Raw genomic sequence first — 1,026,236 nt, 5'->3', positions numbered from 1 at the left:
TGGCATACGGAGCTCCATCGCAGTCTTTAACACTGGTAGCAAGCCGCGACAGCGTGGACGTGAACCGTATGTGCAGTTGACGGACTTTGAGCGAGGGCGTATAGTGGGCATGCGGGAGGCCGGGTGGACGTACCGCCGAATTGCTCAACACGTGGGGCGTGAGGTCTTCACAGTACATCGATGTTGTCGCCAGTGGTCGGCGGAAGGTGCACGTGCCCATCGATCTGGGACCGGACCGCAGCGACGCACGGATGCCCGCCAAGACAGTAGGATCCTACGCAGTGCCGTAGGGGACCGCACCGCCACTTCCCAGCAAATTAGGGACACTTTTGCTCCTGGGGTATCGGCGAGGACCATTCGCAACCGTCTCCATGAAGCTGGGCTACGGTCCCGCACACCGTTAGGCCGTCTTCCGCTCACGCCCCAACCGAGGCACACAGGGCCAACACCCGGCATCATGGTGTGGGGAGCGATCTCCTACACTGGCCGTACACCTCTGGTGATCGTCGAGGGGACACTGAATAGTGCACGGTACATCCAAACCGTCATCGAACCCATCGTTCTACCATTCCTAGACCGGCAAGGGAACTTGCTGTTCCAACAGTACAATGCACGTCCGCATGTATCCCGTGCCACCCAACGTGCTCTAGAAGGTGTAAGTTAACTACTCTGGCCAGCAAGATCTCCGGATCTGTCCCCCATTGAGCATGTTTGGGACTGGATGAAGCGTCGTCTCATGCGGTCTGCACGTCCAGCACGAACGCTGGTCCAACTGAGGCGCCAGGTAGAAATGTCATGGCAAGCCGTTCCACAGGACTACATCCAGCATCTCTACGATCGTCTCCATGGGAGAATAGCAGCCTGCATTGCTGCGAAAGGTGGATATACACTGTACTAGTGCCGACATTGTGCATGCTCTGTTGCCTGTGTCTATGTGCCTGTGCTTCTGTCAGTGTGATCATGTGATGTATCTGACCCCAGGAATGTGTCAATAAAGTTTCCCCTTCCTGGGACAATGAATTCACGGTGTTCTTATTTCAATTTCCAGGAGTGTAGATGCAATCGACTCTGAAACCAACGTAGCACAACACAACATAAAATTTGCACTTGAAAATGGCAAACATACATTTAATCTCTTCAGGAAACCAGCAGCCAAAGACATAGTAATACTTTCCACAACTAATCAACCCCACAACCAGAAGCTTGCTGCTCTAAAATGTATGTTATATAGATCAAACAGGATCCCGCTCAACAAGAGAAACTATGGAAAAGAAATGAATACAATCATACAAATAGCTAGGAACAATGGGTATAACACACATGTAGTACACAGACTCAATTAAAGAATAAAAACACAAACACAAAGCAAACACGACATTTACAGAATACAAGACTCGCTAGTTTTAAACTCACAAACACACTCAACACACACACAAAATGCCAACATCACACAGAAAAGCAGCAGATGGAACACTATAACTTACAAAAATAAATTAACACACAGAGTGGCAAAACAGGGCTTCCAATTAGCAAATAAAACTGTGCAAACCCTCCAATCAAACTTAAGTCAACCAACGTGACATGCAGGAAATTTAAAACACCGTACAAAGAAAGTATCAGCTGTTGCAAGTACGAAACTAACCCTTCCACATTTGCACAACACTTGAAACACCATCCTACTAACATGGAACAAGATATAAAAATAATAAGAATAATCAACCATGACAAATACCTTCTACAGATGCAAGGAAACTTCCACATCTAGTAAGCCATTGCTGAAAATAAACATGTGATAAATGTGCAAACACACATCTGTACAGTCTCCCTACGACACTTAATAAAAGAAATTCTAAGATGAAAATCATCCCTCTTGCACACGCAGCCAATTTAAAACAGATACACATCTTTATCCATTTCTCTCTCTCTCTCTCTCTCTCTCTCTCTCTCTCTCTGTCTTTCTCCAACAGGTCATAGATATCTCAAAAATCAACACTACACTCGAAAATTCGCAATAACATTGGATCTTTGTCAATAACATCCGACAATCGGCAACACAAACCCAAACATGGTGGTGGTGGTTAGTGTTTAAAGTCGCGTCGACAACGAGGACATTAGAGACGGAGCGCAAGCTCGGGTTAGGGAAGGATTGGGAAGGAAATCGGCCATGCCATTTCAAAGAAACCATCCCGGCATTTGCCTGAAACGATTTAGGGAAATCACGGAAAACCTAAATCAGGATGGCTGAAGACGGGATTGAACCGTCGTCCTCCCGAAACCCAAACATAGCATCAAAAAAAAAAAAAAAAAGTGTTTAGTTCCAAGTGCTGTGAAGTGTGGAAAACAAAAAAACCCAAATGGCAATAATAAGAAGAAGAACAGCGCCAAACCCAGCACTAAAACACAACACGTAGAAAATCATCCACGTAGCCTGTAATTAGAATACAAAATACTACTACACCACAGACAAACCGATCATCAGAACTTTTTATAACCTGTATACAAATTGTCCAAAAATGTAAACTAAAAAGGAAAAATATGTACATTCTCCAAACCACTGAAGAGGACTTGCAGAGAATAAAGGGGAAACGGGTATGGCGTGAAAATTGTGTTTCCTTCAGTTGTATTTAGTCAGTCAAAAGTAAAAATTACCGATGTACCGTACCATCATATTATTCCCCGCTCTTTTGGCTGCGGCCGTGGTGGCCGAGCGGTTCTATGCACTTCAGTCTGGACGCGCGCAACCGCTACGCTCGCAGGTTCGAATCCTGCATCGGGCATGGATGTGTGTGATGTCCTTACATTAGTTACGTTTAAGTAGTTCTACGGGATGTAAAGTCCCATAGTGCTCAGAGCCATTTGAACCATTTTTTGAACTTTGGGCTATGAAACCATGTTTAACATAATCTCCTTTCAATGCATCGGCCGTACGCCACCTTATTGGGAGGGCGTGTACGCTTACATGGTACTGCTGGTCTAAGTCGAAGCCAACGTCTTTTTGTATCAGTAACGCCATTATCATCCACGTACTCCCTCCCGCGGAATGCATCCTTAATTGGGCCAAACAGATGGAAGTCAGAAAGTGCGAGATTCGGGCTGTATGGTACCTGAATGTGAACAGCCCAGTGAGGTTTTTTGAGTTCCTCTCAGGCGCGCAATCTTGTGTGTGGCCTTGAGCTATCATGCACAAGAAGTGAGTTTGCATTTTTGTTGCCACGAACGTGTTGAAATCCAACATTGCAGGAGTCACAGCTGCGTGTGCCAGGCCGGCATGAGGCAGATCCGACAGGTTCGCGCTACCGCGCGATGATGTCAGACGCCTCGCCCAACGAAGCGCCGTGCCTTTTTTCACTGCCAGGTGTCCACAGACATTCCGCAAGCATGTATGAATATCTGCAATGCTCTGCTTTTCCGCCGAAAGAAATTCAGTGACAGCTATCTGCTTGACACGCACTTCCAGGCGCCATTTGATTTGTTATACATAGCGCTGCCACCTGTCGCAACTTCAAGAAACTACAAAGGCTGAAGCGGGAATATTCCACCATGTCCAGCAACAAATTCTACTTTTTTCATCCGAAATTTACCTAGCAAGGAAATGTGTTCCATTACGTCCCTCGAGGATCATGTAAACAGACACAAACATCGTTAACTTCGTTTGTTAGTAATCTGAGGTTCCGAAGCGCAGTAATAAGGTTATTCAGACAAGATTCTTCTGTGTGTGACCTTACATTTACCTGGACCGCTTCTAATGCAGTCTTTCTGAATGAGATATTTAACCTAAAAAATATGCACACATATAATCATTGGAATTTTGCAATTGCGGCGTAAAACTTTGAAATTCGGGTCAGAGCTGGCCACAACGTTCCACTGTAGTGGCGACCTGCCAGAGCTCATAAGTTTATGTGAGGAGTAAGGCATGTTAACTATGCCACACTGGCATCAAATTTCACTATCGTTCTGCGCAACGTCACCTTGGTCGTGTCACACGATGGGGAGGTCGTCACATCCCCCTCTTATCCACATTTCACGACTATTTCTGACGCTTCTGTGGTGCGGGCTAGAGCAGAGACGCCCAGCGTTTAAATGTCGCGATTTTCGTATGGATGGCCAAGGAAAACATTTCGGACACACCGCCTTTCAGAATCGACTCGAAAAGGCCTCAGGGGCTGGTATAAAGGACCTCAATGAACCCATCCCTTTCCTCTCCCTCACATTTCGTTGTCGAAAACAACAGTTCGCAGTGTGATGAGCAAGACGACGATGTTCTTGTCGACGCTTCACACTGCAGACAATCCACGGACGATTCAGCACTTCTCTAACGGCACCGTGGGCCACCAACCCCACTGAACGTAATCGCACCACTTTTGAGTGCAATGCAACAGCGGGTTTTGCTCTGATGTACAGGATGGACCCACTGTTCAAAACCATTCGACTAAATTCGAACGCGATCCGAAGTAGCAAATGATGCTTTGGGTTTTCAGCCGTCTTGTTTTGCGGCCGCCTTTAGCGTGACCAGAGAGTGGTGCGCCATTGACACATGTATAAGTAAAACTGCAAAAGGGCCCATCTGAGCTCCTCTCCCCCCCCCCCCTCCGTGTCACAGTTCCACAACACCTTCGATTCCACCCGCCCGCCTACGATGAGCAGTTTAAAACTGTATTTGTACAGAGACACATAATGACGGGAATCTTAGGAGCCTTCAGGCAGGTAACCCCCTTGACACCCTCCGCTTCTGTGTGCCTACTCTCAGGCGCAAGAGCAGCAAATTTGGTGCCAGTCTGGCATCGTGAACTCACCTTACACCTCTTATGAATTTCAGAACCTTGGTCTTTTTTCCGCTTGTGACGACACCTTGCGTCCCCAGGACCCAGTATGGCGTCGTAGGGCGCCACGCTTTTGCATCATTAAAGAGTGAGGTTGTACCACTGAGCCAAATTTCAAACTTCTAGTCGCAATGCGACACAATTAGGACGTTTCGAAAAAGTGACCCTATAACTGTATTGCGCAGTGTATTTGAAGAAGCCAAGGCTCACAAAGAGGTGTAGCGCTACAGAAGAAGAACAACATGTACATGAAAAGTATTCTCAAAACATAGTTTGATTATGTTGCGTGCTTATTGTAAATCGATCGGTAGGTGCGCAGAGCTTTGTGATTTTGGTTTTGCTGCTTTTAACTAACGACAATGGAGTGAATAAAATAACTGGAATCCCTTGCGAAAAGACGACTTCGTCCCTTAGTAGTTTATCTAAACATGAATATCTGAGTCACTCACAGTATCAGTCAACAGACAACGGTAGCTAATGAACAACCGAAGCTTCGCCAGTCACTGCATTGGGACACTTAATTTGAACTGAATCCAGAATGAATTTTCACTCTGCAACAGACCATGTGGTAAACTGAAACTTCCTGGCTGATTGAAATTGTGTGCCACGCCGGGACTCGAACATAAATCGTACACTGTGTGATCAAAAGTACCCGGACACCTGGCTGAGACTGACTTAAAGTTCGTGGCGCCCTCCAACGTTAATGCTGCAATTCAATATGGCGTTGGCCTACCCTTAGCCTTCATGACAGCTTCCACTCTCGCAGGCACACGTTCGATCAGATGCTGGATGGTTTCTCAGGGAATGACAGCCCAATCTTCACGAAATGCTGCACTGAGGAGGGGTATCGATGTCGGTCGGTGAGACCTGAGACGAAGTCGACGATGCGAAACATCCCAAAGGTTTCCAGAATGAGATTTTCACTCTGCAGCGGAGTGTGCGTTGATATGAAACTTCCTGGCAGATTAAAACTGTGTGCCGGACCGAGACTCGAACTCGGGACCTTTGCTTTTCGCGGGCAGGTGCTTTACCAACTGAGCTACCCAAGCACGACTCACACCCCGTCCTCACAGTGAAACGTCCTCATAGAAAAATTGTACATGACTGTGCTTAAACTGACACACAATATTTTTCAGTAATCCCTACAAGAGAATGGCCCTGACTAACATTAACCTATACGTTTCACAAATCACTTACCTCACAAAAATCTTCGTTACTCGAACTATTGCAATACAGAGAGCGCCACTACTGCTAGCTAACTAAAAGATTCAAACTACGGAAGGCACTAATTACTTATAGGCATAGTTAGCGAATGAAAGATTTTGATAGAGAACAAACATTGTATTTACCTCAATAGTGATCAAAAGTCAATGTATATAGCAGTTCATGACATCCAGTATTACAGATTTCAAAACTCCGCCATCTCTCTCCCCACATCCACCACTGCTGGTGGCTCACCTCCAACTGCGCAACGCTACGCGCTGTTAACATCCAGCTGCCCAACACTACAATGGCAGACAACAATGCAAACTAGCTGCAGACTGCACACAGCACAGCCAGTGATTTTCAGAGCGCTACGTGCCGTTACCAATACAAAAAACCTAAACAGCCTACTTACATAGCCCACATGCTCCCCACAAAAAATTTTAAAAATTGTTTTGGGCACTGGCCAATAATGATTTGATAAAATTTTTCATAAGTATGATTACAATAACAAAGAAATGAAATGCACACACTTATCGATACAATGTTGGTCAAAAGCTAAAATGTTCTCACAGTCCATAAAGACAGTTCTGATCATTCATCACAGCATCACAGAAAAATTGCAGTGCTTTTTTTTCCTCAAAGTCTGAGCAGTAAAAGAAAATGCACACGGAAGTAGTGGATTTCCATGCAGTCTTGAAGAAGTAGTGTTGTCCTTCCAACGGAAAGACAGTGATGACTCTTGACATGCAGACAGGTAATGGGTCACAACAGAGCAAACCCACAGCAGAGTCAGTCGAAGTTGAAGACTATTGGTAGGTAGGTCATCACAGAGACCCACTGTAGTCCTGGTAGAGAGTATGGTATTGGTGGGCCACCAAAGGTGCAGAGCCACTGTAGACCTTGTAGAGACGGCCAACAGCCATCTGTTGCGACTGAGCAGGTGCACAATCACCCTCGAAGAGTCTTGCGGAGAATATAGTAAGTCCATAAACCACCACTTGTGCATTCACAAAGTTTTTGGAATTGTCCTTAGAACCAGCAATGCTGTTAACCAGTCCCTTGCTGTATTATCAACACACATGCAAACACTGTCAGTCCCTACTTCTCACATATTGTCCATATACTATGACCAATAGAATTTTGTGCAGTGAAATGTAACTTACAAGTTACTTAATTTGATGAACTGGTGTCAATTACAATTTTATAAAATAAGAATACAATAACAAAGGGACAAAATACATCATTAAAGAACATAACAATACAGATAACATTTGTAGTAATAGGGGCTTCTAAAAGAATAGAAATAAACATATACATCAGTGTTATAGGAATTATGACATAAGCAAATTCATAAAAGATCAGAATAACTTTTGAAACATCAACTTCACACGTGAGCATTGAAACAAAACAGAACAAATAATGGCTAAACATCATTATGAAGTAAAAAACATATCATCAGAAAAATTCTACAACGTAACTCTCATCAGATAAACACATAAAGACAGGAAGAACACAAATACCCAAGGGTACACAAACACATAGTGGGATAACACAAGAGGAAAGGGCAGGGTTTGTTTTCAGGGTAACATTTGGTACTGCAGTCCAACCCAAAACTTCATTCCATAGATCTTACGTCTTATTTCAACATTTGTTTCCACCAAAAAAATCCTGTCCAAGCATGCTTTCTGTATTTATATGTGCACATATTTGTTACCTCATTATTTATTTTCCAGTATCTTACCTCATCATTTATTTCCAAGAAAATCCTACCTATACCTGCTTTCCGTACATTTTTCGTATAACCTCTCAGTGTATTTCTTCCAATTCATCGCAACTCATTCTTTTATATAGGCTACCCCCTCTTAAGCTAACTTAAATCTACTGAGCTCAGATGCTAAACTAAGGGACGAGGTAATGCAGCAGCACAAAACAAATTAACACAAACAGCAGTGACCAAAAAAAAATGGAAATTGGTAAAGCAATTGCAATATTACAACTAATATAAGGCACTGTGCAACAAACAAGAAAAATAAATCCCTAGTAAAACTGGCTTAACAGAGTAATACGAAGTCAAATTCAGTAACACTATGCCTGACAAACAGCAGCAGCAAATGCAATAACTTATATCTAAACATGACAAACCTCAACCAGAAAAAATAGTACACTAAAGACAACAATGCAGATAAGGGAAATGTATATTCACATCTTAATGTCTATATGATTAAAGTGGTGCACCACAAAAACTTATTGTAAAAAAAATATTACAATGTACTTCAAAAGAAAATTCTGTATGCAATGCCTGCCAAGGGAAATGTCTTTTTGAGATCCTTCGTTTTTTAAGTTCATCATAAAGTTATTATTTACTGGATCTGTAGGCATAAAATATTTATTTTAGTACATCCGTTAAATTTTATAGTAACCAATGCTGCAGTGCAGCTAGAAACTAGATATTAAACAAAATAGGCAAAGCAAGGAGTGAAACGTCATTCGCTAGCCATATGGCGTTTCATAGTGCAGTAAACAATCTTTCAACTAGCAAGACAATAGACATGAAACGTTTCTCATCATTTCATTTCAGTAAATATCATAAATTAAGAATTCTACAGTGTAATCATGTTTGCAAGTTTGAGTGTGTCGAATTTACGATGCTTTCTACAAATAAATATCAATAGCGAGGATAATGGCCCTTTTTTTCCACCTGTGCCTCTGAAAGGCACACACTACTGGCTTTTTTCGAGGCGATTGTTGCGCAGCTGGGTGCCCACGACGCATTACGTGAAGGTGATCACTTAAGTTTCCAACCGAAATATTTACGACACCAGTTTTCACTACAGTGACAGTCTCATATAAAAAAAAATTCACAGGTCGAGAATTTGCGTTACAAATGTGTAGAAACAAAATCCTATAAATATAACAGTGTCCAAAAAATTTCGCCAGCATAGTGATACATTCACAAATATCCACACATTTCATAACTCTTAAAGTACGATTCTCGGTTTCCAACATCCTTTTTCACAAACCAGAGTCCCTAACCACTACTTATTATTCCTTGCTTTATTACACATATACATATTCCTAGACACTTCTTCAATATTTCATCATAATAAATACATAGCATAATCAGATTCCTCATATAGCATCAGCTTATTGATCACAAACATAAAGCAAGAGCGTAAAATACATCGTCATGATAACATTAGAAAACCTCAGCCAAATCTCAAAATCGTTGTAGTTTCCTCCAGTTATTTCAAAAGCTAAAAAAAAAATTCTCTGCTCATGTCAAAAGCTTCATCAACCTCGAATGTACTTTAAAAATCATGATCCCATACCAAATACATCATTGAAAGCTCTCATAGTATCACAATGGTTTCGAAAAATATGAAGGGTTCACACATCACAGACAAAATACAATTTCATAAGTGTAAAGTTATCTATCTGTGTAATTGCGTAAACATCTGACACTGACGTAGTAAAAAAACATGTTCGTTTCTCTGTTAAATAATCAGATAGCTGTGTAATTCTGTATTAGAGAAATATGGTACCGATGTGTAAAATTGTATAAGCAAATACCATATTAGCTAGGGCTCCTTGTGCTTGCCAGACACATGGTACACAAAGTAGGCGTGTACCCCCCTGAGTATTAATGTAATTATATCCTCAAGTGTTACAGATTACAGCCATGGAATGAAATGTATCACGGAAAACCTTTGTATCATTGTACTTCAAATATCTTTAAAAATAAATGTTTTAAGTACAAAATTAATCACTCAAATACGTGTACTGTAGCGATAAACTGTGCGTCTTGTTGTAAGATAATCTCTGTGGAAGTGTCGTAGTTATCGTCCTCCGAAAGCTAAGTTCTGCAGAAGTCAATGTACTTAACCTCATGATAAACAAAAGTGAAATGCTTTGCGAATAGATATCTTATTTCTTATGCTTATTGCCGTGATGAAGAAAGTTCTGTGCTGTAACGTTTTGTTGTGCTACGGAAAAGGCTGTCTCATTGTAGCTATACTACAAAAGTTACTACTAAAACATGTTTTACTTTCCAGAATAATTCAGAAAAACTGTGCAGATATAAAACAGAAACACCGCAAAAGCAACATTGTAAAGTGTGTCACACATTAGTATCGTCGTGATATAATCGTGTAGCTATCAAAGAAACCAAATTCTAAATCATCTTTAATCTCACATAAAGTACTTCAAATAATGAATGTCTTTTCAACTAAACCAAAATGTTGCATTAAAATCTCATTAACAGTATATGTTCTAAGTATGTAAGCCTTATATTCGTTACTTAATCGTGCAACTATCAACCAAGAATGTACAAATAACAACACTGTGTCGTCTGTTCACTATAACAATGCATTTGTAATTTTTGTTTAAAAATGTTCCCTACGTTCTAGATTGGAAAGTTAACTTCAAAACATTGTTGCATGTTAACAGTTTCTCAGTGTGACAAAGCATACTAGTAGTGTGAAGTGAAAAATGTGATGGCAAAGACAAAGTTAAGAAGCAGATTATCTCTCAATAAACGGTTTTACATGTAAAATGTGGTGCAAGACTTTACTCTTCCTACTATGCAAAAGCTCGAGCTTCAACGGAATTATCATGTCGTATACGCCGGTAAAGAATGCTAAAATTTTTCTCAAGGCTAGCGTCTAACGTTATTTTTCTCGGAGCCAGCGGGCGCACGTGGCTGCCTGCGGTGCGAGTCATTGTCTGTCTCTTTGTTGGCGCGCGCCGTTATTGGGATTAGGAGACCTAACTTGTACCAATTCACCTTGCCGAGAGGGCCCTGCTCTGTTTGATTCCCGCCAGCTCTGCTGCAATTCAGGTCTGTCGTTACGATCATATCGTCTGTCGTCATGTCGGTAGTTCCTGTAGTTTCTTTCTTGTCGGTTAAGTGGTGGAGAATTTCTCCCTGAATCGTAACTGCGTGCTGGACCGTTGCGTCTGACGTTATTCTGTCTCCCTTGATAATAATTGTTTTGGTTCCCATATTGTCTGTTTCTCTGATTGTCTCTGTGATAGTCACTACCGCGGAGAGGTGACCTTTCCCTGTAATTATTACTACTCTGCCAACGGTTGTCATACAGGTGGTGTCTGTTTTGGTCACGATTTGTATTGTGAGAATAGCCTTGTCGTGTCTAGTTATTATTTCTTTCATCGCGGAATTGCGACGGATGTGACCTGTAATTGTTGTGTTCCTGTTTTAGCGTTTCGCGATTGTCAGTGTCAATTTCTAATTCTTGTAAGAGTCCCTGAAAAGCTTCAATGTCGTCTTTGCATCGGCCTGCCAAAATAATATCCCGTAAATGTTCAGGCAATTTGTTGCAATGCGGATGAGTTCTGAGGGGCTGTATGGGTTTGACAGGTACTGATTCTTGTGCAAAATATTTCACAAGACTGGAAAATTCAGATTGTTCGAAATGTTTCATCATTATGATGCCACTTTTTACTCGGTCTTGTGTGGCTTGAGACCAATATGCTGAGAGGAAGGCATGGTTAAATTCTTCTTCACTGTGGCAATCGTGAATGACCGATCGCATTCTTACAGCTGGTTCATTCTCTAAGTAGCCACACATAAATTCTAATCTGTGCTCTAATGACCAGTTGGGGGGGGGGGGGGGGGACAATGAGAGATTTGATGAAGCCACGCTTGTGGATGAATGTCGTTGCCAGAATTCTTAAATGTTTTGAATTTACGTGTAGTAATGAACAGCTTATAGTCACAATCATCATGTCGGCGAGTCGCATGTCGGTCATTGTTACAACCTTTCGGCGGTTCCATCTCAAAATTCGGTGTACCTTGCCAATTTCTTTCATAATCTCCGAAGTGCCCTGTGTTATTATTTTGTGGCTGTTCCGTATTTATATGTCCCTCTTCCCGTATTGGAGCGCGAGTGTCCTCTGAAATACGTAATTCTTGTATTACCTGTGTCAGCTGATCTTGTACTTCCCGGATTTCTCTTTGGTGTTGCTTATTAATTTGTTTGAATTTCCTAATTTGTTCGCACTCTTCTGTGTCATAAAAGACTACCGGTTTTGTGTCATTCAGATTATCATCTACCTTCGTAGATAAATTATTTAGCTGATCCGAAAGTTCAGCTACTTTCTCTGATAATGAACAGATTTCCTCCATGTGTCTTTCTGAACCAATTTTCAGAGTATCTACTGTGTCCTTTAAGTTTTCCTGAGTTTTTGCAAGTTACGTAACCGAATCGGTAGATGCAACTGAGTCAATTTTGGCTTGCAAGGTCTCATGATTTTCATGAACAATAGTTTGCAGTTCTTTTATGGCTGATTCGTGATTCTGTAATGCATTTTCATGCCGCGAAAAAATAGGTTGAAAATGCTCACAAATTTGTGTTTTTTCGTTATTACAGACTTTTTGACATTTCGATTCGATTTTATGTAAGTCAGCAGTTAAATCTTCACGTGTTTGTTCAAGCTTATCTTCCGCTGAGTCTAACTTTTGAAGCTGTTGTTCAATTTTGTCTAACTGTTGCTGTGTTTGTCTCTGGTGTTGTTCCAATGTGTCTAACTTTTGAAGATTTTGTTCCATTTGTTTCTGATTTTGTTCAAGCGTTTTGTCTAACTTTTGTAGCCTTTGTCCCATTTGTTGCATTAACTGTAACAACAGTGCACTGGTGTCTGAAACATGTTCCTCAGTGCTATTCGGCAGTGCATTTGAACCGGCAATATTCGCATTTTGAAAAGCAGAAAATGTGTCCTGATTTATTTGAGAAAACGGTAAGGACGCAAAATCTGAATCTACAGTATTTGCAAGATTGTGTCCTGTCATTTCGGTATCCTGAGGCGAGCTGTTGCCGACCGATCGATCGATAATGCTTCCCTGTTCACTAATTGTTTCACTGCCTACTCCATTATTTGCAGCCCGCTCCATTTCCCTATGCACTATTATCAAATTACTACTTCGAACATGAGTTAATTCATTACATGGTGGCGCTAACACACTACTTTCGTCTTCACCGTCATTTCTCAGTTTACTTTGGAACCTAGTAGTACGTTTTCTACACGCCATTATTATCACAATATTTCACACAACAACACAGAAAACCACAATTTGAAGTGCAAAATAAGAGAACACATTAACGTAGCACTGAAAATAATATTTAGTTAATTGCATGCGCAGCTGTGAAATACTTGGTGCAAATCTAAATGCAAGCCACAACTGTTTTACTGTACAACAATGAAAAACTACAACTACAGAGGAAATTCTCTCTACAATTACGCGCTAGCAATAAACAAAGGCTACACTAACTACACAAACTACAAGAAAAAAATCAGAAGATTCCAGAGAGGTATCCTCGGCTAAGGGTCGACATATGAAACGTCCCCTTAGAAAAATTATACAAGAGAGTGCTTCAACTGACACACAATATTTTTTATCGCAACGCAATCTGACTTTCAGTAATCCCTACAAAAGAATGGCCCTGACTAACATTAACCTATACGTTTCGCAAATCACTTACCTCACAAAAATCTTCGTTACTCGAACTACTGCAATACAGAGAGCGCCACTACTGCCAGCTAACTAAAAGATTCAAACTACGAAAGGCACTAACTACTGATAGGCATAGTTAGCAAATGAAAGATTTTGATAAAGAACAAACAATGTATTTACCTCAATAGTGATCAAAAGTCAATGTATATAGCAGTTCATGACATCCAGTCTTACAGATTTCAAAACTCGGCCATCTCTCTCACACATCCACCACTGCTGGCGGCTCACCTCCAACCGCGCAACCGCTACGCGCTGTTAACATCCAGCTGCCCAACACTACAATGGTAGACAACAATGCAAACTAGCCACAGACTGCACACAGCACAGCCAGTGATTTTCAGAGCGCTACGTGGCGTTAAAAATATAAAAAACCTAAACAGCCTACTTACAAGAGCTTTACTTCTGCAAAGGTCCCGTGTTCGAGTCTCGGTCTGGCACACAGTTTTAATCTGTCAGGAAGTTTCATCCCAAAGGTGTTCTATAGGCTTCAGGTCAGGACTCTGTGCAGGCCATTCCATTACAGGGATGGTATTGTCGTGTAACCACTCCACCACAGCCCGTACATTACGAACAGGTGCTCGATAGTGTTGAAAGATGCATTCACCCTCACCAAATTGCTCTTCAACAGTGGGAAGCAAGAAGGTGTTTAAAACATATATGTTGGCTTATGATATGATAGTGCCACTCGAAACAACACCATGAAAAACACGACCACACCATAGCACTACCACCTACGAATTTTAATGTTCGCACTACACACACTGTGACATTCGCCATACCCATACCCTGCCATCGCATCGCCACGTTGTTTACCGTGATTCGTCACTCCACACAACGTTTTCCGACTGTTCAATCGCCCAATGCTTACGCTCCTTACACCAAGCGAGGCGTCGTTTGGCATTTACCGGCGTGGTAAAGATGGGCTAAAACTTACAGACGCGCGAAATTTGGCAAGTACTTCGATGCGAGATGCCTTTAATAGGTTCCACAACGAAACATTGTCTCGAAATTTGGTAGAAAATCCGAAGAAATTCTGGTCGTATGTAAAGTACACAAGCGGCAAGACGCAGTCAATACCTTCGCTGCGCAGTGCCGATGGTACTGTTATCGACGACTGTGCCGCTAAAGCGGAGTTATTGAACGTAGTTTTCCGAAATTCCTTCACCACGGAAGACGAATGGAATATTCCAGAATTTGAAACACGAACATCTGCTAGCATGAGTTTCTTAGAAGTAGATACCTTAGGGGTTGCGAAGCAAGTCAAATCGCTTGATACGGGCAAGTCTTCAGGTCCAGATTGTATACCGATTAGGTTCCTTTCAGATTACGCTGATACTATAGCTCCCTACTTAGCACTCATATACAACCGCTCGCTCACCGATAGATCTGTGCCTACAGATTGGAAAATTGCGCAGGTCGCACCAGTGTTCAAGAAGGGTAGTAGGAGTAATCCATTTAACTACAGACCTATATCATTGACGTCGGTCTGCAGTAGGGTTTTGGAGCATATACTGTATTCAAACATTATGAATCACCTCGAAGGGAACGATCTATTGACACGTAATCAGCATGGTTTCAGAAAGCATCGCTCTTGTGCAACGCAGGTAGCTCTTTATTCGCACGAAGTAATGGCCGCTATCGACAGGGGATCTCAAGTTGATTGCGTATTTCTAGATTTCCGGAAGGCTTTTGACACCGTTCCTCATAAGCGACTTATAATCAAGGTGCGGAGCTATGGGGTATCGTCTCAGTTGTGCGACTGGATTCGTGATTTCCTGTCAGGAAGGTCGCTGTTCGTAGTAATAGACCGCAAATCATCGAGTAAAACTGAAGTGATATCAGGTGTTCCCCAGGGAAGCGTCCTGGGACCTCTGCTGTTCCTGATCTATATAAATGACCTGGGTGACAATCTGAGCAATTCTCTTAGGTTGTTCACAGATGATGCTGTAATTTTCCATCTAGTAAGGTCATCCGAAGACCAGCATCAGTTGCAAAGCGATTTAGAAAAGATTGCTGTAAGGTGTGGCAGGTGGCAGTTGACACTAAATAACGAAAAGTGTGAAGTGATCCACATGAGTTCCAAAAGTAATCCATTGGAATTTGATTACTTGATAAAAAGTACAATTCTCAAGGCTGTCAGTTCAACTAAGTACCTCGGTGTTAAAATTACGAGCAACTTCAGTTGGAAAGACCACATAGATAATGTTGTGGGGAAGGTGAGCCAAAGGTTGTGTTCCATTGGCAGGACACTTAGAAGATGCAACAAGTCCACTAAAGAGACAGCTTACACTACATTCGTTCATCCTCTGTTAGAATATTGCAGTGCGGTGTGGGATCCTTACCAGGTGGGATTGACGGAGGACATCAAAAGGGTGCAAAAAAAGGCAGCTCATTTTGTATTATCACATAATAGGGGAGAGAGTGTGGCAGATGTGATATGAGAATTCGGATGGAAGTCATTAAAGCAAAGACGTTTTTCAGTGCGGCGAGACCTATTTACGAAATTTCAGGCACCAACTTTCTCTCCCGAATGCGAAAATATTTTGTTGAGCCCAACCTACATAGGCAGGAATGATCATCAAAATAAAATAAGAGAAATCAGAGCTCGAACAGAAAGGTTTAGGTGTTCGTTTTTCCCGCTCGCTGTTCGGGAGTGGAATAGTAGAGAGATAGTATGATTGTGGTTCGATGAACCCTCTGCCAAGCACTTAAATGTGAATTGCAGAGTAGTCATGTAGCTGTAGATGTGTGTGGCTTACGAGCAGCCGCCCGACCATGAAATCCAAGTTTTCTCACCCCCCGCCTAACTGTCATAGTGCTTGCAGTGGATCCTGATGCGGTTTGGAAGTCCTGTGTTATGATGTGGACAGATGTATGCCTATTACACAGTACGGTCCTCTTAAACTGTCAGCGATCTTTGTCAGTCAACAGACGAGGTCGGCCTGTTTATGCTGTATGTGTGCCTTCACGTTTCCAATTCACTATCACAGTGGAATTCGGGATGTTTTGGAGTGTGGAAATCTCGCATACAGACGTATGACACAAGTGACAAACTGACCACGTTCGAAATCCGTGAATTCCGCATCTTTTACGATGTCTAATGACTACAGAAGTCGCTGATATGGAGTACCTGTCAGTGGTGGCAGCACAATGCACCAGGGACATGAAAGGGGAGCAGTGGTTGGGAAGGGAGTGAGACAGGGTTTTAGCCTCTCCCCGATGTTATTCAATCTGTATATTGAGGAAGCATTAAAGGACACAAAAGAAAAATTCAGAGTACGTATTAAAATCCATGGAGAAGAAATAAAAACTTTAAGGTTACCCGATGACATTGTAATTCTGTCAGAGACAGCAAAGGACTTGGAAGAGCAGTTGAACGGAATGGACAGTGTCTTGAAGGGAGGATATAAGATGAACATCAACAAAAGCAAAACGAGGATAATGTTATGTAGTCGAATTAAGTCGGCTGATGCTGAGGGTATTAGATTAGGAAATGAGACACTTAAAGTAGTAAGGAGTTTTGCTATTTGGGGAGCAAAATAACTGATGATGGTCGAAATAGAGAGGATATAAAATGTAGACTGACAATGGCAAGGAAAGCGTTTCTGAAGAAGAGAAATTTGTTAACATCGAGTATAGATTTAATGGTCAGGAAGTCGTTTCTGAAAGTATTTGTATGGAGCGTAGCCATGTATGTAAGTGACACATGGACGATAAATAGTTTAGACAAGAAGAGAATAGAAGCTTTCGAAATGTGGTGCTACAGAAGAATGCTGAAGACTATATGGGTAGATCACAAAACTAATGAGGAGATATTGAATAGAATTGGGGAGAAGAGGAGTTTGTGGCACAACTTGAGTAGAAGAAGGGTTCAGTTGGTAGGACATGTTCTGAGGCATCAAGGGATCACCAATTTAGTATTGGAGGGCAGCGTGGAGGCTAAAAATCGTAGAGGCAGACCAAGAGATGAATACACTAAACAGATTCAGAAGGATGTAGGCTGCAGTACGTATTGGGAGATGAAGAAGCTTGCACAGGATAGAGTAGCATGGAGAGCTGCATCAAACCAGTCTCAGGACTGAAGACCACAACAACAGCATGTAGATATGCCGCATCTGAGCACCAGCAAATTGAGAATCACTGGAAAATCCTTTGTTAGTTGTGTGATTTGTTCTAATAAAATAATGAGAAACATCATGAAACTTCCTGGCAGATTAAAACTGTGTACCCGACCGAGACTCGAACTCGGGACCTTTGCCTTTCGCGGGCAAGTGCTCTACCAACTGAGCTCCCGAAGCACGACTCAGGTCCGGTACTCACAGCTTTACTTCTGCCAGTACCTCGTCTCCTACCTTCCAAACTTTACAGAAGCTCTTCTGCGAAACTTGCAGAACTAGCACTCCTGAAAGAAAGGATATTGCGGAGACATGGCTTAGCCACAGCCTGGGGGATGTTTCCAGAATGAGATTTTCACTCTGCAGCGGAGTGTGCGCTGATATGAAACTTCCTGGCAGATTAAAACTGTGTGCACTTGCCCGCGAAAGGCAAAGGTCCCGAGTTCGAGTCGCGGTCGGGCACACAGTTTTAATCTGCCAGGAAGTTTCATATCAGCGCACACTCCGCTGCAGAGTGAAAATCTCATTCTGGAAACATCCCCCAGGCTGTGGCTAAGCCGTGTCTCCGCAATATCCTTTCTTTCAGGAGTGCTAGTTCTGCAAGTTTCGCAGAAGAGCTTCTGTAAAGTTTGGAAGGTAGGAGACGGGGTACTGGCAGAAGTAAAGCTGTGAGTACCGGACCTGAGTCGTGCTTCGGGAGCTCAGTTGGTAGAGCACTTGCCCGCGAAAGGCAAAGGTCCCGAGTTCGAGTCTCGGTCGGGCTCACAGTTTTAATCTGCCAGGAAGTTTCATATCAGCGCACACTCCGCTGCAGAGTGAAAATCTAATTCTGGAGAAACATCATATTCTTGACAAAAAAATTATTGTAACCTGCGTATTATGAGAAAAGGCTATTTGAAGACAGCGACACACTGAAGATTCCACCCAAAACGCGTGGTCCTTGGTACAATTTGTTAAAATTAAATTTCAGTTAGTAACGTAATTATGTACGATTATCATTTATACCACGGGTAATACAATATGAATAGATACAAAGAACTTGTGGTTGGAAGAGTGTAATGAATAGCGTCTTGATACATTAAAGAGTTTTTGTTGCGGTGGTGGTTCCCGTCTTAACACTTACAAATTTTTTTCGTAACATTCGAGTTTTTATTAGGTTCTGATACTCTATTATTAGTTTAATATAAGTAAATGCTATAATATTTGATGTTATGGAAATATAAATTCACCTTTTTGAGGGGTGACTTTGTTCGATTGGCTTAATCTACAGGACAGCTTTGCTCCTTTTTCTTTTACGCTTCGTAATGCACATGTTGCAAATATTCTGCTACTTGGTAGGAACAGTGATCAAGTAGGGCTGACCTTGCGGTTTTACTAAAATGTGGAAATGATGAAATAATGTTTATCTTATGCGGAGAAGTATTCCAAATTTTTACCGCAGTATTCGCAATGGAACTTTTATAAGTCTGTGTCCTTATTGATTGGACACGGTAATTTTCTTTTCGTGGACGATGGAGGAAATGTGCATTTTAATAGAGCTAACGCGGGAATTTTACGCGCGCCCATTGAGTAAACAGTGTGATTTACGAACTAGAAACATCCCTCAACTGTCGCTGGAGCGCGTTGCAATCGCGTATACCACGCTGGGGCCCACGTACCGTATGCACAAGTCTCATCTTTCCTGAGAGTTCAGCAGCAAGTTGAACTTGACACGCTCAACATTAACGTTCGACAGCACGGTCCGTGCGCCGATGGCTTAAGGCAACACTTGTACGAGAGTGGGTTTCTTTTGAACCGTCATAGCCTCACATTTCGCTGCAGAGTGAAAGATCCGTTCTGGAAAGTTGCGTTGCCTGCCTCACAAAACGACGGAAATTAGCTGATCGCGTCCTGATGAAACGTGCAGAGAGTGGAACAAGGCCCGCTGAACGGCTGGCCCTGTGATGTCGCTGGAGCGTGGCCCGCATACAGCCGTCGCCGCCGGTGACTAATTCCGGCGGTGAGTCCGACAAAATACGAGCGGCGCTCCGGAAGTCCATTCCGAGGCAGCAACAAGTTGGCCGCCGCCCAGACCACCCCACACCCGGGCTGCGCCGCTGCGGACGTAATTGGCGGAGGCCCAGCGAGCGGCCATTCCCTGGCGACGCGACCAAAACTAATTGCAATTTCCGCTGGTCGCGCTTAATTACGACGCCACAGCTGCGGCCAGCCCCAGAAGCGGCTGCCGAACCCCCCGGTCACACCTACTGTCTCTCTGTACAGCCCTCATGTCCGACCAATCACGGATTCGTCTCAATAGAGTTCCACACGAAAGGAATACCCACATTTTACTTTTATTCGGGTCTGAAGCATCAATATAGAGAATTCCTTGTTCACAGGAACGCATTTGATACAATTCCGCATGATCGTTAAATGCCCAAAATACAAGTTTATCAAGCATAGTGAAATGCCGAAGATGCATATCCTCCTATTTCCATCTACTGCACTGTAAATTTTTTTCCTTATTTTGTTACCTGAAGATATAACATTTCTGTGTCTTTGTATATTGTAATTGTTCTACTATTTGTATATATATGCATTTATGTCGATGTATAATAGGTTTGTTTTGCGAATATTATTTGTATTTATACGCTGGGCCTGGCCTAGGGAAAACTATGCTATCCAACGAATACATCGATAGGTCGTGTGGAGAACCGAAGTGTTTAGGATCTTTGGGAGTGTTAACTCCGTCGTGTGGAGCGCGGGCAGAGCAGAGAGAGTCTGGCTGGAGTACTACAGTGGAGCAGGTGTGTTTGTGTGACGCTCCCGCGAGTTGCCGCGCTTTCGGGGTTTGGCAGCTTGTAATTGCGTTCGACTTGTCATATTAGTTTCTGACATGGTGTCGGGGACGGGATCGTTAGCTGGCACACATCAAGAGCCCGTTTCGGCTGGAGACCGTGTCAAGAACGCGCGCCAACATCCAGCTTCTGCAACAGCAACGGCCGACAATGAGTGACTGTCGCCACCTCCTCGATCGACGACTTCAAACCTTCAATCAACCAACAAGGAAGACTGGTAGAACTGTATGGCAGACCTCAGCTTGACAAACTGTTAAATTTTTCTCACAAAATTACAGCAACGTAGCATGAACCTTTGTTGCTCATTGTCCCAATTGCATTACCAAGCAGGGTCCCTTCCTTTTCCGGAATGAACCCGAGTGTCGTTGAAATTCAAACGCCACCATTAAAGTAATATGATATGATTTCACTGCTTTAATTTCAAAGTTCAGTTAAGGAATTCACAGCTGGCTACAATATTTAGATTACACAAGCACAAATTAAGAGTGCGAGTTTTGTTGCCGTATTTTAGCTTACCTGTGACTGCAGCTCATCTTGGTACGTACTAAATTATACTATTGTTAATTGTTCAGAATCATTTAATTCAAGTTCAAAGTTAAATCTCTTATTTCTAAATTGCGTAGATTCAAGTAGCTTTTGAAATGGTTATTGAGGTAGCCCAAAACTAACCGTATTTTACTGAATTTCGATGTGCTTCAGAAACAAAGCTCACTATTAATTTCAGTCACTAAATTAACTTTCAATTTTCCGGTTTTATTAATTCTTTTGCTAAATTAAGTCAGAAGGTAGCGAAATTTATTACTTCTGACAAACTTTCAGTTTTCACACTACATGTGTCAACCTTCAGTAGCCACGCTTCTAGTGCTAATGATATGTGTAATAACCTTTCTTTTTCAGTTACTATAGCAATTGTCCATAGGACTGGCGACCATAATTCCCCCAAATCTCAAATATCTAATTACCGATAGTTAATTGTTAACGTAACTGCCGCACATTTACTTCCTTGATTACCTTTACCCCTTTTCAAAATTAATTTCCACCAGATTCATTTGCATTTTTCCTTTCATTTAGATGTAACCCTTTCCTCCCTCTTTACCGACAGGTTAACTTCGGTGACGATTGCTTACCCAAATTTCCATTAGGTACAAGTGGTTTAATTTTTCACTGTCATTAAGGTCGATAAGTGAGGAGGAGGTTACAATAGGACCACAATTAAGACCTGATTCAAGACTTCTTTGCACAAAGTAATATATCCGCCGTCCGCGGATAGGAAAATCTCGGAGTGTGAGTTATAGGGTTTTTATTTAAACTAAAGTCTTTCTTCAAAATTTACAATATCCATGAGGTAGGACTGATCCTCCAAGCCTACCAATAACTAAATGAGAGATTCTTCCAAACATAAACTGTCTGTAGTAACCATACAACTCCACCAAACCGAGCCCGGAGCGTCTCGTGGAGAGCGGCGCGGAGTCCACGTGGCCGTCACCTGAGTCCGAGGACGAGTAGAGGCGCTGCAAGGAGGCTCCGGTACGCTGGCGGCGGCGGACGATGACGCGGCGGCTACGATGACACCCGTGGACTCGCTCGGCGTCAACTGCCTCTCCAGGTTCTTTTTTTCTTCTCCTTTATTGAATTTCAGCTTAGTACGCTGTTCTACAGCCTACAGACTTTTTTTTAAATATGGAAGAAGAAAAGAAACAATAAAAACAGGCGATAAAACGGTGACTTAAAGTGTAAAATGGCGGAAAATCGTGGGAAGTTAAAACAGAAAGCAAAGGGGTTGGCAATGTTAATAAAATACACAGGAATCAGACAAGTAACGTAGTAGACATATAATATAAAAAAAAACATGGCGCCAGTCTGGTTTCTGTTCGCAAGTGATAAAAAATCACACCCAGTGACAGTATGACGACCGTTCGCAACACTTCCCAAAAAACACACAACACGGAACACTCACTGTAAAACACTGCACGAAAATGTCGGCTCAAAGATGACACTCCCTAGCGAAGCCAAGGGCAGATGTCGGGAGGGGGGGGGGGGCGACCTGGAGGAGGGGGAAAACAAGGAGGGAGGAGAGGAAAAAACGAAAAAGGGGGGGACGAAAGGATGTAGACGACGCATAAGAGGGGTGGGGAGGGGTCTCTCCAGGCTCCTGCACCAGCCTAAATACTGCTTGGCGCGTGGATACGGCTGGCTCTGTTTGCAGTCACGTGTCGAGCGGAAGGAAAGAGGTCCGCGGCTGTAGCGACCTCTTGCGGCGCCGTGGACGCCTCCTGAAGGTCTTTGGAAAGCGTCTGTGTTTCCGGGACGACCGGCCAGGCTGACCCCTACTCGGTCCGGGGTCCGCTGCATCGGTCTGCTTCGCGGGAAGCGAGAGTTGCAGGCGCTTAGTCTGGATACAGTACAAAGAACTCAACACGCCTCTCTTACCGGAACGAAACTGTAAGGTAACAATGTACGCGGCTTTCCGGAAAGTAAGGTCCGATCAGTCGCTAAACAGAAGCCACAGTGAAAGTCCAAAATGTATCCGCTGGGTTAGCCGAGAGCGCTAACGCGCTGCTTCCTGGACTCGGGTAGGCGCGCCGGCGCCTGACCGAATCCGCCCGGCGGCTTAACAACGGAGGGTGGTGTGCCGGCCAGCCTGGATGTCGTTTTGAGGCGGTTTTCCACATCCCACTAGGTGAATACCGGGCTGGTCCCCATGTCCCGCCTCAGTTATACGGCTCGCAGACATCTGAACGCATTTGCACTATTCCATGGCTTATACTAGCCACAGACAGTTGGGGTACACTAATTCTGTCCTGGGGGGGGGGGGGGGGGGGGGGGTACGGGTTGGCGGCCGGAAGGGCATCCAGCCACCCCTTCAATTAACCTTGCCAAATCCGATTAACCGTGCCGATCCTGGGTCATTGCGGGAAAAAGGCACAATCACAAGACAAGTGAAACTCAAAAATTTGTTATTTGAAACAGTTTGCTACAGCTTCAGGCTTTCTCGTACCATTGTACCAACTTTCCTATGTCTTCGTGCTCTCCACCACTTCTCTACGCTGGAGACCAGTCTGTCGTCTGTGCCAAAATGTTGTCTTCATAGGCATCGATTTATGTGACGAGAGATGAACGTCAGAGGGAGCCAAGTCCGGGTTGTATGGAGAGTGATCATACACTTACGATCGAAAACTCTGAAAAAGCGTTGCCATTGCCCTTGCAGTGTGTGGCCAAGAATTGTCATGAAGAAGGAAATGCACGAGACATACGTTATCTGGGTTGCATGAAATCAAGCCAAATTTCTCAGCGGGCACCCATACTTCGCGGGAGACAATACTGTTCTAGGCATCTTTAAGTGTTCACTGTGTGTTCAGGATTGAAAAGAGTGCCGTGACGTGATCGGTTGGGATACTAGAGACACTGCCCAACACTGCTTTGTAAAGGTTCACAGGATTTTCAATGTCGTTTCCATCTCGCGACTATCGGACCTTACTAGTAAAAGATATTTCAGGAGTAACCTTGTCGGCAGCTTGGAAGCAAGTTGATGAACGTGCGTTATTATCCGTAACGATCACAAACCTTGTTATGAATCATGTCACATCTTTTGTAATGTCCAGGGAATCATATTAAATCGCCGTGTGGTGTGGCCGAGCGGTTCTAGACGCTTCAGTCCGGAACCGCGTGACCGCTAGGGTCGCAGTTTCGAATCCTGCCTCGGGCATGGATGCGTGTGATGTCCTTAGGTTAGTTAAATTTAAGTAATTATAAGTTCTATGGGACTGATGACCTCAGATGTTAAGTCCCATAGTGCTCAGAGCCATTTGAACAATAATTACTCTGAAGTCACGGCGACTTCAAGTGGCTAAATGGCTCTGAGCACTATAGGACTTAAACCTAACTAACCTAAGGACATCACACACATCCATGCCCGAGGCAGGATTCGAACCTGCGACCGTAGCAGTCACGCGGTTCCGGACTGAAGGGCGAAGAACCGCAAGGCCACATAAGGCCGGCTGTAATTATTGTCTTCGAACAAAATTGTCAATTTTGTTCGTCTCACTGCGTACTTCTTCCAGTTACCTTCTGTACTACACTGTAGCAGTTTTTTCTATATATTCCCCAAGTTCCATTGATTTATGTTAGTTGGCAGCAACACATACTTCCTTCCATAAGTTTTGCACAACAGTGCACTATTGCACACGCTAATGGTGACAGATCACTGGAATGAGCAACTAACGTTAAATGCATCTGTAGCGAGCTACATTAGATGACCACAAAACAAAAGGAGGGACTAGCTTGAGATTCATTGTAAAAACTGTAAGGAAAAGTACTCATCCACGAATCAAGTGGTTCACAAAATTGTTCGACCGATTCTTGAGTACTGCTAATCAGTCTGACATCCTTACGATGATTAATTAATAGAAGAAATAGAGGAAATCGAACGAAGAGCGGCGCGTTTTGTCACGAGATCGTTTAGTCCACGAGAATGTCACTGAGATGCCTAACAAACTAAAGTGGCAGACGGTACAGGAGAAGCGTCACAGAGATTTTGCTTTTGAAGTTTCGAGAATATAAATTCGGAGAAGAATTGGGGAAAGTGTTAATTCCTCTTACATACACCATGCGAAATGGCCACAACGAAAAAAGTATGACAAATCTGTGTTATTACGGAAATCACCAAAAATCATTTTTTCCACGCGCGATTCGCGAATAGAACAGGCATGGCGGGAAAAAATAGTGGTAGCTCCACAAGAACACCCTATCACACACTGCAAGGGAAAGATTCCCCTAACAAAATATAGTGAAAGAGTATATTGTGAGGGTTTCACGCGTCTTACGCATGAATTTAATTTGTGAACTACCTTGAGTTTTTTATGTTTTTCAAATTCATTTAACGTATTGTCAAATCATTGATTTTAGCCTATCGATCAATACTATCGTGGTGAGCGTGTATTTTCTTACTTAGTAGATTCCTGGAACACAATTTAACCACAGATCGTGTCTCTGATATGGGCGGTAACTCAAAATGGTGCAAATGGCTCTGAGCACTATGGAACTTAACATCTGAGGTCATCAGTCCCTTAGAACTTAGAACTACTTAAACCTAACTAACCTAAGGACATCACACACATCCATGCCCGAGGCAGGATTCGAACCTGTGACCGTAGCGGTCTCGCGGTTCCAGACTGACGCGCCTAGAACCGCTCGTCTACATCGGCTGGCCTGGGCGGTAACTTCGTCTCGCTGATGTCACTACGTGAATTAAGTGTATTATCCACTATCAATGTAATTATTCTATTATTTTCATATGTGGTAATTACTTCGGTTGTCATCCGCAGCGTAGATTGCCCGCCTCGTAACTTTGCTTCTGCATATATTTATAATTTTATAGTTTCAATAATATTACAGTTATGACTGCAGATTTTAATAAATTAAAAAATATTATCATACAGCAATCGACTGCGTATCAGTTGATGGAAACTGCGCCAAGCTGTAAAGCAGCTTCTACGTAAGCACATTTGTACAAACAAAAGTAATAAGAATAATTTTTAACTTCTCTTTTAATAGCTAATTTACAATAATTTTAAAAGAAGGTGTTTAGAGATCTTTTATCGACAAGTAACAGGAATAGTGCTGTAATCAAAGGCATAAATAACTTTAAGTAAGAAGCACATGAATACACTAGCGACAGCTGTCGGTGCTAATTGTTAATTTTCCAGGCAGTCCTGTCAGTCTAGCAGAGTCCTGGCTGCAGTACTGTGCATTATGGGGCACGAGGATTTGGCAAATTAGTCTGTGTATTGTGGTTTACACCTTGGCTTGCCGATGCATCGCTCATCTCGTCCCTCAACATACATGGCAATGGTTTAGAAAGAGTTCTTGTTCAGCTGGTGTAGGAGACCCGTAATAATCTTTTATCGAGTTATGTTGTAACACGGTTTTGCTGTTGCAATGCACCTGCTGTTAACCTGAATTTTATTTCTCTATAATTTTAAATTATATGACTACCTTCACAGATCAGTAGATCCTCTTACCGAAACCGGTTATCGACAATACAGTTTGTTTAAAAGCTTTGGCTAAGAACTTCGTCTTCTGTCAAGTAACGTCAACGTCAGTTCTTAATCACAGTCCTCGAGTCGCTGTAGCACGACTCTGGCGTTGTAACAGTGTCAGTTATCTTGTTGGAAGATTCCATGGCTTATAGGGAAGATAAACAGGTGGTTCACAATAACGTTTAATAGTCCACAGTTGCCATCGTGCCTTTGATTACTACCACAGATTGCATGGAAGACCAGGAGAATCTCTGTCAGGCATAAACTGCCACCTCTGGCCTTCATCCGCCTCGAAGTGCATGATTCGAGCAGCCTGGATGGCGGCTTAACTGGACACGAACATCGATCTGCTAGAACATGAATCGCGATTCATCCGACCAAGCGACAATCTAGATGACCACGCACGTGACCATTGCGATTCTGTAATTGACGATGTCAATGAGTTATCGTGGGAGCAAGTAGGAGACTTCTGCTGCAATGTGTTTCACGATGTGCACTGAAGTGTACACTGCGAAACACTTCCGGCTGCATTTACACTGTACTCTGCCGTCACAGCTAACCAGACCGCCGCCTGTCATCCGTTACAGAGCGGCCAAGCCTCCTATCCGCACGTTCTGTGATGAAGCATGGACGTACATGATCTTTTCTCCTTCCCGTGATTTTATTGTCTTTCAACCATTTTCCATTGATGATGGGTAACAACAGCACTCACCGACCATCTTCGCCGTTTCTGTGATTCTTGTTCCCTTGCGCCGGCTCGTAGAAATTGAAGTCTCTTCTGTCTGTGGATTTCTGCACTTGCAGCTTCTGTCATCGCTAGAATAACTGCCAACTCGTCTCTCCTCCGCTTGCATAATTTCCTGAATGTATCGGGCACGCGATACAACCACGTGACATTCGACCTCGCGGACGGCAGTGCTCATAAATTTGTGGCTTATCAGTCCACATCTCTCTTTCCTTTCGAGCTATAGTTCAGGATTTCTTGGGTAGTCCTTCATCCCTCTCTCTATTCACAAGCTGTCTCCACATCTCTCTTTATTCAGATATTTCCTAATCTACACTATGTACAATCAACATTTCGAACATCTTCACTCTTTATGCAACACTTCACTCTCCTCCAGAATCTCGTGTCTGCTACAGTGGCGGATACAGAGAAACCTCATGGAGGGGGCGCTAAAGATATCTTTAACTACTTCCACTTTTACCATAATACGAAAAAAATCAAGTAACATGCAAAGTTTAAGGAAGCTTCATTTAAACTGATTATACACATTGTTTTTGTTGTGGTCTTTAGTCCAGAGACTAGTTTGATGCAGTTTACCATGCTACTTTATCCTGTGCAAGCTTCTTCATCTCTCAGTACCTACTGCAACCTACATCCCTCTGAATCTGTTTAATGTATTCATCTCTTGGTCTCCCTCTACGATTTTTACTCTCCACGCTGCCCTCCTGTACTAAATTGATGATTCCTTGATGCCTCAGAACATGTCCTAGCCACCGATCCCTTCTTCTAGCCAAGTTCTGCCACAAATATCTCTTCTCCCCAATTCTATTCAATACCTCCTCATTAGTTATGTGAGCTATCCATCTAATCTTCAGCATTCTTCTGTAGCACCACATTTCGAAAGCTTCTATTCTCTTCTTTTCTAAACTATTTATCGTCACGTTTCACTTCCACATGGCTACACTCCATACAAATACTTTCTGAAACGACTTCCTGACGCTTAAATCTATACATAATGTTAAAAAATTTCTCTTCTTCAGAAACGCTTTCCTTTCCATTGCCAGTCTACATTTTATATCCTCTCTACTTCGACCATCATCAGTTATTTTGCTCCCTAAATAGCAAAACTCCTTTACTACTTTAAGCGTCTCATTTTCTAATCTAATTCCCGCAGCATCACCCTATTTCATTTGACTGCATTCCGTTATCCTCGTTTCTCTTTTCTTGAAGTTCATCTTTTATCCTCCTTTCAAGACACTATCCATTCCGTTCAACTGCTCTTCCAGGTTCGTTGCTGTCTTTGACAGAATTACAATGTCATCGGCGATCCTCAAAGTTTTTATTTCTTCTCCATGGATTTTAATTCTTTTGTTTCCATTACTACTTGCTCAATTATACACATATGCAAGACAATGCCATCTTACCATATAAAAAAGTTACAATTGTGGTTCTATTCCTTAAATGATGAATTCTATGCCTCTATTCGTCCTGGCAAATTGGTTAAATACGTCGTCAGTAGGACAATCAATGCCAGGGTAAGTGTTCAACAGAGCTAAGTCATTAAGTCGATCCTCCTTCATTGTCGACCTCGGCCATGTCTTTGTACGCCATGATGTTGAAGTACTTCTTTCTACTGTAGCAGCAGATGCAGGTAGAGAAGCAAATATTTTGTACAGCGTGTGCAAAGTAGGATAGTCAGATCTAGGACAAACAGAGAACGCTAGCACAAAAGAATCACGATCATTAAATGCATTTATGCTCCTTTGCTTGTATAGAAGATCTCTCCCATTAGTCTCTTTTGAATCACAAAACAGTAGAATATTCGCGACTTTTCTCGAACAAATGCCAGAGATCACTAGAGTGGTCGCAAATTTTCTCGTAGATACGTGTTAGCTTCAGTATCTATGTGTCAGACAGAAATGTATAAAATATCATGACGCTGACGCGCGTGCTACATAGGAAAGTACAACTACTCGATAACTCGATTCAGTCGAGTCGACTGACGAAAGAAACAAACCAACAGGATGCGAGCTGATTGCCAGGGGCAGCGCGGGTGGCAGCCTCACAACGGGGGAGCAGGGGGGGGGGGGGGGGGGCTCGTCCCCCCTCCCCCCTCAAATGTATCCGCCACTGTCTTGCTCTCATCGTTTTTTTAATATAGAACTAGTTGATTACATGGCGTTGCCCAGGTACGTATTTATTCCAGTCTTCTGCCAGCCCACTCCACCCCCCCTCCCCGTCCCTCTCTTCCTTCCCCCATTCTCAACCCATCTCTTCATGCCGTTCTCCCTGTCCATTTGCTCTTCTCGCCTCTCTCTGACCACCTGCCACTGCTTTCTCTCTGTCCATCCCTCCTTCCTGCCTCTAAGTCCCCCTCTCTAAGTTCATGTCCGTTTTCACTTCTGTAGGTTCATGTCCTTACCCCCTCCCCTCTTCCCTTGCTCGGTCCACTTGGTCCTTCCCCTCTTTCTGTCCACTTTCTCTTCACTCCCTATCCGGGTCCATCTCGTCCTTCCCCCTGCCTGTCCACCTCCTCCTCCCCACCTTCTCCCACCAAGTTATCACCCCAACCACAATAGCAGGCTGTTGGTACTTATCCTCGCAGTATATATTTCCAGATAGTAAGTAACGGTTGAAATCAATCCAGGAGCTTAGGAGGAGCTTTTTTCCCAGGATTTTGCCAATGTATGCACATGTCGCATGTATTTGACATGTGACACATAAATTTGTACACATATTTCGCCCGTACTTGTAGCGAATTTTAACTTCCTGTTTCATTTTTACGCAGCTCATTGTTTATTATGCCAAAACCCCTGAACAATATCTCTTACAATGATATAATTTTGTATACACATTTAACAGCATATGTGTATACTTTCTGGGAAACTAGTTGCAGATAGAGTTAGTGGCAGAGAAGAAATAAATTTAAAAGTCATGCATGATGCAGCTGATTCTCACTTATGTCCTGAAGTTTTACTTCTTATTTATTTACCTATTTTCGAGTTCCATGGATCCTTGACGCCAGTGTATCGTTAGAATGTAGAACGTGTCAGATTATTACAATAATAACCGTATGTAAATGATCATGAGACTTTCATTCCAGACATACCTAAACAGGTTCAAGTAGTTGAAGTTTTCAAATAACAACATAGATTATAATAGAAATGATGGTTACACAAACAAATTATAAGGCATACACTGTAATTCATATAAAACGCACTGACAACAATTGATATACTGTACTACAAAGAAATTTCTTATACGAATGCTTAAAGTCAAATAAAATTTCACTGATTATTACACATTGTCAAATAATTCCTGGGAAGAGTGGAAGGAACTATTGAAAAGGTAACGTTTCAGCTGTTTTTTAAAGTTAATTTTATCCCCAATGACTGATTTAACATGAACTGCAAGTTTATTGTACACTTTTATGCTTGAATTATGGACTCCTTTCTGTACAATTCTGAGATTTTTTCTATCTTTGTGAAGAACTTGTTTACTTCTTGTGTCATGATCATGATATGACATTCATTATTTGTCCTGTACTTTGCCTGATTATTGCTCACAAAGTGCTTTCTCAATAATAATCAGACAATATGCTGGAAAAAATGTATTGGTGAGGACCCCCATTTGTTTGAATAAATTTTATGCAAGTGTATCTAGAGCCTCAGTAGCGTTTGAAGCTGCAGGAAAGTTCTTCCTGGATGCGGGACGTGGAATACACCTGTAGCAGAGTAAGTGGTCCACGGTCAAGTGCTCCACGGTTTGCGTCTTCACAGTCGTATTTGATAGTGACCACTTTACAGCCCTGTTTGTTGAGGTTACATCGGGGTATTCGAACTCCAGAGAGTAAGCCACTGAGACCATATCATGTATGAGGAATAGTCATAAAGATTCGGTTATTACCTCGAAAAAATGAAGTTCCTTACTTTTTAGGGTTCCGTAACTCACTCGAAGAAAACGGAACCCTTACAGGATCGTCTTGTTGTCCGTTTGTCTGTTGTCTGTCTGTCTGTTTGTTTGTCTGTCCGGCTCTTAAAAACCCCAATTCTCAGGAAAGGATAAACATGTCAACTTGAAATCGGTGTCACATTCTAAGGTCTACGGAGTAAAAAATTGAAGTTTCTAATTCAAAGCAATCAAGAGGTAAATACATTTACGTCACATATTCCCAAACTCACTCATCAAAACCTATAAGGTACTTCCTTTTGACTAGAATCATCATCTTTGGCAAGAATCAGACCTACTAGGTCAATGTGAAAAGTGGCCGTCCTACTTGCTGCTATAATTCTGAGTGCGTTATGAGCCACAAATATGAGTTAATTTATAAATTTGTGAGATGTTCCCAAGCCTTGTAATATCACTTCAACATTGCCTTTATAATTATACAGTCGGGAACTATTATATGTTCGAGAAGAGAGATGTTGGTCACAGAGGTCAGCGTTACTTTGGCAAAATAGAGTTAGAGTGTGCTAGCAGCTACTGTGTGGTAATGCACTTGGTTTGAAGTGGAATGAATCTGAGCTGCCCAGGAGTGGAGGCTCCATTATTTGGAGCAAATTTAGCAATATGATGTTTAAAGAGAGATATTAAGCAGAAGGATTATAGATTTGTAAGTATCAGAGAAGGTAACATTTAAAGGTAATCTGGTTTGATATATTTGTAACTACTTAGTATGAAGATCGTTATAACAGTGCTGATGGTTTAGATTATGTAAGGTTTTTTGTAGTGAAGTTACATGATTCTGTCTTTCACTGCAATGATAAAAGCTAAAGAGAAATTTTACTAATTAGTTGCTTTGTGAGAAGTGTGGACAGTTGCATTATTGCTTTGACTTAATGAAGCTCAGCTAAAACATGAAGTGTCGATTAAGGTTTTTTTTTGTCGCTGAGATTAGTACCCGATTTTTCATTTGCATTCATGATTACGTTTCACTGCACGCGCGCACTGCACATCCTGAGTTGTGTACTTAGTAACATTTTTGAGTACTGATGAAATCCCGTGTCGCATTACACATCGCGAGTACGGTGAGTGAGACATAATTTTAACAGTCAGATCATTATTTTATAAACATAAAAGACAAGGTTGCAGCGCAGATGAGCGGACCATTACGCACAGGTAAACCACAAATTTCGTTATCATTGGAGTTCATATTCAGACTCGGGCACAGTAACTGTCAGAGTGCATTTACGAGAATAATAACAGAGTAAATTCAGAGGTTTAGCGCGAGTGAAATATTTTATGAAAGTGCTACACTGTGCTTTGAAACAGATTTAACAGGTAAGGTCAGATGTGTTTTATTCGGTGATGATTTGTTTTGCAATTACGATAATACTTCTGATAAAGTAATTGTTTTCTAAACTAACAAATATTCGCAACGTTCAGGGCCAGCATTCAACTAAATCAATGTGTTACAGAGTGAGAAAGCGTACGAAAATTTTATTGAGAACAGATTTATTTCTCGCAGAGTAATTCTTTGATCTTCCAATTATTGTAGATTTCACATCATGTAGCCTGAGCGTCTCATATTTCCACCTCAAATACTATTCAGATATTTTCAGTCAACATTTCTCATTTATTCAGATTTGCTTATTTTACCGCCTGACTTTAGAATTATACGAGTATTAGAACATTTTAAAGGATACTTTCAAATGCAATCTAAATGTATAGCTGTTCATGTCACACATTTTCATAATCGCAATCTCAATCTTCAAACCTATAGGGTAATCCCCGTTGGCCTTGATTAATGACATTTGGCGGGATGAAAGGCTTCGCAGTACAAGTAAAGCGAAAAATCCGAAACTGATAATTTTTAATGATACCACACGTAAAAAAATATTATTTGTCTTTTGCTGTCGATGTACAAACTGAAAATTAAAACATGCTCGGAAGTATTAGAATTCCAAGGAGGAGCGATAACACATCACCGCGAAAGAGAGAATCTTTCGGATTTTGGCTTCATATTGATGTGAAAATTACCGAACTATCAGTTTAATAAGTTACAGCTGCAAAATACGAACACAAATTCTTTACAGACGAATGGAAAAACTAGTAGAAGCTGACCTTGGTGAAAATCAGTTTGCATTCCGTAGAAATGCTGGAACACGTGAGGCAATACTGACCTTACGGCTCATCTTAGAAGAAAGATTAAGGAAAGGCAAATCTACGTTTCTAGCATTTCTAGACTTAGAGAAAGCTTTTGACAATGTTGAATGGAATACTCTCTTTCAGATTCTGAAGGTGGCAGGGGTAAAATACAGGGAGCGAAAGGCTATATGCAATTTGTACACAAACCAGATGGTAGTTATAAGGGTCGAGGGACATAAAAGGGAAGCAGTGGTTGGGAAGGGAGTGAGACAGGGTTGTAGCCTCTCCCCGATGTTATTCAATCTGTATATTGAGCAAGCAGTAAAGGAAAAAAAGAAAAATTTGGAGTAGGTATTAAAATCAATGGAGAAGAAATAAAAAAACTTTGAGGTTTGCCGCCGCCCTGGATTAGCCGAGCGGTCCTGGGCGCTGCAGTCATGTTCTGCGCGGAAGGTCGCGGCGGAGGTTCGAGTTCTCCCTCGGGCATGGATGTGTGTGATTGTTCTTAGGATAATTTAGGTTAAGTAGTGTGTAAGCTTAGGGGCTGATGACCTTAGCAGTTAAGTCCCATAAGATTTCACATACATTAGAAGATTTTTTTGAGGTTCGCCGATGACATTGTAATTCTGTCAGAGACAGCAAAGGACCTGCAAAGTCCGCTGAACGGAATGGATAGTGTCTTGAAAGGAGGATATAAGATGAACATCAGTAAAATCAAAACGAGGATTATGGAATGCAGTCAAATTAAGTCGGGTGATGCTAAGGGAATTAGATTAGGAAATGAGACACTTAAAGTAGTAAAGGAGTTTTGCTATTTGGGGAGCAAAATAACAGATGATGGTCGAAGTAGAGAGGATATAAAATGTAGATTGCCTATGGCAAGGAAAGCGTTTCTGAAGAAGAGAAATTTGTTAACATTGAGTATAGATTTAAGTGTCAGGAAGTCGTTTCTGAAAGTATTTGTATGGAATGTAGCCATGTATGGAAGTGAAACTAGTTTGGACAAGAAGAGAATAGTAGATTTCGTAATGTGGTGCTACAGAAGAATGCTGAAGATTAAGTGGGTAGATCACATAACTAATGAGGAGGTATTGAAGAGAATTGGGGAGAAGAGGAGTTTGCTGCACAACTTGACTAGGAGAAGGGATCGGTTGGTAGGTCATGTTCTGAGGCATCAAGGGATCACCAATTTAGTATTGGAGGGCAGCGTGGAGGGTAAAAACCGTAGAGGGAGACCAAGAGATGAATACACTAAGCAGATTCAGAGGGATGTAGGTTGCAGTAGGTACTGGGAGATGAAGAAGCTTGCACAGGATAGAGCAGCATGGAGAGCTGCATCAAACCAGTCTCAGGACTGAAGACCACAACAACAACATCTGTCCTTGTAATTCCAAGACATCCGAGAATGTTTTAATTTTAACTTTGAAGTTCGATAACAAATTTTTGTATATAAATATTGCAAATGCATGCATTCAATCCTGGTGCACGTCGAAATTTCCCCTGCTCCGTACCTTAACACGTTACTGGATGAACCACAACGCAATGGTGCAGCCCGTTGATAAAGTGAAGTATTGTGCGGTAATTAGTTTACTGAATTTGAAGTTGAAAACGGAGCAAAATCCCATGTTACGTTGGTGGAAGAGTAACAACAGTACATCCCTGCCTAGTTGGTGCAGTCGCTACCCTGTGTGGTCAAACAAGACTGAATGACGAATATGAAATAGTAGACCATCTCACCGTTGAGATCTGGTCACACAGGAGAAGTAGAGGCCCTGGTACTTGAAGATTCTCGTGTCACAACTTAGGCAATAGTAGAGAAACTGAAAACCAATCATGGTTAAGTTTCCAACATTTTGCACGAATTTTTTAACACGACAAAGGTCGCTGTCGCTAAATTACGTGACTGCACACTATCATTCAGAAACCTCTCCAAACTGAAAAAAATGGTTCAAATGGCTCTGAGCACTATGGAACTTAACATCTGAGGTCATCAGTCCCCTAGAACGTTGAACTATTTACACCTAACTAACCTAAGGACATCTCACACATCCATGCCCGAGGCAGGATTCGAACCTGCGACCGTAGCAGTCGCGCGGTTCCGGACTGAAGCGCCTAGAACCGCTTGGCCACCGCAGCCGGCCCTCAAAACTGAGCCAGAAGAGGAAATTTAGCATTGTCTGCCAAACACAGAGAACTTCGTTATCCCAGTAATTACCACTGTGTAGAGGTGGGTGCACCTCTGTGACTTCGAGGTAAAAGATCGAAAGTGGAAGTATGAGGACTCTCTACCAAGGAAAAGCGCCAAGACCCAACCATCATCGAGCAAGGTGATGGTGGGCGTTTTTTGGTACTATCATGGTGTGGTTCTAACGAAATATGCAATTATCAAGCTGTAATAACTTTGACCGTTGACTAGGGTGAAGACTCTGCCAATTGAATGCACGGCGGCAAAAGAATGGTGCTGCAGGCTGGTCTGGGGGCTTATACTACACTACTGGCCATTAAAATTGCTACACCACGAAGAAGACGTGCTACAGACGCTAAATTTAACCGACAGGAAGAAGATTAGCTTTTCATAGCATTCACACAACGTTGAATCCCGTTGGCGACACCTACAACGTACTGACACGAGGAAAGTTTCCAACCGATTTCTCATACACAAACAGCAGTTGACTGGCGTTACCTGGTGAAACGTTGTTGTGATGCCTCGTGTAAGGAGGACAAATGCGTACCATCAATTTCCGACTTTGATAAAGGTCGTATTGTAGCCTATCGCGATTGCGATTTATCGTATCGCCACATTACTGCTCGCGCTGATCGAGATCCAATGACTGTTAGCAGAATATGGAATCGGTGGGTTCAGGAGGGTAATACGGAACGCCGTGCTAGATCCCAACGGCCTCGTATCACTAGCAGTCGAGATGACAGGCATCTTATCCACTTGGCTGTAACGGATAGTGCACCCACGTCTCGATCCGAATCAGCAGAAGGCGACGTTTGCAAGACAACCATCTGCAGAAACGGTTCGACGACGTTTGCATCAGCACGGACTATCAGCTCGGAGAGCATGGCTGCGGTTAGCCTTGACGCTACATCACAGGCAGGAGCGCCGGCGATGGTGTACACAACGACGAACCTGGGTGCACGAGTGGCAAAACGTCATTTTTTCGGATGCATACAGGTTCTCTTTACAGCATCATGATGGTCGCATCCACGTTTGGTGACATCGCGGTGAACGCACATTGGAAGCGTGTATTCGTCATCGCCATACTGGTGTATCTCCCGGCGTGATGGTATGGGGTGCCACTGGTTACACGTCTCGGTCACCATTTGTTCGCATTGACGGCACATTGAACAGTGGACGTTACATTTCAGATTTGTTACGACCCGTGGCTCTACCCTTCATTCGATCCCTGCCAAACCCTACATTTCAGCAGGTTAATGCACGACCGCATGTTGCAGGTCCTATACGCACCTTTCTGGATACAGAAAATGTTCGACTGCTGTCCTGGCCAGCCCATTCTCCAGATCTCTCACCAGCTGAAAACGTCTGGTCAATCGTGGCCGAGCAACTGTCTCGTCACAATACGCCAGTCACTGCTCTTTATGAACTGTGGTATCGTGTTGAAGCTGCTTCGGCAGCTGTACCTTTACACGTCATCCAAGCTCTGTTTGACTCAATGCCCAGGCGTATCGAGGCCGTTATTACGGTCAGAGGTGGTTGTTCTGGGTACTGATTTCTCAGGATCTATGCACCCAAATTGCGTGAAAATGCAGTCACATGTCAATTCTAGTATAATATACTTATCCAATGAATACCCTTTTATCATCTGCATTTCTTCTTGGTGTAGCAATTTTAATGGCCAGTAGTGTATATAGGAGTCAAGTCCCAGAGTCCTACAGTCGTCAGGAGAGAGACGGGTGGGTTGCGGTGATGAAGGTCTAGTTACACACGAGATCGGCAAGAAAACATCATTGACAATATCGCGTTTATTAGGAAGCTACACTGGGCTGTCTTCCAAAGCCCCGCGCCTCAGTCGGGCTGGCAGAACACCGCCTCGTGAGCAGCACAAAGTTGGCATGCTTTCAATTTGCAACAAGGCCAGTGCCATGAAGCGCCAGGTTGGGGCTGCTAAGCCACAGACTGGACGGGGGACTGTGGTCGCCATCAGCTTCCAGCTCTACATATCGGTCTCCAAACTGCTTACATTGACGTCGAAGGTTTGCACTCAGCAGTTATGTCCTAGGTCCACCTAAGGTATTCACTGGCTTGCAGGAGGCGGTTGTCCGCACCTGCTTAGGGCACAGGAGCCGGCAACATCGTTGTCTGCCACAGTAGCTGGATCTACATCTACATCTACATCCATACTGCGCAAGCCACCTGATGGTGTGTGGCGGAGGGTACCTTGACTACCTCTATCGGTTCTCCCTTCTATTCCAATCTCTTATTGTTCCTAGAAAGAAGGATTGTCGGTATGCCTCTGTGTGGGCTCCAATCCCTCTGATTTTATCCTCATGGTCTCTCCTCGAGATATACGTAGGAGGGAGCAACATACTGCTTGACTCCTCGGTTAAGGTATGTTCTCGAAACTTCAACAAAAGCCCGTACCGAGCTACTGAGCGTCTCTGCTGCAGAGTCTTCCACTGTAGTTTATCTATCATCTCCGGAACGCTTTCGCGATTACTAAATGATCCTGTAACGAAGCGCGCTGCTCTCCGTTGGATCTTCTCTATCTCTTCTATCAACCCTATCTGGTACAGATCCCACGCTGCTGAGCAGTATTCAAGCAGTGGGCGAACAAGCGTACTGCAACCTACTTCCTTTGTTTTCGTGTGGCATTTCCTTAGGATTCTTCCAATGAATCTCAGTCTGGCATCTGCTTTACCGACAATCATCTTTATGTGATCATTCCATTTTAAATCACTCCTAATGCGTACTCCCAGATAATTTATGGAATTAACTGCTTCCAGTTGCTGACCTGCTATTTTGTAGCTAAATGATAAGGGATCTATCTTTCTATGTATTCACAGCACATTACACTTGTCTACATTGAGATTCAATTGTCATTCCCTGTACCATGCGTCAATTCGCTGTAGATCCTCCTGCATTTCAGTACAATTTTCCATTGTTACAACCTCTCGATACACCACAGCATCATTCGCAAAAAGCTTCAGTGAACTTCCGATGCCATCCACAAGGTCATTTATGTATACTGTGGATAGCAACGGTCCTACGACACTAACCTGCGACACACCTGAAATCACTCTTACCTCGGAAGACTTCTCTCCATTGAGAATGACATGCTGCAATGTAGTGCCACCCTTCATCAAGGTCATGCAGGTCAAGCCTCCAGCGCCGGCCGCTGTGGCCGAGCGGTTCTAGGCGCTTCAGTCTAGAACCGCACTGCTGCAACGGTCGCAGGTTCGAATCCTGCCTCGGGCATGGATGTGTGTGATGTCCTTAGATTAGTTAGGTTTAAGTAGTTCGAAGTCTAGGGGACTGATGACCTCACATCTGCACCATAGTGCTTAGAGGCATTTGAACTAAGTCTCCAAAGGCCTTCATCGTGATGGTGACTTCCCTGCCCCATCAATGTTTCTTCAGCAATTGGCACCGCAGCTAGCAGCAACAGTGTCCCTCCAGCCGAACTCGCGGTTCTATAGACATCGAAGACAGCTAGGTGTACCGAGGGTCGAACTCTATATCCTGAATGCTCACTCTTCAGCTACAGCTGACATAAGGGATAACACTACATGCTGGACAGTCGGCAATCGGCACTCAGCAATCAGACATTTGTTATGAAGGGTGGATATTTACGTTGGTGCTTCCAGTGCACTCTGCGTGTGGCGATGGCCATGACATCATGTACCCTGGTTTTTCCTCTGTTAGCTCTCCTAGTGACTTCAGACTTCCGCAACAATTTGCATATTCGATCATGTAATACACTTCACGCCTATTTGACATTTTTTGCATGCTGTCTTCATGGTGTTGCAAAGTTTAATAGCCAGCAGTCTATTTTTTAATGTATTAACTTACATTCAGATAAAATGCAAAATTAATTTCTAGCACAATTTCAGTTCGCTAACTAAAGCATATTATACACTTTGATCTTGTAAACCACTATCTTTTGCCTCAATTATGCTCCAAACAAACAGAAAGGGTACGAAAAAGCACGTCTTTATTAGAACATTAATACGAATAGATTCATATACTCATCTGTAGACTTTCTGTGTATACAAAGCACTCACACGGCATCAGACAAAAAAGTAACTCATTTTAATCATACCTGCAAACGTTCAGCACTCCATGTAAAACGCACAGTATGCTCCCAGAAATGCAGAAGTGAACCGCAGGTATCAGTGACTACGATCGTCACTAGACAGAGGAGCTTATTCGGGTTGCCTTTAAAAAAATAATGTGTCTTTCACTGAAACAGTCACAGATCTGATATGTTTATTGGGGTTGCCTTTTGCATTCTAGATCGGCTAGGTGGTGGAGCAGAGGCACTATACGGGGAGAACGTCCCGTAGGTAGTTATACTCCACATGAAACCTCCAAAAGTAGGTAGTTATACTCCACGTGAAACCTCCAAAAGTAGGAAAACGGCACCGATATCTCAGTAAGCGCGACCGGAGGGTCAAGGGAATAAGGTACCAGAGCCATCAGTAAGCCCTGGGGCTGGTCGGGCATCGTCTACAAAGCTTGACATGCATACTAACGTTCAAAACCATCGTACAATATGCATTAGATGAGTATATGCCAAGCAAAATCGTAAGAGATGGAAAAGGGCCACCGTGGTACAACAACCGAGTTAGAAAACTGCTACGGAGGCAAAGGGAACTTCACAGCAAACATAAACATACACAAAGCCTTGCATACAAACAAAAATTACACGAAGCGAAATGTACTGTGAGGAGGGCTATGGTAAAGGCATTCAACGAATTCGAAAGTAAAGTTCTATGTACTGACTTGGCGCAAAATCCTAAGAAAGTTTGGTCTTATGCCAAAGCGATAGGTGGATAAAAATTAAATGTCGACACCTCTGTGACCAAAATGGTGCTGAAACAGAGGATGACAGACTAAAGGCCGAAATACCAAATACCTTTTTGCAAAGCTGTTTCACAGAGGAAGACTGCAGTGTAATTCCTTCTCTAGATTGTCGCACAGACGACAAAATGATTGATATCGAAATAGATGACAGAGGGGATACCAGTTCGATTTTACACAGAGTACGCGAAGGAACTTGCCCCACAGATCTGCAGAAGAGATTGGAAAAGGGCACAGGTCATCCCCATTTTCAAGAAGGGACGTCGAACAGATGTGCAGAACAATAGACCTATATCTCTAACGTCGATCAATTGTAGAATTTTGGAACACATATTATGTTCGAGTATAATGACTTTTCTGGAGACTAGAAATCTACTCTGTAGGAATCAGCATGGGTTTCGAAAAAGACGGTGGTGTGAAACGCAGCTCGCGCTATTCGTCCACGAGACTCAGAGGGCCATAGACACGGGTTCACAGGTAGATGCCGTGTTTCTTGACTTCCGCAAGGCGTTCTATACAGTTCCCCACAGTCGTTTAATGAACAAAGTAAGAGCATATGGACTATCAGACCAATTGTGTGATTGGGTTGAAGAATTCCTGGATAACAGAACGCAGCATGTCATTCTCAATGGAGAGAAGTCTTCCGTAGTAAGAGTGATTTCAGGTGTGCCGCAGGGGAGTGTCGTAGAACCGTTGCTATTCACAATATATATAAGTGATCTTGTGGATAACTTCCGAAGTTCACTGAGGCTTTTTGCAGATGATGCTGTAGTATATCGAGAGGTTGTAACAATGGAAAATTGTACTTAAATGCAGGAGGAACTGCAACGAATTGACGCATGGTGCAGGGAATGGCAATGAATCACAATGTAGACAAGTGTAATGAGGTGCTAATACATAGAAAGAAAGATTCTTTATCATTTAGCTACAGTATAGCAGGTCAGAAACTGGAAGCACATAATTCCATAAATTATCTGGGAGTACGCATTAGGAGTGATTTAAAATGGAATGATCACATAAAGATGATTGTCGGTAAATCAGATGCCAGACTGAGATTCATTGGAAGAATCCTAAGGAAATGCAGTCCGAAAACAAAGGAACTAGGTTACAGTGCACTTGTTCGCCCACCGCTTGAATACTGTTCAGCAGTGTGGGATCCGTACCAGATACGGTTGATAGAAGAGATAGAGAAGATCCAACGGAGAGCAGCGCGCTTCGTTACGGGATCATTTGGTAAACGCGAAAGCGTTACGGAGATGATAGATGTACTCCAGTGAAAGAGTCTGCAAGAGAGACGCTCAGTAGCTCAGTACGGACTTTCTTTGAAGTTTCGAGAACATACCTTCACCGAGGAGTGAAGCAGTATATTGCTCCCTCCTACGTATATCTCGCGAAGATATCATGAGGATAAGATCAAAGAGATTAGAGCCCACAAAGAGGCATACTGGCAATCTTTATTTCCACGAACTGTACGAGACTGGAATAAAAGGGGTACTCAAGGTAGCTTCCGCCACAGAGTATGGATGTAGATGTAGATGTAGAAGGAGGTGGTCTACGAGTCTGTCGACACAGACTCGCTGATGTGCGTTCGGGCAGCAAACGTGGCTGACCACAGGGCAATCAAGGTCGCCGTGGCCGTCCACATTGTCGACGCGTTAGGAGGCACCTTCCGCTGGAAGGAAGAAGACGACCAAGGCACTCCTATGGGGGTTACCTCGGTGCTGTGACGAGGCAGCGGTCCGGGAAGGGCTGCTGCGAACGAGGTTTGGTAATGCAACCGCAAGGTTGCACGGCCGGACTAACAAGAAGAGGGTGCCGCTCTACGCCGTGACAGTGCAAACGGCCGACGGCGAGAGCGACCTCTTCGGCTTTCGGAAGTTGCTCGGCTTCCCGATTACGACAGAAGCTGTCCCGACCTCCACGGACCCCCAGCCCCAGTGCTCGAGGTGCTAGGGCGAGGGCCGCAACGCGGCGCGGTGCGTCAAGTGCTGTGGAGCACGACAATCGCGCCTCCGACTGCGATAGCAACTTTCTGCCGACTCGCGCCCGGTGTGGCAGCCCGCACGTCACCAGCTGGCGCGGTTGCACGGCTTTCTCAAGCTGCAGCCGTGTCGGAGGCGGCGAGGCGGTCGCGGCCGCAAAAAACGCAGAGAAGAGAAGATGAGGACGGCAACGACGCAGGGCGCTGACCAGCCCGGCCCAGCTGAGGGACAGCGCTGTAGCAGCTCCACCTGCCAGGAGAGGGGACGACCGTCCGCAGGCGGGCGGGCAGGATGCACGAAAAGAGCTGTGGCCTCGACCATGGCACCGCCTTGAAGGAGGCCACTGCAGCCGCCGTGGCTGCAGTAAAGGAAGAGGCCTCCGTGCAGCAGAGGGTGTACGAACCCCCACGAACGCTCCTGGAAACTCGCAGAAGGGCGTTCGTGTGCCTCCCCCGCCGGCCGCACCAGCAGCGCCTCAGAGGAAGGGTGCCGAAAAGACGACCGCCGCCCCAACGGTATCGGCAACGACGCCGACCGCCGTCGGGCCAGCCCAGCCAAAAGGGCAGCCTACATGCGAGAGAGAACGGCCTGCAGCTCTACGATGATACTACGGCGCAGTACGCCGATCAAGCAGAGCTGCTGCAGGAGCAGCTGCGGCAGAACTGCCCCACGGACTAACAGCGAGCTGCCGCCGTTCAGAACCAGCCTGATGAAGCTGTGCCAAGTCACCAACGACACGGTACAGCTGAGGGCGTAACGCAACGCACTGCGTTGCCGCATCGGACTCCTTTCATTATGACGACCGTGGCACTGACACGCTATCTTCTTGCACGATACCCGCCATTAACATAACCCATCCTTGCATAAACTGTCGCAGTCAGCAAGACATCTGCTATTGCTCTTACTACCCGACGTAACCACCGCAGAGGTCCACCCCCCCCCCCCCCCCTTGGCTTGCGTTGGCACTTTTTTCCCCTCTGTCCTTCAAACCGCTACCCTTTGTTCGACTTTCGACGCAATCTATCTCCATACGAGCGCGTATAAATGGTCAACCTTAACCAGACGTACGAAAACATCGCATTACCCACATCCAGCGACTCCTTACATTAATGAACACTAACTCTTATGCAGAGATGGCAGTAGACCTTTTGACTGAATATGCCAGTGTGGGCGTGGAGGGGCTCCACCTAAAAAAAAAAAAAAAAAAAAAAAAACCTCCGGTCCTGGTGACCTAGTGGGTTCCCCTTGTCCTATGGCATCCAACACTTCTTCTTCAGTCACCGGTTGTAGCAGTTCCTGTTGGAGTTCCGGAGTAACCGTTGCGTGCGTCAAACCAGCGACAGTAGTAATGATTTCTGGATCATATCTATTCTCCGCGTACAGGTGAGAATAATGGGTAAAGTGTGCATTGCTTATGTCTCATTGCTTGAAGTGAAGGAGGCCATCTTCTATCGCCACCTCGTAGATCAATGTCCTGTGTCTGCACTTCCTTTCCGTAGCTATGTGGTACATGGAGGGTCGTTCGTTAGCGATTCCGAACGTTTGTCGTGTACAAATGATGGTCCCTCCCAGATGTTTACCGAACCATAGTTAGTTTGAATATTATCACTCACGCTGGGCAGTTGTCTTGTATGCTGTGTGAAGCACTAAGAAAGAAATAATCTTCTCTATGGAATCTAGTTACAGATTTTGAATTCTTTCCCCGAGAGACAAAGCACACATTAGAGTTGTATTATGTTTGATTTGGAAACAGATGAATAACGAAAAGAACACTAAAACTAGACGACCCCACATGGTCTCGCACAATCAGTTGGACAAGATAACTAATAGATTTTCTATTAACTAGGTAAATTAAAATGGTTTTTACCTCAATCTCACTGAAATCAAAAGATAAGACGCCTAAGAAAGATAGTAGTCGCACGCTGTGATTCCCCAGTCAGTAATTAAAGTGTAACCTAGATAGTGATCACGTCTTGGCATCAAAGCTGATAAAAGTTAGGTCTTAACGAATGCAGAAATCACGTTCCACAATACACGACAAACATCTTTTGTCAGAACGAATTTCTTAGGAGGAGTTTACCAAATCATGTCACATTCCAGAGACTTGGTGGCTGTCTTTGTGAAACACACATATAAATTTTCCTTTGTGGGTGGATGGGTGCAGGTGGGTGGCACCTGTAGTGAGTGGTGTGGAGGGGGGGGGGGCATATCAAGCATTTGTTGTAAGATAAAGTGTTTATTGAAGGAAACACAGACAGGCATTCCAGAAGAGCCGGTTGCCCATTTGGCTGAATGTGAAACACGTGGTTTTTTTTTTTTTGGGAATGTTAGACTTTCAGTAGCATACAGATGCCAAATACCAGTTGTGCAAACAATGTGCAAGTAGGGGGACAATGGCCGTGCGACCCTACATTCCATTGTTGCCAGATGTATCCAAGATGGCGGCGATGATGTCAGCTGATGACACTAATACCGTTATCCTAGATGGCAGCTTTTGGCGGAAAAGTGCCACACCCACTCCCCTCCCCCAAAAAAATGGCGCAAGGTTCAAATTCCAACAGGATAAAACACCACACCCCGTTTATCACTACTAAGCAAAGAAAATCGCAGGATAGCTCACTTCGCCTACCTCCACTAATTTAAGTCACCCAACCACCACCTCCTCCTCCCAACTGATGCCAAGTTTGAATTTTTGCAGTAAACAAAGATCACTCGAGGTTTCACTACCAACTTAAGAAAATTGCGGGAAGATAGATCACTTCTACTAACCTAAGTCATCGGACTGCCATCTCCTCCTACAAACTGGCACCAGGTCTGAATTCCAACAGCATAATGCATCACACCACTCTTATCTCTACTAAGCAAAGAAAATCGCAGGGAAAAAACTCACTTGACCTATCTCCACTAACCTAAGTCACCCGACCGCCAGCTCTTCCTGTGAACTGGCACCAACTTTGAATTTTGGCGGTAAACAAAATTCAATTCCCATATGTATACTAAGCTTACAAAATGGAGCGAAAGAAAAGACGTACTAACCTCAGTCATCAGACTGCCACCACTTCTAAGGATTCGTGGGAAGCCCGCATCTCGTGGTCATGCGGTAGCGTTCTCACTTCCCATGCCCGGGTTCTCGGGTTTGATTCCCGGTGCGGTCAGGGATTTTCTCTGCCTCGTGATGGCTGGGTGTTGTGTGTTGTCCTTAGGTTAGTTAGGTTTAAGTAGTTCTAAGTTCTAGGGGTCTGATGATCATAGATGTTAAGTCCCATAGTGCTCAGAGCCATTTGAACCATTCTTGGAAAAAGTACTTTGACATAAGACTTTATTTAAACAATTCCATGACTTAGTACACATCGCCACCACCAGAGGGCGCTCTGATCTGTGACATGATCCGAGATGGCGACACCCAGTGTATTCACGAAGAGCTCTAGACTCCAGCTGACTTAGTACACAGTACCGGCAGCAGAGGGCGCTACTGGGATGTCTGGTGTTGAGGCAAGCACCGTTATTCAAGATGGCAGCATACAATGTGCTCACCACGAGGCCTAGCACATATTCACGCCACCAGAGTGCGCTACTGAGGACTTGGAATAAATTTTCGAGAGTACCACGTGCACCTGGACTTGGAAGGAAACAGTTAAAGTCTACACCGCGATCCTCAACCGAGCGACACATCAGCATGATGTCACCCAAGATTGTGTGGCCAAACGGCGGGAAAACCACTCTTCCTATCCTAAACATGCAGCCACTGTCTCCACCACGAGATCTAGAATCCAACTGACCTAGTACACACTACTGCCACCAGATGGTGCCGTCATCCCTCATGTGACGTAATTCAAGATCGTGGTCTGAAAGCGAAAATAGCGTGAAAATGACTCAGGCTGCGCTGGTCTGCTGGATAGAGCAGGAAAGGGGAGGTTGGCAAAGCTTATAGGTGAGAGCACATGTGGGGGTGGTGGGATCACTCATGGGAAAATTCCGGTAGTTGTGGGTGTTAGAGCTGTACCTTTTTTAGATTGAAGTCAGCTGATAGGTATTCCTGCTTAAGGGGAGTCTCTCTAACAAAGAAACCACTTTCGACAAAGCTTAGGTATCCGATTAATGCGGGAATTAGTATATTTCATCAAAATATACAGGGTATTAGAGATAAAGTCAGTGAACTGCTTATAGATGTTGACTCTGAAATTATTGGTATATCTGAACACTTCTTAAATAATGAGATAATTCAGAGGCTTCCTTTACCAGGATACAGGTTGGCTGGCAGCTTTTCTAGGAGCTCTTTATGGTGTGGGGGAGTAGCCATGTATGTGAAAAACGGTATCCCATTTGACTCAATTGATGTTTCAGTGTACTGCACTGAAAAGGTGTTTGAATGTTGTGCAGGTGTGATTAAATTTAGTGGAGCTAAACTTCTTACTGTTGTTATTTATAGATCCCCAGACTCTGAGTTCACAACATTTTTGCTAAAGCTAGAGGAGGTTCTTGGTTCACTTTATAGGAAATACAAAAAGTTAGTTATATGTGGTGACTTCAATATTAATTGTATAAGTGTTTGTGCAAGGAAAAGGATGCTGGTAGAACTCCTTAATTCATATAATCTTATGCAAACCGTGTTCTTTCCAACGAGAGTGCAAGGGAACAGTAGAACAACCATAGACAATATTTTTGTTCATTCCTCATTACTAGAAGGGCATTCTGTTAGCAAATAGGTGAATGGCCATTCAGATCATGATGCACAAATTTTAACTCTAAAAGATTTTTGTGCTGCATCACGTGTTAAATATAGTCATCAGCTGTTTAGAAAAGCAGATTCAGTTGCTGTAGAGACATTTGTAAACCTCATCAAGGAACAAGAGTGGCAAGATGTTTATAGCGCTGACACAGTAGACGATAAATACAATGCTTTTCTCAAGACTTTTCTCATGGTCTTTGAAAGTTGCTTTCCGTTAGAACGTTCAAAACAGGGTAGTAGCACAAACAGGCAGCCTGGGTGGCTGACTAGAGGGATAAGAATATCTTGTAGAACAAAGTGGCAATGATATTACTCGGTAGTGAAGCCACTTTATAAAAAGGAAGACAGGGATAATATTGACAATTATAGACCTACTTCTATGCCATCGGTGTTTACTAAAGTTGTCGAGAAGGTTGTATATACAAGGTTACTGGCGCATTTAAATTCACATAATTTGCTGTCAAATGTACAGTTTGGTTATACAAATGGCTCAACAACTGAAAATGCTATATTATCTTTTCTCTGTGAGGTTTTGGACGGTTTAAATAAAAGGTTGCGAACTTTAGGTGTTTTCTTTGATTTAACGAAGGCTTTTGACTGTGTTGACCACAAAATATTACTGCAGAAGTTGGACCATTATGGAGTAAGGGGAGTAGCTTACAATTGGTTCGCCTCTTATTTTAAGAATAGAAAGCAGAAGCTAATTCTCCGCAATATTGAGAGTGGTAGTGATGTTCAGTCCCAATGGAGCACTGTTAAGTGAGGCGTTCCCCAAGGGTCGGTGCTGGGGCCACTGCTGTTTCTTATTTATGTAAATGATATGCCTTCCAGTATTACAGGTGATTCAAAAATATTTCTGGTTGCTGATGACACCAGCTTGGTAGTGAAGGATCTTGTGTGTAATATTGAAACATTATCAAATAATGTGGTTCATGAAATAAGTTCGTGGCTTGTGGAAAATAATTTGATGCTAAATCACAGTAAGACTCAGTTTTTCAGTTTCTAACTCACAATTCAACAAGAACTGATATTTTACTCAGACAGAATGGGCATATTATAAGCGAGACGGAACAGTTCAAGTTCCTACGCGTTCGGATAGATAGTAAGCTGTTGTGGAAACCCCATGTTCAGGATCTTGTTCAGAAACTAAATGCCGCTTTATTTACCATTAGAACAGTATCTGAAATAAGTGACATTTCAACACGAAAAGTAGTCTACTTCGCATATTTTCGAACGCTTATGTCATATGGTATTATTTTTTGGGGTAATTCTTTTGATTCAAAAAGGGTATTTTTGGCTCAAAAACGGGCTGTTCGAGCTATGTGTGGTGTAAGTTCGTAAACCTCTTGTCGACCCCTATTCAATAGTCTGGAAATTTTGACATTACCCTCACAGTATATATTTTCTTTAATGTCGTTTGTTGTTAGCAATATTAGCTTATTCCCAAGAGTTAGCAGCTTTCACTCAGTTAATACTAGGCAAAAATCAAATCTGCATGTGGAATGCACTTCCTTGACTCTTGTACAGAAAGGAGTGCAGTATTCTGCTGCATCCATTTTCAATAAGCTACGAGAAGAACTCAAAAATCTTAGCAGTAGCCCAAACACTTTTAAGTCTAAACTGAAGAGTTTCCTCATGGCTCACTCCTATTCTGTCGAGGAGCTCCTGGAAGTGCTAAAATATTAAGCAAATTCCAGTGTTACATTCTTGATTTTCCTTATTTAAACTAACGACTTGTCGCCTGAATATGTTTGTTATATTTCATTTTATCTGTTTGTACAATCTACAACTGAATATTATATTTCATTTTATCTGTTTCTACAATCGTGTTATAATTTCATGTATTGACTCGTTCCATGACCATGGAGACTTCTCCTTAATGTGGTCGCATGGAGCAATAAATAAATAAAAATAGAGTAAGGAAGGAGTGCACTCTATTTATTTTCGAACATTTTATTTAGCCATTGAGTACATTTATCACACTCACGCAAAATACCCGTCCTAACGTGCTTGGCGTCACAATACACAGTCTGCAGACACGCAAACAACTCCTAATTTTTCAGAACAGACCTGCAAACTTCTCCTAAATAATACAGCACAGTGATGTGTAGACACCGCAAAGTACTTGTAAACTATCCCAATAGCTCGTATCACAGCCTACAGACCTGCTCGCAAAATAATGAAATCAACGCGCGCAAGCATCCTCCGCCAAACCCTGTCCACGTGACCGCGAAGTGACGCGGCCGTCAGCTGTCAAACGACACACAAGCCCCTGCTCGGGTCCCGCAAGCATGATGAGGCCACGTCCATTTCATAATTCATTTCTGCCAAATTCCTTTCCAAATATGTGTTCACCTACATACAGGTGCAGACGCCCCCGGGACGTGCACAGCGGCGAGCCGACGCCTGACGCGTGTGGAAGTTCCCCCTAACGGAACATACGAGCTGCGTTCAGCCGTGCGTGCCCGCGAAACGTCCGCGTCGCGACTCGCCATCTAAAATATTCTCAATCTTATTCTTACGTCACATGGCTTTGTAAAAAATAACAGCCAACTCCATCTCTTGGCAATTCTATACTGTCCCAGAAATAGTTAATGCTCGCTTTCTTCATCTCTCAGCTTGTGTGCACGCAAATTCTTGCCCTAACAGAACCTGTTTACGAAAATAACATCGAATTCACTCGTCCCAGCGCACATAACGCGATACCCTTCCAGCTCTCAACATACACAAAAGTCCTCAACGCTATGTAGAGGCTCCTATATCCCAGCACAAAGGATGTGAATCAATTTCTTCTTTGCGTGTTTTTGTGTACTTGCATTGTTTAATTCATAAATTTCGGGCGTACTATAGTATTTGAGAGTTGTAACATCGCGCTTTAGTGCTTACTTCGTAGATTCTTACTTAAATAGCGTGTGAGTTTCGTATAGGAGGTGTAATTTTGAGTTTTAGTTACTGTAATCGTAAATTCAGGGAGACTGTAGCGCACTCGTTAGGCATCTGTACAGGTTTAGTTAATACATTCTTTGTGTGTTTCCCTTGCGTTATCTAGGTACGGACTCGTGTTTCAGTAACTGTTGTTCAACATGGATTAGGATGGACAGGGAATGTGATTGCTGTGTTCGGATGAGGGCTGCAAGCGGCGCTGACTTCGGTCGCGCAGCTGGAGGCTGTTGCCAATGGGCACCACTGTGGGAAGCCGGACTTGGGTATCACGGGGATGTCAACCTCGTCCCGCCTGTCCCCAGACCGGTCTGCCGCTGTGGTTGCCCCAGTTGCTGCCCGCAGTGGGGCTGAGCCCTCGCCTGTGGTTGATTGGGAGGTCGTTCCAAGGCGTGGCAGGCAGCGAAAGACGTCCCCGGAAGCTGATCAGAAAGCCTCCCCGGTGCGTCTGACAAACAGGTTTCAGGCACTGTCTCTGGCTAAGCCAGATGCAGCTGCCTGCCCTGTTTCAGAGGTTGATTCTCAGCCTTCAAAGTCCGGGCAATCACAGAGGGTGGGCTTATTGGTAGTTGGAAGCTCCGATGTTAAGGCGCGTTATGGGGCCCATTAGGGATATGGCGGCTAAGGAGGGGAAGAAATCCAGTGTGCACTCCGTGTGGTGCATTCCGGGTGGAGTCATTCCTGATCTGGAAAAGGTCCTTCCGGATGCCATGAAGAGCACAGGGTGCAGCCAGCTGCGAGTGGTGGCACATGTCGGCACTAATGACGTGTGTCGATTTGGATCTGAGGAAATTCTCTCTGGATTCCAGCGGCTATCTGATTTGGTGAAGGCTGCCAGTCTTGCTTACGAGATGAAGGCAGAGCTCACCATCTGCAGCATCGTTGACAGAACCGACTGTGGACCTTTGGTGCAGAGCCGGGTGGAGAGTCTGAATCAGAGGCTCAGACGGTTTGCGACCGTGGTGGCTGCAGATTCCTTGACTTGCGCCATAGGGTGGTGGGGTTTCAGGTTCCGCTGAATAGGTCAGGAGTTCACTACACTCAGCTGGCGGCTACACGGGTAGCGGAGGCTGTGTGGCGTGGACTGGGCGGTTTTTTAGGTTAGAACGCCTCGGGAAAGTACGGGGTGAGCTGCAATCTCAAAGGGTGCATGGTAAATACAGGACGTGCTTGGATCAAGGAACAGTCGGAATTGTAGTTGTAAATTGTTGTAGTTGTGCTGGGAAAGTCCCTGAGCTTCAAGCGCTAATAGAAAGCACAGAAGCTGAAATCGTTATAGGTACAGAAAGCTGGCTAAAGCCTGAAATAAGTTCTGCAGAAATTTTTACGAAGTCTCAGACGGTGTTCAGGAAAGATAGATTAGGCAGAATTCGTGGTGGAGTTTTTGTGTCTGTCAGTAGTGGTTTATCTTGTAGTGAAGTCGAATTGTAGTGCGAATTGTTATGGGTGGAGGTTATACTTAACAGTCGAACTAAGTTAATAACTAGCTCCTTCTACCGACCCCCAGACTCCGATGATATAGTTGCTGAACAGTTCAGAGAAAATTTGAGTCTCGTAACAAATAAATACCCCACTCATACGGTTATAGTTGGTGAGGACTTCAACCTTCCCTCGATATGTTGGCAAAAATACTTGTTCAAAACCGGTGGTAGGCAGAAAACATCTTCCGAGAGTGTCCTAAATGCTTTCTCCGAAAATTATTTCGAGCAGTTAGTCCACGAACCCAGGCAAATTGTAAATGGTTGCGAAAACACAATTGTCCTCTTAGCCACAAACAATCCAGAGCTGATAGAGAGCATCATGACTGATACATGTATTAGTGATCACAAGGTCGTTGTAGCTAGGCTCAATACCGTTTCTTCCAAATCCACCAGAAACATACGCAAAATAATTTTATTTAAAAAAGCGGATAAAGTGTCACTAGAAGCCTTCCTAAGAGACAATCTCCATTCCTTCCGAACTGACTATGCAAATGTAGACGAGAAATTCATACCTCATAAATTGGTAAGAGATGGAACTGATCCCCCGTGGTACACAAAACAGGTCCGAACGCTGTTGCAGAGGCAACGGAAAAAGCATGCGAAGTTCAGAAGAACGCTAAATCCTGAAGATGGGCTAAAATTTACAGACACGCGAAATTTGGCACGGACTTCAATGTGAGATGCCTTTAATAGGTTCCACAACGAAACATTGTCTTGAAATTTGGTAGAAAATCCGAAGAAATTCTGGTCATATGTAAAAAACACAAGCGGCAAGACGCAGTCAATACCTTCGCTGCGCAGTGCCGATGGTACTGTTACCGACGACTGTGCCGCTAAAGCGGAGTTATTGAACGCAGTTTTCCGAAATTCCAACACCAGGGAAGACGAATGGAATATTTCAGAATTTGAAACACGAACAGCTGCTAGCATGAGTTTCTTAGAAGTAGATGCCTTAGGGGTTGCGAAACAACTCAAATCGCTTGCTACGGGCAAGTCTTCAGGTCCAGATTGTATACTGATTAGGTTCCTTTCAGATTACGCTGATACAATAGCTCCCTACTTAGCAGTTATATACAACCGCTCGCTCACCGATGGATCTGTACCTACAGATTGGAAAATTGCGCAGGTCGCACCAGTGTTTAAGGAGGGTAGTAGGAGTAATTCATCGAACTACAGACCTATATCATTGACGTCGGTTTGCAGTAGGGTTTTGGAGCATATACTGTATTCAAACATTACGAATCACCTCGAAGGGAACGATCTATTGATACGTAGTCAGCATGGTTTCAGAAAACATCGTTCATGTGCAACGCAGCTAGCTCTTTATTCGCACGAAGTAATGGTAATGGCCGCTATCGACAAGGGATCTCAAGTTGATTCCGTATTTCTAGATTTCCGGAAAGCTTTTGACACCGTTCCTCACAAGCGACTTCTAATAAAGCTGCGGGCCTATGGGTTTCCGTCTCACTTGTGCGACTGGATTCGTGATATCCTGTCAAGAAGGTCGCAGTTCGTAGTAATAAACGGCAAATCATCGAGTAAAACTGATGTGATGTCAGGTGTTCCCCAACTAAGCGCCCTGGGACCTCTGCTGTTCCTGATCTATATAAATGACCTGGGTGACAATCTGAGCAGTTCTCTTAGGTTGTTCGCAGATGATGCTGTAATTTACCGTCTAGTAAGGTCATACGAAGACCAGTATCAGTTGCAAAGCGATTTAGAAAAGATTGCTGTATGGTGTGGCAGGTGGCAATTGACGCTAAATAACGAAAAGTGTGAGGTGATCCACATGAGTTCCAAAAGAAATCCGTTGGAATTCGATTACTCGATAAATAGTACAATTCTCAGTGCTGTCAATTCAACTAAGTACCTGGGTGTTAAAATTACGAACAACTTCAGTTGGAAAAACCACATACATAATATTGTGGGGAAGGCCAGCCAAAGGTTGCGTTTCACTGGCAGGACACTTAGAATATGCAACAAGTGCACTAAAGAGACAGCTTACACTACACTCGTTCGTTCTCTGTTAGAATATTGCTGCGTGTTGCGGGATCCTTACCAGGTGGAATTGACGGAGGACATCGAAAGGGTGCAAAAAGGGGCAGCTCGTTTTGTATTATCACGTAATAGGGGAGAGAGTGTGACAGATATGATACGCGAGTTGGGATGGAAGTCATTAAAGGAAAGACGTTTTTCGTCGCGGCGAGATCTGTTTACGAATTTCAGTCACCAACGTTCTCTTCCGAATGCGAAAATATTTTGTTGAGCCCAACCTACATAGGTAGGAATGATCATCAAAATAAAATAAGAGAAATCAGAGCTCGAACAGAAAGGTTTAGGTGTTCGTTTTTCCCGCTCGCTGTTCGGGAGTGGAATAGTAGAGAGATAGTATGATTGTGGTTCGATGAACCCTCTGCCAAGCACTTAAATGTGAATTGCAGAGTAGTCATGTAGATGTAGATGTAGATTATTCGATCTTATCGAATTTACCCATAGAATTACCATACCTCTGGTATCGAAGCACTGTCCGCCTTTTTTCCCTTCTGCAGACGAGACTTTCAGCAGTTATTTTACACTGATCACCATATTGCACCTACAACTAAACCTGGCAAAGTGCCCCTACATATGGTCAAATACGGAAAGACTCTTACTCAATTACACTGCTCTCCTACTGAGGGCAGGAGCTTGAATATTGAGCTACAGCAGCTACACGATAGAATGAACTCCAAGTGGTATATTTCAAGGGAAGGGTGTCACATACATTAACCCACATAACCGTGTACTAATGTGCACTAACGTGCACTCGTTTCCCCTCGGCACAATCGCGTTACTGTTTCTGCTCCGAACCTGCTTCCTTGCTTACTCGCTCTTCTACGCATATCTCCAGACACGGGGATTCCAAGAACACACATATTTTCACCATAATATTATACCGTTTTCGCAGTACTTCTCGATATCTAGCTCTAGGCAGCATCCTACAGATCGCTAGCGCAACATAATTCCCAAGATGTAGACTGGAAATCATTTCTCTACAAACTCCAAACTTTAGCAAAGTGCAGCGTGCTGTAAACCACTGAGTAACTAGAAACAAATAGAGGAAACTGATATTTCCACTCTTGAATACCGATGTCGTTGATGTAACAGATTCCAAATCACCCCTATAATTTACAAGCCAACTAAGGTCTTTCCCATGTCTAAAGAACAGGCAAACCTGTCTTCCACATGCTAGATGCACACACCACAATCGATCTTCTCTTAACTAAATAAAGGCGGGAAATGTGCAGAAGGAGTCAACCAAACAATTTACATGGGAGGGAATAACGACGGTCAAGTGCAAACGCATCTCCATACACAATCTTCTCAAATTTCCACTTGATGACGAAAGCCGCCCAACACACACTATGTATTAGTTCTCTATTTGATCGTCTAGAGGACGGCAAAGTTAACTCAGATACATTCCTACACTCCAACAGGCCTCTGCATTCGTCGGACGGCTGCTGCCATTAACGGGAAATCATTCCACCACAGACCATGAATACGCGGAATCATTCTAGAAAACCGGTTACATATATGTTTTATCATTATACTTACAATTAAATGTTATGATCGCGATCTCAATTGATCGGCCTTCGACAACAAGCGAACTATCGGAAATACACCCTGCTGTCGGCAGTGGCTCTGGAAATAGAAATATCACTACCATTCTTATGATTTGACATACTCTTCCCTTTGCTATCATAGTATTCCAAGTCAAATCCATACCCTCCTTACGACTGGACATAGTCATGTCCTTCCCAAAACCACATACATTATAAGCCTGATTCTCAAATGCGAACCTATCACCCATCTCCTACTACTACTAAGTGTAATAATTCGTCAATAGTTCAGGGTCTACTACACTAAACAATACTGAGAGAAAATCAGCGATCGGCTGATATGTCTAATACGTTTCTTCTTGCGAGTCATACCACTCTGTCTTAGAAACATAGACTTAATCGGTCAGATGTTAAAAGAACCAGAACGCAACAACTACTGTATGTTACCGCCACGTGCGGTCTCGGTTCTACAGATGTGCACTAGTATCCATGTTAAAGGTTATATACTTCCTTTACAAATCTAGGTACGACATTACCTCTGAATGAGGTCGTTTTTGTCCAAATACCGAGACAGTGATTGTACGAATGTGTATTATCAGACCAACGCGTAGCCCATGATGCAACCTCGTGATAAAATCGATGAATTTTGAAAGTCATTCGGCTAACGAACGCGGTATGTGACCAGTATTTGCAACTCCCTCACGCCACTAGATATTTATCCAGAATGTGTAAGGTATTCTCTCTCGATACCATGTCAGAGGTTCCAATATATATCCACTGAGTTAAAGGCGATGACTGATTGAAAAGAACCACAAACAGTAGTAAATCGTTTGCTTATTGGGGTCGTAAGAAATGTGCACTAGCTTTTCACACCTCTAGTGTTATGCTATCCGCTAGAAAGGATGTCTATGATTTGGAATGAGGTCCTCCCGTTCAGCCACATGCCTGAGCTGGATCACAGCCACAAGCGAATCATACTTCTGGCGCTCTCATATCTCGAAACGAGTCACCTTTCTCGAACCTATCTGCTACAGTAAAAATCCAACATGGTCTTAGTCATTTCCTACACATCTTGCTACTGATTTGACCATTTGGCGGAAATGCGCGCATTGTGGTGCGTTCCCAAACTACATACAAGTGCTGCAGATCCACGTCCATTCAAATCTATCAGCCCAACATGCTATCATCGTTATTCCTGGGTAGCCATCAGGTATGACTTCGGGTCACGTTTGGAAGTGACTGAAGGAACTCTGACGCCAAAATGGTTGGTTGTATTCAGCCCGTGCCCTTATGTGGTACCTCTCATTCCACAGAATTGTGGTGCCATGCTCGTACATGTGTCTCTGTGAACTGTCTGTGTGACATTAAGGTACTCCCGTGGATCGCAAGATCCAGAGACTAATCCCTGATAGAACATGAGTGGAAGCAGCTAGGACGTCAACTCCATTCTAGTGTCAGAATGCAGTATATCAAGTACCAGTTACCTCAGTTGTGCGTCAGCTTGGCTCAGGACAGGACAGTAAGGATTTATGACACCCTCCCCAACGTACTCACTGTATTCATCCACGCCAGAGGGTGTTTAGCGTTGTACTGGGAACTAGGAGCGTACTGCCATGCTCTTTGGAAATTTGAGACTATATTGTAATCACTTAAATGACGTCACATACCTTCTCTGTCCATGGAGTTTCATTTCTTTTCCTCCTCTTCTTCTGGGTGCTTCAGTTCTGTTGTCAGACTTTTCAGACATATAGACATAAATTGTTATTTTTGTTTTGGACTGAGAAATAAAGAAACGTATTACGTGAAGTTTATCATTTAATTTGTTCGTTGGGCACTTGACAACGAAACAGCCTCAAAAACCTGGAAAGAAGCCGCGAATTTGTACACTACTGGCCATTAAAATTGCTACACTAAGAAGAAATGCAGATGACAAACAAGTATTCACTGGATCAATATATTATACTACAACTCACATGTGATTACATTTTCACGCTGTTTGGGTGCATAGATTTTGAAAAATCAGTACCCAGAACAACCACCTCTGGCCGTTATAACGGCCTTGATACGCCTGGGCATTGAGTCAAACAGAGCTTGGATGGCGTGTACAGGTACAGCTGCCCATGCAGCTTCAACACGATACCGCAGTTCATCAAGAGTAGTGACTGTCGTATTGTGAGGAGCCAGTTGCTCGGCCACCATTGACCAGACGTTTTCAATTGGTGAGAGATCTGGAGAATGTGCTAGCCAGGGCAGTAGTCGAATATTTTCTGTATCCAGAAAGGCCCGTACAGGACCTTCAACATGCGATCGTGCATTATCCTACTGAAATTGAGGGTTTCGCAGGGATCGAATGAAGGGTAGAGCCACGAGTCGTAACACATCTCCAATGTAACGTCCACTGTTCAAAGTGCCGTCAATGCGAACAAGAGGTGATCGAGACGTGTAACCAATGGCACTTCATATCATCACGACGGGTGATACGCCAGTATGGCGATGACGAACACACGCCTCCAATGTGCGTTAATCGCGATGTCGCCAAACACGGATACATGTTGCTGTAAACCGAACCTGGATTAGTCCGAAAAAATGACGTTTTGCCATTCGTGCACCCAGGTTCGTCGTTGAGTACACCATCGCAGGCGCAGCGTCAACGGTAACCGCAGCCATGGTCTCCGAGCTGATAGTCTATGCTGCTGCAAACGTCGTCGAACTGTTCGTGCAGATGGTTGCTGTCCTGCAAACGTCTCCATCTGTGGACTCGGATCGAGATGTGGATGCACTATCTGTTACAGCCAAGTGGATAAGATGCTTGTCATCTTGACTGCTAGTGATACGAGGCCGTTGGGATCCAGCACGGCGTTCCGTATTACCCTCCTGAACCCACCGATTCCATATTCTGCTAACAGTCATTGGATCTCGATCAACGCGAGCAGTAATGTCGCGATACAATAAACCGTAATCGCGATAGGCTACAATCCGACCTTTATCAAAGTCGGAAACGTGATGGTACGCATTTCTCCTCCTTACAAGAGGCATCACAGCGACGTTTCACCAGGCAACGCCGGTCAACTGCTGTTTGTGTATGAGAAATCGGTTGGAAACTTTCCTCATGTCAGCACGTTTTAGGTGTCGCCACCTTGTATGAATGCTCTGAAAAGCTAATCATTTGCATATCACAGCATCTTCTTCCTGTCGGTTAAATTTCGCGTCTGTAGCACGTCATTTTCGTGGTGTAGCAATTTTAATGGTCAGTTGTGTATTTACACAAGAGACCAGAGAGATTTAAAAGGTGTGTATAAAAAGAAAGTCGTGAATTTGCAATTACAATCATAAGGGCTCTATATACTTACCAACAAGCGTTAGGAAGATCTCAGTAGATATGGCGTAAAATCTTTACAGTCGATTTTCAACAAATTAAGACGAATATTAGATTCATTCCCTGTTTCTGTTGCCTGTCCGTAATATGAGAAGCTCACAAACAGAGAACGTCCGCAAGACACTTAATGAACTCACTTCTCTTTCCGTAAAATCTCTTTTTATTAATTAGCGACATTTCTCTCTCTCTACCTCTCTCTCTCTCTCTCTCGCTGCTGGGAAATTAATTATTTTCCTCCAGAACAAGATGTTAAATTAAGATGATGGGCCTGCTTTTGTGGGCCATCCCTTTGTGAATTTAAGAGGCGCCCTTGTGACTTCGACTGTGGACGCACGAGTACAAAAGGGGTGTTGCGACGGAGTATGGTAGGAGTCGCTCTTGTTAGAACTAAATACATAAAGGAGAACACTGCTCGCAGTTAGCAGTAAGACAGCAGACACGGTAATGAGACTGAAATACGTGCAAAGGGACTCTGTGGACACAGAAATACGACGTAAGCTCCCGTCCCAAAAGAAGCATCAAAACGAGGTATTCCACAGGCGGTCTCTTACGAGTAACGTTCCGACCATAATCGAGACCACAAAATAAAGTTGATCTGCTAGCGACCAGTGGACAGGAAACTTGCACAAATGTTACATCATGATAGAATATAACATATTCTTTAAATAACAGTTTTTTAAAGAAATACGACAAAAGGTATTTGTTATTGTTATGTATTCGATTATTATATTACTTTTTTGCATGTTCTGTGGAACACAAATACGACCTCTCTCTATACTGTGTAACATAGGGGCCAGTTTACAAATACAACGAATTTTCTCAGTGGAAAATATTGCAACATGTTAAACATTTACATAATTTTTGTTTATTGATACTAAGCTGCCTTTAATTGTTTCACAAGTTGGTTAATACTTATCTCTCTCTCTCAGAGATTCTTCTATGGAGCTGAAAGATTTTGTGAAGCAGCTATATCACGCTTTTCTGTGTCACGCGAAGGTTCAAAAGTTTACAGTGAAAGACATTTCTCCGTGTATTGTTATTGTTGTTTTCGAACTGTGACTGATCAAAACAAACTTCGTAACGAATCAAATGGCCTGTGAAACAGTTGTCGATATCCACAACTCCGTCTGCCAGAGATTTTAGAGTAGACACCACACTTTATCCTCATTAAGCGCTTCTATGTAACGAACACGTTCTTAGTCAAAGAAGAGTGGCCCATGATTCACGAAGATAACCAAAATTTTAATATGTTATTCTATAAGTAAAACTAAAGACAATGGGCCCGCAAATGTTTTAGTTACGGAGTTACGGCTAATAAACGATTTTGCCTGAAATTTTGCTAATATGCAGCCATCTCAAAACTGTAAGTGGTTAAAGTAAAGCACGATTTCTACGCATTTTATTGTTATTGGTCTGCTGAATCCAATAAAACATGTCCCAGACGTGTATGTGCAGTAGCTCTCCAGTTCATCCAGAGAAGCAAAGATTATAATACAAGTAAATTTGGTTACTTTCCTTTAAGAATGTAGAAAGTTTATGTCATTGTTGTTAACCGTTACTTGTTGCAGTCGTTTTCTAACCTTGAAACGAGTTAGTTTTCTGTATTGTTCAGTGAAGAACATAATGACAACATTGTATTTAAGTGAAACGACATAGTAACTGTTGTAGTTTGTAGATTATTTATAAAATAGGGACGCCTTTCAAAATTGCGACAGAGGAATACGCCGATATGGTGTTTATTTGTGGCAAGTGTTCTGTTGAAAACTTTGTGCAATAGTCTGGAGTTTAAAAAACAGGTTGGGCCAAGTACTTGATAAATCAAAAATTTTATGAAATTGCGTATTTGCTTCTCTGGATGAACTTGAAAACTACTGCAGATACACGCCGCGGACGTGTTTTATTAGATTCACCAGACCAATAATAACAAAATAATTCGAAATCGTGCTTTACTTTAACCTCATATTAGCGAAGTTGCTAGATTTCAGGCAAAATCTTTTACTATCCGTAATTCCGTAGCCAAACATTTGCGGACCTATGTTTATCTGAACTTTTTTCTTTAGTTTTACTTGTAGAATAACATTTTAAAATATTTGCATATCTTCGTGAATCACCCTGTATAATACTACAAGATATTAGGTAGTGGAAACAGGAAAAACTGTCTGCTTGATATTTTCATCTCCAAAGTATGCTATTACCCTAAACGAAAAAATTACACAGCTTAGATGCTAAGAAGATCTGACATGCAGATTCTCATCAAAATAACCAAGGGGAAAATTTAGAGTATTTAGCGTCTTTTAATGATTTTCCTTTATGTATGATTTCCCGCCATGTAAGTCTTATGTAGCGCAGAATTACATGTACTGTATTTTATCTAAGTTCAGTGTGAGTTAGTTCGCTGAGAGGTAGTTAAAAATTTTCGTCAGAATTTTATTTCATCGTCTAATTCTGAAGTTTCTTCATTAAAATACATGCATCACCACCACAGAGAACTGTTGCAGCGTGCGGCAGGTTTAAGTTAAATTATTAATTCGTTGGTTTAGCCCTCAGTCGGTGTAGTGAGAATACTTCATCTAATGTCCCAACGCACATAACGCCATTTTTCCGTTCGGCTCACTTCTGCTTCCCGGTACCTTTCCCTCAGTTCGTTAAGAGTGTTTGAAACGGGTAGTCGTTCTTGTGAGTTTCCTTTTGCTTGATCAGGCAAGTAAAATAAATTGCTTTGGGTACGACGAACCCTCACAACACCGTTTGCTTTACAAATGCAGTACTTGTATACACTTTTGTTTTTATTATTTACAGAATTACTAGCTGTTAACTGCGGCTGCCCTCGTATATTACAGTTTTGATATAATGAGTGCTGGAGAGCAAGTAATCTACTGTACGTGCAATAACATCAGCTGCACTCACATGTCTGCCAGTTACGTCAAGTATAGCCAAGTATAGCTCGCGATATGTGCCCCTCCCCCCCCCCCCCCCCCCCAACGACCACCACCACAAGCTGACCAACGACCAATAATGCATCACTGCCGAGGGGCATGGGCAGGAGCACACTATACCTTATACAACGTGTATGTTACGAAACGAATACCGTGGGAGTATGGATCAGACAGATCGAAGATTGTGTGAGGATTGCATTCACTACTTCCAACCATATCACACAGCACATATCAACCAATAAAAACAATTTATCAAATATGATAAAGGTCAAAAGTCAAAGAGTAAGTAACTTTAAGAAAGAGTACATACTTTTCGTGAACTCACGTAATATGATTCAAATAAATACGTATCTGGTGCTACACACTGTCTAAAGTAGCCTATATTCTTCCCCAGGGTTCATAGTATCTCCATATCAAATTTCATCGAAATCTGTTCAGAGGATTAGTCACGAAAACGTAACAGACGGAGATACTTTCGCATTTGTAATATTATTATGGATTACAACGGCTAGTACGTCTAACGAAACTATGTGTGGATCCAAGTTGGAACACGTTCTAACTCAGTGATTAACCTAATCGCATAAAATGACGAACTTTAGCAGCATGAAGTTGCTATAGCTTTTTAATCGTATGACGAACTCAGGTCGGAAATGTGCCAGTCGCTAGGCCTACATGAATGCATGGAGTTCAGTTTCCAGCTAATAGATGGCTCGTAAATGTATTATAAAGCGAAGTACGTGCCTCGTGTGTTACGTGGCGGCTGATACCAGTAAACAACAAACAAGGTTAAGAAAGTAGAAAGTTCTTGATGATGATGATGATGATGATGAGTATTTACAGCAGTTTCTAAAGAGTGAACGGCTACCGGAACAGGTACTCTGAGGCTTTAGGCAAAGCTATAGGCTCATTTCCCAATGCACATTCCCCAAGTGAGGAGGATAAGAAATATCACGAAAAGGTGTGTTGGGTGCTACTCAGCGGAAAAAGAAGTGAAAGTGCATGCCAGTGTAAAAAGCATGCTGCTGCTCTAGATTTAGAAGACTGTTTGAGGTCCACCATACCAATCATACAAGCTGACATGTAAAACAATCATTGTATTGTATTGTATGGAACTGGGGACATAGAAACGACGGAGAGGCTTCGTCCCCGCCGCAGCCCTCAGTGGTTCACAACCCCGCAACAGGCTACAGCAGTCCACTCAACCCCCCACCTCCCCACACCGAACCCAGGGTTATTGTGCTGTTCGGCCCCCAGTGGGCCTCCAGGGAACGTCTCACACACGTCTTGCCACAATATTATAGTCCATCTCGCTGGACTCAAAGGAAATGCGTTATGTCTTGGACATTCTTGCACATCACTGCAGATAAGGGTTTGTACGTTCATCTACATTTACATCCAAATGGATACTCTGCAAATCACATTTAAGTGCCTGGCAGAGGGTTGGTTCATCGAACCACTTTCACAATTCTCTATTATTCCGATTTCGTATAGCGCGCGGAATGAACGATCTTTCCGTACGAGTTCTGATTTCCCTCATTTTATCGTGGTGATCGTTTCTCCCTATGTAGGTCTGTGTCAACAAAATATTTTCGCATTCGGAGGTGAAAGTTGGTGATTGGAATTTCGTGAGAAGATTCCGTCTCAACGAAAAACGCCTTTCTTTTAATGATGTCCAACCCAAATCCTGTATCATTTCTGTGACACTCCCTCCCATATTTCGCAAAAATAAAAAACGTGCTGCCCTTCTTTGAACTTTTTCGATGTACTCCGTCAGTACTATCTGGTAAGAATCTCACAACGCGCAGCAGTATTCACAAAGAGGACGAACAAACGTAGTGTAGGCAGCCTCCTTAGTAGATCTTTTACATTTTCTAAGTGTCCTACCGATAAGACGCAGTCTTTGGTTAGCCTTCCCCACAACATTTTCAGTGTGTTCCTTCCAATTTGAGCTGTTCGTAATTGTAATACCTACGTATTTAGTTGAATTTACAGCTTTTAGAGTACACTGATTTTTCGTATATCCGAAGTTTAACGAATTCCTCTTAGCACTCAAGTGGATGACCTCACACTTTTCGTTCTTCAGGGTCAACTGCAACTTTTCGGACCATTCAGATATCTTTTCTAAATCGTTTTGCAATTTGTTTTGATCTTCTGGTGACGTCATTAGTCGATAAACCGACAGAGTCATCTACAAACAACCTATGACGACTGCTCACATTGTCTCCCAAATCGTTTATACAGGGTGTTACAAAAAGGTACGGCCACACTTTCAGGAAACATTCCTCACACACAAAGAAAGAAAATATGTTATGTGGACATGTGTCCGGAAACGCTTACTTTCCATTGTTAGAGCTCATTTTATTACTTCTCTTCAAATCACATTAATCATGGAATGGAAACACACAGCAACAGAACGTACCAGCGTGACTTCATACACTTTGTTACAGGAAATGTTCAAAATGTCCTCCGTTAGCGAGGATACATGCATCCACCCTCCGTCACATGGAATCCCTGATGCGCTGATGCAGCCGTGGAGAATGGTGTATTGTATCACAGCCGTCCACAATACGAGCACGAAGAGTCTCTACATTTGGTACCGGGGTTGCGTAGACAAGAGCTTTCAAATGCCCCCATAAATGAAACTCAAGAGGGTTGAGGTCAGGAGAGCGTGGAGGCCATGGAATTGGTCCGCCTCTACCAACTCTACCAATCCATCGGTCACCGAATCTGTTGTTGAGAAGCGTACGAACACTTCAACTGAAATGTGCAGGAGCTCCATCGTGCATGAACCACATGTTGTGTCGTACTTGTAAAGGCACATGTTCTAGCAGTACAGGTCGAGTATCCCGTATGAAATCATGATAACGTGCTCCATTGAGCGTAGGTGGAAGAACATGGGGCCCAATCAAGACATCACCAACAATGCCTGCCCAAACGTTCACAGAAAATCTGTATTGATGACGTGATTGCACAATTACGTGCGGATTCTCGTCAGCCCAGACATGTTGATTGCGAAAATTTACAATTTGATCACGTTGGAATGGAGCCTCATCCGTAAAGAGAACATTTGCACTGAAATGAGGACTGACACATTGTTCGATGAACCATTCGCAGAAGAGTACCCGTGGATGCCAATCAGCTGCTGACAGTGCCCGCATACGCTGTACAAGGTACGGAAACAACTGGTTCTCCCGTAGCACTCTCCATACAGTGACGTGGTCAAGGTTACCTTGCACAGCAGCAACTTCTCTGACGCTGACATTAGGGTTATCGTCAACTGCACCAAGAATTGCCTCGTCCATTGCAGGTGTTCTCGTAGTTCTAGGTTTTCCCCAGTCGCGACTCATAGGCTGTTCAAAAATGGCTCTGAGCACTATGGGACTCAACTTCCAAGGTCATCAGTCCCCTAGAACTTAGAACTACTTAAACCTAACTAACCTAAGGACATCACACACATCCATGCCCGAGGCAGGATTCGAACCTGCGACCGTAGCGGTCGCGCAGTTCGAGACTGTAGCGCCTAGAACCGCGCGGCCACAAAGCCGGCAGTCATAGGCTTTAATGTTCCGTGCTCCCTAAGACGCCGATCACTTGCTTCGAAGGTCTTCCTGTCGGGACACCTTCGTTCTGGAAATCTGTCTCGATACAAATGTACCGCGCCATGGCTATTACCCCGTGCTAATCCATACATCAAATCGGAATCTGCCAACTCCGTATTTGTAAACATTGCACTGACTGCAAAACCACATTCGTGATGAACACTAACCTGTTGATGCTACGTACTGATGTGCTTGATGCTAGTACTGTAGAGCAATTAGTCGCATGTCAACACAAGTACCGAAGTCAACATTACCTTCCTTCAATTACGCCAACTGGCAGTGAATCGAGGAAGTACGGTACATACTGACGAAACTAAAATGAGCTCTAACATGGAAATTAAGCGTTTCCAGACACACGTCCGCATAACATCTTTTCTTTATTTGTGTGTGAGGAATGTTTCCTGAAAGTTTGGCCGTACCTTTTTGTAACACCCTGTATAGATATCGAACGGAAGGGGCCTATAACACTACCCTGGGGATCGCCAGAAATGACTTCTGTTTTACTCGATGACTTTCCGTCAGTTACTACGAACTGTGACCTCTCTGACAGGAAATCACAAATCCAGTCACATAACTGAGACGATATTCTATAAGCACGCAATTTCAGTACGAGCTGCTTCTGTGGTACAGTGTGAAAAGCCTTCCGGAAATACAGAAATACGGAATCGATCTGAAATCCCTTGCGAATAGCACTCAACACTGTGTGAATAAACAGCTAGTTGTGTTTCACAGGAACGATGTTTTCTAAATCCATGTTGACAGTGTGTCAACAGACAGTTTTCTTCGAGGTAATTCATAATGTTAGAACACATTATATGTTCCAAAATCCTGCTGCATATCGACGATATGGGCCTGTAATTTAGTCGATTACTCCTACTACCTTTCTTGAATATTGGTGTGACCTGGGCAACTTTCCACTCTTTGGGTACGGATCTTTCGTCGAGCGATCGGTTGTATATGATTGTTAAGAATGGAGCTAACGCATCAGCATACTCCGAAAGGAATCTAATAGGTATACAGTCTGGACCAGAAGATTTGCTTTTATGAAGTGATTTAAGTTGCTTCACTATTCCGAGGATATGTATTTCTACGTTACTCATGTTGGCAGTTGTTCCCGATTCGAATTCTAGAATATTTACTTCGTCTTCTTTTGTGAAGGCATTTCAGAAGGCTGTGTTTAGTAACTATGCTTTGGCAGCACTGCCTTCGGTAGTATCTCCATTGCTTTTGCGCAGAGAAGGCACTGATTGTTTCTTACCGCTAACACACTTCACATACGGCCAGAATCTCTTTGGATTTTGTGCCAGGTTTCGAGACAAAGTTTCGTTGTGGAAACTGTAAAAGCATCCCGCACTGAAGTCCGCGCTAAATTTCTAGCTTCCGTAAAAGATCGCCTATCTTACGGATTTTGCGTCTGTTTAAAACTGGCATGTTTGATTTATTGTTTCTGCAACAGTATTCTAACACGTTTTGTGTACCACGAAGGATCAGTTCCGTCGTTTGTTAATTGATTTAATTTAAGTCGCTTAATTGCTGCCGATAATTTCTTTGAATTCAAGCCACATCTGGTCTATATTTATATTATTAATTAGGAATGAGTGGAGATTGTCTCTCAGGTAGGCGTCAAGTGAATTTTTATCTGATTTTTTGAATAGGTATATTTTTCGCTTATTTTTGGAGGATTTGGCGTTTACAGTATTCAGTCTCACTACGACGACCCTGAGTTCACTAATCCCTGTATCGGTTTTGATGATCGTTATTAACTCAAGACTGTTTGTTGGCGAGAGGTCAAGTGTGTTTTCACCATTTACTATTCGCGTGGGCTCGTGAACTAAATGCTCGAAATAATTTTCAGGGAAATATTTTCGCCAACATATCGAGGGTAAATTAAAGTCACCACCAACTATTATCGTATGAGTCGGGTACGTGTTTAAAATCAAACTCAAGTTTTCTTTGAACCTGTATCATCTGAATCGGAAGGTCGGTAAAAGGATCCTATTATTATTTTATTCCGGTTGCCAACTATGAACCTCTGCGCACACTAACTCATAGGAAGTATCTACTCCAACTTCCCGACAAGTTAAACTACTTCTAACAGCAAAAAACCAACCACCGCCAACCGTGTTTAGCCTATCCTTTCGGAACACCGTTAAGTTCTACGCAAAAATTACGGCTCAGCTTATATCCGGGTTTAGCCAGTTTTCAGTGCCTATAAGGATTTGAGCATCAGTGCTTTCTATTAGCGCTTGGAGCTCTGGTACTACAATTTACGACAATTTATAACTGTTATACCAATGGTTCCTGTATCTACGTTCTTCCTGTGTTCGGCTTGCACCCCCTGTGACTGACGCCATTCTTGTGTTTTCCCGAGACTCTCTAACCTAAAAAACCGCCCAGTCCACGCCACACAACCGGTGCTACACATGTAGCAGCCTCCTGCTTATAGTGGACACCTGACCTATTCAGCAGAACCCGAAACCCAACCACCCTTTGGTGCACGTCGAGGAGTCTGAAGCCTACACGGTCGCAGAACCATCTGAGCCTCTGATTCAGACCCTCCACTCGGCTCTGTACCAGTGGTACGCAATCAGTCCTGTCGACTATGCTGCAAATGGTAAGCTCTGCTTTCATCTTGCAAGCAAGACTGTCAGCCTTTACCACTTCTGTTAGCCGCTCGAAACCAGAGAGAATCTCTTCTGATCCAGAGTGACACACACCATTGGTACCGACGTGAGCAACCACCTGCATTTGGCTGCACCTTATACTCTTCATGGCTTCTGGGAGGACCCTTTCCACATCTGGATTGACTCCACTCAGTATGCACACGGAGTGCACACTGGTTTCCTTTCCCTTCTTGTCAGGCAAGTCCCTAAGGGGACCCATAACGCGCCTACTACCAATAACGCAACTACCAATAATCCCACCCTCTGCGATTGACCAGATCTTGCAAGTTGAGTGGTTTCCTCTGAAACAGTACAGGTGACAGCATCTGGCTCAGCGACCGTGTCAGCCACAGACAGCACCTGGAACCTGTTAGTCAGACAAACCAGGGAGGCCTTATGTGTGGCCACCTGAGAACTTTCGCCACCTGCTTCGCCCCGGGCAACTTCCCACTAGACCACAGGTGAGGGGTCAACCTCAGTTCGAGCAGTAACTGGGTTGGCCACCGGTGAGTGCCAGTCAGAGGACTCGGACATACTGGACGTCCGTTGGATCCCATGGCCGGCCCACAACAGTGGTGCCCATTCCTGCAGCGTCAAGCTGTGTAACCGAAGTCATCACAGCCTGAAGGTGAGAGCAAAGTTTGACAACTCGGCTCACATCTGCACATGACAATCACAGTCAAATGGTTCAAATGCCTCTGAGCACTATGGGACTCAACTGCTGTGGTCATTAGTCCCCTAGAACTTAGAACTACTTAAACCTAACTAACCTAAGGACATCACACACATCCATGCCCGAGGCAGGATTCGAACCTGCGACCGTAGCAGTCGCACGGTTCCGGACTGCGCGCCTAGAACCGCGAGACCACCGCGGCCGGCGACAATCACAGTCTCTGTCCATACTAAAGACTGTGGAAAACTGAACCATGCAGATAAATGGACTATCGGTACGTGTTGCACAATCTACTGTAGACCCTGATGAAAAATCAGGAACTGTGTCTAATAATACTCAGATATACAAAAACCCATTTACCGAAGCACTCAGGTGATACTAAATAATTCGCCCCAGATTAGGAACTTGTAATATGTCACAAAATCGGTTTACTTTCCGACGCAAACGAAAACGCGAGAACTGTGGCTATTAGCTATTACATTTTACACGCAGAAGCTCAAGAAACTAAACTATAAAAGCACAGAGATGATACAATAAAATTCGCTCCTGGTTAGGAACTCGCAAATGTCACAAAAGCGGTTACTTCCCTGTAGCTGCGTCTGTCTCGGTCGACTACTACTGCCTGACTGCCTGACATTTTCTGAAGATTTGTTAATTGAAGCAGTAGCACGTACTGACAGAAGATCCGAATATACATAGGGTACCTCAAAACAACACTGACAATGTTTCAACAAGGAAACCGTATCCAGAAATGCAAGGCTTGGGTGTTGCATAGCGTCAAAGTCTGAGATGGGAGTGTGTGCCACATTATGTCAATAAACAAAACACGAGTGTTACATCGTGCTGTCTGCATTACAAACAGGCTTCGAACTGAACACCTCTTACGTCAATGCAGAGTCTACATCGAAAGCGTTGAGCCTCACACACATGAGGTAATAGGTGTGGTTGTCTTTGAAGTATTTCAGTTACTCCATGGACTCGAGCAAGGTCTTCTGCCGATGTGCCGTACACCATGCTCTTTATACTACCCCACAGAAAATAGTCGAGAGATGTCACATCGGATTACTGTGCCCACATGAAACTGGCCTACCTTCACCAATCTGTCAATTGGGATACGCAACATTGAGGCTATTCTGCACATCAGCGTTATAGTATGTTGCAGTTGCACCATGTTCAGGCATATGTTCATCCAAACATTTAGTGGCACTGCATCCAATAGGATAGGCAATGCATCTTTAATAAATGTAAGGTAGATTGGTCCTGTTAGTCTGACGGCAATATATATGGCCTAATGATGTGGTCTCCAATTGTCTGGCAAAGATGTTAATATTGACCCTGTCTTGGTGATTTTGAATCACCTCCACACACAAGTAGCAGGGCAACATGGGAACCAGCACATATTGCTTCTGAGGGTTATGTTAATTGATTTATGACCCCTGGGGATAATCTGTCCTTCTAAGAAACCCCCCAACCCTCTCCTTCCCCCCCTCTCTCTCTCTCTCACTCCACTGCCCCAGCCCTCAGGGAAACCTCCAACCCTCACCCCTTGCTCTCACCAATACGAGCACACTTTTGATATCAAATTAATTGACTAATTAACTAAATCGATCAATTACTTACCCCTTTCCCTATGGATATTCTCTGAGATTTCCCTTCTGATACCCCATCTCCCTCCCGTCACCCCATGAGGAAATTGGTAGGAAAAAACTGATTCTATGCTGAGCTACTGGAGAGGAAGGACGTAAGGAGATTATTTTCTTTTTTTAGGTGTTACAACTTTGGAAATTTACAGGAAAGCTCAGCTCCCCCCTACTCTCCTCCCCCCCCCCCCCCACCCTCCACAGGGAGAAATGGCGGTAAACGCTCAATCTGTGCCAAGCTATTGGACTGGAAGGTGCAGGTATTATCTTGTCCAGCAACTAAATGACCTAATTATGTAATTACACAGATGCAGAATGGAGGTGTTATCTTGCTGGAAAAATTTCATGTATGTTCTACACTGCCCGTGTAGGAATCGACTGAGCTAGTGCACAATAACACCACCAGAGGACGTCCCGCCACCCACACCTTGCTCCCCCGCCCCCCCCCCCCCTCCCTGCCTCTCAAAAAAAAATTTTAAAAAAACTGGTGGGAGAACTAGCTGAGCTTGTGGACTGAAAGGGTTCTATGAGAGGACATTCATTTACATTGAGGAGGACATAATAATAAGTAACAGTAAAATATTGTTTATTTATACAGGGTGACACATGGGAGATGGACAGTTTTGGATGAAATAATACTCAGCCAACTTTAAAATTAATGCATGTTTATTAACACAAAAACAAAGCAAATTACTTGCAACTTTAGTTAACAAAGTTATTTGTGAAAAATAATGTCGTCAAAGTGATGTCCATCATTTTGAATGCAGGACTCAAGTCTCTTCTCAAAATCCTCCATCACAGGGACTAAAATCTCTGCAGGGATGGCAGCAATTTCTTGAATGACTGCATTCTTCAACTCGTCCAAATTTCGTGGTTTGTGGTTATAGACACAGTTCTTAAGGTACCCCCACAGAAAAAAAGCCACATGCTGATAAGTCAGGAGACCTGGGAGGCCAAGGAACATTGCCAAAGCGTGAGATAATCCAGCCACGAAACAGGCGTCTAAGAACTATCGTTGAAATGTTTGCGGTGTGCGATGTTGCCCCATCCTGCTGGAACCAAACGCGTTTTAAAGGGATTCGTCGTCTTCTTAGTTCTGGTTTCAAGAATGTTTCAAGCATACGAATTAACGAACCGAATTAACAGTAACTGTGGCCCCGTTTTCTTCAAACAAATAAGGTCCAATAATGCCAACAGAGCCAAGATCACACTGGACTTTTACTTTTTCTGAGTGTAAAGGACGCTGGTGCAAAGGTATGGATGTTCTGGAGCCCAGTAACGTCGGTTTTGCTTATTCACGGTCCCGTTTAAATGAAAATGAGCTTCATCGCTCATCGATAAAATTTCATTTTCATTCGATCCCAAAATCACGTGCATTCTGTAAGTAAAGTCGTCTCGTACAGCAAAATCAGTTTCCTTAAGTTGTTGGAGAGTGAGCATTTTGTAGGAACGGAATTTTAATTCTTTATGCAAAATTCGTCTGACCGATTCACGATTGATTTGTAACTCACTAGCATGACATCTAGCTGACCGTCCTGGGCTTCTGACTGCCGCTTGCCTTATCCTTTCAACATTTTCTGGTGTCGTTACTCTGCGTCTCGGGCCAGGATGCTTCTTATCCAGTATGTTTCCAGTTGATCTGAAGTTTTCCACCCATCCGAGGATTGTGTTACGGCTCAGAACAACTCCATGTCGACCGACATTAAACCGCACACGAAACAATCGCTGCGTAGCAATAATAGACTCACCACTTTTGACGAAACTGTCATAGACCAACACTCGATGTTGCAAGTCCCACTGCTCCATAGTGACTGAGTAAATGAAATGGCGTCTTGTGTGGATCAGAACTATCCCCACCACGACCACCTCCCACCATCGCATCCTCAGTACTACGCAGTTCAAAACCGTCCTTCTCCCGTGTATCAACCTGTAAAATCCAATTTCAAGGGTTTCGATCTCTCTTTCATTTAGCGGGGAAAGCTCATCATTCTTTGCTGTTTTGGAAGATGCAGGTCTTGTAAAATACATAGACAAAAAGTAAATAAATATGTAAATATATCGTTTGTTTTGATTGCACAAGCAATATCGTCATGAAATCGACATCAACATAACTCACTGCACACAATTACACCGTTACAGATCGCGCTAAACCTATCTCGTAAAAAAACAATGTTCCAATTGCACACACTTTCTTTTTCGTGCACGTCGTATGCAGATGACAGGGCAATGATGGGGTCGTGGCCACACACACACACACACACACACAGAACAGCACGCAGCGACTGCAGGAGCGCTGGGCCACCTTCGCCAGCAGCCTGTGGTCGTCTTCTACTTAATCCCTGAACAAAGTTTCAGATGCTGGCGTTCCTTTGAAACCAGACTCACTTCTTGTTTTGCTTCCAAACACAAACTTCCATACCGGGTTGGTGGAAGCAGCTGCTCTATTTGCTCACCCTGCTGTGCAGATACTGACAATTAGTTCACAATACTACCAGTAGAGGATTAAAGGAAAAGCAACCTCACTACTCTCCAGTCCTGTCCTCCCCTTCCGCCCGCCACTCTGTTTACTTCCTGTTGGACAAAGCGTTAGGTGTCAATAACCCTTTGATATTGATACCTGAGAAATTCCAGTCAAAACACATGCTCTCTCATTCTCTCCCTTCCCTCCCTCCCTCCCTCCCACTCTCCCTCTCTCTCTCTCTCTCTCTCTCTCTCTCTCTCTCTCTCTCTCTCTCTCTCCCAGTGTGTGTCTGTCATGTACCACACTAACCCATCTCTTGTCCTGAACAAAGTAGTAGTGGATACCTGGTAACCTGGTAAATCTCCAGCCCCCCCCCCCCCCAAAAAAAAAAATGCAGCGCTGTGGATGTCTTGGAAATAGTCCATTTGCACTACCACCGCTCTCTCAAATTGACTGACTAATCAATTAAATCGATACCCTCTTAGTGGGATGGATTTTCCTTGTTTTCTTTTGGTGAATACTGGGACTGGATATTTGGCAAGAAATTCTGGGATTCTATTCCACAACTGCCCGGTTTCCAAACTCTTCTCTCCTCCCTCAAGATTTTTTTGTTTGTATCGTGTTGGTGGATACTGGCACAGGAAGTCGTTTGGCAAGATATCCATTACGTTGAACGTAGTTGAAAGATTCAGATTTCAGCTCAATTTCACTATGCCCTAAAGAATTTGCAGGAGCTGTGGGCAGAAGCTGGATTGGAGTGTGTGTTCACAATACCACACACTTAAACCTCACTCCATTCCATGCCTGTAGTTTCCATGGTTAGATGTCACTGAAACACTCACACATCTCACACACTTATGTCGTATTGTCTAACTGTTGTGCAGTGCTAGTTGCCGCAGCGGAAGTGCATCTCAGCAATTGCGCCAGGTCTACAGCCGGGCTCACCCCACTGGAGAGGACTACCTGACCGTGGAGGGTGTCCAGGATGACTGGAGTGGTAGGACTTTGGATGTTTTAGTATGTCCAGCACCAGTACTTGTAAGTGATCGATAGTGAATCTTCACAAATACCCACATAAAAATCGGAGAATATGGCAATACACACGATTATTAAGGCTCCCCCACATATACTCAGTATTAGCTCACTACTCACCTGCCCATAGGGCAACACGGTTGTACCCCACCTGACTGGTTCGGGGGGCACAGTGGCAGTTCATGCATTAAGCCAGAATCTCCATTCGTTCCAGTCAATGGCTAGCTCCGTCATGCACCTGGGCGGCAGGCAGAGTCGTCCTAAGAAACCAGCCACATATTCATCAGTGTAATTACAATTAAATATCATGATTGCAGCACCAATCTGGTGACATTCGACAGTAAGCAGAGTATTGGAAGCACCGCCTCTGGATGACTTTGGCTCGGGAAATATCACCTGCCTATGTAAATTGATATCATTCTGATGACTGGACATAATTTCCTATGTAAAATCTTTCACCCCCCCCCTTACTGCTATCAATGCACTGAAATCACAATTTTCTGCATCAAATCTGTACTGCCCTTATGACCGGAGATAGTCATTTTCTTTTTACATTTCCAAACACTGACCACAGTAGCTTTACACTCCAACAAATAAACATTTACGATTATCATTTATACAGTATATGTACAGCAACCGAAAAAATTATAGTATGTCCGCACACACCCCAGCTGGCTGTCGTTTTGCATGGCCTACCTTAGCTTCCTAGTAGCAAAACCTTCCTGCCACATCATTTTTATCACATATTTGTCGAGGAATAAAAGGCGTAATTACAATTAAAAAAGCATTTGTATCTTTTATGTATGTTAGCTACAATTGTGCTCGATAGCTGGCGTTTGCCAGACCAGAAAGAACTGATACCAAGTCAAATCACAGAGCCTCACTTGTTCTCTCGAGATCCCCTCATGTTTCACAGTACTGTTCCATAGTTGAAGGTTGTCTAGACCTCCATGCATCACGGACTATGTAGAGAGCTATCACAACAAGAACAAAAGCACAATAAGTTACAGGAGGAAATTTACAACCAAGCAGAGTATACACAGATTGCTTGAAGAAATTCAAAAGCATAACACATACAACTTATCAGTAACGAATGACAGTCTATAAATATCCCCTGTCCATGTGCCAATATCCTTTATCGTATTCCTATGATTACCACGCCGGAAATACGAAAGTGTAATGGTTTCAGATTCTTCGTTGACTTCACAGTCTCTCTCCCTATCTCTCTCATCGTTATTTTTGTAACATCCAATGGAGCAAAACTATAAAAAAAATTCGTTAACGTCACCTGGTAGAGAACTCAGTAACATTTTACTGCATCTCTCTCTTTCAATTGATCAGAAACAAATAACGTCTGCATGTTGACATCGACCATATGAGGTAATTCAATTAAATATCCATGTATTGGTTTATGGAGAATGTGCCCAGTGATCGAAGTCCCTTCCATGGACCTGTGTAAAGTTTTGTTACCTGTACTGGAGGAACACTATAGCCCACAGATTATCAGTCACAATAGAGAATTCTTGTGTTGTAGTTTCCGGTTTGATACAAAGTTCTTTTGCTATAACACTACTGTTGTGACTACAGTTGTGTTCACATCCATACATATGGTTTTCAGAAGAACGCAAAATTCCCAAGACTGGCAAAGTTTCATGGAAGCTCGAAATTGAGTGCGGACGTCAATGCGAGATGCTCTTAATACACTCCTGGAAACTGAAATAAGAACACTGTGAATTCATTGTCCCAGGAAGGGGAAACTTTATTGACACATTCCTGTGGTCAGATACATCACATGATCACACTGACAGAACCACAGGCACATAGACACAGGCAACAGAGCATGCACAATGTCGGCACTAGTACAGTGTATATCCACCTTTCGCAGCAATGCAGGCTGCTATTCTCCATTGGAGACGATCGTAGAGATGCTGGATGTAGTCCTGTGGAACAGCTTGCAATGACATTTCCACCTGGCGCCTCAGTTGGACCAGCGTTCGTGCTAGACGTGCAGACCGCATGAGACGACGCTTCATCCAGTCCCAAACATGCTCAATGGGGGACAGATCCGGAGATCTTGCTGGCCAGGGTAGTTGACTTACACCTTCTAGAGCACGTTGGGTGGCACGGGATACATGCGGACGTGCATTGTCCTGTTGGAACAGCAAGTTCCCTTGCCGGTCTAGGAATGGTAGAACGATGGGTTCTATGACGGTTTGGATGTACCGTGCCCTATTCAGTGTCCCCTCGACGATCACCAGACGTGTACGGCCAGTGTAGGAGATCGCTCCCCACACCACGATGCCGGGTGTTGGCCCTGTGTGCCTCGGTCGTATGCAGTCCTGATTGTGGCGCTCACCTGCACGGCGCCAAACACGCATACGACCATCATTGGCACCAAGACAGAAGCGACTCTCATCGCTGAAGACGACACGTCTCCATTCGTCACTCCATTCACGCCTGTCGCGACACCACTGGAGGCGGGCTGCACGATGTTGGGGCGTGAGCGGAAGACGGCCTAACGGTGTGCGGGACCGTAGCCCAGCTTCATGGAGACGGTTGCGAATGGTCCTCGCCGATACCCCAGGAGCAACAGAGTCCCTAATTTGCTGGCAAATGGTCCCCTACGGCACTGCGTAGGATCCTACGGTTTTGGCGTGCATCCGTGCGTCGCTGCGGTCCGGTCTCAGGTCGACGGGCACGTGCACCTTCCGCCGACCACTGGCGACAACATCCATGTACTGTGGAGACCTCACGCCCCACGTGTTGAGCAATTCGGCGGTACGTCCACCCGGCCTCCCGCATGCCCACTATACGCCCTCGAGCAAAGTCCGTCAACTGCACATACGGTTCACGTCCACGCTGTCGCGGCATGCTACCAGTGTTAAAGACTGCGATGGAGCTCCGTATGCCACGGCAAACTGGCTGACACTGACGGCGGCGGTGCACAAATGCTGCGCAGCTAGCGCCATTCGACGGCCAACACCGCGGTTCCTGGTGTGTCCGCTGTGCCGTGCGTGTGATCATTGCTTGTACAGCCCTCTCGCAGTGTCCGGAGCAAGTATGGTGGGTCTGACACACCGGTGTCAATGTGTTCTTTTTTCCATTTCCAGGAGTGTATGTAAAGTACACCAGTGGCAAAAAAGGCAATACCATCATTGCGCGATTGTGATGGAAATGATACCGATGATGGTGCCACTAAACCGGAGTTACTAAATACAGTTTTCCGTTATTCCTTCACGAAAGAAGACGAAGTAAATATTCCAGAATTTGAAACCAGAACAGCTGTTAGCATGAGTGACATAAAAGTAGATATCTTAGGTGTTGCGAAACAACTCAAATCACTTAACAAGGAAAGACTTCTGGTCCAAATGGTATACCAGACAGGTTCCTTTCAGATTACGCAGACACAATAGCACCTCTCTTAGCAATCATATACTAACCGCTCACTTGACGAAAGGTCTGTTCCTAAAGACTCGAAAGTAGCATAGGTCACGCCAATATTCAAGAAAGTAAATACGAGTAATCCATTGAATTACAGATCCATATCACTGACCTCAACTTGCAGTAGGATTTTGGAGGATATACTGTACTGGAACATTATGAATCACCTTGAAGAAAATTGCTTATTGATACATAACCAACATGGATTCAGAAAATATCTTTATTCCCATGAAGTAATGAGTGCTGTCGACAAGGGATCTCAGATCGATTCCATATTCCTAGATTTCCAGAAGGCTTTTGATACAGTTCCTCACAAGCGGCTATTAAACAAATTGCGTGCATGTGGAGTATTGTCTCACTTGTGTGACTGGATTCGTGATTTCCTCTCAGACACGTCACAGTTCATAGTGATGGACGGTAAATCATCGAGTAGAGCAGAAGTGATATCTGGCGTTCCGCAAGGTAGTGTCATAGGCTCTCTGCAGTTCCTGATTTACATAAATGATCTAGGTGATAATCTGAGCAGTCCCCTTAGATTGTTTGCAGATGGCGCTGTAGTTTGCCGTCTAGTAAAATCATCAGACGATCAATTCCAATTACAAAATGATCTAGAGAAAATTTCTGTACGGTGCAAAAGTGGCAATTGGCACAAAACAAAGAAAAATGCGAGGTCATTCACATGGGTACTGAAAGAAATCCGATAAATATTGGGTATACGATAAATCGCACAAATCTAAGGGCTGTCAGTTCGACTAAATACCTAGGAATTACAATTACGAGCAGCTTAAATTGGAAAGATCACATAGATAGTACTTGGGGAAGGCGAAACAAAGACTGCTCTTTGTTGGCAGAGCACTTAGAAGGTGCGACAAACCCACTAAAGAGACGGCCTACATTACACTTGTTTGTCCTCTGCTGGAATATTGTTGCGCAGTGTGGGATCCTTACCAGGTAGGACTGACGGAGGACATCGAAAAAGTGCAAAGAAGGGCAGCTCGTTTCGTGTTATTGCGCAATAGGGGTGAGAGTGTCACTGATATGATAGGCGAGTTGGGGTGGTAGTCACTGAAACATAGGCGGTTTTCTTTGCGGCAAGATCTATTAACGAAATTTCGATCAACAACTTTCTCTTCCGATTGCGAAAATATTTGTTAGAGCTCGAACGGAAATATTTCGGTGTTCCTTTCTCCCACGCGCCATTCGAGAGTGGAATGGTAGAGAAGTATGAAAATGGTTTGATGAACCCTCTGACAGGCACTTAAGTGTGAACTGCAGAGTAACCATGTAGATGTAGATGTACCATGACTCTGAGGTCTGTGTCAGCCACTAAACTGATATTAATACATTTCAATTCATTGACTCTCACAGAAAGTTGAACATCACATGATGTAAACTAAGCCACTCTCACAATACACAGAATAGTTCAAATAAGACAGAGGTGGTGTTTCTTGCTCACAAAAATGTAGAAGACATCTCAATGTTTGGAAACTGGAAGAGTTTGCGGCATTGTGGAACTAACAGCTATCCAAAGGAAATGACCTCTACATTGAATGTCACCTTCCAGAGTGAGGGGGTAGCAGCATTGATTTCATATTGGTGGTAGATATTGCACCCAGGTGTGCGATCGCTGTTCCAGTGTATAATTGGTAATCATCCTGAGCCCCAAATATTTGGACACTACGTCTTTAATTTTTATGACTTGCAATGCATAACCGCATGTGGAACAAGAGGTTATTCTGCAGAACTGAAACCCATAAGAAACTGGTGGAGGAATTGAATGATTTTCATACACCCAGGTGAGCATGTAAGTACCCTCATTCTTCCTCATATTTGTCGTATTTTCATCAGCTTCACATATTTTCCATCAATTTCCGTAACTTTACGAGTTTTTCTATAATTTCCACGCATTTTACTCAAGTTCTTGATGTCCAAGCCAACACTATCGACGAGTTGTTACGACAACAAAACGTCTCACTGTGTCGAGCTATCAGCCAGTGACAGTGTATTATTGCTAAACCGTCCCCTCCATTACTTTTCGAGGGTCATATACTCATGGACATATTGCGAACCCTGTTACACTACTAAATCATGTGACACAAACACTGTTTATTAGTATAAGAAATAGCCATCAGCAGAGAGAAACTAAAAAGGCTACGTTCCTTAGCCGAAACACTTAATAAATTCGGTAAGATTTTATTACCTTATGTGGATGGGAGTTACAATATATTCTGACATTTGTAGGATAAAGTCGGATATTCAAAGATCTAGCACTTCGCCCTGTATTTCGAAACGAGCTGCCCCCTCATTGAGCCTATCGGCTAAGGACCCTAACAAAACTCTAGATAGCCCCTCTTTATTCTTCCCATAACTCTTCTTCTGTCTTTAAGGGGACTACACCGTGGTTCAGGTCGAAAAAAATCGAATTTCGGTTTTTATCATATTTCGATAAATTAAAGTTTTATTTAAGAACTCTGTAAAGGATTTTGCAGAAAAATTTTTTTTTTCGAACATTTGAAGAGATTTTTCATACCACGTGTTTAGATCTTTATATCCCCTACATTTTTCTTTTACTCCCGAGTGTGTTGGCTATCCTTGGAATACAACAGTCGGTATTCTTTTGTTTCTGCTGTTTGCAAACAACATGCTTCCAAACATGCGGTTAGTTTTGTTCAAGCGTGATTGGGAGTACTTGTTATAGAAAACTTGCATGTACACTATGGGCAGGCAATTAGGGGAAATAAAGAAAATCTGGAGGCAATGAAGAGAGATGTTTAGGCCATATTCTTCCATAAGTCCTCCACTGATGATAAGCCATGTCATGGATTGTGTCCATCAGGAGAAAATTCGTGGTGCAAATACAACAGGGCTCAGGCAACTGGAGAATCTTATTCTCACCAGCATTCTCTTCCTGCTGCTGTTATTACAGCACTTAAACCTATTTTCAGAGACTTCGCTCATCCTGACCTTCTAAGTAAATATCTGCATTGGCAGACACAGAACCCAAATGAATGTTTCAACAGCATAATTTGGAACTGCCTTCGTAAAACTGTATTTGTAGGCATGCATACAATGAAACTAGGAGTTCATGATGTTGATATTACATTCAGTTGTGGCAATATGGGAAAGTATTGGGCACTGAAAAAGCTGGGAATTAATCCTGGTGAAAATATGATCACTGGGTTGCAACACTATGATAAAATGAGGATAGCCGATGCAGTTAGGTCTCCATCTAATATGGCCAAGAAAGCAAGACAAACATCCAGGAAAGTGAAAAATAAGTTGGAAGACCTGCTAGAAGGCAAAGAAGGGCCATCATATGCAGAATGACAGTTTTAATTAACTGTAAGTATCAAATTTCATAAGTTTTTTTCTTTAAAGTCAATTTCCTGCAAACTAAAATTTTCAGTACATATGCCCCATTATATCAGAAACTATCATAGATAAATGAATGAAATTTTTAGAGACTGCGCATAACATTAAAAGCCATAACTGGTACTACATTCATTAATATTCCCCCATTGGGAAGCAATTGTTGAGATGCACATCCACAGCAGCAATTACCACTTCACAATGTCTGGCCTGGGTGGCTGCGTGTGGATGTGCAAGTGTTTCAGTAATCTCTGACATCTAACCATGACAATTATTACCATGGAACAAAACATAGTTTAAGTGTGTGGTGTTTACTGCTTCTCAATACAATACAATGGACTCTGTGTTACAGTGGAGAGATGGGAGTGGTATTCATTGTTGTTCCTGCCCTGGCCATATGGTAGACCCCTTACTCTTTCTCCTCCTCCTCCTCCTCCTCCTCCTCCTCGTTATTCTTCATACTACTGTATCTGAAAGAACCAACTTAGGGATTACAGAGGGTGATTTTTTCCACTATGTACTAAGTATAGGGATTGATCAATGAAACACTGCATAACAAAGTAGTCTAATGACCTTATGTCCGGAAATGCATGGTTTCCATGTCAGAGACCATTTATTCAATCATATTTTGTTACACAGACTGTGGTCTAATACACGCTGTACCATGCGTACCCTGTATGTGTTGAAAATGATTTCCATGTGCCTAGAGGCATGCATGTAGGTGCCATTCCATCTGACACATTCACATCAGCCAGGCTGCATCCAAACAATGGGGTTATCGGAAACGTCCGATTCCACGGGCGTCTGCTTTGACCGATGACGTCACCAATATGGCGGAAACGACCATTCACAACTACTCCCATATCGCGACTATGACGTCATTAAGTAAACATGACATCAAACACAAAAATAGATCGAAAAACCATCAAACACATATTCCTCCAAAAATATAATGAAACTAAAGAGACAAGTGGGTGTTTTTGGGTGGGGACAAAGTAAAAATAAACACACGCCACTAAACCAAACGACAAAATGCTAAAATAAAACGACTACAACCTTCCCAAAATAAACTAAAAACAATATCCACTGGAATCGAACACTTTCCTTGAGTTATATAGGTCAACAGAAACTACCGATACCAAATCATAAAACCCAAAACTACAACCACATCCACAGTCATTACTACTTCAAAAAACACAACAAAACAACAAAAATGGAATCGAACACTTCCCTTGACCTGTTCTCCTTATGACATCTCCTCATTTAGCCGTCGCTGGTCCGAAACACTGGAAATTTAGTAAGTGTCATTTCTTCACGGCGCACTGAAGACTTCACGACTTCATCCAAAAATCCGAATAGTTGAAGAAATTTTGTTAGAGAAAACGCCCTGTCATCCATAATCGCCAACAACCGAAAACTGTTGACATTGTCAGTCATATCCACACCTACCAAAGACATAAACAAAGCAATTTACCAAAATTCACATATGACGAACAGAAAGAAACTACAATAACGTTGACATAACAAAACCAAAATTATGCAACTGGACCCTCTTGTCCGATCCATAACAACTGAGATGTGTCTGGACATCAACAGCACAGTGGCCTGGAGCACCATCATGTAGCAGCCACATAACTTTTCAAAACATCAACGGCACTTCTTCCAGCAGGGGACGCAAAGTCACCTGCAAGAAATGCCGATAGTTTTGGCTTGTTATCTGATGTGGAAGGAAGACTGGTACCAAACTATGGCCACCAGTTATTCTGGCCCACACATTGTGGCTGCACTGATACTGACAATTTGCTGTCACCATACCATGGGGGTTCTGCACACTATCGCAAAGATGACTTAAAGATACCAGTTGACTTCAAGGTGGCCTCATCTGTTAATGGGATGGATGACAGAAATCCCAGAATTAAGGTTTCTTGGTGAAGAAACTAGTGACAAAACTGCTTCTGGTATGAAAAATCTGTTGCTAGTAAGCCCTGCACACTATACAAGTGATAAGGATACTAACAATTTGTCATAGATAATGTTATACATAGTCGTCTGATAATGACAGGGCAGTCGCCTTCCACAGTGTTAATCACATTTTGCTCCAAGTTTGTCTGCCTGCTTAGCTGGGTGGTTACATGCTTGCCTCCCATCCAAGGGGGCCCAGGTTCAATTACCAGCTGGGTTGGAGATTTTCTCCTATGTAAACTAGAAAGTTTATTGTAATCTTTGCTCCTTTCAAATCTTCATAAGACTAACGTGGACAATGAATGATATTATAAGAAAATAAAATTGAAAGAAACTTTCACATGGGAAAATATATTAAAAACAAAGATTCCAAGACTTACCAAGCGGGAAAGCACCGGTAGACAGGCACAATAAAATAACACACAAACACACACACAAAATTACGAGCTTTCGCAACCGGCGGTTGCTTCGTCAGGAAAGAGGGAAGGAGAAGGAAAGATGAAAGGATGTGGGTTTTAAGGGAGAGGGTAAGGAGCCATTCCAATCCCGGGAGCGGAAAGACTTACCTTAGGGGGAAAAAAGGATAGGTATACACTCGCGCGCCCACACACACACACACACACACACACACACACACACACACACACACACACACATCCATCCATACATATACAGACACAAGCAGACGTATATATGTGTGTGTGTGTGTGTGTGTGTGTGTGTGTGTGTGTGTGTGTGTGTGTGTGTGTGCGCGTGCGCGCGTGTGCGCGCGCGCGCGCGCGCGCGAGTGTATACCTATCCTTTTTTCCCCCTAAGGTAAGTCTTTCCGCTCCTGGGATTGGAATGGCTCCTTACCCTCTCCCTTAAAACCCACATCCTTTCATCTTTCCTTCTCCTTCCCTCTTTCCTGACGAAGCAACCGCCGGTTGCGAAAGCTCGTAATTTTGTGTGTGTGTTTGTGTGTTATTTTATTGTGCTTTCCCGCTTGCTAAGTCTTGGAATCTTTGTTTTTAATATATTATAAGAAAAACTGTAAACCAGTTTTTATGTCTTGATGAGTCTCCTGTACATCAAGTCAATGTCTTGAAATTGAATGTTATGAGACAATAAACCTCTGTTCTGTTCTATTCTATTCTGTGACTAAAACTGAGTCACTTCTGAAAAGACTTCCAGTAAATTCACTGCAATTGCCACCAGGTATCACAGGCTATTTCTAGTGAGATGTGCACGAAAAACACTACCAAAGAAGAGAACAAAAAACTTGCATTTTTATCTTTCTGTGGCACAGTGTCAGGATAGGTTAGCTGGCTCCTGAAGAGAAACAAAATTTCATCAGTGTTCAGGCCCCAGCAAAAATACGGTAGTTCATGAGGTCTGCGAAGGATGAGTGTACAAGATACCATGTCAATGTGGCTGCTACTATGTCGGCCAAACAGTACACACTGTGGAGCAATTCTGGATAAAACACAAAAGATACTTATGCCTATGATATCCTGAAAAATCAGTCATGGCAGAACATGCTTTAGAAAAGTGACACTTAATTCTAGTTGATGAAACATTTGTCATTATGAGGGTGAAGGGATTTTGGGATAGTGTTGTAAAATAAGCTATAGAAATAAAAATATCTGAAAACACTTTCAGTAAGGATGGCAGTCTGCAGCTAAACACAGTCTGGGACCTGGCCATTGTGACATTGAAGCATGTGTAACAGGCACAGGGCAAAATCGTTACCATATTTGGCAAGTAAGAGAACACTGGTGACATCACAGCCCATGGTGTGGCTATATTAAGGTGAAGCCATGATGACACATTAGTCATTTACCACTGGACAATTGCTGTGGAGAGCTCAGTCAAAAGTTCATGGGATTTTAACCACCTGACATAGCTGGAAGCTCCAGAAGATTTTATTAATTCATATCATTGTCAGACCATGCATTCATAAAACAGTACATTTCCTTGTCTTACTCTGATACGGATTTCAAAGGCTTCAGACTCTCTCCTTTGAACTTAACTTTTGAGGTGGCGTTCGCCAGAGTTTGCTGGATAATTGCTTTTGTTATCTAAGCCAATCTTGTGACCTGCCTGAATAGCCATGCATGTCAGCACACTACTTATAGGATTCAAGAATATTTACCAGCCCCAGATCATATCCACCCAGTGTTCTGCACAGCCTGGATGCAGTTTTTTAAGTAGTTTCCCACATCTGACAAGGTGAGTACCAGGCTGGCACGCAAATTCCAACTAAGTTTCATGATTTTCAAAGATATAGAAATCACTTGCACCACTTTCATGAGGACAACACTAGACACAGAGAGTTGGGGCACATAAATTCCATCCTATGGAAAAAAGGGGGAGGGGGGGGGGAGAGATGATAAAGTAAAAAGAAGAAAGATTTAAGTCAAACTCTTCAAGGATTTTATAATAGGGTGGTTCAATTTCTTGCATTCCTGAAATTGGTGAAGGTCACCATGTTTACAGATAGAGAGATGCTGAATGAAAGAAGTTTGATTGTTAAGAAAGCAATTCATGAGCCCTTCAATAGCTATTGAAGCAGAATATTGTCACATGATATTTAATAAAACCCAAAGAAATTCTGGTTGGATCTAATGGCTTTAGTGTCCAGTCCCTAGTGAATAACACAGAGACTGAAACTGAGGGTAGCAAATCAAAAACTGAAATGTTTAATTCCATTTTCAAATGTTCCTTTATAGAGGAAAACTAAGGAGAATTGTCCCAGTTTAATTCTCATACCACTGAAAAGATGAATGAAATTAGTGTCAGTGATGTTGAAAAACAGCTAATATCATTAAAACTGAACAAACCTCCAGGGCTCAATGGGATACACATCAGATTCTACACTGAATGTGCACTGAGTTAGCCCCTCATTTAACTGTAATCTATTGTAGGCACCTCAAACAAAAAACTGCACCCAGTTCCTGGAAAATACTGCAGGTCACATCCATCAATAAGAAGGATAGTAGAAGTTATCCACAAAATTACCATCCAATATCATCAATTTGTTGTTCACTAGAACATAATCTGAGCTAGTGAGATACCTTATACAGAATGACCTCCTTAAAACCAACCAGCATGGATTCCAAAAACATCTATCACGTGAAACCCAACTTACACTTTTCTCACATGACATACTGAAAGCTCTGGATAAAGACAGTCGGGTAGATGCAGTATTACTTGATTTCCAAAAACCATTTGACTCATTGCCACATCTAGCTTATTGGCAGAAGTACAGTCATATGGGATATCAATTGAAACTTCCAACTGGCTTGAGGACACAACATGTTATCTTGGATGGAGAGCTGTAATCAGATGTACATGTAACTTCAGGTGTGTCCCAGAGAAGTGTGTTAGGACTCTTGCTGTTCATGTTGTATATTAATTACCTTGCACACGATATTAATAGTAATCGCAGACTTTTCACAGATGATGCAGTTATCTATCATGAAGCACTCTCTGAAAGAAGCTGCATAAATATTCAATCAAATCTTGATTAGATTCCAAACTGGTGCAGAGATTGGCAACTTGCTTTAAAAGTTCAGCAATGTAAAATTTGCACACTTCCAAAACAAAAAAGTATAGTATCCCATGACTGCAATATAAATGAATCACTGTTGCAATCAGCCAACTCATACTAATACTTTGGTGTAACACTTTGTAGGGATATGAAACACAGTGATCACGTAAGCTCAGCTGTGCATAAAGCTGGAAGTAGTCTTCAGTTTATTGGTAGAATACTGGGGTAGAGAAATCACTCTACAAAGGAGATTGGTTACAAATCACTTGTGTGACTGGTTCTAAAATATTACTTAATTGTGTGGGACCTGTACCAAATAAGATTAACAGGGAAGATTGAATGTATACATAGAAGGGCAGCATGAGTAGTTAATAGGTTTGTCTGACCCATGGGAGAGTGTCACAGAGATACTGAAGAAACTGAATTAACAGCCTCTTGAAAATAGACATAAACTGTTTCGAGAATGACTGTTAACAAAGTTTTGAGAACCAGCTTTAAATGATGACTCTAGGAATACACTACAACCTCCTATGTATCACTCACAGAGCGATTGTGAGGATAAAATGTGAATAAGTACTACATGCACAGAGGCATTCAATCGATCATTCTTCCTGTACTCTATACGTGAATGGAAGGGGGAAGAAACCCTAATAATTGGTACAATCAGATGCACCTTCTGCCACGCATTTCACAGTGGTTTGCAGAGAGTAGATGTAGATGTATTATGACCTGCACAATTAAGTAAATACTTATGCTGCATTTTATTAATATTAGTGCTTCAATTGTTACTTTTTTCTGTCATTTCATAGTAACATACATTCTTATACTGTTTGTTTCCTTTCAGTAAATTGTTTTGACACTGACACACGTATCCATTTGAATGACGTCATGGGAGCACATTCATGCTTGGATACCTCACCCAGTTACAGCACTTTGCCACAAAAGATAAAATCACAGATTTGAGAACCAGTTTTGCACACAGTTTTAATCTGCCAGAAAGTTTAAAGAATTAAAGAAATTAGTAAATTTTATTAGTGCAATTTTTCTTAGAACTAACTTACACTGACAACCTGTTCATATGCTCAATTCCACAATTATGTAGGCTTCTTTTGGCAGCTTCTTTTTCTCTCCTTGTATTTCTTATGAAATTAGTGCATAAGAAGACATTTATAAATATCCATATATTCTGAAAATATCTCAAGCTGAAAGTATTTCATATGGTTTTTAGATCTTTATTCAAAAAATAATGAAACATACAAAAATAAATTGTTTGTAGATAAGTACCCCAAATACATTATCCCACAGCTTCATTTGTTGCTTATGTTAACATTGAGGACTTTTTACTGGCCCATGTAAGGGGTGTCCCACATAAAACTAGTACACCTCATGTACCACTTAATCGTCTCTAGTCTAACTGCTTGTGTGAAGTGGCCTGGATGTCCATGGCAACCACTTCAAGCATCTCTTATAAATAGATAACTACATATTTTTTAACATTACTGTTACCTATTCTTTTTTTAGTTAGTTCATCATTACTTTAATCTTGGGCATGAGGTGTACCAGTTTTAAGTGGTACACCTGTTATAATTAAAGTCGATATTGCATGTAATCCAGTAGTTCTTTCGTCTCATCAGCCCAAGCACTCTCTACCAACTGGTATATAGCCTTACCATTTCTGTCTTTAATATTAATGTCTGCCCCGGCATTCACCAGAATCTCAAACATATCAAACCTTTCACTGTAATACAGATCCTTGCTGGCTGCCAGCATTAAAGCTGTGTTTCCATCAAAATCCCTGGCATCAACTGGGACATGTGCTTCATCAAGCAAATACTTTGCTCCTATGTAATTTGATGACAGAACGGCACAGTGTAATGGGGTGTGCCCTTTGTAATCTGGAACATGTTCTGTATGACCACGGTTTATGAGATACTTCAGCATTTCCACACCACATTCTGCTGCACAATGAAGCAATGTTGTCTTATGGTCAGGATCCCACCAGCAGTCTGATAAGGACATTCCCAAAGAAATCAAATGTTCCAACACCTGGAAACAGAAATGCTATGTAAATACACTAGTGAGGGAGAAAAAAATTCAGTACTGCTGCTCCCTTTAAAAATACACTATTCAGATTATTTTTCTACAGTCGCCTATCTATCAACTGTGAGACATGTAGCAAATTTATATCAACCTGTTGTGACTTCAGGTTGAATCAGGGCAATCACCCATCTGCTCATATTGTACCCTTACCAATAATTAAATGAAACTATACAGTTCCAGAGACCTTTTCAAGTCTTCAACATCAATGATTTATATATGCAGTGAGCAAGAGACACAGGTTTGAATCCTGACCTTAGTACAAATTTTCATTCATCACTTAAATCTGCATATTTATGTACATCATAGACGTTTGAGACTTGAAAAGGTCTGTGGAACCATATAGTTTCATTTGATTAAAGCACCTTTGCCTAAGTTTCAGGCAGGCTCCCCTGTTCCATTTGATGCTGAAGTGCTGTTCAAATACAGTTGCAGAGCTGCAACACTATTAGAGTTGAGGGGAAATACCAAGGGACTGAGGTGTTGATGGGAATTTGGACTGAGGAAGGAGGCATGCTAGGGTAGTCTGTGTTGGTGTGCAAAGTCACTGTTCCAGAGTGGAGTAGTGGTTAGTGCATCTGCCTACTGAGCAGGAGACCCAGGTTCAAATCCCAGCCTTGATACAAGTTTTCTTTCATCTTTTCAGTCTGCATATATATGCATTACTAATAATTATTTTTTATTTACTTATTTCTAAATTTACATACATTTTCTAAGTACTACATGTGTTGTAGATGCTCTGATATTTCACAACTTAACTATGCCCATTCCCAGTTAGTTTTATTATTGAGGGTATTATTTTCAGTTTGATGATCCCAGGGATGCATCTACTTTTACTGGAACTTGTTAACCCGAAAGTAGTGTATTTCAGTTTGTGTGAAATTAATTACTTTATGACATAATTGGCATTAAACTTTATGACGAGCTATAGTTTCTATTGCAGGTTTTGCCTCTGCACTTGTTAGAATCAATTCACAGCTGTTCTACTAGACTTTGATCAATGAGGCTCTGAGGCCTTAATGGACAACAGAGATAGGCACTATCATATATGATACACACTGGGATGACATCTACCTCTTCTGGTACAATGAAACAAACACACACTTGTAAGAATGGTGAAATGTGGCAAAATTTACAGACTGGTGGACAGTGAAGTTGAGATTAAAAGCGAATGGGAAGTATAAACTGGAGGGTCATGTTGTTGTTGTTATTGTTGTGATCTTCAGTCCTGAGACTGGTTTGATGCAGCTCTCCATGCTACTCTATCCTGTACAAGCTTCTTCATCTCCCAGTACCTACTGCAGCCTACATCCTTCTGAAACTGCTTAGTGTATTCATCTCTTGGTCTCCCTCTATGATTTTTACCCTCCACACTGCCCTCCAATACTAAATTGGTGATCCGTCGATGTCTCAGAACATGTCCTACCAACAAATCCCTTCCTCTAGTCAAGTTGTGCCACAAACTCCTCTTCTCCCCAATTCTGTTCAATACCTCCTCATTAGTTATGTGGTCTACCCATCTAATCTTCAGCATTTTTCTGTAGCACCACATTTCGAAAGTTTCTATTCTCTTCTTGTCTAAACTATTTATCGTCCACGTTTCACTTCCATACATGGCTACACTCCATACAAATACTTTCAGAAACGACTTCCTGACACCTAAATCTATACTCGATGTCAACAAATTTTTCTTCTTCAAAAACGTTTTCTTTACCATTGCCAGTCTACATTTTATATCCTCTCTACTTCGACCATCATCAGTTATTTTGCTCCCCAAATAGCAAAACTCCTTTACTACTTTAAGTGTCTCGTTTCCTAATCTAATTCTCTCAGCACCACTTGACTTAATTTGACTACATTCCATTATCCTCGTTATGCTTTTGTTGATGTTCATCTTATACCCTCCTTTCAAGACACTGTCCATTCCATTCAACTGCTCTTCCAAGTCCTTTGCTGTCTCTGACAGAATTACAGTGTCATCAAAGTTTTTATTTCTTCTCCATGGATTTTAATACCTACTCCGAACTTTTCTTTTGTTTCCTTTACTGCTTGCTCAATATACAGATTGAATAACATTGGGGAAAGGCTACAACCCTGTCTCACTCCCTTCCCAACCACTGCTTCCCTTTCATGTCCCTCACCTCTTATAACTGCCATCTGGTTTCTGTACAAATTGTAAATAGCCTTTCGCTCCCTGTATTTTACCCCTGCCACCTCCAGAATTTGAAAGAGAGTATTCCAATCAGCATTGTCAAAAGCTTTCTCCAAGTCTACAAATGCTAGAAACGTAGGTTTGCCTTTCCTTAATCTTTCTTCTAAGAAAAGTCGTAGGGTTAGTATTGCCTCATGTGTTCCAACATTTCTATGGAATCCAATCTGATCCTCCCCGAGGTTGGCCTCTATCAGTTTTTCCATTCGTCTGTAAAGAATTCGCGTTAGTATTTTGCAGCTGTGACTTATTAAACTGATAGTTCGGTAATTCTCACATCTGTCAACACCTGCTTTCTTTGGGATTGGAATTATTATATTCTTCTTGAAGTCTGAGGGTATTTCTCCTGTCTCATACATCTTGCTCACCAGATGGCAGAGTTTTGTCAGGACTGGCTCTCCCAAGGCTGTCAGTAGTTCTAATGGACTCAGGTCTTTTAGTGCTCTGTCAAACTCTTCCCGCAATATCATACCTCCCATTTCACCTTCCTCTCATCCTCTTCCATTTCCATAATATTGTCCTCAAGTACATCGCCCTTGTATAGACCCTCTATATACTCCTTCCACCTTTCTGCTTTCCCCTCTTTGCTTAGAACTGGGTTTCCATCAAAGCTTTCGATATTCATGCAAGTGGTTCTCTTTTCTCCAAAGGTCTCTTTAATTTTCCTGTAGGCAGTATCTATCTGACCCCTAGTGAGATAAGCTTCTACATCCTTACATTTGTCCTCTAGCCATCCCTGCTTAGCCATTTTGCACTTCCTGTTGATCTCATTTTTGAGACGTTTGTATTCCTTTTTGCTTGCTTCATTTACTGCATTTTTATATTTTCTCCTTTCAACAATTAAATTCAATATTTCTTCTGTTTCCCAAGGATTTCTACTATACCTCGTCTTTTTACTTATTTGGTCCTCTGCTGCCTTCACTATTTCATCCCTTAAAGTTACTCATTCTTCTTTTACTGTATTTCTTTCCCCCATTCCTGTCAATTGTTCCCTCATGCTCTCCTTGTAACTCTGCACAACTTCTGGTTCTTTCAGTTTATCGAAGTCCCATCTCCTTAAATTCCCACCTTTTTGCAGTTTCTTCAGTTTTAATCTACAGTTCATAACCAATAGATTGTGGCCAGATTCCACATCTGCCCCTGGAAATGTCTTACAATTTAAAACCTGATTCTTAAATCATAGTAGGTCAATAGTGACAGTGAATAGCAAAAACATTTCAAGTGACTAAGGCAGTAAATTGAGACAGTGCAGTTAATGTGGATGAGGAAAACAAAATTAAAAATACGATGCTGCAACAACAAACAGTGAATGGTTGCTGCCATAACAGACTCACATCTTTTCAACCAGTGAGAGGATGAGGGCATTTGATGCCACACTTCAAATTTTGCAGCCAATCAGCACAGAGCCCACCTGTGAACAATGGTGCAATCTGATAACTTGAATGCATTGTCATGCAGATTGCAGTTACTGATGGTAGCAGAAACTGGTGCTGGGGCTGTTTAAGATAAAGTTTTACTGTTCTCTTTTTGGGTCACCAGTCTTGTAAATGTTTTGATGCAGGCCGCCACAAATTCCTCTCTTGTGCCTACCATTTCATCTCAGAGCAACAATTGCAACCTACATCCTCAATTACATGCTGGATATCTTCCAATCTGTCTTCCTCTGCAGTTGTTACCTTCTACAGCTCCCTCTAACACCATGGAAATTGTTCCCTGATGTCTTAACATGTGTCCTACCACCCTGTCTCTTTTTTCAGTGATTTCCATGTATTCTTTCCTTTGTTGATTCTGTGGAGAACCTCATCATTTTTTATCTAACCAGCCCACCTAATTATAAACATTCTCCTGTAGAATTTCATCTCAAATGCTTTGATTCTCTTCTGTTCAGTTTTTCCCACAATATGTTTCACTACTGCAAAATCCTCTCCAAACACACATTCTCCAAACTTTCTTCCACAAATTAAGGCCTGTGTTTAACACTAGTAGACTTCTTTTGGCCAGGAATGCCCTTTTTGTCAGTGCTAATCTGTTTTTATGTCCTCTTCTCTCCAACCATCAAGAGTTATTTTGCTCATTAGGTATCAGAAGTGTTTAACTTTGTCTACTTCATGATCCCTAATGCTGATTTTAAGTTTTTCATTTTCTCATTTCTGTTACTTTTGTCTTTCTTTGACTTACTCTCTTATCCATATTCTGTATCCATTAGGTTGCTCATTCCATTCTGTGATTCTTCTTCAGTTTCACTGAGGATAGAGATATAGTTATCCAATCGTATCATTTACACCCTTTCACGTACACTTTTAATCCCCTTCTTGAAACTTTCTTCTATTTCTGTCATTGCTTCTTTGATGTATAGGTTTAACAGTAGAAGCAAAAATATAGCATCTCTGCCTTACACACATTTTAATCTGAGCACTCCATTTTTCATCTTTCAGTTTCATACTTTTCATCAATTAATGATGTATTTGACCTCCATACAGAATAAAAATCTCACTTTCCTCATGAATATGTCAGACATTAGAAATAAATTGAAATACAGTAAAAAGAAAGTTGGCTTGGATACCATGGCCTTTCTTAACATGAATCATAAAATGAGTTTTGCCTCTAACAAGGTTGCATCAAAAGTATGCAAGAGTACCTTTTTCAACTGTTCTTGTTTCAATAACTATAGTCAATGACACAATAAGCACAGAGCTGCATATAAACTCCATGGTTCTTCCTCACACTCTCACTAAAATATTTGTAGGTTGCCTGACAGGTTGTCAGTCATGTCTACTTTCTCCCTGTGACTGATTTTTAACTTGTGCACACAAACATGAGACATGCTGTAAGTAAGATCCTACCATCCCACACTCATATCCAGAATATCGTGTGTTTGAGACAGTAGAAGGCTGAGTAGTACTAGAATTTACACAGAAATTCTCGAATCACTACATATCTCCCCTCCCCCCCACTGCCCCCCCCCCCCCCTCACGACCGAACACGCGGTATTTATTACATATGTTTATACATATCTTTCCTTTCCGTAACCACTCTGTCCTCTCTTGAACAATCTTTCGCTTATTGTTTCTCTACTCTTGTCTTATTTTACTTTGTTATTAAGACATGAGCATTTACTCACGGTTTTAGTCAGCTTTACTGATATTTAGAAATTATGAGGACTTACTTATTTTCCTTTTTTTCAGTTGCAAACTTCAGGTGTTTATGACACATGAGTAAACTATTTTCTATTCTTATCTTTTGTACCACACCACTTTTTTCCTAGTATGTACTATTTTCATTATTTGTAGCTTGGAGGAACTCTGGTGAAATGAAAGTATTCTTTTGACTACCATTTAGTTTCACAAAACATAATAATGCTAGTCGTTCATAGAATTCACACTTCTCAGAATAATCCCTATAAAATTTGTGAATTTTGTCATGATACTGCTCCCTTCTCCTAGTATCGGCACCTATTCCTTGCTTGTGGGTTGACCTTATGAGAGCACTTCCTCTTGCCATTCTGGTAGGTACACCCCTTACAAAACATCCCTATTTTTTTAGGCCACAGATCATCCTAAAGCGACTAGTTTCAGCAACTTTTGTAGGCAGAATAGTTGCCAATTTTGAGGATACAGAAATTTGTAAGTTAACATACCACACTCTGATGTCATATGGAATAATACTTTGAGGTAACTCAACATTTAGACAAAAAATATTCACTGCTCAAAAGGAAGTGGTTAGAATAATGTGTGGGGTTCATAGTCACACATCTTATAGGCATCTTTTTAAAAGATTGGGAATTCTTGCAACAGCCTCACAGTACATTTATTCACTAATGAAATTTGTTCTCAACAGCATGGACCAGTTTAAAAACAACAGTGACATTCATGATTGTAATACCAGAAAAAAAGAAAGACTTACACTGTCCTTTACTCAACCTATTTTTGGCACAGAAAGGGGTAAAATGTGCTGCTATAAAAATTTTGACTAATTACCAGATGAAATAAAATGTCTGACAGACAGCAGTAATAGCTTCAAAAATAAATTGAAATCGTACCTCTTTGACAACTCCTTCTATACCATAGATGAATGCTTGAGTAGGAATAAATAAATCTATAAATATAGTATATGCATTTTGTGCCATTTAAGGGAATGGGGTATATAATAGAAGTATTAATCTTTAGTGAACGCAGGGTACGCCCCCCCCTTATCCTTTCTGAGAAGGCCTCACAGTTCCTTACCCTAGTATATATTTCTATGTATACCACAATTAATTATCTTCTGGTTAAGATAGATTTATATCTTAAACTTCATATCCATTCTTTAATATATCATTTACTCCCTAGAGGTCTCCTCTACTTATCAACTACTATATTTCCTATAGATACTATGTCTACATAAACTATTTACATCCCACTATCCTTCAATTCATCAGAGTGTTCATCGCACTGATGTTTCTTAATGATCAACAATCATAGCTTGCTATGTAAGTGTGCATATTTCCATTTGTACACACATTTTCCCTACAACACCTGGCGGCTCTCACATCGTGACAGGCTTCCTCTTATGAGATTTATGGTTTGTGTAGAAGTGTATATTTGTGTACATGAGAATGTGTGTTCGTATAGTCTGATTCTTCAGCATCCTTATCTAAAGATAAGATTTAGGTTTTAAGTAACAACAGAAATAAGGAAGGACTTCAGCGATAGAAGCTTGTGGATATGGAAAGAGGGAAAAAATAGACAGGTCCTCAAATGAGAAGTAAGAAAGGAATAAATAGATATATTTAGAAATTATAAGGACTTCCTTCTTTTCGTCCCCCCCCCCCCCCCCACCCACCCACTCACTGTAAACTTAAGGTGTTTGTGACACTTGAGTAAACAATTGAAGAAGAGAAAGAAGATAGCCCCAAAAACAGGTAACCCTTCCCATCCCCCTTCCCTAGGATCCCTACCCCTCAGGTTCTTGAGTGAGACACTGGAGGAGGTTTGGTGTTAAATCATCTCCTACAGAACAGACGTGTCCCACTTTCACCCTTTGAGGGCCCCGAAGGAAATCCTTGCAACTCTATGGAAACAGCAAATGATGAAGAATCAGGCACACTTGTTTTGAGGATTGTTTGAAAGGTGTGATGTGTGTTTTGTGTTAGTCATGATTTATCTGTTCTTGTAAATCATGCTTTTAGCTACAATACCCACCTCTTTCAAAATTTATACAAACCCTCCCATCTATATCACATCTCGTAAAAGGCATAAAATACTCTATACAAAATAGAAAATCTATACACTGTGATATAACAGTTGTTCAGCTAGTCAAATCTTATTATATTTTCCATAAATATAATCCTCTATTTAGTATATTTTGTCTAGATATCACTTTTTTCTGTGACTCTCTTAAGTTGTTCTCTATTTTATAGTCATATCCAGTTTTCTATGCAATAAGATTACAGAATAGTTCTAGATTTTTAAAGGAATTCAGTGCAGGAAACTATTTGGAAAAAAACAACGAAAACAAATCGGGATCCGACAGTCGTTACTCTACCCTTTAACTTAGAATGTTAACATCCCTGGGGGATAGATAACAGACTAGTTTAAGACTTTAAAGGAATTTGGTGCAAGAAAACTATTTTGGAAGAAAACATGGTAAACAACTCAGGATCTGACAGTTGTTACTCCGCCCATTAACTCAGAATGTTAATGTCCTTAAGTGTTACAAAATTTTACATCCTTTACATTGTATTCCCCCCCCTTTTTTTTCCTTTTTTTGTGCTAAATGCCAATCAAAATATTTTCTCATAGTACCCCAAGTATTATTGTAATATTTTTGGTCCCACAGATCTGAAATTAACTTTTCTTGAGCACTGGCAGACCAGTACTTCTCTTTAAATTTCTTTTCACAGTCTTCCCAAGAGGAAAAATTCTCAATATTTACTGTTCCCCATTCTGAGGCTTCCCTTAGAAGGTACCCCACAGCAGATTCAATCTTCTTGGAATCTTCCCAATTTTTTGGCAAAGCTTGGTTAAATCATTTTAAGAAATGGGTCAAATGTACATCTCCGTTCAGCTTAAATTTAGGGAATTGTCTAGATAACCATGAATTAGCACCCCATTGCAAATAAGTCACTGCTTCACTAGTAACATGACTTTAGGTGAAGTTACCCTTTTTTCTACTTTGTTTTGGATAAGCTGTGTTGAATAAGCTTAATTTCTCTCCATAGGTTGTCCATAACCTTCCGGTATCATTAAGTTCAGAAGAAAGAAAAGACGATACATTCCCAGATGTTATTCTCTCGGTAACCTCTCAATCTGTAATGTCTCCAAATTGTTTCTTCAGACTAATTACCTTAATATCAGAGTTAGCTATTTTCTCTTTGAAATTCCTTTCTACATTATCCATCCATGTATCGACAATTGTAATTTGCGACTGAATAATTGGCATTAATTCATTATGCTTATCTACACTCTCTTTCAAAGTATTCATTCCTTGTCTTAGATCATTATATTTAATGTTGTACACATTTTCAAAAGATCCTATCCTTTCAATAGTTCTCATTCTTCATTATTACATTTGTTCTCAATGTCAAGTTCTAACATTTTCCATAAATCTTGAAAAGTGTCATTCTGTTTCTGACTAAGGTTAGTAAACATATGATTTATGTAAGTGGTCAAAGAATTTGTCAACTTGTTCTTTAAATCTACTTTTAAATTCTCTGCTTTATTACTTATGGCATCGAATTCAGTCTTCAAAGGACCCAAGCCTTCTCATGGATTACTAAATTCCTTGCTTTGAGAGTTGACTTTGGTATTTAACAACATAAATTTATCATTTGAGTATTTAATTGAGAATTTACCAAGTCTAGTTCATTACTTAGAGTTGCATTCTGAGCATTTAATTGAGAATTTAATGAGTTTAACTTAAGACTCTAAGCTTTGATTAAATTTATCAACTCAGCCCAGTCAGGCACTTTTTTGCTAATCTTCATGGCCATAGCTGCATCTCGAGTTTCCCCAACGTGTTGTATATTTTCCATTCTTTTATATGTCTCAGCTCTTTTAAGCATTTAAAAATAACTTTAAATATGATAATTACACAATAACAGTTCACGGAACAGTATCTTGTACCACTTTGTACTAAAGTAATCAAGTTTTGTTTCATGCTCACCCAGCATAGAATTCTTGTTGCATAAGTGAGTGGACATGGAGGCAAGTCAACAATGGTGAACAGCAGCTGGTGCCGGCGGCATCGGATGTATGTTGGTTTCTGTATCTACGTCCCCATGATGTATGTGAGAGCTATATACTCCCTGCACTGGATCTTCTTAGCTGAAGCATCCTGTGCATACTTCTTCTTAGACAAATACATCAAAATCTTCTTTACTATTTTTACCATTGTGAATTTTTCATTTCTTTAATGTTTTTCCATTTAAATTTTGCTCCATTGTATACTAGAATATATTACAATGTCTTGGAGTAATTACCTTGCCTTATTATGTTTGGTTGCTATGGCAACACATAATAGCTGCTTCTCTCGTTTTTGACTTCAAATTCCTGTTTTATTGGTACTTTCACACAGGACACCACATTCTAATGTTCTGATGACTTAAAGTCTGAGTGTGGATCTGGATTATATCAGCTTATTCCTGCAAACCACATTCCACTTCTTGATGAGATGACTTACTTGGAATTTGCAGCCACTCTTCTTTACTGAATAGCTGGCTGCTGGAAATCCTCTTGACTTCTTCTCCATCGAATAATGCTAGGTACAGGAATTTTTAAACTCTTTCTACTCATGAAATAAGTAGACACACAAACTTTATTTTTCATCATCTAACGAAGAATTTCACCTCCATACACACAAAAAAAAAAAAAAAAAAAAAAAAAAAAAAAAAAAATACTTTACACATGAATATGTAACTTCCTGCAAGTCTCTCATATAGTCAGACATCAGAAACAAATTGAATTACAGTTAAAAGAAATTTGGCTTGGATACCATGACCTTTCATAACGTGAATCATAAAATGAGTCTTTCCTATAACAAGGTTGTTTACACACTCACTAAAACATCTATGAATTGCCCAACAGGTTGTTGTTGGTGCCATCTGACCACTGTGTCTACTTTCTTCCCGCAACTGATTTTAGACCTGCACAAACAAACATGTGACGCACAGTAGATAGAATTCTACCATCCCACCACACTCACATCCAGAATATCGTGTGTTCGAGACAGTAGAAGGCTGAGGGTTCTAGAATTTACACAGAAATTCGTGAAACACTACACTGCACACCTAACAACAGTACTAATAATTGAAAACCAGTGTAATAAGAAGATGGAAGTTATTGTCAATTCTTGTCAGAATTAAATAATAGAAGTAGTGAAAACTGGTTCTTATGATAACAGTAATAAACTGATTTCTGATACAAAACAAGTAAATACTGTTGATATTTAGGATCTGGGGGCAGTTTAGAAAACTGTTGATGTAAATATTCATACATGCATTCATTGGAACGGTATGTGTGCAGCGACGCGGAGTGGCCGCATGGTTTGAGGCGTCATGTCATGGACTGTGCAGCGCCCCCCGCTGGAGGTTCGTATCCTCCCTCGGGCATGGGTGTGTATGTTGTTCTTAGCATAAGTTAGTTTAAGTAGTGTGTAAGTCTAGGGACTGATGACCTAAGCAGTTTGGTTACTAAGGAATTCACTCACACACGGAATTTACGCAGTTAGCGAATGAACCTCTTGAGAAGGTAGGTAGTGGCGATGCATCAATTTGGAAGACAATGTAGGCCATTAGTAGTTAGCAATGATGATATGAGAGGCAGTTAGTTAATGCTTATGTAAGTAACGAATGTGGATCATAATGCCTATTGATAGTAAGTGAAATGATTGACAAGGCTGATGAGCTCATTAAGGACGAATGTAAGAAGAGTGGAAATAATAATAAGGAAAATGGAATGCAATTAGTAAAAGTTAATGTACACAATATTGAAATGAAATGTAGACAGACAAAGAAGGTGAAGTACGCCAAAGTAAAGAAGTTTACTGTGAAGCTACCAGCAGTAGCTATTCACTAATTATTAGATGTTAACAGTGAAGTAAATAGCTTGCAGGAAGAAATTTTCAATTTAAATAAATGGAAGGTAATTTTCACTGCAGGAACAGTGTTCAGTGCATTTGTGTTTGTTGGTTGTCAAATGTTCAAAAACTTTCTTTTCTGTTGCACTGGAATGGAAAATGTTTTGAAAAGTTAATGTGGAATTTCATCCCATGATGCAAAACTTGATGTAAGAGCAGAGGGTCAGAATACTCGTGAATCCATAATTAGGGGATTCACTCCTCTTTCATGAAAACATTAAAGCAATAGTAGCTTTTTTTATAGTGCTTAGCAGAACTGTTTCACTGGAACCCTCTCTATTTTGCAGCACATATGTTGCACACATGTTTCTGTGCTTTGTGTACTATCCTGATCCAGTCTTAGCACAATTTTTTTTTGTCCAGTTAAGACTTTTTATGAATGGATGCCCCATCCAGATGATTTTCATACTTATTTTATATGGAAACTGACGAAGACAGTTCTTTTGTTACATTTGTATGAGACCTGATGATGGCTCACATAAGCAAAACACATACTCGTTATTAATAAAAACACTTCTGTAATTGAGATGCCTTTATTAAAAAGAATACACTATGTGGTGAAAAGTTACTTGCCTAGCTGTACATTCTTTCCTTTTTGGTACATCTTTCCTGTCTAGGGTGCTGTCCCCAAATCATCCATGCATGGTATTATCCCACTAGGTATTTCCTGATCACTCACTGGCTGACTCATAAATAAAATTTGTATTAGTTAAACAAAATTGCTATACATGTCTTTATTCAGATGTGGACAATAACGAGCAAGATCACTTCACCTATTAATGTGGAAACTATATCTTCAAGACAGTTATCATGTGTTTCAGAAGATCGTCAGATAGTTCCACAACTGGTGTTAACTTGGAGGAAAGCGACATGCACTTCACGTTTTATGCTGTAACATCCTGATCCTTGAACTTACCTTTGAGGCCTATGGCACCTCAGATGACAAGTGCAATTCGTCCTCATTATTGGAGCATTGGACTTAAAAACTTTGATGTTATTATCAAATGTTATGCACAACACCCCTCCTGGGGGTAAATATACACGCATCAAGAACAGTGTGCTTCACCAAAAACACTAATCTATGGACATCTGTACTAAACAAATGCTGCAAGTTGAAACTATTGGTGACTAGGTCCCTTCCATTTTTTGGCCTCACCTGTGATCACTGGTTTATGACTGAGGTTTCCAACACCACATTCAAAACAGACTTGAATGAGCCAGTTACCTTTTGTTGTGAAAAGTGCAGTGATTTCCAGTACTTTCACACCTTTTGACTCACAATTATTGGTTGTAGATCAATTTTATGATGTTCTGTCACCCAATGATGCAATTAGGCTCCATATGACATCCTGGATATGGGTTATGGACAATGCTGCTAGTAAGCAGCAGCATTCAGTTGAAGAATAACTACCATGAAATTCATCTATGGACAATTTTTGAAAGACTTCCCGATTATGGGTTGAAGATAAACAGTGACAAGTCCTTACCATCTAAGGTTGACATGTTTAAAACGTTTTTCCTTCCAGAAGCATATCAGCAATTGCACCATTTCTTAAGCACGGCTAATTTCTATCGGCAATACGTGCGATGTGCAGCGGTGGTCCAGGCACCATTCACAGCAGTGCTTTCCAGCATCATTTCACGGGGACAACACTTTGTCACACAGACATCTGAAATGTTGTCTGTTTTTCCAAAGTCACACTCTCCACATGGAAGATAGTACATTTTGTTCAGCCTCTACCTTCAATACAATTGGCTGTGGTTGTTGATGCTAGTCAGACTGCTATAGGGTAGTGCTGCAACAGATTTTACCCCTGTAAGTTTCCATTTGCACAGACTAAATGAAGTGCTTATGTATGTGGACTGTTAGTGGTATGTAGAGTAATTATACAATTCCAATCAGAATCTGAAACATGCCACTTCAATATCTTTGGCATTTAACAACCCTCACAATTCCGTCTTTCCTCCACAGCTCCACCATTTGCAATTCATCACATAATTCATTAACAATTACTGTCACCTGTGATAAGCTGACAACATGGTTGCCGACTATCTCTCACGAATCAATGCACTCTCTGCAAGAGTGGATGTAATCCAGAAAGCTATGGCCTAACACTACATGAGCTCCTTACAAAACAAATGAAGGAATTGCAGCTCAAACAATTACCTACGAGCAACTTCCTTGTCTGGTGTGAAATTTCTCAAAGCTGAGCCCAACATATCATATTTTTCCATTGTCAGAAAAAGGTTTTCAGTGCAATCAGGGCCTCACACATTCTGGAGCAATACGACTATTCATTTGATAATGGACAGATATGTTTGGCTGAGAGTATGACATGACTGTCATTTGTGGGTTAAAAGCTGTTTACCTTATGAATCAGCCAAAGTTGGATGTCACGTCCCCAAGCCTCTCAGTTCCTTTCATGGACATTTCTGCAGAGACAGTTGCATAAGACCTTTTGATTACATGGATTTCAAGGTTTGGGTGGATAATGGATGTGGCAACAAATCAAGGGTGATAATTTGAGTACTCTTTGTTCAACAAACTTACTACTTTATGTGGGTTCACTCATCATTGTTCCACCAGATACCATTGAGCAAGCAACAGCATGGTAGAATGCTCGCATAGGACACATGTCTCATTGGTCTTTCTGGTTGACCACCTTGCCACTGGTGTTACACGGGCTGTGGACTGTATTAAATGAGTTCGGTACTTCAGCAGCAGAAATGACATACCTGAGATTTCCATCACACTTTTTCTCCATTCACCAATAAGGCTACCCTGAAGATCCTTAATCAATGGTGCTGCAAATGAGGAACTGAATTTCAAATTTCTGACCTTCAATTGCATCTCAGCATGTCAACTCACCCATTTTCATTCACGAAAACCTCACTCAATGTACTGTGTCATGGCTCTGCAAAGATGTCATTAGAGCACCCTTCCAACTGCCTTACACTGGCCTCTTTCCAATCTCAGAAACAGGAGCACACACAATGACACTCTTAATTAATTCCAAATCAGACAGGATTCAGCATACCTGCTCCCATCATATGACACTGCACAAAGGCAGTCTCTCCTCTGGCCTGACACCTTCTTCTAACACTTTCTACACTGACCTGGCCTCCAGTCTGCTGGCCACCCCACCATCATTGTCAATGGAGTCAGCCACCACAGATGCTAATGTGTCACCAAGCACTTCTCACTGAGTGTTCTCACTCACCGATACTGGTGCTAGTCTGCATAAAAGTAGGCAGGACAATTTTGCAAAAGTTCCCTTTCATCTTAGGAGCTCTACTCTACAGGATAGAGACTGTATGGAGAAGCAAGCAGTCAAACATGTTTGAAGGAGAGACAAGGTGGTAAGGTAATGACCATGGTTCTCTCTTCAGTACTTTTATTACATGACAAACGTACAGGTCAAAGACTAGGCCAGAACTGAGGTCCCAGAAGTATACAAAACAAAGATCAACTCAGAGACATAATACACATATGATATTCTGGCCTATCAATCCGTGGATCGACACCACAATGTAATCAAAAGTGTGGATTATCTTTGTGCCTATGTCACAAGTGATCCAGCACTATCTTTGTCTATGATTGATGACCTTGTTTGTGCTTTATCTCTGGTTCTCTCCTGAGTGTGTTTTCTTTGATTTTGCATCTATTGCAGTAATAACGTGTGCAGTACTTACACCACCTGTATTCAATTGTGGATCATAGTATCCTCAAATTAACATCAAAATTGATGATGGTGAAGTAGTTTGATATGAAAAGCAGCCTGCTTTGTTTATTTTCACCTACTTATGACATATGGTATTATATTTTGGTGTAGCTCTTCCCATTCTGAAAGGGTATCATTGGCCCAGAAATGGACAGTTTGGATATTAAGTGGTGTATTTTTGTGAACCTCTTGTCAACAACTGTTTATTAGTCCTTTACTGTTATTTCTTGTGAACAATATCCACTTATTCCTAAGAATTAGCAGCTTTCACTCAGTTAATACTAAGTAGAAAACCAGTCTGCACTTCGATTGCACTTCCTTGACACTTCTACAGAAAGATATGCAATATCCTGCTGCACCCATTTTCAATAAGCTACCACAAGAATTCAATTATCTTACTAGTAATCCACACACTTTCAAATCCAAACTGAGGAGTTTCCTCATGGATCACTCCTTCTATTCTATCAAGGAGTTCCTTGAAAAATTAAGCTAATTCCTGTGTTATATTGTTGATTGAGTTTACATGAAATTACAGCCTGACATATTTTTACGATTCATAACCATTTTATGTTATCTGCTATTTCTTTTCTGTTGTAATTTCATGTACTAACATATTCCACAACTAAGGAGCTTTGCTCCTCAATATGGAACTAGATGAATAAAATAAAAAGTTAAGAATTTCTGCAACCTTGAAAGCAAAGTTAACACTTGATCAATGAAGCAAGTAGACTAGATAAGCAAAGAGGGCATTCCTACTCAAAAGAAGTCTACGAGTTACAAACACACATCTTTAATTTGAGGAAGGAATTTAAGAGAATATATGTTTGGAACACAGCATTTTATGGTATTGAATCATGGAGTGTGGGAAAACTAGAAAGAAAGAGAACAGAAGTGTTTGACATGTGGTTCTATAGAAGCATTCTGAAATTTAGGCACACTGATAATATAAAAAATGAGTAGAGTCTTTGCAGGACTGGCAAAGAAAGGATCAAATGGAAAACATTGACAAGAAAATGAGACAGGATGATAGGACATCATAGGATATCAAAGAATAACTTGCCTGGTACTGGAGCAAGCTGTGGTGGGTAAAAACTGAAGAGAAAGATAAAGATTGGAATATATACAACAAATAACTGAGGACATAATGTGCAAATGTTACTCTGAGATGAAGAGGTTAGCAAAAGAGAGGCATCAAACTAGTCAGACCCCAACCCTCCCCCCTCCCCCCTCCCCCCCCCCCCCCCTCACCCCCGTCCCTCACAAACAAACACAAAAATTAAACTCCCACGAATAAGACAGCATCAACCATATGAGTATGAGTATGTTACAAATTAAATAATATCTTAAATATTTTATGTTGAGCATGCAAAACACTGACTGAAACATGTGTTGCAAATATAATTAGTAAAGGAGAAAAAAATAAAAGCATCATGCTTGATGCTGAATTTTTACTGAACCTAGTAAAGTAATAAAAATTTTCCTTGCAATATTATGAAAAGAATAGTTGCTACACACCATATAGAGGAGAAAGATCAGGAAGACTGTCAAAAATGATCTTTCAGCCAAGAAGGCCTTTTTACATACACACATGCGCACACACACACACACACACACACACACACACACACACACACACACACACACACACACACACACACAAGTATAACTGAAAGTGTGCACACAAGCGCAACTCACACAGATACATGACCACAGTCTCTGGCAGCTGAAGCCAGATTTGAAGATTTGAGACTGTTTTAGACAGTCAGTAAAACAGATTAGCATATATGAAATTTCTGTAAGGTATACTAATTATTAACTGCAATTATTTTAATTTACTAAGATTGTTAATTTCAGGAATTATTTGTAGATTACTTTTTACAATGCATAATACCATAAATATGAAAGAATGTATTTTAATAGGGAAGCAGGTACTTCGGAAACAAAGTCAGTGTTCTTCCTCTTGTGCTATTTATATGCAGTTTTGATCTGCTACTTTGTACTCTTTATGAAATAGATAGCTTGTAAAAGACAGTCTATGATAACTGATGGTTTCCAGCACAAATTTAAAGGGCCCATATGTGGTCAATTTAAAGATAGGTATAGAGTGCACACTGAGAAACCAGGAACTGTTCTGTTTTTCTTGTAGAATACTGTTATACAACTGCTGAAAACTTTGAAACAATTGCTGATATGGGAGTACTTATTATCTCACAAAAATCTAGTAAGACTATTTGTTCTGACACAGGAGCAACTTAAAAGTTTCCAAATGTATGAAGAGTGTATGTTTTTCAAAATTCTTTTATCATTCTTTCCATTCCCAGGTCACACAAATAGAATCATTACTGATTTTGATTGTTTTGAAAGGCATCATCCGATGATTTGAATCTGTTACATAGTAACCCACCAAAAGTATTTGAGTAAAAGTGCTGTAAGCATCTTTTCAATGAGTTACTCTATAACATACTCACTCATATAATGACAACTTCCTTAGTAGTTGAATCAAATATTGATACTATTTATGAGATGAGAGTCTGTAAAGACACAGTAAAAGAAATTTGTTTACAGAATGTTCACTGTGCAATCTCTTTGGCAATTTGATCAGTCTAAATATTTTCAGTTTGCACATCTCTCAGTTTTGTTCAGTATACAACAGTCTATTCATAACTTTTTCTTGGTTCGTTTAGTCCTGACAGGGAAGTACTACAGAGCAACAGGTTAACAAAACTCAATGTGGGTAGCTGTCTTGCATCAGTGCAAGTTTCATCAAGTATGTCACAAGATTCTCATAAAAGCATAGTGAGAAATAATGATAGTATATTGCTTGAGAATATCAGGGGATAAAAAGACAAAATAGTTGGGCTTCTTGTTTGTTTAGAAGATTTAGAAACTGAGGGTGGAATAGATGTACTCTGCCTGTGTCAACATCATATAGTCACAGATATGGAAATGATAAATGTAGGTGGATATAAGGTTTTAGCACATGTAACTAGAGACAGTATGTAGAGATGAGGAGTTACCATTATTGTTAAAATCTATCATAGTGTGAAAAATTTGGAAACTAAAATATTTCGTGTAGAGCATGTAATGAATCATCCTCCTCTAACATTGCCCCTTTAATTGCATGTATAATCTTGAATCTTGCATAGGTTAAAATTATCTCAGCTGTTTCATTAAAAGAATTCATATGATTTTGTATAAGATGTATTATATTTCAGGCTGAAATGCCTACAAAAAGCAGCAGAGCCCTCTAACTGGGGAGGTAGAAAGACAAAATACCATCACAAATAGTTGGGAAGTCCATTGAGTAAAACAGAATTAAAATTATATTGGACTGTGGGTCCTCGTCTTACATTGAAGTTGTTGACACAAGTCGATGGCCGTCCCATAGGTACCAAATATGCTGTTGCATTGCGCCAGCATAGGAGCTGTTGTGGACATACATACACTAATACTTGTGCCATTGATCATGAATATGTATGTAGAAGAACATGAAAACAGATTGAAGATTATATGGCTGCAGCGTAATAGCAAAGTCAAAAAAGATCTAAAATGCATTTCCTGTTGCATTTTACTTACCTCAAAATCTGCTGATGTTACAGCTAAATGGACTGCTCTGATGCGACTCTCCTGTGGGATGTCCAGAAAGTTGCTTCCTGCAGCCCATAGCAATCTTACTACCTGTTTGAAGAATAATGTCTTGTCTTAGCTTCATTTCACTAAATTACCATAAATATCAGATTAAATTACATTCCCAAGCAAATTTGTCATTGTTTTTAACTGTGAGGATAATATTTATAGGTAAGGAAAGTGTCAAAGGGAAAAAAAATAGAAAATAAAATATATTGTAATGCATGATGTGTATGGAAAATATGTACACAAAATGCACTACGTACATCCCTTCACCAACTCTGTTCCATGAACTCCATTATAAATGAGATTCTTCAAGGATGTGGTATGAGTCTAGTTACACATTAACAGGCAAAAGCAGATACTGTAAAAAGAATACTAAGAACAAATTATGACAATTACTAGTCTACTTATATTGATAAGTTTGTGAATCACTGCTAGATCACTTCATATATGTATACTGAAAATTCCTGTCTCGTAATTAGCAGTTCAATTAAAATATTTCAATTAAGCAAAAAATTCATGATGAACTAATATTACTCCCACCAATTACACAGTTCAGGATACAACAGAAGTTCATCGTGTCATAACATACAACTTCAAGTCATTGATTTGGTGTACAAGAGAGTTAACAAAACTCAATTTGTTTACAGTTAAAATATCATTAATATAGTATACTGTACTGAATACATACTTGACACACAAAAATAATGAATTATAACATCACGTGCACACACACGGGAGGGGGGGGAGAGAGAGAGAGAGAGAGAGAGAGAGAGAGAGAGGACAGCTACCTCTGGCCAGAAAGTTACACAATCAAACTGAATAGGAGTGACAATCCTGAGCACGACAGGGAAATGGGGAGGGATAACAGGATACAGGTTGGGAAAGAGGAGTCGATGCTGTCTGATGAAGCATGCAGGGACTAGATGTGGCAGGACAGGGCTGACAGGTTCAGTGTAGAGAGGCTGTGGATGATTGACAGGAAGAGGAAAAAGCAGCCGAACCACAGCCTTCATCAAGGTTTGCATTATCTATCATCATACCCTGAAATTAGATACACAGGTGTAAAAGCTGCTCAATCCACCCCCTCCCCCTCCCCCCAGCATTTCCTATTTCAGTCCTTTCACTGGATTATCCTATCCCACCAGAGACCAGCTGTACCCTGGTATCCCTCCTCCTTCTCCATCCTGCTCCTGACTGATGCTCCCATGCAACATCTGCAGTCTGGCCAGAGTGGCCAGAGGTAATGCTCATGTGAGTGAGAGATATGCTTGCTTGTATGAATGTCTGTGCATCTATTATATGTAGAAGGGATGTATCTGTGGTCTAGGGGTAGCGTCTTTGATTCATAATCAAAACATCTTCGGTCCCGGGTTCGATCCCCGCCACTGCCTAAATTTTGATAAATAATCAGCATTGGCGGCCGAAGACTTCCGGCATAAGAAGTCAGCCTCATTCTGCCAACAGGGCACTCTCTTGTCCTAGGGGTGGGAAATTGCCCCTAAAGGCGGAAGAATCAGCAATGATCAACGACATGAGGATGCAGAAGGCAATGGAAACCACTGCATTAAAGACACGTAACGTGTATCCACAAGACATGTGGCCTGTAGTTGAAGAAGTGTCATGATGATCTCTCCATTGGCAAAAGATTCCAGAATAGTCCCCCATTCGGATCTCCGGGAGGGGACTGCCAAGGGGGAGGTTACCATGAAAAAAAGATTGAATAATCAACAAAAGGATAATGTTCTAGAGTCGGGGTGTGGAATGTCAAAAGCTTGAACGTGGTAGGGAAGCTAGAAAATCTGAAAAGGGAAATGCAAAGGCTCAATCTAGATATAGTAGGGGTCAGTGAAGTGAAGTGGAAGGAAGACAAGGATTTCTGGTCAGATGAGTATCGGGTAATATCAACAGCAGCAGAAAATGGTATAACAGGTGTAGGATTCGTTATGAATAGGGAAGAGGGTGTATTACTGTGAACAGTTCAGTGACCGGGTTGTTCTAATCAGAATCGACAGCAGACCAACACCGACAACGATAGTTCTGGTATACATGCCGACGTTGCAAGCTGAGGATGAACAGATAGAGAAAGTGTCTGAGGATATTGAAAGGGTAATGCAGTATGTAAAGGGGGACGAAAATCTAATAGTCATGGGCGACTGGAATGCAGTTGTAGGGGAAGGAGTAGAAGAAAATGTTACAGGAGAATATGGGCTTGGGACAAGGAATGAAAGAGGAGAAAGACTAATTGAGTTCCGTAACAAGTTTCAGCTAGTAATAGCAAATACCCTGTTCAAGAATCACAAGAGGAGGAGGTATACTTGGAAAAGGCCGGGAGATACGGGAAGATTTCAATTAGATTACATCATGGTCAGACAGAGATTCCGAAATCAAATATTGGATTGTAAGGTGTACCCAGGAGCAGATATAGACTCAGACCACAATATAGTAGTGATGAAGAGTAGACTGAAGTTCAATCATGAGTCAGGAAGAATCAATACACAGAGAAGTGGGATAGGGAAGTTCTAAGGAATGACGAGATACGTTTGAAGTTCTCTAACGCTATAGATACAGCAATAAGGAATAGCGCAGTAGGCAGCACAGTTGAAGAGGAATGGACATCTCTAAAAAGGGCCATCACAGAAGTTGGGAAGGAAAACATAGGTACAAAGAAAGTAGCTGCGAAGAAACCATGGGTAACAGAAGAAATACTTCAGTTGATTGATGAAAGGAGGAAGTACAAACATGTTCCGGGAAAATCAGGAATACAGAAATACAAGTCACTGAGGAATGAAATAAATAGGAAGTGCAAGGAAGCTAAGACGAAATGGCTGCAGGAAAAATGTGGAGACATCGAAAAAGATATGATCGTCGGAAGGACAGACTCAGCATACAGGAAAGTCAAAACAACCTTTGGTGACATTAAATGCAACGGTGGTAACATTAAGAGTGCAACGGGAATTCCAGTGTTAAATGCAGAGGAGAGAGCAGATAGGTGGAAAGAATACATTGAAAGCCTCTATGAGGGTGAAGATAAGTCTGATGTGATAGAAGAAGAAACAGGAGTTGATTTAGAAGTAATTGGGGATCCACTATTAGAATCGGAATTTAAAAGAACTTTGGAGGACTTACCGTCAAATAAGGCAGAAGGGATAGATAACATTCCATCAGAATTTCTAAAATCATTAGGGGAAGTGGCAACAAAACGACTATTCACGTTGGTGTGTAGAATATATGTGTCTGGCAACATACCATCTGACTTTAAGAAAAGCATCATCCACACAATTCCGAACACGGCAAGAGCTGACAAGTGCGAGAATTATCACACAATCAGCTTAACAGCTCACGCATCGAAGCTGCTTACAAGAATAATATACAGAAGAATGTAAAAGAAAATTGATAATGCGCTATGTGACGATCAGTTTGGCTTTAGGTAAAGTAAAGGCATGAGAGAGGCAATTCTGACGTTACGGCTAATAATGGAAGCAAAGCTAAAGAAAAATCAAGACATGTTCATAGGATTTGTCGACCTGGAAAAAGCGTTCAACAATATAAAATGGTGCAAGCTGTTCAAGATTCTGAAAAAAGTTGGGGTAAGCTATAGGGAGAGACGGGTCATATACAATATGTACAACAACCAAGAGGGAATAATAAGAGTGGACGATCAAGAACGAAGTACTCGTATTAAGAAGGGTGTAAGACAAGGCTGTAGCCTTTCGCCCCTACTCTTCAATCTGTACATCAAGGAAGCAATTATGGAAATAAAAGAAAGGTTCAGGAGTGGAATTAAAATACGAGGTGAAAGGATATCAATGATACGATTCGCTGATGACATTGCTATCCTGAGTGAAAGTGAAGAAGAATTAAATGATCTGCTGAATGGAACAAACATTCTAATGAGTACACAGTATGGTTTGAGAGTAAATCGGAGAAAGACGAAGGTAATGAGAAGTAGTAGGAATGAGACCAGCGAGAAACTTAACATCGGGATTGATGGTCATGGAGCAAGGAGGACATCAAAAACAGACTCACTATGGCAAAAAAGGCATTTCTGGCCAAGAGAAGTCTACTAATATCAAATACCGGCCTTAATTTGAGGAAGAAATTTTTTGAGGATGTATGTCTGGAGTACAGCATTGTATGGTAGTGAAACATGGACTGTGGGAAAACCGGAACAGAAGAGAATCGAAGCATTTGAGATGTGGTGCTATAGACGAATGTTGAAAATTAGGTGGACTGATAAGGTAAGGAATGAGGAGGTTCTACGTAGAATCGGAGAGGAAAGGAATATGTGGAAAACACTGATAAGGAGAAGGGACAGTATGATAGGACATCTGCTAAGACATGAGGGAATGACTTCCATGGTACTAGAGGGAGCTGTAGAGGGCAAAAACTGTAGAGGAAGACAGAGATTGGAATACATCAATCAAATAATTGAGGACGTAGGTTGCAAGTGCTACTCTGAGATGAAGAGGTTAGCACAGGAAATGAATTCGTGGTGGGCCGCATCAAACCAGTCAGTAGACTGATGACAAAAAATAGTAGAAGGCTTTGGCATCTTTCTGTCATGCTCATCTGCAACTCAATGTGTTATCTTTACAGTGAGTAGAAATCTATCCCTTTCGTGATATTATTGATGTTCCAACCTGGGCTTTCCATTGTTTGATTTTGTCTAACAGCTTTTCTTCCATCCCATAACCCAGCGATGTTTTTCTTTGTTACTCTTCTCTAAAATATTACTGTACACAGTGTACGCTCTTTCTTTTCTTTCTGTTTTCTAATTCCCTTCCAAACTGCACACAATCTGGTCCACACTGTATCAACAGTATTGCCTGCCCCAACACATGGCTTAGTAACCGCATGAATTTTTGTGCAGCATCTCATACCCCAAATTCTTCCTGCCAATAATTGCAAGTTAAATTATTCCCACTGGTCACATTTCCTGTCTCCCCCTCATCTAATCAATCTCAACTACCTCTCAGCTACCCCATCCCCACATACACACACTTTTTTGTATGTATTTTACATATTTGTGCGCATTTTTTGCAGGTTTTTCAGTATCTATATGTATTTTTATGTTTTTTCTGTTATCCAGCTCCTCTCACACCTGCATTTTCCCATTACTACATTATTTCCCATTTCCCTAGCACCATCCCTGCTGCAATGGATCCCTGTTCCATTTTTTTGCTCCAGTTCAGAAAAAGTATCCCTTTCCCTGTCTAAAACACCAGTTCCACATCCTTTTCCTTAAATACTTCTTAAACCATGGAATGTCCCTCAATGGCCACACAAAAATTCCTTTCTCTGAATCCCATCCTTCACTTTTCAGATTCCACCAGTTCCTGTTGCTCGAAACATGATTCTGGAGAGAGAGAGAGAGAGAGAGAGAGAGAGAGAGAGAGAGAGAGAGAAGGCAGGCACAGACATTCCAGAACCACCTCTGCTCTCTCTGCAAAATACTACTACTGTGCAATCTCCACTACATACATCAAATCTTCGAAATTGAATCCTTTTCTCTGTAGCTCCTAGAATAGCATTCCAGACAACACCTTCGTATATTACCCAACCTTCTAATATCCTACTTCTGCCTTGGGGCACCACCATCCAGCCCCTATCCTACCCACAGTGTTCCTCCTCATCAACACTTCACAGCTGACTTTTTAACTTGCTACATCCCCGAAAACTCCATTCCAACCTCCACATAATCCAGAGTTGAAACAATCCCAGAATACTGTTGTTAAACATTCTGCCATAACAGCTAGCCCCACAGAAATTTTGAGTGTGACGAAAGGCCTTACCTTCAGCCCTACATACAAATTTAAACAAGTTGTACTTGTCAAAGACCTACTCTCATTCTCCCAGTACCTGCAGTGGCAATACTTCTTTGTCACTAAATCTTCCAACCAAAACAAACCTACCTCAACACTGAACACTGCTTCTCCCAGTTCACACCATTGTTCAACAGTGATCCGCCTACCCTCCCACCTAACCACCCTGTAGTCACCTTCCAGGAAATTCTTATCTCCAACTTGGTCTCACCATCCTTCCTCCAGGCCCTTCCAAAGAACACCAACCTTTAAGCAGAAGAAAGGACAACCATACACAACCTCAAAACTAAGCCTTACCTATCCTATCTAGTAAAAATGGTTCCACCACTATTGTAATAAACTGGAGTGACTACCTGGTGGAAGGCATCCACCAATTGTTTGGCGCTGCCACCTACAAACTCTGCAAGAGTGATCCCATGCCAGAAGTCCAGTATAACTTCCAACCCCTGCTTAAAGCCTTAGGCCCTTCCCAGAACTTCTCCCCTGAATCTGTTTCCCTCCTCACTCCTATGATGCCCAGCACATGTGTCTTCTACATGCTCCCAAAAATCCACATAACCAACAATCTTGGATGCCCATGGTAGCTGATTATTGTGCTCACACTGAGAGAATTTTGGCCCTCATTGACCACCTCCAAATTATTTCCTGAAATCTAGTCTCCCACAACAAAGATACTAAGAACTTGCTTCGCTGACTCTCCACCATCTCCAGCCCTGTATCCCCTGGATCCCTACTCATCATTGCTATTGAACACTACCCCTTCAAGCACCCTTCAAATTCCAAAACCCACTACCTCATTCATCATACACTTTGCTAACAACATCCTAACACTCAATTACTTCTCCCTTTGAAGGAAGATATAGAACCAGAACCTGTAGCACAACCATGGCCACTTGCATGGCTTCCTCCTATGCCAACCTGATTATGGGCTATCTTGGGGAAAATGTCCTACCTCCCAAGTCCTCAAACCACTCATCTGGTTCAGGTTCACTGATGTTATATGCTGTTCTGGACCCAGGGACAAGACAACCTATCCTCAGAACCTCTACAACTTCTCTTCCATCCACTTTACTTGATCCTCCTCAATCCAGTGTGCTGCCTTCCCGGTCATTGCCATACTCCTCTCTGATGTCTCCATCCACACCTCTGTCCACATTAAACCCACCAAACACCAACACTACGTAGATTTCAACAGCCCTCATCCCCCCCACACTAAAGAATCCCTCCCATGCAGTTTGTCTACTCAGAGACAGTATATCTGTAGCAACGAGAGCTCCCTTGCTCAGTATGCTGAAGGTCTTACTAAGGTCTTCACTGACATACACTATCCCTCAGACCCAGTTTGCAAACAGATTTCCCATGTCATATTATCATATATCCCCAATCCTCCCACTGCCTTCAAGAACCAGCTACAGGAAGCTTCCCTTTCATCACCAAATACCACCCTGGCCTGAAACAACTGAAACAGATCCTTTGCCAGGGTCTTGATTATTTGTCATTATACCCTGAAATTAGAGACATCCTAACCAATATCCTCCCCACTCCTCCCAAAATGGTGTAGTGGTGTTCCATTGCCCACCCTATCTCCACAACATCCTAGTCCATCCATATGCAACTCCCAAACACATCCACTTGCCAAAGGGTTCATATCCCTGTGGAAGATGCAGATGCAAGACTTTCCCAATCCACCCACCCAGGACTTCTATTACAGTCCTTTCACTCGCTTATCCTATTCCATCAGAGGCTGGGCCACCTGTGAAAGCAACCATGATATACGCCAGCTCTGCTGCAATCATTGTTTAGCTTTTTATATTGGTACGACTACTAACCAGCTGGACATATGGATGAATGGCCACTGCCAAACTGTGACCAAGAGCAAAGCAGACCACCCTGCAGCACAACATGCAGATGTTTCACAACCCAGGCCATCTGGATCCTCCACTCCATCACCAGTTTTTCTGTACTGCACAGAAGGGAGTTACCTTCACAACAAATTCCCCATTCCCAAAATCATCCAGACGTCAACCTAAGGTAACCTACTGTCCCCACACCCTCCATCCAACTGTTTCCACCCAGTCTGTTCTGTCACCTCCTCACAGTTCATCTCCCTCACCCTCACTGTGCACTGCCCTTGGCCAACACATCCACCAGTGAACGTTAGTGTAAATTGCAGAGACTAGTGCAGTAGCACTTGAGAAATTTGTACTAGTTATATAATTTGAAATTCAAAGTTATAATTTTACTTCATGTAGTTAATAAGAATATATTTTAGTGATATGTTATCAAATAATAAGTTAAAATTGCAAAATGAGATTTAAGACAGGAAATATATAAATATGATCAGTTGAAATTGTGCTGAATTGAACAATTCTATTCAAAACAATCAATTACATGAAATACGGTAGTCATATACAGTGGAATATGAACCACATTCCAGGTTTTGCAACGAAATACTTCTGATCCTGCAGAGAACCACATTGAGCTTCAGTTCAGTGCTCCTCATTACACATGGAGGAGACTGAATACTTTGGTATATTATGGTCTAATGCTGAGTATTACTAAGAACAACTTGGTGCACCTGCTTACAATAGGAGGTTGCCAAGTACGATTCAATTCAATTCAATTTATTATCATCCATTTTATCATATACATGATATAGGAACAAAGATGAAACGAAAGCACTGGCAGGTTGATAGACACACAGACAAACACAAACATACACACAAAATGATTACAATTAAGGGAAATAACATTTTGTTGGTTACACTTTACATGTTTTGTCTTCTTTTTACATGGAAGATGAGAAAAAAATTCAAGGTTTATACAAAGAAAAACACATCAAGGAGAATACCATTTTCTTAATTACAATTTAATTTTTTTCTTAATTAAACTTCAGATATTTTGTCTTCTACTTACATGCAAGTTGGAAGAAAAATGAAGGATTATGCAGAAAAATCAAAAGATGAGCGCCATCTGTTTCGATAGCCAAGAAATTCATCAACGTTATAGAAACTCTGACCTAATAGTAGCCTCTTTAACTCTTTTTTAAATATATGTAAGTTTTGTATACTTTTTATTTCTTTTGGTAAAGCATTAAACATTATTTTGGGTAGATAAATCACACTATTTTGGTACAGGGACTTTGAATGTATATTTCTATAGAAATCGTGTCTGTTTGTGGTCTGATAGTCATGTACTTCACTGTTTAGAGGAGAGAAATCTTGATTTGACTTAAGGAAACATACTGATTCATAGATGAAACATTAGGGAGGGTCAAAATTTTCAACTACTTAAAGAGTCCTCTACATGGATCGCTGTACGCAACACCTTTTAGAATAGGAATAGCTCTATTTTGGAGCTTAAAACAAGTTTTTGCAAAACCTGTATTCCCCAAAAATATAATACCATATCTTAGAATACTATGAATGTAAGAGTAGTAGGCAGATAGTACTGTTTCAAAATTGCAGTTTTCTTTAAGTTTTCTTAATATATAACAGTATTTACTAAATAAAATAGAAAGAAACTTCCACATGGGAAAAATATATTAAAAACAAAGATCCCAAGACTTACCAAGCGGGAAAGCGCCGGCAGCAGGCACATGAACAAAACACACAAACACACACACAGAATTACTAGCTTTCGCAACCAATGGTTGCTTCTTTAGGAAGGAGAGGGAAAGACGAAAGGATGTGGGTTTTAAGGGAGAGGGTAAGGAGTCATTCCAATCCCGGGAGCGGAAAGACTTCCCTTAGGGGAAAAAATGGACAGGTGTACACTCGCACACACACACACACATATCCATCCGCACATACGGATGGATATGTGTGTGTGTGTGTGCGAGTGTACACCTGTCCATTTTTTCCCCTAAGGGAAGTCTTTCCGCTCCCGGGATTGGAATGACTCCTTACCCTCTCCCTTAAAACCCACATCCTTTCATCTTTCCCTCTCCTTCCTGAAGAAGCAACCATCGGTTGCGAAAGCTAGTAATTCTGTGTGTGTGTTTGTGTGTTTTGTTCATGTGCCTGTCTGCCGGCACTTTCCCGCTTGGTAAGTCTTGGAATCTTTGTTTTTAATGCAGTATTTACTAAGGTTTTTATTCAATAGTTCAACATGTTTTTCCCATCTTAAGTTATTGTCCAGCCATACACCTAAATTCTGTAAAAGAAGTTGTTCTATCAGACATTTCCCAATCGCTACTCTTATGTTATTTTTTACTTTGTTCCTCATGTGCCTAAAGTACATCCAAGTGGTTTTTTGTCATTTATAATTAAGTAATTGTCCTTGAACCATTCAGCTGTGTCATTCATTGTTGAAGCTATTTTTTCTTGTAGGTCAGCTTCACTAACTCCCATAATAAAAAGGCTGTGAAAAGTACTGATTCTGCTCTTGTTAGATGGTTAGGAAAATCATTAGTGAAAACTAAGAACAGCAGAGGGCCTAGAACAGAAAGCTGGGGTACACCACAGTTGACTTTCAGATATGTTGAGTAATATTTTGTGCCATTATGTATTATTTCAACACTTTAATATCTGTTGCACAGATACGATTGAAAGCAGCTGTATGCTTTTCCACATACAGTTCCTCTAGCAAAATATCATGGCTGATGAGGTCAAATGCCTTGGATGGATCTAAAAATATTCCACAGTTTAAGTCCTCATTATCCATTGCAGTTAAATCCTGTTCCAGGAAGAGATATACAACAGTTTCTTTAGATCTGTTTTTTTTTTTCTGAATCCATTCTGTGCATTGGTTAGAATTTTGCATTTGTCTAGGAAACTCAACAGTCTCTCATTCATAATCCTCAATTACTTTAGCAAAACCTGAAGGTTGCGACAATGGTCTATAGTTTTGTGTGGTATACGGACAGTCCTTTTTATAAGGTGGCTTTACTGTTGATTTTTTATGTGCAGAAGGGAATTCACCAGTTTTAAATGATGTATTAATAATATTAACTAGTTCAATTATTATTTTGTTTGCACTATATTTCATGACCTTATCAGGAATACCATCACATCCACAGGACATTTTATTTTTCAGTTTATTAATTGCATTTCTTACTTCTGAATGCGTAACTGGGTGCAAAAACATTGTCTTTTCATTTGCTGGAACTTTTGACTTACTACCTTCTGAGTTCCCCCCCCCCCCCCCTCCCCCCCATGAACCATGGACCTTGCCATTGGTGGGGAGGCTTGCGTGCTTCAGCGATACAGATAGCCGTACCGTAGGTGCAATCACAACGAAGAGGTATCTGTTGAGAGGCCAGACAAACGTGTCATTCCTGAAGAGGGGCAGCAGACTTTTCAGTAGTTGTAGGGGCAACAGTCTGGATGATTGACTGACCTGGCCTTGTAACAATAACCAAAACGGCCTTGCTGTGCTGGTACTGCGAACGGCTGAAAGCAAGGGGAAACTACAGCCATAATTTTTCTCGAGGGCATGCAGCTTTACTGTATGGTTAAATGATGATGGCGTCCTCTTGGGTAAAATATTTCGGAGGTAAAATAGTCCCCCATTTGGGTCTCCGGGTGGGGACTACTCAAGAGGACATCGTCATCAGGAGAAAGAAAACTGGCGTTCTACGGATTGGAGCGTGGAATGTCATTTCCCTTAATCGGACAGATAGGTTAGAAAATTTAAAAAGGGAAATGGATAGATTGAAGTTAGATACAGTGGGAATTAGTGACGTTTTAGTGGCAGAAGGAACAAGACTTTTGGTCACGCGAATAAAGGATTATAAATACAAAATCAAATAGGGGTCATGCAGGAGCAGGTTTAATAATGAATAAAAAAAATAGGAGTGCGGGTAAGCTACTATGAACAGCATAGTGAAGGCATTATTGTGGCCAATATAGACACAAAGCCCACGCCTACTACAGTAGTACAAGTTTATATGACAACTAGCCCTGCAGATGATGAAGAAATTGAAGAAATGTATGATGAAATCAAAGAAATTATTCAGATAGTGAAGGGAGATGAAAATTTAATAGTCATGAGTGACTGGAATTCGGAAGTAGGAAAAGGAACAGAAGGAAACACAGTAGGTGAATATGGACTGGGGCTAAGAAATGAAAGAGGAAGCTGCCTGGTAGAATTTTGCACAGAGCCAACTTAATCATAGCTAACACTTGGTTCAAGAATCATAAAAGAAGGCTGTATACATGGAAGAAGCCTGGAGATACTGACAGGTTTCAGATAGATTATATAATGGTAAGACAGAGATTTAGGAACTAGGTTTTAAATTGTAGGACGTTTCCAGGGGCAGATGCAGATGTGGACTCTGACCACAATCTATTGGTTATGACCTGTAGGTTAAAACTGAAGAAACTGCAAAAAGGTGAGAATTTAAGGACATGGGACCTGGATAAACTGACTAAACCAGAGGTTGGGCAGAGTTTCAGGGAGAGGATAAGGGAACAGTTGACAAGAATGGAGGACAGATATACAGTAGAGGAAGAATGGGTAGCTTAGAGGGATGTAGTAGTGAAGGCAGCTGAGGATCAAGTAGGTAAAAATTAGAGTTCTAGTAGAAAGCCTTGGATAATAGAAGAAATATTGAATTTAATTGATGAAAGGAGAAAATATAAAAATGCAGTAAATGAAGCAGGCAAAAGGAATACAAATGTCTCAAAAATGAGATCGACAGGAAGTGCAAAATGGCTAAGCAGGTATGGCTAGAGGACAAATGTAAGGATGTAGAGCTTATCTCACTAGGGGTAAGATAGATACAGCCTACAAGAAAATTAAAGAGACCTTCGGAGAAAAGAGAACCACTTGTATGAATATCAAGAGCTCAGATGGAAACCCAGTTCTAAGCAAAGAAGGGAATGCAGAAAGCTGAAAGGAGTATATAGTGGGTTTATACAAGGGCAATGTAATTGAGGACAATATCATGGAAATAGGAGAGGATGTAGATGAAGATGAAATGGGAGATATGATACTGCGTGAAGAGTTTGACAGAGCACTGAAAGACCTAAGTCGAAACAAGGCCCCGGGAGTAGACAACATTCCATTAGAACTACTGACAGCCTTGGGAGAGCCAGTCCTGACAAAACTCTACCATCTGGTGAGGAAGATGTATGAGACAGGTGAAATACCCACAGACTTCAAGAAGAATATAATAATTCCAATCCGAAAGATAGCAGGTGTTGACAGATGTGAAAATTACCGAACAATCAGTTTGATAAGCCACAGCTGCAAAATACTAACGCGAATTCTTTACAGACGAATGGAAAAACTAGTAGAAGCCGATTTCGGGGAAGTTCAGTTTGGATTCCGTAGAAATATTCGAACACATGAGGCAATACTGACCCTGCGACTTATCTTAGGAGCTAGATTAAGGAAAGGCAAACCTACGTTTCTAGCATTTGTACACTTAGAGAAATCTTTTGACAATGTTGACTGGAATACTCTCTTTCAAATTCTGAAGGTGGCAGGGGTAAAATACAGGGAGCGAGAGGCTATTTACAATTTGTACAGAAACCAGATGGCAGTTATAAGAGGTGAGGGACATGAAAGGGAAGCAGTGGTTGGGAAGGGAGTGAGACAGGGTTGTAGCCTTTCCCCTATGTTATTCAATCTGTATATTGAGCAAGCAGTGAAGGAAACAAAAGAAAAATTCGGAGTAGGTATTAAAATTCATGGAGAAGAAATAAAAACTTTGAGGTTTGCCGATGACATTGTAATTCTGTCAGAGACAGCAAAGGACTTGGAAAAGCAGTTGAAGGGAATGGATAGTGTCTTGAAGGGAGGATATAAGATGAACATCAACAAAACAAAATGAGGATAATTAAGTCAGGTGATGCTGACGGAATTAGATTAGGAAATGAAACACTTAAATTAGTAAAGGAGTTTTCTATTTGGGGAGCAAAATAACTGATGATGGTCGAAGTAGAGAGGATATAAAATGTAGACTGGCAATGGCAAGGAAAGCATTGCTGAAGAAGAGAAATTTGTTAACATCGAGTGTCAAGTGTCAGGAAGTCAGTTTCTGAAAGTATTTGTATGGAGTGTAGCCATGTAAGGATGTGAAACATGGACGATAAATAGTTTGGACAAGAAGAGAATAGAAGGTTTCGAAATGTGGTGCTACAGAAGAATGCTTAAGATTAGATGGGTAGTTCACATAACTAATGAGGAGGTACTGAATAGGTTTGGGGAGGAGAGAAGTTTGTGGAGCAACTTGACTAAAAGAGGGGATTGGTTGGTAGGACATGTTCTGAGGCATCTAGGGATCACCCATTTAGTATTGGAGGGCAGCATGGAGGGTAAAAATCGTTGAGGGAGACCAAGAGATGAATACACTAAGCAGATGCAGAAGGATGTAGGTTGCAGTAGGTACTGGGAGATGAAGAAGCTTGCACAGGGTAGAGTAGCATGGAGAGCTGCATCAAACCAGTCTCAGGACTGAAGACCACAACAAACAACCTTTTGAGTTCCCCAGGTTCTAGATAAGATTTTGAGCACTGTTAATGTAATAGTCATTGAACATATTGGCAACACATCGAGGGTCTTCAACAACTTTTGCTCCCTTTCTTATGATAAGATTATCGTTTGTCACTTTGGTTTTACCAATGTCATGGTTTCTGACTTTCGAAACTGATTTGGTTTCATTGCTGCCTTTTCTGACAATTAAATCATTGTTCAGTTTTTTTGCTGCATGAATAACTTTCTGTAGCATCTAAGATATGATTTGAGGCTACATTACGCCTTGAATCCCAACCCAGATTTCTAAGAGTGCCTACAGATTTCTTAATTCCTGCAGTTAACCATGAATTAGATTTGAGAGAGATTTTTACTTTTTTGAGGGTGAAAGCGACATCAAAACAGTATTTATAATCAGAGAAAAATGACTCACATTTAGAGTCAACAGTTTTGTTTGGGTCTCTGTCCCATTCAACAATATGCAACATGCTATGAAATTCCAATGGTTACTTTCATTAATATATCTTGTTTCTATATAGTTTCCACTGCTGTGTTTTTTCCTAACCATATTTTTTAATAAGAGCTTGATTGCCATGTGGTCAGAGAAGCCAGTATCTGTTACTTCAACCTTATAACTTCAGGTCTCCATACCTGGTAATATCAGTTACTATAGCTTCTAAATTATATGAGGTGAAGAGATTTAGCAATTGATCCTTGTGTGCATTACTATTACTTCTAAAATTGACGTTGAAATCACGCAGTACAACTCTTGATTTTGACCCAAGTCTCAATTCATTCATTAGATCCTCAAGATTTTTTAAAAATAAAGGAAAATTCCCAGAACGTGACCTATATATACAGACAATTACATAACCACAGTCAGTCATTTAACCGATACAGTATTCTAATTCTTTTCCTACACACTTTACTTTGTTTAACTTTACTTCTTTCGAATTAAGATTGTCTCTAACACAAATATAAACACCTCCACATCTGTACATTTTTCTGCAAAAACTGCTTATGGTTGTAAATTTGGGAAGGGCTGCTGTACATATTTGAGAGTTTTGTAACCAGTGTTCACTGACACATATGACAGATACTTGGTTAAAGCTGTCACTTAACAAAACTTCAAGTTTCTGTGCGTTTTTAATGTATTTGTGCATGGTTTCACACACTTTCACACATTTTTGTGAATCTTTATGTATCTGTGCATATTTTTGCATATCTAAGTGTGTTTCTGTCTTTACATATTTTTTGCACATTTTAGCATGTCTTTTCTTGTTTCCAGATCCTCTAACAATCATCAATACCAGTTTTGGCTGTTTCCATGTAATTCACATTTCCTTTACACCATTGCAGCCCCAATGGACTCCTGCTCCATCTTCCAGCATGAGTTCAGAAAAGTATCTCTTTCCCAGGCTAAAACCGAATCCCACATCCTATTTCTCAAATGCTGCCTAAACCATGATGTCACCCCAAATGCCTTTCTCTGGATCCCACCCCTCCTTTCACAATTACCTCCACCAATTCAGATTCTGCCAGTCCCTGGGACTCATAAACCTGATACTGCAAAAATACACCTCCATGGTACAAGCATTCCAGAATCACCTCTGCTCCCTCCACAAAATACGACTAATGTGCAATCACTGATCCATACATCACATATCTGAAACTGAGTCCTCTGCTCTCCAGCACTTGGAGGAGCATTCCAGACACCACCTCCATAAGTTATCCAGTCTGCTAAGATCCTACAGCCACCTCAGGACATCCCTATCCAACCCCTATTCTACCCACAGTGATCCTCTCATCCACCCCTCATAGCACCTAAACATTGCCTAGCTGACTTTTTCAACTTGCCATGTCCCCCAAAACTCCCTACCAATATTCCACCAAATCCAGAGCCAAAACATTACAGTGACACTGTTGTTCACCTTGCCATCAAAACCATCAGCTCCACTTTCAGTTCTATCAAAAAGCATCACCTATAGTCCTACATCCAAATTTAACCATCTTCCAATCCCTGCAATGGAAGCACTTCTTTGCTGCTGAGCCCTCCAACCCTCCAACCAAAACCAACCTAACTCCAACACTGAACCCTACCTCTTCCAGTTCATACCACCTTCCAATCATGATCCTCCTCCCACCTAACCACCTGCTGGTCACCTTCCAGGAATTACTTACCTCCAACTTAACCTCACCATCCTTCCACATGTCCCTTCCTCATAACCAATTATCTGATTCCTCCTTTGATCCCAAAAGTCCAACACAACCTCCAGTCCCTGAATGTGTTTTTCACCTCACCCCTATGACACCTCACACACCCACTTTTTACATGTTCCCCAAAATCCACAAACTCAACAATCCTGGATGCCCCATTGTGGCTCGTTATTGTGGTCACACTGGAAGGATTTTGGTCCCCACTGACCATCACCTCCAACCAATTACCTATAATCTAGCCTCCCCTATCAAAGATACCAACCACTTCCTTTGCAAACTCTCCATCTCCAACCCTTTACCTCTTAGATCTGTACTCGTCATTGTTGATGCAATCTTCCTACACACCAACATCCAGCACACCCATGGCCTTGCCACAATTGTACATCAGCTCTACCATTGCCCTGAAGACCCCAAACCAAGCATTTTATTTTTTGTACACCTAACCAACTACATCTTAACCCATAACTACCCCACCTTTGAAGTTAAGGTATACAAACAAATTCGTGGCACAGCCATGGGCACCTGCACGGCACCTTCCTTTGCCAACCTCAACATGGGCCACTTAGAGGAAACATCTCTAGCTTCCTAAAACTCCAAACCCCTCATGTGGTTCAGGTTCATTATGATAGCTCATGACCTGGACTCAGGGCCAAGACATCCTTCTTAATTCCTTCACAACTTCAACACCTTCTCTCCCATCCACCTCACTTGGTCCTTCTCTATCCGGTGTGCCACCTGCATGGACATTGGGCTAATCCTCTCTGATGGCTCGATCCATACCTTTGTCCACATTAAGCCTGCCAACTACCAAAACTACCTGGATTACAACAGCTGTAATACATTCCACACCAAAAAATCACTCCCCTGCAGCCTGTCCACCCAGAGATGGCATATCTGCAGGGATGAGAGCTCCTTACGCAGTATGCTGAATGTCTCACCAAGCCCTTTACAGACATGCACTATCCCCCAGAACGAGTCTGTAAACAGCTCTCCTGTCCCATTTCCCCTCATATCCCCAATCCTGCCACCATACATAAGAACTGCCCGCAAAGGAGTGCCCCCTTCATCACCCAGTGTGCACTGGACTAGAATAACTGAACTACATCCTTTGGCAAGGATCTAATTACCTATCATCATGCCCTGAAATGAGGGACATCCTACCCAAGATTACTTCCACATCTCTTAAAGTGCTGTTCTGTTGCCCACCCAAACTCCACAACATCTTAGTCCATCCCTATGCCACTCCCAACACTCCCATTTCACCTCTTTACACAAGGCATACACAGAAATAACATGGTGGTTTCGCCCCAAAGATAATATTAGTTTAGTTTGAAGATGATAATCAAATCAATGCCGGTGTCGATTTCGTTGGGTTGCGGGTGGAGTGGAGTGACAACAATGATGTCTCTGGTGGGCGTGGCGAACACACGAAGCATGTCCAGGTCGACGTTGGGCGAACGGGGAACACATTTCACCAGGTGGCAGGCAATGGCGGAGGTTGTGTCATGAGAACTGGATGAAGAGAAACACATGACGAACAGTGTATAATCGTGCAGTATTATTGATATGTCGTGGATTATGTCCGGGGGGACAGGCACAAATACCTCGAGTGAGGGCACGTTCAAGACAGGGGGGGGGGGGGGGGGGCGGCATGAGAAATCTATATAGGGCGAGGCAGGCGACGGGGGAGAGGTCGAAGGGACCGGAGATGGGCCTGGCAGTGAGGCATGATTGTAGGTAAGCTCAACGTGATGAGCATGTGATTACTTGACAGAGTGTGTGAGACCTGAGTAGACAGGAAGGTCGGAGAGGAGCTGGACGATTGGAGCTGGAAGTCACTCGACCGAGTGTGTAAGTCTGGCATGGAGGGAGTGGTCGGAGCGTCATGAGCCACGTCAGTGAGTGGCATGGTCGTGGCCTGAAGGGGGTTAGAAGCAGACTGTAACAGCTGAATCTTTTATCTGGATGTCATAGTTGTTGGTTGAGCGCTGGAGGACTCGGTACGGGCAAGTATAATGGAGGTGGGAGGGGAGCACGGACAGTGTCATCTCGGAGCATGCCATACTGGGACGTGAACTTTAGGGCGGGAATGGCTGGCAGGTGGTGGGATGTGGAGGTTGATTAAGTGGCGTCTGACGCGGGCCACAAAGGAAGGTAAGTCACGCTGAGGGAGAGAAGCGGAAGGACTCACTAGTTCGCCACGGAGAACATTGTTCTGGCTTTATACGAACTCAGATATTGTGCCTTTGAGGTCTTCCTCATAGATTGCACGAATGCCGAGTAGCACAAGCGGAAGGGCCTCCGTCCATAGAGAGTCATGGCATCGAAGAGCTGCCTTGAAAGTGCAGTGCCAGTGCTGAACTAGCCCGTTACTTTGCATGTGATATGCTGTGGTATGGGTGCGCTGGATGCCGCAAATGTTACAAATCTCGTTGAACAGGGCTGACTCAAATTGTCTGCCCTGTCATTGTGATGATAGCTGGACATCCGAAACTCGATACCCATGACTCGACGAAAGCTCGAGCAACAGTTTTTGCCATGATATTGGGGAGGGGGACAGCCTTGACCCAGCGAGTTGTTTGGTCGATAGACCAGAGAACATAACGAAAGCCATTAGAGGGGGGGAGAGGGCCGACAGTGTCAATATGAATATGCTGGAAATGCCCAGGAGGGATCGAAAAGGCGCCAAGGGGGGGTGGGGGGTGAAGTGTGCTTGTGTACTTTGCAGTGTTGGCACGCGACGCAGGAGTGTGCCCATTGCTGGCAGTCCTTGTTGACATTTCTCCACACAAAGTGCTCCGCTATGAGGCGGGCGGATGCACGAACACCAGGGTGGGCTAAATTATGCAGTGTGTCTAAGACAGCTCAATGGAGCATGGTTGGGATGAGGGGGCGTAATGTGCCCGTACTGTTGTTGCGCCAGATCTCACCACAATGCAGGGAAGGTGCTGCCGATGAAGTGTAGTGAAGAGGTAGAGTCTGAAATCAGATTTTGCGTGTCCTCGTTGGCAGGTTGGAGGTTAGGCAGTTCAGAGAGGTCTAACAGCGAATGAATGGCATCGACTCGTGAAAGGAAGTCAGCAACTATATTGTCAGCACCCTTTATGCATCTGACATCGGTGGTGAACTGAGATATGAAGTCCATGTGTCTGAAGCGGCGAGGAGGCAGGTCAGCTGGCGTGTTTGCAATGGCTGCAGCCAGGGGCTTGCGGTCTGTTAAAACATAGAAAGGGCGTCCCTCAATGTCAGTCTTAAAATGCTCGATCACTTCATAGACTGCGAGCAACTCCATGTCAAACAAGGATTATTTCCGTTGTGCATTGGTGAGCTTGCACGAGAAGAATTGCAGAGGTGAAGTTTGGCCGTCGACTGTCTGGCTAAGGACAGTGCCAATGGCAGTATCACTCACATCTGTGGTGATGAAAAGCTGCGCATTGGGATGAAGATGCGCAATGGTGCACGCCTCGGCAAGTAGATTTTTGAGGGCAGTGAAAGAGGCCGTCATAGCACGGGTCCATGGAACGGGCCAAGATCCCGAAGTCTTGGTACCTGCCAAGGGCACCATCAGTGGAGCCTGAATCTCCACAGCCTGATGTAGATGTTGGTGATAATAATTAACCATCCCCAGAAAGCGCCGGAGCTCTTTGAATGATGGAGGTCTGGGTAGTTTAGTATTGTTTGTACTTTCTCACGGGGTGGTGAAATGCCATCTGCAGAGACCCAAAAGAAAAGTGACAGCGGGTTGATGTAGCTGCAATTTGTCCTGGTTGGTCTCAATGCCTGCTGCCACAAGAGTGTTCATAACAGTTTGGACATGTCGAATGTTGTCCTCGACGGAGAAGCTGAACACAAGAATGTCATCAAGATATGCAAAGCAGAATTTTAGTTCGAATAGCACTTCGTTGTTGAAGCATTGCCAGGTCTGGGTTGCATTTTTCAGACTGAACATCATGAATCAAAATTGAAATAACCTGATTGGGGTGGTGATTGCTGTCTTCTCGATGTCTTCAGGAGCCATGGGGATCTGGTGGTAGGCCCGTTTGCAATCAATGACAGAGAATGTGGTCACACCTGCGAGGGAACTGATAAAGTTGGCAATGTTGGGTATGGGGTAGGTGTCCATAATTGTTAATGCGTTTAGTCGATGGTAGTCTCCGCACATGCGCCAGGACCCGTCTTTCTTGAGTGTCATATAAATGGGGGTAGACCAGCTACTGGCAGAGGGTTTAATGACGCCGGAGCTTAGAAGTTCAGAAATCTGCTTTTTAAGGTCGGAGAGGCGCTCGGGACAAAGTCAACATGGTTTATTGGAGATCGGGGGATCTGGCGTGAGGCAAAGCTTGTGAACCGTGATGTTGGTGATGACAGAATTGTTGCCGACAGCACGGGGGGCAGTTTGTTTACAATGTGTGGCGGGCAGGGGCAGGCGAGGCGTGGTCGTGGTGTTCGGAGACACTCGGCGGATTCGACGAGATCCGAGGCGGCGAAGTGTCCCAGGAGTAAACGTGACGTGATGGCCGCCAGCCTGAAGCAGTGACACCGTGGTTGGGTGACCTCAGTAGAGGTTGTGAAGCGTTAGTGAGTCAATTGTCCAAGGGTGTGGCCTGTGAGCGAAAAGCTTGGCGCGAGTGCACTGTTTGTGTTGTCAGTGGTGATCATACGGTGAGGTGCAGGAGCCGAGGTTGCATTATTTGAAGTGGTGTCCGTGAGGGTCACTCGTCACGCATGCACACTTGTGTCCGCCCGGGTGCCAAAATCTGCCGTAGTAGGAGTGTGGCCCTGCAGAATTGTCAGTACACATTATGGCAGTCTTGATAGCACAGTTCTACATCTCTACATCTACATCCATACTCCGCAAGCCACCTGACGGTGTGTGGCAGAGGGTACCTTGAGTACCTCTATCGGTTCTCCCTTCTATTCCAGTCTCGTATTTTTCATGGAAAGAAGGATTGTTGGTATGCCTCTGTGTGGGCTCTAATCTCTCTGATTTTATCTTCATGGTCTCTTCATGAGATACACGTAGGAGGGAGCAATATACTGCTTGACTTCTCGGTGAAGGTGTGTTCTCGAAACTTCAACAAAAGCCCGTACCGAGCTACTGAGCGTCTCTCCTGCAGAGTCTTCCATTGGAGTTTATCTATATCTCCGCAACGCTTTCACGATTGCTAAATGATCTTGTAACAAAGCACGCTGCTCTCCGTTGGATCTTCTCTATCTCTTCTATCAACTCTATCTGGTACGGATACCACACTGCTGAGCAGTATTCAAGCAGTGGGCGAACAAGTGTACTGTAACCTACTTCCTTTGTTTTCGGATTGCATTTCCTTAGGATTCTCCCGTGAATCTCAGTCTGGCATCTGCTTTACCGACGATCCACTTTATATGATCATTCCATTTTAAATCATTCCTAATGCGTACTCCCAGATAATTTATGGAATTAACTGCTTCCAGTTGCTGACCTGCTATATTTTAGATAAACGATAAGGGATCTTTCTTTCTATGTATTCACAGCACATTACACTTGTCTACACTGAGATTCAATTGCCATTCCCTTCACCATGCATCAGTTCGCTGCAGATCCTCCTGCATTTTAGTACAATTTTCCATTGTTCCGAGGTAAACACATGGAAGCTCGATTGCTGGGATTGCAAGCAGATTCAGCGCACTTACTGACCTTGCTTTGTCCTTGCTGTACTGTCTGTAATTCCTTTGCTGTGTCAGAGAGCTGGAGCTGTGTTTCATGGAGCCGGAGGGAGAGCTCAAAGTTTTCCTTGTGTACGCGAGCAACGTGTTCGAGCTCGACAAGGCACTTATGCATGGTTTCTTGTAACATCATCAACAGAGACAAGCATGTACGGATGAGATGAGCCCGGACTGGTGTGTCACGGGGTAGGTTGCTCGACGGAGCACAGGGGATGTGAGTCTTGGACGGATGGTGAAACACAATGTTTCGCACTAGGTCCAGTGAAAGTTTGTGGTGTCGCAAGAAGTCAATGCCTGGTATAGGTTCATCAATTTCACACAGTAAAAAAGTCCACTCGAGTTTGCAGTTTGTGGAGAGTGAGATGACGTGGGAGATTGAACTCGAGCATTGTAGTTTAGTGGAATTCACGGCTTATAGTGAAGTATGATGAGGGTGGATGTTCGATGACGCTAAGGACGTGGTCAGCAGGGAAACACTCCCACACCTCATTATACAAGCTAGGCATACACAGAAATAACATGGCGGTTTCGCCCCAAAGATAATCTTAGTTTAGTTCGAAGACAATACTCAGATCAATGCTGGTGTTGACCTCATTGGTGCCACAAACTAAACGTGACACTCATCCGCAACACTTCAAATCCACATGCCACATCCGAAACAAACAAGCCATGACACAAATGAACACTATACAGCCACAACAACATGTAATGGAGGCAAATACTCTGTGCATGGCAAAAAAATGATAGAAATGAATGTATAATAACAAAAGAGAGAGAAATAATTGTGTTACATTGACACAAACAAAGTAAAAACACCACAAAATAAAAAACTGGAAGTAAAATGCTAAACATGTGATACATAGAGATTCTCAATCAAAAATGCATAATAAACAGAAAAATAAAATAATAATTTGCTGTTTGCGGATGACAAGCTTAAATGCATAGTAGACCTAAAGCTACTAGAATAAATATGCAAAAGCTTCATTAAGGTTTGTACATAAATGGATCCATTCAACTTATTTCCAAATGTACTATAAAACTAGAAACTTTACACATTTTTTAAATAAACAACATAGAATGTCTCAACTAAGTGACACATGTCTCAAATCTGTACTGTGTGCAAACCAATGTAAAAAGTATTTGACAATAATCGGTCATTATATAAGTGTAAATATTTTGTATCAAAAGTTTTTTGAAGCTTAACACGTAACAATTTTGCAGAAGGATATTAACAAATAAAGCCACTGAAGATAACACAAAAGTCCTGAAACACATTCAGATAAAAGCAAAATTATGAGGGTGTCTTGCGTAAGTTGGAATTACTCTCCAGAAGTATAAAGCAGTTTGCTAATGAATCCTTTTGAACTTAAGTTAGTAAAAAATTAATTCAATTAAACTATAGTTATAAATCGTATCATTACCTATCAAGAAAAAGCAATATTAGTCATTACTTTGGAATGGGAAGACAAATTTGACTTGGCACTAAAATTAATTTTATTTTGTTTCACAAAATCTGTCTGAGAATATTTGTAAAGGTTTCATTACAGACACGTAACACAGTACAAATTTATATATATTACATAGTTATTTTGTGCATGATCATTAATGCAGTTTGTATGAATGTGTGCATGATGCTTATTATTATTATGTCATATTTTTATTTATACCAATGCAAAGCTGTAGGATACTAATACTGACCACACCAATGTCAAACTTCATTATCACACGAACAAAATAGTAATAATTATTATTATAGTGCCCACAAAAGTAAAGTTCTTCTAGTTTGTGTTCTTATAAAAATATTGTTGAAACACTGCACACAGCACTGAGGTGGGGAAAGAGCTCTGTTATGCTCACAGTCATTATTTCTGATCAGGAAGGGTATTTAAGTGGTAAATCCTGACAGTTGCATTACAATGTCTGTGACTCATTTTCAAGTCAGAGATGTGAATGAGCCAATTTGGTTCAACTATACATTACATTCCTTCTCCATATGACTGATGAAATAAATATTGATAAGAATAAACACAACATCTCATTGCATAGTGGAGGCACTGAGCTGTATAGATCACACAAACAGGAACTTTAACAATGTAACTCAAACTTGTTTTCTTCAGAGCAATCCACTTACATATACAGAAATGAAGTGTGCCATCTGGCAGGACCCACCAATGACTCTGCATATGCTGTACACAGTAAGTTGCCTTTATTCGTTAAATGTTCTCATCCTACCATAGAATACCTATCATTGTACTCATACCAAATGATACCTTATTCCTTCCTTTCCCTCTATTTGTATGCTAATTTTCTACGACCACCCAGATTTATATATTCCGTGCTGTCCCTTAATCATTTGAGGTGAATATAGATGTGGTTCCACTGAAACGGCCACAACAGATTTTCTTTTCTACATCTACATCTACATCCATACTCCGCAAGCCACCTGACAGTGTGTGGCGGAGGGTATCCTGACTACCTGTTTTTAATTAAGCTCAAAGATCTTTAAGCTCCACCTTCCTGTTTGTCATATCTTCAATATGTTTATGATCCCTAGTTTATTGAATAAATCACAATCAACAATTGCCATTGACTGTATTAGTTATTCGATTGTCAGTCTCATAATTTTATCATAATTTTCATTAAAGAAAAATGGACCAGTAGACTCAAATATTTTGTTCTCATAATGACAGTCACACAAAAAAAATGATACAAATAATTTTATTAATAACCATATCTTCTTTTTGTAGCAAAAAATAATGCAGTTGAAACTTACACGATGACTGCCACACTCAATAGCTGCTTGCAAAGGTGTCCTCCCATTGTGATCTTCCACACTAATACTTGCTCCTTCCCTGAGGAGTAAGCTGACTACATCCCTGCCTGCTGCAAGCATTAGTGGTGTTTGACTTTCATTGTTCTTTCCATTAATTATTTCCACTTTTTTCTGGTTTGCTAGATGTGGTGGATGTTCCACACCTTCTGCACTGGGTGTCCAGTCAAAGGATGTTTGACCTGCGATGTCCTTCAGACTAAAGTCTATTCCAGCCTTGACCAAGAGCTCCATTATCTGAAAAGGTCATACTTTTAAATTTCTGAGTTTTTATATTGTGATGATATACTTCCACATGCAAATTCATTGTGATTTTAAAATCAACAGATCATTTAATTACATTGACAGTGTCTATCAAGTGCATTCTAACTTTTTACAAGTTTAATTTTATTTTTGAATGTCCAAGTGTACTGTAACACAATGCTAATGCTGTTCAAGAAATATTTGTTGACTACTCTTAATACGCTATTTAGATGAAGTATTGGTACTATGATTAATATGATCTGTTGTTCAGTATCTGAAATGAGATGTACGCAAGGGCCAAAAAATTATTCGCAGTGAAAGCAGTAGCATTTTAGGGCACATACAATCTACAAGATCTTATTATTACTTTATTTATTTGAATAACCCCTTTGGAGGGTACAATAAATCCTCTGAGTGTTGCTCCTTTTCTCCCTGCACCCACTTCCTTCCATTTGCAGACTGATTTTTATAAATCAACTTCCTCCATTCTTTGAGAGTGTCATTTCTATTCTTCCTAGGTCCACTTCCTTCCATTTTCAGACTGCTTTCTTTCCTGAAACCCTGCCTTCTGTGTTGCTTTTCCAAAAATTATCCTTTTCTATATTGTGACCATTCTAATTCCAATGTTTTTCATTCATTTTTCAATTTCATAACCATGTGAGTTTGGATTTGTAGCTGTTCAGCCAGTTGGATATCTGATTGGTTAATCTGTTATTTTCCATTCAGTATATGTGGCCATAAAACTTCAGTCTTATTTATCTTATCAGATCAGTTAGCTATACCATTTTCTAATAGAGCTCTCTTTTTATTATCTTAGTCTATATTTACCATTACTATTATTTTTAGGTCCAAGCATCTTCCTCATTATGCTTCTCTCAACTTTTTCCAGTCTTTCAAGATCCCCAACTCTTGTTAGTTTAAGCATTTCTGCAGCATACAATTCCTTAGGCATTTCACTGTTTCATATTGTCTTAGTTTTGTGTCCCAACACAAAGATTTTTGTTGTATTTCTGTATAGACTGTCCCTTCCATTGTATTTACTCTGTTTCCTATTGCTATCTTTTCTTTTGTATTGCCATTATCCATTCTCCTAGATATTTAAAATAGTTTGTTTTAGTCAGTGTGTTGTTATGAATTTAACTGTTGTTGTTGTTATGGTCTTCAGTCCTCAGACTGGTTTGATGCAACTCTCCATGCTACTCTATTCTGTGCAAGCTTCTTCATCTCCCAGTACTTACTGCAACCTACATCCTTCTGAATCTGCTTAGTGTATTCACCACTTGGTCTCCCTCTACGATTTTTACCCTCCACACTGCCCTCCAATGCTAAATTTGTGATCCCTTGATGCCTCAAAACATGTCCTACCAACTGGACCCTTCTTTTTGTCAAGTTGTGCCACAAACTCCTCTTCTCCCCAATTCTATTCAATACCTCCTCATTAATTATGTGATTTACCCATCTAATCTTCAGCATTCTTCTGTAGCACCACATTTCAAAAGCTTCTATTCTCTTCTTGTCCAAACTAGTTATCGTCCATGTTTCACTTCCATACATGGCTACACTCCATACAAATACTTTCAGAAACGACTCCCTGACATTTAAATCTATACTCGATGTTAACAAATTTCTCTTCTTCACAAACACTTTCCTTGCCATTGCCAGTCTACATTTTATATCCTCTCTACTTCGACCATCATCAGTTATTTTGCTTCCCAAATAGCAAAACTCCTTTACTACTTTAAGTGTCTCATTTCCTAATCTAATTCCCTCAGCATCACCCGATTTAATTTGCCTACATTCCATTATCCTCGTTTTGCTTTTGTTGATGTTCATCTTATATCCTCTTTTCAAGACACTGTCCATTCCTTTCAACTGGTCTTCCAAGTCCTTTGCTATCTATGACAGAATTACAATGTCATCGGCGAACCTCAAAGTTTTTATTTCTTCTCCATGAATTTTAATACCTACTCCGAATTTTTCTTTTGTTTCCTTCACTGCTTGCTCAATATACAGATTGAATAACATAGGGGAGAGGCTACAACCCTGTCTCAATCCCTTCCCAACCACTGCTTCCCTTTCATGCCCCTCGACTCTTTTAATTGCCATCTGGTTTCTGCACAAATTGTAAATAGCCTTACACTCCCTGTATTTTACCCCTGCCACCTTTAGAATTTGAAAGAGAGTATTCCAGTCAACATTGTCAAAAGCTTTCTCTAAGTCTACAAATGCTAGAAACATAGGTTTTCCTTTTCTTAATCTTTCTTCTAAGATAAGTCGTAAGGTTAGTATTGCCTCACGTGTTCCAACACTTCTGCGGAATCCAAACTGATCTTCCCCAAGGTCCGCTTCTACCAGTTTTTCCATTCGTCTGGAAAGAATTCGCGTTAGTATTTTGTAGCTGTGACTTATTAAACTGATAGTTCGGTAATTTTCACATCTGTCAACACCTGCTTTCTTTGGGATTGGAATTATTATATTCTTCTTGAAGTCTGTGGGTATTTCACCTCTTGATATTCGTACAAGTGGCTCTCTTTTCTCCAAAGGTCTCTTTAATTTTCCTGTAGGCAGTATCTAACTTACCCCTAGTGAGATAAGCCTCTACATCCTTACATTTGTCCTCTAGCCATCCCTGCTTAGCCATTTTGCACTTCCTGTCGATCTCATTTTTGAGACGTTTGTATTCGTTTTTGTCTGCTTCATTTACTGCATTTTTATATTTCTCCTTTCATCAATTAAAATCAATATTTCCTTTGCTACCCACGGATTTCTATTAGCCCTCGTCTTTTTACCTACTTTATCTTCTGCTGCCTTCACTACTTCATCCCTCAGAGCTACCCATTCTTCTTCTACTGTATTTCTTTCCTCCATTCCTATCAATTGTTCCCTTATGCTCTCCCTGAAACACTCTACAACCTCTGGTTCTTTCAGTTTATCCAGGTCCCATCTCCTTAAATTAGCACCTTTTTGTAGTTTCTTCAGTTTTAATCAACAGTTCATAACCAATAGATTGTGATCAGAGTCCACATCTGCCCCTGGAAATGTCTTACAATTTAAAACCTGATTCCTAAATCTCTGTCTTACCATTATATAATCTATCTGATACCTTTTAGTATCTCCAGGATTCTTCCATGTATAAAACCTTCTTTCATGATTCTTGAACCAACTGTTAGCTTTGATTAAGTTATGCTCTGTGCAAAATTCTACCAGACGGCTTCCTCTTTCATTTCTTCCCCCCAATCCATATTCACCTACTATGTTTCCTTCTCTCCCCTTTTCCTACTGACGAATTCCAGTCACCCATGACTGTTAAATTTTTGTCTCCCTTCACTACCTGAATAATTTCTTTTATCTCATCATACATTTTCTCAATTTCTTCATCATTTGCAGAACTAGTTGGCATATAAACTTGTACTACTGTAGTAGGCGTGGGCTTTGTGTCTATCTTGGCCACAATAATGCGTTCACGATGCTGTTTGTAGTAGCTTACCCGCACCCCTATTTTTTTATTCATTATTAAACCTACTCCTGCATTACCCCTATTTTATTTTGTATTTATAACCCTGTATGAATTTAACTATCTTTTCAAAAATTATTGTGAAACTTATTCACAGATTGATTGTCCATCTTCTTGACTTCTTTAATATCATCCAACAATAGTCTATTTGGGTTTCATCCTGGTTTTTGTACTTAATAAGCAATATCCCCCCCCATCTACCATGGACCTTGCTGTTTATGAGGAAGCTTCCATGCTTCAGTGATGCAGAAGATAGCCATTACGTCAGATCGCAATGGATGGGTATCAGTGCAGAGGCCAGACAAATGTGTCATTCCTGAAGAGCCTTTCATGTAGTTGCAGGGGCAACAGTGTACATGATTGACTGAACTGGCCTTGTAGCATCAACCACAACAACACTGATGTGCAAGGGGAAACTACAACCATAATGCACCTTTACTGTATGGTTAAATGATGATGGTGACCTCTTGGGTAAAATATTCCAAAGGTAAAATAGTCCCCCATTCAGAGATCTCTGAGTGGGGACTGCTCAGGAGGACATTGTTATCAGAAAAAGCAAAACTGGCATTCTACGGATCAGAGCATTGAATGTCAGATCCCTTAATCAGGCAGCTGGGTTAGAAAATTTATAAAGGGAAATGGCTAGGTTAAAGCTAGATATGGTAGTAATTAGTGATGTTTTGTGGCAGACAGAAGAGGGCTTCTGTTCAGGTGAATACAAGGTTATAAGTACAAAATCAAATAGGGATATTGCATAAGTAGGTTTAATAATGAATAATAAATAGGAATGTGCATAAGCTACTATGAACAGCATAGTGAATGCATTATTTTAGTTAAGATGGACTCAAAACACACACCTACCACAGTAGTACAAGTTAATGTGCCAACTAACTCCGCAGATGATGATGAAATTGAAGAAATGTACGATGAGATAAAAAAATTATTCAGATAGTTAAGAGAGGTGAAAATTGAATAGTCATGTAGGATTGGAATTGGACAGTAGGAAAAGAAAGAGAAAGAAAAGTAGTAGGTAAATATGGACTGGGGGTTAGAAATGAAAGAGGAAGACACCTGGTAGAATTTTGCACAGGTTTCAATTAATCACTTGGTTTAAGAATCATGAAAGAAGGTTATATATGTGGGAGAGACCTGGAGATACCGGAAGGTTTCCGTTTGATTACATAATGAGATTTAGGAACCAGGTTTCAAACTGTAAGACATTTCCATGCGTAGATGTGGACTCTGACCACAATTTACTGGTTATGAACTGTAGGTTAAAACTGAAGAAACTGCAGAAAGGTAGGAATTTAAGGAGCTGAGACCTGGAAATACTGAATGAACTAGGGATTCTAGAGAGTTTCAGAGAAGGCATTAGGGAACTACTGACAAAAGCAATGGAAAGGTATACTGTAGAAGAAGAATGGATAGCTTTGAAAGATGAAACAGTGAAGGCAGCAGAGTATCAAGTAGGTAAAAAGATGAGGACTGGTAGAAACTCTTGGGTAACACAAGAGATATTGAATTTAATTGATGAAAGGAGAAAATATAATAATGCAGTACATGAAGCAGTCGAAAAGGAATACGAACATCCCAAGAATGATATCGACAGGAACTGCAAAACGGCTAAGTGCGAATGGATAGAGGACAAATGAAAGGATGTAGAAGCATATATCGTTAGGGGTAGGATAGATGCCACATGCAGAAAAATTAAAGAGACTTTTGGAGAAGAGAGTACCACATATATAAATATCAAGCGTTCAGATGGTAAACCAGTCCCTCAGAAAAGAAAGGAGAACCGAGAGGTTGGAGGAGTACATAGAGGGACTATGCAAGGCTGATGTACTTGAGGGCAATATTATGGAAATGGAAGAGGACGTAAATGAATCTGAAATGGGAGATATGACACTGTGTGAAGAATCTGACAGAGCACTGAAAGATCAAAGCAGAAACAAGGCCCTAGGACTAGACAACATTCCCTTAGAACTACTGGTAGCCTTGGGAAAGCCAGCCATGACCAAGCTATTCCATCTGGTGGGCAAGATGTATCAGACAGGCAAAATCCCCTCAGATTTCAAGAAGAATATAATAATTCCAGTTCCAAATAAAGCTGACAGTTGTGGGAATTACTGAACTATCGGTTTAGTAAGTCATGGTTGTAAAATACTAATACGAATTCTTTACACATGGATGAAAAAACTGCTAGAAGTCAACCTCAGGGAAGATCAGTTTGGATTCGTTAGAAAATGTAGGAACATGCGAGGCAATGCTGACCCTATGACTTATCTTAGAAGCTAGGTTAAGGGAAGCAAACATACATTCATAGCATTTGAAGACTTAGAGGAAGCTGTTGACAATGTTAACTGGAATTGTCTTGGGACTGAAGGCTACAACAACACAAGCAATATTCTCTTTTAACAATTAATGTTTGGAAACCATTAATAAAAATGTGTCTCCAGTAGGTATTTTCTGAAATCTCTTGAAAAATTTTGATCATGTAAAACACAAAAAGGTAGGATATTATGGTTTAGGTGGGAATGTTGGCTCGTGGCTTCAGTAACAGCTAAAGGTCAGAAAGCAGTCCCTGATGCTGAATGGCTTGTGCAGAGAACCTGCCTGCATCTGTGGCTGAATCCAATACCACTGAAGCTTCCTACTTTGGCTACTTACATTCATTAATGTTGTATGCTATTATATTCTGGGGTGACAAACCTCTTGGGGGAAAAAAAAGAAAAGACTATAGGGCTATCAAAATAATGAGTGGTTCCTTACTTTTAGAAAAATTGTTTCACACAATACTTAACAGTTTTTTAATTTTTTATTTTTATTTTCAAAATTTATTCAGAAAGCTGTTCTCAGAATGTCCTGAATTTAGCACTGGCTTTGAAGGAAGCCATTTTTCCAGTTAAATATTACACCAAAGTATCTTTCTATGTGTGAAATAGCTAAGCCTGGTAGAGATGGATTTTTTTGACATGATTACATAGCTAGCAGCAGTCCTCAGTGAAACATTTCAATTTTATAGCTACCAGCAGCTGTCAGTGAAATATTCCAGTTTTCCCTCATCTCATTAGTTAAGTTGTTTTTAATTACCCTGATTTCTTTCAAGCAGGTTTTTCTCCCCTCCAAAACTACACCACATTCTGGTATATCAAGATATCCATTTGTATATTTCTCAACACTAATTTTGCTATGAAAATTCAGACAAAAATCCACTGTGTAACTTTTAGGGTATCATGCTTTTATTACACCAAAAATTGAAACAAAAAGCATTTTTATATGCTCTAGTTCTGGAGTGAGACTTTCTCTATCTGCTACAGTGTAGGTCCTATGTAACAATGTTTTGTTCACCCCTCATTGGATGCACCTAGGTTGTAACAGCAGACTGTGCACAAGCGCAAGTTCGCATGTGTCATCACATTCTGTGGCCCAAGAACTTTTATATGCTCTTTCTTCAGTATGAGCTTAGTACAAAGGTATCACTGATGTAACACAAGAAACAAGTCAGTTCACAATAAGATGAGAATGACTTTCTCGTTCTACATATTTCAATGAACTGTTAAAGCAGAATATCAATGTCCTGTTAATGTGAAGACAGATGTGTTAGAGGTTAATTAGTTAGTTCCATGTTCCTTGTCTCATTTTCCATGATAAATCATAATGACGTGGAACAAGTTATTTTACATTCACATTGCAAATTAATTTGTAAATAAGGCTATGTGCTAAACATTTATAATAAAAAAGAGACATACAGATGCGAGTTAGTTATTCTTACCCACCATCTTTCACACATTATAATAATAGAAATTCCTCTGCAAAATAGGAGGAGTTGTTATGGAGAAACTATCTGTTTATTTTCAAGTTTCTCTTTGCTGTCTGTTAGACATTTTATATCCCCAGATAAGTATTCAAAAATTTTAGCTGCAGCATTGTGCACCCCTTTTCATGCTAAAGATAATATGAACATGGAGCAATGAATGTCATTTTTCCTTCTGGTATTGTAATTCATACACATGTTCCTCCTGAACTGTAATGAATTATTTAGTGTGGAGGTCATGAGGGAATAAATATAATGGGAAGCAGCAGTTAGAATACCAAAGGAGGTCTTAAGGGAATAAATATAATGGGAAGCAGAAGTTAGAATACCAAACTCCTAAAACAGCTGTCTACAAGATGATTGTAGGAACTGTGCTGTCTTTCTTTCTTAGGTTTGAGTTAACCCAAAGCGTTTTTGTAGTTTGTTGAGTTAATAACAGTAAAGAAATAATTACTGATGCACTGCACAATGCCAAAGAACAAACAACAGTACTACAGAAACAAGGTCTGCAAGACAAACTTCTTACCAATGCATTTCAAGGATACCTTTAAAGCAACTTTGATGAAATGAAAACGACATCAGAGTTAACAAGAGTGTCAGTTCTTTAGCCTAAAAGTACCTGAGGCAGTATACAAAATCCAAAAATTTGCAAATATGATTTGGTCATGAGCATTGTAAATGCTAAGCATGTCCTTCAGTAACTTAGTAAGTAAATTGGAACTCCAGTGTTTTGGCCAATGGTGTGTAATGGTACCCTCTCTTCATCAAACTTAGGAAGCCCCTAAAGTCTCATTGGAACTGGTGCTTATGGTTATGGCTTCTTCATCACTTTGTCTCATGCACCTGCATTCTTGGGAAGCATTATAGTCTTCCATTCCATGGCTTTTCAGTTTTTCCCTATGTAATTGGTGACTAAACAATCCACGGCAATATTTTGGTGTGCAACAGGCAACAAGCTGCATTTGAGAAAACATATTACACTTAGCTTTTGTTCCAACATTAGTTAGTGGCAGTTAGAATTGTCTGTTCAAGTGACATTTATGTACACTTGATCTAAAATTATTATTGAAGTTGTAGATAAATTATAAGCATTTTCCTCTCCTCCTGATTTAGTAAACAAAAAAGAATGAAGAAAAGGGAAGGAAACTAAAAGACTTATCAGAAAGATTTCACACAAAATGTTGTCAAATCATTAATGATATTATTAGTACAGGTCATTGTTGTTGATACTGATTTAATACACTACAATACTTTTTGTGTGGTTTGTTGAGTTAATAAGAGCAAAAAAATGATTACTGACTTCCTGGACAGTGCCAAAGAATAAACCACAGAACTACAGAAACAAGCAGTCAAAATATGAGAAATATCAATAGGCCCCCCAAAAATCTTAACTTTATTTACTTATGTTTTTTTTTTTTTTTTTTTTTTTTTTATCCCTCAAATCCATATAGCAAGTGAATCATGAGGATATGGAATGTGTCACATTGTCTATAGTTTAGATACAACTTAATAAATACAATGTAAATAAAATGTCAAGTGAAGAACATATACCTAATGGGCGAAAAGTTGTGCTACACTGAGGAAGGATCAGTAATATATGCAGGAAGCAAAGTTAAGCGAAGTATTGCAATCAATAAATAAATACATGAATACCAAAAATCAAATTTCTGAATGCCTAAAATAGTACTCAGAATAAGTATTTGTAAAATAATTATAATTTTAGTGGTGTTTTTCATTTTCTCCCAAAAATTTGTCAATTGTATAAAAAGAGTTCTTCATTAGGTACATTCTCTCACATTGTTTGAATTTTGGCAGTTGCTTATGATGCTTATGATGGGATTTGATGTGCAGTGGAGGTGCATTAAACAGTTTAATTCTGGAGAAATAAACCTTTTTTGAATGAGAGTTAGACTTTTCAGTTCAGTGTGGAGGCTGTTTTTGGTTGTTGTGTTCTAGTCATGTCTTCATACAGAGAAAATTTATTACAGACAAACATCAGCAAGGAAAAAATATACTGGGAGGAGGTAGCAAATATATCCATCTTTTGAAACAACTACCTGCAAGAGTGTGAAACATTTTTTCTAAAAGTAAGAAACAAAATAGATTAGAGAAACATTTGACACACCTTTGAATGATGCTCACAATCGTCTACAGCAAATGAGGTGCTGACTAAAAATACACATTCTCAACCCTGATGGCAACAGCAGCTGTAAGGGGCACATTACTTCTTGCGTCACATGCATTGTTTTTCCTGATATTTGAAGGATTCTCTATTGAAACATTTTTGAGAGTGAAAAATGTTTTGGAACTTTTTCACACTTTCAGGAACAGCTGATAGAAACATGTGAAGGCCACACAACAACAATCTTCAATGTCTACATAACCCACCAGACAAATATTGTCTTGTAGCTGCACACAGGCTGCTGCCATGGCCCAATGCAGTGGAATGGGGTGATCAAAACATCTTTATGTAAGACTCATACTGTCTCACATATGGAGAGTCTCACCAAAGAGCTAAAACATATAAAGATGTTTTTTCCTAAGGACTGCTATATAGTGGCTTATTTGGTTACCTTTTAAACATACATCAACAACATAACTGGCAGAAATCCTGATGATAGCAATGTGGTTGTTTGCTGAAACATTGTGCCTACTAAATACCAAAATCTGGCTGTACACCCATGAATTACTTTGTAACCTTCAGGTAGATTGCAGCTGTGTGTCAAACTGGGTCACATATTGGGAAATTTGAACATTCATACCGATTGTGCTATAGGGGCATTGCACTAGATCCATCTTCATGGCTTCAACTCTTCCATCACCTCTGCTCTACTTTGCAAATTTCACAGAAGGTCCCCTGTGTAACTGTCAGTCCTGTAAGAAAGAATACTGCGAAGAAATGTTCCAGTCACAATCTGTGGAAAAGTTTCCAGAATGAATTTTTCACGCAGCAGTGAGGTGTCTGAATTTTGAAACTTCCTGGTAGATTAAAACTGTGTGCTGGATTGGGACTCAAAATGGGAACCTTTCCTTTTGTGGGAAATGCACTTATCAACTTAAGTATTGAGGCATGACTCATGACCCACACGCACAGCTTAAATTCTGCCAGTTCCTGACTTCTCCTTCCTAAACTTAACAGAAGTTCTCTTGCATACCTGCATATTTTGTAGAAATAGCACTTTGGGAAGAAAAGATATCATGGAAAAAAACTTACCCACAGCCTACAGGGTTGTTTCCAGATGAATATTTCAATCACTTTGTGTACCGTGAGTGTTAATCCAAAAAGGTTAGCAGGACAGTTTCCGTAAAGGTTAGGAAATAGGAGAAGAATGCTACTGAGGATATTTTTCTGTTCTAGTATTAAGTTTCTTTTAATAAATTTTGAAAATACTAAAAACAATGATATAGGCTGCATAAGCCCTGATCATACCTTCACATTGCCAACACTGGATGCAATGTGTAAAGGTGTATTCCCTTTGTTGTCCTTAGCAGTTGGATTTGCTCCTGCTGCCAGCAAGATCTCTACCTCACGCTGTGCAGAGTCCCAGAGTGAACTGTGCTGCAAAAGTGTTGCAAGTGGTGTCTGTCCTTCCATATTTCTCTCATCTACAGATACCAGTTTCCGCATCACAATGTGCTCTATACACTTAAGTCTATTTGGGCCACATCTGGTTGCAAAGTGTAGAATAGTGTTCCCATGGTGGTCACAGCCCCATGTTGAAGGCCAAATATCTATAAGATTGTCGATGCCCGTAGTGCTCCCAGCTAGAGATGCTCGATGTATGAGTCTCTGACCATCTTTATCACTTGCTGTTAAATCTGCTCCAGCAGCAACCAGTAATTCAGTAACCTGCAACAAATGCAATATTTCAGCATTATTGTATTTTCAGTTTTATTTAATGAAGAGTTTTTCTGATAATGGCATTATGAGGACCATTCAATAATTAAACAGACAAATAGCTGCACAGCACAAATAGTTTATTAAATGAAACGTTTTTTGTCTATTTTCCCACATAAGTCCCATCAACTTCTATGACCTGTTCCATGTTCTTACAACTCTTCTTATCCCCTCTGCAAATAATTATTTACCTCTATCTCACATCCTGTTTCATACTAGTTTCTTTATGTCTTTGTTGCTGTTGAACTTGATGCCACACAAAGTTTCTTTCATTGGATCAGACAGGTAAAAATTAAAAGAAGCAAGATCAGGATTATAAGGAGGATGAAGTAGGACATTTAACCCACTTTTTCAATAGCTCATTGTGACATATGAGGTTGAGCACTGTCACAAAGAAGTAGTACACCTTACCTCTGCTATCCCAGACATCACGTTCTCAGTTCAGGCTTGACTTAATTAACAGTTGAGGTGTATAGTCTGTTTATAGTGCAGTGTTCCTCCAATAATCACAGAAATCAGCTGATAGTTGTGTTCTGAATTCCTTAACAATACACAATTCAGGATGTTGATGGTTGGGCTCCAGTTCTAGATTATTTTTCCAGGTTTCACATTAGGTTAAAATTCTGTCCAAAAATGCAACATTGTCACTACTGGAATGGTTTGAACTTGGTGAAAATGTGAAATCTCCATTCTTTGTGATGAATGGTAATGTATTTGATCAGCTGCAGTCTCTACAGCAATACACCACCAATCTCACCTCACCCTCTGCTGGAAACAATTACCCCTGTAGCCTAGTTCAAAAGCATATTTTCTGGACTAACACATACAGCCTCAGTACTGCTCATCCCTTCAAAAAACAACTTATGATTACATCTCCTGTCACTTAGTATTATCCAGGCCCTCAACTGTATTAATCAACTACTCCAATAAGGTTATGACTATCTAAAATCATGCCCTGAAATGAGGTCCAATCTGTCTGACATTTTGGCCACCACACCTAAAATAGCTTTTCATCACCCTCCCTATCTTAGCAATATCATTATCAGAACCTATAGGCCTTCTGCACCCATTTAGCTACTCTATGGCTCATACACCTGTCTCTCTTCCTGCTGTAAGACTTACCATGTGTGTTCTTCTACAATCACCTATACCAGCCCTTGTGATGAAGCAAAATGGGACATTCTTACTTCCCCTCTTGTTTTGCAATCTGCCTCCTTAAAATTCATTTTTTCATGTCTGACTAATTACCATTAAAGGTTGGCGCTCAGTTTTAAAGAATATACTACCAGATCTAAGTTTGTGCTTAGTTTTATGTATGTAATTGATTTTCTAATTTATTTTGACTGTTCCTAGTTAGTATCTTTTGATATAGAGTGAAATCAGTAATAGTTTCATAACTTAAAGTCTATTGTTGACTGATAAACAAATATAAATTCTGTACTAATTATAAACATTTGTAGAAACAACTAGTAGTATACTTCAAGGATCTATTTCTCTCTATTCGAAAACTTGTTAGTGAAACCAGTCCTTAATTAATTTCAAAGTAATTAACAGTTTTGTCAAAAGTATTTAAGTAACTGTATATGTTAATTTCTTCATTTAAACAAATAATTTGGCCTAACTCTTGTAGTAGAAGAAACTGTTAAAAAGATGCAATTTTTTGATGAATTCAGTTAATTTACTGAGTTAAGTTTTAATTTTAATTTCTGTAAACTAAACTAAACATCAAACAATGTGTAGTTTCAGTGCCTATTATTGTGCCAGTGTATAAAGGCCCAGTTTTTGGTCAAGAGTCCGTCAGTCCATGACCAAGTTTCAGACGAGTAACCTGTATTGGTTAGATCAACAACAATGCATCTACTTAACCATTAAATAAGTGTTACACCAACAGGCCATGTGTTAAAACAATGACAGTGTCGGTTTAAATTTATCTTAAGGACTGTGAACTGTGTGTTTAGGTTTTTATTGCTCATCGATGTTCAACAGTAAACTATTGTAGCAGTATGTGGATGCTTGCCTGAAACCTATTAATGAGGCTTATCGAAAGTTAAACAATAGTGCACAGGCCATATAACTGTGTAATATTGGGGCACAGGGGTTGGGGGGGGGGGGGGGGGGGAGTGGGAGGATTGTGAAAAGCATTACACCATTTACAGCAATCGGTACTGCACTTACGCCCCCTATTTTTTCAGCCAGTATCACAACACAGTACGTCAATACAGAGGACAATTAATGAAGAAATAAACCAGGCAAATGTCACACCCTGTAACTAGCAATACATATGCTACCAAAGTGAGAGCCATCTGTGAAACAACGCAAGTCACATACCAGCTATTATCTAAATACTGTTTAGCATTTTTCATTGGCATGACTACCACCAAGCTGTCATTTAGGACGAGTGGGCATAGCCTTCTCTGAAAACTACCTAGAACAGATAGTTAGAAATCCTACTCATGATTGAAATATGTTGTATCTAATGGTAACAAACAGACCTGATCTCTCTGAGGATGTCTACATTGAAGCTTCTACATCAGTAGCTGCAATGCAGTTGAGGAAACAGTGATTACCAAGGACAAATAACAAATAAAACAAGCAGAAAGATATATATGTCAGTAAGAATATATAGCAGGGATTCGGAGTTGTAGAAAGTAAACTAAATAAAAAAACCACTAGTGTCATATCTCAATGAGGAAGCTGAAACAGCACAGGACATGAGCATGTAGAGGAACACTGGCTCAAGTGTGAAAGAAAAGTTGACCATGCACTGGATAGGTACATACTCAATAGAACAGTTCATAACAGGAGGGAACATTCATGGTATCAAGTCACCGTAAAGAAACTTCTAGGGAAACAGAGATTACTGGATAATAGGTGCAAAACAAAGTATAAGGCTATAGATAGAGAGTTGCAGAATGAATGGAAGAGCTGAAAAATTAAGCAAATTCCAGTGTTACATTGTTGATTTTCTTTATTTAAATGTATGACTTGTTGCCTGAATATGTTTTTTATATTTCATTCTATCTGTTTCTACTATCGTGTTATAATTTCATGTATTGACTCGTTCCATGACCATGGAGACTTCTCCTTAATTTGGTCCCATTGAACAATAAATAAATAAATAAATAAATAAATAAAAACACATTTGGCAGTCAAGAGAGCAATGTATGATGCCTTCAATGACTACTGTGGCGGAATACTTTAAAGTGACCTTTATAGAACCGAAAGAAATTCTGGTCATTTGCAAAGGCTGTTAATAGCACCTAAGTTAGTATCCAGTCCCTAGTGAATGAGACAGGAACTGAAAATGAGTGTAGCAAAGTAAACACTGAAATGCTTAACTCCATTTTCAAATGTTCATTTACAAAAGGAAACCCAGGAGAAATGGCCCACTTTAATCCTCGTGCCATTGAAAAGATGAATGAAATAAGTATTAAAGTATCAAGAAACTGCTGAAACTGATAAAATTGATCAAAGCTCCAGGGCCCAATGAAATCCCTATCAGGTGCTACACTTAATTTGCAGCTGAGTTAGTCCCCCTTCCAACTATAATCTATTGTAGATCCTTCCAATAAAAAATCATGCCTCTTTCTTGGAAAAAAGCACGTCACATCAGCCTACAAGAACCTACAAGAAGAGTAGTAGAAGTGATCTACAAAACTACCATCCAATAACTTTGACATTAAATTATTGTAGAATCTTATAACATAATCTGAGCTCAAACATAATGAGGTATCTTGAACAGAATGACCTCCTCAATGCCAACCAGCACGGATTTCTAATACATCGATCATGTGAAACCCAACTTGCGCTTTTCTTACATGACATACTGAAGGCTTTGGATCAAGGGAATCAGGTGGGTGCTGTATATATTGATTTCCAAAAAGCATTTGACTCAGTATTACACCTATGATTTTTGTCAAAAGTGTGATTGTATGGGGGTATCAAGTGAAATTAGTGCATGGACTGAGGACTTTTTGGTAGGGAGGATGCAGCATATATTGGATGGAGAGTTATTGTCAGATGTAGAAGTAACTCCCCAGGGAGATGTGTTGGGACCCTTGCTGTTCATGTCATATATTAGTGACTTTGCAGACAAGATTAATAATAAAATCAGGCTTTTTGCAGATACTGTAGTTATTTGTAATGAAGTACTAATTGAAAGGAGCTGCATAAATATTCAATCAGATCTTGATTTATTTCAAACTGATTCAGAGATTGGCAACTTGCTTTAAATGTCCAGAAATGTAAAATTTTGCACTTCATAAAATGAAAAAAATGTAGTATCCTAGGACTATAACATCAATGAGCCACTGTTGGAATCAGCCAAATTCCTGGGTGTAACACTTTGTAGCGATATGAAATAGTATGATCACATAGGTTCAGTTGCGGGTAAATCAGGTGGAAGACTTTGTATGAGACCCATACCATGACTAACAGGGGATATTGAACGTATAGAGGGAAGTGCAGCACAAATGATCACAAGTTTGTTTGATCCTTGGGAAAGTGTCACAGAGATATTCAAGAAACTGAACTGGCAGTCCTTGAAGACAGACATAAACTAGCGCAAGAAAGTCTGTTAACAAAATTTCAAGGACCAGCTTTCAATGATTACTGTAGAAATATACCTCAACCCCCTACATATCAGTCACATAGGGATCATGAGTATAAGATCAGAATAATTACTGCACGCACAAAGACATTCAAATAATCGTTCTTCCAATGCTCTACATGTGAATGGAAAAGGAAGAAACCTTAATAACTGGTACAATGGTACGTACCCTCTATCATGCACCTCACCATAGCTTACAGAATGTAGCTGCAGAGGTAGATTATACTGGTAAACAGAATATCTTGTTAGAGAACATATTCTACAACATGACTTTCATGACATCAGTGCCTGTTTCACCACAAGCTCCACCTGGAGCCTTCATCCAGATACCAGATTCTCAGAACTCCACAAGTGCGAACTGGTGTTACATGTCCTTGGTTCTCACCAACTACCTCACATTAATTTATGTGAATTTCTTCCATCTCAGCATTTCTTATCAGTAACTATTCCATCCCCTACTACCATTCAGCTTTCTGTACCTTTTATTTTCTGACCTGTCTAATCTCCTCCCTCTCCAACACCCCTCTCATGCCCCCCCCCCCCACCTCTACCATATAAAATACACTCAGTTTTCAACTCTTTTTAACTTGTGGATGATTTTTAATCAGCAATTTTGGTCTTTTGTATTACCCTATCTTCCATGTTTAAGTTTGCAGGTCTTCAAGTCTCAACTGGTGCAGTCCCCTACAACAACGAATCTTTTCTTCTCATCTCATCCAGTAACTCTCTCAATCTGGGGTTCTAGGCAACTTTTTTGAATTCTCCCCAAGTTCTCAACTTAACCAGTCCTTTTCCTTCACCAGTCTTCCTTTCCCTTCAACCCTTCTGTCAGAAGCAGGAGCCACTAGCTCTGAAAGCTTTCAATGTTCAATATCTTTTTGAACATGTGCTCTCCTACCACAATTTGGTGACACGTTATCACAAGAGAACATTTCTGCCAGTTGTACACTTTCCGAAAGTAACAACTGGATCGCAAAGTGGAGTTCATCGAAAGTACTTTCTTCTGTGAATACACCATCATAACTCAGACCTTCAACATTATGTTTACTTAAATATGCACCCAACAAATGACTAACATTTTTGTTTTTCCTCCCCCTGTATTAGGCATTGCCTTCACTACACATGCTTCTCTGTTTAATTACTGAATAATCCCTGTATTTGAAACTAACATTCACCCTTTGGTAGGAGTATATAATTACCTACATTTGAAGCATAACTTTCTGAGAACAGATACTGCAACACCAAAAAAATCAATAGTGATTTATGCAGCAAACTGAGACTTCTAATTTAAAAACTTGTAACCACATACTGCATAATACATTGAGGTGACAAAAGTCATGGTATATTTCCTATCATCATATCAGACCTCCTTTGCCTAGTGCAGTGCATCAACTCAATGTGGCATAGAACTCAACAAGTCATTGGAAGTCCCCTGCAGAAATAATAAGCCTCTACAGCTACCCATAATTACAAAAGTGTTGCTGACCTATTTATTATGTCCCACAAGTATTTGATGGGATTCTTGCTGGGTGGTTTGGCTGTTCAAATCATTCACTCAAATTGTCCAGAATGTTCTTCAAACCAACCATGAACAGTTGTGGCCATTGTCAAGGTGCATTGTCATCCATAAAAATTCCATCATTGCTTGGACCCATGAAGTCCGTGAAAGGCTACAAATGGCCTCCTAGTAGCTAAAGATAATAATCTCCAGTAAATGATGCATGTAAATACAGACCACACCATTATGGAGACACCACCTGCTTGCACAGTGCCTTGTTAACAACTTGAGTCCATGGCTTCATGGGCTCTGCATCACATTTGAACCCAACCACCTGCTCTTACCAACTAACATTGGGACTCATAGAATAGAATAGAATATTTTTATTAGCCTTTCAGTATTTTTCATACAATTGGCTTCATCACAGTTTACAGAGGGTTTTAGTTTCAGTACGATATTCAAATATTTACAGAAAGGGAAGAAAAGGAGCTAAAGACCTTTTCTTCGGCATTATGTAAAACAATGTTTTATACAATAATTAAATACATACATAAGAAAAGAATCACAGTAAATAACTGGCTTATATAATATCAAAACATTTTCTTCATAACCTAGGTAAAACATATATTTTGATGATTAGTTTCTAAGAATTCTTCAGTCGTATAGAATTTGTTGTTTTTTAGCCAGGTTTGCGATGTATTCTTATATTTATTTAGTGGTACTGTCGAGCTGAGCATGGTAACTTACTAAAAATTTTTATGCTTAAGTACTTATAGTTATTATGGACTACAGCAAGTCTTGTGGAAGGCAAGTCCAGCAGGTGACTGTTTCTTGTACTGTGTGCATGCACATCACATCTCATGTTCAATTTTTTCAGATTTTCTCTGTCCTATATTAAACAGTTATATATGTACGTGCTTGGCACTGTCATTATGCCAAATTATTTAAAATAATTTTTGCAGGACTCTCTGGGTGCTAACCCTTCCACGCACCTGATTGCTTTCTTCTGCCATCTGAAAATACATTCAGCCACTGGGGAATTACCCCAAAACAATATTCCATATTGCAGTTGGGAATGAAAAAAAGCATAGTATGAGTGGAGTAGCAATTGCTTGCTCACACTGTTTCTTAATTTATACAATAAGAAAAGTACTCATGCTAGTTTACTACATAGATAATTGATGTGTCCTTCCCATGAGAGCTTTTGGTCTATGATTAGTCCAAGTAATTTCACTGTTTTGTTTTCATTTTCAGTTACTTTGAGATTAAATATTATTTTGAAAAAAGCATAGTATGAGTGGAGTAGCAATTGCTTGCTCACACTGTTTCTTAATTTATACAATAAGAAAAGTACTCATGCTAGTTTTCTACATAGATAATTGATGTGTCCTTCCCATGAGAGCTTTTGGTCTATGATTAGTCCAAGTAATTTCACTGTTTTGTTTTCATTTTCAGTTACTTTGAGATTAAATATTATTTCTTCTGTTTTTGTTTGATTTATGCACAGCTGGTTAGCCTGACACCAGTACTTAGCCATTTGCATCATTTCTCTATTTTTGTCCAGTACACTCTGTAAGTTCTCTCCTGTACTTATTAATGTCATATCATCAGCATACAGTATGATCTTACATAGTAAGTAATTTGAGAAGTCATTAATATAGACAATGAACAGAAAAGGTCCAAGAACAGAGCCTTGGGGTATTCCTCTTTCTATAGGGAGTATTTCTGACCTCTGCTTATTTGCATATGCAAGTTGTAACCTATTGCTTGGATAAGATTTGAATAGATGGAGTGTATCATCTTCAGTGCCATAGTATTTTAACTTTTTGATGAGTATGTCATGTGACACCAAGTCAAATACTTTACTTAGGTCAATAAGTGTTCCAGACATTGATACCCTTTTTTCATACCCTTCATAAACATTGCTCACCAAAGCTTCTACTACTTTTACAGTTGATAGGTGTGACCTGAAGCCAAACTGTTGTTCATTTAAAATTTTGTTGGTTTCAAAATACCTGTATATCTGCTTATGCACACAATTTTCTACTAACTTGGATATGATTGGTACTATTGAAATGGCTCTCTAGTTATTTAGGAGGTTTCTCTTACCTTTTTTATACACAGGCAATGTAACTGTGACCTTAAGACAGTCAGGGAATATTCCTTCATCAAGTACTCTTTTTGACAGTGAGAGAAGTGGCATTTTAATTTCTTTTGCTATACATTTTATGATGAGATTACTGAGTCCATAATAGTCTTCTGTTTTGGAATTACTTAATTTGTTTATTGACTTATGAATATAATTTAATGTGATTTGGGTCCAAGTGAACTTCTCACTTCTTGTCTGTTCTGCACAAGTGAGCAATGCTTCTGCATCAGAGGCAGAATTGATGGGTGGGGTGGTGACACTATTTACAAAATATTCTTTGAGAATATTGCAGTCAATAAGGATACTCCTTTCTTTATTGATATTATTAATTTCCCTTTTAATGACAGTCCAGGCAGCTTTACATTTTTTTTTAGAATTTAAAATATATTCATCATTTGCACAGCACTTAGCATTTTTTACTTCTAATCTGTAAAGGTTTCTCATTTTACTGTAATTTTCCTTATCCCTATCACTGTTATGAGATTTGTCTTTCATAATCATCAGTAGTATTCTGAGTTTGTTAAGTTGTGGGGTGTACCACTTGTTAGTATTTTGTTGCGTATGAGTAATATTACTCTGGTGCCTTTTGGTTACCAAGGGGCATGTCATTTCTACTACATGCTTGATCTCTGTCATGAAAATGGAAGAACATTTATTAATCATTTTCTTTTAACTGGTTTATCATTTTGTTTACATTGGATTCACCTAGAATTCTATATTTCACTTCTCTCACTAGAGAACTGAAGACTGACTTTTCTATTTGAAGTCATAGCCCTGCGTGATCTGATATTCCTAATTCTATTACATCACATTGTATGGAGTCTCTTTGTACATTGCTAATTACGTTATAAAGGCATATGAACAGGCTGCAATTTTCCACTCATTTAGGGACTGCTGATCTGGTCACGACTCCAGGAGAGACACTGCAGGTGACATCTCACTGTTAGCAAAGAGACTTGTATCAGTCATCTGCTGCCATAGGCTGTTAGCACCAAAATTCACTACACTGTCCTAACAGATATGCTGCCGTATGGCCCACATTAATTTGTGTAGTTAACTCAAGCAGTGTCAGTTTGTGATGAAGCAAGCTGGGGTAATTTTAATTCCCCTCTTGTTTTGCCATCTGCCTCCTTAAAATACTGATTTTTTTTCAATTTTAACCAATTACCATTAACATATGTGAATACTATACGCATTTCCATAAAAGAGAAAGGTTGGCCCTCAGTTTATAATACCACATCTAATTTCGTGCTTAGTTTTATGTATATAATTGATTTTCTAATTTATTTTGACTATTCTTAGTTAGCATCTTTCATTACAGGAAGAAAGCAGTAACTGTTTTGTAACTTAAATTCTGTTCTTGACTTACAAACAAATATAAATTCTGTAATAATTATAAACATTTGGAGGAACAAGTAATAGTTGCCATCCTCTGAGAATATGCATCCTAAGTACTTGAAACTGTCCACCTGTTCTAACTTTGTTCCTCCTATTTGGCACTCAATCCGTTTATATTTCTTTCCCACTGACATTACTTTCGTTTTGGAGATGCTAATCTTTATATCATACTCCTTACATTTCTGATCTAGCTCTGAAATATTACTCTGTAAACTTTCAATCGAATCTGCCATCACAACTAAGTCATCCGCATATACAAGACTGCTTATTTTGTGTTCACATATCTTAATCTCACCCAGTCAGTCTATTGTTTTCAGCATATGACCCATAAATAATATAAACACCAGTGGAGACAGGTTGCAGCCTTGTCTTAACTCTGAAACTACTCTGAACCATGAACTCAATTTACTGTCAACTCTAACTACTGCCTGACTATCCATGTAAAGACCTTTAATTGCTTGCAAAAGTTTGCCTCCTATTCCATAATCTCATAGAACAGACAATAACTTCCTCCTAGGAACCCAGTCATATGCCTTTTCTAGATCTATAAAGCATAGATACAATTCCCTGTTACACTCATAACACTTCTCCATTATTTGCCGTAAGCTAAAGATTTAGTCCTGACAAACTCTAAGAGGCCTAAACCCACACTGATTTTCATACAATTGGTATTCAACTAATACTCGCACTTTCCTTTCAACAATACCTGAGAAGATTTTACCCACAATGCTGATTAAAGAGATACCTCTGTAGTTGTTACAATCTCTACTGTTTCCATGTTTAAAGATTGGTGTGATTACTGCTTTTGTCCAGTCTGATGGAACCTGTCCCAACTCCCAGGCCATTTCAGTTATCCTGTGTAGCCATTTAAGACCTGACATTCCACTGTATTTGATGAGTTCTGAGTCAATTTCATCCACCCCAGCTGCTTTATTGCACTGCAATCTATTGACCATTTTCTCCACTTCCTCCAATGTGATCCTATTTCCATCATCATTCCTATCCCATTCTACCTCGAAATCTGAAACATTACTGATCATATTTTCACCTACATTGAGCAACTCTTCAAAATATTCCCTCCATCTGCCCAAGGCATTCACGGGATTCACTAGCAGTTTCCCTGACCTGTCCAAAATACTTGTTATTTCCTTCTTACCTCCCTTTTGAAGACTGATAACTACACTCCAGAATGGTTTTCCAGCAGCTTGACCCAATGTCTTTAAACTGTTTCCAAAGGCTTCCCAACATTTCTTCTTGGATGCTGCAATTATCTGTTTGACTTTGTTTCTTTCTTCAACATAACTTTCTCTGTCTACCTGAGTTCTAGCATGTAGCCATTTTTGATACGTCTTCTTTTTCCTTTTACAGGCTGCGTTGACTGTGTCATTCCACCAAGCTGTTTGCTTCATCCTACTTTTACACACTACTGTTCAAAGACATTCTTTAGCCACTTCTAATACTGTGTCCCTGTACCTTGTCTATTCCTTTTCCAATGACTGTAATTGACTACATTCAACTAACTAGTACCTTTCTGAGATCGCTGTTATGTACTTGTGCCTGATTTCCTTATCATGAAGTTTCTCCACTCTTATCCTCCTACATATGGACCTGACCTCCTGTAGTTTCGGCCTCACAATCCCAATTTCACTGCAGATTAAATAATGATCAGTGTCATCAAAGAATCCCCTGAATACACATGTGTCCCTCACAGCCTTCATGAATTCCTGATATGTTATTATAAAGTCAATGACAGATCTGGTTCCCCTGCCTTCCCAAGTATTCCGGTGAATGTTCTTATGTTTAAAAAAAGGAGTTTGTGATTACTAAACCCATACTGGCACAGAAATCCAAGAGTTGTTTCCCATTCCTGTTGGCCTCCATATCCTCTCCAAATTTACCCATAACTTTTTCATACCCTTCTGTTCGATTTCCAATCCTGGCGTTAAAATCACCCATGAGCAGAACGCTGTCCTTGTCCTTTACTCTAACAAATACATCACTGAGTGCCTCATAAAAACTATCCGTCTTATCTTGATCTGTCCCTTCACAATGTGAATATAATGACGCAATCCTAATTTTCTTGCTAGGCACTGTCAAATCTACCCACATCAGTCGTTCGTTTACATACCTTATTACAACTACGCTGGGTTCCATTTCTTTCCTGATGTAAAGCCCTACACCCCATTGTGCTATTCCTGCTTTGACTCATGAGAGGTAGACCTTGTATTCTCCCACTTCCTCTTCTTTCTCACCCTTTACCCGAATGTCACTAACAGCTAAAACGTCCAGCCCCATCTTACTTGCAGCCTCTGCCAACTCTACCTTCGTCCCAAAGTAGCCCCCATTGATATTAATAGCTCCCCATCTCATTACCATTTGTTTGCCAAAATCTTGGAAGTCCCTGGTTTGTCAGTTAGAGGTGGGACTCCGTCACCTCCAAAGGTCCGAGGCATTTTGCTCTGATTGTTGCCAGCATCATATTTAAAGTACAAGGGAAGCAGGTTGCTAGCCTTACTTGCCCCGAGTCCCATTGGGTTTTGCCCCTAATGGCTGAGGGACTAACCAGTGGATTTGGTAGTTTTTGCCGTATGAGCGCAAAGGTGACCACGACTCAGAATATGTCCGAGATGCCCAGCCTTATTCCAAAGTAACTGGTCTCCCGACTGTCGGGACCACTTACTTGGCCATTCATATGTTGCCCGTGGTTCATGAATAGGGCGTGACTACAGGAACCCACACCATGAACCATTAATTTTATGATTTAAACAAATAATTTGGCCTAAATTTTGCAGTAGAAAAATTGTTAAAAAGACACAATTTTTTATGTATAAAGTCAAATTAATGAGTTAAGTTTTACTTGTAATTCCCATAAATTAAACATCAAACAGTGTGTAGTTTCAGCACCTATTATTGTGAGTATTATACTTTGGATTCATCCAGGCCCCATCTTTCCAATTTCCCAACTTTCTACAGTTTTAATCTGCAGTTCACAGCATAAAATTATGGTCAGACTACGTATCACCGTTGCCGTTGGTGGGGAGGCTTGCGTGCCTCAATGATACAGATAGCCGAACCGCACGTGTAACCGCAATGGAGGGGTATCTGTTCAGAGGGCAGACAAACATGTGGTTCCTGAAGAGGGGCAGCAGCCTTTCCAGTAGTTGCAGGGGCAACAGTCTGGCCTTACTGTTCTGGTACTGTGAATGGCTGAAAGCAAGAGGAAACTACAGCCGTAATTTTTCCCGAGGGCATGCAGCTTTACTGTATGGTTAAACGATGATGGCGTCCTCTTGTGTAAAATATTTCAGAGGTAAAATAGTCCCCCATTCAGATCTACGGGCAGGGACTACTCGAGAGGACGTTGTTATCAGGAGAAAGAAAACTGGCGTTCTATGGATTGGATCATGGAATGTCAGATCCCTTAATCGCGCAGCTAGACTAGAAAATTTAAAAAGGGAAATGGATAGGTTAAAGTTAGATATAGTGGGAATTAGTGAGGTTCGGTGGTAGGAGGAACAAGACTTTTGGTCAGGTGAATAAAGGGTTATAAATACAAAATGAAATTGGGGTAATGCTGGAGTAGGTTTAATAATGAATAAGAAAAAGGGAGTGTGGGTAAGCTACTACAAACAGCATAGTGAATGCATTATTGTGGCCACGATAGACACTAAGCCCACACCTACTACTGTAGTATAAGTTTATATGGCAACTAGCTCTGCAGATAACGAAGAAATTGATGAAATGTATGATGAGATAAAAGACATTTTTCAGGTAGTGAAGGGAGACGAAAATGTAATAGTCATGGGTGACTGAAATTCGAGAGTAGGAAAAGGAGGAGAAGGAAACATAGTAGGTGAATATGGATTGGGGGTAAGAAATGAAAGAGGAAGCCGCCTAGTAGAATTTTGCACAGAGCACAACTTAGTCATAGGTAACACTTGGTTTAAGAATCATGAAAGAAGGTTGTATACGTGGAAGAACCCTGGAGATACTAAAAGGTATCAGATAGATTATGTAATGGTAAGACAGAGATTTAGGAACCAGGTTTTAAGTTGTAAGACATTTCCAGGGGCAGATGTGGACTCTGACCACAATCTATTGGTTATGAACCGTAGATTAAAACTGAAGAAACTACAAAAAGGTGGAAATTTAAGGAGATGAGACCTGGATAAACTGACAGAACCAGACGTTGTACAGAGTTTCAGGGAGAGCATAAGGGAACAATTGACAGCAATGGGGAAAGAAATACAGTAGAGGAAGAATGGGTAGCTTTGAGGGATGAAATAGTGAAGGCAGCAGAGGATCAAATAAGTAAAAAGACGGGGGCTAGTAGAAACCCTTGGGTAACAGAAGAAATGTTGAATTTAATTGATGAAAGGAGAAAATATAAAAATGCAGTAAATGAAGCAGGAAAAAAGGAATACAAACGTCTCAAAAATAAGATCGACAGGAAGTGCAAAATGGCTAAGCAAGGATGGCTAGAGGACAAATGTAAGGATGTAGAGGCTTATCTCACTAAGGGTAAGATAGATACTGCCTACAGGAAAATTAAAGAGACTTTTGGAGAAAAGAGAACCACTTGCATGAATATCAAGAGCTTTGATGGAAACCCAGTTCTAAGCAAAGAAGGGAAAGCAGAAAGGTGGAAGGAGTATATAGAAGGTCTATACAATGGCATTGTACTTGAGGACAATATGATGGAAATGGAAGAGGATGTAGATGAAGATGAATTTGAGATATGATACGGCATGAAGAGTTTGACAAAGCACTGAAAGACCTAAGTCAAAACAAGGCCCCTGGAGTAGACAACATTCCATTAGAACTACTGACAGCCTTGGGAGAGCCAGTCCTGACAGAACTCTACCATCTGGTGAGCAAGCTGTATGAGACAGGCGAAATACCCTCAGACTTCAAGAAGAATATAATAATTTCAATCCCAAAGAAAGCAGGTGTCGACAGATGTGAAAATTTACCGAACTATCAGTTTAATAAGTCACAGCTGCAAAATACAAATACGAATTCTTTACAGACGAATAGAAAAACTGATAGAATCCGACTGCGGGGAAGATCAGTTTGGATTCCATAGAAATGTTGGAACACGTGAGGCAATACTACCTTACGACTTGTCTTAGAAGAAAGATTAAGGAAAGGCAAACCTAAGTTTCTAGCATTTGTAGACTTAGAGAAAGCTTTTGATAATGTTGACTGGAATACTCTTTTTCAAATTTTGAAGGTGGCAGTGGTAAAATACAGGGAGTGAAAGGCTATTTATAATTTCTACAGAAAGCAGATCGCAGTTATAAGAGTCGAGGGGTATGAAAGGGAAGCAGTGGTTGGGAAGGGAGTGAGACAGTGTTGTAGCCTATCCCAGATGTTATTCAATCTGTATATTGAGCAAGCAATAAAGGAAACAAAAGAAAAGTTCAGAGTAGGTATTAAAATCCATGGAGAAGAAATAAAATCTTTGAGGTTTGCCGATGACATTGTAATTCTGTCAGAGACAGCAAAGAGCAGTTGAACGGAATGGACAGTGTCTTGAAAGGAGGGTATAAGATGAACAACAACAAAAGCAAAACGAGGATAATGGAATGTAGGCAAATTAAGTCGGGTGATGCTGAGGGAATTAGATTAGGAAATGAGACACTTAAAGTAGTAAAGGAGTTTTGCTATTTGAGGAGCAAAATAGCTGATGATGGTTGAAGTAGAGAGGATATAAAATACAGACTGGCAATGGCAAGGAAAGCGTTTCTGGAGAAGAAAAATTTGTTAACATCGAGTATATATTTAAATGTCAGGAAGTCGTTTCTGAAAGTATTTGTATGGAGTGTAGCCATGTATGGAAGTGAAATGTGGACGATAAATAGTTTAGACAAGAAGAGAATATAGAAGTTTTCGAAATGTGGCGCTACAGAAGAATGCTGAAGATTAGATGAGTAGATCACATAACTAATGAGATATCGATTAGAATTGGGGAGAAGAGGAACTTGTGGCACGACTTGACTATAAGAAAGGATTGGTTGGTAGGACAGGTTCTGAGACATCAAGGGATCACCGATTTAGTATTGGAGGGCGGCAGGGAGGGTAAAAATTGTAGAGAGAGACCAAGAGATGAATATACTAAGCAGATTCAGATGGATGTAGGCTGCAGTAGGTACTGGGAGATGAAAAAGCTTGCACAGGATAGAGTAGCATGGAGAGCTGCATCAAACCAGTTCAGGACTGAAGACCACAACAACAACACATATCTGCTCCTGCAAATGTTCCCAGCTTAAAAGCTGGTTTGAAAATTTCAGTCTTACTGTTATATAATCTATCTGAATCCTTCCAGTGTCCAGGTCTCTTTCGCGTATACTACCTTCTTTTCTGATTCCTAGGGCAACTGTTGGCAATGACTAAATTGTGCTCTACGCAAAATCCTACTAGGCAGCTTCCCTTGTAATTCTTTTTCTCGATGTCCATCTTCCTATACCACTTTTCTTCTCTTTCATATCCTACTTCCAAATTACTGTCCCCACAACAATTAAATGTTCATCTCCCTTACTGATCTGAATAATTTCATTTATCATATTTACATCCTTTCAGTTTCTTCATCACCTGCAGAGCTAGTCACCAGCTTAGTGTCTGTCTTGGCTATTATAATGCAATAATTGTGCTGTTCATGATAGCTCACCAACACATCTGTTTTCTTATTCACTATTAGACCCAGCCCTGTATTAGAGATTAGTCTGATGTGATAGAAAAGAAACAGGAATCAATTCAGAAGAGATAGGGGACCCAGTATTAGAATCAGAATTTAAAAGAGCTTTGAAGCACTTAAAGTCAAATAAGGTAGAAGGGATAGATAATATTCCATCAGAATTTCTATAATAATTGGGAGAAGTGGCAACAAAATGACTATTCACATTGGTGTGTAAATTTTACCATCTGCTTTTGAAAAACCATCATCCACACAATTCAGAAGATGGCAAGAGCTGACAAGTGCAACAATTATTGCACAATCAGCTTAACAGCTCATGAATCCAAGTTGCTTACAAGAATAATGTAAAGAAGAATGGAAAAGAAAATTAAAGATGCACTAGATGAGAATCAGTTTTGCTTTAGGACAGGTCAAGGCACAAGAGAGGCAATTCTGATGTATCAGTTAATAATGGAAGCAAGACTAAAGAAAAATCAAGACAGATTAACAGGATTTGTCGACCTGGAAAAAGCATTTGACAATGTAAAATGGTGCAAGATGTTCGAAATTCTGAAAAAAGTAGGGGTAAGCTATAGGGAGAGACGGGTCGTAAACAATATGTACAACAACCAAGAGGGAATAATGAGAGTGGACGATCAAGAACGAAGTGCTCGTATTAAGAAGGGTGTAAGACAAGGCTGTATCCTTTCGCCCCCTACTCTTCAATCTGTACATCGAGGAAGCAATGATGGAAACAAAAGAAAGGTTCAGGAGTGGAATTAAAATACAAGGTGAAAGGATATCAATGATACGATTCGCTGATGACATTGCTATCCTGAGTGAAAGTGAAGAAGAATTAAGTGATCTGCTGAACGGAATGAACAGTCTAATGAGTACACAGTATGGTTTGAGAGTAAATCGGAGAAAGACGAAGGTAATGAGAAGTAGTAGAAATGAGAACAGTGAGAAACTTAACATCGGGATTGATGGTCACGAAGTCAATGAAGTTAAGGAATTCTGCTACCTAGGCAGTAAAATAACCAATGACGGACGGAGCAAGGAGGACATCAAAAGCAGACTCGCTATGGCAAAAAAGGCATTTCTGGCCAAGAGAAGTCTACTAATATCAAATACCGGCCTTAATTTGAGGAAGAAATTTCTGAGAGTGCATGTCTAGAGTACAGCGTTATACGGTAGTGAAACATGGACTATGGGTAAACCAGAACAGAAGAGAATCAAAGCATTTGAGATGTGATGCTACAGACAAGTGTTCAAAATTAGGTGGACTGATAAGGTAAGGAATGAGGAGGTTCTGTGCAGAATCAGAGAGGAATGGAATACGTGGAAAACACTCATAAGGAGAAGGGACAGGATCATACAACATAGAGGAAGACAGATTGGAAAACATCCAGCAAATAACAGAGGATGTAGGTTGCAAGTGCTACTCTGAGATGAAGAGGTTAGCATAAGAGAGGAACTCGTGGTGGGCCGCATCAAACCAGTCAGAAGACTGATGACCAAAAACAAAAAATAATTATGGAATCCATGTTTGAGGTGCATGCTCCAGTGAAGTATATAAATATTCATCCTTAAAAAAATGAAAATAAATAAACAGCCTCAGTTACAAAGAGTCATGAAGGGATGTTCAAGAGTTCCGTCAAGAGTTACCGTCAATGACATCAATAGATAATTCTAAAACTGCAGGCCTACAACTGATTTTAAAATGCAAGCTTTACCACAGTTTATAGTTTATAATACTAGAAGAGGACCAAGTGATTTGGCACAGTGGTCAGCACACTGGACTTGCATTCGGGAGGACGTCAGTTCAATCCCGCGTCCGACCATCATGGTTTAGGTTTTCCATGATTTCCCTAAATCACTCCAGGCAACTGCCAGGATGGTTCCTGTGCAAGGGCTTGGCCAACTTCCTTCCCCGTCCTTTCCTAACCCGATGAAACTGATGACGTCGCTGTTTGGTCTCTTCCCCCCAAACAAACCTACGTTTCTCGCATTTGTAGACTTACAGAAAGCTTTTGACAATGTTGACTGGTATACTCTTTTTCAAATTCTGAAGGGGACACGGGTCAAACAGAGGGAGCGAAAGGCTATTTACAATTTGCACAGAAACCAGATGGCAGTTATAAGAGTTGAGGGGCATGGAAGGGAAGCAGTGGTTGGGAAGGGAGTGAGGCAGGGTTGTATCCTATCCCCAATGTTATTCAATCTATATATTGAGCAAGTCATGAGAGAAACAAAAGAAAAAAAATGGAGTAGGAATTAAAATCCATGGAGAATAAATAAAAACTTTGAGGTTTCCCGATGGCATTGTAATTCTGTCAGAGACAGCAAAGGACCTGGAAGAGCAGTTGAATGGAATGGACAGTGTCTTGAAAGGAAGAAATAAGATGAATATCAACACAAACAAAACAAGGATAATGGAATGTAGCCAAATTAATTCAGGTGATGCTGAGGGAACTAGGTTGGGAAATGTGAGACTTAAAGTAGTAGATGAGTTTTGTTATTTGGGGAGCAAAATAACTGGTGACGGTCAAAGTAGAGAGGATATAAAGTGTAAACTGGCAATAACAAGGAAAGCATTTCTGAAGAAGAAACGTTTGTTAACATTGATTATACATGTAAGAGTCAGGAAGTCTTTTCTGAAAGTATTTGTATCGACTGTAGTCCTGTGTGGAAGTGAAACATAGATGATAAACAGTTTAGACAAGAAGAGAGGTATGTTGCTGTAGGGGAACGCTGAAGATTGGATGGGTAGGTCACGTAACTAATGAGGAGGTACTGAACAGAATTGGGGAGAAGAGGAATTTGTGGCACAACTTGACTAGAAGAAGGGATCAGTTGGTTGGCCAAATTATGAGGCATCAAGAGATCACTAATTTGGTATTGGAGGGCAGCATGGAAGGTAGAAATCGTAGAAGGATGTAGGTTGCAGTAGGTACTTGGTGATGAAGAAACTTACACAGGATAGAGTAGCCTGGAGAGCTGCATCAAACCAGTCTCGGGACTGAAGACCACAACAACAACAACAACATCAACAACAGAGAATACTGTCAGTCCTATTAAGGCAAGCCATCGGAAGTAAAATCCTAGTAGTGGTACACATGTACTTGCGCATGGAGTCTCTCAAAAAAATAAAATACATTCATACACAACGTGATACCATAAAGATGTCTTAGATGTTATCAAAATTAATTTCATAGTTTTATAAACAACTTTATCATTGAAAGTTTCTATGAGATCTGACACAATGCAAATTCATCAACAATGACATTTTTCATTGAACAGGTGGAACAGTTTCAGAGCTCTCATGGAATTTTATTTTTTATGTCAGAATATTTCATGATAAAATATAGTTTTCTTGATAAAATATGAATCCCAGGCATCCATAAATTTTCAGAATGTTGATATCTTAGATTCAGCCCAAATGTGACCATTTTTCTGCTTTCTCCACATCTTTCAAAAATATTTATTGTAACATAAGTTTTTATTAATTGATTAATTTATTTATTTTATTAATTAATTTATTTATTTACTTTCTTTTGGAAAGTACTCCCATCATATTCAAGAGCTAAATCAGAGATGTCCAACTTTTTTTTTACTGATATTTTAAATTAGCACTCACTGCTGGAGGAGAAGTATAATGTTTAACGTCCAGTCAACAACAAAGCCATTAGAGAAAGAGCACAAGCTCCAGTTATGGAAGGATGGTGAAGGAAATCAGCCATGCCCTTTCAAAGGATGCATTCCAGCATCTGCCTGAAGCAGTTTAGGGAAATCATGGAAAACCTAAATCAGGATGGCCGGAAAGGGTTTGAACAATTGCCACCTCACTTGGTATAACTAACTGGCAGTGATGTAGGACAGTGAGATGACTTATGTGCCTCTTTTCATGACAGCTGCTATATAAATGTTTTTTTTTGGTATCAAATAATGCCTTTTATAGAATTATATGATCTCCATTTGCACCATATGATTTATAAGTAGCTGAGATATAGTATGTTTTGGTGACTGTTTCTAGAAAGTGACAACTTTCATTGAAATATATCTGCAATCCAAGAAAAAATCTTGTATTTGTCTGTATACAATAAATAAATAAGGAAACAAGTAGCAAACCACGTGAGATGTGGCAGGTGAAGTCCTATTGAATTCCACAAACTCATTGGGTTTGATTTAGAGAATAAAAATTTCATATAGATGGTATTGGTTCTGACTTAATTTTTACTGACACTGGTTCAAAATTAGTGGATAATAATGAGAGTTTTATAGTTGGTGAATGGCGCAGGGTGAAGGGTTATATGAACATTATATTTGGCACTTAATAGCAGGATATGACCTTCTTGTATTTTATTTTTAATTATTTTCATTTTTCCCTCTTCTACATTTGTTTCTTTTATTATTATTATTATTATTATTATTATTATTATACTATTATTGTAAAATGTAAACTTTCCTAGCTGGAAATGTCACAATTAATAAAATATTCTGGCCGTTATGCTGTGCTCAAATGGATTTCATCCTAACTCTAAGTTTCATCTTCATGTGCAGAGGACTGTTTCAAAGAGGATTGTAGCTTTTTAGGTGACTTGCCTACAACAAATAATTGCTTATCCGTCCGGTATAATGAGTTAATGAAAAAATATTTATTCATAAAAACTCACAATGAGAAGGAACTAAGAAAACAACACGACCCAAAAAAACTCTTGTGCACTTTTGATATCACTTTACACCAGACATGAAAAATATCACTGCCACACACCACTCAGTACATCATCCGAGACAGGTGAATCACCACCACAAACAACGGCGTCACCGCCCCCGAGACACCCGACGCACACCAGAGCTGGATGTCGAATAAAATTCAAGTATCAAGATATCCCTGGGGCTCCGCACTTTAAGGGGGGGGGGGGGGGGGGGGTCTGTGTGGCAGTGATATTTGTCATGTCTGGTGCAAAGTGGTATCAAAAGTGTGCGAGAGTTTTTTTTGGTCATGTGTTGTTTTTTTAGTTCCTTCTCATTGTGGGTTTTTAGGAATAAATATTTTTTCGTTAACTCATTATACTGGATGGCTATGAAATTATTTGTTATAGGCAAGTCGCCTACAGCTTCTTTGATTGCCCAATTCACACACTGGCCCACAGATGAGAGAGAGACAGTAGAGAGCCAGGGTGTGAATCGGGTATTCAAAGAAGCTACGCTCCCCCTTGAAAATATCCTATGCAGATGGTGACGAAACCCCAGATTTTAAGATGAAATCAATTCAACCAAGGCATAGTCACCTGGAACACATTATTAATTATAATATTACTGTCATGTTATGTAAGATGTATTTGTATGAATTGTTTCTGGCAACTAGAGGACTGTTTGTGTAAATCAAGCTTCTGGAAACAGAGAAAATTTCACAAATTAAGAGTATCTCACATATTTACACTCTTGTTCCTTCATTTACAAGGAATACTGGCCAAATTGCAGTTGGATAGAGAGCAAATGATTTTATCATGCTTTATTTCAAAGAAAAATGAATGCAATATGGCAGTGGGAAGAAGTATGGGGAGATGATAATCCAGAAAATAATAAATAAATTGCATGCTTAAACAATGAAAGTTATCATAAAACTGAGTAAAAAACATGGCAAGTGCTGTCATTTCTGACTTGTGACTGTGGAAGTGTTTCATTTATGGAATTCCTCGAGTGCAACAACAAACACACAAATAGATAGCCAAATATACACTTCCATGCCTCAAGCATCACTAGATCTATGGATCTGTTTTTATTTTTTATCTGATTGTAAGCTCTGGTAATTTGGTAATTTTTCACAGCTTTTCAGATCACCAATATTTTTTTACACTATTATCAGTAGAACATGCTACCAATGAGACAGTACCTCATAATAGTTACATTTGGTTTGCATCAGAAGTGGTGTCGCACCATCCATGTCCACAGCATTCACATCAGCTCCGGCCTTGATGAGCACTTCCACATACTGAAATCAGAGAAATATGTTTCAGAAGTACACATTTGAAAACAACTATACTACTTTGATTATTTTAAAATATAAACTTCTTGCTAACATGTTAGCAAACACACCAGAACACACACTCACACATTACAGTCATTTTAGTTACTAGTAGCATTCATCTACATCTACATCCATACTCCACAAGCCACCTGACGGTGTGTGGCGGAGGGTACCCTGAGTACCTCTATCATTTGAACATTTATTTAATTCATTTAATTTTGTAGTGTTTTCAAATTACAAATTTAGCCTCTGTGTCCTTAAAATAGTCACAAGTAAATAATCACCAGCATAAGTAGAAGAGTCTGTCTCATGTTAACCACATGCTAATTTCATAAATTTATTTTCAGCACACAGAAAAAGAATTTAAAAATACTATGATTATATAAAGGTAGTAACAGACTTCATTGTAATGAGATGTTTGAAATTTTCAAGATTATAACAACACAATATGAGTACATTATCAAGCCATCATACACATAAAGAAAAGATTATCAAATGTGACTGTCAGTGATTTCCATTTATTTAACATCTCCCATCGTAGGTGTCAACAAGGATGGAACAAAATGGAGCATTTGCCTCCTCTGATCAGAACAATGGACTTTTTATTCATTCTGAAATTCTTGTCCATTTATGGAAATGATTTTCTTTGTTTACACTACACTGTAGGCTTGCCTTTCTGACCTATTTGGAAAATATTTGGGCTTTAGCATTTACCACATAATGTGTGTTTGTTGAGCTTCTCACAAGAAGTTACATCACTCCCTCATCATGCAGATGGTTTTGGCACTATCCTGTAGTCAAATTCTATAGAATATTGTTGAAATATAAGTATCTAGTCTCTCCTCTAGCAATTCCGCATGCCCCCTTGTTTAGATACAGAAAGAGACCATCCAGGAACCATGAGGCACATATTTTGGCTACAGTACATTCTCTCATATTTGTCCCTAGTTCCAAGAAGGACATCACCCTTGCCCCACTGCACAGCTTAATCACAACTGAACTTTACCATTTGTCTTAAAAAGACAGGTAAAAAGTGTGGAATTTTAAGATCAAAAAGATGTCCTCTCCAGAAGCTGGACCTGTTGAAACACTGCAGGATGGAACACAGCACAATGTGCAGTAATAAAGTTATAAATTCTGCATTCATAAGGCATGGCTGCACAATGATGTCAAACTGAGGAGACAAGGACCACCTTTGTGAGTCCTAGACTGTTAAGAGTCAGTTCCACTGACTGATTAGAGGGCTGTTTTTGAAGGTTTCAGTGCTGACCATGGATTACACTTTACACAGACAACTTAAAAAGTAGGTTTTAAAAAAAAAACATTTTTATTACATCAGTCAACATTTAAAAAATAGATGGCATGAAAATAGTGTAATAAATCCATTAACAAGATCAGTCATGAAGTTTCAAAAGCAATGAATACTATACACCGTATAATACTTCGAGAAACATAGTTTAAAGTTTATTTCCTGTGTATCCACTTTGAGGAGTATCATTCAATGGCAATTTTTGATGGTTATTTTGTTGATACACATTTTTTCATGACAGCAAGGTCTTTACCACCTGTAATAAAATGTAATGAGAATAGTGTGGAGGAATATCATAAAATGACTAAAATGAGAACTGTGAATAAAGATGTAAAGAAATTACAGAAAAAAAACTTGAATACACACACTCACATCAATATCAATGAAACTCACTTTGTCAAATCACTAACACAAGGTTCAAAAGAAGACAGCGTACATCCCCAGATGTCTGATCACTGGAAGGAAAGAGTATGGATCAGCTACTCTGCAACACACTAAAATCTCCCAGCCTAAATGCTTATGACATGGCAGTGGATGTTCTGTTAAGAAGAAAGATGTGGTATTCCTCCATAAATGCAAGCATGCCTAAAGAAACAGGCACTGTGGTGACTACAGCCATTAAGGGAATGATGACAATGAAAATTAGTGCCGGACCAGGACTTGAACCCATATTTCCCACTTTACATAAGCAGTTGCCTAAACCACTTTGTTTAAGTGTGCATGCATAATGGCTAGATCCAGACTTCCATATGTCACTGTTACTGCATCACAACCTGAACTTATACATACATTATGTAATCCTCACAAAGGCAACAACATTTTTACTGAGTCACTGTCCAGTATCAGTTGATAAATATGGTATTGCTAACATTCGAACCTCCAGATGTTAGACACTAGGATCAGTACCAAATGCTGTATGTCAATAGAGTATCATCCAAAACACTGATTCAGTTAGTGCTATGTGCTATCGTACAGCAGAAGGGGCATAAACGGTAACATCATAACTATGGAGTACAGGCAAGGAGAGATAGTTCTGTTGATCTTGCATGGGTGAATTGGTAGAGCTTCTGGTCATGTCCCATGCTCAAACCCCACTGTTGGCAATTCGTTTGAACCATTCATATGTGAAACTGTTACCTGGGAGAACATTTTCCTGGCACGTAAATGGACTTTTCGGCGTTTGTAGCAATTTTCTTTTGGCAGTTTGCTTTCACTTCGTTAGTTGAAAGTAGCAAACCTGTAGAGCACATTTGTACAGAAAAGTGTGGTGTTCTGTCAGACACATGTAAAGAACATGCACCACTCATGATGAAGTAGCCAGTGCATCTGTAGTTTCCCTGGACAAATATAAACAATCGGTATAGTATAATAAAGAAGCAGTTGCACCGCATGCGTGGAGGTATTAATAGTCCATTGAACTCTTTCATGCATAATGCAGTAAAAAAACAAATATAACATTACTGTCATTGGGGTATGAACTCAAGACTCAAGGCACAATGACCTACAAACTTCCCCACAGAGGCCACATCTTCATCTACATCTACAACATATTCCGTAAGCCAGCTAATGGTGTGGGCAGATGGTACTTTCGGTACCATTATCTGATTCCTCCAGCCCCATTCAGCTCGTGAATAGTGTATGGGAAGAATGATTGTCAGTAAACGTCTGTATTGGCTCTAATTTATCGAATTTTCTCTTCTTGGTCAATACACATGATGTAGGTGGGGAGAAGTAATATGTTGTCTGACTACTCCTGAAAAGTGCTGTCCTGAAATTTCAATAGTAATTATCTCCATGATGCACAATGCCTCTCTTGTAATGTCTGCCAGTGGAATTTGTTTAGCATGTCCATAACGCCCTCTCACCAGCTAAACAATTCTGTGGTGAAATGCGCTGCTCTTCGTCATTGGAACTTCTCTATCAGTCCTACCTGATATGGATCCCAGTTAGATTAATAATACTCAAGAATTGGGCAAACAAGCACCTTCTAAGCCAGTTCTTTCATGGATAAGTGACATTTCCTTAAGATTCTCCTGAGAAACCTGAGTCTGTTATCTACTTTTCCCACTATCTGTTTTATGTGGTCATTCCACTTAAGGTCATTCTGGATAGTTATGCCTAGATATTTTATGGTAGACACTGTCTCCAGCTGTTTTTCATCAATAGTGTAGTCATACAGTAGTGGAGTTCTTTTCCCATGTAGGCGCAATATGTTACATTTATCTATGTTCATGGTCAACTGCCGCAGCCTTCACCATTCATCAATTCTCTGCAGGTTTTCCTGCAAATTCTTTCTATCTTCTGACATTGCTACTTTGCTATAGACAACTGAATCATCTGTGAATAGCCTTAAAGAGCATCCAATGCTTTCTACTACATCATTTATATACACTCATGCTCATAAATTAACGATAATGTTGATACATGGTGAAACAATGCTCTGGTGGATGGTTTGCAGGTTTAAATCACCTTGGGGTATGACCATGTGGCGCATTTGACCTGCAGTCATTGCATGGTGGCACTGACAGCAATCCACATATGCAGAGTTGTGTTGGTGCATGTCAGAGTACAGTGCAGCGAGTAAGTGTGCAGACATTTTCAGGCATGCTAATAGTGACTGTGTGTTGAAAATGGCTCAAAGGACACATACTGATGGCGTTATGAGGGGTAGAATACTATGCGAATGGAGGCTGCTCGAACACAGCAGGTCATAGCACGAACCTTCTGTGTGTCACAAAGTGTGATCTCAAGATTATGGCAATGATTCCAGCAGACAGGAAACATGTCCACGTGCTACAGTACAGGATGCCCAAAGTGTACAACACCACAAGAAGACCGATATCTCACCATCAGTGCCTGCAGACGACCATAGAGTACAGCAGGAATCCTTGCTTGGGACCTTACTGCATCCACTAGAACAGTTGTCTCTAGACACACAGTCTACACACCACTGAACAAACATGGTTTATGATAATGACCCCTGGTCACAGTAGAGCCCAGAAAAGCCTGATGTCAAGAACAAAGTACATGGTCATTGGAACAGTGGTCTCAGGTTATGTTCACAGACGAGTCCAGGTGTAGTCTGAACAGTGTTTCAAACTGAGTTTTCATCTGGTGTGAACCAGGAACCAGATACCAGCTCCTTAATGTCCTTGAAAGAGACCTGTATGAAGGTCATGATTTGATGGTGTGGGGTGGGATTATGATTGGTGCATGTACACCCCTGCATGTCCTTGACACGGGAACTGTAACAGGTCAGATGTATCGGGACGTCATTTTGCACCAGGATATCCACCTTTTCAGGGGTGCAGTGGGTCCCACCTTCTTCCTGATGGATGATAATGGATGGCCCCACTGAGCTACCATCGTCGAGGAGTACCTTGAAACAGAAGAGATCAGGCAAATGGAGTGGCCTGCCTGTTCTCCAGACCTAAGCCCCATCAAGCACGTTTGGGATGCTGTCAGTCAACGTATCACTGCACGTCTTCAAACATCTAGGATACTTCAGGCATTCTGACAGGCATTGGTGCAAGAATGGGAGGCTATACCCCAGCAGCTGCTCAACCACCTGATCCAGTGTATGCCAACACTTTGTGTGACATGTGAACGTGTGCATGGTGATAGTATCCCATATTGAGATTGAGGTACATGTGCAGGAAACAGTAGCGTTTTGTAGCGGATGTATGTCGGGATGGTTTTCTCAACTTATCACCAATACTGTGGAATTGTGTCATGTGTGTTCCCTATGTGCCTATGCTATTAGCACCAGTTTTGTGTAGTGCCATGTTGTGTGATACCACATTCTACAGTTATCCTTAATTTATGAGCATGAGTGTATATTGTAAACAGCAACTGTCCTATCACACTTCCCTGTAGTACTCCGGATATTATCTTTACCTCTGCCAATTTTGTTCCATTAAGAGCAACATGTTGAGTTCTATCTGGAAGAAAGTCTTGAATCCAGTCACAAGTCCACTCTGATACTCCATAAGCTCTCTCTCTCTCTCTCTCTCTCTCTCTCTCTCTCTCTCTCTCTCTCTCTCTCTCTCACTCTCACTAGATGACAATGCAGGGCAGTGTCAAATGCCTTACTGAAATCAAGGAACACGGCATCAACCTGGTGCCACTGTCCTCTGCACTGTGGATCTCACGGAGGAATAAAGTGAGCTGAGTTTCACAGAATCTCTGTTTGTGAAATCCATGTTGGCTTTTATACAGGAGATGATCATTTTCTAAAACTGTCAAAATTCTGGAGCATAAAACATGGTCCATAATTATATAATAGGTTGACATCAATGAAATAGGTCTATAATTGTGTGGATCTGTCGTATGGCCTTTCTTAAAAGCTAGAATGACCTGCACTTTTTTCCAGTCATTAGGTACCTTTTGTTACTCAAGTGATCTACAACAAATTACTGCTAGCAGGGGAGCAAGTTCTTTTGCATAATCATTATCTTATCCAGTCCTGACACCTTTACACTATAAAGTGATTGTAGCTGCTTTTCAGTGCCATGATCGGTTATCTCAATATCTGCCATTTCAACATTTGTTGGTTGGTTGGATGGTTTAAATGAGGGGGGAAGGGATCAAACTAAGAGGTCATCAGACCCTTGTTCCTACTAAAACAATGCCACAAGTGTGAGAATAAAAGAGACAATACATATAACACAAAATGGAAAGAAAGGAAAAGCCCACAAGAACAAAGGAAATGCAACAAACACTAAAAGGAACAAAAGAGGACAATAAAACAACAGAGAGATGCAAGAAACAGTTAGAAGAGAGTAAAACAATGAAGCAGATTACAGTGGCTGGCCAACCACAAAAACAAAAAGGAAAAGCCAGCCACCCTGCAACACATTAAAACCTACATCCTAAAAGCACTAAGGTGGAGGGCATAGAGGGACAAAGGACATGCATAAAAACTCAGATTGAATGATAAAACCCACCCTCATGGATGAAACATAAAACCAAATCAGCCTATGAGGTGTTGTCTGCTAAAATCAATGATAATTGTCCCGCAACCAAAGATGCAACCGCAGGGCAGCCAAAGACAGACAGAGCAGAAGAATATGGTCCACTGTCAATTGGGCACCACACCGACACTGAGGTGGGTCTTCACGGTGCAGGAGGAAGCCGTGGGTTGCCCAGGCATGGCCATTGCAGAGCCAGCAGAGAACCACGGAGTCCCTGCTAGAGGCCCTCATTGAGGACTTCCACACATTTGTGGTCCCCTTAATGGCTTGCAGTTTGTTGTGCGTACTGAGATTTTACCATTTCGTCTCCCAAAGCTGAAAAACATTGCAGCGTAATAACAAACGCGGATCAGTTGTGGGGATGATGATCTCCAGAAGTGATTTCCATGTAGCCTGTTTGGCCAGCCTGTTGGCAAATTCATTTCCTGGAATTCTAATGTGACCAGGGGACCAGACGAGCACCACTGAACAACTCCACCATTACAGGGCATACATGGACTCCTGGATGGACATTACCAAAGGATGATGAGGGTAGCAATGGTCAATAGCTTTAAGGCTGCTCAAGGAGACAGTAAATAAAAGAAAAGACTCTCCTGGTCATGAATGGAGATACTGAAGTGCATGAGATATGGCCACCACCTCTGCATTGAATACACTGCAACCATCAGGTAAGGAATGCGTTCAATATGACCACGGTGAATGTAGGCAAAGCCAGTGCGACCATCAGCCCAGCCGTCAGTGTAAACCACTTCAGAGCCCCAGAACAGTTCAAGAATCAAGAGAAAGTGACAACGGAGCGCCACAGGGTTAACAGAGTCCTTAGGGCAACATGAAAGGTCCAGACAAAGCTGCAGCAGAGGCTTACACCATGGAGGCATACATGAACAGAAAGCATGTCGAGGTGGTAAAGGGAAGGACTCCAGTTCAGAGAGAATGGGACCTCACGTGAACCACAATCGTTAGCCCTGACCTGGGCCACCGATGCAGGAGATGGACTGCCGCAGGCGGGAAAAGGAGACAGGAATTCGGATGCTCAAGAGAACCACAAATCTGTGCAGCGTAACTGGCAAGCAGTTGTGCACGTCTGATCTGCAATGGAGGGAGTCCAGTGTCCAACTGTACACTGGTTACCGGACTTGCCCTAAAAGCTCCTGTCACTAGTCTAACCCCACAAAGGTACACAGGGTCAAGTAAATGCAACGTGTTTCTTGACTTCCGCAAGGCATTTGACACAGTTCCCCACAGTCGTTTAATGAACAAAGTAAGAGCATACTGACTATCAGACCAATTGTGTGATTGGATTGAGGAGTTCCTAGATAACAGAACGCAGCATGTCATTCTCAATGGAGAGAAGTCTTCCGAAGTAAGAGTGATTTCAGGTGTGCCGCAGGGGAGTGTCATAGGACCGTTGCTATTCACAATATACATAAATGACCTGGTGGATGACATCGGAAGTTCACTGAGGCTTTTTGCAGATGATGCTGTGGTGTATCGAGAGGTTGCAACAATGAAAAATTGTACTGAAATGCAGGAGGATCTGTAGCGAATTGACGCATGGTGCAGGGAATGGCAATTGAATCTCAATGTAGACAAGTGTAATGTGCTGCGAATACATAGAAAGATAGATCCCTTATCATTTAGCTACAAAATAGCAGGTCAGCAACTGGAAGCAGTTAATTCCATAAATTAACTGGCAGTACACATTCGGAGTGATTTAAAATGGAATGATCATATTAAGTTGATCGTCGGTAAAACAGATGCCAGACTGAGATTCATTGGAAGAATCCTAAGGAAATGCAATCCGAAAACAAAGGAAGTAGGTTACAGTACGCTTGTTTGCCCACTGCTTGAATACTGCTCAACAGTGTGGTATCTGTACCAGGTAGGGTTGATAGAAGAGATAGAGAAGATCCAACGGAGAGCAGCGTGCTTCGTTACAAGATCATTTAGTAATCGCGAAAGTGTTACGGAGATGATATATAAACTCCAGTGGAAGACTCTGCAGGAGAGACGCTCAGTAGCTCGGTACGGGCTTTTGTTAAAGTTTCGAGAACATACCTTCACCGAAGAGTCAAGCAGTATATTGCTCCCTCCTACGTATATCTCGTGAAGAGACCATGAGGATAAAATCAGAGGGATTAGAACACACACAGAAGCATACCGACAATCCTTCTTTCCACAAACAATACGAGACTGGAATAGAAGGGAGAACCGATAGAGGTACTCAGGGTACCCTCTGCCACACACCGTCAGGTGGCTTGCGGAGTATGGATGTAGATGTAGATGTAGAACTGGTTTTGCTCACGCAATGGAGGTCATTGAAGTGCTGCCAGCACTTCTGCTTAAGCTGACGAAGATGAGGAAGCCAAGTCAATCGTACATTCAAAACCAGTCCTAAGAATTGATATGTCTCCTCTACAGTGAGTGGATCATCATGAAGGTAAAGTTCTGGTTCCAGATGAATGGCAGGATGCCGACAGAAGTTCATGACACACGAATTTGCAGCTGAAAACTGGAAGCCATGGGCTAGAGCCCATGACTGGGGCCTTGTGGATAGCTCCCTGTAGACGCCGCTCAGCAACACCAGTACTGGAGCAGCAGAACAAAATGCAGAAATCGTTTGCATACAGAGATGTTGAGACTGAAGGCCCTACAGCTGCTGCTAGACCATTAATGGTCGCTAAAAAGAGATAGACACTCAATACAGAGCCCTGCAGAACGCCATTCTCCTGGAAATGGGGAGAACTATGGAGGTACCAACTTGCACATGGAAAGTACTTAATGAGAGGAAGTTTTGGACAAAAATCGGAAGTGAGCCCCAGAGAACCCACTCACTCAATGTGGTAAGGGTATGATGTTGCCAGGTTGTGTCACATGCTTTACGTAAGGTAAAAAAGATAGCAACCAGGTGTTGGCATCTGAAAAAGGCTGACTTGAGGGATACCAGATTATCAGTGGTAGAGCGACCCTGGCAGAAGCTGCCCTGATGTGGGGCCAGGAGACTACATGACTCCAGGACCCAACTCAACTGTCGACACACCATGTGTTCCAGCAGCTTACAAAGAATGTTGGTGAGGCTAATGGGCTGATAGCTATCCACGTCAAATGGGTTCGTACTGTGTTTGAGTACTGGAATGATGGTGCTCTCACGCCACTGTGATGGATAGATGCCATCACACCAGATCCGGTTGAGCACGATGAGGTGATGTCGCTTGTAGTCAGGCAAGAGATGTTTTATCATCTGACTGTGGAGCCAATCCGGCCCAGGAACTGTGTCAGGGCAACATGCAAGGGCACTTAGGAGCTCCCACTCTGTAAATGGAGAATTATAGGGTTCACTGTGGTGTGTAGTGGACGAGAGAACCCTCCCTTTCAACCGCCATTTGACAACATGAAAGGCTGGGGGATAATTCTCCAATGCAAAGGAGCGAGCACAGTGCTCAGAAAAGTGCTCAGCAATTGCGTTTGCATCGGTAGACAACACGCCATTGATGTGAACACCAGGGGCACCCGTTGGGGTCTGGTACCCAAAAAGATGTTTGTTCTTGGTCCAGATTTAGGATGGTGACTTTTGGCACCCGATGGTTGAGACATACCTCTCCAAACACTCATGTTTCCTTCTTTGTATAAGCTGGCAAACATGGGCATGGAGCCATTTAAAGGCTAGGAGGTGCTCCAGGGAATGGTGCTGCTTACGTCAGCGTAGAGCTCGCCGACGCTTTTTAGTGGCCTCAGCGACTTCCAGCAACCACCAAGGTACTGTCTTTCACTGGGGGCACCCTAGAGAATGAGGGATCATGTTTTCTGCTGCAGAAACGACCGTTGAGGTGACCTGGTCAACCACAACATTGATGGCACAATGTGGGTGAGAATCAATGGTGACAGCAGAGGTGAAGGCTTACTGCCTTGACTAAAGCCCATCTGCATAGGCATCCATGGGCATGACACTGGAGGATTGACAGGAAGATGGGAAAGTGGTCACTACCAAACAGGTCATCATGTGCTCTCCAGTGGATAGATAGGAGGAGTCCTGGGCTGCAAATTGATAAATCAATGGTCGAGTAACTACCATGAGCCACAATGAAATGTGTGGTGGCCCCAGTATTTAAGAGGCAGAGGGGTTATTTGGGGTTAAAATCTCCCAAAAGTAGGAAAGGTTTAGGGAGTTGATCAATGAGGGCAGGCAGGACGTTCTGGGGTACCACACCATCTGGAGGAAGACTGTTATTTTCTGCATTGTCCCTATCCTGACAGCCACAGTTTCAAGAGGAGTTTGAAGGGGTACAGGTTCACTACACGGCGAGTTCAGGACATAGATGCAAACACCACTTGACACCCTATTATATTCACTGCAGTTCTTGTAACATCCCTTATAGATGCGGAGGGCAGGGGTTCGCATTACCAGGAGCCAGGTTTCCTGGAGGGCAATGTAGAATGCAGGTGTATATCTTAACAATTGCCATAGCTCAGACAGGTGGTGGAGAAAACTGCTGCAATTCCACTGGAGGATGACGTCATTGTTAAGCTGGGAAGGCATGAAGCACTCAAAGAGGCAAGTTACGCCTCAGGGTCACCTGCGGCCACTGATTGAGTACCTGTGCAATCGACATCCATTGTGTCTGAGTGTCTGGCGAGATATAGGTCCTTAGCAGATGCCAGAATCTCGACCACATCCTCAGATGCAGAGCTTGTGGGGAGTGGTGGTATGGGTGCCACCGCAAGTTCTGGATTCTTGTGTGCCTTCTTCTTTTTTTTGTTTCTCTCACTGTTCGTTAGGTGTTTCTGGCTGGGAGTCTCTCAATCAGTACTTAATAATTGTCTGTTACTCCTGGTATAGTAATAATTTAAAGTTCTACATTTTTTTTAATACAACATCTCTCTACATAAAACAAATGAATATTTAAACAGACTGACTTCCAATCCAATTGAATGGCTAAATCAGATTAAAGATTTCACCCCAACTTAACGTCACAGAGATGTGTTACATCAGTGAATGACCCTTGGACCAAACTACACAAAATTACTATATAACTGTTCATGATGGTAGCAGAGGGGAAAAAACTGTAGGCCATTTCTATAATTTTGTGTAATCCTCCTTAAGAAGTAGAAGTGTGATCTTGAATGAAAAGTATACCTATGTTAAATTACAGCTAAATGTAAACAATTGATTGGGAGGTCTGGTTATTAATGGCAATAGAGAGTATACCAAGAACAATTTCATTTGGTAAATGTTTGGCTGACTACTGCCATCCCAACAATAAATATTTAACATACTGCAGAGCCTGTAGTCTGTTTCTATTTGAAACCTACCTCTTAGTTCAATATATCAGAGCATCAGAATTTGATAATTTTATACCTTATAATTTCCTGCCTGTGCCGCATAATGTAGTGGTGTTCTGCCATGATGGTCAGTCTTGTCCACTCTAGCTCCAGCTTCTATCATCTTTCTTGTGAGGTGTATTATTCCCTGGAATAGAACACCCAAGTGTAAGTAACTAATAAGAAGAAAATAAAATAAAGTTTAAGGAACTCATGTAGCACCACTGCACTTACAAATTTATACACTTTTCTATAATAGTTCTAAGAGTTTCTGTTTATGACTACAATTGTTTCAAGGACTTCATGACCTCATAGCATGTTTTTGTAATATTGTGTACCTCATGTTTTCATTCAAAATAATTACAAAAACTATGGTATCGAGTACTTTTGTTAGTGTTGATTGACTTCTTAGAAATAGCTAATCTGTTTTTTCAATACAGGGCAATTTCTTGACACAGTATGAGCTTCACTGCTGTACGCTGTCCAAGATAGGAAAATAATATATGTGTATCAAAAACATGGGCGCACAGCCTTAAAACAGTAGTTTCTGAATAAGTGCAGTAATGCAATGGAGCAAACTGCAGGTTCTGGTTCTTCAGGCAAAGTGTTTGAGAAATTTGGGTTTTTGTGATAAGTATGAATGTGTTTTACATATATAAAGCATACTTTGTTTGCTTGATATTTTTTCCAACAGTTAATATGTTCTTGTTTTTCATATAACATAATATATATGTTTATTATGTCTGCACAGTACACCAACTTTTTCTAGACACCCCATTCTAATATGTATTAGCAAAATTATAAAAGTAGACATTTTGTTTTTCTTAGAAATAATCAAAACATCTTTATTGTACAACATTGTGTACTGAACTAAGAAATAAAATGAAAATGTTAATCCCTAACTGAAAGACAAATAGAAAGAAAGAGGGAGAGAGTAAAACATAACTACAAAATTCTACATAAATAAAATGGGTCACATTTCACTGCAGTAATGACGACCCATTGCCTTATTTATTCAGCTAGGAAGGAAAAGTCTTTACACTACTAGAAAATTAGGTACAATTTTAATTAAAATAATTAAGTATAACAGACTTTCAGATTTTCTGTCGGCTTACCTTACGGCATCTGCCTCTGGCTGAAATGCATATTGACTGATGTCATTCACCTCCACAACATCAGCATGAAAAACATCTCCAACTTTTATTCCAAAGTTGCACAGAACTCCAGCAGCCACAATAACATTCCTACACTTTTTTTTGTTTATATCGCATTGTTTTAGTGGGAATTTTGAAATGTTTCTCCCAAAAACAGAATTTACAAATTATTACACATCTGGTAGCAAGATGGGCTTGTTGTAGCACCCTTAAGTTCCTATATGGCTTCAAAATATAGGACTCTTAAGATTTGTGGAGACAACATATCTACTAAGTCCAACAAGCTGCCCATCATATCGTCCATTTTCAAATTCTGCAGTGACTCTACTATTGTCCCACATGCATGCATCAAGCATGGAACCCAGCCAACAGCTTACCACATTCAAAATCTTCATATTAGCTGCACAGGTGATTTTTGTACTGACAGAAAAGAAAATCTTGTAATTTCTACATAGTTCTGCTTGTGCTTCACAAGGAAAAAAATATGTACACAATCTATGGCTCCAATGACATTCATTATTCTCCTTTGTTCCTTGATACAGTTTCTTAGTTCGATGGCCTGGACACATAGCATGTCTTTAAGGCAATTAAAGTGCTTATTACTGTGCTAAAAGCCCTTCCAGCAATGGTATGATGGATGTTACTGAGATCCCCTGCTACATAACAGTAAAAATGAAGTTGCAGCCTAGGAGACAAAGCATGATTCCTATCAGAATTATGATGCAGTAATGGCTCCCTTATACCAATCAACGACTAAAAAGATCCCTTAAAAACTCAAACCAGTCTTTGAAATCATTGTCACTATACATAAACAATGGTCATCTTCTCTCCATTATAGCCCTCATTCTTGGGATGTCTACATCTTCCACTACCAGTATATATATTCTTCACAGTCAAGGTTTCCATAGAATATAATATTTATCATGCACAAACAAAATAACACACCTTACTCTCTAACTTTACTCCTACCACTACCACTACCAGTTAACTGTAAATTTTGGTCTTATTTCTTACTTAATTTACTAATGTAGAAGAAAACTCTATACTGGTGCAGTTGTTGCATCAGTTGTTGTTGTGGTCTTCAGTCTAGAGACTGGTTTGATGCAGCTATACATGCTACTCTAACCTATGCAAGTTTCTTCAACTCCCAGGTGTCCCTCTACAATTTTTACCCTCCACACTGCCCTGCAATACTTAATCGGTGATCTCTTGATGCCTAAGAACATGTCCTACCAACCAAGTCCTTTCTTCTAGTCAAGTTGTGCCACAAATTTCTCTTCTCCCCAATTCTATTCAATGCCTCCTCATTAGTTATGTGATCTACCCATCTAATCTTCAACATTCTTCTGTAGCAGCACATTTCGAAAGCTTCTATTCTCTACTTGTATAAACTATTTATTGTCCATGTTTCACTTCCATACATGGCTACACTCCATACAAATACTTTCATAAACGACTTCCTGACACTTAAATCTATACTTGATGTTCACAAATTTCTCTTCTTCAGAAGCGCTTTCCATGCCATACCCAGTCTACATTTTATTTACTCTCTACTTTGCCCATAATCAGTTATTTTGCTCCCCAAATAGCAAAACTCATCTACTACTTTAAGTCTCTCATTTCCTAATCTAATTCCCTCAGCATCACTCGACTTAATTTGACTACATTCCATTATCCTAATTTTGCTTTTGTTGATGTTCATCTTATATCCTCCTTTCAAGAAACTGTCCATTCCATTAAACTGCTCTTCCAGGTCCTTTGCTACCTCTGATAGAATTACAATGTCATCAGTGAACCTCAGAGTTTTATTTCTTCTCCACAGATTTTAATTCCTACTCCAAATTTTTCATTTGTTTCCTTTATTGCTTGCTCAATATACAGATTGAATCACATCATGGATAGGCTACAACCCTGTCTCATTCCCTTCCCAACCACTGCTTCTCTTCCATGCCCCTTGACCCTTATAACTGTCATCTGCTTTCTGTAGAAATTGTAAATAGCCTTTCTCTCCCTGTATTTTACCACTGCCACCTTCAGAATTTGAAAGAGAGTATTCCAGTCAGCATTGTCAAAAGCTTTCTCTAAGTCTACAAATGCTAAAAATGTAGATTCACCTTTCCTTAATATGTCTTCTGAGATAAGTCTTAGGGTCAGTATTGCCTCACATGTTTCAACATTTCTATGGAATCCAAACTGATCTTCCCTGAGGTTGGTTTCTACTAGTTTTTCCAATCACCTGTAAAGAATTCACGTTAGTATTTTGCAGCCGTGAATTTTAAACTGATAGTTCAGTAATTTTCACATCCGTCAACACCTGCTTTCTTTGGGATTGGAATTTTATATTCTTCTTGAAGTCTGAGAGTATTTTACCTGTCTCATACATCTTGCTCACCAGATGGTAGAGTTTCGTCAGGGCTGGCTCTCCCAAGGCTGTCAGTAGTTCTAATGGAGTGTTGTCTACTCCAGGGGCCTTGTTTTGACTTAGGTCTTTTGTATAAATCCTCTATATACTCCTTCCACCTTTCTGCTTTCCCTTCTTTGCTTAGAGCTGGGTTTCCATCTGAGCTCTTGATATTCATGCAAGTGGTTCTCTTTTCTCCAAAGGTCTCTAATTTTCCTGTAGGCAATATCTATCTTACCCCTAATGAGATATGCCTCTACATCCTTACATTTGTCCTCTAGCTATCCCTGCTTAGCCATTTGGACTTCCTGTCGATATCGTTTTTGAGATGTTTGTATTCCTTTTTGCATGCTTTATTTACTGCATTTTTGTACTTTCTCCTTTCATCAATTAAATTCAGTATTTCTTCTGTAACCCAAGGATTTCTACTAGCCCTTGTCTTTTTACATACCTGATCCTCTGCTACCTTTACTATTTCATCTCTCAAAGCTACCCATTCTTCTTACACTTTATCAGTTATGAAGTAAATAAATTTATGTCAGCAATAAATGAAAAATCTAGTCCTGCAGTAATTTATTCCTTTAGTTCAGCACTCTCTCTTACTAACTTACTACTGTCGTTTCACTTACTTTTGTTTGATGGTTGCCACCTTTAATGTATATTGATTTATTCTTCTCCTGTAACATCATTCCCCTAAGAAGAGAGGACACTATGCACTAAATTAAAACTGCATACCACAAATGGCCCTTTCTATCCACATCTCTAGCTGCCAAACATCAATGAAGAACATACTACTACTTGAGTAAGGGAGGCAAACCTAGTGTCCATCTCTTATTTTCAGTGCAAGACAATTCCACCAATTTGCCCAATAAAAGATGAGGCTAGCCTCACGCTCATTTTCTCTCAAGTAATTTTTCCTATGAAGATCCCACAAAGGTGGAAAACTGTCTAAGTGCCACACAAAAATTCCTTGAGCATCTGACCTACAATAGAATATTTGAAGTAACAAATGCATCCATTTGGAACAAGTAGGATTCAGGCCTGGGAAAAGTTGTAACAATCAGGTACTCTCTGTCTCACTGTTTATAGAAAAATGGGTATGAAAAGAAGTTAGTAAGTATTGCTGCCTTTCTGGATGTATCAGCTGTTTATGACACTGGTGAAAAGAATTTCTTTCAAAATTCAAATGTGTTGTCCCACATCACAAACCTACAGACCTACTGACAACAGGCTAAGCAATATATATTTTCAGATCTATTCTGACAACGACAGATGCAGAATATTGAAACTAAGATTGGTTTACCTCAAGGATTCATTCTAGATCCCCTACTTTCAGTCTATACACACACAACTTGCTGGAAACATCTTCAAGAAAATTCATTTATGCTGATGACATTGGGTGGCTCAGAGCTCTAACTTTTCTGATGCTGAAATTATCTTATCCACTGGTACAGAAGTCTTGGATGTATACTTCAAGAAATCGTTCATCCACTTACCAGGAGTAGAAGTATGAAACCAGAATTTGGTTGCAATAATTACACTTCTGTTGTTTGATACTGATAAACAATATTTTATTCAAAATAATCTCTATTGCTCTTTGTACATTTATCCTATACTTCAGCAGGCTATGAATCCCATGCCACAAAAACAGTTCTTCTTTTGAAGCAAACCAATCAGCAAGCCATTTCCATGCATTTTCATATATATTGAAACATTGTTCAATGAGAGCATGTCCCAGTGATGCAAATAGATGATAATCGGATGTAGCCAAGTCTGGAGAATAAGCCACATGCCCTAGAATTTCCCAACTGACTGCCTGAATCATTTCCCTGACCTGTTTTGCTATGTACAATAGGGTGTTATCAAGGAGCAATATTACTTTGTGTTGCCTTTGTCCATATCCTGGTTATTTTTCATGTAATGCTCAATTTAAATTGATCATTTGCTGTTGGTAGCAATCAGTATTAATAGTTTCACCAGGCTTTAGCAGCTCATAATAGATGACACCCTTCTGATCCCACCAAACACAGAGCATTGTCTTCTTCCCAAAGCAATTTTGTCTTGCAGTAGATATTTCTGGTTTGGCTGAAATTATCCATGGTTTACGATGCTTAGGATTCTCAAAATATATCCATTTTTCATCACCTGTCACTATTCGATGGATAAACAACTTTCTTTTGTATCTGGCGAGCAACATTTCACAAGTGGCTTTTTGATTTCCTTTCTGTCTTTCATTTAGTTCATGCAGAACCCTTTTTCCCACTTTCTGCATCTTTCCCATAGCTTTCAACCAAACAGAAAGAGCTTTCTTCATCACATTCAATTGTTTCATTAGTTACTGTTGAGTTTCAGTATCATCTGCATCCAATTTGGCCTGCAATTTGTTGTCTTTGAGCTTTTTCAGTGGTTTAACATGTTCATTGTTTCTCACATCAAAATCACCACTTTTGAATTTTTTGAACCACTTGAAACACTGTGTTTGCCCAAGAGTATGTTCACTAAAAACTTTGACAAGCATTCAAGGCAATTCTGTAGCAGTTTTCTTCAAATGATAACAGAAAACCAATGCTGTCCAAAAATTGTAGTTCATAGGCACAAAACTCAATATGTTTAAGGGTTTGAAACAGATACCAATGTGTGAAAATTGGGTTATTTTGTGTTGACATTCATCACCTTTCATTACAGGAAGCAGATGGCACTACAGACATGGTCTCATGGTCCCTACACTTACAGCTAGCACCATCTACAGGGAAATTCCAGTTTCATACTTGTACACCCGGTAAATGCTCAGAAGACAACTATGCAGTTGGTAAGCAGTTTAGAAACATGAAGTCAGATTCAGGGTTCAAGCCTTGTCACACTGCAGTATACCAAAATACCTCCTAATAACATTAGACAGAACACTAAGTTACAATTAGCATCTTTCCAACATAGTTGCTAAAGTCAAAACAATAAATAACTTTGTTCAAAAACTTGCTGGTACTTTGTGGGGAGCTAACGCTCATGTTTTAAGACCCATGGCCTTAACACTGTCACACTCTGTTGCCCAACATGGATCAACAGTGTTCACACTAAGAAGATAGGCATGCATTTCAATCAATCAGTGAAAATAATTATGGGCTGTACAGAAGAGACAATGATTATTTTAGCAAACACATTTTCACCATTAGGATGTGCATCGTGTACTTGCCTGCCTAGCAAGCCTGTCTTGGCTCGCCATGCAGCAGCACACATCTATGTAAACACATGCATCAGAATTCAGTGCAGTGTGTTGCAACACGTGCAACACTGAATGTTGTTGTGATCAGTTCAAAATTATTTTCACACTGTGGTTCAGTGTGACAACACAAAAACATATGTCACTGTTACATTGAATATCTTTGGTTTACATACCTTTTATTTTGTTTTTATCAAGTTTGCAATATGCTGAAAGTTAAAGAGCATTCAGCAGACCTTAAGAATGTGGTATTCGATGGTCTACAGCAAGGCAAGTCTCAGGCACATGTTGGTCATGTTGGACAGGATGACCCAAAGAAAACTGCTATTGACATATACAGAGAGCTGCGTGAATTCCACAATGTGCAAATACAGAACAGTACCATAAAATGGATCCTCAGAGAGTCTAATCTTCAAGGCTGGTGCCCAAGCAAAAAGCCGTTAATACTGACAAAGAATAGGAAAGCCTGACTTAAGTTTGCCAGGGCACATAAGGCCTAGACATCTCAACAGTGGTCGCATATAATCTGGAGTAATGAAAGTAAGTTTAATTTGTTTTCTTCCAATGCAATTTGTTATTTTCAAAGACTGCTCAATGCAAGAAACAATATCCGTACCAAGTCTCCACTGTATGCATGATATGGGAATGTCCTGGTGTGGAGATGCTCCTCCCATTCAGGTGTTGACCTGAATGCCTATTGAAGGCATTAAAGATCATTTCAATACTGTGAAATCTTGAAAATGAACATGTTGCTCCAAGATAAAATGGAATGAAACTTGGAATTTCAACATGACAATGATCCTAAGCAAAGATCTGCTCATGTCACAGACTTTTTGAGAAGGATGTGAGCAAGGATGCTTAAGTGGTACAGCCAAAGCCCAGAGCTCAGTCTGATTGAAGACCTTTGGAAAGAACATGATCAAAGTCTAAAGCAATGAAAATTCTCAAGCCATGACAAATATTGCAATCTTTGGTTAAGGAATGGCAGAAAATCACCCTACATTTTTTGGCTGCTCTCATAGACTCCATGTCATAAAACTGTGCAGATATAATTATGGTGAAAGGTTGTGCAACTGAGTACTAATGGCTATGTACACTGATTCAAGTTCCACAGGTCTTTTAAGCTGCAACATGGCTTCTGTCAAATAACAGTAATTATGTTACAGAACACAGTGTTCCTTGTTTTGTGATATTAGAGCAATTAGCACTGTTAATCAAGTGACATAAGAGTTATAAAGATTTTCCTTTGAATAAGTTGTTTTTCTAGTGAAAATATGTTCATCAAAATACTGACCACTTCATTTGCAGTGCAAACAATCTACAGATTAATGTTCGCAGTAATATCCCACCTCCAGCTCTAATAAGACCAGAAACTCTCCTGAAGGCTTGGAGTAACATTCAGAAGAATCCTCAGGTACCCATTCATCAAGATATTCCATAAGCAGAACAATTCTTGAAATCTAGAAAACAGTCATGGTCCACAGCAGACGACCTTGTTGGACCCTCTTTCAGTGTCAAACCATTCATGGAAAATCCAGTCAAAGCAGTCATCAACAGTCAACAAATGTCTAGTTGAGAACCCTTCCAAGAGGATACAAGGATGCAATCTGGCAGGCATCAATGGAGGGTCATAACTGGATTATAACTAGACAAGGCAGATGTGGTCACCTAATACACAAGGGGAGATGGGATAGTTTTGCTGAGTGTAACTGTGTTGCCCCCTTAGACTCAGTTCATCATATTATTACTGACTGTCTTCTTCGAGCATATAAAAGAATGATAATGTACATTTACCATGCTTGAGATGAAGCAGCCTAATGGATCAGGGAACTAGATCTAGAGATGTAAAATTGTATGAATTTGTGACTGTACACATTTATCCACAAATGTTGTATATATGTTTCTGATTTCATCATACAATAAATAAAATAAAATGCAAAAGAATTCTAGATCTAGGCAAGAAACTGGCAACATCAACAATCTCCATGGCAATGTCAAGTTCATGATGGAGGTAGAGACTGAGTGTGCCTTGCTGTTCCTTGACATTCTCATCTATCATACAGGAAATGGGTGTCTTAGTCACAGTGTGTACCAGACACCCACCCACACAGAACAATAGCATCATGCTAACAGCTATCACCATCCATCTTAGAAATATTCTGTTCTGAAGGCCTTAGTGAATTGAGATGAAGCTGCCTCAGATGTTGAAAACCTGCCAAAGGAATTGAGTGACTTACAGAAAGTATTGAAGTAAAATTGCTACAACAACCACCAGATTTCACAAGGCATCTTTTGAAAAACACAGGAGCAGAAGGACCCTGAGGAGAACTCAAAGAAGCTTTCATTTTTGCTACTCTGCAGCTCAATAACAAGGAAGATAAGCCTGTTCCTAAAGAGGCATAAAATGGATCCTCTCTTCAGGACTCCAACAAAAATTAGGCAACTCGTGGGGTCCTGTGAAAGATGATGTATGCTTCATAATGCCAGGAGTATACAAGAAACCGAGTGGGTGTGGAAAGTTGTACTATTGGAGAGCACTATACATACATGAGAGAGGCTTTTGCCTTTGGTACTGTGAGAAATATTCAGTAGCAGAGCATGCTCTAGAAAAATGACATTGCATTTCATTTGAAGTGACATCAGTTATTACACAGACTAGTAGTTTCTGGGATAGCATAATTAAAGAGGTGATTGATACAAAAATTTGTGACTACATCCTCAATAAAGACACCAGCCTACAGCTAAGTTTGGCTTTGGACCCAAACATCGGAAGACTGAAGTGTGTGCAACAGGCACACAACAAAAGCATTACCCTATTTGGCACTGGAGTGAGCACTAGTGACATCATAAAAGGCAGTGCACCTATATACGGGTGGTAGCAGCAACCAAACAACAGTCATCACCTGTACTTAACTGAAAGCTTGTGGATTTTAAAACACTTGACATGGCTGGAAGCTCAAGACAATTTTATCAATAAAGTGAGCATTTCATACTAAATTGAGGTTCACTGCAAACGGCATTGAAAGCAAACCTGGCAAAACTTGTATTGCATTTGTGGAAATGGTAGATAACCCTGCTACTCCTCTACTAGCTGTACGTAACCAGCCAATATTTTCCAATTAGTTTTCAGCTTTTTGTAGACAGCAGTCATGTCTTTGTTGACATTTCACTGAAATTTAACCAAATGGATTTGTTACAACAGCTACAATTCTATGCTTCTAAATAATTAATTTTTTCTTGTCTTTCAAATAATTCCACTTATACACATAATGTATATAGCAACTGTCCAAATGTGAGTAAATAATACTGCCTATGAACTAACAAAGCTAATGCTGGCAGTACTTTTACCACTGCTTCTGCTGCCACTAATAATAATAATAGTAATAACAACAATAATAAAATAATGACAGTGGTGGATGTAAAAAGTATTTATGGGTGTACAAAATATGTTTTCTAATATAGTAACTTCTGGGGAAAGGAAATTTAATGAGACTGCACCAGTGAAGAAAGATAAGGACACTAGGAAATGAGGATGATATAGTTGGAAAGAAGGATGTACAGGGATAACAAGTACATACCAGGATGATGGTAGCCATTATTGTTGCTTCAGTAGATATGTCATTAACTGTTAAAGCAAATTACTGTTGGGCTCAATAGGTTGATACTTCAGTACCCAAAAGATATTTGGATTGCTCCACCCAGCCCAAGAATCAATATGGAGGATGGTAAGAGATACTGAGTTTGCTCCTGTGAGGGGTGCCAGCACAGCCACAAACATATCACAGGGGCCCATCCATTGATGTGAGTGTGCCAGTAAATATCATGGCCCAGCATTTGTCAGTCAGTCTCTTCCCAGTTGCTTGAAGACTTAAGTACATGCCACTAATCTGTAGAGTTTTGACTTTGCCTGTATTATGTTTCTGTTTTGGATTGCTCCCTGGACTGTTTGTATACCTTTAAGACAATTTTGCTGTGTTCTGGACGTGTATTTGGTTAATCATTCACTTCATGATGACCATCATCATCATCATCATCATCATCATCAACCTTGGGAAACACCTGTTTGTTTCACAAGTCTCTGCATTACCACTGGTGCAAGTGATTATAAACTGTGTTCTATCTAAGCACTGTAGGATAGAAAAGAGGTGAAGATAACTTTCTCATTGTGCAGCTATTCCACTGAAGTATGAATCTCAAGTTTCAAAGACTGTGTCAGCAACATTTGCAGCTACAACAGAGACAACACAACAGGAAGAAAAACAGTGGGAATTCCAACTACAGCAACATCTGCAGTGAGAAAAATAGTTGGAAGTCCACCAGCAACAGTAGAAATTGCTCTTAAAACTGCTACAGAACCAACAACAACTGGAGCTGCAGTTCCTCCCCTCTCCCTCTGCAATTCATTAACTTCCACGAGGCAAACGAGAGCAACAGAGGGGCACCTTTCACCCTAGTTTCCAACAATGACTCTCAGTTCATGGTATCAGCATTTCAGGATTTTTTTAAATTGCAATGGAGCACCCGACCACCACCTCTTTCTATTCCAAGTACAATTCAGAGGCTGAGCAGATGATCAGGACTTTCAAAACACAGATGCACAAGAAAATGATGACAGATGATCCTGAGGATATTCTCTAGATTCCTCGACACGTACCAGTCCACCCCCATAAACGGATATAGTCTGGCAGAAATATTACATGGAAGCAAACTCACACCCTCTTCGTGCATCTTCATATTTTCGCAGCACAAATACTGATCCATAAAATTTTGGGCGTGCAGGTGCATAAATTTGACTTCTTCTCCTAATATTTCGGCTGAATGCCGTCCAGCCAAAATATTATAAGAAGGAGTCAAATTTATGTGGCTGCACACCTGAAATTTTATGGATCACACCCTCTTCACCTACTGCACCCAAGTCAGTGGGCCTGCTGCCTATGCCCATAGTTGTACTACTGTGTGGGCTTCCACATCTAGACTTGCACTTTTGGCTAAGACAATAGTTGGACCCAAGGCCTCATCATCAGCAGTTCGGGGGCAGCAAATGTTTGATGTTACATAATGTTTACATTTTAAGTGTATTGTTAATATGTATGTATCAGCTTGTGAATTCAATAGTGTGTCTCCAATCTATATAGTTATTCTACTCATTATTGGCACTTATGAAATTATTTTACAATCTATGAGTTTGTGAAGCTTACTGACATGTGCAATTATATAGATGCCATATGACTTATTAAGCTGGACATCAAAATGAACTGTGTGCTAATAAATATGAAGAGAACTAAAAACTAAAGACCATGTTGTTGTGTACATCCTTTAATAACCGTTCACCGCCATCAAAACAACAAAAATAAGACCAAAGTGGAAAATTCCTGAGACTTATGAGGCAGAGACATCATCAGGTTGGTAAGTTGCACCCCAACAGCCAAGACCCACATCCAAATTTACTGGTGAAAGCCATGTATTAGCCCAGGTTTGAAAAATGCAGAAACCAGTAAGGAAAAAAAAAGCACTAAACACTGTAAAAAATGAAATGCTGCTTAGTTCCACATAGTAGTATTTATTAACTAAACTAAGTTCAGTGTACAAATTTTACACTGCAGCTTCAGAAAGTAATACTCTTGGTAATATTTACTCCTTGAAAGTAGCAAAGTGAAATATTATCAGTCTACTAGTTAAGAACTGTGGATTTAAGTCAATTCATGTTGTACAGCACTTTTCAAGTGAGTAGACCCCATCCATAATATATGATTCTGGAATGTTTGTAATATACCCATCTGCCATAATCTTTTCATTGGACTTAAAAGGAATTCCACACACACTATTTTCAGATGGAAGGGGGAGGAGGAAGGAAATCAGAGGTAGTGACATTTAGTGCATAAAATTGATTACCCTCCAATTTACACATCAAATGCATTACTTTTCTCATTGCCAAATCATGTTTCATACAATCACTTTGTCCTGAAGAAATTTTACTTTTTCATTAGCAGTTCAGACTACTACTCAAATATTTTTGTTTTCATTCTGTTGACCCAGAAACCTTGTGCAGTACTATCCAGTTCATGCTCCACATTATGCAAAGAAATTCATAGAAGAAGTCCTTTTGCATCTCACAAAATACTGACCATAACTTTTCCTGCAGATAATATGGACTTTGGCCTTTGTGATGCTGGATCACCATTTTCCACCTACCATTTTAATTGCCATTTTGTTCTTGGCATGAACTGGTGAACCCACTCCCCATTCACAGAAAAAATCTGTAGATAAATCCGGTTGCATTCTGTTTAAAACTATTCAAAGATTGTTTGCACCTACTGATATGTATTTGGTTAGCATTCAAAAATTGCAACGATAATCATGCACAAAGCTTTCTCATAGTTAGTTCTTCACATGATTCCTCTTTCTTCTAAAATACCTATGGTTTAGTTACTTCATACATTCTTAAATGCTGATCATCTAAAACACACTGTGCAATTTTCAATGTTTTCATATGTGGTTGTAGTTTTTGGGCCACCATCATCTTTAAGAGAAGTAAACATGTATTAAATTCAGATGTCCATTCCTTAACTATGAAACTGAAGACATAAATGGTACCTTTAGATTAATTCCTATAGGACAACATACTATGAAAATGATGCTATTCCACTTACCAGGTTGATTTACATCATTGCTCAATCTATCAGCAAATTTGTAAATAATGGTGCCACCATTGAGCCAGACCTACAACTAAGCTTATTCTAATACATAAGAATATCAAAGTGATACCTCTGAAATCAGATGACAGTTCTAAAATATTAAAGTGGTTATCAAAGTAGCTTATTAAAGTGAAAAATTACTTTTGTTTCTTTTTGAGTTCTTGTAAGCTATACAAGACAGCCTTCAAGCTGGAGAGCAGGTAGATAAAAGCTTTTACTTCTCAGTCAAACAATGGAAAATCAGGATGGAATATGAAAAGGACAGTTACTACTCACCTACTCACCCTATAGCACAGATTCTGAGTCATAGCTAGGCACAACAAAAAGACTAGACACACACAGAGACAAAGACGCGCACGTGCACGCGAACACACACACACACACACACACACACACACACACACACACACACACACACACACACACACGTGTGACTGTAATCATTGACAGCTGCGGCTTCAGCTGCCTGTGTGTGTGTGTGTGTGTGTGTGTGTGTGTGTGTGTGTGGGTGTGCGCGCGTGCATGCGTTTGACAACGGCCTTGTTGGCTGAAAGCTTATTTTGTGATAGTCTTTTTGTTATGCCTATGTTTCACTGCTTAGTGTGTTTAGTGAATTCCATTCACCATCACTATTGTGAAAGCTGGAAAGATCATGTGAAAACTGGGTTTCTACCTTTTGTTAAAGCCATCATCAAAAGTAATTTACCTTTTTTTACACACAAACAACTCTTGTATATAATCAAAAGTAGTGTAAACAACCCACAAAGTCGCGAGTCTTAGGCAAGACACTAGATTTTTAACCAACAGCTACATCATGAAAGTGTTTACGAAGATCACTGCTTCATTAAAGACACGAAAATACAACCCACAAAGTCATGAGGCTTAGGCAAAATATTAGATTTTTAACCAACCGCTAAATCATAAAAGTGTTTTACTAAAATCACTGCTTCATTAAATAAATGAAAATACACATATTCAAATTAATGAAATAAATGAACAGATTAAATTAGATTAGATTAGATTAGTACTTGGTCCATAGATCATGAAGTCGACACTTCGTAGTGATGTGGAACACATCAGGTTAATAAAAGGAGTCTATACAAGATATTACATTACACAAAATATTACATGACACTCAATATTTTTATTTTTTATTTTATTTATTTATTTACTTTTTTGGGGTGGGGGGTGGGAAATTACCCACTTACTATATCCAAAAATTCATCTAATGAGTAGAAGGAGTTGCCATTAAGAAATTCTTTTAATTTCCTTTTAAATGCTATGTGGCTATCTGTCAGACTTTTGGTGCTATTAGGTAGGTAACCAAAGACTTTTGTGGCAGCATAATGTACCCCCTTCTGAGCCAAAGTTAGATTTAACCTTGAGTAGTGAAGACCATCCTTTCCCCTAGTGTTGTAGCCATGTACACTCCTATTACTTTTGAATTCGTTCGGACTGTTAATAACAAATTTCATAAGTGAATATATATATTGTGAGGCTACAGTGAAGATTTCTAGCTCTTTAAATAAGTGCCTCAGGATGATCTTGGATGAGCTCCAGCAATTAGTCTGATTACACACTTTTGTGCAAAGAACACAATTTCACTCAATGATGAGTTATCCCAGAATATGATGCCATACGAAAGCAGAGAATGAAAATAGGCATGGTAAGCTAATTTACTCAGATGTATGTGGCCAAAATTTGCAGTGACCCTAATAGCATATGTAGCTGAACTCAAACGTTTCAGCAGAAACACATCATGTTTTTTCCAGTTCAATCCCTCATCAATGCATACACCTAGAAATTTTGAATACTCTACCTTAGCTACCGATTTCTGATCGAAGTCTATATTTATTAAAGGTGTCATTCCATTTACTGTGTGGAAATGTATATACTGTGTTTTGTCAAAGTTTAATGAGAGCCCATTTGCAGAGAACCACTTAATGATTTTCTGAAAAACATCGTTTACAATTTCACCAGTTAATTCTTGTCTGTCGGGTGTGATATCTATCCTTGTATCAGCCGCAAAAAGTACCAGCTTTGCATCTTCATGAATATAGACTGGCAAGTCATTAATATATATTAAGAACAGCAGAGGACCCAAGACTGAACCTTGCGGCACCCCATTCTTGATTGTTTCTCAGTTTGAGAAATCACCAGTTTTTTGCATATTATGTGAACTGTTTATTTCAACTTTCTGCACTCTTCCAGTTGGGTATGATTTAAACCATTTAAGCACTGTTCCATTCGTACCACAGTACTTAATCTTATCTAGAAGTATTCCATGATTTACACAGTCAGAGGTATTAATCTCAGACATGATGCACATGCTTCTGGACTTTTTAATAACCTTTCTTAATGTAGCACAGTAGGTTTTATAATATTTGGCTGTCTCTGAGTCATTACTCTTTCTCATTGTTAGATACAGTTTCCTTTTGTGGTTATAAGGTGTTTTTATTCCCTTAGTAAGCCAAGGTTGTTTCCATGGTGTCTTATAATTAGATTTAACTACTATCTTGGGGAAACAGTTTTCAAATTCTCTTACAAGTTTATCATGAAATAAGTTATATTTTAAATTAGCATCAGGTTCCTTGTACACCTCATCCCTGTCTAACTGCTGAAGATTTTCTATGAAATTCCTAATTTTTGAGTCATTAATTGAACACACAACTTTGGAGGGTAGTTTTGAATTACTGAATGGAGCTATGTCGTATACTGTAACTAGCTGAGCATCATTATCAGAAAGCCCAATCTCAATAGGACAAGAATTTATGTTTTTAAACCTATCTTGGGTGATAAAAGTGTTATTTATCAATGTGCTGCTGTCCTTTACAACCGGAGTAGGAAAATTAATTACATATGTCAAATTGTAAGAACCAAGCAAGACTTCCAGGTCATTCTTCCTATTGCACTCTTTCAGTGAATCAACACTGAAGTCCCCACAAATAATAATTTGCTTTCCCCGATCTGAGGAACAACAAGTCATCCAAGTTTTCCAGGAATAAATAAAAGTTTCCTGAAGTGGATCTATATACTGTTACAATTATAAAAGACCCCTCCATCAGTTTAAGTTGACAGGCACATTCTTCTATTTGTTGCTCTAGACAAAACTTTTTTGTATCTAAGCTTCCTACACAGAGATAACTTTTGACATATTTGGCAACTCCTCCTCCCACCTTATTCACTCTACTCCTATTGGCAGCTGGTTTATAACCACTGATATTTACATTTTCCATATCAGGCACAATGTGATGCTCAGGCAGGCATAGTATATCTATGCAAATAGAATAGCTAAATCACAGGATAAAATTACAGCCATATGGTCAGTTGTGAAGGAAGTGTCTGGTCAGCAGCACAAGGTTGATGATATAAAGCCAGTTCACAGTAATAATATTTCTGTTACTGATAAGTCAGATATATGTACAGTATTTAACAATCATTTTCTGAGCATTGCTGGTAAATTAAATAAAAATTTAGTTTCTACAGGAAATCATATAAATTTCTTAGCAAATGCCTTTCCAAAATTGACGTCTGAAATACTGCTCTGTGATACAGACAAGAGGGAGATTGAGTCAATAATTAAATCACCGAAGACTAAGGACTCCCATGGTTATGATGGAGTGTCTAGTAGAATATTAAATTACTGTGCTGCACATGTTAGCCCTGTATTTAGCCATATTTGTAATTTTTCCTTTAGGAATGGTCAGTTTCGTGAGCGATTAAAGTGCTTAGTAATAAAGCCACTTTATAAAAAGGGAGAAAGGGATAATGTAGATAATTTTAGACCTATTTCTATGTCATCAGTGTTTGCCAAAGTTAATGAAAATGCTGTGAATGTAAGGTTAATTGATCATTTTATATCACACGATTTGCTATCAAATGTACAGTTCGGCTTTAGAAGTCGTTTGTCAACTGAAAATGCTACATTCTCTTTTCTCTGTGAGGTACTGGATGGGCTAAACAAAAAGTTACGAACACTTGTCATATTTTTTTGATTTAACGAAGGCATTTGACTATGTTGATCTCAGAATATTGCTCCAGAAGTTGGACCATTATGGAATAAGGGGAGTAGCTCACAATTGGTTGACCTTTTACTTTAGCAACAGGCAGCAAAAGGTCATTATTCACAATGTTGATAACGGCTGTGATGTGGGATCTGAGTGGGGTACTGTCAAGTTGGGGGTGCCATTGGGATCAGTGTTGGGGCCGTTCCTGTTTCTTATTGATATAAATGATATGCCCTCTAGTATTATGGGTAACTCTAAAATATTTTTGGCTCAGAAATGGGCAGTTCGGGCAATAAGTGGTCTGAGTTCATGAACCTCTTGTCGCATTTCTTGTTACCAATATTAGTTTATTCCCAAGAATAAGCAGCTTTCACTCGGTTAATACTTGGCAGAAATCAAACCTGCATTTGGATCAGACTTCCTTAACTGTTATGCAAAAAGGTGTGCAGTATACTGCTGCATCCATTTTCAATAAGCTGCCACTCAAATTCAAAAATCTTAGCAGTAATCCATGCGCTTTCAAATCGATACTGAAGAGTTTCCTCATGGGTCACTCCTTCTATTCTGTCGAGGAGTTCCCTGAAAAATTAATCTAATTCTCATTGTATTGCTGATAGCGTTTGCTTAAGCTTATGGACTGATTTTCTTTCAGGTTCATGAACATTTTATTTTAACTGTTATTACTTTTATGTTGTACGTTCATGTACTGACACGTTCCATGACCTTGGAGATTTGCTCCTCAATTTGGTCCTACAGAACTTGACATGTAAATAAATAAATAAATAAATCATATTATCAGATTCAATGTCATATAAACAAACCAGGAGCTCATCTACTTTATTCTTCAATCCCAGAATATTTTGGTGTAAAATGGTAACCTTATTTTTTACTTTACTTTTGTGAGAATCTACTTTTTTTCTTTAATCCACCAATATTTTGGTTAAATATGGTAACATTATTATTTACTTTCCTGTTGTGAGAATTTTGTGAGTTTTGGACCTCTTTAGCACCTGCTTGATCTTCTCATTGGACTCTGATATTAGTCTAAAAACTGAATGGCATGTCTCACTATCCTAGTATTTAGCATGACTGGAAAATCTGTCTCTCTCATTATCTACTGGTAAAGGATATGTTTGGAAATTACATGTTTTGAATAAAACCACAGACTGATTTATAGCATACATAGTCTTGGCACAATACTCTCATTCCCATGACTCTCAATATTAATTCCACTGCTTACTCATAAAGAATAGTGATTCAGCATACCTCATTGTTTCCTTCTACTGCAGCATAATGTAGTGGTGTTCTGCCTCGGTGATCCATAATATTTATGTTGGCTCCAGTTTGAATAAGTCTCTCAGCAAACCTCATAATTTTCTGAAGTGACTTTGACTGCCTAATCTATAAATATTTCATAAAATTATCATTTTAACTCATTACACATGCCAATGCAATGTGGTGAAATCATCAGTGTTGAAAAATGCTTTATTTATATTAATTACTAATTCTACTCTTCTAAATACACTACTTTGCTGCTCTGTCTGTTGGTAGATACTTAACAATTATGAGTGTTACAAACAAGTCCAAGCATTCACAGCAATGGTAATATAACTTGTAAAAAGAACACCATACAGAGCTGGATGACAATCTTTAATTGGATATGACAGGTTTCGTGGCCTATAGCCACATCCTCAGGTGTACATAATACTTGAAGTCATTAAAGACATTGAAGGAGAAAAGAAAGGAGACCCAACCTTCACCAATAAAATAGCATTGCTGTTCACTGAGGCTGCCACTCTGGTATGCTGGATAATCAGTTCTTCACTGCTTTTATGGAGGATGATGCAAGCACTATTTGACCCCGTCTGCAGCTTGTGGTCTAGTGGCTGGTATTGCTGCCTGTGGATCATGGGGTCCTGGGTTCAGTTTCCAGTCAGGTTGGGGATTTTCTTTGCCTGGGGGCTGGGTGTTTGTGTAGTCCTCATAATTTCATCATCATTTGTGAAAGTGGTGAGGCTAGACTGTGTAAATATTGGAAATTTGTACAGGTGCTATTTCCCATGCAGTTGAGCACCCCGCAAACCAATCATCACCGTCATCATCATCATTGTCATCACTATTTGACCCCAATTGTAACTGACCATCTGTCTGGGTCTCTCTTCTTTTGTACATCAATGTCCTTAATTATTAAAAGCAGAGGTCATCAAACTGCAGCCTGCATGCTGCATATGGCCTAAATCAAGTATTCACGCCATTAGTCATTCTGACCATCTGTCGGGGGTCTCCCTTCTTTTGTACATCAATTTCCTTAATGATTTAAAGCAGAGGTCATCAAACTACAGCCTGCAGGCTGCATGTGGCCTAAATCAAGTATTCACACCACTTGCAGTTCTCACCTATGTTTTAAAATAGTACTAGCGACCTGCCCCAGCTTTGCACGAGTAGCCGCAAGTACCTTCGGCCAGGTGACTTGTCTGGCATAGCAGTAACTTTGTGTATGGACCACTGTGTAGAGTTAGGACTAAAGGTCAGGGAACAACATTAAGAAACTTAAACACTGTAAGCAGCTTTTGACAAATTCGGCCATGAACTAAGTGAAGTTGGCCCCTTAAGTCAGGGACACACGAGTAAGTAGTGCCTCACTGCATGTTTATAGAATGTGCAAGGGTAAATGTTTTTTTGTTTGTCTGCCAGTACTGACAACTAACGGGCATGTGCGACTCATCCCAGTCAGCTGCTATGGTATAAATTTTGACATGGACTCATGAATGCACATTACAGGATGAACAACTTCAAAGGTACTGTTTATTTGTAGTAAGAAACATTAAATTAACCAAGGTTCTTGTAAGAAGAAAAATGACAGTGAAAGCATTTACTTGTGAGAGTTGCCAGCAAAACATCCGTAGACGCACAGTGAAGGATATCATTATTCTGTGGCGGTATGCACCAGGGACAGATTGTTTATTCTTTGATTATGTATAATAGTTCTGATGTTATTGATTCAATGTTAATATGAGCTTTAAGTTGCAATAAAAAAATAAAATATTATAGCCTAATTATTTTGGGAGTCTTTCTGAATATTGTAATAAGTAGTATATGGCTAAAGTGGTGACCCCGTATAAAGAATTTCGTTGTAGACGAACAAATGCAGCCCAGTTCAATTTCGTCTATCAGGAGATCAGCGAGTCCCCACAGCACTCAGAGTGTTATGGATCGGAGCAACGTTTTGCTAAAGAACATTGAGGAATTACAGCACAACCTTGAAGAACAAGAAAACACTGTGTTGAATTTTTCTGCGCCATCAAGTAACAGCCTTTTGACAGAGAAAAATAGCAAGATGAAATTACGCCCACCGCAGTTCATACCTGATAAACCTGAACTGTGGCTTGCAGTGCTTGATCTGACTTTCCAGCATCATGGAATTGTAAACGAAGAGACAAAATTTATGATCGCCATTAGTGCACTTGACAATAAAACAGCAACAATCAGCACAGATGTAATACTTCAGCCGCCTGCCACGCAAAAGTATACGCGTTTTAAGCAGTTACTCATTGAGTGACTATGTCGGCCAGTGGAACAACATATCCATCAAGTATTGCACAGTGAAAAGAGAGGAGATAAGTCACCTTTGGAATTTTGGCGGTACCTGCGAAGTTTAGTCAATGACACCGAGTTGCCAGATATGACACTGCAACATGTATGGCGTGTGCAGTTACTAGAGGCAGTTAGAATGGCTGTGGCGCTCTCAGACGCATAAGATATCTCGTCATTGATCTCACTAGCTGACAAGGTCTACACCTCGTTAGATGCAGCGCATATGTCGACGGTGATGTTCGGACACAACAGTACAGACTCACAGGAAACGGCGACAATACAACAACGCCAACAGCCGGATGTTTCTCAACAACTGGATGAGCTACGAAAACAAGTTGAAGGATTGAAGTAGCAGATATCAACATTGCTTGGAGGCAAGACAGACACAAACAAGAAGAGGAAGGAAGAGGACATTGTGTCTAAGGAGCGTATCTGCTGATACCATCGACGATTTGGAAGCGAGGTGACATGCTGTGCATCACCCTGCAATCACCCAAATTGTGACAGTGGCCGGCGTTAGGCACCGCTGGTGGCGAGTTCAAGCACCAGCACCTCATACGAGGTGAGATTGAATAGGGGCAGCTACGGGTGAGTAACCTTTCTTCTTTACCTTCAATGTCCCATCGGCTGTTTGTTACAGATGTTAAGTCCAGCCGTGCTTATCTAGTCGACTCAGGTTGAGACGTTAGTGCATTGCCTGTTAGAAACTGTGATGTGAAGCTCCCTCCATCTGAGTCGAAACTCACAGCAGCAAACCAGACATCGATAGCGACTTACGGAAAATGTCAGATAGAGGTAGACCTCGAGTTCCATGAAATTTTACCATGGACTTTCATAATTGCCAATGTGCCAGACGCAATATTGAGTGCAGATTTCTTGTTTCATTATGCACTTGAATTATCTATTAGCTCAGTGAGTATTCGACGGAGGACACAGTGCATTAGAGGCACCCTAAGACGAAGCCCTATATCCACGTCTGATTGCAGACAAGTAGCAAACTGCGAATCCATGTCTGGTGGGCAGACAATAAAGCACAATACAGTACATCAATCAGTACTACACCCAGTCAACCAGTGTCTCAACGCCCATGCTAGTTAGCTCTGGATTGTTTTGCTGCAGCAAAGGTAGCGTTTGAAGAATTATGACACTCAGGGAATCGTCCGTAGATCCGACAGTCCGTGGTTATCGCCACTTCAGCTTGTAAAGGAGAACGATGGGACTCGGAGACCGTGCGGAGATTACAGGGCACTAAATACTCTTACCATCCCCGATCGTTATCCAATACCACATAGTAGGGATTTTACGCACACACTTGCAGGTATGACCATTTTTAGTGTCATTGATTGCAAAAAAGCGTATCACCAGATACCGGTCGCACTTGCTGATATACCGAAGACGGCTGTCACGACACCATTCGGTTCATTCGAATACCTCCGTATTCTGATCGAGTTAAAAAATGTGGCACAAACTTGGCAGCGTTTCATTGAAGAAGTCCTCAAATGTTTACCATATTGCTTCGCATACATCGACGACATCTTGGTTTTCTCGTTGTCTGAGGAATTGCACAAACTACATCTAAGGACTGTTTACCAACGTATTGAGGCATATGGCATTTCGGTCAGTGAATCAAAGTGTTTACTTTGACAGTGTCAGATGCCATTCTTGGGCTACTCAGTGACAGCAGCCGGTATCAACCCACTGCAAGACAAACTCTACCTTATCGAAGAGATGACTTGCCCCATTGACTATCTCCAATTACACAGGTTTCTTGGAATAGTTAACTTCTACAGACAACATCTGCCTAATGCGGCAGCCATTCAAGCACCTTTGATGTCACCACTAGTCAGCAAGGATGCAGTAGGCAAACAACCTTTACAGTGGACATCAGAGATGCGGATGGCATTCGACAAGATCAAAACCTGTCTACATCAGGCAATAATGTTGGCACATCTGGTTCCTCAAGCTCGACTGGCAATTGCTGCAGTTGTGAGCCAGCAGGCAATAGGTGCAGCTCTATACCAGAAGGTGAGAAAACATTGGCAGCCTCTAGGTTTCTTCTCCCGCAAGCTTACATCGTCCCAAGTAAAATGGATTAACTATTATAGGGAGGTACTGGCAATTTATGAAGCCATCAGACATTTCTGACCACAAGTAGAAGGCAAACCATTCACTGTTTTTACAGACCACAAGCCAGTTACTTTTACCTTCAGTGACAATAAGTATCGTTGCTCACCACGGCAATTTAGACAACTCAAGTTTACCACCCAGGTTACGATAGACCTGCAGCACGTAAAAGGAGCTGAGAATGTCGTGGCAGACTTCCTGTCTAGGTTGGAAACAATCTCTCACACTATTGACTACAAGGAGTTAGCTGCAGCACATGACACAGACCAGCAACTTGCTAAATTCTCTCATGATAGTACGTCCGGGTTACGCTTATAACAAATACAACCTACGGTTGAACACTTCCGAGTTTGGTGTGACGTATCGCAAGGAAAACCCAGACCATTCGTACCTGAGAGACTGTGATGACAACTATTTGATATCATCCATGGACTGGCTCATCCGGGAATAAATGCCAGTGTCAAACTAATGACAGACAGATTCGTGTGGCCTGGTATAAATAGAGACTGCCGTAATTGGGCAAAAATGTGCCTGGACTGTCAGAGGGCCAAGGTGGGATGACACATGCACAAAGCGGCAGGAAACTTCCCACTTACCACGCAATGTTTCACATATGGGCACCTGGACATTGTGGGACCGCTTTTGGCATCTGAAGGATACTGAAATCTCCACAATGCGGTGGACTGCTTCACCAGATGGGCAGAGGCGATTCCGTTATCGGATATTTCAGCAGAAACGGTGGCACGCGTTTCGGCTGCCCTTTACATGTCACCACAGACCAGGGGCGTCAGTTTGAATCGACGTTGTTCCCGGAATTGGCCAACCTCTGTGAGTTCCAACATCATTGCACAACAGCGTACCAACCAGCAAGCAATGGGATGGTGGAATGCTGGCATAGAACATTAAGAGCTGCATTAATGTGCTGTGCACGGTCTTGGTCATCAGCATTACCACAAGTTTTGTTGGGCCTACGCACAGCATTGAAAACGGATTTAGGGGCATCCACCACACAACTTGTTTATGGTGAACCCTTACGACTGCCTGCAGAATTCTTCACCGACAGACGAAATTGCCGTTTACATTGCAAATAGTACGCAAGCATATGGCCAGACTTCGCCCATCTCCAGTCTCGAGACATGGAGCGGTAAATACGTTCGTGCACAAAGATCTACGCTCATATACACATGTGATGCTATGGACGGACACTGTCAAGTCACCACTTCAGCCTCCATATTCTGAACCTTACAGAGTGCTCCCACATGATGAACATACCATGCAGATAGATATAAATGGAAAGAGTCAAGTGGTATCATTGGAACAGCTCAAACCTGCGCATATGTTACCGACTGAAGAGGACACAGAGGTCAGGCACCAAGCGCCACCTTCCACACCACTGGACCAGGATGACACCACCTCACCACCACAAGAGGAAGCGGTACCGTCACTACCAGCAACAGAAGCTGAAGAAGTTCAACCAATGCCTTCAGTACACACAAGAGCTGGGTGTCAGGTGAAATATAAATACCCCTACATTCCCCGAGCTCCACTCTATCGCAGGGGGGCTGTGTAGGAGTCGCCAGCAGAACATCCGTAGATGCACAGTGAAGGATAGCATTATTCTGTGGTGGCGCGCATAAGGGACAGATTGTTTATTCTTTGATTATATATAATAGTTCTGTTGTTATTGATTCAATGTTAATATGAGCTTTTCGTTGCAATAAAAAAATAAAATATTATAGCCTAACTACTTCGTGAGTCTTTCTGAAGATTATAAAAAGTAGTACGTGGCTAAATACTAAACATTGGTCATTGTGCCTCAAACTACGTAATGCATTTATGAATTAATAATTTGCTCACACACATAACAAATCACTTTGCCAGGCAATTACGGTGGTACAAAAGGGGGGGGGGGGGGGTGGAGGAGGGGTTGCTGAGGATGTGTAGTTGGACGCCCTCCTCTAACATTACCTTTCTTTAATAGAAATAGCCGATACCAGGAATCTTTTGAATCTTGTATAGGTGAACATTATCTCAGCAGTTTCACTAAAAAAAATTCATATGATTTTGTATACTATGTACTATATTTCAGGCTAAAATATATAAAAAGAAATTAGTTTATTACAATTGATATATACTAACTCTGTATGTACAGTTAAAATTACTTTTCTTTTGGAAACATTTGAAATTACAAAATAACTAGCTCACTTAAAATTCCTATTATTAATTTATGCAATCTAACACTAATTATTAAATTTATTTCTGGACTCATTTATAAAATAATGATATAACTTAGTCAAGGTTCTTCTTTTGCCAAGAAAGTTGGTAAACTCTTTGGAATATAGTTAGTACCGTAGAATGAGTGAGGAGTAGTGGTCATGCCTCTAATCGAATAGGTCATGTTTCTATGTTTGGCAACAACAATGTGAATTTGTGTTCTACAGTGGAGATTGTAAATCAGTGTGATATAGAAGAATGGGATAAAATTAATAAATAAGTCATAGAAACAGAAATTACTTCATCAGTTATCCTACCAACTGGAACACACAAAGTTAAAAAATTTCAGCCTGAAGAATCTACCCCTACACAAGACAAACTGCAGTCAAGAACGAAAAAATGAATATAAGGAACAAAATTATTTGTACATCTTACCCCTCTCGAAGCATCTGAAACAAAGCGATTAGCCTTTTTGAAGAAACTTAAAAATTTACTAGTAACACGTGGGATGGTAAGATTACAATTGTGGGTATCATCTGAGATTTGTCTGTTTCAGATGAAGAAAGGACAGTGATTAGTGTCATTTGCAGTTTATATATAAATTAAGATGTATCATATGAAGAAAGAAGACCTGAGAGCTGCCCAACAAAGTCGTATCATCAGTGATGAGATACTGTCAACAATGATAGACCAGATCAATTGAAAGAGGACATTATAACTATGATGAAGGACATGAAAAAAGAACAGATAAGTACAGACTATTTGTGAAATTAACTTTTTTTTCTTAAACTCGTGTGATTGCTAGGCAAATGAATAGAGACGAGGGTAGTAGTGAAGTAGAACTGATAGCTGTAGGACTCAGCCAGATTAGATTAGATTAGATTAGAGGCAGTTTTCATTCCATAGACCCAAAAAATGAGATGAATATCATGGTTGTGGAATATGTCAAAAGTATAACATAAAAACATAAAACATTTGAATATAATACTTACTACCCTGATCATTTGACAGGAGATAGTCAAAATATGTTTATAAAAGGCGGTAAACTGGAACAGCTAATATTTACAGAACGAAACACTATTAAAAAATTTATCATACACATAATACCTAATCTTGACTGTTGTGACCAATTGTTGTCAAAACTAAAATATAACACATATTTTTACTGACAGTCTCTTAAGATATTCATCTATGGAGCAGACGGAGTTGCCTATCAGAAAGTCTTCCAAACTCTGCTTAAGCCGTGATTTATCTGAAACCAAGTTTTTAATGGTTGCTGGCAATTTATTGAAAATGTGTGTTCCTGAATATTGGGCGCCTTTTTGGACCAAGGTAAGTGATTTCAGGTCTTTATGTACATAGTTCTTATTCCTAGTATTGATAGTATGTATTGAGCTATTGGATGGAAACAGAGATGTATTACCTGCAACAATTTTCTTTAAGGAATAAATATACTGAGAAGCAGTGGTTAGAATACAAAAGTTCCTTGAACAGGATTCTACAAGATGTTCTTGAATTTACACCACAAATGATTCTTATCACATGTTTTTGCAGCCTAAAATCTTTTGCTTGGTTTGATGAGTTGCCCAAGAATATGATCACGAATGACATAATAGAATGAAAGTAAGCAAAGTATGCAGTTTTTTTTAACATTTATATCTCTTACATCTGACATTCGCATGACAAATACAGACTTGTTTAGGTGCTTAAGCAATTCTGTGGTATGTGCTTCCCAACTGAATTTATTATTGAGTTGTAATCCCAGAAATTTAACACTGTCAACCTCTTTGATCTACATGTCTTCATATGTTATACTCACGCTGGAAGGAAATCTCTTACAGGTTCCAAACTGCATATAGTGGATCTTCTCAAAGTTAAATGATAGTGAATTAGCTTTAAACCACTTATTAATGTCAGTGAAAATTTGATTAGCAACTTTTTCTAAATCTGACTTGACTTGCTACTTATTTCAATGTTTGTATAATCTGCAAACGAAACAAACTTAGCATCTGTCAATGTAACAGATGAGAGGTCATTAATGTATACAAGAAAAAGCATTGGAGCTAAGATGGAACCTTGAGGAACACCACATGTAATTAATTCCCAGTCAGGTGAAGATTGGCTGCGTACTGCACGCGTGTTTCACGACGACGTCCTTTATTTCCTGTTAGATGGATAAGACTCTATTTTGCAGCATTTCTGGTGTCACCATAATATTCTAATTTACTTAAGAGAATGCTGTTCTTCACACAGTCAAAGGCTTTTGACAAGTCACAGAAAATGCCAGTACCTCTAATTTATTATCTAATTAATTAAGTACATTCTCACTGTAAGTGTAAATAGCTTTCTCTATATCAGAACCCACCAGTGATCCAAACTGTGACTTGGACAATAAATTATTTGCAGTGAGATACTTAAGTAGATGTTTGAACACAATCTTTTCAAATATTTTTGAGAAGCCGGAAAAAGTGAAATTGGTTGATAGTTTGATGGTATCCCTTTATCCCTCTTCATAAAGAAGCTAACTTCAGCATATTTTCGCCAGTCTGGAAATGTTCTGCTGATAAGAGATTGATTACACAATTAACTTAAGATAGAACTTAACTTGCATGAGCACTCTTTGATTAACTTTGTTGATATGTTATCATACTCACTGGAATACTTGGATTTTAAGGATTTTATGATGGATGCTACTTCTTTTGGAAACGAGATTGTCATTTTCATTTTACTGACATTATTTTTGAAGACTGGTCTCAGATACTCCATTGCACTGTTCACTGAACCTGATAACCCCAAGCTGTCAGTAACAGAAATGAAGGAATTGTTTAAGAGGTTTGCAACACTACATGTACTTATTACCAAAGTCTCATTTATTTTTAGAGCTATCTGTTCCTCTTCCTTTTGGCCCCACCTATCTCTGTCTTCACAATATCCCATACAGTTTTTATTTTGTTACCTGATGTAATTATCTTTTTCTCATAATAAAGCTGCTTTGATTTCTGGATTACTGGCTCAAATATTTTGCAGTATTTTTTGTAATAAATTACAATTCTAACATCAGAGCTGTTCCTAGATAGTACATACGTCCTAGGACATGTTTGCACCAAGTGAAAGCATAGTTAGCAAAGTAACAATAAAAACTGGTATTCTGCAGTTGATTTTGGAGGAAATGAAGACAGAACAGTCTGAAAATAATAGTAAAATGGACAGGGTACAATACCAACTAGACCAACTTAGTAATCAGGTCTCTGAGCTAAAAAATGGGTTGTCAGAGGGACTCAAAAGTGTGAATGAAAAAGTTGATGTCTTACAAAGTAAGAGTATTGTTTTGGAAAATGAGTTGATTGCTGAGTCTGCAAATCAGAAGAAGAATGTTAATAATGTCAGAATTCAACAGAAGGTCGTAGTGGAAAAAATGGAACAAAGTTTTAGTAGTTTAGATCAAAAAATTTTAAATGTTAAAAACAGTATGCAAACTAATGTAAATGTTTTAGATCAAAAAATTTCAGCAGTTCAGGAAAATTGTATCCACAAAAATCTGTATTTGAACAATGGTACTGCATGGTCCAACATTCCTATCAAAAGTTTTCCATCAGGTAATTTACATCCAATGGATTTTCTACACCACTGTAGAGATAGTTTTGTGTTGGGCATGAGTGAAAATCAAAAAATTAAATTTGTTAAAAGATGGTTTAAAGGCGAAGCTCTGTCTTGAGTAAATCTAAATTTAAGTAAGTAGGAAACACATTAAAGTTTTGAAAAAAGTTTTTTAAATAAATTTTGGTCAGAAGCTGAACAGGGGAGAATTAAAAGTGAATTTTTGAATGGTCCTAATTACAGGAATAGTGACGGTACTCTGAAAGAGTTTTGTAGCAATCAACTTAAGAAATTAACACACCTTGACAAACCCTTTGACAAAATGACAATGATTGATGCACTCAAAAGGAGATTACCAGAAAGATTGCAGTGGGATTTAGTACACAGACATGATGATTGCCCTGAACAATTTTTACAATATGTTGACAGGCTGGATAGAGCAGTAGAGAGAAGTATGTGCCATAATAATTGAAATGATAGAGATCATAATGGTAATAACTACAGAAACAGAGATAATGGTAGTTTCTATCACAGCCAAAATGGTAATAGACAGAAATTTTAAACATCAACAGAGCAGGAATAATGGGGATAACCATGGGCAATTTAATAGGAGAAACAATCTAGAGGTAACTATTCAGGAAACAGCAGTCTGCCTCAATGAAGGTCCAGGGTTTTGGGGCAAGGAAACACAAGTACAGGACCCACAATTATTGTAATAAGACAACAATAACTGTCTTAATAATGTGACACAGGTATCTGAAATTGAACAGAAGGAAAATCATATTTGTCATTTATGTTTTGATCAAAAGTTTGGGGATACTATGTTTAATTATAGTGATGTAGTATGTGATAATGATTTCTTCTCTTGGTCAGAAAACAGTGTTATTGGGAACGTCAAATGAAGTAGGCAATAAGTTGGTAAAACTCTTAGATATTCACATTGACTCTAAACTCTAATAGGAGGAACATGTCAATCATGTATGTGAAAAAATATCTCGGGTGGCGTACCTTATCTTGAAACTTAGGGTGGTAGTGAGCTTAGAGTACCCTAGGGTGACATACTTTGGGCTATTCCAGTTACATATTTCATATGGTCTGATTATATGGGGGCACTCCCCTGTTATCAAGAACATCTTGAAATTACAAAAAAAATTCTTACACATAATATGTAACAGAGGTCATAGGGAGCACTGTCGTCCTCTTTTTTTCCAGGCTCAGAATACTCACAATTATAAATTTATACATGTATGTGTCTGTACTCTACATTAAAATAATATTTCAGAATTTATTGCCAGAGGGGAAATACATGGACACAACACCAGGGCTAAGGGCAATTTGGAGATACCGTGCCACAGATTAGCAAGAACAAGAAATTCCCACAAAGTTAACTCGCTCAAACTGTTCGATAAACTGCCAATTCATGTTCAGTATGTGGATATATTTTTTTTTTAAATTAACTAGTACTGCTGGCTTCCAGATCATCCATTCTATGACATTAAAGAATTCTTTGAGATTCCTGAGGAGGATATTAGCATTTAAAAGTTGTCTGTAGTTAAACATATTATTGTGTGCTGTGGTTAATCATGTGTAATTACATGTGTATACAATAAACAGTACAATAGTATACCATATTACATCATAGTATAGCTTACTACATTAACTTTTAGAAGCTATCCTGGTGTAATTTGGTACACTGACATGCTTGAAATGTATTCTATAATGTACTGACACTTGTTTATTTTATTATTCTGTATGTATTAGTACATCCTGTATGATGAATCCAATATCTTTCTAAAATGATCTATGGTGAATAAAATTCTTGATTCTTGATGTAATTTTTTAAGTTTTGTCTTATCTATTTATGGAGTTTGAAGCTATATGTAGATTTATAAGATTATGTAATTGTGGTTTGTTTGTCATGAATGTAGTATGTAAGACCATGTAATTTTTAAAGTTTTGTCTTGTCTATTTTGACTGAGTTAAATCTATGATAAACTATATAATTGTGTTCTGTAACAGATTTGTGCTTTAAAATTTGATACATTTACACCATGAGACTAAATGAGCAGATTCTTTTACAATTTTGAAATGGGACAATAAAAATTAGGACCAGTATCTTAGCACAGCTGTGTGTAATACATTATTAGTCCATTTTTTATTGTGTTTAACCCTGTTTATTAACGTTTCATATGTGAATACTTTTTAATTTCCCCTGACATAAATCCCATATAACTGATTTTGAAAAATGAATAGGGAGAGCATATTTTGTGTGATGTGAAGGTACTGAACAGCATGTTTAGTACCCAAAACAATTTTACAGGATTTGATGTGTAATACTAGACAGGAAGTTACTTATGGATTGGAACATGTGATGAGAACTCTAAGGAAGAAACTGAAAGATGTTGGTGGATCTACTCCCCACACTGCTGTATGGCTGTACCCTGTTGGACCAGTCTACTTACAAGACATCATAGATGCTAGGTAATGTATTCGAGCATCTGTCAACTATATCAATGTTGTGTCTGAGATTTGTAAATTGTTAGCCAATACTGCTGAAGACAGTATTATTTCACACAAATGTATGTTTTTCCAAGTAAGTATATTGACTTTCAAATACAATATGTAACTTTAAATCATTATATAAAGACAGTGTAGAAAATATTTACTAACTAATTAATGAAAAATCTCATATAAAGACCTGGGTTGTGAGTTACTAAATCCACTTTCCCTTCTTCCCTTTCTTTCCCCTCTCTCCTCCCTGATGAAGGAACATTTATTCCGAAAGCTAGGAACTTAAATTTTCGGTTGTTTTTCGTGTTTCTATCAGCTGTACTGAGCTGATGTAAGTACTGGCCAGCCCCTCTATCACTTTGTTAAAACATTTACTAATATAGGCAATATAACAATGATGTAAATAAAATAGAAAGATACTTCCACATGGGAAAAATATATTAAAAACAAAGATTCCAAGACTTACCAAGCGGGAAAGCACCGGTAGACAGGCACAATAAAATAACACACAAACACAGACACAAAACTACGAGCTTTCGCAACTGGCGGTTGCTTCATCAGGAAAGAGGGAAGGGGAAGGAAAGATGAAAGGATGTGGGTTTTAAGGGAGAGGGTAAGGAGCCATTCCAATCCCTGGAGCGGAAAGACTTACCTTAGGGGAAAAAAAGGATAGGTATATACTCGCACACACACACACACACACACACACACACACACACACACACACACACACACACACACACACATCCATCCATACATATACAGGCACAAGCAGACATCAATCCTGTAACAGACATGATGTCTGCTTGTGTCTGTGTATGGATGGATATGTGTGTGTGTGTGTGTGTGTGTGTGTGTGTGTGTGTGTGTGTGTGTGTGTGTGTGTGTGTGTGTGCGAGTATATACCTATCCTTTTTTCCCCCTAAGGTAAGTCTTTCCACTCCCGGGATTGGAATGGCTCCTTACCCTCTCCCTTAAAACCCACATCCTTTCATCTTTCCTTCCCCTTCCCTCTTTCCTGACGAAGCAACCGCCAGTTGCGAAAGCTCGTAATTTTGTGTGTGTGTTTGTGTGTTATTTTATTGTGCCTGTCTACCGGCGCTTTACCGCTTGGTAAGTCTTGGAATCTCTGTTTTTAATAGACAATATAACAAGATGTATACATGTCTACTTTCATACACTGATTTTAGTCCTCAGGCTGCTGGATTGTCGTCGTCATTCAGAGTTAACTATGACTCTGTTTATCTGTATTTATCCCAAGTACTGCAATATTTCATCTAATTGGAACCTGAATTGTAAGCAGATTCATGCTTAACTCTGTTTTGGGTACCCCTGGTCATTACTACTGTGTGTTCGTGTACTCAAGGAGAGTGTACAACCATTGATTGCAACTAGATGCTTCTTACAATTACTCTTTGCAAATAATTGATCTTATGATTATGAACTTTATTCATTTTGTTATGTCAAAACATTTTTTGTTGGTTTGGGCAAGGTGTGGTTTGGATTCATGGGTCAGTCCCCACATTGTAAAGTTAGTCACTAATATTTTTCCATTACTTTGTCCTTTAATGAGCCAACATATCCTTAAAACCTATGGTTTATGTGGCTGTTAGATTTTGTACTATATTCCTACTCTGGTCTCTCTTGAATTTTTCGAGCCGCTCACTCTTCGTACACTTAGGCTCTGAAAATTTTCTCTTCTCTTTTGAAGATTTTGAATGAGTGATTTCATGGATGTAAACTTACAATTTGTAATTCTAGTAATTTAGTTTGTCTCTGTAACTGTTTCAGTAGTTCAGTGTTGCAATGTTGTAATTTTGGCATTGTATCAATTCTCTTGTAATAGTATGTTCCATAGATCACAAAATCTGAATGTCATATCCTGATATATGTATAGATTATCACTTGTATAGTAGATATTTTTCTTGTGTTTTCTGTAATATGTTATGTATCAGATACGTCTATACATCTGTATTCTAACTTTTGAAACCATTTTGTACGCCACTTGGCAAACCTTATAGTGCATCACAAAATATTGTAAACACAGTGTTTCGAAATTTTGTGAGGGGGGATGTTGTAATGGGGACACCCTCCTTTGACATTACCTTTCTTTAATAGAAATAGCTGATACCAGGAATATTTTTGAATCTTGTATAGGTGAACATTATCTCAGCTGTTTCACTAAAAAAATTCATATGATTTTGTATACTATGTATTATATTTCAGGCTAAAATATATAAAGAGAAATTAGTTTATTACAGTCAATATGTATTAACTCTGTATGTACAGTTAAAATTACATTTCTTTTCAAAACATTTGGAATTATTAAATATGTAGCAGACTTTCAATTCTTATTATTAATTTACACAAGCCAACACTAATTATTAAATTTATTTCTGGACGCATTTATAAAATAATGATATACCTTGATGAAGATTCTTCTTTTGTCAAGAAAGTTTGAAAACTCTTTGGAACATAGTTAGTACTGCAGAATGAGTTAGGAGTAGTGGGCAAGCCTCTGATGGAATCACTCATGTTTTCATGTTTGGCAATAACAATGTGAATTTGTGTTCTAAATTGGAGACTGTAAACTCAGTGTTATACAGAATAACGAGATAATTTTTTTTTTAAAAAGTCATAGAAACAGAAATTACTTCATCAGTTATCATATCAACTGGCACCCACACAGTTAAAAAAATTAAGCCTGAAGAATCTACCCACAGATGTGACAAACTGCAGCCAACAAGGAAACGAAGATAAGGAACAAAATTATTTGTACATCTTACTCCATACAAAGCGTTTGAAACAAAGCAATTAATTTTTTTTTAAAGACTGAAAAATTTACTGGTGATGTGTGGGAGGAGAAGATTACAGGTGGCAGTAGTCTGAAAAGCAGAGGACAGTCAACACAAAGTGTTCAGAACGGTACCTACTTTTAACAGTAAATACTTAATGGTTGTGGCCAATTTATCATCTCCCTGTCTACTGTCCTTATTAACATACATTAGCAATTAATAATAAGATTAGTATATATGTAGACTGTGGTGCCCCCTTACAATATCAGCACTAGCTTCTGAGCAAAGTTTGGTGACCACTGGTATTATGTACACATGAGAACATGGCAATAGACCATGGAAATGGTCATGTCCCATTAATGATAATCATACAGCTGTAAGTGGTGTTCATTTTACAAGGATTATGGGTGTACTAATGGAATTCATAGCACTGAATGGGTTATCCCAATGTTTAAATAGGCATGAAAAGAAATCAGATGCATCATGATGTTAATTTAACCCAAAACCTGATTATATACAACTTTTTTACACCACTGGCCATCAAAACTGTAACATCATGAAGGGGCAACAAATAACAAAATTTTACTTGTGCATACACAGTACAGTAGCAAGAATACATTATTAAATTTCCAAGGTAGACGCAAACAGGATACAAAATTTAGTACTCGGGTTGCTAAATCTGGCAGCAACAACAACTCTAACCCAGTTGGGCATTAAGTCAAATTGAGTTTGGATGTCATATACAGGTATTCATTCCACCCTGTTGCAACTTTATGCTAGTGTTTATCAACTGTAGAAGCTGGCAGTTGGTGGCATGCCAATCTCTCTGAAGCCCATGATCATATGTTTACATTGGGTGAGAGATCTTGAGAATGTGCTGGTCAAGGCAATAGTGAAACACCTTCTATATCAAGGTAAATCAAGACAATTTCAGCAACATACATTCTTGCTTTATTTAGTTGAAAGATAATGTCACAGACCTTGGCAGCTCCAGCCACCAGCTTTAATATGAATGAAATGTAACAGCAGTGTAAACCAAAGGTGATCATGTTGTGTACCCAATCCCCTGTCATCCATGGCTGCTGGTCCAATATGATGATAATGAATGAAATCTTGGTATGTTCATTCTTTTTGTATTTTCAAACAAGTATACAACCAGCATGATGCCGCACACAGAACTACAACTCATCTGCAAAGGTAATGTGGTGCCTCTTCTGTGTAATGATGCTGGCTGCATCAGTGTCGGTATGCCACTTACAGCTGTTGCAACATTCAAATGTGGTTTTGAATAAGCTGTGTTATCTCTCTATATGTTCAGAGCATAGATGGCTTTACTCCCAGCTACCTTGTACCAGCTACCTGTGTTAATCATTTGCATGCATGTAGTTCAATACTCACCAGTTTACATTTGTTGCATGTCCCACTCATGTCACTGAAATTTTAATGACCAGCAGTGTAGCTTCCTTATCAAAAGCAAGGACATTTAAATTTTTGGAAAAATCTTCAAAAATTTTCATAAGGTTCTACAGAATTCTGTTCAACTGAACATGGATTTAAATGTCACTGTAACTGTCACTAATCACCATAAAAATCCATAAAACAATATATTCAAAATTAGTCTGGTTGTTTTCAATGATTTTTGGTCACATTCCACCTCCCCTTTTGCATCACTATCCTGCTCTTAGAGAAACTATGATTACCTTATGTTGTCATAGTTCCTTCCATGAAGTAAGTTACGTGTGTACCAAATTTACTTGAAATTGTTCAAAGTGTTATGAAATTATATTTATTTTTATATGTCATCCTCCTCCTCACCTTCAATACCACTCCCAGGGATGCTAATGCCATGTGACAGTTGACTACTTTATTAGTTATGAAATGTTCGATACTGTAAATCAAATTTACTTTTTGATACATTTTTGCTATATATTTTGTGATAATTTTGATTTGAATTCAAGCGTTTATGTTACCTAAATTGTATTAGGTTCAGTAGCAGTCTTTTTATGTTATTAACACAGACAGAACATAGCTGTGGCATGCTGTATTTAAGATTCATCACTTCTTCACTTGTTTATTGAAATCAAAGGTAAATAACTAAAAACACACATAAAGCATGGGCAAACTGTCTAGAATTACACAGATTAATCATAGCTTTTTAATGTGTGTTTAATAAGGGTCAGACTGATGTATGAAATTTCAAAATTAGGATTAAAGATGTTTCAAGCTCAAAATTTTATGGCACAGATTGTAGATTATCATTTGTATATTACAAACAAATAATTAATTCTGGACAGAAAACCAATTATTAAATAGAAATATTGAAAAGTTATTACAAACAAATCTGTTTTGTCTAGAATTTTTAATTACATAAATGAAACTTATTTGTTTTAAAAATTGAAATTGAATTTGTAGTAACACACATCTCAATCATAAAGTTATTGTAGATAAAAATTGTAAACTCCTGGAATGTTTGCAAAACATATAGTGAGGCTATATAAGTTCACACAAAGTGGGCCAAAATGTACTAGTTGTCCTCATGATTTATTTTCATTACATTCTTGTCAACCAATTCTGCTTGATGTTAAATGCAATGTATTTTGTATTGTGGTATTGAGTGCTTTTGTTTTGAGGGTTAAATTTGCGGTTTCTTTTGTTTGTGTGTGAGTTATTATTGAGAACAAAATAAAAAGGAAAGAGGAATATATGAGTTTTAATCTCCATCTGAATAGTCCTTGGTAAGCCCAGCACAACCGAACAACCACTGTGGCATCCTCAGCTGACAGACATCACAGGAAGCATTTGGTCAGTACACTGCTTCCCAGCTGTTGTCACTTTTCATGACTGGACCCAGTACTTCTGAGTCAATTACACTACTGGCCATTAAAATTGCTGCCCCAAGAACAAATGCAGATGATAAATGGGTATTCATTGGACAAATATGTTATACTAGAACTGACATGTGAATACCTTTTCACGCAACTTGGATGCATAGATCCCAAGAAATCAGTACCCAGAACAACGGCCTTGATACGCCTGGGCATTGAGTCAAACAGAGCTTGGATGGCGTGTACAGGTAGAGCTGCCCATGGAGGTTCAACAAGATACTACAGTTCATCAAGAGTAGTGACTGACATATCGTGACAAGCCAGTTGCTCAGCCACCATTGACCAGACGTTTTCAATTGGTGAGAGATCTGGAGAATGTGCTGTCCAGGGCAGCAGTCGAACAATTTCTGTATACAGAAAGGCCCGTACAGGACCTGCAACATGCGGTCGTGCAGTATCCTGCTGAAATGTAGGGTTTTGCAGGGATTGAATCAAGTGTAGAGCCACGGGTCGTAACACATCTGAAACGTAACGTTCACTGTTCAAAGTGCCGTCAATGCGAACAAGAGGTGACTGAGACGTGTAACCAATGGCTCGCCATACCATCATGCCAGGTGATGCGCCAGTATGGCGGTGATGAATACACGCTTACAATGTGCATTCACCGTGATGTCGCCAAACATGGATGCGAGCATCATGATGCTGTAAACAGAACTTAGATTCATCTGAAAAAATGACATTTTGCATTCGTGAACCCAGGTTCATTGTTGAGTACACTATCGCACGTGCTTCTGTCTGTGATGCAGCATCAAGGGTAACCGCAGCCATGGTCTCCGTGCTGATAGTCCATCCTGCTGCAAACATCATCAAACTGTTCGTGCAGGTGGTTGTTGTCTTGCTAATGTCCCCATCTGTTGACTCAGGGATCGAGACGTGGCTGCATGATCCGTTACAGCCATGAGGCTAAGATGCCTGTCATCTCGACTGCTAGTGATATGAAGCCGTTAGGATCCAGCACAGTGCCCGTATTACCCTCCTGAACCCACCGATTCCATATTCTGCTAACAGTCATTGGATTACGACCAATGTGAGCAGCAATTTCGTGATACGATAAACTGCAATTGTGATAGGCTACAATCCAACCTTTATCAAAGTCGGAAATGTGATGGTACACATTTCTCCTCCTTACACGAGGCATCACAACAACATTTTAGCAGACAACGGTGGTCAACTGCTGTTTGTGTATCAGAAATTGTTTGGAATCTTTCCTCATGTCAGCACATTGTAGGTGTCATGACCTTGTGTGAATGCTCTGAAAAGCTAATGATTTGCATATCACAGCATCTTCTTCCTGTCGGTTAAATTTCGCATCTGTAGCATGTCATCTTCATGGTGCAGCAATTTTCATGGCTAGTAGTGTAGTTCCACAATTCAACCACAAGGGGTGAATGCACTATATTTGCCAACAGTATTTGGCAGACCAGGCTGTCACCCATCCAAGTCCAAGTGATAGCCAAGCCCAACAGAGCTTAACTTCAGACATCTGATGATAACTAGTGTTACCACTGTGAAAAGGCCATTGGCAAAATTAAAAATAAAGAAAAACCATTAATGAAATCAATGTGACATCAGACAATGAAGTAACTGCTACATTTATTTTTTTATTTTCTTTTTTTTTAAAAAAAAAGAAGCAGAAGAAGAAGAAGAAGAAGAAGAAGAAGAAGAAGTGTTGCCTTTCAGCTTATTAGCTTGTCCAGGATTTTATTTCACAGATACAAATTAGGGGAAGCAGGGAATTTCACCTCCCAAAATGCCCAGATAATTCCTATATTTTTCAGTTCCCTTTCATTATTTTTGTCCTACATTATGGAAATGTTCACCTTAAGCTCTTTGAAGTAAACTTGCATTATTTGCTATGTGTATAATAAAAGACGTTAAGTATTGGCACACATCACTGAAAGTGAACAGATATCTCTAGATAAATACAAGTTACTATCACACTATTGCAGATGTCAAGCATCTGCCCTTAAAGGTTAGTGAATACTGTTTTGAACAGCTCTTTGAACACCATGCCACAATAGCTGATCTGGAAAAGCATTGTTGGTAGTAGTCCCTCTTCACTGGCCACTGGCAGCAAATATATTTGTAATATAAGCAAATGTTGCACTAATTCTATTTCATGTTAAATATGCAATGATAAAATAAATGTATTAACATTACCCTGTTTGCTACAGATCTTGATGATACTGTATGAAGCAGGGATACTCCACAGACATCTACAACATTTGGATCACCACCTGCATCTAGCAGCACTTCCAGGATCTAAAAACATTATACATTACAACATGGAAGAATGTATAACATGAATGTATCAGATAAATCTTTTTGATATCTTTATAATATTTCAGATTCACTGAGTCATATAGTAACTGCTTCCCTCCCCCCTAACACTACTGAAAAAACGCCAGATAACTATCAGAAACATTAATGGTGTTTTCCATTCTTATCAATTTTAAATGGATTATATATTTTTTTTAAAAAAAGTCATTAAAACTCAATGTAGGTCAACAAAAAAATGAGACTCCATTAGAAGTTACAGATTATCTGCATATAATAACTAAAAAGATATTCCATCATCTTTTGAACATACATCTGGGACAAAATTATATCTCCTTCCTACAATTCAGCTGACAACTGTATGCATGAATGAAAGATGATGGAATTTTTTGTCTACTGAGAAACCTTCAAGAAATACAACCAAGAATATGTTTATCATAAAAGATATGATGGATAAGTTCAGAGTGGACTTCTGTATCTCAGAATTATTTCTATCCTAGGGCTAAATATGATCATATAGGATTTAGAGATTCCAGTAAATTTTGTGATAAGTGTTTCACAACATTCGCAGTTTGGAATGGGGTAATCTGATGATATACTCTGTTTGTGTTTGGAATGCTGGTGTGGAAAATGAGTTCAGCTAAGCATAAAATACATGCATGTTTATTTACAGACGTGAGCTGACTTCTGGTTTTTACTTTGAATGAGACCATACCATTAGATAGTTTCACTTTGAAATTCTGTATTCTAATGCATTACACATAAACTAAGCATATTGTTTCCCCATTAGGCTTTTATTATTATATATTATGTATTAAGTGCCCCCCAAATTTTGTACATTACCCTTTGTTGTAATCCACATTTGTAAAGTATACGTCATTCAGACAACCATTCACACTAATTTCATTATAAACCTATAAGTGATTTGCTGTCATATTGTTTACCATTTAATTTTGTACCTTCAGCATCAGCGTATATTGTATATGTTTTTCATAGATTAATGTTATTTCCAAATTTGTTATGTTAAGTCTCCTCCCCCCATGAACAATGGACCTTGCCGTTGGTGGGGAGGCTTGCGTGCCTCAGCGAAACAGATAGCCGTACCGTAGGTGCAACCAGAATGGAGGGGTATCTGTTGAGAGGCCAGACAAATGTGTGGTTCCTGAAGAGGGGCAGCAGCCTTTTCAGTAGTTGCAAGGGCAACAGTCTGAATGATTGACTGATCTGGCCTTGTAACAATAACGAAAACGGCTCTGCTGTGCTGGTATTGCGAACGGCTGAAAGCAAGGGGAAACTATGGCCGTAATTTTTCCCGAGGGCATGCAGCTGTACTGTATGATTAAATGATGATGGCGTCCTCTTGGGTAAAATATTCCGGAGGTAAAATAGTCCCCCATTTGGAACTCTGGGCGGGGACTACTCAAGAGGATGTCGTTATCAGAAGAAAGAAAACTGGCGTTCTACTGATCGGAGAGTGGAATGTCAGATCACTTAATCGGGCAGTCGAAGAAGAATGGGTAGTTTTGAGGGATGAAGTAGTGAAGGCAGCAGAGGATCAAGTAGGTAAAAAGACAAGGGCTAGTAGAATCCTTGGGTAACAGAAGAAATATTGAATTTAATTGATGAAAGGAGAAAATATAAAAATGCAATCAATGAAGCAGGCAAAAAGGAACACAAACGTCTCAAAAATGAGATAGACAGGAAGTGCAAAATGGCTAAGCAGGGATGGCTAGAGTACAAAAGTAAGGATGTAGAGGCTTATCTTACTAGGGGTAAGATAGATACTGCCTAAGGGCAAATTAAAGAGACCTTTGGAGATAAGAGAACCAATTGTATGAACATCAAGAGCTCAGATGGAAACCCAGTTCTAAGCAAAGAATGGAAAGCAGAAAGGTAGAAGAAGTATATAGAGGGTCTATACAAGGGCGATGTACTTGAGGATAATATTATGGAAATGGAAGAGAATGTAGATGAAGGTGAAATGGGACATACGATACTGCGTGAAGAGTTTGACAGACCACTGAAAGACCTGAGTCAAAACAAGGTCCCCGGAGTTATCAAAATTCCATTGGAACTACTGACGGCCTTGGGAGAGCCAGTCCTGACAAAACTCTTACCATCTGGTGAGCAAGATGTATGAAACAGACAAAATACCCTTAGACTTCAAGAAGAATATAACAATTCCAATCCCAAAGAAAGCAGGTGGTAACAGATGTGAAAATTACTGAACAACCATTTTAATAAGCCACAGCTGCAAAATACTAACACGAATTCTTTACAGACGAATGGAAAAACTAGTAGAAGCCAATCTCAGGGAAGATCAGTTTGGATTTCGTAGAAATACTGGAACACATGAGACAATACTGACCTTAAGACTTATCTTAGAAGAAAGATTAAGGAAAGGCAAACCTGCTTTTCTAGCATTTGTTGACTTAGAGAAAGCTTTTGACAATGTTGACTGGAATACTCTCTTTCAAATTCTGAAGGTGGCAGTGGCAAAATACAGGAGCAAAAGGCTATTTACAATTTGTACAGAAACCAGATGACAGTTATAAGAGTCCAGGGGCATGAAAGGGAAGCAGTTGTTGAGAAGGGAGTAAGACAAGGTTGTAGCCTCTCCCTAATGTTATTCAATCTGTATATTGAGCAAGGAGAAAGGAAACAAAAAAAAAATTCAGGGTAGGTATTAAAATCCCCGGAGAAGAAATAAAAACTTTGAGGTTTGCCAATGACATTGTAATTCTGTTAGAGACAGCAAAGGACTTGGAAGAACAGTTGAATAGAATGGACAGTGTCTTGAAAGGAGAGTATAAGATTAACATCAACAAAAGCAAAACGAGGCTAATGGAATGTAGTCAAATTAAGTGAGGTGTTGCTGAGGGAATTAGATTAGGAAATTAGACACTTAAAGCAGTAAAGGAGTTTTGCTATTTGGGGAGCAAAATAACTGATGATGGTTGAAGTAGAGTGGATATAAAATGTAGACTGGCAATGGGAAGGAAAGCGTTTCTGAAGAAGAGAAATTTGTTAACATTGAGTATAGATTTAAGTGTCAGGAAGTCATTTCTGAAAGCATTTGTACGGAGTTGAGCCATGTATGGAAGTGAAACATGGACGATAAATAGTTTGCACAAGAAGAGAATAGAAGCTTTCAAAATGTGGTGCTACAGAAGAATGCTGAAGATTAGAAGGGCAGATCATATAACTAATGAGGAAGTATTGAATAGGATTGGGGAGAAAAGAAGTTTGTGACACAACTGGATCAGAAGAAGGGATCGGTTGGTAGGACATGTTCTGAGGCATCAAGGGATCACCAATTTAGTATTGGAGGGCAGCGAGGAGGGTAAAAATCGTAGAGGGAGACCAAGAGATGAATACACTAAGCAGATTCAGAAGGATGTAGGTTGTAGTAGGTACTGGGAGATGAAGAATCTTGCACAGGGTAGAGTAGCATGGAGAGCTGCATCAAACCAGTCTCAGGAGTGAAGACCACAACAACAACAACAACAACAACAACAACAACAACATGTTAAGTCTGTTAGTGGACAAAATCTGGACAAAAGAAAAGTGTGAGGCACAAAGCTAGCTCCAGGATAAACTTATTAATGTTTATTAATTGCTGATTGATCTCATATTTATAAAATGCTACACAGTTCAGTATCATGATCAGAATTATTTAAAATTGCAGTTCCCTCTTCTTCTCAAAAACTCATTAACCGTATGTTGACACACACAGTACCTCTGTTCCCTTCAGCCACAAATCCCTTAAATCTATTCTCTTCTCTCCATTATTCAATTTCACACACAAACAACACCCTTCACAATCTACCTTACATTTCATCTGTGTTAGTCAATCATACCAATAATTAAACCAATATTAAGAAATCCAACAATCAGTATGCTCTGGTTGTATTTTTTTGTTATCTTTTTTTAATCTGAACTTCAATATTGCTGATGAGTTTCCTTCAATTATCCTACAGCACCAACAGTATGTATATCACTAATAGGAAATATTGGGAATTCAAGCAGATTATTCAGTTGGGAAAATAAATTTTCTCTGATAGCACTCATCCCACTCACTGAAGGCACTAATGTATCCATACTTATTCTGCATATCTTTACTTCGACAAACAGCATTAAAATTTCCAATCAACCTGTTATTCCTCTCGTATAAATCATTCATCATTCCCATGATATGTTCATATTTAATCACATTAATTGTGATTTCTGACGCGCTTCTTGTAATATTAGATGGGGTTTTGTGTAGTTGACTAATGCACAGTCTTGTGGAGTATAATTGCAGTTCCTGGCACATTTTGGTAATTGATTCAGTCTTTTTTCTCCTGCATGGTGTAGCGGTTCCACCTGCTTTTATTTTCTTCATTTGTTGTCCTTGGTGTTGATGTATTGGCTGGAAAATGGGGTGTGGAAGCCAAACACAGACTACTTAAAATGATGTAGCTGACAGATGCTCAGTTGTGTTTCACTGTCTTTTACTTTCACTTCTCGCAACCTCTCGTATCCACATTTAATATGGCCACTGCACTATTGTTTAACTTACCATAAGCCTCATTAATAGTCAGCAGGTGAACCTCCACATACTGCTATAATAGTTTACTGTTGAACATATACGAGCAGTAAAAACCTAACCACAAAGTTCACTGTTCTTAAAGAATACAAAGGTACATATGGAACAGTCGCTGTCATTGTTTTTGCATATGGCCTAATTGTGTTACACTTATTTCACTGTAAAATCAATGCATTGTTGTCGTTCTAACCAGCACAGGTTACTCATCTGAAACTAGGCCGTGGACTGACTGTCTCGTGACCAAAAACTGGACCCTTATATATCCTCGCAATAATAGGTACTCAAACTTCACATTGTTTGATGCTTAATTTACAAAAATTACAATTAAATCTTAACTCATTAAATTAACTGAATACATCAAAACATTGGTTCTTTTTAACATTTTCTTCTACTGCAAGAGTTAGTCTGAATTATTTGTTTAAATCATGAAATTAACACACAAATATAAGTATGCTAACAATACTTTGGACAAAATAGTTAATTACTTTGGAATTAATGAAGGGCTGACTTTGCTAAAATATTTTCAAATAGAGCCAAATAAATCCTTTAATAATACTACTAGTTGTTCCTTCAAATGTTTGTAATTAATACAGATTTTATACTTATTTATACGTCAACAACAGAATTTAAGATACAAAACAATTAGTGATTTCACCCTCTAACAAAATATACTAACGAGGAATGGTCAAAATAAATTAGGAAATCAGTTACATACATAATCTAAGCATGAAACTAGATCTGGTGTTATATTCTTTAAAACTGAGGGCCAAAATATCTCTTTTATGAAAAGATTATATTGATGAATGTTAATGGCAATTTGTTAAAAGTGAAAAAAGGAATTTAAGGAGGCAGATGGCAAAACAGGAAGGGAAGTAAAATGATCCCAGCTTGCTACATCACTATGGGGTGGTTGATTTGTTTGATGATTTGTATTAAATCTGTTTAGTGAGCTTCATTCATCCCATTTTTACATGCTGTTGTCTCATCAATCAAATCTATGGAGCTGCATGCGAGAAGTCATACTCTGATATTGCCTCATAAATATTCTATTCGCAGATTGGGAATGTTGGAATGTTTTGATAAGTAGCCATTGTTCATGCATGGTTCACCAGAAGACATCACTTATCAGTGTCACATATGTATGTCACCACCACTTCAGTTAGAAAAATGTCAGGCAAATACCAGTTGATGCTAGAACAGAGGTGTGTTGTTTCTTCTGAGAACAAAGATGTAGAGAGACTCAGAAACATTTCTGTGTTTGTTTGCATATGAGGTGGGTCCCCTTCAGAGACCTGGTGCATATGCTAACCACAAATTCTGAAACTGACAGTAGTATTTTAGATCAAATGTGACCTCATGCCAACTTGGTCTATACTCCAGGAAATATTAAGGCGATGAGAGTGGCCTCAACATGAAGTCCCAGGAAATCCATGAGGTGAACTTCAGCCAAACTGAGCGTATCACACCATTCTCTTTAGAGAACACTTCATGCTGATCTGAAATTATTCCCACACAAAATGAGAGTGTTGCACAAACTGACAGAAAATGACAAGGTAGAGTGATTACAGTTTGTGACTGTGGCTCTTGCAATTGATGGTGCCATTATTCATTATACATGGTTTTCAGGTTTGGTGTACATCCAGCTGAACAGTAGCATCAATAGGTACAACATCAGATTCTGGGCATAAGAAACTCCTAATGTTGTACACAAGATTGAATATTACTGTGAGAAGTAAGTGTACAGGTTGCGATTTCCAGCACTGAGCCTGCTACAATAGACCTGTTGCAGTACAGTTTATTTTTCAACTTTAGGCAACAGCATTACCAATAGAGACATATGGTTCAGATGGAGCTTTCCCTCATACATCAAATTTTATTCTGGATTTCCAACATGAACATTTTGGGCACTATGTCCCATCAATAACCAGAACGTTTTTGGTGTGGAGCAATATGACAGTACACAGACAGGATATTAATCCTGCAATTATTTCTTGTGGAGACATTTGAAGGAGGTAGTCTACCAACCTAATACAACTGCTACTGGCCCTCACAACAGTTTTCCAGGAAATCACAGAATTTATGTGTTATATGGTGGTCAGAAACATCACAGTTTCTCTTGAAAAGGTAGTACATCAACAAGGTGGACATAATGAATATGTATTACATGCTTGCTGAGCTTACTCATTCTGATGATTAATGTTGTGGCGTCAATAAGTCATATCAACTGTGAACAACATGATGTTTGACTGAAATCAAACATTTGAGCTGCCACATAATTCTAAGAGTCTCTGTTTTTATGTCTCTTGCTGGGTACATGTGTACGATTTTGTGGAAATATAATTTCATTTGCAGATATTTATCATACAGTTTGTTCAGTATACCTCTACACGCAGAACATTCCCATACTGGTGACCCCGAACTCTGCATGTCTTCCATGACTACCACACCGGGTGTTGTAGCATCAACAGGTTATTTGCAAGCTGCCATGGCCACCTCACCCAACGTTGTCTTCAAAGATTTGGAAGCTCAACAATGATCACCGGACCTCTTCATTCCTTTACGAATGACCAGTTCTACATTAAATCACAGTGATTAGCGATCTCCAGCCACGTTAACCTAAAACTTGGTTGCTCTACAACGTCCGAGTTCTACGTCACTAACACAAACAATGGACTTGGGTTTCGTGTCACCGGACTGTGCTTGCAAACATGTGAAATTTGAAGTGAACAATATTCAGAACTGTGTACCTACTAATAAATCATATAATTCTCAAAGCGATCTACATTCGCACTTCTACTTTGACTCTCAATGGGCCGCAACGACAGTTACTGTGGTGCCGTGTGCAGCGCCGCCATTACCGCAAAACACACCCGGCCACTATCAGCCGCAACCTGGTCTGGTATTGCGTCATTGAGGACATTTTAGTGCACAAAATTCTCCATAGTTACACCCGAGACCAGTCACTCAAGTTTTCGACCACTTCGGTCCGAGTGCAATCATTCGGTGTTTCACCTTCCAATGGCATCTTACCACATCAGTGTGACTTTCCACAAATTCTACCAGTCATTTATAGTCTGAGCTCACAGGGCGTGTCTTCCACATGCACAGAGAACTCAAACCTTTGGTCATAAGAGTTACCAACGGCACCTCCTGTCCCCCCCCATGGTACTCGCATGGGCCCTGGTTCTGGCCGCTCGCCTCTCCCGCAGCACCACCTGTGTCTGCTGTGCCGGCCTTCCGCATTATTTCTGAGGTGGGTCAATTCAAATGAATGCCTGTAGCCTACGGCCGAGTTTACAGGACCCCAACGCCTACCATGCAACCACCCATTCCCATGGTACCGACCATGTCAGCCGCATGGTGTTTTTGCGACACATCAAGGAAAATGCAACCCGCAGTTTCTATGGATGTTTTTGCCAGAAACACACCTGTGCCTACCGCGGCGCCCTGCTGTCTAGCCGTCATGGACCAGACTGTTTACAGTTTTCCAAGAGACACCGAAGCTGCCTTCGTACCCTACTCCAAGTCATCTGCCAAAGCTGCCACCATTTTACGAGGACAACCCAGTGTTATGGTTTGCACTTGTCAACAACCTTTTCAAATAGATTCAAGTGTCTGACAACACTCTAAATTCCTGTGTCTCATCACACACCTCCATGATCTTTCAACTTAACTTGTGATCTACTCCTCTTGCCACCGCCTCTGCTGAAATACGAGTTTGCGAAGAAGACGATCACTGAACGACTCGCCTGCTCACCACAAGAATTAAACATCAAGATGTTGTACAAGGAACACCTGGGGGACCGAACCCCATCACAACTCTGGCGCCACCTTTGGTTACTTGTGAGTGAGCATACCATGCCAGACATCACTCTGTGGGTGGTGCAGACCAACTGTATTCATTGCTACGACAACGCCAGCCAGCCCACCACTCACCGCTAGTTGGCACAACTGCTCCCGCTTACAGGCCATCTGCTGGCAGAGGCTAGGCTCACTCCCCCTCTGTGCCTTCTACATCACCTGGCAGCATCTGCTCACTCCCCCTGTGTGCCTTCTACATCACCTGGCAGCATCTGCTCAATCTCTCCACCATCTGAGCACTCCGGATCGCCCATGCACCATATGTGCCAGTATACATGCCAGAACAAATCAAAGAGGACAAGCCTCCTCTGCTGCCGCAGTCACCACCACCACCACATCCGGCTCGTCCATACTGTTGGTACCACAAGGTTTCCAGCGAGGATGCTAAGAAGTGTCGGTTACCTTACCAGCACCGAAATGCCATTCGCAGGACCTAAAAGATGCTGAGTCCTGCAGGGAACTTCACAGGCGTCCTCATACATTGCACTCTATCCACTCATCTGCCTTGCTGAGCCGTCATTTGTATGTGACTGACATTTCACACAGATCACTTTCCTAGTCGACACTCGTGCTGACATTTCTATCAAACCTACATCGATGGCTCCCCCCATTTTTTCACCTATTAGGTCACTTCTACAAGATCAGGAGAAAGAAAACTGGCGTTCTGCGGATCACAGCGTGGAATGTCAGATCCCTTAATCGGGCAGGTGTGTAAGAAAATTTAAAAAGGGAAATGGATAGATTAAAGTTAGATATAGTGGGAATTAGTGAAGTTTGGTGGAAGTAGGAACAAGACTTTTGGTCAGGTGAATACAGGGTTATAAATACAAAATCAAATAGGGGTAATGCAGGAGTAGGTTTAATAATGAATTAAAAAATAGGAGTGCGGGTAAGCTACTACAAACAGCATAGTGAACACATTATTGTGGCCAAGATAGACACGAAGCCCACACCTACCACAGTAGTACAAGTTTATATGCCAACTAGCTCTGCAGATAACGAAGAAATTGATGAAATGTATGATCAAATAAACGAAATTATTCAGATAGTGAAGGGAGATGAAAATTTAATAGTCATGGGTGACTGGAATTCGGTAGTAGGAAAAGGGAGAGAAGGAAATGTAGTAGGTGAATATGGACTGGGGCAAAGAAATGAAAGAGGAAGCCGCCTGATAGAATTTTGCACAGAGCACAACTTAATCATAGCTAACACTTGGTTCAAGAATCATAAAAGAAGGTTGTATACATGGAAGAATCCTGGAGATACTAAAAGGTATCAGATAGATTATATAATGGTAAGACAGAGATTTAGGAACCAGGTTTTAAATTGTAGGATGTTTCCAGGGGCAGATGTGGACTCTGGCCACAATCTATTGGTTATGAACAGTAGATTAAAACTGAAGAAACTGTAAAAAGGTGGGAATTTAAGGAGATGGGACCTGGATAAACTGACTAAACCAGGGGTTGTACAGAGTTTCAGGGAGAGCATAGGGGAACAATTGTCACAAATGGGGGAAAGAAATACAGTAGAAGAAGAATAGGTAGCTCTGAGGGATGGAGTAGTGAAGGCAGCAGAGGATCAAGAAGGTAAAAAGACGAGGGCTAGTAGAAATCCTTGGGTAACAGAAGAAATATTGAATTTAATTGATGAAAGGAGAAAATATAAAAATGCGGTAAATGAAGCAGGCAAAAAGGAATAAAAAAGTCTCAAAAATGGGCTTGACAGGAAGTGCAAAATGGCTAAGCAGGGATGGCTAGAGGACAAATGTAAGGATGTAGAGGCTTATCTCACTAGGGGTAAGATAGTTACTGCCTACAGAAAAATTAAAGAGACCTTAGGAGGAAAGAGAACCGCTTGCATGAGTATCAAGAGCTCAGATGGAAACCCAGTTCTTAGCAAAGAAGGGAAAGCAGAAAGGTGTAAGGAGTATACAGAGGGTCTATACAAGGGTGACGTACTTGAGGACAATATTATGGAAATGGTAGAGAATGTAGATGAAGACAAAATGGGAGATACAATACTGCGTGAAGAGTTTGATAGAGCACTGAAAGACCTGAGTCGAAACAAAGCCCCGGGAGTAGACAACATTCCATTAGAACTACTGACGGCGTTGGGGGAGCCAGCCCTGACAAAACTGTACCATCTGGTGAGGAAGATGTATGAAACAGACAAAATACCCTCAGACTTCAAGAAGAATATAATAATTTCAATCCCAAAGAAAGCAGGTGTTGACAGATATGAAAATTACCAAACAATCAGTTTAATAAGCCGCAGCTGCAAAATACTAACACACATTCTTTACAGACGAATGGAAAAACTAGTAGAAGCCAACCTTGGGGAACATCAGTTTGGATTCCATAGAAATATTGGAACACATGAGGCAATACTGACCCTACGACTTATCTTAGAAGAAAGATTAAAGAAAGGCAAACCTACATTTTTAGCATTTGTACACTTATAGAAAGCTTTTGACAATGTTGACTGGTACTCTCTTTCAAATTCTGAAGGTGGCAGGGGTAAAATACAGGGAGCGAAAGGCTATATACAATTTGTACAGAAACCAGATGGCAGTTATAAGAGTCGAGGGGCATGAAAAGGAAGCAGTTGTTGGAAAGGGAGTGAGACAGAATTGTAGCTTGTTCCCGATGTTATTCAATCTGTATATTGAGGGAAAAAAAAAAAAAAAAAAAAAAAAAAAAAAAAAAAAAAAAAAAAAAAAAAAAACGAAGTAGGTATTAAAATCCACGGAGAAGAAATACAAAATTTGAAGTTTGCCGATGACATTGTAATTCTGTCAAACACAGCAACGGACTTGGAAGAGCAATTGAGCAGAATGGACAGTGTCTTGAAAGGAGGGTATAAGATTAACATCAACAAAAGCAAAACGAGGATAATGGAATGTAGTCGAATTAAATTGAGTGATGCTGAGGGAATCAGATTAGGAAATGAGACACTTAAAGTAGTAAAGGAGTTTTGCTATTTGGGGAGCAAAATAACTGACGATGGTCAAAGTAGAGAAGATATGAAATTTAGACGCAATGGCAAGGAAAGCGTTTCTGAAGAAGAGAAATTTGTTAACATTGAGTATAGATTTAAGTGTCAGGAAGTCGTTTCTGAAGGTATTTGTGTGGAGTGTAGCCATGTATGGAAGTGAAACATGGACGATAAATAGTTTGCACTAGAAGAGAATAGAAGCTTTCGAAATGTGGTACTATAGAAGAATGCTGAAGATTAGAAGGGCAGATCATATAACTAATGAGGAAGTATTGAATAGGATTGGGGAGAAAAGAAGTTTGTGACACAACTGGATCAGAAGAAGGGATCGGTTGGTAGGACATGTTCTGAGGCATCAAGGGATCACCAATTTAGTATTGGAGGGCAGCGTGGAGGGTAAAAATCGTAGAGGGAGACCAAGAGATGAATACACTAAGCAGATTCAGAAGGATGTAGGTTGTAGTAGGTACTGGGAGATGAAGAATCTTGCACAGGATAGAGTAGAATGGAGAGCTGCATCAAACCAGTCTCAGGACTGAAGACCACACACACACACACACACACACACACACACACACACACACACACACACACACAAGATGTCAATGCATCAACATTACAAACTTCAGGCTCTGTCAAAGTTACGGTGCACCTATCTCATTCTCTGTGTTTTCTGTGGACTATCTACATTGCCAACATTGATGAACCAATTCTCAGTATGGATTTTGTGTCCCATTAAAATCTCTCCCCAAATGTAGCTCAGGGCTCAGTGCTACATCATCCCACTGAAACTCATATACAGTGCTCCTGCACTTATGTTCCCCATTCTGCTTCTCTCATGACAAGTGAGTTAGTACATGAGTGCTTCGCCCTTGCAGGCGACACTGTGACCCGCGTATCTAATCTATTGTCAGAATACTCCACTGGGACAATGATGAGCTGAAACAACACATTGCACAGACATACAATGAGCTCATTGCAGCTTGTAACTCACTGCTAAAACTGCAGTCCACAGTTCCACCACCTAATCGAGCATCTCTGGCTGACACCAGCTCAGAAACTCATCAGGTTAGCCCACAGACATTAATCGTGTGTGACGATTCACTTCCGGTAGATTCTGCAGTCCTGACGCACTAGCCACGTCCAGTGCCTTGTGTTCCTAACAGTGCTTCTAATGACAGTTGTGCATGTGATGTGACCATGCACACCACGCAAGCAGCCACCCCGTATGTTGATAAACATTCCCTCTCTCTCACGCACCAGCCACGTGACTTGGTGGCCATCACCGTTCCACGCACAGCGCCAATGCCGCTCTCGCCCGCACTCTCCACTCAAGCGCACGTCGCACTCATGTACTAGGCATGTGACTTTAGTGCTGCCCTTTCCCACTCGCGCTAAAGGCTATGGCTCATCGCACCCTACTCATCCAAAAACTTTGCGTCAGGACAATGATCAGTCTAGTGTGCAGTTCTCAGTTTCATCCATTACTGAAGGTACAATGCACAAAATAGTTACCACTTCCAGCCCTCCTTTTAGGCACAAGGTTAGATGGCTCAACCCTCTTAAGTTGCACCCAGCCCAGCAGCAAATTAACAAACTTTTGGTGGCAGGTATCCTGCAACCGTCAGACAGCAACTGGTCTTCACCGATTCATCTTGCCCTCAAACACATTGGTTCTTTCCAAATGTGCGGTGATTACAGACGTCTAAACACTCATGCCATCATGGACAATATCCCCGTGCCTAACATACATGCTTTCGCTCATATGTTATTGGGCACTACAATCTTCAATGTTATTGACTGTAAACGTGCCTACCACCAGATTCTCATAGCACTGGTAGACATATGTAAAACAGCTATTATCACCGCCACTTGGTTTGTTCCAATATAACTTCATGTCATTTGGCCTGAAAAACACGGCGCAAATGTGGCAGCGATTCATTGACTCCATCTTATGACAGTTTGAGTTTTGCTTTGCGTATCTGGATGACATACTCATTTTCAGCAAGTCGGCTGAGGAACATAAAAATCATTAATCCATGGTCCTCCAGACCTTGAATTCCAACGGCATTGAGGTCAACAAAGACAAATTCCTATTGTGCCAGCCTTCCATCACTTTCTTTGGTTACACCATCTCCACCCACAAAATACAGCCTCCCAAATCTCGCGTGCAGGCCATCACGTCAATGCTGCCTCCTGCTACTTACAAAGAACTCCAATGTTTCCTAAGCACAATAAATTACTACCACCATCACCTGCCCTCTTCTGCCGTCATGCAGGCCCCCCACTGTCAGACTCGCTGTCAGATAAACAGACTTCAGGACTCAAACCCGTTCGCTGGACTGCACACATGCTGGAGGCATTCAACGCACTAAAGATTTCTTTAGCTCACACTGTGAGGCTCGCCCACCCTGGCCCCTCGGCTGAGTTGTTCATCACTGTGGACGCCAGTGACATCAGTGTGAGCAGTACTACAGCAATGCAAGACAGACATGGTTACCCCTCTTTGTTCTCTAAATAAACTATCAACAGCTCTGAAGAAATACTCTGCTTTCAATACAAAACTCCTTGCGGTCTACGAGGTCATCAAACACTTCTGCCCCAACATGGAGGGTCGCTCGTTCTTCATCCTCATGGGTTGCAAACACTCGCAAACGCTTTCTGCAACCCCCTCGAGGACCCACCCCCTTGGCGTTTCTGCCACTTTGATCTAGTCTCCCAATTCACAACCGACGTTCGCTACATCAAAGGCACAGACAACATTGCTACAGATTTTTTCTCATGGACCAAAACTATTTTGCACATCATAGACTTATTCAACCTGGCTGCCCTAAAAGCCTCTGGCGAGGAATCTCAACCTCAAACATCCCTTGTGTTTACCAAAGCTAAATTCCCCGGCATTGTGGACAAGGTGTGGTGCAACTCTTTTGCTGGTACCTTACGACCATTTCTACCCCCATCCCCCTCAGCACCAGCAGGCCTTTGACGCGCTCACCCTGGCATCCATGCCACTACATGGATTGTCTCTGAGTGTTTCGTTTCGAAAAATATAAAAGTGACTGTCAGACCTGGGCACACAGCTGCATCCCCTGTCAATTCCATGCCACCCCACCACTGGGGAGGTTCGACATTGCCCCAGAACAATTTCATCATGTACGTATCAAACTTATCGGTCCTCTTCCACTGTCGGAGGGCCACAGATACATTCTATCCGCAATTGACCATATGTCCCCCTGGGTAGAGGCAATTTCTTTACCTAACATCACAGCTGAGACCGTGGCCAAGGGCTTCATCTACTCATGGATTCCTAGGTTCGGTTGTCCAACCACCATCACCACCGACCAGGGTTGGCAGTTTGAGTCTTCCCTGTTCACCATTTTATGTAACATCTGCGGCATAAAGAAAATTCATACCACAAAGCAATGAGCTGGTAGATAGGTGGCACCGCACTCTAAAAACAGCCCTCAGATGCCACGACTGCCTCTGGTCCGAAGCCCGTCCATGGGTGCTCCTCAGCCTCTGTTCAGCTTTCAAGCCCAACTTACAGAGAGCTATCTGAGAATTTGCTTTTGGGGAGAAACCCATCCTACCAGGGGAACTCATTCAGTCTCAAGTACCTGAAGATTTCCCCCCCTACCCAGATTTCATAAGTCGCATGCGTACTCACTTCAAACATGTGCACCTGCACCCACCTATGGGCCACCCCCACTGGACACTTAGGTGCCAACCACTCTTAACAATTGTTCCCATGTGATGCTGAGAGACGATTCAGTCCAACAACCTCTGAAACCACCTTACCTCAGCCCCTTTAAAGTCCTCCGTCAAGGCGATACAACTTTCGACATCATTGCCAAAGACTCTCCCCAAACTCTTTCATTACACCAACTCTAATCAGCATTCATGGACCCCGACACCCCCTGCTGGCTCAGTCAGATTCTTCCAACAACTCTCCCGCCAGTCTCTCTTCCACCGTGGAGCCCAACAACGTTTCTCCTCAGCCCACCATGCCAATTTTTTCACCCAACGCCTCCCTGTTGCCATTCACGCGTATCTCGGATATGTCAACCTCCGCCCCATGTGTGGGTTTTGCTGCTACCTCACCGACGACGGAGACAGCCTCTCCCACAGTCACCCTGCTCTGCAACATACCCCCACACCGCGTGGACGACATTTCAATCATAACTCTCGATGACCGAGTTCTCATTCTACTCACAGACACCACAACCTCACCACCCAATGACCAGCTAAACTTCAGTGTTGCACACAATATCACCTTAGCTTGTGAATGTGATCAGACAACGATACAAGCCTTCATCTCGCCGGACTGCTCACTTAGCATCCGGGCTTGCCACACCTACACCCCACCATCTGCCTGCCTGCATCGTCCACCCTTGCTGGCTCATTCCCATAATGTAATTATATAAACAAGTTTCAGTGTGTGAAATTTCATGCACCATCCTGTACTAGATTGTCTGTAATTCATGATCACCATTATTGCTTTCTTGTTGTTGTCATTCTGCTGGGAGGATTTCAGTTCAACTGATCACTAAACACAACTGCTCCACATTCAACTGCACTCTGAGTGCCAACTTTTCATGTACCAAGAGTGGTAACTTTTGTATTTGAATTAAAATTAACTGTTTCTTTTTAATTAGATCATTGAGGGGGGTGGGGGCATTGTAATTCTAATATTTCTGCATAATCTCTTGCAAAAAATATAAGGTATTGTGTAGTTCAAAGGTGGAAGATTTTTTTATTTTATATCTGATTGTTTTTCTGGATCCAAAATTTATTCAATAATGCTGCTCTATATTCTTTGTTGTTGTTGACCCCACTCCAGCTACTGCTGGGTCTGGGTGCTCACGAGTTCTCTCCACTTGGCTCACTCCTGCCACCACTTTTCTTGCTTCACTTGCTGCCAGATCACACCTCTCCCTTCCACAGATATTCTCACTCCCATTTTCCACCATGTTCTTGGGCACCCTCTAGGTCTATTTCCATCCACCTTTAATTCTTCCATAATTTTGGGAAATCTCTGCCCACACATCCTCTTAACTTGCTTGTACCATCTTAATCTCTTTTTTTCTATTTCTTCTCTCATACTTTCTTGTTTAATGTCTTTTCTAATATCTACATTCCTTACTCTGTCAATTCTTGTTTTCCCCTTTAACTGCACTCAGAAATTTCATTTCCCCCTGCTTGCAGTCTGCTGCAGTCCCTTTCTGTCATTGTCCAAGTTTTTCCTCCATAAGTGACCATAGGGTAGTAATAACCCTTATACATAAAGAGTTTTGCTTTTTCTAAAACTTCCTTATTCCAAATCAGGTGTTTTATTGTTTGGTAGAAATTGCCTCCTTCTGTAATTATTAATTGCATTGGTTATTCTTCCATCACTAGATATTTCACTCCCTAAATAAGTGAAACTGTCTACCACTTTGAGGGGTTCTCCATTCAAAGTAATATTCCTGTTGATCCATTTGTCTCTTCCAAATACCATTACCTCACTCTTATCTTTATTTATTTTTAATCCATACCTTTCCATTATTTCCTTCTACACATCAAGTTGTAAATGCAGATCTACATCTTTATTGCCCTATATTACTATAGCAATTCTTTGTATTGTGGAATAATTTTTTGTATAGAGTGACACCTCAGATATGTGCTTTATCCTACATGTGGCTGACGTATATATCTATTTTGTCTGTTTTGTATAAGGGTTTCAAAATGCATGTATGAACTGTTTCATAAAAGCTGCTGCTTGGACATCATTTCTGGCTTCATACCCACAGAAGTTTTGTTTACTCATCCCACTGTTCACAACTGCTTGAGGCAATTTAGTAATGTTACAATCTATTAAACATAATGCTGCATGAAAGCAATGTTACAATCTATTTGAACATAGTGCTGCATGAATCTCTACCTGTATCAACTACTTATTTGCTTTGTTCTATCCCTTTTCACATTCTGAAACTTTCCAGTGAATTTTGTCTACTTCACTCTTTGGACTGTGTCTCACTCCTGCCAGTTGACTTGCTAACCACCTATTTGTTCTCCCCCCCCCCCCCCCCCCCTCCTCCCTCTCCCCTCACCCAAGCACTCTCTGTCCTAACATCTTGAAATTCAGTTCTGAGAGCATTAGTTTGGCCTAAAATTCATTTCGAAGACCATCATGCTTTTGATTAAATGTATTAGTGAGCTCTGTTCACTGCCTACCAATTGCATTCCTTAATTTTTTCCATGTGCAAAACTCCACATCCCTAGTTTCACTTGCAAATGCCACTATCCTTTATTTCACAGTTCACAGAATTAGCAAAATTTAACATCTGTTCTTTGTTAACTGAAACATTCAATTGTCCTTCTTGATCAACAATATTGCTACTATTTTGCTCCATATCAACCATTGTAATAATGTTGACTAGAGTCCCCATTTGTTACAAATCAGTTGAACCATCAATGCCAACAGTGAATTTTCTGTTTTCTTGGTTCGTAAGCTCCAGTCATTCCAAAACATATATTTCAGGCTGCTGTGGATAAGGTTTCTTACACTATTAAATTATGCAACACACAATTGAATACAATTTGAACACTTTATTGGTATAAATCATCTCTCCACCGTACAAGCACCTCAAATATGCATTTTTTACTAATACTGTGAGCCATAAATTAAGTCTGTAAATCCAAAACACTCTTTGCTTCCTAACTGGTCTGTAATCCATAATCTCACTTAAGTGGCATGTTTGGCCCCTTTTTTGGCTGAGTGCACTTAGTGATAATACTGTATAACATTTTTTAAGAGATCACAAATTCTGAACACTGTATAGAGGAAAATTCTATAAAGAGGAAGATTTCCAATTGTCAATTATGAAACTCAGGTCAAATTTTACTGGGGATGTATTACAGAAAATACAGTAAATGTACAAATTAAAAAAAAATTAGCTGCAAAAAATTACTTTAATAACTGAATTGTAAAACACAACTTAAGTTAAATTTTCACAAAAATCAATAAATGTACACAATTTGAACATCAGTTACTGATACCTAGGATTTTTTTAAGTAGTCAAGCAAGCATATTTGCTTCCTATTTCTTCTGAACTGTACCAGAAACATTGCTTGCTCCAAATGAGAAAGTTTTGCTACTCTTGTGTCCTCAAGTTTATGGACCATCATGAACCTACGGAATGTTTCAAATCCTTCAGACGCCTAGTATATGAGGGTACACTATCACTTTTATTTTCACTTCAATTTCCCATGCTTCTCTCAGCAGTCAACTCCTCAACACTCAGCACTCCTGTGGTGACCACATTATCATCTAGAGCCACAATGTCCTCAAAAGTTACATAATTATTCCCTGTTAATTCATGGTACTCCTACAATTCTTCCACTGGAGCAAAAATGGAATCCTGCTTTCATTAAATAGTTTTTGATGGTTTGAGCACTCACTTGCCTCCATGAATACATAATCAAATTTGTACCTTAAATTGCATGTTACACTGGCTTCCTGGCTTTCTTTGGTCTATGGCATTCAAAATCTTTCTTACCAGAGCTGTCCAGTATTTAAGCTTAAGGACATATATTATGCACAAGTCTAGAGGCTGCAGACAGCAGGTACAATTGGATGTCAGGTAAAACATTTTTAGATTTTTCAGAAATGAAACATCTGGAGGATATGCTACATATCTATTTACAAACAACAGCAGAGTGCACCCCTATCAAATCTCTTATGCTTTAGTATTGTTTGTGTATTTACATTGAAAGATAGGAGTATGTTTGAAGCACCTTGGATTTTTAGGCTTTCCAACAACCAAAGATTTTAGTTTATCACTGCCATCAATGTTTTCGTTCAACAAAATGGTAAGCCCTCCTTGCTTTTCATACCACATGGCAATTTCATCATGAAAAGTGAATGTCTTATCCAGTATTGAATTAAAGAATTTGCCATTTCTGTCAGAGTTAAATAAGGTTCCATAGCCCACGGCCAGTTGTGAGACTAGGGAAAGTCTGCATCCATTGAACGACAGTCTGCTAGTCCACACTTTCACTCTCCCCACATTCTGTTTTATATACAACAATATGCCACTGTCAAAATTTATCAGTTCAACTATTTGTGGCATGTGCTTTTGAAACTAAGTTGTTAAAACAAGTTCCATTTCATTGTAGGTCTAAGATTCTAAAATTTCATATGCATCATATTTGCATATGCATATGCTTCAAATTTCCACACTTCTCAACAGCTTCCATTATGGATGATTGGTTTTTCAGTAAGGTGGTGAGAGCTGAGGGGACCAGTTTTAATTTCTTCACTAGCTCCACCCAACTCATATGAGGATAGGTCCCTACTTAATTAATGATCAAAAATTTCTGGTACGGAAATCTTCTTCTGCTTCTCAGCCATCTCCATTGTTCAATGAAAAATCTTCCAGAAACATTATATTGGCAATTTATACTTTTTTTTACATTTCACTGCACTGCGCTATATCCAATGTTGTTATCCATCACTGTTTACACTACCAATGTTCACTGTTTGCTCATGCTAAAAACAATGAAATGGTGTCAACAAGACAGATGGAAAGCCTGATGTCCATCACATCTCATGTGACTTGCGTACTGACACTGACACATGACTCACACGGATCATGGCCTTTCATAACCAGTGCAAATTCATAAAATGGAAACTAAACCAGTACATGTAAGAGCACTGTACACTTATGCTACCTTATCTACAATTCAGCACCCACAATCTTTCCAATTCATATCCCTACAAATTTTTAACACAGGTAGTGTTAAGATCTCCTGATTTCATATGTGATATATTGGGGTTGTACTAATAGCATACTATATCTCTGCATTTTGTGACATGCACAATTTTAGATTTTTGAACATTTAAACAAGTTACCTGTTTTTAAATCATTCTGAAAAGTTATCAAGACCTGGATATTTGTGCTGCTTTTTTCAGATAGATTTTTGTGGTGTCACCGCCAGACACCACACTTGCTAGGTGGTAGCCTTTAAATCGGCCACGGTCCGGTAGTATACGTCGGACCCGCGTGTCGCCGCTATCAGTGATTGCAGACCGAGCGCCGCCACATGGCAGGTCTAGAGAGACTTCCTAGCACTCACCCAGTTGTACAGCTGACTTTGCTAGCGATGGTTCACTGACTTCTACACTCTCATTTGCCAAGACGATAGTTAGCATAGCCTTCAGCTACGTTATTTGCTACGACCTAGCAAGGCACCAGTATCTGTACTATTGATATTGTGAATCATGTATCATAAAGAGCGACGTTCTCCATTAATGGATTAAAGTTAAGTATTCCACCAGCTATGTCCATTTTTCTCAATTCTAATTCCCTTGTCATGTTCCAGACCTCACGCCAGCCTGCGTGAGCTGAGACGCCTGCATTTCGGCCTCCTTTACTACACGGTTGGCTCTCCTGCCAACCACAACAATTTTCATTATAGGTAACCGTATTGTCTGCAGAAAGTCACTAATATACAATATGAAGAACAAGGGTCCCAAAGTTTTCCTTGGGCAGGACTAAAGTACTTCCACTTCTCTTGAGGACTCTCTATCCATGTACACTTATTTCAAAATCATACACCTAATTTTAGAACCTTCTTTCAGAGCTTGGCTCATGCAAACTATTAGTAGCGAAGAAATACTACTACACAATTTAATTTAGTGTACAACATATTTTTCTTGTTAGCATAGTGTGTGAGTACCATACCTCATGATGTCCACTTTCAAGGGCTCTGTGAAGTGGAGTGCAACCATAGTCATCTTTGAAATTCACATTTGCTCCAGCATCAATCAGCAATTTGACCATCTAGAAATGGGAAACACAAATTGTAAAGGATAAATATCAATGTTATCAAGAAGATAAAAAAGAAAATGTTAAGCTAGCAATAAGAGATAAACAGCAACAATTAAAAATTACTGAGAAAGCAACAGCTTCTCTCTAGGTAATTATTTCCTGAATCAGTTCCACAATGTACAGTCATGAAGTGCCTCACTGATATTGAAATAATATTAACTATGATGGAAATGTCAGGTGTAATCAGTATTTACTGCACCAAATTTAGCTGTCCATAGTGGTAATTATACATGTTTCTGAGCCTTACAGATAGTGGCATAATAATGATTAGGACAGGAAACACAGGTAAAACATAATGGTTATTGTTATTTATTTATTACATTTAGCTGTAAGTACCTATCATTAACCATGTCTGTGGATACCAATGTAGATATCTGTTAAACACAAATGTAAATGACATGTGCAAATTGGATAAATGATGCAGTTGTGCAATTGGGTACAAGCAACTTGAAATTTTCATCCAGCTGGAAATGTAACTTTCTCCCAGGCACTCTTGATCTTGTTGAAGAATATGGGGGCACTAAATTGATTATGGATAAGTGCATGAAGGCTGAAGATAGCATTAGGACTGTGGAGTTGTGGAGTTCAATATCAATGTTGCTGAGTAAAACTCACTTATTAAAATGTTCATGAACTTTTCCATTGGTGAAAAGAGTATACATCCACAAGCTGCACAAGAGACATTGCATCAGATGAATGGTTGTTACCTGTGTGTTTATTTGGTATTATGAACAGGTCCTGTTGATTGAGTGAAAATGACTCCAGAACCAGACAATTGTTTTTTTTTTTTTTCCAACACTGAGAAATAGATAGTTATCCTGCCATTGTTCAAGGATACGCTTGTCAGCTTTGCTTGATTTTGAAGCTGTTATGTTATGTTAGGTTAGGTTACATTAGTGTTTAACGTCCCGTCGACAACGAGGTCATTAGAGACGGAGCACAAGCTCGGGTTAGAGAAGGATTGGGAAGGAAATCGGCCATGTCCTTTCAAAGGAACCATCCCGGCATTTGCCTGAAACGATTTAGGGAAATCACGGAAAACCTAAATCAGGATGGCTGGAGACGGGATTGAACCATCGTCCAAGCTGTTATGTATATGTTCAGAGGGTTCATTTTCTTTTCCCCCTAAGGTAAGAGGATATACTGAAGGGCGAGTTCTTCGTAACCTCTTGGTTCATCCCTATGAAATCCCCAAACCACCTTCCCTACCCTCTGGCTCCTACTCTTGTAACTGCCCCCGGTGTAAAACCTGTCGTATGCAACCTCCCACCACCACCTACTCCAGTCCTGTAACCCGGAAGGTGTACACGATCAAAGGGAGAGCCACGTGTGAAAGCACCCACGTGATTTACCAACTGACCTGCCTACACTGTGACGCTTTCTATGTAGGAATGATCAGCAACAAACTGTCCATTCGCATGAATGGACACAGGCAGACAGTGTTTGTTGGTAATGAGGATCACCCTGTGGCTAAACATGCCTTGGTGCACGGCCAGCACATCTTGGCACAGTGTTACACCGTCCGGGTTATCTGGATACTTCCCACCAACACCAACCTATCCGAACTCCGGAGATGGGAACTCGCCCTTCAGTATATCCTCTCTTCTTGATATCTGCCAGGCCTCAACCTCCGCTAATTTCAAGTTGCCGCCGCTCATACCTCACCTGTCTTTCAACAACTTCTTTGCCTCTGTACTTCCGCCTCGACTGACATCTCTGCCCGAACTCTTTGCCTTTACAAATGTCTGCTTGTGTCTGTGTATGTGCGGATGGATATGTGTGTATTGTGTGTGAGTGTGCACCTGTCCTTTTTTCCCCCAAAGGTAAGTCTTTCCGCTCCCGGGTATGGAATGACTCCTTACCCTCTCCCTTAAAACCCACATCCTTTCGTCTTTCCTCATCCTTCCCTCTTTCCTGAAGAAGCAACCGTCGGTTGCGAAAGCTAGAAATTCTGTGTGTGTGTTTGTGTGTTTTATTTATTGTGCCTATCTACCGGCGCTTTCCCACTTGGTAAGTCTTGGAATCTTTGTTTTTAATATATTTTTCCCATGTGGAAGTTTCTTTCTATTTTATTTACAAAAAGAGCTTCTAGATGATTTATGAATAGATTATAATTTCCTGCAGGTGCTCGGTAAATAGTTACTGTTATATAGGATCTGTAATGGAACTCTGCTTCTGTTGCACATGCTTCTAGATGCTGCTCTAAACATAATTTATTAATGTCAACGTTCTTGATTTTATGACAGTTTTTAATAGATGTGGCAACTCCTCCTTCATCCATAGTTACTCTGCAGAAGTAGGAAGCTATCTTAAATGCTGAAATGTCTAACATATCTATACCAGTGTCACTTGATGTTCAGAGAGGCAGATTATGTCAATTTGGTTAGATGAATTCATTTCATCAATACAAATGAGTAGTTCATCAAATTTATTTCTGAGTCCCAGAATGTTCTGGTGTAATAAAGATAACTGATAGTGCATACTAATGGGATTATAACTGCTTTGGTGAAGATGAAATGGCAGTTTCTGATTACTTTCTGTTAAACATTGTTTAAATGGAGGCTGTTTGCTAAAATCTGACTCCTGTTCATCTGTTTTCTCAAACTGAGTGTGTCTGACAATCTGTCTTAAAACTCGTTTTCTTTCCCCCTTCCCTATCCTAAAAAAGGCATCTCTCTGACACCTGTGACCACTGGTATTTTACCACTTGTGACAGTGTCCCCCTTAAGTTTTCTGCAATCAACCCAGACAGTTTTCCCTTCCCTTTCCTATTGAGGTGAAGGCCATGCCTAGTGTAGTCCCACCTATCGATAGCATCCACAGGAATGAAACCAATTGGGACCCTATATCTGTCCTAAGCAGCCACTCCAACTCAAGTTTACCCTCCCTACAGAAGAATTCAAATTAGGCCGACCATGGAGTCTCAACACAGACACAAATCCCACACTTGTATGCTTCGTTGCTGGTGCTATCTTCACCAGGTCACTCTCAATGGAATATTCAGAGTCTATGTCAATGCTATTTCCTGGACCACCCATTATAACCACGGCATCCTTCTTTGTGAAATCCTTGCATAAAGAACCTACATCCTCTGTTACCTGACCCAGATCTGCACTTGGCTTGAAAAATTTTGTGACCTGGTACTCTGGACCTAGACTTCCCTGCAGAATTTCGCCAACACCTCTACCATGGGAACCACCTAACAACAGAACTTTCTTTCTCTTTACAAATTTCCCTACCTTTTTCAAGTCCTTGAAAGCTTGTGTGCCCTTTCTACATCTACAGCTACATGAGGCTCATCTGATTCTGACTGAGGCAACAGGTCAAATCTGTTTTCAAGATTTATGACAAAGCTGTCTGATGCTCTCCATTGCCTGTTGCCCCTATTACCTTTTGCCACTTCCCACCTCTGTTTACCCTTCTCCCTCTTTAACCTGTCCAGATCCTCCCTTGCCTTGTCTAAGTCAGCTTGAAGAGCTGCAATTTTCCCTTCCTGTTCCAGTATATTCCTATCTCTACTGCAGATCCTACAATACCACTGGTGAGCCTCATTTATGTCCCTATTTTCCACGCCACTACATTCGCCCCAATGAAAGAAACTACAGCACCCATCACACCAAACCCTGGAACTAACGATACTATGGCATGTCACACCCTTCTCACTCATGGTAAAAACAGAAATTATATATAATGATTTTAAGTACTGACTAAAACATAAACAAAGGACCCTAGAAGCTATTCAGGCAGATATAAATAAATTGAAAGAGTACTGAATTAAAAAACTGGTGATTACATATAAGTTTAAGTCACTGTTTACTTATGATACATGCGTGTGAAATTAAGCCTAAAATCCGTGCTATAGGCGAGAGAAGGAAAATAAACTTCTTATTCCGTTTAATCTTCTTTAACACTTCACTAACACTTCCACTAATGTAACAACACTTATATTATATTTATACCAACTGGAAACATTTACCTATAAGTTTACCACCATGCCTGCACATGCCTCCCAGGGCCTTCTCCCTCCTGGAGCACTTGTCTTCTCACTTGCTGCCATCATTGGAGTCTCCTCTGACATCTTTTCTAGTCCCATGAGCAAGCATTTAGTGGTTCCAGATGGTAAACAGGCAATATAACAACCAACTCCTACACCTTCCTCCAAGGCCCTGGACACTGCCATTGACTCCATTCTTAGGTTAGTGCCCCCTGCAACTGTGGGTGTCCTGAAGCAACAGAGCCATCACCACCTGGGTCATTCCCAGTTACTCTCTGTTACTGGCTGACAGTGGGTTTTTGGCTTCTCCACAGGCGCCTATCCACAGTTCCCCTGAAGACGTGGGCATCACTTTCCTGTGTGCTGCGTGCCATCCCACATTGCGGGAGAAGGACACCAGATGTACATTGCCTCACAGTTGCATTGCCAAGGGGACAGGAGTGTGCTAACCCCATGTTAACACATCTAACATAATGGTGCCATGGAGGCCATGGACATAACAAAATGTTGGCGCCACTCATCTTGGTATAATTCATCTAGCCCATGTTGGCATCTGGTGGTAAGGGGAAAGGCAGCCAAACAGTGGCACAGTCAAACAGTGACCGGAGCATCACAGTGAGGTCAGTACATACAGCTCACGGACAGTGCCACATCATGAATTGGACTAACAACCCACCTACTGAAATCCCAGAGTGGAGGGCTCTCTTCCTCATTCCGTTATGAGTCATTCACGTTCTCAGTTGAGTCTGCGCTTCGCACACTTATTGCCTGTTGGGACTTGGCCTAGCTCATTAAAGTGATTTGGTTATCCGAAATTTTCCTGTAACATGACATTTCAAAAGCTTGTATTATCTTTCTCCTGAACTTCTTAATGTCCACATTTCACTTCCATAAAAAGCTACACTCAATACACAAACCTTAAGAAAATACATCCTAATATATAAATTCTTGTTAGATATGAACACATTCCTCTTGCACAAAAATGCTTTTGTTGCTACTGCCAGTTTTTATTTCATCCATCAATAGCAAAGTTTGACTATGCCTTTTAGTTTCCCCCTTCCTATTCTAATTCCCTTAGCTTTGCCTGACTTAATTCAATTGCACTCCATTATCTTTGTTTTACTTTTGATTATGTTCATCTTACAATCTCTTTTCAAGATGGTATCCATCACATTCAACTATCCAATCTGTTTAATTGTTGTTAGAAATTCTTATCATTACCTGACAGAATTACAAGTCACTGGTGAACTTAAAAGTATTTATTTCTTCTCAATGAGCTTTTCACGGCACTCACTTTAATTGACAGAGGCACTGACCACTGTTGTACAATTTTCCAATGATAATCAATTGTCAGTTACAAAATGTCTACTAATGTGAACCAAATACTTGTTTACCTTCAAAGAACGAAGAACATCAAACAGAGGGGAGTGGCCTGACAGCTCATCATGCACTACACCATCTCCTGCAGTGTAGCATCCCTGCAAAAAAGAAAGAAATGTTACATGCCAATGATATCTGTGTACTGGTTTCATATTATATAAAACTTGAACTAACCAAACATCTTATAGTGTGGCCTTTCTCTGTTGATGGTGAAAATCTCCCACGAGCTTTTCTGCCATTCACGTCCGCTCCTTCAGCAATTACTTTGTTAGTTAACTGTAAAATACAAGAAACTCAGACTTACATTCAGTATTTATTTGAATCTGAATCAAATATTGAATTTTCTAAAACAGTTTTTACAAATTAAAAAACACTGTAATGACATAAATATTTTAACGTTTGACTGGACATACTATCATTATAGATTGTAATGTAATTGGACAGGTAAAAATCTACTCACCAAGTGGCAGCAGGAGAACACGTATATAAAAAGTATTACATATTCAAGCTATCAGAGTCAATGGCTCCTTCTTCTGACAGAAGGTTGTCCCCTTCAACCTTTCTGCCAGAATAAGGAGCCACTGGCTCCAAAAACTTGCATGCTTAATAACTCTCATACATGAGTTCTTTAGCTGCTGCTTGATGCTTAGTGAGTGGATTTTTTATCTATCCGATCACATTATATTTTCAAAAATTCATTATTTTCATTACAGATTGTGAACATAAAATGTTTCGACTAGAAGGTAAGGCTAACAGCTACACAATTAACTGATTTTTATGGCATTATACATTTTCTTTCATTAGTACAGTGATGTATACAAAAGTAACACTGCATACAGGTGTTAAGATGCTGACATCATGTTGAGGATGAGTGGGATTCCAGTATCCAATAGACCACAGGATTTTAACTTTTAAACTACTTCAAGCAAATGTAAAGATTGATCCTCCGCTCAGACTATGGCCATTTCTACATCTACATCTACATTTATACTCTGCAAGCCACCCAACGATGTGTGGCGGAGGGCACTTTACGTGCCACTGTCATTACCTCCAATTCCTGTTCCAGTTGCATATGGTTCGCGGGAAGAACGACTGTCTGAAAGCCTCCATGCGCGCTTGAATCTCTCTAATTTTACATTCGGGATCTCCTCGGGAGGTGGAAGTAGGGGGAAGCAATATATTTGATACCTCATCCAGAAACGCACCCTCTCGAAACCTGGCGAGCAAGCTACACCATGATGCAGGGCGCCTCTCTTGCAGACTCTGCCATTTGAGATTGTTAAACATCTGCGTAATGCTATCACGGTTAACAAATAACCCTGTGATGAAACGCGCTGCTCTTCTTTGGATCTTCTCTATCTCCTCCATCAACCTGATCTGGTACGGATCCCACACTGATGAGCAATACTCATGTATAGGTCGACGAGTGTTTTGTAAGCCACCTCCTTTGTTGATGGACTACATTTTCTAAGGACTCTCCCAATAAATCTCAACCTGGTACCCACCTTACCAACAATTAATTTTATATCATCATTCCACTTCAAATCGTTCCGCACGCATACTCCCAGATATTTTACAGAAGTAACTGCTACCAGTGTTTGTTCCGCTATCATATAATCATACAATAAAGGATCCTTCTTTCTATGTATTCGCAAAACATTACATTTGTCTATGTTAAGGGTCAGTTGCCACTCCCTGCACCAAGTGCCTATCCACTGCAGATCTTCCTGCATTTCGCTACAATATTCTAATGCTGCAACTTCTCTGTATACTACAGCATCATCCGCAAAAAGCCGCATGGAACTTCCGACACTATCTACTAGGGCATTTATATATATTGTGAAAAGCAATGGTCCCATAACACTCCCCTGTGGCACGCCAGAGGTTACTTTAACGTCTGTAGACGTCTCTCCATTGATAACAACATGTTGTGCTCTGTTTGCTAAAAACTCTTCAATCCAGCCACACAGCTGGTCTGATATTCCATAGGCTCTTATTTTGTTTATCAGGCGACAGTGTGGAGCTGTATTGAATGCCTTCCAGAAGTCAAGAAAAATAGCATATACCTGGGAGCCTGTATCTAATATTTTCTGGGTCTCATGAACAAATAAAGCGAGTTGGGTCTCACACAATCGCTGTTTCCGGAATCCATGTTGATTCCTACAGAGTTGATTCTTCTGAAATTAAGCCAATACTTCATATCCAATTAGTTAACTGTCAAACAATGGAAAATCCAACATGGAACGTAACAATATTATGGAAAAGAGAGTTGCTTCTCATCATATAACAGAGATGTTGAGCCACAGATAGGCACCACAAACTAACTGTGAATCAGACGTTATGCTCTAATCTTCCTCCCTTCTTTTTCTGCAGGAATTACAGGGAAATACACATAACATATTTTCTAACAAAATGCCATCTGCTTTGTATAAAGTTAAACACGGCAATAACACATCATAGAAACCTCAGGAAGATCAAATTAAATTCAGAGTGACAATTCCATGTGAAATTTAAAGACTGTGGAAAAGAAGAGAGATAATCACTCACACTACTGTAGTTAGTTTCCCTACTAGCATAACTTCATGTACAAGCACACTAACCGATAACATATTTAAACCAGACCATATAGGTGATACAATTACCAGGCAAGCCCTGAATGGTCACTCTGACCATGATGGACAAAAACACATGTAAATTAAAGTGAGCCCCACTGTAAAGCAGCTGAGATAATTAATGATGAAACTATCCAGTCTTTTAAATCACATCTTTGAGACTCAACTGAAGATCTATGTGTAATTTAGATGAAGACAATTCCATGTACAATCTTTTCACAAATGGAGTGTCACTGATATTTGAAAGCAACTTCCCAAAAATGATATATAAGACCCAAACCAAAAAACTCACCAAAAGGCCCTGGGTAGCCAATGGTATTAAGATTTCGTGGAAAAGGAAGTGTGCACTGTACATCACCTCTAAAAATTAAGAAAATTCGATCCGCTTAAATCACTATAAAAAATCACTAAGTATACAGTTATTCAGAAGTCTAACAAAATCAGAACTGTATGGGAAGTGATAAGGAGTGAGAGTGGTGCAAAGAGCCCCAGTTGGACCCAAAACATTGTTTGCAACAATGAAAGTAGCCAAGTACAAAATCAAGTGACTGTGACAAAGTTTTTTAATAAACACTTTTTAAGTTTTGTTGAGAAAACAGGACCCAATGGCTCCTTAGAAAATGCCATAAAAATACTGAAAGACCATTTTCCAAATTCTTTAGAGGAGATAGGTATAGCCCCTACAACAATACAGGAAGAAAGAAAAATCATAATTTCTTTAAGAAGTAAAAACACAGCTCCTGTCAACAATATTTCTAGTAAACTGCTAAAAACCCGTAGCAATCAGTTCAGTAACTCCTAGCTCATACATTCAGTGCCTCTCTCCACAAGGTATCTACCCAGACAGGATGAATTATGATAGTGTAGAGCCTCTCCACAAAGGAGGCCTCAAAAAATTAATGTATCCAGGATAGTAAATCACAGAAAAAACTTTGCAATAATTGGTAAAAACCAGTTTGGATTCCTAGAAGGTAGCTCTGTAACTGAAGCTATATTTTCATTTACCAATAATGTTTTGGAATGCATTGACAAGAAGACATTGCCAGCTGGCATATTTTGCAACCTATCTATGGCCTTCAACTGTGTTGAACACAGGATACATAGAGAGAAATCACACCATTATGGAATCACAGGACAAATAGACTGCTGGCTCTGATGCTATAGTTTTAGGTGGTAACAATACACTGGTAGGAGAGGAAGAATCTGAATGGGGTAGAGCACATTACGGAGTTTCAAAACACTCTGTCCTTGGTCCTCTACTATTTATCACATATATTAATGACTTACTTCTGTCCTCAAATAAAGCAAGCAACTTGACAATTCGTTTGCAGATGACGCAAGTACTATGATAGACAATATAACATATACAAGTTAAGTGACAATCAATTACTTGCAGTTGTTCTGAACTGGTTCACAGTAAATTATCTAACAATAAACCTCGGCAAAACCAATTACATTCATTTCCATTCTGATCACAAAAGCCCACAGGAGATAAACAATGCACATGAAAGCCAGAAGATACAGCGAGCAAATTGTTCAGAATTCTTAGACATCCATATAAATAACAGTCCTAACTGGGAACACCACATTCACCAAACCCTGAAAAGGTTTAGATCTGCAACATTTGGCAACTGGATAATTGCCAAAAATGGAGACATCAGAGTCCCAAAATCTGTCTACTCTGGCGACTTCAATTCCCTTATGTGTTACGGAATAATCATCTTGGGCAATTCACCAATGTCGAAAAATGTCTTTGGAAGACAGAAAAAGTTTGTCCATATTTTTGTGTGGTGTGCTTCCAATAATCTCATGTTGTAATCTTTTTAAGCAAACAGGGACACATTGCAAAATCTTTTTTCAGACATGACTTTCATGCTACAAATTTCCTCTTAGTATGAAATGAATGAGTTATACAGTCATCATTACATAAGAAGGAAATGTAGCATACACAGTGACCTGAAAAATTTGTCTCTGTAGAAAAACTGTGTAAAATACAAGTACAAAAATCTTCAGCACACTTCCAAGTAATATAGGGTGTTTATGAAGTAATAATATACTACTTAAGAGTAAGCTAGAGGAGTTCTTGATTGAAAAAAAGGTAAGTAAGATTATTTCCCATGTATTTTTTGTGTATTCCTGTTTTAATGTATCTTGCTGCTTTAATTACATTAATTTGTGTTCTTTAAGTCAAGACAATGGTCCTTTTTACTTTATAAATAACTGTTTAGATAATAACTGAAGAATGTATCTTAACCTCCATTGGTGAGTGTAATTAGAACTTATTGATTGTTTTTTTATTGTTATTTTCTAATTTGTACATTTAATCTTTGTTTGTGGTTCTTAATGATATGAATATAATAATGAATTAAATGTTTTGACTCATTCTACATCCATGCATTACCACAGAAAAATGTATCTATTGAATATGTATTGATATAAATAAAATGACTAACAAGGGCAGGTCACAACGTCAGGATCACGAATTTACTTCTAAGTTTTCTCCTTTAGTAGGCTGTGAAAACAATATAATCTGCAAGTAGTAAGGTGCACTACTCTGGCAATTCCAAGAAAATCAAAAGAGAAGTTTTATGCATCTATTATGTGATTGATGTATCTGTATGAAGCTATCAGTTGTGGGAAGTTGTCGGTGTCAAATTGATAGTATTCGTGCTTTGCAAGAGGGTCATGGATGCAGCGATGGTTTGAATCCTGTTTATGAGGTTACAGTGAACTTAATATGTTGCTGGACTATTTACTATTTATAATTAACTTTTCAAGGATGAGGGCCAGGCTTGAAAGCACAAGTCAAACCTTGATAAATCATGACGAAAATGACATTATTCACAATCAGTAATACGTTAAGTTACAATGTGCCAGAACACAAGAGTAATGTACAATTACTCATCAGATGTGCTCTCCACATCACACATTTCAGGATGGTATTTGTCATACAGACATGGAAAACAAAAATTGAAACTTCGTGCAACAATACTTTTTTTTCTTTTCTTTTTTTCACCTCCTCTCAACTGTCATACAAACTAATATGACCAGTGACGAAAAAATAGATTAATAATTAAGTTCCAATGGGAGTTGAAATGTCGCCTCCTATAGGGGTTGTCTTATGAAGCTCGAATGCTAATCACTTGGCCATCACGAACTATAATGTCAGCACCTGCTCAAAGATACATAAGCCACATAACAGACACATAAGACTCATCTTGCAATTTTCTCAGACTTGCCAGAGTAGTACACACCTTAGTACTTGCACACAGGGTTTTTTTAATGGCCTACTAAAGGCTTACAAAGTTCAAAGTAAGTCTGTGATCCCAAAGTTGTTGTCTCCACTTGTAAATAAAATAAAACAGTACAGTTGAGTTGCTGAATGGCCAAATTTGATAAGAATGGGGTACCAGTGAGATCACCCTTGTACAGATAAGGTAAGTTGTGAGCATAAAAAATGGAACACAGTGAGCAGGAGACATGAGTTTTGGAGAGGGGTAGGGGGGAACCAAGGTAAGCAACGTCCAGTATTATATTAAAAGCCTTATAAGAGAAACATCTAACATATTACTTATTATTGTCCAAGCACTACTCTTACCCTGGATCAAATTAAATTATACACTTACATGGAAATTCTCCTGGCATGGATTTTTAATACAGATGGCAGTTTCTAAACTGTTACCTTTAAATTTAGCATTTGCTACTATGATTGGTGCACTCACCAATCTTCTAACATTATGAGGGCAGAATGATATGTTCTGTAACATAGGTAGTAATATTTCTATGGTAAAACAAAATTGTACCTCTCGGTATCATTGCTATTGAGCTTGTGGAAACAAGGCATTAGACTTGTTGAATATAATGACGAGCAATCACTTTATTACTATATACTGAGACAAGGACATAATTCACTAATAATCACAATGGCATGAGGAAACAGACTGAGTCAAGGATGGTATCACTGTGCTTCACAGCAGTTTAGGCAGCCTCTCAATAGTCAATCTGCCATCAAAAGTCACCACAGAGGCAACCCTCTCCCACCTCCTTTCCCTTACCCTCTCCTCATCTAGCAGTGTGGAGCATGAGGAAGGAAATATAGCACTGGCACTGCAACTGATAGGGTGGAGTGGTGGCCAGTTGGCACTGGTGAGGAGGCATGCAAGACTGTTCATTCAGTCATGTTGTGGCAGGCCCTTGAGGAAGACACAACTGGACCATTTCTCGAAGCTGAAGACAGTGTGAAATCACAGATTTGGAGACCTTATAGTCCCGTAGTCTGTGAGGAGTCTGCAGAGGTTAGCCCACTCAAGAGAGAGGAGGTCCCACACTACAGGGGGAGGGTGTGTGATGAGCTGGATGGTGATAAGGAGATGACTGTTGTTGTCAACAGAAGCCATGATGATGTCCTCAACAGCATTGTGTGGAACCTGGGAGGAGCGGAGAAGAGTGATGTGGGCAGCTAGTGAATCATTGTGCATATGTAGAGGAATATGGAGAAGAAAGAGGGTGCCACCTTGGAGTTGGATAAAGAGATCCTCAACAGAAAATGCAGATATGTTGACAATGAAAATGGCAACACTGGGAGAGGGGTCAGGTGATGACAGTATAGAGATCACACAGGGAGAGGTAGGGAGAAATCACATTGAGCACTGGCATCAGAAGATACACAGGGAGAAGTGAACATGGAAGACCATTGGTCAGTGCACACAGAGGAAGGTATGTTTGTGGATGACATCTCAGAATCAGATATTGACAAAGTGTCCTTGTTAAGAGCCCAAAGGGTTAACTCAGTTAAGCAACACGGTCTGTTGCTTCCCATTGCGGCAAATGTCTAAAGTGTTAGTCATGCACCAAAGCACTCTGTTCAGGCTGGAGTAAGGAGGTTGTAATGCTGCCCAGATCAAAATTCTAATGCTACCAGGACCATGTCATCTCAGGGCATAACAAACACACAGTATCCTAGGTCTTTGTGTATGAGCTCTCATGGTGCAGTGTGACCATACAGAGGTAGAGTGCAGATGTTGGAAATGTACAAGTGGAAGCACTCAACTAAGGTGGGAGCTTGGAAGGGGAGGGGAACTTCAAGTCTTCGACAAACTTGGCATATAGATTGCGAAATAAGATTTCAGCTAAGGAAGAGTTTAAAGGCTGGGCTGTGAGGGTGTCAAGTAACACCAAGGAAAAGCCTGTGACCAGGAGCCTGAGTGACACATGGCACCTGCTTTAAGTGTGCAGTGCCAACACTCGACCCATAGGAGTATCACACAGCACTGGATGTGAACGGCTGGAAAGACAGCAGGATTCCGTCATTAATGCAGAGGAAGTTTCTTGTTGATCTTGTTGTGTCTGTGTCTTGTTGATCTTGTTGTGTCTGAGTCATCTATCTACAGGTGTGCTTGTTCATCCAAGTCCAAGGGAGAAGAAATGGCATGCACACGCGACTTGTAAACAGTGACAATGTTATCAACCACCCTGATATAGTGGATGACTGTGGTGTACTGACTAATGAGAGCCACATGATGGAAACGTCAGCCTCATAGATCATGGGGAGTTCCCACTTGAATGCTGACCACTAGCATTCAGAACAGGATAGTTTCTTCAAGTCCAAATTATGACATTATGCACATTTATATGTACATAATTTGTCTTAGGAGAGGCATTGTCCTATTATGTTTGTAATAATGTAAGCATTGTTACAAACATAATTTTGGAATGCCTTTCCTCAAACATACTATGCATAAATAATATGAGGTGCCTGCCATCTAAATAACCTCATTAATCGTGATGTGATTGGTTCCTATGACAATGCCATCATTTTAACTATTTATTTTTGCAGAATAATCTTTGCCGTTTCAATTAAATAGAATGAAAACCAGTTACAGCAAGATCTATTACAGCATGACATTTAAGTTTCTCTAGGACAATACTGTGAACTACACAATCAAATTTTTTCACACATCACAGAAAATGCAGGTTGACATTAATTTATCATTTAAATTTGGTATAATTTGATTTGTGAATAGAAAAATGTTACATTCGGTGCAGAGACCATTTTGAAATCCAAATTGAGGCAGACTAAGCATTGTATTTTTGAACAGGTGTGTTATTGTTGTTGTGCACGTCATATTTTTCATTATCTTTGAAGAGTAGGTAAGTAGTGTGACTGGTTTGCAATTACAAATATCTGTCTTGTTATTTCCTTCTCTGGACTCTGACAATAGCATGTATAATAAGTGTATCCACTTCATACACGCCTGAATATGATGGAAATATGTGAAGAACAAGCTTTTAGTAATTTATTTGAAGTACATCAATTACAAAGAAGCTGGCAGCACAAGCACACTAATCAGTATGACATCATATCCCATCTGGCCTGGATGCATGCTCTGATTCAGTTGGAAAGGGAGTCATACAGCCATTGTATCCTTGCCTGAGGTAAGCTGGCCTACAACAATTGTAACTAGTCCTTCATATCCTGAATACTGGCCCGAGCACAGTGTTGATGATTGAACTGGACCCATACATGTTCTATTGGAGACAGTTCTGGAAATCATGCTGGCCACAGAGTACAAAAACAGATCTAGTTTTTCAAGAAACAATAAAAGATAGAAAACATATTCCTTCATTTATTTGGTCATAATTTAATTCTGGAATCTGGTTTCCTGTTGTTGTGAGTATTTTGTTTGTTTACCTCAAAATCATCATTCCATGCAGCAAGGTGGAGAATTTGTGTAAGTGTGTCTTTACCACAACATGATGTTTCAGCTCCTGCTTTCAGTAATGACTTCACAATCTGAAACAGATTTAATAAAATGAGTAACACAAGTAGAACACATTTCAACATATTAAAACCCCAAAGAACCATTATTTAAAGACCTAAAAATATTAACTGTCCCCTCTTTATACATCTTTGAGGTGTTTTTTTTTTTTACTTCGCCGCAGAACTGATCTATTTAAAAAAAAATCATTTTGAACACTCATATGACACAAGACATAAAGATAACTTCATGCACACCTCTCATTGCTGAAAACTGCATGCTCAGACTCCTCACTATATAGCCATGAAAATTCACAACACAGTAAAAGGGTGTGACATAATGAATGTTGTTGTTGTTGTGGTCTTCAGTCCTGAGACCGGTTTGATGGAGCTCTGCATTCTACTCTATCCTGTGCAAGCTGCTTCATCTTCTAGTACCTACTGCAACCTACATTATCCTGGATCTGCTTAGTGTATTCATCTCTTTGTCTCCCTCTACGACTTTTACCCTCCATGCTGCCCTCCAATACTAAACTGGGGATGCCTTGATGCTTCAGAACATGTCCTACCAACCGATCCCTTCTTCTAGTCAAGTTGTGCCACAAGCTCCTCTTCTCCCCAATTTTATTCAATACCTCCTCATTAGTTATGTGATCTACCCATCTAATCTTCAGCATTATTCTGTAGCACCACATTTCGAAAGCTTCTATTCTCTTCTTGACCAAACTATTTATTGTCCATGTTTCACTTCCAGACATAATGAACATGAAGATAAACATTTTAAAAAGCATGTTACATGATTTTCTAATTGAACAATGCTACTACTCTGTGGAAGATTTCATGAAGGATGAAGTGATACTTTGAGCTGGACCTCTAAAATGGAATAAAAATTTATGACTGTATTGTATATTAACCGGAGACCTATAAATGACGGAGAGGCTCCGTCCCCCGCCACAGCTGCAGTGGTCCACGACCCCACAAAGACTACCACAGTCCACATAACCCCTCCGCCACCCCACACCGAACCCAGTGTTATTGTGTGGTTTGACCCCCAGTGGACCCCCAGGGAACGTCTCACACCAGACGAGTGTAACCCCTATGTTTGTGTGGTAGAGTAATGATGGTGTACGCATAAGTGAAGCACTTGTTTGTGCAGCAATTGCCGACAGAGTGTAACTGAGGCGGAATAAGGGAAACTAGCACACATTTGCTGAGGCAGATGGAAAACCACCTAAAAACCATCCACAGACTGGCCGCTTCACTGGACCTCAACACAAATCTGCCAGGCAGATTCGTGCCGGGGACCAGGCGCTCCTTCCCACCCAGAAAGCCATGCGTTAGACTGCACAGCCAACCGGGCAGGCAAAATTTATGATAGTTACAGTAGATGTAAATACTGAAAGTTTGAAAAATTGCAAGTAAGTAATTGCTCCACAAATTATTATTGTAAGTGTGACAAAATTTTAAATAAGCAAATTGTAGCCTTGACATGTCTCCTGTACATCAGATATATGTTCTGGAATTGTGTATGTTATGAGATGAATAAAACACATTAAATTACATTACATATAACTATAGATTCTGTACCTAAATATCTATCATAGAAATTGCATACTTGTGCACAAATAAAATCCTACAGAGCTCAACAAAAATTGTTATGCAGATAGTTAAAATTATACTAAAACAAAACATATGTGTAAATTTTACTGGTTTTCAAACAGCTATGAAGCTACATTTATATCAGTACCTTGATAAGCTGTGTCATCAGATATCTTAAGTAAATATTTATACCTACTAAAGGCTTAAACTGGATATATATCCAAAATAGCACTTTAAGTACTGGAATTTAAAGTTCTGTGAGTTAATGTTTTCTCAAAACAGATTTTCTTAGATTACATATTATCATTTGGCATACATGGTGTATGTATCTTCCTGTAAGCAACGGGCTGTAGGAAACTGCTCTTTTATACTATTCCAGCATTATAATACCAAATGTCTTTATTTATTATGTAAGTCAGTTAATTTCGTGTTCCATGGATCGTTTTAGAAGATATATCATGACAATTTGTAACAACATACAGCAGATGTGAGTTAGTTAATTTGTACCCAGCACCTTTTACACATTACAATAATAGAAAATCTACTACAGAATATAAGGGGTTGACAAAGAGAAACTTTTTCAGTTTGTTTTCAAACTTTGCTTTGATGTCCGTCAAACAGTTTATATCACTAAGTAAGTGATCAAAAATTTTAGCTGCAGCACTGTACACCCCTCTTTGTGCTAAAGGCAATCTTAACACAGAACAATGGATATCATTTTGCCTTCTGCTATTATAATTACATACATCTTTTAACTGCAATGGATTGTTGATAACAAACTTCATAAGCAAATACATACACTGTGAAGCAGTAGCCAGAATGTTCAACTCCTTAAACAGATGTCTGCAAGAACATCATGTATGAGCACCAAATATTATTCTTACAGCACATTTTTGAGCAGTGAAGAGTTTATTAAAAATGAGTTACCATATCCATAATGTCCTATATATCCTCATCCACAATAACAATTTCCTAAGCAGATGCTCAGAGAACCCATTTAGTATATTGTATCTACTGAAAAAGTCTTTATAAATTTTTATAGCAAGAGTTCTGACTTCAGCCTTGTAGAGGCTACATCACTTGCACAGAGTGACAGTAAATTGTGCACACCAGATCTCTGTCCAGTGTTGCAGATATGCATGTATTCATCCATAGTAGTTGGTGCTATTGAGATCTTTAGTTGAAAGACTAATTTGATGCAGCTCTACTTGTTGGTCTATTCACTTCATGTCTCTTCACCTCTGCATAACTCCTGCAACCTACGTCCACATAAACTTCCTATACAGTCAAGCCTTTGGTGTCCTTATATGATGGAGCTCATTTTTTTTCCATGACCTTTGACTCCTAACTGTCTGTCATTTGGTTTATTTACAAGTTGTAGATAGCTTTTGATCCCAGTATTTCATCCCTGGTAAGTGCACCTACAATTTAAAAGAGTGTATTCCAGTCACAAATATCAAAAACTTTTTCTAAATTCACAAATTATATAAATGTGGAGTTGTTTCTCTTCAACATTTCTTCAGATATAAGTTGGAGGGTCAGTACTGCTTTGCATGTTCCTACATTTCTCCAGAAACCAACCTGATCTTTCCCCGTGTCTGCTTCAAACCACTCATTCAGTCCTTCTGTAAATAATTCAGGTTATGAATTAGTAACCATTATTTGTTTTAAAATGATTGGTTGATAATACTCATACCTGTCAGCACGATTGTCTGTCACATTTTACATTCCATGTGAACAATTTTCCAATGGCCATCTCTCCCAAGAATTAAAAAAAAAGATAGTAGCATTTTTAAACACAGCTGACTGACTGTGTGTGTGTGTGTGTGTGTGTGTGTGTGTGTGTGTGTGTGTCTAAAAATTTATTCAGTGTATACATATGAAAGTACACTGTGACAAAAAATTAAAGCCTCTCTCAATAAGGAAAAAGTTAAGGTTCTCAGTGTCCAGCATGTGTCTCAAAGTGTGATTTAATATGTCCAGTCAAATAAGAATACTTTTTTGAGGGGTACTGATGAAGTTTTAAGTATCACCTTAAAAATTAAATCTGTAATTGGTTTTTGTCTTTCTGTAGATACAGCCTGCAGTTTTGGTACACACTGAAATCTTCACACCATATAACTTGAGCACATCACTATAGGAAACAGAATAAAATGGAATATTTTGAGGTAATTCATTTTCTCCATTTGAAGGGGAAGAACGCTGCAGTAATCGGTGGCAAGTTGGTGAAGGTGCATGCAACAATGCAACATCTTATGAATGAACGACTCTTCCATTGTGATCAAACAATTCTACATGATGAACAGAGTGGAAAGCCATATATCTGTGAAGGAGCAGGAATCATGAAAGAAGTAGAGGCCCTGATACTCAAAGACGAGCACACAACAACTGAGGTGGTGCTAGAAGAAGTGAAAATCAGCCACAGGTCAGTTTTCAAAATCTTGCATTAACATTTTTAAAATGAGAAAGGTTGCCACCAACTGCGTTCTGCAACTGCTCGAACCCATTCAAAATATCTGCCAATTCAGGCCAATTCAGATGACTTCCTTAGCCACCTAAACCCCATGGACGTGTTCTGGCATGTATCACTATGACCTCAAGACAATGGTGCAAAGCAACCAACGGAAACAAGTTGATTCACCAATGCTAAAAATGGCAAATGCCCAACCATCATCAGACAAAGTGATGCTGAGTATTTGTTATGGGACTGCCATTGTATGATGATAACAGGCTACTCCTGTATGAGGCAAAGTATCAAAGGATCATATTATCAAAATCTCCTGATAAGATTGTATGAGGCTATCAACTTGAAGGATGACTGGAAGCTGACCAGTGGGATGTTTTTGCTCCACAGCAAACCAACACATTTTGCATAAGATGCAGTCACATGTACTGCTTCTTTGTGCTACCTGATTTAGCCTCAGTTTACATGTTCACTTTGCAAGCTGCCCATGACCTCTTCCTCTTTCATTGGATGATGAAATGATTGTGGGAAAACAGTTCCAGACTGACAATGGCATGATTTCCAGTGTGGAATGTTTCCTGAATGGCCAAAATGTAGACTACTACAATCAATATCTGTACGAAACAATCCATTGGAGAGGAAAATGTGTCATATTGAAGGATGAATACACAGAACAGCGATCATCAATACAGAGTTTCATGGATGCAGCTAGATTTTCAAGGTGATATTTAACACTTTAAGACTTCATCTCATAACATAAATAAATAAAATTTAAAATAATACAAGTCAACTATTTAATTCTAACCTAATATACAAATCCAAAACTAGGTAAGCCTTTTAATAATTCACACTCATTTTGTAATGAGCTTCGTAGTGCGGTTATGATCAATATCATGTCAGATTTATGGACCTTACTGCATGAGGATTCATTCTAAAATCTATCGACAACATATGATATAGATCACATAGAGCAATCAGCTGAAAATGAAACTCATCTGCCTATATACATTCACCGAATCATGACACCATTCATAACAAGAACAAAATAGTTATCTTGCTTCTCACTAATGAACCATGGAGCAGACCAATATTGAGGACAAAGCTATCAGTGAGCACTTTAAGTATGTTTCCTTATTTAACACCAGTAGTTGTAGCAGAGAATGGCATACCAAGCATGGTCAACATTTCAATAATCTAGGTAAACATGTTTTGAGTGATACAGTTCTTGGAATAGTATTGGGTAGCTAGAGAAGGAAGAAAGACCCGTAATTTGTTTGGATTATGTTTCAACTGAGGTGACAAAAAACTTGTATGCACAGACCAGGCTTGGTGTTCTAGTAACATAAGGACACAACCTGGTCAACTTTCATGCAGTAACAGTAGGTCATGCCAACTAAGAGAATATGCAAAAAAAATAAATGCCTGAAGTAGAGTTTAAAATATGCTACCTCAATATTCAGGATATGGCAGATAAAAACTTAATAGTCACAGAATTTTCAAATGAAAACATGGTAGATATTCTATGTTTAAGTGAACATTTTTGTAAAGAGGATGAGCTTGGGTACAAAGAATTGGACTATTACACACTACTTAGTTGCTATTGCAGAAAACAGCACTTAAGTGGTGGGGTAGCAATATATGCAAAAACACCTCTTGCACCAAACTGTGGCAGGACAGATCTCAATACCCTTTATGACAAAATGCATTTTGAAATATCAGGTCTAGTAATTGAGAGCCTTAAGCTAATGGTAGTAGTAGTGTACAGGCCACCTAGTGGTGACCCCCATATCTTTCTGGAGAAACTGAAGGAACTCTTACTGTACATATGTATACCAAAATGGAGAAAATACAATATTGTCATTGGAGGGGATATCAGTTCACATTTTGATGTCCTGCAGGACAGAAAAACTGTGACAAGAGCTCAAAAATGTGCTTCAGCAATTTAACCTGTACTATGTTAACTGCAGACGTACCAGAGGCTCATCCTGTCTAGACAATATATTTACAAATATTAAGAGAACTTGTACATCCACTGATGTAATCAGCTTCCTTTTCTCAAGCCATGATGCAGTATATCTTAGTCTTAATAATGTAACTTCAGACTACACCAAGCCAGAATCTAAAATTATGATTACTAGACCAGTGAGCAGAGAGAGGATGGATAAGTTTAGACATGCCCTCACTTATTTAAGTTGGGACACACGCTTTATTAGGCTTAAACATTGTTCAGCTGATATTGTTTTCACCAGGTTTTTTCAATATTTTTAAATATATTTGAAAATAACATCCCTCAGAAAAAATGTGCAGTGAATATTAGTATTAATTACAAGAAAAAGAAAACGAAGGAATGGTATACTCCACAGTTAGGGCACTTGAAAAATACTGTTATGCTGTATTCTTCTAGTCTGTAAAAAAAAAGTAAATCAGAACTGTGTAAATAACTGTATGCTAAAGCTAAATAAAAGTATAGGAAAGCAATAAATGAAGCAAAGAAACTGCATAACATAGTAAACATTGAAAAAATCTAACAATAAATGCAAAATGGCCTGGAGTGTAATAAACTCCATTGCACACACTAAACACAAGGAGGAAATCACCATTCCCCAGAGGAATTTAATAAATATTGCACTCAGACCATTGAAGAAATTAGTAGTTTAATACACAAATTCCCTAAAAAAGCACTTAGCATTATGGATAGCTACTTTGAAAAGCTTCCCCCCAAGCACCTTCACTTTCACAGAAGTGAGCCCAAATAATATCCTAAAAATTTCAAACCTTCAGTTAGTGTTGATTACTATGATATGTCATGTAATTTGTTGAAAGATGTTATTGATTGTGTGATTTATCCTTTAACTTATTGTGTTAACAAATGCCTAGTTGAAAGTAAGTTCTCCGACATACTAAAAATTTCTAGAATTGTGCCCATATATAAAAAGGGGGAAAAGAACTGTCCCGCTAGTTACAGACCTATATGCATAACCCCAGTTTTTTCAAAAATATTAGAAACAATTATATATGAGCAAGTTAGTGTCTACTTGGGTAAACTAAATATAATTAGTGATAAACAGTTTCGATTTAGGAAAGGCAAATCCACAACGAGTTCAATGGACGCCCTCTTAAAATTAGTCCTAGATGTGTTCGAGGCTAGGGACTATGCCCAGGCTACATTTTCTGACCTGAGCAGAGTCTTTGACTGTGTAGAGCACTACACTGTGCTGAATAAGCTAGTTTACTATGGTTTTGATGACAACAGTATAAATATGTTCAGGTCTTTTCTAGAGAAGTGTCAACAAGTTGTGTGAATTTGTAAAGAGAAAGCAAATTTGGTTAATGCTAGGTACAGAGTGCCTCAAGGGTCGGTGCTTGGACCTTTACTGTTTATACTAATGATTAATGACCTGCCCTTGTTCATACATTCTCACACAATATTGTATGCTGATGACACAACTTTTATACATAAAAACTCTGATCTAGATACACTGAAGACACTGACCAAAAATACCCTTGCTCAGTCCTCATTATGGTTCAAAGCTAATGGCTTCTTACTAAATGAAAACAAAACCCAGACACTTTACTTTAGCCTCAAAGAGTTTCCTAACTACCAAGAATTAGAAACGGTTAAATTTTTAGATGTTACTATTGACAATAAATTGACATGGGAACTACAAATTAAAAATATATTGGCTAGACTTTCAAGAAGTATTTATCTAATTAGAAATTTAAAGAGACGTGTTCCCAATGACTATGTGAGATCAGCATATTTTGCCTTCTTCCAAAGCATCATCTCTTATGGAATCTTACTGTGGGATGATAGCTGTCATGTAAATGACATTTTACTTTTACAGAAGAAAGTAGTAAGAATAATAACGGGTTCTGATAAAACAGAACATTGTAAACCTCTGTTTATTAAATTGCAGTGTCTTACAGTAGTAAACTTGTTCATCTACAATGTTTGATTGTACATTAGAAACAATGTCCCTAATTTTGTGTTGAGAAGTGATATTCATAGCAATAATACTAGAAACAGAACATCTGTAGACGTGCCATATCATAGCTTATCAAAATCGCAGAACTCCTACCTAGTTCTTGAACTAAGGATGTTAAATAGACTAAGTGTTGACTTTAAAGAACTGCCTGTAAATATTTTGAAAGCTAAATTATACAAGCTACTAGTAAACAATCCATTTTATACCGCTGATGAATTTTTTGAAGATGAAAATACTGGGTTCGAACTTGTACCTACTTTATGTAAACCAATTTACATCGATATAGTAGTTAATGTAGAAATATATGCTCTTGACTTTGTCTATTGCTGTAATCACCCAAATGACAATAAAATTATTATTATTATTATTATTATTATTATTATTATAACCCTTTTACAAGATGGATGGATACAAAATAACCTTTCACAGACTGTCTATCTCATTTGCTGTTACTGAAGAATCCATTTTATTCCAAAACAGTTTGATAATTCCACACTTTACAATATAATGGTATATTTAGCTGCTAAGTGATTCAGTGACCTCCCATATCTGACAGTCATTTTTTTCACTTTATTGTTTCCAGCCCTCTATTATTTTTACATACTGACACAATTACCTTGTTCAGTATCAAATATAAAGCACTTAGTTATGTGTAGTGCACTACTGGCCATTAAAATTGCTACACCACAAAGATGACGTGCTACAGGCACGAAATTTAACTGACAGGAAGAAGATGCTGTGATATGCAAATGATTAGCTTTTCAGAGCATTCACACAAGGTTGGCGCCGGTGGCAACACCTACAACGTGCTGACATGAAGAAAGTTTCCAACTGATTTCTCATACATAAACAGCAGTGACTGGTGATGCCTTGTGTAAGGAGGAGAAATGCGTACCATCACATTTTCCGACTTTGATAAAGGTCGGATTGTAGCCTATCACGATTGTGGCTTATCGTATCACGACGTTGCTGCTCATGTTGGTCGAGATCCAATGACTGTTAGCAGAACATGGAATCAGTGGGTTCAGGAGGGTAATACGGAACACTGTGCTGGATCCCAACGGCCTCTTATCACTAGCAGTCGAGAGGATAGGCATCTTATCTGCATGGCTGTAATGGATCGTGGATCCACGTCTCAATCCCTGAGTCAACAGATGGTGATGTTTGGAAGACAGCAACCATCTGCAGGAACAGTTTGATGACGTTCACAGCTCGGAAACGATGGTTGCGGTTACCCTTGATGCTGCATCACAGACAGGAACACCTGCGATGGTGTACTCAACAACGAACCTGGATGCACGAATGGCAAAACGTAATTTTTTCAGATGAATCCAGGTTCTGTTTACAGCTTCATGATGGTCGCATCCATGTTTGGCGACATTGCGGTGAACGCACATTGGAAGCGTGTATTCGTCATTGCTATACTGGCGCATCACCTGGCGTGATGGTATGGGGTGGCATTGTTTACACATCTCGGTCACCTCTTGTTGTCACTTTAAACAGTGGATGTTACATTTCAGATGTGTTGCGAGCTGTGGCTCTACCCTTCATTCGATCCCTGTGAAACCCTACATTTCAGGAGGATAAAGCACGACCGCATGTTGCAGGTCCTGCACGGGCCTTTCTGGATACAGAAAATGTTCAACTGCTGCCCTGGTCAGCACATTCTCCAGATCTCTCACCAATTGAACACATCTGGTCAATGGTGGTCAAGCAATGGGCTCCTCACAATATGCCAGTCACTACTCTTGATAAACTGTGGTATTGTGTTGAAGCTGCAAGGGCAGCTGTACCTGTACACGCCATACAAGCTCTGTTTGACTCAATGCCCAGGAGTATCGAGGCTGTTATTACAGCCAGAGGTGGTTGATCTGGCTACTGATTTCTCAGGATCTATGCACACCCAAATTGCGGGAAAATGTAATCACATGTCATTTCTAGTATAATATATTTGTCCAATGAATACCCATTTATCATCTGCATTTCTTCTTGTACCGAGCAAGGTGGCGCAGTGGTTAGACACTGGACTCACGTTCGGAAGGACGACGGTTCAATCCCGCGTCTTGCCACCCTGATTTAGGTTTTCCGTGATTTCCCTAAATCACTCTAGGCAAATGCCGGGATGGTTCCCCTGAAAGGGCACGGCCGACTTCCTTCCCCATCCTTCCCTAATCCCATGAGACCGATGACCACGCTGTCTGGTCTCCTTCCCCAAACCAACCAACCATCTTCTTGGTGTAGCAATTTTAATGGCCAGGAGTGTATTTGCAAACACTTTCAGCATACAGGTATTTAAAAAATGTACATGGGTATTGATGAATCTGGCAGAAAACAAATGCTTACATAATAACAGTGTTGCTCTGCTGCCAAACTCAAGGCTGTCTTCCCATCTTCATCAGGTGATTTGTAATCTGCACCTGCTGCCAGCAACTCCTGTATCACATACCTCATGTCATAATGATAGCGAAAGGTTAAGAGTCCTCTGTGTACTGGTGTCTGTCCCTTCTTATCAACTGAGTGTGTGAATTCTGGACATTTGTCCCACAAGAATCTAAAATTGTCCATATTTGCCAGTGTTCTGTGAAGTGCAGTCCTTCCAAGCACATCCTTTATTGAAAGATCAGCACCAGCATCAACAAGAAGACTTATAACCTGCAAAAGGCAGAAAGACCATTTAAATATCTTGTGGAAGTAAATATAGTAAATGAACACTTCACTAACATTATTTTTAAGTGTATTGTCATCCAAATACATACGACATATTGATGCATAAGACATATTGAAACACATCAGGTTAGTAGCCATCAGCTTGACCATCATAGTATGTTTTACTGCTTGCCACAACCCTTCAGATGGCACTGTGATTCAGCCGAATCACCACTGATAACTCATGACAGTAGTTGAAAGTTCACTCAGAACATTTTTTAACTCTGTTTTGTTTGGTGCTAAAAGAATGTTACATCATCATTAGGAAGTGCTTTTCCAATGTATGTACAGTGGGTTTCATTTGAAAATACATCAGCATAATCAAATAAACAAAATTGGCTTATTTTTGTGTGCCAAATGGACATGTTTCAAGTGGTGCATCAGGCTGGGAATTCATCTGATATGAACAAGAACCTAAGCACCTTTGTGTGTGTGAACAGTGCACATTAACTGAAAAACATTACAGTTAATATCAGTACTAAAGTTATAAAAGCAGAGCTGTAACAGAGCAGAGAAAATGGAAAATCTGAACTATGCTACAGGCAGTTCCAATGTGAGGGATGGCTGAGCATGGCACTGATCAGCAGATTTACAGTGTACTTGAGCAAAAGATGGCATTCCATACTCACCTCTGATTGCAACAGGATCTCTCAACTATCATATCACAGCTGTGACTTGCATGTGTGGGAGCATAAAAATTTCATAGGTTAGGAACAAACAGTGGGCTGTAACAGTAGTGGCTGTATTGAAAATGAGTACCAACATGGATGTAGGTATGGTAATGGAAAGTTCTGACAGAACATAAATAATTTAGGAATAAAAGTAACAACTCACCAAATAGTAAGTGCAATGATTCATCAACAGGCAATAAACAACACTAACAAACACACACACACACACACACACACACACACACACACACACACACACACACACACACACTCTGTGACGAAGCAAGGTGAGATATTTTTACTTCCCCTCTTGTTTTGTCATCTGCCTCCTTAAAATTATTTTTTTCATTTTTGAATTAATTACCATGAACATACCGGTAGATGAGTATAATCTGCATTTTCATAAAAGAGATAGGTTGGCCCTCAGTTTTAAAGAATATAACAACAGATATCATTTTGTGCTTAGTTTTAAGTATGTAATTTATTTTATAATTTATTTTGACTACTCCTACTCAATACTTCCATTATAGGGTGAAATCAGTAACTGTTTCGTAATTTAAATTCTATCATTGACTTATAAACAAATATAAACTCTGTACTAATTATAAACATTTGGATGAACAACTAGTAGTACTCTTAAAGGATCTATTTGGCTCTACTCAAAAACATGTTAGCAAAGCTGGTTCTTAATTAATTTCAAAGTAATTAACAGTTTTGTCAAAAGTATTGTTTGCATACTTATATTTGCTGATTCCATGATTAAACAAATAATTTGGCCTAAACCTTGTAGTAGAAGAAACTGTTAAAAAGAACCAATTTTTTGATATAGTCAGTTAATTCAATGAGTTAAGTTTTAATTGTAATTTCTGTAAATTTAACTTCAAACAATGTGTAGTTTCAGTACCTATAATTGTGAAGATATATAAGAGCCAGATTTTTGGTCCCAAGACAGTCAGTCCATGGATGAGTTTCAGACGAGAAACCTGTGTTGGTTAGAACAATAACAATGCTTCAACTTAACAGTGAAATAAGTGTTACACAATTAGGCCATGTGTTAAAACAATGACAGTGTCTGCTCTGCACATACCTGATTATTCTGAAGGAACTATGAATTTTGTGGTTAGGTTTTTACTGCTCTTAGATGTTCAATTGTAAACTATTGTAGCAGTGTGTGGAGATTCGCCTGTAATGAGGCTTATCGAAAGTTAAACAATAGTACACTGGCCATATAACTGTGTATTATTAGAGGGTTGTGAACAGTGAAGGTAAAGTACTGTGGAACGCAAATGTACGCCTGTCAGCTACATCATTTAAAGTAGTCAGTGTTGTACTTCCACACACCATCTTTCAGCCAATGTAGCAATGCAGTAAGTCGACACCAAGGACAATCAGCTAAGAACTAAAGTAGGCAAACATCACAACACCTACGATCCAGCTGCCATCCAACAGTGGTGAACCGCAGGCTGCTGCCCTTCCAAAGTGCCTGCAATTTAACTACAGCACATCAAGCCTGCAGCAGCCGCTTTGTACATGGTGGGTGCTCCACTGGAGGTCACTCAACTACTCTCCAGTGAGTCAACAATGGGTGTCCACAGTTACGGCTCCCTGGGGCTACAACAGTTGGAGCCTACAATCTTGCATTGTGTCCAAACCACTGAGTCATCATGAGTTCATCAACATGGGCTTTGCCTACATCAGTGATATCCTATTAGGACAGACAGTGTACTTAATTTAATGATTACATTAGCATAACAGGGCAAACATGGGCTTTGCCTACATCAGTGATATCCTATTAGGTCAGATAGCGTACTTAATTTAATGATTACATTAGCATAACAGGGCAGCTCATCCATTCAAGTAATTGTCATTGTGTTTGGTGTCAACCTCATATCAGATGAGGGTAATTTTTTAGTTATATGAATTCTGAACTTGCTTTCTGTTGAACTAGCTTAAAGGTACTACATACATAAAATACCACTGTCCTTTGGCTACCTGGGCATATCTAGTCATTAATAGTGTTTATCACCCACAATAGTGACATAAAGGAACAATGAGAGTAAACTTCGGTTCCAGGACTTCATTCCCAGTGTTTTTGTGCTCAACTGGGTAGCCTTCCTCTCAGCGTTCATGTGCGCTCCACACAGTACTTTTCATGGTACTGCCCTACATTCAAACATAGACCAAATGTTGTTGCTCTTCACTTTGGCTTACCTGACATTTGTGAGTACCTTCCTTACATTCTGGGTCACGTTGGTAAATTGGTCTCCTAAATGGTATTTCTGAGTGGCCAGTGGTCATTGCACATCTCATGTCTTCACGTTCTTTGTTCATGCATTTTTCTGTCAGAGACAGTGCTTTGTGTGAATTGTATACTACACTCCTGGAAATTGAAATAAGAACACAGTGAATTCATTGTCCCAGGAAGGGGAAACTTTATTGACACATTCCTGGGGTCAGATACATCACATGATCACACTGACAGAACCACAGGCACATAGACACAGGCAACAGAGCATGCACAATGTCGGCACTAGTACAGTGTATATCCACCTTTCGCAGCAATGCAGGCTGCTATTCTCCCATGGAGACGATCGTACAGATGCTGGATGTTGTCCTGTGGAACGGCTTGCCATGCCAATTCCATCTGGCGCCTCAGTTGGACCAGCGTTCGTGCTGGAAGTGCAGACCGTATGAGACGATGCTTCATCCAGTCCCAAACATGCTGAATGGGGGACAGACCCGGAGATCTTGCTGGCCAGGGTAGTTGACTTACACCTTCTAGACCACGTTGGGTGGCACGGGATACATGCGGACGTGCATTGTCCTGTTGGAACACCAAGTTCCGATGCCGGTCTAGGAATGGTAGAATGATGGGTTCGATGACGGTTTGGATGTACCGTGCACTATTCAGTGTCCCCTCGACGATCACCAGAGGTGTACGGCCAGTGTAGGAGATCGCTCCCCACACCATGATGCCGGGTGTTGGCCCTGTGTGCCTCGGTCGTATGCAGTCCTGATTGTGGCGCTCACCTGCACGGCGCCAAACATTCATACGACCATCATTGGCACCAAGGCAGAAGCGACTCTCATCGCTGAAGACGACACGTCTCCATTCGTCCCTCCATTCACGCCTGTCGCGACACCACTGGAGGTGGGCTGCACGATGTTGGAGCGTGAGTGAGTGGAAGACGGCCTAACGGTGTGCGGGACCGTAGCCCAGCTTCATGGAGACGGTTGCGAATGGTCCTCGCCGATACCCCAGGAGCAACAGTGTCCCTAATTTGCTGGGAAGTGGCAGTGCGGTCCCCTACGGCACTGCGTAGGATCCTACGGTCTTGGTGTGCATCCGTGCGTCGCTGCGGTCCGGTCCCAGGTCGATGGGCACGAGCACCTTCCACCGACCACTGGCGACAACATCGATGTACTGTGGAGACCTCACGCCCCACGTGTTGAGCAATTCGGCGGTACGTCCACCTGGCCTCCCGCATGCCCACTATATGCCCTCGCTCCAAGTCCGTCAACTGCACATACGGTTCACGTCCACGCTGTCGCGGCATGCTACCAGTGTTAAAGACTGCGATGGAGCTCCGTATGCCATGGCAAACTGGCTGACACTGACGGCGGCGGTGCACAAATGCTGCGCAGCTAGCGCTATTCAACGGCCAACACCATGGTTCCTGGTGTGTCCGCTGTGCCGTGCGTGTGATCATTGCTTGTACAGCCCTCTCGCAGTGTCCGGAGCAAGTATGGTGGGTCTGACACACCGGTGTCAATGTGTTCTTTTTTCCATTTCCAGGAGTGTATGTACTGCTTGCTCTTCAGTTGATGAGCCAAACTTCTCCTTTTTGTGTGCACTATATTTGCTCTATCATGTTCAGTGATCACATGTTATATTATTTGCTTATTTTGCCTTGTTTCTGTCTAGTGATGGGGCAAGTTCTTTCATTTTGTTATCAATGTTTTGGGGCTTTGAACAGTTAGATGCTTGTACAGTTATTTGCGCCCATACCACTTCTTTTGCTTTTGAGAACAGTTCACGCCAATGCAGGTCTGACTAGATGTGTTCATGTGTTGCATTTTGTGGGCTGCATAGACAAAGCTCCACTTGTGTTTGGGTTAGCTATTCCTTCTGTGTTTTTCAAGATGCAAATGTCCATGTCAAACCAACATTCAAGTGAGAAATTTAGTCAGTGGTAGCAGCTGATAGTTCAGAATTAGTTGACATTGAGATTGTGCGTTTGTGAGGGCAAATACACTATGCATCGATTTTCAGTCAAGACATTAAAGATCTTTGATATTACTTGAAAATGACTCCTCCAACTGTGTCAGAAGCATCAGACATATGGCAGGAATAAAAGACAAAGGTTGATTGAAAGTGGTGATATTATATTCTTGTAAATCAAACAATGGAAAATAAAGGATGGAATGTAACAATATTATGAAAAGGATAGTTGCCACTCACCATATAGGGGAGATGCAGAGTCGTAGGTTGTCACAACAAAAAAGCTGTCATGAATTACACACAAACACAACTCATGCACACATTATTGCAGTCTCTGGCAGCTGAATCTACACTGTGAGCAGCAGCAGCAGTACCAGTGCATGATGGGAGAGGCAACTGGGTGGGGGTAAGGAGGAGGCTGGGGCGGAGGTGGGGGATGGTAAAGGACTGCTGAGGAGCATGCAGAGATGAGGTAGCAAGAGGGTAGGGTAGCTAGATGCAGTCGGGAGTTTAGATGGAGGCCATGGGAGAGGTGAGAGGGGTAATGGAGAAGGAGAGAAGTAAAAATACTGGGTGTGTTGGTGGAATATAGAGCTATGTAGTGCAGGAATGGGAGCAGGGAAGGGGCTGGATGGGTGAGGACGACGCCTAATGAAGGCTGATAGTGGTGTCTTTCTGTGCTGTAGGGAAAGTTCCCATCTGCACAGTTCAGAAAAGCTGGTGTTGGTACAAAGAATCCATATTGCACAGGCCATGAAGCAGTCATTGAAATGAAGAATGTAGTGTTGGGTGGTGTGCTCAGCAACAGGGTGGTCCAGTTGTTTCTTGGCCATAGTTTCTTCGGTGGCCATTCATGTGGACAGACAGTTTGTTGGTGGTCATGGCCACATTTCCTTGTAAAAGTTTTTGTAATTGAACTTTTGCACTTCATTTCATGAGACTGTGATGTGACTGCTGTCAGGGTCATTTGACTATTACTCACAAAAAGAAGTAGGTTACTGCTTAAATGACAAGGTAGTACTCATCTGATCTCACTGCAGACTTACAGGCTGGTGCATTTGTAGTGTGTCTAATTTTTTAGACTATTCCTGCTTTTGTATTCACACATGGAGTGTTGCAACTCACGAATAAGTTTCTGTACAAGACGAAACCCATCAGTCAATTTAATTGGTATTATTTGCTCATTTGCTTTAGCTGAACTGCCACTGACTAAGCATGTCAGTTATGGGTCCAGAATACACAACAGTTTCTCCACATTGTTACTCAGTTTTTTCAGTGGGTGGAAGCAGTTCCACTTCAACAGAAGGAATACAACCACAGTTTCTGCATCAGGTATAGCCATTACAGTGTATTCCTTCTTTTCCAGCAACTCACCCATCCCAACATTGCCACAGCCCAGGCATAGATGACACAGCCTGCCTCTGGCTCCTGCACAGTCTGATGACATCTTGGATTCATGGCCCACCTTCCTCACATAGCTGACACACTTCCTCCAGGCCTCTGAATTTATGGTCTATAATAGTTCTGTGACCAAGCAAAAAAAATTATAATTTTCGGGGACTTCATACAATACTTACATCTTCCTTCTCCAAGTTGCTCTCTTCAGCTGGAAAAGTTGTGATGTGAGCCCATAAAACTACTGTCAGTGGAAACATAGGAATGTTTGTTTATATCCAAATGGAATAACATTCTGTTTTCCTCAAATGATCCTTTCACCCTCTTAAAAGCTTTTTGACATTCATTTGTCCATTTGCATGAAATATTTTTCTTTAACAGTGCCTGCAGGTTTTGCTTACTTAACACTTGTTCAGGTTCAAATTTACTATAAAACTCACATAATCAAATGAATGATTCAGGTTTTTTATGGTTGTCTGGTTTTGGAAACTCGTAACTGCTCTTATTGTCACAGGATCACCTCAAATTGTAGCACCAGGCACTGTATGTTCTAGACATTTTTCTTGTTAAGTAATTCAGTGTTTGATAATTGCAAAGTCATTCCTCGTTTTATTAAGGCTTGAAACAGTTCACATTGAATATGACAATGTTCCTCCCAAGTCTTAGTGGTAATAACAGCTCATCCAAATAAGTAGCAATCTTTGCCTTAATTCCTTTTCCAGCACTCCTTCCACTGCCTTGATAAATACTGATACTGTTATATTTATCCAAATGGAACCATCTTGTATTGGTAACAATTTCTGTTGTATATAAATGATGTCTATTTCCTGCCTTCTTTTTCAAGGAAGCTTGCCAATATCCCCAAGTTAAGTCTGCAAAATCGTATGTCTGTTTTCAGGGTGATTAGCTTTCAGTTAAACAATCTGGTTAAGTCTCCTCTTGGTTCATCCCTATGAAATCCCCAAACCACCTCCCCTACCCTCTGGCTCCTACCCTTGCAACCGCCCCCGGTGTAAAACCTGTCCTATGCACCCTCCCACCACCACCTACTCCAGTCCTGTAACCCGGAAGGTGTACACAATCAAAGGGAGAGCCACATGTGAAAGCACCCACGTGATTTACCAACTGACCTGCCTGCACTGTGATGCTTTCTATGTGGGAATGACCAGCAACAAACTGTCCATTCGCATGAATGGACACAGGCAGACAGTGTTTGTTGGTAATGAGGATCACCCTGTGGCTAAACATGCCTTGATGCACGGCCAGCACATCTTGGCACAGTGTTACACCGTCCGAGTTATCTGGACACTTCCCACCAACACCAACCTATCCGAACTCCGGAGATGGGAACTCGCCCTTCAGTATATCCTCTCTTCTCGATATCCGCCAGGCCTCAACCTCCGCTAATTTCAAGTTGCCGCCGCTCATACCTCACCTGTCTTTCAACAACTTCTTTGCCTCTGTACTTCCGCCTCGACTGACATCTCTGCCCTTAACTCTTTGCCTTTAAATATGTCTGCTTGTGTCTGTGTATGTGCGGATGGATATGTGTGTGTGTGTGCGAGTGTACACCTGTCCTTTTTTTCCCCTAAGGGAAGTCTTTCCGCTCCCAGGATTGGAATGACTCCTTACCCTCTCCCTTAAAACCCACACCCTTTCATTTTTCCCTCTCCTTCCTTCCTTCCTTCCTGACGAAGCAACTGCCAGTTGCGAAAGCTCGTAATTCTGTGTGTGTGTTTGTGTGTTTTGTTCATGTGCCTGTCTGCCGGCGCTTTCCCGCTTGGTAAGTCTTGGAATCTTTATTTTTAATATATTTTTCCCATGTGGAAGTTTCTTTCTGTTTTATATATATATATATATATATATATATATATTAAAAACAAAGATTCCAAGACTTACCAAGCGGGAGAGCGCCGGCAGACAGGCACATGAACAAAACACACAAACACACACACAGAATTACGAGCTTTCGCAACTGGCAGTTGCTTCGTCAGGAAAGAGGGAAGGAGAGGGAAAAATGAAAGGATGTGGGTTTTAAGGGAGAGGGTAAGGAGTCATTCCAATCCCGGGAGCGGAAAGACTTCCCTTAGGGGAAAAAAAGGACAGGTGTACACTCGCACACACACACACACACATATCCATCCGCACATACACAGACACAAGCAGACATATATATATATAAGGAAGGTATTGTTAGTACTTTACACTTGTTGAATAAGGTTTTGCCTTGTGTCTGTGGATGACTGTGTGTTGTTATTCAGATAGCCCTCTTCTGTAACATAAAGATTTGTTTTAGATGGCAAGTCATGGAACCTCAAAATATTATTCCGTATGTTGCAAGAGACTGGAAATAGCCAAAATATGCCATCATGGTACCCTCTGCAATAAAAACATTTGCAATAATTCTAAGAACAAAACAAACTGAGTTAAGTTTCTGCACAAGTTTCATTACATGATCATTAAAATTCAGATTTTTATCTACATGAATCCCCAGCAATTTTGTTTATGCCACTCTGTCTATGGCCTTGTCACCCAACAACAGATCAAGATTTACATTTTGACATACTTTCCCAAATTACATATAATTTGTTTTATTTGAATTTAATGTCAACCAGTTTGCACTGAACCAAGTGTGAACATGCTTGATCACTTGATCAGTAGTTGGTTGCAGCATTTGCTTTGGTGCACCTATAATCACACTAATGTCATCTGCAAATAGTATGGCCTTTGCTGTTCTATCTGAGGTGTCTACATAAACGTGGATATTCTGGAAATCACATTCAAGTGGCTGGATGAGGGTTCATCGAATCACCTTCACAATTCTCTATTATTCCAATCACGTATAGCACATGGAAAGAATGAACATCTATATCTTTCTGTACGAGCTCTGATTTCCCTTATTATATAGAGGTGATCATTTCTCCCTATGTAGGTCGGTGTCAACCATATATTTTTGCATTTGGAGGAAAAGGTTGGTGATTGGAATTTTATGAGAAGATTCCATCACAACGAAAAACGCCTTTCTTTTAATGATTTCCAGCCCAAATCCTGTATCATTTCTGTGACACTCTCTCCCATATTTCGCAATAATACAAAATGTGTTGCCTTTTATTGAAGTTTTTTGATGTACTTTGTCAGTCCTATCTGATAATGATCCCACACCGCACAGCAGTATTCTAAAAGAGGACGGACAAGTGTAGTGTAGGCAGTCTCCTTAGTAGGTCTGTTACATTTTCTAAGTGTCCTGCCAATAATATGCAGTCTTTAGGTAGCCTTCCCCATACCATTTTCTATGTGTTCCTTCCAATTTAAGTTGTTTGAAATTGTAATACCTAGGTATTTAGTTGAATTTATGGCCTTTAGATTAGACTGATTTATTTAGCACTCATGTGGATGAGCTCATACTTATCATTATTTAGGGTCAATTGCCACTTTTTGCACTATTCAGATATCTTTTCTAAATCGTTTTGCAGTTAGTTTAGGTCTGCTGATGATTTTATCAGTCCATAAACAACAGCGTCATCTGCAAACAACCGAAGACGGCTGCTCAGATTGTCTCCAAAATCATTTATATAGATAAGGAACAGCAAAGGGCCTTTAACACGACCTTGGTGAATGCCAGGAATCACTTCTGTTTTACTCAATGACTTTCTGTGAATTACTATGACTTGTGTCCCCTCTAACAGGAAATCACAAATCTAGTCACATAATAGAGATGATATTACATAAGCACACAATTTCACTATGAGCCGCTTGTGTGGTACAGTGTCAAAAGCCTTCCGGAAATCCAGAAATACAGAATCAATCTGAAATCCCTTGTCAATAGTACTCAACACTTCATGTAAATAAAGAGCTAGTTGTGTTTCACAGGAACAATGCTTTCTAAATCCATGTTGACTGTGTGTCAATAGACTGTTTTCTTCACGGTAATTCATAATGTTTGAACACTATATATGTTCTAGAATCCTGTTGCATATCGATGTTAACGATATGGGCCTGTAATTTAGTGTATTACTCCTATTACCTTTCTTGAATATTGGAGTGACCTGTGCAACTTTCCAGTCTTTGAGTACAGATCATTCGTCGAGCAAACGGTTGTATATGATTATTAGGTATGGGGCTACTGCAGCAGCATACTCTGAAAGGAACATAATTGGTATACAGTCTGTACCAGAAAACTAGCTTTTATTAAGTGATTTAAGTTGCTTCACTATTCCAAGGATATTTACTTCTATGCTGCTCATGTTGGCAGCTGTTCTCGATTCGAGTTCTGGAATATTTACTTCGTCTTCTTTTGTGAATGCATTTCGAAAGGCTGTGTTTAGTAACTCTCCTTTGGCAGCACTGTCTTTGATAGTATCTACATTGCTATCATGCAGGGAAGGCATTGATTTTTCTTGCCACTAACATACATCATATATGACCAGAATCTCTTTGGATTTTCTGCCAGGTTTCGAGACAAAGTTTCGTTGTGGAAACTGTTATAGGCATCTTGGATTGAAGTTCGTGCTAAATTTTGAGCTTCTGTAAAAGCTTGTCAATCTTGGGAATTTTGCATCTGTTTAAATTTGGCATGTTTGTTTCATTATTTCTGCAACAGTGTTCTAACCTGTTTTGTGTATTAAGGAGGATCAGCTCCGTCGTTTGTTAATTTATTGCTGCTGATACTATTTCTCTGAATTTAAGCCATATCTGGTCTACACTTATATAATTAATTTGAAATGAGTGGAGATTGTGTCTTAAGAAGACTTCAAGCGAATTTTTATCTGCTTTTTAGGATTTGGGGATTGCAATGTTCAATATTGCTATGACAACTCTCTGTTCACTGATCCCTGAATCGGTTTTTATGCTTGTTATTAACTCAGGATTATTTGTTGCTAAGAGGTCAAGTGTGTTTTCACAACCATTTACTATTCACGTGGGCTCATGAACTAACTGCTCGAAATAATTCTCAGAGAATGCGTTTAGCATAATTTCAGATATTTTATGTGTACCTCCAGAATTAAACTTGCATTTTCGCTAATATATTGAGGGTAAATTAAGGTCACCACCAACTATTATCATATGACTTGGGTATGTGTTTGAAATGAAACTCAAGTTTTCTTTGAACCTTTCAGCAACTGTATCATCTGATTTGGGAAGTCGGTAAAAGGATCCAATTATTATTTTATTTCGGTTACCAACAATGACCTCTGCACATACTAACTCACAGGAAGTTTCTATTTCAATTTGGCGACAAGATAAACTACTTCTAACAGCAATAAACCCATGCCACCACCAACCGTGTTTAGCCTATCCTTTCGGAACACCGTTATGTTCTTCGCAAAAATTTTGGCTGAGCTTATATCGGGCTTTAGCCAGCTTTCAGTGCCTATAAAGATTTGAGCATCAGTGCTTTCTATTAGGTCTGGTAATTTCCCAAAACAGCTACGACAATTTACAACTGTTATACCAATGGTTCCTATATCTATGTTCTTCCTGTGTTCAGCCTGCACCCTTTGTGACTGATTCCCTTCTTGTGTTTTCCTGTGACCCTCTAACCTAAGAAACCACCCAGTCCACACCACAAAGCCCCTGCTACCTGTGTAGCTGTCTCCTGCATGTAGTGGACACCTGACCTATTCAGCAGAACCTCAGACCCAACTACCCTTTGGCACAAGTCAAGGAATCTGCAGCCTAACGGTCGCAAAACTGTCTGAGCCTCTGACTCAGACCATCCACTCAGCTCTGTACCAGAGGTCTGCAATCGGTCCTGTCGACTATGCTGCAAATACTCATCTCTGCTTTCATCTTGCAAGCAAGACTGGCAATCTTTACCTCTTCTGTTAGCCACTCGAAACCAGACAGAATATCTTCTGATCCAAAGTGACACACATCATTGGTACTGACGTGAGCAACCACCTGCAGTTGGCTGCACACTGTGATCTTCATGGCATCCAGTAGGACCCTTTCCATATCTGGAATGACTCCATCCGATATGCACACAGAGTGCACCTTGGTTTTCTTACCCTTCTTGTCAGCCAAGTCCCTAAGGGGCCCCATAACGCACCTAACATTGGAGCTCCCAACTAACAATAATCCCACCCTCTGTGATTGCCAGGATCTTGCAGGATGAGTGGCTTCCTCTGAAACAGGACAGGTGACAGCATCTGGCTCAGTGACAGTGTCAGCCACAGACAGCACCTGGAACCTGTTTGTCAGGAAAACCAGGTAGGCCTTACGTGCACCCACCTGGGAAGCCTTTGGCGCCTGCTTTGCCCCGGCGCGACCTCCCACTCTACCACAGTCGAAGGGTCAGCCTCAGTGTGAGCAGTAACTGGGTTGGAAACCGGTGAGGACTGATTGGAAGACTCTAACGTGCTGGACATCCATTGGATCCCCACAGCCGGCCCACAACAGTGGTGCCCATCCACTGCAGCCTCAAACTGAGTTACCAAGGCCATCACAATCTGAAGCTGAGATGTGTGAAAGTCATTTATGTAGGCAAGGAACAGTAAGGCACCTAGAATACTGGCTTGTGGCACTCCTATTTACACTTTTTTTGCATCCCATGAATACCTAAATATTGCTATGATTGACAGTGTGAAATGTTTTGGAGGGATATAAATTTATTGCTATTATGCAGTTGTTTATTTCTAGATTTTTGATTATTTGTTCAGTGCAGCACATTAGTGCTGTTTCTGTATTTTTAGCTACCTGGAAGCCATACTGATTTCTGTTTAGTAACTTATGGTCATTTAGATATTTGTTGATTCTGTGCTTCATAAATTTTTCTATTATTTTGGAAAATGCTGGAAGGAGGGATATTGGCCAATAGTTTTCTACCTTATGCTTGTCGCCATTGTTGAATAATGGCTTCAGTTTTGACATTTTCATCCTGTCTGGAAACACTCCTTCACTAAATGATAAGTTGGCTGTGTTTGCCAAGGGCCTTATGATTTGCATAGCTACCATTGTTATGATATTAACAGGCACCTCATCTATTCCTGCTGACGTTTTAGGTTTTAAGCTTTTTATACTTTGAACAGTTCATTTTCAGCTATGGGATCTATCCTCATGATACAAGCACCTTTTGTAAATTCAGGTTTTTCTTGGTTTGTAAATTTCGAGCTTAATGAAGCTGTTGCATTTATGAAATAATTGTTGATTTAATTTGGCAAATCTAGTTTTTTTAATAGTGACATTTTCTGTGTCTTTGAGAATGATATCCTGGTCATCACATCTCTTTCCTGTTTCAGTCTTCACAATATCCCACATGGCTTTTGATTTGTTATCAGACTGTTTTATTAAGTATTCATTCATCATAAATTTTGCCTTGGCAATTACTTTTTGATATACCCTTGTGGCGCTGATGAGGTCGACACCAGAATCGATCTGAGTATCATATTTGAACTAAGCTAAACATTATCTTTGTGCAGTGCCGCCATGTTAGTTCTGTGTAAGCCTTGCTTGTGTAAGAGGTGAATAGCTGAACTACTGTAAAATGGGAGCGTTGTTTGGTGAAACTGACCCGAACTTCCTCCTCACCCTCTTGTAATTCTTAACATATACTATGAGCTGTGGATCTGTAGATGTCTTCAATTTAGAATTTAGTCTTTTTAGAGTTCCACAAGAATTTCTGATGCCAACTGTGATCCAAGAACTTGGCTTTGTACTGTGATGTGATATGATTCTTTACAGCTTCTTTGGAAAGCACATTTCAAAATATCTCATGAAAATTGAAGAAAAAGTGTTATATGCGTCATTCGTCTTTGTTAGAGACAGCACTTCTACACAGGACTCACTAGTTAGGATATTTGTAAATTCTACATGGTTTTCAACGGAAAATGTTCTTTTATACATGAAGTACACTTTTTTCTCTTGCAGGGGCATTGAAGGAATTTTGAGGACAAGAGCATTATGGTCTGGTAATCCCAAATCATTATTTGTTACTTTTCCATCCTTCTTTGGCACAATGACAATAGGATCACTATAGGGACTCAGCCTCTTTCTATAATGTTCCAATCTTATATCCTCTGCAGTTCCTCCCAAGCCTTTTGGCTGTATAATCAAACAGTATCAGGTTTCTTAGGAAATACTTACCAATATTTCCCCATGATGTTTTTGTTCCTCATTAACACTTTTAACTTCCAAAACTTTGCTCCTAATTTCACTTTGTTTCTTGATCTCCCATATCATATTCCTCAAGACCAATCTGCTCATAATTCCACTGTATATCTTCACCTGCATAATTTAATTTTAATTTTCTCTTACATTACACTTGATAATCTCTTTCCTGATAAACTCTAAACACTCATTTTATTTAAAATATTTCCCCACCACTGCAAATTGCAGATATACCCCTTGATAAACATTCTTAAACCTGTCTTTATGGCATTCTCTTCTTGTCAAATTTCTTTCACATCTTTTCAACAATCAACTTCCTTTTCTTACATTCACTAGTTTGCTCCTCCACTCCACCCTTTAATTTACCCAGTTGTTGTTCTACCTTCTCCACATTCCCATGGATTTCTTGAAAGCTTGCTTTAATTCCAGTTTCATCTTCTGTAATTTATTTTGTCTCTTGTATTTCCTTCCTTACTTAAAAGGTTTCTGCCAATCTCTTCCTTAAACTTTTTAACATCTTCTTTCATTTATTCTTTCAAATGTTTAGTTAATAAATCCTGCCTAGCATTAGCTTCATCTATTTTCTCCAGTATATCCTTACTAACATTGTCTATCTTTTTACTGCCTGTCTTCTTAATGATGCTTTCATTTCTGATCACTAACTGTTGCATTTCCTTGTGAAGCACCTCCTGCAACAATTGCATCATAAATACTATCCCCTCTACAAATTGCTCCCCACTTCTAGTTTCAGCTTTATACAAATTTACCCACTTCTCTTCAGGGTTTCACTGCTTCTCTATTTTAATATATCTTTCCCTCTACATACCTGATTTTTAACCTTTCTCTCTGACTCTGTACTGACATAACTACATTATTCCATTGTTAGGTTCAGGTCATGGATTCACAATCACAACACTCCTAGTCCTATGGAACAGTCCAAACTTAATGGTAAGTGAGTGATGATAAAAGAATTCAATCACACTACACAATACTCCAACCCAAAAAAAAACACTTCTATCCGAAATGAACAAATATTTGTAGAGTTGCTAAGTACTAACACAGAAAAAATACGGAAACTAACATTCATTCATTAAAAATTATGTTCAAAATTCCCCTAAATTTGCTCATGATAATGTACAGAAACACAATAAATAATTAATACTGCACAACTGCCCATAATCTTCCTGTGTTCCTATATGTTTTACTTTTGTATTTACCATTCATATGAGGAAGTATAGTAATGGGTGACTGGAATTCGAGTGTAGGAAAAGGGAGAGAAGGAAACATAGTAGGTGAATATGGATTGGGGCTAAGAAATGAAAGAGGAAGCCGCCTAGTAGAATTTTGCACAGAGCATAACTTAATCATAGCTAACACTTGGTTTAAGAATCATGAAAGAAGGTTGTATACGTGGAAGAACCCTGGAGATACTAAAAGGTATCAGATAGATTATATAATGGTAAGACAGAGATTTAGGAACCAGGTTTTAAGTTGTAAGACATTTCCAGGGGCAGATTTGGACTCTGACCACAATCTATTGGTTATGACCTGTAGATTAAAACTGAAGAAACTGCAAAAATGTGGGAAATTAAGGAGATGGGACCTGGATAAACTGAAAGAACCAGAGGTTGTACAGAGTTTCAGAGAGAGCATAAGGGAACAATTGACAGGAATAGGGGAAAGAAATACAGTAGAAGAAGAATGGGTAGCTCTGAGGGATGTAGTAGTGAAGGCAGCAGAGGATAAAGTAGGTACAAAGACGAGAGCTGCTAGAAATCCTTGGGTAACAGAAGAAATATTGAATTTAATTGATGAAAGGAGAAAATATAAAAATGCAGTAAATGAAGCAGGCAAAAAGGAATACAAACGTCTCAAAAATGAGATCGACAGGAAGTGCAAAATGGCTAAACAGGGATGGTTAGAGGACAAATGTAAGGATGTAGAAGCTTATCTCACTAGGGGTAAGATAGATACTGCCTACAGGAAAATTAAAGAGACCTTTGGAGAGAAGAGAACCACGTGTATGAATATCAAGAGCTCAGATGGCAGCCCAGTTCTAAGCAAAGAAGGGAAGGCAGAAAGGTGGAAGGAGTATATAGAAGGTTTATACAAGGGCGATGTACTTGAGGACAATATTATGGAAATAGAAGAGGATGTAGATGAAGACGAAATGGGAGATACGATACTGCGTGAAGAGTTTGACAGAGCACTGAAAGACCTGAGTCGAAACAAGGCCCCCGGAGTAGACAACATTCCATTAGAACTACTGACGGCCTTGGGAGAGCCAGTCATGACAAAACTCTACCAGCTGGTGAGCAAGATGTATGAGACAGGCGAAATACCCTCAGACTTCAAGAAGAATATAATAATTCCAATCCCAAAGAAAGCAGGTGCTGACAGATGTGAAAATTACCGAACTATCAGTTTAATAAGTCACAGCTGCAAAATACTAACACGAATTCTTTACAGACGAATGGAAAAACTGGTAGATGCAGACCTCGGGGAGGATCAGTTTGGATTCCGTCGAAATGTTGGAACACGTGAGGCAATACTGACGTTACGACTTATCTTAGAAGAAAGATTAAGAAAAGGCAAACCTACGTTTCTAGCATTTGTAGACTTAGAGAAAGCTTTTGACAATGTTGACTGGAATACTCTTTTTCAAATTCTAAAGGTGGCAGGGGTAAAATACAGGGAGCGAAAGGCTATTTATAATTTGTACAGAAACCAGATGGCAGTAATAAGAGTCGAGGGGCATGAAAGGGAAGCAGTGGTTGGGAAAGGAGTGAGACAGGGTTGTAGCCTCTCCCCGATGTTGTTCAATCTGTATATTGAGCAAGCAGTAAAGGAAACAAAAGAAAAATTTGGAGTAGGTATTAAAATTCATGGAGACAAAGTAAAAACTTTGAGGTTCGCCGATGACATTGTAATTCTGTCAGAGACAGCAAAGGACTTGGAAGAGCAGTTGAACGGAATGGACAGTGTCTTGAAAGGAGGATATAAGATGAACATTAACAAAAGCAAAACGAGGATAATGGAATGTAGTCAAATTAAATCGGGTGATGCTGAGGGAATTAGATTAGGAAATGAGACACTTAAAGTAGTAAAGGAGTTTTGCTATTTAGGAAGTAAAATAACTGATGATGGTCGAAGTAGAGAGGATATAAAATGTAGACTGGCAATGGCAAGGAAAGCGTTTCTGAAGAAGATAAATTTGTTAACATCGAATATAGATTTATGTATCAGGAAGTCGTTTCTGAAAGTATTTGTTTGGAGTGTAGCCATGTATGGAAGTGAAACATGGACGATAACTAGTTTGGACAAGAAGAGAATAGAAGCTTTCGAAATGTGGTGCTACAGAAGAATACTGAAGATAAGGTGGATAGATCACGTAACTAATGAGGAGGTATTGAATAGGATTGGGGAGAAGAGAAGTTTGTGGCACAACTTGACTAGAAGAAGGGATCGGTTGGTAGGACATATTTTGAGGCATCAAGGGATCACAAATTTAGCATTGGAGGGCAGCGTGGAGGGTAAAAATCGTAGAGGGAGACCGAGAGATGAGTACACTAAGCAGATTCAGAAGGATGTAGGTTGCAGTAGGTACTGGGAGATGAAGCAGCTTGCACAGGATAGAGTAGCATGGAGAGCTGCATCAAACCAGTCTCAGGACTGAAGACAACAACAACAACAACAATGAGGAAGTGCTAGGTTAAGTAGGTTATTTGTTAGTTACAGTAAACTGCTTGTTAATAAGTTCCAAATTTTAACATCTACATCTACATCTAGATGACTACTCTGCAATTCACATTTAAGTGCTTGGCAGAGGGTTCATCGAACCACAATCATACTATCTCTCTACCATTCCACTCCCTAACAGCGTGCGGAAAAAACAAACACCTAAACCTTTCTGTTCGAGCTCTGATTTCTCGTATTTTATTTTGATGATCATTCCTACCTATTTCGGTTGGGCTCAACAAAATATTTTCGCATTCGGAAGAGAAAGTTGGTGATTGAAATTTCGTCAAAAGATCTCGCCGTGAAGAAAAACGTCTATGCTGTAATGACTTCCATCCCAACTCGTGTATCATATCTGCCACACTCTCTCCCCTATAACGCGATAATACAAAACGAGCTGCCCTTTTTTGCACCCTTTCGATGTCCTCCGTCAATCTCACCTGGTAAGGATCCCACACCGCGCAGCAATATTCTAACAGAGGATGAACGAGTGTAGTGTAAGCTGTCTCTTTAGTGGACTTGTTGCATCTTCTAAGTGTCCTGCCAATGAAACGCAACCTTTGGCTCGCCTTCCCGACAATATTATCTATGTGGTCCTTCCAACTGAAGTTGTTCGTAATTTTAACACCCAGGTACTTAGTTGAATTGACAGCCTTGAGAATTGTACTATTTATCGAGTAATCGAATTCCAACGGATTTCTTTTGGAACTCATGTGGATCATCTCACACTTTTCGTTATTTAGCGTCAACTGCCACCTGACACACCATACAGCAATCTTTTCTAAATCGCTTTGCAGCTGATACTGGTCTTCGGATGACCTTACTAAACGGTAAATTACAGCATCATCTGCGAACAGTCTAAGAGAACTGCTCAGATTGTCACCCAGGACATTTATATAGATCAGGAACAGTAGAGGTCCCAGGATGCTTCCCTGGGGAACACCTGATATCACTTCAGTTTTACTCGATGATTTGCCATCTATTACTACGAACTGCGACCTTCCTGACAGGAAATCACGAATCCAGTCGCACAACTGAGACGATACCCCATAGCTCCGCAGCTTGATTAGAAGTCACTTGTGAGGAATGGTGTCAAAAGCTTTCCGGAAATCTAGAAATACGGAATCAACTTGAGATCCCCTGTCGATAGCGGCCATTACTTCGTGCGAATAAAGAGCTAGCTGCGTTGCACAAGAACGACATTTTCTGAAACCATGCTGATTACATATCAATAGATCGTTCTCTTTGAGATGATTCATAATGCTTGAATACAGTATATGCTCCAAAACCCTACTGCAAACCAACGTCAATGATATAGGTCTGTAGTTAGGTGGATTACTCCTACTACCCTTCTTAAACACTGGTGCGACCTGCACAATTTTCCAATCTGTAGGTACAGATCTATTGGTGAGCGAGCGGATGTATATGATTGCTAAGTAGGGAGCTATTGTATGAGCGTAATCTGAAAGGAACCTAATCGGTATACAATCTGGACCTGAAGACTTGCCTGTATCAAGCGATTTGAGTTGCATCGAAACCCCTAAGGTATCTACCTCTAAGAAATTCATGCTAGCAGCTGTTCATGTTTCAAATCCTGGAATATTCTATTTGTCTTCCTTGGTGAAGGGATTTCGGAAAACTGCATTCAATAACTCCGCTTTAGCGGCACAGTCGTGGGTAACAGAACCATCGGTACTGCACAGCGAAGGTATTGACTGTATCTTGCCGCTTGTGTACTTTACATACGACCAGAATTTCTTCGGATTTTCTACCAAATTTCGAGACAATGTTTCGTTATGGAACCTATTAAAGGCATCTCACATTGAAGTCTGTGCCAAATTTCACGTGTCTGTAAATTTTAGCCAATCTTCGGGATTTCGTGTTCTTCTGAACTTCGCATGCTTTTTCTGTTGCCTCTGCAACAGCGTTCGGACATGTTTTGTGTACTACGGGGGATCCGTTCCATCTCTTACCAATTTATGAGGTATGAATCTCTCAATTGCTGTTGCTACTATATCTTTGAATTTGAGCCACATCTTGTATACATTTGCTTAGTCAGTTCGGAAGGAATGGAGATTGTCTCTTAGGAAGGCTTCTAGTGACACTTTATCCATTTTTTTAAATAAAATTATTTTGCGTTTGTTTCTGGTGGATTTTGAAGAAACGGTATTGAGCCTAGCTACAACGACCTTGTGATCACTAAGCCCTGTATCAGTCATCATGCTCTCTATCAGCACTGGATTGTTTGTGGCTAAGAGGTCAAGTATGTTTTCGCAACCATTTACAATTCGCGTGGGTTCATAGACTAACTGCTTGAAATAATTTTTGGAGAAAGCATTTTGTCAATCTTGGAAGATGTTTTCTGCCTACCACCGGTTATGAACAAGTATTTTTGCCAACATATTGAGGGAAGGTTGAAGTCCCCACCAACTATAACCGTATGAGTGGGGTATTTATTTGTTACAAGACTCAAATTTTCTCCGAACTGTTCAGCAACTATATCATCGGAGTCTAGGGGTCGGTAGAAGGAGCCAATTATTAACTTAGTTCGGCTGTTATGTATAACCTCCACCCATACCAATTCGCACGGAGTATATACTTCTACTTCACCACAAGATAAACCACAACTGACAGACACAAACACTCCACCACCAATTCTGCCTAATCTATCTTTCCTGAACACCGTCTGAGACTTCGTAAAAATTTCTGCGGAACTTATTTCAGGCTTTAGCCAGCTTTCTGTAGCTATAACGATTTCAGCTTCTGTGCTTTCTATTAGCGCTTGAAGCTCAGGGACTTTCCCAGAACAACTACAACAATTTACAACTACAATTCCGACTGTTCCTTGATCCAAGCACGTCATGTATTTACCATGCACTCTTTGTGATTGCAGCCCACCCCGTACTTTCCTGAGGCCTTCTAACCTAAAAAACCGCCCAGACCATGACACACAGCCTCCGCTATCCGTGTAGCCACCAGCTGAGTGTAGTGAACTCCTGACCTATTCAGCGGAACCCGAAACCCCACCACCCTATGGCGCAAGTCAAGGAATCTGCAGCCAACACGGTCGCAAAACTGTCTGAGCCTCTGATTCAGACCCTCCACCCGGCTCTGCACCAAAGGTCCACAGTCGGTTCTGTCAATGATGCTGCAGATGGTGAGCTCTGCCTTCATCTCGTAAGCAAGACTGGCAGCCTTCGCCAAATCAGATAGCCGCTGGAATCCAGAGAGAATTTCCTCAGATCTAAAGTGACACAAGTCATTAGTGCCGACATGTGCCACCACCTGCATCTGGCTGCACCCTGTGCTCTTCATGGCATCCTGAAGGACCCTTTCCACATCAGGAATGACTCCTCCTGAAATGCACACAGAGTGCACACTGGATTTCTTCCCCTCCTTAACTGCCATATTCCTAAGGGGCCCCATTACGCGCCTTACATTGGAGCTCCCAACTACCAATAAGCCCACCCTCTGCGATTGCCCGGACCTTGAAGGCTGAGAATGATCCTCTGAAACGGGCAGGCAGCTGCATCTGGCTCAGCCAGAGACAGTGCCTGAAACCGGTTTGTCAGACGCACCGGGGAGGCTTTCTGATCAGCCTCCGGGGACGCCTTTCGCTGCCTGCCACGCCTTGGAACGACCTCCCAATCAACCACAGGCGAGGGCTCAGCCCCACTGCGGGCAGCAACTGGGGCAACCACAGTGGCAGACCGGTCTGGGGACAGATGGGATGAGGTTGACATCCCTGTGATACCCAAGTCCGGCTCCCCACAGTGGTGCCCATTGGCAACAGCCTCCAGCTGCACGACCGAAGTCAGCGCCGCTTGCAGCTGTGAGCGAAGGGATGCCAACTCAGCCCTCATCCGAACACACCAATCGCAGTCCCTGTCCATTCTAATTGATGTTGAACAACAGTTACTGAAACACGAGTCTGTGCCTAGATAACGCAAGCGAAACATGCAAAGAATGTATTAACTAACCTGTACAATTGCCTAACGACTGCGCTACAGTCTGCCTGAATTTACGATTACAGTAACTAAAACTCAAAATTACACCTCCTATATGAAACTCACACACAATTTAAGTAAGAATCTATGAAGTAAACACTAAAGCGCGATGCTACAACTCTCAAATACTACAATACGCCCGAAATTTATGAATTAAACAATGCAAGTACCCAAAAACACGCAAAGAAATTAAGAATTAAACTATGTAACAAATAAGTAAGCTAGGGTTATACGACTTGCTGCTGCAGTTGCTTATCCAATGGTGGCAGGGAGCACAATTACAAAACACATGTTATCATCATGATTCAGTAAATTTAATCAGCAATAAATAGGTTACTGAAATAATTAAATTGCCATAAGAACATTTTCATGGTTAATTTGACAAAGACCACATTTTTCTTTAGGAGCATCAATCACACACTGTCTGATGGCCATGGCAATAAATTTGATTGCATAGTTTTGTTATTTCACGTCTGTAATTATAGTTACAACATTTAATACGCAAAAGCTAATTGTACTTCAAGTATACTTCCTTCACTAAACAAAACAAACAGCCACACATGAAACCAAATTATGAAAAATACATTAAATTGCATTCTGATTCTGCACAGACCACTCATTCCAGTTCCAATCACCCACTCCACTTCTTTCTCTCTCCCTTGACAGCCCAATATCCCTGTTGGCCTCTCAATACTCACCAGTCAGTCACTTTTGTTTAGTGTCTGGTGCTGACAGCCAGTAACAGGAATCAACTGTGCAATGTACAATTGTCTTATTCCATTTCAAAGTCTTGGCCACAGTGCTTACAGAAAATGACTCACAAAGACTTCCATTTGCATGCTTTCAGCCACCACCATCTGGCCCAAAAATACACTGCTCTGTGGACTTTGGGTCATCAAACAAAAGCCGTCCTTGTTGGCAAAAATTTGCCACAAGAACTCAACCGCCTACGTCAATTCTACCACGATAATGGTACAAACACACTGCCTTGTACAGTCATGGTTTGACACCAGTCACATAACGTTCAGTACCATGGTTGTATAAGGAAGAAACCAGCAAAGACACAGCTACCACTTGATGTTGGCTGAGCAGAGTTAAGCCAAAAACTGATGCACATATAACCAATTAACACAGTTGGGACCCCAAGACAATTTTACACAGAATTACGTTGTCTTTCTTGAATTGCTATGATTACAAAGTTCAAACATTTTGAAACTTACCTTGTTTACATATCCATCTGAAACACTGCGCCAGTGACTATATATGACACCATCTTTCTGAAACAAAATTAGCAACAAATTAACAGAAAAATAATCTGCAGTTAATTGTCGTATTATTTTACATTTTTCTACATACTGTCTTTTTCACACTATTTTGGAGCATAGCAAGCTAATCCTAGCAGCAGTGTGATGCCACTGAGTCTTTCATGTTAATAAAAATGAGTGTGAATAGCCACACAGAGCTGGCTTTTAGTTGTTACCAATCCTTTCATTTCAACAAAAATAAATATAGATGGCCACTGATCATACATCTACATCCACACCCCGCAAGGCACCTCACTGTGTGTGCAGCAGACTGCTTTGTGTGCCAGTGTGACTTGCCTCTTTTCCTGTTTTAGTCACAAACATTTCACACAGAGAATGATTGCTGGTAAGACTCTGTGTGGACTTGAATCTCTCTGATTTTATCTTCATGATCTTTTTATGACATGTACATAGGAGGAAGTAATATACTGGTGGACTCTCTCAGGAATGCATGCTCTCAGAACTTTAACAATAAGCCACACTGTCATGTGGAATGCCTCTCTTGCAGCATCTGCCAATAGAGTTAGCGGAGCATCTCTGTGATACTTTTGCACTTACTAAATGAATCTGTAACAAAATGTGCTGCTCTTCTTTGTATCTTCTCTGTTTCCTATATCAATTACAGACAATGAGAACTGAAGCATCACATAATAAAGACAACAAACAAAGTACAACAGACAACAGAGCATTAATATACAAAGAACTTTGAAGTAACTCATCTCTCAGCAGACTAGAAAATAAAGACATTTTACAAACAGCACTAAGAATGGTAATACATTTGGAATATCCAAAAGGGGATAAAACATGTATCCCAACCACCAAACAAATGGATAGAATGATACTCCAAATGGCAAATCTCCCTACAGACCACCAGATCTTAATCAAACTCCTGGGACAGGCATACTCAAGAATGGGTAAAGGAATGGACTCGAAATGAATTTATAAGGATTTTGTAAGAGCACATGTGCATGTTTACTATGACCCTAAAGAGGTAGGACATAAAAGCTATATCTATTCAAAATATCTACCAACAAAATGAAACTTATGCACCAAAACCGCATGAGAAATAACTTAGTGGGAACGTAGCTAATTAAACCAACAGAGGACAAAGCAGCTGATATAATTTGCCTACGAGAACCATAAATGCGCAATGGGAAAATACCTGGCATTCTGAGACAATACACTGCAACAACAAGTTCCACACATGCAAAGGCAGCAATTGTGCTGAAAAACATACAGATAACAATTGCACAAATTACATAGCTGAACACCAAACACACAGTAACAATAGAAATCACACTGCTCAGGGAAAACTGGGTAATCTCGTCCAGGTATGCTCAATACTCACTTGAAATAGAACCACTCACAAATAAAATATGGGAGATAACACAGTTCACCAGAGGCAGACACTGACTGATAGACACCAACATCAATGCACTCTCAACCCTCTGGCATAATGACAGAATGGACACTAGAGGACAAGACATTGTAAACACAATGAATGACTGCAAACTTCTCATGCTGAATAAAGCAGGACAACCACCAACATTCTGTGGATATGCAGATGGAATCAGTAACACTGAAATTAATTTTGTAAATGAAAACTGAGTCACACACATTGTAAATGGGCATTTCCTAGAAAAAGTCACATGTAGTGACCACAGTGTAATAGTCACAAACACATCAACCACTACTGAAACAAACACACATACAACACAGAACCCATGGTTGCTGCTGCATAGGGCAAACTGACAGACTAAGTGAGGAGATCAACAACTCACCCCTCTATTCTGTGCATGGTAGTATTGCTTACACACTGACAAATATACTACAAAAAGCCCAATCAGCTGCAGTAGCAAACAAAAAATGTAAGCAGGGAATGCCATGGTCCACAATGTTGAGAATACTCCAGAAAGACTCATGAGACAAAAATGACTACCAAAGATCAAAAACAGTATAAGAATGGGAAATTAGATTCCAAATCTATCATAATGCTAAAGACACCAAACTTAACAAGACAAGACAGGACCACTGGGACAACTTTGTGTGGAGTCAGTTAGAAAATAATATGCAGGGAGAACCATACAAACTGCAGACTGACAAAATAAAATCACCATTTTTACTGTCCGCACTGAGACAACAAGATGGCTCCACCACCCAATACTGGAGAAGTTCTGAAGGATACCTTGTACAAAACCTTTTCCCAGACAATGACCCAATTCAGGATCAAAAACAATATAGTAATCTCCACCAACTAATAGGAACTAACTAAGCTACTGACCAAGTAGTCAGTCCCTTTGGAGGTTTCCCTGGCAGTTAACAAACTCAAATACAAAAAAAGCCCCAGGCCCCAATGGAATTCACCTAGAAACTTTCAAGAATACAACAAAGCAGATCATATCATTTCTGACTGAATTTCTAAATGATGGCTTACAACAATGCAAGATACCCACAACATGTAAATCTGCAAATGCAGTAATCATCAAGGACAGAGACATGATGGATCTGAAGACATACAGACCAATCTGCTTGATAAACAGGTTGGCCAAGATCCAAAAGAGACTGCTGTGCAACAGGCGTCAGTCATGCAGACAGCTCTTCAGCTTTAGTCCCCATCAGTTTGGGTTTATACCATAGAAATCTGCATCAGATGCCATTAACAATTCACTGTAGACAATACAAATGACACAAGGCAAATATGAAGATGTGAGCCTAATTAATACAGCCAGTGCCTTTGGTAACGCCTGGTGGCCTGCACTACTTGCAAGATTTAGGAAAATGAAGATACCCACATCGTTATATTACAGTCTCCTAGACTACTTCAAAAATAGAGTTGCAGAATGGAATGCAGGCCATCAGAGGATGTTCAAAAGAATTACAGAGGGCTGCCCACAGGTGTCTTTAGGCAGTTTTGTATTCTGGGACACTGCTATACAACCTCTTTTAAACACTCTTGATGAGGACAATTGCATGACAGGGGTAATTGTGTACACAGACAACATAATGGTGATTACATTGGCCAACTCAAGAGAATTTCTGAGCCAATGGCAATACTGTGAAAGGTAAATAACTGGTGCAACAACAACAAATTTTAAAAAGCAGTCAAACAATTGCCTGCATACTGCTCAAGGGGGCATTACAAAGAAATCCAACAATCAGACTTGACTATACCACCATACAACAAAAATTTATGACAAGATATCTCAGAGTATTTTGATGGAGAACTCTCATTCAAAGAACATGCAAAACTCATGACTGACAAAGTGACGAAATTGATGCATAAACCAGCCAGACTCAATGCTGCACAGTTTAGACTACCACTACATATGATACGGGCCTACCATATTGCCTTGTTTGATTCCATTCTGAGCTATGCAGCCAGTTCATGGGCCACGATCTCTGTCACACAAAACAACAGTACAATACAGACAGAGAAGCATCCTTTTTAGAATATCAGGTGCATATGGGACAATACCTATAAAGGCATTATACATTATCATGGGTATACCCAGTAGACATTACCATATGTTTCAGAGTTGCAGGATGCTGGATGAAAAAGAGGTCACAGGACAAAGTACACAAAATTACGGGCCGACAAATAATGGACAAGAAACAAGTTAATTAATGGCAAAATGACATCTGGCATACTGAATGGGATACAACAGACAAAGGCCGCAGAGTACGCACATTCTTCCCAAACATCTAAGAATGAATGAGCATCAAATATATAGATCTGACAAGTGGTATGGTCCATTTTCTCATAGAGCATGGACCTTACCCACAGCATCTCTATCATGTTGGACTAAAAGACAGAGATATGCACATATGGAGAAATCAGCACAGTGGAACACACACAATGACCACAAGCGCACGACAATGACATATGACAAAGGATATGATAGCCGGATGATTGGTTAGAACAAACACCTTCACAGACAAAATTTCACAAGCAATCCACACAGCACAAAGACAGGAATGACCATACATGACATGGGAAATAGGTTATCACCCTACAAGACAACACAACACATGGAACAATCCCAATGACAAAACAACCATCAACTCAGATGCATCAACAAACTCAGAACAAGACAATATGGATATGCAAAACAATATAAAAGTAAATAACAGAACAATTAAAAACAAAAAGTATATATAAAACATTAGCCAAAATTTCCTGGGGAGGTGAGGCTCAATGAACTACCGAGGCTCTTCTCCCACAAAAAAGGCCATGTCATTGCTAGTTTTTATTCAAGAATGTTAAAATGCTTCCTAAGCTTTATTTTTCCCTTGATAGTCCATTTTCAATAACATGTTACTAATAACATGTTGTTGTTGTTGTGGTCTTCAGTCCAGAGACTGGTTTTTATTTATTTATTTATTTATCCATCTTTAAGCATTTACATGCAGTCGATGTCGTCATGAGTAATGTACAATTTACATATTAAGAAATATAACTATTGTGAGGTATCACACAAAGCTAAAGTATACATTTTAATAGAACATACATAATAAAGGAATAAATTTGATACATAAGGATATCCCACATAACTAAAGTGTGCATTTAAAGAATGTAAATAATAAAAGAATACATTTCATACATAAGGATTTCTCCACATGTTTAACAGTTAAATGTGGAACTACAGAGACAAAAAAAAGCTTAGGAAGAGGTACAAACAGAGTTGTGATTGTTTTGTAAGTCAGGTCTATTTTAGAAGAGTTTTCAAATTCTTTAACACTGTAAAAAGCTTTGTCGTTCAGCCATTTTTTAGTCTTACTTTTAAATATATTAAGAGAGACACAATGTGCCTGCACAGGTAATGTGTTGAAAAGCCTTATTCCCATGTATTCATAATTGTCTTGTGTTTTCTTGAGTCAAGTTGTTGGTATGTCGATCTTAAATGTTTGATGAGTGTTATGATTATGAACGGACTGCCTAAGGTTGTAACTGTTAGGGTTTTCTTTTATGTACAAAAGGCAGCTGTATATAAAAAGAGAAGGGACTGCCATTATCTGTAATTCTTTGAAGTATGACCTACATGATATGTTATTTTTGGTAATCCCAGAGATGCTCCTGATGGCTTTCTTCTGCCAAATAAAAATTTTCCTGGACCATGGAGAATTACCCCATAGAAGAATACCATAGCTAATATGGCAATGAAAGAATGCAAAATAGGAATTAATCAGCAGGCTTTAAGAAACACAGGTGCATAATTTTTTCAGTAGATAGATAACTCGCAAAAGCTTTCGAGATATGTTGTCTATGTGACTCTGCCAGGTTAATTTCGTATCTAAGTATACGCGAAGAAGTTTAGTAGAAATGTACTCAATATCAGCATTGGATATGCTGAAGTATATATTTACAGTCTTTTCATAGTTAATAGCGAACTCATTGGGTTCGAACCACATATTGGATAATCTCAGAAAATCTTTACTATGCTCCTTCAGTTTATTGATGTGCTTCCCTGAAATGATAGAAAATTGTATCATCTGCGTAAAGCACAGGTTTGCATGTCATATTGCTGGGCAGGTCATTTATAAATATCAGTAACAGTGACTTTTGACCGTTGTAGCTTACAGTTTGCTTTCTGTTACTGAGAGGGAGAGTTCCAAAGAAGATTGCACAATAGAAACAACATTTTCAACAGCATTAATTGTTGATAACTGGTCCCTAAAACCATATTGAGACTTAGTCAGTATATTGTTTTTTGACAATGTTGTTGTTGTTGTGGTCTTCAGTCCTGAGACTGGTTTGATGCAGCTCTCCATGCTAATCTATCCTGTGCAAGCCTCTTCATCTCCCAGTACCTACTGCAACCTACATCCTTCTGAATCTGCTTAGTGTATTCATCTCTTGGTCTCCATCTACCATTTTTACCCTCCACACTGCCCTCCAATACGAATTTGCTGATCCCTTGATGCCTCAGAACATGTCCTACCAACCGATCCCTTCTTCTGGTCAAGTTGTGCCACAAACTTCTCTTCTCCCCAATTCTATTCAATACTTCCTCATTAGTAATGTGATCTACCCATCTAATCTTCAGCATTCTTCTGTAGCACCACATTTCGGAAGCTTCTATTCTCTTCTTGTCCAAACTATTTATCGTCCATGTTTCACTTCCATACATGGCTACACTCCATACAAATACTTTCAGAAAAGACTTCCTGACACTTAAATCTATACTCGATGTTAACAAATTTCTCTTCTTCAGAAATGCTTTCCTTGCCATTGCCAGTCTACATTTTATTTCCTCTCTGCTTCGACCATCATCAGTTATTTTGCTCCCCAAATAGCAAAACTACTTTACTACTTTAAGGGTCTCATTTCCTAATCTAATTCCCTCAGCATCACCCGACTTAATTCTACTACATTCCATTATCCTCGTTTTGCTTTGTTTGATGTTCATCTTATATACTCCTCTCAAGACACTGTCCATTCCACTCAACTGCTCTTCCAAGTCCTTTGCTGTCTCTGACAGAATTACAATGTCATCGGCAAAACTCAAAGTTTTTATTTCTTCTCCATGGTTTTTAATACCTACTCCAAATTATTCTTTTGTTTCGTTTACTGCTTGCTCGATATACAGATTGAATAACATCGAGGAGAGGCTACAACCCTGTTTCACTCCTTTCCCAACCACTGCTTCCCTTTCATGTCCCTCGACTCTTATAACTGCCATCTGGTTTCTGTACAAATTGTAAATAGCCTTTCGCTCCCTGTACTTTACCCCTGCCACCTTCAGAATTTGAAAGAGAGTATTCCAGTCAACATTGTCAAAACCTTTCTCAAAGTCTACAAGTGCTAGAAACGTAGGTTTGCCCTTCCTTAATCTAGATTCTAAGATAAGTCGTAGGGTCAGTATTGCCTCACGTGTTCCAACATTTCTACGGAATCCAAATTGATCTTCCCCGAGGTCGGCTTCTACTAGTTTTTCCATTCGTCTGTAAAGAATTGGAATTAGTATTTTGCAGCTGTGACTTATTAAACTGATAGTTAGGTAATTTTCACATCTGTCAACACCTGCTTCCTTTGGGATTGGAATTATTACATTCTTCTTGAAGTCTGAGGGTATTTCGCCTGTCTCATACATCTTGCTCACCAGATGGTAGAGTTTTGTCAGGACTGGCTCTCCCAAGGCCGTCAGTAGTTCCAATGGAATGTTGTCTACTCCGGGGGCCTTGTTTCGACTCAGGTCTTTCAGTGCTCTATCAAACTCTTCACGCAGTATTGTACCTCCCATTTCATCTTCATCTACATCCTCTTCCATTTCCTTAACATTGTCCTCAAGTACATCACCCTTGTATAGACCCTCTATATACTCCTTTCACCTTTCTGCTTTCCCTTCTTTGCTTAGAACTGGGTTTCCATCTGAGCTCTTGATATTCATACTAGTTGTTTTCTTTCCTCCAAAGGCCTCTTTCATTTTCCTGTAGGCAATATCTATCTTACCCCTCATGAGACAAGCCTCTACATCCTTACATTTGTCCTCTAGCCATCCCTGCTTAGCCATTTTGCACTTCCGTCAGTCTCATTTTTGAGACGTTTGTATTCCTTTTTGCCTGCTTCATTTATTGCATTTTTATATTTTCTCCTTTCATCAATTAAATTCAATATTTCTTCTGTTACCCAAGGATTTCTACTAGCCATCGTCTTTTTACCTACTTGATCCTCTGCTGCCTTCACATTCATCCCTCAGAGCTACCCATTCTTCTTCTACTGCATTTCTTTCCCCCATTCATGACAATTGTTTCCTTATGCTCTCCCTGAAACTGTGTACAACCTCTGGTTCTTTCAGTTAATCCAGGTCCCATCTCCTTAAATTCCCACCTTTTTGCAGTTTCTTCAGTTTTAATCTACAGTTCATAACCAATAGATTGTGGTCACAGTCCACATCTGCCCCTGGAAATGTCTTACAATTTAAAACATGGTTCCTAAATCTCTGTCTTACCATTATATAATCTATCTGATGCAGCTCTCCATGCTACTCTGTCCTGTGCAAGCTTCTTCATCTCCCAGTACCTACTGCAACCTACATCCTTCTGAATCTGCTTAGTGTATTCATCTCTTGGTCTTCCTCTACGATTTTTACCCTCCACGCTGCCTCCAATGCTAAATTTGTGATCCCTTGATGCCTCAAAACATGTCCTACCAACTAATCCCTTCTTCTAGTCAAGTTGCGCCACAAATTTCTGTTCTCTCCAATTCTATTCAATACCTCCTCATTAGTTATGTGATCTACCCATCTAATCTTCAGCATTCTTCTGTGACACCACATTTTGAAATCTTCTACTCTCTTCTTGTCCAAACTATTTATCATCTATGTTTCACTTTCATACATGGCTACACTCCATACAAATAGTTTCAGAAACGATTTCCTGACACTTAAATCTATATTTCATGTTAACAAATTTCTCTTCCTCAGAAACACCTTCCTTGCCATTGCCAGTCTACATTTTATATCCTCTCTACTTTGACCCTCATCAGTTATTTTGCTCCCCAAATAGCAAAACTCATTTACTACTTGTAAGCATCTTGTTTCCTAATCTAATTCCCTCAGCATCATCTAATTCAATTTGGTTGCATTCCATCATCCTTGTTTTGCTTTTGTTGATGTTCATCTCATATCCTTCTTTCAGGACACCATCCATTCCATTCAGTTGCTCTTCCAAGTCCTTTGCTGTCTCTGATAGAATTACAATGTCATCGGCGAACCTCAAAGTTTTTATTTCTTCTCCATGGATTTTAATACCTACTCCGAATTTCTCTTTTGTTTCCTTTACTGGTGCTCATTATACAGATTGAATAACATCAGGGATAGGCTACAACCCTTTCTTACTCCCTTCTATACCACTGCTTCCCTTTTGTGCTCCTCAACTCTTATAACAGCCATCTGGTTTCTGTACAATTTGTAAATAGTCTTTTCCTCCCTGTATTTTATTCCTGTCATCTTCAGAAATTGAAAGAGAGTATTCCAGTCAACATTTCCAGAAGCTTTTCTAAGTCTACAAATGCTATAAATGCAGGTTTGCCTTTCCTTAGTCTATCTTCTAAGTTAAGTCATAGGGTCAGTGCTCCAACTTCTCTACAAAATCTAAACTGATCTTCCCCGAGGTTTTCTTCTTCCAGTTTTTCCATTCGTCTGTAAAGAATTCGTGTTAGTATTTTGCAGCCATTACTTATTAAACTGATAGTTAGGTAATTTTTACACCTGTAATCACCTGCTTTCTTTGGGATTAGATTTACTATACTCTTCTTGAAGTCTGAGGGTATTTCGCCTGTCTCTTACTTCTTACTCACCAGATGGTAGAATTTTGTCATGGCTGGTTTGCCCAACAATATCAAAAGCTCTAACAGAATTTTGTCTACACCTATGGCCTAGTTTTGACTTAAGTCTTCCAGTGCCTAGTAAAATTCTTCACTCAGTATCACTCCTCTCTTCTCATCTTCCTCTATGTCTTCCTCCATTTCTGTAACATTGCCCTCAAGTGCATTTCCTTTGTGTAGACCCTTTATATACTCCTTCCACCTTTCTGCTTTTCCTTCTTTAATTAGGATTGGTTTCCATCAGAGCTCTTGATATTCATACAGGTGGTTGTTTTTTCTCCAAAGGTCTCTAATTTTCCTGAAGGCAATATCTCTCTTATCCCTACTGGTATATGCTCCACATCCTTACATTTGTCCTCTACCCATCCCTGCTTAATCATTTTGCACTTCCTGTTGATCTCATTTTTAAGATGTTTGTAATCCTTCTTTGCCTGCTCATTTACTGCATTTTTATATTTTCTCCTTTCATCAGTTAAATTCAACATCTCTTCTGTTACCCAAGGATTTCTACTACCACTTGTCTTTTTACCTACTTGATCCTCTGCTGCCTTCAATATTTCAGCTCTCAAAGGTACCCATTCTTCTTCTACTGTATTTCTTTCCCCTGTTCTTGTCAATCTTTCCCTAATGCTCTCTCTGATTCTCTCTGCCACCTACGGTTCTTTCAGTTTATCCAGGTCCCATCTCCTTAGATTCCACCTTTTTGTAGTTTCTTCAGTTTTAGTTTACAGTTCATAAACAACAAATTGCAGTCAGAGTCCATGTCTGCCCCTGGAAATGTCTTACAATTTAAAACTTGATTCCTAAATCTCTGTCTTAAGAGATTAAACTAAGCAATTTTACAATTCTGAATCAAATTTTAATATATAAGAAGATGTTAATTATTAACATCTGAGAAGATCTTAACCAAATCCTAATTTTGAGTATAATTTGTCTTGAGCACACAATTAATCAATATATGTACTGATAGATAAAAAAATAGGAATGAAAACAAATTGTTCTATCTAGTGCTTCATACTTTCTTAATTCCACTTTGTGAAGAATGTACTAATCATATGACAGTAACACAATGACTTTGACCTTTTTATCCTTTGATTAGCATTAATAATATATCCATCACTTTCTTAGATAATGCAACATTTTGCAAAATCTATTTGCCAAATTGGAAGGAGCTGTACTACTCCAATTACAAAATTTTATTTCTCATCTGAGGAATCTGATCCCAGAATCCCTGTTATATCTCATTCATGGGCAAAATCCCTATCTGTCAGTCACTTACATGACTAAAACGATAAAACATCGAAAATGTAATAAGGACAACCTTGGTTCTGTAGCTGAAAGGGATACTACTGTTGTAGTGCAAAACTTTATGCCTGGGAATGTGAACCTGAAGAGGATCCCCCATCCAAACCCTATGAAACAAGAAAGAAGACTTCTGACACCAGGGAAGGTCAAGAGTCCAATGCCATGGCCCCATGATACCAACAGGGGGGTGGGTTGCAAAACACCTACATATGGAAGTAACATTGTAAAGAAACCAGTTGATATTGGAAGTTTTTCAAAGACCTCATACTTTAAATTTCAAGATAAGTACTTATTACTCACTTTCAGTTAATATTAATATTAGTTATTTTTCCTTACCTCATGATTCTCTGTTAGTTTATAATAGCAGTACTTCAGTTGTTGCTCTTTTCCTTAATTGTACTACTCATAAGTCATCTTGATTACCTCAATTACTGGCTAGAAAAATTACAACCAGCATGATGACAGTAATTTTTTAAATGAATTGCAGATTTGTATGCTACTCTTTTATTAGATCTACTTTTCTATTCTGGCAACAATGGTACAGTATGTCATCTTTCTTTTATTTATATATCTGAATTGTATGATCCACTAATTACATTTCATACTTTCTACTCCGTCACTGCCGCTGGAGCAAGACAGAACACAAAGTGTTTCACACTTGTCACTACATCTGTCAGAATCCTCCTCTACTTCCATATCTCTGAACTCTCAGAAAACCACAAGTACATGATCTCCTCTTGCTCAGTGATCATATGTAAGAACCTCCTCAGGTGTACAACATCCTGGTCAACCCCAAATAAGTCCAGTTCCCAGATTTTTGGGTAATTATCCTTCACTGCAGGGAGGGCCAAGCTTCTCAAACTGTTTTGGGCAGCGGCAGCCAGAAACAAGGAACACAAGTGGCCTTCTGGCATGCAGGTCACTCTCTCTCATCTCACTGCTTGCCTCCTGCACAACCCCACTATGCTATGTGAGCACCAGTGCTGGAGGAACCATAGATGCGCACAGAACAGCCATACTCAGAACACAGACTGGCTCGGTTTCATAATATGTTATATTAAGAAACTCAGGAAACTTATGCTATGTACCATGAAGAGCAGTATTAGATTGTTACTAACTGTAGGTACAAGAGCAAATACCTGCAAAAATAAAAAAATTAAAATAAAGTTGAGGTTTCAACCATGTCAGTAATACCGTGAGGGCCACATAGTTCCATGTAAAATTCTTACGTTTCAGCTGAGATATATATATAAAAAAAAAGAAAATGTAAAAACAAATAGTTTCTATAGTTCCATTACTGTTGGAATAAATTATTGTAACCGTAAATGAAAGGAAAAAAATTAGTACCCAACACTTCTCTGCTGACAGTGCCATGGCTTTAAGTCTAAACAAGATATACCAGGAACAAAACATTTTCATCATTATTTAATCATTTTTGTTCACTCAAAATGTAATAAAACTGATATCACGCACAAACTGTCACTATATTGACAGGTGCACAGAGTTTATCAGATTGTCATCACTCAGGTTGCCAAGTAATTGGACTTATTTAGTTTCATTATAAAAAAAATCTTTCACACATATAATTTGGTCCCAACTTGGATATCACTTATGCAGTGTCATTATGGAGACATGAAAACTCTTCCCAGCAAAAACCTTTATCGAAGCCCTGGTCAGTTTTAACATAATAGAATTTGTCTTTTAATTGGGAATTACACCACAGTTCAATCAGTTCCATCTGCAAATGAAGTGGGGCACTTTCAGATGATACAGCAAATGGTCTTGAAAATGTCTGAAAAAACAGATACAAACTTAGCAGTGTCCTGAGAACACTTGAAAACTTTTCTTGTATTTCTTCCAACACTAAAATGAATTATTCAAAATTCATATTTTCTTTGACATCAGAGAGCTCAGGGAAATGGTCTGTGTTCTTTTTCAGAAGCAGTCCCATCAACAATATGATTTTCATTTTAAATGCATCCACCTTTTCCATTAAATCAGATGTCAATAACATCTCACTTTGCAACAACTTACAGAGGTATTTAAATGTGCAGTCAAGTCATTCAAAAATCTGATGTCTTCAATCCATTCCAGATCTTCTGTCATTAGTTTGTGCTTCCCTTTTTCTCTCATAAATTGAACAATAGCAGATCTCAAAAATAGTTCCATGCATTCTAGTTGGCTTAACCAACATAATTCACAGTAGCAAATCATGTCTCTATCATAACTGTTGAAAATGACAGTCTAATAACCTATGTGACTTTAGATAACTTATATCAGATCACCAGTTTCATGATGTGCTCCATCCTTGCAAATTTAGCAAAAAGTGGCTCTTGATGTATAAAACAATGAATTACATACAAATTACCTGTTTATTGTTGTAGTTTTTTGTGTGACAATGCTACGAGCCCATATGGTGGCCATCACATTGATGAAGTCCATCAGTGATAACTAAGACCAACATGCTCCAATTTAGGCCAAAAGCTTCAGTTGTGTCTTTAACAGTTTTTAAGAAGTCCATCCCTCTCATTGTGTCTTTCATTGGCACCAAACTTGGCAGTTCTTCTGTCACACGTAAACCCCATCAACACAAACTGGAAGTTGTGCTGTGCCTGAAATGTTGACCGCCTCATCCAAAGCAATTGAGACTACAACAAACTTGCTGGCAAGGTCAATTAATTGCCCATATATATCTAGTCCCAAAACAGCTATGTGGTGAGTTAGTGTTTGTCACAAAATAATAATTTTGAAAAACGTCTGTACCTCCAATGGCACTCTTTAATGAACTCTTTAATGCATTTTTTCATTAATTCACCATAGCTGAAGGGTTTATTAGATCTGTCAATTTTGAGCACTGTTTTGTAGTTTACTTTTAATGACAGGCCACTACTATTGGTTGCTGGCTACAAATAAAAACCAATGGTATGGACTGTAAACACATTGGATTTCCACAAGTAAATATGTACAAATACAAAGAGCACAAACGCAAGTGATTTTCATGGGTTACTCACACTGAGATCAGTTTGATGTGCAGCACTGCACCTTTTTAGGCCTGCCAACTTGTTTTCTCTTCCATAACCATCTAAATCCTTAGATTCTTCATGCATTGTGATGTGATGCAATTCTATAGCATATTTGTGATGCCTGGCACTTCTGTGACTGCATAATAGACATTAATAATTTTCATCCTTCCCTTTGGAACAGTATTGTAATTTCCGCTCATACTTAAATGGTTGTGACAATATGTTGCTTGAATGCCTCTTTTAGAGTGTATATGTCATTGCAAGTGTCATTGTTCTTTTACAGTACCACTACAATCAAATAGCAAGGAAGACACAGCACTGGTCGTTCGAAACATACCACACCAAATGCTGCAAGAAACAGTGCCACATCACACTGCTACATGAATGTCAAGCCATACTGAGTATTTTAAAGAAGGAGTGATCAAATCCAGGATAGATCAAGCTTGGCCCACACATCATCCACGTGTGTAGTTTAGCAAGCCATGGCCAACCCTGGTTTTGAACAATTCGCTTGGAATTAAGAGTGAGAGCCATTGATGGTTGACAGGAATTTTCAATCTTTAAGCACACATTACAAAGAACTGAGTCTTCTCCCCATCAATTAAACTTTCATGAAATCCTCCAGTCAGGAACATGGGCTACGTTGTACATGACCTCTGCATGTGTTTATCTTCTGGGATACACATTTCTTAGGACTGACAGGCCAGGCAACCTTGGTAAGGTCAAACTGATTATTTGGTCCCATATAATTTATAAGCAGTCACTGTTACAGTTTCCTCTCTAAATATTTAACGTTCCTACACTTTATGTGAAGCAATTTGAAGTTTGGGGGTTGTTAAAGAGTAGGCCACGAACACTGCACGATGTGCAGAAAGGTCTACAGCCAAAGTCTGATCAATATTGCTTACTTTTTCAATTTTACTCATTTCAATTAAATTTACAGAAATATGACTGTATGCCACGTGGTGCATGGGCTGTAGTGGAAGAATGCTCATATTGCTGCAAATAACAATCTTTTGAGGCTGATTCTGGGAAGAGAATCTCCCAGCCAGTCCAAGTTCATGTCTCTCATTAAGAAGATGTGTTATTACTGACACCAAAGGGTATGTAATATTGACTTGAAGTATGTCTGAGTGCTGATTTTTGGTGGCTTATAGATGATATACAACTTGCAATCTATAGCTGAGATCATTAATACATGCTAGTGCAGTGGTGCTCGATTTGGAGGTAAGCCATTTCAAGTCCTGGTGGTGGATGAAATTTTAACTGCCAGTATTTGGTTGGCAATGGCAGGAGAGATGGTGACGCAAAGTTCCTGATCACCAGTCTTTGCATAAATGTTCTGTACTCAATTTCAAGCATCTCTGCACTCTCTCATGAGGTGAGAGCATGTGACACTTTTGACAGTGATCTGTCTGTTGGACGGGGACATTAAGCTCGGTGGCCCCCTTGGTGCTATTTGTGAGGTGTTGGCTATGTGCCAGCACCAGGTTTCACCCTCTCCCTTGCTTTCATCCATAACAATAAAAACCCAACACTACACAGTCCAAAAAATTCAGTCATGCACATAACACAGACAAACAATTCTTCATATCAGGTCAGATGAAGGCAACAGCAAACCATCTCCAGTACGATGTTGCCATGAGTGACAGTGCAGGGTTCCTGCACCTACTCCCCTACAATTGAACAGGACTTTGGATTGTGCACATGATACCAATCAAGCACTTCTGTCTCTGTAAACTTATTTCAATGAATTTTGCTTGTCTTTCTCCACCAGGGTAGAACATGCTTATGACTTTTGGTAAGTGGTCAGTTGAATACACCTGTTGATACCCCACCATGTTTGTCTGACCTGTCAATCCTAAGAACTGTATATCACAGGAGATAAACACAAGCAGAAGACATGTAGTTTTTCCCATGTTTCATACTGGAGGATTGCATGAAAGTTTAACACTTTCCACTCCAATGACGAGTGCCTTTGGACACCATGAATTTTGTTTTCCTCTTCAATGTCAAGCTTTACTTGCCATAATTTTTTGTAGCTCTCACATGCTTCATCTAGAATCTGATTGTACTAAGCATCGCTTCTGCATAATACTGTCATCTAGGGAAACCTATGTTAATTCAGTGTGTATCAGTTGTGTTAAGAGAAAGGTAGTAATTATTATTTTCAAGTTAGTAGGCACAAAACGGCTAGTTTTTCACACACAGTCCTTTCTGAAGAAGAGATTTTAGAGGAATGTCTACATGAGAACAAGAGTGTAAATGGTTCTGATGATGCCAGTGATTCATTTATAAATAAAATGGGTGAAATGTCAATGGAAACACAGAATGAAAAGTTTTGTATTGGAATGGCTGTGTAAATATACTTGAATGAAATTGCACTTTTAGTTTCAAAGTATATCCTAATTGGTGGTCAGTGGCCCCATTGTTTCTACAGACTCATGCAACTCTGTGTGGTACGCTCACCACCCAGGCACAGGCAATTTAAATAAGAGTAGCTGTGTGTCTGCATTACAGAGTGCAAATGGTTAACTGATAGAAAGAAGACTCAGTTCTTCATAATTTGTCCATAAGAATTGAAAAATTAAAGTCAACCACTGAAAGCTCTTACTTGTACTTCCAGCAAAGTTGCTCAAAACAGTTTGACAGACTTGATCCCCCCTGCAGTGAATGATAATGATCCATAAACATGAAAAACAACAGCACGGTTCAGAGGTTCTTACATATGTTCACTGAGTGAGAGAAGGCTACCTACTTTTGGTTTTATGAGATTTTAAAGGTACTGGAATATAGAAGAAGTTTGATAGAGATAGGGACAAGCATGAAACAAGTTATCCTCTGCCTTGAAACAGTTGTAGTGAGGTAGTAGAAAGTATACAATCTAATTAGTAGATCATACAATTCATAATGCAAAGAAAAGGAAAAATAAAGATGATCTAAAGGGGTAATGCTGCCAGGATATAAAAATATACTCATTAACTACACAATTAGCATAAAAAGCTACAATACATTAAAAAATTTACTGTGATGATGGAGATTGTAATTTTTCTAACTGGTAATTAAGATAATCAAGATGACATGTAAGTAGAACAACCAAGAAACTGAGCAACAAAGCAAAAGCCACAGTGCAATTATTACAAGAAAACAGTGAACCAAAAGGCAAGGAAAAACAATTAAAAGTATTAATAGAAACTGAAATTGAATAATAACTACTTATACCTGAAACTTTGCAATTAGGTATTCATCATATAACTGACATCTTTAAGTGTCTGTCAGTTAACATCTTCCAGTATTTCAATGAGAATCTCCTGTGAGTCAAATAAGCCTCTGGCTGTCTGCATATATATATCATACTATGCTATGCTGGCATGATTGTTGCATTAAACAAATACTCTGATGAACAAGTGATCATGATTCTACATCTACATCTACATCTACATCCATACTCCGCAAGCCACCTGACGGTATGTGGCGGAGGGTACCCTGAGTACCTCTATCGGTTCTCCCTTCTATTCCAGTCTCGTATTGTACATGGAAAGAAGGATTGTCGATATGCTTCTGTGTGGGCTCTAATCTCTCTGATTTTATCCTCATGGTCTCTTCGCGAGATATACATAGGAGGGAGCAATATACTGCTTGACTCTTCGGTGAAGGTATGTTCTCGAAACTTTAACAAAAGCCCGTACCGAGCTACTGAGCGTCTCTCCTGCAGAGTCTTCCACTGGAGTTTATCTATCATCTCCGTAACGCTTTCACGATTACTAAATGATCCTGTAACGAAGCGCGCTGCTCTCCGTTGGATCTTCTCTATCTCTTCTATCAACCCTCTCTGGTGCGGATCCCACACTGCTGAGCAGTATTCAAGCAGTGGGCGAACAAGCGTACTGTAACCTACTTCCTTTGTTGTCAGATTGCATTTCCTTAGGATTCTTCCAATGAATCTCAGTCTGGAATCTGCTTTACCGACGATCAAGTTTATGTGATCATTCCATTTTAAATCACTCCTAATGCGTACTCCCAGATAATTTATGGAATTAACTGCTTCCAGTTGCTGACCTCCTATGTTGTAGCTAAATGATAAGGGACCTATCTTTCTATGTATTCGCATCACAATACACTTGTCTACATTGAGATTCAATTGCCATTCCGTGCACCATGCGTCAATTCGCTGCAGATCCTCCTGCATTTCAGTACAATTTTCCATTGTTGCAACCTCTCGATACACCACAGCAACATCTGCAAAAAGCCTCAGTGAACTTCCGATGTCATCCACCAGGTCATTTATGTATATTGTGAATAGCAACGGTCCTATGACACTCCCCTGCGGCACACCTGAAATCACTCTTACTTCAGAAGACTTCTCTCCATTGAGAATGACATGCTGCATTCTGTTATCTAGGAGCTCCTCAATCCAATCACATAATTGATATGATAGTCCATATGCTCTTACTTTGTTCATTAAACGACTGTGGGGAACTGTGTCAAACGCCTTGCGGAAGTCAAGAAACAGGGCATCTACCCGTGAACCCGTGTCTACGGCCCTCTGAGTCTCGGGGACGAATAGCGCGAGCTGGGTTTCACACGACCGTCTTTTTCCAAACCCATGCTGATTCCTACAGAGTAGATTTCTAGATTACTGTTTCTTACAAGTTTTATAGATTATGTAGACAACCTCATCAAACTCACCAACAGTGAGTAGCTGATTTACATGACCTGACCAGACATTGCAAGTTTATATGTGGATATGGTAGACATTGTAGTGGCACCACAGTCCAGGACACTATCACCCAGAATGTGTCTGGCTGTAGAATCAGGAAACAATTACTTAAGTATCTAGGCTCAAGTTTGAAGCAAGTGTTAGAATTAATCAAAGCACTGGACACTTATGATAGTGCTTCAGTAGACTTAGATTCTCCTGACATTTCTGTAGTGAAAAGTAGGGTTGATAACAAACAGGCTGTGTGCCCAGTTCACACACAGCATCATTCCAAATCAGAGCCAGGACACTGCCATATACAGCAACAGAAATGAGCTAGCCAGATGGAACTCAATGTTAAATCTTGCCCTCAGTACTTCATATCACACAAGTGACAATTGCTCCTGTCATAGAGCAAAGTGTTTCCATTACGGTATGCATCAACATGTGCACTGTTTTTACAAAAGCAAAAGTCTCACAAGCGATCTGTTTCCTATTCTAAGTATCTAGAGCTAGTCATAGTGCAAAGTCATTGTCAGAACAAGCGTGGAAGAAGTTTAGAATGCTTCTCCAACTCAGCAACATGTAAACCAACTTTCTGTCACTTTACAGGCTGCTAATTACAACATGCACATGCATTTAGATACAAGAACTTCAATGAAAATTTTGAACAGACGTACATATGAATTCATGGGAGAGCCTGAATTTTACAAGTCAGAGGCAACACTTTCAGCAAATAATGGCCATGATATCCCAGTTCTTGATGTTTGGAGCCTGCAAGTCACTTTTTGCAATGTTACAAAGTTTCATTCATAGTGTTCTGTTCAAATGACAGTTAGAACATCTTTGGTACTGATTCTTTTGATCTTTTTGGGTTAGAAATTCAAGACAATGTGCTTTCTGTGAATTCTTATGTGTCACAGAATAGTGTTTCAAAATTTGTGCAGACTTTAGCAAACTTTTTCAGGATGGCCTAGGCAAAGAAAGTAATTTTGAGGCTCATATTACAATGAAGGAAAATGCACAATCTCATTTTTATAAGGCACAGCCCACCCCCCAGGAAATTACAGATCAAGTGGCACAACAATTGTTAAACTGGTAGGACAAAGGCATAATCACTCAATAGTAGCTAGTCAGTGGATTAGATTTACTTTCGTTCCAAATGATCCGTACTGAGGAGGTCCTCCAAGATGTAAAACATGATAGAAAAACAATAATACATGACAAATATTTACAACTGAAACAAATAAGCTAATGTACCTTCTACAGATCCCAAGTGGAATGATCATCATTTTTTTTAAATGAACACTATATGAAAGAATCATTTTACAAACACGCATTTATTAAGATTGCATTAATGAACTGAATTTAAAATTAAAAAAAAATATTTATAATGTAATAAACATATAATAGAACTACTACAATACTTATTTACAATGAACACATTACTGCACTGAAATGGTGCAGAAGTTAGATTGTAGATTGTACACACACAGACACACACACACACACACACACACACACACACACACACACACACACACACTTCTTCAAAATATACTTAGAGAATACCCCATTCTCAAATTTCGCTGAGTAGGAACTCACAAAATTTTTGTGTGGCGAATACCCACATGAGATTATTCAACATTTTACACTTGCCATTCAGTAGTGCTTCAGGACCTGCAATTTTTCAGCACTATCTTCAACAACTGACTGCTACAGTGCTTTTATGCATGAACTGCTTAGATGATATTATGGTTCTGTATCATACTCCCATGGCACATCTTTCTACTCCACAAGCTTATTTCAAGTTCTCTCTGCTGCTGGTCTCAAGTGCAACAAAGACAAGTTCTTTTGTTCCAGGCTGATATCCAATATTTAAGCCATATCATCAATGTTCAGGGCATCCACCCTTCACAGTCTCATTTAACCACAATTTGTGACCTCCCAGCATCTTGCAACATAACTGAACTTCAATCTGTACTAGAGAAACTCATTTAATACAATTATTTCATTCTGAATACATTGCAGATTAGTATCCCATTGCACAAATTACTCAGGAAAATGTCCCATTTTTGTGGTCTTGGAAGTGTCAACTTGTTTTCAGTGACTGAAGGAAGTTTTTTTAAGTAATCATTGTTTAATCCATTTTGATCCCATGAGGCCAGACATTTTAGTGGTCAAACCTTCCTTGTATGAAATTTGTGCAGTATTTTCACAAAAAGTTGGATCTACCAACAAACAAACTTCTTTTGCATCAAAGCTCTTGACCAAGGCTCAGTGCAATTATTCTCAGATAGAGAAGGAAGCTCTTGCCATTATGAAATTCCACGAGTATCTTCATGGAAGGAAGCTTTACCTCTAGACAGATCACAAGCCATTGACATCATTATTCAGATCTTCCAAGCCAACACCACCTTGCACTATGCAGAAGCTGCATGGGTAGTCTTTGATTTTGTCAGATTATCAGTATAAAACCATGTACAGACCAAAAACCAAACATTACAGTGCACATATCCTCCCTCATCTACCAGTTAGCACCAGTACAGTGTTCAACACAGCTGAAGACTCTTGTTTCCATATTGATGTGCAGGACTGTAAAACTGTCAGTGGTGCCCCAATCAATCACCCTCGGATAGCTCAGGTGATGGCTGCAGATCCCAAACTACAAGTTTTGCTGCAGAAAATCCACACTGGTTGGCCACATTCAGTCAAAGCTGTTTGCAGTCCAGTGATTCAGAGAAACTTTGCACTGTCTGTACAACAGAGTTTCCTTTCAATTCACTCAGATAGTGACCATTTGTGCACGATAGTTCCAGAATCTCTCCAAAAGGAAGTCATTCATCTTTCTCAACAACATGATTGGGGCATAGTGTGTACACAGCAGCTCGCCTGACACCACCGTAAGTGGGTGAGGAGAGATTCACAGATTGACTAGCTGACTTCTCCTTGTCATGCATGCACACAGCACCAGGCTGCTCCATCTCAAAGATTTTTCAATTGGCCCAAGCCCTGGGCAGATCAGTTTGGAACAGCCAATCATCAACTGCTGTGAAAACTCACAGCAAATTCCCATTTGTGACATAAATGCAATCAACCACAATGGGAAACACTATCAAAATTCTCACATCAGTTTTTTGTGTTGAAGGTCTCCCATAAGTGACAGTAACAGATAATGAACTACAATTTACACTGGCAGACTTCAAGAAATTTTGCAATGCCTATGACATTCAACTTGTGACAAGTTCACCATTCCACTAGCAATCAAACCACGAAGTAGATCACTTTGTGAGAACTTTTAAATAGCAAATGGACACGCTGTGTGCCTCACACATCTGCTCCTCATAACATTCCCAGCCATGCTACTTTAAGTTGTGAGCAGAACTGTCACATGGACGTCTACACAGAGCAATGCAGCAGTCACCCCTTCTTCCACAGCACACTAAATTTAATGTCAATGATAATGTCTTTTTCTGAACCTTTGCAGAAGCAGATGCTGGGAATGCAGTATCATGATTCAAGTCTTGGGAGGTTCTGTTTATCTCTTATAGGGTTCATTTAGGCTGCACAGTCTCTCAGCCCTGCTTCTGTTGGCTTCTTAACCCTGCCACAGATTTCTCAGTTTCAGAGCTGAAGCCCTTGTCTCCCTTAGGTTCTCCACTGCTGGTGCAGGATGGGGGCCACATGGATGCTGATGCCCCTTGGGGCCAGAGAGAGACCACAAGGATGTTGATGCCCACTGCATTCGAGAGTCAGCAGCCCCTGCATGCCTCCGAGGACCCATCAGTCATCATTGCAATATCATCAATTGCAGAAGATGTGCACCCTATGACTGGTTTCTCAGTTGGTGTTCCCAGTCAATCACAAGGCTAATGCCCGGGTGCAGGCAGGATCATGCCCCATCAACCAAGGACATTGACACCCACTGTCAATGTCACTCCAGAGTCAGCAGTCCCTGCATGCCTCCGAGGACCCATCAGTCATCATTGCAATATCATCCATTGCAGAAGATGTGCACCCTATGACTGGTTTCTCGGCTGGTGTTCCCAGTCATTCACAAGGCGAATGTCAAGGTGCAGGCAGGAGCATGCTATCAGCTACAGTTACAGCTCCTGCCTCCTCAGTGACACCTGTCTCCAGACCAGAGCTCACCCCCCCCCCCCCACCCCCCCACCCCTCCCACCCCTCTTCTGTTGTTGTACGTGCAAAGCCAGTACATAATTGGATGAGAGTGGGAATGTGGTTTCATTTGCTCCTACCACTATGCCAGGGATGTGTCTATTCACCAGAGTTCCAAAGCTGGAACAAATTTTAAAAGTACTGCTACCGGAAGCAGCTGCACAGCAATCCCAGCTATCAACCCATGGTTGCCTTACGGACATGCCGTCCTTGGCTGGCACGGGCAGTGCCCCTGTCAAGCTGAATAAGAGACTGCCACAGGCTATCATCAGCCCCTTTGTTATCAGAATGATACCTGCATGTACACAAGTTCTCTGTATCAGTTACTACAGCATAATGGAGTCAGCTACAAACACTGGCACACTCTGGAATTGTGCTTTGAATCTGACTGCATTGTATTTGACAGCTCATTTAGTTAAATAAACATTTTCATATATTACTATTGATGTGTCTCTTATTTCTTTCTGCCTTTAAAACCCATGCATCCCTAAAGGATCTGACAGAGTTGAAAACATAACAGGAAAAGAAGAGTACTGCCACTAGGTAGGAGTCATGAGAGAGATGTAGGTCAACAGCAACAGGAAAAATTAGGCACAAAAACAGTACCAGATCACAAGTTTTGTGTAACCAAGTGCTTATCTTAGACAAGTGACAGAAAATGTAGGACCAATAAGAAATAATTTCAACAAAAGAGCTCAGTTGTTGGTAGTTATCAGATCTGGTAACGGCCTGGTTAAAAATGAAAAATACAGTATTAAGGGTGGAATGGATAAAACAAGAGCAGCTACTGAACACACAAGTTTGGAGTTTGTGGAGGTTCTGTGGCGCCATGAAAAGCTCTGGGTTAACTCTGCTGTAAAGTGAATAACATAGACGTGCGGAGGCTCCTTCAGATGGATGCAAAATCTCATATTGATGCTGTTCCAGTAGCTGCTACAGGAAGACAGGGATACACTTCTCACGGCTTTCACCTGAACATGAGTAGAAAGGAGAAGCTCACACATCTATTAGCACAAAGTATATGCAAGTTCCGTCCAGGGATTCCCTGAGTTCCTGAAGAATCTCCATGTTAGGCTTGGGTATTGTTTGAACCTACTGGTAACAAATCTAGCAGCCCACTTCTAAATTGCTTCAATGTCTTCCTTTAACCCAGCTACATGTGGATTACAAACACGCAAACAGTACTCAAGAATAGGTCGCAATAGTGGCTAACAACATGTGGCCTCCTTCACAGATAAACCATGCTTTCAAAAATTTTCCTAGTAAACCGAAGTTGACTATTTGCCCATCCTACCATAATCTTCACATGCTCATTCAATTCCAAATTGCTTTGCAGTGTTATGCCTAGATATCTAAATGACATGACTGTGCCAAGGAAGACACAACTAACAATATATCAGAGAAATATGGAATCTAACTGTTGCCCTCTGTCCACAGTTCACAGTATATCATGTGAGAAAAGAGCAAGTTGAGATTCATATGCATGATGTTTTCCAAAACCATGCTGATTCGTGTACATTTCACCCCTCCCTCTGTACTGAGCCTGCACCGCAGGCAGCAGAGATGGCGGCCAGTTTGCTGCTTCCAGTGCATCTCCTCTCCAGTTCATCAGTGTTGTTTCCTGAGCTGGTGCCCTTTGTTGTGGACCCTGGCATTGAGATGGTCTCCCGTCCATCACCTGTCCTGTCTACCATGTGCCCAGGATAGCAGCCCCAATTCCTTTTGTCCATACACACTGGTTCCAGTTGCATCTTTGGCCACTGCCACAGACACTATGGACATCTCAGTGGTTGCAGCTTCATGGGCGGTGATGCCTGATCCTTCCCATCCGGCAAGGGAGCAGAAGTGCAGTAAACTCGTGGTAGTACAGCTTCTACAAGGGTAAGATGTGTCACTCTGGCAAGTGTAGTGAGTGCCAGTATTCAAACAACAAACCACAAAATTACTAAGGCAACTGCTGGGGGCAGCTCAATTACTGACACAAGTCACCCAGTCTGACATGCATGCATGATGAGAGACGAGCAGTGTCTGCCAGGAATTTATATGTGCATATGATGGCCTCTGAGACCTCAGCTGGCAAATGTATTCTAGTTGTATAATTACTCGCTGTTTATGAATATTTTTGTTGCCACTCTGTGACCCAATAAAACTTATTTAAGATTGTCTGTTTCCTTGTGTTTCTAGTTAGAACAGTAATACATAAGTTGAGATAGATAATAGCAATAACATTGAATTATTACAAAAAAAAGGTTCTGGGAGCAACTAAATTTTATCATTATGTTTATGAAATCTTTTTTGACAGAAGCCTGGCGTTTTGTAAGATATATCACTGTGTCATGTATCACTGTAACCTGACTGAACTAAATGGGTCTAGAAAACTTTCACATCAACATTAATGTATGTTTTCATTTTTTAATGTATGTACTGATGTATGTGTTATAGTGACTTATCCCGTATCAATTGTACAGTTTAGTGTAATGAGTTTAGCTATGCAACAAATAAATAATGAAATTAAGTTGATGATAATTTATTTGTGGCTATTCAATAGATGAAATTATTCCAATTAAAAAGCTATTTGTTATTCTACAATTGCAAAATTCAGCTAATCTAACACTGATGAATTTACTAATAAGATGCAACTTGTAGCCTAAACAAAGACGAACTAATCAAGAAGTAGTATTCACATATTTTTACTCCCTGTTTTTCTAGGGAACTATAGTCTTGGTAATTCTGCTGAATCAGATAAAGCACTGATTCAGATAAAAAAGAATTGACTGGAATATTCATGATATTACGGGAATGTGAAAAAGGAGGGAAAAGACATATTCAAAACAACTGTTAGGTTTGGCAAATTACACAAACTGATCAAATTACAGAAAACCATAAAATGATACCCATGGTTTCACAGGTTGGGATAAAAAAAGGGGTGAGAGGCCAGTATAAGTTGTCTGACAGTTCATGAAGAAAATAATATAAAACACAACACCCAGTTAACATAAAACAGATTCTTCTTATATCTGAGATATAAATATGATCTCATAATTGTGTACCTCACTTCTTGGGAAGTCTGCTGTCAACATCAGTGGTGTCTGTCCATTCTTGTCTTGGCAGTCAACAGGCAACCAGCCCCCTTGTAGGATGTATTCCACCATTTTTGGATATGAAAACTGAGCTGCATGATGAAGCACAGTTCTGCCTCGGATATCCAGTATATCCATTGGAGTTCCTGAGTGCTGGAGGAATTGGAATGTCTCCACTGACTCAGTGCGAGCAGAAAGGTGCAGTGCTGTCTCACCCAGTGCAGTTCTGGCCAAGAGGTTGGCACCAGCTGAGACCAGATACTGCACAGCCTAAGTAATAAGAATTATGCTGAAGATTGTTATTACAACAACTGGGAATAATACTAAAAGATGTTCTCATAATTGTCTGAATAAAGCTAGAAATATTATGTATTGTGGAAGATGAAATGTAACAAGCTAAAATCACTCCATATGCTATTGTTCTCCACCTGTCAAATGACTAATTTTTTCTCTTTTGTGTCATTGCATTTGTACACAACACACATATAGTGTGCACTCAAAACTGTTAAATTTTTATTTACATGATATTTTCCACAAATTTATTATTTTTGTCACAGCATTTAATCTGATGATTGCAACACCATTGTTAGTTTTTACTGAAAACTTGTTAGTGTAAAGAAATCAGTAATAATCATTATAACAGCGTGCTGTATGAAAATTTATGTGAGCTGATCAGAAGTTCTCAGAGAATTGACACTACTCATTAGAAAATTCTCAACCAGTCTTTCTGGTAACTTCTTTCAGTTTGACAACAACTAATTAACTTGAGAGATAAAAAATCTACTCACCAGCCAGTGGCAGGGGAACACACACACACACACACACACACACACACACACACACACACACACACACACACACACAAGAGGATTTAACTTTTACAAGCTTTCAGAGCCGGTGGCTCATTCTTCTGGCAAAAGAGTTGGAGGGGAAGGAACATTGGTGAAGGAAAAGGACTGGAGAGGTTTAGGGAGAGGGATACAGTTCCGAAAGGCACCCAGAACCCTGGGTCAGGGGAGACTTAACAGATGGGATGAGAAGGAACTTTTCATCCCATCTGGTAAGTCTCCCCTAGCACAGGGTTCAGGGTGACTTTTCTGAACTATACTCCTTTCCTAAAGCTCTCTAGTCCTTTTCCTTCACCCCTCTTCCTTACCCTTCAACTCTTCTGCCACAAGAAGGAGCCACTGGCTCCAAAAACTTCCAAAAGTCAAATACTTTTGTGTGTGTGTTTCCTGCTGCTGCTACATGAGTAGATTTCTCAAGTATCCATCTAAATTATATTATCAATAATTGATTATTTTTGTTGTTATAATTAACTTGGAGAGATATTTGTAACTAAAGAACAGACACACCATTTATTTTTGCTGACTGAGCCCTTATGCTTAGTTCCAGTATTTGAAATTATTCTGTCATATACATTATACTGTCATTATAAATGGCAGTCTGTCCTCAAGTGCCAGAGACTGTGGTCATGTGTATGTGAGTTGCATTTGCATGAGTGCTGTACAATTTTGGTGAAAGCCTTTTTGGCTAAAAGCTCACTTTTTGACAGTCTTTTTATTGTGCCTATCTGTGGCTCAACATCTCCATTATATGGTGAGTAGCAAGTACCCTCTTCATAATATTGTGACATTTATACTTTTTTTCTTATTTTCCCTGAACTAGATAACACTCTTCATTATTCACTTAAGCTCTTCATTAAGAATCTCCATAAATTAACAAAATTTTAATCATGGCAACTTTGATTGTAAGTATCTAATCCACTGCCTAGGCATACAGTGTGCTAGTGGTATAGCTCTGTGATTTTTTATACTTTTAGTTAAACCAAAATATTGTTGGGATTTCTAGATCATCTACTGCAATAAATTTCAGCACTTCAGTTTTATAAACTATAATATAATTATCAAGATTTTAAAATATTATTACTTCAGTCTTTATATACCAAGATGGCAGCAAATAGTAATGGTAAATTTCTTAGCTTACGTAAAAACTCGTGTTTTGACGGGGAAAAGTGTAAAAAAATGCGGAAAAGTACTGAAAACCGGAATCACGTGCAAGGAATGTAATAACTGGTATCATTTTCGATGTGCAAAAGTGGACTCATCTGTGAAAGAAAATAATGAATTTATAACATGCTGGAACTGTAGTCAGTGCCGCGTTCAGAATTCAGATAACTATCATAAAGCAAAAATATGTGAGTGTAGCTGTGAATTATCTGTACTAGTCAGCGATATGGTAAGTGAAATCCAGAGCCTAAAGGCTGAAGTTACTCTCTTAAATAAGAAGTTGTGCGAATTTGAACAACAGCGCCTGATGAACGAATGTAGGCCTAAACTAAAAACCAAGGAAAGCTTTCCTGCCGTCATTACTCAAAACAGGTTTCTCGACGAAATAGTGGAACAAGAACAAGTTCAGTCCGTGCAAGCTAGAAGTAATCCTTCAAGCAGCAAAAAAACTGTCAGTGATAAGTTCAGAAAACACCAAGTCCCAAACTCGTGTGCAAAACGTGAAACTGAACGTAAACAAACCGTCCAAGGAAATGGAATCTGTGAAATTACACGCAAGAAATCGTCCCTAGAGAAAAACAGAAGAAACGACTACAATAAGAATCACAAGCAGGGCCGGATTCTATTATATGGAGACAGCCATGGACGTGAAATAGCGCAAAACATCGCAAATATGCAAGACAACTTTGCAGCGGTAGGCCACATCCAGCCTGGAGCCCCTCTTTCTGCTGTAGTGAAGCCGGGCATGCAGGTTTGTGACTCCTTCTTATCCAATGACTGTATCATTATTATGGGAGGTTCATATGATGTAGCAAGAAATCAAGCAAATGATGCAATTAGACATATGAAAATGGTACTGGGTAAGTCAAATGACACTAAAACAATTATTGTCAACATTCCACAGAGGCATGATCTTATGAAACAGTCTATTGTGAACCGGGAAGTTCATAAAAGAAATGACAGGATTAAAGCTCTATGTAGTAAATTTCAGAATATGTCTCTAGTAGATGTCAGCTATTTAGAAAGAGAGCTGCACACCTCATGGTCTGCACATGAACAGAAGAGGCAAAAAGATTTTTAGTAGCAAAATTATTGAGGCAGTCAGGCGACATTGTTCACAAAGTGGTGAAAAGAAGTCCATTGCTATGGGGTGGTACAACCCACCTCAACAAAATCTGCCACAACACCAGCCACTGCTGGCAAGCCAGGGAAACTTGTAAAGCCTGCTGGCCTCGTTGCTTGTCCAAAATTATCCTCTAAGGTCCAGCAGGTAAAACTCAGCCTTAAAATCATACACCAGAATCTTGGTAGTCTTAGAAATAAGCATAATGATCTAGATGTAATTTCACGGATTGACAAACCCGATATATTAGTTGTAATGGAACATTGGTACAATGAAGCTCTGATTAGCATTAGTCAACCATTGTGTATGAAATTCTGCACAGCCTTCAGTAGAAAAGACAAGACTGGGGGAGGTGTAGCAATTTTCACTGTAAATGAAAGTAATTTTAGTGTTATTGATGTGAGTGCCTTCTGCTTGGAAGGAGTCTCAGAATTTGCTGCAATAAACCTAAAATGGGGTAGAGATAACATAACAGTTATCGGTGTTTACAGGTCAGCTGCAGCAAATACAGATACCTTTTTTGTAAATCTTTCTGACTTGCTTGTATATATAGACACAACATTTTCTGGGCCAAATGGTCATGTAAATATTATAGTTACAGGGGATATAAATATACATTTATTAACAAATGATGTCAGCACCAAAAAGTTACATCGTCTGTGTGATGAATTTAACCTGACCCCACTCATTCGGGAACCCACTAGAGAAATTGGCAGTAGTAAAACATGTTTTGACAACATAATAACAAACATGACCCACCTATCCCACTGTGCATCAGTTTTAAAACTAGCCATCTCAGATCACCCTGCAGTACAGCTTAAATTGGAGCTCCATGAGGCTCCCACTGTCACTACGAAGCAACAATTTGTAACTAAAAGAATAATGTATAATGACAACATAATCAGACTAAACTGCATGCTAGCACAAATAAAATGGTTTGAAAATAGTAGCTTTTCATATGATACCTTTGGTGCTGACTTCTATTACTCCCTTGGTACCACATGCCCAGTTGTAATCACAAAAATGAAACAAACAAAAAATATAAACAAAAATATTTGGGTAAATAGTAATGTCACTGAAGCGAGGGAAAAATTAAAAGTATTCCACAGTGCAATGCTGAATAATAGAGAGATTCCTGAGGTAAAGGAAGCCTTCAAAATATATCAAGCACACTATAAGGACTTACTCTCACAGACCAGGAGCAACTATGTTGCAAATAAGCTTCAAAGCTCACACAACGTAACTGCTGGCATCTGGGCTGTCATAAACAGTTTTAGAACCTGCAATGACAAATCCTATATGGACTTTACTATTAACCACAATGGTATGCTCATAAAAGACCAACTGGAAATTGCAAATATTTTTAATGAATATTTTTCTTCCGTAGGGGAAGCCATTAATGTCAAACATAAATACATGCACTACAGTTTTAAAGGTAATACATGTGACCATAGTATATATCTAGCCCCCACAAACTGTGCAGAAATAATGGGCATAATTAGCTCTCTAAAACCCTCTAATTCAGCTGGGCATGATGGCCTAAATACTAATGTTTTAAAAGCCTGTAGCCAAAATGTCTCTGTACATCTGTCTGCAGCAATCAACAATATAATAGAATCGAGCACCTTTCCAGACAGACTCAAAATAGCACAGGGAACACCCATTTTTAAGAAAGGTGACAACAACAAAATAGAAAACTACAGACCAGTCTCAATCCTCCCTGTCTTTTCCAAAATAGTTGAGAAAGTTATATACAACAGGATTATAAACTTTCTTAACAAACACAACCTGTTGTTCTAAAATCAAAATGGATTGCTAAAATGTAAATCAACTAGCACTGCAGCTGCTCAACTAATTGAAGAGATGATAGTGGGTATCGAAAGCAAGGAACATGTGGCAGGTGTATACCTAGACCTGGAAAAAGCCTTTGATTGTGTGAATGTGAGCAATAGAAAACAATTTGTTCTACTTAAAATGGAAAGTGGTGTCTACAAATCTGAGATCACTTGCATAAAATATGGTGTGCCCCAGGGCTCGGTGTTGGGCCCCCTTCTGTTCTTGATCTATGTAAATGATATTAAATACTGTACTATAAATTCCAAAATTGTTCTGTATGTCGATGACACGTCCATTGTATGTAAAAAGGAATCATGTAATGAACTAGAGGCTGAGTGCAATAATGTCACAAAAGAAATTGTTCAGTTTTTTAATGAAAGCCATTTAAATGTAAGCACCAGTAAAACATGTTTGATGGAGTTTAACAAAAGTAGTTTGAATACAGAAATTAAATTATACATGGGCAACGAATTGGTAAAGAAAGAGTCTAGTGTAAAATTCCTTGGCATAATAATCCAAAGCAGCCTGAAATGGGACACACATATTGACTCCCTAACAACTAAGTTGTCAAAAAATATATTTGCAATCAGTACTATTAACAAGTTCTGTAGAGACATGGTAGTCCTAAAGACTGCATACCATGCTCTTTTCTCCTCTCACTTGAACTACGGTATTGAAATTTGGGGGGCAACAACCAAAGCTAATCTAGATAAGCTACTCATTCTTCAAAAAAGGGGTGTGAGAATAATCTGTGGAGCAAGATATAGGGAATCTTGTCGCAACTTGTTTCCAAAAACGGAGGTGTTAACTGTTATAAACACAAACATTCTAAAAGCTATATTGCTTGTGAAAAGACTGCACCCAAACACTTATTCAGATTTCCACCAATACAATATTAGAAATAAAGAAAGATTTTACATTGGCAGCCACAGAGCAGCGCTTTATGAAAGGGGGCCTCAGTACGCAGGTATAAAATTAGCTAATGCACTGCCTAGTGCAGTCATGGCTCTTCCTACAATTAAACTGAAACATCAACTTAAGGAATTTTTAGTAAAACACCCTTTCTACTCATTAGAAGAGTACCATACTTATATGAAGAACAACAAATGCTTTGTGAAATTATGTGAATAGAAATCAGTAAACATCTTATTGTAATTTTGTTCTAAATTAATGACGTATTCAGAAGAATGTGTCTTGCGTATTGTACAAATAACTTTAATCATTACTGTTTCTTTGTACATGTGCAGTGTACCATTTGATGTTGAATAAAGCTATTATTATTATTATTATTATTATTATTATTATTACCAACCCAACCCCAAATATCCTCAACCTACCACCAGCATTCGTACAGTCAACATCTCTGTGTTATGAAGTGCACACACAGAAGTCAACTGGTTAACATCTCTGCATTGATATTACAAAAGTTCATGATTACCAATCACCAAATAAATGTTTGTCAAATATCTTTATATACTTCTTTGGTTATTAAAAGTATGAACTGTGTCTGTCAGTCTGTGTTTTCTTGATGTGTGGAATGTTTTCAGTTGTTCAGTTTAAGAACTTGTGTATAATTGACTGTCGTTTGCAGAATTGTGGTCTCTGGAAAATTGACATTTACAAAATCTGTTGCCACTGATAATAATCATGAAGTCTTTGTGCAAGTCCAGTGTTTGATAAATGCAAACAGAAGTATAAGATAAACTGGTCATCACTCAAACATTGTTTAATAGGCATTAATGTTCCAATGAGACAATTTTAAATCCATGGTGCTGCGTTCATCATTGGCTTGTAGGCTTACCAGTAAAAGTAATTTCAGTTTGCTTGATTATGATTCTGTGTTCTACCAAGAAACATTTATCTACACCAGGATTAGTGCAGTTAGAGACCAGCAGATAAGTGAGATCTGAGTTTCCACAATCTCAAATCTCTGTTTTAGAGATAGTTCAGAGGTAATTAAAAGTTGGTGTAAATGATGAAGAGAGAGTTGTTGCCTTACTTGCTGTATCACTTTGCTTATTAAACTGAAGAAGAGTAGCGTGATTTACACATATTCAGAAATGTACAGCACTGAATTAAAGAAAAAAACTTAATATATCCTGCTATTTACAGATGTTAAAAAAATACACATTAATTGAGTGAATTCATTACCAAGAAGAAGGAAACTAAAACTACAGACATATGAGGAATAACTTGGACAGAACAATTTACATTGTATGGATCAAGTCACATGTCTACGGCAAGCATCAAAAATTATATAATATTGTGTCTAGTAACTAGCATTTAGCGAATTATAATTATAGACATCAATGTTCTAGGCCTATGCCATACTTAATTATAATTTTGCTTTCAGTATATATTTCCAAATCTTTAGAGAGTGTGGGTTTTCGTTTGCTTGTGTAAGCTACTTCTAATTTTGTGCAATGTATTACATTGTAATTTGCCTTATCCTATTGTACACATAAGCAGGAATTTTGGGGAGCAGATTATGAGAGCAGAAAAGGAAGTTTTAAAAGTGATTAAAAGTCTGAAGTCCAAAATGTCACCTGGAGTAGATGAGGTGCCAATAATACTAATAAAGAAAACAACTAATCAAATAGTGAAACCAATGGCGCAAATAGCAAACTTGTCAATGGCTGAGAGTGTGTTTCCACAGAAACTGAAAATTTCTAAAGTCATTCCCCCGTTGAAAAAGGGTGATAAGCTTAAAATAGAAAACTACAGACCTGTCTCACTTCTCCCAACTTTCTCCAAGGTTTTATAGATACTAATGAAATATAGAGTCCCACATTATCTTAATATCCACAATCTGGTAAACAGTAAACAGCATAGATTTCAAGCTGGGAGAAGTACCGAAACAGCTGTACTGCAATCCACAAAAGAAATAATCAGTAAATTTGAAGAAGGAAAGAGTTAATGAGGGATAAATCTAGATCTGTCAAAAGCCTTTGACAATGTTGACCACAGAATACTTTAGGAAAAGCTTGAAGCTATAGGTATCATAGGGCCGGTAAAAAAGTGGTTTGAGTCGTATCTGGAAAAGAGGATGCAGGTAGCTGAAATTACAGCATCAAATATTAACCAAAAGATTAAACTAAGATCTGATCCAAGGGAGGTCACAGTAGGAGTACCCCAAGGAAGTGTATTACGCCCCTTGCTGTTCCTCATTTACATTAATGATATTCAGGTGTCAGCGAGAAAAGCTAGAATCATGTTATTTGTTGATGATACTAGTTTAATAGTTAGTGATATCAATCAGTCACTGCACAGTACTGTGGACCAGGTCCTACAAGATATACAAAAATGGTTTAGTGCAAACAAGCTAACACTGAATGTAAAAAAACTAATTATTTACAATATGGAAAAATCCTTGGAGCGCAAACAACTTGAAAGAGAATAGTGTGCAAAATTCCTGGGTATACACACTGATGAGAAGATAAACTGGAAGGACAATGTGGTGAGCTTAGCACCAAAACTAAATTCAGCATGTTTTGTACTTAGAATAATTTCGAGCGCTTGTAGTAATGACTGTACCATATTAGTATATTTTGGCTATTTTCAGTCCATTGCATCTATTGGGATAGTATTCTGGGGAAAAAAGTTGTCGTCTAAATGAGATTTTCAGATTACAAAAATGCGCTATTTGGATAATGACCCAGAGCCCACCTCAAAAACATTGTAGCCCCTTTTTAAAGCATTGAAAATTTTAACAATTCCATCATTATACATTTTGAAATGCCTGTTGGTAATCAAAAGAAATCAGGACAACATGAAAACCAATACAGACTACCATAATTACGATACACGGCAGTGTAAAGATCTCCACTTACAAACTGTAACAAGGACCCCGAAGTCAAAAACATGTATGTAATCAAGGCATCAAACTTTTTAATGCACTGCCACAACATATCTAAGAGCTGGAAAATTAGAATAAATTTAAAACTGTTATAAAGAATCACATGCTTTACAAATGTTATGACAGTGTAAGTGAATTTCTATGCTCAACTGTACTAGAATATAAAGAACCACATTCTTGACAAATGTTATTACAGCTTAAGTGAATATCTCTGCACAACTGTATAAGAATATATGTTTAAATTAATGTGTTCACTGAAATTACATCGATGAATATGTCTGTCAAGCACATAAGAAGAGTAAGAACCACATGCTTAACAAATGTCACAACAGTAAAAGTGAATAGCTCTGCTCAACTGTATAAGAATATATGATATCATAAATGTGACAAACGAAATCACAATATCAAGGTCTGTCAAGCACATAAGAAATTATGTTATAAAAACACTTATTAGTTGTATATTACATTAAACATAAGATAGATTCATATGAATTCAGCATAGAAATTTTTTTTGTAAAGATACTGTATAGTTGTTGAAATGTATCCTGACAAATCCTATATAACAAATGTGATCATTGAGATTATAATAAATAAATAAATAAATAAATGAACACACATTCATTTATATTATAGAGACGGTTTCGATACTGAAAATGTTTTTGAGTTCATATGTTTGAAGGGAGTTTTTCTGTAGATTTTGGTGCTGCATGTGATGGCTTTTATTTTAATTTCACAGTTTTCTGTCTTTGCTCATGGAAACAGTTCTATTTCCTTGTGTCATAGTTGTGTCATTCCTGATACCTTGAGTATCAGATGCTTATTTTAATTTTGTGCAGCATGTAACTGGTAAAAACGCCACGTTTTTTTCATTGAGACTAATAAATTATTTGCACGTGTTACTGCATCCAGAATTTGTTGTTAGTTTTAGGTCTTGTAATGATTCATGTTGAATGTTACTTAACTTAAGTTTCTTCTGCTTGGTCCATTGATGAACGATTACAAAATTTTCATGTTTAACGAGATTTATTCACATTAATTGACATCTGAACTGCACAGTCGTCGTATAAACAAAACACAAACTGACTGATCTCTTTGACTTCCAGACTTTCTAGCAGACTCAACAACTGAAGTGAATTGAATTGAACTGCCGCAGCATCAGAGAATCACTTTATATAGAATTTTAGCAATAGCTTCCAAAATAGTCCATTATTAAATTTGTACAGTTTCAATGTTACAATTAAAATTTAAAAAACGTAAAGACACTGATGTTACAGCTGAAAAAGGAAAAAAATTACAATATTAACTGATGTAATTTTTATAGTAACATCACTAGTTCCAAATACGAAAATTGATCTGAACTTTAATTACAATAATATCTCTTTATTAATTTAGTTATGTAACTAATTACAGTTCAGTTTTGGATAATAATATTTAATAGTGGTACGGAACTCATGCTTTATCCAATTACATACATAAATTCCTCAAACCAGACTTCAATTTATAGAAATCAAGAAACTGTGTATTGTAAACAAGCATTAACCAATCAGAAAACTGTTAACAAATAACATCAATTACAGAACAGGACATAAAAATAGATAACAAATGAAAATACATCGCTTGCTAATAACTTTCAAGCCACTTTTCAAGGTAATGAGGTTGTTTATGTTAACTCGTTGTTCGATTGTAATTATGGTAATTAGAGGTGCCGGCCATCTATTTCAACACTTCCACAGCCTATTATTATCTATTGCTTTTTATTTATTCCTTCAGTTTGTTGATTAATCATTTAATTTAGCATTTGTGCGTAATTTTGTTAATGACAACAGTCTCTTGTAATGATGACAATGTACGTTTTTCCAGAACCTTCTATTTGCTTTCACAATGAATATCAAGTATTATTACCAAACTGGACAGAATTATATACATATAGACACACATGCAAGTCCCTAGGAAGCACTAAATTGTCCGATAATTATCCGGATGCATATAAAATAAGGTGGTATCAGACATTTCATATGAATTTTAGGAAAGGCTGTATCGTTATAACCTACTGTGGCCAAATGGTCATTGCATAGCTTTAACATAGTATTCTATTATGTTATAAGAATTTTGCTGGTCATACATTAGATGTTCCTGTGAGTTTTATGGCAGAGATGATTTGCATTTATTTTTTGTATAGGCCAGCAAGCCTTGCTGATTAAACATAACTGTGCAAAATTGAGTTTAAAGGTATCCATCTTACAGTATACCTGTATTTCTATCTTTAAGAACTCTTTGTTCCTCCTTTATGAGGGAGACCCTTGTATTTCATGGCCCTTTCTTTGCCTGGTTTCTGAGTAAGTTGCTCTACTCGCATCCTGCTCCCCAACTTCCACAATTATTTCTTTCATTCTTCCCAGAAAAAGGTATCCATGCTTCAAAATGCTAAAAATTTGGTTATAAGTGTTTCTGTAAACTCTTCTAGAAGTTTTATAGCATTCCTCCACCATCATGATTCTTAATGTGTTAAACGATTCACTCCCTTTACTCACTGCTATTGCAGGTACAATAGGGAACTTACTGCCAAGTTCCAGAACTTGAGGAGAAATTGCACATAATGAAGGTATGCACTGACTATATCATGTGTCTTTTTGTAACAAGAAAGATAGGATAAGAACAGCCTGAAAGGTTTTTGGGTGTAGCATCAAGTGCTCCCATGGAAAATAAGTAATTTTAACTCATAATTGTATTTAAGAGTATGATTGGAACTCACATCTAGATTTCCACTTGATGATGCTCTCAAAAGAGGTGTGTAGCCATATTTATCACAGGCTCCTATTGGAATATGAACATCTTCCAATAAATATCTGAGAATTTCCACGTTTTTTGCTGCATTTAATAAGATTGGGTGGCCATTGCAGTCCTTGGCATTTGGATCACCACCCTGTGATATCAGTTCTTTCAGTGCCTATAGACAGAAAACAAACAGACTGAAGCAATCATGCTATTAATTGAATGTAATAATCTAATAATATAAAAAAGAAAGCTTCAGTGTAAACTATTTCAGACTAACCATCAGTAAAGGCCAAAAGAGAAAAAATCATAAAAATTAATGAATTTTAATTAAATTGTGGAATTTATTCAAACATGCTATAGTCTACAACATTAAATGATTTGCTGAATGAAATACCAACTAGTAATTCTTTATTGTTCTTGTTTTTTTCTAATTCTCTTTATGGCATCATGAAAAGTGTGTGGAAATATAAGCCTAATTGTAATGTAGATCATTTGGCTAAGTAAAAGTACACTGAAGAGCCAAAGAAACTGGTATAGGCACGCATATTCAAATACAGAGATACGTAAACAGGCAGAATACGGCAACACCTATATAAGACAAGTGACTGGCGCAGTTGTTAGATTGATTACTGCTGCTACAATGGCATGTTATCAAGATTTAAGGGAGTTTGAATGTGGTGTTATAGTTGGCTCACAGGCAATGGGACACAGCGTCTCTGGAGTAGCAATGAAGTGGAGATTTTCCTGTATGACCATTTCAGGATTGTACCATGAATATCAGGAATCTGGTCAAACATCAAATCTGCAACATCACTGTGGCTGGAAAAAGATCCTGCAAGAATGGGACCAATGGCGACTGAAGAGAATTGTTCAACATAACAGAAGTGCAACCCTTCTGTAAATTGCTGTAGATTTGAATGCTGAGCCATAAACAAGTATCAATGGGTGAACCATTCAACAAAACATCATCTATATGGTCTTTTGGAGCCAAAGGCTGACTTATGTACCTTTGATGACTGCACGACACAAAGCTTTACGCCTTACCTGGGCCTGTTAACACTGACATTGGACTGTTGATGACTTGAAACATGTTGCCTGGTCAGACGAGTCTCATTTCCAATTTTATTGAGTGGATGGATGTGCACACATATGAAGACAACCTCATGAATCCATGGTCCTTTCAGCTCAGCATGGGACTGTTCAAGCTGGGGGAGGTGCTGTAGTGGTGTGGAGTGTGTGCATTTGGAGTGATATGGAACCCCTGATACATCTAGATATGACTCTGACTGGTGACACATATTTAAGCATCCTGTCTGATCATCTGCATCCATTCATGTCCATTGTGCATTCTGACAGACTTGGGCAATTCCAGCAGGACAATGCAACACCCCAAACGTCCAGAATTGCTACAGAGTGGCTCCAGGAACACTCTTCTGAGTTTAAACACTTCCGCTGGCCACCAAACTCCCCAAACATGAACCATACTGAGCATATCTGGGATGCCTTGCAACATGCTATTGAGAAGAGACATTCACCCCCTCATACTCTTACAGATTTATGGACAGCCCTTCAGGATTCGTGGTGTCAGTTCCCTCCAGCAGAACTTCAGACATTAGTTGTGTCCATGCAATGTCATGTTGTGAAACAATTACTAACAAAGAGATAGAGGGGCTGGCCAGTACTTACCTCAGCTCAGTACAGCCGGCTGTACTGAGCTGAGGTAAGTACTGGCCAGCCCCTCTATCTCTTTGTTAGTAATTGTTTCACATCTTTATATGAGATTTTCCATTAATTAGTTCAATGTCATGTTGTAGCGCTTCTGCATGCTCGCAGGTGCCCTACATGATATTAGGCAAGTGTACTAGTTTCTTTGGTTCTTCAGTGTACAATATGATTACTATTGTGGAACATTTGTAGCGCCAATAATAGTTAATACGGTAACCCCAAGTATAACACTCACAAGGAGCAGAAAAATATCATAATCAAATTACTTATCAATGAAAGAAAATTAATGATGTAGGACAAGACAGGTTGCTACTTACTGTAAAGGAGACACATCAAGTTGCTGACAGGCACAGTTAAAAAGACACTCACATAAGGCTTTTGGCCTCAGCCTTCAACAGTAAAACAACACACACACACAACTGCCATATCCAGCATCTCGGGCCGGAATGCCCGGTGTGTGTGTGTGTGTGTGTGTGTGTGTGTGTGTGTGTGTGTGTGTGTTTTACTGAAGAAGGCTGCGGCCAAAGGCTTTATAAGAGTGTCTTTTAACTGTGCCTGTCTGCAACTTGACGCGTCTTCTTTATTGTAAGCCTAGCAATCTGTATTTTACTAGATTGTTGAGATTCCTGCCTGGAGTTTTCACTGAATGAAGGAAAATTGTAATATATAAAAAAAACTGTTTTTCAAAGCTTTTAGTTCAGAGCATCCAATGAAACCTTAAATTACTTTAATACTCAATTTTTTGCATAACATATAAAAGGAACAAGGAATTGTAATTACTTACATTAAGATCTCCTCGATACACTGCAGTCAGCATAGCACTGTCACTTTGTTCCTCTTGACCCATTTTATCTGTATGCAAACTGAAGCCCCTAAATTAAAAAGAAGATGCAATCTATCAAACACATGTTCTATAGAAACACATATAGATTTGTACATGAATACATATCTCATGTAAGAATGCCAAAAGAACAAACTTTAATTTTTTAAAGATTATTATTCCCTGATATTACAGTGTAATGATGTATGTATAACATTATTAAAGTATATAAACTCAAAATGTGTCAAAGATGAGAACTACATAGAAATTGTCAAATTAGATCAACTATCTAACTTGCATGAAAGTCAGAATCTCTGCATCTTATTGCAGTCTCGTATAATGGCTGATTGGCTTTTGCCACTCCTTTAGTCTCTTGAAAGACTGGTTTACAATACACCACAGAAACACAAAATTCAAACAATTAACTGTGTAAACATGCCTAAAAGATAAAAAAAAAACAGGGAACCATGCCTAAAACATTATACGTGCCAAGTTAAAAGAGAATGGTGGACTAGGATTTGAATTAACTTTCCTGACTTATGTGGGAAGTACATTACCAGTTTTGTGTAATAATTGTAATGTGTAATACTTGCTGATGAAATGCAGAGATCTTCATTCAAAATCCAGTGTGGCACATTCTTTTTACTTGTCACATAAAATCAGTGCAACATAAGATCTAATTAGAGTAAAATCACTTTTAAAACAGGTGTACAGATTAGCAATGAAGATGGAATTCCTACCTCAGATAAAGATGATCTTGGGGAGTCAGGGTATAAATTGAGAAACAGAAACAAGAGCTAAGTGCACAACAAGCCATGAACCTTCCGGTACAAAGCCTGAAGCATGAAGTAATACCAGGAAAAAGGAAAAAAATGACCAAAACTCTCTCACCAAGGCTGTCAAAGCTTTCTTTACTATATATCAACTAAAATTTCTTCCCTAACTTGGCAGTTAGATTAATACCAGTAAATGTCAAGTTCTATAAAGAATCAATCTGCCATGTATAAAACAGCCTCAAACTTCTTATTACTTTACACATGTGTTAATGTGTTAAGTATTCGACATTAAGCATGAAAGTCAGAAAAAATTTAGAAAAGATTTGATATTATGTTTAACATTTGTAAAATGTTTCTAAGTGCTCTCATTATCAAACAACAGACAAGTATAGTCAGGGTAATATGCACTCTTTTAAGCAAAATGTGGTTTTTCACACACCTCAATGTTTACAATGTCATATCTCCTGAACTACATGTTGTACAATTATATAATTCTGCAGGTACATTTAGTAGTATATGTGGATCCTGTCTGAAAAATGTGTTTCATATAGATTTGGTAGTAAAGGAGTAATAAATTAAATTATCTTGCCTGATACAGCAGTTTTTCTGCATGAACAGTGAAAATATAGTAAGTGATAAACTGATTTCCTTTCATCATTTTGTGGGAGGTGTCAGCAAGAAAAAGTATTGTAAAGATTTAAAACTGTGTGTAAAATTATTGCAAGTCACTAAGTGATCTCATTCACAAATACTGCAATAATATAACCTAGGTGTACAGTGTGACACTGTCTCAAGGCATATACACATTTTCTGACTGTAATACTTGCTAATTGTAATAAACCTTTAACATAAGGTTATACCTCTTAATAAATAAGATTATGAAGCATTGTTATTGTTTTAAATGTGAACCATGAATCATAAACTATGAACCAAGATAGCCCTTTAGTAATATAGACCTTGTCAATTATAAACATATGGAATAATGACTAGGCCTATATACGACATTTATTAGTGTATCAGTGTATTGTGTCAAAATGTAATGTAAATCAGTCAACGGGTAAGAATGTGTCCCCTGAATTACATACCTACACTTATTTTATAAATGCCAAAGATATGTATCATGTCAAAATGTAATGTAAAACAGTCAACAACTCTTCAAGATTTTTAGGTACAATGTTATGTATCCATACTAATATTATACATGTGAAATTTACTCTGTCACAAGAAAAAATTATGCCGTAGTCCAGAACTTAAATCTGGGTGTCAAACTTTCATAGCCCTTGTAACAGATGATGGGAAGTCTGTGACAAGTTGAAACTTTGTAAGTTGTTCAGTGAGAAATGTCCAAGCATTAACTGTGAGACAAAGTCATGTAAGAGGTATGTGCCCATTCTGAACATTTTAAAATTTTGAAACAGTGATAATATGGACACTACAAAAAATATACAGGGGTCAGTGGTTCTGTGGTAACAAATCAATCACCACAAAACCTGTGACTGGTACATTTTTGTAGTGTCCATATTAGCACTGTTTCAGTGTTTAACACATTCAGAACTACACCCATACACCATACGGGCACACGTGTATAGGCCTTGTGGAAGACACCCGTACCCGGTATGGGCGCAGCTTTTCTATTTGCTGATATCTGTTTTGCACATGCTACACGACTGCCAATTGTAAGATAACCATAGCAGTTCATATGTTGTGCACTAGATGCAGCACATTTAGGAACACCCTCCTGAAGTGTTGCTTTTCCTCAACATAAGTAGTCGATACCAAAAATATTTTTTTTCAAATTTTGAATAGATTAATAATATCTCAGCTGTCTTTCTAAAAGAATTTCATGTGATTTTGTCCATGATGTATTATATTACAAACTAAAATCTGTAAAAAGAAATTACTTTATGTTCTTTATTACAATTGATATGTACTAGCCCTGAATGTTCAGTTGAAATTATTTTCTTTTATAAGCATTTGAAATTATGAAATATCTGGCACTCTTAAAATTTCTGTTATTAATTGCACAACTGGACAATATTTATTAAATTATTTCTGGATTCATTTATAAAATAATGGTATAGATTAATAGAAAGTCATTTGTCAAGAAATTCTGTAAAGTCTTTGTAATATTGTTGGTACCGTAGAATGGATTAGCAGTGGATATGCCCCTGATGTGATCAGACGTGTTTCTATGTTTGGCAATAACAATGTAATTTTCGATTTTGAAGTGGAAATTGTAAAGCCAGTGTGATATAGAAAAATGTGAAAGGATAGAAATTTCAGAAACAGAAATTAACTGCTCAGGCAATATTTAACCATTATTTACATCAAACTGGAACCAAGAGAACCTACAATGTCAAAAATTTCAACTACAAGAATCAGCCCCTCGATGTGAAGAACTGGAGCCAACTATGAGAAAAGAAGATAAGTAAAATGTTTGTTGTAAATCTTACTCCTCTTGAAGCTTATTAAAAGAATTTATTATGAATGAAGTGACAATCAACAAATGACATTAGGGAGGGGTAGATTACAACTGGTAGTATTACTCATGCATATACAGAAATCACCAAACTATAGGAAGCACTGTAATATGGTGTCCGCAGTTGCTTAACACTGATGCTCCTGCCCATGATCAGTGTCTAGATGGTTACTGTAAAATTCAAGCAGAGTTGCCCACACTATTAGAATTGCTAACAGTGCTGGTGAAAGAATTTTTGTTGGTATATTATCATATGGAAACAGTACTAGTATACAAGAAGATACTCTGTTGAAAATACAAATACAAAGACCATTAACTCTTAAGGACTGCAGATTTGAGTGTTACACCCTTTTAATTTACCCTACTGGCCTACGGAGACCAACTAGCCTGGGAAGCCCTGCAAAAGTTTGTGCATCTGAGAGTACATGAAATATTACTAGTGATCGCAACAGACAGTCCCAAACTATGTTCTTCATGCAGGAGTTAATGCACTGCCAAGCTGGGTCAGTCACTACCTGCCCTATACAACAGGAATACAAAGTCCCCAGGTCACGTGAGCTCAAGCTGTTCCACTCTCATAAATCTGCAACAAAATGTCCTACAGAGACAGTTACAGCTAATACAGAATTCTTTCCAAGAGTTGGTTTGCATTCCCTGCTCTCCATGGCAAACCCAATGGTCATCATTTTATTTGTTACAAACAAGGATGTTCCAGTGACACAGAGTGCATAGAGCTAAAGGGACAAGGGCTATTAATCAATAGCACTTAATTCAATGTTTCCGGATCAATCTTCCAATTATCCATCGTCATTGGAACCACCATCCTAAATATCAGTCACACGTCAATTTACCTATCGGACCTACCCTTTGGAATCCTACCCACCAAAAGCCTGACTTACTGGAATAATGGTTCAGACCCAACTGATCACCTTCCTAGATCAGATGTTAGCTAGACAAAATAGCCACATATAAATGGAGCAACTTTTATATCATATGAAAAGGTATTGTACAGAAAATCATTGCCAACTTGTAACTATAGGAATCACAGCTTAAATTGCCCAGAGAATCCTGTGTGTAATAGGTAACTCTCAAGGACTGCAAGGACTAACTATTAGTTCAAGAGAAGAGTTTCCCAAATACTTGCCTATAATCTATGGGTTCATACCAGTAGTAACAGCACAAACAAAGAAGGACAGAACAATAATGGACCACAGACCACAGCTTCTTAGTTAGTCGGTTAGTTACTTTCAAGTTCCATAGAATATTTTGCAAGATAAATGTGGGAGAAGTCCTTTTACATTCACACCTCAAATTAATTTGTAATTATGGCTACATGCAGACATTTATAAGTTTTTTTTTTTTAATATAAAGATGTGAGTTAGTAATTCCAACCCAACACCTTCTACACATTACAGTAATACAAATTCTTCCACAGAACAGAAGGACTTGTCAAAAGAAACTTTCTCATTTTACTTTGTTATGTATCTGAGTAAGTAATCAAAAATTTTACTTGCAGCATTATACACCCCTATTTGCTAAAGACAACCTTAATTTGGAGTGCCTTAATGAACGCCTTTTTTTCTGGTATTGTAATTATGTGCATCATTGTTCCTATTGAACTGTAACAGATTGTTTGCAACAAAATTCATGAGGAAAAATATATTGTGAGCAGTACTCATAATGCCCAACTCCTTAACCAGATGTCTACAAGATGGTCTGAGTGAGCACCAAATATTATGCTTACAACACATTTTTTTAGCAATGAAGATTTTGTTTCTTAAAGAAGAGTTACCCCGGAACATTACTCCATATGACATTACTGAATGAAAATATACAAAATATATCAACATACTGATCTTTCTCTCAATAAGATTTGCTGTGATTCTAATTGCAAATGCGGCTAAACTAAGTTGTTTGAGGAGTTCCAAAATGAGCTTTCTCCAGCTTAAATTCTCATTGATATGGACACCAAAGAATTTTTAAGTTTCCACCCTACTTATTATTTCTTCACCATGTGTTACACTTATCACTGGTGTAGTACCCTAGATACAGAACTGAATACGCTGTGCCTTTTCAAAATTGAGGGTGAAACTGTTCACAGAAAGCTAGTCAATGATACTTTTAAGAACACTGCTTACTATTTCTTCTGTTTCTGATTGTATATTTTCACTGATTACAATACTAGCGTGATCTGCAAAAATAACTAATTCTGCTTGTTGTATTTTAGAAAGAAGATTGTTTACATGTACAAGGAATTATACTGGGCCTAAGACTGAGCCTTTGGAGATGCCTATTCATGATTTCTCCCCAGTCAGAGTTAAGTCCGCAGATTATATTGGTTGAATTGGTACAACTTTCTGCATTCTTTTTGCTAGCTAAGGCATTATCCATTCATTGGCTATACCCTCGTCTTCATAAACATTCAACTAATCCAGGAGAATAGTGTGTGTCAAATTCCTTACATAGATTGCAGCAAATACTAACTGCCATTATTTTATTATTTTATGGTTGTAAAATTTGTTTACTGAACTTTCTCATTAGAGAAACACTTCCTAAACCAAAACTGTGATTTGCTGAGGATATCACTCCCCACAACGACCCTATTAAAAGACATTTGTGTGAGTGTTTGTGTTTGTTATTGTCTCTATCAACGTACCAATGCATTCATTTGGTAAGTTACAGAATCTTCAAAGATTCTGTAACTTACCAAATGAAAGCGTTGGTACATTGATAGAGACAATAACAAACACAAACACACACACAAATTTCAAGCTTTTGCAACCCACGGTTGCTTCATCAGGAAAGAGGGAAGGAGAGGGAAAGACAAAAGGATGTGGGTTTTAAGGGAGAGGGTAAGGAGTCATCCCAATCCCAGGAGTGGAAAGACTTACCTTAGGGGGAAAAAGGGACAGGTATACACTCGCACACACACACACACACACACACACACACACACACACACACACACACAGGTATATGGGGATGTACAGTATCCCAAAAATACAAAGGTACACAGTACCCTACACAATCTTACATACTTAGTTAAGATTTAAATAAAAACACATTTTAGTAGTAACACTTCTGTTCAAAACACTGATTGGTGTTATAGAAAATGTTTGATTGAAAATACTATTGACACGGACTATGACATATAGTATCAACATAGTACATGAATATACAGGTATTTACTTGCTATTAGGATGTTGAAGGCATTTGTTTACACTGTAAAACTTGAATATCGCTTCCTTAAATGTAGTTTTTTTTTCATTTCTTTTATAAGTGCTGGAAGTTTGCTATACAATTTTGTACCTTGAATGTTTTTTGGTTTCTGTGCAATAACGTTGTTTATTCTTTTTGTATGGATATCATTGCACCAATCACCTTGCTGCAGTGGATACACCGGTTCCCATCAGATCACCGAAGTTAAGCGCTGTCAGATGTGGCTGACACTTGGATGGGTAACCATCCGGGCCACCATGCACTGTTGCCATTTTTCAGGGTGCTCTCAGCCTCATGATGCCAATTGAGGAGCTACTCAACCGAATAGTAGCACCTCTGGTCAAAGAAAACCATCATAATGACCAGGAGAGCAGTGTGATGACCACATGCCCCTCCTATCCGCATCCTCAGCTGAGGATGATTCAGCGGTCAAGTGGTCCTGATGGGCCACTTGTGGCCTGAAGACAGAGTGCTTATAGATATCACTGCACAGTCTTGTTTTATATGAATGCAGATCTGAGTTGGTTTTGAAATTTTCAATGAGCCTTTTTATGTTACTTACACTAGTTCTGCATGATTCACAGGAGAGCTCCTGTAAAATTTGGAACGTAGGAGATGAGGTACTGGCAGAAGTAAAGCTGTGAGAACGGGGTGTGAATCACGCTTGGGTAGCTTAGATGGTAGAGCACTTGCTCGCGAAAGGCAAGGGTCCTGAGTTCAAGTCTCGGTCCGGCACACAGTTTAAATCTGCCAGGAAGTTTCATATCAGTGCACACTCCATTGCAGTGTGAAAATCTCATTCAGGGTTATATGAGTATCACTGATTGGAATTTTGATATCTTTTACATAAATTAGAAATAAGAGAGATCCTAGATGAGGTACTATTCAAGAATGCATCACCTTCTCAAAAATTTTGGAAAATGATCTCAGCACTAAAACAGGTCAGTAGTTACTGACATCTCTCCTATCACCTTTCTTAAATAGCAGTTTGACTGTTGCATGTTTCAGTCTCTCTGGAAAAATGTACTAGTGATGTGGACAATCTTTCTTGTGTGATCATTGATATGGTATTACTTTTGATGTGATTTGTTGAAATGGCAGGTTTCTACCCATGTATGCGTGTCATGTCAAAGTACAACACATTCTTTCAACCGTGATGTGCAGTGCATTTGTGGGTGTTTCCTGCCATGCTTAAGGAAGGTTAATGAGTTATGGGCTCAGGACCATTGATAGACTGTGACAGGGAGTAAAGGTGCTACCTAAGTGAAGACAGGCTGGAAAATCATTCGAAACACTGAGAAACTGTGAGTACTGAAAATTTTCCCTCTTGTGGACTGTGAAGAGGATCCATAAACAATATTTTGAAATCAGTGAGAAAGTGATAGACATGACCGAGTTCCTACAAAATAATCAGAAAAATATAGGAAAGGAAAGTTTTTCTTTCTCTTGCTGCATGAGATATTTACCATAAAAGCATGGTGGACGAGCAAAAAATCAAACTGTTTAATGAAGACAATTACCATCACTGTTCACAAAGAATAAAGGAAAGTCTCATAAGTAAACAATATTGGTGTGCTGTCAGTCCTGGAAATAGAAACACATAAACAGTGGACAAACGGAAACCAAATGAAAGAGCAATGGGAATTCTATGAACAACGGCAGACAAAAATTCATTTAATGACTTATAGGACTGCAAAGCAGGAAAAGAGATATGAGATATGCTGGAAGATTCCCATGCATATTTTCATTTGTGGGACAGAATGCTTGCATTAAAGGAATACACAAACACCAAAAAGAAGGTGGAAGAATCGATGTTAGATTAACTTGTGAGATTCAATGCACTGCTGTTCAAAGTTCACAGTTCTAACACTGAATTATCAAACAAGCAAGCAGCTGTGCACACCTTGATGGGTCTACCTTCTGAATACAAGACTTTTTCAAGAAGTATATGGTGTGATGAGATGAATTTCTTGCTTAAGAAATTCAAAAGCTGACTGTTAGGAGAAGAAAGATGGCTTACAAACATGAAAGTGAACAAGAGCATTAAAAGTACTGATATTCAGAAGAAGGCAACCACAACAAGGTGTGACAGAAATATTCAAAGGGGACAAGGCCATGAGAACAACCAACTTGATAACATTCATGAGATTACAAGAAAACACACGACCATGGTCCATGTTATTTTCGTTGTCAGGAATATGGACATATTGGAAAATATTGCCTGTAATTCAGTGATAATATTTCAAACAATGAGCAAGCAAACCATAGGAAGGAGGCAGATAAAACATCGTCAAATTCTGTTAAGTTAACTGCTGCCAAAAAGCAATCATATTAGACACTGGTGTGTATTCACATGCGATATACACCACTTTCCATGAATACAAAAGAAATGATTCGTGGATTCTCAACAGTTGAGCAACAAAGCACCTGATTTATAAACATGACCAATTCTTCACTTTCACTGAACATGAAGGGTCAGTAACGGTAACTGGCAATGGATATTTGTTTAGTTCTGGTTTCAGATTTCTTTGCATATGCTTCTCAGAAGAATGTAGAGGATGAACAGTTCTCTTACACAACACTTTGTACACCTCAGACATCAAATGTAATTTGATATCAGTCCCTCAGACAACTGATAAAGGGATGTTGGCATCATTAACCAACACGGAAGCTAGAGTAATGAAACAATATGGGGAAATGATTGCAAAAGATTTAAGAAAAAGCAATCTCTCTTACTTTAGTGAAGATAATTTCAGTGTTTCAATGAGTGGATGTGGCCATATCGCAAATCCTAACGTTAGTCAGGAACTGGATTTTTGACCCTAGAGATTGGGCTACATTCATGTCAATAAAAGAAAGATACAAATCAAAGCAGTGTAATAACTGTCATAGCATCTGATGACCGATAAATCAAATGTGCAGTGTGTGCATTGAAGACAAGATGAAAGCTTAGCCTTTCCCAAAACTGACTGAAAACAGACCAAATGGACCATTATGTTTGATACACAGTGATGTAATATGTACCTTTGGCTCACAGTTACTTGGTGAAGTGAAATATGTTGTCACAATCATTGACTATTACTAAAGATACATGGTGATACATTTAGAAAAAGTCAAAAGTGGAGTGTTTCAGTCATTTAAGAATATAAAGCATATGCAGAAAATTTTGAACAGAAGAGAAAAGGGACACTGCATTCAGACAATGGTGGCGAATATATTAGTAAAGCATTCAAAACATACCTGCTAAAAGAAGGAATTCAGAGGCAGTTAATCATCCCCGGCACAGTTTGACAAAATGGTGTAGCAGAATAGTTAAAGCATACTCTTGCAAATATTATGAGAGAGAGTGGATCACAAAAATTTCTGGGGTGAAGCAACAGCTATGGCAAGTTACTTGCAAAATGTGTGTCCAAAAATAGCAAATAATGGAGAAAGTGCCTACAAACAATGGCATGTAAGAAAACCAAATATTGACATCTGTGATTATTCAGACGTCATGCATGGGCAAAAATGAAAAAGCAACATGGCAAATTAGAACCTAAAGGACAACCTTATGTAATGGTTGATATTCAGAAACCATGAAAGCCTACAGACTGTGGTATCCAACAACAAGAAACATAACTATTGCCAGAGATGTATTTGATGAAAGAATCTTTTGTGCAAAATTGAACAAAGGTGTTGTAAAAGTAATTGACATGAAGACCACAACAATGACAGATGATGAAGAACCATTACAGAATGCAGATATTATGGAAACAAAGAAGCATCTGAAGTTGGACAAAGTGGAGCTACAGGAAGAGGCACATGTTCCAAAAACATTGACAGAGAAAAGAAGACCAAAAAGGAGAATGAGAGTGCTGACAATGATTACTACACAACAGAGGATAATGACTGTCATCCACAATAACCTGAAATAAAAGAAAATTGCAGAACGTGTTCTGGGTGACAAGTCAGTCCACTGAAATGGCTAATGGACTGCAATACAAAAAAAGATGTATGCAGTTGAGAATGATTGTACACCAAGAGAAAGGGGCCTGCCTAGTGTACAGGAAGCCATGTCAGCTGAAGATGTAGATGTAGATGTAGATGTAGATAAAAACAAACAGCAAGAAGCAATGTTGGAAGAACTGGAAAACCTAATTTGAAACCATACCTGGACATTTGTACCATGTGCCAGCAACACAAAAAACCATAAAAGAAAGTCAGTCTTCAAGCAGAGCTATGATGGGAATGGAAAAACTGCTAGATGCAGAGCACAAGCGGTGGCTTTAGGAAATGAGCAAAGACCTGGCACGGACTTTGACAAATGTTACAATCCAGTTGTAAAAATAAAAAGTATATGGAATAGCAGCTGAATGACTTTAGGAAATTCATCATTTAGATGTTGTTGCAGCACATTTGATGGCTGACACAAGATATGAAGCCTATGTGGAATTACCCAATGATTTCACAGAGGCCACTGACCAACTAAGAAGAATATTCAATAGCATACCAGATCAGGAAGAACTGCTAAGTGGTGAATGTATCTGCAAACTTGAAAAATGCATCTATGGGTTGCACCAGTCCAGCAGGAGATGGAATGAAACACTCAATGAGATTCTGCACAAGCAAGGGATTCTGTGATCGGTAGCTGATCAATGGCATGAACTCTTATTAACTGCATATGTAGATGATATAATGTTGTACAGAGACAAAATTGAAATAAGAAAAATGAAATACATTTTTTAAGTCCTGAATTTGAACTAAGGGACCTTGGAGTAGCACGACATGGACAGTCAATTCAAGTTACAAGGGAAGATGGAACACAGGTTTTAGACCAGACAGCATATGCAAAAGAAATCGTGAAAGAATTTCAAATGGAAAACTGTAAACGTGTGCAAACTCCACTCATCACGAATGTAAATCTACAAAATTCAACATATGAAGACAAGCTCAGTGAACATGATTCATCAAGGTAGAGAACCACAGTCAGAAGTCTTCTTTACTTGGCAGTGAGTATATGGCCAGATTTAGCATATGCAGCAACATATGTAAGCCAATTCATCAACAATAAGAGTGAGGAGCACTGGTATGCTATCAAACACACACTAAATTACTTCCAAGGTACAATAAATGAAGTGCCCGCTTACTGAAAGACTGGTAAGAAAACAAATGTACACTGATGCAGACTGGGGAGCTGATCCAAATCATTCTAAATTCTTTAGTGGATATTTTACAGTTTTTGGGAGTGCAGCTGTAAGCTGGAGCAGCACGCAACAGCTAATTTTACAGTACTTAGTAGTACTATTGAAGAAGAGTTTGTTGCACTGAGTGAAAATGTAAGAGAAGAAAAGTGGATGAATAGTTTTCTCTTTGAGATTGCTTAAGATTTTTTTCTGTAGTATCCTATGAAAATTTTCATCAGTAAGCAATGTGTGAAGAAACTTGCTAAAAATGGAGAGGCTTCAGAATGAACTAAACACATTGATCTAAAGAAGTTCTTTGCACAAGAGGAGGTGGAGGCCAACAACATCAGTTTGGAATACATCACAAGTGAGAAGAACATCACTGACTGTTGGACAAAGGGAAATGACAGCCTGAAGTTGAAAACCCTTCTGATGTCAATGGGGGTCATGGCCCAGGGGTGGTGTCAGATGTGGACTTTCTTTCTTGTGTGACTTTTGATATATTTCTGCTGCTGTTATGAAGTGTTGAGATGGTGGGCTTCTACCGATGTATGTGTGTCATGTTGAATTAAAATACAGTCTTTCAACTCTGATGTGCTGTACATTTGTGTGTGATCCCTGCCACATTCAAAAGAAGAGTAATAAGATGACTTTAATCAGTGATGTATTACATATTTCAGATAAGAATGGGAACAAATCTAGTACTCTATCAGAACCACCACCAAAACCAGACAAGCGTTAATTCTTAAAATAATGGACAATTTTCTTAATTTCAGAAGTAGAAGCTGGGGACACATTCATATGACTGAATTTTATGAGAGTTTTTCAACACATTGTTATGATTTTTCTCTTGAACTGTTTAACACTGTACTTTCAACTATATTTAAGAAATAATTATTAAATATATTTGCCACCTGTGACTCATCATTTATAGGCCTTCCATTCAATTCAATAGTGATGTTATTCTGTACTGTAGCTGGTTGTCCTGTCTTATTCCTTTCACAAGATACTTTAGTCCCTCCAGTGATCCACGGTTTTTTACATAGCTGTTTAACGTTCTTTCTGGTCCGCTTATGCAAAAAAATATTTTCAAATAATTGGTTCATTATAAATTTTATCCCAGGTCATTTCTTGCAAACTATTTTTAAAAACATTTGTCCTGGAGTCATAAATTATTCTAACTGATTCCCACTGAGGAATATCCATACTGTAAGGTACTATGTTATTTAACCAAACTAACTGTCTATGATAATCAGAGAGCATATTTGTTACTTGGTAAACAGTCCTTTTCTTGCTTTGAGGTTCACCAAAGAACAGATTATCAGTTAGGGCCCTACTGCCATTACCACCCATGATGGAAAATTAATTACTAAGCCGGCCACGGTGGCCGAGCGGCTCTAGGCGCTTCAGTCAGGAACCGCACGACTGCTATGGTCGCAGGTTCGAATCCTGCCTTGAGCATGGATGTGTGTGATGTCCTTAGGTTAGTTAGGTTTAAGTAGTTCTAAGTTCTAGGGGACTGATGACCTAAGATGTTAAGTCCCATAGTGCTCAGAGCCATTTGAAACATTTTTAATTACTAAGATCAAATTGTAGAACTTGAATAAGGTTTACAGATCATTTTTCCTCTCAGAATCCTTTAGAAAATTTACACTGGAGCCACTACAGACTGTCAGCTGTTTGCTTCTGTCTGAAATATATCATAGTAAGGAAACCAGATTCCTCATAAACAGTTCAAAGTTTCCCAGAGAGAGTCTCTACACAGTTACAATTAAATGTGAACTATTTTTCAGTGTTAACTCACAAGCACACACTACTATGTCCTGATCACTATATTATCCACTCGTCTCAATGTTTTTGAACTTGTTCTCTGTGTTAATGTCTGTAACAACTCGTCTTTTTCCCACATTAGCAAGCAGTATAAATAGCATAAAAGATCAGGGCCACAGTAAGTGAAGTAGGAGGATGGAAAGTATAAATGCTTGAAAGTGAATCAGTGCTGTGTTGCAGTCAGTTTCCAATAGGAGTCCGGAGGACCAGATTTTTCTTAGGGGGAAGGTAGTTTAACAGAAGAGGACACAGTCTGTGCTCGGTGCCTTAGACAGAATGTGATTCCAGAGCATTGACCATTACTGGACAATGCCCAGCTTGTTTTGCAATACAAGCCAACTACATTCTGCCACTTCTTCATATCAATGGCCTGGGAGCCTGATCAACCTTCAGGCACCTTCTGCAGTTGGAAACACTAACATGAGACAGTCACTTGATCTGTCACCGACCTCTGTTCCAACACCGCCAAACAAATGAGCAGTAGTATGACATGCAGTCTCTGCCACCCAGTACCATTGTCATGATGCTGACACCAATACTACTGCTGGGTTTTGCACCTCTGTACGCTGGGTGCTTGGGCAGCTCAGCACTCTGCTGTCTTTACAGATCTACAATGCAGAGGTCCAGCCACCCCCACCTCTGCCAAGGTTCCAAAACAGGACTCCTCCACCTTGTGTGACTGGGACAAGATGCAGCCAGTCATACTCCCAGTGATAGCAGCCACACTGTGCCAACCAACCGGCTACAGGTTGAGAAACACAAAAATCCATCAGTGCTCAATAGCCACAGAGCAGTGCGTGGTCAGCGTTACAGTTTACAAGCCCAGGCCTGAGGTTGGTGCACCGAGAGGTGCCACGTCGGTGTATTTGTTGTGCTTGCCATCAAGACTAGTATTATTGAAGTCTACTGTAAATAAACAACAAGAAAGAGTTTCTTGTATTAACGAGCTGCCTTCTGTGGTGCACCTGTCTCCTTCCTTGGTGGAGAATAGTCCCACACACCTAACCATCCTACACAATCATTTATAAATTATATATTGCTGGGAGCTGTGGTATGTGCAGTGTGGCGTAGAGATTTTCATCCTGGAGGATATCATCACTTGCTGGTGCACAACAGGATGCCAGTGCAAACACAGCAACAGTTAAATGTAAACGCCGGCTTCTGCAGCTGTTGTCACAGTCAATAAAATTTTTATGGGTTTGTGACCGCATTGTCAACTATACAATTCCAACATTTCAGCAACAGTTCGTAACACACCCTGAGGAAGGCATCTTGCAATAGTCACTGAAATGTCAGAATTTTATAATTGACAATGCAGTCACAAACCCAGAAGAATTTTATTGACAGCCACAGTTATTTAGCATTTATCACTTCTGCAAGGTGCTCAAAAGTTCTTTAGTTTGTAATGTTTGTATACTTTGGAATATTTTATGTCTGTTACAAATAACAGTGCATTTGCCCAGAAGTTCAGTTCTGTTCTGGCTGTACTGTGGTGTTCATAATAAGCATGCTTTCAGAGCTATGTGTTGTACTCCATTGGCAACCCTGCTTTCAGATTTAGACTTGAGTGTGTGAGATTGTTTGGTCGAGATGCTGGATAATTTAAGATGTCTGCATCACTGTGGCTCTAATTAAAGCCCATAAAAGCAAACATATATATGAGAAGGAACTGGAAAATGAGCCCCACTTCATTCCAAAGTTCTATATGCAGAAAACCAATGGATTACTAATTCACTACACTTGAGCCATCCATCAGTATTGCCCCAGAGATGCTGGTCACAATCTGACAATTGGCTGAAAGGTGATATGACATGATATGTCTGACAAATGTGTACTTTTACTTCTTTTACTGGGATGCAACAGCCCGGCAGAGGCTGGAAAACAATTGAGACAAGTTCAAGAGCTTTGTCAAATTCCAGGTTGAACTGAAAATACATTTGGCTACTATCAGCAGCAAAGAACACAGCCTGCATGCAAGAACGACACAGCCAAAGAAATAGAATGTTTTAGCCCTATGCCTCTCTGTGAATTCGAATATGACAAAAGCTGACAAAATCTCACACTTTATGAAAGAAGTTGCAGAAGACATGTATTAAGTTCTTCTGGGAAAGGATGACACACCAACGAAGAATTCATGTGGAGTGGTGCGGCCAGATTGAGGAATTCAGTGGTGAAGAGTCGTAAAAGGAGTGTGACTGACTCCCAAATGTGGTTGCTACTGCAGCTGTGGAAGACCTCACCTCTCTCACAATCAAGGTAATGAGAGAAGAGAAGCAGCGTTTTATTGCCTCCAGAACTACTGAACCAAGTAAGCAAGAGATACCAACAACACATCAGGAGGTAACAGAGCATAATGAAGACGAGATGTATCAATCTTTAATACCAATCTCCGCCAACTGCCGAATGTGCCAGGAGGAAGAGGCTAGGCCAACTCAGGCTTACGCCACAGCCATGAAACAACCACCCAGCACCCTGACAATACAGATACAATCAATGCTTCTGCCAAGCATAACACCCTACGGGAGAACATTCAACAAGCTGGTGTTTCCACTGTGGGCACCCTGGAAATGTTGTACACAACTGTAGGGAAAGATGGCGATTTTTCGAAGATTACTACAATGTCAGACACAAACCACTGCAAGAATTTCATTCACGCCAGTAAAGTGCAAATGATTATAGTCAAACTGTGGATATTCCAGACAAATGTCCTCCTCAACATGCCATAGCCATCCCCCGTCACCATACAGCGGTACAATCTGTTAACCCAGCCACAAAATTCGTAAAAACTAAGCGAGACCACCATTGATGGAGAGTTAGCAAGATGTCAGGAAATCTCATCAACGTCATCATCATCAATGGACAACGTGTAATAACGGCAATAGACAACTCATTTGCTACTTTTTCTTCTTCTTCTTCTCTTTTCTATGTCAAATGTTTATCATTGCTAGCTAACGAAGACCATGTTATGAGATACAAAAGTGATTGTACTGGAAATTGGAAACGGGAAGTATGTACAGATAATAGGAAAATGTATTGCAAGAACAACATCACTATTGTTTTAACAGAATACTGGCGCAATTTTATTTTCAGATGGGACTTAGCACATCGCAAACAGTCATCGACTGCACACGATCAAAGCTCCAGATTGACGTAGCTGTTCCAACAAGCACACGTAACGATGATTGCTCTGGGCAGTTGTTTGCCATTGAAGACGTTGTTATTCCATTGTCATCAACGAGACGTGTCCCAGTCACCAGTCATCAGGGAGATGCTCCGTTAAGCTATGAAGCGTTGGTCGATGGCAAAATCCTACTCAAACTCACAAAAGAAATCTAAAGCCAGCAATGTTTGTAAGCAATCCAGGTGGCCAGGGAACGAAGTATCACTAACTGTCATGAATAGCCACAACTAATGCTAATGCAGTGAAGGAAGCTACTACTAAACAGAAAAAAAAAAAAAAAATCAGGCCTGAAAGAGGGACTGCAGGTCTCCAGCTGAATCCGAAGGGTGTTTCCCCAGCATCCAAACAAATAAAAGTCTTGGGGCACCTAATGAACAGTGATGGAGTTCATCTCGACCTGGAAAAAGCATGAGCAGTCACAGATTTCCCAAGTCCTTAGCACATTTGTGATGTGAGAAGTTTCCTCAGTATGTGCACATGCTACCAGTGATTCCTAATGGGCTTCTGTACCGAGGCACGTCCCTGGCAAGAACTACTGCAGGGAGACATCAGTTTTTCGTGGAACGAGGTGCAAGATCATTGCTCTGAAGAACTATTAATTCAAATTTCCAATATCCTCGCCAGTCAACGAAAGTTCCGTTTAAACTACAGTCTTCGTGAATTTAGTTTATCACACTAGTTGTTTAAATAAGTGTAAAGAAGTACATAGGTCACGAATTTTCTTTCGATCAATGCTTGAGAGTGAAAGGGAAATCGATAATACTTCTACAATGTAGAAGTCCCCCCTACCCTACACTGTACAATGGATTGTGGAGTATGTTTAGATGTAGGCTGTTACCCTACCAATACGGTGTAGCGATTTACAGAGGATTTACAATAGATGGGTGGAACGGCAGTTGCAGCTGAACGTAAATAACTGTAACTACTGCACTGAGGTATATAATATCACTTCAGCAAAGAGATGCGCTGCAAACATTTTGTACACTGCGTTACAGAATTATAAGATCAGTTTTTCGAAGGTCGTCACAGGTACTCTTACCCACATTTCACCCCCTTCTTTTAACGCATCTACGATGGAGGCCCAGCGTTTAAATCACGCGGTTTTCTTATGAATATCCCAGGCAGATACCCCACCTCCACGAGTCGAAACGAGAAGGTGTGAGGGGGCGGCATAAAAGACATCAATGAAGCAACATCTTTTCTTAGGATGTTGATTTCACCACATTTTGCGCTCGAAAACGACAGTTCTCAGTGCTATGAGCAAAAGGATGACATTCTTGACAACCTCTGGCATTGTTGTCATCTCGGCGATCCAACTCTTTCCGACTGACATCACGAGATAGCAACCTCACTGAACGTGATCTCGTTCCTTTGTAGAGCAGTGCGACTGAACTTTTTGCTTTCCTGTATAAGGTGGACTCAACGAAATTTGAACGTGATCCGAAGCTTTGCCAGTGCTCCCATTTCAGGTCCTCCTATGGTGTGATCAAAGAGGGGAGTGACACTGGCACATGTGTGAATAAATGCCGAAGTGTCCCTCTATGGCACCCCCGCCCCCAATTCAGCCAAACCCTCGATGGCACCTGGCCACATTTATTTTATTTATTTATTTATTCATCCGTGGAACAATAAATATTGTATGGATGTCGTCAGTTTACAACACATGAGCACACATTTACATTTACAGTGAAACAGGTTTCTCATATTTTGTGTAGTTTTTATAACTAGTCATACACACATTTATAATTACATAATATTTTGGTGATAATGTCATATGTTGCTAATAATCTACATCTATGTTAAATATTCTTTTACGGTATAACAACTTTTACTTACTAAGAAGGTTTTAAAGCTTTTGTCTGAAAGTGAGGGGCTCATTTATTTCTTTAATTTCCTGTGGTAATTTGTAATACAGTTTTATCCCATTATAAAATATACTTTTTTGCGTCTTTGCCTTGTTCTTTCTATCTAGATGGAGTTGGTGACAAGCTCTTGTTTTATGTTCATGTATCAGGCTGTTTGTGTTGTACATGTTGAGATTTTTCTTAATGAACATTATGTTCTGAAAGATATACTCACAAGGAACAGTTAGAATGCCTAGCTTTCTAAATACTTCTAGACAGTGTGCCCTGTTGTTGCTGTTTGTTATTATCCTTATGGCTCTTTTTTTGTACTTTGAACACAGTTTGTATGTTACTGACACTTGTTCCCCAAAACATGATCCCATAGCTGAGGGCTGAGAGTAGATATCCGTAATATGTTATTTTAAGACAGATATTATTGAATACCGGTGCAAGGATTCTAAGAGCATAGCATGCTGTGGATAATTTCTTTGCTGAGTACCTTTACAGAGAAAACCTGCGATAATTTCTTTACTGAGTACCTTTACAGAGAAAACCTGAGAAGTACTCTTAGGCACCTGCAGGCAAGCGACTGGCCTCGGAGGTGTGTCAAATGGTTGCTTACCTGACGGTACCTCGGGCTACTTAGCTGGTTTCCTTTGTATAGGTAGATTTTTAAAATTGTCAATAAATATGGGCATGTGGCATTGCGGGTTTCGCCGAACTGGGGGACCCCAAGGGACACTTTGCCGTTTTATTCTCACGTGTTTCAATGTTGCATCTCTCCATGATCAGGCCACGGGAGGGGGAGGGGTGGGGGATGAAACAGGAGCCCTGGAAAAGCATAACAATCCTTTGCTGCATCGGATCATGTTCAAATGTCGTCGAATGGTTTTGAACGGTCTCCCTAGTGGTTACACCTCGTACACCAGAGTAAAAATAGCTGTCGCACTTATAATGGTACTTGAATTACGCAACCATTACGGCACCTCACCTGAACCTCTCGATACCAGCAACATTCTACTGTGTTCCTGTAAAGTAATTAACAAATGGTTCAAATACTCTGAGCACTATGGGACTCAACTGCTGTGGTCATCAGTCCCCTAGCACTTAGAACTACTTAAACCTAACTAACCTAAGGACATCACACACATCCATGCCCGAGGCAGGATTCGAACCTGCGACCGTAGCAGTCGCACGGTTCCGGTCTGCGCGCCTAGAACCGCGAGACCACCGCGGCCGGCAGTAATTAACATATTTCTGAGACAAAATTCAGATTTTATTTCATCAATGTAGAGGTACTTTGATACATCGATGTGTTTATATTGCAATTATATTATTCGTCAGTATGATCTTTGTCACTATGATCTTTGACGTACTGTAACTCTTGATTTTTGGGCGCGTAAGCGATTAGTTAGTTATAGAGTTAGAGACTGTAAGGTCAAGTCTTGGACGTCATGTTGAAAAGACGTATATTGTAGTCAGCTTATAAAATGTGAACTTTAACAGTGAGGAAGATGTTCTGAAGTATGTTTTGTATTGTGAAGTGATGTTTTGTGTGTTACGTGATATTGCAACAAAAGCAGTAAAAAGGAAGTGTAACTTAAATTCGGAGTGCTGATTATTTGTTTTCATTACCATTGTGCTAACTTTCAAAGGTTTAATCTTCAAGAATGGTTTGTGGAACAAATCTGTAAAATTTTTGAATATAGCACAATAAAACCTAGGCCTCTTTGCATCCGAGCTTGGAATTATCACCGCCTAGATTTTCGACGATTGAGCCATGATTTCACAACGAGACCAGCGTGGAAACACGAAAAGATGAGTGCCTAGTTTATTCATTACTACATGAAAGGACTTTATTAACTGTGCTCTAATGACACCTGCCACATAATAGCTTTGTTGTTTGCCCGAAAATCCAGTGTTTAGCAGTGTGAGCAACACCACAATCATTATTAAATTTTGACCTTTGTTGTGGTAGGGTTGTTAGACACTGCACTCCAGAGGGATGAGGCCACGTTCAGTGAGACTGCAACCCCGTGACGTCCATCGAGAAGGGCTGAATCGCCCAGGAGGTGCCAACAGTGCCAAAAGTTGACAATAGTTTCATCTTTTTGCTCATCGCACTGCGATCTGTCGTTTTTGACTGCAACATGTATGGAATCAACGTTCCAAAGAAAGAGTGGTCTCATTGATGCTCTTTATGGCGACCCCTCAGACCTTTTCGTTTCGATTCTGAGCAACAGTGTGTCTGAAATGTTTTCCTCGGCCACTCAACACTGGGTGTCACTGTTCTGACTTCCATCACAGAAGCGTCAAAAGAAGGGGTGAAATGTGGGTAAGAGGGGCTGTGGCGACTTTCCCATTGTGCGACACGTCCACGGTGGCGTTCGACAGAACTGTGGTGAAATTTGATGGCAGTGTGACATCATTAACCCACTTTAAACGTCACATGAACTTCTGAACTCTGGCCTTTTCCTTCGCAAGTGTCGTCGAAGCCGACGGTGACGTCACAGTCTGTCATACATCTGCGCCATTAGAGGAAGGTTGTAGGCACCTTTGAGTCAAGTATGAAATTTACATATGTGAATGCGACACAGTTACGTGGTTCCGAAACAGTGATCCTTGATTCTGTTGTGCAGTGTAGTACCGACGATTCATGATCTTCAAACATACAGTTAATTTATATTAGTAGGTTTAGTGACTGGATACGCATATTGCGCAGAGAATTTTTATTGCAGCAATGAGAATGACGGACCTAGCGTTACTGCAAGAATGGGCAGCACTGACCCTTGGTCAAGTTTTGTAGCATCTTCTTGTTTGGCGATTACTCCATGCAGCTGAACCCCTGTCCCGGAGACAGGCTGCGCCCCACACCATCACAATATACTACCTCAGTTTGCTCTGTAGTTTGATGGAGAGATAACGCTTAACTGTCTACAAATTTGTAATACTCGACGTAACGGACAAAATCGAAATTGCACAAAGTTTATATTGGATCTTCAAAAGGAGTGTGAGTGGAAGAATAGATGTCCGTCTTCAGAAAGAACACATTGAGAAGACATATTCCAGTCTAGCTACGCACTCATTGCTTCGTTCGCGTAGACTGCACACTCTGCATAGGTTTTGGGAGATACGATACAGCGTGAAGAGTTTAACAGAGCACTGAAAGACCTGAGTCGAAACAAGGCCCCCGGAGTAGACAACATTCCATTGGAACTACTGACGGCCTTGGGAGAGCCAGTCCTGACAAAACTCTACCATCTGGTGAGCAAGATGTATGAGACAGGCGAAATACCCTCAGACTTCAAGAAGAATATAATAATTCCAATCCCAAAGGAAGCAGGTGTTGACAGATGTGAAAATTACCTAACTATCAGTTTAATAAGTCACAGCTGCAAAATACTAATTCCAATTCTTTACAGACGAATGGAAAAACTAGTAGAAGCCGACCTCGGGGAAGATCAATTTGGATTCCGTAGAAATGTTGGAACATGTTAGGCAATACTGACCCTACGACTTATCTTAGAAGCTAGATTAAGGAAGGGCAAACCTACGTTTCTAGCACTTGTAGACTTTGAGAAAGCTTTTGACAATGTTGACTGGAATACTCTCTTTCAAATTCTGAAGATGGCAGGGGTAAAATACAGGGAGCGAAAGGCTATTTAGAATTTGTAGAGAAACCAGATGGCAGTTATAAGAGTCGAGGGACATGAAAGGGAAGCAGTGGTTGGGAAGGGGATGAGACAGTGTTGTAGTCTCTCCCCGATGTTATTCAATCTGTATATTGAGCAAGCAGTGAAGGAAACAAAAGAAAAATTCGCAGTAGGTATTAAAATCCATGGAGAAGAAATAAAAACTTTGAGGTTTGCCGATGATATTGTAGTACTGTCAGAAACAGCGAAGGCCTTGGAAGAGCAGTTGAACGGAATGGATAGTATCCTGAAAGGAGGATATAAGATGACCATCAACAAAAGCAAAACGAAGATAATGGACTATAGTCGAATTAAGTCGGGTGATGCTGAGGGAATTAGTTTAGGAAGTGAGACACTTAAAGTAGTAAAGGAGTTTTGCTATTTGGGGAGCAAAATAACTGATGATGGTCGAAGTAGAGAGGATATAAAATGTAGACTGGCAATGGCAAGGAAAGCGTTTCTGAAGAAGAGAAGTTTGTTAACATCGAGTATAGATTTAAGTGTCAGGAAGTCATTTCTGAAAGTATTTGTATGGAGTGTAGCCATGTATGGAAGTGAATCATGGACGATAAATAGTTTGGACAAGAAGAGAATAGAAGCTTTCGAAATGTGGTGTTACAGAAGAATGCTGAAGATTAGATGGGTAGATCACATAACTAATGAGGAGGTATTGAACAGAATTGGGGAGAAGAGAAGTTTGTGGCACAACTTGACCAGAAGAAGGGATCGATTGGTAGGACATGTTCTGAGGCATCAAGGGATCACCAATTTAGTATTGGAGGGTGGAGGGTAAAAATCATAGAGGGAGACCAAGAGATGACTACACTAAGCAGATTCAGAAGGATGTAGGTTGCAGTAGGTACTGGGAGATGAAGAAGCTTGCACAGAATAGAGTAGCATGGAGAGCTGCATCAAACCAGTCTCAGGACTGAAGACCACAACAACAACAACATTTATTTTATTTTTTGTTCTTCTTTAATCGAAGTTTCTATGTTGTTCAGAAATTGCGATACCTTTTATTCTATTCATGCTATTTAAGGCCACAGAAGAAGGGTCTTTTTTCGAATGTACTTCTGACTAAAAAGCGATTCTGGTAGCCGGAGTCCAAGGTTTTAGTAAATCATGCCTTTTTGCATTCTTGTGGTATTTCCGTAAAACCTCTCATCCACAACACATACTCTTTACATCCAACCGAGAAATGAAATATCAGTTTTCGTAAATTTAGCTTTAAAAATGTTTTAATGTAATTAAATCCTTTCTTAAAATTTTTCATCTTCTTTTTCACCTCTTTAGGCAGTGAATGTCCAAAAAACAGAGCAACATGTATTATTTATTTGTAACTGACAAGCCAAATATAATTTTTCATAGATTTAGCTTTGAAAATGCTTTGGTAGCTCTTTAATAAAGATTTATTTTCAAAATAACTCTCTCACACACTATTTTACGCTCTTAGTAGTTGAATTTCCAAAAATACTGGACAACTTTTTTTAAATTTCTGACTGAGAAACCAGTTACCAACTTTCGTAGTTCTCGCTTCAAAGTTGCCTTAATAACGACATATTTTCAATAAGATTTTTATGCACTATTTTACCCCTTTAGGAGTGGAATTTCGAAAAATCTCTTCTTAAACGACGCCTACAATATAACACCGTCTCAAAAATTTTAGGCTTCCATCCTTAGCAGTTTGGGCTGGGCCGTGATGATGTTTGGTTTGTGGGGCGTTCAACTGTCCGGTTATCGCCCGTACAAATTCCGAACCTTTTCTCAGTTGAATCTCGCCACTTTCATGATGACGATGAAGACAACACAAAAACCCAGTCATCTCAAGCGGCGGGTGGGGGGGGGGGGGGGGGGGGGGGAGGCGTGAAGAGTCAGTCAGTACAGTAACGAAACTATTACACGAAAATACGGCTGGAACATCCCATTTTGGCGATCTATTGAAAGAACACGAAATATTTCTGTTCTGGAGAGAAAACTGATGATAAATAATAAAAATAAATTGAAGCTTTCGTCGAAGAATTTCTTAAATAGATCGTGGTGTTGCCGACATTCCACACTTTCGTAGTGTCGTGTCGCGCATGTCATGTGCGTGTGTTTACACACTAAATGAAAATGATAGTATGGCATTGTTGGCCGGGAGGCCCCATTCGGTGGAGTTCGGCCGTTGTATTGCAAGTTCTTGTGAGTCAATGATGATGAAGGACACACAACACCCCGCTCTCAAACATTTCGCCCCAGACGCCAGAGGCGCTGTGTTTTGTTAGTCTTTGATTACACTTTTTATATTTTGTATCTTCCGTGAACGGAATTAGTTTCCGGATAGTTACGAGATGACTTTGATGTTTTGTTCCCTGAATGTCATATGATTTTCAACTGCAAGCTCGGAACGATTAAACAAACCGTGCATTTTTCGCAGTGTCCCATGGCTATGATCAATAAGGCTACATTTAATTGTTCGAGTAGTTTTTTTGTGTAATCTGGTCCCGTCGTGCATATACACACAGGTTTCTAATAGTCAAACGAATGTCTGCACAGTTTGTACCGACGAACTGTTCAACCCGACATGATTTACTCGATATGATTAACAAGCGCTCACAAGAGATTTGGGTCATTCCACGTCAAATTGCCTTATTTGATAAGATTTTCTAGCTCGACCTCAAGGATTTCGATAATAGTTTATGTGAACATTCGCACATGTCCCTAACGAACATTGGCAAAGTTTAACGTTCGTCCTTTCGCAGAGCGGGCGTGAATTTCTGACTACTTGGAGGTCTTATATCTTGGGCAATATTTTGTTGAAAAAAATGAAATTTGGCGGTCTTGTACAACGTTATGCGTTCTCTTAAGAATTATAACGATAAGAATACTACGAGCCTTATTGAGGCAGAAACATTAGACAAAATCACTCGAAAAAAATCAGCGCCCTAAAAATTTCGAAGTTTGGTTTCTTACATCACAAGGATGAAAGGTATGGCGAAGGTGAAACTTAGTATGTAGTAACCTAACAACACAAGGTTCTCAGACATGAAGTCTGACTCATATGCCTCCTGCCAATACTGAGAAAAGAAGTGCAAAGTTGATAATTTTGCAAAAAGACCAAAAATGCGGTATTTTCAAACAAGTTTTTGCAAAAACTATGTTCTATAAAATTTGCAAACTGAACTCATTAGAAATACCATGGTCTTCTTGTTGTTGTTGTTGTTGTGGTCTTCAGTCCAGAGACTGGTTTGATGCAGCTCTCCATGCTACTCTATCCTGTGCAGGCTTCTTCATCTCGCAGTACTTACTGCAACTTACATCCTTCTGTATCTGTTTAGTGTATTCATCTCTCAGTCTCCCTCTACGATTTTTACCCTCCACACGGCCCTCCAATGCTAACTTTGTGATCTCTTAATGCCTCAGAAGATGTCCTGCCTACCGGTCCTTTCTTCTTGTCAAGTTGTGCCACAAACTCCTCTTCTCCCCAATTCTGTTCAATACCTTCTCATTAGTTACATGATCTACCCATCTAATCTTCAGCGTTCTTCTGTAGCACCAAATTGAAAAAGCTTCTATTCTCTTCTTGTCCAAACTATTTATCGTCCATGTTTCACTTCCATACCACTGCTTCCCTTCCATGCCCCTCGACTCTTATAACTGCCATCTGGTTTCTGTACAAATTGTAAATAGCCTTTCGCTCCCTGTATTTTACCCCTGCCACCTTCAGAATTTGAGAGTATTCCAGTCAACATTGTCAAAAGCTTTCTGTAACTCTACAAATGCTACAAACGCAGGTTTGCCGTTCCTTAATCTTTCTTCTAAGATAAGTCGTAAGGTCAGTATTGCCTCATGTGTTCCAATATTTCTACGGAATCCGAACTGGTCTTCCCCGAGGTCGGCTTCTACCAGTTTTTTCCAATCGTCTGTAAAGAATTCGTGTAAGTATTTTGCAACTGTGACTTATTAAACTGATAGTTCGGTAATTTTCACATCTATCAGCACCTGCTTTCTTTGGGATTGGAATTATTATATTCTTCTTGAAGTCTGAGGGTATTTTACCTGTCTCATACATCTTGCTCACCAGATGGTAGAGTTTTGTCAGAACTGGCTCTCCCAAGGTCGTCAGTACTTCTAATGGAATGTTGTCCACTCCCGGGGCCTTATTTCGAGTTAGGTCTTTCAGTGCTCTGTCAAACACTTCACGCAGTATCATATCTCCCATTTCATCTTAATCTACATCCTCTTTCATTCCATAATATTGTCCTCAAGTACATCACCCTTGTATAGACCCTTTATATACTCCTTCCACCTTTCTGCTTTCCCTTCTTTGCTTAGAACTGGATTTCCATATGAGCTCTTGATATTCATACAATTGGTTCTCTTATCTCCAAAGGTCTCTTTAATTTTCCTGTAGGCAGTATCTATCTGACCCCTAGTGAGATAAGTCTCTACATCCTTACATTTGTCCTCTAGCCATCCCTGCTTAGCCATTTTGCACTTACTGTCGATCTCATTTTTGAGACGTTTATATTCCTTTTTGCCCGCTTCATTTACTGCATTTTTATATTTTCTCCGTTCATCAATTAAATTCAGTATTTCTTCTGTTACCCAAGGATTTCTACTAGCCATCGTCTTTTTACCTACTTGATCCTCTGCTGCCTTCACATTCACCTCTCAGAGCTACCCATTCTTCTTCTACTGCATTTCTTTCCCCCATTCCTGACAATTGTTCCCTTATGCTCTCCCTGAAACTCTGTACAACCTCTGGTTCTTTCAGTTTATCCAGGTCCCATCTCCTTAAATTCCCACCTTTTTGCAGTTTCTTCAGTTTTAATCTACAGTTCACAACCAATAGACTGTGGTCACAGTCCACATCTGCCCCTAGAAATTTCTTACAATTTAAAACCTGGTTCATAAATCTCTGTCTTAGCTCTGTCTATGTGAAACCTGTCAGTATCTCCAGGCTTCTTCCAATTATACAACCTTCTTTTATGATTCTTGAACAAAGTGTTAGTCAATCTAATAATGTATTGAAACTGGAAAGTACTCATATCCTGAGTGAACTTTAGCTGGCATTAATATCAACAGACCTTAAAATTCAATACTTTAATCTAATAATGTATTGAATTTGAAGATCTGTTGATATTAATGCCAGCAAAAGTTCACTCAGGATATGAGTACTTTCCAGTTTCTTTCAATTATTCTGTCAAAATTTCTTTCTTAATTATTTAAGCAGCAATTTTTTATCAGTTTCCATAATATACTATATTTTATGCATGCCACCCTATTCCCTCAGACACTATTCAACGTGATGTCAAAATGATGTCACGTTTGCAGGAATCGTTTAGAAACGCATGCTAGCCAGTTAGTTTAAGCATGATCAATAAAAAAACCAATCGTTGTTCGTGGGAATTTTAGTCTGGTTATCAATTACACGCAGGTTCTAATAGTTGAACAACAGTTGCACAGCTTGTACCGACATTGGTTGTCATGGACAACGAGACGAACAACCACATTATCACTGCACTTAAAGAAAATACGAAGAATTAATTGTTTGGGGACCCAATGTTATATTTATTAATCCCATTTAGAACGAAGAAGAATTTTTAGAAGTACACGAGTCTGAAGTTCGTCGTCAGCGGCCACTGACTGTTATAATCACGTCGGCCGTATTTCCCTGACACCACGCGTGGCTGACTAGGGTTCCGTATCGCTCAACCAGTCCAACGTTGGGCACTGAAACCATGCACCCACCTTCAGTGGAGCAGTTCGCCTTACTCTAGTACATCGTCACTGCAATGCGTCGGCGCGGCAGCTGCACAAGCTCTTCGATGAGTAGTGTCTATATGGCTTTCATTCATTCCTTATGTGCAAATTATAATAGGTATTACGAGCAGTCTGGCAATGGGTTTATTGGTATTGTTTTTGACATCGCAATAGGAAGAGTCGATTTCGACTATTATATAAATAATTGTCTTTATCACAGAAGGTCTACTGTAACCAGAATCATGGAGGCTAACATACGTGAATGGTTTAGAAGTTCCAGCGAAAATTTAAACATTAAACTAGATGAAGATAATTAAAATATTTAAGGACTGGGTGAAAGTATAAATGCTCTATAGGCTGAAATAAAGGAAACTATGAATGATTTAAACTTTAGTATCCAAACACAGAGTTCCGAAATAAAAGTGGAAATAAAATCAACTAACACTAGCCTCAAACACCAAAAAATAGTTATAGGGTGCCTATTATTGAACTGTACGAAATAAAATCGTCATAACTTCTGAACGGTTTGCGTTAGGACGTTCAAACGGCACGATTGGCAGCGGGGAGTTTTCATTTGGATGGGTTCATCAGTAAGCAAAATTGGTGCATGGTCACTACTGAAGAGTAGGTGAAGGTTTTGAAAGATGATTACATCCCCATCATCCAAAGTGACCCTGATTTTGACAAGATGTGGTTCATGGAAGACGGAGCTCGACCCCATCGAAGCAAGAGAGTTTTTGATGTCCTGGAGGAGCACTAGGAGGACCGCATTCTGGCTCTGAGTTACCTAGAGGCCACTGGCATGGTCCCCGATTGGCCGCCATATTCTCCGGATCTGAACACATGCGATTGCTTTTGTGAGGCTTTATTAAAGACAAGGTGTATAAAAATAACCCCAGAACCATTGCTGACCTGAAAACAGCCATTCAGGAGGACGTCGATGTTCCGATACTTCAGCAGGTCATACAGAATGTCGCTATTCGTCTGCGACACATTATCGCCAAAGATGGCAGGCATATCGAACATGTCATAACCTAAATCTAGTATCTGTAGTGATGTTTACATGTTGAATAAAGTGTGTGCACGCCGTAGTTCGTAACTAATTTATGTTTTTTTTTTCATATAGTTCAATAATTTTCACCCTGTATGAGTAATCAAATGTCCAACTACAATCGACAATATCTGCTTTAAGCGAGAAGTTAAATTCTGAAGTACTTAAACAACGTGATTTGGTTAGCAGTGAGGTTAACGTACAATTTAGAGAAGTAAATACAGTAACGATTTAACGCAAATTAAAGATTTAACTCAACAAAAATTGGGTGAAGCACATAACTCTCGGACACACTATAGGTTAAATGTTTTAGAGCACAGTACGGTGTCTAACATTATTTCTAAGACAATATCTAGTTTTGCAACTTTGGAAGAACGTGTTTGTGACTTAACAGGAGGAAAAAAGTACAGGACAAATTCGCCAGTACGTCTCAACCCACAGCTATGACAGATAGAACCGACATCGGGTTAAGTAATAACACACACCTGTTCCCAGAAGTTTGTGTGGGAAGGATTATAGTATTCTGATGATAAATTGCTGTTGAAATGGTGGACAAATATCTGACAACATTTAGTTAACAGTTTCATAATGAATGTGTAGATTTATGCAATTTATTAACTTCTGGTGTCAGTTTAAACGAAATGTAGAGTAAATCTAGTGTTAGTTTACATAAACTGTATGATATTTTCCTAAGAATTACTACAGACGACGAATTGTTAGCATCAAGTGATTGTTTATGAAAAGAACTTCGTCAAATTTACCTTTGAACTCTACACTGTATCAAATATTGACTTTAAGTACCGGTACATGTGGAATTAAAAAAAAGAACCGAAACGCATGTTTGAAGTGGAGCGTGGACGATCTCTGGTCTATATCAAGTAATGTGTGTGGGTCGATCGATATGCCTAGTAAAGCATACTGGCGCACATTTTCGTAACCACAAGCAAAATTAAATGTTGTTCTGCCTCAGATTACATTCTTTGTGGATTAAGCGGACAGACGCCTGCTAGATTTCGAGTCATCTGCTATATTCTTTTACATTTCGATTTCTATATAGCGGCCTCTTCTTTAAAAGTATAATTACTTCAACTATAGGCCTACTATACCTTATTTAAAAAAACAGACAGTGCTAAGTTTCTATCATCTTCTGTCTTCTATATAACAGTTTCGTTTTCTAGATTCTATCCAATTTATAAATTCAGCATGCTTCTACCTTAATAGAGTACGTTAATCGGCAGAGAACACTTCATTGCCTTAAATGAATGACTGAAACCTCAAGACTTTTTTTTTTTAAATATAAGTTTGGTATGCAAGAGAGCAGATGATCTAAAATCATTATCTATAGTGTGCAGCTTACGAAAAAATAAATAGTGTACATACATAATAATATAGGCCGAGTGTGAAAACAAAATAGATTTAAAATCGATATAAATACAGGAAGAGAATTACTATAATTATATTAGCACATACAGATGACAGGGTTCACTGTTAAAGTAACTTTGAACTTTTTCGATGTATGTATCTGAAAGCTCTTTTGCAGTCGAACTGCATGTACATACAATCTACGAAAAACAGAAAAACGACGGACCACAATAGAATTATCCCAATGGAACTGAAACTGGCAGATGTGATGTGCACGTACAGAGAAACAAACGATTTCAGAAAAATTATTTTATTTATTCAGGAGAAAGAGTCCACAATTTCAACAAGTCTATAACGCGTTGGTGCACGTCTGGCCCTCATCTACATCTACATGGATACTCTGCAAATTACATTTAAATGTCTAGCAGAGGGTTCATCGAAACACCTACACAATTCTCTATTAGTCCAATCTCGCATAGCACGCGGAAAGAACGAACACCTATATATTTCCGTAGGAGCTCTGACTTCCCTTATTTTATCGTGGTGATCGTTTCTCCCTATGTAGGTCGATGTCAACAAAATATTTTCCCATTCGGAACAGAAAGTTGGCGACTGGAATTTCGTGAGAAGTTTCCTCCGCAACGAAAAACGCCTTTCTTTTAATGATGTCCATCTCAAATCCTATATCATTTCTGTGACACTTTCTCCCATATTTCGCGATAATACAAAATGTGCTAATAAATGAAAAGCACAATTTTGCTTTTGTTCTACAATATTACTTTTATTTCTAACCGGTTTTCGGCTTACAAGGCCATCTTCAGACATAAAACGCAGTAAATGTTTGAATATGCCTTTGTAAGCCGAAAACCAGTTAGCAATAAAAGTAATATTGTAGAACAAAAGCAAACTTGTGCTTTTCATTAATTATTATAATGTTGTTCTACCAAGAACCGACGGAAGATTCTGTTAATATGACAAAAATGTGCTGCTCTTCTTTGAACTTTTTCGATGTATTCCCTCAGTTCTGTCTGGTAAGGACCGAACACAACGCAGCAATACTCTAAAAGAGGGCGGACAAGCAAAGATTAGATTAGATTAGATTAATACTAGTTCCATGGATCATGAATACGATACTTCCTGGCAGATTAAAACTGTGTGCCCGACCGAGACTCGAACTCGGGACCTTTACCTTTCGCGGGCAAGTGCTCTATCATCTGAGCTACCGAAGCACGACTCACGCCCGGTACTCACAGCTTTACTTCTGCCAGTATCTCGTCTCCTACCTTCCAAACTTTACAGAAGCTCTTCTGCGAACCTGCGAGTTCGAGTCTCGGTCGGGCACACAGTTTTAATCTGCCAGGAAGTTTCATATCAGCGCTCACTCCACTGCAGAGTGAAAATCTCATTCTGGAAACATCCCCCAGACTGTGGCTAAGCCATGCCTCCGCTATATCCTTTCTTTCAGGAGTGCTAGTTCTGCTAGGTTCGCAGAAGAGCTTCTGTAAAGTTTGGAAGGTAGGAGACGAGATACTGGCAGAAGTAAAGCTGTGAGCACCGAGCGTGAGTCGTGCTTCGGTAGCTCAGATGATAGAGCACTTGCCCGCAAAAGGCAAAGGTCCCGAGTTCGAGTCTCGGTCGGGCACACAGTTTTAATCTGCCAGGAAGTTTCATATCAGCGCACACTCCGCTGCAGAGTGAAAATCTCATTATGAATACGATATTTCGTAATGATGTGGAACGAGTCAAATTTTACAATAAATGACATAATTAAGTTAATTTAACAACATAATTAAGTTAATGTAACAACTTTTATATTTTTTTTATTTTTAAATTTTTTTCTTAATTTATATCTAAAAATTCCTCTGTGGAGTAGAAGGAGTTGTCATTCAGAAATTCTTTTAATTTCTTCTTAAATACTTGTGTAAGCAGTCTCCTTAGTAGATCTGTTACATTTTCAGTGTCCTGCCAATAAAACGCAGTCTTTGGTTAGCCTTCCCCACAACATTTTCTACGTGTTCCTTCCATGTTAAGTTGTTCGTAATTGTAATTCGTACGTATTTAGATGAATTTAAGGCCTTTAGATTTGACTCATTTATTGTGTAACCGAAGTTGAACGGATTCCTTTTAGCACTCACGTGGATGATCTCACAATTTTTGTTATTTAGGGTCAACTGCCAATTTTCGCACCGCTCAGATATCTTTTCTAAATCGTTTTGCAGTTGGTTTTGATCTTCTGATGACTTTATTAGTCGATAAACGACAGCATCATCTGCAGACAACCGAAGACGGCTGCTCAGATTGTCTGCCAAATCGTTTGTATAGACAAGGAACAGAAAAGAGCCTATAACACTACCTTGGGGGACGCCAAAAGTCACTTCTGTTTTACTCGATGACTTTCCGTCAATTACTACGAACTGTGGCTGCTCTGACAGGAAATCACAAATCCAGTCATGACTAAGACCATATTCCATAAGCACGTAATTTCACTACAAGCCGCTTGTATGGTACAGTGCCAAAAGCCTTCCGGGGATCCAGAAATACGGAATCGATCTGAAATCCCTTGTCACTCAAAACGTCATGCGAATAAAGAGATAGTTACGTTTCACAAGAACTATGTTTTCTAAATCCATGTTGACTGTGTGTCAATAGATAGTTTTCTTCGAGGTAATTCATAATGTTCGAACACATACCGACGTTAATGATATGGGCCTGTAATTAAGTGACCTGTGCAACTTTCCAGTCTTTGGGTAAGGATCTTTCGTCGAGCGAACGGTTGTATATGATTGTTAAGTATGGGGCTACTGCAGCAGCATACTCTGAAAGGAACCGAATTGGTATACAGTCTGTACCAGAAAACTTGCTTTTATTAAGTGATTTAAGTTGCTTCGCTACTCCGAGGATATTTACTTCTACGTTGGTCATGTTGGCAGCTGTTCTCGATTCTAGTTCTGGAATATTTACTTCGTCATCTTTTGTGAAGGCATTTCGGAAGGTTGTGTTTAGTAACTCTGCTTTGACAGTACTGTCATCCATAGTATCTCCATTGCTATCGCGCAATTAAGGCACTGATTGTTTCTTGCCGCTAACATACTTCAAATACGACCAGAATCTCTTTGGATTTTCTGCCAGGTTTCGACACAAAGTTTCGTTGTGGAAACTGTTATAAGCATCTCGCATTGAAGGACGCGGTAAATTTCGAGCTTGTGTAAAAGATCGCCAATCTTGGGGATTTTGCGTCTGTTGAAATTTGGCGTGTTTGTTTTGTTGCTTTCAGTGCCTATAACGATTTGAGCATCATTGCTTCCTATTGGCGCTTGGAGCTCTGGTACTTTCCCAGCACAGCTACGACAATTTACGACTGTTATACCGATGGTTCCTGCCTCTACGTTCTTCCTGTGTTCGGCCTGCACCCTTTGTGCCTGAGGCCCTTCTTGCGTTTTCCCGAGACCCTCTAACGTAAAAAACCGCCCAGTCCAAGCCACACAGCCCCTGCTACCCGTGCAGCCGCCTCCTGCGTATAGTGGACACCTAACCTATTCAGCGGAACCCGAAATCCAACCACCCTTTGATGCAAGTCGAGGAATCTTCAGCCTACATGGTCGCTAAACCGTCTGAGCCTCTGATTCAGACCCTCCACTCGGCTCTGTACCAGAAGTCCGCAATCGGTCCTGTCGGCTATGCTGCAAATGGTCAACTCTGCTTTAATATTGCAAGCAAGACTGTCAGCCTTTACCACTTCTGTTAGCCGCTCGAAACCAGAGAGAATCTCTTCTGATCCACAGTGACACACATCATTGGTACAGACGTGAGCAACCACCTGCAGTTGGCTGCAATCTGCGGTCTTCATGGCATGCGGGAGGACCCCTCCCACATCTGGAATGACTCCACCCGTTATGCACACGGAGTCCACGCTGGTTTGCTTTTCCTTCTTGGTAGTCATGTCCCTAAGAGGCCTAACGTTGGACCTCCCAACTATCACTAATCCTACCCTCTGTGATTGTCCGGATCTTGCACGCTCAGAGGACTCCTCTGACATAGGACAGGCGACAATATCTGGCTCAACGAGAGAGGGAGTAATTCGGCTCGGCACTTATTGGCAGAGTTTATGTCCCCCCTCAGGGATATCGTGTGAAATTCTGTTCAACAGGCGTGTAAGATCGTTAAATTGCAGAACTTGTTGGAGGGCTCTGCCTGATAATGCTCCAAACTTTCTCAGTTGGTGAGAGATCGAGCAACCTTGCTGGCCAAGGCAGGATTTGGCAAGTACGAAGACAAACAGTAGGATCTCTCCCCGTATGTTGGTGTGCATTTTGTTGTTAAAATGTAAGTGCAAGATGGCTTGCAATGATGGGCAACAAAACGGGTTGTAGAATATCGTCGACGTACCGCTTTACTGAGCAGATGACAACCAAAGAGGTACTGCTATGAAAATAAATGGCACCCCAGACTAAAACTCCTGCTTGTTGGGCCACATGGAGGGCGACGTTTAGGGATACTCACATATAAGGCCTGGCCAGTCAGAATGTGGCCTGGCCATCCGGCCTGTGGCCTTGAACCGCAGCCGGCAGGCCGCACTGTTGAATCCCTCGTTGTTGTACGGCGGCGGTCACACAGAGTGCGGCTCTGACGCACCGGCCGCCGCCGGGTTGTCACAGATTACAGATTCGCAGCAAGCCTGAGCGGCTGCTTGCCTCTGTTGGCACACTCAACCGCTCTGTGGTCACACTGGAAGCAGCGGCGTGAGGCGGTTTTTGTCTGGCAGCTCGTAGTGCGTGCATCATGAACACAGAAAGACTTATAGAGCAGGTGAGACAATACATCTTTTTGTATGATACACGCGATCCTGATTTGCAGGTAGAATACTTTTGCCCTCTATATACTCTTGATAGAAAGCTGAATTCTCAGAAATAGTGTTGTCACTCTGACGTCCATAATTTCCAATATCAACTACTGTAAACTCGTAGTATGGATCAACGATCGTCAGGAGAACCAGCGAAAAGAATTGTTTGTAACAGAAGAACTGGGATCCACTATCCTTCGGGCATTTAAACCTGATATGCTTTCCCTCTATGCTTCCAAGGCAGTTCGGAAACCCCCAAAGTTCTAGAAATCCTTCTTCAGATTTCTTCCACATCTCTGTTGTAGGAGTAGGTAAATACTTGGGTTGTAGAACAGTCCATATTGCATGGTACACTTGTTTCACAACTTCTGAGACTGTTGAACGTCCTAACCGAAAAGAAAAAGCTATGGTCTGGTGACTGTCGCCTGTAGTCAAGTATTGTGAAAAGATTAAAATAAACTATGCCGATAGAACGAATAGATAAGTTAACGACCAAAGATATGTTTGTTTAAATTCAATGACAATTTTATGAATACAGTGAAACAAAACAATCTATTAATTAGAAAGTTCTCTCTATCGGGACATACGGAACTAGATGTTACTGTCGTTTGCTGTATTCGTAAACACTGCTGATAAATTTATCGCTCCACTCGTAACTAGATTGTGGGATAGCTCTTTCTTCCGCCGAACGTTTCGTATGATACGGCAAAACTGAAATGGAATAATTTATATGACTTCTATTTCCAGCACAAAGAGGCCACAAACGGTAAAACTTACCTCAAACAAACGGCTTGTCTGTGCCTTGAATCAATTGGCTTTCTCCAATTCGTTGTGCACTTCGCGGTGCTACCTTTTTATCAGGCGATGCATTTCCTCGAAACATTCTCGCGACATACAAAAATATTTCAAGGACATAACTTCGTCAGACTCTAGATCAATACACAGACGATGGTATTCTTCTAAGCTTTCTCTCTTGCTATTAATGTCGTGCGCGCAACATCTCCTCTTCTTGGTGCCATTTCGTATCGCTAGTTCGAGCTACTCATTTCCTGCCCCGTGTGAAGCTTCCAAATCGTCTAACGCCAAGTCAATGGCGCTACGCATGCAAGCTTAATAGTGGGGTTCGGCCCTTTCTACAGTGTTAACAGCTGACGCATCAAGAGCCGCTGCGGCCGGCCGTTGCCTGTGTGGTGTCCCTGGCCACTGACGGGCCCGGCCTCCCGCTGCGCCGTCCGTCTCAGCGGCAGACCGAATTCTGTCTGGCCAGGTCTTTAGCAGGGCGTGAGGGCGGGCATTTGATGTAGAAAGGAAGCAACGACGAATGCTCGCCGCTTGTAAGGAGGAGGTAGCGGCAGTTTCAGATGTGGTGCTGGCCCCTGACGTCACTCGGTCCCGCTGCGGGCCGGTGCTGCTGTGAGGTGTCCAACTCGCCTTTCGCACGCGCGATGTTTCGGGCCTCTCGTCTGTGCATTTGTTTGTATTGTTCTTCGCCTTTTCCCTATGTGTGTTCATCTCGCCTTGCCCTTTTGCTGGACATTTTCGTGTGTTTCAGAGTGGCTGACTCATCCACTTTTACTCTTGTGGTAAGCCAGCTCAGACCATCTGCTCTACGGTTTTAATACCTTCCTCTGCTTTTCCTTGTGGTGTACATTTTCCCCCTGTTCCTTTCTTTCGTTTTCTCTTTCGGTGTGGTTCCCCATTCCTTTTACCCCCTTTACCTCCACAAATTAAAGGTGGGTGTTGTTTTACCTTGAGCCTTGTTTGCGTCAGGAAAACGGGAATGATGACACTCTAGTTTGGTACCTTTATATCCCAAACCAATCAACCAAACATTGGTGCCACAATCGCAATCGTGGTTGTATAAGCGGAGAAACATGCCAGTCGCGGCAGTCAGTGGTTTTACTTTTAACGACAGTGGAGGAGACAGCCATCGAAAACTCGAGAAATTTATTCGAACTGTCACAGCTTGAACACCGAGAAGATTTCATTCAGTCAGGCTGGTATCCAATTGCTGTCCGGGGCATCTGCAGACACGTTTCACTGGTCATTGGGACTCAATTCGAAGCAGGACTCCTCACGGAGCCGGCCGGAGTGGCCGAGCGGTTCTAGGCGCTTCAGTCTGGCACCGCGCGACCGGTACGGTCGCAGGTTCGAATCCTGCCTCAGGCATGGATGTGTGTCATGTCCCTAGGTTAGTTAGGTTTAAGTAGTTCTAAGTTCTAGGGGACTTTACTTGTTATTGTTTTGGTTAAGGACAAAACGAGCGCAAGAGAATTTTTAATGCAACTAAATGTTTGTGCCATTACATCTGACAGGGGAAGAAGTGGGTGATGATAATGAGGTCCAGAGACCCTTATATAGATATGAGAAATGATGTGCTAACATCCAGCCTACATCTGATGCTAAAAGAATAGGTAAATTCACAGAAACAGCAATGCAAGTAAACTGGTACTATAGACTAGCATGACGCTTCCGCCCATAGAGGCAGAGCGGAAAGGAAGCGTGGGGAGACAAGAACTGCGCATGCGCGGCAGCAAACGGGCAAAGTCAATGTTGCCGAAATGTATTGCTGTGGACAACAGCCAGGCTCGTTTGCCTACGGTACATCATGTTATACTTTCAAATCTGTGAGGGGAATAAGAGGTATTAAAACCAATTTCGATCAGTCGTCATGAGAGAAATATTAATTCACGCCTTGGCGACGTTGCGTCCACTACTCCACAGCGTTACTCTGTGTGACGCCAGGAGGCGAGAACAGCTGACGCAGCTTTGTGAAGACGTGAAGTACGATTTTTCTCGAAACGACAAGTGTTTAACTCTTCTAATACCGAGTATTTCTTGTTGCACTGCGTACCATTGGGGTCTTTAGTGATCCCAACGGAATTTATTGTTTAGTTTTAATAATGGTAGAATAAAATCACATTCCTTATTTTTTCCACACTCTAAAACATGATGTCCGTGACATTACATTAAATTAAAATGCATATTTTTTTTTTAATTATGAATTTTCGTATAACTTACAAACGATTCTCATGAAACTACAAACATTTTTGATTAAATTCCGAACTGTCATTTATGACGCATTGCACTTGCAGCAATAAATTGCAGAATGGTCTTTACACACAGAACATCCACATTTTGAACGTTTATCGGTGAATTTTCTATCCTCAGGCCTTTTACAAAACGGACATTTTTTTTGTCTGTACTGTTGTGGAAGTACTGGGGAAATAATTTTGTCTGGCTTTCTTCCGACGAGCTGCTTTCCTAATTCTATGAGAAATGCCCGTCTCTTGTAGTTGGTCCTTTCTGACCAGTCTGGTGTAAGATGTAGCCATACAATAAATGCATTCAGTGCACTGGTATCAATCATGTTGTAAAATAATACCATTGGCCACCTTCTGCTCATCCTCTTTGTAGTGTACGTTCTAACCAGCTTGTCCATAGTATCTACTCCTGATATTGTTTTATTATAATCCAGAATCATTACTGGCTTGCATTCTACACGATCTTCCACTTCCTTCCTTTAATGCATTGTACTGAGCAAAGTTACAACTTTTCCCTTTTTCAGACAATATGAAACAATTGAAGCATGCTCTTCGAATCCAAAAGTAGATGAATATTTGACTCGACCTTTGGTCTGAATGAAAGCTAGTGGTAGGTCTCCTTTATTTTTTCTAATTGTTCCTAAGAGTGTTAGATTGATTTTCAGAAGTTCTCTCGCCAAACTAAGGTTAGTGAAAAAATTGTCAATTGATACATTTCTGCCAATGTTTTCTAAGCCTTTCACCTCATCTAAAGCAACTCTCTTGCCTTGACCAACTTCACGAGATTCATTTTCTTGCCGACCAGTGTAAACTTGGAGATTGAGAATGTAAGACTTTGCACTACTACATACAGCCCATAATTTCAAAACATATCAGAAACTATATCGCTGATATCACTAATTGGCTCTCCAGGTAGAGGATTATCCCGCAGTAATATTTCAAGCACTTCGTCTTCGGACAGACGACGAGACATTTTCCACTAAATGCAACACACACAATAGTAGTAGTAGTAGTAGTAGTAGTAGTAGTATCCACTTGTATGGAACAAATAACTGTCGGCTTATAAAGTATTGGCAACAATCACACGTTACAACAATATTTACAAGAATAAAAAAAGGAAATACAGCAACGTGTTACGGTTTCAATGCAGCATTATTAGGTATTAACACTGCAAGAGAGAAATGGGGTCGTCCGCAGCTCGTGGTCGTGCGATAGCGTTCTCGCTTCCCGCGCCCGGGTTCGATTCCCGGCGGGGTCAGGGATTTTCTCTGCCTGGTGATGTCTGGGTGTTGTGTGCTGTCCTTAGATTAGTTAGGTTCAAGTAGTTCTAAGTTCTAGGGGACTTATGACCATAGATGATAAGTCCCATAGTACTCACAGCCAACAAATGGGGTCGCATTTAACTCCAATCGTATTCAGTGGTTCTCTCTTGATTTTCGGCAAAACTAGATATTTTCAAAAAATTTTATTAATATATATTGCGAACCCATTACTTAATTCATGAAAAGTCCGAATTTTTCATAATTTTTAGGAATAGGAAATAAGGTATATTTTACAGGAAATTACGGCCTGGGGTCATTATAGACCCCACGGTATTAGGAGGGTTGACGACAAGCTAACAAACTGCTTGCAATAATTACCATTTATTGCGATTTGAACTGCATTTTAAGTGAAAATTTAATACACAACAAAATTAACTTCAAGCGCAAACCGTAATCATTATATCTGCTTGACAATCTGGATGGTGCGAAAATTGGCAGTTGACCCTAAATAACGAAAAGTGTGAGGTCATCCACAGGAGTGCTAAAAGGAATTCGTTAAACTTCGGTTACGCAATAAATCAGTCTAATCTAAAAGCCGTAAAGTCAACTAAATACCTAGGTATTACAATTACGAGCAGCTTAAATTGGAAGGAAAACATAGAAAATGTTGGGAAGACTAACCAAAGACTGGGTTCTATTGGCAGGACACTAAGAAAATGTAACAGATCTACTACGCTTGTCCACCCTCTTTTAGAATACTGCTGCATGGCATGGAATCCTTACCAGATAGTACTCACGGAGTACATCGAAAAACTTTAAAGAAGGGGAGCACGTTTTGTATTATCGCGAACTATGAGAGAGCGCCGCAGAAATGATACAGGATTTGGGCTGGACATCATTAAAACAAAGGCGTTTTTCGTTGTGACGGTATCTTCTCACGAAATTCCAATCACCAACTTTCTCCTCCGAATGCGAAAATATTTTGTTGACACCGACCTACATAGGGAGAAAGGATCACCATGGTAAAATAAGGGAAATCAGAGCTCGTACGGAAAGATATAGGTGTTTGTTCTTTCCGAGCGCTATACGAGGCAAAATGCAACAAGGAATAACAATATTAATGTGCTAATAGTAAACTGCAGGAGCGTCTATAGAAAGGTCCCAGAACTGCTCTCATTAATAAACGGTCACAACGCCCATATAGTACTAGGAACAGAAAGTTGGCTGAAACCAGACGTAAACAGTAATGAAATCCTAAACTCTGATTGGAATGTATACCGCAGAGATAGGCTGGACAGTGAAGGGGGAGGCGTGTTTATAGCGATAAGAAGTGCAATAGTATCGAAGGAAATTGACGGAGATTCGAATTGTGAAATGATTTGGGTGAAGGTCACGGTTAAAGCAGGCTCAGACATGGTAATTGGATGTCTCTATAGGCCCCCGGGCTCAGCAGCTGTTGTGGCTCAGCACCTGAAGAATAATTTGGAAAATATTTCGAGTAGATTTCCCCACCATGTTATAGTTCTGGGTGGAGATTTTAATTTGCCGGATATAGACTGGGAGACTCAAACGTTCATAACGGGTGGCAGGGACAAAGAATCCAGTGAAATATTTTTAAGTGCTTTATCTGAAAACTACCTTGAGCAATTAAACAGAGAACCGACTCGTGGCGATAACATATTAGACCTTCTGGTGACAAACAGACCCGAACTATTTGAATCAGTTAATGCAGAACAGGGAATCAGCGATCATAAAGCGGTTATTGCATCGATGATTTCAGCCGTAAATAGAAATATTAAAAAAGGTAGGAAGATTTTTCTGTTTAGCAAAAGTGACAAAAAGAAGATTTCAGAGTACTTGATGGCTCAACACACAAGTTTTGTCTCAAGTACAGATAGTGTTGAGCATCAGTGGACGAAGTTCAAAACCATGGTACAATATGCGTTAGATGAGTATGTGCCAAGCAAGATCGTAAGAGATGGAAAAGAGCCACCGTGGTACAACAACCGAGTTAGAAAACTGCTGCGGAAGCAAAGGGAACTTCACAGCAAACATAAACATAGCCAAAGCCTTGCAGACAAACAAAAATTACGCGAAGCGAAATGTAGTGTGAGGAGGGCTATGCGAGAGGCTTTCAATGAATTCGAAAGTAAAGTTCTATGTACTGACTTGGCAGAAAATCCTAAGAAATTTTGGTCCTATGTCAAAGCGGTAGGTGGATCAAAACAAAATGTCCAGACACTCTGTGACCAAAATGGTACTGAAACAGAGGATGACAGACTAAAGGCCGAATTACTAAATGTCTTCTTCCAAAGCTGTTTCACAGAGGAAGACTGCACTGTGCTTCCTTCTCTAGATTGTCGCACAGTTGACAAAATGGTAGATATCGAAGTAGACGACAGAGGGATAGAGAAACAATTAAAATCGCTCAAAAGAGGAAAGGCCGCTGGTCCTGATGGGATACCAGTTCGATTTTACACAGAGTACGCGAAGGAACTTGCCCCCCTTCTTGCAGCGGTGTACCGTAGGTCTCTAGAAGAGCGAAGCGTTCCAAAGGATTGGAAAAGGGCACAGGTCATCCCCGTTCTCAAGAAGGGACGTCGAACAGATGTGCAGAACTATAGACCTATATCTCTAACGTCGATCAGTTGTAGAATTTTGGAACACGTATTATGTTCGAGTATAATGTCTTTTCTGGAGACTAGAAATCTACTCTGTAGGAATCAGCATGGGTTTGGAAAAAGACGGTCGTGTGAAACCCAGCTCGCGCTATTTGTCCCCGAGACTCAGAGGGCCGTAGACACGGGTTCACGGGTAGATGCCCTGTTTCTTGACTTCCGCAAGGCGTTTGACACAGTTCCCCACAGTCGTTTAATGAACAAAGTAAGAGCATACGGACTATCAGATCAATTGTGTGATTCGATTGAGGAGTTCCTAGATAACAGAACGCAGCACGTCATTCTCAATGGAGAGAAGTCTTCCGAAGTAAGAGTGATTTCAGGTGTGCCGCAGGGGAGTGTCATAGGACCGTTGCTATTCACAATATACATAAATGACCTGGTGGATGACATCGGAAGTTCACTGAGGCTTTTTGCAGATGATGCTGTGGTGTATCGAAAGGTTGCAACAATGGAAAATTGTACTGAAATGCAGGAGGATCTGCAGCGAATTGACGCATGGTGCACGGAATGGCAATTGAATCTCAATGTAGCGAAGTGTAATGTGATGCGAATACATAGAAAGATAGGTCCCTTATCATTTAGCTACAAAATAGCAGGTCAGCAACTGGAAGCAGTTAATTCCATAAATTATCTGGGAGTACGCATTAGGAGTGATTTAAAATGGAATGATCATATGAAGTTGATCGTCGGTAAAGCAGATGCCAGACTGAGATTCATTGGAAGAATCCTAAGGAAATGCAATCCGACAACAAAGGAAGTAGGTTACAGTACGCTTGTTCGCCCAATGCTTGAATACTGCTCAGCAGTGTGGGATCCGCACCAGGTAGGGTTGATAGAAGAGATAGAGAAGATCCAACGGAGAGCAGCGCGCTTCGTTACAGGATCATTTAGTAATTGCGAAAGCGTTACGGAGATGATAGATAAACTCCAGTGGAAGACTCTGCAGGAGAGACGCTCAGTAGCTCGGTACGGGCTTTTGTTAAAGTTTCGAGAACATACCTTCACCGAAGAGTCAACCAGTATATTGCTCCCTCCTACGTATATCTCGCGAAGAGACCATGAGGATAAAATCAGAGAGATTAGAGCCCACACAGAAGCATACCGACAATCCTTCTTTCCACGTACAATACGAGACTGGAATAGAAGGGAGAACCGATAGAGGTACTCAGGGTACCCTCCACCACACACCGTCAGGTGGCTTGCGGAGTACGGATGTAGATGTAGATGTAGATGTAGATTCGAATAATAGAGAAGTGTGAAGATGGTTCGATGAACCCTCTGCCAGGCACTTGAATGTAATTTGCAGAGTATCCATGTAGATGTAGATAAGTGTGTGTGTGTGTGTGTGTGTGTGTGTGTGTGTGTGTGTGTGTGTTTTGCCTACATTACGTGTAATCACCGAATGTAAAAAAGAATTATTGGTAGACAAGATTAATGTAAAAGGCAATCGTAAAAATGGTCAGTAAGTTGTCATATTTTTGGTTGTTAACGGGCATTACGAGTGTAAACTAACAAGTTCGATATTACATTGAGAGACTGAATTTATAATCCATTGAACAAGTAAAAAGTTAAGCATCAGCTGCGAATAACTCCAGGAAATATAATATAGAAAACCAACTATATCAGTAACAGTTACTGTCATTTTTGGAGACTTATTCAGTTCGTGCCTTGAAAATGACATCTTAAGTTCTCCTTGAGCAATATGTTGAACATTATAGTCTGTATAAGTAAAAGTATACGAAGTCCTAATCAAAGAGGCTAGGAAGTTCTCATTATTATGTATGCAACTGATAAGTTGACAAACTCATTTTTTAAACCATGAGTCTCTAAAACTAAGAAATAATATTACTTTGTTCCAAAGTCTACATCGTACTACCATCGTCACTTCTATCTGAGTCTGTTTCCGAACAATCTGATTGTAAATTTTCGATGATAGGCTCAAGACTTCTACCCATCCTTACTTCCATGTCATTTTTTTCTTTCTGAAGCCTTTCAGCAAGCCACACAGACTGCGCTAACGCTACAGGTGGGATGTTGTCTGTTACCAAGTTGTGTATTGCCTCAAAGCGATTCACCGTATGATGTCATTTCTGTGTGTAGATGCCAAACAAACCAGAAAAATACGGCATCAAAAAAAAATGCTCTCGTAGATGCGAAGATATTCTATACCTTCAGACTGATAGTATACTCTGGAAAATAACCACCAGGACCTTACCAGCTTAGTAATTAAGCATATTATATTGTAAACTGTTTGGTGGAGCGAATAACGAAAACAAACAGGAATTTGACGTTCGATTATTGGTTTACTAGTTACCCCGTTATGATCCATCTATTGAAAGAACATTCCTCGACTTCTTTCGCAACAGTCCGTAAAAACAAGACAAGTGTTCCTGAGATTTTCAAAAAACCAACAGAAGTATATAGTTCTCGATTTGAAATCCAGAATGACATTACATTGGTGTGCTATGTACCTAAAAAGAATAAAGTTCTATATCTACATCATACTCCGCAAACCCTCCAACCCTGTCCCACCCGAAAATAGTGCATGAGAAGAATGATTGCCAGTAAGCCTCTGTATTGGCTCTAATCTCTCGAATTTTCCCCTCGTGGTCAATGCGCGAGATGTATATGGGGGGAAGTAATATGTTGTCTGACTCCTCCTCAAAAAGTGCTGTCCCGAAATTTCAGTAGTAAATCTCTTGTAACGTCTGCCAGTGGAGTTCGTTCCGCATCTCCGTAACGCTCTCTCGCCAGCTAAACGATCTCGTGACGAAACGCGCCGCTCTTCGTTGGATCTTCTCTGTCTCCTCTATCAGTCCTACCTGATAGCGATCCCAGGTAGATGAACACTACTCAAGAATCGGTCGAACAAGCGCCTTATAAGCCACTTCTTTCGTAGATGAGCCGGCCGGAGTGGCCGTGCGGTTCTAGGCGCTACAGTCTGGTGCCGAGCGACCGATACGCTCGCAGGTTCGAGTCCTGCCTCGGGCATGGATGTGTGTGATGCCCTTAGGTTAGTTAGGTTTAATTAGTTCTAAGTTCTAGGCGACTGATGACCCCCGAAGTTAAGTCGCATAGTGCTCAGAGCCATTTGAACCATTTTTTTCGTAGATGAGTTCCATTTCCTTAAGATTCTTCCGATGAATCTGTCTTGTGTCTGCTTTTCCCACTATCTGTGTTACACAGCCATTCCACTTAAGGTCGCTCTGGATAGTCACGCCTAGATATTTTACGGCAGACACTGTCTCCAGCTGTTTGTCATCAACACTGTAGCTGTACAGTATGTACAGTAGTGGATTTCTTTTCCTATGTATGCGCAATACATTACTTTCAGGGGCAACTGCCAGAGTCTGCAGCATTCATCAATTCTCTGCAGGTCGTTCTGCAAGTTCTTACTATCTTCTGGTGTTTCAAAATTCAGAGTTCTTTAAGCATTCCAGGCTTGATTGATCGGTGATTGGATATCTGGATACTTGTCTAGTATACTTATTATTGGCATACAGATAAATATGTAATTTTTTAATTATTTCATTGTAAAAATGCACAACAACAATGAATAACCGATTAGAATGAAACATGGATGGCACTTTCTTACAAGGTGTCGCAAAGGTTATTGTTCCCATGCTCGTTTTCACCATTAATGGTATCGATTCTTTGGCATCACGTGAATTAAGTCACATGAACGCCTTCGACATTTACTTTATTGTAAAGAGAGATACATGACTGAAAACAGAACATTAAACCGCATTCAGGAAGCACTGCTATAACACTAGTTTCCGGATGTGTGAGAGTGAGAAAGTCAGCAGTATCAGATTAATTTGTTTTCTGTTTGAGACGAATTTACTGGTACAAAAACCGAACATAACAACAAGTTCGGAACATTCAAATCAGCAAAATGGTAGTTGTAATTGGAAATGCGTATGGCAGCTAATATTCTGTCTTACATACGCTGTGTGATCAAAAGTATCCGGACACCTGAGTGAAAATGACTTACAAGTTCGTGGCGCCCTCCTTCGGTAATGCTGGAATTCAATTAGGTGTTGGCCCACCCTTAGCCTTGATGACAGCTTCCACTCTCGCAGGCATTCAGTCAGGTGCTGCAAGGTTTCTTGGGGAACTGCATCCCATTCTTTGCGGATCACTGCACTGAGGAGAGGTATCGATGTCGGTCATTGAGGCCTGGCACGAAGTCGGCGTTCCAAAACATCCCAAACGTGTTCTATAGGATTCAGGTCAGGACTTTTGCAGGCCAGTCCATTCATTACAGGGATGTTAATGTCGTGCAACCACTCCGCCACCGGCCGTGCATTATGAACAGGTGCTAGATCGTGTTGAAAGATAACTAGATAACAGAACGCAGCATGTCATTCTCAATGGAGAGAAGTCTTCCAGAGTCAGAGTGATTTCAGGTGTGCCACAGGGGAGTGTCATAGGACCGTTGCTATTCACAATATACATAAATGACCTTGTGGATAACATCGGAAGTTCACTGAGGCTTTTTGCAGATGATGCTGTGGTGTACTGAAATGGAGGAGGATCTGCAGCGAATTGACGCATGGTGCAGGGAATGGCAATTGAATCTCAATGAAGACAAGTGTAATGTGCTGCGAATACATAGAAAGATAGATCCCTTATCATGTAGCTACAAAATAGCAGGTCAGCAACTGGAAGCAGTTAATTCCATAAATTATCTGGGCGTACGCATTAGGAGTGATTTAAAATGGAATGATCGTATAAAGTTGATCGTCGGTAAAGCAGATGCCAGACTGAGATTCATTGGAAGAATCCTAAGGAAATGCAATCCGAAAACAAAGGAAGTATGTTACAGTACGCTTGTTCGCCCACTGCTTGAATACTGCTCAGCAGTGTCGGATCCGTACCAGGTAGGGTTGAAAGAAGAGATAGAGAAGATCCAACGGAGAGCAGAGCGCTTCGTTACAGGATCATTTAGTAATCGCGAAAGCGTTACGGAGCTGACAGATAAACTCCAGTGGAAGACTCTGCAGGAGAGACGCTCAGTAGCTCGGTACCGAAGAGTCAAGCAGTATATTGCTCCCTCCCAGGTATATCTCGCGAAGAGACCATGAGGATAAAATCAGAGAGATTAGAGCCCATACAGAAGCATACCGACAATCCTTCTTTCCACGAACAATACGAGACTGGAATAGAAGAGAGAACCGATAGAGGTACTCAGGGTACCCTCCGCCACACACCGTCAGGTGGCTTGCGGCGTATGGATGCAGATGTAGAAAGATGCAATCGCCATCCCCGAATTGCTCTCCAACAGTGGGAAGTAAGAAAGTGCTTAAAACATCAATGTGAGCCTTTGCTGTAATAGTGCCACATAAAACAACAAGGGTGCAAGCCCCCTCCATGAAAAACACGATCACACCATAACATCCGAATTTTACCATTGGCACTACACATGCTGGCAGATGACGTTTACCGGGCATTTGCCATACCCACACCCTACCATCGGATCGCCACATTGTGCAACGTGATTCGTCACTCCACACAACGTTTCCCACGGTTCTATCGTCCATTGTTCACGCTCCCTACACCCAGCGAGGCGTCGTTTGACATTCACCGGCGTGATGTGGTCTTATAAGCAGCAGCTCGACCATAAAATCCAAATTTTCTCACCTCCCGTCTAACTGACGTAGTACTTGCAGTGGATCCTGATGAAGTTTGAAATTCCTGTGTGATGGTCTGGAAAGATGTCTGCCTATTACACGTTACGACCCTCTTCAACTGTCGGCAGTCTCTGTCAGTCAACAGACAAGGTCGGCCTGTACGTTCTTGTGCTGTACGTGTCCCTTGACGTTTCCACTTCACTATCACATCGGAAACAGTTGACCTAGGGATGATTAGGAGTGTGAAAATCTCGCGTACAGACGTATGACACCCAATCACCTGACCACGTTCGAAGTCCGTGAGTTTCGCGGAGCGCCCCATTCTACTCTCTGACGATGTCTAATGACTATTGAGGTCGCTGATATGGAGTACCTGATAGTAGATGGCAGAACAGTGCACCTAATATGAAAAACATATGTACATGGACAATAAATAGTTTGGACAAGAGAATAGAAGCTTTCGAAATGTGGTGCTACAGAAGAATGTTGAAGATTAGGTGGGTAGATCCCGTAACTAATGAGGAGGTGTTGAATAGGATTGGGGAGAAGAGAAGTTTATGGCACAACTTGACTAGAAGAAGGGACCGGTTGGTAGGACATGTCCTGAGGCATCAAGGGATCACAAATTTAGCATTGGAGGGCAGCGTGGAGGGTAAAAATCGTAGAAGGAGACCAAGAGATGAATACACTAAGCAGATTCAGAAGGATGTAGGTTGCAGTAGGTACTGGGAGATGAAGGAGCTTGCACAGGATAGATTAGCATGGAGAGCTGCATCAAACCAGTCTCAGGACTGAAAGCCACAACAACAACAACAATGTTTTTGGGGGTGTCCGGATACTTTTGATCCCATACTAGAAGAGCTCAGATTTATAGGCATAGTTAATCTCATGTTCGTACCTTGCTTCTGTAAATCCATCAAAGCTTAAGAAGCATATTCTGAAGTGGTTTCAAAATTTATATTCACATTCTGGTAAACGTAGAAAGCTGCTTGTGTTAACACACTACTGACTACTGGATGTACCCGGTACATTTGGGCTATTTTTCTTTTCTTGCAAAACTTTCAGTCCTATGGACTCCAAACTGCATAGTATCGACGATCCATCTCAACTACCGTCTAAAGAAAGAAGGAAAGATGCAAATTCTGTCTACTTGCTTGGACTGCTCGCAGCTACGAGACTAACCACAATGATATAATATTTCTCGTTGTACTTGAATGGACAGTTTATTTTTATTTCTATTGTCATTTAATCGGAAAGTAAATTATCAGGTCGGCTTTACCTTTTTTTAACTTTGTTAACACTAGTAGTTATTGAATGTGAAGTGAATAGAACTGATGCTGCAGGCAAGAAAAAAAGACGCATACAGTACACAGCTAACTCTGCCCCTGTATCTGCAATGTCTATCTCTATTTCCAAAACGAAAAATCTCTTAATGCAATGGTTAACGTAAAGTGTGTCTGCAACTCTTAACAACACGCAAAACAGAAATCCGAGGCACAAATGCCAATACATATCACTTATTTACTCGGGGCCGCAAGGAGGAATGGCTCCCGTCCCACTGTTAAAAACGATTAGCTACAGTTCATGTACCGGAATGTTTACCTAAATTGAACCAAATGTAAACTGGCCAGCAATTACACTTTTCAAAGTAGACATTTAATTTTTTCGGAGTACATGAAAACTATGAGCAATTACGAAAAGAGAGAGTTCATTATCATGCTACGTTATATGATTATAAGATGTGAAAGAACCAACTTTTTTATGGGATATTTTCCTTAGAATCGAATATCAATACAAATGAGAAAGACTGCATGGGGCAGAACACACACGAATCCCAAAATAGTGGTTTTTCATTTTTTGCGCGCAAAGTAAATTTTTAATTAGTAGTGAAGTACACAGAAGGATGAAACTTTGCTTCGTTTGCATAAAATGATTTTTTAGTCACAGCAGCTATCCCGATGTTGGTTTTCCGCATTTCGTTCCCCAGATAGCCGCTGGCCATAGCACTATCGGTCTTGTCGCAGTACTTACGTCTTTAATGGTTTCAGTCGTATGTTGTAAAGAGTAGATTGTACACACCAGTTTGAGGTTGTTCCCGGAGGTTCCCGCCATTCATCTCGTCAAATGCTGGCCCGAGTTTGACTACTCAAACAAACCAGAAAATGCAGCTTTCGATATATGTTGTATTAAATTTTAATTATGTCATTTAGTTTTAAAAATAGAAAGCATGAAAATAATGCAATAAATCCATTAGCATTATCTGATACGAAGTTCTTTAAACAAGCAAATTGGCATCAAACTTTAATAAGCATCTTTGAAGTTTGTTTTCTGTTTCTCCTTTTTAAGAAGTATTAATCAGTCGTATTTTTGCCGGTTATTTTTGTTAATAACACACGGAATTTTTCACAATGTAAGGTATTCCTATAATCTTTTGTATTTCAGATTTTTTAATTTTGGCGTAGGTCTAATGTTATTCGAATATGGACAAAAATACCTTAGTGAACATTTTCTAACATAAACTCCTAATTCGTTGGATCGCTCGATTTAAGCATAAGGCGATGTAATTTCAGATCGTTAAGTCGCATATGTACCATCTACATTCATATTTACAGTGCAAAAACGCTGCAGTTTACGTACGCTAATGAAGTATGCTTAACTTTTAGGTATCAAAGCAATGTACCTTCAAAATACGGAACTATTAGTCGTTTGACATAACATGTTTTGCGTATCTCATATCAGACAGAGCAAGGTGGCGCAGAAGTTAGCACAGTACGCTCTTATCCAGATCGACGACAGTTCAAATTCTCACCCAGCCACCCAGTTGTACGATTTCCGTGATTTACCTAAATAGCTCCCTGTAAATGCTGGGATTGTTCCTTACAAAGTGTACGGCCGATTTCTTTCCCTATCCTTGACACAATCGGAGCTTGTGCTCCCTTTCCAATAACCTCGTTGTCGGCGGGACGTTAAACCTTGATATTCCTTTCTTTGTCTAATTTAGCTTTGAGGTATGACAGATTATCAAAACTTCAAATAAGTTACATTAAAGTTTAGAATGTTGCTCTCACTATGATAAATATCTGCGAACGCCAATGGTGCCTGCAGGGATTTTTTCCGCAGAGGTCTGAGAAACGATAATTACTCATATTCTTTTATCTTCCAAGATACCGAAACACTTTTTCAGTGTGACATAAGGACATAAAAGAAGGAGCGTATGCCTACAGTAACAAAATGCACGTTTTTGTCATCAAACTATTCACAAAAAGAGGCGGGCAGCGTAGTTTTACCTACAATCTCATGTAAACATTGCCTATGGGGCCTAAAAATACGATGAAAGGCAGCCACAGTCTTTACATTTGATATACTTGTTTCTTTTAGCGACATATGCCACTGCCATGTTTACAAGCGTTGTTTCTGTAATGTAAGCCTTCATTATTTTCTGGAACTATAGTGTAAATATTGTTTTGGGTTTATTATGCAATAGTGTGACAAATTATCCGATATAACCTAGACATCGAAGACAGAGGAATAACACTAGAACTACAAGACTGCCCTATGAAATGTGAGCTGTTGGAAATGATGCTAAACGCCCTTGGAAATAGTAAACAGTAGAGCTACTGGATTTCATTTTACTATTGGATACTTCTGTCTGTAGATACATGCTATGATATAAGTTTTTATATGCTGACACAAACTAGGAGTGACGTATTAATGTTCACTAAATGTCAGTTAACACGCGGTAAATAAATATGTTCTTTCATAATAGTGCCAAAACTAAAACTGGTCGCCTAGGCCGATTACGTTCCACATTTAAGAGCGAAGCATAGCAGAATTCTTTTTGTTGTGAGAAGCATAAACAGTTTTTGAGTTGGAGCCGGAATACGAAAAACGGCTTATATTAGCAAACACGCAAAACACAAAAGTCTTTCAATGCCACGGGCGAACAGCGAAATACTTGTCCTGTTCTCTATTACCTTACGCAAAATCAATCATTGACTTGTGAAACAAAGGGTTATGTGAGGCAACCGCTTGTTGGACATCAGAAATTCTCTTAGTTTAGCTCTTAGAACAGCACTCTCGCCAGCTGTCATGCCAATCAGCTTTTCCGCCTAAACCACCTGCAGTCTACGAAACAACAGAAATCCCGAACTGACCATTAATGCTTTATGAACTCACCAGATACCGCTGCTGTTTTAACGGCAGTCAGCTGTCGCAGCGCGCTACGCACGATGGGAGCGAGCATGCGCAGTGCGGGTTGCCTCTTAAGTACTGCCTAGGAAATGTTATGCAATTTACTGTAGCACGCTGCCGCATAATGGAGATTTCTGAAGCGTTGCGCGAAACGATGCAAGATTGTCAGTCTGAACTTAATCTCGAATATCTCGTGTAGTTTGTGAAGAGGATGAAAATAATTTTTAAAACTAATGTATATTAATTGTCTCTCTACAGCACAGTGTGCGGTGTTTTGAAACCTTCCAACAGATTGAAACTCGAACCTAGATAATGCACTCACAGAAGAAATTATTGAAGCAGAGATTCTTTCCTGCCAGGTGTACTATACACGCTAGGTATACGGGAGAGATTTACTGATACAATGGACGCTATGAAATCGCGCTGTGAGTCGTGCCTGGACAACTAATTGACCAGTCTCAATTCCACTCACAGCTTCATACTGACATTAAGTTCCACAACAACCGCAGCAGAGTGAATGCTTCATTATGGACCTTTTCTCGGGTACAAGCTATAAAAAATAAAAATTAATCTTAAAATTTTATATACTTAACTAAACTTTTTTCAGTAAAAAAAATCGTTTGCACATTATCAAACCTGTGCTGCACTTTTGCGTGGCACGAAATAAACCTATTGTGTTAAACATCTAAATCTATTTTCTTCGGTAATGTCACAGTAAACATGCAAAATATTGGTAAATTGAGTCAATCCTTCGACATCGTTGACCTTAAATAAATTTTGAATCGACGTAAAAAAGAAAAACTCCGTTCATTAGAGCAGGATAATCCAGGGACCGTAACAAGCAAGCGAATAAATCGCACCATCTCTCAAACCAGTTCATTATAAACAGAAAACGTCAACAACAATTCAATAAAATTTTTAATCGTAATAACTCTACTGTTGGAATTTAGACTGTTACAGAAGGTAAATACACTGACGGAGAAAAATCGAACGACTAGAAGGACTTGGGAGACATAAACGAAAGTTGGTAGGTCCGTTTCTACATCTGAAAAATGATGTCTATTCAGATTTCACACCAGTCGCAAAAAAAGTGAATCTGACAGCGATACTATGAAGATTTCATTTCTTTCAAATCAGGTTTGCTTCAAATAGAATCTGTAACGGTCGTGAGCGTTAGTTATCTTTGAGATAGCGCGCGGAGGGTTGGTGTTAGTCAAGAACGCCTTCCAGGCGACAGAGATGCCATTATCTACACACCACTGAGTTTGAACGGGATTGTGTAATAGGGCGACGAGAAGGTGGATGTTTCGTCTGCGATGTTGCATAAAGACTTGGCAGGAATGTAGCCATGTGCATGTTTACTCGCAGCGGCGGTCACGAGAATGCTCGTTCGCAAGAAGTCGGGGCTCCGGACGACCACGTGGCACAATCGAAAGGGAAAATCATCGAGTTCAGCTTATGGCTCTGGTGCAACGTACTGCATCTGCAGCAACAATTTCAGCAGAAGTCGGCACCACAATGACACAATGAACTGTTACAAATCGGTCACACTGGACCTACAACTGGATTTATTGTCTTGGGTGCGATTTTGTATGACAGCAGGAAAACCCTCGTGGTTATCCCACGTACCCTGACAGCAAATTTGTTTGTCAGTCTGATGATTCGACCTATTGTGCTGCCATTCATGAACAATATTCCAAATGGTGTATTCCAACAGGTTAACGCTCTCCCACATAGATCTGTTGGAAAATAACATGCTCTGCAGAGTGCTGACATGTTACTTTGGCCAGTTCCATCACCAGATCTGTCTCCAGCACATACGGGACTTGATTGGATGGCATCCAGCATCATCCACAGACAGCATTTACCATCGCTGTATTGACCAACCAAGTGCAACAGGCGTGGAACTGCGTCCCACAAACTGACATCTGGCACCTGTAAAACACAATGCATGCACATGTGCATGCTTGCATACAAGATTCTGGCAGTTACACAGGTTATTAATGTACCAGCCCTTAACATTTGCAATGGCTTATCTAGCGATTACATTAACCTGTGTTCTTGCAATGTTAATCACTTACATATGTTTCCTAGACAAATGTATTCCAGAAATTTCATTATTCTTCATTAACTACTTTTTGGTGTTGCGATTTTTTCTGTTAGTGTAATTTTCCATTTCTTTCTCAGTTTCAGTCTGCAGCTCTTTGAATTGCGCAAAGTGATTCAATGAGTCCCATAGAAGGTTTATCACATTTTCCATTACTGTAATAAATTCTGTTGCTGGTAAAACTTTTTCAGTTACATTTCGCATGATGAGGTTAAGATTATGGGCATTAAAATGCAAAAGTAATGCTCGAGGCTCATCTTTGCGTATTCACGAGTGCAAACCTGAACTTATGCCAGAAACATCTGGTGCACTAGTGTAACACCTGCAAGGTTGCAACTCTTTTAGAAAATGAACTAATGAAGCAAGTAGAATCATCAGATTTAGTGCCGGCATGTCTTGTTATAAACAAATACATGACCTAATAATGTTGTAATGCTATCTGACTTTGATAATGAGAAAGGAAATTGAATGAGAAGCTCACACTTAAATAAATTGTGCAACGTTAATGAATACAGAAGTCACTGTTAAGGTCATAGCAAATTAGTGATATGTGGTAGTGATCAAGTTACAGTCGACAACTGTGCCAAAGGGGATGAGGCCCCTCAATGAAACCACAATATTCACCTATGAAAACTAACTGCTAGTATTGTGTCTCAAAACACTTTGAATGATGATTCAGTTCGAAAGGTGGAGACATATCGATGTAATACCCTCCGTAATGTGGTTTGTGGTAACATTTACACTTACAGTTTATAGTATCAGCCATACCATTTCTTGACTCAGAGACTGACGTTTAAATCTACTTTCATAACTGAAATTAGTAAGCAGAGAATGGTGTATTTATTACTATAAATAAGGGGAAACTATGTGAGAACTGAATAACTTCATTGTCTTTGTAACATGCAATACTTTGGTAGACAAAGGTGGCACATTACAATATGTCCACACGAGATGGTGGCAGACAAAGTCCACATCAAGGTATGGCAACCCTCAAATATTATTTGATAAACAGAAGGCTGATTTTATCAGTCCAAGGAGCATTATCATGTGAACCAAGTTAGAGTATAGCAAGCAACAGTGATCTGTAATGGGCCCTCTCCTCTTCCCAGTATTTTTAAATGATTTAAACTCACATGGACAGTACTTGCAGATCACAGATTTATTTATTTATTTAGCCATCTGTGGGCATTTTAAAATGTATGCATTTTGTCAGTTGCGTACAATCATATATTTATACAGTTTGATTACATGTAGTTAAACATTGTGACATATAAGTTATTTACAATCATTTTTGCTCCTTATCAAAATATTGTGAAACAAAAGCTATTTACAATCATTTTGTGCTAAGGAATTCACTTATAGTGTTAAAGCAGTGTTCCTGTAAAAACAATTTAAGATTATTCCTAAAGCGGCACATGTGATCTGCTTCTTTTATTTTCTGTGGCAATTTATTATACAGTTTTACACCTTCATACAAGAAGCTGTTTTGAGTCTTATGTTCATTCTTCCTGTCTAGGTGAAAACAGTGACTTTGTTGTAGTTTATGCAGGTTAAGGCAGCTCAATGACAAGTAACACGATTTAAGGGAGAAAATAAACTTATGCTTTATTCGGACAACACATATTAATACATCTGACTACCAAATTATATTTAGTTGCCCAAACAACAAGCACAGAACATGTACAGTGCTGCGTTCCGAATTCAGATAGCTATCATAAAGCAAAAATATGTGAGTGTAGCTGTGAATTATCTGTACTAGTCGGCGATATGGTAAGTGAAATCCAGAGCCTAAAGGCTGAAGTTACTCTCTTAAATAAGAAGTTGTGTGAATTTGAACAACAGCGCCTGATGATAGAATGTAGGCCTAAACTAAAAACCAAGGAAAGCTTTCCTGCCGTCATTACTCAAAACAGGTTTCAAATTCTTGACGAAATAGTGGAACAAGAACAAGTTTAGTCCGTGCAAGCTAGAAGTAATCCTTCAAGCAGCAAAAAAATGTCAGTGATAAGTTAAGAAAACACCAAGTCCCAAACTCGTGTGGAAAACGTGAAACTGAACGTAAACAAACCGTCCAAGGAAATGGAATCTGTGAAATTACACGCAAGAAATCGTCCCTAGATAAAAACAGAAGAAACGACTACAATAAGAATCACAAGCAGGGCCGGATTCTATTATATGGAGACAGCCATGGACGTGAAATAGCGCAAAACATCGCAAATATGCAAGACAACTTTGCAGCGGTAGGCCACATCCAGCCTGGAGCCCCTCTTTCTGCTGTAGTGAAGCCGGGCATGCAGGATTGTGACTCCTTCTCATCCAATGAATGCGTCATTATTATGGGAGGTTCATATGATGTAGCAAGAAATCTAGCAAATGATGCAATTAGACATATGAAAATGGTACTGGGTAAGTTAAATGACAATAAAACAATTGTTGTCAACATTCCACAGAGGCATGATCTTATGAAACAGTCTATTTGAATCGGGAAGTTCATAAAACAAATGACATGATTAAAGCTCTATGTAGTAAATTTCAGAATGTGTCTCTAGTAGATGTCAGCTATCTAGAAAGGGAGCTGCACAAATCTCATGGTCTGCACATGAACAAAAGAGGCAAAAAGATTGTTAGTAGCACAATTATTGAGGAAGCCAGGCGACATTGTTCACAAAGTGATGAAAAAAAGCCCATTGCCATGGGGTGGTACAACCTTACTAAACAAAATCTGCCACAACACCAGCCACCGCTGGCAAGCCAGGGAAATTTGTAAAGCCTGCTGGCCTCGTTGCTTGTCCAAAATTATCCTCTAAGGTCCAGCAGGAAAAACTCAGACTTAAAATCATACACCAGAATCTTGGTAGTCTTAGAAATAAGCATAATGATCTAGATGTAATTTCACAGATTGACAAACACTATATATTAGTTGTAACTGAACATTGGTACAATGAAACTCTGATTAGCTTTAGTCAACCATTGTGTATGAAATTCTGCACAGCCTCCAGTAGAAAAGACAAGACTGGGGGAGGTGTAGCAATTTTCACTGTAAATGAAAGTAATTTTAATGTTATTGATGTGAGTGCCTTCTGCTTGGAAGGAGTCTCAGAATTTTCTGCAATAAACCTAAAATGGGGTAGAGATAACATAACAATTATCGGTGTTTACAGGGCACCTACAGCAAATACATATACCTTTTTTGTAAATCTTTCTGACTAGATTGTATATATAGACACAACATTTTCTGGGACAAATGTTAATGTACATATTATAGTTACAGGGGATAAAAAAATATAGATTTATTAACAAATTATGTCAGCACCAATAAGTTACATCGTCTGTGTGATGAATTTAACCTGACTCCACTCATACGGGAACCCACTAGAGAAATTGGCAATAGTAAAACGTGTCTTGACAACATAATAAAAAACATGACCCACCTATCCCACAGAGCAACGGTTTTAAAACTAGCCATCTCAGATCACCCTGCAGTACAGCTTAAATTGGAGCTCCATGAGGCTCCCACTGTCACTACAAAGCAACAATTTGTAACTAAAAGAATAATGTATAATGACAACATAAATAGACTAAACTGCATGCCAACACAAATAAAATGGTTTGAAAATAATAGCTTTTGATATGATACCTTTGGTGTGGACTTCTAGTACTGCCTTGATACCACATGCCCAGTTGTAATCACAAAAATGAAACAAACAAAAAATATAAACAAAAATATTTGGGTAAATAGTAATGTCACTGAAGCGAGGGAAAAATTAAAAGTATTCCACAGTGCAATGCTGAATAATAGAGAGATTCCTGAGGTAAAGGAAGCCTTCAAAATATATCAAGCACACTATAAGGACTTACTCTCACAGACCAGGAGCAACTATGTTGCAAATAAGCTTCAAAGCTCACACAACGTAACTGCTGGCATCTGTGCTGTCATAAACAGTTTTAGAACCTGCAATGACAAATCCTATAAGGACTTTACTATTAACCACAATGGTATGCTCATAAAAGACCAACTGGAAATTGCAAATATTTTTAATGAATATTTTTCTTCCGTAGGGGAAGCCATAAATGACAAACATAAAAACATGCACTACAGTTTTAAAGGTAATACATGTGACCATAGTATATATGTAGCCCCCACAAACTGTGCAGAAATAATGGACATCATTAGGTCTCTAAAACCCTCTAATTCAGCTGGGCATGATGGCCTAAATACTAATGTTTTAAAAGCCTGTAGCCAAAATGTCTCTGTACCTCTGTCTGCAGCAGTCAACAATATAATAGAATCGAGCACCTTTCCAGACAGACTCAAAATAGCACAGGTAACACCCATTTTTAAGAAAGGTGACAACAACAAAATAGAAAACTACAGACCAGTCTCAATCCTTCCTGTCTTTTCCAAAATAGTTGAGAAAGTTATATACAACAGGATTATAAACTTTCTTAACAAACACAACCTGATGTTCTAAAATCAAAATGGATTGCTAAAATGTAAATCAACTAGCACTGCAGCTGCTCAACTAATTGAAGAGATGATAGTGGGTATCGAAAGCAAGGAACATGTGGCAGGTGTATACCTAGACCTGGAAAAAGCCTTTGATTGTGTGAACGTTGACATCCTATTAGACAAGCTATGGTAAATGGGCATTAGAGGCGCTGCTTATGACCTAATAAAGTGTTATATGAGCAATAGAAAACAAATTTTTCTACTTAAAACGGAAAGTGGTGTCTACAAATCAGAGTTAACGTGCATAAAATATGGTGTGCCCCAGGGCTCGGTGTTGGGCCCCCTTCTGTTCTTGATCTATGTAAATGATATCAAATACTGTACTATAAATTCCAAAATAGTTCTGTATGCCGATGACACGTCCATTGTATGTAAAGAGGAATCATGTAATGAACTAGAGGCTGAGTGCAATAATGTGACAAAAGAAATTGTTCAGTTTTTTAATGAAAGCCATTTAAATGTAAGCACCAGTAAAACATGTTTGATGGAGTTTAACAAAAGTAGTTTGAATACTGAAATTAAATTATACATGGGCAACGAATTGGTAAAGAAAGAGTCTAGTGTAAAATTCCTTGGCATAACAATCCAAAGCAACCTGAAATGGGACACACATATTGACTCTCTAGCAACAAAGTTGTCAAAAAATATATTTGCAATCAGTACTATTAGCAAGTTCTGTAGAGACACCGTAGTCCTGAAGACTGCATACCATGCTCTTTTCTCCTCTCACTTGAACTACGGTATTGAAATTTGGGGAGCAACAACCAAAGATAATCTAGATAAGCTACTCATTCAGAAAGATTTTACATTGGCAGCCATAGAACAGCACTTTATGAAAGGGGGCCTCAGTACGCAGGCATAAAATTAGCTAATGCACTGCCTTGTGCTGTCGTGGCTCTTTCTACAATTAAACTAAAACATCAACTTAAGAAATTTTTAGTAAAACACCCTTTCTTCTCATTAGAAGAGTACCATACTTATATGAAGAACAACAAATGCTTTGTGAAATTATGTGAATACAAATCAGTAAACATCATATTATAATTTTGTTATAAATTAATGACGTATTCAGAAGAATGTGTCTTGCGTATTGTATAAATAACTTTAATCATTACTGTTTCTTTGTATATGTGCGGTGTACCATTCGATGTTCAATAAAGCTATTATTATTATATTATTATTATTATATATACTATTATTTATTATTATATTCCATAGAGTCTAATGCACTCTGCACATCACATCTTGTGCACCACTATGCACACTGGAAAATGTTTGTACACATATCCCCAACACTTCCTCTTGAACAAATATTTTTCAGCAACTCAACAGTATACATCCCAGGTTAAACCATAATGTTTCACCAGCTTCTGAAATTTGTCCTTACTGACAGACTTGCTTACGAGATTTTATTTATTTATTTATTTATTTATCTCTTGTTCCGGTGATCCATGTTGTGACACTATCACCGGATATGGAATGTGTCCATTTTACAAGCTTTTGGCCAGAGTGTATGGTAATATATAAAACAAAACAAAAACAGTAAACAGTAACTTAGGTCCCACTACAAAAAAAAATACATTTTAATTATTATAGAGATTACACAACAAAAAACAGTAAACAGTAATTTAGGTCCCATTACAAAAATACATTTTAGAGAGGGATAAAGATTACAAAATAATAAGTGTTACAGAGAAATAAATATTGCAAAATATATGTTTACAATCAAAATATTCGGTATTACAAATATAAATTTGGGCATACATTTGCAATTTACAATACAAGAGATGTTAAACACTGTAGTTCAGTAACTCTTCTAACGTGTAAAATAATCCTTGCAATAGGAACTGCCTTAAGGTTTTTTTAAACAAGAGATCATCATCTACTAAACACTTAATTCTTGAAGGGAGGGCATTAAAAATCTTACAGCCACTGAAATGCGCTCCTTTCTGAACCATACTTAGATTTGGCTGTTCATAGTGGATATCATGTTTCCTTCTAGTATTGTGACTGTGATATGCACTATTCAGCTTAAAGATGGATTTTTGTTTTGTTATGAAGCACATCAACGAGAATATATATTGCACACTGGATGTTAGTATCTCAAGATCAGATAACATTTCTTCCGTGCCTAGATAACTGACGATTATGTTCTCCAGTTCCACATGATGTCTTATAAAGTGATGCCTTATGTCAATATGTTTGGATCTTACACTGGTGACATTATTTTTTGGTAGTTTAATAGCTCCCATATTGTCACAAAATATCACAGTTGGCTTCAATGTAGGAGGAGATTCTATTTCACTCATCAGTGTACAGATCCAAAGAGCATCTTCGATAGTGGAGGACAAGGCCATATATTCATCTTCTACAGTACTCAAAGCAACAGTTGTTTGCGTCTTACATGACCATGATATCAATCCTCCCATTAGTCTAAAAAAACTTCCAGTGATGGAGTGTCTGCTTTCCAACTCATTTCCCCAGTATGCATCACTGTATCCTTCCAAATTTGTTTCCAGTTTTAGAATATTTTAACTTATAATCAGCAGTTCCATTTAAATATCTGAATATTCTCTTGACTGCCACGCAGTGCTTTTCTCTTGGATCACTGCAAAACTTGCTTACTGCATTTGTGGCAAATGCAATGTTTGGTCTGGAAGTCTGTGCTAAGTACAGTAGACTTCCTACAGCTTCCAAATAGGGTACACTTTCCTTACATTTCTTGTCATCATCAGTTATTAGCATTGTTTTCCATAGGAGTAGAAATAGGTTTACAATTTTCCATATTGAACTTTTCTAAAATCTTCCTTGTGTACAGAGACTGATCAATCCATAATTCTGTTCTCTTCATGCTTAAGTATTGATTAATTTCCACTAATCATGCATATTAAATTTTGAGCGTAACTGTTCTTTAAAAAAGTCCATCTGGCTTTCACTATTGGTTAAAATAAAAAAAAAAGCATCTACCCATATGGCCATGATTGCAATTTCTTCATTGCTCCTTTTATGATATATACTGGGATCTACCTTTGACTGTAAGATGCCTAGTTTTATCAAACTTTTATGCAAACATTTATTCCAGCAATTGCCACTTTGCTTTAATCCATACATGCCGTTCTTCAAATGCCAAATTATCTTTTTCCCTTGATAAGGTCGCTTAACTTCATCAGGTGGAATCACATATATTACCTCTTCCAGTCTTCCATTCAGGTAGGCTGTTATCACATCCATTTGATGAATTAACAAGTCTTCCTTTACAGCCAGAGTTAAAAGGTATCTTAATGATAAATACTTCACCACTGGTGAGAAAGTTTCATTGCAATCTATTCCTTCTTTCTGGGAACATCCTTTAACTATCAATCTGGCTTTGAATTTTGGTATTGCACTCTCAGGATTTTTAATACTAAGCACCCATCTTGTTCTTAGTGGCTTTTTATTTTCAGGCATGTCAACCCATTCATATGTATCATTGTCCAAAAAAGAGTGCAGTTCCTTTTCAATAGTTTTTTTCCAATCTTGAGCATTTGAACTTGCTAAAACTTCTTCAACAGTGACTGGTTCATTGTTGATAGTTTGGGCAGCATACATTTCATAATAATAATAATAATTTTATTGTCTGTAAGCCATTACAGCAATAGACAAAATCATACACATAATACAATACAGTACATGCTATAAAAGAACAGAATTGTTAATAACATTACAGTTTAATATCACAGGTAATGAAATCTTTTATATTGTAGACTGGGTTTACAACTAAGTAGTCATCAAGTGTTTGTTTGTATTGTTGCTATGGTAAATTTTGTATAACTTGTCGAAGTTTGTTAAATAATTTGTGGCCCATAAGTTAACTGATTTTGACAGTCTCTGGTAGGGTGTATAGATACAGCTGTTTGTCCTGGTTCTGCAACGATGCATATTGGCCCTGCATTTTAGGAAAGTTCTTTTTTGTGTAGATTAAAACATAATAAATATATAGGTTTATTACTGTCATGATTTTTGTTGAGTGAACAAAGGTTTACAATGAGCCTTGTATGGTGAGCTTCTAATTATCCTAATAGCTTTCTTTTGCACCAATAGTATATCATGCACACAAGTGGAGTTTCCCCATAAAATAATACCATAAGATATGATGTTTTGGAAAAATGAGTAGTAAAATACTCTTTACATAATTTTAGGTACACAATGCTTTAATGGCCTTAACAAATATATTATCCTAGACAATTTACCACTAATATACTTAATACACTCCTGGAAATTGAAATAAGAACACCGTGAATTCATTGTCCCAGGAAGGGGAAACTTTATTGACACATTCGTGGAGTCAGATACATCACATGATCACACTGACAGAACCACAGGCACATAGACACAGGCAACAGAGCATCACAATGTCGGCACTAGTACAGTGTATATCCACCTTTCGCAGCAATGCAGGCTGCTATTCTCCCATGGAGACGATCGTAGAGATGCTGGATGTAGTCCTGTAGAACGGCTTGCCATGCCATTTCCACCTGGTGGCTCAGTTGGACCAGCGTTCGTGCTGGACGTGCAGACCGCGTGAGATGACGCTTCATCCAGTCCCAAACATGCTCAATGGGGGACAGATCCGGAGATCTTGCTGGCCAGGGTAGTTGACTTACACCTTCTAGAGCACGTTGGGTGGCACGGGATACATGTGGACGTGCATTGTCCTGTTGGAACAGCAAGTTCCCTTGCCGGTCTAGGAATGGTAGAACGATGGGTTTGATGACGGTTTGGATGTACCGTGCACTATTCAGTGTCCCCTCGACGATCACCAGAGGTGTACGGCCAGTGTAGGAGATCGCTCCCCACACCATGATGCCGGGTGTTGGCCCTGTGTGCCTCGGTCGTATGCAGTCCTGATTGTGGCGCTCACCTGCACGGCGCCAAACACGCATACGACCATCATTGGCACCAAGGCAGAAGCGACTCTCATCGCTGAAGACGACACGTCTCCATTCGTCCCTCCATTCACGCCTGTCGCGACACCACTGGAGGCGGGCTGCACGATGTTGGGGCGTGAGCGGAAGACGGCCTAACGGTGTGCGGGACCGTAGCCCAGCTTCATGGAGACGGTTGCGAATGGTCATCGCCGATACCCCAGGAGCAACAGTGTCCCTAATTTGCTGGGAAGTGGCGGTGCGGTCCCCTACGGCACTGCGTAGGATCCTACGGTCTTGGCGTGCATCCGTGCATCGCTGCGGTCCGGTCCCAGGTCGACGGACACGTGCACCTTCCGCCGACCACTGGCGACAACATCGATGTACTGTGAAGACCTGACGCCCCACGTGTTGAGCAATTCGGCGGTACGTCCACCCAGCCTCCCGCATGCCCACTATACTTCCTCGCTCAAAGTCCGTCAACTGCACATACGGTTCACGTCCATGCTGTCGCGGCATGCTACCAGTGTTAAAGACTGCGATGGAGCTCCGTATGCCATGGCAAACTGGCTGACACTGACGGCGGCGGTGCACAAATGCTGCACAGCTAGCGCCATTCGACGCCAACACCGCGGTTCCTGGTGTGTTTGCTGCGCCGTGCGTGTGATCATTGCTTGTACAGCCCTCTCGCAGTGTTTGGCGCAAGTATGGTGGGTCTGACACACTGGTGGCAATGTGTTCTTTTTTCCATTTCCAGGAGTGTATGTGGATTCCAAGAAAGTTTATCATCCAAGTATATCCCCAAAAATTTAACACAAGTTAGGATCATCTGATGGAAACTTGTCTTTTAAAGTAAATACCATCTGCTGGGTTTTGCTTTCATTAAGCAAGAGCCCATTTGCTTTAAACCAGAGTGAAGCTTGCTCAGTTGTCTCTGTAACACATGTTTTAAGGCTATTAAGATCATTACTGCTGTTCAGAAACGTTGTATCATCAGCATAGAGTACTGTTCTGGATTTAATAAATGATGGCACGTCATTTATCATTATTAGGAAAAGGTAAGGGCCCAGCACGGATCCCTGCAGAACACCTACCTTAACTTGTACTATACTGGACATTTCTTTCCCAACGGTTTTGTAAATATGATCTTAATAGCTTAAGGATGTTACCTTTATCACCATAAAAGTCCATTTTGTCGAGAAGTAGTGTATGTTCTACACAGTCAAAGGCTTTGCTTAGGTCACCAAAGTCATTTGAGCAAAGCATTTAACAACATTATCTATGGCATCAGTGGTTGACAGGCTTTTCCTAAAGCCATACTGTGATCCACTTATTAATCCTATGTTATCAAAGTAAACAAATAATTGTTGGTAAATTATGCCTTCTAGAACTTTTGAAAAAACTGGGACTATGGATATTGGCCTGCATCTTGAGACAGAATTTTTATCTCCTTTTTTATGTACTGGAACTATCCTAGACAGTTTAAGCTCATCAGGGAAAAACCCTCCAATATGCACTTGTTTATACAATATGTTAGGGAGTACACTATACAGTCTATTACTTTCTTCAGCATGTTACAAGACAGGTCATATATGTTTGCACTGTCTGATGATTTTAACTGCTTCACTATTCTTAACACAAAACCAGGTGAGACCTCAGAAAAATTGAAGGTACTTGTGTTTGTTGATGACCTAGCAATATTTTTTGACAGTAACTGTGATGAGCTGATTTCAGGTTTAATTATAGCACTTCAGAATCAGAATCAGAATTTTTATTATCCCGTAACGTACAAAGTCAAATCACAGATCTGATGTACTGGGGACTTACATTACATTTACATTGCAATTTCAATTTGTATATACAGTTTTACAAAAACAACATATCAACACTCCAGTTTACATGTATCACAAAGTAATATAGAACAGCAGTGTTTATGTAGTAAACATATTTTTAAAATCATTTATTTTACACAAAACTGCTAAGCTTAATTTACAGGTGATGTTTCCTTGCTCTGACTTCCACATCATCATTCATAAAGTCTTCTATGGAGTAATAACATTTCTCCACTAGTAACTTGTGCAGATTTGGTTTCAGTTGCCCTAGCTCCATGCTGTTTATTTGTTTCTTTTTTAGCATGTTGTAGATTTTCATGCCCATATATTCTGGGGTTTGTACATTTAACTTTAATCTATGAGTAGGAAGCATGAAGTTTGTCTTATTTCTAGTGCTGTATTGATGCTTAAAATTGTTGTCTGTGAATAACATAGGGTTACTGTACACAAAAATAATCAGATCATAGATGTACAAACATGGGGCACTTAATATTTTCAGATTTCTTAATAGTGGGCGGCAAGATTCTTTTGGTCTTGCATTACACATATTTCTAACAATTGATTTTTGTAATTTTAATATTCTAGTGATTTTGCTTGTATTACCCCAAAAGATAATGCCATACCTTATAACAGCTTCAAAATAGCTGTGATAAACTACTTTTCTTATCTCCATGCTAGTTGAGTATGACAAAATCTTCATAGCAAAGGTCAGGCTGTTTAACTTGTTTGCCAAGTATTCTATATGTGAAGACCAGGATAAATTTTGGTCCAAATGTATTCCTAAGAATTTAACACAATCTGACTCTTTCAGTTCCTGGTTTCTGCAGGCAATATGAATTTCATTTATTTCACAGTTTTTAGTTTTAAACTGTAGTAAATGTGTTTTTCCAATATTCAATTTTAACCCATTTAGTTGGAACCAGTTTTCTAAACTGTCTAGTAGATTTGTGACAGTTGAGGGAATTTGTTCTGAGTGATTGCTTTCGATGAGGGCAGATGTATCATCAGCGAATAAAACTGAGTGTGAATTTATGTTTAGTGGCAAGTCATTTATGTAAAGTAAGAATAAAATTGGACCCAGAATAGAGCCTTGTGGAACGCCTTGTGAAATAATCATCCATTCAGAGAAGAAATTTCCCTTGCTTGATGAAATAACTACTCTTTGTTTTCTCTTTGTGAGATATGACCTGAACCACTTTAAAACACGACCTCCAATTCCGTATTTTTCCATTTTATACAGGAGCAATTGATGGTTTACACAATCAAATGATTTTGTGAGGTCACAGAACAATCCTGCAACTTTGCTAGACTTGTCTAAGGCAGAACAAATTTTTTTCACAAACTCATTTATGGCGTCTACTGTGTTTTTGCCTTTCTGAAAGCCGTATTGATTATCTGACAGTATGTTTGATTTTTCTATAAATTTTTTTATTTGTATTACTACCACTTTTTCAAATATTTTTGAGAAAATTGGGAGATAGAAATTGGGCGGTAGTTCCCCATATCTTCTCTTGAGCCTTTTTTGAACAAAGGTTTTACCTCTGCACGCTTCAGGGCGTCTGGAAAGTGGCCTTCTTCGAGTGATTTATTGATTATTGAGGAAAGGGGGTGAGCTTCTATCTTGGCAGCTGATTTAACTACTTTAGTAGGTATGCCATCCCACCCTGCGGAATTTTTGTTTTTGAGCTGCAATATAGTGTTCTCTACATCTTTGGCTGAATTTTTTTAAAATTTGTTAAATCATTCTTCTGCCTTCTGACCTAGTTTTACTTTTTTGGTATAACCATCTACATCTGCAACTGATTTTGATACATTTATAAAAAAATTGTTAAATGATTCTGAAATCAGAGCAGGATTTGTTATAGTTTTATTTCCCACCTTAATTTTGGAGATAACTTTGCTGTTAGTTCTCATCCCCAGTTCTGATTTTACGACAGACCAGACTGCCTTTGATTTGTTTTCATGAGCCAAGATGTATGTATTATTTACCATTTCTTTTGCAGCTTTCACTACCCTTTTAAATAAGCCTTTATACCGTTTGACATGATTTATGAAAACAGGGTCTTTGTTATATTTCAACTCCTTGTGCAGTTGTCTTTTCTTCCAACTGGATATTTTTATTCCAGTGGTGGTCCAATTTAGCTTATTTGACACCTTTGTGTGGAATACTCTAAGTGGAAATATTTCATTAAATACATGTAGAAAACTTTCTAGAAACCTGTTAAAATGTACAGAGGTTGGAGTTTCATCTTCAACTTGCCACTCCACCTCTTCTAATTTAGAGCAGAACTGTTTTAAATTTCCAGCAGTAAAATGTCTTTTGCTATAAGTCTTTTTAGTACTTGGTTCATTTGCATTTGCTATTTCAATAAACAGAGCAGAGTGGTCTGAGAGTCCTAATTCCACACATAACTTCTTTGCATCATCAAATTTATAATTTGTTAAAATATTATCAATACAACTTCCTGTATTTCCGTTTTCCATTGTGATTTCCAGGAAGTTTACCTTGAAACCAAATTTTTGGATTAAGTCCATAAACTTTATTGAGTCATTTGTCTGATTGAATAAATTTATATTGAAATCAGCTGCTATTAATACCTTTTTCTTTTTCTCGTTGATGACTTTCTGTAAAAGATTTTTTAATTTTGGTAAAAATAATTTTGTTATCTCTACCCCTGGGATTCTATATATAGAAACAATAATAATATTTTGTGTTTCTAATTCAATTGAGCAGCTTTCAAATACTCCTTCTTCATTTAGAAAATTGAAATCGTCATTTACTTTATATTCTACAGAGTTATTTACAAGTATGCACGAGCCCCTATGAGTTCTATTTTTTCTACAAAAACTTGATGCTACATTGAAATTTTTTAACTTATTTAATATTATGATATCTTTTGTAAGCCAATGCTCGTTTAAACAAACAATTTTAACATTTTTACATCCAGAGAGTGAAATTTGTATTTCATCAATTTTATTCATTCTTTCATTTTGATGGGTTGTAACCACGCCATTTACGTTCAAGTGCATTAGAAAAGTGCTGTTTTTTTGCCTAAGGTTTCAAGAATAGTTTTCTTTATAGGATTATTACACTTCCTATTCTCTTTTTCCTTCTTTACAGTTTTTGTTGAAAATGTTTGGGAACCAGTACAATCATGAATAAAAACGTTTCTTACCTTTGTATTTGCCTTAGGCTCACTGGCACTAAAAAATCCTTTAAGTGCAATGGTTGTTTGATTTTTCTATTTGGGAGTCGAGTGGTTGCTGCTGTCGTACTGGCTGTTGCTGGTGGATTGATTTCTGCTGCTGGGCTGGCTGTTGATGGTGGGATGGTTTCTCCTGCTGGGAGTCGAGTGGTTGTTGCTGTCATACTGGCTGTTGGTGGTGGATTGGTTTCTGCTGCTGGGCTGGCTGTTGATGGTGGGATGGTTTCTCCTGCTGCATCAGTACATAATATGCCTTCAAGTTGGTGAGAGTGATCTGCTTCTTCTAACGAGATTGTAGTTTTTGGTTTAAACCAATCCGTAATTCGTGTTTTTCTGGCGATTTTTAAGCTTGGTGCATGTGTCCTCACGACACAGGTACTGGTAAATAGCTTTTCTGCTAAAAGTTCTTTTCCTAATTTATTTAAATGGAGTCCATGAGCTGTGAAAAACCTTCGACCTAAGCCATGTATGTCAATAACTTCTACATTCTGAAAGTCATAACATATTTCAGAGATTTGTTTGTTAGCAGCACAAATTTCACGGTTTACACACGACCAGACAGGTAAGTCATAACGAGGTGGTATGTTTACAACGCGAATGTGGTGTGTATTAATTTGTTTAAACAGTTCTTCAGTTCTTTTGTTAACTTGTACGTTTCATTCCGATAAACATCGTTTGAGCCACCTAAAATTACGACAAAATCATCTTTATTTAAGTTGGATATCTGAGCAGAATTTGTTTGTTCTGCTATCTCACGAAACGGCGCTCCTGGTTTGACAAAGCCTGATATCTTTAAATTCCTCAACTGATTTAATAAAAAAGTCATTAAATTCCTGGGGAGAGATACTAATTTTGTCACTTCTTTTATCTTTGGGTACACTATTTATTAGTGTCCATGCTGCTTTGCACTTATTGGCGGATTTCTCAATACTTCTGAGATTGTGTGCTTGTTTGGCTTCCACAATTGCTTTTTTGTACTCATTCCTAGATCTAACATAGGCTAATTTAGCATGGTTGGTTTTCAGATTTCTATAAATATTGTACAACAACATAACTTGATTTTCCATAGTAGGCAGCTGTTTTGTATACCATGTATTTTGTCTATTTGGAACTTATGCTTTTAGGACTCTGTCAGTTACTTTGCATTTCTTTATTGGCATGCAGTCATTAAAGTGTCCCAAAGTGCTTTAAGAAACCTATCAAATATTACCTTTGCTGGCAGATAATTGCTTAAAGTATAGTGTGTGTCATCATAACACAGGCCAAACCAATCTCTGTTAGAAAGGGACGTATAAAACCTGTCAATTTTCTCATCTGTGACTGGTCTAGTGACCACGACTTCTGGGACAGGCTTATTTATGTAACTCTTATCAAGAGGGAACCTACTTGTAAAATTTAAAGATACTGAATCATGATCATAATATGAAAATACTGTCACAAAACATGATTCTTCTGTTGTTTTAAAATTTACAAAAATATTGTCAAGACATGCATGTTATCTTGTAGGTTGTCAAGACATGCATGTTATCTTGTAGGCTTGTTATTAACTGAATGTAAGTTGCACTGTCTTAGTCGGTTTTGGAGTTCAGTGACAGTACGTTTTTGTGTTGTAACATCGAATTCAGCATTCACATCTCCACCTATCACAATATCATAATGTATCCATCTAGTATCTGTAAGTACATGTAACATCAGGTCCAGTTTTCTAAAAATACATTGGTTATACCCTTAGGTGACCTGTACAAGGAAATTACAACTAACTTAAATACTGTCTATTAATATACCAGCAGCTTCAAAGTTTTGTTCGTCACACAGAAAATGTAGATCTAATCTATTGACTGTGCCACTAAGTGACTTGTTAACATAGAGTGCCACACCACCTCTTAAATCCAATTTTCTGCAGTAGTTACTGGCTACATTATAATTATCGAATTTAGTAAATGTAAGTTCACTCTCACTAGCCCAGTGTTCACTTAAAGAAAAGATATCAAACTTATTTTCTAACACAAAGTCATTGACAGTAAATTCTTTATCCACTACTCCTTCAATGTTAAGATAACAGATTATAAAATCAAACCTGTCTTTCTTTACAGATGCACTATTTTGCTCAGAGGCTATTAAATCTCTGGCACTATTTATCTTATGGGCCTCTTTGCCTTGCTGCTTTTACTAAAAAATCATTTAGACGAAATGGAGGTACAGTTTTCCGTTTGCCTGCTACACTTGATACTGCTTCTACTCTTGGAGGTCTCTTCTATTCTTCTTGTTCATGACATGATCTAAGTGACTGGGTTCCCACTGTAGGTAGTTCAAATGTTGCTGCAGAATGGTCAACTGGATCACCTGTTGGTACACTTGTAGCTGATTATGCTGCCACCTTTGCTGTTTCTATTATCTTAGTTCCTGAATGGGGTGTTATACCAGTTGCAACTGTAGTTACAGCTTCTTCTCTCCCAACACTTTCTTTTCTAATCAGTGATACCAGACGTTGTGTTACTATTGCAACTGGAGTACATGGTAGGGAAGATACTTTGCACATGTCCTTTACCAGTGGTAGTGGAATAGGATCACTTTTAGTACATCTAGGAGAAACACTATCCACTAACATTTTGATTTTTTGACTGAGCAGCGATTTGCCCCATTTATGTAAATGCATTCCATGTATTGTGAAGTGCTGTCTTTCAAGATCGTCAATACTGAGGAAAAAAAGCATTTGAAGTAGTCTTTCAGATCTTTTTATACACCCTGTCTGCTTTTTGGATTTCTCTGTTCACACAAGAAGATTCAGTAAGGTCATGTCTGTGTGGTATGCCTACAACAATAACTTTTTGATCCTCTTTTGTACATACCGCATCTCTTAGCACTCTGTTCGCTACTATTAGTTCATTCTTATACACATCGTTTGCGCCGCCCAACTATTACAATGCATAAATGCATTCTCTTTGTGTCACGTGATTATTGTTTTTATAGTTTTTCAAAACTTCTTTTAGGCCTGCTCCAGGTTTCACAATACTTGTAATATTGAGATCCTCCTGGAAACTAAGAATTCCTGCAATTCCTCTTCCGTGGCTTTGAACAAGCAAAACTGTAGGCCTACTGAAGTTTTTAGGAGTCACTTTGTTTGCAACATCGAGGCAGTTACGTTTTACTGGCTTATTACGCTTTGTAAATTTCCTGCCCGCCGATTCCGATTCGTAGTCTTGATGTGTGTTGCTTGTTTCAACATTTTTTAAGTTCAGAATCCGTAATAAGATGTTGAAATCGATTTCTTAACGGAACTTTTAACTCACTGGAAACAAATTTAGGTTTTGCACATTTCTTTGGTTCACTGTACTCCCGAAGTTGACCGAGTTCCTTATATGATGGGTGGGATAGGCTTTTAATAATGTTTTCCAACAAGAGTATGTTCTCTTGTGGCTTCCAGTTCTTTCTGCAGTGATTCGAGTGCTATAAGAACTATGATTTCACGATTGGCGCGGCACATTTCACTCGCTGCCAGACGTCCGTTACACTTAGTTCCACACGTACAGGAAATGTTTTTTTTTTATTTATTTATTTTCGCGAAGCAATGCGAATGATACCAAATATGCAACACTGAACAAATTCTAATGCCACTTGATACGATTTTGTCGCATAACTTGCACCTTATTGACGCTAAATACTCGCAATTTATGGACCGATTTACTACCAAATCTATATGCGTCGCCATCAGGATATTCTTTCGGTTTTGCTATACGTGAAGACCGGCTTAAAGTGACATCCTCTGTTGAATCTTCTTCGTCAATTTAATTCTCTGGTAGCACATCAGCTTCCTCTTTATTCTCGTCTTCCTCTGTTTCAGTTTCCATCTCTGTTTCAGCACTATCACACATTATGCTTGGCTGCATTACTGTGTCATTTTGACTACTTTCCTTTATTTTAGGTCTATAATTCTCCAAAAATACTACATGTCTACTACTTATTATCTTCTTATTCACAGGATTATAAACTCCGTAGAATTTTGAATACTCACAGTAGCCAACAAAAATGTATTTTTGAGATTTTGCATCCCACTTTCATCTTAATGGTTTTGGAATCTGAACCATGGCTTCACATCCAAAGACTTTTAAATGCTTTGGATCCAGTTTCTTCCCAGTCCATACTTCATAAGGTGTCTTGTGTCTCACAGCTTTGGTAGGTGATCTGTTAATTAAATACAGTGCTGCTGACACAGCCTCTGCCCAAAAACACTTAGGTAGTTCAGCATCGCTTAACATACTTCTTGCCTTTTCTAAACGGTTCTGTTGGCTCGTTCTGCAACTCCATTCTGAGAAGGACTGTAGCGAATGGTAGTCTGATGCCTAATACCCATGCGATTCAGCTGCTCCTTAAACCGCCTGTTTACATATTCTGATACATTGTCTGATCTATTGATTTTAATTTTTTCTCACTCTGTTTTTCGACCATGAAGCATTAAACAACAAATACATCATTCATTTGATCCTTCCAATGTCAGTCGTTGACTGAACATCATACAAAGCTGACACAGCTTTGGTAATGTGCACAGATGTTCCTGAATCTAGGAACCACTCTGCATGATCGCCACTCGCTTCATTAAAAGAGTAAAAAACAGAAAATGCATTACCTTTACCCGTAGTATTTCTCTCAGGACTACTAGAATTAACATGCTTCTTTTCTTTTATACTTAACTTTTCGTTACAATTTGAAGCAATATGTCCAATTTTCTGGCATCTGAAACATCTTATTGGCTTCTTCTTCTTGTACTCAGAATACAAAGCCGACGCGGTTTCTTTTTCTGAAGCATTAGAATCTGGTTCATTGTAGAATCTTTACCTTAACACTATCCGCTGTTATGGATATTCCCGAACTTTCCAAACCCATAATCACCGGCGAATATTTCTCCGGTAGTCCAGCTAACAATAAAGTTCCAATCCATTCATCCGCAATTTCAAAACCAATATTCCTCAGACGATTGGAGATTGAAATTATTTCATTCACATATTCATCGACGCTTTTACACTTATCCAGTCTTGTGGTTATCAGTTCACGAAGTAATCCTACTTTCTGATTAAACCACCATCTTGCTGACGTAGCCTTTTCTATGTGAACGTAATTCACTGGATCAATCAAAAGGATTAGTTTTGGTTTCGCCTCCGATCCTTAGTAGCAAAACTTGATTCCGTAGATTCCAATTTACCGTTTACGACGTTCCATAAATCATCCAAGTGCAAGTACGCCTCAACGGCAAATTTCCAGGTCGCGTAATTTTCGCGCCGTAAAAGCCGCTCTATTTGCGGTATCTGTGTTGTACTCATTTTACAATTATTTTCTTATTCGTATAGCGTACACCATCCAAGTTTACACGAACTTCCGCGCACCTTTTCAAATACACGTCACCTTAAAGCTTATTATTTCTTTAATCCACTACCTGGGCCCATAACCTGTTGTAGTTTATGTAGGTTAACGCAGCTAAATAACAGGTAACACTATTTAAGGGACAAAATAAACTTATGCTTTATTCGCACGACACATATTAATACATCTGACTACCAAATTATATTCCGTTGCCCCAACAACAAACTAGGAACATGTACACTTCTGTAAATGGAAAAAAGAACACATTGACACCGGTGTGTCAGACCCACCATACTTGCTCCGAACACTGCGAGAGGGCTGTACAAGCAATGATCACACGCACGGCGCAGCAAACACACCAGGAACCGCGGTGTTGGCCGTCGAATGGCGCTAGCTGCGCAGTATTTGTGCACCGCCGCCGTCAGTGTCAGCCAGTTTGCCGTGGCATACGGAGCTCCATCGCAGTCTTTAACAATGGTAGCATGCCGCGACAGCGTGGACGTGAACCGTATGTGCAGTTGACGGACTTTGAGCGAGGGCGTATAGCGGGCATGCGAGAGGCCGGGTGGACGTACCGCCGAATTGCTCAACACGTGGGGCGTCAGGTCTCCACAGTACATCGATGTTGTCGCCAGTGGTCGGCGGAAGGTGCACGTGCCCGTCGACCTGGGACCGGACCGCAGCGACGCACAGATGCACGCCAAGACTGTAGGATCCTACGCAGTGCCGTAGGGGACCGCACCGCCACTTCCCAGCAAATTAGGGACACTGTTGCTCCTGGGGTATCGGCGAGGACCATTCGCAACCATCTCCATGAAGCTGGGCTACGGTCCAACACACCGTTAGGCCGTCTTCCGCTCACGCCCCAACATCGTGCAGCCCGCCTCCAGTGGTGTCGCGACAGGCGTGAATGGAGGGACGAATGGAGACATGTCGTCTTCAGCGATGAGAGTCGCTTCTGCCTTGGTGCCAATGATGGTCGTATGCGTGTTTGGCACCGTGCAGGTGAGCGCCACAATCAGGACTGCATACGACCGAGGCACACAGGGCCAACACCCGGCATCATGGTGTGGGGAGCGATCTCCTACACTGGCCGTACACCTCTGGTGATCGTCGAGGGGACACTGAATAGTGCACGGTACATCCAAACCGTCATCAAACCCATCGTTCTACCATTCCTAGACCGGCAAGGGAACTTGCTGTTCCAACAGGACAATGCACGTCCGCATGTATCCCGTGCCACCCAACGTGCTCTAGAAGGTGTAAGTCAACTACCCTGGCCAGCAAGATCTCCGGATCTGTCCCCCATTGAGCATGTTTGGGACTGGATGAAGCGTCGTCTCACGCAGTCTGCAGGTCCAGCACGAACGCTGGTCCAACTGAGGCGCCAGGTGGAAATGGCATGGCAAGCCGTTCCACAGGACTACATCCAGCATCTCTACGATCGTCTCCATGGGAGAATAGCAGCCTGCATTGCTGCGAAACATGGATATACACTGTACTAGTGCCGACATTGTGCATGCTCTGTTGCTGTGTCTATGTGCCTGTGGTTCTGTCAGTGTGATCATGTGATGCATCTGACCCCAGGAATGTGTCAATAAAGTTTCCCCTTCCTGGGACAATGAATTCACGGTGTTCTTATTTCAATTTCCAGGAGTGTATATTCCATAGAGTCTTATGCACTCTGCACATCGTATCTTGTGCGCCACTATGCACGCTGGAAAATGTTTGTCCACATATCCCCAACAGACTTGTTCTTGTACTATAGTTATGAAAACTGCTATTTGTGCTATAATTTTCTATATTTTTCTTGATGTACACTATGGTTTGGAATATACATTCACACGGAACAGTTAGAATTTCTAACATTTCGAAAAATTCTCTGCAGTGGGACCGCTTACTGCTTTTTGTTATAATTCTTGCTGCTCTCTTTTGCATTTTAAATACTGTTTGTAAATTCTGACCACTGTGCCCCAGAAAATAATACCATAACTGATTACTGAATGAACATAACTAAAGTAAAGTATACAGTTCTCAAACATTCACTACTGCATGCGGATACAAGGACTTTTAAGTGCATAACATGTTGTGGAAATCTTTTCGAGAGTTTCGTAGCATGTTCATTCCACTTCATATGATTGTCAATGTGCAACCTTGATGCATAACTATTTACTCAAAAGGCATTGACGCCAGAAAGGCTCAAGAAGAAGTAGACGCTTTGTTTGACACTAGAAAGCAAGACGAAAATAGTTGCTACGCAGCGTCAGTGACAAAGAATACGTAAGAAATGCAGACGCTGTGAAGCTTCTGGGGTTTATGATGGATAGTAAACTCACTTGGCAAGAACATACGGCCCACTTGTGTGACGAACTGTCACAAATAACATACCTCCTGAGGCAACTAGGCATGATCAGTATCTGTTGATAGTATATTATTCACTGTTCCACAGCCATATCACCTATGGCCTGTCACTATGGAGTGAGTCCACAGGCTGCAAGAAAATTCTACAATAAAAAAGAAAGAAAAGCGACAATGATCACAACATCAAGCAGGAAACTGGACCACTGCAAACCCATCTTCATACAGGTCTAGGGGTGGTGCCAGTTTTCAGTTATTACAGCTTCGCTTGTCTCATGTATGCGAAACAAAATGATGACACATTCACCAACATGACTGGTGAACAATTATATCATACACATTAAGGAAAACATAGGCATCCCAAGTTGTCGACTCTCCATGATCGGGACAGTTCTCCAACAGAAGCTATTAAAATGTTTAACCACCTAAATACTGAAATGCGTCCTTGGAATTCGTGAAAGATGTCGCAAGATCTACAACAAAAACCACTGCAAAGTTGGACTCCCTAATCAATGAAATGCCATATGAAAGAAAGTGAACTTGTACTTGTTAAAAGGACTTACTCTGTATACCATTAAGTGCTACGCTATTCTTATGAAAATTGGTTCTGTATTATTATGCATACATATGCTGATTTGTTCCTGTATTATAATGATCGTGTAATCTTAACCTTGTGACACTGACGCAGCCTATTCAGTCTTGACTGGTGAATGACGTGTAGGAGTAATTTCACTACATAAAGGAAAACGCTTGTGTGGATTTTATACTGTGAATGATCACTTTTATTATACCGCAAAAACACAACACATACATCCATTGATGCAGGAAACGAACACTGGTTGTTTCCTCCAAAGAACCTGGTTCGCAGAGAGAATCTCTCAGTGTCTTGTCAACTATCGACTTTTCACTCCCACACAGCCCCCCCCCCCCCCCAAAGTGCGGAGCACCCAGTATGGTGGGGTACTTAAACTTCACCTCTCGGCCTGCCCGAGTGCGGATAGTGCGGGTGTGGATGCTGCTTGATGATTCCGCTACTGCATCAGGTCCCCTGGTGTGGCGCTTCGGTGGGTCGCAGCTGTCTGGCTCTGCGGAAGGTGTGGGTTCGTTGCAAGTTGTGTCTGAAGTCATCTGTGAGACTGCAGTCGGTGCTGCCATTGTCCAAGCGGGTTTTACCCACTCAATGGAAAACTTGGTCAACTTTCCCTGGAGGAGGATATCCATTGTGTGTGGGCCCTGTCCTAGCACTCGGTACAGTCCAGTGTATGGTGGCTGTAACGAATGATGTACCAGGTCTGTGCGGAGCATGATGTGGGAGCAAGTATCGAGGGACTAGTGTATGAACGCTGGGTGCGTGACATGCTGAGATGCCGGGGCTGCACGTAGCATCTCTGCCTGCTTCCTCACTTGTTGCAATAGGTCGGGTAGTTGTGTGTCATCTGGGATAGGAACTGGTGCAAGGAGTTCTGCTGGAAAACGGAGTGGTTCTCCATATACCAACTCTGCCAAGGAACAACTGATGTCTGTTTTTAATGCGGTCCGTAACCCCATCAAAACCAATGGCAACGCATGATTCCTCGTGGCACATCAGGGCAGCCTCTAAAGTCTGGTGCCACCTTTTCACCAAACAGTTGCTGACCGGGTGATAGCTAGTTGTCCAGTTTCGTTGGAAGCCGCAGAGTTTCGACAGTTGTTGGAACAGTGTCGACTCGAATTGGCGTCCTTGGTCGGTGGTAACGAAAAATGGGCACCCAAAACGAGCTACCCAAGGTTCCAAGAATGCCCGTGCAGTAGTCTCTGCAGAAATGTCCCTGACTGGCGTAGCCTCTGTCCACTGTGTGCAATGATCCACTGCAGTAAACAAGTACCTGTAACCTTCCGAAGGGGGGAGGGGTCCAACTAAGTCAATGTTCACATGCTCAAAACGTGCTGTTGGGGTTGGGAATGGCCCTACAGGAGCGTGAACATGGCGTCCCACTTTGCTACGTTGACACTGATAGCAGCTGCATGCCCACTCCTGTGTATCTTTCTTGATTGAAGGCTACACAAAATGGTCCGTCACTAACTTCACTGAGGCATTGGTTCCTGGGTGTGTCAGGTTATGAATGCTGTCGAATACCTTTCATCGGAACTGGGCAGTGATGTATGGACGTGGTCTAACCGTGGAGGTGTCGCACCATACCTCAAATGGGCTGCAGGGGGCGTCCACAAGTTGTAAACTTAAACCAGTGGACGGGTCCACCAACAAGGACTGCAGCTGTGCATCTGGAGCCTGTGCCCTTGCCAATTCAGAATAATCCAACATTGGACTTATCCTGTTATGCGCGAGAAATAGTCTGCCACAATGTTGTCGGCACCATGGATGTGATGCACGTCTGTCGGAAACTGCCATATAAACTCTATATGGCGGGCCTGGCGGGAGGTACATGAATCGCTGATTTTGTAGAAAGCTGCCATGAGCGGTTTATGGTCGGTGTATATAGTGAATTGCCTGCCCTCAACGAAAGGGTGGAAGTGCCTGACACGTTCATACATTGCGGGAAGTTCACTGTCGTATGCACTCCAACGAGTTTGACTCATCTATAGCTTGTGTGAGAAAAAATCTTAGTGGCTGCCAATGACCCTTCACTCTCTGGTGCAGTGCTGCACCGATTGCAGCTTAGCTTGCGTCCACTACTAGGGCTAGCTGAGCTCCTGGTGCAGGGTGTGCAAGCCCCACTGTGTTGAGAAGGCTGTTTTGCAGTGCCTTGAAAGCAGAGTCCATCTCGGGTGTCCATGGGAGGGGGCACTTGCCAATTTTGTTGTGTCCGGCCAAGGCACTGTTGAGTGGCGTCTGGATTGTTGCTGTTCTGGGGAGGTGGCGACGATAGAAATTTATCATTCCTAGGAATCGTCAGAGATTGTGGTAGTTTTGAGGCCGTGGTAGAGTACTCAACAACTGCAACTTCTCTGACAGTGGGAAAATGCCCTGAGCTGACACTTTATAACCCAGGAAGGTCACCACGGGTTCCCCAAACACGCACTTGTCCTTGTTAAGTGTTATTCCATGAGCACTACGCCTGCTTTGCACCTCGTTTACATGTTTCTGATGGCCAGAAACATTCCCAGAAAACACCATAATATCATCTAAATAGGCGAAACAAAATAGTAGCCCTCTTAGCACACTGTCTAGAAACCGTTGCCATGTTTGGGCAGCATTTTTCAGCCCGAATGGCATCACCAAAAATTCAAACAGCCTGAATGGGGTTATCACTGCAGTCTTTCGTATGTCTTGCTCTTCTATTGGGATCTAATTGTAAGCCTTACGGCAATCTAAAACACTGAATATGGTCGCCCCAGCCAGTGAATGGGTGAAATCCTGTATATGTGGCACAGGGCATCTGTCCGGAACAGTTCGGGCATTCAAAGCTTAATAATCACCACACGGGCGCCATGACCCGTTCTTTTTACGGGCGAGGTACAGAGGAGAGGACCATGGACTGTTGGTTGGCTGTATAGTTCCTTCTTGTAGCATCTCATTGAAAATGGCCTTGGTTTCTCACAAGCGATCAGGTGGAAGCCTGCGAACGCTTGAGGAGACTGGTGGGCCTGGAGTTATACGGATGTGGTGCACCATCTCATGCTTCGCCCTGTCCTTTCTTGTTCAATGTTGTGGCTTGGGTGTCGTCTTTTCTGTTGAAACAGCAGGAGCCTGTTGTTGTGTCGTCAACTGTTTTGATGTCATTTGAGCAATCTGCAGGTCAGATTCCTTCGTCTCTATGGTGTCCTCCCAGGTGGGTGTGCTGAGGTTATTTACCCTTGGGCATGCATGAGAGGTCGGACGTCCTTGTATTCCCAGGATAACCCATCCATTGGCAGAATGGAGGAGTTGTGACTTGCGTAAATCCATGGACAATGCATGTTTTGCCAGGAAATCAGCACCTAGTATAGGTTGGTCGATATTGGCCGTAACAAAGGTACAGTTGCATTTTTCTGGTAGCCCAATCTCCACTGCCAGTTTTTTCTGTCCAATGCATGGATGACTGAATCGTTGACAGCTTTCAAAGTGGTCTCTTTCTCTCCCTTTGTCTGAAGAGAAGAAATTTACAGGCAGAGTGCTGACATCTGAGCTGGTGTCAACCAAAAACATCCATCCTGTAGAGCGATCAGGAACGAAAAGTCTTTGTGAAACTGCATACCTTACAGCTGTGGGAAAAGTGTATCCGCATAACATAGGCTCGCGCTCAACGCTGGTGTTCTCCTCCCATGCATCTGTGAGTTTAGGCACAGTTGCTCGGCCGGGCCTATGGCAGGCCATGGGATGAGTTTGGGTGCGTGCACGGCGCCTTACTCTTCGTATCTTGCGCGCCGAAACGATGGTGGAACCAGCAATAACCGGTGCTGTTGTTTGCGTGATGCAGTGGGTGCCTCGGCTGGCGACGACGTGTGTGTGTGTGTGTGTGTGTGTGTGTGTGTCAGCTGCCGCAATGTCACGTGGCTCTAGCCGCTGCAGCTGGGCGGTCAGCTGATCGATGACAGCTCAGAGAGATTGGAAATCTTCGGTCGCGTCCAGAGCTCGTCGTGCGTTTGTAGCAGCACAAGCTGGAGGCGCCGCGTCAAATGGCTCTGGCCGTGCTCGGCTGGTGTCGTTGGCCGGGGTGGTTGCGGCTGTGGCGCGCGAGTCGAGCAGGGAGTGCGCTCTATTGGCCACTTGCAGAAACTCCCTTAATAGCAGGCCGTCGTAAGCAATTAAGGTTAAGCACACCTGCGGCGGTAACTGCTGTTGCCAGATGTGCACAAGTAATGTGTCTGAGAACACGGAAGGGTCCACCATAGCACGTAAATGCCGGTAAAAGTCTGAAGGCGACCTGTCACCGCATTTCTCGTGGTACTGGAGCTGTGTTATCTGAAGGTCCACAGGTTTTGTGCAACGCGGAATTAACGCCCTCTTGAGGGAGGCGTAGGCTTATTGTGGTGGGTGTTGCATAATTATATCCGATACCACTGACGACGCACGTTGGTCCAGGTTGCATATCACTAGCGTGAACTGTTCAAAATCATTTATTATTTGTTGAAACTTTTATCTGGATATCGTAGGTGTTGACTGAGCGCCGGAGAACTCGGTACGGGGCGGTATATGGAGGTTGGACGGGGAGCATGGACAGTGTCATTTCAGGGAATGACGTATTCGCAATTATCCAGAGATTTCGTGACGTGAACCTTAGGGTGGGAGAGGCTGGCAGGCAGAGGGATATGGAGGTTGATGAAATGGCGTCTGACACGGTCCACAAAGGAAGGTAAGTCACACTGAGGGAGAGAAGCGGAAGGGCTCATGGGTTCGCCAGGGAGAACAATGTTCTGGCTGTATATGAATTCAGCTATTGTGCCTTTGAGGTCCTCCTTATAGATCGCACAAATGCCAAGTAGCACAAGGGGAAGGGCCTCCATCCATAGAGAGTCGTGGCATCAAAGAGCCACCTTGAAAGTGCGGTGCCAGCGCTCAACTAGCCCATTACTTTGCGGGTATGGATGTGCCGGATGCCGCAAATGTTACAAATCTCATTGAAGAGGGCCAACTCAAATTGTCTGGCCTGGTTAGTAGTGATAATAGCTGGACATCCGAAACGCAATACCCATGACCCGACGAAAGGCCGAGCAACAGTTTCTGCCGTAATATTGGGGAGAGGGACAGCCTCGACCCAGCGAGTTGTTTGGTGGATAGACGAGAGAACATAACGAAAGCCGTTAGAGGGGGGAGGGGGGGTGAGAGGACCGACAATGTCAATGTGAATATGCTTGAAACGCCCAGGAAGGGATCGAAAAGGCTCGGGGGGGGGGGGGGGGGGGTGAGGAGTGTCCATTACTGGCAGTCCTTGTTGACATTTCTCCACACAAAGTGCTCTGCAACGAGGCGGGTGGACACACGAAAAATGGAGTGGGCTAAATTATGCACTGCGTTGAAGACAGCTCGAAGGAGCATGGTTCGGATGAGGGAGCGTAACGTGCCCATACCGTCGTCGCACCAGATCTCCCCAGAAATGCCAGGGCAGGTGGTGCGGATGAAGTGTAGTGAAGGGGTCGAGTCTGGAACCAGGTTTTGTGTCTCCTTGTCGACGGGTTGGAGGTTAGGCAGTTCAGAGAGGTCTAACAGCGAATGGACGGCGTCGACTCATGAAAAGGAATCAGCAACTGTATTGTCAGCACCCTTTATCAGCCTGACATCAGTGGTGAACTGATATATGAAGTCCATGTATCTGAAGCGGCGAGGAGGCGGGTCAGCTGGTGGGTTTGTAATGGCTGCAGCCAGGGGTTTGTGGTCCATTAAAACATAGAAAGGGCATCCCTCAACGTCAGTCTTAAAATGATTGATTGCTTTGTAGACTGCGAGCAACTCCCTGTCAAACGTGGCATATTTCCGTTGTGCATTGGTGAGTTTGTGTGAGAAGAACTGCAGAGGTGAAGTTTGGCCGTCGATTGTCTGGCTAAGGGCAGCACCGATGGCAGTACTGCTCGTGTCTGTGGTGATGAAAAGCTGGCATTCGAATGAGGATATGCGATGGTGCACGCCTCGGCAAGAAGATTTTTGAGGGCAGTGAAAGAGTCAGTCATAGCAGGGGTCCATGGAATGGGCCGGGATCCAGAAGTTTTGGTGCCTGCCAAGGGAACCGTCAGTGGAGTCTGAATCTCTGCAGACCAAGGTAGATGTCAGCGATAATAATTAACTGTCCCCAGAAAACGCCAGAGTTCTTTGAATGATGAAGGTCTGGATAAGTGTAGTATTCAGACTGAGACTTTCACTCTACAGCGGAGTATGCGTTGATATGAAAGTTCCTGGCAGATTAAAGCTGTGTGCCAGACCGAGACTCGAACTCGGGACCTATGGACTTTCGTGGGCAAGTGCTCTACCAGCACTTGCCCGCGAAAGGTAAAGTTCCCACGTTCGAGTCTCAGTCTGGCACACAGTTTTAATCTGCCAGGAAGTTTCAGGTGTAGTATTGTTTATACTTTTTCAGGGCGCGCTGAAATGCTGTCGGCAGAGACCCGAAAACCAAGAAAAGTGACAGTGGGTTGATGTAGCTGCAATGTGTCCTGGTTGGTCTCGATGCCTGCAGCCGTGAGAGTGTTCATAGCAGTTTGTCCTCAACAGAGGTGCTTAACACAAGAATGTCATCAAGATATGCAAAGCAGAATTTTAGGTTGAATAGCACTTCGTTGATGAAGCGTTGCCAGGACTGGGTTGCGAAGGGCATGAATCGAAACTGAAATAAACTGATCGGGGTGTTGATTGTTGTCTTCTCGATGTCTTCAGGTGCCATGGGGATCTGGCGGTAGGCCCGTTTGCAATCAATGACAGAGAACGTGGTCGCACCTGCAAGGGAACTGGTAAAGTTGGCATGTTGTGGCTGAGCGCGATCCATCGTGACGGGGAAGCCCGACACGGATGAGACACCATAATGTGTCAATTGCAGAAGTTCAACAAGTTGCGGGTGTGTTCGGATTGACACATCACGGAAGACTGACTCAAATGAGGCACCAAGATGTGCTGAGAACGGTAGCGGAATCTCAACTGGAGCCGGCGCGTCGGCGACAGGTGAGAAAAAGTTCAAAGTTTGAGAACGCGTGTTAGTCCATGGAAAGCTCGACGTTTGATCAGAGCCAGGGACACCTGTGTTTCATGGAGGCTGCGGAGGTGTCGACTGTCCAGAACCACAGTGTGGGAAATGATGTCGAATGTAGGACAGAATGTGCGAATGTTCACTGTTCATAGTCACTCCACACAAAACGGTGTGTAGATAAGATGAATGTCGTGGCACAAAACACTAAGTTGTAGCAGTGGGACAGAGGTGGAGGTCAGGCACAGATAACAAGTTATTGTTCGTGTTGCTGTCTGAGGTATCGAAGTAGGAAGACATGTGCTGATGCTGAACCGAGGCAGGATGCTAAGGAGGTTGACTTGTGAACAAAGCAGTTCCGCCCATGTGGCAGGTATCTTCGTGGTACGGTATGGATTGCGGCGTAGCAAATCATTGTCCTGGTGGTGGTAGGTTGTCCAGCGAGGCATTTGCAGAAATTGGCATTGGTCCCGCACTGCACAGAGATCCATAAGAGGTAACTGCACAGTCAATGAGTGAGGGCACATGTGGTGGGAAAAAAGGCGTTTGATAGCCGGAGTAATGCACACTCCTAACCTCACTTATTGTTGCAGGCTCGAAAACATCCGGCAAAATCAGTGTAATCGTCGAGTAAGAGGCATCGTGTTACAGTCATGGCAGCTGTATATCGACCGCAATACGGTGCATGTCGATCACAAAATCTAGTGTTAGGCGTTGGGCCACAGTCATTGTTTGAATTTTGTATAGATGTAATACACGTGAAAATAACCGTCGCGGAGGTCGCGGACACAGTAAAATGGCGAAAACAGAAGACATTACAACTTGGGGTCACCAGTGGGGTGGATGTTCGGGTCAGTTACATCAAACAACACCTTATTATCAGGAGTTCATTTATTCACCTCTTTACACAAGCAAGGCTTACAAAGAACTGGATGGTGGAACTGCACAAAGATAATGTTTAGCTTAGTTCAAAGGTGATACTCAGATCGATACTGGACTCGACCACATCGGCACCACAGAATCACTACTGTTAACCTTCAATCTGCTCCCCAAGAGCTCATTCCCAACAAGAATATATGGGAACAGGAAGACACTGATTGATAATCTGTTCTTAGATCCCACAAATTGCAGTGAAGTGATGACACGGGCAGTAACAAATGGTCTGTCTGATCATGGTGGTCAAATGACAACCCAAGCAGAAAAACAACACATGGCCATTGTAACCAAATTAAACATGTTAGAACAATAAATGCTGAATCTACTTGGTTGTTCAGAAACAGTTTATGCCATGAACAATGGGAGGAAGTATACCTGGCTGATACAGTGAATGAGAAGTTCAACTCATTCCTGAACTTATTCCTAAAACATTTTGAAGCTTCTTTCCCCCAAAGGCAGATTAAAATCAAACCAACCTGTAGTAAAAGGAAAGAGTGGTTAACTACTGGCATAAAAATATCATGTAACAAAAAGAGAGATCTGTATGTACAACAGAGGACTAGTACAGACCCATCAGTAAAGTTACATTACAAGAAATACTGTAAAATTCTAACAAGTGTAATCAAGAAGGCCAAACAGTTCACTATGCACAAAAAATTAGCAACTCAAACAAGAAAATAAAAAACCATATGGCACATCATAAAAAGTGAGACAAATAGGAACATAAAAACTGACAATAATAAACACAAAATTGCAGCCTCAGATTTCAACTTTTTTTTTCTGTCTCTATACCTGAAAAAACAGTGAACCATAATAAGCAGTCTCACACAGAAGCTATTGAACTACTTAACCATATGCAAATAACATCTAAAGTAGAACTTCATTTCAGAAGTACAACCCCTAAAGAAATTGAAAAAACCATAAAATTACTCAAAAACTCAGATTCCGGTGGATATGATGGCATATCAAGTAGGATTTTAAAATCATGTGCAGACTTAATCAGTTATATATTGTGCTATTTGCTTAACCAATCTATGGAAACTGGTGTGTTCCCAGATAGATTAAAACATGCAGTAGGATGCCAATCCACAAAAGTGGAGCAAGGGATGAAATATCCAACCATCGACCCATCTCTCTGCTGCCAGTATTCTCAAAGATATTTGAGAGAATAGTGTATGATTGGATTTATAGTCACACTACACAAAATGGCTTACTGGCTTCTACACAGTTCAGCTTTCGTAAGGGCTCCTCCACAGACAGAGCTATATTTGACCTAACAGATGAAATTTTAGGTGGACTAAATTACGAAAGGTATCCAATGGGGATATTTTGTGACCTTGCCAAGGCATTTGATTGTGTAGATCACAACACACTCTCAAAAAAGCTTCCAGATTATGGCATTAAAGATAAATCTTTGACTTGGTTAGAATCATACTTACAGAACAGGAAGCAAAGGGTTGTCTTAAGGGGGACAGGTACAGAATAAAATCAGACTGGGGAAATATAAAGTATAGAGTCCCGCACAGCTCAATTCTTGGGCCATTAATTTTCCTGATCTACATTAATGATCTACCAATCACAATTAATAACAGAGCAATTGCCGATGATATAAGTATGCTCATAAAAGGACCCACCTCCACAATGCAGGATACAGACATGACAGTCTCTACTCAAGTACACAAATGGTTCACTGCGAATAGCCTAACCTTAAATCTTTCAAAAACCAATATGATACAGTTTCTGACAAAAAATAAAGTTCCTGAAATACATGTTAACAATCTCAGAATTAATGAAACCACACATACAAAATTCAGATAGACAATCACCTAAGATGGAAAGAACAAATTGATCAACTGGTCAAGAAACTTAGCTCATCGTGCTTTGCACTGAGAGCTCTCCATCAGTTAGTAGACAGAGAAATAATGTTGTTGTCATATTTTGCATATTTTCATTCTGTTCATTCCTCAGGCATAATCTTCTGAGGAAATACTGGAGTTGTTGAAAAAGTCATCAGAATACAAAAATAAGCAGTGAGGCTAATATGTGGGGTCCCTAATTGGGCATCTTGCAGAGGTCTCTTCAAATCTCTCAGGATACTTACCATCACAGGTCAGTATATATACTCAGTGATGTTGTTTTTAGCCAACAACAGGGAATTGTTTCAGAAAAATTGTGACTTACACAAGTCACGTGAATAATTCTCACCAAGGCTCTGCAACTCTCATTAAAGTACATAGGGGAGTTACTGAGTTAGGTATAAAGGTCTTTAATAAGCTCCTCATCAATATAAAAAAAAAGAAATAAATAATGTACAGGTTTTCAAAAGGAAACTAAAATTATTACTCATCGAATAAACTTTCTATAAAATGAGTGAATACTTAAGGTTATAAGGTGTAAGAGTTGGGGAAACTGCCTAAAGAAAGCACTCCCTGAAAGATAAAGTGTGATGCTGCTACTTGTAGTTTAACTGAAATTGTGGTGATAAAATGTAAATTTATTTGTTTCATTATGAGAAAATGTGAACTCCCATGTATCCCACTCTCTTGAGCATTCACTTAAAGTAAACTGATTTTGGCATAATGCAGGCTTTAATACTGCATGCAAGTAATTGTTATTGTTAAATAAACAAATGTCTATGCAATGTGATGTATAAATGTTCATGTACTACTGTAATTGCATCAATTGACTTATCCTATATTACTTGTACACTGGCTGTATAATATGTAATCAACAGGACCAAATAAATAAATAAATAAATAACTAAATAAACATTAAACACTGTTGATAATGTACTGGGTAATATTAAACAACCATGAAACAAATCACCAAAGGAGCCACAAATGAAAGAAAACATAGTGCTGCACATAAGCAGCACCCTCTGTTAGTGCTAACGTCAGAATTCCACACAAGCAGGAAGTGGTTGGAGGAACATGACCGGCAGAGGGCCCCTCGTACCCTACGGTACTCTGTTGCAAGAAAAGAGTGATAAAATTCTGTAACAGTAGATGATCCACATTATCTGATTTATGTAGTCTATGAAATGAATAGAAAGGGAACACGAACATACTAGTCATGTGTAAAATGTATGAAAACGAAGTAAATATGTGATGCACTCAATACTAGGTGAACTTATCAATATACTAAATATAACAGAGCCGTGCAGTGATTAGAGTTAAACATATACAGCAAAGTAGGCACTGGGCACAAAAATAGACAAGCAACTAAACTGTTTAACTGGAAAAATGACTTTGTATTCAAAAAGCTGGGAATTAACAATTAATCCTGGTGAAAATATGATCACCGGGCTCCAACACTGCAAAAAAATGAGGATAGCCGATGCAGTCAGGTCTGCATCTAATATGGCCAAGAAAGTAAGACAAACAGCCAGGAAGGTGAAAAAGAAGCTGGAAGACCAAATCAACAGCAAAGTGGCCTAGAGCACCATCATGTAGCAACCACATAAGTTTTCGAAACAACAACGGCACTTCTTACAGCAGGGGAGGCAAAGTCACCTGCAAGAAATGCCAATATTTCTGGCCCGTTATCTCATGTGGAAGGAAGACTGGTACCAAAATATGGTCACCAGTTATCCTGGCCCACACATTCTGGCTGCACTGATACTGACAATTCACTGTCACCATACCATGAGGGTTCTGCATACTATCCCACAGATGACTTAAAGATACCAGTTCACTTAAAGGTGGCCTCATTTGTTAATGGGATAGATGACATAAATGCCAGAATTAAGGTTTCCTGGTGAAGAAACTAGTGACAAAACTGCTTCTGATGTGGAAAATCTGTTGCTAGTTAGCCCTGCACATGCTACAAGTGATAAGGATACCAACAATTGTCATGGAGAATGTTCTACATGGTTGTCTGACTTAACCAGAGCTGGCAGGCCAACTGCCTGATAATGACAGGCCAGTCGCCTTCCACAGTGTTAGTCACATTTTCCTCCAAGTCTGTCTGCCAGTTTAGCTGGGTGGTTACATGCTAGCCTCCCTTCCAAGCGGGCCCAAGTTCGATTACCAGCTGGGTTGGAGATTTTCTCCTAAGTAAACTAGAAAGTTTATTGTAATCTTCGCTCTTCTCAAATCTTCATAAATGACTAATGTGGACAATAGACAGGATTAGGAAGGAGGGGAGAGATTACATGTTTCCTCACTATACATCTATGGTTCAAATGGCTCTGAGCACTATGGGACTTAACATCTGAGGTCATCAGTCCCCTAGAACTTAGAACTACTTAAACCTAACTAACCTAAGGACATCACACACATCCATGCTTGAGGCAGGATTCGAACCTGCGACCGTAGCGGTCATGCGGTTCCAGACGGAAGTGTCTAGAACTGCTCAGCCACTATGGCCAGCCTATACATCTATGAGCTGATTATCTCTGTACATAGTAACCCTGATTTAGTTTTAGAAAATCATTTTCAACATGGTTACAACACCATAAATCAAAATAATTTTATGTTGCCCACACACTGTTTAAAACCTTATGCTCAAACTTCAAAGTATATTCGTATGAAAATTTATAACAATGTAAAGGGAAGAGAACTGCTCATTATAAATTCAGAAACATTCAAAAATCTTTATATGAGGAAATAGTGCAGAAATATTAGTATTCTATAGCAGAATTCATGAAGGATAACATGAAAATTAAAGCTGGAGAGATGAAGTATTTAGCACTTTTTATCTTCAAAAGTTCGTTACTTTTTAAGAAAATTATTAATTACATATTAAACAATGAAAAATTCAGGATGGAATGTAACAGTATTATGAGAAGGAAAGTTGCTACTTCATATAGTGGAGATGCTGAGTCGCAGATAGGCACAACAAAAGGAGTTTCACACTTAAATCTTTCGACCAGTGGATTTTGTCAACAATACACACACACACACACACTCCAGGCAACTGAAACCACACTGCAAACAGCAGTGCATGATGGGAGTGGTGATGGGGTGAAGATAAGGAGGAGGCTAGGATGGGGAGTGGGACAGATAGTATGATGAAGATGGTGAATAGTGAAATGCTGCAGGTTAGGTGGAGGTCAGGCCTGCGCACTATCCTTCCCACCCCTCCCACAATGCTTCCTGCCAACACCCCCATCCCCTTCCCCATCTCTCCCTTGCCCTCCGCATAACCTGCAGCATTTTCCTGTCTGCCATCCCCACCATACTATCCGTTCCCCTCCCCACCCCAGCCTCCTCCTTACCCCCACCCAGTCGCCACTCCCATCACGCACTGGTGCTGCTGCTTGTAGTGTGGTTTCAGTTGCCTGAGACTGCAGTCGTGTGTGTGAGTTGCATTTGTGTGCGCACGTGTGTGTGTGTGTGTGTGTGTGTGTGTGTGTGTGTGTGTGTGTGTGGATGCGTATGTGTGTCTATCGTTGACAAAGGCCATTGGCTACAAGCTTTAAGTGTGAAACTCTTTTTGTTGTGTCTATCTGAGACTCAGCATCTCCACTATATGATGAGTAGCAACTCTCCTTCTCAGAATATAATTACATATTAATTAAATATCCAGTGTAGTATATCATATTAATGATATTATAAGAAAAACTGTAAACCAGTTTTTATGTTTTGATGAGTCTCCTGTACATCAAGTTAATGTCTTGAAATTGAATGTTATGAGACAATAAACCTCTGTTCTATTCTATTCTATTCTTTAAATTGGACTAAGACACCTCTGAAAAGTCTTCTAGTAAATTCGCTACAATCACCACCAGGTATCACAGACTATTTCTAGTGAGATGTGTACAAAAAACACTATCAAAGAAGAGAACAAAAAACTTACATTTTTATCTTTCTGTGGCACAGTGTCAGGATAGGTTAGCTGGCTCCTGAAGAGAAACAAAATTTCGAGGTCTGTGAAGGATGAGTGTACAAGATACCATGTCAGTGTGGCTGCTGCTATGTCGGCCAAACAGTTCACAGTGTGGAGCAATTCTGTATAGAACACAAAAGATGCTTATGCCTATGATATCCTGAAAAATCAGTCATGGCAGAACACACTTTAGAAAAGTGACACATAATTCTAATTGATGAACCATTTGTCATTATGAGAGTGAAGGGATTTTGGTATAGTGTTATAAAATAAGCTATAGAAATAAAAATATCTGAAAACACTATCAGTAAGGATGTCAGTCTGCAGCTAAACACAGTCTGGGACCTGGCCATTGTGACATTGAAGCAGGTGTGACAGGCACAGGGCAAAATCGTTACCATATTTGGCAAGTAAGAGGACACTGGTGACATCACAGCCCATGGTGTGGCTATATAAAGGTGAAGCCATGGTGACACATTAGTCATTTACCACTGGACACTTGCTGTGGAGAACTCAGACAAAAGTTCATGGGATTTCAACCACCTGACATAGCTGGAAGCTCCAGAAGATTTTATTAATGCATATCACTGTGAGACCATGCATTCATAAACCAGTACTTTCCCTGTCTTACTCTGATACTGATTTCAAAGGCTTCAGACTCTCTCCTTTGAACTTCACTTTTGAGATGGTGTTCACCAGAGTTTGCTTTTGTTATCCAAGCCAAACTTTTGACCTGCCTGGATAGCCATGCATGTCAGCACACTACTTATAAGATTCAAGAATATTTAACAGCCCCAGATCATATCCACCCAGTGTTCTGCACAGCCTGGATGCAGTTTTTTAAGTAGTTTCCCACATCCGACAAGCCACTAGGCTACCCAAATTCCTCCTCAGTTACATGATTTTCAAGTTCTTGGCTGGCACAAACGATGTGGCTAAGAATGAAAGAAGAAGACTTCAGCTTTCCCTTAACAAAACATTACATAATTTAAGAAACGCTAATGACCTAGTTCTCTCAGTGCCTCACCGCCATGATCTACCAATGTGGTCCTGTGTCAATTTAGAAGTAAAAAAAGCAAATGAAATTATGATTAATATTTGTAAGAAAGATATAAATGTATTATTTGTGGACATCAGTAGATTAGGAAGTAGATTTCATACATTACATGGACTTCACCTGAACAGTCTTGGTAAAAAAAATATGTAAGTGAAAGAATTCTTGAATTTTCCAAAAAAAGTATTATTAGACTTTGGCACTAAATTAAGTGAGAGTACTTCTACATCAATCCAATATAATAAAATGAAAGCAGGTTTAAAGAACCAGGAAAATGTGTGTCACTGACCAAGTCTAGTCCAGACCAGGCTTGGTCACTTCCTGTTGACCAGGGCCTAGCCCATACTAAAAAACACCAAAGAAATAGTTCAGCAGACAGTATCTCCAAATCTAATAACATTATACCTAACTATACTGCTAAGATTATGTTTCTTAACACACGGGGCTTATTAGATAAAACAGATGCATTGCATGTTCTGATTGAGGAAAAGCAAATAGAAGTCCTTGGTTTAGCTGAACATTGGATGAACCCTGATGGCATCAACTTGACAGACATTCCAGATTTTAAAGTAGCCTCTTACTTTTGCCATAAAGATAAGAAATGAGGTGGCTCTGCCATTATAATTAATAACCACCTTGTTTTTGAGCCACTACCTAGTGTAACAAATTTATCTGTGGAGAAAACTTTTGAAATATCTGCCTGTTACATTGTGACTTATGGAACAGCCTTTATCTGTATTTACAGAATCCCAGTATAGGGAAATAAGAGAGAATTTTTGGAAAGATTGGACATCTAATTAAACACATAGCTTTTAATGAGAGTAAATGTAATTCTAATGGCTCATTTTAATATTAATTTCAACTCCAGTAGTTCTGACAACATGGAAATAAATAACTTAGTTAAAAGCTATGGGATGAATATCATAGACAATATTGTTACAACTTTTCCTTCTTCAAAATACAGTACAAATGTGATTGACACGCTTCTTTCTGATCATCATGGAATTATTATTCATGTAAACATGGATTCAATGATTTTTAATGTCACCAAGCCTTCTGTGGTCTATAAGACACAAAGTACAATTAGTGACTGTAATATATCTGTTTTTCTAAAATGTCTCAGAGAAATTAATTGGCTGTGTGTGTATGGTAACACTGGAGCAGAAAACCAGTTCAACAACTTTCTTGAATTATTCATGTGGGCAGTTAACATTGGCCTGCCACTAAAGAATAAATGTGTTAAAATGAACAGGGTATCGACTATCAATGAAAATAAGTGGTACACACAGGAACTACGAAAACTTAAAGATCAATGCAACAATTTCTACTGCCTAGCAAAGAATTCATCTTGTCTGCATGCCAAAGTAAGATATAAAGAATGCAAATATCAGTACAGAATGGGTATTAAGAAAGCTAAATTAGAATATAATTGCAAATTGGTTGCACAAGCCATTAATAAACCAAAAGAAATGTGGAAAATCATTAAAGAGAATCTAGCATCGGGTAGCAAAGAATGTGTGTCTAGATCCAAAATTAGTGATGATAGTTTTATTAATTATTTTGTAAACAGTGTAGATAGTGTAGTTACTAAGATACCCGATAGTAAACATGAACCTAGCTACTATTTGGATGTTGCCTATAAAAAACAAAAATGCTATGGAAAATGTGTTTTACTTTGAACACATTTGTGTAGAAGATATACACTCTGTCATTCTTTCTCTTAGCAAAAGTGATTCACTGGATATTCACAATATCAGCTCTAAAATATTGAAACTTAGTAGTCATAATATAGCAGAGGTTCTGTGTCACATCATAAAAATACTGCTTTGATGAAAGTTGCTTCCCTGAAAAATTAAAAGTAGCTAAAGTAATCCCAGTCCGCAAAAAAGGAGACAGTAATTTGCCTAGCAATTATAGGCCAGTTTCTCTTGTACCACTTTTATCCAAGGTCGTTGAGAAACTAATGAGTATTTAAATAATCAATTATCTAGATTCTCATCAATTACTTTCAAATAGCGAGTTTGGGTTTATGAAAAATCCATTAACATGTGATGCTGTTATGAGCTATATATGTAACTGTCTCGAAGCAAAAGAAGAAAAATTTATTGTAAGTACAAAGTTTTTTGATTTATCAAAAGCGTTTGAGACTGTGTGCCACAACACTCTGCTGCTGAAATTAAAAACTGTAGGTTTTTCAGTCTCTGCTGTTAAAATTAATCAGTCATACTTATCTAATAGATCTCAAACTGTTTATTTCAATAACGAATATACTAGTTTCTAACCCATTAACCATGGTGTTCCTCAAGGGTCAATCTTGGGCTCTCTCTTGTTCATATTATATATGAATGACCTACCTAGCAATGTAATAGATGATACTACAAACTGTTACTTGTATGCAGATGATACTAGTTTAAGTGTTACAGTGCCTACAAACAATAACATAAGTATCTCTACCTCACTCAAGGTAGATATACTTTCTGACTGGTGGAATGCCAATAGCCTGTCTATGAACATAAATAAAACACAGGAATTAAACATTTCTTATAACAATATAATTACCTTAGAGACAGTTCCTGTAAGGTTTCTTGGCACTGTTTTGCAAAATAATTTAGGATGGCAAGCACATGTGAATTATTTAACACCAAAAATTTCCAAAGGAATGTTTATGCTCAGAAAATTACAAGCAACGTAGATGAGAAAAATTTGCTTTCTGTCTATTATACTTATATTCACACTCATTTGACGTATGGCACATTCTTGTGGGGAAATAATTGCTACTCAAAATGCTTATTTACAGCTCAGAAAAAAGCTGCCAGGCTGATATGTAAAGTACCACCTAGAACTCACTGTAGAGAATTATTTATTAAACTTAGTATTATGACCTTGCCATGTATATACATATTTCAATGTCTCTTGTACATTAAAAACAACTTGTCTAGTTTTGATCTGAATTCTATTGTACATAGTTATAACACACAACACTGTAATGACGAAAGAAAAGACTACTCCTCATATACCAAAACTCTAAACAGCTTCAAACACACATCTGTAAAGCTATGTAATAAACTACCAGAGTCAGTTAAGAATCAGGAGCTGAAAAAATTTAAGATATTTGTAAGAACTTTATTACTTCAAAATTGTTTTTATACAATGGAAGATTTCTGTGAGCATAATTTCTAACGTACATTAATTATTTGTGTATTTATTGTCATTGTTCTTTGTACATTTATTGACATTGCTTATACAAGCTTTACATCCCTGTAAATGTTTTGTTTTTTGGCAATCAATCAAAGATATAGAAATCACTTGCACCACTTTCACAAGGACAACACAAGACACAGAGAGTTGAGGCACATAAATTCCATCCCATGGAAAAAAGGGGGAGGGGGGGGGGGGGGAGGGGCAGAGGGATGATGAAGTAAAAAGAAGAAAGATTTATATCAAACTATTCACAAATTTTATAATACAGTGGTTCAATCAACTGAGTTTTATGCATTCCTGAAATTGGTGAAGGTCACCATGTTTATAGATAGGGAGATGCTGAATGAAACAAATTTGACTGTTAGGAAAGCAATACATGATCCCTTCAACTGTCACATGATATTTAATAAAACCCAAAGAAATTCTGGTTGTATGTAACGGTTTTTGTGCCCAGTCCCTAGTGAAAAAGACAGAGACTGAAACTGAGGGTAGCAAATCAAAAGCTGAAACGTTTAACTCCATTTTCAAATGTTCCTTTACAGAGTAAAACCAAGGAGAATTGTTCCAGTTTAATTCTCATACCACTGAAGAGATGAATGAAATTAGTATTAGTGTCAGTGGTGTTGAAAAACAGCTGATATCATTAAATCTGAACAAACCTCCAGGGCTCAATGTGATACCTGTCAGATTCAACCTGAATTTTCAGTGAGTTAGCCCCTCATTTAACTGTAATCTATTGTAGGCACCTCAAACAAAAAACTGCACCCAGTTCCTGGAAAATATTGCAGGTCACATCCATCAATAAGAAGGATAGTAGAAGTTATCCACAAAATTACCATCCAATATCATCAATTTCTTGTAGAATCTTAGAACATAATCTAAGCTAGTGAGATACCTTGTACAGAATGATCTCCTTAAAACCAACCAGCAAGGGTTCCAAAAACATCTATCACGTGAAACCCAACTTACACTTTTCTCACATGACATACTGAAAGCACTTTTCTCACATGACATACTGAAAGCTCTAGATCAAGACAGTCAGGTAGATGCAGTATTACTTGATTTCAAAAAACCATTTGACTCAGTGCCACACCTAGCTTATTGTCAAAAGTACAATCATATGGTATATCAAGTGAAACTTTCAACTGCATTGAGGACACAGCATGGTATCTTGGATGGAGAGTTGTCGTCAGATGTACATAAAACTTCAGGTGTGTCCCAGAGAAGTGTGTTAGGGCTCTTGCTGTTCATGTTGTATATTAATTACCTTACACACAATATTAATAGTAACCGCAGACTTTTCACAGATGATGCAGTTATCTATCATGAAGCACTCTCTGAAAGAAGCTGCATAAATATTCAATCAAATCTTGATTAGATTCCAAACTGGTGCAGAGATTGGCAACTTGGTTTAAAAGTTCAGCAATGTAAAATTGCGCACTTCTAAAACAAAAAAGTGTAGTATCCTATGACTGCAATATCAATGAATCACTGTTGCCATCAGCCAACTCATACTAATACTTTGGTGTAACACTGTGTAGGGATATTAAACAGAATGATCACATCAGCTCAGTTGTGCATAAAGCAGGTAGCAGTCTTCAGTTTATTGATAGAATACTGGGGTAGTGCAATCACTCTACAAAGGAGATTGGTTACAAATCACTTGTGTGACTGGTTCTAGAATATTACTCAACTGTGTGAGACCTGTACCAAATACGATTAACAGGGAAGATTGAATGTATACATAGAAGGGCAGCATGAGTAGTTAATTGGTTTGTCTGATCCACGGGAGAGTGTCACAGAGATTCTGATGAAACTGAATTAGCAGTGTCTTGAAAATAGACATAAACTGTTTCGAGAAAAACTACTAACAAATTTTCAAGAACCAGCTTTAAATGATGACTTTAAGGAATCCACTACAACCTCCTACGTATCACTCAAATAGGAATTGTGAGGATAAAATGTGAATAAGTACTGCATGCACAGAGGCATTCAATCAATCATTCTTCCTGTACTCTATATGTGAACGGAATGAGAAAAAATCCTAATAACTGGTACAATCAGATGTACCTTCTGCCATGCATTTTACAGTGGTTTGCAGAGGGTAGATGTAGATGTATTATGACCTGCACAAGTAAGTAAATACTTATGCTACATTTTACTAATATTAGTGCTTCAATTGTTACTTTTTTCTGTCATTTCATAGTAACATACATTATTATACTGTTTGTTTCCTTTCAGTAAGTTTTTTTGACACTGACACACATATCCATTTGAATGCGGTCATGGGAGCACATTCATGCTTGGATACCTCACCCAGTTACAGCACTTTGCCACAAAAGATACAATCACAGATTTGAGAACCAGTTTTAATCTGCCAGAAAGTTTCAAGAATTAAAGAAATAAGTAAATTTTATTTGTGCAATTTTTCTTAGAACAAACTTACACTGACAACCTGTTCATATGCTCAATTCCACAATTATGTAGGCTTCTTTTGGCAGCTTCTTTTTCTCTCCTTGTATTTCTTACAAAATTAGTGCATAAGAAAACGTTTATAAATATCTATATATTCTTAAAATATCTCAAGCTGAAAGTGTTTCAAATGGTTTTTAGAACCTTATTCAAAAAATAATGAAACATACAAAAATAAATTTTATGTAGATAAGTACCCCAAATACATTATCCCACAGCTTCATTTGTTGATTATGTTAACATTCAGGGCTTTCCACTGGTCCATGTAAGGGGTGTCTCACATAAAACTAGTACACCTCATGTACCACTTAATCGTCTCTAGGCGAACTGCTTGTGTGAAGTGGCCTGGATGTCCATGGCAACCACTTCAACCATCTCTTATAAATAGATAACTACATATTTTTAACATTACTGTTACCTATTCTTTTTTTAGTTAGTTCATCATTACTTTAATCTTGGGCATGAGGTGTACCAGTTTTAAGTGGTACACCTGTTAAAATTAAAGTCGATATTGCATGTAATCCAGTAGTTCTTTCGTCTCATCGGCCCAAGCACTCTCTACCAACTGGTATATAGCCTTACCATTTCTGTCTTTAATATTAATGTCTGCCCCGGCATTCACCAGAATCTCAAACATATCAAACCTTTCACTGTAATACAGATCCTTGCTGGCTGCCAGCATTAAAGCTGTGTTTCCATCAAAATCCCTGGCATCAACTGGGACATGTGCTTCATCAAGCAAATACTTTGCTCCTATGTAATTTGATGACAGAACGGCACAGTGTAATGGGGTGTGCCCTTTGTAATCTGGAACATGTTCTGTATGACCACGGTTTATGAGATACTTCAGCATTTCCACACCACATTCTGCTGCACAATGAAGCAATGTCGTCTTATGGTCAGGATCCCACCAGCAGTCTGATAAGGACATTCCCAAAGAAATCAAATGTTCCAACACCTGGAAACAGAAATACTATGTAAATACACTAGGGAGGGAGAAAAAATACACTATTCAGATTACTTTTCTACAGTCGCCTACCTATCAACTGTGAGACATGTAGCAAATTTATATCAAACTGTTGTGACTTCAGGTTGAAACAGTGCAATCACCCATCTGCTCATATTTCACCCATACCAACAATTAACTTAAACTATATAGTTCCAGAGACCTTTTCAGGTCTTCAACATCAATGATTTATATATGCAGTGAGCAATAGAAACAGATTTGAATCCTGGCCTTGGTACAAATTTTCATTCATCACTTAAATCTGCATGTTTATGTACATCATAGATGTTTGAGACTTGAAAAGGTCTGTGGAACCATATAGTTTCATTTGATTAAAGCCTCTACAGGATGATTTTTAAAATTAGGTGGGCTGGTTAGATAAAAATGATGAGGTTCTCCAAGGATCAATGAAGAAAAGAATACATGGAAAGCATTGAAAAGATGAAAAGACAGAGTGGTAGGACATATGTTAAGACATCAGGTTAAAATGTACAAAAAAGAAATTAATGTGTTATAATTGATATGTACTAACAGTTAAAATTACTCCTCTTTTAAGAACAATTTAAATTAAAAAATTTGTGGCATACATACAGATAGCCTAAAAAAAGCAGCAGAGCCCTTTAACTGGGGAGGTATAAAGAATGGCATTCCACAGGATTCAGTGTTGGTTCCCTTACTGTATTTAATATATATCAATGACTTGCCGTTCTATATTCATGATGATGCAAAGCAAGTTCTTTTGCTGATGATACAAGTATAGTAATTACACCCAACAAACAAGAATCAGTTGTGAAAATCGTAAATAATGTCTTTCAGAAAATTATTAAGTGGCTCTCTGCAAATAGACTTCCACTAAAGTTTGAGAAAACACAGTATATACAATTCTGTACAGTAAAAGGCACAACATCAGTGATAAATATAAACTACAAACAGAAGTCAGTTCTATTGGAAGAATATTCAAAACTTCTGAGTGTGTGCACTGATGAGAAATTTAAGTGGAAGAAACACATCTACGATGTGCTTGAACAGTTAGGTTCAGCTACTTATGCTATAAGGGTTATTGCAAATTTTGATAATAAACGTATCAGTAAATTAGCCTACTACACCCATTTTCATTCACTGCTTTCATATGAGATCATATTTTGGGTTAATTCATCATTAAGAGAAAGTATTCACTGTGCATAAGCATTTAATCAGAATAATACCTGGAGCCCACCCAAGATCACTTTGCAGACATTTATTTAAAGAACTTGGGATATTCACAGTACCTTTGCAATACTTACATTCAGTTATGAAATTTGTTATTAAATCCCATCCCAGCTCAAAAATAGCAGTGAAGTGCATAGCTACAACACTTCTGGGTTAAATTTGAATTTGGCACAGAAAAGGGCGTATCTTTCGTCGTTTGCCAAATAGTATTAAAAGTTTGACACATTGCCAACCAACATTTAAACACAAAATTAAAAGAATATCTGAATGACAACTCCTTCTACTCAATAGATGAATTTTTGGATATGAAATAGTAACTGTAAAAAATGAAAAAAAAAAATTTTGTGCAAAGAAAATTCATGTTAAAGTGACATGTTCCACATCATTACAATTTGTCACATTCATGATCAATGGAACAAGTATTAGTGTATGTATGTATGTATGTATGTATGTAGAAGAACATGAAAACAGATAGAAGATTATGTGGCTGCAGTGCAATAGCAAAGTCAAAAAAGATCGAAATGTCATTTCCTGTTGCATTTAACTTACCTCAAAATCTGCTGATTTTACAGCTAAATGAGCTGCTCTGATGTGACACTCCTGTGGGATATCCAGAAAGTTGCTTCCTGCAGCCCATAGCAATCTTACTACCTGTTAGAAGAATAATTTCTTAGCTTCATTTCACTATATTACAATAAATATCAGATTAAATTACATTCCCAAGAAAATCTGTCATTGTTTTTAACAGTGAGGATAATATTTATAGGTAAGGAAAATGTCAAAGTGTCTGTATAAGTGCGGATGGAAATGTGTTTGTGCGCACGTGTGTATACCTGTCCCTTTTTCCTCCCTTTTTCCCCCCACGTAAGTCTTTCCGCTCCCAAGATTGGAATGACTGCTTACCCTCTCCCTTAAAACTACATCCTTTCATCTTTCCCTCTCCTTTCCTCTTTCCTGATGAACCAGGCGTGGGTTGCGAAAGCTTGAATTTTGTGCGTATATATATATATATATATATATATATATATATATATATATATATATATATATATATATATATATATGTCTGCTTGTGTCTGTGTATGTGCAGATGGATATGTGTGTGTGTGTGTGTGTGTGTGTGTGTGCGAGTGTACACCTGTCCTTTTTTTCCCCTAAGGGAAGTCTTTCCGCTCCCGGGATTGGAATGACTCCTTACCCTCTCCCTTAAAACCCACATCCTTTCATTTTTCCCTCTCCTTCCTTCCTTCCTGACGAAGCAACTGCCAGTTGCGAAAGCTCGTAATTCTGTGTGTGTGTGTGTGTGTGTTTTGTTCATGTGCCTGTCTGCCGGCGCTTTCCCGCTTGGTAAGTCTTGGAATCTTTGTTTTTAATATATTTTTCCCATGTGGAAGTTTCTTTCTGTTTTATATATATATATATATATATATATATATATATGTGTGTGTGTGTGTGTGTGTGGATGGATATGTGTGTGTGTGTGTGTGTGTGTGTGTGTGTGTGTGTGTGTGTGCGCGAGTGTATGTGGAAGTTTCTTTCTAGATGTCAGTCGATGCGGAAGTACAGAGACAAAGATGTTGTTGAAAGACTTGAAATTAGCGGAGGTTGAGGCCTGGCAGATAACAAGAAGAGAGGATATACTGAAGGGCAAGTTCCCATCTCCGGAGTTCTGCCAGGTTGGTGTTAGTGGGAAGTACCCAGATAACCCGGACGGTGTAACACTGTGCCAAGATGTGCTGGCCGTGCACCAAGTCATGTTTAGCCACAGGATGATCCTCACTACGAACAAACACTGTCTGCCTGTGTCCATTCATGCGAATGGACAGTTTGTTGCTGGTCATTCCCACATAAAAAGCTTCACAGTGTAGGCAGGTCAGTTGGTAAATCACGTGGGTGCTTTCACACATGGCTCTGCCTTTTGTTCGTGTACACCTTCCGGGTTACAGGACTGAAGTAGATGGTGGTGGGAGGGTGCATTGGACAGGTTTTACACCTGGGGTGGTTACAAGGGTAGGAGCCAGAGAGTAGGGAAGGTCGTTTGTGGATTTCATAGGGATGAACTAAGAGGTTATGAAGGTTAGGTGGACGATGGAAATACACTCTTGGTGGAGTGGGGAGGATTTCATGAAGGATGGATCTCATTTCAGGGCAGGATTTTAGGAAGTCGTATCCCTGCTGGAGAGCCACATTCAGAGTCTGATCCAGTCCTGGAATGTATCCTGTCACAAGTGGGGAACTTTTGTGGTCCTTCTGTGGGTGGTTCTGGGTTTGAGGGGTGAGGAAGTGGCTCTGGTTATTTGATTCTGTAGTAGATTGGGAGGGTAGTTGCAGGATGCGAAAGCTGTTTTCAGGTAGTTGGTGTAATGGTTCAGGGATTCCGGACTGGAGCAGATTCGTTTGCCACAAAGACCTAGGCTGTAGGGAAGGGACCGTTTAATGTGGAATGGGTGGCAGCTGTCATAATGGAGGTACTGTTGCTTGTTGGTGGGTTTGATGTGGATGGACGTGTGAAGCTGGCCATTGGACAGATGGAGGTCAATGTCAATGAAAGTGGCATGGGATTTGGAGTAGGACCAGGTGAATCTGATGGAACCAAAGGAGCTGAGGTTGGAGAGGAAATTCTGGAGTTCTTCACTGTGAGTCCAGATAATCAAGATGTCATCAATAAATCTGTATCAAACTTTGGGTTGGCATGCTTGGGTAACCTAGGCGGCTTCCTCTAAGCGACCCATGAATAGGTTGGCGTATGAGGGCGCCTTCCTGGTACCCATGGCTGTTCCCTTTGATTGTTGGTATGTCTGGCCTTCGAAAGTGAAGTAGTTGTGGGTCAGGATGAAGCTGGCTAAGGTAATGAGGAAAGAGGGTTTAGGTAGGGTGGCAGGTGATTGACGTGAAAGGAAGTGCTCCATCGCAGCAAGGCCCTGGACGTGTGGAATATTTGTGTGTAAGGAAGTGGCATCAATGGTTACAAATTTCAAGCTTTTGCAACCCAAGGTTGCTTCATCAGGAAAGAGGGAAGGAGAGGGAAAGACGAAAGGAAGAAAGGAAGTGGGTATTAAGGGAGAGGGTAAGGAGTCATTCCAATCTCTGGAGTGGAAAAACTTACCTTAGGGGGAAAAAGAGACATGTATATACTCGCACACACACACACATCCATCCGCACATATACAGACAGAAGCAGGCATTGTAAAGGTAATGAGTTTAGGCAGAGATGTCAGTCGAGGCAGAAGTACAGAGGCAAAGATGTTGTTGAATGACAAGTGATGTACAAGGGGCAGCAACTTGAAATTAGTGGAGGTTTATGCCAGGTGGGTAACGGGAAGAGAGGATATACTGAAGGGCAAGTTCCCATCTACAGAGTTCTGATAGGTTGGTGTCAGTGGGAAGTATTCAGATAACCCGGGCAGTGTAACACAGTGCCAAGATGTGCTGGCCGTGCACCAAGCCATGTTTAGCCACAGGGTGATCCTCATTACCAACAAACATCGTCTGCCTGTGTCCGTTAATTTCGAATGGACAGTTTGTTGCTGGTCATTTCCACATAGAACGCGTCACAGTGTAGGCATGTCAGTTGGTAAATCACGTGGGTGCTTTCACACGTGGCTCTGCCTTTGATCATGTACAACTTTCGGGTTAGAGGACTGGAGTAGGTGGTGGCGGGAGGGTGCATGGGACAGGTCTTACACCATGGGCAGTTACAAGGGTAGGAGACAGAGGGTAGGGAAAATACCATCACATCCACAGGACATTTTATTTTTCAGCTTATTAATTGCATTTATTTCTTCTGAATGCATAACTGGGTACAAAAACATTGTCTTTTCATTTGCTGGAACTTTTGACTTACTATGTTTTGAGTTCCCCAGGTTCTTGATAAGATTTTGAGTACTGTTAATGTAGTAGTCATTGAACAACTGGCAATACATTGAGAGTCTTCAACAACTTTTCCTCCCTTTTTTATGATAAGATTATGGTTTGTCACTTTGGATTTACCAATGTTATGGTTTATGACTTTCCAAACTGATTTGGTTTTATTGCTGCCTTTTCTGATAATTAAATCATTGTTCAGTTTTTTTGCTGCATGAATAACTTTTCTGTAGCATCTAAGATACTGTTTAAAGCTGCATTACGCTTTGAATGCCAACTCAGATTTCTAAGAGTACCTGCAGATTTCTTAATTCCTGCAGTTAACCATGATTTAGATTTGAGAGAGATTTTTACTTTTTTGAGGGAAAAAGTGACATCAAAACAGTATTTATAATCAGAGAGAAATGACTCATATTTAGAGTCTACAGTTTTGTTTGGGCCTCTGTTCCATTCAACACTATGCAACATGCTATGAAAATTCCAAAGGCTACTTTCATTAATATATCTTGTTTCTATATAGTTTCCACTGTCATGTTTTTTCCTAACCATATTTTTAATAAGTGCTTTATTGCCATGTGGTCAGAGAAACCAGTATCTATTACTTCAGCCTCATACCTACAGGTCTCTTTGTTAATAAACACCTGATCAATTTTGTCTCACGCAGATCTCCATACCTGCTGATATCAGTTAGTGTAGCTTCTAAATTATATAAGATGGCGAGATTTAGCAATTGATCCTTGTGTGCATTACTATTACTTCTAAAATTGATGTTGAAATCACCCAATACAACCGTTGATTTTGACCTAAGTCTCAATTCATTCATTAGATCCTCAAGATTTAAGAAAAATAAAGGAATAAGAAGATGACCTATATATACAGACAATTACCAAACCTCAGTCAGTCAGTTCACAGATACAGTATTCAAATTCTTTTTCTATACACTTTACTTTGTTTAACTTTACTTCTTTAGAATTAAGATTGTCTCTAACATAAATAAAAACACCTCCACATCTGTACTTTTTTCTGCAAAAACTGCTTATGATTTTAAATTTGGGAAGGGCTGCTGTACATATTTGAGAGATTTGTAACCAGTGTTCACTGATACATACAACAGATACTTGGTTAAAACTGTCACTTAACAAAACTTCAATTTCACCCAACTTATTACATAAACCTTGTACATTCGGATATAGGACTGAAAACTGATTATTAGACACACAGTTAAATAAATTATTACTTATCTTAACACTGCTTTCTTGTGGCTCTTTGACACTAAAAAATCCTTGAGGTGATTTGGCTGCCTCACACTCCTTCAATCTAATATGGATTTTGAGTATTGTAGTACCCGATACTAATGCTTGTTCCACAATGTATTGACAGTATTGAGAAAGAGTTACGTCTCCATTGCACTCAGGAGAACCTGGAGACTCTAATGACTGACATAATTATTCAGAAACAAGAGCAATTCAGCTAACTTCCAGTAGATAATTTGTTTGATTTAAATAGATTTACCTCATATTCATGCTTGAAATACAAGATATAGACTATCCTGTGAATTAACTTGTTCTTTCTTTGTACTATTAATATTCTTTCTGATCCAGTTGGAACTGATACAAAATTATTTATGATAATCTTACATATTTAATTGAAAACATATTTTAAATTTCATTGTGATGTATGTGTTCACTTGATTTTGGAGATTAAGCAGAAATCTTATCTCATACCATATGTAAATTGCTAACCCATCTAATTGATTGTAAAATGAGTACTGTTCTGTGGATCTGCCTGAAAAGGTTTTGTTCAACTTTTAGTTGCACAAATCCTTTTGGGTGATGTTGAGACATAACAGTCCATTGAAACTCATTTAAAACACATATTTTTTGATCCAATTTGAAATAAACAGGAATCACTGATGTAAACAAAAGATAGTGAAATAGGTAAACCTATACTTATAAAATTGTTACAATGAAACTAGTTACTAAATTATAATTGTATTCAAGTACATACGTCCTTTAATTGGTACGAATATTTAGGATTAACATAATTAGATGAAATCTGGAACAAATGATTGAGTACATTGGTCAAAGTATTTTCTTTGAAACTGAGATGTATTTGTGTTAAACCAGTACCTAAATTAAAGTATGTGGTATTTAAACAAAAAACCAGTCAAGAGAATCAAAACTGATTAGAAAATTAAAATGAAATTAGGGAAAATGTTATAAGTGGCATGTAATCATACACAGTTCTTTAGGTGTATTGTCAATAATAAATAAAAGACCTATTTTGCCACATTCAATGGGAGACTTGGAAACATACACATTGGTAGGAACATTTTCCGAAACATGATCTTTTGCATTTTATAAAAATAGTAAAAGTATTGTTAATATTTCATATATTGAGTATTTACACAATCCCAAAAATGTTAAATGCTTGAACATTGATATATGTATTTGCTCTATAAGAGCTAGTGAAACTGTTGAAATATGTCATTAATTTTAAGGCAACAGTTTTAATTGTAATTTTATTTAAAAAAAATCTTTATAACAATACCGAGGATTGTTCAGATTTATATACAAAGGGGCAGCCATGTTGGCATTGGACGGCAGTGTCTTATGAGATGTTGAGCAAGAAGCATGTAATTGCTTAAGTAAGACGTACATCAGCATTGTAAGCATGTCAGTATTTTTGAGTTTTGTCAAAGGAACATAATAATTATGACGTGATATAGAATAAAGGTTCTGAAACATAATGTTTGTATTGGTCATTCTTGGTATAAAAAACAAGATACAGTGGACATGAAGAAACATGTGGGAGGCTAGATTATGGAGAATTGGTTGAATAAGTTGGTCAATGAGGGCTGAAATTCTTTCATTGTGATCACATAAAGAGCCACAACGGGGCATCCAGGATTGTTGGGTTTGTGGATTTTGGGGTTTTGGGGAAGATATAAAATGTGGGCATTTGGGATGGCATAGGGATGAGGTGGGGAATGGATTCAGAGGAGAGGTTCTGGGAAGGGCCTAAGGCTTTAAGTAGGGATCAGAGGTTATGTTGGCCTTCTGTGACGGGACCACCCTGGTAGATTTTATAGGTGGAGGATTGGCAGAGGCCTTCTGCCTGGTAGTCACTTAACAACAGCGATGGAAGCTTTGTCTGCTGGTAGGATGATTACGTCAGGATTTCTTTTCAGGTTGTGTATAGCTATCCTTTATTCTTCTGAAAAGTTGGCATTCTGAGGAAGATACATTGGGAAGTATGGTCATGTTTAGTTGGTGGTAAGAAATTCCCTGAAGGTGACCAGTGTGTAATGAGGTGGGGGGAGGGAGGGGGTAGTCTTTACCATCTTTTTTCGCATCTTCCATGCCATTCAAGCTTGTGATCATTGACCTAATCCATTCCCCCTCCTCTCCTCTTCCTTTATCGCAACACACATAGCTCATCTGTTCCTTTTCTCCCACATTTCTGTACGTGTTTATTGCATTTGTGCATGGTTTGACGCACTTTCACACATTTTTGTGTATTTTCATGTATCTGTGCATATTTTTGCAGATCTAAGCGTGTTTCTGTCTTTACATATCTTTTGCACATTTTTGCACATCTTTTCTTGTTTCCAGATCCTCTAACAATCATCAATACCAGTTTTGGCTATTTCCATGTAATTCCTATTTTCTTTACACCATTGCAGCCCCAATAGACTCCTGCTCCATCTTTCAGCACAAGTTCAGAAAAGTATCTCTTTCCCTGGATAAAACCCAATCCCACATCTTATTTCTCAAATGCTGCCTAAACCATGGTATAACCCCAAATGCCTAACCATAAGAATTTCTTTCTCTGGATCCCACCCCTCCTTTCACATTGACCTTCACCAATTCAGATTCTACCAGACCCTGGTACTCATGAACCTGATACTGCCAAAATACACCTCCATAATACAGGCATTCCAGTATCACCTCTGCTCCCTCCACAAAATACTACTAATGTGCAATCATTGATCCATACATCACATCTCTGAAACTGAGTCCTCTGCTCTCCAGAACTTGGAGGAGCATTCCGGACACCACTTCCATAAGTTATGGAATCTGCTAAGATCCTACGGCCACCTCGGGACATCACTATCCAACCTCTATTCTACCCACAGTGATCCTCTCATCCATCCTTCATAGCAGCTAAAGATTGCCTAGCTGACTTTTTCAACTTGCCACATCCCCCAAACTCCCTACCAATATTCCACCAAATACAGAGCCAAAACATTACAGTAACACTGTTGTTAACCTTGCCATCAAAACCATCAGCTCCACTTTCAGTTCTATCAAAAAGCATCACCTGTAGTCCTACATCCAAATTTAACCATCTTCTGATCCATGCAATGGAAGCACTTCTTTGCTGCTGAGGCCTCCAACCAAACCCAACCTAACTCCAACACTGAACCCTGCCTCTTCCAGTTCATACAACCTTCCAACCATGATCCTAAGCCTCCTCCCACCTAACCACCCACTGGTCACCTTCTAGGAATTACTTACCTCCAACTTAACCTCACCATCCTTCTGCATGTCCCTTCCTCATAATAGCAAACTTTAAGCACAAGAAAGAATAACCATACACAACATCAATCAAGTCCTGACTCAATCATCCTACCTGCAGACAAAGGTTCCACCACTGCTGTTATGAATTGCAGTGACTACCTGGCGAAGGCCTCTGTCAATTATCTGATTCCTCCTTTGCCAGGGTGATCCAATCCCAAAAGTCCAACACAACCTCCAATCCCTGAATATGTTTTTCACCTCACCCCTATGACACCCTCCACACGCACCTTTTACATGTTCCCCAAAATCCACAAACTCATCAATCCTGGATGCCCCATTGTGGCTGGTTATTGTGATCAGACAGAAAGGATTTTGGCCCTCGATGAGCATCACCTCCATCCAATTACCCATAATCTAGCCTCCTGTATCAAAGATACCAACCACTTCCTTTGCCGACGCTCCATCACCTACACCCCTTTACCTCTTAGATATATACTCATCATTGTTGATGCAATCTTCCTACACATCAACATCCATCACTCCCATGGCCTTGCCACAACTGTACACCAGCTCTACCAATGCCCCGAAGACCCCAAGCCAAGCACTTCATTTCCCATACACCTAACCAACTACATCCTAACCCATAACTATCCCAACTTTGAAGGTAAGGTATACAAACAAATTCGTGGCACAGCCATGAGCACCTGCATGGCACCTTCCTTTGCCAACCTCACCTTGGGCCACTTAGAGGAAACATCTCTAGCTTCCTAAAACTCCAAACCCCTCACGTGGTTCAGGTTCATTATGATAGCTCATGACCTGGACTCAGGGCCAAGACATCCTTCTTAATTCCTTCACAACTTCAACACCTTGTCTCCCAACCACCTCACTTGGTCCTACTCTATCTGGTGTGGCACCTGCATGGACATTGGGCTACTCCTCTTCGATGGTTTGATCCACACCTCTGTCCACATTAAGCCTGCCAACCACCAACACTACCTGGATTACAACAGCTGTAATACCTTCCACACCAAAAAATCACTCCCCTGCAGCCTGTCCACCCAGGGATGGCATATCTGCAGCGATGGGAGCTCCCTTGCACCGTATACTGAACGTCTCACCAAGCCCTTTACAGACAGGCACTAACTCCCAGAAATAGTCTGTAAACAGCTCTCCTGTCCCATTTCACCTCATATCCCCAATCCTGCCACCATAAACAAGAACTGGCCATAAAGGAGTGCCCTCTTCATCACCCAGTATGCTCTGGACTGGAATAACTGAACTACATCCTTTGGCAAGATATGATTATCTATCATCATGCCCTGAAATGAGGGACATCCTACCCAAGATCATTTCCACACCTCTTAAAGTGCCTTTCTGTTGCCCACCCAAACTCCACATCATCTTAGTCCATCCCTATGCCACTCCCAACACCAATTCGTTACCACAAGGATCATATCCCTGTGGAAGATATAGGTGCAAGATCTACCTCCCAGTACATCCACCCAGCACTTTGTATTTCAGTCCTGTCACTGATTTATGCTACCCCATCACAGGTCAGGCCTCCTATTAAAGTAGCCGTGTCATACCAGCTCTAATGCAACAATTGCACAGCTAATGAACTGCCACTGTCAAGCTGTGGATATGAGCAAAGTAGACCACACTATCCCAGGCTCTTTGATTGCTGCTACCTGCCAATGCACCCATCCATCTTTCTCCTCTACTCTCCTTTTTTCCTTCCTTTTTCCTCTCCTCCTTGATCCTGATGCTGCACCAATTGGCCTTCTAGTCCCTGCACACTCTGCCAGACAGTGTTCCTCTGTCCCTCCACAAGTACACTACTCTCCCTCCCCCTTCTCCACCTCTGACTCCTAAAGATTGCTGCTGCCAACCCATGTGATAGTTTCATTCTGGCCTGAGCTGCAGGAGTTAGTGATCATGAATGTGTGAGGTGTGCTTGCATGTGTGTATGACTGGTGTGTGTTCCTCTGTTTCTCTTTGCTGATGAAGGCTTGGCTGAAAGTTTTGCATAAGTGTCTTTTAATTATGCCTATCTGCAACTTAACATGTCTTCTTTATGTGAAGTATCAATCTATCTTTGCCTACATTGTTGATGGTCAGTTTGAATATTTTTGTTAATGTGCCTATGAAAACTGCAATGGGTATGCCAAAGCTGCATCAGCTTGTTAAGTTTGGAGGAACGCATTGTGTTTACATTATGTGTGGTGGCAATATACTGAATGTTGCAAGAAGAGGTTTAGCACTACAGATTATTTAACATAAATTCAATATAAAGACACTTCACTTAAGTTAAACAACAGTTTCTGTAAGGAGCAAATAATCATCTTGTGAATGTTGCAGTTCTTATTTCTGTGTATACTAAGGAAATTGGAGAGGAATTCCACTGTATGCAAGACATCTTTGTAGCTTTGTTTCTACCCTGACATATTTCAGCTCTTTTTGTGCACCTTCAGTGGGTTTATTTGTTAATACACTTCTGCAAAACTGTTATATGTTAACCTTCAAAGAATCTTTTGGTAAAAAATGTTTGCATTTGTAAAATGGGAGATTATTGTCAAATATTTTTTTACACTGGTTTGCATGCAGTACAGAGTTGAGATGTCTAACTGAGCTGAGGCATTCCATGTTGTTTATTTATGATGTGTCAAAATTTTCTAGTTTTATAGTAAATTTGGAAATAAAGTGTATGTATGCATTTGATTACACAGGGTGGGACAAAGTCTCCAACATAGTACACAGAACTAACAACACAATGCATAACAGACTTGGAAATACCACCAACAAGAAAATACAATCTGATTTATGTCAACTAACTTACAATTGCTGTCATTCTGTATGCGTGGGTCAAACTAGTAGGAATGTTAGAACCACTTATACAGAACATCTCAGAGCACTGAAAAGCAATACATCACACTCATCATTTGCAGATCACCTAACAGCACAAAATCTTCACCCACTCAACATAGAAACATCCTTAAAAGTCCTTAAAACTAGTTACAGCCTATACCAAAAATTAACAATGGGAGAAAACTATCACAACCAAAAATCAATAGTCAAAGGAAAGAAATTACTAAAAGAATGCACATCACTGTGCAATAAAATCCTCTTTGTCACAACAGAAGAATTATATGAATATCACCCACACCAAAAGTGCAATGATCAGCCTCTAAAATTAAATTCCCTTCTCAACCTTGTGGGCTAACATTCCAAAGATGTTCAGGCTCACATGTAGTTCCTCTTCATCGAAATGTGTGGCTCAAAATTACCTAGGAGTTAAACCGCACATGTCGCATTACACACCCTAAATAACCACTTGTGACCGTGTGGTTAAATTGTCTATCTGATGGCAAGTTTGCAAAATTGTATGACATGAACAAAGCTGTTGTTGTTGTGGTCTTCAGTCCTGAGACTGGTTTGATGCAGCTCTCCATGCTACTCTATCCTGTGCAAGCTTCTTCATCTCCCAGAACCCACTGCAACCCACATACTTCTGAATCTGCATAGTGTAGTTATCTCTTGGTCTCCCTCTACGATTTTTACCCTCTACGCTGCCCTCCAATACTAAATTGGTGATCCTTTGATGCCTCAGAACACGTCCTACCAACCGATCCCTTCTTCTGGTCAAGTTGTGCCACAAACTTCTCTTCTCCCCAATTCGATTCAATACTTCCTCATTAGTTATGTGATCTCCACATCTAATCTTCAGCATTCTTCTGTAGCACCACATTTCGGAAACTTCTATTCTCTTCTTGTCCAAACTATTTATCATCCATGTTTCACTTCCATACATGGTTACACTCCACACAAATACTTTCAGAAATGACTTCCTGACACTTAAATCTATACTCGATGTTAACAAATTTCTCTTCTTCAGAAACGCTTTCCTAGCCATTGCCAGTCTACATTTTATATCCTCTCTACTTCGACCATCATCAGTTATTTTGCTCCCCAAATAGCAAACCTCCGTTACTACTTTAAGTGTCTCATTTCCTAATCTAATTCCCTAAGCATCACCAGACTTAATTCGACTACATTCCATTATCCTCGTTTTGCTCTTATTGATGTTCATCTTATATCCTCCTTTCAAGACACTATCCATTCCGTTCAACTGCTCTTCCAAGTCCTTTGCTGTTTCTGGCAGAATTACGATGTCATCGGCGAACCTCAAAATTTTTATTTCTTATCCATGGATTTTAATACCTACTCCAAATTTTTCTTTTGTTTTCTTTACTGCTTGCTCAATATACAGATTGATCAGGGAGAGGCTACAACCCTGTCTCACTCCCTTCCCAACCACTGCTTCCCTTTCATGTACCTCGACTCTTATAACTGCCATCTGGCTTGTGTACAAATTGTAAATAGCCTTTCGCTCCCTATATTTTACCCCTGCCACCTTCAGAATTTGAAAGAGACTATTCCAGTCAACATTGTCTAAAGCTTTCTCTAAGTCTACAAATGCTAGAAACATAGGTTAGCCCTTCCTTAATCTAGCTTCTAAGATAAGTTGTAGGGTCAGTATTGCCTCACGTGTTCCAACATTTCTACGGAATCCAAACTGATCTTCCCCGAGGTCAGCTTCTACTAGTTTTTCCATTCATCTGTAAAGAATTCACGTTAGTATTTTGCAGCTGTGACTTATTAAACTGACAGTTCGGTAATTTTCACATCTGTCAACACCTGCTTTCTTTGGGATTGGAATTATTATATTCTTCTTGAAGTCTGAGGGTATTTCGCCTGTCTCATACATCTTGCTCACCAGATGGTAGCGTTTTGTCAGGAATGGCTCTCCCAAGGCCGTCAGTAGTTCCAATGGAATGTTGTCTACTCCGGGGGCCTTGTTTCGACTCAGGTCTTTCAGTGCTCTGTCAAACTCTACACGCAGTATCGTATCTCCCATTTCGTCTTCATCTGATTCCTCTTCCATTTCCATAATATTGTCCTCAAGTACATCGCCCTTGTATAGACCCTCTATATACTGCTTTCCCCTTTAGGCTTTCCCCTCTTTGCTTAGAACTGGGTTTCCATCTGAGCTCTTGATGTTCATACAAGTGGTTCTCTTATCTCCAAAGGTCTCTTTAATTTTCCTGTAGGCAGTATCTATCTTACCCCTAGTGAGATAAGCCTCTACGTCCTTACATTTGTCCTCTAGCCATCCCTGCTTGGCCATTTTGCACTTCCTGTCGATCTCATTTTTGAGATGTCTGTATTCCTTTTTGCCTGGTACACTTACTGCATTTTTATGTTTTCTCCTTTCATCAATTAAATTCAATATTTCTTCTGTTACCCAAGGATTTCTACTAGCCCTCGTCTTTTTACCTACTTGATCCTCTGCTGCCTTCACTACTTCATCCCTCAAAGCTACCCATTCTTCTTCTACTGTATTTCTTTCCCCCATTCCTGCCAATTGCTCCCTTATGCTCTCCCTGAAACTTTGTACAACCTCTGGTTCTTTTAGTTTATCCATGTCCCATCTCCTTAAATTCCCACCTTTTTGCAGTTTCTTCAGTTTTAATCTACAGGTCATAACCAATAGATTGTGGTCAGAGTCCACATCTGCCCCTGGAAATGTCTTACAATTTAGAATCTGGTTCCTAAATCTCTGTCTTACCATTATATAATCTATCTGATACCTTTTAGTATCTCCAGGCTTCTTCCATGTATACAGCGTTCTTTTATGATTCTTGAACCAAGTGTTACCTATGATTAAGTTGCGCTCTGTGCAAAATTCTACCAGGCGGCTTCCTCTTTCATTTCTTTGCCCCAGTCCATGTTCACCTACTATGTTTCCTTCTCTCCCTTTTCCTACTACTGAATTCCAGTCACCCATGACTATTAAATTTTCATCACCCTTCACTATCTGAATAATTTCTTTTATTTGATCATACATTTCTTCAATTTCTTCATCATCTGCAGAGCTAGTTGGCATATAAACTTGTACTACTGTAGTAGGTGTGGGCTTCGTATCTATCTTGGCCACAATAAAGCGTTCACTATGCTGTTTGTAGTAGCTTATCCGCATTCCTATTTTCCCATTCATTATTAAACCTACTCCTGCATTAACCACTATTTGATTTTGTGTTTATAACCCTGTAGTCACCTGACCAGAAGTCTTGTTCCTCCTGCCACCGAACTTCACTAATTCCCACTATATCTAACTTTAACCTATCCATTTCCCTTTTTAAATTTTCTAACCTACCTGCCCGCTTAAGGGATCTGACATTCCACGCTCCGATTCGTAGAACGCCAGTTTTCTTTCTCCTGATCACGACATCCTCTTGAGTAGTCCCCACCCATAGATCCGAATGGGAGACTATTTTACCTCCGGAATATTTTACCCAAGAGGACGCCATAATCATTTAAACATACAGTAAAGCTGCATGCCCTCGGAAAAAATTATGGCCGTAGTTTCCCCTTGCTTTCAGCCACTCACAGTACCAGCACAGCAAGGCCGTTTTGGTTAATGTTACAAGGCCAGATCAGTCAATCATCCAGGCTGTTGCCATTGCAACTACTGAAAAGGCTGCTGCCCCTCTTCAGAAACCACACGTTTGTCTGGCCTCTCAACAGATACCCCTCCATTGTGGTTGCACCTACGGTACGGCTATCTGTATCGCTGAGGCACGCAAGCCTCCCCACCAACGGCAAGGTCCATGGTTTATGGGGGGAGGGAACAAAGCTAATATAACATATAACAACAGTGATAATAATATTCTATTACCTATAATATTCTATTAACTAATGATTCAATAAGGTGTCATGCTCTCATTGTTCAATGGGTTTCATGTGAAGGAAATGATGATCTGATGCTTAACTGAAAATGCTGATAATTTAAATTTACTACATCTTTTAAACAAATAAAGTTACAGAGTTGATATTTACAGTATTTGTCATTTTAATGATGCACTTAAATAGGAAATGTTGATCATTAAGCTTGACCAAAACGTTCAGATTTTAGCATTCAGGTCTTTGTTTGTTACAAAACTTGTTAATTTAACTTTAACAGTAAATCCTAAACTATTATAGATATGATCAATATCCGAGTTTTATTGGAATCACCAAGAAAATTTATGAAGGATGGTAGATTAAAATTACTGTGGCTTCATTCCCTGAATTACTACAGAATTAAATAGTTTAAATAAATGTTTCCCTTTATGGCCAATCTTAGGTCTGCCATATTTAACACTGCTACATCTCCGTGGCCACAAACAGCTTCTACAGCTTTCCCTATGATGTAGGTTCTCGTCTGTCTCTCTCACACACTCTAGTGCTTAGGCCTCATTCAGCACAATAGATGCCTATGAATTTCCACATCTCATGGTGAATCTGCGCTCTTTGTGGCACACGGTCCCAGGTGACAGGGTTCGTTTCACAATTTCTGAAGGCTGCCTCTTTTGGACATGTACTTAAATGAGAGCGAAATGCTCATTAACTCACACCCTACTGCCAGCCACAACAACATGTAATGGAGGCAAAAACTCTGTGCATGGCAAAAAATAATAGAAATGAATGTATAATGACAAAAGAGAAAGAAATATTTGTGTTACATTGACACAAACAAAGTAAAAACATCACAAAATCAAAAACTGTAAAATGTTAAACACGTGATACATAGTGATTCTTAATCAAAAATGCATAATAAACTGAAAAAATAAATAATACTTTGCTGTTCACAGATGACAAGCTTAACTGCATAATACACCTAAAGCTACTAGAGTAAATATCCAAAAGCTTCATTACGGTTTGTACTTAAATGGATCCATTCAATTTATTTCCAAACATACTATAAAACCAGAAACGTTACAAATTTTTTAAAAAGTAAACAACATAGAACGTCACAACTCAGTGACACATCTCAAATCTGAACTGTGTACAATCCAACGTAAAAACTATTTGACAGTAATCGGTCATTATACAAATGTAAATAGTTTGTATCAAAAGTTTTTTAAAGCTTAACGTGTAACAATTTTGCAGAAGGATATTAACAAATAAAGCCACTGAAGATAACACACATATTCAGATTTAAAAAAAAAATTATGATGGTGTCTTGCGTAAGTAGGAATTCCTCTCCAGAAGTATAAAGCAGTTTGTCAATGACTCCTTTTGAACTTAAATTAGAAAAAATTTACTCAATTAACCTGTAATTATAAATCATATAAAAACCTATCATGATAAAGCAATAGTAGTCATTACTTTGTAATCGGAAGACAAATTTGATTTGGCACTAAAATTAATTTTATTTTGTTTCACAAAATCTTTCTGACAGTATTTGTAAAGGTTTCATTACAGACATGTAACAGAGTAAAAATTTATATAAATTTCATAGTTATTTTGTGCGTGATCATTAATGCAGTTTGTATGAATGCGTGCATGATGCTTATTATTATTATGTCATATTTTTATTTATGCCAATGCAGAGCTGTAGGATACTAATACTGACGATACGAATGTCAAACTTCCAGTTATCACACAAACAAAATAATAATTATTATTATTAGTTTGTGTTCTTATAAAAATTTTGTTGTAATGCTGCACACAGCACTGGGGTGGGGAAAGAGCTCTGTTATGCTCACAGTCATTATTTCTGATTAGGAAGGGTATTTAAGTGGTAAATCCTGACAGTTGCATTACAATGTCTGTGACACATTTTGAAGTCAGAGATGTAAATGAGCCATTTTGGTGCAACTATACATGACATCCCTTCTCCATATGACTGATGAAATAAATATTGATAATAAACACAACATCTCATTGCATGGTGGAAGCACTGAGCTGTATATATCACACAAACAGGAACTTTAACAATGTAACTCAAACTTGTTTTCTTCAGAGCAATCCACTTACATATACAGAAATGAAGCATGCTATATGGCAGCACTGGACACCAACACCAGAATAACCTCTCTCTCTTTCTCTCTCTCTCTCTTTCTCTCTCTCTCTCTCTCCCCCTCCCTCCCTCCCCATGTGTGTGTGTGTGTGTGTGTGTGTGTGTGTGTGTGTGTGTGTGTGTGTGTGTGTGAATTGTTCGCATCCTACCATAGAATACCTATCATTGTACTCGTAACAAATGATTCCTTCATTTCCCTCTATCTGTATGCTAATGACCATGTCGTTTTTAATTAAGCTCAAAGAACTTTAAGCTCCACCTTCCTTTTTGTCATATCTTCATTATGTTTATGAACCTTAGTTTATTGGCTAAATCACAATCAACAATTGCCATTGACTGTATTAGTTATTCGATTGTCAGTCTCATAATTTGATCATAATTTTCATTAAAGAAAAATGGACCAGTAGACTCAAATATTTTGTTCTCATAATGACAGTCACACAGAAAAAAAGATACAAATCATTTTATTAATAACCATATTTTCTTTTTGTAGCAAAAAATAATGGAATTGAAACTTACACGATGACTGCCACGCTCAATAGCTGCTTGCAAAGGTGTCCTCCCATTGTGATCTTCCACACTAATACTTGCTCCTTCCCTGAGGAGTAAGCTGACTACATCCTTGCCTGCTGCAAGCATTAGTGGTGTTTGACCTTCATTGTTCTTTCCATTAATAATTTCCACTTTTTTCTGGTTTGTTAGATGTTGTGGATGGTCCACACCTTCTGCACTGGGTGTCCAGTCAAAGGATGTTTGACCTGTGACGTCCTTCAGAGTAAAGCCTATTCCAGCCTTGATCAAGAGCTCCATTACCTGGAAAAGTCATAATTTTAAATTTCTGCGTTATTATAATGTGATGGCATACTTCCACATGCAAATTCATCATGATTTTAAAATCAACAGATCATTTAATTATACTGCCATGTCTCTCAAGTGCATTCTAATTTTTTACGAGTTTAATTTTATTTTTGCATGTCCAAGTGTACTATAACACAATGCTAATACTGTTCAAGAAATCTTTGTAGACTGCTCTTAATACACTATTTAGATGAAGTATTGGTACTATGATTAATATGATCTGTCGTTCAGTATCTGAAATGAGCTGTACGCAAGAGCCAAAAAATGATTCTCCGTGAAAGCAGTAGCATTTTAGGTCACATACAGTCTACAAGATTTTATTATTACTTTATTTATTTATTTATTAGAATAACCCCTTTGGAGGGTACAATAAATCAACTTTCTTTGAGAGTGTTGCTCTTTTTTTCCCTGCACCCACTTCCTTCCATTTGCAGACTGATTTTTATAAACCAATTTCCTCCATCCTTTGACAGTATATAAATCAACTCCACTCATCCTTCAAGAGTGTCGTTTCTATTCTTCCTACGTCCACTTCCTTCCATTTTGAGACTGCTTTCTTTCCTGAAATCCTGCCATCTGTGTTGCTTTTCTAAAAATTATTCTTTTCTCTATTGTGACCATTCCAATTCCAATGTTTTTCATTTATTTTACAATTTCAGCAAACCACGTGAATTTGGATTTGTAGCTGTTCAGCAAGTTGAATATCTGATTGGTTAATCTGTTATTTTCCATTCAGTATATGTGTCCATAAAACTTAAGTCTTATTTACCTCATCAGATCAGTTAGCTATTCCATTTTCAAATAGAGCTATTTTTTTATCTTAATCTATATTCATCATTACTATTATTTTTAGGTCCAAGTATCTTCCTTATTATGCTTCTCTCAACTTTTTCCAGTTTTTCAAGATCCACAACTCTTGTTAGTTTAAGCATTTTTGCAGCATACAATTCCTTGGGCACTTCACTGTTTCACATTGTCTTAGTTTTGTGTCCCAGGACAAAGATTTTTGTTGTATTTCTGTATAGAGTGTCCCTTCCATTGTATTTTATTGCTATATTTTCTTCTGTATTGCCATTATCCATTCTCCTAGATATTTAAAGTAGTTTGTTCTAGTCAGTGTGTTGTTATGAATTTAACTATCTTTTCAAAAATTCTTGTGAAACTTATTCACAGATTGATTGTCCATCTTCTTGGCTTCCACAATATCCTCCAACAATAGTCTATTTGGGTTTCATCCTGGTTTTTTGACTGAATAAGCAATATCCTCTGCCCCCCCCCCCCCCCCCAATCAACCATGGAGCTTGCTGTTTATGGGAAAGCTTCCATGGCTCAGTGATGCAGACAGCGAGTAGGTCAGATCACAATGGAAGGGTATCAGTGGAGAGGCCAGACAAATGTGTGGTTCCTGAAGAGGGGCAGCAGCCTTTCCAGTAGTTGCAGGGGCAACAGTCTACATGATTGACTGAACTGGCTTTGTAGCATCAACCAAAACAGTACTGGTGCATTGCTACAGCAAACAGCTCAAAGCAAGGGGAAACTACAGCCATAATTTTTCCCAGGGGTATGCAGCTTTACTGTATGGTTAAATGATGTCAGCGAGCTCTTGGGTAAAATATTCCAAAGGTAAAATAGTCGCCCATGCAGAGATCTCTCAGCGGGGACTACTCAGAAGGACATCATTATCAGGAAAAATGAAACTGGCGTTCTACGGGTCAGAGCATGGAATGTCAGATCCCTTAATCAGGCAGCTGGGTTAGAGAATTTAAAAAGGGAAATGGCTAGGTTAAAGTTAGATATGGTATTAATTAGTGAAGTTTGGTGGCAGGCAGAACAGGGCTTTTGGTCAGGTGAATACAAGGTTATAAGTACAAAATCAAATAGGGATAATGCAGAAAAAGGTTTAATAATGAATAAAAAAGGAATGTGGATAAGCTACTATGAACAGCATAGTGAATGCATTATTCTAGCTAAGATGGACTTGAAACACACTCCTACCACAGTAGTACAAGTTAATATGGCAACTAGCTCTGCAGATGATGAAGAAATTGAAGAAATGTATGATGAGATAAAAAAAAATATTCAGATAGTTAAGAGAGGCAAAAATTTAATAGTCAGCTAGGACTGGAATTTGACAGTAGGAAAAGAAAGAGAAAGAAAAGTAGTAGGTGAATATGGACTGGGGGTTAGAAATGGAAGAGGATGACACCCGGTAGAATTTTGCACAGATTGCAATTAATCTCTTGGTTTAAGAATCATGAAAGAAGATTGTATATGTGGGAGGGACCTGGAGATACCGGAAGGTTTCAGTTTGATTATATAATGGTAAGATAGCGATTTAGGAACCAGGTTTCAAACTGTAAGACATTTCCATGCGTAGATGTGGACTCTGACCACAATTTACTGGTTATGAACTGTAGGTTAAAACTGAAGAAACTGCAGAAAGGTAGGAATTTAAGGAGCTGAGACCTGGATATACTGAATGAACTAGAGATTCTAGAGAGTTTCAGAGAAGGCATTAGGGAACTACTGACAAAAACAATGGAAAGGTATACAGTAGAAGAAGAATGGATAGCTTTGAAAGATGAAACAGTGAAGGCAGCAGAGGATCAAGTAGGTAAAAAGATGAGGACTGGTAGAAACTCTTGGGTAACACAAGAGATATTGAATTTAATTGATGAAAGGAGAAAATATAATAATGCAGTACATGAAGCAGTCGAAAAGGAATACAAACATCTCAAGAATGATATTGACAGGAAATGCAAAACGGCGAAGTGGGAATGGCTAGAGGACAAATGTAAGGATGTTAAGCATATATCATTAGGGGTAGGATAGCTGCCACATGAAGAAAAATTAAAGAGACTTTTGGAGAAGATAGTACCACATATATAAATATCAAGAGATCAGGTGGTAAACCAGTCCTAATCAAAGAAAGGAGAACTGAGAGGTTGGAGGAGTACATAGAGGGACTATACAAGGGTGATGTACTTGAGGGCAATATTATGGAAATGGAAGAGGACGTAGATGAATATGAAATGGGAGATATGACACTGTGTGAAGAATCTGACAGAGCACTGAAAGATTGAAGTAGTAGAAACAAGGCCCTAGGACTAGACAACATTCCATTAGAACTACTGGTAGCCTTGGAAAGCCAGCCATGACCAAGCTCTTCCATCTGGTGAGCAAGATGTATCAGATGGGCGAAATACCCTCACATTTCAAGAAGAATATAATAATTCCAGTTCCAAATAAAGCTCACAATTGTGGGAATTACCAGACTATTGGTTTGATAAGTCATGGTTGCAAAATACTAAAACGAATTTTTTACAGACAAATAGAAAAGCTGGTAGAAGTCAACCTCGGGGAAGATCAGTTTGGATTCCTTAGAAAATGTAGGAACATGCGAGACAATGCTGACCCTACGACTTATCTTAGAAGCTAGGTTAAGGGAAGGCAAACATACATTCATAGCATTTTTAGACTTAGAGAAACCTGTTGACGATGTTGACTGGAATATTCTCTTTCAAATTCTGAACGTGGCAGGGATAAAATACAGAGAGCAAAAGACTGTTTACAATTTTTACAGAAACAAGATGGCAGTTATAAGAGTCAAGGGGCATGAAAGGGAAGCAGTGGCTGAGAAGGGAGTAAGAAAGGGTTGTAGCCTATCCCTGATGTTATTCAATCTGTATAATGAGCAACCAGTAAAGGAAACAAAAGAAAAATTTGGATTAGGAATTAAAATCAATGGAGAGGAAATAAAAATTTTGAGGTTTGCCAATGACTTTGTAATTCTATCAGAAACAGCAAACGACTTGGAAGAACAGTTGAAAAGAATGGGCAGTGTCTTGAAAGCAAGATATAAGATCAACATCAACAAAAGCAAAATGAGGATAATGGAATGTAGTCAAATTAAATGAGGTGATTCTGAGTAAATTAGATTAGGAAATGAGACACCTAAAGTAGTGGATGAGTTTTGCTATTTGGGCAGCAAAATAACTGATGACATTTGAAGTAAAGAGGATACAAAATGTAGACTGGTGATGGCAAGGAAAACGTTTCTTAAGAAGAGAAATTTGTTGACATCAAGTATAGATTTAAGTGTCAGGAAGTCTTTTCTGAAATTATTTGTATGGAGTGTAGCCAGGTATGGATGTGAAACATGGATGATAAACAGTTTAGACAAGAAGAGAATAGAATATTTTGAAATTTGGTGCTACAGAAGAATGTTTAAGATTCAATGGAGATATCATGTAACTAATGAGAAGGTATTGAATGGAATTGTGGAGAGGAGGAATTTGTGGCACAACTTGACTAGAAGAAGGGATCGGCTGGTAGGACACATCATCGGATCACCAATTTAGTACTGGAGAGAAGCAGAGAGGGTAAAAATCATAGACGGAGACAAAGAGATGAATACACTAAGCAGATTCAGCAGGATGTATGCTGCATTGGTTACTTAGAGATGAAGAGGCTTGCACAGGATAGAGTAGCATGGAGAGTGCATCAAACCAGTCTTGGGACTGAGGACTACAACAACACAAGCAATATTCTGTTTTAACAATTTATTTCTGGGAGCCATTAATCAAAATATGTCTCCAGTAGGTATTTTCTGGGATCTCTTGAAAACTTTCGACTGCATAAAACACAAAAAGGTAGAATATTATGGTTTAGGTGGTAATGTTGGCTCATGGCTTCAGTAACACCTAAAGGTCAGAAAGCAGTCTCTAGTGCTGAATGGGTCATGCAGGGAACTTGCCTGCATCTGTGGCTGTATCCTATACTACTGAAGCCTCCTACTTTGCCTACTTGCATTGATTAATGTTGTATGCTATTATATTCTGGTGTGACAAACCTCTTGAAAAAGAGGAATATAGGGTTTCTTACTTTTAGAAAAATTGTTTCATAAAATATTTGACAGTTTTTTAATTTTTAATTTTCAAGTTTTATTCAGAAAGCTGTTCTCAGAATGTCCTGAATTTAGCACTGGCTTTGAAGGAAGCCATTTTTACAATTAAACATTACACCAAAGTATCTTTCTATGTGTGGAATAGCTAAGCCTAGTAGAGACGGATTTTTTTGACATGTTTACATTAGTGAAATATTTCAATTTTATAGCTAACAGCAGCTGTCAGTAAAATATTTCAATTTTCCCTCAACTCATTAGTTAAGTTATTCTTAATTACCCTGATTTCTTTCAAGCAGGTTTTTCTCCCTTCCAAAACCACACCACATGCAGTCTATTGGGATATCCATTTGTCTATTTCTCACCATTAATTTTGCTATGAAAATTCAGACAAAAATCCACTGTGTAGCTTTTATGGTGTCATGCTTTTATTACATAAAAAATTTAAACAAAAAGCATTTTTATATGCTCTAGTTCTGAAGTGAGACTTTCTCTATGTGCTACAGTATAGGTCTTTTGGAACAATGTTTTGTTCACCCCTAATTAGATGCAGCTGGTTTGTAGCAGCAAACCGTACACAAGTGCAAGTTGGCATGTGTCATCATGTTCTGTGGCCCAAGAACTTTTATATGCTCTTTCTTCAGTATAAGCATAGTACGAAGGTATCACTGATGTAACAGAAGAAACAAGTCAGTTCCCAGTAAGATGAGAATAATTTTCTCCTTGTACATATTTCAATGAACAGTCAAAGCAGAATATCAATGTCCTGTTAATGATTAGAGATTAGATTAGATTAGATTAATACTTGTTCCATAGATCATGAATACGACACTTCGTAATGATGTGGAACGTGTCAGGTTAATAAAAGATGTGAAGAAAGACTTGTTAGAGGTTAATTAGTTAGTTCCATGTTCAATATCTCATTTTTCATGATAAATCATAATGATGTGGAACAAGTTATTTTACATTCACATTGCACATTAATTTGTAAATAAGGCTATGTGCTAAACATTTGTAATAAAAAAGAGACATACAGATGTGAGTTAGTTATTCCTATCCACCATCTTTCACACATTATAATAATATAAATTCCTCTGTGGAATAGAAGGAGTTGTTATGGAGAAACTTCCTCAATTTGTTTTCAAGTTTCACTTTGCTGTCTGTTAGACATTTTATATCCCCAGATAAGTATTCAAAAATTTTAGCTGCAGCATTGTGCACCCCTTTTCATGCTAAAGATAATATGAACATGGAGCAATGAATGTCATTTTTCCTTCTGGTATTGTAATTCATACACATGTTCCTCCTGAACTGTAATGAATTATTTACTGTGGAGGTCATGAGGGAATAAATATAATGGGAAGCAGCAGTTAGAATACCAAAGGAGGTCTTAAGGGAATAAATATAATGGGAAGCAGCAGTTAGAATATCAAACTCCTAAAATAGGTGTCTACAAGATGATTGTAGAAATTGTGCTGTGCTGTCTGTCTTTGTTGAGTTAATAACAGTAAAGCAGTAATTACTGATGCACTGGACAATGCCATAGAACAAACAACAGAACTACAGAAACAAGGTCAGCAAGACAAACTTCTCACCAATGCATTTCAAGGATACCTTTAAAGCAACTTCGAAGCAATGAAACACGACATTGGAGTTAACAAGAGTGTCACAATTCCTTAGCCTAAAGTAGCTGAGGCAGTATACAAAATCCAAAGATTTACAAATATAATTTGGCCGTGAGCATTGTAAATGCTAAGCATGTCCTTCAGTAACTTAGTAAGTATATTGGGACTCCAATGTTTTGGCCAATGGTGTGTAATGGTACCATCTCTTCATAAAACGTAGGAAGCCCCTTAAGTCTCAGTGGAACAGGTGCTCATGGTTATGGCTTCTTCATCACTTTGTCTCATGCACCTGAGTTCTTGGGAAGCATTATAGTCTTCCATTCCATTGCTTTTCAGTTTCTTCCTACATAATTGGTGATTAAACAATCCACAGCAATATTTTGGTGTGCAACAGGCAACAAGCTGCATTTGAGAAAATATATTACACTTAGCTTTTGTTCCAACATTAGTTAGCTGCAATTAGAATTGTCTGTTCAAGTGACATTTATGTACACTTGATCTAAAATTATTATAAAAGTTGTAGATAAATTATAAGAATTTTTCTCTTTTCTTGATTTAGTAAAAGAAAAAAGAATGAAGGAAAGGGAAGGAAACTAAAAGACTTATCAGAAAGCAAGGATGTGTGATGAGCTTTCACACATAATGTTTTCAAATCATTAATGATATTATTAGTAGAGTTCATTGTTATTGATACTGATTTAATACACTACAACACTTTTTGTGTGGTTTGTTGAGTTAATAAGAGCAAAAAAATGATTACTGACTTCCTGGACAGTGCCAAAGAATAAATCACAGAACTACAGAAACAATCTGTCAGAATATGAGAAATATCAATGGTGCCCCCCCCCCCCCCCCCCCCAGCAAAAAATCTTAATTTTATTTACTTAATTGTTTATTTAATTTTTGTTCCCTTCAATCCACATAGCAAGTGAATCATGAGGATATGGAATGTGTCAAATTGTCCATAGTTTAGATACAACTTAATAAATAAAATGTAAATAAAATGTCAAGTTGAGAACATATACATAATTGGCAAAATGTTGTGAAAAGCTGTGTTACACTGAGGAAGCATCAGTAATATATGCAGGAAGCAAAGTTAAGCGAAGTATTACAATCAATCAATAAATACATGAATACCAAAAATCAAATTTCTGAATGTCTACAATAGTACTCAAAATAAGTATTTGTAAAATAATTATAATTTTAGTGGTGTCATTAATTTTCTCTCAAAAATTTGTCAATTGAATAAAAAGAGTTCTTCATAAGATACTTTCATAGACTTTATTTGAATTTTGGCAGTTGCTTATGGTGGGATTTGATGTGCTGTGGAGGTGAATAAAACAGTTTAATGCTGGAGAAATAAACCTTTTTAAATGAGGTTTAGACTTTTCAGTTCAGTGTGCAGACTATTTTTGGTTGTTGTATTGTAGTCATGTCTTCATACAGAGAAACGTTATTACACACGAACGTCAGCAAGGAAAAAATATACTGGGAGGAGGTAGCAAATATACCCATCTTTTGAAACAACCACCTGCAAGAGTGTGAAACGTTTTTTTTCCAGAAGTAGGAAACAAAATAGATTAGAGAAACATTTGACACACCTTTGAATGATGCTCAAAATCATCTACAGCAAATGAGGTGCTGACTATAAATGCACATTCTCTTCTCTGATGGCAACAGCAGTTGTAAGGGACACATTACTTCTTGCGTCACATGTATTGTTTTTCCTGATATTTGAAGGATTCTCTATTGAAACATTTTTGAGAGTGTTGGAACTTTTTCACACTTTCACGAACAGCTGATAGAAACGTGCAAAGAACACACAACAGCAATCTTCACTGTCTACATAACCGACAAGACAAATATCGTCTTGTACCTGCACACAGACTGCTGCCATGATCCAATGCAGCGGAATGGGGTGATCAAAACATCTTTATGTAAGACTCATACTGTCTCACATATGAAGAGTCTCACCAAAGAACTAAAACATATAAAGATGATTTTCCTAAGGACTGCTATATAGTGGCTTATTTGGTTAGCCATTAAACATATAACAACAACATAACTGGCAGAAATCCTGATTATAGAAATGTGGTTGTTTGCTGAAACATTGTGCCCACTGAACATCAAAATCTGGCTGTACACCCATGAATTACTTTGTAACCTTCAGGTAGATTACAGCTGCGTGTCAAACTGGGACACATATTGGGAATCTTGAATTTTACAGGCAACTCCCGTAATGATTGTGCTATAGGGGCATTGCACTAAACCCACTTTCATGGCTTCAATTCTGCCATCACCTCTCCTCTACTTTGCAAATTTCACAGAAGGTCCCCTGTGTAACTGGCAGTCCTGTAAGAAAGAATACTGTGGAGAAATGTTCCAGTCACAATCTATGGAAAAGTTTCCAGAATGAATCTTTCACCCAGCAGTGAACTGTATGAATTTTGAAACTTCCTGGTAGATTAAAACTGTCTGCTGGACTGGGATGCAAAATGGGAACCTTCCCTTTTGTGGGAAATGCACCTATCAACTGAAGTATTGAGGCATGACTCATGACCCACATGCACAGCTTAAATTCTACCAGTTCCTGACTTCTCCTTCCTAAACTTAACAGAAGCTCTCTTGTATACGTGCATATTTGATAGAAATAGCACTTTGGGAAGAAAAGATATCACAGAAAAAGACTTACCCACAGCCTACAGGGTTGTTTCCAGATGAATATTTCAATCACTTTGTGTTCCGTGAGTGTTAATCCGAAAAGGTTAGCAGGACAGTTTCAGTAAAGCTTAGGAAATAGGAGAAGAATGTTACTGAGAATAATTTTCTGTTCTAGCATTAAGTTTCTTTTAATAAATTCTATTGTACATCAGCACAGAGAATTTGGAAAATACTAAAACAATGAGATGAGGTGGATAAGCCCTGATCATACCTCCACATTGCCAACACTGGATGCAATGTGTAAAGGTGTATTCCCTTTGTTGTCCTTAGCAGTGGGATTTGCTCCTGCTCCCAGCAAGATCTCTACTTCACGCTGTGCAGAGCCCCAGTGTGAACTGTGCTGCAAAAGTGTTGCAAGTGCTGTCTGTCCTTCCATATTTCTCTCATCTACAGATACCAGTTTCCGCATCACGATGTGCTCTATACACTTAAGTCTATTTTGGCCACATCTGGTTGCAAAGTGTAGAATAGTGTTCCCATGGTGGTCACAGCCCCATGTTGAAGGCCAAATATCTATAAGATTGTCGATGCCCGTAGTGCTCCCAGCTAGAGATGCTCGATGTGTGAGTCTCTGACCATCTTTATCACTTGCTGTTAAATCAGCTCCAGCAGCAACCAGTAATTCAGTAACCTGCAACAAATGCAATATTTCAGCATTATTGTATTTTCAGTTTTATTTAATGAAGAGTTTTTCTGATAATGACATTATGAGGACCATTCAATAATTAAACAGACAAATAGCTGCACAGCACAAATAGTTTATTAAATGAAATGTTTTTTGTCTATTTTCCCACATAAGTCCTATCAACTTCTATGACCTGTTCCATGTTCTTACAACTCTTCTTATCCCCTCTGCAAATAATTATTTACCTCTATCTCACATCCTGTTTCATACTAGTTTCTTTATGTCTTTGTTGCTGTTGAACTTGATGCCACACAAAGTTTCTTTCATTGGATCAGACAGATAAAAATTAAAAGAAGCAAGATCAGGATTATAAGGAGGATGAAGTAGGACATTTAACCCACTTTTTCAATAGCTCATTGTGACATATGAGGTTGAGTACTGTCACAAAGAAGTAGTACACCTTACCTCTACTATCCCAGACATCACGTTCTCAGTTCAGGCTTGACTTAATTAACAGTTGAAGTGTATAGTCTGTTTATAGTGCATTGTTCCTCCAATAATCACAGAAATCAGCTGATAGTTGTGTTCTGAATTCCTTAACAATACACAATTCAGGATGTTTCCACAGCAAGCTTTGATGGTTGGGATCCAGTTCTAGATTATTTTTCCAGGTTTCACATTAGGTTAAAATTCTGTCCAAAAATGCAACATTGTCACTACTGGAATGGTTAGGTTAGAACATAGGTATGTTTGAACATTTTATTACGGTTGTTCCAATGTGATACATGTACCATTGTGAACTTATCATTTCTGAGAACGCATGCTGTTACAGCGTGATTACCTGTAAATACCACATTAATGCAATAAATGCTCAAAATGATGTCCATCAACCTCAATGCATTTGGCAATACATGTAACGACATTCCTCTCAACAGCGATTAGTGTGCCTTCCGTAATGTTTGCACATGCATTGACAGCCACTGATGCATGTTGTCAGGTGATGTCGGTGGGTCACGATAGCAAATATCATTAAACTTTTCCCACAGAAAGAAATCCAGGGCCATCAGATCCAGTGAATGTGCAGGCCATGTTATGGTGCTTCAACGACCAATCCACCTGTCATGAAATATGCTATTCAATACCGCTTCAACCACACATGAGCTATGTGCCGGAGATCCATCATGTTGGAAGTACATCGCCATTCTGTTATGCAGTGACACATCTTGTAGTAACATCGGTAGAACATTACAAAATACGAATACATTGTACCATTTAGATTGCCATCGATAAAATGGAGGCCAATTATCCTTTTTCCCATAATGCCGCACCATACATTAACCTGCCAAGGTCGCTGATGTTCCACTTGTCGCAGCCATCACAGATTTTCTGTTGCCCAATAATGCATATAATACCAGTATACATTACCACTGTTTGTGAATGCCGCTTCATCGCTAAATAGAACACTTGCAAAAAATCTGTCATCATTCCATAATTTGTCTTGCACCCAGTGGCAGAACTGTATATGACATCCAAAGTCATTGCCATGCAATTCCTAGTGCATAGAAATATGGTACGGGTGCAATTGATGTTGATGTAACATTCTCGACAGCAGCTAAAACACCTACTTGTGCATCATCATTTGTTGCAGGTCATGGTTGACATTTCATATGTGGCTGCACACTTCCTGTTTCCTTAAATAACGTAACTATCCGGTGAATGGTCCAGGCACTTGGATGATGTTGTCCAGGATACTGAGCAGCATACATAGCACATGCCTGTTGGGCATTTTGATCACAATAGCCATACATAAAAACGATATTGACCTTTTCCACAATTGGTAAACGATCCATTTTAACACGGGTAATGTATCACGAAGCAAATACCGTCCTCACTGGCACAATGTTACATGATACCAAGTACTTATACGTTTGTGACTATTACAGTGCCACCTATCACAAAGCGAAAAAAGTGGTCCAACTAAAATATTCCTCTTTCTTTACGTACTACATGAATATGTAATAAAAAATGGGGGTTCCTATTTAAAAATACCCAGTTGATATCCTTTTGGCCTATGACAGTGCCATCTAGTGGGCCAACCACAATGCCATCTGGTTTCCCCCTTCAAGCTAGACAAGTTTTGTTCTTTGTAGTTTTTTTGCTTGATGCTTATTTCATGAGATATTTGCCCCGCTCACTATCAGTGGACCACCCTGTATATATTATATTATGTTAGTGATAAGTAATGGTGTCATGAGAGGATTGAACAAAGTAAATTGGTACCATGGTTAAAGAATTTGTGTTAAACAAAGAGGTAAGGTAAAAGAAAGTGAAAGTAGAGAACTGTGAAATGCAACTCTGCACCTGTTGGCTACACCATTTACAGCAGTCAATACTGCACTTCCACCCCCTATTTTTTCAGCCAGTATCACAACACAGTACATCAAAATACAGAGGACCATTAATGAAGAAATAAAGTAGGCAAATTGTAACATCCCCCCCCCCCCCCCCCCCCCCCCAGCATTACTATAATATTCGATACCCGGAATTAGTAGCCGGGTATCAGTACTTTCTGTTACACAAGGAATAAAAATCATGCCACTATGGCACCATTTTCTGTTATGTAATTGTACTATATAATACTGTGAATGATATGCTGTCGGGCGTGACTGACACTTGGATGGGTCACCATCCGGGCCGCCATGAGCTGTTGCCATTTTTCGGGGTGCACTCAGCCTCGTGATGCAAACTGAGGAGATACTTGATCGAATAGTAGCATATCCGGTCAAAGAAAACCATCATAACGACCGGGAGAGCTGTGTGCTGACCACATGCCCCTCCTATCCGCATCCTCAGCTGAGGATGACACGGCGGTCGGATGGTCGCGATGGGTCACTTGTGGCCTGAAGATGGAGTGCATGAATAATTAAATAATATGTAAATATGTAACATAATAATCACTATGTACCATCAACATTGACTCAGACCTATAATAATAAGTATGAAATTTATTTGATTAGAAGTAGTTATAAATGTTGTCATCAACAAATAAACATCCACATATTGTATGACCAGGAGTTTTAATTAGAAGGAATCACCAGCTACCTGACTCAGGCAAATTACAAGATAAGTACAACAAAAATACTTTGTTACGCTTTGCTCTTACTTATGTCCACTCCAGGTGCAAATATATAAGTAATTGTATTAACCCACTGGTAAATAAATCATATGCATTCATAAAGTAAGAGAGATATCATAATTTGGAATTTGGCTGAGGAGCTGCGATATGTGTTGCATCTGTGTGGAATTTCTTGTAATGTGTGAATTTTCCAGTTAGTGGAGGAATGGATGGGGAACTGAGGTGTGACAGGACTGTGGACTCGAAATTGGACCTTAAAACTGTGCAGTCTACAGGACCAACTATCAGATGAGTACAAGTTTAATTTATTTATACCATTAATTTTGTAGTGAATTTTGCATGTGAAGAAATGAAATAGGAGATCAGGAGAACACTGTTAAAAAAGACCTCATAATTGACAGCAATTCTGGGGTTTGCCAAACAAGTTCAGAAACTGACGCGAGTTTTAGTGGGGAAATGTCGAGTCAAAATATCGTAACTAGTACTGCTGCAGCACAAGAATACTTGAGCGTAATTAATGTGCTTTTGCAAATTAAACAGCAAATAGGTGAAGTGAAAACCGATTTAAGTAAACAAGGGCAGCAACTGAATCAGCACGGACAGCAACTGAGTGAAATGAAACAGGAAATGTTGACATTAAAACAAACTTTTGAGACAGGGATGGATGAACTCCATACTCGTGTGGGGGTAGCTGAACAAAAGGTTGAAAATCTAGAAACTTATGTAACAGATGAAATGTCCAAAACTAATAATATGTTTCATGATTTAGAACAGTATGTTAAAGAAGAAAATTCAAAACTTATAGTAGAAATTGCTGAGACTGGATGTTTATTAGAAGTAAAGTTAGAGTCACACAAACAGGAAAACTGTACTGATATCTATAACCTGAACAACATAGTCGAGACACATGTTGAATCATTTAAAACTAATGTTGTAGATTTAAGTAAGAAAGTTACTGGATTGCAGGAAAGCTATGCCCAAAGAAATTTTGTTAGTAATTTCAATTGTATGTGATGAGGTATTCCTTTAAAATGCTTTCCAGGGGATGGAAAATTGCACCCTACAGACTTCTTACAATACTGTAGGGAGAGCTTTACTTTTGATATAACAGATGCTGTAAACATCAGATTCATTAAGCCATTTTTAGATGGAGAAGCAATTTCATGGGCCAATCAAAATTCCAATTCCAATATGTCTTTTGATGAATTTGAAGGAAAATTTTTGAATAAGTTTTGGTCATAGTTTGAACAGTCTAGAATTAAAAGTGTATTTCTGAATGGACCAATGTATAGAGAGAGTGACGGTTGCATGAGACAATTTTGTGAAAAGCAATTAAGAAAATTAGTTCATTTAGACAAACCCTTTGATGAATTAACTCAAATGGACATTTTAAATAGGAGGCTTCCTAAAAGAATACAGTGGGGATTAATTTATGGACCTAATGATTCAATAGATCAGTTTCTGAAATAGGTAGACAAATTGGATAGAGCTTTTGACAGAAACGAAAGACAAGATATTTGTAATTATGGCAATTTTTCATCAGAAGCTTGGAATACAAACAGAAATCAAGCTAAGAGAGGTAATGGGTACCCAAATAATAACCATGAACAACAAGGAAGGGATGGTAAGAGAAATGGTAATTGGAATGGGAACAGAGGAAATAATGAGAGGGGAAGACCTTGGGAGAATGGTAACAGGCAACAGGATAACCAGATCTCTAAACATGACCATTTAAACTGAAGGATGTCTCATTGGGAGCCTGTCAGTTTGGGACAAGAAACAAATACTGGAATCAGGCTAATTATAACCAATCTATACAGTATGAAAATAAATGGAAAAGACAAAGTTATAAGCGAGATTTGAAGGAAAGTAACAATGGTAGTAATGGGAGAACACACCAGATTAATAAACTTCAGTTTGATAATAAGTTTTGGAAAGCCGTGAACAGTAATAGTAATATTAGGGAGAATAGTTACTGCAAGAATGTTGAAGAAGTGCATTTTGATGAGGAAACGATTTTGAACTTCTATAATCAGAGTAAGATATAAAACAGCAGGGATGATGTAAGCAGTGAAAAGTTTGATGAGTTTGGAATAGGGAAATTAATGGAGGAAGAGTTGTTCACTGAGACCACTTAACTGATATTACTTGCGTTGAGGTTGTGGCAAATCTGATAATCATGGGGAAGATGTTGAAGAAGTAGTATTTAATGGAAGTGATAGTGTCTGTGGTTATGTAGATGATGATAATGATGATGTCAGTAGTTGTACTTTTAGTAATGATGATGAAGAAGAAGTGAGTAATGTTGGTTGTTTTAATAATAGTGCATGTAATGATGACAAATGGGAAAAAGAGTTAGATGGTTTTGTGTATGTGGAAGTTAAGGAGGATCTAATTAATAGTGAAGTAGAAGAAAGTAGTGGTGTGAGTGAAAGATATGAGAGTCAGATTTTACCAATGAAAACCAACAAGGTATCATTAGCTGAGGGTAATGTGAATGATTATTCTGTAGTAGATAAGATGCTATAATCATTATGGAATATACATGAAGGCTATAGTGATCATGATAAAGTAAAGAAAGTAATTAGTATTATTTGTGAAGAGCTATACTCTGATTGGAAAGGTAGGAATAATTATCGGTCTTGCAGTAATGAAAATTTTGAAGAAAGCAGACAGGATATAAATAATCGTCATGTAAGTAAGCAAACTTCTGGTGTGATTCTAAACAATGTACAAACAGGAAAGGAATGCTATCCAGATGACATAGGATTTAAAGAAATTGAAAAGGATTTGTTACATGAGAAAGAAGAAGGTAAAGAGGAGAAAGTAGTAAGCTGTCCTTACATTAATATTAAAATTGCAAACTGGGAAGGAGTATGTTTACTAGATACAGGTAGTCCTATATATGTGATATCAGGAAAGTTTAGAAATCAAATAAAAAGCAATGTTGGATCTGAAGAGTTGCCTGTAGTAAAGATTAAAATCAAAGGTGCTACTGGTAGACACAGTAAAATTGTGAGTAAACAGGCCTTGATAACTTTCACTGTCTGTGATGTACAGTATGACCAGGGTTGTCTAGTAGTGCCAGATCTCAATGAGAGTATCTTGTTAGGAATGGACTGGACACAACATGTAAATGCAGACTTTGATTGATTGGGAAAAAAAGGCTAAGACTCACTAATCCTAAAACCAGTACAGAGCATGAGACAGAATTAGTAGTACAGAACTGTGTAGAGTCAAATTTTCAAATTAGGAGAGTAATTTGTGCACATGAAGGAAGAGATGCTAATGAGGAAAGGAATGAGGGAGAGTGTGATAAAAAACAATATACATAGCTAGTATCCACCAAACTTAAGGAAACGGGAAATCTGAATCCAGAGCAGGAAAATCAATTAGGCAATTTATTGTGGAAATATCAGGATGTATTCAGAGATAGACCTGGTCAAGTAAAAAATTATGAATGCCAACTTAAAACTTAAACCTCACAAACCATTCTTTATTAAACTTTATGGAATACCAATATCGAAAAGGCAAGCCGTGGAAAAGGAGTTACAGAAAATGGAAAAATGGGAAATAATTGAGAGAAGTAGTAGTGAGTATAATAATCCGTTAGTTGCAATTTCCAAATGTAATGGTGGGGTGAGGCTTGTCTTAGATTCCAGGCACCTCAATAAGTATCTTGAGAGGGAAACTGATCATCCAGAAAATATAGATGACTTGTTACATAAGTTTGAGCACATAAAGTACATGTCAAGTCTTGATTTAACAGCTTTTCACCAGATTCCGTTAGAACATCCATCCAGGAAATATACTGCATTTTTATATGGGGGAAGATGCTATCATTACAGTGTTTTACCCTTTGGCCTTAATGTGTCAGTTGCTGAGTTTATTCGTGCCCTTGATTTTGTACTTGCTAAAGAACTATTGAATAAGTTGATTGTTCATGTGGATGACATACTTGTCACTGGAAGGACATGGGAGGAACATATTACTACTTTGAATTAAGTGTGCGATAGATTGAGACAGGAAGGTATGTCATTAAAATTAGAGAAATGTACATTTGGAGTTAAAAAAATGAAATTTCTAGGACACATTATCTCTGAGGAAGGAATTTTGCCTGATGAAGATAATCTTGATGCCATTGCAAAATTTCCTGTGCCCAAAACCAAGAAACAACTAAAATAAATTCTTTGGGATGTGCTGATATTATAGAAAGTTCATCAGTACACAAGCATTTAATGCACCAGCTTTGAACAATCTATTAAAAAAGAATACTGTATGGATGTGGAACAATGACTGTCAGAATGCCTTTGATAACATTAAAAAACAACTATGTAACGGTAAAATTTTATACAGACCAGATCTTTCAAAACCATTTTGTTTAATGCCTGACAACACTAACTATGGGCTTGGGGCACATCTGTTTCAGGAGAAATGTGTTGATGGAGTAAAAGAACACAGGTCAATTGTATTTGCAAGTATAACACAGAAGAAGCATGAAAAATCATATACTGTCACTGAAAAAGAATTACTAGCACTTTATTGGGCATTTACAAAATTCAAAAATTACCTGTTAGACCACCAAGCAATAGTTTATGCAGATCACAAGGCTTTGATTTACATTCAGAAGTGTACTTTACATCAAAGTAGACTGACCAGGTGGGCACTCTTTCTTCAACAGTTCAATTATATAAGAAAACATATCAAAGGTGAAGAAAATTTGATTGTTGATGTACCAAATTATGTATCTTAAAGGGGTTAAGGAAGAGAATGAAATTAGGAAAATTTGCAATGACATCCATCATTATCAAATTCGTGATTCCAACTGGAAATTAGTTAAAAGCTATCCAGGGACAAAAGGGTATGAAAAGGTTGATAAGTGTTATAAAGTTTACAAGGGAATACTTTTCAGGAGAACAAGTGCTGACAGTGATGTTTGGAAATTTTGTTGGCCTGGGCAATATATTGAGGTGTTAATTAAATATGTGCATGAAAGTTTTGGTCATTGTGGGGAACAAAAATGCATTCAAAAGGTTCAAGAGAATGTATATTTTTATAGTATTACCCGGAAAGTTAGGAAACAGTTGTCAACTTGTGATTGGTGTCAAAGGGTGAAGGTTAGCAATCAGACATGCAGGGGATATGTTATCAAACTTTACTCTCTAAAGAAAGCATCCAGCAAAAATATTGTTTGAAAATTAGAAAAGATTATTTTGCAAAAGTAGGAAAACCCAAAAGAATATTACCTGATAATGGTGCTCAGTTCACATCAAAATATTGGAAATCTTTTGTTGCAGATGAAAACATAAATCATATTTTAATGTCAGCCTACCATCTGCCAAGCAATCTAGCTGAATGCTACATGCGAGAAATAGGGAGATTATTCAGGAAATATTGTAACAAAAACCATGTAAGTTGGATTGATTATGTAAGTTGTTTTGAGGATGTGTTAAATAGTCTACAGCACTCTTCAACTGGGTTTAGTCCATATGAGATCTTATACCATAGGAAACCTCCAAACCTTACAAATGAGTTAATAGAATTTCAGCTTGTTAAGCTATGAGTGCACAAGATAGAGAGGAGATATTTAAGAAGGTAATGGAAGAACAAGGGAAATTGAGAAAAAACAGACATGATAAAAGACTTAAACCAACCAACTTTAAAACTGATGCCTTGGTACTCGTTAAGACACAATAGAAGTCCAAAGCCATCAGCAGTGAAGTATGGAAATTCTCTGATATATATGTTGGCCCATTCAGAATACAATCTACAACCCATCCCAATGCATAAAGATTGGTATATCTGAGATCTGGAAAGTTGTTTGGTCTATGAAATATTACAGAATTGAAATCTTATGTATGGATGATGCCAAGAAAAAATAATTTCATAATGTAAAAAACTGTCAGGAGAACACAAAAGTTTTCAGTGTCAAGTGCATGGCAAGCACAAGGTCTCCTAGCTATGTAGCATTATACTTCCTTTTCGCTTTCAGATGCTACACCTTATGCTCATCTATAAATCTATTTAGAAAAGTTATATCTCACTATCATGCTATCCATTCTATGTAGAATAAGTTTGTACATAGTAGAATAACATATTGAAAATTTGATGCTTGTCGATTGAAAATGCGTATATTTCTATTCTCCTGTAACATTTGTGAACCATGTAAATAATTTTAGACTCAGAATTAAAAATATATATAGTGTTAGGTGTATATACTTCAAGTTTAATGTTATTTGTTTGATAAACAGTGTATGAATTATTCCTATACTATTAATAGTACCTAACGCCTTCCACACAAGTACTTCCTGAAAAGAGTTTATTCAATTCCCTGCCTGTAACACTGAACCTGACATCGTCAACCACAACAAGAAAAACTAATATTGTGGACTAATGTCAGACTCTGCTATTGCAGCTAACAAACCAGTTATGACAGAGAAATGGCAGCCATGCAATGGACAGTACCATCGATTATTGTTCGCAAGATGCTGGCTGTGATCTACCCTACCAATCCGAAGGATGCGACAAAGAAGAACTGCCAAAATAAACTTAAGGAAATAAATAACAACCTTCCCCCCCCCCCCCCCCCCCCACTCATCCATGACTTGCATGTATGCGCGGCTGGGGGGGGGGGGGGTCATGTAGGATACCCAAACCCCCCAGCATTACTATAATATTTGATACCCGGATTTAGTAGCCGGGTATTGGTACTTTCTGTTACACAAAGAATAAAAATCATGCCAGTATGGTACCTTTTCCGGTTATGTAATTGTACTATATAATAGGATGAATGATATTTAAACAAAATTTACAACTAATTAAATAATATGTAAATATGTAACATAATACTCATGATGTAAATAAAATAGAAAGAAACTTCCACATGGGAAAAATATATTAAAAACAAAGATTCCAAGACTTACCAAGCGGGAAAGCGCCGGCAGACAGGCACATGAACAAAACACACAAACACACACACAGAATTACGAGCTTTCGCATATTTAAATATGTCTGCTTGTGTCTGTGTATGTGCGGATGGATATGTGTGTGTGTGTGTGTGTGTGTGCGAGTGTACACCTGTCCTTTTTTTCCCCTAAGGGAAGTCTTTCCGCTCCCGGGATTGGAATGACTCCTTACCCTCTGCCTTAAAACCCACATCCTTTCATTTTTCCCTCTCCTTCCCTCTTTCCTGACGAAGCAACTGCCAGTTGCGAAAGCTCGTAATTCTGTGTGTGTGTTTGTGTGTTTTGTTCATGTGCCTGTCTGCCGGCGCTTTCCCGCTTGGTAAGTCTTGGAATCTTTGTTTTTAATATAACATAATACTCACTTTGAACCATCAACATTTACTCAGAACTATAATAATAAGAATGAAATTCATTTTATTAGGAGTAGTTATAAATGTTATCATCAACAAATAAACCTCCATAAATTGTATGACCTGGAGTTTTAGGTAGAAGGAATCACCAGCTACCTGATTCAGGAAAATTACAAGATAAGTACAACAAAAATGCTTTGTTATGCATTGCTCTTACTTATGTCCACTCCAGGTGCAAATATGTAAGTAGTTATATTAATGCACTGGTAAATAAATCATATGCATTCATAAAGTAAGGGAGACGCTATAAGTGGACAACCAGGAATGAAGTCCTCATATTAAAAAGGGTGTAAGACAAGGATGTTGCCTTTCACCCCTACTGTTCAATCTGTACATAAAGGAAGAAATTATGGAAATAAAAGAAAGTTCAGGAATGGAATTAAAATTCAAGGTGAAAGGATATCAGTGATACGATTCACTGATGGAATTGCTTTCCTGAATGAAATGAAGAAAAATTACATGATCTTCTGAATGGAATGAACAGTCTAATGAATACAGAGTATGGGTTGAGAATAAATCAAAGAAAGACAAAGGTTAGGAGAAGTAGTGAAAATGAGAACAGTGAGAAGCTTAACATCATGATTGATGGTAATGAAGTAGATAATAAATAATAATGTCATGTGACTAGGGCTTCCCATTGGGGAGACCGTTCGCCGGGTGCAAGTCTTTCGATTTGACGCCACTTCGGCGACTTGCGTGTCGATGGGGATGAAATGATGATGATTAAGACAACACAACACCCAGTCCCTGAGTGGAGAAAATCTCTGACCCAGCCGGGAATCGAACCCGGGCCCTTAGGATTGACATTCTGTCACGCTGACCACTCAGCTACAGGGTGCGGACTATGAAGTAGATGAAGTTAAGGAATTCTGCTACCTAGGCAGTAAATAAGCAATGACAGACAGAGCATGAAGGACATCAAAAGCAGACTGGCAATGATAAAAAGGGCATTCCTGTCCAGTCTACTAATATCAAATATCAGCCTTAATTTGAGGAAGAAATTTCTGAGAGTGTATGTCTAGAGTACAGCATTGTATGGTAGTAGCATCAAACCAGTCAGAAGACTGATTACAGACACACAAAACCCACAATAAAGAGTCATGTGAAGAGATGTTCAGTGACATCAATAGATAATTCTAAAACTGTAGGCCTACAACTGATTTTAAAATGCAAGCTTTACTACAGTTTAAATCAAACTGTACATAATTTATAATACTAGAAGAGGACTGAGCGAGGTGGCACAATGGTTAGCGCACTGGACTCGCATTCGGGAGGACGACGGTTCAATCCCGCATCCGGCCATCCTGGTTTAGGTTTTCCATGATTTCCCTAAATCACTCCAGGCAAGTGCCGCAATGGTTCCTGAAAAGTTATGGCTGACTTCCTTCCCTGTTCTTTCCTAACCTGATGAGACTGATGACCTCACTGTCCGATCTCTTCCCCCCCAAACAACCCAATCCAAACTAGAAGAGATTGTCATTATTATCTACCAAGGCATCACAAAAAAAGGTACAGACAACAAGTCCAGCTTGTAACAAACTTTTAAAGTACCAACAATATCTAAAGAGAAGCTTCTTTGAAATTTCTTCAAAAGATTTTCTTACTAGAGTTTCCATTATGAAATTAGACATTCAAGGTCACACTCGCTCCCTGCAGACCACAGGGTCTAGATGCTGTGATTCGACCACCTAATAGCTTTGTTGCCACATGTACACTGTCAACAGTGCATTAGATCAGCACAATCTGAATTTTCCATGTGATATAATGTGTTTACCTGTGGGTTCAGTCTTCTGTGCAATGGTGCAATGGCGTGTGTCTTTCCAAATTGACTGTATTCTTCATTAACAGTGTAGTGACATTGGCAGTATCTCTGTATGTGAGCATGTGTTTTGATTCTCCAAACAAGGGATATAAATTAAAACTGAAATTTGATTATTTTGACAAAAATTTACTGCATAGAACTGTACTGTGATACTACAATAGAGAACAGTGTCTGATAGCCAGAAAAACACACAATGATATCAGAGAAAAAATTAGTTATTCTTCCTCAGAGAATTCCATTATTTGTCTTTCCCATTCACTTGGTTTTTGATTCAGATAATGTAATGATAGACAAAAGTTTTTAATTTAATACAGAGACATTGCAGCAGCAAGAATGCAGTTTTATGCTAAATGCACTTACTACATGCTGAGGACAATAGTCTATTAGTATACTTATATAATACTTGTGTTCCGCAAAAGCACAAGCAAAAATATATTTTACTTGAACCTCAGTGGAAATATTGGCTTGAAAGTACCTACAGGTATTTTTGTATAGCATATACCAGTGATCTGGGTGATGGGTGCAGTGATAAAGTGTCTGTGGCCAAGCGTTTCTAGGCACTTCAGTCCAATACCGAGTTGATGCTATGGTCACAGGTTCGAATCCTGCCTTGGGCATGGATGTGTGTGATGTCCTTAGGTTAGTTAGGTTTAAGTAGTTCTAAGTCTAGGCAACTGATGACCTCAGATGTTAAGTCCCATAGCGCTCAGAGCCATTTGAACCATTTTTCATAAAGTGTCAGCAAGAGCTGAAAATAATTTTTGGGAGATAGGGAAGATTAAGTAAAGGCAAACCTACGTTTATAGCATTTGTACGCTTACAGAAAGCTTTTGACAATGTTGACTGGAATACTCTCTTTCAAATACTGAAGGGGACAGGGGTCAAACACATGATTAGATTAGATTAGATTAGATTAGATTAGATTAATACTTGTTCCATAGATCATGAATACGACACTTCGTAATGATGTGGAACGTGTCAGGTTAATAAAAGATGTCTGTACAAGAAATGACATTACACAAAATATTGCATGACACTAATGATTAAGTTTTTTTTTTTTTTTACTTAGTTTATATCTAAAAATTCAGCCAATGAGTAGAAGGGGTTGTCATCTAGAAATTCTTTTAATTTATTTTTAAATGTTAGTTGGCTATCTGTCAGGCTTTTGATGCTATTTGGTAGGTGCCCAAAGACTTTTGTGGCAGCATAATTTACCCCTTTTTGTGCCAAAGTCAGATTTAACCCTGCATAGTGAAGATCATCCTTTCTCCTGGTGTTATAGGTATGCACACTGCTATTACTTTTGAATTGTGTTGGATTATTATCAACAAATTTCATAAGGGAATATATATACTGTGAGGTTACTGTGAGGATCCCTAGATCCTTAAATAGATGTCTGCAGGATGACCGTGGGTGGGCTCCAGCAATTATTCTGATTACACGTTTTTGTGCAATGAATACTTTTCTACTCAACGATGAATTACCCCAGAATATGATGCCATACGAAAGCAGTGAATGAAAGTAGGCATAGTAAGCTAATTTACTGAGATTCTTATCACCAAAATTTGCAATAACCCTAATAGCATACGTAGCTGAACTCAGACGTTTCAGCAGACCATCAATGTGTTGCTTCCAGTTTAACCTCTCATCAATGGACACACCTAAAAATTTTGAAAATTCTACCTTAGCTACAGACTTCTGTTCAAATTCTATATTTATTACTGGAGTTGTGCCATTTACTGTACGGAACTGTATATACTGTGTTTTATCAAAATTTAAAGAGAGTCCGTTTGCTGAGAACCACTTAATAATTTTGTGAAAAACATCATTTACAATTACATCACTTAGTTCTTCGTTTTTGGATGTTATTACTATACTTGTATCATCAGCAAAAAGAACTAACTTTGCATCTTCATCAATGTGGAATGGTAAGTCATTAATGTATATCAAGAACAGTAAAGGACCTAAGACCGAACCCTGTGGGACCCCGTGCTTGATAGCACCCCAGTTTGAGGAATCAGCTGTTGTTTTAACATTACACGAACCACTTATTTCAACTTTCTGCATTCTTCCAGTTAAATATGAATTAAACCATTTGTGCACTGCCCCACTCAAACCATAATGATTTAGCTTATCTAAAAGAATTCCATGATTTACACAATCAAAGGCCTTTGAGAGATCACAAAAAATACCAATGGGTGATGTCCGGTTATTCAGAGCATTTAATATTTGATCAGTGAAAGCATATATTGCATTTTCTGTTGAAAAGCCTTTCTGAAAACCAAACTGACATTTTGTTAGTACTTTATTTTTACAAATATGGGAGGCTACTCTTGAATACATTACTTTCTCAAAAATTTTTGATAGAGCTGTCAGAAGAGAGATTGGGCGATAGTTGTTGACATCTGACGTATCCCCCTTTTTATGCAATGGTTTTACAATGGCATATTTCAGTCTATCAGGGAAAACACCCTGCTCCAAAGAGCTATTACATACGTGGCTGAGAATCCTACTTATCTGTGGGGAACAAGCTTTAAGTACTTTGCTGGAAATGCCATCAATTCCGTAAGAGCTTTTACTTTTCAGTGAGTTTATTATTTTACTGATTTCAGAGGGAGAGGTTGGTGGAATTACAGTTGTTTCAAACTGCGCAGGTATGGCCTCTTCTATTAATAGCCTTGCCTCTTCTAGTGAAGATCTAGATCCTATTTTCTCCACAACATTTAAAAAATGATTATTCAAAATATTTTCAATTTCTGATTGTTTGTTAGTGCACTTGTCATTCAGTTTTATTGCACTAAAGTCTTCCTGTGCTCTTGGTTGCCCTGTTTCCCTTTCAATAATATTCCAAATTGCTTTAATTTTATTATCAGAGTTACTGATCTCAGACATGATACACATGCTTCTGGACTTTTTAATAACTTTTCTTAGTACCGCACAATAGTTTTTATAATATTGAACAATTTCAGGGTCAGTACTCCCTCTTGCTGTTAGATACAGTTCTCTTTTACGGTTGCAAGATATTCTTATTCCTTTAGTTAGCCAAGGTTTTTTATATGTTTTCTTGGAATTATGTTTAACTATTTTCTTGGGAAAACAATTTTCAAATACCCTTAAAAATGTACTGTGAAATAAGCGAAAGGCTATTTACAATTTGCACAGAAACCAGATGGCAGTTATAAGAGTTGACAGGCATGAAAAGGAAGCACTGGTTGGGAAGGGAGTCAGGCAGGGTTGTAGCCTATCCCCGATGTTATTCAGTCTATATATTGAGCAAGCCATAAGGGAAACAAAAGAAAAATTTGGAGTAGGAATTAAAATCCATGGAGAAGAAATGAAAACTTTAAGGTTTCCTGATGGCATTCTAGACTGAAGACTACAACAACAGCAACAACAACAGGGAATACTATCAGTCCTATTAAGGCGAGCCATCAGGAGTAAAATCGTAGCAGTGGTACACAAGTACTCCCACATGGAGTCTCTCACAAAAATAAAATGCATTCATACACAACATTTCTGGGCAGGAAGGAGTCTCTGGTCCCCGGCACGAATCCGCTCGGCAGTTTTGTGTTGAGGTTCAGTGAACCGGCCAGCCTGCAGATTGTTTTTAGAAAGTTTTCCATCTGCCTCAGCGAACGTGGGCTGGTTCCCCTTATTCTGCCTCAGTTACACTATGTCGGCGATTGCTGCGGAAACGAGTTCTCCACATATGCGTACACCACCATTATTCTACCACGCAAACATAGGGATTACACTCGTCTGGTGTGAGATGTTCCCTGGGGGGATCCGCTGGGGGCCAAACCGCATGATAACGCTGGGTTCGGTGTGGGGCGGCGGAGGGGTGAAGTAGACTGCGGTAGTCGTCGTGGGGTTGTGGACAACTGCGGCTGCAGCGGGGACGGAGCCTCTCCATCGTTTCTAGGTTCCCAGTTAACATACAATACAATACAATACATACACAACATGATACTATAATGATGTCTTAGATGTTATCAAAATTAATTTCATAGTTTTCTTAACAACTTTATCATTGAAAGTTTCTATGAGATGTGATGCAATGCAAATTCATCAACAAAAAATCTTCAAGTGTGTGTGAAATCTTATGGGACTTAACTGCTAAGGTCATCAGTCCCTAAGCTTACACACTACTTAATCTAAAGGACAAACACACGCATCCATGCCCGAGGGAGGACTCGAACCTCTGCCGGGACCAGCCACACAGCCCATGACTGCAGCACCTTAGACTGCTCGGCTAATCCCATGCGGCAATTCATCAACAATGACATTTTTCGTTGAACAGGTAGAACAGTTTCACAGCTCTCATGGAATTTTATTTTTTATGTCAGAATATTTCATGATAAAATATAGTTTTTATGATACAATATGAATCCCAGGCATCCATAAATTTTCAGAATGTTAGTATCTTAGATTCAGCCCAAATATGACCATTGTTCTGCTTTCTCCACATCTTTTTAAAATATTTCTTGTAACATAAGTTTTTATTAAATAGTTTATTTATTTTATAGTGGCTGGCAAGAATTTTCTTTTGGAAAGTACTCCCATCATATTCCAGAGCGAAATTACAGATGTCCAACTTTTTTTTACTGGTATTTGAAATTAGCACTAACTGGAGGAGGAGAAGTATAGTGTTTAACAAAGCCATTAGAGAAAGAGCACAAGCTCCAGTTACGGAAGGATGGTGAGGGAAATCAGCCATGCCCTTTCAAAAGATCCATCCAAGCATCTGCCTAAAGCAATTTAGGGAAATCATGGAAAACCTAAATCAGGATGGCTGGAAAGGGTTTGAACCATTGCCACCTCACTTGGTATAGCTAACTGGTAGTGATGTAGGACAGTGAGATGACTTATGTGCCTCTTTTCATGACAGCAGCTATGTAAATGTTTTTATAGTATCAAATAATGCCTTTTATAGAATTATATTATCTCCATTTGCACCATATGATTTATAAGTAACTCAGATATATTGTGTTTTGGAAAGTTACAACTTTAATTGAAATATATCTGCAATCCAAGAAAAAAATTTGCATTTGCCTGTGTACAGTAAACAAATAAGAAAACAAGTAGCAAACCACATGAGATGTGGCAAGTGAAGTCCTATCAAATTCCACAAACCCACTGGGTTTGATTTAAAGAATAAAAATCTCATATTGGTGGTAATCGTGCTGACTTAATCTTTACTGAGACTGGTGCAAAATTAGGGAACAATAATGAGAGTTTTATAGTTGGTGAATAATGCAGGGTGAAGGGTTATATGAACATTATATTTGGCACATAATAGCAAGATATGATCTTGTTATCTTTTATTTTTAATCATTTTCATTTTTCCCTCTTCTAAATTTGTTTCTTTTATTATTATTATTATACTATTATTGTAAAATGTAAACTTTCCTAGCTGGAAATGTCACAATTAATAAACTATTCTGGCTGTTATGCTGTGGTCAAATGGATTTCATCCTAACTCAAAGTTTCATCCTCATCTGCAGAGGACTATTTCAAAGAGGATTGTAGCTTCTCTGATTGTCCACTTCACACACTGGCCCACAGCTACGAATGTGACAGTAGAGATCCAGGGTGTGAATCGGACATTCAAAGAAGCCACAATACCCCTTGAAAATATCCCCTGCAGATGGTGACAAAACACAGGATTTTACGATGAAATCCATTGAACCACAGCATAGTCACCTGGAACACATTATTAATTATACTATTACTGTCATTTTATGTAAGATGTATTTGTATAAATTGTTCATAGCAACTAGAGGACTGTTTGTGTAAATCAAGTTTCTGAAAACAGAGAAAATTTGATAAATTAAGAGTTTCTCATATATTCACACTCTTTTTCTTTCATTTATAAGGAATACCAGCCAAATTGTGCAGTTGGATGGAGGGCAAATGATTTTATCATGCTTTATTGCAAAGAAAAAAGAATGCACTATGGCAGTGGGAAGAAGCATGGGGAGTTGATAATCCAGGAAAGGATAAATAAGTTGCATGATTAAACAATGAAAGTTATGTTAAACTGAGTAAAAAAACAACATGGGAAGTGCTGTCATTTCTGACTTGTGACTGTGGAAGTGTTTCATTTATGGAATTCCTGGATTGCAACAACAAACACACAAATAGATAGCCAAATATACACTTCCATGCCTCCAGCATCACTGTAGATCTATGGATCTGTTTTTATTTTTTATCTGATTGTAAGCTCTGATAATTTGGTAATTTTTCACAGCTTTTCAGAATACCAATATTTTTTTTACGCTTTTATCAGTAGAACATGCTACCAATGAGACGGTACCTCATAATAGTTACGTCTAGTTTGCATCAGAAGTGGTGTTGCACCATCCATGTCCACAGCATTAACATCAGCTCCAGCCTTGATGAGCACTTCCACATACTGAAATCAGAGAAATATTTTTCACGAGTACCCATGTGAAAACAGCTATACTACTTTGATTACTTTAAAATATAAACTTTTTGATATAGATGTTAGCAAATACACCAGAACACACTCTCACACATTTCAGTTACTAGTAGCATTTGAACATTTATTCAATTTATTTAATATTGTAGTGTTTTCAGATTACAAATTTAGGCTCTGTGTCCTTAAAGTAATCACAAGTAAATAATCACCAGCATAAGTAGACGAGTCTGTCTCATGTTAACTGCATTCACACTTCACAAATTTATTTTCAGCACACAGAAAATAGATTTAACAATACTATATAAAGGTAGTAACTGAGCTGTTTGAAAATTTTGGGATTATAACAACACAATATGAGTACATTTATCAAGCCATCACACACATAAAGAAAAGATTAGCAAATGTGACTGTCAGTCATTTCCATTTCTTTATCATGTCCCATCATAGGTGTCAACAAAGATTGAACAAAAGGGAGCATTTGCCTCCTCTAATCTGAACAACAGACTTTTTATTCATTCTCAAATTCTTGCCCATTTATGGAAATGATTTTCTTTGTTTACACTACACTCTAGGCTGGCCTTTCTGACCTCTTTGGGAAATATTGGGGCTTTAGCATTTACTACATAATATGGGTTTGTTTGTTTGTTTGTTGAGCTTCTCACAAGAAATTACATCACTCCCTCACCATGCAGATGGTTTTGGCACTATCCTGTAGTCAACTTTTATAGAATTGTTTTGGTCTAGAAGTCTCTAGTCTCTCCTCTATCTCTTCCTCATGCACCCCTTGTTTAGATACAGAAAGAAACCACCCGGGAACCCTGAGGCACAGGTTTTGGCTACAGTACATTCTCTTATATCTGTCCCCAGTTTCCAGAAGACATCACCCTGTCCCCACTGCACAACTTAATCACTAATGAATTCTACCATTTGTCTTAAAAAGACAGGGAAAAAAGTGTGAAATTTCAAGATCAAAAAGATGTCTTCTCCAGAAGCTGGAACTGCTGAAATTTTGTGGGATGAACACAATACAATGTGAAGTAATAAAGTTATAAATTCTGCATTCATATGGCATGGCTGCACAATAATGTCAAACTGAGGAGACATGCACCATCTTGGTGAGTCCTAGACTGTTAAGAGTCAGTTTCATTGACTGATTTGAGGACTCTTTTTGAAGGTTGCAGTGCTGACCAGGGATCACACTTCACACAAACAACCCAAAAAGTAGGTTTCACAAAAAATTCTTCCATTCTTATTACATCTGTCAACATTAAAAATTAGATGGCATGAAAATAGTGTAATAAATCCATTACCAAGATCAGGCGTGAAACCTCATAAGCAATGAATACTATAGATGGTATTATGCTTCAACAAACATAGTTTAAAATTTATTTCCAGTGTGTCCACTTTGAAGAGTATCATTTAATGTCAATTTTTGATGGTCACTTTGTTGATACACATTTTTCCTGACAGCAAGGTCTTTAGCTCCTGCAATAAAACGTAATGAGAAGAGTGTGGATGATATCATAAAAGGATTAAAATGAGAACTGTGAATAAAAATGAAACTCACTTTGTCAAGTCACTAACACAAGGTAAAAAAGGGAAAAAGCAGTAAGCAATATTAAATGAAAACAGCATACACCCCCAGATGGCTGATCACTGGAAGGAAAGCGTATGGACCAGTCACTCTGAAACACACTAAAATCTCCCAGCCTAAATGCTTATGATATGGCAGTGGCTGTGCTGTTAAGAAGAATGATGCGGTATTCCTTCATACATGCAAGCATGTCTGAAGGAACAGGCACCGTGGTGAGCACAGCCATTAAGGGAACAATGAAAATGAAATTTAGCGCTGAATCAGGACTTGAACCCAGATTTCCCACTTTACATAAGCAGTTACCTAAACCACTTTAACTAAGTGTGCATGAGTAATGGCCAGATCCAGACTTCCGTACATCATTGTTACTGCATCACAACCTGTACTCGTACATACATTATGTAATCCCCACACAGGCAACAGCATTTTTATTTAAAGTCCCTGTCCAGTATCAGTTGATACATATGGTATTGCAGTGCCTGTGTTGCTAACACCCAAAACCTCCAGACGTCAGACACTCAGATCAGTACCAAACGTTGAATGTTGATAGAGTATCATCCAAAACACTGATACAGCTCGTGTTATGTGCTATCGTTCAGCAGAAGGGGCATAAATGGTAATATCAGAACTACGTAGTACAGGCAAGAAGGGACAGTTTTGTTGATCTCGCGTGGTTTCAAAGAGGGGGGTAGGGACCAAACTATGAGGTCATCGGTCTCATGTTCCTAACAAAACAATGCCACACATGTGAGAATAGAATAGACAAGACATATAACACAAAATGGAAAGAAAGGAAAAGGCAACCAACACTAAAAGGAACAGAAGAGCACAAGAAAACAACAGGGAGATGCAAGAAACAGTTAGAAGAGAGTTAAACAAGGTAACAGGTTACAGTGGCTAGCTGGCCACAAAAATAAAAAGGAAAAGTCAACCACCCTGCAACACATTAAAACCTCCACCCTAAAAGCACTAGGATAGAGGACACAGAGGGACAAAGGACATGCATTAAAACTCAGATCGAATGATAAAAGCCACTCTCATGGATGAAACGTAAAACCAAATCAGCCGATGAGGGGTTGTCTGCTAAAATCAATGACAATGAGTCCAGCAAATGAAGATGAAGTTGCAGGGCAGCAAAGAAGGACAGAGCAGAAGAATATGGGCCACTGTCAATTGGGCGCCACACCCGACACTGAGGTGGGTCTTCATAGCACAGGAGGTAGCCGTTGGTCGCCCAGGCATTGTGGAGCCAGCAGAGAACCATGCAGTCCCTACAAGAGGCCCTCATTGAGGACTTCCACACACTCGTGGTCCCCTTAATGGCTTGCAGTTTGTTGTACATACTGAGATTTTGCCATTCCATCTCCCAAAACCGAAAAACATTGCAACATAATAATGAACGCAAGTCAGTTGTGGGGATGACGATCTCCAGAAATGGTTTCCTTGTAGCCTGTTTGGCCAGCCTGTTGGCAAGTTCATTACCTGGATTCTGACATGTCCAGGGGGACAGGCAAACACCACTGAACGACTGATCCGTTCCAGGGCATAGATGGACTCCTGGATGGATACTACCAAAGGATGACGAGGGTAGCTCTGGTTGATAGCTTTCAGGCTGCTCAAGGAGTTAGTACATAAATGAAAAGACTCCCCAGGGCATGAACAGAGACACTTAAGTGCATGAGATATAGTCACCAGCTCTGCAGTGAATACACTGCAGCAATCGGGTAAGGAATGCTGTTCAACTTGACCACAGTGAATGTAGGCAAAGCCAATGCGACCATCAGCCATTGAGCCATCGGAGTAAACCACTTCAGAGCCCTGGAACACTTCAACAATTGAGAGGAAGTGACAGCAGAAAGCCACAGGGTTAACGGAGTCCTTAGGGTGATGTAAAAGGTCTAGACAAAGCTGCATTTGAGGTGTATACCATGGAGGCATACGTGAATGGAAAGCACATAGAGGTGGTAAAGGGAAGAACTCCAGTTCAGAGAGAAGGGACCGCACACAAATCGCAATCGTTAGCCTCGACCTGGGCTACCAGTGCAGGAGATGGACTGCTGTGGGCAGGAAAAGGAGACGGGAATTTGGATGCTCAGGAGAACTACAAATGTGTGCTGCGTAACTGGTGAGCAGTTGTGCACGTCTGATCAGCAATGGAAGGACCCCATCCTCCACCTGTATGCTCATCACCGGACTTGTCCTAAAAACTCAAGTCCCTAGTCTAACCCCACAGTGGTGCACAGGGTCGAGTAAATGCAATGCCGAGGTCGGTGCTGAACCATAAACCACACTCCCGTAGTCAATTCGGAGTTGGACATGGGCTATGTAGAGCTGCAGCAACATAGAGTGACCTACACCACAATTGGTGTTTCTCAGGCAATGGAGGGCATTGAGGTGCTGCCAGCACTTCTGCTTAAGCTGATGAACATGAGGAAGCCAAGTCAATTGTGCGTTGAAAACCAGTCCTAAGAATTGATATGTCTCCACTACAGTGAATGGATCGTCATGCAGGTAACGTTCTGGGTCCAGATGAACGAACGATGCCGACAGAAATACACACGAATTTGCAGCTGAAAACTGGATGTCGTTGGCTAGAGCCCATGACTGTTCCTTGTGGATAGCTCACTGTAGGTGCCGCTCAGCAACACCAGTACTGGAGCAGCAGAACGAAATTCCCCGAGAATTCCCGGTTTTTCAGAAGAATGGCCACCCTGATAATCTACAGTCTGTAGACTGATAAAATTAATATACTATTAACAGTTGAACAGAATATCTCAATATTATGAACTGCTGGACACTGGCCATTACAGAAATAACAGCAATCAGGATGGGATAACAATTTACATTAAGGACTATATCAATATTTCATCCCTACCTGACTTTCTTGCAATGAATGTCTAAAAGGGCTATAAGTTGCAGCTAAAAAAATCTTATGTTCAACGTGGTTATTGCTACACTTTACTGACCAACACATGCAAATTTTGAACTTTTCTCAAATAAATTGGAGACATCTAATATAATATAATCTAATTACTAAACAAAGTAAACAAAGTTGATTGTGATTTGATAATCTGTGAACGCTTCAATATTAAGTTCCTCACAAAAACTAGAAACATCCCACAGTTTAAGGGCTGAAGTAAAAGGTACTACCCAAGTAACAGACACTTGCAAAATGGCTCTAGGTCAGTTTCCAGTTGAGAAGAGTTTATGCCGGTCTTCCACTAAAAATTTTCAATGCAGGCTTTAGTGACCATCTTGCTCAAATATTAAGCTCAAAAATATAGGTAGCACTGTTAACACCATGTCTTCAACAACCACAAGTTAGATGCTACAGCAAGGATAACAAACTACTTCAATAGCTATTTGAATAAAGAAAAACAGTTGCAACCTTACAAAAAATTAATGATATAAATAAAAATTTCAACGCCTTCATTGATACATTAACCCACTTTGTTCAAATTGCATTTCAACAGAAATTGTAATCCTAAAGGGGAATTCTGGAGCAAACAATTGGATGACAGAGGAAGAAAGGTTTCGTGCCAGAAAAGGAAACATGTCAAGACTGCAGGAGGTCATGATTGGCTTGTGCTTGACAGCAAAATATCAGCTGAGTTTGTGAACCAACTGCAAAGATTGCTGGCAACTGACTGTTGTTTGCTGAGGCACAGACATTCCATGCAGTGAACTTTTCTTTGCATCATACTTTTTTACTTTTGCTCAGTTGTTGATCGAGACTGTATGATTAATACTGATTGCACTTAATTGAATGTTATTTTGTTTTCTTTTCCTGCATTAGATGTACTCCTCACTAACTGTCAATAGAAATAAAGTGTTGAGTTAAATTGTGCAAGCAGTCTTCTTCCATACATGGAAACAATATTGGTTCTCTGGTCTCGCACTTCAAACCACCATCAGAGACATTGGTGATCTGGAAATAATTATGACCAAGGAGACTTTTAAATATATCTCCACAGTTCAAGACAGAATATTTAAGAAGTGAAAATACAGAACTAGCAGAAGCACCAGTGATCCTCACACTAGCATTACATTTCTCGCTGTTTTGGTCACATAATTCGGCACTATAGTTTACTCAAGTACAAGCAAGATTACCGCATGCTGGAGTAATGGTGGATGCAAAAAAAAGTTTGTGTCAGTGTTCAGCCAGCTTGATCTTAGATATTCTGCTGAAGTACAGGACATCATTACATCCTCATAAGAAGCAGAATCGTACCTGAGATACAGAGCTAAACTACCTTAAGGAGCAGCAATCTCTCACACAAGAGGATATAGGGGACTGCAAGCCCTCACCCTCACAGTATCTCACACATCTGAGAAGCAAGGTTGACACACACACTGTACCCAATATGTTGCTTCCCACCTTATAGAGTAGTAGGCTACTGGAGCAAAATTTTTAAAGCTGTGCCTAACAGACATGTCTCTTGACTCTATTGCAGATTTAGTGGATACACTACTATAATGAGAGCCTACTGAGCAAAACTGAATCCCTGAACAAGCAAAGGAATAAGAATATCATGAACAAGGCAGATTCCCTATCCAGACAGGAGAGTGATCTACTCGCTGAATGTGAGACAAGAGAGAGATTCCGACACAGATCATATGGTCGATCTTCATCAAACCAGTCCTCCGGCGACACAAAGCTACTGAGAATGTGCTGGTACCACCAGCAGATCTGTGAGGAAGCACACAAATGTAACCTGCCCTGGATGTTCATCAGCCAGAAGCATCAATCAGGGGTAAAAGCTTCTGGGCATCCAACTACTTGCCTTTTTGTAACTAACGGGAAAACTGGGCATGGATTTCTCGTCCATACTGGCTTGGATTGTAATATTTTGCTGTGAGATAAGCAACATAAATATTAACCAATCACCATGTCCAACTTCTTGGCAGCCATTAATTCCATTATCATTACACACGGATTGTGACATATGAAATTGGATTTAGGATTATGTCAAGCCCAGGCGTGGAATTTTACTGTGGCTGACATAACAGAACCGATGATTGGTGAGGACTTTCTGGCTCATGATAACCTACTATCCGATATCCATCATGACCACTTGTTTGCTGGACACAATCACCGGGCTGTCTACAAATGGCTTTTAATGACATGCTGCCACACTGTCAGAGTGATCCAGTTGATTGCAGACCGGTATGCACACCTACTTGAGCAGTTTCCATCTCTCATGCAGCCCCCTGGGGCCTTGTAATGATTCACATTGAATGTTACTTAAGTTTCTTCTGCTTGGTCCATTGATGAATGAATGTCAAATTTTCATGCTTCACAAAATTTATTCACATTAATTGACTTCCAAATTGCACACTCGTCATGTAGACAAAACACGGACAGACTTCACTGATCTCTTTGACTTCCAAAAGTAACTTCAAAACTGACTCATCAGAGCACTGCTGCAGCCATATCTACAGCATTTTAACAATAGCTTCCAAAATAAAGCATTAGTAATTTTGTGCAATTTTGATGTTACAATCAAAATTTACAAAGCATAAAGAAACTGATGTTACAATTGAATAAGGTATAAAATACAATATCGAATGACAATCTTTTACAGTAATATCTTTAGTTTTCCACAAGAAAATCATTCTGAATTTTATTTACAATAATGTGTCTCATATTATTTTAGTTATGAAATTAATTACAGTTTGGACTTGGTTAATAACATGTAATGGTAGTACACAGCTCGTGCTTTATTAGATTAAATACATAGAATGCGAAAATAAGGCCTCTAATTCTGGAAATTGGAAAACTCTCCACTGCAGAGTGAAAATTTCATTCTGTAAGGTTGAGGCTATCCTCAGCATACCTCAACCAGAAATGGCCAAGGAAATTTTTCAGTTCTTAGGGGTCCTCAACTTTTATTGTTGCCACTTACCCTAGGCAGCAGAGCCCCAAGAACCTCCAATAGCAGCTCTCTCAGGCCCCAGAACTAAAGGCAAAGCACCTGTAAGGTGGACCCAAGCAATGTTATACACTTTTGTGGCCAAACGAAGCATAGCTGAAGTGACACTACTAGCACATGTTGCATTGAACTACCCTCCGTGAGCTAGTTGTTGATACAAGCCAATCAGCCTATGGCAACATACTACAACAATATGTAAATGATGCTCAGTGGCCAGCCATCTTTTTCTCCTGCAAGCTGACAGCAATGCAACAACAATACAGTGCATATGTTACAGAATTGTTAGTCAATAAAATAGAAAGAAACTTCCACATGGGAAAAATATATTAAAAACAAAGATTCCAAGACTTACCAAGCGGGAAAGCGCCGGCAGACAGGCACATGAACAAAACACACAAACACACACACAGAATTACTAGCTTTCGCAACCGATGGTTGCTTCTTCAGGAAGGAGAGGGAAAGACGAAAGGATGTGGGTTTTAAGGGAGAGGGTAAGGAGTCATTCCAATCCCGGGAGCGGAAAGACTTCTCTTAGGGGAAAAAAAGGACAAGTGTACACTCGCACACACACACACACACACACATATCCATCCGCACATACACAGACATAAGCAGACATATTTAAAGGCAAAGAGTAAGGGCAGAGATGTCAGTCGAGGCGGAAGTACAGAGGCAAAGAAGTTGTTGAAAGACAGATGAGGTATGAGCGGCGGCAACTTGAAACTAGCGGAGGTTGAGGCCTGGCGGATATCGAGAAGAGAGGATATACTGAAGGGCGAGTTCCCATCTCCAGAGTTTGGATAGGTTGGTGTTGGTGGGAAGTATCCAGATAACTCGGATGGTGTAACACTGTGCCAAGATGTGCTGGCCGTGCATCAAGGCATGTTTAGCCACAGGGTGATCCTCATTACCAACAAACACTGTCTGCCTGTGTCCATTCATGCGAATGGACAGTTTGTTGCTGGCCATTCCCACATAGAAAGCGTCACAGTGCAGGCAGGTCAGTTGGTAAATCACGTGGGTGCTTTCACACGTGGCTCTCCCTTTGATCGTGTACACCTTCCGGGTTACAGGACTGGAGTAGGTGGTGGTGGGAGGGTGCATAGGACAGGTTTTACACCGGGGGCGGTTGCAAGGGTAGGAGCCAGAGGGTAGGGAAGGTGGTTTGGGGATTTCATAGGGATGAACCAAGAGGTTACGAAGGTTAGGTGGATGGCGGAAAGACACTCTTGGTGGAGTGGGGAGGATTTCATGAAGGATGGATCTCATTTCGGGGCAGGATTTTAGGAAGTCGTATCCCTGCTGGAGAGCCACATTCAAGGTCTGATCCAGTCCCGGGAAGTATTCTGTCACAAGTGGGGCACTTTTGGGGTTCTTCTGTGAGAGGTTCTGGGTTTGAGGGGATGAGGAAGTGGCTCTGGTTATCTGCTTCTGTACCAGGTTGGGAGGGTAGTTGCGGGATGTGAAAGCTGTTTTCAGGTTGTTGGTGTAATGGTCGAGGGATTCAGGACTGGAGCAGATTCGTTTGCCACGAAGGCCTAGGCTGTAGGGAAGGGACCGTTCGTTATGGAATGGGTGGCAGCTGTCATAATGGAGGTACTGTTGCTTGTTGGTGGGTTTGATGTGGACGGATGTGTGCACCTGGCCATTGGACAGATGGAGGTCAACGTCAAGGAAAGTGGCATGGGATTTGGAGTAGGACCAGGTGAATCTGATGGAACCAAAGGAGTTCAGGTTGGAGAGGAAATTCTGTAGTTGTTCTTCACTGTGAGTCCAGATCATGAAGATGTCATCAATAAATCTGTACCAAACTTTGGGTTGGCAGGCTTGGGTAACCAAGAAGGCTTCCTCTAAGCGACCCATAAATAGGTTGGCATACGAGGGGGCCATCCTGGTACCCATGGCGGTTCCCTTTAATTGTTGGTATGTCTGGCCTTCAAAAGTGAAGAAGTTGTGGGTCAGGATGAAGCTGGCTAAGGTGACGAGGAAAGAGGTTTTAGGTAGGGTGGCAGGTGATCGGCATGAAAGGAAGTGCTCCATTGCAGCGAGGCCCTGGACGTGCGGGATATTCGTGTATAGGGAAGTGGCATCAATGGTTACAAGGAAGGTTTCCGGGGGTAACAGACTGGGTACGGATTCCAGGCATTCGAGAAAGTGGTTGGTGTCTTTGATGAAGGATGGGAGACTGCATGTAATGGGTTGAAGGTGTTGATCTACATAGGCAGAGATACGTTCTGTGGGGGCTTGGTAACCAGCTACAATGGGGCGGCCAGGATGGCATGCGCATTGGCCTCTGTCAGAAGAGCATCCTCTATCAAAATCCGGATCTGGAGCTACTGTCCTATCTGTGGCATGCAGGCACACGCATAAAGGTGAACACTACATGTTCACCCTATGTCATAATGCACGCCTGTGGCGCTGAAAACAGACATCAGATGTCGCCAGACGTGTTATTATGAATAAACTGTCTTCTCTCAGAGGAAATTAAAGGATCACCAGGTCCCATGCCATGTCCAGTTGAAAACCGCCATCACGATTTATAACATTTTGTGCTAGGCATATCTCCACAGATTCTTTAATTACTGAATCCCAGAAAGTTTTTAATGGGGCCAAGATTTTCATGGCACAAAAATCCATAGCGTGTCCTGTGGTAATACAGTGCTCAGCTACGGCCGACTTACTGGACTGCAAAAGGCGAGTGTTGTGTTCGTGTTCAACACACCTTTCATGCACTGTGCGTGTCGTCTGACAGATGTAAGCTTCGCCACACTTGCAAGGAATTTTATAGATCTCGGCCTTCCACAGACCCAGATTGTCCTTTACGGAACTGAGAAGGGCACTAATCTTTGCCAGTGGCCAGAATATTATTTTAACTTGATGTTTCCTTAGAATCCTGCCTATTTTAGATGAAAGGTTGCCAATGTATGGAAGGAATGGCCTGGACTTGAATAGCTCCTTATCGTCTTGATTTTGTGGGTGGTCACATTTCTTCCTTCTTAGCGCTGTTCTAATCTGATGTGGAAAGTAACCATTAACTCTGAACACAGACCCTAAATGTTCCAGCTCCTTTGTAAGGCTGTCTCCATCAAAAACAACATGAGCCCAGTGCACCAATGTTCTAAGGACGCCGGTACTTTTTGAAGGATGATGACAACTTGATGCTTGCTAGCTGGTCATGGGTTGTGTTCCAATAATCAACAGCACAGAGACAGAAGTCGTGACACTTTCTGCAGGACCTGACCATCATTTTACACGACAATGCTCAAGCACATACAGTGCAAGCTGTTACTTATTTGTTTGACTGATGGGGTTGCTAAGTCCTGTACCACTTACTGCACTCCCCTGACTTAAGCCCTTGTAAATTCAACTCGATTTCTAAACTGAAGGAAACACTTCATGGCATTCACTTCAGAACTGTAACAAATTCGTTGGGCAATAGACAACGCCTCTCGACTATCAACACAACTGCCACTGCTAAGAGTATCCTACAACTTCCACATCACTGACAATGGGTTATACACAATGCTGGTGACTACTGTGAAGGTCAGTAAAACTTTGAAACACGTATCTATTTTGTACGAGCTGTAAATAAATAGTTGCTACTATTAAAGTTCCACCCCTCGAATCATGCAAAATCACAAAGACAGCAAAATCAGAGTATTTTGAGCTTATGTAGAGGTTAATCAATAGTCACAAGTGGAACAGAAAAGAGGTCAAATGAACTCAGTGAATTTAATTTTTAGAGACTACTAGTGATGAGATAGAAATGGACAGAATGTCCTTAGTTTTTGACATTGCAGTAAATTCTTTGTAAGGTACACCAATAAATCACTCCCTGTCAAACTAGGCACATAAATGATTGTGTATTTTCTGTTTTTATGTAGCTGGCATGTCTATTTTCATCATAAAAATATGTAGAGAGTAATGAACTAGGTACCACTACACAACTTTAATGCATAGGCAATCCCTGTAAGGGGCCCTAAAATATGCTCTAAGCACTAAAATAAAAACATTTACTCAAACAATGGAAAATCCACGGTGAAATGTAACAGTATTATGAGAAGGGAAGGTGATACTCACCATATAGTGGAGATGCTGAGTCGCAGATAGGCACAATGAAAAGACTCACAATTATACCTTTCAGCCTTCGTTAACAATAGACAGACTTACCACATACACCCTTGCACACGCACGCACGGACACACACACACACACACACACACACACACACACACACACACACACAATCATGCGAACACAACTCACACACACAACTGCAGTCTCAGGCAACTGAAACCACACAGCCACACTGCACGGCCAAAAGCTATAATTGTGAGAGTATTTTTGTTGTGGCTATCTGTGACTCAGCACCTCTGCTATATGGTGAGTAGCAACTTTCTATCTCATAATATTGTTAAATAAAAACATTTACTAGGAACAGTGTAAAAGATGGATTGATTGGGTTAAAGGGACCAAATCATGAGCTCATTTCTCCCTTGATTCTTTGTGTGTCAAGCTGGGAGTAGTTTCAAGAGAGGGAGGACACAAAACACAAATCCCAATGGATCCGACTGCATCTGAGAATCACAAAAACCAGGAGACAGAAGCAAATAGAAGTGAGAGAGAAGTAAGCAGGTGAAGGTGGGAGAGTTGCCCCATCCAGAAAGTAGCTGGAGGCCACCAGGACACACTATGTGATGCACTCTGTGAAGAAAATCGTTGCTGGAGATTTACTATAACCATGAATTAGTAATAAGAAAATGTTTAAAGAACAAAAACTGGAAGAAGTAAATTAATATTGTATAAATCATAAGAACCTGTTTTAGTTCTGGAAACTTCAAAAGCCAGTCTGTATCTGAGAAATTTCCCAGACCTGTTAGAATGCTGGTAAAAAAAAATCCTTTGATAGTGGAAAACAGTAAAACCCTCTGAAGCTAATTTGATACATAAGGACACAGTATATTGTGATTTTGCTTACCAGTAATAGTTAAACCCAGATAAATTTGCATTAGACCATGAATGAATGGAAATATGATGTTAAGAGGCATGGAAACAAAGATCGCATACTTTGACAGCTGTTAGATTCAAAGTACCCTCCAATAAGCTAACTTGAACCAATGGCGAACAAGCTACTTCTTTGTAATTGGTCAGTGTAAATAACTTCAATAGCAGATGCCTCATCTTACATGTCTGGCCACATTTCACAGTACAACACATAAATTCTCCTGCCAAAATGATTGTTTATACATGTTTAAGCACACCCCTCCAAAAGACACACACAATGCATGCAATGCTAGTACAAAAACACTCTAAAGTAAAAACAAATAAAAGGAGGACAATAACTACTCTTAGTGGTGGGTCTACAATCACTGAAGATGAATCGTCTTTACAAAACACTACTTTTATTTATGGAGAGAAACATTAAGAGATATTACAAAGGAAAAAGAAATTAAATTGTTTACAATTGTGAGTTTCTTGAAGAGAGGAATGGATTTGAGTCTTATATCTTCTGGGTTGATATGATGTAGTGACAGCAGTAGAAGCAGTTTGAAGTTTCTGATATGAATCTTGTAAGTTCATCCAGTCATGTCCTTGGCATTAATACACTCCTGGAAATGGAAAAAAGAACACATTGACACCGGTGTGTCAGACCCACCATACTTCCTCCAGACACTGCGAGAGGGCTGTACAAGCAATGATCACACGCACGGCACAGCGGACACACCAGGAACCGCGGTGTTGGCCGTCGAATGGCTCTAGCTGCGCAGCATTTGTGCACCGCCGCCGTCAGTGTCAGCCAGTTTGCCTTGGCATACGGAGCTCCATCACAGTCTTTAACACTGGTAGCATGCCGCGACAGCGTGGACGTGAACCGTATGTGCAGTTGACGGACTTTGAGCGAGGGCGTATAGTGGGCATGCGGGAGGCCGGGTGGACGTACCGCCGAATTGCTCAACACGTGGGGCGTGAGGTCTCCACAGTACATCGATGTTGTCGCCAGTGGTCGGCGGAAGGTGCACGTGCCCGTCGACCTGGGACCGGACCACAGCGACGCACGGATGCACGCCAAGACCGTAGGATCCTACGCAGTGCCGTGGGGGACCCCATCGCCACTTCCCAGCAAATTAGGGACACTGTTGCTCCTGGGGTATCGGCGAGGACCATTCGCAACCGTCTCCATGAAGCTGGGCTACGGTCCCGCACACCGTTAGGCCGTCTTCCGCTCACACCCCAACATCGTGCAGCCCGCCTCCAGTGGTGTCGCGACAGGCATGAATGGAGGGACGAATGGAGACGTGTCATCTTCAGCGATGAGAGTCACTTCTGCTTTGTTGCCAATGATGGTCGTATGCGTGTTTGGCGCCGTGCAGGTGAGCGCCACAATCAGGACTGCATACGACCGAGGCACACAGGGCCAACACCCAGCATCATGGTGTGGGGAGCGATCTCCTACACTGGCCGTACACCTCTGGTGATCGCCAAGTGGACACTGAATAGTGCACGGTACATCCAAACCATCATCGAACCCATCGTTCTACCATTCCTAGACCGGCAAGGGAACTTGCTGTTCCAACAGGACAATGCATGTCCGCATGTATCCCGTGCCACCCAACGTGCTCTAGAAGGTGTAAGTCAACTACCCTGGACAGCAAGATCTCCGGATCTGTCCCCCATTGAGCATGTTTGGGACTGGATGAAGCGTCGTCTCACGCGGTCTGCACGTCCAGCACGAACGCTGGTCCAACTGAGGCGCCAGGTGGAAATGGCATGGCAAGCCGTTCCACAGGACTACATCCAGCATCTCTACGATCGTCTCCATGGGAGAATAGCAGCCTGCATTGCTGCGAAAGGTGGATATACACTGTACTAGTGCCGACATTGTGCATGCTCTGTTGCCTGTGTCTATGTGCCTGTGGTTCTGTCAGTGTGATCATGTGATGTATCTGACCCCAGGAATGTGTCAATAAAGTTTCCCCTTCCTGGGACAATGAATTCACGGTATTCTTATTTCAATTTCCAGGAGTGTATATCCTCTTTCCTTAAGTCCTGTTTTGGTTGGTGGTGGTAATAAGTTGGGTAGCATCAGTTTGTCACAGGCCAAAACAATGCAACTGTTATGCAGCACTTGAAGGTCATTTCAGTTCAACTGCAACTATCACACGCGATAGTTTGGCACAGTCCATACTTCTCTAACACTTTCTTGGATGACAAGAGACAGTGCGGTGTTGGGTTGCACGACTAACACGTCTCTTCCAGTTGACTTACACATTGTGTGTGCAGCCGATCCTTTTCCTTCAGTTATCATCTATGCTGCTCTCACCATTTAATTCATCTCTGAAGACTTTATCAGGTTAAAGGTAATATTATTAACAAGCTCTATATTATTGATATCAATTATGTACTCATTGGCTCTTGTCAATTCAACAACAATATATTTTCAATTCTTGTCACAAAGTAACAATTATGCTAAACAAACTCCAGCAAGCCAACTGGTTCCAAGATAAATGTCAGAATTTACTAAACACTCATACAATTACATACATTCTGCCTCATGCAGAGCCAAGACAAAAAGTAAGGGTCTCTATACAATACATGCTTCATCTGCCTCTGTAACAATCCTCATAACACCACACACCAAGGAATGTTATGCAGACATTCTTTGACTTTTTGATATAGCTTCCAAAGCACTGCTTGTAACCACTTGTTGGGGCTGCTCGTCTGACACAGCTCTGGCCTCCTTATGACAGCTGTCCTTCCTGCACACACAGACATGTGTGGTGCAGTGAAAAGGCTCTCTCGTCCTTGTCACATTACAATATTGGGTGTTTGAGACAGTGGAGAGCCAAGTGTTCCTAGAATTTTCCCTGAAATTCTTGAAGCACTACATATCCCTCATGTACATTAATTTTCCTTCTCTCTCTCTCTTTTTTCAATAATAACTATCTGAGCATTGCACTCAACATTGAAGTTAGGACTTTCATATATCTATATATGAGGATTGTGCAGACAATATTCGTAACCTCCAATTGCAGACTCCAGGCGTCATAGACCCTTAATTATGTAATTCTTTACTCTACTCCTCTGTACTGTTTTCCTTTAGTATGTATTAACTACCATTCCTTGTAGTCTGGAGGAACACTGGGCAAATGAAAAGGTTCTTTCCGACACTTATGAATAGAGAACTTGACAATGCTAGTAGAATAGAGAATTTAAACTTACCAGAATAATCTCTACAAAATGTGTGACTTTTGTCACGATACTGCCGTTTTCCTTTTAGGCTCAGTACCTATACCTTACATACGTGTTGATATTATGAATGCTCTTCCTCCCCTCGTTTTGGTAGGTACGCCCCTTTAACTTTCTAATCTACTATGGTGCAGGTCAATTCCCTTCTTGGTGCCCCTGCCTGCTCTGTATAGGTCAGCCACTCTTGGGTCTGCCTATCCACACTTTTCATCCAATAAATGGCACATGCACCCTCCTTCTCGTTCCTGAGTAGGCTTCGTAGTTCACTGCCCTAGTATACATCTTTATACTGTCGCTAAATATGACCTGGCAAAATTCTATTCTACTTCACACTTCTCTCTTACTTCTTGGTACCGTATTTGACCTGCTAGAGTCCTCCACTACTTGTCAACTACTACACTTTCAGTAGACCTCATATTTATATAGAGTACTCCACTATTTGTCAACTTCTACACTTTCAATAGACCTCATATTTATATATAATTCACTCTATCATACCCTTCTTTATTCCAGAATTGTCCCACTATCCCACAAATCATCAGTACAAATATTCCACTGCTATTCCACTGATTTCCTCTCTGGCTCATGCTCATTAGTTTTTTATTTGTCACAGTACCTTGTGCGATACAGATCTGTATCTCTTCTTATACCTATGTATAAATATATAAGGAGTGACAAAAGGAAAAAAAGGGGGGCAATGCAGAACTGTCATATATCAACCATACAATTTGTGCATCTACCCAGATGTACATAGGTCTTTATTCCTTACATCTCTTGGCAGTTCTGACATTGCTTTTGGTTTCTAATCCATAATTTTCATGTTTGTGTCTAAGTGTAATTTTGTGTGTATGTCGATGTGTGTTTGTGCAGCCTGATTCTAAGGCCCACTCATTTGAAATAAGTTGAAGGTTATAGGAAACCATTGAGAATGAGAAGGACTTCAGCGATAGAAGTGTATGCATATGGAGAAAGGGAAAGATAGACCGGTACTCAGATGAGAAGTAGGAGAGGAAAAAATAGAAATGGTTGCTAAGATCAAAGAATTGAAAGAAGATAGCCCCAAAGACAGGAAAACCCTTCCCACCTCCCTTCCCCAGGATCCCTACTTCGCCGGTACTTGAGTGAGAAGCTGGAGGAGGTATGATGTTAAATGTCTCCTACAGAACGGACATTCTCACCTTCACCTTTGAAGTCCCTAAAGAAAGATCTTGGCAACTCCTATGGAATGGCAAATGGACAAGAATAGTTACAATTATCTGTAACGGTTGTCTGAAAGGTATGGTGTGTGTGTAGTGTGAAGTCATGTTTGTACCTATACTATTCACTCTTCCCAAAAGTTATACAAACCTTACCATTTATCTTACATCGCACAAGAGGTACAAAATTATTCTATAAAAATAGCAAATTATACACTATGATAACATAATAGTTAAGTCATTCAGTTTATACTGTTTTTCATACACACATAAAGTACTTTGTTCAGTTTTTGATGTCTATATATTATTTTGCTTGAATAGTACCATGACATTACCTTTATATTAGTACTATTTTCTGTTCATTTCATTCTAAGTTTAGAGATCACTGTTCATTCATGATTCTCTTAAATTAGCCACTATCTTGTAGCCATATTTAGTCACTTAAATACTAACATGATAGGATAGTTTAAGAAGTTATGAATAGATAACAGACAGAATGAGATTTTCACTCTGCAGCCAAGTGTGCGAGCGAAAGGCAAAGGTCCCGAGTTCGAGTCTCAGTCGGGCACACAGTTTTAATCTGCCAGGAAGTTTCAGATTACAGAAAAGTTGAAGATTTGAAGGGAATTCAGTGTAGGAAAACTAATGCAGAAGTAACACTGAAAACAACTCAGGAACTGACAGTCATCTCTGCCCATTAACACAGAATGTTACCATCCCTGGGGAACAGATGTAACTCCACCCGGATCCCATGGATCTGAGATTAACCTCAGTGGAGCAAGTGCATACCAGTTAATTTTTGTGTGAAAGTCTCCCCAGAACAAAACAATTACCACTTTACAAGGTAACACAACATTACGTAAAGTTATTCTATTTTCTTCTTTGTCATGGACAAGTATGAATTCTTTGTCAATAACCTTGTCAATGTCATTAGGTTTGGAAAAAGGAATAGTAACAGCGTTTTCAGAGATTATACTCTCAGAAATTTCTCATTCTCTAATTAGCTAAAAGGTTTCCGCCAGACTACTTACATTTATAATGTCAAAGCCGACTATTTTTTTCTTTGAAATCTTGGTCTATAGTATTTACTCATAAACTGACAGCTTGTATACTAACACCTGGAAGTTTTGATTGACTAATTGATATTACATCCTTAGGTTGATCTATGGTCTCTTTCAGAACATTTATTTCCTGTCTTACAAAACTAAATATAACATTACATACATTTTCAGTAGATTCTAATTTTTATTAAATTAAGACTCTATGTTGTTACAATTATCTTCAATATCACATTCTAGTTTCTGGGTCAACTTCTGAAATTGATAATCCTGCTTTTGGCTAAAATCCATAAACATTTGATTCATTTGGACCGTTAAAGAATTACTTAATTCATTCTTTAAATCTAATCATAAATTTTCTACTTTATCATTTAATACACCAAATTTAGGATTTAAAGCTTCACTCTGTGCTTCTAACTTTTCACTTAGAGTGGCTGCATTAGCCTTCTGGTCATCCAACTTTGGTTATCTAATCTAGCACTTAGTTCTTGTCTCTGGTTATCTAATTTAAGGCTTAGTGCTTTAATTAAATTTGCTACCTCAGTCCAGTCTGGCATTTCCTTTGTTACAGTCATTGCCCAAATTTCCAAATATTATCCATTTCTCTATTTTTCTTTGACCTAGTAATCATCTAACCTAAAATACAATAATGTGTAAAATAACTTCACCCACATTTTATTGTCCTGCAGTTTTTTCAACTTTACCAAACAGTTAAGGGTTTTTGCTCTCCCGTCTTAGAGGTCTAGGCTGCATCGCTGAGCAGGTGTAGAATCGGCACTTTTGAAGAGAACAGGCGCCCCCAGCATCGAATGGTGGTTGTGACATCGGTGTTGGCTAGTGGACACTAAGTCAACAATGGTGAAAGGCAGTTCAAGATGGCAACGGAAGCTGGTTACCGTGTCGGTGTCGGCTGGTTACTTTGTATACGTCGGCTGGGTTGACATGTGTGAGGACTGCTTACATCCCCACACTAAATCTTCTTAGTCAAACTATTCTCTGTGTCTTCCTTTGTTAGGCACTTATTAACTTTTTCACCCCTTTTTCTTTTAGCCAGAATCAAATTCTGCCTAACAGTTTCATTGTCTTGTTACTCACAGTTGCTAAGGCAACTCAGTATCTTCTTATCTCTATTTATATGTCATAAAATTCCCGCTTTCTTTGGGTCCTGTCACTTGGTTGCCATGTTCTAATGCTTTCTTGAGGTGTGGCAAAAAATAATATCTTCTTATTTTCCGTAATCTAATGACCACATATACAAACTTTACCATTGACATACTCGTCAATTAGCTATGTAGTCGACTTGAAATACAATAAGTTTCTTTATGTTCCCTTAAATATATAGAGCCCCATTCAATAACATTTATGAGAGAGTTTAATAACCATTCCTCTTCTCACAAAATCGTAAACAAGGGTCTTGACTTCTGAAGAATCAAACAACAGAAAGTCAAATAGTTCCATTTCAAATGTGTAGAATCTGCTAAACACTCATACAATTACATATGTTGTGCATCATGCAGAGCCAAGGCATAAAGTAAGAGTCTCTATATGATACATGCTTCATCTATCTCTGTAACAATCCTCATGAGACCACACACCAAGGAACAGTACGCAAACATTCTTTGACTTTTAATGGTTCAAACAAGCAGATTACTCTTTCAACTGCTGGAAACAGTGATAACCAGCGAGTTTTCGAGTGACACATTACATTCATATATTCAGTTCCCACATATTCACAGAACTCCTTAAGCTTCTCTGTTTTAACAGTATATATGTAAAAGTGTGAGTATACCGTCATAATGATAGTTTCAACATCACAGCTTAAATTGTCAGCAGATGTCTGCACACTACTATGTAAAACATGTGCAGGGCACCCTATGCCTTCAATGTTTTCATGCAATGTTGCTTTTAATTTGTTAAACATGTTGCATTTGCCTTGTCTTTTTAAACTGCCAAAGTTTGTGTTGGTGCTGTCTCCACAAAATGCCACACATTTATTTTTCTCAGAATCAAACATTTCGATAGTATTCATACAAACTCTTGAAATTTCGTCAGATGTTTCATTAGGTAGGGAACTCACCTTCAAAAGTTTGATCTGAATTCCCTGATTAATATCGAAAAACTGAACAACAAACGGAAATATTTTAGTGGCCTTATGATTGCTGGCATCTGTGGATATCCCGTAGAAAGAAGACTTTTTGATGTAATCAAGGCTTTCCTTTACACTCTGGGGAGCAATAACTCCTTTCACTAAGCCTGACACTTTAGTTCTTACTGAACTAAACTTTTTTTTGTTAAGCTTATTAGTGCAATCACTAGATCTATAAGTCTAGTGATGTTTTACCATGTGGTAGGCAAGTGTAAGCTCGGCTGCTCGAACTTTTGTCTCTTCACTTGACTGATGTTTTACAAAATAATTTTGTAGAGAGTTACTGCAGCTCGGTGCACTATATCTGTTAGTGTGTTTCTTTGACCTGATGTGATCAACTGTGTCGGAACGTCCACCATGACTTTACTAACAAAACAGTTACATACGGAACACTCTGCTTCGTAATCAAAACGACCTTCTTAATGAAATTCCATTCCTTGGAATAACATTCACTGAACTTGCAGGCAAGTTTCGGCATTGCATTTCACAGTAGTGCAGCAATAATACCACTAATATGAGAAATAACTATTGCAGTTTGTCTGACAAAACATCAACTACTCCACTGTTCTGACAATGAGTGTGTGAGTAAGTGGCGCGACAATCGGACGGTTTCATAGCTCTGTTACAATAATACAACTTACTACTTATTGGCCAAAGTACCTCTCAAAGTAAATGATTGCCTGAGTGTATCAATACTGATACTGTGATTACTAGTATGGGACAATGGAGGTTTTAGACAAATAAGCTAAAATATATTCATTTCTTGTGTTGTATTTCCTTTAATATAGCGAAATCCCAAAAATTTGAGAAAGTTTCCCGAAATGTATTTAAAAACTGAATTCCAGGACTTTTGAGTGTCCCGAAACAAATTTTTGGGACACCGGAATACAGGGATGAAAACCGGGACAATCCCGGTTTTCTGGGACGTTTGGTCACCCTACTCTTAAGGTGAAAATGCATTACTGTACTGTGTCATGCATTGTTTGTCGCATTCTGATAACGTGTGTTTACGACCTGTTGCCGCTCGTGGCATGGCTTGCTTTTGTGCACGCCACCTCCGCTTACTACTAAATACAAAAGAGAGGAATCGTCTCATTAGCAAAACAATGGCAAGAGACTGCTATTTGTTGTTACTTACACTGCTGCTTTCTTCAATAATTATCAACAAGAACCAAATAATAGTCTGTGTATGATAGATGTTCTGAACGAGAGTTAAGCAAAAATTTTTCTCCGTTTGAAAATCTTTGCAGACGCCTCTTTAGTACATTACATTCTGCACAGAAATTAGAGTAATCTTAGATTTAAAAATCTAGTCAATTTCTGTGCTTCATTTCTGACTGTACCACTATTAGGCATAAGAATGATATGAATATAAACATGACATGATATGTATATTCTTCCACGTTTCTGTTGTCTCACTCTAGTTTCGTAGTTTATTAGGCAGACAGGATTTAAATGAGATAGCAGCAAACACGAAACAATACAGGGCAAAATGTTTATATTCATATTATTCTTATGGTGAAGAGAATATTGCATGTGATTCACAATACATAAAAGTTCCTATTAACAACCATCTCTTCTCACAGGTAGGAAAAAATTCAGAACGTAGAGTTGGCGATATCAACAAACATCCCAAACAGTCTTGCCAGTCAGATTTTACATTGAAATGCTGCTACATTCGAAGATGAACAATGCAGAGTTTGCATTTACTTCATTGGATAATTTATGAACTCGGGGTGGAGAAAAAAAGCTCATCTTCCACCCCCCTTTTTTTAATTTATTTACTGACGCAGAGGTTTTGGAGTCAGTATTTATCTTTGTGCTTGCAAAGAATGCATGTGTAGCACTACATATATTCGACGGCAGAACTTAGTTGTCGCAGCACCTACCAACATTTTTCAGAACTTCCGCTTACTTTGCACTCGATTCTAAGCCACAGACGATTTTTTGGATTACAAAAACCAGAAAAAAAAGTGCGGGTTAGATTCGAGTAAATATGGTACTACACACAATACTTGCTTTTGTACTGCCATGTTTATGCGCCATCCGCAACTGTCTCCCACACTCTGTTCAACTTGACAACTATCGATACCCCTCTCTCACTCCACAGTTCTTACAACACTTCTGCTTACTGCATTCCATTTCACAAAATACATTTAATAAACCTATTTGAAAAATCATCATCTTTACATAGGGAACTCGTATAAAAAAGAGCATAGTTGTGGGAGTTACAAGTCGACAGTCGACAAGACACAGAGATTCGCTTTGCATGCGGGGTTCTTTGGAGGACACAACTAGTGTTCATTTCCTGCATTAATGTATGTATCTATTGTGTTTGTGCGGTACAATAAAGGTGGTCGTTCACAGTATAAATTCCACACAAGTATTTTCCTTTATGTAGTGAAGTTACTCCTACATAAGTGGTGACCCCGACATGATCTCGCACTGCCCTCGTGGCTCCTCTGGAGTCCCCAACCAAACTGCTCACTCACACCAACCTCAAGAACAACCACATCACCCCAAAGTTAGGGCCACAGTTACTACATATTGATAACGCTGCTGCTGCCACTAGTGGACAGGCAACACTTGCAAAATCAAGTGGTGCCAGACTAGTGCACGGGCATTCTTGGAAACTTGGGTGGCTCGTTATGGGTGCCCATTTTTCGTTACCACCGATCAAGGACGCCAGTTCGAGTCGACACTGTTCCAACAACTGTCAAAACTCTGCAGCTTCCAACGAAACCATACTACTAGCTACCACCCGGGCAGCAAAACAGTTTGGTGCAAAGGTGGCACTGGACTTTAAAGGCTGTCCTGATGTGCCACGAGGACTCATGGACTCAAGCATTGCCATTGGTTTTGTTGGGGTTACGGACCGCATTAAAAACAGACATCAATTGTTCCTCAGTAGAGTTGGTATATGGAGAACCACTCCGTGTTCCAGCAGAATTCCTTGCACCAGTTCCTCTCACAGGTGACACACAACTACCCCATCTCTTGCAACAAATGAGGAAGCAGGCAGAGATGCTACGTGCAGTCCCAACGTCTCAGCACGACACACATCCAGTATTCATACACAAGTCCCTCGATACTTGTTCCTACATCAAGCTCTGCACAGACCTGGTACATCATTCGTTACAGCCACCGTACACTGGACCATACCGAGTGCTAGGGAGGGACACGCACACAAAGGATATCCTACTCCAGGGAAAGTCGACCAAGGTTTCCATTGAGCGAGTAAAACCTGCTTGGACAATGACAGCACCGACTACAGTTTCACAGATGACTTCAGACACAACCTGCAACAAACCCACACCTTCCACAGAACCAGACAGCTGTGACCCACAGGAGCCCCACACCAGGGGACCTGATGCAGCAGCGGAATCATCAAGCAGCACCCACAACTGCACTATCCGCACTCAGGCACAGGCCGAGAGGTGAAGTTTAAGTACCCCACCATACTGGGTGCTCCGCACTTTAGGGGGGGGGGGGGGGGCTGTGTGGGAGTGACAAGTCGATAGTAGACAAGGCACTGAGAAATTCTCTTTGCGAGCGGGGTTCTTTGGGGGACACAACCAGTGTTCGTTTCCCTCGTTAATGTATGTATCTATTGTGTTTGTGCAGTACAAAAAAGGTGGTCATTCACAGTATAAATTCCACATAAGTGTTTTCCTTTATGTAGTGGAATTACTCCTACAAAGTAAACATAATCACACTTCATGTTATACACTGTATAACCAAATGAGAAATATTCTACATTATCAGAAATATACCTGTGAAGTACTAGGTAGTAAAAGAAAGGTAAAAATTATATTTCATTATTAGTCATGGCATCACAACCCTCTGTATCAGACTGGTGCTTCCACACCCTCTGTTACCACACAAAAATTAGCAACATGGTGATCTTTCAGGAAATAGAACAACAACGATGGGACAGTAAACCAATGGCAGATGTAAAAGAATAAGAAGAATTAAAATGGCAGGAAAGGTGGGAGTCAGTCTGGACCACCGAGCAAGGCGAGCCATGGGCCCTGTGGTTCAGAGCAGGTGATAGGACACCACTCCAATCCCTCATGTAGCCTATGAGGCTAGGTGCCCTGTATCACAGAGAGGAGTATAAATCACTTTCACAGGTAAAATGTAAAACCATATCATCTGCTTTGGGGTCATCTGTTAGCATCCGAGGTAGAATGGCAGCACGGTTTAAGGTTTTGCCACAAGGTGGCCAAATTAGGGCAGTCCAGTAGAAAAGTGAGCCACAATCAGACGAGCACCACATTGACTGTGGAGTGGATCCTTACATAAGAAGAAGTGGCTGTGCAGTGTAAAAGATAAATGTTCAGTTACAACAGGGTATGGATTAAGAAGCAATGGTTATCACCCTCCCAGTTTGGTCACTCTGGCCATGACGTTTTCAGCTAGTGATTTACGCAGTGAAATACGACTGAATTATGGAACTATAACCAAAAGACATACTGTTGATTAAGTGAACTTGCATACAATTTATGTACAGTCTATTTTTGAGACTACAGTAACACATTTTTCATTAACACCTGGATGTGATGCTGGTATTTATGTTTTTAATTGAGAGGTATTTGCACTTCTCCATAGTCTGTATGCACTGCATAAACCCTGTACTGAGAAGCTGAAATTTTGTTGCTGATTACGGTGAAGCACAATACTTGTCCAGTTATCTGTGCCATCTGAAAGAAACCATTTAACATTAACTAGGAAAACAATGAGAAAACTATTTTTTATGGGTGAACAGGTATTTGAGCCACAATTCTCCCAACAAATGGCCTGTCTAACCATTGCAACAAGTGCTCAGTGATTCCATTGATTCTATTATGAAATGTGGCAAGGGAAGCCTTATTTAGGACATATTTTTCAATTGTGTCTTGGTTCGCTGGATTTTGCTTTCATGGTCCATAATTATAGAAGTCTCTCAATCAATATTTAATAATTGTCTGTTACTCCTGCTACAAGAATAATTTAAAGCTCTACATTTGTTTTTGAATACAACATCTGTCTGCATAAAACAAATGAATATTTCAACAGACTGACTTCCAACCCAATTGAATGGCTAAATCAGAGTACAGATTTCACCGCAACTACACACCACAGAGATCTGTTACATCAGTGAATGACTCTTAGACCAAACTGCACAAAATTACTATGTCACTGTTCATGATGGCAGCGGAGGGGAAAAAACTGTAGGCCATTTCTATAATTTGGTATAATCCTCCTAAAGGAGTATAAGTGTGATCATGAAGGAAAAGTGTACCTATGTTAAATTACAGCTAAATATAAACAATTGATTAGAAAGTCTGGTTATTAATGGCAACAGGGAGTATACCAAGGACAATTTCATTTGGGAAATATCTGGCTGACTACTGCTATCCCAACAATAAATATTTAACATACAGGAGAGCCTGTAGCCTGTGTCTGGTTGAAACCTACCTCTTAGTTCAATATTACAGAGCATCAGAATTTGATAATTTTATACCTTATAATTTCCTGCCTGTGCCGCATAATGTAGTGGTGTTCTGCCATTATGGTCAGTCTTGTCCACTCTGGCTCCAGCTTCTATCATCTTTCTTGTGAGCTGTATTATTCCCTGCAACAGAACACCCATGTGTAAGTAACTAATAAGAAGAAAATAAAATAAGTATTAAGGAACTCATTTAGCATTGCTGCACTTACAAATTTACACACTTTTCTATGATAGTTCTAAGAATGTGCGCGCGAGTATATAACTATCCTTTTTCCCGCTAAGGTAAGTCTTTCTGCTCCTGGGATTGGAATGACTCCTTACCCTCTCCCTTAAAACCCACATCCTTTCATCTTTCCTTTTCCTTCCCTCTTTCCTGACGAAGCAGCCGCCGGTTGCGAAAGCTCGAAATTCTGTGTGTGTGTTTGTGCGTTTTATTTATTGTGCCTATCTACCGGTGCTTTCCCACTTGGTAAGTCTTGGAATCTTTGTTTTTAATATATTTATATAAAAATATGTATGAAAAGAAATCAGTAAGTATTGCTTTCTTTCTGGATCCATCAGCTGCTTATGACACTGTTTGGCGAAAAGAATTTCTTTCAAAATTCAAGAGTGTTGGCCCACATCATAAACTTACAGACCTACTTACAACAGGTTAAGCAATACACGCTTTCAGCTCTATTTTGACAATGACAGATGCAGAATATTGAAACTAAGGATGGTTTGCCTCAAGGATCCATTCTAGATCCCCTATTTTCTGCCTGTACACACACAACTTACTGGAAACATCTGCAAGAAAATTCATTTATGCTGATGACATTGCATAGCCCAGAGCTCTAACTTTTCTGATGCTGAAACTATCTTATCCACTGGTACAGAAGTCTTGGATGTATTCTTCAAGAAATGGTTCATCCAGTTACCAGGTGTAGAAGTATGAAACCAGAATTTGGTTGCAATAATTACACATTTGCTGCTTGAAACTGATAAACAATACTTTATTCAGAATAATCTCCATTGCTATTTATACATTTCTCCCAACTATTCAGCGGGCTATGTATCCCATGCCAAAAACACAGTTCTTTTGAATCAAACCAGTCAGCCATTTTCATACATCTGCATACGAATTGAAGCATTGTTCAATGAGAGCATCTCCCAGTGATGCAAATAGATGATAATCAGATGGTACGTCTGGAGAATAAGCTGCATGTCCTAGAATTTCTAAACTGAATGGTCTAATCATGTCCCTGACCTGTCTTGCTGTGTGTGATGGGGTGTTATCATGGAGCAATATGGCTTTGTGTTGCCTTCTTCAATATTCTGGTCATTTTTCATGTAATGCTCAATTTAAATTGATCGTTTGCTGTTGGTTGCAATCAGTATTAATGCTTTCACAAGGCTTTAGCAGCTCATAATAGATGACACCCTTCTGATCCCACCAAACACAGAGCATTATCTTCTTTCCAAAGCAATTTTGTCTTGCAGTGGATGTCGCTGGTTTGGCTGGATTCATCCATGATTTATGATGCTTAGGATTCTCAAAATAACTGCATCTTTCATCACCTGTCACTATTTGATGGAGAAACAACTTTCTTTTGTATCTGGTGAGCAGCATTTTACAAGTGGCCTTTTGATTTCCTTGCTGTCTTTCATTTAGTTCATGCAGAGCACTTTTTCCCACTTTCTGCATTTTTCCCATAGCTTTCAACCAAAGAGATAGAGCTTTCTTCGTCACATTCAATTGTTTCATTAGTTCCTGTCGAGTTTGAATAACATCTTCATCCCATAAGGCCTGCAATTCATTGTCTTTGAACTTTTTCAGTGGTTTCCTGTGCTCATCGTTTCTCTCATCAAAACCATCACTTTTGAATTTTTTGAACCACTCAAAACACTGTGTTTTCCCAAGAGCATGTTTGCCAAAAGCTTTGGCAAGCATTCAATGCGATTCTGCAGCAGTTTTCTTCAAATCATAACAGAAAAACAATACTGTCCAAAAAGTGTAGTTTGTAAGCACAAAACTCAACATGTTTAAGGGTTTGAGACAGATACCGATTTAAGAAAATTGGGTTATTTTGTGCTGACATTCAACATCATTCATTACAGGAAAAAGATGGCACTGCAGACGTGGTCTCATGGGATCTACACTTACAGCTAGCACCATCTACAGGAAAATTCCAGTTTCATACTTGTACACCAGAGAAATGCTCAGAAGACAACTATGCAATTGGTAAGCAATTTAGAAACAAAAAGTCAGATACAGGGCTTAGGTCTTGTCACACTGCAGTGCACAAAAATACCCCCTAATAACATTAGATAGAACACTAAGTTACAATTAGCATCTTTCCAACATAGTTGCTAAAGGCAAAACAAGAAATAACTTTGTTAAAAAATTTGCTGGTACCTCATGGGGAGCTAACGATCATGTTTTAAGAAGCGCAGCCTTAACATTGTCATACTCTGCTGCCAATGTGGATCAACAGTGTTCACACTAAGAAGATAGACATAAAACTGAATCAAGCAGAGCAAATAATTATGGGCTATACAGAAGCGACAATGATTATTTTGACAAACACATCTTCACCATTAGGATGTGCATTGTGTACTTCCCTGCCTAGTCAGCCCACTGTGCTCACTGTGCAGCAGCACACATCCATATAAACACATGCATCAGAATTCAGTGCAGAGGCAGTAAGTGCAACACTGAATGTTGCTGTGATCAGTTCAAAATTATTTTGACACTGTGGTTCAGTGTCACAACACAAAAACAGGTGTCAGTGTTACATGGAATACCTTTGGTTTACATTAGCTTTTGTTTTGTTTTTATCAAGTTTGCAACATGCTGAAAGTTAAAGAGTATTCAGCAGACCTCAAGAATGTGGTAATCGATGGTCTACAGCAAGGCAAGTCTCAGGCACATGTTGGTCATGATTCTGGTTTGGACAGGACGACCCAAAGAAAACCTCTATTGGCATATACAGAGAGCTGCGTGAATTCCACAATGTGCAAATACTGAACAGTACCATAAAATGGATCCTCAGAGGGTCTAATCTTCATGGCTGTTGCCCAAGCAAAAAGCCATAGGAAAGCCTGATTTGAGTTTGCCAGGGCGCATAAGGCCTGTGTGTCTCAACAGTGCTCACATACGCTCTGGAGTGATGAAAGTAAGTTTAATTTGTTTTCTTCCAATGGAATTTGATATTTTCAAAGACTGCTTGATGCAAGAAACAATATCCAGTACCAAGTATCCACTGTTAAGCATGGTATGGGAATGTCCTGGTGTGGAGATGCTTCTCTCATTCAGGTGTTGGCCCTCTGGTGCCCATTGAAGGCATTAGGGATCATTTCAATACTGTGAAATCTTGAAAAAGCGCATGTTGCCCCATCCAAAAGGTAAAATGGGATGGAACTGGGAATTTCAACATGACAATGATCCTAAGCACACTTCTTGAGAAGGATGTGAGTAAGGATGCTTAAGTGGTATAGCCAAAGCCCAGAGCTCAGTCTGACTGAAGACCTGTGGGTAGAACTTGATCAAAGTCTAAAGCAATGTAAATTCATGAACCATGACAAATATTGCACTCTTTGGTTAAAGAATGGCAGAAAATCACCCTACATTTTTGGCTGCCCTCATAGACTCCATGCCAAAACACTGTGCAGATATAATTACGGTGAAAGATTATGCAACCAAGTACTAATGGCTATGTACACTCATTCGAGTTCTGCAGGTCTTTTAAACTGTAACATGGCTTCTGTCAAATAACAGTAATTTTTTAAACTATCTGTGATGCCAGTTACAGAACACAGTGTTCCTAGTTTTGTGATATTAGAGCAATTAGCACTGTTAATCAAGTGACATAAAAGTTATAAAGATTTTCCTTTGAATAAGTTGTTTTTCTAGTGAAAATGTGTTTGTCAAAATACTGACAGTTTCCACTTCATTTACAGAGCAAACACCCCACAGATTTATGTTCTCAGTAATGTCCCACCTCCAGCTCTAAGAAGACCAGAAACTCTCCTGAAGGCTTTGAATAACATTCAGAAGAATCCTCAGCTACTCATTCATTGAGATATTGCATAATCAGAACAATGCTTGAAATCTAGAAAACAGTCATGGTCCACAGCAGACAACCTTGTTGGACCCTCTTTCAGTGTCAAACCATTCATGGAAAATCCAGTCGAAGCAGTCATCAATAGTCAACAAACATCTTGCTGGGAACTGTTCCAAGAGGATACAAGGATGCAATCTCCCCACACATCAATGAAAGATCATAAACTGGATTCCAACCAGACAAGGCAGATGTGGTCACCTAATACACAAGGGGAGATGGGATAGTTTTGCAGACTGTAACTGTGGTGCCCCTTATTACTGACTGTCTTCTTCGAGCATGTAAATGAATGATAATCAACATTTACCATGCTTCAGATGAAGCAGCCTAATGGATCAGTGAACTAGATCTAGAGATGTAAAATTGCATGAACTTGTGACTGTGCACATTCATCCACAAATGATGTATATCTGTTTCTGCTTTCATCATACAATGAATAAAATAAAATGCAAAAGAATTCTAGATCTAGGCAAGAAACTGGCAACATCAACAATCTCCGTGGTAATGTCAAGTTCATGATGGAGGTAGAGACTGAGTGTGCCTTGCTGTTCCTTGACATTCTCATCTATCATACAGGAAATGGGTGTCTTAGCCATAGTGTTTACTGGATACCCACCCAAACAGAACAATATCTGCATCCTGACAGCTATCACCATCAAACCTTAGAAATATTCTGTTCCGAACACCTTGGTGAATTGAGCTGAAGCTGCCTCAGATGCTGAGAACCTGCCAAAGGAATTGAGTGACTTACAGAAAGTATTGAGGTAAAATGGCAGATTTCACAAGGAATCTGTTTGAGAAACACAGAAGCAGAAGGACACTGAGAAGTACTCTAAGAAGCTTTCATTTTTGTTGCTCTGTGGCTCAATAACAAGGAAGATTAGCCTGCTCCTAAAGAGGCATAAAATGGATTCTGTCTTCAGGACTCCAACAAAAATTAGGCAACCCCAAGAGTATATAAGATACTGTGTGGGTGTGGACAGTTGTTTGTTGGACAGATTGTGTGTTCTATTGAACAGCACTATACAGAATATGAGAGAGGCTTTTGCCTTTGGTACCCTGAGAAATCATTAGTAGCAGAGCATGCTCTAAAAAAACAGACATTGCATTGCATTTGAAGAGACACCAGTTATTACACAGACTAATAGTTTCTGGGATAGCATAATTAAAGAAATGATTGAGACAAAAATTTGCGACAACATCCTCAATAAAGACACCAGCCTACAGCTAAGCGTGTCTTGGGACCCAACCATTGGGAGGTTGAAGTGTGTGCAACAGGCACACAACAAAACCGTTACCCTATTTGGCACTGGAGTGAGCACCAGTGATGTCACAGCCTGCAGTGCAGCTATATATGGGTGGTAGCAGCAACCAAACACAGTCATCACCTGGACTCAACTGAAAGCTTGTGGATTTTAAAACACTTGTCATGGCTGGAAACTCAAGACAATTTTATCAATAAAGTGAGCATTTCATACTAAATTGAAGTTCACTGCAAGTTCACTGCATTCGAAGCAAAACTGGCACAATTTGTAATGCATTTGTGGAAATGGTAGATAACCCTGCTACTCCCCTACAAGCTGTACAAAACCAGCCAATATTTTCCGATTAGTTTCCAGCTTTTTGTAGCCAGCAGTCATATCTTTGTTGACATTTCACTGAAGTGTAGCCAAATGGATTTGTTCCATCTGCTACAATTCTACTCCTTTAAATAATTTTTTTCTTGTCTTTCAAATAATTCCACTTTTACACATATGTATATAGCAAATGTCCAAATGTGAGTAAATAATACTGCCTATGAACTAACAAGGCTAATGCTGGCAGTACTTCTACCACTGTTTCTGCTCCCAATAATAATAATAATAAAGAAAAAACAAAGAAAGCAAATTGGAAAAAGAAAACACTACATGGCAAGCACCTGTATCATCTAACACAGCCACACATCGATCAATACACATCCAACACATGGCCAAGAAAAGGCAATATATACAGTGAGACGGAAGGATTCATAATTGCAATATAGGATCAAACAATAAACACCAGATATTACAGCAAGCATACTATTAAAGATCCCAATACCACAACAGATAAATGCAGACTTTGCAAACAACAAATAGAAACAGTAGATCACATCACAAGCGGATGTACAGTACTAGCAAATACAGAATTCCCCAGAAGACATGACAATGTAGCAAAAATAATACATCAACAACTTGACATACAACATAAACTAATAAGACAACATGTTCCCACATACAAGTATGCACCACAAAATGTACTGGAGAATGACGAATACAAATTATACTGGAACAGAACCACTATAACAGATAAAACAACACCACATAACAAACCTGACATCATACTCACCAATAAAAAGAAGAAATTAACACAACTAATCGAAATAACCATACCCAATACAACAAATATACAGAAGAAAACAGGAGAAAAAATTGAAAAATACATCCAACTGGCTGAGGAAGTCAAAGACATGTGACATCAGGATACCAATTATAATATCAACTACAGGAGTCATACCACACAATATCCACCAGTAAATCAATGCAATACAGCTACATCCAAACGTATATATACAACTACACAAATCTGTAATTACTGATACATGTTCAATTACCCGAAAGTTTATGTGTGTGTGTGTGTGTGTGTGTGTGTGTGTGTGTGTGTGTGTGTGTGTGTGTGTGTGTGTGTATATATATATACCTGTCCTTTTTTCCCCTTTAGGTAAGTCTTTCCGCTCCCGGGATTGGAATGACTCCTTACCCTCTCCCTTAAAACCCACATCCTTTCATCTTTCCCTCTCCTTCCCTCTTTGCTGAAGAAGCAACTGTTGGTTGCGAAAGCTTGAACTTTGTGTGTACATATGTGTATCTATCGACCTGTCAGCGCTTTTGTTTGGTAAGTCACATCAACTTTGTTTTTAGATATATTTTTCCCACGTGGAATGTTTCCCTCTATTATATGACCATAACTTTTCCTGCACATGAAGTTGACTCTGCCTTTTGTGATGTTGGATCACCATTTTCCACCTGACATTTTATTGGCATTTTGTTCTTGGAATGAAATGGTGAACCCGCTACACATTCACAGAAGAAATCTGTAGTTAAACCAGTTGCATTCTACTTAAAACTATTACAGGATCGTTTGCACATACTGATATGTATTTGGTTAGCATTCAAAAACTGCAACAATAATCATGCACAAAGCTTTCTCATAGTTAATTCTTCGCATGATTCCTCTTTCTTCTAAAATACCTATGGCTTAGCTATTTCATACATTCTTAAATGCAGATCATCCAAAACACACTCTGCAATTTTCAGTGTTATCATCTGTGGTTGTAGTTTTTGGGCCACCATCATCTTTAAGAGATGTAAACTCACATTAAATTCAGATGTCCATTCCTTCTCTATGAAACTGAAGACATAAATGCTATCTTTATATGAATTTCTATAGGTCATCATACTATGAAAATGATACTATTCCACTTATGAGGTTGATTTGCATCATTGCTCAATCTATCAACAACTTTGTAACTAATGGTGCAATCTTTGAGCCAGACTATAACTAAGGTTCTTCTAATATGTAAAAATATTAAAGTGATACCTCTGAAATCAGATGACAGTTATAAAATATTTAAGTAGTTATAAAAGTAACTTATTAAAGTGAAGAATTAATTTTGTTTCTTTTTGAGTTCTTGTAAGCTATACAAGAACGCCTTCATGCTGGAGAGCAGGTAGATAAAAGCTTTTACTTCTCATTCAAACAATGGAAAATCCAGGATGGAATGCAACAATATTATGAAAAGGACAGTTGCTACTCCTCACCTTATAGCAGATATACTGAGTCATAGATAGGCACAACAAAAAGATTGTCAAAAAATAATCTTTCGGTCGACAAGGCCTTTGTCAAAAACAGACAATAGACACAGACACAGACACACACACAGACACACACACACACACACACACACACACACACACACACACACACACACACATGTAACTCACACAGACATGACTGTAGTCACTGACAGCTGTGGCTTCAGCTGCCAGAGACTATTGTCATGTGTGTGTGTGTGTGTGTGTGTGTGTGTGTGTGTGCGTGCATGCTTGCATGTGTGGGTGTGCATGCGTGCATTTAACAAAAGCTTTGTGATAGCCTTTTTGAAATGCCTATCTTTTACTGCTTAGTGTGTTTAGTGAATTCCATTCACCATCACTATTGTGAGAGCTGCAAAGATTATGTGAAAACTGGGTTTACACCTCTTGTTGTAGCCATTATCAAAAGTAATTTAACTATTTTTACACACACCAACAACTCTTGTATATAATGAAAAGTCATGAGTCTTAGGCAAAATATTAGATTTTTAACCGACAGCTGAAGCATAAAAGTGTTTACCAAGATCACTTCTTCATTAAAGAAATGAAAATATAAATATTCAAATTAATGAAATAAATGAATAAAACTAAATGGCATGTCTCCTTATCATAGTATTTAGCATGATTGGAAATCTCTCTCTCTCATTATCTACCGGTAAAGGGTAAGTTTGGACATTACATATTTTGAATAAAACCACGGACTGACTTATAACATACATCATAGGCTTGGCACAATAATCTAATTCCCATGGCTCTCAATATTAATTCCACTTCTTACTGATTAAGGTTAGTGATTCAGTGTACCTCGTTGTTTCCTTCTACTGCAGCGTAATGTAGTGGTGTCCTGCCTCGATGATCCATAATATTTATGTTGGCTCCAGTTTGAATAAGTCTCTCAGCAAACCTCATTATTTTCTGATGTGACTTTGAATGCCTAATCTATAAATATGTCATAAAATTATCATTTTAACTCATTACACATGCCAATGCAATGTGGTGAAATCATCAGTGTTGAAAAAAACTTTATTTATATTAATTACTAATTCTACTCTTCTAAATACACCTTGTCTGTTGCTAGATACTTAACAATTATGAGTGTTACAAACATGTCCAAGCATTCACAGCAATGATAATAGAACTTGTAAAAAGAACATACAGCTAGATGACAATCTTTAACGGGAGATGACAGGTTTCGTGGCCTATATCCACATACTCAGGTGTACTTAATACTTGAAATCATTACAGACATTGAAGTAGAAAAGAAAGGAGACACAACCTACACCAATAAGATGGCATTGCTGTTCACTGAAGCTGCCACTCTGGTGTGCTGGATAATCAGTTCTTCATTTCTTTTGTGGAGGATGATGTAAGCTCTATTTGACCCCACCTGCAGCTTATGGTCTAGTGCCTGGTATTGCTGCCTCTGCATCATGGGGTCCTGGGTTCAATTCCCAGCCAGATTGGGGATTTTCTTTGCCCGGGGGCTGGGTGTTTGTGTTGTTCTTGTAATTTCATCATCATTTGTGAAAGTGGTGAGACTAGACTGTGTAAATATTGGAAATTTGAACAGGTGCTAATTACCATGCAGTTGAGCACACTGCAAACCAAACATCATCATCATCATCATCATCAATGTCATCACTATTTGACCCCTTTTCTAACTGACCATCTATCTGGGACTCCCTTCTTTTCTACATCAATGTCCTTAATGATGTAAAGCAGCAGTCATCAAACTGCAGCCTGCAGGCTGCATGTGGCCTAAATCAAGTATTCATGCCATTTGTGGTCCTCACCTATGTTTTGTAATAGTACTAGCGACATGCCCTAGCTTTGCACAAGTAGCCCTAAATATCTTCAGCCAGGTGACTTGTCTGGCATAGCAGTAATTTTGTGTATGGACCACTGTGTAGACTTAGGATTAAAGGTCAGGGAACAACATTAAGAAACTTAAACACAGTAACCAGCACTGACAAATTCGGCCATGACCTAAGCGTAGTTGGCCACTTAACTCAGGGACGCATGAGTATATAATGCAGTCACTGCATGTTTATAGAAAGTGAGAGGGTAAATATTATTTTGTTCATTTTACAGTACTGACAACTAACAGGCATCTGTGACTCATCTCAGTCAGCTGCTATGGTATAAATTTTGACATGGACGTAGCATGGGCTTGTGAAGGCACATTACAGTATGAACAACTTCAAATGTACTATTTATTTGTAGTAAGAAACATTAAATTAACCAAGGTTCTTGTAATATAACACAAAGAGAAGAAGAAAAATGACATTGAAAGCATCTACTAAACATTGGTCATTGTGCCTCAAGCTGCATAAAGCATTTAAATATAAGTGCAGTTTGTATATTAAAAACAAAGATTCCAAGACTTACCAAGCGGGAAAGTGCCGGTAGAGAGGCAAAATGAATAAAACACACAAACACACACACAGAATTTCGAGCTTTTGCAGCTGGCGGCTGCTTCGTCAGGAGAGAGGGAAGGAAAAGGAAAGATGAAAGGATGTGGGTTTAAGGGAGAGGGTAAGGAGTCATTCCAGTCCCGGGAGTGGAAAGACTTACCTTAGGGGGAAAAAAGGATAGGTATATACTCGCGCGCACACACACACACACACACACACACACACACACACACACACAAACACATATCCATCCATACGTACACAGACACAAGCAGACATATTTAAAGGCAAAGAGTAAGGGCAGAGATGTAAGTCGAGGCGGAAGTGTGGAGGCAAAGATGTTGAAAGACAGGTGAGGTATGAGTGGCAGCAACTTGAAATTAGCGGAGATTGAAGCCTGGTGGATAACGAGAAGAGAGGATATATTGAAGGGCAAGTTCCCATTTCCGGAGTTCGGATAGGTTGGTGTTGGTGGGAAGTATCCAGATAACTCGGACGGTGTAACACTGTGCCAAGATGTGCTGGCGGAGCACCAAGGCATGTTTAGCCACAGGGTGATGCTCATTACCAACAAACACTGTCTGCCTGTGTCCATTCATGCGAATGGACAGTTTGTTGCTGGTCATTCCCACATAGAAAGCGTCACAGTGTAGGCAAGTCAGTTGGTAAATCACATGGGTGCTTTCACACGTGGCTCTGCCTTTGATCATGTACACCTTCCGGGTTACAGGACTGGAGTAGGTGGTGGTGTGAGGGTGCATAGTACAGGTTTTACACCGGGGGTGGTTGCAAGGGTAGGAGCCAGAGGGTAGGGAAGGTGGTTTGGGGATTTCATATGGATGAACCAAGAGGTTACAAAGGTTAGGTGGATGGCGGAAAGACACTCTTGGTGGAGTGGGATTTCATGAAGGATGGATCTCGTTTCGGGGCAGGATTTTAGGAAGTCGTATCCCTGCTGGAGAGCCACGTTCAGAGTCTGATCCAGTCCCAGGAAGTATCCTGTCACAAGTGGGGCACTTTTGGGGTTCTCCTGTGAGAGGTTCTGGGTTTGAGGGGATGAGGAAGTGGCTCTGGCTATTTGCTTCTGTACCAGGTCGGGAGGGTAGTTGCGGGATGCGAAAGCTGTTTTCAGGTTGTTGGTGTAATGGTCGAGGGATTCAGGACTGGAGCAGATTCGTTTGCCACAAAGGCCTAGGCTGTAGGGAAGGGACAGTTTGATATGGAATGGGTGGCAGCTGTCATAATGGAGGTACTGTTGCTTGTTGGTGGGTTTGATGTGGATGGATGTGTGAAGCTGGTCATTGGACAGATGGAGGTCAACGTCAAGGAAAGTGGCATGGGATTTGGAGTAGGACCAGGTGAATCTGATGGAACCAAAGGAGTTGAGGTTTGAGAGGAAATTCTGGAGTTGTTCTTCACTGTGACTCCAGATCATGAAAACGTCATCAATAAATCTGTACCAAACTTTGGGTTGGCAGGCTTGGGTAACCAAGAAGGCTTCCTCCAAGCGACCCAGTTTGCAGTTTGTGTTATTTATGAATGTATAATCTGCTCATTCCCCACCCCCCCCCCCCACCCCCCCACCCCCACCCCATGAGCCATGGACCTTGCCGTTGGTGGGGAGGCTTGCGTGCCACAGCGATACCGATAGCCGTACCGTAGGTGCAACCACAACGGAGGGGTATCTGTTGAGAGGCCAGACAAACGTGTGGTTCCTGAAGAGGGGCAGCAGCCTTTTCAGTAGTTGCAGGGGCAACAGTCTGGATGATTGACTGATCTGGCCTTGTAACAATAACCAAAACAGCCTTGCTGTGCTGGTACTGCCAACGGCTGAAAGCAAGGGGAAACTACAGCCGTAATTTTTCCCGAGGGCATGCAGCTTTACTGTATGATTAAATGATGATGTCATCCTCTTGGGTAAAATATTCCAGAGGTAAAATAGTCCCCCATTCGTATCTCCGGGTGGGGACTACTCAAGAGGATGTCATTATCAGGAGAAAGAAAAATGGCGTTCTACGGGTCGAACCGTGGAATGTCAGATCCCTTAATTGGGCAGGTGTGTTAGAAAATTTAAAAAGGGAAATGGATAGGTTAAAGTTAGATATAGTGGGAATTAGTGAAGTTCGGTGGCAGGAGGAACAAGACTTCTGGTCAGGTGACTACAGGGTTTTAAACACAAAATCAAATAGGGATAATGCAGGAGTAGGTTTAATAATGAATAGGAAAATAGGAATGCAGGTAAGCTACTACAAACAACATAGTGAACGCATTATTGTGGCCAAGATAGATACGAAGCCCACACCTACTACAGTAGTACAAGTTGATATGCCAACTAACTCTGCAGATGATGAAGTAATTGAAGGAATGTATAATCAAATAAAAGAAATTATTCAGATAGTGAAGGGTGACGAAAATTTAATAGTCTTGGGTGACTGGAATTCGGTAGTAGGAAAAGGAAGAGAAGGAAACATAGTAGGTGAACATGGACTGGGGCAAAGAAATGAAAGAGGAAGCCGCCTGGTAGAATTTTGCACAGAGCACAACTTAATCATAGGTAACACTTGGTTCAAGAATCATAAAAGAAGGCTGTATACATATAAGAAGCCTGGAGATACTGACAGGTTTCAGATAGATTATATAATGGTACGACAGAGATTTAGGAATCAGGTTTTAAATTGTAAGACATTTCCAGGGGCAGATGTGGACTCTGACCACAATCTGTTGGTTATGACCTGTAGATTAAAACTGAAGAAACTGCAAAAAGGTGGGAATTTAAGGAGATGGGACCTGGATAAACTAAAAGAACCAGAGGTTGTACGGAGTTTCAAGGAGAGCATAAGGGAGCAATTGACAGGAATGGGGGAAAGAAATACAATAGAAGAAGAATGGGTAGCTTTGAGTGATGAAGTAGTGAAGGCAGCAGAGGATCAAGTAGGTAAAAAGACGAGGGCTAGTAGAAATCCTTGGGTAACAGAAGAAATATTGAATTTAATTGATGAAAGGAGAAAATATAAAAATGCAGTAAATGAAGCAGGCAAAAAGGAATACAAACGTCTCAAAAATGACATGGACAGGAAGTGCAAAATGGCTAAGCAGGGATGGCTAGAGGACAAATGTAAGATTGTAGAGGCTTATCTCACTAGGGGTAAGATAGACACTGCCTACAGGAAAATTAAAGAGACCTTTGGAGAAAAGAGGGCCACTTGTATGAATATTAAGAGCTCAGATGGAAACCCAGTTCTAACCACAGAAGGGAAAGCAGAAAGGTGGAAGAAGTATATAGACGGTCTATACAAGGGCGATGTACTTAAGGACAATATTATGGAAATGGAAGAGAATGTAGATGAAGATGAAATGGGAGATACGATACTGCGTGAAGAGTTTGACAGAGCACTGAAAGACCTGAGTCGAAACAAGGCCCCTGGAGTAGACAATATTCCATTGGAACTACTGACGGCCTTGGGAGAGCCAGTCATGACAAAACTCTACCAGCTGGTGAGCAAGATGTATGAGACAGCCGAAATACCCTCAGACTTCAAGAAGAATATAATAATTCCAATCCCAAAGAAAGCACGTGCTGACAGATGTGAAAATTACCGAACTATCAGTTTAATAAGCCACGGTTGCAAAATACTAACGCGAATTCTTTACAGACGAATGGAAAAACTGGTAGATGCAGACCTCGGGGAGGATCAGTTTGGATTCCGTAGAAATGTTGGAACACGTGAGGCAATACTGACCCTACGACTTATCTTAGAAGCTAGATTAAGGAAGGGCAAACCTACGTTTCTAGCATTTGTAGACTTAGAGAAAGCTTTTGACAATGTTGACTGGAATACTCTCTTTCAAATTCTGAAGGTGGCAGGGGTAAAATACAGGGAGCGAATGGCTATTTACAATTTGTACAGAAACCAGATGGCAGTTATAAGAGTCGAGGGACATGAAAGGAAAGCAGTGGTTGGGAAGGGAGTGAGACAGGGCTGTAGTCAGATCCTGATGTTATTCAATCTGTATACTGAGCAAGCAGTGAAGGAAACAAAAGAAAAAGTTGGAGTAGGTATTAAAATTCATGGAGAAGAAGTAAAAACTTTGAGGTTCGCCGATGACATTGTAATTCTGTCAGAGACGGCAAAGGACTTGGAAGAGCAGCTGAACGGAATGGACAGTGTCTTGAATGGAGGATATAAGATGAACATCAACAAAAGCAAAACGAGGATAATGGAATGTAGTCAAATTAACTCGGGTGATGTTAAGGGAATTAGATTAGGAAATGAGACACTTAAAGTAGTAAAGCTATTTAGGAAGTAAAATAACTGATGATGCTTGAAGTAGAGATGATATAAAATGTAGACTGACAATGGCAAGGAAAGCATTTCTGAAGAAGAGAAATTTGTTAACATTGAATATAGATTTATGTATCAGGAACTCGTTTCTGAAAGTATTTGTTTGGAGTGTAGCCATGTACGGAAGTGAAACATAGACGATAACTAGTTTGGACAAGAAGAGAATAGAAGCTTTCGAAATGTGGTGCTACAGAAGAATGCTGAAGATTAGATGCGTAGATCACATAACTAATGAGGAAGTATTGAATCGGATTGGGGAGAAGAGAAGTTTGCGGCACAACTTGACCAGAAGAAGGGATCGGTTGGTAGGACATGTTCTGAGGCATCAAGGGATCACCAATTTAGTATTGGAGGGCAGTGTGGAGGGTAAAAATCGTAGAGGGAGACCAAGAGATGAGTACACTAAGCAGATTCAGAAGGATGTAGGTTGCAGTAGGTACTGGGAGATGAAGAAGCTTGCACAGGATAGAGTAGCATGGAGAGCTGCATCAAACCAGTTTCAGGACTGAAGACCACAACAACAATCTGCTCATACACATAACAAATCACTTTGTCAGGCAATTACAGTGCCACAAATTGGGGATTACTGAAGGTGTGTAATGGGACACCCTCCTCTAACATTACCTTCCTTTAGTAGAAACAGCTGATACCATGAATATTATTGAATCTTGTATAGCTGTTTCACTAAAAAAATTTCATATGATTTTGTATACTATATACTATATTTCAGGCTAAAATATATAAAAAGGAATTAGTTTATTACAATCGATATGTACAAACTCTGAATGTACAGTTAAAATTACTTTTCTTCTGGAAAAATTTGAAATCACAAAATATCTAGCACACTTACAATTCCTATTATTAATTTATGCAATCTAACACTAATTATTAAATTTATTTCTGGGCTCATTTATAAAATAATGATATAACTTGATCAAGATTCTTCTTTTACCAAGAAAGTTGGTAAACACTTTGTTTTGTAAACTCTTTGGAATATAGTTAGTACCGTAGAATGGGTGAGGAGTTGGGCATGCCTCTAACAGAATAGGTCATGTTTCGATGTTTGGCAACAACAATGTGAATTTGTGTTCGAAACTGGAGATTGTAAATCAGTGTGATATAGAAGACTGGGATAACATTAATTAAAAAAAAAAAAAAAATCATAGAAACAGAAATTACTTCATCAGTTATCTTATCAACAGGAACCCACAAAGTTAAAAAATTTCAGCCTGAAGAATCTACTACTACACAAGACAAACTGCAGTCAACACTAAAAAAATTGATATAAGTAACAAAATTATTTGTACATCTTACTCCTCTCAAAGCATTTGAAACAAAGCAATTAATCTTTTTGAAGAGACTGAAAAATTTACTAGTTTCAGATTAAACTTCATACCGCAATTTTAAGTGCATTTACTGATAGTTTAGTGTGCCAAATACATTTGCTGCCCCTTTATATCTGTAGAGTATCGTCATCTCGTAAGTAATTTCCAGTAAGAAACTTCTGAACCATTGTTTACAATGTTGCGAGTAGGCCTAATTTTTTGTACAAGTATTTTCATTGTTTTCCGGTAACTTAATTGTCTTTCTGTCACTAAAATCGATTTGTACCATGAGTGTAAAGTGCCTGACATGCCGTAGAATCGTTAGCTCCAGGGTCTGGTGTGATGGATGCAGTAACTTTTTTTCATTGGGGAGATTGTAGTGGCGTGGGAATTGGGAAAATGAGCGAGACTCATCAGTGGTTCTGTAGGCTATGCAGTAGAGATAGAAAGATTGTGGAACAGGAGGGGAAAATTGCTGCCCTTCAGGCTGAGTTAGATGAGGCTAGACGAGAACTGTGCAGGTTAAGGGGGGAGAAGGGTAAACAGGAGTGGGAAGTGGCAACAGGCATAAGGAACAGGCCAAGAAATAATTCTGACAGCTTTGTTATTAATGTACAAAATAGGTTTGACCTGTTGCCTCAGTCAGAAACTGATGAGCCTCTCACAGAAGTAGATGTAGACAGGGCTCAACAAGCTTTCAGCAGCAAATTGAATAAGAAGGTAGGGAAGTGTGCAATGAGAAAGAAAGTCTTGTTGCTAGGTAGTTCGCATGCTAGGGGTGTGGGCCGACTTCTGCAGGATGAATTAGGGTCAGAATACCAGGTTACAAGTTTTTTCAAACCTAGTTCTGGACTGGGGCAGATTACAGAGGATTTAGGTTCACTATGTAGAAGCTTTACTAAGGAAGATACCGTGGTTATTGTGGGTGGACCGGGCAACAGTATTGACAGAGATCCAGGGTACAGCACAGAGTGTGACCTGGCAAATATTGCATCGGCATCGAGTTATACCAGTGTTGGGTTTGTGTCAGTTCTGGAGTGCCACGACCGGCCTCATTTGAGCTCTTCTGTCAGGAGAGTTAATTTGGAGTTGGAACGGTTACTTGGATCTGAAGCGGGGTCACACATTGGTGTGGTTTCTGTTGATTCACTCTGTAGGTGGGACTATACTAGACATGGCCTACACCTCAACAAGAAGGGGAAGGGTAAACTGGCTGGGCTGATAGCAGGAAATTTAAAGGGGGGAGGAACTACATCTCATGGTGGTAACTCTTTTTTAATGTAAGATCAGTGTCCAGTGGGAAACTCAGCCAGGCAAGTACTAAAGATGTTAAAAAAGTTCAAGATACTCACAAAAGTAAAATGAAAAATGTTAGTATATTTCATCAAAATATTGGGGATTGAAGAATAAAATTGATGAGCTTCTGCTTTGTTTAGAAGATATAGAAACTGAGAATGTAATAGATGTACTATGCCTGTCTGAGCATCACATTGTCACTGATATGCAAAAGGTTAGCATCAATGGGTACAAATTAGCTCCACATGTAAGTAGAGATAATATGATGAAAGGAGGCGTTGCCATATATGTCAAAAGCTTCCACAGTGCAAAACATTTAGAAACTAAAAATTTTTGTGTAGGGCAACATATGGAAGCATGTGCCACTGTACTAAAACTAAATGATGGCACTTTCATAATTGTAACAGTGTATAGGTCCCCCTCAGGGAATTTCCAGCTATTTCTAGAAAACTTGGATGCTTTGTTGTGCTATCTGTCAGACAGGGGGAAGCAAATTATCATTTGTGGGGATTTCAATGTTGATTCCCTGAAAGAGTGTGATAGGAAGAATGACCTTGTAGTATTACTCAGTTCTTTCAATTTGAGCTCCGTCATTGATTTTCCTACTCGGATAACAAAGAACAGCAGGACATTGATAGATAACTTTTTTATAGACCAAGATAAGTTTAAGGACATAAATGCTTATCCTGTTGAGAATGGTCTTTCAGATCATGGTGCACAGCTAGTTACAGTACATGGCACAGCTCTATGCAGTATATCAAATCAGAATTTCAAAGCAGTGCGTTCAATTAACAATATAAATACAGCAAACTTTAGGGAAAGACTAAAGGAGCTAGACTGGGATGAAGTGTATATGGAACCCGAAGTAAACTTGAAACATAAATTATTTCACGATAAATTTTTAAGGGTATTTGAAAATTGTTTTCCCAAGAAAACAGTGAAACATAATTCCAAGAAAACAAATAAAAAACCTTGGCTAACTAAAGGAATAAGAATATCTTGCAACCGTAAAAGAGAACTGTATCTAACAGCAAGAGGGAGTACTGATCCCGAAATTGTTCAATATTATAAAAACTATTGTGCGGTACTAAGAAAATTTATTAAAAAGTCCAGAAGCATGTGTATAATGTCTGAGATCAGTAACTCTGATAATAAAATTAAAGCAATTTGGAATATTATTGAAAGGGAAACAGGGCAACCAAGAGCACAGGAAGGCTTTAGTGCCATAAAACTGAATGGCAAGTGTACTAACAAACAATCTGAAATTGGAAATATTTTCAATAATCATTTTTTAAATGTTGTGGAGAAAGTAGGATCTAGATCTTCACTAGAAGAGGCAAGGCTTCTAATAGAAGAGGCCATACCTCTGCAGTTTGAAACAACTGTATTTCCACGAACCTCTCCCTCTGGAATCAGTAAAATAATAAACTCACTGAAAAGTAAAAGCTCTTATGGAATTGATGGCATTTCCAGCAAGGTACTTAAAGCTTGTTCCCCACAGATAAGTAGGGTTCTCAGCCATGTATGTAATACCTCTTTGGAGCAGGGTGTTTTCCCCGGTAGACTGAAATATGCCATTGTAAAACCATTGCATAAAAAGGGGGATACGTCGGATGTCAACAACTATCGCCCAATCTCTCTTCTGACAGCTCTATCAAAAATTTTTGAGAAAGTAATGTATTCAAGAGTAGCATCCCATATATGTAAAAATAAAGTACTAACAAAATGTCAGTTTGGTTTTCAGAAAGGCTTTTCAACAGAAAATCCTATATACGCTTTCACTGATCAAATATTAAATGCTCTGAATAACCGGACATAACCCATTGGTATTTTTTGTGATCTCTCAAAGGCCTTTGACTGTATAAATCGTGGAATTCTTTTAGATAAGCTAAATCATTATGGTTTGAGGGGGGCAGTGCACAAATGGTTTAATTCATACTTAACTGGAAGAATGCAGAAAGTTGAAATAAGTGGTTCATGTAATGTTAATACAACAGCTGATTCCTCAAACTGGGGGCCTATCAAGCACGGGGTCCCACAGGGTTCGGTCTTAGGTCCTTTACTGTTCTTGATATACATTAATGACTTACCATTCCATATTGATGAAGATGCAAAGTTAGTTCTTTTTGCTGATGATACAAGTATAGTAATAACATCCAAAAACCAAGAACTAAGTGATGTAATTGTAAATGATGTTTTTCACAAAATTATTAAGTGGTTCTCAGCAAACGGACTCTCTTTAAATTTTGATAAAACACAGTATATATAGTTCCGTACAGTAAATGGCACAACTCCAGTAATAAATACAGACTTTGAACAGAAGTCTGTGGCTAAGGTAGAATTTTCAAAGTTTTTAGGTCTGTCCATTGATGAGAGGTTAAACTGGAAGCAACACATTGATGGTCTGCTGAAACGTCTGAGTTCGGCTACGTATGCTATTAGGGTTATTAAAAATTTTGGTGATAAGAATCTCAGTAAATTAGCTTACTATGCCTACTTTCATTCACTGCTTTCGTATGGTATCATATTCTGGGGTAATTCATCGTTGAGTAGAAAAGTATTCATCGCTCAAAAACGTGTAATCAGAATAATTGCTGGAGCCCACCCACGGTCATCTTGCAGACATCTATTTAAGGATCTAGGGATCCTCATAGTAACCTCACAGTATATATATTCACTTATGAAATTTGTTGTTAAATATCCAGCCCAGTTCAAGAGTAATAGCAGTGTGCACAGCTATAACACCAGGAGAAAGGATGATCTTCACTATGCAGGGTTAAATCTGACTTTGGCACAGAAGGGGTAAATTATGCTGCCACAAAAGTCTTTGGTCACCTACCAAACAGCATCAAAAGCCTGACAGATAGTCAACCAACATTTAAAAATAAATTAAAAGAATTTCTAGATGACAACTCCGTCTACTCACTGGCTGAATTTTTAGATATAAATTAAGGGAGGGAAAAAAACTAACTTAAGCATTAGTGTCATACAATATTTTGTGTAATGTAATATCTTGCACAGACATCTTTCATTAACCTGACACATTCCACATCATTACAAAGTGTCGTATTCATGATCTATGGAACAAGTATTAATCTAATCTAATCTAGTCTAGTGACATGTGGGATGGTAAGATTACAATTGTGGGTACCATCGGAGATCAGTTGACTGATAGCAAAGTTTTGTCTGTTGCAGAAGAAGAAAGATCAGTGATTAGTTTCATTTGCAGTTTATATATAAATGAAGATGTATCATATGAAGAAAGAAGACCCGAGAGCTGCCCAACAAAGTTGTATTGACAGTGACGAGATACTGTCCACAATGATGGACCAGATCAACTGAAAGAGGACATTATAACTATAATGAAAGATAATTACACATTATTTTTTAAATTAACTTTATTATTATTATTATTATTATAAAGTCGTGTGATTGCTAGGAAAATGAATAGAGATGAGGATAGTATTGATGCAAAAGTGAAAGCTGTAGGACTCAGCCAGATTAGATTAGATTAGGGTCAGTTTTCATTCCATATACCCAAAAACTGAGATGATTCTCAATGATGTGGAACATGTCAGAAACTATAACATAAAAAAAAAACATTTGAATACAATAGTTACTACCCTGATCATTTGTCAGCAGATAGTAAAACTATGTTAATAAAATGCTATAAACTGGAACAGCTAATATTTACAGATTTAACACACTATCAGAATGAAACACTATTAATAAATTTATCATACACAAAATACCTAATCTTGACTGTTGTGACCAAATGTTGTCAAAACTGAAATCTAACAGATATTTTTACTTAAGTTCGCATAGCAGTCTCTGTTAAGATATTCATCTATAGAGTAGAAGGAGTTGCCTATCAAAAAGACTTCTGAACTCTGTTTAAGCCATGCTTTATCTGAAATCAAGTTTTTAATGGTTGCTGGCAATTTATTGAATATATGTGTTCCTGTATACTGGACCCCTTTTTGTACCAAGGTAAGTCATTTTAGGTCTTTATGTAGATTTTTCTTATTCCTAGTATTGAAACTATGTATTGAGCTATTGGTTGGAAATAGAGATGTATTACTTGCAACAAATTTAATTAAGGAATAAATCTCTACTTGACTTGCTACTTACTGCAATGTTTGTATAATCTGCAAACAAAACAAACTTAGGACCTGTCCATGTAACACATGTGAAGTCATTAAAGTATACAAGAAAAAGCATTGGACCCAAGATGGAACCTTGAGGAACACCACATGTAATTATTTCCCCTTCAGATGAAGACTGACTGCTTACTGCACACATATTGCACAATGACACCCTTAATTTCCTGTTAGATAGATAAGCCTCAAACCATTTTGCAGCATTGCCAGTGACACCACAACATTCTAATTTACTTAAGTGAATGCTGTGGTTCATACGGTCAAAGACTTTTGACAGGTCACAGAAAAAGCCAGTATCCTCTAATTTATTATCTAATGAATTAAATACATTATCACTGTATGTGTAAATAGCTTTCTCTATATCAGAACCCTTCAGAAACCCGAACTGTGACTTGGACAATATACTATCTGCAGTCAGATGCTTAAGGAGATGCTTGAACATAACCTTTTCAAATATGTTTGAGAAAGCTGGCAAAAGTGAAACTGGTGATAGTTTGATGGTATCTCTTTATCCACCTTCTTGTAAAGAAGCTTAACTTCAGCATATTTTAGCTAATCTGGATATGTTCCACTGATACGACATTGATTACACAAATAACCTAACATAGAAGTCAACTCACACGAGCACTCTTTGATTAACTTCATTGATATGTTATCATATCCTCTGGAATATTTAGATTTTAAGGATTTTATGATGGATGCTACTTCTTTGGGAGATGTGAGTGTCATTTCCATTTTACTGAAGTTATTTTTAAAGACTGGTCTCAGATATTCCATTGCATTGTTCACTGAACCTGATAACCCCAAGCCGTCAGTAACAGAAATGAAGTACTTGTTTAAGAGGTTTGCAACACTACATGAACTTGTTACCAAAGTCTCATTTATTTTCAGAGCTATCTGTTACTCTTCCTTTTTGGCACCTCCTGTCTCTGTCTTCACAATATCCCATACAGTTTTTATTTTGTTACCTGATGTAATTATCTTTTTCTCATAATAACGCTGCTTTGATTTCTGGATTACTTGCTTCAACATCTTGCAGTATTCTTTGTAATACATTACAATTCTAACACGAGAGCTGTTCCTAGATAGCAAATACATGTCCCAGGACATGTTTGAAGCAAGTAAAAGTATAATCAGCAAAGAAACAGTAAAACTGGTATTCTGTAGTTGATTTTGGCAAAATTAGAGGAAATGAAGACAGAACAGTCTTTAAACAATAATAAAATGGACAGGGTACAATACTAAATAGACCAACTTAGTAATCAGGTTTCTGACCTAAAAAATGGCTCGACAGAGGGATTAAAAAGTGTGAATGAAAAAGTTGCTGTCTTAGAAAGTAAAATTATTGTTTTGGAAAATGAGTTTATTGCTGAGTCTGCAAATCAGAAGAAGAATGTTAATGATGTCAGAGCTCAACAGATGGTCGCAGTGGAAAAAATGGAACAAGACTTTAGTAGTTTAGATCCAAAAAATTTAAATGTTGAAAACAGTATGATTTAGATCAAAAAATTTCAGTAGTTCAGGAAAATTGTATTCACAAAAATCTGCATTCAAACAATGGTATTGCATGGTTCAACATTCCTATCAAACATTTTCCATCAGACAATTTACATCCAATTGATTTTCTACACCACTGTAGAGACAGTTTGGTGTTGGGCATGAGCGACAATCAAAAAATTAACTTTGTTAAAAGACGTCTTGAAGGCGAAGCTCTGTCTTGAGTAAACATAAATTTAAGTAAGTGGGAAACACATCAAAGATATATAAAAAAAAAAAAAAAATTAAGTAAATGTTCGTCGTAAGCTGAACAGATGAAGACTGACTGCTATTTTTCAATGGTCCTAATTACAGGAATAGGGACAATACTCTAAAAGAGTTTGTAAAAACCAACTTAAGAAATTAACACACATTGACTAACCCTTTGACAAGATGACAATGACTGATGGGCTCAAAAGGAGATTACCAGAAAGGTTGCAGTGGGATTTAGTACACGGACCCGATGATTGCCTTGAACAATTTTTTGTATGTTGACAGGCTAGGTAGAGCAGTAGAGAGAAGTATGTGCCATAATAATTGAAATGATAGAGATCACAATAGTAATAACTACAGAAACAGAGATAATGGTAATTTCTATCAGGGTCAAAATGGTAATAGACAGAAATTTTAAACATCACCAGAGTAGGAATAATGGGGATAACCACGGGCAATTTAATAGGAGAAACAATCATAGAGGTAACTATTCGGGAAACAGCAGTCTGCCTCAATGAAGGTCAACAGTTTTGGGGCAAGGAAACACAACTACAGGACCCCCAATTTACTTTCATAATTAGACAATAATAACGTTAATAATGTGACACAGGTTTCTGAAGTTGAAAAGACAAGATGGCACCGATCGGACTGGCGGGTGTAAATATTTTTGATGAAAGGGATAAAAGTGAAGTGAAAAGTGGTGATAATTGCAAGTTATGTAACAAAAAACGTCAGGAAAGGTATCCAGTGCAAATATTGTAAATGATGGTTTCACGAAAATTGTTGAAAAATAAACATAAAATTAATAACTGAGGTCTACTTGTGGTTGCGTGATTTGTGTGTAACAGGAACATTTGAAAAGAAGTATATAAACATTATCAGAGACAAGGATTCAGTAACTGAAATGTTGCAAAGTGATATTGAAGCACTACAAATAAAGTGTGCAGCTTTAGAACACAAATGCAAAATCCTGCTGCAGCTTAAAAAAATAGAACACGACAATTCAGGTAAAAATAGTGTAAGAATAGCAACCGATGGTTGCTTCTTCAGGAAGGAGAGGGAAAGACGAAAGGAAGTGGGTTTAAGGGAGAGGGTAAGGAGTCAAGGAGTCATTCCAATCCCGCGAGCGGAAAGACTTCCCTTGGGGGGAAAAAAAGGACAGGTGTACACTCGTACACACACACACATATCCATCCGCACATACACAGACACAAGCAGACATATTTAAAGGCAAAGAGTAAGGGCAGAGATGTCAGTCGAGGCGGAAGTACAGAGGCAAAGAGGTTGTTGAAAGACAGGTGAGGTATGAGCGGCAGCAACTTGAAATTAGCGGAGGTTGAGGCCTGGCGGATATCAAGAAGAGAGGATATACTGAAGAGCGAGTTCCCATCTCCGGAGTTCGGATAGGTTGGTGCTGGTGGGAAGTATCCAGATAACTCGGATGGTGTAACACTGTGCCAAGATGTGCTGGCCGTGCACCAAGGCATGTTTAGCCACAGGGTGATCCTCATTACCAACAAACACTGTCTGCCTGTGACCATTCATGGGAATGGACAGTTTGTTGCTGGTCATTCCCACATAGAAAGCATCACAGTGCAGGCAGGTCAGTTGGTAAATCACGTGGGTGCTTTCACACGTGGCTCTCCCTTTGATCGTGTACACCGTCCGGGTTACAGGACTGGAGTAGGTGGTGGTGGGAGGGTGCATAGGACAGGTTTTACACCCGGGGCGGTTGCAAGGGTAGGAACCAGAGGGTAGGGAAGGTGGTTTGGGGATTTCGTAGGGATGAACCAAGAGGTTACGAAGGTTAGGTGGACGGCGGAAAGACACTCTTGGTGGAGTGGGGAGGATTTCATGAAGGATGGATCTCATTTCGGGGCAGGATTTTAGGAAGTCGTATCCCTGCTGGAGAGCCACATTCAAGGTCTGATCCAGTCCCGGGAAGTATTCTGTCACAAGTGGGGCACTTTTGGGGTTCTTCTGTGAGAGGTTCTGAGTTTGAGGGGATGATGAAGTGGCTCTGGTTATCTGCTTCTGTACCAGGTCGGGAGGGTAGTTGCGGGATGCGAAAGCTGTTTTCAGGTTGTTGGTGTAATGGTCGAGGGATTCAGGACTGGAGCAGATTCCTTTGCCACGAAGGCCTAGGCTGTAGGGAAGGACCGTTTGATATGGAATGGGTGGCAGCTGTCATAATGGAGGTACTGTTGCTTGTTGGTGGGTTTGATGTGGACGGATGTGTGAAGCTGGCCATTGGACAGATGGAGGTCAACGTCTAGGAAAGTGGCATGGGATTTGGAGTAGGGCCAGGTGAATCTGATGGAACCAAAGGAGTTGAGGTTGGAGAGGAAATTCTGGAGTTGTTCTTCACTGTGAGTCCAGATCATGAAGATGTCATCAATAAATCTGTACCAAACTTTGGGTTGGCAGGCTTGGGTAACTAAGAAGGCTTCCTCTAAGCGACCCATAAATCGGTTGGCATACGAGGGGGCCATCCTGGTACCCATGGCTGTTCCCTTTAATTGTTGGTATGTCTGGCCTTCAAAAGTGAAGAAGTTGTGGGTCAGGATGAAGCTGGCTAAGGTGACGAGGAAAGAGGTTTTAGGTAAGGTGGCAGGTGATCGGCGTGAAAGGAAGTGCTCCATTGCAGCAAGGCCCTGGACGTGCGGGATATTCGTGTATAGGGAAGTGGCATCAATGGTTACAAGGATGGTTTCCGGGGGTAACAGACTGGGTACGGATTCCAGGCGTTCGAGAAAGTGGTTGGTGTCTTTGATGAAGGATGGGAGACTGCATGTAATGGGTTGAAGGTGTTGATCTACGTAGGCAGAGATACGTTCTGTGGGGGCTTGGTAACCAGCTACAATGGGGCGGCCAGGATGTTTGGGTTTGTGAATTTTAGGAAGTAGGTAGAAGGTAGGAGTACGAGGTGTCGGTGGGGTCAGGAGTTTGATGGAGTCAGGTGAAAGGTTTTGTAGGGGGCCTAAGGTTCTGAGGATTCCTTGAAGCTCCGCCTGGACATCAGGAATGGGATTACCTGGGCAAACTTCGTATGTAGAGTTGTCTGAAAGCTGACGCAGTCCCTCAGTCACATACTCTCGACGATCAAGTACCACGGTCGTGGAACCCTTGTCAGCCGAAAGAATGATGATGGATCGGTCAGCTTCCAGATCATGGATAGCCTGGGCTTTGGCTGTGGTGATGTTGGGAGAAGGATTAAGGTTTTTCAAGAAAGATTGAGAGGCAAGGCTGGAAGTGAGAAATTCCTGGAAGGTTTGGAGAGGGTGATTTTGAGGAAGAGGAGGTGGGTCCCGCTGTGATGGAGGACGGAACTGTTGCAGGCAGGGTGCAAAAACAAATACATCATGGATTCAAATTAAAAATATTCAGAGACAGCCATGCATGAAATATTTCAAACTTTGTATCAAGCTCTGCTAAGGAGAATGTGAGTGTGTCAGCAGTTGTTGAGCCTGGAGCAAAATGGATATAACCAGAAATATGCAAAAAGAATGAGCCAGTTCCACTAAAAGGGACTGTGTTGTTCTCATAGTGGGATCATAGGTTGTTTACTGTAATGAGGCCAGTATAGTTATTAGAAATCTGAGCGTTATCTTGCAGTTGCCATCAACTAAAAATGTTATAGTAGTGAATTTACCTCTGAGATTTGATCTGGCGGACTGGTCTTGTGTAAATAGTGATATGTGATGAACATATCAAAAATTACATTTCTGCTCAAAGTTTAAAAATGTAAGACTTCTTGACGTCAACAGCTACAAAAACACTAGTTTCACAACACATGGTCAACATTTAAATCTATCTGGTAAAAAGAGACTTGCATCAGACATAAACAAAGCTGTGGACATAATAATTTGTGAAAACAGCTGTGAAAACAGATGGGCTATTGCCCTAAATCCCAACACACAGGGAAATTAGTGGAAAGGACCAACTCCAACCAGAGTTGACCCAATTTAAACAATCCAGAACAGGAGGAAATTCAAAGTGACAAACAAAAAGTACCATTAAGGCTCATATACTTAAATATACAATATATCTAAAAACAAAGATGATGTAACTCACCAAACAAAAGTGTTGGTATGCTGATAGAGACACTAACAAACACAAACACACACACAAAATTCAGGCTTTCACAACCAACGGTTGCTTCATCAGGAAAGAGGGGAGGAGGGGGAAAGACGAAAGGATGTGGGTTTTAAGGGAGAGGGTAAAGAGTCATTCCAATCCGAGGAGCACAAAGACTTTCCTTATGGGGGAAAAGGGACAGGTATACACTCGCACTCACCCAAACACACATATCCATCCACACATATACAGACACAAGCAGACATATGTAAAGGCAAAGAGTTTGGGCAGAGGAGTGAACTGAGTTAGGCAAGGTTCAATATTAGTTTTTTGTTGAGTGTGAATGGTCGGGTTGGTGGCAAAAAAGTGTTTCCACTGTAGGGACTGGGAGAAGGACAACTAGTCCTACGTGGTTGACTTTGGGAGTGGGGCAAAAGATGAGGCCTTTGGAAAGGACTGATATTTCTGTGGGACTAAGGCTTCTGGAGGAAAGGTTCGTAAGCGTGCTGCAGGTCTGTTTAATTTCTGGGTTCTGTGTATTGGTGGGAGGGAGGTTTGGAGGGTGGGGTAAGTGTAGTAGGTCTGCGAGACAGGGTTTCTCAGGTATGAGGGGGCATGGGTTAGGTTTGGAGGTTGTTATAGAAGTGGTGGACAGTGGTACTCCGAGGTGGGAGTAGGAAGTGAGTAGAATGGAGAGCTTTTTGAGGTGGCATCGTGGACATTGCCCAAGTTCCTGCAGGGTGAGAGTTTCAAGGTGTGCTATGGGTTCCAGAAATTTGGGGTTACATAGCAGGAGAATTTTGTGGATAGAGAGAAGGTATTGTCAGGAGGATTGGGCTTGGTTGATATGGTTTTGCAGGACTGTGTTGGTGAGGGCTAAGGATTGGTGGAGTCTGAACAGGTGGAGGTCATTGTGGAAGGAGGTGTGGCAACCAGAGATGGGTAATTAGATGGTAAGGCCATTAGGGGCGATTTCATGAGCCAAGCAACAACGTAGGAACAATATGTGGGACTGGGATCTGGCTAGGGATAAGGAAATTTTTCTGTATTGACGCAGATGGAACGAGAAAGGACCCATGGTGGTTTAAAAAATGCAAAAAATTACGTAAGAAAATAGAATTATGTCCGAAAAATTATGCCACAGAGCAGCATTCCCCTCATAGCTCAGTACCATCCAGGACTGGAGCAACTGAATTACATTCTCCGCCAGGGTTTCGATTACTCTCATCCTGCACTGAAATGAGAAATGTCCCGCCCACTATCCTTCCAACCATTCCCACCAAGATACTGAGCCATCCACCGAACCTACACAATATACATCCTTACACAACCCCTGCTCCCAATCCCTTACCTCATGGCTCATACACCTGTAATAGACCTAGATTCAAGATCTGTCCCATACATCCTCTTACCACTACCTACTCCAGTCCAGTCACTAAGATCACCTATCCCATCAAAGGCAGGGCTACCTGTGAAACCAATCACGTGATTTACACGCTAAGTTGCAACCACTGTGCTGCATTCTATGTAGGCATGACCACCAACAAGCTGTCTGTCCACATGATTGGCCACCAACAAACTGTGGCCAAAAAGCAAGTGGACCACCCTGTTGGTGATATCCCTCATCTCAATGACTGCTTCACAGGGTGTGCCATATGGATCCTTCCCATCAACACCAGCGTTTCTGAATTGTGCAGGTGGGAACTTCCCCAGCAATGCATCATACATTCCTGTAACCCACCTGGCCTCAACCTTCATTAGTCACTGTCCTCATCCATCCAGCCCCCTCCCTGTTCCCATTCCAGCACTACACAGCCATCATCTCACCGTCACATCCAGTCTTTTAATTCCTACTCCCACTCCCACTCCCATTCCTTTCCTCTGTCTAAACTGCAACACTTAACTGTCCAAAACAATTTCCAATATTTTACTGAAAACTGGTATTAGTGATATGGGCCTGAAGTTTGATAGCTCTTCTTTCGATACTTTTTATGCAGAGGTTTAACTGTACTTTTTTTCAATATATTTGGAAATATGAGCTCCCTGATACTGCTGTTGATCATATGGGTAATTATTCCAACTAATTCCTTATTGCATTTTTTTTATTATGATACTACTCAGTCCATCCCGGCCAAATGAGGTCTTATTCTTTAAGTTATTTATTATTTTTCCTATTTCCTCCACACTCAATTCCTTAAATTCAAAAGCAGTTTGCAGCCTAGGATAAGGCTTTACCATCCGAGTCAGACCTGTCTTATTAACTGGATTCACAGCTGAAAATATGAAACATTCATTAAATATATTGCAGATTTTATCTGGATCATTAATATGGTTTCCTTCATGTTGGACTCTGTGGCTTTGCGATATCTGTTTATTATATTCCTTGAAGTCTTCCCTATATTTGTTGACTGAGCTATTTCCTTATCTAGAATCTGATTTCTTAAATTTGAGAGCTTTTCCTGAAACTGTTTTTTAGCTTGATTGTAATTATCCTTAAATATTTGCAATTTAATTGACTTATGTAGCACACTTAGATCCTCGACATTTTGCCTGAGATTAATCATGCAAGCTGGAAGAGTGAGTCTGGTGGATTTTAGTTTTTGGTTGTGAGTTAAATGTTTCTTAATTTCTTTCACTGGGCAGCAAATATTAAGATATTGTGAAATAATATCATAAAATTTGGCCCATTTGTATTCGGACCCTTTTTGCTGAAGAACTAGTTGCCATTCCTCATATACAGGTTTACTTTTAAAAGCATTGATGTTTTTCTCTTTAAGCATTCTTTTATGTTCTACGACCTGTGTCCTTTCTTGGGTGCTTGTGTGTTCATAGTCAACAAGTTGACATTTGTGGTCTGAGTTGCGGAAGTCCACATTCCAGCATCTAATGCTATTTTTTACCTCTTTACTTAATATTATGTAGTCTATTCTACTAGAAGTAGACTGACAAGAGGAGGCCGCCAATTGTGAATTCAGATTCACTTCATACTGCGCATAATAAAAGCTCATGGCCAGAGGTGTAATGTGGCAAAGAACCAAGATGCACTTCTCAGCCGTTGTTGAGAAAATTGACTGCTAAAAGAAACCGTTGCGGTGAAATACTCACTACGATTACTGCTTTTCTACAGCGTCGTGGCGCACCGGTAAGTGCTCAGGTTCGTAATCCGAAGGTCACTGGATCGAATCTCGCGCCATGCAAACTTTTTTTAAATTTGTTTTTTGTAATCCAAATGACCACACACACACACACACACACACACACACACACACACACACACACACACACACACACACAAATATATCTAAAAACAAAGATGATGTGACTTACCAAACAAAATGAATAAAACACACAAACATACACACAAAATTCGAGCTTTCGCAATCGGCGGCTGCTTCGTCAGGAAAGAGGGAAGGAAAAGGAAAGATGAAAGGATGTGGGTTTTAAGGGAGAGGGTAAGGAGTCATTCCAATCCCGGGAGTGGAAAGACTTACCTTAGGGGGAAAAAAGGACAGGTATACACTCGCACACACACACGCACACATATCCATCCACACATACACAGACACAAGCAGACATTTCTAAAGGAAAAGAGTTTGGGCAGAGATGTCAGTTGAGGCGGAAGTACAGAGGCAAAGATGTTGTTGAATGACAGGTGAGGTATGAGTGGCGGCAACTTGAAATTAGCTGAGGTTGGGGCCTGGTGGGTAATGAGAAGAGAGGATATACTGAAGGGCAAGTTCCAATCTCCGGACTTCTGACAGGTTGGTGTTAGTGGGAAGTATCCAGATAACCCGGACGGTGTAACACTGTGCCAAGATGTGCTGGCTGTGCACCAAGGCATGTTTAGCCACAGGGTGATCCTCATTACCAACAAACACTGTCTACCTGTGTCCATTCACGTGAATGGACAGTTTGTTGCTGGCCATTCCCACATAGAAAGCTTCACAGTGTAGGCAGGTCAAACGGTAAATCATGTGGGTGCTTTCACATGTGACTCTGCCTTTGATCGTGTACACCTTCCGGGTAACAGAACTGGAGTAGGTGGTGGTGGTGGGAGGGTGCGTGGGACAGGTTTTACAGCGGGGGCAGTTACAAGGGTAGGAGCCAGAGAGTAGGGAAGGTGGTTTGGGGATTTCATAGGGATGAACTACGAGGTTACGAAGGTTAGGTGGATGGTGAAAAAACACTCTTGGTGGAGTGGGGAGGATTTCATGAAGGATGGATCTCATTTCAGGGCAGGAATTGAGGAACTTGTATCCCTACTGGAGAGCCACATTCCGAGTCTCATCCAGTCCCAGAAAGTATCCTGTCACAAGTGAGGCTCTTTGGGGGTTCTTCTGTGGGAGGTTCTGGGTTTGAAGGGATGAGAAAATGGCTCTGGTTATTTGGTTCTGTACCAGGTCGGGAGGGTAGTTGTGGAATGCGAAAGCTGTTTTCAGGTTGTTGGTGTAATGGTTCAGGGATTCCGGACTGAAGCAGATTCATTTGCCATCAAGACCTAGGCTGTAGGGAAGCGACCATTTGATGTGGAATGGGGGGCAGCTGTCATAATGGAGGTACTGTTGCTTGTTGGTGGGTTTGATGTGGACTGATGTGTGAAGCTGGCTGTTGGACAGATGGAGGTCAACGTCAAGGAAAGTGGCATGGGAGTTGGAGTAGGACCAGGTGAATCTGATGGAACCAAAGGAGTTGAGGTTGGAGAGGAAATTCTGGCGTTCTTCCTCACTGTGAGTCCTGATCATGAAGATGTCATCAATAAATCTGTACCAAACTTTGGGTTGGCAGGCCTGGGTAACCAAGAAGGCTTCCTCTAAGCGACCCATAAATAGGTTGGCGTACAAGGAGGCCATCCTGGTATATATATATATATATATATATATATATATATATATATATATATATATATATACAAAGATTCCAAGACTTACCAAGCGGGAAAGCGCCAGAAGACAGGCACATGAACAAAACACACAAACACACACACTGAATTTTCTTTCCTGACGAAGCAACTGCCAGTTGCGAAAGCTCGTAATTCTGTGTGTGTGTCTGTGTGTTTTGTTCATGTGCCTGTCTGCCGGCGCTTTCCCGCTTGGTAAGTCTTGGAATCTTTGTGTCTGTGTATGTGCGGATGGATATGTGTGTGTGTGTGTGTGTGCGAGTGTACACCTGTCCTTTTTTTCCCCTAAGGGAAGTCTTTCCGCTCCCGGGATTGGAATGACTCCTTACCCTCTCCCTTAAAACCCACACCCTTTCATTTTTCCCTCTCCTTCCTTCCTTCCTGATGAAGCAACTGCCAGTTGCGAAAGCTTGTAATTCTGTGTGTGTGTTTGTGTGTTTTGTTCATGTGCCTGTCTGCCGGCGCTTTCCCGCTTGGTAAGTCTTGGAATCTTTATTTTTAATATATTTTTCCCATGTGGAAGTTTCTTTCTGTTTTATATATATATATATATATATATATATATATATATATATATATAAACAAAGACGATGTGACTTACCAAACAAGAACGCTGGTAGGTTGATAGACACATAAACAAACACAAACATACACACAAAATTCAAGCTTTCGCAACCAAAGGTTGCTTCGTCAGGAAAGAGGGAAGGAGTGGGAAAGACTAAAGGATGTGGGTTTTAAGGGAGAGGGTAAGGAGTCATTTCCATCCGAGGAGCGGAAAGAATAACCTTAGGGGGAAAAATGGACGGGTATACACTCACAAACACACACACACACACACACACACACACACACACACACACACACACACATCCATCCACACATATACAGACACAAGCAGACATATTTAAAGGCAAAAAGTTTGGGCATAGATGTCAGTTGAGGCGGAAGTGCAGAGGCAATGATGTTGTTGAATGACAGGTGAGGTATGAGTATCAAAACTGTTTGCCTTTAAATATGTCTGCTTGTGTCTGCATATGTATGGATGGATATCTGCGTGTGTGTGTGTGTGTGTGTGTGTGTGTGTGTGTGTGTGTGTGTGTGTGCACCAGTATATACCTATCCTCTTTTCCCACTAAGGTAAGTCTTTCCGCTCCCAGGACTGGAATGACTCCTTACCCTCTCCCTTAAAACCCACATCCTTTTGTCTTTCCCTCTCCTTCCCTCTTTCCTGAAGAAGCAACCGTTGGTTGCGAAAGCTAGAAATTTTGTGTGTTTGTTTGTGTGTTATTTTATTGTGCCTGTCTACCGGCACTTTCCCGCTTGGTAAGTCTTGGAATCTTTGTTTTTAATATATTTTTCCCATGTGGAAGTTTCTATATATATATATATATATATATATATATATATAAATAAAACAGAAAGAAACTTCCACATGGGAAAAATATATTAAAAACAAAGATTCCAAGACTTACCAAGCGGGAAAGCGCCGGCAGACAGGCACATGAACAAAACACACAAACACACACACAGAATTACAAGCTTTCGCAACTGGCAGTTGCTTCGTCAGGAAAGAGGGAAGGAGAGGGAAAAATGAAAGGATGTGGGTTTTAAGGGAGAGGGTAAGGAGTCATTCCAATCCCGGGAGCGGAAAGACTTCCCTTAGGGGAAAAAAAGGACAGGTGTACACTCGCACACACACACACATATCCATCCGCACATACACAGACACAAGCAGACATATTTAAAGGCAAGCCTTGCTCAGTTGCAAGGCCTTTAAATATGTCTGCTTGTGTCTGTGTATGTGCGGATGGATATGTGTGTGTGTGTGCGAGTGTACACCTGTCCTTTTTTTCCCCTAAGGGAAGTCTTTCCGCTCCCGGGATTGGAATGACTCCTTACCCTCTCCCTTAAAACCCACATCCTTTCATTTTTCCCTCTCCTTCCCTCTTTCCTGACGAAGCAACTGCCAGTTGCGAAAGCTTGTAATTCTGTGTGTGTGTTTGTGTGTTTTGTTCATGTGCCTGTCTGCCGGCGCTTTCCCGCTTGGTAAGTCTTGGAATCTTTGTTTTTAATATATATATATATATATATATATATATATATATATATATATATATATATATATATATGACTTACCAAACGAAAGCACTGGCAGGTCGATAGACGTGCAAACAAACACAAACATACACACAAAATTCAAGATTTCACAACCAACGGTTGCTTCATCAGGAAAGAGTGAAGGAGAGGGATAGACAAAAGGATGTGGGTTTTAAGGGAGAGTTTATGGAGAAAAAAGAACAGGTATACACTCGCACACACACCCATATCCATCCGCACATACACAGACACAAGCAGACATTTGTAAAGGCACGTGGAATGTTTCCCTCTATTATATATATATACAATATCTTAGAAATAAGCTCAATGTTTTGGAGACTTTTCTAAATGACCCTTCACCTCATATAGTCGTGTTAACTGAGCATGGCTTCAGAAAGCATCACAGTACCATTACGGCAATTACCGAATTTCTCCACAAGGTGTATGATGCCCTGGATGAGGGACGCTGTTGAAAAGTAGTAATAGTAGAGAGTATTTCACTGCAACGGTTTCTTTTCACTGTTGATTTTCTCGACAACGTCTGAGAAGTGCATCTTGGTGCTTTGCCACGTTACACCTCTGGCCATGAGCTTTTATTATGCGCAGTATGAATCGAATCTGAATTTCACAATTGGTGGCCTCCCCTTGTGAGTTACTCTTGTATCTGAATTTACTGCATTCATAAGATTATAGGAGTTAAGGAGCCTGCTGTTATGGTTATTGCATGATGTTTCCTCTATATTCAAGTCACAAAGTATTGCTACCTCATTTGGGTCACAGTCTCCCACTATTCTACTAAAAATATCTATGAAACGCCCTACCTCTGATTTCAGTGGATGATAAATCCCAATAATTTTCTGTTTCACCATACCCTTTCCACAACCTTTGATATGGAGTTCAATGCCTGTCACTTCAGTGTATGTGTGTTTGTGTTTGTTAGTGTCTCTGTCAACATACCAACGCTTTCGTTTGGTAAGTTACATCATCATTGTTTTTAGATATATTTTTGTCACGTGGAATGTTTCCCTCTATTATATAAATATACAATATCTTAGAAATAAGCTCAATGTTTTGGAGACTTTTCTAAATGACCATTCACCTCATGTAGTTGTGTTAACTGAGCAAGGCTTCAGAAAGCACCACAGTACCATTACGGCAATTACCGAATTTCTCCACAAGATGTATGATGCCCTGGATGAGGGAATGCAGACAGCAGGGATATTTCTAGATCTTACTAAAGCATCTGACTTAGTGAACCATGAGCTACTACTAAGAAAACTGGAAACTTACAATATAAATGCCACATCCATACAACTACTGATCACTTATCTAATCAGTCATTAGCAGTGTACAGAGCTGAGTTATGAAATTAATGGTCACATCAAACATTTGCAATCCAGCTATGAAACAGTCAAACAAGGTGTACCTCAGGGTTCCGTATTGGGCCCTTTCCTTTTCCTGTCTACGTTAATGATTTAGAGGCACCTCTGTACTCCAAATTAGTAAGTTATGCAGATGATACCTCATTTTTGTTCTTTTTCAAACAAACTAATGACTTGACATTATCTGCAACTGATGGCTTACGTCAAATAACTACTTACATCCATGATCAAGATTTAAAAGACAATATTAGCAAATCCCAGCTATTACCACTTAAACTTGGTAATTCATACCAAACCTGTATTGATAATGTAAGTGCCATCAAAAAAGTAGACACTGACAAATGTAAATTTTTGGGATATACCTAGACGAAAATCTTAGCTGGTTAGGCCATATCAATTTTGTATGCAATAAAATCAACAGTTCACTGTACTTAATTAGAAAACTATCAAAATTAATCTCTGAATAAACGTTAAAAACTGCTTATTATGGGACAATATTTGCATATATTAATTATGGAATAGAGGTATGAGGACGTGCTGCTGATAGACACATGAACAGAATCCTAACACTGCAGAAAAGAGCAATCAGGACCATGCATCGCCTAGGATACAAAGATTCAGATACAAAGATTCATGTAGGGAAACCTATGTACAACATAAATATCTAACAGCGTATTCCTTGTATCTGTACAAATTAATAACATTCTTTGTGGACCATAAAAATAATGAAACTAAGTGCTCTGATGTGCATACCCAAACACAAGACAAAAAGATTGCTTCTTCAGAAACAGAAATAAACTAAAGACAACAGATCATAGTCCTTGGATAAATGGCCAAATATGGCTTAACAAACTGCTAAGTGCTATAAGATGCCATAGAGGTAAAGGATTCAAAAGGGAATTACAATCAGTCTTAACTCTGAAATGTTTGTACTCACTGAATGAGTACTGATATTAAAATGTAGCTATTCTTAAATGTAGGCCTAAATCTTCTATCTATACAATGGACTATTCTGAGACGATTGTAATATATAATTATTTTTGTAACAACATGCTATAAATTCAAATACCTATACTGTGTAACAACTGCATGTTGCATTATGAAGTGCTGTACCATATTGCAAAGTGCATCACCCATAAGTAGCTTCTGCAAATTCCTACTGTTTGTACAAAAATTGTATAAAAATGCTATGACATTTGCAAAAGTCACCAGTTGGTGACTATATGCAAAAAAAGATAATTTCATAAACCAGTACGTGAGAGTAATGAGAATTTTGAAGTAGTACATACTAATGATTTCTTCTCTTGGTCAGAAAACAGTGTTATTGATGTTTGTAAAACAGGTGATGACTGTATTGGATCTGAATTAGGTGGTATTTTTGATGCAGATGTGAATAAGAGCTGTGAAATAACTGAGGCTGGTAAGTCTGAGACTGGTACCAGTAGCTTAATGCAAGTGAATGTAGGTGAGTTGTGTGACTTTGATGGAGGTGAGACTAGTGTTTTTAAAAATGTATTTGATGAAGTAATTTTGGAATAATATGATAATGATGATGAAAATGATGATGAGTATCAGGTATTTGTGGAGTTTAAGAATAATGAAGTTTCAGAGTTAATTGTGAATACAGGTAAGCTAAGTGACGCATGTGATGATATAAGTGAGAGTCATGGAATACGAGTCCAGTCAAAGCAGTTTTTCATTAATACCATGCAGAGTAATGATGCAAACAGTAAAGGTGGGTTATTGTAACCTAGAGAACAAAGATGAAAACTTTTCGAAGTTTGTTTGGGATCAGATTGATGATAACACCGATAAATGTGCATTCTGGAATAAGTTAGCTGTGGTTAGTCAAAATTGTACCCAAATTGGTGGAATGAAGTGAAAGAAGATCAACGCAGGAAGTGTAGTTTTGACAGTAATATACGAGGGTAATCCCAAAAATAAGGTCTCTTATTTTTTTATAAGTACATAGACCTGTTTATTTCTACAATAGTTTATACACAGCTCTCCCAGCTGTTGTCAGTTTTTTGACCAGACCCACTACCTCTCAGTCAATTAGCTCCTCAATTCAACCACAAGGAGTAAGTGCACCACATTTGCCAACAGTGTTTGGCAGACCAGGTTGTCACCCATCCAAGTAATAGCCAAGTCCAACAGAGCTTAACTTCGGACATCTGATGAGAACTAGTGTTACCAATGCAACAAAGCCATTGGCAAAATTAAAAATAAAGAAAAACCATTAATAAAATCAATGTGACATCAGACAAGGAAGCAACTGCTATGGCTTTTTTTCCATTAAAGAATTGTTTCCTTTCAGCTTATTAGTTTGTCCAGGATTTTATTTCACATATACAAATTAGGGGAAGCAGGGAATTTCACCTCCCAAAATGTCCAGACAATTCCTGTATTTTTCAGTTCCCTTTCATTATTAGTGTCCTACATGATAGAAATGTTCACCTTAAGCTGTTTGAAGTAAACTTGCATTATTTGCTATGCATATAATTAAAGAGGTTAAGTATTAGCACACATCACTGAAAGTGAACAGATATCTCTAGAGAAATACAAGCTACTATCTTACGCACTATTGCAGAACCAGCAAAATAAAAATTGTAGGTGTCAAGTATCTGCCCCTATGGGTTAGTGAATACTGTTTTGAACAGCTCTTTAAACACTGTGCCACAACAGCTGACCCAGAAAAACATTGTTGGTAGTATTCACTCTTCACTGGCCACTGGCAGGAAATATATTTGTAATATAGGCAGATATTGCACTAATTCTATCTCATGTTAAATATGCAATGATAAAATAAATGTATTAACATTACCTTGTTTGCTACAGATCTTGATGCTACTGTATGGAGCAGGGATACTCCACAGACATCTACAATATTTGGATCACCACCTGCATCTAGCAGCACTTCCAAGACCTAAAAACATTATATACAATTGCAGTTTTGTCATATGATGACATGGTGGGAGAACATGGCTGTTATTTGAAGACAAATGTTGAAGGTGTTGGGACAGCAACCAACCACAAATTTACTTTCAGTTCCTTTATTCAAGGGGGTCTTGTTACTGGGTTTGAATCATTATGATTATAAGGAAGGCATGTAAACCATCTGAAGACGAATCATAATGATCTGAAACCAGTAACGGTACCCTTTGAATAAAGAAACTGAAAGTAAATGTGTGGCTGGTTGCTGTAACAACACCATCTACATGATACATTAAAACATGGACGAATGTACAACATGAGTGTATCAGATAAATCTTTTTGATGTCTTTATAATACCGGGTGATCAAAAAGTCAGTATAAATTTGAAAACTTAATAAACCATCGAATAATGTAGATATGGAGGTAAAAATTGACACACATGCTTGGAATGACATGGGGTTTTATTATAACCAAAAAAAAATTGTTAGACACATGAAAGATCTCTTGGGCGCGTCATTTGGTGATGATCTTCTGCTCTCCATATTCGCCATGCCTGGCCTCCCAGGTCCCCACACCTCAGTCCGTGCTATTATTGGCTTTGGGGTTACCTGAAGTCACAAGTGTATCGTGATTGACCAACATCTCTGGGGATGCTGAAAGGCAACATCTGACGCCAATGCCTCACCATAACTCCGGACATGTTTTACAGTGCTGTTCACAACATTATCCTTCGACTACGGCTATTGTTGAGGAATGATGGTGGACATATTAAGCATTTCCTGTAAAGAACATCATCTTTTCTTTGTCTTACTTTGTTATGCTAATTATTGCTATTCTGATCAGATGAAGTGCTATCTGTCAGACTGTTGTGAACTTTTTGTATTTTTTGGGTTGTAATAAAACCCCTTGTCATTCCAAGCATGTGTGTCAATTTGTACCTCTCCATCTACATTATTCCATGATTTATTCAGTTTTCAAATTTATACTGATCACCCGGTATATAATATTTCAGGTTAATGATTCATGGATTCATATAGTAATTGTCCCCCCCCCCCCCCCCCCCAATAATGCTACAGAAGGAAACTACTATCAGAAACATTAATGGTGTTTCCCATTCTTTGCATTATTAAATGCATTATATATTTTTAAATTCATAACAACTCATTGTAGGTAAACAAAAAAATGAGACGCCATTAAAAGTTACAGATTATCTGCATATAAGAACTAAAAAGATATTCCATCAAAGAACAGATACCATCTTCATATCCATACTTGAGTTGACATTTAAGTTGGTCTGTGACAGTTGCAGTGGGTTGGGTGCAGCAGCTTCACGCGCCTACCTCAACCAATAACAGAATGTGATTCTGTAAACATCCCTATGGCAAAGCATCAGTGTTGTCCACAGTGCTGTAGACTGCTACTGTTTACGCATGCAGCCATTAGAAATTTGCATCTGAAAGCATATAACAGTGCTACAAGCTGGTGAAAATTTTCTTTTTCCTGTTTGATTACAGCATGTCACATATTCTGAACGTGCATTTGAGTGTAGACCAATGAGGTGGAAGGACCATCTACAACAAATGGTGTCATGTCTCTTCAGTACAGAGTCACAAGGTGTTATACCAGCTTTCAGTTGAAGCCTATTAATATACGTACTTTGTTTCTATGTTATTGTTGTTGTCTTCAGTCCTGAGACTGGTTTGATGCAGCTCTCCATGCTACTCTATCCTGTGCAAGCTTCTTCATCTCCCAGTACCTACTGCAACCTACATCCTTCTGAATCTGCTTAGTGTATTCATCTCTTGGTCACCCTTTATGATTTTTACCCTCCACGCTGCCCTCCAATGCTAAATTTGTGATCCCTTGATGCCTCAGAACATGTCCTACCAACCGATCCCTTCTTCTAGTCAAGTTGTGCCACAAACTTCTCTTCTCCCCAATACTATTCCATACCTTCTCACTAGTTACGCGATCTATCCACCTTATCTTCAGTATTCTTCTGTAGCACCACATTACGAAAGCTTCTATTCTCTTCTTGTCCAAACTAGTTATCGTCTATGTTTCACTTCCATACATGGCTACACTCCAAACAAATACTTTCAGAAACGACTTCCTGATACATAAATCTATATTCAATGTTAACAAATTTCTCTTCTTCAGAAACGCTTTCCTTGCCATTGCCAGTCTACATTTTATATCATCTCTACTTCGACCATCATCAGTTATTTTACTTCCTAAATAGCAAAACTCCTTTACTACTTTAAGTGTCTCATTTCCTAATCTAATTCCCTCAACATCACCCGAGTTAATTTGACTACATTCCATTATCCTCGTTTTGCTTTTGTTGATGTTCATCTTACATCCTCCATTCAAGACACTGTCCATTCCGTTCAACTGCTCTTCCAAGTCCTTTGCCGTCTCTGACAGAATTACAATGTCATCGGCGAACCTCAAAGTTTTTACTTCTTCTCCATGAATTTTAATACCTACTCCAACTTTTTCTTTTGTTTCCTTCACTGCTTGCTCAATATACAGATTGAATAACATCGGGAACAGGCTACAACCCTGTCTCATCCCTTTCCCAACCACTGCTTCCCGTTCATGCCCCTCGACTCTTATGACTGCCATCTGGTTTCTGTACAAATTGTAAATAGCCATTCGCTCACTGTATTTTACCCCTGCCAACTTTAGAATTTGAAAGAGAGTACTCCAGTCAACATTGTCAAAAGCTTTCTCTAAGTCTACAAATGCTAAAAACGTAGGTTTGCCTTTTCTTAATCTTTCTTCTAAGGTAAGTCGTAAGGTCAGTATTGGCTCACGTGTTCCAACATTTCTACAGAATCCAAACTGATCCTCCCCAAGGTCCGCATCTACCAGTTTTTCCATTCGTCTGTAAAGAATTTGCGTTAGTATTTTGCAGCTGTGACTTATTAAACTGACAGTTCGGTAATTTTCACATCTGTCAGCACCTGCTTTCTTTGGGATTGGAATTATTATATTCTTCTTGAAGTCTGAGGGTATTTCGTCTTTCTCATACATCTAGCTCACGGCTAGTTGTGAAAATAAATTTTCTGTGATCGCACTCATCCCACTCACTGAATGCACTAATGTGTCCGAACTTATTCTGCATATCACCACTTTCACAAACAGCGTTAAAATTTCTAATCAGCCTCTTCTTCCTCTCGTATAGATAATCCTTTATTTCCATGATATGTTCATATTTAACTGCATTTCGCATTCATTGTGATTTCTGACCCCCTTCTCTTAATATTAGTTTTGGAGTGAGCAATTTCCAGGGTTTTGTTTAGTTAACTGATGCACAGTCTTGTGGATTGCAATTGCAGTCCCTAGCACATTTTGGTGATTGATTCTGTCTTCTTTCTCTTGCATAGTGTAGCAGTTCCACATGCTTCTATTTTCTTTGTTTGTTGTCCTCAATGTTGATGTACTGGTTGAAGAATGGGGTGTGGAAGTCAGACATGGGCTACTTTCAATTACGTAGCCGACAGGTGCTCAGTTGTATTTCACTGTCTTTTACTGTCACTTTTCACAACTTCCAATATAGACATTTAATATGGCCACTGCACTATTGTTTAACTTTTCATAAGCCTCATTAATAGTTAGCAGGCGAACCTCCACATACTCCTACAATAGTTTACTGTTGAACATGTGCGAGCAGTAAAAACCTAACCACGAAGTTCACAGTTCTTGAAGATTATAAAGGTACATATGGAACAGCCGCTGTCATTGTTTTTGCACATGGCCTAGTTGTGTTACACTTATTTCACTGTAAAGTCAATGCATTGTTGTTGTTCTAACCAACACAGGTTACTCGTCTGAAACTCGGCCATGGACTGACTGTCTTGTGACCAAAAATTGGACCCTTATATATCCTCACAATAATAGGTACTCAAACTTCACATTGTTTGATGCTTAATTTACAAAAATTACAGTGAATGCTTAATTCATTAAATTAACTGAATGCATCAAAACATGTTCCTTTTAACAGTTTCTACTACTGCAAGAGTTAGGCCGAATTATTTGTTTAAATTATGAAAATAACAAATATAAGTAATGTTAAAACAACAGCTGATTCCTCAAACTGGGGGGGGGGGGGGGGGGGCTATCAAGTACGGGGTCCCACAGGGTTCGGTCTTAGGTCCTTTACTGTTCTTGATATACATTAATGACTTACCATTCCATATTGATGAAGATCCAAAGTTAGTTCTTTTTGCTGATGATACAACTATAGTAATAACATCCAAAAACCAAGAACTAAGTGATGTAATTGTAAATGATGTTTTTCACAAAATTATTAAGTGGTTCTCAGCAAACGGACTCTCTTTAAATTTTGATAAAACACAGTATATACAGTTCCATACAGTAAATGGCACAACTCCAGTAATAAATACAGAAGTCTGTAGCTAAGGTAGAATTTTCAAAATTTTTAGGTGTGTCCATTGATGAGAGGTTAAACTGGAACAACACATTGATGGTCTGCTGAAACATCTGAGTTCAGCTACGTATGCTATTACGGTCATTGCAAATTTTGGTGACAAGAGTCTCAGTAAATTAGCTTACTATGCCTACTTTCATTCACTGCTTTCGTATGGCATCATATTCTGCGGTAATTCATAGTTGAGTAGAAAAGTATTCATTGCTCAAAAACGTGTAATCAGAATAATTGCTGGAGCCCACCCACAGTCATCCTGCAGACATCTATTTAAAGATCTAGGGATCCTCACGGTAACCTCACAGTATATATATTCACTTATGAAATTTGTTGTTAATAATCCAACCCAGTTCAAAAGTAATAGCAGTGTGCATAGCTATAACACCAGGAGAAAGGATGATCTTCACTATGCAGGGTTAAATCTGACTTTGGCACAGAAAGGGGTAAATTATGCTGCCACAAAAGTCTTTGGTCACCTACCAAACAGCATCAAAAGCCTGACAGATAGTCAACCAACATTTAAAAATAAATTAAAAGAATTTCTAGATGACAACTCCTTCTACTCATTGGCTGAATTTTTAGATATAAATTAAGGGAGGGAAAAACAACTAACTTAAACATTAGTGTCATGCAATATTTTGTGTAATGTAATATCGTTACAGACATCTTTCATTAACCTGACACGTTCCACATCATTACGAAGTGTCGTATTCATGATCTATGGAACAAGTATTAATCTAATCTCTAATCTAATCTAGCTAATAATACTCTGGACAAAACTGTTAATTACTTTGGAAATAATTAAGGGCTGACTTTGCTAATATGTTTTAAATAGAGCCAAATAAATCCTTTAATAATACTACTAGTTGTTCCTTCAAATGTTTGTAATTAGTACAGAATTTATATTTGTTTACATGTCAACAACAGAGTTTAAGTTACAAAACAATTACTGATTTCACCCTATAACAAAAGATACTAACTAGGAATAGTCAAAATAAATTAGGAATGGTAAATGATGACAGCCATGTTTAAAATCTTGATAAATTAGGGAATCAATTACATACACATATCTAAGCACAAAATTAGATCTGGTGTTATATTCTTTAAAACTAAGTGCAAATCTTTCTCTTTTATGAAAAGATTATATTCATGTATGTTAATGGTAATTAGTTAAAAGTGAAAAACGAATTTAAGGATGCAGATGACAACACAAGAGGGGAAGTAAAATTATCCCAGCTTGCTTCATCACTATGGGGTAGTCAATTTGGTTGATGATTTGTATTAAATCTGTTTAGTAAGCTATATTCATCCCATTTTTAAATGCTGTTGTCTCATCAATTAAATATATGGAGCCGCAAGTGAGAAGTCATACTCTGATACTGTCTCATAAATATTCTATTCGCAGATTGGGAATGTTGTGACGAGTAGCCATTGTTCACACTTGGTTCACCAGAAGACATCACTTGTCAGTGTCACATATGTATGTCACCACAACTTCAGTTTAGAAAATATGTCAGGAGAAGACTAGTTGGTGCTAGAACAGAAATATGTTGTTTCTTCTGAGAACAAAGATGTAGAGAGACTCAGCAACATTTTGTGTTAATTTTCATAAGAGGTGGGTCCCCTTCAGAGAGATAACGCATATACTAACCACAAAATCTGAAACTGACAGTAGTATTTTATATCAAAAGCGACCTCATGCCAACCTAGCCTATATTCCAGAAAATATTAAGGCTATGATAGTGGCTTCAGCATGAAGTCCCAGGAAAACAATGAGGTGAACTTCAGCCAAATTGGGCATATCACATAATTGTCTTTAGAGAACACTTCATGCTGATCTGAAATTATTTCCACACAAAATGAGAGTGTTGCACAAACTGACATAAAATCACAAGGTAGAGTGATTACAGTTTGTGACTTTGGCTCTTGCAACTGATCATGCCGTTATTCATGATACATGGTTTTCGGATTCGGTGTACATCCTACTGAACAGCAGCTTCAATTGGCACAACATCAGATTCTGGACATAAGAAACTCCAAATGTTGTACACAAGATTGAATAGTATGGTGAAAAGTAAGTGTATAGGTTGCCATTTCCAACCATAGAATCACTGGGCCTGCTACATGGACATGTTGAAGTATAGGTTTTTTGCAACTTAATGCAACAGCATTACCAATGGAGACACAATGGTTCAAACAAGATGGAGCTTTCCCTCATACATCACATGTTATTCTGGATTTCCAACATGAACATTTTGGATACCATGTCCCATCAACATCCAGAACATTTTTGAGGTAGTTCAATATGGCAGTCACACAGACAGGAAATTAATCCTGTAATTATTTCTTGTGGAGACATTTGAAGGAGTTAGTCTACCAATCTAATACAACTGCTACTGATTCTCACAACTGTTTCCCTGTTTTCCAGGGAACCACAGAATTTGTGTGTCATAGGGTGGTCAGAAACATCACAGTTTGTCTTGAAGAGGTTGTACATGAACAAGGTGGACATAATGAACATGTACTGCATGCTTGCTGAGCTTACTCATTCTGATGATTAATGTTGTGGTTTCAATAGGTCATAACAACCATGAACAACATGATCTTTGACCAAGATCAGACATTCAAGCCACCATGTAATTCTAACAGTCTGTTTGTATGTCTCTTGCTGTGTACATTTGTAGGACTACTGTGGAAATGTATATTTATGTGCAGATATTTGTGGGACAGTTTGTTCAGTATACCTCTACACGCATCATTTCCCATAATGTAATTATATAAACAAGTTTCAGTGTATGAAATTTCATGCACCATTCTGTACTGGATCATCTGTAATTCATGATCACCATTATTGCTTTCTTGTTGTCATCATTCTGCTGGGAGGATATCAGTTCGACTAATCACTAAACGCAACTGTTCATAACCAACTGAATTCTGAGTCTTTTTCCATCCACCTTCAGTTCTTCCATAATTTTGGGAAGTCTCTGCCCATGCATCCTCTTAACATGCTCGTACCATCTTAATCTCTTTTTTTCTATTTCTTCTCCCGTACTTTCTTGTTTAAGGTCCTTTCAAATATCTACATTTTTCACTCTGTCTGTTCTTGTTTTTCCCTTAACTGCACTCAGGAATTTCATTTCCCCTGGCTTACAGTCTGCTCCAGTCCCTTTCCGTCGTTGTCTGTGTTTCACCTCCATAGGTGTCAATGTGGAAGTAATAACCCTTATACATAAGGAGTTTTGGCATTTCTGAAACTTCCTTATTCCAAATCAAGTGTTTTATTGTTTGGTAGAAATTGCCTCCTCCTGTAACCTCCTATTCATTTCATTGGTTATTCTTCCATCACTAGATATTTCACTCCCTAAATAAGGGAACTGTCTACCACTTTGAGGAGTTCTCCATTCAAAGTAATATTCTCATTGATCCCTTTGTCTCTTCAAAATACCATTACTTCACACTTATCTTTATTTGTTTTTAATCCATACTCTTTCATTACTGGCTTCCATGCATCAAGTTGTAAATTTACATCTATCTCTTTATCACCCCATATCACCATATCAAATCTTTGTATGTGGAATAATTTTTGGATACAGTGACACTGCAGGTATGTGCATCTTACATGTGGCTGATGCATATATCTATTTTGTCTATTCTGTATAAGAGTTTCAAAATGCATGTATGAGCTGTTTGAAAAAAGCTGCTGCTTGGACATAATTTCTGGCTTCATAGTTACAGAAATTTTGTCCACTCATCCTGCTGTTCACAACTGCTTGAGGCAATTTAGCAATGTTACAACCTATTAAATGTAGTGCTGCATGAAAGCAATGGTACAATCTATTAAACATAGTGCTGCATGAATCTCTACCTGTATCAACTATTTATTTGCTTTTCTCTATACCTTTTCACATTCTGAAACTTTCCAGTGAATTTTGTCTACTTCACTCATTGGACTGTGTCTCACTCCTGCCAGTTGGCATGATAACCACCTATTTGTTCTCCCCCTCCTGCCTCACCCAAGCACTCTCTGTCTTAACATTTTGAAATTCAGTTCTGAGTCCATTATGTTTGGCCTCAAATTCATTGCAGAGATCATCATGCTTTTGATTAAATGTATCAGTGAGATCTGTTCACTCACTGCCAATTGCATTCCTTCATTTATTCTAACTGTCCTGCATATCCCTTTTAATTTCTTGGTGAAAGTTTTTAATTTCTTGCAATATCTGAAACATGAAATTGTTACCAATAGCGTTCATTACCATTTTCTAACTAACAACCAGTGCAAAACTCCACAGCCCTAGTTTAACTTACAAATGTCACTATCTTCTATTTCAGAGTTCACAGAATAAGCAAAATTTAACATCTGTTCTTTGTTAACTTAAAAATTCAATTGTCCTTCTTGATTAACAATATTGCCACTGTTTTACTCCATATCAGCCATAGTAATAATGTTGACCATAGTCCCCAGTTCTTACAAGTCGGTTGAATCATCAATAACAAAGTGAGTTTTCTGTTTTCTTGGTTTGAAAGCTCCACTCATTCCAAAACATATATTTCAAACTGCTGTGGATAAGGTTTCTCCCAGTATTAAATTATGCAACACACAATTGAATTCAATTTGAACACTTTATTAGTGTAAATCATCTCCCCACCATACAAGCACTTCAAATATGCATTTTTACTAATACTGTGAGCCATAAATTAAGTCTGCAAATCCAAAACACTGTTTGCTTCCCAACTGGTCTGTAATTAATAATCTCACTGAAGTGACATGTTTGGCCCCTTTTTTTGCTGAGTGCACTTAACGATAATACAGTAAAACTTCTAAATAACATTTTTCTTTTAAAGAGATCACAAAATCTGAACACTGTATACAGGAAAATTCTGTAAAGAAGAAGACTTCCAACTGATAATTATAAAACCCTAGTCAAACTTTACTGGCGATGTGTTACAGAAAACACAGTAAATGATACAAATTAAAAAAGAATTAGCTGCAAAAAATTACTTTAATAACTAAATTGTAAAACACAACTTTAGTCAAATTTTCACAAAAATCAATGAAATTACACTATTTGAACATTGCCTACTGATACCTAGCATTTTTTGATGTAGTGAAGCAAGCATATTTGCTTCATATTTCTTCGTGACTGTATCAGATACATTTCTTGCTCCAAATGAGAATGTTATGCTACTCTAGTGTCCACAAGTTTATGGGCCATCATGAACCCTCTGAATGTTTCAAATCCTTCAGTTGCCTTAATGTATGGAGGGCACAGGGTTATCTTCCATCTCACTAACACTTTCATTTTCACTTACATTTTCTGTGCTTCTCTCAGCAGTCAATTCCTCAATGTTCAGCATTCCTGTGGTAGCCACATTATCATCTAGGGTCAGGTCACAAAGTCCTCCAAAGTTACGTAATTATTCCCTGTTAATTCATGGAACTCCTGCAATTCACAGACAACTTCTTCCACTGGGGCAACACCTCATCATACGGAATCCTGCTTTCATTAAATAGTTTTTGATGGTTTGAGCACTCACATTTCTCCATGAATACATAATCAAATTTGTACCTTAAATTGTGTGTTACTACTGGCTTCCTGACTTTCTTTGGACTATGGCATTCAAGATCTTTCTAACTAGAGCTGTCCTGTATTTAAGCTTAAGGACACATATTATGTCCAAGTATAGAGGCTGCAGACAGCAGGTATGATTGTATGTCAGGAAAATCACTTCCGGATTTCTCATAAATGAAACATCTGGGGGATATGCTGCACATCTATTTACAAACAACAGCACTCTTCTTGAAGTGCTCTCCTACCTAATTCCCTAAGGAAATTTAAAAATACTTGAACTGAAAAGTAGAAATATGTTTGAAGGACCTTGAATTTTTAGGCTTCCCAATGACCAAAGATTTTATTTTCTCACTGCCATTCAATGTTTTTGTACACCAAATGGTAAGGCCCTGCTTGCTTTTCATATTACATGGCAATTTCATCATTAAAAGTAAATGTTTTGTCCAGTATTAAATTACAGAATATGCCAGTTTTGTCAGAGTTAAAAAAATGTTACATGGCTCATGGCCAGTTGTGAGATTAGGAAGTCTCTGCATCCATTGAGCTGCAGTCTGCTAGTCCACAGTTTCACTCTCCCCACGTTCTGTTTCATACACAACAACATGCTACTGTCAAAATTTTTCAGTTCATCTATTGGTATAAGGTGAACATCAACAAAAGCAAAATGAGGATAATGGAATGTAGTCGAATTAAGTCGGGTGACACTGAGGGAATTAGATTAGGAAATGAGACACTTAAAGTAGTAAAGGAGTTTTGCTATTTAGGAAGTAAAATAACTGGTGATGGTCGAAGTAGAGATGATATAAAATGTAGACTGACAATAGCAAGGAAAGCGTTTCTGAAGAAGAGAAATTTGTTAACATTGAATATACATTTATGTATCAGGAAGTCATTTCTGAAAGTATTTGTTTGGAGTGTAGCCATGTACGGAAGTGAAACATAGACGATAACTAGTTTGGACAAGAAGAGAATAGAAGCTTTCGAAATGTGGTGCTACAGAAGAATGCTGAAGATTAGATGGGTAGATCACATAACTAATGAGGAGGTATTGTATAGAATTGGGGAGAAGAGGAGCTTGTGGCACAACTTGACTAGAAGAAGGGATCGGTTGGTAGGACATGTTCTGAGACATTGAGGGATCACCAATTTAGTATTGGAGGGCAGTGTGGAGGGTAAAAATCGTAGAGGGAGACCAAGAGATGAATACACTAAGCAGATTCAGAAGGATGTATGCTGCAGTAGGTACTGGGAGATGAAGAAGCTTGCACAGGATAGAGTAGCATGGAGAACTGCATCAAACCAGTCTCAGGACTGAAGATCACAACAACAACAACTATTGGAAGCCTTGAAATTTTGACCCCTAACTGGAAAGCTTTCCCTTAAGAATAGCTCAATTTATGTGGATTTTTTAGGCATGTACTTTTGAAACTAAGTTATTAAAACTTGTTCCACTTCATTGTAGGCCTAAGATTCTAAGATTTCATATGCATCAAATTTCCACATTTCTCAGCAGCTTCCATTATGGGTGATTGGTTTTTCAGTATAGTGTTGAGAGCTTAGAGAACCAGTTTTAATTTCTTCACTAGCTCCACCCAACTCATATGACGATAGCCCCTACCTGTTTAATAATAAAAAATTTCTGGAATAGAAATCTTCTTCCACTTCTCCGCTATCGCTACGTTCAATTAAATACCTTCCAGGAACCTTATCACCTATACTTTTTTTACAATTCACTGCACTGCACTGTATCCAATGTTGTTTATTCATCACTGTTTTACATTACCAATGTTCACTGTTTGCTCAAGTTTAAAACAATGAAATGGTGGCAACAAGACAGGTGGCAAGCCTGATGGCCATCACATCTCATGTGACAGGCACTGACACTGACATAAGACTCACGCTGATCATGGCCTTTCATTGCCAGCACAAATCAATAGAACGGAAAATGAACCATTAAATGTAAGAGCATGTACACTTAGGCTACCTCATATACAATTCAGCGCCCAAAATCTTCCCATTTCATATCAAAACAAATTTCTAAAACAGATAGTTTTAAGATCAGCTGATTCCAACTGTAACACACTGGGATTTTATTAATAGCATACTATATCTCTACATTTTGTGAAGTGCACAATTTTACATTTCTGAACATTTAAGCAATTTGCCCGTTTTCGCATCATTCTGTAAAGTTGTCAGGGCCTGGATATTTGTGCTGCTTTTTTCAGATAGTATTTCATTATAGATAACTGTATTGTCTGCAGAAAGTCACTAATATGCAATATGAAGAACAAGGGTCCCAACACTTTCCTTGGGCAGTCCTAAAGTTACTTCAACTTCTCTTGAGGACTCTCTATCCATGTACTCTTATTTCAAAATCACATACACCTAATTTTATAACTTTCTTTCAGAGCTTGGCTGACGAAAACTATTAGCAGGAAAGAAATACTACTACAGAATTTCATTTGGTATAAATATATTTTTCTTGTTAGCATAGTGTGTGAGTACCCTACCTCACAATGTCCATGTTCAAGGGCTCTGTGAAGTGGAGTGCAGCCAAAGTCATCTTTGAAATTCACATCTGCTCCAGCATCAATCAGCAATCTGACCATCTAAAAATACGAAACACAAACTGTACAGGATAAATGTCAATATTATCAAGAAAATTTTTAAAAAATGCTAAGCTACCAATAAGAGATAAACAGCAACTATTAAAAATTAATGAGAAAGCAAAGCTTATCTCTAGGTAATTATTTCCTGAATCAGTTTGTACAGTCATGAAGTGCCTCACCGATGCTGAAATAATATTAATTGTAATGGAAATGTCAGGTGTAATCAGTATTTACTGCACCAACTTTAGCTGTCCATAGTGGTGAATATACATGGTGAGCCTTATAGATAGTGACATAATAATGATTAGAACAGGAAACATAGGTACAACATAATGATTACTAATAAAATAGAAAGAAACTTCCACATGGGAAAAATATATTAAAAACAAAGATTCCAAGACTTACCAAGCGGGAAAGCGCCGGCAGACAGACACATGAACAAAACACACACACAGAATTACTAGCTTTCGCAACCGATGGTTGCTTCTTCAGGAAGGAGAGGGAAAGACGAAAGGATGTGGGTTTTAAGGGAGAGGGTAAGGAGTCATTCCAATCCCAGGAGCAGAAAGACTTCCCTTAGGGGAAAAAAAAGGACAGGTGTACACTCACGCACACACACACACACACACACACACATATCCATCCGCACATACACAGACACAAGCAGAAATATTCTGTCTGCTTTCTTTGGGATTGGAATTATTATATTCTTCTTGAAGCCTGAGGGTATTTTGCCTGTCTCATACATCTTGCTCACCAGCTGGTAGAGTTTTGTCATGACTGGCTCTCCCAAGGCCGTCAGTAGTTCTAATGGAATATTGTCTACTCCGGGGGCCTTGTTTCGACTCAGGTCTTTCAGTGCTCTGTCAAACTCTTCACGCAGTATCGTATCTCCCATTTCGTCTTCATCTACATCCTCTTCCATTTCCATAATATTGTCCTCAAGTACATCGCCCTTGTATAAACCTTCTATATACTCCTTCCACCTTTCTGCCTTCCCTTCTTTGCTTAGACCCGGGTTGCCATCTGAGCTCCTGATATTCATACACATGGTTCTCTTCTCTCCAAAGGTCTCTTTAATTTTCCTGTAGGCAGTATCTATCTTACCCTTAGTGAGACAAGCCTCTACATCCTTACATTTGTCCTCTAGCCATCCCTGCTTAGTCATTTTGCACTTCCTGTCGATCTCATTTTTGAGACATTTGTATTCCTTTTTGCCTGCTTCATTTACTGCATTTTTATATTTTCTCCTTTCATCAGTTAAATTCAATATTTCTTCTGTTACCCAAGGATTTCTACTAGCCCTCGTCTTTTTACCTACTTGATCCTCTGCTGTCTACATTATTTCATCCCTCAGAGCTACCCATTCTTCTTCTACTGTATTTCTTTCCCCATTCCTGTCAATTGTTCCCTTATGCTCTCCCTGAAACTCTGTACAACCTCTGCTTTAGTCAGTTTATCCAGGTCCCATCTCCTTAAATGCCCACCTTTTTGCAATTTCTTCAGTTTTAATCGACAGTTCATAACCAATAGATTGTGGTCAGAGTCCACATCTGCCCCTTGAAATGTCCTACATTTTAAAACCTGGTTCCTAAATCTTTGTCTTACCATTATATAATCTATCTGATACCCTTTAGTATCTCCAGGATTCTTCCATGTATCCAACCTTCTTTTATGATTCTTGAAGCAAGTGTTAGCTATAATTAAGTTATGCTCTGTGCAAAATTCTACCAGACGGCTTCCTCTTTCATTTCTTAGCCCCAATCCATTTTCACCTTGTATGGTTCCTTCTCTCCCTTTTCCTTCTGTCGAATTTCAGTCACCCATGACAATCAAATTTTCGTCTCGCTTCACTACCTGAATAATTTCTTTTATCTCATCATACATTTCTTCAATTTCTTCGTCATCTGCAGAGCTAGTTGGCATATAAACTTGTACTACTGTAATAGGTATGGGCTTTGTGTCTATCTTGGCCAGAATAATGCGTTCACTATGCTGTTTGTAGTAGCTTACCCGCACTCCTATTTTTTTATTCATTATTAAACCTACTCCTGCATTACCCCTATTTGATTTTGTATTTATAACCCTGTATTAACCTGACCAAAAGTCTTGTTCCTCCTGCCACCGAGCTTTACTAATTCCCACTATATCTAACTTTAACCTATCCATTTCACTTTTTAAATTTTCTAACCTACCTGCCCGATTAAGGGATCTGACATTCCATGCTCCGATCCGTAGAACGCCAGTTTTCTTTCTCCTGATAACGACGTCCTCCTGAGTAATCCCCGCTCGGAGATCCGAATGGGGGACTATTTTACCTCCGGAATATTTTAACCAAGAGGATGCCATCATCATTTAATCATACAGTAAAGCTGCATGTCCTCGGGATAAATTACGGCTGTAGTTTCCCCTTGCTTTCAGCCGTTCGCAGTACTAGCACAGCAAGGCCGTTTTGGTTAATGTTGCAAGGCCAGATCAGTCAATCATCCAGACTGTTGCCCCTGCAACTACTGAAAAGGCTGCTGCCCCTATTCAGAAACCACATGTTTGTCTGGCCTCTCAACAGATACCCCTCCGTTGTGGTTGCACCTACGGTATGGCCATCTGTATCGCTGAGGCACGCAAGCCTCCCCACCAACGGCAAGGTCCATGGTTCATGGGGGGTTTTGTTTCTAAGCATCAGCAAATTGAGGACTTCTCAAACAAATTTGTTGTGGTAAGATGATTGGAGATGACATATTCATGGTTAAAGGATTATTGTAACTTGTGCAGTGTGAAAGTATGCCATTTTATGACAATGGTACATTGAGAATCTACCCAAACACACTGTTCTTGGTACAATTTGTTATAACTAAATGGCAGTTAATAACATGTCTACAATTATAGGTTTCAGAAAATGGTAGGACACAAAGTACGCTAGCATATCATTCATCGTCAGTATAGCATAATGCATGCAGATCCATAGTTATAAGGTAACAGGTGACATTCTGCTAGTTCACATCTCACTGGATCCAATTTATTTTACTAACATTCACATTTTCTAATAAGTTCCAATACTCCCTTCTTAATTTAATAGAATTATATTATATAATATTTGATGTTATGTAAAAAGAACTGCACTCTTTCTGAGGAGTCAGTTTGTTCAGTTGGTTTTATCTATAAGACAGCTTGCACTACCTACAATAAGATATTTTGCGTTTTCATATTTCAAGTCTTGTATTTCACATGTTGGTGAGATGATGCTATGGAACAGAAACAATGATCAAGCAAGACTGACCTTAAGGTTTAGTTGAAAAGTGAGAATGATCAAATAATTTTTATCTTATGTGGAGAAATATTGGAAATTTGTATCACACTATTCATAATGCCAATATCTGATTGACTGGGCATGGTACTTTCCTTTTTGCCATACTAGATCTTCATAGATACTGAAGTATTTATTTAGATAAAAAATCTACCCACCAAGTGCGGAACTGTATCAAATGCCTTCCGGAAGTCAAGAAAAATAGCATCTACCTGGGAGCCTGTATCTAATATTTTCTGGGTCTCATGAACAAATAAAGCGAGTTGGGTCTCACATGATCACTGTTTCCGGAATCCATGTTGATTCCTACAGAGTAGATTCTGGATTTCCAAAAATGACATGATACGAGAGCAAAAAATATGTTCTAAGATTCTACAACAGATCGACACCAGAGATATAGGTTTATAGTTTTGCACATCTGCTCAACGAACCTTCTTGAAGACGGAAACTACTTGTGCTCTTTTCCAATCATTTGGAACCTTCCATTCCGCTAGAGACTTGCGGTACCCAGCTGTTAGAAGGGGGCATGTTCTTTCGCGTACTCTTTGTTGAATCGAATTGGTATCCTGTCAGGTCTAGTGGACTTTACTCTGTTGAGTGATTCCAGTTGCTTTTCTATTCCTTGGACACTTATTTTGATGTCAGCCATTTTTTTTGTTTGTGCGAGGATTTAGAGAAGGAACTGCAGTGCAGTCTTCCTCTGTGATCCAGGTTTGGAAAAAAGTGTTAATTATTTCAGCTTTACGCGTGCCATCCTCTGTTTCAATGCCATCATCATCCCGCAGTGTCTGGATATGCTGTTTCGAGCCACTTACTGATTTAACGTAAGATCAGGACTTCCTAGGATTTTCTGTCAAGTCGGTATATAGAATTTTACTTTCGAATTCACTGAACGCTTCACGCATAGCCCTCCTTACGCTAACTTTGACATTGTTTAGCTTCTGTTTGTCTGAGAGGTTTTGGCTGCATTCAAACTTGCGGTGAAGCTCTCTTTGCTTTCACAGAAGTTTCCTAACTTTGTTGTTGAACCACGGTGAGTTTTTCCCATCCCTCACAGTTTTACTCGGCATGTATCTGTCTAAAACGCATTTTACGATTGCCTTGAACTTTTTCCATAAACACTCAACATTGTCAGTGTTGGAACAGAAATGTTCATTTTGGTCTGTTAGGTACTATGAAATCTGCCTTCTATCTCTCTTGCTAAACAGATAAATCTTCCTCCCTTTTTTATATTCCTGTTTACTTCCATATTCAGGGATGCTGCAACGGCCTTATGATCACTGATACCCTGTTCTGCGCTTACAGAGTCGAAAAGTTCAGGTCTGTTTGTTATCAGTAGGTCCAAGATGTTATCTCCATGAGTGGGTTCTCTGTTTAATTGCTAGAGGTAATTTTTGGATAGTGCACTCAGTATAATGTCACTCGATGCTCTGTCCATACCACCCATCCTAAACATCTGAGTGTCCCAGTCTATATCTGGTAAATTGAAATCTCCACCTATGACTATAACATGCTGAGAAAATTTATGTGAAATGTATTCCAAATTTTCCCTCAGTTGTTCTGCCACTAATGCTGCTGAGTTGGGTAGTCGGTAAAAGGAGCCAACTATTAACCTAGCTCGGTTGTTGAGTGTAACCTCCACCCATAATAATTCACAGTAACTATCTGCTTCTACTTCACTACAGGATAAACCACTACTAACAGAGACAAACACGGCACCACCGGTTGCATACAATCTATCCTTTCTAAACACCGTCTGTGCCTTTGTACAAATTTCGGCTGTATTTATCTCTGGCTTCAGCCAGCTTTCTGTACCTATAACGATTTCAGCTTCGGTGCTTTCTATCAGCGCTTGAAGTTCCGGTACTTTACCAATGCAGCTTCGACATTTTACCTATACAATACCGATTGCTGCTTGGTCCTTGCATTTCCTGACTTTACCCCGCACCCTTTGAGGCTGTTGCCCTTTCTGTACTAGCCCGAGGCCATCTAACCTAAAAAAAACGCCCAGTCCATGCCACACAACCCCTGCTACCCGTGTAGCCGCTGGACAAGAGAGGAAATATATATGTTATTAGAGTTAATACACGAATTTTATGCTCATCCATTTTGTAAACAGCGTGATTTGCAAATCAGATACAGCCAACAACTGCTGCTTCAGTGCATTGTGATTGCATATACCATGTTGAGGCTCATGCACCATATGCACAAGTCACATCATTTCTAAGTGTTCAGTGGTACATTGAATTCAGCACACTCAGTGTTGGCGTTGGAAGGCATGGTTCAATTGTTTAACTCAAGCAAGGAGGTTACTGCTAACCACTGCAAGACATAAAGGCCATTTATTTTTATTTATTTTATTTATTTTGTGTTCCGGTGATCCATGTTGTGAATACATCACAGGATATGGAACGTGTCAGTTTTACAAACTTTTTATGGTATTTTGTAAGTATTGCTATTACTCATATTAAAATTATATGGCTTAGATTAACATTACAAATTAAAATCACAAAAAAATAAATGTTACAAAGTTAAGTATTACAGACTCTATACACGTACATACAGAAAATATACTACTGAAAACTTAAGATGTTTACAAGTAATAGATATACAGGATCACAAATGAAGAGTGGGAAATGTATCTGAGACTTATCCGTACAGGTACTAGGGTACTATTCATCGTGGTTCAGGAACCCCTCTATAGCATAAAATGACCCTTGCAATAGGAACTGCCTTAAACTTTTCTTAAACGAGAACTCATCATCTTCTAAACACTTAATTTGTGAAGGGAGGGCATTAAAAATCTTACAACCATTGAAGTGGACCCCCTTCTGTACCTTACTCAGGTTTGCATGCTCATAGTGGATATCATCTTTTCTTCTAGTATCATGATTATGATAAACACTATTAGGTTTGAAGAGGGGCTTTTTTTTCCCTTATGAAACACATCAAGGAGAATATATATTGTGCAATGGATGTGAATATTTGAAGTTCTTTAAAAAGATTTCTGCATGTGGCTCTAGGGTGGTCTCCACTCATGATTCTTATGGCTCTTTTCTGTGCATATAGCACTTTCCTAGCAAGTGGCTGATTTCCCCAGAATATGATTCCATATTCCATAATGGCATGAAAATAACCATAATAAGCTGATTTACTGGTTTCCGTATTTCTGTAAGACAGGATAATGCGTAAAGCATAAGTTTCCGAATTCAGCCTTTTGCAGAGATCCAAGATGTGGTTTGACCAGTTTAGTTTGCTATCTATATGTAAGCCAAGGTACTTTGTACTATCGACCTTAGCTATCTGCATGTCACCTAGTTTTTGTTCTTGTTCATCTTCTTTAGAGACTGTCTGACACTGGACATAGTTTGTTTTACTGTGATTAATAGACAGACCATTTACATTAAACCAGTTCACAATATCACTAAAAACCTTATTAGCTGTCACCTCAAGTTCATCCACTGAGTTATCAACCAGTAGTGTAGTGTCATCAGCAAAGATGTGAATTTACAAAAATCTGTACATAGAGGAAGATCATTAATAAAAATAATAAAAAGCAGGGGGCCCAGAATGGAGCCTTGAGGCACTCCACAGGTGATTGTTCCCTATTCCGATGATGCTGATGCACCTTCTTGACTATCTAGTACAACTTTCTGTTTTCTGTTTGAAAGACAAGAATGGAGCCACTTCCCTGCTGCCCCACTTATGCCTAGATATGAAGCTTTATGCAAAAGTATTTGGTGACTGACGCAGTCAAACGCTTTTGAGAGGTCACAAAATATTCCAACTATCTTCATCTTTTTGTTGATGGACTCCAAAACATTGGCAGCAAATGCAAATATTGCATCTTCTGTTGATAACCCCTTCTGAAATCAAAACTGACTTTTACTGATGATCTTATATTCAATGAGGTGATTAACAATCCTGGCATGTATTAGTTTCTCTAAAACCTTAGAAAAACTCGCCAGTAGTGAGATTGGCTGATAGTTAGCAGTATCTGCCTTATCTCCCTTTCTATACAGAGGTTTCACAACTGCATACTTAAGTCTTTCGGGCACTATTCCTTGCTTAAGTGACGCACCAAAAATGTGGCAAAGGATTCTACTTAAGTGGCCGCAGCAGTATTTTAATAATTTGCTAGATATGTTGTCAACTCCAGTGGAGTTTTTACTTTTCAGGGATCTAATTATTCTTTCAATTTCTGGAATAGTGACTGTTGTTATTTTGATTTGTGGTACTGTGCCAGGTACGCTGGCTTGCAGAAAACTAATGGCTTGATTTATGGAGCCTTGCGATTCTATTTGTTCTGTTACTGTTAAAAAAATGTTTGTTGAACATATCAGCAACTGTTTTTGGATCACTAACAATATGATCCTGATTTTTTTATTTGAATATTTTCACTGTGAACTGCACTTTTCCCCGTATCCTTCTTTACAAAATCCCAAATAGTTTTTACTTTATTGTTCGAGTTATCAATTTCTGCCTTTAAGAACATGTTCTTTGATGCCTGTATGGTTTTGTTAAGAATGTTACTGTACAATTTGTAATGTTTAATCTTATGTGAATCATCTGATGTCTTGGCTCCTGCATAAAGCTCCCTTTTTGTTCTACAGGAAATTTTGATGCCCTTAGTAACCCAAGGCCTGTGATCTGATTTATACAGATTTTCTCTAATTAACTTTTTAGGAAATGTTTCTTCAAAAATACTTGTAATCTCGTTGATAAATATATTAAATTTGGAGTTTACATCAATAGCAGCATACACAGAAGACCAGTCCATGTGCTGTAGTTTATGTTTAAAGTTTTCCATGTTGTGTGTGTTTGTAATCCTAATGTTTTTCCAAATGAAATTTACTCTCCTTTGTACATTTATTTGGTTTATGGTGAGGAACTGTCCATCATGATCAGATAGGCTATTCATATTGGGACAGCAGCTCTGACAATGTACAGTACTCACAGTGTAGGAACACATGCATTTATGAAAACATATGATCGAGGTAAGTAGGCTTAAAAAAAGAATGAGAAGAGTGGACCAGTGGAGCTCTATACTTCGTTTTCATATTTTTTAATTCCACTGTAATAGGATGCTTATTCTGAGTGTTTACCATAGATGAGCAATAAAAGTCACTTTTTAGACTATTAAGCTCTCACAGGGTGGCAATTACTGAACTATATGAAAAAAAAAAAACACAAATTAGTTAGAAATCATAGCATGCAAACACTTTATTCAACATGTAAATGTCACTACAGATATTTGGATTTAGGTTATGACATGTTCAATATGCCAACCACCATTGGGCGATTTAGTGGTGCAGACAAATAGTGAAATTCTGCATGACCTGCTCAAGTGTCGGAACATTGATGTTATCAATGACCTCATGAATGGCTGTTTTCAGCTCAGCAATGGTTTTTGCCTTGTTGCTGTACACCTTATCTTTAATACAGCCCCACAAAAGAAGTTGCTTGTGTTCAGAGCCAAAGAATATGGCGGCTAATTGAGGTCCATGCCAGTGGCCTCTGGGTACCCCGGAGCTAGAACGCAGTCCCCAAAGTGATCCTCCAGGACATCAAACAATCCCCTGCTTTGGTGAGGTCTAGAATCATCTCTCATTAACCAAACTGTGTTGAAATCAGGATCACTTTGTATAATGGTGACGAAATCATCTTCCAAAACAATCATGTACTGTTTGGTAGTCACCTTGCCATCAAGGAATATTGCACCAATTACTGCATGACAGGACACTGCACATGACACAGTCACCCACTGAGGGTGAAGAGACTTCTTGATTCCAAAATTCAGATTCTCAGTCTCCCAAATGTTCCAATTTTGCTTATTGATGAACCCATCCAAATCATTAAACCAAACCATTTCCATCATGCCCCATGACCAACCATGCAGTTTGAACAACCGAATGCAAGCCATTCAGAAGATATGACAATTTTATTTCATATAGTTCACTAACAGTCACCCTGTATATCTCACATACCGCATGCTAATTTTACTGTATAAATAGAACTAATGAAATTATTTTTCATCAGATAGTATTTGTCTTTTGCTGCAGCTAGTCAATTTCCTGGAGCACTTACAGTATATGAATATCACAAATTTTTTAAATTGTTTGAAAAATTTGCTCTTGGACATCCCACAGATGTTGAAGAAACTGCAAAATTTTTCAAAAAATGATTTTGTTGGGGAGAGTTTGATAAAAGTTTGTGTCTTTAGAAGAGACAAATGTGCAGACATAAACCTTGAGGGAATTTTTTAAAAAAATATTACCGCACAGGAGGATTAAGTCCATAGTTTGTCAACTTTGTTTGCATGCTTATTACAATATTTTGATCATTCTGTTATAATGAATTAATTTTTCTTTTTTACAATGATTCAAAACTTACTTAAGATCATCAGTGTTGAAAGATCGACTCAGTGATATAAATATTTTGTACGTTTTCTACAACATTACCGATAAACTAGAGTTAAATGATTTGTTAAATACATTTATTTCATGACATGGAAGCCACAACACAGTTTTTGCATTGAGCAGTAACTTTCTGTATTGAATAGCATTTAATTAAATAATGTTTTAGGAATTATTTTGAATATTTCTGTAGTTTTTATGCCTAAAAGTCTCCATTTATGAATTTTTCTACTGTTTACAACATCTCTGAGGTAGTGGGGAACCCTTTTTAAACAACTACCACTCAGGCAAAATATGACCTGCAGGGCCTGAGGGTTGGGTGGTTTCAAACTACTTGTCATTTGGAATTTAGAGTCTACCATATCCTGCTGCTGTTGGCCTCCATCCCTACCATAAATGCTACCAAACACACGTTTCCTGTGATCTGGCTGACATATACTTTGTACCTGTCTGCTGCACCTTGTTCACTTATATTTCAAGATGAGGCTCTTCATGTCTTATTACAGGAAGGAAGGAAGATGATGGTTTAATGTAGCATTGATTATATGGTAATTATAAAATGGAGCACATATGTGCTTTTCAAAAGAACCTTCTCAACATTAATCTTCAGTGATTCAGTGACGCCATGGAAAATATAAATCTAGATGGCTGGAGATCTTAACTGTCATCCTCCTTGAAAAGAGTTGGCTCTCTTACCACTGTGCCATACCTATAACTATCTTCCCTTCCCCATGTCTTGTATTTGTTATTCAATTTGACACTGAATAAGCTCTGCAAGCTATTCCAGATTCACCCTTTACCTGTTATCTTTTCCCTCGTTCCATTTGATTTTATTCCACTTAACAGGCCTAGTTCAAGTTTCATGGCCTCAAGTTATTCCTCAAAGGGGCAAAATCTAGCATCGTTTTCTGTGACTTTTGTGTCCATTGCAAATCATGCATGTCCACTGAGGAATTACATCAGGTTCTCCCTTTTCTGCAGCACTGCATTCAACCACTTTAAACAAGAACAATATTTTGGTATGTGATACTTTATCATCGTTACTGTGGCTAGAATCTTGAATGGAACTGAATAATAATGTATATCAAACTTTGGACAGAGTACTATAATGTAATGTGCAAAATTAAGAAGTTGTGAGATGAAATAATATGTTTTGAACAGTATATGCAATAGTGCCTTATAACAGTTAACAGACTAGTTTTGGCATTTCAGACAATAGAAATGGTATAAGCAAGTTGCGTCATAAAAGGTAAACGCAAAAACCATATGAAAAACAGTGATAACTGAATACTAATGAGAGACATGTTTGACCATTATTGTGACAAAATGGATCAAATATTCATCATGAAAATATCAGAGAAGTGTTTTCCAGTTGTATTATGCTTGGAACTGCCTTTTAAATGATTTACATCAATCAGTTCTTTGTGGACCTGTAAACTGTGATAGAGACTATAATCCCAAGTTTTTGATATGATCATTGAACGACATCATGTAGACTCATGCAGCAGACATGCCACAGAACACTGAGCAGCAAGGTGATCCTACATAATGTTGTAGCAGGCTGCACAAAGAAAGTGGACAGCCTGGACAAACTACACTGGGACAGTGACTGCAGCACCTCCAAGTTGGCAAGTTGGCAAGAATGTGGCCTCCGATCTCTACATTTAGTGGTGAATCTCCAAACTGCCTACTGCAGCTCCACTTGGCTGCCAACCAGTGGTCTGCTACAATGACAGCTTCACTCGTCAGCAGACTGTGAAACTGCAAGGACAAGACAGTGAATGACCTTGGCTCCTGACTGACAGTGTGGCTAATGGATTGAAAACACAGGCACGACCACACCAAATGTCAAACTCTGTGACTTGTACTAGCATCACGTACCAGTAGTGTCTGGAGATAATCTGCTGGTAAAATAGTACACATGTTATGCTGTCTTCAGAACATATAAGTAATTTCAAATCATATTCTGCATTAATACAAATAACTGTAACACTAATTTTGAAATTTTTCGAAATTTTTGCTCCAAATTATAGTGTTCCTGTGTGGGCAGGTGTACATCAATGGAACAGTTACTAACAGCTTCAAAGTAGATGCTATGACTCTAGTTATTAATTACAGGTTTACATGTGTAGTAATTTGTGATGTGTATCCTGTTTCCATGTTTTGTATAACTTGGTGAATGTTGACTTTGTTATTTGCTTTTGACAGGGTTGTGATATTTACTATATTTGGTGGTGATACATATCGTGTTAATTTTGGTTAGCTGAGGTACTACAGTCCATGTTTATTTAATTTGTTGAAAATTAGGAGTGCCTGCATTATCCAAGGATTATCTTATATTACTTGTCAGTGTAAGAACACAATCAAAAATGTCTGCTGAGGCAAAGAAAGAGGTTGAATGGGTAGAACTTCAGAATTTGGGAAGGAGGTAATGCAGGAGGATAGGAATGATTCAGGAATCATTATTTGTGGATTGTCAGTTGGCAGCCCATTGCCTCATTCAGCCACTTATATTCAGACAGCACTAAAACCAATAAAAAACAAAAGAGATTCAGATGAAGTTGTTCTTGTTGTTGTTGTGGTCTTCAGTCCTGACACTGGTTTGATGCAGCTCTCCATGCTACTCTATCCTGTGCAAGCTTCTTCATCTCCCAGTACCTACTGCAACCTACATCCTTCTGAATCTTCTTAGTGTATTCATCTCTTGGTCTCCCTCTACGATTTTTACCCTCCACACTGCCCTCCAATACTAAATTGATGATCCCTTAATGCCTCAGAATATGTCCTACCAAGCGAACCCTTCTTCTAGTTACGTTGTGCCACAAACTCCTCTTCTCCCCAATCTTATTCAATACCACCTCATTAGTTACGTGATCTACCCATCTAATCTTCAGCATTCTTCTGTAGCACCACATTTTGAAAGCTTCTATTCTCTTCTAGTCCAAACTATTTATTGTCTATGTTTCACTTCCATACATGTCTACACTCATAACAAATACTTTCAGAAGCGACTTCCTGACACTTAAATCTATACTCGATGTTAACAAATTTCTCTTCTTCAGAAACGCTTTCCTTGCCATTTCCATTCTACATTTTATATACTCTCTACTTTGACCATCATCGGTTATTGTGCTCCCCAAATAGCAAAACCCCTTTACTACTTTAAGTGTCTGATTCCCTAACCTCATTCCCTCAGCATCACCCGACTTAATGAAGATGAAGAGAGGTGAGAAAAGATGTAACCAGAAATTTTGCAAAGCTATAAAGGGTCTGACAAGCAAAATGAAGTAATGTTACGAGAAGTTTACCAGAAAACTAAAGAGTTTTCATAAGGTATTAAAGAAAACGAAGATCTGAAGAAAGGGTCAAGGAGTTTAAGGAGGAGATGATGAGAGAGTTCAATGATACAGATAGCAAATTGCATCAAAATCTCAAACAACTCCAAGACTGGCAAGTTGGAAGAGATGATGACAACTAAAATCGAGGAAGATTTTATGAAAGCCAAGGAAGAACTGGAGGGGTAGATCCAATTAGTTGAGACATGTTTTGGCCAAAAGACTGAAGACTTATCACAGAAGCAGTGACAATGTGATGCCACTCTTCAGGGACTAGAGTCTAAGCAACCTGAACTGGAAGTAAATATAAAGAATGCTACAGCAGTGCAAAGCAGAGAAGCTAATCAGAAGATTGTACACTCCTGGAAATTGAAATAAGAACACCGTGAATTCATTGTCCCAGGAAGGGGAAACTTTATTGACACATTCCTGGGGTCAGATACATCACATGATCACACTGACAGAACCACAGGCACATAGACACAGGCAACAGATCATGCACAATGTTGGCACTAGTACAGTGTATATCCACCTTTCGCAGCAATGCAGGCTGCTATTCTCCCATGGAGACGATCGTAGAGATGCTGGATGTAGTCCTGTGGAACGGCTGGCCATGCCATTTCCACCTGGCGCCTCAGCTGGACCAGCGTTCGTGCTGGACGTGCAGACCGCGTGAGACGACGCTTCATCCAGTCCCAAACATGCTCAATGGGGGACAGATCCGGAGATCTTGCTGGCCAAGGTAGTTGACTTACACTTTCTAGAGCACGTTGGGTGGCACGGGATACATGTGGACGTGCATTGTCCTGTTGGAACAGCAAGTTCCCTTGCCGGTCTAGGAATGGTAGAACGATGGGTTCGATGACGGTTTGGATGTACCGTGCACTATTCAGAGTCCCCTCGACGATCACCAGAGGTGTACGGCCAGTGTAGGAGATCACTCCCCACACCATGATGCCGGGTGTTGGCCCTGTGTGCCTCGGTCGTATGCAGTCCTGATTGTGGCGCTCACCTGCATGGCGCCAAACACGCATACGACCATCATTGGCACCAAGGCAGAAGCGACTCTCATCGCTGAAGACGACAAGTCTCCATTCGTCCCTCCAATCACGCCTGTTGCGACACCACTGGAGGCGGGCTGCATGATGTTGGGGCGTGAGCGGAAGATGGCCTAACGGTGTGCAGGACCGTAGCCCAGCTTCATGGAGACGGTTGCGAATGGTTCTCGCCGATACCCCACGAGCAACAGTGTCCCTAATTTGCTGGGAAGTGGCGGTGCGGTCCCCTACGACACTGCGTAGGATCCTACGGTCTTGGCGTGCATCCATGCGTCGCTGCGGTCCGGTGCCAGGTCGACGGGCACGTGCACCTTCCGCCGACCACTGGCGACAACATCGATGTACTGTGGAGACCTCACGCCCCACGTGTTGAGCAATTCGGCGGTACGTCCACCCGGTCTCCTGCATGCCCACTATACGCCCTCGCTCAAAGTCCGTCAACTGCACATACGGTTCATGTCCACGCTGTCGCGGCATGCTACCAGTGTTAAAGACTGCGATAGAGCTCCGTATGCCACGGCAAACTGGCTGACACTGACGGCGGTGGTCCACAAATGCTGTGCAGCTAGCGCCATTCGATGGCCACCACCGCGGTTCCTGGTGTGTCCGCTGTGCCGTGCCTGTGATGATTGCTTGTACAGCCCTCTCGCAGTGTCCGGAGCAAGTATGGTGGGTCTGACACACCGGTGTCAATGTGTTCTTTTTTCCATTTCCAGGAGTGTACATGATATAAAGTGCTTACAGGCAGAAATCCAGAAAAGAAAACTAACAGAATGATAAGAAGATTGGTAGTACAGTGTTATCAATGGGTGAGGGTAAGGTTATTAGAGTGGTGAATGGTGATAGGAAGTACACCCAGGCTCATGTAGAACAAATACGAGAGTTGGAACTTAAATAGTGGCAATACTGCTGTGGAGACACTATGCAATGGAATCTACTATTGTCGCTGATAGCACACGTTGTTGACATACCTACCTTACCTCCGAGCTAATAGATTTGCCCATCCCACGTCGCTGGTGTGCACAGCATGGAGGGAAACACAGTCACTTGTGAGCAAGCGGTCTAACGTAAAAGTGTCACTATGTTTTTGAAACTGAACAGCAGAACTGAATCAAGATTGAATGTGCTAGAGGTCATACGGCACGACAGTGTAATCAAGGTCTTCAAGAGGTGTGCAGGTAATTGGCATTGCCATACAGAACAGTGGCACATTGGGTAAAAGTCTTCAATGAAGGTCAGCAAACTGTGGCAGACATGCATCGGGCAGGTCGTTCTAGCATCTCTGAAGAAGAAGTGCATGCTGTTGCCACATTAGTGGACAGTGTTCAACGCCAAATGATTTTTGAGCTCATCCACAAAACCAGATTAGCACATACGAATGTGCTTTGTTTCCTGAAGGAATGGCTGGGCTTGCAAAAAATTGCCTCACGATGGGTTCCGCATGACTTGATGGAAATGCAGAAATGGATGCATTATGATGCTACTCAGATGCACTTGGAGCACCATGGTCACAAAGGAGAGGCTTTCTTACGCCATATCATAACACTGGATGTGACATGGGCTACATTGTATGAGCCAAAAGTGAAACGCCAATCAAATCAACAGTGCCATTATGGGTCAAAAGTGTGTCAGTGCCCCAGTATGGTGAAAGTTATGGTGATTCTCATGTACGGTTGTGATGGTGTTACCCTAATGCATTACATTCCTCCACAGCAGACTGTCTATGCACAGTATTACTGTTCATTTCTGGAGCATCACTTGTGACCAGCTTTGCGAAAGAAGCGGCGACACATTATGCGCAACCCACCCATCATTTTGCATGACAATCCTTGGCCACATACAGTGCAAGCTGTGGCTCTGTTCGGTCGATGGGAATGGCAAGTACAGTACCATTCACCATATTCCCCAGAATTAAGTCCTTGTGACTTTGATTTGATTCTGGAGATGAAGGAACCACTTCATGGGATTCGCTTCCGAACTGTTCCCGAGATTCAACAGGTAGTAGATCGCTCCATTCACACCATCAACAGGCTCTGCTAATGGTATTCTACATGTTCCACATTGCTGGCAACGCATTCTACACAACATGGCGACTACCTTGAAGGACAGTAACAGGTGCAACATCTAACTCTTTTGTATCATTTGTGAATAAATAGTTGCCGCTATTTAAGTGTCAACCCTCGGATATAAACCTAAAGGAACCTTGCACCTAATGATATTTACACAATTGTTAAAGGGCATATTCCCTGCACATTTAAAGGACAAATACGAGATTCAATTTGCAAACAGATAGAATGGAGGATGAAACTTTCACTTGGGGGAGGGGGGAGGAAGAAAAAAGTTGTTCACTGTTATCATCGATTTAAAGGAGAATTTCTAAAAAAGTACTGGTTGAGGAGTCATCTGTGTACAACTATGGAAGACTTACTACATCGCAAATTACTTAATGATTGGAGAGGTACCATCAGGGCGTTTGCTGAAAATTAGTGGGAACTGAATGAAACTTTTTAGAGCAACTGTTAAATAAAGATGTGATGATATGTGTCATTAATAGAAGATAACAGTATAAAAATGCAGGAGAACTTATCAGTAAGACTGATCAAGGATAGAGACGCTTTGATGGAGGTACTTAAGCAGTCAGACTCAACATGTGCACAGGAAGGTAGTCAGATAAACAAGCAAAACCAAGGAGGAGATAATTGCCAATGAAATTACTCTGGTAACCAACTATCCGTGCAAGATTGAGTACAAGAACCAAGGAAATGGTCATCAATTTTACAATGATTTCAGAAGGAGGAGCAGTGAAGTACAAATCCAGGAGGTAGAGAGTTCAATAAACTAGACCACACTCCAGATGAGTGTCCAGTCAGGGGTGAGATCTAGGAGGACCAATATTAACCTGATTATGCATGATGGACGTGACATTCAAATAGATCTTATGGAGGAAATTGAAAAGGATCTAAAGAACTCTATTTCCTGGAATTAAGATAAAAATGCAATGATTAAATTTTGATGCCCTTGTTGATAGAGTAAGCAAAACATGTGCCACATCTAAGAAGATATATAAGCAGTTACTGAATGCAAATGTTGTTTTACCTAGTTTCCCGGGACAGAGTTGTAAATGCTGTATGTGCTAAGCATAAACCCATTAAGGATCAACTGTTAATTAACTTTAAAACAGAGGGAGAAGAATATTAACCACATTTATGGTGGTACCACAACGTAATATGTCAGTTACATTGGGGATCAGTTGGTTGAATGGAGTGAAGGCAGCAGTCACTTTTGATGAAGGCACCATGACTGTGAAATGGAGAGGAGGGGAGAATGTGAAATGGAGAAGAGAGTGAAATGGAGAAGAGGGGAGAAGAAAAGGTTGACCTTTAGAGAGGGTAATGAGATAAAAGAGGAAGAGGGATTTAAGTGGGTGAGTGTATGTTAGAAAGGGAGCCTACAGCACAAAAACAGGATGTGGAACAAAATGAGAAAGAAGTGTGGTAGTTTATGATGGATTGGTACAAGAGGATCAACATGGGGAGGATATGACAGGCAAGGAGTTGGAAGAAATGCCACCCCTACGTGAAGAGATTTGGTCGAAATTAGCTGCAATATTGAATATAAACCGCAAAATCTCCTCTCGGCACCTGGGCATCATGAAAGGAGTAGAATGTAGATTGAAAATAAAAGAACTTAAGTCTTTTAATATTAAACAATATTCAGTTCCTCAAGCTAAAAGGAAAGCAGTAGAAGAGGAAATACAGAGAATGGTGGAGCCTGGAGTTATTGAAACAACCAATAGTCAGTATAATAGTCTTCTATTTATGATAGACAAGAAGGACAGATAGGTGAGGATATTTTTGGATGCATGTACTGTGAACACTATCAATGAACCGGAACTAGCAAGTCAGAAACCACACGAAAATTGACACAAAAATTTTGATGGGCGAAAATACATAGTAGCATTGACCTGACTACTGATCTGGTGTAACAGCAAACATAGACAAATCAGAATTTGTTAAATCACAGATAAAGTTTGTTGGGCATATAATCTCAGAGGAAGGCATTTTACCAGATCCTAACAAGCTAGAAGCAATTAAGCATTTTCTGATTCCAAGCACTAAGAGACAACTGAGAGCATTTTTTGGAATCTATGAGTCCTGTCAAAAATCCCTTAAAGAACTTGTACTCCATGCACCAAATCTGAGGAAACGTACAAAGGCAAAGATGACATGGCACTCGAGTGATGAATATTAACCACAATTATACCATACAGATTTTTCAAAAGACTTATTTGGAAGTGGACAGCTCAGATAATGGATTAGGCAATCACTTATATCAAGTAGAAAAAGACTGGGATACCACAGTAGGAAAGCCCATAGCTTTTGGCAGCATACATCCGAATGTGTGAGAGAGGAGATACTTCATTACTAAATGATAAGCACTGGCTATTGTGAGGGGTTTCAAATGTTTATCATATTATTTGGCAGGAAGGCATCTGAAGGTTGTCACTGACCACAATGCAATGACATTCTTAACTACCAGTAAGTTGAGGCATGGTCATTTGATAATGTAGACTCTGGCACTTCAAGACTATGACATCGAGGTGATACATGAACCTGGTAAAACCATTATAATACCTGATGCACTATCAAGACTGCTGCTTGAAGCATAGAGAACTGCAGTGAACAAGCCATAAAGAGATGAAATATGAATAAATTTAATGAAAGGAGAACAACACGATGAATTCTTGGAGATATCCTTAAGAAATGAATATAGAGAACAGAATGAAGATGAAAAGCTGAAGATAATTAAAAATATATATCACAGCACTGGTGAAGGGAAGATTTGGACATACTATTACATCCATTAGGGGACACTATACAAAAGAAGTAGAGAAAATGACGGCAGCTGAAAGTTGAGTGTGTCAGAACACATAATAGATTCCTGGTACACCCATTATAGCGCTGTACATTATGGACCTATGAAATGCCTGATAAAATTGAAGTTAGAATGTGCTTTCAACAACATGGCAAGGCACATATACATGCTGCTGAGCACATGTAATACTTGCGAGAAAACAAAGACAACTACCATCTAAGATAAAGGTTACAGGTTACCTACACCCAGTTATACCAGAGTCCATCAAAGACACAGTGGTGATTCATCTGTTCAGACTGTTGCCTGCAGCTCAAGGAAACTACCCCCAAATTCTGGCTGCAGAGGAAATAGTGTCCATTACAGAAAGCTAGCATTTCTTTCTATAGGCTGGCCCACAACCCAGCTGAATGGGCAATAAAACAGTAGAATTGGTTATTTAGGATACATTGTCACTGAAAGCATGGTTTGTGGAAGGAGTATCTCGAGGAGTTTGAATATATCCAACACCACTTGCCCCATGATTCAATGGGATTCGTGCCAAGCAAGATCTTATTTAATCAGGAGCATGACAGTATTTTTTGTGAGTTAGTGGACTACCCTCCTGGAGGTAATGTAACCTGGGAAAGGAAGCTAGAGCTTGCAGAACTGACTATGTAGGAACCAATAACCTATCAGACACAAGACTTAGTGCTGGTAAGAGTACATACTACATCAATGAAATATTATCTGCATGAAGATAGAGGTAACCTGGATGATAGAAATAACCAAAGGAGTCAAAGCATAGGGAACAGGCTACTCTTTTGTTGGTATACTGACTGGCAATTGGCATGCTACCATCTGGGTGACACTTTTCTTGTTCCAGCTGAATGAGACTTTTCTCGCTTTTTCAAGTCTCACTCCTCTACCATCTTTCTTGTCTATAGCTTTAAGTGGTGTTTAGGTATTAATTTGTTGAATGATTTGCAAATCTTGGCAAGTACTAAGCAGAAATAGTAAAGTTTATTCATCAGGTCAATAAATGGATTAAATATTAGTTATTCAGACAAAATCTAGAATCTAGTAGGAGTTATTGTCTAAATTGTTGTGTCATCATAGCCGTTGTGGTTGTCCAGGCATTCCATTCAAAACCAACTAGTAATACCTATGGTATGTTTCAGTATGATAATAGGAGATAAATATGAAGTATCAAAGAAGTCATGTCTTACGTACTTGTCTAGAAGTTAAATTACAAAAACATTGTAGCTAAATAACAGCTTATGGTTATAGTCAAAAGGAGAATGTGTATAATGGCATATAACTGACAAGTTATGGTCTATGCAAATAATGTTGAGATAGAGAGAAGGGGTGTTATGAAGTTAAAGAGGTTTATAATATATAGCGAGTTGAAACTTCCAGGCAGATTAAAACTGTGTGCCCGACCAAGACTCGAACTCGGGACCTAGAGAGTTAATAGAGCAGTGTGGAGTTTTATTGTACTTATGGAGATTAATGAAGGTGATCAGCTGATGATGAAGGAATATGTATTTGAAGTAAAGGTGATATTGAGGTAAGATGTTGAGTTGAGGTAGATATGTATGTGGGGGAACCCAAAATAAAGTGGAATAACATTGCTGTGGCAGAGCCTGTGTAGTATGCATTTCTACTGCAAGGTGTGTGTGGTGCAACTCATTGACAGTTCAGTGTGGCTCGTATTGTCAACCTGGCTTGTACTGTTCATGAGTAGTGACTGATTTTGCTAGCACTGTTTTGTTCTTGTTTTGATTTTTACGATGGCAGATTTAAGTGAACAACATGCTGCTGTGAAATTTTGTTTTATAGCCAGCCAAAACGCTGCTGTTCTGTGTTTACAACCCAGAAACAAAGCAACAGTCAATCCAATGGATAACGTCATCATCACTCCATCCAAAAAAATTTTCGTTAAGTCAAATCAGACTTCAAAACAATTCTGATTTCCTTTTTTGATACCTAGTGCATAGTTCATTCATAGTTTGTTTCCCCAGGTTGGATCATAAAACAAACCTTTTATTTGGAAGTTTTAAGGAGATTGTGTAATAATGTTTGTCAAAAAAAGACCTGATTTGTGGTAGACAGAAGACTGGTTCTTCCACCATGACAATGTACTGCACACACAACCAACTCTATTAGAGAGTTTTTGGCTAAAAATGGCATGGTTCTGCTGCCCCACACACCTTACTTAAGTGACTTGGCTCTGTGTGACATTTTCTTATTTCCACACATGAAAAGGGCATGAAAGAACACCAATTTGACAACATTGAAGAAATAAAGGAAAAAATGAGGGAGGAGCTGTCAGCCGTTTCTAAAGATGACTACAAAAAATGTTTTGAACAGTGGAAGTACTGCGTGAGACAAATGTACTAGTTCTAATGTAGAGTATTTTGATGGAGTAAGGCCGTTTTGCAAACAATTTGAAAATATATAACTTTTAAAAAATGATTCCATGCTTTTTTCCCTTGTATATGTTCATGGAGGTTTATATAAGGTGTAAGATGTATGGAACAAGCAGCAGAGGTATGTTGATGATAACTAGAGAATAACTCATGAAGAGTACAGGAATGATGCTTAAATGACCCATTTAGCTGTCAAGGTTGACTGCAGTGGTAGAATGATGTGTTGTAAATTATGAGAATTGATATTTCAAATTTTGAATCTATATAACAACAGGTATTCATCATTCTATGTGTATTGTTAATAAAATATGTTCAAATTCAGTAAAAATAGTGTAGTGCAGAGTAATTCAGCCATCTCCTTTGAGAGTGGTTCTGAGATAACCACATCAGTGATTGACTTACATTTGAATAAGGAGTAGGGCTTTGCCAATTAGTTGCATTATTTATTGTATGTTGTTCAATATCTTTTGTATTACTAGTTTGTAGAGATAGAGAATAGTCAGTAACTAGACGTATTTCCTTCTCATTCATTCTGGTTCTGAACTGAGGCGATAGTAAAAAAGTTTTTGGATGGCTACAGCACTGCTGAGGAATGGCAAACCAAAGGGGTGAAGTGTATTCTTGAGGACTCTGGGTGTCAAGTACAGTTTGGATAAATCTTATTTCTTCAATCCCTCTTTTGAAAACCAGAAGTATGTCATTTACAGCCATGGGATAAACTCAACAAACAGTCATATTGTGGCTGCTGAGGCCTTCCCTCATCCTACTAATGTGAAGCTGCTCCTTGTATTTTTAGACAAAGTCATATATTACCACAAGCTCTTGTCACAGGCAGTTACAGTAGCACATCATCTAAACCAGTTGTCTCAGTATAATACAGATGGTTCAGAAAAGCCCATTGTTTTTGCCTTGAAGATGCTCAACACAGCACATAAAATAACTCACAAATCAACTAAAGGAACCCCTCACCATTATTTATGCAATCAAGATGTTTCATGTGTTTCTCTATGGTGTCAAGTTTTACCTGGTTATGGGCCAAAAACCATTAGTTTCCCTCTTTAGCCCTGTGGCACATCCACTTAATTACAGACCCATATCATTAATGTCATTATGCAGCAGGATTTTGGAACATGCACAGTCAATATGGGTTTAGAAAACATTGTTCTTATGAAACCCAACTAGCTCTTTATTCGCATGAAGTGTTGAGAGCTATTGACAAGGGACTGCCATATTTTAGGATTTCCAGAAGGATTTTGACACTGTACCACACAAGTGGATTGTAGCGAAATTGTGTGCTTATGAAATATCATCTCAATTATGTGACTGGATTTGTGATTCCCTGTCACAGAGGCCACTATTCATAGTAATTGACAGAAAGTCGCTGAGTAAAACAGAAGTGATTTCTGGCGTACCCCAAGGTAGTGTTATAGACGCTTTGCTGTCCCTTATCTATATAAGATTTGCGAGGCAATCTGAGCAGCCATATTAGGCTGTTTGCGGATGACGCTGCCATTTATCGACTAATAAAGTCATCAGAAGATCAAATCAAATTGCAAAATGATTTAGAAAAGATATCTGAATGGTGCAAAAATTGGCAGTTGACACAAAATAATGAAATAAGTGAGGTCATCCACATGAGTGCCAAAAGGAATTTGTTAAACTTTGGTTATAACACAAATCAGTCAAATCTAAAGACCATAAATTCAACTAGATACCTAGGAATTACAATTACAAACAACTGAACTTGGAAGCAACACATAGAAGATGTTGTGGGGAAGGCTAACTAAAGACTTCATTTTATTGGCACGGCACTTAAGAAAACGTAACATATCTACTGAGGAGACTGCCTACATTATGCTTGTCTGTCCTCTTTAAGAATACTGCTGTGTGGTGTGGAATCCTTACCAGATAGGACTGATGGAGTACATCAAAAAGTTCAAAGAAGGGCAGCACGTTTTGTATTATCGCGAAATATGGGAGAGAGTGTCACTGAAATCATACAGGGATTGGGATGGACATCATTAAAAGAAAGGCATTTTTTGTTTGCAAAGGAATCTTCTCACAAAATTCCAGTCGGCAACTTTCTCCTCTGAATGCGAAAACATTTTGTTGACACCAACGATCACCATTTAAAATAAGGGAAATCAGAGCTCCCATGAACCATGGACCTTGCCGTTGGTGGAGAGGTTTGCGTGCCTCAGCGATACAGATAGCCATACCGTAGGTTCAACCACAATGGAGGGGTATTTGTTGAGAGGCCAGACAAACATGTGGTTCCTGAAGAGGGGCAGCAGCCTTTGCAGTAGTTGCAGGGGGCAACAGTCTGGATGATTGACCGATCTGTCCTTGTAACATTAACCAAAACGGCCTTGCTGTGCTGGTACTGCGAACGGCTGAAAGCAAGGGGAAGCTACGGACGTAATTTTTCCCGAGGGCATGCAGCTTTACTGTATGATTAAATGATGATGGCATCCTCTTGGGTGAAATATTCCGGAGGTAAAATAGTCCCCCATTCGGATCTCCGGGCGGGGTCTACTCAAGAGGATGTCATTATCAGGAGAAAGAAAACTGGCGTTCTACGGATCGAACCGTGGAATGTCAGATCCCTTAATCGGGCAGGTAGGTCAGAAAATTTAAAAAGGGAAATGGATAGGTTAAAGATAGATATAATGGGAATTAGTGAAGTTTGGTGGCAGGAGGAACATGACTTCTGGTCAGGTGACTACAGGGTTATAAACAGAAAATCAAATAGGGGTAATGCAGGAGTAGGTTTAATAACGAATGAGAAAATAGGAATGCAGGTAAGCTACTACAAACAGCATAGTGAACACATTATTGTGGCCAAGATAGACACGAAGCCCATGCCTACTACAGTAGTACAAGTTTATATGCCAACTAGCTCTGCAGATGACGAAGAAATTGAAGAAATGTATGATGAGATGAAAGAAATTATTCAGGTAGTGAAGCGAGACGAAAATTTGATAGTCATGGGTGACTGAAATTCGTCAGTAGGAAAAGGGAGAGAAGGAAACGTAGTAGGCGAATATGGACTGGGGCAAAGAAATGAAAGAGGAAGCCGCCTGGTAGAATTTTGCACGGAGCACAACTTAATCATAGGTAACACTTGGTTCAAGAATCATAAAAGAAGGCTGTATACATGGAAGAGGCCTGAAGATACTGGCAGGTTTCAGATTGATTAATAATGGTAAGACAGAGATTTAGGAACCAGGTTTTAAATTGTAAGACATTTCCAGGGGCAGATGTAGACTCTGACCACAATTTATTGGTTATGAAATGTCGATTAACACTGAAGAAACTGCAAAAAGGTGGGAATTTAAGGAGATGGGACATGGATAAACTAAAAGAACCAGAGGTTGTACAGGGTTTCAGGGAGAGCATAAGGGAACAATTGACAGGAATAGGGGAAAGAAATACAGTAGAAGAAGAATGGGTAGCTTTGAGGGATGAAGTAGTGAAGGCAGCAGAGGATCAGGTACGTAAAAAGACGAGGGCTAGTAGAAATCCTTGGGTAACAGAAGAAATATTGAGTTTAATTGATGAAAGGAGAAAATATAAAAATGCAGTAAATGAAGCAGGCAAAAAGGGAATACAGACGTCTCAAAAATGAGATCGACAGGAAGTGCAAAATGGCTAAGCAGTCGAAACAAGGCCCCGGGATGGACAATATTCCATTATAACTACTGACGGCCTTGGGAGAGCCAGTCATGACAAAACTCTACCATCTGGTGAGCAAGATGTATGAGACAGAAATTCCCTCAGACTTCAAGAAGAATATAATAATTCCAATACCAGGGAAAGCAGGTGTTGACAGATGTCAAAATTACCGAACTATCAGTTTAATAAGTCACAGCTGCAAAATACTAACGCGAATTCCTTACAGACAAATGGAGAAACTGGTAGAAGCCGATCTCGGGGAAGATCAGTTTGGATTCCGTAGAAATGTTGGAACACGTGAGGCAATACTGACCCTACAACTTATCTTAGAAGCTACATTAAGGAAGGGCAAACCTACGTTTCTAGCATTTGTAGACTTAAGAGAAAGCTTTTGACAATGTTGACTGGAATACTCTCTTTCAAATTCTGAAGGTGGCAGGGGTAAAATACAGGGAGCGAAAGGCTATTTACAATTTGTACCAAAACCAGATGGCAGTTATGAGAGTCGAGGGACACGAAAGGGAAGCAGTGGTTGTGAAGGGAGTGAGACAGGGTTGTAGTCTCTCCCCGATGTTATTCAATCTGTATATTGAGCAAGCAGTAAAGGAAACAAAAGAAAAATTTGTAGTAGGTATTAAAATTCATGGAGAAGAAATAAAAACTTTGAGGTTCGCCGATGACATTGTAATTCTGTCAGAGACAGCAAAGGCCTTGGTGTTGTCCAAGATGGCCACGAGTGTGGAAGTCGCGAATTTTAACACGAGAAATAGTTATAGTTATGTAGTTAAGAAGAAAACCTGTGAAAATTGTAAAGCTGTAATTACAACCCTAAACGAACGAATTTCAAGCATACAATTCATAGTAAATAATATAAAAAGGGAAATAGCTGGACTGAAGAAAGAAATCGGCGAAGTACAAACAGTGAAAAATTCGTGTGAGGTGAAACAAGATACACATGATAAATCATCCGAGTGGATAGCAGTGTCGCAAAAAGTTCGATCTCAAATCACAAAAACTGTTAAAAGTGTTACTTTCTTAGACAAAAATAAATATGATGTCTTGAGTCATAACGAGTGTACAACTGATCGTGACGTTGTAAAAACCTGCAATTCGGACACCAACGGTAAACTTGGAAACAGTGGTAAGGGCAAAAACGTATCATTAAGGAAAAAGTGTGGTATTCTCTTGCTTGCCGACAGCCATGGCAGAAAGCTATCAAGCATGCTCCGAGAGAAAAATCGAGAAATGGCAGTGACTAGCATAGTGAAACCTGGAGCGGGAACACACCATGTCGTAGACACCAATCTTCAGATGAACACAATACAGGATAATGACTTTATAGTATGTATAGCGGATTGGAATGATGTAGCTAAAAATGAAGCTAATGCCTGCATTAAAACACTACAGAACTTTCTAGACGTGAATAAATCTAGGAACACAATAGTAGCCACTGTGCCTCACAGACACGACCTAATCTACAGATCGTGTGTTAATAAAGAAATGAGGAAAACTAACATCAAAATTAAGAAACTGTGTGCTGAATACGCAAAGTGTGATGTACCGGATGTAAGTAAACTACATCGAAACCTACACACCAATCACGGAATGCACCTTAATTACGACGGAAAAAGTGTTATGTGCGATCACATCAGTGAAATAATTAAAGAAAGACTATTACGAAATAGATCTGTCTATCAGCTTCCTGAAAGACTTACAGGCAAAAATGAGGAAAGCAAATTCGACAAGAATGAAGAAAGCAGGAAAGAGGAGACATCAGAAGATCCACAAAGGACTGCAGCAGTTACACCTGTAAGAGTTAATTTAAGATCAAGGCGGAATATACCCAAGAAGGAGGATTTTTTCTATCCCCCTCTGAGAAAAGAAAAAACTTAGCATCACCAAACAAGTTAAAGATAGCATCATCAAACAAGTTAAAGATACACCATAAAACTTGCAAAGGACTCTATCAGCAAATTGTAGTAAATAAGGTAAAGTCTGAACCTCCTCACCAATGTGTAAAAAAATTAAACAAAAAAATCTTGATCTAAAAGTATACATCCATAATGTACAAGGGCTCAAAACCAAACTTAATGAATTAGAAATTTTGTTATCAAGTGCAAGTGAACTGTCAGATACACAGATATTATGTATTAACGAACATTTCATGAGGTATTTTGAAATACAAAGTGTTGTGATACCAAATTTTAAACTCGTAGGTCACTTCTCAAGAACATCTTACAAAGGTGGAGGTAGTTGCATATTTGTAAAAGACAACATTACTTCTACACCTCTTGATATTTGCAATTCGTATAGTATTGAAAAAGATATAGAACTGTCAGGTATAGAGCTTACAGATCTAAATGTTTATATAATAGCACTTTACAGGTCACCCTCTGGTAACATAGGGACTTTCTACAAAAATCTAGCACCAGTAATAGAAAATCAAAGTAAAAGAAAATCATATAGTGTTCTAATATGTGGTGACAATAATATAGATTGTCTCTCAGAAAACTCTAGCCATCTAAGCATTAAAAATTTTATGAACAGCTACAACCTAGACCTAATGGTTAACACTCCAACCAGGATAACAAATCACAGTACCACTTGTCTGGATCAAGTAGCAAGCAATATAAATTGTACTGTATCCTCTGTCAAACTAGGATTTTCAGACCACAATGCATTAATTATGCAGGTCTGGTTGCAAAATAACAGTCACAAACACAATAAAATCACTGTACAGAGGAGAAACTTCAATAAAACACACATGCATACTTTCCTCTTTGATATACAAAATGAAAACTGGCAAAATGTATATGAGGCTCAAACAGTAGACAGCAAATATGAAGCATTCTTGGATATTTTCTGTTATTAATTTAATTGCCACTTTCCCTTACAAACAAAATGTATCAACAAAGATAGGAAACTCTCCAGCTGGATCACCCCAGGAATCATTAGATCATCACAAAGAAAAAGAGAACTTTTTTACATTAGCAAATCCAAACTAGGCACTAGTGAAGCATTTAAGTCATACTTTACTCTATATTAAAAGATATTAAGGAACGTAGTAAACGCAGCCAAAAAGCTACAGAACGATAAGTGCCTCAAATTGTCATCAAATAAGAGCAAAAGCATGTGGCAACTTATTAATATGAATACTAATAGAGGAAAACAACTACAAAGTGATATTAGCTTAAAAATAAATGGAAAATTAGTCTCCAGTGGGAAAGAAACAGCAGAGGAATTCAATAACTACTTTACAGAAACAGTAGAAAACCTGGCTAACCATCTTAAAAATAGCTGTCCTTTACAACTAGAACCAAACTTATGCTCTGAGACTCTATTTTTAAGACCTACATCTGAAACTGAAATAGAAAAAACACTTCACAACAAAATTTAAAAAAATCATCTGCTGGACAAGATCAAATTCCATGCTTCCTCCTTCACAATTGCAGTAACTTTATCAGTAAACCCCTAGCCCATATAATAAACTTCTCATTCCTGAATGGTGCATTTCCTGGTATGCTCAAAATTGCAAAAATTATACCTGTCCACAAAAAAGGAAGCAGAGAGGATCCCAGTAATTATCGACCCATTGCACTGCTCTCAACTTTTAGTAAAGTATTTGAATATATAATGACCACAAGAATCATGTCCTTTCTTGACAAAGAAAATATCCTGTCACCTGCTCAGTTCGGCTTCCAAAGTAAGAAAGCTACAACTGATGCAATACAAGAATTTCTAGATCATGCACTGGAGCTTGAGGACAAAAAACTCCGAGCCATAGGTGTCTTCCTAGATCTAACAAAGGCCTTTGACATGGTTAATCATAGTATACTTTTGCAAAAAATGCATTCCTATGGAATAAGAGGAAATGCCTATGACTGGTTTAAAAGCTATCTGGAAGATTGACAGCAGTATGTCGAATTAAATGAAACTAAGCTCTCAGGTACAGCTAGCACTGTACATTCCTCCATGCATACCATAAAGCAAGGCGTTCCCCAAGGCTCCGTCCTGGGCCCCTTGCTGTTCTTACTTTACATAAATGACCTTCCTCACAGCCTACCAAACACAAAAACCCTTTTGTTTGCTGATAACACCTCTATACTCATATCTGCACCCAAACAAATTCTCCAAACTCATATAGATAGGACCACAGATCAAATAAGTCGATGGCTTCATAGTAACAGGCTGCTGATAAATGCAAAAAAGACAATTGGAATAACCTTCCACACAGCCCAAAACAGAAATCCATTACTACCAACTATATCACTGGAAAAAATAATGTTAAACTTGAAAATGAAATATAATTTTTGGGGGTCACTATTACTGAAACGCTCACATGGAAAAGGCACATTGATGTTACCAGCACAAAACTTAGTAAAGTATGCTTCATGATTAGATCAATAAGGAATGTCACTAACACAAGTACCCTAACCACAATGTACCATGCACTCTTTCACTCTGTACTTAGCTACGGAATAATCTTCTGGGGCCAAAATTCTGAATCAATTAAGATATTCAAACTGCGGGAGAAGATAGTCAGAACAATTATGTTCAAAAAACAAAGAGACACTTGTAAACCATTATTTAAGAAACTAAATATTTTGCCCCTCCCATGCCAATACATACTAGAATTATTATTCTTTACCAAAAAAAGTATCAACAAAATTAGCAAAAATATGGATTACCACGATTATGACACAAGATCAAAAACCTCTCTAAGAATACTTACCCACTGAACAAAACTGTACAGTGATGGTGTCAAGTGTATGGGAATAAAATTATATAATCATCTTCCAACTTTTATACAGGAAATCCAAGAAATAAATAAATTCAAACAGACAGTGAAGTCTCTTTTAATAAAAGATTGCTTTTATACCATCCAGGAATATTTGGAATCAAAATTGTCTTAGTGCATGATAATCTATCAAAGCTGAATGTTGTTAAGTTAATTTTGTCACATCATGTAACAATTCTCTGTAAAGCTGTAACTTTAAGTAAAATAATTTTGTAGGTAATGTAAAAAAATCATTCTTCTGTGTTCCTGTTTACTGTTTTAGACTCCTGTAAACTGTATATTTGTATTGACTTATCCCATATCAGTTGTACAAGCCATTGTACTGATTTGATCTACAGGACAAATAATAAATAAATAAATAAATAAATAAATAAATAAATAAATAAACAAGAGCAGCTGAATGGAATGGACATTGTCTTGAAAGGAGGATATAAGATGAACATCAACAAAAGCAAAACGAGGATAATGGAATGTAGTCGAATTAAGTCGGGTGATGCTGAGGGAATTAGATTAGGAAATGAGACACTTAAAGTAGTAAAGGGGTTTTGCTATTTGGGGAGCAAAATAAGTGATGATGGTCGAAGTAGAGAGGATATAAAATGTAGACTGGCAATGGCAAGGAAAGCATTTCTGAAGAAGAGAAATCTGTTAACATCGAGTATAGATTTAAGTGTCAGGAAGACATTTCTGAAAGTATTTGTATGGAGTGTAGCCATGTATGGAAGTGAAACATGGACGATAAATAGTTTGGACAAGAAGAGAATAGAAGCTTTCGAAATGTGGTGTTACAGAAGAATGCTGAAGATTAGATGGGTAGATCACATAACTAATGAGGAAGTATTAAATAGGATTGGGAAGAAGAGAAGTTTGTGGCACAACTTGACCAGAAGAAGGGATCGGTTGGTAGGACATGTTCTGAGGCATCAAGGGATCACCAATTTAGTATCAGAGGGCAGTGTGGAGGGTAAAAATCGTAGAGGGAGACCAAGAGATGACTACACTAAGTAGATTCAGAAGTATGTAGGTTGCAGTAGGTACTGGGAGATGAAGAAGCTTGCACAGGATAGAGTACCATGGAGAGCTGCATCAAACCAGTCTCAGGACTGAAGACCACCACAACAACAACAACAACAACAACAAATAGATATAGGTGTTCATTCTTTCTGCATGCTATACAACATTGGAATAATAGAGAATTGTGAAGGTGTTTTGATGAACTGTCTGCCAGGCACTTAAATGTGATTTGCAGAGTACCCATGCAGATGTAGATGTAGATGTACCAGAGCAGATAGCAAACAGATTTCACTGGTCGTCTCTGACCCTAAGTCATTATCGGAACAAGATCCACTTTTGCCGATGGCTCAACAATCAAATGCTGATGCCCTTTTGTGCCTTTCTATCATTCCCAACCTCAACTTCAACCAAGATGAAGATCTTTGTTTTTTTCTCAGCACTAAAGCTCAATGGATGGTGGATGGATTTCCTATTATTGGTTCCTTCATCATCCATGTGGTGAGCTTGGATCCTGTACTTCATCAGGTGCAGCAGTATTTTCAGCATGGGTAGCTGAAACAGCGACTAACTTGTGCATTGGATCCCATTCATAATTATTTTGTGGTGCACCATAGATGCTCTCTCATTGATGATGTTACCTTGTTGACTACAGAACATCACGTACTGCATGTGGTCATGCTGGCACCCCTCAGACGGGGCATTCTTTGCCTCCTTCACCAAGGTAACTGGCCTGCTAACAGCAATTGTGGAACCGAACATTTAACAGTTGCTTCATCAGATCACCACACCACCCTCAGCAATGTTCTTTCCTTGGCCAGAACCTTGACAACCTCAATTTTTTGGGCCCATTTCTGATGCTTACTGATTGGCACTCATACATGCATACTCTGATTTTCCATACATCATAAACTGCCACTCAATGACAACAGGACAGCAGAATTGATGGCGTGGCCCTAACACAGATCTTCTCCATCAAAGGCCTTCCATATATGCTGGTGACAGACACTAGCTCACAATCTATCTCACAGACATTTCATGATTTTTGAGTACAACATGGTATACATGACATCAGAGTGCCCCCTGTTCCACCATCCATCAAACAGAGAATCAGAACAACTCATCTGCACTTTCAAGACACAGGTGAAGAAGTACACAGGGGCTGCCCCTGCTGAAAATGCACTCACCTATTTCCTCAGTTCTTATAGGTTCATATCTTTGGGTGAGAAGAGCCAGCTGAAATGCTGCATGAATTCCAACTGCATATGATCCTTCAACCTCCTTCTTCCTGTCACATGCCCTCTCTTGGTGCCTATGTCACTGTGATACATGCCAGGGCCCATCTCTGAATTCACACTAATAGTTGCTACTAGTCCTGGATTCCGGCAGTCAACCACGGCCAGCTGGTCCGAGAATCTTCATGCTGCAGATGGAAAACAGGCTCATGACCCACGACTGAAACCAATTCTGCACATAAGTGGGGGACTGGCCACCACCACCACTGCACATGCCTCCCAAGCCCTTCTCCCTCCTGGAGTGCATGTCTTCTCACTTGCTGCCATCCTTGAAGTCTCTTCTAACATCTTTTCTAGTCCTGTGAGAAAGCATCTAGTGGTGCCAGATGGCAAACAGGCACTATACCAACTGACTCCTTCCCCCCAAGGCCCTGGATACCCCCGTTGACTCCATTCTTGGGTTAGTGCCCCTTACGGCTGGTGTCTCAATTGTGGGTGTCGCCATGCAACATAGCAATTCACCACCTGGGTCATTCCCAGCCCTACTCTCTGTTATTGGCTGACAGGGGAATTCTGGCTTCTCTGCAGGCACCCATCGACAGTGCCCCTGAAGACATATACATCATTTTCCTGGGTGCTGCATACCATCCCACATTGTGGGAGGACACCAGATGTACACTGCCTCACTGTTGCACTCCCAAGGAGACAGAACTGTGCTAACCCTATGTTACCACATCTATCACAGCAGTGCCATGCAGGCCATGGATGTAACAAAACGTTGGCACCACTCATCTTGTTACAATTCAACTAGCCCATGTTGGCACCTGGTGGCATGGGTATGGCAGCTAATAAGTGGCACAATCAAACGGTGGCCAGAGCATCACAATGAGGTCAGTACATACAGCTCACGGATAGTGCCGCATCATGAATTGGACTACCAACTCACCTATTTTAATCCCAGAGTCGAGGGCTCTCTTCCTCATTCTGTTATGATTCATTCATGTGCTCAGTTAACTCTGCTCTCAGAATACTTATTGCTTGTTGGGACTTGGCCTAGCTATGTACACATACTTTTTTTTCTCATTACAGTGATTTAGTAATTCTAAATTTTCCTGTAACATCATATTTCAAAAGCTTGTATTACCTTGTCCTGAACGTTTTACTGTCCACATTTCACTTCCATAAAAACCTTCACTCCACACACAAACCTTCAGAAAAGACTTCTTAACATTTAAATTCTTGTTGGATATCAACACATTCCTCTTTCACAAAAATACTTTTCTTGCTATTGCCAGTTTTTACTTCATCCACCATCAGTTATTGTACTACCCAAATAGCAAAACTCAACTATGCCTTTTAGTTTCCCTCTTCCTATTTTAATTGCCTTAGTTTTGCCTGACTTAATTCCATTAGCCTTGTTTTACTTTTGATGATGTTCATCTTACACTCTTTTTTCATGATGCTATCTATTCCATTCAACTATCCATTCTGTTTAATTGTTGTTAGAAATCCTTTGCCATACCTGACAGAATTACAAGTCACTGGTGAACATTAAAGCTTTTATTTCTTTTCCATGAGCTTCTTATGGTATTCACTTTAATTGACAGAGGCACTGTGCTCATTCGTAGTACTGAATATGAGATTAAATTAAGCTCATCAATAAGAAATTTACTGTCACACTGCAAAGATTGCTAGCAGCTGGAATGGACAAGAAATTGGCTGACACTGTTGTACCATTTTCCAATGGTAACCAATTGTCAGTTACAAAATGTCTAATAATGTGTGCCAAAAATGTGTTACCTTCAAAGAATGAAGAGCCTTAAAAAGAGGGGAGTGGCCTGACAGCTCATCATGCACTACACCACCTGCTGCAGTGTAGCATCCCTGCAAAAAAAGAAAGAAATGTTACATGCCACTGATGTCAGTGAACTGGTTTCATATTGTATAAAATTTGAACTTACCAAACATCTTACAGTGTGGCCTTTCTCTGTTGATGGTGGATACCTCCAACAAACTTTTCTGCCATTCACATCTGCTCCTTCAGCAATTACTTTGTTAGTTAACTGTAAAATACAAGAAACTCAAGCTTCAAACTCAAGATTCAAATAAATGCTGAATCTGAATCAAATATTGAATTTGCTAAAACAGTTTTAACAATTAAAAAAAGTGTAACAGCATACATATTTTACCATATTACTGGATATAATATCATTATAGATTGTAATGTATTGGACAGATAAAAATCTACACACCAAGTGGCATATAAAAAGTATTACATCCACAAGCAATCAGAGCCAATGGCTCCTCCTCCTGGGTTGTCCCCTTCAACCCTTCTGCCAGAAGAAGGAACCACTGGCTCCAATAGCTTGCATACTTAACAATTCAAGTTTTTTGTCCTGCTGCTGCTTGGTGGGTAGGTTTTTTATCTTTCCAGTGATATTACATTTTCAAAAATTGATTTTTTCATTACAGATTATGTAACACAAGATGGTTGTCTAGAAGGTAAGGCTAACAGAGCCATAATTAGCTGATTTTTACGGCATTATACATTTTCTTTCATTAATACAGAAATGGATATGAAAGTAAAGCTGTATCCAGGTGTTAAGATGCTGACCTCATGTTCAGATTGAGTGGGATTCCTGTTCCCAGCAAACCACAGGATTTTAACTTTTAAACTACTTCAAGCAAATGTAAAGATTGATCCTCCACTCAGACTATGGCCATTTCCTTCTGAAATTAAGCCAGTACTTCATACCCAATTAATTAACTATCAAACAATGAAAAATCCAACATGGAACATAACAATATTATGGAAAAGATAGTTGCTTCTCATCATATAGCGGAGATGTTGAGTCACAGATAGGCACCACAAACTAACTGTCAATCAGATGTTATGCTCTATTCTTCCTCCCTTCTTTTTCTGCAGGAATTACAGGGAAATACACATAACATATTTTCTAACAAAATGCCATCTGCTTTGTATAAAGTTAAACACAGCAATAACACATCATAGAAACCTCAGGAAGATCAAATTAAATTCAGAGTGATATTTCCATGTGAAATTTAAAGACCATGGGAAGAAGAGAGATAATCACTCACACTTCTGTAGTTAGTTTCCCTACTAGCATAACTTCATGTACAAGCACACTAACTGATAACATATTTAGACCAGACCATATAGGTGATACAATTACCAGACAAGTCCTGAATGGTCTCTCTGATCATGATGTACAAAGACACAGCAATGCAAATACCTATGCGAATTAAAGTGGCCCTTACTGGAAAGTAGCTGGGATAGTTAATGATGAAACTATCCAGTCTTTTAAATCTTGTCTCTGAGACTCACGCTGGAGATCTGTGTGCAATTTAGATAAAGACAATTCCATGTACAGTCTTTTCACAAATGGAGTGTCAAGGATATTTGAAAGTAACTTTCCAAAAATTATATATAAGACCCAAACCAAAAAACTCACCAAAAGGCCCTAGATAGCCACTGGTATTAATATTTCATAGGAAAAGAAGTGAACACCGTACATCACCTCTAAAAATTAAGGCACTCCAATCCACTTAAATCATTTTTAAAAAATCACTAGTCTAACAAAATCAGAACTGTATGGGAAGTGACAAGTGCAAATTGCCCCAGAAGGACCCAAAACATTGTTCTGAACAATGAAAGTAGCCAAGTATAAAATCAAATGACTGTGGCAAATTTTTTTAATAAACACTTTTTAAATGTTGCTGAGAATACAGGACCCAATGGCTCCTTAGAAAAGGCCATAACACTGAAAGACCATTTCCAAAATTCTTTAAAGGAGATAGATATAGCCCCTACAACAATGCAGGAAGAAAGAAAAATCATAATTTCCTTAGGAAGTAAAAATACAACTCATGTCAACAATGTTTATAGTAAACTGCTAAAAGCCTGTTGTAATCGGTTCAGTAAATCCTAGCTCATACATTCAATGCCTCTCTCTGCAATGTATCTACCCTGAAAGGGAAGTTATGCTACTGAAGAGCCCCTCCTCAAAACAGGCCTCCAAAAATTAATATATCCAGGATAGTAAATCACAGAAAAAACTTTGCAATAATTGATAAAAACCAGTTTGTATTCACAGAAAGTATCTCCACAGCTGAAGCTATATTTTCATTTACCAATAATGTTTTGGAATGCTTTGACAAGAAAACATTGGCAGTTGGCATATCTTGCAACCCATCTGTGGCCTTCAGCTGTGTTGAGCACAGGATACTTAGAGAGAAAGCACATCACTATGGAATCAGAGGACAATTGGACTACTGTCTCAGAGACTATCTACAGGGCAGATAACAGAAAATAGTTTTAAATGGTAACAATCTGACTGGGGTGTAGCACATTACAGAGTTTCACGAGATTCTGTCCTTGGTTCTCTACTACTTACCACACATATTAATGACTTACCTCTGTCCTCAAATAAAGCAAGCAACTTGAAAATGTTTACAGATGGCACAAGTATTGTGATAGACAATAAACATCAATCAACTTAGAGATAAATGCCAATCAATTACTTGCAGTTGTTGTGTACTGGGTCACAGTAAATTTTCTATCAATAAACCTCAGCAAAACCAATTACATTCATTTCCATTCTGATCACAAAAGCCCACAGGAAATGAATACTGCACATGAAAGCCAGAATATACCGAGGGCACATTGTTCAAAGCTCTTAGGCATCCATGTAAATAACAGGCTTAACTGGGAATGCCACATCCACCAAATCATGAAAAGGCTTAAATCAGCAACATTTGGCAACTGAATAATTGCCAAAGATGGAGACATCAAAGTCCCAAAATCTGTCTACTTTGACTACTTCCATTCACTTATGTGTTATGGGATAGTCATCTGTGGCAATTCACCACTGTCAAAAAAAAGTTGTTTGGAAGTCAGAAAAAGGTTGTCCAAATTTTGTGTGGTGTGCCTCCAAGAATCTCATGTTGTAATCTTTTTAAGCGAATAGGGATGCTAACCACAACCTCACAAAATCTCTTTTCAGCCACGACTTTCATGCTACACATTTCCTCTCAATATGAAATGAATGAGTTACACAATCATCATAACTCAAGAAGTAAATGTAGCATACACTATGACCTGTGGAGCAAAAAGATGTCAAATTAATGACAAAAATCTTCAGCACACTTCCAAGTAATTTTTATGTATTCCTGCTTTAATGTATCTTGCACCTTTAATTACATTAATTTGTGTTCTTTAAGTCAAGACAATGGTCCTTTTTACTTTATGAATAACTGTTTGGATAATAGCTGAAAAGGTATCTTAACTTACATTGGTGAATGTAATTAGAACTTACTGATTGTGCTTTTTAATATTATTTTCTAACTTGTATGGTTAATCTTTGTTTGTGGTCCTTAATGAATTAAATGTATTGGCACATTTCACATCCATGGAAAAATGTATCTATCAAATATGTATTGATATAAATAAAATAACTAACAAGGGCAGGTACTAAATGTTGGGATCATGAATTTACTTCAAAGTTTGCACTATTATTATGATAAAAAAACAGTGTATAATGTACAAGTAGTGAGGTGCACTTCTTTTGCAATTCTGAGAAAATTGCAAGAGATGTTTTACACATCTATTATGTAATTGAAGTATCTGCATGAAGCTACCAGTTGCGAAAAGTCATTGTGGTCAAACGATTAGAATTCGCACTTTGCAAGAGCGTCATGGATGCTAACACTTTTTTTAAATATCTTTTTTTTTCTTTGCTGGTCACATTATTTAATTTAGATGACATTTGAGAGGTAATATAATGAAAAACAATTCACATACATTTTTATGTAAATCCACTGAGACAGCTATTATTGATTTCTTAAATGAAGCTTTAAATGCATTAGATAAAAAAGAACACATAGTCTGTTGCTTAGAAAGCTAGAAAATGTTGGTGTCAGAGGCCCAGCCTATGAATGGGTAAAGTCATATCTACAAACCAGACACCAAATAGTTGAAGTTTTGTACAAGAAGGAAAAAATTTAACTACGTATCAGTCAGAAAAACAGTGTGTTAAATACAGTGTGCCACAGGGTTCTGTACTGGGACCAATCTTGTTCCTGCTGTTTGTAAATGACCTGGAACCATTCAGCCCTAACTATAAGTACAGTAAATATGCTGATGATACAAATATACTTATCAAAGGAAAGACCCCAGAAGAGCTCCAAAATGAAATAAGAAAGAGCACTTCACATGTATCAGAATGGTTCGCAATGAACAACTTAATAATAAATACACATAAAACAAACACTATGCACCTAAACACAGAGCAGAAGAAACAGCCTTTAACTGCAACCATAGAACTGTTAGGCAAAAGACTTTGAATTGTAAATAATACCAAATTTTTGGTAGTTTGGATCCAAGGTGACCTAAGATGGCAGAAACACACACAACGCCTATGTAGTAAATTAAATACCATTTGTATAGTATAAAAATTCTTGCTGGATGCACATCAATCCAAGCCATAAAAATGTGTACTATGCCCAAGCAGAATCACTACTAATATATGGTTTAATTTGCTGGGGAAATTAATCACCCAGCAAAAGCTGTTTTATTTCACAAAAAGGAATTATAAGAGCCATGGAAGGCTCAGCACCTCGATCTTCATGCAAACCCTCATTTAAAAAGCTTCATATTCTTCCATTACCATGCCTGTACATCATAGAAACAATAATGCTTATAAGGAAAATCGTAGATGAAAATAGAAAGATTGCTCCAAAAAACCAAAATATCCATTCATACAACACAAGGAATAATCAAGATTTACATATGCAGTTTTCACATACAACACTAAAACAAAAAGGACCCTTGCAAGCAGGAACAAAACTGTATAACAAACTTCCTAAAAAACTTAAGGCAATAAATGGCATGCATAAATTCAAAACTGCAGTGAGTGACTACTTGCTACAGAATTGCTACTATAGTGTTGATGAATTTTTATGTACAATGTAAATATGTGAAAAATTTAAATAGTTTATACAATTAAGGCCAAAATAACAAATAAGTACATGTGGATTTATCTGTGTATTATATGTGGTCTATTACATATATGTGTGTGTCTATATAATCAAGGCCAAAAGTATAAAATGTGTGCATGTAAAATTTATTAGTGTGTTTGTGAAATGTTATTCCCATATGTTAGAGTTATATTTCTATATACTGAAAACCATACAACAATTTTTCTGTTAAACTTTATTGCAAATTATTAGAGTTGTCCTATATCATTATGTACCCCTGTACAGTGTATGATTCACAGGACCAATAAATATACAATATGAAGCTATAGTGAATTTCTTATGTTGTTTGACTATTTACTATTTATAATTAAATTTTCACGGTGAGGGACAGGCTGCAAAAGCACAAGCTGAACCTTGATAAATCGTGATGCAAATTATGTTATTCACAACCAGTAATACATTTTAAGTCAGAATGTGTCAGACCACAAGAGCAATATACAATTATTCATTGGACATGCTCCCCATATCACACACTTCAGGATGGTACTTGTCACACAGACATGGAAGACATAAATTGAAACTTCATGCAAATACACATGGGTTTTCATTATGTTAACTTTATAACATCCAGCACCTACTCAAAGATACATAAGACATAAGAGATACACAAGACTTCTCTTGCAATTTTTCAGAATTGCCAGAGTAGTGCACACCTTACTACTTGCACACTATGTTATCTTAAAGGCCTGGTAAAGATTTAGAAAGTTTGAAGTAAACCTATGATCTCCAAGTCGTGATCTCCACTTGTAAATAAAATAAAAGAGTACAGTCAAGTTACTGAATGGTGAAATGTGATAAGAATGTGGTACCATAGAAGAATGTGGTACCAATGAGATAACCCTAGTGCATACATGGTAAGTTGTGAGCAGAATGAATGGAACACAATGAGTAGAAGTCATGAGTTTGGGAGAGGGGGAGGGGGAACCAAGGTAGGCGACTTCCCAATATTATATGGAAAGCCTTATAAGAGAAACATGTAACATATTACCTGTTATTATGCAAACACTACTCTTACTCTGGATCAAATTAAAGTATTCACCTAGCATGGATTTTTAATACAGATGACAGTTTCTAAATTATTACCTTTGGTGCACTCGCCAATCTTGTAACATTATCATGGTATAATGATATGTTTTGTAACATATGTAGTAATATTTCTATGGTAAAACAAAAGTGTACCTCTTGTTACCACCTCTACTGAGCTTGAGGGAACAAGGCATTAGACTTAGTGAATATAATGACAAGCAATTACTTTAAGATACGATATGTATTTATTACTACATACTGATACAGTCACGTGCACTCTGTCTTCAGGCCACAAGTGGCCCATCAGGACCATCCGACTGCCATGTCATGCTCAGCTAAGGATGTTACACCACTCTCCAGGTCGCTACGATGGTTTTCATTGACCGTAGCTGTTACTATTCGGTCGAGTAGCTCCTCAATTGGCATATGAGGCTGAGTGCACCCCGAAAAATGGCAACAGCACATGGTGGCCCGAATGATCAACCATCCAAGTACTGGCCATGGCCGACAATGCTTAACTTCGGTGATCTGATGAGAACCGGTGTATCCACTGCGGCAAGGCCGTTGCCTGATACAGTCACATAACTCACTAATAATCACAATGGCACGAGGAACCAGACTGAGTCAAAGGTGAGCTTCCCAGACGTTTAGGCAGCCTCTCCATAGTCAATCTGCCATCAACAGTCACCACAGAAGCACCCCTCTCCCACCTCCTTTCCGCTACACTCACACCATCTAATAGTGTGGAGCATGGGGCAGGAAATGAAGCACAGGCACTGCAACTGACAGGGTGGAGTGGTGGCCAGTTGGCACTGGTGAGAAGGTGTGCAAGACTGAGCAGCCAGTCATGTTGTAGGAGGCTCTTGAGTTAGACACAACTGGACCATATCTCGAAGATGGGGGGTGGTGTGAAATCACAGATTTGGAGACCACATAGTTCCATAGTCTGTGAGGAGTCTGCAAAGGTCAGCCCACTCGAGAGAGAGGGATCATCATGTCCCTCACCACAGAGTGAGGGTGCACGATGAGCTGGATGGTGATAGGGAGATGACCATTGTTGTCAACAGAAGCCGTGATGATGTCCTCATCAGCACTGTGTGGAAGCTGGGAGGAGCAGAGAAGAGTGATGTGGGCAGCTAGCAAATCATCGTGGAGGAACTAGGAGAAGAAAGAGGGTGACATCTTGGAGTTGGAGAAAGAGATCCTCAATGGAAAATGCAGATATGTTGACAATGAAAATGGCAACACTGGAAGAGGGGTCAGGTGATGACAGTATAGAGATCACACTGGGAGAGGAAGGGAGAAATCACATTGAGCACTGGCATCAGCAGATACACAGGGAGAAGTGAACATGGAAGACCAATGGTCAGTGCACACAGAGGAAGGCATGTTTGTGAATGATGTCTCAGAATCAGATATTTGACATAGTGTTCTTTTCAAGAGTCCAAAAGGTTTAACTCAGTTAAGCAACACAGTCTGTTGTTTCCCATTGCGGCAAATGTCTAAAGCTTTAGTCACTCACCAAAGCACTCTGTGCAGGCTGGAGTAAGGAGGTTGTAATTCTGCCTGCACCAAAGTTCTAATGCTGCCTGGACCATGTCACCTCAGAGCATAATGCAGTGTCCTAAGTTTCTGTGTATGAACTCTCATGGTGCAGTGTGACCAAACGGAAGTGGAATGCAGATGTTAGCAATGTACAAGTGGATGCACTCAACTAAGGTGGGGAGCTTGGCAAGGGAGGGGAGCTTTCAGTCTTCGACAAACGTGGCAGGGAATATCAAAGGCTTGCCATAGAAGGTTTCAGGTAAGGAAGAGTTAAGGTCATCTTTAAAGGCTGGGTTGTGAGGGTGTCGAGTAACACCCAATGAAAAGCCTTTGACAAGAAGCCTGACTGACACATGATGCCTGCTTTACATGTGCAGTGCCAACACTCGATCTATCCATTGCTCTGGAGGTAGTACATATTCATGTAGAATTTGTCAACATCACATAGGGCACATAACCTGGTAAAGATGAGTAACTCAAATTATGTTTCAGCTTGGTCATGGTTCGAGATGAACAACCAAAGTCAGAGAGCCATGTAGTGACAAGGGCTCATGTGACTTGTAACATTGTGATTGCATTATCATTTTAAATCATTCACTAATTGAGCAGTCACTCTGCAACAGCTACAGTTAGCAAATAATGTTGTGAGAATGTAAAAGGTGAACAACATGTGACGTAACGTGTTTATTGTTGAAGCGCCGTCAGAGATGCACTGAGTTACTGACTTTGAAAACCGCGGTGTGAAAAATGGACAGAAGAAGAACACTTTTACACAATCTTTTGATGTACGAGATATTCTCGGTGAACAGTTACTCATTTTCTCTTGTCTCTTGTAACTTGTGTCGGACGCGCATGTCTTGCTGCCATATTATTATTGTTAAAAATAATATTATTTTAGTGTAAAGTAAAAGTGCAATACTAAAAATACAATACTACATAGCAGTGGATTTATTGTGTGACGTGTATGTGAAAACGTCAAAGGAATTATTTTCATTACAAAAAGAGAAGTGCCAGTCAAAATGGAATCCATGTTAAATTCTTCATTGCAGTGTAAGTTCATCTATTAATTGCCATAAATTCAGAGTTAAATGGAACTGATGTATTGATTATTTATTTGTTATAGAATCTATGTCTCACTCTTTCATGAAGTTATTTAATTTTCTTTATGTTTTTGCCAAATAGAGAGTTCACAGTCACAAATTCTTTCATCGAGATCGGACGGAAGTTGCATGCAGCAAAATATTTTCTCCGCACCGTATTCTAGTGGTAAATGCATGACAAACTATGGTCCCTTAGGAAATTCATGTTGAGCTATCCAAAAATAATTATATTTTGAATAGACATTTCCTCTCCTCTGCAATGCAACTTCCGACTGATCAGACGATCCAGCAAGAGACAGCCGAACACGATCGGTGTTCGCAAATATATTTTTACCGCTGATTATAGCTATATGTTACAGAAAAAAAGTAAACATATTCTTATAATTAGTGACTACAAACAGGAACATTTATAACTGTATGTTTATGTAAACACATTAAGTAAACATATTGTTATAGACTGAATCAGCAGATATGTCAGTGATGCGAACAGTCTCCACCCACCCACTGGCACGATCGGTGACTGACAGTATGTACCTAAAACCTTGCAAAGGGGAAGAGGACTCATGAGGAAAAGGCATACGTGACAGAATCATTCTTTTGGTGTTTCAAACTGTCCTAGAGAGGTTGAGGAAGACGACCAACCTTGCTACGCTGGTATCCAAGAGCAAAAGTCCATTTTTACTCCAAGCCAGATGAAATGTGCTGTCATGAGGCACATAGTAGTCTTAATTCCCAGGTGTGACAAGTCACGAATAGCCAAAACTCATATGTCAGAAGGAAATTGAGAGCAGAGGTGGAGAGTACCCATAGAGGTAACACACAGCACTGGACATTAACAGCTGGGAAGACAGCAGGATTCCACTGTAAATGCAGGGATAGTTTCTTGTTGCAGATTTTGAATGTCTGGGTCATCCATCTACAGGTGCACTTGTTCATCCAAGTCCAAGAAAGAAGAAATGACATGCACACACGACTTGTCTCTCCCCCCACCATGAACCATGGCCTTGCAGTTGGTGGGGAGGCTTCCGTGCCTCAGCGATACAGATAGCCATACCGTACGTGCAACCACAACGGAGGGGTATCTGTTGAGAGGCCAGACAAACATGTGGTTCCCGAAGAAGGGCAGCAGCCTTTTCAGTAGTTTCAGGGGTAACAGTCTGGATGATTGACTGATCTGGTCTTGTAACACTAACCAAAACGGCCTTGCTGTTTTGCTACTGTGAACAGCTGAAAGCAAGGGGAAACTACAGCCGTAATTTTTCCCAAGGGCATGCAGCTTTACTGTATGATTAAATGATGATGGTGTCCTCTTGGGTAAAATATTCCAGAGGTAAAATAGTCCTCCATTCGGGTCTCCGGGCGGGGACTACTCAGGAGGACGTCGTTATCAGGAGAAAGAAAACTGGCGTTCTACAGATCGGAGCATGGAATGTCAGATCCCATAATCGGGCAGGTAGGTTAGAAAATTTAAAAAGGGAAATGGATAGGTTAACGTTAGATATAGTGGGAATTAGTGAAGTTTGGTGGCAGGAGGAAAAAGACTTCTGGTCAGGTGAATACAGGGTTATAAATACAAAATCAAATAGCAGTAATGCAGGAGTAGGTTTAATAATGAATAAAAAAATAGGAGTGCGAGTAAGCTACTACAAACAGCATAGTGAACACATTATTGTGGCCAAGATAGACACGAAGCCCATGCCTACTACAGTAGTACAAGTTTATATGCCAACTAGCTCTGCAGATGATGAAGAAATTGAAGAAATGTATGATGAGATGAAAGAAATTATTCAGGTAGTGAAGCGAGACGAAAATTTGATAGTCATGGGTGACTGAAATTCGTCAGTAGGAAAAGGGAGAGAAGGAAACATAGTAGGTGAATATGGATTGGGGCTAAGAAATGAAAGAGGAAGCCGTCTGGTAGAATTTTGCACAGAGCATAACTTAATCATACCTAACACTTGCTTCAAGAATCATAAAAGAAGGCTGTATACATGGAAGAATCCTGGAGATACTAAAAGGTATCAGATAGATTATATAATGGTAAGACAGATATTTAGGAATCAGGTTTTAAATTGTAGGACATTTCCAGGGGCAGATGTGGACTCTGACCACAATCTATTGGTTATGACCTGTAGGTTAAAACTGAAGAAACTGCAAAAAGGTGGGAATTTAAGGACATGGGATCTGGATAAGCTGAAAGAACCAGAGGTTGTACAGAGTTTCAGGGAGAGCATAAGGGAACAACTGACAGGAATGGGGGGAAAGAAATACAGTAGAAGAAGAATGGGTAGCTCTGAGGGATGAAATAGTGAAGGCAGCAGAGGATCAAGTAGGTAAAAAGACGAGGGCTAGTAGAAATCCTTGGGTAACAGAAGAAATATTGAATTTAATTGATGAAAGGAGAAAATATAAAAATGCAGTAAATGAAGCAAGCAAAAAGGAATACAAATGTCTCAAAAATGAGATCGACACGAAGTGCAAAGTGGCTAAGCAGGGATGGCTAGAGGACAAATGTAAGGATGTAGAGGCTTATCTCACTAGGGGTAAGATAGATACAGCCTACAGGAAAATTAAAGAGACCTTTGGAGAAAAGAGAGCCACTTGTGTGAATATCAAGAGCTCAGATGGAAACCCAGTTCTAAGCAAAGAGGCGAAAGCAGAAAGGTGGAAGGAGTATATAGAGGGTCTATACAAGGGCGATGTACTTGAGGACAGTATTATGGAAATGGAAGAGGATGTAGATGAAGACGAAATGGGAGATACGATACTGCGTGAAGAATTTGACAGAGCACTGAAAGACCTGAGTCGAAAGAAGGCCCCGGGAGTAGACAATATTCCATTATAACTACTGACGGCCTTGGGAGAGCCAGTCATGACAAAACTCTACCACCGGTGAGCTAGATGTATGAGAAAGACGAAATACCCTCAGACTTCAAGAAGAATATAATAATTCCAATACCAAAGAGAGCAGGTGTTGACAGATATGAAAATTACCGAACCATCAGTTTAATAAGTCACAGCTGCAAAATACTAACGCGAATTATTTACGGACGAATGGAAAAACTGGTAGAAGCCGATCTCGGGGAAGATCAGTTTGGATTCCGTAGAAATGTTGGAACACGTGAGGCAATCCTGACCTTACGACTTATCTTAGAAGGAAGATTAAGGAATGGCAAACCTACGTTTCTATCATTTGTAGACTTAGAGAAAGCTTTTGACAATGTTGACTGGAATACTCTCTTTCAAATTTTAAAGGTGGCAGGGGTAAAATACAGGGAGCGAAAGGCTATTTACAATTTGTACCAAAACCAGATGGCAGTTATAAGAGTCGAAGGGCATGAAAGGGAAGCAGTGGTTGGGAAGGGAGTGAGACAGGGTTATAGCCTCTCCCTGACGTTATTCAATCTGTATATTGAGCAAGCAGTAAAGGAAACAAAAGAAAAGTTTGGAGTAGGTATTAAAATCCATGGAGAAGAAACAAAAACTTTGAGGTTCGCCGATGACATTTGAATTCTGTCAGAGACGGCAAAGGACTTGGAAGAGCAGTTGAAAGGAATGGACAGTGTCTTGAAAGGAGGGTATAAGATGAACATCAACAAAAGCAAAACAAGGATAATGGAATGTAGTCGAATTAAGTCGGTTGATGCTGAGGGAGTTAGATTTGGAAATGAGACCCTTAAAGTAGTAAAGTAGTTTTGCTATTTGGGGAGCAAAATAACTGATGATGGTCGAAGTAGAGAGGATATAAAATGTAGACTGGCAATGGCAAGGAAAGCATTTCTGAAGAAGAGAAATTTGTTAACATTGAGTATAGATTTAAATGTCAGGAAGTCGTTCATGAAAGTATTTGTATGGAGTGTATCCATGTATGGAAGTGAAACATGAACAATACATAGTTTGGACAAGAAGAGAATAGAAGCTTTTGAAATGTGGTGCTACAGAAGAATGTTGAAGATTAGTTGGGTAGATCACGTAAGTAATGAGGAGGTATTGAATAGGATTGGGGAGAAGAAAAATTTGTGGCACAACATGACTAGAAGAAGGGATCGGTTGGTAGGACATGTCCTGAGGCATCAAGGGATCACAAATTTAGCATTGGAGGGCAGTGTGGAGGGTAAAAATCGTAGAGGGAGACCAAGAGATGAATACACTAAGCAGATTCAGAAGGATGTAGGTTGCAGTAGGTACTGGGAGATGAAGGAGCTTGCACAGGATAGATTAGCATGGAGAGCTGCATCAAACCAGTCTCAGGACTGAAGACCACAACAACACAACAACATGACTTGTAATCAGTGATAATGTTATCAGCCACCGTGATGTAGCGGATGACTGTGGTTTATTGACTACTGAGATTCATGTGATGGAAATATCATGAGGGAAGACTGCTGGCAGGGTTACAGAGTGCACCTGTGAGATGTTTTTGATCAGTGAAGATCATGACTTCACATCCTTCATTGTCCTTATGGAAGTATCACAAAGCCTCATAGATCATGGGGAATTCCCAGTTGAATACTGATTGCTAGCATTCAAAAAGAGATAGTTTCATCAAGAAACAATAGAGAGGTTGGGTAGTATCACCAATTTGTTGCTGAAGTAGGGTGCCAAATGATGATTCACTCAAATCGGTCATGATAGAGGTGTGAGCATCAGTGAGTGGGTGCACGAGTGTAATGGTGTTCAGTAGGGTAGTCTTGAGAGCATCAAACACATGGGTCTTGTCATGGACCATGTCACTTTCTGTGCCCCAGAACTGTTCTCATCCCCCATGGCATCTGTCAACAGCCATGGAGAGACACAGTGTGAGGTATATGGTGTCAGAAAAAATTTACCGTTCTGAGACACTATTGCTGATCATGGTCGTTCTCTGGTAATGACAAGTCACTGATAGATGGATTCCCTCAGTGGTGATGATGTGACTGAGTAAGATAACTCCAGTGCGGTACAGTTGTGATTTGTCTTGGTTAATCACCACACCATCAAAGATGAGTGCTTTAAGAGGAGTAGATGAGAATGCCATTGTAATATACATAGCAAAAAGGTAGAGAAAAAAGTAAAGAATCAATGAAGTGTTGCCACATCTGAGTAGTGTTCTTGAGAGCATATAGCATTAAGCAGTATTCAAACAAGATGAATGGCATAATAACATATTGACATTCACAGAATAGTTAATGATGATGCTTCTTTTATTTGTCTTATCAGCCATGTCCACGATCATACAGACCTTATTAGTGTTTTGCTTCTCAATCCACCTGCTCAGCATAAGTATGTCACCGCTAAGGCCCTCATCATTGAGTGCCCCTTGCACCCTTCATTATATGTATCGTTCATTTGATGCAATACATCACATCATCCATGAAGTACAATTTCAAGACAGGACATCTTCAGAGTTGTTAAGCCAGCTTCAAGTGCAGGTTTGTTTGGAGGATGTGCCTCACATCGCCTTGTGGACACTTTACCTCATCAAACTTCCCACTGACCTACACTTCAGATACTTTTGCACTCCACTGACAGAGCGTAATCTAAACTTAAGTTAGTGGGTGAGGTGCATTGTATCATCTGCCACTGAAAGCTTCTCACTACAGTGGGCACATTGCCTACCAGGCTACCCACATTGGCAAAATGGAAGGTCCACAGAATTTCTAGCTCCAGTGTAAGTTGAAGCCGGAGGTCAGCGGCACCGTGGACTGTGCTGTCAGATTTGCTGCCAGTGCAGAAAAATAGTGTCATAGGGAGAAGACTTGAAGGAGTGCAGGAGAGGGAAATAACACTGGCATCCACCTCAGTGTTGAACAGTGGAGTCCAAGATGCAGAGTCTGTTGCTGGGAGAATTTCATGAATATCCACAAGTTGCTCATAAAGGGAAATCATGTTTTGCGGTTCTCTTTCTGCAAACTGGGGAAGTTTGGTGAATCTACTCACAGTAAAGTACTGCAGTCGAACAAGTTATGGCATTGGCTGATGAGCAGTTGGCAAAGAGGTAGGTAGTTCAGGAGGGAAGCCATAAGTATCAGAATATCATATAAAGTTGATCGTCGGTAAAGCAGAAGCCAGACTGAGATTCATTGGAAGAATCCTAAGGAAATGAAATTCGAAAACCAAGGAAGTAGGTTACAGTACACTTGTTCGCCCACTGCTTGAATGCTGCTCAGCAGTGTGGGATCCGCACCAGATAGGGTTGATAGAAGAGATAGAGAATATCCAACGAAGAGCAGCGCGCTTCATTACAGGATCATTTAGTAATCGCGAAAGCATTATGGAGATGATAGATAAACTCCAGTGGAAGACTCCGCAGGAGAGACGCTCAGTAGCTTGGTACGGGCTTTTGTTAAAGTTTCGAGAACATACCTTCACCGAAGAGTCAAGCAGTATATTGCTCCCTCCTACGTATATCTCGTGAAGAGACCATGAGGATAAAATCAGAGAGATTAGATCCCACACAGAAGCATACCGACAATCCTTCTTTCCACAAACAATACGAGACTGGAATAGAAGGGAGAACCGATAGAGGTACTGAGGGTACCCTCTGCCACACACCGTCAGGTGGCTTGCAGAGTATGGATGTAGACCTAGATGTAGAACAGAGATGTAGAAAAAGTGGACGAGGTAGGCAGAGTATGTGGTGCATCACCGAGGCCTGCGTGATGGGGACAGGGATGGCACTGCATTGCTGGCACAGAAATTAACCTGACAAGCACAGGTGGGGTGATCATTGTCATTGGAAAAATGGTTTGGAAAGTTTGTAGGAAACAGTTTGGATGAGTGAGTGAAACATTGCACCACATGTGGATTCAAAGGCCTCTGAAGCAGTAAAGATGCAGGTGGTGGTGTGGCAACCTCATATAGCAAGGTGGCTTCATGCTCCAAGTGATGTGACACACAGTCTGGATAGGCCAAATGAACCTGGGAATACACATGTGGTGAAGGGCGTAGTGGCAAGACTGCATGTTCTTCATTCCATGACAGCATTGGCATGGTGAGGTTAGACACTGAAGTATCAGTATGAAGTGAATGTATAAGTGCACATGAATCTGGGATGTGCAATAAAGGCAGAGTTTCCACTTCATTACAGGAGCTGGAAACATACTTTGAGTCACACTGCAGTAAGAAATCCATTGTTTACAGGTCCTGGTGCAAAACCAGTAATGCACAACTCATATTTCATGGATGAAAGAAATAAATCAAGATCATGTGATGCTTGCCTGCTTTATTTCCTCATTGATTGCCCTTGGTGTCAATGTACTGAGTTGCTACACTGGCTGAAAAATGTGAGGGTGGAAGTTCAACACTGATGACTTTAAATGATGTAGCTGACAGGTGCACATTTGCGTTTCACAGTTCTTTACTGTCACTCTTCACAATCCTCCAGTAATACACAGTTACATGGCCAGTGTGCTACTGTTTAGCTTTTGATAAACAATACTTTGGACAAAACTGTTAATTTACTTTGGAATTAGTTAAGGACTGGCTTTGCTAACATCTTTTCGAATAGGGCCAAATAAATCCTTTAAGAATACTATTAGCTGTTCCTCTAGATGTTTATAATTAGTATAAAATTTATATTTGTTTATAAGTCAATGATAGGAATTAAGTTATGGAACAATTACTGATTTCACCCTATAATGAAAGATATTAACTAGGAATAGTCAAAACAAGTTAGAAAATCAATGACATAAATAAAACTAAGCACAAAATTAGATCTGGTGTTATATTCTTTAAAACTGAGGGCTAACCTTTCTCCTTTATGAAAATGCATATGTATGTTAATGGTAATTAGTCAGACATGAAAGAAATGAATTTTAAGGAGGCAGATGGCAAACAAGATAGGAAGTAAAAATATCTGACCTTGCTTCGTCACAATTACCAAAGTGGGAATGAAGCATTATATAATAACATGTGACCATGTTATGTAATGAGGTGTATTTATTAAGATGTACTGATATGAAGTTATAATTCACTAATGATCACAATTGACAGAAAAAATTGGGGAGACAGAGATGATATCACTGAGTCAGATTCTCTACAGTTGATCTGCTATCAATAGTCATGACAAGCTCAATGTATTTGAGACAGTAAGGTACCAAATCTGATTTTCTATCAGAAAAGAAATTTTTTCCAACTTTCCATCAAAGACTATACTGTACAAATAACCCCTCAGTCATCATAACTGGATTTTATGTGGGAAAACAGAGCAAATGCATAATATGAGGAATATAGCTGGTCCACTTTTATTTCACAATCACAGATTTTTTTTAGTGTATTGAGGAGGTGCAACACTACATTTTTTGTAACAATTCTGGCCACCTCTCCTACTCATGATTTAAATGGTCCTACAACATTGCTTATAGAGACCTAAAAACACTAAAAACAGTTTGATTGTGTCAGAAGGAAAATTCATTTGGAAAAAGGGGGGGGGGGGGGGGGCAGGATTGAGACATAACTGCTGGACATTACTTATCTTCAAGAGGCAAAACAATGATATTCAGTTACTAATAACTGTTTTGTTCTTTCTAAATAGTCAAACACTATGATACATTTAGAGATGAAAAAAAGGCATCACATTTTTCAACAATAAAATAGTTTCCAGCATGAATTTTCATTCTGCAGTGGAGTATGTGCTGATCTGAAACTTACTGGCAGATTGAAACTGTTTACCAGACTAGGACACAAACCTGGAAACTTTGCCTTTTGTGAGCAATTGCTCTACCACCTAAGCTACCCAAGCACGACTCAACTATACCCACAGCTTTACTTGTGACTTCAACCTGGAACCTTTGCCTTTTGCAAGTAACTGCTCTACCAACTGAGCTACCAAGAACAACTCATGAACCACTTTCACAGCTTTACTTCCAAATTGAACCTTTAACCTTAGCCTTTTGTAGGCAAGTGCTCTACTGACTGAGCTACCCACAATCACAGCTTTATTTCCACCAGCACCTGCTCTCTTATATTCCAAATTTCAGCGGAGTGAAAATTCATTCTGGTAACAATCCCCAAGATTGTGGCTAGCCCAAGTCTCCACAATATCTTTTCCATAAATGCTATTTCTGCAAGCTAAGCAGGAGAACTTCTGTGAAGTTTGAATGGGAGCAGATGAGGCACTAGTAGAAGTAAGGCTGTGAAGATTGGTTGTGAATCCTGCTTGGGTAGTCTAGGTGATAGAGCATTTGTCCACAAACATCAAAGGTCCCTGACTCAAATCTCAGTCTAGCACACGGTATTACTTGGCCATGAAGCTTCAACAAAATAATTTTCTCCTTTTGTAGTACTTCACCATTGAAACTGACTTGATTGCAATTGTGTCTCCACAATGTAATGTTGGAACCACATGACCTTTGCAGTCACAGTCCAGATTATGACATTAGGCATCCCATATTTATATGTACATAATATGTCTCAGGAGGGGGATTAGATTACCAAATCACGTAAGCATTATTACAAACATAATTTTGCAATGCCCTTTCTCAAACATACTTTTCTTTCTTTTAATGTTAAACCCTGAGGTTGGTTTGCAGCAGAGCGCCATTCCTCTCTTCTGTCTGCCTTCCTCTTCATTTCCACATGCGTGTTACGTCCAACATCATTCATGATCTGTTGCATGTATGATATCCTTGGTTGTCCCCGCCAATTGTTTCCCTCAATAGCTCCTTCTGTTATTGTTCCAATGATGTTGTTGTGTTGTAGGATGTGCCCTACAAGTTTGTTTCTTCTTGTTTGGATGTGTCTCCACAGAGATCTAGTTTCCTGTAGTCTTCTAAGCGCCTCTTCATTTGTTACTTTGTCTCTCCAGTTGATTTTCATCATCCTTCTATAGCACCACATCTCCAGGGCCTCCAGGCATCTTCTCTCTTCTCTTCCTATTGTCCAAGTTTCACATCCGTGTAGGGCCACACTCCAAATGAAACCTTTCATGATACGTTTCCTTAATTTCAGACTGATGTTGTTGCTGGTGAGTAAGTTCCTTCTCTGATTAAATGCGATTTTGGCCTTTTGTATTCTGGTCATAATTTCTTTCCTGCTTCTACCATCCCTTGTGATTTTGCTTCCCAGGTAAGTAAATTCCTCTATCTCTTCCAGCTCCTCTCTTCCAATTCTCATTCTTAGAGGTTCATATTCTGCTCCTTTACTGCATACCATCACTTTAGTCCCTTTCTTGTTTATTCTCATTCCATACTGATTGCATAGAATTTTTTCCATTGTTCTGAAGGCTTCCCCTAGATCTTCTTTGGTCTCCGTGACTATAGCAATATCATCTGCATAACGTAGCATGTCTATCTTCTTCCCATTGATCCGCCCGCACCTCAGTAGCTTCTCGAACTTGGTCTATAGCTTCCTGGACGTAAGCATTGAATATAGGAGGAGAGAGAGCACATCCTTGCCTTACCCCTTTTCTAATATTTGCTTCTTTTTCCTGGTGACTGTTCCTAATCCCTTCCACCTCATTCTTATAGAAACAAAGTATCACATGGATGTCTTTGTACTTTATTCCATTTTCCCTCAGCACTCTGAACATCTCTTGGCAGATAACGTTATCAAATGCCTTTTCCATGTCTACAAAGGAAATATAAGTTGGTTTATTTTTCTGTAATCGCTTTTCAATAACGAGTCTCAGTGCCAGAATTGCCTCTCTTGTTCCCAATCCCCTTCTGAAACCAAACTGATCTTCACTCAGCATATCCTCCACCTTCTCTTCAATTCTCTTCAGAACTATTTTTATGAGAATTTTTTATGCATATGGTATTAGGCTTAGAGTTTGGTACTGTTCGCAATTTGTAGCTGCTGCCTTCTTTGGTACAGGAACAATGATACATTTCTGGAAGTCTGTCGGTATCTCTCCTGTGTTATAGATGGACCTAGTAAGTTTAAGCGGCATCATTTTCATGCTGTCACCAGCATTCTTTATTAGTTCTGCAGGGATGTCATCAATGCCTGCTGCTTTGTTGTCCCGTAGTTCTTGTATAGCTCTGTCAAATTCTACTTGTAGAATATCATCTCCCTTGTCATATTCATCTACTTGCTCTTCTCTTCCTATTACTTCCTCCGAAAGAGGTTTTCCAGCACCCAACTCCTCTATCTATTCTTTCGACCTCTTTACCACGTTTTCACCAAACAGCATTTTCCCCTCTTTATTTTCTATTGTGCCTGAGAGTGTTGTTTTACATTTGTTAAAAAATTGATTTGCTGTGCTGTAGGCTAAATCAGTTCTCCCATTTTGCATATTTTCTTCCACTTCGCTGCATATTTCTTCAAGAAAATTTTCTTTTGCTTTCCCAGCTTCTCTATTAACTAAATTCCTTTGTCTTCTGTATTCAGATTTTCCTCATTCATCAGTTGCATTTTTGTATAATCTCCTGTTTTCTATAAGCTCAGTAATATCTGCTGTAATCCATTACCTCTTGTTTTTGAGTTCAGTTCTTCCAACTACCTTTTCTGCTGCTTTCTATATACCAGATTTAATTTGGTCCCAGTCTTCATTTACTCCACCATGTTGAAAATTCTTACCTAGGTTTTCGGTTTCATGAACACAGCGCTTTGCCAGTCCCTCAGTTTTCAGTTTTTCTAGTTCCCATTTAAGTTTTACTGACTTCTTCTTCAAATGTTTGAATCTCAGTGAACTTTTCATCAGGACCAGGTTATGATCACTGCCTATTTCTGCAGATGGATAGCTCCTGCAATCTTTTATCTGGTTCCATATATATACTATGCACAAATAATTTGAGGTACCTGCCATCTAAATAACCTCATTAATCTTGATGTGATTGGTTCCTGTGACAATGTCATCATTTTAATTATTTATTTTTGCAGAATAATCTTTGTCCTTTCACTTAAATAGAATGAAAACCAATTACAGCTAGATCTAAGACTTCATGACTTTTATGTTTCTCTAGGAGAATACTGTGAACTGCACAATCAAAATTTTCACACATCACAGAAAATACAAGTTGACATTAATTTATCATTTAAATTTGATATAATTTGATTTGTGAATAGCAAAATGGTACATTTGAAGCAGAGACTATTTTGAAATCCTAATTAAGACAGACTAAGCATTGTATTTTGGGATAGGTGTGCTATTGTTCTCGTGTACATCATCTTTTTCATTATCTTTGAGTATTGTGACTGGTTGGCAATTACGAATAGCTGTCTTATTATTTCCTTCTCTGGACTCTGACAATAGCATGTTTCAGTCTGTTTGCAAAAATAACCTATGTATCTACTTCATATGTGCCTTAAACATTAACAATACATGAAGAATAAGATTTTTAGTAATTTGAATATAATAGAGGGAAACATTCCATGTGGGAAAAATATATCTAAAAACAAAGATGATGTAACTTACCAAAGAAAGCATTGGTATGTTGATAGACACACTAACACACACAAAATTCAAGCTTTCGCAACCCACCATTGCTTCATCAGGAAAGAGGGAAGGAGAAGGAAAGACGAAAGGATATGGGTTTTAAGGGAGAGGGTAAGGATTCATTCGAATTCTGGGAGCGGAAAGACTTACCTTATGGGGAAAAAGGGACAGATATACACTCGCGCGCGCGCGCACTCACACACACACACACACACACACACACACACATATCCATCCGCACATATACAGACACAAGCAGACATATGTTAAGGCAAAGAGTTTTGCTTTTACATATGTCTGCTTGTATCTGTATATCTGCAGATGTATATATGTGTGTGTGTGTGTGTGTGTGTGTGTGTGTGTGTGTGTGTGTGTGTGTGTGTGTGGGTGGGTGGGTGGGTGGGTGGGTGGGCACACATGCAAGTGTATACCTGTCCCTTTTTCCCCCTAAGGTAAGTCTTTCCGCTCCCGGGATTGGAATGACTCCTTACCCTCTCCCTTAAAACCCATATCCTTTCGTCTTTCCCTCTCCTTCCCTCTTTCCTGATGACGCAATGGTGGGTCGTGAAAGCTTGAATTTTGAGTGTGTGTTTGTGTTTGTTGGTGTCTCTATCAACATACCAACACTTTCGTTTGGTAAGTTACATCATCTTTGTTTTTAGATATATTTCCAGTAATTTATTTGCCATATACTGCCCAATGAAGAAAGTGAAGCATGCAGAAGACGAAAAGGAAATGAAATGGAACTTCACAGATTGAGAAGGTATATGATTTTATTTCAATGATTATAAGATCAAGTCAAATTTACAAAGAAGCTGGCAGTACGAGCACACTAATCAATATGACACTGTACCCCATCCAGCCTAGATGCATGCTCTGATTCAGTTGGGAAGGGTATCATAAAGCCATTGTATTCTTGCCTGATGTAAGCTGGTCTACAACAATTGTAAGAAGTCCTTGATATCCTGAATACTGGCACTAACACGATGTTTATGATTGTACTGGACCCATACATGTTCTATTGGAGATAGATCTGGGGATCATGCTGGGCACAGAGTACAAAAACAGATCTAGTTTTTCAAGAAACAATAAAAGACAGAAAAATTTTCCCCCATTTACTTGGTCATAATTTAATTTTGGGCTCTGCTTTCCTATTGTTGGGAATATTTTGTATGTTTACCTCAAAATCATCATTCCATACAGCAAGATGGAGAATTTGTGTAACTGTGTCTTTACCACAACATGATGTTTCAGCTCCTGCTTTCACTAATGACTTCACAATCTGAAACAGATTTGATAAAATCAATAACATAAGTAGAACACATTTCAGCATTAATAAAACATTACCACAAGAACTGTAAAAATTTTACACAGAGATGGAAATGAGGCAACTAATATGTAATTACGGTTTCATTTTACTGATTTCAAAATGCCAATTACCTATAACTATAGCTTCTGTTCCTAAATATCTATGATAAAAGCTACATATTAGTGCACAGATAAAATCCTGTAGAGCTCAACAAAAATTATTACGCAGATAGTTAAATTTATACTGAAAGAAAACATATGTGTAAATTGTACTGGTTTTCAAACAGCTATGAAGCTACATTTATTTCAATACCTTGATAAGCTGTGTGTCTACTTAGTCATCAGATATCCTTAAGTAAATATTTATAGCTACTAAATGCTTAAACTGGATATATATCCAAAATAGCACTTTAAGTACTGGAGTTTAACGTTATGTAAGACAATGTTTTCCCAAAACAGATTTTCCTAGATTGCATATTATTATTTGGCAATACATTGTGGATGTATCTTTCTGCAAGCAGTGGGCTCTAGGCAACTGCTCTTTTATAACTCGCTATTTTGTGACAGTCATCTATATTCCAGCATTGTAATACTGAATGTCTTTATTTATTATATAATTTAATCAGTTTCAAGTTCCATGGATCATTTTAGAAGATATATCATGACAATGTGGTACAAGATATACCAGGTGTGAGTTAGTTAATTTCTACCTGAAACCTTTTACACACAACAATAGCAGAATTTCTTCTACAGAACAGAAGGAATTGTTGAAGAGAAAATTTTGAGTTTGCCTTGATGTCTGTCAAACTAATTATATCACTGAGTAAGTGATCAAAAATTTTAGCTGCAGCACTGCGCACCCCTCTTTGTGCTAAAGATAATCTTAATGCAGAATAATGGATGTCATTTCTCCTTCTGCTATTATAATTACATCCATCATTGTTCCTTTTGAACTGTAGTGGATTGTTTATAACAAAATTAATGAGAAAATGCATATAACATGAATCAGTAGTCAGAATGTCTGCAAGATCATCATGCATGAGCAAGAAATATTATTCTTAAAACACATTTTTGAGCAGTGAAGAGTTTATTAAAAATGAGTTACCACAGAATATTATCCATAATGTCCTGCATATCCTCATCCACAATAACAATTTCCTTAAGCAGATGTTCAGAGTACCTATTTAGTATACTGTACCTAATGAAAAAGCCTTTATACAATTTTATAGCAAGAATTCAAACTTCACCCTTGTAGAGTCTACATTACTTATCCAGAGTGACAGTAAACTTTTTGCCCACCAGATCTCTGTCCATTGTTGCAGATATGGATGTCTTTATCCACAGCTGTTGTTGCTATTGATATCTTTAGTTGAAAGACTTATTTGATGCAGCTTTCTGTGCTAGTCTATTCACTTCATGTCTCTTCATCTCGGCATAACTCCTGCAACCTACAAGCACATAAACTGTCTATACAGTCAAGCCTTTGGTATCCCCCTATGACACCATAAGGCAGTGGATGACACGGTAGCTGGTAGACATCCCTTGGGCCTTCTCATCGCAGTGAGGAACTCATTTTTTTCATGACGTTTGATTCATAACTGTCATTTGGTTTATTTACAAGTTGTAGGTAGCTTTTGATCTCAAGTGTCTCATCTCTGGTAAGTGAACTTACAATTTAAAAGAGTGTATTCTAGTCACAAATATCACAAATGTTTTCTAAATTTACATAAATTTACAAATGGTATAATGTGGAGTTGTCTCTCTTCAACATTTCTTCAAATGTAGAGTCAGTACAGCTTTGCATGTGCCTACATTTCTCCAGAAACTAACCTGATCTTTCCCCAAGGTTGCTTCAAATCACTCATTCAGTCCTCCTATTAATAATTCATGTTATGAAGTAGCAGTCCTCCTATAAATAACTCATGTTATGAATTAGCAATCATTACTTGTCAAAATGTTTGGTTGATAATACTCATACCAGCAAGTACCTTCCTTCTTTTGTATTTGCATGAGTGCTTTCCTATTGAAGTGTGAGAGTATTTTGCTTATCTGTCACACTCTATATACCATGAGGACAATTTTCTAATGACCATTTCTCCCAAGAATTAAAAAATGACAGTAGCATTTTTAAACACAGGTGACTGAGTGTGTCTGTGTGTGTGTGTGTGTGTGTGTGTGTGTGTTGTGTGTGTGTGTGTGTGTGTGTTAAAATTTATTCACTGTATACATATAGTAAATACACTTGTGGCAAAAAATTAAAGCTCCTCTCATATCAGGAGAAAGTTAAGAATCTCAGTGTCCAGCATGCGTCTCAAAGTAAAATGTAGCATGTACACACTGCCTGTCCAATCAAATAAAAAAGTATGCATTTGTGTTTATGATGCAATAAGTAGTTATGATTTTGCCATTACATGTCACATCTCATTACCTTTTTGAGGGGTACTCATGAAGTTTTATGTACCACCTCAAAGATTAAGTCTGTAATTGGTTTTTGTCTTTCTGTAGATACAGTCTGCAGTTTTGGCACACACTGAAATCTTCACACTATATTACTTGGGCACATCACTATAGGAAACAGAATAAAATGGAGTATTGCGAGGTAATTCATTTTCTCCATTTGAAGGGGAACAACACTGCAGTAATCCATGCCAAACTGGTGAACGTGCATGGCAACAATGCACCATCTTATGAATGAATCACACTTCCATTGTGATCAAAAAATTCTACATGATGAATAACAAAGTGAAAAGCCATATCTCTGTGGAGAACCAGGAATTATGAATGAAATTGAGACCCTGATACAACAACTGAGGTGATGCTAAAGCACTCCGTCTTCAGGCCACGAGTGGACTACTGGGTCCGACCACCGTGTCACCCTCAGAGGAGGATGCGGACAGGAGGGGCATACCGCTCTCCCGGTTGTTATGATGGTATTCTTGACCGGAGTCGCTACTATTCGGTAGAGTAGCTCCTCAATTGGCATGATGCTAACAGACTATTCCAGCAAGAGGCAAAGTATCATAGGATCATATTATTGAAATCTCCTGATTAGATTGTAGGAGGCTGTCAACTTGAAGTGTCACTGGAAGCTGACCAGTGGGATGTTTTTGCTCCACACCATATTACTTAAGCACACCACTAAAGGAACCAGAATAAAATGCAATACTATGAGGTAATTCATTTTCTCCATTTGCAGGGGAACAACACTGCAGTTACCCATGCCAAGTTGGTGAAGGAGCATGGCAAAAATGCATCACCTTATGAATGAGTCAGATTAGATTAGATTAATACTTGTTCCATAGATCAGGAATACGACACTTCGTAATGATGTGGAACGTGTCAGGTTAATGAAAGATGCCTGTACAAGATATTACATTACACAAAATATTGCATGACACTAATGCTTAAGTTAATTTTTTTCCCTCCCTTAATTTATGTCTAAAAATTCAGCCAATGAGTAGAAGGAGATGTCATCTAGATATTCTTTTAATTTATTTTTAAATGTTGGTTGACTATCTGTCAGGTTTTTGATGCTATTTGGTAGGTGATCAAAGACTTTTGTGGCAGCATAATTTAGCCCCTTCTGTGCCAAAGTCAGATTTAACCCTGCAAAGTGAAGATCATCCTTTCTCCTGGAGTTATAGCTATGCACACTGCTATTACTTCTGAACTGGGCTGGATTATTAACAACAAATTTCATAAGTGAATATATATACTGTGAGGTTACTGTGAGGATCCCTAGATCCTTAAATAGATGTCTGCAAGATGACCGTGGGTGGGCTCCAGCAATTGTTCTGATTACACGTTTTTGAGAGATGAATACTTTTCTACTCAACGATGAATTACCCCAGAATATGATACCATATGAAAGCAGTGAATGAAAGTAGGCATAGTAAGATAATTTACTGAGATTCTTATCACCAAAATTTGCAATAACCCTAATAGCATACGTAGCCGAACTCAGACATTTCAGCAGACCATCAATGTGTTGCTTCCAGTTTAACCTCTCATCAATGGACACAACAAAAAATTTTGAAAATTCTACCTTAGCTACAGACTTCTGTTCAAAGTCTATATTTATTACTGGAGTTGTGCCATTTACTGTACGGAACTGTATATACTGTGTTTTATCAAAATTTAAAGAGAGTCTGTATGTTGAGAACCACTTAATAATTTTGTGAAAAACATCATTTACAATTACATCACTTAGTTCTTGGTTTTTGGATGTTATTACTATACTTGTATCATCAGCAAAAAGAACTAACTTTGCATCCTCATCAATATGGAATGGTAAGTTATTAATGTATATCAAGAACAGTAAAGGACTTAAGACCGAACCCTGTGGGACCCCGTGCTTGATAGCCCCCCAGTTTGAGGAATCAGCTCTTGTATTAACATTACATGGACCACTTATTTCAACTTTCTGCATTCTTCCTGTTAAGTATGAATTAAACCATTTGTGCACTGCCCCCCTCAAAGCATAATGATTTAGCTTATCTAAAAGAATTCCATGATTTACACAGTCAAAGGCCTTTGAGAGATCACAAAAAATACCAATGGGTGATGTCCGGTTATTCAGAGCATTTAATATTTGATCAGTGAAAGCGTATATAGCATTTTCTGTTGAAAAGCCTTTCTGAAAACCAAACTGACATTTTGTTGGTACTTTATTTTTACATATATGGGAGGCTACTCTTGAATACATTACTTTCTCAAAACTTTTTGATAGAGCTGTCAGAAGAGATATTGGGCGATAGTTGTTGACATCCGATGTATCCCCCTTTTTATGCAATAGTTTTACAATGGCATATTTCAGTCTATCGGGGAAAACACCCTGCTCCAAAGAGGTATTACATACATGGCTGAGAATCCTACTTATCTGTGGGGAACAAGCTTTAAGTATCTTGCTGGAAATGCCATCAATTCCGTAAGAGCTTTTACTTTTCAGTGAGTTTATTATTTTACTGATTTCATAGGGAGAGGTTCGTGGAAATACATTTGTTTCAAACTGCACAGGTATGGCCTCTTCTATTAGAAGCCTTGCCTCTTCTAGTGAAGATCTAGATCCTACTTTCTCCACAACATTTAAAAAATGATTATTGAAAATATTTCCAATTTCAGATTGTTTGTCAGTACACTTGTCATTCAGTTTTATGGCACTAAAGTCTTCCTGTGCTCTTGGTTGCCCTGTTTCCCTTTCAATAATATTCCAAATTGCTTTAATTTTATTATCAGAGTTACTGATCTAAGACATGATACACATGCTTCTGGACTTTTTAATAACTTTTCTTAGTACCGCACAATAGTTTTTATAATATTGAACAATTTTGGGGTCAGTACTCCCTGTTGCTGTTACATACAGTTCTCTTTTACGGTTGCAAGATATTCTTATTCCTTTAGTTAGCCAAGGTTTTTTATATGTTTTCTTGGAATTATGTTTTACTGTTTTCTTGGGAAAACAATTTTCAAATACCCTTAAAAATGTATCGTGAAATAAGTTATATATCAAGTTTGCATCGGGTTCCATATACATTTCATCCCAGTCTAGCTCCTTTCGTCTTTCCCTAAAGTTTGCAGTATTTATATTGTTAATTGAACACACTGCTTTGAAATTCTGATTTGATATACTGTATATACTTTCATTGTGATCAAACAACTGTACATGATGAATAATAAAGTGAAAAACCATCACCTTGCGCAGCAAGCCAACACATTCATCACAAGATACAGTCACAGGTACCGCTTCTTTGTGCTATTCAGATTTTGCCTCAGTACACATATTCACTTTGGCAAGATGCTAATTGGATGAGGAAACGATTGCGTAGCAGGCTGTTCCAGGCTGACAATGGCATGATTTCCAGTGGGTACTGTTTACTGAACAGCCAAAATGTGTAAATGTGGACCACTACAACCAAGATTTCTGCCAAACAATCCATTGGAGGAGAAAATGTGTCGTATTAAAGGATGAATGGCTAACATCATCACAAAGTTTTATGGAAGCAGCTAGATTTTAAGGGTGATATTTAAAACTTTAAGACTTCATCTCATAAGATAAATAAATAAAATTTAAAATAATACAATTCAGCTGGTTTACCTGTAAACATTTTATACCTAATATACAAAGCCAAAACTAGATAAATCTTTTAATAATTCACATTCATTTTGTAATGAGTTTCATAATGCACTTATGATCAATATCATGACAGATTTATGGACTTGACTGCATGAGGATTCATACTAAAATCTATTCACAACATGAGATATAGATCACATAGAGCATTCAACTGAAACTCATCTGCCTGTATACATTCACTAAATCATGACACCATTCATAACAAGAACAAAGTAGTTATCTTGATTCTCATTAATGAACCAATGATAGCGCTTTTACAAGATGAATGGTTACAAAATAACTTTTAACAAACTGTCTATCTCATTTGCTGTTACTGAAGAATCCATATTTATTCTGAAACAATTTTCTAATTCCTCACCTTACAATATAATGGGATATTTAGCTGCTAAGTGATTCAATGACCTCCCATATTCATTTTATTGTTTCCTGCCCTCTATTATCTTTACATACTGACACAATTTCCATGTTCAGTGTCAAATGTAAGGCACTTAGTTATGATTAGTATTTGCAAATACTTTCAGCGTACGGGTACTTAAAAAGGGTACATGAGTATTGATGAATCTGGCAGAAAACAAATGCTTACATCATAACATTGTTGCTCTGCTGCCAAACTCAAGGCTGTCTTCCCATCTTCATCAGGTGATTTGTAATCTGCACCTGCTGCCAGCAACTCCCGTACCACATACCTCATGTCATAATGATAGCGGAAGGTTAAGAGTCCTCTGTGTACTGGTGTCTGTCCCTTCTTATCAACTGAGTGTGTGAATTCTGGGCATTTGTCCCACAAGAATCTAAAATTTTCCTTATTTGCCAGTGTTCTGTGAAGTGCAGTCCTTCCAAGCACATCCTTTATTGAAAGATCAGCCCCAGCATCAACAAGAAGCCTTATAACCTGCAAAACGCAGAAAGACCATTTAAATATCTTGTGAAAGTAAATATAGTAAATGAACACTTCACTAACATTATTTTTAAGTGTATTGTCATTCAAATACATATAACATATTGAAACACATCAGGTTAGTAGCTGTCAGTTTGCCCATCATAGTATGTTTTACTGCTTGCCACACTCCTTCAAGTGGTGCTGTGATTCAACCGAATCACTAACTCATACAGTAATTGAAAGTGAGTTCACTCAGAACATTTAGGAAGTGCTATTTCAATGTATGTACAGTGGGTTTCATTAAAAAATACATCAGCATGATTCTGTTACCTTTAATCGAAATGGAACCATCTTGTATTGGTAACACTTTCTGTTATATAAAAATGGTGTCTATTTCCTGCCTTCTTTTGTAAGGAAGCTTGCCAGTATCCACGAGTTAAGTCAAGATTAATTATCAAGTCAGCTACTTTAAACTTCTGCAAAATCTTATGCCTGTTTTCAGGGTGATTAGCTTCCAGTTGAACAATCTGGTTAAGTGTCCTGGCATCTAATATCAACCCAACAGTTCCATCCTTCTTTGCCACAATGACAATAGGATCACTATAGGTACTCAGTCTCTTTCTATGTTCCAATCTAACATCCCCTGTAGTTTCTACCCAGTAGCCTTTTGGTTGTATAATGACACAGTATCAGATTTCTTAGAAAATATTTACCAATATTTCCCCATGATTTTCTCTCTCTCTCTCTCTCTCTCTCTCTCTCTCTCTCTCTCTCTCTCGTTAATACTTTTAACTTCTGCAATTTTGTTCCTAATTTCACTTTGGTCCTTGATCTCCCATATCATATTCCTCAAGACCAATCTGCTCAAAATTCCACTGTATATCTTCACCAGCATAATTTAATTTTCTCATTAAATTACACTTGCCAGTCTCTTTTCAGATAAACTCTACACTTCATTTTATTTAAACTATTACTACCACTATTGCACATTGCAGAGATACTCCTTCATAAACATTCTTAAACCTCTCTTTATAACATTCTCTTCATGTCTAATTTCTGTCACATCTTTTCAACAATCAATTTCCTTTTCACACATTCAATAGTTTGCTCCTCCAATCCATTCTTTAATTTAGTAGTAGTAGTAGTAGCTTTATTCATCGTAGATCTCTTTTTACAAGGATATAGAATATGTCAAAGTATTTACAAATTTATGAATATAATAGAGGGAAACATTCCAAGTGGGATGGATACATATAAAAAACAAAGATGCTTTAACTTACCAAACGAGAAAGTGCTGGTATGTTGATAGACACAATAAAATAATAACACACAAACACACACACAAATATTCAAGCTTTCACAACCCATGGTTGCTTCATAAGGAAAGAGGGAAGGAGAGGGAAAGATGAAAGGATGTGGGTTTTAAGGGAGAGGGTAAGGAGTCATTCCAATCCCAGGAGCAGAAAGACTTACCTTAGGGAGAAAAAAGGACAGGTATACACTTGCACTGCCTTCAATAGAAAAGAGGAAATGGTAGTGGGGTAGCTATCTTTGCAGCCAACAGTAGTAGTAATTATAGTGTAATACATGTAAGTGCTTTCAGCATTGAGGATGTAATAGAACTAGCAGCAAGTAATTATAAGTGAGGGGAAAGGAACTTAATTGACATGAAATGTCAATGTCAGATTGCAAATCTTTTTTATGAGTACTTTTCTTCTGTTGGCAAATCTGTCAATGATCATTTTAAGAACCTTCAGTATAGATATAACGGCATTCCAACCAAACAAAGAATATACTTGGCCCCCAACCAATAGCAAGGAAATTAGAAACATACTAAGGTCATTAAAAAACACAAAATCAGCAGGCTATGATGGAGTGTCTATCAGTACACTTAAAAGATGCACAGACAACATATCTGATGCCATGGCCACAGCAGTAAATGATGTAATTGCATCAGGTTGTTTCCCAGATAGTCTAAAGATAGTACAAGTAACCTCGATTTACAAGAAAGGTTATAAATCTAAAACTGAAAACTACTGCCGCATTTAAATTTTACCAACATTTTCTAAGGCAGTTGACAAAGTTATTTATACCAGACTAATGACATTCCTGAGTAAGCACAATTTAATTTTTGAAAATCAGAATGGCTTTATGAAAAACAAGTCAACTTTAGTAACCACAGCACAACTAATAGACAAAACGAATAACTGCAATAGAGAACAAGGAGTGTAACTGGAGTCTTCCTTGATCTAGAAAAATCTTGTGATTGTATCAAACTGGCTATGAGCTAATAAAATCATATATGAGCAATAGAAAACAATTTGTCTTGCTTAAAACAAACAGTGGGTCTTTCAAATCTAAAATTATTGCTATCAAATATGAAGTGCCTCAAGATTCTTTCTTGGGACCCCTTCTTTTCTTGATTAATGTTAATAATATACAGTACTGTTCTCCTAACTGTAAAACAAAATATTGTATGCAGATGATACAGGGTGTTTAAAAATAACCAGTATATTTGAAACGGCAATACAAACTAAACGAGCAGCGATAGAAATACACCGTTTGTTGCAATATGCTTGGGACAACAGTACATTTTCAGGCGGACAAACTTTCCAAATTACAGTAGTTGCAATTTTCAACAACAAATGGCCCTGCAAGTGATGTGAAAGATATAGAAGACAACGCAGTCTGTGGGTGCACCATTCTGTACGTCGTCTTTCTGCTGTAAGCGTGTGCTGTTCACAACGTGCAAGTGTGCTGTGGATAACATGGTTTATTCCTTAGAACAGAGGATTTTTCTGGTGTTGGAATTCCACCACCTAGAACACAGTGTTGTTGCAACAAGACGATGTTTTCAACGGAGGTTTAATGTAACCAAAGGACCGAAAAGTGATACAAGAAAGGATCTGTATGAAAAATTTCAACGGACTGGGAACGTGCTGGAAAGGTAGGGTGACCGCGTACGGCAACCACAGAGGGCAACGCACATCTAGTGCAGCAGGTGAGCCAACAGCGGCCTCGGGTTTCCGTTCGCCGTGTTGCAGCTGCGGTCCAAATGACGCCAACGTCCACGTATCGTCTCATGCACCAGAGTTTACACCTCTATCCATACAAAATTCAAACGCCAGGAAGTTTCATATCAGCGCACCCTCCGCTGCAGAGTGAAAATCTCATTCTGGAAACATCCCCCAGGCTGTGGCTAAGCCATGTCTCCACAGTATCCTTTCTTTCAGGAGTGCTAGTTCTGCATGTCCCGCAGAAGAGCTTCTGTAAAGTTTGGAAGGTAGGAGACGGATACTGGCAGAAGTAAAGCTGTGAGTACCGGGCGTGAGTCGTGCTTCGGTAGCTCAGTTGGTAGAGCACTTGCCAGCGAAAGGCAAAGGTCCCGAGTTCGAGTCTCGGTCAGGCACACAGTTTTAATCTGCCAGGAAGTTTCATATCAGCGCACACTCCGCTGCAGAGTGAAAATCTCATTCTGGAAACATCCCCCAGGCTGTGGCTAAGCCATGTCTCCACAGTATCCTTTCTTTCAGGAGTGCTAGTTCTGCATGTCTCGCAGAAGAGCTTCTGTAAAGTTTGGAAGGTAGGAGACGGATACTGGCAGAAGTAAAGCTGTGAGTACCGGGCGTGAGTCGTGCTTCGGTAGCTCAGTTGGTAGAGCACTTGCCCACGAAAGGCAAAGGTCCCGAGTTCGAGTCTCGGTCGGGCACACAGTTTTAATCTGCCAGGAAGTTTCATCTTTTATTTTGATTTCTGATAGATGTAGTTTGTAGGCTTGTAGCTTAGGGAATGATTTGATGCCTGACTTTACTGTTGTTATTTGACAGTGATGGTCTGATAGCCTGAGATCTTTTATAGCTACATCACATTTTTCCCTATCCATATTTGTGGCCACATGGTCAATTACTGATGAAGTCATTGTTTTAACCCTTGTTGCACTATTGACCAATAGGGTCATGCCAAAACTTTGAAGGATGTTTATGAAGGTACTGCTGGATTCATTTATAATGTTAGTGTTGATGTTAATGTTCCCACTCAGAATTATGTTCACCTTTGTACTTGAGACTTTATCTAGAACTTCTGTTAATTTGTTGAAAAAAGTGTCCACACTACGACTGGGAGATCTATACACACACAAAATAATTAATTTCTTGGTGATATTAAGCCCTGTTAATTCAATAGCTGATATTTCAAAGTGTTTGTCTTCTCTTATGGTACTGAGGTCACGTCTTGATTTGAACTGTGTTCCGTTTCTGATATAAATGCATGATCCTCCACCCCTTGATGTAGTTCTGCAGTAAGAGTTTGCCTTTTCATACAGTGATAATACTACATGTTGGATTTCTGTGTCTCTACACCAGTGCTCAGTAATACAAACTACTGTGCAGTTCAAAGATTGTAACTCAACTTCTAATAGTTGTATTTTATTTTTTATTCATTGCATGTTTTGATGGAGGAATGTTAAGTCTGTGAAATGCCCCATGTTACTCTTTCCAATGGTTTGTTTTTCTTTGTGACATCTGGTAAATGTGATATTTGAGGTGTTAAAAATCTGTCTTGTGAGTGATTGTTCAGTATTTTTTAAAGTGCTGGAGATACTCTTTAGGCAGGGGAACCTGTTGTCTAGATTTATCCTAAAAAATACCTACTTTTCCAACCTATGACAACAGGTATTTGATCATGTGTGGCCCGAGATCCACCCCCTCTACTTTCATGAACCAGGTGTACCAATCTTCCCTTCCAAGTCCTGTTTACGTTTAGTCCATGCCTAGTAAAAACCCATCTGTTGATAATCCTGATAGGCACTAGAGAAACATGAGCAAAGTTGGCTGTCCTCGGAGCCATCCCTAGTCCTACATTGATTCACCTCACAGCCCATTTACCCAGTTGTTCTGCTACCTTCTCCACCTTCTCATGGCTTTCTTGAAAGCTTGCCTTAATTCTAGTTTCATCTTCTTTAGTTTACTTTGCCTCTTATATTTCCTTCCTTACTTCAAAAGATTTCTGCCAATCTCTTCCTTAAACTTTTTAACATCTTCTTTCATTTATTCTTTCAAATTTTTGGTGAATAAATCCTGCCTGGCATTAGCTTCATCTATTTTCTCCACCATATCCTTACTAACATAGTCTGTCTTTTTACTGGCTATCTTCTTAATGATGCTTTCATTTCTGACCACTAGCTGTTGCATTTGCTTGTGAAGCACCTCCTGTAGCAATTGCATCATAAATACTATTCCCTCTGCAAATTGCTCCCAACTTCTATGTTCAGCTTTATACAGATTTACCCACTTCTCTTCAGGGTTTCACTGCTTCCCTATTTCAATATTTCTTTCCCTCTAGATAACTGATTTTTAACCTTTCTTCTTAATCTACTGTGTCTCCATCTTAGATTTTCTTTTAATCTTGCTTTCTTGAATGCTCTACACCCTCTGTCTTACAATCTCCCACTTTTTTTATATTCTCCATGTCTAATATTTTATCCATTCATCCATAATTATCACCACCTAAATAATTATCCTCCATTTGACATTTAACTGTTTTTCCTATATTGTCAACATTCTGCTCCATACTGACACTACTACATTACTCCAATGTTGGGTTCAGATCATGGATTTCACAGTTAGAACACTCTTAGTCCTATTGAATGGTCACAATTTAATGGTGGGTGATGATAAAAGAATTCAGTCACACTATGCAATGCTCCAACCAAAAAAAAAAAAAACTTCTTCCAATCCAAAATGATAAAATATTTGTACAGTTGCTAAGTAATAACACAGAAAAAAATACAGAAAATAACTTTCAGTCAGTAAAAATTAAGTTCAAAATTTCCCTAAATTTACTCATGATAATGCATGCAAATACAATGAATATTTAACACCTCACAACTGCCAATAATCTTCCTTTGTCCATGTATGTTTTACTTTTGTAGTTACCATTTCTTTGGGGGCTTAGTATGTTAAATAAGTTATTTGTTACTTACAGTAAACTGCTGGTTAATAACTATCAAATTTCAACAATTATAAAATGCATGCTATCATCATCGTTCAGTAAATTTAATCAGCAGTAAATATGCTTCGTAAATAATTAAATTGCCATAAGAACACTTTCGTGTTTAATTTTTCTTTAGCAGCATCAATTTCAAGCTGTCTGATAGTAGTAGCAATAAATTCATTGCATAAATTTGTGATTTAACATCTGTAATTATAGTTACAGCATTTAATATTCAATAGCTAACTGTACTTCAGGTACACCTCTTTCACAAAACAAAAACAAATGGCCACACACGAAATCAAATTATGAGAAATACATTAAATCACATTCTGATTCCGCGAATACCTCTCATTCCGCTTATAATCACCCACTCCACTCCTTACTCTCTCCCTTGACAGCCCAATATCCCTATTGGCTTCTCAATAGTCACCAGCCAATCACTTGTTTGGTGCTGACCTCCAGTAACAGAAATCAACAGTGCAATATACAAATGTCTTATTCCATTTCAAAGTCTTGACCACAGTGTTTACAGAAAATGACTTACAAAGACTTGTACTACATGCGTTGAGCCACCATCATCTGATGGCCCAAAAATGCACTGCTCTGTGGACTTTAGATCATCAAACAGAAGCTGTCCTTGTTGTCAAAAATTTTCCACCAGAACTCAACCACGTACAGCAACTCTACCATGAGAATGATACAACAACAAATGCCATAAACAATTTGCACAAGCAGAACATCACTGAGAAGGAGAGAAATAAGGTTAAATTTTTTCCATTCTGTTTTTCATTGACAGGAAAGATTAGCCAGCTCCTAAAGAGATATAAGAATAAGTTTGTGTTCAAGCTTCCAGCTACAGTACACCAGTGCATGAGGCCCATGAAAGATAAATGTAGGTCTCAAGCGTTCCCAGTGTGTACAAAAGATCGTACAATTGTTGACAGTATTGCATTAAGCAGACAACACTCATAAAAGAACAATGATGGATTGAATAGGAGAGGTCTCTGATTACATTTTCCAGAGAAAGTGTCTGTAGCTGAACATGCTTTGAAAAACAGAAATAAAATTGTGTTTGATGACTCCTCTATAATCATTAATGTTATAGTTTCTGAGACAGCCTGATAAGAGAAGACAGAGAGCTTCACATGTCTAATAACATTCTCAATAAAGATGGTGACTTACAACTGAGTAAAACATGAAACCCAGCAATTGTGAGGTTGAAATGAGCATGGCAGAGGTGGGACAAACACACTGACTGATACAGTCAGAGTTTGACACCAGTCACATAACGTTCAGTATCATGGTTGTATAAGGAAGAAACCAGCGATGACACAGCTACCACTTGACACTGGCTGACCAGAGTTCAGCCAAAAATTGATGCACATATAACCAATTAACACATCTGGGACCCCAAGACAGTTTTACTCAGGATTATTTTGTCTTTCTTGCAACACTATGATTACAAAGTCCAAACATTTTGAAACTTACCTTGTTTACATATCCATCTGAAATACTGAGCCAGTGAATATATATGACACCATCTTTCTGAAACAAAAGTAGCAACAAATTAACAGAAAAATAATCTGCAGTTAATTGTCATAATATTTTACATTTTTCACACTATTTTGGAGTATAGCAAGCTAATCCTAGCAGCAGTGTGATGCCACTGAGTCTTTCATTTTAATAAAAATTAGTGTGAATAGCCACACAGCTGTGGCTTTTAGTTGTTACCAATCCTTTCATTTCAACAAAAATAAATATAGATGGCCACTGATCATACATCTACATCCACACCCCGCAAGGCACCTCACTGTGTGTGCAGGAGAGTGCTTCGTGTGCCAGTGTGACTTGCTTCTTTTCCTGTTTTAGTCGCAAACGTTTCACACAGAGAATGATTGCTGGTAAGGCTCTGTATGGGCTTGAATCTGTCTGACTTTATCTTCACGGTCTTTTTCTGACATATACATAGGAGGAAGTAATATACTGGTTGACTCTCCCAGGAATGCATACTCTCAGAACTTTAACAGTACGCCACACGGTCATGTGGAATGCCTGTCTTGCAGCATCTGCCAACAGAGTTAGCGGAGCATCTCTGTGATACTTTTGCACTTGCTAAATGAACCTGTAACAAAATGTGCTGCTCTTCTTTGTATCTTCTCTGTTTCCTCTATCAATTACACACAATGAGTAATGAAGCATCACATAATAAAGACAACAAACAAAGTACAACAGACAACAGAGCATTAATATACAAAGAACTTTGAATAATCCATCTCTCAGCAGACTATAAAATAAAGACATTTAACAAACAACACTAAGAATGGTAATACATTTGGAATATCCAGAAGGAGATAAAACATGTATCCCAACCACCAAACAATTGGATAGAATGATACTCCAAATGGCAAATCTCCCTACAGACTGCCAGATCTCAATCAAACTTCTGGGACAGGCATACTCAAGAATGGGTGAAGGAATTGACTGGAAATGAATTTATAAGGATTTTTTAAGGGCACACATGCATGTTTACTATGACCCTAAAGAGGTAGGACATAAAAGCTATATCTATTCAAAATATCCACCAACAAAATGAAACTTATGCACCAAAACCGCATGAGAAATAACTTAGTGGGAACATAGCTAATTAAACTAACAGAGGACAAAGCAGCTGATATAATTTGCCAATGAGAACCATACATGCACAATGGGAAAATACCTGGCTTTCTGTGACAGTACACTGTAATCAGAAGTTCCACACATGCAAAGGTAGCAATTGTGCTGGAAAACATACAGATAACAGTCACACAAATTACACAGCTGAACACCGAACACACAGTAACAATAGAAATCACACTGCTCAGGGAACACTGGATAATCTCTTCCAGGTATGCTCGGTACTCACTTGAAATAGAACCGCTCACAAATGAAATATGAGAGATAACACAGTTCACCAGAGGCAGACACTTACTGATAGACACCAGCATCAATGTGTACTCAACCCTCTGGCATTCTGACAGAATGGACACCAGAGAACAGGACACTGTAAACGCAATAAATGACTGCAACCTTCTCATACTGAATAAAGCAGGACAACCACCAACCTTCAGTGGATATGCAGGTGGAACCAGTAACACTGAAATTAGTCTTGTAAATGAAAACTCAGTCACACACATTGTAAATGCACGTGTCCTAGAAAAAGTCACATCTGGTGATCACAATGTTATAGTCACAAACACATCAACCACTACTGACACAAACACACATACAACACAGCACCCGTGGTTGCTGCTGCATAGAGCAAACTGGCAGACTCTGAGCACAAGAATGGGAAATTACACTCCAAATCTATCAAAATGCTAAAGGCAGGCATAAAACCAAACTTGACAAGACAGTACCACTGGGACAACTTGGTATGGACTCAGTTAGAAAATAATATGCAAGGTGAACCATATAAACTGCAGATTGGCAAAAGCAAATCACCATTTCTACTGTTCATGCTGAGACAACAAGACGGTTCCACTACCAAAGACTGGAGAAATTCAGCAGGATACCTTCTACAAAAGCTCCTCCCGGAAAATGACCCAATTCAGGATCAAAAACAAAATGGTAATCTCCACTGACTAATAGAAACTAAGTAAGCTACTGACCAAGTAGTCATTCCCTTTGGATGTTTCCCTGGTAGTGAACAAACTCAAATACTAAAAATCCTCAGACCTCAATGGAATTAACCCAGGAACTGTCAGGAATACAACACAGAAGATCATACCATTTCTGACTGAATTACTGAATGATTCCTTACAACAATGCAAGATACACACAACATGTAAATCTGTAGATGCAGTAATCATCAAGAAAACTGAGGACAGAGACATGATGAATCTGAAGACATATAGACTAATATGATTGATAAACTGGTTGGCCAAGGACCAGAAGAGACTGCTGTGCAACAGATGTCAGTCACACAGACAGTTCTTCAGCTTTAGTCCCCATTAGTTTGCATTTATACCATAGAAATCTGTATAAGACGCCATTAACAATGCACTGCAGACAATAAAAATGACAAGACGTATATGAAGATGTGAGCCTAATTGATACAGCTAGTGCCTTTGATAACACCTGGTGGCCTGCACTATTTGCAAGATTTAGGGAAACGAAGATACCCACATCGTTATACTACAATCTACTAGACTACTGCAAAAATAGAGTTGCAGAATGGCATCAGGCCATCAGAGGGCTGCCCACAGGGGAAAATTTGACTCGTTCCACATCATTACGAAATATCGTATTCATGATCCATGGAACTAGTATTAATCTAATCTAATCTATTCAGTTCTGTATTCTGGGACACTGCTATACAACCTCTTTTAAACATTCTTGATGATGACAATAGCATGACAGGGGTAATTGTGTACAGAGACAACATAATAGTGATTACATTGGTCAACTCAAGAGAATTTCTGAACCAATGGCAACACAGATACTAAAATTTAAGAATGAATGAGCACCAAATATATAGATCTGACAAGTGGTATGATACATTTTCTCACAGAGCATGGACAATACCCACAGCATCTCTACCATGTTGAATTAAGTAACACAGAGATATGCACATATGGAGAAATTGGCACAGTGTAACACACACATTATATTGTAACATCTTTTAGACACATATCACCAATTTCACAAGCAATCCAAACAGTATACAGATGGAGAATAGGAAATGACCCTACAAGACAACACTACACATGGAAAAATTCCAATAACAACACAACCATTGACCTGGATGCATCAACAAACTCAGAACAAGATAATATGGATACACAGAACAATGTAAAAGTAACAGAACAATTAAGAAATAGAAGTATATATAGTATATATTGTATATATATTGTATTGTATATAGTATATATTGTATTCATCTTCCCTTTTTCCGTAATCTACCACACATTTTATCCTGCCTAATTATACTCAATAATACGTAATTTACTTCCAAACCATAACCTAAAAATTTTTAACGCTTTCAACATAACCGCTGCTATAAAATCCACTGTTCCAAGTTTACAAACATTTCGTTTAAACTCGTGAATACTATTTCACAGCTTCAGTTCCTTTCACCCATTAAACAACCATCTCAGTTATTTCCAACAACTTTCGTTTTATTTCCATTCCCGTTTTCCCCACATAACCGATCATTTTTAGCAGCTTTCCACAGGTTTAAACGTTATTATTTCTTCATCAAACAATTGTTAGCCTCACTCTCATAACCCGCCAGTACACAACCAGTCCTTTGAATACATTTACACACATATTTTTCGAGATTTTATTCGAAAAAGTTTTTCGAATTTTATTTTTTCGGAAAATTTTTTTCCAAACTTTTTTCGAAAAATTTTTTTTTCTTCTTTCGAAACTTTTTTCGAATTTTTTTTTTAATATTCTTGAATTTCCCCACCCTTTAACGTGATCTGGAGACAACATAACCACCTAACCTTTGCACCCATTGTTGTTCACCAACCTAATTTCAACACAGGATCAACATAGCTCATCTCAAACCAACACCTTTATCTCTCCCTATATAAATTTCTATTTACTTTCACTTTAACCTCATATTACCCTTTCCACCTTCTAATACCATGTCAACCTCACAACATCCCTACAATGACCCCATTACATTTTATTTACATTCCCTCCACAAACATGCCTTCACCCTAGCCAGATTACGCTCCCATATTTTATTTACTCAGGCTTGTCTGACATTTGGCATTTTCCCCAAAGGCCTCACACTTAAAGTTCCCATCTCTGGCTGCAATCCTTCTTTCCATCAGTCCTTAAACCAGTTCCAAACAGCACAATCCATAGCCCTCACCCGCCTAATCCTTCACCTATACATCGACTCGGCCAATGAACACACCCGTCAACTCCTATCCCAAATCAAAGTCCTCAATCTTTCCTCTCCCACATCCACACCGGTTGTACATAGCATCCTCCTACAGGCCAACCGCAAATTAGAACAGCATGCCACCCTCCACCTCAAAAAACTATCCAATCTCCTGGTTTCCCACCTCCAGAAAGGCAACTCACTCACCCTCCACAACCTTTCCAACAAACCACAACCTCCTCTCATTGCACACAGACCCAGTCTCTCCCATCTACTATATCTCCCACTTCCAGCTCCACTCCCCCCAACACCTCAAAATTCTAGTCAACACAATCTGGAACCACAACACCTCAATTCAGTAGTTAACCTTTCCTCCAAACCCCTCTCCCAATCCGAAACCTCTGTCCTATCCAAAGGCCTCACCTTCAGCCCCACTCCCAGGTTCAACCAAACTGCCCTTGTCAAAGATTTACTGTCCTACACTCGTAGTCTCTGATGGAAATATCACTTTGCCACGAAGAAAAATAATCCTGATCCCACTCCTAATGATCCAACTCCCCAAGACACTATCCAAATTGAACCCTGCCTGGAACAGTTCCGTCCTCCATCACTGCGGGACCCACCTTCTCTTCCTCAAAATCACCCTCTCCAAACCTTCCAGGAATTTCTCACTTCCAGCCTTGCCTCTCAATCTTTCTTGAAAAACCTTAATCCTACTCCCAACATCACCACAGCCAAACCCCAGGCTATCCGTGATCTGAAAGCTGACCGATCCATCATCATTCTTCCGGCTAACAAGGGTTCCACGACCGTGGTACCTGATCGTCGGGAGTATGTGGCTGAGGGACTGCATCAGCTTTCAGACGACTCTACATACAAAGTTTGCCAAGGTAATCCCATTCCTGATGTCCAGGCGAAGCTTCAAGGAATCCTCAGAACCTTAGGCCCCCTACAAAACCTTTCACCTGACTCCATCAAACTCCTGACCCCACCGACACCTCGCACTCCTACCTTCTACCTACTTCCTAAAATTCACAAACCCAAACATCCTGGCCACCCCTTTGTAGCTGGTTACCAAGCACCCACAGAACGTATCTCTGCCTACGTAGATCAACACCTTCAACCCATTACATGCAGTCTCCCATCCTTCATCAAAGACACCAACCACTTTCTCGAACGCCTGGAATCCGTACCCAGTCTGTTACCCCCAGAAACCATCCTTGTAACCATTGATGCCACTTCCCTATACACAAATATCCCACACGTCCAGGGCCTCGCTGCAATGGAGCACTTCCTTTCACGCTGTTCACCTGCCACCCTACCTAAAACCTCTTTCCTCATCACCTTAGCCAGCTTCATCCTGACCCACAACTTCTTCACTTTTGAAGGCCAGACATACCAACAATTAAAGGGAACAGCCATGGGTACCAGGATGGCCCCCTCGTATGCCAACCTATTTATGGGTCTCTTAGAAGAAGCCTTCTTAGATACCCAAGCCTGCCAACCCAAAGTTTGGTACAGATTTATTGATGACATCTTCATGATCTGGACTCACAGTGAAGAACAACTCCAGAATTTCCTCTCCAACCTCAACTCCTTTTTTTCCATCAGATTCACCTGGTCCTACTCCAAATCCCATGCCACTTTCTTTGACGTTGACCTCCATCTGTCCAATGGCCAGCTTCACACATCCGTCCACATCAAACCCACCAACAAGCAACAGTACCTCCATTATGACAGCTGCCACCCATTCCATATCAAACGGTCTCTTCCCTACAGCCTAGGCCTTCGTGGCAAACGAATCTGCTCCAGTCCTGAATCCCTCAACCATTACACCAACAACCTGAAAACAGCTTTCGCATCCCGCAACTACCCTCCCGACCTGGTACAGAAGCAGATAACCAGAGCCACTTCCTCATCCCCTCAAACCCAGAACCTCTCACAGAAGAACCCCAAAAGTGCCTCACTTGTGACAGGATACTTCCCGGGACTGGATCAGACTCTGAATGTGGTTCTCCAGCAGGGATACGACTTCCTAAAATCCTGCCCCGAAATGAGATCCATCCTTCATGAAATCCTCCCCACTCCACCAAGAGTGTCTTTCCGCCGTCCACCTAACCTTCGTAACCTCTTGGTTCATCCCTATGAAATCCCCAAAGCACCTTCCCTACCCTCTGGCTCCTACCCTTGCAACTGCCCCCAGTGTAAAACCTGTCCTATGCACCCTCCCGCCACCACCTACTCCAGTCCTGTAACCCGGAAGGAGTACACGATCAAAGCGAGAGCCACGTGTGAAAGCACCCACGTGATTTACCAACTGACCTGCCTACCATGTGACGCTTTCTATGTGGGAATGACCAGCAACAAACTGTCCATTCGCATGAATGGACACAGGCAGACAGTGTTTGTTGGTAATGAGGATCACCCTGTGGCTAAACATGCCTTGGTGCACGGCCAGCACATCTTGGCACAGGGTTACACCGTCCGAGTTATCCGGATACTTCCCACCAACACCAACCTATCCGAACTCCGGAGATGGGAACTCGCCCTTCAGTATATCCTCTCTTCTCGATATCCGCCAGGCCTCAACCTCCGCTAATTTCAAGTTGCCACCGCTCATACCTCACCTGTCTTTCAACAACTTCTTTGCCTCTGTACTTCCACCTCGACTGACATCTCTGCCCTTACTCTTTGCCTTTAAATATGTCTGCTTGTGTCTGTGTATGTGCGGATGGATATGTGTGTGTGTGCGAGTGTACACCTGTCCTTTTCCCCCCCATAAGGGAAGTCTTTCCACTCCCTGGATTGGAATGACTCCTTACCCTCTCCCTTAAAACCCACATCCTTTCGTCTTTCCCTCTCCTTCCCTCTTTCCTGAAGAAGCAACCATCGGTTGCGAAAGCTAGTAATTCTGTGTGTGTGTTTGTGTGTTTTGTTCATGAGCCTGTCTGCCGGCGCTTTCCCGCTTGGTAAGTCTTGGAATCTTTGTTTTTAAAGTATATATAGAACATTAGCCAAGAATAGAAAATGTATAAGGACTGTAACCATACATAAGTAATACATAAATAATAACTAGATTTAATTTCATAACAGCTTACATTACAGAAATACACTGAGTTAAAACTTCTGGGGGAGGTGAGGCTCGATGAACTACCAAGGCTCTCCTCCCACAGGAAAAGCTATCTCATTCTCAGTTTTTATTCAAGAATGTCATACAATGTTCAAATGCTGTCTAAGCTGTATATTTCCCATAATAGTCTTTTTCAATAATCTGTTGCTAATAACATAATTCAATATAACTTGTACTTATATCTAAGCCAATTTCTGCTCCATCTGAGACTGGTTCAGCTCCCACCTGGAAGAGCCAGGTAGTGGGATCATTTATTAGCTTCTTCTTAAATAAAAAAATTGTTTCTGTTTCCTTTTCCTCAAATTACGTTCATTTTATACCAATATTAACTAATTATTGTTACTCTTGTTTTATTCAAAAATTATAAGAAATATGGAAAAATGTACTTTTACACATAAAACTAAAAAGTATGACCCTTTAAAAAAAAATAGGCAGCAGGTTTTGAAACATTCAATAAATTCAGTAGCAATCATATGTGATTCGGATCCAGACTGATGGCAATATTAAGACATTAGCCAAATGATTATTTTTTTAAGCTAGTACCTTCTTTGTAGATGGACTCCGTTCCTGAGGATTCCTCCAATGAATCTTGGTCAAAGGCTGATGAGCAATATTCACATATTAGTCAAATGACTGTTTTGTAAGCTAGTACCTCCTTTGTTGATGGACTACCGTTCCTGAGGATTCCTCCAATGAATCTCAGTCCGGAACCTCCCTTTTGTGTGGTTTGTCCACTTCAAACTCTCTGTACACATACTCCTACATTTTGCTACAATCCTCCACTGTTGTGACTTCTCTATATACAACAGTATTATCAACTAAAAGCTGACTGGTGTGCAATGCACAGCCACAATTAATAGCCCATGGACACAAGAATTTTTCTCCAATTCACTCGCTTCCATTGCGTGTCTACATTTCTCCCTCCCTCCCTCTCTCCAACTTATTCTGTCTCTTTTTCTATTACTTGTGCTCCACCCCTTCCATTTTGAGACTGTTACCTCACTCCATCTTCATTATGCTACTGCCACTGAGAACCAACTTCCCTCTGCCTGACTACTTTTAGAACTGTCCCCCCCCCCCCCCCCCCCTGGTCTCTCACTCAAAACACTTTTCATCTCTCTTCATAGCAAACAGCCTGGGCAACAGGTAATAGCAGATAAGTGTCAAAGCTGTGGGTGGATGGGTGTTTATGAATTTCCTTAAGTAAGAACAAGAGTGGTAGCTATGGAGTTAGTAAAATGCTCTACTCTATTGTGCATGCATATCACCATACATCATTCTTTCATTCACTCATTTACATATCACTGTATTGCAACAAAGTCTCATTGTAAAGGATACTCTAAAGAGAGGTGGTATGACTGAAGTTACACATTAATAGGTTGTGTTGAAAAATTTAACAGTCCGCCATTACAAAACAAAATACATGCACTGTTTTCAAAATTTTATACACTCAAAGACCAAGGAAAAAGAAATTCTGGAATATTATTAAACAAGAAACAATTAAATACAGCAAGCCAAATTGAACTGAGCACCCAGACAACACCTCTGGTGAAAATGGTCCCACATTCAAATCACTGGCCACCAAATTTAATTATCACTTCCTCTCTAGTCACCTGTAGCTGCTAGTAATTACCAGCCTTTCACTTGACCAAACTAAGTATAGGTAATCTCTCACTAGTGGTTGCTAGCAATTGTACGATGCAGCACTTACTGAGTCTTCCAAAAACCCCTAAGAAGCTGATAAAATGCTTCAGATCTTCTAAAAGTAATGATTCTACTGGTTATGGTGTGTTGTAACGTGTCTATCCTACAAGATAAAATGTTCCACTTCTGACCACCCAGGCTGATGAAAGGTTTTCATGGAAACTAGAAATGTTGTATAAAGTAGTTGATAACCTCCGACTGTGTTTGATCTGGTTTGTTATATTGAATTGAATTGAATTTTCTTTGATCCTGAAAGATTACATTGTGTACAGTAAATGTACATGTAATATAGGACATGTCAAAGTGTTAACATCCCTTATCACTTATTTTTCTACACCTTTAGCTTACATTTTTACATTACTGATAATGAGTAACAATATATACAAATTTAAAGGCATAAGTATTCTGCAACACTGTAAAACTCTTTTTCAATGAGATAGTCTTTAAGTTTCTTTGGAAAGTCATTGTGAAGTACACTATCTTTCAGGGTTTTGGGCAGACTTCTTAGTAGTCTGATACCAAAGTACTGGGGTCCTTTTTCTAGCATTGCCAGTCGGTGGGGTATGCTCCATACTTCATTCTTCTTTCTTGTATTGTGGGTGTGTACACTAGCATTTGCAATCCAGTCCTCACTACCTTTTGTGATGTACATTATGGTTTTGTATATATACAATGATGAAAAAGTTAAGATATTTAAATTCTTGAAACAGTTACTGCATGTTTCAGAGGTCTTTCTTCTTAAAATGGCTTTTTTTTTTTTTTTTTTTTTTTTTTTTTTTTTTTTTTTTTGTAATGAGAATACTCATTTTGTCTCTTGTTTGTTTGAGTATCCCCACACAGTCACTTCATACTATAAGTATGGTTCGAAAAGTCCATGATACACTGTACACAGAAGGTTCTTGTCAGAATACTGTGATAGCTGCATCATTAAGAATATGACAGAGCTCAGTTTCTTACAGACATTATTAATATGTTTTTTCCATTTCAGTTCATTATCCACAAGAATACCTAAGAATCTAGCAGATTCTACTTCTTCCAACCTTGTTCCATCAACCTCTAAATCTATGTCTACAGCCTTTTCTTGTTTTTAATTGCTGAATACATAGTCTTTTTTAGATTTATAACCAGTTCATTTTCCAACAGCCATTGAGCTGTGACATTCGCAGATATGTTGCTCTTCTCTCAAGCTGTTCCATATTTTGGTCACTATTTAGTATTGTCATGTCATTAGCATACAATATTTTCTTTTTTTCCTCCTCAACACCTATATCATTAACAAATACATTAAATAACAATGGCCCCATTACCGAACCCTGCGGCACTCCATATTTGATGGATTTGGTTTCTGATTGGTACGAGTTTCCTAATGATACATACTGCTTGCGGTTGCACAAGTATGATTTTATCCATTCACCTGGTTGCCCCCGAATGCCATAGTTGCTTAATTTTTGTACCAGCATTTCATGGTCAATGGTGTCAAATGCCTTTGAAAGATCCAGAAACATTGCAGAGACAACCTTTTTCTCATCCAAGGACTGTAAAATGTATTCTGTTAGACTGACAATTGCTGATTCTGTAGATTTACCCTTTCTGAAACCATGTTGTGTGGGCATGAGAATGTTACGTTTGTCCAATTAGTTAACTAATCTGGTATAAATAAGCATTTCTACGATTTTTGAGAAACCTGATATCAGTGAAACTGGTCTGTAGTTGTTGGGACCAGCCCTACACCCTTTCTTGTACACTCGCACTGCCTTCGTTATCTTCAGTTTCTCTGGAAAAAATGCATCTCTGAAAGAACAGTTTGCTATGTTCTTCAGTAGTGTTATTATCTCCTCTCATACCAGCTTTATTACATGATTTGATATTTCATCATCACCAGATGATTTCTTGGACTTCAGTTATTGTATAGTTTTCCGTAATTCATCTTCTGTGACTGGTCTTAAGAACATAGTACTGCATGATCTTTTTGGTACCTTAATATCCTTCTGTTTTTGACTATTTCTTTCCAATTTTAGGTTTTCTACTACACTGATATAGTTATTATGTTTGCTATTTCCATACCATCTGTGACCACTGTGCTGTCTATTTTAATTGACCTAATACCTTCTTCTTTGTTTGACCCATCTTTTTCCTTTCTTTCAGCATTGATTGCATTCCAAGTTGCCTTTGCCTTGTTTTTTGAGTTGGCTATAGTGGTGTCAATTGCTCTTGCTTCCGCTTTTCTTATTGTTTTTCTATACTTCTTTTTTAACTTTTTATAGTTTTCAGCTTTGCCCATCCGTCTCAAGTCCTGAAGCTTCCTTCACTGTTCTAGTATTTCACTGGTAATCCACTGTGTTTGATCTTGCTGACTTTCTTGTCTCTTTACTTTGGGAAATGCTACATTAAAATGGTACTTAATTGTTGAAATAAATGCATCATATTTTTCATTTACACTCTGGGCCTGTAGGGTTTCACTCCAGGTTTCCTTACTTAACATTGTTCTAAAGATGTTGATATTTTGTTCACTGATGATCCTAATTTCTTTGGTTGTTTGTTTTGGTTCTGATACTGAGTCATTACTTCTGCAAAAGCTGATACTGAGTCATTACTTCTGCAAAAGCTGATTAGTTGTCCATGATGATCAGATATTTCTGTCTGAACTACATGTGACTCATAGTTACACATATTAGTAATTATGTTGTCAATAATTGTCTCACTTTGTGAAGTCACTCTTGTTGGTGCAATTATTGTCACTTTCATGTTATGCTGTATTAACAATTCTTCAAAATCCTGTCTTATTTTTGTGTCTTTTCCCATGTCAATGTTGAAATCTCCACATATAATAAGATTTCTCTTCATGTTCATTCTCAATAAGCTAGCAATTTTTTTTTAGAAAGATGCTAATATTGCCACATGGTGACCTGTACACACAAAACACTCTAAAATCCTCTGCCACTATACCAGAAACTTCAAAGTCTTTTTCTCTAGCTATGGTAAATGTAGCAGTTTCACTGTTTACATTCTTTGATAGAGTCCCTGTTTTGATATATATACAAACGCCTTCACCCTTATATTTAGATCTGCAGAAGTAACTAGCTAGTTTGTAGTCCTTTATTGCCACATTATGTATTTTACTTTCAGTTAGTCCATGTTCACTTATGCATAATATGTCTGGTCTTACTCCACTCAGGAGTACTTCTGCTTCTAATTTTTTGTTACCAAAGTATTGAATATTTTGATGAAGTACTTTTACGTGATTTTTCTTTTGTTGGTTTACATGTTGTGAGCTGTATTCTGGGGCAAATTCTTTAGTATCATCTTTTTTTGTATGGTGCTTATATTTTTCTTTTCCAGCTGGAGTGTATGATTTTTCACCCCCTTCAGGGCATATTAGTTTCCCTTGCATTTAATGATTTTGCAGACATCTACAAACATTCTGCTTAACGTTACAGACCCCAGTCTATTTCAATGCAAGCCATCCTTCGCTAGTGAGTTTTCACATAGGAATTTGTTTGGGTCTATAAAAATTGCCCCAAGACGATCACATTGCTCTTTAAGAGGACAGTTTATTTTGTCGATATATTTTTCACTCACCGACCTTCTGTTTATGATTCCGCTAAGTATCAGATGAGATCCTGCATACATATTTCTTGCAGAACGGATCATGTTTCTTGTTTTGCTTGCCATTTCTTCCTCACTGCTGCTCCTTAACAAATTTGTTCCAACATGTATAAACACCCCATTATAGTTATGTCTGGTTTCAGAATCTGTTTCTGTAGTATCTTGTCTTGTATTTACCATATTTTTAAAATGTTTACTGAGTTGATGCGTTCTAATACCAGGTTGTACGTTGATCTTGCAATTGGGGACAGCGATATTCATCAGCAGCGAATCGCCAATTATTAAAAAGTCATTTTCCTTTTGTTCCGTATCTGTTGCCTTGTATTTCCTTTTGCTGTATGTTACCACCTTCCATTTATATTTATCTTCCGGTTTTTGGCTTACTGAGTTTACCGAGACATCAACGGGAACACTTGAAATGATGTTTTTAAAGTATGTGCAGATAGGGCGTAAAAGACATTGTCTCTGGACATCGACAAGGTGCAACGGTGAACAAACCTCTTTATCTACTGTGGTGGAACACTTGTACTTCGCGTGTTATGGCTTGGTGGTGCCTTGTATGTCTTGGAGCAAAGGGCATGGTTAACAATGTAAATACCAAACCAGTTCAAGACACAGAGGAGATCTGTATCTGACTGAAATATCATGCCAAGATACATACATGTTGTGATTTGTTGATAGCTACATATTACAGAAGACCTGTTCACCTTAAATTGTAATAGTGCTTGTAAAGTATTAAAATTCAGTTGTACATACAGAAGAGTATATGGAGTGGCCACCGTCATACCCAAAAACCATGTACATTCGATTCCATTTTGGCAATCATGACAGAACACGAGTCTGATGTTCAGATAGAAGGGAGCTTTAATAATAATAATAATAAGAAGAAGAAGAAGAAGAAGAAGAAGAAGAAGAATTTTCAATAAATTTAATGAAGGAATTGGAAGAAGATATAACACTGCCCAGAGCAACACAAAATCATGGACAATCTAAACAGGCACTTGTAGTGTGTTGCCTCATTTAAACTATATATTTAAGAAGTAACAATTTCAAGGTGCCTGAGACTGAGAGTTAGATGAAAGAGGTCAGCTAATCATAGTAACAGGGTCTACCAGCAAGTATATTTGCGTGTTTAAGTAGACTTTGGTATGTGAGTGGAGACAGCCCCCCTCCCTCCTTCCCCAAAAATGACATTGTAGAATTTCACATGGTGATTTGGAGACTATGACTGTAGCAGTACAGCAGCAATGTCTGATGGCATTCCTGGGGCAGACAACCAGTAAAACACCAGCTCATCTTCACAGTTCAGAGACTGATCAACTGGCTACACAATGATTATGCAGCAGCTCATCAAAATGTCATGTAGCCAATGCATGACACATTGGCAGTGCAGCATAGGTAGGTATGTGTCTGATTAGGTGAGCTGTAAATAGCACTGACCTAAGATTCCTTTTAGAAATTCATTCTGTCAAGAGATGTAGAAATACATTTTGCTAGTTTGGAGGATGGTGTCAAAACAGAGTAACATTATATAAGTGCTCTTAAGTGAACATATTATTGACTAAATTTTATGCATGCCACTAATCCCAAGATGGATGAATTAATATTTCTCTAGAAGGCCCAAACAGAGAAATCTAAAAAAATCAGGTTATTTGTCTAATATCATAACAAACCAAGTAGAGAAATTAGTAAAATTAGATGATTACTGATTTAAAAAGACAAAGAGAGGAGATAGCTACAAAAGTGGATAAAATCTCTAATACAGAATAGACTTTATTAAACATACCTAAGAAGTTACAGGTTGAGATACAAAGCATTGTGGTTTAATCAGGAACAAGATTCAAGAACAGGTTATTAAGGTAAACAATAAGACAAAACAAACAAAGGGATTGTAAAATCATGAATTAAAAAGTATAAAAAGTCAAATCTCAGCTACACAAGGCGAGTAGAGACACTGGGAAAAAGTAAAGATTTTGGAGAAGTAATTGATGGCCAACTTCTTCTACTCCATCAGTAGGTAAAAGTGGAAGCTCTCGTTTTCAGGGACTGTAGAAATATATAGTACTAATAAACAGAAAATATCAAAGTTTCATGGATTGGCATTTTTGAAAAACAAATTCCATAAATTACAAAAAAAGTTCAGAACCCTATAGTAAAAGAACTTTGACAGATAAGTCCAAATGGAGGATTCCTTTGTAATCAGAAAGCAATTATCTTTCAAATAAAAAAACCAATAAAATATCTAAAACTGTTCCAGAGATACAGCACTTTCAAATTTTTTCAAAATTTGCATCTTCAAAATGGTATGCACAGTCTCATCTTTGGAGGGCTGTATCTCGGAGCAGAAATTTTTTTGGAGAAAACAAAAAAAATACATGTTCCTTACTTAGTACTTTATTTTAACATATGCTAAATTCAATAACTTCCAAGAATATCAAAGTAAGATTTTTTTGTAGCCTGCCTATATTGATATGGCCTATGCCTATAGTAATCACACCCAACGAACAAGAAACAGCAGAGGAAATTTTAAATATTCAGAAAATTATTAAGTGGTTCTCTGCAAATGGACTCTCACTAAATTTTGAGAAAACACAATATATACAGTTCTGTACAGTAAATGGCATAACACCATTGATAAATTTAGACTATGAACAGAGGACTGTTGCTAAGGCAGAATATTCAAAATTTCTGGGTGTGTGCATTGATGAGAAACTGAATTGGAAGAAACACATTGATGGTCTGCTGAAACACTTAGGTTCAGCTACTTACGCTATTAGGTTTATTGCAAATTTTGGTGATAAACATATCAGTAAATTAGCCTACTGTGACTATTTTCATTCACTGCTTTCATATGGCACCACATTTTGAAGTAATTCATCATTAAGATTAAAAGTATTCATTGCACAAAAGCATATAATCAGAATAATAGCTAGAGCCCACCCAGGATCACATTGCAGACATTTATTTAAGGAACTCGGGATATTTACAGTACCTTTGGAAAACATATATTCTCTTATGAAATTTGTTATTAACAACCCATCCTAATTCAAAAATAACAGCCATTGCATGGCTACCACAATAGCAGAATGGATGATCATCACTATTCTGGGTTAAATCTGACTTTGGGACAGAAAGGGGTGAATTATGCTGCCACAAAAATCTTTGGTCATTTGCCAAATACCATTGAAAGTCTGACAGATAGCCAACCAACATTTAAAAATAAATTAAAGAATTTCTGAATGACTACTCCTTCTACTCAACAGATGATTTTTTAGGTATGAAGTAGTAAAAAAAAATTATTTTATGTAAAGCAAACATATGTTGAAGTGACAGATTTCACATCATTATGTAATGTCACATTCATTATGTATGGAACAAACATTAATGTAATGTAATCTGCATAGGTCAGTTAAAGAGGTGGGTTCATTTGTGTCAAACTTTTGATGAGTTACCCCCAATTAATACCTTCCTGAGGAGGTTACCTGAAAGGATAGACTGGGGCTTGGTTTGTTTATCTTATGAGTCTGTTGATCAATCCCTGAAGTATGCAGACAAATTGGATAGAATTTGAGAGAATAGACAGACAAAACTTTGACTATGGAAGGCAAAATTGGGAAAATGACTACAACAATAATAAATGATTCATGGAACATCTCATATAAAGATGTGAAACAAATACTAACAAAGAGATGAGGGGCTGGACAGTACTTACCTCAGCTCATTACAGCCGATAGATACACAAAACAGAACAGAAGATTTACGTTCATAGCTTTCGGAACTTTGTTCCTTCGTCAGGGAGAAAAGAGGGGAAAGAAAGGGAAGAAGGGACAGTGGATTCAGTTACTCACAACCCAGGTTATGAAGCAACAGGGAAAGGTAAACAGGGAGGGTAGCAAGGATGGAGGCATGGTTGTCAGAGGGAAGCCAAAGATATTCTACTGTAAGTACTGTGCCAGCTGCAAACAAAAGAGGATGCATACAGAAGTAAAGAGGTATATAGTATGAAGATAAACACAACTATATAGTATGAAAAGATGTGTGAGTGGCTAAACAGGAAAGGGAAAAAGGAGAAGACTGAAGAGTAAGGTTGATTAACATAGGTTCAGTCCAGGGGGATGGCGGGATGAAAAGATGTGTTGGAGTGCAAGTTCCCATCTCCGCAGTTCTCCCACCCAAAACCAGTCCCTCGGAAATTAAAATGAAGTTGAGGTTGCAACTGTGTCAGTGATACCATCAGAACCACATAGTTCCATGTAAAATTCTTACATTTCAGCTGAGATATACATATTTAAAAAAATGTAAAAACAAGTAGTTTCTATAGTGCCATAAATGATTGAATAAATTATTGTAACTATACTTGAAAGGAAAAAAAAGTATTACCTGGCACTTCTCTGCTGACTGTGCCATGGCTTCAATTCTCAACAAAATATATCAGGAACAAAACATTTTTATCATTATTTAATCATTTTTGTTCACTGAAGATGTGTGCAAAGTGTCACTACACTGACAGATGCACAGAGTTATCAGATTGACATCACTCAGGTTGCCAAGTAATTAGACTTATTTAGTTTCATTATATAAAAAAAAATCTTTCATGCACATAATTTGGTCCAAACTTGGATATCACTTTTGCAGTCTGATTATGGAGACATGTAAGCTCTTCCAAACAAAAACCTTTATAGAAGCCCTGGTCATTTTTAACGTAGTAGAATTTTTCTTTTAATTTGGAATTACACCACAGTTTGATCAGTTCCATCTGCAAATGAAGAGGGGCACTTTCAGATGATACAGCAAATGGTCTTGAAAATGTCTGAAAAACAGATGCAAGGTTGGCAGTGTCCTGAAAATATTTGGAAACTGTTCTTGTATTTCTTCCAATACCAAAATGAATTATTCAAATTCAAAATTCATATTTTCTTCACATCACAGAGCTAAGGGAAATGGTTGGTGTTGTTTTTCAGAAGCTGTCCCATTAACAATATGATTTTCATTTTAAATGCATCCACTTTTCCCATTAAATCAGATGTCAATAACTTCCAACTTTATTACACCATATAGAGGTGTTTAAATGTGCAGTCAAGTCAACTAAAAATGTAATGTCTGCAATCCATTCCAGATCTTCTATTGTTGATTCGTGCTTCCCTTTTTCTCTCATAAATTGAACAATAGCAGGTCTTAGCTCAAAAAACAGTTCCATGCTCATTGGCTTAACCAACATAATTCACAGTAGTAAATCATGTCTCTATAAAAAACTGTTGAAACTTACATACTAATAACCTATGTGACTTTAGATGATTGCCGCTGTGGTCAAGTGGTCCTAGGCACTACAGTCTGGAACTGCGCGACTGCCACGGTCGCAGGTTCGAATCCTGCCTCAGGCATGGATGTGTGTGATGTCCTTAGGTTAGTTAGGTTTAAGTAGTTCCAAGTTCTAGGGGACTAATGACCTCAGAAGTTAAGTCCCATAGTGCTCAGATCCATTTGAACCATTTTTTTTTTTTAGATTATTTACTATTGGACCACCAGTTTCATTATGTGCTCCATCCCCACAAATTTAGCACAAAGTGGTTCTTGATGTATGAAACAATAAATTTCATACAAATTATCTGTTTATTGTTATAGTTTTTTGTGTGACAATGCTACGAGCCCATTGGTGGCCTTCACACTGCTGATCTCCATCGGTGATAACTAAGAACAACATGCTCCAATTCAGGCCAATGGCTTCAGTTGCCTCTTTAAAAGTTTTGAGGAAGTCAGTCCATCTCACTGTGTCTTTCATTGGCACCAGATTTAACAGTTCTTCTGTCACGTGTAAACCCCACGAACACAAAATGGAAGTTGTGCTGTGCCTGAAATATTGACCAACTCATCGAAAGCAATCAAGAATGTAACAAACTTGCTGGCAAGGTCAATTAATTGCCCATAGATATCTGTTCCCATAACAGCTATGCGGTGAGTTATTGAGTTTCACAAAATACTAATTTTGGAAAACTTCTGTACCTCCAATGGGACTTTTGATGAACTCTTTCATGAATTCACCATTGCTGAAATGTTTATTAAATCTGTCAATTTTGAGCACTTTTTTGCAGCTTGCTTTTAATGACATGCTACTACTATTGGTTGCTGGCTAGAAATAAAAAACAATGGTATAGACTGTAAACACATTGGATTTCCACAAGTAAATATGTACAAATACAAACAGCACCAACGCAAATGATTTTCCTGAGTTACTTAAACTGAGATCAGTTTGCAGAGCAGCAATGCACCTTTTCAGGCCTGCCAACTTGTTTTCTCTTCCATCGCCAACTAAATCTTTAGATTCCTCATGCATTTTGATGTGATGTCATTCTACAGCATATTTGTGATGGCTGGCAATTATGTGACTGCATACTAGACACTGAGAAGTATTGTAATTCCCACTCATATGTAAACAGTTGTGGCAATATGTTGCTAGAATGCCTCTTTTTGAGTGTATATGTCATTGCAACTATCATGGTTCTTTTACAGTACCAGCACAATCAAATAGTGAGGAGGGCACAGCACTGGTAGTTTGAAACATACCACACCAAATGCTGCAAGAAACAGTACCACATCACACTGCTACATGAATGTCATTCCATACTGAGTACTTTAAAAAAGGACTGATCAGAGCCATGATAGATCAAGCTCGGCCTGTACATCATCCAGGTGTGTAGCTCAGCATGCCAGGGCCAATCCTGGTTTTGAACAATTCACTTGGAATTAAGAGTCAGAGCTATTAGTGGTTGACAGAAATTTTTAGTTCTTATGCATACATTAGGAAAGACTAACTCTCCTCCCCATCAATTAAACTTTCATGCAATCCTCCATTCAGAAACATGGGTGAAGCTGTACGTACCCACTGCATGTGTTCATCTTCTGGGATACACATACCCTATGACTGACAGGCCAGACAAGGTTGGTAGTGGCATAACTGACTATTTGGTCCCATAAAATTTATAACCAGTCTACTGTTACAGCTTCCTCTCTAAATATTTAATGTCTCTACACTTTATGTGATGCAATTTGAACTTTGAGGGTTGTTAAAGAGTAGGTCACGAACATTGCACAATGTGCAGAAACGTCTACGGCCAAAGTCTGATCAATATTGCTTACTTTTTCAATCTTACTCATTGCAATTAAATCGACAGAAATGTGACTGTATGCCATGTGGTGCATGGGCTGTAATGGAAGAGTGCTCATGTTGCTGTGACTAAACAATCTTTTGAGTTTTATTCTGGACAGTGTGTCTCTTAGCCAGTACAATTTCATGTCTCTCATTAAGAAGATGTGTTATTAGTGACACCAAAGGGTATACATTAATATTGACTTGAAGTATGTCGGAGCACTGATTTTGGTGGCTTATAGGTGATATACAACCTGCCTCTATAGCTGAGATCATTAATCCATGCCAGTGCAGTGGTGCTTGATTTGGAGGTAAGCCATTTCAAATCCTGGTGGTGGATGAAATTTCAACTGCCAGTGTTCGGCCAGCAATGGCAGGAGAGATGGTGATGTAAAGTTCCTGATTACCAGTCTTTGCATAAACGTTCTGTACTCAATTTCAAGCCTCTCTGTAGTCGCTCATGAGGTGAGAGCATGTGACACTGTTGACAGTGATCCGTCTGTTGGACGGGGACATTAAGCTCGGTGGCTATTTGTGAGGTGTTAGCTATGTGCCAGCACCAGGTTTCACCCTCTCCCTTGCTCTCATCCATAACAATACAAACCCAACACTACACTGTCAAAAAAATTTAATCATGCACATGACACAGACAAACACTTAACACTTCATATCAGGTCAGAGAAAGGCAACAACAAACCACCTCCAATACGGCCTTGCCATGAGTGGCAGTACAGGGTTCCTGCATCTACTCCCCTAGTCTTGTATGGGGCTTTGCATTGCATATATGACACCAATTAAGCACTTCTGTCTCTGTAAACTTATTTCAATGAATTTTGCTTGTCTTTCTCCACCAGGGTAGAACATGCTTATGACTTTTGGCAAGGGATCAGTTGAACACACCTGCTGATACCCCACCATGCTTATCTGACCTGTCAGTCCTAAGAAATGTATGTCACAAGAGATGAACACGAGCAGAAGATGTGTAGTTTTGCTCATGTTTCAGACTGGGGGATTGCATGAATGCCTTTCTACACTATGAATTTTGTTTTCCTCTCCAATGTCAAGCTTTATTTGACACAATTTTTTGTAGCTATCACATGCTTCTTCTAGACTCTGCTGTACTAGGTATTACTTCTACATAATACCACTATCTAGGGAAGCCTGTGTTAATTCAATGTGTATTGTGCATTGTGTATTGTTGCTCATGTCGGCACCAATGACTCCTGCCGTCTGGGTTCAGAGGTCATCCTCAGTTCGTACAGGCGGCTGGCGGAGTTTGTGAAGGCGGAAAGCCTCGCTCGCGGGGTGGAATCAGAGCTAACTATTTGTAGTATCATTCCCAGAACCGATCGCGGTCCTCTGGTTTGGAGCCGAGTGGAAGGCTTAAACCAGAGGCTCAGACGATTCTGCGGAGAGCTGGGGTGCAAATTTCTCGACCTCCGCTATCGGGTGGAGAAATGTAGGGTCCCCCTGAATAGGTCAGGCGTGCACTACACGCCGGAAGCGGCTACGAGGGTAGCGGAGTACGTGTGGAGTGCACATGGGTTTTTTTTAGGTTAGAGAATTCCCTCCCTAGGCCCAACAAGACACCTCCTGAGACGCGGGAAGGCAGTAGGCAAAATGCAACAAGGAATAACAATATTAATGTGCTTATAGTAAACTGCAGGAGCGTCTATAGAAAGGTCCCAGAACTGCTCTCATTAATAAACGGTCACAAAGCCCATATAGTACTAGGAACAGAAAGTTGGCTGAAACCAGACGTAAACAGTAATGAAATGCTAAACTCGGATTGGAATGTATACCGCAGAGATAGGCTGGACAGTGAAGGGGGAGGCGTGTTTATAGTGATAAGAAGTGCAATAGTATCGAAGGAAATTGACGGAGATTTGAATTGTGAAATGATTTGGGTGAAGGTCACGGTTAAAGCAGGCTCAGACATGGTAATTGGATGTCTCTATAGGCCCCCGGGCTCAGCAGCTGTTGTGGCTCAGCACCTGAAGAATAATTTGGAAAATATTTCGAGTAGATTTCCCCACCATGTTATAGTTCTGGGTGGAGATTTTAATTTGCCGGATATAGACTGGGAGACTCAGACGTTCATAACGGGTGGCAGGGACAAAGAATCCAGTGAAATATTTTTAAGTGATTTATCTGAAAACTACCTTGAGCAGTTAAACAGAAAACCGACTCGTGGCAATAACATATTAGACCTTCTGGTGACAAACAAACCCGAACTATTTGAATCAGTTAATGCAGAACAGGGAATCAGCGATCATAAAGCGGTTACTGCATCGATGATTTCAGCCGTAAATAGAAATATTAAAAAAGGTAGGAAGATTTTTCTGTTTGTCAAAAGTGACAAAAAGCAGATTTCAGAGTACTTGGTGGCTCAACACAAAAGTTTTGTCTCAAGTACAGACAGTGTTGAGGATCAGTGGACAAAGTTCAAAACCATGGTACAATATGCGTTAGATGAGTATGTGCCAAGCAGGATCGTAAGAGATGGGAAAGAGCCACCGTGGTACAACAACCGAGTTAGAAAACTGCTGCGGAAGCAAAGGGAACTTCACAGCAAACATAAACATAGCCAAAGCCTTGCAGACAAACAAAAATTACGCGAAGCGAAATGCAGTGTGAGGAGGGCTATGCGAGAGGCTTTCAATGAATTCGAAAGTAAAGTTCTATGTACTGACTTGGCAGAAAATCCTAAGAAATTTTGGTCCTATGTCAAAGCGGTAGGTGGATCAAAACAAAATGTCCAGACACTCTGTGACCAAAATGGTACTGAAACAGAGGCTGACAGACTAAAGGCCGAATTACTAAATGTCTTCTTCCAAAGCTGTTTCACAGAGGAAGACTGCACTGTAGTTCCTTCTCTAGATTGTCGCACTGTTGACAAAATGGTAGATATCGAAATAGACGACAGAGGGATAGAGAAACAATTAAAATCGCTCAAAAGAGGAAAGGCCGCTGGTCCTGATGGAATACCAGTTCGATTTTACACAGAGTACGCGAAGGAACTTGCCCCCCTTCTTGCAGCGGTGTACCGTAGGTCTCTAGAAGAGCGAAGCATTCCAAAGGATTGGAAAAGGGCACAGGTCATCCCCATTTTCAAGAAGGGACGTCAAACAGATGTGCAGAACTATAGACCTATATCTCTAACGTTGATCAGTTGTAGAATTTTGGAACACGTATTATGTTCGAGTATAATGTCTTTTCTGGAGACTAGAAATCTACTCTGTAGGTATCAGCATGGGTTTCGAAAAAGACGGTCGTGTGAAACCCAGCTCTCGCTATTCGTCCACGACACTCAGAGGGCCTTAGACACGGGTTCACAGGTAGATGCCGTGTTTCTTGACTTCCGCAAGGCGTTAGACACAGTTCCCCACAGTCGTTTAATGAACAAAGTAAGAGCATACGGACTATCAGATCAATTGTGTGATTGGATTGAGGAGTTCCTAGATAACAGAACGCAGCATATCATTCTCAATGGAGAGAAGTCTTCCGAAGTAAGAGTGATTTCAGGTGTGCTGCAGGGGAGTGTCATAGGACCGTTGCTATTCACAATATACATAAATGACCTGGTGGATGACATCGGAAGTTCACTGAGGCTTTTTGCAGATGATGCTGTGGTGTATCGAGAGGTTGCAACAATGGAAAATTGTACTGAAATGCAGGAGGATCTGCAGCGAATTGACGCATGGTGCACGGAATGGCAATTGAATCTCAATGTAGACAAGTGTAATGTGATGCGAATACATAGAAAGATAGGTCCCTTATCATTTAGCTACAAAATAGCAGGTCAGCAACTGGAAGTAGTTAATTCCATAAATTATCTGGGAGTACTCATTAGGAGTGATTTAAAATGGAATGATCATATAAAGTTGATCGTCGGTAAAGCAGATGCCAGACTGAGATTCATTGGAAGAATCTTAAGGAAATGCAATCCGACAACAAAGGAAGTAGGTTACAGTACGCTTGTTCGCCCAATGCTTGAATACTGCTCAGCAGTGTGGGATCCGCACCAGGTAGGGTTGATAGAAGAGATAGAGAAGATCCAACGGAGAGCAGCGCGCTTCGTTACAGGATCATTTAGTAATTGCGAAAGCGTTACGGAGATGATAGATAAACTCCAGTGGAAGACTCTGCAGGAGAGACGCTCAGTAGCTCGGTACGGGCTTTTGTTAAAGTTTCGAGAACATACCTTCACCGATGAGTCAAGCAGTATATTGCTCCCTCCTACGTATATCTCGCGAAGAGACCATGAGGATAAAATCAGAGAGATTAGAGCCCACACAGAAGCATACCGACAATCCTTCTTTCCAAGTACAATACGAGACTGGAATAGAAGGGAGAACCGATAGAGGTACTCAGGGTACCCTCCGCCACACACCGTCAGGTGGCTTGCGGAGTATGGATGTAGATGTAGATGTAGATGTATCAGTTGTGTTGAGAGAAAGGTTGTAATTATTATTTCCAAGTTACTAGGCACAAAATGGCTAGTTTTTCACACACACTCCTTTCTGAGGAAGAGATTGTAGAGATTTTAGAGGAATGTCTACATAAAAACAAGGGTGGAAATGATTCTGATGATGCCAGTGATTCATTTATGGAGAATTTGGCTGAAATGACAATGGAAACACACAATGAAAACTTTTGTATTGGAATGCTTATGTAAAAATATTTGAATGAAATTCCACTCTTTGCTGTTCAGTGGCCTCATTTTTTCTACAGACTCGCATGATTCTCTGTGGTATGCTCGCCACCCAGGCAGAGGCAATTTAAATAAGAGTACAGAAAGACGCTCTGTGTCTGCATTACAGAGTGCAAAGGGATAACTGATAGAAAGGAGACTCAGTTCTTCATAATGTGTGCATAAGAATTGAAAATTAAAGTCAACCAATAAAAGCTCTAACTTGTAAAACAGTTTGACAGGCTCGACCTCACCTGCAGTGAATGATAATGATCCACAAACATGAGAAACAACAGCATGGTTCAGAGATTCTTACATACGTTCACTGAGTGAGAGGAAGCTACCTACTTATGATTTTATGAGGTTTTAAAGGCACTGGAATAGAGAAGGATTTTGGTAAAGAAAGGGACAAGCATGAAGCAATTTATCTGCCTTGAAACCATGGTAGTGAGGGAGTAGAAAGTATAAAATGTAATTAGTAGATAATATAATTAATAATGGAAAAAAAAGAAAAATAAAGATGATCCAAAGGGGTAATGTTACCTGAATAGAAAAATATACTCATTAACTACAAGATTAGCATAAAAAGCTACAATTCATTTAAAAATTTACTGTGATGATGCAGATTGTAATTTTTCTACCCAGTAAGATGACACGTATGCAGTACAACAAAGAAAACAAGCAACAAAGCAACAGTCACAGTGCAACAATTAAAAGAAAATAGTGAATCAAAAGGCAATGTGTTTGGTTACAATTGAAAAATATTGTCTAAAAAGTCACTGATATTCAACAATAAAAGCAAAGGTCATAACACACTTCCCTGGAATACACTTGAAGTTACTTCTAGGAACTGTCTCTTCTGTTGCAGGCCCAGAAAATTCAACAATTTATTGCAGGAATGATGTAGTTACTGCAATTCCAAACAAACTTAACAGTATCGCTAGCAGTGCCACAAGAAGCACCACTTGTCTCTCTGTGCATGACAATTCTGGACATTCAGAGCACTGTAGGAGGACTGCCTTCTACAACATGCTCAGCTCTAGGCTCACTTCACTGCACATGGTATTCAAGTTATGGGTACAAAATAACATTTTTTGCAAAAAAGGCATTGTAGTGTACAGGTGTGCATGTGAACTTTATTGTTGCATTAGACAAATACTCTGATGAACAAGTGATCATGATTATTGCTTTTTACAAGTTTTTACGCTTATGTAGACAACCTCATCAAACTCACCAACAGTGAGTAGCTGATTTACAAGGTCTGACCAGACATTGCAAGTTTATATGTGGATGTGGTAGATATTACAGTGTCACCACAGTCCAAGACACTATCACCCAGAATGTGCCATGACTCTAGAATTAGGGAAAAATTATTTAAGTACTTAGACCTAAGTTTTAAGCGGATATTACAATTAATCAAGTCACAGGACTCTTATGATAGTGCTGTGGTAGACTTTGGTTCTCCTGACATTTCTGTAAAAAAGTTGACAACAAACAGGCTGTGTGCCCAGTTCACACACTGAATCATTCCAATTCAGAGCCAGGACAGTGCCTTATACAACAACAGCAGCAACCTAGGCAGATGGCACTCAGTGCCCTCTGTGCTTCATGTCATACAAGTGACAGACATGTTCTTGCCATGTGCAAAGTGTTTCCATTATGGAATGCAAGGACGTGTGCACTGTTTTTACAAAAGCAAAAGTCTCAAGTCTCACAAGTGATCCGTTTCCTATTCAAAGTGTCAGTCCATGAATGGCAATGTTGTACTTTCAAAGCCATCTAGTGCTAGTCATAGTGCAAAGACATTGCCAGAATCTGTGTCAAAGAAGTCTTAGAATGCTTCTCCAATTCAGCAACACTCAAACCAACTTTCTGTCACTTTACAGACTGCTAATCACAACATGCACATACATTTAGATACAAGAACTTCAGTGGCAATTTTGAACAGATGCACAAATGAACTCACAGGAAAGCGTAAATTGTACAAGTCACAGGCAACACTTTCAGCTTATAACGACCTTGATATCTCAGTTCTTGGTGTTTTAAGTCTGCATGCAATGTTACAAAGACAAGACAGATTCATTCACAGTGTTCTGTTCGAAGAACACTCAAAACATCATTGGTATTGATTCTTTTCATCTTCTTGGGTTGCAAATTCAAGACAATGTGTTTTCTGTGAATTCCTCAGTGTCTCAGGATAGTGCTTCAAAATTTGTGAAGACTTTAGTAAACTTTTTTAGGATGGCCTAGGCAAAGCAAGTAATTTTGAGGCTCATATTACACAACAGAGGAAAATGCACACTCTCAGTTTTATAAGGCACAGCCCACCCCGCAAGCAATTGCAGATCAAGTGTCACAACAATTGTTAAACTGGCGGGACAAAGGCATAATCACTCAATAGCAGCTAGTCACTGGGTATCTCCTCTTGTAGCCATCAGCTGGTGGATTAAGAATGTGTACTGATTTTTGGACTGATTTTAATTCAATGTTGAATCCCTAAACAGTGATTGATTCATTTCTGTTACCATGGCCTGATGGATATATTAGGAGCAGATTGCTTCTTCTTCAAAATATACTTACAGGATTCCCATTTTCAAATTTCACTGGATGAGCACTCAACGAATTTTTTTGTGGTGGACACCAACATGGGGTTATTCAAGATTTACACTTGCCATTCAGTAGTGCTTCAGTGCCTCCAATTTTTCAGAACTGTCTTGAACAACTGACTGCTACAGTGCCTTTATGCATGAACTGTTTAGATGATATTATGGTCTTGGATCATACTCCCTAGGCACATCTTTCTACTCCAGAAGTTTATTTCAAGTTCTCTCTGCTCCTGGTCTCAAGTGCAACATAGACAAGTATTCTCTTTTTTCAGGCTGATATACAATATTTAGGCCATATCATCCATGCTCAGGGCATCCAGCCTTCACAGTCTCATTTAACTGCAATTTGTGATCTCCCAGCACCTCACAACATAAATGAATTTCAATCTGTACTAGAGAAACTCATTTACTACAATTATGACATTCTGAATACATTGCAGGTTACTACTTCACTGCACAGATTACTCAGGAAAATGTCCTATTTTTGAGTTCATGGGAGTTGTCAAACTGCTTTTAGTGACTGAAAGAAATTTCGTTGAGCAATCATTGTTTAATCCATTTGGACCCCATGAAACCAGACATTCTAGTGGTCAACACTTCCTCATACAAAATTTGTACAGTATATTCACAAACAGTTGGATCTATGAACAGACAAACTGCTCTTTTCCATCAAAGCTCTTGACCAAGGCTTGCAATCATTCTCAGATAGAGAAGGAAGCTCTTGCCATTACGTACAGTGAGATGAAATTCCACGAGTATATTTATGGAAGGAAATTTTACATAGGGACAGACCACAAGCCACCTACATCATTATTCAGACCTTCCAAGCCAACACCACCATGCACTATGCTGAAGCTGTCATGGTGGTCTTTGATTTTGTCAGATTATCAGTATAAAATCATGTATGGACTGAAAACCAAACATTCCAGTGCAAATACCCTCCCTCATCTACCAGTTAGCAACAATATAGTGTTCACTGCAACTGAAGACCTCGTTTCCATATTGATGCGCAGGACTGAAAACTGTCAATGGAGCCCCAATAATTCATCCTCAGATAGCTCAGGTGATGGCTGCAGTTCCCGAACTACAAGTTTTGCTACAGTAAATCCACACTTGTTGGCCGCATTCAGCCAAAGCTGTTTGCAGTCCAGTGATTCACAGATACTTTGCACTTTGGCATAGTTTGTCTGTACAACAGAGTGTAGTTCTGATTCACTCAGATAGTGATCAATTGTGTGCGACAGTTCAAGAGTCTCTCCAGAAGGAAGTCATTCATCTTTTGCATCAAGGTGATTGGGGCATAGTGTGTACACAGCAGCTCACATGATGCCATGGTATGTGGGTAGAGAGGGACCCACAGATTGAATAGTTATCGTCTCATCGTCATGCATGTGTGAAGCACCAGGCTCCTCCGTCTCAAAAGTTCTCCAGTTGGTCTGAGCCCAGTGTCCCTGGGCATAGACTACACACTGCTGTTGCAGATCATTTCAGAACATCTGATCATCAACTACTGTGGGCGCTTACAGGAAATTCCCATTTGTGACACAAATGCAATCAACCACAATGGGTAACACTATAAAAACTCTCACATCAGTTTTTTTTGTGTTAGAGGTCTCCCATAAGTGACACTCACACACAACAGACACAGTTTTTCTGGGCAGACTTCAAGCAATTTTGTAATGCCTATGATCTTCAACACATTACAAGTTCTCCATTCCACCCACAATCAAACAGCGAAGTAGACCATTTTGTGAGAACTGTTAAGCAGAAAATGGACACACATTGTGTGCCTCCCACATCTGCTCCTCATACCATTCCCAGCCAGGCTACTGCAAGTCATCTGCAGAACTGTCACATGGATGTCTACACAGAGCAAAGCTGCACCAATGCAGCAGTCACCCCTTCTTCTGCAGCACATTAAATTTATTATCAATGATAACGTATTTTTCTGAATCTTTGCAGAAGCAGACACTGTGAATGCAGCAGCAACATTCAATTCTTGGGAGGTTCTGTTTATCTTATACAGGGTTCATTCAGGCTGCACAGGCAACACCAGAATCAGCTCTTCTCCTGTTGGCTGCATAATCCTGCCACAAATTTCCCAGTTTCAGAGCTGGAGCCCTTGTCTCTCTTAGATTCTCCACTGCTGATGTAGGACGGGGGCCACATGGACATCGATTCACCTTGGGGCCAAAGAAAGAGACCACAAGGACATTGACACCCACTGTCAATGTCACTCCAGATTCAGCAGCCCTTGAATGCCTCCGAGGACCCATCAGTCATCGTTGCAATATCATCAGTTGCAGAAGATGTGCACCCTATGACTGGTTTCTCAGTTGGTGTTCCCAGTCAATCACAAGGCTAATGCCCGGGTGCAGGCAGGATCATGCCCCATCAACCAAGGACATTGACACCCACTGTCAATGTCACTCCAGAGTCAGCAGCCCTTGAATGCCTCTGAGGACCCATCAGTCATCATTGCAATATCATCAATTGCAGAAGATGTGCACCCTATGATTGGTTTCTCAGTTGGTGTTCCCAATCAATCACAAGGCTAATGCCCAGGTGCAAGCAGGAGCATGCCCCATCAACCACAGTTCTAGCTCCTGCCTCCTCAGCGACATCTATCTCCAGACCAGAGCTTACCCCCACCCCCCTCCCCCTTGCCATCTGCTGCTGTACATGCAAAGCCAGTACACAATAATGATGAGGAGGTTTTGGGTGTGGGTGGGAATGTGGTGTCATTTGCTACAGACACCATGCCAGGCATGTGTCTATTCACCAAGAGTTCTGAAGCTGGAACGAATTTTATGAGTAGTGCTACCAGAGGCAGCTTTATAGCAATCCCGGCTATCAACCAATGGTTGCCTTATGGACATGCCCTCCTTGGCAGGCACAGGCAATGTCCCTGTCAAACTGAATAGGTGGCTGCCACAAGCTATCATTAGCCCCCTTTGTTATCAGAACAATATGAAATGTTGCTTTCTTGAATAATTAATAGAATATTCCCCAATCTTTTAATTAAGCTTAAAATACATTAAGAATAAATATTCTTCCTGTAAATAAATCTGCAAAATGAGGAGAAAAGGTCACAATTTAATGAAGGGAACGTATTTTTATTTTTGTCTCTTGTTCCATATACACATAATTGCAGGTAACGGGTCATCTGATTATGTTTGTACTAGTCAACAAATTATGAAAACATAACTTGAGTTCTCATTTGACTTTTTTAATCACTTTCCCTTATCCTGTAATTTAAATGAGCCATACAAAACTATCTTCCATAATAAATTTGTCAAACTTCTAGACTTCATATAACTAATGCTAAAAATGATTTTTTTCACTGACAAAATACTTACTCCTCATTTCCATATTTCACAGTTTTAGTGCCATAGTGATATTTTTTCATTACATAGAGTTACTTTTGACAACATAAAAATGCTTTCATGGAAACACACAGAAAAACTTCCTAACTACTACTTATACTCAGCAAATACTTAAAAACTAAAAGATTTTTATTGCTTCTAGTGTCAAACCAATGTCAGCAGTTTTATCACCTTCCAATGATATAATTTCATGAACAAGTAAAAATTTTCTATGCACCATTTTTCCATTTTGGAAGCATTTCCACCAGCAAAAGCAAATAAATTTTGTGGCAATGCTCCTGAAATGGAAAAATGGTGCATAAAAAATTTTTAATTGTTGATGAAACTATATATTCCACCAACCAGCATCAGACTGCCACCAGGCCGATGAGAACATTGACCGACGGCATTGTTTAGAGGCCAGTGACCAACCTAAAAATTATGCATTTTGCTTAATTACATTGCCCAGATATTGATAGAAAAGAGCGGTAAAAGAGATCTCATGGATGCTGAAATAAAAGTATTATAAAGTAATAGCTGACTGAATACTAGTAGCATTCAGCTGCAGCCACTGAACAATTCACCAGCAACTCTCCTTCGCTGGAGCATGAAAAATTTCTAAAATGTAGCATAATAATTTGATATGTGGAATTAATAAAAAAGGAAAGTACAGTCTTAATTAAAACACAGCTTTTGAAATTAAATTAGCATAATTATTTGCCAAACATTACAGAGCGACTCTTACATTTGTGAAACAGCCATTGAAAATAAACAAGAGAGAGAGAGAGAGAGAGAGAGAGAGAGAGAGAGAGAGAGAGAGAGAGAGAGAGAGAGAGACAGCTCACAGCTCAAACAAATTGTGGCAACTGCCTTCAACTTGCTTTACAGTTTCAATATATTAACATTTCTCTAGAAAGTTCTTTACCTGAGCACAAAAAAATACATTCCTTTCATTAAATCGTGGCCTTTTCTCCTTACTTTGCAGATTTATTTACAGGGAGAAAATTTATTCTTGATGTATTTTAAGCTTAGTTAAAAGATTGGGTCATATTCTATTAATTATTCAAAAAAGCAATAATTCAATTACCTGCCTGTACACAGCCCTCTATATCAGTTACTACAGCATAATGGAGTCAGCTAAAAACAGTGGCACTCTCTGGAATTGTGCTTTGAATTTGACTGAATTGTATTTGGCAACTCATTGGGTTAAGTAAACTTTTTTTATATATAACTATTGATGTGTCTCTCATTTCTGCTGTCTGCCTTTAAAACCCATGCATCACTAAAGGATCCAACATAGTTGAGAACAGAACAGGAAAAGAAGAGTACTGCTACTAAACAGGAGTCACGAGAGGGCTGTAGGTCAACAACTACAGGAAAAATGTATGATCAATATGAAAGAATTTCAGCAAAAGAGCTCAGGTGTTGGTAGTTGGGAGAGCTGGAAATAGCCTGGTTAAAAATGAAAAATACAGTATTAAGGGTGGAATGGATAAAACAGGAGCAGCTATTGAACACACAAGAGTGAGGTGTGTGAAGGTTCTGTGGCACCACGAAAAGCTCTGGGTTAACTCTGCTGTAAAGTGAACAACATAGATGTAGGGAGGCTCCTTCAGATGGATGCAAAATCTCATATTGATGCTGTTCCAGTAGCTGCTACAGGAAGACAGGCATACACTTCTCACGGCTTTCACCTGAAAAGGAGAAGAGAGGAAAAGTTAGCAGATCTATTAGTACAAAGTATAAGCACCTTCCCTCGGGGGGATTCCCATTTGAGTTCCTGAAGCATCTCCATGTTATATTGTATTGTATTGTATGGAACTGGGGACCTAGAAACGACAGAGGGGCTTTGTCCCTGCCTTAGCTCATAGCCACCCACCAACAGGCTACAGCAGTCCACAAACCCCACCGCCACCCCACACCGAACCCAGGGTTATGGTGGGATTTGGCCCCCAGTGGACCACCCCCCCCCCCCCCCCCACCCTTTCCGGGCACAACTCACACCAGGCATGGTAGAGTGATTATGGTGTACTCATATGTGGAGAAAGTGTTTGTGCAGCAATCACCGCCATATTTTAACTGAGGCAGAATAATGGAAACCAGCCCGCATTTGCCGAGGCAGATGGAAAACTGCCTTAAAAACCATCCACAGACTGGCCAGCACACCGCCCCTCAGCACTAATCTGCTGGGTAGATTCGTGCCTGGGACCGGCATATCTTCCCGCCTGGAAAGAAGTCATTAAACTGCACAGCTAACCGGACGGGCATCTCCATGTTACTTGGATATTGTTTGAACCTGTTGGTAACAAATCTAGCAGCCCACTTCTGAATTGCTTCAATGTCTTCCTTTAATCCAACTAGATCTGGATTATAAACATCAAACTGTATTCAAGAGTAGGTAGCATTAGTGGCCTATATGTGTTCTCCTTTACATATGAATCCTGCTTTCCCAAAATTCTTCCAATAAACCAAAGAGGACTATTTGCCTATCCAACCACAATCTTCACATGCTCTTTGTATTTCAAATTGCTTTGCAATGTTTTGCCCAGATATCTAAATGACATGGATGTGCCACTGAGGAGACCACTAACACCGTATCAGAAAAAATATGGAATCTGACTGTTGTCCTCCATCCACAGTTCACAGTATATGATTTGAGAAAAGAGCAAGCTGAATTTCACGCATGATGTTTTCTAAAACCATGCTGATTCGTGTTCAGTAGCTTTTCGGTCTCAAGGAAATTTATTATATTACAACAGAGAACTTGTTCAAAAGTTCTGCAGCAAATCAATTAAAACTGCACTAAGCCTGCACCACAGGCAGCAGGGATGGCAGCCAGTTTGCTACTTCCAGTGCATTTCCTCACTAGTTCATCAGTATTGTTTCCTGAGCGGTGCCCTTTGTCGTTGACCCTGGTGTCAAGATGGCCTCCCTTCCATCATCAGTCCCGTTTATCACGTGCTCAGGATAGTAGTCCAAATCCCCTCTGTCAATATACATGGGTTCCAGTTGATCAGCAACTTCTTGCATCTTTGGCTGCCACCACAGACACCATGGACATCTCAGTGGCTGCAGCATCATAGATGGTGATGCCTGGTCCTTAAACCCAGCAAGGGAACAGAAGTGCAGTAACCCGGTGGTACTACATCTACCAGAAGCATAAGTCGGGTCACTATGGCCAGTATTCAAACAACAAACCACAATGTGACCAAGGCAACTGTTAGGGACAGCCCGATTACTTACAGCAATCACCCAGTCTGACATGTATGCACAGCTGCACTTGCCAGGAATTTATATGTGTGTACTACAGCCTCTGAGACCTCAGCTGTTAAATGTCTTCCAGTTGTGTGATTACTCTCTGTTTTCACATATTTTTATTGTCATTCTGTGACCCAATAAAACGTATTTATTTAAGATTGTCTGTTTTCTTGTGTTTCTAGTTAGAGCAGTAGATCATAAGTTAAGAAAGATAATAGCAATAACAATGAATTATTACATAAAAGCTGCTGGGAACAAATAAATTTTATCAATATAAGCATGAAATACAAGGTGTACTACTTTGCTTCTGCTGTTTTTTCCCCAACATTTGAGACTTTAATGAAACAAATTGATTACACACGTATTATTCAAAGTATTTTCCATTGCTGGCCACTACTTTCTCCCAGCTTTTGGGTAGTGTACAAATCCTGTACACCTTTTGAAGCAATCCATGAATCGATACAATCTGTGACTTCTTCATGAGATCAGAAGTGTTTGTCAGCCAGGCCATGCACCATTGATCTAAACAGGTGATAGTCAGAGGGAGAAATGTCTGGAGAATACAGCGAGTGGGGTAGGACTTCCCATTTTAATGTTTCCAAATAAGTTTTGACCTCTTTTGCAATGTGGGGTTGAGCGTTGTCGTGCTGCAAAATTACTTTATCGTGCCTCTTCCTGTATTGCGACCATTTGTCTTTTAATGCTCTGCTCAAACACATTAATTGGGTTCAATAATGAGCACCTGTGCTTGTTTCACTTGGTTTTAACGCCTCATAGTACACAATGCCAAGCTGGTCCCACCAAATGCAGAGCATGATCTTGAAGCCGTGAATATTCGGTTTGGCTGTCGACATGGAAGCATGGCCAGGATAGCCCCATCATTTTTTGCATTTAGGGTTATCACAATGAACCACTGCTGGCTGGGGTGGCCGAGTGGTTCTAGGCGCTACAGTCTGGAACTGCGTGACTGCTACAGTGGCATGTTTGAATCCTGCCTCGAGCATGGATGTGTGTGATGTCCTTAGGTTAGTTAGGTTTAAGTAGTTCTAAATTCTAGGGCACTGATGACCTCAGAAGTTAAGTCCCATAGTGCTCAGAACCATTTGAACCATTTTTGAATGAACCCCTTTTTTGTTCTCAGTCACAATGCAATGCAGAAGTCCCTTCCATTCATGCCTCTGATGAAACTGTTCACAAACACACAAACATTGTTCAATATCTCTTGGTTTCACCTCACTCAGGACACAAGTTCCTTCTTTCTGAATCATGCCAATAGCCTTGAGACGTTTTAAAATGGCTTGCTGTGTCACTCCCACTAATCTTGACAATTCTTCTTGAGTTTGACATGAGTCTTCACTCAGTAATGTCTCCAAATTTTGCATCTTCAAAAACATTCTCTCTTCCACCACTATGACGTTAAAATCGCCATTCTTGAAGCATTGAAACCACTCACAGCATGGTCTTTCACTAATAACATCGTTACCATATGTACCTGAGAGCATTCAATGAGGCTCAGCTGCTGTTTTCTTAATACTGAAATAAAACAGTAACACCTCCCGCAAATGATGAGAATTAGGCTCATAAACTGACATTTTCAATCAAGAACAACTTTAGGATGCAGACACAAATCAACTAATGTTTGAATGAGGTTATGTTGACCGAGGTCCAAGCTAATTGCCTGATGTCTGTGATCTGTTTCTTTTGACCACTACTTACCCTTGTTGCCACATATCAGCAAACAGTGGAAGCAAAGTTGTACACATTGTATTTTTATATGGTCTTTTTTGTCAGAAGTCTGGCATTTTGGAAGACATACGATTGAGTCATATATCACTGTAATCTGACTAAACTAAATGACTCTTGAAAATTTCTACACCAACATTAATGTACGTTTTCATTTTTTTTTTTTTTAAATATTGTGTAGTGTAATAAGTTAAGCAATGGAACAAATAAATAATGAAATTAAGTTGACAATAATCCATTTGGGGCTTTTCCAATTGAAAAGCTATTTGTTATTCTACAATTATTAAATTCAGCTAATATAACACTGATGAATTTGTTGATAAGATGAAACTTGTAGCCTAAACATAGATCAATCAAGAAGTTGTATTTCACATATTTTCACTCCCTGTTGTTTTATGGAACTACATTCTTGGCAATTCTGCTCAATCAAGAGACATAGTCAAAATAACTGATAGGTTAGGAAAATTACACAAACTGATCAAATTACAGAAAACCATAAAAGAACACCTAAGGTTTCACAGGACCATTTGATGGGATAAAAAAAGGGTGAGAGGTCACTAAAAGGTGACTGACAGTTCATGAAGAAAATAGCGTAAAACTCAACACCCAGTTAACATAAAATAGATTCTTATATATCATCATAACTGTGTACCTCACTTCTTGGGAAGTCTGCCGTCAACATCAGTGGTGTCTGTCCATTCTTGTCTTGGCAGTCAACAGGCCACCAGCCTCCTTGTAGGATGTATTCCACCATGTTTGGACATGAAAACTGAGCTGCATGGTGAAGCACAGTTCTGCCTCGGATATCCACTACATCCATTGGAATTCCAGACTGCTGGAGGATTTGGAAAGTCTCCACGGACTCAGTGCGAGCAGAAAGGTGCAGTGCTGTCTCACCCATTGCAGTTCTGGCCAAGAGGTTGGCACCAGCTGAGACCAGGTACTTCACAGCCTTAATGACAAGAATTATGCTGAAGAGTGTTATTACAACACCTGGGAATAATTCTAAAAGATATTCTCATAATTGTCTGAATAAAGGCAGAAATATTGTGGAAGATGAAACACAAAAAGGTAAAATCACTCCACATGCTATTATTCTCTACCTGTCAAATAACTATTTTTTTCTCTTTTGTGTCATTATATTTGTACATAACACATACATAGTGTGCACTCAAAACTGCCAATTTTTATTTACAAGATTTTTAGATAACTTTATTATTCATGTCACAACATTTAACCTGCTGATTGCAACACTGTTGTTAGTTTTCACTGAAAACTTGTTAGTGGAAAGAAATCAGTAATATAGTCATTATAACAGCATGCTGTATAAAACTGTGTGAGCTAATCAGTAGTTCTGTGAGAATTGACACTACTCTTAGAAAGTTTTCAAACAGTCTTTCTGGTAATCTCTTTCAGTTTTCCAAAAACTAATTAACTTTAGAGATATTTGTGATTAAAGAACAGCCATACCATTTATTTTTCTGACTGAACCATTATGCTTAATTCCAGTATTCACATTATACTGCCATATACATTGTCTGTCATTGTGTACAGCAGACTGTCTTCAACTGCCCAAGACTGTGGTCATGTGTGTGTAAGTTGAATTTGTGTGTGTGTGTGTGTGTGTGTGTGTGTGTGTGTGTGTGTGTGTGTGTGTTGACCATAGAAGGGCTTGTTGGCCAAATACTTAGGGGGAAAGGGGGGGGGGGGACACTCAGAAGCTATGTAAATAGAGATCCTTATATTTCATGGGCCTTCCTTTACATGGTTTCTAAGCAACTTGCTCTTCCTCCCCCTCCCACCCCCTCCCAACCCCCCTCCCCATCCTTCTCCCCAACTTCCACAATTATTTCTTTCATTCTTCCCACACAAAGGTATCCATGCTTCCAAATGCCACAAATTTGGTTATAAGTGTTTCTGCTATCTCTATTAGAAATTTTATAGCATTCCTCCACTAACGTGATCATTAATTTGCTAAAGGATTCAATCCCTTTACTCAGGTACAAAAAAAACTTACTGCCAGGCTCTAGAACTTGAGGAGTGTTTCCCTCATAGATTTCAGATTGTTGAAGGTAAGCACTGGCCAGCTCATCCATCTTTTTGTAAAAGGAAACATACAATAAAAACAGTTTGAAAGGTTTTTGGGTGCAGCATCAGGTGCTGTTGTGCAAAATAAGTAATTTTAACTCATAATGGTACTTATGAGTATGACTGGAACTCACATCTAGGTTTCCACTTGATGATGCTCTCAAAAGAGGTGTGTAGCCCCATTTATCACAGGCTTCTATTGGAACGTGAACATCTTCCAACAAATATCTGAGAATTTCCACATTTTTTGCTGCATGTAATATGATGGGTTGGCCATTGCAGTCCTTCGTATTTGGATCAGCACCCTCTGATATCAGTTCTTTCAGTGCCTACAGACAGAAAACAGACAGACTGAAGTGTTCATAATATTAATTGTATGTAGTAATCAAGTAACATAAAAAGAAAAGTTTCAATGTGAAATATTTCAAACGAACTATCAGTAAGGGCTAAACGAGACCACATCTTAAAAATAGGTGAATTTTCATTAAAGCATGGAATTTATTCAAACCTGCTATAGTCTATAAATTTTGAATGTTATTAAACTGGTAATTCTCAATTGTTCTTGTGTTTTTCTAGTTCTCTTTATGACACCATGAACAGTGTATAGAAATGTAAGCCTACTCGTAATGTAGAGCATTTCCCCTGTGAAACGTATGTGCTATCAAGAATAGTTAATACAGTAACCCCAACTGTAACACTCACAAGGAGCAGAAAAATGCCATAATCACATTACTTACCAATGAAAGAAAATTAATGCTGTAGGAAAACACACACACACACACACACACACACACACACACACACACACACAGAGAGAGAGAGAGAGAGAGAGAGAGAGAGAGAGAGAGAGAGAGAGAGAGAGAGATCATTCACACATACACAATATACAAACAAGTACACCTCATGCACACATGACTGCAAATCCAGCATTTCAGCCCAGAATGCCCAATATGCTGGAGTAGGCCATTTGTGTGTGTATGTGTGTGTGTGTGTGTGTGTGTGTGTGCGTGTGTGTGTGTGTGTGTGTTTTTCTTTTACTGACAACGGCTGTGGCCCAAAGCTTTATGTGAGTGTCTTAATTGTGCCTGTCTGCAACTGGATGTGTCTTCTTTATGGTAAGTAGCAATCTGCTTTTCATACATTGTTGATATTCTTACCTGGAGTTGCCACTGAATGAAAGAAAATTGCAATATATATAAAACTTTTTTCAAAGCCTTTAGTTCAGAGCATCCAATGAAACCTCAAATTACATTAATACTTAATTTTTTGCATAATATATAAAAAGACAAGAAGTTGTAATTACTTACTTTAATGTCTCCTAGATGCACTGCAGTCAGCATTGCCCGGTCACTTTTTTCTTCCTGATACATTTTATCTGTTTTCAAAGTGAAGCCCCTAAATTAAAAAGAAGGGTGGAATCTGTCAAACATATGTTCTATAAATTGGATAAATAAAAAATCTACTTACCAAGCAGCAACAGAACACACACACGAAAAAGACTGTTGTGGTTGGCAATCTTTCGGAACCAGTGGCCCCTTCTTCAGGCAGAAGGGTTGAGGGGGAAGGGAGAAGGGTGAAGGAAAAGGACTGGAAAGGTCTGAGAAAAGGGGTAGATTTTGGGAAGGTCACCCAGAACCACGGGTCAGGGGAGGCTTACTGTATGGGATTTCCTTCTCTTGCCATATGGTAAGTCTCCCCTCACCCACGGTTCTAGGGGTGACTTTTGGGGTGACTTTTATGTGTGTGTTCTGCCACCGCTTGGTGAGTAGATTTTTTATTTATACAGCTAAATAATTTTATCAATAATTTGTTGTTTTCATTGTTATATGTTCCATAAAAACACACAGACACACTCTGTACAATAGATTTGTACATGAATATGTACCTCATCTAAGAATGTCTAAAATACAAACTCTGATTTTTTTAAAGATTGCTATACTCTGTTATTACAGTGTAATGATGTATTATAACATTATTAAAGTATAGAAACTCAAAATCTGTCAAAGATGGAAACTATATAGAAATTGTAAAATTAGACCAACCATCTAACTTGCAAGTAAGTCAGAATCTCTGCATCTTATCACAGTCTCATATAATGGCCAGTTGGGTTTTGACACTCATTTACTCTCTTGAGAGACTGGTCCCCAATACACACAACAGAAACATAAAATTCTAACAATAAACCATGTAAACACACCTAAAAGATTCAAACAATAAAAACAAGGAACCATGCCTAAAATACTAAATGTGTCAAGTTAAAAGTGTGTGGTGGACCAGAATTTGAAATGAGTTTCCTGCCTTCTGTGGACAGTACATTACCAGTGATGTGTAATAATTGTAATGTGTAATCCCTGCTGATGAAATGCAGGGGTCTGGATTAAAAATCCAGTGTGGCACATTCTTTTTACTTGTCACATAAAATCAGTGCAACATACAATTTGATTAAAGTAAAATGATATTTAAAACAGAGTATGTATGGTGTGCAAACTAGTGATTAAGATGGAATTCCTACCCTCAGGTTAAGATGATGTTGGGTGCTCAGGGTAGACATTGAGAAACAGAAACAACAGTTAAGCGCACTTCTTGTCCAAACTAGTTATCGTCCATGTTTCACTTCCATACGTGGCTACACTCCAAACAAATACTTTCAGAAACGACTTACTGATACATAAATCTATATTCGTCCATACCGTTCAAATGCTCTTCCAAGTCCTTTGCTGTCTCTCACAGAATTACGGTATCATCGGCGAACCTCAAAGTTTTTATTTCTTCTCCATGGATTTTAATATCTACTCCGAATTTTTCTTTTGTTTCCTTTACTGCTTGCTCAATATACACTCCTGGAAATTTAAATAAGAACACCGTGAATTCATTGTCCCAGGAAGGGGAAACTTTATTGACACATTCCTGGGGTCAGATACATCACATGATCACACTGACAGAACCACAGGCACATAGACACAGGCAACGGAGCATGCACAATGTCGGCACTAGTACAGTGTATATCCAATGCAGGCTGCTATTCTCCCATGGAGACGATCTTAGAGATGCTGGATGTAGTCCTGTGGAACGGCTTGCCATGCCATTTCCACCTGGCGCCTCAGTTGGACCAGCGTTCGTGCTGGACGTGCAGACCGCGTGAGACGACGCTTCATCCAGTCCCAAACATGCTCAATGGGGGACAGATCCGGAGATCTTGCCGGCCAGGGTAGTTGACTTACACCTTCTAGAGCACGTTGGGTGGCACGGGATACATGCGGACGTGCATTGTCCTGTTGGAACAGCAAGTTCCCTTGCCGGTCTAGGAATGGTAGAACGATGGGTTCGATGACTGTTTGGATGTACCGTGCACTATTCAGTGTCCCCTCGACGATCACCAGAGGTGTACGGCCAGTGTAGGAGATCACTCCCCACACCATGATGCCGGGTGTTGGCCCTGTGTGCCTCGGTCGTATGCAGTCCTGATTGTGGCGCTCACCTGCACGGCGCCAAATACGCATACGACCATCATTGGCACCAAGGCAGAAGCGACTCTCATCGCTGAAGACGACACGTCTCCATTCGTCCCTCCATTCACACCTGTCGCGACACCACTGGAGGCGGGCTGCACGATGTTGGGGCGTGAGCGGAAGACGGCCTAACGGTGTGCGGGACCGTAGCCCAGCTTGATGGAGACGGTTGCGAACGGTCCTCGCCGATACCCCAGGAGCAACAGTGTCCCTAATTTGCTGGGAAGTGGCGGTGCGGTCCCCGACGGCACTGCGTAGGATCCTACTGTCTTGGCGTGCATCCGTGCGTCACTGCGGTCCAGTCCCAGGTCGACGGGTACGTGCACCTTCCGCCGACCACTGGCGACAACATCGATGTACTGTGGAGACCTCACGCCCCACGTGTTGAGCAATTCGGCAGTACGTCCACCCGGCCTCCCGCATGCCCACTATACGCCCTCGCTCAAAGTCCTTCAACTGCACATATGGTTCACGTCCACGCTGTCGCGGCATGCTACCAGTGTTAAAGACTGCGATGGAGCTCCGTATGCCACAGCAAACTGGCTGACACTGACGGCGGCGGTGCACAAATGCTGCGCAGCTAGCGCCATTCGACGGCCAACACCACGGTTCCTGGTGTGTCCGCTGTGCCGTGCGTGTGATCATTGCTTGTACAGCCCTCTCGCAGTGTCTGGAGCAAGTATGGTGGGTCTGACACACCGGTGTCAATGTGTTCTTTTTTCCATTTCCAGGAGTGTACATATTGAATAACATCGGGGAGAGGCTACAACCCTGTCTCACTCCTTTCCCAACCACTGCTTCCCTTTCATGCCCCTCGACTTTCTTCTAAGAAAAGTCGTAAGGTCAGTATTGCCTCACGTGTTCCAACATTTCTAAGGAATCCAAACTGATCTTCTCTGAGATCGCGTCTACCAGTTTTTCCATTCGTCTGTAAAGAATTTGTGTTAGTATTTTGCAGCCATTGCTTATTAAACTGATAGTTCGGCAATTTTCACATCTTTCTTTGGGATTGGAATTATTATATTCTTCTTGAAGTCTGAGGGTGTTTCGCCTGTCTAGTACATCTTGATCACCAGATGATAGAGTTTTGTCAGGACTGACTCTCCCAAGGGCGTCAGTAGTTCTAATGGAATGTTGTCTAGTCTCGGGGTCTTTCAGTGCTCTGTCAAACTCTTCACGCAGTATCATATCTCCCATTTCATCTTCATCTACATTCTCTTCCATTTCCATAATATTGTTCTCAAGTACATCGCCCTTGTATAGACCCTCTATATACTCCTTCCACCTTCCTGCTTTCCGCTCTTTGCTTAGAACTGGGTTTCCATCTGAGCTCTTGATATTCATACAAGTGGCTCTCTTGTCTCCAAATGTCTCTTTAATTTTCCTGTAGGCTGTACCTATCTTACCCCTAGTGAGATAAGCCTCTACATCCTTACATTTGTCCTCTAGCCATGCCTGCTTAGCCATTTTGCACTTCCTGTCGATCTCATTTTTGAGACGTTTGTATTTCTTTTTGCCTGCTTCATTCAGTGCATTTTTATATTTTCTCCTTTCATCAATTAAATTCAATATTTCTTTGGTTACCCAAGGATTTCAACTAGCCCTCGTCTTTTTACCTACTTGATCCTCTGCTGCCTTCACTACTTCATCCATCAGAGCTACCCAATCGTCTTCTACTGTATTTCTTTCCCCCATTCCTGTCAATTGTTCCACATGCTGTCCCGGAAACTCTGTACAACCTCTGGTTTAGTCAGTTTATCCAGGTCCCATGTCCTTAAATTCCCACCTTTTTACAATTTCTTCAGTTTAAGTTATGCTCTGTACAAAATTCTACCAGACGACTTCCTCTTTCATTTCTTAACCCCAATCCATATTCACCTACTATGTTTCCTTCTTTCCCTTTTCCTACTGTCGAATTCCAGTCAGCCATGACTATTACATTTTCGTGTCCCTTCGCTACCTGAATAATTTCTTTTATCTCATCAAATATTTCTTCAATTTCTTCGTCATCTGCAGAGCTAGTTGGCATATACACTTGCAGTACTGTAGTAGGTATGGGCTTCATCTACATCTACATCTACATGACTACTCTGCAATTCACATTTAAGTGCTTGGCAGAGGGTTCATCGAACCACAATCATACTATCTCTCTACTATTCCACTCCCGAACAGCGAGCGGGAAAAACGAACACCTAAACCTTTCTGTTCGAGCTCTGATTTCTCTTATTTTATTTTGATGATCATTCCTACCTATGTAGGTTGGGCTCAACAAAATATTTTCGCATTCGGAAGAGAAAGTTGGTGACTGAAATTTCGTAAAAAGGTCTCGCCGCGACGAAAAACGTCTATGCTGTAATGACTTCCATCCCAACTCGTGTATCATATCTGCCACACTCTCTCCCCTATAACGCGATAATACAAAACGAGCTGCCCTTTTTTGCACCCTTTCGATGTCCTCCGTCAATCCCACCTGGTAAGGATCCCACACCGCGCACCAATATTCTAACAGAGGACGAACGAGTGTAGTGTAAGCTGTCTCTTTAGTGGACTTGTTGCATCTGCTAAGTGTCCTGCCAATGAAACGCAACCTTTGGCTCGCCTTCCCGACAATATTATCTATGTGGTCCTTCCAACTGAAGTTGTTCGTAATTTTAACACCCAGGTACTTAGTTGAATTGACAGCCTTGAGAATTGTACTATTTATCGAGTAATCGAATTACAACGGATTTCTTTTGGAACTCATGTGGATCATCTCACACTTTTCGTTATTTAGCGTCAACTGCCACCTGACACACCATACAGCAATCTTTTCTAAATCGCTTTGCAGCTGATACTGGTCTTCGGATGACCTTACTAGACGGTAAATTACAGCATCATCTGCGAACAGTCTAAGAGAACTGCTCAGATTGTCACCCAGGTCATTTATATAGATCAGGAACAGTACAGGTCCCAGGACGCTTCCCTGGGGAACACCTGATATCACTTCAGTTTTACTCGATGATTTGCCGTCTATTACTACGAACTGCGACCTTCCTGACAGGAAATCACGAATCCAGTCGCACAACTGAGACGATACCCCATAGCTCCGCAGCTTGATTAGAAGTCGCTTGTGAGGAACGGTGTCAAAAGCTTTCCAGAAATCTAGAAATACGGAATCAACTTGAGATCCCCTGTCGATAGCGGCCATTACTTCGTGCGAATAAAGAGCTAGCTGCGTTGCACAAGAGCGATGTTTTCTGGAGCCATGCTGATTACGTGTCAATAGATCGCTTCCTGTCTATCTTGGCCACTATAATACGTTCGCTATGCTGTTTGTAGTAGCTTACCTGCACTCCTATTTTTTTATTCATTATTAAACCTACTCCTGCATTACCCCTATTTGATTTTGTATTTATAACCCTGTATTAACCTGACCAACAGTCTTGTTCCTCCTGCCACCGGACTTTACTAATTCCCACTATATTTAACTTTAACCTATCCATTTCCCTTCTTAAATTTTCTAACCTACCTGCCCGATTAAGGGATCTGACATTCCACGCTCCGATCCGTAGAATGCCAGTTTTCTTTCTCTTGATAACAACGTCCTGTTGAGTAGTCCCCGCCCGGAGATCCGAATGGGGGACTATTTTACATCCGGAATATTTTACCCAAAAGGACGCCATCATTATTTAACCATACAGTAAAGCTGCATGCCCTTGTGAAAAATTACGGCTGTAGTTTCCCCTTGCTTTCAACCGTTCGCAGTACCAGCACAGCAAGGCCATTTTGGTTAGTGTTGCAAGGGCAGATCAGTCAATTATCCAGACTGTTGCTCCTGCGACTACTGAAAAGGCTGCTGCCCCTCTTCAGGAACCACACGTTTGTCTGGCCTCTCAACAGATACCCCTCCGTTGTGGTTGCACCTACGGTAGGGCTATCTGTGTCGTTGAGGGACGCAAGCCTCCCCACCAACAGGAAGGTTCAAAATGGTTCAAATGGCTCTGAGTACTATGGGACTTAACGGCTATGGTCATCAGTCCCCTAGAACTTAGAACTACTTAAACCGAACAAGCCTAAGGACAGCACACAAAACGCAGTCATCACGAGGCAGAGAAAATCTCTGACGCCGCCGGGAATCGAACCCGGGAACCCGGGCGTGGGAAGCGAGAACGCTACCACACGACCACGAGCTGCGGACCCAACGGCAAGGTCTATGGTTCATGAGGGGAGGTCTCAGGATCTATGCACCCAAATTGCGTGAAAATGTAATCACATGTCAGTTCTAGTATAATATATTTGTCCAATGAATATCGGTTAATCATTTGAATTTCTTCTTGGTGTAGCAATTTTAATGGCCAGTAGTGTACTTTAACCTAATTAACCTAAGGACATCACATACATCCATGCCCGAGGAAGAATTGGAACTTGCGACAGTAACAGCATCGCGGTTCCGGACTGAAGCGCCTAGACCGCTGGACCCCAGCGGCCGGTTGAAGTTCTGTACGCCAGTAATGTCATCATAGAATTTTTGGTCTCTTTTTATTTTATTCGCTGCTTCTCCACTTCGAGGAGCATTATTATGGTACTTTTGTAGGTCATTTTTATTTTTTAAAATTGATATTAACAGGATTTTATCAATCATTCTGATTCTTTTATATTACAGATTTTTTAATTCTCAGTGTCTACCTAATTTTATTGGAATGTGAACGAATTTTCTGAGAATATTCCACAATCGCTTATCCGACGAGCATTCCATGGTCGGCATGTGTGCAGGTTAAACATTCAAATGTTATTCCTGCTGAAATTGTCGATGTAGTGTTATGTTCGGGGTTTACTGGATAGGCCTCAGGTAGTGTGGAGATTATTTCTAACTACTTCAAAACCATTCTTATGCTCTGGATTTAATCATACGAGAATGTAGCTTTAAGATTGTTGAACGGAAAGGTGGCATCCATATTCACACTAACAATATAAAAGTATGTATTTACACACGCTATTGAAACATGTAGGACATGTTTTGAGGCATCAAGGGATCACAAATTTAGCATTGGAGGGCAGTGTGGAGGGTAAAAATCGTAGAGGGAGACCGAGAGAAGAGTACACTAAGCAGATTCAGAAGGATGTAGGTTGCAGTAGGTACTGGGAGATGAAGAAGCTTGCACAGGATAGAGTAGCATGGAGAGCTGCATCAAACCAGTCTCAGGACTGAAGACCACAACAACAACAACAACAATTGAAACATACTTACCACTTACATCAGAAAGTAATCTACCTTAAAACTGAAACTTCCTGGCAGATTAAAACTGTGTGCCCGACCGAGACTCGAACTCAGGACCTTTACCTTTCGCGGGCAAGTGCTCTACCAACTGAGCTACCGAAGCACGACTCACGTCCGGTACTCACAGCTTTACATCTGCCAGTACCTCGTCTCCTACCTTCCAAACTCTCTACCTTAAAACTAATAAACTATTTATGAATTGCAACATAAAATAAGTTTCGTAAATAAATTTTTTAGTTCTTTGGGCAGCAAACTTTATAAAACTCAGTGAATCAGCTATACCAAAGGGGGATTCCTAGATTCATGCCCTCTCTTGGATAAATTTCTGTGGATGTCCATGATTTGACTACATCCATATAATGTACCTTTTTAACATCAAAATAAAATAAATTGAATTGAATTGAATGATTTCAGTTTGTGAGTACAGTTAATTTAATTTTCCATTAAATTCTTTAAATTTCGGGCGCTTGCGTGGGTGGCATTTACACCCAATCTTGAACATGTCTTTACGCGCTTGATTCTCAGGTAATCCATGGTTATCAGTGGGCTCACTTTATGGCGTGCGACCTTGACACCGACTGATGCGACTCCATAGCCCGATGTAATAATGTATGGGCAATCGAAAACGAAAGCAAATTCGTGGCGGTGTCAACACCGCCGAGCGTGTGCCAACGTTGCTCCAAATTGAGCGAGCGCCTTGAGGTTAAATCATTGGATGTGAGATCTAAGGTTTTTATTGCTGAATACCTGACTCCTTAGGTGCCACACTAAGGCTGAGGGGTGGATTATGTAAACCATTTCTCCTAATATTATATTCATGAATGTTACTGTTGTTTTCAAACTAAGATTGATTGTTAACAATCTCCATACGCGAGTAAATGTACTGTGAGACTGTTGTTAGCATGCCTACAGTGGACACGACGTATTACCATCACTACAGGCATTTGCGCTATAATCACGTTTCTCCCCGATAACAAATTAGCAAAGAATATGATGCCATAAGGCATTATTGAACGAAAATATGAAAAGTGCAACCTTCTGACATTTCCATCTAAAAAATCTGATATTACCTGTAACGCAAAAATTGCAAAGGTTTGTCGTTTAAGGAGCTCTGTAGCATGTAACTTCTAGTTCATGTTTTTTTCAACATAAATACACTCCTGGAAATTGAAATAAGAACACCGTGAATTCATTGTCCCAGGAAGGGGAAACTTTATTGACACATTCCTGGGGTCAGATACATCACATGATCACACTGACAGAACCACAGGCACATAGACACAGGCAACAGAGCATGCACAATGTCGGCACTAGTACAGTGTATATCCACCTTTCGCAGCAATGCAGGCTGCTATTCTCCCATGGAGACGATCGTAGAGATGCTGGATGTAGTCCTGTGGAACGGCTTGCCATGCCATTTCCACCTGGCGCCTCAGTTGGACCAGCGTTCGTGCTGGACGTGCAGACCGCGTGAGACGACGCTTCATCCAGTCCCAAACATGCTCAATGGGGGACAGATCCGGAGATCTTGCCGGCCAGGGTAGTTGACTTACACCTTCTAGAGCACGTTGGGTGGCACGGGATACATGCGGACGTGCATTGTCCTGTTGGAACAGCAAGTTCCCTTGCCGGTCTAGGAATGGTAGAACGATGGGTTCGATGACGGTTTGGATGTACCGCGCACTATTCAGTGTCCCCTCGACGATCACCAGAGGTGTACGGCCAGTATAGGAGATCGCTCCCCACACCATGATGCCGGGTGTTGGCCCTGTGTGCCTCGGTCGTATGCAGTCCTGATTGTGGCGCTCACCTGCACGGCGCCAAATACGCATACGACCATCATTGGCACCAAGGCAGAAGCGACTCTCATCGCTGAAGACGACACGTCTCCATTCGTCCCTCCATTCACGCCTGTCGCGACACCACTGGAGGCGGGCTGCACGATGTTGGGGCGTGAGCGGAAGACGGCCTAACGGTGTGCGGGACCGTAGCCCAGCTTCATGGAGACGGTTGCTAATGGCCCTCGCCAATACCCCAGGAGCAACAGTGTCCCTAATTTGCTGGGAACTGGCGGTGTGGTCCCCCACGGCACTGCGTAGGATCCTACGGTCTTGGCGTGCATCCGTGCGTCGTTGCGGTCCGGTCCCAGGTCGACGGGCACGTGCACCTTCCGCCGACCACTGGCGACAACATCGATGTACTGTGGAGACCTCACGCCCCACGTGTTGAGCAATTCGGCGGTACGTCCACCCGGCCTCCCGCATGCCCACTATACGCCCTCGCTCAAAGCCCTTCAACTGCACATACGGTTCACGTCCACGCTGTCGCGGCATGCTACCAGTGTTAAAGACTGCGATGGAGCTCCGTATGCCACGGCAAACTGGCTGACACTGACGGCGGGGGTGCACAAATGCTGCGCAGCTAGCGCCATTCGACGGCCAACACAGCGGTTCCTGGTGTGTCCGCTGTGCCGTGCGTGTGATCATTGTTTGTACAGCCCTCTCGCAGTGTCCGTAGCAAGTATGGTGGGTCTGACACACCGGTGTCAATGTGTTCTTTTTTCCATTTCTAGGAGTGTACTTAAGAATTTCGGACATTCTGTTTCGTTTATTGATTTATCACCACGCATTATTTGTACCGGTGTGATTGACTCTTTGCAGTATAGAATTGCTTGAACTGTTTTACGCGGTGTTCAAAACGTAACTAGCCCAGGAAATATTTCATTCCCCTTAAGATAAGAATCCTGTTTCATCATCTACCCCAAGAGCGAATGACGTTAAGTTGGATTGCCATTCTTAAAGTGCATGAAATATTATCCAGGGCGGCTGTACCTTCCCACCCCTTATATAAATTCAGTGGCAATACAGTTACATTTCACTGAATAAAAAAGGTTGATTCACATGCATATTAATAATGTAAAAGATGATCTTTGCATATGCCAATGAAATATGCTTACCATTTAGGTAGCAAAGTGATCTACCTTAGGAACATTGAGTGGATAAGAAACTTCCTGGCAGATTAAAACTGTGTGCCCGACCGAGACTCGAACTCGGGACCTTTGCCTTTCGCGGGCAAGTGCTCTACCATCTTTTTTTTTTTATCATTTTGTTCGTTTGAATTGTTCGTGGCGGACGTCACCTGACGCCCGTTGAAGTTCATTATTGATCCATTCACTCAGTTTTTTTTTTTTTTTTTTTTTTTTTTTTTTTTTTTTTTTTTTTTTTTTTAAATTGCGCCTCTGACCGAACACGCTGAGCTACCGTGCCGGCGAGCCATCTGAGCTACCGAAGCACGACTCACAGCCGGTACTCACAGCTTTACTTCTGCTAGTATCTCGTCTCCTACCTATTGAGTGGATACTTCTCAGCTGTTCGAGATTTAATGTTAATTTTCGGGTCCTGGAAGAGGTTTGCCATTGTGAATATGCAATTTGTCAATTTGTGACAACTGGAAAAGCTTCGGCCTGTCAAATACGATACCCTCAAATGCTCTTTCATCGGAGCTTGCATCCAAGTTTGTATCATGTGTACCAAAACAGAAATATAGGAAAATGTTAATAGCTAGCGTTTCTGCTACGAATTTGCTATTCGTATGCGAATAGTACATCTCATAGTGCCTTTGCTCTTGATTGTGTCAGTGATCTTGCATGGCACCTATTCAAATGATTGGATGTTCTATTGAAATAACTGAGGTAATTAAAAAAAATTATATCATGTTGCCCTCATATCACTGATGATGTTATAGACTACACATGACCACACTGTATTGAAATCACTATCTCCGTCAGCTGCTGGAGACACTTACTAGAATGAACGTCATTTTTGCTTTGTTGTAGCATTTTCAGAAAAGAAATTATGATACGTTGCTGAAGTCTTGTGTAGCGATTATGTGTGCCGAGAAATATACGAAAAAAGTATTTCATCCAACAGGTAAGATTGTTCTAACAATATAGAAATTTTGTAACACTTTTTGTAAATCAAGTCAACGAAGCTAAGGCTTTTCCGTGAAAACAGTTGTTTCTATCTAAATTTTCATCTATTAAAATATCCGTGGCAGTGGATGATACATTAATTGCATGTTATGAATTTCATACTTTTATATGTATTGTCAATACAGGGAATAATTTACTCGCTAATATAGAACGAAGGATTGTTTGGACCCTTGACTTAACAAGGAAGAATTTTAAGGTAAACGAACACAATAAGTATGCAGCAAGTACATTTTGCCTGAATATTTTCCCATTGAAGCCAGTGGCATCGAAAGGAAACTGAAGTCAGATGCTGTACTACTGATTCTTTTTTATTTTCCTCTGTGCTTAGTACCTAAAGAAAGGAGGTAACTACCGATTCAGAGAAATAAGCAAGAAGTGTCTTCTTCATCGTAAAATAAAGTGTAACATGGATTTTATTTGTACTTTTATCGATGTGAGTACTTCACCTACGTATCCAAATGCATGAGTCGAAAAGGAAAGAAAAAGTTTACCATGGTGGAAGAGAGGGGAAAGCTGTGTAATTTCAAGGTCGAAAATAACTACACATAAGGAATTCTGACCTCATTCCATAGGGTGCATCACAGCGCAACACGCAGTCACAGAATTACGAAATCAGCAATCCAAATGCCATGGTTCTAGGCTTGGGGCCACAAGAGCGGAATACGCGCAAGAGTCAGCTGCGCTGTAAATGGACGCACCGCTATGACACACGGGGTAGATGCAGCAATCTACACGAGGCAGAACCTCTGCTGTTGCGTAATTTCGCCGCTTGCCAGCCGCATCGCCCATAGAGAGACGGAAACCGGGCGGCGGCAACCACAGTGCTACGAGACACGAAAATCAATTCGGCAGTTCACACGGGCGATGCGGCACACGTGACGGATTTTTATTCATTGATTCGTCAACCTTTGAGAAACTTCTAGTTTTATCTTATGGTTGAAAGGTTAGGTCTTGGTTATTTTTTATTTTGTTTCAGGTAGAGCCCATTTCACCAAATACAGTTATTTCACGTAATGGTACAGATAGGAGTTTTGCGTGATTTCGTTGCCTAATAAAATATTATCGTAAGGATTCAACAAAGTACGTTAGTCTAACTACACCTTTACAATAAAAGCCACGAATGTTTAAGATAAAATCCAATTACATACATACATAACAAAATATTAAAGATATCCTCAAAATTCAAAGTTACCTTTCACAAAGTCGAATGAAATAGCAGATACATTTGGCAGCTGACCTACACATGGAACTAAGGAGAAAAACAGTTCTCTGTTTCTGAAATATTGTACTACATAATTGTTCTTGGATGATGGTATTTGTCACACTCTGTTAACACATGTACAATGTCCTCTCAATGAGGCAAAAATCACAGCTTGGACAATGATTTAATTTTAACAAATGTCTCGTTTTATTAGTATTCATATGACCTGCTCTCAATCTGTTAAGAGTAAAAATTTATCCTCTCGTGAGCGTCTAGTTCAGAAACAAATCGTGGCATGGTGTCCGTTGTTTAATCGCTCAGTACCATGTTCCTATGATGTTACGGTCTATATCTACTAACTTTGTCCATTCCGTTTTTGCTTGGCTGGCCGAAGCTCTATTGTAGGGACGTGCAGAAGGAAAGTAAAGTCTGCACCATTTTTGCCAGTTGATGTGCACGTTCGTTGCCCCTTATTCCATCTTGAATCTTCTGACATAATTTAGCAAGAAGACTAATTAAATCGCAATTATTATGAAATTCAATAAATAGTTTTAAAAAATAACGTGCAACTAAGGAGAATGCAAGATCAAATGTTTACTAAAATTGGCAGTGATGTGGTTCTTTAAGTATTCCCGGCGTGATCGATCGATGATTGGATATCGGGATACATGTATAGTATACTTATTATTCGTATACAGATAAATATGTAATTTTTTAATTATTTCATTGTAAAAACGCACGACAGCAATGAATGACCGATTAGAATAAAAAATGGGTGGCTGTTTCTTGCAAGGTGACGCAAAGGATATTATTTCCACGCTCGTTTTCGCCAATAATCGTATCGATTCTTTGGCATCACGTGAATTAAGCCACATGATCGCCTTCGACATTTACTTTATTGTAAAGAGAGATACATGACTGAAAACAGAACATTAAACCGCATTCAGGAAGCACTGCTATAACACTAGTTTCCGCATTGTGTGGGAGTGAGAAAGTCAACAGCATCAGATCAGTTTGTTTTCTGTTTGAGACGAATTTACTGGTACAGCAACCGAATATAACAACCTGCTCAGAACATTCAAATCACCAAAACAGTAGTTGTAAATGGAAATACGTATGACAGCTAATATTCTGTCTTTCATGCACTGCGTGGTCAAAAGTATCCGGGCACCTGACTGAAAATGACTTACAAGTTCGTGGCGCCCTCCTTCGGCAATGCTGGAATTCAATCAGGTGTTGGCCCACCCTTACCCTTGATGACAGCTTCTACTCTCGCAGGCATACGTTCAGTCGGGTGCTGGAAGGTTTCTTGGGGAATGGCAGACATTTCTTCACGGAGTACTGCACTGAGGAGAGGTACTGATGTCGGTCGGTGAGGCCTGGCACGAAGTCGGCATTCCAAAACATCCCAAAGGTGTTGTTTAGGATTCAAGTCAGGACTCTTTGCAGGCCAGTCCATTCATTACAGGGATGCTATTGTCGTGCAACCACTCCGCCACGGGCCGTGCATTACGAACAGGTGCTAGATCGTGTTGAAAGATGCAATCGCCATCCCTGAATTGCTCTTCAACAGTGGGAAGCAAGAAGGTGCTTAAAACATCAATGTAGCCCTTTTCTGTGATAGTGCCACATAAAACAACAAGAGTGCAACCCCCCTCCCCCTATTTAAAACACGATCACACCATGACATCCGAATTTTACCGTTGGCACTAGAAACGCTGGCAGATGACGTTCACCGGGCATTCGCCATACCCACACCCTGCCATCGGATCGCCACATTGTGCACCATGATTGGTCACTCCACACAACGTTTTTCCACTGTTCTATCGTCCATTGTTTACGCTCCCTACAGCCAGCGAGGCGTCGTTTGACATTTACCGGCGTGATGTAGGCTTCTGAGCAGCCGCTCTACCATGAAATCCAAATTTTCTCACCTCCTGTGTAACTGCCATAGTACTAGCAGTGGATACTGATGCAGTTTGGAATTCCTGTGTGATGGTCTGGATAGATGTCTGCCTATTACACATTACGACCCTCTTCAACTGTCGGCGGTCTCCGTCAGTCAACAGACAAGGCCGGCCTGTACGCTTTCGTGCTGTACGTGTCCCTCGACGTTCCCACTTCACTATCACATCGGAAACAATGGACCTAGGGATATTTAAGAGTGTGGAAATCTCATGTACACACGTATGACACAAGTGACACCCAATCACCTGACCATGTTCGAAGTCCGCGAGTACCTCGGAGCGCCCCACTCTGCTCTCTCGCGATGTCTAATGACTATAGAGGTCGCTGATATAGAGTACCAGACAGTAGGTGGCAGCACAATGCACCTAATATGAAAAACGTACGTTTTTGGGGGTGTCCAGATACTTTTGATCCCATAGTGTAAGAGCTCAGATTTATAGGCATAGTTAATCTCATATTCGTATCTTACCTCTGTAATGCATTTCTAAGGGAGCGAGTAATCCATCAAAGCTTTAGAACCATATTCTGAAGTGGTTTAAAAATTTATATTCACATTCTTGTAAACGTAGAAAGCTTCTTGCGTTAACACACTTCTGGCTACTGGATGTACCCGGTACATTCGGGGTATTTTTCTTTTTTTGCACAACTTTCAGCCCTATGGACTCCAAACTGCATAGTATCGACGATCCATCTCAACTACCGTCTAAAAAAAAAGAAGGAAAGAAGCAAATTCAGTCTACTTGCATGGACTGCTCGCAGCTACTAGACGAAACATAATTGTAGAATATTTCTCGTTGTACTTGAATGAACATTTTATTTTTATTTCTATTGTCATTTAATCGGAACGTAAATTATCAGGTCGGTTTTACCTTTTTTAACTTCTTTAACACTAATAGTTATTGAATGATAAGGGAAAAAGGTGCATACAGTACACAGCTAACTCTGCCTCTGTATCTGCAATGTCTATCTCTATTTTCAAAATGAAAAACCTCTTAATGATAAGGGAAAAAGGTGCATACAGTACACAGCTAACTCTGCCCCTGTATCTGCAATGTCTATCTCTATTTTCAAAATGAAAAACCTCTTAATGCTATGTTTAACGTAAAGTGTGACTGCAACTGTTAACAACATGCAAAAGAGAAATCCGAGCCACAAATGCCAAAACATATCATTTATTTACTCGGGGCAGCAAGGAGGGATGCCTCCCCTTCCACTGTTAAAAACGATTTCGGTATGTTAGCTACAGTTCACATTAGGAATGTTTACCTAAAATGAACCAAATGCAAATTGGCCAACGATTACACTTTTCACAGTAAACATTTACTTTTTTTCGGAGTATATGAAAACCATGAGCAATTACGAAAAGAGAGAGTTCATTATCAGGCTACGATATATGATTATAAGAGGTGAAAGAACCAACTTTTTTATGGGATAGTCTCCTTAGAATCGAATATCAATACAAAAGAGAAAGACTGCATAGGGCAGAAAACACACAAGTCCCAAAATAGTGGTTTCTCATTTTTTGAGCGCAAAGTAAATTTTTAATTATTAACGAAGTACTCAGAAGGATGAAAGTTTGTTTCGTTTGCATAAAACGATTTTTTAGAGTCACAGCAGCTATCCTGATACTTGGTTCTCCGCATTTCGTCCCCCAGCTAGCCGCATGGCTATAGCACTATCGGTCTTGCCACAGTACTTACCTTTTTAGTATGTCAAAACTGGGAGATAAGAGCCATCTTTGTTTCAGTCCTATGTTGTTAAGAATAGATTGTACACACCAGTTTGAGGTTGTTCCCGTCATTCATCTCGTCAAATGTTGGCCCGCGTTTGACTACCCAAACAATCCAGAAAATGCAGCTTTCGATACATATTTTATTAAGTTTTAATTATGTCAGTTTTAAACATAGAAGGCATGAAAATAATGCAATAAATCCATTAGCATTATTAGATGCGAAGTTCTGTAATCAAGCAAATTGGCATCAAACTGTAATAAGCGTCTTTGAAGTTTGTTTTCTGTTTCTCCCTTTTAAGAAGTATTAATCAGTCGTATTTTTGCCGGTTATTTTTGTTAATAACTCACAGAATTTTTCACTATGTAAGGTATTGCTAAAATCTTTTGTATTTCAGATTTTTTAATTTTTGACGTAGATCTAGTATTATTCGAATATGGACAAAAATACCTTTGTGAACATTTTCTAGCATAAACTCCTAATTCGTTGGATCGCTCGATTTAAGCATAAGGCGATGTAATTTCAGATCGTTAAGTCGCTTATGTACCATCTACATTCATATTTACAGTACAAAAACGCTGCAGTTTAGGTACGCTAATGAAGTATGCTTAACTTTTAGGTATCACAGCAACGTACCTTCAAAATACGGAACTATTAGTCATTTGCAATAACATGTTTTGCGTGTCTGATATCAAATTTAGACAGAGCAAGGTGGCGCAGTGGTTAGCACAGTAGGCTCTTATCCAGAACGACGACAGTTCAAATCAGCGTCCAGCTATCCAGTCGTAGGTTTTCCGTGATTTACCTAAACAGCTCCGTGCAAATGCTGGGATTGTTCCTTACAGAGAGTACGGCCGATTTCCTTCCCCGTCCTTGACGTAATCAGTGCTTGTACTTCCTTTCCAATAACCTCGTTCTCGACGGGACGTTAAATCCTAATATTCCTTTCTTTGTCAAATTTAGCTCTGAGGTACGACAGATTATCAAAACTTCATGTAAGAAGTTTAGAATGCTGCCCTCACTATGATAAATATTTGCCAACGCCGATGCTGCCTGATGAAGTCCAGTTTGTGCGTCAATTGCTCAATTAGGCGCAAGACATTTGACGAAGGTTGTTTTACTCGCCACTAATTCGCCCAGGGATCTTCTCCGCAGAGGCCTGAGAAATGACAATTACTCAAATTCTCTTATCTTCCAAGACACCGAAACAATTTTTTCAATGTGACATAAGGACATAAAAGGAGGAGCATATGCCTACAGCAACAAAATGCACGTTTTGTGATCAAACTATTCACAAAAAGAGGTGAGCAGCGTAGTTTTACCTACAGTCTCATGTAAACACTGCCTAAGGGACATTTAATATACTTGTTTCTTTTAGCGACATATGCCACTGCCATCTTTACAAGCATTATGTTTCTATAATTAAGTCCTCTTCATTTTCTGGAAATATGGTGTAAATATTTTTTGTGTTTATCATGCAATAGCGTGACAAATTATCCGATTTAGCCCAGACATCGAAGACAGAGGAATAACACTAGTATTACGGGACTGCCTGATGAAATGTGAGCTCTTGGAAATTGGAAATGATGCTAAACGGCCTTGAAAATAGTAAACAGTAGAGCTACTGGATTTCATTTTACTATTGGATACTTTTGTCTTAGGATACATTCTGTGATATACGTTTTTATGTGCTGACACAAACTAGGAATGACGTATTAATGTACAAGAAATGTCAGTTAACAATATGAACGTGGTAAATAAGTATGTTCTATCATAACTACAACTGGTCGCCAAGGCCGATTACGCTCCACATTTAAGCGCAAAGCATAGCAGAATTCTTTTTGTTGTGAGAAGCATAAACAAGTCCTCGACTTTGAACCAGAATACGAAAAACGGCTTATATTAGCAAACACGCAAAAAAAACAAGTCTTAGAATGTCACCGGCGAGCAGCGAAATACCTGTCCTGTTATCTATTACCTTGCGCAAAATCATTCATTGACCTGTGATACAAAGGGTTATGTGAGGCCAGCGCTTGCTGGAAATCAGAAATTATCACGCTGAGTGTCATAGTAAACAATTAGGTTTTCCGCCTAAACCACCAGCAGTGTGCGAGACAATAAAAATCACGAACTGACAGTTGTTAACGCTTTACGAACTCACCAGATACCGCTGCTGTCCTTTCGGCAGTCGGCTGTCACAGCGCGCTAGGCACGATGGGACTGGGCATGCGCAGTGTGGGTTCGCGTCGTAAGTACTGCTTAGGGAATGTTGTGCAATTGACTTTAGCACGCTACCGTATAATCGAGATTTCTTAAGCGTTGCGCGAAACGATGCAAGACTGTCAATATGAACTTAATCTCGAATATGTCATGTAGTTTGTGAAGAGGATGAAAATCATTTTTAAAACGAATATATATTAATTTTCCTTCTACAGTACAGTGTGCGGTGTTTTGAAACCTTGGAACAGTTTGAAACTCGAACCTAGACAGTACACTCACCGAAAGAATTATGAAGCAGAGATTTTTTCCTGCCAGGTGTACTATACACGGGAGAGATTTAATGGTAGAATGGACGCTATGAAGTCGCGTGTGAGTCGTGCCTGGACAGCTAACTGACCAGTAAAAAAATGAAATGAGGGTTTGGCGTCATTGCCCGGGAGGCCCCTTACGGGCAGGTCAGGCCGCCTTGGTGCATGTCTTATTACATTCGACGCCACATTGGGCGACCTGCGCGCCGGATGGGGATGAAATGATGATGAAGACAGCACAACACCCAGTGCCTGAGCGAAGAAAATCCCCGACCGGGAATCGAACCCGGGCCCTTTAGGAAGGCATTCCGTCACGCTGACTTTTTTTTTTAAATCTAATTTTGTTCGCTTTTGCTCTGGGCGAACGGAACGTCGCGAGACACCCGTTTTTTGATCGATTAACTAAGTTTTTTTTATTATTATTTACAGGGGGCATTTAACCCTCTGACCGAAGACGCTGAGCTACCGTGCCGGCATTAAGTTCCACAACAACCGCACCAGAGTGAATGATTCATTATGGACTCTATGGAAACAACCACTGCCAGAGCTTCATACTTTGTCTGTGTGGGTAGTTGTCGAAACAAGTCTTTCTCCACCCAAGGAATTGTAAATAGAAGAAAAACTCATCAAAAGAAGTCTTTTATGGGGTACAAGCTACAAAAATAAAAATTATTCTTAAAATTTTATCTACCTAATTTAACGTCTTTTAGTACAAAAAAAAATCGTTTGCACAATGTCAAACCTGTGCTGCACTTTTGTGTGGCACGAAATACACATATTTTATTCAACATCTAAATCTATTTTTTTTTGATAATGTCACAGTAAACATGGAAAATTTTGGTAAATTGAGTCAATCCTTCAACATCGTTGAACTTACATAAATTTTGAATCGACGTAAAAAAGATGAACGCTGTTCATTAGAACAGGATGATCCAGGGATCGTAACAAGCAAGCAAATAAAGCGCACCATCTCTCAGACTAGTACTATTGCCGATCATTTACTTTTTAAAACTCCACAACTTCCAGTACGTTTTTCGCGACACATTTTGCTTCTTCAAAAGTTATACAAGCTTCTCTCTATCGGTTATCAGTCTTGCTCCATCAAAATAATTTTTCTTAAATTGAAGGCAGTCCAAGAGCAAATTTTTCTAATGACTGAAGATATTTCATTGTCAGATCCACTCTTAAGTGACGTAATTAATTGGTTGATGACGTCAAAATATTAGTTTTTGAAAATATTTGAGATATTTTGAAATTGGTTTGATCGAGACTTTTTGGAGTTTCTAACCATCGTTAAAATAGAAGTATATATTAATTATAAAACAGAAAACATCGACCTCAATTCAATAAAATTTTTAATCGTAATAATTCTGCTGTTGGAATTTAGACTGTTACAGAAGGTAAATACACAGAAGGAAAAATACCGAACGCCTAGAACTTGAGAGACGTAAACGAAAGTTGGTAGGTACGTTTCTACATCTGAAAAATGATGTCTATTCAGATTTTGCGCCGACAGCGACACTATGAAGATTTCATTTCATGCAAATCTGGTTTGCTTCAAATACAATATGTAACGGTCGTGAGCCATAGTTATCTTTGAGGTAGCGCGTGGTGGGTTGATGTTAGTCAAGAACGCATACAAGGCGGCAGAGACGTCATTATCGACACACCACTGAGTTTGAACTGGATCTTGTAATAGGGCGACGAGAAGGTGGATGTTTCGTCTGCGATGTTGCATAAAGACTTGGCAGGAATGTAGCCATGTGCATGTTTACTCGCAGCGGCGGTCACGAGAATGCTCGTTCGCAAGAAGGCGGGGCTCCGGACGACCACTTGGCACAATCGAAAGGGAAAATCATCGAGTTCAGCTTATGGCTCTGGTGCAACGTACTGCATCTGCAGCAACAATTTCAGCAGAAGTCGGCACCACAATGACACAATGAACTGTTACAAATCGGTCACACTGGACCTACAACTGGATTTATTGTCTTGGGTGCGATTTTGTATGACAGCAGGAAAACCCTCGTGGTTATCCCACGTACCCTGACAGCAAATTTGTTTGACAGTCTGATGATTCGACCTATTGTGCTGCCATTCATGAACAATATTCCACATGGTGTATTCCAACAGGATAACGCTCTCCCACATAGAGCTGTTGGAACATAAGATGCTCTGCAGAGTGCTGACATGTTACTTTGGCCTGTTCCATCACCAGATCTGTCTCCAGCACATACGGGACTTGATTGGATGGCATCCAGCATCATCCACAGACAGCATTTACCATCGCTGTATTGACCAACCAAGTGCAACAGGCGTGGAACTGCGTCCCACAAACTGACATCTGGCACCTGTAAAACACAATGCATGCACATGTGCATGCTTGCATACAAGATTCTGGCAGTTACACACGTTAATAAGGGAAGAAAAATCCATCTTTAAGCTGAATAGTACATATCATAGTCACAATACTAGAAGGAAACATGATATCCACTATGAACAGCCAAATCTAAGTATGGTGGAGAAAGGAGTCCATTTCAGTGGCTGTAAAATTTTTAATGCCCCCCCTTCAAGAATTAAGTGTTTGGTAGATGGTGATCTCTCGTTTAAAAAAACCTTAATGCAGTTCCTATTGCAAGGATCATTTTATACATTAGAAGAGTTGCTGAACTACAGTGTTTAACATCTCTCGTATTATAAATTGCAAATGTATGCCCAAATTTGTATTTGTAATACCAAAAATTTTTATTGTAAACATATATTTTGCGATATTTATTTCTCTGTAACACTTATTATTTTGTAATCTTTATCTCTCTCTAAAATGTATTTTTGTAGAGGGGCCTAAGTTACTGTTTACTGTTTTTTGTTTTCTAATCTCTATCTACATACAAAATGTATTTTTTTTTGTAGTGGGACCTAAGTTACTGTTTACTGTTTTTGTTTTGTTTTATGTATAACAATAATTTCTGGCCAAAAGCTTATAATATTGACATGTTCCAATCCTGTGACAGTGTCACAACATGGATTGCCGGAACAAGAGATAAATAAATAAATAAATAACCTTAATATGGGGTGACTTGGGATAGTGGGACGACTTGGGACATTTTGACAGTGTTTTGTTTTTTATTATGTTGGCAGCAGTGGGTGGCCAGAACTGTGTTTTGCTCATTGTTATCGTTTATGTGATGGTGTGCTGATGTCCTCAGGTTGAAGGGAACAACTTGTTATCAATGTAAGTACTACTTTTAAATATTTGAAAATTGTCAAAATATTAACCAAAAATGAGAGTGAAATAGGAAGGCCTGCTGGATGTTGTGGATTAACAGTGGAAATGTGGTTAGTGTTTAAATGAGATCCCCACTTCTATCTCTAATAATAACCACAGAAAGATAAAAGTTTAGGTCCATATTTTGCACAGAAATGTTCGATTTTGAAAATGACAGCAAACTTCGGGTGACTTGGGATATGTCGTTGATTGGCAGAAACCTTTCATTAGACTTAACTAAAGAGAGTAGTATGCACAAAAGTGCATTAAAATGAAGTTTTTGGTGTTTCTTATACACATTGGAGTCATTGTTAGAATTTGCTTATTGTTTTATGGTTTGCTTAAGGTGTTAGGTTAGGTTAGGTTAGGTTACGTCACATTTGATATTACTGTGTGTACTTGTTTATCAGTGTGTTTGGTTTTGCAGTATAGTTTGAAGAACATATTACCGTAAATATGTACAAGAATACTTAATGTTGTTTCAGATGCCTAGAGAGTGTATTAGGAAGGTTGGTGGTGGGCCTTACAAACGATATGTTACGGGGAATCCTGCAAAAGCTGTGGTTGATGTTCAAGCTAAAAGTTTGTCTGTAAGACAAGCAGCTGATAAGTATGGTGTCGCCAAGAGCTCTATTCAGAGATGGGTATCATTAGCAAAAGACTCTCCCCCCAAGAAAGCCGGTGGCCAAACTTCTCTTAGTTTTCATGAGGAAGACCGCATAGTAAGCAATTTGGTAAATGCGAGTGAGCGGCATTTTCCCTTGACTTCCATGGATATTAGAGTAATTGTCAAACAATATCTAGATAGGCTGGGAAAAAGAGTGAAAAAGTTTAATAACAACCTTCCAGGACGGGGCTGGGTTGTGTCTTTCCTAAAAAAAAAAAAAAGCAAATTCTGTCTGAGCGATGGTGTATGAATATCAAAAGAGCGCATGCTAGAATTGACCAAACAATGATGCAAGAATAATTTTCTGAACTTCAAAAAAGTTTAAATGGCATTCCTCCTGAAGCAATAATCTATTATGATGAAACCAACGATCCTGGAGTTAGAAGGGTCATTGGACGAAGTGCATCAAAAGGTGTGTACCATATAATGGACGTTCAAAAAGTAGTATTAGTGTCATGTTCTGTGGCACAGCTAGTGGTGAGCTGCTTACACCTTATGCCGTTTATGGTGCATCGCATGTGTATGATATTTGGAGACAAGGCGGCCCAAAAGGTGCACTTCATGGATGTTCAAAAACTTCCTGGTTTAATGAAATTATATTTTCAAATTGGTTCGAAGGAATCATGCTTCCATATGTGAAAATGCTGCCCAAAGAAGTGCCAAAGGCTGTAATAGGAGATAACTTGTCCAGCCATATCTCCATAAATGTTTTACAGAAGTGCAGGGAGCATAACATTTAATTTATATTACTGTCACCCAATTCAACACATCTGTGCCAGCCTCTTGACGTGGCTTACTTCCGTCCTCTGAAGGCTGAGTGGTGCAAAGTTTTAGAAGAATGGAAGCTGAAGAATCGGGGTCCTATTACGAAGGACAAATTTCCTGCAGCACTGAAGAAGACGCTCAATGTTATGAATTACAATGACCAAACGAGACAACTTAAAAGCCAGATTCAAGAAACTGGAATTTTTCCATTCGATCCACAACAGGTCTTGAAACACATCCCTGCAGGATGACTTCGGGACACAAAAAAAAAAAGAAATGACCGAATTTAAGAATATATTTGATACGTAAATGTAATCTACTGACCCAGACCTAGCTTTTGATATATGTATCCTTTTCATAAATTGCATGGGCTCTGAGAAATAGCTAAGTAAACACAAAAAATGTCCAAAGTCACCCCGTTTTACGGTACCAGCGCTTCACGTTTGCAATGGCTTATCTCGTAGTTACATTAACCTGTGTTCTTGCAATGTTAATCAGTTACAAATGTAACTATTTTTTGTGTTAAGATTTTTTTCCGTCAGTGTAATTATCTATTTTTTTCCTCAGTTTCAGTCTACAGCTCTTTGAATTGAGCAAAGAGATTCAATGAGCCCCGTACAAGGTTTATTACATCCTCCATTACCGTAATAAATTCTCTTGCCGATAAAACTTTTTCAGTTTCATCTTGCATGATGAGGTTAAGATTATGGGCATTAAAATGCAAAAGTAATGCTCGAGTCTCATCTTTGCGTAATCATGAATGCAAACCTGAACTTTTGTCAGAAACAGATGATGCACTAGTGTAACAACTGTAAGGTGGCAACTCTTTTAGAAAATGAACTACCGAAGCAAGTAGAATCATTAACCACAGATTTAGTGCCGGCATGTCTTGTTATTAACAAATTCATGACCTAATAATGTTGTAACGTTATCTGACTTCGATAATGAGAAAGGAAATTGAATGAGAAGCTCACACTTACATAAATTGTGCAACGTTATTGAACACAGAAGTAACTGATAAGATCCTAGCAAATTAATGATGTGTAATAGTGATCAAGTTACCGTCAACGACTGTGCCAAGGGGCTGAGACCCTTCAACGAAACCACAACATTCACCTATGAAAACTGACTAACTGCTAGTAATATTTCTCAAAACACTTTGAATGACGATTCAGTTCGAAAGGTGCCAACATGTCGATGTAATACCATCTGTAATGTGGTTTGTGGAAACATTTACATTCACAGTTTATAGTGTCAGCCATAGCATTTCTTCACTCAGCGACTGATGTTAGGTCTACTTTCACAACTGACATTAGTAAGCAGAGAATGATGTATTTATTACTGTAAAATGGGGGACGGGGGGAGGAACTATTTCGGAACTGAGTAACTTCATTGTTTTTGTCACATGCAACACTTTGGCAGACAAAGGTGGCATCCTAATATGTGCACACGAGATGGTGGCAGACAAAGTCAACATCAAAGTATGGCAACCCTCAAACATTATTTGAAAACCAGAAGGCAGATTGTATCAGTCTAATGAGCATTATCACGTGAACGAAGTTGGAGTAAGCAAGCTACAGGGATCGGGAATGGACCCTCTCCTGTTCCCAGTATTTTTAAATGATTTAAGCTCACATGGACAGTACTTGCAGATCGCAGATGACATAACTCTTTACTCAAAAGGCATTGACGCCAGAAAGGCTCAAGAAGAAGTAGACACTTTGATTGACGCTAGAATGCAATGATTTCTTATAAACAAAATGAAAATAGTTGCTATGCAGCCTCACTGAAAAATAATACGTGAAATATGCAGACGCTGTGAAGCTTCTGGGGTTCATCATGGATAGTAAACTCACATGGCGTCAACACACTGCCCATGTGTGTGACAAACTGTCACAAGTCACATACCTACCGCAGGCTGCAAGAAAATTCTACAATAATAAAAGAAAGAAAAGCGATAGGGATCACAACATCAAGCAGGAAACTGGACCACTGCAAACCAATCTTCATACAGGTCTAGGAGTGATGCCAATTTTCAGTTATTATGGATTCACCTGTCTCATGTACGTGAGACAAAATGATGAAACATTCACCAAAGGGACTGGCATCCACAATTTACACACTGAGGAAAACATAGGCATCCCAAGTTGTCAATAGGGACAGTTTTCCAACAGAAGTTATTGAAATGTTCGACCATCTAAATACTGAAATGCATCCTTGGAATTCGTGAAAGATGTCGCAACATCTATGTCAAAAACCAGGACTTACTCTATATATCATTAAGTGCTATGCTATTCTTATGAAAATTAGTTCTGTATTATTATGCATACATATGCTGATTTGTTCCTGTATTATATTGATCGTGTAATCTTAACCTTGTAATTAATTAATTTATTTATTCGTGTTCCGTAGATCCGGTATGCAAAAGAATTGCATGGATATGGAATGAGTCGCAATATAAATTAACACAGTAGCCTCCTTGTATATGCTAACAAATGTAAATTGCAATTGGTGTATAAGAAACAAAGTATGTTAATAGTTACAGGCTTAAGCCTTTTCTATGGTAAAACAGAGGTATAAAACGATAAAATAATAAATTAAAATTTTCCATATTACAAACTATACATTAGCAGGAATTTGATAGTGCCAATTGCCTGAACAGGAATTCCCAAACTAGTGTAAGATGTATTAAGTTACAAAGTGGCAATAGCAAATATTACTAGTAAAGTATTACATCTAAGTTACAATGTTACATTAAAAAATTGATTAAGAGACTAAAACGCTTTTTACAGAAGATATCACTTCAATTTACTCTTAAATTTTGGCATTTCACTGGTAAGATTTTTTATGTCAGACGGGAGAGCATTGAACATCTTTATGCTTGAGTAGTATACTCCCTTTTGTATCAGATTCAAGTTTTTTCTGTCAGTATGAAGGTCATGTTTTGTTCTTGTTTCATAGTCATGATAAGAAGTATTGGTTTTGTACATGTGTAGGTTCTTAGCTGAAAAGCACATAAGGGATAACATATATTGTGAGGTCATTGTTTTCTTTTGTGTGTTTTAAACAGATTTCTGCATGAATGATTCCTGTTAACTCCACTTATAATTCGAATTGCTCTTTTCTCCATTACAAATACTTCATTTGCCATTGGTTGGCTACTCCAGAATATTAAGCCATAGGATAACAATGAATGGAAATAGCCAAAATAAGCATCCTTAACAGCATCACTATTAGCAGTGTTGCTATAACACGTAGAGTATAAGTTGCTGAAGTAAGTCTTTTTCTCAAGTACAAAATATGGCAAGACCAATGTAATTTATTGTCAATGTGGAGGCCTAAAAATTTTGTTGAATAAACTAGATGTATATCTTGATCATTACAGCTTAGACTTATATCATCCTGAACTTTGTGAGACACATGGAAATGTATTAACTGTTTTTTTTTATAGATTTAATGTTAGGCCATTGCATCTGAACCACTTATGGAGGTCACGGATCACCAAGTTGCCAGATGATGCAATATCATTTTCAGGTGTTTTTTCAATTACAAGGGATGTATCATCTGCGAAAAGAGTAAATTTGATGGTAGTCTTATAACAGTGAGGAAGGTCATTAATAAAAATAAGAAAGAACAAAGGGCAATGCACAGAACTATGCAGCACGCATACACTAACTGTTCCCCAGCCAGATGAAGCTATTGAGTCATCTTCATGATTCAACCAAACCCTCTGCTTTCAGTGAGTCAGGTATGATCTGAGCCACATACCCACTGTGTCAGTCAAACCATAAGGAGGATTGAAAGGAGGATTTCATGGCTCAGAAGTCAAAGGCTTTGGTTGAGTCGCAAAAAATACCAACTGAAGCCAATTTATTGTTCAATGCTTCTAGAACATTATTAGTAAAGGAGAATATGGCATCACCAGTTGACAGGCCTGATTGGAAAAGAAATTGGCATTGACTAAGAGTCTTGTGGAAATTCAGGTGTTCTACAATTCTCCTGTACATCAGTTTCTCGAGAACTTTGGAGCAGCATGTTAAAAGGGATATAGGGCGGTAGTTAGAAGCATCAGTTTTCTCCCCCTTCTTGAACAGTGGTTTCACATCGGCATAAACACTGACGCAGTTCAGACTGGTGAATGACTCATCTATGGTAACAACTGGTATTGTAACTCCACATATTCATATGTAAAATTTAAATGTTCGTTTGTTCGATTTCTTAAACTCTGAAAGTTCTTCGCCGATTGCTTTGAAATTTTGGTGACACAACGTTACATGTGAATAGGGGGCTGTTTTTATGTAGTGGCTACCTATTTGTGTGTGTGTGTGTGTGTGTGTGTGTGTGTGTGTGTGTGTGTGTAACGTATAAAGGGAAACTTTATTACCTAAAATCTCGAAGTGTTCTTGACTGATTTACTTCAAATATTCAAATTTTTACACGGTAATATAACAGTGAAACATCGTTAGTAAAAATCTCGAAAAGTTCTTGATCGATTTGCTTAAAATGTTAAACGATACTCTGTCAGACATTCAGACAGACATAGAATATATGCTATTGAAACAACATACAGGTTTTTCATTAAAACACATAGACACATGCCCACTAGCAGCTCGCTCCATACCCGTGTGCAGCAACAGTATTTACTCTCAACCATGGAACATCAGTTTGGTCTCAGTCGTCGAACCAATTACTCACTCAAGGTCTCTGGGTCAGGCACCGACCATTTTTGTGGTCCATGAATCATAGCTCTTGCCAAGGAACTATCGTCAGACATTTGCTGTGCTGTGTTTAGCTCCTAATCATTAAGACAATGACTGCCTCTTCTGAGTTTGGCCTTCCATCAGTTACTGACTATATTGTTATCTCCAGGTCATTCCAAGTGAATCTGGAATTAAACCTTTCAAAGTACCAAAAAAAACTTTTATTTGTATGTAACATAAAACTCCATAAAGGAGACTTGTGCTGTAGAATATAAAATAAAAGGTTCTACATTCTTTACCTCGGCAATTTTCTCATTGCACCTCAACCAGTGCACAACATATCAGTTGGTGAAGAGGATTTGTTATGGCCTCACTACCCCTCTCATCTCCTTCAAGTTTAGTCCCAGGACATTTGGCGACATGGTATTTTCTTCTGAACTCTGTTCCTCATCCATGCCAAGTGGAAGTGTTTTCTTTTGATTCCAGCACTCAACATTTTCATCCCAACACCACTGGCGCCAGCTGCTATGTTCTGTCCTGCCATTTGGCGGTGTGGGTAAACATTGTCATCAGCTCTGGCGCCCCCATTTGCTCCAGCGCCACCACTAAAAATTTCGTTGCATAAACTGGTGACAAGGAAAACAATTTTCCCTTAACTCCAGTGCCACAATTGGTTCCCGCACCATCACCTGACATTTCGTCTTATCAAGTGGCGACAAGTATGTTCATCCTTGATGTAGAAGCAATTTCTCAAGTCGTATCTTTCTTGCACAACATGCAGCATATGCAGAGATCCCTTTTGCAGAAGCTATCCAGCATCATCCTGACATGGCAGGTACACAGCCATGTTCCATGATGCACCTCCATAGTCAATTGCCTCCAGACAGCATCGCCACAGCTTTCTCCCTCTGCACAGAAGCAGAGCCTATGATCAAATATTTCCCCATGCACGGACCTTACAGCGACTCCCACCAGCGAGCCTCAGCAGTCGTGCTTGTTTCCTGTCCGCAGGCGCACCCTATGTCTAATCCTCATATGCAATTTGTGATCCTCTTTTGTATGTCTAAACCATGTACATATTTTCCATTTTTTCTTCTTGTGCCTAATATGTGCACTTTCTTTCTTATTTCTCACACTCAAGTGTGCCCTCCAGGCACAATAATTTTACATCCCAAGTACTCCCACTATCATCTATGTCCTCTGAGTCCAACGATTTTACTTCCTAAGTGCTTCAGCACCCATTTATGCCCTCAGGACCCAATCATTACCATTCCTTTTGTTCCCACATTCATCCATGCCTTCTGGGCACAATAATTGTACTTTTCAGGTGATTCGCACTCACATCTGCTCTTCTGGTGCATTTTGCCTTGTCATTTCCATGGTGCTCTCGCACCACTATCAACCATCTTAGTATATTTTGTCTATTCCTATTTTTGGTATCTTTGTAGATTGGCTCCCAATGGCTCACTCCTCAGCCACTGCCAGCCTTGGCCTATATACACGGCTGCTCGCCAGCTCTTACGCCAGCCACCTCCTCAAGCCTGACAACCGCGCAGGGTAGCCATGCGGTCTAAGGTGTTTTGTCACCGTCCCTACGACTCTCCCCGTCGGAGGTTCGAGTCCTCCATCAGGCATGGGTGTGTGTGTTATCCTTAGCGTAAGCTAGTTTAAGTTAGATTAAGTAGTGTGTAAGCGTAGGGACCGATGACCTCAGCAGTTTGGTCCCATAAGATCTTACCACAGATTTCCAATTGCAAGCCTGACACCACAATAGCTCCTCACCGTATGTCTTCTGACTGTCCCGCCATTGTTTTCTAATGGGAGGATGGAGGTATGACTGTCTACCTTCACAAAGATGAGTTCGCCGTCTCTTCTCTGGAGCAAGGGATGCTGTGTTCGTCCTACGAGACACGTCATGCAACACACTCGTGTCCCACAGGTGGCTATGCTTCAAGCCCACCTGCCACAACATGTACAAGCACCTGCAAGCTAAACACTGATTCACACTCGTCTGAAATGTTGTTGGTAAATGTTCTTGACGACTTGTTGTCCTCGGAGTCTCTGGCAGCTGTCACAAAATGTTCTCAGTTCGCTGCCAACAGATCGTGCTTCTATGACAATGGAGCTGTGATCATAGGCACTATTTTCCTGCGTGATGACATGTGTCTGCTAGCATATTGCATCTTGTGCAGCGACAGTATTTGTGCCGGCGGAAAACCACAGGGTGGAAGTTCAGTCTCAGCTATTCCTTCAAGTTGTCTGGGCCAGTCACCAACCAGAATAGTCGTCATTCAAACAGACCTTTCACTAAGTAACCATCAACGGACGGTTGCCACACTGTGTTTAACTTCTAATATCTATGTAGATTAGGGCAGGAACTTGACTTCTTCTGACTTTGGTCTTATGCCAACTAATGACTGTGTTGTTAACACCAGATTATTTCAAAGGAATCTGGACTTAAACCATTTTGTTACTCACTGAATCATTATTTATCTTCCTTGTTGAGACTCAATCTATCAAACAACCTTTCATTTGTATGTAACATAGAGCTCTAGAGAGGAGATTTGCGATCTAGAATATTAAAATAAACGTGTTCTACATTGTTTATCTGGGTAGTGTTCTTATTGTGCCTACCTGACAAAGGACATCCTCAGACCACTCTAAGACAAACAGAGACTTCCTCAGGTTGGGCCATGTTAGAAGTTTCATCCAATAAAATTGAAAAATATTCAGCACCCTGTGGTTGGCATCACTTCGACAGTTTCGTTTTGATTTCATCGTGAAGCTATTTGTACTTTTGCCACATCTTCAGCTCGAGTCTTTAAAAAGGTCATAAATTTGGAATGTTCATCGCTGCTGGATCCTCATATCAGGAAACTCTGTCTCGCCAGTGCCTGTAATGGGCTTGTTGGAAATTCTGTTAGGATAAGTAGGTGCAATAGCACTTGTGTACTGTTGTAATAAAATTAAATAACTTTATTAGCATAAATATCAGACACTGAAAAACATGCTTGAACTTAAGCCAGGTACCGTGAACAGACTGGACAAACCATTTAAAACAAAGATATGAAAGTACACATTTTGTTGCTTTGTCTCTGATTTTAAATGCAACAACAAATTGTGCAAGTCATTGTCCCCACACAGCCCTCCTCCCCTTTCCAATGGGGAGCCCTCAGCGGCTTAGCATTTGTTTGCTAGCTACAGTCTGGGGCTGGTAAGTGCTGCCAGTTTCCTATAACCATATGGTCTGGGCATGCTTCAGCAACCCTGTCTAATATGACAGAGGAGGGTCGTGTGTCACAAGGGATGGGGATGTTGCTTGACTGCCCAGATCAGGACGACGGTGAAAACCTCTATAAAATACCCTCAATCTCAAGCTATGCTGTGCCCTGATGAGATATGTGGCTGTTGAGGTGGAACAGTTGTTAGTGTGCACCTTTTGGGTAACCTGTCAGTTGTGTAAGGCAGGTAGGGCTCTATGAAGGTGCTATTTATTTCCCTAACTGCTCGTGGGACTGAAATAAACCCCTCAAATCTTTTTCTCCTCCTCCCAGTGGAACAAGTGGCCCCACTGGTAGGTACCAACACCCAGTCACTCAAGAGGCTTTGTGTGACAAAACCTCCAGATTCTGGAGTTGTGACATGCCGTCAGTGCGTTGTGAGTGTCACGAAAAACGAGGTAATGGACACGATTAATAAAATAAAATGGTTCAAATGGCTCTGAGCACTATGGGACTTAACAGCTGTGGTCATCAGTCCCCTAGAACTTAGAACTACTTAAACCTAACTAACCTAAGGACATCACACACATCCATTCCCGAAGCAGGATTCGAACCTGCGACCGTAGCAGTCGCACGGTTCCGGACTGCGCGCCTAGAACCGCGAGAGCACCACGGCCGGCACGATAAAAATCAAAAGAAAAATAATTAGTGTGCTTACAGATGATTTAATGACTATAAATACGAAATATGAAGAACGTCGGCAGAAATACCAAGAACTGGAAACGAAATATAAAGAGATAGAGAGAGATCATTGTCTAGCACAAGACAGTGTTGTTAACCGTCGTTCTGCACAAAAAACGTGGTGTGTGCCGAAAAAAGAAATGAACAGACAGTGAGTAGAGTTCTGGCGATACCACTATCAAATAAATTCACAGCACTAGACGAAGACTGTGATAAGACAACGAACAATGACAACAAAAATCAGTGACGAAACTTTCAATCGAGTGCACAGTCAAGAAAACATCTAATACGAAATATAAACCAGTGAACATCAAATGACGAGTTGTTGTGCTTGGTAACAGACACGCCAAGAAAACTGCAGAAAAAATAAATGAATACAGTACGTTATTCACGGCAACAGGTATGACGAAGCCCAGTGCACCTTTGACTGAGATATTTAAGAGCAGCAACTCACTTAATGAGCTATCTAAGAATGATGCCGTCATAATCATGGGTGGAACTAATGATGTGTACAGAAATGAGAGCAAACATGCGACTCAGTGTTTGAAAACTACATTACTTGATCTGAAAGTTCCGAACATCATAGTTACTAGCTTGCCTCACAGATACGACCTGGAAGACAATTCCATCGTAAATCTGGAACTTGCAAAAGTAAACAGACAGTTCTACAAAATATGCAAGTCTCAACAAAATGTAACATTTTTTGATATTCCAGATGCAAGAGATTTGTTTATGAAACATGGACTACAGTACATTATAATAACGCTGGAAAGTTACACGTTGGCAAAATGCTAGCGAAATTAATACAAAAAGACTACGACGTTGCAAGAAAACCAATTGCTTTGCAACCAGTTTCGACCAAGGAAATGGATAAACGGGAAAACAATTTCAAAATCGCAGCCACAACGCCAGCTCAAACAGGAACATCACGTCCAGAAGATGAGACGGTGCCACAACCAGCCTCAGACCATACAGCAGTGAGTGAAATTATCGTCAGGAAAACTGTACCTACTCATCATCCAGATGCTCACACACAGGGAAACTGATGAATGGGGCCCAATACAACGAATCCAGAACAAGCAGTCAACACTCAGGTGGACGTTCCATTACTTTATAGTCAAATTAATTTTAAGACCCTCTACCAAATAATATATGGAGCAGTAGTAATTTCGTTATGCACTTAAACATCTGAGGTCTGTCTGAAGGAATGATCAGGAAGCTTCATGATGTAGAAATTTTGCTAGAAACTGTGAAACAATCTGTGAAAGTAATATGCCTTAATGAATATTGGCTAAAATCTGAAAATATCAGTCTCCTAAATAAACGTACAGGTATGACCAATCGGTATGGAGGCTCTTGCATACTAGTTCATTCCACGGTAGACTATGATATCAGACAGAATTTTAGACATCTGAATGAAGAACGTACATTTGAAAGAAAGAGTATAACATACTAATTATCAGCATATATTGCACCCCTGGGTTCCATATAAGCTCTGTACTTTTAGATAAGTTTGATACATTGCTACATAAATTAAAATGTGAGAAACTGTACAAGAAAGTGGTTATATGTGCTGACTTCAACATAGATGTAAGGACTGATGACAAATTTTCTTCTCACTTAAAGAACCTGCTAGCCACAAATGGACTAAATCTCAATTTTGATCAGCATACAAGAACTACAGCAACCTCTGCAACATGTATTGACAATATTGTAAGTAGTTATAATTATTATGTAGAAGAGAAGTTTCCTCTAGATTTAGGAGTATCAGACCATAAAGCACTATTTGTATCACTACCAAAGCAAAATTCAGTCTGCACAACAAAAGATGTAGGAATTTCAGTCAAGAAAATGTGGAAGTATTTTGCAAAAAACTAAGCCAAACCAAGTGGACAGTCAGCAAACACACTTCCACAAGTGACAATTACAATAACTTTTTAACTGAATTCTTGGGTATATTCAATGAATGCTTCCCTTTTGTAACAGTGAGGACCAGGTCCCAAAAAAGTAGATCCTGGGTAACAAAAGGAATTAAAGTGTCTATTGCTACTAAGAGGAAACTGCATATGGAGGCAAAAGTAAATCGAAGCCCTCAATTTCTTCAGTATGTAAGCACATACAAAAAAACATTTGAGAAAATAGTTAAAGTAGCAAAAGGTACTGTGAATAATAACTTCATTTCAAATGAAAAAAACAAATCAAAATCTGTTTGGTCTGTTATAAGAAGCAAAGTTGGCAGTGAGGCAGAGAGAAAATGCCCTTCTAAAATAGTGATAAATGGTAGAGCTGTTACAGAACCCAGTGCCATCCGTGAATCATTCAATGACTTATTCATAAACTATAACAAATTTGGTGGCTGTTCACCACCAAAAACAAAGCCCAACATGATAGATAGCAATTGCCTATCTTTTAAGTTTTCTCATGTTTCCATCTCAGATGTTACCAAAATCGTAATGTCCCTAAAAAATTCAAAATCTTTGGGGTGGGATGAGGTCCCCACTGAAATAATAAAAATACTCTGCCACAGTATTGCATATCCACTCTTTTCATAATCAACCAATCTTTTGATGAGGGATGTTTCCCAGATTAATTAAAATATGCAGAAGCTTGGCCCATACATAAAAAAGGCAAACAAGATGGATTGCGCAACTATAGGCCAATCTCGCTGTTACCAATTTTCTCAAAAATATTTGAAAGAGCTGCATGTCATCAGATCGAAAATCACAATTCATCTAACAGCATTATTATAGGCAATCAATATGTGTTCAGAAAAGGCCACTGCACAATCCATGCAATAAATGAATTAATCACAAAAGTCAGCAGATGTCTTGATGATAGAATGTGTGTGTCAGGCATCTTTTGTGACCTGTCCAAAGCCTTTGACCTGCTTCTCCAAAAATTGGCACGCTATGGTTTTCAAGGCAAGTCTCTTAGCTGGATGTCATCATAATTGGCAAACAGAAAACAAAGAGTACTTATTAACATCAATGGCAAGAAATTTTTCTCTGGTTGGAAAAACACTCCATTAGGTCTTCCACAAGGTTCAATATTAGGGCCACTGCTTTTTCTGTATTATATTAATGATATATCATGTCTGGTCCAGTCTGATACTATCCTCTATGCAGATGACTCAACAGCTGTAGTCTGTTATAAAAATGAGGTAGCATATTGAACAAACACTTGGGGAAGTGGAGGCATGGGTCAAAAACAATAACTTAACATTAAATTTTACAAAAACTAAAATTGTTCATTTTACCGCAAAACAATCTGCGCAGTCTATAAGTGAAATAAGGTATACGGACAAGAAATTAGAGACTGCAGGCTGTGTCAAATTCCTTGTTGTGTTAGTCAATAAAAACCTGTTATTGAGTCACCATGTGGACAACATACTGGGTAGACTGAATAGCCTTGTATATATCATGAATATCTTGTATAGTATTACTGATTTAGCTGTAAGAAAAACTGTATATAATGCATATTTTGTTTCAGTCATTAGGTATAGTATAATTTTCTGGGGGTCTGAAAAAACAAATTTACTTAGAGCTTTTAGACTACAAAAAAGAATCATCCGAGCAATGGTGGGAGCAAAACCAAAGCAACATTGCAAACCTTTATTTGTAAAACTAGATCTAATGAGCATTCCAAGCATATACATCTATGAAACTCTCACTTTCAGGAAAAGAAACTCACAACTTTTTAAGGACAACTTCATCTTGCATCAATATGTACTAGGTATAGAACGAGCTACATGTTACCTACCAACCATTTAAAATCATATGAAAAAACCCCATACTATATGGGCATGAAACTTGTAAATAAAATATGGAAAGATATGGATGACCCAAATGTAAAAGAGACCTGGAAAAATATCTGAAAGATGAGTGTTACTATAGTGTAGAAAATTTCATGAATGGCAACAATGCATTATAATTGTCATTAAAATATCTCTCTGAAGATGTTACACCATATACATTATTAGTTTATTGTCTATTTTTAGTATTATTATATATAATATAAAACTGTGAAGTCACCTATGTCACAATCTTTGATTGTATAAGACATGTTATGTGATAATACAAATTGAATTGAAAAGCAGTTCAGTATTTAGCAACAGAATGCTTGCTGCAGGACATACTGTATTTTTGATAGTTAAAAGGATAGAGGGAACCTTCCAGAAAGTCTCCCCTTGTTACATTTAAAAATGTTTAAAGGCATTGCAGGGACATTAAAATCAATCAAGCAGTTATGCGATTGGTCACTATTGATCAAAATCTCTACTTCCCAACAGGCAGCAAACCTGCAGAAAGCAAAATGTCTTTGGGAGTGTGCAATCGAAACTGAGCTCCATACCATGTTCAATTACAGCAAAGTTGTTGTGACGTGCAGGGATCTGGTGGCATTCCCAAAGAAGAACTGGAAGTTGAGTGGTCTCAAGAAGGAGTAGCTGCTGTGCAGAGTGTCATGAAAAGGGTGGATGGTGATCTTGTCAAATTGGACTAATCACAACTTTCAGCATCATGAAACCTCCAGACCACATTAAGGCAGGTTTTTCATTTCAGTGTGCATTCATATATCCCAAACTCTATGCACTGTTTTACATACCAGCTCTTTGGGCACATCACCTTAGGTTGTAAGGAGAAGTGACTTGTGGCAAATGTGGTAAGCCCATGAAGGAGTTGATTGTTCATCTCCTCCCAAATGTATAAACTGCTCTGGGGATCACCCTGTCTGAAGTAGGAACTGCAGTGTCTTCCTTGAAGAAAGGAAGATACACGTAGTCAAATAGTGAGCCCAAAAAGATCTATAATAATAATAAAATTTTATTGTCATTCGGTTGATTACAGCAATAGACAAAGTCAAGAGCATATATTTATGCATAAACTACTATATTGATGTTAACTGCTTTACATAAAATAAGTAGCCTACACATAGAATACAGTATTTTCATCTTCAAAAAATTCATCAATGGTATAAAATAGATTGTTCACTAGTACCTTGTATAATTTATCTTTAAAAATGTTTACAAGCAGTTCTTTAAAGTCAGCACTTAGTCTATTAAACATCCATAGTCCAAGAACTAGGTAGGAGTTCTGTGATTTTGATAATCTATGATATGGCACGTCTACAGATGTTCTGTTTCTAGTATTGTGGCTATGAATATCATTTCTCAACACAAAACTAGACGCATTGTTTCTAATGTACAATAAAACATCGTAGATGAATAAGTTTACTACTGTAAGACACTGCAGTTTAATAAATAGAGGTTTACAATGTTGTGTTTCATCAGAACCCATTATTATTCTTATTACTTTCTTCTGTAAAAGCAAAATGTCATTTATATGACAGCTACTACCCCACCGTAAGATTCCATAAGAGATGATGCTTTGGAAGAAGGCAAAATATGCTGATCTCACATAGACATTGGGAACATGTCTTTTTAAAATTTCTAATTAGATAAATAACTCTTGAAAGCCTAACCAATATATTTTTGATGTGTGGTTCCCATGTCAATTTATTGTCAATAGCAACACCTACAAATTTAACAGTTTCTAATTCTTGGTAGTTAGGAAACTCTTTGAGGCTAAAGTAAAGTGTCTGGGTTTTGTTTTCATTTAGCAAGAAGCCATTAGCTTTGAACCATAATGAGGACTGAGCAAGGGTACTTTTGGTCAGTGTTTTCAGTGTACCTAGATCAGAGCTTTTATGTACAAAAGTTGTGTCATCAGCATACAATATTGTGTGAGAATGTATGAACAAGGGCAGGTCATTAATCATTAATATAAACAGTAAAGGTTCTAGCATCGACCCTTGAGGCACTCTGTGCCTAAAATTAACCATTCAGCCCTCGACATTCACTACCTACTTTGCGTCTGTTCTTAAACAGCCAGTACACAAGACAGATGCTGCTATGCAAACAAATGTTGCTAGCGTTGGCACTAATACCTGCGTTTATCAATGCACTTGTGCTGCTGCAGTTACATCAAAGCCCGTAACTTCGACCAGAACTTCATACAAGGCTGTTCATGCCAACATTGTTGAGCTCCCTGCTCCTCCAACAGTTCAGACTGGACCACTATCCAGTGCTGTCATTACCACCTTACCACTTTCGCAGCTTTGCTCCGATACCTCCCCAGGGCAAGGAAAAAAAGAGGACTAAGACAAAGAGTCATATGCCAGTGGAGACATGAAGCAAGCAGCCTGACAATGTTGACGTCAACTCTCTCTATGACATCTCTTATGACTCCCCTCCAGAGATGATGGCTCTTGATGTCAGCTTGGAGCACACATTCGGATCAACACTGAGCCCCCACCCATTGTGGTCTCACCTCTGTGGTGGAAGGACAGGGTGAAAGTGCATCCTCTATGAAAAATAGCTTCCATATTACAGTGGGAAGTTAATGGGTTCAGGACACATGTGGAGGAACTGAAACTTTTGATCCTGGAATTCCCCCTGTGCTTGTATTTGCAGGAAACACATTTTAAAGCATCTGATGTACCTGCGTTGTGGGGTATACATTCTATCACAAGGATGACCTGGCTGGAGAAAGGGCAAGGGAAGAGTCACTTTGTTTGTTGATAACATACATAACTCCCCTGCTCTCCCCCTATCTACTGCCTTTCAGTTCAGGACTGATCACTGGTCACTACATTTACCTCCACATGTTGCTATTGATTCTGAGGCTCTAACAGATCTTATAGAACAGCTACCCTGACCTTTTCCCGAACTGGGAGATCTCAACACCCATCTCTACTTGCCCTCGGTGTCGGGCTTTTTGAAGCCTCATGACATCTCACTTGCTGTACATCCTCAATGCATGCACACCCACTCATTTCTGTGTTGCTGCTGGGTCATTCTCAGGCATCAACTTCTTTTACTGCTCTCCAGCCCTTGCAGGCTCTGTTCAGTGGGATGTCATTAATGACCTTTCTTCTAGTGACCACTTCCTGCTCCACATTCAACTGCTGTATGGACCTCATCCTGAAAGGAAATGACCACAATGGATGGTCAGCAGAGTCAACTGGATGCTGTTCAGCCAGATATCTGTGGCTGATTGCCATGACAGTATCCAGGAGTGGGTGGACAATCTCACACGAGTAATTCACAATGCTGCTGACTTTTCCATCCCAAAGGGCTCTTGTCATGCTAGGAGGCCACCTGTCCCTTGGTGGACTGATGAGTGCCATTCAGTCATCCAGACCAGGCATGCTTCTATGTGATGGTTCAAGTGCCACCCAACAGTGGAAAATCTTGCACCATTTCAATTAACAAGAGCAAATGCTTGATGCATAGTCAAGGAGAGCAAGAAAAGGTCATGGGAAGTGTTCCTGGAGTCTATCAACCATTCCAATTGTTCTACTACAGTATGGGAAGCCATCAGGAGGTAAATGCAGTTAGTTATCTACAGGGGGTTGCCTTCAAATAATACCTGGACACATTTCACAGACAATGGCGTAGCATTTTGTGCTGTGTGCTGCTACTTCCCACCAAGATGCAGTGTTGTGTCATTACTGTGCCACCATGGAAAGAGGTGAGCTGGACTTCAGGTCTAACAATTCAGAATCCTACTACTGTGCATTATCCATGTGGGAGCTGGATTCAGCACTGTCTGTTGCTTGTGATACTGCACCTGTGCGACGTGTCAGGCTCTTATCGCGCAGTTTCCTTTCCCTGAAAGAAAATCCACCTACCTCGTTTCTTAGGTAGTTGCTGCACTCGCCTCTCCTGATAGCAGCTACTGGAAAAATTGCAGAAAAGCAGTGTTGAAGAAACTGCAATTTAATAGCCGCTCACCGGAGGCCGCGATACATGTTTGCTGAAATACAATCTATGAGCAATCTTCCTAAATAAATTGAGTTATTGGAATGGTAGTAATTGTTTACTCAAACGAGAACGCGAAGTTGGTAATTCTATTTAAGCTCTTTATTGTCTTTAAGCCTGATCATCAGCCCGCTAATCTACGTTTGAAGAAAGTTCAGTTCACAATTCTATCCACACTCAAACCCCGCCAGAATTAGCTTTCAAAGTTACGGAATTTACTTAACTGCAACACAGACGATTTTCTAACATACACGTTTGCAGTCGATGTTCAATAATAGTTCGTTTTTTAACGTTAATGCTCGCCATAAGCACTTAGTAAAAGTTTACGAAGTACCGCCACGCTTTTAATTATTAAAGTTACTCGCGTCTTTCGCGGAACGAAAAGTCACAACTCGCTCAAACTCACACTACGCGTTACTGGACTCTTCCAGTCTCAAATCGCACAGTACCGAACCGATGAAGCCGTTTTATGACTTCATTTTACACATTATTCGCGAGGACACATCAAGCATGTCTCTTCTCGATCACAGTTCCTTCGCGACTCCTCCTCCACTCGCGACTCACTCTCCTAGTCTGCTAACCGTCCTCGCATCTCATTGGCTCACACATCACACAGCCAATCAGAATTAACTCTTTGGGTGCGCCTCGCGCCAAAATCTAGCACGCACCAATCATGACTTCTGAATCATTTACGTCATGATTTCTTGTTACACAAAATTTACTGTATAATTTAACAAACCGAAAGGAAAACTAGACTTTACTTTATTTCCAGAAATTATTTAAATACTCGCGAACGTTCTGGCTGCTTGTACAATACCATACACTCTTGGACATCCGACATTCACTAAGATGGGGAACCACTGGCGACTCTGTTCCCACGGTTACATCGTCTGAACACTTGCGAGTTCCAACATAGATTTTATACACTTGCAAAGAATGGCGAATGTCCCTCTTTCATTCACTCAGGCACACTCATTCACTCTCACCTACTCATATAAAATAACTGTTCACAAAAATTCAAAACATTTATGGTTTTAACAAAGTTATAGGTGAATTTCTAAAAGTAAAATTCTCAAAATAAATACAAAAGCACGGAAGGTGATTTTGTTTCATAGTTGGATGGTCACTGAAGGTGATCTATACATAATGGTATTTATTTAGACTCGAAAATTGTAGAAATTTGCGTTTTCTGTAAGATTTTTCTAATTTCCAAAATATGCAGGTTTCAAAGCTCAAATTTGGATGACTTATTTTTATTCATAACAGAAACTAGTATATTAACTTTTAATTTCCTCAGGTTCCTCAGTTAGAAGTTATTAAAGATGAAAGTTCCACGTTATACACGCGGCTAGTTAGCGCACAGGTCTTACATTCTCACGGTACAGACATGCCATATGGTCGTGACGTCAGACGAACGGACACCGGTAATCTGCCCGCTACAGCACATATGCTAATCTGATGGCTACTTTACAGTCTGTCTACATTTCACAGTAAATATTTGATAGAAAACTGTGCGCTCGCACTAGTTGCGACGCCACACCTGGTCACAACCAAATCCGATACAGCATGCTGTGGAACTTGCAACCAGAGTCAAAAGAAGTCCTATTACAATGTTTTAATTTTATATGGCAGACAGGCAACTTTCCCAAGTTGTGGTCGGAGGTAGTTTTGGCATCTCTTCTCAAAAAGTAAAAGGATACAACATCTCCCATTGGTTACCAGAGTGTCATCTTAATGACCTGTCTAAGAAAGACCTTGGAGTGAATGTTTAACTGTCATCTGATCTGGATGTGAGAGACTAGGCAGATCCTAAGTTGCTCTCAGTGTAGATTCAGGAGACTTCAACCCACTGTCAACAACCTGACCTTGCTAGAGGCGGCTATTCAGCAGGCTTTCCTATATAAACAGCATTGTATAGATATATTTTTTGATATCATATGATACTACTTGGAGACACCATATTCTTGGACAACTCCACCAATGAATGGGGCTTCCGTGGCCGTCTATCCATCTTTATCCAGTCTTTCCTACTGAAGCGCTTTTTTGAGTAACGAATTGCTAACATGGTGTTGAATAGTTTTGAGCTGGAGAATGGTGTTCCTCAGAGCAGTGTTTTAAGTGTTAACCTCTTTGCCATAACTATAAACAGTATCACATCTAGAATGAAATTTGCACTCTACAGCGGAGAGTGCGCTGATATGAAACTTCCTGGCAGATCGAAACCGTGTGCCAGACAGAGACTCGAACTCGGAACCTTTGCCTTTCGCGGGCAAGTGCTCCACCAACTGAGCTACCCAAGCACAACTCACGCCCCACCCTCACAACCTTAATTCCTCCAGTACCCCATCTCCTACCTTCCAAACATCACAGAAGCTCTCCTGCAAAACTTGCAGAACTAGCACCCCTGGAAGAAAGTAAATTGCAGAGACACGGCTTAACCACAGCCTGGGGGTTGTTTCTAGAAACAAGGCAAAGGTCCCAAGTTCAAGTCTCGGTCCGACACACAGTTTTGATCTGCCAGGAAGTTTCAGTATCACATCTGCAGTACAATGTTTATTTGTAGATGATTTTGCAGTTTTCTCTTCCTCCTCCAGTGTCGCCACAGTAATTTGTCAGTTGCAAGTTACAGCAAAATGGCTAAAGGAGTGAGCTACAAAGACTGGTTTTATTTTTTCTGCTGAAAGTGTGTGTATGTGTTCATTTTAGTCATTCTCGTCTTATTTTTACTTTACCTATAATTGTGTAAGTGGAACACTACATTCCCTTTTGTAGATTCTGTGTGGCTTTTGGGCCTCATTTTTTATTCTAATCTGTCTTGATTACCACACCTGAAGGGCCTGAAGACAAGGTTCCAGAAGGCACTAAACATTTAGAAATGTATTAGCCATGGTCTAGCGGAGCAGCCATGGTGCATCTCCTGCAATTTTACAGGGCTTTTGTGCAACTGCAACTGGACTATGTATACAGACTGTACAGGTCAGTGAGACCTTTGTACATGAAGATGATTGATGTTGCACACCATGCGGGTATCAGACTGACCACAGGAACCTACAGAGCCAGCCCCACAGAAAGTCTGGGAGTTGGGGCAGGGAAACTGCCACTTACCATATGGCAGCAGCTTCTCATGGTGCATCAGGTGTGTCAGTTCCTTACTACTTCCCCTTCATCAGCACACCATACTGTTACCTGTCTGGTTATGGATAGCCTCTTTACAAATTGTCTGTGGACAAAGAGGCCATTTGGGATCTGTGAAAAGTGTCTGTTGGAGTCCCTCAGTATGTGGCACTTAAGGGCTCAGATCCAGAGGTTTTTAAATGACTACCACCCTGATTACAGCAGAGGCCCTGAGTTATTTCATGTATAGTGCAGTACAGGAGAGGTTGCGGTCCTGCATATATTTTTAGTATATTATTTAAGGACAATTTAACTGAGCACCACAACTTTACAGCTGTTTTTAAGGATGGATCAAAACAGGTTGGTTGGTTGCTCTGTTGCTTTTCCTGATCGTGTCCTCAAGTCAAAGTGCCTCAAGACGTGATGTCTTCTATGTGGAATTACATGCAATCGTGTGGGCACTGGAGCAGTTGAGATGTGACCCAATTACTAAATTCCTTGCCCCAATTCTCTGAGTGGCCTTCACTCTCTACAACACTTGTATCCAGCAGTTAAAGTAGTCCAGAATATCCAAGATGCACGCCTCCAATTGCAATGGCTGGAGAAGGTATATCCCAATACTTTTCCATTGTATTGTCCACCAAGAAGCACTATGCTGCAAAGTTTTTTCATGGAAAAAGTAATGGACATCATGATGTCCACTGTAAACTTTATCAGAAAAAAATGGGTCGATACCTCATCAGTTTCAACAGACCACTGAGATGTCAGGCATTATTCCGAAGTGAGGTGGTTATGCAGAGGTGAAGTACTAAAAAGATTTTTTTCACCCCAGAAACAAAATCAACACATCTGTGATAGAAAAAGGCAAATGTGTTCCAGAACTTAAAGATTCACAGTGGTTAATGGGACATGTATTTTTGACATATTTAACTGATCAGTTAAATATGCTGAATTTGAGGCTTCAACAAAACACAAATTAATGTCTGATGTGCACACAGAAATTCTGGCATTCCAAATGAAAGACTAGTCCTTTATAAAACATATTGACAAGAAAAAGCTAGACCATTTCCCAAATTGTAAAAAGAGCTGTTGATGAAGTCTAATAACTCTCATTGGAAAAATGACAAAATGAAATGCATTTTAATGATGCTAGAAAATATGTCCAGTGTGAGATTTTATGATTTTTAGAAGATTTCTGGTAAACTGAAGATTTTTGCAAACTTTTTTTGATGTGGTATTGAGGACGTAACTAGTAATTTACAAGTAAATCTGATTGATCTTCTGTCTAATGATACTCTAAGAAACTCTTTCTATCAAATCACTAATCTTGTTAAATTATATGGCAGTTTGCCATATAATTTTGAAGAATTGAAAAGGCTAGCAATTACTTGCGTGAACAAACTTTTTCAGTTCTCAGTCATGGAAAAAATTAAAATGATTCCCATCTCACTGCCACTGGCTCTAAGAGCCTGGTAATTTCAATTTCTTTATATGTGCGTTCTTCTGCAGCTGCTTGGTGAGCAGATTTTTTTTTTATCTTTTCATTTAAATGTCTGTTAGTTTCTTTCTGTCATTGTTCTTACTTATTGAAATGAAATGTCATGTGGCTATGGCCTCTCATGGGGTAGACCAGTCACCTGATGCAAGTCTTTTGAGTTGACACCACCTCGGCGACTTGTGCATTGATGATAGAGATGAGATGATGATGATGAGGGCAACACAACACCCAGTCCCTGGGTGAAGAAAATCTCCAACTCTGCCGGGAATCTAACCCTTTGCATTCTGTCATGCTGACCACTCAGATATTTGGGCGAACTCCCACTTATTAATAAAATGATGATGAATAAAATGCAAAAGCAAATATCTGTGTTTTTGCATTGTTAATATGTACAAAAAATTATTAAAAAGTGTACTCCTCTCTCCATCTCAACAGGCCTTGGAAAGCTCAATGGTACTGACCAACTGCTGCATCATACTCAACTGACAGGCATCATTGGATGTGGATATGGAGAAGCATGTGATCAACACACTGCTCTCCCAGCCGTTGTCAGTTTTCCTGACCAGAGCTGCTGCTTCTCAATTAAGTAGCTCCTCAATAGCCCTGACAAGGACAGAGTGCAGTATACACCAGCCAGAGGCTGTGGTCATGTGTGTGTGAGTTGCAGTTGTGGGAGTGTTTGTGTGTATGTTGTCTGTTTCTGATGAATGCCTTGTTGGCCAAAAGCTCACTTTCTGATAGTCTTTTTATTGTGCCTATGTGTGACACAGCATCTCCACTATACAGGGTGAGTCATCCAACATTACCGCTGGATATATTTCGTAAACCACATCAAATACTGACGAATCGATTCCACAGACCGAACCTGAGGAGATGGGCTAGTGTAATTGGCCAAAAAAAAAAAAAAAAAAAAAAAAAAAAAAAAAAAAAAAAAAAAAAAAAACGGAAGTATGTTTTTTAACACAAACCTACATTTTTTTAAATGGAACCCCGATACTTTTGTTAGCACATCTGAACACATAAACAAATACGTAATCAGTGCCATTTGTTGAATTGTAAAAGTTAATTACATCCAGAGATATTTGTAACCTAAAGTTGACAACTGAGTACCACTCCTCCACTGTTCGATCGTGTGTATCGGAGAGTACAGAATTACGTAGGGATCCAAAGGGAATGGTGATGGACCTTAGGTTCAGAAGAGACTGGAACAGCACATTACGTCCACAAGCTAATGCCTTTTTATTGGTCTTTTTCACTGACGCACATGTACATTACCATGAGGGGTGAGGTACACGTACACACATGGTTCCGTTTTCAATTACGGAGTGGAATAGAGTGTGTCCCGACATGTCAGACAATAGATTTCAATGTGGTGGCCATCATTTGCTGCACACAATTGCAATCTCTGGCGTAATGAATGTCGTACATCTGGAGTAATGTCGCCGCAGGCTGCCACAATACGTTGTTTCATATCCTCTGGGGTTGTAGGCACATCACGGTACACATTATCCTTTAATGTACCCCACAGAAAGAAGTCCAGAGGTGTAAGATCAGGAGAACGGGCTGGCCAATTTATGCGTCCTCCACGTCCTATGAAACGCCTGTCGAACATCCTGTCGAGGGTCAGCCTAATGTTAATTGCAGAATGTGCAGGTGCACCATCATGCTGATAGCACATACGTCGATGTGTTTCCAGTGGGACATGTCCCTGCAGATGCTGCTCGCCGACCGTGGCCCGTGTTTGTTACAACACGCAACTGAACGTGTCGGATGTTTCAAGCGTCAACTTTAGGTTACAATATCTCCGGATGTAATTAACATTTTACAATGCAACAAATGGCACTGATTACGTATTTGTTTATATGTTCACATGTGCTAACAAAACTTACGTGTTTCCATTTTTAAAAAAACGTAGGTTTGTGTTAAAAAAAAACATACTTCCATGCATTTTTGTATGGTTTGTATTAAACAATTACACTAGCCCCTTCCTCTCGTTCGGTCTGTGGAATCGGTTCGTCAGTATTTGATATGGTTTACAAAATATATCCAGTGGTAACGTTAGGTGACTTACCCTGTATAGTGAGTAGCAAGTATCATTTTCATAGTATTGTTACATTCTATCCTGGATTTTCCATTACTAGGTGTTCTGGTAAAAAGGGATTTTATATTACTTTCAGTCTACTAAGTTCTATGGTTTGGATTATACAAACTTCTTAGCTAAGGTTAGCTTAATTTACTATAATTAGGCAAGCTCTTTGTGTATTGTAAGGTTGAAAATGTGCATGGTGGTAATTGGAGTTGGTGATTTGCACCCTTGCTACTGAAAGATCAAGTGTGTTGGTGTTCATAGAAACTTACATAAGGCTTGGTTTTGAGTCACAGGAGATTAGGCATAAGTAATAATAGTTATAGGTAAAAGAAAATTTGGTGATTTATGTTGGAGATATTCTGGAGGCATCAGATGGCTGCTCATGACATCAGAGCAGGTGGGGGTCTCAGAGCCTGCAAAACAGTGTGACATTCTGTAGTTATGGGAATCAGTAACTATCGAACAGAACTTCATTTGACTCAAACCATAAGGAGAGTCTGTTAATGTTTTTAGTTGGTTATATGACCTTATTGTTGATAGTTGAATCAATTTGTCACTGGGATAATAAACCCCATTTGTGAACATACCAGCACCTGTTACTGTGCAACAGCAGTCATTTCAAAGGAAAAGTCTGGTGGAAGGCGGGTGTCCCTCCAAAATTAGTAAGATGTCCACTTCAAGAAAGAGAAAACCCTTGCACTATCTAGACTTACTCGAAAGAATTTGAGAGCAAGTAAGAGTTGTAGATGAATACTCAGAGCTTCTTTTTTAGTTTTCTGTGAGCTGGATAGAATTTACTAGATTTTTTGCTACTCTCTCCATAGACCTTCTATATTAGGGTATTGGAACCAGTTCTGGGGGCATGTGGAGTTGAAGCTGGTGCTGTCCTTTCTGTAAGTTTGGAAAAGATCTTCATCCCCTGCCCCACCAGTAGACTACCTTCCAGGGAATGTTTCTTGGGAGGGCAGCCAGTTGAGTGCTTGTCTTTGGGGCTACTCGTCTTTTTTATTTTCCATTCTGACATTCCTAGTCTTACCTTTCCTGTCATTCTTCCTCACCAGGGGTACCATTCTATACTTCCTCTTTCCTGAGTCAATAGTTCCACAGAATAAACCCTTCTCTTGTCCATATACTTCAACATGTACAGGACTGTAACAGAACTGCTGTCTCAAGTAAGTTCTGGACAATGTTAGGTAAGATTAAAGACGTAAAAGAAACTGATGTTCACTTGATTTCTATTTAGAATAAATAAATGATGCAACACTTTATGAAGAAAATGAAAATTAGAAAGTCAGTAGAACAACATAAAACTGTTGCATCCAAAAATGCAGGAATTAATTCATAGTTATTTGCTATCAATTTACATACTTGTGACATCATTCATCTAAGTGGGTGGATACGTGATGTTACATATCAGTCCAGTAAAACATAACATATCAGTCCAGTAAAATGATGTGTTAGCCAACATCTGTCTAGCTAATAAATTATGATTACAATAGTTGAAACAATTTATCAGTTAAATAGTTAGGAATTGGAAACTGTTTGAAATTTATCCACGGGTGTACTGCCGGTCTATAGTGTCCAACGGGCACAATATTTCGGCGATCAAACATGTCGCCATCATCAGATGAACTGACGGACTGAGCTCCTGTGAACATGCCGGCACGGAGATCCGTACGCTATGGCTGCTCAGGGGGAACATTTGTAAGAGAGGAGTGTATCATGCTGGCATAATGCTGTACAATCACATGCCATCCTATTTGAAACATATGCAAAATTTACAAAAGTTTAAAGTGAAACTGAAAGAGTACTTGCTTGACCACTGCTTCCATTCTGTTTCCGAGTTTTTAGAGTATCAGAAAAGTGTAGAGTAATTGCTCAAATATTCTTAATAAGTCTATCATTTTATTTTATTATATTAAATTTCTCAGCAATATTCAACATGTATTGAATAATTTTTAATTATTTATCCTTTCAAAATAACAATGTCTATGATGATGTATATACTGTACCAACCTGACTTGTCCTACATCATTTGTGCAAAATATGTACCTAAACACGATTTACAGGACCAATAAAGAAATACAAATACAGTACATCATCTAAAAACTGATCCCAACCTTATAATCCTACCTGCAGACAATGGCTCCACCACTGTTGTTTTGAACTGCAAGAACTACCTGGTGGAAGGACTCCGCCAGCTGTCAGATAATTCCACCAACAAACCTTGCCTCAGTGATCCCAGTCCAGTAATCCAGCAGAATCTCCAGTCACTATTCAAATCCTTAGGCCCATCCCAAAACCTCTCTCCAGAGCCCATCTCTTTATTCACTCCTATCGCTCTCTGGACTCCTAACTTCAGCATGTTTGCTAAAGTCAATAAACCTAACCACCCAGGATGCCCCATTGTGGCTGGTTACTTTGCACCCACTCAGAGAATCTCTGCTCTCGTAGACCAACACCTTCAACCTATCACCCGGAACCAACAATCCTATATAGAAGATACCAACCATTTCCTCCAGTGAGTGGAACAATTGGAAGGAACACATAGGAAATGTTGTGGGGAAGGCTAACCAAAGCGTGCATTTTATTGACAGGACACTTATAAAATAAAACAGACCTACTAAGGAGACTGCCTACACTATGCTTGTCTGTCCTCTTTTAGAATACTGCTGTGCAGTGTGGGATCCTTAACAGGTAGGATTGATGGAGTACATCGAAAAAGTTCAAAGAAAGGCAGCATGTTTTGTACTATCATGACATATGGGAGGGAGTGTCACAGAAATGATACAGGATTTGGGCTGGACATCATTAAAAGAAATACTTTTTCCTTGTGACGAAATCTTCTCACAAAATTCCAATCACTAACTCTCTCCTCCGAATCTGAAAATATTTTGTTGACACCGAAGTACATGGGGAGGAACGATCACCACAATAAAATACGGGAAATCAGAGCTTGTATGGATAGATATAGGTGTTCATTCTTTCTGTGCACTATACGAGATTGGAATGATAGAGAATTGTGAAGGTGGTTCGATGAACCCTTTGCCAGGCACTTAAATGTAATTTGGAGAGTATCCATGTAGATGTAGATGTCCACAGTTCCTGTCCCTTTACCACACAGTGCCCTGCTTGTCACTATTGATGCCACCTCCCTGTACACTAACATTCCTAATGCCCATGATCTTACCACTATTGAACACTACCTTTCCCAATGACCGATGTATTCCAAACCAAGAACCTCCTTCCTAGTCGCCATGACCAACTACAACCTCACCCACAATTACTTCTCCTTTGAAGGCATTACCTACAAACAAATCTGGGGTGCGGCTATGGGCACCCGCAAGGCACCATCCTATGCCAAACTATTCATGGGCCATCTAGAGGAATCCTTCCTAAAAACCTAGAATCCTAAACCCCTCACCTGGTTCAGGTTCATTGATGACATCTTTGCTATATGGATCAAAGGTGAGGATACATTAACCACATTCCTCCAGAACCTCAACAACCTCTCCCCCATTTGCTTCACCTGATCCTAATCAACCCAACATGCAACCTTCCTAGGTGTTGACCTCCACCTCAAAGAAGGCTACATCAGTACCTCTGTCCATATCACACCTACTACCCACCAGCAATATCTCCACTTCGACAGATGCCACCCATTCCATACAAAGAAGCCCCTTCCATAAGCCTACCCACCTGTGGTCATCGCACCTGCAGTGATGAGCAGTCCCTCTCGAAATATACCAAGGGTCTCACTGAAGCCTTCAATGACCATAATTATCCTCCCAACTTCGTGCAAAAACAAATCTCCTGTGCCTTATCGTCTGTCTTCCACCACCTCCGAAAGTCCTGGTCACAGAGAAGCATTCCCCTTGTAACTCAGTACCACCCAGGACTGGAGGAACTGAATTACATTCACTGCCAGGGTTTCAATTACCTCTCATTGTGCCCTGAAATGAGAAATGTCCTGCCCACTATCCTTCCCATCCCTCCTACAGTGGTATTCCAATGTCCAATGAACCTATACAATATACTTGTCAATCCTTACACGACCCCTGCTCCCAATTCCTTACCTCATGGCTCATACCTAGATGCAAGACCTGCCACATACATCCTCCTACCACCAGCTACTCCAGTCCAGTCACTAATGTCTCCTATTCCCTCAAAGGCAGGGCTACCTGTGAAACCAGTCACGTGATCTACTAGCTAAGCTGCAACTACTGTGCTGCATTCTATGTAGGCATTACAACCAACAAGCTGTCTGTCCTCATGAATGGCCAGTGACAAACTGTGGCCAAGAAACAAGTGGACCACCCTGTTGCTGAACATAATGCCAAACATGATATCCTTCATTTCAATGACTGCTTCATAGCCTGTGCCATGTGGATCTTTCCCACCAACACCAGCTTTTCTGAATTGCACAGGTGGGAACTTTCCCTGCAATACATACTATGTTCCTGTAACCCTCCTGGCCTCAACCTTTGTTAGTCACTGTCCTCACCCATCCAGCCCGTTCCCTGTTCCCATTCCACTGCTATACAGCCATCATTCCACCATCACACCCAGTCTTTTTATTTTTCTCCTTTTCGATTTCTTCCCCCCTCCCCACATCTCCCCTGCCCTCTGTCTAACCTCCAGCACTTCACTGTCTGCTACCCCGCCATACTATCCCTCCCTCTCCCCACCACAGCTTTCTCCTTACCCCCAACCAGTCACCACTCCCATCATGCACTGGTGCTGCTGCTCACAGTTGCCTGAGACAGCAATCGTGTGTGTCAGTTGCATTTGCGTGAGTGTGTGTGTGTGTGTGTGTGTGTGTGTGTGTGTCTATTGTTGTTGAAGACCTTAATGGCTGATAGCTATTATTGTGAGAGTCTTTTTGTTATGCCTATGTGCAACTCCGTATCTCCGCTATTTGGTGAGTAGCAACTTTCCTTCTCCTAATATTGTCAATAGGAGTTCACAGTATCTTAAGGTTGTTAGTAACAAATTGTACCTTTCAAAACCCAAGTTAAATAATGTTCTCCTGACAAACTCTTTCAGTTCATCATAGAAATAGGTTATGTCTGCTCAGTTGTGGCATGTAGTTACAGATAAGTGAAATGAATGGATTGTTAGAGAAAACAGGTCACATTTGAGTTCTTTAGGTTTGCTTGGATATAGTAGGAAAGTTCTGGTAGAAAGTGAATAATTTAGGACTAAAGATGACAATTCTACAAGTAGCAGGAGCATCAATTCATTGACAACCACACACAAAAGATAAAGAAAATCTGCTAGCTTTTGGAATCAATCCTTTCCCAAGCTAGAGTACACACATACACCCAGAGCCTCACCACCCACATATCACATGACTTGCTCATACATATCCCAACTCACTCTCACATTTGTAGCTAGTAAACCCTCTGAATCCCAAGCTGCCTCCCCCATCCCTATTCCTGAGTCCTGCCTGTCTCTCCCACTACCCCCGTGTATGTATTTATACTGTAGCTTGAGAAAGGATTGACTATCTCCTTTACTCCTAAATTATTTAAGTTTGTTTAATGTATTCACAGGTTAACGTTTAAATTTGACAACCACATCAGCTGTAACCAGCCACATTTGATCATTATTACATCTTGTACAATTAAATAAAACCTTATAGTGTGTTTATTACTGCTATTAAATGTAGTGTTATTTACTTCATGGCGTTTATTTTTTAGTATCATGTTGTTTTGTTTCCTTTTACTTAGTATCTGTGACCATGACATTTATGTTTATTTGAATAAGAAGCAAATAAAACAGTAAATAGTATTTGTACAATTCTCCTCAGAACCACCACACAGTGGCTTCATTTCATACGCTCATTTTTCACAATTTTGTAGGAAACGCTTCTTTCTGTGCCTTCCCTTTCCTGTGTTCCTTTTATTTCTTGGTAAATTAGCGCACAAAAAACATTTACAAATGTCTACATACTTTTAAAAATCTGAAACAGAAAAAGTTTGGTATGGTATTTAAACCTTTATTCCAAAAAATAATTAAATGTACAAAAATAACTTGCATATAGATAATATCCCTAAATACATTATCCTACACCTTCATTTCATGCATTTGTAACATTCACAATTGTTTACTTGTCCATGCATGACGAAAGTCGATACTGCATGTAATCCAGTAGTTCTTTGGTCATATCAGCCCTAGTATAATCCACCATTTCGTATATAGCCTTACCATTTCTGTCTCTAATATTAACATCTGCCCCTGCATTTACCAGAATCTCAAACATATCAAATTGTTTGTCATAATATTGCATGTTGCTGGCTGCCAACATTAAAGCTGTCATGCCATCATTATCCCTCTCATCAACCGGAACATGTACTTCTTCCAGCAAATACTTTGCTACTATGTGATTTGATGACAAAACTGCACAATGCAATGCAGTGCGTCCTTTGTAATCTAGGCCATGTTCCATATAATCTTGGTTTTTGAGATACTTCAGCATTTCCACATTACATTTTGCTGCACAATGAAGCAATGTTGTCTTGTGATCAGGATCCCACCAGTTATCTGACATAGATAGTCCCAAAGAAATCAAATGTTCCAACACCTGCAAACAGAAATCTTTGTAAATACATTAATACGTACTGTATGCATCTTGGATTATTATATTGTAGTTAAGGACATTTGTCCAAGTTTATATTATTGTTATTATTCTTTCTTTTCTCAGACGTTATGTCTAGTCAAAAATGAAAAGTGACGCGGACCTTGATAAAGCGTGACTTCCTTTTAACTGTACGGTATATGTTACATTGCATTTAGGAACTTATGGGTAATTAAACATGTATCAATAATTACAGATTTCTGTAGTTATATATATAAGTTTGGATGTAGCTGTATTGCATTGATGTACTGGTGGATATTGTGTGGTATGACTCCTGTAGTTGATAGTATAATTGGTATAATGTCAACTTTACCCTGATGCCACATGTCCTTGACTTCCTCAGCCAGTTGGATGTATTTTTCAATTTTTTCTCCCGTGTTCTTTTGTATATTTGTTGTATTGGGTATGGATATTTCGATTAGTTGTGTTAATTTCTTCTTTTTGTTGGTGAGTATGATGTCAGGTTTGTTATGTGGTGTTGTTTTATCTGTTATAATGGTTCTGTTCCAGTATAATTTGTATTCATCATTCTCCAGTACATTTTGTGGTGCATACTTGTATGTGGGAACGTGTTGTTTTATAAGTTTATGTTGTAAGGCAAGCTGTTGATGTATTATTTTTGCTACATTGTCATGTCTTCTGGGGTATTCTATATTTGCTAGTATTGTACATCCACTTGTGATGTGCTCTTCTGTTTCTATTTGTTGTTTGCAAGGTCTGCATTTATTTGTCGTGGTATTGGGATCTTTAATAATATGCTTGCTGTATATCTGGTGTTTATTGTTTGATCCTGTATTGCAATCATGAATCCCTCCGTCTCACTGTATATATTACCTTTTCTTAGCCATGTGTTGGATGCGTCTTGATCGATGTGCGGCTGTGTTAGATGATACGGGTGCTTGCCATGTAGTGTTTTCTTTTTCCAATTTTCTTTCTTTGTATCTGTTGATGATATGTGATCTAAAGGGTTGTAGAAGTGATTATGAAATTGCAGTGGTGTAGCCGATGTGTTTATATGAGTGATTGCTTTGTGTATTTTGCTAGTTTCTGCTCATTCTAGAAAGAATTTCCTTAAATTGTCTACCTGTCCATAATGTAGGTATTTTATGTCGATAAATCCCCTTCCTCCTTCCTTTCCGCTGAATGTGAATCTTTCTGTTGCTGAATGTATGTGATGTATTCTGTATTTGTGGCATTGTGATCATGAAAGTGTATTGAGTGCTTCTAGGTCTGTGTTACTCCATTTCACTACTCCAAATGAGTAAGTCAATATTGGTATAGCATAAGTATTTATAGCTTTTGTCTTGTTTCTTGCTGTCAATTCCGTTTTCAGTATTTTTGCTAGTCTTTGTCTATATTTTTCTTTTAGTTCTTCTTTAATATTTGTATTATCTATTCCTATTTCTTGTTTGTATCCTAGATATTTATAGGCATCTGTTTTTTCCATCACTTCTATGCAGTCGCTGTGGTTATCCAATATGTAATCTTCTTGTTTAGTGTGTTTTCCCTTGACTATGCTATTTTTCTTACATTTTTCTGTTCCAAAAGCCATATTTATATTGCTGAATACTTCTGTTATCTTTAGTAATTGGTTGAGTTGTTAATTTGTTGCTGCCAGTAGTTTTAGATCATCCATGTATAGCAAATGTGTGATTTTGTGTGGGTATGTTCCAGTCATATTGTATCCATAATTTGTATTATTTAGCGTGTTGGATAGTGGGTTCAGAGCAAGGCAGAACCAGAAAGGACTTAATGAGTCTCCTTGGTATATTCCACACTTAATCTGTATTGGCTGTGATGAGATATTATTTGAATTTGTTTGGATATTAAGTGTGGTTTTCCAATTTTTCATTACTATGTTTAGAAACTTTATCAATTTAGGATCTACTTTGTATATTTCCAATATTTGTAGTAACCATGAGTGGGGTACACTATCAAAAGTTTTTGGTAATCAATGTATGCGTAGTGTAGCGACCTTTGTTTGGGTTTAGCTTGATATGTCACCTCTGCTCCCTGCTGCTGTTGGATAAGCAGCTGCAGCAGCAAGTCGTATAACCCTAGCTTACTTATTTGTTAGATAGTTTAATTAATTTCTTTGCATGTTTTTGGGTACTTGCATTGTTTAATTCATATATTTCGGGTGTATTATAGTATTTGAGGGTTGTAGCATCGTGCCTTAGTACTTGAATAGTGTAAATTCGCGTAGTCGTCTGTCTTCTGTTTTTGTTTTTTTGTTTTGAACAGCCAGTGTCGGTTGGTCACAGCCATTGTGCTCCCTGTTGCCGTTGGATAAGCAGCTGCAGCAGCAAGTCGTATAACCCTAGCTTACTTATTTGTTAGATAGTTTAATTCATTTCTTTGCATGTTTTTGGGTACTTGTATTGTTTAATTCATATATTTCGGGCGTATTAGAGTATTGGACAGTTGTAGCATCGCGCTTTAGTGTTTACTTGGTAGATTCTTATTTAAATTGCATGTGAGTTTCTTATAGGAGGTGCAATTTCGAGTTTTAGTTACTGTAATCGTAAATTCAGCAGATTGTAGTGCAGTCGTTAGGCATTTGTACAGGTTAGTTGATACATTATTTGCGTGTTTCGCTTGCATTATCTAGGCACGGACTCGTGTTTCAGTAACTGTTGTTCAACATCGATTAGAATGGACAGGGACTGCGATTGCTGTGTTCGGATGAGGGCTGACTTGGCATCCCTTCGCTCACAGCTGCAATCGGCGCTGACTTCGGTCGCGCAGCTTGAGGCTGTTGCCAATGGGCACCACTGTGGGGAGCTGGACTTGGGTATCACGGGGATGTCAACCTCGTCCCGTCTGTCCCCAGATCGGTCTGCCGCTGTGGTTGCCCCGGTTGCTGCCCACAGTGGGACTGAGCCCTCGCCTGTGGTTGATTGGGAGGTCGTTCCAAGGCGTGGCAGGCACTGAAAGGCGTCCCCGGAGGCTGATCAGAAAGCCTCCCCGGTGCGTCTGACAAACCGGTTTCAGGCACTGTCTCTGGCTGAGCCAGATGCAGCTGCCTGCCCTGTTTCAGAGGATCATTCTCAGCCTTCAAGGTCCGGGCAATTGCAGAGGGTGGGCTTACTGGTAGTTGGGAGCTCCAATGTTGGGCGCATAATGGGGCCCCTTAGGGATACAGCGGCTAAGGAGGGGAAGAAATCCAGTGTGCACTCCGTGTGCATTCCAGGAGGAGTCATTCCTGATGTGGAAAGGGTCCTTCAGGATGCCATGAAGAGCACAGGGTGCAGCCAACTGCAGGTGGTGGCACATGTCGGCACTAATGACGTGTGTCGCTTTGGATCTGAGGAAATTCTCTCTGGATTCCAGCGGCTATCTGATTTGGTGAAGGCTGCCGGTCTTGCTTACGAGATGAAGGCAGAGCTCACCATCTGCAGCATCGTTGACAGAACCGACTGCGGACCTTTTGTTCAGAGCCGGGTGGAGGGTCTGAATCAGAGACTCAGACGGTTTTGCGACCGTGTTGGCTGCAGATTCCTTGACTTGCGCCATAGGGTGGTGGGGCTTCGGGTTCCGCTGAATAGGTCAGGAGTTCACTACACTCAGCTGGCGGCTACATGGGTAGCGGAGGCTGTGTGGCGTGGACTGGGCGGTTTTTTAGGTTAGAAGGCCTCGGGAAAGTACGGGGTGGGCTGCAATTTCAAAGGGTGCATGGCAATTACAGGACGTGCTTGGATCAAGGAACAGTCGGAATTATAGTTGTAAATTGTTGTAGTTGCACTGGAAAAGTCCCTGAGCTTCAAGCGCTAATAGAAAGCACAGAAGCTGATATCGTTATATGTACAGAAAGCTGGCTAAAGCCTGAAATAAGTTCTGCAGAAATTTTTACAAAGTCTCAGACGGTGTTCAGGAAAGATAGATTAGGCAGAATTGGTGGTGGAGTGTTTGTGTCTGTCAGTAGTGGTTTATCTTGTAGTGAAGTCGAAGTAGATACTTCGTGCGAATTGGTATGGGTGGAGGTTATACTTAACAGCCGAATTAAGTTAATAATTGGCTCCTTCTACTGACCCCCAGACTCCGATGATACAGTTGCGGAACAGTTCAGAGAAAGTTTGAGTCTCGTAACAAATAAATACCCCACTCATACGGTTATAGTTGGTGGGGACTTCAACCTACCCTCGGTATGTTGGCAAAAATACTTGTTCAAAACCGGTGGTAGGCAGAAAACGTCTTCCGAGATTGTCCTAAATGCTTTCTCCGAAAATTATTTCGAGCAGTTAGTCCACGAACCCACGCGAATTGTAAATGGTTGCGAAAACACACTTGACCACTTAGCCACAAACAATCCAAAGCTGATAGAGAGCATCATGACTGATACAGGGATTAGTGATCACAAGGTCGTTGTAGCTAGGCTCAATACCATTTCTTCCAAATCCATCAAAACAAACGCAAAATAATTTTATTTAAAAAAGCGGATAAAGTGTCACTAGAAGCCTTCCTAAAAGACAATTTCCATTCCTTCCAAATTGACTATGCAAATGTAGACGAGATGTGGCTCAAATTCAAAGATATACTAGCAACAGCAATTGAGATATTCATACCTCATAAATTGGTAAGAGATGGATCCCTCGTGGTACACAAAAACGGTGCGAACGCTGGTGCAGAGGCAACAGAAAAAGCATGCGAAGTTCAGAAGAATGCGAAATCCTAAAGATGGGCTAAAATTTACAGACGCACGAAATTTGGCACGTACTTCGATGCGAGATGCCTTTAATAGGTTCCACAATGAAACATTGTCTCGAAATTTGGTAGAAAATCCGAAGAAATTCTGGTCGTATGTAAAGTACACAAGCGGCAAGACCTTCGCTGCGCAGTGCCGATGGTACTGTTACCGACGACTTTGCCGCTAAAGTGGAGTTATTGAACGCAGTTTTCCGAAATTCCTTCACCAGGGAAGACGAATGGAATATTCCAGAATTTGAAACACGAACGTCTGCTAGCATGAGTTTCTTAGAAGTAGATACCTTAGGGGTTGCGAAGCAACTCAAATCGCATGATACGGGCAAGTCTTCAGGTCCAGATTGTATACCGATTAGGTTCCTTTCAGATTACGCTGATATTATAGCTCCCTACTTAGCACTCATATACAACCGCTCGCTCACCGATAGATCTGTACCTACAGATTGGAAAATTGCGCAGGTCGCACCAGTGCTCAAGAAGTGTAGTAGGAGTAATCCATTTAACTACAGACCTATATCATTGACGTCGGTTTGCAGTAGGGTTTTGGAGCATATAGGTGGTGGTGGTGGTGGTGGTGGTTAGTGTTTAACGTCCCGTCGACAACGAGGTCATTAGAGACGGAGCGTAATCTCGGGTTAGGGAAGGATTGGGAAGGAAATCGGCCGTGCCCTTTCAAAGGAACCATCCCGGCATTTGCCTGAAGCGATTTAGGGAAATCACGGAAAACCTAAATCAGGATGGCCAGAGACGGGATTGAACCGTCGTCCTCCCGAATGCGAGTCCAGTGTGCTAACCACTGCGCCACCTCGCTCGTGGAGCATATACTGTATTCAAACATTATGATTCACCTCGAAGGGAACGATCTATTGACACGTAATCAGCATGGCTTCAGAAAACATCGCTCTTGTGCAACGCAGCTAGCTCTTTATTCGCACGAGCAAAGCGATTTAGAAAAGATTGCTGTATGGTGTGTCAGGTGGCAGTTGACGCTAAATAACGAAAAGTGTGAGATGATCCACATGAGTTCCAAAAGAAATCTGTTGGAATTCAATTACTCGATAAATAGTACAATTCTCTAGGCTGTCAATTCAACTAAGTACCTGGGTGTTAAAATTACGAACATCTTCAGTTGGAAGGACCACATAGATAATATTGTCGGGAAGACGAGCCAAAGGTTGCGTTTCATTGGCAGGACACTTAGAAGATGCAACAAGTCCACTAAAGAGACAGCTTACACTACACTCGTTCGTCCTCTGTTAGAATATTGCTGCGCGGTGTGGGATCCTTACCAGGTGGGATTGAAGCAGGACATTGAAAGGGTGCAAAAAAGGGCAGCTCGTTTTGTATTATCACATTATAGGGGAGAGAGTGTGGTAGATATGATACACGAGTTGGGATGGAAGTCATTACAACATAGATGTTTTTCGTCGCGGTGAGACCTTTTTACGAAATTTCAGTCACCAACTTTCTCTTCCGAATGCGAAAATATTTTGTTGAGCCCAACCTACATAGGTAGGAATGATCATCAAAATAAAATAATAGAAATCAGAGCTCGAACAGAAAGGTTTAGGTGTTAGTTTTTCCCGCTCGCTGTTTGTGAGTGGAATAGTAGAGAGATAGTATGATTGTGGTTCGATGAACCCTCTGCCAAGCACTTAAATGTGAATTGCAGAGTAGTCATGTAGATGCAGATGTAGATGCATCTATTATCAGTTGCTCTTTACATCCTCGTGCTCCTTTGCAACAGCCTTTTTGTTCGTCATTTATAATTTTGTTCTGTGTTGTATGTGTCATTAATTTCTGTGTAACGACTGAAGTTAATATTCTGTATATTGTTGGTAGGCATGTTATGGGGCGGTATTTAGCTGGGTTTGCTGCGTCTGCTTGGTCTTTAGGTTTCAGAAAGTTATTCCATGTGTAAGTGTATCAGGGAATGTGTATGGGTCTGCAATGTAACTGTTAAATAATTTAATTAGATGTGAATTTGTTGAGGTGAACTTCTTTAGCCAGAAATTTGCTATTTTATCTTTTCAAGGGGCTTACCAATTGTGAGTAGAATTAATTGCTTGGGTGACTTTATGTTGCAAAATTATTACTTCAGGCATTTGTGGTATCATCTTGTATGTGTCTGTTTCAGCGTGTATCCACCGTGCATGCCTGTTATGTTGTACCGGGTTTGACCATATGTTGCGCCAGAAGTGTTCCATGTCTGTTATGTTTGGTGGATTGTCTATTTTAATGTGTGTGTTATCTATTGTCTGGTAAATTATTATTATTATTATTATTATTATTATTATTATTATTACGTTAACACTGATGACACCAGTTGCATGTAAATATGCTCAAAGCGGGAATAAAACATTTGTATAATAAGAATGAAAGCTTTCACTACTGTTAGTCTCTCTAAAAATACCCTGTTCAGATTATTTTTATACAATAACCTATCAACTGTAAAATATTTAGCAAATGGACATCAAGGCACATTGCAACAGCTTAAAGTCTCTTTATTCATAAACATTAGCTTGTTAAGAAGAAAGAATGATTTAAAATAACATCATGTGACCACCCACAAACCAAAATGTGATGTGAAATGTTTAAAAACATTAAAGCTTACACACTACTGTTAATCTACTGCTAAAGACATGTTGTTGTTGTTGTGGTCTTCATTCCTGAGACTGGTTTGGTTGCAGCTCTCCATGCTATCCTATCCTGTGCGAGTTTCTTCAGTACCTACTGCAACCTACATCCTTCTGAATCTGCTTAGTGTATTCATCTCTTGGTCTCCCTCTACGATTTTTACCCTCCAAGCTGCCCTCCAATGCTAAATTTGTGATCCCTTGATGCCTCAGAACATGTCCTACCAACCGGTCTCTTCTTCTCGTGAAGTTGTGCCACAAACTCCTCTTCTCCCCAATTCTATTCAATACCTCCTCATTAGTTATGTGATTTACGCATCTAATCTTCAGCATTCTTCTGTAGCACCACATTTCGAAAGCTTCTATTCTCTTCTTGTCCAAGCTATTTATCGTCCATGTTTCACTTCCATACATGGCTACACTCCATACAAATACTTTCAGAAATGACTTCCTGACACTTAAATCTATACTCGATGTTCACAAATTTCTCTTCTTCAGAAACGCTTTCCTTGCCATTGCCAGTCTACATTTTATATCTTCTCTACTTCGACAATCATCAGTTAATTTGCTCCCCAAATAGCAAAACTCATTTACTACTTTAAGTGTCTCATTTCCTAATCTAATTCCCTAAGCATCACCCAACTTAACTCGACTACATTCCATTATCCTTGTTTTGCTTTTGTTGATGTTCATCTTATATCCTCCTTTCAAGACACTGTCCATTCCGTTCAACTGCTCTTCCAAGTACTTTGCTGTCTCTGACAGAATTACAATGTCATCGGCAAACCTAAAAAAAAATTTATTTCTTCTCCATGTATTTTAATACCTAATCCGAATTTTTCTTTTATTTCCTTTACTGCTTGCTCAATGTACAGATTGAATAACATCGGGGATACGCTACAACCCTGTCTTGCTCACTTCTCAACCACTGCTTCCCTTTCATCTCCCTTGACTCTTATAACTGCCATCTGGTTTCTGTACAAATTGTAAATAGCCTTTCGCTCCCTGTATTTTACCCCTGCCACATTTAGAATTTGAAAGAGAGTGTTGCAGTCAACTTTGTCAAGAGCTTTCTCTAAGTCTACAAATGCTAGAAACGTAGGTTTGCCTTTCCTTAATCTTTCTGCTAAGAGAAGTCGTAAGGTCAGTATTGCCTCAAGTGTTCCAGTATTTCTACGGAATCCAAACTGATCTTTCCCGAGGTCAGCTTCTACCAGTTTTTCCATTCATCTGTAAAGAATTCAAGTTAGTATTTTTCAGCCGTGACTAATTAAACTGATAGTTCAGTATTTTTCACATCTGTCAATACCTGCTTTTTTTGGGATTGTAATTATTATATTCTTCTTGAAGTCTGAGGGTATTTCGCCTGTCTCATACATCTTGCTCACCAGATGGTAGAGTTTTGTCAGAACTGGCTCTCCCAAGGCCGTCAGTAGTTCTAATGGAATGTTGTCTACTCCCTGGGCTTTGTTTCGGCTAAGGTCTTTTTGTGCTCTGTCAAACTCTTCAAGCAATATCATATCTCCCAATTCATCATCATCTACATTCTCTTCCATTTCTACAATATTGTCCTCAAGTACATCGTCCTTGTATAGACCCTCTATATACTCCTTCCATCTTTCTGCTTTCCCTTCTTTGGTTAGAACTGGGTTTCCATCTGAGCTCTTGATATTCATGCAAGTGGTTCTGTGTTCTCCGAAGGTCTCTTTAATTTTCCTGTAGGCAGTATCTATTTACCCCTAGTGACATAAGCCTCTACATCCTTACATTTGTCATCTAGCCATCCCTGCTTAGCCATTTTGCACTTCCTGTCAATCTCATTTTTGAGACGTTTGTATTCCTTTTTGCTTGCTTCATTTACTGCATTTTTATATTTTCTCCTTTCATCAATTAAATTCAATATTTCTTTTGTTACCCAAGGATTTCTACTAGCCCTCATCTTTTTACCTACTTGATCCTCTGCTGCCTTCACTACTTCATCCCTCAGAGCTACCCATTCGTCTTCTACTGTATTTCTTTCCTCCATTCACGTAAATTGTTCCCTTATGCTCTCCCTGAAACTCTGTACAACCTCTGGTTCTTTCATTTTATCCAGGTCCCATCTCCTTAAATTTCCACCTTTTTGTAGTTTCTTCAATTTTAATCTGCAGTTCATAACCAATAGATTGTGTTCAGAGTCCAAATCTGCCCTTGGGAATGTCTTACAATTTAAAACCTGGTTCCTAAATCTCTATCTTACCATTATATAATCTATCTGATACCTTTTAGTATCTCCGGGATTCTTCCATGTATACATCCTTCTTTTATAATTGTTTGAAATATATTTATTCATTTTTTATGTTTTATATGTCTTTAGCTCATCATGAAAGAGCTAAAGACATATAAATCATAAAAAATGAATAAATAAAATAGAAAGAAACTTCCACATGGGAAAAATATATTAAAAACAAAGATTCCAAGACTTACCAAGCGGGAAAGCGCCGGCAGACAGGCACATGAACAAAACACACAAACACACACACAGAATTGCGAGCTTTCGCAACTGGCAGTTGCTTCGTCAGGAAAGAGGGAAGGAGAGGGAAAAATGAAAGGATGTGGGTTTTAAGGGAGAGGGTAAGGAGTCATTCCAATCCCGGGAGCGGAAAGACTTCCCTTAGGGGAAAAAAAGGACAGGTGTACACTCGCACACACACACCCACACACATATCCATCCGCACATACACAGTGTATGTGCGGATGGATATGTGTGTGGGTGTGTGTGTGCGATAAAGTTGATTAGGAAACATAAAATCTTCTTATGTGCAGGCTATAATTACTTACAGATCACACAGAGTGATTACAAGCAGCGAATGCAATGACTTGTGATAGTATGTGAAAAATAGTATAACATTATTGATAATTTTAGTTGCGCAGCCACTAGGCCATGATCTTATTGGAGTGGCCTTGTGTCGGCAGCCCTCTTAACAAATTACTACATGTGTACTCTTAGCCAGCAATTCAACAAAAGACACACTTCACCTCAGAATCAGTAAATACTTTATTCATTCTGCACATGCAGTTGGTTAAAAATGAATACTAGATTGAGGTGTTTTATGAAAGTAAAATGAAATGATCGTGTGGCACTGATGGCCAGGAGGCCCCATCTGGGGACGTTCAGCTGCCAGGTAGAAGTGTTATTTCAGATGATGCCCCATTGGTCAACTTGTACGTTGGTGATGATGGAATGATGAGGACAGCACAACACCCAGTCCATGAGCAAAGAAAATCTCCAATCCAGCTTCAAATTGAACCAGGGCCTCCTGCATGGTAGGCTAAGAAGGCGGACTATATGAAAGTAGAGCAGATCTAACAACTACAACATTCAATAGTCAAATTTCACTTCATACCTAATTGACAACAGCATCTGGTGTCTGGCATGGAAGCATTTTGAGAACATTAAGCTATGTTGTTGTTGTTGTGATCTTCAGTCCTGAGACTGGTTTGATGCAGCTCTCCATGCTACTCTATCCTGTGCAAGCTTCTTCATCTCCCAGTATCTACTGCAACCTACATCCTTCTGAATCTGCTTAGTGTATTCATCTCTTGGTCTCCCTCTACGATTTTTACCCTCCATACTGCCCTCCAATACCAAATTGGTGATCCCTTGATGCCTCAGAACATGTCCTATCAACCGATCTCTTCTTCTCGTCAAGTTTTGCCACAAACTTCTCTTCTCCCCAATCCTATTCAATACTTCCTCATTAGTTATGTGATTTACCCATCTAATCTTCAGCATTCTTCTGTAGCACCACATTTCAAAAGCTTCTATTCTCTTCTTGTCCAAACTAATTATCATCGGTGTTTCACTTCCATACATGGCTACACTCCATACAAATACTTTCAGAAATGACTTCCTGACACTTAAATCTATACTCGATGTTCACAAATTTCTCTTCTTCAGAAACGCTTTCCTTGCCATTGCCAGTCTACATTTTATATCTTCTCTGCTTCGACAATCATCAGTTATTTTGCTCCCCAAATAGGAAAACTCCATACCCCATACAAATACTTTCAGAAATGACTTCCTGACACTAAAATCTATATTTGATGTTCACAAATTTCTCTTCTTCAGAAACGCTTACCTTGCCATTGCCAGTCTACATTTTATATCTTCTCTGCTTTGACAATCATCAGTTATTTTGCTCCCCAAATAGGAAAACTCCCTTACTACTTTGAGTGTCGCATTTCCTAATCTAATTCCCTCAGCCTCACCCGATTTAATTCGAATACATTCTATTATCCTCATTTTGCTTTTGTTGATGTTCATCAAGACACAATCCATTCCATTCAACTGCTCTTCCAAGTCCTTTGCTGTCTCTGACAGAATTACAATGTCATCGGCAAACCTCAAAGTTTTTATTTCTTATCCATGGATTTTAATACCTACTCCGAATTTTTCTTTTGTTTCCTTCACTGCTTGCTCAATATACAGATTGAATAACATCAGGGAAAGGCTACAACCCTGTCTCACTCCCTTCCCAGCCACTACCCCCTTTCATGTCCCTCTACTCTTATAACTGCCATCTGGTTTCTGTACAAATTGTAAATAGCATTCACTCCCTGTATTTTACCCATGCCACCTTCAGAATTTGAAAGAGAGTATTCCAGTCAACATAGTCAAAAGCTTTCTCTAAGTCTACAAATTCTAGAAGTGTAGGTTTGCCTTTCCTTAATCTAACTTCAAACATAAGTCATAGGGTCAGTATTGTGTCATGTGTTCCAATATTTCTACGGAATCCAAACTGATCTTCCCCGAGGTCAGCTTCTACTAATTTTTCCATTTGTCTGTAAAAAATTCGCATTAGTATTTTGCAGCTGTGACTTATTAAACTGATAGTTCAATAATTTTCACATCTATCAACACCTGCTGTCTTTGGGATTGTAATTATTATATTCTTCTTGAAGTCTGAGGGTATTTCGCCTGTCTCATACATCTTGCTCACCAGATGGTAGAGTTTTGTCAGGACTGGCTCTCCCAAGGCTGTCAGTAGTTCTAATGGAATGTTGTCTATTCCCTGGGCCTTGTTTCGGGTCAGGTCTTTCAGTGCTCTGTCAAACTTTTCACACAGTATCATATCTCTCATTTCATCTTCATCTACATCCTCTTCCGTTTCCATAATATTGTCCTCGAGTACATCACCCTTGTATAGATCCTCTATATACTCCTTCCACCTTTCTGCTTTCCCTTCTTTGGTTAGAACTGGGTTTCCATCTGAGCTCTTGATATTCATGCAAGTGGTTCTCTTTTCTCCAAAGGTCTCTTTAATTTTCCTGTAGATAGTATCCATTTACCCCTAGTGAGATAAGCCTCTACATCCTTACATCTGTCATCTAGCCATCCCTGCTTAGCCATTTTGCACTTCCTGTCGATCTCATTTTTGAGACGTTTGTATTCTGTTTTGCCTGCTTCATTTACTGCATTTTTTATTTTCTCCTTTTATCAGTTAAATTCAGTATTTCTTCTGTTACCCAAGGATTTTTGCTAGCCCTCATCTTTTTACCTACTTGATCCTCTGCTGCCTTCACTATTTCATCCCTCAGAGCTACCCATTCTTCTTCTACTGTATTTCTTTCCCCCCATTCCTGTCAGTTGTTCCCTTATGCTCTCCCTGAAACTCTGTACAACCTCTGGTTCTTTCAGCTTATCCAGATCCCATCTCCTTAAATTCCCACCTTTTTGCAGTTTATTCAGTTTTAGTCTACAGTTCATAACCAATAGATTGTGGTCAGAGTCCACATCTGCCCCTAGGAACCTGGTTCCTAAATCTCTGTCTTACCATTATATAATCTATCTGAAACCTGTCAGTATCTCCAGGCTTCTGCCATGTATACAGCCTTCTTTTATGATTCTTGAACCAAGTGTTAGCTGTGATTAAGTTGTGCTCTGTGCAAAATTCTACCAGGCGGCTTCCTCTTTCATTTCTTAGCCCCAATCCAGATTCACCTACTACATTTCCTTTTCTCCCTTTTCCTACTACCGAATTCCAGTCACTTATGACTATTAAAATTTTCATCTCCCTTTACTATCTGAATAATTTCTTTGATTTCATCATACATTTCTTCAATTTCTCGTCATCTGCAGAGGTAGTTGGCATATAAACTTGTACTACTGTAGTAGGCATGGGATTCGTGTCTATCTTGGCCGCAATAATGCATTCAGTATGCTGTTTGTAGTAGCTTACCTGCACTACTATTTTTTATTCATTATTAAACCTACTCCTGCTTTACGCCTATTTGATTTTGTATTTATAATCCTGCATTTGCTTGACCAAAAGTCTTGTGCCTTCTGCCACCGAACTTCACTAATTCCCACTATATCTAACTTTAACCTATCCATTTCCCTTTTTAAATTTTCTTACCTATCTGCCCGGTTAAGCGATCTGACATTCCATGCTGTCCTCTTGAGTAGTCCCCACCCAGAGATCCGAATGGGGATCTATTTTATCTCTGGAATATTTTACCCAAGAGGTCGCCATCATCATTTAACCATACAGTAAAGCTACATGCCCACGCTACTACACCCAAAAACTACACTACCTGCACTGCACTCTAATGTCTCTCCTGTCTGCTACATTACTCCCTACCAGGAAAGTGGACTGATGTTTGAAAACCTTGTAGGGGGATTGACTCACAGACCCAATTGTGTTGTGCACCTTGAGGACTACTTCACATTGACAAATGGCAGAGCTGCTGGTGATGAAACAATTGGAACTAAGTCAGGGTTGTGCTGTGTGTCCTCATTGGAATTTCTTCTTGAAAGAGGTATGCAGTTTCACATGGTTATGTGAGAGAGTTGTGCATTTTCCATTAACAATAATGTTGAGCATGTGGTCTCCTCATCATACTACTTTATATGGCCATGAGTAAGGTGACTTTCATGGGGGTCTGACACTGTCAGAGAATAGCCACTTTCTGGGGCTGGATGCAGGAGATGTGTTCTCTCAACTGACAAATAAAACCATCATCTGTCACATTGTGTTACTACGAGGTCTGTGGATCCACAAACTCTCCTGGCAGGTGTAACATTTCACCATACACAAGTTCAACAGCTGAAGTGTCCAAATCCAGCTTGTAAGTGTTTCTCATAGGAAACAAAACCATTGGTAGGGCTGTGATCGAATATGTAACACAGCACGTCAGAACTGCATTCAGTGACTGGTGCCAGCATTTGTTATTAACAATCCAAACGAATTCAAAAGTAATAGCAGTGAACATGGCTACAACACTAGGAGAAAGGATGATCTTCACTACTCAAGGTTAAAGCTAACTTTGGCTCAGAAGTGGGTAAATTATGCTGCCACAAAAGTCTTTGGTCGCTTACCTAATAGCATCAAATGTCTGACAGATAACCATATAGCATTTAAAAGGAAATTAAAAGAATTTCTTAATGGCAACTCCTTCTACTCATTAGATGAATTTTTGGATATAGTAAGTGGGTAATTTCCCCGACCCCCACAAAAAAATTAAAAATATTAAGTGTCATGTGATATTTTGTGTGATGTAATATCTTGTATAGACACCTTTCATTAACTTGACACATTCAACATCATTACGAAGTGTCGTATTCATGATCTATGGAACAAGCACTAACCTAATCTAATCTAATCTAATCTACCCGATACTGATGAAGTGGCTGATCATTTGTGATAAAGACCCCTACCTCTGCTGTGATCATGCTGAGCCAATAATTCGTCCATATTCTTAGTCAGTAAATCCACTTTGGCAGACAGCATGTTGTAATCAGCCTATCTTACCACCTGCAATGACAATCTGTTGCACACCACCATTATTGTACTCTTTTGTGCAGATGTTATAGCATCAAATGTTTTGTCAGCTAACTCCACTACAGCATTTAAGGGCATACCAGTTTGTGCCACAATAATTGCTTTCACCTGCAGTGGCAAGCGATTATTCCACAGCATGTGCAGACTATCATCTATAGTTCCCTTATTCATCTTACTCCAAAGGTGTCACAAATTTTGTGAGGGTCTTCTATCGCCACTGTCTTCTTGAGATAGGACTTGTCTGTATATTCTTCCTGTGAAGAGGAAACTTGTCATATCAGCTCCATTTTTAACTTCTCACATGTGTCCATCATACATGGAGTGGAAATCACAACTTCAATCCCCATTGGATATTTCTGCTCTAGCTGGTTTACTATGATTGCAAATTTGGTTGTGTCTGCCGTAATTCTGGCATGGGAGAAGATTGCTTCCACCTGCACAAACCATAATTCTGGGTTATGTAGCCAAAAGGGTGGTAAACATATGGTGAGTCATGAAACTGAAGGCACAGCCTCCACTGACACATCCGTCATATCGAACGTGAGTCCTTCCTGTGATATAAGGTCCTTCCTGTGATATAATGCAGCTAATTCTATCAGGTTTGGGCCACCAGTGTTGGAGTGTCCTCAATTCTGCTGCTGTCTGAGCGAATTACTATGTGCATAACATTATCTGCCAATGCAGTGAAAGAGACTCTTCAATCAGAATCAGTAAACACTTTACTCATCCACAGAGTTAGTTAACAACAAATATTAGATTGAGATGTTTTACATGAAACTGGAACAGACCCAACAACTAGAACATCCAACACTCAAATGAAGCTCCCTCACTAACAACAGAAAACTATTCTAAAAGTCAAAGAATGTAGTGGCTCTGGCCCAGAAGCACTTTGACAGTGTTACAAAATTCCATGCAAAAACCACACATCTTGCAAAGCACTGTAGTGTCACTTCTGTCTGATACAATCTAATGCATTCTTCTGTGCCCATCATTTCATCTGCATATGCTGTGAACATCCTCAGAGCTGTATAGACATTAGTTACTTTTTGAAATAAAACAATCTCAACAAGCCAAAGTGCTTGGCATTGTACTTTGACATGCTCTTTGCAGTTATTTCCAATTACAATTACTATTTGAAATTAATGCTCTTAAATTATTAACTTACAATATTTATTATATCTATTTTAAGTAACATCATGAATCAATCAAAGGATACTGGCAATATATTCCTCACTGGGTCTTGAATAAAGGAACTTGAGGTCTGAACCAAGGACTGTGGCATATGGGATGTTGCTCTCCGGCTCACATATTTTACAAAGTGGAAGAATTCTGCTACATTGCAAACAAAATAGTGTATGACTGCTGAAGTAAGGATGATATAAGAAGCATGCTAACATGGGTACAGAATCTTTTCCTCACTAAAAGAAGCCTGCTGCTACCCTACATAGACTTTAATTTGAGAAATAAATTTCTGTTAATGTACATCTGGAGCACAGCATAGTGTGAAAAATAAGTCATGTGTTGTGGGCAGTTATAAAAGAAGAGAGTCTAAGTGTTTGAGATGTGATAATATAGAAAGACATTAAATTAAATGGGCTGATAAACTAATAAAAGCTGAGGATCTTAGAATGAGAAATTCACAAGCCATGTTTGGATGATTCTTGTTTCTTCCACTGGAGGTCATCATGGCATGCCGAATGAAATTTACTGACAGATAACAATCAAGATGTGAATAGTGAGGAGAAGATTATTGAGTGAGAGGAGGGAGCAGCAGACTGGTGTGAGTGGCAAGAACTGAAACATAATGGTTAATGATCTGATAGATGACGTTCCATATTTCAGTATAAGTATTGTCATTGGCTTATGTTTTGTGGTGGGATAAAAGTGAAAATCTAACTTTTGACATTTATGTACTGTAATTAAGTGTGCGGACATGTAGCAGTCGCAATATTGAGAAAAATGAATTCGTTTAGTAATTACTGTAAAGCAGCATTCCCAGTTTGGGTTTTATTCTATGTTTACATCTATATCTACATACATACTCTGCAAGCCACTGAACAGTGCATGGCGAAGCATACCATCTACTACATATCATTTCCTTCCTGTTGCACTTCCAAATAGAGGGAGGGAAAAAAGACTGCCTATAAGCCTCCATATGATCCTAATTTCTCTTATCTTAACTTCATGCTCCTCACAAGCAATGTATGTTGGCGGCATTAGAATCGTTCGGCAGTCAGCTTCAAATGACAGTTCTCTAAATTTTCTCAATAGTGTTTCTCGAAAAGAACATTGCCTTCCCTGTGTCAAGTAGGAAACTAGTAATGCTGCATCCTAACATTACAGGTTTGAGCTTCCTACTCATCCGCATTAACTTACATTTTTCCACATTTAGGGCTAGCTGCCATTCACCACACCAACTGGAAATTTTGTCTAAGTTGCCTTGTACCTTCCTATAGTCACTAAACTTTGACACCTTACTATACACCATGCCATTATTAGCAAACAACTGCAGATTGCTGCCCACCCTGTCTGCCAAATCTTTTATGTACCTATAGAACAATAGTGGTCCTATCATACATTCCTAGAGCACTCCTGACAATATCCTTGTCTGTGATGAACACTCACCATCATGGAAAACATACTGCATTCTATTATTAAAGAAGTCTTTGAGCCACTCACATATCTGTGAATTTATTCCACATGCTCATACCTTCATTAACAACCTGAAATAGGACGCTGTGTCAAATGCTGTCCAGAAATCTAGAAATATGTAATCTGCCTGTTGCCATTCATCCATAGTTTTAAAACCATGCTGACTTATGCATGAAGCTCCTCAGTGTCAAGGAAGTTTATTATATTTTAAGTAAATATAGGGGAAGGAAAACATTATTACAGATGCTCTCTCTAAACTATCAGTTGGGGAAGAAAGTGAAGAGAGTAGTAGCAAATGTGAAAGAGATTCCAGATATACCTGAAGGGAATTAAAGAAGAAAAGGAGATAAAGAATACCTGCAATGAAAATTATCAAAAGTCATTACAAGTCAATAATTTAAAGCTTGGAGTATGAATTAAATGCAATAAAATTTAGATTGTGTCACAAAAATGGTGTTGGGATGAAATACAAGTATCAAATAAGTAAATTTCATCTTAAATGGAAATTCTAAGACACAAAAATTTCTCAAAAATACTTTTACTAACAAAATATTTAGATTTTTATAACACTGAAAAACTTTGTAAAACATGAAAAGTTGTTCCATTAAGTTTCAGGTGTGCAGCCGCAAGAAATCTCCTTCTTCTTCTAATATTTCGGCTGTATACCGTCCAGCCATCTTCAGAGTGAGTCGCAAGACTGCCGCTCCACTGCTCGCTTCATCCCTTTATACTCATGTACCACGCGACTGCACATGCGGCCACAGATGCAAAGGCGCCAGACATGTTGGTCGGCGGCAGAGACATGCATAATGCACTCCGCAGTCTATCTGTGTTGGCATATCGATATATCATTGTGAGCTGCACTGTAACAACGTCTTTGTGAGTTTATTACAGCAAGTGCTGGATTCCATGATTTATCCAGATTGAAACCACTATGTCTATTAATGAAATTCATTGTCAAGTGAATTTCAATTGCCTCCTTCACTATTGAGCCCCAAAAGGATGATGTAGTTGCCAAAATTTCAACGTTGTCATACAACATACTGTGACCAGTATCAATACAGTGCTAGGCCACTGCCGACTTGTTAGGTTGTAAAAGTCATGTGTACCTCCGATATATAATACACTTTGGGACATGAAGTGTATAGGAAGCCGATGCACACCAATCTGTATTTACGTACAAATAGCTGCCACCATCCTGCCCAGACAATGAGTGTTCTCTGAACTTTGACCCACAGAGTGCAAATTATTTCTGATGAAAGCAGTCTGCAAGATGAACTTTCCCACTTACAAAGAGTGTTTGAAGACAATGGGTACTCTCCACAAGAAATACAGAGGGCACTGAAAATGAAACCGAAAGAGGCCACAAAGAAAGCAGAAGAAGATGAGGAAACCTTTAAAGCAACGGAATTCCTGCCATATGTGGGTAGCCTCTCATCAAAAATAGGACAGATTCTCAGCAGACACAAAGTAAAAGTGATTTTTCATCCTCCACCCAAGACAGCTGCACTCATGGGCTCCATCAAAGATGATTTGCTGTTCTGAAAATCTGGAGTTTTCAAAATTCCATGTAAATGTGGCCTTTCTTACATCGGACAAACAACTTGTACTGTTCAAGAAAGATGTACAGAACACTGGAGGTACACACGACTTTTACAACCTAACAAGTCGGCAGTGGCAGAGCACTGTATTGATAATGGTCACAGTATGTTGTATGACAATGTCTTAATTTTGGCAACTACATCATCCTCTTGGGGCTCAATAGTGAAGGAGGCAATTGAAATTCACTTGACAATGAATTTAATTAATAGAGGTAGTGGTTTCAATCTGGATAAATCATGGAATCTGGCAATTGCTGTAATAAACTCACAAAGATGTCATTACAATGCAGCTCACAATGATATATTGATATGCCAACACAGATTGACTGCAGAGTCATAAATACAACTCACGCATTATGCATGTCTCTGCTGCTGACCAACGTCTCTGGCGCATTTGCATCTGTGGCTGCATGCGCACTCGCGCGGTACACGAGTATAAAGAGACGAAGCGAGCACTGGAGTGGCAGTCTTGCGACTCACTCTGAAGATGGCTGGATGGTATACAGCCGAAATATTAGAAGAAGAAGGAGATTTCTTGCGGCTGCACACCTGAAACTTAATGGAACAGTCTTTGCGCTGCCAAAACCTGAAGATTCACATGAAAAGTTGTGTTCAGGGAAAAGGTGACATTAGATTGTAATTTGGTTTGACAAATACCAAAACAGCTGTTGAGATCAAGTTTCATCATGTATTAAAAACAGGAATGCTAAATTATAATTTTACAGTTACTGATCATATAGAGAGGTCAAGTCACTATATGAAAATTGCCAACAAATGTTTAATATTTAACATAAATATGAACAGTTAGAAGTGGTATGAATTGAGAGGTTAAAATGTAAAAGTTGTCTTGACTTTGGACCAAGTGCACCATGTTTGACACTGAAAGCCAGGTGGGGAATGGCTTGATAGATGTGTTCAAGCTGGATTTTCTCGTGCAACAAAAGTGCTGTCACAGCAAGTGACATGACGGTTGATATAGCATTGATGCTGAGTGCTGTAGTTTCCACATACATGTGTCAAAATTGCCATGATACTGTTTTCAATATGGCATCAGCTGAGATTATTCATACAGGCATTGGTGTTGTCATTCAGGTTACGGTATAGATCTGAGCCGCAAATCCAATAAAATAAAGAGAAAACACAAGTGTTGGATTTGGAAGTGGAATTTATGCTAAAGAAATACCCAAGCGTGAAACAATTTTGAATAATCAAAGCTAATTTTGACTAATAGTAGAGTTGTGATTTTAGCTCTGTTAAAAAATCGGGTACTCACATTAAAGATGCAGTGTTGCCTCAAGCAAAAGTAGAACTGACACTATGACGTTTGACATCTGATGACTACACATTTCCAATATTTGGGCATATACCACAACTCAAAAACACATTTGCAAAGTTTTACCATGATATGCTTGATGCTTTTTACAATGTCCTAAAGATTCATTTAAAAATTAATATTTTCACTCTAGCACCACTCATGAGTTAAATACACTGAAATATCAAATTTATTGTAAACTGAGTTTTGGAGCCATGCTTTGTGTAATGTAGTTTATTCTTCCACTAAAATTCTGCCACCAGAAACGTTGTTACGGTGTTTTTTCAAATCCCCTGGGTAAGTGTATAAGGAGCATTGAAGGTTCCAATACTAGAATCTGAATATACTGCCAGTATTGCATTAATTTTCACCATTTTTAGAATAAACTGAGCTGTCGTGAAACCACAAATAAGGTTTCACCAATTACATAATACTTGCTTATTCACACACAAATTTTATCAACACCTCATGTAATAGAAACATCATATACTTTCACCTCATAAATTAACCATAATGTGCTCATAACCACAATGGCATACCTTTATACACCAAAGTCACATCCTGCCACTGAAGCATAATGAACTACACTCAAAACAATACATATCTGAGATACCTATAATACAATACATCATTGAAACTATGTAAAGTATAAATATGAAAACCATCATTTACAGCATGTTAGTTTTGAAGATGGCAGCCCTTTCTGGCACTAATTGATGTTGGGAGAAGGAAAACTGCATGACAAATTTAAAGCGTTTTTAACTTTTTGCAGCATGGCTAAAAGTGACATCACTCAGTGGCACCACAGAAATTTGGATGTTTCCACACACTTCTTCAACAATGGTAATCAAGTAGCAGCCATGTGATATCGTTTTCTTGCAAGTGGAAACCTAGCTTAAAATGCAGATGTTCGTGTAAACTCTCATTAAGCTGTTGTGTTGTGCTACAACTTCATGGTTCTTAAAAGTTGTGGAGCAAGGTGTGTAAAAAAGTCATGTAATTATTGAAACTAATGGTCAACATTTTACATATGGCAGTTAAATCCATTATACAAGATCCTGAAAAGCAGGATATGTCAGTCTGAGGAAACTAAGTACACAATTTTGACTTCTGCAAGATCACTGAGAACAAATCTAAGTATTTTGTGCATAGTTGTTTTCTCAAACAAAAACAAATTTCACACTCATGTCAAGTGCGAAGGCCACCATGATCACATGTATCTCATATGCCATATAGTAAGAGAAAGGATAAAGTTTATGGCAGCCAGAAATGTTGGACCAAGTACGCAAGACATAGCAGCCATGAATTTTGACCCAGTACATCTGGTGGCAATAGAGAATGTTGAAGAAGAGGTGTATTGATCTTTAGCACCAATACCTGGCACCAGTCGAAAGTGCAATGAAAAATGGACTCAGCCAACTCAGACTTATGCTGCCGCTATAAACAACACTCCAGCAATGAGACAATGCAAGAACAAATCAACTGTTTCACAAAATTCAGTGCCCTGCAGAAGATCAGGCATTTGGAGAATGGAAAACAACACACTGGTATGTTTGCACTGTAAATGCCCTGGATGAGTCATACACCACAGCAGAGAAAGAAGATCAGTCTCTATGACTATTATGCCACAAGGCGTCAATGATCAAAACAGTCCTATTCATGCCAGTCAACTGCAGATGATCGCAGTTGACTTGTGGGGCAAATTCATTGCCATACCCTCTATGAGACCACTTTCAAACATGCTGTAGATATTACCCGTTTCCATAGAAATGTATCAGCTGCTTATCTAGATGCTGAATTCAGGAAAACTAAGTGAGGCAACCATGTATGGAAGTGAGGCCACAAGAGATGAGAATCTTCTTCGGACAACAGTGACTAAGATGCAGGAAATTACATCAATGTCATCATCAACAGCCAACCTGTCTGGGCACTACTCAGTTCAGTGTCTTCTTTTTCTGAAATACTGAATGATTATCTTTGCCAGCTGAAGCAACTGTGTGGAAACAAATAAGCGAAATACATCCAGCTGACAGGAAAATGTTCTGTATGAAAAACTATCAGTGACAGAACACAGAACCTTTGGCTTTGATGTTTTAACAGAATTTGGTCATAATATTATTCTCAGATAGGACTTCTAGCAGGCATCACAAGCAGTCATAGGCTGTCAAAGATCAGAGCTACCGATTGAAAAATGATATTCCAACAAGCTCACGTAACAAATATTGTTCTAGGTGATCGCTTGCCATTGAAGATCAGCATCATCAGTGAGAAGAGTCCCAGTTATCAGTCTAGATGCTCAGTTCAACTGTAAAAAAGCTACTCATGCTCACAAAAGAAATCTATGAGGGTAATCCCAAAAGTAGGGTCTCCTATTTTTTATAAGTACAGAACTCTATTTGTGTGGCAGTTGGTCACACTGTTATAAAGAGTGCTTCACATGCTGTGTTTAAACATGTGCATGCCATGCTGAGGCGCTCAGTCTTGCCTTGGCACTTGGCAGCAGACGAGAATGGAGCTCCCGTTGGATGTTACTGCCAAGTGCGAATTGCACACAGTTATTTGGTTTTTGAACACAAAGGGCACTGCGCCGATTGGCATCCATCGCCAATTGACGGAAGTGTATGTTGAGTTGTGAATGGATGTCAAAAATGTTTGTAAGTGTTGTAGAGAGTTTTCATCTGATTGGACCAAAATTCATGATGAACAAAGGAGGTGGAGACTGTCAATTTCTGAAGAGACAGTATTGAATGTTGAGCAAAGCATGCGTGAAGATTGGCGGATCACCCTGGATGATCTCTGCATGTTGGTTCCTGAAGTTTCCCAAAGCATCACTCACAGAATTTTAATGGAAGCAATGAACTACTGGCAGGTGTGTGCAAGTTGGGTGCCACACAAGCTGACTGAGGACCACATGCGGCAACGAGTTGATGCTTCCTGTGTATTTCTTCACCACCTTGCAGCCAAACAGGACAACTTTCTGGACTCAATTGTCATGAGTGACGAAACCTGGGCATACCACTTTACACCCAAGACCCAGCAACAATCATGCCAGTGGGCAGCATCCTTCTTTGCCAAAGCTGCGGAAATTCAAACAAACACAGTCTGCCGGGAAAGTCATGACAACCGTTTTTTGGGATTGGAAAGGGGTATTGTTGGTCGACTTTATGCCAACTGGGATCACAATTAACGCTGACAGGTACTGTGAGGCTCTGAAAAAACTCAAACTGGCAATTCAGAACCGGAGAAGAGGAATGTTGAGCAAGGGCGTACACATTCTCCATGAAAACGCTTGTCCACACGTTGCACGGCAAACTGTTGCTCTCCTGCAACAGTTTCAGTGGAACATAATCACCCACCCACCCTATAGCCCTGACTTGGCACCCAGTGACTATCACCTATTCCCTAGGTTAAAAGAACATTTGGTCGGAAAGCGATTCAGCTCCAATGACGAGGTGAAAGAAGAGGTATATAACTTTCTGAATAGAATGGTGGCGAGCTGGTATGACATTTCCATACAAAAACTGCCACAGTGTCTACAAAAATGCATCGACAGAAATGGTGATTATGTCAAAAAATAGCTAAATGTTCAAGCTGTAAACTGATGTAAACCATTGTAGAAATAAACAGTTCTATGTACTTATAAAAAAAAATAGGAGACCTTACTTTTGAGATTACCCTCATACATAACAGTGATGCTCATAAGCACTGCAGATGATCAAAAATAACTTTAGGTCACTGTCATGAACAGCTACAGCTCATCCCTAAAGATATGTGCATAGGAACATCTGAATCAATTTAGGATGCCACCAACAAAGAATTGTGCTCAAATAACACACAGACAATGCAATGGAGCAAGCTCTATCAAACTTGTAGTGCCTCAAGAATTATGGTGTAAATTCTAGAAACACTCAGCCCTCAAAAGCCTTGAACACTCGATATTTTAGGTACGAGTGCGGGAGAGTAAGAATGTTTCTACCAATGCACCTGTTTCTATGTGCAGGTCAGAATTTTGTTATTAGAAGACTGTAAGAGGGGTGAGTCATTGATGACGGCAAGTGTTTGCCGCCAGTACCACAGAAGATGTGAGCAGAATTCAACGAATAATTATGTTGTATTCTTTGATGTGTTAGTGTCTGTAGTGATTGTAAAAAAGACTAAGGAACAATTGAATATAGGTTTCTTAGCACATTAATGTATTGGACTCACTTGAGGCTGGAGACTTTTGAATTACTTCATGTTTTGACTATGAGCAAAGCAAAACACGTGTATGCTATTTGAATATGTGTAAATGAGTCTAATATTTTCAGATAACAAGAGACTGTGTGGAGTTGAGTTGCAAGGCACATGTCTCTCAATTCAGTTAACTTGCACGTTGTGTGTAGCCGATCCTCTTCTCTTGAGTTATCAGCTACGTTGATCTCCCACAAGCTTTTTCTCCTAAGACTATAGCTGGTTAAGGCAATTTATTAAAATACTTATCTATTCTTGAAATAATTTTGGTGCTCGTATAATACTTTTCAGTTCCATCACTTTATGTTGTCAACTTTCACAGATAATAACTTCTGCAAGCTAACTTATTCTTTACACATTAGACTAATTTGCACATATTCAAATAGCATACATGTGTCTTATTTCATTCATAGCCAAGACATGAAATGATGTCATTAGCTGAGATTCAAGATGACATCATTGAATTTTCACAGTGATCTTGGTTCTCTGCTGTGGTTCTCTAAAAGAAGTACTATGGCACAATGCATTTCTATATAGACTACTGATGCACAAACAAAGTCACGAAAATAGGTGTCTACCCATTTCCACACATTAGCGGGACCCTCGACTGTTTGAAAGGAGCAAAGCATCTCTCACGTTTGGACAAGCAGACGTGCTACTGGAATATTGATGGTGACAAGACTGACCAGGAAAAGACTGTCTTAAGAACATCTGACTGCCTCTACGAGTTCAAATTTGTGCTGTTTTGACTATGTATAACATCCCATCCACCTTTGAGCATATGAAGGACAACCTGCTTTGACATTTTAAATGGATAATGTGTCTTTGGTACCTGGATGATATTGTCATTTTTTGCAGACATTTGAAGAACATGTGTGTAGATGAGTGTTAACACCACAGATCTTCACTTGAATACAAAAAAGTGCTTCTCTGTTACCCAAGAAATAAAAACCCTGGGACACCTAGTTAGTAATTATGGAGTCCATTCCATTCCAGTACTAAGCAAATAAGATCAGTCACATATTTTATGAGTCCTTGGTGAACTTGTGATGTGAGAAACTTTCTTGGAATGTGTTTATACCACTGACAATTCATAAAGGACTTCTGACTGCTGTACCAAGAGACACTGCTTGCAACAACTATTGCAGAGAGACACCAAAATTTCCTGAAATAGGATGCAAGAAAGATAATCCCTTGTTCTTAAGGTGGTGCTAACATCTTCTCCAGTTCTAGCATTGTGTGAAGAGAATGGTGGAACAGAACTTTAAACCAACACTAGTGGCCCTGGGATTGGCGCAGTTGCAGTTCTTTTGCCAATTCACCCAAAGTTGCTCAAATGGCGATAATTTATGCTTCCAGAATATGATCTAAATCTGAAATGAGCTACCCTACAATGGTGTTTTTTCAAACCATTCAATACTGTAATGGACCACCATTCACATATTGACTGACTTGCCTGAAGGATCCATTGGATTGAGTGGTTTGATGCGCATTGAGGCTTTAGGAGTACGAATCACAGTGGTACACAAAAGCGTAGCAAACATGTGGATGCCAACTGCCTTTCAAGGAATCCTTTAGCTGAGTACAGCAGTGCAGATGAAATCTCAGCCATTGCTACATTAAATGACATGGGTGTTGAACAGGTGGAAGATCTATAGCTGCTGGAAGCAATAGAGGCCTTGAAGGAGGAGGAACTTACTGAAAGAAATTTCTAAGTCATAAACAGAATATTACATAAGGGGAACTATGATCCAATGGGGCAAAAATTGTTGTGTGTTATCCCAGATCATGTACAGTGAATTATTCTGAAGAATGTTGGCTTGCATACCATCCCAGGACTCCAAAGAGAAGGACCGAGAGCACTATACTGTGAAGCAGTGTTCATTAAGATAATGTGCGGGATGTTCAGTATGGATTTTTACATCTGTGTGGAAAGTGGTTTACTAAAATGCTGTTTTGGGACACACTGTATCCTTTGTTGCTTGTGAGAGTCACATGTGAAGTTGAGAATTATGCCATTTTTGAAGAAGATAAAAGTGCAGAGATATCATTCAGTACCTCCTGATGAGGACCTACTACAATGCTAAGGCACATATTAATGATGAGAGTTTGTTGTTCAAGGAAACTGAAGGCCATTTTGATGATTGTGGAGCTATGAACAGAATGAATATCATTGATATTCATCATTGTGAAGAGGATGTAATGGAACAACCAAAACATAAGGATTCTGCAGTGCTGCCATATAGAGCATAAAGACGATCTAGATCTAGGATGTTGTAATTGTCTACAATGAGAGCTTCTGAAGCAGTGGGTCACTGTTTCTCCAAGAGAAGGAGAAATGCCATGATTGTGCTGCATTGAATGTGGAGCATCAGCTAACATTTCTGGGTGGCATGCTGTAGCTCTCCAGTTTACATCCGATCAACAATAAATATTTTTAATTTTGAATTTGTCATTTCTAGAAGATAGACAAAATTTCTTGTTTTTAATTGTTGCATATTATGCTATGTGCAATTTTTGTATAAATAGCAGCACTTTCTGTCTAGGAGCAGTTCTTATCTGTGTATACAACTGTGTTGATTACCAATGTGCTTTAGTGCTAAGTGTTGTACTTCACTGATGACCCAGCTTTCTGAATGATATTCTAAGAGTAGAAACTGATACTAAAACCATTTATGTGACTAGTGACTGGGAAAATGCAATAAACCAATTATGTTTATAAAGCAATGACAGTGCACACCTTGGACATTATCCCAGCCTATGCCAATCTTTTCAGTATGCATGAATATTATTTTTCTTCAGTATATGGTATTTAGAATTTTTCCCTGATTCATTTAATCCTGATAAGGGAGTTCTAGAGAGCAAGAGAATAACAAATGTCAATGTGGATAATTATTAAACATCATTGTAAATTTAGTCAAATGTGCTATGGAGAAGGTTGCACATAGAATAGTAAAGACATATACTGACTTAAAACGCATTTCCAGTTGTGCTTTTGCTTACCTCTAAATCTCCTGATGTTACTGCTAAGTGCACTGCTTTGTTGCGACACTCCTGTGGGATGTCAAGGAAGTTGCTTCCTGCACCCCATAGCAGTCTTACAGCCTGTATGACAAAGAATCACTTATCTCTTGTTAATTGCATTATATCAGAATAACAGTCACATGAAATTATATTTTCAATCAAATTTATGGTGGTTTTAGATGGATTCCATCAGTGAGAAGAGTGTTTTCAGGTATGGAATGTGTCAAGAAAAAGAAAAATACACAATAAAAGATGTTGCCCTGTGTGATTTGTAAGGGAAATATATCTACAAAACATACTATTTTCATTCATTCACATGCTGTTTTCCATAAATCCCATCTTGGGAGAGAATCTTCACAGGCGTGGAATGAATCAAATTATATATTAACAGGCAAAAGTAGTAACTGCAGGCTTATGTAAAGAATACTAACAGCATATTATCACTTGTGCTAACCTGCTCACATCAATAATCATGGGACTCACTTTTAGATCGAGAAGAGCATCTGCTTAAAACAAAAAGCACTGTTCCTTCTCTTATAATACTTAGCTGCTGTTTGTACCTGATACTGCAAATGAAGTATTCATGTAAATTTATACAGACTACTATCAGCTGTCTACATACTGACAAAGTCAAACTCTGTATAATAGAGGAGTTAAGTGGAATTTACATCACCAAAAGCAAATCTTTTCATTTCGTGTGGGAGGAGGGGTTACTAAAGCAGAAAGTGGTGCATGGAGTTTCAATGGACCTTAATAATTAAGAGAAATTAGAAGCCAGAGTCATTACAACAGAATCCCATATGAAAAAGAGAATTGATGGCACTCATTACAAAGTCCTCACATCCTTCTTTCCAGTAATTTCTATCAGTTTTCCAGATACTAATTAACTTAAAAGATATTCAGAATTCAATATAAGTCACACCCAAATTTACTTTTGCCATCAGACCCCATAAGCTTGTTTGGTTCCAGGATTTGCCATTACACTTTTGTTGTTGTAACTTAAGTGAACTTAACACTCCTTATTACTTCATGAAGCTCTTAATTGAAATACATGAAATGTATTCACAGTTGTGAATATGGACAACCATCAGCTGTGTAATGGAGTGATGACAATGAAAATTCATGCCAGACCAGGTTTCGAACCCGGACTTCTCATTTATCATGAGCAGTTACCTTACCAATATGCTATCCAAGCACAATTTATGGCCTAACCCAAACTTCCACATGTTATCAACCACTTGTCTAGAATCTGCACTCATAAATCCATTATGTATGTGGGATTTCAGTTGGTTGTAGCCCAAGGATACACACACATTTCTGTAGGACTTGGTACATTTCATACAGACGTCCACATTACAACAAACCATACAGTGAACTGGACAAGCAAGATGGCATGGGCCCTTAGGTTCAGAGTCAAAGAACTTGCGATGGCAGAAATATATCATTTGTACTTCTCGATGCCACACAGCCCCCCAGCCCCCCCCCCCCCCCCCCCCCCCAATAGTGTGTAGTACAGTTTGAGTGCAGTGGAAGAGGGGTATGTCCAGTGGTGAAGGCGGTGAGATGGCAGTGATGTGATGGGGATGTCAATCGCCAGAGGTTGCTGTGGCAGGGACCATGCTGGGACGTAGACATGGAGCCCCTGTAGGTGGTGTGGGAGGATGAGGCATCAGCCCGTGTATGAAGATGGAGCAGTGTGGGGAGGGACTGTGTCCCTCGCATGATCAGGAGGAAGCAATCAAACCATAAACCTCCCTAGGGGGGTTACTGTAGCTCAGAGAATCATCTGGTCAACCCCCCACTGCAGCAGGCGAGAGCCAGTAATCATGTGGGGCAAGTTGCCTTGCAGCAGGATGAAGATGTGGGTGTTAACAATGAGGATGGTGACATCCTCCATACGTTCGGGTGGGACATTGGTTTGTAGAACCACTAGAGAGTGTAGTGGGAAGGATGTAGAGAGAGAAAGAGAGAGAGGGCGAGAACCAAAGGAATACTGTTTGCAGAATCACATTTGGGTGAGGGCTGTGGCAGCAGCTCTGCAGCATCATAGCTTGAGTCCTCAGTGCTGGGAGGCTGCATAACATCGTTCAGCATGAAAGATGCCGAGTCGAGGTGTGATGGTTTCATGTGGTGGAGAGAAAAGGTGAGTGGTGAACATTTTACCCAGATGTCCATCGTATTAGCAGTGTGGTTTATGACCTCATATGGGCCTGAATATGCTGGGGCAAGTAGGGCCTGGATGGTGTTGTCACGGGGAAAAACGAATTTGCATGAAAGGAGATTGGAGGGCATGTAGAAGCAGGGAGAAGGGGGTGGGGGTGGTGTATTGGCTATACGAGGGGGGATCAGGGAAATGTTTGCAAAATATGTTTGGATCCAGCTTATGAAATTGTGAAGGGGGTTAGGGTTGTCAGAGGAGGTAGGTTGTAACAGCTCCCCACCAAGGACAGTGTTTTCACCATAGATGAACTCATTTGTGGTGCCCTCGATATCTGGTTTGTAGAATGACTGCAGGCCAAGGAGTACCCATGGGAGGGCCTCGGTCCAAAGGCTGTCAGGACACCACAGTGCTGTCTTGGGAGTGCGATGCCACTGTTTTACCAGTCTGTTTTGTTGAAACCACACAGCTGGCAGAGTTGGGTGAAGAGTGCTGATTCAAACTGCCAGCTCTGGTCAGTGGTGACAGTAGAGGGGCAGCCAAAGTGGGAAGTCCAGGCAGGAACAAAAGCCTTAGCCACTGTTTCAGCCGTTTTGTTGGTGAGAGGTACGACCTCTACCCACCAAGATAAACAATTGATGTAAGAAAGAACATAACAGAAGCCCTCTGAAGGGGGGAGGGGGCTGATGAGATCCAGGTGTATGCGGAAAAAGTGGCCAGATGGAATGTTTAATTTGCGGACAGGTGGAACAGTATGCCTGGTGACTTTGTTGCACTGGCAGGTGTTGCAGTTCCAGACCCAGGTCTGACAATCATGCTTCATGTCTTACCACACAAATTGTTTTGACACAAGATGTGTTGATGACCTAATTCTGGGGTGTGCTAGAAATTTTAGTGCGTCAAACAGTGAACAGTAAGGGAGGTGGGGAGGGGGGGGTGGAGTGGAGGAGTGTCTGGTGGAGGAGTCGCACCAGACTTCCTTGGGCGCCAGCGAATTTTGCTTTGGTGAAAGACAGTGAAGTGGAGGTGCTGTTGAGAAGTTTTGTATATCCTCATCCTAGTTCTGTAGGGATATGAGGTTGGAAAGGTCACAGACGGTTGAGATGGTGTTAATGCGGGAAAGGAAATCTACAATTATGTTTTTGGCACCTTTGACATGGTGGACGTCAGTAGAGAACTGAGATATGAAATTGAAATGCCAACAGCAATGGGTGAGTGGAGGGGAGGGGGGGGGGGGGTCGAGAGGGCAGTGGCAGCTGGTATCTGCTACTGGTTTATAGTTGGTCAGGATGTGGAAAGGTCGGCTCTCGACGTTGGGGTGGAGGTGTTTCACTGCCTCATAAACTGCTAAAAGTTTGCGGCCGAAGGCAGAGTATTTTTGTTGGATGCATGAAAGTTTCTATCAATAGAACTGAAGTGGCTTGACCACATTGTTGTGGTGTTGTTGTAGAATCACACTTACCACAGAGTCACTGGCATCTGTTGTGATGAAGAGTTCAGCATCTAAGATTGGATAAGCAAGGATGATGGCTTGTGCGAGAGAGTCTTTCAGGGCCTGGAAGGCTGCGCGCATTACTTCTATCCACGGAATGGGGCATGTCACTGAAGTTTGCTTGCCTGTGAGGGCATTAGTGAGGGTGGCCTGGGTGTCAGCTGCTGTACGCAAATGGCAACGGTAGTAGTTTATCCCTCCCAGGAACCAACAGAGTCCTTTGTATGTGGTAGGAAATGGCATGGATAAGAAATATTGCACCTTCCATTCAGGGGTGTGTGTATTGGCAGCCAAGACTGTCTATCCCAAGAATTGGACAGATTGTTGGTGGAGCTGCAGTTTGTCAATGTTGATCTTGACTTCATTTGATGAGAGAGTGTCCTTTACTATCATGATGTGGCATTTGAGATCATGCGCAGATTTGCTGAAGATCAGGATATCATCGAGATATATGAAACAGAAGTTGAACTGGGGCAAGAGAGAGTCAATATAATCTTGCCACATTTTTTAACCCAAATGGCATGAAATGGTACTCATGCAACCCGACAGAGGTGATAGTCCCTATTTTCGGTATGTCTTCTGGTGCGTCTGGTATTTGGTGATAAGTGTGTTTGCAATCCAATACGCTGAAAATTGTAGCACCCGCAAGAAGGTGAGTAAAGTTGGAAATGTTAAGTGCAGGATAATTTTCCATCACAGTTCTACTGTCAGTAATTGGCACATATACGAAAGGAGCCATGTTGTTTATGGGTGAGGTGTATGGGTGATGACCAGTTACCATCAGGGAGCTGTAAATTCCTGCCTCAAGAAGTTCCTGTATTTGTTGGCGAGTGTAACTTGAGTGGATTAAGGTGGCAAGCCTTATGGGAAATAGGTGGGCCCTCGGACATGATGATGTGATGAGTAGTTCTGTTCGTGACAGTGGAAACCGAATGTTTGATGACTGTGGGGCATGGTTTTGGTTGACTTATTAGGGGTGCATGGCTCAGAAGCAGTGTAGTTTTCTGCTCGAGAGGGAATGGCAGCAAAACATAACATTTTTGTTATGCTTACGCTGGCACAGATGGCAGTTTGTGAGTGCTGAGCGTGAGGTCGACAAGAGTAGTGTGCATAAAGGCTGTCTGTTGTCTGTAGTGCGTGAGAGAGATACGCTTGGCAGTGGAGGTGCTGCTGGCATGGTTGAAGCTGTGGAGCAAGCCATGTAAGAAGGCATGAGAGCGAGGGGATGTTTTTCAACACACTGGGTGGGTGCATGCACGATAGTGGTGGGTGTGGTTGGAGCTCGGACAGTTGGATTGTCATGAGGTGCGAGTGTCAGTTTGCAAAACAGGTGAGGGAGATGTTCAGTGGAACACACTTGATGGGGGTGGGGGAGATGTGGGTAACACCATGTTGTTGAGACTGGAGTCACACAAGATAGGTGTGCTTTTGCTAACTTGTGTGCTTTGTCAACAAAGCTGTCGGGTGCAGTGGATGAAGGCTCAGGTGTCAGAACTGCCGAGCGGTGTGAATTGATGCAGACGGTGATCGCAGAAAGCTCATCCTCACAGCGTGCAATGCAATTTTTCAAAACCGCGTTCTCACAGCAGAGGGTGCATATCTTGGCACTTTCCACCAGGCTGCGATTCATGGTTGCACAAGTCCTTCTCGCAAAAGCTGCACAGTGATGCACTAAACAGTTAACAGCGTTTATACTCAGGACAGGTGGTGGAGCACTGTCACATGGGATGTGACAGTTAAAGGTGTGGTGAAAAAGAGAACCTCAAGACGACATTTGGAGACATTTGGTGGTGTAATAAGTCAATTCCCAGGATCGGTTCTGCAATGTCTGCCACATGGAAGATCCAGAGGGGGCAGAGGCCATTAGAGTGTCGGAGTTGAAGCTCAACAGAATCACAGGTCCGGAATGTAGATCAGTTCACGGCTCGCAGCAGAGAGCGTGTGTATGTGGGGGGAGGGGGGTGGGGGTGGGTGGGGGGGAGGTGTGGAAGAGCGGTTGTGCACAGAGCAGCACAGTAAAGGGGCTTTTTCAGAGGGGCAGAAAGCACAGTTAGTATCACTACGTGGCACGTTGCTCACAATAGGTTGGGGCCCATAAAGTGCACTGAGGAGCTAAACGGTCACTGGGGGCAGAAACTGGCCTGGAAATGTTCGTGATATACACTGGGAATTGTCCATTTTGTAAGCCGATGATGCAGTAAAGCCCTTAGGTGTCATGGATGCCACGATCGGAACAAGTGGTCTATCCTAACAAAGGTGAGGCTGCACACAGCACTGTTGTAATGGTCGCCTGGGCGGCCAGCGTCTCATACATAGTATGTGCACAAAATGCAGAATCCATGTCAGCATGATGAACTGCAGGAACTTTGCTCTCCTCGTTATCATTTTCAAAATGATTATGTCGATGCACATCATTTTCAAAATGATTATGTCGATGCACACTCACTGGAGATGCAAAGCCTTAGTCTGCAGTCACATGTTACACTGTTGAGTAGCAAAAGTGTTGAGGCAACCAAACTGCAGGAAATGTGTTGTAAAATTCAGGTGGTGGTGAAGCAACGAAATGTCCTGTTGTAGGTGCAGGAGCCTCGATATCCATGTGCTGCGAGGCAGGACACATGGCCAACATGAACGGAGGTGTAAAAAAGCCAGTGTGGTAGATGTGAAAATACTTGCATTATGAGGAATTGGAGCACAAATTCTTACTCAGGGTCACCACCATAGGATTTTGGTTGGGTTACAGCCCACAGAAACACACACATTTCTGTAGGACTTGGTGTATTTCATACAGAAATTCACATTACAAAAAATATTTCAGCAAACTAAACAAGCAAGATGGCGTGGGTTGTTAGGTTCAGAATCAAAGAACTTGCAATGGCGGAGATATATCATTTATACTTGTTGATGCCATGTGTATATTCTTGTACAGTGGAAACATTTTAATCGAAAATCACTTGCTCGGTATTGGCAGATAAATTTGATATTGCAGCACCTTCATCGTTCTGAAAAATGATGCAACGTTCCACCAGACAAGTTGTAAGACCAAAGGAACAGGATCTGTGACAACTGCAGCTGTTATGAAATACATGAAATCCTTTAAAAGTCTGAAGAAATGCTGCATCATATTTCTGAACAACAAAGCCACTACAATATCATCTTAGTTAAAAATTGGCATAAAATAAACATGACAACTTTACCTGTAAGTAGATAATCCACCATGATTGTTTACAGTGTACTTATGAATTAGTACTGAGAATTTTATATGTTTCTACCCAACAAAGTTTTAGTTAAACTAAATTGTTGTTAAAATTAATAAATCACCTGCATTAGTAAATTTGACCTTGCAGTTTTATAAACTATAGTGTAATGATCAAGATTAAAAAATATCATTACACCCCCAACCCATAAATCTTCACTCTGTGCTTGTCAGTCTGTGAAGTTAGAGCTAGATAAAAAAAACCTGAATCCAGTATCCACACAAGTAAGACCTACCGGTATATAAAAAGTTCAAGACCATAGATTGCATGAGCAGAAACTACACGTTGCAGTACGAGACAATAAATTAACATTTCTTCATCAAAGTATTTGTAAAAGTAGAAGTTAGTGAATATCTTTATAAACTCTCCTTGGTTGCTACTTAACATTTATGAACTGTGTTTTCTTATCTAGATTAACAATATGGTGGTTTTACCTCTACCATTTTGAATGTTGTTGAGGAATCATTCTAAGAACTGTACATACATATGCATCTATGTACATCTAGCCACCATATAGTGCACGGCAGAGGGTACCTTGTACTACGACTAATGATTTCCTTTTTTGCTCTGTTCACAAGTAGAGTGAGGAAAACCAACTGTCTATATGCCCCTATATGAGCCATAATTTCTCTTATCTTCATAGTTCTCATGCAAAATGTACATAGGTGGCCGTATAATTGTTATGCAGTCAGCTTCAAATGCCTGTTCTGAAAATTTTCTCAATAGTGTTCCATAAAAAGAACATTGTCTTCCCTCTCGGGATTCCTGCTTGAGTTCATGAAGCATCTCCCTAATATTCATGTGTCAATCAAACCTACCAGTAACAAATCTAGCATCTTGCCTTAGAATTGCTTCAATGTCTTCCTTTAATATGACAAGGTGATTCTCAAACACTCAAGCAGTATTCAAGAATGTGTTGCATCAGTGTTCCATATGCAGTTTCCTCTACAGATGAGCCACACTTTCCCAAAATTCTCCAAATAAACTGAAGTCGACCATTTGCCTTCCCTTCTACAATCTTTACATGCTTGTTTCATTTCTTTGCAATGTGCCTGAATAATTAATTGACATGAGTGTGTCAAACAGTAAACTACTAACACTGTATTCAAGCATTATGGTCTTGTTCTTCCTACTCATCTGCATTAACTTACATTATTCTACATTTATAGCAAGCTGCCATCCATCAAACCATCTAGAAATTTTGTCTAAGTCATCTTGTATCTTCTTACAATCACCCAATGATGACACCTTCCTGTACACACAGCTTCATCAGCAAATAGCCACAGACTGCTCTTCACCCAGTCTGTCAGATCATTTATGTTTATAGAGAATACAAGCACCCCTATCATTTTTTCCCTGGGGCACTCCTGATGATACATTTGTCTCTAATGAACACTTACAAGTGAGGGTAACAACTGTGTCAAATTGTTTAAGAAGTCTTTGAGTTACTAACATGTCTGGGAAATTATTCTGTAAGTTTGCACCTTTGTTAACAGTCTGCAGTGAGGCACCATGTAAAACACTTTTCAGAAGTGTAAGAATATGGAATCTGCCTATTGGCCTTCATCCATGGTTTGCATGATATCAAGTGAGAAAAAAAGGGTATGCTGAGTTTCTCATAAGCAACAGTTCCTAAATCTGTGTTGATTTGTGGACAGAAGCTAGGAATCTTTACAGCAAACTCATGTGAAATATGCTGGTCTATAATTTTGCAGGCTTGTTCTTTTACCCTCATTACACACAGGAGTCACCTGCACTTTTTCCCATTCACTTGGAACTTTGTGCTGGGTGAAATATTCATGATAAATACAAGCTAAATAAGGAACCAATGCCATAGAGTATACTCTGTAAAACTGAAATGAGATTCCAATTGGCAATGTATTTGTTCACAACTCTTTCAGTTCCTTCTCTAAACCAGGAATGCCTTATACTACATCTCCCATATGGGAGTCTGTAAAATTATCAAAGACAGTCTGTTTGTATGATCCTCATGCATGAATGACTTCTTAAATATGAAATTTAAAATTTTGGCTTTTCTTTTGCTGTGCTCTACTGCTGTGCCAGTGAGTGACTGGATAGCAGTCTTCAACCCACATAGCAATTTTATGTAGGACCATAAGTACCTAGCAATTTTATGTAGGACCATAATTATCTAGGCTCTTGATGAGATCTTTTGCTAAGGTATTATGGTGGTTGCTGCTGTATGCTTCACATATTGATCTTTATACAGATGCATGAATTTCTACTAAGTTTTGCCTGTTGTCATTTATGCATTCTTTCTGATCTGAAAGTGCAGCAGTCTCTGCTTGCTCAGCAATTTCCAGAATTTGTTATTAAACCACATAGTGTCTTTTCCATCATTAATCCAATTCCACCAGGGCACATGTTACAATCTGTTTATACTTTGCCATTAATTCCTGTGTGTGCATAATACTGGAAGTAAATATTGTCCCTTCACTTTCTAAGTGGGATGCTCTAACAGACTATTTTTGAAGAACATTGATCTGTGGAAGAACGATGTTTACAAAATTTGTTGCTACTGAAATTATCAAGAAGCTTAATTGTCAGCCCGGTGTTGATGGAATATAAACAGAAGTGTAAGATAAACTGGTCATCACTCAAATGAAAATGTCTAATTCCTTGTAATCACTTGAATGAAAATATCTAATTTGTCATAACAGATCTTTATACCAACACTATCCAGTTTAACTAATGACAATTATTCAGTGAAAGATAAGGTTCAAAGTGCCCCTGAAAGCTTCTACACAGACTGATGATGAGCTTTTGCATTTGTTATAGAGGTAAGATTTACAGTGTAGTAACTCATAATAAAATTAATTCAATTAGTAATTCATAGATAGCTCTTATAATATCAGTACATTTTCACTCACAAAGCTATACTATTTCTGCTGTTTAGTCTTGGACATTCTGCCTCTTGTGGTATGTTTGTAAAAAAATGCTGGTCTGTCACAGGATTTTTTTTAGTTACTGCAAGAATCTTTCACAATTTAAATAGGTTCAGTTACACTACACTAACAGCTCATGAGATGCATAAAGCACACAATGCATTTTAATTGTGTTAATATAACCTTGACTTGTAATTAAGTAGAGTTGATTCTATGAGTATTTTGAAATACAACTGTCATTACAATGTCAATTAACAAGATGATGAATATGTGAATTAACATTTACATTAAATAAATACTCCAATTGGAAACAATGTATAGAACTATGATAAACCTTTTTAAACTACACAAATGTTCCACAGAAGAGAATACCAAAATACAGCCAATTATTGCAAAATAAAGGAAAACAGTAGTGTTTCAGAATGAGACATAGAAAAGAAAACAAATCTTGTGGTGTTAATGAAATTGTGAACCTAGGATACAACCAAAGAGCATATTACCGAAAACAGTGTGTGGTTGCTCTTAAGCTCTTACATCTCTGACAGATTTTTAAGTCAGAAAAGTCAATGTGTCATGTACGGTTCACCTATACATTACATAGCTTTATCCATATTATGACTGGATAAATAAAGGTTGATAAAAGTAAGCACAGCCCATCACTACATAGTGGGGGCACTGAGATGTCAGCAGACACATAAAAGGAAGTTTAACAGTGTATCTCAGCTCAGCTTTCAAATTTATGTACTTCTCTAGAACAGTCCACTCACACACATACACACAGAAAGAAAGGTACATCCCAACTGAAATCTAGTTGGGCAACAGACCAGAGAGAATCTCTCTCTCTCTCTCTCTCTCTCTCTCTCTCTCTCTCTCTCTCTCTCTCTCTCTCTGTCTGTCTGTGTGTTGCATGTCACGTGCTGTGAAAAATAATGCAAGATACACCTCCAACAGCTCAGAAGTTACTCTATACAGTCAGGTGTTGTCTTTAGTCATTAGGCTGTGTTCCACTAAGAATTATCCATTATAGTAAGAGTATTAATACCTAATGATATCTCATTCCTAGCTTCCTCATCTGTCTGCTAATGATGGTGCCATTGTGTATCTTAAACTCCGTGAAAAATAATGTTCATCTTCTTTTTCATTACATCTTTAATGTGGTTCTAATAGTTGGTTTACTTAGTAAATCACAGACAACACAATTGGCATTGATTGCATTACCTGTTTCAGTCTCACTCTCATTGTCCATAATTTGATTGCAATTTCCAGTAAAACAAACTAGACCAAGAGTCTCAAACATTTTGTTCACATTTCTGTTTTCATAACTACAATCATATCAATGGAAAGATAATCATCATTTTATTCATAGTACAAACTAGTGTACTGTAATCAGAACTTACACTGTGACTGCCTTGATTAATGGCTACTTGCAAAGGGGTCTTCCCACTGTGATCTTTCACACTAATACTTGCACCTTCCCTCAGGAGCAAGCTGACTGCATCCCTGCAGCCTGCTGCTAACAGTAGTGGTGTTTGGCCCTCATTGTTCTTTTCATCAATTATTGCTGCTTTTTTCTGATTTCTTACATGGTCTGCATCTTCCACCCCTTCAGCACTGGATGTCCACTTCAGGGATGTTTGATTTATGACATCCTTCAGAGTGAAATCTATTCCAGCCTTGATCAAGAGCTCCATTACCTGAAAAGAACATTCTTTTAAATTTTTATCCTTTTATATTGTGATGTCATAATTACACATACAAATTCATTGCAGTTTTAAAATCAACAGATCATTTAGTTATGTTGACATTGGTAAGTCTTTTAATGTCTTCAATTTTATTTTTGCATCTCCGAATGTACAATGTCTGCACAAACAATTCTGGACCATTCATAATTTTGTGCCAGTGCTGCGTTAGAGTGAAATGCCGTTGGTGTCCCTGCACATATGTGTGTTTAATGTGGAACTGAAAAAAGTTTCATTGTTGTATGTCTGTTAGTTTTTGTTCAGTGCCGTATTGAGTAGAACATTGTGTTGTACAGTTTGTGAATTTCAAAATGGCTGAGTTAGAGAAGCAATGCTTCTGCATTAAATTTTGCATGAAACTCAAAAAAACCTTTACGGAGACACACCAAATTAGATTAGATTAGATTAGGACTTGTTCCATAGGTCATGAATATGACACTTCATAATGATGTGGAATGTGTCAGGTTAATAAAATGTGTCTATACAAGATATTACATTACACAAAATATTACATGACACTTTTTTTTGGGTGGGGGGGGGGGGGGGGGGGGGGGGGAATTACCCACTTACTATATCCAAAAATTCATCTAATGAGTAGAAGGAGTTGCCATTCAGAAATTATTTTAATTTCCTTTTAAATGCTATCTGGCTATCTGTCAGACTTTTGATGCTATCAGGTAAGTGACCAAAGACTTTTGTAGCAGCATAATTTACCCCCTTCTGAGCCAAAGTTAGATTTAACCTTGAGTAGTGAAGATTATCCTTTCTCCTAGTGTTGTAGCCATGTACACTGCTATTACTTTGAATTCATTCGGATTGTTAATAACAAATTTCATAAGTGAATATATATATATTGTGAGGCTACAGTGAAGTTCCCTAGTTCTTTAAATAAGTGTCTGCAGGATGACCTTGGATGAGCTCTAGCAATTATTCTGTTTTCATGCTTTTGTTCAATGTACACTCTTTTAATCAATGATGAGTTACCCCAGAATATGATGCCAATACGAAAGCAGAGAATGAAAATAGGCTTGGTAAGCTAATTTACTGGTATGTATATCTCTGAAATTTGCAATGACCCTAAAAAAAATAAAAATGGCATAAGTAGCTGAACTCAAACGTTTCAGCAGGCCTTCAGTGTGTTTTTTTCCAGTTAAACCCCTCATCAATGCATACACCTACAAATTTTGAATATTCTACCTTAGCTACCGATTTCTGATCGAAGTCTGTATTTAGTAATGGTGTCATTCCATTTACTGTGTGAAACTGTATGTACTGTGTTTTGTCAAAGTTTAATGAGAACCCATTTGCAGAGAACCATTTAATGATTTTCTGAAAAACATCATTTACAATTTCAATTGGGTGTGATGGCTATACTTGTATTATCGGCAAAAAGTACCAGCTTTGAATCTTCGTGAATATAGAATGACAAGTCATTAATATACACTCCTGGAAATTGAAATAAGAACACCGTGAATTCATTGTCCCAGGAAGGGGAAACTTTATTGACACATTCCTGGGGTCAGATACATCACATGATCACACTGACAGAACCACAGGCACATAGACACAGGCAACAGAGCATGCACAATGTCGGCACTAGTACAGTGTATATCCACCTTTCGCAGCAATGCAGGCTGCTATTCTCCCATGGAGACAATCATAGAGATGCTGGATGTAGTCCTGCGGAACGGCTTGCCATGCCATTTCCACCTGGCGCCTCAGTTGGACCAGCGTTCATGCTGGACGTGCAGACCGCGTGAGACGACGCTTCATCCAGTCCCAAACATGCTCAATGGGGGACAGATCCGGAGATCTTGCTGGCCAGGGTAGTTGACTTACACCTTCTAGAGCACGTTGGGTGGCACGGGATACATGCGGACGTGCATTGTCCTGTTGGAACAGCAAGTTCCCTTGCCAGTCTAGGAATGGTAGAACGATGGTTTGGATGTACCGTGCACTATTCAGTGTCCCCTTGACGATCACCAGAGGTGTACGGCCAGTGTAGGAGATCGCTCCCCACACCATGATGCCGGGTGTTGGCCCTGTGTGCCTCGGTCGTATGCAGTCCTGATTGTGGCGCTCACCTGCACGGCGCCAAACACGCATACGACCATCATTGGCACCAAGGCAGAAGTGACTCTCATCGCTGAAGACGATTCACGCCTGTCGCGACACCACTGGAGGCGGGCTGCACGATGTTGGGGCGTGAGCGGAAGACGGCCTAACGGTGTGCGGGACCATAGCCCAGCTTCATGGAGACGGTTGCGAATGGTCCTCGCCGATACCCCAGGAGCAACAGTGTCCCTAATTTGCTGGGAAGTGGCGGTGCGGTCCCCTACGGCACTGCGTAGGATCCTACGGTCTTGGCGTGCATCCGTGCGTCGCTGCGGTCTGGTCCCAGGTCGACGGGCACGTGCACCTTCCGCCGACCACTGGCAACAACATCGATGTACTGTGGAGACCTCACGCCCCACGTGTTGAGCAATTCGGCAGTACGTCCACCCGGCCTCCCGCATGCCCACTATACGCCCTCACTCAAAGTCCGTCAACTGCACATACGGTTCACGTCCACGCTGTCGCGGCATGCTACCAGTGTTAAAGACTGCGATGGAGCTCCGTATGCCACGGCAAACTGGCTGACACTGACGGCGGCGGTGCACAAATGCTGCACAGCTAGCGCCATTCGACGGCCAACACCGCGGTTCCTGGTGTGTCCACTGTGCCGTGCGTGTGATCGTTGCTTGTACAGCCCTCTCGCAGTGTCCGGAGCAAGTATGGTGGGTCTGACACACCGGTGTCAATGTGTTCTTTTTTCCATTTCCAGGAGTGTATATTAAGAACAGCAGAGGACCCAAGACTGAACCTTGAAGCACCCCATTCTTGATTGTTCCCCAGTTTGAGAAATCATCAGTGATTTGCATGTTATGTGAACTGCTTATTTCAACTTTCTGCACTCTTCCAGTTATGTATGATTTACACCATTTGAGGGTTGTCCCATTCCTACCACAATACTTGAGCTTATCTAGAAGTATTCCATGATTTACACAATCAAAAGCCTTTGAGGGATCACAAAAAATCCCAACGGGTGACTTCCGGTTACTCAGAGTATTTAATATTTCATTAGTGAAAGTATATATAGCATTTTCTGTTGAAAAACCTTTCTGGAAACCAAACTGACATTTTGTTAAAACTTTATTTTTATAAAGGTGTGAAGCTATTCTACAATACATTACTTTTTCAAGAATTTTGGATAAGGCAGTGAGAAGAGAGATATGGTGGTAGTTGTTGACATCAGACGTATCAGCTTTTTTATGCAGTGGTTTAACAATGGCATACTTCAATCTATCTGGGAAAATACCATGCTTCAGAGAGCTATTACATATGTGGCTAAGAATCCCACTTATCTCTTGGGAACAAGCTTTTATTATCCTGCTGGAAATGCCATCAATTCCATGTGAGCTTTTATTCTTGAGAGAGTTTACTATCTTCCCAATTTCAGAAGGAGAAGTGGGTGAAATTTCAGTTGTATCAAATGGTGTGGGTAAGGCATCTTCCCTTAACTGCCTTGCTTCTTCTAATGAACATTTATATCCTATTTTCTCTACAACATTTAAAAATGAATATTCAAAATGTTTTAGACTTCCGGCTTGTTGTCTGTCAAGTTTCCATTCACTTTGATGGTAATGCCATCATCCTGTACTCTTGGTTGCCCTGTCTCCCTTGTAATAATATTCCAAATTGTTTTGGTTTTGTTATCAGAGGTATTAATCTCAGACATGATGCACATGGTTCTGGACTTCCACTCCCGGGATTGGAATGACTCCTTACCCTCTCCCTTAAAACCCACATCCTTTCATCTTTCCCTCTCCTTCCTCTTTCCTGACGAAGCAACCGTGGGTTGTGAAAGCTTGAATTTTGTGTGTATGTTTGTGTGTCTATTGACCTGCCAGCGCTTTTGTTTGGTAAGTCACATCATCTTTGTTTTTAGATATATTTTTCCCACGTGGAATGTTTCCCTCTACTATATTCATATGATTAAGTATATGGTCATAAGTGAGTACTACAGTGAAGCTTGAAAATACCAGTGATTCGAAAACAAATGAACTTTTTGGAAATAATGTCAACAAGAAACACAAATCATCAAGAAGAAAGAGTAGTGCACTTTTACTAACAGCAGCCACAGGAGAAAGCTATCTAATATTCTCCAAGAGAAAAATCATGACCTAACAGTGACTGGTGTAGTGAAACCTGGAGCAGGAACCAGACACATAGCAGATACTGACTTTCAAATAAAAATAACCTAAGATAGTGACTATTGTTTGCATAATGGGATTGAATAATGTAGCTAAAAATGATGCAGAGGTCTGTTAGAAAAACTTACACAAATATCTGGATGTGAATAAATCTAGAAACATAATAGTTGCCGTAGTGCCTCATAGGCATGATTTGATTTACAGCTTCTGTGTAAATAAAGAAGTCTGGAAGACAAACATTAAAAAAAGAAACTGTATTCAGAAAAATATAAAACTTACTAGGCATAAGTAAGCTTCATCAAAATCTGTATGCCAAACATGGAATGCACTTGAACTATGAAGGGAAAATGTATGTGTGTGATTGCACTAACAAAGTAATTAAAGAACAACTTTCAAGAAATAAAACTCTCTATCAGATTCCTATGTGGCCTGCAGCCAACAGTAATGAAAGTAACATGAGTAAGAGAGAAGAAACAGTTATTTAAAAACCCTCAGATACCTTTTTAGGTGAAAGTATGCAGTTACAGCTTATAAAACAATGATAGCTTTCACCATTAAGATTATGAGAAGGAAAGTTGCTACTCACCATATAGTGGAGATGTTGAGTTGCGATAGGCCCAACAAAAAGATTCACACAATTAAAGCTTTCAGCCATTAAGGCCTTTGTCTGCAATAGACACACACACACACACACACACACACACACACACACACACACACACACTCACACACACATGTAAACTCAACTTGCACACACATCTGCAGTCTCAGAGAGCTGAAACCATACTGCGAAAGGCAGCACCAGTGCATGATGGGAGTGGCGACTGGGTGGGAGTTAGGAGGAGGCTGGGGTGGGGAGGGGAGGGGGATAGTATGGTGGGAGTGGCAGACAGTGAAGTGTTGCAGTTTAGACAGAGGGCAGGAGAGAAGGTGCAGAGGGGGGAGGGGGTAAGTAGTGGAAATGAGAGAAATAAAAAGAAATTAAAAGACTGGATGTAGCGGTGAAATGACAGCTGTGTATTGCTGGAATGGGAACAGGGAGGAGGCTGGGTGGGTGAGGACAGTGACTAATGAAGGTTGAGGCCAGGAGGGTTACGGGAACGTAGGATGTATTGCAGGGAAAGTTCCCACCTGCACAATTCAGAAATGCTGGTGTTGGTGGGAAGGATCAATATGGCACAGGCTGTGAAGCAGTCATTGAGATGTGGGATATCATGTTTGGCAGCGTGTCCAGCAACAGGGTGGTCCACTTGTTTTCTGGACACAGTTTGTCGGTGGCCGTTCATGCAGACAGACAGCTTGTTGGTTGTCATGACTACACAGAATGCAGCACAGATGTTGCAGCTTAGCTTGTAAATCATATGACTGGCTTCACAGGTAGCTCTGCCTTTTATGGGATATATGATGTTAGTGACTGGACTAGAGTAGGTGGTGGTAGATGGATGTATGGGACAGGGTTGCATCTAGGTCTATTACAGGGGTACGAGCCATGAGGTAAGGGATTGGGAGCAGGGGTTGTGTAAGGATGGATGAGTATATTGAGTAGGTTACGTGGGCGGCAGAATACCTTCTCATAATACTGTTACATTTCATCCTGGATTTTGTACAGTTTTTCAACAAAGTGTAAGAGAAATTGCAAGTAAAGCAAATGAAATTTCTGTTCTCTTACAGGATCCACAAGGAATAAAAGATGCTGATATATTATATTTTAGTGTCTGTCCCCAGTAGCTAAGTGGTCAGTGCAACAGAATGTCAATCCTAAGGGCTCGGGTTCCATTTCCGGCTGGGTTGAAGATTTTCTCTGCTCAGGAAGAGGGTGTTGTGTTGTTCTAATCATCATTATTTCATCCCCATTTCAAGCCACTGATGTGATGTCAAATCGAAAGACTTGCGCCAGGCAAATGGTCTACACGACGGGAGGCCCTAGTCACAGGACATTTATTTACTTTCATGTTTTAGTGAACATCATATGAGAGATGTTGAAATGTTGTATTGAGTGGTTACTGAATAGCAACATATTACTCTGGATCTACATTGGAAAAAGGTGGTGTTAAGATTTATGTAAAAGATAACATATCTTGCAGAACATTAGATTTAAAGTCACCCTATGGAACAAGATATTTAAATATGTGGAGTAGACATGGGGCCTATTACACATGACTTACTAGTTGTAGTGTTAGCACCTTGCAGAGCTCCTACAGGGAACATGAATGTGTTCCTGTGGCGGGTGGAGTCTCTTTTATCCCAGCTGTGTTCAAAGTCCAAGAATTTAGTAATTGTAGGCGATTTTAAAATCAATTTTCTATATGAGAGCAACAGTAAAGTCAATTTAGGACAACTAGAAGAGTCTTTTAACCTGGTGACAGTAATAGATATTCCAACTAGAATTACTGATAACTTTCAAACTCTCATTGACAATATAGTTTTAGATAAGTCAAAAGTCAACGATACCAGTGTATGTCCAATTGTTAATGGCCATTGTGAACATTATGGTCAATTTCTTACAATAACATCAATTTGCGCAACAGTTCTGACCAATCTTGGAAATCTTGTAGGACAATAAATGATAAGTCCCTTAAGAATTTGAACTGCATCCTCCAAGAGATAGACTGGAGTTCAGTTTTCCATGAAACAGATGTGGATAAAAAGTATAACATGTTTTTGAACGAATTTATGTCTCACTTTGAAGCTAGCTTTCCCAAAAAAATAATTCGAGCTGACCAAGTAGCCACTGACAAAAAAACATGGCTCCCTGCAGGAATAAAAACACCCTGCAGAAAAAAAGGTTGCTACAGAAAAAAATAAAAACAATTTGGAATGTGTTAAAGAGAGAAGAGGAAGTCATTATCAGGAGAAAGAAAACTGATGTTCTACAGATCGGATCGTGGAATGTCAGATCCCTTAATCAGGCAGGTAGATTAGAAAATTTAAAAAGGGGAATGGATAGGTTAAAGTTAGATATAGTGGGAGTTAGCGAAGCTCAGTGGCAGGGGGAACAAGACTTCTGATCAGGTGAATAGAGGATTATAAATACAAAATCAAATAGGGGTAATGCAGGAGTAGGTTTAATAATGAATAAAAAAATAGGAGTGTGGGTAAGCTACTACAAACAGCATAGTTAACGCCTTATTGTGGCCAAGATAGACATGAAGCCCATGCCTACTACAGTAGTACAAGTTTATATGCCAACTAGCTCTGCAGATGATGAATAAATTGAAGAAATGCATGATGAGATAAAAGAAATTATTCAGATAGTGAAGGGAGACAAAAACTGAATAGTCATGGGTTACTGGAATTTGATAGTAGGAAAAGGAAGAGAAGAAAGCATAGTAGGTGAATATGGATTGGGGGTAAGAAATGGAAGAGGAAGCTGCATTAGAATTTTGCACAGAATATAACATAATCACAGCTAACACTTGGTTCAAGAATCATAAAAGAAGGTTGTATACACGGAAGAAGCGTGGGGTACTGATAGGTTTCAGACAGATTATATAATGGTAAGACAGTGATTTAGGAAACAGGTTTTAAATTGTAAGACATTTCCAGGGGCAGATGTGGACTCTGACCACAATCTATTGGTTATGGACTGTAGATTAAAACTGAAGTAACTGCAAAAAGGTGGGAATTTAATGAGATGGGACCTGGATAAACTCACAAAACCAGAGGTTATACAGAGTTTCAGGGAGAGCATAAGGGATCAATTGACAGGAATGGGGAAAAGTAATACAGTAGAAGCGGAATGGATAGCTTTGAGGGATGAAGTAGTGAAGGCAGCAGAAGATCAAGTAGGTGATAAGATGAGAGATACTAGAAATCCTTGGGTAACAGAATAAATATCGAATTTAATTGATAAAAGGAGAGAATATAAAAATGCAGTAAATGAAGCAGGCAAAAAGGAATACAGACATCTCAAAAATGAGATCGACAGGAAGTACAAAATGGCTAAGCAGGGATGGCTAGAGGACAAATGTAACGATGTAGAGGTGCATATCACTAGGGGTAAGATAGACACTGCCTACAGGAAAATTAAAGAGACCTTTGGAGAAAAGAGAGCCACTTCCGTGAATATCAAGAGCTCAGATGGAAACCCAGTTCTAAGCAAAGGAATGAAAGCAGAGAGGTGGAAGGAGTATATAGAGGGTCTATACAGGGGCGAAGTCCTTGAGGACAATATACTGGAAATATAAGAGAATGTAAATGAAGAAGAAATCGGAGATATGATACTGCTTGAAAAGTTTGACAGAGCACTGAAAGACCTGAGTTAAAACAAGGCCCCGGGAGTAGACAACATTCCATTAGAGCTACTGATGGCCTTGGGTGAGCCAGTCCTGAAAAAACTCTACCATCTGGTGAGGAAGATGTATGAGACAAGCGAAATACCCTCAGACTTCAAGAAGAAAGCAGGTGTCGACAGATGTGAAAATTACTGAACTATCAGTTTAATAAGTCATGGCTGCAAAATACTAACATGAATTCTTTAGAGATGAATGGAAAAACTGGTATAAGCCAATCTCGGGGAAGATCAGTTTGGATTCCGTACAAATATTGGAACACGTGAGGCAATACTGACCTTACAACTTATCTTACAAAATAGACTAAGGAAAGGCAGACCTACATTTCTAGGATTTGTAGACTTAGAGAAAGGTTTTGACAATATTGACTGGAATACTCTCTTTCAAATTCTGACGGTGACAGGGGTAAAATACAGGGAGTGAAAGGCTATTTACAATTTGTCCAGAAACCAGATGGCAGTTATAAGTGTCAAGGGAGATTAAAGGGAAGCAGTGGTTGGGAAGGGAGTGGAACAGGGTTGTAGCCTATCCCCAATTTTATTCATTTGGTATATTGAGCAAGCAGTAAAGGAAACAAAAGAAAAATTCGGAGTAGGTATTAAAATCCATGGAGAAGAGATAAATTGTTTGAGGTTTGTCGATGACATTGTAATTCTGTCAGAGACAGCAAAGGACTTGGAAGAGCAGCTGAACGGAATGGACAGTGTCTTGAAAGGAGGATATAAGATGAACATCAACAAAAGCAAAATGAGGATAATGAAATGTAGTTGAATTAAGTCGAGTGATGTTGAGGGAATTAGATTGGGAAATGAATTGCTTAATGTGGTAAAGGAGTTTTCCTATTTGGGGAGCAAAATAACTGATTATGGTCAAAGTAGAGAGGATATAAAATGCAGACTGGCACTGGCAAGGAAAGCATTTCTGAGGAAGAGAAATGTTTTAACATCGAGTATGGATTTAATTGTAGGAAGTCGTTTCTGAAAGTATTTGTATGGAGTGTAGCCATGTATGGACGTGAACATGGACAATAAATAGTTTGGACAAGAAGAGAATAGAAGCTTTTGAAATGTGGTGCTACAGAAAAATGCTGAAGATTAGATGGGTAGATCACATAACTAATGAGGATATATTGAATAGAATTGGGGAGAAGAGGAGTTTGTGGCACAACTTGATTAGAAGAAGGGATCAGTTGGTAGGACATGTTCTGAGATATCAAGGGATCACCAATTTAGTATTGGATGGCCACATGGAGGGTAAAAATCGTAGAGGGAGACCAAGAGATGAATACACTAAGCATATTCAGAAGGATGTAGGCTGCAGTACATACTGTGAGATGAAGCAGTTTGCACAGGATAGAGTAGCATGGAGAGCTGCACCAAACCTGTCTCAGGAATGAAGACCACAACAACAAGAACAACAAAGAGAGAAGGTGGCAGAAAAACAGGGAACTGGCACAGACAAAAATTAAACAAGGTGAAAGTGACAATATTATAAAGAAACCCAAAATAGTTGCTGAAATACTGAACAAACACTTTCTGTCAGCACCACAGAAGGCAGGCTGTAAAGGATATGTGGCTAATGCAGTGGCTCTTCTACAGAATGCTATCTGCAATAGAACCCCACAGATATCCCTACCTCTGGTTCCATTAAATGATACTGAAAGAATGATTAAGTCATTAAAAAATAACAACTCTATTAGGGTGGGCAATGTTTCTAGTAAAATATTGAAATATTCTTATACATATATAAGTCCAGTCTTATCCAACATATTCAACACATCTTTGCAAGAAGGAATTGACCCTGATAGAATAAAACAGGGCATAATGATACCTCTCTTTAAAAAAGTGTCACTAACTGTTGCCCAATTTCTCTTTTAACTATCTCCTCATAAATTCTTGAAAAAGTGTGCTCATATTTTTTGCCAAGCATCTTAACATCCACAATGTCCTCAACAATAGATGATATGGGTTTTGTGCTGGTTTTTGCACTGAACAAGCAATATTCTCCTTTAACAATCAAGTTTTCGAAGGCATTAACAGAAAAATGTCTCCAGTAGGTATTTTTTGTAATCTCTCGAAAGCCTTCAATTGTGTAAATCACCAGATTCTTTTGTAAAAGGCAGAATGTTATGGTCTAGGTCAGGCTGTTCCAACCTAGCTCCAGGGAGGTGGAGCCCACATGGAGGGGAAAAGTGAACTTCCTGCCCCCGGCCGCATACAGCTGCAACTGATGCAATAATCCATGTTCAATGACAGCTATGACTAGCCGCGGGAGCCCTGTACCTCTATTGGGGGATACTTTATTCATTGAGAGGGATGGTCGTCCGCAGTGTCTTGTATGTCATAAAGAATTTAATTCTGTGAAGAGGTACAATATACAATGACATTATACATGTCTTCACGCAGTGCACTACGATCACGCAGAGGGCATTTCATGCAGAGAACTGGTAGCCAGGCTTAAGAACAACATCCCAGGAGATGTAAGTTTAAAAATGGTTTCATAATATGGGGGGTATCAAAACATGCAACACAGTTCAAGTTCTGTAATGCGTTTATAATTTTCAGGTGAATGAGAGCGGAGAAAAAACTACTGAATCTGCAATTTGAGCAAGCGACAGGGTCGCTCACATCATTGCGATGAGTGGCAAGCTATTTTCAGTGGGACCACTGGTAAAATGATGCATGGTAGCAGTTGCAGAATGTTTGTTTCCAAGGGAGGTGCAGGCAATTGAAGGGGTTTGCCTGTTGAAGCAAACAATGTCTCGTTGAATCCTGGACATGGCAGCAGATTTAGAGACACAGCTCAGGAAAAAGGCAGAGAGCTTTGTTACATTTTCGCTAGTGCTTGACTGAAGCACCAACATATCGGAATGTGCTCAGCTTGCAGTCTTTGTGCGTGGTGTCGACATGGAGCTGCAAGTAACTGAAGAACTCTTGGAGGTGGTAACACTTGATTACACCGCAACAGGACATGACATTTTTGAAGCTGTTTGTGAATCAGTGGACAATATGAATTTGCCATGGGATAAGCTCCATTCTGTATTAACAGACAGTGCACCACAAATGATCTGGCATCACCAAGGTTTTGCTTTTCATTTGAAAAATAAACTCGGGGACGTATTCGGGAAAGACATTTTGAATCTTCATCATTTTATTCATCAAGAGGGACTGTGTGCTGAAACAGTAGAGCTAGGTGGCGTAATGAAAGATGCCGTGAAGTGTATGAATTTTGTGTGGCATCACGGTATGAATCATCACCAATTCAAGAATTCCTGAAAGATATGGTAGCGGAGTATGAGGATATACCTTACCACCGTACAGTTCGTTGGCTGAGTCAGGGAAAAGTTCTTGATGTTTTCTTTGCCACTCGTGAGGAAATATCCCTTTTTCTCAAAAAGAAGGAGGAAGAAATGTGTTGTCTGAAAGATATAAAAAGGATATCAGACCTGGCGTTCCTAGCTGATATAACTATGCATCTGAATAATTTAAAATTGTCATTGCAGGGCAAAGGGCAGCTAACTATTGACATGCACGACCAGATCAAAGCATTCATGGAATAGTTACATTTATTTGAGAGGAAGATGAGTAATGGACATTTAACGTTCTTCAATCATCTTGCTTCTTTAAAACTACCTGAAGGTACTACTTTCAGTGATTACCAAGCAAAGTTAAAGCAGCTCATCACATTGTTTGAAACACGATTCCGAAACTTCACTAGTTTGGAAATGGAACTTAAGGTGTTCAGCGCTCCTTTTTCAGTTTCCTCTGATGACTTGTCATTGTCACTTCAATTGAAGAGTATTGATTTTCAAAATTCAACTTTGTTGAAAGAGAGGTACTACAACACGTTGGATTTGTCATGATGGTATCATTCATTACAGAAAAAAACATTTCCCAAACTTCACAACAATGCCGTACAGATCATGTACATGTTTGGATCTACATATTGTTGTGAGCAGCTTTTCTCAGCAATGAAAAGAGTAAAAAGTAAGGAATGATCATTTCTTCAGGGTGCAGCAATGAAGGTCATCCTCCGCATTAACGCTGCGAACATTTTGATGCCTGATATGTCCGATCTTGTAATGAAAAGGAAATGTCAAGCTACAGAGGCCCAATAAATTAAGTATGCAATTTCTTGTAAAACAGTTGTTTCTTTTTTATTTCCTGAACATCATATTTCCTGGTGTAGCATGTCACCACGTCTCAGCAGCTAAGATTATGAGGTTGTCGATCTAGTAAGATGCAGCTAGCACATCAAAACACTTGCCTTGCTGGCCCACTTGAATGGTCACAGCGAGTGACATGGCTCCCTGGACCAGGGAGCACTCTGTGGCTCACAACGGAGCCGATGAGCTGCAACAGCCAGGTATAGATGGTCCTATTGGTTCATGGCTTCAGTCATGCCCAAAGGACATAATGCAGACTGTAATGCTGAACGGCTCTTCTGTAAAATCTTCCTCATCGGAGTGGGGTACTTTAAGTTGTTGTGTGCCCCAAGGCTTGATTTCAGATCAGCTGCTATTTCTTCCTTTCATTAATTACCTCCCTCTACATTCTGATACAAAGAGTAATTGTACTCTTCTTGGAGATGATTCATCAATTCTCAGTAATGAATTGTCTGACACTGATTTTAAACGAACTACAAACAAGATTTTCTCTGAAGTTTTAAATTGGTTTTCTGCAAATGATCTCTCACTCAATGATATGAGGTTCCATATGCCACAAGGAAATCTAGAAGAAATTAAAGTAAAGTGTAGAGATCAATAAATATAAAAAGTTGAAGATACAAAATTCCTGGGTGCATACATAGAGAGCAAATGTAATTGGTCTACCCACATCCTCCATCTCTATAAAAGACTTAGCTCAGCAATATTTACACTACAAATTATTGCTTCTGTGACTGAAGTGGATACTATTAAGGCTTCCTGCTTTGCCTCCTTTCAGTCAATAATGTCTATGGTGACCATCAACTGCTAGAAACTGCCACCTACAAAGTGCAGAGTAAACAGTTTTTGGGGACTGGTGTTGTTGTTTCTCTGGTTTGGTTTTGTTGACTTGGGTTATGATGTGTATGTTGTGATTTTCTGTAGTGTTTTTCTTGTGTTTTATGTAATTACCCAAATATTAATAAAAGTGCCTGATCATAATAGATTGCAGTTTTCTGTGTGCAGTCAGTCGATATAGCCAGAAAACCCAGATTAGTGACCCCGAGTCATGAAAATATATTGCATTCACTCACTGTGTGCCACTGGTTTTGTGGCAATAGACAATGTCGCCATCTCCAGTTTTTCCGGCAGTGCAGGACGTCGCAACTGCGGAATGGATATTCGACTGTGAAGTGCAGTGCTTTACCCCAAGTGCTGCTAATATACTGGGAATGTTCGTATCATTGGTGTTTGCTTCGACTGGCCAGACGATGCTAACCTTCAACAGCACACCACACCAGGTACTGTACAAACTAGCGCAGACACCTTCTACAGCATTCTACGCCGACAGAATGCTCCTCCAGCACAAGATTGCAGAAACCCCTCGCCCATGTTTCTACTGCACAACATGGACCATGGTGCTGTGCAGTTTTGGGGCCCACACATGTGGCTCCCCCCTCCTCAGAGCAGTCCGCCATTCAATGTCCCCTCCTCCTTGCCAGTCAAAGGGACACTCATGTCAACCGCTTCTTCCCAGCAGCATTTACATTGGCACAGTTTTCTGGTGTCCCATTTTTCTAGCTTTATGAGAGAACTCATTCAAGAAATAACAGCAACTCTATTGTAACCCACAGCCCTCCTGTCTGCAGTCTTTATAGACTACTCTGAAGCATGCAGAAGCTAAGGAATGTACGATGTAAATCAAGCCACAGACTAGAATAATGAATTTGACTCTAGACACAAATCATGTAGCAATATACAAGGTGTGACTGGAAAGTTTTAAGAATGGATCCGCTACTGCTTACTGGTTTGGCAGGCAGATACATGGAGGGTGAGAAATGAGTCATTGCTTTATCCTTGAACACCCTCTGACAGGAAACTGTGCTTCCTTTATTCAGTTAGTTGTGGCAGCTGGTTGAGTGAGGGTCTGTTAGGACTTGTTGGCAGATTCTGTCTGCGTGAAAATGGATGATGTAAAAACGGAGCAACGAGGTTGTGTGAAATTTTGTTTTAAAACTGGGAAATCAGCTTCTGAGACTTGTGAACAATTGAAAACAGCTTTTGGAGATCACTGTGTGAGCCAATCAAATGTTTTTGTCTGGTTCAACTGTTTTAAAAATGGCCTTGAATCATGTGAAGATGAACCACAATCCAGCTGTCCTTCCACCTCAAAAACGAATGAAAATGTTGTGAAAGTTCATGACTTAGTGCACACTGATCATAGACTTGCAATTAAGGAGATGGATGATGAACTTAATTTAAGTTTCTGTGCAGTTAAGTCAATTTCAACTTAAGATCGGAACATGCGTCGAGTGTCCACAAAATTCATTCGAAAAATGTTGTCAAGTGACCAGAGACAATACCGACTTGAAGTGTGCCAAGAACTCATTAATTGGACTACAAATGACCCAGATTTGTTAAATAGGGTGATTACAGGTGACGAATATATGGGTATATGGATATGATCCAGAAACCAAAGTGCAGTCTTTGCAGTGGGACCATGACCTAAAAAAGCATAGCAAAATCAGTCACAGGTGAAGACAACGTTGATGATTCTTTTCAATTATACCAGTATTGTGCATCATAAATTTACCCCTGGAGGACAGACAATTAACCAGGAATACTACAAATGTGTCCTTGAGTGTTTGTGCAAAAAGGTGCAGAAGAAAAGAGCTGCATTGTGGAAAGACAGGAGTTGGGTGCTACATCATGACAATGCTCTGGCTCATCATGCCTCTTCCATCTCCATGTTTCCAAAAGTCGAGTCAGTGTGTTCAGTCATAAGGAGATTATTTTGAAGGATATGCATCACAGTAGGATGTAAGTACCATTATTGTACAATTACAAGGCCATTATTAAAACTTTCCAATCACATCTCGTATGACCGTAGATCAATATTGAAGGTTACCATGCAAAAAGAATAGAGGTCCTATAAGGAGATCTGATGACTCTGCTACTCTTAAATGTAATGACAGCAGACATTGGGCAGATTATAGGCACAGGAAACTATGGAGACCATCAGAAAGTGGCCACTAGGAAACTCAATGGAAATAAACTGCTCAAACATGAAAGTAATGGAATTCAGAGTACGAGGAAGAATATCGAAGCAATACCACCTCATTTATGGAGGATCAACATTAGAATTTATATCAAGCATGTACAACACTGAGTGGCAGCCACAAAAAAAGCAATACTTAACATCCGTAAGCTATAAAATTTATCCCTGTCAACTGCAATAACGCTATTCAAGCTCAACGTTATGCCAGCTGGCACACATGGAATTCAATGGTATGGACCTATCAGGTGGTGAAAAATTCAAGAAACAAGAGACTGTTAAAGCCAAATTCCTAAAAAGAGCTCTGTCAACCTAAAAACAGATAAGAATAATAGTGCAGGAACCTTTCTTCATACAAGATAATAGACAATGCTTCAATCTTTCAGAGGCACAAGCATACAAAATCATCCTCAAGGAGAGACAGAACAAAGCCAGAGAGGTACTGAAAGAAATAAAGGAAGCAGAAGCAATGACTTCAGATATCTGGAAAGATCAAAATTCCAACCCCATCACTATTTTGCTACCTGTGGTTTCCACAGGAAGACATGTCAGAAGGCATCATGTCACGATGCTAAGGGCTGTATCTGTAAATTATGTAGCAAGCCATTCCCCTAATACTATTTAGTGAGGTGTGAAAGCATATCTGAACCACAAAGTATATTTAAAAAAGACTGGTGGAAGCACAACTCAAATCTAACCATATCTAAACATTCAAACAATTGTAACTCCAGGTTGGAATATCAACAATATAAGGCTACTTAGTGTTCAGATGACATGTTAAATTGCAGATATGCACAATGAAAAATGCTTACACATTAGCTTTTGGCAAAAATCTTTGTCAGGAAAGGAAACACACACATATTCATTGACACAAGCAAGCACACCTCACATACATGACTGCCATCTCCAGCATCTCAACCAGAATGCAACAATCACGTAGAATGGAAGTATCAATCTGGATGGGGTGGGGAAGCAGGGTACAGACAGGGGGGAAGACTAGGCTCCCAACAGGCACAGTGCTGGGAGGCTGTGGAACAGGGAGGTGGGGAAGGGGAAGATGGGCGGCAACAGGGAGCAAAACAGGAGAGGAGTGGGAAAGAATAAAGATGTGAACTGGCAGAGAGTGGTACACAAACACAGTGGAAGATGAAAATAGGGAGGAGGTGATAGGATGGAGGGGATGGAAACTATTTGGTGTAGGGTGTAGGGAGAGTAGGTCACTGCAGCTTGAGGCCAGGATAATTTCAGGAATGGAGAATGTGTTTTAAAGGTAACTCCAATCTGTGCAGTACAGCTGGTGGTGGAGGGAAGATCCAGATGTCTCAAGCAGTGGAAAAGCTATTGAAAAAAAAAAGATATGTTCAGCTGCATGTTGTCTACTTTGCTCTTGGCTACAGTTTGGTGGTGGCTATTCATCCTGGTGGACAGCTGGTTGGTAGTCACGCCAATGCTTGCATCGGAGCTGGTAGATGACATGGCTTTTTTCACAGGTGACCTGGCCTCTGATGGGGTAAGATAAGCCTCTGACATGACTGGAATAGGAAGTGCTGGGTGGATGGGATTGGGAGTGTCACAGTGATGGACTAGGATGCTGTGAAGATTTGATGAGCAATGGAGCACCACCTTTGATTGGGAGGGATGGTAATCCCTCATTTCAGGGAATGATGATAGTTAATCAAACTTCTGCTAAAGGATGTGGTATATTTATTCCAATTCAGGGTGGTACTGGGTGACGAAGGGAGCGCAGGTGAGTTGTGGCACTCTGGAAATATTATATGTTCGGAGTTGGGGCAGCCACACAGGACACTCGGCGAGCACGGGCCATTTGGCAGGCTGAACACATGGTGCCAGACATTGGCCAAAGTAAAAGGAGACCAGCAGCCACGTGGCTGAGATTTCCATGTTGATACTGTGATGAAGATGGTCCTTTTGTCGATGAAGAAGATTTCTATGCTGGGAGTGCAAAGGATGGCAGACTTTGTGAAACCTTAATGGCAGGCATTTCACAGTTCATACAGAAATTAATAGTAGCCAGAGGAATCATGATACCTCAAAAAGAAACATGTACATTACCATTATTTGCACAGCGATTCTGATGGTGTAAACAGATTTGCAATATCTTTATTAGTTTAAAGTTTAGTATCAGACTGTAAATCATACAAGTAACACCCAGCAATGAATTTCCAAAATATAAATGCTTCATCTGATTTTGTTGATCACCATGTATTTAAAAAGCTAAACCTAAATTGTTATGAATTACAAGCATATAACTTGAATAATACATGAGTTATTGGAGGTCAAAGTGGCAGATTACTATCGATCGCATCCGACCTTAAGTACTCCACAGTTACATGAAAAAATGGTAGCAGCATGCTTATAAATGCACTTATTCATCTATGTCTTTGTTTATATCTGCAGAAATTGGTTGAATATTGACTGTGTTATAGAAAGCACAGAGAAGGCTACTGGCCTACCTTTCGTTCTATTCCTTTGATATATGTTTATGTATCTAATAATGTGTGTTAGAGTGTGCTTTTTGGTCCAGCTGTAGGAATATTTATATAACGTCAAGTTATTTAAATGTAAATCCAGTACTTCAAATTTGTTTCATTACATCTCTGTGGGTGTGTTGGCATGAAGACATGGTGCAAGCACTCTATCCAATCACAGTGCTCTTGAATGGGGAGACTGGATGGAAGCGAGTTCGGGTGCAGAGTGATGGGAGTATGGGACAGTTACACAGTAAACAGGAAGTGCTGGACACAATGAATGCAAAGTCATGGGAAAGACTTGGAGTGTGGAGCAGTTTGCGCATGGTAACAAGAGATAGAGATACTTCGGAGTGCTGACTTGTGAATGTGTGAGATTTCCATGGCTTCTGCAGTGAAGTGACAGTGTGCATTTAGAAGTGAATATCTCACAAGCTATATTGTTGTTCATAACTAATTACGTGAAGTAGGAATCTATTGTCTCCCTGTTATTCAACTTATATTTTATTTAATTGCTGGACCATCGACACCAATAAGTGTTTTGCAGAAATATACCACATTCTCTAAAGTACTTCTACTATCATACTCATCATTTAATGTTGTTAAGATAGTAACTGCAGATTTTATTTAATTTCAGTCTTTCATTTATAAGTTTATATGTTAATTTCATAATTCGCGATTGCCGAGTGACAGAAACCTTCGACCATACAATTCATGTGTGTATTCTTATCATATACTGTAGACTCAGCAGTATTTGGTCTGTAATGTGGCAACTACATATCCCAGCCCCTAGACAATGAAACCAGTCAAAACTTTTAATGTTGCAACTCTAAGTCGGAGAGTACGTAGTTGAGGGCCACCTCATTCCACCACACCTCATCGTGTCAATTTATTATTTGAAAGCCCGCAAGGCCATTTGAAAAGGTAGTGTTTAATAGCAGTAAGAACATGGGCATGGTGGATATTGATGTATAGAGAGGTGAAGTCAACAATGAAAAGTAGGTATTCAGGAGGTAAAGGAATAGAGACAGTAGAGACTCAGTGAAGGAAGTGGTTGGTGTCTTTGATGGAGAAGGCTAGATGTCTGAGGTGTCAACAAAGGCAGAAATTTTTTCAGCTGGGGCACAATAACCAAATGCAATGGAAAGTCGAGAGTGGTTGGCTTTGAGGATTTTGGGTAGCAAGTAGAGTGTTGGTGTATGGGGTGTCATAGGCGTGAAGACGGAAATGGTTTCAGGGAGGAAGGTCCGGGAAGGGTCTAAGGCTTTAAGAGGGGGTTGGAGGTTATGGTGGACTTCTGGGTTGGGAGTGCTCCGGAAGAGTTTATGCGCATAGCAGTCAGATAACTGACAGAGGCCTTCTGCCAGGTAGCCACTGTGATTCATCACAACAGTGGTGGCACCTTTGTCTCCACATAGGATGACTAGGTCTGGATTTGTTTTGAGGTTGTGAATGACTGTCTTTTCTTCTGCTAAAAGAAGGGGTTCTGAGGAAGGGACCTGGGAAAGGATGGTGAGGCCAATTTGGAGGCAAGAAATTACTGAAAGGTGACCAAGAGATAGTTAGTTGGGAGAGGGGGAGAATCATGGTTCAATGGTGGTATGAACCAAGAGAGTGAGAGTTCAATGTTGGGAATAGATTGGCTTTCGTTGGAGGGACTGGTGACAAAGAAGTCTTTTCATTGCAGGAATCGGGAGAAGAAAACTGGGTCTTATACAAGTCCACCTTGGTTAAGTTTTAGTGTAGTGTTAAAGGTGAGGCCTTTGGATGATACTGAAACTTCGGTGGAGCTGTAGGTTACATTGGAAAGTTAAAACCTTGTTACAGGAATGTTTTGGCTTTGAATTTGGTAGAATGTTAATAGGGCTTTTTGGAGGATGTGGCAAGTTGGAAAGATCAGCTAGGCAAGGTCTGGGTGGTACGATGTGTTGTTGAGGAGTAACACTGCAGGTAGTTTAGGGACTGAATAGTGGTTCCCCCAGACAGCAGCAGGATGTTAGAAGGTTGGATAACTTATGGGAGTGGTGTCTAGAATGCTCCTCCAGGCCGAAGATAGCAAGAAATTCAATTTAAGAGGTGCATTGTATGTAGCAGGGATTGCACAAGAGCAATATTTTGCAGAGGGAGCAGAGATGGTTCTGGAATTCCTGTGCCATGGAGATGTGTTTTTGCAGCAACATGTTTGCAAAAGCCAGGGAACAGTGGAACCTGAAAAGGTGAAGGTCACTGTGAAAGGAGGGCTATGACCCAGAGAAAGGAATTTTCTTTGATAGGTTGTTGGGGCACTCCATGATTTAGGCAGCATTTCAGAATCGGAATGTGGGACTGGGTTTTAGGTAGAGAAAGGGATAATTTTCTGAAGTGGTGCAGGAAGATGGAGTAGGGTCTATTGTGGCAGGGATGGCATAGATGGAATGGGAATGACATGGAAAAAAGCAAATGAAAGTTTTAGATGGTTGTGGAGTGAGCTGAAAAAGATGTGTAGAATCACACTGGTTATTAAGCCCCCACTGAGAGGATTTTGGCCCTCATTGGCACCTCAAACCAAATGCCCATAATATAGCCTCCACATCAAAGATATCACCCACTTCTTTGACTGAATCTCCACCATCTCCATACCTTTACTTCCTGAATCCCTTGTCATCACTGTTGATGCCACCTGCCTATACACCAGCATCCCTCGTTCACATGGTCTTACAGTTTTTGATACTTCTACCTTTCCCAACATCCTTCAGACTCCCAACCCCTACCTCACTCCTCATATACATTAGTAACTTTATCCTAACACACAGCTCCTTCTCCTTTGAAGACGAAGCATACAAACAAATCTTTGTCACAACCATGGGCACCTCCACAGCACCCTCTTATGGCAACCTATTTATGGGCCATACAGAGAAGACCTTCCTAGTCTCCCAAAACATGAAACACTGGCGTGGGTCAGGTTCAATGATAATATCCTCATGATCTGTACTCAGGGCCAAGACACCCTACCTTCATCCGTCAAACCCTCAATACCTTATCTCCCATCTGATTAACCTGTTCTACTCAACCCAGCATGTCACCTTCCTGAACACTGACCTTCTTCTCTCTGATGGTTCCATCCAAACCTATGTTCACATCAAAATTACCAACCACCAACATTACCTGCATTTGACCAGCTGTCATCCTGTCCACACTAAAAAAAAATCCTTTCCATATGGCCTGGCCACTGAGAGATGGCGTATCTGCAGTGACAAGTATATCCTTGTCCAGTATGCTGAGGTTTTCATCACAGTATTCACAGACTGGCACTATCCCCCTGACCCAGTCTGCAAACAGACCTCCTGTACTTTTTCCTCTTGCATTACCAATCCTCCCACCACCCCCAAGAACCAGCTACAAAGGCGTGCTCCCTTTCTCACCTAATACCACCCTGGATTGGAGTAAATGAACCACTTCCTTTGCCAGAACTTTGATTGCCTATCATCATGCTCTGAAATAAGAAACAGTCTCCCACTCCTTGCCTCAGCAGCCAGAGACTGTGGTCATGTGTGTGTGTGAATTGCATTTGCGTGTGTGCATGTGTGTGTGTGTGTGTGTGTGTGTGTGTGTGTGTGTGTGTGTGTGTGATTTGGATGAAGGTCTTAAGGTCTTTTCAGCCGAATGCTTACATGTTTGACTGTCTTTCTGTTGTCCCTATGTGTGACTCAACATCTCCGCTATATCTATCCTTTTCATAATATTGTCTTTATGCCATCATGGATTTTACAATGTTCAATATGTCACATTTGCTTATGTCAAGATTCAATTCCCACTCTCCGCACAAATGTCAGTCTTCTAAAGGACCACCTGTCTTTCACTGAAATTTTTGATCTATGTGTCTTCTCTATATAAAGCAGCATCATCTACTAAAACTCTCCTGAAAATTCCAGTGTTATCTGCTAGATGGTTTATACATATTGTGGAAAGTAATGGTCCTGTAACAATCCCTTGGAGCACATTCAGAGTTACATTTTTCTACTATTTTATGGGTCTTGTTGATGAGCAGACTGAGTTGGGTCTTTTATGATCTTTCTATTTACAACTGCGTTCAGTGATGCTGTAATGGGCTTATGGTCACTGGTTCCCTGTTCTTTGCTAACCAGGTCAAAAATGTTTGATCTCTTTGTCACCAGCAGATCTAACATGATATTTTCATCAGTTGGTTCTCTGATTAAATGCTCAAGGCAATTTTTGGATTCACACTCTCTTTCCCTGCTATGCATCCTAATTACTCAAATCTCCCATTCTACACATTGTAAGCAAGGATCTCCACCTAAAATTATAACATGACCATTTATGTTAAATATTCTCCAAGTTTCCCCTCCTATGTTCCACCACGATCGCTGCTGTGCCAGAGGGTCTGTAAAAGCAATTGATGGGCATGTTTGGTCCAGTTGAAAAACTTACATTCACCCTGATAATTTTGCATTCTGTATATCTACTAACCTCACTAAATATTGTATGTTTTTTGTTGTTGCTGTTAACGTGCCAACACCACTGGTGTTGAACCTATCTTTGTAATATACATTCCAGTATTGGAATTTCATTGCTACTGACATCTGGTTTCAGCCAGATTTCTGTCACTAGTATTATGAGATCATTATTACCATTTATAAGCAAGACTAGTTTCTGTACCATTCCATAGATGCTCTTCCATTAACTAACACTATAGTAATATTTTCTTACCTTCTCATCCTGTCTCGTAAGCCTCCCCTGACCTGGGGTTCTGAGTGACTTTCTCTAAACCTCTCCAGTCATTTTTCAAATCAAATCAAATCAAATCAAATCAAATTTTATTATCACGTAACATGCCTTATACAATCAAGGATTGCTACATAGGTGACTTGTCAGTTTTTATACTACATACAGACTAATAAACTTAATTTTAGGTTATAATACATGTGTTGCTATACAGGTATTTTACACATTTGTCATAATAAAGTATTTTACACATTTGTCATAATACATATTGTGGTGATCTATACAATTATTTTTATGGTTATCATTCAAGAATTCTTCTACCGTATAGTAGCATTTATTTTTTAGATATGTTTCCAAGTCTCCTTCAGTATATTTTAGAGGTGGGTCACATTTCCCCTTCCAGATAGTATTTGTAAATTTCATGCCCATATAATGTGGAGTTTTTTCATATAGTGTTAGTCTATGGGTAGGTAACATGTAACTTGCTCTATGCCTGGTCTCATACTGATGCAAGAAGCAGTTGCCTTCAAAAAGTTGTGGGTTTCTTTTTGTGAATATGAGAAGCTCATATATATATAAGCTAGGTATGGACATTAGATCTAGTTTCTCAAATATAGGTTTGCAGTGTTGTCTCCTTTTTGCTCCTACCATGGCTCGGATTATCTTTTTTTGTAGCCTAAAGGCTTTGAGCAGATTTGTTTTCTCAGACCCCCAAAAAATTATACTATACCTTATGACTGATACAAAATATGCATAATATACAGTTTTCTTTACAGCTAAATCAGTAATGCTATATAGGACATTCATGGCATATACGAGACTGTTCAGTTGACTTAGTATGCTGTCTACATGGTAACCCCACAGCATATTCTTATTCACTAGTACCCCAAGGAATTTGACACAGTTTGCAGTGTCCAATTTTTTGTCTTTGTATGTTATTTCATTTATACATTGAGCCGATTGTTTTGTGGTGAAATGAACAATTTCTGTTTTTGTAAGATTTAATTTCAAGCTGTTATTTTTGACCCATTTCTCCACTTCCCCAAGTGTTTGCTCAATACGATGGATTAAGTCTTTATCAGTTTTGCAGCATACTATTGCTGTTGAGTCATCTGCGTAGAGGATGGTATCGGACTGAACCTGGCATGGCATATCATTAATATAATACAAAAATAGTAGAGGCCCTAATATAGAACCTTGCGGTACGCCTAACTGAGTGTGTTTCCAGCCAGAGACTAATTTTTTGTTACTGTTGTTTACAAGTACTCTTTGTTTCCTGTTTGCCAAGTATGACGACATCCAATTAAGAGATTTTCCTTGAAAACCATAGTTTGTCAGTTTTTGGAGAAGCAGGTCATGATTTACCGTATCAAAAGCTTTGGTAAGATCACAGAAGATGCCCGATACACACAGTCTATCGTCAAGACATCTGCTAACTTTTGTGACCAGTTCGTTTATTGCCCGAGTTGTGCTGCAGCCTTTCCTGAAACCATACTGATTGCGTAAAATAATGCTGTGGGATGAATTGTAATTTTGCATCTGATCACATGCTGCTCTTTCAAATATTTTTGAAAAAATTGGTAATAGTGAGATAGGCCTATAGTTTCCCATTTCATCTTGTTTGCCTTTTTTATGAATTGGCCTTACTTCTGCATATTTTAATCAGTCTGGGAAACATCCTTCATCAAAAGACTGGTTGATTAAGAGGGAGAGTGGATGCGCAGTACTATGACAGGCTATTTTTATTATTTTAGTGGGGACCTCATCCCAACCCACAGAGTTTAAATTTTTTAGGGACATTATGATTTTTATAACATCAGAGCTGGAAACATGGGAAAATTTAAAACCCGTGCAATTTTGCTCTGCAGCACTACCCTTTGTACTTGGTGGTGGATAATCACTAGTTTTATTACAATTTATGAAGAAGTCATTGAAGGATTCACAAATGGTACTGGGATCTGTAACAGCTCTACCATTTATCATTAGTTTTGAGGGGCATTTTTTCTCCATTTCATTGCCGACCTCACTTCTTATAACAGACCAAACAGCTTTTGATTTGTTTTTAGCATTTGAGATATAGCTATTATTTGCAATACGCTTTGCTAATTTAACTACTTTGTCAAATATTTTTTTGTATGTGCTTACGTATTTAAGAAATTCAGGACTTCGATTTACTTTTGCCTCCATATGCAGTTTCCTCTTTGTAGCACTAGACACTTTTATTCCTTTTGTTATCCATGATCTATTTTTAAGAGTCCTAGTCTGTACTGTTATAACAGGGAAACATTCATTGAATACACTCATGAATTCAGTTAAAAAGTTATTGTAGTTTTCATTTGTGGAAGTGTCTTTGCTGACTGACCACACAGTGGAGTTTAGTTTTTTAATAAATTCCTCTACATTTCCTTCACTAAAGCTCCTACATCTTTTTGTTGGGCAGGCTGGGTTTAGTTTTGATAGTGATACAAATAGTGCTGAATGGTCTGAGACTCCTAGATCTAGAATAAATTTTTCTTTTACACTGTAATTATAACTGCTAACAACATTATCTATACAAGTTGAAGAGGTTGCTGTAATTCTTGTGCATTGATCAAAATTTAGATTTAGCCCATATGTAGCTACCAGGTTCTTTAAATGTAAAGAAAATTTGTCATCAGTTCTTACATCAATGTTGAAATCAGCACATATAACTATTTTCTTATGCATTTTTCCTGTTTTTAATTTATATAGCAATGTCTCAAATTTTTCTAGGAATACAGAACTTATGTGGTACCCAGGGGTGCGATATATACTGATGATTAGCATGTTATACTCTCTAAGTTCAATGCAACAACTCTCAAATGTATGTTCTTCATTTAAATAGCTAAAATTCTGTCTTATTTCATAGCCTATTGTGGAATGCACTAGTATGCAAGAGCCACCATACCCATTAGTCCTACAGAAGTAGGTAGCTAGTTTGTAACCTGTAAGTTTATTGAGGAGTTTGATATTTTCAGGTTCAAGCCAATGCTCATTTAGACATATTACCTTTACAGATTGTTTCATACTTTCTAACAAAATTTCTATATCATAAAGCTTGCTGATCATTCCTTCAGATAGACCTCTAATGTTCAAATGCATAATGAAATTACTACTGCAAACATTACCAGCTAAAGCATCTTTAAAACTAACTGTTTTACTACGTAATGGCCCTTCCACATGCGTTTTCAGTACTTGCACTGAGTTTTTAATGTTGGGCCAAAGTCCGTTGGAATTGGCCCATTTCGCTAGTTTCCCTGCATGCTATCATTTAGGGTGATAACGTGTTTGTTTTCACAACTCCTTTCACGCAATATTTCATCAACAGCTTTGTTTATATCTGATGCGAGTCTCATCTTACCAGATCGATTTAGGTGCTGTCCATGCTTTGTGAACTAAGTTTTTTCATATATGCTGACGTCAAGTAGTCTTACGTTTTTGAATTTCGAACAGAAGTGTTTTAATTTTTGATTTCTTCGCCGAATTTCACTGTTTACACACGACCAGTCAACCAGGTCAAATCTCATGGGTACATTAGTTACTATTACATTTGTAGTTGACAGCAGTTGCAGGATAACGAGCAGTTTTTTTTATATATCCACTGGCTTCGTTACAGTAAACGTCGTTCGATCCCGCTATGAGAACAACACAGTCACTTTTACTGGAACTGGCACATTCTGTTTCTACATTTCTAATCACGTTTCCAAACTTAGCCCCTGGCTTAACGATGGCAGACACTTTCACGATCTCTTTAGCACTGTTTGAGACATAGTTTGAGACATTACGTGCATGGCTGTCTCCGAATATTTTTACCTTGGCTCCATGTTGCATTCCTTTTTGTGTGGTAGTAGTATTGTTCTTGGCAGATTTCGTCTTTGTTTCTAAGCGTCCACTTTCACCCAGGTCCTCTTCTACTACTAATATACTGTTTTCTTCTGAAACGTCTCTTCCTGGATTTTTAGACACCGCACCTTCCTTGTTTACACGCGAGTTACAAGTTTCAGAACACTTACTTTTGTTTACTTTTGAACGACGAGTATTATTATTCATCAAAATGTTGTATTTGTGTTCCAATGCAGCACATTTCACTTGTAAAGCTTCAAGATCACTTTGTAACACTCTAATTATTGCATCTTTGTCTCTAATAATGTCAATATACTTTTTCTCATACGTTTCCGTTACACATGCATCACACAACCATGAGTGGTCCACTTTTATCAGTTTTATGTTCATTTTGCAACAGTTTTCGTGAAACCACCACTTACAGCATTTGCATTGGATACCTTTCCTTACTTTTTTGTTGCACAGCCTACAATTATTACCACCTTTCACTTCATTATCATCACTTTTGTCGGAGCAATTTACACCTACTAGTCCGATCGGCGCCATCTTAATTTGGACGATCCTCTTTTCTTCAACCTCTTTCTTCCCCTTCAACTCTTTTGCCATAAGAAGGAGCCACTGCTCCAAAAGCTTGTAAAATTTAAATCATTTTGTGTGTGTGTTCCCATGCCACCACTTGGTGAATAGATTTTTTATCTATACATTTAAATTATTTTCTTTCTCTGATAGACTACAACTAATGCTATGCTGTCTTGACACAGGACACATCTTTCTAGGACTTAGAAGGGATTTCTTTATTGTATAAAAATAGAGTGGTCAAGAAATCTGTATCCAAGATGGTCACAGGGGGGCAGTCATAGAGCCAGGTAGATGTCCCTGTAGCTGTAGCAATTTCTCTAATACACAATAATTCAATTCAGTCTCTGTTATTTATATTTTTATATTGTACATAATCACATAAAATTTTGAAAATGTGAACAACTATGAAATGTGCCAGGTAAGGCCTGAACATACCTTTACATTGCCGACACTGGATGCCATGTGTAAAGGTGTATTCCCGTTGTTGTCCTTAGTGGTGGGATTTGCTCCTGCTCCCAGCAAGATCTCTACTTCATCCTGTGCAGAGTTACATTTTGAACTGTGCTTTACAAGCATTGCAAGTGGTGTCTCTCCATGCACATTTCTTTCATCTACAAATACCAGCTTCCTTGACACAATTTGCTCTATAAACTGAAGTCTGTTCCTGCTACACGTGGTTGCAAAGTGTAGAATGGTGTTGCCCTGGTTATCACTGCCCCAGTTTGAAGGCCAGATATCAAAAAGATAGTCAATGTCTGTGGTGCTCCCAACTTGAGATGCACGATGTATGATTCTCTGACAATTTTTAGCACTTGCTGTCACATCAGCTCCAGCACGAACCAGTAACTGGGTAACCTGCAACAAATGCAGTATTTTCACATTACTATATTTTCATTTTTATTTAATGAATGTTTTTTTTATGATGTACTTATTATAAGGATCATTCTGTAACTTAACAGACAAACAGCTGTAGAGCAAAAATAATTTATTAACTCAATACAATTCATTATTTATTTCTCCACTCTATCCTAGGTATTGCCTCAATCTAGAAGCAGTTTTGTACATTTTTCTTTATTTCTTCATATCCATTTAACTTAATGCCATAGAAAGCTACTTTCATTGGACCAAACACAAAAACCAAAATGAGCGAGAACAGGGTAGAAAGGATGAAGAGGCACTCACTCATAATTCACTTTTTTAATAGTTTACAACATCTGCAGGGCCGTCATAGGTCAAGCAATGTCATGAAGAAAAAGTACATCCTTCTTCTGTCATTCCAGACGTTTCCTCTTTATTGCAACTGATTGTGACTTTGTTCTCAATCACTCCTAAGCAGTACAGGTTGTTGATAGTGTGTTTCTCCTCCAAAAATCGCAGGAAATCAGACCATGGGCATTCCAAACAATGGATAACATGGTATTACCAGCCAATGGTCAGGTTTTGAAGTTCTTACCTATGGGTGTTTGACAGTGTTTCCACTGGATACTTTGATACTTCAACTTTGGCTCAAAATGATTTATTTATTCAGATTTCATCACAAGTTAGCCACCTATTGAAATCATTTTTGAGTTCAAAGCAAATGTGACAACTCTGTTCTTTGTAATGAATAATAAGTTTTCTGAGAACACACCTGCCACAAGCCTTCAGGTAGTTCATTTGTTTTGATAGAGGGGATATGTTGTACTGACACTCAATGTCTTTCAGCAATTTGCTCAGCTGAAGTCATCAGTCTACTTTGATGACTGAACCAATAGGTCATTATTGCTATCAGACGCCCAGGATGCCAATTACCACAAGTGTTTCAATTCCCTGCAATAGTTATAGTTGTCACTATTTCTGTTCATGTGTTTAATTATTTAATGACCCTCATATCTGAAACCTTTATTCAGGCATAGAACAATGAAGATTATTACCTTCATATGAAACATAATTTTCTGGCTACAGATATTCAGGCACAAAAATAAATAGTGACTCATGTGCCAGGCAGTCGGTTAATTTAAAGATTTGTACCTTCGTTGTAGTCATTGTATGCATAAGATCAGCTTAAAGTGAGTATCAGGACATATTTTCTCATGGATAACATTGGTTTAGTTTTTGATACAAACATACCATATTTGAGCTTGGTTGATGTGTTTTGGTCACAGGCAGTGCTCAGTTTGAGTGCATGAACTCAGTGATGTAGCATGTGGGCATGGCTCCAGGTAGTACTAATGGGGAGTGGGGGGAGGTGGGGGGGGGTGTATGTCAGTGGGCCACAGGAGCAGCATCGCTGACCAGCCCCAGTAGCAGGGTGAGCCCTGTGGAATTGTCATATCAAAACTGTTGGACATAACATAAGTTCTATGCTAGTGTGCACAATGAGACTTCATATTAAAGAGGAGATCAACACAATTACACTACTATGCACATTTAATTTGCAATTAATGTATGTTAGAAGATACAGCACCAAGAAGATATATATATAACTGATACACAGCAAATAATTAGTAACTTTGGTAATATTTATGGTACAAAAGAGATCAAGCCCTCAAATTGCAGCTCTCAGTAACAAAAACCAATTGAACTCACATAACTCACATATGTCACATTATAATTAATTAAGCTGTGAGGCACATTTAACTGAACTGTAATTAAAATTCAGCATATGATTTAATGCAAGAAACATACACAATTAGCAAGGTCATATGTGTGACAGACATATTTAGACATCACATCCGACACCTAGTTCATAAGATTTATACTTTTAATTGTGTTTTTTAATTTATTGTTAAGTTGCATAGTTTTAGCCATTACTTAAAAACTGTTATATCTCTAATGATTCTAGTTAATAAGACTTATATGTTTTATTTTTTAATTAATTGTTTATGCATTTGTGTAGTTACATCTGCAACATAAAAACTATTATATCTACCATAATTCTGATTACTTAAAAGCAAAAATGGGGAAAAGTCCTACAAGAATGTAGTGCTATTTTCATGTTTGTTTTAATCGTTGGAAATGGAAATGAGCATTTGGCATCATTGGCCGGGAGGCCCCTTGTGTGGCAGATCCGGCCGCCTTGGTGCAGTTCTTATTATGTTTGAGTGACCTGCATGCTGGATGGGGTGAAATGATGATCAAGACAGCACAACACCCAGTCCCTGAGCAGAGAAAATCCCTAACCCAGCCGGGAATCGAACCCAGGTCCGTAGGACGGCAATTCGTCACACTGACCACTCAGCTATCGGGGTGGACATTTTAATAATTGACATTGCAGATATTACCAACTGATTTTCTGCATTGCAATAAAACTTTGCATTTAGTTAGATAATTTTTGGGAAAAATACTGCAAATGAAATAAAGTGTAAAATATCAGTTTTGCTTAGAATTTTAGTATGCAGGTAACAAGATATTCAGATTTATACATCATTTACATATATAGAAAGTTGTGAATGAGGCTGGTGAAGGTAAAAAGTCATTGACTGACGTAAATGCAGGTTGTTCCATGGAAGGGAGGACGCAGGCCATCTTGTGCACTGTCACAGTTTGGTATGTCATTGAAGAATCTATGCTGGTTTGATGGTGATCTAGTTGTGCACATTTTTGGTGATAGGAATTTTTGCATCATCAGTTGCAATATTTTGTGTGAGTAGGCAGAACTATGATTTATTTCTGCTAATAGTTCAGCAGAACTTGAATTTTGGCATATGAAGTTGATTTAGACTCTAAATTTGTGCACTGAGTCTGAACTTTAGCTCAGTTTGCCAGTGTGGAAGTTATATTGTTCATGGAACTGATTGAGACATAGGTTTAAGGCAGTGTGTGTTGGTTTGACTCTTTATTATATGTGATTTCATGTGGAGTTTAGTGCTCTGTTAGATTTTAGCTATAAAAACAGTGTTTTTCAACTATTTTATTTTATATTGTGTGTTCACTAATCACTATATTAGGGGCTTGTGCTGTTTTTAAATCACTGTATCATGTAGTTGCTTTCACCAGCCTACAAATTATTATGTGAATTTTGCGCATAAGAAACTTTACTAGTTAAAATTGAACAATTGTAGATGGAGTATATTATTTGATGCTGAATGCATATGTTAAACCTAACAATTATTTGTCTGTCTGATTAATAAAACATCAGAGCTGCATACAGAATTTTATTTTTATTTAGAAAGAGTACAATAATCAGACAAAGACTGCATATCATCCTCAGAATTGACAACAAGGAACCATTATTATGTAATTGTGGGCTTGGTTCCAGGATTTAGGCAACTAGACCCAAAGGATAGGTTGGCTTTGTGAAAATATTTCCATAGACCAAGATAAATTTAATCAAATAAACATTTATCCTGTTAAGACGGGTCTTTGTAATCATGGTGTGCAGCTAGTTACAGTGTATGCCACAGCATCATACAGTAATGGAAAACATTCCTCCAAAATGGTGTGTTCAGTTAACAATGTAACAAACGCAAATTTTAGGGAAAGCTTGCAGCAGTTAGACTGAGATGACATGTACAGGGAACCTGGTGCTAATTTAAAGTATAATTTATTTCATGATACATTTGTGAGTACATTTGAAAATGATTTCCCTAAGAAAACAGTGAAACCTTGTAAAGAACCATAGCTCAGTTAAGGGACAACTATGTCTTGTAACTGAAAAAGGGAAATGTATCAAATACGAAGCAAGATCAATAATCCAGAAACAGCTAAATAATACAAAAACTACTGCATTATATCAAGGAAAGTTATTAAAAAGTCCAGAAGTACGTGTATTATGGCTGAGATTTGCACCTCTGATGTACGTTAAACTACACATGGAAAGGACCACCAGCAAAATAATGATGAATAAACTAGAAAAGGATTATTTTGCAAAGGTACAAACACCAAAGGCTGCTCTGTATGACAACAGGTTATGGGAGTATCTCATGACAGAAACAGTTATGAAACACATGTGGACTTTGGCATATGACCCTGTGGGAAATCCAGGTGGACAGTAGATGAGGGAGTTGCGCAGGCTAGATAGGAGGTATTGCACCCACCAACACTGTAAGTGGGCCCAGCATGTACCGACTTTCAAGGACACCATAAACAGTGTCAAAATTTATGCCCCTGGATTCACTCCGTATCAAGTGATGATGCTAGATAGACCAACAAACCTGTTGTCAGGGGTTGTGGATTTCCCACCAGGATGCCAGATCTCTGCAGAATAACTTGAGGCAAAGATCAAACAGCACATGGAAGAGAAGGCCAAGGAGAGACAGAGACTGAATGATGGAAGGTATGAGGCTGTGCAATATGAACTGGGTGATATGGTGCTTGTCAGGAAGAAGGAAAAGTCCTGCTATTTGGATGGAGAAATAAGGAAACTATTTGAGTTGAACCATTGGCTGTTTATGATTATGAGTGCACGTACCTGAATGCTTATCATGTAGCTTACCCAGTTTCAGCAAAACTACTGGGATTATGAAATTTAATTGAGCTAAGATCATGCATTCATAAATGAGCAGTGGCTTGTATTCTGGAAGTGAATTCATTGTATTTTTATTATATTTGTACATAGATAGAAGTTCAGTATACTGAGTTGTTTTTATATTTTTGTTTGTATGTATTATTTTTCTATGTTATTAATCCTGTGAATTAATTCTTGAAGGCAGAGGTAGCTCTGGATTTCATGGCATTATTAATTTGTGAGTTTTAAGGTGTTAATTAGGTTAGACTTTCTTTGTTGTGTTTATTTCTATTAATGCTGACAGAAGATGAGTCAGTTAATTTGATTGTTCATTGATTTGCATTGAGATGGCTCTGATTGCTATGAGTTTCCATTCCCTGACATGTGTACAGCTATGGTCAGGGATCATTCTGTATAGGTCACAGAATCAGATGTGAAAAACTGCAACTGCGTTTCTTGTTTTTGACACTTTGGCAGCATGTACCTTTGTCTCTGTTCTGATGAAATTCATGCCATATGAGTTTGGTCTGCCAAGGATGGCTTTACAATGTCTAAGGGATGAAATGGCTAATTGGTTCAGTCCGTTCTATTATTAGAGAATGGTCTGCCTAAAAAGCTGTAAAGGACATCACAACAATGCTGACTGTACTGAGTCTGCAGATAGGCAGGACAACTTGCATGAATGGCTAACACAGCGACCAGTTAAAAATCAAACAATAGAAAATCCAGGATGGAATGTAACAATGCAAGAGAAGGAATTGTGCCTGTCACGACTCATCATATAGATGCTGAGTCATGACAGGCACAATTGCGTGAGTTAGTGTGTGCGTGTGTGTATGTGTGTCTAATTATGAGGCATTTTATTTTTACAGATTAGCCGACTGCCGCAAAGCACTAGCCTGCAGAGAACAAGAATCATCGCCTGATTTCATTCTAATAAGTAAAATTTCTGAATCATTTTGAATGACTGAGCTATGACTCTGTTTCCTATCATGAATGATTGTCGAACGAATTGTGAACTACATAGATAGGAGGAAAAATTACAAACTTTAATTGAAATTCAGTAAATAGTTTAATATAAGACACACAAACAATTAGTAAGGCAGTACACATTGGGTGAATTACTCACATTTCATATCCAACATATAATTCACAAGATTTTTATTTTTTAGTGTTTTTGATTAATTGTTAATTAATTTGCATAGTTTCACCCAAAACTTAAAAACTATTACATGTATCATAATTGTAAGTACTTCAATGGGAACAGGAGGAAAAGTCCTATGAGACTGTGGTGCCATATTTATCTTTATTGTAATAACTGACAGTGAAAAGATTATGAGCTGATTTTTAGTGCTGCAACAAAACTTGGTGTGTGTTTAAATTTTGAGTGAATTACACACATAAAATAAAGTGCTAGTTATCAATTTTCTTTAGAATTTTAGTGCATGGCTAATGGCACATTCAGTTTTTTAATTTTATTTATGTGATGTAGGTACAGTGTTCCCATGGGGGGGGGGGGAGGGGGGGGGGGGATAAATGCCTTGCCTTAAAAAGGTGATGGCCATCCTGCACATTCTCACAGTTTTGTTCAAGGTTGAAGAGGCAAGATCTTTGCTGGTCTGAGCACTGATCCAGCCATGCACGTTTTTGGTGACAGAAATTCTTAGCGTTGTCAGTCTCGATGCTTCGAAGTATTTTGCATGAGTTTCCTGGGAACTTCAAGAGTTTTTCTGCAGTGCCAGGTCTCTGATCTATTTCTGCCAGTAGTTCAAGAGAACATGTGTTTTCATGTGAGAAGTTGATCTGAATTCTTGCACTGAGTCTGAATGTTAACTCATTCTGCCAGTGTGGGACTCAGATTCTTCCAGCAACTAAACAACTTATTAATTTAATGCAATATGTGTTGGTTTGATGTTGGTTTGACTCTTATTGTATGTGTTTTAGTGTTTTGGAGTTTAGCTTCTGTTAGATTTTTGCTGTGAACACTGTCTGTGTTTTCCAGGTTATTTATTTCATATAGTGCATTTGCTAACCACTATATTGGTGGCTATTTTCAAATCTTTTATTCATGTAGTCACTTTCACTAGCCTATTAATTATTATGTGAATCTTACAGACAATAAACTTTCTTAGTCAAACTTGAATAATTATCATATGGGTATGTTATTTAACACTGAACGTGTCTACGTTCAACCCAACAACTATTTGTCTGTCTGATTAAAATATAAGAGGCGAATTTAGTATTTTATTTTTATTTAAAAAGCATAAAATAATTAGACAAAGAGAAGACTACAAAGAGCCATTACTGTCGCAAGTTTCATTCTATAAATGAGGATGCCAAATGCTGATAATACCATAAAAGCAAAGTAGATTCTGAGATTATAATATTGAAAAAACAATTCTAGAATTTTTAAGTGTGATCATATATACAAGGATCAATGGTGAACATATTCACATTGCACCTGTCAATATTGTTATTGTTTTTTTGATTATCAAACTGAAAATTGGTTTTGTACAATTCTCTATTTGGTCTAGATTCTTCATCCTACATTATTAACAACATGACTTAGATAGTCATGCACTCAAAAAACACAGGACACCCAGAACAATTAGAGCAGGACATTCATATTCACAGGACATGTACAATAGTATCTTCTGCAGAAATGATTAGTATTTCAGGTATCTTGGTTCAGCCTGTGTCCTGTTGCATAGTAGACACAGGCTACACCATGGGGCCTGATAACTTGTTCCATGCATGATGGCATTGACACACATAAGGAGCAAATGGTGTCCTGCGGTATAGCCATCCATGCTGCATTCACTGACATTCATCTATGGTGGTTGCCATTGGGTTACAGCACTGCACCTGTTGTTTCACCATAAACCACACATTTTCAATTGGCGACAAGGCTGATCTTGCAGGCCAGGGCAAAAGGCTGACATTCTGTGACACCAAGAAGGTACTTACTTGTGCAGCAATGTAGGGTCATGAATTGTCTTGCTGAAAAATGTTATCTGGGCTGTTGTATAGATAGGGTATGGCTATAGGCTTCAGGATGTCATTCACATAGGTCACACAAGCACCAACTGTGATTTGTGGTTGTACCCAACAGCATACCACACTATAAGTCCTTGAGTTGGACTTTATGTCTTGTGCAAATGCAGTCACTGCGATGCTGCTCCCCATCTGTGGCAAACCACAACATGGCCATCAATTTCTAACAAACAGAGTCTGGATTCATCCAAAAACACTATCTGCGCTATCTGATGCTATTCCTGTCCCCAGTGACATCCTTCCATACGCCATTGACATCTAGCATGTTTCTGAACATTTGTCAAAAGTAGGCGGAGAAGTGGACGACATGTGTGAAACCCATGCTTTAATAAAACAGCAACAGTCCGTCACTCCTGGTAGTGTACAACATGTTACACTGTTCCAGTGTTGTGCCAGAGCTGAGGAGGATGCAGATCTATCCTGCAAAGCAATTAAGATGAGGTGTCGATCTTCTAGGGGAGAGGTCTGGGTACATTGACCTGCTGCATCTCGTCATGCTCTATGGCCTTCCATGAACTATTCAGCAAAAACTTGCTGCACAGCTGAAACACTTCATCCCACATAAGCAGCAATTTCCCAGGTGGAGGCATCAAATTCTTTCATGGCAGTAAGGTGCCCTCTTTCAAACCCACTGATCTGACAGCATGGTTCATGCACATGACTGATGTCTGTGAGGCATCCTGCACAACTGCTCAAATCATACTGATCCATTACCTTGAGTTTACAGCAACAAGAGCTGCAAGCACATTTTACTGGTAGGTGGCATTGCACCATGACATTGATGTTGACCTTGTGCCAATGGCCAACGTGGTTCAAAAGCTAATCATTTCTGCAGGACATACTAATGTACATGTCTAGTCATTCAAGTTTTTTTTACCAGTACATGATTAGGCCTGCCATTCTGATTCTTTCCTTTCGCCATTCCTTCAGCTACACATTTTAGTAACAACTTTGTCATCGTATGTGTCCACCTATTCTCTCTTCTCAGTTCATTATGTTCTTTAGTAAACATTCTTCTTGATAACTGACTCCAAGATGTCTTAATTCCTTACTTTATGAATTCAGTTGATATTCAATAGTCTCTTGTAATACAAAATTTTAAATTCTTCTAAGCATTTGATTTCTATCTGACCCAATATCCAAGTCCCACATCCATAGAGAGCTTTATTCTCAATATAGCTTTGATGATTGTTTTTCTTGTATCAGGGTTTGTATGTTTCGATGTTAGCAGCTGTTTACTTTTATAGAGTTCTCTTTTGTCTTCTGCAATCCTTGATACTACTTGTTTCACACATCTTTTATCTGCTTTGTTTCCAACATAGTAAAATGCATCCATCTTTTCTGGCGTCTCTTGGGCGAGTTTAAACATTTAAGGGAACGTGCATTATTGAGGAGTGATAACCTAGCGATCAAGAAATAAATGAGATGCTTGCACAACAAAAGGTATAGCAAATTAAGTGAAAAACAATTTGGAAACTGCTGTCAGTTGGTACCATGGAAGATTTTTCCCTGTGGGAACTACAAATACAGGGAACACTGAAAAGCCACTGTAGTTGTGTGGTGTGTGTGTGTGGGGGGGGGGGGGGGGGGGAGGGGGGAGGAGGCATATTCTCTGCATCACACTACAAGATGGCCAGATACAGACCTTGATGTCACCAGCAACACTGTAAGTCTATGTTGAGTTTTCCTTTTTTTCTGTCTGTAAGCCTTTTTTTCCTTTTAGTAACGACAATGATTAACAGCTTCTTGTACCAAGAATGGTTTTAATGTACATTTTTCAATAGAACTTGCTATCAGCAAGACAGTACCTCATGATAGTTACGACTGCTTTGCATAAGAAGTGGTGTTGCACCATCCATATCCATTGCATTGACATCAGCTCCGGCTTTGAGGAGTTCTTTCACATACTGAAATGAGAGAAGCAGGTTTCAGAAATACTCAAGTGAAAATAGTAAGAAAGTACAGTTATGCTGCACACATTAGCAAATGCATCAGAAAACACACACACACACACACACACACACACACAATAGTCACCTGAATAACTAATTGAAAGTGTACATTTATTTAATTAGTTATTCAGGTGACTATTGTGTGTGTGTGTGTGAGTGAGAGTGTGTGTGTGTGTATGTGTGTGTGTGTGTGTGTGTGTGTGAAAGTGTACATTTATTTACCTCCCCATGAACCATGGACCTTGCTGTTGGTGGGGAGGCTTGCGTGCCTCAGCGATACAGATAGCCGTACTGTAGGTACAACCACAACGGAGGGGTATCTGTTGAGAGGCCAGACAAACGTGTGGTTCCTGAAGAGGGGCAGCAGCCTTTTCAGTAGTTGAAGGGGCAACAGTCTGGATGATTGACTGATCTTGCCTTGTAACAATAACCAAAACGGCCTTGCTGTACTGGTGCTGCGAGCGGCTGAAAACAAGGGGAAACTACGGCCGTAATTTTTCCCGAGGGCATGCAGCTTTACTGTATGATTAAATGATGATGGCGTCCTCTTGGGTAAAATATTCCGGAGGTAAAATAGTCCCCCATTCGGATCTCCGGGCGGGGACTACTCAAGAGTATGTCGTTACCAGGAGAAAGAAAACTGGCGTTCTACGGATCGGAGAGTGGAATGTCAGATCCCTTAATCGGGCAGGTAGGTTCGAAAATTTAAAAAGGGAAATGGATAGGTTAAAGTTAGATATAGTGGGAATTAGTGAAGTTCGGTGGCAGGAGGAACAAGACTTCTGGTTTAGGTGACTACAGGGTTATAAACACAAAATCAAATAGGGGTAATGCAGGAGTAGGTTTAATAATGAATAGGAAAATAGGAATGCGGGTAAGCTACTACAAACAGCATAGTGAATGCATTATTGTGGCCAAGATAGATATGAAGCCCACACCTACTACAGTAGTACAAGCTTATATGCCAACTAGCTCTGCAGATGACGAAGAAATTGAAGAAATGTATGATGAGATAAAAGAAATTATTCAGATAGTGAAGGGAGACGAAAATTTGATAGTCATGGGTGACTGTAATTCGGTAGTAGGAAAAGGGAGAGAAGGAAATGTAGTAGGTGAATATGGATTGGGGCTAAGAAATGAAAGAGGAAGCCGCTTGGTAGAATTTTGCACAGAGCACAATTTAATCATAGCTAACACTTGGTTTCAGAATCATGAAAGGAGGTTGTATACATGGAAGAACCCTGGAGATACTAGAAGGTATCAGATAGATTATATAATGGTAAGACAGAGATTTAGGAACCAGGTTTTAAATTGTAAGATCTTTCCAGGGGCAGATGTGAGCTCTGACCACAATCTACTGGTTATGAACTGTAGATTAAAACTGAAGAAACTGCAAAAAGGTGAGAATTTAAGGAGATGGGACGTGGATAAATTGAAAGAACCAGAGGTTGTAGAGAGTTTCAGTGAGAGCATAAGGGAACAATTGATAGAAATGGGAGAAAGAAATACAGTAGAAGAAGAAGAGATAGCTTTGAGGGATGAAGTAGTGAAGGCAGCAGAGGATCAAGTAGGTAAAAAGACGAGGGCTAGTAGAAATCCTTGCGTAACAGAAGAAATATTGAATTTAACTGATGAAAGGAGAAAATATAAAAATGCAGTAATTGAAGCAGGCAAAAAGGAATACAAACGTCTCAAAAATGAGATCGACAGGAAGTGCAAAATGGCTAAGCAGGGATGGCAAGAGGACAAAAGTAAGGATGTAGAGGCTTATCTCACTAGGGGTAAGATAGATACTGCCTACAGGAAAATTAAAGAGACCTTTGGAGAAAAGAGAACCACTTGTATGAATATCAAGAACTCATATGGAAACCCAGTTCTAAGCAAAGAAGGGAAAGCAGAAAGGTGGAAGGAGTATATAGAGGGTCTATACAAGGGCAATGAACTTCAGGACAATGTTATGGAAATGGAAGAGAATGTAGATGAAGATGAAATGGGAGATACGATACTGCGTGAAGAGTTTGACAGAGCACTGAAAGACCTAAGTCAAAACAAGGTCCCCGGAGTAGACAACATTCCATTGGAACTACTGACGGCCTTGGGAGAGCCAGTCCTGGCAAAACTGTACCATCTGGTGAGCAAGATGTATGAAACAGGCGAAATACCCTCAGACTTCAAGAAGAATATAATAATTCCAATCCCAAAGAGAGCAGGTGTTGACAGATGTGAAAATTACCGAACAATCAGTTTAATAAGCCACAGCTGCAAAATACTAACTCAAATTCTTTACAGACGAATGGAAAAACTAGTAGAAGCCAACCTTGGGGATGGGGAAGATCAGTTTTGACAATGTTGACTAGAATACTCTCTTTCAAATTCTGAAGATGGCAGGGGTAAAATACAGGGAGCGAAAGGCCATTTAGAATTTGTACAGAAACCAGATGGCAGTTATAAGAGTCGAGGGACATGAAAGGGAAGCAGTGGTTGGGAAGGGAGTAAGACAGGGTGCAGCCTCTCCCCGATGTTATTCAATCTGTATATTGAGCAAGCAGTAAAGGAAACAAAAGAAAAATTCGGAGTAGGTATTAAAATCCGTGTAGAAGAAATAAAAACTTTAAGGTTCACCGATGACATTGTAATTCTGTCAGAGACAGCAAAGGACTTGGAAGAGCAGTTGAACGGAATGGACAGTGTCTTGAAAGGAGGATATAAGATGAACATCAACAAAAGCAAAACGAGGATAATGGAATGTAGTCGAATTAAGTCGGGTGATGCTGAGGGAATTAAATTAGGAAATGAGACACTTAAAGTAGTAAAGGAGTTTTGCCATTTGGGGAGCAAAATAACTGATTATGGTCAAAGTAGAGAGGATATAAAATGTAGACTGGCCATGGCAAGGAAAGCGTTTCTGAAGAAGAGAAATTTGTTAACATCGAGTATAGATTTAAGTGTCAGGAAGTCATTTCTGAAAGTATTTGTATGGAGTGTAGCCATGTATGGAAGTGAAACATGGATGATAAGTAGTTTGGACAAGAAGAGAATAGAAGCTTTCGAAATGTGGTGCTACAGAAGAATGCAGAAGATTAGATGGGTAGATCACATAACTAATGAGGAGGTATTGATTAGAATTGGGGGGAAGAGGAGTTTGTGGCACAACTAGACAAGAAGAAGGGACCAGTTGGTAGGACATGTTCTGAGGCATCAAGAGATCACAAATTTAGCAGTGGAGGGTAAAAATCATAGAGGGAGACCAAGAGATGAATACACTAAGCAGATTCAGAAGGATGTAGGTTGCAGTAGATACTGGGAGATGAAGAAGCTTGCAAAGGATAGAGTAGCATGGAGAGCTGCATCAAACCAGTCTTAGGACTGAAGACAACAACAACAACATTTATTTAATATTGTAGTTCTCTCAGGTTCTAAATATAGTTACTATGTGGTCTCACTCATGGAAAAATTCCTGTAGTAGTTGGTGTTAGAGCTGCACCTTTTTTAGATTGAAGTCAGCTGATAGGTATACATGGTTAAAGGAAGTCCTTCTAACTAAGGGCTCACCTTCAGTTTCCAAGTAGAGAAGGAATTAGCATATTTCATCAAAACATAAGGGGTATTAGAGATAAAGTTAGTGAACTGCTAATACAGCAGTTTTGTTGGCTGTTTCTCAAGGAGTTCCTTGCAGGGTGTAGGAGTGGCTCCGTACATAAAAAACAGTATTCCATTTGAGTCTGTTGACGTATCATGACACTGCACTGAAAATATATTTGAAAGTTGTGCAGCGTTAGTTGAATTTAGTGAAACTAAACTTCTAATTGTTGTTGTTTATAGGTCCCCTAACTCTGACTTCAGAGCATTTCTGCTCAAGCTAGAGAAGGTTCTTGATTCACTTTGTAGGAAGTACTAGAAAGTAACTTCCTGGCAGATTAAAACTGTGTGCCCGACCGAGACTCAAACTCGGGACCTTTGCCTTTCGCAGGCAAGTGCTCTACCATCTGAGCTAGTGAATCACAACTCACGGCCGGTTCTGACAGCTTTACTTCGGCCAGGCATGAGTTGTGCTTCGGTAGCTCAGATGGTAGAGTCCCTGAGGCAAAGGTCTCGAGTTTAAGTCTCGGTCGGGCACACAGTTTTAATCTGCCAGGAAGTTTCATATCAGCTCACACTCCGCTGCAGAGTGAAAATCTCGCTCTGGATACCAGAAAGTAGTTACATGTGGTGTCTTCAATATTAATTTTGTATATGATTGTGCAAGAAAAAGGATGTTGGTAAATCTCCTAAACTCATATGATCTGATGCAAACTGTGTTTTTTCCAGCTAGGGTGCAGGGGAACAGTAGCACAGCCATAGACAATATTTTTATTCATTCTTCATTACTAGATGGGCATTCTGTTAGTAAAAGCATGAATGGCCTTTCAGAACATGATACAGAAATTTTAACACTAAAAGGCTTTTGTACTCAAACCAAAGTCATATTTAATTACAAACTATGTAGGAAAGTTAATCCAACAGCAATAGAGAACTTTCTAAAACTTTTCGAGGAACAAGAGTGGCAGGATGTCTATAGTGCTAATAACATAGATGTTAAATACAATGCTTTCCATAGCACATTTCTCATGCTCTTTGAGAGTTGCTTTCCATTAGAACATTCTAAATGGAATACTAGCAGTAATGGGCAGTCTGGGAGGCTGACTAGTGGGATAAGGATATCATGTAGAACAAAGCGGAAATTATATAAAAATGTTAGAAGTAGTAACTATCAAGCTGCAGTAGCCCATTACAAACAGTATTGTAAAGTGCTTCAAAATGTTATTAGGAAAGCAAAGAGTATGTGGTATGCAAATTGAGTAGCTAATTCACAGGATAAAATTAAAACCATATGGTCAGTTGTGAAGGAAGTGTCTGGTCTGCAGCACAAGGTCGATGATATAAAGTCAGTTCACAGTAAAAATATTTCTGTTACGGATAAATCAGATATGTGTACAGTATTTAACAATCATTTTCTGAGCATTGCTCGTGAATTAAATAAAAATTTAGTTTCTACAAGAAATCATATAACTTTCCTGGCAAATGCCTTTCCGAGATTGATGTCTGAAATACTCCTCTGTGATACAGACAAGAGGGACATTGAGTCAACAATTACATAACTGAAGATAAGGACTCTCATGGTTAGGATGGAGTGTCTAGTAGAATATTAAAGTACTGTGCTGCACATGTTAGCCCTGTATTTAGCCAAATTTGTAATTTTTCTCTTAGGACTGGTCAGTTTCCTGAGCGATTAAAGTACTCAGTAGTAAAGCTGCTTTATAAAAAGAGAGAAGAGGATAATGTACATAATTTTAAATCTATTTCTATGCCATCAGTGTTTGCAAAAGTTATTGAAAAGGCTGTGTATATAAATATAATTGATCATTTATATCATACGATTCGCTATCAAATGTTCAGTTCAGCTTTAGAAGTCGTTTAACAATTGAAAATGCTATATTGTCTTTTCTCTGTGTGGTACTGGATGGACTAAACAAAAAGTTTCAAACGCTTGGTGTATTTTTTGATTTAACTAAGGCATTTGATTTTGTTGATCATAAAATATTGCTTCAGAAGTTGGACCATTACGGAATACAGGAAATAGCTCACAATTGGTTCACCTCTTACTTTAGCAACAGGCAGCAAGAGGTCATTATTCACAGTGTTGATAACGGCTGTGATTTGGGATCTGAGTGGGGTACTGTCAAGTGCGGGGTGCCCCAGGGATCAGTGTTGGGGCCGCTCCTGTTCTATATTTATATAAATGAAATGCCCCCTAGTATTACGGGTAACTCTAAAATATTTCTGTTTGCTGATGACACTAGCTAGTGCAGTACATGACCTCAGTTCATGGCTTGTAGAAAATAAACTAAAATTAAATCACAGTAAGACTCAGTTTTTACTGTTTCTTACACGCAATTCAACAAAACCTGACTTTTAATTTCACAGAACAGGCATATGATTAGTGAAACTGAACAGTTCAAATTTCTAGGTGTTCTGATAGATAGTAAGCTATTGTGGAAAGCCCAAATTCAGGATCTTATTCAAAGACTTAATGCTGCTATTTTTACTTTTTGAATGGTATCAAAATTGAGTGATACTTCAACACAAAAATTAGTCTACTTTGCTTATTTTCATTTGCTTATGTCATATGGTATTATATTTTGGGGTAATTCTTCCCATTCTACAAGGATATTTTTGGCTCAGAAATGGGCGGTTCGAGCAATAAGTGGTGTGGGTTCACGAACCTCTTGTCGACCTCTGTTCACAAGTCTGGTTATTTTGACAATGGCCTCTCGATATGTATATTCCTTATTGTCATTTCGTGTTACCAATATTAGTTTATTCCCAAGAATAAGCAGATTTCACTCAGTTAATACATGGCAGAAATCAAACCTGCATTTGAATCGGACTTCCTTAACTCTTGTGCAAAAAGTTGTGCAGTATACTGCTGCATCCATTTTCAATAAGCTGCCACTGAAATAGAAAATCTTAGCGGTAACCCAGGTGCTTTCAAATCAAAACTGAAGAGTTTTCTCATGGGATACTCCTTCTATTCTGTCGAGGATTTCCTTGAAAAATTGGGCTGATTCTTATTGTATTGCTGCTAGCGTTTACTTAAACGTATGCATTGACTTTTTCAGGTTCATGAACGTTTATTTTTATCTGTTATTAATTTTATGTTGTAATTTCATATACTGACACTTTCCATGACCTTGGAGATTTGCTCCTCAATTTGGTCCTATGGATGTTGACATGTAAATAAATAAATAAATGTCCTTAAAGTATCTAAGAGTAAATAACTGCAGGTGAAAGCAGAAATTGAACAGTGTATCCCATATTAATTCTTTGCCCATTTCATGATTACAATTTCAACATACAACAAAGGAATAGAAACAGTTATGGAAAGGATAGATTGCTACTCACTGTAAAGATGACAGTTGCATACAGACACAACAAAAAGACTGTTACATGTTAAGTTTCTGGCCAAAGCCTTTGTCAGAAAATAAAAACATACATACAGTCACACCTTGCACGCTCATGACCACTATCTCTGGTGCTCAGCCCAGACTGAAGCTGAAACATGATTAACAGAACCAACAATCCATAATGGTGAGGAAGGGGGAGGGGTAGCAGGATACAGGTGGGAGAAGAGGAAGCAGTGCTGACTGGTGGAGTGTGCAGAGTTAGAGGTGGCAGACAAGGCTGCCTGATGTAGTGTCAGAATGCAGTGGGGGTGGAGGGGAGGGGAGTGAGGGAAAGGAGAAAAAGGGAACAGAAACAAGAGGATCAGAAAAGGGGAGGCAGTAGTACGCAGTAAGGGTGAGGAGGCATGAGATGGGAGGAGGTGATAGGACAGAGGGAATAGAAACTGTTGAATGGAGGGTGTGGGGCTTGTAGCTACCATAGGTTGAAGCTGGGATGATTTCATGACCACAGAATGTGTTTTTAAGGTAACTCATATCTCCACATTTCGGGAAAGCTGATGTTATGGGGGAGGATCCAGATGGTCTGGGTCAGGAAGCAGGCATTGAAATGAAATATGTCATATTCAGATGCATGTTATGCCACAGGGTGGCCCACTTTGCTGTTGACCACAGTTTGGCAGTTGCCATTCATCATGTCAGATAACTGGTTGATAGTCATACCAACATAAAAAGCTATACAATGAGTGCAGCAGAATTGGTACAAGGCATGGCTGATGCAGAGATGGGTTGGCTTCTAATGGGCTAGCATATGCCAGTGACAGTACTAGAACAGGAAGTGCTGGGTGGTGGACTGGGCAGGTCTTGCGCCTGAGTCTTCCATAGAGATATGATCCCTGTCATAAGGGTTTGATATTGGGAGTGACATAGATATGAACTAGGATGTTGTAGAGGTTGGGTGCGTGACAGAACACCCTTTTATGATGTGTGGGAAGGATCTTGGGTAGGTTGTCCATCATATCAGACCATAAAGATAGATAATCAAAGCCCCGGCAAAGGATGTGGTGCAGCTGTTGCAGTCTGGGGTGGTACTAGATGACAAGGGGGATGGTCCTTTGTAGCTGGTTCTTGGGGATGGTGGCGGAATCTGTTAGCAAATTAGGTCTGAGAGGCAGTGTCTGTCTGTGAAATCCTTTGTGAAACCTTCAGCATACTGGGCAAGGGAGCTGCTTTCATTCTGATAAGCCACCTCTGGGTGGCTGAACTACATGGAAGGGAGAGGGAGAGGCAGTGTTCAATAGTGGCAAGACCATAGGCATGGGGAATGTTGTTGTAGTATAAGGAAGTGATATCAACAGACGAATAGGGATCAGAAGGTAAAATGATGGGGACTGTCCAAACCGCAGATCTGGTTCAAGTTCATTACTGATCTCTTCATTATCTCAACTCAGAGCCAGGACACCCTATAACATTTGCTTCACATCCTCAACACGTTCTCTCCCATCCATTTCACTTGGCCCTTCTCAACCCAAACTGCTACCTCCATGGACATTAACCTCCTCTTCTCTGAAGGCTCCATCCACTCTCTGTCCACATTAAACCACCAACAGTACCTGCATTTCAACAGCTATCATCCCTTTCACCCCAAAAATCCCTCCCATACAGCCTGGCCACCCAGGGATGGGTCCCTTGCTCAGTACTCTGAGTGTTTCACCAAGGCCTTCACAGACAGGCACTAACCCCCAAATGTAGTCCACTTACAGATCTCCCATGCTATTTTCCCTCACACACTCAATCCTCCCATCACACCCAACAACTAGCAACAAAGGACTGTCCCTTCAGCACACAGTACCACACTGCACTGGAACAACTGAACCACTTGCTTCATGCGAGGGCTATAAGTAACTATCATCATGCCTTCAAATGAGGGACATCCTACATGAGATACTTCCCACCATTCCTAAAATGGTGTTCTGTCACCCACCCAATTTCCAAAATATTCAAGTCCATCCTTATGCCACTCCATAGCCCAACCTCTTGCCACAAGGATCATATCTACGTGGTAGACCCAGATACAAAACCTGCCCAATTCACCCACTCAGCACTTTCTATTCCAGACTTATCACAGGTTTATTCTTCTCATCAGGGGCCGGGCCACCTCTTAAAGCAGCGATGTCTTTTACCATCTCCTGGAATCATTGCATAGCTTTATATATTGGTATGACTACCAACCAGCTGTCCACCAAGATGAATGGCCAACACCAAACTGTGGGTAACAGCAAAGTAGATCACTCTGTGGCACAACATGCTGGTGAATGTAAAATACTTAATTAAAATGGCTGCTTCACTATCAAAGCTCCGCCACCAGCTTTTCTGAACTGCACAAATGGGAGTTATCCTTACAACACAGAGGTTGATGAAATCATTCTGGATCAACCTATGGTAATCTACTGTCCCCATATTCTCCATCCAATTGTTTTCTAGCACTTCTATCTCATAACTTCCTCCCATCTCATGGCTCCTCACCCTTACTGTGCACTAAAACTAAACTAAACTAAACTAAACTAAACTGAACTCCATCTGAACAGGCCAGGAAGGCCCAATGGTAGTGACCAGCCACCGTGTCACCCTCAGCCCACAGGGGTCACTGGATGCAGATATGGAGGGGCATGTGGTCAGCATACCACTCTTTCAGACATATGTCCATTTATGAGACTGGAGCTGCTACTTCTCAATCAAGTAGCTCCTCAGTTTTGAGGCACCCTGCTTGCACACTGGATGGTCACCCATCAGGTCTTAACTTCAGTGATCTGACAGGGACCGATGCTACCACTGCGGCAAGGCCGATGGCTTACTGTGCACTACTCTGTTCAAATGCATGCACCAGTCTTTTCCCCTTCTCTGCTCCTGTCATTTCTGCTCCCCTTTTTTCTCTTCCCTCGCTGCCTCCCTCTCCCTACCCCCACAGCCCCCCATTGCTGTGCCACACAGACTTGTCTGCCAGCTCTAGTCCCTGCATGTTCCACTACACAGTACTGTTTCCTCTTCCACCACCTGTAACCTGCTATCCCTCCCCCTTCTTCACTCCACTACAAATTTTTGCTCCCATTTGATGGATTTCAGTTTCAGTCTGGCCTGAACAGTCAGAGATAGTGCCTATGCAGGTGTGAAATATGCCTGTTTGTGTGAATACGTGTGCATTTTTCTGTTTGAATGAAACTGCTGGAGAAAAGCTAAATGTCTAGCAGACTTTTCATTGTGCCTTTCTGCAACTCAATGTGTCATCTTTACAGTGAGCAGCAGTTGTCCTACTCATACACTACTGGCCATTAAAATTGTACACCACGAAGACGACATGCTACAGACGCGAAATTTAACTGACAGGAAGAAGATGGTGTGATATGCAAATGATCAGCTTTTCAGAGCATTCACAAAAGGTTGGTACCGGTTGCAACACCTACAACATGCTGACATGAGGAACATTTCCAACTGATTTCTCATACAGAAACAGCAGTTGACCAGCGTTGCCTGTTGAAACGTTGTTGTGATGCCTTGTGTAAGGAGGGGAAATGCTTACCATCACGTTTCTGACTTTGATAAAGGTCAGATTGTAGCTTATCACAATTGCGGTTTATCGTATCGCGACATTGCTGTTCGCGTTGGTCGAGATCCAATGACTGTTAGCAGAATATGGAACCAGTGGGATCAGGAGGGTAATACTGAATGCCATGCTGAATCCCAACAGTCTCGTACCACTAGCTGTCGAGATGACAGGCATCTTATCTGCATGGCTGTAATGGATCATGCAGCCACGTCTTGATCCCTGAGTCAACAGATGGAAATGTCTGCAAGACAACAACCACCTGCACAAACAGTTTGACGACATTTGCAGCAGCATGGACTATCAGTTCGGAGACCATGGCTGCGGTTACCCTTAACGCTGCATCACAGACAGGACTGCCTGTGATGGTGTACTCAACAATGAACCTGGGTGCTGTTTACAGAATAATGATGGTTGCACCCGTGTTTGGTGACATTGCAGTGAACGCACACTGGAAGCATGTATTCATCGCCATACTGGCGTATCACCCGACATGATGATATGGGGTGCCGTTGGTTACACGTCTCGGTCACCTCTTGTTTGCCTTGACGGCACTTTGAACAATGGACATTACAATTCAGATGTGTTATGACCTGAGGCTCTACCCTTCATTTGATTCCTACAAAACCCTACATTTCAGCAGGATAATGCACGACCGCATGTTGCAGGTCCTGTACGTGTCTTTCTGGATACATAAAATGTTCGACTGCTGCCCTGGCCAGCAAATCTCTCACCAGCTGAAAACATCTGGTCAATGGTGGCCGAGCAACTGGCTCGTCACAATATGCCAGTCACTAGTCTTGATGAACTGTGGTATTGTGTTGAAGCTGCATGGGCAGCTGTACCTGTACACGCCATCGAAGTTCTGTTTGACTCAATGCCCAGTCGTATCAAGGCCGTTGTTACAGCCAAAGGTGGTTGTTCTGGGTACTGATTTCTCGGGATCTAAGCACCCAAATTGCGTGAAAATGTAATCACATGTCAGTTCTAGTATAATATATTTGTCCAATGAATACCCATTTATCATCTGCATTTCTTCTTGGTGTAGCAGTTTTAATGGCTAGTAGTGTAAAAGGAATATACACAGCAACAGAGCTCGTTGCATTTAACTTCTTGAGAAACCAGTGATTATAATAACACAATGCGAATACATGAAGATTGTATGAAGATAATGTCATTAACATGATTAGGCCAGAAGTTTCTTAAGCAAGCAATGCTGTAGATGCGATCATAGCTGCATAAACATTTCTGCACTTTGATGAATATTTATCATGCAAATTGCTGATGGTTGTTTTGTTGATAGCCAGCAGGATTATGTCAGTCAGCCTGTCTCGCATCCTCTCCCTCCCTCCCCCTCGCTACTCTCTCTCTTCCACTATCGTTGCTTGGTTGTTCTTTCAGTTTTAGGCAATGTTCACTTGACATATAACTGACACTATAAAAGATATCACAACACTTGAAAATGAATAATATTAATAATAATAATAATAACAGGAAGATTCACATTAAGCAGAGAGGAAGGAGGAAGGGGATTTATCGACATAAAAAACCTACATTATGGACAGGTAGACAATTTAAGAAAATTCTTTCTAGAATGTGCAGAAACTAGCAAAATACACAAAGCAATCACTCATATAAATACATTTGCTACACCACTGCAATTTCATAACCACTTCTACAACCCTTTAGATCACATAACATCAACAGATACGAAGAAAGTAAATTGGAAAAAGAAAACACTACATGGCAAGCACCCGTATCATCTAACACAGCCACACATCGATCAAGACGCATCCAACACATGGCTAAGAAAAGGCAATATATACAGTGAGACGGAAGGATTCATGATTGCAACACAGGATCAAACAATAAACACCAGATATTACAGCAAGCATATTATTAAAGATCCCAATACCACAACAGATAAACGCAGACTTTGCAAACAACAATACTAGCAAATACAGAATACCCCAGAAGACATGACAATGTGGCAAAAATAATACATCAACAGCTTACCTTAAAACATAAACTTATAAAACAACACGTTCCCACATACAAGTATGCACCACAAAATGTACTGGAGAATGATGAATACAAATTATACTGGAACAGAACCATTATAACAGATAAAACAACACCACATAACAAACCTGACATCATACTCACCAACAAAAAGAAGAAATTAACACAACTAATCAAATATCCATACCGAATACAACAAATATACTAAAAAAAAAAAAAAAAAAAAAAAAAAAAAAAAAAAAAAAAAACAGGAGAAAAAATTGAAAAATACATCCAACTGGCTGAGGAAGTCAAGGATATGTGACATGAGGATAAAGTTGACATTATACCAATTATACTATCAACTACAGGATTCATACCACACAATATCCACCAGTACATCAATGCAGTACAGCTACATCCAAACTTATATATACAACTACAGAAATCCGTAATTATTGATACATGTTCAATTACCCGAAAGTTCCTAAATGCAATATAACATATACCGTACAGTTAAAAGGAAGTCACGCTTGATCAAGGTCCGCGTCACGTTCTACTTCTGACCAGACATAACGTCTGAGATAAGAAAGAAATAACAATAGTAGTAATTATTATTATTATTATCTGGATGTGGTGGGGAGAAAACTTCATTTAACATGCAGGTGACACTGAAATCACTTGTGTATCGTTGAAGTGTAGCTCTTAGTTCAATATAGAAAAACTTCAGGATTCAATAATTTTATACCTTATAATTTCCAGCCTGTGCTGCATAGTGCAGTGGTGTTCTGCCATGATCATCAGCCACATTCACTCTGGCTCCAGCTTCTATCATCATTCTTGTGAGTTGCATAATTCCCTTGATCCCCTGCATTCCCTGCAATAGAACACTGATGCGTAAGTTGCTGATATGATGAAATGGCAAAAATAAAATAAAAATTATGGAACGTAGTATTTTTTTCTATTTTGACAGTAGCTGACATTTTGAGACCACCACAGAGAGGAAGACACCAACCAGACACTATTGAAGATACTATATATTTTCACAAACAGCACCATTACCAGTTTCAAATTGACAGGTTTAAATTTAGACGACTATCTGCATCTAGAAACATGTCTGTTGATGTTTTCATTAGTTTGTGCTGACATTTCCTTGGGGTCGTGGTGCTTACAGAAAAAGGAACTTTCACTGCAGTTTGGAATAAAGAACCAAAAATTAATGTTAACATAAACACATGTGTATCTAAATGTCAACAGTCACCTGAAGATGAACCTATCATTTCAAAACTGGTAATGGCAATAATTGAGTAAATAAATCTCATTATCAATAGTGGCTGGTTTCTGCTTCCTTTTTTTGCAAGAATCAATCTGAGTATTATTTTTTTCTGTAATAGTTCTAAGAGTTTCTCCTTATCTTTACAGCTGGAGAAGTGTTGAGGGCTTCATGCTACGGATTTACTATACTGTGTACCTCATTATTTCAATTAAAATCATTCTGTGAATTGTAGAGTCTGGTGCTTCCTCCACTATTGACTGTGTTATTGGAAATTCAGAGAGATCTCTCCCACAGTTTGAATTTAACTTCTATAAACCATCCCAGAAAGATAAGGAAGTGTTGGAAGTGCCCAGGCTGTACTTCTGGCTTGATAATGTCTGAGGGTACAGTCAACATATTATGCACACAGTGTTACTCGACAGTTCATGAAAGGAGTGCTGAGGGCAATGCCTGCCTCCAGTAAACACTATTCATGCAATGTTCGGCAGTAAATAAAACACAAAAATAAGTAAGCTTTCTTCAAAAGCAGAGGTAAGAGATGGAGGTAACAATTACTTAAATATTGTAGAACAAAAGCAAACTGGTGCTTTTCATTTCTTATTACTTAAATGGTTTAATATAGCTGAACATGGACTATTGTTGCTACAGATTCAAAAATATTACCATACAATGTTACTTGGTACTGAGTAGAAACAAGTCAGTACAAACCAACTTCCACCCACACCTCCATTACCAGCATCCCGTATGAAAAATGACAAGGTACATTTAAGTGTAATATTACAACACAATATAAATTCTTCTTATTTAATATGGTTTGTGCCTTTTTCTAGACATTTTTGTAAGAAATTAGAGAAAATGTTGATGCCCATGCACTTAAAGTTATTGTAATAATATCAACAATACGAAATGCATAGACTGCTACTAACCACACAGAGGAGGTTAGTTGCAGACAGACACAATGAAAATGATGCTAAACTTTTGGACAAAAAAAGTCCCTCTTCAGAAATGGAAAACACACACAAACACACATGGCTACTTTCTATGATAGCTTGGGCCTGACTGGAGGCTGCACCTGCATCTAATGTAAGCAGCAACCCGTGATGGGTGGTGGAGGAGAGTAGGAGAAATGGGTGGAAAGAGGGATATGATAGTACGTTAGGGGTGGGAGTAGATTATGTGCTTTTGTGTGAGTGAGCAGTGGCATATTGGGGTTTTGTGTGAGTGAGCAGGGGCATAGTGGGGATAGGATGGAGCTCCTTGGTGCAGAGTCTGGAGGATGTGCTGGGAGAGGGGGAAGAGGAGAGATGTAGAGAAGGGGAAAAGGCCAGTAGGTACACTGGTGGAATAGAAGGCATACTGGTGTGCGACATGGAAGTAGGTGGAGGACAGGAACTGATGGTGGTTGAAACTCGGGGGGGTTATGAGAATCAAGGATATGATATAGGTAGTGTTTCCATGTGTGCAAGTCAGAAAATCTGGTGTGGGTGGAAAGGATCCTGATGGCAGAACTGTGAAACAACCATTGAAGTGAAGCACACTGTGTTGGGCAGCATATTCAGCAACTGGGTGGTCCAGCTGTCTCTTGGCCAAAGTTTACCAGTGGCTATTCTTGGGGACAGACAGCATGTTAGTCATCATGTCCACATAGCAAGCAGCCAGTGGTTGCAGCTTAGTTTGTAGCTGGCATTGCTGCTTTCACAGGTAGCACCTTTAATGGGATACAAGATGTCTGTGTCTGGACTGGAGTAGATCGTGGTTGGGGCTCGCATGGAATATGACTTGTATCTAGGTCTATTGCAAGAATATGAGCAGTGAGACAAGGGGTTGGGTGTGGGACTGGAGTAGAGATGGACAAGAATATTGCGTAGGTTTGGTGGGTGGTGCAGTATCTTTGCAGGAGGGGCGGGGAGGAAATTCCTCATTTCAGGGTATGTCAAGATGTAGTTGAAAAATATTGTTGTTATTCCTGCCTCGACTTCCCACTGTGTGATATCACTTGCACATTAACTGCCCCATCTGCTGATTGTTGTTCTTCAGTGACTCCCAACTGGTGACTCATAGTACCTTGTTATTTTCTCTGTCTCTCTCTCAAGCTATAGACGACAGTTCTGCAGATGCCTCAAGCTCATCTCTTTGTCCTCTTCTCGTTCATTTTATGATTTCATTCTAAGGCATTGAATGACTAAGTCTGAGAAAAGATCTCACCCCAACGTAGCATCACAAGGACACGTTAGATAACTAATTGACCCTTAGCCCAAAAGGACTACATCAACACCTGTTATGCTGCAGGCAAGAAAAGGAAACTGAGGAGGCCATTTCTGCTGTTTTGTCTAATCTTCCTGAAAAACAGAAATATGATCAAGGGGAATTCTGATGTATGTTAAATTATAGCTACCTGTAAACAATTGATTATAGTGGCTAGTTATTAACAACAATAGAGGTATACCAAATACATCACATTATGGAAAAAAAAAATGGAAGAATTGGTCACTGCAAGAATAAATACTTGAAGAGATTCTGTGTCTGGTTGATGCATACCTCTTAGTTCAATACAGCAAAACATCAGAATTCAATAACTTCATACCTTATAATTTCCTAAATTTCGTGACTGTCCCACATAATGTAGTGGTGTTCTGCCATGATGGTCAGCCACATCCACTCTGGCTCCAGCTTCTATCATCTTTTCTGTGAGTTGTATAGTTCCCTGCAATAGAACACTATTTTGTAACTCACTGATAAGATGAAATGGCGAACTAAAATAAAAGTTAAGGTGCTTGTGATGCTCTATTGCACATACAATGTTATTATTTTTTCTGTAATTGTTCTACAAGTTCCTGATTTTCTTCACAGTTGGAAAAGTGTTCAGGGCTTCATGATATTCATTTGCATTATTGTGCCTCTCATGATTTCACATAGTATCATTGTGTGAACTGTGTTGTCTAGTACAAAAACTGTTGACTGACTTTTAGAAATAATTCAAATGGGTGTTTTTTTTTTTTTTTTTTTTTCCAATTTAGGGAGGTTTCTTGCCACCGTTTGAACTTCACTTTCGTACTCCATCACAGAAATAAAATGTCCAGGCTGTACAACTGGCTTGGCAATATCTGGTGGTACAATCAATATATTGTCACATAGAAGAAGGTGTAATTAAATGAATGATGAACACTCACTTCACTTAACAAAGATTTATTCAGCAATTGCACACACAAGAGCACGGAGCGAACTGCCTCCTGCCAAAACACATACAATATATGTAGAGCTACAGTACATTCCAGTACAATGATTCTTGACATTTGTGGATACTTCTAGAATGTATACAAACTGAATATAGAAATTAAAATTGTACAGTCCAGGTGAGTTTTGAACTCACAAACCTCCATTCAATAGTTTAGTATCATAACCACTAAACAATGGTGCTACTCAGTTTTTTCTGCGACATTGCTCTCTCCTTAAAGGAACAGCATCTTGGTGTTACGTCATCCTAGTCTGGGAACAAGCCATGGTCCTGCATACTGCGACTCCTGATGACTGATTCTCGCCCTGGCGGTGATCTTCTTAGAACTCCTTTTGCCACTATGCTCTTCTTCTCCTTTCCATCTGTTGCCTGTTGCTGGAGCTTCAAATTTACCCAGGGTCACAGGATCCTTATAGGGCTTCATTCAAAGGATGTGGACCATATTTCTGATGTTTCGTTGTCTTGTGTCGTGGTCGAAATCTCCATAAGTAACATCAGACTACTGTCTTACACCCTTATAAGGTCCAAAGTAGTGCCTGAGGAGCTTCTCAGAGAGACCAACCTTCCAAACAAGAGTGAAGATCCAGACAAGGTCACCAGGCTAGTAGACAACAGGGAGGTGGCTCGCATCATACTTTCGGTGATCGTTTTCTTCAGCCTGCAGCATGCGGAGTCGAGCTAACTGCCAAGCTTCCTCAACTCTGGTTACCATCATTTTATCAAAGACATTTGTATCAAAGCCAGGTCACTCCAAAAGTTGTTAAAGGCTGATGGTAAATTTATCTGAGGTTGTGCTCAACAAGATTCTTTTGATGTGCTGTGAAAAGCTCTGATGACTGACCCTGTACTTGGTCTGTATGATGAGAGAGCACCTGCAGACCTACACACATATGCCATTGGGTATGGGATCGGTGCTGTTCTGGTGTAAATTTCAGATGGAAAAGACACTTACAAAAGCCGAGAGGAAATACGCAACTATAGTAGAAAGAGATTGTCTTGCTGTGATCTTCCCCATGGGCAAATTTCGACAGTACCTCTATGGATGGTCATTCACAGTTGTTACAGAACATCATTCACTTTGTTGGTTGACGGGCCTTAAATATCCCACAGGATGACTCACACCTCACACCCATGCATCAGGAAAAATGGTGTAAATCCTGTGGTATCTTGTTTGGCGGTGTTGTAGGCAAATGTCACTAAAGAAAGCACCTCATTCCAGTTGCTGTGCTCAACAATTACGAACATTGATAGCATGTCGGCAAAGGTCTTATTAAGGCGTTCAGTAAGCCTGTTAGTTTGCGGATGGTAGGCAGTCGTCATGTTATGAGTAATGTTGCACCGACAGTTTATCTCCGTCACAAGATTTGATTGAAAAACTTTCCCTTGATCCATAATTAACGACCTTGAGGCACCATGTTTTAATACAATGTTTTCCATGATGAATTTGGCTACATTGGACGGTTAGGCGCTTTCATAGCTTCTGTAACGGCATAGAGTGTCAGATAATCAGTGCAAACAATAACCCATCTATTGCCACTAGCAAACATTGGAAATCGTCCGAGGAGGTCAATCCCAAAATGCTGGAAAGGCTTTTCAACTGGTAGAATTAGTATGAGCTGGCCCAGTGGTTTCTGAGGAACTGCCTTTCTCCTCTGGCACTCTCAACAGTGCGACACATAGTGACAGACACTCGTAAATAAACCTGGCCAGAAAAATCTCTTGCGGATTCTGTCATATGTCTTAATAAATCCTAAATGTCCAGCCTCAGGTGTGTCATGGAATATCTGCAGAACACCTAAGCACACATGTTTAGGAATCACTGGTAGCCACTTCTTTCCAAATGGATCAAAGTTTTTCTTGCAAAGTAATCCACTAACTAACTTAAATTGTCCTTTCACATCCTCTGACCGATTTAAGGCAAGCATAATTTGAGATATCTTGGCGTCCTTCTTCTGCTCAGCAGAGAGATCCTGGACTACAGGGAGACAGTCACTATCTTCATCAGAGCCTTTATGGTCTTGCACAGGGTTTCTTGAGAGACAGTCGGCATCTTGGTGTTTTCTTCCAGTTTTGTACACTATGGTAATGTCATACTTTTGAAGAAATAGTGCCCACCTGGCGAGTCATCCTGTTGGATCCTTAAGACCTGTCAACCAACAAAGTGAATGATGGTCTGTAACAACTGTGAATGGCCTGCCATAGAGATACTGTCGAAATTTGCACATGGCCCAGATCACAGCGAGACATTCTCTTTTTGTAGTTGAGTAGTTTCTCTCGACTTTTATAAGTGTCCTAGAAGCATATGCTATAACCTTCTCTTTTCCATTTGAAATTTGCACCAGAACAGCTTGATCCCATACCCGCTGGCATCTATGTGTAGTTCTGTAGGTGCTCTCTCATCATACAGACCAAGCACAAGGTTAGTCGTCAGAGCTTTTAACAGCACATCAAAAAATATCTTGTTGAGCACCACCCCAGACAAATTTAGCATCAGATTTTAACAACTCTTGGAGTGGTCTGGCTTTGATAGAAAAGTCTTTGATAAAATGACGGAAATAACAACATAATCCAAGGAAGCTTCTAACATCTCTAACACTTTTAGGAATAGGAAATTCCATTATAGATCTCACATTTTCTGGGTCTGGCCGCACACCTTTGTTTGACACAAGGTGTCCAAGTATTTTGATTTATTTTGCTCCAAAGAGATACTTTCTTGGATTAAGTTTCAGTCTGTCTTGTTGGAGACACTTAAGAATGGCAGAATGGCTCTCAGTCTTTTTATATGTTAATCAAACGTCTCTGAGAACACTATGCTGTTATATAAATAACAAAGACACATTATCCACTTCTGGTGCCTCATAAGATTATCCATCATCTGTTCAAAAGTTTCTGGCGTAGTACAAAAACCAAACAGCGTTACCTTAAAGTCATACAGGCCCTCAGGGGTGATGAATGCAGTTTTCTCATGATCGGCCACATCTACTTTGATTTACCAGAATCCCAAGTACATGCTGTTGGTTGAGAAACACATAGCCCCTTGAAACAATCTAGTGTATCATCAATTCGTGGAAGAGGGTAAACATCCTTTTAATTGTCAATCAACACAAAAACGCCAACAGCCATCTTTCTTCGTGATGAGGCCCACTGATGATGATCATGGGCTCTGCGAAGGCTGAATGATGTCATTCTTCATCATTTTCTCTATCTCATCGCGAATTATTTGATGTTCCATTGCTGATAAACAGTATGCTCTCTGGCTTATTGTTTGATGGTCTCCAATGCTAATCTGGTGCTTCACCATCAGTTTGTCTAATTTGATCTTCACCTGTGGATTGAAGCATTCAGAGAACTCTTGACGAACGGCAAGTAGCTTCTTCTGTTGTTCCTTATTGAGATCTGGTGATAGTTGTGAGGAAACGCCCCCTAAAATATTCCAAGTTCGAAGGAAATAGTGGCTGCACGGGCCGCATGGCGGGCGCAGGCTGCTCGGCTGGCCGACCACGTGGTGCCAGATGCTGGCCGAAGCAAGAGGGGTGCAGCCTTGTGGCTGGCTATTCCATGATGCCACTATGTTGATGATGGAGACATGTCAGGAGTTCCAAAGATGGCGAACTTTGTGAAACCTTAATGGCAGACATTTCACAGTTTGTATAGAAATTAATAGTAGCCAAATGAACCATGATACCTCAAACAGAAATGTACATTACTATTATTTGCACTATGATTCTGATGGTGTAATCAGATTTTCAATATCTTTGTTAATTTAAAGTTTAGTATCTGATGGTAAATTATACAAGTAACACCCAGCAACGAATTTCCAAAATATAAACACTTCGTTCAATTTTGTTGATCCCCATGTCTTTAGAAAGCTATTACTGTAAACCTAAGTTGGCATGAATTGCAGGCATGTAACTTGAATAGTACATGAGTTATTGGAGGTCAATGTGGTCGATTAATATCGATCGCGTCAGGCCATAAGTATTCCACAGTTACACGGAAAATGGTAGCAGCATGTTTATAAATATATTTATTCACCTATGTCTTTGTTTATATCGGATATATACTATTCATGAAGAAATAGGTTAAATATTTACCTTGTTTTAGAAAGCACAGAGACATTAGGGTACTGGCCTACTTTTTTGTGCTATTCATTTTATATATGTTTATTTAATTTGTTTATGTATCTAATAATGTGTGTTAGAGCATGTTTATGGTTCAGCTGTAGGAATATTTATTTAATTTCATGTTATTTAAATGCAACTCCATATTTCGTATGTTTCATTATGGTTGTGAGTGGGCGTTGGCTTCAAGGCAGGGCGGGTGTGCTCCAGCCAATCACAGCAATCGTCTCCGGGGAGAAGAGGTAGTTCTGGCAGTGTGGCAGTTCTGGGGAGTACAACACAGGACACGGGAAGATCTGGACATGACAGTGTGATCAACGCTTGGCCACAAGAGTGACTTGGAGAGTGTGGAGCAGTTTGCACGTGGTAGTGGCAGATAGAAATACTTTGGAGCGCCGACTTGTGCACTTGTGAGATTTCCTTGGCTTCTACAGTGAAGACGTAGTGTGTGTTTAGAAGTGAATATCTCACGACCTGTGTTGTTGTTCATAACTAATTACATGCAGCAAGAATCTATTGTTTCCCTGTTATTCAACTTATATTCTATTTAATTGCTGGACCATCGACATCAATAAGTGTATTGCATAATATACCACATTCTCAAAAGTACTTCTACTATCGCACTCATCATTTAAAGTCATTAAGATAGTACCTGCAGATTTTATTTAATTGCAAAGTTTTCATTTATGAATTTATATGTTACATTCATAATACGCAATTGCCAAGTGATAGAAACCTTCGACCATTCGATTCAAGTGTGTATTCTTATTGTATACTGTAGACTCAGTAGTATTTTGCCTGTAATGCAGTAACTACATATCCCAACCTCTAGAAACCAGCCAAAACTGAGGGTACGTAGTTGAGGGCCACCACACCACCATCATTTCATTCCCTTTTTTGAAAGCCCGAGCTAGAAGATCTTGTCTTGTAGTGGTAGTGTTTACTACGCACATGCGTCATGGAAGGATCTGCGGTTCTTGGCGACAGTAAACTATCCACATTTCACTGAATCCATTCTTAAATGAGACAACAGAGGCACAGATAACCAAGTTATTCTTCAGTGGTATGCTTCTCTTAAATTCCACTGCAAGATCCCTGGGTTGATGTGTGGCATGACACATGACAGTTACCTTTCTAGCACTAACTGCAATAATGATCACGTCATCCAGCACACATAGTCTCCACACACTCGGATGCGCATCTTCCTGTCCACAGTATCTAATCTCATCTAACACAATCTTCAAGTGAACACAATCTATAATTGCCTAAGAAGCTTTCAAAAAGTCCCATCAGAGAATGATGCCATGACTACACTCTTGTAAGACAATGAATTCTAAGGGCTGATTATGGCCACTTATACCCACATGAATGGTACATCTTCCAGTAGGTTTTACATATTTCCCTTTATCCACCTTCAGCAGAGATGTTTTGTTGTCGACAAATACGGTTTTCTGCAACTGGCGACGGTACTTCTCTGAAATGACTGAATATAATGCTCCAGAGTTCACAAGAGCTTGGGATGGCCGACCATCCATAAAGATACCGATGTAGGTTCCTATAATTTTTGTAGTGATCGACGATGGAGGATTTTTCTCTTCGGCGGCCTTACGTCCAAGGAAGGTCGCACCCTTTAGTTTTCCAGGCTGTGGTGGCTAGTTGAGAGGTTAGAGCTCCTAAACGGCAATGGAGACCTTGATCGGCATGATGGGAAGCATCCTCTCCAGCGTCTAGCTTGTGGTGATGATGACCTATGTCGTCCTGCACACACATCTTCTTGATCACCTTCGTCATCCCAGAGTTGGCGTCAGCTAAGATCGGTCTGCTGTCTTCTGGCATGGGCATCATCAAATATCCACTGCCTTTCTCAACAATAGTGCACTACATGTCCCAGTTGTCTGCAATGGAAACATACTAGTTGATTATCCTGGGCCCTCCAGACATCAGTCTTCCTTGGTGCTCAAACAGGTTCCTCATGCGGCATTGTAGGAACCTAACATAGCCTGGGTCTTGACTTTTTCACAGTTTGAAAGGGAAATGAAGAACCAGACATTGGGTTCAATGTCTGTTCCACTTCCTCCCTTATGACCTCTTGAAGTGTCTTGGTTTATTGCTCGCCGTGCAATCCAAGTGCTTTCTGGACTTCCTCTCTCACTACTTGACAAAGTACACTTGTGAAATCAGTTTCTCCCTTTATCACAGACATTGATACAATGTTTGTAAGCCGTTCAAACTTCTTGTGTGCATTTCTTTTTTGATGCATTGTCTCAATATATTGGCACCATTTTATGAAATCGTCTGTTGTCGAAACTTCCTTCAGGAGTAGGGCTTGATCCATCTTGTCAGCAATACCCTTCATGAGCTGTGCAACCTTATCTTTCTCCTTCATTCTAGGATCCACTATTTTACACAGCTCCAAGATGTCTTGAATGTAGGATGCTGTAGTTTATCCTGGATGCTGTGCCCTGCACTTTAATTTACTTTCAGCCTTGCACTTCTGTCATTGTGTGTCGCCAAAATACTTGCACAGTTTCACCTGGAATACTTTTCATCTTGTCAACTTCTCCTTGTTGTTCTCATACCATTGCATGGCAGTGCCCTCCAAGTAGAAAAATACGCTAACCAAACACACGGGTGTCATTTGTTAAATTTGGCTATACGCTCATATACCTTCAGCCATTTGTTGAGATCTTGGCCATCGTCACCAGAGAACCCTGAAGAATGTGGTGGCACATAGTTGCTTTCATTGTAATGCCCTCTTCATCTTCTGTCTCTGATAGATTGTGATCTGTTGAATATGGCTTGAACTCGGGTTTCTCGCCACGTAAACAGTGGCTCTGTCATGGCCTGATTGGAGCCACTGCGTCATCGATAATGTGCACTATCACAAGTTCCAATACCCATCACCTCCACCAGAATAATGTCACATAGAAGACGGTGTAATTAGATGAATGACAAACACTCACTTCACTTAACAAAGGTTTATTCAGCACTTGCACTCACAAGAGTGCGGAGTGAACTGCCTCCGGCCAGAACACATACATTATATATACAGCTACAGAACATTTCAGTACAATGATACTTGACATTTGTGAATACTTCTAGAATTTATTGGAACTGAATATAGAAATTAAAATTGTACAGTCCAGATGGGTTTTGAACACATTACCCTCCATGCAATAGTGTCATTTCATAACCGCTACAGCAGTACTACTGAGCTTCTTCTGCAACAATATTAGACACACAATGTTACTTGGCACTTCGAACATGAAGTGTCAGGTACAATCCCTCCCTCCAGCAAACACTAATCTCACATTGTTGGACAGGATATACAACATAAAAAGAAAGAAACAGAGTGTATTAAAAAGTGGTGACATACGGAAGTAACAACTGCTTGAATCTAATTACCTCTTGCTCAAATTATCATTTCATCCACTATGAATTCTTCTATTGAATAATAGCATTTCAGCCGCATGGGATTAGCCGAGCAGTCTAAGGTGCTGCAGTAATGGACTGTGCGGCTGGTCCTGGCGGAGGTTCAAGTCCTCCCTCGGGCATGGGTGTGTGTGTGTTTGTCCTTAGGATAATTTAGGTTAAGTAGTGTGTAAGCTCAGGGACTGATGACCTTAACAGTTAAGTCCCATAAGATTTCACACACATTTGAACATTTTTGAGTAGCATTTCTCCCACAGAATCAGCTGTAGCATCATTTTTAAAGTTTCTGGCTTCATATTAAATATGTTTCTGGCTTCATATTAAATATGTTTTTGCCCAGTAACTTGTTCTTTATTGTCATCTCCATATACTGTGGAGCGCATGCCTATAATTTCACCTGGTGTGTGGGTAGCCTCAAATTATTTTTATTTCTTGTGTTATATGTGTGGTTAAAATGATTCTCCTCAAATAATTTTTGTCTGCTGTATAGGAAGATTATAATTTCATATATGTATATGGAGAGAACAGGTCTAATTTGTAGTTTCTTAAATAATGCGTGACAAGACTCTGTTTACTGTGCAGTACTCATGTATCAGTCAATTTTCTTTTGCTGTTTCAGTATTCAAGATAATACTTGAACTTCCCCAGACAATTATCCCATATCTAATGACAGACTCAAAATAACTATGATAATTTTTCGTGTACTCTTTCAGTGGAATCTGCTAGTGTTGGCATTTCAAATGCAAAACTGATTAGTTTATGGGTAGGAAGTCTGTATGTGTATTCCAGCTTAAGTACTGGTCCATATGTAGTCCCAGGAATTTGGCAATGTCAACTTCTTTCATAGATAGATTGTTATGTTGCATTTTAAGTTCCATGCATTCTGAATGTTTGGTTTTGAAATGTACCACATGGGTTTCTGCAACGTTCAGTTTCAACCCATTTAACTGAAACTAGTTTTCTAAGGTATCCAGTGGGCTTACGATGGAGCTCAGAATTTTTTCTGCATTGTCATTTTCAATTAAAACAGATGTTTCGTCTGCAAAACAGAACTGATGGGGAATTTATATTTATGGATAAGTCATTTATATAGAATAGGAACAGGATTGGCCCCAAAATGAACCTTGAGGCACACCTTGTAATACTGCACTCCATTTAAAGTAATAATTGATTGTATCTGAGGTGATAGTTACATTTTGTATTCTGATGTTAGCCAATGATGTTAGCCAATTTGATGTTAGCTGATTTAGAGCATTGTCTTTAATCCCATATTTGTCTAATTTGTAGATAAGCAAGTCGTGGTTCATGGAGTCAAATGATTTGTGAGATCCCAGAAAATATCTGCAATGTCACTCCTCTGATCCAATGATTTGCCTATCTTTTCAATAATGTTATTCATTGCATCCAGAGCATTTTTTCCTGGCTGAAATCCAAATTGGTTACTTATAATATTACCATTTTTAACAATGAAGTTTTTGATCTGGTTTGCAGCTAATTTCTCTAACACTTTTGACAGGACTGGAAGAATAGAAATAAGCTGACAGTTTCCCATCTCTTGCCTCAACCGTTTCTTGAACAGAAGTCTGATTTTAGTATACTTCAAAACAACGGGAAAGCATCCCTGTTCAAAAGACTGGTTGAATATTGTAGTTAGGGGAGGTACTATTGCCGGCCGCGGTGGTCTCGCGGTTCTAGGCGCGCAGTCCGGAACCGTGCGACTGCTACGGTCGCAGGTTCGAATCCTGCCTCGGGCATGGATGTGTGTGATGTCCTTAGGTTAGTTAGGTTTAAGTAGTTCTAAGTTCTAGGGGACTGATGACCACAGCAGTTGAGTCCCATAGTGCTCAGAACCATTGGAACCATTGGAGGTACTATTATGTCACACACTGTTTTAATCACCTTAGTGGGTATACCATCTCACCCAGCAGAGTTTTTATTTTTTAATGATAATATAACATTCTATGCAGCCATTATTTTGACTTTTTTAAATCTACAAGATACTCAGCTTCTTGGTGGATTCCAAAGGGATTTACTTTACCCTGCCACATTTATGAAGAATTCATTTAAATACTCTGATATTTGAGCTGGGTTTACAATAAAGCTATCATCTACTTTAATCGTAGATATTTCATTACTACTAACTCTAGCACTTAACTCTGATTTGACAAAGAATCACACTGCTTTTGTTTTACTTTGATGTTGTTTGCTGTTTGTTTGGGTGCCTTTACAACTTTTTTTAAATATATCTCTACAATGAAGAACATACTCAGTAAAATGTCTGTTTTTATTATATTTCAGTTCATTGTGGAGTTTCCTCTTCATGGCACTAGAAATTTGTATACCCTGAGTTATCCATTTAAGTTTGTTAGTCATTTTGTTGTTTGAGGTCCTAAGTGGAAAAGTTTCATTAAATATTTCAAGAAACCTACTTAAAAAATTGTTAAAGTTGCTACAACTCGAAACACAGTTGTTGTAAAGCCATTCAACCTTTCTCAACTTGTTTTTAAATGTAAGTGATTTTTTTTTTTTTTTTTTGTTGAAGTTCTTTTTCATATGGCTTTTGTTACATGAAATTTCTTTCTTAAGTTTTAGTAGTTCAATGAATAACACAGAGTGATCAGAGATCCATGCAAAATTAATAAATATCTTCAAATATGTAATCTGTTAGAATACTATCAATACCGGTAGCTGCCTATGCATTTTATATAGTGGCTTGCCTGAAGTTTATTTTGAAGCCAAAGTTTTTCATTAAGTCAGTGAATTTGGATATCTCATTGGTTTCAACTATGATATTTATACTGAAGTCAGCAACTATTACTTCCTTTTTCCTTTACTGAGTCTTTCAGGCAGGCAATAAAATTTCGTCAGAAAAGCTTCAATTTTAGCTTTCTCTGGTACTCCATAAATAGAAACTACTAGGTCCCTCAACTCAATACAGCAGCATTCAAATATACACTCATCATTCAAATGATTACAATCATGTCTTATTTCGTATTTTATACCCGAATGACTAAGTATGTAAGAGCCTCCATGTGATTTCCCTCGTCTACAAAAGTTGTTGGCTAATTTGAAAGTAACAATTTTATGAAGAATTTCAATATTGTCAGATTTAAGCCATTGTTCCTTGAGGCAAATAAGTTTGATATTTATATGTTCAGATAGAATAATTTGTAATTAATTCACTTTATGAATTTTGTTTGAAAAGACAGTAGTTAGACCATTTATACTGAAGTGCATTATGTAGGGACATTCTTCTCTTATTAATTGTCTCAAGCATACACTTTCTTGGGTACTGTTTCGGTCTTGCCATTTTCGTTACCAGCCACTGTTTCCCATCCCCATCATTTCTTACAGGTTTCCTCTATTTTGCAGAATTTTACATGTCTCTAACCTATTTAAATGCAGACCACCTTTACCCAAACATTTATAGGTTAAGAATTTATTCAGATTTATGACCACAGCTTCTAGATTGTCAAAGTTTTCATTTAAATTGCAGTTTACTCTCAATATAACGATCACTGACTGATCTTCAGTAGATAATACCACTCATCACAATTCCTAAACACCCAGAATCATGAACTCATCACCTGGTTCAGATTCATTGAAAACATCTTTGCTCTCTGGATTGAAGGCGAGGACACCCTACCCACATTCCTCCAGAACATCAACAGCTTCTCCCCCATTTGCTTTACCTGGTCCTACTCAATCCAACAAGCCACCTTCATAGATGTTGACTGCACCTTAAAGATGGCTACATCTGTACCTCCATCCATATCAAACCTACTAAACACCAGCAATACCTCCACTTCGACAGCTGCCACCCTTTCCATACCAAGAAATCCCTTCTGTACAGCCTAGCCACCCAGGTCATCTGCAGTGATGAGCAGTCCCTCTTGAAATATACCGAGAGTCTCACTGAGGTCATCACTGACTGTAATTATCCTCCCAACCTTGTACAAAAACAAATCTCCCATGCTTTATCTTTCCAGTCACCCACCACCTTCCAAAGCCCCACCATCCAGGCACAGGGGAGCATTCCCCTCATAATTCAGTACCACCGAGGATTGGAGCAACTGAATTACATTCTCCACTAGGCTTTCGATTACCTCTTGTCATGCCCTGAAATGAGAAATGTCCTGTCAACTGTCCTTTCCACCGCTCCCACAGTGGTATTCCACTGTCCACCGAACCTACACATTATACTTGTCCATCCTTACAACTCCTGTTCCCGATCCCTTACCTCATGGCTCACACCACTGTAAGAGACATAGATGCAAGACCTGTCCCATACATCCTCCCACCACCACCTACTCCAGTCTGGTCACTAAATTCTCCTATCCCATCAAAAGCAGGGATACCCATGAAACAAGTCATCTGGTCTAGAAGCTAAGCTGCAAGCACTGTGCTGCATTCTATGTAGGTGTGACAACCAACAAGCTGTCTGTGCTGTCCACATGAATGGCCACCGACAAACTGTGGCCAGGAAAGAAGTGGACCACCCTGTTGCTGATCACACTGCTAAACATGATACCCTTCATTTCAATGACTGTTTCACAGCCTGTGCCATATGGATCCTTCCCACCAACATCAGCTTTTTTGCATTGCGCAGGTGGGAACTTTCCCTGCAGCATGTCCTATGTTCCCGTAACCCTCCTGGCCTGAACCTTCATTAGTCACTGTCCTCACCCATCCAGCCCCTTTCCTGCTTCCATTCCAACACTACACAGCTGTCATTCTACCATCACACTCAGTCTTTTTTTTTATTTTTTTCATTTCTCTCCTTTTCTGCCAGCCCCCCCCCCCCCCCCCCCCCCTGCCCCTCTTTCCCCACCACTCCCCTGCCTGCCGCCCATCCACCCAACCTGCAGCACTTCATTGTCGCCATCCCCAAATCCCCACCATACTATCCATCCCCCTCCCTGCTCCAGCCTCTTCCTTTACACCACCCAGTCCCCATTCCCTTCATGCACTGGTGCTGCAGCTTGCAGTGTGGTTTCAGTTGCCTGATACTAAAGTAGTGTGTGTGTGTGTGTGTTGCGTTTGCATGAGTGTTTGTGTACATTGACAAAAGCCATTGGCTGAAAGCTTTAAGTGTAAAAATCTTTTTGTTGTGCCTATCTGCAACTCAGCATCTCCACTATATGGTGAGTAGCAACTTTCCTTCTCATAATATTGTGACCAACCTCAGTGTTATCCTCAGCCTATAAGTGTCACTGAATGTGGATATGGAGGGGTATATGATCAGCACATTGCTTTCCCAGCCGTTTTCAGTTTTGTAACTGGAACCCCTATTTCTCATTAAGTAGCTCCTAAATTTGCCTCAGAAGGGATGAGTGCACCCCCCTTACCAACAGCGCATGACAGATCATACAGCCAACCATCCAAATGCTAGCCAAGCCTGACAGCACTTAACTTCAGTGATCTGACAGGAACCAGTTTCAGCACTGCGGCAAGGCCATTGGCATGCTTATGATTATAGTGATCAAGAAAAAGTAATTTCAAATGATTTTTTACAAACACAAACAACTGATACATATAATTAAAAGTAAGTGTAAACAACAAAGAGAGTCTTGAAGAATCTCATGGGAAATGTGTCATTTTTAACCACAGTCAAAATTATGAAAATGTTTCTCAGGATAAGTGTTTCATCTAAAACTGAATGTGTAAATATTCAAAGTAGTCAAGCAAATAGATAAAATGAAATGGAATATTTCCTCATAATAATTTTTTGCATGATTCTGAAAAGCTACCTCTTTTCAATCTACTGCTGAAGGATAAATTTGGGAGGTTGATATTTCTTATACACTCGCAGACTGACTATAATGTAAATTATAGTTCAGGTTAAGTACTCCCATTCCCATAGCACAAGGCATTATTTCTAATGTTTATTCATCAAGACTAGTAATTCACTGTACCTTATTGTTTCCTTCTACTGCTATATAATGAAGTGGTGTCCTTCCCTGATGATCCATAATATTAATGTTGGCGCCAGCTTCTATAAGTCTCTCAGTAAATCTCATAATTTTCTGACGGAGCTTTGTATGATAGACCTGTAAAGGTTTGATAAAATTATCATTTAAACTCATTATATATATATAATTGCCATAAAGTGAAATTATCAGTGTTGGAAAAACTTTATTTTTATTAAATATTTATGCTGCTCTTCCAAATACGCTACTTCGCTGCTCTCATCGGTCCCTAGATACAGAACAATCATGCATGTGCTAGCTGAGCACCCAGCACTGATTGCTGGCCACATAAATCACAAGAATCAGAAGATAGCAAAATACAGAATTTAACTTGTGCAAAAGCAGTAAAATAGCAAGAGTACAAGCTTCAGTTTGTAAGTGAATTGGAGGTAGACTTATACAAAGTGTAAAATTTAGTACACAGAGCTGCCACTCTGACAGCAAAAATAGCTCTAGCCCAGCTGGGCACCAAGTCAAATTGAGCATACATACTTGCATAATTTTGTTGAAATATGAGACCTTGAAGATAGAATGCAGCAAACAGCTTTAAGTCTGAAATGTAACAGAGCTGCTTAAATTATTGGCAATTTGAACCAGAGGTGATCATGCTATGTACCTAATGGCACCCCACACCAACACACTATGTGCTGATCCAGTATGATGATGATGAATGAAATCTGGACACATTCATTCTCTTTGTAGCTTTACACATGGATACAGCCATAATGCTGCTGTATGCAGTACTGTAATTTATCTGAATAGATGATTTAGTACCTCTCCTGCGTCACATGTTGTCTGTTGATGGATGCATTAGTGTTGGTGCACCTCCCTCTGCTGCCGTGTCAAGGAAAATGCAACAGCGGCCATTGTGTTGGCTGTTTGTGGTGCTATAGTTATTGTCACACTGACTGTGTGTACAATGATCTTACTACAGGTTAGCCCATTTTCTTAATCAGTGTATGTGACATAGCTGAACAATCCCACCATGCAAGCAAACATTATGTCTGTCCTCTCAGGTGCTCATCACATGGGGCCACTGAGATGCTGTATTGAGCATGGGCCCTGTGAACCTATCGGTTCTGCACCTCCGTGAGAGTGATGGGATTCTAACCATTGCAAGCAGCAGTATCATTGACAATAAATTGCTGTCTAAATACACCACTATACTGCAGCTGCCAAATTTCAACACATGCTGGTGGATATTTCTCCTTCTTATATGAAGCATAACATGATCTTCTCACAAACAAATGATATTTAAACGCAAATTCTGAATGAAAAAGTAGCTCTGTACTCTTCCCTCTTACGCAGAATGTATATGATTATGCCTGGCAACTTTGCAGTGTTCGTTGAAGTTTTAATTTTTTGTAAACATGGGCTGAAATGACTTTCAGACTGTCACTAATCACCTTAGCAACGCAGAATCTATGAATTCAAAATTGGTATTTCTTGTTTTCAATTGTTTTTGAGCACCCCCCTCCCCCCCAACCCTTTGCCACAACCAACCTACTCTTACAGGAGCTAGGAATATCTTGTTCTTTGCAGTTCCATGTGCACCAGATTTCACTGTAAATGTTCAAGGTACCAAGCAATTATATTATTGTCCCCCTCCTGCCACTTCCCTCATACAGTTGCTAGTGCTATCTCATCTTTCAAGACAGTTTTCCCAAAATCTCTAGATAATTCCTATATTTCTCAGTTATTTTATTTATTCTCATTATTTCTAGATTTTATTCTAAAAATGTACATTCAAAATCTTTGAAGTAAATTTCAGTTATTTGCCATGAGTGTTTCTAAAGAGGTATATATTGGGGCGTATCACTGAAACTGAACAGATACCTGTAAAGTGATATAAGTTATTATCACACAGTTGTAGTACCTGTGAAATAAAAAATCTTGGGTCAAATACCGGCTCCTACAGGTTAGTGAGTAGTGTGTTGAACAGCTCTTGGAACATTATGCCATGACAGTTGAGTTGGAAACTCTAGTTGATAGTAATCACTCTCTATAGGATGCTGGCAGGAAATATGTTTACAATATAAGCAGTATTGCACTAATTCTCTGTCATATTAAATATATAATGATAAAATATCTACAATACCATGGCAGCTACAGATCTTGATGCAATTGTATGAAGCAGGGATACTCCACAGTCATCTACAGCATTTGGATCACCACCTGCGTCTAGCAGTACATCCAGGACCTAAAAAAGAGGCATTCCAGATGAATATGTGAAGTAACCCTTTTGGTGTTTTTATTATATTTCAGATTCATGGATTCAGTAAGTAGACTTCCTCCAATACCTCCGTAGAAGAAAACTTGATACATGTATAAAGAGCGTCATGGACTTCTTCACTCAATGGCAAGGAGTGTAACCATGTATGGAAGTGAAACGTGGATGATAAATAGTTTAGACAGAAGAGAAAAGAAGCTTTTGAAATGTGGTGCTACAGAAGAATGCTGAAGATTAGATGGGTAGATCACATAACTAATGAGGAGGTATTGAATAGAATTGGGGAGAAGAGGAGCTTGTGGCACAACTTGACTAGAAGAAGGGATCGGTTGGTAGGACATATTCTGAGACATTGAGGGATCACCAATTTAGTATTGGAGGGCAGCGTGGAGGGTAAAAATCATAGAGGGAGACCAAGAGATGAATACACCAAGCAGATTCAGATGGATGTAGGCTGCAGTAGGTACTGGGAGATGAAGAAGCTTGCACAGGATAGAGTAGCATGGAGAGCTGCATCAAACCAGTCTCAGGACTGAAGACCACAACAGCAACAGTAATTTGAAATTATTCATTTACATATCAATATATTAAAACACATTTTACATCACACATAATGAAGGCCTGTAAAAAAATGAGAATCCATTATAACATCTGCTGTTTATCTACTGAAGTATTCCCTTGTGTGAAATATGTATGTACTTGGATGAAATTTCCTGATCACCATTAATTATTAATTCTGACCTTATACCTTTCTGCTTCAATTATCAAAATAACTGAGTGCATTTTTTGTCACTGCAGATTTCTTTATGTCTGCATCTTCTTCTGTGCTGATACTGAAATGTTTTCTCAATTCTAAAGCTCTACTAAGTGAACTAAACCACTTCTCCAGAAACACACCTATACTGACACTTGTTTACAATCAGGAAACATTTTACAGCAATTCATACTAATATATGTACTGTGTATGTGCAGATGGATATGTGTGTGTGTGCGCGAGTGTACACCTGTCCTTTTTTCCCCCTAAGGGAAGTCATTCCGCTCCCGGGATTGGAATGACTCCTTACCCTCTCCCTTAAAACCCACATCCTTTCGTCTTTCTCTCTCCTTCCTTCTTTTCTGAAGAAGCAAACGTCGGTTGCGAAAGCTAGAAATTCTGTGTGTGTGTTTTATTTATTGTGTCTATCTACCGGAGCTTTCCCGCTTGGTAAGTCTTGGAATCTTTGTTTTTAATATATTTTTCCCATGTGGAAGTTTCTTTCTATTTTATTTACATCATCATTACTTTGAACCCAACAATTACGTTTGTTATTGTCTCTGTTGCATTTCAAAATCTTCTCTATCATCTTACTTTCTCTTTTTGTTTGTACAAGTAGTTTCACTTTGTATTCATCTTCCCTTTCCCATAATCTACCATACATTTTATCCTGCCTAATTATGCTCAATAATACGTAATTTACTTCCAAACCATAACCTAAAACTTTTTAACGCTTTCAACATAACCGCTGTTATAAAGTCCACTGTTCCAAGTTTACAAACATTTCGTGTAAACTTGTGAATACTATTTCACAGCTTCAGTTCCCTTCACCCATTAAACAACCATCTCAGCTATTTCCAACAACTTTCGTTTTATTTCCATTCCTGTTTTTCCCACATAACCGATCATTTTTTAGCAGTTTCCCACAGGTTTAAACATTATTATTTCTTCATCAAACAATTGTTAGCCTCATTTTCATAACCTACCAGTACATAACCAGTCCTTTGAATACATTTACACGCATTTTCTTTTTTTTTTTTTTTTTGAGATTTTTTTCGAAAACATTTTTCGAGATTTTTTCTGAATTTTTTTTCGAAATTTTCCTGAATTTCCCCACCCTTTAACGTGTTTTGGAGACAACACAACTACCTAACATTTGCACCCATTGTTATTCATCAACCTAAGTTCAGCACAGGATCAACATAGCTCATCTCAAACCAACATTTTTTCGACTTTTTTCACACCTTTATCTCTCCCTATATATATTTCTATTTATTTTCACTTTAACCTCATATTACCCTTTCCACCTTCTAATACCATATCAACCTCACAACATCCGTACAATGACCCCATTAAATTTTATTTACATTCCCTCCGCAAACATGCCTTCACCCTAGCCAGATTACGCTCCCATATTTTATTTACTCAGGCTTGTCTGACATTTGGCATTTCCCCCAAAGGCCTCACACTTAAAGTTCCCATCTCTGGCTGCAATCCTTCTTTCCATCAGTCCTTATACCAGTTCCAAACTGCACAATCCATAGCCCTCACCCGCCTAATCCTTCACCTATACATCGACTCGGCCAATGAACACACCCGTCAACTCCTATCCCAAATCAAAGTCCTCAATCTTTCCTCTCCCACATCCACACCGGCTGGCTGTGTATGTGTGGATGGATATGTGTGTGAGTGCGAGTGTACACGTGTCCTTTTTTCTCCCTAAGGGAAGTCTTTCCGCTCCCGGGATTGGTATGACTCCTTACCCTCTCCCTTAAAACCCACATCCTTTCGTCTTTCCCTCTCCTTCCCTCTTTCCAGAAGAAGCAACCGTCGGTTGCGAAAGCTAGAAATTCTGTGTGTGTGTTTGTGTGTTTTATTTATTGTGCCTATCTACTGGCACTTTCCCGCTTGGTAAGTCTTGGAATCTTTGTTTTTAATATATGTACTCTGTATGACATAACATGAATGATATAACTCTCAAATCTTAATAACAGTACAGCTTCAACCCCAAGATGATTATAACAGTACATCTTTCTTTCTTGTTTCATTGATCTCATGCTGATGGTCATGGTACTCCTTGCTCTGTGGCACATGGCACATCTTTAAACCAGAATGATACTGCATGGAATAAACCACTCAAAATGGCATGCAACAGGAATTGTGATAAAGCAGCTATCATCGTCCTCCCTTGCAGAAATACTGCATCCATCCGCACAAGATTTAATGCACAAATGAGATAAAACTCGCAAACATTACACATGTCTAACCCACTATCCACTCTACATAATATTTTCACAGTGATGATCATCTTTTGTCAGTACTATAGATGTACTTTAACACAGTGATATGTTCTATCATACTACATACTGAAAACTAAGAAAATGACTATCATGTAAATATGATAGAAGAGTACAGGGTGGAGCTCTGTCACTCAGAAACACTTTTATTACAGATCAAAAGACAATTATCTATGTATACAATGTGGAAGTCCATATTAATTTTGTGATAAGTAACAAATATAACTGTGATAGGATCATTGCTAGCAACCTCGAAGTTGAAGATTTGCTTCATTGGTACACAATGTTTGCTGTTTTAAGTGGTATAGTCTGACAATGAAGTATTCACCTTCGGCACGTAGGTATCACAGATTCAACTAAGAACAAAATTGATTCATTCTGCACATTTATTTTCAGATTCAACTTGATTTCTAGTTTTTAATTTGAGTGTGACTGTATGTGTTGGATTGATTCATTCTATTTTCTAATCTATTACAAATAAACTAAATGTAATGTTCACATTGTTTTCCCATTAGGCCTGTATATATCATAATATATATAAAGATTCCATGATTTACCAAGTGGGAAAGCACTGGTAGATAGGCACAATAAAAAAGCACACAAACACACACAAAATTTCAAGCTTTCGCAAGCCACAGTTGCTTCGTCAGGAAAGAGGGAAGGAGAGGGAAAGATGAAAGGATGTGGGTTTTAAGGGAGAGGGTAAGGAGTCATTCCAATCCCGGGAGCGGAAAGACTTACCTTAGGAGGAAAAAAGGACAGGTACACACTCGCACACACACACATATCCATCCACACATATACAGATACAAGCAGACATATTTAAAGGCAAAGAGTTTGGGCAGAGATGTCAGTCGAGGTGGAAGTGCACAGGCAAAGATGATGTTGAATGACAGGTGAGGTATGAGTGGCAGAAACTTGAAATTAGTGGAGACTGAGGCCTGCTGGATAACGGGAAGAGAGGATATATTGAAGGGCAAGTTCCCATCTCCGGAGTTCGGATAGGTTGGTGTTAGTGGGAAGTATCCAGATAACCTGGACTTACATCTCTGCCCATACTCTTTGCCTTTAAATATGTCTGCTTGTGTCTGTGTATGTATGGATGGATATGTGTGTGTGTGTGTGAGCGCGAGTATATACCTATCCTTTTTCCCCCTAAGGTAAGTCTTTCCGCTCCCGGGATTGGAATGACTCCTTACCCTCTCCCTTAAAACCCACATCCTTTCATCTTTCCTTTTCCTTCCCTCTTTCCTGACGAAGCAGCCGCTGTTTGCGAAAGCTCGAAATTTTGTGTGTGTGTGTTTGTATGTTATTTTATTGTGCCTGTCTACCGGCACTTTCCCGCTTGGTAAGTCTTGGAATCTTTGTTTTTAATATATTTTTCCCATGTGGAAGTTTCTTTATAAAATAGAAAGAAACTTCCACATGGGAAAAATACATTAAAAACAAAGATTCCAAGACTTACCAAGCGGAACAGCGCCGGCAGACAGGCACAATGAACAAAACACACAAACACACACACAAAATTACTAGCTTTCGCAACCGATGGTTGCTTCTTCAGGAAGGAGAGGGAAAGACGAAAGGATGTGGGTTTTAAGGGAGAGGGTAAGGAGTCATTCCAATCCTGGGAGCAGAAAGACTTCCCTTAGGGGGAAAAAAGACAGGTGTACACTTGCACACACACACACACACACACACACACACACACACACACACACATATCCATCCGCACATACACAGACACAAGCAGACATATTTAAAGGCAAAGAGTATGGGCAGAGATGTAAGTCACGGCGGAAGTGTGGAGGCAAGATGATGTTGAATGATAGGTGAGGTATGAGTGGCGGCAACTTGAAATTAGCGGAGATTGAGGCCTGGTGGATAACGAGTTTGTTTAAGCCAAGTGCTAGGCTTAGCCAGGTGATAGAAGACATAGGACCACTCTGTAGGGACTTTGACAAGAATGATGAGGTGATAGTAATAGGTGGGGCAGGAAATAGCCTGGCTAAGGATAGGAATTATGATATTAAGAGTGACCTGGATAAAATAGGAGCTGCAACAGGATGTACGAATGTGGGTTTTGTTGAGGTACTGCAGCGTTACGATCGGCCCTCGCTTAACCCTTCTGTGTGGCGAGTTAACAGAGAGTTGAGCGAGCAGCTGCTGGACTGTGCAAAAACACACATTTATACAGTGCCTGTTGGTAGCATTGGGAGATGGGGATACACTCGACATGGCCTGCACCTAAATAGTCTAGGGAAGGATAGATTAGCTGATTTAATTGTAGGTCGTCTAAAGAGGGCCACTAGCAGTCAAGGCAAAACCCCTGTGACCCGAAAGGGCATAGGGGCACCTTTTTTAGGTTGAACAAGATGTCTAGACAGGCAGCTCTCAAAGGTAAAAAAATAAATGGTTCGAATAAAGGTAGAGGAAACAGTTGTGTTAATATATTTCACCAAAGTATCAGGGGATTAAGGAACAAAATAGACAAACTAATAATTTGTTTTGAGAATATTAAAAATACAACAGAAGTTGATGTACTGTGCCTGTCTGAACATCATATAACTACACAAATGGAAAATGTAAATATTAATGGGTATAAACTAGCAACTTAGTTTTGTAGAGACAATATGGAGAAAGGAGGAGCTGCCATTTATGTTAAGGGGGAACATGGTTTTAAAAACATAGAAACCGTAAAATTCTGTGTAGAACAGCACATTGAAGTATGCGCTTGTGAGCTTAAATTGGACAGTAGTAAATTCATAATTGTGACTGTGTATAGGTCCCCACTTGGAAATTTTCAAATGTTTCTTAAAAACCTAGATCTCTTCCTGCGTTAACTGTCAGAAAAAGGAAAACACATTATCATTTGTGGAGATTTTAACGTAGATTTTCTTAAACACTCAAGCAAGAAGAACGACCTTGAACTATTACTTTGCTCTTACAATCTGACATCAGTCATTGATTTTCCTGCTCGTATTGTACAAGACAGTAGCACCCTGATAGATAACATTTTCATAGACCAAGATAAATTAAAAGAAGTAAGCACCTATCCTATTAAGAACGGGCTTTCTGATCACGATGCACAGCTACTTTCAATTCATGACTTTGCTCCATACAGTAATGTGAAAAAAACAAACAAAATAATACGCCCAATTAACCATATAACAATTCAACAATTTAAGGAAAGCTTGAAATGGGTAGACTGGGAGGACGTTTATTGGGAACCTGATGCAAATGTTAAATTTAACTTATTCCATGGTAAACTTGTGGGTATATTTGAAAACAGTTTTCCTAAGAAATTAGTGAATCATAATTCAAATAAACTTGATAAAAAACCATGGCTGACTAAAGGGATTAAAATTTCTTGTAGCCGGAAATGGGAATTATACCAAGACACTAGAATAAGTCGAGATGAAGAAAAGCTCAACCATTATAACAAATATTGTAATATACTAAGGAAAGTTATAAAAAAATCCAGAAGTATGTGTATCAAGTCTGAGATTAGCACCTCTGATGACAAAGTTAAAACAATATGGAATATCGTTAAAAGGGAAACAGGGCAACCAAGGTCACAGGACAACAGTATTACTGTTAAGCACAATGAAAAGCTTGTAAATGAAAAATCACAGGTTGAAAATATTTTTAATAATCATTTTATAAATGTAGTGGAAAATATAGGCACTAGCTGCTCACCAGATAGGGCAGAACTCTATATGAAAGAGGCATTCCGGGTGCAAACAAATTTATTTATTTATTTCTTACACCATGGATCCAACTGTGACAATTTCACATGGATGTAGTGTGTGTCAATTTTTACATTGTCAATGACAAGTACTTGTACACTGTGTTTACAGGTAAAGAATATAAAGTTACTTAACCACTACAATGATCCATAACACAATATAATGGAATGAGAATCCTTAGACCTACAGATTACAGGTATAAAACAAAGTAAATTAAACCTGAAAAGGTCATATAACCCAGACTGTTAAATATAAGCAGTTAACACTAAAAGAGTTACATATGTGACAAGAATGTTCAGCTTAATGTTCAATTTATATGATAATACATCTTATTTTAAGGCCGTTTCTCACTGTGTTTCATAAACTCTTCCAAACTGTAAAATGACATGGCTAAAAGAAATTGCCTCAGAAGCTCTTTAAATGTAGATTTGTTGGCAATTTCACATTTGATTTCTGGAGGAAGAGCATTAAATATCTTTATACCAGAGGACTGTACACCCTTCTGCACAATCTTCAAAGTTTTACCTTCAGTGTGGAAATCATGTTTCCTCCTTGTGTTATACTGATGGTATTCACTATTACATTTGTATAAATCAGTGTTTTTACTTATGAAACACATAAGTGAGTATATATATTGAGAAGTAGTTGTAAGAATTCCCAGATTCCGAAATAGGCTTCTGCAGCTGCATCTAGGATCTACACCAGACATCACTCTTACAACACGCTTCTGAGCAATGAATATTTTCTTTGCAAGAGGTTGATTTCCCCAGAAAATAATTCCATATGCCATCAAAGAATGGAAGTAACCATAGTATGCAGCTTTTTTAATGCTTAAGTTTGCACTGTCAGAGATGATTCGCATTGCAAAAACTGAAGAGCTGAGTCTCTTGTAAAGATCTAAAATGTGATGGGACCAGTTTACTCTACAGTCAATCTTCACGCCTAGAAACTTTGTTACTTCCACTCTTTCTATGACCTGCGTGGCATATTTAACAGTCATTTCTTCCTCAGTTTTGGCAGTTGGGGTGAACTGAATATAATTAGTCTTACTAAGGTTAAGTGAAAGACCATTTGCAAATGAAATTGAAATCCTACCCACCTCACCGTCTGAAATTAAGAAAATAATAAATTCTCTTAAGAATAAAAACTCACATGGAACTGATGGTATCTCCAATAGAATACTAAAATCTTGACCACACCTGATAAGTCGAGTTCTTAGCCACATATGTAATACCTCATTGAATCAGGGAATAATTCCTGACAGATTGAAATATGCCATAGTTAAACCCTTGTATAAAAAATGTGACAAGACAGACGTCAACAATTATCCTCCTATTTCACTTCTGACATCCTTCCCAAAAGTGTTTGAAAAAGTAATGTACTCAAGAGTAACTTTACACATCAGTGGGAATAACGTTTTAACAAAATGTCAGTTCGGTTTTCAGAAAGGTGTTTCAACAGATAGTGCTATACATGCTTTCACTGATCAAATTTTAAATGCTCTGGATAGTAGAACATCAACAATTGGGATTTTCTGTGATCTCTCTAAGGCTTTTGATTGTGTGGATCATGAAATCCTCTTAGATAAGCTGAAGTACTATGGAATGAATGGTTCAGTACACAGATGGTTCACTTCATATTTAACTGGTAGAATGCAGAAGGTTGAAACAGTAAACCCACATAGTACACAAAGGGCATCAGATTATTCAGACTGGGGATGTATCAAGAATGGGGTACCACAGGGTTCTGTCTTGGGGCCTTTATTGTTTTTAATGTATGTTAATGACTTGCCTAATTATATTCATGAAGATGCAAACTTGGTTCTCTTTGCAGATGACACAAGTATTGTAATCAAGCCTAAAAAGCAAGAACAGCTGAGGAAAATGCAAATAATGTTTTTCAAAGAGTTATTAGGTGGTTTTCCACAAATGGACTTTCATTGAACTTTGAAAAAACACTGTACATACAGTTCAGTACAGGAAAAGGCATAACACTGTAAATAAATATAGAGCGTGGGGGAAAATCTTTAGCTAAAGCATATTGTTCAAAATTTCTGGGTGTCTGTATTGATCAGAATTTAAACTGGAAGACACACATTGACAATCTACTGAAACGATTGAGCTCAGCTACCTATGCTATTAGTGTCATTGCAAATTTTGGAGACAAGCACATCAGTAAGTTAGCTTACCATGCATATTTTCATTCGTTGCTTTCTTACGGAATCATCTTTTGGGGCAATTCATCACTAAGAAAGAACGTATTTATTGCACAAAAACGTGTTATCAGAATAATGTCTGGGGCTCATCCAAGATCATCTTGTAGACAATTATTTAAAGAATTAGGGATATTGCCAGTAGCTTCACAATATATATATAGCCTAATGAAATTTGTTGTTAGTAACCTAGATCACTTCAGAATTAATAGCACAGTCCATAGCTACAATACTAGGAGACAGGGTGACCTTCACTGCCATTCATTGAATTTGACATTGGCACAAAAGGGGGTGTATTATACTGCTACAAAGATTTTTGGCCACTTGCCAAACAATATCAAAAGTCTGACAGACAACCAATCGGCATTCAAAAGTAAGTTAAGGGAATTCCTGAATGACAACTCCTTCTACTCCACAGATGAATTTTCAGACATAGGCTAAAGAAATACAGTAAGTATTAACAATTGTACCGTATATAAGACTAACAAAGATTATTTGGGATAAATGAATCTTTTGTACTTTGACACGTTCCACATCATTACGAAAGAATCGTGTTCATGATCCATGGAACAAGTAATATAACTAACTAACTAAATAACTAACTATCGAAGGGCAAGTGCCCATCTCCGGAGTTCGGATAGGTTGGTGTTGGTGGGAAGTATCCAGATAACTCGGACAGTGTAACACAGTGCCAAGATGTGCTGGCCGTGCACCAAGGCATGTTTATTCACAGGGTGATCCTCATTACCAACAAACACTGTCTGCCTGTGTCCATTCAAGTGAATGGACAGTTTGTTGCTGGTCATTCCCACATAGAAAGTGTCACAGTGTAGGCAGGTCAGTTGGTAAATCACGCGGGTGCTTTCACACGTGGCTCTGCCTTTGATCGTGTACACCTTCCGGGTTACAGGACTGGAGTAGGTGGTGGTGGGAGGGTGCATAGGACAGGTTTTACACCGGGGGCGGTTGCAAGGGTAGGAGCCAGAGGGTAGGGAAGGTGGTTTGGGGATTTCATAGGGATGAACCAAGATGTTACGAAGCTTAGGTGGACGGCGGAAAGACACTCTTGGTGGAGTGGGGAGGATTTAATGAAGGATGGATCTCATTTCGGGGCAGGATTTTAGGAAGTCGTATCCCTGCTGGAGAGCCACATTCAGAGTCTGATCCAGTCCCAGGAAGTATCCTGTCACAAGTGGGGCACTTTTGGGGTTCTTCTGTGAGAGGTTCTGGGTTTGTGGGGATGAGGAAGTGGCTCTGGTTATTTGATTCTGTACCAGGCCGGGAGGGTAGTTGCGGGATGCGAAAGCTGTTTTCAGGTTGTATATATATATAAAATAACGTGAGCAGCAATGTTGTGATACGTTAAACTGCAATCGTGATAGGCTACAATCCGTCCTTTATCAAAGTCAGAAACATGATGGCATTTCTCCTCCTTACACGAGGCATCACAACAATGTTCCACCAGGCAATGCCAGTCAACTGCTGTTTGTGTATGAGAAATTGATTGGAAACTTTCCTCATGTCAGCACGTTGTAGGTGTCGCCATCAGTGCCAACCTTGTGTGAGTGCTCTGAAAAGCCTTTCATTTTGAATATCACAGCATCTTCTTCCTGTCAGTTAAATTTTGCATCTGTAGTATGTCATCTTCATGGTGTAGCAATTTTAATGGCCAGCAGTGTATATTGCATAAAACATCTAATCACCAAGAGGCAGCAGGGAAATACACATTATATTTAAATTGCAAGTTTTTGAAGCCAGCGGTTCCTTCTTCTGGCAGAAAGGTTGAAGGAGAAGGAAGGCAGGTGAAGGAAAAGGATTGGTGAAGTTTAGGAAATGGGGAGAGTACAGGAAAGTCACCAGAAAGTCCCCAAGAATCATTCTTCCCATCTCATCCTGTCCAGCAAATCTCTCCTGACCCCCAGTTCTACATGACTTTTCTGAACTCTCCCCGTTTCTTAAACTTCACCAGTCCTTTTCCTTCACCTCTCTTCCTTCCCTTTCAACCTTCCTGCCAGGAAAAGGAGTCACTGGCTCTGAAAATTTGCAGTTTAATTACCTTTATATGCTTGTTCTTCTGCTGCTGGCTGGTGAGTTGAAGTTTACTTGTCCAACTACATTATATTTTCCAAAAATGATTATTTCTATTGATATACATTGTGTAATTTTGAGCATTTGTACGTGTCTCACAAATGTTTTACCGTAACATTTGTTGTAACCTATATTTATGCTTCCTAAAAGTTTTTGCAGTAGTATCCTCATTTAGAGAAGTATTCACACTAATTTTAGTATAATATTTTGTATCTACTGTCCTACAGGGTTTCATTTAGTTTTCTGCCTTCAAAATCAGATTATATTGCCTACATTTGTCATAGATTAGTGTTCTTTTTTAGTTTGTTATGTGAAGTCTGCTGGTGATCATAACCCCAACAAAAGAAAAGTTTTACACCCAAGTTAGCTTCAAGCAATTAATAAATTTTATCTCAGATTCTTCTTTCATTACACCAGAAACTACTTTCTTGACCAGTGTAAGTTGAATCTTGCCATACTCTTACAACTTCTGAAATGAAAATAGAATCATCAAGCTTAGTTCAAAGGTATATGAAGCCCTATCAAGCACCAGTGGAACAGTAGAGAATTCAGTTGATGTTTTAAAATTATTTCGTTCATGTTCATAAAAACATTGCCCTAGCCACAATGCAGCCCCACTATGGACCAGGGACAACTCAGGATACTACATCTATCTCCAGGGAAAAACCCTCAGGTGTTTTCTACCACTGAAACTGATTTGATATGAAAACATCAATGTTTGAACATACTGTAAATAATGATAATTCATAGGAAAATGGCAGCAAAGGATAAGAAGGATCAGCTTGTGCACTTAGTTCTCATGCCTGGGTGCTTCTTTCGTCGTACCTGGATCATTTCAGCAACTGGCAAAGATGTCTGAAAGACCAACATGGAAATCCAACAAAGCTCAGAAGCTGCAGCATTGTTCTTGGAAGTGGCCTTTTTTTGTGTCCCCTCATGAGGCTTCCAGTCCAGATGATGGCAACTGTAGGAACCACTGAAGTATGCATGGAAGACAAAACACTGTGATTGTGCCTCACAGTTGAGTTGATTAAAATCATAGTGATGAACTGCCAAAGCATTTACAACAAAATACTCAGATTTTGAAGCACTCCAAAAAAATGTTGGAGATCACATAATAAAAGGTACAGAAAGCTGGTGAAAACCTAAAGCTGGCAGAAGTGAAATTTTTGTGGTAAATCTAAGTGCATATATTCACACAAAAAGGTTAAAATTTCACAAGCAATTGGAGTGAGACTTACTGGATGGGATGAGAAGGTTCTGTGTAGCTTTTCTGAACTGGACCCCTTTACCTAAACCTCTCTAGTCCTTTTCCTTTGTCCCTCTTCCTTCTCCTTCAATTCTTCTGCCAGAAGAAGGCGCCACCACTCCGGAAGATTGTAAAACTTAAAAGTTTGTGTGTGTGTGTTCTCCTGCCGCTGATTGGGGACTAGATCTTTTTTTATCCATCCATTTACATTATATTGTCAATAATTAATTATTTTCATTGTTATAAGTGCTTATATTGAAAGGATATGCTAATGAGAGATGGACATGTTATATTTGTTGCAGCAGAAAAGAAAGTGAGATAGAAATTGAAACTACAAGTGAGACTGTTTTGATAGGACTCAGTATCAAGGATGGTCATGAACTTAACAGTAGGATCCTTCCAACCTTCCCCAGGGATAGTTAGTACATATGTTTCCCAATTGGACACGGCTTTAAACATCCGCCAACCAACTGGGCTAATATAACAATGAAAACGTTCTATCAGTGATGAGGATGATAACTCATCATTCTTTCTCTGAAAACTAATTAGAACAGATAGTTCAGAAAATTATTCATGATACAAATACATTAAATGTAGTGGCAAATAAATAAATAAAAAAAACCTTACTTCTTTGAGAAAGACTCATGGAAGTCTGTATTAGAGATAATGAGCCAATTTTAGCAATAATGATAACCAAAGTATAAAGGATGATTAAATGAAGTGAAAAGATTTACAAACTCAATAAACAATATAAAGTGACAATAGTATCGTATCTCACAGGGAAACTTCGTACATTTACCTTTTGGTGGGAGCAAATGGAGGAAGTATGGCTCAAGTTTAGAAGAGTAGTTGTCAAAACATGAATAGATATGTATCTAGCAGAACAGTTCATGATGCTGTAGATAAAGAGCCAATGTTAAAAGGTTGATGCATGAAGCCTTCAGTAACTAACATAGCAAAAGTTCCTGAAAGATCTCTCACAGAAATGGAGAAAGATTATGGTCATATGTAAAAGCCATCACTGGCCTAAAGTTACTGGCCATGGTCACATGAATGATAGGAACTAAAGTTAACAGTAGCAAAGCAAATGCAAAAATGCCAAATCATTTTTTGAATGTGCCCTGCAAAGTAAGACACAGTCATATTTCCCCATTTTAATTACTGTACCTCTGCAAAGATGAGTGATAAATATGTTACTGTCAGAGGTATTGAGAAACAGCAAAAATTGCTAAAATTAGACAAGGATCCAGAGGATAATAGAATTCCTGTCACATTCTACTCAGAATTTGCAGCTTGCAGCTCAGTTTGTCTTCATTTTATCTGCAATATACTGTAGATCCTTGAGCAAAAACTGCACTCAATGGATAGAGAAAATTGCTGAACACGTCCATTCACAAGACAGACAGTAAAAGAAATTCACAAAGCTATTGTGTTATATCACAGATACCCATTTGTTATATCCAATTGTGGACTTCCACAGTGATGTAATTAGATCATTGCTGATGATCTTCTTGTCATGAGTGTGGGTATAGATTGTTTTGTATCTTGAAGAATATCATATGACTTATTGTTGAGCAGATCCAGACATATCATGGCATTTTGTTTCTAATTCCTGTGTGGGGCCAGCAATGTTATTGTAATTTTATGTGAGAGTCATTAATTGGTTAAAAGAGAAGCTTCTTATCTATTTGAATTAGAGCCAGTCATACAGGCTCTGTGAATTCTAATTAATATCACATGTAGCTTGGCATATGTATTGTATCTAGTCTACACCAAATGTTCTGAAGTATATAGGGCCTCAACAGTGTATTATAACTTTACCAGATGCACTTGTTATTTATTTTATGGTGTACCAACCTCTAACAGAGATGTGTTGTGTTACTGCACAGCTTAATCAGGTCACAGAAGTGAAAGCATAGTACAAAAATGACTGCATAATGTGTAAGGGTACGTAAGATTAACAGGTCGAGAATGTGCAGATGGATTTTGAGTATACCATGCATAAATGTAGGTCCGTGTTATCTCCCAATAAAGCATTCCTAATAGTCAACTGCTTACTGAGTCAAGCAGTTCATGCTATCGTATGTTGCGGGAGTGGTTTTTGAGCATTTTACAATGTGTGATTGGAAAGTTTTAAGAATGGACTTGTGATTGCACATTGGTGGAACTTATATGATACTGAGATGCATCTCCTTCAAAACAGTCCCCTTCTGAATGAACACACCTACTCCAACAGTGTTTCCACTTTTGGAAACATTCCTGGAATTTTTTTTCCTGCAGTGTGTTAGGGACCCTCTCTGTATTTGCCTGGATGTCTTCAATCGAGTCAAATCGTTTCCCTTTCAGTGAAAATTTCAATTTAGGGAACAGGTAGAAATCCACAGGGGCCAAATTGTGGGAATATGGTGGTTGTGAAAGCACAGGAATTTTAAATTTGGTCAAAAATTCAACGACGGAGAAAGCATGTTGAGCTAGAGCATCATGGTGTAGCACCCAACTCCTGTCTTTCCAAATGCAGGCCTTTTCTTCTGCACCATATTGCACAAACACTCAAGGACACATTTGTAGTATTCCTTGTTAATTGCCTGTCCTCCAAGGGGTAAATTTATGATGCACAATACTGGTAGAATTGAAAAGAATCACCAACATTGTCTTCACCTGCGACCGACTTTGCTATGCTTTTTTAGGTCATGGTCCTACTGCAAAGACTACACTTTGGTTTCTGGATCATATCCATATAACCATATATTCGTCACCTGTAATTACCCTATTTAACAAACCTGGGTCATTTTTAGTCCAATTAACCAGTTCTTGGCACACTTCAAGTCGGTATTGTCTCTGGTCACTTGACAACATTTTTTGAATGAATTTTGTGGACACTCGACGCATGTTCAGATCTTAAGTTAAAATTGACTGAACTGCACAGAAACTTAAATTAAGTTCATCATCCATCTCCCTAATTGCAAGTCTATGATCAGTGTGTGCTAAGTCACAAACTTTCACAACATTTTCATTCATTTTTGAGGTGGAAGGGCAACTGGATTGTGTTTCATCTTCACATGATTCAAGGCCATTTTTAAATCTGTTGAACCAGACAAAAACATTTGACAGGCTTACACAATAATCTCCAAAAGCTCATTTTAATAGTTGGTAAGTCTCAGAAGCTGATTTCCCAGTTTTAAAATAAAATTTCACACAAACTTGTTGCTCCTTCTTTACGTCCATTTTCCTGCAGTTTCCTGTGAGAGGGCGTTCAAGGACAAGGCAATGACTTACTCTCCACCCTCCATGTACCTGTCCGCCAAACCAGTAAGCAGTAGCGGATCCATTTTTAAAACTTTCCAATCACACCTCGCACTTTTTCTCTTCGTAAATCCATGGACTAAGGGTTCTTGGACAACTCTTTTATGATGTGTAGATTATGGTAGATCTTATTTTTAGCATCATATATAAATGCAAATACATTCATGGGATGGTATTTAAAATGTTGCAGATTTCAGGTGTGCACCAATGACGTTCAGGACACTTATGTTCATGTTGTGTATTAATGACCTTACAGACAATATTATTAGTAAGGTCACAATTTATGCAAAGTAATACTCTATGACTACAATATCAATGGAACACTATCAGAATTAGTTTATTCATATGAAAACCTGATTCCAGCTATTTGTAGGGATATGAAATGGAATGATTACATAGGTCAGTCATGATTAAAGCTGGTATCAGATTTACTTTAACTAGTAATACTGTAATTGATGAAAATGGAACAAGTTTACATAGAAAATTGCTAAGAAAATTCTTGTGGAACACATCCTAGAATTCTGACCAAGTATTTAGAACCCATTTCAAACAAGATTAAGTTAGTTAGGTAATTGGTTTCATGTTCCATGGATCATTTTGCGTGATAGATCATAGTGATGAGGAAGAAGTCATTTAACATTCACAATGGAAATTAATTTATAAATAGAGCTGCAGGACATTTATAATGGTTCCCCACCCCCACATTGCAATAATAGAAATTCAGCTACAGAATAGGAGTTGTCAAGAAGAAACTTTTTGAGTTTGCTTCTAAATTTTACTTCGTCGTGTATCAGACATTTTATATCACTCGGTAAGTGATCAAAGATTTTATTTGTAGCAGTGTGCAGCCCTTTTCGTGCTGAAGGCAATCTTAATGTGTAGGAATGGATGTCATTTTTCCTTCTAGTATTGCATTTATGTAGTAATGAATGCCATTTTTCCTTCTGGTATTGTCATTATGTACAAGGTTGTTCCTTTGGAATTGAAGTAAATTATTTACAACAAAACTGATAAGGGTAGATATATTGTGAAGCAGTAGTCATAATGCCCAATTCCTTCAACATTTGGTACAAGATGATCATGGATGAGTACCACATATTATTCTTTTGAATGATGGAGACTTTCTTTCTTAAGGATAGTTTATCCCAGAACTATATCCCACATGATATTATTGAATGAAAATATTCAAAATATGTCAACTTACTGTTTTCTCTCTCTCTAAAATACACAATGATTCTATTTTCAAGTACGGAATGTTGAACATATTCAAAGAAGGACACAATGAACAGCTGCAGGTTTGTTTGAACCATGGAGGTGGATCACTGAGATGCTGGAAAAACTGAATGTGAGATACGCATGGATAGTCTAAACTCTTACCTGTGAATATAAATAACATACATCAAAATTGTTTTATTATTGAAGAAGATGGATATGCTGATTTGTGCATCTGTGATGAATTTCCAAGTTTTTGGCACTGTTTGCAAAAAATGACTAAATTATTTATAACATTTTGTATATTGGTTCAACAGGAAAAGAAAATTGTTCATATGATTGCTGACATCATCCATTTCAATCTGCTGATCATAAACGTAAATTACATAATGGGCTCAGTTGTTACAATTTTTTATAAATAGTAATAGTACAAGGCTAATACTTTTTAATTGTTGATGTCATAAACATTGTTTAATTTTCAATGAACATGTCCCTTTGCCACGGTCCTGAAACTGTCATTAGTGTTCTCCTAGCATGTCTGTAAGACATGTTATGTATTTTCAGTAATATTGCATTTAGTGTCAATATTCCAAGTCACAGGGCTCCACCACTGGAGCTCACACACACACATCTTTTCACCTGGAAAAATCCCCAATGACTCCTGCTCCTCATCACTTACCCCATCCATCTCAGTGCAACTGCTTGCAGTCCAATGGACAGCTGGTAGTCCAGATAAAGATTTAAGCTGGCCTACGGTAATCCTGTGAGGTTCAGATCACTCTGCAGCAATTATGCCACCTGTCCGTCATGTTACACCTCTTCCTTTCTCTTAAACCCATCTGCCAGAATACTGATTCTCAAAAATTTGTAAGCAGACTTTCATGTGATAATTGATGTTCTTCAAGTATTAGTCAGTTTAGATTCATCACCAGTTCTGACACTCTCCTGGGAATGGGACAAACTTGTGATCATCCATGCTGCTATTCTTTGTATAGGTTCAATGTCTGCCATTAGTTCTATTTGTTATTGGTACCACACATTTGAGCAGTATTCTAAGATGGGACACACAAGTGATTTGTGAGCAATCTCCCTTTAGACTGACTGCATTTTCACAGTATCATACCATACCTACTAATGTGTCTATATGCTCATTCTGTTTATATTCCTACAAAATATTACACCCAATTTTGAGATTATTACAATGTGACTAGACATGCGTGCAGCTCTTTCAGATTGTACTTTGTCACAGACAACTACATACTCTGCAAAACACTGAAATTTCCTATTACATATTGTATTGTATTGTATTGTATTGTAATTTTATCCACCTGGTGATTAATATATGGAATGAGAAACAAGGACAACAACACACTGAAGTTACTTCTATTCCTACTGATGTATCTCCATCCATATACTTACAATATTTTAAAATTACATATAACTAATCCTCAGCTCTCTTTCAGAACTTGGCTGCTGTAAACACTATTAAAAGGAAAAAAACACTACTATAGAATTTTGTTTGATGTACAACCCTATGGGTATCATACCTCATGATGTCCACACTCCAGAGCTGTGTGAAGTGGCGAGCAACCATAGTTATCTTTGAAATTCACATCTGCTCCAGCACCAATCAACAACATGACCATCTGGAAACACAGAACACAAATTATTGAAGATAAATGTCAGTGTTATCAAGAAAATATTAAGCTAACAAAATGAACAGCACATATTTTTCATAGGTGACTTCATCCCCCATCCCCAGCACGTTCACTACATTACATTTGGCTTGAGAACACGAGTGGTAGTATGCTAGTTAATTATTAATGGAATTTCTAACAGCATGATCTACATAGTGTCACGTATAGAAGTGTGTATAAACAGTTCCACCGAAAATGGCTACATATCAAGTATAAATTGTATAACATGCAATAACTACATCGCAAAAGGTATCAGGTTACGTGCAGTGTCGCAAAAATGGATTCATGCAAATAGTTTCATGGGAATGGAAGAATGGGATGCTAAATGTGACTGTAGCATGGAATGCTGCGATCTACTAATGTTAGCTTTGTCAAGATACAATAACTGCATAGAAGAAAGTGTTACTGCATCCCTTCAACAAAACCTTGTGCTTGCAAATCATTATGTAAATAAGTTAAAGGAACTGATAAACCAAAGGAAAGGTGGTTATTTAAAAAAAGGGTGGAGTGAAAAATTTTCATTTCAAACAAAACTTCTGCTCATAGTGAACAAAATCTTTCTGATGGTATGAAATCGTCAGTGAATAGAGTGCAACGAAAAATGGGTAATAGAGACACAACAGGATGAAATGTGAACTCAAAAAATAACGCAAGTGAAAGTGAAAGTGAATCTAGATCATCTGTGTGTTCTAATGAGAGAAATGTTTCTTCAAAGTGTACTATAAAGCCAATGGAACAACAGCACTTGGAGAACAACAAATATCAAGTCTCTGTATTACCTGATACTCATGCGAAGGGTGTGGCACAAATAATAAATGGTCGGCAGTCCCAATTTAGAGTAACAGGCATTGTCAAACCTGGCACTTCCCTTAATGAAATAGTAAATAATTGTGATAACTTTGTTAAGACTGGAACATGCTGTGTATTAATTGGTGGAGCAAATGACATATACAAAAATGAAAGCCAACTAGTGACAAGGGCACTTCAAACAACTCTAAAAAAAGCTGTCAGATCTAAATTTAAAGTTTCTGGTTGTAAATGTGGCACATAGACATGATCTAATCAAGGAATCATGTGTAAACAAAGAAATAAAGTCAACAAATAATAGATTTAGGAATATCTACTGTCCTTTTAAGTGTGCAACTCTTGTGGATGCAAACAGCTCAGAGGGAAACCATTTCACGAGGCATGGACAGCACAGGAACTAATATGGAAAAAAGATGATGGGTGGAAAGGTACTAGAAGAAATAAGCCGTATACCAATAGAAGAGTTCCCTAAAATCCCACTCCAAATGAGGGCAGAAGCAGAAGAAATGAAAACGTTAACAAGAGCAACATTTGCATCATCCATTTCAGGTGGGAAAAGCAACAGAAACAAGAAACCTGTGGTGCAACAGGATTTTTGGTATACACATCTACATTTATACTCCGCTAGCCAGCCAACAGTGTGTGGCAGAGGGCACTTTACATGCCACTGTCATTACCTCCCTTTCCTGTTCCAGTCGCGTATGGTTCGCGGGATGAACGACTGCCGGAAAGCCTCCGTGCGTGCTCGAATCTCTCTAATTTTACATTCAGGAGGTATAAGTAGGGGGAAGCAATATATTTGATACCTCATCCAGAAAAGCACCCTCTCAAAACCTGGACAGCAAGCTACACCATGATGCAGAGTGCCTTTCTTGCAGAGTCTGCCACTTGAGTTTGCTAAGCATCTCCGTAACGCTATCAGGCTTACCAAATAACCCTGTGACGAAGCACGCCACTCTTCTTTGGATCTTCTCTGTCTCCTCCGTCAACCCGACCTGGTATGGATCCTACACTGATGAGCAATACTCAAGCATAGGTCGAACAAGTGTTTTGTAAGCCACCTCCTTTGTTGATGGACTACATTTTCTAACGACTCTCCCAATGAATCTCAACCTGGTACCCATCTTACCAACAATTAATTTTATATGATCATTCCACTTCAAATCGTTCCACACACATACTCCCAGATTTTTTACAGAAGTAACTGCTACCTGTGTTTGTTCCACTATTATATAATCATACAATAAAGGATCCTTCTTTCTATGTATTTGCAATACATTACACTTGTCTATGTTAAGGGTCAGTTGCCACTCCCTGCACCAAGTGCCCATACACTGCAGATCTTCCTGCAATTCACTGCCATTTTATAATGCTGCAACTTCTCTGTATACTACAGCATCACCCTACCACCCATCCTAAACATCTGAGTGTCCCAGTCTCTAACTGGTAAATTGAAATCCCCACCTAAGACTATAACATGCTGAGAAAATTTATGTGAAATGTATTCCAGATTTTCTCTCAGTTGTTCTGCCACTAATGCTGCTGAGTTGGGAGGTCAGTAAAAGGAGCCAATTATTAACTTAGATCAGTTGTCGAGTGTAACCTCCACCCATAATAATTCACAGGAACTATTCACTTCTATTTCAGTACAGGATAAACTACTACTGACAGCGACAAACATGCCACCACTGGTTGCATGCAATCTATCCTTTCTAAACACCGTCTGTGCCTTTGTAAAAATTTCGGCAGAATTTATCTCTGGCTTAAGCCAGCTTTCTGTACCTACTGTATAACGATTTCAACTTTGGTGCTTTCTATCAGCGCTTGAAGTTCCGGTACTTTACCAATGCAGTTTCGACAATTTACAATTACAATACTGATTGCTGCTTGGTCCCCGGATGTCCTGACTTTGCCCCGCACCCTTTGAGGCTGTTGCCCTTTCTGTACTTGCCCGAGGCCATCTAACCTAAAAAACCGCCCAGTCCACGCCACACAACCCCTGGTACCCATGTAGCCGCCTGCTGTGCGTAGTGGACTCCTGACCTATCTAGCGGAACCCAAAACCCCACCACCATATGGCACAAGTTGAGGAATCTGCAGCCCACACGGTCACAGAACCGTTTCAGCATCTGATTCAGACCCTCCGTTCGGCTCTGCACCAAAGGTCAGCAGTCAGTCCTGTCAACAATGCTGCAGATGGTGAGCTCTGCTTACATCCCACTAGCAAGACTGGCAGTCTCCACCAAATCAGATATCCGCCGGAAGCCTGAGAGGATTTCCTCTGATCCACAGTGACACACATCTTTGGTGCCAACATGAGCGACCACCTGCAGATGAGTGCACCCTGTACCCTTCATGGCATCCAGAAGGACCCTTTCCACATCAGGAATGACTCCCCCTGGTATGCACATGGAGTGAACATTGGTTTTCTTCCCCTCTCTTGCTGCCATATCCCTAAGGGGCCCCATTACGTGCCTGATGTTAGAGCTCAAAACTACCAGTAAGCCCACCCTCTGCGACTGCCCGGATCTTGCAGACTGAGGGACAACCTCTGGAACAGGACAAGCAGCCATGTCTGGCCAAAGGTCAGTATCAGCCAGAGACATGAGCCTGAAACCAGTTCATAAGACAAACTGGAGAGGCCTTCCATTCAGCCCCCTGGAATGTCTTTCGCCCCTTTCCACACCTCAAGACGACCTCCCACTCTACCACGGGTGAGGGGTTAGCCTCAATGTGAGCGGTATCCCAGGCAGCCACAGCCTAGTCTGATCAGGGGATGCGTGGGACGAGCTGGCCGTCCCCGACAAATCCACATACAGATCCCCACAGTGATGCCCATTGGCAACAGCTTCAAGCTGCATGACCGAAGCCAACACTGCCTGAAGCTGGGAGCGAAGGGATACCAACTCAGCCCGCATCCAAACACAGCAGTCACAGTCCCTATGCATGTTAAAAACTATTGTGCAAAGAATGTCTGAACTAATCTACAGAGCAGAAACAATTCGACACAAAATTTAAATTGTTATTTAAATACAAGGTTGCCTAGTAAATGCAGTAATCCTGCTACTTGTGCACTGCTGACACACTGCTCGGTAGCAGAAGGAGACTAAGCAATTTTACACTATTCACGTACTAAAGTGTGATGCTACAACTCTCAAGTACTATAATACGCCCTAAATTTATGAATTAAACAATGCAAGTACCCAAAAAGACGCAAAGAAATTAAGAATTAAACTATGTAACAAATAAGTAAGCTAGGAGTATACGACTTGCTGCCGGCAGCTGCTTATCCAATGGTGGCAGGGAGCACACTAGCTGTGACCAACTGATACTGGATGTTCAAAACAAAAACAGATGACAGACGACCATGCGAATTTACACTATTCAGGAACCAAAGCGTGATGCTACAACTCTCAAATACTATAATATGCCCGAAATCTATGAACGAAACAATGCAAGTACCCAAAAACATGCGAAAAATTAAGAATCAAACTATGTAACAAATAAGTATGCTAGAAGTATATGACTTGCTGCTGGCAGCTGCTTATCCAACGGCGGCAGGGGGCACACTCCGGCCTTAATAAAAACTCCAAGTTAACAGTGTTAAACGAAAGGAGAAATACCATCAGTGCTCACTTCCCTATTCTAAAGATTATGTCTCTAAATGTGCAGTGCCTCAAGAACAAATATTGTGAACTCGAAATAGCAGTAAGTAACACCCAACCTGATGTCTTGTGTATTACTGTACACTAGTGTAAAAACCATGAAATTAGTAGTATTCATATTAATCCATTTAAACTGACAAATCATTATAGTAGGAAAATTGCAAAAGGTGGTGGAGTTGCTATTTACCTTAGACAAGAGTTAGAATTTAAAAAGAGATATGCAGCAAAGAACTTAAATATTGAAAAGTTCTTTGAAGCAGGTGCTGTCCAGATATATGACCCAATGAAAAAAGTCATAGTCATAACAGTGTACAGGTCACCACGTGGAAACATAGAAATCATTTTTGATAAATTAGATTTGTTGATAAATACTTTTTAAAAAACTGTGATTATTCTTTGCAGTGATTTCAATATTAATCTTTTAGTTGAAATTCAACAAAAAAGGCTATTTTTGGCCATATTAAAAAGTTCCAACATAAACATAAACAATTTACCTAGAATAACGAACACCTCCAATAGCCTCATAAATAACATTTTCTCAAATATGTCCACAACTGACATAGAGGTAACAAACATAGATTTAGGATTGTCTAACCACAATGCTCTCACCACTGAAATCCCTTTAAGGTCAAAGGAAGATAAAAGGTGTAAATATATTTACAAAAGAAACTTCTCTGTGGACAGCTGTCATCAGTTCATACATATCTTAGAAAATGAAAATTCGGTAGATATTATGAAACAAACAAGTACAGATGAGGCATATAGTGTATTTGCATCGAATTATATGATGAAATTTGAAATGTGTTTTCCAAAGCAACTGATCAGAATCAAGTCTACTGGGTGCTTAAAGTCAAGTTCTTGGATGACAATTGGCATTAAGAAATCATTTGAAAATATAAAAAAACTCAATTCAGAGTTGAGGTAGTGTGAAAATACTAATTTTATAGAATATGTAAAAAGGTATAGGAAAATATACCGCAGAGTAATTGCAAATGCAAAGTTACTAAGTAATGACATGGAAATAAAACAGTCCAGAAATAAAGCTAAAATAGCATGGGGAATTGTGAGAAAAGAAACCAGGGTACCTATCAAAGATAAGGAATCTATTCTAAAAGATGAGGAGAATAATATGGTAGATAAATATGCCATGCCTAATTATATAAATAATTAATTTTTAAATATACCCCACACATTAAGTAGGGATTTTGGGGAGCAGATTAAGAGAGCAGCACCAAAGGCAGCCAGTAGTATGATGAAAGTCCCAACAAATGAAAAGGAAGTTTTAAAAGTGATTAAAAGTCTGATGTCTAATATGTCAGCTGGAGTGGATCAGGTGCCAATAATAATAGTAAAGAAAACAGCTAATCAAATAGTGAAATCACAGTTGCACATAGCAAACTTGTCAATGGCTGAGGGCGTGTTTCCACAGAAACTGAAAATTTCTTAAGTCGTTCCCCTGTTGGAAAAGGATGATAAGCTTAAAACAGAAAACTACAGACCTGTCTCATTTCTTCCAACTTTCACTAACGTTTTATAGATACTAATATAATAGGGGGAAACATTCCACGTGGGAAAAATATATCTAAAAACAAAGAAGATGTAACTTACCAAACGAAAGTCTTGGTATGTTGATAGACACTCAAACACAAAGACACACACAAAATTCAAGCTTTCGCAACCCATGGTTGCTTCATCAGGAAAGTCTTTCTATTCCCGGGACTGGAATGACTCCTTACCCTCTCCCTTAAAACCCACATCCTTTCGTCTTTCCCTCTCCTTCCCTCTTTCCTGATGAAGCAACCATGGGTTGCGAAAGCTTGAATTTTGTGTGTGTCTTTGTGTTTGTTTGTGTGTCTATCAACATACCAATGCTTTCGTTTGGTAAGTTTTATACATACTAATGAAATACAGATTCACACATTATCTTAATATCCACAATCTGATAAACAGTAAACAGCATGGATTTCAATCTGGGAGAAGTACCAAAACAGCTGTACTGGAATACACGAAAGAAATAATCAGTAAATTGGAAGTGAGAAAAAGTGCAGTTGGGATAAATCTAGATCTGTCAAAAGCCTTTGACACTGTGGACCACAGCATACTTTTGAAAAAGCTTGAAGCTATAGGTATCAGAGGACCAGTAAAAAAGTGGTTTGAGTCATATCTGGAAAAGAGGATGCAGGTGGTTGAAATTACGGCACCAAATATTAACCAAAAAATTAAACTAAAATCAGATCCAAGGGAGGTCACAGTAGGAGTACCACAAGGAAGTGTATTAGGCCCCTTGCTGTTCCCTGTTCCTCATTTACATTAATGATATTCAGGTGTCAGAGAGAAAAGCTGGAATCATGTTATTTGCTGATGATACTAGTTTAATAGTTAGTGACATGAAGCAGTCATTGCACAGTGCTATGGACCATGTCCTACAAGATATACAAAAATGACTTAGTGCAAACAAGGTAACACTGAATGCAAAAAAACTAATTATGTGCAATATGGAAATACATGATGACCTAAATCCCACCATGGAGGGCAAACAACTTGAAAGAGTACAGTGCACAAAATTCCTGGGTATGCACATTGATGACAAGATAAACTGGAAGGACCATGTGGTGAGCTTAGCACTAAAACTAAATTCAGCATGTTTCGTACTTGGAATAATTTGAAGAGTTTGTAGTAATGACTTATGAGATTAGTATATTTTGGCTATTTTCAGTCCATTGCATCCCATGGGATAGTATTCCGGGGAAAAACAAATTGTTGTCTAAATGAGATTTTCAAATTACAAAAACACACTATTCGGGATAATGACCCAGAGCCCACCTCAAACAAATTGTAGGCCCCTTTTTAAAGCATTGAAAATTGTAACAATTCCATCATTTTAAATTCTGAAATGTCTGTTGGTGATCAAAAGAAATCAGGACAAAATGCAAACCAATACAGACTACCATAATCACGATACACGGCAATGCAAAAATCTCCACTTACAAGCTATAACAAGGACCTGTAGTCAGAAACATGTATGTAATCAAGGCATCAAACTTTTTAATGCACTACCAAAACATATCAAACAGCTGGAAAATAAGGATAAATTTAAAACTATTATAAAGAATCACATGCTTAACAACTGTTATTACAGTGTAAGCAAATTTCTATGCTCAACTGTAATAGAATATAAAGAACCACATGCTTGACAAATGTTATTACAGCATAAGTGAATATCTCTGCACAACTGTATAAGAATAAGTTGTTGTCATGGTCTTCAGTCCAGAGAGTGGTTTGATGCAGCTCTCCAAGCTACTCTATGCTGTGCAAGCTTCTTCATCTCCCAGTACCTACTGCTATCTACATCCTTCTGAATCTGTTTAGTGTATTCATCTCTTGGTCTCCCCCTACGATTTTTACCCTCCACACTGCCCTCCAATACTAAATTGGTGATCCCTTGATGCCTCAGAACATGTCCTACCAACTGATCCCTTCTTCTAGTCAAGTTGTGCCACAAACTCCTCTTCTCTGCAATTCTATTCAATACCTCCTCATTAGTTATGTGATCTACCCATCTAATCTACAGCATTCTTCTGTAACATCACATTTTGAAAGCTTCTATTCTCTTCTTGTCCAAACTATTTACCATTCATGTTTCACCTCCATACATAGCTACACTCCATACAAATACTTTCAGAAACGGCTTCCTGACACTTCAATCTATACTCGATGTTAACAAATTTCTCTTCTTCAGAAACACTTTACTTGCCATTGCCAAAATACATTTAATATTCTCTCTACTTCGGCCATCATCGGTTGTTTTGATCCTCGAATAGCAAAACTAATGTATGTCTCATTAACTAATCTAATTCCCCCAACATTACCCAACTTAATTTGACTACATTCCATTATCCTCATTTTGCTTTTGTTGATGTTCACCTTATATCCTCCTTTCAAGGCATTGTCCATTCCATTCAAGTGCTCTTCCAGGTTCTTTGTTGTCTCTGAAAAAATTACAATGTCATTGGCGAACCTCAAAGTTTTTATTTCTTCTCCATGGATTTCAATTCCTACTCCAAATTTTTCTTTTGTTTCCTTTACTGCTTGCTCAATATAAAGATTCAATAACATTGGGGATGGGCTACAACCCTGTCTTCCCTTTCGTGCCCCTCGACTCTTATAACTGCCATCTGGTTTCTGTACAAATTATAAATAGCCTTTTGCTCCTTGCATTTTACCCCAGCCACCTTCAGAATTTGAAAGAGAGTATTACAGTCAACATTCTCAGAAGCTTTCTCTAAGTCTACAAATGCTAGAAACGTAGGTTGGCCTTTCCTTAATCTATTTTCTAAGATTAGTCCTATGGTCGATATTGCCTCACGTCTTCCAACATTTTGACCGAACCCAAACTGATCTTCCCCGAGGTCGGCTTCTACCAGCTTTTCCATTCGTCTGCAAAGAATTCATGATAATATTTTGCAGCTGTGGCTTATTAAACTGATAGTTTGGTAATTTTCATATCTGTCAATCCCTGCTTTCTTTGGGATTGGAATTATTATATTCTTCTTGAAGTCTGATGGTATTTCAACTATCTCATACACCTTGCTTACCAGATGGTAGAGTTTTGTCAGGACTGGCTCTCCCAAGGCTATCAGTAGTTCTAATGGAATGTTGTCTACTCCCGGGGCCTTGTTTCGACTCAGGTCTTTCAGTGCTCTGGCAAACTCTTCAGACAGTATCATATCTCCCATTTCATCTTCACTACATCGTCTTCCATTTCCATAATAATGTCCTCAAGAACATTGCCCTTGTATAGACCCTCTATATACTCCTACCACCTTTCTGCTTTCCCTTCTTTGCTTAGAACTGGCTTTTCATCTGAGCTCTTGATATTCATGCAAGTGGTTCTCTTTTCTCCAGATGTCTTCCTGTAGGCAGTAACTATCTTACTCCTAGTGAGATATGCCTCTAAATCCTTACATTTGTCCTCTATCATCCCTGCTTAACCATTTTGCACTTCCTGTCATTCTCATTTTTGAGATGTTTGTATTCCTTTTTGCCTGCTTTATTTACTTCATTTTTGTATTTTCTCTTTTCATCAATTAAATTCAGTACCTCTTCTGTTACCCAAGGATTGCTATTAGCCCTCGTCTTTTTACCTACTTGATCCTCTGCTGCCTTCACTATTTCATCCCTCAAAGCTACCCATTCTTCTTCTACTTTATTTATTTCCCCCATTCTTGTCAATTGTTCCCTAACGCTCTGCCTGAAACTCTCTACAACCTCTGGTTCTGTCAGCTTATCCAGGTCTAATCTCCTTAAATTCCCACCTGTTTGCAGTTTCTTTAGTTTTAATCTACAGTTGATAACCAATAGACTGTGGCCAGAGTCCACATCTGCCCCTGGAAATGTCTTACAATTTAAAACCTGGTTCCTAAATCTCTGTCTTACCATTATATAATCTATCTGAAACCTGTCTGTATCTCCAGGCTTTTTCCATGTATACAACCTTCTTTTATGATTCTTGAACCAACTGTTAGCTATGATTAAGTTATGCTCTGTGCAAAATTCTACCAGGCAGCTTCCTCTCTCATCCTTAGCCCCATTCCGTATTCACCTACTATGTTTCCTTCTCTTCCTTTTCCTACTATCGAATTCCAATCACCCATGAATATTAAGTTTTCGTCTCCCTTCACTATCTGAATAATTTCTTTTATCTCATCATACATTTCATCAATCTCTTCATCATCTACGGAGCTAGTTGGCATATAAACTTGTACTACTGTGGTAGGCATGGGCTTCGTATCTATCTTGGCCACAATAATGCATTCACTATGCTGTTTGTAGTAGCTTTCCCGCATTCCTATTTTTTTTATTCATTATTAAACCTACTCCTGCATTACCACTATTTGATTTTGTATTTATAACCCTGTATTCACCTGATCAGAAGTCTTATTCCTCCTGCCACCAAACTTCACTAATTCCCATTATATCTAACTTTAAACTATCCACATTCCTTTTATATTTTCTACCCTACCTGCATGATTAATGGATCTGAGATTCCACACTCCAACCTGTAGAATGCCAGTTTTCTTTGTCCTGAAACAATGACCTCCTGAGTAGTCCCCACCTGGAGATCCGAATTGGGGACTATTTTACCTCTGGAATATTTTACACAAGAGGACGCCATCATAATTAAACCATACAGTAAAGCTGCATGCCTTTGGAAAAAATTATGGCTGTAGTTTCCCCTTGTTTTCAGCCGTTCGCAGTACCATCACAGCAAGGCCGTTTTGGTTAGTGTTACAAGGCCAGATCAGTCAATCATCCAGACTGTTTCCCCTGCAATTACTGAAAAGGCTACTGCCCCTCTTCCAGAACCACATGTTTGTGTGGCCTCTCAACAGATATCCCTCCTTTGTGGTAGCGCCTATGGTACGACTATCTGTATCGTTGAGGAATGCAATCCTCCCCACCAACGGCAAGGTCCATGGTTAATGGGGTGAGGTATAAGATTAAGAACCACATACTTAACAAATATCACTACAGTGTAAGTGAATAGCTGTGCTCAACTGTATAAGAATATATATCATAAATGTTACAAATGAAATCACAACATCAAGAAATAGGTCTGTCAAGCACATAAGAAATTATGTTATAAAAACATTTATTAGTTGTATATTGTAGTAAACACAAGATAGAGTCATATGAATTCAGTATAGAAATTTTTTTGTAAAGATATTATATAGTTGTTGAAGTGTATCCTGACAAATCCTATATCACAAATATGATCACTGGGATGATAATAAATAAATGTAGAAAAATTACTTATTTAATGTGAGACTCTGAAAGAACAAAATTTACTTCAGTTTATAGCTAAAAATTAAGAAAAAATTCTTTCCAACATGGATGTACATGAAAAGTATATCCATGAGTGCTAGAACTTTCCTGTATTGGATAGCACTAAAAACTCAGAAAATGGTCACAGCAACATTAATTTCTTACAATAAGAAAAATATATAATTTCTCATCTGTGTTGAAAGGTGTATGAGAATTTATTTCTCTATGTACACTATACACAAGAAATCTATAAATTGCTTAGTGTCTGTGAGGATATGAAATATTTTGATAATGTTATTAAAGAACTTGGTTAAATTTTCTTACATCTATAGACATTTCTCATTATATTGTTTTGTACATGTACTTACTGCACAAGCCATCTTACAAATTGTGGTGCATGGTTCTTTGTGTACCACATTCATTTCCTGATTTTCCTTTTTTCATTTGCAAATGCTGTCAGTGAAAAACATCTGCTGGTAAGCCTCCATAAAAGATTTAATTTCTTTTGAAGTTTAAGCCCTTTCTTGTGTCTGTGTTTGCCTGCAGATGAAAGCTCTGCCACTGTCATGATGAGTCACACTGACTACCTGACCAAAGGCCTCCGCCAATTGTCTGGCTCTGCCACAGTCATCTCATCCTAGAAGTGCAAAGCAACCTGCAGTTCCTACTGAAATCCATAGATCCTTCCCAGAGCTTCTTCCCCAAGTCTGTCTTACTCCTCACCCAAACAACGCCCTTCACACTCACCTTCTCCATGCTCCCAAAAATCCACAAGCCCAACAATCCGGGATGCCTAATTTTAGGTGGCTGTTACGTTCCCTGAAAGAATTTACACTCTCATTGGCCAACACCTCCAATCAGTTGCCCATAACCTAGACTCCCACATCAAACATACTAACCACTTCCTTCACTGACTCTCCACCATCCTCACTCCTTTACCTCTTGGATCCCTACTTGTCACTAAAGGTGTCACTTCCCCATACACCGACATCCCTCATTCTCATGGCCTTGCTGCTATCACACACTACCTCTCCTAATATCCCCCTACCAACTCATTCCTTGTACACCTTACCAACTACATTCTGATCTACAACTACTTTTTCTTTGAAGGGAAGGTATACAAACAAATCCACAGCACAGCTGTGGACACTGGCATAGCTCACTGCCATAGCTTCCTTCTATGTCAACCTGTTTATGGGCCTTCTAGAGGAAACCTTTCTAGGCTCCCAAAACTCCCAACCCCTAGTCTGATTCAGGTTCACTGATGATAACTTCCTAATCTGGACTCAACATCAAGATGCCTCAACCTAACATGCACCTTCCTGGATGTTTGCCTCCAAGTCTCTGACAGCTCCATTCACACCTGTGTTCACATTAAACCCACCAACCACCAACAGTAGCTGCATTTCAACAGCTGCCATCCCTTCCACAAAAAGAATTCCTCCCGCACAGTCTGACCACTTGTGGATGACATACCTGTAGTGCTGAAAACTCCCTTGTCCAATATACTGAAGGTCTCATGACGGCCTCCACAGCTAGTACTATCCCAGAAACCTAATCCGCAAATAGATTCCCCATAACACATCCTCACACACTTCCAATCCTCCAACTATACTCTAGAATCAGCTCATCATCTAATTTCATACTGGACGGGTAAAACTGAACTAGTCCTTTGTCAGGGCTTTGATTATCTCTCACCATGCCCTGAAATGATGGACATCTTACCCAAAAATTCTTCCCACTCCTCCTAAACTATATCTCTGTGGATGACCAAAGTTCAAGGCCTGCTCAATTCAACCACCCATCACTTCCTACTCCAGTCTTGTTACAGATTTATCTCACCCACCAAAGACCAGCCACCCATGAAAGCAGCCTTGTCATATCACCTCTGCAGCGAAGACTGCACAGATATTTATGTCTGTATGGCTACCTGTTAGCTGTCACCAGGATGAATGGCCATCACAAAATTGTTGCCAAGAACAAAGATGACCACACTGCAGCACAAAATGCAGCTGAACATAACATACTCAGTTTCAATGGCTTCTTCAGAGCCTGGGTCATCGAATCCTAACCTTCACCAACATCACCTCTGAAATACACAGATGAAAGTTATCTTTGCAACAGATCCTTTGCTCTCGTAATAGTCCTGACCTCAATCTCAGTTAACCCAAGCTGTTGTTATATATTACTTTGTAATACATGTAAACTGGAGTCTTGATGTAGTGTTTTTGTAATACTGTATATACAAATTGTAATTGAAACGTAAATGTAATGTTGATGAGTCCCCACTACATAAGATCTGTTATTTGACTTTGTATGTTATGGGATACTAAAAATTCTGATTCTGATTCTCTCCACAACCTGCACCCAACAGTTTCCTCGTGCTCTATCCTCTCCCTCCTTCCCAGTGTCACCCGCAGTGTGTGCCATTCCCCATTGTCTCTGAGAACCATGTGTCGCGCGCCTAGCCACCTCTCCCACCTGCGTTCATAGCCAACAAACCAGGTGTCTCCCCCTGAGCTGCTAGCAACTGACCCCCTATACTTCTCCTTGAATCCTGCTACCCTCTCCCTCTACCCATCCTAACCAACAGAGTCCCCACCAAAACTCACTCCACCTGCTGAAATGCAGCAATGGCTTTGTGCTTGTGCATGCAGCTGGGGCCATATAGACGAATAGGCATGTGTATGAGTGCATGTGAATGTATGTGTGTGTATTTTCTGAGTGTACTTTACTTTAGCTCAAAAAAGAATTACTCCAAAAATTGGCAAGTATGCTTCTCTTTGTGGGCACCCATCAATGACACAATGTTTCTGCTATTTGATGGATGTTCTCCTTTAAGCCAATAGTATTTACATTCTACCAGAAATTTTCTACAACATTTCTTAATATATTATTCTATGTACAAATTCATGGTTCAAGTAAACACCAACAATACATACAGTGAGATGACAAAAGTCATGAGATACCTCCTAATACTATGTTGGACCTCCTAGTGCCCAGTACAGTGCAGAAACTCAACATTGCATGGACTCAATAAGCTGTTGGAAGCTCCCTGCAGAAATATTGAGCCACGCTGCCTCTATAGCCATCTGAAACTGTGAAAGTGTTGCTGATGATGGATCATGCACATGAACTGACCTCTCAATTATGCTCCATAAATGTTCAATGTGATTCATGTCAGGCAATCTGGGTGGCCAAATCATTTGTTCAAATCATCCAGAATGTTCTTCAGACCAGTTGCAAACAATTGTCTTGGTGACACGGCACATTGTCATTCATAAAAATTCCATCACTGAATGGCTAATTAGCCAAACACAAACATTTCCAGTCAATGATCAGTTCAGTTGGACCAGAGAACCCAGTCCATTCCATTCCACATGAACACAATCCACACCAGTATGGAGCCACCACCAGCTTGCACAGTGCCTTGTTGACAGTCTGGGTCCATGGCTTCATGGGGTCTGTGCCACACTCAAGCACTACCATCAACTTTTACCAACTGAAATCAAGACTCATCTGACAAAGCCACAGTTTTCCAGTCATCTAGAGTCTGACTGATATCATCACGGGCCCAGGAGAGGTGCTGCAGGTAATGCCTTGCTGTTAGCAAATGTACATGTGTTGGGCTGCCATAGCCCATTAACACCAAATTTTGCTGCACTCCCCTAACAGATATATTCATTGCATATCCCACATTGATTTCTGCAGTTATTTCACATAGTGTTGCTTGTCTTGTGGCACTAGCAACTCTTCATAAATGCTGCTGCTCTCAGTCATTAAGTGAAGGCTGTTGGCCACTGCATCATCCATGGTAAGAGGTAAAGCCTGCAATTTCGTATTCTTGGTATACTCTCAACACTGTGGATCATGGAATACTGAATTCCCTAGTGGTTTAAAAAATGGAATGTCTCATGTGTTCAGCTTCAACTACCACTCCACATTCAAAGTCTGTTAATTCCCACAATGTAGCCATAATCATGTTGGAAACCTTTTCACATGAATCACCTAAGTTCAAATGACAGCTCTGCCAATGCATTGCCCTTTTATACTTTGTGTGTGTGATACTATCACAATATATGTGTATTGTTATCCCATGACTTTGTCACCTCAATGTATATGCATAATATTTTATGAGTGATGTGTTTTGCCAATGAAAATATATATTTGAGATTTAATATAGTACTGGAAAATTCTGGGTAGTTGTATTGTGCCTTGTAAGCAGAGGTGTTGAGCGGTGGATGTATGTGTCAGTGTTGATTTGAACGCAGTATCTCACATGAGAGGCTTCTATTCTTCTTCAGAGTGCACAAATCCAATTTCAAGGCGCTAGAATTGCAATCAAATTGAGGTAAGGAGAATGTAGCTGCATACCTGCAGGTGTGTTTGTTTGCTCTGAAGAAAAATGTTGGTTCTTTGCTTATCCATCACCCTGTGCCTCAACTATTTTGTGAGAGGTTATCAACACTTACTCTTTCGGTTTCATTCATTAACTGTGTTTCACAGATCCCATAAAGAAGGAGGACATTCAGTGATATGGAGCAAGTGAAGGTCTACAGAGTGGTTATAATTAAACTTTCGCTACTTGAGCCAGTGTAGCGAGAAAACTATTTACAGTATGAGTGCCCAACTTTATAGGAATGATGTTCAAACTGTGAACTGCAGGATGTGCATTGTTAGTAGTTTTAATGTCATGACTTGCCACTAGGCACCATTACTTATATAGAGAGGTAGCGCTGAAACACAAGCATGAGTGTGCATTACAATTGTAGAAATCAACAAGTCTGGACAAGGTGAGCAGCACTTTACTCATAAAGCTGCTTTATCAGAATAATAGCAATAGTGCTACTGCTTTTCTTGAGTATTGATGAATTAAAGGAATACAGAGGGGTCATCCTTCCACATTGGGATTGAAGAACATGATACAGAAGTTCAACTTAACTTGTGATTTGGGAACTGCTACTGGGAGACGTTGATAGCCAGTTGTGTCACAAACTGTGGAAGAAGCTGCTGTTTCTATGGCTGAGAATCCTGGACGCAGTGAGCCAACTTTTTTTTCCCACTTGATGCAGACATTCAAGTATACTTTTTCTCTTATGTCCCTTGCAATAGTTGATGTTGATGACATGGAACATTTTTTGGATTTATGAAGCAGACTTTATGCTAATTGTGGAGATGAACACATAACTGTCGCATATGGGGACTGTCACTGCCAAAAAACATTCATGGAGTTGCCCTGCTCAGTGAACATGTCACTGTGTCATGTGGCTGCGTGATGCAATTAATAATTGATCCATTTTTCTTTGAGGACCATGGACACAAAGTGTGAAAGGCACACATTACTGATGCCTGCTCTACAGGAGAGAGGTGCTTCGGACTCAGCTGTTTTGATGTGCAATGGAGCTCCACCTGACACTGCTTGTGAGGTCACTCAATTACTCTGTAACGCATTTGGAGACAACTGAAAGATCATCATATTTGAACCCATGTGATTTCTGGCTGTGGGGTTAGCTGAATGACAAGGTTTATTAATATACATATTGGAAATTGAAGATGAGGGAGGAAGCCACATCCCACCTGCTAAGTTTTGGGCATTAGCAATCTCTACCTCTGTTTCAGGATTGCTGTGGATGAACATGATCATCACACTGAACAATGTTTGTAACCCGGAATGTAAATAAGGTTCACAGTTAAAAAATGTTACCTTCTCATGTGGAAATTAAAAAGTGTTCTTTCAATAGTTTATTTGTTATTTCTCTTCTGCATGCCCTTAGAAATAGTTTTATTGTTTTACAATTAATCCTTTTTCGTGGTGGTCCTCTCAGGTATCAAAAGTTTTGTTGCAGCCACCCTGCACATTACCCAAAAGAGAAGCAATCCTTAGAATCGTAATCTGTAAACTGTAGTAACAATAATATACTCCTTAATACTGCTTGTTTTTACTCTAGCTAGAAGTAACACAGTAAATTATAAGGTAGGCTAATACATTGAAAAATTCACTGCATCTTCATTTACATTAAATGACTTCTTTTATCTTCTGTAGGTAGGTTGATATTTGCTTGACTTCATAGGCCTTTTTCATTAAAACTAGTTACCAACCATTGTAACAACACAGGCTTGTTTCCAATATATTGCTACTTGCCATACAGCTTTACAGTTAACACTGCTACTTCCCATCTAGTTAACAAGGAAATTCTACTGAACTGACAGAGATTTACAATTTCTTGTTTTGTGTTGGATAGGAATTTGATCAACATCTTTGCATTAATGTATCTACCTCCACTCTGTTCCCTAGGCAAAAAGGCAACCTCTACATGAAAAGCATCTATGTATCTCATATTATGAGTGTGTAAATCAGTGCACAGCTGAAACTGAATTTCATTATCAGTAAAAAATTGCTGTGGCACCTCTGGTGTGAAGTGCCATGTCTTTGGACCTGATATTCTTTGACTTTACTTCAGCCGGCCGGAGTGGCCGTGCGGTTCTAGGTGCTACAGTCTGGAGCCGAGTGACCACTACGGTAGCAGGTTCGAATCCTGCCTCGGGCATGGATGTGTGTGATGTCCTTAGATTAGTTAGGTTGGATTAGTTCTAAGTTCTAGGTGATTGATGACCTCAGAAGTTAAGTTGCATTGTGCTCAGAGCCATTTGAACTTTACTTCAGTTGACTTTGCGTATGTCTTGCTGTGTCTCTTGTTCAGCAGCTTTTATTGTATTTGCTTTGTTCAGTGTTAAAATAAATGTTCATTTGACAGCAGAACTTTGTTATTATGGCTGTATGCCACATAATACCAACAGTGGTAACCCTGACATCATCGTGGTGGTAAAAAATGGTTCTGAGCACTATGGGACTCAACTGCTGTGGTCATTAGTCCCCTAGAACATAGAACTACTTAACCCTAACTAACCTAAGGACATCACACACATCCATGCCCGAGGCAGGATTCGAACCTGTGACCGTAGCAGTCGCGAGACCACCGCGGCCGGCCATCATGGTGGTTTCACGAATAATTTTGGGCTTCTTTTCATCATTAATGAACTTTGTGTGCTGGTCCACATTGTCATTGGAACAATGGATCTACCAGTGCCAGTGCCTCACATCCTATTAACTGCACTTGTGTTTTTACTAGTGTTTCTGATGTACATGCCATGCTGGTGGCCACTTAACCATTACTGGCGCAACATGGTCACCGTCAAATGCTACTTCGCAGCAACGCCTACTGCATGGACAGTGCATGCCACTTAGTGTCATTGTGGATGATAACTGTGTGAAGGACTTTGTGTTTCACATCTTAGCTAAACAGTAGCCTTGAGGTTGTTTTGATGTACCGACAAAGTTTGAGAACTGTAATTAGAACGTTCATGCACACGGGATTGCACATTCTTATATGCCTGACAGTTTCCATGACCAACGCTCCGTGGTCACAACATGCTCGCCTTCTGATCACTCTTGTAATGCCACTGGCTGTTTCATCCACACCGATTTGCAGATCAGCCCCCCCCCCCCCCCCCCTTCGCTGCATCATGACCACCTTCTGCCTGCTGTTGCAACGGCACTGGCCATTACACCCGTGCCCACCTCCAGGCCTGCAGCTGGGAAACAATGTGCCGTTGGTTGCACCACCTCCCTCCACATTGTATGCTGCTTGCGGCGCCCCCCCACGCAGACCTCGAATGATGCATCATTGTCCGCTGCTGCACTCCCAGCATTGGGTGCTTCCTACACCACACACACAGATCTTCGCTTCCCTGTTCTGCATCAACATGTGTTACCCAGCAGATGTCCTAAGCTGTCTGTGTTGCAAAAGGATGACCTTAAGACCTGGTTTGCATTGGTGGATCATCTAGATATCCACGGATTTCGGACAGCGATGAATGTTTTGTCTGCCTGGTGAGCCACCTCCATGCTCATCCAGACCTCATCAGTGATCTGCTCCTCTCACCGCTCGCCTTGCCCAAATATTTAATGGCAAAAACATTGCTCATTGAACGCCTTTCCTGCCCTCCAGCACAGGCTATCCACCACATCATCCATGACGAGCACCTCAACAACCACACACCTTCGCAGCTTTGGGGGCACCTTCATGCTTTAATTGATGAGCAAACTCCACCAGACCCATGCTGTGGACCTCATGGATGGTCAAGTTTTCCTTCACCTACTATCTCACATAGTGGATCCTCTCAACGTTCGTCTACACATGACCGATCAGGCCTACACAATTATTTGTCACTGACACCATCTGTCATGGACGACATCACCTTCATCTTCAGTTGGCACACCTGCACCTTCGATTCTGCACCCTGCTGGTGGGGTTCAGCATGTGTGCCTCAGCAACTTGGTAACTCACTTGGAGCTGCCTCCTGGCAGCCTACAGACAGGAGCCGACCTCGCTCGAGAAGCAGCCTGAGCTGGTTCGCACAACGACGCAGCAACCTATGGGCATGCCACTAGTAACTGCTGCTCACCCTGTGCACGCCCAAATGATTCTGGTGGGCACATTTAGGTGCCATATCCTGCCATGATCGTCGACGGCGGCTTCCTTCCAATGCCACACCGCTTTGTTTCTCATCGACACTGGCACTGATGACAGCATTATCTTGGCCAAGCTAGTGGGCCACACGCTTTCTCCTGCTATCCTTGCTTTGATAGTCACTAATCACTCTCTTGTTGTGGTCCTTGGCTCCATCAAGATGTCCCTTCACCTATCAATTGTCAGAACCTTTCCTTGGACCTTCCATGTCGCTGACATGGATGAACCTGTGATTGGGTTGGACTTTCTACACCATTATGAACTTTTGCCAGACCTGCAAGCCGCAATGCTCCACCACACTTCTGGTTCTACTGTTCCATGGTCGAACGAGTTTGGCATGACTTCCCTCTCCACCTCCTTAGCTATGCTTTCCACTTGTGCATCTCTGCTCAAAGGTATTACTGCACATCTCCCCCACTTAGTGGATGTCTGCATGCAGATCTATTTCTTTAGAATCATCTGCTGCTCCTACTGCATCTTCATTCTGCATTGGTCCTGGGTCAAGGTTACCTTCCCCCCGCTGCCTGTTCCGTGCCGTTGCAGTTGAATCTACAGGACACGCATGTTCCCACAGAGTGGCTGCGGTGCCAAGCCTGCCACTGTTGTCTGCCAACGTCACCCTGCCCACATCATTCCGGCCTAGCACAGACGATCATGTTCTGGCTTTGCGGGATCCGTCATATTGTGCGGCCGCTGTGCCACGCTCTCAGTCATCGTCTGCCGCCGATGCACTGCCAATGCCATTCTGGCCCAGCAAGGTCAGTGACCTGTTATCGTCCATGCTCTCCCTTCCACCTCCCTTCCCCCACTTCCCCACCTACCTCCCTTCATGGGTTTCAGCAGTCAGCAATGGCACTCGTCACAGAATCCACAGCACAGATGGCACACTCATACATCATAAAGCTTGACGTCTTAATGCTTGAAAATTGCTACAAGTGAAAGAAATTGTTCAGGATTTATTGGCTTCAGGCATGCTCCGACCATTGTATAGCAACTGGTCTTCACCTCTCCACCTTGTGCCTAAGAAGGGCGGCTCATTATGGATGTGTGGGGACTACAGGTCCCTTAATCCTAGTACAATAATCAATAACTATCCCATTGCTCATATCCAGGACTTCAGTCAATTACTGCGTAGCTCCAAGTCCTTCTCTGTCTTAGACTGTTTGAAGGCATACCACTAAATTCTGATGCATGCACTGTATATTCCGAAGATGGCCATCATCACACACTTTGGTCTATTTGAATACTGTTACATGCCTTATGGCTCGAAAAATGCTGTGCAGACGTGGCAATGTTTCACTGATTCAATTTTGCTAGCTCTGCCTTTCGCTTTTGCCTATTTTGATGACATGCTTATCTTTTCCTCATCTGCTGAGGAACACAAATTTCATCTTATCGCAGTCTGCATGGTTCTTGCAGCCAACAGTGTGGTTATTAACCGCAGCAAATCCCAACTCTGTTCTACATCAGTTACATTCCTTGGCCATACAGTCTCAGCCGACAGCCTCCGTCCGACCAACGGATTCTCAGGTAGAAGCCATTCCTGCACGGCCTCTTCCTGAGTATTATGTGCAACTTTTGCACTTTCTGGGTATGGTAAACTTTTATCGGCGCCATATCCCCCGGGCTGCCTCTGTTCAGTCAGCCCTTACTGACACCCTCTCAGGTTAAAATACGACAGGGAAGCAAAAGTTGGCCTGAAGTAAGCCCATGCTCGATGCTTTTGACAATCAGAACTCGGCCTTCGTGAAAGCACTCACTCTCTCGTATCCCAACCCCAAGGCCTATATTTCCATCACTACCGATGCCAACGAGTCAGCTGTGGGTGTTGTCTTACAACAGCACACTGTGGACTCCACACAGCCACTCCGTTTCTTTTCGAAAAAACTAACCAGGAGTCAGTATAAATGGTCAGCCTTTGACCATGAGCTTCTCCCAGTTTATGAGACAGTTAAACACTTCAGGAGTGGCGTGGAAGGGCGTCCTTTCACTATCTACTCAGACAAAAAACATCTTGTTGACGCAGTACGTAGCCCAGCGAAGAACCCCCTGTCGTGCCGTTTCTGACACATGGACTTTATTTGCCAACATTCTTCGTATGCTTGTCATAGCTGACTATCTATCTTGTAACTCAGTGATCTCCCCACGCTTGAACTTAGGTGAACTGGCGCGACTTCAGACTGAAGACACGGACACCCAACGACTTTGTTCAGATGACGAGCCTTTGCTCGCCATCAAACCTCTTACCCTGCACATGTCATTGACCCCTGTCCTCTTAAACATTTCTACTGGTTCCCCTGCCCCTTGGTGCTGTCCATCCTTCAAAATGGGATCTTTGGTGCTTTACACAATCTGGCCCAACTCGGGATGAGGCCAGCGACACGACTAGTGACCGAACGTTTCATCTGGTCAGGCATGCAACATGATTGATGCTCCTGGACACAAACATGTTCCTTACCAACGTAGTAAAGTGGGCAGACATGTGCTGCCTCCTTTAGGACAGTTTGATATCCCGAACAGCCACCTGCGGCATGTGCAAATTGACGTGGTTGGTACTCTTTCCCCTTCCGAGTGGTACAAATACATTTCGTCTATGATCGACCATGTAACCTGTACGGTTCATGCGGTTCCTCTGTTCGCCATTACAGCAGAGGCTATAGCTTGTGCTTTCTTATCAGCATGGGTGGTGAGATTTGGCTGTCCCCTTTCCTTACTATGGACCAGGGATGACAATTCGAGTCCTCGCTTTTCTCCCAACTGTGCGAGCTGTGCGGAGTAGTGAAATTCCACACAATGGCCTATCATCCGCAGGCGAATGGCTCAGTTGAGTGATGGCGGGGAACTCTTAAAGCTGCACTCGTGTGCCACTGTGGGCTTTGGTCTGAGGCACTTCCTTGTGTCTTACTCAGTGTCTGCTCTGCCCAGAAGGAAGACCAGAAAGCTTTGCTGGTGGAGGTTTTATATGGAGAACCTCTCATTCTGTGGGATGAATTCATCGAGGACACACTCCTGACTGACTCAATCGATGCTCTGGCCCTTTTGGAATGAGTGTGTGCGCACGTCGCCTGTCTTTTCCCATCCCTGCCTAGCACTCATTCCACGCCGCTGGTGTTTGTACACAAAGACCTGACATCATGCGAATTCATCGTGCTGTGAGATGACTCGATCAGCCCTGCAACCACCATACTCCGGTCTGCACTGCATCTTACACTGCAGATATAATACTTTCGTGATACTACTCGATGGAAACCGTATACGGTTTCAGTGCACCGATTAAAACCTGTGTGGTCCATCTCTGAACCACATTCCGACGCCCCAGTTGGCCTGCCTTCGCCGTCACCTCACCCACTGTCCCCACCGAAGTGGCCTCCCAATGACTACCCACTGCCTGCACAGCTGTCTGACATGACTTCTGAGGTGCACACTTCATGCGCCAGACATCGCCTTCATCGGCCGCGCTGGCACATTTTCTTGAACTTGCTTTGTTCAGTGTTGAAATAAATGTTCATTTCACTGCAAAAGTGTGTTATTATTGTTCTGTACCATGTAATACCCATATAGCTTCAAGAGAAAGTGTCTAGGAAAGTGAATGTGAGAATTCCAAAATCCTTAAAGAGGGCTCAGCAAGATGGGTGGTTACCTATGTTACACACTGTTCTTACTGTTTACTTGCACTAAATCAATACGTTATTTACTTTAGATGCATTCCCCAGAAGATAGTTACATAGGACAGTATTGACTGAAAGTACACAAAGAATACAGGTATTGAAACATTCCAAATAAGCCAACCCATTCATTTTTTGTCAGCAGAATGAGAAATAACTCTAAGTGTAAAACGTTTAGAATTAAACTTCTTCATTAGTTTCTCTGCATAGTAACTCCAATTTAACTTGTTATCCAGCTAGATCCCAAGGAATTTGTTTTAGTCTTATAATTTTTGATATACACACATCAAAAAAAGTTTTGCATCATCCTGGTTCCCAGAAATCCTGAAGATAGGCGTTGACTGTGGATATTGTATCACAGACACAGTCCCTTTGACTGTTCAGAGATGTCAATAAACCCACCAAAAGATGTAAACAACCATGGATGAGCAGTGCCTGTTAGATGGAGTGGGTCCCACAGCCATTCAGTTCCAGTCATTCCAAGAGGAAGGATGTATACAGCTCATGTTGTCTGCAGTTCAACCACACCTAGATGGTCAATACCACAGTTTTATTGCATCACATTGTTACTTTGTGCCAGGAAAGGCTGTCAACAAGGGAAGTGTCTAGGCGTCACAGAGTGAACCAATGCGAAGTTGTTGAGACATGGAGGAGGAAAAGAGAGACAGGAATTGTTGATGACATGACTCGCTCAGGCCGCCCAAGGGCTACTAGTGCAGTGGAAGACCACTGCCTATGGATTATGGTTTCGAGGAAGCCTGACATCAACCCCACCATGTTGAATAATGCTTTTCGTGCAGCCACAGGATGTCATGATATGACTCAAACTATGCAACAGGCTGCATGGTGCTCAACTTCACTCACAATGTCCATGGCAAGGTCCATCTTTGGAACCACAACTCAATGCAGCAAAGTTCAGATGGACCCAACAACATGCTGAATGGGCAACTCAGGATTGGCATCACGTTCTCTTCACCGATGAGTGTCGCATATACCTTCAACCAGATAATCGTCGGAGACATATTTGGAGGCAACCCAGTCAGGCTTAATGCCTTAGACACACTGTCCAGTGAATGCAGCAAGGTGGAGGTTCCCTGCTGTTTTGGGGTGACATTGTGTGGGGCCGATGTACACCGCTGGTAGTCATGGAAGGCACCATAACGGCTGTACAATACTTGAATGCCATACTCCGACTGATAGTGCAACCATATCAGCAGCATATTGGCAAGGCATTTGTCTTCATGGACGACAATTCACACCCACATTGTGCACATCTTGTGAATGACTTCCTTCAGGATAATGACATCGCTCGACTAGAGTGGCCAGCATGTTCTCCAGACATGAACCCTATCGCACATGCCTGGGATGGATTGAAAAGGATTGTTTGTGGATGACGTGATCCACCAACCACTCTGAGGGATCCACGTCAAATCGCCATTGAGAAGTGGGACAGTCTGGACCATCAGTGCTTTGATGAACTTGTGGACAGTACGTCATGATGAATACAGGCATGTGTCAATGCAAGAGGATGTGCTACTGGGTATTAGAGGTACCGGTGTGTACAGCAATCTGGACCACCACCTCTGAAGGTCTCACTATATGGTGGTACTATGTGCAATGTGTGGTTTTCATGATTAATGAAAAGGGTGGAAATGATGTTTATGTTGATCTTTATTCCAAATTTTCTGTACAGGGTCTGAAACTCTCGGAATAGAGGTGATGCAAAACTTTTTTTGATGTATGTATATTTTGCATAAGTCTACATTTGAATTACACTACCTCTTAAATAAGTGTAAATTGTACTCAGTGCTATGTATGGTAGCTTTACAAAGGGTAAAGTATAAACATTTCACACTAAACCATTTTCTTACACTTCTGTGTACTTTCTATGTGAGAGTCATCTAAAGTTATGATACTTCCACGGATGTAGTTTATAGTCTCATTTTCAAGAAAGGCAATGGGTGAAGGTCTCCATTTATAATGAGTTGTACAGGTTGCTGCTGTCTCCATTTCCTTTGAGGGCAACTAGTCCTTCATTTGTTTCACTATGCACATTATCTATTCAGCCATCAAGTTGAAATGGAAGCATTTTCAAGCAGTGTTTATTTTTATACTTATTAAATTAGAACTGAATGCAAATCACTGTTTGGAATTTTTGCAATGGGTGCTATGCAATTATTCAGTTTCCAGCGTAACAGTTTTCCACTGATTTAATGAATTGAGATACAAGACAAAAGTAAATATTAATACTGAGGTGAACAAGTTTCAAGACCAAATAATATTTTTAACAGGATCCCATCCATCCATAAGAAACTGAGTGAACTCTTCAGATAGAATCAGGAGTAGGTTATAGGTTCCTACAAGAGAATCTTTAGGTTAAATAGATCTGCAGCCATTAGATACCACGAATGTTAAGGCCTTAGCAAAAAAACTGTGTGTTTTGAATTCTGCAGCCAAATGTGCAAAAAAAAAAAAAAAAAAAAAAAAAAAAAAAATCAATTTCAGGCATTTAAATATAATATGTGAAATCATAGGTGGTGATGAAACATATCTGTCCATTGAAGCTTGAAATTAAGCACAAGTTGTGTTTGGACAGGGAAAATATTTTGTGTGCATTCTTTAGGCAAGTGGGCTCATCACTACAATTGTTGTGGATAACAAAAACTTTAAACTGATGTCCTGGAGTTTGGCTTGCAAAACTCTTTCGATACATCAATGAGAATGGCCAAACCCAGGCTTACATTGATCCAACTCCATCATGTCAATGTATTTGGTCAGAACTTTGGAAGGAAAAGAAAAAAAGGAGAGAGAGATCTGCTTGAAGACTCTTGGGTCAAGACACTTTCTCTTTTTACCCTATATCCCTGATTTAGCAAAATGTGATTTCTGTCTGTGTCACTAAATAAAAAAAAATATTCTAAATTGACAATATGAGTCTCAAAAAGCAGCCATCTGTGTGTATCATGTATGCTTGAAGGATCTCACAAAGGAACCTTACTGTGAAACCTTCACCATGTGGTCTGAAAGAATGCAAGTTTCAAAATATGGTAATTTTCAGATCAGTCCTAGAAAATGGTGTAAAATTCAGTATCATTTATGCAAGGTGATATAAAAATTCATACAGAAGTCGCTATTGCCAATACTGCAATCAGAGTACAACACGTAATTTTGATATTGTAGCATAGGACCAAATCCTGTATCACCGCCCACCAGGAATGACATTTTCCTCTACCAATTATATTAGTTACATTGAAACTTTTATACATTAAGAAATATAAGATATACTTAAAAACAAACAAACACAGATTTGTACACAAATAAATACAAAAAATATAATTAAAAATAAATAAAATCTAGTGAGAGTCCTGTCATTTCCTGATTATTGCTGGTATAAAATTTCATCTTACACAATAGGTTCCTTTTCAAAAGTTATTGAATTTCAAACACAATATTTAGTATGTTATTTTTTACGCTGCAACTGGAATAACACTTTGTGGTTGTATGTATGATAAATAAGTAATTAATAATAATTATTATTCAAATAAAATTTCAAATAGTTCTAATCCAAAATACATTCCCTGGAATGTGAAGTACTTATGTTTCTAAACTGTCTGAAAAAAACATCACAGTACTCAGTTTGACAGGCAGAGATACTGACTACTGTTATACAATTATACAGTGATAATGAATTGTTGGTTTTAATTATGTCTACTAACAATTTGTTTACCTTTAGAGAATGGAGAGTCTGAAAGAGAGGTGAGTGCCCGGACAGCTCACTGTGCACTTGACAACCTGTAGTGTAGCACCCCTGGACAGAAAAAAATGAAAGAACTTTTGCATGCCACTAATATCAGTGAAATGGTTTCACATTGAATGGAATTTGAACTTACCAAGCATCTCACAGTGTGGCCTTTCTCTGTTGAAGATGGATATCTATCAATTTTTCTGCCATTCACATCTGCTCCTTCAGCAATTACTTTGTTTGTTAACTGTAAAAGATGATAAAATTGGAACTAGATTTGTTATTTATTAGAAGCTGATTGATACACCGTATTCACTAGAGTACTTTTAAACAATAAAGAAAAGTGTAGTGGTGTGCATATTTTACCGCACTATTTGATACAATATCAACAGAGGGCTTGTCTAAAAGGCAAGACTAACAGACCCATAAGTAATTGTTTTTTGTGATATTATAGATTTTCTTTCATTAATACAATCATGAACATGGAATTTATAAAGCACCCATTAGGCTTTTTGGCCCCACACAGTTCTTAACATACTGGCTTCACATTCGCAGTAAGAGACATTTCAGTTTCCATCAGACCATCATGATTTAACTTTCCCATGGTTTTCATAACCTACTTCAGGAAAATATTAAGATGGGCCCTCCACTCAGGCCAAGGCTGTTTCTTTCTTAAATAAAGTTAGTACTTCATTTCGAAAAGAATTCCTTGTTAATCAGATGTTACACACTAACCTTTTGCCCTTCCTTTGGTTGAGTGATTCATTTTTTATTGATCCACTTTTATCATACAGCACAACTTGTGCTACTGGTAATGGTCAGGTTGAAACACGAATGCATTTATATTTAGCATCACCAAAAGAAGTTAAAGTAGGTAGGTAGACTTATTATAATCTAAGTTTAACTGTTGAAGGAGAAGTCAAAATAAAGTTACAGTCTTATATACTATCAGCAAAATAGTAAGCAAACTAAAATTAGGTACCTATCCTTTTTTTAAGTAACAATTATTTTACATATTCAGAAATTCTGTAACAGAACAGAAAGAGTGCTTTATCAGGAATGCCATTAGTTTCATCTTAAATGTTGGATAGCAGCAATTTTTGTTTCCTCTGGAATGTTATTGTGTAGTAAGACACGAATATTAATTATGCTCCTCTGATAGAACGTTGTTCTTGAACATGTTTGGCATATATTTGGTTTCCCTCAAGTATAACAGTCGTATATATTTTTGTTCCTGTTGTTCACTTATTTTCAGGAGGTAGTCTCTAGTGCGCTAGATAATTTCTCGGATGAATAAGCATAGATCATTCAGGATACCAAGCCCAGAAATGTGAAATGTACAGAACTCATTTTTTTAAGGCCACAAATTATTCTTAAGACTCTTTTCTGATTATGAAAGCATTTCTGCTATGAGTTGAGTGTCCCTGGAAAATAGTCCTGTTGCAATGCAGTACAGCACATGTGTGCCTGCCACCCATCCGCTTCAGCAGATGACAACAGCAGATGAAAACAGCAGATGACACAGGGCTAAGCTATAGAATTTCTCAATTCTCTCTGCCATGCACTGCCTTTATGCAGCTTTGAGATTTTTTATCTGAAGAGAAGCATGTGATGGGTAGGGATCCCTTACCAGCACTCCCCGTGCTGATGTCACATGACTAATGTGCTCACCCAAGTGTGATAGTGTTTTGTAGTGAGTACATTGTGGGGTGTGAACTCCAAGAAGAAACTTGCCACAAGGTGCAGGAACAGTATTCTGTATGTGTACAGGTGCAGAAAAGATGATGATGGTGAGTTTTGTACTGCACACTTCGGGTGAGCAATGATTGCTGGCTTCTGCAGACCTTACTAAATGCTGGTGACAGAGCATTCAAATTTTGTCCATACAGGCCAATTTGATACTGATGTTTTCATTCTGCCCCTTGAAGTTTCACAGGATCTGTAGGCTACTTTCACATCATAGAATTCTTAGCAACAATTACATCCTAGTGGATAGTGTGTGCCATGTTGTCTAATTGCTGTAGACTACCGTGTGTGTTCCCATGAGCTTTTTTTTCCTCCTCTTGTATTTTTCTTAGGTGCAGAATAACTGCATACAATTTTTGATGCTTACAATTCATTACTTTCCACTCACTGCAATCTTCAGTCCAGTGTGGCTATAGGAGACATTTCCTGTGTCCATTCTTATTGCTATGTGGTTTTACTATGTTAATGTTCCCGTGTTGGATTATTATGTAATTGTATTCTGTTCCAAAAAGAAATAAAATAAATCAAAAGAACTCTCTGTATCACATTTATTTTTTCATATAATGCCAGTGTGTACTAGTGCACAATAGGCAGCTTATGTGGGTAAAAAGTTAGTGAGGAATGCATTTCCCACTATCCCATTTTGGAGCACTGAGTGGATCTGTGCAGAGTATGCCTGCTCTACTGCTGCTCTGCTTGTTGTAAACTTTAATATTCATAAATTATAGCACACAGATCAGGAGTTTCTTGATAAATTTATTTCAGTGTTTGTCCAATTTTAAGTCTTATTACATTCACTGACTCAAATGTTTTGTCACATTTAGATTTTCTAGGGGATAATTTTTTCCCTTGCATGAATGGACATTTTGCTAGATGGTGGATGTATATTAAAGTTGACACATACATTTTTTCAGTCTTTACAATCTGGAAGTCTTTTCACAGAATTTTCTGCTGCTGACTTCAGTGTTTCAGAGGATGGATCCAGTGATCAGTATGCTGGTGTCATCGGCAAATAAGATAGTTTTTTGGGGAGTCATATATTCAACAATGTTATCCAGATAAATCAAGAACAGAAGTGGTCCTGGGATTCAGCCTCCAGGTACACCTTATTTTATTGTTTGTTTCAGTTTTATTAATAGTGTTTAACTCATAGTGAAGTGATATCTACTGCCTGTCGTTCCTTTGGGTATGAACATAACCAGCTACGTACTAAAACTCTTACTCCTCATCTTTCTAAGTTTTTGAGCGGAATTTTATGGTCCAGGAAACAGAAAGCCTTTAATAGGTTTACGAAAATACCTGCATCTCATTTATGTTGATCAAGACATATGGTGTGACGTCATAAGCGAGTGACTGAGTGTGAGATCGCTCTCTAAGTTTTTATATATTTTTAGGTTTCAGATACATATTTTAACGGTTTTTGTGATAATATTTACTATATAAGTGACTTATTAGTGGTTTCTTCATTCACCTCTGCCTTTCTTGTGTTGTGACCTGATATTTGTGAGTGTTTCGTATTGAGCAACGTAACCTCTTACCTGTGTTTACATTCCGTGCTGACCAGTTGCAGCTGTAGTGGAGCATCGAAAGCTAAGTACTAATTAATTGTTTGTGTATAGTGGTTTATTTAGGAACTTTAGTAGTCTTCAACCGGTGTTTTTTGTTTTTTCTGGTGAGATAATTTCAGTAGAATCTTTTGGGAACTGTTTTCCACTTCATTATTGTGTTATTAGACATTTGATTCTCTTTCTGTATTAGTCTTTTGTTATATTCACATTTGTTGTTTATTAATACTGTTAATAATAGTAGTTACTTCCCTTATAGAGTAAGTTTGTGATTATTGTAGTCAGGTTTTTAACATCTTCTTGTTGTAGTAGTGGAACTTAGAAAAAGTAAAATTTTACCATGAGTGAGAAGTGTGGGCTTTGCCGTAGGTTCGTGAGTAGTGGATTGCGGTGTGAGACTTGTTCGAAGTATTTTCACTGGGGGGAATGCAGTGGGGAAGCCAGTGGGCATTCTGTTGAGATCCTCTCCTGGAACTACAGGTTATGTAGCAAGAGTAAGTTGACAGAGGAGCAGGAGCGTAAGATCTGTGCCCTTCAGGTGCAGTTGAAAAATGCACAGGAGGAGCTAGATAGGATGAGGAGGGAGAATGGGGTTGGGGAATGGGAGCTGGCTGTTGGCAAGAGATCTGCTAGGAGAAGGAGATTTTCAGATAGTTTTACTATTGGTGTTTACAATAGATTTGACCAACTGTCAGAGTCTAGTGGAGAGGAATCTCTAGTAGCTGTAGATGTAGGAAGTATGCAGCAGATCTCAGTAGTTACGGTAGCTATAACAGTTGCAAAGTTGAAGAGAAAGAAGAAGGTTCTGCTGTTAGGTAGTTCTCATGGCAGAGGTGTAGGCCAGCAGTTGTAGGAAGTGCTGAAGAGTGAGTCCCAGGTCACCAGCATTGTGAAGCCTAATGCAGGATTGGCTCAGGTGACTATTAACATAGGGGGGTTATGTAGGGATTTTACTAAAGAGGATCAGGTAGTGATTGTGGGTGGGGCTGGTAAAAGTATTGATAGGTATGAGGAGTATGACATAGATGGTGACCTAGAAAAGATAGCCACTCAGACTGGCAACACGAATGTGCATTTTGTGGAACTGTTTCAGTGTCATGATCAGCCTCATCTTAATACAGCCATCAGGCATAATAACATGAGACTTGGGGGTACGCTGATGACAGAAATCATGGGTCACATTTCAGTGGTGTCGGTGGAGTCTATCAGCAGGACGGTTTTCACTAGACATGGCCTGCACCTCAACAGGTATGGGAAGGGGAGGTTGGCAAAGCTTATAGGTGACAGCATAGGTGAGGTTGGTGGGATCACTCATGGGAAAATTCCTGCAGTAGTGGGTGTTAGAGCTGCACCTTTTTTAGATTGAAGTCAGCTGATAGGTATTGCTTAAGGGAAGTCTCTCTAACAAAGGAACCACTTTTGACAAAGCTTAGGTATCCAAGTAATGAGGGAACTAGTATATTTCATCAAAATATACAAGGTATTAGAGATAAAGTTAGTGAACTGCTTATAGATGTTGACTCTGAAATTATTGGCATATCTGAACACTTCTTAAATAATGACATAATTCAGAGGCTTCCTTTACCAGGATACAGGTTGGCTGGCAGCATTTTGAGGAGCTCTTTGCGGTGTGGGAGACTAGCCTTGTATGTGAAAAACGGCATCCCATTTGAGTCAATTGATGTTTCAAAGTACTGCACTGAAAAGGTGTTTGAATGTTGTGCAGTTGTGGTTAAATTTAGTGGAGCTAAACTTCTAAGTGTTGTTATTTATAGATCCCCAGACTCCGATTTCACATTTTTGCTGAAGCTAAAGGAGGTTTCTTGGTTCACTTTATCGGAAATACAAAAAGTTAGTTATATGTGGTGACTTCAATATTAATTGTATAAGTGATTGTGCAAGGAAGAGGATGCTGGTAGACCTCCTTAATTCATATAATCTTATGCAAACCATATTCTTTCTAACAAGAGTGCAAGGGAACAGTAGAACAACCACAGACAACATTTTTGTTCATTTCTCATTACTAGAAAGGCATTCTGTTAGCAAAAAGGTGAATGGCCTTTAAGATCATGATGTACAAATTTTAACTCTAAAAGATTTTTGTGCTGCAACACGTGTTAAATATAGTCATCAGCTGTTTAGGAAAGCTGATCCAGTTGCTGTAGAGACCTTTGTAAACCTTATCAAGGAACAAGAGTGGCAAGATGTTTACAGCACTGATACAGTAGACGATAAATATAATGCTTTTCTCAAGACTTTTCTCTTGCTCTTTCAAAGTAGCTTTCCGTTAGAATGTTCAAAACAGGGTACTAGCACAAACAGGCAGCCTGGGTGGCTGACTAGAGGAATAAGAATATCTTGTAGAACAAAGTGGCAGTTATATCATAACGTTAGAAACAGTCAAAATCTAAATGCAGCAGCCCATTACAAACAGTATTGTAATGTGCTTAAAAATGTTATTAGGAAGGCAAAAAGTATGTGGTATGAAGATACAATTGCTAAGTCTCAGGATAACATTAAAACCATGTGGTCATGGCAAGTGGGAAAGCACCAGTAGCTAGGCACAATGAATAAAACACACAAACACACACACAGAATTTCGAGCTTTCGCAAACGGCAGCTGCTTCGTCAGGAAAGAGGATGCTGGTAGACCTCCTTAATTAATATAATAAGGTTCCCAGGATGCTGGTAGACCTCCTTAATTAATATAATAAGGTTCCCTCTTTCCTGACGAAGCAGCCGCCGGTTGCGAAAGCTCGAAATTCTGTGTGTGTGTTTGTGTGTTTTATTAATTGTGCCCATCTACCGGTGCTTTCCCGCTTGGTAAGTCTTGGAATCTTTGTTTTTAATATATTTTTCCCATATGGAAGTTTCTTTCTATTTTATTTAAACCATATGGTCAGTCGTATAGGAAGTAGCTGGTCTGCAGAGACAGGTCGAGGATATAGAACAAGTACGTAGTGGGAATGTCCATGTTACTGATAAGTCAAATATGTGTACAGTATTTAATAATCACTTTCTGAATGTAGCAGGTGAACTAAATAGAAAGCTAGTCCCAACAGGGAATCATATAGCACTCTTAGAAAAAAGTGTTCCGAGACTGTTACCTGAAATGCTCCTCCGTGATACTGACAATAGGGAGATTGAGTTAATAATTAAGTCACTAAAGACCAAGAACTCTCATGGATATGATGGGGTATCTAGCAGAATACTGAAGTATTGTTCTATGTATGTTAGCCCAGTACTTAGCCATATCTGTAACTTTTCCTTTAGGAGTGGTCGGTTTCCTGACCGATTAAAGTACTCGGTAGTGAAGCCACTTTATAAAAAGGGAGACATTGATAATGTTGACAATTTTAGACCTATTTCTATGCTATAGGTGTTTGCTGAAGTTATTGAGAAGGTTGTATATACAAGGTTACTGGAGCATTTAAATTCACATAATTTGCTGTCAAATGTTCAGTTTGGTTTTAGAAATGGTTTAACAACTGTGAGGTTTTGGACAGATTAAATAAAAGGTTGAGAATGCTAGGTTTTTTTTCTTTGATTTAACGAAGGCCTATGACTGTGTTGACCACAAAATGTTACTGCAGAAGTTGGACCATTATGGAGTAAGGGGAGTAGCTTACAATTGGTTCGCCTCTTACTTTAAGAACAGAAAGCAGAAGGTAATTCTCTGCAATATTGAGAGTGGTAGTGATGTTCAGTCCCAATGGGGCACTGTTAAGTGGGGCGTTCCCCAAGGGTCGGTGCTGGGGCCACTGCTGTTTCTTATTTATATAAATGATATGCCTTCTAGTATTACAGGTGATTCAAAAATATTTCTGTTTGCTGATGACACCAGCTTGGTAGTGAAGGATCTTGTGTTTAATATTAAACAGTATCAAATAATGTAGTTCAGGAAATAAGTTCGTGGCTTGTGGAAAATAATTTGATGCTAAATCACAGTAAGACTCAGTTTTTACAGTTTCTAACTCACAATTCAACAAGAACCGATATTTTGATCAGACAGAATGGACATATTATAAGCGAGACAAACAGTTCAAGTTCCTAGGCGTTCGGATAGATAGTAAGCTGTTGTGGAAAGCCCATGTCCAGGATCTTGTTCAGAAACTAAATGCTGCATTATTTACCATTAGAACAGTATCTGAAATAAGTGACAGTTCAACATGAAAAGTAGTCTACTTTTCATATTTTCATACGCTTATGTCATATGGTATTATTTTTTTGGGGTAATTCTTCTGATTCAAAAAGGGTATTTTTGGCTCAAAAACGGGCTGTTTGAGCTATATGTGGTGTAAGTTCTTGTTGACCTCTATTCAATAGTCTGGGAATTCTGACATTGTCCTCACAGTATATATTTTCTTTAATGTCATTTGTTGTTAGCAATATTAGCCTATTCCCAAGAGTTAGCAGCTTTCACTCAGTTAATACTAGGCAGAAATCCAATATGCATGTGGAATGCATTTCCTTGACTCTTGTGCAGAAAGGAGTGCAGTATTGTGCTGCATCCATTTTCAATAAGCTACCACAAGAACTCAAAAATCTTAGCAATAGCCCAAACTCTTTTAAGTCCAAACTGAAGAGTTTCCTCAAGGCTCACTCCTTCTATTCTGTCGAGGAGCTCCTGGAAGAGCTAAAAAATGAAGCAAACTCCAGTGTTACATTGTTGATTTTCTTTATTTAAACTTATGACTTGTCACCTGAATATGTTTTTTTTTATATTTCATTTTATCTATTTCGAATATCGTGTTATAATTTCATGTATTGACTCGTTCCATGACCACGGAGACTTCTCCTTAATTTGATCCCACAGAACAATAAATAAATAAATAAAAGAGATTTTAAAACACAGTCCAAGAAATTAAAAATTTTTGTTTGTGTAGATTTAAACTTTCTAAAGCCATTTTGTTGCATAGTGTGCGGTGAATACGACACTTACAAGTCTCCCATAAAAAAGTTTTTCCAGAATTTCTGAGAAGAAACCTCGCTGTAACACAGGTCAGTAGTTTAATATTTACTCATAAGAACCCTTTTTAGATGCAGTTAATCTTTTGTGAGGTTCAGAACATATGAAAAGACACCAAATTTTAGAGAAAGGTTGATTATTTTTACTAATGTATTTCATACGTGATCAGCACATGCTTTTAACATAAAGTGCGGTACGTCACCAAGGCCACTTGATATTTAATTGCTTTATGGATTGATGTTATTTATAATTTCATCAATATTTGTATCACAAACACATATAGAGGCATCCAAGATCACTGAGTTACTGAAGATAAATGGGACTAGCCCTTTACAGTGAGCCTGAATGTGATCTTCAGCTAGTGAAGTGAAAGAAAATAGAACTATAATTGCATGTATGTATAGGTAACCTTCTGCCAATTGGATGACAATATGAAAACCTGTTACTGTCAAGCAGTGAGTTAAATACACAACTTTGATTGGGAACATGAATGTTAATGTCAGCTAACAGCTCAAAAGTCATCAATCAGTTAATCTGCTAAGAACAAACACTGTGGATGTATGTGTAAAAGATACCATCAGTTGTGGTAGCAGAAGTGAAACTGCAACTGACAAAATATTCATTGATAAAACAAAATTCGATTATAAAGCTGGGGTCATGGATACAGGTTTCCTTGATAATCAAGCAATTAAATTAATTTTAAAGAAAACTCACAAGAAATGTAACAATGACAAATATGCAGAGAGAAGATTAATTGGTGATGACAGCATTAGGGTCTTTTGTCTCATGTTAAAAAATGTAATCTGGGACAAGGAAATCAAAAGTTCTGTGGATGCATATACTTGTCTAATTATAAATACCATTGTGTAACTTCATTCCTAGAGAAGAGAATTAAAATCAACAAAAAATCATATGAATAGATAAGAAGCAAAAGTAAAAAATCATTAGAAAGTCTTTGAATACTACATAAACATGCAAAGCAGAATATTGCTTTGAAACCACATGTAAAACTTTATAGGAAAAATTACAGGGAAGGGATAGCAATATAATGATTCATAGATCAGAAAGGGGAACAACAAACTGAAATCAGTGTGGAAATTTATTAATAATCATATAGGCAAACATGATAAAGAAAGTAATAAATTCATCTAATAACACAGAAATGAAATCGTTGATGATTTAATTCTAATAGGTAAAATACTTAATGATCATTATATTAATGTAGCTCAATACCCGATCGCAAATAAATATAATCTTAACACGAAGGTAGAAATTCCAATAAGGGAACCAACAAATGTACCTATATCCAATGATACCCAAACAAGTACAAAGAACTATCATTAAACTACAGAGTAAAATGACCTGTGGACTTTATGGTGTCTCAGAAAAAATTATTAAATATAGTGCTGTTAATATTGTGTCTCAAGTTGTTGACATGATCAGTGATTGTTTTGCAACTGGAGTGGTTCCAAGTAGATTTATGCTGTCTACAATAACAGCCAAGACAGCTACCAATATAAAAACAATATACCCAGCAGGAACTGGTGATATACCAAGCAGAATCTTACAGCTCTGGCACCCTTGCTCATATATGTAACTGCTATCAAAGTCTTGCATCTTTCCCAATCAGCTAAAAGCATTCAAAGTTATTCATATATTCAAGACTAGGGACAAAGATAAAGTTATAAACTATCACCCCTTTACAATAACATCCTGTTTTCCACAACTATTGGAAAAATAATGTACAATAAGTTAATAAAATTTATAAACAAAATTGGAATATTTACCAGTTCCCAACATAATTTCTGAAACAAGAAATCAACTGAGATGGCAATCTATGAATATACACTAACTAGTGCCATCTAGAGTAACACCAAAAGTATGATAGGAGCAGAAAAGTTTGTGGGACAAAAGTTGCACGGGACAGCGGGGACCATTACATGACAGTTTTTTGCTGCTAGATGTGGCCACATCAGAGATATTACAGTCAACTTTTGTTTTTATAAATGGGATCCTAGAGTTTGGTACTTATTTTCTGAAAGCGGCTATTGAGACATATCCAATGAAGTGTAACAGTAAGGTCTTGGAAGGTCAACGAAGATCAAAAAGGTGGCATGAACGTCCATTTACAGATGTTTAAAGTGATGACCATTGGTAACAGTGCAGTGCTGCAATCTTCTTATCATGGATTCAATGGTATTCCTTATCACTTTGGCACTTATCGAAGCATGTGCTCTGAAAATTCTCTCTTGTATATCGTGCAAATACCAAATATTCACCGAATATGGCATATCCGCCTAACATGCCATTGTCATGTAAACACCATTCGACAGTTTCACAATACAGTGCTAATAAGAATGGTAAGACTAGTATTGCCAAATCCAGTGAATGTGAATGATGTATTCCTTTGAAGAACAAGTCAATATACTTCTCATTTACAGAGAACGCCAACGAAATTCAGTGAGAGCTAGAGAATTATATGCTGAAAGGTATCCTCAACATTCTCAACTTACACATCATACATTTAAATATGTGTATGATAAATTGAGAACAAATAGATCTTTAACGCATCACAAACACATCCGGCAAAGGAAAGTTATTAATGTGAAAATGGAAATTGGTACTCATGCCACTGCGGTTCAAGATCCTTGTATTAGTTCGCAACAAATTGCAAGGGAATCTGGCATGAGCCAGAGTAATCTTGTTTGTATTCTGTAATGCCATAAATATAATCCTTACCATAACAGTCTCCACCAAGAATTGACTGGTACAGATTGTATCCATTGTATTGAATTCTGCCAATGGATTCAACTTCAGATTCAGAGGGGTGACACATTTATTAATTTGATGTTATTTACTGATGAGGCTACAGTTGCAAAACATGGAAATGTTAATTTGCATAACATGCATTATTGGGCAACTGAATATCCATTTGGCTGCGGCAAGTTGCACACCAAAAACCATAGTCGGTGAATGTATGGTGTGGGATTCAGGAGGACAGTCATTGTCAGAGCATGTGCTTTGATAAGTGCTGATGTGATAAGGAACACCACTCAATCCATGATAAGAGGATTGCAGCACTGCATTGATACCAATGGTCATCACTTCGAACACCTTCTGTAAACGGACGTTCATGCCACCTTTGTGACTTTCATTGATCTTCAAACATCTTACTGTTACACATAATTGGATTTGTCTCAATAGCCATAGAAAATAAGTACCAAATTGTAGCATGCCATTTCAAAAAACAAAGTTGCCCTCCATATCTCTGATGCACCCCACCTAGCAACAAAAACCCAAGTCATATTATGGCCCCCATTGTCCCACAAACTTTTCAGCTCCTAACATACTTTTGGAGTGACTCACCTTGTATAACCACTGCTTTAAAAGCCGTTGATGAAAAGCAGCAAAGGTAGGAAACTTCCTGGCAGATTAAAACTGTGTGCCGGACCAAGACTCGAACTCAGGACCTTTGCCTTTTGTGGGCAAGTGCTCCAGATGGAAGAGTTTTGTCATGACTAGCTCTCCCACAGCTAACAGTAGTTCTGACAGAATATATTCTAGGGCCTTATTTCAACTTAGATCTTTCAAAGCTTTGTCAAATTCTTCACACAGTATCATATCCCCCACCTCATCTTCATATATGTCCACTTCCCTTCATATAATATTGCTTTCAAGTTCATCTCCCTTGTATAGACTCTCTGTATATTACTTTCACCTTTCAGCTTTTCATTCTTTGTTTAGGGCCGGTTTACCATCTGAGCACTTGATACTCAAACAGATGCTTCTTTTTTTCCCAAAAGGCTTCATTAATTTTCCTCTGGGTGGTATCTATCTTTCGCCTAGAAAAATATGCTTCTAAATCATTACATTTGTCCTATAGCAGTTCCTGATGAGCAATTTTGCACTTCCTGTCAATCTAATTTTTTAAAGCTTTTGTGTTCCCTTTTGGTTGCTTCATTTGTTGAATTTTTAAATTTTCTTCTTTCTTCATTTAAATTCAGTGCCTTTTGTTTTATCCAAGGATTTCTGCTAGATCTTGTCTTCTTACCTATTTGATCCTCTGCTGCCTTCACTATTTCACCTCTTAAAGCTGCCCAAGTGCTAGTCTGGATCAGGTGACAGAGGATTTAGGTTCACTCTGTAAAGGATTTACCAGGGAGGACACTGTGGTTATTGTGGGAGGGCCAGGGAACAGCATCGACAGAGATCCTGGGTACAGTATAGAGTGTGACGTGTTAAAGGTTGCGTCGGCATCGAGACACACCAATGATGAATTTGTATCTGTCCTGAGACGCCACGACCGGCCTCATTTGAACTCTTCTGTTGGAAGAGTTAATCTGGAGTTGGAACGGCTGCTAGGGTTGGGTGCGGGGGCTCATATTGGTGTGGTTCCTGTTGATTCTCTCAGTAGGTGGGACTATACTAGGCATGGCCTACATCTCAACAGGAAAGGGAAGGGGAAACTGGCTGGGGTAATAGCAGGAAATTTAAGGGGGAAGGGGGGGGGGGGGGAGGCACTGCCGTGAATGGTAAAGTACCAGTGGTTACAGGTGTTGGAGCAGCACCTTTTTTAGGATGGGTAAGACAGAAAGATGTCACGTTCTACGAGAGGTCAGGATTGAAACAAATCTTCAGTTTAGGAACGAAATTAAACAGCACAATACTAGCACATTGTATCACCAATCACAGCTGTCAATTATAAATTTTCACCAATCACCAGAAATTTTATCTCCACCAAGTTGTATCTCAGTCCCAGGTAATTGCATTGATGAATTAAAGTCACCCAACCCATTTGACATAATCTGCCTCTCTGAACACCATGTGGCCACTGGTATAGGAACTAGGCCTAAACACAATGAGAAACTCAGACAGGAGAGTACTGCAAATGTGAGAATAAGCAAAGGTTCTCATAAAAGTATAATTAAAAATAATGTAAGTACATTTCATCAAAATATTGGGAGTTTAAAGAATAAAATAGATGAACTTCTGGTTTCTTTAGAAGATTTAGAAGCTGAGGATGAAATAGATATACTATGCCTGTCTGAGCATCACATTGATACTGATATGGATAAGGTAAATGTAAACAGATATAAGCTCTCTGCACATGTAATGAGAGAAAATATGGAGAAAGGAGGAGTTGCCATATATGTCAAAAGTTATCATTGTGCAAAAAGTATAGAAACAAAAAAGTTTTGTGTAGAGAAACATATAGAAGCATGTGCCTGTGAGTTTAAATTAAATAAAGGCACATTTACAATTGTAACTGTATATAGGTCCCCATCACGAAATTTTCATCTATTTCTGAAAAATTTAGACTCCTTGTTGTGCTATCTGTCAGACAGGGGGAAGCAAATTATTATTTGTGGGGACTTCAATGTAGATTCTCTGAAAGAGGGTAATAGGAAAAATGATCTTGAAGTATTAACCGGTTCTTTCAATTTGACACCCATTATTGATTTTCCTACTCGGGTGGTAAAGGATAGCAGCTCACTGATAGATAACTTCTTTATCGACCAAGATAAGTTTTATCCAGATAAATGCTCAGCCTGTTGAGAATGTTCTTTCTGATCATGGTGCACAGGTAGTTACAATATATGACATAGCACCATTCAGCAATACTAAACAGTCTTCCAAAGTAGTATGTTCAGTCAACAAATTAACAGTTGCAAATTTCAGGGAAAGCCTACAGCAGTTAGACTGGGGTGAGGTGTACCGTGAACCTGATGCCAATTTAAAATATAATTTATTTCATGACATTTTTGTAAATGCATTTGAAAACTGCTTCCCCAAGAAAATAGTTAAATATACTCGTAAGAAACCTTGTAACAAACCATGGCTTACTAAGGGTATAAAAATATCTTGTAACTGGAAAAGGGAAATTTATCTGACAGCAAGAAAGAGTAGTAACCCAGAAACTATCAAACATTGTAAAAACTACTGTGTTATATTAAGAAAAGTTATTAAAAAATCCAGAAGTATGTGCATCATGTCTGAAATCAGCAACTCTGATACTAAAATTAAAACAATTTGGAATATTATTAAAAGAGAAACAGGTTAAGAGCACAGGAAGACAGTATTACCATCAAATTGAATGAAAACTTTACGAACAAAAAGTCAGAAGTTGAAAATATTTTTAATAAACATTTTCTAAATGTTGTGGATATAGTAGGATCCAGGTGTTCATTAGAAGATGCTAGGCTGTTAATGGAAGAGGCCATACCTATGCAATTTGATACAATTGAAATCTCACCCACTTCTCCCTTTGAAATTAGGAACATAATAAACTTGCTTAAAAGCAAAAACTCACATGGAATTGAAGATATTTCCAGCAAAATACTAAAAGCTTGTTCTCAACAGATAAGTAAGATTCTCAGCCACCTGTGTAATAGCTCTCTGGAACAGGGCATTTTCCCTGATAGACTGAAATATGCTATTGTTATACCTTTGCATAAAAAGGGGGATAGATCTGATGTCAACAATTACCATCCAATCTCCCTTCTAACAGTTTTATCGAAAATTTTTGAGAAAGTAATGCATTCAAGAGTAGCTTCACATATCTGTAAAAATGAAGTACTAACAAAATGTCAGTTTGGTTTCCAGAAAGGTTTTTCAACAGAAAATGCCATATATGCTTTCACCAATCAAATTTTGAATGATCTGAATAAATGAACACCACCCATTGGGATTTTTTGTGATCTCTCAAAGGCTTTTGATTGTGTAAATCATGAAATTCTGCTAAACAAGCTCAAATATTGTGGCATGAGTGGGACTGTGCACAAATGGTTTAATTCCTACCTAACTGGAAGAGTGCAGAAAGTTGAAATAAGCAGTTCTTATAATATGCAAAGATCAGCACATTCCTCAAACTGGGGAACTACCAAGAATGGGGTTCCACAAGGGTCAGTCTTGGGTCCTTTGTTGTTCTTAATGTATATTAATGACTTGCCATTCTATATTCATGAAGAGGCAAAGTTAGTTCTCTTTGTTGATAATACAAGTATAGTAATCACACCTGACAAACAAGAATAACTGATGAAATTGTCAATACTGTCATTCAGAACATTACTAAATGGTTCCTTGTAAACGGACTCTCACTGAATTTTGATAAGACACAGTACATACAGTTCCGTACAGTGAATGGTATGATGCCATTAATAAATATAGACCTTAATGAAAAGCATATAGCTAAGGGAGAATATTCCAAATTTTTAGGTGTGTCTATTGATGAGAGATTACATTGGAAGAAACACATTGGTGATCTGCTGAAACATTTGAGTTAAGCTACTTATGCAATAAGGGTCATTGCAAATTTTGGTGATAAACATCTTAGTAAATTAGCTTACTGCGCTTATTTTCACTCATTGCTTTCATGTGGCATCATATTTTGGGGTAATTCATCACTGAGGAATAAAGTATTTATTGCACAAAAGCGTGTGATTAGAATAATAGCTGGAGTCCACCCAAGATCATCCTGCAGACATTTATTTAAGGATCTAGGGATATTCACAGTAGCTTCTCAGTATATATACTCTCTTATGAATTTGTTATTAACAACCAAACCCAATTCAAAAGTAATAGCAGTGTGCATAACTACAATACTAGGAGAAAGGATGATCTTCACTATTCACTAATCTAACTTTGGCACAGAAAGGAGTGAATTATACTGCCACTAAAGTCTTTGGTCACTTACCAAATAGTATCAAAAGTCTGACAGATAACCAACAAGTATTTAAGAAGAAATTAAAAGAATTTCTGAATGACAACTTCTTCTACTCCATAGAGGAATTTTTAGATATAAATTAAGAAAAAAAATTATAAAAAATAAAAAAAAATAAAAAACACCAAAAAATAAAAAATGTTGTTATATTAACTTAAGTATGTTGTTAAATTAACTTAAGTATGTTGTTAAATTAACTTAATTATATCATGTATTGGAAAATTTGACTCATTCCACATCATTACGAAATATCGTATTCATGATCCATGGAACTAGTATTAATCTAATCTAATCTACTCTAATCTAATCTTCTACTGTATTCCATACCCCTGTTAGCTTTGGGTGATTTCATCTTATCCAGGTCACATCTCCTTAATTTGGTGCTTTTTCCAGTTTCTTCAGTTTTAATCTACAGTTCATAACCAACAAATTGTCGCCAGAAGCCACATCTGCTCTTGGAAATGTATCACAATTTAAAATCTGGCTCTTAAATCTCTGTCTAACAATTATACAATCAGTCTGAAACCTTCCAGTGTCTCCAGGTTTCTTCCATGTATACAGCCTTCTTTTATGATTCTTAAACCCAGTATTAGCAATGATTAAAGTATGCTCTGTGCAAAATTCTGCCAGGCAGCATCCTCTTTCATTTCTTTCCCTGAGTCCATATTCATCTACTATTTTTCCTTCTCTTCCTTTTCCTACTATTAAATTCCAGTTCCCCATCTCAACTGAACTTTCTTTTATCTCACCATACATTTCTTCAATCTCTTTGTCTTCTGGGAGCTAATTGGCATCTAAACTTATACTACTGTGGTAGGCATGGGCTACATGTCTGTCTTGCCTATGATAGTGCATTCAATATGCTGTTCTCGTAGCCTACCCACAATCCTATTTTCGTTTTTGTTATTAAACCCAATCACACATTACTTCTATTTGACGTATTTGTAACCCAGTGTCCACAAGTCCTGTTCCTTCTGCTGCTGAAATTCACTAATTCCAATTATATCTAACTTCAGCATATCCAGTTCCCTTTTTAAATTTTCTAACCTACCTGCCTGATTAAGGGCTCTAACATTCCATGCTCCTATCTGTAGAATGCCAACTTTGTTTCTCCTGATGACGGCATCCTGCTAAGTAGTCCCTACCCAGAGATCTGAATGGGGGACTATTTTACCACCAGAGTATTCTACCCAACAGGATACATCATCGTTCAACCATACAGTGGAGCTGAAAGCCCTTGGGAAAAACTACAGCTGTGGTTTCCCCTAACTTTCAGGTGATCACAGTACCAGCACAGCAAGGCCTTTTTGGTTGATGTTATAGGGCCAGATCAGTCAGTCATCCAGTCTGTTGCCCCTGCAGCTATTGGAAAGGCTGCTGCCCCTCTTCAGAAACCACAAGTTTGTCTGGCCTCATTTACACAGATTATATAAAATTTAAATTATAACATATTGGTAGGTAATATTTTCTGTGACTTGACAAAAGTATTTGATTGCACAGTTCACAGTATTCTCCTACAGAAACTTAAATACTGTGGTATCATCGATCTTGTTGGTATCTGGTTTTCATATTATTTAACTAAAATAATGGAAATTATTCTGAAGGAATAAATACTTAAATTGATGACATTATCATGTTGTTGTTGTGGTCTTCAGTCCTGAGACTGGTTTGATGCAGCTGTCATAAAGCTGCATGCCCTCGGGAAAAATGAGGGTTGTAGTTTGACATTATCATATGTGCCAGATACACTAAGATTAGTGAGATTATTTAGATGATCGGTACCTCATAATTATTACAGACATAAAAGTTTGAGGAAAAGTGTTACAAAATTATATTTGTAATGATTTTAGCTTAATCTGGAGAAATGCTTGCTCTATTATGTGACTGCAGAGTTGTCAAAACAGTGGGATGATGAAGCTGTAAAAGTACAGGAAAAAGTGAATATTACATTGTTTTTGAAAAGAGTGGTGATTATTGTTTTTGGGAAGTCACAATGTACCATCATGACTTACTATTTAAAAAAGTGAAGTTAGTTCCATTGGTCATTTTGCAAAGGCACAACATATTCAGTTCTGCGCACCTAGAGATACTACACCAGTGGTAAGTGTGTTACACTTGGTGAGGAAGTAATAAATAGGGTGGAAACTTCAAAAATCTTAGGGGACCATGTAGATGAAAATTTAAATTGGAAAAAGCAACTAAGTTCAGCCACATTTGCACTTAGAATCTTTGCAAATCTTGAGGAGAGACAAATAAGTAAGTTGACATATTTTGCATATTTTCATTCAATAATATCATATGGAATAATGTTCTACAGTAGCTCATCTTTAAGAAAGAAATTCTTCATTGCCCAAAAATGTGCTGTTATAATAACATATGGTGTTCACCCATGATCATTTAGTAGACATCTGTTTTAAGAGTTCAGAATTCTGACTAATGCTTCACAGTATATTTATTACCTCAAGAATTTTATTGTAAATAATCCACTACAGCTCAAACAGAAAAAAGTACATAATTACAATAGCAGAAAGAAAAATGACATTCATTACTCCACATTAAGGTTCTCTTCAACACAAAAAGGGGTGCACCAAGCTGCAACAGTCTTTGGTCTCTTACCCATGATATAAAATGTCTGACAGACAGCTAGAGTAAAATTTGAAAACAAACTGAGAAAGTTTGTCTTTATCAACTCTGTCTATTCCTTAGACAGTTTAAATTACTGTAATATGTAAAATGTGAAGTATGATGTATGAGACAGGAGAAACACTCTCAGACTTAAAAAAGAATATAATAATTCCAGAAACCAATGCAAATCAGAAATTTATCAAGTTCATGTCAATTTTTAAACTCAGATTTGAAGAGATGTTTCCCAAAACTCTTTATCAAATTAAAACTACAAAGAGAAATCAATGGGAGACTACAGGTATCAAAAAATCCTCAGAAACTCTTAGATATCTCAACTCCATAAAAAATAATCAATCTAACCCAGAAGTTCTGCAATTTGACAAAAAGTACAGGAAAATATACAGAAAGGTGATGCTAGCTGCAAAAAAACTTTCAAACAACAAAATATTACTTGAAGCTGAAAACAAGAGCAAAGCAGCCTGGAACATCATCAAACAGGAAAAATCTAACTCTGCTAAAAAGGACCTCAATTCACATATTAAAAACAAAGATGTACCAGTAGGTAACCCTAAAAAATTAGCTGATTTTGTAAACTCATATTTCAGTAGTATTGCAAATAAATTACAGCAGAAATTTCCAGATATGTATGATTTACCTGCTCAGAACCAGCCAACAAACTCGATGGTGCTCTTGCAAACTACAGAAAGGGAAGTGGCACTAGTACTACGCCAACTAAAAAATAAAACTTCAGTAGGACTCGATGAAATCCAAGTCTGCATAATTAAAGAATGTATAGACTCCATAAAGGGCCCATTAACAGACATAATTAATGAATCTTTCGAATCTGGATACTTTCTGGAGTACCTAAAACAAGCAAAAGTTATACCTATCCTTAAAAACAGAGATGTGGAAAATGTAGAGAACTACAGGCCCGTATGCAATAATACCTGTCTTAAAATAACATATTACGGATATCTACACTCAGTAGTCAGCTATGGAATCATGTTTTGGGGAACAAGTGCCAGTAACATACAAACTGTGTTCAAAGTACAAAAAAGAGCCATAAGGATAATACTAAACAGCAACAACAGGGCCCACTGTCTAGAATTATTTAGAAAGCTAGGCATTCTAACTGTTTGAACATAATGTTCATTAAGAAAAATCTCAACAGGTACAACACAAACAGCCTAATACATGACCATGAAACAATAGCTTGTCACCACCTCCATCTAGATAGAAAGAACAAGGCAAAGACGCAAAAAAGTATATTTTATAATGGGATAAAACTGTATAACAAATTACCACAAGAAATTAAAGAAATAAATGAACCCCTCAATTTCAGACAAAAGCTTAAAACCTTTTTAGTAAGTAAAAGTTGTTATATTGTAAAAGAATATTTAACATAGAAGTAGATTATTAGCAACATATGACATTATCACCAAAATATTATGTAATTATAAATGTGTGTATGACTAGTTACAAAAACTACACAAAATATGAGAAACCTGTATCATTGGAAATGTAAATGTGTGCTCATGTGTTGTAAACTGATGACATCCATACAATATTTATTGTTCCACAGATGAATAAATAAATAAATAAATAAATTCCAAGGAAAGCAGGATGTGACAAGTGTGAGTATAACTAAACTGTGGTTGCAAAATACTAACAAGAATTTTTTACAGAAGATTGGAAAACCAGGTGTCAGGGAAGATCAGTTTGGATTCCTGAGAAATGTAACGAAACCAAGGCAATACTGACCCTATGACTTATCTTATAAGACAGGTTAAGGAAAGGCAAACTTACATTTATAACATTTGTGGACTTAGAGAAAGCTTTTGGCAGTGTTGCCTGGATTACACTCTTTGAAATTCTTAAGGTAACAGGGTGAAATACAGGGAGCAAAACGTTATTTACAACAACAGAAACCAGACGCCAGTTAGAAGAGTTGAGGAGCATGAAAGGGAGGTGGTGGTTGAAAAGGGAGTGAGACTGTGTTGTAGCCTATCCCCTACCTTATTCAATATGTACATTCAACATGCAGTAAAGGAAACCAAAGAAAAAGTTCAGGGAGAAGAAATAAAAACTTTGAGGTTTACAATGACATGGTAACTCTGTCAGACACAGCAAAGGACTTGGAAAAGCAGTTGAATGGCATGGACAGTGTCTTGAAAGGAGGATATAATATGATCATCAACAAAGGCTAAACAAGGATAATAGAATGTAGTTGAATTAAATCAGGTGATGATAAGGGAGTTAGATTAGGAAACAAGACACTTAAAGTATAGTTCATGCAGGATATGGTGGCCGATGCGCCAAACCCAGTTTTCATCCAAGGCACTGGGCGAGTTCATTCATTTGTTTGGAAGGGGAGGTCAATAAGCATTTTCCACCTTTTATCCAGTTAGTAATGACAGAATCAAGGTGCACACTCTGCAGTCTGTCTCAAATGATTTTACAGAAAATATTTGGTTAAAAAATTTAATTTTTGCTTTACTTATAGCTTTATATGTAAGGTTAATTATGATGTGCTCGTCATTTCTTGAATGGTCATAGTTATTATGATATTTCTGTGAAAGTAAGACACTGCGTGATATTTGGAAAAGTGTGCAATGAAAAACAGAGGTTGCTATGATTTTGCATTTGACACTTATTACATAATGTGTTGTATGAAATTTAGTTAACATATTGAATTTTTCTTTAGACCTGGGTAGAGGTATCTATCTGTCACCAATCTCAAAGAAAACTGATCTGATGTAGCATACTCATTTGTGATTGTGCTGTGCCAACAATAAAGCCATAGTGAAATATCCACAATATTCTTCATATTTCATAAACGGTTTCAGATATCGAAGTGAGATTTCGGCAAATTACACACAAAGGGGAGAGTATTTTACCATATCATTATTGTGTAAAACTTCATTACCTACAATGTTATTCCAATAACTACAGACTTTTTTGGTGAATGACTTTAATTTTTAAGGGCCATCGATAGCTGGTGAAATAAGAAACGCTATGGGATTTGGAACAACATATGTGAAGATATTACTCTTTTTTTGTTTTTGTTTTTTTGTACTGGAGATGTGCTTTTTCATAAGCTACTGACTTAGTTCCTCACATAATAAACTTAATAAAACACTGTTTCAGAATCCTCTTGCAGTTGTGTCTGCACAATATGTTAGTGCAGTAGTTGGCAAGAGAAGCAAATTTTGATATGGCAACCAGAGAAACATGTAGGTTTTACTCAAAATTTGCCACTTTTGACACTTCTCTGGAAGTTATATATGGTTATCAAGCCAGGCAAAAATAAATCACTGCATTTTTGACAGAATTCTTTTTGGATACTAACGAAACCTGAGGTGACAGTAGATCTTTTTGTTGTTCACCGTGCAAGTTCGAATGTGGAGGGGCCCCATTTAATATTTACAAAAAATGTGAGCGTGGGTTTCAGTTTAGAATGGCACTTCTCTTCCAGCTCTTGGCATTTCCCCTACAGTGTTCTGAGCCATCTCCCACCACTGCTGCCCTTCCCACACTTCCCCAGGCAATTGCACATCTAACGGCCACAGCATTTTGTGCAGGCTATATTAGATGAGTTTCGCTATTGGGCTAGAAAAGTACTGATGATGGCCAAAGTAAAGAAGCTGTAAAATGTAGACTGGCAATGGCAAGAACAGAAATTTGTTGCCATTGAATATAGATTTTGGTGTTAGGAAGTTTTTTCTGATAGTATTTGCCTGGAATGTAGCATGTATGGAAGTGAAACATGGGCAATAAATGGTTTAGATAAAAGGAGAATAGAAGCTTTCAAAACTTGGTGCTACAGAAGAAGGCTGAAGATCAGATGGATTGATAATATAACTGATGAGGAAGTACTGAATGGAATTGGGGCGACAAGAAATTTTTGGCACAACTTGATCAAAAGAAGGGGTAAGTTGCTAGGACACATTCTGAGACATCAAGGGAACACTGCTTTAGTATTGGAGGGAAGTCTGGAGGAGTAAAAATCACAAATGAAGAACAAGAGATGAATACAGTAAGCAGATTCAGAAATTTGTAGGTAGCAGTTGTTATTTGATAATGAAGAGTCTCACACTATATTGAGTAGCATGGAGAGCTGCAGTAAACCAGTCTTCAGACTGAAGACAACAACAACAACAACAACAACAATGTAGTCTGATCTGTGAATTTTAAAAAAAAGACAGATTCTGTGAAAAGATCCTTCTGAAATTGAAACTGAGATTTAATAAGCACTGTTTTTTCAGGTAGGTATTTTATAGTTCTTGTGTACATATTCTTTTTCACTATCTTAGGGGGGGGTTTAGTAATTAGTGTGAACTCTTGTTGCCTTCTCTGCTCCTCTCCTTTCCACTCCCCGTTATTTTTCCTTTCTCTCCTTCCACCGGAGCCTACCCACATTGTGCCTCTCAGCCCAATCCTGCCTCCCTTAGCCCTGGCATCTCTGTCGCAGTCTGGACAGAATGGCCAGAGATAGCAGTCATGTGTGTCTGAGAGAGACAGACATTTGCTTGTGTGAATGTTTGTGCATTTCTCTTTTCTGAAGAAGACTTTGGCCAAAAGCTAATTTGCAACAATCTCTTCATTGTGCCTGTCTGCAACCCATTGTGTCATCTTTACGGTGAGTAGCAGTAATATTGACTGCTACAATTTATTATTTAGCTATTTTCTTTAATAACTGAGTCCTCAGGTTTCTTGGTTTCCTTTTGAAATATTCCTCATACTGATTTAATTTTAGTACAGTAGAGCGTCAATTATCTGAACGTCAGTCAACCGAATGACCGCTTAACCGAATTGTGTACTTGCTTGCACCTGTTACTCTCCCACCCTACCTTCCATCACCCCCTCACTCCCAAACCAAGTTTCCCACAGTAGTCGCTGCACTGGGCCCCCACTGGCGGAACGTTGCTTCTAATGGGGCCTTCACAAGGTGCTGCTAACAGGCCAAGCCGCCAGTTGCTATGTTTCAACAATCAGCACACTTCTGTCGGCTTGGCACTGGCAGTAGAAGTAGCGGCAGTATCAGAGCTGTTCACAGCAACAGCTACGCCAACTTAGAGTTGAGGCGTGCCGCTCCGCACAGTTTGAAGGATTGCATGCCCCTGAGAAGACCTTCTCATGGTGCAAACAGTCACCTTCTGTTCTCTGTTACGACCACTTGTGTGCTGCTGCGTGAAGAAGTGAACTTGACGATACAAAATGTTTAAACGTAAACAAGTACGAGATTATTAAAAGGTTAGAAGAAGGTGAATCTGCAACCACTTTAGCCAATGAGTACAAGGTGGGGAAGTAAACAATTATGGATATAAAAAAAACAAAAGACTAACATAGCAGGTTTTATAGCTATGCTTGATTCTACTGATAGATCAACAAGCCGTAAAACTATGAAGCTCACCACTAACACAGATCTAGATGATGCTCCTTACAAGTGGTTTACACAAAAGAGATCTGAAGGAGAACCTATCTCAGGTCCCATTCTGTGTGAGAAGGCAATGCAGTTCAACTTGGAGGGCCTTCAAACTTTAAAGCGAGCACGTGCTGGTTAAAACACTTCAAGTCAAGACACGGCATTCGTGAGCTTACAATACAGGGAGAAAAACTGTCGGCTGATTCTTCAGCTGTACAGTACTTCTTTTTTGCAAATAAACATGTACAGTTTGATTATCCGAACAAACCAGTTTTCCGATCACCCATGTCCCCTAAATACTTTGGATAATCGATGCTCTACTGTAATTAAATTATTACCGAATATCACATATGTTTAGCACTTGGCAGTTGCAAGTACTTGTTAAAAGACATATTGCTGTACACCATCAGCTGCAAGTAAGATATTTAATTGCTAGACCAGTATTTGGGCATAGAATTCATTGTCATTGCCATATATTGTGCCATCCATATCAGATTGCCTGAGCATTACAAGAATCACACAAATGATCTAGTTGTTCACATTAGGATAAATGACAGAAAACTTTTTCCCCGCAGTTTAATTCTGAATTTTGTTTTTCTGCTGTTTCAGACATTTTGTTTTTTTACCTCAAAATCGTCTTTCCCTGATGCAAGGTAGAGAATCTGTGTAAGAGTGTCCTTATTACAGCATGATGTTTCAGCTCCTGCTTTTATTAAAGAGTTCACAATCTGAAATAGATATAATAAAATGAGTAACATAAACAACAGATGTATCCACAATACACTATAATGTTAAATTATGCATGATAAAACTACACTGAATTCTAAGGGAATACTACAGTGAATCCTAAAATGATTTAATGGAGATGAAGATGAAGCAACTAATTTACAATTAGTGATTCATTTTTCTGTTTGGAGCTTGTTAACTACTTATCACTTTACCTTTCATTCCTAAATATCTGTGATAGAAGCAATAAACTGATAAATTCTATGTAGCTCAACAAAACAAAATATTATGAAAATTGTTAAATTTTATGCTGAATCAAAATACATGTGTAAAATGTATTAGTTTTCAAAAGGATGATGAAGCTAAATTTAAGTTAGTACCTTGCTAAGCTGTGTGTTATGAAAATAAATTTTCATTATACACTGAAACGGTTATTTCAGAATGAGTTTTGTAAATTTAATTCTTGGTATAGTTGTGTTTCTGTTTACATAATATCGATGTAAATAAAACAGAAAGAAACTTCCACATGGGAAAAATATATTAAAAACAAAGATTCCAAGACTTACCAAGCGGGAAAGCGCCGGCAGACAGGCACATGAACAAAACACACAAACACACACACAGAATTACGAGCTTTCGCAACTGGCAGTTGCTTCGTCAGGAAAGAGGGAGGGAGAGGGAAAAATGAAAGGATGTGGGTTTTAAGGGAGAGGGTAAGGAGTCATTCCAATCCCGGGAGCGGAAAGACTTCCCTTAGGGGAAAAAAAGGACAGGTGTACACTCGCACACACACACACACATATCCATCCGCACATACACAGACACAAGCAGACACATTTAAAGGCAAAGAGTTAAGGGCCCTTAACTCTTTGCCTTTAAATGTGTCTGCTTGTGTCTGTGTATGTGCGGATGGATATGTGTGTGTGTGTGTGTGCGAGTGTACACCTGTCCTTTTTTTCCCCTAAGGGAAGTCTTACCGCTCCCGGGATTGGAATGACTCCTTACCCTCTCCCTTAAAACCCACATCCTTTCATTTTTCCCTCTCCCTCCCTCTTTCCTGACGAAGCAACTGCCAGTTGCGAAAGCTCGTAATTCTGTGTGTGTGTTTGTGTGTTTTGTTCATGTGCCTGTCTGCCGGCGCTTTCCCGCTTGGTAAGTCTTGGAATCTTTGTTTTTAATATGTTTACATAATATAGTTGGTATGAATATGATTGTCATTTTCGCTTATTTTGATGATGTATTTTTTCTTATTTTTTAACATTATATATGAATTAATTTTCTACAGACACGGTAATACAAAATGGTGATCTTTTATAAAACTTTAATTTGATGTAATGAGACTATTCCAAAGTGTTAATGTGAAGCAAGGTGGTTGAGTGATAGAGAAACATATTGAGAGGTCAAAAGAGAAGCCATCAATAAACATTACATTCACATGCGACACATCTTCTGAAAGACAAAAAACCGAATTTCGGAAACCTTTGTATGTTAAGGTCCGACTTGAATTTGCTAGCGCACTTTAATATGGCACATGAAAAAGAGCTCACATAGTTAATGGTTTAGTCAGCACAGTTTCTGTTTCTCTTCAATTACATGAGATGTAAACAGCTTCAGTCTAATATTTTTACTTATCCTTCACCGTACAAAAAGCCACTCCATCCACATTATGCAAAAAATTTTAAAAACAAGACAAAAACTGACAGCACAAGCACATTTCAAAACTGGTTGCATTTACATAGGAGCAAAAATCAATTGCAGATTTGGAAAACTGGCAACCAGAAGTGGATTTCCAGAACTGATTTTGAAGTTTTTACATGATCACCCACAAGTAGTATGGGAAATTGGTTTATGAAATCAGGCTTTGGGAGCCCCACATAAATGGGGTGATTGTATTCATCGCCACTGAAAAATATCAGTATTTGGAGCTGCTACATTTATGATCTCAGTGTGTACTACGGTTAAAGACCTAGTGACTTTAGACGTCATGTTGCTCATTTGCTGGAACTGCATCTTGGCTCAGTAAACATAAAACTTTGATATGCAGGCCAGTAAGCTAAGTGCATGCCCTAAGGATACTGTTTTCAATTGTAGACAGTACAAACCATGTAGTGCATACCACGGACTGTGGAATGAAATAGAAAATATGGTTACACATTTTCATATTGTATATTGACATGAAGAGCTTTAAGCATGAATGTATGATGTGCTGATTGCTGCATAGTTGATGTGATTGTGTAGACAGTTGTAAATGGTATTTATTGTTCTGCTTAAACAATGGAATAATGATTTACAGTAGAATTGACAGGATTTACTTTCATAGAGTGGAGGGATATTCTGTGAAAAGTGCCACACCATGATCGTAAACAATACATCTGAAAACTTTGGATAATATGTGCAATAAACATCATGACATCAGGTTGTGTCATGCCTTAATGGAAGGAAGCATGTCTTATGTTTTTCATGCCTCCAGATGCACAAACTGTAATTAATTCTGCAAACATCAAGAGTTCCTGTTAGATTTCTAACCGACACCCCCAAGTAAGAAGCTCAACAAGACAGTACCAATTATTGGATTACATGCTCAAGGATCACAAACTAATGATGCAGACGTCAATGACTAGGTGGCATTGTCAGTTAAGTGGAAACTGTTTTTAAGGAAAATTGGCTAAGGGACACTGTGAACTACATTGTTCCAATCAATGATGTAAAAACTCTATATATAGAAAGCACACATGCTTCCTGTAGTCATTCATTATATATAATTGTAACTGTCATATTGTAATATTATTCAGCTTTGTTTCAGTAACATTCAGAGCAACAGTTAACACTAGGTTTCATTCATTTAATTATTTCTTTTCATAACCATAACAACTTTGAAAATCTATTGATTTTTTACAGCCACTTTTCCAAACAATGGTTGCTTTTACTAAAGAGATAAGAGTTAAGCAATTTTGCTTTATTTTCATTTACTTTTAATTGGCATTGTTTCTTTATTTATGTAGTCTGTAAAGCATTTACCCACATTTGTATGTTTTGTTGTTCTGCATTTGAACTTGCATAAATTACTGTTGTACACTATGCTTTATCTGCCATTACATTAATATGTAGAAACACATCACAGGTTGTTCGGCTTGTTTAGGAAAACATTTTGTAAGTGTTAACCTGTTTGATTTGAAGTAATGGCTGATCATTCATAACGTTATAGATTTTAGGTAATTGCTTGCATGTGTGAATGTAATGTTCAGCCAAATTGAAGAAAAGTAGAGTATTACTGGTTACAGTTAACTTAAAATTTTCAGGTGTGGTAAATTTAGGGGAGAAAAATCAGAGTATCATCAGTCTGAGTAGTTGAATACTGTGAAGTTCTAGCCCATTTGAGGTTCAAAAGGCGCTGTTTCAGATGATCCATTATCACCAAAGTCTGTCTTTATTCATTAGATACCTTTATATAAATATTTATGGTTTCTAGATGCATAAATTGACTGCAATACTCTGTTTCAAATTCTGAAGGTGGCAGGTGTAAAACACAGGGAGCAAAAGGCTATTTACAATTGTACAGAAACCAGATGGCAGTTATAATAGTTGAGGGGCATGAAAGGTAAGCTGTGATTGAGAAGGGAGTGAGACAGAGTTGTTGGATATCCCCAATGTTATTTGATCTGTATATTGAGCAAGCAGAAAAAGGAAACAAAAGAAAAATTTGGAGTAGGAATTAAAATTCATGGAGAAGAAATAAAAACATTGAGGTTTGCCAATGACATTGTAATTTTGTGAGAGACAGTAAAAGACCTGGAAGAGCAGCTGAATGGAATGGACAGTGTCTTGAAAGTATAATATAAGATGAACATCGACAAAAACAAAATGAGGATAATGGAATGTAGTAGAATTAAATCAGGTGATGTTGAATGAATTAGATTAGGAACTGAGACACTTAAAGTAGTACTTGAGTTTTGCTATTTGAGGATCAAAACAACTGATGATGGCCCATCCAGGGAGGATATAAAATGAAGACTGGCAATGGCAAGGAAAGCGTTTCTGAAGAAGAGAAATTTGTTAACATCAAGTATAGAGTTAAGTGTTAGGAAGTCTTTTCTGGAAGTATTTCTATGGACTGTAAGCCAAGTATGGAAGTGAAACATTGATGATAAATAGTTTAGACAAAAAGAGAAAAGAAGCTTTCGAAATGTCGTACTACAGAAGAATGCTGAAGATTATATGGGTAGATCATGTAAGTAATGATGACCTAATGAACAAAATTGGGGAGAAGAGGAATTTGTGAGACAACTTGACTAGAAGCAGGGGTCGGTTGGTAGCACATGTTCTGGGGCATCAAGGCATCACCAATGTAGTATCATAGGCAATTGTGGAGGATAAAAGTCATAGAGGAAGACCAAGAGATGAATACAGTAAGCAGATTCAGAAGGATGTAGGTTGCAGTGGGTATTCAGAGAAGAAGATTCTTGCACAGGATAGAGTAGCATGGGGAGCTGCATCAAACTAGTCTCTGAACTGAGGACCACAACAACAGATGCTTAAACTGGATAAACATCACCTGACAATGAAAGTGGAGCATCCAGGTGACACAGTCAGATGACAGTGTAACTTTGTACACTTACATGTCATCGGTGGGTAGGTAAATGCTTAGTTTCAAGTCTGTTTGACAGGATGAATGGACATCAGAGTGTATTAGTGTTATTACCAGAACTGGTAGGGTATATAAGGTGCATGAGCAGATTCAAGCATTGAGTGACCACAATGAAGAACATAGAGTTGCCATGTATTCATGTGAGACATCATTGTTACCAACTTACGTAGTATGAAATGGTCCTTACTGTGTGTCTCCATTCAGCCGGCTTGTTGAATCGTGCAATATATAGGATTGTGGGGCATTTGGATGTGACAATGACATGATGTTGGTCTGTAATGGAATACGAAGGCAGATACACTAGATGTTAATGTTCTGGGTGACCTGATCTGACCACCACAAATGAAGATTACTGTATTACATACCAAGCACATCATAAACCCTTCACATTTGCACCTTTCATCTGAGAAAAGTTATGACCTCCCTGTAACATTCTGTGTCATCCCACCCCATTGGACAGAAACTGGCGGCACTCAGACAAGGGAATCACAATCCCATAAATCGGCTGCCATTAACACCGCAACAGAAAGGGTTGTGTTTGGTGTAGTGCCATGACAGAGAAGTATGGACTGCTGTTGAATGGTGAATGTGGTGGCAACCTGAAGAGAGGTCAAATGCTTCCAATGTTTCGGAGTGCCATAGCAGTGTTACTCCTGGTCTCATGGTGTATGAATTCAGGTCACAGCTGACAGAGATTAAGTGAACGCTGAGAATACAACCCTACATCATGGTCATCTTCCTGCAACCTTTATGTGTTACCTTTCATGTTTAAGTATATGCCACATGGGATTAGGTGAGAGGTCTAAGGTGCTGCAGTCATGGACTGGGGGGCTGGTCCCGGCGGAGGTTCGAGTCCTCCATCGGGCATGGGTGTGTGTTTGTCATTAGGATAATTTAGGTTAAGGTAGTGTGTAAGCTTAGGGAGTGATGACTTTAGCAGTTAAGTCCCATAACATTTCACACACATTTGAACATGTTTTTGTCTACACATGGCACATGCTTCTGTGGATTTTCTGTATTGTGCTGAGGTGCTCCTGTGGCCAGCAAGTATCCAGGTCTTATCCCTATTGGAGATATATGGGATAAGCTCAGATTTCTGTTCCATCCTAATGCCATCATCCAGGATACCAACATCCAGTTACAGTAGTTGTGGGCCAGCTTGTCTCAGGAGAGAATGCAACTGCTTTACCACATCTTTCCCAACTGAATCAGTGCATGAGTCCAGACCAGATGGGGTCATACTGATACGTGCCTCATACTGCATGGTTCTTTGTAAATTTGACACAATTTTGTACTCACTGAAATAGCATCATATATCCTCTCAACCTGAGCAAGTTTCATTTCGTTTCTCCTTCTCTGCTGGGTGGTTCATCTTTTTGTGAGGCAGTGTGTATTGTTTCCAAAATAGCACTTTAAGTAAGAGAGTTCAGAGATCTTTAAGTGAGTGAAAACATCTTTCAATTAATAACTGTTTTAATTTATTCTCCAAAATATTTTCTCCAATTTAATCGTTTGGTAACATGTCACAAAATATCTTTACACAGTTTTATGATAATTATATTTGTTCCTTTAATAGTAATTTTGAATGTACTCATTCGTTCTGTTATGCCCTATTATCCTCCTAAATAATAACAATAATTTTAAGCATGACAAAGAGTACAAATTTACATACAGTAAATAAAATAGAAAGAAACTTCCACGTGGGAAAAATATATTAAAAACAAAGATTCCAAGACTTACCAAGCGGGAAATCGCCAGCAGACAGGCACAATGAACAAAACACACAAACACACACACAGAATTACTAGCTTTCACAACCGATGGTTGCTTCTTCAGGAAAGCAGGAAGGAGAGGGAAAGATGAAAGGATGTGGGTTTTAAGGGAGAGGGTAAGGAGTCATTCCAATCCCGGGAGCGCAAAGACTTCCCTTAGGGGTTAAAAAGGACAGGTGTACACTCGCACACACACACATATCCATCCGCACATACACAGACACAAGCAGACATATTTAAAGGCAAAGAGTAAGGGCAGAGATGTCAGTCGAGGCGGAAGTACAGAGGCAAAGAAGTTGTTGAAAGACAGGTGAGGTATGAGCGGCGGCAACTTGAAATTAGCGGAGGTTGAGGCCTGGCGGATATCGAGAAGAGCGAATATACTGAAGGGCGAGTTCCCATCTCCGGAGTTCGGATAGGTTGGTGTTGGTGGGAAGTATCCAGATAACTCGGACGGTGTAACACTGTGCCAAGATGTGCTGGCCGTGCACCAAGGCATGTTTAGCCACAGGCTGATACTCATTACCAACAAACACTGTCTGCCTGTGTCCATTCATACGAATGGACAGTTTGTTGCTGGTCATTCCCACATAGAAAGCGTCACAGTGTAGGCAGGTCAGTTGGTAAATCACGTGGGTGCTTTCACACGTGGCTCTCCCTTTGATCGTGTACACCTTCCGGATTACAGGACTGGAGTAGGTGGTGGTGGGAGGGTGCATAGGACAGGTTTTAAACCGAGGGCGGTTGCAAGGGTAGGAGCCAGAGGGTAGGGAAGGTGGTTTGGGGATTTCATAGGGATGAACCAAGAGGTTACGAAGGTTAGGTGGACGGCGGAAAGACACTCTTGGTGGAATGGGGAGGATTTCATGAAGGATGGATCTCATTTCGGGGCAGGATTTTAGGAAGTCGTATCCCTGCTGGAGAGCCACATTCAGAGTCTGATCCAGTCCTGGGAAGTATCCTGTCACAAGTGGGGCACTTTTGGGGTTCTTCTGTGAGAGGTTGTGGGTTTGAGGGGATGAGGAAGTGGCTCTGGTTATCTGCTTCTGTACCAGGTCGGGAGGGTAGTTGCGAGATGCAAAAGCTGTTTTCAGGTTTTTGGTGTAATGGTAGAAGGATTCAGGACTGGAGCAGATTCGTTTGCCACGAAGGCCTAGGCTGTAGGGAAGGGACCGTTTGATATGGAATGGGTGGCAGCTGTCATAATGGAGGTACTGTTGCTTATTGGTGGGTTTGATGTGGACGGATGTGTGAAGCTGGCCATTGGACAGATGGAGGTCAACGTCAAGGAAAGTGGCATGGGATTTGGAGTAGGACCAAGTGACTCTGATGGAACCAAAGGAGTTGAGGTTGGAGAGGAAATTCTGGAGTTGTTCTTCACTGTGAGTCCAGATCATGAAGATGTCATCAATAAAATTGTACCAAACTTTGGGTTGGCAGGCTTGGGTAACCAAGAAGGCTTCCAATAAGCGACCCATAAATAGACTCTAGAATTTCCTCTCCAACCTGAACTCCTTTGGTTCCATCAGAGTCACCTGGTCCTACTCCAAATCCCATGCCACTTTCCTTGACGTTGACCTCCATCTGTCCAATGGCCAGCTTCACACATCCGTCCACATCAAACCCACCAATAAGCAACAGTACCTCCATTATGACAGCTGTCACCCATTCCATATCAAACGGTCCCTTCCCTACAGCCTAGGCCTTCGTGGCAAACGAATCTGCTCCAGTCCTGAATCCTTCTACCATTACACCAAAAACCTGAAAACAGCTTTTGCATCCCTCAACTACCCTCCCGACCTGGTACAGAAGCAGATAACCAGAGCCACTTCCTCATCCCCTCAAACCCACAACCTCTCACAGAAGAACCCCAAAAGTGCCCCACTTGTGACAGGATACTTCCCAGGACTGGATCAGACTCTGAATGTGGCTCTCCAGCAGGGATACGACTTCCTAAAATCCTGCCCCGAAATGAGATCCATCCTTCATGAAATCCTCCCCACTCCACCAAGAGTGTCTTTCCGCCGTCCACCTAACCTTCGTAACCTTTTGGTTCATCCCTATGAAATCCCCAAACCACCTTCCCTACCCTCTGGCTCCTACCCTTGCAACCGCCCCCAGTTTAAAACCTGTCCTATGCACCCTCCCACTATCACCTACTCCAGTCCTGTAACCCGGAAGGTGTACACGATCAAAGGGAGAGCCACGTGTGAAAGCACCCACATGATTTACCAACTGACCTGCCTACACTGTGACGCTTTCTATGTGGGAATGACCAGCAACAAACTGTCCATTCGTATGAATGGACACAGGCAGACAGTGTTTGTTGGTAATGAGGATCAGCCTGTGGCTAAACATGCCTTGGTGCACGGCCAGCACATCTTGGCACAGTGTTACACCGTCCGAGTTATCTGGATACTTCCCACCAACACCAACCTATCCGAACTCCGGAGATGGGAACTCGCCCTTCAGTATATTCGCTCTTCTCGATATCCGCCAGGCCTCAACCTCCGCTAATTTCAAGTTGCCGCCGCTCATACCTCACCTGTCTTTCAACAACTTCTTTGCCTCTGTACTTCCGCCTCGACTGACATCTCTGGCCTTACTCTTTGCCTTTAAATATGTCTGCTTGTGTCTGTGTATGTGCGGATGGATATGTGTGTGTGTGCGAGTGTACACCTGTCCTTTTTAACCCCTAAGGGAAGTCTTTGCGCTCCCGGGATTGGAATGACTCCTTACCCTCTCCCTTAAAACCCACATCCTTTCGTCTTTCCCTCTCCTTCCTGCTTTCCTGAAGAAGCAACCATCAGTTGCGAAAGCTAGTAATTCTGTGTGTGTGTTTGTGTGTTTTGTTCATTGTGCCTGTCTGCCGGCGATTTCCCGCTTGGTAAGTCTTGGAATCTTTGTTTTTAATATAATTTACATACAGTGCTTGATGAAACAATCTGTGCAAGATTGTACTGGAAATTAGACTACTCTAACCACACTCTTGTAGAGACTGAATACGCTGCCGTTCTGTATTGTACATACTTCACACCAGATCTCAAACTCATAATGCAGATGTCGGCATATTAATTCAAAGTTGTTGATGCCAATGTGGTCTTCAGTTCAAACACTGGTTTGATGTAACTCACCACACAAGCCTGTCCAGTTCATGCCTCTTCATTTCTGCATAATTCCTGGTGTCTACCCTCAGTTAAACGTACTATAGTAAAATCTTTGGTCTCCCTCTAATTTTTTTTTCCTCCTCTTCCCTTGCTGCCTACCCCCTAACCCCAACACCCAACCCCACCCACCACCACCACTTACATACAGTTTCTTCCGTTACCATTCCCTGGTGTCCTAGGGTATGTCCTAACCACTTACTCCTTCATTTAGTTATGTTCTGCCATAAAGCTTGTTTCACCTCAATACAGTTTGGTGCCTCTTCATTAGTTACTTGCTCCATCCATTTAATCTTGCGCATTCTTCTGTAACACAACATTCCAAAAGCTTCCATACTGTTCTCATCAGTAATGATAATCATCCATATTTCATTTACATACAAGTCTATCCTCCAGACAAATACTTTCAGATAAGACTTCCTACACCACTGGCCATTAAAATTGCTACACCAAGAAGAAATGCAGATGATAAACGAGTATTCATTGGACAAATATATTATACTGGAACTGACGTGATTACATTTTCACCCAATTTGGGTGCATAGATCCTTAGAAATCAGTACCCAGAACAACCACCTCTGGCCATAATAACGGCCTTCATATGCCTGGGGATTGTGTCAAACAGAGCATGGATGGCATGTACAGGCACAGCCGCCCATGCAGCTTCAACACAATACCACAGTTCATCAAGAGTAGTGACTGGCATATTGTGACGAGCCAGTTGCTCAGCCACCATTGACCAGAGGTTTTCAATTGCTGAGAGATCTGGAGAATGTGCTGGCCAGGGCAGCAGTGGAACATTTTCTGTATCCAGAAAGGCCCGCACTGGACCTGCGACATGCGGTCGTGCATTATCCTGCTGAAATGGGTTTTGCAGGGATCGAAAGAAGGGTAGAGCCACAGGACGTAACACATCTGAAATGAAACGTCCACTGTTCAAAGTGCTGTCAATGCGAACAAGAGGTGACCAAGATGTGTAACCGACGGCACCCCATACCATCACGCCGGGTGATATGCCAGTACGGTGATGACAAATACATGCTTCCAATATGTGTTCACCATGATGTGACCATCATGATGCTGTAAACAGATCCTGGATTCATCCGAAAAAATGACATTTTGGCATTCGTGCACCCAGGTTCGTCATTGAGTACACCATTGCAGGTGCTCCTGTCTGTGATGTAGCATCAAGGGTAACCACAGCCATGGTCTCCAAGCTGATAGTCCATGCTGCTGCAAACATCTTTGAACTGTTTGTGCAGTTGGTCGTTGTCTTGCAAATGTCCCCATCTGTTGACTCAGGGATCGAGACGTGGCTGCACGAGCTGTTACAGCCATGCGAATAAGATGCCTGTCATCTCAACTGCTAGTGATACGAGGCCATTGGGATCCAGCACAGCATTCCGTATTACCCTCCTGAACCCACCAATTCTATATTCTGCTAACGGTCATTGGATCTCGAACAATACAAGCAGCAATGTTACGATACGATGAACCGCAACCGCGATAGGCTACAATCCAACCTTTATCAAAGATGGAAATGTGATGGTACACATTTCTCCTCCTTACACGAGGCATCACAACAACATTTCACCAGGCAACACCGGTCAACTGCTGTTTGTGTATGAGAAATCGGTTGGAAACTTTCCTCATGTCAGCATGTTGTAGGTGTCGCCACCGGCACCAACCTTGTGTGAATGCTCTGCAAAGCTAATCATTTGCATCTCACAGCATCTTCTTCCTGTCAGTTAAATTTCGCAGCTGTAGCACATCATCTTCATCATGTAGCAGTTTTAATGGCCAGTAGTGTATCATTTAAATTTATATTCAGTGTTAACACAGTCCCTTTTCATAAAAGTTTCTCTTTCCGTTAGAAGTCTACATTTTACATCCTTTTAACTCTGCCATTCAGATTTATTTTGCTCCCTAAATAGGATTTCATCTACTGCTTTCAATGTTTCATTTCCTATTCTAATTCCCTCAGCATCACTTGATTTAATTTGATTACCTTCCATTATTCTTATTTTACTATTGTTGCATTTTATATAATAATTTCTTATCAAGATACTGTACATTTTGTTTAACTGTTTTCCAGGTCCTATGCTTACTCATAGAATGAAAGTGTCATCAGAAAACCAGTCAGTGAATTATTTACCTTTCCAGATTTCTGTTTGGTCTCCTTTATTGCATGTTCAGCATACATATTGAGTAACATGGAGAATAAACTACTATTCTGTCTTCTCATGCATTTTTCAGTTACTGCTTCCTATTCTAGTCGTTTCCTCTTATAAGCATAGTTTGATCTCTGTACATTTTGTAGATAGCCTTTGCTCCAAGTATTTCATCCCTGATAAGTGATAAATTGCAACTGAAGAGAATATTCTCGTCAAGAACATGAAAAAACGTTTTCTAAATTTACCGATGCTATAAAAGTGGAATTGCCTTTCTTCAAGCTTTTGTCAATGATGAATCATCATGTCAGAATTGATTCACATGTTACTACATGTCTCCAGAAACTAAACTCATCTACTCTCAGGTCTGCTTCTCCCAGTCATTTATTTCATCAGTAAATAATTTGTGTTAGCATTTTTCAGTCATGATGTGTTTAAATGATAGTGTGATAATACTCCAATCTTTCAGCATTTGCCTTGTTTGGCATTGGAATTACTGCTTTCTTCTTGAAGTGTGAAGGTATTTTACTTGTCTGTTATATTCTACGTACTGCACAGGACATGGAATTAAGAAATTATAGTAGCACTTTCAAACACAACTGATTGGCAGACAGAATGTGTCTGTGTGTGTGTGTGTATGTGTATGTGTTTGTACAATTTAAGCAATTCAAACATATATTAAAATAAGGGAAAGGCAACCTCTCCCTTATAAAGGATCAATAGTTTCTTTGAACTATGAAGATAGGAACTGTCTCTACCCCTGGCCTAAACCTCCACTAGTCTGTTCTCACTGTCCCACCTTGCCTTTTCTCTACTTTCTTCTAAGCCACTCCTTCTAAATCCGTATCATACACTCACTTCTACCTCACCGATCTTCCTCTCCTCCTTCTCCCCATGCAGGCATTCTCCCTCTCCTTCCCCCTCTTTCTCCTCTCCCCTTTTCAATCCTTCTCCCATCTCTCTCCCCTTCCCTTCACCTTCATCATTTCTCCTTTCTCTGCTTCCATCCCCCCCCCCCCCCCCCCCCCCACCGCCACCGCCCATTCTACCCCTCTTCCTACACCTCTGTTTGTTGTGCTGCTGTACTCTTTTCATCTAGTGGTGTGGCAATGAGGTCATATGCCCAAAGACCTGCCTGTTTCCCACCTCCCCCTCCTCATCTCCATCAGCTCAGGCAAGTGCTTTCAGTAATTGAGTATCGATAATTAGCCTTGCTATTGCCACAGGAGTGTGTGTTTGAGTGTCTATTTTGTTGTATGTATGAACATGTGGGAGATTGTTAGAAAAAGAGATAGTTCTCAAAAGCTAGTGGAAATTCTGTTTGCTGTTATATGTTTCTGTGCTCTATGCATCAATTAGCTTATTTGACATGTTGCTCAATCCAGGAATTTCCATTATTGTTAAATGTATGTTATGTATACCATGACTATAAATTAAAGTCTTTTCCACAGAAAGACTACTAAGTTTCTAACATGTGTTTCCAAGTGTAGTTTGATATGTACCCAATATCTTTAATTGACAAATCAAACCAAGTCAATCAAATCAAGTAAGTATGTTTTTGTGTTTCTGATGCCACATGCAGTTACAATCTTGCCTTTAAATGTCATATCTCATTTTTGTATGAGAGATACTCAAGAAGTTTTAATAATCACCTTGAAAAAATAAAGTTACATACTTAATGTTTTGTTTGTTTGCATATCTGTAGTCTTAGTACACATTTCAATCCTCCAATCAAAGCACAACACCAGACAAACCAGGACAAAATGGCTGTAGCCTTTTGATAAAGCAGAGTATCATGGAGTAATTCATTTTCTGTATTTGAAGGGGTACAACACTGTAGCACTCTGTGAAGATTAGGTGGAAGCATAAAACAATGTGTCATGACATGATTTAGTGGTTGGGAAGTGCAGACAGTTCCCATATGGTCAAAGAAGAATCAGGAATCATAAGAGAAGTGGAGGTCCTGATGCTCAAAGACTGGCGTTGTTGTTGTTGTTGTTGTTGTCTTCAGTCCCGAGACTGGTGTGATGCAGCTCTCCATGCTACTCTATCCTGTGCAAGCTTCTTCATCTCCCAGCCTCTACTGCAACCTACATCTTTCTGAATCTGCTTAGTTTATTCATCTCTTGGTCTCCCTCTACGATTTTTACCCTCCACGCTGCCCTCCAATACTAAATTGGTGATCCCTTGATGCCTCAGAACATGTCCTAGCAACCGACCCCTTCTTCTAGTCAAGTTGTGCCACAAAATCCTCTTCTCCCCAATTCTATTCAATACCTCCTCATTATTTATGTGATCTACCCATCTACAGGGTAAAGCAGGAGTAGGTTTAATAATGAATAAAAAAAATAGGAGTACGGGTAAGCTACTACAAACAGCATAGCGAATGCATTGCCGTGGCCAAGACAGACACGAATCCCACATCTACTACAGAAGTACAAGTTTATATGCCAACTAGCTCTGCAAATGAAATGTATGAGGAGATAAAAGAAATTATTCAGGTAGAGAAGGGAAACGAAAATTTAATAGTCATGGGTGACTGGAATTCAAAAGTAGGAAAAGGGAGAGACAGAAACGTAGTAGGTGAATATGGTTTGGGGCTAAGAAATGAAAGAGGAAGCCGCCCGGTAGAATTTTTGCACAGAGCATAACTTAACCACAGCTAACACTTGGTTCAAGAATCATAAAAGAAGGTTGTATACATGGAAAAACACTGGAGATACTAAAAGGTATCAGATAGATTATATAATGCTAAGACAGAGATTTAGGAACCAGGTTTTAAATTGTAAGATATTTCCAGGGGCAGATGTGGACTCTGACCACAATCTATTGGTTATGAACTGTAGATTAAAACTGAAGAAACTGCAAAAAGGTGGGACTTTAAGGAGATGGGACCTGGATAAACTGAAAGAACCAGAGGTTGTACAGAGTTTCAGAGAGAGCATAATGGAACAATTGACAGGAATGGGGGAAAGAAATACAGTAGAAGAAGAATAGGTAGCTTTGAGGGATGAAATAGTGAAGGCAGCAGAGGATCAAATAGGTAAAAAGACAAGGACTTGTAGAAATCCTTGGGTAACAGAAGTAATTCTGAATTTAATTGATGAAAGGAGAAAATATAAAAATGCAGTAAATGAAGCAGGCAAAAAGGAATACAAACGTCTCAGAAATGATATAGACAGGAAGAGCAAAATGGCTAAGCAGGGATGGCTAGAGGACAAATGTAAGGATGTAGAGGCTTATCTCGCTAGGGGTAAGATTGGTACTGCCTACAGGAAAATGAAAGAGACCTTTGGAGGAAGTAGAACCACTTGCATGAATATCAAGAGCTTTGATGGAAACCCAGTTCTAAGCAAAGAAGGGAAAGCTGGAAGGTGGAAGGAGTATATAGAGGGTCTGTACAAGGCCAATGTACTTGAGGACAATATTATGGAAATGGAAGAGGATGTAGATGGAGATGAAATGGGATATATGATACCGCATGAAGAGTTTGACAGAGCACTGAAAGACCTGAATAGAAACATGGCCCTCGGAGTAGACAACATTCCATTAGAACTATTGACAGCCTTGGGAGAGCCAGTCCTGACAAAACTCTACCATCTGATGAGCAAGATGTATGAGACAAGTGAAATACCCTCAGACTTCAAGAAGAATATAATAACTCCAATCCCAAAGAAAGCAGGTGTTGACAGACGTGAAAATTACCAAACTATCAGTTTAATAAGTCACAGCTGCAAAATACTAATGCATATTCTTTACTTGTTAGCCACACAAACTGGGGAGGCCTCTAGGTTGTCCCCCTGGAAAGTCTTTCACTGCTTGCCACCTCCCACATGACTACGCTGAGGTGTGAACCTTAGTGCAGGCAGTAACCTAGTGGACTGGTGAGGAATGTGTGGGATGTGCTGGATATTCCTTGGATCCCCATATATGGCCCCCACAGTGATGTCATTTACAACAGCCTGAAGATTGATAACTGAAGCCAGCACCAACTGGAGCTGTGAGCAAATGGCCACCAACTAAGTTGCACACTAACACAGTTTTCTCAGTTTCTATCCATACTAAATATGGAGGAACTGTATGCTAGACAGTTATTAAAACACAGGACTGAGGCTATTAAATATACAAATATGCAAGAAATTTAAAAATTTAAACTACAAAGCACACAGGTAACTCAAAAAAATAAGTCACTTCTAGTTAGGAGCTTGTATTACAATTCACAAATGAACACTGTGCTCTCCTGCACTGCTGCAGGTCTGGAGGATGCCACTTAAATAAACAGTCTTAAACTGTCACTGCCTGTTCAACACAATACAAATTACTGTGCTTATTGTGCTTTAGGACCCTCACGGAATAGTGCTAGTAGATTATGATGTAAATAGCAAACCAGCATAGGAGCTTACTATCATAATCATCTGATTAGATTATGGGGTGCTCTCAAGACAAAGCTCTGCTGAAAGCCATCCAAGGAGGTGTTCTGGCTCCACGATAGACCCCAGCACATTCTACACAAGATACAGTTGAACATAGTGCTTCTATGAGCTATCAGATTTTGCCTCACTCCACATATTCCTCTTGGCATGGTGCCCAGCGACTTCTATCTCTTTCCGTGGATGATGAAACAGTTGTGTGATAGGCATTTCCAGAATGACAACCATGTGATTCTCAGTGTGGAACATTTCCTGAACAGCGAAAATGCAGAGTTCCACAATCAAAGTCTCTGGCAAGTCATCCACTGTTGGGCAAAAATGTGTTACACTGAAGGAAGAATACATAGAGATGGATTTACACCATCACCAAGTTTCATAGTCGCACCTAGATTTTCAAGGTGATAATCTAAACTTTATGATTTCCTCCAATAAAAAAAGGAAAAGAACTACCCACTACATGAGATATAGTTTAAATCACTCTGTTCATAACAAGAAATAAGTAGTTATCATGCTCCTCAGTATTGAACCAATGATAAAACTTTTTCAAATTGGGTAATAACAAAATAACATATGACAGACTGCCAACCTCATTCGCAGGTGCTGGAAAACTCATGTCTATTCCTACACAGTTTGCTAATTCCTCAGTTCACAGTCTAACATAAAATATAAAAGAATTCAGTATCAACACTAACTGTGAACTCTCATATCAGATAGTCTTTTTTCCCTTTATTGCTTCCTGAACATTTAATGTTGCATCTGACATTATTACTTAGTTCAGTGTCAGCTATGAGGCACTAAGTTACATATTATACATGAAAACATTTTCAGCATATAGGCATTTAAAAATTGACACTTGGGAATCTGTGAACTTACAAGGAAACAAATGCTTACATCATAAGAGTATTGCTCCGCTGCCACACTTAAAGCCGTCTTCCCATCTTCACCAACTGATTTGAAATCTGCACCTGCTTCCAGCAACTTCCTTATCACATAACGCCTATCCCAGCGATAGCGGGAGTTTAAGAGTGCTATTTGTATTGGAGTCTGTCCTTTCTTATCAACTGAGTGTGTGAATTCTGGACATTTGTCCCACAAGAACTCAAAATTTTCCTTATATCCAAGTGCTTGATGAAGCACAGTTCTTCCAAGCACATCCTGTATTGAAAGATCAGCACCAGCATCAACAAGAAGTCTTATGACCTGCAAAAGGCAGAAATACCACTTAAATATCATGTGCAAGTAAATATAGTATGCAAACAATTCACAAAAATTATTTTTAATGTATTGAATATAATAGAGGGAAACATTTCACGTGGGAAAAATATATCCAAAAACAAAGATGCTGTAACTTACCAAACGAAAGCATTGGTATGTTGATAGAGACAATAAACACCCAAACACACACATATAAATTTCAAGCTTTCACAACTGGCGGTTGCTTCATCAGGAAATAGGGAAGGAGAGGGAAAGATGAAAGAATGTGGGTTTTAAGGGAGGGGGTAAGGAGTCATTCCAATCCCGGGAGCAGAAAGACTTACCTTAAGGGGAAAAAAGGGACAGTTATACACTCGCAAACACACACACATATCCATCCACACATATACAGACACAGGCAGACATATGTAAATGCAAAGAGGATGTCAGTTGAGGCGAATACAGAGGCAAAGATGTTGAATGACAGTTGAGGTACGAGCGGCGGAAACTAGAAATTAGTGGAAGTTGAGGCCTGGTGGGTAACGGGAAGAGAGAATATATTGAAGGGCAAGTTCCCATCCCTGGAGTTCTGATAGGTTGATGTGTCAGTGGGAAGTATCCAGATAACCCAGACGGTGTAACACTGTGCCAAGATGTGCTGGCCGTGCACCAAGGCATGTTTAGCCACAGGCTGATACTCATTACCAAAAAACACTGTCTGCCTGTGTCCATTCATGCGAATGGACAGTTTGTTGCTGGTCATTCCCACATAGAAGGCTTCACAGTGTAGGCATGTCAGTTGGTAAATCACGTGGATGCTTTCACACATGGCTCTGCCTTTGATCGTGTACACCTTCTGGGTTACAGGACTGGAGTAGGTGGTGGTGGGAGGGTGCATGGGACAGGTCTTACACTGGGGGCGGTTACAAGGGTAGGAGCCAGAGGGTAGGGAAGGTGGTTTGGGGATTTCATAGGGATGAACCAAGAGGTTACAAAGGTTAGGTGGATGGCAGAAAGACACTCTTGGTGGAGTAGGGAGGTTTCATGAAGGATGGAACTCATTTCAGGGCAGGATTTTAGGATGGTGTATCCCTGCTGGAGAGCCACATTTAAAGTCTGATCCAGTCCCAGAAAGTATCCTCTCACAAGTGGGGCACTTTTGGGTTGCTTATGTGGGAGGTTCTGGGTTTTAATGTATTGTTATTTAAATACATATGATATACTCAAACATATCAGGTTAGTCATTATAGTATTTGTTATTGCTTTCCCCACTGATCAGGCAGTGCTGCTGTGTTCATGGGAGCCAATGTTCAGAGGTTTCCACAGCAGATTGCTAATGAGCTCACACAGAACATTTTTAACTCTGTTTTGTGTTCTAAAAGATGATTATATCAGAGTGAGGAACTGCTTTTTCAATGTACACACAGTGGTTTTCATTTCAAAATACATTTAGTGTTATCAAGCAAACAAAAATGATTTTTTTATGTGAAAAGTTGATATGCTTCAAGTGGTGCATTAGGCTGGGAAATCATTTGATGACAAGAACCCAAACACCTGTGAGTGTAAGAACAGTACATAGTAACTGAAAAAAAGTATTGTAGTCAATATCAGTGCTATGGTTATAAAACAGAGCTGCAACAAGAGACAGTGAGGAGCATGGTGCAGAGAATCTCGTTATCCACCAGGCCTAAATCTCCGCTAATTTCAAGTTGCCGCCACTCATACCTCACCTGTCTTTCAACAACATCTTTGCCTCCACACTTCCGCCTTGACTTACATCTCTGCCCTTACTCTTTGCCTTTAAATATGTCTGCTTGTGTCTGTGTATGTATGGATGGATATGTGTGTGTGTGTGTGTGTGTGTGTGTGTGTGTGTGTGTGTGTGTGTGTGTGTGTGTGTGTGTGCAAGTGTACACCTGTCCTTTTTCCCCCTAAGGGAAGTCTTTCCGCTCCCGGGATTGGAATGACTCCTTACCCTCTCCCTTAAAACCCACATCCTTTCGTCTTTTCCTCTCCTTCCCTCTTTCCTGAAGAAGCAACCGTCGGTTGCGAAAGCTAGTAATTCTGTGGGTGTGTTTTATTTATTGTGCCTATCTACCGGCGATTTCCTGCTTGGTAAGTCTTGGAATCTTTGTTTTTAATATATTTTTCCCATGTGGAAGTTGTGTGTGTGTGTGTGTGTGTGTGTATGTGTGTGTGAGAGAGAGAGAGATGTCTGCTTGTGTCTGTATACGTATGGATGGATTTGTGTGTGAGTGTGTGCAAGTATATACCTATCGCTTTTTTCCCCCTAAGGTAAGTCTTTCCGCTCCCGGGATTGGAATGACTCCTTACCCTCTCCCTTAAAACCCACATCCTTTCATCTTTCCTTCTCCTTCCCTCTTTCCTGATAAAGCAACCACCGGTTGCGAAAGCTCAAAATTGTGTGTGTGTGTTTCTGTGTTATTTTATTGTGCCTGTCTACCGGCGCTTTCCCGCTTGGTAAGTCTTGGAATCTTTGTTTTTAATATTAACAGTGTGTCAGGTGAATATGCTGTGCTGGGACCGCAGTTATGCAGACTGACTGGGATGAGGGGATGTGTAGGGTGGAGTCACTGAAGGGAGAAAAGAGATGTGGAGTGTATGAAGAGGGAAAGAGGACTGGAAAAGGGTAGCTGACAGCTGTGATAGGTGGGAGGGAAGCAGCAAGTGCACAGGATAGGAAAGCAGCAGGTAGAGGCAACAGGTGCATGGGATACGAAGGCAACATGACATTACATGCAAACATGAAGAGGAGTGGGTTGGTAAGAAGTGACGGGACAGAGGAGGGGAAGACTGTGTAGAATAGAGTGTTGGTATAGGATGAGTGAAGTAAGGGTTCTAGGGTAGGGTGAAAGTGGCTGTGGAGCAGGTAGCTAGCAAAGACTGAGACCAGGAGGAGTACAAGAATTAAAAATGTGTTTTAAGGATAAATTCCATTTACATACCAGGTGTACCGATACAAAATGAGAGTTAAGATACAAATGTGTCAATGTTGTGAAATTTTTTTTTTTTTTTTTTGACATCTGTCAAAGATATTTAGTATGCATCAAGTCATGGAACAAACAACATCATATGATTTCATTGTGTTAACAATGTTGAATTTTGTACCAGGAAGTGATGATTTGCAGAAAGCATTAACTTTTTGTTTTCATTTGAAAAAAAAAAAAGTGCTGCAGAGACACATTGAATGCTTGCCGAGGCCTACGGTGATCTTGCTCTATCAGAAGCAACATGCAAAAGATGGTTTCAATGGTTCAGAAATAACGATTTTGATGTAAGAAATGAAGAACGTGTAAGACCACCAAAAAAGCTCGAAGACGTTGAATTGCAAGTAATATTGGATGAAGATGATACTTTGAGTCAGAAGAAAATGGCAGCAATGCTAAATGTTGCTCAACAATCAATTTCTGACTGTTTGAAAGCTATCGGAAAGATCCAAAATTGTGGAAAATGGGTGCCACATGAATTAATTGAATGAAAGATAGATGGAAAACCAAAAAACCATTTGTCAAATTTTGCTTCAAAGACATGAAAGAAAAACAATTTCGCATCAAATTGTTACTGGTTTTGAAAAAAGGATTTATTTTAAGAATCCTAAATGGGAAAAATCATGGGTTAATCTGGGACAACACCATCAACATCGTCTGCAAAACCAGATCGATTTGGCAAGAAGACAATGCTCTGTGTTTGGTGGGATCAAAGAGGTGTGTTGTACCATGAGCTTCTAAAACCCAGTGAAACTGTGAATACTAATCACTACAGACAACAAATGATCAATTTGAACTATGCATTGATCGAAAAAAAGACCAGAATGGGCCAGAAGACATGGCAAAGCAATTTTTTTACACGACAATGCACCTGCACACAAGGCAAAACTGGTTCAGGATACAATCAGAACACTTGGTTGGGAGCTGATACCCAGCCCGCCATATTCACCAGACTTGTCCCCTTCCAATTACCATTTGTTTTCATCAATGGGACATGCAGTGGCTGAGGAACACTTCGGTTCCTACGAAGAAGTCGAAAATTGGGTGTCTGATTGGTTTGCTTCAAAAGATGAACATTTCTATTGGTGTGGTGTCCACAAATTGCCAGAAAGGTTGTAAAAATGTATAGAAAGCAATTGTCAGTACTTTGAATAAAATTTTTTTACTTTTCAACCAAAATTAGTGTTTCATTTTCACAAAAAAATGCTCATTTCATACCAGTACACCTGGTAGATGTTGGAGTTGGTTGTGAAGCAGCCACTGAAAATGAGCACATTTAATTTATTAGCATGTTCTACCCCATGTGGTTATTACTGTTCTTGGCCACAGTTGGGTAGCAGTCATTAATTTGGATGGGCAGTTGGCTACCACAAACAAAGCTGTGCAGAAATTGCAGGAGAGCTGATATACGATACGACTGCTTTCGCAAGAACGCCTGCCACTGTTGGGACTGAACATTCCTGTTTCTGGACTGTGGGAGGACATGTTGAGTGAGTGTTTTCATCAGATCTTGCACCTTAGTATTCCGAAGGGATATGACCTATGTGGCAAAGGGTGGTAAGTGGATGTGACTTAAGGATGGACAAGAACATTGTATAGACTGGATGGTCACGTAACAGTGCAAGTTGGATCCATCCACTTGTTCTTACTTCATTCCTAATAATAATATATTTTTTCTTTACTTTATTTCATGTACTGAAGTACATATGTGTAATAATTATAAAAACAGTTATTTTCTTATTCTAGCTGGAATCCATAAAGTCTGATTACTGATGACATATTATTCAGATTACTGAACCTAATAAACTACTTGATTTGCTTGAAAGTAATTTTTATGAGTAAATTTTCTAAATTTGATGAGAGGTAAAAACATGTGTGGGTGGACTTTAGAATGAGCTAATAAGTAAATCTGAATGCTCTTAGGTTCCTCTTTTGATTACTTTTTTCAAAAACACCAAACTCAAAAGCTATTGATTGTTACAGTTTTTATCTTCTAGAACATTCCATTTGTAACTAGTACTTGTTTCCAAAATTAGGTTACCTAGTTTTATAGCCCCGATTTTACAGATTACCAAAATGCCCATTTGTACTTGGAAAATATGTAAGTTTACTAATTATTTAATCTAGAAAATTAGCCATTTTTTGTGGGAACTGAGAAATTCCATGCAAGTATACAGTGTATTCACAGAAAAACACAGAATTTTGTCAATTCTCACATCGTTCATTCAATAATCAAACTGGAGAAGTTCAGGAAAAGCAGTATCAGGCCAGACTTACCAGATGGGATGAGAAGGAAAGACTGATTTGAAACTCTGAGAGCTTGAAGGTAGAAGACAGGGTAATATGCAAGACAGAGATTACTGCTAAAACACTGTGCATGTTTTATCGAGAGTGAAAAGCTATTTCATTGTACGTGGTCATTCCAATGTAAAAGGTTGAACAGTGGTTACATAACAGCTGATATATGACCTGTGTTGTTTCACAAGTGGCTCTCCCTTTGATAGTATATGTTTTGCCAGTTACAGGGCTGGCATAGGTGGTAGTAGGAGGGTGCAAAGGGTAAGCCTTGCAATAGGGAAGGTCACAGGGGTAGGATCCATGGGGCAGGGACATGGATGCAGAAGGAGCATTGGGTCTGACAAGCATATTGCAGAGTTTGGGAAGGTGACAAACAGGTATTCTAGGTGTGGTAGTCAAAATTTCAGACAGAATTAACCTCATTTCAGGGCATAATTTTACAGAGTCATGGCCTTGTCAAAGTAGCTGATTAAGATCAGAATAATACTGAGTGACAAGTGATGTGCTCTGAAGTTGTTTTTTGAAGAGATCAGTAGTACCAAAACTGGATGTGATGGGCGCAGAAATCTGTTTTTGAACAAAACTGGTGCCAAAAATTAAATTTTTCAAGGTTGCATTTATTTTGCCATGAAACAGTATAAACAGGTGATGGTACTGTACACTGCTGGCCATTAAAATTGCCACACCACAAAGATGAGGTGCTACAGACACAAAATTTAACCAATGGGAAGAAGATGCTGTGATATGCAAATGATTAGCTTTTCAGAACATTCACATAAGGTTGGCACCGGTGGTGACACCTACAACGTGCTGACATGAGGAACGTTTCCAATCGGTTTCTCATATACAAACAGCAGTAGACCGGCATTGTCTGGTGAAATGTCGTTGTGATGCCTCATGTAAGGAGGAGAAATGCGTACCATCACATTTCCGACTTTGATAAAGGTCGCATTGTAGCCTATCGCAATTGTGGTTTATTGTATCATGACATTGCTGCTCGCATTGGTCAAGATCCAATGACTGTAAGCAGAATATGGAATCGGTGGGTACTGGAGGGTAATACGGAAAGCCGTGCTGGATCCCAATGGCCTCATATTACTAGCAGTCGAGATGACAGGCATGTTACCCGCATGGCTGTAACGGATCGTGCAGCCACGTCTTGATCCCTGAGTCAACAGATGGGGACATTTGCAAGACAATAATCATCTGCATGACAATTCAACGACATTTGCAGCAGCATGGACTATCAGCGCGGAGACCATGGCTGCGGTTATCCTTGATGCTGCATCACAGACTGGAGCACCTGCAATGGTGTACTCAACGATGAACCTGGATGCACAAATGGCAAAACCAGATTTTTTCGGATGAATCCAGGTCCTGTTTACAGCATCATGATGTCGCATTCATGTTTGGCGACATCGTGCTGAACCCACATTGGAAGTGTGTATTTGTCATCACCATACTGGCATATCACCTGGCGTAATGGTATGGGTTGCCATTGGTTACACGTCTCGGTCACCTCTTGTTCGCTTTGACGGCACTATGAACAGTGGACATTACATTTCAGATGTGTTATGACCCTTGGCTCTACCCTTCATTCAATCCCTGCGAAACTCTACATTTCAGCAGGATAATACACGACTGAATGTTGCAGGTTGTGTATGGGCCTTTATGGATACAGAAAATGTTCGACTGCTGCCCTGGCCAGCACATTCTCCAGATCTCTCAGCAATCGAAAACGTCTGGTCAATGGTGGCCAAGCAACTGGCTTGTCACAATACGGCAGTCACTACTCTTGATGAACTGTGATATCGTGTTGAAGCTGCATGGGCAGCTGTACCTGTACACACCATCCAAGCTCTGTTTGACTCAATGCCTAGGCATATCAAAGCCATTATTACAGCCAGAGGTGGTTGTTCTGGGTACTGATTTCTCAGGATCTATTCACCCAAATTGTTTGAAAATGTAATCACATGTCAGTATGTCAGTATAATATATTTGTCCAATGAATACCCATTCATCGTCTGCATTTCTTCTTGGTGTAGCAATTTTAATGGCCAGGAGAGAAGAAACAATGTAAAGACTACAGAGCATAAACAACTGCAACATGCATAATGGTAGACAAAAATGTTCTTCATTTTTTACAACTTAACGGAGTAGCACACACAATCTGACAACTGTTTAATGTGCTCAGTATGGGGTGTGGCCACCTGAAGTAGCAGTACAGGCCTGACAAGACCAGGGCATGCTCTGAATGATGTTATCAATCTCATATTGAGGCAGTAGGGCCCTTTCTCGCTGCAGCACTGCCCTCTTGTGTCAGAGAAAGGTTGGTGGATGCTGACGCATTGTAGTTTGTCTCCCCAGTGCATCCCATACATGCTCTATGGGATTCAAATCAGGAGAGCAAGCAGGCCATACTATGCATGTAATATCTTCCATTTCCAAGAAAACACCAACCATGCGTGGTCAAGCATTATCTTCCATCAGTACGAAGTCTGGGGCCACAGCACCCTGCAACAGCTTCACATGACATCCCAAGATCTCATCATGATACCTGACAGCAGTTAAACCTTGCCAATACACCTGTATGATTTCATAAAATGGTGTCCGAGTGGTCAACACAAACACTGCCCTCATTGTTAGGTATCCTCCTGGATATCAGTCTCTTTCCACAATGTCTGGATCCCAAAATCATGTTCCACATTACCTTCAGATGGGAATGCATCAAAAATCACTCTCCAGAACAAATCAAGGCTCATCTGTGAAAAGAACATTGCAAACTATTCGACTGCCCAGGTGGCATGTTGACAATTCCACTCTAGATGTTGCCTTCTGTGAAAAAGTATCATAGACATATATATATATAGCAGGTCGCCAACAATAAAGGCCATACTGCTGAAGCCTTCTGAACACTGTTGCCTCAATACAACACATCCAGTGGATGCTTGGTACCACTGTGCCCTTACAGCCAAATAATGGTCCTCTCTTTCTTATGCCACATGTGGTCTGCCTTTCCCCAGTCTTTCGGCTATACTTTCAGTCTCTATAACTAGTCACCACATTCAAGAAATTACAGAATGGTTCACATTAAACCATCGATCCACATCAGCTTGCAGCTGTCAATTTTTTCAGAGTCTGGTAAGCATCTTCTCTGTGTCATACTGCACCATCTGTGACTGTGTACACAGCAATGGTGGATGTGGAACTACCTGGTAAACACTACCCCTTCTGATAGGTGCCCTGACATCATTGTTGGCATGATTGTCCATTGACTGGAATGCCTTCTTCTGTTCAAAATATGATTGTACGAACATCTGTTGACAGTATGTATGATTATATAATTAATTATACACATGACAAGGAAATAGCAATTTGCTGTTTTAATTTTGGCCACCAGTGTAGGCTGGTGTGGTAATTATGTCATTGAAAGCTGAGGTGAGAATGGTGGTGTCTTGCTCTAAATACATTTGCACTGCACATAATGGCTCTACAGGACGGAACATTTGACATGGAAAGGATAGCACTGTCAAAATGTAAGTACTGTTGTTTGTCAGTAGATTTAATGTTGACAGAAGTGTTTAGCTGGCCTTCAGTGAGGATTAAATCAACATCAAGAAAAGTGGCATGGGATTGAAGATGCTGCCCGCAACTGCTGACCATCCTGCGCATTCTCAAACACTTCACATGGGCCACAGTATGTGTCTTGGCTTGTGAGGATGATGAAGGGCACCTACAGAGGTTGCACTCTCATTCTCTACTCCATGAATCCGTCCGTATGCATTTAATTTATGCTCACATCATCATTTCCTTGTCGGCATCGGAGCTGATATTAATGTTGTACCACTCTCATTCACTGCAGTGGTGAGGCGTAGCATTTTACATCATGGATCACACATAACAGTAGTGAACAGGAGTGCAGTAAGAGTCGTGCAGGACAGGTGGCATCAGGTGCCCAAATGTATGTAGTTTCTACGTGATCTGGTAGAAGTCACTAGCTGATGGACATTGTTTGAGCTGCAGTTGAAGTACTGTCATTTTTATTTGCAGTTCTGTTTGTTTAATTTTCAAATTGTTTATTAATTACTATAATAACTGTGTTTAGTTATAACAGTGAATGAAGATGTACTTTTGCATAAAGTTTTTATACTATACATTGAAGTAACTGGTCTTGTGAGGAATGTTTGAGAATGACATATGTGTTAGTCATTTGTACCAGGGAATTTGTAATTAACTATTTCATCAGTTTATGGTACTGGGGAAATGAGATTATGATTCTGGTAAAGCACTTTTGTTTAGAGAGAGTTAATTTTATATTTGTGGCTTTCCATAATTTATTTATTTTAAGTAACTGTTGTGATTCAATGACAAATTTTGATTGGTTCCCTATATATGCAGGTGACTGAGCAGGTTTGATGCTGCTTTCCAAGTGGCTGTGATGTTCCTCTGCCAATCAGAAATTGGCATATTCGAGCACAGTGTGGGAACTAAACTTCTTTTGTGTAAAGAAATGAGTAGAGTCATGGTTTGAATCTCATAATGTTCAGACCTTTTGATAGGTGCTCTGATGAAAGTTATAACTATTGCGATATTTGAGCACCAAAATGTTGGAGAAGTGCTATAAAGTGTGGAAGAGAGTTTGATTTAATGCAGAGTAAATTCAGAATTTTTGGTGACATTTTAAATATCTAAATTCTGTGTGGCATATTGCTCACTTGCAAACATGGACATTTTGCTATGCAAAACTGATTATAGCACCATTTGAACAAACTATTCTAAATAATAATAATGCCATGTGGCTAGGGCCTCCCGTCGAGTAGACTGTTCGCCTGGTGCAAGTCTTTAGAGTTGACGCCACTTCATTGACTTGCATGTCGATGGGGATGAAATGATGATGATTAGGACAACACAACACCCAGTCCCTGAGTGGAGAAAATCTCTGACCCAGCTGGGAATTGAACCCGGGCCATTAGGTAAGACATTCCATCGTGCTGACCACTCAGATACTGGTGGGGGACAACTACTCTAAAAGAGACAATCCATTTGGTAACTTTCTGTGATGGTTAGCTACTAATTACCATAAACTGGCTATGGTTATGAATGATATGTGCGTTTGGACTTTTCAGACTTTGTACAGCTTAGAGTAAGGCTTGGTAGTAACAGGTGTATGCAAGCTTCCTATAATAGAGTGGAGTTTTGTGCACATAAATCCCTTCATTTAACTATTAGTAACCTTCCACCAACAAAACAATTTTTAGTGTGACTTGTTGTTATGAGGTGTTCACCTGTTTTTTCTTATAGCTTTCACTGGCTGAGAACTGCATTTCAGTTACTTCAAGGGGGTTTGCATGTGAGAAGAGATTGACCACAAGGTGAGTGGAATATTCTTGGCAGCAGCATTGTGCCATGCCAATGCAGTGGATGTGACACCAAACAAACTTTTCCTTCGAGCAATTAATAAATCGACACTTTGCATCGATGTCATGGTCATGTTACCTACTAAACTCATCGCTGATGATTTGTCCATGAGGTCCTTCCATGTGGTTGATGTAGAAGACCCGGTACTTGGAACTGATTTCCTGATTCACTTTTGCCTGTCATCTGACCTGCTGTCATCTGCTTTAGTGCACCATGCTTCAGTGTGCATGAACTGCATGCTCAGTTGCTCCCTCAGCTCCTCCTTTTGCTCAGCCCTCTGATGATACCGATGTAGGTCTCACTGAGTGAACTTCTTGGGCAAACTGTCTTGTCACTTCCATCACATGGGTCCAATCCAAGTTCTCTGGAGTGAACAATCTTCTCACTTGCAAAGAAGAACTGAACCATGTGACAGTAATTTTGAAACTGATTAACATGCGCACTTTCTGGGTACTATACAGCCTAGATAGCAATAACATCTGTGACAATGCTAAAAGACAGCAAGGCCAGAGATGATTATTAATAACCAAACCAGTGCACACTAATTAATTAGAAGCTTTTTGTCTGTGATGAGACCTGAAAGAGGCCAAATGCATATGACAACTTGTACAAAAGGTGTATGCACACCAAGAATTATTAACCTTGTGAATGTATTACGTAAAGGTTGTGTGTGAGAATATATTTGGGACAGTTTTAAAAAGTTCTTTGAATGTTTGTTTATTAGTCAATGAAAGTACATAGTAATACATGTTTGAACAATCATGAGGACCTGCAAGGATACCAGTAATAATGGAGAGAAACTGCAATGTGTCATCGCCTTGTTGAAGAGGTATAAGAAATCACTTGAAGAAGGGACATAAGAACATTTTTAATTTTTATATCTATTATTCATAACAAAATCTTATGGTTCAAGTTTTTCTTCATTAGCTACAGTAACTGATTAGACAGCTGAAATCTCTCCTTTATAAGCTAATATATTCCAGAACAATCTTAAAAATTCATTTAACCCTTTAAATAATATTTTCCTTATCATCTCGAAATCCTTTTCCATAATTTTAAAACAGCATGGCCCCTAATGCATCATAAATTGCACCACCTCCCGCCACATACACTACACCTTGATAAGGCTGCAGGGGATGAACTTCTGTGCGCAGGCATTGTTCAAATGTCGGACAGTAATTGCTCCTCCCCATACACTTAGGCCCCAACGAGGATGGCACAGTGGGCCTCTGCAGTGACTGTCATCAGCTTGATGCAAATACTGTAATAGACAATTATCTTATCTCACATATTCAAGATTTTGCCCATCTACTTAGTGATGCATGCATTTTCAGTGTTTTGGGCTGCCACAAGACATACTTACAAATACCGATGGAACGGAATGACTACCCAAAACAGTCTTGATCACTCCCTTTGGACTTTACAAATTTTGTTACATGCCTTATGGCCTCAAAAATGTGTCTCAAACTTGGTAATGTTCCACAACTCACTTCTCTTTAACTACTCTTACTGCTACACATGCCTAGATGACATTCTCATTTTCTCCTTCTCTAACAATGAACATGAGGTGCACCTAGATATGGTACAGGACTGCAGGTATGTAATGGAGTCCAGATTAAACATGATGAATCACAATTTCAATGCACCTCTGTTACATTTCTTGGGTACACTGTCTTCTGTGATAGTATACGTCCTTCTCAAGATCAGACCAACTGCATTCATGGTCTACTACTTTCTGTGACTTTTCGCGAATTGCACCAGTTTTTGGGGACCATCAGTTTTTACAGACACAATCTGCCAATGGCGGCAGGTTATGGATGCATTAGCTGGCAAACAAACTTCCAGTAATTGCCAGGTACAGTGATCTGACAATATGATGAAAGCTTTTGAGGATCCCAAAACAAATCTAGAACATGCCATCACTCTTGCCCATCCCTTACCAGATGCTCACTTCTCTATTATGGTGGACACAAGTGATTTCGCAATAGATGTTGTTCTTTAACAACACCCTCAAGACACAACTCAGTAACTATGTTTTTGTTTTTTCCAAAAAAACTATCTATGGCTCAGCATTAGTGTTCAGCTTTCAACAAAGAATTCCTAGCAGTATGAGGTTGTTAAACTTTTCTGCACCAACACTGAAGGAAGGAATGTAACAAATTTTGTGGATCATCCCCCTCATGGACATTATTCACAATCCTGCCAGGTTTTTGGCAGATGGATCTCATCTCTCAGTACACGATGAACATCCAATATATCAGTGGTTCAGGAAATATGGTGGCTGATTGTGCGACATGTATCAATGCTATTTCATCTGTTACTGATTTTGATGAATTGGCCCGCTTATGGGACAATGATAATCAGGGCTCTTCCACTTCCCTACAGACAGTTCCTTGCAACCTACCAGGCTCGATCAAACTGTTACGGTGTGATACGTCCATGGGAGTCGCTTGGCCTATTGCCATGACTGCTATGTCACCAGGTTTTTAATGCTTTGCATTATATTTCATACCCTGGTGCTAAACTACTGTGTGGCTTGTAATAGAATGCTTTTTGTAGCCAGGGTTGAAGAAGGACTGCTGTGTGTGTGCTGGCACTTGCATGCCATGTCAGCACAGCAAAGTTGGCATACATCCAGCTCCCCCCCCCCCTTCCCCCAGGGAAATTTGTTGTTCCTGGAGGCCATTTCTGATATATGTGCCTATGTCTGTGTCTGTTGGTTTCAGGTAAATCTTGTCAATCATTGACCATGTTACATGGTGAGTGGAGATGATCCCTCTAGCGGACATTATGGCAGATTCTGTAGCACAAGCATTTGTAACTTCCTGGATAGCTAGACTCAAGTGCACTACATCCATCACCACTGATTAGGGTATACAGTTTGAATCATTGTTATTTAAGAAACTCTGCAATTTTGTGCTACAGCATAGCATCCTCATAATCACTGACTCTGTTGAATGGTGACACAGGACTCTGAAAGTGACCCTCATATACCTCAGTAGTGAGTGGTTTGGTGACCTCCCCTGGGTCACATTAGGAATCAGCATGGCTTATAACGCAGACTTCCGGGCGTCACGTGCCGAGAGCCTGCATTATCGACAATGCTGCTGCAACAGTCAACTTATCTGACCTCTCAGCTCTAGTTGAGTGTGACATGTCACTCACAGCTGCCATCTGTATGTCTACCCCATGACTATGTAACTGCCTCCCCCCACCCCCTCCCTCCCCCAGTTTTCTTACACTCAGCTTTGGACTCATGCTAGTTTATTATGTTATGTGATGACACTTTAAAACTAGCTTTGCAGCTGCCTTACTCTGGTCCATATTGTGTACTGACATGAACAGCTAATACTAAGGACATCCTCATCAACAGCCAGCGTCGGACAATTGCAATTCAGCAGGTTCAATCAGCCTGGATGATCGAGGAATCCATCCCACCACTACATCTCAAGATGAATTCCCCAGGGACCAGCCATGTAGATGTTGTCGAAGTTCCAGTTATGAATAAATTCTCCTTGTTACCTGAAGTAGGAAGGGAGGAGCCAAAAACAGGAGTAGTTGAAAGTAGGGTGCAGCAGACTACTAAAATTGGTAACAGCATTAGGTCGGGAAAATCTAGTAATAGGAAAAGAAAAGTCTTGCTGCTAGGTAGCAGACATGGGAGGGGTGTAGGCCAACTAGTGCAGGAGAAATTAGGAGCAGATTACCAGGTTACGAGTTTGTTTAAGCCAAGTGCTAGGCTTAGCCAGGTGATAGAAGACATAGGACCACTCTGTAGGGACTTTGACAAGAATGATGAGGTGATAGTAATAGGTGGGGCAGGAAACAGCCTGGCTAAGGATAGGAATTATGATATTAAGAGTGACCTGGATAAAATAGGAGCTGCAACAGGCTGTACGAATGTGGGTTTTGTTGAGGTATTGCAGCGTTACGATCAGCCCTCGCTTAACCCTTCTGTGTGGCGAGTTAACAGAGAGTTGAGCGAGCAGCTGCTGGACTGTGCAAAAACACACATTTATACAGTGCCTGTTGGTAGCATTGGGAGATGGGGATACACTTGACATGGCCTGCACCTAAATAGTCTAGGGAAGGATAGATTAGCTGATTTAATTGTAGGTCGTCTAAAGGGGGCCACTAGCACTCAAGGCAAAGCCCCAGTGACCCGAAAGGGCACAGGGGCACCTTTTTTAGGTTGAACAAGATGTCCAGACAGGCAGCTATTAAAGGTAAAAAAATAAATGGTTTGAATAAAGGTAGAGGAAACAGTTGTGTTAATATATTTCACCAAAATATCAGGGGATTAAGGAACAAAATAGACGAACTGATAATTTGTTTTGAGAATATTAAAAATACAACAGAAGTTGATGTACTGTGCCTGTCTGAACATCATATAACTACACAAATAGAAAATGTAAATATTAATGGGTATAAACTAGCAACTTATTTTTGTAGAGACAATATGGAGAAAGGAGGAGCTGCCATTTATGTTAAGGGGGAACATGGTTTTAAAAACATAGAAACTGTAAAATTCTGTGTAGAACAGCACATTGAAGTATGCGCTTGTGAGCTTGAATTGGACAGTGGTAAATTCATAATTGTGACTGTGTATAGGTCCCCACTTGGAAATTTTCAAATGTTTCTTAAAAACCTAGATCTCTTGCTGCGTTATCTGTCAGAAAAAGGAAAACACATTATCATTTGTGGAGATTTTAACGTAGATTTTCTTAAACACTCAAGCAAGAAGAACGACCTTGAACTATTACTTTGCTCTTACAATCTGACATCAGTCATTGATTTTCCTACTCGTATTGTACAAGACAATAGCACCCTGATAGATAACATTTTCATAGACCAAGATAAATTAAAAGAAGTAAGCACCTATCCTATTAAGAACGGGCTTTCTGATCACGATGCACAGCTAGTTTCAATTCATGACTTTGCTCCATACAGTAATGTGAAAAAAACAAACAAAATAATACACCCAATTAACCATATAACAATTCAATAATTAAAGGAAAGCTTGAAACGGGTAGACTGGGAGGATGTTTATCGGGAACCTGATGCAAATGTTAAATTTAACTTATTCCATGATAAACTTGTGGGTATATTTGAAAGCAGCTTTCCTAAGAAATTAGTGAATCATAATTCAAATAAACTTGATAAAAAACCATGGTTGACTAAAGGGATTAAAATTTCTTGTAGCCGGAAATGGGAACTATACCAAGACACTAGAATAAGTCGAGATGAAGAAAAGCTCAACCATTATAAGAAATATTGTAATATACTAAGGAAAGTTATAAAAAAATCCAGAAGTATGTGTATCAAGTCTGAGATTAGCACCTCTGATGACAAAGTTAAAACAATATGGAATATCGTTAAAAGGGAAACAGGGCAACCAAGGTCACAGGACAACAGTATTACTGTTAAGCACAATGAAAAGCTTATAAATGAAAAATCACAGGTTGAAAATATTTTTAATAACCATTTTATAAATGTAGTGGAAAGTATAGGCACTAGCTGCTCACCAGACAGGGCAGAACTCTATATGAAAGAGGCATTCCCGGCGTAAACAAATGAAATTGAAATCCTACCCACCTCACCGTCTGAAATTAAGAAAATAATAAATTCACTTAAGAATAAAAACTCACATGGAACTGATGGTATCTCCAATAGAATACTAAAATCTTGTCCACACCTGATAAGTCGAGTTCTTAGCCACATATGTAATAGCTCCTTGAATCAGGGAATATTTCCTGACAGATTGAAATATGCCATAGTTAAACCCTTGTATAAAAAAGGTGACAAGACAGACGTCAACAATTATCGTCCTATTTCACTTCTGACATCCTTCTCAAAAGTGTTTGAAAAAGTAATGTACTCAAGAGTAACTTTACACATCAGTGGGAATAACGTTTTAACAAAATGTCAGTTCGGTTTTCAGAAAGGTGTTTCAACAGATAGTGCTATACATGCTTTCACTGATCAAATTTTAAATGCTCTGGATAGTAGAACATCAACAATTGGGATTTTCTGTGATCTCTCTAAGGCTTTTGATTGTGTGGATCATGAAATCCTCTTAGATAAGCTGAAGTACTATGGAATGAATGGTTCAGTACACACAGATGGTTCACTTCATATTTAACTGGTAGAATGCAGAAGGTTGAAACAGTAAACCCACATAGTACACAAAGGGCATCAGATTATTCAGACTGGGGATGTATCAAGAATGGGGTACCACAGGGTTCTGTCTTGGGGCCTTTATTGTTTTTAATATATGTTAATGACTTGCCTAATTATACTCATGAAGATGCAAACTTGGTTCTCTTTGCAGATGACACAAGTATTGTAATCAAGCCTAAAAAGCAAGAATCAGCTGAGGAAAATGCAAATAATGTTTTTCAAAGAGTTATTAGGTGGTTTTCCACAAATGGACTTTCATTGAACTTTGAAAAAACACTGTACATACAGTTCAGTACAGGGAAAGGCATAACACCAGAAATAAATATAGAGTGTGGGGGAAAATCTTTAGCTAACGCAGATTGTTCAAAATTTCTGGGTGTCTGTATTGATCAGTTAAACTGGAAGACACACATTGACAATCTACTGAAACAATTGAGCTCAGCTACCTATGCTATTAGTGTCATTGCAAATTTTGGAGACAAGCATATCAGTAAGTTAGCTTACCATGCATATTTTCATTCATTGCTTTCTTACGGAATCATCTTTTTGGGCAATTCATCACTAAGAAAGAACGTATTTATTGCACAAAAACGTGTTATCAGAATAATGTCTGGGGCTCATCCAAGATCATCTTGTAGACAATTATTTAAAGAATTAGGGATATTGCCAGTAGCTTCACAATATATATACAGCCTAATGAAATTTGTTGTTAGTAACCCAGATCACTTCAGAATTAATAGCACAGTCCACAGCTACAATACTAGCAGACAGGGTGACCTTCACTACCGTTCATTGAATTTGACATTGGCACAAAAGGGGGTGAATTATGCTGCCACAAATATTTTTGGTCACTTGCCAAACAATATCAAAAGTCTGACAGACAACCAATCGGCATTCAAAAGTAAGTTAAGGGAATTCCTGAATGACAACTCCTTCTACTCCATAGATGAATTTTTAGACATAGGCTAAAGAAATACAGTAAGTATTAACAATTGTACCGTATATAAGACTAACAAAGATTATTTGGGATAAATGAATCTTTTGTACTTTGACACGTTCCACATCATTACGAAAGAATCGTGTTCATGATCCATGGAACAAGTAATATAACTAACTAACTAACTAACTCACACGATGACCTCAAACCAGTACCTACTAACCCTCTGCCTGTGCTTCAACCAGATCTTGTGCATGCTGAGCCTGTGCCTGTCAGTCACTCAGTGGTTACGCATGATGAGCCCCCTCCCTTGTCTCATTCAGACTTTGCATGATATGTTGCCTCAGGTTCAAAAACACATTGCATGTGACATTACATCTTGCAAGTACTGCCACCTACTGTTCCCCCAGTGTGTTCTATCACTTATCCCAAGCTACAATATTGTGATTCAGTAACAAGGTTTCCTTACAGCTCCAAGATGGATCATTCTACATCTGTTATGTGAGGGACACTTCGCTTGAGGTCTCACTCACTTCACATGTAACCATCCTGTGCACAGCCCTCATTCCAGACGAGGTGGATGCATCTGGAATAACAGCAACACTCAGCACCAATGGGATGCTCAACGATATGTTTACCCCTCTTCAATGCTCCTCTGACACCATCACCTCCTGTGCTGGGCCAGTTCACACATGCAGGGTGACCAGTCCATCCTCTATGGGAAATGAAATGTTCCACCCATGTCTTTCATTTGGACCAGCTATGGCATGGGTTGTCATGCTACCTTGCACAATCAGCGAACACCTGTCGAGTGGTCCACAGCACCTCTGTATTTGACAATGCCAATCCCCCCTCCTAAGTGCTCTGTGGTTCTGGTGAAGGGGTTGGAGAGAGGCGGGATGACAACCATCAATTGTCAATGACAATGGAGGAGGGATCAGGGGTGTGTGAGGATATGGCATGGAAAATCAGTCTGCAGACTAGTTTGGGGGATAGTGACTGTCTGTGAAGGCCTTAGAGAGAACTTCAGCATACTGGACAAGGGACCAAGGGCAAAGGCATCCTGTCCTCATTCCTCCACATCTTCAATACCTTCTCTTCCATGTGCTTCACTTGATCCTCCTCGGCCTAACAAGGCACTTTTCCTGGACACTGACCTCCACCTCACTGATGGCTCCATCCATACTTTTGTCCCTATCACATCCACAAACCATCAACAGTACCTGCATTTTGACAGCTGTCACCCCTTCCACACCAAAAAACTTACTCCCATATAGTCTGGCCTACTATGGGCAGCACACCTGCAGTGATGACAATTCCCTTCCCCAGATTCAGGAGAGTACCACTTATCATGTGGCATGTCTTCTTCTGCACTTCAGGTATTAGACTTTTGACTGTTACATTGGCCAGCTCTTCCTTTTGGCTTTCCAGGTTTCATCACCCTACTGGATTATAATTTCTGACCTTGTATGGTATATATGAGGATACTAAAAGGTAATTCAGTACATAAGCAGACATGACACTCTAATCATCGTGAGGGATTGAAATGTAGTAGTAAGAAGGAATAGAAGACAGAGTTATGGGAGAATGTGTTTTGGTAGGAAAAATGAGAAAAAAGGAAGACTAACTGAGTACTTCAATAAAATTTGGCTAGTAATAGCCAACACTCTACTCAAAAATTGTAAGAGGAATAGGTATACTTGGAAAAGGCCCAGAGATACAGGAAGATTCAAACTGGATTACATTATGATCAGGCATAGATTAAAAAATCATTACTGGATTACAAGGTGTGCAAAGGAGCAGATGCAGACTTGAATCACAATGTAGTAATTGTTATGCGTCAGGATGGTCTGAGCATTATCAACCCCATAATATGTCAAGATGATGATGCAGGATGATTACTAGCCAACACGTGTAATGAACCAGTTTCTCAGCTGTTGTAGAATCATAAATGCAATGGTAAGAACATGTTCATTCAGCAGAATTCATACAGCTAATGTAGACAGAGTCCCACTGATGTGCAATGACCCTGGAGGGTAGAGCTTGCCCAACAAAATACGCAGCAGTGTGAGGTGGCAATAAGGATGCCAGGCTGGAAAGCAACCACAGCAATGGACTGATGTCAGTACCTCAGTGAGTGTGCAGCCAGATCAGGTCTGCAGATGCCAGGTGCACAGTGACAGCAAACTCAGGTGTGGGCCAGCCATACCATGAGGAATAGATGTAGAGAGTATCCAACAACTTTTAGTGTGTCAAGTGCAGATTACGAACCAAGGAACCCCTTGGAGGCACCAGTTGTCAGTTGATGTCAGCCTTCAGTAGGCTCCAGTTTTGGTACCAGTTCAGGACCCGGTAGCATCAGAACTAGGTGCACCCCACAGATCAGCAACTGTTGGAGGCAGTGGCTAATTATAGATGAGTCTGGATCTCCAACACCGGGTCAATGGCTGGTTCAGAAGCACCTGTGGCTATCATTTATAGCCAGCATGCCTTAGTATTGTTAAGAAAATGCTCCACTTCCAGTCACATACAGGGCGCAGGCATGAAGTATTGGGGCTCGGTGTGTGGTAACCACACTTGCCAAAGTGCCAGCATGTGCTGGATCACATGACTGTAGAGTGTTGAGCCAGCTTGGGAAGGTGGTGGCAAAACGTAATGATGAAGAATGGACTGAAATTTAAGAAAATCATCATGAAGTTGGATAGAAATGAAATACTGAAATACTGAGGAATGATGCGTGAAAAAACCCCTCAGGTATCAAAAGAAACACTTCAATGATTGACAAAAGGAGGAAGTACAAAAATGTTCTGAGAAAGGAAAACATCAAATTAGGTCACTTAGAAATCAAATAAACAGGTAGTACAGGGAAAGCAAGGTGAAATGGCTGCAAAAAAATGTGAAGAAACTGAAAAAGGAGTGGCTGTCAGAATGATGGCTCACTATATAAAAAAGTAAAAACAACTTTAAGTGAAATTAAAATCAATGGAATCAACATTAAGAGTGCAATGGTAATTCAACTGCTAAACAAGGAGGAGAGAGTGGGTATGTGAAAAGAGCACACTGAAGGCCTCTATGAGAGGGAGGGCTTGTCTGTTGACAGGACAGAAGAAGAAATAGGAATAAAATGAGAGCCACTATTAGAGACAGAGTTTAACAGAGATTTGTTAGATTTGTGATCAAATTGTACAGAAGGGATAGATAATACCCCTTTGTAACTTTTAAAATCGCTGGGGAGCAGCAGCAATCAAATGACAATACAAGCTGGTGTGTAGAATCTATAAGACTGGAGACGCACCATCAAGCTTTTGGAAAAATGTCCTGCACTCAATCCCCAAAACAGCATGGACACATAAGTGCAAGAAATATCCCATGATCAGCTTGACAGCTCATGCATCCAATCTGTTAATAAAAATAATGTACAGAAGAATGGAAAAGAATATTGAGGGTCTGTTACAGAGGATACCAGAGAGGCAGTTCTGACATTGTGATTAACAATGAAAGATAATTTCATAGGATTTGCCTATCCAGAAAAAGCATTTCACAATATAAAATGTTGCATGGTGTTCAAAAGTCTTAGAATAATAAGAGTAAGCTATGAGGAAAGATGTGTAATATACAACATGTACAAGAATGAAAAGGGAACAGTAAGAATGAAAGGCCTAGAAGTAGGTACCAAACACAGGCTTAAATTTCAGAACAAAACTGCAGAGAATGTATGTCTCGAGCACAGTGAGTGTATGGTAGTGAATTATCGACTGTGAGAAAACCAGAAAACAAAAGAATCAAAGCATTTGAGATGTACTACTACAGAAAATTAGGTAGACTGATAAGGAGTGAAGAGAGTCTCTGCATTAATGGTGGATAAATGAACACATGGAAAACACTGACAAGAGGAAGGGATACGATTGTAGGACATGTGTTAAGACATCATGGAATACCTTCTGAGGTATTAGGGGGAACTGTGGAGGATAAAAATTGTAAGGGAAAACAGGGATTGGAATACACCTAAGAAACAACTGAAGCTATAGAATGCAAGAGCTATTGTCAATGAAAAGTTTGGTGCAAGAGAGGAAATCATGGGGTTTCATATCAAATCAGTCAGTAGACACAAAAATCGCAAAACAAAATTTAAAAAATAACAGTAGTCCACCAAATTTCACTCTGTCACGAAGTTCACTTCATTTCCTTCTGTTGCTTCAGTTTTGTTTCTTATATTAAATAAGTGTAGTTCCTTCCTAATGTTGGCATTTCTTTATCCATCTCCTCTGATATAGCCTTTCACAGACCTAAGAATTCTCATTTCATCTGCTTGGATTTTACTCTCTCATCATTGTAAATGACCCAAGACTCACTTCAGAAGAGTAATTGAGGATGGCCATTACTTTATAAATCTTAAATTTCCCCTCCCCAAAGACATTTTCAAACTTAGTTACTTCCTTGGCTATATCTTTATCCCATTTGTATGTGCTACTGTTCACCAATATTTTAGTTTTTATGTGGACTCTTTCTATAAGAGCCATCTGTTGTAGTTTTCTTTGCAGACAAAGTCATAGAGCAGTCTTCAGCTATTTTCCTAAGAAGGTACATTTCTCTTCGTAGGTCATTCTCTTTCTGTGCTAAAATGGGGACATTCGCTGGTTGTTGTTGTTGTTGTTGTTGTGGTCTTCAGTCCTGAGACTGGTTTGATGCAGCTCTCCATGCTACTCTACTCTGTGCAAGCTTCTTCATCTCCCAGTACCTACTACAACCTACATCCTTCTGAATCTGCTTAGTGTATTCATCTCTTGGCCTCCCTCTACAATTTTTACTCTCCACATTGCCCTCCAATACTAAATTGGTGATCCCTAGATGCCTCAGGACATGTCCCATCAACCAATCCCTTCTTGTAGTAAAGTTGTGAAACAAACTCCACTTCTCCCCAATTCTATTCAATACCTCCTCATTAGTTATGTGATCTACCTATCTAATCTTCAACATTCTTCTGTAGCACCACATTTCGAAAGTTTCTATTCTCTTCTTGTCCAAACTATTTATTGCCCATGTTTCACTTCCATATATGGCTACACTCCATAAAAATACCCTATTGGCCATTAAAATTGCCACACCACAAAGATGAGGTGCTACAGACACAAAATTTAACCAACGGGAAGAAGATGCTGTGATATGCAAATGATTAGCTTTTCAGAGCATTCACATAAGGTTGGCGCCGGTGGTGACACCTACAACGTGCTGACATGAGGAAAGTTTCCAATCGGTATCTCATATACAAACAGCAGTAGACCGTCATTGTCTGGTGAAACTTCGTTGTGATGCCTCATGTAAGGAGGAGAAATGCGTACCATCACATTTCCGACTTTGATAAAGGTCGCATTGTAGCCTATCGCAATTGCGCTTTATTGTATAATGACATTGATGCTCGCATTGGTCAATATCCAATGACTGTAAGCAGAATATGGAATCGGTGGGTACAGGAGGGTAATACGGAAAGCCGTACTGGATCCCAATGGCCTCATATTACTAGCAGTCGAGATGACAGGCATGTTACCCACATGGCTGTAACGGATCGTGTAGCCACGTCTTGACCCCTGAGTCAACAGATGGGGACATTTGCAAGACAACAATCATCTGCATGACAGTTCAACAACGTTTGCAGCAGCATGGACTATCAGCTCGGAGATCGTGGCTGCGGTTATCCTTGACGCTGCATCACAGACAGGAGCACCCGCGACGGTGTACTCAACAATGAACCTGGGTGCACGAATGGCAAAATCTCATATTTTTGGGATGAATCCAGGTTCTGTTAACAGCATCATGATGGTCACATCCGTGTTTGGCGACATCGTGGTGAACGCACATTCAAACTGTGTATTCGTCATCACCATACTGGCGTATCACCCGGCGTGATGGTATGGGGTGCCATTGGTTACACGTCTCGGTCACCTCTTGTTCACATTGACGGCACTTTGAACAGTGCACACACATTTCAGATGTGCTACAATCCGTGCCTCTCCTCTTCAATCCATCCCTGCAAAACCCTAGATTTCAGCAGGATAATGCACGACTGCATGTTGCAGGTCCTGTACGGGCCTTTCTGGATACAGAAAATGTTCAACTGCAGCCCTGGCCAGCACGTTCTTCAGATCTCTCACCAATTGAAAACGTCTGGTGAATGGTGGCAGATAACTGGCTCATCATAATACACCAGTCAGTACTCTTGATGAACTGTGGTATTGTGTTGAAGCTGCATAGGCAGCTGTACCTGTACACACCACCCAAGCTCTGTTTACCTCAATGCCCAGGCGTATCAAGGCCATTATTAAGGACAGAAGTGGTTGTTCTGGGTACTGATTTCTCAGGATCTATGCACCCGAAATGCATGAAAATGGATTCACATGTCAGTTATAGTATAATATATTTGTCGACTGAATACCCATTTACCTTCTGCATTTCTTCTTGGTGTAGCAATTTTAATGGCCAGTAGTGTACTTTCAGAAATGACTTCCTGACACTTAAATCAATACTCGATGTAAACAAATTTCTCTTCTTCAGAAACGCTTTCCTTGCCATTGCCAGTCTACATTTATATCCTCACTACTTCGACCATGATTAGTTATTTTGCTTCCCAAATAGCAAAACTTCTTTACTACTTTAAGTGTATCATTTCCTTCAAATACATTCCATTATCCTCAATTTGCTTTTGTTGATCTTCATCTTATATCCTCCTTCCAAGACAATATCCATTCCGTTCAGCTGCTCTTCCAAGTCCTTTGCTGTCTCTGACAGAATTATAATGTCATTGGCGAACATCAAAGTTTTTATTTCTTCTCCATGGATTTTAATACCTACTCTGAATTTTTCTATTGTTTCCTTTACTGCTCAATATACAGATTGATCAGGGAGAGGCTACAACCGTGTCTCACTCCCTTCCCAACCACTGCTTCCCTTTCATGTCCCTCAACTCTTATAACTGCCATCTAGTTTCTGTACAAATTGTAAGTAGCCTTTCGCTCCCTGCATTTTACCCCTGCCATCTTCAGAATTTGAAAGAGAATATTCCAGTCAACATTGTCAGCTTTCTCCAAGTCTACAAATGCTAGAAATGTAGGTTTGCCTTTCCTTAATCTATTTTCTAAGGTAAGTTGTAGGGTCAGTATTGCCTCACGTGTTCCAGCATTTCTACGGAATCCAAACTGATCTTGCCCGAGGTTGGCTTCTACCAGTTTTTCCATTCAGCTGTAAAGAATTCACATTAGTATTTTTCAGCTGTGACTTATTAAACTGATAGTTTGGTAATTTTCATACCTGTCAACACCTGCTTTCTTTGGGATTGGAATTATAATATTCTTCTTGAAGTCTGAGGGTATTTCGCTTGTCACCTACATCTTGCTCACTAGATGGTAGAGTTTTGTCAGGACTGGCTCTCCCAAGTTCTAACGGAATGTTGTCTACTCCTGGGGCCTTGTTTCGACTTAGGTCTTAGAGTGCTCTGTCAAACTCTTCACGCAGTATTGTATCTCCCATTTCATCTTAATCTACATTCTCTTCCATTTCTATAATATTGTCCTCAAGTACATCGCCCTTGTATAGACCCTTTATATACTTCTTTCACGTTGCTGCTTTCCCTTCTTTGCTTAAACTGGGTTTCCATCTGAGCTCTTGATATTCATACAAGTGGTTCTCTTTTCTCCAAAGGTCTCTCTAATTTTCCTGTAGGCAGTATTTATCTTACTCCTAGTGAGATAAGCCTCTACATCCTTACATTTGTCCTCTAGCCATCCCTGCTTAGCCATTTTGCGCTTCCTGTCAATCTCATTTTTGAGATGTTTGCATTCCTTCTTTCCTCCTTCATTTATTTCATTTTTATATTTTCTCCTTTCATCAATCAAATTCAGTATTTCTTCTGTTACCCAAGGATTCCATATAGCCCTTGTCTTTTTACCTACTTGTTCCTCTGCTGCCTTCACTACTTCATCCCTCAAAGCTACCTATTCTTCTTCTACTGTATTTCTTTCTCCCATTTCTGTCAATTGTTCTCTTATGCTCTCCCTGAAATTCTGTATAACTTCTGGTTTAGTCAGTTTATCCATGTCCCATCTCCTTAAATCCCCACCTTTTTGCAGTTTCTTCAATTTTAATCTACAGTTCATAACCAATACATTGTGGTCAGAGTCCACGTCTGCCCCTGGAAATGTCTTACAATTTAAAACCTGCTTCCTAAATCTCTGTCTTACAATTACATAATCTGTCTGTTACCTTTTAGTATCTCCAGGCTTCTTCCATGTATACAACCTTCTTTCATGGTTCTTGAACCAAGTGTTAGCTATGGTTAAGTTATGCCCTGTGCAAAATTCTACCAGGCAGATTCCTCTTTCATTTCTTAGCCCCAATCTATATTCACCTTCTACGTTTCCTTCTCTCCCTTTTCCTATTCTCGAATTCCAGTCACCTATGACTATTAAATTTTCGTCTCCCTTCACTATCTGAATAATGTTTTTTATCTCATCATACATTTCATCAATTTCTTCGTCATTTGCAGAGCTAGTTGGCATATACACTTGTACTACTGCAGTAGGTATGGGCTTCGTGTGTATCTTGGCCACAATAACGCGTACACTATGCAGTTTGTAGTAGCCTACCCACACTCCTATTTTTTTTATTCATTATTAAACCTACTCCTGCATTACCCTTATTTGATTTTGTATTTGTAGCTCTGTATTCACCTGACCAGAAGTCTTGTTCCTCCTGCCACCGACCTTCAAAAATTCCCACGATATCTCACTTTAACTTGTCCATTTCCCTTTTTAAATTTTCTAGCCTACCTGCCCGATTAAGGGATCTGACATTCCACACTCCGATCCATAGAATACCAGTTTTCTTTCTAGTGATAATGACATCCTCCTGAGTAGTCCCCACCCGGAGATCCGAATGGGGGACTATTTTACCTTTGGAATATTTTACCCAAGAGGACGCCAACATCATTTAAACAGTAAATCTGCATGCCCTCGGGAAAAATTACGGCTGTAGTTTCCCTTTGCTTTCAGCCGTTCACAGTATCAATACAGCAAGGCCATTTTGGTTAGTGTTACAAGGCTAGATCAGTCAATCATCCAGACTAGTGGAGTTAATATCTTGGACCTACTAATAACAAACGGACTGAACTTTTCTACTCTGTAAGTGCAGAACAGGAAATCAGTGATCACAACGCCTTTGCAGCATCCCTGAATATGGAAGTAAATAGGATTTTAAAAAAGAGAGGGAGGTTTACATGTTTAGCAAGTGTAATAAGAGGCAGATTTCAGACTATCTAACAGATTAAAACAAAAATTTCTGTTCCGACACTGGTAATGTTGAGTGTTTATGGAAAAGTTCAAGGTAATAGTAAAATGTGTTTTAGGCACTCTGATATTACTTTTAATCTTCTATTCAGGATCCTGGGGTAAGCCTTGTACGGTAATCCAATAAACCAGACCCTCAATTACTTCTGTCTCCCTTTTAAATGGCAGTATAGCTTTTGTTTGTTTTAAATCTCTTGGTATGTCTGTGCTTCTTAAATACATATTGAATAGGTGTACCAGTCTTGGATATAAAGAAATTCCACTGTATTTAATGAGTTCATTGTAAGTGCTGTCCATGTGTGTAGCTTTCCTGTTTTTCAAGGCCTTCATAGCCCCTGTCACCTCTTCTGTGCATAAATCACATACACCTTGTGAGTTTATATTTTCCAGTTCTCTCTTTTCAATCTGTCCACCTGCATACCAAAGTGATCTGTAGTATACAACCCATTGACACTCTGTTCTATGTTAATAATTTGTACCATTTCTCTATCTGTTTCTAAGCATTTTCGTTATCTTCTGTGAATTTAATCTTTGATTTTGCTTATGAACTGTTCACCGGATTCTTGGTGGGCATCTTTTAGCACCTTTTTAGCAATGTTACTCTTCTATTTGTAAATCTGACAATTTTCTTCTGTCAGGTTGTTAAAATAATTGAGATAAGTTTTGTATTTGAGCTTTATGATTGCTTTAAGGTCAGGTGTCCATATTTTGAGGCCCTTTTTCAATGTATCTTCTCTTTTCACCCAGTGTTTCCTGAGCAGCCTTCATTACTACTATTCTTTTAATGTTCTATTCCTGCCAGTATCTTCTACTGCTACAGTCTGCTTAGCCACCTCAGTTACAGGTCTCTGACACTTGTCTTCATTAACCCTTTAAGTGGACATGACGGATATATCTATCCACGCTCTGCTAATTCACAGTGGGTTCGACAGATATATCAGTCCACTGCGTTCTGTGGCTAGTAGCTAGTGAGAATGACAAGTTAACGGCCTGCCATTGACACTGTAGTATTAGCTGAGCTTTGTCCACTAGGAGGCAGCTCTCATCAGGCAACACAGTGTGTTCCAGGCTAGTTATAACATTGTCCACTTGAGCGCGCATCGACAGTACGTGTTCAGTGAAGCAGCTGCAAAAGTGCACCTTTTTTGTCTGTGTTCACTGCCGCGTTAGTGAGTGATCTTTTGAATAGCAAAAAGAAGTCATTTATCAGACTGAGCAGCTGCTTTTAGATAGTGATGATAATTTCAGTAACAGTTCGGAAAGTTTTCCAGATATGGATGTTGAGGCTAGTGAAAGTGACTTCGATTCAGAAACATCTGATGACAAAACACTACTGCAGCAGCCGATACCTAGTGCATTTGTGTGTGTTAGTTCAGTTTGTAATCAATATTTGTTCAGTGGAAGTAATGGTACAGTTGTGCCTCTAAAACAATATGGTGTGATGAGTTGTTTTGTGTGTTTTGTGGATTATGCTTTGTGCACAATAATAGCCGAACAGACAAACTTATATGCAGAACAGTTCCTAGCTTCTCATCCCAATTTATCAGCATGTTCTAAGGTTCACAGTTGGCAGGATACTACAAGTGATGAAGTAAAACCACTTATTGGAATGCTTCTACTTAAAGGAATTCTTCACAAATCAGACCGCAAGTTGGACTTTTCAAAGAGAGAATCAATGGACACACCTTACTTTAGGAAACTGATGAGTGAAAATTGGTTTCAGCTTTTATTGAAATTGCTCCACTTTGCTGACAATACCTCATATGACCCACTAGGCGCTATCAGCAGAAAACTATCCAAAATTCACCCCATTATGGAGCATCTGCAGTGTAAATTTAGATCAGGATATGTGCCAGAAAGGAACATCACTGTTGATGAATCATTGTTGCTCTGGAAAGGATGGTTTGGATGGAGGCAATATGTTCCATCAAAGCATAGCAGATTTGGCATCAAATTGTACAAACTCTGTGAATGCAGCTCCAGGTATGTATGGGACTTCATTGTTTACACTGGAAAGGACCCGAATTATGGTAGCCACTATCCAGATGAAAAAATACCCTCTCGAATTGTTTTGGAGCTTGCACACAATCTACTCAATAAAGGCCACTGCATTTATCTTGACCACTGGTATATCAGTCTAGATTTGGTGGACAGACCAACCAGAAATAACAGTGACGTTGTTGGCACACTGAGGCAAGACAGGCAGGGGTTCCCTGACTTCATAAAAATGGAAAAACTAAAGAAAGTGGAGTATATAACAGGGTAGAGAGGCAAGCAGATGGTAATGAAAGGGAAGGACAAAAGAGATACTGTTATGGTCAGCACCTTCCATGACAATACATTTTTAAATGCAGACTCGAAGAAGGGAATCGTTCAAAAGCCACATGTTGTCATTGACTACAACAAGAATGTGGGGAGGGGGGGGGGGGGGGGGGGGGAGGAAGTGGATAGGTGCAATTCTCAGTTACAAAGCTACCAGATGGCCAGGAGCAGACTGAAAAACTATTATCAGAAGCTTTTCTGCCACTTGTTGGATACTGCAAGCTTCAATGCATACGTGCTGTACAAGAAACATGGTGGCGAACAATGCAGAATGAGCTTCATGATTAGTCTTGGCGAAACAGTTGACCATATCTTCACCACAACAAGGGACATAACTAGGACACCCACTTCGAACACTGAAAGCAACATGCCTTACAGCCAGGCATTTTCCAGACCTTCTGCCACCCACAACAAAGAAAAGACCAACAAAGAGGTGTGTGGTGTGCACGAGAAAAGGCCTTCCTGAAGAGACTCCATAATGGTGCGCAGATTGTGACGTTTCCTTGTGTGCAGCACCTTGTTTTAAAATGTTTCACACTGAAAATGATTGTAATATCATGAAAATACTGTTTTGTTAACCTCTGCAATATATTTTATTCATTTCCACCCAATATCAATTTAAATTCAACAATGAAAACATCAAGGAAAACTTATATGTGTGAGGACAGTATGCAGCATCACTGCGCATGGGCGCGCTGGAGCATATTACCCAATGTGGAAGAGGTGCACACGCAGAAACTACCCACTTAACAGGTTAAGAAAATATACTTAATAAACTTAATTATTTATTCATTCTGTAAGGAACTTCTTATTCTTATACCAATTTATGAATGTTTACATTTGGGATATTACCATAATATGATTTGATCCCACATTGTGTTGTCTAAGACCCTGGTGACTCCTAATACCCCTTCTATCTTGTTGTCATTGTACATGCCATGTAATCCATGCTAGACCTCTATTCCCTAGCTGACTATGTAAATTTATTATATTCATTTTTATTTGCAGTTTTCTCCTCCATTGTTCCCACTACTCCTGAAATGGGGGTTGTCCTATGCAGTTGACAAGGGCAATGCAGCAATCATTTTGGATGAAGCTTACAATGATACAAAGATTCACTTGAGACTGGAGGAGGATGCCTATCACAAATTGCCACATAACTAAGTTGAAAGATGTAAGAGCCATTCAAGAGATGGACACTGCAAGCACGTGTTTTCAATAACTTCCTTTCCCAGACACCTAGATCATTTACATTTTATGACCTGTCAAAGAAGCACAAGATGGAAATACCCCTACGGCTCATCTTTAACACAACTGGACAACCAATGTATTCACTTACAAAATACCTTTGTGACACGGGCTAATATAACAACAAAAATAATCGGTTATGGTATTGACAATATAATGTAAATGGACAGATAAAAAATCTACTCACCAAACGGTGGCAGAGTATTATGCAACAGCCTCCCCCAAGATCATTATGAATTGTCCAATACCAACTTTTTTATATGCATATGTGTATTTATCGTACAATTCAGTACTTCCTAGGGTCTTTTATGTGTATTTTTATAGCTATTGTTCAGTTCAGTTTGCCCAAAAACCTATTCTTCTTTGTAAGTACATATAGAATATTCTGGAATGACGTACATTCTCGTGATTGTTAATAGATTGTGGTATTAACAAAAATATGTTCATAAGCCAAATTAAATATCAGATCATGAAATTGAAGTAATAAATGTTTAGCAACATATATTAAGAGGCTGTGGAAATGTTAACATAAATAACTAATGCCTCTAATAACCGTAATTACAATATGTAAATTTGTTAACACAAAAACCTCACTACGATTCAAATGAAAATAACAATCATTATCCAGTGATGTACCTTCATTCATTATTCATTTTTATGTAATTAATTGTAATTATTGATGCTTGTAAATTATGCAGATATTTACCTCTTGTTAGTTACACCACCCAATTTTACAAAATTCTGGTATTTGAGAAAACATGTATGTATTTAATTTATGTAAACTGGCAAAGCTCAATGTGTATACTTTGAACAAATGCTAGCAATAAAATTCATACAGTCACTAATTACAAAATTAAAGTAAAATCAAAATAATTGTGGAAATCAGATTGCAAATTAATTTTCACACATAAAAGAAGATGATGATAAAAATATTATGTTATTTGACATTATATTTTATAACTTGTACAAATGTAACAGCAGTTAGTTTAAATGAAACTGTTTTTAATTGTAAGTTACATTTTGTAAAAAATTAACAATAGTAGTTATTGTCAAAATTGTATTTAAAGTGATGCAGCAAGGCTGTGCTGGTAGTCAGTCAAGTTATGTTTACTTCAGGAGTCAGTGCAGTTCAGTTTGGTTTAGATCAGTTTTGTCAGTTGTTTTGCACTTATATCAGTTCTGTTGATCAGCTGATGTCAATAAATAACTTGTCAAGAAATTTTCATGATGTTCTCATTATTCACAGCATCCTCAACATCGATGTACCAGAGGCCAATGCAAGTTAAGTAGTAACATTTAAAAGATCATTACAAGGGGAACACACACCCAAAAGAGTTTAACTTTTACAAGATTTCAGAGCCAGTGGCTCCTTCTTTTGGCAGAAGAGTCAAAGGGAAGGAAGAGGGATGAAGGAAAAGGACTGGAGAGGTTTAGGGAAAAGGGTACAGTTCAAAAAGTCACCCAGAATCCCAAGTCAGGGGAGACTTACTGGACAGGATGAGAAGGACAGACTGATTGTTGGAGACTGCATCAGACAAAATCTTGTTCTGGAGGTCTGGGTGACTTTTCTGAACTGTACTCCCTCCCTAAACCTCTCCAGTTCTTTTCCTCCACCCCTCTTCCTTCCCCTTCCCCTTCACTTGCTCCAAAAGCTTGTAAAATTTAAACCCTTTTGTGTGTGGTATTCCCCTGCCACTGCTTGGTGAGTTAACCTCTTAGAACTTTAAGGATATCACCCTCAACATGGCTCCCAGAAAGTTAAGCTGCCGCTACTCCAATGTTGATCTATGTTGATGAGACTTTCATTGTCTTGCCACAAGAATGTGAAAAACTAGGAAAGTTCTTGGAACACTTCATCAAATTCATGATAGAGGTAGAAAAACATGGTGTTTTGCCCTTCCTTGAGGTCCCCATTAGTATAAAACCCTATGGAAATTGAAACAGTAAGCTTGTCATTCAGTGACAAAAGAATTCAATTGAAATATGAAATACTCCAACCCAAAAACCAACTTCCTCCAATCAAAAATGATCAAATATTCATACAGTTTCTAAATACGGATAGCACAGGAAAAATACCGCAAAACACTACTCCTTCAGTCAAAATTAAGTTCAAAAATCCCTAAAATTTACTCATTGTAGTGCATACAAATATAATCAATGATTAACATTCCTCACAACTACTACGCATCTCCTCATATTCTTGTGTGTTTGCCATTTTCTCTTATGAATTTCTTTGGTTCTCATCTGTAATTATGCTGACAGCATTTAATATTAAAAGCTCATTGTATTCAATGTTTAATTTTTTCAAAATATAAAAACAAGTAGTCACACATGAGACCAAATTATAAAAATAAATTAAATCACATCTCAACTCTCTTAAAACTTTCATTTGAGTTCCTAACATCCACTCCACTTCTTCTTCTTCTTGATACTCCAGTTTCCCTATCAAGTTCTTGATAGTCACTAGTCAGTTGCTTTTGTTTGCCATCTGACATTGCCCTCCAGTTACAAAAACAGGAGGCCGCTACACAATGTATAAACACCTTATTCCATATCAAAGTTTTGGCCACAGTGTATAAAGACAACCACTCTTAAAGGCTGATATCTGCAAGCTTTCAGCCACCACCATCAGGCTCCAAAAATACACTTTTATATTGACTATAGTTCACCAAGCAAAATCTATCTTTGATGCGAAGAACTTGCCCCATGAGCTCAACCACCTATAAAAGCTCTCCCACATGAGTGATATAACATCCAACAAATATCATAAGCAATTTTAGGAGGTATCCGCTAACAGAAAACCACTGAGGAGAGTAAGAAGGCTGCATTTTTGCCACTATATGGTTCTGTAACAGGGAAGATTAGAAAGCTTGTGAAGAGCTGTAAGAGTAAGTCCGTGTTCAAACTCCAGTTAAAGTATGCCAGCTCATGAGGCCTGTGAAAGTGTGTCACACAAACACAATAAAACAATGCTGGATTGAATGTGAGAGGTCTCTGTGACTACATTATCCAGAAAAATAGAAGTATCTGAACATGTTTTCAAAAACAGACATAAAACTGCATTTGATGACACCTTGGTCATCATGAATGTTAACTGTTTCTGGGACAGCCTAATAAAAGAAGTTATAGAGCTTAAAATATTTAATAACAGTCTCAATAAAGACAGTGGCTTATAGCTGAACACAGCATGAAACCGAGTCATTGTGATGTTAAAGTGAGCATTGCAGCAGTGGGGCAAAGACACTGGCTTATACAGTCATGATTTGGCAACATTAATATCACAGTCAGTACCATGGCTACACAAAGAAGCAGCCAGTAATGACACAGTTAGAAGCAGCAACCAATGACAAAGCTATCACATGATACTAATAATAATAAATGGTTTATTTGTCCACAATTTTTAGTCATGGGCATAGTCTGTTTATAAACATACAAACATTAATAAGAGTTTAGAAATAAGATAAATTATACACGACATCATTAAGATGCTTGATGGAGTAAAATCATTTAGGCTATCAATTAACAGATGCTTGATGGAGTAAAATCATTTAGGCTATCAATTAACAGTTGCTTTACTTTTGTCTTAAACATGTTTCCCTTTAATATTTTCATATTATTTGCCAGTCTGTTATAAAAATGTGTTCCAGCAGAAAATGGACATGATATGTTGCTCTTTTATTACTAAATTTTATGAAGTAATCCTCTCTTTTTCTTGTATTATAATTATGTATTTCACTATTGATTATACTATATTCCATATTTTCTTTTACAAACAGTATAGTCCAAAGAATATACAAGGAATACACTGTTAGCATGTTGTACATAAATAAAGTATTCTCTACAGGACTAACATTTACTAATATTAGCTATTATCCTAATTCCTCTTTTCTGAGCCCTGAAAACCCTATCCGTGTATAACATTGGTGCTCCACTCCAAATCTCGATTCCATATTGTAGGTGGGAGTGTATGACTCCAAAATATATTTGTCTTAAGGTAGGTGTCACTATTATGCTAGAAAGGCATTTTAGCAGATATGTGTTACAGATTCTTTTAAACATATAACTGACTAATGTGCGCCTTCCATGTACGATGTTCATCCACCATAATACCCAGGAATTTATGTTTACCAATTGTTTCAACTGGTAACTCTCACTCAGTACATAAGTTTCTAATTTATATAAAAGAATGGAATTATTTACAGTGTCAAAGGCCTTGGAGAGGTGTAAAAAGGTGCCATTAACTCTGTTTACATCATCAAATTTATCCAATACCACTTGAAAAAATGTAGCTACAGCTGTTATGTAGACCTTCCCTTCCTGAAACTGTGCTGAGAGCTTTTTAGTAAATTGTAATTGCACAAAAATGACTCAAGTTGATAAAGAAGTAGCGTTTCTAACAACATACTGAGTATTGATGTCAATGAAATAGGCCTATAATTGTGCACATTGATAGTTATTCCCCTTTTGTGCACCAGTCTTATTTCAGTGACTTTTAACAAGTCAGGAAATGATCCCTGACTGAAAGAGTTGTTTATTAGGTGATGTAGTGGCTTTATTAAGTCATACTGACTGAGCAGTATTTTCAGCACATGTGCAAAAGCAAATGGAAACTCTAGATAATTTAATTCAAGATTACTTTACCTTACCTACAACACTATAATTATAAAGTTCAAACATTTTGAAGCTCACCTTGTTTAAATATCCCTCTGACATATGGAACCAGTGAATATAAGTGATTCGATCTCTCTGAAACAAAATAGTAACCAGGAGAACTGAAAAACAATCTGTAGTTAATTATCATATTATTTAGCTTTTTGACATAAGATGTTTTTCACACTATTTTTGAGTAAAGTTAAGCTGTTACTAGCAGCAGTATGGTGCAGTAATTACTGAGTCTTTCATTTAAACAAGAGTTAATATGGACAATCGTTGGTAGTAGCTGAAAGGTGTGTGGTGCACACACACACTTAATAGCCCTGAACTGGAGAATTAATTTTTCTAGTTTTTCACACATAGACATCGAAAAGACTCTCCCACCAGCAGTCATCAGACACTGTATGCTTTAAGAGTGGTTACAAATTGAAAGGAGTGTTCTCTCTCTCTCTCTCTCTCTCTCTCTCTCTCTCTCTCTCTCACACACACACACACACACACACACACACACACTCATGTACACATTGTCTGTTTAGCTTGAAGTTTTGTGAGAAATGTTCAGTAGTACTTCAATGACCAGTTATGATAACTACTTGCTTTCACTCCAATGACTGCTATCGTGTATCAGCTTAAAACGAAAATGAGATGATCTACTACACTTTGCATCCACTGATGATGGCCTTTGACCAAAATCAGCAGATGATATATAATTCAACAACAGCTGATGGTTAAAATTTATTTTCTACATTTATTAATCACCTCACAGTTATTTTATCAAAAACAATTGGGTTTAGAAATAAATTACCAATTGCTACTGCAGTATGTTCTTCTATAATCATATGAAATGTTACTGTGTGTAACATGACAAAGCTGCACGTCAGTAACTCTAGATGCACTCAATCAGTATTTCTTGAGATGATATCAGTATTGAAATAATCACATACAATGACTTCACAGTTATTTCTAGTATACATTACCACTCTCTATAATTGCATGATGAAGTTTAAAACATTTCCTGTTGGGGCCATGCACACTGAATGATCCACTATGTTGTCTGTTTATAGTTCTATTATTAGGTTGGTCCATAAGTTTGTAAGTTTAATAAACACAGCAGATATACATAACAGAGACTTTAGTCATATATTAAAAACAAAGATTCCAAGACTTACCAAGCGGGAAAGCGCCGGCAGACAGGCACATGAACAAAACACACAAACACACACACAGAATTACTAGCTTTCGCAACCGATGGTTGCTTCTTCAGGAAGGAGAGGGAAAGACGAAAGGATGTGGGTTTTAAGGGAGAGGGTAAGGAGTCATTCCAATCCCGGGAGCAGAAAGACTTCCCTTAGGGGAAAAAAAAGGACAGGTGTACACTCGCACATACACACACACACACATATCCATCCGCACATACACAGACATACGTGTCTGTGTATGTGCGGATGGATATGTGTGTGTGTGTGTGTGTGTGTGTGTATGTGCGAGTGTACACCTGTCCTTTTTTTTCCCCTAAGGGAAGTCTTTCCGCTCCCGGGATTGGAATGACTCCTTACCCTCTCCCTTAAAACCCACATCCTTTCGTCTTTCCCTCTCCTTCCTGAAGAAGCAACCATCGGTTGCGAAAGCTAGTAATTCTGTGTGTGTGTTTGTGTGTTTTGTTCATGTGCCTGTCTGCCGGCGCTTTCCCGCTTGGTAAGTCTTGGAATCTTTGTTTTTAATATATTTTTCCCATGTGGAAGTTTCTTTCTATTTTATTTACAGAGACTTTAGTCACCAATACTAGTTTAATAAACATAGCAGATACACATAACAGAGACTTTAGTTATCAATTATATATCCTCGTTCAGTATTTACAACAGGCTGCCAATTCTGGGGTAACTTTTTGATTATTTGGATGTGGAAGTCACGTCATTTTGAGGCGAAGAACTCATTGAGCCATGTTTGAAGCACATTTTCATCTGGAGAGGAAGCTCCTTAAAGATTGTTAGATGAGAAAAGAAAAGGTGAAAATCTGTGGAATAAGATCAGGTGAATAAGATGGGCATGGAATGACTTCCCAATCCAATTACAGTACAGTGTTGTTTGTCAGTCTAGCAGATTGTGGGCATGCATTATCACTATTAGCATAACTTCAAGGAGTCTTCCTGGTCATCGTTCTTGGATTGTGTCTGTAAGATGCCTCACCTGTTGACAATAAATGTCAGCAGTGATGGTTACACCTCAGGGAAGAAATTCACAGTACATCACATCATCACTGTTCCACCAGATGCATAACATTACCCTCCTTGGATGTGTGCAGGTCTTTGTACAGGGAATTTCCTTTTTTATTGGGACTCAGTCTTGCCTTTCTTTTCCTTATGTCAGAATAAAGACACCACTTCTTGTCACCAGTAATTGTACAGATTAGGAAGAGTCAGTGTTGTTCATGAGCTAATTAATGATGTAAGCAGAGATATGGCCACCCACTGTGTTACCCGCACGCCTGATTTTTGAACCTTTCCTATAGCATACAAATGTACCATGATGGTGGAATGATCACAGTCCATCACATTTGCCAGTTCTTGAGTACACTAAGTGGATCAGTGTGGCTTAATGTGTTCAAACGATATTCAGCAAACTAAGAAGGAATTCCTGAATGTGGAGAGTCACTAATGTCAAAACAATCCTCCCTCAAATGAGAAAACCATTTTCTTACCATATTCTGTCCAGTGGCACTATCCTCATACATGTCGCAAATGTTTCTGGCTGCCTCTGCTGCTGTCACCCCTCTGTTGAACTCAAACAGAAGAATGTGTCAAAAATGTTCCAATTTCTCCTCTTGGCACTCAGTTTTCTAGTGTCAAAAGTTCCAGTCACTATGTCCAAATGACAAAATGACAATACGTAAACTCGAATAGCAACAGTGAACCACAAAAATGAAAATTGATAAATACACCCACAGCAACCACAATACCAACATGCAAAACAAAATGCTATGAACTTGTGCACTAACCTAATATAAAGCACAGTGCTGAAAGAGCTGTTGAATGCAGTACTCATTTAGATCTGTGACTGAGGACTTTATTCTAGCTTTTATGTGTATAGTCACTTAGCCTTTTCTATTGTAATTTAATACTACCTGTATCTCTTTAGGTGCATCTGCTTAGTTTCTGTGATTTTCAAATGTTTATCTGTTATGTCTCAAACAATGGGAAATCCAGAATGGAATGTAACGATATTCCCAGAAGCATTTTTTGTAATAATTGATTCCTACTGCTATTATATTTCATCTACATCTGTTAAGACCCCTCCTGATTTTGTATCAGGAGAACATAAAGTCTTGAAAAGCAAGTGAGCAGTGTTAGTTGCCGTCCTCACCCATCCAACCCATTCCCCGCTCCCATTCCAGCACTACACAGCTGTCATTCTGTCACCACACACAGTCTTTTTTTTTTTTTTGCTTATTTTATTTTATTTCATTTAGTTCTCTCTATTTCTCTCCTTTTCCGCTACTTCCCCCTCCCTCCCCACCTCTCTCCTGCCCGCCGCCCAACCTGCAGCACTTCATTGTCCGCCATCCCCACCAGACTATCCCTCCCCCTCCCAGCCCCAGCCTCCTCCTTTCCTCCACCCAGTCACCACTCCCATCATGCACTGGTGCTGTTGCTCACAGTGTGGTTTCAGTTGCCTGAGACTGCAGTCATGTTTGTGAGTTTCGTTTGCCTGCATATGTGTGTGTGTGTGTGTGTGTGTGTGTGTGTGTGTGTGTGTGTGTGTGTGTGTGTGTTTATTGTTGACAAAAGCCATTGGCCAAAAGCTTTAAGTGTAAAACTCATTTTGCTGTGCCTATCTGCGACTAAGCATCTCCACTATAAGGTGAATAGCTGTTATGTATAATATTTCTGTAAAGTATCTTTTGATTTTTCAGTCTGTATGAGAAGCTCATAACCAGCTACAGGTGAGTGGTTATCTCTACTCAGTTGTGTTTACTTTTACCATCCTGGAATTTGCAATATTGATCTTTTCACTTGCTTTTCAAGACTTTATGTTCTCCTGATAGAAAATCAGGAAGGGTCTTAACAGATGTAGATTATAAGAACTATAATAGCAGTAAGAATCAATTATTACAAAAAAACTTATGGGAAGTACACTATCAACTAACTGTCACCATCATATTGATGAAATATTTTTATGTGCTCCGCTTTCTCACTATAATCTGACTATGGTACATGGCTCTGGAAAACTTCTGTCTCACCATTAATTTACTCTTTCACTTTATGTGATATAAATGTTGTATATGTACTGGTGTGTGTGTTATACTGACTTAGCTCATATCAATTGTATAACTTATTCATTTAATTAGTGACAATCTATTTGAGGGCTTTTAAACAAGTGCAATATCTCCAATTATGGAGCTATTTAATATTCTACACTTATTAAAGTCAGCTAATGTAACATATCCTTATGATAATATGGAAATGGAAAAGAAGGGAAAATAACATTATACCTTCATCAAGTATGAAGTTACTTTCATTTAATTTTAAAACACACTATATGGTTAACATAAATTAGATTCTACTAGTATTTTACGTATGTATATTGTATCATAATAACTATGTACCTCATTTCTTGGGAAGTCTGCTGTCAACATCAGTGGTGTTTGCCCATTCTTGTCTTGGCAGTCAACAGGCCACCAGCTGCCTTTCAGAATATATTCCACCATGTTTGGACATGAAAACTGAGCTGCATGGTGAAGCACAGTTCGGCCTCGAATATCCAGGATATCCATTGGAACTCCTGACTGTTGGAGGAATTGGAATGTCTCCACTGACTCACTGCGAGCAGAAAGGTGCAATGCTGTCTCGCCCAGTGCAGTTCTAGCCAAGAGGTTGGCACCAGATGAGACCAGATACTGCACAACCTAAGTGACAATAATTATGTTGAAGACTGTCATTACTACAACTATGAATAGATCATTCTAAGAAATATTCTCATAATTATAAGGTAGAAATATTGCAGAAGATCAACAGATAAATGAGTTTTGTGTTTCCACAATCACAAGACTTTTTTAGAGGCATTTCAGAAGTAATTTAATGATTATGCAAATGATAAAGAGGCAATCACTGCCCTAATGGTTGCATCATTTTGCTCATTATACTGTTGAGGAGTAGTGTGACTGACTCATTAGTATACAGCACTAGGAAAAAGAAACAAGTGAAACATAGCCCGCTACTCACAGAAGTAAGAAAATTTTAAATATTGATTGAGTGAATTCATAAACAGGAAGAAATAGCTGAAACTAGGACATATGAGGAAAGACTTGCTAATATTGCTGTACTACAAATAGAATATTTTTAATGTTTTTTTTTTTTTTAATTATTGGATGCAGGAGGCTGGGGTACAGTGAACACAGGGATATGATGAACAATTCCACACAAAAAAATGTATATTTGAAAGTAGGTAATTTAATTTCACTAAGGGAAAGAATTTATGTGTTGAAACTTCCTGGCAGATTAAAACTGTGTGCCCGACCGAGACTCGAACTCGGGACCTTTGCCTTTCGCGGGCAAGTGCTCTACCAACTGAGCTACCGAAGCACGACTCACGCCCGGTACTCACAGCTTTACTTCTGCCAGTATCCGTCTCCTACCTTCCAAACTTTACAGAAGCTCTTCTGCGAGACATGCAGAACTAGCACTCCTGAAAGAAAGGATACTGTGGAGACATGGCTTAGCCACAGCCTGGGGGATGTTTCCAGAATGAGATTTTCACTCTGCAGCGGAGTGTGCGCTGATATGAAACTTCCTGGCAGGAATGGGGAAAAGTAATACAATAGAAGAAGAATGGGTAGCTTTGAGGGATGAAGTAGTGAAGGCAGCAGAGGAACAAGTGGGTAAAAAGACGAGGGCTAGTTGAAATCCTTGGGTAACAGAAGAGATATTGAATTTGATTGATGAAAGGAGAAAATATAAAAATGCAGTAAATGAAGCAAGCAAAAAGGAATACAAACGTCTCAAAAATGACATCGACAGGAAGTGCAAAATGGCTAAGCAGGCATGGCTAGAGGACAAATGTAAGGATATAGAGGCACATATTACTGGGGGTAAGACAGATACTGCCTACGGGAAAATTAAAGAGACCTTTGGAGAAAAGAGAACCACTTGCGTGAATATCAAGAGCTCAGATGGAAACCCAGTTCTAAGCAAAGAAGGGAAAGCAGAAACGTGAAAGGAGTATATAAAGGGTCTATACAAGGGCGATGTACTTGAGGACAATATTATGGAAATGGAAGAGGATGTAGATGAAGATGAAATAGGAGATATGATACTGCGTGAAGAGTTTGACAGAGCACTGAAAGACCTAAGCCGAAAAAAGGCCCCGGGAGTAGACAACATTCCATTAGAACTACTGACAGTCTTGGGAGAGCCAGGCCTAAGAAAACTCTACCATCTGCTGAGAGAGATGTATGAGACAGGCGAAATACCCTCAGACTTCAAGAAGAATATAATAATTCCAATCCTATAGAATGCAAATGTTGACAGATGTGAAAATTACTGAACTATCAGTTTAATAAGTCATGGCTTCAAAATATTAACATGAATTCTTTACAGACGAATGGAAAAACTGGTAGAAGCAAACCTTGGGGAAGATCAGTTTGGATTCCTTAGAAATGGAACACATGAGGTAATACTGACCTTACGACTTATTTTAGAAAATAGATTAAGGAAAGACTGATGACCATAGTTGTTGAGTCCCATAGTGCTCAGAGCCTCAGATTAATGAAAGGAAAACCTACATTTCTAGCATTTGTAGACGATGTTGACTGGAATATTCTCTTTCAAATTCTGAAGGTGGCAGGGGTCAAATACAGGGAGTGAAAGGCTATTTACAATTTGTACAGAAACCAGATGGTAATTATAAGAGTCGAGGGGCATGAAAGGGAAGCAGTGGTCACGAAGGGAGTGACACAGGGTTGTAACCTATCCCCGATGTTATTCAATCTGTATATTGACCAAGCAGTAAAGGAAACAAAAGAAATATTCAGAGTAGGAATTAAAATCCATGGAGAAGAAATAAAAACTTTGAGGTTCGGCGATGACATTGTAATTCTGTCAGAGACAGCAAAGGGCCTGGAAGAGCAGCTGAACGGAATGGACAATGTCTTGAAAGGAGGATATAAGATGAACATCAACAGAAGCAAAATGAGGATAATGGAATGTAGTCGAATTAAATTGAGTGATAATGTGGGAATTAGATTAGAAAATGAGAGGCTTAAAGTAGTAAAGGAGTTTTGCTATTTGAGGAGAAAAATAACTAATGATGGTCAAAGTAGAGGGGATATAAATGTAGACTGGTAATGGCAAGGAAAGCGCTTCTGAAGAAGAGAAATTTGTTTACATTGAGTATAGATTTAAGTTTCAGGAAGTCATTTCTGAAAGTATTTGTATGGAGTGTAGCCATGTATGGATGTGAAATATTGATGATAAATAGTTTAGACAAGAAGAGAATAGAAGCTTTTGAAATGTGGTGCTACAGAAGAATGCTGAAGATTAGATGGATAGATCACATAACTAAAGAGGAGGTATTGAATAGAATTGGAGAGAAGAGAAATTTGTGGCACAACTTGACTAGGAGAAGGAATCAGTTGGTGGGGCATATTCCGAGGCATCAAGGGATCACCGATTTAGTATTGGAGGGCAGCATGGAGGGTAAAAATCGTAGAGGGAGACCAAGAGATGAATAGACTAAACAGATTCAGAAGGATGTAGGTTTCAGTAGATACTGGGAAATGAAGAAACTTGCACAGGATATAGTAGCATGGAGAGCTGCATCAAACCAGTCTCAGGACTGAAGACCACAACAACAACAACAACAACAACAACAACATGTAAGTGTTTATTGTGCTTAACTGTACTCCATTGTAAACAGAAAGTTGGCAGACAAATAACTGTGCTGTTTCAGATTGGTGCCAGAATTTTTTAAAAGACATCATTCACTGAGTTTGAGGAAGCCATGTCCTACACCATTAGCACCAAGAACAACAAGCTCCTACCCATTGATGAACTTCAAACATCACTCAGAATCAAGCAAAAAGAGGTTCTTATACCTCATGGGATCATATTAACTTGGCTTCCAAGCAACCTGAAATGCCCCCCCTCCCCCCCCCCCCCCCCCCAATGACTGTATTGTAATATCCATGTAATACAAATTTTTCATAACTTTGTCATATGTGTACACATGAATCTTTGGACAGTAGAACCGAGGATTCTCATCTTTGCAACAAAATTGAACCTAGTTTGTGTGTGTGTGTGTGTGTGTGTGTGTGTGTGTGTGTGTGTGTGTGTGTGTGTGTGTGTAATGGTGTATCTGTGAGGAACCACTTTTTTTTGTAAATCTTATGCACTTTGTAGTCTGTTTTAAATAAATAATCTTAACAGGTTATGGGCACATATTGCATGTGAACAGCCATGAAGTAATTGTTTTCGCTTGTGACTGAAACAACGTGAATTTGCCCATTGTTTGTGTGTTCAACAAAAATGGCAGCTGGTGTTGGTGACTACAAAATACAAGTGGAAAAAATCGAAGCACCTGAAGACTGGGCAAAGTGGAAATTGCATGTGTTGATGCTGTTGCAAGCATATGCACTAGAAGACAATGTAAACAGTATGTCACAAATGCAGGCAGGTAGGCCACTGGGCAGTAGAGTGTCCAATGAAAAAGACAGATAACATTCGCATCAATCATTCTCAAAAGAACATGGAAAAGAATGTTTCATTTTTGTCACATGTTTTTAGTGCTTCAGTCGAAAACAGTGTTGGAATCAACAGTTGGTACTGTGACAGTGGTGCCACAAATCCCATAACTGCAAATAAACAATACTTCATATCATACATGATATTCGTCATCCCTGAAAAGATTCCTATTGGGAAAAGAGGTGTGAGCATGTTGTCTCATGGACATGGAAATGTGAAAATTAAAATGCAGTTGTTGTTGGTAATTCTTCCGGGTTAAATGGCCATGGTCCATGGAATTCTTCTATTCCTAATGTTTCGTCCAATACACATAAGGAAAAAGCAGATTTACTTTGCACTTTAACTTTTTCGCTACATTGCAGAGACTCCTCTTCCATACCAAAATTTTTAAAATTTAGAAGAATGTTTTGGACAGCTCGTGTGCAACAGATTTATGATTACACAGAAGCTGCATTGCTTACTTACTACAGAAGTAAGATTTTGGATCTATTCGTGGTGGGACATTACAACAAACTTAGAAGAGACCCGATGGCTGTTATCTTGAGGAAAGCTAATACATTGATAAAGTCTTCTACTTCCATTCCACAGAAGGATAAAAAAGTTTTGCTAAGGAGTGAAGCTAAGTGTCCCAGACTTTATGGTTTACCTAAAGTGCACCAAATTAATCTACCTCTGAGACCCATTGTTAGTGCAATTGATTCCTCTACTTATCAAATATCTAGGTATCTAGCTACTCTTCTACAACCATACATTGGTAAGACTGATTCTTATGTAAGGGGTTCATGTCATTTTATTGAGAAAATTGAAGGTTGAACCTTGGCTCCTGAAGACATTCTGGTCAGTTTTGATATTGTATCTCTGTTTACTATGATTCTGGTCAATGAAGCTATGTTTTACATAAAAAAAGTTTTCCCTGAAGATTTGGCTGCTCTGTTTAGACACTGTCTCACATCTAGCCAGTTTCAGTGGGATGAAGAGTTTTATGAGCAAGTGGATGGTGTTGCCATGGGTAACCCATTGAGTACTGTGATTGCCAATTTTTACATGGGGAAATTTGAACAATTAGCGTTGACTAAAGCAAATAAGAAACCATGTTGTTGGTATCGTTATGTAGAGACACATTCGTGTTTTGGACACACAGTAAAAAAGTCCTAGACAAATTTTTTGATTATCTTAATAGCATAAACCCTAAAATTCAGTTTACCATTGAAGTGGAAAAAGACCAGACTATTTCGTTTCTCAATGTGTTTGTGATGAGACAGACCAATGGCAGTCTAAAACATAAAGTGTTTCGGAAGAGCACACATACTGATAGATACTTGCATAAGAACTCCAATCATCACCCACAACAAAAAAGAGGTGTAATCAAAAGTTTAGTGGACAGGGCAAAACAGATTTGTACACCGGAACATCTGGATACAGAACTGAATCATCTGAAACAGGCCCTCGAAAAGAATGGGTACTCAAACAAAGAAATTAATAGAGTTTTAAGACCTAATTACAGCAGGCCAAAGGACAGGGATGGTACACACCAATGGAAGAACATAGTGTCTTTACCTTTCATTAGTAAGGTTACAGATCGAATCAGCAAAATTTTGCTGAAACATAAAGTGAAACCGGTATTCAAACCTACCAGAAAAATAGGACAAGTTCTTCATTCTGTTAAAGATAGAAGACCACTATCTAGGGGTGTGTATAAAATTCTGTGTACTTGTGGGAAGGTCTATTTTGGTACTATGAAAAGAAGTGTGAACACGAGGGTAAAGGAGCATAAAATTCTTTGCCGACTGAGAAAAATAGATAAATTGGCCGTTGCAGAACATGCACTTCAGTCAGGTGACCATGTAGTTAAGTTTTCTGAAACTACAGTTTTAAGTGCTTCCACAAACTATTATCCACAACTGTATAGGGAGGCTATTGAAATTTATAAACATGAAGATAATTGTAACAGAAAAGAAGAGGCCTTGAAATTAAGCGAGATATGAAAAGTGGCATTACAGAATTGATAAGTGATTTTTATCTATGACAGACTATTATCAATAGTTACATTTTATCTTTGACTAGTTTTCTCTCTGCTGCTATGTGCAAGCTAGACGACGCCCACTTTCCTCGGTATTTAGGCCGCTCTCCGACGCCCGACTAATCAGTCGGCAGGACTCAGCACAACCAGCCATACCTCTGAGGATGTCCAACGTAGTATTGGACGAAACGTTAGGAATAGAAGAATTCCATGGACCACGGCCATATAACCTGGAAGAATTATCAACAACAGTACCATCTGGTCATGAAAGCCTTCATTGTATGATCAAAATGCAGTTGAATAATGCCAGAAAAATCAGTGAACTGAAAGATGTACTTTATGTTGATGAAGTGAGTACTCACTTGTTCTCTGTCAAAGCAATTGTGCAAAGAGATTTTTGTACTAGCCTTGATGACAAAAGTGTCAAAATTGAAGACAAAGTGACTAGGCAAACAATAATGATTATGGTTGCTATGTTCTTGACATGCATGTCTTTAAACCAGTACAGAGCCACCTCAAGTGACTTTGGTGACATTGTCAGATATGCTGCAAGTTTACCATGAGAGATTTGGACATCAACACAAACAACACATGAAATGCATCTTGAAGCAGATGAACATCAATGTGGATGGGTGCAAAGAAGAATTCTGTAATGGATGTGCACTTAGAAAAATGCATAGACTGTCATTCAGGAATAGAATGAATTGACCAATGGTTACAGGTGATCGAATCCATGCAGACATACATGCACCTATGTCTACAGAGTCTCTTGAAAAAGCTCACTATTACATATGTTTGAAAGATGATTTTAGAAAAGTTCCATACAATTTTCTTTCTTAGGCAGAAAAGTTATGTCAACAGTGTCCTGTAGTAGTTCTTCAATGAAACCAAGACAAATGGTCATGTTCTCAAACGGTTCAGTGTGATTGAGGAAGAGAGTTTGATAACAAGAAAGTCTCAGAATTGCTGGCAAGCAGAGGCGTAGAGCATTGCATCACTCCACCTTACACACCACAGCAAAATGGTGTTGCAGAAAGAGAAAACCACACTATTGTGGAGTGTGCATGTTCTACATTGAACCCCAATAAATTGCCAAAGGAACTGTGGACAGAAGCATGCAATACTGCAACATATCTTTTAAATTTCACTGGGAAGTCCTTTACAGAAAACAAACCGCTGTATGAACTGTGGTATGGATGACCAGCAGGCAACCTGGATCATCTGAGAATCTTGTGAACAGAATGTCATGTGCAATTCAAAATTTGATGACAAAGCTGTGCTTGGACATCTGATGGGGTGCGTAAATGACAGAGGTGGCTTTAGAGTCTGGATCCCATCTCAAAGAAAAGTTGTTCAAAGCCATGGATTCATTTATTTATTAATTTCTGTTCCGTAGATCTGGTATACAAAAGAATTGCATGGATATGGGATGAGTCACAATATAAATTAACACAGAGGCCTAATTGTATATGCTAACAAATGTAAATTGCAATTGGCGTATAAGAAAAAAAGTATGTTAATAGTTACAGGCTTAAGCACTTCCTGTGGTAAAACAGAGGTATAAAATGATAAAATAATAAATTACAATTTTCCATATTAAAAACTATACAGTAGTAGGAATTTGACAGTGTCAGTTGCCTGAACAAGAATTCCTATACTGGTGTAATATGTAATAAGTTACAAAGTGGCAACAGCAGATATTACAAGTGAAGTATTACATCTAAGTTACAATGTTACATTAAAGAATTCATTAAGAGAGTAAAACGCTTTTTACAGAAGATATTCCTTCAATTTACTCTTAAATTTTGGTAAGATTTTTTATGTCAGACAGGAGTGCATTAAACATCTTTATGCTTGAGTAGTATACTCCCTTTTGTATCAGACTCAAGTTTTTTCTGTCAACATGAAAATCATGATTTGTTCTTGTGTCATAGTCATGATAAGAAGTATTGGTTTTGTATATGTGTAGGTTCTTAGCTGAAAATCACATAAGAGATAAGATATACTGTGAGGTCATTGTTAATATTTTGTGTGTTTTAAAAAGATTTCTGCATGAATGGTTCCTGTTAACTCCAAAATTCAAGCCTGAAGATGTATGCTATCTGTGCACCAGAACTGCTGAATTGAAGTTGATGGTGAAGACACTGTTCAACAGAGTCAGCTTAATCAAGCTTCTGATGAGAAAAAGGAATCAGAAGCTGTCAGCCATGACAAGAGAACAGCAAGAGTAAATGAAGTGGAAGAAGACTTAGAGATAAAAATAAGTTCCGGAGGAAGTAATAAGGAGGAGTGAAATTTGGATATGGTATCAAGTTCTGGAGTAAGAAAAATACTGAGTGAGAATGAAGAAGAAAATGTGAGAAGAAGAAACCAGAATGGATTACCAGTGGAGATTATGTGCATGTGGCTAGAACTGCCATCATCAGGGACAAGGATCCAAGCTCATATGTAGAAGCTTTGCAGTCTAGCAATGAAAATCAGTGGCTGAAGACCATTCACGAAGAATTAAAGTTCCTGAAAGAGAATAACACTTGGATATTAGTTGAGCGTCCAAGTGTTGCACAGATTTTTCAAAATCTATTGGTCTTACAGGAGAAAACTGCATAAAATGGGAAAATTCACTTCAAGGGTTGACTTGCAGCTAAAGGACACATACAAAGATGAGGAATTGATTATGAAGGAAGCCCTGTCATGCATTGCGATACAATTTGAACTCTGTTGGCAGTAGCTGCAGCAGAGAAATTGAAGCTTGACCAGTTTGCTGTCAAAACAGCTTTTCAAAAGATGTACTTGAAGAAGATGTATACATGGAACAACCAGAAGGTTTTGAAGATGGTACTGGACATGTTTGTTTGCTGAAGAAAAGTCTGTAACGTCTCAGACAGGCATCATGTTGTTGAAACAAAAATTTCCTAGGCTTCATGATGAAGGTGGGATTTAAAAACAGCGATGCTGATCTGTGTCTCTTCTACTGTTAAAGCAACAAGAGCTGTTTATATGTTGCTGATGGTTTAGTTGTGGACAGCAACAGATCAGATATTAAAGAGTTCATGAAAATGTTGAAGCTGGGGTTTCATGCAACTAGAGGGTCTCTCAACAACTTTTTGAGTATGAAGATACAGAAAAATGAAGACAGGTCAATAGCAATAAAACAAGAAGATTGCACAAAGGAAATTCTGAAAAGATTTGGAATGGCTGATTGTAATGAAGTTTCTACTCCAATTGGATGTGTAGAAAATAATGTCAAAGAGAAAATCACAGCCAAAGTTCCTTATCGAGAGGCAGTGGGTTGTCTGATGTATTTAACTGCAGTCTCATGTCTGGATATTGCTGTTTCAGTGAGCAAAACAGTGAGAGTGATGAAAGAACTTACAGTTCAAGATTGGAACCAAGTAAAATATTTTTTTAGGTACTTGAAGCATACAGCGGACTATGGAATTAAGTACAACAAAAAAGAGAGGTTGAAAGTCTACAGTGACGCTGATTATGTTGGTGACAAGGACACAAGATGTTCAATGACTGGCGTCGTAGCAACTATCAGTCATAGGGCTGTATCATGGACCAGTCAATTACAAAAGTCAGTGGCAACATCTACCATGGAAGAAGAAATAATATCAGCCAGTGGAGGAGCAAAGGAGCTGATCTGGTTAAAAAGGTTGTTATATGAACTGATTGGAACTTCCAAACAAGTGAAACCTCCTACACTGTATGTTGACAATGCAAGTACAGTCAAACTGTCCAAAAACCCAACATATAATCGAAAATCAAAGCACGTAGAAGTCCATCACTTCTACGTCAGAGAAAGATTCTTGAATGAGAATCTTGAATTAGAACATATTGGTGGGACCAATGAGTTAGTTGATCAACTAACCAAGCCACTGGATAGGATTTGACTCTAGGTACTGCGTGAAAGGATTGGAGTGCAGAAGATTAAAGCCATGTGAAATTCAGTGCTCACCTTTTAGTTTTCTTTGGAGGAAGTGTCAATATTAAAAGAAAAATGAAATCTATTGTAATATCTGTGTAATGTGAGTTTTTCATATCTGTGTCATATGTGTACATTGAATCTTTGGACAGTAGAACTGTGGGAGCTCAACTTTGTCACAAAACTGAACATATTGTGTGTGTGTGTGTGTGTGTGTGTGTGTGTGTGTGTGTGTGTGTGTGTGTGTCATATTGTGTGTGTGTGTGTGTGTGTGTGTGTGTGTGTGTGTGTGTGTGTGTGTGTGTGTCTACCACCTTCATCATCAATATGCAGCTGGTTTACTCATTACTGTTATAAGTATGATAGGAAACGTACTCCCAGGTACAAAGAATTGAGGTGTGTATCCCTCATAAATCTCACACCTTGAAGGTAAGTGATGGTCAACTTAGCTATCTCTTTGTAAAAATAAAGATAAAATACAAACTGTTTGAAAGGTTCTTGGACATAGCATCATGTGCTGTAATGGATCATAGGCAATTTTAATTCATACTGATACTTAAGAGTATTGGTAGAACTCACAGACAGATTTCCACTTGCTGATGCTCTCAAAAGAGGTGTATAGCCATGTTTATCACAGGCTTCTATTGGAAGATGAACATCTTCCAACAAATATTTGAGGATTCCCACATTATTAGCAGCACCTAATAAAATTGGTTGACCATAACTGTCTTTGGCATTTGGATCAGCACCATTTGAGACCAGTTCTTTCAGTGCCTACAGACAGAAAACAAACTAAAACAATTAGTGCATTAATTGTATTTAAAACTCTGATATGCAAAATGTTCCAATAAACAATACTTTAAAAATTAAAAGGGAGTAAACCATAAACATTCATTCATAAATCAATGAATTTACCGACATAACACAGTCTAAACCCTTGAATGATTTTCCAAACTGCTAATTCTTAACTGTTCCTATGTTCCTCTAATGTTACTTAAGACATAATTAACAATGTGTAGAAATGGAAACTCACATGTAGTGATTCCTGTGGATGCTATTGATAGGTGGGACTACACTAGGCATGGCCTTCACCTCAGTAGGAAAGGGAAGGGAAAACTGTCTGGCTTGATTGCAGAAAACTTAAGGGGGGACACTGTCACAAGTGGTAAAATACCAGTGGTCACAGGCGTCAGAGGTATGACTTTTTTAGGATAGGGAAGGGGGATAGAAAACGAGTATTAACAGATATTGGCAGACAGACTCAGTTTGAGAAAATAAATGAACAGGAGTCAGATTTTAGCATACAGCCTCCATTTAAACAATGTTTAACAGAATGTAATCAAAAACTGCCAGTTCATCTTCACCAAAGTAGTTATAATTCCATTAGTATGCAGTATCAGTTATCTTTATTACACCAGAACATTCCGGGACTCAGAAATAAAGTTGATGAACTACTCATTTGTATCGATGAAATGAATTCATCTAACGAAATTGACATAATCTGCCTCTCTGAACATCAAGTGACCACTGGTATAGATATGTTAGACATTTCAGGATTTAAGCTAGCTTCCTACTTCTGCAGAGTAGATATGGAGGGAGGTGGAGTTGCCACATTTATTAAAAACTGCCATAAATTAAAGAACATTAACATTAATAAATTCTGTTTAGAGCAGCATCTAGAAGCATGTGCAACAGAAGTAGAGTTCCATAACAGATCCTATATAATAGTAACTATTTACTGAGCACCTGCAGGAAATTATAATCTATTCATAAATCATTTAGAAGCTCTTTTGGGTTATTTAACAGTAAGAAACAAAGAAATTTTGATTGCTGGTGACTTAAATACAGATTTTCTAATTCAATCTTCCAGTAAACATTTGCTGCAGTTAGTAATGTTGTCTTTCAATCTAACTCACATTATAAACTTTCCAACTAGGATCACTAAATCCTCAAAGACAGCCATTGATAACATTTTTATAGACAAATCAAAGGAACAAAATCATATCATAAAACCTGTTATATATGGACTATCAGATCATGACATGCAGCTCCTTGTTTTAGATGTAAATTCTAAGCAGATTATCAAGACTGCTAAATCTGAGATCAGGAGAGTATTCAATCAACCAAAAATTGAGTGTTTTAGAAAACTGCTCAAAGATATGAACTGGAAAGATGTTTATAGTGCTCGTGACATGAATGAAAAATATAACACATTTATAAACAATGTCAGTGCCATGTTTGAAAACTGTTTTCCTCTAAAAGTTACTCAAATTAAACAGAAGTCTATAATAAAACCATGGATCACACAAGGAATAAAGATTTTCTGTAAGACAAAAAGGAAAATATATCTGTCGACCAAGAATAGCTCCAATGCTGATGATTTAGCTAAATACAAGGAATACTGTAAAATATTAAACAAAGTAATTCAGACATCTAAACAAATTCACTATGAGAAGAAGATATTAATGTCAGGGAACAAAATAAAAACAACATGGGATATAGTGAAAGAGGAGACTGGTAGAACCAGAAAGGAAAAGGAGCAAATAGCACTAAGGGTAGATGACACATTAGTAACCGATGGGCATAGTGTGGAAAATCTATTTAACAAGTACTTTATATCCGTTACTGATAGAATGGGATTGTCAGGATCAGTAAATGATGCCCTTGAATATCTGAAATTAGCCTTTACAAATAGCTTCAGGTACATGAATATGTCACTCACATCACCAAAAGAAATAACTTCCATAATAAAATCTTTAAAAACAAAGCATTCTAGTGGTTACAATGAATTATGAACAAAGTTAATTAAGGCATGTTCTTGTGAGTTTAGTACAATTCTAAGTTACTTGTGTAACCAGTCAATTATAACTGGGACATTTCCTGGCTGGCTGAAATATGCAGATGTTAAGCCTCTATTCAAGAAAGGGGATAAAGAGGTGCCATCAAACTACAGACAGATTTCAGTTTTGCCAGCATTCTCAAAAATTTTAGAAAAAGTAATCTACAGGCAGCTTCTCAACCATCTGACCACAAATAACATATTATCAAGAACACAGTTTGGATTTCTTAAGAGTTCTGATATCAAAAAGGCTATTTACACTTACAGTGAAAATGTGCTTAATTCATTAAATAACAAGTTACAAGCAGCAGATATTTTCTGTGATTTGTCAAAGGCATTCGATTGTGTAAACCACAACATTCTTTTAAATAAATTAGAATTCTATGGTGTCACGGGCAGTGCTGCAAAATGGTTCAAGTCACACCTCGCTAACAGGAAACAAAGGGTGTCAGTGCTAGGGACTAGTGAATTAAGTCATCAGTCAGAATGGGAAGAAATTACATGTGGTGTCCCACAAGGATCCCTCTTAGGGCCATTGCTTTTTCTTGTGTACATTAATGATCTCTCATCATTTACACTGCCAGAAGCAGAGTTCGTTTTGTTTGCAGATGACACAAGTATTGCAATAAATAGTATGTGGAATGTAGTTCTAGAAAGATCTGCTAATGATATTTTCATGGATATTAATAAATGGTTTAAAGAAAACTCACTGACATTAACTTCGAAAAGACTCACTATATGCAATTCAAAACCTGTAAGAGGTTTCCACCCAGCATATGCATAAAGTATGAAGAAGAGCAGATAGAAGAGGTTGACAGTCTTAAATTCCTGGGATTACAACTTGATAATAAATTCAGTTGGGAGGAGCACACCACAGAACTGCAGAAACGCCTTAACAAATCTTTATTTGCAATTCGAGTGTTAGCAGACATAGGTGACATAAAAGTGAAAAAGCTTTAATATTTTGGGTAACTCTTCAAGTCAAACAAAAGTTTCCAGAGTCCAAAAGCGTGTAATACATATTATTTGTGGAGTAAACTCACGGACGTCTTGTAGAAACCTCTTCAAAGAACTGGGTATACTAACTACTGCCTCTCAGTATATTTACCCCTTAATGAAATTTGTCCTAAATAATATATCTCTTTTTTCAACAAACAGCTCAGTTCATACGTACAATACCAGGAACAAAAATGATCTGCACAAGGATTTAAAAGCACTTACTTTAGTTCAAAAAGGCATCCACTACTCAGGAACACTCATCTTCAATAATTTGCCAGCAAACATAAAAAATTTAGCTACAAATAGAGATCAGTTTAAAAGGAGCCTGAAAGACTTACTAGTGGCCACCTCCTTCTACTCCATTGACGAATTTTTTAATAGAAACAAATGATGTGTTGTATATATTTATACTATTAGTATTGTTATTTCAGCTTACAAATAAAAATAAAAAATAAAAAATGGTGACATATTCCACATCCACAAGGATCTCCTCAACACGGATCTATGGAATGAAAAACTAATCTAATCTAATGTGGAACTTGTAATGTGGATTATTTCATATAACAGTTTCCCCAAGTAAAAATGTAGTATGATAGCTATTGCATAACTTTTATGAGTTTTAGAAACATTGATGCAGTAAACCCAACAGTAGCACTCATGAAATCAGTAGTAAAACAACATAATCATATTACTTACAAGTGATGGAGAAAATTGTAATATTTGAACAACAGTTTTCAAATGCCAAATAATGGAAACTCCAGTTAGAAATATCAACAAAGTACAAAAAGATAGTAAGTTGTATGAGGAATGAAGTTGTGTGTTTGGAGACTGAAGGACATTGGGAAAGGTAGTGTTCAATAGTGGTAAGAACATGGATATGAGGGTGCTGATGGGTATGGAGACAGCATTAACAGTAACGAGTAGGGATCCATGAGGTAAAGGGGTGGAGATGATGGAGAGTCGGTGAAGGAAGTGGTTGGTATCTTTGATGTGGGAGGCTAGATAATGGGCAGTTGGCTGGAGGTGATGGTCAATGATGTCCGAAGTTCTTTCAGTGGGGCCACTATAACCAGCCACAATGTGGCATCCTGGATTATTGGGTTTGTGGATTTTGGGGAGCTTGTAGTTGGTGTGTGTTCAGGGTGTCATAGGGGTGAGTAGGGACATTGATTTAGAGAGGTTCTGGGAAGGGCCAAAGCCTTTAAGTAGTAACTGGAGATTGTGTTGGACTTCTGGGATCGGATCACTCTGGCAGAGTTTATAGGTGGAGGAGTAAGATAATCGGTGGAGGCTTTCCACCAGGTAGTCACTATGATTCATAACAACAGTGGTGGAGCCGTATAATGATTAGGTAAGGATTAGTTTTGAGGTTGTGTATGGCTATTCTTTTTTTCTGCTGAAAGGTCATTGCTCTGAGGAAGGGACTTGGGGAAGGATGCTGAGCCTAAATCGGAAGTAAGGAATTCTTGGTAGGTGACCAGCAGGTAGTTAGGTGGGATGAGGGGGGAGGGTGTGTGTGGCATGGTTGGAATGCTAGTATGAACTAGGAGAGGCAGGGATCAATGTTGGAATTAGGTTGGCTTTGGTTGGAGGGACTGACAGCAAAGAAATGTTTCCATTACAGGGATCAAGAGAAGGAGACCTGGTCTTTGACAAGTCCAGCATGGTTAAATTTGGGTGTGGGGCTAAAGGTGACATCTTTGGATAGGACTAAAGCTTCTCTGGAACTCAGGATTTTGGTGGAAAGGTTAACAACAGTATTATGGGAATGTTTTGGCTCATGATTTGTGTGGAGTGTTGGTAGGGTGCTTGGGGGATGTGGCAAGTTGAAAAGGTCAGCTAGGCAGAGGTTAGGTGCTGTGAGGGGTGGACAAGGAGGAACACTGTGGGTAGGATAATGGTTGGTAGGTGGTGGTCCAACACAGAAGTAGGATGCCAGCGTGTTGGATAACTTATGGAAGTGATTGATTGATTGATTGATTGGTGGTGTCTGGAGTGCTCCACCAGCTGCTGGAGAGCAAGGGATTCAATTTCAGGGATGTATGAAGTGGGGATTGCTCAGTAGTAGTATCCTGCAGAGGGAGCAGAGGTAGCTCTGGGCTACCTGTGCTGTGGAGATATGTTTTTGCAGTACCAGGCTTGTGAGGCCAGTCATTTGTGGAATCTGAAAGGTGAAGGTCATTGTGAAAGGAGGGGTGAGATCCAGAGAAAGGAATTTTTATGGTTAGGCCGTTTGGGTGGATTCCATGGTTTAGGCAGCATTTAAGAAATATGATGCGGGACAGGGTTTTAGCCAGGGATGGGGCTACATTTCTCAACTGGTGCAGAAAGATAGAGCAGGGGTCCTTTGTGGCAGTAATGGTGTAAAGGAAATGGGAATGTTGCGGAAATGGGCGAAACAGCTCTTGATGGTTGTGAGAGGAACTGGATAAGAGAAAAGACAATTAAGAAATAGTTAGAGACATGCAAAAACACGCACATATACATAAAAATACACACACTTATGTAGAAATGTACATAAATGTGGGAAACTGCGTGAAACTATGTAGATATACACAAAAATATGTTAAAAACACATAGAAACAAAGAAGAAAAGGAACAAATGAGATATGGAAGTATGAGTGTGCTATGATAAGGAAAGAGAGGGGGGAAGGGGGATGGTTTAGGTCAGAGAGAAGGGAGATGGATTAGATTGAGGCTCGAATTTCATGTTGCACTGACAGTTGTGGAAAATAAGACCCTAAAGTACATCAGAATGAGGGATGAAGTGGGATCAATAGGGATAAATATAATTACAACTACTGTAGGAAAGAATCTGGGGCATCATATGGTGCATCAACAATCTACGCAGTCACAAAGTCTGTGTTGTGCATGGACAATCATTGATACAGTGTGGCTCAGAAGTAGATGCAGTTTTGAGGGCAGTAAAAAAACACAGGAAAGAAGAGAAAGAATGGATGCTGAGAAGAGTAATGCTACAGAGAATAGTAGGAAAGGAAAACATCACAGGGTTAGAGGATCGAAGAAAATCTGATCCGTAAAATCAAACAGTGGAAACTTCAGGTGGGAATACCAACAAATTAGGAAAAGTTAGACTGCTGCTTACCATAAAGATAACAAATTAAGTTGCATTAAGTTGCAGATAGGTACAATTAAAAGACATTTACACATAAGTTTTCAGCCACAGCCTTTGGCAGTAAAAGAGGAACACACTCCATTCATAGACACAAGCAAGCACACTTCACACACACGTGACTGCCAACTCTAGCAGCTCAGGCCAGAATGTAACTGTGATGTGGGATAGTAGCAGCAATAGAGGGGGGGGCAGTGGAAGGGGAAGGGATAGGAGAGTACAGGTGGGGGAAGAGAGGAGCACTGTTTGGCAGAATGCGCAGGAACTAAAATGTCAACAGCCACAGCATTATGAGATTGTTGGGCAGGAAGAGGGGAAATGGAGCAAACAAGAAAAGAAGTGAGGAAAGATGGGTGGGTGTGTTGGCACAGGGTGGCAAACAAAGGATGTAGGGGTTGGGAACGGGGAGGAAGTGATGGGGCAAAAAGGGTGGAAACTATTGCGAGGAGGGTGTGGGGACAATATTTTACTACAGGTTGAGGACAGGATAATGATAGGAGCAAAGAATATATTGTAAATATGACTCTAATGTGCAGCGTTCAGTAAAGCTGAGCATGGAGGGGAGGATCCAGATGACTCGGGTAGTGAAGCAACCATTGAAATCAAGGATATTATGTTTGGCTGCATGTTGTGCCACAGGACTATCTACTTTGCTCCTGGGCATGGTTTGATGGTGGCTGTGGCCTTCACAACCTCAACAACTTCTCTCCCATCTGCTTCACGTTCTCCTCCTCTACCCAGCATGCCACCTTCCCAGACTTTGACCTCCTCCTCTCTGATGGCTCCATCTGCACCTCTGTCCACATTAAACCCACTAACCAGCAACAGTACTTGCACTTTGACAGCTGTCATCCCCTTCATGCCAAAAAAGTCCCTCCCATACAGCCTGACTATCTGGAGACAGGTAGTGACACAAACTCCCTTGCTAACTTTTGCTGAGGGCTTCACCAACACCTTCACAGATAGGCACTAACCCCAGACATAGTCTGCGAACAGATCTCCCATACAATTTTCCCTCACATTTCCAATCCAACCACCACCCTCAAGAACCAGCCACAAAGGAGTACTCCCTTCATCACCCAATGACTCCCCAGACTGGAACAAGTACAGCTTTGATCACCTATCATCATGCCCCCATACCCTGTGGGAACCCACGCACAAGACCTGCTCAACCTACCCACCCAGTAGTTATTATTCCAGTTCTGTCACAGGTTTATCCTACCCCATAAGCCGGGCCACCTGTGAAAGCAGCCATGCCATTTACCAGCTCTGTTTCAATCACTGCACAGCTTTTTATATTGGCTTGACTATCAGCCAGTTGTCAACAAGGCTGAACAGCCACCACCAAAAGGTGGCCAAGAGCAAAGTAGGCCATCCTGTGGCACAACATGCAGCTGAACATAACATCCTTGGTTTCAATGGCTGCTACACTACCTGAGCTATCTGGATCCTCCCATCCACCACCAGCTTTACTAAACTGTGCAGATGGGAGTTATTCTCACAACATATTCCCTGCTCCTGTAATTATCCTGGCCTCAATCTACGGTAACATACTTTCGCCACACCCTCCACCCAACTGTTAAATGAATATAATTTAAATGTTAAATATAAATGACCATTTGTGACCAAATGTGGATGGGCACAGGTGGAGTTTTGACCAGCATAGTGGTCATATGATTCATAGAGCTGATGGTTTTTGGGGTCTTTTGCTGGTGGCTGCTGATCGGGTAAGGTGGTTTAGGTGGCAAAGTGCCGCTCGGGTATGTGAGCCAAATACAGCAATTTGGAAGCCTATTTTTATGTTAGGACTTAAATACAAGTAGGCAGTTGATTTTTGAGTGTTACGAGACATCTCTTTCTTCTGGATTCATACATAAGTAATTTCCCTGCACATTTCCATGCATTGGCAGATACATGACCAATTCATTTTGTACTTGGAATAACATTGTACTTATGAATCTTTAAATGTGAACTATTGTCATTAAATCAGATGTTTTCAAAAGTGTTAATGTGTTTGTTTTCATAATTCAGTGATGGAGGTCCATTGGCCACTTGATAAACTTACATTAGGGCATAAATGCAATGATGGACATCTGCTCCCCTCAGTAGATGAGCCATCTGCTAATTTCAGGTTGTTCATATGCCCTTTGGTGGAAAGGTAGCATTGGTTCCTGTTATTGGAGTTTGATAAGCGTGATGGGTGTTTATTAGTGTATGCTACTCCCCAATATGTTGCACCCTCCTCTCTTCCACCACCTGTACACTTTTATCCCTTCCCCTTCTGCTTCCCCACCCCCTCCAGATTGCTTCTACCACCCCACGTGATAGTTATATTCTGGCCCGAGCTGAAAGGGTTGGCGGTCATGTGAGCATGATATGTGCTTGATTGTGTGAAAGAATGTTGCATGTTTCTCTTTTTCTGACAAAAGCTGTGGACAAGAGCTTATGTGTAAGTGTCTTTTAATTTTGCCTGTCTGCAACTTAGCATTTTACCTTAGTATAATAGTCTATCTTTTCCTATGTTGCCTTTAGTTCATAGATCCAATGAAAGCTCAAATGATATTAATACTTGATAATCTCTTTCCCTCTTTCCTGACGAAGCAACCGAGGGTTGCGAAACCTTGAATTTTGTGTGTATGTTTGTGTTTGTTTGTGTGTCTATCGACCTGCCAGCGCTTTTGTTTGGTAAGTCACATCATCTTTGTTCTTAGATATATTTTTCCCACGTGGAATGTTATATATAAACAAAGATGATGTGACTTACCAAACAAAAGTGCTGGCAGGTCGATAGATACCTGCCAGCGCTTTTGTTTGGTAAGTGACCAACAGTTACTTCTTCAGGAAAGAGGGAAGGAGAGGGAAAGATGAAACGATGTGGGTTTTAAGGGAGAGGATAAGGAGTCATTCCAATCCCTGGAGCGGAAAGACTTCCCTTAGGGGGAAAAAAGGACAGGTGTACACTCGCACACACACACATATCCATCTGCACCTACAGACACAAGCAGACATTTGTAAAGGCAAAGAGTTTATACATTAATGTGATCATACGTCAGAAGTATGAATAACCCCTTCTTCAGCACAGACCACAGTGAGATGTGCAAGAAGAGAGTCAATGAGCTTCTGGAAGATGGCAACAGGGATGTGGAGTCATGCTAACTCTAGTGCAGGCCCAGGTGCACTAGACTTCTCAGCTGAGGATTCATGGCGTGAACAGCTTGACTGAGTTGGTCCCACGGATTGTCAATTGGGATTAAATACAGGGTGTTTGGAGGCCACAGGAATACAGTAAATACAGTAAACTCATCCTGTTGCTCTTCGACCCACGCACTTACAATGCAAGCTGTGTGATATGTTGCATTGTCCTGCTGGTAGATACCACCAGACTGAGAAAAAACAGACTGCATGTAGGGGTGAACATGGTGCCCAAGGATAGATGCATATGTTTGTTGATCAATTCTGCCTTCCAGAATGTTGAAATCCCCAGACCATAGCGTGCCCTTCTCTGGCCTGGACTCTTCTGAAGATTGTTGCACATGTTTGCTTTCAGTTCGATGGAGCATAAAAGTGACTCATCTAGAAAGGCCACGTGTTGCCACTCAGTGGATGTCCAGTTTCAGAACTGCCATACAAATTCCAGCCTTTATCACTGATAAACAGCAGTCATCACGGGTGCATACCGTATTTACTCGAATCTAAGCCACACCTGAAAAATGAGACTCGAAATCAAGGGAAAAATTTTTTCCCGAATCTAAGCCGCACCTGAAATTTGAGACTCAAAATTCAAGGGGAGATAAAAGTTTTAGGCCGCACTTCCAAATCAAAACAAAGTTGGTCCATTGTAATACGAGACACAATTTAGGTCGAATGAATGCCAATACAGCTATAGTAGTTTGGCTTGAGTCATAAACTTAGCAGTTAAGCTTTACCAGGTAGCCATTGCTATGCGTCAGGTGCTCAGTCTGTATTTATACAGATACCCTTCGTTTTTCACGTGCTTCGTCTGGTTTGAATTGACTGCTTCTTTTTCTTTGATCTGATAAGTGCCATTCTCTTTGTTATAGGTGTTCACTGTAAGAGAAAAGTGCATTATTGCATTGTGTCATGCATTGTTTGTCGCATTCTGATAATGAGTGTTTATGGCCTGTCACCGCTCGCGGCATGGCTTGCTTTTGTGTACGCTACTGCTGCTTACAAATGGAAAAAAAGGCAAGAGACTGCTATTTGTTGTTACTTACACTGCTGCTTTCTTTGGTAATGACCAACAAGAGCCAAATAATAGACTGCATATGATAGAAGATGTTCTGAACGAGAGTTTGTCAAAAAGTTTTCTCCGTTTGAAAATCTTTGCAGACGCCTCTTTAGCACATTACATTCTGCACAGAAATTAGAATCATTATAGATTTAAAAATCTAGTCAATTGCCGTGCTTCGTTTCTCACTGCATCACTATTAGGCATAAGAATAATACGAATATAAAAATTACATGACATGTATATTGTTCCGCGTTTGCTGTTGTCTTACTCTAGTTTCGTAGTTTATTAGGCAGGCAGGATTTAAATGAGATAACAGCAAACATGAAAGAATACATGGCAAAATGTTTGTGTTCATATTATTCTTATGGTGAAGAGAATACTGCATGTGATTCACAATTCATAAAAGCTCCTCTTAACAACCGCGTCTTCTTACAGGTAGGAAAAAATTCAGAACGTAGACTTGGCCATATTGACAAACATCCCAAACAGTCTTGCCAGTAAGGTTTTTGTAGTATATTGAAATGCTGCTACATTCGAAGATGAACAATACGGAATTTGTATTTACTTCGTTGGATAATGTATGAAAATGCAATGGTCGAAACTCAGGGCGGAGAAAAAAGCTCGTCTTCCACCTTTTTTAAAAATTTTTTTACTGACGCAGAGGTTTTGGACCCACTATTTATCTTTGTACCTGCAAAGCACGCCTGTGTAACGCTATATATATTTGACGGCAGAAGTTAGTTGTGGCGGCACCTACCAAGATTTTTTCAGAACATCCGTTTACTTTGCACTCGATTCTAAGCCGCAGGTGGTTTTTTGGATTATAAAAACTGGAAAAAAAGTGCGTCTTAGATTCGAGTAAATACAGTAAACCAGGCGCCTGTTGCAGATGTCCATAAGCAGCAATGTTCACCAAATGGTCTTCTGAGAGGACACCTGTTGCCATCCTCTTGGCCAAACTGCGTGGTCAGTTACTCAACAGTGGCACCTTTATTCACCAGTACTGCAGCCATTGTTCATCCCTGTTATCTATGGCCCACTGTGTGCCACAATTGCCTCAGCACCAGTTTTGGATACCGCCATTATGCCACGCACAGAGTACATTAACCATAGTAGCACATGAACAGTTTACAACCATAGCCATTTCAAAAATGGTTCTACACTTGGCTCGAAAGCCAATGACTGTGCCCTTTTGGACATCAGATAAATTGCTGCATTTCCGCAATACAACAATGACTGCACTGTTTCCTGTGTGCCATAAACTTGCTTTTTATATCCTCTGCTGCCAGTTCTGCCACCTGCTGTATGTGAGGGGTTATTGCATGTCGACATTGAACATAGGTGGTGGTCACATTACTCTGAATGGACCATGTAAAAAGCATAAGTAATTATAACTGCTTACATTAAGATCTCCTGCACGCACTGCAGCCATCATAGCTCTGTCACTTTGTTCCTCTAGACCCATTTTATCTGGTTGCAAAGCGAAGTTCCTGAATTAAAAAGAAAGGTGTACATTATTAAACCCATGTGCTGTAAAAGTGCACCAATACACAGTTCTATAGATTTGTACGTAAATATGTGTAAGAGTGTCTAAAATACAAAACACTAAGTTTTTAAATTATTATGCTCCGATATTAGAATCCAATGATGCGTGTGTAGCATTATTAAAGTGTGGAAATTCAAAATGTGTCAAATTTGAGAAATGTTCAGATAGTATATAATTTGACCAACCAACCATCTAATGTGCAAGACAAGATGGTAAATCAAATTCAGATTGATTCTTTGTGTCATGTGACAGTGCACTGCAATGGCCAAAACCGGGTATGATTTTAAGTGGCTTTCCACACCCCTTTTGACTAAAGTGAGAATGGTCCTCGACATACACCTGTGAAACATAACATCCAGACCACAAAAACATGTAAACATGTCTAAAAGATACAAACGATAAAAACGTTGGCACCTGTTTAAAAGATTATGTGCCAGTGCTTCAAAGGCAGGTTTGAACTATGTTTCCTGTCATATGTGAGCAGTGGACTATGAACTATACATAATAATGGCAATGTCCAATGCCTGCACACACAAGCCCAGGATCCAGGCTCAAAACCTGGTCTAGCACACACTTTTAACTTGTCACATATAATTACACAAGCACACACTCTGCTTACAGTAACATTACCAGAGAAGGAAAGTTGCTACTCACCATATAGTGGGGATGCTGAGACGCAATAGGCACAACAAAACGATTCACACAATTGTAGCTTTTAGCCATAAAGGCCTTTGTCAGCAGTAGACGTACATACATACACACACGCACACACTCATGCAAATGCAATTTGCACACATGTCTGCCAAATTTGTGTGCAAGTTGCATTTGCGTGAGTGTGTGTGTGCGTGTATGTATGTGTGTCTACTGCTGACAAAGGCGTTTATGGCTGAAAGCTACAATTTTGTGAATCTTTCTGTTGCATCTCAGTAATAATTATCTCCAGCAGTCCATGAGGAAAAAAGAGAAGAATTATCTAAAATCTCTTCAGTAAGTGAGGAAGAAGTATTTACCTTGATCATATTGTACCTGGTAACATATTACGTTTCCTAGTTGGCAGTGCCAGTACTACTTTGTTTCTCAGCAGGTGAACTGGTTGTGGTTGGCGTAGTGTCGAGTGGGGTGGGCAGGGGGAGTGCGACTGGGAGTAGGCAGCTAATGGATCAGAGGAAGACAGTTTGTTTGCTAGCTCGGAATGCGGGAGGGAGTGGTGGCAGGTATATGGGCTAGGCACATAATGCACAATTCTAGGGGCCAGTGGGGACCGGTGCGTGCAGAAGATTACATGCGGATGTGAATTTAAGAGGGAGTGACAGGGTGCAGGGACAGAGGGTTACCTGAGATTAAGGCCAGAATGATTACAGGAATGGAGGATGTGTTGTAAGGATGACTCTCATCTGGGTACTTCGGAGCAGCTGGTGATGGGGGTACAGGATCCAGATGGCCCGAGCTGTGAACCAGCCATCGAAATTGAGCATGAACTGCCCAGCTGCATCTTGTTTCACCAGGTGGTCAACTATGTTCTTGGCAACAGTTCGGGGGAAGCCATTCGTCCAGGTGAATAGCTGGTTGGTAGTCATACTGACATAAACAGCTATGCACTGTTTGCAGCAGAGCTGCTATATGACGTGGCTGCTTTAACAGTATGCCTGGCCTCAGATGGGAAAGGATACGTCTGTGACAGGACTACAGTAGGAAGTGCTGGATGGGTGGCTTGGGTTAGTTTTTCAGGTACAGAATTTTATGGTGAGCAAAATGCTATATATTTTGAAGTTATATAATCTATGGATAGCTGAGCTGTCTTCTGATACCTTGTATCTTAACAGGGGAGAAAGCTTTCTACAGCTAAACATGAGATATTTGCAGATTAACTGAGTTTCTTTTACACCTTAAGAATCTCACCTGCCTTGAAAATAGCAACTTGTGTTAGGTTTCAATAGCTTTTATTTCAAAATGTATATAATATCTAAATGGTTTCTGGTAATACTTCTACTTCATTTGATTTCACTTACTGATTCTTGTTGAGTAGTAGGGTTATAATGAAATAGATATGACTATGACATACAGTACTGATGAGATTTTTCTTAATTGCAACACTTTTAAATTGTAGTAGAGTATTTTTTCCATGGTACATGATCATGTTGTACCTTGGAACATTTTTTCACATTTCTGGAGTAATTTCAGAAACAGACTGCAGCAAACAAAGAATGAAGGCCATTATTTAAAAATGAGATAGTAAAATACACTGAGAGAAAAAAATCACAACAAAATAATTAATTAATGTAGATAAATGAAATTTTGGGATATATTTGACTGAGTATCATATTTAAGAGATTAACAATGTGAGATTAATGGTTAATGTAAACATGAGATAAGTGGTACCAAATGTGAGATGCTGGTACATTAATAACTAGTGTAGTCCCCAGAATGATGAATGCAAGCATGCAAACATGCATGCATTGTGTTGTACAGGTGCTGCATGTCAGTTTGAGGGATGGAGTTCCATGCCTGTTGCAAAAGGTCATTCAACACAGGGACTGTAAATGCTGTTTGTGGATGAAGTCCCATGTGAGCTTGATTCGAGACAGGCATGTCAACCCTCTGTAGAATACGCTGGGTTACAACAGTGGTATGTGGACGGGTGTAATACTGTTGGTAACCAACCCCCTGGAATGCTGTTCGTGAATGGCAGCACAACAGGGTGAATCACCAGACTGCCAAACAAATTTTCAGTCAGGGTGCATGGGATAACCAAGAGAAAGCTCCAGTGTCATGAAAATGCACCTCAGACCATAACTCCAGGTGTAGGTCCAGTGTTTCTAGCACACAGGCAGGTTGATTGCAGGCCCTCACGTGCCTCCTCCTACCCAAAACACAGCAATCACTGCCATTGAGATAGAGCGAACTTTCCCCAGAAAATACAACAGACCTCCATTCTGCTCTCCAGTGTGCTCTCACTTGACATCTCTGAAGTCATAAAGGTGGTAGTTTGGGGCCAGTGGAATGTATGCTCCAGGGCATCTGGCTTGGAGCTGTCCTTGAGGCAACTTATTTGTAACAGTTCACTGTCCTGTTGAAGTGCCAACTGCTGCTCAAATTGCTGCAGCAGATACAGTGTGATGCACCAGAGCCACATGCCAAACATGATGGTCTACCCATTTTCTAGTGCCATGTGGCCATCTGGAGTCTAGCCTTCTTGCAACCAGCATTCGGTACAGTAGCTACATTCCTGCAAAGTTTGCTGCATTCCTGCAAAGTTTTTCTGCAGTATCACACAGGGAATATCCAGCTTCTTGTAGCCCTATTAGATGACCTCAGTGAAACTCAGTGAGGCATTGATAAGAGTGTCTTTATTACCTTAAAGGCATTCTGGACTAACATCAACTCACCACACAATCTAAAAGGTAACTAAAGTTCACGACCATTACAGCATGTATTTAAACTAAACCTGATTTGCTTCCTCATAGTCACTCTACTAGAGTCCCTCTTATCCAACTGGCACAAAATCTGAATAGACATTATCTTTCAGAGGTAGAAACACACCTACCGTTTTTTGTTTATGTCACACAACTCGTTCTTGGTGTTGTGACTTTTTTTCTCATCAGTATACATTAAATTTCTATTACAGAGCTGCCTAGAGGCAAAAGTGTTCCAAGGCACAGCACTCTCCCCTTCATGCAAAATAATTTAGACACAGAAATAAGTTGCAATAAAACCTTATGCAAGTTGTTTAGTCTCATAGGATATGACTGTGGTATTCTACATCTTCATCTGCATGGATACTCTGCAAATCACATTTAAGTGTCTGTCAGAGGATTCATCAAATCACTGCACAATAATTTTCCATTATTCAAATCTTGTACAGCACATGGAAAAAACAAACATTAGTTCTTTCCGTGAGAGCTCTGATTTCCATTATTTTATTGTGACAATTGTTTCTCCCTATGTAGGTCAGCATCAACAAAATATTTTCACATTTGAAGGAGAAAGCTGATTTCGTGAGAGGATTCCACCACAGCAAAAAATGCCTTCGTTTTAATGATGACCACCCCAAATCCTGTATCATTTCAGTGATTTATTTTGTGATAATACAAAATGTGCTGCCCTTCTTTGAACTTTTTAGATGTACTCCTTCAATACTATCTGGTAAGGACTCCAGGACCCCACACCACATAGCAGTATTCTAAAAGAGGATGGACAAGCATAGTGTAGACAGTCTCTTTAGTAGATCTGTTACATTTTCTAAGTGTCCTGCCAATAAAAAGCAGTCTTTGGTTAGCCTTCCCCACAACATTTTCTATGTGCTCCTTCCGATTTAAGTTGTTCATAATTGTAATTCCTAGGTATTCAGCTGACTTTCCCACCTTTAGATTTGACTGGTTTATTGTGAATTGATGTTTCACAGATTCCTTTTAGCACTCACGTGGATGACTTCAGACATTTCGTCATTTAAGGTGAATTGCCAATTTTTGAACCATACAGATATCTTTTCTAAATCGCTTTGCAATTTGTTTTGATCATCTGATGACTTTACTATTGGTGTGACCTGTGCAGCTTTTCAGTCTTTGGGTACAGATCTTTCATTAAGCAAATCGTTGTATATGATTGTTAAGTATGGAGCTACTGCATCAGTGTACTCTGAAAGTAACCTAACTAGTATTAAGTCTGAACTGGAAGACTTGCTTTTGTTAAGTCATTTAACTTGCTCCACTACTCCTAGGATACCTACTTCTATGTTACTCATGTTGGTAGTTGTTCTTCTTTGATGAAGGAATTTTAGAAGGCTGTGTTTGGTAGCTCTGCTTTGGCAGAACTGCCATCTTTGCTCTGACCCGTTTTGTCTACCAAGGAGGATCAGCTCTGCTGTTTGTTAATTTATTTGGTATAAATCTCTTAATTGCTACCAATACTATTTCTTTGAATTCAAGCCACATGTGGTCTACACTTACTTTGCTGACTTGGAAGAATTAGAGATTGTCTCTCAGGATGTCATCAAGTGATTTTTATCTGCTATTTAGAATAAGCATATTTTTCTTTTAATTTTGGAGAATATGAGGGTTTAAATATTCAGTCTCACTACAACAACCCTGAGTTCACTAATCCCTGTATCCATTTTGTTATCAGCTCAGGATTATTTGTTGCTAGGAGGTCCTGTAGATTAAAACTGAACAAAACTGCAACAAGGTAGGAATTTCAGGAGATGGGACCTGGATAAACTGAAAGAACCAGAGGTTTTACACAGCTTCAGGGAGAGCATTAAGGAACGATTGACAAGAATGGGGGAAAGAAATACAGTAGAAGAAGAATGGGTACCTTTGAGAGATGAAATAGTAAGGGTAGCAGAGGATCAAGTAGGTAAAAAGACAAGGTCTAGTAGAACTCATTGGATGACAGAAGAGATATTGAATTTAATTGATGAAAGGAGAAAATACAAAAATTCCTTAAATGAAGCAGGCAACAAGGAATACAGAAGTCTCAAAAATGAGATCAACAGGAAGTGCAAAATGGCTAAGCAGGGATGGGTAGAGGACAAATGTAAGGATGTAGAGGCACATATCACTAGGAGTAAGATAAATACTGCCTACAGGAAAATTAAAGAGATTTGGAGAAAAGAGAACCACTTGCATGAACATCAGGAGCTCAGATGCAAAACCAGTTCTAAGCAAAGAAGCGAAAGCAGAAAGTTGGAAGGAGTATATAGAGGGTCTATACAAGGGCGTTTTGGAGGACAATATTATAGAAATGAAAGAGAATGTAGATGAAGACGAAATGGGAAATATGATACTGTGTGAAGAGTTTGAAAGAGCACTGAAAGACCTAAATCAAAACAAGGCCCCGAGAGTAGACAACATTCCATTAGAACTACTGACAGCCTTGGGAGAGCCAGGCCTAACAAACCTCTACCATCTAGTGAGCAAGATGTGTCAGACAGGCAAAATACCCTCAGACTTCAAGAAGAATATAATAATTCCAATCCCAAAGAAAACGGATGTTGACAGATGTGAAAATTACTGAACTATCAGTTTAATAAGCCACGGCTGCAAAATACTAACACGAATTCTTTGCAGACAAATGGAAAAACTGATAGAAGCTAACCTCGGGGAAGATCAGTTTGGATTCCATAGAAAAGTTGGAACACATGAGGCAATACTGATTCTACGACTTATTTTAGAAAATAGATTAAGGAAAGGCAAACCTATGTTGTAGACTTAGAGAAAGCTTTTGACAATGTTGACTGGAATACCTTCTTTCAAATTCTGAAGGTGGCAAGGGTCAAATACAGGGAGCGAAAGGCTATTTACAATTTGTACAGAAACCAGATGGCAGTTATAAGAGACGAGGGGCATGTAAGGGACGCTGTGGTTGGGAAGGGAGAGAGACAAGATTGTAGACTATCCCTGATGTTATTCAATCTGTATATTGAGCAAGCAGTAAATGAAACAACAGAAAAATCTGGAGCAGGAATTAAAATCCATGGAGAAGAAATAAAAACTTTGAGGTTCGCTGATGACATTGTAATTCTGTCAGAGACAGCAAAGGACCTGGAAGAGCAGCCAAACGGAATGGACAGTGTCTTGAAAGGAGGATATAAGATGAACATCAACAAAAGCAAAATGAGGATAATGGAATGTAGTTGAATTAAATCGGGTGATGCTGTGGGAATTAGACTAGGAAATGAGACGCTTAAAGTAGTAATTGAGTTTTGCTATTTGCGGAGCAAAATAACTGACGATGGTCAAAGTAGAGAGGATATAAAATGTAGACTAGCAATGGCTAGGAAATCGTTTCTGAATAAGAGAAATATGTTAACATCGAGTATAGATTTAAGTGTCAGGAGGTCGTTTCTGAAAGTATTTGTATGGAGTGTAGCCATGTACGGAAGTGAAATGTGGATGACAAATAGTTTAGATAAAAAGAGAATAGAGGCTTTCGAAATGTGGTGCTACAGAAGAATGCGGCAGATTAGATGGGTAGATCACATAACTAATGAGGAAGTATTGAATAGAATTGGGGAGAAGAGGAGTTTGTGGCACAACTTGACTAGAAGAAGCAATCGGTTGGTGGGGCATATTCTGAGGCATCAAGGGATCACCAGTTTAGTGTTGGAGGGCAGCGTGGAAGGTAAAAATCACAGAGGGAGACCAAGAGATGAATACACTAAACAGATTCAGAAGGATGTAGGTTGCAGTAGGTACTGGGAAATGAAGACGCTTGTACAGGATAGAGTAGCATGGAGAGCTGCATCAAACCAGCCTCTGGAATTAAGACCACACACACACACACACACACACACACACACACACACACACACACACACACACAAAAGAGGTCAAGTGTGTTTTCACAACCATTTACTATTTGTATTGGCTGATTAACTAATTGCTCAAAACAATTTTCAAAGAATGCATTTAGTACAATTTCAGATGATGTTTTATGCATACCTCTGTATTGGAACATATATTCTCACCTACATTTTGAGGGTAAATTGAAGTCACCACCAACCATAATTGCATGAGTTCGCTAAGTGATTGAAATTAAACTCAAGTTCTCTTTGAACCTTTCAGCAATTGTATCATCTGAATTGAGAGGTCAGTAAAAGGATACAACTACTATTTTATTCCTGTTACCAAGGATGACCTCTGCCCATCTACATCTATATCTACATACATACTCTTCAATTCACTATACGGTGCATGGCATAGGGTACCTCGTACCACAACTAGCATCTTCTCTCCCTGTTCCACTCCCAAACAGAATGAGGGAAAAATGACTGCCTATATCCCTCTGTACAAGCCATAATCTCTCTTATCTTATCTTTGTGGTCTTTCCACGAAATATAAGCTAGCGGCAGTAAAATTGTACTGCAGTCAGCCTAAAATGCTGGTTCTCTAAATTTCTCAGTAGCTCACAGGAAATATCTATTTCAATTTTATGACCAGATGAACTACTTCTAACAGCAACAACACACCACCACCAACTGTGTTGATCCTATCCTTTCAGAACACCATTACGCTCTTTGCAAAAATTTTGGCTGGACTTATTTCTGGCTTCAGCCAGCTTTCAGCACCTATAATGATCAAACCTGTGTAATTTACTATATACTGAGCATGGCATATCTCAGAGTTTTGGAAGCTTTTGAATAAGCCTAGCATTATTCTCAACCACTGGTAAAGGAATTTTTTAAATGTAAGTGTTATAACCAATTTTTGTTCATTTATGAGTTATGGCAGTGTTATTTTAATTTCCGTAATTTTTTCCTCTTATTTTCAATGTATTCTTATGTGACTGGTGACATACTTTCACCTTTTATTGCTTTATGTTCAATTATAAATGCAAAGTGTGTTGGAATCTCACAAAATATGTATATAATTTGAATGTACCATAGAACTGAAGTTATAGTATTATGCTGCAGTAAAATATTTGTACTTACTGTGTGGAGATTCCCGTGTTTGGTGATGCAAACTTAAGTTTTCATTCATTTGTAATTTTATCTAGCCATTTTTTTTACATGAGTTGTTTTACGTGGTACAATGTCAGAATGTATGTAAACTGATTTTAACAAGATTGTTATCTTATTTCATGTGGTGCTTCAATTAGGAGAATGTGGTAATACTATGTTCTGATTGATGTCAGGTAGATACGATCTGCTGCAGATTGTGATGGAACCAAGTAACTTTAATAACAGTGAAGAGAACAAGAAATAAACCAATAAGAAGACTGTACAACTGGCATCAAGCAGGTAAAAAGAAGCTGAACCAAAACTTAAATACACTCTAAGAAAAAAAGGAAAAAGAAAAACAATGCACCACAAAGGAATTACGCAAATAGGATGGAAATTGGAAGATGAGATGTGCAAGGACAGACAAACAAATGATTTGAGTCTCGGATGAATTGGATGCTATATTCAAGATAGAGAGCTTCAAAAATTGAGCAAGTCAATACCGTATTGGTCCACCTCTGAAAGTTATGCAAGCAGTTGTTCAGCTTGGCATTGATTTATACAGTTTTTGGGTGTCCTTCTGAGTGATGAAGTTCCAAATTCTATCCAATTGACGTATTAGATTGTCTAAATCCCAAGCTGATTGGAGAGCCATGCCCATAATGCTCCAAATGTTCTTTATTGGATAGAGAGCCAGCAATCATGCTGGCCAAGGTAGTGTTTGGCATGCACAAAGAGAAGCTGTAAAAACTCTTGTTGTGTGGAGGCAGGAATAATCTCCCTGAGATGGAAGCCCAGGATGGCTTGCCATGAAGGGCAACATAATGGGGTGTAAAACATCATTGATATACTGCTTTGATGTAAGGAAGCCATAAATGACTACCAAAGGGGTCCTCCTATGTAAAAAAGGCCACTCCAGATCATCACTCTTAGACGTCAGCTACATAGTGAGTGACAGTCAGCTTGGTATCCCACCACTATCTGGGGTGCCTCCAGACACGTCTTGGATTAGAATCTTATTGACTGGAGTACAATTGCCTTCAGTGATGAGTCTCACTTTGAACTGAACCCTGATGACCACCGAAGTTGTGTCTGGAGATGTTTCAGACAGTGGTCAGATACCAACCTAACTTTCACCAGCCATACTGCCCGACAATACTGACCCTACGGCTTATCTTAGAAGCTAGATTAAGGAAAGACAAACCTACATTTCAAGCATTTGTAGACTTCGAGAAAGCTTTTGACAATTTTGACTGGAATACTCTCTTTAAAATTCTGAAGGTGGCAGGGGTAAAATATAGGGACAAAAGGCTATTTACAATTTGTACAGAAACCAAATGGCAGTTATAAGAATTGAGGGGCATGAAAGGGAAGCAGTGGTTGGGAAGGGAGTGAGACAGGGTTGTAGCCTCTCCCCGGTGTTATTCAATCTGTATATTGAGCAAGCAGTGAAGGAAACAAAAGAAAAATTCAGAGTAGGTATTAAAATTCATGGAGAAGAAATAAAAACTTTGAGGTTCACCGATGACATTGTAATTCTGTCAGAGACAGCAAAGGAGTTGCAAGAGCAGTTGAACAGAATGGATAGTGTCTTGAAGGGAGGATATAAGATGAACATCAACAAAAGCAAAACAAGGATAATGGAATGCAGTTGAATTAAGTCGGGTGATGTTGAGGTTATTAGATTAGGAAATGAGATACTTAAAGTAGTAAAGGAGTTTTGCTATTTGGGGAGGAAAATAACTGACGATGGTCGAAATAGAGAGGATATAAAATGTAGACTGGCAATGGCAAGGAAAGTGTTTCTGCAGAAGAGAAATTTGTTAACATCAAGTATAGATTTAAGTGTCAGGAAGACGTTTCTGAAAGTATTTGTATGGAGTGTAGACATGTATGGAAGTGAAACATGGACAATAAATACACTCCTAGAAATGGAATAAAGAACACATTGACACTGGTGTGTCAGACCCACCATACTTGCTCCGGACACTGCGAGAGGACTGTACAAGCAATGATCACACGCACGGCACAGCGGACACACCAGGAACCGCGGTGTTGGCCGTCGAATGGCGTTAGCTACGCAGCATTTGTGCACCGCCGCCGTCAGTGTCAGCCAGTTTGCCGTGGCGTACGGAGCTCCATAGCAGTCTTTAACACTGGTAGCATGCCGTGACAGCGTGGACGTGAACCGTATGTGCAGTTGACGGACTTTGAGCGAGGGCGTATAGTGGGCATGCGGGAGGCCGGGTGGACGTACCGCCGAATTGCTCAACACGTGGGGCGTGAGGTCTCCACAGTACATCGATGTCGTCGCCAGTGGTCGGCGGAAGGCGCACGTGCCCGTCGACCTGGGACCGGACCGCAGTGACGCACGGATGCACGCCAAGACCGTAGGATCCTACGCAGTGCCGTAGGGGACCGCACCGCCACTTCCCAGCAAATTAGGGACACTGTTGCTCCTGGGGTATCGTCGAGGACCATTCGCAACCGTCTCCATGAAGCTGGGCTACGGTCCCGCACACCGTTAGGCCGTCTTCCACTCACGCCCCAACATCGTGCAGCCCGCCTCCAGTGGTGTTGCGACAGGTGTGAATGGAGGGACGAATGGAGACGTGTCGTCTTCAGCGATGAGAGTCGCTTCTGCCTTGGTGCCAATGATGGTCGTATGCGTGTTTGGCGCCGTGCAGGTGAGCGCCACAATCAGGACTGCATACGACCGAGGCACACAGGGCCAACACCCGGCATCATGGTGTGGGGAGCGACCTCCTACACTGGCCGTACACCTCTGGTGATCGTCGAGGGGACACTGAATAGTGCACGGTACATCCAAACCGTCATCGAACCCATCGTTCTACCATTCCTAGACCGGCAAGGGAACTTGCTGTTCCAACAGGACAATGCACGTCCGCATGTATCCCGTGCCACCCAACGTGCTCTAGAAGGTGTAAGTCAACTACCCTGGCCAGCAAGATCTCCGGATCTGTCCCCCATTGAGCATGTTTGGGACTGGATGAAGTGTCGTCTCACGCGGTCTGCACTTCCAGCACGAACGCTGGTCCAACTGAGGTGCCAGGTGGAAATGGCATGGCAAGCCGTTCCACAGGACTACATCCAGCATCTCTACGATCGTCTCCATGGGAGAATAGCAGCCTGCATTGCTGCGAAAGGTGGATATACACTGTACTAGTGCCGACATTGTGCATGCTATGTTGCCTGTGTCTATGTGCCTGTGGTTCTGTCAGTGTGATCATGTGATGTATCTGACCCCAGGTATGTGTCAATAAAGTTTCACCTTCCTGGGACAATGAATTCACGGTGTTCTTATTTCAATTTCCAGGAGTGTAGTTTAGACAAGAAAAGAATAGAAGCTTTCGAAATGTGGTGCTACAGAAGAATGCTGAAGATTAGATGGGTAGATCACATAACTAATGAGGAGGTATTGAATAGAATTGGGGAGAAGAGTAGTTTGTGGCACAACTTGACAAGAAGAAGGGACCGGTTGGTAGGACATGTTCTGAGGCATCAAGGGATCAGAAATTTAGTATTGGAGGGCAGCGTGAAGGGTAAAAATCGTAGAGGGAGACCAAGAGAGGAATACACCAAGCAGAATCAGAAGGATGTAGGTTGCAGTAGGTACTGGGAGATGAAGAAGCTTGTGCAGGACAGAGTAGCATGGAGAGCTGCATCAAACCAGTCTCAGGACTGAAGACCACAACAACAACAACTGCCCGACAATCAGGTGTGATGGTTTGGTGAGTCATTTCTTCTCATAGCAGGACCCCTTTGGTTGTCAATCACAGCACCCTTACAGCACAGCAGTATGTTGAGATATTCTACACCCCATTTTGTTACCCTTCATGGCAAGCTATCCTAGGTTCACATTTCAGCAAGATAATGTGCAACCATGCACTGTGAGAGTTCCTGCTAATTAGCTTCATACTTGCAAAACCCCAACTTGGCCAACAAGGTCACCAGATGTCTCCCTGCTCATGAACATTTATAGCATTACAGGTAGGGCCCTGCAACCAGCTCAGGATTATGTGGCGCAGGGACTACATCAGCTTTCAGACAACACCACATACAAAGTTTGCCAAGGTAATCCCATTCCTGATGTCCAGGCGGAGCTTCAAGGAATCCTCAGAACCTTTGGCCCCCTACAAAACCTTTCACCTGACTCCATCAACCTCCTGACCCCACCAAAACCCCATACCCCTACCTTCTACCTTCTTCCTAAAATTCACAAACCCAATCATCCCAGCCACCTCACTGTAGCTGGTTACCAAGCCCCCACAGAACGTATCTCTGCCTACGTAGATCAACACCTTCAACCCATTACATGCAGTCTCCCGTCCTTTATCAAGGACACCAACCACTTTCTCGAACACCTGGAACCATTACCCAGTCTGTTACCCTCGGAAACCATCCTTGTTACCACACACATATCCATCCATCCATCCATCTGTGTATGTGCGGATGGATATGTGTGTGTGTGTGAGTGTACACCTGTCATTTTTTTCCCCTAACTGAAGTCTTTCTGCTCCCGGGATTGGAATGACTCTTTACCCTCTCCCTTAAAACCCACATCCTTTCGTCCTTCCCTCTCCTTCCCTCTTTCCTGAAGAAGCAACCATCGGTTGCGAAAGCTAGTAATTCTGTGTGTGTGTTTGTGTGTTTTGTTCATTGTGCCTGTCTGCCGGCGCTTTCCCGCTTGGTAAGTCTTGGAATCTTTGTTTTTAATATATATATATATATATAATAGAAAGAAACTTCCACATGGGAAAAATACATTAAAAACAAAGATTCCAAGACTTACTAAGCGGGAAAGTTTTGTTTTTAATATATATATATATATATATATATATATATATATAATAGAAAGAAACTTCCACATGGGAAAAATACATTAAAAACAAAGATTCCAAGACTTACTAAGCGGGAAAGTGCCGGTAGACACGCACAATAAAATAACTCACACAAAATTTCTAGCTTTCGCAACCAACGGTTGCTTCTTCAGGAAAGAGGAAAGGAGAGGGAAAGACGAAAGAATGTGGGTTTTAATGGAGAGGGTAAGGAGTCATTCCAATCCCGGGAGCGGAAAGACTTACCGTAGGGGGAAAAAAGGATAGGTATATACTCGCGCACACACACACACACACACACACACACACACATATCCAATCCATACATATACATAATGACTTCCCTCTTTCCTGAAGAAGGCTATGCGAGAGGCTTTCAATGAATTCGAAAGTAACGTTCTATGTACTGACTTGGCAGAAAATCCTAAGAAATTTTGGTCCTATGTCAAAGCGGTAGGTGGATCAAAACAAAATGTCCAGACACTCTGTGACCAAAATGGTACTGAAACAGAGGATGACAGACTAAAGGCCGAATTACTAAATGTCTTCTTCCAAAGCTGTTTCACAGAGGAAGACTGCACTGTGCTTCCTTCTCTAGATTGTCGCACAGTTGACAAAATGGTAGATATCGCAGTAGACGACAGAGGGATAGAGAAACAATTAAAATCGCTCAAAAGAGGAAAGGCCGCTGGTCCTGATGGGATACCTTCTTGCAGCGGTGTACCGTAGGTCTCTAGAAGAGCGAAGCGTTCCAAAGGATTGGAAAAGGGCACAGGTCATCCCCGTTTTCAAGAAGGGACGTCGAACAGATGTGCAGAACTATAGACCTATATCTCTAACGTCGATCAGTTGTAGAATTTTGGAACACGTATTATGTTCGAGTATAATGTCTTTTCTGGAGACTAGAAATCTACTCTGTAGGAATCAGCATGGGTTTCGAAAAAGACGATCGTGTGAAACCCAGCTCGCGCTATTCGTCCACGAGACTCAGAGGGCCTTAGACACGGGTTCACAGGTAGATGCCGTGTTTCTTGACTTCCGCAAGGCGTTTGACACAGTTCCCCATAGTCGTTTAATGAACAAAGTAAGAGCATACGGACTATCAGATCAATTGTGTGATTGGATTGAGGAGTTCCTAGATAACAGAACGCAGCACGTCATTCTCAATGGAGAGAAGTCTTCCGAAGTAAGAGTGATTTCAGGTGTGCCGCAGGGGAGTGTCATAGGACCGTTGCTATTCACAATATACATAAATGACCTGGTGGATGACATCGGAAGTTCACTGAGGCTTTTTGCAGATGATGCTGTGGTGTATCGAGAGGTTGCAACAATGGAAAATTGTACTGAAATGCAGGAGGATCTGCAGCGAATTGACGCATGGTGCACGGAATGGCAATTGAATCTCAATGTAGCGAAGTGTAATGTGATGCGAATACATAGAAAGATAGGTCCCTTATCATTTAGCTACAAAATAGCAGGTCAGCAACTGGAAGCAGTTAATTCCATAAATTATCTGGGAGTACGCATTAGGAGTGATTTAAAATGGAATGATCATATAAAGTTGATCGTCGGTAAAGCAGATGCCAGACTGAGATTCATTGGAAGAATCCTAAGGAAATGCAATCCGACAACAAAGGAAGTAGGTTACAGTACGCTTGTTCGCCCAATGCTTGAATACTGCTCAGCAGTGTGGGATCCGCACCAGGTAGGGTTGATAGAAGAGATAGAGAAGATCCAACGGAGAGCAGCGCGCTTCGTTACAGGATCATTTAGTAATTGCGAAAGCGTTACGGAGATGATAGATAAACTCCAGTGGAAGACTCTGCAGGAGAGACGCTCAGTAGCTCGGTACTGGCTTTTGTTGAAGTTTCGAGAACATACCTTCACCGAAGAGTCAAGCAGTATATTGCTCCCTCCTACATATATCTCGCGAAGAGACCATGAGGATAAAATCAGAGAGATTAGAGCCCACACAGAAGCATACCGACAATCCTTCTTTCCACGTACAATACGAGACTGGAATAGAAGGGAGAACCGATAGAGGTACTCAGGGTACCCTCCGCCACACACCGTCAGGTGGCTTGCGGAGTACGGATGTAGATGTAGATGTAGAAGCAACCGCTGGTTGCAAAAGCTAGAAATTTTGTGTGTGTGTTTGTGTGTTATTTTATTGTGCCTGTCTACCGGTGCTTTCCCGCTTGGTAAGTCTTGGGATCTTTGTTTTATATGTGTGTGTGTGTGTGTGTGTGTGTGTGTGTTTAGTACAGTTTCACTCTTACATATCACTTTTGGATTCTGTTATATACTAGCCAAAAGAAGATGAAACACCATTTAATACAGCATTATAATTCATGAAAGTCCTTTAAGTATACGGCTAATCAAACAATAGCACTGCTTTAGAAAAGACAACAATGGTTCATAATAAGGGTCAGATACACTCAATGTATAGTACATTTGGGAGGCTGTATCAATATGATCAAAACACAACTGCATATGCATCTGATAGCACAGGATGTAAGTAACTGGAGACTATGCCCTATCATCTGGTGTCTTATATCATATTTGGTTCACTCTGACAACTGGCAGAGAAGGTTGAAATATCAGACTTTGTTCATGGCATTTCATTAAAGCTCACAGTCTGTAGTATTATTCTAATATTTAAATGTGAGCATCTAAGTTAATCAAATAGGAACTGTGAACCAACTTCTTAATTTTGCAACATGCAACTTGTTACCTTCTGGACTTTTTGCACTGGGTTGCTAGTTTCAGAGACCTACTGAAAGGCCCAGTAATCTATTCCACTCCAGAAGAGGGTTATCTAGATAGCTGATGATGTGCCAAAAATCACATAACAATAGTTTGGATTATGTAAATCTCCTGTGTGACAGTCTGCTTCTTATTTGACTAGTAATCAGCTCAAGAGACAAACCTTTTATACAGGTGTACATCACAAAGCAATAAATTTTAACAAGGCAGAACACACTTTTAATTTGAAGTTAGTGTTGTTCTCCACGAAAATCTGGTATGTCTTATCTGCTCTTCACTGCCTGGAATAATGCTATGTATGAAATAGGTTCTCTAAATAATGTAGATGACATCAGGCTTGCAATCAACTTTTTATGGGTTTCTTAGCACAGACATAATATTCACAGAAATTTCAAAGTATACGATAAACAGAGGAGTAACATAAACACTAACCAAATTTTGGTGTATGAACGAAAACTGTCTAACTAAATGAGTGGCAGGCACTGTCATCACTTGTAAGTACATGATAAGAATCACTATTTTTTGTTAAATTGATTGGACATAATCAAAATTGTAGTCACAGTCAATATTTGTGTAATTTTTGTAAATTGTGTAGGTATATCATTACTTTAGATACAACATCAAGTTTCTTACAACTAGGAAGTAGTTTTTTATATCGAAAATTAATAAAATATACTTTGCAAACAATAATGTGAAAATAATTTTAAATTACATGTTACTTATTGCAGCTATGTACCAACATTTTCATGGTGTACTATTCCTGAGCATAAAAAAACTGTATAGTTAGTTTTCTGTAGCACAGTTTGAAATCAAAGAAAACATTTTTGTCTACAAAATAGTTTCAAACTTTACTGACTGGTTTAAATATATTACTAACTTTTATAATTATTGATGGTTTTATGCTACACAGCTAAGAAGGGGGGCGTTTGAAAAATCTGTGCAAAAATAAAAAACTACCTAAGTGTTTGGGGTAAACCTTTTTTAATTTTTGACGTAGTCTTTGTCCCGCCAGCCATTTCATCAAATTGGAGAATAAATAGTAGTCTGAGGGAGCCAAGTCTGGAGGATAGTGGGGATGTGAAAGGAGTTGGAATCCTATGTCCATTAATTTTGCAACTACAACTGCTGAGGTGTGTGCTAGTGCATTGTTGTGATGGAAAAGGACTTTTTTGCGGTCCAATTGCCAACGTTTTTCTTGCAGCTGGGTTTTCAAACGGTCCAATAACAATGAATAATATGCACCTGTAATAGTTTTACCCTTTTCCAGATAGTCGATGAGGATTATCCCTTGCAACTCCCAAAAGACAGTTGTCATAACCTTTCCAGCTGAAGGAATGGTCTTCGCCTTTTTTGGAGCAGATTCTCCCTTGGTAACCCATTGCTTAGATTCTTCTTTTGTCTCAGGAGTATAGCAATGTATCCATGTTCCATCCACAGTGACAAAATGATGCTTTAAGTCCTGCAGATTCTTCTTAAACAGCTGAAAACCATCCTTGAAACACTCCACGCAATTCCATTTTTGGTCAAGCTTGAGCAATCGCAGAACACATCTTGCAGATAGCTTTTTCATATCCAAATGTTTATGCAAAATATTATGTACCCATTCATTCAAGATGCCCACAGCACTAGTAATCTCACACACCTTAACTCTTGTGTCATCCATCACATCATGGATATTATCAATGATTTCTGGAGCCATAACTTCCACAGGGCATGCAGAATGTTCAGCATCACTTGTGTCCATATGGCCACTCTGAAAATTTTGAAACCACTTATAAAATATTCTAATCAAAGGTGCAGAGTCACCATAATGTTCATCAAGCTTCTCTTTAGTCTCCTGAGGCATTTGGCTTTCATAAAGTAATGTTTAAGCACCACACGAAATTCTTTTTCATCAGTATTTTACAATCACTCAACTTCCTTATTGATACGAATACCAAACACAAAGAAATAGACCAATATGGCTGAAACTTGGTGTGCGTTCTTTCCAAAGGTGCTACTAATTAAACATGTCCTTGATACCTGCCAGTGGTGCCATCTCTCAGACTTCGCACAGACTTTTCAAATGCCCCTTGTACTTTCCCAAAGCACATAAGAGCTGCTACAAATCTAGCTACTAGAATGTGGTACCAACTTTTCAGTGGTATGATGATTAAACTGGGGTAGTTGTTCTGGGTTTTCCTTTGTAAAGGAACATTTGAAAACAGAGTTAAGCATTTCAACTTTTGTTTTGTTACCATGAATTTCAGTTTCTGTCTTCTCATTCACTAGGGACTGGACACTAACTTGGATGATGCTAACAGCCTTTACATGTAAGTAGAATTTCTTCAGATTTTGTGAAAAATCATTTGAAAGTCTTCTGCTACAGTGGTCACTGAAGACTTCACACATTGCTCTCTTGACAGCCAAATGCATTTCATTCAGCATCTCTCTATCAGTAACCCTATGCTTCATTTTACACCTATTTCCAGTAGTTTCTGTTTCTTTAGAAGTTTATTTCCACTGACTCTATACCATGGAGGATCCCTCCCATTATGAACTCTTCTACTGGGTACATAGCTATCCAGTGCATGGTCAACTATTCCTTTAAACTTGAGCCACCGGGCCTCTATATGCTCCTGCCCTATTCTGAAAGTTTCAAGCTCCTCATTAAGATATGACAGAACTGTTTCTGACCACACACGCCATTCCTGCTATGTCTGCCATGTGTGTTCTACAAAAATTAGGTGATTTTAACAAATTTAATGCACCTGTAGGGGAGGGGCCAGGAAACTGTACTCTGTCATTCTCCACACATTAATCAACTTCAGTTGACTCTACCATGCCGGTCCATTCTACGCCTGTTGACATTACAACGTCGAATGCCCAACTCGTTGATTTCTCGACCAAGGTCGAGCCAGCCACATCTACCATGCCGCATGCCACTGACAGTGTCGGAAGCTGGTGCACCGCTACAGCACCCAAGCCAGTTACGCTGCAGATCTATGGACAGGGAGTGACAGTTTCTGACAAACAGTCATGTCAGGACTTCCCCAGCCATTTGCCTAAGCTACCACCCCTTTGCAAGGACCACCGACGCACATGTTTGCCTTGGTCAACCACGTCCTGCAGCTACACGGTGTTGCTGACAACAATACAAAGTTTCTTTGCTTACTATGTCACCTTCACGATGAACTGGACCTGATCTGTGATATTGTCAAACGGGACTGTCAAACCTGGGCACGCAGATGCGTCGCTTGCCAGCGCAACAAAATCAGCCTCTGGGCAAGTTTAACATTCCCGCAGGATGATTCCATCACATACATATTGATCTGATTGGGCCTCTTCCTCCTTCGGAGGGCCATAGAAATATCTCATCAAGTATCGACCATTTGTCTTGGTGGGTCGAGACTGTCCCTCTCCCTAACATTACTGCTGAGACGGTAGCCAAGGTTTACATTGGTTCGTGGATCGCTCATTTCTGGTGCCTGACCACTATCACCACCGATCAGGGTCGGCAGTTCAAATCCTCCCTTTTCACCATCCTCTGCAATATTTGCGATATTAAAAAAAAGAAATACACACTACCACCTATCACCGCCAGACAGTTTGGCCAAGCATTTCTAGGTGCTTCAGTCTGGAACTGCATGACCGTTACGGTCAGAGGTTTGAATCCTGCCTCGGGCATGGATGTGTGTGATGTCATTAGGTTAGTTAGGTTTAAGTAGTTCTAAGTTCTAGGGGACTGATGACCTCAGATGTTAAGTCCCATAGTGCTCAGAGCCATTTGAACCATTTTTTGAACCACCTATCACCCACAAAGCAATGGGTTGGTGGAGAGATGGCACTGCACCCTCAAGATGGCCCTTCAATGCCATGATTGTCTCTGGTCGGAAGCTCTCCCATGGGTGCTACTTCATCTACACTCAACCTATAAACCTGACCTACTACGGACTATATCTGAATTTGTTTTTGGCAAGAATCTGGTCCTACCAGGGGAACTTATTCTTCCCCAGGTTTGCGAGGATCTTATCCCTCACCAGATTTCATTAGCCGGATGCACATGCATTTTCAACAAATGCGTTTGCACCCACCCCTCAGTCACTCACCGCCCAAGACTTATGTTCCCACTGCACTCTCTGACTGCTCCCACGTCATGCTGTGTGATGATGTGGTTAGGCAGCCTCTTCAACCTCCTTATCTTGGCCCCTACGAGGTCCTGTGGTGGGGGGACAACAAACACGTGCTCCTATCAACCTCACCGCACACCTCTTCCACTGAAGACTGTTCGCCACCATTCACTGGTTTCCTGACCTCACCCCCTGTTTCACCCTGTGCAGGTTTCGTGCCCTCACCTCCAATGTTGGAGATACGCACACCTGCTATAAGTTTGTCCTGCAGCATGCCGCCGCACAGAGTGACCAACATTTCTATAGTGACGTTCAACGACCGAGTGCTCATTCTTTTGACAGATACTGAGGTCATCTCATCGGACGGTCCCTTACACATCAACATTGCACACAATCTCACACTCCCTCGTGAGTGTGACTGAGCATCTCTAGGTACTTTCATTTCTACAGACGGCTCGATCCACTTAAGAGCCACACACACCTCCACCACGCCATTGACCGCCCCACCCACTTACCCCCGGGCTGGCTGCCACCTCATCTGGCCATCTGATTGACTACAAAGTGGACCTGCCTCTCGTTGCTCCGCCTGCACAACCCACCTCGTTCAAGATGAAAGTACCTGTGGTGCACCTGCCTAGGGGCACGATTTCCACCAATGTCGACACTCACATGCCCTCACCCTTCGACATCTGTAGTACTCCATACTGCAGTGTCAAGTGTAAATACATACGAGTTATGACATATATGGGAATAAGTTTTATATATCCCAATTATCGATCCCATTCTTATACAGTCAACAATGCCAAAAATTTTCTCTAAGTATACAAATGCTAAAAATGTCGATTTGTCTTTCCTTAACATATTATCATATGTAAATCATAGCATCACTATTGCCTCACATGTTCCCAATTTCTCCAGAATGCAAACTGCTTGTACCTGAGGTCAGCTTCCACCAGTCTTTTCCTTCTTCTGTAAAGATTTTGTGTTAATATTGTGCAACCATGACTTATTGAAGTGATAGTTTGGTAGTTTTCACATCTGTAAGCAACTGCTTTTTTGGAATCGGAATTACTACATTATTCTTGAAATCTGAGGATATTTCATCTGTCTTATACATCTTGCACACTGGATGGAAGAATTTTGTCATGGCTGGCTCTCCCAAGGCTGTCAGTAGTTCTGGCAGAATGTTGTCTAACCCTGCAGCCTTGTTTCGACTTGTATCTTTCACATCTCTGTCAAATTCTTCCCACTGTATCATATCTCCCATCTTATCTTCATCTACATCCATTTCCCTTTCCATTATATTGTCTTCAATTCTGCTCCCTTGTATAACCCTCTGTATATTCCTTCCACCTTTCAGTTTTCCCTTCTTTGCTTTGGACTGATTTCCTATCTGTGCTCTTGACATTAATACAGCTGCTTCTCTTTTTTCCAAAGGCCTCTTTAATTTTCTTGTAGACAGTATTTATCTTTCCACTACTGATATATGCTTCTAAATCTTTACATTTGTCCTCTAGTCATTCCTACTTAGCCAATTTGCACTTCTTATCAACTTAATTTTTTAGTCATTTGCATTCCCTTTCACCTGGTTCATCTACTGCACTTTTATATATTTGACTTTCATCAGTTACATTCAGTTTCTCTTGTGTTATCCGCGAATTTCTACTAGACATTGTATTTTATCTATTGTATCTTCTGCTGCCTTCATTATTTCATCTCTCAAAGCCAACCATTCATGTTCTACTGTATTCCTTTCCCCTCTTCTAGTCGATAGTTGCTCAATGCTCCCTCTGGAACTCTTAAACTTATCCAAGTCCCATCTCCATAATTTAGCACTTTTTTGCAATTTCTTCAGTTTTAATCCTAAGTTACCTAACAGCAATGAATGATTCACAGATGAGAGTTTACTTAATTTTCTTCATCAAATTCTACCAAGATGCTCCACGCTGAATGATGCTTACAAACAGATGCTTATTGTCATGCTACAGAACAGGATGTCCATAACCTACAAAAGTATTTTGAATGAGTACATGAATGAACAGTATGTGAAGGAAACAAGCACCAAGAATATAAAGCCTGCAAGCCGAAGGAATTTCGACACACTGGAACAAGTACCTCTGGACATAAAAGTGATGAGTGAGTTTAGTAAACTTGAAGTTCAAAATAAAGTTCTAACAAATGATATGCACACTTGTTGTCCTGATTTTCTTATTACAAGTTGCTGCCAGTTAAAGGAAAGGTTTTATTTTGGTGATGACTCCTCTTTTGCTTTTATGGCATATCATCATTCCTCAAAAGCATCCAGCACATATTCTTCCAAACCACCTTCGCTTTTTTCTCTCATTGCTAGTGTGCCTAGATTTGTTAATCCCAACGAACTTAGCAATGTCCAGAAAATAGATGATCAATAGTTAAAATTTGCAATAAGAATGTTCCCTTTGAAATACAGAATATACCTAAATCTGATAGCTTCTGGAGTACTGTAAAAGATGTATGCAATCTTGATGAAAATAATGATTTCAGAGAACTGGCAAAGTTTTCATTGTCAGTTATCTCTTTGCCCCACAGCAATGCTTCTTTTTCTTAAGTGGATTTAATAATAACCAAGATTAGAAATAGGGTGACATTAGACACCGAGATCTCATTCTGTGGGCCCAAACATTTATTCATTTATTTATTTATTCATTTATTTTTATAAATAAATAAAAATCACTGATAAGACATTAAACTCAATGACAATAAATTCATATGGTGCTGTAGAATTTCAAAGAGGTGATGGACTTTCTGATGAACAGAGCAAAAAATGTGTCTGTTAATGCTACTTGTGGTCATCAATATTGTAATTACCTAAAACATGAACTATTCACTACCCTCAGCATAATATTATCATGACAATGACTATTACTACTACTACTACTACTATTGCTGCTGCTATTACTATTATACTACCACTACTACTACTACTACTACTACAACTAAATATTTCTATGCCATGGTTATTTAGTAATCAAAATATAAGATTTCCAATTATTATTACTATTACAACTACTAACCAGTAGTTAATTTGTGCACTTACTTTAACATTTTTAGTTTGATGTATGATAATTCTGAATCAAAATCTATAATTTTTAGTGACTGGTACAACATTCTTGCATTTAAAAGTAGGCAACCATGAGTTCTCATTTGTCTCTTGAGTTGTGTGTTTCATGGTTACATGCTCTTATCAGACTGGTGTATAATAGTGACAAAAAAGTGTGGAATTCTTAGCCAAAGTGTCAGTACATTATTTTGCCCCGTACCGGCTAGTCAGGATTCCAACATACTCTAGAAATCACGAATGCTTAACACATGCATTATCCACAACATAAAAAGTGTGACAAATAGGAGAATAAAATCAGAATAAGCAGCAATACTAAGGTAATCTGGGAGTTGTATGGACCAGAATAATAAAAAAAAATTATAACCTCAGATTTCCAATAATTTGTTTCTCACTATAGCTGAAAACACAAGGAACCATAAATACTTAATCATATGCAAATCATCCAGACATAGTACTGTACTTCATTTTAAAAGCACAACTCATAAAGAAATTGAAAAAAAAAGTCATAAAATTACTTGAAAGCTCTCAGTACTCTGGATAGGATGCCGTACCTAGTAGAATTTTAAAATCACATCCAGACTTAATCAGTCATAAATTGTGATATTTGTGTAACCACTAGGGTGTTTACAGATAGATTAAAACATGTGATAGTGATGCCAGTCCACAAAACTGGAGCAAGGAACTGTTGGCTTTCTTTGGGATCCTCCACAGAGAGAGTTATATTTAGCCTAACAAATTAAGTTTCGAGTGTCTTTTAATCGTGCCTGACTGCAACTTTACACGTCTTCTTTACAGTAAGTAGCAATCTATATTTTCCTACATTGCTGATATTCCGACCTGCAGCTTACATTTTTTAAAATTAAGTTCTAGGTGAACTATATTTCGGACTGTAACTTTCGTGACCTTGCTAAGCCATTTGACTGTGTAGACCACAACATGTTGCTTAAAATGCTTTCACACTATGGCATCACAGACAAGTGTTTGACTTGGCTGGAATCTTATTTACACAACAGGAAACAAAGAATTGTTCTAGGAGGTAAGTGAAGCAATAAACTCAAGATTGGGGAGATGAAAAATACAAAGTCACCCTGGGCTTGATCCTTGGGCTATCAATTTTCTTACCCTACATTAATGATTTGAAAATTACAACTAATGACACAATAAAAATAGTCATGCTTTCTGGTGATACAGGCGTTCTAATCAAAGGGTCCAACTCCACAATGCAGGATACAGCCCTGAAAGTGACTAACCAAGTACACAAATGATATATCCTAATGCTAAACATTAAAAAAATTAATACTATATAGTTTCACAAAATGAAGAAAAAACTTCAAGCTCCTGAAATGGATATTAAGAATCAGAAAATTAATGTAACCACACATACAAAATTCCGAAGCATCCAGATACATACTCAATTAAATTAGAAAGAGTAATTTGGCCAATTGGTCAAGAAATTTTGCACAGAATGCTTTGCACTGAGAGCCATTTCTCACGTGTCAATGGAGAAATAATACTGTTATATCTTTCATATTTCTATCCTGTATTCGCCTATGATATTATCTTCTAGGGAAATGCTTCAGGAATTGAAAAATGTTTAAACTTCAAAAACAAACAGATATTCACTAATGATGTTTGCAGCCAACTCACCAGTGCTCTGCAACTCTCACAAAAGTTCACAAGGGAGCTACTGAGTCAGGTATAAGAGTATGTAATAAGCTTTCCGTCAATAGAACAAAGAAAATTTATTGTTGTTGTTGTTGTTGTCTTCAGTCAGGTATAAGAGTATGTAATAAGCTTTCCATCAATAGAACAAAGAAAATTTATTGTTGTTGTCTTCAGTCCTGGGACTGGTTTGATGCAGCTCTCCATGCTACTCTATCCTGTGCAAGCTTCCTCACCTCCCAGTACCAACTGCAACCTACATCTCTTGGTCTCCCTCTACAACTTTTACCGTCCATGCTGCCCTCCAATACTAAATTGGTGATCCCTTGATGCCTCAGAACATGTTCTACCAACCGATCACTTCTTCTAGTCAAGTTGTGCCACAAACTTCTCTTCTCTCCAATCCTATTCAATACCTCCTCATTAGTTATAAGATCTAGCCATCTAATCTTCAGCATTCTTCTGTAGCACCACATTTCAAAAGCTTCTATTCACTTCTTGTCCTAACTAGTTATCGTTCATGTTCCACTTCCGTACATGACTATGCTCCATACAAATATTTTCAAAAACGACTTCCTGACACTTAAATCTACACTCGATGTTAACAACTTTCTCTTCTTCAGAAACGCTTTCCTTGCCATTGCCAGTCTACATTTTATATCCTCTCTACTTCGACCATCATCAGTTATCTTGCCCCCCAAATAGCAAAACTCCAAAGTGTCTCATTTCCTAATTTAATTCCCTCAGCATCACCCAGCTTAATTCGACTACATTCCATTACCCTCATTTTGCTTTTGTTGGTGTTCATCTTATATTCTCCTTTCAAGACACTATCCACTCCATTCAACTGCTCTTCTAGGTCCTTGCTGTCTCTGACAGAATTACAATGTCATCAACGAACCTCAAAGTTTTTATTTCTTCTCCATGGATTTTAATACCTACTCCAAATTTTTCTTTTGTTTCCTTCACTGCTTGCTCAATATACAGATTGAATAACATTGGGGAGAGGCTACAACCCTGTCTCACTCCCTTCCCAACCACTGCTTCCCTTTCATGCCCCTCGATTCTTATAACTGCTATCTGGTTCCTGTACAAATTGTAAATAGTCTTTCGCTCCCTGTATTTTACCCCTGCCACCTTCAGAATTTGAAAGAGAGTATTCCAGTCAACATTGTCAAAAGCTTTCTCTAAGTCTACAAATGCTAGAAATGTAGGTTTGCCTTTCCTTAATCTAGCTTCCAAATAAGTCTTAGGGTCAGTATTGCCTCACGTGTTCCAACATTTCTACAGAATCCAAACTGATCTTTCCCGAGGTCCGCTTCTACCAGTTTTCCATTTGTCTGTAAAGAATTCACATTAGTATTTTGCATCCATGACTTATTAAACTGGTTGTTCAGCACCTGTTTTCTTTGGGATTAGAATTATTATATTATCCTTGAAGTCTGAGGGTATTTCACCTGTCTCATACATCTTGCTCACCATATGGTAGAGTTTTTCCCGGGGCCTTGTTTCGACTCAGGTCTTTCATTGCTCTGTCAAAGTCTTCACACAGTATCGTATCTCCCATTTCATCTTCATCTACATCCTCTTCCATTTCCATAATCCTCTACTCAGTTTGTAATGCATAGGTATTCAAAAGAAAACTGAAAGCAGTCTTCATAGATCAAACTCTTTATCAAATGAATCAATTTTTAGAGTTGTAAGGTGTCCTTTAGTGTAAGAAAACAGGAAACCACTTAGGTAAAGCAAAATCTTGAAAGTAAAAAAGTGATATTTTTACTAATGTCAAAAAGACAAATGTTTGTATTGAAACTTATATTATGATGAGAAAATATAAATTTATTTACGTCATTCGGTTAAAAATGTGTGCTTTCATGTATTCTATACTCTTAAGCATCACTTAAACTTTTACTTACATCATGCAGTTAAATGTTTTGTATTTTAATTTAAATTACAGCAATAAGAGACCAGCCTCAGTGACCAGAACCAGTGGTCATGTCTGTATGAGTTGTGCTTGAATGGATGTGTGAGTGTTTTCTACTTTATAAGAAGATCTTTGGCTGACAGCTTAAATGTACAGGAGTCTTTTTGTTGTACCTGTCTGCAATTCAGTGTCTCCTCTATACTGTGAGTAGTATTCTATCCTTTTCATAATAATGTCATTATTCCATTCTGAATTTTCCTTTGTTAAAAGTGTATTTTTGTTTAGTTATGTCATTAGGATAAAAAGTGTACTTTCATTTTCTCTGTTATTTTAGTATTCACTTAAATTTATGGCAGAAAGCTGCAGATTGTATTATTATATGCAACCAATTGTTCTTAGAAAATACTAGTAAATAAAATACCAGTAGTATTAATTGATGAAACGAGAAAATTTAAAAATGCAGCAAATGAAGCAGGCAAAAGGGAACACAAAGGCAAGATTGATAGGAAAGGCAAAATGGCCGAGCAGAAATGGGTAGATGACAAATGTAACGATTAAGAAGCATTTTCACTAGGGGAAAGATAGAAACTACCTACCAGAAAATTAAAGAGGGCTTTCGGGGAAAGAGAAGCCATTGTATGAAAATCACGAGCTCAGATGGAAAACTAGTCCTAAGCAAAGAAGGGAAAGCTGAAAGGTGAAAGGAGTATATTGAGGGTCTATGCAAGGGATATGAACTTGATCTAATATTAAAGAAAGGGAAGTGGACATACACTGAAGAGCCAAAGGAACTGGTGCACCTGCCTAATATCAGGTAGGGCCCCCACGAGCATGCAGAAGTGCCACAACACAATGTGGCATGGATTCAACTAACATCTGAAGTAGTGCTGGAGGGAACTGACACTATCGAACCTGCAGGGCTGCCCATAAATCCGTAACAGTATGAGGGGGTGGTGATCTCTCTCAAACAGCACGTTGCAAGGTATCCGAGCTACGCTCAATAATGTTCATGTCTAGGGAGTTTGGTGGCCTGCGGAAGTGTTTACACTCAGAGGAGTGTTTCTGGAGCTACTCTGTGGCAATTTTGAATGTGTGGGGTGTTGCATTATCTTGCTGGAATTGCCCAAGTCTGTCGAAATGCACACTGGACAGGAATGGATGCAGGTGATCAGACAGCCTGCTTACATAAATGTTACCAGTCAGAGTCATATCTAGACAAATCAGGTGTCCCATATCACTCCAACTGCACACGTCCCACACCATTACAGAGCCTCTACCAGCTTGAACAGTTCCCTGCTGACATGCAGGGTCCATGGATTCATGAGGTTATCTCCATAGCTGTACATGTCCATCCCTTCTATACAATTTGAAACATGACTCGTCCAACCAGGCAACATGTTTCCAGTCATCAACAGTCCAATGTCAGAGTTGACAGGCCCAGGTAAAGTGTAAAACTTTGTGTCACGCATTCATCAAACGTACACAAGTGGACCTTCAGTTCTGAAAGCCCATTTGATGATGTTTCATTGAATGGTTTGTATGCTGACACTTGTGGATCACCCAGCATTGAAATCTGCAGCAATTTGTAGAAGGGTTGCACTTCAGTCACAGTGAACATACCTGTTCAGTCATTGTTGATTCCATTCTTGCAGGATCTTTTTCCAGCTGCACCAATGTAAGAGATTTGATGTTTTACCAGATTCCTGATATTCATAGTACAACCATGAAATGGTCATATGGGAAAATCCACACTTCATCGCTACCTCAAAGATGATGTGTCCCATCACTCTTGTGCCGATGGTAACACCAAATTCAGACTCACTTAAATCATGATAACCTGTCATTGTAGCATCAGTAACTGACTAACAATGGCAGCAAACATTTGTTGTCTTATATAGGCACTGCCGACTGCTGCGCCGTATTCTGTCTGATTACATATCTCAGTATTTGAATATGCATGCCTATACCACTTTCTTTGGTGCTTCAGTGTGGATGCAGATGAAATGGGAGATGTGATACTGTGAGAAGAATCTGACAGAGCTCTGAAAGATCTAAGTCAAAGCAAGGCTCCTGCAGCAGACAATATTCCATCAGAACTACTTGACAGCCTTGGGAAAGCCAGCCATAACAGAATTCTTCCATCTGATATGCAAGATGTATGAGACAGGTGAAATACCCTCAGACTCCAAGGAGAATGTAATAATTCCAATTCCAAAGAAAGCAGTTGCTCACAGATGTGAAAATTACCAAACTATTGCTTTAATAGGTCATGGTTGCAAAATACTAACAGGAAATCTTTACAGAAGAATGGAAAAACTGGGGGAAACTGATCTGGCGGAAGATCAGTTTGGATTCCAGAGAAATGGTGGAACACACAAGGCAATACCGACCCTGTAACTTATCTTAGAAAATAAGTTAAGGAAAGCCAAGCCTACATTTTCAGCATTTGTAGACTTAGAGAAAGCTTTTGGCAATGTTAACTGGAATATTCTCTTTGAAATCGGAAGGCATCAGGAGTAAAGTACGGGGAGCAAAAGGCTATTTACAACTTGTACAGGTACCAAACAGCAGCTATAAGAGTTGAGGGGTATGAAAGGAAAATGAAGGTGATGCAGTGATTGAGAAGGGAATGAGACACTGATGTAGCTTATCCGCATTCTTTTTCTATCTGTATATTGAACAAGCAGTAAAGGAAACCAAAAAAAAATTTGGAGTAGGAATTAAAGTTCAGGGAGAAGAAATAAAAACTTTAAGACTTTCTGATGACATTGTAATTCTGCAAGAGGCAGCAAAGGGCTTGGAGCACTTGAAAAGAATGGGCAGTATCTTGAAAGGGAAATATAAGATGAACATTAACAAAAGCAAAACAAGGATAATGGAACATTGTCAAATTAAACATGGGGATGCTAAGAGAATTAATTAGAAAATGAGGAACTTAAATTAGTAGATGAGTGTTGCTATTTGGGCAGCAAAATAACTGATGCTGGCCAAAGCACAGAGCATATAAAATGTAAACTGGCAATGGCAAGAAGAGCATTTCTGAAGAAAAAAAAATTGTTAACTTTGAATGTAGATTTAGGTGTTGGGAAGTCTTTTCTGAAGGTATTTGTATGACGTGTTGCCATGTGTGGAAGTGTAACATGTACAATAAATAGTTATGACAAGAAGAGGATGGAAGCTTTTGAAATGTGTTGCTACAGAGGAATGTTGAAGATTAGATTGGTTGATCATGTAACCAAAGAGGAGGTACTGAATGGGATTGGGGAGACAAGAAATTTGTGGCACAACTTGGCCAAGAGAAGGGACTGGTTGATAGGACACATTCTGAGACATCAAGGGATCACCAATTTAGTATTGGAGGGAAATGTGGCACGTAAAAATTGTAGAGGGAGACCAAAAGATGTAGTCACATCATGTACATTCAGAAATTATTCAGAGGTGAAGAGGTTAAAAAAGGTAGAGTGCACACAGGGCTGCATCAAACCAGTTTCTGGACTTAAGACCTCAACAACATAAATATAGTATATAAAATGTTCATGTAATAGTGTATTATTTCACTTGACGCATTCTTGATTACTAGTACACAACTTGTACAATACGTAATCAACTTGTGGCAACCAAACAATCGACTGTAACAAATTATTTCAACTGAGAAGTGTGCCATCTCTTTTATCACAGTCCTGTAATCTCTTTCTGGGTTTTAGTGCCTTTTTCTGCTACCATTCTGATCTTGTGCTCTTGTAACTGTGATTGTAATAAAGGTGTACAACGCAATCAAGGGTGTCTTCAGCAAGCTCACCATCGCACCAAGCATTCCTACAAGGGTGACCCTGATCAGAATGAGAAATACTAAAGTCAAGACCGCCGGATAGTGGAGGGATAAAATGGGAGGATGGTGCCAAAAGGCTGCCTCCATGCTTCAATGCTAGTACAGGTACCAAACCTCCAAACAACAACAACTGCAACAGCATCTACTACAGTCAACAACACAAGGTAAGACAATGCAACACATGAAATTACCAGCACTCTGGATGTCCAGTTCTGAACTTTGATTCTTATATGCAGGAATCATTTTTTGCCAGTGCAATTCCATCATCCTGTGGCATACTTAAACGAATTTGAAACAGTTCTCAGTGCAGATGTTTTGTCTCCCCATAGCTGCAGGAAATTAAGAAATTATCTCATAAAAAACTTCGCTCCCTCTCAGGAGCTCAGGCTGCAGAGGTTACTGGCGGACAACTATTTAGGCAACAAATCACCATGTCAACTTTTACGTGGCCTTCACATGCTAGCAGGGCACGATTTAATACAGGATGAATCACTACACATGCTGTGACTTCAAAGACTCCCAGAAAACATGAGATCATTTTCACCATGGACAAAAATGTACCTTTGCAATTGCTGGCAGGAAGAGCAGAAACAATAGCAGTATGCATGTAATTCAAAGCAAGCAACACTGTAGTCAGTATTATTTCAGATAAGGGCCCCAGACTAAGTATATTGGAAACAAATGAGTGCAGCAGTCCCAGGTCAAGCATCATGAGCAAAGTGCAAGGTACTGCAATCGAACAGTTACCAGACACAGTTCAAAGTTCGGCCATGCAGGTGGCAGCAATGCATGACAAACAGCATGCAGGAGAAGCTAGTGCTGGCAATGGATGGCTATGATAAATATCCATGAACAAACAGATCCTTGAGGTGTTGACGTCATCAAAGGTTTGGCGACAATGCTCAAAAATCCTCCACACCGTGGCAGTACCCAAATGCATTTGACGAGCTTTAACAGGTGCTCCAGGTTGTCACACACAAATATTAAGTTGCTCACAGAAGTACGTCATTTGTTCCCCTACTGCACCTTCCATGTTGGGTTCACAACAGGTATTCAAAAATGGTAATGTCTGTAGTGCACACCCGGGCACTCAACACCAGAAGAAGTCCGTGTTAATGATGTCGGCTCTGTGTCCATACGTGAGGCAGGTCAGAACAGAATTTCTGAATGGGATACTACATTCCATATACTGGAAGCAACAGGCATGCAGCAAGGCAGCTTTGAGCCAGTAATATGCACAAAGGGTCATCATATCACAGTAACATTATGTTCTGAAAATGTCAGCTTTGAGGAGCTCCACTTTTACAGACACTATCACGATCTGTGCATACGATTCAAAACTTTGGAGAACCATGTAAAGTGGCTATCTGTAATGAATAGGTGCTCCAAAAAGAATTTTTGGTAGATACAGGATCAGGTGTCAGTGTGGGACCTAAAGGATTGTTCTTTTAACTGGACAGCAAAGTTGCACTCCTACATTTAACAGCAGTCAATAAATCAGCAATCAAAACATATAGAAGCAAATCATTAGTGTTACATTTTAGCTTTCAACAGCACATGGCATGGAATTTCTTGATAGCTTATGTCACTGAACCAATTGTAGATGGTGATCTTTTACACAACTTCGATCTCACAGAGAACATTAAGAGAGGATTATTGAAGAAAGCAACTGTTGAGGCAATGGGCAAACACAACAAATGGCTCAGCATAGTTGAAGAATTTCCTGGTATCCTGTCAAGAATAATGGTGCAGATGAAGCTGTGATACAACATGCAAAATTTTATTCAGACCGAGACAGGGAAGCCATTAGCAGCCAAACCACATCATCTCACACCATGGCAGGCATGTGTTTTTTAGCATCGATCACATCTTCACAAATTCCTTTGGTCCCTTTGGACAGCAACAAGACGGTAGTCACCACACCATTTGGTTTATTTAAGTATTGTTACATGCCCTTTGGGTTGAAAAACGTTGTTTGCTCAAACATGGCAGCAGTTTATTCATCAGTGCTGCAAGGACTGGAATTTTTATTTTGCTTAGTGGACAACATCCTTATTTTTTCAAAGTCTCAGGCGAAACACAAGTCTCATACTTTACAAGTTTTTCTCATGATTCCAAGATGCTGGCATGGTGGTCAATTTAGAGAAGTGTGTCTTCAGGTACAACAAAGTAAAGTTTCTCCGTTTTGAGGTACCGACAGACAGTTAATTCTGCTGATGGAGCATCTGTCAGCCTTTCAACAGGTTCTGCTCCCCTGCTTCGAGGACTTACGGCAGTATCCTGCAATGTTTAATTATTATCACCGTGCCTTCTCCAGAAGCTGTTTCAACCGTTAACAAAATGACTCAAGGTCAAACTAACAGCTGGCACAAAAAAGATTCCTTAGAGTAAAGTTCTGGTGGTGGCGTTTGACAGAAAGAAGGAGTGTGCTGCCAGAGCACACTTCAGCAACATAGCGACAGCATTTAACAGCCTATCGCATTTTTTCCCTGTTGCTCACAGCCTTGCAAAAGGCTTGGAGTACTATAGTTAAATTTTGCCGCATATGCAGCTGTCAATCACTTCAGAGGTTCCATTGGAGGTCGCACTTCCACTATTTACGCGGACCACGCACCAATAACATCGCTCTTTAGCAAGGAAACTCCAAAAGGATCAGCGAGACTGCTCAGACACGCCAATTTTATTTCACAATTCACTACGGATCTCCAACACATTAGTGGTAGCAATAATATTGTGACGATTGCTTACTGCGGTGCTGTGCGAGTATAAAAGCGGTAAACTGGAACCACATTGCCCAAGCACAAACTCTTGAACCAGAATTACGTGAATTACGAGAGAAAGAACAATCTACTCTGACACTCGAGCATGTAAAAACGTCAGTAGGAGATTTAAAATTATGGTGTAGTGTCGTATGCAATACGATATGTGTGTTCATGAAGACAGTAATCTATAATGCATACATTTGCTTACAGTGTTATGTATGTAAACTGATTTATATTGTATAGAGGTATCATTCATAATCATTCCCTTAATTCATATTGTCTAATCTCATCATTTCACAAAAATTGACTCGTTCATCATCAATCTGTAACTATGTACAAAAATGATGAAATGGACCAATAAAACAATTAATCAGTCATTCCTAGAAACTTCTGCCGAGCAGTTTTTGAGGTGTTCAATGGCGTTTCTCACCCGGGAGTAAGAGTCACGGTGTGATTGCTGCTGAAGAAGACAGTGTGGCTTGGGGTGATTCAAGACAGGTGAAACTAGGCACAAGAAAGTGAGACAGATCAAAAATGCAATGTGGGAAGACACACTGCCGGCCCCACAGGAAGCATCGTCTCTCCCTCGGCAAGATCTGGTCACATTTTGGTAGGATCACTAATTTACTCAAACGACTATTGTTATTAAGTTACCGTGGTGGATCGTTTTACGATATGGTCAGAAGCATTTCCAGTCACAGATATCGCCACCGCAACAGTGGCTAAGACAGTACTCAGTGGATGGATGAAAGGATTTGGAGTGGCGCAAAACTATTACAGCTGATAGGGCAGACATTTTGAGGCAGTATTATTCCAAGAACTCCTTCATATATGTGGGTGCAACCACATCCATACAACTAGTTATCACCTTTCCAGCTACAGAATGGTGGAAAGATCCCACCCCATTTACAAGGCGACACATGTGTGCCAAGGATACGTTGACTGATGCCCCTACTTATGGTCCTGCTTGGACTGAAGTCATCACTCAATGGGGACTTGGGGCACACTCATCTCAGTTACTCTATGGCAAAATGTTGCAAGTTCCAGTGGAATTGCTACTGGACAAACCGACGGACTTCCCAGAGACACTGGCGATTTCGGAGTTTGCGCACTATCTACGTGGAACTATAGCACTTCTCCATCTGACAATACCCAAGCAGCATGGGGATACAACCATCTCTATGCATATGGACTCGTTCATCTCCTCCCGTGTGTGTCTTTGCAAAAACTCATTCCATCCTCCAATTACGCTGCACTATAAACGCCCATTTCCAGTTGTGCAACGCAGCCACCACACCTTCAAGATGTGACCCAATGATCGGGCGGAAGTGGTCTCTATCGAGCGTCTTAAACGATCGCTCGTGAAGGCGGACGAGAAAAACACCACTAGCAGCGCACATTCCTGTTGCACTCAAATCCTTCCTCCACTCCGCGCACAGCCGACTGCCGACAACAGAAACAGCGGATGCCAACCACAACTGCCGCAAGCACCTACGTCGAAAACTCGCGCATGGCGAATGTTAAAACACCAGTCACCCAACGTTCCTGAGGCTCCGGATTTGAATAATGGCGGGAAGGGGGGGGGGGGGGGGGGAAGAGGGCTACAGTGGTGGCTGAACAATCGGCTGTGACAAATGACTTCAACTGGGGAGTGTCACTTGTTTTATAGTCCGCCCCGACAGCTGAATGGTCAGCGTGACGGACTGCTGTCCTAAGGAGCCCGGGTTCGGGGATTTTCTCCACTCAGGCACTGGGTGTTCTGTTGTCTTCATCATTATTTCATCCCCATCAGCTCATTTCCATTTTCCATCTGTTTTATCTTTTTCAGCATTGATACTTCTCTGGGTTTTTGCATCTTTTTCTGTTAATGTTCTAGTTATTGGTCTTGTAACTGCGATTGTAATGAAGGTTTACAATGCAATCCAGGGTGGTTGCATCAAGCTTGCCGTTGCACCAAGCATTCCTACGAACTAGACCGAATAAAAATCGAATCAAACCTAATGTAGACCTAATTCAGATTTTGCGTTATACATACAAACTACCCAGACGTTCGCTTTCATAATTATCTTGATCAGCTTTGGGAATATTTTGTCTCATATCTCAAAACTCAGTACAGAGCCATACCATAGTAATCCAGCGCTCTTGGCAGAACTACCAAAGTTGCCCCCCCCCCCCTCCCCCCAACTCCCGTCCCGTGACCATGTAAAACTATGTTTCCGTATGTTCTTCGACGCAGATTTAGCAAATTTTGTGATTGCTGAAACAGCGTGCACAAGATGTTGCAGTGAACGGCGTTGTGATAAATATCCTCAACTCTACTGTTTGGATAAGCGCCTCATCCTGTCATACGCTCAAGCACTCTAACCCGAACAGTTTGCACTCTTCGTGTGCAGTTGTGTACGATAACTAAAGGTTTTACTGCAGTGTTGCTGCTGGCACTTCAACGGCGCGGCTCGACAATAATGAAACGTTCCCAATAATTAGCGGCGTATTTAACTCGTAACGGTGCCGAACAGCCGCCGCGGTTTAACCTGACAAATGGATAACCCTTAGCTTCCCAGTTTTTAGCCACATAGGATATAGATCATTATCTACTTGAGAAGGTGGTCGTAATGTTGATAATAGAATGTTGCGCTGCCGAACACGTGACTGTTTGAGAAGAGGCTTCGATGACCAGCGGTATTTGATTCGACCAAATATATTTCCAGCAGAACCTTTAACTAAAGATTCAGTCTCTACACTTCTGTCTTTATCACTTTGATCAACGTTTCATTCAAGGTATTCACCGATGGCAAAACAAATCTTTCTTCACTTTCACACCGTTCCCATTCTGAATTACGTTCACTTTCGATTTCCTTGTCACTATTTGATCCATCACATGCTAACCTGTCCTCGAATCATTTTAAAACAATATCCTCAAAGTCAGAATCTGTTACACGAAGAGTAGACGTAAGACCTGGCTGCTGAATGCGTGACGCAAAGTCCCAAGTACAGTTTCACAGGCCACTAGCACGAAACAAGCAATATTAGTATCAGTCCATGTCATGTTTAAGTGGCTACTGACAAAGGAACGTACGGCAGCTTCGCGAAAGGATAGCGAGACAACGCTGTAAGCTCCTACCCCATCGCTATGCATTAGCAACAGAGTAACAAAAAACGGTAGTGGTCTATGAAATCGCACCTAGGACGTTAAGGATTGAATTGACTAAACTACCAAACATTGCCTCTCGAAAGGATTTAATAAACTGAGGGTGAACACAATAAAATGTCTAGCGACCAATAAAAATTATATTTATTGTTGTTAGTTACGGCTTTCAACTAATTTTTGTTATGGTACTTTTAATTCTCTGGTAAAAGTCACATGTTGCAAACTTCCAGTTACAATGAATGCATACTTTGCATAATTCCTACTTGTACCATATTGACACACAATATGTTTCTAGCGTCAGACCGTAAATGATTCATGTGACTGAAGACTTACCACACAGGCATTTCTGCATGGAATCAATAAATGAATTAGTGATATGATTGAATTTCTAAAAATACCGAACCACTCATACTTCGGTACCAAACTTGGGGCTGAGATACCAAACGATTCACTGTAAAAAAAATTTAAAAAAAAAAAAGAAAGATAGAAACGTGCGCCTGGCAACTCGGCGAATGAGATGTAAATAAGGACATGACTGGCAGGCACAGCGAAACTATCCACTGAGATTTTATATAAAGGTCGAACGTTTAGCGCAATGATTAGGAATGAAATTTTAGGCTTTCGGCGCTAGAATAGTAACAAAAGCCGTAAGTAAAGCTTACTTGTCACACGTCACCAGATGCTTGAGCAATGCAGACGATGACCAATGGCAGAGCATAATTACGCTTGTTTACTCGAGCGTTCAGCTTAGATGAGTGCATTATAGCCATCTATAGATACAACTCTCCTAATGTTATTTAGCCACAGAAGCCAAACAGTTGAATACGTTCTACTTACACAGCACATGCACGAATCGAAAATTGGGAGCAGCAGAGGTAGCGGATTTCGCCCTTCACCTGGTTTGCTGGCTTCCTTCACCGTTGCGTCTCGCTGAAGTCCTCATTTTGTCAGAAATCGTAAGACTCCGATGAAAATGCATATACTGTAGCGAAGTAGCTACAAGAACACCATTATTTTCCATGAGCATGCTGTGAAGGCGACAGCTGTGTGAACAAAGTGCATTGTTCCCGCACAAACTACGTTAGTAATAAAATTCTTCTGGGCTGTTGACGGTATTATCAATATATAAAATTGTCCGACTCGGCCAATTTTATGTATTGACATTGCGGTCAACAGCCCAGAAGAATTTTATTGACAGTGTCAACGGCCGCTAAGACCTACGTTTACATTTAATAGACGTCTGTTCGGTAGTTGTCCTTTCTTTTGTTTATTTATTTATTTTTCCATATAAATCTCTTTTTCAGTACATACACCGTACACAGTCAATACCTTCGCTGCGCAGTGCCGATGGTACTGTTACCGACGGCTATGCCGCTAAAACGGAGTTATTGAACGCAGTTTTCCGAACTTCCTTCACCAGGGAAGACGAATGTAATATTCCAGAATTTGAAACACGAACAGCTGCTAGCATGAGTTTGTTAGAAACAGATAATTTAGGGGTTACGAAGGAACTCAAATCGCTTGATACGGGCAAGTCTTCAGGTCCAGATTGTATAACGATTAGGTTCCTTTCAGATTACGCTGATACAATAGCTCCCTACTTAGCAATCATATACAACCGCTCGCTCACCGATAGATCTGTACCTACAGATTGGAAAATTGCGCAGGTCGCACCAGTGTTTAAGAAGGGTAGTACAAGTAACCCATCTAACTACAAACCTATATCACTGACGTCAGTTTGCAGTAGGGTTTTGGAGCATATACTGTATTCAAACATTATGAATCACTTCGAAGGGAACAATCGATTGATACGTAATCAGCATGGTTTCAGGAAACATCGCTCTTGTGCAACGCAGCTAGTTCTTTATTCGCACGACGTAATGGCCGCTATCGACAGGGGATCTCAAATTGATTCCGTATTTCTAGATTTCCGGAAAGCTTTTGACACCGTTCCTCACAAGCGACTTCTAATCAAGCTGTGGGCCTTCGGGGTATCGTCTCAGTTGTGCGACTGGATTCGTAATTTGTCAGGAAGATCGCAGTTGGTAGTAACAGATGGCAAATCATCGAGTAAAACTGAATTGATATCAGGTGTCCCCCAGGGAAGCGTCCTGGGACCTCTGCTGTTCCTGATCTATATAAATGACCTGGGTGACAATCTGAGCAGTTCTCTTAGGTTGTTCGCAGATGATGCTGTAATTTACCGTCTAGTAAGGTCATCCTAAGACCAGTATCAGTTGCAAAACTATTTAGAAAAGATTGCTGTATGGTGTGGCAGGTGGCAGTTGACGCTAAATAACGAAAAGTGTGAGCTGATCCACATGAGTTCCAAAAGAAATCCGTTGGAATTCGATAACTCGATAAATAGTACAATTCTCAAGGTTGTCAATTCAACTAAGTACCTGTGTGTTAAAATTACGAACAACTTCAGTTGGAAAGACCACAAAGTTAATATTGTGGGGAAGGCGAGTCAAAGGATGCGTTTCATTGGCAGGACACTTAGAAGATGCAACAAGTCCACTAAATATACAGCTTACACTACACTCGTTCGTCCTCTGTTAGAATAGTGCTGCGCGGTGTGGGATCCTTACCAGGTTGGATTGACGGAGGACATCGAAATGAGTGCAAAAAAGGGCAACTCGTTTTGTACTATCGCATAATAGGGGAGAGAGTGTGGTAGATATGATACGGGAGTTAGGATGGAAGTCATTAAAGTAAAGACGTTTTTCGTCGCGGCGAGATCTATTTACGAAATTTCAGTCACCAACTTTGTCTTCCGAATGCGAAAATATTATGTTGAGCCCAACCTACATCGGTAGGAATGATCATCAAAATAAAATAAGAGAAATCAGAGCTCGAACAGAAAGGTTTAGGTGTTCGTTTTTCCCGCGCGCTGTTCGGGAGTGGAATGGTAGAGAGATAGTATGATTGTGGTTCGATGAACCCTCTGCCAAACACTTAAATGTGAATTGCAGAGTAATCATGTAGATGTAGATGTAAATGTAGATACACAGGATATCCGGTAGAAAACCTTTTTATCTATTGGTTTTACAAATATGAAACATACAGCATTAAACTTTTTATAACAAATTGGATCTCTACAGTTAATCAATACAAATTTTATTAAGTACTGTATATTTATAACTTATTTCCACAGTTAAAGATACAAATTACATATTATTCTTGCGTAAGATAGTGTGAGATTGAATAGTAGCAATTTTTCAGGAAGAAGGCTATCACAGACTGTTTAAAGCTATGTAGTTGAGGAAGAGATTTTGTATTTCTTGGTAATCTGTTGTATAGTTTTGTCCCTGAATGATATAACCTATTTGGCGTAATGTGGTGTTACAATGGCTAACATGTATGTCACTGTCTGACCTGGTACTGTAAGCACGGTCACTTTTGTTTTGAGGAAAAAGGTTTTTTTTTTCTCAGTATACTTTTTAAACATGCATGACTACACCCAGTATATAAATGCAGGGAAGGCGTAAGATATTTAGAGCTTTAAAGAAAGGTTTGCGTGGTTTTCTGCTGCTCACTTGTTTCATTGTTATAATTGCCTTTTGTTTCCTGAAAACTGTTTTGGCTTGGTGTACATTTTCTCAGAAAATGATACTGTACTTCAATATTGAACGTACACGAGCAGCGTATACAGCCCTGTTTCTGTGCTAGTATTGTTGCAAAGAATCCTTGCTACATAGCTCATTTTTGCTAGTTTTTAATTTAGGGATGTCATATGAGAGCTCCATTTAAGATTTTCCTGGATATGAATCCCATGAAATTTGCACTGACAGCACTTTACAATGCTACTTGGGTGAAATAAAACTTCGAGGGCAGCGTGCAGTTACAGTCGCGGGCCAAGAGAAAGGCTTCTTTCCGTAGCTCAGTGTTTACTCACGACTAGTCAGGGAGATCATAGCTTATTGGTAAGCTCGCAACTATTACTTTTGAACTTCTTAGCCGTTGTAGTTTTACACCCAGCTGAATGAGCGTGTTAATCGGTTCACTGTAATTTACAGATTCACTGTTACACTTACTGTTGTCTTCTAAAACATTTTTGAATTTGGCACAACCTTTCACAGCGGTGCTAACCTTGAATTCCGTGCTGCAGTTCCGCAGAATATCTGAGACACTTTTACCTTGGGTGTAACAGAAAATTTGTACTTTCCTCTTGACATTGTACCTTGTAGAAATAATGGATTTAACTGAATTTTGGCGCTTGACAGAACATGATTATTATATTGAAAAGGGAACACTTCATAATGTTCTTCGAAACATTTACATTTCTTTCGTGCTACTGATTACAGTTGATGGTTTGTTATGTCTTCATTGCTCATGACTTCGCACGGCGTAATTCCCCTGGTTAAATCACAGTAATTTGCGATCATAATATTTTCTACAACTTCCGACACAGTATTTTTACTACGAGTCTCTTTTAGTGTTCTGCACTCCCCACCGTTGTTGGTTTGCCGATCTTTGATATACCCTTTTAGGTTAATTTCCTCGATTATTTTGAATACTAAGTTCAACGTATGTATTTGACGAACACAGTTTTCGTGTGCATAGAATTTGTTTTGAACTTATCCAATCAGACTCGACATATTCCCACCTCAGTGCGTACCTTTCACCGAATCCACTTTACAACAACTTCTTATAGCACTGTGTACATGCAATGCCTGTTTTCACTGTTTTGGAGCATTCATTACATACCATACCTTAGTACCAAAACCAGTGTTTTCGTGAAAAATAGTGTGTGGTATACTGACATCTACTTTCAGTTTCACACACTTATTTAAAACACTAAGTTCACTTTTTGTTTTACGCCGTAGCAGCAGCACATACTCATTTTTTGACTTGTTGTTGTTGTTGTTGTTGTTGTCTTCAGTCCTGAGACTGGTTTGATGCAGCTCTCCATGCTACTCTATCCTGTGCAAGCTGCTTCATCTCCCAGTACCTACTGCAACCTACATCCTTCTGAATCTGCTTAGTGTACTCATCTCTCGGTCTCCCTCTACGATTTTTACCCTCCACGCTGCCCTCCAATGCTAAATTTGTGATCCCTTGATGCCTCAAAACATGTCCTACCAACCGATCCCTTCTTCTAGTCAAGTTGTGCCACAAACTTCTCTTCTCCCCAATCCTATTCAATACCTCCTCATTAGTTACGTGATCTATCCACCTTATCTTCAGTATTCTTCTGTAGCACCACATTTCGAAAGCTTCTATTCTCTTCTTGTCCAAACTAGTTATCGTCCATGTTTCACTTCCATACATGGCTACACTCCAAACAAATACTTTCAGAAACGACTTCCTGATATATAAATCTATATTCGATGTTAACAAATTTCTCTTCTTCAGAAACGCTTTCCTTGCCATTGCCAGTCTACATTTTATATCATCTCTACTTCGACCATCATCAGTTATTTTACTTCCTAAATAGCAAAACTCCTTTACTACTTTAAGTGTCTCATTTCCTAATCTAATTCCCTCAGCATCACCCGATTTAATTTGACTACATTCCATTATCCTCGTTTTGCTTTTGTTGATGTTCATCTTATATCCTCCTTTCAAGACACTGTCCATTCCGTTCAACTGCTCTTCCAAGTCCTTTGCCGTCTCTGACAGAATTACAATGTCATCGGCGAACCTCAAAGTTTTTACTTCGTCTCCATGAATTTTAATACCTACTCCAAATTTTTCTTTTGTTTCCTTTACTGCTTGCTCAATATACAGATTGAATAACATCGGGGAGAGGCTACAACCCTGTCTCACTCCTTTCCCAACCACTGCTTCCCTTTCATGCCCCTCGACTCTTATGACTGCCATCTGGTTTCTGTACAAATTATAAATAGCCTTTCGCTCCCTGTATTTTACCCCTGCCACCTTTAGAATTTGAAAAAGAGTATTCCAGTCAACATTGTCAAAAGCTTTCTCTAAGTCTACAAATGCTAGAAACGTAGGTTTGCCTTTTCTTAATCTTTCTTCTAAGATAAGTCGTAAGGTCAGTATTGCTTCACGTGTTCCAACATTTCGACGGAATCCAAACTGATCCTCCCCGAGGTCTGCATCTACCAGTTTTTCCATTCGTCTGTAAAGAATTCGCGTTAGTATTTTGCAGCCGTGGCTTATTAAACTGATAGTTCGGTAATTTTCACATCTGTCAGCACCTGCTTTCTTTGGGATTGGAATTATTATATTCTTCTTGAAGTCTGAGGGTATTTCGCCTGTCTCATACATCTTGCTCACCAGCTGGTAGAGTTTTGTCATGACTGGCTCTCCCAAGGCCGTCAGTAGTTCTAATGGAATGTTGTCTACTCCGGGGGCCTTGTTTCGACTCAGGTCTTTCAGTGCTCTGTCAAACTCTTCACGCTGTATCGTATCCCCCATTTCGTCTTCATCTACATCCTCTTCTATTTCCATAATATTGTCCTCAAGTACATCGCCCTTGTATAAACCTTCTATATACTCCTTCCACCTTTCTGCCTTCCCTTCTTTGCTTAGAACTGGGCTGCCATCTGAGCTCTTGATATTCATACACGTGGTTCTCTTCTCTCCAAAGGTCTCTTTAATTTTCCTGTAGGCAGTATCTATCTTACCCCTAGTGAGATAAGCTTCTACATCCTTACATTTGTCCTCTAGCCATCCCTGTTTAGCCATTTTGCACTTCCTGTCGATCTCATTTTTGAGACGTTTGTATTCCTTTTTGCCTGCTTCATTTACTGCATTTTGATATTTTCTCCTTTCATCAATTAAATTCAATATTTCTTCTGTTACCCAAGAATTTCTAGCAGCCCTCGTCTTTGTACCTACTTTATCCTCTGCTGCCTTCACTACTACATCCCTCAGAGCTACCCATTCTTCTTCTACTGTATTTCTTTCCCCTATGCCTGTCAATTGTTCCCTTATGCTCTCTCTGAAACTCTGTACAACCTCTGGTTCTTTCAGTTTATCCAGGTCCCATCTCCTTAATTTCCCACATTTTTGCAGTTTCTTCAGTTTTAATCTACAGGTCATAACCAATAGATTGTGGTCAGAGTCCACATCTGCCCCTGGAAATGTCTTACAATTTAAAACCTGGTTCCTAAATCTCTGTCTTACCATTATATAATCTATCTGATACCTTTTAGTATCTCCAGGGTTCCATTTATTAGCACCGATATGATCTCCTCGACAGTCTCTTTGGTCCTAAATTTTATACCTAGTTCATGGGTGTCACATATGCAGATTTTCTACCTGGAATTTGCACTAGCATAGGTATTGTCTAAAGTGGGACAAAGCCTTGAATTTTACACATATAATATCTTTAGCACCACTCTTTTCACAGGAGCAGATGTTCGAGACCAACACTTTGTGTGAGTAGTGATGTGCTTGCTCTACAAAGGACCTCACTTAATATGTTCTCTGATTTTCTAACGGTTATTTCGGCTACCTTTGATACAGTATCACTGTATCATTTGCAGCTGAAACACTTTTCAACGGAGTTACTGACTAAATCTGAAACCCTCGCTGATACATAATTCCCACTCGCCGCCTTCTTGTCCCTGCCTTCAGTCGTCTGAAATACGTTTTGTGATTTACTATTCCCGTTTTACAATGTATTTACATATTCCGGTAACGCAAGACCATACATCAAATTTAGTTTTCCTTCTCCATTTGTGCCTATCTCTCCATAAATTTTCTTCAATACCGGGATTTCTTCTTCTAATTAATGTCTTGTTTCCCTTGTCTTCATGTGGCAGTAGTCTCCTCCTTTTCTTCCACCCCGGTAGTTCCCATTCCATGATCCGTCACGGCAATTTCTCCTCCGACATCCCTGTCACATGTCCATAACATCGGAGGAATTTTTCTTTCGCAAAATCAATAATCTTGTGACGTCCGTTTTCTTCCTGGTGACTTAATTTCTGACACTTTCCACCTGCATATCCCTACAAGCCACTTCGAAACCAATCACAGCTGCCGTCAGCCTTTTCTTTAATTAGGATTTAACTATCTATACTTCTGAATCATTTGTCATAATGCTTCTAATAATTGTTTCGAAGATTTTTTTCTTTTCTTTCCTTTCTAGTCGGTTGATCTCATAAAATACTATTTAATGTCCCAATAATAAATTGTTTAGCGTTTATTTTTAAATTAATTATTTATCTCATCTGGCAATATATGAGACTTTTACTCCTAGATATTTGCACTCTTCAGTATATGTAATCGTTCCCATACCTTCTTCCAGTGTCGAATCTTGATCCTCCTGTTACCATATATTTTGATTTATGGACGTTGATGTTTTGTGCACCTTATCTCGAATTTAGCTGTGGGATACGACAGATTATCAAATCCATATCTATCTGGGGCCAACGAGATATCTCATTCGCCACCAACTGTGTGTGTGTGTGTGTGTGTGTGTGTGTGGTTTAGGATCTTATGGGCGCCCAATGGCGAGGTTATCAGCGGCCTGACATCGATTAAAACAAACGAATGTGGATAAGAACGAAAACTGTCGTAAACTCATGCACACGAAACGACCACACGATGACTCTATCGCACAGGCACTCTCACATGTACTAAAACCAATGAGGAGGCAAGATAGCTAATCAAGAAATTGAAACAGAGGGAAAACAAAATACAGAGGAGCTAAAAGAACAGCACAGGGAAATGTGACTCGGTGACCACTTACGAAAAAATTTGGGTGGGCCAGCCATCCCGTTGACCCATTATAAATATCTCCCCAAAATCTTGTTAAAAATGTGGGACAATTCACAGAACTTTAAAACGCAAACCACATTCGTTTGAGCATTGCATAAAATAGACTGCAGACCGCCGGCAAATCCGCTGGTTAGCAAATAAAATTCAGTCCAATAAAATGTGGTGCACCGTGACCTGCACGCCACAAGCAGCACACATCGGAGAGTCCTCTCGCCGGAGTAAAAACTCATGCGTCATAGAGCTGTGGCCGATACGAAGACGAGTAAGGATGACCTCGTCCCGTCGACGTAGCTGGAAGGAAGTACGCCACGGCCGAGTTGTGGGCTTGTCACACGGAGCTTGTTGTCGATCACTTCCAGCCACTCGTGTTCCCAACGACACAGGACTTTATACCTCAACAGCGAGGTGAGGGCATGCAGTGGAATAGCACACTGACACGCCTCTTTGGCTGCTCGATCAGCCCTTTCATTCCCCAGAATTCCCGCGTGGCCTGGTACCCAGCAGAAAGACACCTGCTGCTTCCCCAGTCACTGTAGTTGGAGGAGGGCGTTGTGGATAGTCTGGGTTCCTTTATCTGCTGAGTACAAACGCTGGAGAGAGTATGTTGTTATTGTTGTTGTCTTCAGTCCTGCGACTATTTTGATGCAGCTCTCCATGCTACTCTATCCTGTGAAAGCTTCTTCTTCTCCCAGTACTTACTGCAACCTATATCCTTCTGAATCTGCTTAGTGTATTCATCTCTAGGTCTCCCTCTATGATTTATACCCACCACGCTGCCCTTCAATGCTAAATTTGTGATCCCTTGATGCCTCAGAACATGTCCTACCAACCGGTCCCTTCTTCTAGTCAAGTTGAGCCACAAACTCCTCTTCTCCCCAATTCTATTCAATACGTCCTCTTTAGTTACGTGATCTAGCCATCTAATCTTCAGCATTCTCCAGTAGCAGCACATTTCAAAAGCTTCTATTCTCTTCTTGTCCAAACTATTTATCGTCCATGTTTCACTTCCATACTTGGCTACACTCCATACAAATACTTTCAGAAACGACTTCCTGACACTTAAATCTATACTCGATGTTAACAAATTTCTCTTCTTCAGAAACGCTTTCCTTGCCATTGCCAGTCTACATGTTATACCCTCTCTACTTCGACCATCATCAGTTATTTTGCCCCCCAAATAGCAAAACTCCAAAGTGTCTCATTTCCTAATCTAATTGCCTTAGCATCACCCGACTTAATTCGACTACATTCCATTATCCTCGTTTTGCTTTTGTTGATGTTCATCTTATATCCTCCTTTCAAGACACTGTATATTCCGTTCAACTGCTCTTCCAAGTCCTTTGCTGTCTCTGACAGAATTACAATGTCATCGGCGAACCTCCAAGTTTTTATTTTTTCTCCATGGATTTTAATACCTACTCCAAATTTTTCTTTTGTTTCCTTTACTGCTTGCTCAATATACAGATTGAATAACATCGGGGAGAGGCTACAACCCTGTCTCACTCCCTTCCCAACCACTGCTTCCCTTTCATGCCCCACGACTCTTATAACTGCCATCTGGTTTCTGTACAAATTGTAAATAGCCTTTCGCTCCCTGTATTTTACCCCTGCCACCTTTAGAATTTGAAAGAGAGTATTCCAGTCAACATTGTCAAAAGCTTTCTCTGAGTCTACAAATGCTAGAAATGTAGGTTTGCCTTTCCTTAATCTAGCTTCCAAATAAGTCTTAGGGTCAGTAGTGCCTCACGTGTTCCAACATTTCTACAGAATCCAAACTGATCTTCCCCGAGGTCGGCTTCTACCAGTTTTTCCATTCGTCTGTGCAAAATTCGCGTTAGTATTTTGCAGCAGTGGCTTATTAAACTGATAGTTCGGTAATTTTCACATCTGTCAACACCTGCTTTCTTTGGGATTGGAATTATTACATTCTTCTTGAAGTCTGAGGGTATTTCACCTGTCTCATACATCTTTCTCACCAGATGGTAGAGTTTTGTCAGGACTGGCTCTCCCAAGGCCGTCAGTAGTTCCAGTGGAATGTTGTCTACTGGCTCTGAGCACTATGGGAGGAATGTTGTCTACTCCTGGGACCTTGTTTCGACTCAGGTCTTTCAGTGCTCTCAAACTCTTCATGCAGTATCGTATCTCCCATTTCATCTTCATCTACATCCTCTTCCATTTCTGTAATATTGTCCTCAAGTACATTGCCCTTGTATAGACCCTCTATATACTCCTTCCACCTTTCTGCTTTCCCTTCTTTGCTTAGAACTGGGTTTCCATCCGAGCTTTTGATATTCATACAAGTGGCTCTCTTTTCTCCAAAGGTCTCTTTAATTTTCCTGTAGGCAGTATCTATCTTACCCCTATTGAGATAAGCCTCTACAACCTTTCATTTGTCCTCTAGCCATCCCTGCTTAGCCATTTTGCACTTCCTGTCAACCTCATTTTTGAGACGTTTGTATTCCTTTTTGCCTGTTTCATTTACTGCGTTTTTATATTTTCTCCTTTGATCAATTAAATTCAGTAAAGGTCGCTCAAAGAATCTGAACAGACGAGAAATCTAACACTGGAAGAAAGTCTCATCTGCTCCAGTACCCGCAAGATGGAATATAATTCTGCGTCAAAGATGGTAAATTCGGGAGGCAGTCTTGACCTTGAGGACACGATCCGGGAAGTGGACAAAGCAACCAACAGAGTCACCCTGCTTAGACCCATCCTTAAAAACAGCTGCATGGTCGTGGTACTAAGATAAAACGACAGAAAATACCGCATTAAAAACGGTAGCAGGAGTGCTATCTCTCCTGTACCGCACCAAATCTAAAATCACTCTGGGCCTCTCCAGTAATCAGGGTGGCAGGCGGTTAAAACACTGGATTTTGTGTAATATCACTCGGTGATCTCCACAGACGTCTGAGGAATGATTGTTACTCCAAACTTGTTTATCTTTGAAGATACCAAAACACCTTCTGAAATGTGTCTTTTCATGAAATAAATAAGACAAATATAGTCATAAAACGCATGTTTTGTTCGGTGCAAAGCTATTTACAGTGTAATTATGTAATAGGCGTATTTAAACTGTTTTAGCATGTAATTATCTGAACTGTTTCTTATTTAAATTGTTTTGTTAATTAAATTGCATTGTGTATTATTGAGAAAGAGCGGGAAACCGCGCATAGATACATTTTGAGAAAGAGCGGGAAACAGCGCGCAGTAATACAGCTGTAATGGTAGCAGGGATTGTCTGCACCAAAAACCACTGTTGGCGGCGAGACCGCACTTTTGTAGCATTGAGCGTTGGAAGCGAGCAGTTGCGAGTAAGATGTGAGACGAGGCAGTCGTAGCTAGCGAGACATGAGAGGAGGTCGCTGTAAGCGAGGTATGAATTAACACTTTGAAAGAAGCGGTGTGCTCGCCAGCCACTCGCTATATGTAGCGCAATGCTAGTTTTTAAGAATTTTTGTAAAGAACTATGCCCCTTGTAATTGTTTGTCAAGATCGTTCTCAGAATATAGTTATGTAATTTTGATGGAAAATTAGGTATGTAGCGCAATTTTGTAAAGAACTATGCCCCTTGTAATTGTTTGTCAAGATCGTTCTCAGAATATAGTTAACTTCTACCAGATTAAATGCATTAAGAATTTTCTATCCCAAAATCATTCACGTAAATGCTTTACGGAATTTATTGTTATCTTAAAAGAAAAGTCTAAACTGAGCTTCAGCTTTTATCAAATCTAAATTAACTTCAACTTAAAGAATTCCAGTCACAAAGTATTATGAAACTCCACCAGCAGCTTATAATTATGTTAAAGAGAAGTAAGTATATTCATTCCACAGTTTGCTGTAGCAGTCAGATGGCGATCCAGTATAAATAATTAAAGGTAAGAATCAGTCTTAATAATTTCAGGTAACGACTGAGGGCCACGGCGACAACACATTTTATGTTTCGTCGTAATAATCAGCAGGTAGTCTTGACAGAGCAGCAGTTAAAAGATTTTAAGAGACGCAGTGTTCAGTCAGCAAGCAAACGTACATCCAATATTAGACGGGAAGGTTTCAACAGAGGTGGAAAATACAGTAAGTATGAAAGTCCACACATCCAGAACAGCGTGGTTTCAGATGCAGGTCCAGCGAACACTGGATATACCGACGAAAAATAACACTGGATAGAGAACCTTGGCTTTTACATTTAATATATCTCTCGGTTCTTTTAGCGACAAATGATACTGCCGATATTTACAAGAGTTATATTTTTTAATAAGCGCCATTTTCAGTAATATCGGGTAAATACATTTATTTTGTATGCAAAACGTTTGGCAAGTATTTTGATTTTGGCCTACATATCGACAACAGACGATTGATAATTATAGTAACAGAATGCCTCATGAAATGTGAACTATCAGAAATTATACTAAAAGCTTCATGCAATAATAGCCAGTAGTTGATTTCATTTTACTGTTGGGTAGTTCTGTCTTACCATATTAATGATATGTTTTTGTGTGCTGACACAAACTAGGACTGATTTCACAAATCTCATGAAATCCCACGAAATGTCAGTTATACATAAACGGTGTAAATATTTTGCTCAATTACTTAGTGTTTAATCTAAAACTGGCCGCCTTGGCCGACTGCCTTACACATTTAGGTGAAAAGCACACCTGAATTCTTTTTGCTGTGGGAAACATTAAAAAGTAGTTTTAATTCACTGCTCGAGTTGGAACTTAAATACGAAAAATGGCTCACATTAGTAAACATGCAAAGAATAACAGTCCTTGAATGTCACCGGCGAACAACGAAACAGCAGTCCTCTTATCTATTGCCTCGCGTAAAATAATTCAGTTGTAATTGAAATGGTTATCGCTGGCGACCGCTTACTAAAAGACAGAATTTCACTTAGTTTAGCGGTAAACACAGCCCTCATGCTGTCATTGTGGACAAATTAGTAACAGTTTCACCGCCTAAACCACCTGAAGCGAACGAGATAGTAAACATCAGGAAATGAGAGTTGTGCTGTGAACTCACCAGGTACCGCTGCTGTAGTAACGGCAGGCTGCTATCACAGCACACTATCACGATGGAATCGGGCATGCGCAGCGCGCGTCAACCTTTTATAAAATGGAAGTGTAAGTTGTGCAACTGTCTTTCGCATGCTGTGCGCTAATCGATAATTCTGAAAACTTGCGCGAAACGGTGTAAGGTGATCACTACAAACGTAATCCCGAATATCTCATGTTGTCTGAGAATGAGATGAAAATCGTTTCGTCAACAGGACGCAACAGTCAGTTCGATTCAGATGCAACATTTCTAGATTAGATTACACATTTAGGTGCAAGGCATAGTTGAATACTTTTTGCTGTGTGAAGCATAAACAAGTAGTTTTAATTCACTGCTAGAGTTGGAACTTGAATACAAAAAAGGGCTCACATTAGCAAATATGCAGAGAATAACAGTCCTTGAATGTCACCGACGAACAAAGAAATAACTGTTCCGTAATCTATTGCCTCACGTAAAATGTAGCTGTATTGTGGGTGGTGAATTAAAATAGGCTTATAATATAGAAGCAACTGTGAAATGCGGTCTGCTATGTTAAATAGTTGATCTTTTTAGCCTTAAACTGTGACAACACAGACATCTTGGAGATTGATTGGACTGAAATTTTCAGAGGTGTTACTGGCTGCTTGATGTTGTGTTTACATCTTAGAATGATTAATTCATTACTCCAGCAATGGATGTTGTACAGTATCTTTGCTACATTATTGAACACTATCCGTGGATCCACTTTTGCAGTTCTTGGGCGTATATAAATCCTGTTTCTATGACGGTGATTATTAACAATAATATTGAGCATATATATGAAGAATAATATGCCAACATTTACAATAAATAGCCATAATCTTTTTTAGCAGTAGTGTTTACAGAAAGGGTCATTCCCATTAGAAAACTGAGTGGAACGATATTTTCTGTTGTTGACGTAATGAGCTTGAGTGTTTTATCAAAACGTTTTGCAACATGAAAAATCATAATGTTTTTGTCCAAAGCTTAAAAACTGTTATACAAATAGTACTTAAAACTAGTGTAGTTTTTTGATTTGGTTAAGTCTGTTATAAATAGAACGAAACAGTCCTTTCCATTACTGCAGCAATTGTAACACACACCATGATTATTTTCGCACAAATTGGTATTTTCATGTGGCTAATTTAGATAAAAAAACACGACGGATTTAACAAAGTTCTGAAATGAAATGCACATTACTGTTGATAAACAGTAGGCGTATTATTTTAGAACACAGAGAAATAGTCACACCTGTCGGTCATATGCTTTAGTTTCTCACGTACAAGATTGAAACGACAAAGTAAGGTTTCCTTTGAAAAGGGTAATTTGGATATAATTCGGAATCGTCGAATTCTTCGAAGTAATTAGGTGACGTCTTATTTTCTTCTCCTTCGTCGTTCTCATGAATGGTTCAACTCAAATCTCGTCATCGCTGTCTGAATCTGTCACTATTCCTGCCATCTTGAAAATTTATTACGCGGTTAAGTTGGCAAACACGCCAGAAATTGCCGGTTACGTGATCCTTGGTTATTCTCCGGTTAGTCGTTATTCTGGGTTCGTAAAACGCGTTTCTCGAGCTATGCCGAGAGTAGAGTTTAATCGGCTGCTAACCGGAGGTTGTACAGCCGGCCCTATGCAGAATCTACAGTACAATTAAAAAAACGCGTTAGGCTCTGA

At 39.7% G+C, this 1,026,236-nt stretch overlaps 3 protein-coding genes and 1 pseudogene across 5 annotated transcripts; all 4 read right to left on the bottom strand.

Annotated features, from left to right (window-relative positions):
- Positions 1–87,354: 87,354 nt before the first annotated feature.
- LOC126284419 (serine/threonine-protein phosphatase 6 regulatory ankyrin repeat subunit C-like) lies at positions 87,355–678,384 on the bottom strand. Its single transcript, XM_049983337.1, has 18 exons — positions 678,376–678,384; positions 326,467–326,554; positions 323,935–324,129; positions 312,329–312,628; positions 286,664–286,720; positions 262,942–263,250; positions 252,484–252,585; positions 243,355–243,456; positions 243,195–243,278; positions 237,660–237,758; positions 216,375–216,476; positions 195,761–195,895; positions 177,058–177,168; positions 165,285–165,383; positions 142,588–143,007; positions 131,530–131,823; positions 106,537–106,638; positions 87,355–87,864 (listed from the first exon to the last, which is right to left on the bottom strand). Exons 2-18 carry the CDS (start codon positions 326,527–326,529, stop codon positions 87,406–87,408), a joined length of 3,033 nt encoding a protein of 1,010 aa, XP_049839294.1. The 5' UTR covers positions 326,530–326,554; positions 678,376–678,384; the 3' UTR covers positions 87,355–87,405.
- LOC126284427 (serine/threonine-protein phosphatase 6 regulatory ankyrin repeat subunit B-like) lies at positions 421,280–676,243 on the bottom strand. 3 transcript variants are annotated; one of them, XM_049983349.1, is made up of 18 exons: positions 676,185–676,243; positions 674,954–675,187; positions 659,866–659,953; positions 658,693–658,887; positions 657,123–657,422; positions 620,835–620,891; positions 613,059–613,367; positions 606,215–606,316; positions 583,911–584,012; positions 583,750–583,833; positions 549,736–549,834; positions 537,090–537,191; positions 498,545–498,655; positions 472,739–472,837; positions 453,676–454,095; positions 443,877–444,170; positions 426,615–426,716; positions 421,280–424,808 (listed from the first exon to the last, which is right to left on the bottom strand). In XM_049983349.1, exons 3-18 carry the CDS (start codon positions 659,926–659,928, stop codon positions 424,350–424,352), a joined length of 2,898 nt encoding a protein of 965 aa, XP_049839306.1. In that variant the 5' UTR covers positions 659,929–659,953; positions 674,954–675,187; positions 676,185–676,243; the 3' UTR covers positions 421,280–424,349. The 3 variants fall into 3 exon arrangements, with proteins under 3 accessions (XP_049839306.1, XP_049839314.1, XP_049839322.1); XM_049983357.1 differs by lacking the exons at positions 657,123–657,422; positions 658,693–658,887; positions 659,866–659,953; positions 674,954–675,187; positions 676,185–676,243 and adding exons at positions 507,330–507,464; positions 623,914–624,160; XM_049983365.1 differs by lacking the exons at positions 657,123–657,422; positions 658,693–658,887; positions 659,866–659,953; positions 674,954–675,187; positions 676,185–676,243 and adding an exon at positions 623,914–624,122.
- On the bottom strand, positions 590,483–590,600 carry LOC126287859 (5S ribosomal RNA; annotated as a pseudogene).
- Positions 678,385–712,395: 34,011 nt separating the features above from the next.
- LOC126284410 (serine/threonine-protein phosphatase 6 regulatory ankyrin repeat subunit C-like) lies at positions 712,396–1,024,569 on the bottom strand. The gene is made up of 19 exons (XM_049983326.1): positions 1,024,530–1,024,569; positions 974,077–974,164; positions 962,031–962,225; positions 951,375–951,674; positions 946,808–946,864; positions 911,070–911,378; positions 893,897–893,998; positions 869,369–869,467; positions 869,206–869,286; positions 841,836–841,934; positions 823,296–823,397; positions 821,144–821,278; positions 807,025–807,144; positions 803,913–804,041; positions 790,478–790,576; positions 780,623–781,042; positions 752,451–752,747; positions 741,220–741,321; positions 712,396–713,204 (listed from the first exon to the last, which is right to left on the bottom strand). The coding sequence occupies exons 2-19, from the start codon at positions 974,137–974,139 to the stop codon at positions 712,728–712,730; spliced, it is 3,186 nt and encodes a 1,061-aa protein (XP_049839283.1). The 5' UTR covers positions 974,140–974,164; positions 1,024,530–1,024,569; the 3' UTR covers positions 712,396–712,727.
- Positions 1,024,570–1,026,236: the final 1,667 nt, after the last annotated feature.

Source organism: Schistocerca gregaria, chromosome 1 (genome assembly GCF_023897955.1).
Source record: "Schistocerca gregaria isolate iqSchGreg1 chromosome 1, iqSchGreg1.2, whole genome shotgun sequence".
NCBI classification, from domain to species: domain Eukaryota; kingdom Metazoa; phylum Arthropoda; class Insecta; order Orthoptera; family Acrididae; genus Schistocerca; species Schistocerca gregaria.
Note: the sequence above shows the minus strand (reverse complement) of the source record. Positions and strands in the feature narration are given on the sequence as shown.

Excerpts from the sequence above, each read along its gene's own strand:
- LOC126284427 (XM_049983349.1), bottom strand. The coding sequence starts at position 659,928 with ATGTATCAGGAAGAAAAAAGTGACCGGGCAATGCTGACTGCAGTGCAT. Across the intron at positions 613,368-620,834 it reads CAGATGGATATGTAAACAAG|GTTATAAGGCTTCTTGTTGA; the intron begins GTAAGTTTCAAA and ends TGCGTTTTGCAG. Across the intron at positions 426,717-443,876 it reads TTGAGCGTGGCAGTCATCGT|GTAGTAAGATTGCTATGGGC; the intron begins GTAAGTTTCAAT and ends TTCTTCTAACAG.
- LOC126284410 (XM_049983326.1), bottom strand. The coding sequence starts at position 974,139 with ATGGGTCTAGAGGAACAAAGTGACAGAGCTATGATGGCTGCAGTGCGT. Across the intron at positions 893,999-911,069 it reads CGGAGCAATACTCTTATGAT|ATTGTGAACTCTTTAATAAA; the intron begins GTAAGCATTTGT and ends TATCTATTTCAG. Across the intron at positions 804,042-807,024 it reads GAAATTTAGGAAATTATAAG|GGAATGCAGGGGATCAAGGG; the intron begins GTATGAAGTTAT and ends GTTCTATTGCAG.
- LOC126284419 (XM_049983337.1), bottom strand. The coding sequence starts at position 326,529 with ATGGGTCAAGAGGAACAAAGTGACAGTGCTATGCTGACTGCAGTGTAT. Across the intron at positions 324,130-326,466 it reads TGTATCGAGGAGATCTTAAT|GCACTGAAAGAACTGATATC; the intron begins GTAAGTAATTAC and ends TTCTGTCTATAG. Across the intron at positions 177,169-195,760 it reads CAGTAGAAGGAAACAATGAG|GGAATAATACACCTCACAAG; the intron begins GTATGCTGAATC and ends GTTCTATTCCAG.